The 1153433-nt window shown below is 38.1% G+C and overlaps 9 protein-coding genes across 26 annotated transcripts in view; 4 read left to right on the plus strand and 5 right to left on the minus strand.

The window, feature by feature from the left end:
* Positions 1 to 366897: 366897 nt before the first annotated feature.
* Positions 366898 to 635622, plus strand: NTNG1 (netrin G1). Of its 8 annotated transcripts, XM_087960757.1 has the most exons (10): positions 366898 to 368173; positions 375045 to 375751; positions 484876 to 485513; positions 550286 to 550458; positions 554554 to 554580; positions 584444 to 584509; positions 587455 to 587505; positions 596599 to 596775; positions 604665 to 604802; positions 634301 to 635622. In XM_087960757.1, exons 2-10 carry the CDS (start codon positions 375506 to 375508, stop codon positions 634534 to 634536), a joined length of 1752 nt encoding a protein of 583 aa, XP_087816883.1. In that variant the 5' UTR covers positions 366898 to 368173; positions 375045 to 375505; the 3' UTR covers positions 634537 to 635622. The 8 variants fall into 8 exon arrangements, with proteins under 8 accessions (XP_087816883.1, XP_087816877.1, XP_087816876.1 ...); XM_087960751.1 differs by lacking the exons at positions 584444 to 584509; positions 587455 to 587505 and adding an exon at positions 370354 to 370388 and having other exon boundaries at positions 366903 to 368173; positions 596608 to 596775; XM_087960750.1 differs by lacking the exons at positions 584444 to 584509; positions 587455 to 587505 and having other exon boundaries at positions 366903 to 368173; positions 596608 to 596775.
* Positions 635623 to 660485: 24863 nt separating this feature from the next.
* VAV3 (vav guanine nucleotide exchange factor 3) lies at positions 660486 to 858005 on the minus strand. Of its 4 annotated transcripts, XM_087960761.1 has the most exons (29): positions 857552 to 858005; positions 812613 to 812729; positions 776557 to 776615; positions 776071 to 776136; positions 768107 to 768215; positions 764246 to 764338; positions 761814 to 761882; positions 759894 to 759997; positions 758169 to 758268; positions 755845 to 755940; positions 753120 to 753188; positions 752183 to 752269; positions 746303 to 746388; positions 744464 to 744596; positions 743887 to 743996; positions 726750 to 726851; positions 724177 to 724261; positions 719914 to 719934; positions 716686 to 716772; positions 712281 to 712326; positions 695933 to 696069; positions 691755 to 691820; positions 683996 to 684030; positions 682571 to 682687; positions 680947 to 681034; positions 674298 to 674427; positions 670582 to 670665; positions 665555 to 665706; positions 660486 to 663579 (listed from the first exon to the last, which is right to left on the minus strand). In XM_087960761.1, the coding sequence occupies exons 1-29, from the start codon at positions 857753 to 857755 to the stop codon at positions 663538 to 663540; spliced, it is 2694 nt and encodes an 897-aa protein (XP_087816887.1). In that variant the 5' UTR covers positions 857756 to 858005; the 3' UTR covers positions 660486 to 663537. The 4 variants fall into 4 exon arrangements, with proteins under 4 accessions (XP_087816887.1, XP_087816886.1, XP_087816884.1 ...); XM_087960760.1 differs by lacking the exon at positions 719914 to 719934 and having other exon boundaries at positions 716686 to 716708; positions 724164 to 724261; positions 857552 to 857980; XM_087960758.1 differs by lacking the exons at positions 670582 to 670665; positions 719914 to 719934 and having other exon boundaries at positions 716686 to 716708; positions 724164 to 724261.
* A 109615-nt stretch (positions 858006 to 967620) lies between these two features.
* SLC25A24 (solute carrier family 25 member 24) lies at positions 967621 to 1017209 on the minus strand. The gene is made up of 10 exons (XM_026671766.2): positions 1016565 to 1017209; positions 988603 to 988729; positions 986185 to 986272; positions 984120 to 984231; positions 982738 to 982896; positions 979384 to 979533; positions 977368 to 977475; positions 976502 to 976669; positions 969782 to 969932; positions 967621 to 967942 (listed from the first exon to the last, which is right to left on the minus strand). The coding sequence occupies exons 1-10, from the start codon at positions 1016745 to 1016747 to the stop codon at positions 967764 to 967766; spliced, it is 1425 nt and encodes a 474-aa protein (XP_026527551.1). The 5' UTR covers positions 1016748 to 1017209; the 3' UTR covers positions 967621 to 967763.
* An 11256-nt stretch (positions 1017210 to 1028465) lies between these two features.
* On the plus strand, positions 1028466 to 1057969 carry EEIG2 (EEIG family member 2). Its single transcript, XM_026671763.2, has 11 exons — positions 1028466 to 1029425; positions 1041231 to 1041351; positions 1043578 to 1043607; positions 1043835 to 1043951; positions 1045258 to 1045304; positions 1049379 to 1049485; positions 1051575 to 1051670; positions 1052786 to 1052972; positions 1053420 to 1053547; positions 1054171 to 1054240; positions 1055973 to 1057969. Exons 1-11 carry the CDS (start codon positions 1029130 to 1029132, stop codon positions 1056013 to 1056015), a joined length of 1242 nt encoding a protein of 413 aa, XP_026527548.2. The 5' UTR covers positions 1028466 to 1029129; the 3' UTR covers positions 1056016 to 1057969.
* A 2552-nt stretch (positions 1057970 to 1060521) lies between these two features.
* On the minus strand, positions 1060522 to 1075303 carry HENMT1 (HEN methyltransferase 1). Of its 2 annotated transcripts, none has more exons than XM_026671760.2 (7): positions 1075156 to 1075303; positions 1071993 to 1072117; positions 1067369 to 1067481; positions 1066442 to 1066576; positions 1065424 to 1065603; positions 1063713 to 1063887; positions 1060522 to 1061573 (listed from the first exon to the last, which is right to left on the minus strand). In XM_026671760.2, the coding sequence occupies exons 2-7, from the start codon at positions 1072107 to 1072109 to the stop codon at positions 1061142 to 1061144; spliced, it is 1152 nt and encodes a 383-aa protein (XP_026527545.1). In that variant the 5' UTR covers positions 1072110 to 1072117; positions 1075156 to 1075303; the 3' UTR covers positions 1060522 to 1061141. The 2 variants fall into 2 exon arrangements, with proteins under 2 accessions (XP_026527545.1, XP_087816895.1); XM_087960769.1 differs by having other exon boundaries at positions 1075151 to 1075271.
* Positions 1075304 to 1075358: 55 nt separating this feature from the next.
* Positions 1075359 to 1089712, plus strand: PRPF38B (pre-mRNA processing factor 38B). Its single transcript, XM_026671758.2, has 6 exons — positions 1075359 to 1075837; positions 1081582 to 1081650; positions 1083449 to 1083600; positions 1083685 to 1083745; positions 1085473 to 1085696; positions 1087686 to 1089712. Exons 1-6 carry the CDS (start codon positions 1075496 to 1075498, stop codon positions 1088527 to 1088529), a joined length of 1692 nt encoding a protein of 563 aa, XP_026527543.2. The 5' UTR covers positions 1075359 to 1075495; the 3' UTR covers positions 1088530 to 1089712.
* Positions 1089565 to 1115784, minus strand: FNDC7 (fibronectin type III domain containing 7). Of its 6 annotated transcripts, XM_087960766.1 has the most exons (14): positions 1115522 to 1115784; positions 1107947 to 1107965; positions 1107514 to 1107771; positions 1107077 to 1107186; positions 1105138 to 1105392; positions 1099324 to 1099584; positions 1098451 to 1098708; positions 1097886 to 1098140; positions 1096996 to 1097253; positions 1095553 to 1095807; positions 1094503 to 1094757; positions 1091974 to 1092237; positions 1091134 to 1091163; positions 1089565 to 1090271 (listed from the first exon to the last, which is right to left on the minus strand). In XM_087960766.1, the coding sequence occupies exons 5-14, from the start codon at positions 1105274 to 1105276 to the stop codon at positions 1090204 to 1090206; spliced, it is 2043 nt and encodes a 680-aa protein (XP_087816892.1). In that variant the 5' UTR covers positions 1105277 to 1105392; positions 1107077 to 1107186; positions 1107514 to 1107771; positions 1107947 to 1107965; positions 1115522 to 1115784; the 3' UTR covers positions 1089565 to 1090203. The 6 variants fall into 6 exon arrangements, with proteins under 6 accessions (XP_087816892.1, XP_087816889.1, XP_026527504.2 ...); XM_087960763.1 differs by lacking the exon at positions 1107077 to 1107186; XM_026671719.2 differs by lacking the exons at positions 1107077 to 1107186; positions 1115522 to 1115784 and adding an exon at positions 1109285 to 1109398.
* STXBP3 (syntaxin binding protein 3) lies at positions 1115705 to 1150241 on the plus strand. Of its 2 annotated transcripts, none has more exons than XM_026671757.2 (19): positions 1115705 to 1115890; positions 1120412 to 1120461; positions 1125795 to 1125876; positions 1127474 to 1127550; positions 1129968 to 1130043; positions 1131023 to 1131123; positions 1132999 to 1133147; positions 1135320 to 1135410; positions 1136052 to 1136176; positions 1139913 to 1140017; positions 1140746 to 1140803; positions 1141191 to 1141256; positions 1142502 to 1142582; positions 1144341 to 1144479; positions 1145111 to 1145217; positions 1145893 to 1145988; positions 1146841 to 1146926; positions 1147012 to 1147160; positions 1149370 to 1150241. In XM_026671757.2, the coding sequence occupies exons 1-19, from the start codon at positions 1115755 to 1115757 to the stop codon at positions 1149465 to 1149467; spliced, it is 1872 nt and encodes a 623-aa protein (XP_026527542.1). In that variant the 5' UTR covers positions 1115705 to 1115754; the 3' UTR covers positions 1149468 to 1150241. The 2 variants fall into 2 exon arrangements, with proteins under 2 accessions (XP_026527542.1, XP_087816894.1); XM_087960768.1 differs by lacking the exon at positions 1149370 to 1150241 and adding an exon at positions 1147862 to 1149309 and having other exon boundaries at positions 1115724 to 1115890.
* A 797-nt stretch (positions 1150242 to 1151038) lies between these two features.
* The window catches only part of AKNAD1 (AKNA domain containing 1), a 13168-nt gene continuing 10773 nt past the window's right edge, over positions 1151039 to 1153433 (minus strand). Inside the window, exons 14-16 of the mRNA XM_087959997.1 lie at positions 1152320 to 1152401; positions 1151906 to 1152053; positions 1151039 to 1151366 (exon numbers count right to left, since the gene is read on the minus strand). Of these exons, the coding sequence (XP_087816123.1) occupies positions 1151223 to 1151366; positions 1151906 to 1152053; positions 1152320 to 1152401 (374 nt within the window). The 3' untranslated portion in view covers positions 1151039 to 1151222. The remainder of the gene's footprint in view (positions 1151367 to 1151905; positions 1152054 to 1152319; positions 1152402 to 1153433) is intronic.

Here is a 1153433-nt window from a genome sequence, read left to right on the forward strand (position 1 = left end):
ATCTTAAGAAGGTACTTGGTTGAGACCTAGGACACTGGTAGCAACCCATATAAACCATTAGCACCAGTTAATGGCATTTGAGATGCATTTTTGAATGTTCAGTTGACTGAGTTTCATATTTAATGAATAAAGTATATAATAACTAGAGAAGGTAATAAAATACAAAGACCTGCAAATAGAAACACAACAATGGTAGTGAAAAAAAGCAAAGGTTATAAATTACAAAATATTAATAGGTGTCTTGAGCGCAATCCCAAAACAACTGAAGCACCACTTGAATGGCATTGACAAATTCATCATCCACCAATTGCAAAAGGCAGCTTTATTAGGAACAGCTTACATCCTGCAACAATACTTCTAAACACTATCAAACATCCACACCTGCCTATCCTAAGTCTGTTGGAAGGACTCAATAGGTGGGTAAAAATGCCAAATCCAGTCTGAACATCTGGCTAACTATGTGACAAACCGTAATATTGAATGATATTGTTGAGGTGCACAGCAATACTTTGCAGCTAATTATAGATATAGATATAGATATAGATATAGATATAGATATAGATATAGATATAGATATAGATATAGATATAGATATAGATATAGATATAGATATAGATATCTAGGTATGTATTCATGAATAGAAGAGATCATTCCACCAGACTGTCAATTATTTGGAAGCCTGCACTCACAAACAAAAGAATCTCCACACCACAAGCCAGGCAAACACCTGGGCACAAACAGATCCCCTCTGATACCTCCAGCTCAAACACACCCCAACCAGGCACCCAGATGAAACCTAGCTTCCTAATAAATGATAGCCGTCCATTTACTCGGAGCCAAGCTGTACTAAAAGCCTCCAATACAGGAACACAATGTTGCCAGCCAATCAAGACAAAAAAAGCCACAAAAGACAGAAGATACTAGAAACACCAATCAAGCAGAACACAGCAAACTCCAAGACCAATAAACACAAACCAAGACTCCAAACCAATCAGGATGAAGAAAAAACCATTCTGGCACAGCAGTAGGCTAGTCCCAAATTTAAAACTGAAACAACTGTAAAAGTCTGACTGACAGACGAACACAATACAGAAGCCTGATGATGGCAGATGAGATTCTGCTGAAACGTTGCTACAACTTTAAAAGCACAAATATAATGATGTGGGAAAATACCCGAACAAAGCTGAATACCATACATGTAAGTACCCGTGAAAACTTAAGAAATATATATATATATATATATATATATATATATATATATATATATATATATATATATATATATATATATATATATATATATATATATATATATACACATATACACATATACACATATACACAGAAGATGGCATATATATATATATATATATAATATATATATATATATATATATATATATATATATATATATATATATATATCTATCACACACACACACACACACACACACACATACATACATACATACATACATATATACACACTCCTCAAAAAAATAAAGGGAACACAAAAATAAGACATCCTAGATCTGAATGAATGAAATATTCTTATTAAATACTTTGTTCATTACATAGTTGAATGTGCTGACAACAAAATCACACAAAAATTATCAATGGAAATCAAATTTAGCAACCCATGGAGGTCTGGATTTGGAGTTACACTCAAAATTAAAGTGGAAAAAAACACTACAGGCTGATCCAGCTTTGATGTAATGTCCTTAAAACAAGTCAAAATGAGGCTCAGTAGGGTGTTTGGCCTCCACGTGCCTGTATGACCTCCCTACAATGCCTGGGCATGCTCCTGATGAGGTGGCAGATGGTCTCCTGAGGGATCTCCTCCCACACCTGGACTAAAGCATCCCCCAACTCCTGGACAATCTGTGGTGCAACGAGGTGTTGGTGGATGGAGCGAGACATGATGTCCCAGATGTGCTCAATTGGATTCAGGTCTGGGGAATGGGTGGGCCAGTTCATAGCATCAGTGCCTTCGTCTTGTAGGAACTGCTGACACACTCCAGCCACATGAGATCTAGCATTGTCGTGCATTAGGAGGAACCCAGGGCCAACCGCACCAGCATATGGTCTCACAAGGGGCCTGAGGATCTCATCTCGGTACCTAATGGCAGTCAGGCTACCTTTGGTGAGCACATGGAGGGCTGTGCGTCCCCCTAAAGAAGTGCCACCCCACACCATTACTGACCCACTGCCAAACCAGTCATGCTGGAGGATGTTGCAGGCAGCAGAATGTTCTCCACAGCGTCTTCAGACCCTGTCACGTCTGTCACATGTGCTTAATGTAAACCTGCTTTCATCTGTGAAGAGCACAGGGCACCAGTGGCGAATTTGCCAATCTTGGTGTTCTCTGGCAAATGCCACACGTCCTGCACGGTGTTGGGCTGTAAGCACAACCCCCACCTGTGGATGTCGGGCCCTCATACCATCTTCATGGAGTCTGTTCCTGACCGTTTGAGCAGCCACATGCACATTTGTGGCCCGCTGGAGGTCATTTTGCAGGGCTCTGGCAGTGTTCCTCCTGTCCCCCCTTGCACAAAGGGAGAGGTAGCAGTCCTGATGCTGGGTTGTTGCCCTCCTACGGCCTCCTCCACATCTCCTGATGTACTGGCCTGTCTCCTGGTAGCACCTCCATGCTCTGGACACTACGCTGACAGACACAGCAAACCTTCTTGCCACAGCTCACATTGATGTGCCATCCTGGATGAGCTGCACTACCTGAGCTACTTGTGTGGGTTGTAGACTCCATCTCATGCTACCACTAGAGTGAAAGCACTGCCAGCATTCAAAAGTGACCAAACCATCAGCCAGAAAGCATAGGAACTGAGAAGTGGTCTGTGGTCACCACCTGCAGAACCACTCCTTTATTGGGGATGTCTTGCTAACTGCCTATGCTTTCCACCTGTTGTCTATTCCATTTGCACAACAGCATGTGAAATTGATTGTCAATCAGTGTTGTTACCTAAGTGGACAGTTTGATTTTACAGAAGTGTGATTGACTTGGAGTTACATTGTGTTGTTTAAGTGTTCCCTTTATTTTTTGAGCAGTGTATATTCTTTGTCCTTTTTCCCCATTGAACAGCGTATGCCAATACCCTGTAATAAACTGTTTGGGAAACTTCCTGAATTTGAGAGAAGCTCAAGGTAAAAGTAAGTTAATAAATGGAAGCACTGTTTGAGAAAGGCAAAATTAAAGCTTTCTTCATCTCAAGCATTGTTGTTTAGTTCAGGACAATGATAGAAAACTATCTACAGGTAGTTCTCAATCCATGACCATTTGCTTAGTGACCATTTAAAGTTGCAACAGACCCCTTCCCCCAAGCCACTTATAACTCAATTCCAAAGTTTTGATGGCTAGCTTACTCCCCAATCACATGGTTGCATGCCATGCCCTTGGTAATAGGAATTCATTTGCAGTGTCCCACGGTCACATGACTGCATTTTACAATCCAAAACCACTATTTACTTCTGGTTTTCCGCAAAAACAGAACATAGCAAACAATGGGTTCACTTTATGTCTGCAGCAGTCATTTTTTGACTGCTGCAAAAAAGGTCATAAAAGCAGGTCATCTGGTGACCCACTTAACGGCTATCCCAACATACAGCTATAATATGTTGCGGGGTACACGAAGAGAGGTTTAGCCAATCTCATTGTACACATGTTGTACTCTGACAATGGGCAGGTTCCATTGCAATTGTAAGTCGAGGATATCTGTATGCCCAGAGAGGAGGATTTACACGGGGAATGTTCGATAGATCAAAATGGCAACTATGCAATTTATATGTGTGCATATATAAAAGAAGTCAGGATGGCAATTGTACAGTTTTGGCAACCATTTTTACCTTTTTAGACACCTCTTTGCACATTCAGCCTGACCAATAGGCAGAGCAGAATGAGATGGCTAACTTAGGAATTTGGGATGTTATGAAATGTTATTTTAGATCTTATTGTTTCTTCACCAGTTTGTCTCATGTGCTGGATCAACTTTACAGATCTCAAGTATTGTTCATGCTGACATGTTCACAACCAAGAACAAAAAGGAATAACAATTGCTTTCCAACTTTAGGCCACAAAATAACCTGGTCCACTTCTGTCTTTATCCAAAAGTAAACTCTTTGTTACTTTTCCTAAATTGCTTTAGACAGAAAAAATGTCCCTGCTTTCTACCAGGCAATTATGAACATAAAATAACACCAGAGAAAACCATACATCTTAAGCTGGGTGTATTTGAAATTTTGGGGGTAATTTTGTGGGTTCTTTTACAATAGGACCATAGGAGTGGAGATATATTTGTTTTTTGTTGTTGTTGGGTTTTTTTGTTTTTTTTTTGCAAAACAGTTCTCAGCCTTCCTAGATATTGATATTCCTAATAGATCATTGTTCACACAAGCATTTTCAGGTTTAGCGAATATCCTTCCTACCAGAGCTCATATAAATGCATCAATCAACATAAGATTACTGCATGCACATGTATTGAACTTAATTTTCTCCTAACCTGGAGGGATGGGATGCAAGAATCCTTAAAAGTGAAAGAGCTCTTCAGCTGGAAATTCACACATTTGACACTTCACTTCTCTCCAGTCACGCATGCCCTTGTGTGCTGCTGGTTAAGTTCCAGCGCTCACCTCCCACACAGCCTTCCCATACTTTACTGATTTCAAAAATTTGCAAGAAAAGATCCAGCTCTAAAAAATGGCTACTTTTCATGAACGTTTTTCTCCCCCCTCAACTAATCTAGGATGCTTTTAATGCAATCCTTCAGTTCAGTGCCATTTTCACAACTCACTCATGTAGCAAGTCAAGGGGTGGGAGGTGGGGGAAACATGTTAACAATTATATCTCTTTCCAACAATGATACAGTTGCTGCCAGAATTATCAACAAGGGAATACATAAATTCGTCTGGATAGGGCTCCTTATTGAGCAGGATAAAAACACACAAACAAAATGTCAACTCTGAAAACCCATTGACAGGCCCAGATGCAATCTTTAAATACTGCATGCTGATGTTGGGCTAATGGCCTCTTTCTGCTATATCTCTATCAGTTCTCTATCAAGAACTATCTCTTGAAAGAAATCTAGCATATTCAGCCTACCCTATCTCACTTACCCTACCCATGAAAACAATAATAGTTAGTAATTACATACACCACATCTTCTCTGAGAGTAGAAAACGACTGGTGTATTACATTTGAATTTTGCCAAAGTGTGCAAAAATGTATCCATGATACTACATCATTTACCTTCACAACAATTCTTCATAGTACAGCTGGGCCTTGATAAGAGTGGTTAATGAATCCCATGAAATGGTCACATTATTCAAATGTGCATTATTCCAAGTGTTCCATTCCATCTTTAAATTCTAACCAACATTTTTAATCCACTTCATCATATTTCACTATTTTTTTTTCTGTTTCAAATTTTAGTAAAGGTTTATACATTTATGTGTTCATCATTTATACACAATACTATTTCAAATTCAGTCTTACAATGTTCAAACATTTTTGTCTACTTTTTAATAATTGTATATTTTAAAAAATTGGCAAGTATGCCCTTCAGTTCTGTACTTCTCTTGGTTTTATTTTACATTCCCACTGACAAAATTCTAGTATCTCACAATAAGTTAGCCATTTGTATTTACCTATTCTTTCTCACCTATAAATTGCTAAAAGTCATAAAAATGTTTTTTGGGCACAACCTGCATTTGTTTCTATTCCATACTCTTTAATACGGCACATCTAACTTGGGGATTTCTGGTCTGCAGCGCTTCGGAGCAGGCAGGAATTCGCGACTGTGCGCGGTTCCTGCCTGTGTTCACTGCCCTAGTGCCCCGAGCCATTTGGCTTTGGGTCTAAGCCACCTCTGTAGAAGGTGGCGAAGACAGGGGGGGGTCTGGCAGGGTCGAGAGATATCGCACCTCTCTTCCCTAGCCAGCGAAACCCCCTTTTCCAAAGGCAGCTGAGCGGCGGTCAATAATGGCCGCCACATAGAAGAGCTCAGCCGGGAAAAGAAAGTGCAGGAGGAGCTGTGAAGAAGTGAAAGTGATTTTTGCTGACCGGGACAAGTAACAGTGAAAGTATCCTGGAATTTGAAACTTGTTAAAGAAACATCATTCCCAGAATGTGTCAAGCGGCGAATGTAAATTAAAGGAAAAGCTTTTTTTTTTTTCTTTTCACTCTCCTTCCGAACCTGACAGCAATAGAATCTTAAAAGAAATCGGAAAACCCGCATTGGAGGTGTGGATTTCTGAACATTCAAAGGAAAATTGTTGCTGTAAGTGGGAAGGGAGAGGAAAAAAAATTGGAGCAGAATTTGAAAAAGGAGGAGATTGCCTAGAATTTTAAAGAGCTTTGAATATTAATACGGCTTCTAAAAGATATATTTTAATTGGAACTCTTTGATCAAACAGCAACCCCAGAAAGAGAAATGGAAGAAAGAAAAAAATATTAAAAGAAATAGTTTATTTGGATTCTTTGGTGACTTTGGAACTTTTGGGAATTATTCTTGATTAAAAACACTTGGGTGGTTGTTTTGAAAAAAAAATTTCTCTTCACGATGGCATTGCTTGTGGATGAACTAAAAATTGAATATAAAAAATATAAAAAAGAAGAACAAGATGGAAAAGATACTTTGGGCACTCTTTTTCAATTTCTAGAAATGGCGGTATGCACTTATAAAAAATTGACTGCGCAGCAGGACGACTGGGACAAAGAAGAAGCCATCTTTGATGAACAAATGGTTCTATTTGGGGTGGAGGAGAAAGAGGAAAAGAAAAAGGGGATTTTAAGGCTTGAAAAAACAACCAAAAAAGAGAAAAATGAGATGAAAGGTGGATACAAGGTTAGAAAACAACAGAAAGGGGGAAAGCAGAAGAAGAAAAGGGAGGAGGAGAGACAAAGGGGTAAAAAGGGCAAGGAGAAGAATAAGCAAGAGAGAAAGGATGGGATGAGAAGCCTTAATGGTGGGAAGCAAGATTTAAAGAAACAAAATTCATTTAGAGACAATGGGTAAATTTAATTGAAAAAAGGGATTCTGTAAGGTACATAAGATTGTGTTTTTATAGGTGTATTTAGAATAAAATGCTTAAGATACAAATGAGTATTAATATGTATGATTAGTTTCTTAATGGTATTGATAGTGGTCTTATATGCTTTTTCTTTGTTATTGTTGTGGTTTTTTCCTTTCTCATAAAATTTATTGTGTAATTTTAGAATGTACTAAACAGAATCCCAATATAAGTTAAGTGTTATATTAAGTATTATTAAGCTAGGGGAAAGAGTCAAAGGCGTCACTCCAATCAGTGTACAGGAGAAGTTTATTTAAAGAGAAAAGATGAATGGATAGCTGGAAACAGAACAGACAAAGAATGATAAGTATTATGAATTGAACTGAGATGAGATAAATAAAATAAAACTAAGAAAGATAAAAGAGGGAAGAAGCTATATAGAAAATTGAAAGTGGTAATAAGATATGGAATGGTATATAAAGTGAATATGATTTTTGAATTTGTGTCTGTGCAAAGAGTTTTAACCCGGGATCAAGCAACTTTCAGAAAAGATGTTTTATGTTTTTATGTTCTCTGTTTTGTTTGTTTGTGTATTGTTTTTGAAAGGCAACAAAATTTTAATTAGCAAGAAATATAATTTGGATAATAGAATGAAAAGGAGAAGTTGGGATAAGATACGAAGTTGAACAGATAACGTAAATATATATATTACAATTTGGAACTATTTTGTATGTTCTATTGGTTTTTTCAGAAAAGATCTTTTATGTTATTATGCCTTGTTTGTTTGTGTATTGTTTTGTAAAACTAATAAAATTTGTCTTTAAAAAAAAAATACGGCACATCTAACTTAATGATTCAGTATAATGAAAACCCACATTAACCTTGACTTCCTAATGGATGAATGGATGAATCAATTTATAATAGAGAAAATATTATGTTGGACATGATGTTTACAATACCTATACCAATATCCTCAAAAGCAACAGATACCAAATATTTTTTAAAATGTTTATTGAAGAATTTTAACAAGATAAAAACAATGCAAATTCTAAAAAAGAAATGAATAAAGATCTTTCCGATCTACAGATGAAAGCATCGCTAATGCCCTAAACAATGAGGCTGAAAGCATATCCATTCTAGCATACAATTTCCTATGATTGATAATGCCAGTTGAGGAAATATTACTTGTCAAATAATAAAGGCGATGGCACATATTAAAGGCTGTCTTTGGCATGACTTTAATCTTCTGGTAAAGGACATAGCTAATGTGAATACAATGAAGAGTATGTGACAAACTGCCATTTAGATATTAAACCATAATCAGACATTTTAAAAAGAAGGAAAAGAAAGAAAAAACACCTAAGAAAAAACACCTAAGAATACTTGTTCAGTTTTGGCAGAATCTGAAAAAGAATCAGACCTAAAATGTTGAGGGAGATAGTTTATCGTGCATGAACATCCTCTTTCAGAGTTCTTCTTTAGATAATATAGTATCTCTGATTATTTCTGCAATAAAATGTCAGACTACTTTCAGTCTGCTATAGAGCCAGTTTGGTGAAGAATCCTTCCTTAGGAATGAAAGCTGAGTGGGTGATTTTGGGCCACTCACCAACTCGCCTCATAGAGGAAAATAGGAGGAGAAGGAAGTATTATGTATGCTTGCCGCCTTGAGGGGTATAAATCTAATAGGTAATAAATGTTAACGTTTCTTATAAGGAAATTGTCTTTGTACAATCTTGTAGCTCCTATTCTGAGTAGAGAGTCAAGGCAACTGGATAGACCTGAGCATTTACTGATTGGATGTCCTTCCCTGAAGACTATGCGAGTTCACAGCAGACATTTTTTCTTTGCTCCCTGGGAAAGAATCATCTGCTGCTACCTAGGATTGAACTCTCAACCTTCCGAGTGGGAGGCAAGTGTCTTTACCACTGGGCTACCATGCCACTCATACTTCCTTATAAGAAAAATGGGGCAGAAATCCAAAAGGGGGCAGATGTATGAGGAGGGGTAGAAAGGTAGTTGGCAGCTGGACGTAGTATAAAGAAAGCAAAAGGAGGCAATCAGTATAAATAGTTTTCTTTTAAAGAACAAAAGAAAGTAGGCACACTGGTGGCCCTTTAACAATTATCTGAGTAATGAGCCACAATATATAATCCTGGCCCCCAACCAAAAATGCTCCATTACAGGAAATGAGCTGCAGGAGAGGAGACAAAAACTCTCCAGTTTCCAATCTGAAGTGGTAGCAGTGAAATCTATATTTATGTATGCCCCAAAATAAATTACGGCACTTCTGACTAAACAAATTGGTTTTGCTACATTTCCCATTAGCATTCAGAGGCACATTTTATACAACAATGGGTTCCAAGTTAGTCAGAGAAGAAGGGCATTTAACAGAAGATAAATTCTCTTACTGCTCTCAAAATAATTATGGAAGTGGCCAAGAATATTAAATAATCATGAAAACAGATATCACTGAGTACAATGCAAAAGCAAAACTCTGGGGCCAACTTATCATTTTAGAATATGTTCCATGGCCTGCAATCAGGACAACAAAAGACCTCAAGTTTTCCCAGATTGTGAAATATATCTCTCTTGAGGAGATACTAATGTCAGGGTTCCAAGTAATAAATCCATTGCAAGCAAGACTCCAGCTAGCCTGACTGAAGCCATTTTGTCCGCTTCATTGTTGCCAGCTAGGCCACCACCACACCCCCATGATACTTAAGATATAAATAAATAATTGATTTATTTCCTCTTTTGCTGTGTTGCGTTTTCCCATATACATGCTTTTTATGTTCTGTCTTCTTACTGCATTTCTGTCTTTGCAACATTGCAAAGTACAGTATTTGCAAAATACAGTATTCTTTTCCTGCATGGTAACATCAACAACTGCTGTAGATATATGAAATATTTTAATCTAGCTATGTGTCATGAACACAAATAGTTCTCTGAAAGACCCTCAGCAATTCTTCAGTAGCACATAGCATGTTGAGTGCCGTCCAGTTTGAGACATCATCACCTGACTGTTTTTTTTAGTCAATCACTTTATCTTGTCTAACATTGAGGGAATAAAGAATAGCCTTGAAGGACAAGTGGAAGAATCGCTACCAAGGCAATGTTCAAATAAAAAGGGTTTGAACCTAGGCCAAGAAAATAACTTGAGAATATTTCAGACAAGCCCCTCCTTACCTAGTTCACAGAAAGAGAAAGGGAGGGAGGGAGAAGCACATCCAGACTTGCAAGAGTCTGTTGCTACAAGATATTACAATAATAGTAGTCCTAACTTATACAACATTGATTTCTAAGTCTGGTCTAACTTGCTGAGTGATATCGATCCCTATAGTTTCCTTAGTAAAGAACAGGACTGATTTACTACTGCCTTATCCCTTCCAGTATGACAAGATGTTCCTGCTAATCATCATTCTCACTTTTACCTGGACTTCTGGAATCACCTTGATGCCTTGGGCAACCCTACTAGTAATAGATAATGCTTGGGTTAACGCTCTCTGTTTTCTTCAGTTAATCATCCCAGGAGTACATGATACAGCAGCAGAGAAGGACTTAGAGGAGTTCCCATTATTAGGTAGCCATGAATTTTAAATTTGGCTTATCCAAAGAGTTTCCATTTGCTGAAACTGCATTCCTGATCATCATCCATTAGATTACAGTGGCTCATATATTGAGAGTTTTGATTTTAATGATAATGAATCAAACAAAACTAAAGATCTAAATTCCTATAAGAAATTGAGCTAGCCATCCTGAAAATTACACAAAATAAGTAGAGAATAACAGAGAGTTCAGCACTGCTGTCCCCTTCTAAAGTATAGAATACTTCCATTCACAAAAGTGATTTCTGGTAAGTCACCTGAATAGAGCATATACATACAAAGTAGCGCTGGTTGCACTATAATTGGACACGACAGACATCGTACGAAACTTTTATGTAATAGCAAATCTATCAGAAAACAAGACTGTACAACATGCATGACAATTCCTAAAATTAGAAATGTGGTAAAAAAAAAATATTACATATGTTCATATACCATACATAATATTTACATTCCATGACAGTTATATAACTGTTGACGTCTATGTCCATATAGGTAAACATACAAGTTTTTGGATAGGTTTAAAAAGACTAAGAATTAAAGTCACTCTTATTTTTGATGTAGTTCCTACAGTCTACCATTTCTATTAGGAATTGCATGTATATAATAAAGCCCCTCAGACTAAAATGCAATTTGAAATTGATGAGTTAAACAAACTACATTATCTGCATGGAGAAACAAAACATATTGAATGCACTTAAACTACCTCTAAGTGAATGACATAGTTCTTGAAGCAAAATAGCTGTAATGATGGAAAAACAGAGAGATAAAACATGCACAGCATAAGAGCCCCAGCTTCTCTGTTAACAATAAGTACCTATAATTAAATTTAAAAGGGAAGAGGCTCATGCTGTGTATGTAAAACATCCTATCCTCTCAGTATATTACCTGAGCAAGGATACATACTGAATATATATTGAACAAGAATTTTCACCTCTCTCTCTGTTCCAGGTGCCATGGATTTTGTTTGTAGCATAGCACCCTTCAAAATTTGTGGATATCTGCAGGTAGTCCCTGGCTTGTGATGGTAATTGGGATTGGAGTACCCATCGCTAAGCAATGCAATAATAAAGGCATGGCATCACATGATCACATGACCAAGCCTGGCGGTCCCTATTGCTATCATTCAGTGAGAATTGTGGGTCACTGAATGAGGGCATCCTTGCAGGAAACCAAGTCAACGAGGAAGCCAGCAGGAAGGCACAAACAGGCCCTGAGCTGGGATGGGTGCTGTTGGTGACAGGAGGGTGCACAAGAGGTTGGTACAATCTGACACAAAGCTGCAAGCTCCCTAGCACAGCAGCACAGTGTGAGACTGAGGCTCCAGCATCATACTCCAGTGCAAAGCCACAACCAAACAGTATGGGGTGAAGTTCCAGCCCCAGTCGTCCAACCATCTTCTATTTTGAGGCCCCTACTGTCCTGCGCTCCACCGCCCCAGCTGACCATCATCTTTTATTCTTTCTACTTGTTGAGAAATGCCAGGGTTGGTCCTTTCTGAGGCAGCTGCTGGCCGTGCAGTGTTTTCTTCCTCTCATCAGCACTGGGGACAAGAAGATGTCAAGGATTAACTCACTGAACAAATGGTCATTAAGCAGGGACCACTGCATGTGGATGCATACTTGTGCGCCTCTATTTTTCCTGACAGGCATTTTTCTTGGAAAAGTACTAGAACACAATTACATATATAATTAGATGAATCTTTTCCTCAGAGCTAAAGACAGGAATCACATTGAGAATAGGCATTATATGTCAGATTTCTACTAAGGTGGAGAATACTGAATGGCATGGATTGCTTCTGAGGCACTTTTGAATCTATTATAACCTAGTTACTTAGGGTCTTTCTTTGTGAAGCAGAGAAGTGTGCCTGAATGAATGCAATAAGTCTGCAAGCATGTACAATATATAAGTTAGGGGTGGACAAGGGATTTTCTGACTAATATCTACACTGAATGATTGGGAGGATCCCAAAGCTCATCATGAGCAGGCTGAGGATGCAAATAAGTGGAATCAGGATGTTTGTTTCTTTGTATGGGGGAGAACTTTTAAAGAAATGTTTTTTTTTTAGTCTCACATGTCTCCTGCCTCAAAGCAGCAGAAAGCAGATTGCCAAATTTGGATTGGATTTTCAAAAGGTTCTTTGGAACAGAAGGGTAGCACCCTTTTTTCAGATAGCACAGTTGTAGATTCTTGCACACACTAAAGTGAATTTTGAAGATGTATCCAAAAGGCTGCACAATCTTAGTCGAAACCACATCACAAAGGTCAATTCATTATGGACAGAGGAGGTTTTAAAGGTTATGGAAAAGGGCCTTGGAGACCATATGTAACTCACATGCCCGCAGGTTGCCTTCCTGCAGTTGGAGGTCCATGTGTGGGAAGACAGCTTCAGCTTCTTATGACATAAACCAAGGGTATCAAACTCACGGCCCGTGGGCCAGAGGCGTCACGTGCTGGCCACACCTACCCCTGGGTTTAGCGAAGGGGGGAAAATTCCTAATACATCACATGACGACAACGTGACATCGGTCCCTATTGCTATCATTCAGTGAGTTTGACACCTCTGGCAGAAACCTTTCAAGGGCTTGTCTGTGCATAACATGTGAAATGGTTTGCTGGCTTTTTAAAAATATCCTTAAAGAAAGTTATTCCTATTTGCATAAGATAATTAGCCCAGTGTCAGCCTCAAGATATCTTCACCCCTCTCTATTTTTTATTTGCTGCTCTCTATTCTTTATTTGCTGTTATGCCATTTTCTCTTTCGGCTACCATGAAACGGTGGGAGGGGGGAATCTTGGAAGGGAAGAAGGCAGGAGGTGTTTTGCATTCCTTTGCTGGGTTAAGAAGGGGAGGGGGGATTCTTTTCCTTAACTTTCCATTTCTTTGTTAGCCTCTGTCCTTTTCTGCGCAACTGCGAACTTTTATCAAAATATGTCAAGGTCACTGACAGTAGCCTCATCATCACCTGGAGATGACCACATGATCCTATTCAGAAGTTTTAATTGGAAGAATCATTTGATCCTTTGGAGGGGGGAACAAATCTATCCTTTTGTATATGTGTTTTGCCCGCCAGTTTCTTAGTTTCGGAATTGATTCTGTTGCTACCACATCATCTTCCAGTAAAAGAATAATTCTGCTCTACACCATGGAGTCTGAGTATTTCTTTCTTGGGATTTAGAGGGAGCACAGTCTGACACCCAGTCTGACATGAGCACCCAAGACTTTTCTCTGTCATTCCTATACAATTTATGCAGGAGTAGAGTATTATGATATTTAAGTATTCTATCAAGTGCAACTAAACAGGCCCCACCTGCCTGCTAAATTTTTTATAGATTACCGCTGAGTAGATAAACTGAAAATATATTGCATCTCTGAAAATATATTGCATCTCTCGTAAACATGCTTTACTGTGAGACTTCAATGCAGCCATTGCATTCATAATCACTGTATCATCACACGGATAAATGTAATCTTATGAAATATATAGGCAAGTAGCCTATCCCATCTGTGATTGTACATTGTTTTGAAAGAAGCTGGGTTTTCTTTCAACTTGCTTCAATTAGTTTCGGTAATTTCAAAATATAAATGATTTTAAAACATTGGCAAGATAGGAATTAATACTGTGTCTATCAATGGCTGTGCTCTTATGTGGAGCACAGTTCTCATGAGCTCCAGTCATAATGGCCAATAACACAATTTGCACAATTTCCAGCCATGAATGCCCATGATACAATTGTTACAATCTCTGGCCATGTTGGCCAGTGACACTAACTGAAGAACACTTTGGACATCAAAACAAGAAACTACTATTGTGTTAAGGCATCCCTCTGATGCATAAGGTCACCGTAAGACTTGTACAAGGAGTCTCTTTCCTATAAAAATGAAGATGTCATAATAATAGCGTGATTACTCTAAAATACATAAGAATATCAACCTGTTTAAGATCCAAGGTCATAATATGGCATTTCTGTGCCACTATAAGATGAAACGTAACAGGTCTACTATGACCTAAAGGACAGTTTCCTTTGCTCAGTCTTTGGATTTTGAAATCTATCCTTTTGCTGAACAGAAAATAAGCAAATTAACCGGAATTCAACTCCCTTTACCATTACCAATGTTTCTTTAATTATAAAATGGCTTTTATAAGTAAAAGTTAACTAGGAGATAAAGTTAATTAACATCTGCACTTGATTGCCATGCCAAGTTAAGCCATTTGGGGCTCCGTGACACAGATTCTTATCCTTAATGGTGCTCTTTGAATCAGTGAAACTTTGAGCTAGAATGCCAGATGATTTGTGGCAAATTATAATTTCATTGCAATCTGGTAGAGTTTTCAGAGGGCAGTTTGATACACCCACTATATTTTAACATAAAGAATGACATTCTGGAATGTTTATGTAAGCTGAAGAAAAACATTCAGCAAAAAAAAAGGAGGGTATGAATCTTAAACATTTCAAGTTTTTACAGTTATTTTTAAGTCCATTAAGACTTAAACTGAAAAACTGAACTTGTAAGTTATAAATCCATAAAACTGAGCAGGAATGGATTGCAAAATTCTCTGAAACAAGAATTTACATGGTGTTCCGTCATTATGGATCTCTTGACAGCAGCAATGATCCCCAATGATCTCCCATTAGTCCCCCAATGTCAAACTTTTTTCTAGGAAAATATCAGTACTATTCACTATATACATATTACTGGTCACTGTACATACACCCAAATGCACATATGCACACACACATATAAAAACACGCACACAAGCAAATGCGAGTTCATTGCTTTGCCAAGTCTTTATCTGGTGAGACAGATGCATTGCTGAAAAGAACAAATAAAATATAGATTCCACAACATCTGTCTAGCTTTCATTTAACTGCATATTTGAACATGCTCTTTAGAGAATGGCTGAAAAATCTTTCATTGATTTTTTTTTAAAATAGACACCAAGAGCCGTGTGGAAACAAAACTATTTGATGGAAAAGCAAGCATAGTATTTCCATATTTTTTATGATTTGGTGAAGAAGATTAAACCATCAATAAGCTTTTTGAATTCAGGTTATTCAATGTTATTGCCAGCATATTCGCAAATGGGCAAGTAACATCACATCATCATATTGCATGTGTCACAAATTGTATCCTGTACATTCACGTAACAAAATGACTAACACAAATTACAATATGCAGCTTATTTGTGTGAGTTCTACTGATTACCTATGTATGTATCATTCAAAATGATCAAAACTGGAGACACCCTATTAATGCGACACAGTTTACAGTTACAACAACTGTCAAATGTGCACCTTATACAGAAACATGTATTTAACAAATAAAATTTCTGCCATCATTTTACAAGTATGGTATGGTGGCTTCTAGATGGAGCAAATATAAATTATGACAGTCAAAGAAACATTCCAACATCTTCAAAGGGACATTCTTAAAATAAATGAGTGCAGCTTGCTGTGGTGACTGATAGAAGCTGTGATAAATTCATGATTTGCTCTCTTGAGAGTCACAATTAGTATGAATGAATTATTTGAGAGAGAGAAAAAATGAATATGCTGATTTTCACATAATTATACTATAGGTTCGTTTCTGCACACAATAGCCTACAGTTAAACTCCAGGAAATCAATAGTCCTTAACAAATATAATTGTGTGCATGCTTGTTTTCTTGAAAACAACATTTTAATGCCAACGTTTTTTCAACCTACAGTATCTTCTCAATATTCCGGTAATGTAGAATATTCCAGTTTTCCTTTTCCCTTTATATATATATATATTCATAAAGTTTTATTTGGGTTTTCACACACAAAATACAAGTAAAACATCTTTTTTGAAAATAGCATGGTCCCGGGTTGAACTTCTTCATACAGACACAAAACTCAATTTCATGCTCATTTTTGTGTTCTATTCCATATCTTATTACTGTTTTACATTTTCTACATAGTTTTCCCCTCTTTTAATTTTCTCAACTTTATTTTGATTATCTTATCTCAATTCAAATCATTATATTTATACTTTTGTCTGTCCTGTTTCAATTTCATATTATCTTTTCTCATTAAACAAATTTTCTCCTGTAGTTACTAACTGGAGTATGACACCTTTATATCTTTTAATTACATCCATTCAACTCTTATTTAAACTTCAATATATACCTTAAGTTTATGACCTTCAATATAATACATAATACATAACTTCCAATCAAATTATGCTTGGCACATTCTTATAATACACACTATATTCTTTAAAAAAGAAAGAAAGATTGTAAATATATGTAATTATAAACCCTCATTCCATTCCAGTTCAGTTCTATCATTAATAATCATTAAAACCATAACATCTTTAACACTTCTTTTCAATTAAATATCATACTTCCTTAAAAACACATATAATCTCCATAATTAATTTCCCCTTATTTCTCTTCACATATGTTTTATAAATCATTAAATATACCTTTTGTTACATTTATTTATTGACAAGCATTCCACTGAATTACGATAGCTATTTTATCAGACATTTTAATCATACATTGTTTCATATTTTCTAAAATTATTTCTGCTTCTAATATAACCATACTATCTTATGTACCTTTGTATAATCCCTTTTTCCATTAAGTTTTCACCCATTATCTCTAAATAGACCCTGTTTCTCTATATTTTGCTTCTGTCTTTATAACTTCTTTTCCTTTCTTTCTTCCCTCTCATCTTCTCCCTCCCCTTTTTACCCCCTTGTTTCTCTAGTTCTAATTCTCTCTTCTGCATTTCCCTCTTCTGTTGCTTTCTGATTTTATACTTATTTTTCACTCTGGTTTTTTTTGGGGGGGGGAGTTGTTTTTCCCAATCTTAAACTTTCCATTCTCTTTCTCCCCTTTCCTTTCTTTCCCCCATCTAAGATTACTTGTTCATTAAAGATGGCTTCTTCTTTGACGCAATCTTCTTGTTCTGCAGGCATTTCTTGTTGTTTCTCATAATTCCAAATCTCCATTTCTAAAAACTGAAATACGAAGCCAAAAGAACCTCTCCCTTCTTGTGCATCTTCTTTGTACTTTTTAAGTTCCATTTTCAGTTCTTCTAAAAGTGGAGCCATTTTAAAAAGTTTTAAACAACCACCCGATTGATTTTAGTCATTCAAAACAATAACCAAGAATCCAGAAATCATCAAGTAATCCAGATAGTCCCGAGTTATATCTTCTTATTTCTTTTTCGACTTTCTCTCCTGGGTTTTTTTGTTGCGATATTTCAGTTAGAATGTATTTTTTGGAAGTCTTGTTGAGATTTTGCTGTAAGTTCTTTTTTAATTCCAGGCAGTCTCCTCCCTTCCAGATCCTGCCCTTTTATTCTTCCTCTCTCCTTTCCTGTTTTCAAAAGCTTTTAATTATCCAGAAATCTTTATTATCCCTTTGACTTTTTATTTTCAGCATTAAATGCCTATTGATGTCAAAGTGGATTTTTTTCCAAATTCTTGCTTAAGTCTTTTAGCTGTCAGTATAGGAAAAGGAGAAAACCAAATCTTTTCCCTTTTCTCTCTCCTTCGCAGCTTAAAAATCTTCTTAGGGAACAATGTTATTGTTTTTTAACAGTTTCAATTCCAGGGTACTTTATTTGTTGCTTTTGCTGTTTGACCCGGTCAACCAAAACTTTCTCTTCTTATCTTCCTCCTGCACATTCTTTTCCGGTCAAGGTCTTCTTTGTGGTGGCCATTTCTGACCACCGCTGAAACCACCTTCGGGAAAGGGAGTAATGGCCAGCTGGGGAGGAGAGATGCTGCTCTCCTCAACCCTGCTGGCAGTCTCCCCCTCTTCACCACCTCTACAGGGTGGCTTAGCCCCAAAACCAGCCGGCTCGGGGCGCTCCAGCGGCGAGCACGGATCGAAGCCTCGCAGAGATGAGGTTTCGGTCTGTCGCTGAAGAAGCTCAAACTGGAAGTCCTTTTCCCTTTATATTTTTTTCATTAATTAGGTAAAATGAAGAATAAAAAATCAAAAAACAAAAGGAATCCATATACCACAGAGTACAGAACATAAATGTTACATCAGGTTGGAAATAAAAATATATAACATAATTAATAATTGATTCAGCTTGTATGATGATTATTATTTAAATAATATGATGAACTACTGGGGGAAGCATAGTGAGTTGAAGAGAGCAGAGGAAGTGACAGCAGCACAGAATGAAGAACTAATGAGTAGATTGGTTCTTCAGAAATTCTCCAGACAAATATAAGACGGGAAATAATTTCAATGTAGTCTGAATGTCTGCTTCTTATGAGGAAATCGCAAGACAGCAATCTCCCACAGGTTTTAGAACCAGAAGATAAAGGGTTAACTCATAAAGTTATTAGTTATCAAATTCACAACTACAGCTGAGCTTTTAAAGGATACTGAGTTTTCTAACCTCACTTTCTAGTCACTTTCACAAAATGCTCATCTAAAAGCTTTTAGAGATCTTCAGAATGCCAAGTTAGAAAAACCTTGATGAGCCTGTCCTCATTTTGGAAGAAAAGAAACAATTAATTTTAAATGTAAAAACTTTTTAAAAATGAAATAAATGATAACAAAACTAAAGATTTTGAATTAGGAATACTATAAATGAATTAAGGAAGCAAGCAGAGAAAATATGGAACATTGAAACTTTTGTATAAGATTTTGTAACTAGGTATATAAAATAGACAGCTTTTAGGGAACCAAAAGTATTTTGTCTACTGTAAGTCATAACAGAGATTAGAGACTAGATATACAGTATTATTTCAGTTGGACAGCAGATGAGATAAGAATTCCAGGCAAAAAGAAAAAAAAGTGTAAATCTGCTTTTGGTTTTGATCTGTATTGAAATTTACAAAATGACACAAAATACTATAATATTTGAAGAACTGAAGGAAATATTTGAAGAATTGGGTCAGAAATTAATAGCCACAATATCAACAATAATTAGTAGCATTATCAATGTTTACTTCTAGGTACAGTTTATGCTTAAAAGATGTCAGTAAAGATTTGTGAAAGATTGACTTTAAAAATACCAGAACTATCGCCAAAACTGAACACTTCAACAACAGAATAATCAGAGAAGCCATAGAGATAGAAAAATGCCCACACAGCATGAATAAATGAGATGATACCTCCCACCTACCAGCCATTTGGAAACCCGCCCTCATGAACAAACGACTACCTAACATGAAGAATGACACCAGACCCACACACACGAGGGCCACACAAGATGCTACCACCACACTTCCACATAGAAAGAAGACTCACACCCACACAGAAGATGAGACACAACCACGGACCAGAAGCCGTACCGCAGCTGCATCACTACCCACTTCAAACCCCTCCCACTTATACATGAAGCGAACTGACGCCCACCATGAAGATGTGGCATGACCACGAACTCGAAGCCGAACAGCAGGATCACAGCTCACCAGCTCAAATCCCCCAGCAACTAAGACTAACCTGAGCACAACCAAGCCCCCACCTGAACAGAACACACACCCAGCCAACCAGAACACAGCCAACCCCCCAACCAATCAGAACACAGCCAAACCCCAACCAATGAGAGCACACCCCCACCCAATCAGAACACAGCCAAGCCCCCACCCAATCAAGTCACACCCCCACTAGCAGTTAAAAGGAAGAAGCAGCTACAAGCTCACATTACTCTGAGAAGCACAAAGCTGAAGACACAAGCCTGAAGATGATGAATGAGACTTCATCGAAACGTCGCCTAGATACTTCCAATTCTACGCGGGAGAAAACCTGAATAAAACCAAAGATGCACACACACACACACACACACACACACACACACACACACACACACATATATATATATATATATATATATATATATATATATATATATATATATATATATATATATATATATATATATATATATATCTTTGGTTTATTCGGGTTTTCTCCCGCGTAAGATTGGAAGTATTACAACGGAGTTTATCTGTGCTGGGTGGTGGTGGGATTGGGCATTGAGGTAGCGGTTGGTGTGTGTTTTCTTCTGGTATATGGTGTGTCCTAGTGTGCCATCTGTTTTTTTTTTGTAGATTAGTACATCTAGGAATGGTAGTTGTTTGTTTGTTTCTGTTTCCATGGTGAACTTGATTTTGGGGTGTGCACTGTTTAGGTGTGTTAGGAAATTGTTTAGGTTTTCTTGTCCATGGGGCCAAATCACGAATGTGTCATCGATGTATCTTAACCATAGTTTGGGTTTGAGGATGGCATTGGCCAGGGCTCTGGATTCGAATTCTTCCATGAACAGGTTTGCAATGACAGGTGACAGTGGTGATCCCATGGGAGCTCCTTCTATTTGTTTGTATCTTTGTCCTTTGTATATGAAATATGTGTTGGTTAAGCAGTGTTCTGTTAGTTCCATGAGGTGTTTAGCTGGTTGGTATTTATTTTTGATGATTTCAAGGGTCTCTTTTATCGGGACTTGAGTGAATAGTGAAACTACGTCAAAACTTACAAGCAGATCTTCTTGCTCCACGTGTAGATCTTTGATCATTTCCAAGAAGTGGTATGAGTTTTTTACATGAGAAGCTGCTGTTTCAGCATGGGGCTGTAGCTCTTTTGCTAGGTGTTTAGCTAGGTTTTGTAGTGGTGCTCCTCTGGAGCTGACTATGGGTCTGAGAGGTATGCCTTCTTTGTGTATTTTTGGGAGGCCGTATAGTTTGGGGCATCTGGAAGATTTCTCTCTGGGTATGATCGTGTGTTGGATCTCTTTGCTTATGTGGCTGGTTATAATTTTCTTCTTGGCTAATTTTTCCAGATATGTGGTTGGGTCTGTGTTTATGGGTTTGTATGTGGAGTCTTGGAGTAGGTCTGTCAATTTTGTTTCAGTTTCAATTTTGTTCTCAGAAGCACAGAGCTGAAGACAGAAGCCTGAAGATGATGAATGAGACTTCATCGAAACGTTGCCTAGATACTTCCAATCTTACGTGGGAGAAAACCCGAATAACCAAAGATCCACATACAAATACCCGCGAGAACCTCAGAAAATATATATATATATTTTCACACACACACATATATATAATATGATTATTTTAAAAAAATTAAAAGGCAAAACAAACAAAAAAGAAAAAATATAGAAAAGAGCATTTTTGTACACACACCCTTTCCCCCCTAACTTCTAATTGTAACTTAAATGTTTTTATACTGTGTCTGGGACGTCTATAATTATTGCTGATTTCTATTTGGATGGTTTTAATTATTTTAGCAGTTTCTCCTTTTTGTTCAAATACCATATTCAAAGTGTGTTAGCATGTATAATAAGTGATATATAAGGGAAGCATCCTTGCTTGAATTAGACTTCTGACTTGTATTCTCTAACTGTAGTCCATCAGTTGCCAAGGTTTCTCTTTTCCACTGTTGTACCAGATTCGTTCTTACCATTGGCAGCTTATATCTTAATAAATTGTGATGCTTCCCAGTAAGCTTTATGACTAAACAGCAGTTTGAAAATGGATGTCTCCTATTAAAGGTCAATACTCTAAGCATTACATTGCTAAATAAAATAAAATAATAGCTTGCATAAAAGGCCATTCAGTTAATTTTGCCAGTTCTTTTAGTATCATCATCAATATCATAGTTATAATAGTACATATTTCCTTATAGATCTTACAAAGGAGTCAAGATCAAAATAAAAATAAATAAAAGCATACTTTAATAACAATTTAAAAATCTAAAATCACCAGTTGGATTTTTTTCCATAAGGCAATTGGTGGAGTTAGCAGGAAGAAGGGAAATTCCTGAGCGATCTATCTCTAATTTATTTTTCCTATATTTTTAGTTAATTGGAAATTGAATTGTTATAAACTTTAGGAATGTTTGTATATAGCTACACATATCAGAGAAAAGCAAAGCATAGAGGATTTATTTTTGTTTTGCCAATAAATTCTGCTGAAAGTGAAATATCAATGTAAAATGTGATACCTTCTGTATAGGCAACGAGATGAAGACTTGTAAGAAATAAAAAACACAGAAGAAATAAAATGATGCTAATGACATTTCTCAAGGAAAGGAGACATGATATAATACATCATTACCTGGCTTATAGATAAAACATTAGCTTGAATTGTTGGTCACATGTGTTGTAGATGTCAGCTGCCTCATAGTTTTGAACATAGAGTTGACAAATAAATTCTCCACATAAAAGCCAAAGGTTTTATGCTCTGGATTTAGAACTTTTTTTTTTTGAAAAAGTTATTTGGGTTTTCACAAAAAAAACCATAATACAAATAAAACATATTTTTTGAAAATCGCATGGTCCCAGGTTGCACTTCTTCATACAGACACAAAACTCAATTTCATGCTCATTTTTGTGTTCTATTCCATATCTTATTACTGTTTTACATTTTCTACATAGTTTTCCCCTCTTTTAATTTTCTCAACTTTATTTTGATTATCTTATCTCAATTCAAATCATTATATTTATACTTTTGTCTGTCCTGTTTCAATTTCATATTATCTTTTCTCATTAAACAAATTTTCTCCTGTAGTTACTAATTGGAGTATGACACCTTTATATCTTTTATTTTTATCCATTCAACTCTTATTTAAGCTTCAATGTATACCTTTAAGATTATAACATTCAATATAATACATAATTTCCAATCGAATTCTGCTTGGTACATTCTTAAAATACACACTATATTCTTTAAAAAAGATTATATATGTGTAAATAAAACACTCATTCCATTCCAATTCAATTCTATCATTAATATTTATTAAAATCTTAACATCTTTAACATTTCTTTTCAATTAAATATCATACTTCCTTGGGAACACTTATAAACTTTCCATAATTATTTTTTTTCCATATTTCTCTTCACTTATATTTTATAAATCATTAATAATAATTAAAATGTTCCCATCCTGTCCTAATTTAATTCTCTCATTCACTTTATTTCATTTGTTTATTAACAAACATTCCACTAGATTACAATAAATATTTTATCCATCATTTTAAGCATATTTTCAAAAATTATTTCTATTTGTAATATAACATTACTATCTTATGTACCTTTGCAGAATCCCTTTTACAATTAAGTTTTCACCCATTATCTCTAAACAGGTTTATACTTTCAATTCTTATACCTTTGCCCTGTTTCTCTATATCTTGTTTCTGTCCTTTATAACTTCTTTTCCTTTCCTTCTTCCCTTTCTTCTTCTCCCTCCCCTTTTTACCCCCTTGTCTCTCTACTTCTAATTCTCTCTTCTGTAATCCCCTCTTCTGTTGCTTTCTAATATTATACTTATTTTTCAAACTATTCTTTTTTTTGGTTGTTTTTTCAAATCTTAAACTTTTCATTCTCTTTCCCCCCTTTCCTTTTTCCCCCCACATAAAGTTACTTGATCATTAAAAATGGCTTCTTCTTTGTCCCAATCTTGTTGTTCTGCAAGCGTTTCTTGTTGTTTCTCATAGTTCCAGATCTCCATTTCTAAGAGTTGAAATACAAAGCCAAAAGAACCTCTCCCTTCTTGTGCATCTTCTTTGTACTTTTTAAGTTCCATTTTCAGTTCTTCTAAAAGTGGTGCCATTTTAAAAACTTTTAAATAACCACCCGATTGATTTTAGTCATTTAAATGCAATAACCCAAAATCCAGAGATCATCAAGTAATCCAAATAATACCAAGCTGTTTCTTCTTACTTCTTTTTTCTACTTTTTCTTCCTGGGGTTCTACTGTTTTGTTGCCAAGTTTCAGTTAAAATGTATCTTTTAGGAATCTTGTTGAAGTTTTAGTTCCAGGCAGTCTCCTCCATTTTTCTAGATCCTTCCCTTTTATTCTTTTTCTCTTCTTTCCTGCTTTTAAAAGCTTTTAAGTATCCAAAAATCTTTATTATCCCTTTGACATTTTATTTTCAGCTTAAATGCCTGTTGATGTCAAAGTTGATTTTTTTTTCAATTTCTTGCTTAAGTCTCTTAGCTGTCAGCATATGGAAGGGAAGAGAAAAAAAAACCACAACCAAATCCTTTCCCTTCCCTCTCTCCTTCGCTGCTTCAAAATCTACTTTGGGAACAATGTTATTTTTTTTATATAGTTTAAATTCCAGGGTACCTTGCTTTGTTGCTTTTGCAGTTTAACCCAGTCAACCAAGACTTTCTCTACTTATCTTCCTCCTGCACATTCCTTTCCAGTCGGGTTCTTCTTTGAGGTGGCCATTTCTGACCACCGCTGAAACCGCCTTCGGGAAAGGGAGTAATGGCCAGCTGAGGAGGAGAGATGTGGCTCTCCTCAACCCTGATGGCAGTCTCCCCCCCTCTTCACCACCTCTTTGGGGTGGCTTAGCCCCGAAACCAGCCGACTCGGGGCACTCCGGCGGTGAGCATGGATCGAAACCGCGCACGATCGCAGTTTCAATCTGTCAGCGAAGGAACTCAAGCCGGAAGTCTGGATTTAGAACTATTGTTCCTGCGTGTGTGCGTATGAATGTGTGTGTGTGTGCATCTGTGCATCTGTGTGTGTGTGTGTGTGTGAATTTAAAAGATCCTCCTTGGGAGTCATGCTGATAGATTGAAGCAACTTTTGGTGTAGGGTATTTTACTTGAGAAAGAAAAAGAGCTATTTAAGTTTCTTGTTCTAAGGAAAAGATTTTTTTAAAAAAATCCAGCCTTATCTGGGCCTTAGATGAAAAGGAGATGAATTTCGGAAAAACAATACCAACATTACAAACTGCCAAGAAGCCTTGGCAATCAGGTAGGCATTCATAAATACATATATTCCCATCATATTATTCCCTTTTGGGGTCAGCAATGTTATATAAAACCTTAAAAAAGGAAGAAATAGCAAGCAAAGAAATTCAAGGTGTGAGGTAAGACAAAAGGAAATAAAATTTAGCTAATTCTAGTTTATTCCAGCATTATCTGATATATATATATATATATGGACATTTCTATCTTTGCAAACCATCTCTGCTTCTACATAGTACCACTTTGTACAATATTTTGGATATCTTGATCCGTTCTTGATCCATTCACCTTTCCTTCATATATGTTTTGTTTTGTGATTCAAACTTAGAATGTATTCTCTCTACAGTATGTGACCAAATTGCCACAGTAAATTTCTTGCATTCTGTTACTCACTTTTTTGTTAATCCACATTTTTCCAGCCCCAATCCCTATCTTTTCTCTTCTTGTATTATGAAAAAGCGCTTCTTAAGTAAACCATCCAATTTCTCACATTAGTAAACATTCTACAAAGGTACACAATTTTATCTATTTGCTCCAATTTCCTCATCAATACCTCCTCTGTTACAAATAAAAATGAGCAGCCTTCACAGCTCATAGAATGGATCCAAAATCTTTTGAGTACTTGAAAAAAAATTCTACCAGAAAATTCCTGATTTGGATTATCCAAGATTATTGCTGATATCTGTTTATCATGTTTAATATTAAAACAAAGTAAGTAGGATTAGATATGATTAATACTTGGATGCAATAATATCCAAGAAATAAGAAGATTGTATAATAGATTTAGAGGTCAGAAGGAGGCAGTGGCAAATCAGTTCTTTGCTGATCCCCCCAAAACTGTATGAACGTATCAACAAAGTTATCACGAATTGTGTTAGACTCAAAAATGCCTTAAGATAGTTAATATGGGATGATTTCAACATACAGTGAATCTGTAGGAAATATAAATAGTTAAGAAATCAGAGAAAATTTGATAAATCATTTGCAGAGATGCTTTCATCCTTTTCACTACTCCTAGTCACTCATCCTAATGCCAGTCATCACTATAGCCATTTCTGCCTCTATTTCCTCTTCTTCTCCTTCCTGTCTCACAACCACCATCTCCTTACATTTCACTCAACTTCTCTGCCATCTCACTACCAGGGGTGGGATTCTACTGGTTCGCACCGGTTCTATAGAACTGGTTGTTAACGTCACCAGTAGTTCTAAGAACCAGTAAAACAGACCCCTGGCTGGCCCCGCCCCTCTCTGCCACTCCTATGGGCCAAAAACTGGTGTTTTTTTTACTGCGCATGTGCAACATTTTTCACGCATGCATGACAATTCTTGTCTCATTCTCTCCCACCCGCCCCTCCTTTCGCTGGCCCTGGCCCCCACCTCTCTCCGCCACTCCTATGGGTCAAAACCTGGGTTGTTTTACTGCACATGCACAACATTTTTCATGCACGCGCAACAATCCTTGCCTGGAAAAAACACTTGCTAAGCAACTGGCCATTAAGCAAGGACCTGGTCATTAAGTAAGGACTGCTTGCATTTGGCTTGCCAGTCACCTGGCCACCTGCCCGGGCTTCACCCTGCCCTCTCCAGGGTGCCCCAGGTCTTGGAAACTGGCAAAAAACACTTGCTAAGCAACTGGCCATTAAACGAGCACCTGGTCATTAAGCAAGGACCACTTACATTTGGTTTGCCAATCACATGCCCACCTGCCCATACCCACCCCAATCACATGACCACCTAGCCATTCCCACCCCAGTCACATGACCATCTAGGCACTCCCAGTCAGCAAGCCACTCCCATCCCAGTCACATGACCACCAAGCCACACCCACAAATTAGGCCATGCCCACAGGACAAGTTGTTAAGAAATTTGAATCCCACCTCTGCTCACTATCATCATTCTGTCACAATCTACCCCTATCACTTTTACTTCTTTTTTTGTGTGTGTCTTCTCTTACATATCACTTTTAGTCCCACCACCAGTGCACATTCTCCTCTCCTTTTCTATTTCAACAAGGAAAATGCAGCATCCATCAATCAGGATTGTAGACACACCAAGCTTCTGATTGGTGCAGATGTTAACACGGCAAAATAAGTGTCTTTGTGTAATAACACGCATGGGTCTACAATTTCATGAAAACACTGAAAGTATATTTGACACCAAGGAGTACAGATGGTCAAGTTGGATGCAGAGAATGTAACCATCAAAACAAAGACATCTTGCAAGAGTAAATTTCAAAACTCTACCCAAGAACTAAAAGATCTTCTAAAGTTCCCCTTGAACATGATAGAAAAAGAAACTTTAGGGAAGTTATGATGTTGCAAAGCCTGACAATCCTTGGCTTTAGTATGAAAAATTAATGCACTACTTCCATAATGTCCAAGTCTTGATGTCCTACGCATAAAAAAATTCCTCTCTTTTTATGCATAGCACAAGAAGTTGAAATGTTTCAGTCCCCTTTGCTTACTTTCCTGGTTTTCCTTTGGTATGCATTCAAAAATGGCAGCTCCACTCCACTCCCAGTGTGGCCACTGTCTTCTCTATTACTTCCTTTTGTCATCACTTCCTCAAGCTGCATGGTTATACTGAGCCCCTTCATTTTACATCACACTAGCAAACAGAGCAAAAAATTCTGCTACTGAGCAGCATGCAAACTTCCAGAATATTTAAATCATTTTTCCAATTCTGAAGACCCTACACTTTACTTTGCTGGAATAATTAGTTGTGTTTTGTTTTTAAATTATGTGTACATCTAAGAGAACATGTGTGGCATTTGTTAGCAAGGTGTTTGTTTATGTTAAAATCATAATCCCACTCCTAGAAAGCAGGCATATGCATAAAATCTAGTTAGTAGCTATTCACAGTAGAAGAGCTCACAGCTCCCTTAGCAACTGCACAGGCCTCTTCGGGTTACTGGCTAGCAAATTTCCATCTCTAACCTCCACTTGTTCTTTTATTGAAAAGTGCCAAGTATTAATGTAGGATTGGAGAAATGAAATAACACTAAGGGAACTAAGTAGAAGTGGTTAAAAGAGCAGATTTCCTGTTGTCTGTCCATATGTATGTTTAGATATATCCATCTGTTGGCAATGTGCAAATTTTAAAACATGTTTCTTTCAGATGATTTATACAGTTCTCTTAAACTGTCTTTTCCACCCTTCATCAGTTTAAGCACGGTTTGGTTGAGATTTGGTTGAAAATCATACATTTTTGCAAAACTAGACTTCCTTGAAATGAATGAATGAATGCTGTGTGGAGTGGTTTTTTGTGTGTGTATGTGTGTGTCACATTTCTTTATTATAGACATATTCATTTTTGTCCTGATTTTCTAATTGCAGTACATATTTCTTACCTGGTCTGACAGAAGTAAGATTTTATGAGGAAGGGAGGGAGGGAGGGAGGGAGGAAGGGGTTAACTTAAAGTTCCCACAGGGAAGAAAGCAATTCTTATTTGTTTTGAGTAAAAGATTAAAGGTAAAGTAAATTTAGAGAATTGTCACAGTGATCAAAGAAGCATCAAAGAGGAAAAGGACAGTTAAGAATGAAAGTGGGGGAAAAAGGCCTTTGGGGCTAAGGTATATGACTACTGAATTACAGAGTGGCTGGAAGATGGCCTGCCAGAAAAGTGGAACAAAATTGCATTGGCAGTGCTTGTTGTCTGAGGAACAGTACAAGACCATTAGTATTGTTACACTGCATACAGGGTGGTCCTCCCAGATTTTACTGAGGCAACAGGTATTGATTTTGGTCTGCCAGAAACAAGAGGAAGGAAAGCCACTGTCATATCCATATTTAGAGAGCACAAAACACTGAAATTAATTAAATACTGCTTTACCCGTTTTTCTTTTTGATTTAAAAAGAGAGAGAAAAGAGAGCCACAAAATACATTTTGCATTGTCACAGCTGACCTTCAGTTTGTCTTCGCTTTACTGATCCTCTGTCTCTATTGGATTGCTCTTTGCTGTCCATATTTTAACATTCCAAACATAATGGACTAAAACATGATAAATTTGTTTTCCGTCAGATTATTCAAGGAGGATGTTGGAGGCTAAGATATAAAAACTTTCAGTTATATTGCTGATTCTTTTTACCACATGGAAACTGGCAGCTACTAGTGAAAAGGTCTGTTAGGCAAAGAGTGAGGGATTGGGGGATGTATTCGTATCCCATCATGTATGCAAGGGTGTGTACACGCCCGTGCAATTAGTATAGGTGCCATCTATATGTCTGGGGAAATAATATTATAAATTAATAAAAAAAATAGCACTCAACACTCAACAAAACTTGCAATGTGTCAAGCCCCACATAGTTGGCAGTCACCCATCTTGCTATCTGTCAAGCACAGATTTCCAAAAGGAATTTTGGAAAAAGAATCTTAAAAACTGTAAAAATACGAATCTGGGCAGACTAATAGGAAGCCAGTTAATTTGGAGCTTGCTTGAAAATGTTGCTTCTCAGATAGCAAGATGGGTGACATATAAATTTAATAAATAAATAAATAAGGCTTCCATCTTTAGGCTGGGTTGCCTCTTATTACATTCACTGCATTGCTTCTCAGCCTGGTACCCAGGAGGAATACCCAAGACAGATTTTTTGTAGAAGTCTGGGTTTGGCAAATTTGATTTGGACAAAATCAAGTGTATGCCTCTCTATGTATAAAGTCCTATATTGGTCAACATTTAAGATAGATCAAATTACATGTGCACAATCAGACTACTAAATATCAGTTAAGAAGTTAGAATAATTGATGTTTGATTCGGGAGCTCCTTGTTAAAGATTAGCAGAACTAGAACTTACACTAAATAAGAGATAGTCGGCTGACAGAGATACCTTCCTGTTTTTACTTGACTTAATCTGAGGACCACTGGTTTCCTTTCTCACAGGTCTTTAGACTAATGTATTCTAATTCCCACTGAACTCTTTAATCATCAATCTATTTTAATGAAGTCCTGTTATGTTTGCTAGTACAAACATATGAATTCTCAGGCCCAAGAAAACAACAATAACACAAAGAGTTAATTCAGAGTAGTCGTTAATTCAGAGTAGTTTCTACAGACAGAAATCTTGCCAGGGTAAAGTACTTTACCTGCATAATTATTAAATATACTCTGTGAATGGATCCACCTTTGCCGTCTTCCGGCATACCAAAGATTCCAAGCTATGTTGTATCTTTGCTCTCTGTGGGGGGGAAACTCCTTCCTCCCATGAATCTGGATTACATTCCACCACACTAATTAAATTGGGACTGAAGACACTCCTCCAATTAAGAAATGTGAAGTGGAAACAGAAACCAGAAAGTAATTGCAAGTTGCTGGAAGAGAGTCCTGAGTGCCACTTGATCTGACATGTGCTTCTTCAGCTATATTCATGTGTGGTGTAGGGTCTATCACATCTTCATTACTGAGGAAAGGTTTGGCTACCAGAACTGTCAGCTTTTGTAGAACTAAAACAGCAGTTCCATTTCATTCTTTATCACAGATAGAAACCTCTCTTGGCCCAATGAAGATTGTAGTATGGGACATAAAACTTTACTACTTAACTTTCAGGTATAACCTGAGTACAATCTTTTTGCTTAATCTCAGAAGAATAATTTTGCTCAATGTACTGTGTATCAATGTTCAATAATGGAGATTCAGCAAGATGAAAGAGACATTTTGCTGTACATCCCAAAATGGTCTCTGGTCAGGGTATCTGAAGAACCATCTTCTACAAACAAATCATACACAACTCAATCATCTGATGATGAGAAAGAGAATGTAGGAATAAAACTGATACTATAGTAGCATCTTATGTTTAGAAGTGCACCAGAGAGAGGGGGGAGGGAGGGAGGGAGGGAGGGAGGGAGGGAGAGAGAGAGAGAGAGAGAGAGAGAGAGAGAGAGAGAGAGAGAGAGTTTCATTGCTTCTCTGGGTTTCTTACATGATAACATTTTGATATCAAGAGACAATTACATCATTTTATCAGAATCTTACCAGACCAAAATTAAATTCCTTTTGTTTTCAGGCTTGTTTCATTATATATGATTGGTTGTTTTTAATTGTAAACATTACTTACATTTTACAGCATGAAACACTTAGGGCAGATAACATTGGAAAATGGAACATTTTATTTAATTCAAAGTGATTTTGATTGATAATCAGTTTAATGAATAATAAAATGTTAAACAAATTAGGGGGGAAATTTCAGTCGAAAGTTAGTATCTGATATTTGTGATTCTACAGACCAATTTTACAATAGGAATAGGATGGTATTTCACACAAATGTATAGGAAGCTGACAATCTGGCTCATATGACTATTTAGAAAAAATCCTTCTGGCAAATGATCAGAAATGAACAACTAGAAATTCTGGCCAAGTGAGGAAGTTAGAGCAGGCTGGGATATCCAAAACTAGTAAAATTTGTGATGGAGACAGGGAGGGAAGCAAGATGCCCTTGAAAACAGTTTAGGAATTCAATTGGTCTATAATTTGACAAGAGAGCTTTTATTCAGGGCAAACTCTATGGAACACATTAAACCATTATTGAATGGGTTCTAGTAATTATCAAACAGTTTCTGGGCTTTATTGATTGGGCTGGTATTAACCTTTAAAACTGTATAGTAGCCTTTCTCCAGCTGGCATCCATAATTATTATTGTATTCATATTGTGCATTGCTTTGGGGAGTCTAGTTAAAAAGCCAACTCTAAATAAACAAATGGTGCTTATTCATGCACCCATCAATATCTCAGCTGCATTATGGACAAGAAGGAATCTAGGATGCTGCTTTATATTAAGTCAAATCATTAGTCCCCCCTACTTCAATACTATTTGTTTCCCTGAGTGGCAAATGCTCTCTGGGCTTTTAGATTTCTTGATCAGGAGAATTAAGGAAAGTTTATATTCTTTCTATAGCTAACTATAGCTCATTCCCTGACCCCGTTTCTCTGCATATATGGATCAAACATAGGCGCCTTACATGACTACTGTGGTATCCATAAACACCTTTGGGCCTGAAGACACTTCCTGGTTAAGTAAACGTAAAATAAATAAACATAAAATAAATAAACATAAAAACATTAAATGAAGAGCTGGCATGCTCCAAAGCAAAATTTCAGCTTCAAACATAATCATTATTTTCGAAATCTTTTCTGCATTTTTCCTGGAGGCATTTTGTTGAAAAATTTTTTATAGATTGCGATAAGGATTCTAATACACTGAGACATATGCCTATGTGTTAAAAAAAAAATCACAAGCAAGCTAAAGTGAGAACATTATGGAAGGCTTTGGAAAGTGGCAAAATTCAACCTCACCTATTGGTTTGCTGATCATAATATAATGTATTAATGAAACTAACACTAATCCTGACAGCAATTTTTGAGTGCTCATTAAATATCCTCACATTCCAAATTATGATAATAATTATTAATTTTTTTATTATTTAGTATTTACTAAACTTCTAGGTAAATTTCAATATAATGGTTATTAAAGTAAAGGTAAAAAGTAAAGGGACCCTTGAGCTACACATAGCCATATATCTTTCTTGGCAATAATTTCAAAATGATCTGCCATTGCCTTCTTAAGGATAATTTTTGGATTTTCCAGTCTAGTTCAAAATATCGTATTTTCTTCTAGTTTCCCATAAAATCATCCTTCAGTTCTCACCTACTTGGCTTTGGAAGATGAACAAAGAGCAGTGGTTACCTAAAGCAAAATATTTTTAAAATGACCACATGTTACCATTTCTTCAGTCTAAAATCCAGTTACAATCCTTTATGTGCATTTCAAGATGCCTGGATGTTAGGATATTTGAGACCTGAGAAAGGGCTTTTCCTGTAGCTCACTCATGAAATTTTCCCTCATGCAGATTCATTTTGCACATTCTTATTTTAGTTGCCACTGAAAAGTTATCATATACTCTGACCAAATTAATATACTTTTCCCATGGATAATGAATACTTTGAGATGTATGAATTACTGTAGGGCAAGGGTCTTCAAACTTGGCAAGCTTAAGACTTGTGGACTTCAACTCCCAGAATTCTGAGCTAACATGACTGGAGGAGGAATTCTGGGAGTTTTAAAGCTGTCAAGTTTGAAGATCCCTGCTGTAGGGTCTCCTTCTTGTGCAGGGGTTTGGACTAGAAGGTTCCAAACTGCCTTCCAACACTGTTATTCTGTATTATATTCTGTATCTGCCTAAGTTTATCTTATGTTTGATCATATATTATTATAAATGAGGAGAGAGAAAAGGTCATCTGTTTTCAGGGACATAGTTGTAAATACTCCTGTTGGAACTTAGTTTCCTTGTGATTTAATCACAAATTGATATCACTTCCTGAAACATTAATGCTGCATTTGATACTAGAATATGATCAGATTTACTAGCAATATACTATAGATCCAGTTGAGCTTGTATTCTTTCAAATGTTCTTTCTCCAGCTCTTAGTTTATTTATAAATTAATTTTAAATTCTTTAGATTTTGAAAAACATTATCATTTTCATTTGACTTAGAACAAATGGATTACATAGCAAATCATCTGCCAAATTTTAGATCCTAGGTAATGTTTGTTCAATTGTCTATGAAAAATATTTATTAACATTTTCTTACATTATGATTAAGGTCACACGACTTCTTTAGGGAGGCTACACAACTGGATATGCAACCTCCTTGGGTGAGGGGAAGCAAAGGCCACATTTTGGACTGCTTAACAATAGTTTCAAATTTAATTTGAAATTTTATGTAAGTTTTTTATGAATTAACGACAGTTAACACGGTTTTTCTTCAGTCATATTCTTAAACATTTTCTGTACTAGATACGTACTTTGTGGTCTGCACTCAAGATTTGGGGATGATATTGGATTGTATTCCTCTGTCCTATCTATGTTTGGGATATGATGATGACAATAACAATTTAGTGGACATAGGCAACATACCCAGTAAATTATGTTTAAAAATTAGAATGATCAAGTCCATACACTGAATTTATTTGGTTTATCTAGTTTCAATATGCGAAGCCAGCCTATAAGAGACCCATACATAGTGAAAACATAATTCCATAATAGGAAATAATACATGGAGAACATATAAGCAAACCAATGCTAAACTTCAAAATCTTGTGAAGCCCCTTATAAAAGTATGGAAATCTCACAACATTTTGGCCATTCTCATGAAAGGTTTCATGATATTTCAGTGTTTCTGTATGAGATCTAAATGTTTATGTGATTTTTAGTGGGGGAAGTTGGGAGCAGAATAGATTATTGAGATGCAGATAGGGAATTGACCCAATAAAATGCATATTTTCCATAGAGAAAGTTAGATGAAAAGTCATCTGACTATTGTCAAGACACCTGTGTCATGAACCAATGACATGTAATGATGGTTTACAAGATGTTGTCTACTTACTTTTGCAAAGCAGCATTTGAATGTTCTTTGCCAAGTTATGCTTCAGACTCACGAATAAGTATTTCCCAAACTTTATCAGCATATTTTGGGGGAGGGTGGAGGAGATGGAAGCCATATCTCCTTTTTTAAAGATCACTCCCTTAAGAAGGTCAGAGGAGAAAAGTGTGCTCTTTTACATATAAATCCTAAATCAAATCTAATTGAAGAAGCTCTTTCTTTGAACCTGAATAATAAAAAGGACTTTCGTGTGGTAGGGATTATCTTGGGAAAAGAGGCAGATACTCAATTATTAAAATATCAGTCAACATAGTAGAAGCAGTAGACCGCAGGAGAGAGAAGTACTTTAATATTCCTCTTTGAGCAGCAAATACACAAAGAAATATTAACTATTCTAGTATGATGGTATATATTGCAGAACAACTGAAATAAATCTCAGCAAAAAAATGTTACTAGCTGTTAATGCTCAGTTTTTATGCACACTTATTTGAAAATTAGTTCCTGCTGAATTTAGTAAGATGCATCCATGATTTTGGTGTATGTGTGTGCATAAAAAAAATATTTCTCACAATATGAGGTAACCCTCAGAGATGAGTGAGATACTCTACATAGAAGAAACATTTGCTTTTAGTGTCTCAGAAGTTTTTTTCTTTAGTGAGTGAAATATCATGCAAATATTACTGTAAGTCCAATTTACATATTTTGAGTAGGCAAGATTCATAATAGAAAGAAAAATGGACAATACAGAGGCTGGCTTGCCCCTATAAGTTCACCATAATTTCAATTCCATCCCTTCAATCCCTGACTGAAAATGCATTCAGAAGTAAGGAAGACCAAGGAAATGGTGGGGAATAACAATAACACTTAGACTTATATACACTCCATAGCACTTTGTATCACTCTCTGGGCAGTTTATAATAGCAGCATATTATCCCCAACAATCTGGGTCCTCATTTTACTGATCTCAGTATGGAAGTATGGAAGGCTGAGTCAACCCTGAGCCCCATCAGGATCAAACTTCAGGCTGTGGGCAGAGTTTGCTTGCAATACTGCCTTCTAGCCACTGCGCCACCAGAGTAGGGATAAGACTTCAGCAGCACTGGGCAGAAAAGAGATGTGGGAATTAGGGTTGTTACAAGGAAAGGGAAACTGGAAACTTGAAGCTGGACTTAGCAACTCTGACTCTATGAACAGCGCTAGACTGTATATATTGAACATTATATTTTGGAAATTGGTTGACATTGTTCTTTCATTTTAACTTGATTTTGAACCTCCATCTGATTGCAACATCTGGCCATGTTTTACTTTTATAATTGAAGTCTTCTACCTTCTGAAATTAACAATGTAGATTAATTTGATGTGCATTCCTCATCAGATAATGGCTATTTATACAGGCATCATTTTGGGTTTTTGAAGAATTAAGAAATCATTCGAGTGGAAGAAATTGATCAGGTATTCTGCTTCATTTCTGTTTCCTATGCCACACAGCCCAATTATATTTTTCTTCCTTACTGTTTTTGACTTTGCTGTTGCAATCTCAAACTCAGTGAATGAAACTATGATCGAGCTTCATTGTAAAAATTGTCAAACTCCTCTTATTCTGCCTCAGAAGTTGGAGCATAAAGTCATATTAAAGGGCTATCAGTGAAGTCTCATTTATATTATTTGATTTTTGAATATATTATTCCCAAATACATTCAACAATGTTGTTCCATTTTCATGTCCCGGTTAATAAACAGCTTGACTTTCTGAATCTGTAGTTGATTTGTTTTATCTTCCACAACGTGGACATTTTCCATGATCATGTTTTTACATTCCATATTCCCACTGTGATTGTCTTTGTGGCTTCAGTTTTTCTTTCCTTGCACAGCAACATCAGGAACTAAACATCCCAAAGGCCTTAATCTCTCTGCATCATAAACACCATTAATACTCTGAAAATTCCTAAGTTCTTCCCCAACAGCATGTTGAGTGCAGGGAAAACATCATAAGACACTATATCATCAATCACTTTCACCTCCACATGTGAGGTGTTTTCTCTGATTTTTGCTTTGCTTTGGTAAAATACAGGTGTAGTTTATCATTGCCATATGTTATTCTATCAAGACTTTTCTGACCAAATGGGATGTTTTTATACCAAACATCCTCTTTGATACACAAAATATTGAGGAAAATAATTTTAGGAATTCAAAAGATCAAATTTCCTCAGTCATCTCCAACAATATTAGCATAACTAAAATAGCTAGCTTTAAAAAAAAAAAAAAGGTTAAGCTATTCCAAATTCTATCCATTGCTTCTAACTCCTTTTCTAATTTTTTGGAACATTTTTTTCATGCTCTTTCAAAAAGAGAGAACAGTGGTCTATTTTTGTGTCAGTGTATCATACCAATGACAGAACCATTCTTGTTTACAAATATACGAATGCCCAGTAATTGGGATCAATTAAACTGAACTAACGTGCTTATTCTCCACCAGCCTAACTCCTACCAATCTGTTCACAAACAAAATTAAATGAAATTAAATGAAGCAAACTCAAAGCTACTCACATTTAAATAACCTCAGTCACATAACTGCTGTGAGTTGCACTCATCAATGATGGACCTGAATTACCCTTAATATTGATTGATAGTTGTTTTAGATGTTTATATATGCATGAACATATATAAACAAGAGAGAGCGAGAGAGATAGGGATGGAAGGAAGGAAGGAGAGGGAGGGAGAGGGAGAAGGAGAGGGAGAGGGGTAGCGCAGAGAAATGTTTGGCAGCTGGTGAAAAAAGGCCCTTGTTTAAATACTATTGGAATTGTCCAGCCCCCTCCCTAGAATGGAGATTCCAAAGAAATGCTGCCAAATAGACATCTGTCTATCTTCTGCTTGAACACAACCAGTGAAGTAGTTTCCACTCTGTCTCTAAGTAATTAGTTCCACTGTCAAATCATTCTTAAATGTAGGAAGGGGTCTCCCCCCCCCCATAACTTTCAATAAGAATCTGTCTTCCTGCAATTTAAATCCTGTGTTTTGAAATAATATAGAAAATATCTTGACATTCTGTGTGATAACCTTCCGGCTGTTTGAAGAGTGCCATCATATCCCTCATCCTTTCGGGCTTCTTTTTTTTCCAAAGCTCACCATTCCCATTTCCTTCTATTTTCTTTCATATGACTTTCTAGTTTCTTGTCTCTTGATCATCCTTGTTGCTCTCCTCTGAATCTGCCCTAGTTTTAATTCTTCAACTAATACGGAGGGCAAAACACAGTATTCAAAGTTGGATCTGACCAAATCAGAATAAAGTAAAATTATTCTCATCAGTTGGATATTACATTCTGTTGGCACAGGTAAAAATGAATCTGATAAATTACAACTACATTACCCTGTTGATTCATATTCAGCTTGTTCAACTACTATTCCAGTTGACAGGACTACCAAATACTCTTACTAAACCATGTTTTTACCCCTACCTATATGAGCATTTGCTTTTGTTTTTGTTTTTCCTAAATGAGGAGCGCCACATCTTTTTCTATTAGAAATTCATTCTGTTGCATTCAACATCTTTTCTCATTATAAAGATCATTTTGAATATTATTTCATTCTAAGCCTCTTTGTTTTTATCATTAGATACCCAATAAACCTTCCTTCCAGTTTTCTCTAATGCTTAAGGCATTAGACCACAAACCAGGAGCCTGTGTCAGTCTGTGCTCCATTCAAAATCCAAGAAAGAAATACTTAGACTCCATAGATTAGAGGAAAGAAATCTTTTACTGAAAATTGAAGTGGAAGCTACAGGTAGAATTCTGAATCTAAGGAATTAGGCGCGCAGATCACATATATAAAGGGATGGGATTGTTCCCACCCCCCAAAGTTCAAAAGATTCTTCCAATTAAAAGTTCTGAATATGATCATGTGGGCATCTTCAGGTGGTGATGAGGCCTCTGTCCGTTGACCTTGACATATTTTGATAAAGATTCGCAGTTGCGCAAAGGAAAGAAGGCTAAGCAAGGAAATAGAAACTTAAGAGCAGGAATTTATACTCCCCCCCCCACTCCTCATTTATACAACACAAGAATGTAACACCTCCAGCTCTCTTCCCAGACGCAACCCTCCCCTCCCCCCCGTTACTCATGGCAGCCGAAAGATGCAAAGCAGTAGAAAAATGGAAAAGATCTTGAAGGCTGACAGCCTGTGAGTTCTAGTCCTACCTTAGGCACGATACCTGGTTGGGTGATTTTTCACCAATCCCTCTCTTTCATCCCAACTCACCTCCTATGGTTGTTGTTGTGAGGAAATTAGGAAGAGGAGGAGCATTAAGTATATTCAACACCTTGAATTAATTATAAAAAAAAACAATAGTCAGGATGAAAATAAATAAATAAAACAAAATTCATCATTATAGTTATCAATACAAAGTGAAGAGACTGAATCTGAAGGCATCCTCATTGAATACTTCACTCCTTTTTGATGAAGAACGAGGAATGAACATTCCTTGAGTCCCATTTTTGTTCTAGCCATAATTCCATATTACTGCCATAACATCCAGATCATATTTAACTAGGCACTAACTAAAATTATTTTATAAATGAACATTTAGGAAAGTGACATGGTCTCAGGTTAATGGACTTGCCCATTCTCCATTCGGTTTTGTCTTATTGAATATATGGTATTTCGGACCTTGGAGTAATGCTTAGGGTTCTATAGTGCACTCAGCTCATGGTACATTTCAAACATTATTGCTTCTTATGTGATAGAATTTACTCACTTAATCATTAAAGTTTGGTTCTGTTGGAAGATTTCTATTAAAAAGACAAGATTTCAATTATTTTTTTATTTTATTTTTTATTTATTTTGATTTGTCAATTGCTTACAAGATAATAGGTATAAGTATTTACATAGTTATGAATACATGAAATGGGTACATATAAGAAAAATAAAAGAAACAATAGAACAGGGATGGTAGGCATGTTGGTGCACTTATGCACGCTCCCTACAGACCTCTTAGGAAAGGGCTGAGGTCAATAGTAGACAGTCTAAGGTTAAAGTTTTTGGGGTTTGGGGAAGAAACCACAGAGTCAGGTAGAGTATTGCAGACATTGACCACTCTGTTGCTGAAGTCGTATTTCCTGCAATCAAGTTTGGTGCAGTTAACCTTGAGTTTGTATCTATTGTGTGCTCTTGTGTTGTTATGGCTGAAGCTGAAGTATTCATTGACAGGTAAGTCATTGCAATGTATGATTTTATATACCATACTTAGATCAGACTGAAGACAGTGTAATTCAAGGTTTTCTAGGTCTCGAATTTCAAGTCTGGTGGCATAAGGTATTCTACAATGAGTAGAGGAGTGGAGAACTCTTCTTGTGAAATATTTCTGGACTTTCTCAACTGTGCTAATATCAGATACGTAATGTGGGTTATATTCGAGTATTGGTCTAGCAAATGTTTTGTATGCTCTAGTTAGTAGTGTGATATTACCAGAGAAAAAGCTACGTAGGATTAGGTTAACAACTCTTAATGCCTTTTTGGCTATGTAGTTACAGTGGGCTCTAGCACTTAGATCATTAGAGATGAGTATTCCAAGGTCCTTTACAGAGCTTGGATCATCAACAAGGTCTTGACTATTCAGCCTCTATTTTATTTTCTGGTTGTTGTTTTTTTGCCAATATGTAAGACAGAGCATTTGTTTGTTGAGATTTGAAGTTGCCATTTGTTTGACCATTCTGATACATAGTCAAGATCTTTTTGAAGGGTAGCAGTATTGTCTGTGGTATTGAACAGCTTTACATCATCTGCGAAGAGAACACAGTTGTTCTTAATGTGATCACAGAGGTCATTTATGTAGAGTATGAAAAGAGTTGGTCCTAGAACACTGCCTTGGGGGACACCACTATTGACAGGGACAGTATTTGATAGGACACTCCTAATTTTGACCATTTGCTGTTTGTTTGACAGGAATGCTTCTATCCAGTTATGCAGTTGTCCAGAGATACCATAAGATTTTACTTTTAGGAGTAGTTTGTCGTGTTCTACTGAATCAAAGGCTTTACAGAAGTCTATGTAGATTGCGTCTATTGTTTTGCCCTGATCGAGTTGTGTAATCCATATGTTTTCGCAGTGTAACAGTTGCAGATTACAGGATAGTTTTTTTCTGAAACCAAATTGTTTATTAGAGATTGTTTATTGTTGTTTGTCTCTAAGTGGAGGATGATGGATTGGTTAATAATTGATTCCATGACTTTACAGGTGACACAGCATAAGGAGATTGGTCTGTAATTTTCAACTAGGCTGGGGTCTCCCTTTTTGAAGATGGGGATGACCGTGGCTTGTGACCATCGTTTTGGCAAGGAGCTGGTCCTGAAAGATTTTTCAAAGATTATGCTTAGAGGTTTGGTTATGGCAGTGGATAGTTTTTTCAAGAAGTAGGCACATATTCCGTCCAGTCCAATAGATAGAGATGGTTTTAGATTGTGTAGTGCTTTTTCAAAATTGTCTTCTGTAAAATCGATATGTATTAGATCATAGTAATTTTCTGTGGTTCGGCTAGGAAATACTGGGCATGATCCATTGCTGTTTACAAATACTGAGCCAAAGAATGTGTTAAAGAGGTTGTCTTTTATGGTGTCGTCGTTGCAGTCTTTACCATTAGGTCCTATCAGGGGTGGGATGGACCTTGAGTCTTTTAGTTTGTTGTTTACAAAATTGTAAAAAGCGTGGGTGGAATTGGTGCGTAGAAAGTTTTCCTCTTGTTTAACATGACAATTGGTGCATTCAGTCTTTATCTGGTGGCATAAATTTTTGTATTGGCTTTTGAAGTTGGCAATGTGACCAGTTTTGTTTTTCCACCAAAGTGATCTCTTTTTGGATTGAAGCTTCCTTATTGTTATGGGTAGTCTGTTTTTTGTTTGTTTGTTTGTTTTGGGAGTTGTTATTGGTACATATAGTTTGATGACTCTTTTGACTTCAAGTAAAAATATGTTGTAATGGTCTTCAACAGTATTGCATCCAGTGAATAGAGATTGCCAATCAAGAGATGAGAGATCGTTGTCTATAAGATCATAGTTGCCTTTTTTAAAGTTATAATTGGGGATTACATAATTGTGATGATTTTTGTGTGGGCGTATGTTGAGACAAAAGTCAATCATATTGTGGTCATGTTGGAAAAGGGTTCTTTAGTTTGTATTCCGTAAATTGAATTCAAACTACTGCAGAAGATGAGATCAAGGCAGTTGTTAAGTCTAGTATTGTTGGTTACTAATTGTTCCAGTCCCAGTTTTGTAAGAGCATCGTAGAAGGTTGCATGTATGGGTTCAGTTGTACATTCATTTAGGGTCCAGTTAATATGAGGTAGATTGAAGTCACCAAGAAAGCTAAAAGCGTGCGGGCAGGATGTTGTCCATGTTAGTAGTGAATTTAACTTGTTTACATGTTCGATGTCATAATCAGGTGCTCTGAATCAAAATGTGATATTTAAGGATAGTTCACAGATGATGGTCTCAGGAAGAGCAAGCTCTTGGGTAACTTGGATGTTTTTTTAGATGTAAGGACGTTTTATAGAAGATAGCAACACCACCTCCTCTACGGATTTCACGATCTGATCGGTAAAATTATCTAAAAACAATGATAGTTTAGTTTAATTTTATCTTAAAATGTTTACACTGTATTGAAATATAAGATGTTATATATTTGATTTTATTTATTTTCCTTGGCTATTTATTAATATATCTTATTTTTAAGAGTATTCATATATTCTTTCATAAACTGCTCAGGGATCCCTTGTTATTGGCTGTATAAATAAAGGAATTAATACTGCAATTTCAACATTTAAATAATTATATTAAAGGATAGGGTGGGAATAACTATAATCCCAGTCTAAACATCTGACTAACTATATGACCAATCATAATAATAATCATATTAAAGAAGATTGCACAGAAGGCAATACAAAATAGCAACAGCGCTGCATTGGAATATCTGCAAGAAATGCCACTTGCCTGCAAGCAAGAAATGGTGAGGCCATAAAATCAGAGGAAGTAATAGAAAACGAAGAAGCTAAAATGCTCTGGGATTTTAGAACTGAAACAGACAAACACCTGCCACATAGTAGCCCAGCGTTAACAATTGCTGATAAGAAAAACTAAAAAAAAATCTAGACCACAGGTGTCAAACTCACTGCATCACGTTGCCATCACATGATGTTTTGTGACATTTTCCCCATTCATGGAGCTAGAGTGGGTGTGGCCTGTGCGTGACGCATCAGGCCTGTGGGCCACCAGTTTGACATCCCTGGTCTAGACAGTGCATGTTGCAGTACCTGGAGACATCATAAGAGAAGAGAAAGAACTGGAGAAAACCATAAAATGAAAAGAACTGTAAATAGAAGTGAAGAAAATGTGCCAAAAAGAAAGCAAATATAGTACCAATAGAAATAGGGACCTTTGGTGCAATCCCAAAACAATGTGGAGCCCCATTGAACATCATTAGCACAAACAAAATTCCCATTAGTTAATTGCAAAAGGCAGCTTTACTTGGAACAGCTTACATCCTAAAACTATACCTTTAAAGCGATCAAACAACAACATCCACCCATCCGAGGTCCTTGGGAAGGATTCGATAGAAGGATAAAATGCCAATACAGCCTAAATATCTGGCTGACTGTGTAAGCCATCATATTTCATTAAACAGGTATGCCATTTGACTGTCAGTGACTTTAGGTGGCTCACAACAATCAAAGAAATTATAATAAAATCCATAAAGCATAAAAAATAAAGTTAAAATGGGGAAAACAGAATGAAGAGAGGGGTCTCATTCTCCACCATCAAAGGCCTGGTTGAAGGGCCAGGTCTTCACTGCTCTCCTCGACAGCAGCAGAGCAATCCAGGTATTAGAAGGAATCGAGTTCCAGAAGACAGGCACTGCTACCAAGAAGGTGTGCTTTAGCGATCCCCAATCGGGGCGTCAAACTGGCAGCCCACGGGCTGGTCATACATCAGCCACACCCACCCCAGCTCCATGAATGGGAAAAACGTCATGAAACGTTGTGTGATGGCAATGTGACACCATGAGTTTGATACCCGTTCGCATAGATTATCTTCATTATTTAAAGGAAATCAGACTGACAACCCTGCAGGATCAGATAAGCCAGGCAATGTTATGGAAGTTATTAATCCCTTGACTAATCAAGGCCTATGCCATGTAGGATTTTATAGGTAATGTTTGCTATGCTTGAATCTTTAAAGCTTTGTTTGTTAGTTGCTTGCACCTCCAAGGAGATCGTTCTCTGCTATTTATTTAAGCACAGCCTTCCATTCCTAGGCTAATTTTAAGTACCTTGGTGGTGTGATTCAGATTGAGAGTACATACGTAGCAGTGAAATCATTATATCTGCTACCTTATGGCTTTAGCACCTCTGGTTCACACTTGAAGCCATTTGAAAGTCCTCCAAGGCCTTCCCCATTAGACTCTATTAAATCAAATAAAATGATGCTATGCTGGCAGAAAATACCAGCTTTAAGTGAGGACAAGTCAGCTGCATCTTTATTACATAAAGGAGGAACTTGGCAGTGGGGCATTGCTCTCTTTCAATGTAGGCTAGTCATCTTAAATTAAAATTTAGGAAATTTAAGGGAAACCATAAATGTTCGCGACAGCATTTTTAACAGGTTTGCTTAAACGGCGCATGAATGTTTTTTGAAATGTTCAAAATTAGATGGTTGGATATTCACACTTCAGCTTATTAATAGAGCCATTTCTCAAGGGAGGTTGGGCTAATGAGCACAATCATACAACCAAACAGTGTAGACGTGTTTGTTTACTGAAGTACAAAGTGACCCTAAGAATCACTGGAGGCATAAGTGAAAACAAATGTATGAATAGGAATGCAATAAATCAGAGATGTATGAGTAGAAGAGCGTAGGCTTTAAGGTGATACAGCACAGATTAGCTAGGATAGACCACTAATACCCACAAGAAGAGATAAAAGGTAGCTGAATTGCCAGATATGTAGATGACCTCCCACTCACTGCCAAATGATCAAGGTTATTTGAAGGCATATCCCATATGCAATGGTCCTTCAAACTTTTACTTCCTGCAATCAGACATGCTCTGTAATTATTTTTGTAGGCAGGGACAGGAAAAGACAATCCCCCATTCTAAATAAAACCCTGAACCCCAATAATTGGGTAATACCTGTTGAAGGAAAAATATGTGAAGGGACTGAATGGGATGGAGTAAAATAAGACAGCAAGCAAAATTAAACACTGTCAAAGCAAGATGTATTTCATTTATGAAATGTTTATTAATATTGAATATACCTTACAGCAGGGCTGTCAAACTCATGGCCCGCAGGCCGGATATGTCACATGCTGGCCACGCCCACAGCCATTTTAGTGAAGAGTTGTGATACATCATGTGACACCGCCCTGACGACACGAGTTTGATACCCTTACAGGAAGTCAAATAATTAACTGTGATGGGAGAGGTTGTTCTCTTGTAAGAATAGAAAGGTTGGTGTCTGAATGATACAAACAAGTTAGTAACAATGGCATGACATCACTCAGGTATAGTTATTCCCCATCCCAACCACCTTGCCATCCCAGATGCAGAAGGTTCAAATGGCAGAAAACCACCTTTGTAAAGTAGCCTGAAGTTTATTGCTACTTGGAAACAGAGGTTTGCTTGTGTAATTTTGGTATACTGCAGAGGGGGTATTCAGCAGGTTCTGACCAGTTCTGGAGAACCGGTAGTTTCAGTTCAGAGAACCGGCAAATACCAACTCTGACTGGCCCCACCCCCATCTATTCTCTGCCTCCAGAGTCCCAGCTGAACGTCTGGGTCTTCTTTTGTTGCCTTGCACAGGAGAACAGAGCTGGAAAGCAGGGTGGGGAGGGAATGGGATTTTGCAGTAACCTTCCCCCTGGAGTGGGGAGGGAATGGGAATTTTACAGTATCCTTCCCCTGCCACGCCCACCAAGCCACACCATTCCCACCAAGGCACACCCACAGAACTGTACCTTAAAAGCACCTCTTTCTTTTTCCCTGTCCATTCACCATGTTCCTTCTGCATCCATTTTCTATTTTTTCAGCTACCTTTTTCTTTTCTTTCCATCCTACTGCAGTTATCCTTTTCTCTTAGCTAATTTTAAACCCTACTGATTTGTATGTACACATGCATAAGTGTTGTATGCATGCCATATGCACATATAAGTATATATTGCACACCGGTACCTATGTCCCACATGAGTGGCAATCATTAAAATTGTTTTCAGGTAGAATTTGGCCTCATTTGCTAACAATCTGGGGAAACCAGGCATGGGAATTGTGTTCTTCACTATTGGTTTGGAAGGGAATTGCCTTCAAAGTAAAGTTTATTTGCTTTTATATAAATAAAAGGTAAAAGTTCCCTTGAGTCAAGCTTTAACTTCTAATAACTACATCTCTGTATACTTTTCTTGGCAATATTATGGAAGTGATTTGCCATTGCCTTAATTTGGGGTGATTTTTTTCCCCACAGATTATACTACCATTTTGAGATCTCCTGGTAGTTTTCTATCTAGACACAATTATTATGTTTTTCAAGATCAGTCGAAGGCAAGTAGGTGACGTTACTTGTTCTTGGTAAATCTATATGTATATGCCATTCATTGTCTTTGTGGGGAATTTAATGTAACATTAAATTGGTACGTTCTTAAGGTGGCTCCGTCCCAAATCTAATCATTTGTGTGCCATATACTTTTAAAACATTTTAACATTGATTGTTTTTTTACATGTCATTGTTTTATATCTTTGTTGTACACCATCCAGAGTCACTTCTTGTGAGGTGGGTGGATATATAAATTTGTTAAGTAAAATAAAGTAAAGCTTTTTCTCTACAATATAATTTGACTCTTGGTTATACTATTCCATCCTTATAATTTGTAGTGATGTAATTTAATGACGATGAAATACCATTAAAATGTTGGGGTTGTAACGACTGTACAATATAGTGAAATTTGGCTAACATTTGCTCTTATCTGTCCTTAAGGAAATAAATAAATAAATAAACACATAAACAAACAAACAAATAAATAAATAGTGGCTTAGGTTTCATATGCTTAATAATATGCTAGATGGTGAATTAAGTTCTTCCAGCTTTATTTAACTTATAAAAGCTTCAGTACACCTAAAGCAGCACCAGACACTTAGCTGAAAGAATTATTTCCTTCTCCAAAGCTTCTCAGAAGATCATGTAAAATGGCCATAAAATTATTTCAGGAAGCACCAAAATGGGAAGAACATTTTCTTGGAAACATCTTGGGCTTTTCTTTAAAAACAAAAATGGATGAGTTCTTAGTCTTCAAAAATCAAATCCTTTTGAATCATCACTTGCTTTTGTAGTCTTTTTTCTACAAGTTAAAACATTTCATTTTTTAAAAAAAAGTCAGGAAAATGTGGGTGATACAATGAAGTAGATTTTTCAGGATCCATGTTATCATGCCTGGGTGTAAATTAATATATGATTTTCTGAATTAAATAAATTTACTTGAATTTATTATTCTTGCCTCTTCATCCTTGCTTTCTCGACATATTTTGAGGCTTTCCAGCTTTAACCACAAATCTTCTTCCCTGCTTTCCATATTAAAATGATTTCTACCCACTATTAAGCCTGACTGGATCTTGCCAAAACCATTCACAGTAAATGCCTAATATGTGAATTTTAACTTAATCTGTCATGTTAGGGAAGGGCATGAAATAAATGATCAAAGAAAACTCATGAACTGTAAATTAAACAAGGAAGATAAAGGAGTAGCTCTAAGAGTCTTGCAGTTCTGGAGCGTAATCGGCTCAATTATCTGATACAAAATATGGTCTGACAGGGCCCTTGTTACATTCCAGGAAGAAAAATCTATGCTTTCTTTCCCTATTAAGACTGAACATTTACAAGACTAATTTTCCTCAGAGTTAGCACCAAATGCAACTATTTTTTTTTTTTTGAAAATTTTATTTGGGTTTTCACAAAAACAAAATACAAATAAAACATCTTTTTTTGAAAATAGCATGGTCCCAGGTTATCACTTCTTCATACAGACACAAAACTCAATTTCATGCTCATTTTTATATTCTATCCAATATCTTATTACCATTTTATATTTTCTACATAGTTTTTCCCCTCTTCTAATTTTCTCAACTTTGTTTTGATTATCTCAATTCAAATCATTATATTTATACTTTTGTCTGTCCTGTTACAATTTCACATTATCTTTTCTTATTAAACAAATTTTTCCCTGTAGTTACCAATTAGAGTATGACACCTTTATATCCTTTAATTTTATCCATTCAAGCTCTTATTTAAGCTTCAATGTATAGCTTTAAGATTATAGCATTCAATATAATACATAACTTCCAATCGAATTCTGCTTGGTACATTCTTAAAATAGACACTATATTCTTAAAAAGAAAAAAATTATATATGTATGTATGTATGTATGTATGTGTTAAGTTTGGAGAATAATGGAGACCAGACATCTGACCAGTGACTTCAACTCTTTAATAACAGTAGATAGAACAGAACAGAGCAAGGCTATGGGCAGCAGTAACCCTTTTATAGGGTTGGCTGCTACCTTATTAACCAATAATATGTGCAACAAGTTCAACTAATACCCAATAAGAAGTGTCCTAATATTGGCCAATCAGGGACTTGTTATGGACCAATCCTTGTTCGTTGTTTAAGGACCAATCAGGTGTGCAGGCTTTCAAAACCCGCTTTGCATTTGGGCTTAGTTACTTTTTATTGATTCACAACAGTATGTATGTATGTATATATGTATGTAAATAAAACACATTCCATACCAATTCAATTCTATCATTAATATTCATTAAAATCTTAACATCTTTAACATTTCTTTTCAATTGAATATCATACTTCCTTGGGAACACTTATAAACTTTCCATAGTTAATTCTTCCCCCCCCCCCATATTTCTCACTTATATTTTTATAAATCATTACTAATAATTAAAATGTTCCCTTTTAATTCTCTCAATCATTTTAATTCATTTATTTATTAACAAACATCCCACTGCATTACAATAAATATTTTATCCATCATCATATTTTCTAAAGTTATTTCTATTTGTAATATAACAAAGCTATCTTATGTACCTTTGCAGAATCCCTTTTACAATTACATTTTCACCCATTATCTCTAAACAAACTTATGGTTACAATCCTTATATCTTTTCCCTGTTGCTCCATTTCTTGTTTCTGTCTTTTACAACTTCTTTTCCTTGCCTTCTTCCCCCTCTTCTTCTCCCTCCCCTTTTTACCCCCTCGTATCTCTACTTCTAACTCTCTCATCTGTAATCCCCTCTTCTGTTGCTTTCTAATATTATACTTATCTTTCAAATTGTTCTTCTTCTTTTTAGTTGTTTTTTCTAATCTTAAACCTTTCACTCTCTTTCCCCCCTTTTCTCCCCCCCCCCACTTAAAATTATTTGATCATTAAAGATGGCTTCTTCTTTGTCCCAATCTTCTTGTTCTGCAAGCGTTTCTTGTTGCTTCTCATAGTTCCAGATCTCCATTTCTAAGAATTGAAACACGAAGCCAAAAGAACTTCTCCCTTCTTGTGCATCTTCCTTCCATTTTTTAAGTTCCGTTTTCAGTTCTTCTAAGAGTGATACCATTTTAAAAACTTTTAAACAACCACCCAGTTAATTTTAGTCATCTAGATGCAAAAACCAAAAATCACCAAGTAATCCAAATAATCCAAGGCTTGCTTCTTTTTTCCACTTTCTCTTCCTGGGGTTCTATTTATTTTGTTAACAAGTTTCCATTAAAATGTATCTTTGAGGAATCTTGTTAAAATTTCACTGTAAATTCCTTTTAATTACAGTTCCATTCCTTCAGTCTCCTCCATTTTTCCAGATCCTGCCCTTCTATTCTTTTTTTTTCTCCTTTCCAGCTTTTAAAAACTTTAAAATGTCCAGAAATCTTTATTTATCCCTTTGACTTTTATTTTCAGCTTAGATGCCTATTAATGTCAAAGTGGATTTTTTTTTTCAGTTTCTTGCTTAAGTCTCTTAGCTGTCAGTATAAGGAAGGGAAGAAAAAAAAACCTAATCCTTTCCCTTCTCTCTCTCCTTCGCAGCTTCAAAATCTTCTTTGGGAACAATGTTGTTAAGTTTAAATTCCAGGGTACCTTATTTGTTGCTTTTGCTGTTTGACCTGGTCAACCAAAACTTTCTCTTCTTATCTTCCTCCTGCACATTCTTTTCCGGTCGAGTTCTTCTTTGTGGTGGCCATTTCTGACCACTGCTACAACCGCCTTCGGGAAAAGGAGTAATGGCCAGCTGGGGAGGAGAGATGCGGCTCTCCTCAACCCTGCAGGCAGTCTCCCCCCTCTTCACCACCTCTATGGGGTGGCTTAGCCCCGAAACCAGCCGGCTCAAGGCGCTCCAGCGACAAGCACGGATCGAAGCCTCGGAGAGACGAGGTTTCGGTCTGTCGCCGAAGAAGCTCAAACCGGAAGTCCAAATGCAACTATTTTTGTGAGTATGAAAAGCTAGTTTTTGTTTCTTCTTCCCTATTAATAGCATCAAGTAAGCATCATGTCACAATAAGACAGAACAGAATGAATTGTGTTTTTAGGTACACAGAAATTATGGTGCCCCTTAAACATGATATTACATATTCCTCAATAAGAATACAAGTAAGTTTGTTGCTAAAGAAGTTTTCTCACTTTACTAATATTCTACTCTGATGTACAAATAACTATCACTAACAACATGATTAAACAATGAAATTATGTATAGGTAGTCCTTACCATATGACTATTCATTCAGTAGCAGTTCATAATTACCACAACACTGAATGAAAGAACTAATGATGCCCGCCTAAAGCTTCATGCCCCCCACAATCACACAATCAAAATTTGGGTGCTTGGCTACCTGCCTACCCTTATGACAGTGAGAACATTACAACTCCTCACCATCGTAAACCAGGAGGCTTCAGTTGGTTAGGTGTACCTAGATCAGGAGATCTTGGCTGTCTAGGGCTGCAAGTACATGGGCCTTGTCTCTGCCCCACCATACCTGGATGTTCCCTTGAAAAAAATTCTGGGAAAGGTGGAACAAAAGAGAAATAGAAAATAAACACTTCAAGGTGGATTGACTCAATTATAGTGGCAATGAATGCATAAATGGCAAGTTGTGATCAGATCATCCTGTAGAAAATCTATATGTGGTTGCTAAGATACTGATTTGATGGCATATAATCAATGTATATAGATAGTCCTTGATGTACGACCATATTTAGGTCTGGAATTTTCATTGTAAGCTCAATGACTACAATCCCAGGTCTCCCCATTGCAGGTCTTAAGTGATCAGATGGATCATTAGATGGACTGCACAGGGGTGGCTCAGGGGGGCTAGAAGACCCTTTATGTAATGTGTACAAAATAGAATAATTTAAGTGTAGTCATTTGCAACTTGACTGAGTGCTCTAGATTGAGGTATCCTATAATCCATTTATTTGTTTTCTTGGCTATCTCAGAAATGTTGTTCAACATCCAAGCCAGTGGTGGTATTCTACCAATTCGGTTTTGCTGAGCCGTAGCGGTGATGAGCAGCGGAGACTGAACCGGTTCTCTAGGCCGCTCTGCTGTTGACCTCACCCACTCACCCAGGCTGCCATACTCACCTTTATCCTCTGCTTTTGAAATGCAGCTGCTTTGCACGGCACAGCAGAGTGCCACGTGGCAGCTGCTGAAGCGGCTGGGAGAGTGCAGGCTTGCAGGAGATGAGTTGGAACGCTCTGCGCCTGCGCAAAGTGTGCATTTGGCATGCCTGTGCATGCAAAGTGTGTGCATGCGAGCAAAGCGTGCCCACCAAGCCATGCCCACCGAACCAGTGGTAAAACTTTTTGAATCCCACCACTGATCCAAGTTCAAAAGCAGCAATCTTGCTCTTTCGTCCAGCTTCCTCAAATCTAATCTTTTTGTTATTAAAATAGAAAACAGTAAAAATAAATATGAATAAACTTTATTCTACTGCTGTATTTTAAAGTTTATATATTTCTGCCATACATTTTGCTGCTGTTGTTTAAAATCAAATCAAAATAAAATATATGCATAAAATAACAATAGATGAATGGCAATAAATACATATTTACAGTTCTCCTCAATTCTGACAAAGTTGTAGCTTTGCACACTTACCTGAAGAGGATATTCTGATCTTCATAAAATTGGCTCTATACCTGGTATGCAATCTTCTTGCCTTATTAGATTAGAGCAAGAATCAGTTATGTGAATCCAAGCATCCTTCAGATAAATCTAGTTCCAAATTGCTTAATAGTTCCAATGCTTCTTTAGTATTGGAAGATGAAAATGAGAGGTATGGTTGGAGTAATCCACATAATCCACACTAAAACAATTCAGAGCGACATGCTTTGTATAACTCCTACATATTCCAAAAGACCTCTTCCAAAGGATTTCCACAAGCATACTTAATGCTGGGCCTGCACAGCTAAAACTCCATAAGGTGGTTCAGAAGAGGATCATTGTTAATAATATTGAAAATTACAATTTTTCAAAGGCATGTGATGGAAATTGGGTAGGAGGGTCTGCTCAGAAATCATCCCACCACTGACTTCTTTGAAAGATATTTCAGTGAACTTTATATTGTATCCCACATTCTATTAAAATACAGGAAGATCCTTGACATGCAAGTTAAGTTCTCTAAAAGTAGAGAACATGAACAGCACTGGTGATTTCGTACAAATTTAATAATATATAATGCTCTAATAATAGTGAGGATCCTTATCATTAGTGACTACAGTGATTCTCATGTGTCATAGGAACAATCAAGAAATGAATTAAAATGTCAACTGTGGAGGGGTCTCATATATTCATTCGGTACAAAATTGGGCAGTTGCCAATGAATTATTGGAGATACTGTAGATGTATAGACACAGTGAGTATTATATCAATTTTAGAAATATGTCATTGGGAATAATTGGGGTGGGGGCAGAAACCATAGTGAAAAGTTAAATCCATAGTGGTACAAAATTCAGATAACATTTGATCTTTCTGAGGAAAAAATCATATTTGAGTTATTTTTCCCCCTTTCTCTTCCTTTTTTAAAGATTGGCAGCACCTGGCTTTTTAAAAAAAGGATATGCTCTTTGTCCATTGCTTCATGGATTAGACATGTTTTCAGGAAACAGTTCTGATGACACAACAATTGGTCATAACTTTGGAAAAGAATGCTTTATTATGTGACCAATATCATTCACTGGGAACATTAACATAACAGGACACAGCTGTACTATTAACCATGTTTTTTTTAGTCTTTTCTAAGTGAAAAATAGAATGCACAAGCATTGTTGCTGTTTTTGTTGTTGTTGCTTAATTTCATACTGGTGTAAATTAGAAATGATGATGAAGTCTCAAAAGAGACATAGTACAGAAATCCTGACAAACGAAAGCAAACTACTTGAATCATTAAAGCTATAGTTTGAGTACCTCTAGGGAAGAGCTGTCTTGACTCTCTTTCTCCCATCCAAACTATCTAGACTTTGCTGTCTCTTTCTCCTTTGGAATGCAGCCTCACCCTTTTGGGAATCCAGACCACATTCCATTACATCATGTTTGAAAAAAAATTACGTTTTTATAATGTAGTAACTGGTGGTATATTCTAGCCAAATTTTCCTGTCTAAAGAATAATTGAAAGAACATTAACAAATTCCTGGTTTTCATAGCTTTGCAGAACTATACATATGGTTTTGTAAAGTGCTTGCGTTTAATGTGTTATTAATTGCATTAATCGGCATAACCTGAAATCACATAGTCCTTATAATTAAGCAAAAGAATGTGACAAGCAGAGTTTTCAGTGTGACCATGACAGCAAAGATCATGCACTTTAATTATAAATGTTAATAAGTGCTGCAGATATCAAATTATATACTACTTGTTCCTACTTATTTAGAAATACTTGCCTATGAACATTATAATGTAAAGTATGAGTCTGCATTAATGTGCTGTGTCATGGCTAATATACTGTAACTGAATATTATATGTATTAAAAGTACGTATCATTTAAAAGAGTAGCAAATATTAAACCTCAATGTTGGCTAACAGCTACACAACACAGATGGTTAACAATAAAAATAGGAGGGTAAAAATGCCAACAGAATCCCAAACATTCAATCAGAAATAAATCTCAAGGAAATCAATTTGATTGATTTGATTGATAGTATATATGTTCAGGGAAGGAGTATCAATTGAGTAATGGAAAATATTTTAAACAAACAATCCTTATTTATGCATTTAAGAGCCATGGTGGCACAGTGATAATTATGCAGTATTGCAGGTTAACTCTACCCACTGCCAGGAGTTTGATCTGAGTTTGACTCAGCCTTCTATCCTTCCAAGGTCAGTAAAATGAGGACCCAAATTGCTGGGGGCAATACGCTGATTCTGTAAACCTCTTAGAGAGTGTCGTAAAATGCTATAAAATGGTATATAAGTCTTGCTATTGCTATTTATTATTCATCTACCCCCAATTAAATGGCTGAAGCTTTGGGGGTAGATTATTAAGTTATTTAAATGATTAAAGTAGATAGCAACATTTTTAGACAGATGATAGCTAGATAGCTAGATAGCTAGATAGCTAGATAGCTAGATAGCTAGATAGCTAGATAGCTAGCTAGCTAGATAGATAGATAGATAGATAGATAGATAGATAGATAGATAGATAGATAGATAGATAGATAGATAGATAGATAGATAGATAGATAGATAGATAGATAGATAGATAGATAATCTATCCAAATGAAGACTATGGTGGCTTAGACATCCTTATGAGCTTCTCTCTGAGAAAGGGTGGCTATGGAGCAAAGATTGGTGAGGCAGCAAGTTCTGACTGGCAAAATTATCTCTGGAATGTTTTGAGAATAACTTTAATAAAGGTACAGAAACAGGGGTGGGATTCAAATTTTTAGCAACTGGTTCTGTGGGCGTGGCTTAGGTGGTGGGCATGGCTTGATGGTCATGTGACTGGGTGGACACGGCTTGTTGGTCATGTTATTGGCTGGGTGTGGCCAATTCAATATCACTCACATCGAGGCACGCATCTCCTCGCCTGGCCTCTCATGACTGTGGAGATGCTGCAACAGTCGTAAGTGTAAAAAATGGTCATAAGTCACTTTTTTCAGTGCCATTGAATGGTCACTCCACACAAGCAAAGTACCAGCAAAGGAGAGGAAAAAAACTCCAGAGTCCTGCCAAGAATGTAATAAGGGTTAACAAAAAGGCAGTTTCTGTAAGCAACACCAGAATGTTTCCTTCCTGCCTTCCTTACAGGATTAAGCCAGTGATTTCTTCTACCAATCAGTTCTCCAAACTGCTTAGAATGTTAACAACCGATTCTAGCGAATAGGTGCAAACTGGTAGAATCCCGCCCCTGTACAGAAGTAAGAATGGTTAAAGTTTGTTTAAGAGGATATTTCAGCGAATTTAAAAAGAAAATTTTGGATGAAATTTTAAAAAATGAAAAAGAGTTTCCAAAAAATCTCCAGAAAGGAAAACTATTATCCACAAATTAAGCTTCTGCAAAGGCAATTAGCAATAACACTTATATTTATTATACAATGCTTTACAGCCCTCTCTAAGCAGTTTATAGAGTCAGCATATTGCCCCCAACAAACTTGGTCCTCGTTTTACTGACCTCAGAAGGATGGAAGGCTGAGTCATTCTTATCTATGTTAACTGTGAGAGAGATGGAATTAAAGATTAATTATTTTGGTATACTAGTAGATTTTAAGGGTAATAATTAGAATTAAGGGATTGTAGGGTTGTAAAAAGGGAGTTAGGAGATGAAGATGAAGTTTATAAAATATATGAAAAATAAAAGATCAAATAGAACTGATGGAGAAAATGACTTTTTAGATTGAGAAAAAAGTAAAATACTTTGGTACTATAATGAAAAATATGACTTGTATGTTATTTCAAAATTATTATGTTATGACATGGAATGAAATTAAGATGGACATGTTTAGATGGAAGAAATTAAAACTGTCACTGTTGAGGAGAATTTCTATGATAAAAATTAATGTTTTACCTAGATTTGTTTCAGACAATAGTTGTTTTGACAACTGATGTACTGTTCAAGCAGTGCCAAAGATATTCTAAATTTGTATGGCAAGGGGAAAAAAACACAAGTTAAATATAAAATATTACAAGATACAAAGGAAAAAAGAAGATTGTGCTTATTGAATTTGACATTATATTTTGTAGCTTGTTTGATTTGGATGAAAAAATTAGACACAAAAGATTTTTAGATTTAGAAGATCATGACCTGAAGTTTGGATGGCATGAATATTTACAGTATGGTACAATAAAGTTAATGTGGATTTTTAAAATCATATTATTAGAAGGGCCATATTGAAAAATGAATAGATATAAACTCAAGCTTTACTTGTAAACACCTCTATAAATCTCAGCACAAGAGGCATTTTTCAGAAGAGAACAACAGGAAAAAACTAACGGTTAATGTACTGTATTAGGAATTATTGGAAAATTAGCAAGGGGAGTCTAAAATTGAATTAACAGAGTACCTAATGGCAGTAGGATACAGTTATCAATGCTTTTCCTATTTACAGTTATCAGAATAATTAAAATGTTTAAAAAGACTTATCGTGTGGCTCAAAGAATGTCAAAATTTGAAATGCAATTGTACCAGTGATGAACATTTAATTGCTAAAATATGTAAAGTTTTGTTGAAATTTAAAATGGAAGAATAGGTTAAAGAATGTATGATAAAGTCAGTTAAGTATTGTTGTTATAATATATGGATGAATCATTGGGAAAATAAGTGGTCAAAATGATTGAAATTTACGTTATATTTTGATCCTAAAGAGAATTTTTATAAAATGATGTATAATTGGTATATAACACCAGAGATATTAATAAATAACATAAATATTCTACCAAGCAGCTAGTTCAAACATTTAATTATAATGTGGAGAGATCTCCTCTGAGCATTTCCAGTCCATTGAAACTCCATGCAGCTCCACCGCTCAGATGACTGCTGTCAAGAAAATTGGTTCAAGTATCAATCACCTGGAAGAAGAGTGTACAATGAGATCAGTTTATGAGGACAGGAGAGAAAACGGAGAATTTTGGAGAATTTTGTCTTTTTGTGTGTTTCTGTGTGCATATCCCACGGACCATTAATATATGTCCTTCCTTAGATCTTTAAAATTATGCTTAATGGTCCAAATCATCTCAAATTAATTTGCTAAATTTCTCCTCCTCCTCCAGCATGTGGGTATCTGCCTAACAATTGTCAATGCCAATGGCTGTCAACTTCGTTGATATGTAATGCCACACCGGACATTTGCTCCTCCCTTCTGGGTAAAGAAAGAAAAAGTCTACCTTTCCTCAGCAAGAAAAGAGGCTCATTCTCATCCAAAATTTATGATAAGGTCAAGCATTTTGCCTTTTCTGTCATCTGCTAACTTATGGAAATGTTTATCACCATTTTCTTCTTGGTATCTTGGGCAACTTTGAGTGTACCTTCATTGTTTGGATAATCCCACCAATTACAATCCCAAATCACAAGAAGAAGGCCTCTTTCTGAATATTAAGAACTCCCCATCTCTGACAACTACACTGATATCCAGCTTGTACCCAGTTTGCAGCTCTTGATCGATCCCCAACGTATATTTTATATCGAAGGATAGAAGTCTATTTAGCCTATTAACCAAAGGTCAAAATCCAAAAATAGACAAAACCTGTTTTTATTTAAGAAATGACAAGACATCTACATGCCCATATTGTATGACCCAGGACAGTAGATATGGATAATAGGTAGATGGCAACCTCATGGTAACTTGACTGAGCATTGCTTGTAATGTCCCTTAAGAGCACATGTTGATTCAGGTTGAACATGGTTGGAAAAAAACATATGGGACATCAAAGCTGAGATGGGCTTTCATGTGGGTGCAGGCATATACCATCATTTGCCAGGATTTTGAGAATGCTGTTCCCCTCTGTGCCTTTACATTTCAAAGACCTGCTGCCTCTGTTGCTCTGGGTCTCACTCACAAAAAGTCTGCTTTCTCATCCTGTACATTATTAATAATTGCATGCTGTCTTCAGCAAAAAATGCTACCAGTGCCATCTAAAATCTGATCTAAATTGAAGTATTTCATTGATACAAATTAATCTTTCTATTATTTAATTAACAATGACAGTACTGCCATAGATATTACTGTGTGACACTGGTTGACCATTCTTACTCATTTCCCTCTCTGTGTGATGTTCTCTGCAAAACACCCTTTGAAGAATAATTCTGTATTTAGAATTTAAAAACCAAACATGCCAGTTCTGTGTATTTTAAATGATAGAATCATTTAGTAAGATTTGTTCTATCTCTTATACAGGTAGAAAGTGGAAAATATGACTATGAGAGAAATATACACGAACCATTATGTAGGCAATGGGGGATGAAATATTATTAAGCCCTGGGAAACAAGATAATGTTCCAAGCAACTCAGAGAGTTCCTGTTCTGACCCACGCCCTTATCCAACAAATCAAACATAATCCAAAAGGAACAGAAACCTTTTAATTTAGGGCCGTAAACAGACCACTCACTCCTTTTTGATTTCATGAAGTTTTTAATCAACCTTTCGCACCCAAAACAGTGGGTAACAACGAGAACAAAATACATTAAAGTCGGCTCTGGGTTGCATTGCAATTCAGAGCTGTATTTATACCTAACAGTCACTAGATAATCACTTAATACCTATAACTATCTTCCAGCCGCCTTTGCTGCCTAACATCCGGAATGTTTTACTTAGGTGAGGTAACTTTTCCCCAGCCTCGTATTGGTGTTTCCGTGATTCTTCACAACTTCACCCTATCCTGTGCCGCCCCGCTACCTAATTACACTACGGGCCGTGATTATGATACATTGTTACAATCTTTAGCCGTGAGTCCTCAGTGCAGCACAACTTTCTCTCAGGGTGCTGATGTCAGCTATACATGGCTTATTCCTCAGAACTCCCCAATCATCGGCACTTCTCAGTCTAACACTGACACAGCGACGCAACCAAGTTCGTTCCTTGAGGTCAGGGATGTGTGTGTAGCGCTGTATCGAGCTTCAGTTGTCTCGGCTCCATATAGTTCATCAATGGAGTCGTGACAGTAGTTCTAGTCTTCCTGTGATGCTGATTTCCTGGTCTGCTCTATTTAGTGAGGCCGACAATGTTCTCCCACATATAAAGTTATTTACAAAGAACTAAAAATCTAAATTAAAGCTATGATTTTACATTTATTTTTCAGTCCCCCTCTGATTGTTAGCAATTAAATTGTTTTTTTTAAAAAATCAGTTCAGGTAGTCTTTGACTTACAGCAGTTCATTTAGTGACCATTCGAAGTTACAATGGTGCTGACAAAAGTGACTTATGACCATTTTTCACACTTACAACTGTTGTAGCATCCCCATGATCATGTGATCAACATTCAGACGCTTGTCAACTGACTCATATTTATGAAGGTTGCAGCATTATTGTGTCATGTGATAGCCTTCTACAACCTTCCAACAAGCAAAGAAATGGACAAATCAAATTCACTTAACAATTGCAGTGATTCATTTAACTGTGACAAGAAAGGTTGTAAAATGGAGCAAAATTCAATTAACAAATGTTTTAATATTTGAACAACAGAAATTTTGAATTCAGTTATGGTCATAAGTCAATCTGTATTCTGAAATCAGTAATCATATTATTTTAAAAAATTATTAATATTAAATACATGAAGTTATTGTTTTCCCAAGTCTACAACTTGTTTTTGACTTCAGAATAAACATAAAAATCATAAGAACATCAGTACATGTTACACTAAGATTCGGGGGATGGGGAAACTGGTCAGTTTCACACACACACACACTGGATCAGAAGTAGGTTATTGTTTCCCAAATAGCTAAAGATACATAGACTACATTGCTCTTCCTGCAGCCCTTTTAATCATCAATACAAAAGTGACCACTATTGTGATATTTTGACATCTCTTCTAGTCTTATCCTAGAATACTTTTGATTTTTTTGTGTTTTGTTTTGGGATTTTTGTTTGTTTGTTTGAAAGTTTTGGTAGAATGCATCAGAGGTGGTATTCAGCAGGTTCTGACCAGTTCTGGAGGACCGTAGTGGAAGTTTTGAGTAGTTCAGAGAACTGGCAAATACCACCTCTGGCTGGCCCCTCCCCCATCTATTCTCTGCCTCCTGAGTCCCAGCTGAACGTCTGGGTCTTCTTTTGTTGCCCTGCACAGGAGAACGGAGCTGGAAAGCAGGTTAGTGGGATGGGGAGGGAATGGGATTTTGCAGTAACCTTTCCCTGCCACATCCACCAAGCCAAGTCCAACAAGCCACACCCACTAAACCACACCATGCCCACCAAGCCACACCCACATAACCGGTAGTAAAAAAAATTTGAATCTCACCACTGGAATGGATAATAGGATAAAATAAGGAACCATCCCATGTGGATATTCCTGAGACAGAATTCAATATTTTAAACTCTCTTTAAAAGACCCAGAATTCACAGTTGAATCTGGTGGCAAAAGGCTCAACTATTAAGTTGTCTTGAACTCAAGAAAGAATTTAATTAGAAGAAGAACCATTATGTAAAGAAGAACAGAAGGAAACAAGAGAAATATCAATTAAAAAGAGAAGGAAGGGAAGGGAAGAAGGGGGGAGAGAAAAATACACTGACTAGTGAAGACAAGAATTAAGTTAAAAGGAATCTGAGCCAGGCTTATAAAAGCCTAGGTTTTAGCCTGAAGTGAAACAATAAGATTTCAGCATCTATGAGAAATATTAAGCCAGCTCAAGATATATAAAATTGAGAAATCTGTAAAAGCTCCCTTCTGAAATGGGAGTTTGATCTGAGTTGATGGTGACAAGGTAGCCATTTTTAGCTATTTTAGGTTGGTTTGAAGGTATTGAATTTCACCATGGATTGTGATGTTATGTTGTACTGTTAGCTGTCTAGAGTTGACAGAGATGAGGGAAATATAAACCTTGAGTAAATAATATCTAAACAACATGGAGTCACATTTTTATATACTGAGAACATGAAGGTAATTGACGAATGACAATTTCTCAATCTAATCTACATTGAGATTATTTTAGGAGGATAACAACAGACAGAACAATAAATAACATCTAAAGGTCTTTGCTTTAAATACAATCACATTCAAATGGCAAGAACACATCTACTTTTCTAAAATCTATTAAAGGAAAATATGACCAAGGTTCATGATTGTCCATGTATACATTTATTCTTGGAACGATGAACCCTGAAAACAGCAGAGGTCCCAATCATTTTTATGGAGTTTCTAATCATACCTATTACTCTATCGGTAGGCTAAATGAATAGGGTTTAAGATTTATTATGTAGGATAATGGGAGAAAATAGCTTTCTTATTCAAACTGATTAGCAGATATATATTCTTGTTCTCTCACAATTTCTGATTCATTTCTACTCAAACCTTTTTAGTTGGTACTTTGGGTGCTAGTGACTTTAATTAAAGCATTATACAACTTGAAACATTTGATGCTATGAACATTTTCAAGCCTATCATGCAACAATGGAATTCCAGCCCTGTAGTATATCAAAGCGCTCAAATCCAGCCCCTTCAGCCAGACGCTCAAAAGATACAGAGGTATGACTTCACTGCTGGAGTTTTTGGATCATTAAGCTTCATCACAGAAGCTTTTTGACTTTCCACTTTCCCTTTTCTTGCTGCCACACTCCCTCCCACAGAGATGAACAAAGATTATATGGCCAAACTTTACTGCATTCTCTCTGTCAGTTATTCATATTATTATGGCTTGTGAGCTCCAGGGCTCTTCCAGAAACTCTTGATTTCCAGGACTTATTCAAGCAGCATTAACAGCATTATTGTGAATACCAGTGTACCAGAAACTCTGGAAGGAGGGAACCATATACAATATAAACAAATAGATGAAAAGGAAAGATGAACAAAGCTGTTCATACCAGCTAATTGTACTACTTGGCCTAAAAATGGTGGTTACATCCTTTATCAGGTTGTATAAAGACGGTATGCCTAAAAAGTTCTTGAGTACCAAGCACAAAGGAGCTTGTTGCAAATGGAAGAATTCAAAAAACAATGTTTTTCTCAATAAAAAGGGAGGAAATGCAAGTCACTGAGTTAAGACTTGTTAGATTAAAAAAAAAATAACAATGTTTATGGTAATCAAATAAGGAGTGCATAAAAGTAGAAAAAAGAAGTCTAGGCTCACAGGGTCGCACATATTGGAAAAAATCAGTCCGATCTACAACTTGTTCAAAATGTTAGGCTCTATTAAGGCAATGGTAATAACCAACAGTTTTGTTGCTTTTCCTGAGCTATTTGCAGTTGTCCTAACTTGAGCCACGCAGACATGAAAACAAAAGGAAAATTAGACACAATCCCAACAGTGTTCTTGTAACAGGACACCTGTCTCTCTGCTTATGCCATCAAGAAAGCGGTGAAGTTAACTGTGGATGTCCTAGGACTGTGATGGCAAACCTATGCCACACCTGCCAGAAGTGGCACGCAGAGCCATCTCTCCAGGCACACCAGCCATTGCCTGTTGCTCTTCCGGGTTCCACACATGCATGCACACCGGCGAGCTAGTCTTTGTGTGCATGGGAGCACTGGAAACTGGAAGAGCAGCTCCCCAGAGTGCATGTGCGCACCGGCCAACTGGTCTTCGTGCACGTGGAAGCAGTGGAAACCCGAAGAGCAGCTCCACAGAGCACATGTGCACTCTGGCCAGATGGTTTTCATGCGCGCATGCATGTTAGAAACTGGAAGATGAGATGGCCAACATGCATGTGCTTGCCAGGAAGCTAAGCTTCTGGTTTCAAGTGCTCATGCATGCATGCATCAGGAAGCTGCTCTTCCGGTTTCCAGTGCATGTGCACATGTGCATTCTCTAATTTCAGCACTTGGGGTCAAAAAGGTTAGACACCACAGTCCTAGGGCTATTTCCATTGGAAATGAGCAGTACATGAAAAGGGCAGATATGTTGTAACCTGGAATATCTATGCAATAATTGCTTATTATATCCTATTGACAAATGAGATTAGTGTGCATACTAGAATGATGACTCCAAATAGACTGAAAGCGCAACAGGCACTTTCAAGGAAATACAATCAGATTCTAGTTTTTGATCAGTGTTTTGCATGTGCTCAAAATTTTAGAACAATTTTCAGTTCAAAAATGCACCTAAATCAGAGGTGCTATTCAGCAGGTTCTGACCAGTTCTAGAGAACCGGTAGCGGAAATTTTGAGTAGTTCGAAAAACTGGCAAATACCAGCTCTGACTGGAGATTTTACAGTATCCTTCCCCTGCCATGCCCACCAAGCCATGCCCACAGAACTGGTAGTAAAAAATTTGAATCCCACCACTGACCTAAATCTGTACATACAATGTAAAAAAAAACCTACAAAAATCACTTTTTAAGATATCATACAGACATAGAAACATACACATAAATCATGTGACTTGTGAAAGTAATTTTATTTTTTGCTTGGAAACAGGACAGATCTGAACTGATACAGTATAGTGATATATATTGTGCTTTGTTAGAAGCCTTAGTAAAATCATCCTATAAGTACAAATTAAAATTCAAGGTGGGAAAATTTTTTAAGAATGCTAAGGTTTATCTTATATTGAAGAGTAATGATTCTGTAGTACAGGGAGGTAGAGATAAACGAAAATCCAATATATTTCACTGTCTTATTTGTAGGGCATATTTTTACTTTGATTATATGGCATCAAGTCATTTTCAGTTCTTAGCAACTACATAGATCCTAAAAGGCAGAAGCTAGTCACCACTTCAGTATTTTCACTGTTAGCTGGATGGGCTGTTGCTGTACCTGTGGTCTTTGTTTGTTTAATAATTAACCATTCTCCCATTTTTTTCACTGTGTTCCTAAATTTTCGTTGCTAGAACTTGCAGATGATTTGTATTTTCAGCTGTTAGATTTGTATCACCAGCCCAAAGCAGATTATTGATGGGGGTTTTTTCATCCAGTTTTAAAACAACAACCATCTTTTCCAATCCAGCCTCACTAAATATATTTATTTATTTATTTATTTGATTTGCCAATTGTTTACAAGATAATAAGTATAAGTGTATACATAGTTGTGAATACATGAAATGGGTACATATAAGAAAAATAAAGGAAGAATAAGAGAAACAATAGGACAGGGACGGTAGGCACGTTGGTGCGCTTATGCACGCCCCACACTAGTATAAACTAGTATTTATTTAGTATCCACACTAAATAAATGGGAAGAGAGCTTACAGCCATGCCTTACTCCTTTGCTAGCCTGGAAACAAATTGTTTTACCTTGTCATGTGTTACGGGGTTTTGCATGGAAACAATGAGATCTAAACACACCCCACAGCCTGATATAATGGTTAATATAATCAATATCCTTCCTTATAGTCAATGAAGTACATGTTGACTTATTTTTTAGCATTCTTTGTATTCCTCAATTATCCAGCAGGCATCATTGGCTTTTTCTAAAATCAGTTTTAACATCTGACACACTGTTGACACCTTCAAGGAACAATTAGAACAAACCAGGATGCCAGAAGACACAACGTCTGACAACTACCATCAAAATCATATCTCTAAGACACTAACTGCTTAACCTAAGGCTTACAGGTAAAGATATACCTGAACCTCATTACATACAGGTTGTCACCATCCATGCAGTATCAAATGATGCCTTTGTCATTGTCACCACAAAGTAACCATCCACATGCAGCATCTTTTAATATTACTACTACCCAATTTAGGTGCATGTTTTCTCTAGCTCGGCATGACTTTTACATCTTGAGAAACTTTGCATTCATTAGTCTTTACTCCCAGTAACAAAACCCTTACCACAATGAGGTAGCTAATGAGGGGGGGCACCATAGGAAGGAAGGAAGGAAGGAAGGAAGGAAGGAAGAAAGGAAGGAAGGAAGGAAGGAAATAGATACTGTCACAAATTTTATTATTCAGCTTTGGGAGGATGGGTACTTACTGTTGAAAATAAATGAAGTGAAGGTGTTTAGGCTTTGGTGTGGCCTCATGATCCTTTCAGAAAGCTTCTTCTTTTTTAAGAGCTTCTAATAACTCAAGGTTTTCTGTGAAAAGAAAATAAGAGCTTCAGTCACCTGATACATTTTCAGATTTTTTTTCTAAGACGAACACTATCTGATATTTGTTCCATACCAATCATCATTAGCAGTAGTAGTATATACAATCTATGACAAAATTCCTTTGCAACTCTACTTTTTAAGGTTCACATTCAAAGCTAAAAATTATGTCATTAAGTAATATTTCTAATAATGCAATGACAATGTTGAAAAATAAGCACTGTTTTAAATAGAGATAATTAGAATGCACCGTGTACTGTGTTCCATTCAGAAATTACCAACTTCTGTGTTCTTTGCTGTGTAAAATAAGTGAGAGTAAGCAATTACATAACAACGTAATTTCAAAATCCAGAGATTACCGGTGTTTCCTTTTTTACATGTGTTTCTCTGCAGTTTATTGCAAACCTCATTCATGTTGTAAGAGACTTCTTAATCTAATTAGGAAAGAGAAGTAATACTCTGAATGTCTTATGTAGGTGCCAACAGCCAACCAAATATCAAACACTGAACAGTCACAACAAACTGTTTGCAATCAAAGCACACCATTAAAAAAAAAAAAACACGGTGGTGGATTAAATTTGAATAATGAGCTCAATGGAAGAAACTGCAATCTGCTCACAGTTGTTACACAAGTATACAAGCAGAAAGAGCCTTGATTTCTTCAGTAAATTATGCACTGCAAATTAGTCATTCATCAGCTCTAATTAAAACATTGGAAATTGTAAGCTCGAAGACTTTGGGTGTTCCAACACATCTGCTTATTTTAGAACAGTTTTAATACATCTCCATATTAACATAAAGGGTTAGACTAATGCTCAATGTATGCAGCTTTGGCCAATAATTTAGCATGTACCAAGGCAGACAGACTTGGGCGACTGGGTTTGCTGCACAAACGTCAGACATTCCACTGTATTTTTCTCATCATTATTCAGCATACAAATCACCTGTAGACACCAATTTATCACATGATAAATCACTAAATAACAGGGCCCATGTATTCTCAATGCGGGTAATGGTGTTCTTTTTTCTCTCTCCCAAAAGATTGCCCCCAAATTAGAAAGGACTATGCTCATTTACAATGATTATATTTTTAAAAAATGAAAGAGACCTCAAAAACACTTTCAGGAAAGAACCTGGCCTCCAACTGACAGGACACTAATACTTACTTGCTTTTGGTTTTTTATAGAATTTGTATGGCAGCAATGCAACTCTAGGTGGCTTAAGTAAAACAATCAAAGTGGCAATTGATAGTCAGTAATAGATTACCAATGCCAGTTTCCTACCATGTTAACTATGTATTGGGCACAGGTGAGATTTGTTGGGTGTGCAGGCAGAACATTTGAGCACTTGGTCTTTGTGGATGTACAATAAGTAAGATAACCCTACTGGAATGTCTACCAGTTGAATCTGAAACCAGTTTAAGCAGGCAATCCACCATTCACTAAAAAGTTTGGATGGGATTGTACCTGTGGTGGTATTCTATCGGTTCAGCCCGGTTCTGGCGTATTGGTAATGCTGAAGATCAGCTAGCAGACAACTGGTACACTCCAACGCTCTGCAGTTGGGCTCATCCGCCTGCCCTTCCTCCTCGATCCTTTTTAACCTCTCAGCTGTTTGGCATGGAAGAACAGATTGCTGTGCGAAACAGCTGAGTGGTGCAGTAGCTTAGTTTTTACTGTTTTGACGCATGTGCAAAGTGCGCATTTGGCACATGCGCGATCACACAAGTTGTGCGAGTTGTGCAATCCCACCCTTGCAGCCAAGCCCACTAAACTACACCACAGAATCGGTGGTGGGAACTTTTGAATCCCACCACTGGATTGTACCATCCAAAATTATCACATTTATAGGAGCACATGGTCTGAATGAAGCATGCACCTCCTAAAACCTTTTGCAGCTCCAAGAACCCTCCTGAATTCACATAATTAAAAACTATGGAAAGCCACGTCTATGAAGTTTCTCAGTCATCCAGGTCATGATTGCCCCAAGGTTTTTTTTCAAGAGGCAACTGGACTTTCTGGGTTTTCTTTGAAGATATTTCACTTCTCATCCAAGAAGCTTCTACAGCTCTGACTGAATGGTGGGGAATGGAAGCATTTATACTCCTTGCAAACTGTTGAAAGGGCTGTGCTGTAGACTGGACATCGACATCATTTATCGTGCTGTTTGATTGTTTCTTTGAGTTGGTGGTTCCTTGATTTTGTTATTGTTTATTGCTTGATTGTTGGTCTGATGTTAATCCTGATGTTAATCCCCACATATATGGGTGTTGATTGCTGGTGAGGGGATGTTTTGGAACTATGGTTTGCTTTATGGCTTTTGGATTACATACTTTTTTTGGATTACATACTTTTTCTCTATGTGCTTGTTGCTGGCTGATTGGTCTGATTTCACAAATTGTACAACACATGTACATTTTTAACCATAGTTTCAACTGGGAAACTGAGTACCCTAGACCAAGCTAAATCCCCCCCAAAAAAGCTACAGAATTCCTGGATGCCTAACACTCTTTTGGCTATGTAACCCTTAATTGGAAGGACTGAAGAAAAAATTACCTGTGTTCCCAATTCTACACCTTCCTGCATAAGGCCTCAGAGTCTTTGGAGATTCTTTTGAGGCTTCTTCTGTCTATGTAATTTATCTCTGCATGGAACTAAAGGAAATGATAGTTGTTGTTGAATTTGAACTCTCCGGGTAACTCCTCTATCACATGCTGCATACAAGCCCTTGGAAGACAATAGTCATCCTAGAACATAATCTGTTGGTCTGTTCAGAGCCACAGCAGTTTCTCTTAGAAGGGACACATCCACCAGCATGATATGCCTCTTATTTCTCAGTGTGGCTTTTCTTTCCCATGGTGGAATTTCTTTAACTCACAGGTGGTATAAATGTTTTCTAAAATCTTCTCTGTCATGGTTTTTTTCAGGTGATTTTAAAGGGAAACCCTGATTGGTTGATTTTTTTTTTTTAATCACATTCTTCCATGTGTTTGACTTTGCCCCAGACTTATTTTCTCCTGTTTGATGTCTTCTTCACTTCTAAGTGCTTCCTGGAAAGCTTCAGCTGCCCTTTTCGTGAACCTTTCATCCCTCCTGATGTATTTCAATATAGCAATTCTTCCCTCAAGTCTCTTCACTTGGTCCTGCAATAAGAAAATAAGCTTGACTTTGCAGCAAGTATCACAAAGGTTCTTCTCAAGTGAAAAGATTGTGATTATATGTATTTTTTGGGTCACAGTGATGCTATCAGTGGGTGGGATGCTACTGGTAACAACCGGTTCACTAATCGCACGCTTTGCCTGAACAGGTCCAAACCAGGAGAATCCCACCCCTGGATGCTTCTTTTATGATCCATGTTGCTTGGAACCTTCTTGGCCTATTTCTTGAATTTCCACACAAATCTGCTTTGCCCTTCTAGAGGAAGACAGGATGGGATGGGATGGGACAGAAGGAAGGAAGGAAGGAAGGAAGGAAGGAAGGAAGGAAGGAAGGAAGGAAGGAAGGAAGGAAGGAAGGAAGGAAGGAAGGAAGGAAGGAAGGAAGGAAGGAAGGAAGGAAGGAAGGAAGGATCTCCTCTTTGATTTCCCATGCTAAATTCCTCTTTGTACTTCCTGTTTGAATCCTTAAACTCTGAACTAAGCCAGCAAGAGCAATTCTCTAGTCAGGCACAATTAAAACACTATTTGCCATCGGTCCACAGTGTCTATGGAGATTCCCAGTCATCTAGATCATGGTTATTCCAAAGGTGCTCTTTCAAGAGGCAACTGGATTTTCTGGTTTTTCTTTGAAGATACTTCGCTTCTCATCCAAGAAGCTTCTTCTACGGAGCTGAAGAAGCTTCTTGGATGAGAAACAAAAGAAAAACCAGAAAATCAAAAGCACCATTGAAACATCAGTCCATGGCATTTAATAAACTATCAGCAACAACTGGCAACCATTCAATCATCAGTAACAATGGCAGGCAGCAGACTCTCCGTGTCCTTGGTTCTTCTCTATTATTTTTCTTCTAACTCTGTTGCCAAACTCCCATTTATCCAGTAATGTTTGTAGATTTTAGTTTATCTTCTATTTTCATATATATATATAGCTGCCATACTACTTTCTTTAGAAATTGGCTATATATCGGCTTAGAGTTTAACAATATAAAAGGGGCACAAAAAATCAGAGACTGGAAATCATACTCTTCCATATTTAAGGGGTAACGGTGACATTCAATCATATAGTTTCATTCTATTTGCTAAATCAAACAGTAACATATAATTCTTAACAAGAAAGGCTGGAGTAAAAAAGGGAAATTCAGAAAGCTTTGAATGCAACAAGAAAAACTCGCTAAAACATTTGCAAGGCTAAAACAGAAAAAGACAGGAGTATACAAGCAAGGCCTATTTCCATGCATTTAGCCTGCAGGTCTGAAAGAAGGTTTGGGGAAAACACTCATAAAACATGACACCTGGGAATCCTACTGCATGGTGATTTCCAGTTCTTGGGAGCTATGGAACTGAATTCAATATGTTTTGTGCAAAAAGGTTTTAAGCTGCAGGATAGGTGGGATTTGAGACAAGGGCCATTTCTTAGGGTAGTATACTGAAGTCTGAATTGTAGAACTCCCTTTCTCTTCTTTCAATGTTTCTTGCATTTATTTTGCATTGCCTTTTATTGTAGTTGAATGTACATGCAACTGGAGGTTTATCGACTCTTCTAATCCACTATCATGGTTAGAATTACAGGATGAAGAATGGCAGAAATTAACTACCCTAAACTACCACTAACCGATAAATATAGATGCCGATTTGTATTTGTACTCATCTTGGTATCATGGTATAATGAAAAAGAAAGCTTTGCAACTTTTGTTAACATTCTGTGTGCATATACAGATACAGATAATCAGAGTTGGAAAGGACCTTGTAAGTCATCTAGCCTAAGCAGGAGACCCTACACCATTTCTAACAAATGGCAGTCCAATCTCCTTGAAAACCACAACACTCTCCAGTAATTAATAGATGAGCCTACTACAACAATTAACTCCCACAAGTACCTGCCATTTTTCTCTTAAAAAAAATGAAACAGAAGCTATCATGAAAGGATATTTGATAATAACACTGTATTATAAATGCATGGAATGAAATGCAATTCTTCCATTGGTAAATCAACATAATTCTCTCTCAATGTCCTGGCTTCTTTCCCACTGTCTGCAAATTGTATACAATGATTAATTTTATCTGAATGTTTTGACAATGTTTTTCAATATTTAGAAATTTTCCAATAACTGAGCAAAAAATATTGCAATATTTTCTCTTTCCTCGTATCTTTTCTTCTGAGTAAAGACAAAATCATCCAACCTTGCTAGCACCAAAATTTTGCGTTGGTTATTATTTTTTCATGGGAGAGCAAACAATTCCTATCAGGTATCATTTTAAAAAAGAATTGCATTTTTTTCTGTAATATGAGAAACTTATTTCTCCAGATTGAATATAGCAATTACTTCTAAGACTGCATATAAATGAGCTAAAAATACTGAATAGGCTTTTATTTTAAAATGGGAATAACTGTGGTCATATTTTCTTTGTGTCTCACTAACTAGAATAGCTAAAGATTTGTTCTTTTTTTAAAGTTAAATTTCAGTATCTGAGGATTATGGCTTATCAAATGTGGGCTAGGTGATCTCTGTCACCTCTGATTTTCCATTTTCTTCCCTTTCTTTGTCTATTTCTTGTTAATTCTTGTGACCAGTTGTAATAGGACTACCTGCTTTCTGATGTGAAATGAATTATGTGTAACAGGGTCTTATAAAATAGATAACTGCTATACAGTTATGCAAGTATAATTATTTTGTGATTCTATGACTCTGCAAACTGGTTCATTCTTGTCTTAGTCTGCACCAAAGTGCCAGAACTGTAATTGCTAGTAATTCTACAATAATGCAAAACATCAGATTACCTGTGTTTGTTTAACCCATAATGCATTTTCAGTTCCCAATATTTTGAAAAACTAAAGAGAAGTTCTGGTTTTTTTTATTTCTGTTGAGAAATGATCTAGTGCTTATAGAGCTGTATTGCAATACTCTTTGGAGGATTTATTAATTTAAAAAACCCATTTGAACATAGAGTATAAATTAATTGAAACATTGATTAGATTACTCATCTGGAGCATTGTATATTGCCCTAATCCTCAAAACCTCCTTACCAACCATAACAAAATAATTTCATGCATCTATCAGTATTATTTGGCACTACTTCTGAATGCTGACGTTAAAATTGCTGCCAAGATCTTATTACTTTCTTTCACCCTTCTAGAAGTTTAGTATGACATTTAAAAAATGAAAATTAAACTCAAAAGGAAGCTTTGGTTTCCAGTGTCTTCCATTTGAAAAAATGATTATAGAAAAATGCATCTATATAAAAGTTCTCTTTCAGAACAAGCTTCCTGTTGCTGTTAAGATTTGTTTGTGAGTATAGCTAAACAAAATTAATGAAAGCAAGATGCTTGTTTTGAAACCCATGTTTAAAGAAGGTATTAAAATGCTAGTAATCTACCTAAACTCTTCAGGTGTTTTATTTCTTCTTACAGAGAGAGATGAAACTGGTTGACATTAAAAGAAATGAAAAGAAAGTCAACTTAATCCCCTGGAATGGGGAGAATTTCTACTAAGATAAATAAATACAGTGCAAAACGAATAATGTGCAAAATATATTAAAACTGGAGTAGGGGAGGAATTGTTTCAATTCAGCATTTCTCAAAGACTAAAATTTACTCATATATCATTCTTTGAGCTAGCAATCTGTTTTGGGTGCCATACTGAGACATTGGGTTCCTTTAATCTGTATTATTTTTTTTTGCACAAGTAAATTTGTTCACACCACTAACATAAGAACCCAACATTAAATCTATTTTTTTTAATAATGTGCAATTAGAAATCTAGATTATTGAAAACCTTTGGAGAACAGACTAATACATTCCCTTATTATTTTCCATGGCTAATCAACATTATCTGCTAATCAACATTATCAGATAATGTTGGAAGAGATATCCATCTGGTTCATTTCCAAGCTGGGAGAAAGACATTGGAAACATGGAGGCTGATTGGAAAAAAGGTTTAATGATGAACAGAACCACCAAGGTTTGTGGTTCTGGTGCAGCTGACAAAATGGAGTTGAGAGTGGTGGGGTTTATACTTTATTCTGGATTTGTATTTAAGCTTCGTGTTCCTGTGAAAGAACATGACCTTTAATATTCTTTTGGCTGATATCAGATTCCTATGGGGTCATGCAAGGGTTATGTAGGGGTCATAGCTGGCTCTATAGGCAAAAGAGGAAATGTAACTCCTAGATGCTTATCTGAGCTAATTTTGTCAACCTTTTGTTTGTTGCTAATCTGAGTTTCTGTCTTGACCAAGTCTTTCTGAATGGATTACCAAATCTGCATTTCTAAAAGCTGGCCTTCTACTTGGGACAGGGAAACTGGGGCTGCTTTCTGAATAGGCTAGCCCAATCTTTCTTAATGGGCACAAAATATCTGCTGGGGAATATTAAGAAAGATTGAATCTGCATTCTGTCTTTGAGAGCATGTTTGTCCATTTCTCCTTTAGGGAAATATAATAGTCCGCCTTTTTAATATTTCCCAAAATATTTCATTCTTCTCAGAGGTGGTATTCAGTAGGTTGTAACCAATTCTGGAGAACCGGTAGCGGAAATTTTGAGTAGTTCAGAGAACCAGAAAATACCACCTCTTACTGGAGATTTTACCGTATCCTTCCCCTGCCACGCCCACCAAGCCACACCCACAGAACCAGTAGTAAAAAAAATTTGAATCCCACCACTGATTCTTCTGGAGGGTAATTGTTGACTTTCTACAATAATTTGTAAGATGTAGAGCAGGAAGCTCATGCACTTTTAAGTGTACTTGAAACTTTAGAGAATAATGTAGTCTTATTTATTTGTTTATTTGCCACCCATCTCACTATTCAAAGTGACATCCTACTTATTCTGAAATAAATAGAAGAAACAGACACTGAATATTTGTTCCAGCCTCATTCCTGGCTGATTTCAGGAACAATAATCATTCAGCAAATCGTACTTACCGTGAGAATCCCATAAATGTGATGAGTAAGGTCACTTATTTGTCTTATGACAATAAATAAAGTCAATTTTAATTCATTATAGCTTGTGAAACTCACAGTACACCTTCTCAGGGGTCATTTATGAATGTGTGAAATATCTACAAGAACACAGAAGTCCATCAGTCCAAATTTGTGTTATGTTTTAGCAACGCTGATGGATTTTCAGTTTGAGTTTGAAGCAAGCTGTTTTAGGTTTTATAATATAGATGGTAAACAAGTTCCTTTCATACTCATCAATTTTTTTCTAGGATCAGAACCATTGAGAATACATGAAAAGGTAGAGTTTTCTCATAAATGAACATCTGAAAAGGGCTAATTGCTTAATATGGAATGTAATCAATCAATTGATTTATTGTTTATGTGTCATCAAGTTAATCTCAATCTTTTTTATTTATATTTACTGTGGATTTTACATAAAGTAAAAGACAAATCTAAAGAAAAAGATATAAAAGGAATAGGTGCAAACAAAATGAACAGGAGAGAAAAATACTAAAGCTATGAAATATAATGACAAACCTATCATATCACGTCCTTCTTAACTCTTCTAGAAGAGTTCTCTTCAATTCCTTATATTTAAATCCTCATTTGCCTCAGTCATTAAATCCACAAACCACCATTTCAGTTCTTCTTTTTAGAAAAAGTTCATAAAAGGTTCAGGTTGGTCTCAACCAGAGGTGGTATTCAGCAGGTTCTAAACAGTTCTGGAGAAAATTTTCTAGCAAAATTTTTGAGTAGTTCAGAGAACCAGAAAATACCACCTTTGACTGGAGATTTTACAGTATCCTTCCCCTGCCAGCCCATCAAGCCATGCCCACAGAACTGGTAGTAAGAAAAAATTGAATCCCACCACTGATCTCAACCTACTGATTTGTCATCCGCCTGACACTTCAGACCTTCCAAGAGCCATCTCTGCTATCATCCAGTTCATCCACTGCTAACTTGCATATCTCTCCTAAGTTTTCTTTTCACAACTGCCAGCTAATATTTAGGAAAAATAAGACATACAACATGACATCATTACTGTCAAGGTTTCCATACTCCCTACTTAAAATCAGAGTGAAACTAAGCATGACAACAGCATATCATATCACTGACTAGATGTTATTGTCAGAAATGAAAGGAGTTGCCAGGAAATGTTTGGGTTGGCCTAACTTATTTCAGTAATATTTTTGTTTTTTAAAGATAAGATTTTTTTTAAAAAAAATAGTTTATATCAATGTGGAACATAATTTCTAAAATGTTAATAAACATTAAGTTGGTTTGATTAGTATGATTTGATGCTTATTAGTAACCTATGACTATCACTAAGTGTTGTATCTTATGATTCTTGATGAATTATCTTATTTTTTTTTTATGTATATGCACCAAAGACAAATTCCTTTTGTGTCCAATCACACTTGGCCAATAAAGTATTCTATTCTATTCTATTCTATTCTATTCTGTTCTATTCTGTTCTGTTCTGTTCTATTCTATTCTATTCTATTCTGTTCTATTCTATTCTATTCTATTCTATTCTATTCTATTCTATTCAACAAAAGCTGTGGATAGCATTGATAGACAAGTGTGAAATCCATTTCATTTTATCGTATAAAAAAGGTTCCCATCTTATTTTATGGTATTTTAATGAAGTTAAAAAATTGGGATTTGGATTTCCCAAAAATGATGTAAATAGCAAAAAAGATGATTAGAATACTGAAAAAGTGAATAGAAAACAGTACATCTTATCACAGAAATAAGAGTGAACAGTAAATAGAAAAAAACAAATCTTACCATTATAGAAATCTCAGAAGAAGCCTCATCCTCAATGTTTCTCATACAGTAAACTATTCATCCAGTAAAAAATGAGTTTTAATACAGTGGAATGTATCTGTATGCATTCAGTTAAACAAGGAACAGCCAATCACAATCCCACCAGGTAGAATGTGGCAGGTCATTAGTAGCCATTAGTAGCCACAGTCACAAATTGACTGTGTGAGAGGACTTAACATGTGAGATGTCCCCATCTTTTGAAGGCGCTACTCCCTGGAAAGTAATTCTCGATGCCCTAAATAATACTAAGCAAATGATTGCTTTCAGCATCCCACTGTGCAGTAACCTTTTGCTTAATTTTTTTGGCTTTGATTTCCTGGTTTGTATTTAGTGCATGTATGGTCAAAGATATTAATCTATAAAAGTTAGAACATAGCTGCTACAACAATAAGAATCAAATCTGTTAAGTTTGGGAAATAATGGAGACCAGACATCTGACCAGTGACTTCAACTCTTTAATAACAGTAAATAGTACAGAACAGAGCAAGGCTATGGGCAGCAGTAACTCTTTTATAGGGTTGGCTGCTACCCTATTAACCAATAATAAGTGCATCAAGTTCAACTAATAACCAATAAGAAGTGTCCTAAGTTTGGCCAATCAGGGGCTTGTTATGAACCAATCCTTGTTCGTTGTTTAAGGACCAATCAAATGTGCAGGCTTCCAAAACCTGCTTTGCATTTAGGCTTAGTTACTTTTATTCATTCACAACACCCTCCCCCTTGGGTTCCGTTTGAGGGGAGCTGTAACAAAATCTTCAAGATAGACAGGCCGTTTGGTCTGTCTGGATGATTCCGTGGCTCCACCGGGTTTGTCCTCAAGTCCGGTTCGTGGAGCGTTTGGATGATCTCTATTAAGTTCCGTTTCGCTGCACGGTGATTCCGTGCTGCTTCCGTTGTGGTTGTCTCCGCCAATCAGTGTTTCTTCGGGTTTTGCAGTTCGGTTTCCCCGTGTTCAAGTCCCATGGAAAAGTCAACTCCCTCCCGCTTCAATTCCCGGTACTTCGCTGGGCCGTAGGGTTTCCGTTGGCCTGCTATCCGTCATATCGAAGTCAATTTCCTCGATATTTCCTCCCCCTCAGTTGGTGAACCCGGGAGCCATGGGCGCTGGGTGGTAATCTCGAACGGAGTTGGTCTATGTGGCGTTTCCACACCCTCCCATCGTCTGTTAGCAGGCGGTAAGATTTAGGCCCTGTGAGGTGGGTAACGGTTGCGGGTATCCATAAAGGGTCGCCGGAGAAGTTTTGGCAAAGATTAAATCGCCTACCTTAAATTCCCGGCATTTGCTGCTGGAGCCGAAAGGCTTTTCGGTGCGTATGCGGGGTGGAGCCGGTCGAGATGCGATCGTAGTTTCCGCCCCATAAAAGTTCGGCGGGCGTTTTGTTGGTAACGCTGTGGGCGTGATGTGCTGCAACAATAAAATCCGATTGATTTTCTCATCGATGTTTCCGAATTCCATTTTGTGGAGGGTCTTTTTACAAACTGTACCATGCGCTCTGGACGTCCGTTCGCCGCAGGGTGCGCGGGCGAGGTTAGCGCATGGCGGATGCCCGGTCAGCAAGATATTGTTCAAATGGTAATGCTGTGAACTGTGGGCGTTATCCGAGACGAGAACGTCCGGAAAACCATGTGTGGCAAATAACCTGTTTAATTTGTTGATAACTGAGTCCGTTGTAGTTGTGTTCATTCGATGGATCTCGAGCCAATTTGAATAGGCGTCGACTGTAATAAGGAAAGTGTGCCCTTTTGTAGGCCCCGCAAAGTCAATATGAATACGGGACCATGGTCCCCTCGGAGTTTCCCATTCGGTTGGGCTTGCTTTAGGTGGGGCGTTGCTGACGTCTTGGCAGCGTTGACAAGTAGCGACCCAGGCCTCGATTCTTTTGTCGATTCCCGGCCACCAGGCGTAGCTCGTGCGAGTGCTTTCATCCGCACGATGCCCGGATGTCCGTCATGCAATACCGCTAAAACAGTTCGTTGCAGTTTGCCGGGATTACGACTCTATCGCCCCACAAGATGCAGCCCTTTTGAGAAAACAGTTTGGTTTGGCAGGCTTTAAAAGGTGCCCATTCAGGTGATAGCTGTTCTGTTGGCCAACCACGCTCAACCCAGCGTAGGATGTGTTGCAGGACCGGATCTCGTTTTGTCTCGAGGGCAATATCTCTCGCCGTCAATGGCGGCGGGTGTAAGTCTCAATTTGCAACGTTGTGATGGTTGGGGCTGGATCTTCAACCGATTCTGGAAGCGGTGTTCTGCTCAATGCATCAGCGTGGAGAATTGATTTCCCGGGCGGTGTTGCAAGGTGTAGTTGTACGCCGCCAAGAATTCAGACCAGCGGGTCATTCTGGGGGACAATATATACGGGGTTGGTTTATTACCCGCAATAATCCCCAGAAGTGGTTTATGATCAGTAATTATTGTAAACACACGCCCATACACATATTCATGAAACCTTTTAACTGCAGCCACAATAGCTAAAGCTTCTTTATCCAGCTGACTATAATTTCTTTCAGCTTTAGCTAAAGTTCATGAAAAAACGCGACGGGAGCTTCTGCTCCGTTCGTAATACGTGGGCCAGGATTGCTCCAACCCCAAAAGGTGAGGCGTCACAAGTAATAGTTAACGGCAGAGTCTCATTGTACTGCATAAGTACAGAATCAGAAGTTAGCAATTTCTTTACTTGTTGGAAAGCGTATTGTTCACGTTGTCCCCAAACCCACGTTGCTTTTTTGTCTAAGAGTCTATGTAATGGTTCAGTTACGTTGCTTTATTGGGTAAAAAGACGTTATAAAAATTGATAAGTCCAAGGAACGCCTGTAGATCTGCCTTGTTCCTTGGAGTGGGGGCCTTCTTAATTGCCTTTAATTTGTCCTCAGTGGGATGGATTCCTTGACTGTCCAGGAGGTATCCCAAAAACTCCATCCTTTCGGTACATAACTGGCATTTATTTTTTTTAACTTTGAGGCCTGTGTTTTGGAACCTCTGTAAAACTACGCGAGTCGTTTTTCTAGAATGTCTCTGTTAGGGCGGGATGAGTACATCGTCGAAATACGGTACGACCCCTCTTATTCCTTGTAACAGCCTTTCCATTAAGCTCCGAAAAATTCCTGGAGCGACGCTCACCCCGAACTGGAGCCGGTTGCATTTAAATGCGCCCCTATGCGTGACGATAGTTTGCGCCTCCGCGGTGGCCGGATCTACAGGCAATTGTTGATACGCCTGCGCTAGGTCTAGTTTAGCGAAAACTTTCCTGCCGCCCAGGGAATGGAGCAGGTGTTGCACCACCGGCACTGGATACGCACTTTGCTGAAGTGTGTGGTTTAGGTGGCCCGGTAGTCTCCACAAATTCTCAGTGACCCATCAGGCTTGATAGACGTCACTATTGGGGTTTCCCACCGGGCGTGGTCGGTGGGTTCCAGCACGCCCTGTTCTATTAGCTTATCGAGTTGTTCATCGATTTTAGGTTTCAGGGTGAACGGCACCCAACGCGGCTTAAGGCGGATGGGTGCTACCTCGGGTTCAAGTTAAATGAGATCGGGTCCCCTTGTACTTGCCTAGTCCGTTCGAAACGTCTTGGAATTCTTCCACGAGGGCTTCCTCCCAATCGTTGCTCGGCACGGTGGACTCTGGCTACAGTGATTCCAAGCGGTCTGAACCATTGAAGGCCTAAAAGACTAGGCGGTCACGGTCCACGACAGTCAGTGGCAGTGCGACGGTGCGGTCCTTGAAAGAGACCTGGAATCGGCGGGACCCGACAACGGGAATTCGGTTACCCTGGTAATCTTTGAGAATAACCCTTTGAGGGTTTAGGTCTTGGCGGCGAATCATCGGGATGAGCTGTTGAAGCGTCTTCAGGACACCATCGAGAGAGATGATCCTGAGTCCACCTCCATTACACAAGGTTTGTTTTCGATAGCGACCTTTACTCTGATTTTCCCGGCATCAAGGGATGTGGCGTGGCCTATGGTAATTGTTTGGTGGGTCTCTTCCCACCTGGTTTCTTCCGCCTGGTGGAAGTGGTGGACGGTTTGTTTCTGTAGGAGTGGCTTCCCCATTGGTGATTCAATTTGTTTCGGGTGTGCCGAAGAATTCTGAAGACTGGCATTCGACCTGTCGGGGTTTGGAGTTGGAGTTTTGTTTGCTTCTGCAAACCTTTGCGATGTGACCTCTTTTCCGCAACGCGCGGCAGAGTGCGTCGAGGAATTTGCAGCTGGATCGTGGGTGATTCGCCCACATCCTGCACAAGGTCGAGATGAGGGTTGTGTGAACTGGTCTCGTTCCGTTGAGTCAGTTGACCTCTTCCTCATCGCTTTCTGAAGGGGATTCTAGGTCTTCGTGGTGAGTCGATACCGGGTGTCTCTCTGAGCGGCGAGGTATCTTTGGCGAGTTGACGTGGCGGTGCGCTGGTGCGGCGCATTCGGGCTGCCGACTTTTTGGTCGCCTCTGCTGCAGTGGCTTCTTTAAGGGCATCGGTGAGGCTGATGTCCCCCTTAGCCATGATTTTGCTCTGGATCGTGCCGTCTTCTAGGCCCAGAACCAGGCGGTCTCGGAGGGCTTCTTCTAAATCGGAGAATCCGCAGAGGCCTCCAAGGTTGCGGAGGTCTGCGATGTAGTTGGCAAGGCTTTCGCCTTTCCGCTGGTCCCTCTGGTAATATTCGTGTCTTCTGACTAAGGTTGGCACGGTGGGCGCGTAGTGGGCCCGTAGCAAAGGCTCGAGGACGTCCCAGTCCATCGCTTTTACTTGGCTGGCTTGGCAAGTGATTTTGCCATTTTAAACACGGTAGGCCCGCAGTGGGTTAGAAATATAGCTCTTTTTTTGCTGGTTGTTGCGTCTTTCAGATTGTTGGTCTCCAGAAACATCTGGAACCTATCCATGTACGACTCCCAGTCTTCGGTTTCTGGGTCGAATGGAGCGGTGGTACGGCACCGCTGGTCATGTTGCCGTTGATAGTGCGTGTTCGACCACGTGCTCTGTAGATCAGTCAGCTCTTCGGTCTCCGCATCCCACCCTCGTTGCCAGTGTTAAGTTTGGGAAATAATGGAGACCAGACATCTGACCAGTGACTTCAACTCTTTAATAACAGTAAATAGTACAGAACAGAGCAAGGCTATGGGCAGCAGTAACCCTTTTATAGGGTTGGCTGCTACCCTATTAACCAATAACAAGTGCATCAAGTTCAACTAATAACCAATAAGAAGTGTCCTAAGTTTGGCCAATCGGGGGCTTGTTATGAACCAATCCTTGTTCGTTGTTTAAGGACCAATCAAATGTGCAGGCTTCCAAAACCTGCTTTGCATTTAGGCTTAGTTACTTTTATTCATTCACAACAAAATCAAAGCATACTATGTTTTAAAATAACAAAACAAAAAGGCAGAGGATTTCTCAACTCAGATTTACTTGCTGTTTTTCAACAATGCTGTTAATTTGAGATCTTATTTCTGGTTCACATTTCCACAAATAACTTGTTTACTTAGTTTGTGCTATTTCCTTGAAAATTGACCAGACATTTGTTATAATTATCATCACTGCCACTGTCTTTATAATCTGATCAACTACTACTAGTAATTATCTAAGAATTCTATAGATGCAAAAAAAAGAAAGAAATAAACAAAGAAAGAATCTCCTTCCATGGTGGTATCTTCATACAGTCAGTGAACTGGAGGTGATTTCATTTACAGAATAGGTTCTCCTGGCAAATACTGAAAATCCAAAATGGCCACAGTCTCTTCTAAGAGAGTTTAAGCTGGACAAAAAAATTCTACTCAGTGTTCATACACTGTTTTATATTTTATAAATATTCATCAAGCCCAAGTAGACTCGTTACTTTTTAGGTGTGAGTGATGGAAGAAAATAGTATTCTATTCTCAGATCTTCCCGCAAAGAATAACTTGTATTTTTTTCCTCTCTTTTAAAGTCTCTAAATCCTATAGATACAATCCTATCCATCTCAGTACTGGTTTGGTTAAAAAAAATGTTCATTAGATTGTGTTTATACCAGAACAGTCCCACTGAATTTTTTTGCTACACCTTTCCTGTTTATTTAATGGTGGGACTTAAAACTCACATAATAAAAATAGAGACTCTAGCTTTGCTTGTTTGGTTTAACACTGCAGAGATTCTAAGAGCAATGCAGACAGCTTTTTATGCAATTATTTATGAGGAAAATACAAATATAAATGAAAAAAAAAAAAAAAATTTACCAAAAAAATGTGGGGTCCTTTTCCTTTGGTGTGCTTTTTCCCCCCACAAAAAAAATTTAAAAAAAATAAAAAAAAAAAAAAAAAAAATAATATTTTTTTTCCAATTAAAATTAACATAATTAATTATCTTTTTTTTTTTTCACAGAAAAATATTCTGGATATCAGCCTGGAAGACAAAGTTGGTTTTAGCCTTTAGTATTGACAATTATTAAATCATGGATGGTTCTTCAGCTTTTTCTTCAAAGTTACCTTATTGGTCAGGGAAATAACAGGTTTATTTCCACCTCCATTTGTAATGGACAAAGCTTGCAAGACAGCGACTTTCCAGGCCAGAGAGACCATTGAGTTAGCATAATCAGGTGCCTCTCTCGGCCTCCAAAAGAACAGCCAAGTATCTATTTATTTAGATGGCTGAGAGAGAGAAAATTAGAACTGAAACCTTGGAACACAAAATCTATATAAAGACTCTGGTTTTTAAATACCACAGTGGGCAAATCTGAGTATACAGTATATAGCTGCACTCTTGCCTGTTCTAGCTGAACTTTTCTCTAAATAAACCAATTCCTGAATAAGTGAGATTTCCAGCCAAGCTTTGACACCATAATTCTTTTACTGTTTATAATCCTCAAATCCCTATGTGAACATTTTGATCCAACCTTTTTTAATATCTGTTTTTCTCTGTCCTGAATTCTTTACTCCTTCTGGTTATTTCACTGTTCCTCTCTTTTAACCATTATACTCTAAGCTCAACATCACCTCCTTGCTTCTCTTTTATAACTCATCTCCCAGGTTACCTAGCATTACTGGGCATAAATTGTATAAATCTCCTCTTGAGCCACTTCCACTGAACTTCACAATATAACCAATTTGTATATAATGGCATATTGCAGTATTAGTGCAGTTATACTGGTTCTGCATACAAGAGAAAGAATTTGTTTCAATCAAATTTCCCAAGTTTCAGATTAGCTTGGAAAAAGCACCCAAGTTCTTCCCTGTTTTTTCTACATGAATTTATGACATCAGAAATTAGCTTAAGAGAATACTATCAGTAATGAGAATAGTAAATTATGAATGGATTCCTACACATAATTCCCCTTCTCCTTAGAAAATATTTCTTCCGTCATATCTCCTCACCTTTTTTCCCCCTTTCCTTAGCAGAATTTTGCAAATTTGTCTTAGCTTTCCTTTAGGGTGAACATAACTTTCACCCTAACCCATCTTCTATTGCCTGAACGCTGGTTCCATTTGGAACTGTTTAATTACAATTCTTGTAGCAGTCCCTGAGAAAATGTAAAAAAGTAGTTTGTTCCTATTTACTTCTCAGACCTTTTTTTTCTTTCCTAGAAAGTGATTCTCCCAATAATAGCCAGTCACAAACCACACTTGTTGGCAAAAAAAACATTTCTGAATGACTTTTTATTGGGTTCCCAAACTGAACTTAAAGCTTACAGTCAGCTTGTTTCTGCGTGTAAGCAGTAGAAATGCTGGAGTATGAAAGCACTTCACACGGCTCTTCATTAAGAGATTTCCTGTTCCTTGCCATCTTCTTGTTACCTAGTTGTTAATCTCCTCTTTTACTCAGAGAGGTTTCTCTCTCTTCCCTTATTGATTATTCCCTTAGCTTTTATGTACAGCACAAGCAGGTGTGATTAATCCACAGGACCAGAGGGGTCCAATTGCCTTCAAAAAAACAGGGGTTGTTTTTCCTCAGCAGAAGATTGTATGCCTGATAATCGGAACAGCAATAGCAATTAGACATATATACACATATATACTTCACAGTGTTTAACAGCCCTCTGTAAGTGCTTTACAGAGTCAGCATATTGCACCCAACAATCAGTTACTGACCTCGGAAGGATGGAAAGCTGAGTCAACCTTGAGCCTGGTGAGATTCGAACTGCTAAATTGCAGGCAGCTGGCAATCAGCAGTAGTCTGCAATACTGCATTCTTACCACTGCACCACCAAGGCTCTTAATCTTTGTCAGTCTAAAACTTTGTACTACGCAGGGATTTAAATGGCAGAGTTGTTTGGGTCCTAGGGCACAACATCCCCTGATTAATCATCAATTAAATGACAGTTGTGAGGAAGCAGTCATGATACCTAAGGCTTTTCAAAAAAAGGAGAAACAGAAACAGGTGAGGTCACGCCTTCAAAAAAGGGGGCCAGGAAGTCGCCCTTGAGGGCGCCTTGATGCCATCACTGCCTAAAGGGTCTTGATGCTCCCTAAACTTGTTTGTTTCATAGCAGATGTTTCATTACCCAAATACGATAAATTAGTGTTAGTACTATACTCAGTTGGCAAATTGCATTTGAGTTATATTCAAATGACCACTAGATGGCAGTAGTGTGGTTTTTTTTCTGAATCTGCTACCATCTAGTGGTAGCCATGACAATATTTATTTTATTTTATTTATTTATTTTGTCAACTAATTATAAGATAACAGGTATAAGTATAAGCATAGTTATGGATACATGAAATGGATACATATAAGAAAAATAAAAGAAATAAAAATAAAAAAGAAACAATGGGACAGGGACGGCAGGCACATTGGTGCGCTTATGCACGCCCCCTACAGACCTCTTAGGAAAGGGGTGAGGTCAATAGTAGACAGTCTAAGGTTAAAGTTTTGGGGGTTTGGGGAAAAAACCACAGAATCAGGTAGAGTATTCCAGACATTGACCACTCTGTTGCTAAAGTCGTATTCCCTGCAATCAAGTTTGGTGTGATTAGACTTGAGTTTGTATCTATTGTGTGCTCTTGTATTGTTATGGCTGAAGCTGAAGTATTCATTGACAAGTAGGACATTGCAAAGTATGATTTTATATACTATACTTAGATCGGAGCGAAGATGGTGTAGTTCTAGGTTTTCTAGGTCTCGAATTTCAAGTCTGGTGGCATAAGGTATTCTACAATGAGTAGAGGAGTGGAGAACTGTTCTTGTGAAATATTTCTGGACTTTCTCAACTATGTTAATATCAGATATGTAATATGGGTTCCAGACTGATGAGCTGTATTCGAGTATTGGTCTAGCAAATGTTTTGTATGTTCTAGTTAGTAGTGTGATATTACCAAAAAAAAAGCTACGTAAGATTAGGTTAACAACTCTTAATGCTTTTTTGGCTATGTAGTTACAGTGGGCTCTAGCTCTTAGATTATTAGAGATGAGTACTCCAAGATCCTTGACAGAATTTGGATCATCAACAAGGTCTTGACCATTCAGCTTTTATTTTATGATTTTTTTTTGCCAATATGTAAGATAGAGCATTTATTTGTTGAGATTTGAAGTTGCCATTTGTTTGACCATTCTGATACATAGATAATAATCATTGTATATATACATGCATATGTATATGTGTGTGTGTGTGTGTATACAAAAGCCTGATGATGGCAGATGAGATTCTGCTGAAACGTTGCTACAACTTTAAAAGGACCGCTACTATGACGTGGGAAAATACCCGAACAAAGCTGAATGCCATACATGTAAGTACCCGCGAAAACTTAAGAATATATATATATATATATATGTGTGTGTGTGTATACACACACACACACACACACACACACACACACACACACATATGTATGAGACATAGATAATAATCCACCGAAGCTAGCTGCTGCCATCACCCACAGACATTCTGCCTGTCACTCTGTCCCTAATCAATGCCTAGCTTTCTTTTTAGGTGCCTAATGGATTTAGTTGGGTTTCTTTTGAGATTAAGGGCCTAGCAAGGGCATCCTGTTCTGCAGGTTCCAACTTGCAGTACTACCCATTACCAATGCCTTGACCGTGACTTATCTTCAGGCTGTGGATACTGTCTTTAGATATTATTTATTTATTTATGTATTTGTTTGTTTGTTTGTTTGTTTGTTTATTTATTTGTTTGTTTCTGTATGATTTGACATGCTTCACTCAGGAGATGATAGCTGGCCTTCTAAAATAGAAGCCAGAATCACTGAAAAGGCAGAGATAGTAGGGAGTTACAATACATATAGCACTCCAGTCTAGACATTACTGCTGCTCTTTTTCCCTGCCTGCTTTAATCTACAAAGAGATTTTCAGTTATCCATTTTCACAGGAGATTAATTCTTCTATGGCCTGACAACAGGGCCTAGTGAGGGCGCATAGTTGTTTATTAATATATGGGATTTATATTTTGCACTTCTGCCAGCGTGTGATGGTATTCAAGGCAGCTAACAAAGCAAAACAAAACCTAAATAGAATCAGCCTTTTTAATCAAAGACATTAAACTCCCTTTTTATGAGCCTGTAATCCTTTAATTCAAGGTAGAATTGGGGCGACTGGATGGAGCTGAGTGTTTACTGGTCGGAAGCACTTCCTGATGCCATGCAGACTTCACAGCAGATTTTTTAAAAAAATTGTGCCCTAGGATCTGGGCACAAAGATATCTGCACCCCATGTATTTGCTGCTACCCAGGATTAATTCTCTACCTTCCAAATGGGAGGTGAATGTCTTCATCACTAAGCCATCAAGCCACTCTTTTTAATCAAAGACACTATGTGTATAGAACCTAGGGTTGAGTTCAGTTAAAAGCTATGTTTATATCAAGGACTTATCTGAATAAAATACATCTTTCTTGTGAAAAAGAGTAACTATTCACTACCCCTTAAAAATTCATTCCAGGACTTGGATGCTCTAAGATATGAAACCCTTGAAAAGATGGAAAGACAAGATAGAAGATTTAAACATGGGAGTTTACACATACACATATATAAACATATATATGGAGGGGGTCTACAGTAAACGGGATTACATAAATACTGTTAAATATTACCAAATATGGCCATAGAGTGGAGTTGGCTAACAGACTCCACTCATTGGCCCAGCCACTGGTGGGAGAAATAAAGTCCCATCAGTGGCTGAAGCTTTGGACAGCGCCAGCTACAAAAGCTGGTGCCTGCCGCAGCTGAGCGGCTTTTACTTAAAACTTCAATAAAGACATCATTATCATTCCTGCTGTGTCCTGCCTCATAATTCTGTGGACCCATCTAACACTGGCGACGAAGGTGGGATCCTGAACTGCGGAGAGAACAAAGGACACCTTGTGGACTTCAGACACCATTTTACCGGCCATCGCAATGACTGTGACTCCACCGACCAATATGGCACAACGCTCAACCAACCTGGCACACTGCCCGATGGCTATTCCTTACAACCCGGCAAAGGAGAAATGGTCATCCTACATGGGCTGATTCAACCTATACCTGGAAGTCAACGGACTCCAAGCAGTCCCCGATGCGCAGAAGAAAGCATTGTTTCTGACCTACTGAGACATCAAAATCTAAGAGATGGCAGATGCCCTGGTAGTGTCCTGGGATGAGCTCCAACAGGCCCTTAAGGAACATTATGGCCCCTCTCATTCCTACCTGGGAAGCCAATATGACTTTTACACATGGAGCCAGAGAGAGGATGTCTCCTTCAAAGAGGCCATTGATGAGGCACGAGCTGCAGAGTCCTCCGATAACTCAGCAGCGGGATCAGAGGGATGGGTAAGATCCACACAATGGCAACCGATCACCACCCCAACCAAAGCGACTCCACCTCTGAAGTAAGCGAGGATGACGACGGAGACGTGCATAAGCTGAAGTCCAGGAAGCCAGGCGGGAAGCCAGGAAGTAGAGAGTGCAGGGGTTGCAGCGGAAACCACAACTGCTCAGCATGCCAATTTAAAGACACTATTTGCCAAAGATGTGAGTGCCGAGGCCACATTGCGGAGGTATGCCAGGCCATCCAATCAGCAAGAAAGCAAGGCAGGTGGGCATCATCCCCCATGAGGCAACATGGCCACCAAGGGGGAGGGCAGAAGACCCCTGGCAGGAAATTCAAAACGAGAGATGATACCAAGGAAGAAGAAGCCCATTTCACCTTCATTGGCTACGCGCAGACCCAGGTGAGATAGCCGATGCCTATGAGGCCAACAAGGTAATGGCCACAGTCTCCATCGAGGGAAAGCCTTGCTGCATGGAAGTTGACTCGGGGTCCTATATATCCATGATATCGTGGGACACCCTCAAAAGACTCCAACCCAAGCTGCAGCGAGACCAACTGGAGCCACAGACTATCATACTAAGGGACTACCAGGGCAGCCGCATCCCTGTGCTGGGCCGGAAAACAGTACACATCAAATACAGCCAATTTCAAGAGAAACTGCCACTCACAATAGTAGACCAGAATCTGCCAAGCATACTTGGAAGAGAATGGTTCCAGCCGCTACAGATCACCGTCACCAGCGTGCATGCAGCAGAAACTACCCCAGCGGGAGCAGATATTGCGGAACTGGAGCAGGAATTCAGTGATGTCTTCAATGACAAACTGGGCAAGTACACGGGGACCCCTATTTCATGTAATTTAGACCCCAACATCGCCCCGGTTCACCTCAAACCTGGCGAGTTCTGCCTCATAATCCGCAGACCTGTCTAACAAATACGATTTTTTTTCTTATATCCTATACAGTACAGCATCTTACTTAGTTGTGTTGCATCTATTAAGCCTCTGTTGTTGGCAACTGATTAAAAGTCACGTCAAATTAAAGTCAAATTTCTGGATGAGAGATTTAAACCTTTTTCTGCCACTGTGGCATCCCAGTAGAGTACTGTAAATTATAAAATCTGCCCTCCTCTGGATTCATGATTTTGCCACCATTATCCTAAAGACACCAGCTCTTCACCAATCAGTTTCCACATGCATTTGGATGAATCCAGTGATTAGAATGATGAAGATACCCTGTGCTTTAGTATTGCAGATATTTGAAGGAAACAGCACACACATCTGTCCTTGCAGTTTCAACTGATATCTTTAAAAACTGCCAGAATATTCCTACCCCTCATATCAAATTGTAGCTGCCTTATGTGCTGCTTGTTGATTAGAAACATGGGTGTCAAACTCATCGCGTCATGTTGCTGTCACGTGACATATTGTGACACTTTTCCCTTCACAGAGCTGGGGAGGGTGTGACCTGCGTGTGACGCATCCCGCCCACAAGCCTCCATTTTAACACCCCTGATTAGGAGGGATGAACTCAGGAAAGCCAGGCTATGAAAAGTAGGACTATCCCGTTTATTGTTTAAAAAAAAAGGGTACAGCTAGTTTCCAGGATCCCTCAGATGCTACCAAAGTCTGCAAAGGGATCTGATGAATTTGTGAACCCGGGTTGCTGAACTAAACTGAGGCAAAAAATAAAAAGGTAATAAATCATTGCTTGATTCTTCCTTTCTGTCTTTCCTACTTAAATTTCTTCCCTACTTGTTCTTTATCTTTACTATACCTCTATCATTTTGTGTTTTTTCTCTCCCCTGGCTGCTTCTTTTATGTTTTGTTCTCCTCTTTATTTTTCCTGCTTTATTACATTACAACAGGTGCTGTATTATTTCTCCATTTATTTTGACAATACTTGTAATACTATAATTAGAGTTCACAAACTAATATTCCCTTTTGATACCATAAGCATTACTTTAAGAATATATCTGAATACACATGGAGTGTTTCCTTTCTAGAAAACAGCTTCTAGATAAGACAGCTAAAAAGAAATACCACTAGAGATGGATTAATCTGTTTTACTTTCTATTGTACTTTTAATTAAACTTACATGTGGCTTTTCTAGTAAAACATAGTGCCCAAGTGGCTCCCAATAAATATAGATAAAATAACATAAAATGAATTAAAATATTAAAGCTTCTCCAATAAAATTTCATCAAATAAAAACAATCCAATAAGAAACAAATAACAGCACCCATGAGATTACCTCGTACTTCAGCAATAAGTCATCCTAAATGCCAAAAGTCTCTCGGAATAAAAACACCTTTAAGAGCAGAGGGAAAACATAACATTTGCATTTTTAAGCACATACCTGTCATCGCAACTGTAATAGTGAAGGTTCCTTCAGGCTCAAACCATATCCTTCTCTTCAGGTCCTTCTCTTCTGAAATCATCCCCCATATGGACAGATGAACAGTGACTAGAAAAGCAGATCCCTTGGCTTCCATCACTTCCTCGTTATAAACCTAGCCTCATGGAACCAAGAAAATCGACACTTCGTCTTGTTCTGTCTAAGTCAGGGGTCCCCAACCCTCAGTCCATGGACTGGCACTGGGCCACAGAATGCCAGAAACCAGGCCATGCAAACAAGTGAAGCCCATTCGTGGGAGGCAGGCAGCATGTGAAACCACGCCCCCTCCAGTCTGCTGAAAAAAATCTCTCTCCTTCGGAACTGGTCCCTGGTGCCCCTAAATGTTGTGGGACTCTGGTCTAAGCTACAGAAAGAGAAACCAACCCCCAAACTTTGGGGAATAAATAAATAACTCAGCCAAGCTGAAGCAAGTGCTAGAAGGCTTCCCCAGACAACTCCAGACATGTATATATGTATGTATATGTGTGTGTGTGTGTGTGTGTGTGTGTGTGTGTGTGTGTGTGTCTGTGTCTGTGTCTATGTCTATGTCTATGTCTATTATCTATCTATCTATCTATCTATCTATCTATCTATCTATCCATCCATCCATCCATCCATCCATCCATCCATCCATCCATCCATCCATCCATCCATATGTTTGTTTTCGTAGATTTTCACGGGTACAGGTATGTAGGTCTAGGTGTGTTCGGGTCTTTTCCCGTATAAGATTAAGAGTATCTTGGCAATGTTTCAGCGAGGTCCCACTCACCATCCTCAGGCTGGTGCTTTTGGCTTCGTGCCGCGCAGCCAACCAGCCCAGCACACCAGCCCCCACCACCAGTAGTTATAAAGAGACGGCAGCTCCGATCACACACTGCTTGCACTGGCACAAAGCCGAAAGCACCAGCCTGAGGATGGCGAGTGAGACCTCACCGACATTTCACAGTAAACCTATGCTCCAGTAAATAGAAAACACTACTAGAATATATGAAAAAAAATACTTCATTCCAAATCTCATTAAACTGTATTTACTTTATAGGAACAGACAAAACTTAATCTCTTTAAAACATTAGTTTAAATCATGAATATTCTTTCCCACTACTGTTTCATTTATACCTCTTTAACAATAAAATTACTCTAGCTGTATAAACAGTGGATTCAAGAAGAAAAATATTTAAAAGGGAATACATTGCACATAGCATTGTACAAAATGAGGTACCCATTATTAATATTGTGCCTCTTGCACTCAAGATGCCTGACACAGATTGACACAATAATAATCATGTAATATACCTATCATCTCAAAAAGCTAAGGAGTTGAAGACAGTGACAATAAATTAGGGGCAAAGGCCAAAGTCAAGGCAGCTACTGGAAAATAGAAAGGGAATAATCTCACTCTTACACACATTCATTGTTTACAAACAGAGGGTGCATTTTAAGGGTTGCACTTATAAAACCAGACATTTTAATCCTTTGTGGGAGTTTTGTGTGTTTTAATTTCTGACCTTGACCTTAATGCTATGAAAAAGAAATATCAAGAACATCAGAGCAATTGGGGAGCGGGGGGATCTATCAAGTTGAGCAGCAGAAATTACAATATCCAGTTTAATTTCTCAATGGCAGAGTCAAATTACAACATATAATCTTTGCCCAATGTTTTCTCCATTTGATCACTCAGAAATGGAATGTATGAATTCAGTCTAAGTCCAGATAATGTGTCTGATGTGATACTCTATAGCAGCGACACCCCCCCAACCACTTTGGCACCAAGGACCGGCTCCATGGAGAAAGGTTTTTCCATGGACCAGAGTGGGTGTGGTTTTGTGTGCTGCCTGCATATCACAGATAGGGATTTGCTTGTTTGTGTGCATGCTGTGGACTGGTGCCAGTCCACGGATTGGGAGTTGGGACCAGAGGTGGTATTCAGCCGGTTTCCACCAGCTCAGGTGAACCAGTAGCAGTGATTTGGCATGGGTCGCCAAACCAGTGGCAACCCCTGGCTGGCCACTCCCACGAACCGGGTCGCCCGGTCGCCCGCTTGTCCCAGTCACTCTCCTAGCTTTCCCTACCACGTGGTGGCCATGGCACAGCTTGGGCGGATGTCCCAGAGCTGCTGCACATGTGCACTGCATGTGCAGCTGCTACACATGCAGTGTGCATGTGCAGCAGCCCCGGGTCATCCGCCTGCCTGCCCGCTCTCCCAGAGCTTGTTTTCTTCCTCCTCCTGGCAGATGCACCTCTTCCAGCCCATCCTGGTCTGACCCACCCAGCCAGCCAGCAGGTGTGTGGGCGGATGTTCCAGGGCTTTTTGCCACCTTGTTGTGATACTCCTGCAGCAGCCTCCATTCCCAGGCTTCTACTCGGCTGTGCTTGGCCGATGCCTCTTCACCTTGCCTGAAGCGGCTAGTCCTGCCCCTCACCCTCCCCTGGCCTGAGAAGGTAAGGGTGACAGCAGGGGATAGAGAAGCAGCTGGGTCCCTATCTTCCTCTCTCTCCCCCCACTCTCTGTCTCTCTGTCTCTCTGTCTCTCTGTCTCTCTGTCTCTCTGTCTCTCTCTGTCTCTCTCTCTCTTTCTGTCTCTCCCTCAAAGCCGTGGCTGGGCTTTCCTTGGTGCTCTTTGCTACTTTCTTTTTCTTTTTAAACAGTTTATTAGTTTTTACAATTAAAAACAACCAACGATACATACACAAATAAGCGAGAGAGAAAAAAGAAGGAAGAAAAGAAAGAAAAGAAAAGATTGAAAATAAAGAAAAAAGAAAGAAAAAGAAGGAAGAAAAGTTAAAAGCATTCTTATTTTTACAGTTTGCAAGATCTTTTTTTTCCATAGCCTTTGATTTATGTCATATACACACACCTATTCTATACATATATCGCTATCTCATTATTATAGGTTAATACTTTCCTCTTATGCCTTATGGTATATAATTTATCTTTGATCAATCCAATTGTACCAACAATTCCAACTATCATAATATAGTGAAGTATCTTTGTTTTTTAGTGCCAAAGTCAGTTTGTCCATTTCTGCACATTTTGAAATTTTATCAATAATCACTTCATCTGGTGGAATTTGATGTTGTTTCCAATATTGAGCAAAGGCTAATCTGGCCGCGGTTAAGATATGTATTGTTATGTATTTAGCTTTTTTGGAAATTTGTTTGTCAAAGATCCCTAGTAGGAAGGACTCTGGTTTATATTCGATCTGCTCTTTTGTAATTTCTTCCAACCAAGTTTTGATTTTCTTCCAGTAATTTTGGGTTTCTGTACATGTCCACCACATATGGAAAAAGGTTCCTTCTTTTTTCTTGCATTTCCAACAATACGGACTCATGTTGGGGTGCATCTTCGCTAGTCTCGAAGGAGGGAGATGCCATCTATAAAACATTTTATAAAGATTTTCCTTGTATGCTACCGATTTTGTGATCTTATTATTCCTGCCCCAAACTTTTTCTCATTCCGCTAGTGTAATACTACATCCTACGTTCCAACTCCACACAATCATATTCCCTTTTACAATTTCTTCTTCTAATTCTGTTTCTAGTAAATAATTGTAAAATTTTGTTATGTTTTTTTTGTCCGGTCCTAATAAAATTTTATCTAATTGTTGATGTTTGTTGTTAATTCCAAATTCTTTCTTGTCTTGTTTGTACCTACTTTGAATCTGAAGGTAAACCCATTGATCAATTTTTTGTCCCTGGTCCTGAATTTCCTGCCTCGATTTCAAATTTCCTTGTGGGTCCAATAAGTCCTTATATTTAATCATTTTGGTAATTTCCAGATTGTTTGGGTGAATCATCGCCTCCATTGTTGAAATCCATATTGGTATTTTTATGTAATGTTTTTTTCCGTATTTTCTTCCAAATTGTTAGTAGCGCGTCTCTAATTAAATGTCTATGAAAATATTTTTGACTGGTTTTCCCTACGTCCCATAAGAAAGCGTGCCACCCACTTTGTAAGTCGTGGCCTTCTAGAAATAATATTCTTTTATTAGTTAAATTCACCCAGTCCTTCAACCAAACTAACGAGGTGGCCATATAATATAACTCCCAGTTTGGGACTGCAGTCGTTATGTGACTGGCAGTCGTGGCAGGGCCGGGAGGATGGCATGCACACCTGAGGAGGAGAAGGAGGAGAAGGGTCACCCAAAGGGATGCTTCCAGCATGGCTGGTGATCCTTGTTCAGCCAGTCTTGATTCCAAAAAGAAGAAATGAAAGTAGCAATGAACTCTTGGCCCAGCCACGGCTGAGAGAGAGAGAGAGAGAGAGAGAGAGAGAGAGAGAGAGAAAAGAGGCCTGGGGGTGGGGTGTTTGTGCAAAGCACTGCTGCAGCCACTTACATGACACCTCTAGAACCAGGATTGCTGCCTCTGCCACCCGTGGAGGTGTTTTGCGAGGTCTGAGGGGCATTTGTACAAAGCGCCACTGCAGCCGCTTACACAAGCCCCCAGAGCCAGCGGGCAGTAGCGACGGCCTTATTGTGCAGGACCAAAGCGCAACTTGCCTTTCTTTCTCAGCTTTTAGATTCCTATTTGCAATGCAATGGGCAGCAAAGCTAGGTTCGTCCCCCTGATCTAGTAGCTGGAAAAGGGGACAGAGAGAAACTCTCGTTGTCAAGGTATGCGCAGGTCGGAGGGGGTGAAGAAATTCAAATTTCAACCTCCTGGTGCGGCAAGGGGCTTTGGGCAAAGGCTGGAGGGAAAGGCCTTGGCTCACTCATTTCCAAGTCCACTGTTGGTGAAGCTGGGCACCGGTGAGGGCTGTCTTTTTGCTTAGCTTTATCTGGCTGTTGGGGGAAAAATGGACAGGGGCCTGGGGAGGAAGCCATTCTCCCTGCATCCCGGGACCATCCCTGCTCTATACTGTTAGCTGCCTCATTGACACATGAATGTTACCACTTGATGTTGTGGCCTTCATGAGACGAAAGGCCTCGTTTCTGTGGACATATAGAAGATACTTAGGAAAAGGAAATTAAAATGCTTCACGGAGAAGGAAGTAACTCTTGAGATAAGAATATTGTCTTATCTCAATTATTTTCCATTGTATTTTGTCAAAATCTCCTCTCACAAGACGGTTCACAAATCATAGGGCCTCTTTGCTGCACTCATTCAACACAATACAAAATAAACCACATTGCCGCACCAATGATTTGAAAAGCACAGGTATTTCATTCCAAAGGCTTGTCAGAACTTTGATATTCTAACAGCTTTTCACAAGATTGACTAATGTAGAAACCAGCCAGATCTCAATTTCTCTGACCTTCTGGTTTTAGAAAGTCAGAGAAACAATGGTTAATCCAGAGCATTACCCCCTTCACTTAGAATATCTAGGAAATGTCTTATGAGTGCATAACCTACAGTAACTCCTAACCTGAACCCGAACAGAACAATCAATCAATTTGGAGGCGCTAGACCATAGGTATCCTGAGCCCACACCTGTAAAACTTTGAAAGTTAAACCAGTACATTCATTTGCATTCAGCAACCTATTGGAAATCAGTGCAGTACCTACAATACAGGCATTATTCTAATGAACAGGATCATACTAGTTAGTCTACAGCTGCTTCAGTTTCAATTGCTGTTTCAGGGCAAGTCCAGATAATTAGCATTTCACTCATTTCAGTCTGGTTAATTATACCATAAGTGTCTGTTCTCCCTGCAAACAGGCCCACAATTGATATACCAGCTGCAGCTGGGCAAAAGGATATCTCACCATTGCTTCTACCTATTGTTTTCAGTAGAGCAGTAGATGTCAAACTCTCAAGCTGGATATGTCACGCCCTGGCCACGCCCATGCCTAGTTTAGCGAAGGGGAGAAAAGTTGGGATACGTCACGTGACGATGCCATGACGACATGAGTTTGACATCCCTGCAGTAGAGCCACTATTCCAGGAGTATCCCATATTTCTGGCTAAGTCAGGATTTCAATCTTAGAAACATAATTACTAGGTCAAATGATTTCATACAAGATGAGGTCCTTCAGTGCCTTTGTTCACTCTACCTATATCAAGGCCAAGAAAAGCTGCTGTACTTTACAGCTAACTTCCTCTTACATTTTGCCATCCAGAAACTTAAACAGCAGTTTGCTACTGTGACTTCTGAGTAAAAAGGACAGAAAATCATTAAAGTCAAAACAAATCTAGCAAAGGTAACTTTAACAGAAAATTACATCAATCACCTTGAAAGTTTTTTTTTTTTTAGATTTCAATTGATGTCATTTGTTCCTGGCCTAATAACAGCTGTATTTCTTTTAAAGTTAGATTGGTTCTGAAGAAAAGGAATCATTAAATATTAAACCTGCCTTCAACAGAGATTTGGCTCCCTTGTGAACAGATAAAATATTATCAGTTATTTCTCTTCTGACAGTCAAAGGTCACAGAGTTACAAGAATGGACAATTTGTGATGGAGAAGAAATATTTTCTCTGAAGTTCCAGCACCTAACTTAACAAAATAATTCTTAGTAAGAGGATTCAAATTATTCAAAATGAGTGTGTTTTTAAAGCATTCATATCATTCCATAGTTTTTTTTCTGGAAAAAAAACCCACCATACTTTCTTTTTTCATAAGCAACTTACTTGCTGCTTTCCTTACTGTAGGTGTGGATTTTTTTTCAAATACTCACATTTTTAAATGCAATTCAAAACCCCCCACCCCCCCCCCCCCCACCCCCCCCCCCCCCCCCCCCCCCCCCCCCCCCCCCCCCCCCCACCCCCCCCCCCCCCCCCCCCCCCCCCCCCCCCCCCCCCCCCCCCCCCCCCCCCCCCCCCCCCCCCCCCCCCCCCCCCCCCCCCCCCCCCCCCCCCCCCCCCCCCCCCCCCCCCCCCCCCCCCCCCCCCCCCCCCCCCCCCCCCCCCCCCCCCCCCCCCCCCCCCCCCCCCCCCCCCCCCCCCCCCCCCCCCCACCCCCCCCCCCCCCCCCCCCCCCCCTCTTTCAAAAATATTTCAACACTTACAGTGATGAACTGCCTGTATATTCTTGTTCCTGCCATGATAAATTCTATTTTTAACAGAGCATGTACATTTTCTGGAAAAGAAATGCATAATGGATTTCTCTGACACCTGCACATCTTTCACCGCCTTGTTTTCCACTAATTGGTCCATACTGATTAAGTCATAAATGGCACAAAAAAAATGTCCTTCATTTTATTCCTTTCATGCTTTCTTGACTTCTCCAAGCTTACAGTTTTTTCCTTCCCATTTTCAGTTCTGTGTAGTAGAGATAATGCTCAAATTTAGACTTCTGTTAATTTTCTGAATATGATGCAGCTGCCAACTCAAAACAAATAAATGAGACACGTGAACAGAACTCATTTTTGTAATCTTTTCTACTTCAGCCAAGGCTGAATGTAAGGAGTTTTTCCCCTAAATAACTAAGGATTTTTTGTCTAACTTTCAGTTGTACTTCTATTAAGCATTTTAATTATTATTATTATTCCAATATTTTTTCCTTAGCCTCCACATTTTCAAATCCCTTCTATGGACTTTGTGGATTTGTATTTATGTGTGCGTGTGTGTGAGTGTGTACACATACACACATATCTATATTATACCATTATACAATATTTAATGCCAATATCACAGATGCTCAACAAGATCTGGAAAAGTAATTAGGAGCATGTTTTTCAAAACAAACGGCAGTACAACCAGCCCTCCCCTCCCAGGAATCCCCACACGGCCTGTTTTGGATGCAGGTAAGTGCAGGGTGGGCCTCCTGGAAGTTCGGGAAGGTTGGAAATGGGCCTGTTTTCAGATTCCAGGGAGCCTCTGGAGCCCTCAGATGCCGTTTTTGCCCTCCTGGAGGCTCGAGGAAAAGCCTCCGGAGCCCGGGGAGGGCAAAAGCTCCCCTTGTCATGGTGCAGAAGGCCGACTAGTTCACAACCACCATGGCCAAGCCCAACCAGCAACCAGGCAGAGAACCCTTGGCTAAAATTTTTGAAGCCCACCCCTCTGGAAGACTACACCTTAACATTAAAATTAAAACAATGAAATAAATCATATGAAACAATATTGGCAATAAAGACACAATAGTAACCAATCCTTTTCTAAGATCAACAGCAATAAAATGTACCCAGGGTTAATATCTGGTGAAATAAATCAGCTCCAATCAGTGGTTGGATTCAATTTTTTTTACTACCAGTTCTGTGAGCGTGGCTTGGTGGGCGTGGCTTGGCTTGGCTTGGTGGGTGTGGCTTGATGGGTGTGGCAGGGGAAGGTTACTGCAAACTCTCATTCCCTCCCCACCCCACTAACCTGATTTACAGCTCCGTTCTCCTGTGCAGGGCAACAAAAGAAGACCCAGCCAATCAGCTGGGACTCGGAAGGCAGAGAATAGATGGGGGCAGGGCCAGTCAGAGGTCATATTGGCCGGTTCTCTGAACTACTCAAAATTTCTGCTACCGGTTCTCCAGAACTGGTTAGAACCTGCTGAAACCACCTCTGGCTCCAATAGAACAGAATATGTGTAACTCAGGGTTGAACTGTGGGGTTCCATTCACTGGGCTGGGTTGTTTGCTTGCAGATGTTACCTAGTTGAGTAATGAAATCTCTGCAAACAAGCTTAGAGAACACCAAGAACTCCATAAATAAATCTTGTCTTTAAATATCTTCTACAAAGCACAACAGAGGTGGGGTAGAGTTTAATAGGCTTTTAGGGGTGAGGAATTCCAAAATGTCAGGTCTGCCACAGACTGTTATTTTGTTGACACTTTCACATCTTAGACGGTGGAAGACTTAACAGATTTTCCCAAGATGTTCTGACCAGATGGGCAAATTGAATTCTTTAAATGCAGTATGCATCAGCTTAAAAGTTTACCTAAAGGTAAATTAAATTCAACATAATTAATATGATTACTCCTCACATATATAACGATTTTGCTTTCTGTCACATTAAAAATTAAATTAAGAGAAATCTTAAGGAAGAGCTTGTGCACCTATTTAAACAAGAAAAAAGATTAAAAAGATACAGCTAATCCTACATTTCCAGGCAACACATTTAATAGATTAATGTGTTTTGTATCCCTTGTGAAATGAAACTATGTGAAGAATAATAAAAAGTATATATCCAACGTGCCTTGTTGAATGGGGCATTTTTCCTTGTTTAGGACAGTGGATGTACAAATCCCTTCCAGTTCAAGTGTAGCAAGAAAATTGATAGCAATCTCATAATGCCGAAGATAGAACTCTGCTTATGACTCTCATTGCTCAGGTGGATTATCATTTAAGTGCCATGTTGCTTGTTAGTTTCCATGGATCTCAAAAAATAACAGTGGGATTTCTTTTCTTGTATATTCATTTGTTTATTTTTAAATTAATTAATTAATTAAATATGCGCCCCATCTGGCTATCCAAAGTGACTTCAGGCAAGCTATTTTACTACATTAAAATTATACAACTGTGATTAAAGAAAAGTTTAACCAGCTAAAAACAATAAAACATGGAAAAGAAATAAGGTGGTCCTTGAGTTAGGAGCCCAAAATTTCTTTTGCTAAGCAAGAAAATTGTTAAGTGAGTTTTGCCCCATTTTACAACTTTTCTTGTCACAGCTGTTAAGTGAACTGCTGTAATTGTTAACTTAGTAACATGGTCACTGGGTGAATGTGGCTTTTCCATTGACTTTGCTTATCAGAAGGTCACAAAAGATGACCACATGACCCCCCCTCCGGGACATTGCAACCATTGTAAATATAAATCAGTTACAGTCGTAAGTGGGAAAAATGGTCATAATGAACAATCACTAAACAAACGATTGTAAGTCGAGGACTAGCTGTAAAGAAAAAAAAATAGTGAATAGACAATAGAGAAAATGAGGTAAATGAAGAAAATAGCAAAGAAGGGAAAAGGAAAGAAAAGGCTATAAAGAAGTAGCTTTGGATTTTCTTAACGGCAGTTATAAATGCATTTGTACTTTACCCTCTCTCTAAGATTGCCTCATAATTAATAAAAAATATATATAACCGTGAGATTTCTGTCATACAGGATTGGGGTCTTTCTTTTCGGTGACTCAAATATATTCTGTACAGTCAGTTTGTGAGATGAACCCAGCATTGTCAGGCAACTGTGGAATGTGAATGCTGCCTTCTTACATTTTTATGAGTAATGGATTACAATAGATCCAGAGATAATTAGCCCTAAATACTCCGTATGCTTCAGAGAAATGTAAGAGATTTGGTCCATCTGATAGGATTTCTCAAAGCTCCTGCCAATACTTTCATCACAGAAAGGATTTTCCATTAACTCTGTGTAACTTGTGCTTATTAAAAGGGAGTCCGGGGTGTTCTGTCAATGACATCTTTAGTGTCCTATTTATAATTTTTATCTCTGTTCCCCTTTAGACTAGAACAGTCACATAATTTAATGAGACGCTGAAGAAAAATTGAATTGTACACATTTTCTACCTTTGCAAGAGTAGCATGTTTGGGTTGTTTTTAAAATAATACATTGGATATATCATGGTATATATTACATTTATAAAGAAAGATAAGTACCCTGTTTCTCCAACAATACGGCCTCCCCCAATAGGAAGTCCCAGCATGTTTTATAGGCATGAAATGAAATTAAGCCCCTCCCCAAATTAAGGCCTATATTAAAACATGCGAAATGGGGAGTGGTGGGGGAGCTTGCCGTTAGGAAGTACTTTTGTTGCACACCGGATATGGTGCTGCCTGCGTTGACCCGATGCGAAGTGCCCCACCAACGCCGAGGTCAACATCCAAGCCGTCGCCACCTGCCCGCCTGAAGATGCAAGGGGGAATTATGTCACCCGAAAAGATGGCCTAGCCATTTTTCAGGGCTCAAAAAATATAAGACCCGGCCTTATTATATGAGAAACACAGTATTATTTCCTATAAAAAGCCAAACGCAATTGGTTTCCTTTTTTTTTTTTTTTTTAAATGGAAAGTTATTAAAATAAGCTCTGCCTGTAGGGCAGGGCCTAGCCATCTTTGGTGGATCTCAAAAAATTAAATAGAGATATGTCTTGTGGCAGCCCCAAATCTGAATCTAGATGGATCTGCAGCTGGCACCAGGATTGTAAACTAAAGAGCCATGGTTATGCAGTGGGTTAGAATGCAGTATTACAGCTAATTCTGCTAACTGCCAGCAGTTTGATCCTGAGCGGCTGAAGGTTGACTCAGCCTTCCATCTATCCAAGGTCGGCAAATGAGGACCCAGAGATTGTTGGAGCAATATGCTGACTCTGTAAACCACTTAGAGAGCGCTGTAAAGCACAATGAAGCAATATATAAGTCTAAGTGCTATTGCTAAACTAGGGATATTTGGGAGGGGGGGAATCCCAGATTTTCTCTAAAGCTGCCAAGAAAACTCTACGGGAAAGTCTATATATTCACCAGAAGTCAACTTCAGTTGAGGAAGTCTTGACCTCTGTTAAATGAACCAAGACAAAATAGTGTGCCCTTTTGTGAACAGAACAGACGTCATTATACATTAAGTCATCTCTACCACACTAGGGTACTCACTAACTCCACTTTATAGAAATAGGGATCTGGAAAGTGCAGAGGTACAGGTAAGAGGAAATTCCTACTATCTGAGTTGGATCCTGTTTTATGGTGATAGGAAAGGGTAAAATGCCACTCAAATTTTCATTAAAACGAAATAAATAAGGTAGAGAAATGGAGTGGATGCATTTAGTGGAGCCAGAATGCAGTTTGCAGCATAGCAGTACCTTTTAAGAGATTTTGAAAGCAAATCTTAACTTTAAAAAAAACCAATAAAATAGAATCAGCTTTGAAAAATTTCTGCAAAATGTTGCCTTTTCTCATAGTTGTCAAGGTGTGAAGAGCAAAACCCCTGTCTCTTTGACTTCATAATCCTCTTCGTCCTGTCTATGAACAAGAGCTGCAGGTCAAAATGTTACTGGCCTTAGTGACCAGCTTTGTGTAGTAGATAAAAAGAAAATGATGGGACATCAGATTTCCCTATAGGCCACAGTGTCCTCAAACTCTACAGTAAAAGGAACAATTTCAACTAGAAAAATTCATAGGACCAGGTTATGACCCCAAAATGGAGAGGATCACACATTTGCATATACACATGTGCATTTAATCATCTTGACTACATCATTTTTAAAAGTTGTTTGAACAAGCAAACCTTGCTGGTAAAACTTTCTATCAGGAATTGTAGGTAGGTGTAGATTTTCAGATGACTGGATACAGGATATAGCACATTACCTTTTAGGACAGGGGTCTTCAAACTTGACAACTTTAAGGCTTATGGACTTCAATTCCCAGAATTCCTCCTCTAGTCATGTTAGCTCTGGAATTCTGGGAGTTGAAGTCCACAAGTCTTAAGATTGCCAAGTTTGAAGACCCTTGTTTTAGGAGATATCCAGATTCTGATACTCAGGGATGTTTCAGGAAAGGATATATATATATAATCTATTGCAATGATACATATCATTCATTTTCCCCTGAAGCTTCCACAGAAAGAAATATAAAGATGTCACACTATGTCATGCCCCTATACATGGGGTATAACATAGCTTTCAAAGGTAGGAGGCACATTTCTCTATTTTCTGTATTGTTACACGGTGTGGTACCTCTAGAAGACACTCTGCCACATCTTAAGAAAAGTGTTCATTTAGCCCAGAGTTCTCCAAACTTGGCAACTTGAAGGCTTGTGGACTTCAACTCCCAGAATTTCCCAGCCAGTATAGCTTGTTCAGTATAGCTGGCTGGAGAATTCTGGGAGTTGAAGTCCACAAGTCTTCAAGTTGCCAAGTTCGGGGACCCCTGATTTAGCCTGATGTTTAGGCAGCAATGAACTGCCTTGGAACAAATTTGGGATGTACCCAAAGGTTGAATACGGGTAGTTCTCAATTAACATTTGTAATTGAGCCTGGAAACTCTGTCCCTAAGTGACATGGGTATAAAATGTAACATCACATGACAATGCAATGATTGCAGTTCTGGCAATTCCACTTGTGGTCATTAGGCAACTTCCATGCAGTCATTAGGTGTAATGTCACATGATTGCTATTTGCAATTTCCTACCAGGTTCCCCACTGATTTTACTTGTTGGAAGCCAACAGTGAAAGTTGCAAATGGGGAGCACATGACTGAGGGATGTTGTGACCATTGTAATTGTGAGCCAGTTACCATGCACCTGAATCATGGTCATATGATACTGGAGATGCTGCAATGGCCACAACTTCGAGATCAGGCATTATGTCTCATTCAATGCAATTGTAATTTTACATTGTCACTGAACAAATAGTTGTTAACCGAGGACCACTTGTAATTTTGTAATAATTTAATTGCAATACTTTTAAACCAAGTAGGAAGTAGGTAGTTCTTTCTCCGAGAAACACAATAGCCAGGTAAAGAACACCTAGGTATGACTGGGCTGCCTATTACTAAAAATGTCCTTCCTAAAGCCAACAAAATGTTGAAGTCACAGAAAGCTTTTGGGAACCTGAAGCCACACATTTTTAATATACATTTATAATATACATATACATCCTGTTTTCAGTGATTTTCAGTGGTTTTTGAAAGAATTGTGCAGTGCTTCAGTGCTTCATCAGCTGAAGGAAGAACACTTTCATCATTTTTAGTAATAGCAGTCCATCTGCAAATATGAATTCTGACTGAAATACAAATTCAGGTTAAAGACAGAGATGGGGAAGTTGAACTCATTCTTAATGACTACCTGTGAATCAGAACTCTTACTCCCCATTTGGAAATAATTCTTCTTTCAAAATAGCCTAAAACTATTTACCTTTTTTCTATTGTCTTTTTAACTCCCATCAACTTTTCCACTTTTATTTCTTTCAATGATAATTGATTCTCTTGTGTCCTCATCCACCCTCTAAAAAAGAAACAAGTAAAATAATTTTCTGGAATAAACCTGGCAAACTTTGTCTTCCAATAGCTGTTAGAGAAATTAATTCATTTATCGCTACTGTTTTATGTATTAAGATTTGCCATTTACTTTAGGAAACCTCACCTCCATCCTATTATCTGTCAGGCAGGCAATATTAGATACAGTGCCAACAATAATATTGTTTTTATTTATATCTCATATTATTATGACCTCTACAATGCCACCTCCTTCATTCACTCGTATTTCTGAGCAGGTAAAGATATTTTTAATATACAAACTCCCATTCTGCTCAGTCTGTTACTTCTGAATAAATTGTATCCTACAATTGCTATTCCAGTCATGAGTGCTATCCTACCAGATCTCCATTATACCTATTAAATCATATTTGCCTCTCTGGATTAAGAGGTCAAGTTCATCTTGTTTATTTCCTGTGCTCTAAGCATTTCTGTATAGATAATGAAGGCCATAATTTTTTAGGAGTCAGTGTTCTTTCTGATTATGAACAGTTTAATCAGCCTCCTTACAACAATAATTCTATTTTTTCTCAGGCCTTTATCTGAGAGCTTTATTTGAACTTATTTTTCCTCCAACCTTTATTAGATTAAATTTAAAGACCTCCTGATCAAGTTGACCATGTTTCAGCCAGATACATTTTTTGCTTGTGTTTATGAAATATATAAGCAATCTCATGCTTGCAAGTAATTCACATAATTCAGACCATGGTCCCTGAAATCAATTCTCTCTAATTTATACTATTTAAATAGCTATTCGCTTTCCGTATTCTTTGCATGTCTTGCTTCTGGCTATCATTTTCCTCTTGAACCTTCATTAGCATTTTATCAGCTGCAATGTGGCCCTTCAGTGCTCCAGACCTTTGATTTTTCTTCAAGGGTGTAGTTTCTGCAAATATACAGTATACCAAATTCCTTTCAACACAAACATACCAAAACAGACAAAATCACAATTGTTTCCTATGGCACCTTCAGTCAAAGTTTGAATATCTTGTTTTCTTTAGTGAAGCTAAAAGAGCCAGTTTGGTGTGGTGATTAAAGCATGTGTCTGGAAACCAGGAGACTGTGAATTTTAGTTCCACCCTAGGCACAAAGCCAATTGGGTCATCTTGGGCCAGTCACTCTTTCTCAGCTCTAGAAAGGAGGAAATAGAATCATTTCTGAAAAAAACTTGCTTAGAAAATTGGAAGAACAAATCCAGGTAGTCCATAGGAGTCAAAAAGTGACTCAAAGTGACAAAAAAATTTTAAAAATGTCAAGCTAAGTGAGTATAATGTTAGTTTAAAGGGAAGGTATTTAGGGCATAAACAATACCAAGGATATGAAATATTTTCAAACAAATTGTAACATTCGGCATTTGAGTGATCGGCAGAAGGATATATTTCCAAAACTGGATAGATCCTGAGTAGAGAAATAGATTGTGAGAAGAGAAAAGACATTACAAATTTGTACATTGATAGTTTTTTAATGCAAAGTTTTCGTAAGAAAAAAAGCACTACAAATACAACAAACTTATTACTTTCCATTAAACAACAAAAACATAAGATTTTATATCTTAAATATTAGTAATGTTAATCCATCATATTTAACCTTCCAATATTATTGTTAATGTTTATAGAATTATTACTGTCATTTACAACAAATGACAAATGCTCCACCATAATTTTTCTTGCCTTTTGGTGTTTGATGACTTCACTTCTGGGAAATTTTTATATTTTGTATTTTTTTTTCCCCAAGTTCTTTCTCTTCTGTTCTTCTGTCTCCAGGTACTGCTGAAAATATCCTTATCTACACTCTCTTGTCTTTCTTATCATGTGTGTTATGTGGCAAATGCTTGTAAGTTTCAATTCTAAAATCCCAGAGCACTTCAGTCTCTTCATTTTCTATTACTTTTGTTTATTTTGGGGTCCAACTGGTTCTTACTTGCAGACACACACTATTTTCCTGCAGATATTCCAATACACCATCGTTTCTACTTTATCATGCAGTTTGCTGTTTGTATTCAGTCTGTGCAATCTTCTCGCATGAGCTAACTAGGTAGTTCATTGTTTCTTCAGATTCTTTGCAGAGGCAGCGTTCACTATCTATTGCAATCTTCTCAATTTTGGCTTTATATAAATTTGTTCCTAATGCTTGATCTTGTGCAACCAGAATTAGCCCCCCTTTTTCCTCTTTCTTCAACTGTCCTGCTCTTAAGCCATTGTCAGGTTTTGTTGTTGTCTGGTTTGCTGCTAGTATTTTTGTGCACTGGCATGTAATATTTTGCCTTGCCATGCCTCTTCTTTATTCTTCATTTAGTTTTTCATGTAGGCCAGCTTGGTCTCTCTAAGCCTTCATTATGTACTAGCTTTGGTGCATTTTCTTCACTGTCCTTCAGGTATTCTTCCTATGACCTTTTCCCCCCTACTGTCTGGTGCACGTGATACATTCTGTTATGTTTAATATTTTGTTTTATTTAATTCTTATTATTACATGAGTTTTATTGTCTTTTTTATCATTCTAAGCTGCCATGATAAATCTTTTTTTAGAATAGAATAGAAGAATAGAATAGAATAGAATAGAATAGAATAGGAATAGGAATAGGAATAGGAATAGGAATAGGAATAGGAATATAACTATAAACCAAGAATACCAATAAGACATTTAGGGTAAGTACACTTGAGATTGTGATTTTATTTTATTTCAAAATGACCGGCTTAGTTCAGTGTAATACTTGTTTTACAGTTGTCTTTTGCAGTACTCTTCAAAGTTGGATACTGTCCTCTTTTTTAAAAAATTACCAGTCTACATGGACAGATTACCTTTCTACAATCTCTAATCTGTGCTCTCCAAGCAGAAATTAGGTGCCCAATCCAGCCATCTATTGAGCTGCCGTGCTACCAGCCCTCACTACCACAAAGATCCTACAGGAAAAGGGAAATATGGACAACCGTGGGATCTGGCAGGGTGAGAGCTGTGGACCATAAACACAAAGCTTTTGCTGTGTCCCAGCATAACAGATACAGTGCCCTTGCTGACCTTAATAGGGACACTAAAGTGACAGGTCAAGGTAGTTGTAATAATGATAACTCAAGTAAGCCGGGGATCATTGTCCTAGAAGAAGAACTTACTTTGGAAAGGAGAAAGTGTGAATCAGGTATTACGCACCAGTCACACAAGAAGAGCAAGGCATCCAAAAAGAGAAGCCACCTTCTGGTTGGGTACTCAATTGTAAGAGATGTAAATTTAGGAAAGGATACTGAGGTTTTGAAAGCGGTCAAGTGTCTACCAGGTGCTACTGCCAGCAGAGACAGGAAGCGTATTCTTAAGATAGTCAAGAATGCCAGCAAGGACTGTGATGTTGATGCTATTATACATCTTGGTACAAATGATCTGTCCCAGAAGGATTTACTTTCTGTTCAGAAAGACTTCCAGAACTTGGGGTATGAACTTAGTAATTTGGGCTGTAGGCTTATCTTTTCAGAGGTTCCACCAGTATACAAGGAACAAAAAGAGAAAGGGCAGTGTGTAGCAGAGTTTAATGTGTGGTTAAAGGAGTGGTGTAAAAGGGAAGGCTTTGGTTTTATTAGTCATGATGTCTGCAGCTGGTCCAATGAAAAACTGTACAAAAGAGATGGTTTGCATCCATCAAAGAAAGGGACTGAGTTACTTGGCATTAAATTCACAGATTTCCTGGATAAACATTTAAACTGAACAGCAGGAACAGAGAATTAATGGATTCAGAACATTTCTGTCCCCAGCAACCTAAAACTAATAAGGATATCAGTGCATGCAAAATAAATGTTTATGCAGGTAAGATTATCAAACTGGTTGCCAAGCAAAACCAAGCATTTAATAGTGAGTGCCATTACCATGTGCACTAATCAAACAGGTGGCAAGAAAGTAGGGGCAGGCAGGCACAACACAGGTTATGTAGACAGGAAACACAGTGTCAGACATAAATATCTCAAGTGCCTATATACCAATGCACAAAGTCTGGGGAAAAAACAGGGTGAACTCGAACTAAGAATACATGAAGGTAAATATGATATAGTTGGAATAACAGAAACTTGGTGGGATGAAACCCATGACTGGAACATACTGGTAGAACGATACAAACTATTCAAAAAAACCAGACCCCATAAAAGAGGAGGTGGAATTGCACTGTGTGTAAAGGACCACTATATTGCTACAGAAATGCATGAAACCAAAGATGAAAATCTCCTAGAATGCATGTGGGTCAATATAAAAGAAAAAAAGAATGACATGGTCATAGGTGTATATTATAGGCCACCCAATCAAGCAGAAAATATAGGTGTCCTTTTTGCCAGCCAACTAACAAACGTATGCAGGAAACATACAACAATAGTAATGGGAGACTTCAATTATCCTGATATCAATTAGAAAATTAATTCTGCACCAAGTGAGAAATCAAATAAGTTCCTAATCAACCTAGCTGACAAATTTGTTATCCAAAAGGTAGAGGGTGACACTAGAGGGACAGACATACTGGACTTAATTCTTACAAACAGAGAAGAAGTGATAGAGGGAGTTGAAACTGCAGGAACCTTGGGTGAGAGGGACCATGTCATACTAGAATTCAACATAACACAAACACAAGCAACAGAACATAATGACACCAGAGTCTTGGATTTTAAAAGAGCTGATTTCAATAAACTCAGAGAGAACTTGGGAAAGATTCCATGGATGAAAATCCTAAAGGGGAAAACAACTCAGGAATCTTGGAAACTCTAAAAAGTATGATCATAGAAGCCCAGACCAGCACAATACCACTGAGAAAGAAAAACAAGAAATCCAAGAAGAAACCAGCATAGCACACAAAGATCTCTCTGGCAAATTGAACGAAAAAAAGGACAAGTACAAAAAATGGAATGAAGGAAATACAACTAAGGCAGAATTGCTTAACTCATTCTTTGCATCTGTCTTCACGCATAACTGTAAAAGACAGACCAGAAATAAAAGTTAAAGTAAGCAAAAAAATAGTAAGAGAACACCTGTCTGATCTTGATGAAAACAAATCACCGGGGCCTGATGGATTACATCCCAGAGTTTTAAAGGAGCTGGCACAGGTCATCTCAGAACCACTGCACCATATCTTTCAAAAATCCTGGAGCACTGGGGAACTACCAGAGGACTGGAAAAGAGCTGATGTGGTTCCCATCTTCAAAAAAGGGGGAAAAAACAGACCCAGGAAACTATAGACCAATCAGCCTAACATCAATACCCGGGAAGATACTGGAAAAGAAACAGATCTGCCAACATCTAGAAACAAGTAAAGTAATAACTAGCAGTCAGCACTGGTTTGTTAAAAACAGATCATGCCAAACCAATTTTATTTCATTCTTCAACACAGTGGGTAGACCAGCAAAATACTGTGGACATAATATATTTAGATTTCAGCAAGGCATTCGATAAAGTAGACCACAACCTACTTCTTAGTAAGCTAGAAAAAAGTGGAATAGATAGCACCAACTCTAGATGGATTCGCAACTGGCTGGCAAACTGTACTCAATGAGTAGTCCTTAATGGGTCTAAGTCTACATGGAGGGAAGTAAGCAGTGGGGTGCCACAAGGTTCCGTCTTAGGCCCAGTACTCTTCAATATCTTCATTAATGACTTAGATGAGGGAATAGAAGGGGAACTTACCAAATTTGCAGATGATACTACGCTGGCAGGAATAGCTAACACCCAAGAAGATAGGCTCAAGATCCAGATGGATCTTGACAGACTAGAACACTGGGCCGTATCTAACAAAATGAAATTCAATGTAGAGAAAAGTAAAGTCCTACACTTAGACAAGAAAAACCAAAAGTACACATATAGACTGGGTGAAACCAGGCTTAATAGCAGTAACTGTGAGAAGGAACTTGGAGTCTTAGTGGACAACCAGCTAAAAATGAGTCAGCAGTGTGCAGCAGCAGCCAAAAAAGCTAATGCAATCCTAAGTTGTATTAACAGAGGGATACAATCAAGATCAAGGGAAGTACTAATATCACTCTATAAAGCCTTAGTAAGACCACGCCCAGAGTACTGCATCCAGTTTTGGTCACCACATTATAAAAAAGATGTTGAGACTCTAGAAAAAGTACAGAGAAGAGCAACCAGGATGATTAGGGGACTGGAGACTAAAACATACAACGAACGGTTGCAGGAACTGGGCTTGGCTAGTCTAGTAAAGAGAAGGACCAGGGGAGACATGATAGTGGTCTTCCAATATTGGCTGCCACAGGGAGGAAGGGGTCAAGCTATTTTCTGTAGAAACTGAACAAGGAGAGATTTAACCTGGAAATAAGGAGAAACTTTCTGACAGTGAGAACAATCAACCAATGGAACAGCTTGCCCTCAGAAGTTGTGGGAGCGCCATCACTTGAGACTTTCAAGAAGAGATTGGACTGCCATTTGTCAAAAATGGTGTAGGGTCTCCCACTTGGGCGGGGGGTTGGACTAGATGACTACAAGGTCCCTTCCAACTATGATTATCTGTTATTTGTTATCTTTGTTGGCCAAGTGTGACTGAACACACAAGGAATTTGTCTTTGTTGCATAAGCTCTCAATGTACATAATAAATACATTCCTCAAGAATCATAAGATACAACACTTAGTGATAGTCATAGGATACTATCGTGTTTCTCACTAAATAAGGCTGGACCTTTTTTTTTTTTTGACCCCCCAAAAAATGGCTAGACCGTCTTTTTGGGGGTGACTTAATCCCCCCCCCCGCATTCCTTCGTATCAGGAAACCTTCTGCCACCATTGCTTTCCCTTCTCCCCGTGCTGCCACGGCATTTAAAGCAATGCCGTGGCATTTGGCGTAGTCACACGCGGCCAGCCAGGGCTCCTCCCTGCAACTGTAGCCTGGCAGAGACACTCGGCTTCAGGCACTCCTGTCGCCGCATTCCCTTCGCCTTCAAAGGCAAAGCCAATTCTTTTAAAAACGACGCCCTACCACCAGTATGACAAAGCCTCCCCTGCCCGAGAGGGCAGCGCAACCCCACATGGGGAGGCGAATCTCCCAGGGCCGCAGTGCAGGATCGGCCCACCCCAGGAGAAGTGCCCAGCTGCCATCCCTGCCTGGCGCCAGGCAGAGTGTGAAGAGCTTTGCCTGGGGCGCCCAGCGCAGCTGACAGGCGGACCCTCCTGCCCAGCGGCAGACCTCTCACCAAGGCAGCGAGTGCCTTCCCATCGGAGGCTCATCCCACCAGGGCCACACTGGAACCGTGCGGGCTGGGCAGAGCCGGGAAAGCGAGCCACAGGTGCGTGCCCGCCTGCCAAATGAAAGAGCCAGGCCAACCTGAGCTTGGTTTCCTTCCCAAGTCCCTCCAGCCCGAACCCAAAGGGGCCACCGGGAGAGGCTGCCCGAGGCAGTGATAGCGCCCACCCATCCTTGGACAGGGAGGCAAGGCAATGGCCTGTGCCACGTACTCCTCCAAGCTGAGTCTCGATAAGTGAGTGCCTCTGCCCGATGCCCCTGCCGCTGCAGCGTTTGGAGCTACCAGTGCGTTTGGAGATGCATGGGGACAGGGACGGGCTGGGCGAGGGGTGGAAAGGATGGGCGGCTTCGGGCTCTCTCTGCTCGATCTGCCAGACAGGGAAGCAGCGCTGCTGTCGCCTTGCCTCCCTGTCCATGGACGGGTGGGTGCTATCATTGCCTTGGGCAGCCTCTCCCGGTGGCCCCTTTGGGTTTGGGCTGCAGGGACTTGGGAAGAAAGCCAAGCTCAGGTCCGCCTGGCTCTTTCGGTTGGCAGGCAGGTGCACACCCGCAGCTTGCTTTCCCGCTCTGCCCAGCCCGCACGGCTCCAGTGCGGCCCTGGTGGGATGAACGGAGGGTCCAGTGGGGAGGCACTCGCTGCCTTGGCAGGAGGCAGGAGGGCCCGCCTGTCAGCTGTGCTGGGCGCCCCAGGCGAAGCTCTTCATGCTCTGCCCGGCGCCAGGCAGGTTCTCCCGGGGTGGCTGAGCACTTCTCCCAGGGTGGGCCAGTCCTGCGCTGCAGCCCCGGGAGATTCACCTCCCCACGTGGGGTTGGGCTGCCCTCTCGGGCAGGGGAGGCTTTGTCGTATCGGTAGTAGGGCGTCGTTTTTAAAAGAATTGGCTTTGCCTTCGAAGGCGAAGGGAATGTGGTGACAGGAGCGCTGAAGCCGAGTGTCTCCGCCGGGCTCCAGTTGCAGGGAGGAGCCCTGGCTGGCCGCGTATGGCTTTGCCAAACACTGCGGCATTGCTTTAAACACCACAGCAACATGGGGAGAAGGGAAAGCAACAGTGGTGGAAGGTTTCCCGATATGAAGTGCCCCACCAACGCTGAGATCAATGCAGGCAGCACCATATCCAGGTATGCAACAAAAGTATTTCCTAACGGTCAGCCCGCCCCCCACACCATTCCCCCCCATTTTGCATGTTTAATATAGGCCTTAATTTGGGGGGGAAGGGCTTAATTTGATTTTATGCCTATAAAGCATGCTGGGACTTCCTATTGGGGGAGGCCGTATTGTTGGAGAAACAGGGTAAATAAGCAATCAAATCATACTAGGAAACTAAATAAAGCAATATAAATTGTAAAGATACAAGCAACAAGGTTATAGTCATAAGAAGGAGGAGATAGGAAGGATGAGAAGAATAGTAATACAGTCTTAGTAAATAGTTTGACTGTTGTGGGAATTAGTTGTTTAGCAGAGTGATGGCATGCAGGGAAGAACTGTCTCTTTATTTATTCCTCATCTTCCAATTCCAACCCTACGATCACCTTAGTCCTGTTTTAACTACTTAGTTTATATCTACTTCTATGAATTAATGTAGTCCATTCCTCTTTCCCAGTTCTGGTGTGCACTCATAAAGCGCACACTTTGAACTGTTCCTATCTTAGGCAATATTTCAGAAAGGAAATATGATCCGTATCCCCTTGCTTGTAGACTTGTGTTGTGTATGTTGTTTTTTTAACTGTAAGGTCATTCTACCTCCTGGGCTTTGCCATGAAGAAAAATTAAGTGCTAAATTATTATGATATATAGAGACCTTCCCTATGGCTTCCTTCTGAAAGGAAAGGAGTCAATGAATCAGAAGCAGTGGGTGTATTTTAGAAAGGGTCATGAGGCACTCAATAACTCTGTGTCTATTGTTATTTGGTTGTGAAACTGAATCGTTTTAAATTGGAGTGGTAATAGCAGGTTTGGATAAGAAGCAATGGCCAAAGAATTAACTGAGGTTGCTTCCTTTTTAGTTGAATTGTTTGGGGGAAGAGAGGGAGACACAAGAATGCAAAAACATCCATTCATATCCATTTCCTAGTCATTATTTCTGTTTGTTATACAAGTTATTGATTAGAGTTTTCCTTTCTCTGGATAAATGAGATGCATTTCCTCGATGTTAATACTGCATACCTTGATGTTCTTTCTGCACCTACTGTTTTGGTTCTATTTCCTTCCAACTGTTTGTAGTCTGCCAGGTTTAAAATTAATTATTGAAATAGGTAAAATAACTACAGCTTTTCTGGTGGTGAGGAGGGGGGCTGACAATGTGTAAGGCTGTCCTGAATAATTATGAATTCTTTTTTACATCAAAATCGACAATTTTAGGAGAGGATTCCTCTCTCCCCCCCTGGAAAAATAGGCATGTTATTTGTGCATAGCATACCTTTCTGAAAAAGCCTTACCTTTTTAAAATCACATTTTTATTTTCCCCCACTCCTGAATTAATATACGAGAAGATATACTTGATAGCCCACACACAATAAATCAGTGGGAATAGCTGGATCAATCTATTCCATTCCATGTCATTTTTGCCTATAGTAACTCACAAGTCTGCTTCACCCAGTTTCCAAATAAATACGCCAAATACAATTACTGGTTCAAAAGTCTGTTTATGTGCTTCAACTTATTTTATCTCAAAATATACCTCTTAATGTTCTTTAAATTAGTGAAACAAATACTTTCTTCTCTAAATGAGGCATTGCCATTCCATAGTTCACAATGCTTTAATTTGCCAGCAGAAAGAAGGAAAGAAGGAAATTCTATCCTAAGCTTTGGAAATCAAGAACTTTCTTAGCTTTCTCATTCAAAAGTACTGCACACTTACAAGCCTTCTAATGTTGCTATCTACGTCTAGTCAATTTCCCACCTCAAGAAATGTTCTTACATATTTATGGAATGAAGAACTGAGTGCTGTATTTCTTATACCTTGGAATCTTTGTTACATAAAGATCCTTTGTAATCATGCTGACATCAGCCTGTCTAATGTAATATATTCTTGCTATGCAGAGGTGGTATTCAGCAGGTTCTGACCAGTTCTGGAGAACTGGTAGTGGACATTTTGAGTAATTCGGGAGAACCCAGTAAATACCACCTCTGACTGGCCTTGCCCACATCTCTTCTCTGCCTCCCGAGTGCCAGCTGATCGGCTGGGTCTTCTTTTGTTGCCCTACACAGGAGAACGGAGCTGGAAAGCAGGTTAGTGGGATGGAAGAGAATGGGGATTTTTCAGTAACCTTCCCCTGGAGTGGGGTGGGAATGGAGATTTTGCAGTATCCTTCCCCTGCCATGCTCACCAAGCCACGCCCACCAAGCCATGCCCACAGAACTGGTAGTAAAAAAATTTGAATCCCACCCCTTGAGTTGCAAGTGTGCCAGATATTCAGTATTAGAGTCCATCAGGTTCAGTATTGGAGTCTAATTATCTTGCTTTGGTGCTTAGGCCATGTATCTTTGCAGTTTTACTGACTGGAAATCATAAGCCATATAGAAAATGTAAAATAGTATAAGATATGGAATAGAATACAAAAAGAAGCATGAAATTGAGTTTTGTGTCTGTATAAAGAAGTTCAACCCGGGACCATGCTATTTTCAAAAAAGATGTTTTACTTGTATTTTGTATGTGTGAAAACCCAAAAAAACCTTTATTTATTTATTTATATATATATATGTTTTCTGAGGTTCTCGGGTTTGTATGTGGATCTTTGGTTATTGGGTTTTCTCCCGCGTAAGATTGGAAGTATCTAGATACTTCCAATCTTCTGGAGACCATAACAAGATCCACATATATATATATATATATATATATATATATATATATATATATATATATATATATATATATATATATATATATATATATGTTTTCTTAAGTTTTCACGGTACTTACATGTATGGTGTTCGGCTTGGTTGGTATTCTCCCACGTCATTGTAGTTCTTTTAAAGTTGTAGCGTTTCAGCAGAATCTCATCTGCCATCATCAGGCTTCTGTATTGTGTCCGTCTGTGGGTCAGACTTTTACAGTGGTTTCAGATTTAAATTTGGGGCAGCCTATTGCTGTGCCAGAATGGTTTTTCTTCATCCTGATTGGTTGGGAGTCTTGGTCTGTGTTTATTGGTCTCGGAGTTTGCTGTGTTCTGCTTGATGGGTGTCTCTGATATCTTCTGTCTGTTTTTGGCTCTTTTGTATCTTGATTGGCTGGCAGCATTGTGTTACTTTAATGGAGGCCTTTAGTGCAGCTTGGCTTCGGGTAAATGGACGGCTATCATTAGTTAGGAAGCTGGGTTTCATCTGGGTGCCTGGTTGGGGTGTGTTTGAGCTGGAGGTATCAGGGGATCTGTTTGTGCCCAGGTGTTTGCCTGACTTGTGGTGTGGAGATTTTTTGTTTGTGAGTGCAGGCTTCCAAATGATTGACAGCCTGGTGGAATCATCTCTTCTGTTCATGCTTTCTGGTCTTTTTCAATCTCTATGGCTTCTCTGATGACTCTGTGGCTAGGGTTTTCCATAGTGGCCAGGGTTTTGGTGCCATTGAAGTTGATGCTATGACCTGTAGCTTCCATGTGTTGGACTAGTGAGGAAGTGTGTTCCAGCTTTTTGACTGCATTTTGTGTTCATCCAGGCGGGTACTTATTCTTCTATTGGTCTGTCCAATGTATGTGGCCGGGCATGATGCACAGGGGACTTGTATATGCCTTGTATATATTGTATATATATGATTCGTATATATTTTAATGTATGTTTTCTGAGGTTCTCGCGGGTATTTGTATGTGGATCTTTGGTTATTCAGGTTTTCTCCGCGTAAGATTGGAAGTATCTAGGCAACGTTCGATGAAGTCTCATTCATCATCTTCAGGCTTCTGTCTTCAGCTCTGTGCTTCTCAGAGCTATGCTTCAGCTCTGTGCTTCTTCAGCTCTGTGCTTCTTCAGCTCTGTGCTTCTCTGTGCTTCTCTCTGAGAAGCACAGAGCTGAACAAGCCTGAAGATGATGAATGAGACTTCATCGAAACGTTGCCTAGATACTTCCAATCTTACGTGGGAGAAAACCGAATAACCGAAGATATATATATATATATATATATATATATATATATATATATATATATATATATATATATATATATATATATATATATATATTCATCATACGTAGAACATGACCTGGCTTAACCATAATTGAATTGCAAAGTTATGTTTTACATAAGTTATGAATAAATCAAGATTTTGAATCTAATTCTTTTGCAAGAAAAGTAAATTTGATGACTGCTGTGTTCACTTCTAGTTTGGGATATGGCTTTTGCTATAGCTAACCTGGCTGTTTGTTTTTTTTAAAGCATGACAATTAAAACTGATTTTAAGATAGGGTTTTTGCACTCATTGCTCTAACTTTTGAAGCCTCTTTGCAAAGTCTACAAATTACAATCATGAAATTTCTTGGGATAGACACTTCAAATAACATTTTTTTAGAAGAGTAAACTGCATAGGTGCACCAGCAAGAGCTGTCTGGATAATTTATGGTTGTAAGTACAATTTTTTAAAGCGGTATTTTTTTAAACACTTTGTAGACCTATGATTAGTACGCATTTTCAAACTATAAAATGTTTCCCAAACAATACCAATAATTGTGTTAGGGATGTCATGTTATAAATCTGGTCAACAGGAAATACCATTGAGGTGAAGAAAGGGCAAAATAATAAACTCCAACTCTATTTGGGGATGGAGGGTGCCATCAAGTCAAGTTTGACTTCTGGTGACTGCCTGAACTAATTCCCGCAGGTTTCTTGATATGAAGTCAGAAGTGGTTTCTTGTTCCTATTGTCGGGAGTGACCAATGCAAGGTCACCCAGCCTGCTTTGTGCCTAAAGTGGGACTAGAACTCACACTCTCCCAAATTCTAGTCCAGTGCCTTAACCACTGCACCAGACTGGCTTGCTAAGAGAAAGTTTAGGTACTGTATCAAAAATAAATACACAGGTGAGAAAAATCTGCTGCATTCAGATTTGAGTGTAATTAGTTGGTACATCTCAATCCAACATTCAACTCAAAACATTGGTAGAGTTTGATGTTTTTTCCTCTCCTCCAACTCCCTTGAAATTAAGTTAGCTCTATCCCTCTTGATGTTTTGGAAATCCCACAAGAGCTGGTTATGTCATCAGACCTGGGAGTTCCAGAGAACTGGACACATGTTTGCAGGACTCCACTACTGAGGTAGATATACTTATTTTATTTGCTTGGAGTTTCCATATATTTTAATTTTAATTCACCTTTAATTTTTAATGTTGAATTTTTGTATTTTTAAATGGTTGTTTTTATATATGTATTGTTTTTAATTTGATTATTATACACTGCCCAGAAGTCACTTCTCATGAGATGAGTGGCTATATAAACTCGATTGATAAATAAATAAATAAACAAACAAACAAACAAACAAACAAACAAACAAATAAACAAATAAACAAATAAATAAATAAATAAATATTCAAATAAAGTATAACTGCATAAATTAGGAAGAATGTATACAAAGATGAAAATAATTGGTGAAAATAATGTACAGACATGAAAAAATATTAGAGGAAATATCTTCCAAAAATATTGTCAATTAGTTTGTGTACAATATAACTATGAGAATAAACACCCATTCAAATTGCTGTACAGATGAAAACAGAGGAAACAAGTATTGGGGAAATAATGATGAAAGATATTGACAAATTCAATCCTGAGCTACAAATATTCTCTTCAACACTGTGACTAAATTAGTAGGCCAGCAAAATACTATGGACATAATATACTTAGACTTCAGCAAGACATTTGACAAAGTAGACCACAACCTACTTCTTGGTAAGCTTGGGAAAAGTGGGGTAGATAGCATCATCATCAGATGGATTTGTACTGGCTGACAAACCCTACTCAATGTGTATTCCTTAATTGTACTACATCTATATGGAGGAAAGTAAGCTGTGGGGTATCACAAGGTTCTGTCTTAGGCCCCAAACTCTTCAATATCTTCATACATGACTTAGATGAAAGAATAGAAGGGGAACTTATCAAATTTGTGGATGATACTAAGCTGGCAGAAATAGCCAACACTCTAGATGATAGGCTCAAGATCCTCATGGATCTTGACAGATTTGAACACTGGGCCCTATCTAACAAAATGAAATTCATTGTAGAGAAAAGTAAAGTCTTACACTTAGGCAAGAAAAACCAAAAGTACACATAGACTGGGTGAAACCAGGCTTAATAGTAGTAACTGTGACAGGGATCTTTAATTTTAATTGGACAACCAATTAAATATGAGCCAGTAGTGTGCAGCAGCAGCAAAAAAGCCAATGCAATCCTAAATTGCGTTAACAAAGGGATACAATCAAAATCAAGTGAGGTACTAATACCACTCTGTAAAGCCTTAGTACGATCACACCCAATTTTGGTCACCACACTATAAAAAAGATGTTGAGACTCTAGAAAGAGTACAGAGAAGAGCAGCCAAGATCATTAGGGGACAAGAGGCTAAAACATACGATGAACAGTTTTAGGAACTGGGCATGGCTAGTCTAGTGAAGAGAAGGTCCAGGGGATACATGATAGCAGTGTTCCAATATTTGAGGGGCTGCCACAGAGAGGAGGGGAGTCAAGCTATTTTCCAAAGCACCTGAAGGCCAGACAAGAAATAATGGATGGACACTGAACAAGGAGAGATTCAAGCTGGAAGTAAGGAGAGATTTTCTGATAATAAGAGCAATCGACCAATGGAACAACTTACCTTCAGAGGTTGTGGGTATTTCCTCACTGGAGGCTTTCAAGAGATTTCTGCCATCTGTTGGAAATGGTATAGGGTCTCCTGCTTGGGCAGGGGGTTGGACTAGATGACATACAAGGTCCCTTCCAACTCTGTTTATCTGTTATGTTCTGTCTAAATTTATCCATCTTTATCCTTCACCCAATCCAATCCTTTAGGGCAATACTCATGTGAACAAAAGTCACGCTAAATGGATGTGTATCAAAATAAAATGTTTGCATTCTTGATTCACAATTTTCATTATAATAAGTTGTACTTCATGCTACCTGTTTTTGTTTCTTCTCATAAACCAAACTCTTGCTTCCAAATCTCAAGGTATGCAGAAGAATACTCTTAGGTGCGGTTTCTTTGTTTCTTTTGTATTTTTGCATGTTTTGACAATCATTAATTTCCTCATTTCTACAAGAGCTTGACTTAAAATTTCTTCATTTCCTTAACTTTAGTAAGTGTCTATTAATTTACACAAACTCTACTAGCTCTTTTTTCACCTTTTATGTATAACTTGCTATCATTCTCTCCATTCTCTGTTGTTAATTTTCATTTCCCTACTTCCTAATCTATTCTGCAATCTATGTAACATTCCCTGCAAATTATTCCGCTCCTTAGCCAATAACACAGCATCATCTGCATACAAAAATACACCTATATCTCAATCTTATTGTGATACAATAAGCATCACTTATATTTTTATTTGTAAGTACATTAAACAACTAATATGTTATGACATAGTGTTATTCAATATTGAACTGTTTGCTGGGTGTTATATTTATTAATATACATGTACTTTTATTACGATGCTGTTATATTCAGCAATCACACTTAAAATTCATATTCATGAAAAATATTCCATAATTCAAGCCTATTTATTTTAGTGTACCCTATTTGTTTTTCATATTTATATACTGTATTTCTCAAGGACCTGCTAAGAATAAAACTTTTTATATCTCTGATCCACTCTTGCTATCTTTTTCTTAATAGTGGCTGAAAGCAATTATTGTATCCTTCCATACATTAGGCACAGATCCATCATGCACCAGTAAGTCACACAGTGACTTCAAAGTCAGACCAGATCCATATTTTGATGCAGATTCCTCCAATTATACTATGTATACTTATAGTGTTGTCATTTTGCAACATTCTCACAGAATTTATGACTACCTCTGCATTATTATTTTTTCTGAATGATAACATTTAGATAATTCAGTTCCATTCTTCAATATATTATTACCATCCCTTCACAAATGTGCTAAATATTGCTCCCAGCAGGCCAGCTTTATCCCAAATCATCTTTATTTTTAATTCCATTAATTCCAGTGGGCAATCTTTCTTCAGCCTTTTTCACCTATTTTCAAAATACTTTTTTTAAAAAGTCTGACACTTCTTTTAATTTTAACTGGTCTTTGTTCTCCTTTATATATTACATTTTTATACTTTTTTTCCTCTTTGTATGCAATATACATGTATTTCTCTCATTCTTATTTTTTTATAACAGTCATTGTCTTACATGCATTTTCTCATTCATGGCCTCTTTCACTGCATCATTTCATCAAGTATTTTTTCATACCTGTCATTAGTGTCACCCCATACATTTCTGTTGTATTTTAGAACATAAATCTTTTTCACTCAGACTTAAAAAGGCTTCATACCCTTTTTTTTGTTATGTCCAGTTTCAATTCATTCTTTTGTGAGATAATTCTATCTTCCAATACTTTTCATATAAAAAGTATAAAAATATAGGAAATACCTTTCACATATATAATACTTTTCATTGAGGCAAAAGAGTTTGGCACAGTGTTTAGAAAGCAGTATTACAGGCTATGTCTGCCCATAACCAGGAGTTTGATGCTGACTGGCTCAAGGTTGACTCAGCCTTCCATCCTTCCAAGATCAGTAAAATGAGGACCCAGATTTTTGTGGGCAATCTGCTAACTCTGTAAACCACTTAGAGAGGGCTGTAAGGCACTATGAAGCAGCATATAAATCTAAGTGCAGTTGCTATTGCTATATGTATCTAAGTTTCTTCTACTTTCTTTCTCTTCCATATGATAATTGGTGCACATTCTTCTGTTTGTCATTTCAGATCCATTCTTAACACCACCAAAAATGGTCCGACCCACATTACAGAATATCCCATCACTCTTGTACCCTTTATTAATTCTTCCATCACAAACAACCACAGTGATCCTAATTTTAAAATATAAGTTCATTTCTTTGCCATCTATACATGTGAACAAACCTATGCTTAAACTAATATTTGAAACAAATAATTTTTTTTCTAGACTGATGCTGTAGTGATATGTGGGAATGGCTTTTTAAAACTGGACCCAAGATTGGACTGTCTTGGGGAAAGTCAGATAAGAGACAACAGGTGGATAGTGGGTAGGGTGAAAGGCCCCACCTTAATTTCTTGGGCTTTAAAAGAGATAGAGGAAGAATTGTGCTTTCAGACTTATTATTAATGTGGCCTACAATAAAGTAGAAGTAGCTCATCTGGTTGTGTTGTGATTAGCCGGCAGTAGGTGCGGACGGCTGAGGAAAGCGAAGACTCTGATGAGTAGCCAGAACCATCAGGGAGTGGACTGCTGCCTTCAGAGATTGTGGGGGCTGGAAGCAGCAATGAGGAGGTTCCCAAGGAGTCTGTGCCAAGTGCGCATGCGTGCAGGATTGCTTGCAGGAAAGAGCAGCTGCAACAGCATGGGTGACTTGGGAGAAAGGCTGCAGGGTAATGGCCCCTCCTTCAAGAAGATAAAAGCCAGCTGTGAAGCAAACGTTCTTTGCAGGAAGGAAAGATGTTTTGAAACTCAGCTTCGTGGACATTACAGTATCTTAAGCTGGTATTTGAAGACTCTTGTATTGTGAAATATTTCTTATCTGTGATTTGTGGCAGTCTTACACAGTTTTGGTGAGGTTTGTGCTTATCAGAGTTACTTTGTTTGCAGCAGCCTTTTAACCGGGGATTCGTAAGACTCATTAAAAGGTTTCTGTTTCGTTTGGTTATTGTTTGTTTTATTGGAAAAGGGTTTGGGTCAGAACAGGTTATTTTTCCTGTCTGAGCCACCTGGTAAAGAATTATGCGAATATAATTCTCCTCCCCCCCTTTACATATTGAGAAATTGGGAGAGGTTTCTTTTGAACCTCTTGTCCCTTCTATTATCCAGCTATGGAATATGTTGTCTTTAATCTGACCATTCCCTAGGCAGTGTTGCAGGGCCCAGTCTCCTAAGGTCAGCCCCATTTCAGTAACTCACAAAACAAACAACATTCTCCTATATTCTCTAGTCCCTGATAAGTTTCACTGTATTGTCACACACCTCATTTCATGTTATGTACCAGATTTCTGTTTGAGAGGGCTTGCTTTGAGACATAGAAAGGAATGTTTGCAAAACTCTTTAATTTGAACTCTTACACACCTTGAAATAAACAATTAAAATGTGCAATCTGCATATTTATCTGGGAGTTAACATTATTGGAAATAAAGGGATAGACAGCCATATAGGGGCCATTATTGGAAACAAAGGGATAGACAGCCACCAAGGCACCAAGAAACTTGCAGGCACAGTGGTTAGAATGCAGTACTGCAGGCTACCTCTGCTGACAGCCGTCTGCCTGCAATTTGGCAGATCGAATCTTACCAGGCTCAAGGTTGACTATCCTTCTGAGGTGGGTAAAATGAGGACCCAAATTGTTGGGGGCAATATGTTGACTCTGTAAACCGCTTTGAGAGGGCTGTAAAACATTATAAAGTGGTATATAAGTCGAAGTGCTATTGCTATATAATCTTGAACAGGGCTTTTTTGCAGGCCAAACTGTTGTACTTTCTCTTTTCTTTCTTTTTTTTTTTTTTTTTGTCAAGTCATGACCAATAAATTACAAATCATATCAATCAAGGTTAAGGTATCCTTGACTTACACGTAAAGGTTTATATAAAGCTGCTTGAGTTATTCACTGTCAAATCACATTTGTTTAATGGCTTTTAGATTACAGGACAAGCTGGTGAAATCACATTTCTCTTTCATATATCTTTTCTCTCTCTTTCTCTCTCTCAGTGTAAATATTTGAAAAAGATATATATATATATATATATATATATATATATATATATATATATATATATATATATATATATATATATATATATATACGGAATATCAAACTGCAATCCAGCTACACATTTATTTGGAACAAAGGGGCTATCAATTCAGGGGGACTTAATTTGTATAATAAACATGTTTATATTAGGGTTGTAGTACGTACAGTATATTCTTTAGATGGATTTCACAAATTATATGCCCAATCAAAATGGGCAGAAAAAAAATACACCACCACCACCACTATCACTACCCATAATTCAAATACAATAGCAAAGTTATACAGCAGAATCCATGCATTTTTATTGGATGACTCTATCAGGGGTCTCTTTCCTATTTGATCAGATTAGAAACAATGAAAGGAGGTTACCCAGATTTTTTCCAGTTCAAAAATTAACAGCATTACAAAGACTCTATGACTCCATTGCTGGAAAAGACCACATAGTACACCTGAGGATGTACATTTTGTAATTCCAGATCTTGATTCAACATAATACTGGGCATAATAATAGATATCTAACTGAGTAATCTATAAATGTAAGGCTAAGAATTCAGAATATAAATAGGAAAAGATCAAAAATTGTTTTATGTATTTTTTTATAATACATCAACCAACAAGTCTACATACAGTAAATTCTAGTAAATTATTTCCTAAAAAATTATAATCATAATTGATACTTGAGACCCAAGATTTGAGTGTTGTTAATGGAAATCAAAGATATAACTTCAGTAAAAAAAAAAGATGAGTAGTCATCAAATAGAAATAAGGAAATCCATTCCATCAATTAAATATAAGTCTTCAGTAGAGAATCAAATATTGATTTGTAAGTTAAAATCTTTTGAATTCATACAACTGGCATTTATAATTATTGGATAAGCACTTGCTTTTCTTTATTTCCTCATTAACCCTGATCCCATTTAGTTTTATTCATTTTTATTTTATATACAATTGTCCCTACCCAAACTCTTTTTTCTATACTTCAGCTCAAAGTTTCACTGTATCCTGGTATCACCTTACGATCATTTGTTATTTTGATTGGACAAGATCACTATTGCAGAATTTGTTAAATTGGAAGTCCTCATATGACTGAAGTGAAAAAAAGAACCTGAAATGACCATGCATTTCCATGGTCTTGTTTTATTTCAAGACATGCCTTATCATATTTATCTGGTGCTGGGGAGAAAAGCAGACTCAGAAAGGCTTGAAGAAATTTGGCTGTCCAAGCCCAAGTACAATAATATCTAATGTTAGTGTTATTGTTACGAAACCTGAACCCGCAATATTATTGAATGGTTGGGTTAGAAACTTATTTAGTATTTCATTTTTAAAAATAAATCCAGTCATTTCTGTTTCTGGAGCATTTCATTTTTACTTAGTCCTACTAGTAATGCTGGATACCAATTAAAAGTAAGAACAGCTGGCTAAAATCCAGGATTAAGCCAAATAACTGCCTTTATTTGCTTGAATTAAATACTTCATTAAGTACTTAAAAGCAATATCCTGTTTTGCACAGAATATGATGCAGGGTTTAATGTTTTCCAGCATGTTTCCAGTTTCTATCTGGTTGGCACAAAGTTAACTTGTAATCCATACAGACCTTGCTGTTTAATTTTCCCCTTCAGTTACATACCATCTTCTTTTCCTTACAATCAAGTCAGTGGTGGGATTCAACCAGTGTAACATCCGGTTCGGTGAGCACACACTTCACTGTGCATGCGTGGTGCATTTGAAAATAGCAAGAAAACTTATCTTTTACTGCGGCCCTGGTGAGTAAAAACAGCTGAGGCATGGCAATCCGTGCTGCCATGCTGATCAGCTGGCTTCAAACAAAGGAGATATAGAACAGAATAGTGCAGGGGTGGATGGGTGGGGCCAAATGATAGCCAGAACTACCAGTTCACCTGAACTGGTCCATACCGGCTGAATACCATCCCTGAATCAAGTGGTCTCTGTTTTTGAAAAGTGGAAGCGCACTACAATAATACAGAAGATTTTATTTATTAGATTTATATCCTGTCTTTATTTTGTACAAGACAGACAGCATGCATAATTTCCTTTCTAATACTTTCATCATACCAACAACTCTGTGAGTGGATTGGACTGACACAGAGTGACTGGTCCAAAATTACCCAACTGGCGTTTATGCATAAGGGAGGACTAAAACTAGAACTCACAGTCTTCTGTTTCCAGTCCAACTTCTTAAGCATTACACCGATCTGGCTCTAAAACATAAATATGTCATGCAGGCCTATGTAGTCCAACAGTCATATCAAATAGGTGTTTCTCTTGAGCTATGCTAAAGGTATGCAAACCACATAGCATCAAAATTCTACGTTATCATAGTCTAGATTTTAGTAGTAGTAAATGAGAAGTCAGCCAAACTATTTTTAAACTTCATTATTTATTTTATCCACGTAGCCTAATGCACAGTAGGCAACCTGTTTATTTATTTCAATAACCGATTTACAGAACATATAAGCCATTCTTAGCAACCTACAATTCTCCATATTCATAATTTGCTTTATGAACTTTGCTGCTTAGTTTTGTTTCCTGAGTCAAATTGAGTTTGTCCACCGCATTGTTTATGAGATGTTTAAATCAACTGTGATGCCACAACAGTTTGTTTGTTTTTCATGTTTCTAGCCTGCTGCAATCAAAAGATGTTCAGGGACTTACATGAAAGAAAACACCGATACAACGTCCATGTACAACATTCCATGAAAAACAATCAAACAAACAAATATATAAGTTAAAGAGGTCATGATAAAAAATCAGGCAAAGTCTTGTCAAAGCACCTCCGCCATCTTTAAATCTTCTGAAATATCAACCAGGAGAACTGGACTTGAGGGCTGATGTTCAGATTCTTTAAATTCAAGCAGGGTCCAAATAGCTGCCTACATGAAAGCTAATGCTGGGGACAGCTGTCTGGTTTCCGCAGCTGGGTTGGCCATGCCAGTTTCTACCAGGTTTCATGCTGGTTGTTTTGGGCATTTATTGTTTCTTAGGATATTTTTTAATATATGTATTATAGTCAAAGAATGTTGGGCCAAGTAATTATATGTTTGTAAGCATTCGTTTTATTAATTTTCAAAAATAGATTATTTGCTTCAACAAATCAGTTGTCATTTCCAAGGAAATATCTTTAGCATAAAGGCCAGATTCAGCAGGTTCTGACCAGTTCTGGAGAACCAATAGCAGAAATTTTGAGTAGTTTGGAGAACCAGCAAATACCACGCCTGACTGGAGATTTTCCAGTATCCTTCCCCTGCCACACCCACTAAGCCATGCCCACAGGACTGGTAGTAAAAAAAATTGAATCCCACCACTGATGAAGGCCATAGCCCAAGCTCCATTTTATGCCTGTATCTGTGATGATATAAGAAAATAGCTTTTATGTTTGTTCTTGGGTATCAGAAACACTGAAGCGATTGTAATGCATGGAGTAATAATATGTATTGAAGTTGAAATGCTAATTGTGTGCTCTACAGCTACAGCAATGCACAAAACTGTTTTAGGTAAAGAGGTTGTTGAATCACTATGTCCAGGGGTGGGCTTTAAAATTTTTAGCAAAGGGTTCTCTGCCCGGCTGCTGGGTGGGAATGGCCATGGTGGGCGTGGCCTAGTCATCCTCCTGCACCATGGCAGAGTGGGCATTTTTTGTCCTCCCTGGGCTCCGGAGGCTTTCCTTGAGCCTCTGGGAAGGTGAAAACGGCCTCCTCAGGCTCCGCAGGCCCTCCAGAGGCTGGAAATAGGCTGGAAATAGGCCAGTTTCCAGCCTTCCTGAACTTACAGGAGGCCCATTTTTTGCCTTCCCTGAGCCTTTTCACGCACCCTGCACTTACCTGCATCCAAAACGGGCCTCATGGGGACTCCTGGAAGATGATGGGAGGGGTGGGAACGGCAGGAGTGGGATTTGGGGGTTCTCTGAAATGCTCAGAACCCCTGTGAACCCGCAGCAGCCACACCCCTGACTATGTCTGAAATGTAAAATGTACTTAGCTTAGTCTTCTTTAACCTAGTGCCCTTTAAATGTGTTCGGCTTTAGTTCCCCAAATCCCACACCAGTATTTGGACAAAACCAGGCTGGAGAAAGTTGACTTACATCAATGGAAATCAGTGAAAGTTACTGTAGCTACTACTTAGCATCCAATTTAGAAGCAGCAGACCTAAACATTCTGATCAAAACTGTTGTTATTTTTTCATTGCTGTTCTTGTTGTTGATTAAGGAACATGCCTTGTCGCAGCTGATTATGTACCATGACACAGTACATGGCACTTAATTAGAACAAACCATTCTAATAATTTATTGGTATATCTCTCGGGAAAGCTATTTAGCTTAATGACAGTGTGTACCAATTCCCTGTTTCTTATTTGAAAGAGCGCTGGCATAAAATGCGCCTAATAGAAACTGCTTTGAAATGATAAAGCGAGGCTTATTCACATGTGCATTGGGGAAGGGGGGGGGAGGGGAATTGAACTGCTTGGTAATTTTGCAGTTAAAGAGTGAATGCACAAAAAGGCAGCAAAGTGGAGGCAGAGTCTGTAGAGTAACAGATGCTGAAGGCAGAAGTGTAAAAAAAAAAAAACAACCACTTCCAAATGCTGAATTGCATCTGTCACTTTTCAAAGGTTCTGCCTTACAGCTCCTGGAAGTGGAGGCTCAAAGGAATTCGTAATAATTAAGCATTAGATAACTCTTAGATAAACAAGAGATCAAGATTCAGCTGACCCCTTCTGGCTATGGGGACTCAGGAATTACTGGCTATAGGATCTATCAGGACTTGCTGGCTATAGAGGGGCGTCTATCAGGAATTACTACTTACTGCTAAAAATATTCTATTTCAGACTGTCGGTAAAGTGGGAAAAAACATAACCAGCTCCTCTATTTCATTATTTATTCTCTCTATTTACTTGTGGGCATATTTACAGAGATACGAAGGCAATACTATGAAAGTATATTTCTTGGAGCTGCCAAGCAAGTATATCCCCAGTTCATTGATAAAAGTTAGCTTCCTCGTTGGGGTGGGTATTCAAGGTTGATTTTCCTCATGCAGATTAACTCCTACATCAACTCTCTTCTCAGCAAGAACATCTTGGAAAACTTGCATTTCCCCTGTTCAAAGGGATTATGGGAAACTGTTTCAGTAAGAAGTAAGGAGGTAGTTAAGTGTTATTTTATTTATTTATTTTATTTATTTATTTATTTGATTTGTCAATCGCTTACAAGATAATAAGTATAAGCATATACATAGTTATGAATACATGAAATGAGTAGATATAAGAAAAATAAAAGAAACAATAGGACAGGGATGGTAGGCACGTTGGTACGCTTATGCACGCCCCCTACAGACCTCTTAGGAAAGGGGTGAGGTCAATAGTAGACAGTCTAAGGTTAAAGTGTTTGGGGAAGAAGCCACAGAGTCAGGTAGAGTATTCCAGGCATTGACCACTCTGTTGCTGAAGTCATATTTCCTTCAATCAAGTTTGGTGCTCTTAACCTTGAGTTTGTATCTATTGTGTGCTCTTGTGTTGTTATGGTTGAAACTGAAGTATTCATTGACAGGTAAGTCATTGCAATGTATGAGTTTATATACCATACTTACATCAGACCAAAGACGGCGTAATTCAAGGTTTTCTAGGTCTAAAATTTCAAGTCTGGTGGCATAAGGTATTCTACAATGAGTAGAAGAGTGGAGAACTCTTCTTGTGAAATATTTCTGGACTTTCTCAACTGTGCTAATATCAGATATGTAATGTGGGTTCTAGACTGATGAGCTGTATTCAAGTATTGGTCTAGTAAATGTTTTGTATGCTCTAGTTAGTAGTGTGATATTACCGGAGAAAAAGCTACGTAGGATTAGGTTAACAACTCTTAATGCCTTTTTGGCTATGTAGTTACAGTGATATTTTGGTAATGATGGAATATGCATTGAAATAATAATGACAATAATGCTTATCATTAATTGATACAGCTGTCCACTCACCAAAAAGACATGCAGATTAATAATAAATTGTGACCGGCCTCAACACAAAGTGAAGGAACAATGAAGGTCCCTCTTCTTCGCCTTTTCTTTTTTCTACTTTATTATCAAAGTTCATAAAAAGGAACTTATATAAAAAGTTCATAAAATATTAAAAAGGTATAAAAAAATTCTAGGATACAGATCAAAACTTTGTCTAGCCAACGATGTATAAATCATTCACTCACAGTATCTACCTTTCAGAGATTGCTCAATAATTAGACACGCACAAATATATATACACTTAAGTTGTTGGGTTTTAGCAGGCTTTGTGTTGTGGTTCACCGGAAGCCGGTGCAGATGGCAGCAGTCGGACAGTGAGGAAGAAAGGGGACCAGGCAGGGAGTCTGGAGAGGACTTGGATGAGGGTCCTGCATTCGATGCAGGGATGGGACCAGGACCACCTAGGAGTGGAGTGCTGCCTTCGGAGTCTTTGGAGTCTGGCGGCAGTGAAGCAGTGGACCCAGGGGAGCCTGTTCCCAGTGTGCATGTGCGCAGAGCTGCTAGAAGGTAAGAGCAGCTGAAGCAGAAGGGGCGACTCGGGAATAAGGCTGGGAGGTGATTGCCCCTCCCATAAGGGATAAAAGTCAGACCTCAGTGACGAAAGCTTTGCAGGAAGCAAAGTAGTTCTGAGTCCTTGAACTTCTGTGAACTCTGGTTGTTTTTTTTCTGGGACTTTGGTTGGTTTATGTTATAATTAATTGGACTTCTGTTTTTTGGCAGCATTCTACAGCACTGAAAGGCATGCTCTTATCTGGGGGAATTGTTTATAATTAGTTCTGGCAGGGAATGAAAGTAATTTCCAGCATTGCATTAAAATAGGTTTTGCTTTTACAATAAGTTTGTGTTTCATTAAGTTTGACAAAGCCTGAGTCACTTTGCACCCATTATATACAGTATAAACTCACCTAACAGTCTAATATGCACAGGTAGCCCTTGCCGCAATCTAAGCAAAAGTAAGTAACTACTAGACTAATTTTGGAGGTCATATAACACACTGTAATATTTAACTAGTTACACAAACTGGGTTTTTGGTTCAATGTGTCACCACTGGGATCCGTATAGTGAATGTGCTAGTTGAATGCCTAACTTATTGAAAATAGGGCTTGATACATTCTTTGCACATCTTTCAGATTCTTTCAAAAAGAAGTATTTTTGATGTAATTCATTTGTCTTCACACTCTTCTATCCTTTTGGATTATTAAAATAATGAAGAAGCAGCAGCACATTTAATATGATGGAAGGAATCATACTGGATATGTGCCCACTTTCTACAATGCGCACAAATAAAATGTAAGCCAGAAAGGTATTATAATCCAATTTTATTTTAATACATATAAAAACCAAACAAAACATTTTTGATTAAAATTATAGTTCATGTAGGTTAGCTGTTTGCCATTATCAATGGGCAAGCTGTAAGAACAGGGAGGTGGGAAAAAAACAGAATATTTCATTGCTACCATCAAAACACATTGTGGTAAGAAATTTGCTATTAAATAAAATATTACCTGTGACACAGAATTTGTCATTTACATGATGAAGTGCGCTTGTGGTCTAATATATGTTTCTAAGATGCCTACTGAAGGTCAAAGCGCTAGGATACAATAGAACACTGACAGAGAAGACAAAAGTTTGCCTGTGGCAAAACATTTCATTGAAAAGGAGACATCAAGAATCCTCAAACCGAGGTTTATAAGAATTCAAAATACTTCCCCTGCCATACACATACACAATTATACCATACTATAGAAGGCTCCCTAATGCTATTTCCACGGGTATATGCTCAATGCAATTACAAAGAAGCACTTATAGTTTAAATTGATTTGCATAATGTTGGAAATAAAGTTCAAATGAAGGAAGTCTGGAATAGTAATTTCCTCTATTCAGGAACCCTGAACAAAATTGGAACTGAACTCATGCAGCCATAAACTCCAATCGGCCAGTTATGGCTACAGAATGGCAGCCAGATTTCCCTCTTCAACCATTGCAGGACTGTTTCACTGATCTTCCCATTCTCTGCCCTACCTTATTCTGGAGACTCTGCCTCACCATTTCTCTTAATATATGCAATCAATACAATGTTAAAATAGACAGACTTTTTTTAGGTCACTATTGCATGGGCTTATTTTTCCCCAAAGAACACGTAGACAAGGTAGAACAAGGCTGTCAAACTCCCGGCCCGCGGGCTAGATGCGTCACGGGTTGGCCATGCCAATGCCCAGTTTAGCAAAGTGGGGGAAGTCCCAATACATCACATGACACCGCCATGTCAACATGAGTTTGACATCCCTGAGGTAGAGATTCTCCTGGACCTAGCATGAACTGTGAAAGAAGCAACTAATGATAGCATTGCCCGTGGCATCTCAGTTCTTACTATGTCATCCATCCACACCTTGGTTATATCCAAAATAGGCAAGTGTAATAAGATTTAGTCAACTTTTTCTATTAAATAAGGAATGATAACAATTTATTAAATGTATACGCCACCAGCAATTCTGGGAGGTTTGTAAATTGTTCAAAACAATTAAAACAAGAAAACAACACAAACACAAAAAGGAATAAACATAAATATCCAGTTCAAATTGTCAAAGGCATTTTCAGCATGAAAAAGAAATCAATGCTGCTTGTTTATCACTATGCTGTTTTAAATACTCTATTATATTAACATATCTTACATTATCACTTAGCTATCCTTTTGGTAAAATCCACATAGACCTTCATGTATAAAGTCCTTCAAAACAGCTTTCATTCTTTCTGTTAAAACTGCTTTGATTTTTCTTTTAATAGACATTATTTAACAGTGAGATTGGATGGCAGGTTTTTTGGTAAAATTGGATTTTGACCGTCTTGATGCATTAGAACAATATTTACTGCTTTCCCAAGATCCTAAAATGATTCCTTTTTGTAAAAAAAAGTAGCTTATTGTTTCTAGAGGCAGTAGAAATTCATCTTCAAATTATTTTCAATACCTTGTACGTAATCCATTGTGTGCCTGGCGTTTTTCCCAATTTGCTATTTTCTATTGCTTCTGTTTCTATTACTGTTATAGGCCCATTCAACATCCGTTCTTTGCTGTTCTATTGTTTTGGCAGTTTTAACTTTTGCAGATATTTTCTCCTTTTGAAATTCCTCTACATTATACAAATTTTATATAATATTTTTCAAAAATATTTTGCATTGATTTCTTTATTGTAACATTTCAATATCTATTCCCTTTATGCAACTTTAGTATTAATTTTTCCTCTACCTTTCCTCAATTTTATGCTAAATATTTTCCTACTTTATTTGCTGATTAATTCATTTTTTGTTTATGTTTTTGCAAAAATCATTTTCATTCGTATTTGTTTAACCATCATCATAGAAAATTGTTGTTGCCAGAATGTTATTTCCTTTGAAATATTTTTTTCTGGAAAATGTTTAAGTTCATTTTCTTTCTTATCTCAGCTAAAATCTTTTGCCTCTTTTCCTCTCTCTTTTTGTTCTTTTCATTCTTGTATACCGTTTAATAAATTGTGCCTTCAAATAGGCTTTACTAGCTTTTTATACTTCCATTATTTAATTGCATTTATTCAAATTGAATTTTAAAAAATTATTTTATTTATTCTTTATAGTATTATATTATTATTAATTCATTACACTCATTTTTATCCTTTATATTTCTTCTTAAAAATCAATGCCCTTGGATTACAATCAGAATTTTTTTTGGTATCTCTGCAAACATATTACATTGTATCATTTTTTAATAATATAAAAAAAAATTCTGGCTTCTAGTGAGGTGTCTAAGTCCTTTTCTTATTGCTGACTCACATTTTTTTTTAAATTAAATTTTATTTAGTTTTCAAAATTTAAAAACATAAAATAAAACTTTGTACATCATTATATCAACATCAAGACATCTTTTACATTTCCTTATCATCTTTCTATATACACATTTCTTTCATTATACAACTTCAACTTAATATATAAATATAGATAGATATGAATATAGATATAAGTATTTATATAGTTTCTTATTCATTACTTAATTGTCATTTTGATTTCTTTTTATTCTTAAACCATTCATACCAGGCATCCCAGACATTATAATAGTATATATTAACTCTTCTTTGTCTCTTAATTTCATTGTTAGTCTGGTACACCACAGGGTTGTGTGTTGAGTCCCTTACTCTATACTCTTTATGTGCATGACTGCATTCCCACTCACGCTAGTAATACTATTGCTAAATTTGCAGATGATACAACAGTGGTGGGACTTATCTCTGGGGGGGATGAGTCTGCCTACCGAGATGAGGTGGAACGGTTGCTTTCATGGTGTGGAGACAATAACTTGATCCTGAACACCAATAAGACCAAGGAGCTTATAGTGGATTATAGAAGGAACAGATCAGACATTCAGCCCTTGCTTATCAGTGGAGACCGAGTGGAGCAAGTGGCCAGTTTTAAGTTTCTGGGTGTTACCCTAAAAGAGGACCTGACCTGGGGTGCCCACATTGCAGCCCTGGTCAAAAGGGCCCAGCAGAGATTATACTACCTGAGGCTTCTCAGAAAGCAACAACTGAATGAAAAACTGCTGGTGACCTTCTACTGCTGCACCATAGAGAGCATTTTAACATACTGCACCTCTGTATGATTTGCCAATTGTACAGTGGCAGATAGGAAAGCACTCCAGAGGGTTAATGTCATTGCCCAAAAGAACATTGGTCACCCTCTCCCCTCTTTGGAAGAGCTTTATAGCTCCCACTGTCTTAAGAAAGCTCAAAACATTCTCAAAGATCCATCTCATCCTGGGAACCCTTTTTTTGAACTATTACCATCTGGCAGATGGTACAGAATAATAAAAACAAGGACAAATAAGCTGAAAAACAGCTTCTATCCCAGGGCAGTAACTCTATGGAATTCTGCTGTATAGTGCAGTGTTAATGTGGTGTCATACCTCCAGTTCAATGTGTGAAGGGTGAAGGATGTGTGTTGGTGTTTTTTTTTCATGGTCATGGTCATGATGTACACTGAAGATGGTGTTTGATTTCGTTGTACAAGGTACAGTGACAATAAAGTAAACTAAACTAGTCTGTCCATCTCTAAACTAGTCTGTCCATTTTTTATAACATCTTCTGATGGTACATTTTCCTGCCTCCAAAATGTGCATAGGAAAACCTGGCAGCTGTTAAGACATGTAGCATATGTATTTATCTTTTTTATTATATTTTTCTGTTATTATGCCAAATAGAAATAGTTCTGGTTTGGGTTCAGTTTTCTGATTTGTTATTTCTTCTAGCCATAATCGAATTATATTCCAATATTTCTTGACCTCTGGGTAGGTCCACCACATATGAAAATATGTACCTTTTTCCTTTTTACATTTCCAACAGCTTGGGCTTAGGTTGAACATTTTTGCTAGTCTAGCAGGAGGAAGATGCCATCTATAAAACATTTTATATAGATTTTCCCTGTATGCTGTGGACATAGTTAATTTGTAATTTAGTCCCCACATTTTTTCCCAATGTTCCAAATCTATATTGTGTCCAATGTTTTTTGCCCATATCACCATTGTCTCCCTTACCACCTCCTCTCCAATTTTGAAATTTAATAAAAAATTATATATTTTTGAAATCATTTTTTCCCAGTTCCTTGTATAATTATGTCTCATTGATGTTTTCCCATGTAAAATCCATATTGGTCTTTATCTTTTTTATATCTCGCCTGAATTTGTATGTATGGCCACCAGTCTATTTTTGTATTTTGTTGTTGCAATTCTTGTATTGTTTTCAGCTTTCCTTGTTCGTCTAATAAGTCTTTATAATTTCTCATTTTGGCCAGATCCATTGCATCGGGATAGATTTGTGCTTCCATAGTTGATAGCCAGCATGGTACTTTATCATAATGATTCTTTTTAATTTTATTCCATATCTGAATTAATGAGTCTCTGATAAAGTGTCTCTGAAAATATGAATGTTGCTTGCTTTTCCCTTCCCATAGAAAGCTATGCCACCCTTTTTTCAAATCATGGCCTTCCATCAAGAGTATTCTTTTGTTTTCCAGATTGATCCATTCCTTAATCCATACCATGGCTGCTGCCTGATAGTACATTTCCCAGTCAGGGAGTCCAAAGCCACCCCTTTCGCTTTTCTCCTGTAATAGTTTCATTTTTATCCTAGCCATTCTTGTGTTATTTTTAATGTGCCTATTCGGCAAAAATCCATTCTGGTCACTATGTATAATTTGATTTAATATCTTTTTCAATCTTTCTGCCAGTATAGACATAAATATCTTATAATCCATATTCAATTGAGATATTGGCCTATAATTTTGTATTAATTGGTGGTCCAAATCTTCTTTTGGAATTAACATTATATATGTCTCTTCCCACGATTTAGGTAATTTTGCTGTCATCAATGCTGCATTATAAAGATCTAATAATTGGATTTCTAATTTTTCTTGGAGTTTCTTATATTTCTTTCAGTTGCCCTTCTCCAAATTCATCTTTGAACTTTTTATAGAATTCTTGCTTTAGTGCAGAATTCAATTTGTATCTTTTTTATTGTAGATCAAAATAATTCTCTTCACTGTATCCAAACAAAATGGCTGCCCTTTTTTTTAAGTATACACCTGTTACAAAGGAATAATCTTTACTTTTCCATAAGATCCTGACTGTTACAAAGGAATAATCTTTACTTTTCCATAAGATCCTGACTGTTATTGCTTTCAACACAATGATATCTTTATAATCTATCTTGAGACCTATTGTTAAAATGCTCCTGAAAATTTGATCTTTTACCTTCTTCCTTACAAAGCAAGAATATCTCTTGGAACATTATTTTTCTTGGCATATCTGCAGTTGATCCTGTAACCTTGTCCATTTCTTCATCCATTTGTTTCTTTTTCTCATTCAAGTAGATTTGAAATAAATTCCACAACTTTCTGCCTTAAAATTTCCCGCTTCTCCTTAATACATCTTAGTATTAAATAATATTCTTTCCAATAGTATAATTTTATCCAAAGCCCTTTCTTTCAATTTCTTCAGTTTTTCTTGTCTTGTTTTCTAAAATCTCTGTATTCTCTCCATTTTTTTCTTTCACAGATATTTTTTCAAAAAGTCCATTATTTCTTTTTTAAACTTACCCAGTTATACTTTCATCACTTCACTTATGATTCAATACTGCTTTAATAATAATGTTTTTTTTAATTTCCATTGGATGAATGTTTAATTTTATTTGAGATATCAGATTTTTCATTTTTACTCTGAAATGTTTCATCCTATCATTTTAGTTCTTTTATTTTATGCTTAAACATTTTATATTTTAAAAAGCCTTCAGGAAGCTTTTTTTTAAAAAAAAAACAGGAAAAATAATTAAAGAAATAAAGAAAATAATAGTAGCATCTAACAATCACTAAGGACCAAGCAAACACTGAAGCTCCTGAATCTATTATACAGTATATTCCACTTTCATTTTGCAAATGTTCTATGATAATATTCAAATACTTTTCTTTTCAAAAACCATTAATGGATTGAGTGGGACAACTAATAGAAATTGAATCAGGCTGAAGGAAGTTCATTCAACATAATAGATTTGAGATGCATTTGGTGTTTTATTTGAAGATAAAGTACAAGATAAAGTACAGGAATACAAGATGAAGTATACAAGACCATATTTTTAATCCTGTGTAACCATAACTGAAATAAATTAAGTTCCAATTAAGACACAACTGTATAACAGTCTGTAATCTAAAGATTAATACCTGCAGCAAAGCAAAACCATCAAATTCATCATCAAAGAAAGGCAACATAAATAGAGCTTCACATTTTAATATTATGGTTGGTCACACAGTCAGCCAGATGTTAAACTGGGATTGGCATTTTTGTCTACCCCTTTCAGTCCTTACTATCAGACCTCAATTAGGCAGATATAATAATTGTGTAATAATATTAAACCAATTGTTGCACTCATAGGGAGTGTCAAATTTTTCAACTTTCAGTTTCCAAACATTAGGAGTGCTCAAAAGTTGTGATATGCCTTGTGGATTGTAAAGATATTTTGGTTACTTTAATATAATTTAGATGTCCTTGGTAAATAACTATATAAATATCATAACTTTTTAACATTTTGTTTGCTTCATTTGCAGGATATAAGCTGTTCCAACTATAGCTGCCTTTTGCAACTAGTGGTAATTTTGTCAAAGCATAAATGATTCCATTTATTATTTCTCTTTCTATCACCTATCTATTATTATTAATAATAATATATATATATTAATTATGTATTGGTCAGATGTAAAGATAGACCTACAGTATGAGGTTTAATCAGATCTACTAAATTGGCTTTAACTTAAAAGTAAATTTATCTATTATTGCTATCTATAATTTTATTATTAATAATAAAATAGAAATTATTTATCTATTGGTGATATGTAAAGGTAGACCTACAGTATGAAGTTTAATCAGATCTACTTATCAAATTGGGTTTAACTTAAAGGTAAATTTAATGTGATCTGTTCACTGACAAAGTTTTGACTTTATTTATTTTTTCAAGTCAATATCTATATTAAACTCCATATGTAATTTTTTCTTAAAAATAATTCAACTTCTTAAAAATAATTCAATCTTTTACAGGAAACCAAATTTTGTTTTATTGGGGCAATTTCCTTCCACATAGAAAGCTGACATTTCCACTCATTAAACTAAATGGGTATGCCAGTGGTAAATGTCCCAAAAGATTAATAAAATGCCTTCCTGTAATTTAAAGCCACACCGTGCATGGTAACATTAACAGTATTGAACAAAATCCTAGTCTTTTAGATGTACTAAAAATTGAAAGGATTTTTTTTCCAGTTACAGAGGTAAACCCCGTAAGATACTGCAATTGCTGAGCTATAGAACATTATCTTAAATACGATCTGACACCTTTCCCCAGAATTTTATTTGGGGGGGGAAAGTAGAGGGCAATGTGTCTCAGGTTTAGTAGCTAAATTCAGTGTGAGCATAGCTGGCAGGAGCAGGGATGGTTTGACAGAACTCTTTTACCCTGGAAAAATAATAATAAAAGAAAAACTTCTTCATAGGAAATGGAAAATCAATAGATTCAGATTAAAACCCACAGAAGGTCTTTGCTAACAGCTGGGAGCAGCTGGCCCTTTGAAGAACAAACTAGCCTTAGGTGCCCAAAGGTTGTCAACCTTGTCTCCGAAAGCCAATAGAGGAAGGCAAAAGCTTCTCTCTCTTTTTTTTTCAAACCATGTGTTTCTCTTCCTTGTCCCCTTTAATACATTTGAGTGAATTGAATTCAGTCCTTGAATTGATGGGCTGCACCTGATTCAGCTTAGCTGAGCTGCACATTTGCAGAATTTGTATTTGTTTTCCCGTTCTACAGTTAACCAGAGCCAGGGTGGAGGGAGGATTTTGTCTTCAAGCCTTGCCTGGTTTCCAAAGACAGGAGAGGAGAAACTGGTTTATAATGAAGACATGGTGGCAGGGGAGTTTACCTCAGAAGCAAAGAACCTGAAGGGAAGGGGAATGGTTCAAATCCTTACACCAGAGCCAATCCTTGATTTTCATCCAACCTACCGCTCAGAATGCAAGGAAAATTTGGAAGAAGAAATGTTACCGAACTCCTTTGTGCTCCTAGAAATATGGCAGAAGTACAACCCAAATAAATGAATAATACGCTCCACTTCCTGGATTTTCTTTTTCAGAGGCTTTATTCAGGAGTGTGCGCACCCAAATACACACACAGAGAAACATGAAAAGGGGAAAGAAAACCTCCCTTACCAGGAGTCCCTGGCATCTGCAGTCAGGAAACAATCAAACAAGAGAGGAAAAAATAACATCTATGCCCACCCAGAAATAATGGGCTAGAGGGAACCATAGCTTGCTGTAGGCCACCATTATCAGAGACATAATTGGCCTCAATGACCACCATTATGAGCTAGGGTATCTAAAGATTATTCATTATTTGTTAGCCATTTATTGTATTTATGTTTGCTTTCTTCAGAGATCAACCTGGCATTTATGCAATGGTGGTATTCAATTTTTTTTTACTACCAGTTCTGTGGCTGTGATTTGGTGGACATGGTGTGGCTTGGTTGGTGTGGCTTGGTGGGCATGGCGGGGGAAGGATACTGAAAAATCTCTATTCCCACCCCACTCCAGGGGGAAGGTTCCTGCAAAATCCCATTCCCTCCCTACCCCACTAACCTGCTTTCCAGTTCCATTCTACAAAAGAAGACCCAGCCGATCAGCTGGGACTCAGGAGGCAGAGAATAGATGGGGGCAAGGCCAACCACAGGTGGTATTTACCAGTTCTCCAAACTACTCAAAATTTCCGCTACCGTTTCTCCAGAATCTGTCAGAACTGGCTGACTGCCATCTCTGCATACATTGTGATTTTCATTTTATCTCCAAAACACCAGCCCTATGAAGTAGTTAGGTATAGTGTGAATGACGGATCTAAAGGAACCTGAGCTTCTCTGAACCAAATCCAAGATCTTTACTTCTATACTATATTGACAAACCACAAAATATTGGCTCTTTTTGCTAACCATCATCTTGAGGCCAAGACATTCCCCTCCCTGCTGTCTATGTTCAGGTGAGTCAGCGAAGTAAGAAGACATTTTTATCTGCAGAAAGGATCGCAGAAAATGACAGTAATAGAGAATATTTCAAATTTTTTTTTGCATTTAATGCCAAATATCTTATTAGTAAAAAGATGACCTTCAAGATTACTTTTTTTTCTGTCTTCAAAACATTGTGACAGATGCTCTCTCTCTCTCTCTCTCTCTCTCTCTCTCTCTCTCTCTCTCTCTCTCTCTCTCTCTCCCTCTCTCTCCTCCCTCCTCCCTCCTCCCTCTCTCTCTCTTTTTGTTCTCCTTATTTTCCTTACTAGCCATTGGAAGAAAAATCATTATGAGACATTCGCTTTTGCCATTAAAAATCATTAGGTTATCAAAAATCTTTTCAGCAGATGAAATAAGTATGTATGGAATTTTGCTGTAACACTCATTGATCTGCGTCTACCAATAATGGCAAACTTCTTAAAAAGACAAAGTGACTGATAGGCACTTCGTAATTCCTCAATAGATCAGTCAAGCAATTTCAATTATTTTCATTAATGAGAAAATTCTCTTTTCAGTCACCATTCCCTTCAAGTTTTTTCTTTTCTTCATAGACGTTTCCTTCACAACCATTACCACCCAATTTACCCTTTTAAAAATAGGGAAGAAGACAGGTCATCCATTCCAAAATATAAAAAAATATTGGAGGTTTACTGCAGTCTATAAGGTCAGTGTATCAGAGTGAATATTAAAACATACGGCAAAGTGAGAAGTGTTTCAACCAGCCACAAGAATCCATCTAAGTTTTTTTTAAATCACGTTCATTGGGCAAGCAGATGGCATGTGGGAAAACCCACTTGCACAGCCTGAATAGATTCATTTCCCTGTCAATTGTCTCTATGTGCAATTTGTTTCCTTCATATGCAATCAAATGAAAGCCCACAAGTCTTTTTCAAGTAGATAATTGCACTTCACTTTTCAGTATCATGTAAGAGATTACACTGCCAAGTGGAACCAGGATAAAAATTGAATCTAGTTGCATTGAAACATAACTTAGATACAGGTAGTCCTCACTCAATTTATTCACTCACTCAATTCATTCACTCACTCATTTCATTCATTCGTTTATTTAAAAACACTTATATAGTTCCCCCATCTTTGAGACAGCTCCCAGAGTGACTAAGTAGCTTAACCACTTGTTCAGCAACAATTCAAAGTTTTGACAGCACTGAATGAAGAGGACATACAACTGATCTTTGAAGTTGCACCTGATACAGCATATCTGCAATCACATGATTATTATTCAGACACTTAACAACCAGCTAACAAATATGATGGTCAGAGCATCCTTGCCATTTGCAAACTTCTGTATCAGCTTCCTAACAAGAAAAGTCAAAGGGGAAGCCACCAAGAGGTTGCAAGTCACTCCTGCAAGGGACTCCCATTCCTGCCACTTTTTCTCAAAAGGAGCCCCTGGGTGGCATGGGGATCTTGTACCCTGTGGCCCATTCTCTGTGTTGCCTACGTGCCCATAGCTCTCATCTGCTGGCTTCAGACATCGTTTCATCAGCATATGTCAGAGCTTCTGAATTCCCACCTATGCAGCCACATGAGATCCTTGCTTAAAATGGCAATGGGTCTGCAAGTATTACCAGTGCTAAGCAACATGGTCATGTTGTACTTTATGACTGTATCACTTAGTGATGGAAATTCTTGTCCCAACTGATGTCAAAACCCAAGGACTACCTGTACCTCAGTCATCCCAGTCCCTTCTCCAATTTCTTTGATAACTTGTTTTCCTGATGTTTTCAGCCAAACCCACAGTAATATATACTATTAAACAGTATGAAAAATACAGCCTTTTCTTTACTTTCAAAATAGTGGAAATAGTAATCATCATGATCTTATTTTTATATAAAGATATTAAGTATACCTGACATGGAATTCTATAAGAACAAAAAGATAGCATAGTTAGTCCTCAACTTAGTTAGTTCACTTAATGACTGTTTGAAATTACAACGTCACTGAAAAAAAGTGACTTATGACCATTTTTCACACTTATGACCATTGCAACAGCCCCATGGTGATTTACATTCAAATTCTTGACAGCTGACTCACATTTATGATGGTTGCAGTGTCCTGGGGTCATGTGATCACCTTTTGCAATCTTCTGACAAAGTCAACTGCAAAACCAGATTCACTTAACAACTATATTACTAACTTAACTGCAGTGATTCACTTAAGAAATGTGGCAAAAAAGGTCATAAAATGGAACAAAACACACTTAGCAAATTTCTCGCTTAGCAACATAAATGCGGGGCTCAGTTGTGGTCATAAGTTGAGGACTACCTGAATTCTAAAAGTGACTTCACAACAACACAAAGCTACAGTAGTGAGAGACTGCTGGTATTCAACATTTTTGAGTCAAAACCCCCAAAAGGTTAACATTTATTTCTGAAACATGTGTTAAAGCTCAGAAAAACTATAAAAGCCAAATACAAAACATATAAATTAAGTTTTAAAAGAAAACATTTTAGGTATATTTGTACTGAGAAAATTTACAATATAAAGCATGCATCGTGGAAATTCGCATTTGAAAATAAAAAAGTTACTAGGAAATGATCCATGAAAAAAGCAAACATTAGAGAAAGCTGCATATAAAAGTGCCTTAAAGCAGGAAGTTCCATCCATCCTTGCAAACAAACATGGTTTTTTGTTAAAATATCTGCTAAAAGCACTGACAACCATGATAATTTGCCAATGCAGCCAACAACATAAGTTGAATTATAGTGATTCATGCTTCTTTATTCTCAAAGCCTTTCTGAAAATCTTACTATAGAATTTGCCTTTTTTTTTTGTTACTGTGGCAAACCAAAGTGACAATTTTATGAGCCCTGACTGAAAGGTCTCTTCCTGGGAGAATCAGAAGAAACTAATATGCCATTGATGTGCATAAAACTGTTAAGCCCCAGCATGACTTTGAACATTCTTATATGGAATTTTGTTTGCCTCATTTCTGCTCATATATGCAGCTTCGGAAAAATAGTTTTTAAGTGTTCAAGGTCTTATATTCTAGTAAGGGTGCAACTAGGCGTCAGCAATAAAAGATTAAGTTCTCTTTTACACATGTAAATGGTGTATATTGTGCTAAATCTTTTGATAGGACTGTATTCTGTAATCCCATACTCACTGATGTCAGAGCCTATATTTGTCTACATTTGAAGGGAGTTTGCTTTTGTAGAAGTGTATTAAAATTACTGATTAGATCACAGGGTCAAGTCGATACATTAAAGCAAATCTTTCTAGTGGGAATACCATTAACCAAAGGAACATAATATTTCTTTACAACCTGTGATTAAATAACTGAACTCGGTTTTTTTAAAATCATAAATATCTGTTTCACAAAATATAAATCTAAGAACCTGTCCAGAAAAACAAATTAATGCATCTATTGTCCACTTCCATTTCTATGCTTATCAACTAAATTTTAAGCTTTCTAACTTTTAGATTCCATATATGACAAAAGTGTTAAAGATTTCAGCGTGGGACACCAATTAGACAGCTGGAGCTTTTGGGCTGTGTATTTTGAAACATTAATGCTACCATTTGCATGCTAAAGAAATGAAAATTTGATTTTTATAGTGACCACCAAGGATTAATTGAGTAGAGTTTAAATATCCTCCCAGGAGGTCTGAAGGTTAAAACGTACACTGTGCTTAATATTTAACCTTTTTAGTTTGATTCAAATGATCCTAGGGAAAACTGTAGTTTGCCTAAAATTTAAGTAGTCCTTTTTTTGTAAATCTTGAGGTTCTGTATGTAATGCTTTTATCATTTCTATGTTATCCTTTGTAACAACATTTTGAATCAGACGTTGATGCATTTTTCAAAATGCTAGATATGCTTGATGTACAGAAGTTAAGCAGGGATGTTAGGTGTGCTAGGTATGGAAACTAAGTGTGCTAGGTGTCCTATGTGCTATGTGTGGGAAGCTAAGTGTGCTTCCTGTGTGCTAGGTATACATGTGTTTTTTCAAAAATACGACTGGGTCTTATATTAATTTTTGCTCCAAAAGACACATTAGGGCTTATTTAGGTCTTATTTTCGGGAAAATACAATACTAAATGCATCTGTTTGGCTGACAGTTTTAACCGGGGCTTATTTTTAGGGTAGGGTTTATATTATGAGCATCCTGAAAAATCATTCTAGGGCTTATTTTCCAGTTGGGTCTTCTTTTGGGGGAAACACGGGTACTCATATGTGCTAAGTGTACTAGGAAATACATCTAGCAAAGCACAAGAATGCAAAAGTGAAGAAGGAATGGAGAAGGTTCTCATCAGCAGTGGAAGGTAGTGTGAAGAACAAAGATGCATGGAGCATGCAACCACTTTTCTTTCAGCTTAAATAGATCATTTTAAACTAAATGACAGCGACGAATTCCAGAGCTGACACTAAAATTGTGTTCATTTGATTAACATGTTTGGATGTCACTTTTATTTTCCTTAAAATCCTAGGGTGGCTTCTACAGTAATATGTTTAAAAATATAACAATTTGAAAAATAGTAGACTATGAAAATCATCATCAACCCAAAAAGAAACCCCATCATAAAATAAAGTGATAGTCATTAAGGGTGGCAATCACACAGTGTACTTAACCGTTATTGACATCTGACAAGATTTGTTTATAAGATATAAAAGTAGGGTGAGGAATCTCTTTTCCATTTTCTTTCCCACCTGTTGGCCAAATATGGCCCTAGGCTATGGCCACAGTACACCCAGACTCCAATAAGGCATCGAGGCACGAAGATCATTTATTTACAATTTATTCAGAATGTCCTGATTGAAAAGGATTCCTCTCATTCAAAGAGGAAACCCTGATTCTCAGTTTATATTCTGTTTTAGAATTAGCACATCAAAGGAAAATACAAGAGAAAAGTTGATTGGACAGGATAAAAGTAACCCATGCTTTGCATAGAAATTCAGTTATACGGAGTTAAACATATTACATTTAGCAACACACATGTCCATTTAAACGAGCTGTGACGAAAGCAGAAAATTTAAGATGTTCGTGAGGAAAAAAAGTCATAAGGTTGTTTGGAGTTCACACAGAGACAACCCAGGTACCAGTTAAGCTGTCTTTCTTATCAGAAGACAAACTCCAGACATCCTATTAAAAACAAACAAGGACCCATCCTATCCTGACCCAGAGTTTTTATTTTTGCAGTTTAGGAATGTTAGAAGTTATCAATCAATCCATACAGCAATACAATAAAAAGTTTTCTACATTCCAGTCTGCAATGGCTTGATAAACCATTCGCATCATTTAAAAGAAAGAAAAATAAGTCAAATTAAAATACAAAATAACTATGTTAGCAAGTACAACAATACTACACAGTCTATGTTGCATGGCCCTCATGAGAGCTATATCTCAGAAGTTTACTGGTGGGTTTTTTTGTGAGTAAGGGGAAAGTGGAATGATTTCTTAAAAAATAAACCCCTTATTCTTGCCAGAAGTTTGTAAAGATCATTTGCAGCAGATTTTTACAAACTGTGTAGTGACTTTGTCTTCTGATAAAAGCTCTTCATCTATATACTGCTTTAATGTTCATTCCCACAAACTTTAATTGGATGAAACAGTGCATCTTAGAACATCATTTTTTTTTAATCAAGTTACCTCACATGGGCTACAGTCAGGAGTGGGATTCAAATTTTTTAACAACTGGTTCTATGGGCGTGGCTTAGTTGGTGGTCATGACTTGGTGGTAATATGACTGGCTGGGCGTGGTCAACTCAACATCACTCACATTTAGGCACGCATCTCCTCGTCTAGCCTCTCATGACTGTGGGGATACTGCAACTGTCGTAAGGGTGAAAAATGGTAATACATCGCTTTTTTCAGTGCCATTGTAACTTTGAATGGTCACTCCACACAAGCAAAGTACCAGCAAAGGAGGAAAAAAAACTCCAGAGAAGTTCCAGAGACAGGAAGTCTAGTCCTGCCAAGAATGTAATAAGGGTTAACGGAGAGGCAGTTTCTGTAAGCAACACCAGAATGTTTCCTTCCTGCCTTCCTTACAGGATTAGGCCAGTAATTTCTTCTAACAACCGGTCCTCCTAACTGCTTAGAATGTAAACAACCGGTTCTAGCAAATAGGTGCGAACTGGTAGAATCCCACCCCTGGCTACAGTACAGACTGTATCCAAAATCCAGGACCTATGACCTTGGAGGGAGGGAGGGAGGGAGGGAAGGAAGGAAGGATGGATTTCCAATGTTCCTTGTCAGATTCCCACAAGGAAACTCAGTGGGGAAGCTGCACAAAGGTACTTCCACACTCACTGCTTTTTTGCCCACCCATGGTTTCCCTCTTTAGGTAAGGAAATATTTCTGTAACAACTATCAATTCCCTAGTTTCATCATAAGGTGCTGGTCCAGAGGGTTGCTCAACACACACAAACATACATAGATACAAGCACATATTATATCTACAGATAAAAAATGTGTGTATATATACACACAGAGAAGATAGATAGATAGATAGATAGATAGATAGATAGATAGATAGATAGATAGATAGATAGATAGATAGATAGATAGATAGATAGATAGATAGATAGATAGATAGATAGATAGATAGATAGATAGATAGATAGATAGATAGATAGATAGATATAGATAGATAATAGATAGATGAAAGTAGACATATACAAAGGAAGTACAGAGAGAAAATATAAAATGAATATTTGCAGGAGTGCAAAATACTGATTTCAAATTATAAATTGGTAATGTCTTCCTCAAAATATTTTCCTGGCTTCCTCAGAATATTTTTCTGGCTCAAGAAAAAGAATAGCAGGGCAAGATCCTAAAGGAAGTATCTCCCTTGTCAAAACCGATATCAATCATAATGCAAGATTACTGATTTCTCCCTAGTACTGATATGCAGGTGTTCCAGATGAGTAACTCTACAGATTTTTCTGTAAATGTCAGCCCTTAGTTTTGATGTCTTTCCAGAATTTCTTGACATAGCTGCTTTTCTATGAAAATGAAAAATAAAGGGAGGGCAGCACTTTAGAGGTATTGATTGAATGTTTCTGCATTTTTGGAAGCATTTTTAGTATTGTCATTCATAGCTCTGAAAAAGGAACCTAAAAGATGAAAAAGAATTGTGCTGGATAACTGAAAAAAATTGTCTGTACTGCATTCTATTCCTCCAGGGGCCAACACATTATTTAAAGAGAAACTGTAAACAGACCACAATGCAGTATGAAAAAAAGGGCCGGATATATCACATGCAGACCATGTCCCCCCCAACTCCACAAAGGCAAAAAAAAAAATTGTGATATGTCACATGACATCATGTGACTCAATCAAGTTTGACACCCGTGTTCTAGAATATATTTTCCCTTCTCTTACACTTAGGCAAGAAAAACCAAAAGTACATGTATAGATTGGGAGAAATAAGGCTTAATAGCAGTAACTGTGAGAGGGATCTTGGAGTCTTAGAAGACAACCAATTAATTATGAACCAATAGTGAGCAGCAATGCAATCCTAAATTGCATTAACAGAGGGATTTAATCAAGATCATGTGAAGTACTAATACCACTCTATAAAGCTTTAGTAAAACCACACCTAGAATACTGCATCCAGTTTTCACAACCACACCATAAAAAGATATTGAGACTCTAGAGCAAGGGTGTCAAATTTGATCACATCATGTGACATCACGTGACTGTTGTACCTTTGCGGAGCCAGGGTGGGTGTGGCCTGTGCGTGACACATCCAGCCCATGGGCCATCAGTTTGACACCCCTGCGCTAGAAAGAGTGCAGAGAAGAGCAACAAAGAAGATTAGGAAACTGGAGGCTAAAACATATGAAGAACAATTACAGGAACTGGGCATGGGTAATCTAGTGAAGAGAAGATCCAGGGTATACATGATAGCAGTGTTCCAATATTTGAAGGACTGTCACAAGAGAGCAGAGGGGTCAACCTAATTTTCCAAAGCACCTGAAGACCAGACAAGGAATAATAGATGGAAACTGATTAAGGAGAGATTTAACCTAGAAATAAGAATAAATTTTCTAACAGTGAGAACAATACACCAGTGGAACAGCTTGTCTTCAGAAGTTGTGAGAATTTCACTACTGGAAGCTTTCAAGAAGAGACTGGACTGTCATCTGACAGAAATTGTGTAGTGTATGGTCTCCTGCTTGGGCAGGGGGTTGGACTAGATCAGGGTGTCAAACCTTGGCCACTTTAAGCTTGGAGGACTTCAACTCCCAGAATTCCCCAGCCAGCTAGCTGGCTGGGGAATTCTGGGAGTTGAAGTCCTCCAGGCTTAAAGTGGCCAAGGTTTGACACCCTGGACTAGATGACCTACAAGAGCCTTTCCAACCAGAGGTGGTATTCAGCAGGTTCTGACCAGGTCTGGAAAAGTGGTAGTGGAAATTTTGAGTAGTTTTGAGAACCAGCAACTACCATCTCTGACTGGAGATTTTACAGTAAATTCAAAATTTGAATCCCACCACTGCTTCCAATCCTGTTACTCTGTTATTCTCACTTATGAGGAATTCCCCCTTTCCCTTTCTCTCAGCATAAGACTTGGGCTGGAGCTGTACACATTATACTGTTGCTCAGAAAGTATTTTTTTCTTCTTCCTAGGCCTACCAGGTCTGGCCTGCATAAATCAAGTCATTTAGATAGGCCTACTTTTATATATGGTAACAGTCTACTTTTGCCAAGACAGCTGAGGGTAGAGCTAAGTATAGGATGCAAGCTAAGCCTAAGAGCTACTACATAATTGAAGGAACATAGGGAAATTGTTTCTTAAATATCTTTCCACCCTTTCTGCCAAAATGGTAAGCAGGTTTACAATTAAATATCAATAAATCAATTAAAAGAATTAAAGCACATTGGCCAAAAGAAAGCCACAAATTCAGAATCTTCCCAGCTGACAATGTGCTTCATTAATAAACACTTGGGTAAGAAATTATTCCTGTTTGCAAAATGCAGAGTTGTCAGGGAGGTATAAAATCTGGGAGTTTCTAGGTAGAGTCTCTTTCTTCCATTTCTAACAAATAAACTTCAGATGGATTTGAGGGTAAATAACTTCATGTCAACATACTATGATAGACTTTTGGGGCCGGAGCATTGTGCAACAAGGTCATATAGTGTAATAAGATTGGGACTGGGTTAGTGAGACTTCTGTCCTCACTGTGAGTTGTGTTGAGGGGGTGGGTGCATGAAGGGAGGCTCAGCCAATCACATTGTACACATGTTGTACTCTGACAATAAAGGTAATAATAAAAGGTTCTTAGAATACTGATAGGCTTCTCTGATAAAATGTCTAATCCCATATCATGTAGATATTGACATCAAGAGCCTTTTTATTTATATTAAGAATTTTACATAATGTAAAAGACAAATCAAAGGAAGGAAGGAAGGAAGGAAGGAAGGAAGGAAGGAAGGAAGGAAGGAAGGAAGAAAGGAAGGAAGGAAGGAAGGAAGGAAGGAAGGAAGGAAGGAAGGAAGGAAGGAAGGAAATTGAAGTATATAAAAGACAGTGCTTCTGATCTTCTCTTCAACAGATATTAGTCTTATAATCCGTCCTTTTCCTGTTAGATACTATACTAATTCCTTCAGCTCCTCTCTTAACATATTTTTAATCTTCAAACCCATAAATCATCATATCACATGTTTTCTTCTTTCAACAATAAATCATCATATCACATGTTTTCTTCTTTCAACAAAGGCGCCATACAGCATAAGGTTTCCAGTGAAACCAAGGATCAAGCTACATGTTTAGGAAAAATGGACAGAGGTGTTGCAGTGGTGGGAAAAAATCCTCTATAGTTTTCTTTTTCTACCCAAATGAAACTTGACTTTAAAATACAGATTCAAGTCAAAATGATTTGTAGGTGGATGGCAAAACTGCCTTGTAAAGTCAGGTTGATTTGTAGATGGATGGATCAGCAAATCTGAGTTTAACTGCATCAAAAATTAAATTAGATTAGAAAAATCAATAACAATTTCAAAACAATAAAATAAAAATAAATTTTAGTGGGTTCAAGTTGAGTACAAGCCCTAAACTTAGAGTACAAGCCCTAAACATTGTTGTATTTTTGTGTTATATTGTTCAAATCATGCCCAGTATCATAGAATGGAAGGTCTGGAAAAGACCTGGAAGATCATCTAGTCCACCCTGCTGCCTAATACAGGAATCTACATTAAAGTGTGCCTTTGATTGGATTACTACAAGCAAATAAAAATTCTTGTCCATTAATTTTATATCTGCAAAATTAGATTTAGATCTGAAAATCTGAATTGCTTCTTAAATCACTCAATATTAATAAATTATCTATCTATTATGAATAAATTTTAATAAATAATGTTGGAATAAATTATAAATATTGTTAAGGCAATAAAAGATGTTCATGAATAAATTTAAATAAAATCCATTCCATTATGGTTTTTTCTTTCATGTAAGGAACCAGGCAACAATCTTTAAAGTGAAGCATGTAACTTATTCTGTATCAAGAGAGTCAAAGGAACAAATCCACATGAAAAGAAAGCAGTGTTTGACTCTGAACTTCGTATCATTCAAATTCATTCAGTTGCATCAAATCTACACAGCACAGATCTGAAACCAAGGTGGATACATGCATCTTTTGCACACCGTTATTGCTGAGTTTCACTGCTAAGTCCCACTAATTAAGTAAAGGACAGGAAAAGTTTTGAACAAGTAGTTCCCAAACATAGTGGACTTGCATTGATCAGAATTATTCTTCAAATGTAGCAGTTGTTTGTACATATATTATACTGAGACACACCGTACCGGATCTAAGTTGGACTTAATTTCAAACTACTCTCAAATGAAAGCAGCCTTTAGTAGAAAACAAAATTCTTAACTATCCATTATTGGTAGTTCTAAGCAGGGGTGGGATTCAATTTTTTTAACAACCAGTTCTGTGGGTGTGGCTTAGTTGGTGGGCGTGGCTTGGTGGTAATGTGACTGGGTGGACATGGCTTGGTGGTAATGTGACTGGCTAGGCGTGGCCAACTTAACATCACTCACATCGAGGCATGCATCTCCTCGTCTGGCCTCTCGTGACTGTGGGGATGCTGCAATAGTCGTAAGTGTGAAAAATGGTCATAAGTCTTTTTTTTTTTCAGTCCCACTGTAACTTTGAATGGTCACTCCACACAAGCAAAGTACCAGCAAAGGAGGGGAAAAAAACTCCAGAGAAGTTCCTGAGACAGGAAGTCTAGTCCTGCCAAGAATGTAATAAGGGTTAATGGAGAGGCAATTTCTGTAAGCAACACCAGAATGTCTCCTTCCTGCCTTCCTTACAGGATTAGGCCAGTAATTTCTTCTAACAACCAGTTCCCCGAACTGCTTAGAATGTTAACAACCGGTTCTAGCGAATAGGTGCGAACTGGTAGAATCCCACCCCTGGTTCTAAGCTAACTCCCAGATAGAAGGGCCTGTAATCTCTTAGAATAAGTAAGCCTTTTAGGTTTAGCACTTCAATGTACAGCTATATTATGACTGAGAACATGTCTGGTTGTAGAAAAGGACTCCACTTTGTTGTGTTATAAATATCAGAGAAAGTTCAGCTACAGATAATCCTCGATTTTTGGTCATTCTTTTAATGACCATTCAAAGTAACAACACTGACTTATGACTGGTCTTCACATATATGACTGTCGCTGTCAAACATCAGACACTTGACAACCAGCATGTATTTATGATGGTTGCAGTGTCTCGGGGTCATGTGATTGCCATTTGCAATGTTTTCCAGGAGGTTTCTGACAAGCAAAGTCATGGGAGAAAACTGGATTCACTTAATGACCATGGACATGACTCATTAACAACTGCATCACTTAGCAATGCAACTTCCAGTCCCAAGTATGATTGTAAGATGAGGAGTGCCTGAAATGTTCAGAGAAATTTCAGAGAATGATATGATGCCATATATCCACACTATCAGAAATTTATATGATGGTCTGAAAAGTGTTTGAAACCAAGAGAGAAAGTGTGTATCTTTTTATCCTTCAAATGAAAAGTGGATTTCATGTTTCACAAAGCAGGGAATTCATCACTGTTGTTAAACCAGACATAGCAAGTGAGCATTTAATATTGCTTGTTTGTGCAAAAATAAAGGTTTGGTTCACCAAGTTCTCAAGCATACTTCAAGATTTATATTCTAAAATGATTTATTCCTAAAATGGATAAATGTTAGCTAAAGGAAATGATGAAAGGATATTTGAAGACTGTTGAATAAATTAAATGTTATATGACACAGCTAATAGGAATGTATCTGGCTTCAGCTACCTGCTCACAAACTGGAGAAATAAGTGATTCTTATGTTTATTGGAAGGTACTTTCAGAGGAGCTTTAAATATTTGTGTCTTGAGCTTCGAAATGCATCTGAAGACAATTGTTTTCACAATATTGTGAAACATTAATTTGTGAAACAAACAGATAGCCAGTTTGGTGTAGTGGTTAAGATGCTGGCCTAGAAAAAAAGATTGTGAGTTCCAGTCCTTCCTTCTCATGAAAGCCAGCTGGGTGACTTTGAGCCAGTCATTCTCTCTCAGCCCAACCGACCTCACAGGGTTGTTGTTGAGGGGAAAATAGGATGAGAAAGGAGCATGTTCACTGCCTTGAGTTATTTATAAAAATATTAAAGGCAGGATAAAAATATATCAAATAAATGGATAAATATTTTTTTAAAAAACAAAGCATTAATTAAAGACAAGTTGGTCAGGATAGGATGTTCTGAAGGTAAGGTGTACCAAATTGTTCTGTTCCACAATTTACTTCAAGCTTTTCCTACCTCAAAATCCACCATTATTTAACATTTTCTGGTGCTTTGTTCATTTTCTTTGTTCATTATACATATTGGTAGCATCAGAATGAGCTCACAGCTCAATCTGTGTTAAGACATAGATATTGCTATGCATACAAGAGCGATAACTGGGAATCTAATAGAAATTTTCCATTTCCATTGCTGCCTCCATTACCAATTAATTTAGGATCATGAATTGAAGTGATAGCATATGGCTAAAGGATGAAGAAATCCATATAAAATTAGGTTTGAAATTAAGTGGTTGAAGTTCATCCCAGCAGTAGCTTGGAAGAAGGTGATTGAATACAAAGATTAACTCATAAATCCTATTTCCTCTTTTTGAGTGGCTGTAGAAACTCTAAAAGACTCATCCATCCTTCATATAAAATTCCAAGCTTTCCATTTATCCATGGTGATATCATGAAGATTATCCATATATTAACATCTATTTATCCACGGGTATTAAGATTTGGGGCTATCATCTGAAATACTGCCACACAAACAAAAGATAAACACTCTATTAAAATGTTGACAAGAAACCTTGTGAGAAGCATTTTTATAGAGCTGTAATTTTTGAATTGCTGTTGACAATGCGCAAACATGAATAGCTGTTTCCTGACACAAGGCCAGGTTTGTTTCAACCCATTTGTTTCTGTGCAAGAACAACACTGTCAACTGGTGAGGAATCATTATTGGGGCATGTGATAACACCTGAGACGTTAATTAATTAATTAATTATTAAGTGAATTTATTAAATTTATATACCGTCCACCCAGAGTGACAGGAGCTTCCAATGGCATAAAAACATAAACATAAAATACCAATAGCAATAGCACTTAAACTTATATACCGCTTCGCAGTGCTTTACAGCCCTCTCTAAGAGGTTTATAGAGTCAGCACATTGCCCCCAACAACCTGGGTCCTCATTTTACTGATCTTGGAAGGATGCAAGGCTGCATCAAACTTGAACTGGTGAGAATCAAACTGCTGGCAGTCGGCAGAATTAGCCTGCAATACTGCATTCTAACTACTGTGCTACCATGGCTCATAAAAGCATTAAAATTAACAACAGCTAAATAAAAAGTTAAAAACCGAGAGCATGGATGGTATGTTGGTGGAATTTTGTCTCTCATTCAACAAGCCAACCACATCCAGAAGAGCATGCCCCCATTGGAGTCCCAAGCCAACTGGCAGACAGGTTTTAAAGCCCTTCTAGAAGGCCAGAAGGGTGGGTGCAGATTTTACCTCTGGAGATATTTCAAAGACTATGGTGCAAAACATAGCTGGAACTTCAGTGCAGTCAAAATTCCTTAGCCAAAGGATTCCAAAGAAGTCCAAAGAGTGAATGGGGCAAGCAAACCCCATTGGAGTGGCACTGTTCCTCAGGCAACATGATCCTATGCCATGAAGGGCTTCAAGGATGGTAACCAACACCCTGAATTGGATCTGGCAGCAAACTGGCAACCAATGTAGCTTTCTGTGACATGTACCATCCAAGGTCCCCCAGAACTGTTTGCACTATTGCTGTGTGTACTAGCTGTAATTTCCAAATACTTTTCAAGGGTAGCCTCCTGCAGAGTGTATTGCCGTAATTCAAATGAAAGATGACTAGGGCACACGGCTAAGATAATTGTTAATTTAATGGTGATTTTCCTTAAGATTGCTAATGTTTTCAAATATACACATATGTGCATAATTTTAACTTCACTGTACAACAAGCAACTCTGGAAAGTTCAGGCTGATTTGGTTTTGTAAGGAAGGTAACCAGAATAATATATATATATTGTAGCAGCACATGTAATTTTCTAAAATTATTAGTACTATAGATGTGGGGGAACTCTCACTTCTTTAGGGAGCAACTTTCATTCTAGTGGCCAATTATCAAGAAAAGTGTAATTTTTAGCCAGCACATCAGAGACTAGAAATATTCATGTGGTTATGCATGAGGAATATAATTTTGCAGTCTCCCAATAAAGGAACTGATCCATGAACTGATGTGTGCATTAGAATACATCAGTTATCCATCAGGTTTTCTAAATCTCAATTGTTTTAACCTAATTATTGGACTAAAAAAAACCAGAATATCTTTTGAGATGGATATTTGGAGGCGAACATTAGAGCTGTGCAAATCCTTCCAAAAGAGTGTTTTGGAAACACAGAAGCTGAGGATTTTCCAGACTCACATGGTTACTTCAGAAGCTGCTCCAGGTTGTCTCTTAATGTGTGTGACTCTTCACTAACAACTTCTTTCAGAGGAATTGTACAGCCCCCCAAAGAACTTATCTTGAAAAAATACATTTTTAAAGAATGTAAGTTAATATATACATAAGGCAAAATGAATTTATAGATGAATGCATGCACAGTCATATGGAATATTTATTCATTAATTATTAATCATATTTATGGACTGCCAAATTCCTAAGGATTCTTGCAGTTTATGATAGAATAGAGTAGAAATAGTAATGTTAATTCTTAGAAGCTCTGAAAGCAGGACAAGTATTCTGGATCAAGTTTCCCCAGCCTTGTATGCTGCATTGCAGATAGGCCGACACTACAACTTTCAGAATTGATATAATGGCCTAGTGGCATGATCACACTTCAAATTAAGAAGAGGATCAGGAGAAGGCAACTAAAGAATGAGATTCTGGGTCATCAAGCCCAGCCAATGATGCTGAGCTATGAATCAGTCTCACTCTTCTTACTCTGGATCTAGCACTTTGATCAAAACTAGAAATCCTTTCTACCTCTCCTATAAGAATATCAGTGTCAGAAAAGAGAACAACAAAGATCAGAAAGGCACTACTTCACTATGCTAACCTGCCAAGAAGCCACTTGTTCTTGGGTAGGATGAGAAGTTTCTATCTAGGGAGCAACTTACACTTAGTAAGTTCACTGTAACAATGTTCTTCCATGAAGACCCCTATACATGTCTTGCAAGTTCCTATATATCAGTGGTGGGTTTCAAAAAGTTTTCCTAGCATTTTGGTGTGAGCACGTGTGTGCCAAACACATGCTTTACACACGAGCAGTGTTTGCAACTCACTTTTTGCTGCAAGCCCTGTGTGTAAAACAGCTGACACGCGGCAATCGGCTGTGCCGCGCAAAGCAGCTGAGGTCGAAAAGCAGGAAATAAAGGTCAGCATAGAAACAGGACAGGTGGGAGGGCCCAGAGGCTGATTGCCGGGGGAAACTGGTTCACTCACAGACGTTCGTTGGAGCTACCAGTTTGGCTGAACCAGGCCAAACTGGTAGAAAACCACCACTGTTATATATCTTTCGAGACTCCTTCCTAGAAAGATGTCTGATGTGTCTTAAAATATCCTCTGTTTTACAAATCCATTCCGCCTGGTGAGTTTTCACATATATGTGAAATTTTGAACGGAATTGATGACTTTCCAATGCGTTTTGTACATTTACTGCTATAGGAGATTAGAACGATCGTTTATGAGGTCTGAACCAGGGGTGGGATTCTACCGGTTCTGTGTCTGCTGCTGTTTTGGACCACCCACCCGTCCGGGCTCTTACCTGACCTTTATTTCCTGCTTTTTCAACCTCACTGCTTTGTGTGGCACAGCTGTGGTTGAAAAAGTAGGAAAATAGTGCTGTTTCAAATGCCGCGCACCTGTGCGCAGAGCTGCTCGGCTGTCTAGGCAGCACAGCTGACAATGTTTCAAATGCATGTGCAGCATTTGAAATTACACCAAACGTAAATTAGTTACACTGGTCTGATCCCACCCCTAGTCTGAACCCTTGCTAATGTTTGGCTAGGATAGTACGGAATTCTGCAAACTCTTGTCCAAACAGCTATTGGAGACACATCTGCAAAGATTGCAAAAAAAAAAGATATCACAGTAGATATCACATTGGGCTTCAGAGGTAAATCTTTTCTAAAATATGAACAAGGGCTAAAAGGGAATTAGGTTAGCTCTTAGGAAACAGGAGATTGTTATCTGTGGCTAGTACTTGTTTAGAATTTAGCTGAGAGTAAACCCTATTGGACTCAGCAGGATTTACATCTGAAAATTCAGAGAGTGAGGGATCTGTTGTGAGTGCTATAATTTGGACGGTCCGGGAATCTGAATGTTGTGAGCATGTAAAGTATGCTTCTAGTGCTGTGCTATAGAGATAAATCCCAATCTGGAAAGCTGTATTGCATTTGTAGCAGGCACCAAAAGGAGAGAAAAAAAGAGGTGAGGGACACAGCTATAATTGCTCTAAAGGCTGTTGCTGTAAAATGCTATCAGCATAAGAACAAGGCACATGCGAAGATCAAGCTCAACAAGCTGCAAGATATTTAATATTTTCTCTGCGGAACAGATCTCTGTCTGAGAAGCAGTAATCTGCTGAACAATCCACAGTGATTTCATCAGAATATTTGCATCATTGAAATATCAGAGTCACACGATTTATGCTACGTGTTTTGCTTTTCTTTGTTTTGTCCTTTATTCTGGCTGCATATATCAAGTCAGGATATTCCACAGCATAAGAATAAGATGCTTGTGTTTCACTGAAATATGTGACAGTCAAAGAAGTTCTTTAGCAGGTAATGAATTTTCACAATGAAAAGAGTAATTGCCAGATAATGGGGAAGGCGACCTTTTCATTGAACACATAAAAGAATGTGAACACAAGAGGATAATGGGTAATAGACAAAAATGATTTTTAAATTCATAAATGGATCGCAGCCCACTTTCCTCATTCAAAAAAACCAATAGAGGCTCATCTTTTTATATTTAATATAAACTTTATGGTAAAGAATTAGTAAAATGGCCATTAGTATGTTATTAGTATTTTATAAGCTTGCATAGCATACAGTTTTATGGCTGAATAGTTATCATAGGGTCGGGTCCAGAGATCCTTTAGCAGAATTCTGTTGACAGAAGTCTCCCTTTCATGAAAAGACAAAGGCAATTTTTTGTTCTATGTGAACCTTAAAACTAACAGCATGCATATGGAACCTGCAGCTGAGGAACTACATGGGATTTTTATCTTCTCAAACTGCATCCTGTGAAGTTTGATCCTCCTACTTTTTTCACTATCCTACTGATCATTTCATCAGTCTGTGAACAAGTCAGTAGGAAATAGATAACTGATTTCACATTATTTTTAACAGCTGGTTGTTGATAAACAAAACAGCACACTAGTGACTTTGCAGCAGACTGATGTCAAGTCGTACATAGCTGACAAGATTAAGGAACCAAGAACTACTTGGGTTTTAGTAAGATATCTTTAATATTAAGGTAAAGGTAAAGGTTCCCCTAGCACATACATCCTAGTCATTTCTGACTCTAGGGGACGGTGCGCATCTACTACAAAGCCGAAGAGCCAGCACTGTCCGAAGACATCTCTGTGGTTATTTGGCCGGCATGACTAAACGCCAAAGACACATGGAATGCTGTTACCTTCCCACCAAAGTAGTACCTATTTTTCTACTTGCATTTTTACATGCTTTCGAACTGTTAGGTTGGCAGAAGCTGGGACAAGTAACGGGAGCTCACTCCATTATGCGGCACTACAGATTCGAACCACCAAACTGCTGACCTTTTTGATCAACAAGCTCAGCGTCTTAGCCACTGAGCCACCACATCCCTACATCTTTAATACTAGACTGGGGTAAATGTTAAATATTGGAAAGTGCAATAGGAATTTTCCAGACTCAGTTATAGTGAATTAATAGTACTACTATATTTGTGTCAGAAGCACCTACTAAGGCACATCTGGGTTGAAAAACAAATAGCCAATGACATCACCATTGCCCAGGGGATGCCCGAGGGCGCTCCTTTCATGTCCCTGTTATTTTTCCAAACTGGTACCCATTTACCCATTTGCATGCTTTTGAATGGCTAGGTGGGCCAATTGGCAGGAATTCATTCCATCATGGGGCTCGTGTTCTTAGGTTTGGAACTGCTGAGCTGTTGACCTCTCAATGAGCCTCCTAACTACATGAGCCAGTGCAGCCCCCCATTAATTAATTGAATTAATTAAAATGTTATTTAAGGAGCTTCTTTGAAAAACTTATCCTCAAACATCTCACTACCTGAGCTGAGTTGAGACAATCATCAACTGATTTGCCTACTACATTCCCAGCCTCCTCACAACCATAATTGAGAAAAAGGAGAAAACAGAGAGCGAAGAGAAGGAAAAAGGAACTTTTTTTGCTTCACATTTCCTTCAGTATCTCTGCAGAAAGAAGAGGCTGTGTCAAGGGTGGAAGAGGACGATATGTAAATGGATACGCAGTACGTTATCCAAAAACCTGAGTGGCTTTTGGGAGTTTAAAAATATTGACAATTTCTATTCTAAAGTACTTATATAAAGCACGTTACATACTTATAATGCTTTAAGGACCAAACAAATTTCTTCTAATAAAGAAGATGAAAAAATAAAGAGAAGCCAACAGTAGGAGCATAACTATACATTTTGAATGTCATTCCTACTTCAAGAGTTGTTTGGAAAAGCAGTTTTTCCCTTAAAATGCTTCAGGACTGAGACTTTGCAATAAAATTTATGTGTACCATATTTTGGCTTTTTCACCTGGTAAAAGAGGTCAGTAGTTCCATAACATAAGCCAATATTGTTGCCTGTCAGTCTCCAAAACCCAAGAAAGAAATTTCATGATTCCTCCAAATAGACTTATTTATTATTTCATACCTATAGACAGAATCTTGCCAAAATGAAACAGACTACTATCCACAAAAAGCATATACTATACTCTGGGAACAATTAGGGAGGGGCTGTCTTCATCTTCTTTCTCTCACACAAACTATCTGAATTGGATTGACTCTTACTCCTCTGAAATGCATTCCCTCCCTCTTGAAAATCCGGACTACATCACCATAGTGAACCAAATTCAAAATTTTGCTTTTAAGGTATAAGGAAGGCACTAAATACATCGGAACCATATTACCTGGCAGAATCCTTTTACATGTATAGATCTGGTCAGTGAGTAAGATCTGATCTTTCAGCATGTAGCAAAATCAACAGAATAACATCTTGCAGTCATTCATGGGAAGACCTTCTCTGTAGTCCATTATACTCTGGAATATCCTTTCCCAGAAATCTGAGGTACCAACTGTTACCTCTTATTTGAATTTACTAAAGATCACTGTCTTTGCCCAGGCTCCTATAAATGTTGGCTGAATGATTCCATTTTATTTGTTTTGTTATTATAGTTCACAGTTTAATTATGTGCTTATATCGTTTTGTATTTATAATGCGACTGTAATCATCAATAAACATAAAATATATTTCTTATAATTTAAATAATTTGTTCTTCAGAAAATGTTGTATTTATTGAACTCCTAAAAGAATGTTTATAGAGAGATGGACATTAGATGTTGGCATTGTAAGATATTTGAAAGTTCTTTAATTTATCTGATCTGGTCTTCTCCAGCTACAACCTTCTTTTAGTTTCAAATTATTGCATATATATCTGTACAATTTTGGGAAGAAACCATATAGTTAGGCCTCTTAATATAATGTTAAATTTTACTCCTAAAACATAGAATTCATAGTCTCATATAGAGCTTTAAATCTATCAAGTTTAAGGTACAGCAAACAGGATAATTTTATGTTTATGAAACTTACTGTCCAAATTTGAAAGACTGGATCCATAATATGACTTTCAAAACTTTGCTTTTTGAAAAGTCCCTGTGTTGTGAAAATAAGAAGATTAATGTGTTTATATGATCTAGTTGAAGAAGTGTAAGAACTGAATTAATGTTGTACTGTTATCTATATTTATTATATGCATATATTCCTCCTTTTTCTGTTATCTAGGTTTTTTTTGTAATGTTTATTTTAATCAGTATGATGTACCTAGATTTTCTTTATTGTACAATTGCTAGCTTTTTCATATTTCTTTATTGTTGTTGTTGTTGTTGTTGTTGTTATTATTATTATTATTATTATTATTATTATTATTGGTCACAAAGTCAGCTAGATTAGCAGAAAGTTGGTATTTTTATCCACCTTTCAAACCCTTTCCAAGGGATAGGCAGATATTGCTTGAAGATGTTAAAGGTATCACTGCAGGATGTAAGCTGTCCCAAGTAAAGCTGCCTTTTGCAATTGACTGATGGGATTTTGTCAATGCCAATGATGTTCAAGATGATGCTCCAGTTGTTTTGGGATTACACTCAAGGGCCCTATTACTATTGGTATTATCTTTGCTTTCTTTTGCTACAGTCATTCTATCTTTATTTGCGGATCTCAGAATTTTGTGGCTTTCTTTTCTTCTACCATCTCCACTGTCCAGATTTTTTTCTTTCTTATCAACAATTAAGTTTGGTGTGTTATGTTTAAAATCCCAGAACACTATAGCATCTTTATTTTCTATAACTTTATGTTTTGTGGTGCCACCAATGCTTGCTTGCAGTCAAGTATTGATATTTCCTGCAGATCTTTCAATATACCATTGTTGCTAGTTTGTCAAGTCATTCTTTGTAGTCAGTCTGTGTGATCTTCTCTCAGCAGCTAACTAAATGATCCACTGCTTCCTCAGCTTCTTTGCAAAAGCTACATTTAGTGTTTGTTGCTGTCTTCTCAATTCTGTTTTGTATGCATTTATTCTTCAGGCTTGGCCTTGTGCAGCCAGAGTTAGCTCCCCTGTCTCTTTCTTCAACTTTCCTGCTCTTTACCTTCTTTTTTCTTTTTATTAATGTACTGGCCATGTAATACTTTGCCTTGGTATGTGTTTTCTATTTTTCATTTGCTCTTTTTTTTGTAGGCAAGTTTGGTCTCTCCAGTACTTAGCAAGCTTTCCCGATACACTAATGCCAGTGCATCTTTTCCACTGTCCTTCAGAAATTCTTCCAATGCCCTCTTCTCTTCTTCAACTGTCTGGTGTACTTGCAACATTCCATGCCTACCTATTTTCCTTGGCAAGTAGAGTGTACCAACATCTCTGTGGGGATGAAAGGCATGAGTTGCCGTCATTATTTCTCTGGTCTTCCTAGCCAGGCCTTTTTGTTCTGCTTGAGTCCAGTCCCCCATTCCAGCTGTGTATTTAATGACTGGAATTATCTAGGTGTTAATTCCCTAGATAGCATTTTCTCCACTGAGTGTGAACTTGTAAGCTATTTTGTAATGCTATTATATGGGATGCAGCATATATAACTATAACTACAATGATATAACTACATGGAGAAATGAGGCATACAAGTCAGGAGGCTGTTTAAGAAAATAAAAGTTTGCCTGCACTTTAGAGTTGCTGTTTCATTTTGCCTATAGGAAGCATTGAAAATGACAATAGAGACTGCTGTAATTGTAAGCCTGACAAAAGCAAGTATGTTACTTTTGAAGTTAATTATCTATTGTTTTTTTTTAAAAATCTTTCATGAAGGATGCTGTCTAATGGTACTACAAATCGATATTATTTAGGAAGGGGATTGCTGGCATTTCTCCATGACGTAAAAGAAAGAGAGAAGTCCAACCTCAGAAGAATGAAATCTTACAACCACAAATTGTTTCCTTCTCCAGTAACTTGTAGCTTTTAAATCTGACCCTGAGTAAAGGGTAAGAATCTATCATTAAATTCCACAGAACTGGAATGGATTATCACTACACTGGTTAGAAAGCCCACTTGGTTTTCTAGTATCTCCCTGTCGTTAAAAAATATGGCAGAAAACCATTTTAGTATTGGTCTCAGCTGGAAATTTGAGGATTGAATATAAGCTTGCTTGATATACACATTTCATTTCACACAGAGCATGTGCATATATCCAGTGGTGGGCAACTGGTTTAACAACCGGTTCTGTAAGCGTGCACTTTTGTGCGTGCACAGCATTAAAAAACACACTAACTTGAACCTCTATGAGGCAGCCCCAGTAAGTAAAACAGCTGAGACACACGAAAGCTACTGTGCCGTGAGAATAAGCTGAGCTGAAAAAGACAGAAATATAGGACAGGATAGGGCAGGGGTGGGTGGGTGGGGCCAGCTGATCGTCGGAACTATCGGTTCACTAAAACTGGTCCAAACTGGCAGCAACCCACCACTGCATACATCACTCCTAAAAGCACACTTACATGCAAGAACTGATATAAGCTGTGCACAGTCACCTAACCTTGTAAGGTTGAGAACCCCAGCAACTTATAGATGGGTAGGCTTCAACTCTCAGAATCCCCCAACCTGCCTGGCTGAAAAACCATCACTCTGGCTTTGAAAGTGTTAGTGGCACTTTGGTAGGCAGCCTTGATGCTTACTTTCTGTAACAGGGCCCATGCAGCTTCATGGGAACCATATTTTAACAACTGCAGTCACAAATTTAACAGAGCATCTAAAGGCAGCATGAAGTAGGGAGAGAGTTGTAAATATAGAAATTTCAAGCTGTTTCTTTGTTTTTCTCCATCTCCCTCTTGCTCTTTTTCTCCCCCTCATACATTATCACACAATTATACATGTACATAGCCATTCATAAATACATACATATCAATATTCTCTGATTCAATTCAAGTAACATAACTACATGCCTCATTGCCAAATACACATGTGTTAGGAAATAGGAAGAGAAGTTAGCCATAAAATTATGTATTATCACCTGTGCTTCCATTAGTTTTGTTTTTGATAATTGACTAAAATGATAAGATCACCAGAGAGAGCCTTTACTGGCAGTTTTACTTAAAAGAGTGATCATCCCCATGAAAAAAACAATCAAGAAAGAAAGGTAAAACTGCAGTAACAAATTTACATATCCCATAATGCGTTTTAGTTTATGATCCATATATTCATAGGCAGTGGTGGGAGTCAAAAAATGTAACAACAGGTTCTCTGCCCTAATGATTTCTTCCAACAACCAGTTCACCAAACTGCTCAGAAAGTTAATAACTGGTTCTCCTGAAGTGGTGCGAACTGGCTGAATCCCACCACTGTTCATAGGTATCTAATAATATTACACAAAGTCTGGCTTTTGGTCTGTCAAATTTTGGTCTTTTGGCAAATTTTGTTTTTTTTATATTTCTTCTTCTCTATGTCAATGGTGCTTGGGAATTCTTTTACAATATGGTTCACTTGTGGTTTTCAGCTTGCCTTTTCGTTGCAAGGATTTCGACCCCAATCTCTTCATAGCCTGTCTAGCAATAGCAATAGCAATAGCACTTAGACTTACATACCGCTTCACAGTGTTTTACAGCCCTCTCTAAGCAGTTTGCAGAGTCAGCATGTTGCAGCAGATCCTGCTTCCAAATCAGGACACAAGACCACGAAGGGTAGGAGAATACAGGTTTATTTGCGCAAAAGGCTCAGAGCATTAGCATGGCAATTTCTGAACCCCCGGCTATTCCTGAGGGGTTACTTTTATGCAGCTCCCAGTCTCAGGGTACTACAAAAGGGGAAAGTAAGTCTAATTAGCCATTTTGCACAATTCAGCATATAAATACTTATCTTACACCATCTGTTATTTTCCATACCCACCCTTGCCACCCTTGCCATTTAGCTGTTTACAGGAACATATCTAGTTCATAGGTCATCATTCTTAGACTTAGATTCAGCAATTTTCTGGTTTTCACAATATCATATTAAGCAACTTCTATAATATTTGCGATATAAGCTAAGAAACGTCTACTAATTATAAGAATACTTTTCTGGTAACTTTCCATTCTGCTTCAAGCATATTGCCCCCAACAATCTGGCTCCTCATTTTATTAAGCTTAAAAGGATGGAAGGTTGAGTCAATCTCGAGCCAATGAGAATCGAACCGCCAAATTTCAGGCAGCCAGCAGCCAGCAGAAGTAGCATGCAGTACTGCATTCTAACCACTGCATCTAGAAAAGGCCCAAGTTACCCTCCAACCCTTTCAACTTTTTTCTTTTACAGTTTAACTGAAGCATGAAAAAGTAGAGGATTGGCCAAGATTATTGTACAGTGAAAGATGGAGTATTGGCACAAATGTCTCTTGGCCATCTCATAATGAATAAATGCAACAAATGTGAACCCACTCTGAGTATTTGTTTAAAAAAAAATTCTACTTTGAAACAAAAGAGAATAATTTGTTTATTAAATTTAATGAAAATTGTTAGAGAAAATGAGGAGAAGAAATGTTCTTCACACTAGTAGCTGTTCAGAGTTTCTGCTGAATTTGGAAGTTTTACCAAAATGTTGTAATATGTATAGTGATGTTGCACCAAAGTTAAGCAATGTCAAAATGAACATACAAAAGAGAAAGTTTGCCCTGCAAGATCATTATGCATATTTTGTTATATGCTCTTCTTGAACTCTCATACATATCTATAGAGCTGTTATAGAGCTTGGTTGTTTTCTTGCAAACCTTTCATTACAACTTCATTACAACCAGTAATGCCACCAAGTTGGGTAATGAAACATTTGCAACCGAGCTCAGAGCGCACCAAGGACTTCACAATTCTTACCTATTCTTGAACTTTGTTAAATCACCTTGAAATACAATCCTTTTCAGTGGAAACAGATTGTTCATATACCATGATGGTAATTATTATCACTAGTTCAGTGGTATCACTATCTCAAACATTCATTTCACCAATAAAATAACTGTTAGCAAACCGTCCTCACAATTTCTAACCAACTGATGATAAAACAAATTGCAAACTCTTGGTAAGTTAATTAGATGCTATTAGAATTATGAATGGTTTGTTTTTGAGTTGGTCAGCTCCTGACATTTTTTTCACAGTTGAAAGTGCTATGAAGAAACAACAGCACTACATATGCTGCATACTCACCTTCTGTCATTTCTTTAACAAGTTTTTAGAATGCTTCAAAAGATGGCAAACTCTGTTTAAGCAGTGAAAGGATCTATTCTTGTAAATAGACTGTGTTTGACTATAATCCTATATATGCCTACTCAGACACAAAATCTATTAAATTCAATAGGGACCTAAATCAGAAAATTCAGCACAGGTAGTCCCTGAGTTACAACCACAATTGAGCCCAAAATTTATGTTGCTAAGTGAAACATAAAAGTGAGCCTATCCCATTTTACGAGTTGCCTTGCCACAGTTGTTAAGTGAATCATTGCATTTGTTAAATTAGTAACACGGTTGTTAAGTTAACCTGGATTCCCCATTGATTCTGCTTATCAATAGATCGCAAAAGGTGATCAGGACACTGCAACTATCATAAATATGAACCACTTGTCAAACACTGAATTTTGATCATTTAACCATGGGATGCTGCAAGTGTAAAAAATGATCATAAGTCGCTTTTTCAGTGCCATTGTAACTTAAACGGTCACTAAATGAACTGTTGTAAGTCGAGGACTACCTGTATAGAACATATTTGGGCTATAAGCTCCATTGAATTCAATGAGTCTGTCTTCTGAATAGATATCCATAGAACTTATTAATCAAGAATTTTTTTACATTTTATTTATTTTATTGCCCCCAGAAACCTACTGAACTTAAGAATTCAACTATGGACATTAGTTGCAAAGATTGCTATTCATATTTTGACAACTAATTTTGGCTGGACTGTCTTGTATGTATGCAATTAAAAATTGATCTCATATCTGATGTCTTTAATTATTTACAATTTAAAAGTCTCTGCCTCCCACTCTCTATAGGATATATGAGCATGATAACAAATTCTTAGTCCTGATGGCAATGCACTAGCTATCATCTTGAAGATTTTATGTACAACTTCTACATAAAAAATACTATTACTATTATTCCAGGAAATCTTAGCAATTTCCCCCAATGAATATGAATTAAATCCTCCCTCCCCATTAGTTCCAGATTGTGTATTTCTATAACTGTGTGCATGAGATAACTCAGTGCCCTCAGCATAACAATTTGGCATTGCTGTCTCTTCTGTCACTTGGCTTTGCATCAGACTATATACCAGCAAGGAAAGAAATAAATCCTATGCCATTATCCTAATCAGGAGTGGGAGGAAATGGAAGCAAAGGAAAAGATACTAAGCTAGCGATGCTCGATCTTAAACTAAGGATCTACATTATGCATTAATTGGGAAGCATTATAAAACACGATGTCCTTTCATTTATTTATATCTGCTTTATGCCTCTCTATCCCATTCCACCTTCTACATCCTGCCAGTTCTTTCCATCTGGTTCAAGCCCTTTTCCGCTAGTACCAATTAGAGACCAGAAAAACAAGCTTAGACAGAACTTCATGTATCAGGAAGCAAAATTATAGTAATTGATTTTTATGTCCTTTAGAAGGAAGACTGTTGTCTCCTATCTCAGAGCTACAATTATTCTTTCTCCTTGCTCTCTCAAGCCTTTTGGATTTGCAAAGCTTGAAGTCAACTGTTGAACTTCTTTTGATGCTCTATCTTAAAATGATGCGTATCTCTCCTATTCAGAAAAAGAAAAATTGGAATTTATGATGCAACTTTTTAAAAATAGATACAATCAACCAAGCCAACAATTTAAAATGTTAAAGGCTTTTTCAAAATTTGATGCTGTGGACAAAGGCCAGATATTTAGGGGTAAAAAAACATAACAGTTGTGACATCATCAAAAGAAAATAGGAAAAATATATAGGGGTCATGGTATAGACAGAAGCCAGTCATTTGAATGGCTAAGGTCAGACTAGTTTTAATATCTGAAATCTGATGTTAATGGAATATTTTCCATTTCAATAATTTGATTGTATCTTCTGTTGGAAAACATCTTCAAAATTCCAACTACTTCTGCAATGGGATCTAATATCACTGCATACTGTGGAACAGAAATTTAGCAGTTGTCTAAGCAGAGAGAGGAAAGAATGAAAGCACATCAATCAGAAATTCCAGAATTAGTTTCACCTGGGACCTCCTGCTGGTTTCATTTTAGTAGACTGATAGGATGTACTTGCACCGTGTTTAGCCTTCATATATGAGAATTAAATATGTGGAAATATGGTAAGAGGAAGTGGCCTTTCTCCAATATAACTGTGTGCATCGCTACTTCTAAAGGGAAAAATTTTGAAATTCTGTTCAAAGCCCAAAGGGGTATCCAGCCAGTTTAAGGTATGAAGATCTAAGGGCTAGAAACCAATAGACCAAGGATCTTCAAACTTGGCAAGTTTGAGACCTGTGGACTTCAGTTCCCAGAATTCCTGAGCTAACATGACTAGAGGAGGAATTCTGGGAGTTGAGAATCCACAAGTCTTAAAGCTGTCAAGTTTGAAGACCCCTGAAATAGACTGTGAATTCTAGTCTCACTTTAATCACAAAGCAAACTGGGTGATTTTAGGTCAGGCACTGTATCTCAGCCCTGCATAATACAGTTAGCAAGATGGATGGACATTAGTTAAAGTGGTGATGGTGTACCATTGGGAGACTTGAAAGATTATGTTAGGAATAAAATCATCATGGAGAAAAGCTTTCTGATCAGTAAGAGTCTAAAAGACATCAAGTAACTGAAGTCACTAATCAATCAATCAATCAATGAATACATGGAATAGGTAACTAAAATATCACTTGATATCACCAAAATTCTTAACCAGAAGGTTCCTGCCCTAGGGTGCGATGAGGTATGTCAACCTATTTCTTTGAGCATACTCTGAAGCTACTAGGTTGCATAAAGGTTTTGCAGCTGATCCTGAGCATAATTCTTGCCATGTCACAAATGTGCCTACAGTTCATCCTTGACTTACAACCATTTGTTTAGTGACTGTTCAAAGTTACAGCAGCACTGAAAAAGTGACTTATGACGGTTTTTTTACTTACATCTATTGCAGTGTCCCTGTGATCAAAATTTGGATGCTTATCAACTTGCATGTAGTTGTGATCACCTTTTGGGACCCTGGTTACAAGCAAAGTCACTGGGAAAGCCAGATGTGCCAAAAATCACGTTAGCAGCTTAGCTGCAGTGATTCACTTAACAATTGTGACAAAGAGATCATAAAAACCCACTTAGTTATTGTCTTGCTCAGCAACACAAATTTTGTGCTCAGTTGTAGTCCTAAGTTGAGTATTATTTGTATAGATGCCAGTGCACAGAAAACTTCTGCAAGGCAAAATGCACCATTTTCCATCTTTCGGCCTGACCTTCTCCACTTAAACAACAACAACTGAACACCATCCTGACATCCTTGATTTACAAAGCAGATATGTCTTAGAAACCTTTGCAAATAAAAAAAAAATTAAAAACTAAAAGTACAGCCTTAGGCTGCTGCCATCTTCATAAGGATACATTCGGAACTACTGCAAGGTATTGTCCATGAGCCTCAAAAGGCTCACAGTGGCCACTGTTTTAATTCTCTAGAGATTGTAACACATTTTCCAATGAGAGTTTAGCAATATCTCAAGAGGAGAAATGAATACTTTACAGGCCCCCAGCTTATTAGCTCAGAAGGTATTTTTTCTTCACATATTCCCACAGGTGGTCCTCAACATATGACCATAAGTGAGCCAGGAATTACAGTTGTAAATCATTAAGTTGAGGCATCATGTAACCAGGCCCATTTTTTGTGGTGATCAGTAAGCGAATCAGTTTTTCCAATTGGCATTTTTGCTGGAAATTGGAAGTAAACCTTGGAAACCTGCAAAAAAACCACATTACAAATCATAGTGATGGAGGGGCATTGTGGTCATTGTAAAAAAACTGGGTTTATCAAAGCTTTTTGGGGGTCTATAATAACTTTGAATTGTCATTAAGCAACTTATCTATAGAGCTGTTCCATATGTAATAGCTGAAACCTGCACAGTCTTTTTACATCTCCACAATGCTCTGGTTTTCACCCATCTTTATATGTAGAACTGATTAACTTTGGAAATTAATGAACCCTGCTGTTGTTCCAGAGGAAATGCAGCAAGGGTAGATATAATTCATCCTTCATTCACTTTAGAATTAGATTTTGTGTTGCTTTCTAACATTCCCTGGATGCTTTCAAAAACTGGTTTTGCTCAGTTATATGCAGCAGCGGGACTGGGGTGGGGACAGTATTTTTAAATTATTATTTTGACCACAGGAAATATAGCAAGAGAAGAGCAAGGAAGAAGTATTTTTTCCGCTTCTACTTTTAGTGCTCCTCTGTTGGCCAGCTTGAAGGAGCAAGAGCCACCACAAGAGGGAGAAAATTTAAAGGGCAGAACATACCAAACCAAAAAAATGCCTCTTGAGAAAGCCACTGGCCATGAAGAAGATACTGTATAATCAGGTGAGCCACATTAAGCTTATTTAGTGGATAATCAGACAATTTTCCTGGCAATAAGAAGTAATGAAGTACCCTTATTCCAAATATACTCCACCCTCAAATATGCTGCAAGAAATATTTTGTTATTTGACATTAATGGCTTCTCAAAAAAAAAAAAACTATGGAGAAGCAAGTCAGGAGGCTGTTTAAGAAAATAAAAGTTTGCCTGCACTTTAGAGTTGCTGTTTCATTTTGCCTATAGGAAGCATTGAAAATGACAATAGAGACTGCTGGGCTGTCTTGTATGTATGCAATTAAAAATTGATCTCATATCTGATGTCTTTAAATATTTACAATTTAAAAGTCTCTGCCTCCCACTCTCTATAGAATATATGAGCATGATAACAAATTCTTAGTCCTGATGGCAATGCACTAGCTATCATCTTGCAGATTTTATGTACAACTTCTACATAAAAAATACTATTACTATTATTTCAGGAAATCTTAGCAATTTCCCCCCCAAAGGAATATGAATTAAATCCTCCCTCCCCATTAGTTCCAGATTGTGTATTTCTATAACTGTGTGCATGAGATAACTCAGTGCCCTCAGGATAACAATTTGGCATTGCTGTCTCTTCTGTCACTTGGCTTTGCATCAGACTATATACCAGCAAGGAAAGAAATAAATCCTATGCCATTATCCTAATCAGGAGTGGGAGGAAATGGAAGCAAAGGAAAAGGCACCCCGTACTAAGCTAGCGATGCTCGATCTTAAACTAAGGATCTACATTATGCATTAATTGGGAAGCATTATAAAACACGATGTCCTTTCATTTATTTATATCTGCTTTATGCCTCTCTATCCCATTCCACCTTCTACATCCTGCCAGTTCTTTCCATCTGGTTCAAGCCCTTTTCCGCTAGTACCAATTAGAGACCAGAAAAACAAGCTTAGACAGAACTTCATGTATCAGGAAGCAAAATTATAGTAATTGATTTTTATGTCCTTTAGAAGGAAGACTGTTGTCTCCTATCTCAGAGCTACAATTATTCTTTCTCCTTGCTCTCTCAAGCCTTTTGGATTTGCAAAGCTTGGAAGTCAACTGTTGAACTTCTTTTGATGCTCTATCTTAAAATGATGCGTATCTCTCCTATTCAGAAAAAGAAAAATTGGAATTTATGATGCAACTTTTTAAAAATAGATACAATCAACCAAGCCAACAATTTAAAATGTTAAAAGGCTTTTTCAAAATGTGATGCTGTGGACAAAGGCCAGATATTTAGGGGTAAAAAAACATAACAGTTGTGACATCATCAAAAGAAAATAGGAAAAATATATAGGGGTCATGGTATAGACAGAAGCCAGTCATTTGAATGGCTAAGGTCAGACTAGTTTTAATATCTGAAATCTGATGTTAATGGAATATTTTCCATTTCAATAATTTGATTGTATCTTCTGTTGGAAAACATCTTCAAAATTCCAACTACTTCTGCAATGGGATCTAATATCACTGCATACTGTGGAACAGAAATTTAGCAGTTGTCTAAGCAGAGAGAGGGAAAGAATGAAAGCACATCAATCAGAAATTCCAGAATTAGTTTCACCTGGGACCTCCTGCTGGTTTCATTTTAGTAGACTGATAGGATGTACTTGCACCGTGTTTAGCCTTCATATATGAGAATTAAATATGTGGAAATATGGTAAGAGGAAGTGGCCTTTCTCCAATATAACTGTGTGCATCGCTACTTCTAAAGGGGAAAAATTTTGAAATTCTGTTCAAAGCCCAAAGGGGTATCCAGCCAGTTTAAGGTATGAAGATCTAAGGGCTAGAAACCAATAGACCAAGGATCTTCAAACTTGGCAAGTTTGAGACCTGTGGACTTCAGTTCCCAGAATTCCTGAGCTAACATGACTAGAGGAGGAATTCTGGGAGTTGAGGTCCACAAGTCTTAAAGCTGTCAAGTTTGAAGACCCCTGAAATAGACTGTGAATTCTAGTCTCACTTTAATCACAAAGCAAACTGGGTGATTTTAGGTCAGGCACTGTATCTCAGCCCTGCATAATACAGTTAGCAAGATGGATGGACATTAGTTAAAGTGGTGATGGTGTACCATTGGGAGACTTGAAAGATTATGTTAGGAATAAAATCATCATGGAGAAAAGCTTTCTGATCAGTAAGAGTCTAAAAAGACATCAAGTAACTGAAGTCACTAATCAATCAATCAATCAATGAATACATGGAATAGGTAACTAAAATATCACTTGATATCACCAAAATTCTTAACCAGAAGGTTCCTGCCCTAGGGTGCGATGAGGTATGTCAACCTATTTCTTTGAGCATACTCTGAAGCTACTAGGTTGCATAAAAGGTTTTGCAGCTGATCCTGAGCATAATTCTTGCCATGTCACAAATGTGCCTACAGTTCATCCTTGACTTACAACCATTTGTTTAGTGACTGTTCAAAGTTACAGCAGCACTGAAAAAGTGACTTATGACGGTTTTTTTTTACTTACATCTATTGCAGCATCCCTGTGATCAAAATTTGGATGCTTATCAACTTGCATGTAGTTGTGATCACCTTTTGGGACCCTGGTTACAAGCAAAGTCACTGGGAAAGCCAGATGTACTTAAAAATCACGTTAGCAGCTTAGCTGCAGTGATTCACTTAACAATTGTGACAAAAGAGATCATAAAAACCCACTTAGTTATTGTCTTGCTCAGCAACACAAATTTTGTGCTCAGTTGTAGTCCTAAGTTGAGTATTATTTGTATAGATGCCAGTGCACAGAAAACTTCTGCAAGGCAAAATGCACCATTTTCCATCTTTCGGCCTGACCTTCTCCACTTAAACAACAACAACTGAACACCATCCTGACATCCTTGATTTACAAAGCAGATATGTCTTAGAAACCTTTGCAAATAAAAAAAAATTAAAAACTAAAAGTACAGCCTTAGGCTGCTGCCATCTTCATAAGGATACATTCGGAACTACTGCAAGGTATTGTCCATGAGCCTCAAAAGGCTCACAGTGGCCACTGTTTTAATTCTCTAGAGATTGTAACACATTTTCCAATGAGAGTTTAGCAATATCTCAAGAGGAGAAATGAATACTTTACAGGCCCCCAGCTTATTAGCTCAGAAGGTATTTTTTCTTCACATATTCCCACAGGTGGTCCTCAACATATGACCATAAGTGAGCCAGGAATTACAGTTGTAAATCATTAAGTTGAGGCATCATGTAACCAGGCCCATTTTTTTGTGGTGATCAGTAAGCGAATCAGTTTTTTCCAATTGGCATTTTTTGCTGGAAATTGGAAGTAAACCTTGGAAACCTGCAAAAAAAACCACATTACAAATCATAGTGATGGAGGGGGCATTGTGGTCATTGTAAAAAAACTGGGTTTATCAAAGCTTTTTTGGGGGGGTCTATAATAACTTTGAATTGTCATTAAGCAACTTATCTATAGAGCTGTTCCATATGTAATAGCTGAAACCTGCACAGTCTTTTTACATCTCCACAATGCTCTGGGTTTTCACCCATCTTTATATGTAGAACTGATTAACTTTGGAAATTAATGAACCCTGCTGTTGTTCCAGAGGAAATGCAGCAAGGGTAGATATGAATTCATCCTTCATTCACTTTAGAATTAGATTTTGTGTTGCTTTCTAACATTCCCTGGATGCTTTCAAAAACTGGTTTTGCTCAGTTATATGCAGCAGCGGGACTGGGGGTGGGGACAGTATTTTTTAAATTATTATTTTGACCACAGGAAATATAGCAAGAGAAGAGCAAGGAAGAAGTATTTTTTCCGCTTCTACTTTTAGTGCTCCTCTGTTGGCCAGCTTGAAGGAGCAAGAGCCACCACAAGAGGGAGAAAATTTAAAGGGCAGAACATACCAAACCAAAAAAAATGCCTCTTGAGAAAGCCACTGGCCATGAAGAAGATACTGTATAATCAGGTGAGCCACATTAAGCTTATTTAGTGGATAATCAGACAATTTTCCTGGCAATAAGAAATAATGAAGTACCCTTATTCCAAATATACTCCACCCTCAAATATGCTGCAAGAAATATTTTGTTATTTGACATTAATGGCTTCTCAAAAAAAAAAAAAACTATGGAGAAGGAATTGGTAAAGAAAACCAACTTCCCTTCCATTCCAAGCTATAGGAGCCTCTGCTGGATTGAAGAGCTATCAACAGAGGAACCTCTTTAAATACAGTTCTTGCTCTTTGAATGCACTCTTGACCAAAAACAATTGGAAAGGGCATTGTTGATGAATTAGTCTCTGCTATACATGAGCATCAAAACGTTTTCCCCATCTTTTTGAGGAACACAGAATGCAATCTTCCTTAAAAATGGGATGTTCAATTCTCACTCTCTGGTTCTCTTTTCCTCGCTGTCACTTGCTGAGAAGACCGACATGTAAAACATGATAGATCTTTAAAGAGGATAATGTAACATGGTTAATTCTGCTTTACATAACTACACCTCATTTCAAGAAGCTCAAATTAAGATATTTATAGCTTCTTGGCTCCTGCTTTGTCTATGCAGTAATATCCCCCCAGTGACCAACTATTTGTAAGGCCACTGACAAAAGGACAAGCTCTCTGAAGGACAGGAACCCTTTTAAAATGAATTTATGTGTCCTTGTTTCTCAACATCTTGCATGAGGAAATAAAAAGGAATCACAGTCACAAATGGGTAATAAAACAAAATGACCATATTTCTATTTATCTAAGATGGCTGTAAAAGGTAGCCAAGTGGATTAATCCCCGTGGTAATGCAATAATTTAAATCTAAAGTGGATTATCAAGTAGAAAAGAACATCTGTAGCTCAGGGTTGAACTAAGGTCTCCTTGGTGCTCTCTGAGCTTGGATATTTGCTTGCAGATGTTTCGATATCTAACCAGGTAACATCATCAATGCTTGTAAGCATTTTTCTCCCTGATTGTTCTTCTTGGACTACTATATCTTTTGGTTTACTTAAAATGTTTTGGAGGGGGTTAGTTGTTGGTTTGCTATAGTGATGTTGTGTGGTTGTAATAGCCTTTGATTATTTCTAAGATGTCTTTGATGTATGGTAGTATTACCTTTATTGATACTCATACTACTTTATTAAAACAAATGCCTGACTACTCAAACCACTATAGTACAACCAACATAAGCTATGAAAAGAATAACATTTGAATCAAAAAATGCTAGGGAATTCCTGGAAGATTGACAAGCACTCCAAAGGGTTAATGTCATTGCCCAAAAGATCATTGGTTGCCCTTTCCCCTCTTTGGAAGAGCTTTATAGCTCCCACTGCCTTAAGAAAGCTCAAAACATTCTCAAAGATCCATCTCATCCTGGGAACCCTTTTTTTGAACTATTACCATCTGGCAGATGGTACAGAATAATAAAAACAAGGACAAATAAGCTGAAAAACAGCTTCTATCCCAGGACAGTAACTCTACTGAATTCTGCTGTATAGTGCAGTGTTGGTGTGGTATCCGGGGTTTCCGGTTCAATGTGTGAAGGGTGAAGGATGTGTGTTTGTGTTCATTGTCATGGTCATGATGTACACTGAAGATGGTGTTTGATTTCATTGTACGAGGTTCAATGACAATAAAGTAAACTAAATTCAAACAAATCAGTCATTAATAGAGATAGAGATAAACCACATTTATACACCATTCAAAAGAGACCTATAAACCAAAAATTGGGGAGCAAAATGCGTACAGGAATTGATAATGCGATCTGATTAGTTAATGAAAAATCTGCAAGCAAATAACACTTGTGAATGCCCAGATAAGTAGAGATTAACACCAGACAAAGCATCAAGGAGAAAATAATACCATAATCAAGGAACTAACAAGGAGAAAACCACACACCTAACCAGGACTGGTAGTACAAGCTATTGTATGAAAAGAAACAGGGAGTAAATCTCACATTCACTAACACTGATGATTTTTTTCTACTTGGGTAATGGAACATGTACAAGCAAATAACTAAGTTTAGGGATTACCATATGACTTTCATTCTACAGTGGATAGTTAAGGTTTTGACAATTGACTGAAGAGTAAAAGCCAAACAGGAGCTCATTGTGGCTTCAAACTATTAGAATTCACTGCAGAATTTTTAAAGAAATATACAGAAGAATATCAGTGAGCCGATATGCAAAGCTTAAGTACTGGGATAGAAAGTGAAAATACATGCACAAGATAAATTTCCCCTACTTCCACTCCAAAGTTATTTTTCTTTTTTCTTCTTAAAACTGAACAGCAAGCCAAGTAAAGTATATAAGCCACTTGAAATGACTCTGGACTTATACTTCCTGACTCAGCATAAACTAATCTGAATCACTGGCTCTTTTTATAAAGATATTAATTCTACCACATTTAACTAGAATGTCACTAAAAAGTAGGAATCTTTAAATTCTCTGCAGAGTGGTGAAGACAAAATATCTATAAGCGGTAGAGGCAATCTGAATACACATACTGTGTACAGTTTGATCTGAAACAAACTCCACTTTAATTCTGCATCATCGTCAAATCGTTTTATAGTTCTAGACTATCATAAACAATTCTGCAAGTTTCTGGTATTTGGGGAGGGGGAAAGAGCACAGCACCATTTCGAAGACAAGTTAACAATAAAAGTTCTACATCTAACTTGTAAATAATAGATGTCCCTATAAAATTACTAACATATCTTCTCTGTTTCTGCAGAAATACATACATGACGTTTATGAATTCTCTTGTAAGACAATAGAGGATGATTGTATACAGGGGTGGACTTCAAAAATTTTAGCAAAGGGATTACAGGTGGCATCTACCCCTGATGAGAATTGCGAGAATGTTTAAGAACAAATTGGATAAATGTTGGAAATGTCATCAGATACCTGGTTCATATTACCATATGTGGTGGACATGCTTGGCCGCAAAGAAATATTGGACTAAAATTCACACATGGTTGGAAAAATTGATAAAACAACATATAGACTTCAAACCAGATATTTTTTTATTGGGGATAATACCGAAGATATACAACAAAGAGTTGAAATATTTGATTGTAAATGTATTAACAGCGGCTAGGATTGTATTTACTAAGAATTGGAAAAATGATAAAATACCTATGCAGGAGGAAGTTATTATGAAAATTATGGACTGTGCTGAAATGAGTAAATTGACATTTGAAATTAGAGAACAAGAAGATAAACAATTTTATATGATATGGGATTTGTTTTATCAATGGTTGGATACAAAGTCATGGTAATGTAATAGACTAGATAATTTTGTGATAGAAATGTAATAGATTGATATAAAACATAATACAGACATATATAACCACTGGTTGAAAGTATAACATAAATTTTAAGATAAAACTTGGAACATCTCGTACAAAATGATGGAATAAATAGTTTAGTCATATATGATTAATAACTGATAAATATATAAGCATATGTTAGTTCGACAATGTGAAAACTGATATAAATTGTAAGTAAATGACTACAAAAGTATAGCACAAAAGATTTGCAACCAACTGATACACTGTATGTATATAAAATGGAAGATGGTTTTACGTTTTGTATGTGTATGTTTGTTTTTAAAAATAAAAATTATAAAAAAAAATTAGCAAAGGGTGCTCTGCCCGACCCGATTGCTGGGTGGGTGTGGCCATGGTGGGCGTGGCCTAGTCAGCCTCCTGCACCATGGTGGGGGGTGTTTTTGCCCTCCCTGGGCTCCAGAGGGTTTTCTTGAGCCTCCGGGAGGGCAAAAACGGCCTACCCGGGCTCCGGAGGCTCTCTGGAAGCTGGAAACATGCCCATTTCTGTCCTTCCTAAACTTCCAGAAGGCCTGTTTTTCACCCTCCCCGAGCCTCCACGCATGCCCTGCTCTTATCTGCATCCAAAACTGGCTGCGTGGGGACTCTTGGGAGGGGCAGGGTGAGGTTGGCAGGGCCATCCAGGAGTGGGATTTGAGGGGTCTCCGAACTGCACAAACTCTTAGCTAGGGGCTCTCCTGAACCCTTGCGAACCCACAGCAGCCCAACCCTGATTGTATATGATTAATACATAAATGATATGGTCAGATGACCAAAGGAACAAAAGAGCTATGTTAGAGCACATTGAAGACCCATTTGATCACACATTCTGTTCCATAGAAATCACCTAGATAACAGGAAGAATCTCTCAAACACACAAAAAGGCAAGCTCAGAACCACTATTCTGCAAATAATTCCCAGCAACTGGCATGAAAATATCATAATTCTCCATGTACCAGAAGGAATACATAACCATTCTGACTAAAAATCATTGGTAACCTTGGGCTTGTCAAACCCCTTTTGAAGCAATCCAAAAATTGTATCTATCACTGCATCTTGTTTTCAAGTCTTTTAATAACTAATAACTAGGACAAAAGAACCATGGACTGAGCCAATCATCAGCCTTCCTGGTCCAAGCTTTCTATAAAGATGGGTCAAAGGCTCACGCAATAGTTTTTCCCCCAGCAAAAAGTTCACTGACTGTGCAGGGAGGAAGTGTGCCCAAGGAAAACAAGGAATGATTTGCAAAGAGATGCAAGAAATAACAGAAGAAGAGAGGAACTCTTTGGTCCAAAATTTAACAAAGGTAATATTATTGAAAGTTGAAACCATTTAAGAAAAAAAATATTATGCATCATCAATTTGTCTATCCTTTTTCCAAGGTGTTCCATCTTCCCTTGCAACATTGTGGATGCCAGGCCCAAGTTCAAAAGTGACACAGTGAAATCTAATCAAGCCCAATCCTTTATCTGCTTGCACCTAATGGATAAGCCAAACTTGTCAAACTAAAGCTCTAAACTTCTATGTTGCTAGATAGAGCTTGAGAGATTCTAGGGTATGACTGTCCTGAACCTCTTCGCCCCTTACACATGAAGCTCAGCACTGCACAATCTCTTAAACTGGGTTTCTCTCTGATGGAACGTACTCCATGGGAAAGCTCAGTGCTATGGAAACTCATATCCACTGCTTCTTCAAATGCACCTTGAAATGCACCTCTGTAAATGTAGGTTTAGTTTATGTTCCTGTGTCATGGAAAGCAATTTGATACCCTCCAAGGATTGGCCTGAATTCATATCCAGCACAGTGAAAGGTCAAAGATGATGGGATTTGTTGCCCAACCATGGGGGGCTAATAACAAATATAGCTAAGACTAATATAATGACAATTCCTGACAATTCTTACCTGCCAGTCCCAACTAGCAATACGAATAAATTCTCTTCCAATTTTCTCAAATTTGATGAGAGGGAGAGATGGTAGCTCTCTAAATCATGATAGCATTATTCCAGTTGGAAACAATCCTATTATTATTGACCAGCAAACGAAACAAAAAAATGGATCCCTGAATTATAAAGTACCCCCAAGTATAAACAGCTATTTTATATTCTTTATTTGTTTATTATAAATTATTATGTATGGCATGTACAAATATACAAAAATAAACAAGTTAAACATCTAAAAATTCATGTAAACACTTTCCAGTAATACTATTTTAGTAACAGTGCTTAGCATTCTGGAAAGAAGAAATGTTATGGATAAAACAATAAGAGTTCAAATCATGAAATAATTGTAAGAAAACCTAAAAGACAGGGTTGACTCAACCTTTTTATATACTGAAAAACAGGATATACTACATTTATATTTTTATTTATTTCCATTGCTGATGCTTGGATTAATATTTTTATTTGGCCCTATATATTATCTCAAATAGTGTCACAGGTTTTCTTCCATCTGGGTTCAAGCTAAATTTCAATATAATGGAAATAAAATAATCCCTAGATACTGAAGTCATTCTGGTGTGAAGTTCAAATGGTTACATAAATATAATATATGTAGGATGGAGATATAAATGCATTTTGGCTCTGTAAGTTTGATATCAATAAAACATGCATGTTATGCACAGCCGGCTTGTCAGTTGTTGCAGACAGTGGCACTTGTCATAATCTCATTTGGTTGAAACACGAGTTATCCACAAACACTGCTACTTTTCTGCAGCCAGTGCTGTCCTTTGAACATTGGCTTGGGTGAGCAACTTAATTGAATAGAAACCAGTGATGGAAAAGATGCGGTATTTTGTAAACTGAGCTGACATTTTGCACTAGGAGGGGAAGATACTTTCAATAAAGCAGGACCCGAACACTGGAAATCGATAGAAGAAAAATGTGAGTAGCATTAAACTTGTGCACTGCACAGAGATATATCTGATTTCTATTGAAAATGAAAGACAAATCATTACTCTAGGTATGAAACTGTCATGGGGCAGGTTGAACCATTGTGGTCAAACTAAGATGATATATTTTCTTGTGTTCATTTTGCAGATGTTTGCCACTCTGGAGCTACAGAGCATATGATAAAATCTTTAGGCATTCGATTGGAATATTATTACCCCCACCCCAGAAAAAAAACCACAAGACATAAATCTGAAATATATAAAATCACCTTCTTTCATTGTTAAAACTGTATTCAATAGTTTAATAAGCAAGCATGGAACACAGTCGAAGACTAATTGATTGTGGCTTATCCAAATGCCCCAGATAAACTCCAAGTTTATTTTCCTCTGTGCTTGAGGCAAAATCTAGTGACCATCCAGAAATGTAGAAGCCTTAGACTCAAGATATGTCACACGTGTTATCAAAATTGCTCCTCAAAATCCTGAGTCACACTCTTCCACAAAAAAAACTTTGCCATATGGTGATTTGGTACAAAGCATATATACTCAACTGGTTAGCATTTAATTCTCATTCTATGTTCAAATTCATAGTGAATAGAATTTATTATTCTCTCCTCCCTTGGATTTCTAATTAAGTCAATGTAATTCACAATTTGTCAGAATTACACAACTGTTTTGCAAACTGGCTTGCCACTGCCTACAGTTGAGTGAGAACGACTAGCTCACAGTCACCCAGCTGGTTTTAGTGCCTAAGGCAGGACTAGACTGCTGCTTTCTATCCTGATGCCTTAAGCATTAGACCACACTGCCTGTCATGGAATAGTGGTGTGTGGAAAATGGAAGGATTAGTAGATCCTATAAGCAGGCAGAGCTGGCTCAGGCATTTATACTGCAAAATTTTGTCTTGGTTCTACTTTGCAGCAGCAGCAATAAATATCCTTATTACCAAAATGTTTATCTGGCCTTTCTGAAGAGAAGTCAAACTAATATTCTCCATCCTGCAGGGAGAAGAAATGGGTGAAGCCAAGTCAGAATGATGTTGGAACATGTGGGAAAAAATATTATTTAAAATGAGTTTCACATTTGCAGACCAGTCTTTTAGCCATTGTGCTAACTAAACACTCAATAAAAGGTATCTATTTTTAATGCTAAACACAAAGGAAAAAATTAAGAAAATAAAGCCTGAATAAAAGCAACCAGGCTATCTTTGTTAAGAAAACTTTTAAAGATATACACAGGTGAAATAACTTTGCAGTTACATTCAGTTGTTCTCTAGGTAAAAATTGTTCTCCTATGCTAATAACACTTCTGTGATGTGCCTGGAATTTGTAAACTATTTCTGGTCATCTTGCAATCTCTTCAAAGCTTCTCTTTGCCTGATATGTCAAAAATGGCTGAAGCAAAATCTGACAAAACTGGATGACATTCACCGCCTGATGAAAGTGAGAGCAGCGGTGGTGAGGAGAGGAAAGAAGAAAATCTCCAGAGAACATTAGTAGCACAAGCCAAGGGTTTTGGAATGAGATACCTGTTCTGTACGATCCATTAGCATACTTGTAAACACCACGCCCTGATTGGCCAGGGCGCACGGCGACCTGATTGGCCGAGCGAGCCGCACTGATTGGCCCGCCGTGAATCCCCGCGATTGGTGGAAACTAATCGCGGGAGATTCAAAGCGGTGCCATTGGCCACGGCCGCCGCGGCCAGACAATATAAGCCGCCGCCGATCTCCTGAACCCCGAGTCGATCTCGGGACTAATAAAGAGCTGAGACCAAGTCACTGACTCCCGAGCCTTCTTCCAACGGCGAACTTAACAATACCCACACATGCACACACAGAGAACTAACACTTTTCTTCAGTGCCTAATTTGGAATGCCATACGTTTTTTAGTGAAAAAAATTATATTTTAAAACTGAAGCTTTCTCCCTCGCACAAAGATGATTTGTAATTCCATTTTATATCTTGAATGGTCACAAATGTGCTGTCACCATCATTCCAGCTTGAGAGCCAGTTGGGTATAGAGGTGAAGGTTCCGGCCTAGAAACCAGGAAAGTATGAATTCTAGTTCTGTCTTTGCATGAAAGCTGATTGCATAACTTAGGGCCATTCGCTTCCCCTCAGTCCAACCCATTTCTCATGGTTTCACATGGTTGTTATTGTGGGGAAAATAGGAAGAAGAAAACTCAAGGTGTATGTTTATCATAAAATAATAAAGGTGGGCTGAAATGCTAATAAATAAATATATTCCATAGAGTTACAGTGCCAACTTGGTATTTGTTGTTAAATGGCTCCAGGAAGTGTGACAAGTACTAAAAATGATGAGTACCAAGCAAACCACATGATTTACCATGTGACCCTTTGTTTCAGCCAGGAAGAACTTCCTGTCTGTCCCTTTTCCTATTTCAGTGAAATTCCCAGCACAGCCAACTTCCTGTCCACCCTCTGCAGCCATCCCCCAATTCCTTTTGCAGCAATCTTCTTGGCATGGCTGATTTCTTATTTGTTCTTCATGGCTGCTCCCCCTCTTCCTATCGTAACATGTCCAGTATCAAACAAACAACAAATACTGGGACATTTTTATGTCGAAATGTGTCAAATACCAAATTCAACAGGTTTTGAAGCAATCAAGTATTGAGGTAGCACTGTACATGAATGTTATGTCTACTGCTTGCTCTCATTTCACAGGGTATAAAATACAGGCTGTGTAAATGTTTTGGGAGATGTGCTAATAAAAAACTTCCAGAGAACTGTGTACAAAGGGATCTTGCTTGCTCATACTGAAGACTAGATATGGTTGGTTTATATCAGGGGCTAGAAAACTTTTCAACTGTATAGACCATAGTTGTTGCCAGACTAAGGGCAATCACACAGATATTCATTTATCCCTCATATGTTTTATTATATATATTTTCTGGAAGGTAGCTCTCCATCCTTCCAAGAACCTGCAGAAGAACCTGATTTTCCATTTCCATTAGCAGTAGAAACTAATCATTGTAGGAAAGATTACTATAAGAAGTCTCATCAACCTTTTTTTTCCAGCAATCCTACTCAAAATTTATAAACCATTTATTGCATGTCTATGAACAGAGAAGCAATTAATTTTATTTCAGCATTGAAGATATCATAATGTCCTCACTTACTGTATTTGCCGGCGTATAAGACGACTTTTTTGCCCTGAAAAACATGCCTCCAATTGGGGGGGGTCGTCTTATATGCCGGGTCGTCTTATACACCGGCAAATAGTAATTGGGAAACACTGCGGCTGCCCGCGGCTGAGGCACTTTTGCGCACCGTGGAAACGAATCCCGTGAAGCCGAAAGGAGCAGCCAGCCTTCTCCCAGCTCCCAAGGAAGCGAGGCTCGCACCGCCCGAGCTCCGCTGAGGTATCCGGCTGGGGCTGTCAGGAGTTGTTACCGCTGGCGCGGCTCCGCGCAGCTTCAGTCCTGTGTTGCCTCGGGAAGGAAAGGCAAAACCAGGAGCCGCTGCTGCCATTGCAAAGTGCCGCCGCGGCTCTTCCTTTTGCCTTTCCCTTCCCGAGGCAATGCGGACTGGAGCTGTCCGACGCGCCAGCGGAACAACTTCTGACAGCCCCAGCCGGATACTCAGCGAGCCCGGCGGTGCGAGCCTCTGCTTCCTGGGAGCTGGGAAAAGGCTGGCTGCTACCTTTCGCTTCACGGATCGTTCACGGTGCTCAAAAGTGCCTCAAAAAAAGTGCAAAAGTGGAAGGCGTGCGGAAGAGGGCGAGTATATAACAAACTATATTTTGAGTGGAAATGTTGGGAGGTCGTCTTATACGCCGGGTCGTCTTATACGCCGGCATATACGGTATATTGGGCTTTAGCTCATACCTTTTTTGTAGCAGCCTCTATTTCTTCATTTATCTCTCCATCTATTTATTTGTTATATTTTTACATCCTCCACAGACACATGGTGATGTAGAATAAAAACTACTCATCATAGAAATATAATAGTATGCCAAAACATTAGGAGATAAAATAATTGAATCATTCCCTCCACTTATTAAGTTGATAAATGCCAATGAGAAAAATTTAACCAAAGACATATCTATTTTTCAGTTTTACTGAAAGTCAGAAGGGATGGCAGGAGATGGATTTCCAACAGAAGGCTGTTCCAAAGAGTAGGAGCCAATTCACAAAAATAAATTCCTTGATTTCCTCCAAAACTCTTGAAGACAGAAAGGAACTCTATAGATCTTCAACTAGAACATACACACTGAACATATAGGACCCAATTAGAATAGATGATCCTGCTTTGTATGACAGGTAAAAAGGGTTTTATAGGTCAAAACAGTCACTTTAAATTATACCTGGAAACTTATTTATAATCAGTGTGGAGACTGCAGCATGGGTGTTGTGTGTAGGCTGATGCATACTGGACCAAGTTCAACTTCTATGTAAATTTCAAAGGAAGTCCAATATATAAAACAAAACAGTATTGTGGGAATTGATCTGAATGGAAATTAACTGTTGCTGGGGCTTTGGCAACACCAAAATAAGTGTGGCTCATTATTTTATTGCAACTATGTAAGCTGAAACATGAACTCATGCCCCTATTCAATCAAGTTCATTACTGTTCATGTTTCAACATACTTGGCATCTCTTCTACCACTTTATTTCTCAAAGCTTTTCAGGAAACTAAGGAGTCCCTCAGGATCAGCACAAAGGTAAAGGTCATTTGGAAATAATCTTATCCACTTTCTCCCTAACTTTTTCCATCCTCAGAGTGCTGTAACAACTCAGCATTATTCACTTTCTAAATGCCAACTTTTCAACTTCACTACCCAGAAGGACTCAATGATAGTAGTGATGGGTGCACTGACAGAAGACCTAAAAGGCCAAGTTGGAGACAGATCATCCTGGAGAAAGTCTTTCCATGTGGTCACTAACAGTCAATAACAACTTGATAGTACACAATCAATTGATCAATCAAACTAATTAACTAATTTGGCTTAGCTATCATAGAAGATAAAAGAAAGGTCTGTTCCTGAGAACTTCAGGCCAAGGAACAGTGGAAAATCACGGTGAGCCATGTCCTTTATCATTAGGTACATATTTTGTTTCAGTTCTGCCATTTTAGTCTTGTCTTGCTTAGAAATGCTTCCCTCTTTCATATCCTTTTCACAGTAATTCAGAGATGAGTCACACAGATATAAAAACACTTTTTGTAATTGTAATCCTACAATGTTGTCAGCCCTATTAGGTAGTTCAAACCATGAAATCAGCTCCACACAGGATGTCTACAATTACTTTTACTGAGATTGGCATAATAGCAAAGTCTTGAACATGCCACTTCAGAATCTTGTCTAAGCCACTTCTGAACATTAACTGGACATTCTGTAGTCATGCTTTAAAATGCTTTAGCTCCCATTGCTGCAGCAACAGAACCTGTGTGTCTTGGTCACAGTCATCTTCCTTATAATTTATACCTTCTTAATGAATGGTGACTGAAAGGGCAAATTGTGATTATGGTTGAAGTTGCTGAAATTAATAGGAATCCTCATTAACTATGCAGTGGCCTACTGATATACATAAAACACAGCTATGAGTGTATCTATATGTGAAACTTCCTTAAAAAAGAAAAAAAACAATAAATGTCTACCAATGCACAACAGAGGAAAATATAGGAATCAATATGGAATTTACTTCTACTGTTTAAAGCAAATCCATAGGCTAGGGATGCCATTGATTTTTACAGTCCTTTGTTCAAAAAATAAACAGAAGGAGGATATGCATATTTTTCTTACTAAAATTCAGACACAAGATCTATTTTCATCTGATTTGATTTGAATGGAAAATCAGATGAAAACCACATTTTGGAACACGTGATTTGCAAGTAGAAATTTCTCGCCAGTTTAAAGTCTTGAAAACCAAATCAGGCTAAAACTACTTTTACTAAGTAAAATGCCTTTTCAAAATAAGCAACAAAAATATTTATATTATTTTTATATCTGTAAAGGGCATGCCACATAATATTTTCTGAAATTAAATGTACCATCAGGATTTTAACTATCAGCATTTTATGTAATGTGTATTTAACTTTGATCCTTGATTCAAGGACAGGGCAATAGCATATGGTGCTATTGTACTTAGTCTCTGCAGATGCTCCCTGTAATAAGTTTTCACAAAGATTAATTTAGTAGCTTTAGTAGTAATCTGTCCATAAAATATTGTCTGGGATTAGTTAAAATCATATTATACATATAATCAGTTACACTGAACTTGAACCAAATCAAAAATTGCATATATGCCTATTTGTCATACATGTTAAGAACAAATTTGGAAAAGCAGTCAATCTTAACTTATTCCAGTCTTCTTTGTGATTAATCATACAAATATTGCTATTGTAAAAGATTCATTTTTTATTTTTAGGAGAAGATATGCTTCGGGTTGAAGACTACAGCTATGAGCCTACCAGATGTTTTGGAAAACAATTCCTATCATTCCTGACTTTTGATTATATTTATTTATGCCTTTATTTTTTTCTGCAATAACTCAAGGTGGTAAACATATCTAAAACACCTTCCTCCTCCTATTTTCCTCACAACAACAACCCTGTGAAGTGAGGTTGGCTGAGGGAGAGTGACTGGCCCTAGGCCACCCATCTGACTTTCATGGCTAAGGCAGGATTAAAACTCATAGTCTCCTGTTTTCTAGCCTGATGCCTTAACCACTAGACCAACTGTCTCTCATTATTAACTGGGACTGATTGGAGCCCTGGAACTCCCAGGAAACTGTGGGTCCCTATCTCTGGAACAATTATTAGTCTATTAAAACAACCCCAATGGTGATAAAAATACATCTGTAGATAGTTCTCTATCACCAGCTGATTTCAAACTAGAGCTGATAGTTTTCATCTGAATATAATGCTATGCGCCAACCTTTTTAAAATACAGCGAAGTCCTTTGGAGAGTTTCATGCCAACTTTTCTTTATAAGCTTTCATCTCCTGTGTCTGTTTGAAAAGGCTTGTAGCCTGGGCTTGGGGCAAGTATAATCATCCTAAAAGGAAGGCATAAGAAGAGTTAGTCATATTTAATCAAGATTTAGTCATTCAGTCTAGCTGAATAGAAAGCATGCCACGAATGAAGGTGAAATGAAAGCGTGTAAAACAATTGCTGCAAATACCTAGTGGAGGGGCAGAGGAGGGTTAAAGTGGGAACTAACAGTAATGCTTTTGCACTTTGTCTATCATGTTTATAGGATGCATTAATGTAGAAACAAGAAATATGGAAAGTAATGCTGCATTGTTACTGGCCATCTATTGTAAGTTCTATTTATGACTGAATGAGAGTGAATTATATTTACTGTGATGTTAAGAGCATGTTTATATTAAGTGCATACTTAGAATAACAGAGGTTTGGAAAAACACCATGGAGACTGTAAAAAATAATAAACTCATCTCACACCCTTGAAAATTAGGGACTTTTTATTGTTTTGACATTCCATAAAGATTTTTGTCAGATGCACCATTATCTATTCTTGGAAGGATAAGACTTGTTCTCATTATCTTGACTAATCAGAATTTTCTCTTGAGGCATACTACGGTAGGAACCATGTTTATCAGGAGGGATATAGTAACAAAGTCTTGTTTCTCTGTCCTAATTTGCTGCTGTGCTGTAGTAGGCATATAGCATAGTGACATAGCAAGAATGGAGAAATTTTATACCAAGCATTAAGAGAAGACCGAACAAGAAATCCATCCAGCAATGGTATTGGTGTCATTTAGTATTTAACACTTAAGCAAAATATATGTCACGTGCAAAATTTACACCATATATCAATGGTAGGATTCAAAAAAAATTACTACCGGTTCTGTGGTGTGGCTTGGTGGGCGTGGCTTGGTGGGCGTGGCTTGGTGGGCATGGCATGGGAAGGATACTGTAAAATCTCCATTCACACCCTTCTCCTGGGGGAAGGTTACTGGAAAATCACACTCCGTCCCCACCCCACTAACCTGCTTTCCAGCTCCGTTCTCCTGTGCAGGGCAACAAAAGAAGACCCAGCCAATCAGCTGGGACTCGGGAGGCAGATAATAGATGGGGAGGGGCCAGTCAGAGGTGCCGGTTCTCCGAACTACTCAAAATCTCTCCTACCAGTTCTCCAGAACTGGTCAGAACCTGCTGAATACCACCTCTGATCCTTGTCTCCAAATGCATTTCTAAAAAAAAAAGATGGACATTGTCAAAATATTTTTTGTATGTTTATAGATCAAAAGATCTTGTACATCCGTGCTGTACATGACTGAAATTGTGCTGAGAAACTGGATATGGTAACCTAATGCCTGCTTAAGAGAGAATTTGAAAGACAGATTATGTGGTTTGTTTCTTGTAACAGCTCCTGCCTAATGCCCTTGTTCTGCAGGGACTTTCATTAGTGTGTGCCCTGATCTTGTCTTCCAAACTGTCATTGCTTTAGACAAGCAAGGATTTAATTGAAAGAATACCATGCTGTGACAGTGGCTCAGGTGTGAAGGCTATCTCCCTCGGCAGATTAAATCCAGGCTAATGACTGAGGATTTCTTTTTTTCTTTAAATTCTCGTTTCTCATGTAGGAAAGATTTAATGCCACCTATTAATTACCATTCCCAACTGGTTATTTCTAGGAGGGGGGAGGGGGGAGGGAGGGAGGGAGGGAGGAGAGAGAGAGAGAGAGAGAGAGAGAGATGCAAGCATGCAGTACCCCATCTAGATGCAGAAAGTCTGAGAAAGAAATAACTCAACCAGTTAGGATACCAACGGCATCATTTACACATTAAATTGAGTACAGAGGTTTGATTTAAAGCACATTGGGTAAGAACAAATCTCTTAGAGCTTTGGAGATTTTATTGACATCAGTAGAAGTTAGAATGATGGTTCTTATTTGGTAAGACTGATGAACTAAATATCTTAAGATAAAATTGCTGTGAGTATAATGGGGTTGGGGATAATTTGACTCAAGTAGTTAAAAGTACTTAAGAGTGCAAAGGAATTGAAATGTTTGTGGCCTTGTGTAAACAATGAATATTAGACAGTCCAGGGAACAGCTATGTTTAACAGGGCCAGTTCTACTATTAATTAAGTTGAAACAGCCTTCAGGTAGTCCTCAATTTATGACCGGTCATTTTATGACCGTTCAGAATTATGACAGGCTCAGAATGGCTGCTATGAAGCTCATGAACACTTCTAGCAGTCATAGAATATCATCCCCATTGTCATCATGTCAATCACATGATGTTGTTAGTTAGTTTTGATGTCATGGTTCTGCATTCTGGTATTTCTGTCTGACTTGGCACTTTTTCTATTTGTTCATTATTCTGTTGTAGAACATTTTTTAAAAGATTAAAGTGGAAATAGGCTTCGTATTTAAATACTGCTAGAATCTTGATATTAGAGAAAAGAAACATAGGCACACAATAAATCATTGTAAGATGCACCTTAGTGAATGTTTTACCTTAAAAGTCAGAGCAGATACTCTTAAAACTTGATTAAGCGAGGACAGTTGTTTTCGAAAATGATTAGCATCAGGTCAGACTGTTATTCTAGGTTCTTTTTTTCCTTTCAATTAATATATAATATTTGAAACTGCATATAAAATGTCTTTGTATTTTCCCCTTAATATTTTAATACCACATTGAATGTGAATATTTCAGTCAGGGGTGAAATTTAGTTGTTTATTCTAGCAATTACAGGAAAAAATCCTTTGATAATGGCATTTTTGAAATTTGTTGGAAAATGAAAATAATATTCTTGGGTAATTCCCCACACACAATTACCACTTTTTTTTTTACAGAAAGGTAGGGGGGAGGGAGAGATATTTGCCTAACAGTTATTCTGATCTCTGGAAATTTACCTATTTTCTTAAGGCAAATGTTTTTATGCGCACATGGCATAAAATTTACTGATCTTGCTAAAATTTACCTCTAAGTAAACATTCAACACTAGTAGTTGTATGATCTGAGAAGAAAGTTTGCATGAACTCAAACTGTTACACATGGTAATAAAACGGAAGCCGGCCTTTCCCTTCATGTTTTTCTGCAGAGTTTTAGATATATTTTCCAAGATGTAAATGTCTACTAAAACTAATAGCACAACCTTCCCAATAAGTGGACACAAAATTGTAGCTTTCACTCTCTTAGATTCCTCTTGCTAGGCAATTGTAGGATTTGACATCTTGAAAGTAGGCTACATCAGTATCAGCAATGTGCCAGCAAAGTATTCTTCTTCTCTATAAGGATCTGAGAGTTCATGTTTTTCCCCCCTTGAATGTGCATTTTATTATTGGCTGTGCGATTTGAAGGTTTTTCAGAAATTTGAATGGTATATACTGATTTTTATACTTAAATGCATTTGAATGTGTGAGTCATTTGCATGCAGAACATGAAATGCACACATACTGTATTTATGTGCATATATAGGTATATATATGTGTCTCTGTATGTGTGTGTTATGTATAACCATTTGTCCTCTCATGTATACATTTCAACTAATTCTTATTTTAAAAAGTGGCCATGGAGACACAAAAGATTGAAGCAAAGAGCATATGAGAGAAACAGATGTTTTAATCAGAGAAGCAAGAATGTCAAAACTAGTGTGGTCAACACGCTACCCTAACAGTAGGGAAACCTGAGTTTTGCCTTAGACATAGAAGCCAGTTCAATGGCTTTAGACAAACCACTCTGTGTGTGTGTGTGTGTGCCCTAAAAAGAATGCAATTCAGTGGTGGGATTCCAAAAAAATTACTACTGGTTCTGTGGGCGTGGCTTGGTGGGCGTGGCAGGGGAAGGATACTGCAAAATCCCCATTCCCTCCCCACCCCACTAACCTGCTTTCCAGCTCCATTCTCCTGTGCAGGGCAACAAAAGAAGACCCAGCCGATCAGCTGGGACTCAGGGGGCAGAGAATAGATGGTGGCGGGGCCAGTTGGAGGTGGTATTGGCCGGTTCTCCGAACTACTCAAAATTTCCGCTACCGGTTCTCCAGAACTGGTCAGAACCTGCTGAATACCACCTCTGATGCAATTGCACACCACTTCAAAAATTGTTGCCAAGAAAACTGCAGCGACTTGTCCATTAAGTTGCAGGAAGTTGAGACTGACTCAAAAGAATTAATAATATTGCAGGGAAGCATCAAATCTCCCTTCAAACCCACCTTCTCTTAGTGCCCACATTCCATTTGTGAGGTATTAAAATATTTCCTTTACGTACCGATTATAATCCCCAAACTCTTTTCCATAGTTTTCACGTCAGAAGCCTTGAGATGTCTCTGAACATGTTAGATTCTTCTATTTGTTTATTCCTACTGTGTTGGTGGAGTGGATGCAGAGTGGTGATACAGCTGCAGATCCACATACTCTTTCATTAGGCAGCCTGAACAAATATCCTAAATAATATAACTTTATTTGCAAAGATGTTGATATACCAGTCTAATAAATTAAAGCTTCAACTGGCTTCAGATTGAAATTCTGGGATCCTAGATTGACATCACATAGTGCTGTATGAGAAAACAGGGTTTCCATTTCATTGCATCCCTGTTCTGATCCAGCTCCCAAACATGACAAACCTTCTGTAGTTAAATCAATGATTCCTTTATTAGGAGCGCCAGCAGCCTGGGAAAAAAGTATTTCACTCTCTCTGATAGCAGGCTAACAAGTCTGTCCAGCAGGGAGATGAATAGTTGTCTGCCACACTTATTAATCGCCACCCCCTGCCTTCTATCCCCAGAGCTAGGGTAGGGCTTCACTAGCAGCGGTGGCTCTTCCATTGCAAGGATCAGCCCATAGATTTCCACTGCTCTCCTCTCCTCTGCCTTCTGCACATCCATGCGTCAAGCACTGGACCCAACTGTTCCTCATCAGCCACCTCTAGACCTGGGAGCTGTTGACTCTTCATCTGAGGGCTGATGGATGGTCCAGGCTCTGCCTCTGTCTCTATCTCTGATAGCTCCATTGGCCTCTTCCCCCTTGGAGCTTTCAGGTTGCCTTGATGCTGGCCCTGACTCCCATGCTGCCTCCTCATCTGATTCCACTGCTGGAGGTGGCCAAAAGGCCACAACACCAGGTCTATATGGTGCTTCAATATGATCCTGGAAGAAAAGCTGCTGTAAGGTAGATCAGTCAAAAGCTTTCAAACTTCACATTCTCTAAAGCAGGGGTGTCCAACCTTGGCAACTTTAAGACTTGTGGACTTCAACTCCCAGAGTTCCTCAGCCAGCAAAGCCTTAAAGTTGCCAAGGTTGGACACCCCTGCTCTAAAGCATCTTATGGAGACTGACTCTAAAGTGCTGCATAATCTAATAGCAAGGCCATAGTTCAAATGACCCAATCAATGGGGGCGTGCATAAGCGCACCAACGTGCCTACCGTCCCTGTCCTATTGTTTCTTTTGTTTTTTTTTATTTTTCTTATATGTATCCATGTATTCATAACTATGTTTTTACTTATACCTATTATCTTATAAGCAATTGACAAAAATAAATAAATAAAAATAAACTTCTGGATGGCTCTGACAGAGAAACCTGAGCTGAGCATTTAATAAGAGTAATATGAATCAATAAATAAAAAAAATAACATACAAAATTAGGATTGCCTGAACGATCCATTTGCTTTTTGTATTTAATGCTAATTTAAGTTATTATATAATACATTTGCATTTAAAAAAAAACACCAAACACATACAGTATACAAAGAAAGACCACCCACATATTCTAGTGAGGAAACTCTGGGGTGAAACTCGGGAGTGAGCATATATTTGTTCACAGAAACTCTAAGGTCTCTAGCATATTAATTTATTCTTTGGATTGAACATCCACTGACCTAGAAAGAATAATGAAGAAAATTATGGATTTTGTTTTCCCACCTGCCAGAAGCCTCTTTATTCCTATCTTGATCAACGCTCCTTTCTAGTTTATCCTTCTTGCAATCTTGCTATTTGTATTCCTTACTTTTCCCACAGAGGATCACCTTGAGTACAAGTCAGCATCCTACTAATTTTTTTGCGCTCTAAAAGAGCCAGAAGGTCAGGTTAAGGTTAAATGATCTTCCCACACTTATTTGCCTTCCATTTTTGTTTCTCTCTGTTCTAAATTCCCATCTTGAACTAAAAAGCCATGATGTTCTCCAAATGCATACATGCATCAGAGATTTTTCAGACTTAGACAAATCCTTAAATGTTTGACTGGCCTGAAAATTATATCTTTTTACATATTTGCAGTGAAATATCATGAGGATTTTTAAAATGCAGGTGAATCTTTGAAAACATGTCTGAGCACTTCATATGCAGTTTTAAGTTTTCTGTCACCACATTCAGATTACACAAAGATAATCTTCAATCTTCTGTCAAGACTGAAGATATCTTTGGACAAAATTTGCATAGGGTCATTGCTAGAAAATGATTTTGCTAGTCATTTGTGGAAAATATTATAAAGGCATGTTGTTGTTCAAATCCTCAAATCAGCGTATCAGTATATTGGCATAAATTCCTAAATATTTGAATTGGCATGTTTGCTCTTAATACAATTATTGTGGTTTTTGCATTAAAAAATTGACCATTTTGTTAGTTTATTAGGTTAAATGGATGGCTACTATTTGTAAGTACAACAGCAGGCAAACTTAACAGTTTTAGAATCTGCTTAGTGACCATCTTTTCAAGCAGGAGGGTCAGAAGACTGCAGAATTTTATCTTTTGGAGAGTCTTGAAGGCCTGTATGCCTCCATCTTCTCTGGGTTGTGCACTCCTGATTTAGTTGTTGGAATAGTACTCCTTGTTATTATTGTTATTATTTCATTAAAGTTATTATTGCCATACATTCCAATAGACTTTGGGTAGGCTACAAAATCTAATACTAAGATAAAATTAAAAACACAAAATAGCTCAAACTAAAAATTCTCATGAGTCAGGATTCAGACTCTGAAGAAGTGTTCCAACTGAATCGGTATCAGTCTCAGGAGTCATCAAGCCAGGAATCATCTGAGGCTGATCAGGCAGAAGTATACCATTGGACAGGGGTGGGATTCAAAATTTTTAACAACTGGTTCTGTGGGCGTGGCTTAGGTGGTGGGCATGGCTTGGTGGTCATGTGACTGGATGGACATGGCTTGGTGGTCATGTTATTGTCTGGGTGTGGCCAACTCAATATCATTCACATCAAGGCACCATCTCCTTGCCTGGCCTCTCATGACTGTGGGGATGCTGCAACAGTCGTAGGTGTGAAAAATGGTCACAAGTCAATTTTTTCAGTGCCATTGTAACTTTAAATGGTCACTCCGCACAAACAAAGTACCAGCAAAGGAGGGGGGGAAAACTCCAGAGATGTTCCTGAGACAGGAAGTCTAGTCCTGCCAAAAATGTAATAAGGGTTAACGGAGAGGCAGTTTCTGTAAGCAACACCAGAATGTCTCCTTCCTGCCTTCCTTACAGGATTAGGCCAGTAATTTCTTCTAACAACTGGTTTTCCGAACTGCTTAGAATGTTAACAATTGGTTCTAGCTAATATGTGTCAACTGGTAGAATCCCACTCCTGCCATTGGAATAGCTGGAGTAGTCAAATGATGACCTAAGGACTCCCAGGTACTGCATCCAGCAAGTAGAGTGAAAAGCAGAGCAAAGACACCCAGTGAGGCTCCTTGCCAAGCAAGGAAGTAACTCTTTTGATTAAAGACAGCTGGCTACAGCCTGATTTAAGAGGAGGTCCTCACCCCTGTTTCCCCATTGTGAACAGCAACCTGATATCCTGCTCTGGTGTGTTATTTCTGTGAATCCTGCTTGTGAAACTTTGACCGTGGATGGCTGACAAACTTAACTTGGCTCTCTGAACTTTGTATGGATGTTGACAACTCTTCTACATGCTTTGGTTGAAAGTGAAACCATTAAGGCACACTTTCTTTCTCAGAGACTTTGTTGATTTACATTTATTCCCTTACCGGTGTTGTCTGCTCAATCTTGAGTAAATTGTTTTCTTCACCTAGCAATTGTGTGTGTGAAAGTTCGAGATCTGAAACAGGACAAAAACAGACTTTAATTCCTCCCCTTATTAACCCCAGTCCTGGGACCAAAGTCAGGTTTTTAGGGCTTCAAGAGGACATTGGTATTCAGCCAGTTCTGACAGGTTCTGGAGAACTGGTAATGGAAATTTTGACTACTTTGGAGAATCAGTAAATACCACTTCGGTATTTGGCCCCACCCCCATCTATTCGCTGCCTCCTGAGTCCCAGATGATTGGAGTCCCAGTTGATCAGCTGGGTCTTCTTTTGTTGCCCTGCACAGGAGAACAGAGCTGGTGGGGAGGGAATGATAATTTTACAGTATCCTTCCCCTGGAGTGGGGTGGAAATGGAGTTTTTGCAGTATCCTTCCCCTGCCATGCCCACCAAGCCATGCCACACGCCCACCAAACCACACCACACCCACCAAGCCACGCCAACAGAACCAGTAGTAAAAAATTTGAATACCACCCCTGAGAGGACACCATCTGTATCTGTGTTCCAGAGAGTAGAGGCTTTGACAGAGAAAGCACATCATGTGGGTCACCCAGGGTGATACCATTTAATTGAAGGGTTGTGGAGCATACCTACTCTGCTCAAAAGTATCAGGTGGGCAGAAACAATGGGAAAGAGGCAATCCTTCAGAAATAAGTGAAGGAGCTGAAATAAATGGGGTTTGATAATAAAGACTGAAGTCAAGCAAACCCAGCTTATCTTTCTTGGTCTTCTCTATTGAATGGATATTTTTATTTCTTTAATGCCCATAATTTTAAAAACCTCTTAGTTCTGAATTGCTATCCAATCACGTATTTATTTTATTTCTATCCTGTTGCAATCGAAAATGACTCTTGGCACTTTATACAATTTGAGGATGATATGGCATCAGCGTAGTGTCAAGTGTTGTGGTTCGCCAGCAGCCGGTGCAGATGGCAGTGAAAACGGATAGTGGGGAAGAACGGGAACCAATCTGGGAGTCTGGAGAGGACTCGGATGAGGGTCCTGCATCCGATGCAGAGATGGGGCCAGGACTATCTGGGAGTGGTGGGCTACCTCCAGAGCCTCTGGAGTCTGGCAGCAGCGAGGCAGAGGACCCAGGGGAGCGTGTTCCCAGTGACCGTGTGCACAGAGCTGCTAGAAGGCAAGAGCAGCTGAGACAAAAGGGGTGACTCAGGAGTAAGGCTGGGAGGTGATTGCCCCTCCCATAAGGTATAAAGGACAGGTAAACCTTTGTAGGAAGCAAAATCATTCATTCTGTTTGGATTAATCCTTGAAGCTCTGTGTGTGGACTTTGTACTTCGGTTGGTTTTTTATAGTTCCTTTGGCACTTTTGTTGTTGGCGGCAATTCAAAGGAGAGAAAGGTGGGTGTTTATCTTGAGGGACTGTTTGGAGACTCATTACAGGCTGGGAATGAACATAATTCCCAGTGTTGAAATAAAACAAGAGTTGTTTTAACTAAGCGTGTGCTTAATTATGGTCTCAGGAAGCCTTGTTCAGAGCAACTACAAAGATTTTCTTCGAGATGATCAGTACCTAACCTAGTCTTCCAATGGCAAACCTATCACCACTGTAACTGAGTCCGACCACTTTGTTGCTGATTATCCTTTTCTTCTCTTTCCTTCTACTTTTCCCATATTTTGAGCCTTCTATAGAGACCTGGGCTTTCACAGTTGGATAATTTGAGTAGGGTCTCTGGATTGAATTGTTTGACAATCCACTGCTTTATATCCTGGGCTATTTGTTGTGAATGAATAAAGTAAATAAGGCCAAATGCAAAGTAGGTTTTGGAAACCTGCACATTGGATTGGTCCTTGAACAGCGAACAAGGATTGGTTCATAAAAGCCCCTGATTGGCCAAACTTAGGACACTTCCTATTGGTTATTGGTTTGAACCTTATGCACTTATTATTGGTTAGTAGGGTAGCAGCCAACCCTATAAAGGGTTACTGCTGCCCATATCCTTGCTCTGTTCTGTTCTATTTACTGTTAATAAAGAGTTGAAGTCACTGGTCAGATGTCTGGTCTCCATTACTCTCCAAACTTAACACTGGCGACGAAGGTGGGATACGGAGACCGAAGAGCTGACTGATCTACAGAGCAACACACAGAGCACGTGGTCGAACGCGCACCATCAACGGCAACATGGCCAGCGGTGCCATACCACCCGCTCCATTCGACCCAGAAACCGAAGACTGGGAGTCGTACATGGATAGGTTCCAGATGTTTCTGGAGACCAACAATTTGAAAGATGCAACAACCGGCAAAAAAAGAGCTATATTTCTAACTCACTGCGGGCCTATCGTGTTTAAAATGGCAAAATCACTCGCCAAGCCAGCCGAAGTAAAAGCGATGGACTGGGGCGTCCTCGAGCCTTTGCTACGGGGGCACTCACGCGCCCACCGTGCCAACCTTAGTCAGAAGACACGAATATTACCAGAGGGACCAACGGAAAGGTGAAAGCCTTGCCAACTACATCGCAGATCTCCGCAACCTTGGAGGCCTCTGGGATTCTCCGATTAGAAGAAGCCCTCCGAGACCGCCTGGTTCTGGGCCTAGAAGATGGCACGATCCAGAGCAAAATTATGGCTAAGGGGACATCAGCCTCACCGATGCCCTCAAAGAAGCCACTGCAGCGGAGGCGACCAAAAAGTCGGCAGCCCGAATGCGCCGCACTAACGCACCACTTCGTCAACTCGCCAAAGATACCTCGCCTCGCTCAGAGAGACACCCGGTATCGACTCACCACGAAGACCTAGAATCCCCATCAGAAAGCGATGAGGAAGAGGTCAACTGACTCGAACGGAACAAGACCAGTTCACACAACCCTCATCTCGACCTTGTGCAGGATGTGGGCGAATCACCCCGATCCAGCTGCAAATTCCTCGATGCACTCTGCCGCGTTTGGAAAAGAGGTCACATCGCAAAGGTTTGCAGAAGCAAACAAAACTCCAAACCCCGACAGGCCGAATACCAGTCTTCAGGATTCTTGGCACACCCCGAGACAAACTGAATCACAAATGGGGAAGCCACTCCTACAGAAACAAACCGTCCACCACTTCCACCAGGCGTGAAGAAACCAGGCGGGAAGAGACCCACCAAACAATTACCATAGGCCACGCTACATCCCTTGATGCCGGGAAAATCCGAGTAGAGGTCGCCATCGAAAACAAACCTTGTGTAATGGAGGTGGACTCAGGATCATCCCTCTCGATGGTGTCCTGGAAGACGCTTCAACAGCTCATTCCGACGATTCGCCGCCAAGACCTAAACCCTCAAAGGGTTATCCTCAAAGATTACCAGGGTAACGAATTCCGTTGTCGGGTCCCGCCGATTCCAGGTCTCTTTCAAGGGCCGCACCGTCGTCACTGCCACTGACTGTTGTGGACCGTGACCAGCCTAGTCTTTTAGGCCTTCAATGGTTCAGACCGCTTGGAATCACTGTAGCGAGTCCACCGTGCCGAGCAACGATTGGGAGGAAGCCCTCGTGCAAGAATTCCAAGACGTTTTGCGAACGGACTAGGCAAGTACAAGGGGACCCGATCTCATTTAACTTGAACCCTGAGGTAGCACCCATCCGCCTTAAGCCGCGTCGGGTGCCGTTCGCCCTGAAACCTAAAATCGATGAACAACTCGATAAGCTAATAGAACAGGGCGTGCTGGAACCCACCGACCACGCCCGGTGGGAAACCCCAATAGTGACGCCTATCAAGCCTGATGGGTCACTGAGAATTTGCGGAGACTACTGGGCCACCCTAAACCACGCACTTCAGCAAAGTGCGTATCCAGTGCCGGTAGTGCAACACCTGCTCCATTCCCTGGGTGGCGGGAAAGTTTTCGCTAAACTAGACCTAGCCCAGGCATATCAACAATTGCCTGTAGATCCGGCCACCGCGGGCGCAAACTATCGTCACGCATAGGGGCGCATTTAAATGCAACCGGCTCCAGTTCGGGGTGAGCGTCGCTCAGGAATTTTTCAGAGCTTAATGGAAAGGCTGTTACAAGGAATAAGAGGGGTCGTACCGTATTTCGACAATGTGCTCATCGCCGCCCGAACAGAGACATTCTAGAAAAACGACTCCTCATAGTTTTACAAAGGTTTCAAAACGCTGGCCTCAAAGTTAAAAAAAATAAATGCCAGTTATGTACCAAAGGGTGGAGTTTTGGGATACCTCCTGGACAGTCAAGGAATCCATCCCACTGAGGACAAATTAAAGGCAATTAAGAAGGCCCCACTCCAAGGAACAAGGCAGATCTACAGGCGTTCCTTGGACTTATCATTTTTATAACGTCTTTTTACCCAATAAAGCAACCGTAGCTGAACCATTACATAGACTCTTAGACAAAAAAGCAACGTGGGTTTGGGGACAACGTGAACAAAACGCTTTCCAACAAGTGAAGAAATTGCTAACTTCTGATTCTGTACTTATGCAGTACAACGAGACTCTGCCGTTAACTATTACTTGTGACGCCTCACCTTTGGGGTTGGAGCAATCCTGGCCCACGTACTACCGAGCAGAGCAGAAGCTCCGTTGCATTTTTTTCACGAACTTTAGCTAAAGCTGAAAGAAATTATAGTCAGCTGGATAAAGAAGCTTTAGCTATTGTGGCGGCAGTTAAAGGTTTCATGAATATGTGTATGGGCGTGCGTTTACAATAATTACTGATCATAAACCACTACTGGGGATTATTGCGGGTAATAAACAAACCCCGTATATATTGTCCCCCAGAATGACCGCTGGTCTGAATTCTTGGCGGCGTACAATTACACCTTGCAACACCGCCGGGAAATCAATTCTCCACGCTGATGCATTGAGCAGAACACCGCTTCCAGAATCGGTTGAAGATCCAGCCCCAACCATCACAACGTTGCAAATTGAGACTCTACAAGCGCCGCCATTGACGGCGAGAGACATTGCCCTCGAGACAAAACGAGATCCGGTCCTGCAACACCTCCTACGCTGGGTTGAGCGTGGTTGGCCAACAGAACAGCTATCACCTGAATGGGCGCCGTTTAAAAGCACGCCAAACCGAACTGTTTTCTCAAAAGAGCTGCATCTTGTGGGGCGATAGAGTCATAATCCCAAGCAAACTGCAACGAACTGTCTTAGCAGTATTGCACGACGGACATCCGGGCATCGTGCGGATGAAAGCACTCGCACGGAGCTATGCCTGGTGGCCGGGAATCGACAAAAGAATCGAGGCCTGGGTCGCTACTTGTCAACGTTGCCAAGGCGTCAGCAATGCCCCACCTAAAGCAAGCCCAACCCAATGGGAAACTCCGAGAGGACCATGGTCCCGTATCCATATTGACTTTGCGGGGCCTACAAAAGGGCACACTTTCCTTATTACAGTCGATGCCTATTCAAATTGGCTCGAGATCCATCGAATGAGCACAACTACAGGACTCAGTTATCAACAAATTAAACAGGTTATTTGCCACACATGGTTTTCCGGACGTCCTCGTCTCGGATAACAGCCCACAGTTCACAGCATTACCATTTGAACAATATCTTGCTGACCGGGGCATCCGCCATGCGCTGACCTCGCCCGCGCACCCTGCGGCGACGGGCGTGCAGAGCGCATGGTACAGTTTGTAAAAAGACCCTCCACAAAATGGAATTCGGAAACATCGATGAGAAAATCAATCAATTTTATTGTTGCAGCACATCACGCCCCACAGCGTTACCAACAAAACGCCCGCGAACTACTTATGGGGCGGAAACTACGATCGCACCTCGACTGGCTCCACCCCGCATACGCACCGAAAAGCCTTTCGGCTCCAGCAGCAAATGCCGGGAATTTAAGGTAGCGATTTAATCTTTGCCAAGAACTTCTCCGGCGACCCTTTATGGATACCCGCAACCGTTACCCACCTCACTGGGCCTAGATCTTACCGCCTGCTAACAGATGATGGGAGGGTGTGGAAACGCCACATAGACCAACTCCGTTCGAGATTACTACCCAGCGCCCATGGCTCCCGGGTTCACCAACTGAGGGGGAGGAAATATCGAGGAAATTGACTTCGATATGACGGATAGCAGGCCAACAGAAAACCTACGGCCCAGCGAAGTACCGGGATTGAAGCGGGAGGGGAGTTGACTTTTCCATGGGACTTGAACACGGGGAAACCGAGCTGCGAAGCCCGAGGAGACACTGATTGGCGGAGACAACAGCACGGAAGCAGCACGGAATCACCGTGCAGCGAAACGGAACTTAATAAAGATCATCCAAACGCTCCACCGAACCGGACTTGAGAGCAAACCGGTGGAGCCACGGAAATCATCCAGACAGACCAGACGGCCTGTCTATCTTGAGGATTTTGTTACAGCTCCCTCAAAGCGGAACCCAAGGGGAGGGTGTTGTGAATGAATAAAGTAAATAAGGCCAAATGCAAAGTAGGTTTTGGAAACCTGTACATTGGATTGGTCCTTGAACAGCGAACAAGGATTGGTTCATAAAAGCCCCTGATTGGCCAAACTTAGGACACTTCCTATTGGTTATTGGTTTGAACCTTATGCACTTATTATTGGTTAGTAGGGTAGCAGCCAACCCTATAAAGGGTTACTGCTGCCCATATCCTTGCTCTGTTCTGTTCTATTTACTGTTAATAAAGAGTTGAAGTCACTGGTCAGATGTCTGGTCTCCATTACTCTCCAAACTTAACACTATTCATGATATTCTCAGGAATCTTTTTCAATACCAGTTCAAAAGTGTCAAGAGACTTCCTGCCCCATTTCTTCAGATCCAGATTTCACTTCCATACAAAGTCCCAGGGAATACAATGGCTTGCACTATTTTGATCATTATCAGTATAGACACACAATGGGTCGTGAATATCTTTATATACAATATTTTAAAAAGTAAAGGAGTCCCTGCAGATTTTATTCCACTAGTTGTTGCCAACTATAGGGGGAACTGCTCATCTCCATTACAAGGCTATTGAGAACAGCACTGTCCAAAGACATTTCTGTGGTCATGTGGCCAACATGATATCATGGAGTGCTGTTACCTTCCCATTACTATAGTGCCTATTTATCTACTTGCATTTGCATGCTTTCAAATCGCTTGGTTGGCAGGAGCTGAGGCAAGGACAGGCGTTCAACCAGTCACTTGGCATTTGGGTTTCAAACCTGAGCTGCTGGCTTTCCAGCTGACAATCCAGCATCTTAACTGCTGAGCCACTGCGCCACCCTTATATACAATAGGAAGAACATTAAAACTTCCATACTAGTAAAATAAAAATAAAGCTTCTTTTAATAACATGAATTGACATAATCACAAAAACAAGATAAACCAAAATAAAAAGGGCTAAACTATAGCCAGGATTGACTAGAGCACTCTCTGTTCAGTTTTTCAGCATCCTCATGGTGGCACAGTGATTAGAATGCAGTACTGAAGGCTACTTCTGCTGACTGACTGCTGCTAGCAGTTTGGCAGTTCGATTCTCACCAGGCTCAACATTGACTCAGCCTTCCATCCTTCTGAGGTGGGTAAAATGAGGGTCCAGATCATTGGGGGCAATATACTGACTCTGTAAACTTCTTAGAGAGGGCTGTAAAATGTGCTGTTGCTATTGTTATCCTCCTGATTGCTATCAGAGAGGAGGGTCATTTTGATCTCTACTGGGAGATTGTCCCAGAGAACCAATGCTGTGACTGAAAAGCAGTATATGCTGGCCCAGCTCCCTTTGCTTCCCAGAATTAGAGAGCTTCCACCACCCTGGAAGAACAAGACTTCATTCAGCTAGTATCTGTCAAAAAAAAAAAAAGGCAGCAGGGAAGTCTGACAAAAGCAGTGATCTCTCAGTCTCCATTCTATTCTATTCTATTCTATTCTATTCTATTCTATTCTATTCTATTCTATTCTATTCTATTCTATTCTTCTTTTCAGATGTTTTTCCCACCCACTTTGCACATTCCCTTCCCTCATATAATGCCCAATGATCATGTTATTCACCAGTGTAAATGCAGCATGCATTCCACCAACCCCTCCCCCATTACTGGACTCAAAATCAGAGAATAAGGAAGCTCAAGGACCACCCTACACTAAGAATATCTGAGGAGGATTCTAGGTGGTATTTGTCTGACATGGAAGAGCAGACCAGTATATCTGGGAGCTCTCAATGTCCACAAGAATGTAAATATGTGTCAACGGTCAGCCATAAAACCGTTGAACACAGTTCAGGGGAGAAAAAAATTAAAAGTTAAATTCTTGAATTGAACTGAAGTGAACTGAACTAAAAGAGGGACAAGGGAATTTTGCACAAAAGATGTCTCACAAAGTTAGTTGAGTGTTGGAACCAATACAACTCTTGATATTTCTGTCTTTCTCCTAACTCATTATCTATAGGTCCTAGAATCTCCATAGCTTGCCTTCCTGGTTTATTTTTGCTTTCTGCTTACACTTGGACTGTTTGCAGACCACTGCGTCCTGATTCTGATTCCTGCCTGCAAACTCTGGCAAAGATATTCAGTTTTGGCTAGGATGCCAACCAACTACTAGAGCAGGTGTTCTGTCTTTTCTAGTGATTAAAAAAAAAACACACTAGAGTCAGGAGTTGGATTTTCTGTTGTTTGCAGTACTGTCTAGGAAAACTAGAGTCTGCAAGAAGCACTACATATGCAGGCAGGCCAACATATCCAAGCAACAATAGGAAAAAATGCCAATATGCGTGATCAAATAATCAATCGATCATAATTATCTAAGACCCAATACAATTCATGGGCAACTTTGGACTCAACATTCATACACAACCCAGAGTGGTTGTGCATGAAATTTTCAAGCTGTCTTCATTTTATATTTTTGGGATTCTAGGTGTTCTGACCAAGGCTTCCTGAGACAGTAACAATCACACACTGTTCCCAAAACCCTTTTTAAAAAAAATTTCAATGGCTGTGAATTATATGCATTCACAGGCCGTAATGAATCCCAAACAGTTTATGAATAGTCCAACAGAAGTCTGCCACAGTCTTTCAGGATAAGGCTGATAATCACCCACCTTTATCTCTCTTGAAATGCTGCCAATGACAAAATTGCCAATTAGCTGTACAAGGCCAAATGGAGCACAAAGTCAACATGGAGCTTCAGATTTCAAACCATCCAGAATGAACAAAGTTGCTTCCTGCAAAGGCTCATGTCGCTTTGCTCCTCCTTTATGTCTTACTCCTGAGTCGCCCCTTTGGTCTTAACTGTTCTTGCCTTCTGGCAGCTCTGTACAAGTACGCACTGGGAACAGGTTCCCCCTGTTCCTCTGCCGCGCTGATATCAGATTCTGGAAGCTCCAGAGTCAGCACATAACTCTCAGATGGCCCTGGCCCCATCTCTGTGTCAGACGCAGATCCCTTATCTGAGCCCTCCCCAGACTCCAGGACCAGTCTGTGTTCCTCCCCACTGTCCAAGTCTTCTGCCAGCTCTGCAGGCTGCCGGCGGACCACAACACACCTTAGGTTTGAAGGCATTGCAAGAGTTCAGAGACCAGTTCTGACTCTTAGCTCCTTCCCAACCCATCTAAATAATCCCTCCCCCCAAAATAATATCTTAAACTATTTCAGCTATACTCACTTCGGTGACATCATCATTATGGTTGCCTAGCAGGGCACAGTTAAAAATGCTGTACCCAAAGCTAAATTGATTTTCTACCACTGTGGTACATAGGCTTTTCTTTCCAAAGCTGCAAGTCAACTCAGATATTCATATTAATAAATACTGCTTTCTTTTAAAAAGAGGAATGCCTATTTTTCATTGATCCTGTTAAAAATGCAGCCCCTGCTTTGTGTGATGGTCTTTTCTAATTAAAATAAAGTATTAAAATGATTTCCTGTGAATTCATTGCCTGTTAAAAGTTAGATTCCTGGGCTGAAAATTTGACCTCCTAGTGAGAACAGCCTCTAAAACTTAAAGGCATTTGTTTTGTAACCCCAAGTGTTAGACACAAATTGCTAAAAGTTCCAGTCCTTCACAGGAAATAAAGCATGATTAACTTACATTAAAACCAATCCTTGGTTTTGTATGAGATGTAAAGGAGTAAAGGAAAGTATATTCAAGGGAGATTAAAGGAGTGAGTGGCCAAAGAAAGTGGAACAGGCAAATGAGGATATTTAAAATCTATTCTATTCCTAACAAAATGGCCTTTTATCTAAGCCAGAGTTATAACTATGCTCCAGGAAATTTCAGAGCTCATGAACAAATCAGAAATGAAAAGGTACAAGAGAAGCTTTAAGTGGGAGGATGGCTTAAACCCTCTCTTGCCTGTCAGTTTTTCCCCCTCTTCCCACTGCAGCTGTTGAAAATCCTCTGAAATTTGTGAAAAAGGAACTTCAAAAATAGCATGGGATTTTTATTTTAGTTTGAACTCACTGGTGTCCTAAAGATGTAAAGGTCCCCTGTTAAAAATTGTCACATCAAAATAATGCTAAATACCCTTGAATATTTTGGTTCAGCAGGAATCTTTAAATTAACAAGAAGCAAAATTTAGGAGCAATACTATTTTAATCCTTTAGCAAAACATTTACTTGCCAAATATGCCCTATCTTACTCACATCCCACTCTTTCCTACAACTCCAGAGTCTAATGACACTTCTATCCTGCTGCTTAGAAATAATGCAGCCACTCAGTTATGATAACTGCACACTGAAGGCAATTTCTTCAGAATTTATTTTTGTTGTTCATATGCAAATAGAGGTTTCTTCCTGCTTCATAAACTGTTTTCATGAGACAAATGAAAAGCAGATTGTGAACTGCATGATAATTGAATTTGAGGGTGGAAAATTTACAATAGGTAACTCTTTCTGAAGGTGTGTGACTAGATGGTCTTTAAAAGTCAAGCCACTCAAGGTGTCATTTAAAAAAAACCAAAGAAGGATGTGTATTCAGAAACATGGCATTACCATATTTATTAAGATATAATGTTTTCCCTACTAAATTATTTCATTTCTTTACATCCTGCCTTTACTGTTTTTACAAATAACTGAAGCAGTTGAACATATCCAACATGCCTTCCTCCTCCTATTTTCCCCTCAACAACAACCTTGTGAGGTGAGTTGGGCTGAGAGAAAGTGACTATCCCAAGGTCATCAAGCTGGCTTTCATGGCTAAATCAGGACTAGAATTCACAGTCTCCTGCTTTCTAGCCTATTGCCTTAACCACTAGACAAAACTGCCTCTAGTAGTTAATTGTATCCAGAAGAGTGAATCAGGCATGAGAACTTTAGAATAACATAATTCACCATGAACAACATAGCATTCAGGTCCCAGTTAATACAGAAAAGAACTGTGAGTAAACCGTAGGTCATCTAGAGAGGTGTGCATTTCCATAACTGTTCTTAAACTACAGTGACTTTATCATGGACATCTTGGTCATGTGCTAAGATTCCTCTGGATATCATTTTAACAAAGGGATGAATCAAGATCATAATTTTAGGCTGAAAAACAGCTTCTATCCCAGGGCAGTAACTCTTTTGAATTCTACTGTACAGTGCAGTGTTGGTGCAGTGTTGGGGCTTTTCGGTTCAACGTGTGGAGTGTGAAAGATGTGTGTTTGTGTTTATTTTCATGGTCATGATGTGCACTGAAGATGGTGTTTGATTTCGTTGTATGAGGTGCAATGACAATAAAGTAAACTAAATTAAACTAAAGATCATGTGAAGTGTTAATACCACTTTATAATGCCTTGGTCAAGCCACACTTGAATGCTGCATCCAATTTTGGAAGCACAATATTAAAAAGAGGTTGAGACTCTAGAAAGAGTATAGAGAAGAGCAACAAAGATGATTAGACCAGACGCTAAAACATACAAAGAACTGTAAGGAATTGGGTATATTTAGTTTAATGAAAAGGAATAGGGATGACATAATAGCAAAGTTTCAATGTCTAAGGGGTTGCCACAAAGAAGAGAGGATCAACCTATTCTCCAAAGCAACTGAAGGCAGGACAAGAAGATGGAAAATAATCAAAGAGAGAACCAACCTACTGTACTCCTAAGAAGAAATTTCCTAACAGTTAGAACAATTAGGAATGACTTGCCTCCAGAAATTGTGGGTGCTCCAACATTGGAGGTTTTTAAGAAGAGATTGAACAACCATTTATCTATGATGGTACAGGGTTTCTTGACAGAGCAAGGGGTTGGACTAGAAGACCTCCAAGGTCCTTTCCAACTCTGCTATTCTGTTATACCATTAATTGTAAACCATGGATCCTAGACGGGTCATCATTTTAGTAATTTTAATGACACTACCATGCCCCTCCCCCCAATGAATAAAGTATATTTTCATTCAATTGGTATAGCTAAGTATTCACTAGCCACAACTTTAGATATCTACATCTATTATCAAGGACTTCCACAAGGAGCACTAAATATAAAAAGTAGTAAAGGGACTGAATTTCAATGGTGGAATTATCAGCCCTTGGAGATTTGCCAGGTTAGGAAAGAGACACTATAAGAACTAGAAGAATTCTACTTTATTGTTGTAGGATGTAATCTTGAAAGCCTGAAGAGTTTTACACCAAAGAGAATCAAGGCAGGATTATCTTGAATTTCTTTCTTACAGCAGAGTTGGTGTTTACACAATCACTCTTGCATTTCTATTTCAAGGTTATCTCTCTATTCCTTTATAAGAATTAAACAGTAATTCTTTCTAAGGTAAAGTGATACACATCATGGATATCGTGGATATGATTTAAATTTAGGAGGGAGAACTTATATTAAATGGAAGCAAAATTATTTCTGCTATCAATAACTGTCAATCAATAATCACCATATAATTGTAAAAGGTGGTTTTATTTGGAGCAGCTTACACGCTGTGACAATAACTTTAACACCATTAAACAACAACATCTACCTATCCCAGGGATAGGTTGAGTCTTGGGAAGGACTCAATGGGTAGATAAAAATGCCAAATCCAGTATAAATAGTTGGCTGACTATGCAAGAGACTATAATAATAGAAGGTGTCAGGGTTCCGACCAATGCCCTAATAAAATTAAGAGTCTCAAGCCATTTAGCAAGAATAATCCAGATGTTTATTAGGAGCACTATGGTGGCAGTACCTAGGTGAAGCCAACTCTGGCTTCACCCAATTTGCACCTTGCCTCTAATCTGTTTCCCCCTTCCCCCAGAGTGTGTCACCAGTCACATTCCACAACGAAGCAATTTCACGGGTTGTAGAAATCACTCCCTCCAGCCATTGTGGGTTTCTGTGGAGATGCCCTTGGCTTCAGCCAGCTAGGTTGTGTCTTGTTTCAACTGAGGTGTGAATTCCTTCGTGCAGCTGCAAAGCACGATTCCCTTACCCCTGCCTATGACAACTCAGAAGCCAGTCAGGAAAGCTTTGCGAGTTGACATTTGGCTTCTCTCACTTCCTGAAGGCAACCTGTCTGAAACAAAAACAATTTGAGCACAGGTACATCACTTAAAGGTGTGACACACACACCCAGGTTTGGTTGGGTTCATGGAATCTGGCTATGAGGTCAGCTTGGAACTTTCTGCTCTTTATCCAGGGTGCCTCTGATAGAGGATAACCTTTCCATTTGATTAGGTAATGGAGTTGTCCCCTGTGCCACCTAGAGTCGAGGATGTATTGTACCTCATAATGAGTTTGACCACTGGATCCATGGGCTCATGGGGTGGTGATCTCAGGGTCGACCTGATCACATGTTTTAAGAGGCTGCTGTGGAATATCGGGTGTAATCTCCCCATAACCTGGGACAGCTTCAGTTGCATCATGGCCAGGTTGATAATCTTTACTATGGGGAACGGCCCTATGAATTTAGGTCCCAGCTTCTTGCTGGGAAGCTTTAGCCTTAAGTATTTTGTGGATAGGTAGACCTTCTCCCCTACTTGGAATTGACGTTGTGGGACTCAGTGTTTGTCTGCCTGTTACTTATAGGTCTGTGTCACTTTAGCTAGTGCTTTCTTGACATTTTCCCATTTTGCTTTTAGCGTTGATAGCCAGTTGGTCAAACTGACTGAGGAGGGGAGTTCCCTTGGGTATTCCGGCATTGGGAGGAAGTCCATACCACTTATTACCTTGAAAGGGGTTAGCCCCATGTTACTGTGAACTGCATTATTGTAAGCAACCTCTGCGAATGGCAGAAGGTCCACCCAATTGGACTGTTGGTAGTTCACATAGCACCTCAGATACTGTTCTACCATGGCATTCAGTCTCTCTGCCTACCATTGGTTCTCAGATGAAAAGTCGAGCTAAGGTTCTGGGATGATCCAATGGACTGCAAGAACTCCCTCGAGAACTTAGCTATGAATTGGACTCCTCTGTCAACTCGGCAGCAGGTCGGGAAAGCTTCACGAGTTGACAGAAGGTTAGAAATGATGAGTGTATTATGTTGGAATGAAGACCAGCTGTTACTTGCCTGTTGTGAATGAGTTGCTTATCGACATAGGTTACCTATAGGAAACCTCAATGTAATATGGAGACTGATGTGTAAAACTTTACTTATACGTATAAAATTTTTGCTGTATCCTTTTTCTGTCTTTCATTATTGTTTTCATGCTTTTCTCCATGTTGTTTCTTTAAAAAAATAAAATAAACCCAGTTAATAAATAAGCCCAAAGAAAATGCTTGGTTTTCAGAAGGGGGACTATCCACTTAGAATAATGCAGACTCATTAGCAATGCTGAAACTGTTACGATAAGGTTTGACCGATATTAGAAGTGTCTGCAGAGGTAATCAATAACATTAAAATAGCAACCTGGACCAAATAATTAAAACCCTCCCTCCTTTTAATTAGCATTGCCATCATTGCAACTACATTAAAAGGGGCAGGGCTTTAATCACCCTAGTTGTGCTATACATTTTGATGCTATTGACCCCCCCCCACCCCACCCCTGGCTGGTTGAAAAAAAATCTCAATCTTCGTAAACCAAATGAAAAGAAAAACGAGAATCTGCGTAAGTCTGCCTGTTTCAGTCCACTCCTGGAATTGTTGCAAATCTCTCCGTTCACAATTAAATTGATCAACTGAGGTGAAAAATAATATAAAAGTATAGAATATTTGATTCCCTGAGTTTTCATTCTGTGCAGTTACTACAATTAAATATAGGAAATATCAAGCCCCTAATGGCCATGTAAAACTAAGTAAGTAAGATTCACACCAGGTTTCATTAATGAGGACAAAAAAGGGTTAGAATACAGATTCTATGAAACTGAACAAGCAAAACTCCATCCCTCATTTATTAGTGAATTAATTAAGGCAGAATCTCTATGATCTGTTTGAACTAGTTTCTTCCTGATTGGACTAATGGGTCTTTTTAGCAGAAAAGACTGAGAGGTTCACCTGCTCTTTATTTGTCATGTTTTGAAATATTCCCTTTTGTTTTTCAGCCATCAAGAATTATCTTGTGCCTATCTTATTAGAGCTCATGGTACATTAGAACAGAGGTCCCTATTCAGGGGTGGGATTCAAATTTTTTAACAACCGGTTCTGTGGGTGTGGCTAGATGGGCATGGCTAGATGGGCATGGCCATGTGACTAGGTGGGCATGGCTTTTTTTGCTGCACCCTTCCCTCCATTATTTTGGCCTCTTGGGCCTCAGGGAAGCCTCCTAGTGGGGCCTTTTTCTCCCAGGAAGCTTTCCTGTAGCCCAGGAAGGCAAAAAAAAGGAGTACAAGGGAGTCCCACAGCACCACCACCACCACGCTCCATTTTTGGGCCTCCTGGGCCTCAGGGAAGCATCCTGGGTGAAGCAATAAGACAGCGAGGGGGATCCCACACAGCTGATCATTAGAACAGCTGATCATCGGAAGGGGGGAGAAAGAAATACCTTAATGAGTGACTGGGTGGGGAAGAACGCAGTCAGCAATGTCGGGCATGTGCGATAAGGACTGACTGGGTGGGGAGGGGAGAGGCAGGCAGAGAGGGGTGGAGACAGCAAGGGGCAAGATTTGCTTGTTCTCCGAACTGCACAGAATCATAACAACCGGTTCTATAGAACTGGTCCAAACTGGCAGAATCCTATTCTTTCTGGCTCCAGGGATTGGTTTTGGAAGAAAACTTGTCTTCCATGAACTGGGGGTGGGGGTTCGAGCTTGCAATCTAGATCCTGTGCATGAGCAATTGAACCTTCACTCAATTGCCTACTTCTTCCACAGCCTGGTTCTCGATAGGCCACGGACCAGTACTGATCCATGACACAGGACATGCTGCTTTAGAAATTGTTCAACTGCTCAGTTTTTCATTACTGACCAGGTAACTAGAATCCTCTGTGTGTCAGTCAAGAATAAGTAACTGAAGGTTTCCGGTTTGTTGGCTTCGCGAGCGGTAGGGATTCGCAAAGCTGCGCGATCCCTGCCGCGCTAGCCGTTTTGGGGCTCCGACCGGACGGGTGCGGAGCAAGGCTGCCCTGAAGGGGTAGCTGAAGGTAAGGGGATCCGGAGGAAGGGTCTGGGGTGTTGCAGACCCCTCCCTGGCCGGCAGAACCCCCTTTACCAGGGGCAGTGCAGCGGCGGTCCGTAATGGCCGCCACAAAGAAGTCGGCAGCCGGGCAAGTATGCGCAGGAGGAAGAAGAGAAAGTTATTGAAAGTGAAAGTTCTTCTTGGTTGACCCAGGGCTTTGAGATTTATCTAATTTAATTCCTGGAAAAGATGTTTTTTTGATGATTTTTTCCACAAGAGAAAAAAAGCGGCTATTTTGAGGTGCTGAAAGGAAAGTTTACTCTCCCTCCCGACGGAATTAAGCCGGAAGGGAGAGGATAAAGAAAATATATAAATTTGGATCTTGTTGGAGGAGATGCCTTGAAGATTTGAGGACAGAAATATAATTTTAATAAGGCTTTAAAATATATTTGGACTCTTTTCTTTATTTGTTTGATACCACCCCTGGAAGAGGAAGGGGAATTTTGGCTTGCTTGGATTTATTGAGGATTGTGGATTTTGGGATTGTTTTACCTTTCTCTCGGAATATTTGGTTGGTGTAAGAAGAAAGAGGAATAAAGAAAAGAAAAGATTTATTTATAATGGCTTTCCCTTTTGAAGACCTGAGGGATGAATATGAGCAAACAAAAGCAGTCTGCAAAGATGGTATGGAAAAAGCTTTTCTATTTCTAGAAATGGCGCTGGTCAATTACCAACAGACAATGGAACAGATGGAAACAGAAGTTGCTCCAGAAGAACAACAACAAGGAAAAGACGAAGACGCCATCTTTATTGAATCCCAAAACTTATCTAAGGAAGAAGGAAGGAAGAGAGCAAGGAAAATGAAGGACTTAAGATTTAAAAAAACATTTGAGAAAGAGAAAAATATGATGCAAAGTAAATATAATGATAGCAAACAAGAGAAAAAGGGAACACAACAGAGAAGGGATCCCAGCAAGGCAGAGGTTAGAAGAAGAAGGGGGTAGGAAGATTTGGTGGGGGAAGAAAGAAAGGGGAAAGGCGGAGAAAAGCCTCAAAGTTTTAAAATTGGATGGGAGAAGAGGAATTTTTTTAGGGACAAAGGATGAAATATAAACTTCTGTAAGAAAGATTCTGCTAGGTACAGAAGATGGTATTGTAACATTTATATTTGAAATAGTAAATTAGAATGGTTTAAGATTTAATAAGAAATTAAAATGTTGAAGTTTTTAATAATGACTGATTTTTAAAATGTAATAAAATATTGAAGGAAAGGAGGATACAATGTATTTAAACATTTTGGTGGATAGAATGTACCAAGCAGAACCGAATTGGGTATTTGTTATGTTGAATGTTAATTTTACTAACTTAGGGGAGGATAGAAAGGCATCATACTCTGATTAGTGATTTCAGGAGAAATTCTTTTTATTATAAGAAGAGATAGAGGGATAATGAATGGGCAAAAGATATAAATTTAATGATTTAATTAAGATGGATTAAATAAGATAGAATTGTGAAGAGTGATATGCGCTGCCCATGCAAAGAGAGGTAACTGGGGCCAAGGTACTTTACTAAAAGATTTTTTTATGTTTGTTTGTGTTTGTTTGTGTTTTATGAGAATATTGGGGAAATTTTTGTAGAAAGACAGGAAAAGATTTAAATATGTAATGATTTGTTTGTTGTTGAAATTTTTAATAAAACTTGTTTTAAAAAATAAAAAAAAAGAATAAGTAACTGAAGTACTGAAAATGAACATCAATTGAAAGTCCCTTACTTTTGCATTCTATAAATGATTTATTTTCTTTATCCTTTTCTTCCAGTACTTGAATTTATTGTTTCTTACCAGATAAGCTGAGGTTAAGAGCCAGGTTGGTAGGGTAGTTAAAGATATGGTGCTAGAAACTCAGAGATAGAGTTGTTTCTATTTATTAGATTTGTATTCTCAACTGAAGCCATCTAAGCAGGACACAGCATAAGTAACATCTATGTATTTACCTCAGTTTATATGTCATTTGATGTTGTTTTTTTTCTCAATATGTATTAGCTGCTCAAAGCCATAGTTCAGTGGAAGAACCAAAGTGGTTGTTAAGCCTGAATTCCCCAACAAGTGTTAAGGAAAACAAACTAAACAGAATGTGTAGCGTAGTCAGATAGGCAGACAGGTAAATGTGTGAGATAAGTTTGTATTTTAGTTAACATGCAGTAAAAAACAGATACGCTTGTGCTATCAAAAATATAGTTTATTCCATTAGGAATTATAGCATAGTCAAAATAAATGGTCCATTAGTCATGTATTATTTCAGTCAGTCCAGTCGGGGATACTCAATTTGCAAAATCCGTGTTGAATAGCCAATGTCAGTTCACTTACAATAAATCAGTCCGTATTATCTCTTCTCTCCGTTGAGAAATCAACACTCCTTTCTCTCCTCCGTTCCAGTAAGGAAAAACGCAGTCATCAATCCATCCAGTAATTAGGGATCATTAAGCCAGAGAGAGAGAGCTGCAATTGACTTGCTTCTTTTCTGGTGCTTTTACAACCACACCCTTAATTACATTCTTGTAGTTAAAGTTACACACACTTTAACCAACAAACCATGATAACTTATTTATTATTTTTTACCCAAACCAGTTAGGGTAAACAATGTTATCCCTAACAGTGGTACCCTCAAATTTCAAGTTCATTTCCAGCATCTGAAGGAAACTTCTAGCCTGAAACATTGGGAAATTAATACTGAATTTACTGAACTAGATAATAAGGCTATGTAACTCTCAAAACAGGTTTCATATATTTCTGAATGTTATGGAGCACCTTGTTCAAAGAAGTACAGATGGTCAAATAGAAGAAGACATCTTCTTACGTTTCCATGGTTTCCTAAGGGAAAAAATACAGAATGAGACAGACTCACCACTTACAAACTAAATTGGGACACAACCCAGATTAAAGTTAATATTGTCAATCCTTATGACAATAATTAGTGATCTATAAGTGGGATTACAGCATTCAAACAGAGCTGCAACCATAAAAGTAAGACTTAATTTCACTCTTAATTGACTTATCCTGTACTTTGTGATGTCAGAATCCCATCATTTGTTACAAGTAGTTTTGATAAGAAAGAAGAGCATATATAAACATACTGAAATATGGCTGGGTATGTCTTGCAAAAAGACAAATGAGTGAGAAATGAACTGCAGGTATACTGTTTTAGCATATCAACTGTTCATATACTATTCTATAGGAAGACTTGAATTGATTTTGCCTTCTGGGTTAGGCTAAAGATAGCAGGCTGAGGAGAACCCAAACATGGGTTCAAAGCAGATTTAAGAATGAAGAAAGGAATCAAAGCCATAAGACTCCCAAAGAGCCATAGATGAGTCAAAAGTAAATGGTAAAGTAGGGCTGAAAAAGAAATCAGGAGACAGACTGAAAAGCAATATAGAGATCAAAACAAGTGAATTGCTGATCAAATTGAAAAATCAAACCAAAGATTGCATCAACCTAAAGTGGAAGAACATAATGTCAGAATCTGGGGAACTTCAGCAAAGTGGTCATATTCAAAACTATACATGTGAACATCTTCCTATACACTTTCCAGGTTTCATACTTATTTTACTTTGTGGCCAATATAGCCTTTTCTTTGATGGCAACAGAGCCCACAGCTCATTGTCAAATTTCAAGTGTGTTTACAGCAATAAACAAACAAACAAACAAACCAAATAAATAGTACTACTGGGTTAACTATACAGTAAGACAGGTAATTAATTAATTGATTCTTAGACATATACCTACAATGACTATGTGTCATTTATTTCAGCTTTATTTCAAAAAGCTGCCCTTTAGATTTAATTTAATTATCTATTTTCTTGGTTTTGCTCTTGAATTTTCCTTTGTAAAGCAGTTAAAAAGATAAATTCATTAATTTAGTTTTTTATCCTTAATAAACTCTTTTTTTAATCCTCATGAACTCTTTGAAATTTGCCCTTTTTTCAGATTTGTCATTTATTTTTTCCAAGAAAATATGGTCCATTTACATATATCCCATCTTAGTCTAGGTAAGATCAAGGCAGTGTATAAACCATACCCTCCTATAGTCTTTCCCTGAACAATTCTGATGAAAAGGACACTGTTCCACCTACATCTCGATTCCACATTGGCTCCTATCAAATCCAGAATTGAACATTATAAAATGGTACTACTCTAAGTCTTAGCATTGCCCATGTTTATTGTTATTGACTGATAATGAATCTTTATTATTTTATTATATGCACCATCATGCTCTGCAACACACTTTGGGAATGAGTTATGCAACACACAATCTTTGGAATGCAGCTTTTAAGCCGGAACAGTATATTTAAATTATGCAAGATTCATGAAGAGAGATGGGTCACACTGTCAGATCTTTCAGGTAGACCAGGCTAAGAAATCATAGTTATAAATACCAATACTATTTTCAATGTAGGGATACCACAAGTCTGAAAATGATCCCCACCCACTACTCAGCCTTTACATCCAGAGAGGGTCAATGATGTTGTCGAAAAATTACACAAATCAATCTTTAGATACAGCCCATTTGAGGACAGCAGCGAATAAATTTTTTAAATATGAATTAGTTGCCCATCAAAGATACACCGATGGTCAAATTACAGAAATGTCAAAGAAGAGATTGAAAGTTTTAGGTTGGTCTTAAATTCTAACATAAAATAACCAGTGATGGTTAGCATCTCTGAGCACAGACAGTTATTTACAATTTCATGCAAAAGTTTGAAAATCCTTAATATATAAAAGGGATATTAAAACGTGTGTGTGTGTGTGTGTGTGTGTGTGTGTGTGTGTGTGTTGGGGATTGCTTGCAAAGGAACATTTAGGGAAAGAAATCTTTGACAGTAGGTTGAAGATAAGGTTAAAGCTAAACTTCTTGAAATCTGTGGTCCAATTCAGCTTGATAGGTATGGTGGAGGTTAGTAAGAAACCAATGAAGGATTGCTAGAGAATGTAACTGGTCTTGGGTCTTTCTCAATATGGTCTCTCTATTTCTCTCTCTCTGGGTCGTCAGGAGCATGATCAGCTTAAATTGCTGCAATTAAAAAAACTTAATTACAGTCCATGCTCTTCTCTGCTCAGCTTGATAGTGCAATCAAGGTCAATTCATTTCCCTATTAAAATTGCCACCTCACATATTACATTTGGTTCATACTTCTGGGATCAGCTCCCTCTTGAGTTATGGCTGGAATCTACCTCCTTCATTTCAGGATCGTTATCTGTCTCTCTCTCTCTCTCTCTCTCTCTCTCTCTCTCTCTCTCTCTCTCTCTCTCTCTCTCTCTCTCTCTCTATATATATATATATATATATATATATATATATATATATATATATATATATATATATGGTATTCGTCTTGGTTTGGAGTTTTTACGTCATTGTAGTTGTTCCTTAAAGTTGCAGACGCGTTTCAGCAGAATTCATCTGCCATCATCAGGCTTTCTGCATTGTGTCCGTCTGACGCTGCGCGGACGGACACAATACAGAAGCCTGATGATGGCAGATGAGATTCTGCTGGAAACGTTGCTAACAACTTTAAAAGAACAACTACAATGACGTGGGAAAATACTTCAACCAAGCCAAATACCATACATGTAAGTACCGCGAAAAACTTAAGAAAAATATATATATATATATATATATATATATATATATATATATATATATATTATATGTTATTTTCCTCTTCAATTGTACTTCATTTTAATCACTCTGTGTGTGTGTGTGTGTATTACCATTTTCACTGTACATGTTAAAATTAAGTTAATAGTAGGCTTTCTTTACAAAATGTCTTCATATTATTACATTGCTTTATTGTGATATTGATTTCTATAGTATATAGTTTGATTTGCCTGAATTTCAGTTAGCTATAAGAACAAATAAATAAAATGACTACCACTGTTTCTAAACATAGCTTCAAAATACTTCTACTAGCCAAATACTTCTAACAGCTAAGTGGCTTTCTGTTCAACTATGCAAAAGAAAACCTTGGTAGACCTGAAATGATTTGGAACAAAACACTTTTGACTGAATAGTAACAACAACAACAACAACAACAACAACAACAATAACAGCAGCAACTGAATAATTATGGGATAACCACACAAGATATTATTGAGAACAAAGAGTGAAAACTTTTTTGTGGGAGGAGGCACATTTTGCCACCCATTAAACAGAGGGGTATCTTTATTATGTTTGCAGGTTGCATGGCAATCAGTCACACAGTAGTGGGATTCGAAAACATTTACTACCAGTTCTGTGAGCATGCCTTGGTGGATGTGGCTTGGTGGGCGTGGCAGGGGAAGGATATTTCAAAATCTCCATTTCCACCGCACTCCTGGGAGAAGGTTACTGCAAAATCCCATTCCCTCCCCTCCCCACTAACCTGCTTTCCAGCTCCATTCTCCTGTTCAGGGCAACAAAAGAAGACCCAGCCGATCAGCTGGGACTCGGGAGGCAGAGAATAGATGGGGTCAGTCAGAGGTGGTACTTGCTGGTTCTCCAAACTGCTCAACATTTCTGCTACCAGTTCTCTAGAATCTGTCAGAATCTGCTGAATACCACCTCTGCAGTCACACAGATAAAATGTCAGTTTGGGAAAAACAATTGATTCAACTGAATATCGACAAGTCCTAGAAGCTCATCTGTTAGTGAAGGCAATGATAGTGTAAAGATGTTGGATTTTTCAGCAAAACAGTGATTTGAAAGATACCTTTACATTTGCTATGACTCAGAAAGCTTCTATTCACTTAAGGATTTATTGAAGCATGCAATTTGACAAGGGATGCCTAAACTTTACATGCACCTATAGTGCATACTCTAAGTAACATATGAAAAATATCAGCCATTGGTTTCACAAGCTTTAAAAAAAAAAAAGATAAAAAGAGTTGTGAAGATATTGAGTATGCAAAGAGAAGAGAAGAAAAATGGGAACATAAATCTTTGGACAGCTAAAAATCATATTATCCACTATGACATATGTTGAATAAATGAGCCATTATTCTTACTCAGAGAACTATAGAAGCAAGTTTTTATGGGAGGGAAGTATTTGAAGAGATTATAATAAAATGTAGAGGGCAAAAATGTTTCTTTTCTAGAGCTGAGCTTGAAAATCAGACTTGTTGTGAATTCATGAATCTTCAACAGATCCATCTTCTGAAAAAAAAAAAGCTTAGTCAAAATAACCTTGGCAACTGTGCTTTACGTCTTAATAGTTTCTAATAACTATAAACCTATCTTTGGAACCTGATAACTACCTAGAAGTTTATAATAATGCAGTGACTTTTAAATTCCTTCATGATTTGGAATCAACAGATCAATTTCATGGACCATGCTTCCAATTTGGAAGCATTGTAGAATGCTTTTTTTTGTTTTGTAGAAGCAAAGCAAAAATCAAAGTACTGTGACTTTCCTTTCTGAATACACCATCCAAATATCAAGTAATTCTGCTGATTACTTGATATGAAAAAGGAGAGATAGATCAGGACACCTGAAAAAATTTCACTATAGCAATTATACAAGTAGCCTCTTTTTTACATTATAATCCCAAAGCTCCTATGTTCACCAGTCATTTGTTTGTGAAAAGGAAAGGAGTCCCTGTGGATTTTACTCCACTAATTGATGCCAACTATAGGGGCATCATCTCCATTTCAAGGCTATTAAGCAGTGCTATCTGAAGACATTTCTGGGGTCATGTGGCCATCATGGAGTGCTGTTTCCTCACCACCAAAGTGGTACCTATTTATCTATTTGCATTTGCATCCTTTTGAACTGCTAGACGAGCAGGAGCTAATCAAAGACGGGTGCTCAGGCCATCGCATGACACTTGAGTCTCAAACTTGGACTGTCAGCTTTCCAGAAGACAAGACAAATATATTAACCGCTAAGCCATTATGCCACCCTGTTTTTTGTGAAAAGAGAAAACATATTATTCAGCTGTAAGGTGACTATTATTGCTATTTAAATCTGTATCTTTTTCACAAAACCATAAGAACTCCAGTTCACTAGACTAAGGAACCATTGATTCAAGGCTTCTGTTGATCTAGAAATCAGAGAGTGAGATGGTGAGTTCTATAAAGTTCTATAAAATAAAATAAAAATAAAAATATATACATACATTTATACACTTTTATCAGCATTCTTGGATTGGAATGATGCAATACCTATACCTCAAGATGGCGGCAGCAGTAGAGGCAGCGTGAGGAGTTCCAGTGGGCACGGGCAGTGCCAGGTGACAAGCCCTCTAATTCCTGCAGTCCAGCCAGCGAGGTGGAAAGCCTAACGCCCGAGACTTGCCAGCAAGCCAGAAAAGAGCTCCATTCCTCAGCAAACGCTCAATTCAAAAGTACTTGGAGATCTCCAATTCCTCCCATCCTTGACCAGCATGCCAGTAAAGAACTCATTCCTCGGTGGACACTAAGTTGGGAGCACTCTATTCAAAAGCACTCAATGATCTGCGACTCGACCCATCCTTACTAGAAGGTAAGGCAATGGGGCTCGCCAGTACCAGGGGTCTCAATGATCATCCTTGCAGGGCAGTGAGATGGTGAGATTCATCCCATCCTTGCAGGGCAGTGAGCACCAGGAGCTGTGAGTCGGTCTTCAGATGTTTGCAGCCAGGGTGTGAAACAGACTGCTTCCCCCCACCACCTCTCCTTCCCTCTTCCCTCTTCACCAAATTGCTAATCCGGACTTCCTCTTTAAAAGGAAAGTAACTTTGGACTTTCAATAAGTACGGAAGTATTGTTATAACTGAACTCCTGTGAAGATTGGAAGCAATTGTATTTCCTGTGATAGAAGCAGAAGTATATTGAAGCCAGGAGCGAATGCTCAATACAAATCTGAGTCTACATAGTAAAAATATAAACTGTTCAAATTGCCAGTGCAAGACTATCTTTCTTTCTCTTTCTCTTAATAGCAACAAACTTTGAAAGTGTATTTAAATTAACTAGGAGGGGGCCAGAAATCCCATTCATCAAGAGAAAACAAAACAAAAAGTTTCCTGTTGCTTCCTAGTGAATAGTTCTGTTTAACTCTGCTGAAGAAGGGGCCAGAGTTCCCTCCTTCAACATCTTTGCATCTTTACTATCTCAAAAATTCAGTCTACAAAACAAGAAAGAGAGTGTAAACCCTTGCTCATTGATTGTTTTCAAACAGCCCAGGAAAAGAGATCTCCTGCCAGTTTATCAAGGTTTATAAACCTATCCTCAGACATCAGCAACAGCTAAGCAAAAACAAAGCAAAGCAATAAGCCTTTATTTACCAACTCTCAATACTACTTTATACTACTTCATTACTTTCATTATCTCAAAAAGATCAATTTCTTTAAAATAATTATTTTTTATCAAATGATCAATTGATTTATTGTTTTTATTGCTTAGTATGATTGAGTGTTTAGTGCATATAGTGTAATTACTGAATATCTGATTAGTAAAATCAGTGATTTAGTGAATTTAATTGACCAGTGTGTTTAGTAATTACTGTAATAAATTAGGCTGTTTGTTGCTTAGCAAAATTTGATTAGAGTGATTTGAATAACCAATTGATTGATTGATTGATTTTTAGTAATAAGCAACCTTACTTTTGATTTGTTCTCTAACATAGCAATTAACATTTATTAATTCCCAACATTCATTAAGTAACTGTCTACCTATCACATTAACTACCTATTGTAATTGATTACTGTACTATTGCCATTGATCATGCCAGCCAAAAACTCCAAACAAAAACAAAAGAAAAATATCTCTACCAATGACCTCCCAGACTCCTGCACATGTTTCTAATGTCTTGAAACCATCAATGAAAGAGAAATTTACATCAAATGCCACTTATGCGATAATCTAGCCCACTCTGGCTGCTTAAACGCAAAAAAAAAAAGCCTAGCTGATATGGTTAAAAATTTAGATACATTCTTTTATCTATGTCCATCATGTTCTCCTAAGCTAAACAAACTGAGTACCCTACCTGACAGAGTTGAAAGCATAGAATCACTCATTCACTCAATAGAAGAACGCTTAGCAACACATTTTGAAACAACTATACAAGCAAGCCTAATTTCTCTTGGGGAAAAAAATACAGCACAGATAAGTGAGTACCTATCAGCTCAAAATCAAATCCCAACCCAACAACCACTACCACAACTACAATCACAACCACAACCAAAAATAACTACCAAACCACAGCCACAAACAATTACTATCCCTTCAAATAATTCCACAAATAATATCTCCTTACTCATCAGAGACACCATGGAACATGAACAGAAATGTCCAAATACCATCTTATTTGGTCTCAAAGACACCAATGAATCAGATGACATCACCAAAGTTCGTGATATCATAAGCAACTCAAATACAACAAACATCTCTCCTGAAGATATCATTGAAATAACCAGAGATGGACATGGGTACAAATACAATGATGACTCTGTGGCCCCAAGATTTTGTAGAGTTGTATGCAAAAATGAGTCCAGCAAATGCATATTCATTCATACAATAAATGCCATTGCAAAAACTAATCCCAACCACAAAAAACTTCGCTCAAGACCAGACGTATACTGCATACTGCAAAGAATCCGCTCCTGTGAACTCCGCACAGAACTCAAAAACCATTTAGACAATGGAGAAAAGGACCTATACATTGACTACAGAGCTGATTGCATCAAAAGAAAGTCACACAACCCACAACTCCACATCCAACCTCACCCCATCCAATCCAACATCACTCAAAACTAAGCATGCACGCCCCTAACTACCTCTATTCCAACCACAACTGGCCTTAAATGCAAGCTGCTCAATGCAAGAAGCCTTGTAAATAAAATACCTGAATTTCTCTTCTTACTAAATATGGCTAAATTTGACATTATATTTGTCTGTGAAACATGGCTCAACTCATCCCTCCCTGACTCCATTACCACACTAAGAGACTATCATGTTTACCGATCAGATTGTGAAATCCATAGAGGAGGTGGTGTTGCTATCTTCTATAAAAAGTCCCTACATCTAAAAAACATCCAAGTTACCCAGGAGCTTGCTATTCCTGAGACCATTGTCTGTCAACTGTCCTTAAATATCACATTTCAGTTCTTACTATGTTACAGAGCCCCTAATTATGACATTGAACATGCAAACAAGCTAAATACACTACTAACATGGGCAGCATCCTGCCCACACGCTTTTATCTTTCTTGGTGACTTCAATCTACCTCATATTAACTGGACCCTTAATGAATGTACAACTGAACCCACACATGCAACCTTCTACAATGCAGTAACAAATCTGGGACTAGAACAACTAGTAACCAACAACACTAGACTTAACAACTGCCTCGATCTCATTTTCTGCAATAGTTTGAATTCAATTTACAGAATACAAATTAAAGAACCCTTTTCAACAGTGACCACAACATGATAGACTTTTGTCTCAACATACGTCCACACAAAAATCATCACAATGACGGAATCCCCAATTATAACTTCAAAAAAGGCAACTATGATCTTATAAACAACGATCTCTCATCCCTTGATTGGCAATTTCTATTCACTGGATGCAATACTGTAGAAGACCATTACAACATATTTTTACTTGAAGTCAAAAGAGTCATCAAACTATATGTACCATTAAAAACTCCCAAAACCAGAAAAAAACAAATTACCCAAAACAATAAGGAAGTTTCAATCCAAAAATAAATCACTTTGGTGGAAAAACAAATCTGGTCACATTGCCAACTTCAAAATGCCGATACAAAAATTTATGCCACCAGATAAAAACTGAATGCACCAATTATCACATTAAACAAGAAGAAAACCTTCTACGTACCAATTCCACTCGCGCTTTCTACAATTTTGTAAACAACAAACTAAAAGACTCAAGGTCCATCCCACCCCTGAAAGGACCTAATGGTAAAGACTGCAACGATGACACTATTAAAGCCAACCTCTTTAACACATTCTTTGGCTCAGTATTTGTAAACAGCAATGGATCATGCCCAGTATTTCCTAGTCGAACCACAGACAACTTCAATGATATAATACATATCGATTTTACAGAAGACAATGTTGAAAAAGCACTACGCAATCTAAAACCATCTCTATCTATTGGACCGGATGGAATATGTGCCTACTTCTTTAAAAAGCTACCCACTGCCATAGCCAAACCTCTAAGCATAATCTTTGAAAAAATTTCAGGACCAGCTCCTTGCCAAAACTATGGTTACAAGCCACGGCCATCCCCATCTTCAAAAAGGGAGAGCCCAGCCTAGTTGAAAATTACAGACCAATCTCTTTATGCTGTGTCACCTGTAAAGTCATGGAATCAATTATTAACCAATCCATCATCCTCCACTTAGAAATAAACAACCTACTCTCTAATAAACAATTTGGTTTTAGGAAAAATCTATCCTGTAATCTGCAACTCTTACACTGCAAAAACATATGGACTACTGTTAGGGATATACACCCTAGCAGAACGTGCAACGGCAGTCTAGCAGACAGGCAGATATGTGAGACAAAACATTGTAGTAGCTTACACTCAGTAAGACAGATACACTCTGTAAGTTAAATAGTTTTTATTCCAGCAAGAGTTATAGCATAGTCAAAACAGTCCATATGTCATACTCTAAGTTCAGTCAGTCCGGGGGTTATTCAGTTTGCAAAGTCCAGTGTCGAAAAAGAGTTCATTAAACTTACAATCAATCAGTCCAGTGATATATCTCTTTTGCAGTCAGAGATATGAAGAAAAATCAAACCCCTTTTCTTCTCTCAGCAAACACGCAGTTATCACCATCAATTCATCATTTGTCAGCAATCCAGTAAAAGCCAGGCAAACAGTGAGCTCTCTTGCTCCCTCTTATGGTGATTTAACAACCGCACCCAAAATACTTGGTTTACAGTTTAAAGTGATACATACACTTAAACTAACTAACATAGTTTATATATTATTTTACCCAAACCAAGTTAGGTAACCAATGTTATCCCTAACATTCTCCCCTTTTGGGTAATATAATAATATATATTTCTATTTACAATTTCAACCCATAATTTTCACAATTTTCCTTGTGCTTTACTGCACCTTGGGCTTTTGTAAATCCATCTGCAAAATTTTCTTCAGTTATGCAATATTCCAATCTTATCAGACCATTTTTCACAGATTGTCTAACATTCAAATATCTAAGATCAGTGTGCTTAGATCTAGTCTTTACAGCAATATTTGTAGCCAACCTTATGGCTGCTTGATTGTCCTCATACACTACAATGGCATCTTTAACAGTTACTCCCATATCTAACAACAACTGTTTATACAGAATTAAATCAGTACACAATAATGATAAACATGAAAATTCTGCTTTCATTGTGGACATACTTATATGTTGCTGTCTAATTGACCTCCAACCAATCAGTGTTTTACCTAATAGTATAGCCATACCTGAAGTTGATTTCCTAGTTTTTATATCTGTTGCAAAACTTGCATCAGCATATGCACTTAAAATCAAATCATCTTTTGGCTCTAAATACAATGCATAGTGCATTGTCTTTTTAAGATACCTTAATATTCGCTTTAGCGCTTGCCAGTGACGTTCATTTGGTTCAGCATTAAATCTCGCCAATTGATTAATGCCATAAGCAATATCTGGCTTTGACCAATTACTTATATATGATAAACTACCTATTAATGATTGATAAATAGTCTTATCAAATTTTGAACTTTGAGCATCAGTACGACAAAATTCCTGACTCGATCAGGGCAAAACAATAGACGCAATCTACATAGACTTCTGTAAAGCTTTTGATTCTATGGTACACGACAAACTACTCCTAAAATTTTATGGTATCTCTAGACACCTGCATAACTGGATAGAAGCATTCCTGTCAAACAGACAACAAATGGTCAAAATGGTCCTATCAAATTCTGTATCTGTCAACAGTGGTGTCCCCCAAGGCAGTGTTCTAGGACCAACTCTTTTCATACACTATATAAATGACCTCTGTGATCATATCAAGAGCAACTGCGTTCTTTTCGCTGATGATGCAAAGCTATTCAACACTACAGACAATACTGCTACCCTTCAAAAAGACCTTGACTATGTATCAGAATGGTCAAACAAATGGCAACTTCAAATCTCAACAAATAAATGCTCCGTGCTACATATTGGCAAAAAAAATATCAGAAAATAAAATACAGGCTGAATAGTCAAGACCTTGTTGATGTTCCAAACACTGTCAAGGATCTTGGAGTACTCACCTCTAATGATCTAAGTGCTAGAGCCCACTGTAACTACATAGCCAAAAAGGCATTAAGAGTTGTTAACCTAATCTTACATAGCTTTTTCTCTGGTAATATTACACTACTAACTAGAGCATACAAAATATTTGCTAGACCAATAGTCGAATACAGCTCATCAGTCTGGAACCCACATTATATATCTGATATTAACACAGTTGAGAAAGTCCAGAAATATTTCACAAGAAGAGTTCTCCACTCCTCTACTCGTTGCAGAATACCTTATGCCACCAGACTTGAAATTCTAGACCTAGAAAATCTAGAACTATGCCACCTTCGGTCTGATCTAAGTATAGTATATAAAATCATACATTGCAATATCCTACCAGTCAATGAATACTTCAGCTTCAACCATAACAACACAAGAGCAAACAATAGATACAAACTCAAGGTTAATTGCACCAAACTTGATTGCAGGAAATACTACTTCAGCAACAGAGTGGTCAATGTCTGGAATATTCTACCTGACTCTGTGGTTTTTCCCCCAAACCCCAAAAACTTTAACCTTAGACTATTGACCTCACCCCTTGCCTAAGAGGTCTCTAGGGGGTGTGCATAAGCGCACCAATCTGCCTACCATCCCTGTCCTATTGTTTCTTTTATATTTTTTTATTTTTCTCTTTTGTATCCATGTATTCATAACTATGTTTTTACTTATACCTATTATCTTGTAAGCAATTGACAAATAAATAAAAAATAAAAAAAAATACTAAATCCACTGAAATGCAAAGAAATATTTATACTTGCATACATTTTTGAATGTTTGCAATTATAAAAACCACCTAACATTATCTTGAAGAACAAATTAATTAAACTTTACTGAACTTGTTCCTAGCCCAAAGCTAGGTAACATAATAAATAGCTACGAAACACACACACTAAAACTCCATGCAATTTGATAGTAGCATTAAAATTAGAGGTAAACAAAATATATTGTGTTTAAATTCAACAATACATAACAGTCTTTAATGCCCACAATAATAGATATCTCTTTTTTTATGATATCCAGAAGCCTCTGCTTTGAATACTCTTCATGATGATGGAGATTATATAGAGCTTCTAATGAAAATCGTCTAATGAAAATCATCGGCAATACCATATGGAAATAGAAGTCCTTAATATATTCTAGCCACAAACCATTTAGGATACTATAAATCAAACCAACATGCTGAAATGAACTAGAAACAAATGTGAAGCCCATGAAATTTTCCCCAGACTGATTCAACTGATATAGAATGCATACTCAACAAAAAATCTAGCCACAGTCTTGGATGCTAATGGTGGCCTTCAAAGACAATTCTTACTCTTTGGTGTTATTATACTGGTCAAATCTAGTTTTTGTCCCTAACTATATAACTGAGAAAAGGTCGACTGCTTAGGGACAGCTGATCAGGAATTTGAAAAGAGTAGATGTGCTACTTCTTCTTAGTGCTACTAACTCTAGGCCATGTAGCATCCCAATTGGAAGTCAAATAATATGTTATAGTATGATATGATAATATTCCTTTTACCAAACTCCTCCAATATTCACAGACAATCAGAACAATGAAAATATTCACCAAGGACTCAAATCCTGAAAGTAGACCATATACATATACAGGCATAAATTACTAATGCCAAACACTTTCAGATTACCCCATCTACTTTCCTACCTATTTTCCCATATCAAAAAAACTATTATTTAAAATGAAGAATCTGGTTTTTTATTCTATAAACCATTGTGTTGCATAATTTTTATTGTTGTGACTTGGCCTAAGCCACTATGAAGGACAGAATCAGAACCAGAACTAAAAAAAAATGTATATGACATCAATAGGCAGCCCACTTCATTACTTGAAATCAGCCATTGAAATCACAATTAGTTGTCAGCTTAATTGGCTTAAAACAAGCACCAGGAAAGCTCTTTTCCCAAAAAGGCAACCCTGAGACATTTTATTGACCTGGAAGGTTTCTAATGCAAACAGAAGAATGCTGAGTTAGCAGAACTATCTTCAGTAGGTTATCGTTTACAGCAATAAACTGCCCAGTTCCTAGGAAGCAGAATTCAACCCTACCTTTGCTAGAGCGTCTTTGTCTTTGCATGTGACACAGGTAATTTAACACTTTTACTTTGCCCCAGTGGGGCCGTTGGGGGGGGAAATCTTTGACAATTTGATTATAGTTTCTTGTCAGCTTTCATGATGAATACATTTTGAAATTTTTGGGATTACAAATACATTTTGATTTTTTAAAATAATAATAACGATACCTCTCAGTGTGCAGTAGAGAAGGGAAATTGTTGTGCTTATGTTTTTAAAAATTGATTTTTGATCACAACATTTTCTATCTGATCAGCATAGATGAAGCTGTTTCAAAGGTCCACAAGCAACCACGCATGCTCCATAAAGAAAAAGAAGCTGTAATTATTCTAAAAATATTTGTGGAGAGAAGGTAGCTTTAGAAATAAAAACTATCATTATCCCTGCTGCCTATACAAATAGACTTGCTGGTCTCGGTCCAGTTCCTATAGGATAACAACATGTATTATGAATATATATATTTTTTTAAAACAGAGGCCAATTTTTTATAAGTTATAGACAACTTTGTAGTACTTCAAATCCTGATCTCTTGGAGGGTGTGTGGGTGGGTAGGTGGTTTTTTTCTGCAAGGTTAAAGAAAAGTAAGTAATTCTGTATGCAAGAATATCATACAGTGCCTAATTAGAAAATACAGAAAGTAATACTATATAAATTATTCTAACTACAAGAAATTCCTTGAATTAACCATGCATCACCGTTTTATCTTCTCATCTGCATTTTGTCACACATCAATAGCGTCTTTAAATGATCTCTGTGCTACATTTTTCCCACTTTAATGTTTTCTTTTGCTTTCAGTTTTTTCAAGCTTAAAACTCTTTGTCATGTAGAAAGCACTTTTTGTGTTCCACAAATGCATGATTCAATTTGTATATTTATTCCCACTGCAGGCAAATATGTGAATTTCATTATTGCTCAGTTCTATTTGTAAAGATTACATTGTCTGTATACATATATCTTATTACAATTTGATGTGCCTCAGGAGGCAGACCTTTGGGTCAAAGCCCCCTGCAATCTCAGTCACTATATCAAAAGGAAGACTTTCCTTTTGTTGTTTGTTACAATTGACACTACAATGTGACAGATACATGAAAGGGAGCAGGAAGATCATCGCTATAAAGAAGCAGTGCAAGATATAATCGACACTAAGGTTCATGGAAGAATATATGAAAACAAAATGTTGAAACAAAAGTATGTACTGTCCTCCTATCCAAAACAAGGGATTTACAATAGCTCTGCATTTATTGATAATTTATATGAGCCTAGTAACATATGCACATAACCACTGCACAATCAATCAACCTATTTGGAAATTCATCAACTCAGCAATGTCTTTTTCAGGCATAGAAAGAGTTATTAAGATGCCATTAATCAAGAAGCATCCAGCTAAAAGCTTGAACTTCTAAAAAGAGAATCTGTGCTTGCTGAAATATCATCTCAGCCTACCCAGCTAGGTACCTTCCCAATGTGTAGACTTCAGCTTCTACAAATCTCAGCAATGGTCACGCTCCCTGGAGAATTTTGAAGGGAGCCATTTTGTCCAGTAGAGGCTACATCCCTTACCATATGTCCACTGTTTAGAGAGGGCAGAAAACAGATGTGCTATTTCTTCTTAATTTCTTCTTCTTAACCCTAGCCCCAATAGTATCCCTATGTGAAGCCAAATAATATGTTATAATATGATGATAATATTTCTTTTATCAAACACCTGCCATTCTTCTGGCTACTAATAAGTCCACAACCAAAGTGAGGAACATTTTCTAAATATAGTAGAGACATAATAGCAGACACATATCAGCTATCCATTCATACAAATCCATTAGTGGGTTTTTTTCAGTATCGTGTAACAATTTTGGGTCATTCCCTTTACATAAAAAGTCCATCGTTCTTAATGTCTTGATAAATTCCATCCAGGTACTAGAAATATAGCCTTGAAGGGCATACACTTTCTTAATCAGTAATAGACTAAAATCATTTTCAGCAACAAATGCCTTAAAATCAAGAACAATACTGTGGAATTCAATCCTTAAAGTGGTGATAATGTGATCAATCCAGGCCATGTGAATTTAAGTTCCATTTACTGAACTGCATAAGAACTCCAGCAATAAGAAAATTGCACTAATTAATTTTTTGAGATACCCAAACTTAATTTTTTCTTAACTAATGATTAATTCAAAGTAATTTCATTTCATTTATTTTATTTTGATTAATTAATTGGCATTACATTTAAGATAAATATATTATATGTCATACACCGGTAGTCTTCGACTGATAACAATTCATTTAGTGAGTTCAAAGTTACAGCAGTACTGAAAAAAGTGACTTATGACCGTTTTTCACACTTTACAGCTGTTGCATCCCTAATGTCATGTGATCAAAACTCATATGCTTGGCAACTGACTCATATTTATGACTATTCTGGTGTCCCAGGGTCATGTGATCATCATTTGCAACCTTTGACCAGCAAAGTCAATGGGGAAGCCAGATTCACTTCACAACCCAGAGGTGGTATTCAGCAGGTTTTGACCAGTTCTGGAGAACCGGTATCAGAAAATTTGAGTACTTCGGAGAACCAGCAAATTCCACCTCTGACTGGAGATTTTACAGTATCCTCCCCCTGCCACGTCCACCAAGCCATGCCCACAGAACCGGTAGTAAAATAATTTGAATCCCACTACTGTCACAGTCATGTTGCTAACTTCAGAACTGCAGGGATTCACTTAACAACTGTGGTAAGAAAAGTCATAAAATGGGACAAGTCTCACTTAACAAATGTCTTACTTAGCAACAGAAATTTTAAGCTCAATTACAATCATAAATCAAGGACTACTTCAAGTAAATTTTCTCTGGTATACAAGAATGGAATAGCTGAGTTTATTAATCCAAAGTTTGTGTAAATAGGTTAAAGCAACTTCAAGATAGTTAAAGGTTACCTTCATCAGAAGAATTTATTTAATGTCATATAAATTTATTTAAAATATTTTGTGGAAAAAAATAAGACAGACTTTTAAACTGAAATCAAATTAAAATTAATCTTAATCACATATATTTTACCTCCAATATTCAAATGAATTCTTGTCCATGCATTTTGTACATTCTTCTTATATCAAAATATAGGAAAATTTAAAATAAACAGTGAAATATCCTTTAAAACATTTACCAATATAAATAAACAAAAGTAGAACACAAACTAAAATCCTAGTCCCTATACTGTATGTGTCAGAATTACTACTGGAAGCTGAAGGCATCAACTCTAATTTACTTAAGTTTGCAGAAAAACTAAACAGGAGAATAAACTTGTACGAATGAAATGAGATTGGGAATGCTTATTTTCTGTAGTATATATAAAGCATTAGAATATAATCCATGAATAAAAACTATCTCCCTAATATTTCCAGAATTTTTTAGCACAGGCAAGATATTCTAAAGACAAATTAAGAAGCAAGGGAACAACAAGATACATTTGAAATAGAAGATTTGCCATTAGTAATTACATACATTTTAGAGACTGAATAGGACACACTAAATATATAATTTGAGAAAACCCAAAGAAACTTAAAAGCTACTTTAAAAAGCTTCAATAACGTACAGCAAATCTTTTTGCATCCGGAGAAGTAGATTATCTCTAAATTGAGTTAAAATAGGTACATACTCAAATATTCAGAATACTGACTGATAGAAATCCAGTCAGAACTGATATAGAAGCAAGCTGTAATCTACAAATCAAAATATTTGTTAAAAGCCTAGGTTCTATATGTATTATGGTTCTAATAATTGGAACAGTATTGGAACATATAATAACCTTGTTCAGTGTGGACAAAACTATGCCTCCTGGCAGGAAGGAGCTTATTCAAAACATTTCAAAAATATTTGAAATAATAATAATACCATTTAAGTTATTCTTTTTTGCAAAATATTGTGAACCTGGAAGTACAACAGTATAATCTGGATGTAGAGTGAGGCATAATCCAGAAAAAGATCCAGGCTTTTACTATATTCAGATTTCCTTCAACCCTTAAATGATTCAGTGATTTGTTGTACAAAAGATGAAAGCAGTTATGGAAGGAAGGAAGGAAGGAAGGAAGGAAGGAAGGAAGGAAGGAAGGAAGGAAGGAAGGAAGGAAGGAAGGAAGGAAGGAAGGAAGGAAAGCTTTAAAAGTAGGGTGCTAATTGGCAACTTGGGCCTACAAAAAGATACAATGGCAGAAGAGAGAAAGTTGTCAATTCTCCCAAAATTAAAATTAAACTAAGCAACAACATATGGTTCCCTTTAGGAGTGCACTAAAAATAAATGTAATACACTGTAATATGCATACAACAGTGACTGAGCAGAAACATCTGCTTTTCATTGATCATTGTCTGAACACAACTGTGACACAAAAGGAATGGTATGGTATTAGGATTTCAGGAATGGAAGAAATCACTGTTTTCTTGCTATTAATCCTGCAACTGTAGTAAAATTTTGAAAAAGCATAAGGACTGAGCTCAACCATATTACTAAAGTTATTTGTTACTTTGCGGGATATGATTTTTTAAAAAACAACATAAATGGCACATTGGATATTATGTAAACAACAACAACATCAATGCCACATTGGATATTATGCTCAGAGCACAATTTCAGTTCTCATACTATAGTACATTTTTTAAATACAGGAATTAAAATTAGATGAATGTTTATTGATATTTTAGGTATATTGATATATTGATTTTAACAAGTGAACAGTGAAGACTTCATGATAGTTTTCAGAGAGTTTAAAACTCAATCATCACTAGGTTCCTCACTGTTAGTGAGTGATCATGTACAGATAAACCTCATTTGAAAATGTCTTGCTTCTCATCCAAGAAGTTTTTTTTTAAAATTCTGACTGAATGTTGGGGAATGGAAGGATTTATATTCTTTCTAGTCATCTGGTCGTTTGCACTCTGAAGGGCAGTCTTAAAGCTGTTGAGGCCACTTGGGGGTTTTCTGTATCCTCAAGGTCACTAGAATCAGAGTGCAAATGGGTATGGAACAGAGGTGGTACTCAACAGGTTCTGACCAGTTCTGGAGAACCGGTAGCGGAAATTCTGAGTAGTCTGGAGAACCGGCAAATACCACCTCTGACTGGAGATTTTACAGTATCCTTCCCCTGCCATGCCCACCAAGCCATGCCCACAGAACTGGTAGTAAAAAAAAAATTGAATCCCACCACTGGTATGGAAGCTTCTTGGGACTACAACAGTGCCTATCTCCTGTCTACAACACAGTCCTTTCAGCAATTCCAAGAAGATTCCACACCCATTTGCACTCTGATTCAGCTACAGGTAAATCTCCAAATCTGGCCTCAAATGATTCTCAGATTCTCTGAGAGCTAACAACCAGCCTTCAGAGTGCTAACAATTAGATGACTGCAAAGAATATAAATCCTTCAATTCCCCACCTTTCAGTCAAAACTGAAACTGAAGCTTCTTGGATGAGAAATGAAATGTTTATAAAGAAGAAAAAAAAAGCCAAGAAAATCCAGTTGCCTTTTGAAAAGCACCTTTGGGACAACCATGATCTAGATGATTGAGAATTCCCATAGATATTCAACAGAAGAAGAAAAATCCTTATTTTACATAAGACTTGGTCTTATTCTACATATAAGTTTAGCAACTTGGAGTTGAGAGTTAGGTCAAGCTTTTTGCAATGTGATGAATCCCTTGGTCTCTGCTTCCCGTATACTTTTGGTAGTTAAAAGAATATTTTCCGCAATACAATCACAACACTCTCCCAAACCATTTCAGCTCTCATAGATATTATATTCACATTATAAATGAAGGAAATGTATTTTGATAATTGCAGCAGGTGTGAAAAAAAGAAAACCTATTTATTTATGTAAATAATTAAAAATAAATGTCAGCCATGCTCCATTGTCTGCTCTTTCACGTCAATTTAATGATACATAAAATATAAAAGAAGACTCCAGGAAAGGTCTCCAAAGGGAAAAGTCCAATACCACTAAATAAAGAAAGATTATCATGCTGGAGCAAATATGAAAGGGGGTGGCATTTATATAAAATGCAATTTATTTTGACAGTAATTTTCTGTATTTCCAGCACTATTATTGAAGATATATGTGCTTGGAGCATTTCCTATCTGAGGCCAGCTGTTCATTCTCTTTGGTCCTAGAGTGAAGTCACACTCTTCTTTTAATGGTTTCACAGTTTGCAAGCTGAGGGAGAAAATAGGTATGAAGTCATACATTTTTATTTTCTTTCTCCTTTTCCCCCACGTCTTTTTCTTTCTTGTTCCTCACCTCATTCTGGCACTACAGGGCCTGCCCTTGAAGGAAATAAATGGCATGTGGGATAAGATGTGTTTGTTTTTTTTAAAAAAAGATTCTCTTTCAAAATAGGACATCGATAAGGAAAACTATAAGCAAATGGACTGGAAGGCTGTACAGATATGGGTGATTTTTGAAAAGCGGCTTTTCAAAAATGTTCTTTATCAGTAGAACTGGGAATACTTTGTCTCACAAAGTCACTCCCATTGAATCAGTGGTCTACTTTTTGTCTGTCTCTTCAAAGGAGAGAAAAAAAAACATTTGTGTAAATATTTGCTCCAATTTCCCAATACATCTTCAGCTTTGCTATGCTCAGATCTCTTATGTTTGCCCTTCAAAAACAGGCTTCTCTTCCTGGGAGTATTTGTGAGGAGAAAGGGAAACGATTGCAATGTATATGAATAAGCAGACTAGCACCAATTAGTAATTAATGGAAGAATGTATTTTCATAGTTCAGTTTTTGAAGAGGCATCAGAATTAATTTCTTCCCATTCTCCCGTTAAAGTTAATAAGGATCTGTCAATTCAACTGGTCTTGTAAATAGCCAGATATATGTCATACCAGTGTCCTGTAACTTTTTAGTATTTGGTCTTAACAGCAAATTGTGTTCATAATCTATTTTTGGTTGAAAAGAAGAATGAAGGAAATAATTCTTCAGATGTAGCAAAAAGTTGACAGCCCTATTTGCAAATGTATTTGAAGTCTAGGAATAGTGAATTTTTAAATTAAATTCTTAGATGTATTCTGTATCTTAATCCTAAGGCTTCTGTCCTTCTTGGCGACACTATTCTCTATCCTGCTTGAATTCTGTTTTTTAAAAAGTTAAATGCTTTTTCCTTGTTTGAGATATGAGGTTTGAGTTTCTGCTAAGGCATAGCTAGAAAATTTCCTTAGGTAAGACTGAAATGATCTCCAGAGGCTGACAAAGATAGGTCCAGAAGGACTAGAAAATTTCCCGAGGCTACAACAAAAATAGCAATTAATATAGAGCAGCTCTCCCAAATCTTATGAGAAAAGATGGAGATAAGATGAATTAAGTCATGGATGAATAGTTTAAAAAAAAACAGTGGTGATTCTTTCTTTCTCTAGTCTTTCTCTATGATTTTAAGCTTTCCTACAGAACCCGTTTACGCTCTGAAGAAGGGGATATATGGCTCAGCTTCAGTATATTTATGTGTTTGTGTGTTGTGTGTGTATCTGTTCAATTTATCACAATCAAATTCATAAATGCTTATGTTGATTTGTTATTTAATCATACAATTTGTCTCAATTAATATTTATAATACTTTCTCACACTTACATGATTTCATTTAACAAAATTAATGAATAACATTAAATTAATTTAACAAAATTAATGAAGAACATAAGCATTCTTCTAAACATATGTAGTAGTAGTAGTAGTAGAACAAATGGTAGTAGTAGTAGTAGTAGTAGTAGTAGTAGTAGTAGTAGTAGCACAAATGGTAACATTATTACTGGTACTATTTTACAACCCATTTAGGGAGACAAAAGAAAGAGCTTTCACGGTGGTTTTAACTAAACTCTGGAACCTCCTACATCTGGGTTGTCAAACTCCTGGCCTGAGGGCCGGATGTGTCATGTACTAGCCACACCCACACCCAGTTTAACAAAGAGGAAAAAAGTCCCAATACGTCACATGACACTGCCATGACGACATCAATTTGACACCCCTGTTCTACATCAAAAGACCAAGATGGTACCATCTCTGCTAGCATTCTGCCTATAATTCAAGATCTCTTGTTTTTAAAAAGCAAAGGCAAATTTTAGAAGATGCTATGCCTTAATTCTGTCTATTTATACAGTTTATTAGACATATTTGTAATGGTTTTTATAAGGATTTTTAGTATTGTCTGTGTTTAAAATATTGTACTGAATTGTAACAATGCAAGTAACTCATTCATATCAGAAGCTAGGAGGATATATGTTTAATAGAAATAAATATTTGCAGAAACAATTCTTACTGTTTTAAAGTGCTATTTTTTTACATCATTTTGATTGAGATTCATGACCATGGTTGGTTCAGACTGATTGCCTCTATGAAAACATGATGTTATCATGCACTATCTATGAAACCCACACTTTGTATTTCTATGTACTAAAAGAAAGATGGGGAAAAACTCACAATTTTGAAAGGCAATAGACAAGAGGATATATTCCATAGAGAGATAAAATATGTGACTGGCAGGAGTTTTTTATGCCATTTGAACGCCCCTCTTTCATTCTGATAGGATGTTTAGCATATCTTGTGTGAAAACATATACTTTCATGCATATATGCACGCCCATTTAATGGAGAATAAGAATGGAAAAAGAAATTAAACATGATGATAAGCCATGGAATACAAGGTAGGGTAATGAAAATTCTAGTCTATCAAAAGATTGCTATGAGAATGGATGAGGAAAGTCTTTCCTCAAATAATGGATCCCAGGAAGCCATTTAAATAAGGAATCATAGCAATAGCACTTAGACTTATATACTACTTTACAGTGCTTTACAGCCCTCTCTAAGTGGTTCACAGTCAGAATATTGTCCCTAACAATCTGGGCCCTCATTTTACCCACCTCGTAAGGATGGAAGGCTGAGTCAACCTTGAACCTGGTGAGATTTGAACTGTCAAATTGCAGGCAGCTGGCAGTCATCAGAAGTAACCTGCAGTACTGCACTTTAACCACTGCGCCACCGTGGCTCAATCATAGATCTTAAACAGGAAAAAATAGCAATAGCATTTAGACTTCTATACTGCTTAATAGTGCTTTACAGCCCTCTCTAAGCAGTTTACAGAGTCAGCATATTGCCCACAACAATCTAGGTCCTCATTTTACTGACCTTAGAACAGTGGTGGGATTCAAATTTTTTTACTACTGGTTCCGTGGGAATGGCTTGGTGGCCGTGGCAGGGGAAGGACACTGTAAAATCTCCAATCAGAAGTGGTATTTGCCGGTTCTCCAAACTACTCAAAATTTCCACTACCGGTTCTCCAGAACTGATCGGAACCTGCTGAATACCACCTCTGCCTCAGAAGGATGGAAGGCTGAGTCAACCTTGAGCCATTCAGGATCGAACTCCTGGAATGAGCAGTGAGTTAGCCTGCAGTACTGCATTCTAACCACTGCACCTTCATGGCTCATATAGTGATTTTGACTATAAACATAAATGACCAATGAATTGCAAGAAGGCAGCAGGGTCAGGTATCATGCATGTTTCAAACAAGAGAACAACTATCAAGGTATGTGCCAATGTATGCCCTAGACACAGTAAAAAGCCATGTGTAGGACATGGGCTATGAAATCGTTTTCAAAAACATTACATTTTAGAAGCAAATCTGACTCAGAATTGCATTGTTGCACTGTTGCAAGGAGTTTCCATGGATTAGAACTGCACCCTGTAGCTCATTTGAGATGTCGTAAAGATAATCTTTAGGGTGTTTTATTAAGGCAATATATTCAGATTTAATTTAAATTTCAATAACCGCATGTTTATTGGAAGACAAGTAATGGCATATTTTTCTAATGACATCTATCAGCAATAAACTTCACTGGTTTAATGACAGAAAATATGTGCCACTTATATGTTTCTATGAGGAAAACATTCAGATTCATTTAATGTTTGATGGTGTTATGTAGTATTATATAATAACAGAATGGTCCACCAAGATCACCAAGAATACGATACAGAACTTGTTGACCTAAATATTGCACTGATTATGCTGCAAAAGGTTAGCTCCTATCTTTTCAAAAGGCACTATTTAATATGTAATATTTATTAGATAAAATGTTCTCAGGCTATTTTTGATTGGAAAAACATGAATTCATAATTTAAAAAAACCAAGAAAATTACCTTAAGATAATTACAGAAGATGGATACAGGTAGTCCTTGACTTACAGCCATTTGCTTAGTAACCATTCAAAATTACAACAGCATGAAAAAAAAATGACTTATGACCATTTTTCACACTCATTAAAATTGCAGCATCCTCATGGTCACGTGCTCAAAATTCAGATGCTTGGCAACTGGTTCGTATTTATGACGGTTAAAGTCTTCAGGATCATGTGATCAAATTTTGTGGACCTTCTGACAAGCAAAGTGAATGGAGAAGCCAGATTCACTTAACAATCATGTTATTAACTTAACAACTGCAGTGATTCATTTAACAACTATGGGAAGAAAAGTTGTAAAATGGGGCAAAACTCACTTAACTGTGATGACCCAGGGTGGGATAAAAAATAAACAAAGTCACAAAAACAGGTGAAGCCCCTTTTATTCCTTCAACTTGGCTTCAAATATCCAAATATCCTTGCCTGGAGACAAAAAACTCCCCCATAAACAGTTACGGAAAGGAAGAAATACATTTTAAACTAAAAATGTCTATAAATTATAAATAGCAGAAACAACACAAACCACACTGAAGCAATTAAGGAAACCAGGCAAGATAAGGTCCACAGAGATTGGAACACACACTGGGAAGGATGCCAAACTCAAATAGGAATGGACAGACTAGAGATATTTTCACACTTTGTTTCCAGCACTGGCCCATATGCATGTCCGTCCTTTTAAACAGTTCTCACAGCTGCAGCCCATGAAGAGGATCGAGGCCCTTTCCTTCCCCGTAGACCACGCCATTCATGTCTCTCCCTTATCCTCTCCTCCCTGCATGCCCTAGGATGGAGAGGGGATGGTCTTCCTCTGACTACCCAGCTGGCCTCTGCCCTTCCCCAGCTTCCTCCACAATCTCCAGAGCCACTCTTCCACTTCCTGTCAGCTGTTCCTCCTCTCCCTCAGAGTCAGACTCCAACTGGGGCATGACACTTAACTGTCTCACCCAACAATAAAAATGTTGGGCTCAATTATGGTCATAAGTCTACAGTATACTAATTTAATAGTATCAGAAATTGGTCAGAAATGAATGAATGTGTTATTTCTATGTCTAATGTTAGAAAGACAAGAACATGAGCATGAATGCATATTATGACCTATTAAACTAGGTACTAGAATAACTCAGTAATTTGTCATGGGATCCCATGGCATTCTTGTGCAGTTATTTAGCAGCATATGGGTCATCTCACATAGAATCTTAGATGAGATAAGGTTCATAGGTGTACCAACATTCTGGTTAGTTGTATCATCTGCTTTAATTCTTTTGTGGCCATTGTACTCTATGGAAGAAGCCTACATACAGATTGCACTTGTGAGTTCTGCTCCATTCTGCTATTCTATTCTATTCTATTCTATTCTATTCTATTCTATTCTATTCTATTCTATTCTATTCTATTCTATTCTACTGTATTTCACATATGATCAAACAGAATCATATCAAGTGCAAAATGTAAAAAGGTGGGGAACATATCATCCTTCAGATACTGCTGATTTCCAGTCTGCAACAATTCTACACAGTGCAAAGAGCTATGAGATATGTTCTCAGCTTTTATTCAATGAGAAGAGGTAAGTTCTTGCTTAACAATCATGATTGGGACTGGCAACTCCATCACTAAGCACTGTGTCCACTGAGTGAAACATCCTATGACCCCCGCAGACTTATATATGTCACTTCTGTTTCCATTGTTAAGCAAATCACTGCAACAGTGAAGCAAAACATTATGTGACGTGACAGTGAGTTGCAATTTCTCTTCCAGATTCCGCATTAACTCTGCTTACCACAAGCTGGTTAAGAAGAATGTAAAAGGTGATTGTGTGAATGTGGGGCACTGCAATGGTTGTAAATCAGTGGTGGGATTCAAAAACTTTTATCATTGGTTTGGTGGGCGTGGCTTGGTGGGCGTGCTTTGCGTGTGTGCACGCACTTTGCATGCACACACACACCAAACACTTTGCACAGGCACAGAGGCATTTGCACAGGCACAGAGGTGTTCCAACTCACCTCCTGCAAGCCCGCACTCTCCTGGTCACTTCAGCAGCTGCCGCACGGCACTCTTCTGTGCCACGCAAAGCAGCTGCACTTCAAAAGCAGAAGATAAAGGTGAGTATGGGAGCCCGGGCAGGCAGGTGGGCCCAACAGCAGAGTGGTGGAGAGAACCGGTTCAGTCTCTGCTGCTTATCACTGCTACCGGCTCTACAGAACTGGGCCGAACCAGTAGCATACCACCACTGTTGTAAATGTGTGCTGGCTGTAAATCACATAATCATGTAGCTTGGTCACAAAGCTTTTTCCCTGCCAATATCATAATTTTGGAGGAGCGCAGATTTCATAAGAATCCATATATTTAGAGAATAGCATAGGCAATTTTAGAAAGAATTTGAACTAGAATCAAAGACTTTGGGCCTAGGAAAAACTCTCTTAAACATAATACATATATGCTTTCCTTTATTTATCTGACTATACTTTATCTTTTATTCGAGCAAAGGCCTTAACCATTAAGAAAGAACTTTTGAAAGGTCAGGAAAAGAACTTTCCAATTCAATGTGCATAACTAATAGAGCTTTCCTCAGCTGCAGATTTTAATATGTCTTTGTGTAATTATTTTATATTAAACATTAATTCCAACAATATCTTTACCATGTTCATTCTTTATCCTTCTTCATCTTATTGCTGGAGTTAAAAATTGACCCGAATCCTAACCCTAACCAACTGTTTAGCAACTTTCTTTTCCCCCACATACAGCAGTTTTGAGTCTCACCTGTCATTCTCTTCACATTGCTTCTTTCTTTCCTTTCAGTTATGGATCAGCCCTTTCCAAACTGATTTCTCAGCTTATTTTCTGAAAACACATTATTATTATCTTTTCTTGGCAAAGGCTGTTTTTCCTGCTAAGTCTAGGAACATCCACTGTTCATCTGCATAATTTTCATCACCTTTCTTCTTTGTCTCACATCTGCGATCACATCTCTGGCCGCATCGTAAAAAACAGATGGGATACTTGCTCCTAGGAGTAATACATTCATTAACAAAACACACATTAACGCCCTCTTTCCTTATTTTTCAGACTCAATCACAAGAGCTGGAATTTCGGGCTAAGGCAGAATTGTCAAAAAGAGAGCTTTAACTTATTTTCTTGCTTCACTTAATAGAAGTGAATTCCATTACTAAGGAACATCTTAATACTCTTGAATATTTACCATGTGGATAAGAGTTAGACTCCAACAACATCTGGAAAGCCAGACATCCTCTTCTTCTGCATTATTCAGTCAGCCAAATTATCTTCAGCCCCAGAAAATTCTTACTCCATCACCCAGTATTGGCTCCTATGTCAAGAAAGACACTGCTGGGATAGCTCAGTTATTGCATGTAATTTTCTGGTTTTTTTAAAGCCACACCTCTTCCTTGTATACCGTTTTTAAAGCTTCTCAAGGACTTCGGCATTTTACTGCTATGAAATATGCTATCTATGTTCAGCCACACAATTTGAGCTACAGAGAATGCAGCCACCTCTGCCATTTTTAGCAAGAAGCTTAAAAAAAGAGGAAGTGATGCTTTCTAGACCCCATTCAGCTTTATATTGCAGTGTGCCACATTCTGATTACACTGGTTGGAATAACAGATATTGTCAGGGAAATACCTTACATTAAAATATATGTATTGACAGTCCTGTTCTAATTATTTCCGGAATCATTTGTTCTGATTATCATCTAGTAGTCTGAAAAGGCTGACTTCATTTAATTGAAACCTCTGAATCCCATATGCTCTTAACAATTAACATTAATATTTATTTGAAATGTTACTAGCCGGGTATACAGCCAATCTATGCAATTAGAATCTAAGGTTTGTTCATTCAGTGCATAGTCATGTAACAGTTTCATTTTATCCAAAGGCAAAACATTTGGTAAAGGAGACTGGTTATGAGTTTTCCCCAGAGATTACAGAGCCCTTCAGTTTGGATAGCAATAGCACGTAAACTTATATATTACTTTACAGTGCTTTTCAACCCTCTCTGAGCAGTTTACAGAGTCAGTTTATTGGCCCCAACAATCTAGGTCCTCATTTTATTGACCTCGGAAGGATAGAAGGCTGAGTTAACCTTGAGCCAGTGAGACTCGAACTGCCGAACTGCTGGCAGTAAGCAGTCAGCAGAATTAGCTTGCAATACAGCATTCTAACCATGGCACCACCACAGCTATAAAACATTATAAAGATCACCAGTGTGATATTCTTCACTTCAACCTTCCAAACACCTCCAGAAAGCAACTGCCCTCCAGTGGCAGATGATTCATGACCCCCTCCCCCCAAATTCAGTTTGCACCTGGACTTTCTTTAACAAAGACAAGAAATGTTCGGTGCATTGCACATGAGTAAAAAGATATATATCAACTCAACAGGAGTCCTAAATTGAGGCAGTGCCAAACATGCTTCATTTAACAAAGCAAGGTAAATTCAGTTACAACTCTCAAAGATAGACACTCATTGCTAGATTTCAGCCTGCCGGACATTTAGTATGTTCTAACGAAAGTAATTCCAACTTGGATTTATTTACTTTTGCTTATTATTTACCCTTGCTCAATAGAGAGTTTTGATGGTGATAGCAATCATACTGCTGTTGTTATTTTCTCCATCAATTCTGCACAGGTCAAGTTATACTGATGAGAGTATGTTTACTTTGGTCAAAGTAAAATTATAAACGAGTCCACACTGTGGCTAGATGTGGATGCGTCTATGCAGTTTTATTTCCTCTTATATTAAAAAAAATGACTAAATGAGCACATAGAAAAGTAAATCAAATGTGTGTGTGTTTATATAGAGTTTATCAAAATCATTTTTGGGAAAAACCAGCCACCTACACAATTGTATTCAAACAGAATACTAGGATGTTAACTAATAACAATACTGATATGGATATTTTTGAATATCTAGGTTCTGTGCATCCAGTTTTGCTAGTGTTACAAAAAAACCATCTTTTGAGATGAACCAGTGAGAGTGGTAAAGGCTGAAAGAGACAAGAATATCCATACTATCAGTCATCAAATATGAAAACAAATCCACAGTGACTTTGAGGAATTAAATGCACTCTGGTAGAAGCTTGGCACAAATTATATATCTTTAAAACATGTAATAATATTAACAATGATAATCCCAAAAAAGCATTGTGATGATTTGCTCCAGGTAGATTTGGAGTGTGAAAAGGGATAAAAATATGCAAACTGATTAAAAACTATGCCACGATTCAATAAGATCCTCAGTTCAGTTAAATTTACCTGCAATTTATCTTAAAATTCTCATCTTTTTCCATGTTATTACGGCTATAAAACCAGCACTAAGGTATGAAGAATACATACATTAAATTCTTTAAGACTGTGTTTCCCAAACCTGGGTAAATACCCAAAATTGGGAGGGAAATGGTGTTCTTTAAGTAAGAACACACAAACCACAACAGGAACCTTTAAATTGATTTAAAGTATTTTATCTACATTGGGTAAAACAGAGTAAAGGACTTTCTGATAAATGGTTGGGGTAATTGAAGGACAACATTTGGAAGCAATGCTTTAAAGGAAAGGAAATTTCAGTTGTGTTCATTTTTACATTAGTCTCAGCCACTTACTAACTAGCATATGGATGTATAGATCTAATTCAAGTTTATCTGAACTTGTAGTAGTATAGATAGTCCTCGACTTGCAGCCATTCCTTTAGTGACTGTTCAGTTACAAAGGCACTGAAAAAAAGTGACATGACCATTTTTCACACTTGCAACCATTGCAGCATCCCTATGGTCATATGATCAAAATTCGGAGGTTTAGCAACTGTAGTTGTCCCGAGATCATGTGTTAGCCTTTTGTGACCTTCTCACAAGCAGTATCAATAGGGAAGCCATATTAACTTAACAGAAGTGTTGTTACTTTAATGATTCACTTAACAACTGTTACAAGAAAGATCGCAAAAGAGGGCAAAACTCACGTAACCACTGTCTTGCTCAGCAATAGAAATGTTGCGTTCAATTGTGGTCATAAGTTGAGGACTACCTGTATCTTAGGGAATATTCCTTTCTTCATCTTTACTAATAATTGCATTCCCCATATTGTGAATAAAAAAAAATATGTTCTTGAACACATAAATGAGCTATGACTATCTCAATGGACCTATTTTCAGACAGCTTAAATGCCCTCTACTTTATATGGATGGATATTGCAGATGATTTTGACAACAAAGAAAATGCAATTAATTCTCTGTTTTTACAGCTTGCCATAGACAGCCATGGTTTAAAATCAGGACATGTCTACTGTCAAAATTATCCCCACTTAGCTTGCAAACCTTTGGTAGAGAAAGCATTGTCTAAATATTTCATGGGTGATTAAATGCAAACTTCATAAAAACAGTGACTGTCAAATCATTAGAAAATATATGACTCATAATGAAGCTTGTGAAAAATATTTAAATTTGCTGGTGAAACAAAATGGGATAATTCATTGCTCATTTAAAATAGTAGTAAAATATAAGCTTGGTTCTTGGTATATTTATTGTCTTTATGCATATCTGAGTTCTAGTCAAATGGGATTTTTTTCACCCTTTTTATAAAGCTAAGCTTTCATGTATAGCATTGTGCAATAAATATGTCAAGTAGCTAAGGGTCATTTCTTTGAATGATTTCCCCAAAGACCCATGAAAAAGAGAACATAGAAAAAGTTTAAACAACTTGACATTGAGAATTGTTTTATGCCATAACAGCTACCATGATTTTTGTTCACCCAGGTACAGTATTTAAATTCTGAAAATCTTCTCCTATTTTATTTTAATATTTTAAGTGCTCATCGTATAAGTTAAAATGCCATATGATTTGAAACTTGGTCTGGCTCTTGGTTAAAAGTTCTGGATATAGTAGAAGAAAATACTTTTACCGGCCAAAAGAATTCCTAGATTAAAAATTTAACATTGAGGACAAACAGCAAGCCATTTTATTTGTACTATCTTCTTTTTATCTTCTCAGATAAAAATGGCTGGCAATTTCAAGAAACATGGACCCTAGGTCTGACCTCACAGTGCTCATGTGCATTTAGGCCTAGTGTATGCTCCAGTAATCCTTCATCACATCAGCCAGAAATAAAAAGGGAAAAATCGACTCACCTGGACATCAATATTTATAGATTACACTAAGGAGAACTGCATATTCCAAATATGCTGCTAATATATATGCTAATATAATAAAGTTTCCATTACAGGTAGACCCAAAACATAAGCTATGTTCCCTCCTCCTTACCCCTTTCTGAAGGAGTTTTCTCAACCAGGATCAATGACTGGCTTATTTCTAGCTATAGACTTTTAACATCTTCACATTTAATTATTAATGCCTATTTCTCATATTTCTCAGTATGGACCCTGCATGAATCTATTCATAAGGGTAGGTCACATCCTGTTTGTGGTGTTCGGGAAAGACTAAGCTGAAGTCTTCACTCTGGTCCATGTTTCCAGTGGGAACACGGACCGCTCCTATTGGCTGATGCCGTTTGACAGCCGGCTATAAAAAGGAGCTGTCAAACGGCATCAGCTGTTGTCCGCCAGCTGGCTGTCTTGTTAGCATGGCAGCCGCGGCAACCCTTTATTGTTTCAATAAAGTAACAGCTGAAGTTCGCTCCGAGTTTTGCCTCAGGTTATTCCGCCGCTCTACAACACTGGCGACGAGGGCGGGATCCCACTAAGAGGCAACCGGGCAAAGAATCTCTGAGCGAAGTCACTACAAAAAGAGCCGAAGTCACGAGGACTTCCAGTTCAGTGGCGGCAGGGATTCGCGATCCTGCGCGATCCCTGCTGCGCTAGCCGTCTTGGTGCCTCCGATCCTGACGGGTCTGGAGGCTAAGGCTGCCCCATAGAGCAGGCGAAGATAGGGGGGATCCGGAGAGGGGTTTGGGGTGTTGCAGACCCCCTCCCCAGCCAGGAAAACCCCCTTCTCTCAAGGCGGTGGAGCGGCGGTCCATAATGGCCGCCACAAAGAAGCCGGCAGCTGGGTAAGACTGCGCAGGAGGAAGAGAGAGAAAGTTTTGAAGAGAAATTTTTTTTAGGCTGACCCAGGACTTTAAGATATACCTAACATCCTGAAAACCATGACTTTTTGAACGATACTTTGTTTCCAGAGGAGATTTTCAAGCGGCGAATTTGAGGTGCTGAAAGGGAAAGCTTACTCTCCTTCCCTATGGAATCAACAAATGGACATTGAGAAACCTGTCTTTTTATAGAAGGTAAAAATTTGGCTCCTTGTTATAAGTGGGAAGGGAGAGGACAAAAAAAAAGAATATCAAGATTTTGTTGGAGGAGATGCCTTGAAGATTTTGAGACTAGAAATTAATTGCAACAAGGCTTTAAAATACAGATTGGGCTTTTTTTTTCTTTTTATTGATATTACCCCAGGAAGAGAAAGTGAGAACTTTGTGTTTTGTTTGGACTGATTGATGACTCTGGGACTTTGGGGAACTGTTTTAACTTTTGAAACATCTTGGTTGTTTTAAGAAGAAGAAGAAGAGGGGGAAAAAAGGTTTATAATGGCTTTACCTGTTGATGAACTTAGAAAGGAATACGGAAAAATAAAGAAAGAAGGCAAGGACGCTGTGAAAGAAGCTTTTCATTTTTTAGAAATGGTGCTTGCTATTTGTCAGCAAACACAACAACAGATGGAGGAAGCAGAAGAAGAAGAAGAAGAAGAAGAAGAAGAAGAAGAAGAAGAAGAAGAAGAAGAAGAAGAAGAAGAAGAAGAAGAAGAAGAAGAAGAAGAAGAAGAAGAAGAAGAAGAAGAAGAAGAAGAAGAAGAAGCCATCTTTAATGAATCCAAAAGCTTAATTAAGAAAGAAAGGAGAAAGAGAGGAAGGAAAATGAAGGACTTTAGACTTAAAAAAACACCCAAGAAAGAGAAAAATAAGATGCAAAATCAATACAATGTTAGAAAACAAAAGAAAAAAGGAATACAACAGAGAGGGGAAGCTAAAAAGGCGGAGGTTAGGAGAGGGGGAGGTAAAAAGGCCAGGTGGGATAAGAAAGGAAGGGAAAAGGGGGGGGGAAGCCACAAAGGTATGAAACAAGATGGGAAAAAAGGAATTTTTTTTAGGGATAAAGGGTAATGTATAATTTTTTTTTTAAAAAAAGAAGATTCTGCAAGGTACATAAGATGGTATTGTAATATTTGTATTAGAAATAGAAAATTAGAAAGTTATAAGAATTAATAAAAGATTAAAATATTGAAATGTTTAGTAATGATAGACTTTAAAATTTAACAAAATATTAAAGGGAATGTCTAAAATATTGAGTTTAATTAAAGAGTTTAATTGACTATTGTGTTGATGTTATTATAAACTTATTATTGTAGCATTTGTTTTTGAAATAGATAATTGGAATGTTACAAGATTTAATATTTAGATTTATTATCTAATTATGTATCTAATCATTTTGGATTTATTATTTTTTCTTCTTTTTAAAAAGTTAGTAGGTAGAATGTACTAAGCAGAATCAGATTGGGTATTAGGCGTTATTTTAAATGTTAAATTAGGGGGACGATAGAAAGGCATCATACTTTGATTAGTGATTCCAGGAGAAACTCTTTTTTTTTTTACTATAGGGAATGAGATAAATGGATGATTTGGAAAGAATGGACAAAAGATACAAGTATAATGATTTAAATTAAAATGAAATAAATAAAATAGAATTAAGAAGAGTGAAAAGCGGGGAGAAGCTATATAGAAGATATAGAATGGTAAATGAGATAGGTAATGGTATATAAGATGAGCATGAATTTAATTGAAGGCCATATAAAGAGAGGTAATCTGGGGCCAAGCTACTTTCTAAAAAGAAGTTTTACGTTTTTGTGTTTTGTGTGTTTATGTTTGTTTGAGAATTAATAAAACCTTGGAGGAATGTTGGATGAGAATAACGGTAAACAAGTCAGAGAGAAATGAAGATGATGACTGTAAAATGGATAAATATAGAAAAAATAATAATAATGAAATTGAATAAGAGTAAAGAGAAATAATGAGAAATTTGTTAAAAGATATTTATATGTCCATATGGAAATGGGGTAAAATAGAATTATGTTGTATAAAATAATGTTTTATTCGACTTGTAAAAATTTATAATGGAAGAGGTTTTATGTACTCAATGGTTAATGATGGTTTGTTTGTCTTTAAAATTAATAAAATTTGTTTAAAAAAAAAAAAAAGAGCCGAAGTCACTACCGAGCTGATTGTCATTTTAAGAGCTACTGTCACTATTCGCAAGCGCGAATTTCAACTTTCCTCGAAAGGTACGGCACTGCTGAATTGAGATGACTTCGAACCCTGCATTCCCACCTTTCAGACCGACAGCGGAAACATGGGAGTCCTACAGAAACCGATTTGACTGTTTTCTAGATGCCATAGACCTTGCTGACATTTCCGACCATAGGAAAAAGTCCTACTTTTTAAGTTTTTGCAGAGTCACAGTGGCATTATTGGCTCCACATTCAGTCAAGACCGTTCCATGGGAAGAATTGCAGGAAATTCTTTCCAACCACTATTCCCCTAAGCCATCCCAAATTGCCAGGCGTTATGCTTTTAGGAGACAGATTCAGGCTGAGGGAGAGACTATTAGTGGGTACAAGGCTGCCCTACGAACAGCCGCCTTGCATTGTGGGTTTAGAGACTATCTGGAAGACATGTTATTAGACCAACTATTTTGTGGAGTCAGGGATTTAAGGCTACAAAGGCGTCTATTGGCTAAAAGAGATTTAACCCTTAAAATAGCAATTGAAGAGTCTCAAGCTGCTGAACTATCTGCGCTTTCAGCAGCAGAAATCCAGGGAAATCCAGTTAGCCAGGGCAGCTCAGCCATCCATTACGATGAAGCCTCCTCAAAAGAAGGCTCTGAAGAGGCTAATGATGTAAATCGCCTCAGGCAGCAAAAAACCAGTCAAGGGGAAAATAGGCCAAACCCCAATCTACCTCCACGGCATCAGCCCATTTGTCTAAGCTGTGGGAAAACCACCTCAGGGCATCCTGCAAGTTCAGGAATGCCATTTGTCTAAAATGCCAAAGGAAGGGTCATTTAGCCAGGGTCTGTCAAGCAGGAAAGACTTTTGCTCAAAAGCCTCAGACAACCCAACATTTCCAAAAACAAGTTGAAGACTGTTTTACCTGCTATCAAGCCAAGCTGACTAACAAAGGCTCTAACAAAATTAGTGTTTTTGTTTCTATAGAAGGAAAACCTTGCAGGATGGAGGTTGACACAGGCTTAGCACTGTCCATCATCTCCTGGAGCACCTTGAAACAGCTACTTCCCAGAATGGCTAAGAAGAAGCTTCTCGGCTGCCAGTTAACCCTACGCAACTACCAAGGCAGAACCATCCCAGTCATTGGAAAAGGCAAGTTTTTTGTACAATTTCAAAATTTTAAAGGTCACTTGCCTTTAGTGGTAGTAGATAGTGTTGGGGTTAGACTGGTTCCCTGCCCTTGGCCTCCATATAAGCGGAATCCACTCTATTACAAATGCTGATGTGGACACCTTGTTTAATGACTATGCTGACCTGTTCAGTGAGGGGCTGGGCTGTTATTCAGGAACCCCAATATCTTTCAACTTGGACCCTCAGGCAGTACCAATCCATTTAGAGCCTCGAAGGGTACCTTTTGCAATCCGCCCCAAATTAGACATGGAGCTGGACAAATTAATTAAACAAGGTGTATTGGAGCCTGTGGACTTTGCAAAATGGGAAACCCCAATAGTGACACCCCTGAAGAAAGATGGGAGCGTGAGAATCTGTGCGGATTACAAGATGTCATTGAACAAATATTTACAAATCAGCGCCTATCCAGTCCCTGTTATCCAACACCTACTACATTCTTTTGAGCCAGGAACCATTTTCACTAAATTAGACATGTCACAGGCCTATCAACAGTTCCCTGTTGATGACACAGCCGCTGAACTACAAACTATTGTAATGCACAGGGGCGCTTTGAAATGTAGGCGCCTCCAATTTGGCGTAAGTGTAGCCCCAGGGATTTTCCAATCCTTAATAGAAAGACTTCTTCAAGGATTACTGGGCGTAGTTCCGTACTTTGATGACATTTTAATATCTGCCCCTGACAAGCTTCAGTTACTGCAAAGAGTCAGAGGAGTCCTCGATCGTTTCAGACAGCATGGTCTTAAATTAAAGAAAGACAAGTGCACTATTGCCACCCCACAGGTAGAATTTTTGGGATACAGAATTGATGCCTCTGGTATTCACCCAATCAAATCCAAAGTAAGGGCTATTCACGAGGCACCCATGCCAACTAACAAAACTGAGCTCAAGGCTTTTTTAGGACTTCTTAACTTTTACGCTTCATTCTTGCCTCATAAAGCTTCCGTTGCAGAGCCTCTGCACAGACTCTTGGACAAGCAATCCCCATGGCACTGGGGACCTAGGGAAGCCCATCCAGATCAACGTTCTCAAATTCCCCATCACTGCCATTGATATCGCTGCCCACTCTTCCAGGGACAAGGTAATCGCCCAAGTTCTTGACTGGGTGAGAAGGGGGTGGCCAGCAATTCCTTATGCCCCCGAATTCCTGCCTTTCAAAATTCGCCAGCAAGAACTATCTTCTTTGCAAGGCTGTTTACTTTGGGGAACTAGGGTAGTTATCCCTTCCAAGTTGCAAGACTCAGTTTGAAAGGTCCTGCATGAGGGCCATCCCGGCATTGTCAGGATGAAGGCCCTGGCTCGCAGTTATGTATGGTGGCCAGGCATGGATGCTCAGATTACAAGTTGGGTGAATGCTTGTCAGCCATGCCAAGCTACCGGACCTGCTCCACCCACATCCACTCCAGGCAGGTGGGAAGATTCTGTGGCCCCTTGGTCCCGGATGCATATTGATCTGGCTGGCCCCGTTCATGGGTGTACATTCCTGGTAATGGTTGATTCTTTTTCTAAATGGGTAGAACTGACCTTGATGACCACCACAACTTCAGAAACTGTCACTAAGGCTCCATCAAGGATATTCGCTACCCATGGCCTCCCTGACACCATCGTGTCTGATAACGGCCCCCAGTTTACTTCCTGTGAGTTTGAGGTCTTCCTAGCCAACCTAGGAATAAGGCACGCACTTACAGCTCCTTTTCATCCTGGCAGTAATGGCCTGGATGAAAGGGCAGTCAGATCAGTTAAGGAGGCCCTGGCAAGGTTTGGGCCTATAGATTGGCACTCTAGGCTCGCTAAGTACCTCCTGACCCAGCACACAACCCCCTGTACCACCACTAATAAGTCTCCAGCTGAACTTCTCATGGGTAGACATCTGAGGACCACCCTAGACAGACTCCATCCGCATTATGCCCCAGTCACACCCCTAGGGTCAAAAAGCCAGGCAAGGGAGTTCGCTGAGAATGACCAGGTCTATGCCCGGAACTATGCAGGACACCCTTTGTGGATGCCTGGGCGAATTGTGGCGGTAACTGGTCCTAAGTCTTACAGGGTCCTACTGCAAGGCAGGCGCATCTGGCGCCGCCATATCGACCAGCTTAGAAGGCGTTGGAGTGCGTTTGCAGATGGCCCTCAAGACGTTCCTGCATCAGAGAAACCGCCGGCGCCCAAAGAAACTTCCCTTGGATCCAACAAGAATGCAAGCCTACCTGAACAGCCATCAGTCCCTTGCCTAGAAACGCCTGAAGCCAAGACGCCAGCTTCATCAGCACCAGAAGTTGCCTAGCAAGCAGAGAAGTTCCTTCCAGCAGCAGCTTCACCAGGACTTAGAAGATCTGGCCGCCTGCGCAAGCGCCTGAGTTATCTAAAGGACTACGCATGCTCCGTTCTGGGGAAAAGGAGTGTGGCATTTGGAAAAGACTAAGCCGAAGTCTTCACTCCAGTCCATGTTTCCAGCGGGAACACGGACCGCTCCTATTGGCTGATGCCGTTTGACAGCTGGCTATAAAAGGGAGCTGTCAAACGGCATCAGCTGTTGTCCGCCAGCTGGCTGCCTTGTTAGCGCAGCAGCCGCGACAACCCTTTATTGTTTCAATAAAGTAACAGCTGAAGTTCGCTCCGAGTTTTGCCTCAGGTTATTCCGCCACTCTACAACACTGTTCCTCCACAGCTATATGTTTTTAAGATAAATAGATGCGTAGGATCTTTTCTTCATATCAAATATGGGCCAAGATGTTCAATACCTTGATTGTTTAATTTCTCCAAAAACCTGTACCACACACTGACAAATTAATTAGACAAGCATGAGTCCTAATCAGCTTCATTTCCATGCCACTGAGGCTTCTGAGAAGAAAAAAAAATCCAACCTCCAGTCAATCCAACTTAGCTCTCACAACCACTTCCTATATTACTATTTAAGTCCATCTCTAATTCTTATTTTTAGAAATGATGCTTGTTAGGGATATACACCCTAGCAGAACGTGCAACGGCAGTCTAGCAGGCAGGCAGATATGTGAGACAAAAACATTGTAGTAGCTTACACTCAGTAAGACAGATACACTGTGCAAGTTAAATAGTTTTTATTCCAGCAAGAGTTATAGCATAGTCAAAACAGTCCATATGTCATACACTAAGTTCAGTCAGTCCGGGGGTTATTCAGTTTGCAAAGTCCAGTGTCGAAAAAGAGTTCATTAAACTTACAATATCAGTCCAGTGATATATCTCTTTTGCAGTCAGTGATATGAAGAAAAATCAAACCCCTTTTCTTCTCTAAGCAAACACGCAGTTATCACCATCAATTCATTATTGTCAGCATTCCAGTAAAAGCCAGGGCAACAGTGAGCTCTCTTGCTCCCTCTTATGGTGATTTTACAACTGCATCCAAAAACTTGGTTTACAGTTTAAAGTGATACATACACTTAAACTCACTAACATAGTTTATATATTATTTTACACAAACTAAGTTAGGTAACCAATGTTATCCCTAACAATGCTGTTCATTATGGAGAATTTTAAAAAAAAATCACAAGGGAGATTGACAAAAAAGAGAGATAACAAAAATAACTACTGAAAAATTACCTCATACATTTTGAAGGATTTTTTTTTTTGCCCTTCTTTGGATCAATTTGTAAACACATTGAAAGTTTCTAGAATAAATGTTCTTGTACAAATGAATGAAAATTTTCCTAAGATTTCACTCTTGTGAAGATTTTTTTGGGGGGGGACAATTCTGGCTGACAACAGAAAACAATGGTGGATAGACAGTTCCATATCCAACACAAAAGAATAGAATGTTTTTACAAAATCCCAGTGCCAAATACCCACCTCCGGGCTTTAGACCTGTAATAAACCATGAGAACATTGCCAATGTTAGCCTTTAGGGAAGCCCCCAGATGAACTGTAATTTTAAGACATCATCCATTTAGCCCTAACTAAAACAAATGTATGTAAATTGTAACATAGTTGAAGAAGGGTGGTGAAGGAATTCTTCAAAAAAACCTTAACATTCTTACAATAGCCTTCATGCCTGCATCAGCTTTTAGAGTATATCATGGGCTCCATCTTGCTTGGAGCACCAAAGGCTCCAGAATTTAGATTGTTGACTATCTAAATAGAGAAGCATCCTGTTTGAGCTACAGGCATTTTCGGGCTCGGAGGCAATAAACATACCAGTATGAATAATCAAGGTTTTATTTCTAGGCTACATGAGAAAAGAAGAAAAGAAATAATGGATCCCAGCTTACAAAAACTATAATATTTAACATCTAAGAAGCAATGGAATAGCATTATAGAGTCACTGAGAGTGAGTTGGAGGTCACATAATTTTTTTAAATAAATAAATAAATTGTAGTCTTTGTAAAATACTAACATCCAAGAAAGATTTTTTTAAAAAAATCCCTCACATCTCTTCTGCCAATCAACAAAGCCCTGAAAATAATAGCAGACTGCTGCTTTCTTCAGGCTGGTTAGAATGCCACACTTTGCAGATTAGGGTCTGCCCTGAGGTTCCATTCTATAGTGTCTTGTGACTGATTTATATTAATTATGGTATAAAAAATTGGCAATCACACCTGTGCACACCTCCTCATCTTTGCCAAGGATAGGAAAGATAGGTGCAACTTATCAACACGTCCACCTGCCTTTGCCAAGAACAATTAAGGGAAGCTTATTTTGTCTTATACTTGATAGCTAGATATTTAGCTAGCTAGCTATTTAGATAGATAGATAAATATTTATGGACAGAAGCAAAGGTCGTATTCAGGAGGTTCTGACCAGTTCTGGAGAACTGGTAGCAGAAATTTTGAGTAGTTTGGAGAACCGGCAAATACCATCTCTGACTGGCCCTGCTCCCATCTATTCTTTGCCTCCCGAGTCCCAGCTGATCAGCAGGATCTTCTTTTGTTGCCCTGTACAGGGACTTGGAAATCAGGTTAATGGGGTGGGGAGGAAATGGGATTTTGCAATAATCTTCCCCCAGGAGTGGGAAGGGAATGGAGATTTTGCAGTATCCTTCCCCTGCCACACCCACCAAGCCATACCATGCCCACCAAGCCATACCCACAGAATCAGTAGTAAAAAAATTTGAATCCCACCACTGGACAGAAGATTATGTATCCTTCTTATACCAAGTAGTCTCGCTGAGAATGGCTTATACCACCTACCCAAATGTTTGATGTAAGAACAAGATAATCAAACAGAATAGATGTTGGAGGTTAAGTGATCATGTACGCTAATATTCAAGTACATTTTACTGTGCAGCTATTTGTGGAAATATAGAATTTTATTTCCCCAAGGAAAAGAATCACAAACACCACTGCCCATTTCCTCACCAAACTTCCAGGAAAGCTATCACCCCCACTACAAAAGGACAGACATTTTCCAGCATTGTATACATTCCCATTACTGCAAGAAATTATTTAGATTATTCCATTTTTGATTTCCAAGCATTTCTTCAACACGTAGCCATTCAAACTGAACTAGCAGAGTTATTCTCAACATGGAGACCTCTGAATACTTGTCTGCTATATAACTTTGCAAGAGGAGAAACCTAATAGAAAAAAAGAAGTGGCAAGTATAAATCAATGTAATAAATATGGTTCAATACATAGGACTTCACACACTGATTTCTTTGACTTGGGTGGATGGATAAATCTGTCTATGCTGAGGTTTTGGTTTTTTTAAAATAAAGTTTTATTATACATTTTCTTCGTATTGTATTACAGCTTCAATTTTACAACCGCGATATACTGGTTGTATCATCATGATACATTATGCCTTCTATTATACTTCCTATGTTCCACCATTTAACTTTTCTTTATACAATACCATATTTATCTTTCTTATTCCTTGTTCTAACCGGAGTTTCTATATGTATATATTTTTAACTATCATTATACTCATATTATTTCTTGTACTTTGACCGTCTTTCATTGTAGTTTTCTAATCTTTGCATCTCTTATCTAACCAATTGTACCATATGTCCCAAACAGAATAATATTCTGATTTCCTTTTATCTTTAATTTCCATTGTCAGCCTGTCCATTTCAGCGCAATCAAGTACTTTCCTTATTACCATTTCCTCTGTGGGTGTATTTCTGTTTTTCCAATTTTATATATAGCTAATTCTCGCCGCTGTTATTACTTGAAGCATCAAGTACTGAGTTTTCTTATTATATTTCCCTGTTAGTAAGTCCAATAGAAATAGCTCTGGCTTTAAGTCTACCTGTTGTTTTATCATCTCCTCCAACCAATTTTTTATCTTTACCCAATATTTCCAGCATTCTTATAGACTATTTGGGAACATTTTTGCTAATCTTGCTGGTGGTAGATGCTGGGTTTTTTTTAATCACATTCATTCATCTGTTTTTAAAATATATCAACTGAATTTTCTTTATAAAGCCATTGTTTGATTCTGAAAAAATCTTCAGATAAGAAGTTTTTCCAGCAACAGAAATGAGTTGCAAACTTGGGTGGCCCTGTAACTGATTGATATGTGGTTGGTTATTCATATGGTAATTTCAAATGCCCCTTGCCACTGATCTAATCAGATTTCTGAATAAAACAACTTGTTTCTATATCAACAAGGGCCAGGCAGAAGAACAGCAATAGTGGAAAAGAAAAGGAGGAGAGAGTTCCCCCCACCCATCCAACCTATCAAAATAATAGTAAGAAATAAAATGCAGTCAAGTCCAAGTTTGGGGTTGAATAGGAATGATGGATGGGGTGAATTTGGGGACATTCCCATTTCCTAGAAGTAATAATGAGACAGTCAACCTAGATCTAGGTTTAAAACAAGGGAACAACTGTAAATTATGCCAATACCTTTTGCCATTACTTTTATTATATCAGTATAAAAGAAAAATGCCTTTTTTTAAAAAAAAAATGAAAAAACAGATTTTTAGGAAAAACATAATAGAAACAAAGGAAGGAAAGGGAAAAATAAAAAAAATAAAAACAATGTTCTAGTTGTTTTGCTTTTGTCTTGATTACTTTTGCTAAATACAGCCTTTAAAAAAATCAAAATAATAACAGTATTGTTGAAAGAAAAAAAGGAAAGCAACACAGGTAGTTCTTGACTTACAACAGTTCACTTAGTGACTATCCAAAGTTACAACAGCACTGAAAAAAGTGACTTATGACTATTTTCCAGATTTATCGCCGTTGCAGCATCCCCGTGGTCACGTGACTTTTATATTCAGATACTTGATAACTGACTCACATTTAAGAGTGCTCCGGGGTCATGAGATCCCTGTTTGCAACCTTCTGACAAGCAAAGTCAATGGGGAAATCAGATTCCCTTAACAGCCGTGTTACTAACTTGCCAAAAGCAGTGATTCCATTAACAACTGGGGCAAGAACAGTCATAAAATGTTGCAAAACTTAATGGAAGAGAACAGAAAGAGAGAGTGTGCCGGTTTGGTGAGAACTTTTTCTTTATTCTACGATCTGAAAGCACACCCTAAGGAAAAGAAAGAATCTGTAAAAGTTTTGACAAAAGTGATTAAGCGGCGATTTTAAACAGGAATGTCAAAGTAACATTTTTTTCTCATTGCTGGATTTTTTATACATAATCTTATATTTTGAAACTGGACTGGTTTTTTCTTTTTCATCTTTTTTTTTTCTCCTTTTAGATTTTGTAACTATTTTAGGCTAGAGACTCCCTTTTAGTTATTTCTTTTTTTAAAATATCTTTTTCTTTTTTTTTATTAATTCTTATTGCATTTTGCTTGGAAAAGGAGGGGGAAAGTGAAAGCAAAGAAACTTTGTAACACTGCCAACTAGAGGCTTGGAAATATTCTATTTCTCTTGTGACCAGACAAAGCTGAGAAAGAAAGAACTGAGACTTTTTTTTCAAGGACATTGCTATTTGATAAGATAGAGGGAAGAGCATGGGACAGTATTATTGCAGGTGCTCTTCTGGGTTTCTATCAACAGCTGCAGTCTGGTGTTGAAGTTTATAGGAAAAGAAAAGGTGATAAGTTTCTGGAGAAGAGTGTTATAACAAGAGCCTTGGATAACTAAACAAAGTGCAGTGTGTTTTCATGATTTTTCCTAAGCTGTGCTACCCCTCCTCAACAGTTTACTTTTTGAAATAGCTATTTGGACTTTTAGTTCTTTGGAACTTGTCTTTGCTTTTTCTTTCTTTATGCTTGTCTTTGGAAGTTAATTTTTTACGTTTGTTTTTTATTTTAAAAGAAAAGTTTCAGTATTAATGATTCCCTTCCTTTTCTTTTTAAAGGAGTAGCCTTTTTTTTTCTTTTTCTTTTTTTGACTTTCTGGTACTTTTGTTTTTCCATTTGCCTCCAATACTGGTTTTTTCTTTCTTTTTATCTTCCTGGCTTTTTTTTCTCTTATGCAGTCTTTTATATTTGAGATCTCTTAATTGGATTAAGGTGTTGAAGAACCTGAAGAATTTTTCCTTTTTTAAAGCTTTTTATTCTTCACTTTTCCATCTTTTTTAGGATTTTACAACTTTTTCTCCTTTGTGTATGTTTATGGTTTTTTCCTTCATTTTTGAATTTTCATTGTTATCTAACTAATCGATTGGATTAAGGTATACAAGAACCTAAAGAAATTCTTTTTTCTTTTTTTATTATTATTACTATTTGGCTTCTTTTTCCCTACTATTTTTATTTGGAGTCGCAATTGGTTACTTCACAATTGGATTAAGGTCTAGAAGAACCTGAAGATTTTGAATTGTCTGAAATGAGTAGGAAATTAACAGTTACCGGTTCTTCAACTTCTACTTCCTCCTCTCCACCATCTGGAGGACAACGTTCAATACAGACAAGGCAAGAGAAAGAACAAGAAAAAGAAAAAGAAAAAGTGACCCTGCAGATGATTATGCAAGGAATTCAAAACATTCAAACAAGATCAGAGAAAATTTAAAAGAGAATAGAGAACATCGAACAAAGAACAGAGAACATTGAACAAAGAACAGGGAAAACCGATGAAAAAGTCGAGAACATCCAACAAATGATGATGAAGTATGATGAGAGACTACTAAAAATTGAAGAAGAAGATAAACAAAGAGATAAGAAGATTGGAGACATTGATACTAGATTAACTGTGGTTGAACAAGATAAAAGTGGTATGCTGAGATGGGAGATGGACAGATCAGAATTTTATCTCAGATTCCAAAACATAGAGGAAGAAAAAGGACAAAATCTAGCTGAGATAATGATATTGGCTGAAGCCTTGGAAATAACTGAAGAGAAGATGATACATGGAATAGATGAGGTTTATCGAGTCTTCACAAGATACGCAATGAGAAATAGCCTACCAAGAGAAGTTCACATCAGATTTACAAAGAAAGCCATTAAAACGCAAATATTGCAAGTGGCAAGAGAGAAAACATTGAAATATAAAGATAAGGAGATTGTGGTTTTGAAACAAGTACCCAGAAGAGTGAGAGAGATGAGAAGGGAATACTGATTCTTGACCAAATCGCTACTTGAAAAAGAGGTGAATTATAGATGGCTGATTCCAGAAGGTTTAATGTTCACATGGCAAGAACAGAGATACAGAATTGATTCAATTGAGAAAGCTGAATCATTTTATACAGAATTTTTCAGAGGGAAAGAGGAAGAGGCAGAAAAAGAAATTTCACTAATTGAATTCCAAGAGGACTGCCAAATGACGACTGAAAAAGAGGAAGGTGCAGTAGGTGGAAAGGAGGAAACCAGAGGACAACGTGAACCAAGATCCACGAGAGCTGCCAAACCTAATTATAAAATATAACCATGGAAGAGGAAAAATTGATTACAATTAATATAAATGGACTTAATTCAGCTGTTAAAAGAAGGAAAACTTTCCATAAATTAGAGAAATTAAAATTTGATATTATCTGCCTACAAGAAGTACATATTAAAAAGCAATATGAACAATTGTTGATACAGCCAAAACTAGGGAAAATATTTACCTCCTTGACACAATGCAAGAAAAGAGGAGTGGTTTTATATATTAAAGAGACCATTCCAGCAAAATTGATTTATACTGATGACGACGGAAGAATACATGGTGGAAATAATGGATAATAATTCGAAAACACTCCTGATTGCAATCTATGCCCCGAATGATAAACAAGAAGAATTTTATAAAAAAATTACATATCAAAATAATTGAACTGGACTATGCTAATATAGTTATGATAGGAGATTTTAATGGAATTGTAGACAACAAACTGGACTATACAGCACAGAAAACAATAAAGCAAAACAGACTCTCCCTAAATCTTTTTTTAATATGGTAGATGAAATAAACTTAAAAGATACATGGAGAGAAAGAAATGCTAAAACTAAACAATACACCTTCTACTCAAATAGACACTTATCATGGTCCAGAATAGATATGATATGGATGTCAACAGATTGTTAACTAATATTCAAGAAATAAATATTGAAACAAGTACTTGGACAGATCACAATCCAATGACAATTAAATGGAAAGGACAAAAAAGAAGATCTAGATGGACGCTAAATAATACTATTTTAAAGGAAAAAGACTTCACAGAGTGGATGGAGAAAAGAACTGGCTTTTTTCTTTAGAGAAAACAAAAAAGAAGATATATCAATCCAGAATGTATGGGATACAATGAAGGCATATGCCAGAGGCTTGATAATAGACTATACAAGGAAAAGAAATACCATGAAAAGATTAGCCTCTAAGGCATTAGAGGATGAGTATAAAGGACTTGAAAAAGAGCTACAGAAAATGCCACAGAAAAAGGACATTAAGTTAAAAATGGATATAACTAAACATAAAATGGGTCTAATAGAAAAAGAAGAATTAGCACAGAAAATTAGAGGTGCCAAACAGAATTACTTTGAAAGTGCAAATAAACCAGGTAGATGGTTAGCATATAAATTGAGAAAGGAGAAAGAATCAAGGAAAATATTGCAATTAATAGATGATCAAGGCCAAGTTTGCTATGGTAGTAAAGAGAAGAAGGAAATCATTCGAGACTATTATGGGAAACTATACACACAAGAGAATATTGATAAGGAAAGAGTCAATCAGTACCTACAGAATGCTGTTACCCCAGATACCTAAAGAGATTGAAACAATGTTAGAAAGCAATATAACGATGATGGAGATAACTGAAGCGCTCAAGAAGCAAAATAGTGGAAAGGCACCAGGCCCAGATGGTCTTCTGGCAGAATTTTACAAAACATTACAAGAATCATTGAATCTTCCATTGCTAGAAGTTATGAATGAAGTTATGTTAAAGAAGAGGATACCTAAATCATGGTCAGAAGCTTATATTACACTTGTTCCAAAAGAGGAGGCCGATCCATTACAAATCAAGAACTATAGACCTATTTCCCTACTAAACGCAGATTATAAAACTTTTGCTTTAATATTGGCAGAAAGACTTAAAAAATACTTAAATAATTTTATTCATCCTGATCAAAATGGATTTCTGCCAAAGAGACAAATTAAAGACAATATGAGAGTAATCTTGGACACTTTGGAATATTACGAGGCACATCCTGAAAAACAAATGGCTTTGATATTTCTAGATGCACAGAAGGCATTTGATAATGTGAATTGGCGATTCATGTTGTTACTGCTGGAACAGATGGACTTTGCTAGAAAATTTATTCAAGCAATAGAAGCTATATATCAAAAGCAAACGGCAAAGTTAATGATAGAGGGAGAACTGACAGACTCTATTGATATAAGAAAAGGAACAAGACAAGGGTGCCCACTCTCACCTCTGTTGTTTGTGTTAACTTTGGAAGTGCTAAATAGAAATATTAGAGATGAAAAGAATATAAAAGGGATGAAAATTAAAAAGGAAGAATTTAAGCTGCAAGCATTTGCAGATGATCTGGTTTTTATTTTAGAAGACCCACTAGAAACAGCATCAAAATAGATAGAAAAGATAGAGACATATGGAAAGGTGGCTGGTTTGAAAATAAATAAAGATAAGACAAAGATCTTGACAAAGAATATGCTATCAAGACAAAAGGAAGAACTGGCAGACCTATTGAAAATTCAGGTCACAAATAAGATCAAGTACTTGGGGATATACTTGACAGCAAGATGCAGTACACTAAAAGAAAATAATTATATCAAACTTAAACAGCAGATAGCGCTAGATTTGGTGAAATGGGAAAATTTACAACTGTCATTAATAGGGAGAATCTAGAGAAATGGTAAAAATTGTGGTCTCAAAATTATAAAATGACAATGTCAACAGCATATAACGAAAATTTGTATAAGATGTTTTACAGGTGGCATTTCCCCCCGACAAGAGTAGCAAGAATGTTCAAGAATAAATCCGAAAAATGTTGGAAATGTCATCAGACACCTAGCTCATATTACCATATGTGGTGGACTTGTGCGGATGCTAAAAAATACTGGACTAAAATCCACACGTGGTTGGAAAAAATGACAAAAAAACATATAGATTTGAAACCAGAGATATTTTTATTGGGAATTTTACCTGAAATATATAGTAAAGATTTGAAATACCTGATTGTAAATGTATTAACAACGGCTAGGATTGTATTTGCTAAAAACTGGAAAAATGAGAAAATACCATCACAGGAGGAAATTATTAAGAAAATATTGGAATGTGCTGAAATGAGCAGATTGACATTTGAAATTAGAGAACAGGATGATAAACAATTTTATAAAGTTTGGGATCTATTCTATCAATGGTTAGACAATAAAGTATAGTAACAAAATATGTAGACTTTTAGAAAATACTAAATACATAAAGATGTATTCTTTTCTTATTATATCTACAAAATGATTTTAGGATAGATTTGGGATGATAATATGAATTGTCACAAAACAAATTAAGTAAAATATGATTATTTCCTAAAGCATGAATGAATAAAAGTATAGTCAAATGATTGATTAATAATGATACCAATGTGTTTAATATTGGATTGAAAATACAAGATCATATACAATGTAATTGTAATTGAAGACTACGAAATGGAAGCACAAAACAATTTGTAAACCAACCGGCACACTGTATGTACATATATGGAAGATGGCCTGATGTTTTTATGTTTTGTTTGTTTATGTTTGTTTTAAAAACCAATAAAAATTTTAAAAAATGTTGCAAAACTCACTTAACAAATGTTTCACTTAGCAACAGAAATGTTGGGCTCGGTTGTGGCCATAATTTGAGGACTACCTGTACGAAAGAGGAAAGAAAAAGAAAACATGCCTTGTTTGTCAGTATATTCATGAACTGGAATAGAGCTTGGTAACAAGGTCAGCCAATGAATAGTCATAGCAACTAAGTCAGCCAATGAGGACTGTTTGGGAAACTGAAACTAGAAGTAGCCTAGGCTGGAAACTGAAACTGAAAGTAGCCTAGGCATGGCTCTGTATTATTAAGCTCTGCAACTCTGCAGCTATGTTGAGCTCTGAGTCTGTCTATTGAAGATGAAACTAACTTGCTTGCTTGCTGAAGACTGGAACTCTGCTCTGAACTTGCAACCGTCTTAAATATGAGTCAGTTATCAACCTGCTCTCAACCTGTTTGAGTTTGTTCCATGTTGGAGAAATCTACAACTGGTTTGTAAAATCTACTTATGTTTATAAAGATGTTAAATGAAGCATCAACCATCTGTGTTTATTTTTCTGGCACTGAATTATTGCTGCAAAACTCTCAATATTGTTTCCAAAATCATTATAGACATCCAAAGAGTCCAAAGTAGTGGCCATCCCTTCATACTTGATCAAACTAGTTAGACCTGCTAGGAACTGAAATGCAACAATATCTGAAGGGCATATACAATATTCTCCATTTCAGAGCATACATGACTGTGCCCTCATCCACACTTAGACAGTGTGTTCACACATAATTCAAAGCAAAGCGCATTATGACGAATAAAACTAAGCAGATGAAGATGAATGCCACTCCTCAGTAATATTAATTGCTCTATATTTAGCCTTTAAAGAAACACTGTGTGGGCTTAAGTATGTTCTGATATATACTGACACATCCAAGAATAATCTATGTGATTTCTGTGTAGGAGGAAATTGGTGGCAGTCACTGTGAATAGCCTAAAATAGCTTTCAAGGCTGTTAGAATTTCAAAGGGTCAGCTGGTAAATACATTCTGCTATGTAATATGGCATCACTATATCTCTGCTGATAATAACTTTGCACTGTGTATTACTCGGTGCTTCTACTAATATGTTTAGCACTTAGGTTGATACAAATAAAACTACATATAAAATGCCCAGCGGAGGAACCCTGTTGCTTGTGAGAGAACATTCAAAGATCCACTAAAGCCGAAAATAGCATGCAAAGCCTGGGTGTATTTGCACAGGATTTTTGTTGTTATTTTCATTTGTGTAAATATGTTACTATTGGCCGCCATGAAAAGGAGATTTATGTACATCAGTTCCAGGACTGGAGTCTATTTCAGCTTCTCTATATATTTGTGGAATGTAAAGACTGGATGCTATAGAGCAGTGGTGGGATTCAAATTTTTTTACTACCGGTTCTGTGGGTGTGACTTGGTGGGTGTGTCAGGGGAAAGATACTCTAAAATCTCCAGTGAGAGGTGGTATTTGCCGGTTCTCCAACCACTTAAAATTTCTGCTACTGTTTATCCAGAACTGGTCAGCTTTCAAGGCTGCTATAGAGTTTGTCAATGTAAGCCTTCTTTGGTCTGTTTTCAAGATCTTCATAGTTCCCTTTCTGCTTCTATCAGCTTTGGAGATCCAATATTAGTGAGACTCAATTATACTTTGCTGATTGATTCTATTAAAAAAATCTAATTTATAACTTAAAATTTTTCCCATAGCTAGTAAATACAAAGTTTTGGTAAGAACCTCTTGGCCTCCAGGTGTTGCATTCTTACAAACAAAACCTTTTAAAAAAGATCTTACACCTGGTTGTAAATTCTTTCTATTTTTAACAGGATTGAACAAAAATTGAAGGTGTACTAAACTTTTCTGAATCTTGAAAATGCCTAGTTAAGTGAAGGACTTCTGAAACTAGGATCAGTTTCATTTATCCTCACATTGTGCTTTGATCTTAAGGAATGTGCCTACAGGATTCTTGTTTTATGACAAAATTTATGACAAAAAATACATTATCATAGATCACTTACTATGTTCAATAAGAGATAAAACCTGGCAAATGTATTGCAGATATTTATTTATTTTATTTTTAAAATTTAATTTAGCGGACCACTAATCACTAGTTGGTTTACTTAACAACTACATTATTCATTTAACAACCATTACAAAAAATATTCAGTCAGATGGGTGACCTGGTTTACATCTGTCAAGATTTACAGCAATGATAGGCTGGCTCTTTTATGATCGCAAGTTGAGAACTCCCTGTATCAGTGGTGAAATGCTACCAGTTCAGCCCAGTTCACCTGAACCGGTAGCAAAAATTGCTACCTGTTCAGACAAATGGGTAGTAAAAAAAGCTCCAATGATCAGCTGAGAGGAAAAAGAGAAAAGTACAGGATCAGCCCTCCCACCCACTCCCCTACGCTTTTCTGTTCTTTATCCTTTTAGCTGATTGGCACAGCAGAACCTCAGCTGGTGTTTGGAAAGCTGTGGGTGTGCGGGCGCGAAGTAGGGAAGGGAAACCGGTAGGGAAACTGGTAGAATCCCACCACTGCCCTGTATAATGCTAAATGTAGGGTCCCTCAGGTCAGATGGCAGACAACAACTTACTGAGGAAGACCTGAGGATCTTTCAGAGTCCTAATAATGTTCATAATATGGTTCAATGAAAGCCTTTGAGATGTGTTGCTGCCATGTTGACATGACAAAAGATAAAATGACTGTGGGGACATGGAATATGAAAAGCATGATCAAGCATGATCAAGATATTCAAGGCAGTGAAGGAAGACATGATTTGACTCCGCAGTGACTCTTTAGGCATTGGCAAATTGAAAAGACTGGAAATTGATATTTTCAGTCAGATAATCATGCTGTTCAGTACTCAGGACACCAAAAAAACCAAAAAAAAAAACCAAAAAGGGAGTAGCATTATTTTCATAATCAGGAAGGACAGAGCAAGGACAATACTTGAGGACAATGCAGTAAATGACTAAATGATATCAATTAGGTTGCATAAAGAACCCTTTAATATCGCTTATGCTCCAACCACTGATGCAAAAGAAAAGAAGATGCATATATGTTATGATCTAAATGGATTCTGTGATGTTTGGCCACTCTCAAAAGCTGGCCAAAAATACTCGTTATAGATGTTCACTGTCAACTGCCAAATGAAACAGAAAAGGTGAGATAGTGGAGGGGGGGGAACAGATAGAAGATATGAGAAAAACAATATATCAGCTCAGAGAAAAAGATACCAGCCTCCTAAGACACTACAAACTTCTTACAAGGAAAGTAGCACCTAACCACTGACTTGAAAAGTAAATCTCAACTTCCCCCAACACTGTTATCTACATATAATTTTTAGATTGTTTCTATCTTTAGAAGGTGGGGTTGATGGAAACCCTGGAAGACCATGTGCAAGTGACTGTCCCTCAGGGGTTGAAAACCCTACTTGGATTTCAGCAAGGATGATTTTCAGCTCCTGAGCAGAGCCTCACAGGCTCTCTCCCCTCAAGTCACCTCATGCTTCTTACCTGGGACTCTGTCAGTTTAACAACCTGCACAATCACGTACCAACTGCAACCAGGAGTGCCAGGATTGCAGTAATTGAGCAAAGCAGTCACATGGACAGTTATGTGATATCTCATTGAACTATTGCTTTATTCAGCCAGCAAGAGTCCAGGCTCAGCCCTGGTTGTAAGTTAAGGACTACTTGCTTCTGAATCTTCTGTGTGGAAATGTTTCTGAACTTGCTGAGTGAACCAAGAAAAAAGTGCTCTTCAACTAACTCTGCTCAAGCAACCTTCTCATTCATGGAACAGTAGCAGCGGTTTAGGGAGGGAAAAATATTTCAAAGAACTACACAGGATATCTGAGTAATAAACTCCACAAGCCAAATAATGTGTAAAGCAAAACCTCTGCTACTTTCCTTTCATCCTTTTCCTATATATCAGGGAGCATATCACCAGAGTCAATATCGTTTCAAGGGCTTTCCTTTTGAATCTCTACTTGTCTGTGGGGAATAGGGAAATCATGCTTGATCTATCCAGTACTAGTCAAGGGAGCAGAAAGAGGATTGCCCTTCCTTAGTAGCAGACTTTCTCCTCCCCAATTTATCTTATCTTAGCCTAGCCAACTCATGCTGAGATGCTAGTGACATTGCTGAAGCAACCACTGATCTGGTGCCAATACCATGAAGCATAGCTATTCTGGATGATTATCAATTATAGGATTAAATAAGCCCTAAACATTCTTTTCCTTCAGCACCAGCTACAATTATTACCCAACAGTACATCTCTACAAAGTACACTGAGTGACCTTATACATGATAACTGTTTCCAGGATCCTTTATGTTCTGTATGAAAATGGAATTTAAGTCCTTCAGAATGGCAACTTAAACATTTAAAGAACACATCAATATCCAAGAAACCTTTTACGGAAAAAAAAAAGTCAAAAGTAAACCATATGTGAGTTTCAACTTAAAACATTACTCAAGCTGTACTTAATACTAGCCAAAATTCCTGAGAAGGGAATAGTGTTTGTTCTCAGTCAGTACTAATTCTTTAGCTATATTTGCTGGCTGCTACATCGAAATTTTGGATTCTCTTAAATACTGGAAGTTAAACTTTTCAATTTGGATTGCTTGTTTTTTTATTATATGGATTTCTTATTTAATCTAAAACTTTGGTTTACTAAACAAATAAGCCAATTTTTAAATATAAACAGTTTTTAAACTGGTCTCAAACTATCTTGATATTTGTTTTAAACTAAGCTGATACTAAAAGATAAAGTGAAATGGTTTTTCTAATTGAATATTTCCTACTTACTTTGCATTTTGTCTTATATTATTCTACATATTTCACTATGCACTAATGTATATGTTTGTATGTTATAATTTGTATTTTGTACCTTTTGTCTTTTTATTTATTTTCTTCTTTTTTAAAAATAAGTAAATAAATAAGTAAACCCTGTATTGCAACTTACTGACTTATTAACTTATTGAATTTCTTCAGAGTTTTATGTTTCTGAACATGCTGGGCTAACATGGGTGGTTCCTTTGCATTCTGAAATCATTCACAAAGTACTATTATGCAAAACTTTTCCCTTCCTAATTTTAATCACCCAGAAATATAAGAGAGAGAATTTCACATTTCTATGAAAATTAATACATTCATTGTCTCCTCCCTCTAATTTTTGGTTTTTTTTAATTGTAGTTCAAATGTAGACCTGAAATCTGGAGAGTGGGGGGTAGTACTTGTATTACTTATTAATTGAGAATTCCAAAATTGATGAATCTTTTCATTGTTGATCTAAAAATCTACAGACTCTCTTTATAAGATGGCAGGTGAAACTTTCTTGGAAGCCTAGGAGCAAATACACATAAAAACATTGTGTCCAGTCGAGTTGGGAAGCTAATAAGTTCAAATAAATAACAATGATAATAACAATGCCGATTAAAATCTCCAGGTCAGCCTTATACATTCGTGTGTGTTGTAAATGTGCAAGTCATTTTACAAACTCTACAGAAAAAAAAAGTGGGGAGAATATAGCACAGATTTGAAAATAATATGTAGAATCATATTCCAGTTTCAAAGTTTGAAAGGATTCCACGTACTTCAGTATAATGGGGTCAATATTAACTCCACTTGCTAATGGATTTCAGACTCCATGTCTGATCTCCCAGCTTCAAGGTGGTAAGCGGCTAAAAGCTTATTATTTGTGAGGGAGAAGAGGAGCATTTAATTTCATTTAATTTCATTGGAGGGAAGTATTTAACCTTATACTCCTATGCATTTTCAATATGTAGAAGGAGGTCTTGCTCAATGATTTTGATTTTTTCCCCCAAAAGCATTATACTCATAGTATTTTGTCTATTCTGTTTGAAGTTGATCGTTGATTTCATAGATTTTTATGTGTCTTCAGGTGTTTGAACCATTAGATCAACTATTTTTTTAAAAAAACTTAATTAAAATTATAGAAATCTAAACTATGTTGTATTTCAGATCTTTCTCCACTACTTTCTCAGCTGTTGTAACATTGATTTATTAGCATTATTTTTTTGCAACTCAGATTTCAATAATAAGACTGTATCATATATGGCAAAGATTTCTCAACAAGCTATAAACTTCTGTTCACCAGCATTTATGGTAATCCTTCCAGTAAAACAATAGCTAATTTCTAAGAAGACCTTGGCATGAAGATTAACTGCCTGTTTTCTCAGAATTTTATGGGAAATATAAAATTAATGACTACAATATCAAAAAATCCTTTTTTATACCAGTCTAAGTTACACATCATTTCATCATTTGATCATCTATGATATGCAAACAGCCATATTAAATATAGCCGCAAACACTTTTGTTATCCAGGATCCATACTCTTATAGTTTATTGCAACAAGAAATATGGTTTTTGCCATCCGAAGACAGACACTAATAAGTTAGGGAAACTGCCTTTCTGATACACTCTTTATGTACTCTACAGTTTTTGTGCTTGTCACAAGCTAATACTACACATTTTTCTTGCCTTATCCTGTCACCATTAGTGGGCAGCTGGACATTTTGAGAAAGTACACAAGCAGAAATGAAACGCTGCATATCCTCATTCAGTATTCAAAAAAGTGACATGTCAGCCATCTTTCCCTTATTCTTCTCCAAAGTCATTTGCTCTCTGTTACTATTCTTTATTTATTTATTTTATTTATTTATTTATTTGATTTGCCAATTGTTTACAAGATAATAAGTATAAGTGTATACATAGTTGTGAATACATGAAATGGGTACATATAAGAAAAATAAAAGAAGAATAAGAGAAACAATAGGACAGGGACGGTAGGCACGTTGGTGCGCTTATGCACGCCCCTACAGACCTCTTAGGAAAGGGGTGAGGTCAATAGTAGACAGTCTAAGGTTAAAGTTTTTGGGGTTTGGGGAAGAAACTACAGAGTCGGGTAGAGTATACCTCATCCAATGCTGGATGCATCTAGAGTCTTTACATTGATAACTCTTTTGTTTATTCAGTTAATTAAACCAAATATCCCCTTCCCCCAATGTTAACAATATAATAATCTATACATAACATGGATTTTCTTGAGTGCCCATTGGGCCCACTGTTGCCTAATGTCTGATTTTTTCAACATAGACCACCCTGTCCTTAAATGACTGGGTGGACTGGACATTAACATTTAAACCGCTGTAAGTCCATGTACTTGCCATACACTAAATAAATAAATGCTGTTAAGCAATTAAGGAGCTGTGAACAAAAGATATAACGGTGGATTTTAAATTTCCATCCAGTAAAATGTGTCACTTCACTTCAGGCATCTACAGTAGTGTTTGGAGATACATATTTTTTCTTTCTTTTGTTAAAATCATAAAATCAGTTTAAGCACCCAACTAGTTGTTTTAAATAGTGTGTGTTTTATTTTATTTATTTTGCTATCCTTGAAATGGATAGCATTGACTTTTATAAATATAATACTCTCGTAACTTTTTAGGACATGTTTTCCCAATAAAAAACCTCATATGTTCATCATCATTATAACACCAGCACTTCCATCTCATTCTCCCTATTTTTCTATTGGGTCACTTCTTACTTACTCTTAACTACAGCGGATGTACCAAACTCATGGCCTCACGGGCCAGATGCATCACGCGCTGGCCACACCCACCCCTGCTTTAGCGAAGTGGTAGGGAGAGTCATGATATGTCACATGACAACATGACACCGTGAGTTTAACATCCCTGACCTACAGAGTGTCAGGATTCCAAGTAATAGACCCACAGGAAGCTTGATGGCAAGATACTCTGCATCTATCAATTAAAATTAGAATGGACTCTCTGAGTCTCTGAAATATAAATTAAATTGAGTTTAAACTGCTTCTATCAGCTTCACAAAAATAAAAGACACCAAGAACAATTTCTCCCTGATCTTTGTTTAAGGTCATCTTGGTTGACCTAACATTAACAATAATTTTAGTCAAGGAAAGAGCAACATTAACTTCTCAGGCAATTGTTTTCTTTCCACTTGAAAACATTTTTATTTGTTTGTTTGTTTGAGTGCAAGCTTTGGTCATCCTTTTAGCCTACTTTGATCAACACTTGGCAAGACTGCCAAGCACTAGAAAACATTGATCTTACAGTGGAGTTCATGAACAAACATACATCAGGCACATTTCCTGCCCAACCACCCCCACCCACAAAAAAAAAAATATTCAAAGAGCAAAACTGAAAGTACACTTCTTACAGGTTGCTATATATTCTTCTTGAATAAAGTTCTTAGGATGCTGTATGTATAGACAACTATAACAAATAGGAAAATTCAAAAGCCAAGTGTTTGAGTCCCTAGAAAGTGTACTTTCTGAATGCTTCCTGCCATGTATGTTGGCTCAGAGATGCCAGACAGAAATCCTCCTATGCCGATGTTTCCTTTGATGTGTTCTTTTCTTGACACTTTATTCATCAAGACACTGCTTGCCTCTGGGAAGTTGGCCTTGCATTTATTTGTAGTCATCAGTCAGAATAATTCTTCCATCAGTCAAAAATGGGAATGTTATGATCTAGCTTGGGTAGTAGCACAATAATACCAGACCAGAGATTTTTGATGCTACTCATTTTGCTGTTGCACTGTCATTTTTTTCCTGCTGCTACCTTAAGCAACAACATCTGATATTTATAATCATAATCTCTTTGCATATTTTTATACCTCCAGATTTGTCATTTCCTCTTCTGGAAAAATGTATTTCAGGCAATATCATCACAGATCAGTTTCTCCAAGTCATGCTAGGATAATTGTTACCAATCCACTGTCAGAAACAAGCTTATTCAATTATATCTCATACAACATTAATGGTGATTATTAGGGGTCAGTATTGAAACCAATGACTCTTCCTTGTACATGCCATTCAGGCTCTTCAGGCTCTATCAAGAAAGATAAAGAGTTGAATAATCAGGAAAAGTGTCAAATGTTGACAGATGTTTCTCAGCAACAAATCCAAACCTTTATTGTCAATGCACAACCTGTGTACAATGAGATTGGCTGACCCTCTCTTAGTGCACTCCCCCCCCGAACACAAATACATCTCAATAGCTCACAGTGAAAGAAATAAAATCCCTTACCCAGTAAATCATACTAACCAACAATTTTGCCCACAGTCATAACCCAACCTCTTACGACATCTCTTGAGTGTTAATTGTGTTCATTCTTTGTTCAACATACCATATAATGTTTACAGTGATCTGCATTAAGAAGCTATTCTGAGCACACCAATCACAATCAGTCTAGAAAAATTATTTCTGATGGAACTTTTGTCCAAGAATGTATATATTATATGTTTATATATTATTTCCTCTACTGTACTTTGTATTCCATAATTTATTTACTTAAATACTTAAACTATTGCAATTGTAGACTATTAAATATTGAAAATGTTAAGGAAGGACATTTGAAATGTCTAAGATGGGGAAATTGCAGAATTATTTTCTCCTTTGTATTTTGTAATATTTTTCTCATAACTTGCCTGGTTATTTTTCTCTCCTTAAATGGAACATGTCTCCCCTAAGGCTCAAGTGGTACCTTACCTTTTTATATTGCATACATTCATTAAAAACTTCCTATTTTATCAGGCTTCTAACTTCATCAGATTGGTTGTAAATTTGTTAGCATATTTTTTTGTATAGTGTTCTGATTTTCTTAGTCTAATTTTTGTTCTTTGTATAGTTGGAGTGGTTAACAAATACTGTGAGTGCAAATACACATCATTAATATTCTGATGGTTTGATTGCATGGAAATAAATTATCCTGTAGATTATTGATTGATTGATTGTTTCAGTGATTGATTTGCTATTTGAAAAAACTTATAATGATAAGGTGGCTGTTGATGGCTAAAAATATAGAATAAATGAAGTCTTCTTAGAGATTAAAGTGCACCCAAGATAGATCTCAGAATATGCCCAGAATATGGAAACTACTGAGATGGGCAGAAATAACTAGTAATACCTTCATCTTTATTTATATATTTATATATGAAAATAAAAGTCATACTATATGACTATAGTATCTTGCTAAATAAGATTATTAAGAAGGAAGAAATCAGAGAAAAATTCAGACCCAAGTTTATCTGCATAGAAGCAAAGGCAGGATGCGCACTAAGGATTGAATATCCAAGCAATGTTGTATTTTCTTTCCCATTCTCTCCAGCATTGAAAAATCCACTTGAAATGATGTTGATTTTTAAAAAGTGCTTTATGTCTCTAGTGCCCTGCATGAAATATGAAAACATGGGCATTTCCCAACTTTGGAACTGTGCTAACATTAGCTTTACTGAAGGTGTTGAAGGGAATAAAAGCTATAAGCAACAGTCCACACACATAACCCATCTGGAAGAAACAAGTGTTTCACACCATGCAAAACTGCCATTCACAAATATGGAATTGATTTCATCAGGACGGCAAGGCAGAAATTAAGTGCCTCCGTGAACTAACAGCTCATCCAATTTGACCTACATATGAGGCAAGTGAATTTTGCAGACATACTAGGCAGTTGTAATCTCAGGATAATCTCTCATGTCATTTGACACAGAAATATTTGACATTTGAGAGCCAAATTGGCCTAGTGATTAAGGCCCAAGCTAAAAAATGGGAGACTTAATTCAAGTCCCACCTTAGCCATGGAAGCTTGCTGGGTTATCTTGGGCCAGTCACCATCTCTCAGCCCAATTCACCTCACAGGGTTGTTGTTGTGGGGAAAATAGGACAAAGAAGGTGTCTTGTATATGTTTGCCACCTTGAATTATTTGTAGAAATAATGAAGGGGGGATATAAATAAATGAATAAATAATGACAGAACATCAGCAAAATTACGATTGATTAGCTGTTGGCACCTTAGTTACTGCCCTCATTCAGATACTTGAATGCAAGAAATTCTGTTCTTCACCAGAATTTCTCTATAAACATGCAGCAGTATTTCAAATTGTCTAATCTGGAGAAGCCCACCTATGGAACTCAAGTATTACTGAACTACAACTCCTAGGATGCTAGGAAGCACCCTCCATGGTGAGGGATGATAGAAATGATTCATTTAATCTTTGAACTGCTACAGCTTGCTTTTCCTTACAAACTTTGTTTCTATGTTCATACCAATACATCTTGCTTTTGATGAATTGTGTGTCCAGTGCTGGTTAGATGCTCTGCTTTCACCCTTCCATGTCTTGTGGCCTTTCTGCATCTCAAAATTACCACCAATCTAATGCATGCAATAAGATATTGCAAACAAAAACAATCTTCAATAAAATTGTCGATATAATTGCATTGGCTGCATTACTTTTTTCCTACAAAATGTACTGATGGGCAGACACAAATACGGAGTTCAGCAAAATTTGGATGCCCTTATATCACCACTGCTTTGTTCACTTATGTACCATCACATAACTCTTTTAGCTGGTTTTATTCAAATTCTTAGTGCCTAGGTGATGAAAACAGAAAGTAAGGAATTGAAGGTTACAACAAATTAAGCATTAGTGTATTCCAGAATAAATTCTAGAGATCTATGTGCATTTGGAAATTATTAACCCATGCATTATTAACCCATGCAAAGAGAAGAAGGAATCTTGACCCACCCTGACTTTTCTCACAATATCCAGACTTCTGTAATATCTGTAATATATATCATGCTAGGCTGAATATAAATGAAACTTCTAATTCTAAAGGGGTCTTGGTTGTGTAACATCATAATCCATGTTCAGATGAGTTTGCATATGTATACTGTATGTATGTATGTATGTATGTATGTATGTATGTATATGTTTGTTTGTATACATATATATATATATATATATACATACACACACACACACACACCAGTGGTGGGATTCAAATTTTTTTACTATGGTTTTGTGGGTGTGGCTTGGTGGGTGTGGTGTGGCTTAGTGGGCATGGCAGGGGAGAGATACTGCAAAATCTCCATTCCCACCCCACCCCACTAATCTGCTTTCCAGCTTCGTTCTCCTGTGCAGGGCAAAAAAGAAGACCACTGCTCTCTCTCTCTCTCTCTCTCTCTCTCTCTCTCTCTCTCTCTCTCACACACACACACACACACACACACACACACACACACACACACACACTGTGTGTGTGTGTGTGTGTGTGTGTTGGTATTCAGCAGATTACCGGCAAACACCACCTCTGACTGACCCCACCCTCATCTATTCTCTGCCTGCTGAGTCCCAGCTGATCGGCTGGGTCTTCTTTTACTTTACTTTATTGTCATTGCACCTCGTACAATGAAATCAAACACCATCTTCAGTCACATCATGACCATGACCATGAAAATAAACACAAACCCTTCACCCTTCACACATTGAACCGGAAACCCCCGACACCACACCAACACTGCAGTATACAGCAGAATTCAAAAGAGCTACTGCCCTGGGATAGAAGCTGTTTTTCAGCCTATTTGTCCTTGTTTTTATTATTCTGTACCGTCTGCCAGATGGTAATAGTTCAAAAAAAGGGTTCCCAGGATGAGATGGTTCTTTGAGAATGTTTTGAACTTTCTTAAGGCAGCGGGAGTTATAAAGCTCTTCCAAAGAGGGGAGAGGGCAACCAATGATCTTTTGGGCAATGACATTAACCCTCTGGAGTGCTTTCCTATCTGCCACTGTGCAATTGGCAAATCATACAGAGGTGCAGTATGTTAAAATGCTCTCTATGGTGCAGCGGTAGAAGGTCACCAGCAGTTTCTCATTCAGTTGTTGAGAAGTCTCAGGTAGTATAATCTCTGCTGTGCCCTTTTGACCAGGGCTGCAATGTGGGCACCCCAGGTCAGGTCCTCTTTTAGGGTAACACCCAGAAACTTAAAACTGGCCACTTGCTCCACTCGGTCTCCATTGATAAGCAAGGGCTGGGTGTCTGATCTGTTCTTTCTATAATCCACTATAAGTGTTAAGTATGAGGCATGGGTTTAGAAACGGAGATGAAACTGCTTCTCGTGAATTCAGCTCTTTATTCACAACATGTTAACAGAGACAAAAAACCCCGGATAGCGGCCGCCCTTTTATAGAGTGAGCTGCTATCCGGATGACCAATGGGTGATGTTATAGGGTTTGAACCTCGTCCAATGGGACTCGGCCCGCCAACAGCCAGTCAGATTGCTCGGAATAGACCAATCATAACTTGCCATTATAAGGGCCAATAGGAAGTGCAGGATTACGATCCTGCTATGTAAATGAATCTTAATTACATTACTTTTAGTTCACAACACCCCTCCCCCCTGGGTTCCGTTTGACGGCCGTGGTGACGTAATCCCGCAGGTATGCAGGTTGTTTTACCTGCCTCTTTGATTTCCACTGTTCCACCAGGTTTTGTTTAGAGTTTGGTTCCGGTGCAACGCAAGGCTCGTTTCCGCACGGGATTGATTCCGCGACACTATCAAGGTTCCTTAAGTCTATTCCTGGATCGGGCGGGCATGTTTCCGCTACGGTGTTTCTCTGTGGTGAAACTGCCCCTGATCCCGGACCTCCTTCGGGTGGAGCGAGCACTTGGTTTAGCGGCCGTCTGTCCTCGATTACGTCGTCGTCTATACGGTCTTCGTCCCCCTCGGCATTCCCTCCCCCCTGAGTTTGGAAGTCCGGGGGGTCGCGGATATTTGGTTGTAAGCGAGATCGAAGTTGATCTATGTGGCATTTCCATATCTTGCCGTCTGTCGTCTTAAGGCGGTAAGATCTAGGGCCAGTGAGGTAGACTACGGTGGCTGGGACCCACAACGGTTCGCCGGAAAGGTTTTTGGCGTAGACCAAGTCGCCTACCTTGAATTGGCGATGCGTTCCGCTGGATCCACAAGGTTTCTCTGGCGAGTAAGACGGGTGTAGTCGGTCGAGGTGGGAGCGAAGCTTCCGCCCCATTAAAAGTTCGGCTGGGGTCTTGTTGGTGACACTGTGGGGGGTAATGTGTTGTAGTAAGAGTATTTTGTTCAATCTAGCGTCGATGTCCCCCGGATCCATTTTTTGGAGTGTCTTTTTAAGGAATTGACCATCCATTCCGCCCTACCGTTTGCCGCAGGGTGAGCCGGCGAAGTTAAGGCATGGCGGATGCCCCAGTCCGCCAAGTATTGTTCAAGGTGAGAGCAGTAAACTGGGGTCCGTTGTCGGAAACTAGGACGTCCGGGAAACCGTGTGTTGCAAATAATCTATCTAGTTTTTTAATAACAGAGTCAGTAGTTGTGCTTTTCATCTTGTGGATTTCGAGCCAGTTGGAGTAAGCATCCACGGTTAGGAGAAAAGTGTGTCCTTTCGTGGGTCCCACGAAATCAATGTGGATGCGGGACCACGGGCCTCGAGGAGTTTCCCATTCGGTGGGAATTGCTCTCGGTGGGGCGTTGCTGACTTCTTGGCAGTTTCTACACGTGGTAACCCAGGCTTCAATTTGTTTATCGATGCCTGGCCACCACGCGTAGCTTCGAGCGAGAGCCTTCATGCGGACGATGCCCGGATGTCCTTCATGCAGGGTTTGTAACACGAGTCGTTGTAGTCTCTCTGGCACGACGACTCTATCTCCCCATAAGATGCAGCCCTTCTGGGAGAAGAGTTCCGTTTGCCGGTTCTTAAACAGCGCAAAAATGGCAGGGGTTTCTTCGACTGGCCACCCGCGTTCGACCCAACTGAGAACTTTTGCGAGGATAGAGTCTCGTTTTGTGCTGGCAGCGATATCTCTTGCCGTTAGTGGCGGCGAGTTGAGGGTTTCAATTTGCAGCGTATTGAGGGTCGGAGCTGGGTCGCTGACGGTTTCCGGAAGTGGGGAACGGCTCAAAGCGTCAGCGTGGGGAATGGCTTTCCCCGGGCAATGCTGCAGTACGTAGTTGTAGGCTGCTAGGAATTCTGACCAACGAGTCATTCTAGGCGACAATATATGGGGGGTTGGTTTATCACCTGCTAAAATGCCAAGTAAAGGCTTGTGGTCTGTAACTAGAGTAAAGGGCCGCCCGTACACATATTCGTGAAATCACTTCACGGCCGATACAATAGCAAGAGCCTCTTTGTCAAGTTGGCTATAGTTACGTTCAGCCTTTGATAACATGCGGGAAAAGTACGCAATAGGAGCCTCATTCCCGTTTGGTAACACGTGGCTCAAAATGGCTCCAACCCCAAACGGTGACGCGTCGGACGTAATATTTAATGGCAAAGTCTCGTTGTACTGCATTTGCACAGCGTCGGAGGTTAATAAGTCTTTCACCTTTCTGAAAGAGCGTTCTTCTTTGTGACCCCAAACCCAAATAGCTTTCTTGTCGAGAAGTCGATGTAAGGGTTCGGCTACTGTTGCCTTGTGAGGCAAGAAGATGTTGTAAAAATTGATGAGTCCCAAGAAAGCCTGGAGATCAGCCTTACTTTTAGATCTTGGAGCATTTTTAATTGCTTTGAGTTTGGTCTCGGTGGGATGAATCCCTTGTCTATCGAGGAGATACCCAAGAAACTCCACCCGCTCAGTGCACAGTTGACACTTATTTTTTTTTACCTTGAGGCCGGCGTCTTTGAATCTATGCAGAACTAGTTTGAGACGCCGTTCGAGCTCTTCTTTATTAGGGGCAGCAATTAAAAAGTCATCAAAATATGGCACAACCCCTTTTATGCCTTGCAAAAGTCTCTCCATTAGACTCTGAAATATCCCGGGGGCTACACTCACTCCGAACTGGAGTATGTTGCATTTAAAGGCACCACGGTGTGTAACGATAGTCTGTGCCTCTGCGGTTTCCGTATCAACGGGTAGTTGTTGATACGCTTGCGCTAAGTCTAATTTTGTGAAGATCTTCCCGCCGCCCAGGGAGTGGAGAAGGTGTTGAACCACCGGCACTGGATAAGCGCTCTGTTGGAGTGCATGGTTAGGGTGGCGCGGTAGTCTCCACAAATTCTGATCGACTCATCCGGTTTGATGGGGGTTACGATTGGGGTTTCCCATCGGGCATGGTAAATAGGCTCCAACACCCCTTGGGCTATTAACTTATCAAGTTGCTCGTCGATCTTGGGTTTAAGGGCAAATGGCACCCGATGAGGCTTAAGGCGGATAGGGGCTACTTCTGGATTGAGGCTAAATGATATAGGGGTCCCCTTGTACTTGCCTAAGTTGTCCGAAAAGACGTCCTGGAATTCTCGGACGATGCCTTCTTCCCAATCGTTGCTCTCGGCATGGTGAATGCCGGCTAATTCAATCCCTAGTGGGGCGAACCATTGTAGGCCTAGCAAACTGGGCTGGTTACCATCGACAACAGTCAATGGAAGTGCTCCACTACGCTTTTTGAAAGTTACTCGGACTTGAGTCAAGCCGGCGACTGGAATCGTATTCCCCTGGTAATCCCTGAGGATGATCCTCTGGGTGCTGAGATCCTGACGACGGATGGCAGGGATGAGTTGCTTGAGGGTCTTCCAGGAGACCATTGAGAGGGATAACCCCGAATCTACTTCCATTTGGCACGGTTGGTTTTCTATGGCGACTCTCACTCGGATTTTCTGTGCGTCTAGTAGCGAAGCATGGCCGATGGTTGTCGTTTGGTGTGCCTCTTCCCGTTTTGCTTGAAAAGCCGGTGCCCTGTTTCTGTAGGAGTGGTTGTTCTCTTGGTCACCCAAGCGATGCCGATTTACAAGAACGTTTCTTGCGGGTTGTCGGAGGTTGCTCTCCCTTCGGTTTGGGTTGGACTCTCTCTTGCTTCTGCAGGCCCGTGCGATGTGGCCTCTCTTTCCGCAGGCGTGGCAGAGTGCGTAGCGGAATTTGCAGTTGCTTCTCTTATGGTTGGCTCCGCAACTTTGGCAGAGTGCATAGCGGAATTTGCATTTTTGCGGAGTCCTTAGAGTTCGTGGGCTTTGATTGCCCAGAATTCTGATGACTTCTTCATTACTCTCCGGATTTCGATTTTTGTGATGGGTTGTTGCCGGAAACTTCTCTAAACCAGGTGAAGTGTCATGGGCGAGTTGACGAAGCGGTGCGTGGTTGCGGCGCCTTCGAGCAGCCGACTTCCTGGTTTCTTCTGCTGCAGTAGCATAGGTGATGGCCTCTGGAAAGCTGACGTTGTCTTTCTCCATAGGCCTTCTGCGCCCGTGTCGTGCATCTAATCCCAGAACTGGGCAGCTATGGTTTTTCTGTTGGTCCCTCTGGTAATATTCGTGTCTTCGGGCCAGTGTTGATGCAACGGATGCATAATGAGCCCGCAGGAGAGGTGCGAGGGTGTCCCAATCCATTTCTTTTACTTCAGCCGGTTTTGCAAGTTTTTTAGCCACCCGGAATACGGCAGGTCCGCAGTGAGCCAGAAACACTGCTCTTTTCTTGCTGGTGGAAACGTTTTCTAAATTGTTGGTTTCCAAAAACATCTGAAAACGATCCATATACGACTCCCAGTCTTCTTTGGGTCAAAAGGAGCGGGTGGTATAGCGCCGCCTGACATCCTGTCGATGTAGGTGCGCTCTCAGCCACGTGCTTCGGTTGGTGCTCTGTAGGGTTTAGCCAGCTCTATTGTCTCCGTATCCCACCCTCATCGCCAGTGTTAAGTATGAGGCATGGGTTTAGAAACGGAGACGAAACTGCTTCTCGTGAATTCAGCTCTTTATTCACAACATGTTAACAGAGACAAAAAACCCCGGATAGCGGCCGCCCTTTTATAGAGTGAGCTGCTATCCGGATGACCAATGGGTGATGTTATAGGGTTTGAACCTCGTCCAATGGGACTCGGCCCGCCAACAGCCAGTCAGATTGCTCGGAATGGACCAATCATAACTTGCCATTATAAGGGCCAATAGGAAGTGCAGGATTACGATCCTGCTATGTAAATGAATCTTAATTACATTACTTTTAGTTCAGAACAATAAGCTCCTTGGTCTTATTGGTGTTGAGGACCAAGTTATTGTCTCCACACCACGAAAGCAACCGTTCCACCTCATCTCGGTAGGCAGACTCATCCCCCCCAGAGATAAGTCCCACCACTGTTGTATCATCTGCAAATTTAGCAATAGAATTACTAGCGTGAGTGGGAATGCAGTCATGCACATAAAGAGTATAGAGTAAGGGACGCAACACGTAACCCTGTGGTGTACCAGTGTTAAGAATAAGGGCTGAAGAGGTATGATTACCTAATCTGACCCTCTGTGAGCGGCCAGACACAAAATCCATAATCCAAAGGCAGATTGAATTGCCCAGGATCCAGAAGTTTAGACACTAGTCTATGTGGAAGAATTGTGTTAAATGCAGAACTAAAATCCACAAAAAGCATCCTCACATAGCCCTTCCGCTGTTCTAGATGAATCAGAGCAGTGTGAAAAGTGATGGCTATAGCGTCCTCTGTAGATCTATTTTTTCTGTATGCAAACTGGTGTTTATCAAATGTATGCAGAACACCAGAAATGATGTGCCGGCAAATTAATTTCTCAAAGCACTTCATGATGATAGGAGTGAGTGCCACTGGTCTGTAATCCTTGAGGTTATTGATAGGGAACTTCTTTGGCAGCAGAACAATGGTGGAAGCCTTCAAACAAGATGGAATAGTGGACTGGGATAAAGACCAATTGAAGATCCTGGTAAAGACTCCAGCCAACTGATCAGCACAGTCTTGTGTGTGTGTGTGTGTGTGTGTGTATTGTATATACTCTAGATATGGCAGGATGTTCTATGTTCTGACAAACCAGTTATATTGAGCAACAAAGGTTTTGATTTCTGAATATTTTGGGGTATTTCTTTTGGCTGCTAATCACAAATATAACCTGCAATTTAACCTACTACATATCGTCTGGGGTTTTTTTTTTTTGGGGGGGGGGAAATGCATATATTTTAAGTTTGCTAATTTTCCCTTGCATTGTAAGTTGGTTTGTGTAGTTGATGCATGTCCAGGCATATTGCATAACGTCTGTGGAACTGGCACAGTTTGGGTATACCTAGACATCCTTAGACTGGTTGGATGCTGTCTGGAAAGGATATAAAAACAGTTCACATGCACGGATAGTACTAATTTTGTGGATATCAGTCCCCATGTGCTTTGATGTGATTATTTCAAGGCATAGCATTGTCTATGTGCCTGTAATTTACTTAACATAACAAGTAACAAGTAAGCCAGTTATAGATGGTTCCTGACAGCAGAAATGCCTTGCCAGTGTTGGAACAGCCATAATATGTTTTGCTATATTTGTGGTAAGTACAAACCTCAAAGCCCCACCATGGGCTTGTTTAAAAAAGCATATGAACTATACCTTGTAAGATTGGTGATCAAGACAAGACCTGGGCTCCTCAGAGTTGTTGTGCAAAATGTGATGTTCATCTTAGAACTTGACTCAAAGGAACTCAGAAATCAATGCCATTTGTTGTCCTGATCGTAGCCGAATGATCACATGACAGACTGGGTTTTTTTTTCTGACTAATATTGCTGGTTTCTCTGCTAAAAATGAGAAATCTATTAATTACCCCAATCTGCCTTCAGCCAAGAGACCTGTGCTACATGACAACAACCTGCCAGTACCGAAGCCACCAGAGAGATGGAGCTTAGACGAAACAGACAAAGTTGCTGCAATGCACCAACCAGGCACAGACAATGACAGGGATCTAGATTTTGAACTCTGTATGCCTGGTGAGCCTCATCTCACAACACAGTCAGGTGCAGTGAGTGATGAATATTTTATTTATTTGTATTTATTTGATTTGTCAATCGTTTACAAGATACAGGTATAAGAATAAACATAGTTTTGAATACATGAGATAGATACTTATAAGAAAAATAAAAAGAAACAATAGGACAGCGATGGTAAGCACGATTGGTGCACTTATGCACGCCCCCTACAGACCTCTTAGGAAGCGGGTGAGGTCAATAGTAGACAGTCTAAGGTTAAAGTTTTGGGGGTTTGGGGAAGAAACCACAGAGTCAGGTAGAGTATTGCAAACATTGACCACTGTTGCTGAAGTCATATTTTCTTCAATCAAGTTTGGTGCGGTTAACCTTGAGTTTGTATCTATTGTGTGCTCTTGTATTGTTATGACTGAAGCTGAAGTATTCATTTGCAGGTAGGACATTGCAATGTATGATTTTAATATACTATATTTAGATCGGACCGAAGGCGGCGTAGTTCTAGTTTTTCTGGGTCTAGAGTTTCAAGTCTGGTGGCATAAGATATTCTGCAATGAGTAGAGGAAATATGAAATATTTCTAGACTTTCTCAATTGTGTTAAAGTCAGATACATGATATTGGTTCCAGACTAATGAGCAGTATTCAATTATAGGTCTAGCAAATGTTTTGTATGCTCTAGTTAGTAGTGTGATATTACCAGAGAAGAAGCTACGTAGGATTAGATTAACAACTCTTAATGCCTTTTTGGCTATGTAGTTACAGTGGGCTCTAGTAAAAAGTTTCCCCAGGACATTGCCACAATGGACAAACCATATCAAGGCTATTGGAATCCATCAGTGATCAATCCATCAATGCTGGATGACTGTTGTTGAATATTGCAGTGAGATGCATTGGACAGTAAGTAGAAAATGAAAATCAGCAACAAAACATGTCGAATTCATGCAGAGTGTCAGAAACATTATGTGATTAAACACATTATAGTTATTAAATGTTAATTTCATATTGCTCAAGATTCCTACATCATTCAGTCATTCTTAAATTGTATTTGTGTTCAGTTTGAAGGATATATAATAATCACCAAAATTTTCAGGAAGCAAAATTTGGAGAAAAAAAATGCTGTCCAGTGTTATCAGTTGCATGCACTGATAATTTCTGAACAGATCCGTTTAAAGTAGAATTTAGGAATGGAGCAAAGAAGGTAGTGGCTTGTGGGAAAAAAGAATCTACACAACTGAGAAATCTCTATTTATTTGTTTGTTTATTTGTTATATTTTACATTTATTATTTTTTTATAAACAACTCAAGACGGCGAATATATCTAATACACTTTCTTCCTCTCATTTTCCAAACAACAATCCTGTGAGATGAGCTAGCCTTAGAGAGAATCACTGGTCTAAGGTAACCATCTGGCTTTCATAGCTAAACAACATTAGAACTCAGTCTCCTAGTTTCAAGCTTAGTGCCCTAACCACTAAATCAAACTGGCTCTCTTAAATAGCTTTGCTAAAAATACTTTCTGATTCTCTTGTCATTATTATCAAAACTATTGCACCCAATATTTAGCATTTATTTGCTGCCAGTGCCAACTCATAGCATGCCAACTATAAATGGAGGGTGCTATAGTTCCACATGTTTCGATGGCACAGGCTGGGAAGGATTGACAAATAAGCATCATTAATAATTTCAGGATAATTGTGGTGCAGCTAGAGATAAACACTCTCATAGATGTGTCCTATGAGGAATTTGCACACTGCTGCACCTAATAATGATTGAGCTAGAACATTCAAATCTTCATTTTTGTTCAGAAATAATCTATACAATAATTTAAATAACTATCTGAATTTTCTCTATTCCCCCATGAATTCACTGGAGTAAGAAAAAGAACTTCAAAAAGAAAATTCAGGTCTATAAATACATTTTACAATACTATGTCTGCACTGGTATAAATAACAACCCAATGACATCCAAATCACCTATGTATATTTTCAAACTCAGATCGTACAACCCACAGTTCAACTATGAGATCTGGTAATGATAGAGTAAAATGTCATTTAAATGTATTAATGGATTCATTCCCAAAGGGTGAATCCACTCTGCAAAATTCTGCCCATTTAGTGAAAAAGTTTTTTTTAAAAAAAGAAGTGGATTGTATTGTAAATCAATCAGTCTGACTGAGTAACATCTCTATGACAGTATGCGTTTGCCACTGGTCTGCCTTCCAATAATTATACACTTTAGTTCAGGGATGGGCAATTAATCTTCCCAAGGGGTCACATGCAAAACTGGGACTGTTGTGGAGGATCAAATAGGGCAGTCAGTGCTACAGTCTCTGCCACTCTGCGTTCCCCATCACCATGGTCCTACCACCCCTGCTGTGAGATACACAAGAACAGCCAAAAAGCCAGATGTATCCCATGGGTCATAGAATGCCTAACTCTACTTTAATGTAAGATGGGGCTTCTGAGGGCTTGATCAAAAAGTCAAGATGACAATGTCATCACAGCTCCATGTGTTTTTATACAGTACTTCATATGTCAACTTAAAGTGTCCACAGACTATAGTAAAATATCAACAACAATAGAAAAGAACAATCAGGTTCACAGCTAAAAGCCTTTAGTAGCATTTTATAACAGGTAAGGCTTCTCTTTCAGGAATTCTGTAGTTTCCTTCTGTGCACATCTGGCTCAAAGTACAATTGTGAAAAGAAAAATAATTCCATGAAAACATTGCTTTGCATTCTAGCACCTATTAACTTACGAGGCAAACTACAGTACTTGCAAAACAAAATCAATGGCTGCTCAAAATCTTGAATGTGGCAGCAATGACATGAGAGACAGGAAAGGAAGCTACAGATCCAAGAAGCATTTTCCTTTTACACATATGAGGCTGTGGATCACCTGTGAAATCAGGGAACATTTTCAGTATGAATCCAAAATAATGTATATGCCATCTTTCATAAACAAAGAATGTCAACTCAGATTCAAAGATCAGCTTTTCAAAATTTGCCTTCTCACTCTAATCTTTCTGAAGCTCTGAAAAAAGTACATCAAGTAACAAAGGATTTGATTCTTTTAAAAAAAAAACTACAGACCAATGCAGAACCTCCACACCAAAGTTTTCTTCTGTCATTCATTCATTCATTAAGTCATTAATCCATTCTTTTTACATTTATCATTTGAGAGAGTTCACACGAGTGAACAGGGTGATTCATAAAAATGCTGTGAAAGAAATTGGCCAAAGTACAGATGGGGACAAGGTATGTGCTGTGAACTAAAGAAATATAATTAATAAAGATTCATTTGCCTAGCAGGATCGTAATCCTGCACGTCCTATTGGCCCATATAATGGCAAGTTACGATTGGTTCATTCCGAGCAATCTGACTGGCTGTTGGCAGGCCGCGCCAAGATTCAAACGCTATAACAATATCCATTGGTTATCCGGGTAGCAGCTTACGCTATAAAAGAGTGACTGCTAGCCGGGGGTTTTTTGTCTCTGTTATGCTTGTGAATAAAGAGCTGAAGTTCAAGGTTGACAGTCTGGTCTCCGTTCATTATACCCATGCCTCAAACTTAACACTGGCGACGAGGGTGGGATACGGAGACAAAAGAGCTGACTAAACCCTACAGAGCACCAACCGAAGCACGTGGCTGAGAGCGCATCTACATCGGCAGGATGTCAGGTGGCGCTATACCACCCGCTCCTTTTGACCCGGAAAAGGAAGACTGGGAGTCGTATATGGATCGGTTTCAAATGTTTTTAGAAACCAACAATTTGAAAGACGCAACACCCGGAAAGAAGTGGGCGGTGTTCTTGACCCATTGTGGACCAGCCGTTTTTAGGATGGCGAAGGCGCTCGCGAAACCGGCTGAGGTGAAATCAATGGATTGGGACAACCTCAAACCTATCCTACGGGCTCACTATCCCCCTGCCGTACCAACGTTGGTCTGGAGACACGAATTTTATCAACGGGATCAGCGGAAGGGTGAAAGTATTGCAGACTTCATCGCTGACCTTAGAAACCTGGGAGGCCTCTGTGGTTTTTCAGACCTAGAACAAGCTATGCGAGACCGCATAGTTCTGGGATTAGATGACCACACAGTACAGAGCAAGATCATGGCAAAAGGGGACATCGATCTTGCAGATGCCATTGCTGATGCTACTGCAGCAGAGGCAACCAAGAAGTCGGCCGCTCGAATGCGCCGCTCCGTCAATTCGCCCACAAAGCCTCGCCTCAACTAGAAAGACACTCAGCAACAGCGCACCATGAGGACCTCGAGTCCCAATCCGAGAGTGATGAAGAAGAGGTTAACAGACTTCGGGCCAAACGAGATCAACAAACTCTAAAACTTCAGCGCCCATGTGCAGGTTGTGGGGGAAACCACCCGCGATCCGGTTGCAAATTCCTCGACGCAATCTGCCGTTCCTGTGGGAAGAGAGGCCACATCGCACGGGTCTGCAGAAGTAAGAGGGAATTCAACACAAATAGAAAGGAGAACAACCTCCGCCAAACCACAGGGAACCTCCCTGCAAATCGGGATCGTTTGAATAACCAATGGAACAACCATGCCTACAGCAGCAAAACATCTGCTCTTCCAGCACGACGAGAAGAGACACACCAGACTATTATTATCGGCCACGCTTCGTCATTAGACAAACAAAAGATCCGAGTGGAAGTGGCGATCGAGAACAAACCTTGCCTGATGGAAGTCGACTCCGGATCGTCCCTCTCGATGGTTTCCTGGAAGACCCTTAAACAGCTGATCCCTGCCATCCGTCGGCAAGACCTCAGAACACAGAAAATCATCCTCAGAGATTACCAGGGGAACACGATCCCAGTCGTCGGAGTGAGTCAAGTCCAAGTATCTTTTAAAGATCGCGCCGTGTCACTCCCATTAACTGTCGTCGATGGTGACCGGCCCAGTTTACTAGGCCTACAATGGTTCGCCCCACTCGGGATCGAGGTGGCCGGCATTCACCAGGCCGGAAGCGACGATTGGGAAGAAAGCATCATCCAGGAATTCCACGATGTGTTTTCGGACAACTTAGGCAAGTACAAGGGGACCCCTATATCATTTAGCCTCAATCCAGAAGTAGCCCCTATCCGCCTTAAGCCTCGTCGGGTTCTGTTAGCCCTTAAACCCAAGATTGACGAGCAACTTGATAAGTTAATAGCCCAAGGGGTGTTGGAACCTATTGACCACGCCCGTTGGGAAACCCCAATCGTAACCCCTATCAAACCGGATGGGTCGATCAGTATTTGTGGAGACTACCGCGCCACCCTAACCACGCACTCCAACAGAGCGCTTATCCGGTGCCGGTGGTTCAACATCTTCTCCACTCCCTGGGCGGCGGGAAGATCTTCGCAAAGTTAGACTTAGCGCAAGAGTATCAACAACTACCCGTTGATGCGGAAACCGCAGAGGCACAGACTATCGTTACACACCAAGGTGCCTTTAAATGCAACAGACTCCAGTTTGGAGTGAGTGTAGCCCCCGGGATATTTCAGAGTCTAATGGAGAGACTTTTACAGGGAATAAAAGGGGTTGTACCATACTTCGATGACGTGTTAATTGCTGCCCCAAATAGAGAAGAGCTTGAAAGGCGTCTCAGATTGGTTCTAAATAGATTTAAGGACGCCGGTCTCAAGGTTAAAAAAAATAAATGTCAACTATGCACTGAAAGGGTAGAATTTCTCGGATACCTCCTCGATAAACACGGTATTTACCCTACCGAAAACAAACTCAGGGCAATCAAGAATGCCCCAAGACCTAAAAATAAGACTGATCTCCAGGCTTTCCTGGGACTTATTAACTTTTACAACATCTTCTTGTCCCAGAAGGCGGCCGTAGCTGAGCCCCTACATAGACTTCTCGACAAGAAAGCCACCTGGGTCTGGGGACATCGAGAAGAACACTCTTTTCAAAAAGTGAAAGACGTATTAACATCCGATGCTGTTCTAATGCAGTACAACGAGACTTTGCCATTAAATATTACGTGTGATGCATCACCATTTGGGGTTGGAGCCATTTTGAGTCACGTGTTACCAAACGGGCATGAAGCCCCCATTGCGTACTTTTCGCGGACATCATCAAAGGCTGAACGAAACTATAGCCAACTTGACAAAGAGGCTCTTGCTATTGTATCGGCCGTGAAGCGATTCCACGAATATGTGTACGGGCGGCCCTTTACTCTAATTACAGACCACAAGCCTTTACTTGGCATTTTAGCAGGTGATAAACCAACCCCATATATATTATCGCCTAGAATGACTCGTTGGTCAGAATTCCTAGCAGCCTACAACTACGTACTGCAGCATCGCCCGGGGAAAGCCATTCCCCACGCTGACGCTTTGAGCCGTTCCCCACTTCCGGAAACCGTCAGCGACCCAGCTCCAACCCTCACTACGCTGCAAATTGAAACCCTCAACTCGCTGCCACTAACGGCAAGAGATATCGCTGCCGGCACAAAACAAGACTCTATCCTCGCAAAAGTTCTCAGTTGGGTCGAACGCGGGTGGCCAGTCGAAGAAACCCCCGCCATTTTTGCGCCGTTCAAGAACCGGCAAACGGAACTATTCTCCCAAAAGGGCTGCATCCTATGGGGAGATAGAGTCGTCGTGCCAGAGAGACTACAGCGACTCGTGTTGCAAACCCTGCATGAAGGACATCCGGGCATCGTCCGCATGAAGGCTCTCGCTCGAAGCTACGCCTGGTGGCCAGGCATCGATAAACAAATTGAAGCCTGGGTTACCACGTGTAGAAACTGCCAAGAAGTCAGCAACGCCCCACCGAGAGCAATTCCCACCGAATGGAAAACTCCTCGAGGCCCATGGTCCCGCATCCACATTGATTTCGCGGGACCCACGAAAGGACACACTTTTCTCCTAACCATGGATGCTTACTCCAACTGGCTGGAAATCCACAAGATGAAAATCACAACTACTGACTCTGTTATTAAAAAACTAGATAGATTATTTGCAACACACGGTTTCCCGGACGTTCGAGTTTCCGACAACGGACCCCAGTTTACTGCTCTCACCTTCGAACAATACTTGGCGGACCGGGGCATCCACCATGCCTTAACTTCGCCGGCTCACCCTGCGGCAAACGGTAGGGCGGAACGGATGGTCCAATTCCTTAAAAAGACACTCCAAAAAATGGATCCGGGGGACATCGACGCTAGATTGAACAAAATACTCTTACTACAACACATTACCCCCCACAGTGTCACCAACAAGACCCCAGCCGAACTTTTAATGGGGCGGAAGCTTCGCTCCCACCTCGACCGACTACACCCGTCTTACTCGCCAGAGAAACCTTGTAGATCCAGCGGAACGTATCACCAATTCAAGGTAGGCGACTTGGTCTATGCAAAAAACCTTTCCGGCGAACCGTTGTGGGTCCCAGCCACCGTAGTCTACCTCACTGGCCCTAGATCTTACCGCCTTAAGACGACAGACGGCAAGATATGGAAACGCCACATAGATCAACTCCGATCTCGCTTACAACCAAATATCCGCGACCCCTCTGACTTCCAAACTCAAGGGGGAGGGAATACCGAGGGGAACGAAGGCCGTATAGACGACGACATAATCGAGGACAGACGGCCGCTAAACCAAGTACTCGCACCACCTGAAGAAGGTCTGGGATCGGGGGCATCCTCCTCACAGAGGAACACCGTAGTGGAAACGTGCCTGCCCGATCCAGGAATGGATTTAAGGGACCCTGATAGTGCCGAAAAGAGCACCGCGGAATCAACCCCGGGCGAAGATGAGCCTTGCGTTCCACCGGAACCGAACTTTAAACAAAAACCAGTGGAACAGCGAAAATCAAATAGGCAGGTAAAACGACCTGCATACCTGCGTGATTACGTCACCACGGCCGTCAAACGAAACCCAAGGGGGAGGGGTGTTGTGAACTAAAGAAATATAATTAATAAAGATTCATTTGCCTAGCAGGATCGTAATCCTGCACGTCCTATTGGCCCATATAATAGCAAGTTACGATTGGTTCATTCCGAGCAATCTGACTGGCTGTTGGCAGGCCGCGCCAAGATTCAAACGCTATAACAATATCCATTGGTTATCCGGGTAGCAGCTTACGCTATAAAAGAGTGACTGCTAGCCGGGGGTTTTTTTTCTCTGTTATGCTTGTGAATAAAGAGCTGAAGTTCAAGGTTGACAGTCTGGTCTCCGTTCATTATACCCATGCCTCAAACTTAACAGTATGAATAGTGAATGCAGGAGAGGCTGAATTCTTAAGTCTTCTGATTTAAGACTTTGCCAAAAACTGTACTGAGTATTTGATTAAAATCTTTAGTTTATACTAGTCAAGCCAAATGTCTGAGAGATGTCAGAAAAAAGGTCCGATTAGACTGCTTGAGTTTCTGTGATGGCTCTCACACATCGCTTGCTTCTGCCAAAAAAGAAATTATAATCAAATCTGGAGTCTCTCTTCAGTTAATAAAATTTTGAGCAATGTTGTGGATAATAAAAAGAGAGTCGAATTCTGCCTTATTATGGAAGGTAACAAAGCTGCAGCTTCAAAAAGTGGACTAGGATCAAGTCAACATTCCATGCCTCTCAGTCCACTTCCCCATAAATCAGCAGTCATGTCTCTGCAGCATCTGCAGTGCCTCTTTCTGTAGAACAAGAAATAAGACAGAGGTTCGGCTCTCTGAATGGCTTCCTTCTCTAATCCATTGCTATGCAAAGTGTTGAAAACAAAGTGGAAGCACTGTTAGGTTCCTCTTCTTAGTCCCCACTTGGAGTAATGAGAAACAGGGTATTTTCTGACTAAGCAATATATAACACCACTATTGTGCCATGTGCATTTGTTACAAGTTGGCTTCCAGGTCCAATATAAAGTATTGGTTATCACCTTTGAAGTCCATGGGTCCATGCTACCTAAAGAACTGTCTCACCCCAATAGCATCAGCCCACCTGTTCTGACACAGTTCCCAAATACGATAAGCAAACTGTTTGTAACTAAACGTTCCCTTTATTAGGAGCATCAACAACCCCAGCCAAGACTCACTCTGTCTCTCTGTCTCTCCCCCCCCCTCTCTCTCACACACACACACACAGCAGGCTAATAAAGTCTCTAAGTGCCTATGGAAAGTGAAGCTCGCGCCCTTTCCCCCTGAAATGGCCCCAATACACCAAGATTGTATCTTTGCCCACACTCATAAAGGAAGTCCTGGAAAGCGTGCTTGCTCTTATCCAACAGCAGAGACACAGATACACCCTTGTTCAGAAGGCACGCCCAACTCTCAGCACCGCAGATTCCAAGAAAGAATTCCAATAAAGTTTCCAACTGGATTCAGAAGTTCAGAATATAAGTAGCTGACCGACAGGGAGATAAATAGTTGTCTGCCACACCTATTTGTCTCTGCCCCCTGCCTTTTATCCCCAGAGCTAGTATGAGGCTTAGCTAGCAGCAGTGGCTCTTCTGTCGCAAGGACCAGCCTATAGCATCCCGCTGCTCTCCTCTCCTCTGCCATCTGCACATCAGGCACCTGACACAGCTTATCCTCCTCTTCCTCATCAGCCACCTTTGGACCTATCGGCTATTGCCTCTCCATCTGGGGACTGATGGAAGGCCCAGGCTCTCCTGTTGTCAGCTCCATTCCTTCTTCACCCTCAGAGCTCTCTGATTGCCTTGATGCTGGCCCCACCTCCCACTCCACCTCCTCATCTGATTTGGCAGTTGGACGGACCAGCGGCCAACAGGCCTCAACACCACCCACTCATTCTGGCAGAAGGACTGTTCTGTAGACCCATCGGCCAAATAATTTCAGCAGGAAAGGAGTCTTTCCTGCAGGTATGTCCTGCCGTTTAGAATATCTTGCCCAATGAGGTGAGATCTACCCCCACCTTCTTAGCCTTCCAAAAGGGCCTGAAACCTGGCTCTGCCATGTAGCTTGGGGCCCTGTTGGGGGCATCCCACTAGAGAGGTGTTTAGTAGTTTAGGAGAAGATCTCACCCTGTTTATCCAATCTTTTGCTAACTTTTCATATTTTAATTTTAATGCCTAATGTTTTTAACTTTCTAATTGTTACTTATAACATTGTAAGCCACCCAGAGTTGCTTGACAGTGATATATTGTACATTTAATAAATAAATAAATATGTACAATGGTCATATGTCCTTTATTATAAAAGCTAATCCTTTATTTCATGAAACACGTCCATTAGATTTATTTAATAGTTTATAGTCTTGGTTTTGCTCTTAAATTGTCCTTGGTATAACAAAGTCATAAATATTTTTTAAAAATTGTCCTTATGAAACTCTTTGAGTTATGCCCCCTTTTCAGGTTTGTCTTGTTATTTTTTCCAAGAAAGATTGGTCACTTTATGGATAAGTCATACAGCAGACAATATGTTTCAGCATAAAACCTGAGTATAGACCTGGTAGGTTTTGGTTCCTACTTGCTTCAGTGTATGGGATACTTTATGTCTGTATACAGAGGAAAGTAATGAGCTTGTTAGACATGAGTCTGAAGAGAGCAGAAACAATTTTACTTCTTTTCTAGTGAGAATGCCACAAAAATAATCTTAAATATCCCGGGAAAGTACAATTATGAAACAATGCACAAAATTGCAATAGCAAGCCGTGATTCCACAAACCAATTTATACATTCTAAGCCTTCAGTTTCAGACTAATCCCATACCAATATATGCATAGGCTTGCCCACTTTAGAGGTAGAGGAAAATGTTCTCCCTATGGTCACCCGTTCCTGTTTTGGAGCTGGCAATTTTCATATATGATCTTGTAAGACAGTTTACAGTAAAAGTACTCTTTTGTTATATCTGCATGTAGAGATAACCAGAAAACTGAACCCATGTCTACCTAATTTGTCTTAGGGGTTCTAAGTCAATATTTATTAGGAATCATTCCTCTTTTGAGTGGTATATTTCTTTGCAATAGATATTTCTTTGCAAAATACATATTTTTGTGAAAACAATTAAATTGCCATCACCATCCAAAGGTAAACAATAACGGACTTCTGTTTAATAAAATGCTACATTAAATGATGGAAAATAAGGATAGAAGGTCTATTTTTATTACTTTATGATTTTTGCCAACCATTACAATAATAAATTGAGGCATTCTCACTTAACATATTGTAATTGTATTTTTTTTCCTGTCACTCCTCATGCATATATGTATAGAAGCAGTAATCAAGCTATTGAACTAATTAAGCTGCTGATTAAGCACTGCAGCACTTAACCCTGAACTAAGTCAACAAGAATTGAAATTATTTATGCAACAAACAATAAAGTATTAATTGTAGAAAGTTTTACTCTTGCATTGCTATGTCAACTTTTGCATGACTCAGTTCAGGGTATCTTCAAAATAGTATAGATATTCTTTTAAAACTATAAAACTCATAATTTGGCAAATACAAGTTTTCGAATTAAGAGTTTTTGGAATTACTTTTTTAAATGGAAATTTAAATCCCAAACTCTCAGCTCTGTTGAATCAGAAAGTCAGCTCTGCAAAGCAGGATGGAGGGAAGAGAGAAGCAACATCCATCATAGGGGAAAGGTTTGTCCCAGATTTTGTCAAAAGACAAATACAAAGTTTTCAGATTGAGTAAAACTGACGTGTTTTGCTGAAAGCTGAAATAACTGCTGAAATTCTTCACTGAAGAAAGGTGGATCATTATATGGCTACTGAATTTTGCTGAAAGCAATTTCAAGACAAATTTAGACAGCATATATTAGTAGAGGGTTTTTTTTTCAAGAACAGTAAAGTTTTGATAAAAATAGTATATTCTCCATTTTGAAGAAGAGCAAATTCTTCAATCACTTGAATTTAGTGATAAGCTGCAAATAACTTCAGTGCAAATACAAAATGAAGAAAAACAACATAGAACTGTTTTCTATAATACATAGTTTGTTTCTTCAAATAACTAGTTTGTTTCTTTAAAAGTTTCCTTCTCAACCAGGACAATTCACTATGGTAGCTGTGGGATTCTGGATGCTGAAATCTGCAAATCTGCAAATTGTCCTAGTTCAGAAATACACTTCTACAAGGGTATCAACATGTATTGTTAATAGTTGCCAAATTACTTTAAAATGAATGGACAAATCTTTGACTTTTAGGCTTACTCATCAAAAATATATTTCAATATTAATCATAATCATTGGATGTACTGCCATTCTGCATTTTTATGCAATCCAAATTCCTTCTGTAATGGTTTAACATGTGATTAACCATTAAGTAAACTAAACTAAAAATGTTATATAAAGTAAATAAATACTCCTATTTTCCTTAAGTACTTATGAGAGAGAGAGAGAGAGAGAGAGAGAGAGAGAGAGAGAGAGAGAATATCTCAGAATGTAAGCTTATCATATAAATAAGGGAAAACATTATGCATATAACCCAGCAAGTTCCCAGGATGTCCTATTTGTGGCCAAAGGTCCATGCACTTAATACATTCTACAAATGGAACATAGTTGTCATTCCAGGTACTGTGGCTGTTAGGGTCAAAAAATGGTTTGAATCTATTCCCCCCTCCCCATATTGTTGTTCAGCTAGAATTTGCTGGTCTTTAATCATTATAAAGGTCAAGTGGAAGGAGACCTCATTGATTTTGGTGTCCCTTTCCTGTCCTCAGCATGTTAAGGTTTGCAAAAGTAAAGAATAATGGAAGACAGATCACCAAGTAGAAATGAAGTACAAACTGTACTGTATCAAATTATCTCAAGGAAGAAAATACCTTGTTGGCTCAGATCAAGATTTTTGGACTGCTCCAAAAAATTAACCCAAGTACGTCATGCTACTGTTTTACTCACAGAATGAGAAGAAAGAGCTGGATATATTCTTTGGACCTTACTGATGCAAACAAATGAAATTGGCAATGTCATTTCTAACTATATGAAAGGATTTCCTGAACCTACTGATGTTTTGGAAGCTTCTTCAAAGAAAAGTGCTCCAATTGCTACACATCAGACTATAAGATGATAGTGGAGTGTTGATCTCACAGCAAATGCTGCAATCACTGAATTCATAGAAGGAAGTCGGTAGACTGAAACTGATATCTGTTGCTAGGCAGGATTAATTAGGTATTATTTTAAATGATTAATCCTGGCTCATTCCCATATGAACAGTTGGTAAATGCTCTGTTCTAATCAGAGATTTTGAAGATAAAGATTTTCTGCTACAACCCATGCGGGTTACTAAGACCTTTATTTGTGGCATTAATGCTCTTATCTGTGTAATCATCCTATATTAGCTTACAAATTCTGTTAACTATGCCACATTCACCCAAGAGAGCAAATTCATTCTGAGAAAGATTAATCTGTGGGGGGGAATCACCTGCTGATATTTCTATTACAAATGTGCTTCATGTGTTGTGGTGCCTGCAAACTTAAGTTTAACACTTCTTCAGAAGGGCTTGATTTTCTGCAGCATGCTAAGATCAAAATCATTTTTCATCACCTGTTTTCTAAACTAGAGTGGTAGACATATCAGCCATTTTATTTCAACTTTCCTTTGAAATGCCTGGCTTGTTCATTCTTATTAGTGCTTGTCCCTTTTAAGATTCAGCATTGCAATTCTCCCCAGTAACTGGAGATTTGAGGCTGCTATTTCTTTCTCCTAGAATTTCCTTTCTTTGGGACTTCTAGAGGACAAACGACAAGTGCCAATAGGCCAACGCCTCTCAAAATGACCTTTTCTTCCATTGCTAAATATTGGCTTACCTTGTGCTTTAAATTTCAGAGAAGCCCCTAGAGTATGGTCCAATAATATGGAAATTTATTTAACTTTAAACAACAGTTAAAAGGCAAATGATTAATCAACTAAAATCATTTCACCAGTTGACAATACTAATTATAATGCAATTTGTACTAACATTATCATGGTATCACTGCTGAATACATTATTAGCCTAGACACTGAAACCATTTTCAAACAAGAAATAACTAAAGCAAACCGTGTATGTAGAGGCAAGCTATGTTCGGAGTAAGGACACAAATGTGGAAAACACAAAGGCCATCTTTAATGTTCCAGGTGACCCCAAATGATCTGATACCATATTGGGGAAGGAACTTAGTTACTCTGCTTTGAATGTACATACAAATTCACCATGGTATCCCCAGCTGGATATTTAAGAAGTAAAATATGCACTATTTTTTCTTTTCTCTAAAACAAGATGGTCAGTCTTTTTTTCCCCGACACAATGTTCCTTTTTGCTTATTCCATTGTTCAATACGTGGGTGAGAAAATGTCCAATTTGCAGGATTTTCCTCTAGCAAGATCAATTTTCTCCAAATTCATGTTGAAATTTCACTTTAGGCAAAATGTAATAGCAATGCTAGAACTCATATCTTGCCTGAAATACATTTCTTCGTGAATGACAGAAGGAAAAGGTACTTGGGTTGTGGTATTTATTCAATGCCATCATCTAAAAACATAGTTCTTTCTACAAAACCTAGGCTTATTAAAAAAAAAAAAAAAACATTGGAAGGAAGAGTTCTCATTTTGTTCTCTATACAGTATATCAGCTGCTTTCAGAGAAGGCAAAGAAACATATTGCAAATGAGTTGCATCATTATTTGCATATCGAGAGATCAGCTTTCTTTAGGAAAGTATACTAGAAGCCATTATTATATTTTACTATTGTTATTCCCTTACTTTCAATCAATTTATGTGTCTATCCATCCTGGCACCTGTAGACACAGGATTGCATTTTTGGGTACTCGGCAACCAGCTTACATTTATGGCCCTTTACCATAATCACATGACTATGATTTATGACATTTTTTTGCTGAAAAAACAATGTTTCCTTCCAGTATCCAATAAAAATTGCCCTTTGGATAAAATGGTTTTGCTTAATGATCACTGCATTCATTTAACAACTGCAGTGATTCACTTAATGATCCCTGCCAAAAAAAAAAAAAAGTCACAAAATCAAGCCTGATCATATGGTGACCTGCATGATTTATGCCCACAATTCTGGGTTCAAGTCATAAATCAAGGACTACCTGTAAAAAAAAGGTATCATGGGATGAGTCAAATAAAATAGGCACATAAAGTTTCTGAAAGCTGAGCTGACTTAATATACTTGTGAATAGTGAGGAAGGGGTAAGTGCAGTGATGATTTTCAGGGATTTGCTCTTAAATGTCAGTATGACTGTCTTGAAGAACGAGACAGTCCTAAAAACTGCATAGTAGTTCAATATCTCCCGATAGCATTAACCTACCCTGCTTGAGTTCCCATTATATTTTAACCCACTATATTATTAACCGAAGCCTGATTTACTAATTTACCCAATTTCCTGACTTTGCACGCTTTCAGTTATGAATGAATGTCACTGACAGAGTCCTCACAACCGTTTTTTTATATATATTTTATTTTTCTTATATGTATCCATGTATTCATAACTATGTTTTTACTTATACCTATTATCTTGTAAGCAATTGAAAAAAAAATAAACAAATAAACAAATAAAAATAAACAATCACATTTTAGCCTATGGTGTTGTGTGAAACAGCCGCTGGTTGGCAGCCATTTTGCAACATTTCAAGTAAAGATGTTTTTTTAGTCCTTTCTGAAAATAGGATTCAGTCTGCCTGATACGTGTTACTAAATGCTAGAAATTTCATTTAAGAATTTGTGAAAGCTGCAAATATCATGGTGATAAAGACTCTTTTATGGTGCAGAGGATGGAATTGCAACTTATGAGACAATAGTAAGAAAAGAGACACCTCCTGAAATTCTTTTTCCACACCATGATTAAAAGAACAGAAGGCTTTTCTTTCCCTCTGTTCTTGTGTTTTCCTCTGTTCAGCAGAAATTGAAAGAGAGATTTTATTGATATAAACTTATTCCACTCTTTTTAATGAAGCTCAGAATTCTGGCAATGAAGAATTACCTAGTAATAGAATGAAAGGGTGCAGATAGGAAGAAATTTTTCCAGTCTTCTGAAAATCTGGAGTTGAATTTAGAAGCCAAAATGTGTTGGACACTCAAGTCTCGTGCAAAGATCTAGCCAAACTCTTTGGGCATGTAAATTAATATTATAGTAATTGTTATAATTGATAGTATAATTAACATAACTGCCTGTTTGGTGTAGTAGTGAATCTGCAGCCTAGAAACTAGGAGATTTCGAGTTCTAATACCACATAAGCCATGGAAGACATCTGGGTGACTTTGGGCCAGTCACTCTCTCTCAGCCCAACCTACCCCACAGGGCTTTTGTGAGGAAATTAGGAGGAGGAAGGAATATTTGTGTATTCACTGCTTTCAGCTATTTATGAATATAATAAAGATAGGATATGAATGAATGAAGGCACTCTCGGTCAACTTGTGTGTTTCCCTTACTTTTTACTTTAATTCATTTCTCACTGCCGACCTTACAGGAAAGCAACATTGGAGAGTGAATGTTTCTGTTTGGGCTGTTTTAAGAAGGAAGCAGTGTCTTGAAATAATGGCCTATTTAACTGGATGCAAGAGTGGGCTGTCTCCTGTGTAAAGCCTTAAGCTTCTGGAATGCATGATCTCAGGAGTAAAGTTTGGATCTTATTTTCTTTGCTTTGAGAAGAGCAATCATTTCTTTGCTAGACTTTAACTGCTAGTTAAATCGTACCTTCTTTTTTCCTTTTTAAAAATTTCTGTTTCTTATTCTTTTTAACTGTGGTTAGCCTCCTTGAATATTCCACTGAGTTTAAAGGTGAGATATACCCTAACCCTAACCCCCCCCCCCCCAAAAAAAAAGCATTATGAATTCTGACCAGCTTACCAGACAAAGAGGTGATTCTATAATTTGTTCTTTACATATAACCAGAGTCAGAATTCTGCTCTTCCTTCACGGCCCCACTGTGTCTCTGCCATTTTAATATAGCCACACAATTAATCTAGCATATTCAGAACATTCAGATATGAGTATAGAAGTGCATACCTACTGTTGCAACTAGCAAGTCTTCACTCCAGTCCGCTGTTTAAGTGGGAGCCGGAGAAGCCCCTGGTTGGCTAGACCATTTGACAGCTCCGTATAAAAGGAGCTGTCAAACGGAATCAGCTGTCTCTCTCTCTCTCTCAGCTGCTGCCACAAGCCGCGGCTAGCTGCGACTGAGTTACAAGTTGACAATAAAGCCAGTTAAGCTTTATATTTCCTCCGCCTCTTCTTCTCAGCGCGCCAAACACAAAACTGGTGACGAGGATGGGATGCTGATGAACTGAGGCAAATTCCTGAGGCAAAAAGAGAGAGCATCACACGGCTGAAGTCACTACAAAAAGAGCTGTCACTAAGAGCTGTCACTAAAAGCTGTCACTAGATCAGTCACTTTCGAGCGAAGATATGACGGCACTGCCAAGTGGACGTGGACATCGTATATCAACAGGTTCGAATGCGTCATGGATGCCGCAAACCTATCTGACATTCCTCCTAACAGGAAAAAAGCCTATTTCCCGAATTTCTGCGGGGCCACCATTTTCAACACTGCCAGCGCAAGAGGTGCTCAGTAGCCACTATGCCCCGAAGCCATCATGTATCGCCCGCCGCCATGCATTCAGGAGAAGAAGCCAAGCAGAGGGCCTCCAAGTGACTGGAGTAAATGCAGTCACCCCCCACAACTTACAGCAAATCCTCTCCCAAAGAATGACCCGATGGACAATCTTCCTAGCTGCTTACAGCTATAAGTTGACTTCCAGGCCTGGTAAAGATGTAGCTCATGCTGATGCCCTAAGCAGGTGCCCTTTACCCCTTCTGGTCGCTGATCCTGCCCCTTCAGCCTCTGTGTTCCTGCTGGAAGATCTGTGATTGCCTCTTACATCCAATGACATCGCTTACGCCACCTCCAGAGATATACAACTATCTAAAGTCTAAAGTCATCTAGCCCCGCAGCCTTTCCAGGGTTCAGCTGAAACCTGTTGTCTCCCGTCCAGACCCTCACAGTCTCCAGGCACCCATGTTTTGTAAACAATGAAAGGGGAATTTTCCACATTTTCCCCAAGAGGCAAAATAAAAATCTACTGCAACAATGCAATATGTCATCCATTTATTTATTTATTTTGCCTTTTATTCCTCCCAACTCAAAAACACATTAAAAAGGCCTAGAATAGTTGATGTTGTTGTACTATAATTATGTCAACAGCAACACCATTTGTGACCCTTGTAGGCTGCTCAAAATAAGATCATTAGCAGTCTTAGGAATGCCAATTCCTGATTCAGAGTTTAAGTCAGGGGTCTGCAATCTGTGGCTCTGGAGCCACATGTGGCTCTTGGTTGGTTGATCCCACCACTGGCTGGCCCCTCCCCTCCCCTCTCCGTCACTCCTCACCTGGCCTGAGAAGGTAAGGGTGATGGCAGGGGATGGAGACTCGCACCATATTCCAGAGCAGGAGATGACTGGGTGGGAGTGAGTGATGTCGAATTGGCCACACCTACCTAGTCACACCAGTTGTTAAATTATTGGCTCCCAGTGTTTTCTTTTCTGTGGGAAACTGGTCCAAATGGCTCTTTAAGTGTTTAAAGTTGCAGCCCCCTGGTTTTAATAGACCCTGAAAGCAAGGCTGTATAATTATTTATTTATTTTATTTATTTATTTATTTGATTTGCCAATTGTTTACAAGATAATAAGTATAAATGTATACATAGTTGTGAATACATGAAATGGGTACATATAAGAAAAATAAAAGAATAAGAGAAACAATAGGACAGGGACGGTAGGCACGTTGGTGCGCTTATGCACGCCCCCTACAGGCCTCTTAGGAAAGGGGTGAGGTCAATAGTAGACAGTCTAAGGTTAAAGTTTTTGGGGTTTGGGAAGAAACTACAGAGTCGGGTAGAGTATTCCAGACATTGACCACTCTATTGCTGAAGTCGTATTTCCTGCAATCAAGTTTGGTGCGGTTTACTTTGAGTTTGTATCTATTGTGTGCTCTTGTGTTGTTATGGTTGAAGCTGAAGTATTCATTGACAGGTAGGACATTGCAATGTATGATTTTATATACCATGCTTAAGTCAGACCAAGACGGCGTAATTCAAGGTTTTCAAGTTCTAGAATTTCAAATCTGGTGGCATAAGGTATTCTACAACGAGTAGAGGAGTGGAGAACTCTTCTTGTGAAATATTTCTGGACTTTCTCAATTGTGCTAATATCAGATACGTGAGTGTGGGTTCCAGACTGATGAACTGTATTCGAGTATTGGTCTAGCAAATGTTTTGTATGCTCTGGTTAGTAGTGTGATATTACCAGAGAAAAAGCTACGTAGGATTAGGTTAACAACTCTTAATGCCTTTTGGCTATGTAGTTGCAGTGGGCTCTAGCACTTACATCATTAGAGGTGAGTATTCCAAGGTCCTTTACAGAGCTTGAGTCATCAACAAGATCCTGACTATTCAGCTTGTATTTTATTTTCTGATTTTTTTGCCAATATGTAAGACAGAGCATTTATTTGTTGAGATTTGAAGTTGCCATTTGTTTGACCACTCTGATACATAGTCAAGATCTTTTTGTAGGGTAGCAGTATTGTCTGTGGTATTGAACAGCTTTACATCATCAGCGAAGAGAACGCAATTGCTCTTAATATGATCACAGAGGTCGTTTATGTAGAGTATGAAGAGAGTTGGTCCTAGAACACTGCCTTGGGGAACACCACTATTGACAGGTACTGGATTTGATAGTACGCTCCGATTTTGACCATTTGTTGTCTGTTTGACAGGAATGCTTCTATCCAGTTATTCAGTTGTCCAGAGATACCATAGGATTTTATTTTTAGGAGTAGTTTGTCGTGTACCACTGAATCAAAGGCTTTACAGAAGTCTATGTAGATTGCGTCTATTGCTTTGCCTGGTCGAGTTGTGTCGTCCATATGTTTTTGCAGTGTAAGAGTTGCAGATTACAGGATAGTTTTTTTCTGAAACCAAATTGTTTATTGGAGAGTAGGTTATTTGTCTCTAAGTGAAGGATGATGGATTGGTTAATAATTGATTCCATGACTTTACAGGTGACGCAGCATAAGGAGATTGGCCTGTAATTTTCAACTAGGCTTGGGTCTCCCTTTTTGAAGATGGGGATGACTGTGGCTTGTGACCATAGGTTAGGCAAGGAGCTGGTTCTGAAAGATTTTTCAAAGATTATGCTTAGAGGTTTGGCTATGGCAGTGGATAGCTTTCTTAAAAGTAGGCACATATTCCATCCGGTCCAATAGATAGAGATGGTTTTAGGTTGTGTAGTGCTTTTTCAACATTGTCTTCTGTGAAATCGATATGTATTAGATCATTGTTGTTATCTGTGGTACGGCTAGGAAATACTGGGCATGATCCATTGCTGTTAACAAATACTGAGCCGAAGAATGTGTTAAAGATGTTGGCTTTAATGGTGTCGTCGTTGCAGTCTTTACCATCAGGTCCTATCAAGGGAGGATGGACCTTGAGTCTTTTAGTTTGTTGTTTACAAAATTGTAAAAGCACGGGTGGAATTGGTGCTTAGAAGGTTTTCCTCTTGTTTAATGTGATAATTGGTGCATTCGGTCTTTATCTGGTGGCATAAATTTTGTATCGGTTTTTGAAATTGGCAACGTGACCAGATTTGTTTTTCCGCCAGAGTGATCTCTTTTTGGATTGAAGTTTCCTTATTGATATGGGTAATCTGCTTTTTGTTTTGTTTTGGGAGTTGTTGTTGGTACATATAGTTTGATGACTCTTTTGACTTCAAGTAAAAATATGTTGTAATGGTCTTCAACAGTATTGCATCCAGTGAATAGAGATTGCCAATCAAGGGATGAGAGATCGTTGTGTATAAGATCATAGTTGCCTTTTTTGAAGTTACAATTGGGAATTACATCATTGTGGTGATTTTTGTGTGGACGTATGTTGAGACAAAAGTCAATCATATTGTGGTCACTACTGGAAAAGGGTTCTTTAGTTTGTATTCCGTAAATTAAATTCAAACTATTGCAGAAGATGAGATCGAGGCAGTTGTTTAGTCTAGTGTTGTTTATCCCAACCCCTTACAGCTTTAGAGTTGACTTCCAGGCCTGGTAAAGATGTAGCTCATGCTGATGCCCTAAGCAGGTGCCCTTTACCCCTTCTGGTCCTGATCCTGCCCCTTCAGCCTCTGTGTTCCTGCTGGAAGATCTGTGATTGCCTCTTACATCCAATGACTACGCCACCTCCAGAGATATACAACTATCTAAAGTCTAAAGTCATCTAGCCCCGCAGCCTTTCCAGGGTTCAGCTGAAACCTGTTGTCTCCCGTCCAGACCCTCACAGTCTCCAGGCACCCATGTTTTGTAAACAATGAAAGGGGAATTTTCCACATTTTCCCGAGAGGCAAAATAAAAATCTACTGCAACAATGCAATATGTCATCCATTTATTTATTTATTTTGCCTTTTATTCCTCCCAACTCAAAAACACATTAAAAAGGCCTAGAATAGTTAATGTTGTTGTACTATAATTATGTCAACAGCAACACCATTTGTGACCCTTGTAGGCTGCTCAAAATAAGATCATTAGCAGTCTTAGGAATGCCAATTCCTGATTCAGAGTTTAAGTCAGGGGTCTGCAACCTGTGGCTCTGGAGCCACATGTGGCTCTTGGTTGGTTGATCCCACCACTGGCTGGCCCCTCCCCTCCCCTCTCCGTCACTCCTCACCTGGCCTGAGAAGGTAAGGGTGATGGCAGGGGATGGAGACTCGCACCATATTCCAGAGCAGGAGATGACTGGGTGGGAGTGAGTGATGTCGAATTGGCCACACCTACCTAGTCACACCAGTTGTTAAATTATTGGCTCCCAGTGTTTTCTTTTCTGTGGGAAACTGGTCCAAATGGCTCTTTAAGTGTTTAAAGTTGCAGCCCCCTGGTTTTAATAGACCCTGAAAGCAAGGCTGTATAATTATCCCAACCCCAGCCTGGGAACTTTAGATGCATTGGAACTACAACTCCCCAAATTCCAATTTCTTGCTCTTTTCCAATTTATTGCTCTTTCTGTCTTGGATTCTGTTACTATACAGTGAGAGATTGGATTATCTCAAGGGATTGTGACATGATCCTCAACCAGCATAAGATCGATATTGTCTGTATCATCTAAAGTGTTCAGTGGATTTTTTTGGTAAGGTTTTGATGTGTTTCCTTTTGCCTCTCATTTGTCTTTCACTAGTTTAATGAGAAAAAAATACTAATAACAGAATCACACAACTACTGCAACAGATTCCATTTTGAAATCTGTCTGTCTCCACCTGCACCACCCCCAGATCTCTGGTTATATGAATACCACAAGCAGCTAAGATATTGGAGAAATATTGCTGGAGATGCATCTTTTGTTTCAAAACAATAAGAATGTGTTTCAGTAAAGCAAGCATTAGTTGCTCACTAGGAAAAACTATATTCTGTAAAAAGAGAGAGAGAGTTGTCTATTTGTTTTTTCTGATAAGAAAGGATAAAAAAAAACCAATTTCACCCAAACAAAATGGACAGATACTCTCATGATGTTATTAATTATTTGCTTATTTGTTGTTTTGTTTGGTCTTCTCAGAAGTAGAATTGCAAAAAGCACAAGGCCCAACAAATGAAGGGTTTCAGTAGGCACACTTTTAGTAGTTCTCATATAGTCTGTCTCCCTAATCTGATATTAATTCACAGTACGGTATGCAATTCTCTATGTAGGACAATTCCCTCCTGTGTAACAAAGATTGATTTATGACCCCCCATGTGCAGGTTTTCTGAAGAAAGATTGAAAATGGTAGAAGCCACTCAGAGTAATTCCCTACAAGATGGGCAGCAAGTAAATTCAATAGATGATAGATGATAGATAGATAGATAGATGATAGATAGATAGATAGATAGATAGATAGATAGATAGATAGATAGACAGATAGACAGACAAATAGATGCTTCCTGCAACAAGTCATATCATTTTAGACAATAAGATAAAATTCTTCATTGCTGGTGATAAGCAGAAAATCCTGAAAACACAGCCTTAAAGTATTCAGTTTGTCACTGGAACATCAAGGTAAAATTACAAATATAATTTATGTGTGTACGGGGAATAGATAACTGGTGGGTGTACTGCTTAAAAGCCACTTCTACTATTCCACCAATTGTAGGAAGGTCAAGCTGTAATAAAGCTGAAGGTGGAAAATATTTTTTAAAAATGTTAACATCGTTTATGCCACACCGTATCTTCATCAAATGCATATGTTTCCTAGAATTTCTCTAAAGTTGCCCCATGAGTAGTCAAAAACAGTGGAGGCTCTCTCCCTCCTGAGTAATACTCTCTTTTTTAAAATAAATGTTTGAGAAATTGTCTATCACTCCAAAAAGGTTTGTTTCAACAAGAAGATCGGGACAAAGAAGAAGCCATCTTTAATGATCAAGTAATTTTATGTGGGGGGGGAAAGGAAAGGGGAGAAAGAGAGTGAAAAGTTTAAGATTTGAAAAAACAACAAAAAAAAGAATAGTTTGAAAAATAAGTATAATACTAGAAAGCTACAGAAGAGGGGATTACAGAAGAGAGAACCAGAAGTAGAGACAAGGGGGTAAAAAGGGGAGGGAGAAGAAGAGGGGGAAGAAGGAAAGGAAAAGAAGTTATAAAAGACAGAAACAAGATATAGAGAAACAGGGAAAAGGTATAAGGAGTGAAAGTATAAGCCTGTTTAGAGATAATGGGTGAAAATTTAATTGAAAAAGGGATTCTGCAAAAGTACATAAGATAGTATTGTTAAATTACAAATAGAAATAACTTTGGAAAATATGACTAAAATGATGGATAAAATATTTATTGTAATGTAGTGGAATGTTTGTTAATAAATAAATGAAATAAAGTGAATGAGAGAATTAAATTAGGAAAGAATGGCAACATTTTAATTATTATTAATGATTTATGAAAATATAAGTGAAGAGAAATAGGGGGGGGGGAGAATTAATTATGGAAAGTTTATAAGTGTCCATAAGGAAGTATAATATTCAATTGAAAAGAAATGTTAAAGATGCTAAGATTTCAATGAATATTAATGATAGAATTGAATTGGAATGGAATGAGTGCTTTATTTACATATACATATATTTTTTTTTAAAGAATATAGGGTGTATTTTAAGAATGTACCAAGCAGAATTCAATTGGAAGTTATGTGTTATATTGAATGTTATAATCTTAAAAGTATAAATTGAAGCTTAAATAAGAGTTGAATGGATACAATTAAAAGATATAAAGGTGTCATACTCCAATTAGTAACTACAGGGGAAAATTTGATAATATGAAATTGAAACAGGACAGTACAAATACAATGATTTGAATTGAGATATGAGATAATTAAAATAAAGTTGAGAAAATCAAAGGAGGGGAAAAACTATGTAGAAAATGTTATAACAGTAATAAGATATGGAATAGAACACAAAGATGAATATGAAATTGAGTTTGTGTCTGTATGAAGAAGTGATAACCCAGGATCATGCTATTTTCAAAAAAAGATGTTTTATTTGTATTATGTTTTTTGTGAAAACCCAAATAAAATTTTTATTAAAAAAAAGGTTTGTTTCAAGAAGTAGTGACTTTTCATGTTGTTCAGTCATTTTCAACCCTTTGTCACTCAATGGACATGGATGGTCTCTCAGTGATTACTTCTTTGAGTTCTCATAAATACATGTTTGTGTATTCAGTGATCATATCAAGTATCTTTGTCTCTGGCTTCTCCCCCACCCCTCCACTTCTTTCAATTTCCCAAAGCATTAGGATCTTCTCCAGTAGACTTGAATGACGTGTCCAAAATATTTAAGCTTCATTGCAATGCTTCCAGTAAACAGTTGGGGTTTGCTTCCTCTAGTATTGAATCAACGTGTTCTTGCAGCCCAAGATATTCCCAACAGTTTTCTCTAGAAGCACAAAGTGGCAATTTCTAGTTTCTGCTAAGGACAAACTAGACAGGCTTGCCCAACATGGTGTCTTCCAGGTGTATTAGCCTTCAGTTCTCATAATTGACCGGGGGATTAACCATGTTGGTTGGAGGATTAGAGGAAGTAGATCAATAAAGTTTGTGGTTTGGGAAGACTGCAATAGACACTTCAGCTGTAGCTGTTGTTTAACACATGCTGTTTATTACGGTTGTATTTTCTTTGTTATTGTCTTGCTATTTTTTCCTCCTTATTTTTCATTCCTTAGCCTTTTTTTAAATCTGAAAAAGAGTAAAGACATTGCAATTATAAGAGTTCAGCCCCTTCTAACAAACAAATCAGCACACAATTTATTGTTGATTTGAAGTGTAATACGTTTGTGATTTACAATTTCTTAGTATAATTTCTTAGCTATATCTATTTTCTATTTGGATAATAATGTATATGTATTTTAGAAAAATAAAGAAGCTTATATATAAATGGATGTCCCTGACAAAAAGCATACTGTCTAAAATCAGAAGACACAAATTAGTCTCTTTGCTCATGATTACTCATGCCTGGGCCATTTCTAAGTGCCTTTATTCACTGCAAACCAGAGGTGGTATTCAACAGGTTCTGACCAGTTCTGGAGAACCAGTAGCGGAAATTTTGAGTAGTTCGGAGAACCAGCAAATACCACCTCTAACTGGCCTCACTCCCATCTATTCTCTCCCTCCCAAGTCCCAGCTGAACAGTCGGGTCTTCTTTTGTTGCTCTCCACAGGAGAACAGAGCTGGAAAGCAGGTTAGTGGGGTGGGGAGGGAATGGGGATTTTGCAGTATCCTTCCCCTGTCATACCCACCAAGCCATACCCACAGAACCAGTAGTAAAAAAAATTGAATCCCACTACTGCTGCAAACCTCGGTTTAGATATTTTATAAACATTTGTTCCTGGCTCTTCTTCAGAGTAATTTCAACCCATCACCTCTCATGAATCAGAACACATCTAAAAACTGTAATCTTAATTAATTATTTCATTATGCCTTATAAGCCCATCCATATGGGAATTTTGTACCTTGATTTAAATAATCTTTGCCAATGAAAGCACTAAAATCAATGAAATGTAACTTGCTGGTTGGCATTTTTCTCTAGCTTTTTAATCAAACTCATAGTTCTTTTCTAAGGCCAGTAAAATTATCTACATATAACCAGAAATAGAGCTGTTCTTTTTCATTGGTAAAAATGTGAAGGAACAGTTGGCTTATCAGTATTTCTTCTCCCCTCACCCAGCTCATTATGGAATTAAGAACTACCTAAAGAGTGTGCAAAGAATGTCTACAGAGCACAATTTAATTAATTAAAGATAGGAATGTAATTCCATAACCAGAAAAGCTGATATTTGTATCCACTGTGCTGGATCCCCATATTAACCAGCAGACTTGCATGGGAGGAAAATTGTATTTTCTTTCAAAAAAATCGTTGTATACATATATTCAGTCTTCTCAAGCTATTTTAAAATTGGGAAGATATGCTTTCTTTGAAGAAACAATGTTTTGTATTTTTGTTTTTATGATGTAAGCTGACCTAATGATGAGATGGATGGCATATAAATTTAATAACAAACAAACAAACTGTTGAGGGCTTCTGCAAAGAACATGAAATCCAACAAATAATTGACATCCAATCGGCATATAATTCTGATTTTGGCTTACAACTGTAATAAACTCTAAACTAATACATTACTCCAAGAAATGCAAATGATAAATAAGCTTCGTGACACTAAGGACAGATATTGGGACCTAATAGACACAAACCAAGTAAGGCTGAACTCACAATTCACTAAGACGTAATTCCTAAAAGAAAAAAGAAAGATTTCTGACTATAGAACTTTAATAATAAACAAACAGAAGACTAACAGAAGACTAACATATGAGAACTTATGTAAGAGGAGTTTTATGGTTATGAGGAACTATAGAAATGAGACCTTGAGAAAAGATGCAGCCAAATCATTGGAAAGTCAAAAGGGAGGATTCAGGGAAATAGTGTTTGTGTGCAGGCACGCATTGCATGGCTAAATGTATAACACCTAGAACTCACTTGCAACAGAACCAGAACTCCTTAAATTCGTGATCTCTCTAAGCCAAAATCATCAAAGTGCTGATAGCCTAACAGCAGCCTGAGAACTCCTTAAACAAAAGAAAGCCAGTTTCATTCTTACATTTCTGCTTGGGCCGCCACCGGATCTTTATGCATCTGAGAATGTTAAATTAAATTAAGTGTATAAATTAATGGGGTTCTAAATCCCAGCGAGAGTAAAGGAAGATTGCCTAATTGTATCTGGCTGCTACCACACTGTTAGTTCTAATGCACATTTAGAAAGGCGGGGGTGGGGGTAGCAGTGACTGCCAACAACTTGAAAAATTGGCAAAGGACCCATCTGCTCCCTGCACCCAATTGTGCTAATTTGCACAGCAGAAGAGAGAAGTAATAAACATTTCTTGAAAACTATGCCATTGTGCCACAAGGTATTCCAGCTTATTCCAAAGCCAAATACGGAAACCATAAGATAATCTTGGCATTACATCTCCTTATTCCTGTTCTACAGAAGACATTGTTTGAGTCACAAGATAGTGAAACTGGAAAACCACTGTTTGTACCAAAGAGATAGATTCAGAGACTCCAAGATTTTTCTTTCTCTTCCCTAAACTGTAAACTAATTTGGTTCTTTTCTCCTCACTTGATAAGAATTTAAGGCCACTAGTCTTTCTACTATTAATAAATGTATTTCCATCCATCTGAAATGTCCATCTTGTGCATTTTATTTCATTACACTCTATTCCAGGGGTGTCAAACTCATGACAACACATTGTCGTCATCTGATGTATTGCAACTTTTTCCCCCTTCGCTAAACTGGGAGTGGGCATGGCCAACATGTGACCCATCCAGCCCATGGACCACAAGTTTGATACCCCTGCTGTATTCTAACAGTATAGGTAAAGATAAAGAGTCCCTTTGCACATATGTGCTAGTCGTTTCCAGCTCTAGGGGGTGGTGCTCATCTCCGTTACAAAGCCGAAGAGCCTGTCCGAAGACGTCTCCATGGTCATGTGGCCGGCATGACTAAATGATGAAGGTGCATGAAACACTGTTACCTTCCCACCAAAGTGGTCCCTATTTTTCTACTTGCATTTTTACATGCTTTCAAACTGCTAGGTTGGCAGAAGCTGGGACAAGTAACGGTAGCTCACTCCATTACACGGTGCTAGGGATTCAAACCGCCAAACTGCCAACTTTTCTGATCGACAAGATCAGCGTCTTAGCCACTGAGCCACCACATCCCTTTTATTCTAACAGTATATCACCTGTTAAAACTTGCAGCGTTCGGCTGACTCTGAATCAGTTACTCCATGGACCTAAGATGAACCTCATGCAAAACTTATAATATCTCCTGAAGTATTATCTTGATTTTTAATAACATAGCTGCTAGAGGAGAGGGGTGATACAGCAAGAGATACACAGGCAGGGTTTTAACTCTTTGTTTCCATTGTTGCAGTTCTAGTGAAGGCAATGCTGGAACACAAATTTTAAAGTCTTTTTCAGAAATAGGTATCAATGGAATACTTGCTCTAAGTCCAGAACTGAGTTGAGACATCTAAACTATGGTTCAGTATTGGAAATGGTCAGGCTGTGTACATGTGTGTGTTTGTATGTTTGTGTGCTTGTGTTTCAAGGCCATAAAATTAATCTGCTGATATATAAACTATCATTTTAATATGATATGATTTTTCCATACACTACTGGCTAGTTAGCTGTTAGTAAAAGTAGTTACAAATGGACATTCTGTTCTTGACTTCAACCTTTAAGCAAGCACCAGTGTTTTTGCTTCAAAATGGCTCTACAACTAGTTTTAAAGTTAGTGCCTTCTCTTTGGAAAAAAAATGAAGCAAATGTTAAGAGAAATAGAATGAAGTCTAATAAAGCTAGAATTTTTACGTATGCGGGCTCTGCATATTTCTAATGCCATCTACATTTCCATATGTCATATTTCAAAACTTAATTTTAAACTCATATTTTAGCATTGGCCATCAGTCTGAAATGTTAATTCTGTGACTGTCTTAAGAGAAACCAGAAATAAAGATCTAAGTTAATAATGAGTACATGGAGGCAAAGTATAACTCATGCTCTATCACTAATCGTGCAAGGCAATAACTACTCCAGTCCTAGATAATGTATTAGCTTGATTTGATCCAAATGATTTGACTTTCCCATGGTAAAAGAACTTAACAGCCTATCAGTGCTATTCTGCAAACAATATTTTAATTACAACCTATAAAGCCCAGATAACTCCTGACTATTTGAAAGATTTCTTACAGAGCAGTTAAATACCAAGCTTGCAGGAAAGAGGGGATGAAAACAATAATGTAATGTCTGTCCCAAGTCATATCTTTTCAAAGTTCATACAACTCTCATAAACTATCTCCCCCAAGGAGATGCATGTGGTATGATCAGACCACAACTGTGGTAGAACTATTTTCATGGGGAAAAGCTCTTCAAATGTACTCAGATACATGAAGACTCCATACCTCTGGAAGTACACAAATGCACTATATGGCATGACATTTCCCTCAAGAACTGTGATGGTGCAGTGGTTAGAATGCAGTACTGCAAGCTAATTCTGCTGACTGCTGAAGTTCAGTAGTTCGATTCTCACTCGCTCAAGGTTGAATCAGCTTTCCATCCTTCCGAGGTCAGTAAAAGGAGGGCCCAGATTCTTGGGGTCAGTATGCTGATTCTGTAAACCACTCAGAGACGGCTATCAACCAACTGTGAAGCGGCATATGAGTCTAAATGCTAGTGCTAGTGCTGTCTATGGAGATTCTGAGTCATCCAGGTCATGGTTGTCCCAAAGGTGTTTTTTCAAGAGGCAATCGGACTTTCTGGTTTTTCTTTGAAGACATTTTGCTTCTCATTCAAGAAGCTTCTTCACAACTGAAGAAGTTTCTTGGATGAGAAGAAAAATGTCTTCAAAGAAAAACCAGAAAGTCTGATTGCTTCTTGAAAGAAAAAAAAAAGGACCTTTGGGATATTGCTAGGGGTATTACGCCAATATTTGAACCATTTCATCATAAGTGGGGATGGTTTATGATGAGTCAGAGGAGCACCTGTAGCCTCATGTTCCCATGCATCGTCTCTTTTGAAAGAGTGGGTTTCAATGAATGGCATCATCATCATCATCACCATCATCATTATCAAATGTGAATAACTCACATACTGATGTTTCTACACTCAGACACTGCATGATCTCAAATTCCATCTGTTGTAGCAGCTGATGAGCAGTGCGACTTAGATTGTAGCCAAACAACTTCATTCAGAAATCAGATAGTACTTCTGCAGAAAGCAGCTTCTTATATTATTAGTATCCATCACAATATTGGAGTCCATAGGAAGGAAAAAGCATCTGAGTTACAACTTTCTCACCTTTCTGCCTTCTGTGAAGCAACAAAGAATTGTATTGGCAGGCATTCAGGCTTAACCCCTGGGTGCTTTATTCCACAGACACCCACTAGTTTCAGTTTAAGTGCCAAATTAAAAATACACAGACACATCCTGTTTCTGCAGGCATTAAGTGTCGGTGGTTTTAAGTGCCAGCTTGTTTCATTTTTTTTTTTTTTTGCTGTTTGTCTGTTGGCTCTCTGTTGCTCGTTTAATTTGTTATTATCTTGTTTCTTGGTTTGGGTAATTATTTTTAACAGTTTTAATGAATTGTTGGTATTCATGTTTTAAATCATGCTGTGAGCTGCCTTGGGGAGCTGTTTGGGGAAGAATTGTGCGATATTAGCCCACCCATGCATTAAGATTGACACTGCATCAGCAGGTTGGAGAATTTAGAACAGCACCTGGGATCCTGCTTTATGTCATGATAGTAAGAACTGTTCACCTGGCAGGCAGGGCATTTTTAATGCTTATTTAATTCTCCACTAGAGATCAGAAACATGGAGTTGGCAAGTGCTATGGCATCTGAGTCACTCTTAGATGGATCTATGTATTCCCCAATTAAATAATAACTTTTTAAAAGACTGAAGGGTCTCACAGCTGGCACATCTCTTGAGGTGACAGTATTCTGACACAGAGTGAGATTTGTTAGATTTCTTAAATCAGCATTGAGATCTTAGCTTCTGACAATGAGATAAAAGCACCTATCAAGAACAAGAAAGAAGTCTTGGTCATGTCACTTGCCCCATGACCCAGCATTTTGGAAGTGCAAAGACCAATTAGGTTTAATTTTTCATCAATTGGGGACAGTTGCCTGAAGAAAATTAGTGGGAGCTTTGAATCTGAGAGTTCAGCTACGATGCTGAGTCAGGTTCATTAGAAAGGCAAGTTGTTCCGATGCGAAAGCCGGAAGAGCCATCATTTGCACAAATTGGATGCGAAATGCAGGAGCTGTTCAGGGATTAATAAGAGACATTAAATCACATTTGGCTGAAAAAAGAAAAGAAAAACCATACTTCCAAGTCACAAGCTATGGAAAGTAGTCAGTGAACATTTCAAAATATCCCATAATAAATATCAATTGACCTCCCCTCCCCCTTATTTTAATAGTCTGCAATTTGAGTGTGTATATGTGTGTGCACACACAGAGAATTGATAGTTACAGTTTCTAGAAACAACACAATTTGTTTTCCTGCAAATTACATCCTGATGAACATCATCTGGTGCTCCTCTATGCCTTATTATCAAGTGATTTAGAAAATCCTTAGGGATGTTTTGAGAAGGAGGAGGACTCCTGATGGTGTTATGAAGGACATAGAGGTATTTGATACATCCAGAATGGGAACCTAAGAGAAGAACTCTCATGGACTACTTCATAAAATCAATCTTTAGATATTTTTATTCATTAATGATACATGAACTACTGCATTTCCTAGTAATGCATTTGATGGATATAAAATCTTGCACCATTAATTTCATCTCTTGGTTAAGTAGTTCCACTTTCTTGAAACTGTTATTTACATCCGTGTTCCGCCATAAAGAGATGTGTTCACAATGATTTTCTTGTATACATCTAGCAATGGATTCATAATAGACTCAGATTATTCCTCACATTCTTTAAGATATAATGGATGTATGAATCACTAATCCTAAAGATCCTAAAGATAGTGACATGTACCTACCAACTTTTAGTCTAGCTTTGTTCCAGACTATTTGAAAGTAATAATCCTCCTTATCTGGACCACTTCGGATGAAATCACATTCTGTCCTCACAGAGGTGACAACGAAAGAAAATAAGCAGACCAGAGTTGACAACATCCTTTTCCTTTTGCTCAGATCACTTGATCTGGTGGCTTCCTTGATCTCCTCATGGAGATTTTCAAGGTATGTTCTTGAAAATCTTGAGAAACAGCCACCTCTTTCATCCATTAGAGCCGGGGAGGAGGTAAAAGCAGCTCTCTTTATTATTGCTATATATAAGCTCTTTGGAATGAAGTTTGGAGTATGACTCAATACAGTTACAGATTGTCTTGAATGTTCATCAATTTGGACTTTGAAATATATTTCCCTCATCCCTACCTCCAAAAATATATGCTTCTCCATCTATTTCACAATTCCCTCTTGCTTCTGTAGCATTTTTCTTTCTTGCTACTTCTTTATCAAGGCACGGTTTTGGCCATTCAAGAATCAAGTGGAACATGGCAGGTATAATGAATTTCCAGATGGCCAATCTTTCCAACTAAGAGGCAGGGACTGAGACAGCTGTAATGATTATTTTAAAATCCCAAACGTTGTGTAGATATATACGAGTCTTTTATGAGTATGCAGCACTGGCAAAGAATTGCTAGCCAGTCATAACATGTCAGTTATGAATACAGAAATGTCTCAACTAATCATTGCCCAGCTATTAGTTGAAATTTGGTATATCGCATAGCCCTTTCAGTTTCATACTAAAAAGCAAAAAGGAAGGAAGGAATCATGATATCATTTATTCCAAAGTTATTCTTCTGCAGTAGGATTCATTTCTACAGCCTGTCGTCCTCCCACTAGATATGGGATATGGGTACAAATCACTCTTTCTTTCCAGTGCTTGCACAGATCACCTTACACGAAGGACCCCCGATTCACTTCTCCAGCACATTAGTTACTTCTCAGTATACACTGAGCCTTATGACTGTAGCAGGGAAAAAGCAGGACCAAGAAGGACCACAATATCTAGCAACTGCCTCAACAGATCACTGGGGAGGCTCAATTCACGTCATGAGCAGATTTGAACTTATATCTGGTAATATCCAAGATGCAGCCTATTGTAATCAAGAGAGAATTATGGAATTTCTCAGACTGCAGAAAAGGAAGGGAGGAAGTTCTTGGTAATAATTCCCCATTGTCATTACCTACTTGGGGTTCAGCTTTATGAAAAGCATGCTAGAAGCCATCAAGTTCTTTTTTTTATCTAGGGTCCATAGACAGAGAAGTAGATCCATCCTCACAAGCCTTCCTATTTATATTCTCAGGTGTTTATACTGTTGAAAGGAGAGTATCCTGAGAATTGAAGGAGGCTTTGGATCAGCCAAATGCTCAGATTCCCTGGGTTTCTGAGGAGGAAATACATAAGACCTCAAGCCAGATTTTTAATGGCAGAATGTAGTCCTTTGAAAAGCCCACCCACCAGAGTTTTGTTTTCTCAAGGGAAAAGGAATTTGGAAATCTGAAAAATGAAAAGGCAGGAAAGATTGGGGGGAGGGGATGTCATTATTTCCCACCTCCAAGCTGTTATTATGAGCCCAGCAAAGCTTTAGATCTGGCAGTTTCTCCACATTAGATTCTCTCTTTCTTCTGTCCCAATGATATTGTACTATTAATATCCCATTTCTTCCATTTCTAACAGCTAATATCCTTTTTAAAAAAAAATGAGAAAGAAGCTGAAGATCTACAATATCTTATTTAACCAGGGCAGAAGATAAGACTGTTTCTTTGAACCAATCACAAGCACAAAATTAAGTTAACAAAATTAATTTTACAGCAACATAGTCTCTCTATATTAAAGTATTCAATTATTTTCCCTGTTCCTTCCTTCTAACGAGAAAAAAAGATTACATTCTGGTATAAAAGAAAATCTGCAAGAAAATATTTTTGGTATTCATTGCATGGCATATAGTAGCAAGAAACATAAATCACATATATACCAAGGAAGGGTTAGCTCCCAAAAATAACTAATAAGGGTGAAACATAGTTCTCAGAGAGAATGGCGCAAAGATGTGCAACTTTCTTTATCTTCATTATGACACAGGTCAACCAGATATTAATATAACAAGAAGGTGTTCCTGTAGAAGTGCAACTATGGGGGAACCCAGGAAGTGAGAAGTATTTCCAAAGAATTAACTATCAGCTGGGGGTCTTCTTCTTCTTCTTCTTCTTCTTCTTCTTCTTCTTCTTCTTCTTCTTCTTCTTCTTCTTCTTCTTCTTCTTCTTCTTCTTCTTCTTCTTCTTCTTCTTCTTCTTCTTCTTCTTCTTCTTCTTCTTCTTCTTCTTCTTCTTTCCTTCCTTCTCCTCTCCTCCTCCTCCTCCTCCTCCTCCTCCTCCTCCTCCTCCTCCTCCTCCTCCTCCTCCTCCTCCTCCTCCTCCTCCTCCTCCTCCTTCTCTTCTTCTCTCTCCATCTCCATCTCCATCTCGGTCTATCATTAAATTCAAATTATCTCCATCAAGTATTATCAAACTGCAAGGGGTTGTGCAAATATATTGCGGAACTCTAACTGTTATAACAAAGGGATGATCTGCTGAACACATATAATTGTTCGTTTTTCACCCACATCATGTTGTTTTCCATTACACAAGGTGCCTTTTAAGCTATATGAACTCCTATTGGTTTAATTAAGAAAGGTGTGCTCATCTTGAGTTTACGATTGAGGCTGTACTTAAGTTTGTCTTCTAAAAATGGTTGAAAACCAGAAGTGTTAACTAATGAACAATCTCATGACCACATGAATTAAGCACCGTACTCTTTGGCACTATAGGTCAAAAAAAAATACTGTGATAGACTGAGAAACTTTTTTTAAAAAATCAGACTATTAATTAATAGAATTTATTAACAATTTTACATATGATTTGCACTTCTTCTCTCCTTCCAAAAGTGTAAATCATGATCAGGCAATTCAAAAAGTGTGCTTCTGGTGAGTAACAGATCTGGATGGGTTTCAGAGAGAAATTAGGGATTATTCTAGGGCAGTTCAATCAACATCTGGAAGTTCTGGAATACTCAGTGTGTGCTATTTGGTGTGTCTGTTTTGGTTAGGGAAAGTTGTTTCCCCCACTATATATTTCCCCCCACTTTATATTTTACTTTTTGTTCTTTTTTTAGGTACTGTATATGTTTTTAATCTGTATGCCATCCAGAGTAAGTATTGAGTTGAGTGACCTTATATATCAGAATTACGTATTTATTTAGAAGATTTATATGGCCACCCACTCATTCTCAGTGACTCTTGGCAGCTTACAAGCAATTTTAGAGAAATAGACCATTATTAATATATGAATTGGTTTTGAAGGCCTAATGTGGTGTTATGGATTATACGGACTGATGTGCTTATATGATGACTCACAAACTACTCCAGACCTCTTCCATTTCACTTAGGTTCTACCCTACCTTAACTGTTAGTAGAGTTAGTTGTAGAGCAGAAAAAGCAATGAAGTTTCTCCATCGCTCCCGATGGCTCTTCTTAAAACAGCTAGTTTCAGCTTTCATTGACAACAAAGGCAAGCAATTTTGAGAAGGCTTGCTGCAAAGGCTGTAGATAAACTGACACTTTTCATAACTATTTACATGACTATACACCATCCAGTTGCCACTGCAAATGACTATTCAGGTGTTTTTTTTATGTAAATGTATAATCATATTGTATATATGCAGCCTATAATCAAACTGAAGCATTTTGAAGTTCAGTGAATTCAAAACTCTGGGGAAAATACTAGATAGCCACAGGTAAATCTATCACCCCTGCTTCAGTCTCTTTTCTCTTGCCCTGACTTCTAATCAATGTATGAGATTAAATAACCAAGGTAGTCCTTGAGTTGCCATAATGGTATGTGGGCGGGGGTGGGATTCTACCAGTTCGCACCTAAAACAGAACAACAAAAATACCATAATTTATTAAGCTCATGGCTGCAAGAGGAAACCTTACACACCATTGGTAAAAGAGACAATAGTTTACTGATGAGTTCTGATTGGGAACTTAAAGTTGGAGAATATGCAAGAATTGTGAAATTAATATATGTATATATATGGGGTGGGATTCTACCAGTTCGCACCTATTCGCTAGAACCACCTATTCGCTAGAACCACACCCACCACCTAAGCCACACCCACAGAACCGGTTGTTAACAATTTTGAATCCCACACCTGTATGTGGGAATGACCTTGGGAGACTGGACCCAGAGACACTGTTTATTAAACAGTCAAATAAAAGACAGCATAGTCTGCAGTTTGATAGTAGGTGGGACAAGAAGCTCAGAAAAGATCCTTCCAATTTCTTGGGAGTAAAGGAGATGGAAGGAGAATTGTACCTTAAGACTTGCAAGATTCTGTTGATTGTATTATTAAACCTACAATAAGGTAGAATTAACTGATCGTGTTTCCTGTCTGATCTACCTAGTAAGGTTTACAGTCATAGCCCTGGTGCTCATGATTTAGAGGTGTCTAATCCTTAATTAACTTGATTCTGCTTTGAAGTTGCAGCATTCATTTAAGGCCATAATTCAAGGATACATTTCAGCATTCTGGATTTTTTTTAAAAAAAGAAAAATGCTTAAATCTAAATCTTTATGAGAGCATCACTAGTAGTTAAAATGGCATCTATATGCTGAAAATCTACTCCTTTTTGGAGAAACAATGTTTTTGAAAATTAATCTACTCAACAAACAGGATAATTTATAACTGAAGAGCACACTGGGTGGCTTTAATCTCAATTTGGCAATGCCTTCTGAAGTTATTTATATAGTAGAGTATTTGGATGTCGTTCAAGTCATCATCCACATACTGTGTTAATTGAAAAAAATAATAATTTCAAGGATAGGATAAAATTGAGGATAGGATAAGAACTCCACAGTTCTTTGGGATGAGATTCAAGAGAGTGCTGCGGGCTGGCTGCCAGCTTCCTAAAATTAAGACTCCCAGAGTCGCCTTGTAGGTGAGATAGGCAGCATAAAATTTAATTAATTAATTAAATTTTACCCGCACATTAATTTATCTCACTTCTTCAAAGATTGATAGAATAATTACCCCTCTCTTCACGTTTCAACTTATTTCAACAAGAGTTAATGACATAAAACCTACCCATGGAAATCAATGGGAAAGAGTTGGCTTCTTTGTGCATATGATAGCCATCCTGATCCAACGGAGAACCATAGACCAATTGTGATTGTTCACCCTTCTTCACCAAAGAGGAAGGAAGGAAGGGAAGGAAGGAAGGAAGGAAGGAAGGAAGGAAGGAAGGAAGGAAGGAAGGAAGGAAGGAAGGAAGGAAGGGAGGGAGGGAGGGAGGGAGGGAGGGAGGGAGGGAAGGAAGGAAGGAAGGAAGGAAGGAAGGAAGGAAGGAAGGAAGGAAGGAAGGAAGGAAGGAAGGAAGGAAGGAAGGAAGGAAGGAAGGAGAAAACTAAGGCACAGAAAGAGATTAATTCTTCTGAGAACACTAGCTTAGACTCAACTACAGAAAAGAAATACATATAAAGAAGGTGTAATCCAGATGTCTGCAGGCAAAATTAAACTCTAAATTAAATAATGAGTCATATAAACATTTTATGTAAGTTTGCCACAGATGCTGAACTCTGCTCTAAATTTTTTATACCTATGTTACTATTTATACATATGTACTGGTGTAGTTGCATAGCTGTGTGTTTTAACCTTCTGTCCTCCTTTCTATCTGGCTATCAAATAATCATATTGCTATGTATATGTATAGATTCAACCATTCATTCACAGTATATTTATAGTATAGTTTATATACCTTGTCAAAGCATCTCCAGGCAGTACATAATATTAAAAGAACTTTAGACATAACATAAAGTCCAATAAAACATATAAAGTTGTAAAATACATAAAATTACCAGAGAAACAGAGGGAGAGAGAGAGAAAGAGAGTGGGAGGTGGAGAGGGGCAGAGAGGGAGAGAAAGAGAGGAAGGGGGAGGAGAGGGACAGGGAGAGACAGAGGGAATGGGGAGAGAATATATGTTTTTACCCTAACAGTGAAATAATTTTGTATTGGGATTACCTTGTCTTTCCTAGGTCAGGACTACGATATTAAGATATTAAAACTGTCTATGAAAGAAACCAAATTCTCCATCGTATTTGGAAAGGTTTGCTTCTGAACAACAAGGTGTTTATCTTAGTCTTGAAAAGCCAGTTAATCAAAAAGGAGACTAGGTTAATTTTTTGTATTCTAGTTACCACTGAATATTTTAACTGTTCTTGCTTTCATCTAAGCAACTGTTCTTGCTTTCACTGTCATTATTTTGAATATAATGTGAGTGATTTCTGGATCTCCAGCTTTTAAATTCTGTATGTGTTCTTGTTTTGTGCCTTCAACTCCTGATGATTGCAGTTTTCTTGGCAAGGTTTTCAGAAGTGGTTTCGGATGAAGGCCATTGCCTTCTTTCAAGGGCTGAGAGAGAGTGACAGGCTCAAGGTCACCTACCTGGCTTTGGGTCTAAATTGGGATTAAAACTCACTGTTTCCCAGTCTGTAGCCTGATGTCTTAGCCATTGCACCAAACTGGCTCTCACAAAAGAGGAATGTAGATGCATCCAATTTTATGGCATGTTTTAGGTGGAAAGTTTATTTTTATTACCTGACATAGCATGAATAAAAAGATTGTAGTGAATAATGTCTCTGCTTTAGCAGATGAGATTTACTTAATCCAAAGCACATTGAGTGTTCCTGACAAGAAACTATTTTATTCTCTTTGCTATTGGGGATCTGTCCAGATATATATGTGTGGAAACCCTATTTAGCTATAATTTCACTTCTATCTCTTTTAGAAGCACTTAATCAATTGCATGGAGTAAAATTTATCAACTTATCTGGCATTGCAACATTAATGAAATATCATGTATGGTTAGAACAAACCCAATCATTAGCATTAAATAAGTAGTGTATAGTTACCATATTTCCTTAAAAAAATAAAGTATACACCTGAGAAAGGGGCAAATCTACAAGATGTTCACAAGGGTAAAAAAATTTTTACATTTATAACTTTGCTTTACAAAGACTAATCCAAGAACAAAACCAGGAAAAATTTACATACATTTATATTCTAATAAAAATACCTAAATTTTCCTTGACATCTCTACCTCCTTACTACATTTCAACACATAAACATTTAATAACGTCAGCCAGAATTCCAGTAACCAAGAAGTATGGATACTTTTTATTTAAAAAATTTGCTCACTGTTTTCTTTTCATTAGTCTTTTATCAAGCTATCCTATGCATATTTTCATACTAGTTTATTTTCATGGTACATTTTTCTTTGTACCTAAAGCAATAAATATACCATAAACTCTGTATTGATTCAAATGTGGGAAAATGTCCTGGACAAATGATGGAATTATTCAGTGATTCTGTAAGCATTCTTAGATACGTTGATGACAAGATAGCCTAACTTATTTTAAATAAATAATCAAGGTTTGCCTGTGTTGATATAACTGCATCTGTTTTCCTTTTTTATCTGATGCCTTTGATTTCTTTAGCTTGCTTACCTTCTGATCATTGCCTAACCTTTCTTATCCTGAAGGACAATAGCTTAATAAGTATGCATGTATGTACATTAATAAATGGGTCACCTCCCAATTTTGTACTGTATTTCATAGAATGGCATATATTGTTCTGGTGGAGAACATAATGCAGTTTTAAATCACTTCTTGATAGCAAAGGATATGGAAATATGCTTCAAAAGGGGAACACAATGTACTTTTAAACAGCTTAAGATCAGCAAATGACCCCCCAATAAAGCTTATACTTCCAAAACCTGATATTTTCCTTGAGAAACATGATACATTTCTACATGAGTTTTAGAGCATTTAAACACAGTCACGTCTCCCAACAAAATCTTTTTCCAGTGCTGCAGTCCTAAATATATTCTCCTGGGAGTGATTCCCACTGAGTTTCTTCTAAGTAAACAAGAGGACTGCTCTATCAGGAGAAAGTGTAAAATCACTTACAGGTGTAATCCATTAGGGCTTGAACATAGACTGTTAACCCCAGGTACTTCTTTTTTCCCCCAATACATTTTCTCTTTATAAAAATCACCTTCAAAGATTACTTTAATTCTAGTGTGACTCAAAGACACATTTTCATCAATTGGAAGAGGTTGGCCATCTTTTTGTTTTTCTTTTCAGTTTCTCACTGCAGACTCTGTTCATAGCCTGAGCTGCTGGACTAGCAAAACAGTGAAATGGCGCAAAAGCAAAGCAAGGGCATAAGGATAGAAGAGAAGGATCGCCTTTGGGCTGTATGTATGTGGATGAGTTCAGGGGTGAGATTCTACTGGTTTGGACCAGTTCAGGTCAAGCGGTAGTTCCGGTGAGTATTTGGCCCCACCCAACCACCCCTGCTCTTTCCTGTACTTTATTTCCTGGTTTTTTAGCACAGTTGATTCACGCGGCAGAACAGTTTGCCATGCCTCAGCTGTTTCAGTCACTGGGGCTGCAGTAGAAGGTAATTAATCCAATTGAAAATGGGCTTTTTTAAATGTAGTGTCAGGATTCCAGCAGTTACCCCAATTAAATCATGAATCTCGAGCCAAACTTCCAAAACTTCAAAAGGATTTATTGAGAGTTAAAATGTCCAACACTGCCTGCGTGTAGCCGGCTCTGAGACATATAATTCATTGTCACCATTGACCCTGGTTTTCCCCCACCCCCTGGGTGTATTGTAATTCATATTCTCCAATGGGACACATCCATAGCCAAGAGTCATCAATCATGTTCTCCAGTTAGAATTTTGCATGGCAGAAACTTCAGTCACCTAGTTACTATCTTTGAAAACTATTTATGGAATGCACTTTCGGTTTCCAAGCTGCCTCACTGCTTCCCCCTCTTATGTTTGCTAATCCAAATAAAAAAAACCGTGTTCTATCCAGGATGAAAAGTAAAGAATCAATTAAGAATCAATCAAGAAACAATTTTTTTTAAAAAAAAAAAGCAGGAACAACAAGTGGAACAGCTGGGGCAGCACTATTTGTTCAAGTTTGAAATTTGGACAGGGCTTTCTTACATTTCCAGCTGGTATCAGCATGGGGCTGGGGGAGGAAGGGAAAAGCAGCTTAAAACTTCCATATGGAATTGCCTATAAATTGCAATCCATATTGGGACCTGCTCATGGAGAAAGATAAGTTTCAGCACTTTGCTGATTAGGAGCAGGGCTTTAAGTATCTGCTTCCACTCTGTATTCTATATAAGCAGCCCAGTTTCAGGTGTTTTTTTGGCATCACTCCATTCTGTAAATAGCTGGGGCAGGGGCCTTGATTTAGATCAGAATTACATAGGGGGAAAATAATGTTTCTCTCAAAATCTTCCTCTCTCCCTCCCCCCCCCCCCACAAAAAAAAATCTGGTCAGGACCATTGCAGCAATTAACTTTTTAAAACCAATCATTTTTGGCTTTTTGCACAGAAGTTCCCTTTTTCTTTCTTTTTTAGTTTGACTGAGAATCTCAGATGAAAGAAGGCAGGAAAGAAGGTACAAACCAAGAGTGTTTGACTGTGCCCACCAACCTCTATCTTTGGAAATACTGGCTAAAAATAAATAATGAATAGAAGAACTCTCTCAGGCTTTGCTCTACTCAACTGTGACTGTATAGGACGTCCTGCATGAGAAACAGGTTGGACTAGAAGACCTCCAAGGTCCCTTCCAATTCTGTTATTCTGTGTGACAATTAGGCACAATTTCTTGGTATTGACAAACCATATTTTCAGCTTCCTACTTTTAATGCCCTTGGAATAGAACCGCCAGCTTTGACAATGGAGTTCTTACCAATTCTAATGAGCAGTTCTGTGGAATTTGCTTCCACTAAGAAGGGCAATATGTTAGTTGTCTGCTTTTGCTACAAGTGGCCTTCCAAATGAGCTGCTGTCCTCCCCACTGGCGATACAGTGCTGATCCTGAGATTCCTCTGAGCTGAGTGCAAAGGACTTTCAGTAGTAGATAGGAAAATGGACTAATTTGCAGGAGGTGATTGCCAAGGAAGCAGATGGGGAACCATCACATCCATTTCTTCTCAACAGATGCCCAAGCCTTAAAAAAAACAAAAAACTAAAATATGAAACATTTTGGCATGGAAAAGGCAGACCATTCCGGTTTCACTGAGAATGTGTATCAGAGTATCACTGTGGCAATCTTTCATTTCCGGGGTACTAGCTGTGCAATTTTGAGTGGGAAGGTAAGGGACACTTTATGACTTGGCATCAACCAAATGGTGCAGAGGCTCATTGCTCTACAGTGTGTATTCAGATCCTTTGCTGAAGCTGAGATAATGCTTCTCTGGCATCTAAAAAGTGCAGAGATGGGGATTGAAGCTTAACCTTTTTAAATCATAGAGAGTGAAAACCCACATCTGTAGAGGGCCTGTTATCTTGCCTGCCAAATCATCACAGGAGAAGCAGGCAAAGTTGCTGGTCATTTCCTAACTTCACACAAGTTCCCTAGGAGAGGGGGAGGAAGAGAGAGAGAGAGAGAAGAGAGAGATTGTGAACAATTGCATGAATTAAGGGCAAGATGCTACATTTGTAATGTACACTTGGCACAGACGTTGTTTTGGAATGTTATTCTGAAGAAAAACTCCCTTGCAACTCTTAATATTGATTTTTCATTTCTGACTTAAGATTCAAGCTTGGTAATCATGCAATGTGACTTCTATACTTTTTAATAATCTGTATCAATAGCAATAGCACTTAGACTCGTATACTGCTTCTCAATGCTTTACAGCCCTCTCTGAGCAATTTACAGAGTCACCCTTTTGCCCCCAACAATCTGGGTCCTCATTTTACCGACCGTGGAAGGATGGAAGGCTGAGTCAACCTTGACCCAGTCAGAATTGAACTGCCAAATTGCAGGCAACCAGCAGTCAGCAGTCAGCAAAAGTAACCTGCAGTACTGCATTCTAACCACTGCGCCACTACAGCTCATCTTTCATCTATGTACCTATTTATGCATCTATCTATTATCTTCATAATCACAGAAATAACCTTTTGGGGCAATATGGGAATAAAGTGCTGAACTAAATGGGACATTGGCCCAATGTACTGCTTCTCAAAGATCAAAGCCATTCTCTCTTTAAGCAGTTTCTAGATTTCTTTTTGTCTTTTCTCTTGGTTCCTTCTTTCATTTCTGTCCCAGATTCCTCCTTCTGGTTTCCTTTGGTTTCATTTATCCTGTTCTGACCCCACATCCTCTCTTAAAAATATTTCCCAAGGCCTCCTAACTTCCAAAGTCCCTATTTTCTTTCCTACATTGCTGCTACTTTTGCTCTCTCCAATGAAATTTCAATCTTCCATGTTCATCTCTGTGGTCATGAGGGGGAATTTAAGTTAAAAGGCCCCTCACCCAAACACACTTTCTTAGAGAAAAAAAAAGTTCAGCTGTAAATCAATTAGATACAAGGAAGACTTGATTGAAAGAGTTGACCCATCAAATTAGACAAAAATGTTCTCTCTTTCTCCTACCATCTCCAGGTCCTAGAGAATCTAAACTGTCAATTCAGTCATAAAACTTTTAGAAGGTAAAAAAATATGAGGGGCTAGGAAAGAATACTATACCAGGAGCCAAACAGGTTAAGGAAACAAAAATAACATAAGATAAAACAACTCTCCGGAAAGAAACTATCTTCATGAAATACTATATCTTTATTTTTTATTTTTCCCCAAAACCCCTATTGTCTTTGTAAAGAGTTTGGTGTAGTGGTTAAGGCATCAAGCTAGAAACCAGGAGACCAGTGAATTCTAGTCCCAAAGATTAGACACAAAGCCAGGTGGGTGATTTTGAGGCAAATTCTTTTTGTCAGAGCTAGGAAGAAGGCAATGGCAAATCACTTCTGAAAATCTTGCTAGAAGAATTGCAGGGACCTTCCAAGCGGACCAGGGGTCAACAATGATTCAAAGGTATGAAAATTATCCTCATCCTCACTATCCTTGTAGTCCTGCCCAATTAACACTCAATGTAGAGAAAAGTAAAGTCCTACACTTAGGCAACAAAAACCAAAAGTACACATATAGACTGGGTGAAACCAGGCTCAATAGCAGTAACTGTGAGAGGGATCTTGGAGTCTTAGTGGACAACCAGCTAAATATGAGCCAGCAGTGTGCAGTTAATGCAATCCTAAGTTGTATTAACAGAGGGATACAATCAAGATCAAGTGAAGTACTAATACCACTCTATAAAGCCTTAGTAAGACCACACCTAGAGTATTGCATCCAGTTTTGGTCACCACACTATAAAAAAAATTAGACTCTAGAAAAAGTACAGAGAAGAGCAACCAGGATGATTAGGGGAATGGAAACTAAAACATATGAAGAACAGTTACAGGAACTGGGCATGACTAGTCTAGTGAAGAGAAAGACCAGGGGAGACATGATAGCAGTGTTCTAATATTTGAGGGGCTGCCACAGAGAGGAAGGGGTCAAGCTATTTTCTAAAGCACCCAAAGGCCAGACAAGGAATAATGGATGGAAACTGAACAAGGAGAGATTTAACCTGGAAATAAGGAGAAACTTTCTGACAGTGAGAACAATCAACCAGTGAACAGCTTGCCCTCGGAAGTTGTGGAAGCGCCATCACTTGAGGCTTTCAAGAAGAGAGAAATGGTGTAGGGTCTCCTGCTTGGGCAGGGGTTGGACTAGATGACCCACAATGTCCCTTCCAGCTCTGATAAGTAAAGTTTTCCCCTATCTGATCATAGGTGGTGCTCATCTCCATTTCTTGGCTGAGGGAGCCAGTCTGAAGACAATTCCCTGATCAATATCAGGTGGCCAAGCATGACTATATGCCAAGGTACATGGAACACTTTTACCTTCCCACTGAAGTGGTACTTATACTCCCATCTGCATGTTTTTGAACTGCTAGGTGAGCAGGAGCTGTGGCAAGTAACAGGAGCTCACTCCATCATGTGGTACTTGGGTCTCGAACCTGGGCTGCTAGCTTTCCAGCCGAAAGTTCAGCTTCTTTAACATACCATTGTAGTTAAATCTAATACAATCCTCTGCTATTGCCTGTACTTTTGTGGCTGTACCCTAATCAGATGTATACGTCTCTTTAAAAAGGACTATAACCTGTCTCCTCTTTGAGCCTGTCTTTGCCTCCAGTGCTGTCAGTAAACCGATTTATGCTTCACTGAAGGTGCGCTAGTCTCTGGTGTAAGGAAACTCAAAAATTCTCCTACAGTCACAAATGGCAAGCAGAGGCATATTATGATCACAGCTATTCAGTCAACAGATGCCAGGAGTTTCTTGCTTATCTCTCCTGTGGTGAGAGGAAAGGGAAAGAGAAAAGTCTTGTGGAAAAAGATCTTCAGTGCATTACACTATACATCATAGTATTACTGAACCCCCATGGAGTGGTAATTCCAAATAATTTAGAAGGGGATGGTTTCTGTCATATGAGAAGAGCAAATAAATAAACCAGTAAACCCTATCTAAAGCACCATGCAACTTGACCTTCTACAAGAAAAGATCAAACTAGCATATCTAACTGTAAGACAAAATAGACCGTCCAAGATAATATCCCGGAGGAAACCTGGAATCAGCTCAATTTAAAATTTTAATGAGATGTTTGAATAGCTCTTATGTACTGCATCTATCACATAACTCCAGTGATTGTCCCTATCTGCACTTGGTTTGACCTATGTGCTTTATTTCTATTGTGAAACTGGAAGATAGTAAAATGTCATTTACAAACCAGATGGTTACTAGTCCATCTACTGAAATTTGATTCAGTCTTCTACAAAGTCTGCCAGGGCTTTTCACCATTTCCAAAGAAGTCTTTCCAAATCATCATCCGCCAAGGATTTAACCCCAAAACTTAGTCACACAAAGGATGTGTACTATCTCTGATCCAAGTTTCCTTTGTAAGCCTCTCTTACCGAGATTGTTCCAATCAGATTCTATTTAAACTAGATTACGTCATCTAGTCTTGCTTAGTTAATATGACAGTTGCTGCTATAAAAATAAATTTCTTCCTACATCACCACCTACTTGTTTTTCTTCTTGACCTTATAGTAAAATTTCAATACTAAATTTGCAATTTCTATGTTTTGGAGTTCTAAACAGCTCAGCATGACAGCAATGATTAAAAGTATTATGAAAATGAAGAGACAGTCTTTCAACACTAGATGCCAGAGACATGATGTGAAATATGTGTCCATAAAATTAAGAATAGTATTGTGAAATAGAATCATGGTTTGGGTTTTTTCAGAGAACAGCATTGCTACAAACTTGCATTTAAAAGCAGCTCCATGTTGCTCGTTACTGGGAAAATGAAAAGTGCCCCCTAACTAAATTTAGTGGAGACAGATCTGTTGGATAAAATATAAAATAAAAGTTTGTCTGTTTGTTTATTTATTTAATTTATTCACCAGCCATCCCGCTGTCATGCAACTCAAAGTTTATTTGTTGATGGAACCATTAATCATTTGGAAGCATGTTAGCCATAGCAGGGTCCTGCAGCTGCAAATGGTATGTTTTTGTTACCATTATAAGAAACAAATTTGCAAAAAAAAATAATCTTTTAGATCTCAAATTAGCAAGAGCACACCATCCTTGAAAGCAAAAACTTGGGGAGACAGAACCTTAGCTGGATTATATTTAATTATACTTAACATTTTATTGTGCTTTATTGTTCAATATAATTGAGGTACATTATCTACAATTCTTACAACAGGCTTACAGCCATAGCTATCCATAGGCACAGGAAGGCAAGTAAACATCATAAAGCCATCACATAAATGATGCAAATTACATAATTCACACCATTTGCTCAATTATGGGCACATTATCATGTCTTGTTTGATGATACCTTTGTATGTAGTTCTTGTTGTAATGACGAGGCAGTCGAGTTGTTTGATCATGAACAACTGAATCATGACGATCTTTATTGGAGTCTAGTCTTGCATTTATACACGTTTTTAGTTATCCTCCATCATTGGTTAACTTTGGTTACTGCTTAACTTTCGTTACTGTTTAGCACAGTAATCCATACAATTAATTATCTCTAGTTAAAGTCTAACATATGTTTACTTCCTCTCTCTAATCCTCCTTTAGATCAGTGACTTTGTTTACCTGAGTTGTATTTGCTTGGAAACATTCTTTATCTGAGGTTTGCCATCCGAGATTGGAACATTCCTGCAATTACAACTCTACAAGCTCTGTTTCCAAATGAAAGTCTTACATTGCATATCTGAAGATGAGCCTGTGTATATGAAAATGAATCTGTGTGTGCGTGTGCGTGTGTGTGTGTGCAAGTTCTTGAAATCTGCAGACCCATGAGGCCAAAAGCATTTGCTCACTCATGCTGTAAAGTCAATCAATACTGGTATCTCTGTTCTAAATATTGTATGCAATGACTTTTATAAAGCTCTCTAGTGAATTAATAGCAAAGTGAGATTCAAACATAGATGACCTGATTCATTGCTTGGTCTCTTTACTTTGGGTACCAAGATGATCATTCTGTGCAGAAATCACCAACTCAGTCTTCCAAAACAGGTCTGCCTTCAAATGCTGGAAATGACCTTCCCAGAATTCCCTGCAAACACAGCTTGAATTGCTTTCCTAACACATTCAGGGCCCTCTAGGTTAAAGGGCAGAGGTGGTATTCAGCAGGTTCTGACCAGTTCTGGAGAACCGGTATTTTGAGTAGTTTGGAGAACCAGCAAATACCACCTCTGACTGGTCCCGTCAGTTGATTCTCTGCCTCCCGAGTCCCAGCTGATTGGTGGGTCTTCTTTTGTTGCCCTGCACAAGAGAACGGAGCTGGAAAGCAGGTTAGTGGGGTGGGAGGGAATTGAGATTTTGCAGTATCCTTCCCCTGCCCTGCCCACCAAACCACACCCACCAAGCCACGTCACACCCACCAAGCAACGCCCACAGAACTGGTAGTAAAAATTTTTTGAATCCCACCACTGTTACAGAGGATAGTCTTTGATCAACCACAAATGAGCTTGCCTGAGCGTATAACTCTCTAGATCATAGCAAGGAATGGTGTTAACATTTAATCCATGAAATAAAAATAGATAATAAGCAGTTAATTCCTTTCTGCACTTTTACACATACCTTTTAAGCCCTATCAAGTCCTGAAGCTATTTATCTTTCTGGGACTTCTTGTGTATACAAAGCAAATGGGTACATACATACAGATTGCAGCCTGCAGCCCAATTCTTTTCTCCAAATTGATACATTGGGTATAGCCATTTTCAGCTCTTTGCGTTTATTATGAGTAGGGCCTTTTTCTTATGGCTCTTGGCTAGTTTTGTGTTGATGTGAAATGATTGGAACCACAAATATTTTAAAAATAATGTTGTCACAAAGTATCAGAGGAACTGAAAAACACTGCCAAGGACTAGCCAGGAATGACACATTGATAAATAGTTATTGACAGCTCTTTTAAGGAGCCATGCATTGATAAAAGCTGTCAGGCCATTTTTACCACATTTGGAATGAAACAAATGAAAGGCAAGAGAAAAAATATATATAAATGGTGAAAATCTGCTAAAATGATCATAGTCTTTTCCAGCTGCCCTCTAGAGCAGGGGTGTCAAACTTGATTTCATTGAGAGCCACATCAGGGTTGTGTTTGACCTCGGGGGGGCGGGGGGGGCATGGCTAGCGTGGCTAGCTTGACGTCACTCGTGTTGGGGGCGCCTGTGGTGGCTGGAGCACTCTGCCAGCAAAAATGGCCTCGTGAGGTCTATTTTTGGCTATGACGGCCTCTTGCAACACTCTGCCAGTGAAAACAGAAGCATCATGGGCCGGCTGTTCACTGTTTCCAGGGTGGCTCCATGGACCAGATCTAAGCACTCCATAGGCTGTGTCCAGCCCACAGGCCTTGAGTTTGACACCCCTGCCCTAGAGAAAGAATTATCCATTTCAAAGGAATAGTTGCCACTGTTCTCTTTTCAAAGAGTTCCCTTCACTGAGTTGCTCAGTAAAATTGCAATTACAGATAAATAGAGATATGGAGGTACACCTATGGATATAATCACCAAATTTAGGGCAAGATCCTGAAATGCATTCAAAATGCAAGCTCCTACATTTATCAACCTGTGCCTATGTCATATATGTAGTCCTTGACTTATGACCACAATTGAGCCCAGAATTTCAGTTGCTAAGTGAGACATTCATTAAGTGAGTTTTGTCCCATTTTACAACCTCTCTTGCCACATTTGTTAACTGTGGTTAACCACATTTAACTACATTTAACTCTGCAGTTGTTAAATTAGTAACATGGTTGTTTATTTAGGTTAGTTTAGGTTAGTTTATTGTCATTGCATCTCATACAACAAAATCAAACACCATCTTCAGTGTACATCATGACCATGACCATGAAAATAAACACAAACACACATTCTTCACCCTCCATACATTGAACCAAAAAATCCGCAACACCGCACCAACACTGCACTATACAGCAGAATTCAAAAGAGCTACTGCCCTGGGATAGAAGCTGTTTTTCAGCCTTTTTGTCCTTTTTTCTATTATCCTGTACCATCTGCCAGATGATAATAGTTCAAAAAAAAAAGGTTCCCAGGATGAGATGGATCTTTGAGAATGTTTTGAGCTTTCTTAAGGCAGTGGGAGCTATAAAGCTCTTCCAAAGAGGGGAGAGGGCGATCAATGATCTTTTGGGCAATGACATTAACCCTCTGGAGTGCGGTCCTATCTGCTACTGTGCAATTGGCAAACCATACAGAGGTGCAGTAAGTTAAAATACTGTCTATGGTGCAGCTGTAGAAGGTTTTCCATCAGTTTTTCATTCAGTTGTTGTTTTCTGAGAAGTCTCAGGTAGTATAATCTCTGCTGGGCCCTTTTGATCAGGGCTGCAATGTGGGCACCCCAGGTCAGGTCCTCTTTTAGGGTAACACCAGAAACTTAAAACTGGCCACTTGCTCCACTCGGTCTCCATTGATAAGCAAGGGCTGGATGTGTGATCTGTTCCTTCCATAGTCCACTATAAGCTCCTTGGTCTTATTGGGGTTGAGGACCAAGTTATTGTCTCCACACCACGAAAGCAACCGGTCCACCTCATCTCAATAGGCAGACTCATAAAGGAATCTGGCTTCCCCATTGACTTGGCTTTTCAGCGCAACGCAAAAAATGATCACATGAATCTGGGACACTACAACCATCATAAATATGAACCAGTCGTCAAGCATCTGAATGTAAATCACATGACCCTGGGGATACTGCAATGGTCATAAGTGTGAAAAATAATGTCACTTTTTTCAGTGCTGTTGTAATTCGAAGGGTCACCAAATGAACTGTTGTAGGTCTCAAGGACTACCTGTAATTCTTTGGGAGAGCACAGAACAGTTTCTATTCCTTGAGTAAGTGGGCTTTCTTTTATTCCTTTCCCTTTCAAAGCATTAAAAACAACAATTAGTATGCTTGAAAGTGTGTAGGCATTGCCAGATGATAACACTTCATCAGAGGGGTTGGTTGTGGTTGACTGAAAACTGGAGCTTCCATGCCTCACAGAATATCTCTTTGCATTGACTTGGAAAACAAGGCTGCTTTTCCAAATAAATCATACAAATGTTTTTTTTTCTTTCTACAGAGTTTATAGAGCCTTGGTGGTGCAATGATCAGAGTGCTGCACTGCAAGCTACTCTACTGCAATTTGTCTAATTGAATCCCACCAGGCTCAAGGTTGACTCAGCCTTCCATCCTTCTGAGGTGGGTAAAATGAGGACCCAAATTGTTGGGGCAATAGGCTGACTCTGTAAACTGCTTAGAGAGGGCTATAAAGCACTATAAAGTGGTATATAAGTCTAAATGTTATTGCTATTGCTACTATATAGGTTTGAGTTGCTGTATTTGTCATTCCTTCATTTTTTTCTTCTTCTCCTGAATCTCTGCAAGCTAAATCCCAAATGGAAAGTGGATATATTGTATCTGTTGACAATGCACAGGCTGCAATATTAAGGTGCTGTAAAATCCTGAACTTGCCCATTCAAATTCAGAACATGCATGATTTTCTAATATATATTTTCTAGTATATGCTTATAGCATTCATTATTCTATTTAAAATGTAAAAACTTCCCTGACTGAGGTCACATCCTGGTTAACTACATGTGCACAATCACATAATTTTCTTGGCTGTAATATAAAACCGCTTTGTGGTTGCCTTCTTTCCAAAGTATCATTCATCCAAGTACAACCAACTTGCTTGACAACTGGGGGAACAAATAAGTATCTGCCTATTGTAAGCTATGGTTGCATTGCTTCTATATACTTTTAATATTGTTTCTTCCTCTTTTAATATTGTTTCTTCCTCTTTTAGCATAGTGAGGAGTGCCCTGAATCAAGTAATAAGCAAAATGGAATCACTAAATAAATAACTTATTTAGTTAAAAAAATGACTAGTTCTTGATGGAGGTTCCCCCCCACCCCAATGTTAGACAATTCCTTGAAACTTTCCTTTCTATTCTCTCCAGTCTACAATAGCACTAGTGCTAACCATAGCACTTAAGACTTACATACCTCCCCATAGTGCTTTACAGCACTCCCTGGATTCTTCAAACTTGACAGCTTCAAGACTTGTGGACCTCAACTCCCAGAATTCCTCCTCCAGTCATGTCAACTCATGAATTCTGGGAGTTGAAGTCCACAAGTCTTAAACTTGGCAAGTTTGAAGACCTTTGGTCTATAGTGTCGGCATATTGCCCCCAACAATCAAACATTTTACCAACCTCAGAAGGATGGAAGTCAATCTTCAGCCAGTCAGGATCAAGCTCCTGGCAGTGAGCAGAGTTAGCCTGCAATATTGCATTCTAACCACTGCGCCACCACAGCTCTTGCAATGGGGAAGAAGGGGGAGAAAACGTCAGGCATAGGCAATACTTACTAATAGTCATGGTGATTATACAACAGAGGACTGTGCAGAGGCTGTAAATGCAAGCATAAAGGGTTTATTTTCAGCACTGTTGTAACTTTGCATGGTTGGTGAACAAAGCAGTTGATAAATAAAGTCTACCTTTATTAAACATAAAGGTCACAGATGATTATTTTTTTCACTGTGACATATAGTAACTTCAACCAAAGAGCAATGCAACCAAAAGAGATAATTATAAAATGTAGAAAATATATTGAACTTTTTTTGCTGTTGACTTTCCTTAGAACAGTCTTAGTAATTTCAGATGATAGGACAGCATCAAATTTGTGCTCAGTCTAAAATGTGTTATCATCTTGTATGGAAAGCAAATCATTCCCACAGAGAATAAAAAACTCTATACATTTCATATGAGATTAAATGAATACAATTTATTTTTGAAAGCACGGTTGGCTTCAATAGATTTGTTTCTAAAAATGAGTGCAAGCAGCTGATAGTGATTGAATAATTAGAAAATTAAAGAGCAAAAGTATGGTCTCCATACATAAAGGGAAGGGTAAGTCAAAATGTTATGAGTCACGTTAACAAGTCGACAAGGGAGATCTTAATTAATATCTTAATTAAAATATTTATGTTATGAACATGCTATCCTCCTATTTTCTTCTGTGATAGAGGTTAGGCCTAGAGTGACATCAGAAAAACAAATGAGGATGGTAAGTTTTCTTTTTCTTTTATTTCCTGCCAAGAAAATGGCAGGCAACCAGATTTGTATTTTCGGTGTCTTGCAATGAAATTGTAGTAGCAATTTCTTGGGATTTCTGAATCTACAAAGAGGGAAAGAGAATCCATGTGGCTCAGAGATGGTATTCAGCAGGTTCTGGCCAGTTCTGGAGAGCCAGTAGTGGAAATTTTGAGTAGTTCGGAGAACCAGCAAATACCTCCTCTGACTGGAGATTTTACAGTGTCCTTCTTCCCCTGCCATGTCCACCAAGCCATGCCCACAGAACCGGTAGTAAAAATAATTGAATCCCACCACTGATGTGGCTATTTGCTTATGTGTTTCCTAGTTTAAGAATAATGGAAGTTATCAATCATCATTGGTTAGGATTGTTGTCCCTAATTCGGGTCTGAGCCTGGTGCCGAAGCTGATGAAGAGCACCAAACATGAGGTGCAGGTTTTGTTTCCTTCTATTGAAGCACTCCAAGAAAAGGGTCCTGCCTAGAAAATGTCAAGGAACCTCGAACAATAGAATTAAGAAATATTTATACATTTTCACTAAAGCGGAAGGTGGGATAAGGTGGGATGTACTAAACAAATCATCTAATAAACATTTTAGTAAGGATCTAACAATTGTCCTATTGGTCTCTAGCTGTTCCTATTCCCAAGTCTTGGCTAATGAATGATCCAGGCATTATCTATTATGCATTATATTTGTTCCTGGCCATCCCTATTCCTAACTTCTAGCTGAGATATGCAGGATGTTTAACTCTTTGTTATTGTTATCAGTCCTCTAACTACCTAGAATTAAAACAAGTATTACACATGCATATTCTCTGTGAATAAACATTCTTTGTTCTTGCCAGACAGACTCCACAACTACAGGCATCCCAGTTTGCTTTCAAGTACATACCATAGCCTTGCTTCATTTTAGTCCATCAGTCCATCCAGATAGTCCATCAGGATGATGCCTAATTTTAAGGAATCATGTACTAATTGTATAAAGGAAAGGATAGCTGGCTCAAACAATTGAGAGTGCCTGAGCAGGTGGGAGAAATGGGAGAGAATTTATACCCTGTCATATTTTGTATCCTTCATATACTATATTGGTGGCACCACCTATAAAAAGAGGTCATAAGAATCCTTTTCTCATTTGCTTTACCAAGTCCAATTCTGCAGTATAGATGCTTACTTCAAATTAGGCTGAATTTCTCCTGCCACTAACAGTGTGCTGAAATTTGAACCTGCTAGATAGAGTGCTTGCAAACTCTAGTTCCATAGTACTGGTACCTGGAGCCCCCAAAATGGTAAAAATAAAAGGTAAACACATGTTTAGAGATGTGGATGAGACCTCTCTTTCATGTGCATTTTAAATATGAATCGATCAACCTGCAACTCTCAACCCAACAATGAACGAACATTCATGCATTATTCATTTGCATGTTTCATTATTCATTATGTTTGGAATTTTTTCACATCGACTGCTATAACAGACTAAGTAGAAAGTATGTAGATTAAGAGAAAATGTAGACAAATAGCCAAGATATGCACAAAATATAGTATATTATACTGGAAAAGAAGAACATGTAAGAATAGTACCTGTAGAAAACATGCACCTCTACTAGTGATTAATAGAAATGAATACATTTCATGTAAATTTCAAATACATCCCACCCCAAAAACTAGAGCTATAATATTTGTAGTGCCAAAAAAAATCAACAATAATTAACAACAAACAAATAGAAAAATCTGAACTCCTTCCTACCATCTGTCAGTCCTCTGGAATTTTTGCAACCCGGAGAGAGATTATATCCCCATAAAAACCCTCAGTTTTGATTTCAAAATGCATATATATCCTTGGTTTATTAGATGTTTTCCAGTCATAGGTTCATCATGCATAATGTGAAATATTACATTTTAAAATATGTAATAGTGTCCTAAAGTTGGTCAATATGTATGTTAAATACATATTGTATTCAATATGTATTTTAAATAACATAACATAAATCTACTTTCCTGATTATATACCATATTGCAGCACTATGCAGCAGAGGAAATGATATTACCCCATAATATACAACATAGTATTATAACATTGTAAGGAATAATGTCTGAATCAACCCAACCAACTTGATACTATTCAGTAAAACAAAGTATAACCATAATTTCAATTTAGAATCTTGAAAATTGTTTGTAATCCTTTGCAGATTAGGTGCAAAACCTGACATATTTTTAAAACATGTCAGTTTAAACATTAAACTAGAAAATGCCTTAGAAATTTCCACTTTGCCTTAACATTAGCAAATTATTCTCATAAGATAGAGTCTATGTTAAACTGTGCTATAATAACTATGGAGAATAAGCACCACTGTATAAGAATAATTATATTATTTTTCTAAGTACATTTGATTGAGAAGCAATGGGATATAATATTAAATTTAAAGTGCAAAGTACATGAATCCTTGAGTTATTGAGCAAGCTGTAGTACTGTAAGAGGCAAATACAAATCCTCGACTTATGAACACAATTGAGAGCAGAATTTCCTCTTTTAAACAAGATGTTTGTTAAATGAGTCATGCCTGACTTGCCATGGTTGTTAAATAAATGACTGCAATTGTTAAGTGAATCATGCAGTTGATAAGCAAATCTGGTTTTCTCCATTGACTTGGCTTGTCAGAAGCTGGCTGAGAAGTTCTCAAATGGCAATCACACAACCATTATATCACACCATCCTGTGATCACTGTTACGGGATCACAGGACACTGCAATGGTCATAAATACATGCCAGTCACCAGCACCCAAATTTTGATCATGTAAAAGAATGGTGACCATATGAACCTGGGACACTGCAACCGTTGTAAATACATGCCAGTTGGCAAGCACTGAAATTTCGATCACATGAGCCTGTTACAGTCATGGATGTGAGGACTAGTCGCTTATTTTTCAGTGTTGTTGCAACTTTGGATGGTCGCTGAGTGATTGGTTGTAAGTCAAGGACTACGGTATCTGACAGCTATTGATCCAAGAAAGGCACAGAAAGCCAGGGAATAAAGGAGAACATATTGCATATGGAAGTTCTCTTCCAAGGATGCATTTTAAAACCAGGGATGGGTTTAATGGCCAGTGAGAGGAAACCAAATACTTCAGTCCCCTGGGGTGGATTTTCCCATTTCATTTTGACTGGTACTAGTTTCAGCTGCTGGGAAAAGAGAATTTTTATCTGTTCATAAGTAAGCACCATTATTAAAGGATGCTGTTGAAAGTATTTATTTGAATAAATACTTTATTTCTTTTCCATTATATTGATGCAGAAGGCAGCTGACTTTGACAACTGACTTGGAGCATTGCACAAAAGTGTTGATCAGTTATTTAAAAGTTATTTCCTAAGAATGAGAGACACTCTTATAAGATGTCTTGCCTTGAGTACCAATTTCATTTGATTGGCCTTGGGTATTACGCATCTTAGAAACTTGGGAGTGGCTTTTATGGTTGGTTCCCTTGCTTAACTATAGCTACTTGAGTATTGTACTTAGAGTTGCTCTAGATGTTGGATTATTGGATTATAACATTTAATGTGAAGGGGGACAAACAAATAGAAAAATCTGAACTCCTTCCTACCATCTGTCAGTCCTCTGGAATTTTTGCAACCCAGAGAGAGATTATATCCCCATAAAAACCCTCAGTTTTGATTTCAAAATGCATATATATCCTTGGTTTATTAGATGTTTTCCAGTCATAGGTTCATCATGAATAATGTGAAATATTACATTTTAAAATATGTAATAGTGTCCTAAAGTTGGTCAATATGTATGTTAAATACATATTGTATTCAATATATATTTTAAATAACATCACATAAATCTACTTTCCTGATTATATACCACATTGCAGCACTATGCAGCAGAGGAAATGATATTACCCCATAATATACAACATAGTATTATAACATTGTAAGGAATAATGTCTGAATCAACCCAACCAACTTGATACTATTCAGTAAAACAAAGTATAGCCGTAATTTCAATTTAGAATCTTGAAAATAGTTTGTAGTTCTTTGCAGATTAGGTGCAAAACCTGACATATTTTTAAAACATGTCATTTTAAACATTAAACTAGAAAATTCCTTAGAAATTTCCACTTTTGAGAAAGAAAGATATGGAGAATATTTACAATGCTTTTAAATTAAATTAATCACGATGATTCATAGTAATTGGTAAGATAGTGAAAGGATGAATGGGAAAGAGACTGGGAGAGAGGTCCAATTAATCTCTTTTTCAGAGGATCAAAGGCTTTGACTTTCTAGTAGTTCACATAGTATGGCTATGAATTAATGAAAGAATGAATAAAAAAGTTACCTGGGGAAAACAAGCAGAAAAATAAATAGAATTAATAAGTGAAATAGAAATCCAAGCCTGGGCCCAATGTAGATTTTATAAATGGATCAATTCAGGAAGGAAGGAAGGGAGGGAGGGAGGGAGAGGGAGGGAGGAGGAAGGAAGGAAGGAAGGAAGGAAGGAAGGAAGGAAGGAAGGAAGGAAGGAAGGAAGGAAGGAAGGAAAATGATCAAATGTGAGACAACTACATAATTTTTAAACACTCTTTTCAGGCTCTGTTGGAAATGTAAAATAGAAATATAAAATTATAGATCATTACTAAGCTATTTATTCATTCACTGAATGTCTTTTGGAAAGTTAATGTTCATGATTAACATATGGAACTATAACGTTGGGATGGGTATGTATAAAAATCCAGTAGAGCTCCTATAACACTTTATTATTCATTACCAGAATCTAATCTCAGTTTTTGGGATGGTCTACTGACAAAATGACACTTGGTAGAAATGCCCTCCTCGCACCATCATTATTTCTGCACTGCTCAGCATGAAGAAGCTGCAAAATGTATTAGAAACCCCCTGTTTTTAATGACTTTCTTTTAAAACACATTTCAGGTTATTTATGCTGAAGAACGCTTATGGTTTATATTCTCAGATTGCGAGATTTTGCAAATTTAGCTCAATTGTCTTTTAACTCCTTGCAAGTTCAGTTCAAAAAAAATACTGCAGCTCTGGGATTTTATTTTATTTTTTTGACAGAATGAACAATATTATTAGAATATACTATACTCAGGGGTGGGATTCTACCAGTTCGCACCTATTCGCTAGAACCGGTTGTTAACATTATAAGCAGTTCAGAGAACCGGTTGTTAGAAGAAATTACTGAACTAATCCTGTAAGGAAGGCAGGAAGGAAACATTCTGGTGTTGCTTACAGAAACTGCCTCTCCATTAACTCTTATTACATTCTTGGCAGGACTAGACTTCCTGTCTCTGGAACTTCTCTGGAGGTTTTTTTTCCCTCCTTTGCTGGTACTTTGCTTGTGTGGAGTGACCATTCAAAGTTACAATGGCACTGAAAAAAGTGACTTATGACCGTTTTTCACATTTACAACTGTTGCAGCATCCCCACAGTCATGAGAGGCCAGGGGAGGAGATGGTACCTCAAGGTGAGTGATATTGAGTTGGCCAAGCCCAGCCAATAACATGACCACCAAGCCACGCACACCAATTAAGCCACACCCACAGAACCGGTTGTTAAAAAAATTGAATCCCACCCCTGACTATACTTGAATGTGCAGCTAGAATTTATTTTCTGAACATAATAATACCCATTAACATTCATTGCCAATTTTAAATGTTAGGAAAATATTTTATATAGAAAGTCACAACTCATTCAAATCTGGCTTGACTCCTGGTGATACATAGACATGTCCACAAAATTTCCTTGGTAACCATTTAGTTGTCTTCTGGGATCTTAACTTCCCAATTTATTATGTTGCTTTGGAATATCCTAGTCTTGTCCAAACCAAATATTAGCCAGATCCAATCCTGCTTATCTTTTTTCAAGGCAAAGTCATCTCGGTGCTCTTATCTGCTGTACTTAGGATGAAGTTAATACAATGAAATCTTAGTTTAACAGCCTCTCTTCAATTTAGCAGATTTTAGATACATTGGACCAGATTTGGTTCAAATACACCTTTTCGCCTGCCTCCAAAACACACAGTTCCATTGCAACCCAAGGAATCTGGCTAAGGTTGTTAAAATTTATATTAATTTTATCTTTAAAATGATGGACAGTGATATCCATCAGTTATGTGATAACATCATTAGGCATCCCATGTGAATTACAATATTTTTTTGTTGCTTTAAATTACCCACACATGTATGCATATATGTGTGTATGTAAACATACACGGTGTTATTGATTTGGTTTCTGCCTTCCTCCAAATTGTACTCCAATCAATTTATAGTATTTAGAAACACATTTTAGAAACCATACTCTACGTCACTATTTATCAACCTTGGAAACTTTAAGATGTCTGGATGTCATCCCCAGAATTCCCAAGCTAACCAGAAGGACAAATATTGCTCTAAGAGTTTGTTGCCTTGCTGTGTTTTCTATAGTATATAGTAAATTGTACCATGCATTCTGCCCGTCCATTCGCCGCAGGGTGCGTGGGCGAGGTTAGCGCATGGCGGATGCCCCGATCAGCAAGATATTGTTCAAAGGGCAATGCAGTGAACTGAGGGCCGTTGTCCGAGACCAATACGTCCGGAAACCCGTGTGTGGCAAATAGTCTGTTTAATTTATTAATAACTGAGTCTGTTGTAGTTGTGTGCATTCGATGAATCTCGAGCCAGTTAGAATAGGCGTCGACAGTAATCAGGAAAGTGTGTCCTTTGGTAGGCCCCGCAAAGTCAATATGAATACGGGACCATGGTCCCCTCGGCGTTTCCCATTCGGTTGGGCTTGCTTTAGGTGGGGCGTTGCTGATGTCCTGGCAACGTTGGCAAGTAGCGACCCAGGACTCGATTCTTTTGTCGATTCCCGGCCACCAAGCGTAGCTGCGTGCGAGTGATTTCATCCGCACAATACCCGGATGTCCCTCATGCAATACCGCCAACACAGTCTGTTGCAATTTGCCAGGGATTACGACTCGATCGCCCCACAAGATACAGCCTTTTTGGGAAAACAGCTCGGTTTGGCGGGCTTTGAAAGGCGCCCATTCAGGTGCTATTTGGTCCGTCGGCCACCCCCGTTCAACCCAGCGTAGTATGTGTTGCAGAACGGGGTCACGTTTCGTTTCAAAGGCAATGTCTCTAGCCGTCAAGGGTGGTGCATGTAGAGCTTCGATCTGTAGCGTTGAGATGGTTGGGGCTGGATCCACAACAGAGTCTGGGAGCGGTGTTCTGCTCAATGCATCAGCGTGGAGAATTGATTTCCCCGGGCGGTGTTGCAAGGTGTAGTTGTAGGCCGCCAAGAATTCAGACCAACGGGTCATTCTGGGGGACAATATATACGGGGTTGGTTTATTACCCGCAATGATCCCCAGTAGCGGTTTATGATCAGTGATTATTGTAAACGCACGGCCATACACATATTAATGAAATCTTTTGACTGCAGCCACAATAGCTAAAGCTTCTTTGTCTAGCTGACTATAATTTCGTTCAGCTTTAGCTAAGGTTCGCGAAAAAAACGCGATGGGGGCCTCCGCTCCGTTTGGTAACACGTGGGCCAGAATTGCCCCAACCCCAAAAGGTGATGCATCACACGTGATAGTGAGCGGCAGAGTCTCGTTGTACTGCATAAGTACTGAATCAGAAGTTAGCAATTGCTTTACTTGTTGGAAAGCATGTTGTTCCCGTTGCCCCCAAACCCACGTTGCTTTTTTGTCTAATAGTCTATGCAATGGTTCAGCTACTGTTGCTTTGTGGGGTAGAAAAACATTATAGAAATTGATAAGTCCAAGGAACGCCTGTAGGTCTGCCTTGTTCCTTGGAGTGGGTGCCTTTTTAATTGCTCGTAATTTGTCTTCGGTGGGATGAATTCCTTGGCTGTCCAGGAGATATCCCAAAAATTCTACTTTTTCGGTACATAACTGGCATTTATCTTTTTTTACTCTGAGGCCTGCATTTTGGAATCTTCGTAAAACCTCTCTGAGTCGTTTTTCTAGAATGTCTTTGTTAGGTGCGGCGATGAGTACATCGTCGAAATATGGGACAACGCCTTTTATCCCTTGTAACAACCTTTCCATTAAACTCTGGAAGATTCCAGGGGCGACGCTTACCCCGAATTGGAGCCGGTTGCATTTAAATGCGCCCCTATGTGTTACGATCGTTTGCGCCTCGGCTGTGGTTGGGTCTACAGGCAATTGTTGATACGCCTGGGCTAGATCTAGTTTGGCGAAAACTTTCCCGCCGCCCAGGGAATGGAGCAAATGTTGCACTACCGGTACTGGATAAGCACTTTGCTGCAGTGCGTGGTTTAATGTGGCCCTGTAGTCTCCACAAATTCTTAGGGACCCATCAGGCTTGATAGGCGTCACTATCGGGGTTTCCCAACGGGCGTGGTCGGTGGGTTCCAGTACGCCCTGCGCTATCAGCTTATTGAGTTGTTCGTCGATTTTAGGCTTTAAGGCGAACGGCACCCGACACGGCTTAAGGCGGATGGGTGCTATCTCAGGGTTCAAGTTAAATGAGATTGGGGTCCCCTTATACTTGCCTAGTCCGTTCGCGAAAATGTCTTGGAATTCTTGCATGAGTGCTTCCTCCCAATCGACGCTTTCGGCCTTGTGGACTCCGGCTACAGTGATTCCGAGCGGCCTGAACCATTGAAGGCCTAGAAGACTAGGCCTGTCTCGATCCACGACAGTCAGTGGTAGTGCGACGGTGCGGTCCTTGAATGAGACCTGGAATCTGCGGGACCTGACGACGGGAATTCGGTTGCCCTGATAGTCTTTGAGTATAACCCTTTGAGGGGTAAGGTCTTGGCGGCGAATCGTTGGAATGAGCTGTTGGAGCATTTTCCACGACACCATCGAGAGGGAAGATCCCGAGTCTACCTCCATCACGCAAGGTTTGTTTTCGATGGCGACTTTTACTCGGATTTTCCCGGCATCAAGGGATGTAGCGTGGCCTATGGTGATTGTTTGGTGGGTCTCTTCCCGCCTGGTTTCTTCATGCCTGGTGGAAGTGGTGGACGGCTTGTTTCTGTAGGAGTGGTTCAATTTTTCTCGGTGTGTGCCGAAGAATCCGGAAGACTGGAATTCGGCCTGTCGGGGTTTGGAGTTCTGTTTGCTTCTGCAAACCTTTGCGATGTGACCGCGTCTCCCGCAATGGCGGCAGAGTGCGTTGAGGAATTTGCAGCCGGATCATGGGTGATTGGCTCCAGAGCCGGCACACTGTCGAAATGAGTGTTGTGTGGACTGGTCTCTCTCTGTTCGAAGTCGGTTGACCTCTTCCTCATCGCTGTCGGACGGGGACTCTAGGTCTTCGTGGTGAGTTGATACCGGGTGTCTCTCCGAGCGAGGCGAGGTATCAGTGGCGAGTTTACGTAGCGGTGCGTTGGTGCGGCGCATTCGGGCTGCCGACTTCTTTGTCGCCTCCGCTGCCGAGGCTTCTTTAAGGGCATCGGTGAGGCTGATGTCCCCCTTAGCCATAATTTTGCTCTGGATAGCGCCGTCTTCTAGGCCCAGAACCAGGCGGTCCCGGAGGGCTTCTTCTAAGTCGGCGAACCCGCAGAGGCCTCCTAGGTTCCGGAGGTCTGCGATGTAATTGGCAAGGCTTTCGCCCTTCCGTTGGTCCCTCTGGTAATATTCGTGTCTTCTTACTAGGGTTGGCACGGTGGGCGTGTAGTGAGCCCGTAGTAACGGCTCGAGGACATCCCAGTCCATTTCTTTTACCTCTGCTGGCTTGGCAAGTGACTTTGCCATTTTAAACACGGTCGGCCCACAGTGAGTTAGAAAGATAGCTCTTTTTTTTCCGGTTGTTGCATCTTTCAAATTGTTGGTCTCCAGAAACATCTGGAACCGATCCATGTAGGCCTCCCAGTCTTTGGTTTCTGGGTTGAATGGAGCGGGTGGTACGGCACCGCTGGCCATGTTGCCGTTGATGGTGCTTGTTCGACCACGTGCTCTGTTGGTTGCTCTGTAGGTTAGTCAGTTCTTCGGTCTCCGCATCCCACCCTCGTCGCCAGTGTTAAGTATGGGGAATAATGGAGACCAGACATCTGACCAGTGACTTCAACTCTTTAATACAAGTAATAGAACATAACAGAGCAGAGCTATGGGCAGCAGTAACCCTTTTATAGGGTTAGCTTCTACCTTATTAACCAATGAAATTTGCAACAGGTTCAAACTACTAACCAATAAGAAGTGTTCCAAGAGTGGCCAATCAGGGTCTAGTTCTGGCCCAATCCTGAGTTGTTGTATAAGGACCAATCAAGTGTGCAGGTTTTTAACCCCTAATTTGCATTTAGGTTATTCACTTTTATTGATTCACAACACTTAGAATGTTAACAACTGGTTCTAGCGAATAGGTGCGAACTGGTAGAATCCCACCCCGTATATATACATATATTAATTTCACAATTCTTGCATATTCTCCAACTTTAAGTTCCCAATCAGAACTCATCAGTAAACTATTGTCTCTTTTACCAATGGTGTGCAAGGTTTCCTCTTGCAGCCATGAGCTTAATAAATTATGGTATTTTTGTTGTTCTGTTTTGCAATTATTCCTATAAAAAGAATTGTGGTTTCATTTCAGACTTGATTTCTAAAAAGAGGATTCACTTATAAGAGGACCTGGAATGTCAGGAAAACCTTGCCTCGGTTAGCTTAGATAGCTTTCACAAACCAGGTCTATTCGCTGGGGTGATATTTTCAAAGCTTTATAGCTCAAACAATTCAAACTCTCCAAAATAACAATAATGTGAAATACTCTAGTTTGGAGAAAAAGGCCTGGAAATGCCAGGGTTGTAATACTATAAAGAAGCATTCTGAGAGATAGCAGTACTAAACCCTTCCTGTATTGTTGTTAAGAAAACTATTTGGATATATCCTTATTGTCATCAGCCACTAAGCTCTGCTGGCAGGAAACTTTAGCCTTTGTTATACTCAAAATGTTACAGTCTTTTCAAGAATCATTGTTTCTAATACTATAATGCAAATAAATTTCCACAGTATTTTAATTTAGAAATCTGTAAAGAAAGAACTATTTAAACTCTAAAATGGTTAGACGTCAAAATTGATTGACCACAAAACAAATTATATATATACATATTTTCTACAAATAAGTTCAAATATGGGCCCTTTTTCTTTTAAGATTAGTGATGTGTATAACAGGTGGATTCTGTTTCCTAGATTTTTGTCCAAATAAAATAAATTTTCTCTTAAAATAACAATTTATGTTCATACATCTTTAACTAAAAACTTTCTATAGTTTTTTATTCTGGACAATAGTTCATTTGTGACTTTCTAAGAACACAAACACTATTTTGTTTACCAAGAAAGTTTATTAAGAACACTTTAAGAAGTTTACTTCTTTACATCTAGGCACTTTAGCTTCTCTATAATGTTCGTGGTTCACTTCAGAACTGAACTATCACTCAGCGTGCTAAATCAAGGAGCACAGTGACTTGTGTGGTTAGCATGCTGGATTGGATGTTAGCAAGCCTGCGTTTGAGACCCTAGTGCTGCCATGTGTCAGGGTGAGTTCCCATCCTTCACTCCAGCTCCTGCCAGGGACATGAAAAAAGTCATCAACTGGGCATCCCTTGGCAATGATGATGTCACCAGCTAATCCTTTCAACCTGGATGCATCTCAGTGCTTCTGACACAAGTGCAATCTGATGTGATGAAATCACATCCACAGATGGCCTGGTAGAGCTAGAATCCAAAATTCTTAAAAACTGGAACTAAGATGATTGGTTTTAAATTTTTCTTTTTCAGATTTATTTCATGTATATTGAAACATGGGTGGAATAAAAAGAAAAGGTTTTGAGGTAGATAGCTGGAAAATTTTCAGCCTAAAATTATTAAATCTATTGTTTGGCTTTTCACTATGTAAAACTTCTCATTTGCATAGATTTGCATTACTTTGCATTGCAAAGATCCAAAAAGTTATTTTGATGCTAGTCAAAAAGATTGTCGGCCAAGCCTAAATAATGTTCTTATTTCACTCTAAGAGGGAATGAGACAGGTGCAAACGCATTAGTTTAAGTATGTAGAGAAGGTGCAGAAATGGTTAACCTAGCCATGTTTACTCAAATACACAATAAATCAAGCTCCTACATCTTGCAATATTTTTACAGATGAAGCTATAAAGGTGGGTGGAGTACTTTGCTTATCTTGCTGAAAGCTGCAATTAACCTTGCATGGCTGATGACAAAACTAAGGTTTTTCCACTTTTGTTGATGTTTAAATAAAGGGGAAGAGGGGGAAGAATCATCAGGGAGCCTGTATGTGTTGTGCTTGTCTGATTACTTCCCAAGAATTCAAAGCTTAATGGTAAACATCCCTACAACAAACCCAAATGTATTGTATTGTGTGAATTATACAATTTACATAATTATGGGTAATCTACATAATTACCACATAATCTAGAACAAATGGTTTTTTTGTGGCATATAGAAAAACATACATACAAACAAACACGCTTACTAAACTAATTCATTTACACATGATGTGCCATGTACTTAATTTTTCTTGGTTTATGACTCCTACCTTACTATCTTCTACAGCAGGGGTGTCAAACTCGAGCTGGCCACACCCATCCTCATTTTAGCAAAGGGGAAAAAGTTGTGATACATCATGTGATGTTTGACACCCTTGCTCTACAGGAACAGAAGTTTGACACCCTTGCTCTACAGGAACAGAAGGAATATCTATCTATCTATCTATCTATCTATCTATCTATCTATCTATCTATCTATCTATCTATCTATCTATCTATCTATCTATCTATCTATCTATCTATCTATCTATCTATCTATCTATCCATCCATCCATCCATCCATCTATCTATCTATCTATCTATCTATCTATCTATCTATCTATCTATCTATCTATCTATCTATCTATCTATCTATCTATTTATTTATTTTATTTTGTCAAGGGATTATAAGATAACAGGTATAAGTATAAACATAGTTGTGAATACATGAAATGGATACATATAAGAAAAATAAAAAGAAACAATAGGACAGGGACAGTAGGCACATTGGTGCGCTTATGCACCAACTATATATACATCTTTATTCAATTTATATGCTGTCCATCTTAAATGAATAGGGTGGGGGGAGAAACACCGTTAAAAATAAAACATATAAACAACTAGAGTCAAAGAAAAAGTACAACAATCATTAACCCGGAGATCAGTCCCACCATGCACTTCAGGCTTTAGGTCTGGACATAAATCCAGGTCTTTAGGACTTTATAAATGGCCAAGAGGGTTGAGGTCAATTTGATCTTCAGAGAGGGAATATTCCTGGAAGTGGACATTATGACAAAAAAGGGCTCGTTTTCTGGGACTTGCCAGCTGACATTCCTTAGCCAATGGGTTCTAGAGCATGCCCATCCTGCCAGACCAGATAAGACAGGTAGAAACAACTGTGAAGAGATGGTTCCTTGTTCCAAGCCATACATTGCAAAACAAATATATGAAGGAAAAGTTGTGAAGAAGAAGAGCAAGAAAACGGTTTTGATTATGACAATGGTCAACCACTTATTTAAAACATTTGAAATCTACTCTGTAAGAAGTAGCTTTTCCGTCTTTTCTACGTCTGCATTCTGGTCATTAGCCTTCCTGTTATCCAATTCCCTCTACTTGCCTGTCTACTTAATTCAGGTGTGCTCTCTAACTCACTTTCTAATATACAGGGGAAAAATCAATTTAACCAATACCTGCTTAGCAGAGTGTAGATGCAATGGACAAAATTTTCACCGAGAACCTCTCCGAAACACAAACCGAACACGTCTGCTGCATCTGAAGTAGTCACAAGAGGTGCTTAAATTTATCTTATTTTATCTTAAATTTACATTGCATCAATTTACACCATTTGTATAATGATGCTGTTACACAAATAATGTAAATTGCGGTAAATTATGTACTTTTGGATTTAATGGACAATTCAAAAATAATGGACACCCCCCTCTCCCTGAATGGCCCATTAAACTGAGGTTTTATTATATTTATCTTTCTTGTAAGCAAAAGTGCTCTTTCATTAAGTTTCAGATGTGCTGAATGAGCCTTAATTTATAGTTCCAGCATTCTCAATCTGAGATCATAGACTAGGTTTTTGGGAGAGAAAGACAGTGACCATAAATAGCGATGGATATATCTCCAAAGACATTAATTTAAATGGTTATCCATTATGTGAACCTTGAACAATAAACTAATCAGTTGCCATTTTTTAAAAACATTTGATTAATGAATCAGAATATATATATATATATATATATATATACACACACACACACACACACACACACACACATCCAATATCAGGCAAAGGACAGGCAAGCAATAGAAAATAGTGAGCCAAATGAATCAAGGTGTAAGATGAGAAAAAGAAAAGAAAGTTAACTCTAGTTTACTATAGGTATTCATAAGGCAGGGTTGTTAAACTCCTGGCCCATGGGCCAGATGCGTCATGCAATGGCCATACCCACACCAATTTTAGCAAAGGGGGGGGAAGTCCAGATATATCACATGACACCACCATGATGACGTGAGTTTGATACCCTTGCCATAAGGGGATCAAATGATGTGTATGATGACATCATTACAACTCACATATTGTATTAAATGTCCTAAAGTTTATTTATAACTGATATTTTAATGACTCAATAATTGTACATCTATCCTAATGTTGGTGTCATTATCATGGTTTATACCATGCTACTTACACCAATACCTTTAACTATAATTTATATCTTTCTACCTTCATGAACCACCTTTATTTCTATCACATCCTTCATGTGTTTTTTCCCCCCATAATTATCTGCTTCATGTAACTTTCTTGATCTTCCTCTTCCTCACAATTTCCCTCCTCTTTCATGTATTTGTTTTGCAGTTTGGTTCTCATTCATTCTCTCTCTCTGTGACTACATCAATTTGACACATCTTTTCCATAGTAGTAACTTACTTTTGTATTCAGTTTATCATCCTTTTGCTCTTGACCATCTCTTCTTGTTTCATCATACATAAATGATCCACTCAATACAGTTTGGTTGTGTATTCTCATCACTCTTGTTCTTGGAAATTCTCTAACTCTTTCATCCTAAACAATTAAATCATGCAAGCCAGCATCTCTAATTTATAGGCTCCTTCAAGGCAAGCTATTATTTCTCTAAACCCACAAACTAGATTTGGATATGAATGTCATATATCTGATTTCTATCAGGTTCCTGCCAGAACATTAAGTAGACCAAATAACAGTCAAACAGCGGTTGGGTTTTCTTGTCATTTGCAATGCTACATTCCATCTACCATTGGTCGGGGGATGAGGGGGGGGGGGAAGCTAATACTTATAGTCCTGAGGGCTGAATCATTAAGCGATGTAGATACAGGTTGCTTGGAGTATATTAGACCAATGTTACCACAATGTATTGACAGAGGATCTCCACATTAGCAATTTATAGTGTCAGTGAACCATTGCCATGGTGATAAATCTCTAGTGCAGGCAGGCTTTAGATCACCAGAGTGATGGCTAGTTGATGCTATAAATCACTAGTGTGGAAATGCTCACAATGATTAGCAAATGGAAACTAAACTCTTGGAATATATCAACTGTCAGTTATGGAAGGTGAAACTCTCACCAGCGCATATAAGACATCAGGGGCACGGGCACCAGGCTGCTATTGCACACATGTTTCCCAGGGTTCTTTGCCATCATCCCAGGGGACTGAATGCTAAGATAGCATTCAGTAGTCTCATTTCTCCTTGCATTTCTCTTTACATTCCTATAACAAACCATTAGGAAAAATCAGAGAGACTAATTAGTCCACAATTAGTTTCCCCCCCCCTCTCTCTCCTTTCCTCCCTCCCTCTTTCTCTCTCTTTTACATACAGACACACACAAGAGAGGGGGAGAGGGAGAGCGTGTGTGTGTGTGTGTGTGTGTGTGTGTGTGTGTGTGAGAGAGAGAGAGAGAGAGAGAGAGAGAGAGATTATTCTTGAGGAAGCTTCAGTGAAGAAGCTTATATTCAGGTGGCTGCAAGTTCCTTAGTGATTTCCATGGCTAAATGGTGGCTCTAAATCAATATCTAATTGTTCTTGTTCTAACATCCAACAGATGTGCAAAAGGGGAACAAGTGTGCAGATCTATCCAAACACCAAAATAAGTAATTAATAAATTTCTCATTGCTTCTGTGATGGTAATTAAAGAAGTCACAGAGCAGCAAATGTTGTTATTGTTTTCTTATAAATGAATGAAATATGCTAATGTTTGTGCGGTACTTATAATATCCTGTTTTCAAAGGATATGTTTTTAAAACAGCTCAAAATCTTCAAGTTACAAAAAATATTTCACAAGTTTAACTTGGATAACATTAAAGAAGATTGGATGAATTTATGGACTACTGCCTACTACAAAGTTATATGGATGGTGGGTTTAAGAAAAGCACAGTATTGGATGCAACATGATAAATGTGCCTCTCTTTTGTACATGCCTGTGATGGTGCTGCACATACAAGGGGGAAGGCCTTCAAACACACACCATCTTCTCTCTCTCATTTTTTTTTTTTACTCATACAATCATTCCACCGTGCTATGAAGGGGTTGAAGACACAGAATTGCCACTTGTTGTGGCCTGCCAGCAGCCAGAGGAGCTGGAAGCAGATTTGGACAGTGAGGAGGACCTGGGCCAGTCCTGGAGTCTGAGGAAGGGTCTGATGAGTGCTCTGCGTTGGAGGCAGATATAGGGCCAGGGCCACCCAAGTTATCAACTGCCTTTGGAGTCAGAGATCAGTGGGCAGAAAAACAGCTGGAGCCTGTTCCAGCCTGTGCGCATGTGCAGAGCTGTCAGGAGAAGGGAACAGTTAAGGAACAGGGGTCAACTCGGGAGTAAAGGCACCTCCCATAAGGAATAAAGAGGAGAGAGAGGGGAGTGGTGTTTGCAGGAGACAATTAATTCATTTAATTTGTGTGAAGATTTGTTCATGACTCTCAGAGACTCCTTGCCAAATATTTTCTTGTGCAGTGTTGCACTTGGAAGCTATCGGCCTGGCAGCTCCCCACGCCTCACAAGGTCTGTGGCTGTAATTCACCCTTGAAAGACTGTTTGCTGGGACTTTGCTGGATGTGAATGATAGGAATTCACATTAGCTTAATAAAAAAGGGTTTTGTCGGGACAAGGAGTCTGCTTTGTGATTTTGTGAAGCCTAGGTCAGAACACCACTGGGTCAGAATGTCTCAACAAATTAATCTGCTGATAAATAAAAATGGGGAAAGATTGCCATCTTGCAAAGCAATCCAGAAGTATCTGATTGGCCATTGAGAGAAACAAAATGAGGGAATGAGATGAACATGGTCCAATTGAAGACACTCTAGAATGGAGACTGTCGTGTCCGTCGCAGGGAAGGAGACTCGGGAGCCAGTGACTTAGTTCAGCTCTTTATTAAGTCCCGAGATCGGCTCGGGCTACAGAAGAAAAACAGCGGCTTTTATTCTCTGGCTGCGGCAGCCGCGGCCAATGGCACCGCTTTGAATCTCCCGCGATTAGTTTCCACCAATCGCGGGGGATTCGCGGCGGGCCAATCAGTGCGGCTCGCTCAGCCAATCAGGTTGCCGTGCGTTCTGACCAATCACAACGCGGCACTTGCAAGTATGTTAATGGATCGTACAGAACAGAGACAACATGATAATTCCAATATTATCAAACATTATCTCCTAAGTCAGGCAGCATTTTAAAAACGTGATGAACTACTAGCACAGTGTAACTATTTTTGTTAAAAATGAGGAACAGCCTTTTCAAGTCAATGCGCCCATTTGCATCCCATCATACAAAGAAAATTGTACGAGGAGAACTTAGGAGAAACAGGGAGTATTCGGGCAACCTTTTGTATAATTCTGGACTGCTGATAGTGATACTCAGTCCTTCAGGGTAGATTTTAAGCAATTTTAAGGTTAGGCTGCAAAGAGCTGAATTATCTTTCTCCATGTTCTGCTGATAGATGTAGTTCCATCAGGATAAAGACTTAATTGGATATACTCCATTATCAATTATTAAACCCCATTTTAATTTTTAGTATGTTCCAACTGAAATCTTGGAAAGGCTAAAATATTTGGAGTACTTAATGTTAGTTATAGTGTAGATTGCAGCATGGCTGTACTTCCTTTGTGATGTAAAGCTTGAAATTTACAGGACTGAAAAGGGCCAAATCTTTCAATTTCTACATTTCAAAGAGCATTTATTTAATATTGTTCTTTATCCCATACTCCCCTCTCCCCCAAAAAACATTACAAAACAACATCAGTTATTTCATAATTCCCTGGCAGCAAACTTTTCTAGTTTGGGGTGGCCTCTGGATCTAATTTCAAACATAATTTTGAAAAAAAATTCCAAAAACTCCAAACAAAATTAGCCCAGATCTACAAAATAATCTTGCAGTAAACATTTCCTACTGCTAAATAATCTAGCTTTAATTTCTTCTGAAATGTTCATTTCCATAGCTATAGGACCTTTTTAACTATCCCCCAAATAAATTGAGATGAAATACTAAAACAAAAAATTAAAAATACATTAACATTTATTTTCTGTGGTATGTTAGAAGCTGTACAAATGTGTTCCTCCTCTAGTACTGATGATGTTACAGACTAGCACTGATGATGTTACCTAGTTTGGTAATGAAATGTCTTCAGGAAAACAACCAAGTTCAGAGAGCATCAAGCACCCCTCATTTCAACCCTGAGCTACAAATATTCTCCTTTATTGATATTCCTCTTCCTCCCTCCTCTAACTCCACATCTGTCTATTATTTGAACTGATTCTGCTAGGCATTTGTTCTTGGTAACCTTCTGTGCACACTAGATCCAGGCATTCCTCTTCTCAGAACGATTTCTGCCAGTCATTCTTTTTCTTGTGGGATTCAGAAATAAAGCTGCTGAAGGCAATAAAGGCACAGGTCTAGATCAATACACGAATAATCTTCTATTGACTGGCCAGATTGGAAATGAGTGAGGCCTGAGAAATCAATAAGATATCCCACAGGATATGATGGTTCATGGGAACATGAGCCGTTGCTGATGGAAATACTTCAAGAGTTGGGTGCAATTCCTAATCATTAATCTTTCATGTCCTTTTTCTCATTACAGGTACACCAGAAATCTTTCTTTGTTTATGCATAATTGTGTTTAATGAATCAAAGGATACATTATAAGCAAAATTGTTACATAAATACAAATTATATACATACATAAATACATACATACATACATACATACATACATACATACATACATATATAACCTCAAACATTAGTTTGATGATTTTTAATTAAAACAATGAACTCACTCTATTTGAATTCAAAAGATGTGCAAGCTGAGTTACCGCTGTAATAGCCTGTGGAGCCAATACGTTCCTTTCTAAAGCTATTATGTAGATGAATAAATCTATGGTTGTTTTTTTTAAAAAAGTACCATTTCAGTTTGGAGAGAGGAGAAACAAATTCTAGCCCTTTTCATCTCTCCTTTCATTCTTCGGTCATCAAATTTTTAAACAAGAATGAATACTATTAATTCAACAAATGGGAAGAGGCAATTGCAAGGAAAATACCCAGCAGAAAATTGAGCATCTTAATTTCAAATGAGATAAGTTTACCTCTTTTTTTATTTTTTCTTTGAAGGCAATGAAACACTCTGGAACACTATACTCTCTATACTCTATACTCTCCAAGATTTATTTGATCCTGAACCTGTGGACATTTGAGAAAGCTTTTAAAAAGTGGTATTTCCCCAAGTGTAGAAGTTGGGACACTACCTGGGTTCATAAGTTGCTGTTCTCAATTGCTATTGTGTATATGTATGATGTATGTACCGTTGATTATATTTGTGTTTTTAATTTTATAACAATTATCAAAAGACACTATCTTAAGATTGGCAGCTACAAAAATGGATTAAAAATAGTTTTTAAAATAAGCTTATATTTCTGTGGTTGGTCACATAGTCAGCCACATATTTAGTCTAGATTTGGCATTTTTATCCACCTATTAATTTCCAAGGACCTGGGGTAGGCAAGTGCTATTGTTTAATGGTGTTAAGGGTTTTGTCATAGGATGTAAGGTGCTCCAAGTAATTGTCTTTTTTGATTGATGGATGATGATTTTGTTAATGCTGATGATGTTCAAGTATTGATCCAGTTTTGGGAGTTCCATGCAAGGCACCTGTTACTATTGGTACTATCTGTACTTTCTTTTGCTACAGTCATTCCACATCTATTTGTGGGTCTTTATATTTTGTTATTTATTTATTTATTTATTTAAGTAAATAAATATTGGACAGCCTACTGTAAAAGATCAAAATATAAAACAGTATATAAAAATTAAAATGTTAGAATTAAATTTTTAGAATTTTAAATATCAAAACCTTCTCCAGTTTTCTCTTTGCTGTGGAATCCTTGGTGCTATTGATGTTTTCTTCAAATGTTTTATCACATTTTGCTCTGTCAGTTTTGGCGGAGTGTTGCTTTGTCCTTAGTAGTTCTTTGATTAGGATATTGTTCACTGCTTGATTATTTGACTAGTATTGCTCCTGGTGTTATTCCTGCTTATCTGGGTATTGATTTTTGGAGGCATCCTGGACTTTTTGCTTCCTTTCTAGCTTTTGTATTGTCTTTTTTGAATGGTGTAAATGTTGTTTATCTCTGTGTGCCTGTTGATGGCTGGTTTTTTGAGTGCCCACCTTCCAGGAATTTCCTAGTGTTCTTGGATTTTGCTTGGTCAAGGAGGTTCAATTTCCAGTTGAAATTATGGTTAAGTTTACTCGTGTGTTATGAGATTGAGTTTTCATTATGTCTTCTGGTTTGCCTGAAAGACTTGCCCAGGCAGGTGGCAGGAGTCAACTGACTTGGAGGAACACATATATACTTTTGGGGAAACTGTTGCACTGAAAGTAAAACTTTATTCTTTATTCTTGGCAGCCTTGATCTAGCCTCCTTTGATACTGCATTTTTGAAGAAATAAGTGTGTTTTTGCTCAGCATGTCTATATATATTTGCACCAAGACAAATTCCTTGTGTCCACACTTGGCCAACAAAGAATTCTATTCTATTCTATTCTATTCTATTCTATTCTATTCTATTCTATTCTATTCTATTCTATTCTATTCTGCTTACTTTAAGAATGATCTAGTTTTCATCACAATAAGCAGTGATTTGCTTAATCGTGGTTTGTTGAACACTGCACAATTGACAAGATTCACATGTCACATTGAGTCAGGAAAATCTTGCAACTCATGGATTCATACAACTTGCTGAGGAAAGCCAAACAACATTTTAGTTTAATTTAATACAGTGTGTAATATGTTTACTATGGTATTGTTATAAAATCATTTTGCTACAAAAGTTCTATTTCGCTATATTTCAATTATGCTTTTAATATATGTTTAGGAGATAAATAGGTTTTTAATATTGTGGATACTTTTGGGTGGCTTTACATTTAAATAATCTGGCAAACTACTTCCAAGATGTAATCATATTAGTTTATTATGCAGCAAAACAACAAAGCAATTTATAATGCCTTAAAGCAGGGGTGGCCAACCTTTTGGACCTCAGGGACCACCAAACTCAAAATTTTAGATCCCAGGGACCACTAACTAGTTCTGTGGGTGTAGCCTAATTTGTGGGTGTGGCTTGGTGGGCATGGCTTGTGACTGGCTGGGCATGGCTTGTATGTAAATATTATAAATATTTATATAAATATTGGATTTTTTATTAAAAAAAGAGCAACTTTTACCCAAAATCAGGCAAAGCAGGCAGATTGAGTTGCTCACAGAATCACAGATTCATTCAGAGATCTATCCTATCTGCCACTGGCTAGCTCAGTCTGTCACATAAAATTAGCTTGCAAGCAAACTCATAAAATTTGCTAGCAAGCAAACTCACAAAATTAACTCACAACACACCATGCATGTAAATATTGATTTTTTTTTATAAAAAAGAGCAACTTTTACCCAAAATCAGGCAAAGCAGGCAGATTGAGTTGCTCACAGAATCATTCAGTGATCTATCTATCTGCCATCGGCTAGCTCAGTCTCTCAAATTTGCTTGCCGTGAGCCTGCACTAAATTTGCTTGCAAGCAAACCTTCAGTCCTAAGGGAGGTTCGGCTGTGCTGAGCCGAAGATCTAAAGACTAGCTGGAAAGCAAGAAATCCAACCATTTCCTGCTCCCTAGCTAATCTAAATCTCCTGGCACAGCAGAACAGATGATGATTGGAAAAAGGAAAAATAGCAATTTAGCAGGGAAGTTTACCAGGTAAGGAGTGAGTGGGCAGGGAAGGTTCCTGCGGCGGCGCAAGCCTTGTGTTTCTGCGCAGCCTGGATTAATTGCTTTGTGGGGGTGCTCTGGGGGTGAGATTTCTCTGTGGCCCACCAAAATTTTCTCATGGCCCACCGGTTGGCGACCGCTGCCTTCAAGAGCAACAAATGTATTAGCAATCATAAGATTCCCTGTTGTTCTTATAAAGTAGGAAAACTGTGAGAAAAGTGCAAATAAAATGCTGAATGAATGGGTCATTTTTTTTTTACTATTTTTCTTAATGGAATCTTAGCATTCTTAATATATGCCAGGATACTGCATATGATTCGCAGTTGGTTGGATTTGGCTACAGTATGTTGGCTTGCAAGATAGTATCTACATTAGAAATTCCCCTTTGCACAAACCAGTACAAGTATGCTTGGGAGTACAGGTAGTCCTCGACTTACGACCACAATTAAACCTAGAATGTCTGTTTCCAAGTGAGATGCTTGTTAAATGGGTTTCGCCCCATTTTATGACCTTTCTTGCCACAGTTGTTAAGTGAATAATGCCTGTTAGATGAATCTGGCTTGCCCATTGACTTTGCTTTTCAGAATGTCACAAAAGGTGATCACATGACCCAGGACACTGCAACTGTCATAAATTCAGGCCTTCCCTCTGTTTATAAAGCCTTTTGCTCCAGATCTTGTTGAGGCCTCCATTTGCCGAGAACAGAGGCCTAAAGTACCATGGGATCAGACGAGATCAGTAGCATAAGATCTTGCACTACTAATCTCGTGGTACTTTAGGCCTCCATTCTCTGCAAACATCCTGAAGGCCTGAAGCATTGAACAGACCAAGAAACAGAAGGCTCCCTAGATCTTTGCAAGATGAGCATCCACAGGCCTAGTGCCTGTAGAGATCTGGTGGGGCGGGTGTGGGGTGTGGGGAAATAGCCAATGCGAATGTGGCAGAGCCTCTGCGGCCATTTGTAAATGTGAATAATTGCCATGGTGCTGCAACATTCATAATTGCAGGACTGTGTCATAAGTACTTGAGGGGGGTTAGGTCATAACTTTGAACGGTCGCTAAGTGAACTGTGTAATTCGGGGATTACCTATATGAGTCTGTTGCCAAGCATCTTAATTTTGATCACATGACCATGGGGATTGTCATGCCCCTGTTGGAATCTGATTCCGAGGGGGAGGTCGAACAACTGACAGGGAGTAGGAGTGTTGCTCTGGTGGCTGGGGAAAAAACTGGGGAAGGGCACAGTCCATCTGGGCATTCAGAGGAAGACCCAGGCACATCCCCTCTGCATCCTAGGGCATGCAGAGAGAAAGGATAAGGGAGCAACATGGGTTACGAGGGAGAAAAAGGCCCTGATTTCCTTCATTAGCTGCAGCTGGGAAAACAGGATAAAGAGGGTGTTTGCGCACAAAACCTTGCTGGAAGCAAAGCATGCATTATCTTTGTTTGTCAAGTCCTATCTGGGTTCTGATGTCCTCCCAACTGTATGTGTTTCGTTATCTTTTGAGTTCTGCAATTCCTTATCCTGCCCTGTCTCATTAATTGCTGCAGCATGATTTGTGTTTTTTTGTTTATAATTTAAATGTACTTTTGGTTCCGACTAAATTTCTTCCCTTTAAAAACTAACAGACAGGAAGCAGCAGGTGAAGCTAGGCAGAATCACATCCGATACCTGTACAATCAGCACAGGGCCCCCCAAGGCTGTGTGCTTTCTCCACTTCTCTTCTCCCTATATACCAATGAGAGCATCTCAAATGATCCATCTGTTAAAATACTGAAGTTTGCTGATGACACAACAGTAATTGGTCTCATTCGAGACAACGAAGAATCTGCATACAGACAGGTTATACAACTTGCCTTGTGGTGTAACTGGAACAATCTGGAACTGAACACACTCAAAACCGTAGAAATGGTGGTAGACTTTAGAAGAAACCCTCCCATATTACCACCTCTTACAATACTAGACAATGCCATATCAACAGTAGAGACCTTCAGATTTCTAGGTTCTACTATATCACATGACCTAAAATGGACACCTAACATCAAAAACGTCATCAAAAAAGCACAACAAAGAATGTTCTTTCTGCGCCAACTCAGAAAGCTCAAACTGCCCAAAGAGCTGCTGATACAGTTCTACAGAGGAATTATTGAGTCTATCATCTGCACCTCTATAACTGTCTGGTTTGGTTCTGCAACCCAACAGGACAGACACAGACTTCAGAGGATAATTAGGACTGCAGAAAAAACAATTACTACCCACCTGCCTTCCATCAAGGACCTGTATACTGCACAAGTCAAAAAGAGGGCTGTGAAAATATTTACAGACCCCTTACATCCCAGATATAAACTGTTTCAACTCTTTCCCTCAAAATGACGCTATAGAGCACTGCACAACAGAACAACTAGACACAAGAACAGTTTTTCCCCGAAAGCCACCACTCTGCTAAACAAATAATTCCCTCAACACTGTTCAACTATTACAAAGTCTGTGCTACTATTACTGTTAATCTTCTCATCACTCCTTATCACCCATCCCCTCCCACTTGTGATTATAGGACTGTAACTTTGTCGCTTGTATCCTTACAATTTATATTGACTGTTTCCTAGTGTGATTTGATTGCTTATTGTACCCTATGACTATCATTAAGTGTTGTACGTTATGATTCTTGATTCTTAACGAATGTATCTTTTCTTTTATGTATACTGAGAGTATTTACACCAAGACAAATTCCTTGTATGTCCAATCACACTTGGCCAATAAAGAATTCTATTCTATTCTATTCTATTCTATTCTGTACTTGGAAGAGGTTTTTTTCCAGCCGATGATAACTGGACATTGGAGGCCAAGCTGGAGGAATTATAGGGACTTTACCTACTTTTGTGACTTTGTTGCTTTTGTGCCATGCACTGGGTCATCAGAGGGAAGCTGCAATGGTTGTTAAGTGTGAAAACTGGTCATAAGTCACTTTTTTCAGTGCTGTTGTAACTTTGAATGGTCACTAAACAAACTGTTGTAAGTTGACGACTACCTGCCCAAGTGGGCTGGTGCTTGTGCTTCTAACTAAATGAACTCATGGTATTCCCATTTGCAAAGACTGCTTCCTGTGGCATAATTTGAACAAACACTGATAACCTAGTCTAGACCTTCTGAATCTTTTTTAAAAGCTTCAGCTGACAAAGCAGTGATGGGCAGCAGAACTCTATGTGCTCATGGGTGTATCTGGTGGCGAGCGCTGCATATAATATATTGCATGTTGGCATTAAAAAGATGGAACGGTAAATAGAAATTTGCAATGCAAGAGGAGGAAATGCTAAAGAGAAAAGTAGTGAGCAAATAAGGAATATAAGGAAAGATAGAAAAACAGATGTGTCCTGTATCTCTACAACTCTGAAAACGGGAAGGATGTCATAAAATGAGGGGTGGGATTCTACTGGTTCTGTCCACCTCTGTAGACCGGTTGCTCTGAAGAGCAGCAGACATAGAACTGTTGCTGTTTTGGCCCACCCGCCCGCACTCGGGCTATTACCTGTCCTTTATTTCTTGCTTTTTCAACCTCAGCTGCTTTGTGCAGCACAGCTGCAGTTGAAAAAGCAGGAAAAGGGGGCTTTTCCAACCGCTGCACACCTGCACGCAGCGCTGCTCAGCTGTCCGGGCAGCTCAGCAGGTCGTAAATTGCACTCACGCGACTCGCGTGATTCACGCATGCGCGCGTGATGCAGAGCAACAGAACCAGTAGTTATACCAGTCGGATCCCATCCCTGCATAAAACTGAATGAAGGCTATTTGAATACACAGAAAGACATTGATGAATACATTCAGCGAAGTGAAGGTTTACATTTATGAAAGAAAAAAACATGCTACTGTCTATAAGTGCGTCTAGGTTATGGGTCAGGTATAAATGTAGAATATCCATAGATAATTACAGCCAGTAAATGGGGACAAATTGCACAACATTCTGGATAAATACAACTCAAGAGAAAACAATATCTGATAGATGATATGAATAGTTGACTGGGAATGACACAAGAAAATACAGAAAAGGAACCCATTATTTAGAGACCTAAAAATGAACAAAAATGGGTGATTATTTCCTTAGAGAAAAAAGCAGTTTCAGTTACATTGTTTATATATAATTTTTATTTATGGTTGTTTATTTTATTTGTTCATGCACAGTGTGATGATTAGTACTTTAAAACATTATTTTTTGGAATGTTTCTGATTAAAATTGAGACAATTAGTGAAGACTATAAGAATGACGAAAGGGTATAAAGAGGCCGTTTTTTGATAGAACAGAATAGATCTTGGAGAAAATGGAGATGAAAGAATAGAAAAGATATGAACAGAATGAAAATAATTTTTCAGAGTGCTGTTGTGAGATTTATATCAAAGAACAGAAGAATTGTCCAAGAAGAAAAGATTGAAAAGAAAGCTGCAAATACTGCGTAAACATTGGGAAATGGTAAGGCTGCGGAAGTAGATCACATAACTCATGAACTATTAAAATATGGACGTGGTTTGCTTATGGAAAAGCTATAGAAATTATTTAACACATATTAAGACCGCATCGGTGTCTTATGATTGGAAGGAAGCCATTATTGTTCCCCTCTACGGACAGAAAGGTAACCAGAATAAAAGCAAAAAAAAAAGTTACTGGGAAGGGTATGGAAGAATTTTGATTGAAAGTATACTTTTGATTGAAAATATAATTTGCAAATAATTCACCTAGCCTTTCATTGCATCCTACAAGTTTATGGAGGCTGATTGTGAGCAGAATTTGAGAATGACAATATAGCTTTGTGCTGGACAGAGAATGTGTGAGTTTTTGTTTTTTGTTTTGCTCTTCAGAGATCATTGAGAAATGTTTGATGGTATGTTTCTTAGGGAAATTGCAGGATAAAGTGAATAAGCTTCAATTATGGAGTATTTTGCATGAATACGGAATTGAAGATCGGTTACCCAGTGTAATAACAATGGCAAAGGATAAAAATACAATTTATGCAAATGGAATATTTAGCAATTGGTTCAGCACTGAACAAGGAGGAAAACAAAGGCTGTGATGTCTCTTTGGTTGTTTAATGTATTTATAAATGTATAAGAAATAACTTGCGTTGGTATTAAAACTGTGCTGATTGGAGATATAAATGTATGTGTACTTCAGAGGTGGTATTCAGCAGGTTCTGACCAGTTCTGGAGAACCAGTAGTGGAAATTTTGAATATTTGGAGAACCGGCAAATACCACCTCCGGCTGGAGATTTTACAGTATCCTCCCCCTGCCACGCCCACCAAGCCACGCCCACAGAACCGGTAGTAAAAAAAAAAATTGAATCCCACCCCTTGTGTACTTTTATATGCAGATTGTGCTGGATTGTTAGCTGAAAAACTGAACATTTTTCAAGAAATGTTAGGTTGCAATGAAAGGCTAAGTGAATGTTTGCAAATTATGCACAAATGGCAAAAAATAAATAAAAAATACAACTCAAACATTAAATAACTTTGTGTACCTTGGTAGAATGTTTAGTAAAAATGGGAACATTTGAATGCCAATAGAAGGATAATAAGTAATGGTGGTCTGTTGCAAGTAATAAATGCTTGTTGGACCAAGCAAAAATGCCCATGTAGTAAACGTATTTCAGTCTGCTTTGTTATATGGAAGTCAAAATTAGTAGGTTTGTTAGGAGAAACATATAAACTGAAGCCAGTGGAATTGGGGTATGTATGTGAAGTAGGACAAATATAACACACAAATAAATGAATACAGATTATACAGACTAAGAGAGTTGGAAGGGACCTTGTAGGTCATGTAGTCCAACCCCACACCCAAGCAGGAGACCCTACACCATTTCTGACAAATGGCAGTCCAATCTCTTCTTGAAAGCCTCTGGTGATGAAGCTCCCACAACTTCTGAAGGCAAGCTGTTCCATTGGTTGATTGTTCTCACTGTCAGAAAAAATTCTTCTTATTTCTAGGTTGAATCTCTCCTTGATCAGTTTCCACCCATTATTCCTTGTCTGCCCTTCAAGTGCCTTGGAAAATAGCTTGACCCCTTCCTCTCTATGGCAGCCTCTCAAATATTGGAGCACTGCTATTATTGCCTTCAATACACACAGAATGTAGGGAAAAAAGTATGTTGAAATGGTTGGCTCATATAGACAGAATGAATAACAATTGAATCATGAAACAAATGTATAAAGAAAAAAGTTTAGGAAGAACCAAGGTTGCTGTGGTTGGGTTGGATTGAATTAAAGAGATTCTTTAAAAGAGAAAGATGAGCAGTTTAAAGAACAAAGGACAGTATATGAAGCTGTGTATGAAAGTATATGAAGCTGTGTATAAAGCTGTGTATGGAAGCCACAATGGTTTGCAAGTATAGAAAGATTTGGAGATGTTGATATGTAGCTGTAAATGATGTTGATGCAAACTAAATTTAGCGAATTTTAATTTCATTTTAAAATCATGTCACCAATGGTTTTAGCTATATTTTCTTTTCTTTTTCTTACATTTTTAATTTCTTGGGAATGCTATTTCTTTCACCTTGCCTGAGCTGCATCGTTTATCCAAAATGGAATAGCATTATGGCATTGATGGGTATGTGCTTACTGTACATATGAGTTTTAGTCTGAACAACCAATATTTACTGGCTAGGGAAGACCAAAAAAAATTGTTCACTTTTAGTTTCAGGTAAGGCATGCAAAGCACATGATAATATAATGGAAACTGTAAACATAGTGAGGACAGGAATGCCAGACAAGCAAGGAGCTAATAAAATAGCAATCAAATATATAATCTAAATTCAGCAAGAAGAAGCAGCCAAGAAACATTTGCGCTAGAGAACTATGGAAATTACCACTGCGACAGAAAATTGAGATTAACACAGCAGAATCCATATATAAAACCTGGCACATAGTAAGAGTATGAAGCTGAGGAATTCTTACTGATGGACAATTGCCAAACACTTTGACAGAGCTGGTAACTGGGAAATATCATTTTTTTAAAGACTGTCAAAGACAGCCATCTATAATAAGAAAGGTAAGAGAAAGTTTGCCATATTACTCTATGGTATTAAAAACAAGTGTGAGAAAACTATTCATTGATACATTCTTATTTTCTCAAGACATCATGGGAGAAAATTCACATCTTCAGTAAATGTGTCTTCTAAATTTCCTCTTGGAAAGAGGAGGAGGATTAGCAGCAAGATGGATGGGATGGACTCAGTTACAGTGGCAACTAAGTTGAGAGGCCTTAAAGACCAGGATAGAGAGAGCACCATGGAGAAAAACAATTCGATGGCATATAATCAACAATCAGAAAAAAATTCTCTAGTAAATCTTTTTTTAAAAAACCTCCCTGGCACCTTTTTCTCATCATAAACCTTTCTCCCTAATATGGGAAGAAACCAGTTATTTAAAATAAAATGCTGTCTGGAATTTGAACTGGTCAATTGTCTCTTCCAATATATTTTTTTCATTTTCAGTTACAGAATCACAGTCAGAGATTTAAATAATCCATGAAGAAAACCTGATTTTTGTGCATCCCAAAAGCTGCCACCATTCTAATTAGCATATCTATTTCGATCAATATAGCTTTTGTGAAAAACAACACATTATTTTAATTGAAAAAAAATGTTATTTATATTCATGTATTTTATTAGCTGGTGATTTCACTTCCAGGGTGATAAGCACTTAACCAGAATTTGCTGTTGTACGGAAATTATAGTCTTTTGTTCTACTAACAGTTTTTCTTAGGTTGGAAAACTATATAAAAATAAATAAAATGTGTGTGTGTATGTATCTGATATGTACAAACTCCCATATATTTGGAAAGAGAAGAGCACTAAGAAGAGAACAGCTAAACTTGGTTGTTCCATCCGTGTTTTAAATGGTCAAATGAAATTTCATTCTATCATGTGGATTATTGTGAGATATCAATAGTTTTGCTAACATGTAATAGTTGTAATATAGTGACTATATGCATGTTGTACTGAAATTAAAACTTCCTTCCTTCCTTCCTTCCTTCCTTCCGTCCCTTCCTTGCATCTTGACTTTCTTCTTGCCTAAATTAGATAACAACTTACTTTCTTGAATAATTTTCTATATGTCCCACTAACTCTGGGAAACTACATCCAATGGTCTGACTTAGCAACTTCTCAGCTGGGCAATTATGGGAGTCCAACCAAAGGTTATGAAGTCCAATCAAAGATTAAGGAAGTCTGCTCCAACTCTTCCAGCAACATCTGAGTTTTCGATATGCTGAGCACAATACTTGACATTCAAACTCAAGCACTATTAAAAATACATATGTAGTTCGCCTGTGAATGTTGGTAAATGGCTTCTTAAGTTTCACAGCAGTGTAAAACAGCCTGACTCCACTTCACTGACAATTCCATATTGTATGGCTTCATCAAGTTCAGAACAAATTGTGAAGTGTGCAAGGAAATGAGGCAAGAGAAATAAGAACTCTGTGACTTGAATGTATAAATCACTGAGAAATTGCTCTAAATTTAAGCAGGTTGAAGAGACCAAAATAAATAATAAAGTTCAGGATGGCTGTATTTGTGATATTCTTCTGCCATAAAGAATTTTTTTTTATTTTGTTTGTGGACTGTAAGTGATTTGTAGTGATGTTTTTTTAAAAAACAAAAGACTATTACATACATTATTATGTAAGCTTATTTAATCGCTATTTTATGGGATTGTTTATTTTGCAGTTTATTGTAGTATAATATTTTTATAATTCCATTATCGTTAGTTGAGTTGAACATCACCAAATGATATGCCCAAGTACACAAACCAGAAGTAATGTTGAAAGGTGTCAAAATGCCTTTCTTTCGAGGATTCGATTTTCCCGCTGGGAGAGCTCCGGCTCAAGGATACGGACAATTGCTTGAAAGCTGGATCTTTTTATTTTTCAGGAAGGCGGAGAACAGCAAGAAGTCTGCGCTCCTGGGCTAGCTAGCTTCTTAGGGTAAGTCCCTGGTTTTTTGTACCCTTTTCTCCCTTTGTAAGTTGATTTTGTGTGAGTGTTTTTATTTGTGCCTAATGTTTCAAATCCTGTTTGAGTTTGTCTTTATTTCCGTCGCAGGGCAAACTCCGCGGGGTGCGGAAGGCAAACTCCACAGGGTGGCCAGATTGTATTATTGGTTTTCTGTAATCTCTTTTAGCTTTAAGATAGTTTGTCATATTTGTTCTGTGGCAATCTCCTGTCTGTCCCTTTTGTAATTTATATTTTGTGTCTTTTGTCTGTTTGCTTATTTGGTATGTCCTGTGTTTGTAAGGGTTTTCTAAATTATCTTTTGTTTCCTTTTCCTGTCTGTCTAGTTTTCTTAATTACTTAGGCTTTTGTCTATAGCAGGCTTGTCCAACCCGCGGCCCATGGGCTGCATGCGGCCCAGATCACCTCGTAATGCGACCCAACGCCCACCCCAACCTTCATGAAAGATCCAGCGAGGAGGAGGAGGAGAGGCAGGCGCGAGGCGGGGCGAGGCAACAGAAAAGGCGGGCAGCCGCAGCCCAAAAGTCCCGCCCCGCCACCTCCTGCTGTTGCCACCGCCGCCACCGCTGCTGCATTTGCAGGAGAGGTAGGCGCGAGGCGGGGCGAGGCAACAGAAAAGGCGGGCAGCCGCAGCCCAAAAGTCCCGCCCCACCACCTCCTGCTGTTGCTGCCGCCTCTGCCACTGCTGCTGCATTTGCAGGAGGAGAGGTAGGCGCGAGGCGGGGCGAGGCGAGCAACAGAAAAGGCGGGCAGCCACAGCCCAAAAGTCCCGCCCCGCCACCTCCTGCTGTTGCCGCCGCCACCGCTGCTGCTTCTGCCCCTGTCACCGCTGCTGCTTCTGCCCCCGCTGCTGCCGCTGCTGCATTTGCAGGAGGAGAGGTAGGTGTGAGGCGGGCGAGCTTTCTTCCCCCCCCCGCAAAATTTGGCCGGAAAATTAATAAAAAATAAATAATTTGCAGGAGAGGTAGGCGCGAGGCGGGCGAGCTTTCTTCCCCTCCTTCCCCCCACCCCGCAAAATTTGGCCGGAAAATTATAAAATAAAAATAATTTTTAATTAATAATTAATAATAAATAATAATTTTATTTTATTTTATTTTATTATTTTATTATTAATTAATTTAATTTAATTTAATTTAATTTAATTTAATTTAATTTAATTTAATTATTTAATTTAATTATGTGCGGCCCAAACCAAATTTTCATCTTCTAATGTGGCCCAGGGAAGGTGAAAGGTTGGACACCCCTGGTCTATAGGGATTCTTTAACACTCTTTATTTGATTCCTTTTCCTATGTAAGTTTGTTTTCTGGCTGACCTGATGTTCCCCTTGGGCTTTTCCTGTGTTTTTTTTTTTTTTGTTGTTAAACTACTGTCTTCCTGAAGTTCCCTTTCCACAGTAATGAATTAGCTTCTAACCAAAATTAAACTTCTTTGCTGAGTATGACATAGGCTGAGCATGAATATGTAAAATCAGTGGGATCTAAACATGCTTCACCTTATCTGAAACATATAGTTCAGTTTAATATCAATAACAAGGTTGCTCATCGGACAGTGGTGCTATGGAAACAATAAGAGTCTTGTATAAAATTCATAAAAACAAGTCCCAACAATCTCAGAGAATTCATTTTATGAAACAAGTATTCCTTGTCTCCTCCTTGAACTGGGGGGGCCTTACAAATACATTGCTTTTCGAAATGGATCAAGCTGTCACCAGCTAATTTCGACTGTCCAACATTTTCACATGCCTTTCATTTCAGTGAAATGTACATTTCGACCCCAGAAAAAAAAATCCTGCAGACTTTAAAATGCCTAACTTTACTAGTGTTGCGGCAGACGATTTGCTGGCTTATTCGTCTCACTAGATGAAAAGCAAAAGCAAGGCATTCTAAGACTATATAAAGCAGGCTGTTGCCTAGGAAAACTCCTCATTCGATTTCAAACCAATCAGAAATGAATTAAGAAAAGTAATATGCACACGTGACCCGATCCGTAGTGAATGGTACAGCGCGGGCTTCGACGTGAGAGCGGCGGCGATCCGTCCCTTTGCAGATCACCGCTTCGTTGCCTTCGTGTGGAGAGATCTTTTGGGGAGGGGGGCGGAGTCGTATGCAGCACGTACTCAAAGGCAACTCACAGGCAACCATGTCAAAAGATTTAAATTCCTCTGGCCAAATTTAATGCAAAACTTGGGCCGCTTTTTTTTTTGTTTTGTTTAAATCGATCTTTTCATGGTTACCGAAGGTCCAAGGTTTTTGAAGTTGGGGCACCTCACAACCTCTAGATAGGTTTTTCCCTTGGAGGAGTCGAAGTCAAACGTTACGGGTTGTTAAGACGATCGCCTAAAACGGGCAAAGCAGACACCGGAGACTTGCTAAGCGGAGCGTCAGGAGTGGAGTTGTTGTGTTTTGATTTGTGTTGTTTTTTTTTGAGGGGGGGGGGATGAGCGGGCAGATGGAGCTACCTCGGCGCAGGAGCCCCTCGGCTTTAGGACCGCTCGGAGCGCTCCCGCTCCGGAGGTAGTATAAGCTTTGCCATCTCTTCTACTCTACTGGCAGTTTGCAGAAGATCGCTTTGAAGTGAAGCGGCAGGGCCACCCCTCCCGCGCTTGCTTCTCTCCCAATCCCCCCCACTCACACACCCTCACCCCATCCCCACCCTCCCGCTCCCCAATTAATCGCCTCCTGTCCTTAAGTTTGCGAGCTCCTCTCAGCCGCGGCGAGGGCGAGGGAGCGCCGCGAAGCTCCTGCCGCCGAGGGTCTATAAAGGGAGAATTGGCTGCCCAGAAGGAGGACAGGCTCGGCGGCGACGGGGAGGAGGGAGGTGCCTGCTTCTTTCTTCCCTCCCTCCCCCGATGGACTTTTCTAACCGGAGCGCCGCCCGGGAAACCCCCTTCGATCCTGGCCGGCGAAAACAAAAACCAATCCAAAAAAAGGGGGGTCAACTCCGCGGTCTTCCAGGCTAACCGCGGGGATTTTGAGTGCCTCCCGCGCTCCCTTTTCACCCTCGGCGATCGGAAATAAAATGATGAAAGCTGAGGGGATCCCTCAGCCCCAGCAGCAGCAGCAGCAGCAGCCGCGGGAGCAGCAGCCGCCGCGCCACCCGGAGCTGCCGCGGCCGGCAGGCAACCAGCGATCGCACCGCGCCTCCCCGTCAAAAGTTTGAATGCCAAGAAGTGAGCCCGGCACAAGGAAGGGCGAAGGCGGGGCTGGAGCGGGACGGCTAGAAGAAGCGACCGAGACCTCTTCTTTCCCGGTCCTCACCCCCACCTCCTGAGCCGCCCTAGTTTTCCCTCTGGTCCGATCCCTGCCTTCTCTCTCTCTCTCTCTCTCTCTCTTCCACCACCACCCCCCAGTTCGGGGAGGACTCTCGCCCCGTCGCCAGCCCAACCGGGCCCATCTCCAAAGGGGCAGCGCCAGAGGAGTGGCTAAATCCAGGGGGCGCGCGAAAGAAGCGCGGCTCGTCCGCTCGCCGGGTGGCTCCAGCTGGGCTTCGGGGCTTTGCTTCGCGACTCGCCCCGCGGAAGTCTTTAGCCGCGGGCTGCAACTTTGTCGCCTAAAACGGGTGCGGCAAAGGAGGAAAAGGGGCGGCCGAACCAGCTGCCGTCTTCTCTCCCTCCCTCCCACCCCTCCACCGACATCGCCGCTGCTGGAAGGAAGGAAGGAAGCCGGCAACAGCCAGCGCTGCCATCCAGGGTCCGGAGCAAAGGCGGAGGGGGGGTTGCTTCCCAGGCTTCGGCAAAACGCAGCGATCGGCCCGAGACGGTGAGTAACCCAGCTCATCCCACCCCCCTTCGTCCCCAACCGGCTTTTCTCTCGGCCCTCCCTCCGGGTGCGGTTCTTGAAGGGGCGGACGGTAAACTTTCTTGAGAAGGGCCTCCGCACTTGACTCTCTTTCCAGATTCCCGGGATGGGATCGGAAGAGTTGGGAAGGTGCCCTGGGAAACTTGGTTGCCTTAAAAACGAAACTCCGCTGGAGCCCTCCATCTCTATCTAGGACAGAATGAAATGAACCCGCCCCAGAGGGTTGGAAGGTGATCGGGCGGTGGCATTAAGAGCCTTTGAGATTTGCTAAAAATTCAAACCGAGAAGAGAGAGAAAGCGAGTCGCCCGGCTTGGGTTCGCATATATACTGCATTCATTCATTCATTCATTCATTTATCCATCCACCCTTTGGAATTTTGACTCCCTTCACAGTTGACAACCCTGTGTAGACTCCTTGCCTGTTACAGGGATCGCTCTGTTGCAAACAGAGTTATTGCACAATTAATGTGATTTTATTGCATCTTCTCCTCCTCCTCCCCCTTCGCAATAACCAATTACGAGATTTTAGAAGAGAAAAGGGAGATAAAACTTAGATACAAATAGAAACTGCGCCCTCTAGCGTTCATTTGGAAGTCTTCCCACAGGGGAGACACTCCGATTGGTACTTCGGCAAAAAGGCGGAAGAAAAAAAAAATATGCCAGCGGGGATTTCAAAGCCTTTATCCCTAGAAAGAGACGTGTGTCCCTTTTTATATCCCTAATATGTGGAATGGTATAAAAGTGGCATCTTTTCCTTCCAAGCAACGAAGCTATAAATCCATTGGTTTTACAGGCAGTAGTGCATCTTCATATGTGTCCGTGAATTCCTGAACTGTATAATAACTGCATTTAAAGAAGACTGAGGGCTCACTTTTATCAGTAATTTTTTTTAAATGACAATTTTAAACTAAAAATAGTTACAGAATATAAGATAGGCAACAAGGAATAAATAGACGACCTTTGAATAGAATGGCCTGTAGCTTGGGACAATATTTCCTGTTTTGGTTTCTGCAAATACAGCTTTTTTTTTTTTCCCTGAAGGAGAAAAGAAAAATAGGATACAAAATACAACAGCAAAATACTGGAGAAGATTGTGTTATCTCAGTCCTTAATTCAGATCTAAAATATCAGTCTGATTTGATAAAGAAGAAATGTATCCAGTCCTTCAAAAACACCAGATGATGGAAAGGGATATTCAACAGCTCTAATGCTTATAATTTGTGAGGCTTAATGCAAGAAGTAGTTGACAATTAAGAATAGCTTCTCATATTAGCCTTTCTTTCCTGGTATTTCCGTTTTCCAATTACATTTCTTTCAAAAGCAGAATAAAATGTGGGCATTATTATCAGCACCAAATCTGTTCTTTTGATTTTTTCAAATGCAGTTGACTCAGAATGTTTTTTACAGTTCCACCAGAAATAAGTGTCATTTATATCATAGAAGAAATATTAAATATTTAATATTAACAAAGAATAAAGATTAAATATGTCCACAATGGAAGAAGAGTTTTAGGGTAACTTAAAAACTCCCTGTCTTAGAAAGTTGGCTCAGCAAATGACACCATTTTGAAAGAGTTTGGGTCCTGCCTGAAAAATATGTCAGCAGCACACTTTGGCATAATAGATGGATGCTCATTCTGTGGCTGTGGTCACAAGTAAATCATAACCAGGAATGTTCTTTCAAGACCAAAATGCAGAATTTCTTGTTTGCAAGACAGGGACTTCTCAGCTCTTTGATACTCGGTTCTTTGCACGCCATTAACTGCTTAAAATTTGGCGGGAAAACACCCAAGAATGATACAGGAAGTTATCCAATGCAGAAGGTACCACGGCTGATTTACTACTGTGACACAGGGAAGCTGGTGGACTTGTAATTGCAGGTGCTTTCCTTCTGTATTTGAGAGGTAATTTCATTATGCCATTGAAAACCTGACATTTCTAAAGAAAGGACCTGTGGTTAAAGGAGGAGAGGTGATTTGTGAAGAGATAGGGATTACCAGGGATTGTTCCTGAAACTTAACTAAGAATACTGCCTTGAAGTGAAAGCCGGTGATTCAGCCTTCGTTCTGCTTTTTGAATATTAGTGATGTGCCACAATTGGTAACATTTTTTGTGTGGTTTCCTTTCCTTGTATTGCTGCAGGCAAGAGAAAGTTGGAATTGTCTGCCACAGGATAAGTATGACTCACACTTCTATTTTTATAGTAAATCTTCCTTGCCTTTCTTCTTCTCCCTTGCTACAAGTTGTTGTTGTTACATCCTCTAATCCCCACTCCTTTAACCTCAAACTATCCACTATTGACCTCATCCCATTCCTAAGAGGTCTGTAAGGGGCGTGCATAAGTGCACAATCGTGCCTACCGTCCCTGTCCTTTTGTTCCCATTTATTCGTACCTATTTCTTGTATTCTTACTCAGGTTTATATTTATACCTATTATCTTGTAAGCAATAGACAAATCAAATCAAATAAATAAAAAAATAAAGTCAGAAGTGTAATACCTGATGGACGTTCCTGAGGAGAAGATTGGTATATTTACCATCAGTCAAAATTGTAAAAATAACTTGGTCTGACTTGATAATTGGAAGTCCTCCCTACCACTTACCTGAATGGATTCAACATTATTTCAAGCCTGAAGGCATAAAGCACATATTCATATCGCCCTGTATTCATTTGTTTAGCAAACTAATTTAGCATTTAAGTAAGTTGGCTTTAAATGCAGAAATTTTGTATTACGTGTGTGTGTATGCACATGTATGTATGTATGTATGTATGTATGTATATATATATATATATATATATATATATGTATGTATGTATGTATGTATGTATGTATAAATAAACATTTAAAGAGAGGTGTCTGTGTGGAACGATAGTTATGTTTTGGATTGTGTTTACAGCATTATTACTGTTGGTCTTTAGGAAAATTCAGCCAGAATTCATACAGAGCAGAGGTTGGAACACAACCCTTAAATTACAATTGACTAATTGCTATATGGATTCCTGGTATGTGTGCATATGTACCTTTATTTTAAAAAAAAAACTATTTCACCTAAAGGAAAGGGCTACATTCAGTTTGATTCGTGGATAATAATGTTAACAAAAGCTTGGAAGTATAACATTATTAACATTATTATCCACGAATCAAATTGAATGTAGCCCTTTTCTTTCCTTTAGGTAACAGTAGGATAGATTTCCAAATAATACATACAAAACTGTTATTTGGGGCTTTACTTTATTTTTAGAATACAGCTCTGTATATATAAAGAGACAGTCCTCACCGGGGAGTTCTATTGATTAACTACCCAATCAGCTTCTTAGTGCCAATTTCTATTACGAGACAATGATCTTTGCGTGTCTGTGGGTGTGGATCTGTGTGTGAGAGAGAAAGACAGAAGGATGCTATTTACAGGGACCAGATCACTACAAGATGCTTCATTTGTCAGCAGTTGCTAATCAGAATGGGAAGTTGGTTGTTTTTCACAGTTAATTGCATCTGGGATATTGTTGGGGGGGGGGGTGTCAGCGGGTATATGTAAACAAGGATTTGCGTGAGACTAAATAGCAGTCCTCTGAATTGCCCCTAAGGGGAAGCTAGGTTGTAGAAGCACTGGTAAAGGGTTAAAATTCTGTAGGTGTGATGAGCTGTCAGTAATAAAGGACACTTTTGGTCTCTGTGTGCCAGAACTCCATTGAATGTCATTAGCATAATCCATTCCCCTGTGGCTTGCAGTCACCTTTCCGTCAGTCTGAGGGGAGAGATTCTAGGGATCACTCTAGTTTCATACAGCAGATTGTGTGATCGCATGGTAAGCAAAGGTTATAACGCTAGAGAGGATTTAGCAAAATAGTCCTCTGTCAGTTTTTAACACTTGTGTTAGAACTGATCTGATATGAACAGAAGAAAAAAAAAATCTGGAAGAAAATCCTACTTTATCCTTCTTCTTTATCACACTAGATGTTCAAACTTGAAAGTCTGATCTTAAGAAAGCTCAAGTAGAAACCTCCATATCAGTCATAACTATTTGGATGGCCTTGACATAAAATTCAGTTCCACGGAAATGCATTTAGGATGGAAGTGAAAATATTCAAGTTCATTTCTACATTGAAGTGTAGAAATCTCATCAGGCTCTTATTTAATGAAGATCTGTATCTCTTGAGTTGCAGTCTACAAATGCCACATGAGGTGCATTCTGCTGTTATTAAAAATTATCATGATCCTTGGCATATGATCTTCAAGCCAATATCTTTCCCTCTGTCAATGAGAGCTCATTAATAATGAGATACTGCCGACTGCTAAGCTATGCTGCGTTAGCTCTTGCCAAACGATGATATTTTTAATACATTAATAATATGTCTGAAACGTAATGGAAAACTATTAATCACACCCTGGACAAGTGCCAGAAATTTAAGCTGTAATTGGCTGTTTCTTGTCAAGCATGCCAGTCGCATGTTCTGATACTTGAATCACCTGCACAAAGGTTTCAACTTTTCTCTTGTCATCTTGTTGAATGAGATCAGTGTTATACTCTATAATTCTGTGTAATTACCATAATCATGACTTTTTACTGGCTTCAACAGTAATTCATTATCTGGGGGAAGAATATACTCCAGATAGAACATTTGCACCAATGTTGCATTTTAGTGCAAATCTTCTGCCATCTTGATTGTTGCTATCATCTATTTGCAATCTGATATGAGTCTCCAATTACTTTATTGAAGGTAGTTAAAATATATGCTTCTCAGAAGTAAAGCTATATTAGAAGGAATTGGACTTAACACCACTATTAAATGGTATAGAAATATATAACTTCTTCGGAATTCATGCGATGCTGTTCTTGGCAATTTGTTAACATATTGTACAAAGCAAGGAACTATTTCTATTTATAAATATTAATTTAAAATGCATGCTTTCAGTCTAAGTAGTCATTTGAAATGAACCAAATCCTGTTTCAGATAGTCACATGTGTAAGTTGGTGATCAGTATGTAAGATTAAAAAATGTAAAAAAAACAAACAAATATCTTGAAGCAGAAGGAGATGACAAAGTTTTAAAAGAGTACCTTTGAGCTCTTTAAAATCCTAAGTTTGCTACCTATGCTGGAGTGTGGTGTACCTCATTCCTGAAAAGAAGCTGAACTTTCTCACAGAACACTGGTTTGTGAAATAAATAGGAAACTCCATGTGTCCATAAGGCAATTATTGTAATTTGCTATGGAAACATTATTCAGCCATCTGTTGGCATTGCATCAGAACTATAGCTGGTTTCTTGATGCAAGATAATGTTATATGTGAATAAAAGGAACCTCTTTACAGATTCGCTTTGCATGCCAGATTCTCTCTGCCTGAAAGTAGGCATTTTTGGCACAAGCTATTATGCTGCACAGGTCATCAAAATGCGGTGTTCTTTTTTATTCATGTGATATCCTAAGTCATTTTCTTAACTCATCAGATCATCAGATACCAAACAGGGAAAATATTGGTTTTGGGGAAACAGCACAATTGCTTCCAGATGTTTTCTGCCATGTGTAGGAATTTAGTAAGAAATTAGTGTGATTCCTTAAAATGTCAGTTAGGAATATAGTACCGGTAATTTGACTGCACACTTATTTTTCAGTAATTGTCTGGAAAGGGCTTATTATTAAATAATGACTAAGATAATACTTAGTAAATGTTGCATTCTTTTTAATAACATTAAAGCAGTTAAAAAACCAGGATGCTGCAATACTTTTGTCAAATGTTTTTGTTAGAATTTAGTTCTAGATTGATATAACCAAAATCTGTATATTCCAGTGATCTGTTATTTCACAAATTGTTAACATCTTTAATACATTTATCATAATTCAGGTGGCATAGTTATTAATTCAAACAAATGTGCACAAATGCATTGCATACAGAAGGGGAGAGAGAGAGAGAGAAAGAGAGAACCCCTGTAGACAGTTCTTTTATCACAGCTTAATTAAAATCTGGTTAGAGAGGAAAGTGTTGAGCTTGGATTGAGCCTGCGGGCTGCCAAGTAGCCATGCCTTGTGTTTAAATGCCTTGCAAAATTGACAGAGGTCAGTGTGAGAATTTCTTTGATGTGTCTTTTCTATCATTTAAATTATCGCCCAGCATTTTACCTACTGCTCCAGTGAACACAGAAGGTAGATTGAGAAGATTGCTTTCTCCTGTGGAAATTGACACATAAAGGGACTTTAAAATAATAACAGCCAGTCTATATAAGGAATTGTTATTATCAGCTGCAAATGAGCCAACTGTTTTCTTTGTCGTTAAACACAATTAAACGAAAGCAGAGCTCTTCCAGTACTAATGAGAAAAAAAAAATCCAAAGAGACAGAAGTGGGCTCATCAGATCACTTATTAAGTTAACAAAAGCTGAGATGTGTAACAGATATTTTGAGCTCTCAGAGGTCTTCTTTTGAAGAGATGAAAAGCATGCAAGTTGTTGTCAGTCCTTTGTCATTGTAATAAAAAAATTTTGACACCTTTGGTAGACTGAGGATTGTATCCCCAATTTGGCTATGAAGTATGTGACTGGTTTGAGTGCTGTTGCTGGTCTCAGGTTTTGACAAGAGGAAAATAATGTTCTATAGACAGACAGACGGATGGATGAAAATGAGACCGGAATTAAATCTCTCATGCCAAAATAATTTTGGTGATGAGTGATTTAGACATTTAGTTTATTTTAGCAAAGTTCCTCCGGTAAAGGTTACCCCGTTGTTGTTTTTTCAATTTACCTTGTATTGAGCAAGTCCCTTAAAATGTCAACATTTCAAATATTTTCTATTGCATTGATCCTGGAACGATAACTCTTACTTTTATTGTTTCTAAAAGGGTGCTGGTGCCAGAAGAAAAGAATGATTGATGGCAAACAGACTGTAAATACCCATCATTTTGGTCCATCAGCTGATTCATCTGTTTGGCAGACTGTTCCTCATGAGCCGGAAAAAAAGAGGATTGGTCAGGATTATTGAAGGTACAGCTGAGGCCTGGCAACACTGCTGAATTGTACCTGGTTTTGGACATTATTTGCATAAGTGATTAAAAGTCCTGAAACACCTGGGAATGTAAGCATCCTTCACTTGGCTTTGAACGACGTATAATAAATAATATGCTTGGCTTCCACCAAAGTTTCCAAAATTAAAAACACAGTTATTGTAACTTAAGCTCTTCTCTCCTTTGGAACATATTTTGCAATAAAGTTGCCTCTCTCTATATGTATATTTATGTATAATAAAGACTGCACTTAGTTCCATATTGGTGATTGCTGTCAAGGCACTCGAAAGGATATAGAGATGTATTTGTCAAGATTCCTGTCTCTCCATGCCCTATGGGTTACTGTGTCTTCGGTAATGCAACATTATCCTTCAGTTTGGGGACATTATGATGTGTGCAAGACACAGATTTATATGGATGAAGACAAGATTTGGGATTATACAGCCTGTCAGCCTGAAGCCATAGATATGATGAAACACGTAAAAGTAAACCTGGATCCGCCTAATATAACATGTGGAAATCCACCGGAGACCTTCTGCGGAATGGTAAGGCAAAAAGTATAAATCTTATCTTTTAAGCATAAAGCATAGCTCTCTCAGAGAAACAGAATAATGTCTGTCCACTGCATCAAGACCAACATCTTTAGTTTAGGACTGGACGGCCTTTTTTGTCATGGGACTAAAAAATGTCCAGCAGAGAGGAAGCATAAGAAGCTTTTAAAGCTGAAGGGTTAAGTAGTCCATTTAAATTTAGTTGAATGAAGGAAAGTGGTTCTTGAGTCAGTGGTATTCTTTTATTGCTTTTTTTTAGGCCTCAGAAAGCCCTGAAATGACTGCATAGATTTATAAGAACCCCCACAAAGGTTATTGTTACATTTTTAAATTTCGATTAGTTGGAAGGGAAAGTATTAGTTGCCCCTGTAATAATCCTACAAAGTGTATATCAACTTAATTTTACTTACCATTTAACTTAAATCTGTTTAGTTTGTGCTGTGGCCTCTATAATTGTGAAAGTTTTGACTTGGCTCAAAAAGCATTGTTATTAGATTGGATGTTAAATTTGTTTCAGTATTTTCAGCTTTTTTAAAAATTAAGCCATAAATGATTTTTGGAATTCTGCACTGTGCTAGGTAATATTTTATATTAAGACAATGGCTTCTGCAGGATTCGCATGGCCTTTAGGAAAATAATCCAGCAACCTGTAGCTATAACAGTTGGGTTTTTCAGAGCTGATAAAAATGTACCATTTTTCCTTAAATATACAGTATTTGATTATGTGTTCCTATTATTTTCCTTCTACCTGCAAAGTATGAAATGTGCTTCTCTGACATGAGCTGAATATTGCATACTGAATGGAGGATGGCTCTCTAATTTGGGTGATACTTCTGAAAGAATAAATGGGGGGGGGGAGTGACAGATTCAGTCAAAAAGCCTGTGCACTGTCCAGCATTCATATCTTGTCAAAGCAAGATTGACAAGTCCAGGGGAAACCAGTCCTGGAGATTTCATTTCCTCATAAAAAGTATGCAGGTGGTATTTCGTATATGTATGCATGCATTTTTGCATTTGTGTTTTATACAACCTGTAGAAGAACAAGACTAAGACAATCTCTCCCACATTCTCCATCTATCTCTATTTAAAACAAATAGTGTTTAAAATTAGGTGGCCCTATATACAGAAGAACCATTCTTGTACTCAAAACAACTCATTCTTGCACACAAAAATCTGCAAATTCACACACACATTTCCATTCCCTTCTTCAAGCAGGAATAGAAGAAGAAAAAATAAACTTCAGGATATTGATTTTGTGAGGAGGAGAATTTACACTGGGAAGGAAAGAAAAGAGAAATCCATGAACAAATCTAAATAGAAAAGAACTCAAAGGCAGAAATAGCTAGACAAGGAAAAGCCTCATTTTGACATTATAAAAAAGGGTAAACATTCAGTATACCATCTCCAAGTTACTAATTTTGAACACCGTTTAGTAACTAAATCTGTAGTCTTTTGTACCTCCTGCCCATTCATGCTCTTTCAACAAATTTTCTATTCTCAGTAGACATAAGAAGAACCTTACAGGATTATTAGGGTTTGGGCATTCTCCGTTCTGGATAGGGATGGTAATCTAGTGATTTAAAATAACTATCACTTTCATGTGAGATTTATGACTTGACATCTGCAAAATTATTCTTGCTTCAGGACTGGGCTCTCAAGATTCAGAAGCTAAAAGAATGAGCGGAGATGTAATCCAGATGCGTTCCCTAATTTATTTGCAATCAGCAGTTCAGATGGTCATTTAATATCTGCCATCGTGAAGCAGATAATAATTAATTTTATAAACTATGTTTGCATGCTTTTTAAACTACTTCAATATTAAACCACCGGTACCTCAGAATCTTAGGACAAAAGCAGAGGGAATGGAGAGAATAGGGAATGGAATTGCATGGGTTAATGCTGTAAAGATTGATTACTCATAACATGTTGTACATCAGTTTTGACTCAACCTGTACGCTGTCATGTTCTGAGAGCAGAGTATCACACACACACTTCAGTCAGAAGCCCCATTGAGATGAGTAAGATTTCTGCAAGAGTGATGCTAGACATGGCACTAAGTCATTTCATTTGGAATAGGCAGCAGAATATCCTACTGGACTGCAGTCATCTGTGATCCACTATATTTAAATTATGGCATACGCTTATGACATATGAAATAAGCTTTTTTGGAGAACTGTTGGAATTTGCGTTTTTGTCGAAGACTAGTTCCTAAGTAGAACATAATGCTTTACAGGTCTCTATGTTAAAAAGCTATCAGCCAGTGACAATAATACTGATCTATATAAAATTACAGTCTGATTCGATATAAGGAAACTTTATCCAAATTATTTGATCTGGTAGAAAGGAATGTGATTTATTTAATTTTGGACACCTGAACTTTTTAGGAATAGTTTCATATGAAAGACAAACATGGAACTTTCCCAATATTTTTTTTAATAATATAAAGTATTTCACATCACATCAATTAAACAATTTAGATATGATAGATTGCATTTTCTTTAAAATATGCCTGGAATCCTTCTGGTAGGTTGCACCCTTTGTTAGGGTCTCTGGTACTTGTGGCTTCAAAAAAGCAGAATTGTGTTACTCCCAAGTTGCACCTCAGCAGGAAGAATGAACTGAGGTCATTAATACAACGTATATTGAGTCTGGCATCTCTTTAATTCTTGAGTTGCCAATTAAAATTTTGAGCACAATGGCTCTACAAAGTGAAATGTGGGGATTGTAATCTACATTTATGATCTTGGTATATTTAGTTATGCCTGTGACAAAGAGGTTAGGGAATTCATTCAGCAAATATTGACAGGAAAGGCAAATACTGTAGCAAGATCCATACTGTGTTGTCTACTCAGCTATGTTATTTAAGGAGAGAAATTTTGTACTCAAGGTTCTCCTGTAGTTCTGTATGTATTTATAAGCTAGGGTGACACACACAGGCAAGTTTTTACCATATGAGATCATTCTAGCCCATGGCTAGATGTAACTAGTATTTCTATCTGCTTTTCAGGAAAACAGAAAGAATCCTAAGTAAGTTCCTGCTGTTCAAAAGTGGGCTAGTTAGACGTAACCTTCTAGGATAAAGCAAAGTATAAGGCAAATTCTGAAAGCACAAATATATTGATTTGATAAAGACTGGAATAAAACAAAATATGCTACTCAACCAAAGCTCTGTTAATTTAAGATCCTAATGGGTCCTACTAATTCCAGATCTTCAAATTAAAAAAAATGTGGATGGGGGGAACTCTTTTTTTAACCATATCTACTGTATTTTGGTATTGGCATATATGGATTTTTTGTTGTTTTCTGAGATATATCTCTAAAAGGAAAGATACTATAGAGAAGAGACTGGGAGGTTGGCAGAGGTAAAGAATAAAGTGCTACTATCTGCAAGCTGCCAATGTTTAACCTGTGATTCACAAAAAGCAGAAGACTGAAATAATGACATATAAAAAAGAAAATTTGCTGTTGGCTAACATAAAGTAGAGCAGCAAGGCAATTTGCAATAGTTGCATTATCCCTTTTGTTCCTGGAAAGTTCATATGGAGAACTTGAAGGCACCTGCAGATGGACATATATGTTTGTGTGGCTCTCGGAGCAGAAGTGCAAAGTATGGCAAGTCTTCAAGTACCACTGTGGATTTCACAGCCAATCAAAACTAAATTAAGAAACAAAGGTTATTAAAAAGAAAGGAAAAGTCTTCCCGCATGTAATTTTGGCACGCTGTTAAGAGCTGAACCTTCAATGTTTTCCATAGAGATTTTCAGCATCATTAATACTGTGTGGCTTTCATTACCAGTACGTTTGCAATTGCTGAGGAAAAATTGCAAAGTAAAGGACTACAGTACCTGGTATCATGATGATGTTTACTGAAATAATTAAACTATCAGATATCTTCCAACAGATGGGTTTAGAAGGCGAAATGAAAATGGGGGTTTTATTTGGAAATGCCTTAATAATACATGCATACCTTGTGCAGAACAACGAATCAATACAGTGCTGTTGTGGCAACATCAAGAACAAATCTACTTTAAGAGGCTGCTAACTGGTAATTTTTCCCAAAGAGGAAAATAACCAATTCAGATGCTACGCCTCCCATTTTCTTTACAAAAGCTCTTCAAAGTGTGAGCTTTGCCTTCTCCCACACTAGAAAATGCTCCCCAAATAGGCTTTTAAGTTTTCATGAATGAAAGTCACACAACTTCTCTAAGTATTCTATCCACATTATATTAATGGCTGACCTTTTTTTTTTTTTTTGAGGCTGTTTTCTGATACTATTTATTTGTTGGCAGGGTGGATAAAAATTGATGGTTTTTTAAAATAAAAAAATTGGATTTTTTAAAAATTTAAATCAGATTTTTTTTTTATTTTTATCAAATTTATTTTAATAAAATGTTTTTGGAGTAAAAATCTATCTAAAGATACTTTCTGTTTAAGGTACATTAATAATTTAGTTTATTCAGCATGATATGGAGCTTAGTTATGTAGCATGAGGCTGTATATTCTGCAATATTTACATTTTTCATAAACTCATTCAATGAATCCAAGCTCTGCAAGCTAAATAGGAAACCTTCATTTTGTTTGCAAATAATAATATTAAAGATTCTAACTACCAGCAAGAATGAGTCTTTACATTTAAAGAGCACCAGCCATTTCAGATCCATCATGGCAGTGCCTGTTAGTGCACTCACCTACTGCCTGCCATGTCTGTCACCTTGTTGTGTCACTGCTGCATCACCAGCCATCCCGTTAAACTTAATGGGACTGTCAGTGAGTCAACAGAGGGTCAGAGGAGGAGCTGCTGTGGGACAGAGATGACAGTTACTCTAAAAATTGTGATTTAAATCGAGCTGATTTAAATCAAACCTTTTTACTAGTGATTTAAATCGTGATTTTAATCACAATTTAAATCGACTTGTTTTAAATCAAATCCACCCTGTTTGTTGGGTTTATTTAAAAAGTTTGTAGGGCCACCTATCTCAACCAAGGAAGAAAAGAAAGAAAATGCATGGATAAAATAGCACAGTTTAAAAACCAGAAGGAAACACAGTTTTCTTTTTTAATTGAGGCTCCTTGTAAAACTGTCGCACAACACAGAAAGGATAGGCATACCTGGCTGCACTAGTGTGTTGGTTTGCTTTTTTTTTTTTTAATATAGTCAAAAGTGATAGTAAAGTTTTAGTACCTTTTAAAAACTGGGCTGCGAGGATTATGAGCTGTGTGTGTTTTCTGCCATGTTGTAAAGTGAATGATGTATGAGTAAAACCAATTAAGTCGCCTTCATTTTCTTTTTAGGTTGAAAAACTGGAGTAATCACATTTATACACATGTGGCAATTGAAAAAAAAATGCTATCCCTTTCCAACCTGCATGATTGACATTAATTTGGGGCCACATCAAAGTATGTAGCATTTCCTCCATGTGACAAGAATCTGGTCACTTCAGATTTCCTAGCTTTACATGTGTAATAGTTCTTTGCTTCACTCAGGCATGAATTAGATGACTTTGATTGACATCTGCTGTAGTTAGAACCAAATGCCTATGCTTAGTATCAACCGTACATATATTTATTGGATTTATATCCTGCTGCTTCTCCAGAATAAGCCAAACAATACATCTATGAAGTCAGCTGAGCTGAAAGTTAGTTGAGTAACTGAACAGAATAGAATAACAGAGAAGGGATCTTGGAGGTCTTTTTTTAAAAAACAAACTATTGATTATAGAACTAAAATATCAAACAAACATACACAACACACAGGAAAAGAAAAGGAAAAGGAAAAAAGAAAATGATTAAAAACTAACAATTCTACTATCGACAGTATGGTTCCTTGTTTGTTACCAATATTGGTGATATATTTGCAAATACATCTTATTGCGAATATATAATTACTACCTCTTTTACATTTTATGTTGTTACCAATATATTTTCTATTTTTGTTCTATCCAGTCATATCAGCATTTCCAGCTTCTATAATATTCTGATGTTTCTTTTTCCTTAAGTGCTAAGGTTAGCTTATCCATCTCTGCACAGGTTGTTATCTTCTGAATAACCATTTCCTCTGTTGGAATATCTGCTTGTTTCCAACACTGCAAAGGTTATTCTGGCTGCAGTAAGAATGTGCAGTATTATATATTTGACTTTTTTAGAAATTTGTCTATTAAATATCCCCAATAAGAAGAATTCTGGTTTTAATTCAATTTGCTCCGCCGTTATTTCCTCTAACCATTTTTTTTATTCTATGCCAGTATCTTTGGGCTTCAGTGCAGGACCACCACACGTGAAAAAATGTTCCCTGTTTCTTTTTACATTTCCAGGAATTCGGATTCATGTTAGGAGACATTTTCACTATTCTCAAGGGCGAAAGATGCCATCTATAAAACATTTTATAGGCATTTTCTTTATATGTTGCTGATTTTGTAATTTTATTATTCCTTGTCCAGACTTTTTCCCATTCTAATAATGTAATGCTACGTCCTATGTTTCTGCTCCAAGCTATCATGTTGCCTTTGACTACTTCCTCTTCTAATTCGATCTCTAATAAGTAATTATAAAATTTAGTTGTTTTTTTTTATCTGGACCTAATAGGATTTTATCTAATTGTTGTGCCTTAGTATAAATTCTGAAATTTTTCTTGTCCTGGCTATATCTATTTTGAATTTGCAAATAAGCCCACTGGTCTACTTGTAGCCCTTGTTCTTGGAGACCTTGCCATGATTTTAAAGTTCTTGCGCATCAAGAAGGTCTTTGTATTTTATCATTTTATTAAGATCTAGATTATCTGGATGTATCACTGAGATCCAGATTGGGATTTTTAAATAATGTTTTTATTTTTTATTTTGTTCCAATTAGCCAATAAGGAATCTCTAATTATATGTCTGTGGAAGTACTTCTGCTTAATTTTTCCAGTGTCCCATAAAAATGCGTGCCATCCCCTCTGTAAATCATGGCCTTCTGAAAATAAGATCCTTTTATTCGACAGATTTAAACCACTCCTTTAACCAAAGTAAGGAGGCTGCACTATAGTATAATTCCCAATTTGGGAGTGCCATACCTCCCTTGCTCTTCATATCTTGCATTGCCTTTAGGTTTATCCTTGGTTTTTTCCCTTGCCAAATAAATTTGGTAATTATCTTGTTAAGTTCCACGAAGTAATTTTTATGTATTTTTATTGGTATTGTTTGGAATAAGTAAATAAATTTGGGCAAAATGTTCATTTTTATAGTGGCAATCCTCCCCAATAAGGAGATTTGCAATTTAACCCATATCTCTAAATCTTTTTTGACTTGCTGTAATAATTTATTATAATTATTTTCCATTAGAGTTTTGCATTGAGCCGTCAACCAAATTCCTAAGTATTTAACTTTTTTTACTATTTGTAATCCCATTGTCCTTTCCAATTTTAGTTTTTGTTTTTCTGTTAAATTTTTAGTTATTAATTTCATTTTTCCCCTATTAATTTTAAGTCCTGCAACTTCCCCAAATTGATCTAACTCTTTCAATAGTTCTTGACCTGTTACAATTGCTTCCTCTATGAAAAATACCATATCATCCGCAAATGACTGGAGTTTATATTCTTCTTTTTTAATTTTTAGTCCTTTTATTCCTGGGTTCTGTCTAATTCGTGTAAGCAATGTTTCCAAAGATAATATGAAGAGCAGGGATCTTGGAGGTCTTTTAATCCAATCCCCTGCTCAAGCATGTGAGACCCTATACCATTTTAGACAAATGGTTGTCCAGTCTTTCTTAAAAGCCCTCAGTGTTGGAGTATCCACAGCTTCTGAAGGCAATCTGTTCCACTAGTTATTGTTCTTACTCCCAGGAAATTTCTCCTTAGTTCTAGGTTGCTTTACTCTTTGTTCTCTTTTCATCCATTGCTTCTAGTCTTGCCTTCTGGTGGTTTGGAAAATGGGTTGACCTCTTCTACTTTGTGGCAGCCCTTCAAATATTGGAACACTGCTATCATATCACCCTAGTTCTTTTTACTCATTTCCTCCAACTGTTCTTCATGTGTTTTAGCCTTAGAGCCCCTTTATCACCTTTGTCGTTCTTCCAGAGTCTCAACTTCTTCTTTTTTTTATATTGTGGTGACCAAAACTGAATGCAGGATTCCAAGTGTGGTCTTAGCAAGGCATTATAAAGCAGTAGAATCCCTTCTCGTGATCTTGATTCTTTCTATTCCTCTGTTAATGCAACCTAGGATTGCCCGAAGTCAACCTGTCCATAAGTTTCCATGAGGGAGGGTGATTTAAATGTGATCTTAATACAACCATACATGGCTAGAGATGTATATATGATGTTTGACGGCACATGTATGTAATATACATAGGTAAATGCTTATGCAGATGGCCACCGTTCTCTTATTGGCAAGTATGCTTTTTGGCACCGTTCTCTTTTTGGCCCATTCTGTGAAATAGATAAACACGTTTGTTCATCTTGTCATTTTAAATGCTTTTAACAATTATTTTAATAGGTTTTACTATCTTATCTACCAGAATTGCATTATGAACTACCTGAAATACATAGCAGGATGAAGATGGCATGTAAATAATTTAAATTGAAACAAAAGAGAAGAAAGATACGGAATTGTTGTAAGACTTTATAGGGTAGTGACATGTTATGGGATGGTTTTGATTCCCCAGAACAAACCATAGGAACTTAGAGAGAGAGAAAAACTGTGCTGTTCACTAACCTATGCTAAAGGAAAATATACTATTTTCCTTTAACATAGGGGCTTTTTTTAGGCTGAATTCATAATTATGCTGGTCAATGCTTCCAAAGCAGATTAATCTCCAGCAAAGTAGAACCTGCTCCTTCCCAAATAAAAGTTCTCCAACACTCGGCATACAGGAGTTCATTGTACCATCTGCCTTTAGATTACTATATTTCAGTAAAATTCCTTATATTTCTTTAACATTTAAATAGTTTTTCATGTGATGTGGGCCTCCATTGAGATTTACTATGTTATGAGATGACGGAAAGGCAGAAATTGCACATACTGTGAACGTTCTATTTATCATATCAAAGTGTCATGTGTGATGTGCTTGGGTAGATGGATAGGCATATGACACCTCTCTATGCAAGTGTCAGTGATGTCCCACTGGGCTTATGAGTTGGGATATGGCAAGCTTCTGTGCCGCACTCCATGTTTTTTGCCTCTGTATTGTGGAAGGTAAGTAAATAAGAGACATGAATTTGTCCAATGAATGTACTAATGACATAAATCTAATTCCTTTCATTGTTAAATTTGTGCTCTTTTGGTATACAGAGAATATAGAATATGTTTGTTAATAATACTCTATTCAGATTGGGGCTTTCATCTGTTGTTTGAAATGACATTTTAAAACTAATCAAAAGAGCATTTGGAGGGGTGTGGAATTTGCCAGTGGGAAAATACTTCTTTGTACCCTAAAGTGAACAGAAGTGAATAAAGAAGTGAAATTATCTCTTAAATATGAAAATTAATGTAGTTCAATCCAAAAAAAAAAGATTCAGCTAGTTTTTATTAATGTACTTAAAAAGCACCTCTGTAAATTATTATGATTATGTTCTCATGAATTTGGTGCTAAACATACAGGAGAGAGGTGGGACAAATTAGGACTCTCTTTTTAAAGAAAAATAATTAATCTTATAATTAAAGAGACATTTCTTTCCAATGATCTAAGAAAGCAAAATTTTATGAAGAAGTATGCTTCTGGGTTTAAGCAATCTTAGTCAAATCTTATTTTAAGTAAAAGAAAAACTATCTGCTAAAGAAATCTTACACACTGAATAAATAGCCTTTCCTCTCAACCATTCATGGATGTTCTCCTGGTAACTAACACCAGTTCCTTGACCTATGTTGAGTCACATATTGCAATTTAATTTGGCTTCTTGGAATCTGCTTCTATTTCGGTGATCTGTTATATAAACTGGCATTGGCTATTTTTGACTTTATGATCAACCACATCACAATAAAATAATGACGGGCATTTGGCTCATCTGGTTTTTGTGCTTCAGACACCCCATCAAGAAAGAATATCATAGAAGACCATTTTATGTATTCCTTGACAAATATACTTTTTAGAACTAAATATTTCAGTCATGAATGGAAATCAACATCTGTGTGGTTTTGGTACATCCATGCTACAAATTCATGGGAACATGAGATTTCTTTTACTTTGTGGTGGACTTGAATTGGGAGATGGAGGTACTCTTAAGATTCTAATAATTTCAATTCTATGGATTTGGATATTTCCAGGAATGGCTGCTTTTAACTGTAATTCGACAGAACTTGAGATTCTTCAAGGAAGACTTGCTAAGTGTTTCTTCATACTTATTTATTTAGCAAATTTATGTGATCAGAGGCATTGTCTTCATTGCCAGATAAGGACTAATATGTATAAGGAAGTCTACTTATATGGTTCTATAGCTTTTCAATGGGGTAAAACTGTATTGCTTCATGTTGTATGAACCGTTCATTCATATTGCACTATACTGCTTAAAATAAAGCTGAGATTCTTCAAGATAGAGAATATTTGTTTATGTAAAGAAATCAGCTGAGTGACAAAAGAGTTCAGCTATGGAAATATAATTTCCCAATCTTTACTCAATATTTTACTTTGAAAATTGGCAGTAATCTTGGATACTTTATTTAATGGAAGGAGGCAAAAAAAGCTTGGGATTTAAAAATGTTAGTCTCATAAGAGCAAAAGGTTCAGTAATATCCTGAGGCTGAATATCCATAAACACATCATTTCTTAAGGTTATATTTTTAGTTCAATTTTTTTTTGCCTCTAGAATTTAATAAATCCACATGGGAACTGTCACTTGGCAGTGACATTGTCTTGATATTTAAATCCTGACACTGTGAATGTAATTATAAAGAGTAGCCTTTGAATGAATTTTAATAACATGTATGCCCTATGAAGCGAGCACTTTTTTACACCTTTTCAGAGATTTATTAATCTTTTACTTATGGGCTCAGTTATTTTAAAGCTTTAGAGATGAGTCTGAAACCCAAATCTGTACATAGATCATTTAAGTCCTAACTATGGATTTCAGTATCGCAAAAGATAAGAATTAAAAACCTCAGGAAAAGAAAGATCAATTAAATCTCAGTAAAATTTCTGAAGGATACATCTGAAATCCAATTATAGAAGTTTCCGTGTGTATCATCCCAAAAAGTAAGATCATATATGCAGAAAAGATTAGATACTAATTTAAATCCTGTTTATAATAGTTGAAAACACATGTAATGCAAAGGTTAAATTGTTGGATTATTATTGTACCCTAAGATTGATTTGGCCATGTTTCATTACCTTCCTTGATAATAACAGTGAATTTAATAAGAAGTTGGGTTTGTAGGTTCTTTAAAAAGCCAGCAAAAGTAACTTACGTACCTAATATATTTATGATGTTACTAAGGAAGGTAATGTATCTATAAGTTGAAAACAAAGTTTTAAATACATCAAGAACACAAACATTAGCTCTACTTAGATGAGATCTATTAAAAATAAAAAAATTGAATGTTTGTTTTATAGAGGGGGTTCTACCCTAAATTTTAGCCTAAAGATAATTCAGTTTATGAATTATACACCTGTATCTCTCCTGTTATTGAAAGCTCTCTTATTTTGGTAATGGGATAATACATACGGTAGTTATCATGATAAGTAGCCTTCCCACATCTTAGTAACATTTTCTAGGGAAACAACAGGCATGTGGCATTTACATTGGGACTCCTAAGTCAAATTCCTAATGTTTTCTCTTATAATCCTGCTGCGCTCCTCAAAATGTCTGGGTTTTTTTCTTATATTTTTATCCATCTTTAGTTAACCCTGAGATAAGAAAGTGCTGCAGATTTTAATTACACATTTGTTCCTTTATGCCAGGAGGCAGAAGGAAAGCCTTTTATAACTAGGTAGTTAAAAAGCCATTAAAAAGGACTTTATGATGAGAAGAGCATTTTTGTGCAAGCATTTCCATAGTGCCTTCTAACATTTATATCTGTAATATTGTTGAAAGCCATCTTCTGAATTAATCAGTTTGATTCTTTTGATTCTTATTTCATCAGGAATCATTCATTACACTGAATGTTAGGAGCCATGCTGCTCATAGTTCGTATTTACAGAAGGTTGAAGTGACATGGAGCAGAGGGAAAGGAAGGAAGGAATGGAGGAGTTGAAGATAATTATCTAAATGTATCAATATAATTTTAAAACATTCAGGCACTGTTGGAAATGTAAAATAGAAATAAAATTCTGGATAGGAAGGAAGATTGATATGTATCATACAAACACCTATACATGAAAAAACTTGCCATTCTCCCTCGAGCCGCTCGGAGCATCCAGAGAGTGGGATGTGCTTCTGAGTCCTCTTCTTGCAGGCTGAGCTTTAGCTGAGGAAACGCTCCACCCCCTCACGTGACTCCACGCGTTCCCCCAGTCTTTTGCTCAGCCTCGAAGAGTCAGGCTGCTGTTAGAAAGAGCTCCTTGGCTGATTCAAACATTTGTTATTCTGGCTAATTTCTTCTTCTCAGGTTTGGTTTTTTCTTTCCTTCTACCTCCTGTGCAAAGGGTTGGGACTTAGGGGAAGTCTCCCCTCGCCCCTAGGGGCCAAGCGGGCAGGTTCGCAGCGTTTTTTTCGCGCGATCTCCCCCCATTAGTACATCGCGTCACTGCCTCTGCGCTGCCTTTTGGCGCGCAATTTCGCTGGATTCCCCCCACCCAAAACGCCGACCGGGAAGGGCTAGTCGTTCCTTAAAAACACCTGGTGCGCTGAGCTACCCGGACAAGCCCTCCTTACCGTCCCGAAGGCGCCCGACATAGCTCAGCTCGCGGCCGCCATCTTGGCGCCGCATCATGGTCGGGCGCCATCTTTATTTCTGACTGTTACTGCTGCGGTGGATGTAATTGTCTCAGACCTCTGGTCAAGAGCTTAATCTCTTTTAGCGATCCACGGGCTCCCGAGCACGACTCCTTATCCATCAGATCCCTTCCACAGCCGGATCCTCCGGTTGGTCAGGTATTCTTATCAGAGGGATAGCCCTCCCCCGGTAGGGGCCCAGGAGGAGGAGGAAGGGGATTTTGGTGACTTCAGGGAAGAGGAAGAGGATTCCCGGATGGGATCCCCACGTTATAGTGAACCCCTCTTAGAGGCGGACATCATGGAGGGGGAGATGTCGGAGGACGAGGGGGCCTCTCCCAACCAACCCGTATTCGGGGGGCTGTTCAAGCCACACTTGTTTAAATCCCTCCTCTTTAAAGCCAAGAACGTCTCTGGTCTTCTTCCCCAGTCTCCTTCTACCCTCCCCCCCGCCTCAGAGGAACCAGACTCCATCTTCACACAACCGGTGGTGGAGGCTGAGGTCATCCCGACCCCACCCATCTTCGTAGACCTAGTAGTGAAACAACTTGCTTCCACGGGGGCCCCCTACACCCTCTAGCCAAGACAAGAGATTCTTTAATCTCGATTCGGCAATGTCTAGCCTTCTGAACATACCGGAGGTTGACGATCCCATTGTGGGCCTTGCTTCCTCTTCTACCCCCAGTGAGGCTTTAGAGGCCTTGAAACCTGAGGACAAGCGGACGGAACTGGCGTTGCGTCGGGCCCATCTATCCGACGCTTGGGCCATTAAATCGGCTACGGCCGCTTCATTCTTCACAAGGTCCTCTATCCGCTGGCTCCGTCAGCTGAGAGAGCACGTCCCCGCGTCCAATGTGAGAGCACACCAAGACATAGCGAAACTGGTGGCCGCAGCCGAGTTCTCAGCTGACGCCACCTACCAATCGGTAAAGTTCTCTTCCAGGGCCATCACGTCGCATGTCACAGCTCGCCGCCTGCTGTGGCTCAAGCACTGGCAGGCGGATGTTAAAAACAAGGTCAAGCTGGCCACTGCTCCCATCAAGGGAGACAAACTCTTTGGCCCGGCCTTGGAACCCCTGCTGGTCGAGGGCCGCAGCAAGAGGAAGTATCTACCCTCCCCTTTTCGAAGGTCAGAGACAAGAGGCCCGCAGCCCTTTCGGAGGGGCTTCCCCCGCCCCTTCTACCAACCCCCCTTCCCGCCCAGATACCCGAGACCCCCTTCCTTCCGATCTCAGGATCGTTCGGACTCAGGCGACAGAAGCAGACGTGGCGGCAACTATAAGAGGCCCTTTAGGGGATCGGGAGGGAGGCCCTACCGCCGAACCAGATAGAGCTTCTTCCTCCCTCCCCATCGGCGGCCGCCTCAGTCACTTCGCCGCCCAATGGGACAAATCCACATCTGATGCATGGGTTAGGGACACCGTCAGGTTTGGTCTCGCCCTTGAGTTCCGGTCCGCCCCCGCTGATTGCTTCATCTCATCCCCCACCTCAAGGGATACCGCCAAACGTGCACTAATGGATGCAGCCATCCAACATCTGCTTGATATTCAGGCCATTCAACCCATCCCACCGGCTCAGAGGGGACGGGGATTCTACTCCCATCTCTTTGTGGTACCCAAACATTCTGGGGGATGGAGAGCCATATTAGACTTGAAACGGCTAAACCGCCACCTTATCCAGCGCAAATTCAAAATGCACACCTTGCAATCGATTCTCTTGGGTACCAGGCGGGGAGACTGGTTATCTTCCATAGATCTTTCAGAGGCATACCTCCATATTCCAATCAGGCCCTCTCACCACAAATTCCTCAGGTTCTGTTATAATAACCTTCACTATCAATACGTGACCCTACCCTTTGGACTGGCCTCGGCCCCCAGGACCTTCACCAAGGTCCTTGCAGCCCTGGCGGCTCACCTCAGGAGCGTTCCCGTCCGCCTCCACTGCTACTTGGACGATATCCTTATTCTCTCCCCGTCCAAGTCCCAGGCAATCAGGGACACCAGAGTCACCCTCTCCGCTCTAGGGGCACACGGGTTCCTCGTCAATTGGCAAAAGAGCCAACTTACCCCATCCACCCGAATCACCCACTTGGGAGCTATAATCGATTCGGTTTCAGAAAAGTCTTCTTCTCCTCGGAGAGGTTCCTCAGCATTCAAGCTCTGGTCAAACAGATTAGGCGATCAAGGAGGGTGGCGTTACTTGACCTTTCTAAATTATTGGGTAAGATGGTGTCATGCATCTCAATTATTCCCTGGGCCCGTTTACACAGCAGATCCCTTCAGTGGTTCCTGCTCCCGTTCCAAAGATCCGGAAGGAGCAACTCGAAGTCAAGAGTCAAGGTACCTCCAAGGGTCCTCACGTCTCTCCTCTGGTGGACCAACCCCACCATCAACAGGGGCCACCTCTTCACGGAACCTCAACGGCTTACCCTCACCACGGACGCCAGCCTATCCGGTTGGGGCGCTCACGTCAACTCGCTCTCGGCACAGGGCAAATGGTCGCCGATCGAGCAAAGATGCAGCATCAACTGGCTGGAGCTTCACGCCGTCCACCTGGCCCTGCGCAGCTTCCTCCCCCAGGTCCGCGGACGTCACGTCCTCATTCTCACGGACAACATCACGGCCAAGGCCCATATCAACAGGCAAGGGGGCACCCAATCTATTCAGTTGATGAGGGAAGCCGAGCGTCTCTGCCGTTGGGCAGAATCCAACCTCCTCTCACTAAAAGCCGAACACATCTCCGGAATCTCCAATATCCAGGCGGACTGGCTGAGCAGGGCCACGGTGGACCGAGCAGAATGGCGCCTCCATCCATCCCTATTCAAGGAGGCGTCCAGAATATTCGGCCTGCCGGTGGTGGATCTCTTCGCTTCCCCGTCCAACGCACAGCTTCCACGGTTTTTCTCCAGGTACCCGTCTCACGGGTCGGAGAACCACAACGCCCTACACTGCCCATGGCCCCCAGGGCTCCTATATGCCTTCCCTCCGCTGCCGTTAGTTCCCAGAGTCATACAGAAACTCATACAGGAGAGAGCAGACCTTCTCCTGGTGGCTCCCTATTGGCCCAGGCGACCGTGGTTTGCGGACCTCCGCAATCTATCGGTAACGCCCCCATGGCGGATCCCCGGACAGGGTCTCCCTCTCTCAGGGGTCCCTTCTGCATCCGGAGCCTCAATGGCTCCAGTTAGCCATCTGGAGGTTGAACGGATCCGTTTGACTAGCGAGAAACTCTCCAGTCAAGTCATCGACACTATTTTGGCCGCTAGGCAACCCTCCACAACACGAATTTATGATGCCACTTGGAAGGGTTTTTGCAAGTGGTGTAGTGGGTTCCAGGTTGACCCCCTCTCTCCTTCTATTGCACAGGTCCTGGAATTCCTTCAAGAAGGCCTACGCAAAGGGCTTGCACCTAACACCCTGAGGCGGCAGGTCGCTGCCCTCTCAACCGTTGTCTCCTGTGATAACTACGGTTCCCTTTCTCATCACCCCCGGGTTAGGACTTTCCTTAGGGGCGCCACCAACTTGTGCCCTCCAACCGTTCACAGGTTCCCCACATGGGACCTCAACAAGGTCCTCATTTCGCTTACAAGACACCCGTTTGAACCTCTGAGGGAGTCCTCCCTTCAATTTCTAACTTTTAAGGTAGTTTTTCTAGTGGCTATTACTTCTGCTCGTCGAGTATCGGAAATAGCAGCATTGTCAGTCAGGAGCGATCTATGCGTGTTCCACGCTGATCGGGTGGTCCTTCGCCCCGACCCCACTTTCTTACCCAAGGTTAACTCACCCTTCCACAGGTCACAGGAACTGGTCCTACCAAACTTTTGCCCCAGGCCCTCGAGGGACAAGGAGATCCTTTGGCACACCCTAGATGTTAGAAGGGCCTTGCGCATATACATTAAGCGCACTCAATCCCTGCGAAGATCAGAATCCCTCTTCCTCTCCTTTCAGCCCAGGACACTGGGACTCAAAGTCTCTCCCTCCACCATCAGTCGCTGGATCAGGGCGACTATCGCCAGGTGCTACCTATCTCAATCTCTGCCCGCACCTGGTGGAATAACCACTCATTCCACCAGGAGTGCAGCTACTTCGGCGGCTTGGGCCACGCAAGCCCCCATCGCTGACATTTGTCGGGCAGCCACCTGGGCCTCTCCGTCCCCGTTCATCAGACATTACAAAATAGACATGTATGCTTCGGCGGAGGCCTCTTTTGGCCGACGAGTCCTACAAAGGGTCATCAGTGACCTAGAGGGGCTTCCGGCCCAGACGGAGTCCCACCCGTAGGACAACCAAGCTTTGGTATGTCCCACTCTCTGGATGCTCCTCGCGGCTCGAGGGAGAATGGGCGTTGGTTCTTACCTGATACGCCCCTTCTCGGCGAGTCGCGAGGAGCATCCAGCCCCACCCTAGCTCCTCCGTCTGGTGTCCCCACTTGTTTCAGCCAAGGAGCCAATAGTTGATTAGAAGGAATTCATAACCTTTCTTCTCGTTATCGCAAAAAACTGGGGGAACGCTGCGTGGAGTCACGTGAGGGGGCGGAGTGTTTCCTCAGCTAAAGCTCAGCCTGCAAGAAGAGGACTCAGAAGCACATCCCACTCTCTGGATGCTCCGAGCGGCTCGCCGAGAAGGGGCGTATCAGGTAAGAACCAACGCCCATTATTGTTACAGGCCGCAAACAATGGGATTGGAAATTTGTCCACTTTATTTTGATCAATATTTCAAGAAAAGGTCTTCTTTGTATATGAATATGGGATCCCCAGAAAATCCCAGGGGTATGGGGCTGATTGGGGACTTGGAGGGAAAAAATCTAAAAAAAATAGTAGTATCAAACCGCTTTGGTTGTTGGGAAAACTCTAGGGATGTGTCATGAATTGAGCTCATCCGGTAAGAGCCTTATCTATTTCAGTATTCCTGCATGCTGAATGATGTCTCATCTGCACACTTCTGTGTAAAGAAATTGTGCTACTCCAAATCAATTTTGCACCTTAGATACAATAACTGCAGTAAGCATAATGCACATACTGTAATTAAATGTACCAGACTCCTAAGAAAGAAAATGCTAATGTCAGTCATTGTATGCATAGTTTTTAAAAATGACAAATAATTCATCATCTTCATAACTTCAGAGCCTATGTATATCCTTGCCTTAATGGATTGTAGGGTACCACCTGACATCTGTTTATCTGAGGACAATATCTATCAAATTTACTTCTGAGTAGGATGCTGTAGTATAATATCAATAGAAGAGAGAGGCAGTTTGTTGTAATTGTTAAGGCATTAGGCTAGAAACTGGGAGTCTGTGAGTTTTAATCCTGCAGCCAGCTGGGTGATCTTGGGCCAGTCATTCCCTCTCAACTCCAAGAAAACCTTGATGAGAAAACTGCAGTTGCCAGGAGTAAAAAAAAAATGAATTAAAGGGATAGATAGATAGATAGATAGATAGATAGATAGATAGATAGATAGATAGATAGATAGATGGTATTCAGCAGGTTCTGACCAGTTCTGGAGAACTGGTAGCGGAAATTTTGAGTAGTTCGGAGAACCGGCAAATACCACCTCTGACTGGTCCTGCCCCCAATCTGTTCTCTGCCTCCTGAGTCCCAGCTGATCGGCTGGGTTTTCTTTTGCTGCCCTGCACAGGAGAACAGAGCTGGAAAGCAGGTTAGTGAGACGGGGAGGGAATGGGATTTTCCAGTAACCTTCCCCCAGGAGTGGGGAGGGAATGGCGATTTTACAGTATCCTTCCCCTGCCATGCCCACCAAGCCACGCCCACAGAACCAGTAGTAAAAAAAAATTTAATTCCACCACTGGATGAATGGATAGATAGATAGATAGATAGATAGATAGATAGATAGATAGATAGATAGATGATAGATAAGACAGACAGACAGACAGGATGAGTGATGGAACTGCAATACGTCAGGATTTCTCTGATAATTTTTTTTATTAAAAAAAAGAGTCACTTGATGGGATAGCACATTTTAGGATTTAACATTTGAATATTGAAAAGGAATATCCATGGGTCCAGTGTTGATCAAATACTTTTGATGTCAATAGATTTTAAACTATATGCTTTATATAAAAAAATGGGGTGAATTAAAGAGAATATAAATTGTTATTCCATTCCATTGCATTTTTATTTTGCTCTTCCTTTAAAAATTAATAATAGATCTTTTACTCTCAGCACTCTTATGAAATATGGCTGACTGTATTTGACTAATGGGAAAGAAAGATTCTCCTATAATCTCCAATCTCCAGGTCACAGACAGGTAACCTGATGCTCTCTAGATATTTTTAATTCCAATTTATGTAACCTGTTGAATTTAATTCCAATTCATGCAACCCTTTGGTACCTGTTACAATATTGAAGCTGGTCGTATTTGGCCAACTTGCCTATTCCTCTTCTAATTAGTTGTCATTAATGAACAGTGATGGAGATACTACAACTGTAGCATTCATGGAGATACTACAACTGTAGCAGGCTGCCAGGGGAAATTTTTTCCCCATGGTTTTTGCCTTGCCATATGACATACCAATTAGATAACAACTTATATTTTAAAAGAAGACATTATTATATTATCTATAAAGTTCCATTCTTAGAATATGTTAAAATTGAACCTAGTTTTCTCCAGTTCTGGTCCAATACAACCCAGTTTTCTTCATGATGCCTCGCCTTGGGGATTTGGCTATGATTTCCATAATCATATTATTTTATATATTTTCAGTGCCACAAAACTAGGAGTCATAATATTATATATTAAGGTTGCATCAGGCTGAGGAAGACTTTCCTATCCATTACAACTGAGTATCTATCAGTATATTTTTTATTATTCAGTATATTTTACTGATGCTTTTGCTAGATGTACAATTATGAAGCATTTATCATCATTACAAGTAGTGTAACTTTAATAAAAATGCAGAATGTGACATCCAAAGCTTTCTTCTATTTGATAGTAAGAAGAGAACATAAGAGAGAGATGCTGATGAAGTATAAAAAAAGCATTGAGTGAAAATATTTAAATGTTGTTGCAATGAATACTGTACTTCTACCTTCTTAAATCAGGAAAAATATTACATTTTCCCCTGATTTAAGCTTACCAAATTTAAACTGCCAGCTATACTGTAAAAAGGAAATGAGTTTTGAGAGACTTTTTTTCATCCATGATTTCTTTGTTGGCTTAGGATAAAAGAGCTGCAAAGAAGACATCTGATAAAATCTCTGTAAGCCTGTTCTGTCTTCTGTTACCTAGATAAACCTTTTCTTGTAAGTTTCTTTAACCTACATACTGATCTGTCTCCAGCAATTTCTGGAAACTTGTACCCTAAAATTAATGTAGCTCAGAGATTGTATCAAAACCGATAAAAAGCTATTACAGGTAATCCTCAGCTTACAACCATTCGTTTAGTGTCCAAAGTTACCACAGCAATGAAAAAAGTGACTTATGACCATTTTTCACACTTAACAACCATTGCAGCATCTCCACGGTCACAGGATCAAAATTTGGATGCTTGGCAACTGGTTCATATTTATGGGGTCATGTGATCGCCTTTTGTGATCTTAAGAACTGTGGCAAGAAAGGCCCCCAAATGGGACAAAACCAGTGGTGGGATTCAATTTTTTTTACTACCGGTTCTGTTGGCGTGGCTTGGTGAGCGTGGCATGGCTTGGTGGCAGGGGAAGGTTACTGCAAAATCTCCATTCCCTCCCCACCCCACTAACCTACTTTCCAGCTTCGTTCTCCTGTGCAGGGCAACAAAAGAAGACCCAGCCGATCAGCTGGGACTCGGGAGGCAGAGAATAGATGGGGGCGGGGCCAGTCAGAGGTGGGATTTGTCAGTTCTCTGAACTTCTCAAAGTTTCCACTACCAGTTCTCCAGAACTGGTCAGAACCTGCTGAATGCCACCTCTGGACAAAACTCACTTAAGAACTGTCTTGCTTAGCAACAAAAATCAATTGTGGTTGTAAATCGAAGACTACCTTTGTAAGTTTGTGGCCAGCTGGTGGAGGTGATACCACATTCTCCGCTGATCTTTTTGTCAGATATGGAGATACTGATGTATTCTTTAATGACAAGTAATATATTTAAGTCATTTCTTACTGCATATTATATGTGTAGGATTGAAAACAAAATAAAATTTTGGTGTTGGTAGCATTATGAACAAAGAATGCCAGAAATCAGGGGACAGGAGTAAGCAGCATTAAACACAGTGCATTGTCCTGCTGTTGAATTTATCTATCAGACATTTTGTGGCTTCAGATATGATATGAGCTTCTGAACTGGAATTCAAAAGCTGGCTTGAAATTTAAGTTTCACTGCTACTCCCAGACTTCTGTTTATTGGTTAAAATAAATAGTGTGACCCAATATATTGTTATAATAGTTCTAACCAAAGACAGTTGTTTGAATTTCCAGTTGCCACCACTACCCTTAAATATCATTCCAGATCAGAATCAAATGCTACCCAAATTAAAGGCTTACCAGAATCTGAAAGAAAATACTATTTGGCAGGATGGTGCTTGAGCCTTTGATCAATTGAGGCTCAACCATGCCACCTTCATGTTTTGCTGGCAAATACAAACACCAAACAAGCCATAATGATAGTCCCATGACTTTGGAGATTGGAGGATTTTTCCCCAGTGTGCTGAACTACAATTCTCAGAATTCCTAGCCAGCGCGTAATGTCAATTCCTGCACGTATTTTCTCTTGAAGGACCCATTTAAAAACATGTTCTGATGCATGGAGCTGAGAAATGTCTCGGAACTGTTGGGTGAATATCAACCTAATGAATAGCTGTCCTAGTGACGAGGATAAGGTCAGTCTGGACCAGAATTTGCAAACTTTGGAGTTTTCAAGCAACCTTACCTCTGCTATAAGAGAATGCTGTAGCATTGTGGAAGAGACAAGACTCATAAACATGTTAGATGCATATCGTTAAAGACAGACAAGAACGCTTGGTGATATATTTCCCCCCTCCCTATCTCATATTTGGAATACTATCACTAACTAATGACTGGGAAGAATGAGAAGGAAAAAGAAAGGAAAAAGCTTAATAACCAGAAGATAGGAAAATAGCCAGCTTTTCATTTTAATAAGATGTCAGCTGTCACCCTTGATGACCTATGCATCTTAATGCACCTGACTGATTTGAGATTTGGGGCTTTGTCATTGCTCTGCAATGCATTTCTCTAATTTCTTTTGACACACGGTGTTTAAATCCCCAGAAGTAAAAGTGGAGGCAGGAGAGATTCCTTCAGACTGCCTTGCTGTAAGTGTGCTCATTTGCATTATTCATTAAGGGAGAGCATTGATTTGCATCTCGTTATGGCTGTCACCATTTTGAGGCTGAGACAGTTCTTGAGATTACTACATTTTTACGATATTAATATTGCTCATTAGGGATTAAGGTATTGCCTTGGCCCAGGTTTTGTCCTATATCACACAAGCTTCTCCAGGATGACATCCTTTATGTGAAGTGCAGTGCTCTACTGTTGTATGCAAGCTATTTTTTTTTATTACTTGAGTTTGTAGATATTGCGCCTGTGTGTGATGGAAATATCATTCTGCTAGTTTGTGCCTCCAATTAAACGATAATTGTGGGTTGCTTGCTATTTTTATAAGGCAATACTTCAGATGCACATATCTCTCTAGTGGCAGTGTTTGCACACTGTTTAATAACAGCTTGAACACTTTCCGCTGCTTAAGGTTGTCTGGAACAAATGCCTGTTAAGGATTGCATGTATTCAGTTCAATAGGACAGCTATTTGCAAAGTTTGAGGATATAGATAAGAAACCATTCTCTCCTCCATAAATCTTGTTAATGGACATTTATTGTGTACCGCATTCATTCCCAACTGTTCATTCAGAAAATAAGAGGAGTAGGTGGGTGTCATAATTACATGTGCCATGCTCATTTTGTTTTTATTACGAGTGACTTTGTTGAACTGTGCCAGGCTAGTTTATTTAAGGAAGCAAAATAATAGCTTTTGGCTTGTCTGTAGGTGTGTGGGTTCTTTAATAATAATAATAATAATAATAATAATAATAATAATAATAATAATAATAATAATAATAATAATAATAGGAGTCAGGACAAGATATTCAAGCCAAACAGGAGAGTCTATATTTAATACCACCTCCTGTAACCTGCTAACAATCAATTTCCCTCGTTTTGCATTCCTAGTTATGCTTCAGCCGTGTGTGTGTGTGTGTGTGTGTGTGTGTGTGTGAGAGAGAGAGAGAGAGAGAGAGAGAGAGAGAGAGAGAGAGAGTGCTGAGTACTTAAAATGTCTTAAGATAATTTTTCACTCTTACAGAACATCCTTCAAACAGAGAGAAGCAGGAAGGAACCTCCACTGGCATTTCTTAGTTCTCCGGGACATATGAATAGGAATGGTGGTCCTGGAAATACCAGGACCACAAATATTTTAGAACCTTGAACACAGTTTCAGCTCAGATTTTTTATTCCCATGTCAAGAGGCCTGTAAAACTGATTTTACAGTCTAGCCATTATATTTCAAACCAGCTGCAGTGACCAAGTCATCTTCAAGGACAGTCCTATGTAGATTTGCCGAGTGTGTTACTGCAGAGTTAAATATGCACGTAAATCTCTATACAGTATCTGCTATTTGCAGAAAAACCATTCAAAATACATAGGAATCATTTGAGGGGGTTTTTTGGGGGTGGGGGGTGGGTTACCCATATCTAAGTAAAACAGTTTAATCTTTATTATTACTTTTAACCCAGTCATATCCTGCCTGGTTATCCATCAGCAACCCAGCATTTTTCAGTCTTTATTTCTCATTCCCAGACTGGGAGATCATGAATTCCAAAGCTCCAAATCTGGACCATTTATCCTTTTTCTGTCCTTTCTGCTAGAGATGTGCACAGATGGAGTAAGAGGTGAGATTGCCAAAGATCTCCTTTTAGAGCTAGCACAACTTCTCATGAAAAACTCTGTCATTTCAAGGCTCAATGGATACTGAACTGTGTGTTCATGTATGTCCTGATACAGGTGTTGCAATGACACACAAGAAATGTGCTATTGTAATTGAAGAAATGCAAGTCTCTGTATAACCTCATAAAAGTTTTGTGCAGAGAAAATAAGCAGTTGTATTGTATTGTATGTAAAATAAGCACTTGTGTGTGTCTGGCCAACACACACAAATAAAGAAAAGACAGATCTTGTGAAATGTAGACATATATAGCTAAAAACCTGGGTGAAAATCAGAAACAGCTTATTAAGTAATTGGTCTGTGAACACTGAGAAACTAAGATCAAATGCATTGATCACAGGTCAGAGGTGGTATTCAGCAGGTTCTGACCAGATCTGGAGAACCCGGTAGTGGAGAACTGGCAAATACTACCTCTGACTGGCCCCGCCCCCATCTATTCTCTGCCTCCCGAGTCCCATCTGATTGGCTGGGTCTTCTTTTGTTGCCCTGCACAGGAGAACGGAGCTGGAAAGCAGATTAATGGGGTGGGGAGGGAATGGGATTGTGCAGTAACCTTCCCCCAGGAGTGGGGAAGGAATGGGGATTTTATCCTTCCCCTACCACACCCACCAAGCCACACCCACAGAACCGGTAGTAAAAAAAAAAATGGAATCCCATCACTGTTACAGGTCACAAACAAATGTCTCCCCTTTCTCTGAAGTTTTTGAAAAAAAAAACATGGCTTTATGAGACCTGAATGCCAGAGTAAGATTAAGATGTGTTGTATGGCTGTAGGATTCCTGATCATCTCCTCTGATAGTGAATGGACCAGGAATCTTTCTAAGAGTTTAACAAATCCCCATAATGTCCCTAATTATTACAGTACATTTTTATTTGGATACTGGATACCAGAATTTTGTGGATAGCTTCCACCCACATAAATCCATCCATTGAGTGGTGGTTAAAAGTTCTTCGTATACCAAAGAAGAAGGGCAAGAAGGCCCATCGTTCTAGAAAAGTCTGAAATGAATTTTAATTTGAACTCCTTCCTGGCTTGACCCACTTGAGTTAACATCCTGTGGCTAAGTGTTGCTTTTGGCATATTTCTCACACTGTGGGTCAGGTCACATTCCTCTTTGAGTTCTTCACAGCTGTAGAAAACCTAAGGATAAGAAGAGAATTGCCTCTTTTGGACAGATGTGGCCAGATGTATCTAGGACAGCTGGCGATAGCCTCAGAAGTACATCAGTAAAAACTAAATTATGAAAGATACCCTAAAAATAGTAGCTGGTTTTTCAGTAAGTTGTTATCAGCTGCCAAAGTCCACTCAAGTTAATGAAAGTGGGAGAAAACAGGGACTCCTCCAGTTATTATTACAATTGAGCCCAAAATTTCTGCAGATGTTAAGTGAATTTTGCTCCATTTTAAGACTTCCCTTGCCACAAAATTGTTAAGTGAATCCGTGCAGAGGTTTAAGTTAGTAAAATGGTTCTTAAGTGAATCTGATTTCCTCATTGGTTTTGCTTGTCAGAAGGTCGTAAAAGGGGATCACGTAACTCTGGGACACTGCAACCATCATAAATATGAGTCCCGTTGCCAAGCATCTGAATTTTGATTGCATGACCGTGGGGATACTGCAAAAGTCATACTATTATTATGGTGGGTATACTAAACTTGCAAGAGACCCTTGCTTTGGAGACTGACATTGTAGTAGTTCTACTCTCATCCTATTTGTCTGAAGTAAATAGACACATTTTGCAGATTCTCCATATGCATTGTTGGATGAAGGCCAAGTCCTGCTTCTTTTCTCAGCCAAACTCCCACTGAAATGAGTGGCATCTTTGCCTCATTAAGGAGTTCAGAACCAGACCTGCAATATGTAAAATCCTAGGGCATGTTAATTTTGCATATCCCTTGTGAAAGGAAGAATTGTTAAAAAAAAAGAGAGAGAGAGAAAGGCATGCTGTAATTCTGCAGCCCTGCCTCTTCGTTGTTCACTTCACATCCTTTGAAATGCCAACTTCCTTTTGACAGAAAAACTCACAATTATTCCTTCTATCCTGAACATATTTTATTATTCCAGTGTTTTACAGTAACAGGCTTGGCAACTAACAGGATTTGAATGTATTTCTTATGTTGCATTAGTTTCTATGCCTTGGGAAATATGAACAATAAGCTAACAGAGAGGTTCTCTGTGGCAATTTATTTCTCCAGTTTCTTCAAGGATTATACAAATAATAGTAAATCACATTTTCTCAGTGAAACAAAGTAAACTAGAAAGAGAAATTGTTCTGAACCAAAGATGATGGCTTTCAGCTTATGGACTTTATTTTAATTTCACATAGAACTAGAAATAGAACCCTATTCAGAATACTAATATTGCTCTGTTCCTTGTAGAGTGTTTCTTAGAAGAAAAAGAGAATGTGAAAGAAGAAAAGTTTCAGTGTAGGTTAAGAGCTTGATTTTTTAGAAAAGGGGGGGTATCTTAGCCTGATTTTAGTTCTGACTCAAACCATTATATACTTTTCTGATGTAATGCATCTTCTTTAAAATAAAGACTAAAGAAAATGCTGCAGCACTGATCTTTATCTAATTATTTAAATACAGTATATGTTACTACTTCTCTGATATCTCTTCTTTCTAGTTTAATTGAAAAGATTTGTGTAATCCAAAATACATTGAGAACTATAGTTTATTAATGCATTTACTTATTTCCTCTCCCATAGATGTTTTTGCCCAATATTTACTGCTGAGAAACGCTAGGAGTTTGAATAGATAATGGAAGTACACAAGTTCAATAAATAAATTTCTTTGAATGCTGTCTTGTTTTAATGTGATGATGTGCTTGGTTAATATTGATGTAATATCTTTAAGTCTTAATAAAATGGACCAAGCAAAAAAATATAATTAAAACAAATAGGGTTATTTTATTTTATTTGACTTCATTTCACTTGTGCCACAAGAAGTAGCAGTTGAAATTCCCATCTTGTGAATGGGACAACTGAAGTTGAAAGTTATTTGTTTTCCTCAATTGATGCAGGACCAAATCTGGGGGGGGAAGGGGGGGAGAGCCTAACTCTGTATGTGGAACTTGAAAGTAGCCTCTTCCTATTTCAGAGTATCTTTGAAATTCTCCTTGATCCTTAACAACTCCTTTGATTTTCTTGGATTAGCTGTTCTGATTAATAGTTCTCACTGTCAGGAAATTCCTCCTTAGTTCTAAGTTGCTTCCCTCCTTGATTAGTTTCCACCCATTGCTTCTTGTCCTGCCCTCAGTTGCTTTGGAGAATAGCTTGACTCCCTCTTCTCTGTGGCAGCCCCACAGATATTGGACACACTGCTATCATGTCACCCTTAGTCCTTCTTTTCATTAAATTAGATATATCCAATTCCACCAGCTCTTCTTTATAAGTTTTAGCCTTCAGTCCCCTAATGATTTGGGAGTTTTTTGAAAAAGTTTTTATTTTTTTAAGACAAACATATACAAACAAAACATAAAAACCATCTTCCATCTTATATACGTATAGTGTGTCAGTTGGTTACAAATCTTTTGTGCTATCCTTTTGTAGTCATTTCTCAATTTATATAAATTTCCACATTGTCAAGCTAACATGCTTATATGCTTATCAATTATTAATCATCCATGACCAAACTATTTATTCTATCACTTTATATAAGATATTGCATATTTTATTTTAAAATTTATGTTATATTTTCATCCAATGGTTATATATGTCTATATTATATTTTATATTTATCTATTAAACCTATTACGAAATCAACAAATCTATTACATTACCATGTCTTTTTGTCCAACCATTGATAAAACAAATCCCATATCATATAAAATTGTTTATCTTCTTGTTCTCTAATTTCAAATGTCAATTTACTCATTTCAGTACAGTCCATAATTTCTTCAGTCCATTAATAACTTCCTCCTGCATAGGTATTTTATCGTTTTCCCAATTCTTAGCAAACATAATTCTAGCTGCTGTTAAAAGTCCCCTAATGATTTATGTTGCTCTTCTCTGCGCTCTTTCTAGAGTCTCAACACCTCTTTAATAACATGGTGACCAAAACTGGATGCAATATCAGTTGTTGAACTATATGTTGTTTTGAATTTAGGCAGATACTTGCCATATGACACCTGTACAAGGCAAAGCATTCACAGCAGCCCTAGATGAAATATATTTGGTGCTTACCTCCTCACCCAGTATTAAATTAAAAATGGCCCATATCTCACAAGGAATTCTTCTATGGTCATTCAGCTTCTGGCGACTACATGGCGAAATTCATATTGTTTTCCTGGCAACAGAATAAAAGTAGTTTGCTATTGCCTCTTTGCAGCTTTTCTTTATTCGTGCTATTCTATAGCCTTGGGATTTCATCTCAAATCCCAAGTATCAAATTATTTTATGAAGTATAGCAATATGAAGTAGTTGGTGTTCTTTGAGCTTGGTCGTTGGCTTGAAGACATTTCATTACCCAACTAGGAAACATCTTCAATATGAATGAGTATGAGGTTTGCTCCCTCAGTAGTTTGCCCTGCCAGTTTTGATGGGGGTGTAGTTGGCCTCCTTGATAGTTGCTTGATTAGAGTATTGTTTTCTGCCTGATTGTTGTCTGGTATTGATCCCTATTTAACTGAATGTTGGCTGTTGGAAGGGGATGTGTTCTAGTTTTTTCTTCTTCTTAGGTTTTTTTGTTGTTGATGCTGTCTCTTTTGAATGGTTTGTAAATATGGTTTTCTCTATATGTCTATTGATGGTTAATTTGTCTGAATGCCACACTTCCAGGAATTCCTTAGCTTGCTTGTTGTTTCTTAGTTGAAAATTCCTTAGTATGCTCATTGTTTCTTAGTTGAAACTGTGGTTGAATCTGTCTATGTGCTGTATGATTAAAGAGTGTAGAAATAATTTGAGGCCAATCTCCTCTTTTCCAGCCAATTATCATTTTGCCAGGAGAAATCAATGGCTAGTAAATGGGAAAACTCTTCTGCATTATCATTTCACATGCAATCGTTTTTGTACCAAGCAGGATCACCCAGTGAATAGAGGTTCAGATTATGGAACTTTAGCTTGTGAATAAACTTTTTGAAAGGATTAGAATATTGTGGAATGTCCAATAGGTTCAGGATCCAAAGGCCATACCTTATGGAGATGTGATGGACTATGCATGATGAAATAGAATTTGTTGTATGAGATGTGAAGGACTACTCTAGAAGTGGGTTGTTCTCATCACCACATGTTGGGGATGAGGAAGAGACTTGTAAGATTGATCCTTACTTGAATAATTGCAACACTTCTTGATCTCTCATTTCGAGTTATATTATCTAATCCCTACTTATTCGGGTGACTTCCTGATTTCATAAAATATGTAGACTTCTAGATGTGTCTTCCAAGTACCTCTGACTAACCTGGAAATGGATATGTGAATAGCTCTATATACTATGGCTTTGCAACATTAAACATTTCTAGTATTGTTAAAGCAGTATCAGCTGGAAGGGAGGACAGGTAGGGCAAAGCTGAGAGCTCTGAATAATATAACGCTGAACAGGGCAGTCCTTGAATTATTTCATTGGTTGTATTTATATGTTGATGTTTTGCGAGCAGTATGAATAAATGATTGGTTTTATGAAAAGTTGGGCTTGACAACTATTTTCTTTGGGGAAAGGACCAATGAGCTAACTCAGTGCCCAACAGGTGGCTCTGTGGATGTTAGGAAGGATGTTGTTGTTCCTTACTCCTAAAAGTATCTAACTAAATACTGGAAGATTTTTTTAATTGATTTTCTATTACATACATTTCTTAGTGCTTTATAAACATCGTGTTGCCTTAGTATTTAATTTGCTTAACAATGCAAATTACATTCTTAATCTCCACCCCTTTTTTCCAACCCTGGATAAAATAAATTCCATGCTTTATAATATTCTGTCCTCCTTCTGCTTAATTTTCAATATCAATCTATCCATTTCTGCACAACCTAGTATCTTCTTAACTATTTCTTCATCTCGCATATCTTCATTTTTCCAGTATTGTGCAAAAATAATCCTCGCTGCTGTTAAGACATGTAATATTAAATACATACTTTTCTTATCAAATTTTTCTAATATTATATCTAATAAAAACAATTCAGGTTTATAATCTATATGTTTCCCTATCAACTTTTCTAACCACTTGTGTACCTGCTAAAATGTCTAAACAAATGTTAAGGTATTAAGATATCGAAACTGACTAGCAGTGAGTAGCTACATGATGCTGTGAAGCTGATGTAAGTCTGGGTGATGTAACAAGAGTGATTCAGCAGAGTATGAGTATTTCCCTTTTAAGGCTGGAGAGTAAACCACTGTTAATGTCTAAGTTTCTGTGTGCTGTGTGTTGCTCCTGGGTTATCTCATAAAGGTAGTCAAGCTGCCAAATGCTCTGACAACATATGTCTAGCAAATGTTGGAAATGTAATAAAAAATGGGCACATTTTATCATATGTGGTGGATGTATGTCAAAGCACAATATTCTTTTGATAAAAAATACTGGAAGATTTTTAAGCCACTGCCATTTTGAAGTCTTTTCCTCAGCAGTCTTAGAAGACAGGTTAAGAAAGGTGAGTTACGTTAAAAGACTTGTCTGTTGGGAGTTGAAATTGTTGCTTTGATGGCTATGTTCTATTGCCCTGTGAATTTTGCAGAGATTTCTATATAGTTTGGTAACTCCAATATCAAACCTTTTTCCAGTCACTGGTATGAATTCTCTGTCCATTAAGCTTTGACTGAATGTTTAATAGCATCACAACTTACTCAGGTTTTTTTTTGTTTTGTAGAATGTGTCTGCAATTAACAGTTAATTTATTTCTCTTTAATTATCTTCACCCGCAGTTCTGGTATTTGATCATATTGGGACACTATAAATTCAGTTGGCTTTATATCAATTTTTAGTGTTTTTTAGATTTTTCTCCCTTGGCAAGGCAAATCGTTGCATTTTATTTATTGTTGTACTGTATTTTATTGTCTTATTATCTGGTGACACTATCATCAAATGAAATGAATGGTCAGCTTGCAGCATGTATTTTATTCCAGCACATTTGTGGATAAACTCACTGTGATGTACATTATGAAATATGCCTTCTAAATATCCTAGAACAGAGTTTATTGGAAATTTTTTTTTCATCTTCTGCATTATCAAGCTATCCCCCCCCTCAAAAAAAAAAAAGAATGAATCACAAATAACTGATCATTCTGCAGAGTTGAAAACTTATCACCACTTACTGTTCTTGGTTCCTTCCTACCTACATAGGCAAGAAAGCAATATTAATGACATTTTATTCTAGGCGCTGCAGAAATAAACAGCGCTGCACTCTCTCTCTCTTTAATTGAAAACACAAACAAAATGCATCATTTTTTCTGAATTGAGCTCAGGGATTTTTGCCTCCTAATTTGAATTGAAATAATGATGACTGCATGCCCCTCCCCTCCTATAACCTTCCAACACCTTAATTAAACCAAGAGGATAGCTTCTTTTTCTGGCCATAACCGAAACATTTTTCTCACTGCTGCAGAAGTGCTTGAAGGTACTTTCATTAGAATCCCATTTCTTCCTGCCATACAGGCGCAATGAATGAAATAGAATTAATTAAAACTGTGGACATGTTTATCCCCTCCAGGTGCCATTAAAAGTACTGGTAGAGATATTTTTCAAGTAATTAAACAGGCATTTTTTCTGTTTCCTAATGAGTTATCAGTCTCCTCTTTTTTCCATTGCATCAAGCAGGATTCATCATTGCTGCGTGATCAGGGGACAGAAGAGAGCTGAGCAGGAATGTGTGGTTGGAACAGCTGCATTTGTTTTGATTCTTGCCTGTGTTGTAGGAGATCATCAGAGCTGGAAATGTTGCTTTATGCAAGGTTTAGAATAGAGATGGTAGCCTGAGACTCCAAGAGCGGTAGAACCATAACTTCTTCTTTTCCAGTAATTTAGAACATAGTTTTGACAGTCACCAGCCAATCCTCCCTATTTTAAGATGGGAAACATCTAAGATGGTAAAAACTGTGGAAATGGTGGTAGACTTTAGGAGAAACCCTCCCATATTACCACCTCTTACAATACTAGACAACACAGTATCAACAGTACAGACCTTCAAATTTCTAGTTTCTATCATATCACAAGACCTAAAATGGACACCTAACATCTAAAACTTCATCGAAAAGCACAATAAAAAAATGTTCTTTCTGCGCCAACTCAGAAAGCTCAAACTGCCCAAAGAGCTGATGATTCAGTTCTATGAAGGAATTATTGAGTCTGTCATCTGCACCTCTATAACAAGACAGACACAGACTTCAGAGAGTAATTAGGACTGCAGAAAAAACAATTACTACCAACCTGCCTTCAATTGAGGACATGTATACTGCACAAGTCAAAAAGAGGGCTGTGAAAATATTTACAGACCCCTCACATCCCAGACATAAACATCAACTCCTACCCTCAAAATGATGCCACAGAGCACTGCACACCGGAACAACTAGACACAGTTTTCCCCCGAAAGCCATCACTCTGCTAAACAAATAATTCCCTCAACATTGTCCAACTGTTTACAAAGACTACATTACTATTACTATTAATCTTCTCATCACTCCTTATCACCCATCCCCTCCCACTTGTGACTGTATGACTGTAACTTTGTCACTTGTATCCTTACGATCTATATCGACTGTTTCCTAGTATGATTTGATTGCTTATTGTACCCTATGACTGTCATTAAATGTTGTACCTTATGATTCTTGAGTCTTGATGAATGTATATTTTCTTTTATGTACACTGAGAGCATTTACACCAAGACAAATTCCTTGTGTGTCCAGTCACACTTGGCCAATAAGGAATTCTATCTATCTATCTTATCTATCTATCTAAAACCTATTGTGAACATATACAGGCGGTATACCTGTATACAACTTACCACCACAATTGAGCCCAAAATTTATGTTGCTAAGCGTGGTGTGCATTAAGTGAGTTTTGCCCCATTTTACGAACTTTCATGCCATAGTTGTTAAATGAATCACTGCAGTTGTTAAGTTAGTAATTGTGGTTGTTAAGTGTGATGACCCACGGTGGGATACAAAACAAACACAGTCATAGAAAATAGGTGAAGTTCCTTTTATTCCTTCACTTTGCTTCCAAGCTCCAAATATCCTTGACAGAAGACAAAAGACTCCCACACAAACAGTTACAAGAAGGAGGAAAAAAGCAACACAAACCAGGCAAGATAAGCGCTGGAGGACGTCCACAGATAACAGAACACACACTTGGAAAGACGCCAAACTCAGAGAGGAACCATAAACTAGAGATATTTCCATACTTTGTTTCCAGCATTCGCCTGTACATAGGTCCGTCCTCTTATTCAGTTGTCACAGCTGCAGCTGTGAAGAGGATCAAAGCCGTCTCCTCCCAAGTGGACCACGTCTCTCCCTTATCCTCTCCTCCCTGTGTGCCCTAGGATGGAGAGGGGATGGGCCTGGGTCCTCCTCTGACTGGTCAGCCGGTCTCTGCCCTTCCCCAGCTTCCTCCACAACCTCTGGAACCACACTTCCACTCCATGTTGGCTGTTCTTCCTCTCTCTCAGAGTCAGTTTACACCAGGGGCATGACATTAAGTGAATCTGGCTTTCCCATTGACTTTGCTTGTCAGAAGGTCACAAAAGAGGATCATGTGACCCCAAGACACTGCAACCATTGTAAATATGAGTCAGTTGCCAAGTGTCTGAATTTTGATTACAAGACCATGGCTGCAGTGTTGTAACTGTGAAAAAATGGTCTTCAGTCATTTTTTCAGTGCCTTTGTAACTTCAAACAGTCACTAAATGAATTATTATAAGTCAAGGACTATCTGTATAAGGGATATCTGTGGGGGGAGGTCATGGTCCATGGGGCATCTGGGTTTATGCCATTGAAACCCTACCCCCCTTTTTTACATTCATTATATTTGTAAAGAAGGGGCAAGGTTTTGAAGATACATGTGCTATCTTGAGTTTTTTGACCGCTTCCGTCAAAATATAATTTTGAGAAAAATACATAAAATACAGACTGTACCTAGATTTTTTCTATTTTTTTTTTTTAAAAAAACACCCCAGAACCTCAGAAAATCTTGCCCACTTATGTGGCACAGCACCATATGTTTTGCGTCATCATCCTGGGCATTGCATTTTCCTTCTAATGGAAAACATTGCCTGCAGTTCCTGCTCCAGAAAATATGGCCAATCCTTGATTTAATGGCACAGATAGAAACTTCACTGAAACATTTGTTACTGTTCCAGTTCCAGATTTTGAGCGACCTTAGGTAAGATGAATGCTTGGCTAAATTAGGGCACTGATATTCACAGGAGTCCTTTCTTCCTGTGAAAGAGTGATATTGGTGTTTCTTTTTCACCTTCTAGTCATAAATATTTATTAAGAGGGAAGGAGGACTAAAAGAGTGTTCCTATCTCCTGTGAGTAGATGTGGCAGCTCTTTTAAAGAAGATTTTTTTTCTTTTTACAATCCAGTAATCCCTTAATTTGGCGTAGAGTCAGGGCAACTAAAAGGAGCTGAGCATTTACTGGCCAGATGCCCTTCCTGATACCTACATGGAGTTCACAGCACATTTTCTCTTTGTGCCCTGAGAGGAATACCTGCTACTACCTAGGTTTGAACTTTCAACCTTCTGAATGGGCGGTGAGCATCTTCATACCACCACGCCACTCTTTTAAAGAAGAATCGAAGTATAAAAATAAGAGTTGATTAAAAGGAGAAGGGGGCTCAACTCCCTTCCATCTTTTTTTAATTTTGTTGACTAGCTTGCAGGCAGTGTAACAGCTCTCTCATTCCTTCTTGTTTCTTAACAAACAGCAATCTGTAAGAACTCTCCTCTTCCTTCCCCCCCCCCTAATAAATGCTCAGGAGGGACGGAGGAGAAGGAGGAGCACTTTCATAATAAGATGCAGATATCAGAAGTCAAAAGGACCTGCTCTGCCTTCTCCTGCAATGATAGAATTTGCAAAGAATCCTTTCCCCATTCAACAAGGGATCTCTAAAGAGATGCTGTCTATCAAGGAGAGGCTACCATTCATAGACTTCCCATAACCCCTAAGTAGCAGTAGGCAAGCCAGATGGGGAAGCCTGCCCTTGCATCAAGAAAACAGATGACATTGTTATCTCAGAAGAAAAGTGCTTTTGCTTGGCTTGTCCTTATTTTTAGTAAAGCTGCAATACAATAACACACTCTCAGCAGCTGCTTATGGGTCTTCCACATTGATTTTATTTCCATGTCAGGGAGAAGTGCCAAAGTGCAGATATTATGCCGGTTAAGAAGAGTTCTGTAAAGATTTTCCATTTGACCATCTCTCTTTCTCCTTGGTTTGTTGTTTTGAAAAAAAAAAAAAGGAATCTTTAAGATTCGAATACTTTTTGAAGAATACAGCTAAATTCTATCAGAGGACTTTTTATATGAAATAGTGGCATGACCTTGAAAAACCCTATATGGCTACCACAAGAATTATTATGAAAGTTTCTGATTGCAGTCCAGCAAACTGAAATTAGGCACTCCATTTCCATGGATAGGAAGACACCCAAAAAGAAATGTAAAAGAATTAAGATGGGCATGCAAATAATGAGTTGTACATAACCCTTAAATACATATTTATGTTAAATTATAATGGAGTTAGAATGTAAAGGGTTTATATTTCCTTTAATGCCCATGGTTATTAACAGAGACTTCAGTATGAGATGCAGGAAATATACTAAAGAAATATTTGTAACGAAAATTGAGTATCACAACAAACTGCTTTTCAAAAATAGACTGGACAACCATTTGACCAGAATAGTATAAGATCTTCTGCCATGAGCAGGGGGTTGGACTAGACCTATGATTCTATGTTCTAAGTCAGCATTCTTGGAAGAAGTAGATATTATAATAAGTACGGTATGTGGCTCTGAAGAACCATAGGTCTGGTAAAATGAAGGTCTATGGGCAGGGAGGGGGATCCAGAACTATTTGGGAGGGACATCAAATAGGAGAAATTTATTTTTTTATTCATTATTCTTTCTTGTCATTGTCCTCATTTGAAAAATTAAATAAGACTCCTGGTTCTAGAGAATTTGTGTAAATCTGTCCTGCTGTCTGAGTCTTTAAAACATATTCTACTTTGAAGTCATCATTCTGACTCACAAGCTGCCCATTCCCTAAGGCTCCAAAATCAATCTTCTCAAACCCTTGTGTCCTCCAGATTCCAGAATACCTTATTAGCTGAAGATCTTGAGAGTTCCATTTACAAGGCTCAGGAACACTATAGTCTGGGGATACTATTTTAGAGCATAGAATGCACTCTGACCTCATAGCAAAGGATAAGGTATAGGAAAAGAACAAGCTGAACTGGAAGGGGGAGTTAAAAGTAATCAGTTTAAAGTCATTGCATTGCCGCAAGAGACTTAAGTCCAGCTTCCTGTGAATTTTGTTGACTCTTGACTAATACCAATTCAGCTTTGAGCATTCATAAACTAAAGTCTTGCATATAGGTAGCAATAATATATTCTTTTGTGCTTTGAACTCAACAAATGTTCCTGGTTATTTGTACCTGATCCAAGATGATGGAGCAGTTCTCCCATGTGCTGAGCAGTGAATCCAAAAAATGGGTTAACTCTGCCTTTCTGCCCAGAGACTGAGCCCTTTAAACTTTATAGCCATGCCTCTCTTGACTGTGTCCCAGTTTTGACTCAGTCTTAGCCCAAGAGAGACATGTTTAACGAACTCTTTGGAGCAAAAAGGCAGAGTTAAATTCTTTGGATTCTCATGGAGTTAGGAAGACTGGATATTAAAGCTGATTGCTTCTCCAGCTTTTTAAAATGAGCTGTTTGGTGCAGGAATGGCTAAGACTAAATATAAATTAACCCGTCTTATGTTTGAAAGATATTTTAATATATTTTCAGTCAGTGAGATGTATTTCTTAATGAGGCTTACAACATTATTTTATCTGTTTGTAATTTCCTTGTTAGTTCCTTTGAATGCTTTTTAAGTAGAAAGTGGTATAAATATTTTAAATAATACGTTCTCATATGCATCGTAACAGAATATAGCTGTAGGGATATTATAACAAGAATGTGTACTTTACAAAAAATATGAATGAAGAACTTGAAAAAAACCCATGTCTTTCACAATGCCAAACACCTTCAATATATTTGAGTTCTCTTGCTTTAGGATAGGATGTGAATATGTTCCATTAACAGAGTTTTGTTCTGTTATACCTGTCATCATCTAGGAGTATTCTTTAGCAACAAGTGAAGAATTTTTGCTGAAAGCTATGCTTTATTTACGGATGAACAAATCAATCAATTTTGGGTTCCCATGATTGTTTACTCATTTGTCCATTCTGTCCTCTTTTTTTTGCAATTTTTCAAAATCTGCATAAAACATATTTTAGTGAGCGTTTTCTAAACACTTTCCTCCTGAATATATTGTATGTTTCAAGATATATTTTCTTATAAAATACACATTACTGGATCCTACTATTCATCACAGTCAAATTTTACAAGCATCTTTAAAAAGAATCTTCAAGCTTATGTAGTTTCTGTTAAGATGCTTTCGAAGTATTTTGTCTTGAGACAGTGGTGGGCTAAATTTGTAGGAAGAAAAGTCCAGTGGTCTTTTGATCTTGGGAAGGGAGGTACGTGGTTCTTATCCAGAGGTGGTATTCAGCAGATTCCGACCAGTTCTGGAGAACTGGTAGCAGAAATTTTGAGTATTTCAGAGAGCTGACAAATACCACCTCTGACTGGAGATTTTACAGTATCCTTCCCCTGTCACGCTCACCAAGCCACGCCCACAGAACCGGTAGTAAAAAAAAATTGAATCACACCACTGTTCTTATCCAATCTGCTTACCTGCAGGCATCATTGTGAGTTAGGTATAAACTGCAGGAGAAAAACCTGGTGTGGTGTATAAACTCAGATTGCCTACAAGCATATATTACTCCTGCAGGTAGTGATGTGAATTTATGTCTATAGAAAGTTGACATCATTTAAGTGAAGTCACCTATTGCAGAAATTATCTGGAGAGCTCATATGTCGTTGTTATTAAATTGTGTGAATTACACAAATTTACACAAATCTATTCATTTGCTGTAATCAATTCTATTTAATCTACACCATCATGTGAACTTTGACCTGTTCTAGTGTAGATTAAATAGAACTGATTACAGTAAATGAATAGATTTGTGTAAATTTGTGTAATTCACACAATTTAGTAACAATTCAGATGTTACTAAAATAGAATATTCGACATATGAGCTTTCCAGATAATTTCTGCAATAGGTGACTTCACTTAAATGATGTCAGCTTTCTATAGACATAAATTCAGCACCACTTCCTGCAAGAGTAATATATGCTTGTAGGCAATCTGGCCTTATACACAGCACCAGGTTTTTCTCTTGCAGTTTATACCTAACTTACAATGATGCCTGCAGGTAAACAGTTTTCCTGGGAAGGGGTCAGGGATGGGGTTATAAACTTTAATAATGCCTGAAAGGCATTTATATCATCTAGGAATATATATTGTACATCTGTCTAAATCTGATCCATTTCAGTGCCATTTAATTTTGCTTTTTTGTGTTTTTAAGTGGCTGGAAAATCCACATTCATTGTCGTTTGCATCTTTTACGATATTTGAAATGTCGTATGCAATATACTCTTTCACTAATACCCTTGTTACACATCTTGGTGGAACCCATTTCTGCTGTCCCTTTAGTTTGATGGATCACAATGTTTGTGTTCCTTTGAAATCTATAGCAATTTTCCTTTTTATTCCTATCTGGTGAGCTTTCTGAATCTGTAGATCCTGTTGGAAACAGTATGCTGGACTAGATAGACTTTGAGTGAGACAAAACAATCACTGCCTTCCTGTTTTAAGGAAGATACAGCTACTTTTGAGGACAATAATTGTAGGTATGAAAAAAAAGAAGAGAAATAACATTAAGGCATAATGAAGCAGATGTAACTCAGAGGCATAATCATTATTGAGATGGCTAAGGTTGAGATTTATAATCCGAATTAGACTAGAACGTGACAGTATAGGTTTGGCATTTCTTATAGTTTCTGCAAAAGTAATATCTCTTCCTCTGCTTTTGGGGTTTTATTGTTATCTTTTTACATTTTTTTTAAAAAGTGCTGCCCCAAGTATCTTGTTACTTAAAAGCAGCTTATAAAGAAAGGAATAAAATATAAATGTCAAGAAATATGTGAACTCTATGGTTCAGGAAATAAGGATTACACCATGTTGCAGTATGAGAAAAACTCTCCTCAAAAATTTGCTTGTCTGCCCCACTGCTGAATGAACATGAATGAATTTTGTAGGAATAGAAAATAGCACTAGACACAATCTTCACAATCCAGCCAAGAGTATTTGTATGCTGAAGTAAATTTTCCTGTGCATTGCATGTGTGTGGGTCACCATTTCCTCATTGGAATCAGAGTGCTTCTCTGAGCCCATAGAACTGTCTGGCTATTTTTCAAGCACAGTTAGAAAATAATATTAAATGAGTGTTTTCCATTAATTATAGAGGCAGTGAGACCATTTTTAGTGATTTAGGTAAAATCAGAATATGAACCAACTTATTCTGTAAAATGGACTATCATAAATCCATTTTCCTAGCTGATGGTGGCCCATTTATACAATGGGTTTTAAAGCTATTTTTAATTTTATTTATTATTATTTTTTTAAAAAAATCTATTCAATGTGGCAGGGTAGATGGAGAGTGAATTAATGTAGCAAAAGTGTTTTCTGTCTACTGTTCCTCCGTCCCTTTTAATGTCTATGCACTTGACTATGCACTTGTATCAATAAGTATTCCCCAAACATTCTTAATAGCATCCAAACTTTCTGAAGCATAAAGTGAGTTTTACCTGGTAATCTACATTGTAGATGAATGCAGCATAGAGAGTTTCATTAAGGGGTAGGGGAAACTTTCTGGGAAAATCAATTTTAACCGTTGATGTATGATGTTCTTTATTGGAAAAGAAAGTGCTTGGAGCATCTCAGAAAACATTCTGCACACACCTCAACCCTTTTAGCATACTTCCTGACAGGCCAAATCTAATACAGGCCCTTAAATTCATAAGCAGAAACCCTGACCTCATTGCATATTTAAACCAACAGCTCCTAGTACCACTCAGTAAACTACCATACTTCACAATTTATCAGTGAGTGGTTGGCTTCCTTCCGAATTTCCTTTTTGTTATAATATAAAACAGCCCTCATTTTTAAAATTCATATAAATATACTCCCATAGCTCTCTTGTACACTCCTTCATTGCCCCTTATTTCTTCTTCTTTTGTCATACATTTTTTTTTTAATTATACTGTTAGGTTTCTTGCTTGCTACCCAGAATTAGAATTGCTATGATTTATTTTGCATTAGGTTTGCTAACAAAATAATAACAACAACGTCAATACTTCCCTCTGCAAAACTGTTTGCTTGTCCTGGATTGAGGGAGATATTTACTCTTATCATACCAAATTCTTAAATACTTGAACCCACCTATTAACTCTGGAGAACTCAAAATTATATTTGACAAGATGACTTGTCCTTGATCAAAGGGGAACTTTGAAATTAGAGTACACAGTTTTCACAGAACACTGAAACAAACGTCAAGCATTTTGGGTATGTATGTATGTATGTATGTACGTACGTAGGTACGTACGTACATATGTTTATTGTATATTTATTTTTATATATGTGGCTTTAACAGCTCTGATGCTTCTCTGGAATCCAAGATGGCAACCCTAGGAGAATGTGCCAGTCATGGATACGAATAATTATGTAGATAGTAATTGCCCTCAAGATAGATTAAAATGAATTAGACCCATTTCAAACAAGATAGAAAATTCTTTTTCTTGCTTAAAGTGATATGAGAAGAAAATCGTTTTATAATCATTGCTTTCTCCAATGATTCTGAATTGTTACTGTTTAAAGAATATATTAAATTTTATGTTAACAAGGGATCATTATCCTCATCATCATCGTCGTCATCTTAATACTAAGAAAAATAAACATTCTTGGCTTTTCCATATAACAATATATGCAATGATTAGTTTTCCTTCAAACTTTCAGAAATCATACTTTAGCAAGAAGCTTTTGTTGAATTTTGAGAGCCACTGACTGGGAGCCTGACCTGTACGTTTGACATCCTCACTATTTTTTAAACCATCAGCATTTGGGTTGCACAAGATTATAATAACCAGCATTTTAAAAATCCAGTGATGTGTTTATGTTTGACCTGTGTGCAGTTGACAGTATTTAAATCAATAATAATGCTATTGGAAGGGGAAAATCAAATGCAAAATAATTCTCTAGGCTTTGTATGTATAATGACACTTGCTCTTTTGATGAATTGTTAATGTAAACATCCTTTTCCCTTGGTTCTGTTCAGTGGTTTTTTAAAAATTTAATGTTTACAGACCCTGCTTGGATTGAACACGAGAGGAAGAAACCAGCGGTGGGATTCAAATAATTTAACTACCGGTTCGTCCAGGGTCAGGTTGGCTGTTGTGGGAGGTGTGGCCCATCCCCATCCAGCTCTGCCACACATGCGGGACAAGCCTCCCACGATGGCCAATCTGACCCTGGGTGAACCAGTTGTAAATTACCCCCCCCCCCCACTATCAAACCTGGGCCCTGTGCTGCACTGCAATGGAGAAATGGGCAATGGAGCAGTGGGCACAAGGGGGGGAGGAGGATCAGGGAGAAAAAAGAGGGAAAGTGGCCTTCTCCCCTCCTCACACCGGCCACTCGGTTGCCCATTTCTCCATTGCAGTGCTCCATTTTGACAGCAGGGGGGGGGGAATTTAACAACCGTCTTGTCTGAACCAGTGTGAACCGGCTGAATCCCACCACTGGAAGAAATCCATCTAGGCATTGGGGTTTGGAAAAAAGTTGTTGCATTTTCCACAATCACATCCCCTCTCTGCTGCCTATTAAAGCAGCCCAGCAGTTTTCAGGTGTACATGCACCTCTACAAAAAAAGAAGCTCCTGCTTCAAGGAATGTGCTGCATAATATCAATGCAACTCTCGAAACACCAGCTCTTTTTGTTCAGGCTCACATGAAAATCTGAAAAAAAAAAAATAACCCAGGTGATGACTAGGTAAGATTAAAGTACTTCTGAATCATTTTTTGAAAGGTTCATAGTTCTAATACTTTGTACTTTAGAAGTTTTAATTTCTATTTTTATGTCAACTACAGGCTTTCATGCAACTGAGCCCCAATGTCTATGGTGAATATTAACAAGCAGTGAATTAAAACACAGAAACTTTGAACCATGTGTTCTTTCAATCTTGAATGTGTATATATGTACATGAATGACAAATGAGAACTAAACCACGATTTATACACCTGCATTGACTTGTAATTTTAAAGATGAAATATAAGGTAATTCAAATACATGTAATTTTATCTGATTTTTAGGAAGCACTTGGGTTAGAGCAGACATATGACCAAAAATGCCATGCTTGGTGAAATTTAGCATGCTGGTTTATTCACTCACTGTTTTATAGAAATACTGCAGTTAGATGTTCCTTCATTCTACCATATTTTAATTTATTTATTAAACTTCTATGCTGCCCATCTCGACAAGGCAACTTTTGGCAGCTTAATATCATTCAATAAAATACATTATAAAATATTAAAACAGTGCATCAAGACCATAACTTTAAAATTTGGTTAAAATTCAATTGACATAGATGGAGAAGATGGGAGCAAAGAGTATATGGGATCTGTCTATTAATCACTTCCAGGATGCCACTTCCCCTTTGGGGCCACAGGCCAGTTAGCAGAGCCAGTCTTCAAGCCTTTTTGGAAGCTCAAAAGGATGGGTACAGATGTCACCTGGGGGGACCATGATGTTCCAGCGGGCAGACACCAGAAAATACACTTCTCCTAAACCCCACCAATTTAAATTCCTTGACCAATGGGGTCCACATCGTGCCTCTTCTGGTGTGGGTGGAGCAGACTGATCCTATTGGGATGAGACAATTCCTCAGATAACCTGGACCCATGCTATGAAGGGCTTTAAAGGTGATAACCAAAATCTTGAACTGGACTAGGAAGCCAACTGGCAACCAGTGCAGCTCATGGAACAAATGGTGTAACGTGGGCCACCCAGGGGTCCCAAGAAGAGCCTACACAGCTGTGTTCTGTACCAACGGGAGTTTCCGGGTACTCTTCAAGGATAGCCCATGTAGAATATGTTGCAAGAGTCCAGATGTGAGATGACCTGGTCGTGAATGACTAATCTCAGAAACTGACTGATCTAGGAAAGGGCTATAAGAGTTTAAAGCTAGACAGAACTTCTGATGGTTCTTTGCATCCTTCAAAGTTCCACTCATTCTGTCCCTTTTTAAAGTCAGGGATATTTCTAGATCTCAAGCTTGCAAAAAAGTAGTTTGAACAAGAGAGAAAGGGAGTTTTTACAAGCTGAAACCTAAGTGTAAATTGCAAAAAAAATTAATACAAATGGTTAATGTTTCAAAGAGTGTAAGTAGCTGCAGATCCCCAAGTGTTTTCTGGATTGCCATAACATATTGATTCCAAAACTATTAGGAGGTAAATAGTTTCTGGGTTAGAAAGGCAATAAATGTTTGGCAAAAGTATGCCTTTGCTAGACTTGAACTAAGAAAGACAGTGCTTAATTAAAGCAGGCAGCCTTACCAATTCATATTTTATGCATTTGTGGAGCTTTAATACAGCCACAACTAAAAGGTTGGTTCAGAAGCTTTGAAACCTCTTGTAACCTTTTAACAAAGCACTTTTGACTTAATTGATGTGCTTAATGCTACTATGATGAGACCTATCCAAGATGCTAAAGAGATTTCAAGTAAAGGCAAATGAAATATTTACTCCAGTTCTCTTCTATATGTGCATAATTTGTCTTTCTCCCCAGAGAGGGCATAATAGAATAATTCCAAACATCTGTAGTTGGAGGTGAGTTTTATTGTTTTTAGTGGGATTTATCCGATTTAATATAAGCTGCAAGATCCGTTCCAGAGTTATACTGTATAGTTAAGAGTTCATCCATATCTGGCTTGACAAGACCCACAGGCAGCCCACTAACCATTTTTATGTTCACATGATGTTGCCCATCACTCAACCATGTCTAACCTGCTCTTGAGGCAGCCCATAGGCTTAGGTATTCCAATGAGAAAATGATGTGTTTTTTCTCTTATCCTGACACAAAAGTTCCCAAGCAGATAATATAGATTACATGGAAGAGGATAGTTGGAATAAGAATATACACAGTCCTCACTTTTTCCTGGGTGAATGAGGCTGTAATTTCAGTTGGGGAAATCACCAATGTCTGTTTCCATGGAGTCATATGGTGGAGCTGTATGGATAGCAACACAGTATGGCTAAAGCCCAATTGTGTATTATGGTGTCAGGATAATGCACTTTATGATTTCTTCCTGATCCTGAGAAAAATAAGACGAAACAGATACGAAAATAGGTCTCAAAGTGGTTCAAAAGACCATCCTCAATTACTATTTCAGAATGTCTGACTAGAATATATTACTCAGATATTGTCTGATTTATATATTTCAGTCCTTTCAGATCTCAGCTATACCTCCTACCTAGACCAGTCCTGAATGACCTAAGGTCTGTTTGTCTGAAAAATAATTTTCCACATACAAGCCTTCACCATCTGAAATTCTGCATGCATCTACTGGGAATAGATGTATCCAAAGCACATCTGGATACTCACCCCGACATTGTATGTCCAAGGCAAAAAATTTAAAAGTAGTCTATTAGGAAAAAAATTGGAATTATATTTTTATCTTCTTTTGTTCTCCTTTCTCTTTCTCCAGCAGGTATGCATCTTGTGTTATTTACTTCTTTTACATTTAATTTTTTTTTTGTATTTTGCATGTTAGCCATTTCTGGATGCATTTTAACTGAAATACAATAAAATCAAAATGAAGTTCATTGGGAGAGAAAGGTGTGTGTGTGTGTGTGTGTGTGTTTGTTTGTTTGTAATTATGGGATAATCAAGCTAGTAGTACTGTTGGTAGAATCCCCCAGTTCAGCATCTTATATTTCCAGGTAAGATAGCAAACTTTGGAAGACCCACTGGCCCTAGTTAGTTTTAAGATCAGGGAGCTTAGATTATTGGCATATCTATCTATCTATCTATCTATCTATCTATCTATCTATCTATCTATCTATCTATCTATCTACCTACCTACCTACCTACCTATCTATCTCTCTATCTATATCTATCTATCTATCTATCTATCTATCTCTCTATCTATCTCTCTATCTCTATCTCTATATGTATATATTGTATGTGGTGGGACTTCCATCTTGATTGTTTTGTTATGTTATGTCAGTCAGCATTAGAAAACCTGGAAATAATTTGGGGGCCCTTCAAGATTATATGTAAGCAATGATATGTATGTATGTATGCATGTATGTATGTATTTCCAGACACAAAATTGCAAAATAAAAAATAAAAAAATGGATTAGTTGCCAAGAAAGAAATTCTTATTGTGAGAAATTACTTTGCATTGTATAAACTAGTTTTAATTTACTTGCAGTGGCTACATCTCTTCTCATTTGCATTCCTGAAGGTGGAATGCGGACAGTAGGATTAATGGAAAAGTCTGCTTCCCTCAGACATTGTTATCTAATGGATACTGTGTTTTATGTGTTGCAAATTGTCCCACTACTCTGAAAACAGTCCTAGTCCTAAATTAAATTTCACCAATTTTGGTACTGTTAGTCCTTGACTTACAAGCATTTCTAAGTTTCAATGTCACTGAAAAATGTGATTTACGGCCAGTGCTCAAACTTGCAACTGCTAAAACACACACACACGCACACATCACAGTCACATGATCAAAATTTAGGCACTTGACAACTAGCATGTATTTACAAGAACTGTAGCATCCTGAAGTCATGTGATCACCATTTGTGACTAGTTTTTGATGAGCAATGAGAAAACTAATTTACTTAGTTCATTTAACAACTGCAGGGATTCACTTAGTAGAATGGTATGGTTAAAAAAAAGTGGTAAAATTGGGCATGACTCATTTAAAAACTGCCTTGGTTCTGGTCCCAACTGTGGCCATAAATCAATGATTACTTTATCTATCAGTGACCACTGTATCGTATACAGTAGATACCCATATGCTCTAGAACAGGGGTCGCCAACCTTTTGGACCACCAAACTCATAATTTTGGACCACCAAATTCATAATTTTAAACCCCGCGGACCACTAATATAAATTTTGACTGATGGTGGCTTGCTGACATTGGTGGGAAAATTGGTCTCATATGCCAGAGCTGCAGTAGTCACAGGACTGGCCCTTTGGTCATCCTGGAGCAGCTGCTCCTCTGTCTGGGTGCACTGGCCTGCCATGGACTGGAGGAGCTGCTCTGGGATGACCAAAGGGCCAGTCTGGAATATGGGACCGACTTTCCTACCAACGTCAGATTTCCCTCCCCCGCCATTGGTCTTACCTTCCTGTTCCAGCTCACATGGTTCTACTCAAGGTAAAGTTTGCACTCAGCTGAAGGGTAGGGACCAGTGGGTGGGCGGGCCATGTGGGCAATGCAGCTTTGTGTGTCTCCACACAGCCTGGATTAATTGCTTTGGGGGAAGTGCTTTGGGGGGGACATTTCTTTGCGGACCACCAAAATTTTCTCATGGACCACCAGTGGTCCCGGCCCACTGGTTGACAACCACTACTCTAGAAGTGTCCAACTTTTATTACAAATTTTGTATACATTTGACATAATCAGAATGAAACTTATAGGTAGTGTCATAGGGGGCATGACTGCTCAGAAGATATTTTTCAAACTGAAGGGTAGTTTTTGGAAGGCTATATAAGGCAGTCTTTGATTAAATCAAATAAATTTTTCTCACTGTTTTAAGGTAGTAATATATAAATGAAGTTCATTTAACATAAATTAGTTATTTCTGCTTTGTAAAGTTAATAGACATACAGAGACTTCATTATTTAGAAAAGTAAATTATGCAAGGTTTCTAGTCATCATATTTCTAGTGTATAAATCATTAACAATGGTTGGAAGGGAAAAGTCAAATTCCACAGCTTTTGGTATTTTTCTTTTTCATTATTTTCATTTTTTATTATCACAAATTTTCTAAACTCATTTTGTTTGCTTTGCTTTGTTTTTATCAACATATATAAAAATAAACATCTATACTCATACATATATGCACACAAACACCCACATCCACACCGAAAGAGAAAGAGTAATACTTGGACATGCTGGAGATTTTAATATCAAGTAATGTAGCTTAAGATAACAACCCTTATTATAGCAATAGTACTTAGACTTATATAGCACTTCACAGTGCTTGATTGTCCCCTCTAAGCAATTTACAGAGTCAGTATATTGCCCCCGACAATCTGGGTCCTCATTTTACTGACCTTGGAAGGATGGAAGGCTGAGTCAAATCTTGAGCCGGTGAGAATCGAACTGCTGAACTGCTGGCAGCCAGCAGTCAGCAGAAGTAGCCAGAAGTACTGCATTCTAACCACTGCACCACAATGGCCCATTATAAAACCAATACCTTGATATTCTTTTATTTTCTAACTCGTTCCTAGTGTTCTATTTAATTTTGAGGAAAACGTTAATTAATCATAATGGCTGCAATATTAATATCCAAAACTGTAATTAATGTTGAAAGAGTATCCAGTTATTCATTACTTTGAAGCATCTAAATAAAAGAATATCAAGTTAAGTATATTATGTAAATGTTATACTGAAATAATACACTGTATTAAAACTGAGAACATTGGAGTAATAGATGGCCTATATGATTAGAGTTAATAATGTTTTAATGGATTGAGATACTTTTATATGAATACCTTCTTGTTACATCTCTAGTTTCTTCACATTTTACTCAATTAATTATAATTGTAATTGTAAAATATTATATTTTTGGTTGTAGTTCATGATTTCTTTTAATTGTTATACTTTATAAATATAAAGTATTAAAATGTAAAAAATAAAATAAGGATGGTGGCAATCAGAGGTAGAAATATGTTGATAGGTTATGATCCTTTCCAGAAGTCATTCGTTTTCTTCCAGAGCAAAACAATACAATTTACATGGAATATACTGGCATTTTTTATTTTTTTATTTGTTTGTTTTAAAAGAGTAATGGAATGATTGGAGAAAGAGTTTGCTTTAGGTGTCAGATACAGTAAGTTGATCATTGACCATCCTTATTTTATTTATGCAGGCTTCTCTCAGAGTACCAGTGCTAAGGAAATGGAACTGTACATCTAGGCCAGAGGTCCCCAATCCCCAGGCTATGTAGCCCACTCGAAACTGGGCCACAGAAGTGATGGATGAGTGCACCAGAGGTGGTATTCAGCAGATTCTGACCAGTTCTAGAGAACCAGTAGCAGAAATTTTTGAGTAGTTCGGAGAACTGGCAAATTCCACCTCTGACTGGCCCCACCCTCATCTCTTCTCTGCCTCTCAAGTTCCAGCTGATTGGCTGGGTCTTCTGCCTCTCAAGTTCCAGCTGATTGGCTGGGTCTTCCTTTGTTGCCCTGCACAGGAGAACAGAGCTGAAAAGCAGGTTATTTGAGTGGGATGGAAATGGAGTGGGAATGGAGATTTTGCAGTAGCCTTCCCCTGCCATGCCCATCAAGCCATGCCCACCATGTCACACCCAAGCCACGCCTACAGAACCAGTAGTAAAAAAATTTGAATCCCACCCCTGGAGTGCACATGTGTGCAGGACTACTTGTGCGAGCAGCAGCTGAGCACGTGTGTACATTGCAGGTCCATTTGTGCTAGCGGGGGACAAATGGAACTGTGTGCACACTCCCACTTCTCATACATAACCATTCCCTCTCTTTCTCTACCTTGCCAGTCCACAAAGCCGGAAAGATTGGGGATGGTTGATCTAGGTGATGTCACTGCCAAGTTACAGCTAAAACCAAGGGAAGGGGTGAACAGAACAAGAAATGCATGCTGTGCAGCTACTTCAGTCACCCCCTGGACTCCATTTATATTACCACCTCAGATTTGTTAGCAGCTTTCAGACAGATTGCGCTATAGGCCTGCAGATAGGTATTATGTACCACAGAACCCTTCCCTATAATGCAGTTCTCTGAGAAAGTAGGGGGAATATTTATTAACCTATGGTAATATGGGAGCCAATAAATTTTGCAAATAAATAAATAAATACAAAGCAAGCCCAAAAGATATGTGGTAAAAAAGAAATTAGGAACCAACAAGGCAAGCATAGGAAAATAGTTAGAAAGGGTTAAGAAAGGAGTTGAAGAAAGGTATTGTGATTACTTGCCAGCATTTTCCCTGTGTTTGTTTTTGTAGTAGCAGTTAGAACCAGAACCAACAGTCACTTAAGCTGAATTTTCATTCCAGGCCAATATTCGTCACAGTTGTTGGGTACTAAATAATGAGTGGCTAGTGGTGGCTAACCTTTTTGGGCTTCTTGCTTCTGTGTGTGCTTGCTTGCATGTGCTCACATGCCAGCACCCAGAAGGAAATGTGCACGCCCCCCATGCCTCCTGCGTATACATGCACAATCCCCCCCATGCTGCCCTCTTACCTGCACTGCACCTCACAGTTGATTTTCAGCCAATTTAGGGCCTTTTTCGGCCTCCCAGAGGCTTGAGGAAAGCCTCTGCAGGCTTTTCAGCACAAATAATAGGCCCGTTTTGTCACTTCTGGTATTTCTGGAAATACAGAAAGTGATGAAATGGGCCTATTATTTGTCCTGAAAGCCTGCAGAGGCTTTCCTTAGTTCTGGGAGGCCAAAAAGGCCTCAAACCAGCGAAAAATTAGCTGTGACACGTGCGCATGCGCAGTGAGGTAAGTTTGCCTCATGTGCCAGCACATATGACTCTGCATGCCACCTGTGGCATACGTGCCATAGGTTCGCCATCACAGGGATAGACTCTCAGATCATGGCAATATTTGATGATGCTGCAAAAGTTCAGTCTACATCCAGAGATTGGCCCTTTACTCTTAAAAGTGTATTATATCATCTACCCATTGTCATATTTCCCAATACATTTCATCTCTAAGCAGCTGCTGTGGCTGGTCTTGATTGATTTAATTGAGGAAGCAATTAAATCAGTTCACCTAGACAGAAATCTGTAGCTAGTTTGTCAGCTATAGAAATAGAACTGTACTTTGTGGCATAATTAATTTCTCAGTGCTCATTACAATTAGTTCCACATTTTGGAAAGCCAGTACTGTCTTATTTTTGTCCTCCTACTGGGATGTATCATTTTCCTGTTATTGTTGCATAGATCTATTTCTTCAGCTTCGCCCCTCAGTCTTGATCATGTTCAAAAAAGGTCAGTTCTCCAGTTCACTGAGTTGACCCAAATTGTGCTTTTAGCTGTTGCTCAAAAAGGTTGCTTAGAAGAGCACAGTAAGAAAAGAAAGGCACAATGCAGATCCCCAAATTCAGAAAAGAATGGACTTCATCCCACAAGTTAACTGAAAATTAAGCTAGTGCCTATTTAATGTCCTGGTAAATAACCAGTTCTGCCTTTAAATTCACAGTTATGCCTATATCTTTGTATTCAGTATCTGACACCAATGGGCTGAAGTGCTACAAAACAGAAAAATTATCCACTGTATGTTATGATCTCCTGTCCCAAAACAATATAGATGCAGCATTGACATAATTTATAACTCTGATTGTCTGTTGCAAAAAAAGGTGGAAATACAGGTAGTCCTTAACTTACAACAGTTCATTTAGTGGCTGTTTGAAGTTACAACACCACTGAAAAAAGTAACATGTCCATTTTTCACACTTAGCAACCCTTGTAGCATCCTCGTGGTCACGTAATTTACATTCAGATTCTTGACAACTCACTCACATTTATGACAGTTACATTGGTATACAAATATGGCAATAAAAGTGGTAAAATGGGGCAAAACTCACTTAACGAATTTCTCACTTAGCAACATAAATTTTGGTCTCAATTGTGGTCGTAAGTTGAGGATTACCTCTAGGTGCCTGGGAAGTGCCTCAAGCAATTTCTTAATCAATGAATTAAATACATTTATCGCCAGACTCGCATATAGAGGTGACTCTGAGTGGTCTACACATTACAAATCCACACCATAAAAACCCTTATCCCTTCCCCAAGCAGCAACGCAATCAAATCAATCATTGATAGGTTCCATTTTCATTCATAGTCCCTGAGCCTGCTGACAAAACTACATCTTCAGGGCCTTTCAGAAAAGCAACAGAGTTGGGCCCAACCATATCTTGGTGGTGGTGGAGAAGTGATGTTCTATACGAAAAGGGCTACCACCAAGAAGTCCTTGTTTGTGGTCCCACCAGATGTGCATCCATAATGAATGGGGCCTGCAAGTTACTCTGCTGGTAGGCTGATTGAATGTAATAGGGGAGAGGTAGTCCTTCAAATTGCATGGCTGCTCTCTTTTGCCCAGGAGTTGCTTTAACCTGAGTGTGAATGTGAATTGTCCATTTCTTATCTCAATTGTGCAACCAAAATTTGGAACATCTTGCTTACAAACAGCATACAGTACCTGGGGATTGGGTTTAGGAAAACAATAACTAAAGCTGAAAGGGACCATTTTATACATACATATGATTCCCTACAACTTTTAGGAATTGAAGCAAATTCAATGATAAAGCACATACTTCCTATGCCAAAGTATTTATATGCCACTTAGACTTAGACTATACGCCACAGTGCTTTACAGCAGTAGTCCCCAACCTTTTTTGTACCACGGCCTGGTACAAAATTATCCACGGACCGGTACCGGCATCAACACGCACGACCAAGTCAAGGCGAGCCGAGCGACCAGCCAGCCAGCCAGCCGTCCCCCACTTCTCCCCACCACCTTCAACTCCTCCTTTGTACCTTCTCGCAGTCGATGGGCTTTTCGGGCTCTTTCTTAATCTCCTCCTGAGTAGCGCGAGACTCCCTCGATGAAACTAAGGTGCGAGGATTCCTTCAGCACCCAAACGCCGCTTTCTAACCAACGACATGCTCACCCGGAAGCACTTTCTCAAGCGCCGTTGAAACAAGATTGGCGGCGCCGACATTCTTTGTGGCCCGGTACAAAATGATCCACGGACCGGTACCGGTCCAGGGCCCGGTGGTTGGGGACCCCTGCTTTACAGCACTCTCCAAACATATTCTCCTCATCAGTCTGGTTTTATCAACCTCAAAGGATGGAAGATCAATCTTGAGCTGGTCAGATGTTCAGATGTAAAAAATAAAAAATAAAGACATGATGCAGAACAAAGAAGAATGAAGTCATTGAGGAGAAAATCCAAGAAAGTGATCTTTTTGCCAACTTCCAGAAGAAATCGGGGTATGCCCACACTGAATCCTTTTTGAAATCATTTAGCAATTCAGGGTGCTGGCTGGTTTAGTTCTCCATTCAAAGATCTGAATTACCATTGCTGACTAATCTTCTGACTAATATTTAGGAGAACGTGAATCTCATTGGAGGTGACAATTTATGGGGAGACCAGTTCCATATGAAAGATTAGGTTATTGTTTATGTAGTGAAAAACAAATCTTCCAAGGGAACTTTCATAAACAATAAGGTGAGAAGAATTGTGCTATGGCACAGCAAAGAAGACAGAAAATCTCTTATTAAAAGAAAAACTGGACAATAACCATGCTTCATTATAATAGTTCCATTTGGCAAAAGACCAAGTAAATCTATACGGTATAAATTGGGATGCAAGAAGAATTGAGTTTCCTACCATTTTTAATTCGGAGAATAAGTTTTTGTATTCCAACTAAGGTTAACACTTGGGCTAGTCTACCACCTGTTTTTGAGTTGATGTTGTTTTCTATTCTGAGATATTGTGGGGCCTTTTATGCTGATTCAAGTCCTGGCTGGAGTAATCCTCTTGATTATGGATTGCAGGAAGTCTAAATGCAATTTCCTGCTCAGACATTCTAGCCAGCCATTCAAACTACAACCTTCTTGAGCTGAAGTACTTGGACCGATCTGCTCTTCCCGATGCCAGTAGAATTAAATTGGTTTAAATCAAAGCACTTAAGTTTAATTGGGGTGAGGATTTGGTTTGTGCATCTTGACAGCACATAGATATGTGACGAGAGTGGTGATGCTGCATTTTCTCAGCTTGTGATCGGTTTCAGTGGGAATGAAAGCTGGAATGGCTCTGAGGTGTTGTTCTAGTTTGGCCATGTGATTTGTTTCCCCTCCTGCTATTCATCTTCACTAATAAATAATTTATATCAGCAGAATGCAACAGGGATAGGGAAGAAAAGAGCACCAATTTATTTCTGTATTCTCTCCCTTTTAGTTCAAGTTCAATGTTGACCTCTTAAGATTTTGGAACTTTTACCTCTCCGTTTCTATAAACTTCATTCTGAAGCTTTGATGGCTTTGTGTAGGATCTAAAGCTTCCTAAATCTTAGCTTCTACTCTTTTTCATTTCTTTTGCCAATAGTAGAACTATAGGAGTTTCATAAACTATTAGAGGGGAAGAGAAGGTAGGTGTTGTTTCATCCTGTGGCCCTTAGCATATCTTTTAAAAAGGAAAGAGAGAAATTGGAAAATAAAATGAGTTTGAACCAAAACTGTCTGAACCGTCATAGTGGGTTTTTTGTTTTAATATAGCACAGCAGAAAACAGCTGCTTCAGGATCAGAGTGGTAGTAACACTGTTTTGAATGGGAACAAGAGTAGTTGTGTTCCTTAAGCTTCTTCCATTCTTCATTTCGCAGTTGTTCACAAGTGCTGTTGCACACTTGGTTGGCAAGACTGTAGATTTCACTTTCATTGACAAGTGGCTGAATACAGCTGGACATTTGCCAAGTGTTAACCGCTGGAAAAAAAAATACAGTCTATTAATTTCAAGCTGTTTTGAAATGAGGGCTTTCTTTTCACTCTTCATTGAGTGAAATGAACTGGGATACAATGGAATCTAAAGATCTTCTCTGAAAACTCTTTATTATATCCATCCTCCTCAGCCATATCCACTTGTTCATGACAACAGAGGAAATAGAAGGTAACAGGAGGACTTTAAGCCAGAGTTGTTATGAGCATCAACATAACCTTGAACTACAAGTAGTCCTTTTTTATCTACCACAATTTGGACTGGCAATTTGGTCATTAAGTGAAGCCATCACTAAGTAAAATATCGTGATTTTACTGTCTTAGTTTAGCTTTCTACTGCTCTACAAAATCCTTGAAGATCAAAAAATGCGAGTACTGTTGCAAAATTGCATTTTCATCAGTGTCATAACAGCAAATGGTTGCTAAATGAGGACTACCTGTACTTACATACTGACATAGACTTTCTTGTATTCTTATGAGTGTATAAACAGATGCAGGAGCATGTATACAATTTACTTGACTTTATACGTGCATGTATATATGGTATGCTTGATGCAATGTTTAAGGACAGTCCAATGCTATCAAATGTTATTGAGAATATAAATAGTAGATCAAATAATGAAATGTAATGGAAGCAGCAGCAGAAAAAAGCCGTAACATTTTAATATGAATTGTAATGCTCACAAAAATGTGGATTCGGGCTTTAATTTTAGGCTAAGAAGGTTATTTCAGTGTATGGTTGGTTGTCCATTTTTAATATACATTGGTTCTGTGGCTCCCCTCAATTTGAGAAGCAGCTTCCTTTATTCAGAAATTTATTTTTTTTATTTTGTTTTAAAAAATCTACAGCTTTATTTCTGAAAGATTGAGCTTTTCAATAGCTTCACCTTACCTGCCCATTTAAATTGTATGACTCTACATTGACTCTGACCAATAAATGCATTCTAGAGGTCATACATCTACTATGATTTAACACTCTTTTTAAATGAACTGTTGCTCTTTTCATCAAAATCCATGGTTTTCTCAGCATTTCCTGAAATCCTTTTAGAATTGTTTATCTCCTTTCATATCACCTTTTAGGAGACCAAGGCAAAGCACTCTGAAGTAACTATCCAAAACAAACAAAACTCAGCTGAATCTGGACTTGAAGCTTGTGGCAGAGAAACTTAATTATTAGATTTCAGAATATTTGTTTGGGAGAGTGTGAATCGCATTGAGCTTTAATCTATATTAGGGATAAGGTCTCAATGTATAGAAGATGCATAAAGCGAAATGAGATTCTCATTTTTTTCCCTGAGAAGTTTAAATAGCAGACTATAGAAGTTTAAAAGTGAGCTACTGTATGCATTTGCTTGCACTCCCTGTACTCTATGTATTTCGGCCTTGATGTCAGAAGAATAGTTGTGCTTTCATTTTTTTAATTTCAAGTATAAATTCTCTGTCTATCTGGAACCCCAAGAAAGTAGGATTGTATATCATGCTGAAACCCATTTATTATATTCCAGCAAATGTGGACACAGCTCTTCTTCACATCTCCTGAACAAACACCCAGAGGTTGAAAAGAACACAGGTAGTCCTTGACTTACAACCACAATTGAGCTTAGAATTGATGTTGCGAACTGAGAAATATGTTAAGTGGTTTTCTCTTATTTTACGACTTTTCTTGCCACATTTCTTAAGTGAATCACTGCAGTTGTTAAATTAGTCGCACAGTTATTAAGGGATTCTAGTTTCCCCATTGACTTTGCTTATCAGAAGGTCACCAAAGCTTAACCATGGGACTCTGCAGCTGTCATAAATGTGAGTCAGTTGTCAAGTATCTGAATGTAAATCACCTGACCATGGGGATGCTGCTACGGTCATAAGTGTGAAAAATAGCAATAGCAGTAGCACTTAGACTTATATACGCTTTCAAAGTGCATTGCAGCCCTCTTTAAGCAGTTTACAGATTCAGCATATTGCCCCCAACAATCTGGGTCCTCATTTTATCGACATTGGAAGGATGGAAGGCTGAGTCAATCTTGAGCCTGGTAAGATTCGAAAAGCCAAATTGCAGGCAGCCAGCAGGCAGCAGAAGTAGCCTGCAGTACTGCATTCTAACCACTGCGCCACCACGGCTCTCGGTCATAAATCACTTTATTCAGTGCCGTTGTAACTTCAAACAGTCACTAAACAAATGGTTGTAAGTTGAGGGCCACTTGTAGTAGGTGTATTCAGGGTGTGCGTTCCATTCTGTAATAAGTTTGAACCTCTCATGTGTTTAGGTGAATGTCGGAAGAAGGCTAAATAATATGCTTGTAATTAAAAGAAGAAAGTCTGTGTATCAGCCTATATGGAACTGGAAGCCATGACAATACCTTTTCCTGGCTATTGGTCTCATTTAATATTCACAAGCCATGTCATTTGGTGATGTCTATATTATTTTCCCTTCAAAGTATACTTGCCCTTTTCTGTTCTACTTTGACACTGGCTCTATGCTTTGCTTTGCTTTGTTCTGAACATGAAAGCATGAATGCCCTGTGCTGCTTGAGTCATCTACTCCACCTGAAATTAGCATTCACCTGTGTCAGCCAGCAGATTTTTACAGAACGCAGCGTTGTAACGTTGACAGTTTAGGAAACCAAAAAAAAAACAGGGTACAACCAACATGCCAACTGAGGCAGATGATATTCATTGTGATTCATGTCAGGGCTTAGATTAATTATTATGTTTTTGTAGTGTGTTGGTTAAGTGGTTGCTTGATTGCTGCTCAGAAGATTGATTAGTTATTGCATTTACTTTGTGGCTTCCGTGGGAAAACCGCCACTTGCATTTTGTCCATTAAAGCTCCAGCATTGGGAAGGGCAACACATTCATAGCTGCAATTACATCAATCCATCTTGTAAGTTGTGTGGTCTTTGGGGGTTTGGAGTACATGAGAATCATCTGAAATCATTGGATCATGACTTTTTAAATTCTCCTTGTTTCACGTTACATTATTTCATCCAATATAAAATCCTTGTTTTGTCCTAACTTAAGTACCTTCCTCTTCCTTCTATGACTTGAATCTCAGGTATATGATTTTTTTTTACCATTGGCCAATCTTTTATTATAACCAACTTTAACTGGTTTGTTAACAATCATGCCTATTTTTCAGAAAAGAGATGGAGTAATGAAAACATGTATACAGGTATTCCTCGACTTAACAACAGTTCAATTCAAAGTTATAGCAGCACTGAAACAAGTGACTTATGGGCTTTTTTCACACTTATGACCATTGCAGCATTCCCTATGGTCACCATGGTCAAAATTCAGAACCATGGCAATTGATTAATATTTATGACTGTTGCAGTTTCTCAGGGTCACAGGATCACCTTTTGTGACCTTCTGACAATCAAAGTCAACGGGGAAGCCACATTCTCTTAACAGCTATGTTACTAACTTAATAACTGCATGGATTCATTTAGCAAATGTGGTAAAAAGATGGTAAAATGGGGGCAAATCTCATTTAATAAATGTCTCACTTAGCAACAAAAATGTTGGGCTCGCAAGTCAAAGATTGCCTGTACTTTATTGCCTAACACTATAATGAATTGTGTTAGTTGCCAAGTAATCTTTCTTTATTTTTTGCTTTCTTAGAATGTAAAGAAAGAATTATATGCCATTAAGGCAGGTAGCAGTGACTTTTTTCACCATTACAAGTCAGGGATTGCGCTTGCTGTCCAACCTATTCAACCTATTCAACCGTGAACTAGATTCTGCAGTTCATAATATGAGTGGCACCATCCCCATGCAATGGATCGTAAGAAGACTTTCCTTGTTCCATAATTTACACTGATAATTATGATGGTATCAACTCACAATCATATGATTCCTTTCAAAGGATCACAGGCTCAGGGCTTCCTTTCCATTAAAACAATACAAGTTTTAAGTAAACCCATAATAAATAATTTTCATGGAGTCTCATGTTTCTGTCTTCAAATGTTGAAGCTACAAGGATGTCATAATTGCATGCATCTGTGGTTGCTTGTTTTGCTGCTTTAAGCAATACATATGTGCTGAATATAAAATGTCGCATTTTGGGGGACCTAGCTTCATTGGATGAAATCCCCATTGTCCTGACATTATTTTGTTATTTGCGTAGTATGATGCAAATATGTCAATTTATGTTAATTTATATAAATTTGTGTCATTATGCAAATTGATGCAGCTGAAGTAATTTGCATGATTTGCATAATAAAATAATAACACATTATTTACTTTCCAATTTAACAGACAGTAGGCAGTAATAGACACTCCCTCTTCTGAAATGAGATTGAACACTTACATTTTATTCCTGGTTAAATGTATGCTTTCCTTCTGTTAGGAATACAAGTCACCTAACAGGTATTTGGGTTAGAAATATATAAACCAGGATAGACATTTTAAAACTGTATCTTTAAGAAAAAGCAAAACTGTAGTTGGGTGTGGTTTCTCAAACGGCCATAAGATGGAGCCAGAAACCTGGGTTGTTTAGCCTTAGTCTCAGAAGAGAGTGTGAGTCAGTCTCTGTTTCCTTCTGTTGGAAAGTATTGCCGTTGCTCCATTTTTCCTAATTGACTGATATTCCTGGATTTAATGTAAGTCTGATACTGAACTGTTTTTTGACACTGGATTTTGATATTTGGATTATCCCTGGATTGAAAAACTGACTGATTTACCTGTGAATGACTTTTGGACTGCTTATCTTGAACTTTGCTTAACGTTTCTGAAAGTAAAAACCTACATTTACTGCACAGTGTATCTGTGTATTGTGTGTGTATTATTCAAACACTTCTCTCAAATATGTCTCCCTGTATGCGCTCATTCTCCTAACGGGGAATTATCTCAACACCTTCAATCCGCTAGGTGAACTAATTAAGATAGGCCTTCTTTCTCACAAAACCCCCCTAGCCTTAGATTTGTTTTTGCTTCCAGTTTGGAAGGCAATTCACAGCTGAGCATCTATTGCTGTATTTTTTTTCTCTTTGTCTTGTCCTTTTCTTATGATCCACAAGGCAAATTTGGAGAAAAATGAGAGTGCAGATAGTACTGACTTATCGACTGCAACTGAGACAGGCAATTCCCTTGCTGGTATCACATGAACGTGGCTTGTGACTTTCTGGTGGTTTCCCCATTGACTTTGCTTGTCAAAATGAAGGTTCCAAAGGACTATCACATGACCGCGGGAGGCAACAACCATAATAAATGCAAACCAGTTTGGAGACCCACATGAGAAGTGCTCTTGAGTATGGACATGCTTCAGATGCCCGGATCAGATTGTTCATTTTCACCCAAAATATGAAATTGCTCCCTAAAGGAATACATTGGGAAATAAATTCCTCTCATTTGATAGGGTATTGTTCCAAAAGAAGACAAGTCCCATCAGATGCAGATGCAACCAATATTAAACCCTTGTATCTCTGTTAGTTGAATATACTATATAAGACAGAAGTATAATATTTTTCCACCCATTATGTCTCATTTTTTAAAAGCAGGAGCTCAGGTAGATTCATTTCCTTCATCCTGGAGAAACATTCTAGCCATAACTGTCAGGTTGTGGTTCTTGCTTAACTGGAAAGCCATAAATCATCTTTAGCAGCCTGATTGCCTTCCACATTCTTCTACTTTTTTCCCATGCTGTTAGCTTTGGACATTCTGAAAAAATCTCAGGCCGAGCATGCAAGACTTCAAGACAAAAAACATAGGCTCCTCCAGGAAATCTTGTCACAACTGTTTGCATGCTGACTAATGATTCCTCTTGCTATCCTATGATGCAAAAGATTGTACTTCAGCATCAGCAGGTTCACCATTCAAACTGCTAATGTGATTAGAAAAAAAGAGTGCTTTTTATTTTGTGAATCATGTGTTCTAAACCCCCAAATGTTTGGCCTGTAACTTAAAGTACATGCGTAAGTAATACATTATAATTGCAACTTCGTTTTAGCAAAGAACTTGCTCATATTCCTGTTCTTTTGCAAGAAATGCTCATACATTTTACATTCCCTCCAATTTTACTGATTCACACCCATACATACATAATGTATAAAATATTCTCAGCACATTAATTACCTTTGTAATGCTTTCTTCCCAGTATTTGGGCCTGGTTAATCACTCTTCATAGTTCACTTATTTCTTAATTCTCCTGCTTTCTTTCATTCTTTGCACAAAGATCTGAGTGCAACATTTTGATGTACGCTTTAGGCAAGTTTTAAATTTGTCTGGAAGGAATTGTGAGCTATGTCAGACAGTGCGTGTTTAGCCCTGGGAAATCAGTTCTAGCTAAGGAACATCTCAAAACCAAGAGGTGTTGTTTCCTGATTCTGCCATAGGCTGTACATGTGTAGCAGCAAGAGGTATCTTTTACTTCCCTATATATTGTTCAATGGGAAATTACATATGCAAATGTGTAATTTTGTATTTAAAAAGCTAGGGAATATCTTCAGGGAGTACAACGGGGATAATTTTAGTCTCTCCGCCCTATTCTTCCCAAACTGCAATCCGTAAGAGGAGAGGTAAGGGAGATTGATAAAGAGCTACACACCTGGATCTATATGCATGTCCCCAGTGTATCATATCCCTGTAGAATCAATGCCACGCTGTACATGCTAGAACATTTTCAGTCTTGATGTAAACATATTTAGCCTTCTGGGATTTGTTAAGGAGAGGAATGAGATTTAGTACAAAGACTGCTAGAGCATAAGAATGAGGGATGAGGAAGGCGAATGTCAAACAGAACTGTCAACAAGGCTTTAAAATTTAATCGGTTTCTTTCTGATGACTTGAGTTCTTCACACCCTCTTTTTCATGCTTCATACCATTATCGGGTCTCTATTTCAGTCTTTAGTGATGCTGCTTACAATTATCACTGTTATGTGTCAAAGTGAGATCCCCTCCTCTCTCCTCCACACTACAGCAGCAGCTTAGTTGAAAACGTGTCTAAGACACTGTAGCCTGACTTCCTTAACCTGGTGCCCACCAGACGAATCCTAGAAGGTGTTAGGTGATTGGCTTAAAGCACCACGTAGAATAGTTATCCTTACCAGTAGAGTGTATTACATCCTCTATATCCCCGTCCAAAGGACTGACAATCTTATGGAGGAGGTGTGATTTATTCAAAATGCCAACTCTTTCTTGAACAAGGATTTGCATGGTTTGGCATCTTGTTCAAGTATATTTAAAAAAAAACTTGACAGACTGTGGTTATGAATTTCTATAACTGTGGATTTTGTTCAGGTAAAGCAGGGTTTTTCAAACTGCATTTTGTGGAATTCTGGGGTTACATGAAAACTTAAACAGTTTTGTCAGACACCGAAGGCAAAATAAAAAGTTGATTCTAAGGCAGGCATGGGCATCCATTGCAATTTTTTTAACTGTGTAGTGGGGAAAAATGGGGCTTGTCATTTGACATTGAGAAACCGTATCTCTGGGAATGTTTGTGCTCATATGAACATCATTCTCTGTTTGCCTGAGAAGCAGGCAGAAGGGGTTTTCTGGGAATTTTTTTTTAAACAAATAGCTTCCATGGCTTAAATTTTGAAAAACCCTGAAGTTAGAGGGGTTTTTTCTGCTGTCTCCAAAATACATATCGTACATGCCTCCTTAGAGCAAAGCTAGGCAATTTTATGTCCTATGGAAGCTTTGGATTTCAATAATCCATTGTCTGTGCCGTTGAGTCTAATGAACGTTAAAAGCAAAAAATATGGAGATTACCAATTCACATATCCTTGGATTGCAATATCCAAAGTTTAGAGTCAGAGTCAGTTGCACTATAGAGAATGAGTTAAAGTTGTGACTTGATGTGAAAGAGTGAAGTTGAGTTTGCTGTCTTTTTTTTTTTTTTTTTTGGAAAAGCAGACAAAAATGCATCCCATTCATACTTCCCTCATGCATTCATAGATTCACTCATAACTTTACCCACAAGCATCTCAGACAGGGTTCCAACTGCCTGTCATAACTGAGCCACATCCTGGCGTTTTCAAGGATGTGCTGATGTCCCAGAGGCAGCTATACTCCATCCAGGCCCTTAGTTTACCAAGCCCAATGCTAAGAGAGAGTAGAGAGGGGTATAGGAGGAAAGGAGATCATAAACAATATGCAGTCAAGGAGGTGGAGCAACATCTGGAGATTAACAGCTATTGTCATCAGGCTAATTAACCACTAGGACCAGCTATGGTGAGCTGCTTGTCCTGGTAGAATTCCTGTTTGGAGCTTTGCTGGGAGTTAAGTAGCAACAAAAAGAGGAACACAACCACATTGAGATAGCACATCATCCCACATAGTATTAAGAACTTTTGAGGGGAAGCAAAAGTTTTATCCCGCTTTACAGACTTTTGCTTGAACTAAGTATTTTAAAAAAGAGTATTAAAGATATTTATATGACAACATCAACTTGAAAGTCTTAGAAAGGTAGAGAGCAATAGTTTATTGTTGGAGAACATTATTGCTGTAATAAAACATTGTATATATAGACTTGCTATGCTTTGGCGTGTCCAGTCTTTGGAAAGCAAAGGACCCTCACATTTCGTTCAAGATGTGGCATTATAATTGCCTCCATATACATTGTAATTCCTTGGCCTATCAGCACCAATATCTATCACTCTCTGAAGTAGTAAACAATTTCCATGTTTATACTTAGCAACTTTATAAAATCACCTGGAAACATTTGAGAGCACATTTGAGAAAATACATAAGAGAAGAACCATTTACTTGATATATTTTAAAACCATCTCTTAGGAGATTTTGTCATAGAATCTGAAACAATCAGTTATTTCTTCATTAGTATCTTGTGGATATAGTATATCTGTAGAAGCAGGCATCATTTCTCAAATTATAGCTAGTAATTTCTGGCTCCATTCTTCAAAACATCTGGAAAATTTTCTTTATTATAATGTTTTGTGTCATTTTGTAAATCCCTTGTATTAATCAAAAACCAAAGGTAGATTTACATATTGTCCTTTTCTGCCTGAGATCTTTAGTCCTCTGCCAAATTTCTGAGTTCATAAAGTCTCAAGTCTCTATTATGACTTCAGATAGGAAAAAAATGATTTCCACAAAAAGCTGTTTATTCTACATAAGTCTCAAGAATCTAAATTCATTGGGATCCTTAATTCATTTATGACTTTCTTGAATCAAACACTTTTTTAGGCTTTTGGCTTTTTATGTCCAGTTCTTTAAATTCTTATACTGATGGTTAACTTTTTTTTTTTGTTCCACAATAAAAGTAAACCCACCAGGTTGCTTTTCAGATTCATAGTTCTGAAGGTGTCTGATAGTCATTATACGGTGAGGTTTAACAAACCCAGTGTCCTTTAAAGCGGGGGTGTCAAACTTGTGTGGTCACATTATCGTCACATGACGTATTGCAAGTTTCCCCCCCCCTTTGCTAAAACAGGTGGGTGTGGCCAGCACGTGATGCATCCAGCCCATGGGCTGCGAGTTTGACACCCCTCTTTAAAGAGCCTGCTGCAGTTGTGAGCATGATGACTAATATTTTCATCTCCTGGCATTCAAACCTGCAAGAGATCCCTGTCCTGTGGCCTCCTCATGAGGAGCAGTCATCCAGAGCACATGTGGCTAATCTCCCATCCTATCCTGATTCAGAGAGGTTCCGTAGAACCATTCTACTCATAGGTCTTTGCTACAATCTACATCTCCACTCTTTCAGAAATATACTCAGTCCCCCATGCCTCCCCTGATATAACATGATTGATGTAAATGAACCCAATTAGTTTATTTACCTTTATTTCAGTTATTATTTGCAGTTGGGCTAATCACTGTGATTAAATATTATTGAGCTATAATAAATGTGTATATAAAGTTCTATTAAATATAATTAGGTATAATTAGCTAGGGGATAAATATTAGTGATTGCATGAAACAGGAATTCCAAGAGATGTAATTGGAGAATTAAACGGTGAGACGTTTGAAGGAAACATCAGATCACAGTTAGTATAAAATGTAAGTAAAAATATCTGTACTTCCCTTTTGTAGAACTGGAGATTAGGGACAAATCGGTGCATCTCAAGGTTTTGCAACCCTATTCAAATATAACATTAAACAGTCTTTGTGCAATGCGAAAATATTTAGATTTTAATTGCAATAATTCCAAAACAGGATAATTTAGCCATGCTGCCTAGGAATTCTGGGAGTAACCTCAGGAAAGTGCCAGGTTTAAGAACACTATGGTATGCTTGAATGTATATCTGAACCAGCCATTCTTTCCCATATACATGAAAAAGAAAAGCAGCTAATATACTGGTTGTCTTTGTTTAGTGACCACATCATACAGTTACAGTTATGGCATTGATGAAAAAGCAACTTGTGACCAATCCTCGCCTTTATAACCTTCATAGCTCTGTAAAGAAAAGAAAAGCTGAAATAAGATCACAAGCACAGTTTGCAAGTTTCACATAGAGACCATTTTGCTTACTGACCAAGTTGCTGGTCCCAATTGTGAGCACTAAATAAGAACGAACTCCGCTGTTGCTAGTGGCTTTTATTTTACAATTTTCAATTGTAATTTTAAATTACAATTTACAATTGTAAATTGAACTCACCAGGGGGCAGGGATTATATCCTCCAGCACTAAAATGAGGAAGTTTTCCATTATCAGTCTGGAAACCAGGACCAGCAATTCAGGAAGGGATTAGCAAAATCCTAAACTATAAAACTTTACTATAAAAAATACTTATGTCATCAATTCAATCTTTTCTGTAGAGACTTGCCCTTCACTCAAAATCCCCAAGAGCTCTGCATCACTTAGTTTCCTAACATGTTCATGAACTTATTGGTTATGACCTATAAAGCCCTACATGGTATGTGGCCAGGCTACCTTAGAGAACAAGTTTCGTCCCATCACATTGGCCTGTCCTACCTGGTAAGGCAGGGAAAGTATGTTGCAGACTTTTGTCAGTGAAAGAACTTTGATTGGCAGGATCTAGGAAGACAGCCTTCTCTGCAGCTAGCCTGTTGAGGTATTCCCCGTTAGGAGAATGAGTGCACTCAGGGAAACGTAGTGAGAGTGGTGAGGAATAACACACAACCAGCATATAGATACATTGAATAGTAAAATGTAGGTTTTACTTCCTGTAAACGGGTAAACAAAGTCCAACAAACAGTCCAAATCATACATGGTTAAAGCAGGTAGTATTCAATACAATCAGTCCAGGGATAATCCAAGAACGAAGTCCAGTATCATAAACAAAGTTCAGTAAACAGAGTTTGCTAACAGTTTGCAAGACTCACAGCAATCCAAGCAGAACGATGTTCAGGCAAAAGGCAATAGGGAAATGCAAGAAGAGAACAAACCAGGTTTCTGGCTCCATCTTATGGCCATCGGAGGAACCTCAGCCAATCACAATTACAGCACTCTCTTAAAGATACAACAATATTAAATAACTATCCTGGTTTATGTATTGCCAACCCAACTGTTAGGTGACTATCATTCCTAACATAGCCCATCGTATGGAATATTCTCCCCCCAGAGATTAGGCGCCCCCCATCCTCCTGGCCTTCTGAAAAGGGCTTAAAACATGGCTCTGGTGCCTTACATGTAGAACTCAAAGAAGTACATAGTTGCGGGGTTGGTTGCTGCCATGATAGACTTCCCTTTGCCTTCATCAAGTAATTTTCAATAGGGTTTGATTATTATTGGCAGAGTAGTGCAGTGGCTCAATTAACATGCTGGGCTAGTTGGCTGGAAAGATGGCAGCCCAGGTTTGAGACCCAAGCACCATGCAACGGGATAAGCTCCCATCCTCGCCCCAGCTCCTGCTTACCTTGAAAGCATGCAAATGCGAGTAGATTAATAGATACCATTTTGGTGAGAAAGTAACAACACTCCCTGATTTCCTGCTGGCCATATGACCGCAGGGATGTCTTCAGACAGCTCTGGCTCAATGGCCCTGAAATTAACATGCTGGGCTAATTGAGCACCACCCATATAGGAGTAAAATCCATAGGGACTGGAAAACTATTTTGAAATGTCATTAGGGAGTGGAATTCTGTGTGGATATAGTAAGGAATTGGGGCAGGAAAAAATAGGAAGAAGAGGTATCTGGCACTGAAAATGCTGTAAATATTATGAAGCAATAAGAGTGCTGGAAGGATTACAGGGAAAAGATTACAGGCAAAATGAACCTGTGGCACTTTTGATACTGTATTATAGAATCTGGCTATCTGCAAAAAAAAAAAAAAAAAAAAGGATCAGTAGCTTGTCTGTGACTTTTTTAAAAAAAATATTTTTATCCCACTTTTTCACATGTAACAAAAGGCAGTCTATTAATACGCCCTCCTCCTGTTTTCCCCACAATAACCGTGTGAGGTGAGGTGATCTGAGAAACAGTGGATTGTCACTGTTTTTCATGCCTAAGGTGGAACTGGAATTCACAGTCTCCTGATTTCTAGGCCAAAACCTTAACCAAACTGGATTCATTTTGCAGGCATAGTTTAATGTCTTATCATCACTGCTCCTATTCGATAGAGTCTTGTCTTCTTATCCCAACAAATTTGCAGCTGTGATTCAGAGGCGATTGAAACAAAATAACAATAAATTGCTAGATTGTAACGTGCATAGTGACAGATAGGCTTCAATTTATACAGTGACACCTAGACATTTTGTCTCTCCTGTGGCAGTATCTAAGGTGAACAGGTCGATATTATGAAAAGCTCCTACTTTTCAATTCCAATGGTAGCTTTCATAGTACTGTGGATAAATTCTGTGTTGCTGCAGTTAAAATCCATCATCAAATATTGCATCCCTGATCACTATGTCTTTACGTGGATCATTGATCATAATCATAAATAAAATAACAAAAAAATAAAGATTGAATAAGCATTGAAAAGCATGCTTTCAAGAAACAGGAAGAGATATACAGACTAAAAGAAGAAATGCTCAGTTGTCATTTTAACCTGCTGGGGTAGCTTGGTTCAAGAAGGGTATGGAGCTTGTCTGGACTGTCAAATGATAATTAAGAAAATAATTATTTAGTCAACTAATTATTAAATTAATTGGCTCAAAAGTGCCAAATTGTGCATTTGGATCTGACAACTCTTTTGCTTAAGGGGCAATAAAGAAGCACAGGATAACCAATTATAAATTGCTTGTAAATCAGGTGTGTAGCCGATACAGGCTCTGGTGCTGCTGCATTTCTTGAACCAATTGCCTGCTAGAGAAGATTGTAGTATGATGCCAATAAAATAACAGCATATAAGCTATTCATCTGAAGCTTCTAGCAAAACTGGGTATAAACAAGATTCAACTGTCTCCTCCATTAAGATAACCATCTCATTCTATATGCCTACTATGTCATCTGAAAGCTATGATTCTTTTTAATCTATCTATATTGAATTCTGTCTGAGGTTCTGGTTTGAACCGATGTTAAAATTGTAAGATACATTACTACTGCTTTTGTCGTTTAAAAAAAATTAAAATTGCCAGTGATTCTTTCTTCCTTATACCTTGGGAATTCTTGAGTATAGAAATGCAATCTATCTCTAAATTATGTTAAAAATATGTTAGAACAGCAGTGTGCCAATTTTCAACTTTAAAAACATCTAGTTCATGCAGGATCTTAGTGAATATCATTAGTGGATACTCCTGTGACCAAGTGACAGACTTTTTTCAGGTGAAAGTTTTGATCTATGTTGTCTTTCACCCTTGTGAGTTAAGCAGTGTATTATCTTCAATGCTCTTATGGTTGAGAGAAGCCAGCTGTTTCTCCTTCTGCTTTCATTTTTATGTCAGCCTTAACAATGACGGGGACACTTGTTCCTCATATTGATTAGCACCTGGTTTATTTCTCTGGGATTGTTTGCATATTAAAAACTTAGATTAAAAGATTAGGTTTCAGTGGCGATACTGCAGAAATTGCATGCAGGATGCCATATTTCACTAGGATAATCACCGAAAGAGTTAGAGATAGATGCCAGAATTTGAAACCAGTGTGGTATACAAATGCAGAGATTCTTGATAGCCGATCTAAGAAATTACAGGTAATCCTTGACTTATGACCAGTGACGCTTAGTGACAGTTTGAAGTTACAATCAATACGAAAAAAGGGACTTAACAACCTGGATTCAGAGTTCCAATGGTTGGGCCTCCTTCCCAGTCATGTAACTGAAGTTTGACCACTTGGCAACACTGCTGCGTTTAGCGGGTTTGCAGTTTCTCGTGGCCACATGACTGTATTTTACTATGGATTTGACAAAAAAAAATATGGCACTTTCAGTTTAATCAAAACTACCCCGATAGAGAATCATTGATTCACTTAATGACTGTGGATTGGCCTCTTGACCCTGGTGATTCACTTAAGGACTGCCTGCCCAAAAAGTCAAAGTTACAGATAGTCTTTGACATATGACCGACTTGTTTTACTATTGTTACAAGATGTAACAGTTACAGGCAGGCTCCAGTTCAGTTACATGTCAAGGATTTCTTGTAATTAATATTTGAATATAAGAAATCATTCTCTTTTTTAGTTTGAATGGGGAAAAAAACCCTGACTTTCTTGATCAATATCTGGGAGTTGAAGTCCACACTTCTTAAAGTTTGAGAAATAGGATCTACTGTTTTGACCCAAGTCATTTCAAACATTCCTTTGTCTAACCTATGTAGAACAGGTTACATCAAATTCTATGAAGATCACAAAGGTACATGGATTTAATTTAGAGAATATTCACCAATATAGTTTTAGTAATTTAAAACTCCTATAACATGCGGAAGCATTAATAATTGGTATATGTATGCATATGATACAGTATGTGTTGTGCATGCTTTAGAAATGATTCAGCAGAGATCCTTTGGAATTTTAAGGAGCAGAAATACAGCTTTTTAAAGGCTTCAGGGTGAGCCTGAAAACTGTTGATTCTTTAATGAGGCAGCTCATTACAGTAGACAATTCTTTAAGAGGTTCATTAAAGCAGCCATACCTTTTTGCAGGCTGACAGAAATTTGGTGGGAATCAAAGTTTAATCAAATAATCTCTAGGCAAGATGGGCAACAAACAAATAAATAGCAATAGCACTTAGAGTTCTATACTGCCTCACAGTGCTCTACAGCTCACTCTTAGTGGTTTACAGAGTTAGCATATTGCCCCCAACAATCTGGGTCCTCATTTTACCACCTCAAAAGGATGGAAGGCTGAGTCAACCTTGATAAAGAAAGCACTCTGGTCAATATTGGGACATTTGTACTTTGAGATTTTTAATAAATGTATGATTGTATTGTATCTCAGTTTGAGTGAGATGGGCAGTTTTGTCACACCTGCTCCAGTCCAGTCCCTTAGGAAAGAAAGACCCTCAACTCCATTTGTGTGGAGTGATAGGTTCTTTTACTAAAGGATGCTGGCTGTAAGTAAAGTCAGGCTAGAACTAAATTTCCCACGTGAAAAAATTTACAAAAAGTCTCATTCCAGCCCTCCCCCTATGACTAGTTCATCTTCAGCCAATGAAGAGACGTATGGGTGTTTTGAGAATGCTGAGAGGTTTGGGGTAGTCCAAAATTCCAATTTCAGGGTTCATGGCCTTAAGAGCTGGCACCAATTGGTTCGGTGCTTTCCTGGTCTTCACCAAGCTGTCAGTCCCCTATTTCCCATCATATCCCCATACTTGTTTATTGTCCATTTGTGCCCCCTGCTCCCTAGCCTTTGATGGCAGGATGCCAGTGAGGTGCCAAGCCAAAGATGGTAGACCTGATAGGTTTAAAAATACGAAATATAAATAAGCAAACATTTCTTTTTTAAAATTCCATGTTCCCTGCCTTTCTGTGTAAGAAGTTAGATATCTGCACAGCAACTGCTATCACAATCCTGTAATAAAGTATATGAATTTTTAAAGTCAATGTATTCGATTGGAAGTATTTCATTTGAATAAGATTGTTCCATAAACTCAATCACAACAGCTTACATGCTGATGAAAAAGATGTAAAATCCATTTATACATTGAGATTTCACTGTCAAGGAATAACCTTCCCTAATTTGGCAAATTCTAGATGTAACTTGCTGAAATCCAAGCCAACGTGACTCTCTAAGAGTTGTCTAAAATAAATCACCTTTCTTCTGTTCAAAATAATTTAGCTCTGGTCAGTCTTCTGCTTTGCTACCCTCAAGGTGTGAAACTAAGAAACATCCATCTCATGTACTAAGAGACTATTTACTTCATGGCATATTCACATTTATATTTTGCTTCTAGAGGAATTTGACCTGACATCTCATTCTTCATTGTGATTCATTAAAATAATATTTATTTTGGCTTCAAGGCAAAATCAAATGAAGGTAAAGTAATTTAATAGCCCAAGCAATCCCAAAACTGTATGTTACAAAATGTGACTTAGAGGTTACATACACCAATGTAACAATTCCTACAATTGGTATTGGAATCATTTAGATCACCACTTCTCTCACTCTGCTACCACCATTAGTTCCTGAATAAATCTAATAAACACATATAAACAAGGCATGAGGATTAAAATTAATTTAACCCAGTGCTCTAGAACCATTTTTTCTCACTCTACCTTCAGTTACTTTGGGCTATTGTTTGTAAATTCTACTATGCTGGCCTACAATGCAAGATTATAATATCTTGGTGTGGCATAATTCACTAGTTCAACATTCAAAGCCTGAGTGAGAAAAAGCTATTTTCAAAAGATCTCTTCTTCCTAATACTATCATTCACATCCACATCATGCAATAGGAGAGGCTATTCTCTTTACCCAATTTCTCCAGAGATACAATTGGTAAGACAGCATACTTAGATTGTTTCTCGATTTCCTCCTCTTCAGTTTTAAGTGTTTTTATAAGGCAATGTGGTTTCTGTGCTGTCTATTGTAAATATAACAGCATGTTCTTTTGGTCTCAGTTATGCTAATCTATGCATTATACTTGCTTTTTTCATTTATTTATTTTTTCAAGCCAATCTAAGAAGTTTTTTTAAAAAATATTCCTGCATCAAAATTTTCATTCAGAGTCAAGGCCACAAAGTTTTCTGGGCAACAATACAGAAATGGTTTGCCATTGCCTTTTCTAAAATATTTTTAGCTTTCTGGTTTAACCTATAGTCCTGAGAATTTTCTGATGGTCTTGTATTCCAGAAATAACTCTGATCTTCCTTAGCTTTTTGAGATCAGTCCACAGCACTAGACACTGCCAGCCAGCTATGCTTAGTCCAAAAAGTAGAAAACAATTATGCAAAGCTCTTTACAGAAGCAAATAAATAAATAAAGTATGAAAGAAAACTATTCTGTGTGCAATTAACATGTTTAATTTACTATCCATGCGTCTGTCCTTTTCAGATAAGTAAATAAGTGGTTCTGTGAAGAACTGTAGGACTTAGCAGCAATAAGCTATTCTTTCTAGGTTTTGCAGCTAAGAGCTACAAGATGGATATTCCTCATACTGTATACATCCTGTTTTTTCCCTTACATTCTGTAGGATTCTGGCCTTACGTTTCATAAGGCTTCATCTTGCTCAAAATCAAACAGTGTCCAGATAGATGAGAACATGACTACAGGAGTCACCTCAATTCAGTTCCTTAAAAAACTCACCTAATGTGCTCAGCCCTTATAAACCAATATTAGCAGTAGGTCAACAATTGTCTAGGGCAGCCAAACTAAGTAATGCTTTCTTCTGGAAAGGATGCACCATCATTTTCTCAAAGCCAGCAGTATCTCCCCTGCCCTTAAGCTGGTACAACTATAAAGAGGGACCATCCCAGGGGACTAATCCTGCATGTGATATGACTTCTAAAAGAAGGAGCTGTGGTAAACAACTGAAATATTTCATTTGAGTCAAAGATGAGTCTGTCCTGAAGCTTTAAAAAATATGGATGAGACAATGACATTTTGGCATAGTTTGGATAGAACTTTACTGATTCTTTCTCCTTGCTTGCCACATTTTAGTAAATTTTCATTAGTTCTGACTTGGTAATGACCAGAATGCTCATCTAACTTCATTTTATGGTACTATAACAAGGGTCTTAAAACTTGGCTTCAACTCCCAGAATTCCTGAGCTAATATGACTGGATGAGGAATTTTGGGAGTTGAAGTCCACAATCTTAAAGTTTCCAAGTTTGAAGACCCCTGTACTTGTTTGGCTCCATCTGATAGCTCCCCTAGACATCATTTTGATTGTTTAAAAACTTGTTTGCAATGAAGAAGTAACTAAACTGACTGAAATTGATACGTCACTCTCCTGCTTAATTTCTGTTTCTTAGGCCATATAGTCTAATCATTTTTTCTTCCTTGCTCTTTTCTTTTCAACATTGGCATTCCAGATCCCAAATCCCAAGTGCTTGCATATGCTGAACTTAACCATTGCATATGCTGAACTTAACCATAACAATTTCTCTTCTCTTCTGCATTAAAGGATGCAGCACAAAATTGGATGACTATCATATGAAAAGGTTGTATGCAAAGTCTAATTAATATTCTTCAATCGCTGAATGTACTGTCATTGCTATATTCTTCCTGACTAGGGAAGTATTAAAGGTCATTGTTTTTTGTGTGCTGAGTACTTAACAGTATAATTGTCCAACTAAAAATATCCAGCTCCAGCGCTTTTCAATTGCCTAAAATAACAATATGCAGTTGATTCGTTTCATGTTTTACCATGTTAATCTCTCCCTTACGTTTATGCTTTTACATTCCATGTTCTCACTTTATTTCTGTCTTTGTGGCTTTATGTTTTTTGTTTTTCTGAGTGGCAACATCATCAAGACTTTTATTGATTAATTATATGTCATTCATTGGTCATTGTCAACATTTAGAGACTGCATAGATTTTCTTCCCTAAGATGATTCTTCCCTAACCTTTTCATTCAGGCCTTCCGATGGCGTATTCATTGCCATTGTAACTGAGTCTATATTCATCTTGTTGGTCATTTTCTTTTTCTCTTACTTCTCACATTTCCCAGTATTGGAGCCTTTTCCAGACACCAAATCTTTGCATAATGTCTCCGAAGAAGAATAATTTGAGCCTGATCATTCTTGTCTTGAGTGATAAATCTTGATGGATTTGTTTGATGATCCATAATGTTTATTTAATTGTATGTTCTGATATTCTCAGAAATATTCTCTAACACCAAAATTCAAAAGTATCTGGGAGCACTTTTGGTGAGCATACAGAGCCCCAAGTACCACAGGCTTTTTTTTTTCTTCTGCTTTCGGTCTTCTCAGCTGACCAATCTCAATACTCCATCCTAAAAGGCTTCAAACTTTCATTTTTCATTATCTGTCAGTCCTATAGAAACTCAAAGGTGTACTCTAGAGTTCTTGAAATTATGAAATACTCTAGAACAGGGGTTTAAGACCCGCGGGCTGGATCTGACCTACAAGGTTGCCTTGGAAACAGTGAAGGACCAGCCCATGGTGCCTCTTCCAGTGAAAACGGAGCTCGGGAGAGCGGCCCTCCTGAGTTCCGTTTTTGCTGGCAGACAGTTGCAGGAAACCATTGCAACCTAAAACGGAGCACGGGAGCCTCTGTTTTCGGTGACAGAGTGCTTGGGCCGCCACAGGTTCCCCCGACACAAATGGTGCTGAGCTGGCCCCACCCACCCCAGACCCCTGAGGTCAAACGTAACCCTGATGTGGCGCTCAATGAAATCGAGTTTGATATTCCTGGCTAGAATGTATGATTGAAGACACAGTATTAGAACCGAGTGTTGAATTCTCTGACAATAAGACAGGTTTTTTTTCTCCCCCATCTTGGGAGGAAAGCACTCTGTTTTTGCATAACATTAGTAGTTATAATTGTGGCACGTGAAAAATTGCTAGGAGTAATACTTGTTAAAGATGTAACATTGAATATAATAGGAATACAGAATAATGTCTACAGATGCATATAGTCCTTACTGTCATTACAGGTAGTCCTCAACTTGCAACAATTCATTTAGTGACTATTTAAAGTTACAGTGGCACTGAAAAAAGTGATTTAGGACCGTTTTTCACACTTATGACCATTGCAGCATCCCCATAGTTGCATGATCAAAATTCAGATGCTTGGCAACTTGTTCATATTTATGACAGTTGCAGAGTTCTGGGGTCATGCAATGCGCTTTTACGACCTTCTGACCAGCAAAGTCAATGGGAAAGCCAGATTCACTTAACAACCATTTGACTAACTTAACAACTGCAATGATTCGCTTAACAAATGTGGCAAGAAAAGTCATAAAATGGGGCAAAACCTACTTAACAAATGTCTTGTTAGGAACATAAAGTTTGGGCTCAATTGTAGTGGAGAGCTGAGGACTATCTATAAAAAAAATCCTTTGTTTTAATAACTATTTTAGTATTCCCCTAACCTAAACCCTCGTTTGATTAGAATTTACAGCTGAGAATAGATTCTAATTTTGAATTGGCATTCATTACTCAGCCACAGAGAAAGGTGGTCAAATTAGTTTAGTTACATTTGTCCTGGCTTTCTGTAAACTGAAAACTGATTTATTTTAGAAGGGCTGTCGTGAATGATAGCATGTGTAATTTTGTGGTTTTAATGATGTTAATGGTTTTAGAACAGTATCAGTTTTAGTTCCTGCCCTGAACATTTTATTAAATGCTTATATTACTTTACTGTAAACTGAGAGTCTCATAATTGTGGTGAATGTGAAAATGATAAATAAGCAAATAAAAGGTGCAAATAAAATAAGCAAATAAAATGTGCTTAAATGTTTATTTTTCAAACATGATATTCATTACCTTTGCAAATCTTTTCCAATAATAAAATGGAGGTGGTAGTTGCAATAAGTATTATTACCAATTATAAGCAGAAACACAACATTAATTGTGCACCTCTCCTGGCCAAATTATAGGATGTATATGTCTCTTGTTTATACTTTTTTTTTTTTTTTGAGATTAATCCAGTCATTTCTTCTTTTATTTCAAGGCATTCTTGGAAGGTTTGCAGGGTAGAAATAGCAGGAACCGACCTATCCTTCTTCTCATCTTGCGTTACAATCAGAGTTATGAGAAATAGCAATTATTAAGGCAGAGAGATTACAGAGAGTTGCTGCCTCCAAGCCTGATTAGGGTCCATTAATTTTTCATTTATTTATAAGCTGTACGGTACGGACAGCCATCAAGAGTGTCTCAGATGCAGCATTGCTAGACATCAGTTACTGCAATTGTCAATTCAAGAAGTGAGCGGAATACTTCATGGTATCTGCATGATATTGCTGTTCCATTTAGTACTCCAGGTTGTAAATCAGTTTAACAAGGGTATTTGGAGAGCTAGGGACAAGGAAAAGGGCTTTTTCATGTCACATTAATCTGGAAATTGGCCTCAAGACATTTCCAATGTAAAATAAGCCCCAGATAGACCCTCCTACTGATAGGATTGGAACTTTTCCCCAGTTTACTCTGTTTGGCTTGCTCAGAGTACTGTGTCACTATATACAACAGAGCAGTGGTGGGATTCAAATACCAGTTCTGTGGGCGTGGCTTGGTGGGCATGGCAGGGGTAGGATACTGTAAAAATCTCCATTTCCTCCCCACCCCACTAACCTGCTTCCCAGCTCTGTTCTCCTGTGCAGGGCAACAAAAGATCCAGCCGATCAGCTGGGACTCAGGAGGCAGAGAATAGGTGGGGGTGAGGCCAGTCAGAGGTGGTATTTGCTGGTTTTTCGAACTACTCAAAAGTTTCTGCTACCAGAATGGGTTAGAACCTGCTGAATACCACCTCTGCAACAGGTGGACATCCAGGTTCTAGTTTATTTTCAACCCACAGAAGTTCACTGGATAGTCCTGGGCTGGTCACAATCTCCCTCATCCCAACCTACTTCACAGATTGCTTTTGGAAACAAAAGCAGGGGGCACTCTCTACATCACCTTGAATTCCTGTGCAAACGTTGGGATAGGAATTTAAATAATCAATAATACCCAATTCAAATCCTTGGACAGTTTGTGGCTAATGTGGTGAGGAGATATGATGCTCCTACCCCACAGGTGTGTGACTATGTTTTTAAAGGAAGCTTGAAATTCATTGCTTTTCTACAACAATTGTCTCAATTCAGGGAACTTGAGATTGCTTTGATTCTGTTGTTGACGTGTTGATGAATTAATGAAGGTGAAAGATCCTGTTTACAAGATTGTAGGGGGGGTTCTGATGTGTTCATTTCCATTATCTTTCTGTGTCAGTAATCATAGCAACTTTATGATAAATCTTAGCTTTATCAAATGCATTTATCCCTGGGACCAAGGAAAAGGCACATATATGTAGCCCTTGACTATAATTGAGCCTGGAATTAAAATCGTACTGTCAGGGTTCTGGCAGTTACTCCAATTAAATCATGAGCCTTGAGCCACACACCCAAAACTAAAGAGGATTTATTTGAAGGTAACATTCTACGTCTGGCACTAATCTGGGCGTAGCCAACTCTGAGATACATAATTCACTGTCACCCTTTATCCTACTTTTCCTCCCACCCCTCTGGGTGTATCATCCAACAAAAAAACGTCCATAGCCAAGAGCCATCAATCATGCTCTCCAATTAGATTTTTTTGCAGCAGAAGCTTCAGCCATCTAATCAGTCTTAGAAGAAAATATGAATGGAATGTACTTTCGATTTCACCCTGTTGCCTGCTCTTTGAAACTGCCCCCCCCTTCTTTCTGTTGTCAACTATAAAACGTGTATACAAAATGTTTTATGAGTTGACACATACATTGTGCCAGTCATTAAGCAGGTCATCATGAGACTGACCTGTTTTTATCATTTTTTTGTGGCAGTCATTTAGCTAACTCATTATGCACAAAGGGCTTTTTCTTTTTTTGCTGGATACTGGAAGTAAATGTTGGTTTCCAGCTAAAAGAATCATATATCGCAGTCTTGACCATAGAACACTGCAAATGGCTCTAAACACAGACCAGGTGCCGAGCACCCAAGTTTTCATCATATTACTGGGGGGACAGTGATTGGAACTTTGAATCGGGTCATAAGTACTTTTTGTGGGGCTGTCATAATTTCAAATGGTTGCTAAGCAACTGTTCATAAGTTGAGGAGTACCTGGTAAGAAAGGAACAGATACTTATATCCTTTAAGCATCTTCTTAATGAACAAAATATCATTTCATTATTAATTCAGTAGCATGTTTGTGAACCAGATTGTTTTGCTAAGGGTAGTCCAATGAGATTACAGTGGACCTGAGCAATACTCTTCTATTACGGCAATAATTAAAATGGCTTTTCTAGACTGCGTTTTACAAATATCTGAGGTGCATGAGTGTGTTTCTGCAATTTATATCAGTTCTGGTCGGGGAGGAAAATACTTTTTCTCAGCATGTATCTATGTGTGCAACAACTGTCCCAGAAAAAGATTAGTAAATTATCTCATTAGTAAATTGGGTAATTATTAATAATTATTATAGCCGTTTGTTACTTCATTTAATACATTTTTGTAATTGATATTCAGTATCCCAGAAATTATGCAGAATAGATAGTATGTCTCATTTACCACATTACAAGCAAATGCTATTTTATACGTTGGTGAAAGAAAGAAGTGAAAAATAAATCTATCAATTTCCCTAGATGAATTTAAACTTTTTTTCCTAAGGGATGTTGGCTTTTCTCAGTACACTATATACTGGTCTGATGGGATGCAAATTCTTCCTGAAAACTATATTTTACCACATTTATCACTAGCAACACAATTGTATAATGATGTAAACAGTTTGATGATCCTTTATCTGTGATTCTATGTCCATTTTTTAAAAATGGAAAATGTTAATTATAACATGAATTCACAAATATGTATACACTGGTATAACTCAAAGAAAATAATTGATATATCATTGATACACTAGAACAGTCACCTCCAACCTTTGGGCACCAGGGACCAGTTCTGTGAAGAAAGAGGTTTTTCTGCGGAGCAGAGGGGGCATGGTTTCGCATGCTGCTTGCATCCTATAGATGGGACTTCGCTTGTTTGCATGGCCCAGTTTCTGGCATGCTGCAGACTGGTGCCAGTCCCTGGACAGGGGGTTGGGGACCGCTGCACTATAACAAGTGAAGTATTGAATAATTAAGATATGTGTCAGAGTTTGCAGCAATCCACACAAGTAAATAATTCAGCAGGATTCATTTATAGAAGAAACTTGTTTATATACAATATAAAACATGATGCATGTATACAATATCCATGCAGTTCTTGCAACGTGGTAGCAAGTACTAGGAAAAGAAGCAGAAGCAATCAGAACCACCAGTGCTGAAGCACAGAAACTATATAAGCACAGAAGCAATATAATGCAGAGGCTACATTGGAAGGACAAAGCAACGCTTATATACAAATCAGTCAAGCTAAGCCACGCCCAGGATCCGAGCTGTCAGGGTCACCAAACATTCCCCATTGACTGACCTGTTACCATGTCTATTCCAATTCATGAACTCTTATACACTGACAATATGCTTCTATCAAGTCAGCATCCTATGATGGCACAATATATAAATAGTGTATTGAATGTGGTGCAGAAATGATAATATGTAATCATGTGTGATTGATTTGACTTATCTTGAGCATCACAAGTTACGTGTACTTGGAACAACAAGTTCAGGGTAGTATGTGATCTTTCAAAATTATTTGTTTCCCATTATCTTAAAACGAGACACAGTTATTCTGTGTACAAAATTGAGTTTTAAAGTTATTGTATCCCTCTGTGTTTATTAGGTACAGATCCAATGGTGCATTCTCTCAGGAAAGGAAACATCTATTTCTATCAATTTGAAAGAAAGTACAATTAAAATCAGTGAAGCTGAATAAATATGCATAAGATAGCACTGTAACACATGGGGAAAATTCTGTTAAGATCTTCCTGTCTTGTATAAAAACAATGCATTTCTCATATTTATAATTCATTTAAATCTCTTAGAATGCAGAACACATTTTTCAGTACAAAACTGAGCCCGTAGGAGAGAAAAGCACCAGTATCAACAGGAATATAAGTTACAAAAGTAACAAAATACATAGATACAGGAATAGAAGTAACAAAGTAACAAAATTCACAGATTAGGTCCTCGGGATCCACAAGTAGCAGCGTAAGGACTCGGACAAAGGCAGCCAGCCGATCTGGAATAAGAAGATCCTGCCAGGGTCCAGGAATCGAGATCTGCTGGAAAACGACGGGCAGCGAGAGAAGGAAAAAGACGGAGGAGACCCCGATACCGCTGCCGCCGCCGCCGCTTCGCTCCGGTCCCCGCTTAAGCTGCCGTCTTCGACTCTTGTGACCGCCGCTTTCCTTTGTCAGGTAAGGAGATCGAGCGATCTGCTGAAAAACTTGAGGGAGACGACGGGCAGCGAGGGAAAGAAAAAGACGGAGGAGACGCCGCTGCCGCTGCTGCCGCTTCGCTCCGGTCCTCACTAAAGCTGCCGTCTCCGACTCTTGTGTCCGCCGCTGCAACTCGCCGTGAGCTCCCGGGGACTGGAGAGAGAAGGAAGAAAACCCAAGAAGCGCCGGCCGGGAGGATCGCTGGGTGAGAGCGCTCCAACTTTCTCTCCCAATTCGGTCTCCTGTTGTGGGTCGCTCCGGAGAGGTTTCCTTCTGGTTCTAAGTCCCCGTGTGAATCTAGAGAAAGGGCGATTCGGTAGCCACGTTCTCCATCCCTTGAAGAAATTGAAGAGCTCCGAGGACAGTAATCCCTTCCTCACGATCTAAAAGCCCTTAAATAAGAGTGGAGGGGGTACGCCATTTTAACTAGGACGAGCCCCTCAGACAAAGAAGACTCCTAATACTACCTCATCACCTCAAAACTTACAACTTTTCTACCTCATCACATATACCAACGATTAGATAATCAATTTCTATAAAATATTTTATTAATGGTTTAATTGATTTATTGTTTTTTAACTGATTAGTGTGATTAGAGTGTTTAGTACAAATAGTATGATTACTGACTAGTTTAAAAGACCAAAATCCATGCAATTTAATTGAATAGTAAAATCTTTGATTTAGTGGATTTAAATGAACAGTGTGAGTAATGATTAGTGTAAATAATTGACTAGTGATTAGAGTAATTAATTGACCAGGCTGATTGTTGCTTAGAAACACTATCTGACTTGAGAGATTACTACAATAGATTGTTTGATATTGTTTGATGTAATATTGACTATATAGATTACCCTAAATTGTTCATTTAATTAATTCAATCAACGTACTATTTTACCAATATTACCATGCCAAAAAGAAAATCCTACCTCAAACCACAACTCAATGAGAAGACAATCCCCACCAATGAACTACAAGACTCCTGCACCAATGAACTTCAAGACTCTTGCACATGCCTTAAATGCTGCAAAAATCTAATAGATAATAAATACTCCATCAAATGTTCTCTGTGTAAAAAATACACCCACCATGACTGCTTGGGATTACCTGAGCAAATGATTCGATACCTAGAATCATCCAATGAGTTTCCATATTTCTGCAAAATATGCATATCCAAACTAGATCTGTCTAAAAGAGATGATACCGCCGAAACCATCAAAACATCCCCAAACATTGAAACCATTGAAACATCCTCAACCATCGAAACCATTAAAACATCCCTCAACACCATATTAGCATCCCTGGACGCCGTAAAAGAAAGAATAACCAACCTTGAAAAAAAAGACACAACACAAAAACCTGAACATCAAATAGCCACAAACCACATCTCCACCCAACAACCACAATCCAATCCAAAACCCAATCCACAAATAAACGCAACCCAGACAAATATTGATATCCCAATCCTCATCAGAGAAGCTGTTGAGCGTGAACGGAAACGTCCAAACGCCATCTTATTTGGACTAGAAGACAGCATTGTCAATGATGACATCACAACTGTCCGAAACATCATCAGAGATTACCAAGCATCAACCATCTCCGGCGATGAAATACTTGACATTTCCCGCATTGACCGAGAGCTTAAAAATAGAGACGGCTCTGTGGCCCCACGCTTGTGCAGGATCATTTGCAAAAATGAATCAAGCAAACGTAAACTCATTTACACTATAAACTCACTCGCCAAAACCAACACCAACCACAAAAACCTCCGTTGCCGCCCTGACTTAACCATACAGCAACGTGCCCGCTCCCGTGCACTCCGCATCGAACTCAAAACCCGTCTAGACAACGGAGAGAAGGACCTGTACATTGACTACCATGCTGACTGCATCAAAAGTAAGACACGCAACCCAATACCCAACTTTTACCCTCAACCACTACCCTACCTCAACCACCTACCACCACCCACCATCACCCAAAACTACCCACCACCCACGATCACTCAAGACTAGGCACGCACGCCCCAACTACCTCAATCCCAACTGCTCCCGGACTTAAATGCAAACTACTCAATGCAAGAAGCCTCGTGAATAAAATACCTGAATTTCTCATCCTCTTAAATATGGCTAACTTCGACATTATATTTGTCTGTGAAACATGGCTCAATGCATCTCTCCCGACTCCATTACCACAGTAAGAGACTATCATGTTTACCGATCAGATCGTGAAAATCGTCGAGGAGGTGGTGTTGCTATATTCTATAAAAATCCTTACATCTAAAAATATCCAAGTTACCCAGGAGCTTGCCCTTCCTGAAACCATCATCTGTGAACTATCCTTAAATATCACAATTCGATTCTTACTATGTTACAGAGCACCTGATTATGACATCGAACATGTAAACAAGCTAAATACACTACTAACATGGGCTACATCCTGCCCATACCCTTTTATCTTTCTTGGAGATTTCAATCTACCTCATATTGACTGGACCCTAAATAATTGTACAACTGAAATCATACACACAACCTTCTTCAATGCTATTACAAATCTAGGTCTTGAACAACTAGTAACCAACAACACTAGACTGAACAACTGCCTCGATCTCATCTTCTGCAATAGTTTGAATTTAATTTACCGAATACAAACCAAAGAACCCTTTTCCAGTAGTGATCACAATATGATTGACTTTTGCCTCAACATACGTCCACACAAAAATCACCACAATGATGTCATCCCTAGTTGTAACTTCAAAAAGGCAACTATGATCTTATAGATAACGATCTCTCATCCCTCGATTGGCAATCTCTATTCACTGGATGCAATACTGTTGAAGACCATTACAACATATTTTTACTTGAAGTCAAAAGAGTCATCAAACTATATGTTCCAACAACAACTCCAAAAACAAAACAAAAAGCAGATTACCCATATCAATAAGGAAACTTCAATCCAAAAAGAGATCACTCTGGCGGAAAAACAAATCTGGTCACGTTGCTAATTTCAAAAACCGATATAAAAATTTATGCCACCAGATAAAGACCGAATGCACCAATTACCACATTAAACAAGAGGAAAACCTTCTAAGCACCAATTCCACCCGTGCTTTTTACAATTTTGTAAACAACAAACTAAAAGACTCAAGGTCCATCCCTCCCTTGATAGGACCTGATGGTAAAGACTGCAGCGACGACACCATTAAAGCCAACATCTTTAACACATTCTTCGGCTCAGTGTTTGTAAACAGTAATGGATCATGCCCAATGTTTCCTAGCCGTACCACAGACAACAATAATGATCTAATACATATCGATTTTACAGTAGACAACGTTGAAAAGCACTACGCAACCTAAAACCATCTCTATCTATTGGACCGGATGGAATATGTGCCTACTTCTTAAGAAAACTATCCGCTGCCATAGCCAAACCTCTAAGCATAATCTTTGAAAGATCTTTCAGAACCAGCTCCTTGCCCAACCTATGGTTACAAGCCACAGTCATTCCCATCTTCAAAAAGGGAGACCCAAGCCTAGTTGAAAATTACAGACCAATCTCCTTATGCTGCGTCACCTGTAAAGTCATGGAATCAATTATTAACCAATCCATCATCCTCCATTTAGAGACCAACAACCTACTCTCCAATAAACAATTTGGTTTCAGAAAAAAACTATCCTGTAATCTGCAACTCTTACACTGCAAAAACATATGGACTACTCAACTCGACCAGGGCAAAGCAATAGACGCAATCTACATAGACTTCTGCAAAGCCTTTGATTCAGTGGTACACGACAAACTACTCCTAAAAATAAAATCTTATGGTATCTCTGGACAACTGAATAACTGGATAGAAGCATTCCTGTCAAACAGACAACAAATGGTCAAAATTGGGAACGCCTATCAAATCCAGTACCTGTCAATAGTGGTGTTCCCCAAGGCAGTGTTCTAGGACCAACTCTCTTCATAATCTACATAAACGACCTTTGTGATCATATCAAGAGCAATTGCGTTCTCTTCGCTGATGATGTAAAGCTGTTCAATACCACAGACAATACTACTACCCTACAAAAAGATCTAGACTATGTATCTGAATGGTCTAACATATGGCAACTCCAAATCTCAACAAATAAATGCTCTGTCTTACATATTGGTAAAAAAATCAGAAAATAAAATACAAGCTGAATAGTCAAGATCTTGTTGATGACCCAAGCTCTGTAAAGGACCTGGGAATACTCACCTCTAATGATCTAAGTGCTAGAGCTCACTGCAACTACATAGCCAAAAAGCATTAAGAGTTGTTAACCTAATCCTACGTTGCTTTTTCTCTGGTAATATCTCACTACTAACCAGAGCATACAAAACATTTGCTAGACCAATACTCGAATACAGTTCATCAGTCTGGAATCCTTATCACGTATGTGATATTAACACAATTGAGAAAGTCCAGAAGTATTTCACAAGAAGAGTTCTCCACTCTTCTACCCGTTATAGAATACCTTACGCCACCAGACTCGAAATTCTAAAACTAGAAAACCTCGAATTACGCCGTCTTCGGTCCGACTTAAGCATGGTATATAAAATCATACATTGCAATGTCCTACCTGTCAATGAATACTTCAGCTTTAACCATAACAACACAAGAGCACACAACAGATACAAACTCAAAGTAAACCGCACCAAACTTGATTGCAGGAAATACGACTTCAGCAATAGAGTGGTCAATGTCTGGAATACTCTACCCGACTCTGTAGTCTCTTCCCCAAACCCCAAAAACTTTAACCTTAGACTGTCTACTATTGACCTCACCCCTTTCCTAAGAGGTCTGTAGGGGGCGTGCATAAGCGCACCAACGTGCCTACCGTCCCTGTCCTATTGTTTCTCTTATTCTTTTATTTTTCTTATATGTACCCATTTCATATATTCACAACTATGTATACACTTGTACTTATTATCTTGTAAACAATTGACAAATCAAATAAATAAAATAAAATAAATGAATTGAAGCCAAATTTAATATAGAGAAATTAGTGTAGTTCAGCCTTGCCTGACCTAGCTGTCCAGATGGGATAGACTGTAGTCCCATGATCTCCAAGGTTTTTGTTATTGGAATAGTTAAGCAACAGACAATAAACAAATTGCATGAAATAAATGCTAAGTTGTTTTACAGAAGTCAACTGAGTATTTCAGCCCTTTTAAATTCAAAGCTGTTTCAAGGCTCTTTCAGAGACTATTGTTAAATGCAGCTGCATAAATTAAAGGGAATAGGAAACTCCCAAATGAAAATATTATTATGGTAACTAAACAAAATGGCAGAATTACAAAAGTAATCTAGGAAAGAATGCTAAAAAATTGATTTGCAATCTCAAATAAACAAAAGCCCAGAAAATTCAAAAGTCATCAAGGATGTATAAACAAAGCATAATTTGAATATGAAAATAAGATCTCAGGATGACATGTAAATTCAGTGTGAAATTAAAAGCAGGCAACTTTGTATTTTCAGTTTCCCTGTTATTATGGATAAATCAGGCCTCTACATCTTATCATATGGAATATTATTTTATTTTTATTTATTTATTTGTCAATAGCTTACAAGATAATAAACATAAGAATAAATAAAGGAAATGGGTACGAATAATTGGGGACAATAGGACAGGGACAGTAGGCACAATTGTGTACTTATGTATTATGAAATACCACAGAAAGGTTCTTAGAAATTAACATCAAAACTTATTTTTTATCAAGTCGCCATAACATGGAATTTACTAGCCAAAATTGGTGACAACATAAAACAACTTTACTTTCACCAATACAGATGATACTGACACATTAGCTATGTAGGATACCAACTTGGAGCTTAGTTCTTACTGAGAGAGAGGTTCTGTTATCGGGGATTTATTTAACTTGGCAGGTTGTTCTGTGGACAACTTGGCCTGTTCTAAATTGGACTTTTTTTAAAGGGGAAGTTTACAATTTGAAACAGCTTTTGGATCCAGGCAGAGGTGGGATTTGGACTGGTTCAGGTGAACCCCCTTGCTTCGAAGATCAGCTGGCAGCAAACTGGTTTTTTTGTGATGATCATGTGGGCACGCCTATCGCCCCTGCTCTTTCCTGTGCTTTACTTCCTTTTGTTAGCGCACAGCTGATTCGCGCAGCAGAGCAGTTTGCCATGCCTCAGCTGTTTTATTCACAGGGACTCCTGTAGAAGGTAAGTATTAGAGCTTTATAAAATGTGGAGCATGCACGCAGAGTGAGTGCATGTTTGCACATGATCACTGAACCGGTTGTTATTCCAGTGGAATCCCACCCCTGGGCCCAGGTCTGTAGCTCATAGTACTTTATACCAGTCTTAGGCTCATATTGCATTTGTAGGCATTCATTCTAATAATATTCTTTACCAAATATTGCAATGTGCTTTGCAGAAAACTGCTCTTGAAGACAATTTGGAAACCAGTTAAGTCTAAGGTCAAATTCTTGTCTAAGGCCTGCTGGCTAGTGAATTCTGGGAGTTGGTGTCCACTATAGCATAGGTAGTTCTTGATTTACAACCAATCATTTAGAAACCATTCGAAGTTACAAGGACACTGAAAAAAATGACTTACAACCAGTCCTTGTACTTACAACCATCATAGCATCCCATAATCACAAGATCCACATTCATGTGGAGGGTGATGAGCATGTACCCTGTTTCTCCAACAATACGGCCTCCCCCAATAGGAAGTCCCAGCATGTTTTATTGGCATGAAATGAAATTAAGCCCCTTCCCCCGAATTAAGGCCTATATTAAAACATGCGAAATGGGGGGGAATGGCTTGCCGTTAGGAAGTACTTTTGTTGCACACCTGGATATGGTGCTGCCTGCGTTGACCCCGATATGAAGTGCCCCACCAATGCCGAGGTCAACATCCAAGCCGTCGCCGCCCACCCGAAGATGCAAGGGGGGGGAAATTAAGTCATCCCCAAAAAGACAGCCTAGCCATTTTGGGGGGGCTCAAAAAAAATAAGACCCAGCCTTATTATATGAGAAACATGGTATTTACAATGGTTGCAGCTTCTGGGGTCATCTATTCACCATTTGCAACCTTCCCAGCTGGTGTCCAACAAGAAAGTCAATGGGGAAGGTGGATTCATTTAATGAGCACGAATCACTTAATTACAGTGATTCGCTTAGCAACCATGGCAAAAAAGGTACCGTATTTGCCGGCGTATAAGACGACTGCGTATAAGACGAGCCCCCAACATTTCCACTCAAAATATAGAGTTTGTTATATACTCGCCGTATAAGACGACCCCCCACTTGGAGGCATGTTTTTCAGGGCAAAAAGTCATACGCCGGCAAATACGGTAAGTTGTAACACTTGGGGTATTCTGGATATAATTCTTGATTGACACCCCCGCCCCTTTCCCCCAAACTTACAAAGCCACCAAAATGCTTTAGAGAGGCAGCTTCGCCTTTCTAAGACTGGCACTCAATTCCTCTCCCTTTCTTTGTGACACCGTTGAGCGATCTGCTTTTTCAGGGGAAAATAAATAAATAAAAATAAAACTGGACGAAAAACAGTCGAGTTGTTTCTTAATATCTTTCCACCTCCCCAACCAATTTGTCTCCAAGGGTGCACCACACTGATTGCGACATTAATTATTTCAGAGAGAGAGGGTGGGGGGAGAAATCTTTGCTTCCTACTGTGGCTTTTTCCTGCGCATCGTTTTTCCCTTGGCTTTGTGGTTGTTACTTCTTACAGGGAGGGATAATGAAATACCCACGCTGGGAGAAAGCGGAAAGGATGTCTATTTTCCTGCTCACTAACTTTCCAGAAAGCGTCGAGTTCCTACCCGAGACTTGCCAAAAGTCCAGTTCATTCATTTGCTACCTTTCTCCAATGAGATCCAGATCTGTTTCCACAACGCGGTTAGGATCTTATCTTATTATCTTATTATTATCTTATTAGCCTTGCTCGGTCCGTCCAAGAGAGAAGAAGGCAGACGGTTTTGCGCTCAGGGAGAAAGGAAAAGAGCCTCTCGCCCACGCTGCACACTGCCCCCCCTCCACCCCAGCAACGCTTAGGAAAAGAGTTACACAAGCATCCTTTCCAGAAGTGAATCGGGGAGGGGGAGGATTCGAGCAAAGGCTGAAACCGGGAAGAGAAAAATTCCCAAAGAAAATCGCACGAGCAGCATCGCATTTCTGGGAGAAAAACAAAAAACAAAAAACACGAACTCTTCCCGAAGCACAAAAGCAAGGATGGCGCTTTCTCAGCTTTGAGCTGCGTCGCTGCTCCCACCCCCTCCACTCATCCCCACGTGCGGCGAAGTTTCTGCCACTGGGGGGTGGAGGGGATGGAAGGAGGTGAGGGATGGTGGCAAAGCCTGGAGCCTGCCTGTCCGCTCGCACGAGCGGAGTGGGTGGGTGGGGGGAGGAGGAGGAGAGAGACTCCGGCTGGGCTTGAAGGGGCTTCGCAAGTTGCGGAGCTCCGCCCGTCGCTCTTGCACCGAGTGACAACAACGTATTTGCCGGCGTATAAGGCGACCTTTGTTATATACTCGCCGTATAAGGCGACCCCCCCACTTGGAGGCATGTTTTTCAGGGCAAAAAAGTCGTCTTATACGCCGGCAAATACGGTACATAAAATCAGGAGTGATTTACTTAATAGTTGACTTGCTTAGCAATGAAATTTTGGTTTCCTCTTCTATTTTGGTAAGTTCCTCTTCTATTCCCTCATCTAAGTCATTAATGAAGATATTGAGTACTGGGCATAAGACGGAACCTTGTGGCATCCCACTCTTACTTCCCTCCATGTAAATAAGTTAAGGACTGCCTTGTAATCTTAAACTACCAGAAGTAGTGTAAGGTGCAAAGACCATCAGGACCATCAGTTAAATTCCAATTAAGTTGATTCATTGCTTACACTTATACACAAGTATCTAGTGAAGTAACAGCACTAAACTGATGCCAAATAAGAGTTTAACAGAAACCAAGACAGATTGGACTTATATTACTTATGGCAGGGGTGTCAAACGTATGGCCCGCAGGCTGGATGCATTATACACCGGCCACGGACACTCCCGCTTTAGCGAAGGGGAACAAAGTCATGATACATCACGTGATGACAATGTGACACCGCACGATTGACATCCCTGCCTTACGGGAATGTAAAGACTCTAGGCCACAGGTGTCAAACTCGTGGTATCATGTTGCCGTCACATGACATTTCGCAACTTTTTTCCCTTCATGGAGCTGGGGTGAGCATGGCCTGCACGTGATGCATCCAGGCCAGCAGTTTGACACCCCTGCTCTAGGCTGATTCCTCTCTTGATTCCCCCACCCAGGCTCTGCCATTCCTTCTCCTACAAATTGAAAAATATTGATCTTAGGTAGCAGAGAGCCACAAAAAGGAAATACATCTCACAAAGCCTGAAACAGCTGCTCGATTAATACAGACTACTTAAGATGCTTGTTTTTAAAGCCTTCTAAACGTAAATACTTTACCATGCTAATTCTTACCACTAAACCTTTGCTTCCCAGCTTTTGCTTTCCCAGATAAAATAGTTATTCTATCAGGTGCTGATGCTTAATTTTCATTTGACCTTTTGTTAAATCCATCAGTATTCCTTAAAGAAAACAGTATTCCTTTATAGTTGGGAGAAAACTTGTTTTATAGCTTTTAGTTCTTGTCATTAACAATAAAGATGAACCAATTTCCATAGAATTTGATTCCAAAATAATTTAAGTGGGCCAGCTTTCTTTTCTCAAGGCCTTCCTAGAGCTCAAACTACTGTTTCCTTTTCTTAAAACAGGCTTTTGTCAGCAAAATTCAAGCTTTATGCCACATCTATTGCTTTTGACCTTCACTCCAGATATAGAAGAGGATTTTTTTTTTAAAAAATGCCACCATTGTGGTTCATTAATAAAAGATTTGCAAACTTTCTTTTAAAAATAAAGCAGTTCTGACACACTCATCAAAACATGTTTTAGTTAAGTAGTAGAGAGTACCAGTTAATGAGGTAGTGGAGAGTTACTCCTTTCCAAGATCATTCATCTACTACTTTTTTTCCTGAACTAGCTAAGAATGTAGATTTTGTCCGCCTTAAGAATCAGAGGTGGGATTCAATTTTTTTTTACTACCGGTTCTGTAGGTGTGGCTTAGTGGGTGTGGCTTGGTGGGTGTAGTAGGGGAAGGATACTGTAAAATCTCCATTCCCTCCCCACTTCTGGGAGAAGGTTACCACCGGTTCTCCGAACTACTCAAAATTTCCGCTACTGGTTCTCCAGAACTGGTCAGAACCTGCTGAATACCACTCATTAAGAATGTCCTAGCTAAGTTTAAGAGATTCAGAAAAAAAAATACTAATATACACTATTTCTGATTGGTTTTTGATATCAACAAAATTAGTTGAATGCTAAATAAACATTAAATAATTTTTTTTTAGTTATGGAACTTGCCATTATTTCTACCATAGACACTGGAGATGTTTATACATATTTTAAATCAAACTCTTTTCAGATGTATCCCTAGAATGTATAAGGGATTTTGTACCCATTTCAGGAAATTTTTTGAGTCCTACTTTGTATTTCTTTATGTACTGTATCTTAATTAATAAGAAAAGAGCTTTTTTTAAAAAAAAATCTCTTTTTTGTTGTGATTTAATTTTTGAAAATTTATTCCTTATAATTTATCTGACCTTGTGAGTCTTTGTTAGCATCATTTAATCAAGCATTTATTTTATGAAATAATTATAATACTGTTTTCTCAGTAGTTAAAACATTTTAAATCCTTTCTCAGTCATGATTTCTGAGCAGTAAGTAAGAGTGTAGTAATGGAGATATATAAAGAAAGTGAACGGAACTAAGTAAACGTTTCAACCAAGTTAAGTTTGGAAATTTGCTGTAGAAGAAACCTCTCAGGACACAAACATCAGTCCTTAAATAAGAATAATTATTAAATCACTATACAGGTAATCCTCAACTTATGACCAGTTGCTTAGTGATAGATAGAAGTTATAATAGACCTCCCTGGAAGTATTATGACCTTGATTTGAAATTCCAATGGCTGGCCCCATCTCCACCCATAGTCACATAACCACATTTTGGACACTAGGCAACCAGTCCACACTTATGGAGGTTGGGAATGTCCCACAGTCACATGACTGCATTTTATGATGGTTTTGACCAAAATTGGCATTTATTTCCAGTTTTCAGCAAAACTGGCCCATTACAAACCGTTGGTTCACTTAACAACCAGGGCATTAACATAATGACCACTGCAAAGGTAATAAAATTGGATTGGCCACATAAGGTTGAGTTACAACAACTTACAAGCCATTAGTGACAGCTTTCATCATATTTGGAACTTGAGGGCTATCTGTAATTCCAAGGATTGATGTAAAAATTATAGCAGAACATTCTAATGCTTGATTAACCACTACAGTTGAGCCCAAAATTTATGTTGGTAAGTGAGATATTTGCTAAGTGAGTTTTGCCACATTTTATGGTGTTTCTTGCTGCAGTTAAGTGAATCACTGCAATTATTAAATTAGTAACACAGTTGTTAAGTGAATCTGACTTCCCCATCAATTTGCTTGCCAGAAGGTTGCAAAAAGTGGTCATATGACCCCAGGAGACACTGCAAATGTCATAAATATGAACAGTTGCCAAACATCTGAATTTTGATTATGTGTCCATGGTATTGCTGCAACTGTTGTGAGTGTGAAAAACAGTCATAAGTCACTTTTTTCTGTGCTGTTGTAACTGAACAGTCACTAAACTTAATGGTTGCAAGTCAAAGTGTCAAGCTATCTGTACAGGTAGCATGAATAATTTCCAACTAGAGTCCTTCATTGCCAGGAAAGTCTGCTCTAGATATTCCCATTAAATATGGAGAAATTGGAGTGAAATTAATAAGAATGAAGGTGCTAAATTGAGTCTTAAACCTACTGCTGAACTAGGAGACAAGGAACTAGGAGACAAGTTAAGTCATCTGTTACCCTTTCCTCAACCTATTCACTCATCTACCTTCCTTACTGACCACATGAATAGAACTTCAAATAAAGGGAAGGAAGTTGAGGTATTGGGGAAAAGATGGAGAATGAAAGAAATCATTTCTTTTTTAAAAAAAAAAAAGTTTTTATTTTTTACAACAATAATCCACACATGGTTGGAAAAAATGACAAAACAACACATAGACTTTAAACCTGAGATATTTTTATTGGGAATTATACCAGAAATATATCGTAAAGAATTGAAATATTTGATTGTAAATGTTTTAACAGCGGCTAGAATTGTATTTGCTAAGAACTGGAAAAATGAAAAAATACCTATGCAGGAGGAAATTATTAAGAAAAACATGGACTGTGCCGAAATGAGTAAATTGACATTTGAAATTAGAGAACAAGAGGATAAACAATTTTATATGGTATGGGATTTATTTTATCAATGGTTAGATAAAAAGACATGGTAAAGAAATAGACTAGTAAGCCTTACAATAAAAGTTAATAGATTGATATAGAATACAATATAAAATATATAACCATAGGATGGATGTATAAGATTAAATCATAATGAAAATTAGAATATCTCATAATGATGGAATGATGGAAAAATAGTCAAATGAATGTTTAATAATTGATATTATATAAGCACAAGCTAGATCGATAAGGTGAGAATTTATATAACTTGTGAGTAATGGTAAAAAAAGGATAGCCCAAAAGATTGTAACCAACTGACACACTGTATGTATATAATTGAAAGATGGTTTTATGTTTTTATGTTTTGTTTGTATGAAAGAAATCATTTCTGCCTCATTACCCTCTGTGCCAAATGGACAAAGAGATTCTCTGGGCTTCAACACAGCTTATTTTTAATTTTAAGTCAAGCTTAGTGAGCAATACTGAGCTAAAGACAAAGCTGTGGGTGTATCTTTAGAGATTGTTTCAAATCAATTTGTTTTTCTTAACGCCCAGAAAATGGATCCTCGGCAGAATTTTCTGCAAATCATTATCCATTCCTTTTTTGGGTTGGCAGCCTCCATTCTCTCTTCTTTCATATGCAGAACACAGAAACAGCACTAGTTATAGGGCCTGTAAATATTTCCAAATGAGCAACAAGCTGCCAATGCAGTTCTCCTCTGGAGAAATCAATGAAATGGTTCTTCTACTTCCTGTTTCCGTAAGCGGGAAACATCCCCACGGAAGACTTGAAGAAATTTGGAATGTATTTGGACTGTGGGGCAGCAATTACATGAAGCAATAAGACCAGAAGGCTGAGATGAGGATGCCAAAAAAAAATATGAAGGGGAAAAAAATAATCTTGGCGGAGATCATCTATTTCCACTCACCAATCACTGCTGTTTGCTATACATCTTAGTTTAAGGAAGTCTTTTGTGTAAAGATACAGATTCCTGGAAAGGCTACTGTTGTTGTTTTCCCTTCACAAGTCAACTACATCTTAAAAAACAAAAATTCAATGAAAATCCATTTGACTTGTTACTCAGGAAGTGTGTTGACAATCTGGGTGACAGTTGAAGAGTACAAAAAGGATCTTTGCTAGAAGGATTGATTACATTTTTTAATGCCTTTGTGTTAATCCTCCTTAATGTGTCTAATTCCTAAATGAATGTAATAATGGAACAGACATTTCTCAGCTTGCCAGAACAAAATGCGTTTTTCTTCTGCAAGTGATATCTAACACTTGAGCTCTGGAGCTAATTATTTTGACCCACAGGCAGCCTCAAGCAGATCGTAACTGAAGATTTTCTCCTAGCAACTCTGAAACTAGACCAAATGGAAAAAAATAATATTCAAATAATGCTCTTCAAAATAATATTCAAAAGATATCTAAGTAACTGAAGAGAAAGCTTCAAAGTACTTTTGCCAACTATTAATAACGAAATATGTGGAATTTTGTCCTGTCACCCGTCCTCTGCATTACCACATTCTAAAGAGTATGTGTGTTATTTCACAGCACCTCTGGGTGTGATTGGGGCTGCTATTAATTAGCACGTTGCCACCAATAACATTATGATGTTATTATTTTTGCCTCATCACACTTGGAGAAGTCAGCAATTTAGTGAAACATTTTGGCAGACTGCAACAAAATTCTATTTTAATATGTGCACCCACAGAGAGAGTGAAGTCATCCACTGGCTCTAATGGCCCCGTACAGTGTAGAGCTTGTATACTGGACAAGAAAAGAAGAGCCATGGGTGCGTTCACTGGAGGCACCAAAAGGCAGTGGGAATAGAATTTAAAAAATCAACCCCATGTGATTTGTCAAACATTTAATGGGACATGTCTGAGAGACATATACCTGTTTGCAGTCTGGAAGAGCTGAAGATATGGGTGTGTTTCCAATATGTCAGTCAGCCATCATGTCATTTGGGGAACCTCAGAATCTGCCCAATGCTGACCTACACATCAGAAGGACAGGATTAGATCAGGATATAAAATTAGAAGAGAGTAGATTTTCCTTTAATTATTTCTCAGAAATAAAGGCTTTTTCTTCCCTTGACAGTGAGCTGTTCTAGGTTATGGATAAGCAATTGGATACATTCCAGATGTTGAACATCTAATCCATAGTAAGGACAACCAGTAGCAAGAGATCGTAGGAAACCAAGACATACTGGGCAACTAAAACATTGTACAGTATAGAAAGTAAAGAGGACAGGGGAAAAAAAAAGAAAGATCTGTTAGCAAAGAAACAAAAAGGGTAATTTTGCTTAAGTCCAAATAATGAGGGTGAACTTCAAAAATGTCTCAGACATCTTATAGTTTGCCATAGTCTACTTCTAGGTCTGGTCTGCCTCCTAGGGCTGACACACAGTTAAGTGGTGACTAGCTTGTCTAATTCTGATTGAATCTTGCTTTCTTGGGTCATACAAAGGGTTAAACAAGTTATCCAATTTTATTTGTGTAACTTGAACGTATTTATGTCAAAGAAGTATGTGGCCTATTCATTTTAATAGGATATAAATATAATTAACAGTTGGTTTTGTTGTGTCCTTGTGAAGTGTTTGGTTTAGTGTTGTATTTATTGTGTTTGTTTCAGTTCATTAGAATTTACTGGTATCTTGAAAAGTCAATTTATTGTGCACCAGATTCCACTTCAGAAAAAGTGGTTTTAAAATAAACTCAGAATGTGTATAAATTTAGTCTGACTACAACAAGGACATCTATATATTTGATCTACTTCTATGCTGCAAGTAAGTTATCAGCAATAGCTGTAAAAGCAGAAACTAGAGGAGGACAAAGCAGTTAAATAGGCTGAAAACACATTGTTTGGTAGCTATTCTCAGATTGTCCAGTGGGGTTCCTCTCCCCCCAACTCAGTGTGATTTTTTAACTATGATGAATGGCAAAAGTTTGGTAAAGATGGACATTTGATATTAAGTAGCAGGATTGGTTTTTATGCATTTGCATTTGTTGGAGGATAAGGGAATATGTCACACTTGGTAACACTTGGTGTCAAGCCCAAAACTGACATATATGTAGCCATTTTATTTAGCCCTATTATATATTTCTTTTCTTTCTTTCTCTTTGCTGGTTACAGGGGGTGGGTGGGTTCAGACTTGCCACATTCCTAAGGTGGGAGGAGTGGAAATAGTGAGGGCTGTTTAGGCTAGGTGGTTCTCCTTCCTGTGGGAACAAAACTGACCCTGCTGAGACTTGGAGGTGGAGATTGATGACACCAGGCAACGTTGATTTACTTCTATTGGGGAATGTGACTTTTGGGGGATGTTTCTAATTTCCAATATTATGTAATTCCGGGTTGCGTCAGATCCGGAATTACAACAGACTTTGCCAATTTGATGCTTTCCTAAATAAAAGAAATTGTTGTGGAAGGCGGACTTTGCTCTTTTCTTTGTAAATGGATTTCATCACTTGGAAACCTGACAGAGTCTCTCCCTGACATACTTGAATGTGACACCACTTCATTACATCACAAGGTTACAATCCATATTTTATCTTTTTGGTGATAACTGTTTAGGACCAAACATTAGTACAGGTAATCTTTGACGTACGATCATTCATTTAATTATGGTTCAAAGTTACAACGGCACTGAAAAATGTGACTTACGACTGTTGCAGCATCCCCATGGTCAGTTGATCAAGATTCACATGCTTGGCAATTGGTTCGTATTTATGACGATTGCTATGTCCCAGATTGTCCCATGTGGTCACCGTTTGAGACTTTCTGACAAGAAAAGTCAATGGGAAAGCCAGATTCATTTAAAGTCATGTTACTAAGCTGCTGTGTTACTGCAATGATTCACTTAGCAATTGTGGCAAGAAAGGTAGCAAAACAGGGAAAAACTCACTTAAGAACTGTCTCACTTAGCAACAGAAATTTTGTGCTCAGTTGTGGTTGTATCTCAAGGACTACCGATGAGTTGAACTCATGATACCTAAAAGTTATTAAGAAGGAGAAGAAGGCTGACAAACATGTCATGCAATTACCGGAACAGTTTTCAGAAACATGAAGCATATTATGTTAAATATTTCCTAGAAAAATTTATCTGCCCCCTTTTTTTTCTTTCACAGCTCAGATCTGTTTTAAATTCTTACTCTTTCAACAACTCTGAACATTTCTTTTATTAAGCAAGACTGGGATTTCTGCCTATTTTCTCCTGCCTAAGTTCTCATTTTTCATTCTCTCGGTAATCACCAGACCATTAACCTATAAAACAGCATGATAAAACCAAGTTGAATGGCTAGACTTATTTCTCTGCTTTATCTGTAGTCATTGTTTGAAGGGATATGCTTACATTCTAATTTCTGTAATGTTCTGTTAGTGAAATGACTGTGCAGAATGAATTCAGATGAAGGATAAACCTGTTGTTTAGGTCAGTCATCTTCCATATATCACCAAAACTGGATATTTAAATTATACTTTATGTATAAACATAATTGGCTGTATTGTTAGGCATAATGAGATTGCAGCATTGAACAACTTATGTTAGGGGGGAGGGGAAATCAAAGATAGTTTTTCCATCCTTTTTTTCTTGGGTTACCTTGATACTCTCAGGGTCAAGAATCATGTATTTGGTTGACCTATTTTTTTTCTCCTGCATCATAGATGAGGCTGATTGCTTAACTAGGAAGGCAAACCTGGAGGCATATTCCCGGTGACATGATGCGTGTGCATTCTATTTAATAGGCAATAATATTGACACTGATGCATTGTAACATTTCTTTGAGTGGACAGAAAGCAGGTGGGGCATTGTGAGCAGCGAGATAGAGAATGTTGGTGGTTTGCCTTCTGGTTGTCAGATCCCCAGATAGTGTTTTCTAATTTTATTTTATTTATTTATTTTATTTTTATTTTTTTATTTGGTTTGTCAATTGCTTACAAGATAATAGGTGTAAGTAAAACTATATGTACCAATAACAACTCCAAAAACCAGAAAAAACAGACTACCCATAACAATAAGGAAGCTTCAATCCAAAAAGAGATCACTTTGGTGGAAAAACAAATCTGGTCAAGTTGCCAACTTCAAAAGCTGATACAAAAATTTATGCCACCAGATAAAGACTGAATGCACCAATTATCACATTAAACAAGAGGAAAACTTTCTATGCACCAATTCCACCCGTGCTTTCTACAATTTTGTAAACAACAAACTAAAAGACTCAAGGTCCATCCCACCCCTGATAGGACCTAATGGTAAAGACTGCAATGACGACACCATTAAAGCCAACCTCTTTAACACATTCTTTGGCTCAGTATTTGTAAACAGCAATGGATCATGCCCAGTATTTCCTAGCTGAACCACAGAAAATTACAATGATCTAATACATATCGATTTTACAGAAGACAATGTTGAAAAAGCACTACGCAATCTAAAACCATCTCTATCTATTGGACCAGATGGAATATGTGCCTACTTCTTAAAAAAGCTATCCATTGCCATAGCCGAACCTCTAAGCATAATCTTTGAAAAATCTTTCAGGACCAGCTCCTTGCCAAAACTATGGTCACAAGCCATGGTCATCCCCATCTTCAAAAAGGGAGACCCCAGCCTAGTTGAAAATTACAGACCAATCTCCTTATGCTGTGTCACCTGTAAAGTCATGGAATCAATTATTAACCAATCCATCATCCTCCACTTAGAGACAAACAACCTACTCTCTAATAAACAATTTGGTTTCAGAAAAAAACTATCCTGCAATCTGCAACTCTTACACTGCAAAAACATATGGACTACATAACTCAGTCAGGGCAAAACAATAGACACAATCTACATAGACTTCTGTAAAGCCTTTGATTCAGTGGTACACGACAAACTACTCCTAAAACTAAAATCTTATGGTATCTCTGGACAACTGCATAACTGGATAGAAGCATTCCTGTCAAACAGACAACAAATGGTCAAAATTGGGAGTGTCCTATCAAATCCTGTACCTGTCGATATTGGTGTCCCACAAGACAGTGTTCTAGGACCAACTCTTTTCATACTCTAAATAAATGACCTCTGTGATCATATTAAGAGCAACTGTGTTCTCTTCGCTGACGATGTAAAGCTGTTCAATACCACAGACAATACTGCTACCCTTCAAAAAGATCTCGACTATGTATCAGAATGGTCAAACAAATGGCAACTTCAAATCTCAACAAATAAATGCTCTGTCTTACATATTGGCAAAAAACAACAACCAGAAAATAAAATACAGGTTGAATAGTCAAGATCTTGTTGATGATCCAAACTCTGTCAAGGATCTTGGAGTACTCATCTCTAATGATCTAACTGCTAGATCCCACTGTAACTACATAGCCAAAAAAAAACATTAAGAGTTGTTCACCTAATCTTACGTTGCTTTTTCTCTGGTAATATTACACTACTAACTAGAGCATACAAAACATTTGCTAGACCAACACTCAAATACAGCTCATCAGTCTAGAACCCACATTACATATCTGATATTAACACAGTTAAGAAAGTCCAGAAATATTTCACAAGAAGAGTTCTCCACTCTTCTACTCATTGCAGAATACCTTATGCCACCAGATTTGAAATTCTAGACCTAGAACCATGCCGCCTTCAGTCCGATCTAAGTATAGTATATAAAATCATACATTGCAATGTTCTACCTGTCAATGAATACTTCAGCTTCAACCATAACAATACAAGAGCAAACAATAGATACAAACTCAAGGTTAATCGCACCAAACTTGATTGTAGGAAATACAACTTCAGCAACAGAGTGGTCAATATCTGGAACACTCTACCTGACTCTGTGGTTTCTTCCCCAAACCCCAAAAACTTTAACCTTAGACTTTCTACTATTCTACTATACTTTCTACTATTGACCTCACCCCTTTCCTAAGAAAGGGGGTGTGCATAAGCGCACCAACGTGCCTACCATCCCTGTCCTATTGTTTCTTTTATTTTTCTTATATGTATCCATATAATCCTTATATGTTTTGATGACTCTTTTGACCTAGTAAAAATATGTTGTAATGGTCTTCAACAATATTGCATCCCGTGAATAGAAATTGCCAATCAAGGGATGAGAGATTGTTGTCTATAAGATCATAGTTGCCTTTTTTGAAATTATAATTGGGGATCACATCATTGTGTTGATTTTTGTGTGGACGTATGTTGAGACAAAAGTCAATCATGCTGTGGTCACTGTTGGAAAAGGGTTCTTTAATTTGTATTCCATAAATTGAATTCAAACTATTGCAGAAGATGAGATCGAGGCAGTTGTTAAGTCTAGTATTGTTGGTTACTAGTTGTTCCAGTCCCAGGTTTGTTACAGCATTGTAGAAGTATGGGTTCAGTTGTTCCAGTCCCAGGTTTGTTACAGCATTGTATGGGTTCAGTTTTACATTCATTTAGGGTCCAGTTAATGTGAGGTAGATTGAAGTCACCAAGAAAGATAAAAGTGTGTGGGCAGGATGTTGCCCATGTTAGTAGTGAATTTAGCTTGTTTACATGTTCGATGTAATTAGGGGCTCTGTAACATAGTAAGAATCAAAATGTGATATTTAAGGACAGTTCACAGACGATGATCTCAGGAAGAGCAAACTCTTGGATAACTTGGATGTTTTTTAGATGTAAGGACTTTTTATAGAATATAGCAACACCATCTCCTCTACAGATTTCACATGATAGTCTCTTACTGTGGTAATGGAGTCAGGGAGAGATGCATTGAGCCATGTTTCACAGACAAATAGGATGTCGAATTTAGCCATATTTAGTAAGAGGAGAAATTCAGGTATTTTATTTACAAGGCTTCTTGCATTGAGTAACTTGCATTTAAAGCCAGTTGTAGTTGGAATTGAGGTAGTTAGGGGTGTGCGTGCCTAGTTTTGAGTGATGGTGGGTTGGATGAGGTAGGGTTGGATGTGGAGTTGTGGGTTGTGTTACTTACTTTTGATACAATCAGTGCGGTAATAGTCTATTGTCTAGATGTCTTTTGAGTTCCTTGCGGAGTTCACGGGAGTGGATTCTTTGCAGTATGGATAAGTCTGGTCTTGAGCGAAGTTTTTTGTAGTTGGGATTGGTTTTTGCAATGGCATTTATTGTATGAATGAATATGCATTTGCTGGACTCATTTTTGCAAACAACTCTACTAAACTTTGGGGCCACCGAGCCATCATTGTATTTGGACTCAGGGCCATCTCTGGTTACTTCAATGATATCTTCAAGAAAGATGTTTGTTGTATTTGAGTTGCTTATGATATTATGAACTTTGGTGATGTCATCTGATTTGTTGGTGTCTTCAAGACCAAATAAGATGACATTTGGACGTTTCTGATCACATTCAATGGTGTCTCTGATGAGTAAGGAGATATCATTTGTGGAATTATTTGATGGGGTAGTAATTATTTGTGGTTTGGTGGTTATTTTTGGTTGTAGTTATGATTGTAGTTGAGGTAGTAGTTGTGGTAGTGGTTGTTGGGTTGGGATTTGATTTTGAGCTGATAGGTAGTCGCTTATCAGTGCTGTATTTTTTTTTCAAGAGAAATTAGGCTTTCTTGTATAATTGTTTCAAAATGTGTTGCTAAGCGTTTTTCTATTGAGTGCATGAGTGATTCTATGCTATCAACTCTGTCAGGCAGGGTACTTGGTTTGATTAGCTAATCACAGTTTAATTTGTTTAACTAATCACAGTTGATATAATTCTATTTGGCTTTAGAACATGGGGATTCAATTTTTGTCTTTAATATCACAAATGGGGTTGTGCATGCACATGTGTAAATACAAACACACAGCTGTTTCAAGATGAACCTAAAGAGACCATGTCTCTGTGTCCAAAATGGATCTGAAACATGCCAAAATCCTATGCTGGAGTTTCCTAACTACATTGGAAATAGGCTGCAATGTCCATTCAAGGCCAAGGTTAGCACAGCCTGCACTGGGATCATCAGGCCATCAAGTTGGGTAATCTCAAATCACTATGGAAGTTCCCAAATTGCTGTTGCTGCTGCTTATAGCATCAGTAACAGAGAGCACATCTGAATCTGGTGCCAAAGACCTTAATCCCATAACGACCCTTAGGTTTTGATTGCTTCTAAAGCAAGTCTGCTATGGATTGTCCTCTAAATGGATGCTGCTTTATACCTATGTGGTTACAAGAGCTAGGGTTCCTTAAAGTAGAAAGGGGAAGGTTATTACTGTTCTAAATTTTGTGCTGGGTCTTTTGTGCTTGCTGCACATTATACTATCCAGGGAACATGTGTCTTGATATATATGGAAACCTTTCCTGGTCATTGAGGAGCGAAGGGATTTATTTCAGCTTAATGCCATTTCCACAATCCTGCCGTAGCTATTTTCTCTGCCCATGCTCTTGATCTATGCTTTGCCTGCTACTCCTATTGTAATTACTCCTGCTACGCCTTTTCGTAATTTTTTTTCCCTGAAAATTTCTCAGGTCAAGGTAGGCAGATTATTATATCCTACAATGAGATTCCTGGGACTTCAGCTTATCTCTCCAGAGATCAAAAAGGTCAGCCAATTTCTTCCCAGTCAGATAGTTAATACTCTTTCTAGTTTCTGCCTGTGCCATTCTGTTGCTGCGGTGGAGGTAGTAGCATTTTTAGGAGACATAACAGCATGCAATCTAGATTGTCCATTTCAAAGTCATATTGCTTTTTTAGCATGTGATTTTATCTGGATAACTTTTTTAACAAAAAAATCACAGCAACTCTACTTTCAGGAGTTCTGAGATGTGTCTTTTAGGCTGTTGTTTACTGCTTGATTGATTGCCTGGTGTTACTCCTGGTGTTAATCCCTACTTATATGGGCATTGATTGCTGGCAAGGAGGTGTTCTGGTCTTTTTGTTTCCTTGTTAGCTTTTTCATTGCCTCTTTTTAATGGTATGTAAATGTTATCTATCTCTATGTACCTGTTGATGACTGATTTGTGCAATTCCCACTTTACAGGAATTCCCTTGCAGTTTTGGATTTAGCTTGGTCTAGAATGCTCACAGACTCCCATTTGAAACTATGGTTGGGTCTATCCATGTGTTGTGAAATTAAGGAGCTTTCATCATGTCTTCTGGCTGCTAGTCTTCTGCTAGTCTTCTGCTTCTCTGTCCTACATAGTGGCTGTTACATCCTTACATTGTATGTTGTAGATGACTTCTGTTTTTTCTTCTTGTGCAACTGGGTCTTTTGCTTTTACTTAAGATATTTTGGAAGGCTTTACTTAGTTGGTGTGCTATGGTCTCTTCTATTGGTACTTCATTATTGTTAGTCTGTACAAACATGACAACTGAAAGGACCTATGTGCATTGTAACTATCAGAAGGTCACCAGCTTGTCTACACAGACAATAGTCTGCCTTAAATGTCATGCTTTTAAGTCTCGTGGTTCAAGTGCTGTATATCTCTTGCAGAATCAGTGAGAATTAAAACTTTGCCTTTAATGTATCTTAGTTATTTAATACTTGTATACTTTCCTTTCAAATAATGAACCATATTTTTAAAATAGGGACAGAGAAAGACTTTATAACACAACAAAATTGTTAATTCCTGATAGTGTTTCTGTTACTAGTGTAGCAGTTTTATTGAGAAAGCTAGTGGTGTATATGTTGTAGTCTTGGATTAAGAATGTAAAAAAGAAACACCAGGTTCTAGTTGAACTTCAGTAGTGAAAACTTGTAGGGTAACTTTGGGCTAGTCATTCTTTCTCAGCCCATCCTATCTCACAAAGTTGTTTTTGTAACGGAAAATAAAGGAGGTGGGTGCATTATATATGTCAACTTGAGTTGCTGAAATAAAAATATAAAAACAAATGAGAAATGTTATTTCTTTGATTAGATAGATAGGTCCTCAATCAGGCACAATCATTAGTAGAGAAGGCAGAATTCACTAATATTCTGTAGTGTGTTTGAGTGTATGTGTGTGTGTGTGTGTGTATGTATTTGCAATGACTTGTTTAAGTGAGAAGGGTAGAAGCCATTATTAGCAATGCAGGATCACCCACTAGAGCAGGGTTGTCAAACTTGCAGCCCATGGACTGCATGCGTCACATGCTGGCCACACCCCCGCCCAGTTTAGTGAATGAGAAAAAAGTCCCGATACATCACATGATGTTGGTGTGATGACACGAGTTTGACACCCCTGCACTACAGGATGATTGAAAAGGTTTGTGGGAAAAGGAAAGATTAATTGTACTACAATTTTGTCTCTCGGATATAAAATGAATTCACAGTAATTAAAGGAGCTTCTTGCCATGCAGTTGAGGAAACTGCATTTAATTGCTCAGTATACAACATTTTGACTTCCCAGGTCTGAAGAACAGTTTGGGGAAATGCAACATCTTCCAGAGATGTTGCCACAGTCACTACCCTTAATTTGGGAATGTTTCCTGAAAAAGAATCCATCAGTGGGGTTTTTTTTTATTTGTATTTTCCTATTATACTTATTCTTTTCTAAATCAAAATACACCAAAACCACCCTTACAAATAATGTAAAGAGAAATGCAGTTAAGGAAAGGCAATGCGAAGAAAGATAACGTAAGAAAAACAAATACAAATTGTAGAGAAAAAGTGGTAATAGAATGCATGTCTGGACAAATAAATAAAGGGTAGATTCACAATTCATAGAGTCGTAGAGTTGGATGGGATATTGAGGATGATCTAGTCCAACCCCTAGCCCATTTCAGGAATCTTCATGTCGCCCCCAAAAACTGGCTGTCCATTTTTTTTTCCTGCTGTATGACATATTGGAAGACTGTACCATGTTTCCCCCTTATACTTCTCTTCCTAAGGCTAAACATAGTAAGTTTTATTTATTTTATTTATTTATTTGATTTGCCAATTGTTTACAAGATAATAAGTATAAATGTATACATAGTTGTGAATACATGAAATGGGTACATATAAGAAAAATAAAAGAATAAGAGAAACAATAGGACAGGGACGGTAGGCACGTTGGGTCGTTAATCATTCTTCATAACATCATGTTTTGTAGTTTTTCCACATTATGACAACAACAGACAAATGTTTCTAGATAGCTGGAATTCTTTGAAATGTTCACGTGAAAGGAACAGAGACGTCTGCTGAAACTAACTGTTTGTCAAAACAATGAGACAAGTGTCACAGCAATACAAGCCCATATACACGTTCATCTTTCCGATTCACATACAAAAAGGTTCTATTATTTAAATGTAGAAACTGTGCCTTAATTCCTGGATCCCCAGCATGGTATTCTCATGTGGGGTAAGAGTTGGCTGCATGGCGTGGGGCCAGGTTATTTGTAGGACCAATTATCTCTATCTGCCCCATGTAGAAACAAGCCAAGGGTCTCGTTAGTTAAAAAAGTGGCATCTTTCTGGACCAGAAATGTGTTCTTTTTGGTACAGTGCCTGCCCTTTGGAACAATATTTCCCCCGAGTTTAGCAGGCCCCAACTCTGCTAAATTTTCTCAAAGCGTTGAAAACCTGGATCTGTTTCCAGATATGGAATTCAAACTGTAAGTTATAACCCATTAAGTTGTTTACTTGCGGCAAATTGATGTACCGCAGTTGCTGTTTTATGTTGTCTGTATTTGTATTTTAAATGTTTGATGCGCAGAATTCCTATGATGAGAGAGGTGGTCATATAAATAGAATTAATAAAATAAAAATTAAATGAATTAATCATGCTGTGACTTTCCATAAGACCCTCTCCAAATTATAAATGTGTCCACTGCCACAGTTACAGCATAAGGCAATAAAATCGTGCATCTCAAGTGCAGTAGTTAAGTAAATATATTGCCTTTAATTCTTATGTGCAACATCTGTTATTCACAGAGACATTGTCAATGGCCTTTAGAGATTCTTTTAGCAGTGCAGGCAAGGCATTTGAAACCATGATTTCCTTTCAAGTAATCTTGAATTCCATGGAAAGAAAAAGTTTTTCCAACAAGATAGATAGATAGATAGGTAGATAGGTAGATAGGTAGATAGATAGATAGATAGATAGATAGATAGATAGATAGATAGATAGATAGATAGATAGATAGATAGATAGATAATTTCCCCTTCATTTCAGGATGTTCTGGGGAAACAGGTTTAAGTCCATCTTCAGCCACAGAATCTCTTTCATAATTTGGGGCTCTCTGTCTAGCCAAACGCACAGGATTGTTGTTATGGGGTGAAATGAGAATATAGAATAGAATAGAATATTTTATTGGCCAAGTGTGATTGGACAAGTAAGGAATTTGTCTTGGTGTAAATACTCTCAGTATGCATAAAAGAAAAGATACATTCATCAAGAATCATAACGTACAACACTTAATAGTCAGTCATAGGCTACAATCAGCAATCAAATCATACCAGGAAACAGTCAATATAAATCGTAAGGATACAAGCGACAAAGTTACAGACCTACAATCACAAGTGGGAGGGGATGGGTGATAAGGAGTGATGAGAAGATTAACAGTAACAGTAGTGCAGACTTTGCAATAGTTGAACAGTGTTGAGGGAATTATTTGTTTAGCAGAGTGATGGCTTTCGGGGGAAAAACTTTTCTTGTGTCTAGTTGTTCTGGTGTGCAGTGCTCTATAGCATCATTTTGAGGGAAGGAGTTGAAACAGTTTATGTCCAAGATGTGAGGAGTCTGTAAATATTTTCGCAGCCCTCTTTTTGACTCATGCAGTATACAGGTCCTTGATTGAAGGCAGGTGGGTAGCAATTGTTTTTTAGGAAAAAAGTTTCCACTTTTCTGTGTCTTAAATTTTCTACATGCTGGCTCAACAATTGACTCGTACCTTAAGATGGACCAAATTCATTTCCATCCAGATCTATCTGTAAGACTGTGGGGTTCTTCAAAGTGTCACAGAGTCCGTGCTGTGCTTGCCACTAACAAGGTCGGCATTAAGCTGCAGCCATGCATCACAGTTTGTAATCCATTGGATTTGAGCTGCCAGCAACAGCTGATCTGATTGATACACGGATGATTTAAGAGACAGGATTTTGAGCTGGTTGTAATGCTCATGGAACAGCATACTCAAGCTATACTCCCAGGCTCCAAATGAGATGGCCTTTTGCAGTGAAGGCAAAAGTGGCAGCAACTCAAGTTAATGTGGGAAAAGGTCAAGAGGAGAATAATTCACTCTCACCTTCCTACAGAGAAAGAGCAGTAAAAGCTGCCCATTTATTGGTGAGATTATATATAAACACAAAGTTCATATCTCCAGCTTCCACCTCAGGCTGCCATCCAGGCTGAGCTGTTGTCATCACCTACCTAATCAGGTGGCGGATTACCTGGCCTTGATAAATTGAAGAAGCAGCTACGGGATTGCAAGGAGGAGGGAGAGAGAAAGGTAGCTTGCTAGCCTGTAGCAGCTAATATGGGAGCAGAAGTCTGGACCAAGTCTCTAAGCTTATAGTATGCAGCACCACGGAATGATTTGTAGACAACAGCATAAATATCTTTAAAGAAAGACATCTGTAAAGAGCACACTGTTAGGAATGATATATTAGAGGCCAAGGGGACAAAGGGAAAAGGTGATGGTATAACTCATTTTGTTTTAGAAAGGAATTCCCACACACTGTTTGATAGGCACCAGCCCATTTGAGTTAGAAGGAACCGTTTATATGAACTGTGCTGATAAGCAATATCCTTTCCGTGAAGGAACACAGCATACGTCTAAAGCCAAATCCAGAGTTATTGCATTGTTGTTCATCGTTTGTGAGTTGATTATAGGCAGCTTGCTCAGGGTATATTAATTTTTCCTCTTGAAATCCTACTAAGCGGAACATCAGCATTTCCTAAGCGCACAAGTGTGTGGAAAGGTTTTTGTCGAAGCAAGTGGCAAGGCTAGACAATTCTTGTTCCAATAAATAAATTGGACATTTTGTTTTATTGGAAAAGTCCAGTCTGATAGGATAAAAATGCAGCCGTAAAATAACTACACTGGGCTAGTGTAATATATAGTCATCGATATAATGCTGAGGGACGATGGGAAAAATTGGATTCTGGACATAACTAGATTTGGTAGAAACACTATGATAATCCTGTCAAAATAAATACTTTTTTTGCTCCTGGAATCAGTAGAATTTATCAGTGCTTAAGCACAGCTGGACTGTGCCTTTGATTTCATTAAAGTTTCTTATTGTCAGAAATCTGAGAACAAAGTAAAATAGAATCTGAACCCAAGTAATTCGATTTCTATGCTGAGAATAACCAATTTTGCTATATGAATAGCAACTTTCTGGAGTTTCAAAACAGTTTTTTCTCAACTATACTTTCAGAAACCAAAGATTAAACCTATTATCTTCTGCATTCGAAACATGTGCTTTAATGCTGAATTGAGTGTTCCTCAGGAGTGGGATTCTACCAGTTCAGACCAGTTCTATAGAACCGATTGTTATGATTCTGCGCAGTTTGGAGAACCAGCAAGTCATGCCCCGGGTTGGCCCTGCCCATCTCTGCCTGCCCCTCCCCTCTCTGCCCAGTCAGTCCTTATCACGCATGCATGATATGTATGCACGTATGCCCAACATCGCTGACTGCATTCTCCCCTGTCCAGTAACTCCTTAAGATATTCCCTTTTCCCCGCTCCCAACTATCATCTGTTCCGATGATCAGCTGTGCCAGGATCCCTCTCACTGTCTTACTGCTTCACCCAGAAGACTTCCCTGAGGCCCAGGAGGCCAAATGGGGCGTATGGGGGGGGGAAGCGGGGGGTTGCTGCTTCCTGGGCCCCAGGGAAGGTTCCTGGGAGCAAACCCCCCTCCCAGGAGGCTATCCTGAGGCCCAGGAGGCCCAAAATGGAGTGAGGGGGTTGCACACACACCCAGGCTCCACTTTTTGCCTTCTTGGGCCCCAGGGAAGCCTTCTGGGAGCAGAAACACCCCCCAGGAAGCCTCCCTCAGATCCAGGAGGCCCAGCAATGGGCCATGTATGGATGCTGCGTGTCCCCCTGGCTTATTTTTTGCCTTCCTGGGCCCGGGAAGCCTTCTGGGAGCAAAAACCCCCAGAAGGCTTCCCTGAGGCCCAGGAGGCCCAAAATGGAGTGTGGCCTCCCCAGGCTAATTTTTTTGCCTTCCTGGGCCCCAGGGAAGCCTTCTGGGAGCAAAAATGCCTCCCACCAAGAGGCTTCCCTGAGGCCCAGGAGGCAAAAAAGGGAGGAGTGTTGCAAAGAAAAGAAGAACAAGCCACATCTACCTAGTCATATGGCCACACCATGCCCACCTAGCCATGCCCACAGAACCGGTTGTTAAAAAGTTTAAATCCCACCCCTGGTGTTCCTCCCCTTTCACCGTCTGATTTTTAAAATTGTTGTGCATAATTTGGATTTTATGTTCATGGGTTGGGTCAAAAGCTATCCAGGATGCTGAGGTCCAGTTTTCAGTCACTGAACGCAATGTAATTATCTTTGAAACATTTGAGATTTCAGCAAAAATTAGCCATAATTTTTCAAACATATCTTGTCCCATATATCTAGAATTCTTTTTTTTTTTTGTTTACAAGCTGAAAATTATGCCCAAATCCACATTCTTTGCTTTCCTAATTCTTTAAGAATGTTATCATACACAATGATATATATTTTTACAAAAATCTATTTTTACAGATTCTCCATTAGCATGTTGCACAAAGGCAATTCAGATGGTCTAAATATTTGAGGAATGTTGGGAAACAAGCAACATTTAAGAATAATAGGTGTAGAAAAAAGTGTTCTACTGCATTCATGTAGAGAAGCACAAGGGTTTAACATGAAATAACAAAGGTGGGGATGTGTTGTCTAGAAAGCTGTCCTCATTATGGTTCAGCTACTTTAAAACTTACTTCTTCCACATGGTTCTGTGCATGTTGACTTTGCATAGATGACTTAACTAGCAGAAAACTGGATGCTTCTTGAAATTCAAACTTTGAGAAGTTTATTTTTATCTGTGATAATGTCAAATTGTTGTTGTTCTTTAAGAGCCCTGGCCTCTTTATTGTTTTCTTTTCCTTTTATGAAAAAATGTGTTTGCAAAGCTTCTATTACAATTAAGAATTGAAATCTGGCCTGTAGGAAGAGGTCCAAAATCCAGAATTATAACTCTGTGGTTCAGTGGTAGAACCCACTCTTGGCATAAAAGAAGTCCCAGGGTGAATCAGTGACAACTCAGAACAATTTAGTCTTTCCCTTCTGTATAGCTAAAGGGAGACTCTACAGAGTTAAAAAATTTCTGGGAAGTGCAAGGGAATCCAATAAATTCATATAATTTGGTTTTGAATAAGCATTTGCAAACTTCCCCCCTGCCCATCCATTTTTAAATTAATTTCATAAGGAAGGATACTCCGTATATCAAATAATGCCTTAAATTACTGAAATTGAGGTGGAAACTCTGTGGTTGGTTTTCCAGATGTTACTGAACAGTTCCCAGTATTCTCAGCCACCAAGCCTACTGGTTACTGGAAACTACCATTTTTGCCAACTTCTCCAACCTAACCTAAACTACAGCTCTTTCCAGCAGGCAAAATTGGCCAGTTCTTATTTGATAGGTTGAATAGGTAAGAGCTATGGTGCAGTGGTTAAAATGCAATATTGCAGGCTGACTCTGCTCACTGCCAGGTGTTCGATCCTGACCGGTTCAAGGTTGACTCAGCCTTCCATCCTTCCGAGGTCGGTAAAATGAGGACCCAGATTGTTGGGGACAATATGCTGATTCTATAAACTGCTTAGAAAGGCTGTAAAGCACTGTGAAGCGGTATATAAGTCTATGGCTATTGATATTGGAAACCAGTTGCTCTGCTCTCTCAGAAACCTTTTTATCCTGGTGACCATACTTCTTACAGCTGTTTTTCTCCCCTTCTTTCCAGGGGAATCCCTACATGTGCAATGAGTGTGACGCAACCATTGACGAACTGGCACATCCACCCGAACTGATGTTTGATGCCGAAGGAAGGCATCCCTATACATTTTGGCAATCGACCACTTGGAAAGGTTACCCAAAGCCTCTCCAAGTGAACATTACCCTATATTGGAACAAAACCATCGAACTCACGGACAACATAGTCATCACCTTTGAATCCGGCCGCCCAGACCTAATGATCCTGGAGAAGTCCCTCGACTATGGTCGGACGTGGCAACCATACCAATATTATGCTACAGATTGTCTAAATGATTTTAACATGGAACCAAAAACAGTGAGGGATTTATCTCAACAGACAGTCCTAGAAATCATTTGCACAGAAGAATATTCCACGGGGTACATGGCCAACAGTAAGATCCTCCACTTTGAGATTAAGGATAGATTTGCATTTTTTGCTGGGCCTCGGCTTCATAATATGGCTTCTCTCTATGGGCAGCTCGATACAACCAAGAACCTAAGAGATTTCTTTACTGTCACAGACTTGAGGATAAGACTGCTCAGGCCAGCAACTGGGGAATTATATGTGGATCCGCAGCACTTGACACGCCACTTTTATGCAATCTCTGACATAAAAGTAGTTGGAAGGTAAGAGAACATAAACAAGTGTATGTGCATTTTTTTCTTCCAATCACATTAACCTCCTGTTTTATCTCCTTTTCCTTTCCCTTTCTAAATTGAATTATTAAACTATTGTGGTTTAAAATATATACAACCTTTGCATAGGTAGGTAGGTAGATATATAGAGAGAGAGGGAGGGAGAGGGAGAGGGAGGGAGAGAGAGAGAGAGAGAGAGAGAGAGAGAGAGAGAGAGAGAGATTTAACAATCTATAATGGTAGTCTTCAATTTACAACTATGATTGAGACCAGAGTTTCAATTGTTAAGCAAATCACTTATAGTTGTTAAGTTCCAATTTTATGATCTTTTTTTGCCATGGTTGTTAAGCAAATCACTTACAGTTGTTAAGTTAATAATACAATTGTTAAGCAAATCTGGCTTCCCCCATTTAGTTCGCTTGTCGGAAGCTGGCTGGCAAGGTCGTAAACGGCAATCATATGACCCCAGGATAGCAATAACAATAGCACTTAGACTTATATACCGCTTTATAGTGCTTTACAGCCCTCTCTAAGCAGTTTATAAAGTCAACATATTGCCCCCAACAATTTGAGTCCTCATTTTACCCACCTCGGAAGGATGGAAGGCTGAGTCAACCTTGAGTCAACCTTGAAGTGCCAAACTCTAGGCAGCTGGCTGCAGATGTAGCTTGCAGTACTGCACTCTAACCACTGCGCCACAGAGGCTCGTACTGGATGCTGCAACCGTTGATTGCCAAGCACCCAAATTGTGATCACGTGACCGTGAGGATGCTGTGATGGTTGTAAATGCAAGTACCAGCTGTAAGTCACTTTTCCCAGTGCCATTGTAACTTCGAACAGTTGCTAAATGAATCGTTGTAAGTTGTAATAGTTGAGGACCACTTTTAATGTATTGATTTCTAAGTCCAATGATACCGAGTCGAACACCAGTTACAATTACTGTACATGAATGAACGTTAGGGTATTGTTTTTCTTTCTTAATGGCCATGTTCTCACAACAGCAATCTTTGGGGAGACACTTGACCTTCATACATGACAATAATGGCCAAAGTTTTCCTTCCTTCCTTTTCTTCCTTTTTTCATTTTCTGTATTACAGTCTTTCTTTCCTTTCTTCCTTTTTCACAAAGCAGGACACAGGGAAGAAACAGGTCACTTTTGTCAGGATTCTCAAATGGTTGCCTGCAGTAGGCATTTGAAGCCATGCCTAGGATTGGATGGAGTGATATTCTTTACAGCTACCTGGTTGCCTTCCCGTGATTTACAGCATCAGACACGAGATGTGTGTGTTGATGATTGCTTGGCAAGCTCCAGTTGCTAAGTGGTTTAGAAGTATTTTTTTATTGAATGAAAAGTAAAAGAAAAAAGTTGTGTATACGAAGCATGCATTAGGGTTAACACATTCAGCGCCATTTTTTGGTGTAAATTAAAACTATTATTTTTTAGAGATCTGGATATGGAAGATGTATTAGGCACAGGTATAGGTAAAGAAGTCTCTGCAGGCTTGACTGACTCTGTTAGTAATAACTCTAGGGGACAGTACCCATCTCCATTTGTAGACCATTGAGTCAGTGCTGTCCAAAGAAGTTTTGCCCAGTCATGTGGCCAGCATTACATCACACCACAGCATAGTGTGGCAAAACATGGAGTGCTGTTAACTTCCCACTGAAGTGGTACCCATTTATCTGCTTATATTTACATGCTTTCAAACTGTTAGGTTGGCAAGAGCTGAGCCGAGTGACAGGAACTCACTCCATCATGTGGTGTTCAAACCACTGGACCACAGACCTTCTCTGGTGGCCTCTTTTAAGCCACTGAGCCACCATGTTTCTGTATTAGGCAGAAACAGAGGAGAAATGCTGCATTATCTAATGCTGTGATGGTGAATCTATGGCACACGTGCCGGAAGTGGCACGCAGAGCCAGTTCTGCCAGCATGCAAGAGGTCACCCGGAAGAGCCCTACTGCGCATGTGCCGCGCTACCCGCCTGGCAGCTGACTGTCTGGTATCTGGTGTGCATGCGTGGGGGAGCAGGAGGGCACGTGCGTTACATGCGCATCTACAGAGACATGCAGGGGGGTCTCATGCACATGCACAGAGATGCCCGGCGCATGGGGGTGCATGCTCAGGGGAGCATGTGCATTGCCTTCTGGGTGCTGGCATGCAAGCGTGTGCACAATTTTTGGCACAGGAGTCCAAAAAGGTTAGCCACCACTGATCTAAGGAGATGTCACATCTAATGAAATAAATACAAAAGAAAAAAATGTAAATGTCTTTTTAGTGCTGGAGGTGCTTGTCTTAATGGAAGTAGACACAATGTTACTATGAACCATATGAAATTGCCAGAGTTTGAAGATTTATGACAATGGACCCTTTGTAACTCAGGCTGCTCAAATGTATTCATTTCACTGGGGCTTCTTGATGAATACTTCTTGGTGGAGTCTTGCCTTTAATGAAGAAAATACCATATGGAATTCAAGAGATGATTTTAATTTTTGAAGAGAGCATTTCGTTGAGATTTGGGGGAGCTGTCATTCAAAAGTAACTGTGGGATCAAGCAGCCTTTCATTTTTCTATGACCAATCATCTATGCCTAATCCTTGCTACCTCTGTGCCAATAAAATGGCTGCTAATTCCAGTGCTTGCTCTGTCAATGAGCAAATGGAAAAATACACTAGAAAAAATAAAAACAGAATAAAAATCATAAAGATGGCAGACATGTTAGGACTAGGCAAACAAATCCTAAACTGTTTATAGCTGTGGTCCCCTTTGTCTCTGCCTTCACCTTGCCTTCCTCTTGATAATATTTAATTATCATCTTTCATTTTATGCATCTCTGGGTTGTGCCAGCAGTTCTAGGCCAGTAAAAATATTCCACAGGTTAATGTCTACCAATATTGTCCAATTTCTCAATTGGATGATTTTCAACATAGGATTGCATTCCTAAAATAATACAGTAAAGATCAAAAAATAATAATCAGAAGTGAGGTTGCTACTTCTCAACAAGTAGGGACCAATTTATGATCACAATAGGGACCAGAATTTCCTAAGCAGGACAGTTGCTAAATGAATTGTGCCCTATTTCATAATCTTTTTGCATGGTTGTTAAGCAAATCCCTGCATTTTAATGGATCCCTGCAATTGTTAAGTTAATCGCATGGTCACTAAACAAATCCAGATTTCCTCATTGACTTGCTTGTTGGAAGCCAGCTGGAAGGTCACAGATGGAGATCACATGACCATAGGACACTGCAACCATTGTAAATGCACGCCGATACCCAAGCGCTCAAATTTTGATCAGACGAATTTGGGGATTCTGTGATGATCATAAGTGTGAGGATCGATCGTAAGTAACTTTTTTCAGGGCCATTGCAACTTTGAACAGTTGTTAAAGGGGTGTCAAACTGGATTTCTCTGAGGGCCAGATCAGCATTGTAGTTCTCCTCTTCGGGGTGGGGTCAGCGGCAGGGAATCAGGGCAGATGCCTCCTGCACCACCCTGCTGGCCAAAAGGGGGGACAGGGGGTCCACAAATGGCCCTCCTGTACCTCATTTTTGCCCTCCATGGCCTTCTGCAACATCTGCTGGCTGAAAACGGGCGATATAGCCCATTTTGGGGGGCTGTTTTGGGCCTGTTTTTTGGCCTGTTTTCAGCCCATTTTTCATCCCATTTTCAGCCTGTTTTGGGGCACATTTTTGCCCGGCAGAGTGCTGCAGGAAGCCATGGAGTATTGAAAATGAGGCATGGGGGAACTGTATGCAGCCCGTTTTAGCCACCAGAGGCACTGCGGGGTGGTCCTTTGATATTTCCAGTCCAGCCCCACGGGCCAGATTTAAGCACCCTGTAGGCTGGATTCAGCCCATGGGCCTTGAGTTTGACACCCTTGCTATAGAATATATCCGGGAGATATGTCCATGATTTCATAAGTAGCATTGCTTTTCTTTATATGAACTACGGCACTACGTTAACAGTGTTAACTTTTGGGAATTATTACCTAAGCCAGAGGTCAGGACCATACAGCCTGTGGCCACCAAAGTATAAGTGATCTCCAAAGTGCTTCCAAAGGACTCTTAACAAAAATAAAATGTGCATTTTCCCACCTATGATCTTGCAAAATTTGGAAGGGCCAAAATGTCATTAGATTTTCATCAAAACCTTGTAAACACTTTGATGCCTCTAGATGAGGGGTATCAAACTCGATTTCATTGAGGGCCACATCAAGGTTGTATTTCACCTCAGGACTGGGTGGGCGTGGTCAGGGTGGGCATGGTCAGCTTGATGTCACTCGTGTCGGCGGTACAGTGGCCCAAGCTGCCAGTGAAAACGTGGTTTGGGAAGTCCTCCTGTGGTGGCCCTCCTGAGCTCTGTTTTTGCTGGCAGAGTCACTGCAGGCGGTCCTTCACTGTTTCCAGGGTGGTCGCACAGGCCAGATCTAAGCACCCTGCAGACCAGATCTGGCCTGCAGTGTGATACCCCTCATAGGTTAACATTATTAGAATAACAGATAACTAAGGCACAAGCACACAGGGCGACTCTATTCAAACGTCTGTGTGTAGAACTAAGCACGAAAAGATAGGTTGCTTTTTATTTTAAGTCATTTGAGTCAGGAAAAATGTAATTATGAATCTTTGACAATTATGTTTTGCTTCCCTGCTGCAGTGCATTGACCCAGACACATGCTATCATTTGAAAGTAAATTTGCTGTTTTATTAATCTAGTAAGCTTGTTATTCCTGATCACTGGTTTTTTTCCTTCTAATGAAACTATATGATTCATACTTAACATTGCAGTAATTGCTGTGGCATCTGGAATTTTATGATGCCAGGGGAAAATAAAAACTCAATGTAGTGATTTTTAAAGTTAAGTCCCCTGTAGGGATTAGCATAGTTTACTAAGATCTACTATATATAGGAGCAATCTATATTTGTCTATAAAATAGCTAGCTGGCTAATTTTTAGCTAAGAGGCTGATATATCTTCAGTATTGTCAATCCTTGTCCTGCTGCATTTAAAGTGGAAACTACTGTCACAAAGTTCAGTAAGCATAAAATTATATGAAAGGTGCTAATATGATGGTAAGAATTTGAGGGGGGGGAGAGGGAGAAATACTGCACTTGTAAATCACTAAGGTTCTTGTTTGGACTAAAGTATTCCATGCAACTCATTGTACTCAGAGAAAATATGTATTATTGCTTTATATTGCAAGAGTAGATGAGCATTTGTTTTGCCCAACATTAGATGAAAGTGAAGGTTAATTTGTAACTGAATTAGACAATCCATTGGTATACAAGCTTTGATCTTATCTATGTTATTAATGTGTTAGATTGTGCATCTGCATTATTGTCTCAAGAACCATGCATGCAAGAATCCAGTCAAGAATTTTGCCTCAGTCTTCCAAGTCTTGCAAAACTTCTCCTTTTATCTGCAACAACTAAATTATTTTACAATCATTTGTAAACTTTAGGAAAGCTTGAAGGCATCTTTAATCGCTGAATATGTACAAGGAAAGAAGTTTGGCACTGCATGTTAGAAAAAAACATGTTAGTATTCAGAAAATCTAGTCAACAGCCATTGGGACTTCTTTACATGATTGGAACCCAATCTTAATATATGATCATAATCTTACATGATATCTGATGCTTTGTTGGCAGATGAAACCAATATGGTATAAGTAGCCTAGTTCTAAAGTTTAGTGGTATCCATATCTATTGCCCTTCATATCACCATACCATTCACTTGATATTGTACTCATATTGTATATTATTAATATACTTTTAATATTTTATACTAAATATAAAAATAACAATTAATATACAAAGTAATACTGTACTCATCCTTTCTGAAATGCATTAGAAGTTCTCACCATACATGACAAAGACAAGAATTGCCTTTAGGAATCTTCTACAACTCTCTCTTCAAAATGGATGTCTACCAATATGTGGTCTTTAATTCTTCAAAATTCACAGTAGTGACTGTACTTCTGGAGAATTATAGAAATTAGACTACACATCTGGAGGGCGCCCGATTGGAGAAAGCTATTTGTGGTCATAGAAACAATAGTGTCCACTTTACCCTGAGGCTATATTGTGACGTGTTTTCCTGCCAGAAGTAGAAATAATTGCATTTTTCCCCTAAGATTTTCATGATATTTGACCAGTGAAACGGATGACACCTGATGTCAACTTTTTTGGCACAAGGAGCTGTCCATTTCAACGTAACAAAAAAAAGGGGGGGGAATTTCTCATCGTTGTAAGAGAGAAAAAGCTATTTAATTTGTAGATGTTAATAGTACATTTGCATGTTCTGTTCAGGTTTTTTTTTTAAAATCACATAGCATATCAAGCATACAGCAGGAACTTATTCTGATTTGAACCTATCAACACAGGCACTTAGTGCAAATGTGTTTTTAATGAGAAGAAATAATTCAGACTGGAAAAAAATAGCTGTGGTCCTAGTTAACATTCTTCCTGCCCTTTTTCTGGCATGTATTAACAGCTATTAATTTGAAATGTCAAAACAGTAAAGTGCTCTGGGGTTCATAACTGTTCTTTAAATGCATAACTATTGTTTGACTAATAGTTATTTGGATACCCTATTTGTACGTGTTACATTAATATTGACCTATAGCATATTCCCTTCCTGTCAAAGGCATGCAGCTTATGTATATTTTGATGGAAAGTTCTTCCCATCCTAAAGTATTTTAGGTTTAGGAGATGCAACTTAAATCTGTAGCAGAGTTCAATGGTGTTTCCATTGGCTTGTTTATACATAATCCCTAGTCCAGTGGTTCTTAACTTTTTCTTCACCCCCTTTAAATAACTTTTGTGGTCATGGACCATCAAGATTTAACTCAAGATTTAATTCAAGATTTCTTCAAGCCTTCATGTACCCCCTGTGATGAATCATGCCCCCCCCAGGGGGGACCACAAGTAGAGAACCACTTCCCTAGTTCATTTAATTAGGTTAAAGCATTTGGTGTGACACAAACAATACTCCATACAAGAACACAAACTCCTAAGAAAGTCACATGGCAGAGAAAGCTCAATTACCCCAAACCCCAAAACTTTAAAATGCAAGAGGTTTAGTTTTTCATTTTAAGTGACCATTTTCTAATAAATATTAAGAGAGAGAGAGGGAGGCAGGCGAGAGAGAGAATTAAAGTATTTGTAAGGACAAGCATTTAAAAAATAATCAGCTCTTCAAAATAGAATTTACTAAAAACCACCACCACGATCAACAGCAAAAATGTTGCTCCACTCATTCTAAAAATTAGAGGAAATCGCAGAGAGCTTTTATCTGATGCCATGGCTTGTTAAACTTTCTAGTATCAAACATATACTAGAAAGGATTAGATATATAGTTATCTGCCGTGTAATCCTATCCTAGTAGATTACATCTGTGTGACTTTCTTTTTCATTGTTGTTGGTCATCATCTTACAAGTAGCTGGTGCTGATAAAACACCTTTTGTTAGCCCCACCCTCCTTCATTTCAACTCCTGTATCCTTACCTGTCTCCCACTGATAAAACCTGAAGCAGGCTTTCAGTCCTGGATACTGTCCTTGCTATCTATATGATGGTAAGCATGTGATGTCTGGAAGAACCTGATCAGAATGTTTAGCTTTTGCTTACATATTATTTCTAGCCATTTAGGACTATAGTTTTTCCCTTTCCTGCCATTTCAAGTGCCAAAATTCAGCAGTTTAAAAATGAAAATGAACTAAAAAGGTGGGGGGGAGTTCTACCATATCTCATATTCTTACCTCGTGATTATAATTCTATACAAATACTGTACACGTCGTGCCCCTGTTGGAGACTGACTCCGATGGAGAAGAGGAACAGCTGACAGGGAGTGGAAGTGTGGCTCTGGAGGTTGTGGAGGATGCTGGGGAAGGGCAGAGGCTGGCTGGGCAGTCAGCAGAAGACCCAGGCCCATCCCCTCTCCATCCTTGGGCATGCAGGGAGGAGAGGATAAGGGAGAGACGTGGTCTATGGGGGAGGAAAGGGCCTTGATCCCCTTCATGGGCTGCAGCTGTGAGAACTGGTTAAAAGGACGGACATGTGTATGGGCCAGTGCTGGAAATATCTCTACTGTGTCATTTGGCGTCCTTCCCAGTGTGTGTTCTGATATCTGTGGACGTCTTCAAGCCCTTATCTTGCTTGGTTTCCTTAATTGCTTCAGTGTGGTTTGTGTTGTTTTTACTCTTTTTAATTTATAGGCATTTTTAGTTTAAACAGCATTTCCTCCTTTTCATAACTGCTTATGGGGGAGTTTTTTGTCTCCAGTCAAGGATATTTGGAGCTTTGAAGCAAATGAAGGAATAAAAGGGGCTTCACCTGTTCTTGTGACTGTGTTTATTTTGTATCCCCATCCTGGGACATCACAGTACCGGGGGTGGGGGGCTGCTTTCCATCACACTGGCGATATATTATAGGAAGTAGCTTATGCAGATATTCGCCCAAATGCACATGCAAAATTCCATAGTTACCTTATGGTAAAAATTTTCAGAGCAATAGTCAGTGTTAATGTTTTTAAAAAAATTGAGTGCATATAATGCAGAGTGAAGGCCAGCAAAATTATACTCAAATTTCTGTGGTTTATTCATTTAAAACATTTATATAGTCTCCCATCTTATACCAAACTCTAGGTGGCTCCCAATCAAGAATTAAAAAGACATCAATAATAAAATAAGATAAAAATCATAATAAAACTATTGAAACCATAAACATTGGAAAACCTGGCACTAAGTTAAGCTTCCAATAAGCAGTTGGAATACCACCAAATGCATCCATTTTGATCTCCAACATTATTTGCGGGGGGGGGGGATTCAGGAGCTAGCCAGGTGTTGTAAGATGATCTGATCATCACTTTCCATTAATTCCTTATGAGTATAGCTACTTATGATGTAGCTATTTTGACATTGTGGATCTTGCATTAGAATCTATTGTTGCATTCTCCGAGCTTGTGGTTGGTTTCCGAACATTTTCTTACCAGGCTAGGTAACATCACAAGACCCTGACCTGATATGACCCTCAGTTGACATGACCTCACCATCACAAGACCTACTGACCACACAAAGCCCTTATAAACAGAAGAACACTGACACTTACATCTCCTAAATTCTGCTGAAAATGTTACCTAGCCTGGTATTGAAACATTTGGAAACCAACTCACAAGCTCCACCCTCATCTTCCACCCGAGTTACAGATATTCGTCACTGTCACAAACTAAATTAATTATGTTCCTACCCTTGAGCATATTAACATAGCTTCAGTGCTAGAAATATCACAGCACTTAATCTTGCTCTTCCACTTTGAAATGAATAACTCAATAACCTCTAATTTTATGCAGGTTCAAGGTACGTATGTTTTCTGCAGATTTTTAAAATATGATTACTAAATTACATACAGAATTGGAATGCATACATTGCCTAAGAAAATCAGGCCAATTTTCCAGTATTTTATACTTTTTCACTTGGAACCTTGCAGATTGCTCTCTTTTGTCTCTTGGTATATATGCAGGGACAGCTTGAGAAAGTAGAAAGTAAATATTTTCTTATATTCAAGATCTTAAACAGGTTAAAGTCAAACCAAGTAGCTAACAATAACCAGATTTAAATGTACTATATTAACTATGACTGAACATTATATAGAGGTTTTCAGATCAACAATCAAATAACAATAACACGTACAGTTATGCCATCAAAGTGAAATCCTAAAACACAAATTGATAGATCCAGGCTTTCATCTTATATCTGAAAAAAGATATAAGATGAAAGCTTGAAATATAATTATTAATATACATTAATAGGTAGTTAATGTCTGTGAATGCTCATAGTGTATAAAATCCATCTGAAAACTCCAATACTAATAAATCAAAGCCGGAACAAAGTAGATAATTATTAATTATACTGCTTGCTTTCTGTGGCCTTTGAAACAGAAGTAAGGGGGAAAAGCACATGAAAGCTGTCACATAGAACTTACTAGCTAAAGAAAATCCTTTTCAATGCAATGAAAATAAGACTCATTATTCATTTAATGTGCAATTTGCTTTTGTCAATTAGCTGTATTTTGCTGTGAAATTTGTCTAATTTACATTGCATTTCGGCTGGAAATGTTGCATTCTGATGATAAACACCTAATCTCTTCCATTGTTGTTTATTGAAGTTTCATTTGCTACCTTTTGTTGAATGCTTATTAAGATAATAAAAAAGAGAAAACGTGGAGGTTAGCAGTTTCAGCAACTTCATTGTGCTACCATTATTTGAGAAACCTAATAATCCTCATAAACTAATTCCGACTTATGAACAGCCTGCTTCACTAAATCAGGACTGTTTTCTCAAGTGAATAACAGACGAGTTCAGTCTGCTAGTCCCTTAATTAAAGAGTGCCTCTATTCATCTTGATCTTGTTTTAATTTACAGGGTACTAGTACAATGATATCACTAATGGAAGGTACATTAAAGGGCATCAAGTAGCATTAACTGTATTAAATTATAGCCCTTGTGTTAATTAACTTCTGCATTAAGATGGTCGTAATGGCTAAAAAGGTCCACTAATGTATAAATAAAGTCTTGCTGGGTGAGAATAGGAATGGAGGCAAGAGAAGGCTTCCTGCCCTCTTTTCATTATAAATCACTGATAGGAACTTTTTTTTTTAAAAAAAAAATAAAGCTTAGCAATGCAGATAAACATTCCATTATCTGTACTTTGCAGTCCTTGGATATGTTGGATCAGTTTAAGAGTTTATTTAAAATACTTGGATGGAAAACATTTATAAAGAACGCGGAAAAGGGGTTTACATGAAAAGAGCTCTGGTGCGTCTGACCCAGATATTCCTACGTCTACTCCAAGACATACAAGTGATCAGTTTAATGTTAGAGGTAACATTAAACTGTTGCTTAGCAATAGCAGTAGCATTTAGACTTATATACCACTTCACAGTGCTTTACAGCCCTCTCTAAGCAGTTTACAGAGTCAGCATATTGCCCCCAACAATTTGGATCCTCATTTTACCCAGCTTGGAAAGATGGAAGGCTGAGTCAACCTTGAGCCAGTGAGACTTGAACTGCCAAAACTGCAGTCAGCAGAAGTAGCCTGTAATACAGTGTTCTAACCACCGCGCCACCACAGCTCAGTTTAATATCGGCTCCTTTTCCTTTCTACTTCTGGTGCAAGTCTCTTCTACTTTGTTTCTCATTTAGCCAGTCTAATGCTATACAGGGTAGTCCTCGACCACAACTGAGTCCAAAACTCAAGTTGCTAAGCGAGGCATTTATTAAGTGAGGTTTGCCCCATTTTACGACCTTTCTTGCCACAATTGTTAAGTGAATCACTACAATAGTTAAGTTACAAACATGGTTGTTAAACGAATCTGGCTTCCCTATTGACTTTGCTTGTCAGAAGGTTGCAAAAAGTGATCCCGTGATCCCAGGACGCTGCCACCGTCATAACTATGAGTCAGTTGCCAAGCATTTTAATTTTGATCACACGACCATGTGGATGCTGCCACATTTGTGAAAAAAGGATCATACATCACTTTTTTTCAGTGCCATTATAAGTCTGAATGGTCATTAAATGAACTGTTGTGAGTCAAGGACTACCTGTAGTCAAATCTTAACGTAGGTATGAACAACCAAGGACTACCACATCTGAGCCTAGGATGACTGTCAGCAAAAGGGAATCTCTTTTTTTTTACCATCTAGTGGCTGTCCAGATTTTTACACCCCAAATATGAAAGCCATAAGGAATATAATGATCCTTGAATTTTTTAATTGTAATTGTCCCAGCTTCTTGTTATTGCCTACTCTGGTTGACATTGGTACAAGTTGAGTTCTAAAGCATATATGCGAGGCCAGATTTTCTAGTTATGCCCTACATTGTGATTAATAGTAATGAATGTTTATGTAGCAAAACAAGCCAGGTTCATGGATGTGGTCACACATCTTTGCAGGTGGATAAAAGATTAAAATTACAGTGAAAAATAGAACGGTCCCATGCTTGCCTAAGTCTCTTGTAACTGAAATGCATATGAATTTAATACATTTCTCTACTCTTTTAAAGTAAAAAGTCAACAATTATTTTCTAATACTGAATAAGAATGGTGGGAAAGAAATGCAGTAAAAATGATCTGTGCAGCAGTACTTGCTTATGCCCATATTTCTTTTTTCTGTGAATTTACTTGGAAGAAGTCAGATACTTCAAATGTGAAATGATAAAACTTCCATTGCTGTAATGTCTCCTTCCTCCTTAGAGTTCAGAAAGCAGTCAAGCTAAAATCCAGGGACCGTTTTCCCAATTCTTCAATGCTGCTTTAGTCTAAAACCTAAAATATCTTCAATCCCTTTGCAATATCTAACATTAAGCCTTTCATTTTATTTTTATACTCTTCTCTCAGCTGGAATCTCCAATATTTGAACCCTGGGGTTTTCCAGCTGTGTCCCTGCAATAACAGCAGCTCAGTTTTTGTCCCTCACATTACCGTTTTTAAATTTAATCTACCTCAAGACCTGAATGTGTTATTCTTCAGGGAAGGAGGGAGGGAGAATTCACCATGTTTTTCCCTTCAGTAGCAGGCCTACAATTCTACCATAATTCTAAATACTCACTACTGAGATTTTAAGAAGTGATTTTTTTTTAAATGAAAGTTAGGATGTTGTCTGTCGAAAACATGAATATAGTTAAAGAATATCCTACCCGTATGTCTAATGTTACGGCAGGTGACTTGATAGCTCTCTCTCCACTTTGTTAACCTTGTAGCCTTATTAACTTTTTAACTTGGATTTTTTAAATTTATTTTTTTATTTGTAAATTTTAACCTGTTTGAAACTCTGGGTTTTTTAAATTGAATAATATGTAGTTTATTCAACGAAGATTAAAATACAAAAAAATACTAAAATATTTAAAAACTCAGGTTTTTAACTGTGTTTTAGTCATGTTTTAGTATTATGATGTTGTTTGTAAACCACCAAGAGTCATTTACTGAAATGGGTGTAGAAACTTGAGAAATAAGCAAACAAACAAATAAATCTACTTCATGTATTTTCCAGTATTTGTAAAGTGTTATGTTAGGCTTCAAGTAGCTGTTAACTGTTAAAATCATTTTTCTGATGTTAATCAAAATTGATTAATTTAAAAAAAATCTTTACAACTTAGAGTAGACTGGTTTTACTCTTATGAAGATTAGTCTCTTTCTCTTCCAGTTGCAGGATTTGAAGTAGTGTTTAAATCAGATTTCCCTTCAGACTGTCCTCCTCCCAAGCTCTTCAGACAGGTAAAATGGATAATAAAGAGCATAAGAGAGTATGAAGAAGCTTTATTTTGGCTTCATTGACTACAGGAAAGCCTTGATTGTTTACATCATGTCAGAATATGGAATCTACTAATGGGGCTAGAACACCTGAATGATCTTCTGAGGAACCCTTACAATAAAGAAGAGGCTAAATTAAAAATAGAAAGTATAGAAACAGAATGCCCCAGGACAAGAAAGAGAGTAGAACAAGGATCCATGGTATCCACATATCTGGTTAATGTAAATAGCCAATATATTATGTCAGGACAACGTTAGTAAGCTTTTTTTCACAATAGCTCTCTTCATATGGAGTCCCAGAGTTAAAACCTACAAAATTTGCATAAGGAGAACCTTTGAATCTAAGGGTGTATTTCCTTTTTATGTTTTATGGTATTATTGTTTGATCTATGGTGGATCTTCCTGGCCTAAAGCCAGCCTGTTCTTCAGCCAAGATATTGTCTTCAATCCAGTCATAAAACTTCTCAAATAGGTGTTTGAAATCGATTTTGCCAATTATATTCAAAAAAGTGGCTAAACAGTAGTTAGCCAGATTTGACTTTATGCTTGATAGCAAGCAAATTCCTCTTAGTAAATATGCACTTTATTTATGAATATCAGGAGAGCTACCAAGATGAGGATACCTTTATTTGTATTGGAAAGCTGCTTCGTGGCTATGATTTTGCTTCTAAAGGACCTGAATATCTTAACAGTTTATACATTCAGGATAGGCAGTTTGTTCTGGCTAATTTGAGCCTGGTAATTTGGCCAGCCAAGAAAACATATAAATGGATCATTGAACAAATCAACCCAGTTTTGTTCACCTGAGGCACAAATGATCAGACTCAAATTATCCTACTTCAGATTCTTTTGGCAATCTAGGTTAGAGACAGACCATCATGGGGAAAAAAAATCTTACCTATGTTGTTGTTAATAGTAAACGAAGACTTGCTGGCACATAATACATCAATAATTTGGGACTTGACTAAGGAACCCTGGGTTATTTATTTTATAATCCATTTGTTTGCTTTTTTTGGCTGGCTGTGGTATTCTTCTCCAACACCAAATTTCAAAAGATCAATTCTATTTCGACCCTGCTGCTTCAAAGTCCAATTTTCCCTTCGATAGAACATCACAGAGAATAAAGTTTCTTGTGCCAGTTTTATCTTTGTAGGAATAGACACATTGCTGTACCTGAGTATCTTTTCCAAGACTTTCGTGGTTGCCATACCATATTTATTTTATTTATTTGATTTTTCAATCGCTTACAAGATAATAGGTATAAGTATAAATATGAGTAAGAATACAGGAAATAGGTACGAATAAATGCGGACAATAGGACAGGTACGGTAGGCACGGTGGTGCACTCATGCACGCCCATATGCACCTATATTAGTCTACAGTTTTTTTTCTTTTATAGGCATCTTATACATTAAAAAAAGCAGAATAAAAAGGTAAGGTAAAAACCACAATAATAAAAGAAACCAAATCAGATTGAAACACTCTTCAACAATTAAAAATAATACACATAGTAGGTATTATTCAAGTGGTTATACATCTTTGGTTCTAGCATCAAAAACGTAACACAATGGTGTCCGGCAACTTGCTGTAGAGAATAATAATTACTCAGGTAGTCCTCAAATTACGGCCACAATTGCTAAGTAAGATATTTGTTGAGTTGGCCCATTCTACAATCTTTCTTGCTTCAGTTGTTAAATGAATCACTGCAGTTGTTAAGTTGATAACATGGTCGTTAAGTGAATCTGGCTTCCCCATTGACTTTGCTTGTCAGAAGGTCACAAAAGGGGATCATGTGACCCTATGCAGCATCTTCAAGTTATCATAGATATGTCAGTTGTCAAGCATCTGAATTTTTCTCATGTGAACCTATGTGTGAAAGTGTGAAAAACAGCAATAGGTCATTTTCAGGTCTATTGTAACTGTGAATGGTCACTAAAGGAACTGTTGTAGAATATTATTATTAATATTGAGGAAAGAATTTTAAGCTTCAGGAAGGAGGATTCAGGAAGGAGAAAGGATGATTCGGAAGCCAGAGTCAAAGCAATGTAGAATTTTCAGTGTGGGCAATGGAAATGGTAATCATGCCTGGAACTGAGTCATCAATTCATTATGGTTTTAATGTAATGGTTGCAGAGGTGGTATTCAGCAGGTTCTGACCAGTTCTGGAGAACTGATAGCGGAAATTTTGAGCAGTTCAGAGAACCGGCAAATATCACCTCTGACTGGAGATTTTACAGTATTCTTCCCCTGCCACGCCCACCAAGCCACACCCATAGAACCAGTAGTAAAAAATTTGAATCCTACCACTGAATGATAAATATAAGTAACTTGGTACTATTTAAATTTGGTAACTATTTAAATTTGAGAGGCAAATCAATCTTCTAAGGCAGGGATGTCAAACTTGAGTCGTTCCGGCAGAATCTCATCTGCCATCATCAGGCTTCTGTATAGTGTTCGTCTGTGAGTCAGACTTTTACAGTGGTTTCAGATTTAAATTTGGGGCAGCCTATTGCTGTGCCAGAATGGTTTTTTCTTCATCCTGATTGGTTGGGAGTCTTGGTCTGTGTTTATTGGTCTTGGAGTTTGCTGTGTTCTGCTTGATTGTTGTTTCTAATATCTTCTGTCTGCTTTTTGGCTCTTTTTGTATCTTGATTGGCTGGCAGCATTGTGTTACTTTAGTGCAGCTTGGCTTCAGGTAAATGGACGGCTATCATTAGTTAGGAAGCTGGGTTTCATCTGGGTGCCTGGTTGGGGTGTGTTTGAGCTGGAGGTATCAGGGGGGATCTGTTTGTGCCCAGGTGTTTGCCTGGCTTGTGGTGTGGAGATTTTTTTGTTTATTTGGCCCCATGGAAAAGAAAACCTAAACAATTTCCTAACACACCTAAACAGCACACACCCCAAAATCAAGTTCACCATGGAAACGGAAACAAACAAACAACTACCATTCCTAGATGTACTAATCTACAAAAAAACAAATGGCACACTAGGAAACACCGTATACCAGAAGAAAACACACACTAACCGCTACCTCAACGCCCAATCCCACCACCACCCAGCACAGATAAACTCCGTGGCTAAAACACTAATTACCAGAACCAAACGCCTGGCAGACAAGACACACATTAAGACTGAACTATGCACCCTGACTAAAGTACTGACAGCCAATGGCTTCCACAAAAGCAAAATCACCAGCTTGATCCACAAAAACACACTGAGACATAATAGAGACCCAGAAGATGAACAGACCTATGGAAGAGCTGTCCTGCCCTACATAAGAGGTACTACAGACAAAATTAGTAAGGTACTACACAGACATCACATCAAGACTGCCTTCAAAACAGACAGAAAAATAGCAGCCATCCTTAGCAACCCCAAAGATAAAATTGACCTGGAAAACCAAGGCATATACGAAGTCCCCTGTGCATCATGCCCAGCCACATACATTGGACAGACCAATAGAAGAATAAGTACCCGCCTGGATGAACACAGAAATGCAGTCAAAAAGCTGGAACACACTTCCTCACTAGTCCAACACATGGAAGCTACAGGTCATAGCATCAACTTCAGTGGCACCAAAACCCTAGCCACTATAGAAAACCCTAGCCACAGAATCATCAGAGAAGCCATAGAGATTGAAAAAAGACCAGAAAGCATGAATAGAAGAGATGATTCCACCAGGCTGTCAATCATTTGGAAGCCTGCATTCACAAACAAAAAAATCTCCACACCACAAGCCAGGCAAACACCTGGGCACAAACAGATCCCCCCTGATACCTCCAGCTCAAACACACCCCAACCAGGCACCCAGATGAAACCTAGCTTCCTAACTAATGATAGCCCTCCATTTACCCGAAGCCAAGCTGCACTAAAGGCCTCCAATAAAGTAACACAATGCTGCCAGCCAATCAAGATACAAAAAGAGCCAAACACCAATCAAGCAGAACACAGCAAACTCCAAGACCAATAAACACAGACCAAGACTCCCAACCAATCAGGATGAAGAAAAAACCATTCTGGCACAGCAATAGGCTGCCCCAAATTTAAATCTGAAACCACTGTAAAAGTCTGACTCACAGACGAACACTATACAGAAGCCTGATGATGGCAGATGAGATTCTGCTGAAACGTTGCTACAACTTTAAAAGAACAACTACAATGACGTGGGAAAATACCCGAACAAAGCCGAATGCCATACATACATACATACATACATACATACATACATACATACATACATACATACATATGGATCTTTGGTTATTCGGGTTTTCTCCCGCGTAAGATTGGAAGTATCTAGGCAACGTTTCGATGAAGTCTCATTCATCATCTTCAGGCTTCTGTCTTCAGCTCTGTGCTTCACTCAGAAGCTGATGATATATATATATATATATATATATATATATATATATACATATACATATACATATACATATACATATATATATAATCTTATATTTTTGCCAAAGAAAATATGACATTAAGTGGTATTATATGATTCTCTCCATAGTGAGGAAATTAAATTTAAAGATTAAATAGGAAAATATGCAAGATTTTTTTTTATGATTAATAGATCTGGTTCTAGGAAAATTTGATTAGATTAAAATTTGATTAATGTAATACTTAAAGAGTCTTATTAACAGTTATGGCCCTCTTGGTCTCTTTTTCCCCTACTAGCAAAAACACGTTTATGTTATGTTAATTTTTGTTAGAAGTATCAAGTTCACTCATTCATAAGATCCAAATTGAACTTTAAATAAATTCTCTCACTTATTACAAAACTTTCATCTTCCGAACAATATATTATTGGAAGATTTCATAAGTCATGCAGAAGAAGACCAGAAAAAAAAGGATTGCTCGCTTTACTATAGATACAACCAATATAAAATAATTTCCAGTTCATTTTTAAGTTAAGATTAAGTATTGTAAAAATACCAGTAAATAAGCAATAATAGTTATGGGGTTTTGGAGAGGATAGAAAATTGTGTAGTGATAAATATAGAAAGTATGTATGTGTTAAGAGAGTGGGGAATCACATTAGAATGCCACAAATATCAAATCCAACTATATGATATTATTTCACCTGTGAGAGGTTAGTCTTTCTCCATTGTAAAAAGAAAAAAGCTCACCCACAGTTATGTTCTGTGTTATTTGGTCAAACAGCTTATATTAGCTGCATGAGATCAACAAGAAGAAAAGAGCATTTTTCCCCTCCATTTCCATTCTTTTCTCACCATCAGTAGCTTAAAATGATTGTTGCCATTTGCAGACCTCTTGATTATTCTCTGTGACTTTGAAAAAGAACATTGTGGAACATCCTTTTTTAGGCTTTTATGCAATAAAAATTGAGGGAGGGAGGAGGAGATCATCCAGCAGCCAAAACCTTACAATACTTGTTTCCGGCATATATTTGTGAGCAAATAGCAGCAGGAGCAAATGTTCTTTTTGAAATAGAGAAGATCCTAAATAAGAATACATGAATATTTGATTCAGTGAAAGGAAATCCCCAAATCCAACAGTCTTTCCTCCTGCTGCTACCATACTTAGTGTACCATCAGGAGATGCTTCAACAGAGAACCAAGGAGAAGTCTTTTTAAATGTTATAAAGCATTTTATGATATCATACCACTTCATTGTTTCACAGTAGTTCTCCTCCATTTTCCATAGCTGGCTCCATCAGTGATATGGGGGCCAGGAAGAGGCTCCTCCTTTGTAACATCTACATGAAATTATTGGGCGAGGTCACTCAGTGGCACAAGATATGGTAATTTCATTATGCTGTTGATGCCCAGTTTATACATCTCCACCCCAGGCCAGGCAAGTGATGGTGCTGACTGAGTGTCTGGAGGATAATGAAGGTCTGGATGGGGAGGAACCAACTTCAACTCAACCCTGGAAGAATGGAGTGCCTTTGCAATTTGGGTCCTCCACAATCTGATATGTCATCTTTGATTCTGGTTGAGGTTGTACTTCCCTAACTGAGTGATGCACAATGTGGGGTTCCTCTTGGACTGACAGCTTCTGCTCAAGGAGCAGTGGCAGCTGTGGCTAGGAGGGAGTTTGCATTGATTTTTCTGGTGTTTCAGTGTACTCTTTCCTAGATCATGACGTCCATCGCACAGTCATTCATGCCTTGTTCACATCCTGTTGGGACTACTACAGTGTGTTTTACATGGGACTGCTCTTGAAGACCATCCAGAAGCCACAACTGGTCCAGAATGCGGGGTGCACAAAATATCGGGTGCCCTAGGTTTGGCTCTACATTATACTCCTTTTGCATTGGCTGTATTCGCTCCCAGCGATTTTTAGCCTTCTGGAAGGCTATCAAGACCTGGATTTTACCCAGAACTAGAATAGAATTATGGAACCCTATGGGTGGTTGTTTGGGCATTTTAGAAGATAACCGAATCACCAGGGTTTTTGTACTTCTTGGTTTTTGTTTTTATAGTTTTAAATTTGTTAGAGTTGTACTCTAAAATAATCAGCCATGCAACTTTTTTTTAAAAAAATACAAACTTTGCAACCAATGAACTATGCAGTCCTAGCACCATCAGCTTTCCATTTGTTTTAAAAGCTTTATGTGTTTAATGTGCACATGGACTTATGGGTACATGTAACCCCTTAGCTAGCTGGACAATCATCCTCACAAATAAGAAGTATTTAGTGCACCTTGAAGAATTCAGTCTTATGAGTCTATATAAACCTGAAGAGCAAGTAATGTTAAAATCAGAATGTTCTTCATCAGTTTTTCACACATTTTTGCTTTGATTTTAATGTTTCCCTGCTCAGTTTAAAACCTACATCATTTAAACAAACAGAAAAGAGCACACTTCTAGAAAGAAAATGTAAACGAGCACTTTGAAAGAAAATAGTTTGATAACTAAAGACTTAATTATACATTTAAATGTAGTCATTTCACATTTTAAAATACAAGTTAAGTCTACATGTGAGTGTGCACAATACCATATAAAATATTTAGATTAGAGCACACTAATATGAAAAATAGCAGTGAATGAACTTGTCCTTAAAATTGTGAACAATACAGACAACAAAGCAGAAAGGATCCATCTGCTTGCTGCAACAAGTAATTTCTGCCTTTTTGTGTTCTATTTATCATATTACAGCAATTATGCCATTCCCTATATTTTAATTAGGAGTAGAGATACAGTGGAGGTAGAAATAGTTGATATTTAGGTGTAATTGCTGCCCAATGTACCAAAAGTCACAGATTAGTTAGCACAAAGATATCTAGTCTGATAAGCACTTTTACACTTGAGTAGTTTTTTGTCCATGATAGTTTCGATATGTTCAAGAATATGTGACACATAAATCATTTCAAAATATGTTAAAGCAAATGGTTGCTGATAGAATCACCATCTGTTTGATGTTGGAAACTTGTGGAAGAATCTAGAAAGCTTGTCATAAAAATTGGGAAGGCTTTTCAGCACCTCAGAGAACAATTGCATTGCTGTCTGAAGAATTGACAGTATAATACTATTATGATACACCCATGTATCATAATTTTTATTCCAGCATGACCTAGACTTTAAGACCATTCTAAGTTAAACAATCTTCTCTTCCACATTTCCTTCAAGATACATCTGTTGCTTGTCCATAAACAAGCTGCCCCATCTTCTCCAGGACAGCTTTTAATCTGAAAACACAATCCAACCCACTTCTTCCCCTTTATAAGCTTACTCAAACTTATGGAAATAATAGTTGGCAATATTTTGCAAGGCATCAATGACATTTCCCTGCCCAATAATACATTACAGTAGGCTCCATCAGTGTGCACTTTCCAACTCATAATCTTTCCCTAAAGTATTCCTCTTAAAGATCTCTCCTTTTCAAGGAAGGGGAAAATCAATTCTCTTGCCCCAGACATACATTAATGGGTGCTGTTACATATCTTCCTGAAGAACATTGCTAGACAGACTCATGAGTGGCAAAGTAGTGCATTAAGAAATTTCTGGTAGGATATATGGAGTTGGAAATCGAATTGCTTGAGCAAAATGCTATGCTAACTAAGCAGTCATGGAAAAGTGTCTTCTTTTCTTATTTTGATTATTTCAAGAAATGATGCATCATCAAGAAAATATAAATTGTAACCACTGCAAAGTCTACTTAAAGGTGGCCCAGAAGATCAGTCTATTCCTTACTTCCTCTTTTTCATTTCTCACATGCCCTATGTCTTTGCTCACATTAGGTTACAGACATTGCTTCTTCCTTGGTAAGTACCATGGGAGCGCAGTGGTTAGAATGCTGTACTGCAGGCTACTGTCAGCTGCCAGCAATTCAGCAGTTCGATTCCCATTGGGTCAAGGTTGACTCAGCCTTCTATCCTTCCGAGGTTGGTAAAGTGAGGATTATTGAGGGCAATATGCTGATTCTATAAACCGCTTAGAGAGGGCTGTAAAGCACTATGAAGCAGTATATAAGTCTAAATGCTATTGCTATTTCTTCCACTGGGAAATGAAGCTGTTTAAAGAAGTAAGTCAATTAATGGGAATCTCAGCCTGGGACTCAGATACTATGCTTGTTGAGCTATTGTAGCTTGCACAGAAAGGAGCTGTGATTCTTCTCAGTTACGCTGTTCTTTAGCAAGTCATAGTGTAACTATCAGTTTTGTGAGCAGTGGGCTCCATCTGTTGTTTCAACTTGCTGACTCAAGCCTGCATATGAGCAAGCTGAGTTGCTTTTCTGCTTCATGGCTGTGCTTGACGCTAGACTATAAAGTAATCTCTTCATTCATGATTGAAAGGGTCCTTTTTAGTGTATTAAGTCTAGGGAGCAAGATTTTTCATAGCCAGGTTTTTCTGTAGAAAAGCTTAGGTAGAGAGAATTCAACTCTTCATTTGAAATGTGGTTTTGGCCATGGTTGATAAAAAGAAAATCCTGTGTTTTTTTCTGGATTCACATGCAGTTTCAGAAGAAGACATATTTAATTTAAGAAAGTACTAATAGAGGGAATGTGCCTGCCTGTGCATGCTCCAATTCACCTGTTTCCCTCAAAACCGAACAGCTACACAGCCATAGCTTTCTATACAGACCTCAAAGTTATTTTTGCAAATTCTAGCACTGTTAATTGGAGTCAAGGAAACTCCTCCTTCTAGGTTACTCATCTTATGGCATAGCAAAATAAATGTTATTTTTATATTTTCTGTTTAATGCCAGTAAATCTGAAGGCGAATTTGCAAATTCAGTGCTTTAAAGGAAGGTGCATCCGGATGTTTTAGGAATACATAAAAAAAATCTGATATGTTAATGTGTACTTTTTCAAAGGCACAAATGCTTCAAAGAAACAACAGAGAAAATTATAAATGCATCAACCAAAAGAGAAAGGTTTTCCCCAAGAGAAATATATTAAATCTGAACCAGGCAGGATCCTAGACAGCTGCCAAGCATGCAGCAAGGTGAAGAGACAGGTGATAATATGAGAGGAATTTGTATGATGACTTTTGACAGGTGCATTGTCACCATTCTGCATCTAGGGTGAGATTGTTTGGGGGGGGATTTGCACATCTGTCATATTTAGATTACTTTTAGTTTAAAGAAGCACATCTATAAAATTAAAAACTGCAGATAAGAAAGGCAATCATGTAGGTAAACTAAATCATATAAATATGAGTTAACATTAAAATGCACTAATGGTAATATAAATGTTTGTGTGTGGCATGGAAACTTATTCTGGGGGAGCTAAACCCAGAAACAAAAAAATTGCTGTATTGTATAGCTTTGATATATTGCAGTTTTCAAATAATTGTGTATTAAGGCATGAATATCTGATTAAACAAAGCATGAGGGCCTAGTTCATTTGCAGGCGAAAAATAATAAGTGCAGGAAAAATAATATTTCCTCTGTGCCTTTATGCACAGGATAAGGATTTAATGACAAGTCTTTGGGTGCAAGTAGAAGAACATCAGGAAGAAGAGTTGAAGAGAGAAGTTGTATAGGAAGAAGCAAATTAGACTGTTGTTTTCTAATTTAATGCTTCCTTTTTTGTTATTGTTGTTCAGTCACTAAGTTGTGCTCAACTCTTCGCAATCCCATGCAGCATAGTATGCCAGGCTTCCCTGTCCTCCATTGCCTCCTGGAATTTGCCCAAACTCATGTCCATTGTTTATTAATTTATTTATTTTTTATTTATTTATTTATTTATTTTGTCAAACAATTATTAGATAACAGGTATAAGTATAAACATGGTTATAAATATATAAAATGGATACGAATAAGAAAAAAAGCAACAATAGGACAGGGACACGTTTTGGTGCGTTTATGCACGCCCCCTACAGACCTCTTAGGAAACGGGTGAGGTCAATAGTAGACAGTCTAATGTTGAAGATTTTGGGGTTTGGGGAAGAAGCCACAGTGTCAGGTAGAGTATTCCAGACATTGACTACTCTATTGCTTAAGTCATATTTCCTGCAATCAAGTTTGGTGTGATTAACCTTGAGTTTGTATCTATTGTTTGCTCTTGTGTTGTTATGGTTGAAGCTGAAGTATTCATTGACAGGTAAGACATTGCAATGTATGCTTTTATATACTATACGTAGATCGAACCAAAGGCGGCGTAGTTCTAGGTTGTCTAGGTCTAAAATTTCAAGTCTGGTGGCATAAGGTATTCTGCTACGAGTAGAGGAGTGGAGGATTCTTCTCGTAAAATATTTCTGGACTTTCTCAGTTGTATTAATATCAGATATGTAATGTGGGTTCCAGACTGATGAGCTGTATTCAAGTATTGGTCTAGCAAATGTTTTATATGCTCTAGTTAGTAGAGTGATATTACCGGAGAAAAAGCTATGCAGGATTAGATTAACAACTCTTAATGCCTTTTTGGCTATGTAGTTACAGTGGGCTCTAGCACTTAGATCATTTGAGGTGAGTACTCCAAGGTCCTTGACAAAGTTTTTGTCATCAACAATGTCTTGACTATTCAGCTTGTATTTTATTTTTTGATTTTTTTTGCCAGTATGTAAGATAGAGCATTTATTTGTTGAGATTTGAAATTGCCATTTATTTGACCATTCTGACACTCGGTCGGGGTCTTTTTGAAGGTTAGCAGCATTGTCAGTGGTGTTGAATAGCTTTACATCGTCAGCAAAAAGAGTGCAGTTGCTCTGAATTTAATCACAGAGGTCATTTATTTAGAGTATGAAGAGAGTTGGTCCTAGAACACTGCCTTGGGGGACACCACTGTTGACAGGTACAGGATTTGATAGGACACTCCCAATTTTGACCATTTGTTGTCTGTTTGACAGGAATGCTTCTATCCAGTTATGCAGGTATCCAGAGATACCATAAGACCTTAGTTTTAGGAGTAGTTTGTCTTGCACCACTGAATCAAAGGTTTTAGAGAAGTCTATGTCAATTGCGTCAATTGCTTTGCCCTGATCAAGTTGTGTAGTCCATATGTTTTTACAGTGCAGGAGTTGCAGGTTACAGGACAGTTTCCTTCTGAAACCAAACTGCTTATTAGAGAGTAGGTTGTTTGTCTCTAAGTAGAGGATAATGGATTGGTTAATAATTGATTCCATTACTTTACAGGTGACGCAGCATAAAGAGATTGGCCTGTAATTTTCAACTAGGCTGGGGTCTCCCTTTTTGAAGATGGGAATGACTGTGGCTAGTGACCATATATTTGGCAAGGAGCTGGTCCTGAAAGATTTTTCAAAGATTATGCTTAGAGGTTCGGCTATGGCAGTGGATAGCTTTTTTAAGAAGTAGGCACATATTCCATCCGGTCCAATAGATAGAGATGGTTTTAGATTGCGTAGTGCTTTTTCAACATTGTCTTCTGTAAAATCGATATGTATTAGATCATTGTAATTTTCTGTGGTTCGGCTAGGAAATACTGGGCATGATCCATTGCTGTTTACAAATACTGAGCCAAAGAATGTGTTAAAGAGGTTGGCTTTAATGGTGTCATCGTTGCAGTCTTTACCATTTGGTTCTTTTAGTGTGTCGATGACACTATGTAATCATCTCATCCTTTGCAGTCCCCTTCTCCTTTTGCCTTCCATCTTTCCCAACACCAAGCTCTTTTACAGTGAGTCCTCCTCTCTTCTTGTTTGGTGGCCAAATTATTTAAGTTTCCACTTCACTATCTGTCCTCTCAAAGAACAATTAGGGTTGATTTCCTTTAAGATTGACTGACTTGATCTCCTCTGACTCTCAAGAGTCTTCTCCAACACCATAATTCAAAAGCACGAATACTTCGGCATTCAGCCTTCCTTATAGTCCATCCCTCACAGCCATACATAACAAGCTTCCTCTTTTACTTGGTTATAAAAGTAAACATCAGATGGCATATGTCAAGGCATGTTCAACACTCATTAAAGATGCTTCTTATTAATCCTAGCAGAAACCAAATTTATTTATTTGTTTATTACATTTATACAGCCACCCATCTTCTCAACAACTCTTGGGTGGCTCCTATTTTTAATTATGAACTTTATTTAAGTTGTAATTTAAGTAGCCATGTTGCTTGTGTATGCTGGTCCACTTGCCTAAAATTAAAATCATTTTACTAAATCTAATAATAGCTGTAGCAGTAATAATAGTGTAGTAGTACTAGAAATGAAATAATGGAACAATTTTCTTACTGTAGATATCAAAGTGGGAATTAAAATGATGCTATCAAGTACTGCTGCTAGAACATTTTGATGTGCAGTAAGAGAAAAAAGGGGGAACTTGTTGTAATCCCATATTTCTTTTTCCTTTTTGGTAATGTTTGTTTATTTAATCATTTATTATTTGCAATGACTTATTTATGGCATGTTTGTGGCACCATATTTTTCTTCATATTTTCACTGCAGGAAGGGGCATGTAATGTGGGCTCTTGGCTTTGAAGTACTTCCCAAATTCATGCTGTGCTGCTGCCTGTAATAAAATATTTTAGGGATACGTTTGAACTAGATAACATTCTATGGAAGCACAAATTAGTTTCAGATGTCACTGGAAGCAAAAACAGGCCTAAAATGGGGTGGGATAAATAGTCTGTCTTTATAAACTTATGCAAATTAGAATGTGCATATGACTGGATAGCACAGCCAGGCATTTCATTGGCTGTAACATATGATGTGAGTAGCAAGGCTAGGAAAATAATGACTGTAAATACATAGAGGTATTTTAGGGACATATTAATATTGTTAAGTTTTATTTTTTTCGGTCAAGGGCCTAGTTTCTTTCCACGGAGTCACTTTCTTTTGCTTTTCATGAGCTCTGCTGCCTCACTGTAACCTACTTTTTTCAAGCTTAACAGCCTTTTTTGGCCTTCTGAATGTTTTATAGCTTTCCTAGGAAAGTGGTTTTGTTTTGTTATCTTGCAGTGGGGTAGGTGTCCAGTTCAACTGATCTTATGCTTTGTGGATCATTTGTCCACATTTTAAAGTAGTGCCCCTATTGTGGGTGATATGTGGTTGCTGTATCTCTCCATTTCTGGTTTATATAGTGTAATTGTTTAATGATTTTTAAATGTTTAATAAGGATTGTTTATATTTTTATAACGATCATTTTTATATTGACTGTTTTTATACTCTGGTTTTTATTCAATTATCATATGTTGCCCAGAGATAGACATCTGTATAAAATCAATAGATAAATAAATAGGAGTTAGGAGCTTTTAATTTGGACACCCAAGTCTTTTTTCACACCAGATGCTCTTGTGTTTGGAAGTATCTACGGTACGAAGATCTGTTTATGTCCTGGAATATTGCATACGGTAGTTGCAGCATCTCCTTCGAAAATTAAGGGCGGCAAATCACATAATTGTAAAATTAAAAAATGACTCTAAATGTTTATAATTTTCCTGACATGCAAGCTTGTAGTTCCCAGCATTTGGCATTTATCAAATATGAATTCCTTTTTATCTCAAGATGAAATCTAACAGGATTTTTCTGATGGTTTTATGGTTTTAAGGGATTCCATATGGTATGAAATTGGAATCTAATTCAGCGCCAGAGAACTACTTAGTCGTCTCTCCATAACCTTTTTACTCCCCCCAATATCTACAAGTAAGTAAACCATTGTGCTTTTTTGTTTTCTTGAATACCAGGGTAAACATCCCAAAACCATTTTTTTCCCAAAGTCAAGAATTATTTTAAATTATTTTAACTTTGCTAGTTAATTAATAGACCCTTTTGTCCAACTCTGCTACTTCCATAGGCATAGATCCACTCTGTTTTTCTTTCTTTCTTTCTTTTTTTGTTCTGGGTTGAGTTCACCAAAAATGCTAACCACAGCCCAGTTTTTCAGGTGCAAATTTGTCTTAGGTATAACCGGCCTTTTCCAATCCTTGGGTGGATAGGATGATTCCATTTGTTTATTTATTTTTAGGTTATCTGAAGCATTTCTTTGTAAGCAGAGGCAGCTTTTGCATTTTTCATAGCTGAGTGGCTGAGATGGAAAACTTGAATGACATTTAAAAAGGGAGAAGGCAGGGGAGAGAGAAAACAGAATTGGTTAAAATAATAATAATAATAATAATAATAATAATAATAATAATAATAATAATAATAAAGACCCAAAAGAATAAAAAAAGTGAAGGCAAGCAAGGCAGAGCCGAAAGGTTTGCCCCTTAATATAAGCATTGTTTTCGTCAGCAGTATTTCACAATCTGTTTTCCTTTATGACACTCATAAATTATTTATAACAAGCAATCCATTCCTTAAAATGTTCAGTGGTGCATTGTTTGTTGCTGTTGGGGTAATCCTGAATGGAGGGGGAGGGATATTGATTTGAAGGATTTGAAATATAAATGAAGTTGTTTAGTCTTTCTGGTGGATGAATTTTAAAGCAATTGGATCAAATTCAAGAGACCAATAAGATCCAGTACTCCACCCTCCCCCAAAAGTAAAAGAAAAATTTTGAGCTTCGAGTAGCAAACAACTAAGATTTTGACTTGCAAATTCAAGTCAACTCATGTCTGCCTGTGAATTAAAAAATATTGCTTGTGGTTTTTTTAGAAAATGGAGGAGAATATTTGTTCATACATTCTTAGCTCCAGTAACACTGCACTTAAGGTAATACTCATCTTCTGCGCTGAATATGAAACAGCATATAAAAAAGCCAGTGTGGTCTAGTGGTTAAGGCACCAGGCTAGAAACTGGGAGACTGGGAGTCCTAGTCCCACCTTAGCAGTGGTAGGATTCAAAATTTTTTACTACCAGTTCTGTGGGCGTGGCTTGGTGGGCATGGCAGGAGAAGGATACTGCAAAATCTCCATTCCTTCCCTACTCCTGGGGGAAGGATACTGCAAAACCCCTATTCCCTCCCCACCCCACTAACCTGCTTTCCAGCTCCGTTCTCCTGTGCAGAGCAACAAAAGAAGACCCAGCCGATCAGCTGGGACTCAGGAGGCAGAGAATAGATGGGGGCGGGGCCAGTCAGAGGCCTGCCGGTTCTCCGAACTACTCAAAATTTCCGCTACCGGTTCTCCAGAACTGGTCAGAACCTGTTGAATACCGCCTCTGCACCTTAGCCATGAAAGCCAGCTGGGTGACCTTGAGCCACTCGCGCTCTCTCTCAGCCCACTCACTTACAGGGTGGTTGTTGAGGAGAAAATAGGAGGAAGGAAGTGTGTTGGATACGTTTGCTGCCTTGAATTATTTGTAAAAATAATAAAGGTGGGGTACAAATAAATAAAAAATAGCAAGCACAAGTATGTATAGTTATAATGGTAATCGGACTCATCAACGATGACAACAATTCAGAGTACAGGGAGGAGGTGCAGTGCCTAGCTACGTGGTGCGCTGACAATAACTTATTACTTAATACTAATAAGACCAAAGAGCTCATTGTGGACTTCAGGAAAAAGAATGGTCACACACACTCTCCTATATACATTAATGGGAGAATGGTAGAACGTGTCACCAGCTTCAAGTTCCTGGGGATCCACCTCTCTGAGGACTTGTCCTGGCAGATTAACACCACTAGTCTGATTAAGAAAGCTCACCAGCGCCTCTTCTTCCTGAGATTACTGAGGAAGAATCACCTCTCAGCTATTCTGACTAATTTCTACCACTGCACAGTCGAGAGCATCTTAACTAGCTGTATCATAGTTTGGTATGGAAATTGCACTATAAAAGAAAAAAAGGCATTACAGCGGGTGGTGAAAACTGCCCAACGCATTATAGGGATTCCACTTCCTGCCATTGTGAACTTTCAGAGGAAACGATGTCTGAGTAAAGCCCACAGCATTGTTAAGGACCCCTCCCATCCAGCCCACAAACTGTTTACTCTTCTTCCATCTGGGAGGAGGTTCAGGTGCCTGCAGTCTAAGACCAGAAGGCTAGGGAACAGCTTTTACCACACAGCAGTTTCCTTGCTGAACTCCTCAGTTCGTTTGTCCCCTTGATAATATATGATGTATTTTGTATAATTCTCTGTGCATTTGTACTTATATTCAATGTGTTCATAAACATTTTGTACAATTGTATATGTTTATATATGTGCACACTTATCCTTGTGTGCTCGTGTACATACATTTTGTTGTGTTTTCCACTGACATATTCATAGATGCATTGCATATTTGCATACATATATTTATATTTTACTGTTGTTTTGCACTTCTGGTTGGATGCTAACTGCATTTCGGTGCCTGTATCCATGGCAGTGACAATAAAGTTGAATCTAATCTTACAACTGGATGGGTCAAATGGATAATTTCAGAAATGTGTCCTCTGTATCAGATACCTTTTCTAGATGATGATGGAGAGAACAGACCATATAAATGAATGCAGGAAAATGGGTTCCCTTAGGGTCTTTTTTGGCCATGCCAAGCATAGATGACATTATTTTAAAGCATTTTTTCATAGATCAGCTCGTTCTAACTTTCTTGTTCTGATTGTCTTCCCAGTCAGAAGCTTATAACAAAATGTGAACAACTGCACTTGAAAGAGGCATTTTAGTGGAGGCATCTACTTGCATATAATTTTGAGATAAGAGAAAGTCTGTTTTGTTTTCCCATTTCATTTAAGATCTTTTGTGACCTATGGAAATCAATGAAAAGGTCAACACTGCAAACATCAGTTTATAAAGAAAAAACAATTGAAAATAAGTAGATGTATCTTAATAATTTAGAGTAACTCTGAACAACTTATGGATATTTCACAAATCTGAACCACATATGAATTTTAGCAATTAATTAATCTGTTCTCTATTTTAATAATAAAAAATAAATGTCAGTTCTTATCAATAAATGCTGTAGGGAGTCGGTCCAAAGCTATTATCAAAACCATATACTGTAGGTCATATATCATGATCTTCTATTTTCTCATTAAAATTCTTAAAGGAGACGTTCCAGGCTCGCTTTAGGCTGAAGCTGAATAGCCCCTGGACTAGTATGCCAAAGTTTAGAGGATACTGATGCTACCCATCTTTTCAAATTATCCTAAAAATGTAAATCTTCATATCAGTAGGTAGTGGTCCCATTAGTCAGTGTACCCTAAGGGTATCATATAACCTTGAGTCATCATTGAAGCCACTGCTACAGACAGTTCTGTCCATAATCAGGGAAGGTGTTTCTTTCTAATAAAAGCAGCACAATATTGTAGATTTTTCTGTGCTGAATCCAATGCATTTTCTGGCTGATAATCGGGGAGTGGGGACGACACAATTTTTCATTTTGAAAAAAAAAAAAACTTCTGCCAAATTGGCATAAGTTAGATTTCCCCCCAAAATACAATTTTATGTGCCTAGAACATTCTCACGAGTCATATAATTGGGACTTAGTTTTAACTTTTCCCTAAGTATTACAAAATATCAAAGTTGTGGCATGACAATATACCTTAAGCCAAGCATTTGAGACAGTAAAAATAAAAGCAGAATCAATTCTGAAGTTCCTACCATAAGTTATCAAAGAGGAGTCAGGAATGGCAGACATTTTTCCTGAAAGGTAGAAGGCCCAAGGCCCAAGGCCCTTGCAGTGCAGAAGAGATGCTTAAGAAATGTGATACATGACTTTCTTTAGGAAATATCCTGATTTGCATGATGAACAAAAACAAGTTTTATATTTGTACTATTTGTGTACCACCCTGAAATTTGAGTTGATGATAAATGGTGACATTGGAGTTTTGTAAATACAGGTAGTCCTCCACTTACAATAGTTTATTTAGTGACCGTTCAAAGTTACAACAGCACTGAAAAAAGTAACTTATAACCATTTTTCACAGTTACAATTTTTGCAGCATGCCTATGATCATGTAATCAAAATTCAAATGCTTGGCAACTGACTCATATTTATGACCCAAGGTCATGTGATTCCCCTTTTGTGACCTTCTGACAAGCAAAGTCAATGGGGAAGCCAGATTCACTTAACAACTGTGTTAACTGCAGTGATCCATTTAACAACTGAGGCAAGAAAGGTCGTAAAATGGGACAAAACTCGATTAACAAATGTCTCACTTAATAACAGAAATTTTGGGCTCAGTTGTGGTCATAAGTCGAGGACTACCTGTATCTAAAAGCCAGTGTGGCTATCGCTTCTGCTCAGTTATGAATCTTCACAAATATGTTCTTTAATCTTGATTTGCACTCAAGTTTCTTGGCAAACAAAATCATGTAAAAATTTAAAGTCAGAAAATTTGAAAAGTGGTATTATGTAATTATGTATAGTAGAAGATAATCATCTGCTGTAATCCTTGGATTATCATGCTGAATGTTGGCTGAGGTAAACTTTGGATGTGCAGCACAGAAAACATACTTGTTAGAATAAGGATTTTTATTTGTATCTTAGTTGAAACAGTTTTCAGATCACTTTCTGAAAAACCTTTACAAGCTGTCTCTGCCCTGAGGTCTTTATACCTCTTAGAATGTAGAAATATGAACTTGATATTACGAAGTAGTAGAGTTTGAATTTTCTGCAACATTTATGTAGGAAGCCACTATTAAAAGAACCATTTTATTTGCTGAAAATGCTGATTTGGAATTGTGAAGATTTAGATTTTACTAGAAAGGTATATAATTGGGGGGGGGGGAGGTTGAAAAAAAAAGTATGATGCATCAATAGGTCAGAAAGAGATATTTAAAAAGACCTCAAGTGTGCATGTTGCTCTCAGGTATGCTAAACCCATTTCTTGTGGATAGGTTTGCACTCTACCTGTGTTCTGCTTTTCATTTCAGTTTTGTGTAAGATACTGTGGTAAGTAAGAGAGTAAGATAACATTGTAAATGCAATTGTATAAAACCTTGTTAAAGGCAATATTCAAGAAATTTGATCTTCTATATTCTATATAAAACAATATGATTCCTACATTTTGAACTAATGTATGGACTTGAATGTAGCGTGCATAGCAGCCCAGAGTTTTTAGAATGGCCAACTATAATACATCTAAATAATACTAATAATCTATAATAGAACACAGATTTAAGCAAATTAGTTTTTAAAAATCACGTTGATATCCATATTTCGAAGTCAGCTATGCAGTGAAATGTACATTAGATATGCATTTATAATTGTTTTACAAGTTTTTTTAGAATACTATTTAATGTTCAAAAAGGATGTATTTTTTGTGGTCAAAAGATGAAAAATGGACATGGACCAGAAAGCAAGATAGATTCATTGATTTCCAGCAATTATGGCTCCTGGTAATTCCCACAACAAGGCAGTCTGACTTTGTTAGAAGGGTGTTAACAAACCTCCAGATTAGCCAATTGTTTTTGATGTTCCTTCTCACAGTTGCCTGAACTTTTAACTTAAGAGAATTAAACTGAAACTCAAATATTAAATTCCACCTAATAAGTTACCTTGAGGTAAGATGGGTGGCCTATAAAATAGATAAACAAATGAATAAATAACTGCTTTCATTTCTAGCTGTTAATCAAATTTTATTGTTAGTAACAATACTTTTTTGGGATATTTCTGTGTACCAATATACCTGGGAAAGATTTAGATGTATAATTAAAAAGATTTTTGAACTTCAACATAAGCCATGCTTGCTATTTTAAGTTTCAGCAATTTTTCTTTCTGACTTCCATTCTTGGAAGACGGTTGCAATATTTCTCGCCAGTGGTTGACAACATTAATTCTGCCCTTTTCTACCAGCCCTGTCTACAATTTCTTGGCTGGTCCTATATTTCTCCCCACCTGTTAACATAAGGTTAGTTGAAATTGGCAGGTTGAATATTTTTTTCGGGACTTGCTGTGAATCTAGCAAATTACCTTCTCGGTTTTTTTTTTTTCACTGCTTGTTTCAGTAGATGAAATATCTTTTAGTTTTCTTATCTCCCACTTTGCAAAGCATGACTTTGGGGGGGGGGGATTTTTTTGAAATTAGGTCACTAGTTCTTGCTGAGGTGGTTAAATTGTGTTCATTTTTTATCCACTTTAGACTTCAGCTTAGGTGTGAAATGACTTGAATGCTTCTTTTTAAAATAAAAACTCTCCCATGTCAAAAACAGGATGTCAAGAGAAATGATTGTAACTTGCAATAAAACTGACCATCAAATTAATTACTGAACATGAAGCTTCTTTTCTTGGCTTTTTTAGTTCCCAAAATACTATTAATATTATTGCGAGTAAAATACTAATTAGTTATTAGTCAACTGTCGGATATAGAATTTAATCCCTTCTTTGTAGATAGGATCCATAATGCATAACATAGAAAGGGGAAAAGGCTGAGTTTTCCATAAGCATCAATGTATTTTTTCCCTTTTTTCATCATTTTATATATGTGGATGGGGCAAGGAGACAGATGTTAATTTTGTTGTTTTGTTGTTTGACCTTTTTTCCTCTTCAGAAATAACTTTTTTTCTATAGTTAGTTTGGAAAGAAGAAAACATTTGCTCCTTTAGCACTATCTGCTCTCTAAAATGATCCATACCAGGCATTATAGAACTTTTAAAGAATGTGAGTTGAAAGTGAGACAGGTTCACAATAGATACCTTATCATCTCTGTCTCTCAGCCTGCTCTTCCCCTCCGTTACAATCCCAACCAATTTCCACATGTTGCACCAAAAACTCTGAAAAAAGAGTTCTGTTTGTCATTTGTAATTGGGACTAGAGGACTTGGGTTCAAAATGGACAAGTCACTGCAGCCAACTCACCACGGCCAACTCATTCCGAGACAACTGGACATGGCCAACTCATTGTGGGACAGCTCACTGTGGGACAATTTAACAATCCAATTTAATTATTTAAAATAATTAAAAATTTGTTTTAATTTTTGTCATTCACATTTCATTTTGTCCCTCCTTTGGCATGCTTTCTTTAATGATTCCACTATGTCTTCGATATTAATGCAACTCTTATCCTGCGGGGAATTGTCCCACAATGAGTTGGCTGCAGTAAGTTGGCCACAAGTTGGCTTCAGCAAGTTGGCCAGTGCTGCATTGACCATGGCGAGTTGTCGTAGTTCTCAGTTACAGTTCAGTTTTAGTAGAAATACCAGTGTTTTCATATAGGCTTTTCTTTCTTTGATCCCAGACCTTTGCCATCAATAAAACATAAAGGGCAGGCATTAATAAACTAATATTACAACAACTTCAGTTGCTAATCAAGGGATTCTGTAAGATCCAATCTGGGTCAGTCACTGTGACCAGAGGTTTTGTCTTTTGAGCTTTTGGACTCATGCTGGAACTCATCCTCAGGGAACTTCTCTCTAGCCCATCTTCTCTACTCTCTGGCTAGAGAGAAGTTCCCTGAGGATGGGCTCTGGGATACCTATACTTGCCTTCATTCACAAGGGATTCTTTGCAAAAGCAGGACAGGCAATAATATTGGTTTTAATGATTTTGTTTTGGAGTATTGTTATTTTCATAGTTACAGTTTATTTTCAAGGTGCGGTCCAAAAATTGTAATTGACAGTTTTTGAGACAGTATGAAACTAAAAGGCAATTTTATTTTGATATTAGTACTTATTAAAATTTTACAATACAGTTCTTCAATTAAAAATAAATATAGAATGTATACACAGTGAAAATTCACAGAAAGTACTTATATTACGGAACATGTACAAAAAAATTAAAAGTGTTTATAAAATGTATCATGTCTAGCTGCTTTGCATATTTTAAATGATCATATATTGCATGAGAGAGTAAACAAATGCATTTCAATATGGAAATTGGAAAAATAACAGGTTGATTCATTCATGTTTACTTTCAAAATGAAATCATGCAAAATTAACATGATTTTATATTTGAGGGAACAAAGAAGCAAACAAAAGTTAATAATTAAGCACCTGGGGGGGGGGAGCAGAGTTGGTGTTTATATTTACCATATGACCATGATGGCGAAACTATGGCACGCATGCCACAGGTGGTACGCAAAGCCATTTGTGCCGGTGTGCAAGCCGCAGGCAAAATTATCTCACTGCACATGCACGTGCCTCCCAGCTGATTTCGGCCTCCCCTGTAGTTCTGGAAGTGACAAAACGGGACTATTTTTCGGTCTGCAAAGGCCGCAGAAGCTGTCCTCAGCCTCTGGGAGGCCCAAAAAGGCGTCAAACGGGCCAAAATCAGCTGGGAGGCACAGTGCAGGCGGGGGGATTGCGCATGAATGTGCAGGGGGCGCACACATTGCCTTCTGGGTGCTGGCACGTGAGCGCCCGCACGAGCATGCACACAAATTTTGGCACAGGAGCCTAAAAGGGTTAGCCACCACCGCCATATGACTTACTTGAATTCTGTGCCTTCTTTGATTCCCTGTCATTTTGAAGGAATAAAAGACAAGCCTCCCATGAAGCATACATGAATGTCTGAATGCAGATTGTAAGGACTGAGAGTTGGAATATGTATACCAGAAGCAAAAACAGGTGTTCTAATACCCAAATCCAGCATTTGGCTTATCACTCCTGATATGAGAACCACTCATGGGAGGAGGGGGTGACTCTTCAGTGAGAAGAAAGAGTTAAATGTTTTTGAGGTTGTTTATAACTTTTAGAATTACTCTCAGGAGGTTTTGAGCAGAGAAGTGCTTTTGCCAGCTATTGAAAAGAAGCAAGCATGCAGCAAGGAGCATGGTTTCCTGCTGTGTACTTCTGTACCTTTCCCTAAGTATGTGGTTGCATGGTGTGTGCTGTCACAGTGGTACTGTTGTGGCAAACAATATTCTCTCAATGGTATCATATCTCTGGCTTGTAAATAGTGGTTGTTTAACTAGAAATCGTAGATTTTTTTTAAAAAAAACTGTAGAATCAAGAGTACAGGATAAGCCAAAGTGAATCTGAATGAAGCAGTTCTTCAGGTTAAATATAGCATGACTGTAAGGACTGTCATTTGCTGCTACCTCTGCCCCTAATTCTCTTATCTTTTCACCACAGCTTCCTTTATGTAGAAGGTTTAATGTCTGTAATGAAGCATGCCCCAATTGGGTTGGTTCCCTGTCTGCTTTCAGTAAGTGTTGGCTTTCCACACAAGAGTCACACAATCTAAATTTATGAGGTTAGGGCTACAACTACCTGGACAAACAGATGGCAATAGAGACCCATAGAAAGCTGCTATCATATAATAGTCATATAAATTTGCTAGCCCTTCTGTAATGAATGTGGGGAAAGTATGTTTAAATAGGTTCTCAGACTGAGAACGAAGAAAGAAAATACCACTGACAATCCAGAAAAGGAAAAAATGTAAAACAAACAATACCTACCAATTCACAGGAAAAAAATGTCTCGACAAATCAAATACCAAGTGTTCAGCTTCCTCCTCCAAGGTTGGTTAAATCTCCAGAGATGGGTGAAGTCTCAGTCAGTCAAATTTGCCTGAAATTTATTGAATATGGACAGCAAGCTAGGATCAGTAAAACTAGTCCCAGAGTTCAATCTTTTCATTTTGTGGATTAAAATGTGCTCTATGTGAATTTGTTCTGATAGTAGTTTGTAGGGAAAGCTGGGCTGAGGGATCAACTGAAGTCCATTTTTTCAGAAAGCATCTCTTCATTCCATCTCCTTTTTCTTTTTCCACACTTTTTTGAGTCCTCTGTCCTTGTAATATGTAATAAATATTTAGAACAAGCATTTAGCTTATCTTTCTATTTCCCACTGTTGCCATTTAACCTCCTTCTTGATAATCAAGTCACAGAAAAGCATAATGGGGCTGGTAGTAGCATACTTAGTTAATTGATGTTAATTTTCCAGTTTGCAACTTTGGAATAAAATACACATACGTAACACCTTTGGTTCAATGGACAATATATTGAAATTCTAGTATCTCTGGAAAATTAAGTCATTAAGAAGTTATGGAATATAATTTCTGATCAAAACATTTGACTCTTTTCCCATACTAAATTGACTTTATGGGGAAACCCAACTCTAAAAATAGAGAAAATTATGGTGATGTGGAAAAAAACAATAGAGGGAAGAAATACTGACTTTGAATCAATTGGTTGACAATTATTATTAACATATGCTGTAGTAATAGCTAAACATTGTGTATCAGATGTAACCCAATGGCAATATTCAACTGCAACTTTTGTGAACAACATGGTATTGTATGGACCTGCAGCTTTCTCATCTTCTGAGTCACTAGAATGACTTGTTAAATTCTTTGAAACTAAAAAAAAAGCTTTCATAGATATTTGTTATCAACAAATGAATTTGAGTTGCAGATGATGAGAAATGAATGGAATAAAGAATTAGAGCTTCCTATGTTGCCTAGACAATGAAAGAGTGTTTTAATTTCTATAGCAAGAGTGTCAGTGGACCTCAAATGATGACATACAACAAAAAGTAATATTTAGAATTGTACAAAAAAGACTGTCAAAAACAGCATTTTGTTGGAGAAGTAATAAGGATGATGCTTCTTTAATACCTACATTTTTACAATATCCTACACTTCCCAGGTTTTGGAAGAAAGTATTTCATTATATAAATGTAATTGTGGGACAAAAGCTAAAATTTTCAGAGGATAATATTCTTTTGTATTGCGTACCTGGTACTTCAAATTTGACAACCAGAGGACATAAACAGATTCTCCATGCCTTATTATGGCCAATTATGTTGCAGCATTGGAAAGATAAATGTATGGCCCATTTCACTGAATGAATTGAAGATCTGACTGCACTTGCTTCCTATGAACAGATTTCCCGTAGATGTAGACTTTGTATGGAGAAATATAATGAAATATTCAACCTATTATTTCACAAAATACAGTTGATTAAAAACATGATAGTTATATAAATCTATTAATTTATATCTAACTATGTATAAATTATATTCAATTATATTAATCTATATATATCTAAGAGCCATGGTGGCATAGTGGTTAGAATTCAGTACTGCAGGTAATTCTGCTGACTGACAACTGCCGCCAGTTCAATCCTGACTGGCTTAAGGTTGACTCAGCCTTCCATCCTTCCAAGGTCGGTAAAATGAAGATATATTGTTGGTGGCAATCTGCTGACTCTGTAAACCACTTAAAGAGGAACTGTAAAGCACCGTGAAGCAGTTTATAAATCTAAGTGCTATTGCTATTGGAAACATATATATACTTAAATAATAATGCCACTATTTTGTTTATTTATTTAGCATATGGCAAAAAATATTAAAAAGCACCTCACAATTACATTCTCAATGGGAAAATATGAAACTATTTACTCTATTTACACATTCAAAGGTAGACTATTTCTATAGTCAATACATGTTGGAATTGCATGCAGTAAGTCTGGACTTTTCCTGATATGCACTCAGAGGGCACCGATCCACACTAGGTCACAAGTTGTTACAACTGGGTGCTTTGGAGCACCACAGTTACATTCTGAAGAGGAGAGCTTTCTCCATTTATGGAGGAAACTAGCCCTATTGAGGATTGATCTATTGATCATAATGCCACTAGATAACTATATATAGAATTGTAACTATTTGCTGCTAAAATGATATACGTTGAGGTATTTCTTTGAGGTGTTTCCCCACTTTTTTAAAAGCACTTTCTATTTGCTCCTTATTTCCTTGACAATATATGTATTTCTATCATTCTGTTGTGGGTTTTCTCCCATTTGTTATTTTAAAAAGCAATAAAGAATAAGGGAAAAATATTTCAATTTGTCTGCAAGAGCACTTGACTGCATTCCAAATGTTTATATCCTATTCAGTTGTTATTCCCTGTATACAATTACAAATTTAGTATGTGGATAAGAATGATACAGCCTATTAACTTCTTCCTATCTCTATCGTGCTGAAATAATTCCTCAAATTTCTGTGCCCTAATGTGTTCTTTTCCTAGCACATGTACAATAGCTCCATTCAGTTATTCAAATAAGGCCTTACACATTTGCTAGTGCATGTGAAGGGAACTACTCTGTAGTCACAATTGACTACTTGTGCATTTACACACTTTAGGAAAAGCAGTGTTCTACTTTGAAAATATGTTCTTCCAGTATGTAACAGGCAGGTTAACAATAGACTCAATCCACTTATACCTCAGACAATTTTAATAGGGAGAGGAATAAATTTCTAAATAGGTTGATTTAGTTCTCTAAAACCAATCATTCATAAATCTCTCATTTATATAGGCATAACTTGTTTTGGTTATCTGCCACATTCCATCTGGACAAAAGCAGATGTTGTCAAGCAGATAACTTTGTCTTGATGATGAAATCAAAATAGAATTTATATATTCAAAGGAAATAAATTTATTTTTAAGTGATAAACAACAAAGAACAGAAGAGGGCACTTATTTTGCTTATATGGTACTTGTCTAGAAGCATTTGAGTACGTGAAACTATACTTGTAATCTTATTTACTTGTTCTGTAAATAACTTTTATGTAAACAATGAGGAACAAGAATATTCACTATATACAATTTACTGCACGGTTCAACATTCTACATTTGCATTATTGGCTTTAAAAAAGTTGTTCAAAATGTTTAGTCTGAATTTGATTTTGAAAAAGTCAATATCTTAACCAGACAATAGTGATTTAATTGCACACTTTAAGCTTTTGTCTATGCTATGCTAATGTGGAAATAACTGTAACCTTATGGGGACTCTTCTTTAAGAATTAATGATAAAAAACTTCTGTAAATTTTTATGTGCATTTTCTCCCTGTCCGTTTCCAAGCTAGTGTGCATTTAACATCCTGTTGAGGCACTGACCAGGTCTAGTTTCCTAGGGATAAAAAAGCTATTGATTTAAACTTTCCTTTACATTTGAGTTTCTCAGCAAAACTTTTATTAGGTCAAATAAAATGTGATATGGAATAGGGTAGCCATTTACAGTATGTTAGCAAAGTTTCCTTCCTTCCTTCCTTCCTTCCTTCCTTCCTTCCTTCCTTCCTTCCTTCCTTCCTTCCTTCCTTCCTTCCTTCCTTCCTTCCTTTCTTTCTTCCTTCCTTCCTTTCTTTCTTTCTTTCTAATTGTCCTTTAGAAAAGGGGGAAGGATTTAGATTTGCCAACATAGTGTATTGTGTACTTCATCCAACTGTTCTTTAGAATTAGGATCAATAGTTTAAGTGATATTAAACTCTGGTGACTACTTGAAAAGATAAAATTATTTTTGAGTCGAACTCAAATTGTGTTGACTATCTCATTCATAGCTTTCTTGTTGACAGTATGGAAATGATTTCTTACTGCCTTCTTCTGGGATGTTTTGTCAAATTCCAAGTCTAGCCTGTGGACCTGATATTCCATGATAGTTTCCCATCAAAGCAGCACTGATCTTGCTTACACTGGCATCCATAGTGAATCACAGTGATCTTAAAATGAAAAAAGTACACTGTGATCCCACAGCACAAACCTCCTCCTTTTGTACCACAAAGGATTGATGTTGTAGAAGCAGGAGATGGAAGAGAAATCAATCAGAATCTTAGTTAATAAACTGTCTTAGTTAAACAACATATTTTGAATGGTACCTCATCCATCAGTTTGCATCCTAGAAGCATTGTGAGAAATAATACCAAAAGTTAGAAATGAGCTATTTATTTATTTGAATTTTTTAGTTATTTATTTAGAAAATTTATATTTCCACCTACTCGCATATGGCGACTTAAGGCAGCGTGCAAGGACATAAAAACACAATATAAAAGAAATAAAAAAGAAAAATAATAAAAAAGAAACATAATAAAATAATAACACCCCCCCACACACACCCTGGCAACAACTTTCATTCATACCAGCCATTGAATGGGTTCCATCCCACTCTGGGCTCCTCAGGCATGCTTCCAGAACAATGTCTTCAGGGACTTTCAGAAGAGTGTTAGAGTGGAGGCTGGTCTAATCTACAGAGGGATGATGTTTCAGAGAGGTGGAGCCACCATGGAGAAGGCCCTTCTTCTGGGTCCCTTGGGGATGGACCCAAAACATTCTTTGTCTCCCCTTGCATGGAATAAGCCACACAATTCCAATGGATTCATGCAACATGAAGTATCATAAAGATATTTACAACACCGTTAATGCTATTTATTGTTTTTATTTATTGAGAGATTTAAGGACACATAGTAATAAATGCAATTTTTGTTCACTTTCTGAACTAAATCTTTACTTGCTCATATAAAAAGCCATGCACACCTACCAAAAAGCCAAGGTAGAGCAAAATTGCAGAATACCCTAGGTTAAAAATTCCAACAAGCACATGACCTTGTTCTCTGTGATAATTTCAAAATACAATTACTGTACTTAACCGTGGCTTGGCTTGGTCAATTTTTGTGCTCCCTGGCATTGTTTTCATTTGTGTGTCCTAGCCTTATTCAGTTCACACTGGCTGCCACTTTGGTTTTAGCAAACATTTTGTGTTTGGCGAACCACTTTGTTCTGACTTCTTAGAAATTGCACAAGCTAGCATCTACTAAATTTCTACCTTTATTAACTTTTTTGAATGGGTCTCATATATGCCATCTTTCATATGTGCTTTTCGGCATTTCAGGATATTTCTATTCACAAGAAACCCAAGTATTAGTAGATTGTCCAGCATAGGCAAACTGCTTTCCCAGACACAAAACTATTTATAGATTTAAGAAGCTTATACATGTTATCCAACATGAATCATTGTTTTGTAAAATGAATAATTTAATGAGGTCTGTAATAAGCTAATGTTACATTTTCTTTTAAAGGGACAATTGTATAATTGTCAATTTCATGTCGATGTATTCATTGTTTAAGGTTTTCATTCACCCTTCCCAATTTTTCATGTTAGTCTCCCGTAGGATTTTACCCAGAGTACAAATATATGTGGTCATCTGATAGTTTGTATTGGGAAGAACTCTGAAACATCTGAGGATTGAATAAAACACATTTGAGAAATGTATGAAAATTACTTTAGCTTTTTTCTTTTCTTTCTTTCCTCAAGTAAGAACAAATTTGCCTCAAATTTTATTTCAGGCAACATGTAAAAGCAATCAAATAGGACATTTAATGGCTTTCCTCTTCCAATAAATTGCTTATTTTGACGACAGATCATCGTGATGTCTCCCACATATTCCAACTGTCCTAGTAAATTGTGACAGTCTAGATTTGCCAGAACTAGTTTCTTATAAAACAAAACTTCCCATTTGCCTTGTGACATGATATTATATATACTCTAACAAAATGTCAGCATATACCCGTAGGACACTCCTTTAAAGGTAGAAGTCTCAATGTCTAGGTTAGGCCAAAATAATAGGTCAGGACATATGGAATAAAATGGTGAATTGTTGAATAAGCAATGTCTGGAGGGCTATCTTATGTTCATCTCTGAAGAGCATCTTACTATCAGAGCAATTAAAAGTTTTAGGACTGCAGTTGCTTTTCCCATTTCCTGGCATATTCTCTGTGGCTTATTCATACTGTGTCCTTCTGTCTTTGTATGTGGGTAGGTGTGATCAGCTAAAGAGAAAACATCTTTTGCTGCTCACACTATAATTTAAAAAATAAATTATTTTATGTATCTCAGCATAAAGTATTGCACAACTGGATTAGCTCTTTGATATTAGAATATGAATTTGTGCCAGTTGCATTGGCTGGGCCCTTGTGAATTTTGTTGTTTAAATTCACTAATCCATCAATTTCTTAGCTTTTTTGTCAGTTGTTTTTTTTAATTTCATTGCATTAATTTATTGCATTGTGAGCCACTCAGAGTTAATTGGAGATTGGAGGCAATGTAATTTGGCAATATTATACAAAGATCTGAAGATGTCTCTTAAGAGAGAAGTGTGTGGATTAAGAGGGGAAAGTGTTGTGTTGACTAATGGCACCCCATTTCCTGTTCCCCACCTCAAAGTTTCTCATTATCAATGATTCCCTCATGTAACCTCTGCTCTGCTCATTGGCACTTACAAGCAAGTGAACCAACTTGCTATTCGCAGTTACCTCAGTGATATTTACAGCATTTTAAATGTCAGTTACACAGATGTAAATAGAAATTGCAAGAAGCTGGGAGAAAATAGTCCGACAGCTAGAGTTAGTACTGATGTGAAAGCTAAAAACTTTTGTCTTAAACAAACACACAACACTTCTTATATCGTATGCCACTGTTTAAAAAGCAGCCCCAACTGAGAAGGCTTTAAAAATATCCTCCCCACCAAGAAAGGCATAGAAAAGTTCAGTGGACCACTGAAGATTATTTTCCTTTTCCGCAGCAACCCTAAAATCCAGCAAATTAAATTAAAAGTGCATATTTAGAGGAACTGTGTGTTGATGCACTCTCCAGAATTTCAACTTTCCAGAGCGGGGAGATGGAAATAATCTGAGCTCTAAAAACTGACAGCACCAAGGCTTCTAGATAGCAATAATACAATGAGCTGATGTTGCTTTTTCAGTCTCTAGCTTGACAAGGTGACTTGGGAGGGGGATTGTCTGCAAATTGTGCTTTGTCATCTGATTTATTAGCTCACAGTAAATCTCTTCGCTTTCTTCCCCCCCTCCCCTAGAATTTTGAAACTAGGTTGGTATTAAGAAAACAGAGGAACCAGGTAATATGAAAACTTAAAAATATATTCTTACCTGCTGTTTTATTCTTCTTTTTTTTTTTTTTTTGGAAAAATACTTTATTAGTTTTACCTTTAAAAGAACAACACAACTACAAGTTATGTACAACAGAAAGACAAACAGGCCTTAGCATAGGCCAAGAGGGAGAGAGAGGAAAGCCTAAGAGAGGGAAAAGGGAAGAGTAAGGGAGGGGAAGGGTAGAGTAGGGAAAACAGTTAAAATAAAACCATATTTTGTGACTGTCTGTAAGATCCTTTCTTCTTCAAAAGTATCATCGGCGGTGCTTTTCTTTATCTCTGCTTCGGAGGCCCTCGGCCATAATTTTCCTAGAGGTGATCTATCTTTGGTTTAGCCAATTATACAAAGGATTCCAATTGTTGTAATAGGATGAGGATTCTTTATTTTTTAGTGCTTGGGTTAGTTTGTCCATTTCGGCACATTGTAAAATTTTCTGAATAACCATATGTTCAGTGGGAATGGAAGGTAATTTCCAGCACTGGGCGAATGCCAGTCTGGCTGCGGTTAAGATATGAATTACAATATACTTCGATTTTTTGGGTATTTGTTTATCGAAAATTCCTAGAAGGAAGGACTCTGGTTTGTACTCTATTTGTTCCTTGGTTATTTCCTCTAGCCAGCGCCTAATTTTTTGCCAGTACTTCTGGGTTTCCTTGCACGACCACATATAAAATGTTTTATAGATGGCACCTGCCCCCTTCGAGATTGGCGAAGATGCACCCCAACACGAGCCCCAATTGTTGGAAATGCCAAAGCATAGAAGGTACCTTCTTCCATTTGTGGTGATCGTGCAAGGAAACCTGCTGTTTTATTCTAACTGATCTGCTTTTTGTTTTATTTTGTCTGGATTTTTCCTCACAGTGCTTAATGAGGGCACATGGCAAAAAGTCATCTGGCTGTGTTCTGTCTTGTGTTTTTATTGCTTCTTCTACTGTGAGTAACTCAGGGTCTGATGGAGTAGATACGTAGTAAATTAAATTAAATAAATAAAAAAGAAAGAGAGCCAGATGACCGAGACTGATTTTGCTTAGCAAGACTGATTTTGCTTGGCGCAAGGTAGGAAACCAATGATTCATAGATTGTTAGAATTCTTTAAACCATTATTTTAGTCACTGCTCACTGGGAATCTATGGCACAATTAACTTTTGTTTTAAGGGTTATTTTAACACTTGGCTCCTTGTGTTCTTTGGTACTAACTAGGCTCCATGGCTCATCAGATTTCAGTTGATTTTCCTCTTAATTAAAAAAGAAGGAAACTGGCGTGCTGTGAAGCAAAGCACTAGCCACTTGCCTCATCTCTTTCCAAGAATTCATCGGGGCCTGAATTGGCCTCACAAACATTCTTAGAAAATCAGTTTGGATGGCTATGCGCCAAGGCTTTGTCTGGAACTGTACCCAGTTACCCAGAAAAAAGGATCAGGGAAGTCAACTAAATAGAAGCTTCTTCCTGGAAAGCTAGATATGTTGGTGAGAAGCAACCTTATCCATTTGCTTCCCAGTAAATAGTGCTTACCATTAATGCTATTAACTAAATGACTAGATATGCCAACATGCCACTGTTTTGTTAATGCTTATAGCATGCCCTCAAAAAGGCAAGTATGCCTTCTGGCTTAAAAAAAGGTTGGGGAATGCTGTTTTAATTTTCAATTCTTCAAGCAACATTATTCAAATAAATCTAAACAAACCTTTCTCTCCCCCCCACCCTTTCTTGTTTTAAGGTACAGCTGAACTGTAATCCTGTCTTGTAGTTGCATATTTTTTTTCTATATTACAAGGGAGAAGAAAATTGTGCAATGCTACCATATGAGTTCTGGAAATGGTATTGCTCCATAAGGAATAGCCAACACGTACAGGATTGCCCATGCCAAATTTCTGTATTATTTTGCACCATAAAGATTTTATTTATTTTTTATTTAGAAAAATTTCTATAATTGCCCAACTAATATTTGAGGGGATGCCCTAAAGAAGGGGGGGGGGGGGGGTCAATCCATTTTACAAGGCAAGACAGAAAACAATGGATGGAAACTAATCAAGGAGAGAAGAAATCTAGAACTAAGGAGAAATTTCCTAACAGTGAGAACAATTAACCAGTGGAACATCTTGCCTTCAGAAATTGTGGGTGCTCTATCACTGGAGGCTTTTAAGAAAAGACTGGACAGCCACTTGTCTGAAATGGTATAGGTTCTCCTGCTTGAGCAGAGGACTGGACTAGAAGACCTCCAAGGTCCCTTCCAACTCTGTTCTTCTGTTATTGTTTCTGATATTTCTCTCAGTGACACAGGGCAGCTTACAAAGATAAAAATTAAATCAAGATGAGCTGTATATTCTCTTCATTCTTCTTCTACTTCTCCTATCTCTGGCCTGCAGTGGAATAAAATGCGAACAATGACATCAAACAACTACAACAATAGACTTTATTACACTATACACTTGAACAACATTGTTCATTGTGAATAGGTTGTATGTAATTAGACCATCTAAAGTAGAGGCTATACCTAGCAGATCTCTACTGATCACAAGATCCTAGGGCTGGGAAGTTCAAATATACCTGTGGGAAGGAAAACAAAATCAGTTTGCCATATAGTCAAACAGAATCTGATTTCAGCTTAAGAGAGTCTTCAACTTATAATGCATTAGTTGTTTTTGATCTGCTGTAAAATGGAATATTGTTTTTAGTGTAAGCTGATAGATACCTATAATTTTATGATATCGATAATCACCATTGTAGATACAGAATTCTGTATTCTTTTTATTGCTATAAGGGTTCTTCAAAATTCCATCATTGCAAAAGTCTTGCTTACAGTAATTAAGCTAAGCATCAATTCAGTGCTTAGCATTCATCATGCCTCATTCTTTCCAGTATGCATATATTTTATTTCTTCAGAATGAATTCCCTCATAAACATATACAGCAAAATTAGTAGTTTAGGTCTGTCACAGTAAGTTCACAAAGATATATAAAATCCTATGATAGTTTTTCAGAAGGCAGTGATCTTCCATACACAGCACAACTTATAATGGTAGTCCTTTCTTATATTTAAAAATGTGAAATTCATGCTAAATTTTGCATATACCAAAACTCTCAATTCCTACAAAGAGAATTTTACTAGTACTTTCCACCTTAAAACCACGTAAGGGATTTTGGTGAACCCCAAACTTTTTGCAGACTGTTATTTTCCCCAGCTCAACTGTATCTCAGTGCTTCAAGGCCAAATCAATAAGTCACAATGGAGTTCTCAAAAGTTACTTTCTAGGAACATAGTAAACTAAATGAAGAAAACACTATGACAGAACACCGAGATTCATGACTTACAGAAGAAGCAGTGTTGATAACACAATCCAACCTGCTTCTAAATAAAACTGTTACTGTATGCAATACTGTATGCAATCTATAGAATTCATTACAGTAATTTCTTAGAATGTCTAGATTCTAGGCAATACTATCATCCATATTCATCAGGCTATATTTTATCTTTCTTTTGTCCATTTTTTGCCATTTATGAGTATAATCTATTTTGACAGAATCTTTCAAACAGAAGCACACAACTGTGAATGTATATTTGTTTCATAGCACATTGTTCGCAGTATTTTTTTAAATTCACACAACCAGCAGTGAAAACCAAAGCAAAGGCTATTATATCATCTGTTTCTGTATGCTAAGTCCAAAGAGCATTTTATCTAAGGTCCCTTATGAAATTGTTGGCCTTAATTTTCAGCTCCCAAAAAATGTGATAAAGACAAGAAAGGAAAACTGCTGTGTCAATTCAACACATTAAGCTACTTCCTGTCTTTAAAATTACGTGCGTAAAGTAGAGAAGGGGCCCTTTCCACACCTTTATGCTTTTAATAGAGAATTGCCACGTGTTAGGTTACACAAGGAATGGAATGCGAGAAAGATCTTTTTAATTAAAATGTATTTAAAAACAATTAGAAGAACAAATGTGGACTTTACAAAAAATGACTGCATCAAAAATGATTTCAGGAAAAGTGATTAAATATTACTGAAAAACAATACAAATAAAATAATGACAGTGAAAATATAGCAGTAAAGGAGAAATTGCAGAAAATGCATTCAAGGAAAATACAATAAATAAATACTGTTCGTTAAAGTGTGTTGATGGCATGAAAAACATTCAAAAACCAGTTAATAGGGAAAGTACCAGTCATGGGGAAAGGCTATGAACTGTTCTTCAGAGCTAATGGTACAACATGTCCACTGTAGTTTTTTAGAGAAAAAGCAAATGCAATATGTTCTCTGTAAAAGGTCCCTTCCCTGTTTTTGATAAGTACAAAGAGAGATCCTGACACACATGCTTCAATTTTGAAAATCAGGAATTCTATAAGATGAGGAAAACAGAACAAAAGTAGGAATAAAAATCCTCCACCAACCAATATGTAACAAGAGGGGAAAGATGAATAAAAACTGGTATATCTTTCTTCTCATCATCTAATTTAGTGAGATTTGATGGTAGACTTACCTTCCAGATGTTCATAGAAGGAGGCCTTTATCGCCAGATGCTTGCCTATGTATTGGAGTTGGGTCAATTCTGTGGCTTCCTAAAGCCACAGTTTTGAAGCTGGACCTCAGACCAGTTCAGAGGATGGATAATAATACATTGATAGTTTCTATCATCTGGATCTGTTCTATTCTTTGAAACCTAATTCGGTATAGGTTGCTTTAGGGACCTGGGAAGGCTGTTCTTTTGATGTTTACATAGGCAGTACATAGAAGAAATTAAGCTGAGTTCCTGAAAGGCCTACCAGCCTTCTTGGTCTGAAAGACAAGCTCAGTGGATCCAAAAAAACATCTTCCTTTGTCATGGTCTTATTGATTAGCCTGAAGTGCAGTCTGTTAAGAAACGAAGCCTCGGATAGCTCAAAGATAGCCCAACGCTTGTGCAGGGTCATTTGCAAAAATGAATCAAGCAAACGTAAATTCATTTATACTATAAACTCACTCGCCAAAACCAACACCAACCATAAGAACCTCCGTTGCCGCCCTGACCTAACCATACAGCAACGTGCCCGCTCCCGTGTACTCCGCATCGAACTCAAAAACCGTCTAGACAATGGAGAGAAGGACCTGTACATTGACTACCATGCTGACTGTATCAAAAGTAAGCCACGCAACCCAATACTCAGCTTTTACCCTCAACCACAACCCTACCTCAACCCATCCACCATCACCCAAGACTAGGCACGCACGCCCCCAACTACCTCAATTCCAACTACTGCCGGCCTTAAATGCAAACTACTCAATGCAAGAAGCCTCGTGAATAAAATACCTGAATTTCTCTTCCTCCTAAATATGGCTAACTTCGACATTATATTTGTCTGTGAAACATGGCTCAATGCATCTCTCCCCGACTCCATTACCACAGTAAGAGACTATCATGTTTACCGATTAGATCGTGAAAATCGTCGAGGAGGTGGTGTTGCTATATTCTATAAAAAATCCTTACATCTAAAAAATATCCAAGTTACCCAAGAGCTTGCCCTTCCTGAAACCATCATCTGTGAACTATCCTCAAATATCACAATTCGATTCTTACTATGTTACAGAGCACCTGATTATGACATCGAACATGTAAACAAGCTAAATACATTACTAACATGGGCTGCATCCTGCCCATACCCTTTTATCCTTCTTGGTGATTTCAATCTACCTCATATTGACTGGACCCTAAATGATTGTACAACTGAAATCATACACACAACCTTCTACAATGCTATTACAAATCTGGGACTGGAACAACTAGTAATCAACAACACTAGACTAAACAACTGCCTCGATCTCATCTTCTGCAACAGTTTGAACTTAATTTACGGAATACAAACTAAAGAACCCTTTTCCAGTAGTGACCACAATATGATTGACTTTTGTCTCAACATACGTCCACACAAAAATCACCACAATGATGTAATCCCCTATTGTAACTTCAAAAAAGGCAACTATGATCTTATAGACAACGATCTCTCATCCCTTGATTGGCAATCTCTATTCACTGGATGCAATACCGTTGAAGACCATTACAACATATTTTTACTTGAAGTCAAAAGAGTCATCAAACTATATGTTCCAACAACAACTCCCAAAACAAAACAAAAAAGCAGATTACCCATATCAATAAGGAAACTTCAATCCCAAAAGAGATCACTCTGGCGGAAAAACAAATCTGGTCACGTTGCCAATTTCAAAAACCGATACAAAAATTTATGCCACCAGATAAAGACTGAATGCACCAATTATCACATTAAACAAGAGGAAAACCTTCTAAGCACCAATTCCACCTGTGCTTTTTACAATTTTGTAAACAACAAACTAAAAGACTCAAGGTCCATCCCTCCCTTGATAGGACCTGATGGTAAAGACTGCAAGGACGACACCATTAAAGCCAACATCTTTAACACATTCTTCGGCTCAGTATTTGTAAACAGCAATGGATCATGCCCAGTATTTCCTAGCCGTACCACAGATAACAACAATGATCTAATACATATCGATTTCACAGAAGACAATGTCGAAAAATCACTACGCAATCTAAAACCATCTCTATCTATTGGACCGGATGGAATATGTGCCTACTTTTTAAGAAAGCTATCCACTGCCATAGCCAAACCTCTAAGCATAATCTATATAATCTAATAATAATGAAAAATCTTTCAGGACCAGCTCCTTGCCTAACCTATGGTCACAAGCCACAGTCATCCCCATCTTCAAAAAGGGAGACCCAAGCCTAGTTGAAAATTACAGGCCAATCTCCTTATGCTGCGTCACCTGTAAAGTCATGGAATCAATTATTAACCAATCCATCATCCTCCACTTAGAGACAAACAACCTACTCTCCAATAAACAATTTGGTTTCAGAAAAAAAATATCCTGTAATCTGCAACTCTTACACTGCAAAAACATATGGATGACACAACTCGACCAGGGCAAAGCAATAGACGCAATCTACATAGCCTTTGATTCAGTGGTACACGACAAACTACTCCTAAAAATAAAATCCTATGGTATCTCTGGACAACTGAATAACTGGATAGAAGCATTCCTGTCAAACAGACAACAAATGGTCAAAATCGGGAGCGTCCTATCAAATCCAGTACCTGTCAATAGTGGTGTCCCCCAGGGCAGTGTTCTAGGACCAACTCTCTTCATACTCTACATAAACGACCTCTGTGATCATATTAAGAGCAATTGCGTTCTCTTCGCTGATGATGTAAAGCTGTTCAATACCACAGACAATACTGCTAACCTACAAAAAGATCTTGACTATGTATCTGAATGGTCAAACAAATGGCAACTTCAAATCTCAACAAATAAATGCTCTGTCTTACATATTGGCAAAAAAAATCAGAAAATAAAATACAAGCTGAATAGTTAAGATCTTGTTGATGACCCAAGCTCTGTAAAGGACCTTGGAATACTCACCTCTAATGATCTAAGTGCTAGAGCCCACTGCAACTACATAGCCAAAAAGGCATTAAGAGTTGTTAACCTAATCCTACGTAGTTTTTTCTCTGGTAATATCACACTACTAACCAGAGCATACAAAACATTTGCTAGACCAATACTCGAATACAGTTCATCAGTCTGGAACCCTCATTACGTATCTGATATTAGCACAATTGAGAAAGTCCAGAAATATTTCACAAGAAGAGTTCTCCACTCTTCTACTCGTTGTAGAATACCTTATGCCACCAGACTTGAAATTCTAAAACTAGAAAACCTTGAATTACGCCGTCTTCGGTCTGACTTAAGCATGGTATATAAAATCATACATTGCAATGTCCTACTGTCAATGAATACTTCAGCTTCAACCATAACAACACAAGAGCACACAATAGATACAAACTCAAAGTAAACCGCACCAAACTTGATTGCAGGAAATACGACTTCAGCAATAGAGTGGTCAATGTCTGGAATACTCTACCCGACTCTGTAGTCTCTTCCCCAAACCCCAAAAACTTTAACCTTAGACTGTCTACTATTGACCTCACCCCTTTCCTAAGAGGTCTGTAGGGGGCGTGCATAAGCGCACCATCGTGCCTACCGTCCCTGTCCTATTGTTTCTCTTATTCTTTTATTTTTCTTATATGTACCCATTTCATGTATTCACAACTATGTATACACTTATACTTATTATCTTGTAAACAATTGGCAAATCAAATAAATAAATAAAATAAATAAAGATATCCTCTAGGATAAGTAAAGGCTTTCAAGAGGAGAGATGCCTCACAGCTGGCTTTCCAGCTCTACAGTTTTTCCTTGAGTCTTTTTGCTAGAAAGAGAGAGAAGAATTAAAAACAATTTATTTTCCCTTTCTCCATTTGTTGGCCAAAACATTAGGGGACAGGAGGGAAGCAGTTGTATAATGCTTGCTCAGTTGTTATTTATAGAAGTTCCTGAATCATTTCCCTTTCCAAGAGTAAGTTTATAAAAGCCTCCCAGATCTGATTGTCTTCAAAATGTGCTATACACTTACTTCCTTCCTTCCTTCCTTCCTTCCTTCCTTCCTTCCTTCCTTCCTTCCTCCCTCCCTCCCTCCCTCCCTTTCTTTTTTTGTGCTATACTCTTTCTATTAAATCAAAAAGATCAGCACTGATGAAGGTTGTAATCCATTCAACCTTTCAACAGAATGCCTATTGCTTGCCCATCTTCCCAGGACAGGTTTTATCTTTATCTCTGTACACAGCATTGGCGTTAAAGCAAAGGCCAAAACGGAGGATTCCTCATAAACATTGCCCATAGTTAACCTATATCCCCTCTAGGACTGTCATGTCATGAAAGTTTTTCTTTCTGTATAAGCCTAAAAAGTGGGATTTAGTCTCCCAAGACAAGTTGAAAGGGAGGTGGTTTGTTATCTAGTCGAGGATTGCATTCCATCTAAACTCGGGACCATTATTAGCAGAAAATGTGCTCTGTTACTAATTTATATCCACAAAGTAAAGAATGTCCTACTTGATACTGAGAGCTTAACACCAATGATGATGTTTCAAAAATAGATAAATAGGAGTTCTGACAAATTATTTGGTACATTCCAGTACTATATTGTACAGTTGTTGCAAACCTCTGTGTAGGCCTGGTAAATCTGTCTCTAGGATTTTACTAAATAGACTTGATGAATTCTTTTTTAAATTGTTCCTAAATTTCAGTGGAATGAAAATAAATGAATGCTAATTTAAGAAAAATGTTATGGAATGTTAACAGCAGCAAGGTCTGGAATTCAGTAAAAACAAGAAAATTAGATGGGAAATCTGAATGCCCTTTTAGTGAATGCTGATTCACAGTTCAGAGATAACATGAAGGTTGTTCTTTTCAACACTATACAAATGATCACTTCAGAAGATGGAATGAAAGACAGGAATGTAAAGGGAAAAACTTTGAATCTGGTGTTCTCGCAAAATTCTAGTCTTATATCATCATCAACTCTGAACAAAACAAATGATTTTATTGCTTCTAAGCTATTATAATTTAAATAAGATCAACTTCAAAAGCCTTTTATATTTAGTTTGATTTTTCTGTTTATAACCCACATCAAATGAGATAAAATAAATATATATTTTGCATGTGTGCATGTGTGTATAGTAATATAATATATATGGTATTCAGCTTTGTTCGGGTATTTTCCAACGTCATTATAGTTGTGCTTTTAAAGTTGTAGCAACATTTTGGCAGAATCTCATCTGCCATCATCAGGCTTCTGTATAGTATTCGTCTGTGAATCAGACTTTCACAGCCGTTTCTGTTTTAAATTTGGTGCTAGCCTACTGCTGTGCCAGAATGGTTTTTTCTTCATCCTGATTGGTTGGGAGTCTTGGTCTGTGTTTATTGGTCTTGGAGTTTGCTGTGTTCTGCTTGATTGGTGTTTCTAATATCTTCTGTCAGTTTTGTAGCTTTTTTTGTCTTGATTGGCTGGCAACATTGTGTTTCCTGTATTGGAGGCTTTTAGTGCGGCTTGGCTCCGAGTAAACGGACGGCTATCATTTATTAGGAAGCTAGGTTTCATCTGGGTGCCTGGTTGGGGTGTGTTTGAGCTGGAGGTATCATTGGGAGTCTGTTTGTGCCCAGGTGTTTGCCTGGCTTGTGGTGTGGAGATTTTTTTTTTGTTTGAGAGTGCAGGCTTCCAGATAATTGACAGTCTGGTGGAGTCATCTCTTCTATTCATGCTTTCAGGTCTTTTTCAATCTCTATGGCTTCTCTGATAATTCTGTAGCTGGGGTTTTCTGTAGTGGCTAGGGTTTTGGTGCCATTGAAGTCGATGCTATGACCTGTGGCTTTCATGTGTTGGACTAGTGAGGAAGTGTGTTCCAGCTTTTTTACTGCATTTTTGTGTTCATCCAGGTGGGTACTTATTCTTCTATTGCTCTGTCCAATGTATGTGGCAGGGCATGATGCACAGGGGACTTGTGCATGATACACAGGAAACCTAGCTTCCTAATGCTGCAACATGACCATGGAAGTGTCTTCAGACAATGTTGGTTGGCTCCCTTGACTAAGAAAAGGAAATGAGCATTGCCCCCTAGAATCAAACATGATTCTGGACCATTCAATGTTCATACTTAAACTAAATTAAGCTCCTGTCAACCTTAGCTAATTTCAAAAAATAAATAAGCTGTGTCAGATTAATTAGAGCAAGAATGGAAAGCTCCAGAAAATTCCAGGGCTGTAGGTTAGGCAGGAAGTTCAAAAACAGCAGTTGTCCCATCATCACTAGTTGAGCTCAACTCAAGGAAGTCATGTGTGTGTGTGTGTGTGTGTGTTTGTGCGCGCACATACATACACATACATACATACATGTGTGTGCGCACGCGCAACAGGGATTTTGTTTTCTATGTTAGCTGATTTTTGTCAATCTGAAACCGGTTTACACCTGAAGTTCTGCTTTTATTGTGCAGTAAGTGTATTATTGCATAGAAGAATATTCATATGTTCAAAGCCATAGCAATGCACACCTTTCCTTTTCTAAATTGATTCAGACCTAAGAAAATGTATGAATTGCTTCGGATATGTTCTTCTGAGGTCCATTACTATCATGCGGCAAAAATAAAGCAGTCTGATCCAGATGGGAGATGCAAAGAGAAATTGGGGTCAAAATGATGCAGCAAGTCTCTAGAAGCTAGGTTCTGAGCTGAGGGAGGAGATGACATTTGAGATCCAATTTATGGAGCAAATGTCTTCAGCTAGCATTGGCACTTAGTAAGTAGCAGCTTGCTCTTCCTTAAAGTTATTTATTTAACTAAACCAGCAGTTGTATATGCTACTAAATCATAATTAACTTACAGTGGTTTGATAAAATACAAAACACACTAAAATCTATAGTATCAAAAAAAAAAATCAAGTAAAATAAGACAATTTGTAAAACATATAATAAAATTCTGCTTACGATGCTACACAGACATTCTGCAACAAGCTTTGGATTTTGCAACCTTCAGGAAAATAATTACAATTTTTAAAATAATTTTATTAAAAGTTTTAATTACAAAAGATAATTCAAAGTGAAGAAAAAGAAGAAGATTCATGAAAGCAAAGAAGAAGAAGAAAGATTTTAAAAAGCCTAAGGAAGCAACTGCCCACTCTTATTATGACAAGTATAAACCATTTCACTATATTTTCACCTCCTCTTAATTAACAGATCTAAATATCTTCATCTCATAACTCACCTCTCAACAATAGAAAAATCTAATAACTAAGGTCTTCTCCAATCCAGAAAAAAGTCCATCAGAGCTCTATAATAATCATTAATTAACATATATAAAACTCAACATTCCACATCTCAACTCTTAGCTTAAGCAAATCCACATTTAAAAGGCATAAAGTGGTCCCAGTATCCTAGTATCCATTATTATTAGTATTAGTATCCATTATCCTCCACTTAGAGACAAACAACCTACTCTCTAATAAACAATTTGGTTTCAGAAAAAAACTATCCTGTAATCTGCAACTCTTACACTGCAAAAACATAAGGACTACACAACTCAATCAGAGCAAAGCAATAGACATAATTTACATAGACTTATGTAAAGGCTTTGATTCAGTGGTACACGACAAACTACTCCTAAAACTAAAATCTTATGGTATCTCTGGACAACTGCATAACTGGATAGAAGCATTCTTGTCAAACAGACAACAAATGGTCAAAATTGGGAGTGTCCTATCAAATTCTGTACCTGTCAATAGTGGTGTCCCCCAGATGATTGATAGTCTGGTGGAGTCATCTCTTCTATTCATACTATTAGGTCTTTTATCAATTTCTATGGCTTCTCTGATGATTCTGTAGCCGGGGTTTTTTATAGTGGCTAGGGTTTTGGTGCCATTGAAGTCGATGCTATGACCTGTGGCTTTCATATGTTGGACTAGTGAGGAACACACTATATATAGTTCAGTCTTTATGTGTGTCTTGTCTGCCAGGCATTTCATCCTGGCAATTAGTGTTTTGGCCATGGAGTTTATCTGTGGTGGGTGGTGATGGGATTGGGCGTTGAGGTAGCATGTGGTTGGTGTATGTTTTCTTCTGGTATATGGTGTGTCCTAGTGTACCATCTGGTTTTTTTTGTAGATTAGTACATCTAGGAATGGTAGTTGTTTGTTTGTTTCTGTTTCCATGATGATTTGATTTTGGGGTGTGTGCTGTTTAGGTGTGTTAGGAAATTGTTGAGGTTTTCTTTTCCATGGGGCCAAATAACAAATGTTTCATCGATGTATCTTAACTATAGTTTGGGTTTGTGGGTGGCATTGGCTAGGGCTCTGGATTTGAATTTTTCCATGAACAGGTTTGCAATAACGGGTGACAGTGGTGATCCCATAGGGGCTCCTTCAATTTGCTTGTATCTTTGTCCTTTGTATATGAAATATGTGTTGGTTAAGCAGTGTTCTGCTAGTTCCATGAGATGTTTGGGTGGTTGGTATTTATTTTTGATGATTTCTAGGTTTTTTTTAATCAGGACTTGAGTGAATAGTGAAACCATGTCAAAACTTACAAGCAGAACACTAATTGCCAGAACCAAATGCCTGGCAGACAAGACACACGTAAAGACTGAACTATGCACCCTGACTAAAGTACTGACAGCCAACGGCTTCCACAAAAGCAAAATCACAGGCCCGATCCACAAAAACACACTGAGACGAAGATGAACAGACCTATGGAACAGCTGTTCTGCCCTACATAAGAGGTAGTACAGACAAAATCAGTAAGATACTACACAGGCATCACATCAAAATTGCCTTCAAAACAGACAGAAAAATAGCAGCCATCCTACGAAACCCCAAAGATAAAATTGACCTGGAAAACTAAGGCATATATGAAGTCCCCTGCGCATCATGCCCTGCCACATACATTGGACAGACCAATAGAAGAATAAGTTCCCGCCTAGATGAACACAAAAATGCAGTAAAAAAGCTGGAACACACTTCCTCACTAGTCCAACACATGAAAGCCACAGGTCATAGCATCGACTTCAATGGCACCAAAACCCTAGCCACTATAGAAACCCCCCACTATAAAATTATCAGAGAAGCCATAGTGATTGAAAAAAGACCTGAAAGCATGAATAGAAGAGATGACTCCACCAGACTGTCAATTATCTGGAAGCATGCACTCTCAAACAAAAAAATCTCCACACCACAAGCCAAGCAAACACCTGGGCACAAAGAGATCCCCCCTGATACCTCCAGCTCAAACACACCCCAACCAGGCACCCAGATGAAACCTAGCTTCCTAATAAATGATAGCCATCCGTTACTCGGAGCCAAGCCGCACTAAAAGCCTCCAATACAGGAAACATAATGTTGCCAGCCAATCAAGACAAAAAAAGCTACAAAACAGACAGAAGATATTAGAAACACCAATCAAGTAGAACACAGCAAACTCTAAGACCAATAAACACAGACCAAGACTCCCAACCAATCAGGATGAAGAAAAAACCATTCTAACACAGCAGTAGGCTAGCATCAAATTTAAAACAGAAACGGCTGTGAAAGCCTGACTCACAGACAAACACAATACACAAGCCTGATGATGGCAGGTGAGATTCTGCTGAAACGTCACTACAACTTTAAAAGCACAACTATAATGACATGGGAAAATACCTGAACAAAGCTGAATACCATACATATAAATACCCGTGAAAATTTAAGAAAGCAAATAGATAGATAGATAGATAGATAGATAGATAGATAGATAGATAGATAGATAGATAGATAGATAGATAGATATGTAGGTCTAGGTGTGTTCGGGTCTTTTCCCATGTAAGATTAAGAGTATCTTGTGTATGTGTGTGTATATATGTGTGTGTGTGTGTGTGTGTGTGTGTGTGTGTGTGTGTTTAAGTTTTCGTGGGTACTTACATGTATGGCATTCAGCTTTGTTCGGGTATTTTCCCATGTCATTATATATATATATGTGTGTGTGTGTGTGTGTGTGTGTTTTCTTAAGTTTTCGTGGGTACTTACATGTATGGCATTCAGCTTTGTTCGGGTATTTTCCCACGTCATTGTAGTTGTGCTTTTAAAGTTGTAGCAACGTTTCGGCAGAATCTCATCTGCCATCATCAGGCTTCTGTATAGTGTTCCTATACACTATACAGAAGCCTGATGATGGCAGATGAGATTCTGCTGAAACGTTGTTACAACTTTAAAAGCACAACTACAATGATGTGGAAAAATACCAACAACTAATTATATATATATATATATATATATATATATATATATATATATATATATATATATATATATATATATATATATATATATATATATATATATATATATATATAATCACAAATTCACATTCAAATTTTTATTCATATTTTTGGATTGACTTTGTTGTATATCTTTTTCTGAAACAGACAGCTCCCAAGAAGACACAATACAGCTGATATTATTGATTCAAAGTCTCAATGCAATTCCTCCAAAATGTCTCTGACCATTATTATAAGTTGCTTGTCTTGTTATGTCTCCAATATAAAAAAATAGGTATTTTTCTCACAATTTTGAAGTCTTAAAATTCAAAATCCAATGTTCCAAAGATTTTTGAGCCTTTAATATATTTAAAATTTTCTATTTGACAAAGCCCTTTCTTGTTTTTTTTACTATATTTTAAATTCTTAAAGATAGAATTTAAAGATACAGTTTCATTTTCTTGTATTAAGGATTGAAGGCACACATCGAAACCATTGTTTCCAGACTTGTCATTTTGAAGGTGTCTAACTTCTTTAAAGCAATGAATAAGCAATTGGAAATAGGAAATAGGGAAATAATTAACAAGAGAAGCGCAAACTTAGTGTTGTTTGAAAAACTGTGTTTGTGACTGGAACAAGTATGACAAATTCCCTTGGCTCAAGGTTCTCTCACCCTCCAGAGCCTTGTCTGCAGTGTCTTCTTGAAATTCCATACCATGGTTCGGAGCACATCTTGGGTAATCTTGCATCCTCTCTTTGTCCAGGAACAGTTGAAGGAGCCGATCTACTCATTGGCTTTCTGTTCTTAGCTGGAATTGTCAGCTCCACTTTTGTAAAGCTATCTTCAAATTACCATTCTTCCCTGGAAATCTAGGAAAATTATTACTAAGGGTACAGCCAAACATTGAGAGGCTAGAATTCCATTCTTTGACTTTATTTTCTAATATGAACAGAAAGGATATTTGCTCATATTTAAACCAAGGATGGGGAACCTGTGGTCTTGAAGACTTCCTATTGGTCATGTTGCAAGGGTTCAGTAATATTTTTTAAGCAATGTTTGCGCTATGTACTGCTAGGGACCAAGCAGAGATGGTAATGTAGTTCATTATGCCTTGTCTTGAAATTGATTCTAGTATGTGGCTCCTTTAACGTGTTTCAAACAGCAGGGGTGGGATTCTACCAGTTCAGACCAGTTCTATAGAACTGGTTGTTATGATTCTGTGTAGTTCCGGCAAATCATGCCCTTGGCTGGCTCTCCCCCTCTCCACCCACCCCTCCCCTCCTCACCCAGTCAGTCCTTATCGCGTATGCGCAATATTGCATGCATGCTCGACATCAATGACTGCATTCTCCCCCACCCAGTCACTCCTTAAGGTATTTCTTTTTTTCCCCTCCCGATGATCAGCTGTTCCGATGATCAGCTGTGCTGAGATCCCCATCGCTGTCTTTCTGCTTCACCCAGGATGCTTCCCGGAGGCCCAGGAGGTAAAAAGGAGTGGGGGGGGAGTGCAGGGAGGGAGCCATGCCACCCTGCGTTCCATTTTTTGCCTTCCTGGGCCCCAGGAAACCTTCTGGGAGCAAAAACACCCCCCAGGAGGCTTCCCTGGGGCCTAGGAGGCCAAAAGGGGTGGGGGGGGGGCAGAGGGGTGCTGCAAAAAAAGAAGCCATGCCCACCCAGCCACACGGCCACGCCCCCCTAATCACACCCACCTAGCCATGCCCACCAAACCGGTTGTTAAAAAATTTGAATCCCACCCCTGTCAAACAGATATGATACTCATACTTCAGTACGCTCTGAAACATATTTCAGTGTGTTCTGAAGCATGGAGGTTGTAGGATTCAATCTGCGTCTGTCACCGGGAGCAGAGATTTAGTCTTCTGAGCTTTCAGATTTGTGTTAGAGCCTATCCTCAGGGAACTTCTCTCTACATGAATGTGTGCTTTGGACTATTCTGTTTATGTGGTGCCTGGTTGTGTGTGGCTTTTTATTTGTTGATTAGGGTGTTGATGGCTGGCTATTAAATCATTGGCTGTTGTTTCCTTCTGCTGCCAAGTCCTCAGCTCCTAAGTACCTGATAAAGTGGTAGTAAATCAGCACTCCTGTTGACTGACAAGGGGGCAATTTCCCAGGTTTCAATCATTTCCTTGACTGTCTTTCTACTTGCTCAGCCAACAATTTTAGTAGCTGTGAAATTGAATGTATATCCTATTATCCCCAATTATTCGGACCCATTTCATGTATTTATACTTATACTTATAGTTATTCTTATTTCTATTATATTGGCAATTTTAATTATAAGGTATTCCTACTATATTGAACTATTAGTATTGTAACAACCATTCAGAAAATGCCATTCTTTAAAATATGGAAGAAAATGCATACATTGGGAGCCTAGTTATTTAATCTAGAATTAGATTAATTAATTAGATTAACAAAAGTTTGCTTAATTCAGGAGGATATACATGTAGATTGCTACTTGCTTCTGGTCAAATTTCTCTTAAATGAAAACAAAATTTGGCAGCCACTCATTGGTAATAGTTTAATTAAAATTGTGCCCAAGTTTTCAGTTGCTTTTCTGTAATTACTACTTACTCCATGGAATTGGTGTCAAATGCCCACAGAAGAATCTTTCTCAATACCTAATCTAAAATAATCAAAAGAATAACCAGCCTGGGATGCTAAATTATTGAGCACCTCTTCAGCCTCTTTGTGAAACAAATTCTCAAGTTATCTGTGACATCTACTGAAAAGAAATTTCAATGATTAAATGGAGCTTTCATACTGAAAGCATCTTTATTCTTTTTAGAGGATTTTAGCCACTTTAAGGTATTTGAGACATTTTCTGGTTTAATTCATGTCTCAAACACTGGCCAGAATTATGCATTAACAAGATTTTGTCTTAAACTATATATTGTCATAATTTTTCCAAACTCTTTTTGAAATTCTCAGGATTACTTAAGGTGAGTTCCCATTCCAATTATTTATATTACATTTTTGATGGAGGTTGTCTTCAAGTCGGTATTGACTTCTAATGACTGCTTGGACAAGTCCTGCAGTTTTCTGGGCAAGTGTTCCAAAGTTTTCAATCTTTCAGAAGTTTTCCAAAATCTTCTGAGAGAGTGTGACTTTATGCTTAAATCAGGACTAGAACTCACCATGTCTTGGCTTCTAGCCTAATGACTCCACCGAATTATTAACTCATATTTTACTAATACAAATCCCATTTTATTATAAGAACATTGAAAGAAAACAACAATAAAAATTGGCTTACAACTCCTGAGATCTAATAAATAAGCATGCATAGGATTAATGAGGGTTAATTAAGTCAAAGACCATTTTGTTGGGATAAATATTATGTTATTTCAGAGTCATCATATGGTGAAATTCCATACTATTAAGGACAAATTCTTATAAGATTTACTTGCAGTGATGCTTTTCATTTTATCAGAACAATGCTCTGGTATCTGGGTTAGAAATCAGGGAAGAATGTTTAAAAATTAAGATAAAGGATTAAAATCATGTTTTTGGGAATTACTATTTTTATTAAAAGCATAAACATACAAAGAAAAATAAGAAAATGAAATAAGAAGGAGGTTATTATACAGGTGGCTGAACTTTGAGGATACTGGCAAACACAGGTCATATATTCTCATCTCAACACAGACTAACTGATAAGCATACAGCAGTGCCTGTTGAGGTATTCCCCGTTAGGAGAATGAGTGCACTCAGGGAAACATAGTGAGAGTGGTGGTGAATAACACAGAACCAGCACACAGATACACTGAATAGTAAAATGTAAGTTTTACTTCCTGTAAACAGGTAAACAAAGTCCAACAAACAGTCCAAATCATACACAGTTAAAGCAGTTAGTATTCAAAATAATCAGTCCAGGGATAATCCAAAAACGAAGTCCTTTTCTTTACCAATATCATAAACAAAGTTCAGTAAACAGAGTTTGCGAATAGTTGCAAGACTCACAGCAATTCAAGCAGAATGATGATCAGGCAAAAGGCAAGAGGAAAGCAAAGGAAATGCAAAAAAGAACAAACCAGGTTTCTAGCTCCATCTTATGGCCATTGAGGAACCTCATCCAATCACAATTACAACATTCTCTTAAAGATACAACAGTATTAATGACTATCCTGGTTTATATATTGCCAACCCAACCGTTAGGTGACTATCATTCCTAACAGTGCCTCTTTATCCCATGAAGCATGATGGATTTTTGCCCATCAGACAAATTAACTAAGAAGTTTCATGAATTTTCATTCCTCTATTCATAACAAAACTAGGGATATTGTTTGGCCAGTCAAGCTTATAACAGTTCTTGTGTTCAGGAACTGCTATTTGTTTTTCTTGCAATCTTTGTCTTTGAATTTTACTTTCAGCTTGAGCTAGATTCTGTATGTATTCCAAAACAACCTGGGAGACAATCATTTTAATATATGTGAGGTTCGAATTAATGTATTCTTCCCAATTTGGTCTGATTTCTTATTTGGAAAAGGTTCTGTTTCAAGAGCTCTCAGAGAAGCTTTTTGTTTCAAGCATTCTTCTCTGAAGGGCTATAAGATTATCTTTATTGGATGGCATCTTCTTTTTCAACAGCTTTTTAGTTATGATCCAATTTAAAGGCAAAAAATCAATATGAAGAGAGATTAATTTCTCTAACAGCAATTAGTTTATGTCTCTCCCCCTCCCTCCCTCCCTCCCTCCTTCACTTTCCCCCCCTTTTTTTCTGATATCTAAGGGTACACTCTTAATTCATTCTACTTAACCTGTCACAGATTATTCTGAAGAATTCTAGAAAGTATAATTTGGGAACTAAATATCATGAAATATGTGTTGTTGTGCTGCCTCAATTACACACATCACAGTAAATGGATTTTATTCAACACATACACATACACACCCATACACACACACAAACACAAACACACACGGCAGTTCCCCCCAAAAGCCCATACAATATACATTCCCTGCTTCTGTTTTGTGTAACAAAGTTTGGAATTTTGTTACACAAAACAGAAACACAGAACAAGGAACTAGATTGTTCTAGCAATGCCCATCTCTTAGGGCAGGATTAAATAAGCAATGCTAGTGCAGCCCTTCATAGAGGACAAGGTTGTCTCCTTCCAAGTACTTTGGCCAACCATCATTGCAACTGTCTCCTCTCTGCCGTTTGCATCCTTGGATTGGAAGGAGGCATGGGCTCCACCTCCTCATACTCGCTGGCCACTGGCAGCTGCTCATGTCCCTTGCCTGGAGTTTCTAAGCTAACCTGTTGCAGCTGCGACTTCCTTGGCTCAGGCTCAGCCTGCCGTCCGTCTGATCAACCCAGCTGCAGCTGCTCTGTTGGGCTAAAGCCCTCCATTCCCTGATCCAAACCTCCATTCCACTCTGCTTCCCCTGAGGTGCCAGGATCTGGCTCATCCTCCTCTTCCTCCTCTGGATTCACATCTGGAGAGGGTTCCGAAGGCACATCAATGACAGTTATTAGTCTCTACTCCTGTACACACACATAATACAATGTATACAAAAATAAAACTTCCTATTGCCGAGATTTATAACAAGAATGGAATTAGAATTAAATCAAATGTGTAGTTTTTAGAATGAGATAGTATAATGCTGGCTTTAAGTATATGTATTCTTTTTTATCGGAGCGCAAGACTTAGAGAATCATTTCCTAATCCTTTTTCCTAAAGTTATTTCAATACACACAGTATAGATACATCTCTTACTGCATTTGTTCAAGTTTCTGAAATAGTTCTGGATTGTTCGTCCTAACCAGAAGTTCAATTTCAGCGCGAGAAAGTCATTTTTTATTATGTGGACTTTAGTTATTTGTATATCTGTTGCCAATCACTGAATTTCAGCCAGAACAACACTGACTGAAATTTAATTGAAAGTGTGCTAATGTCTTGCTTTTTCTTTTATCAGGTGCAAGTGTAATCTTCATGCCACTGGTTGCAAAATTGAAAATAAAAAATTATTATGCGAGTGTGAACACAATACCACAGGCCCAGATTGTGGGAAATGTAAGAAGAATTATCAGGGACGTCCTTGGAGTCCAGGTTCCTATCTGCCCATTCCTAAGGGCACTGCAAATATCTGTGAGTACTTGTGCACAATATTACAACTGTAAAACTTTGAGACTTGGGGTTAAAAAAAATTCAGAACCAAACTTAAAGCATGTCTGAGAAGCCATAGCTTACTGGAAAATTAAAATATTTATGGTTTGCCCAGTGTTATGCATCTTTACTTATTTGGGATAAGTCGCTGGGCTATGTTCTTGGATAATGGTACAAAAGAAATTATCTGTTCAAATAAATCAATAAGGAAATTATGACATCTCTCTTCTATCAAATTTGCAATGTACACATACACACACACATGTACATGTACCACATACAAACACAGAGTTTACACGTAAGATAGGGTTTTTCTTTATGAACACAGAACTAAGATAGTATTAAATGTCTAAAAATCTAATGAACTGAATTTTAAGTTAAATTTCTTTAGTCTTTATGTAATGACTACTCAACATTGGCTCATATGCGGTTGTCAAATTCTGATCTTTAAATAAAAGTGCAGAAATGATTCGGTTGATACTCAATACTTTGTTATGAGGTCAATGATCCAACCATTTGCTGTGATTTTGTAAGTGTGTGAGCCAATTATGCAAATGTTATTGCAACTTCCCAATCTGATTAACAAATATATTGCAAATGTCTCATTATGTGACTGTACTGTTCTTTACCAAGTAATGTGTCAGTGATTTTCACATGAATTTTACTTATAATGCAGTATTAAATAGCTTGACTGAAGACTGACTGACTAAACTTTTTATGAGGTTAGATAACCTGAGTAGGTTACAAATTGTTTATTTTTTAAGAATGTTTTAGACTAACTATTATTATTCACCAGTGAATAGTCATGCATGAACCCAGCATTTTTGTTAGTCTTAAGACTTTTTGTTGAATTGTGGCCAGTTTTGGATGTGTGTGAATTTCAGGGATTGTTTATCATAGTAATGTGTTTTAGTTTCATCTATGTGTCCATTGGCTCTTAAAGATCATGGTGTAATGTTCCTTAGAATGGATCTGATGTCTTCTAAATATCCGTATGTTCATGCAATTACTATACAAAAGACACTTTGTTTCTCCTGCTTCCAAATATCAATCATTCTTGTAGGATTATTCTGAAGACCTACGGTAATAATTTTGATGAGAGGGATAAAAGATGGAGTACAATTATCTAAATCAGTGGGACTTATATACTTTTGACTCTAACACTGCCTATACATTTGTATCTCTGTGTTTAATAGGAATATTGAGAGTAACACAGTATAGATTGCAGACAAGAATGAGGGGAAGAGGCATTAAAGTACAATATCTGTCAATGTCTTTGAATCCCTAGCAATTAGATTTGCATACTTTTGAATAGGGGGGAAAAGCTAGCAAAGAATAAGCCATTAAACCTTGCACTGTAAATTTGTAATTTTGTAATAGTTCTAGAGTCATCCTATGTAAGCTGGGCAGCCATATAAATTTCTTGAATAAATAAATTAAATTAAAATTTCTAATAGCTACCCATCTCACATATGTGACTTCAAGTGGCTTACAATGAAATAAATAACATACCTAATACACAAAATGTTAAAATAAAATAAAACACATAGCAGCCAGACATCATCCAACCAATTATCCACACAAGGGGATAAGCTCTATATAACATGTCCAGGGCCCCAGGCAAAGGCCGTAAACTAAGTTTTCAAGGCCTTATGGAATGCCTGCAAAAACACGGCCAATCTAGTCCCTAGAGAAATGACCTTCCAAAGGACAGATGTCATAGCAGAAAAGACTCTCTTTCTGGATCCTACCAGCCAACGCTCCTTCACTGACTGTACCCAAAACATGATCTCCTGATGAATTGGATAGGATGGATAGAGATAAATGGCATTTTATAAATATTTAATAGCTCTGATTTGCATATAATTAAAATATAAACTTTGGAAGTCATTATTCAGTGAATAACAACTTTGGAGAAATGGGTGGTTCTGTGATTTACATAGAACTGAGGGTGGGACTCTTGCTAAATAATTCTGTAAACACTAAAACTTTGCCAATATGCTCTATGGTCTCGCAACCTATCTGTATGAATTCGCAGATGTCCACTCAGCTGCAATGACAGGTAAGTACTAATTCTTAGTGTGCTTCAGGTTTATGGCAAAAACAGCAATATGCCATATTCGGAATGCTATCTCACACTTCAAAGCAACAGCTGTGAGGAATCAAGCCTCATAAATGAATATTTCAGGAAAGAGAACCTTATCTAGCTTAATGTAAAAGTCATAGTCTAAGTAAGAAGCCATGATGAGAGCATGAAATTATAAAATTCCTAGCAAGCAAGATGAGAAAAAGTGAACCTTCAAAAAGAATGAGAAAATATTTTATAAAGCATTAACTTCTAGTGGAAAGGACACTTTGGACCACTGAATTAAAACTTAGAAGCTGCGTTCAAGCTACTCTCTTAAGCATTTTGAAAAATTATGGGATTGTTTTTTCTCTCATAGAATTCTGAATTGAGTTAAGGTATAGAAAACTCAATTTATCTTCACTAATTTCTATGATACCTCCTATTCATTCTAGTGTGAGGAATGTCTATTTTGTTTTTGTTTTTTTGTTTTTTGTTTAGAAATTCCACCCTTATCAAATTCAATTTATACATTACAAAAATAGCATCTACCCACCCACCCCCAAAAAGCAGATAACTGATTGGATTTTTCCTAAAGAAGACAGCAGGATTTATCAGGTTAGGATGTTTGCATATGCTATCAAAATTTGATCAGAGTAACATTCAAAATGAAATTTAAATAGAATTTCAGAAAAGCAGCTTTATCTATATAGACATATATGGCATATATAGGCATTATGATGACAAGAGATAGAAAGAGAGAGATCCCGTTTATTTTCTCTATCATTGGCTGCAATTAACTTAAATGGGTAAATGGTCAGGTCCTTGATCACTTGTTCTGGTACTATTCTTAAACATATGTTAATATTAAGGATTGTAGCTTCCAGTACCATATATGTCTTAGAAAAGAAATAAACCAAATTTAACTAATTACTTCAAGTGGAATGTGTTGTATTCTACATCTGCATCCAACATACTACATGGACAATGCTTTATTGGATATCTATTGTAGCCTTTGAGCAATATCCTACTGTATGCCTATTACTGAGTTACAAAAAAAAATGGAAGGGGTCTACGGCTAAATTATAGGTTATGGGATGCATGAAAAATCCATAGTGATTGTAAATTTGCTCTTGAAGCACACTGAACATAATACTCAGATTGAAACAAAGGATTAACTGTTCTTTTATTATTCTATTCTGGTATTTAATGAACATTCTTTTGCCTTTGCAGATGGAATGATGAACCAGTTGATCTTACATATTCAGACTGTCTTTCATAAATGTTATTCTCTGGGGCCTTGCAGGATTTAATTGGTTCCTTTTCTCTTTAGGGTGGGGATGCAACTACTGTACTCTAGTCCCATTCTTATGAGAAAATGGCACCTTGTCCTAAGAATGTATTAAATGCACCATGCATAATTCACTTTTGAGCTAGTTAGCTACTTCATAAAATTACTGCTAAATGTGTTACTCTTGTTCTCTTTTGTAACTTATTAACAAAGATCCTTGAAGCCTCATTCAAGCATTAATATTCATTGGATACACAATGAGGGCATATAGTCCTTCTCCACTTGTTCATGATGGCAGTACCTTAACAAGGCAAAATATCTATGCACCCATGTGAATGTTTGTAAGAAGAGAGCCTACATGTGTACAAGTATATATAGTATACATCTGTATATAGATGTGGATCTTTGGTTATTCGGGTTTTCTCCCGCGTAAGATTGGAAGTATCTAGGCAACGTTTCGATGAAGTCTCATTCATGTATATAGATCTATATATAGTACTAATATCTGTATATATGATTATGTAAAGTAGAGGTGTATAGTGTATAGGTTTCACCCAAGCCAGGGATTATTTAAAATGCTTGGCTTTAGCTAATCTGTCCTTTAGTTTTTGATACTTATACTTCATCTTGATATCAGTGCAGCCATGTAAAAGCTCTACTGTATTAGTATCAACATGTTTCCATTCCTAACCAATATTATTTTTCTTCTTCTTTTTTCCAGGTATGCCCAGTATTTCCAGCATTGGTAGTAAGTAATAAAGAGCAGACCTAGGCCAGCTTGGCTTGTTGTCCAGACTCTGAAAATCTATTTTTCCAACATCTATTTCTGTTTTCTTTAATGACTGCTTTGTGATAACTGGAAAAATAGTATTATCTCCTTCCTTCAACATCTGCACATCATAAATATTTATGTTGAGAGGGACAAAAGCAGTTTTTAAAATTATATTGCTTCAGTGCTAAAACCACCTACTAAACCTCTAAGAAGAGTAACTAGATAAAATATAATTTAATAATACACATTTTCCTTTAATGACCAGATTGTAGTTTTAACAATATTTAAGCCATTTCTATTTTTTTTCAAATAAACATTTTTTATCAATTCTCCATTGATTTTCCACAAAGGAACCAATCTATACACATAATTTGAATCATTTTTACCACCATGGATTGCTACCAAAATTTCTGACTGGTGGCCCGTGAGGTGTCAATGTAAACTAAGATTTTGGCATCTTTGCGGTTAATCTTACAAAATTCTTAGAAAGATTCTTAATTTTATTTTAAATATGGAAATAAAAATGTAAACTGCAATTTTATGAATGTCATTTAGTATAAAAATAAAATAAATTTAATTTAATTTTGGAATCCTATGGATGCCATCTAAAATGGTCATAGTGACATGGTGCACCCTGCTGCCAATTGCTGGCTTATCCTGTGGTGCTCAGAAGTTTTTGATGACAATGTTATAATACTTAAAGAAGAAGAAAAAATAAAAACCTAGTTTAAATTAAGGATATTTCAGATAATTTTAATAATATCCTTGTTTTTATATAAAATATTTAAATATAGTGTGTATTGGAAATATTTTAAATACTATATTTGATTAAGTCTTTTTCCGTAACTTTATAGATTGCTAAAAGAAACGAGTCCATAGCAAATTTTTGGTCAAATATACATTGTGACATCACAATTCAAAATGTACCCTTAGATACTTATGACTTCATAACACAAGTAGAAAAGTGTGTTATGATATACACTTCATCATTTGCTTCCCTTGGATAACCATTCTTACATATGATTGTGAAAAATTAAAATGTAAAACTAATAGCGAAGTAAAGCATGTCCATGTTCCAATAATATTGCCATAGTTCTGCCAAATTTGCCATACATAAAACAATACTTTCATTTAGTGGTTCCCAAACTTTTTCAGTCCACCGTCCCCTTTGTGCTACAAACTTACCCTCGGTGCCCCCCACCCAGGGTTGGGATTTAAATTTCTGTGGGCGTTGGCCTAATTTGAGGGCATGGCTTGCTGGTCACATGACTGGCTGGGCGTGGCTTGCTGGTCACATGACCGGATAGGTGTGGTTTGGTGGTCATGTGACTGGGTGGGCGTGCCCAGGTGACTGGACTGGCAAACCAAATACAAGTGGTCCTCACTTAATGGCCGGTTGTTTAGCAAGTGTTCTAATTTATGACTGGCCTCCCCAGAGTTACTTGACCTGTTTTTGGAGTTTTGACAGCCATGCACATACATAAACACACACTCCCTTCTAACCCTGCTGGAGTAGGTCATTGGACTAGAATCAGCAAAGCATCTCAGATTAGATTCTAGTAGTGAATAAAATCTAATCAGAGATGCTTTGCCGATTCTTGTTGATTTGTTTTATTTTTATTTCTTTATTTTATGTTGCTGAATTGCATTGACATGTGTGTCCCTTCTTGTGCACAACTCAGAAGCTTTTGTGATTTTTTGCAGCAAAAATTACTGACCTCTGGCTTTGCCCAACTTTTCAAACTGCCACGTTTTAGATGCCAGCCCCACAGGTCCACCCCATTGAGCCCGCTACACCGGATGGACTTGCCCAAGCAAGTCCAAGCGAAGCAGGGGACTAAGTCAATGGGGTGAGCCTGAGAGAGGGAAAGAGAGAAAGAGAAAAGAAAGAGAGAGAAAGAAAGAAGGAAGAAAAGAAAGAGAAAAGGGAAAGAAAGAAAAAGGGACGGATGAAGAAAGAGGGGGGATGGAAGGAAGGGACAGAAAGAAAAAAAAATAAAGAAGGGGGGAGGGAGGAGAAAGATAATGAGATATCTATTCTAGTCCAATCACCTGCTCCAGCAGGGTTAGAAGGGTGTGTGTGTGTGTGTGTGTGTGTGTGTGTGTGTGTGTGTTCTCCTTGTAATTTACCAGTACATTTTGGTTTTGCTTTCTTCAGAATTGGCACTTTAAAACATTGGGGAAAAGTAATTTTTTAGGGTGGAGATCTAGTCCAATGGATCCTGTTTAAAGCCTCAACAAAATGTGAGAGCTTCCTGATAGTCTTGACCATGTTTCGTCCACAAAATCTTTAATAGCCAAAGATGTTTCAATGTGCTGGCAAAGATGTGGCGGAGGCTTCCTCCCTCCATCTCCTCTCCTTCTCGTCTCGTGTGCACCCTCCAGGCCCCACCACAGTCGGCTCCATGGCTGTTCACTGCTCTTGCAGCACCTATGCAGCACACTCAAATTTAGTGCACTTTACTCCTTCCCCTCCTCCTCCTCCTGGAGCCCATTACAATGCGGTGCATCGGAGCTGCCGCATTCAAGGTATCGGCTCCGGAGCGGTGCAACAGTCAATGGGGTGACCCTGCAAGGCCTCGAACGGCCCCCTGCCGCCTCTTAGCACCCCCCTGCCAGCCCCCTTGCCTCTTTGAGCCCCCCTAAGGCATCCCACCACCCCCAGGGGGCGGTACCGCTCACTTTGGGAACCACTGCTTTAGTTATTCCTACCTGTTGTTTGACTTCTAATTTTGGCCCAAATATATTTAGTTTCTATTTATTGCCAATGTTCTACTTTATTGCTATCGTTAATATAATCTACAAATAGCAAAACTGCTTCTGTAATCAATAAAATTATAAAGAAAACTATACCAGTTTAGGTTGAATTTATTGTAATGTCACTATTTTCTGTAAACTAATCTACTCAAATTTAGATAGGAACAGGAAGAAATTGAATATGAAATATACTGAACTTGTAAGGGAAAAATGCATTAAAATTGAATCTTCCTAAAGAAGATTTATTTATTCACTCAATAAATATGATTCTGAACTAAAAGTATCTGAAATATCCTATTCAGAATAGTTGAAATTTGCCTGGAATGTCACCTTGAATGCATTGTTTACAAAAAGGATGAATGAATAAATAAATACGAGTATTCTACATATATTACTTTTTGTCCCTCTGACTGACATTCTTTTTATATTTTTAAGACATTTTGCTCACATTTGAATTATTAACTCCTGGGAATAAATTAGCCATATTGCTTGATCTGGAAGGGTGGGAAAGATAGAAGAGAACTAAAGAAAGTCAGGAGGAAAATACTATTGTTCCTATATAAAGAGACGAACAAAAGTGTCTTAAGTAACAGAAATGGATATATGGTAAAATAGTTCTTGTGCATTTGATTGTTGTTACTGTTTTGCATGTATTTATGTGGTTGTAATGTCACCTTACACTTTACTCATGGAGCTTTTTTCACTGCATTTGCCATCTCTGAGCATCAGCAGGTTATGGCCTTAACAGAGAAACTCAAACAGTTTTAATCAGAGATGATCTGGAAGGATGCACTATTGCCTTCTTTGAATTTTGGATGCTTTATACAAAATACAGTGATCAGTATCATTTGCTTTTCTGAAGGATTCTTAAAAGGATTTTGAAGAGTATCTTCAAAATGCCAACATCTTTTATGCATTAAAGGTAATTCTAGTTCATGTTCTAGAGTTACTGGAATCTGGTTCATTGATATGATACTCTCACAATGCACCCTATGAAAGAAGACAATGCACATTCTGATCTACTGTATTTCACAGTAATGAACACAGCCTTCTAAATAGATAGTTTACAGATAGTTAGATGATAGGTAGGTAGATAGAGAGAGAGAGAGAGAGATACTGTAGATAGATAGCACCAAGTTATTTACATAATTTTAAGAAGCTTTTTTTTTACCTGTGCATACACAGAATATGTGTTCATGTTATACATATTTTTTTATACATATTTTCATATAGTAGAGCAAAATGTTCTCAATATTGCCTGCTTCGGAGTACAGATCACGTTATTTTGACTTTACCAGTTCAGTAGAGAAAGGAGAAAAAATGAACATAAACCATTAAGAAAGAATTTTTTTAATGTAGGTGCTTATGTTAAATTACTGAGATCCCAGTGATCAGAAAGAGACTATCAAGGATGAATAATAAACACACACATACACAAAAACACGCCATAAAAATATATAATTTTACGCACATGCATATACATATATGCATGTGTCTGTATTTTTTCTCATCACAGTGAAATTTGCAATTACAAAGTATGTGAGAGTGTGTGGTAAAAAAAAAAAATTGGATTAAATCAGTAGATCAATCCTGTTTATGCACAGTGCCAAGAATAGTCATTTTGACATCCTTTCTGATCATCTCCAGGATAAATAAAACAGTTTTTCCCATTAAGGTCATTTGTACCTTCAAGTGTCTTTCAGTTGAGTAATATGTACTTGGTAATTTCTTACATACTTGATTCCAATGCTGACCTTTTCAACACTTTTCAGCTCAGGCTGGGGAAAAACAAAAACTAAACAAAACTGGTGAGATGGTTAGCAATTAATGAGTCCCAAAACCAACTTTAGAACACTATGAACCTTTTTAATAAGTTTATTTCAACATAACACCTCAATACAATCATTTTTAGATGATCATAGTATAGGAAAATATGTCAAAAATATTTTTCAGATTGAATATTTGAGAATAATCCTTGTTCTTTTGTTCATTTCTTAGACAAGTGTTAGGTAATTAACAATTTCAGTGGTTCAGACTCTCCTGTTACCAGAGACATGATACAATTGTTCACCAGGTTACTTCAAATTGTTAAGTAGATTGTCATATTTTTAGTTTGTCTGAATATAAGAATTATTTTAATCTAGACGAGGGGTGTCAAACTTGCAGTGTCATGTTGTCATCACATGATGTATTGTGACTTTTTCCCCCCTTCACTAAACTGGGGGTGGGCGTGGCCAGTGCGTGAAGCATCCAGACCACGGGCTGCGAGTTTAATACCCCCGATCTAGACTGTAGAACCAGGATAACTACTATTTTAAGTGTCTTTTCCCATACTGCATAGAATATATGAGTTTATTAATGTTAGAGAATATTCAGATATATTACCCTCTCTATCTCAAATAGCAAAAGTGCTAAACTGCAAGTTCTGTTTCCATCTTGTACCAACCCATTACACTTTCTTTGCAATAGCCTTATTAGTATTAAAATCTTTATTTTATAAAGCGTGACAAACAAAATCTACCCTTAAAGCTTGCAATGCACTCTGCCTTTTTTTCTGGTCCTCTGCCTTCCATCCCTATGTTGTCACTGCCTGTCACATCTGCATAGCTAAGCTTGTTATGTACCAGGTAGGCATGTTGTCACTCAACACATCTGGTTCCTAAAACCAGTTTCTGCTCCTCCAACCCAGATAAAAATAATCTAGTTTGGAAGCCCTGCTCTAAATGAACTGATTCTTAACTAAATACTGCATCTAATCTTCCTGGAGCGCACCATAATGTCACTAATTATGCTAAACAGGTAGTTAAAAAAAGCACAGATCGATAGAACATAAGATTGACATGACACACAAATAGTTTCATTGGGATGATTATTACCTCTAAATCCTATTAGTAATAAAAGTGTTGTAATATAGGGGAAAACATGAGGCATTAAAATACAAAACCAAAGTCTGTATTGCATTTATGTAGCTATTTTGCTTTTAATTATCCAGTTCAGGTTGTAATTGCGCCTGATGCTTTCTCCCAATACTAAGGTACACCTGAATGGTTCTTTAATGAGTATAGTAATATTTGGGAAATATGGGAGAGTTGGTTTATATAGCACAGATTGTGAGATAAAAAAGAGTAAGGCAGAAACTCTTCAGACCAGAAATTTGTCAGCTCTGGTCCACAACTGAAAAGCTAGATGTACAAGAGAATTGAAATCTTATCTTTTTGGCATCCTAACTAAGCAAGCTAGCAAAAGATGCAGTAGTGGTTAAGAGCAAAGGGATGGTATGGCAAGTAAAAAGACAGATTTTATTTGCCATTTATAATGAAGAGTTACCAATTTATTTTTAATATAACTGAATGGCCAAGTTCAATGGAACATGGAAAATAGGTGGACAGAATTTAAAAAAACAGAAAGAGAATAGAGGTTCAAGATAGATTATGGTGATCTTACTAACCTTTTGCTCATATCTGTGGTTCCTACAAACTTAGTAAACCCTATCTATAGATCCTTCATGCCATATTTAATTTAATTCTTATAAGCAATATCTTCTCCAAAAATAGACTATTGCTTTATCTATAAAACTAAGTTATTCGTTTTATAGAAAATATTTTTATAACACCAGTTTCAGTATAAAAAGACTTGACATTTTCATTTAATTGTGTACACTTTTATGATCATGCTAACCAAATAAAAACTGAAACAGTGTTTCCATGGTTAATTCTCCCATTTTATGATACCATTTCCTGATTTCTGTATCACAAAAAACAAATATTGTTTTGTTGCATGACCAATTAGTAGTTGCCAATTGTTATATCTCTTGTTTAATATATCTGGGCTGCAAAACTCTGAATGGCCAGTAGATAGCCATGGAGGCACAGGAAAAATTCTTTGCTGCCATCTAATGGTTGTGTGGATTAGTGTAGCTCAGCTCTGATTAATAATGAAAATTTGGAAATATGATAAACTTAAGAAATAATTGAAGTTATGTGATCAACAGCAATTATTGCAAGGAACTGTTGGTATCAGAATGAGGTGGTTGGTATTTGTAACTATTTGGAGAACTTAAGACAATACATATTCCATAGAAAAAAGCAATTTGCTCACCTAAATATTTTTTTCTGTTTAAATCCAAAGAGAGATAATTAATCATGGCTGATATATGATAAGAAGCCACATTTATCTTATTTAGGGCATATTTACAGTTATTATTGTACTGGCATGCCAGAAGTCTTACCAGGCCACATCAAAAGAGCCCCTTCTGCGTCCCACTTAACCACAATGGTCTTCCCCTTGATCAAAATACACACTCAAAGCTGGCTATCTTTTTGGTATCCGGATATTATCTAGGATTAACATTACTGCAAAGTGCATCAAAACTGGAAACAGTTTCACAATACATGTAAAATACAAGGTTTCAGCTATTTCCTTATTGACTTACAAATGGAAACACATCACCCACCCACCCACCCAAAAAGGGGGGGGGCAAAGGGATATGACAAAAATTGTATTTCATATTTATTTATTATTAAATATATAGTCTATGCCACCCATCTCACATAGAAGCAACTCTAGACTGGCTTACAACCAGATAAAAGCATATAAGTTTAGCATATAAGATTTGGGGAGCATATAAGATTTGGGGTACTGCTGTTTCCTTATTTTGCTGAAGGTTAAGTACTGATGGGGAAATTTCATTTTTTAATAGTTCCTGATATTTTTATCTAGACCTGGGTTAGGCAGCCCTTCAGACAAAGAGTGCTTTCTAATGGGATTGTGCACCATCAAGGGGTCCATTCAGAGGCAGAAAGGGCAATTAGCAAAGAGAAGGCCAAAGCAGTTCCTGGAGAATGCTAGAGGTTACCAGTAGTGCTAATTATATTTGATTTTACAGATCGAATTACATTGATATAATTTTATTTCAAAAATGGACAACAGTCAAATAAGCTTTAGGCTCTTACAGTGAAACAGTAAAAAAAAAAACCACCCACTATTCTTTTTGTTTCATTCTGAAGACTTCACAGCAACTTAAATAATATTCAAATGATTCCCTTGAGAGTGTTGTTCCCTCTGAAATTAGGGCTGACATATGTTATTATTATGCTTTCAGAGATAGATTTGTTAGAAATCAGCAGCTGAGCTTTTGCACAACCTGGACATATACATTAACTTCTCGTGATGTCTGGAAATAGTTGTGTGTTAAGTAGAGGAATTACTTCAATTGCCAAATGATCCCTAACTTAAAGCTCAGACCCGTTTTTGATGCTATTCAGACCTCTGTCAGGATGTTTTTCCCCCTTGTAATTTGTTCTTCTGCATATGCCACAGAGCCCAGGTTTTCTTGGACTGTGTCACTTCAAATTACATATAGGAGAATCAGATCTGAATGCCATTGCCAACGCTACATAAGTAGATAGCACTCAGGGAAAATACTTGGCAAGACTGAATGCAAACAAGTGTTCGTGTTTTTGTGTGTGCGTGTGCGTGTTATAGCCAACCCTGTTCTTCTTAAGGCATTATTTTGCTATCCCATAATAATAGAAGATAGCTGTTCAGTTGGCAATGTTGAAATAGGTACCCAAATACAAGTTGTTGATAAATGCCTCTGTAAATCAAAGTATTTATTTACATAGTTGCAACAGCTTAATTTTGTCCTTTAGTTCAGGATGTTAAATATCCAGTCCTTTAAGATACTAGGGATACTGGAGATTTGGGGGTGGGGGGAGGAGGGAGGAGGGAACCATTGTAATCTTTATATAGGGTGTTATAGCTTCAGGGATGGTAAAACCCCAAACAGAATCCATTTCCGTACCATTTCCTTTTGAAAATGTGTTTTTATTACTAAAACATGGTACTTTTCTTACAAAAAGGAGAGATATTTCTTATTTACAATAAGCTTCTTTATCCCATGTCTGTAAACTATCTTAATCAGAACTTTGTTCGGTTTCCCTTATGTAGGTTCATTTATTTCTATGCTGTTTTACTATTATTTCTTTAAGTTTGCTTTTCTTACGTTATAACTCTAAGTTAAAGTTTCTACATTCTGTCCTTATCCACCTATTTTCTAACTATATCTCTCTTAACTATTCTTTCTTAGTCTTTATTGTCTTAAAATCTACAGTCCCAGTACATAGCCTCTTTTCATTTTTCAACTCTATCTTTGCTCTATCTAATGCTGGGCCCAGATCCCGGTACCACTAACATCTTCTGCCGTAGTTGTTTTTGTGGCTAAACATGATCTCTGCTGTCAACTGGCCTTGACTGTTGTGGTGTTGGGGCTGCTGCTTGTGTTGCTTGATGTTACTATTGGGCAGTGTCTTCTTGGCCCTAATGAGCTTGTTCTATTTCAGCCTATTTAGGCCAAGGACTATGTTGATGAGATTCAGTGGCTCTTTGCTCAGACCTCTGTTTCCATCTTCTACTAGGACTTTGTACATTACACTTAGGTTCTTCTGTCTGGAACACTTTTGTCCCTGTTGCCTTCACCAACTTTTGCCCCCTGGATCCTGGTTCTCCCACCACTTTGATCCTCTGGTGTGTGTCATCAGCCACTGTTATTCTTAGCCAGTGTCTTGCTGAGAGTTGTTCTGATTGGCTGAAAAGAGCTGTGGTGACACAGTGGTTACAATACAGTATTGCAGGCTAACTCTGCCCAGAGTCTGAAGTTCGATCCTGACTGGCTCCATGTTGTCTCAGCCTTTCATCCTTCCAAGATTGGTAAAACAAGGATGCAGATTTTTGGGAACAATAAGCTGACATTGTAAACCTCTCAGAGAGTGCTGTAAAGCTCTATGGAGCATAAGTTACTAAACTACTTGTTGCCAGCCTTGAGTTGCTTTACTTCTACTTGCATATGCTTGGGCTATAGCAACAGTCAAGTGAAAAACTAAGTATGCCCATTGACAGATACTTATCTTCATTTCAACAACAGTGAGAGCTAAAAGGGGGGAAATATAGCAAATATATTTACCATTTATATTTTGTAATTTAATTCCATTGTGTAATTTATAAATGTATATTTTGCATGAGGAAAAAAATAAGGGCACTCCTTTATTCATCATTATTACAAATACCTATAATCAGAATCACCCTATCAAGTGCAAATGAAGACAATGTTATTAGTGTGGCTCTGGAAGGAGAAGCTGGCTTATTAAACTTCTGACACCTAGTTTGATTTGTTCTTTGTTGTTGAAGTATGTGATGTCACCATGCCTAAAATGAAAGAGCCTCTCTGAGACCTTCAGAAATAAAGTTATGAATGCCTATGAGTCTAGTAAGAGATTTTAAAAGATTACCAAACAATCGGACTTCAATTATTCCAACTGTCCCAAAAAATAATCTACAACTGAAGATTTCAAACAATTACCACTCTGTCCAGGGCAACTGTCCCAACACGTTCAGCTCAAGCAAAGACTGCCAAATGCTGAAAGACGTCTTGAAGAAACTTAGCATTTTTTTGTCACTTACATGTAGCCCTCGCCACTATTGATGTCAGAATGCATGAGTCTACCATTAGAAAGAACATCAGGAAAATAATAAGTTTGCTAATGTACAATCCTTGGCAAAGACCAGGATTTCTGGAATGAGCTCTGGTCAGATGAAATATGACCACAATACAAGTAATCCTCAACTTAACAACCATTCATTCATTAACTGTTTGAAGTTGCAATGGCACTGAAATATATGATTTAGTGCTTACAGCATTCCCATGGTTACATGATGGTCATGGGTGCTTGGAAACTAGCATGCATTTATAATAGTTGCAGAATTCCAGGGTCATTTGGTCACAATCTGCATCTTTCCCAGCCAGTTTCTAGCAAACAAAATCAAAGAAGGAAGCTAGATTTGCTTAACAACCATGTGATTCACTCAGCATTTAATTTGCAAAATAGCTCAAAGTTGGGTGCAGCTCATTTAACTCACTCCTTGCTTACCAATGGAAGTTTTATTCCCAGTTTTAGTCTTAAATCAAGGACTACTTGTACCAGAAGACACATTTGGTAAAAGCCAAAGCCAGCATTTCATCAGAAAAACCAACTGTAAACCAAACCTTGAGATGCTACAGGGTGATTTGAAATGGCTGCGCAGGCAAAAGAAACCTTCAAACATCATATAGCTGAAAAATATTCCTCCTACTTGATATTATTTCTAAGAAATTGAGGTTATTTCTGCCAAAGGGAGCAATATCAGGTATTAGAGCCAAGGATGTATTTACTTTTTCTGCAGAGGAAAATGTCATATGTTAATATTTTTTGTTGAATAAATGGTTGCAAAATCAATTTTTCATAGGGGGTATTTTTTTTCCAACCAAACTATCTAAACTTCACTATCCTTTGTCTTTTTCAAAAAAAGAAACGTTTTCCTTGAAAACGTTTTTCATCCAAGAGCTGTAGTGACATAGTGGTCAGAATGCAGTATTGCAGACTAATTCTGCTGACTGCCAACTGTCAGCAGTTCGATCCTGACCGGCTCAAAGCTGACTCAGCCTTCCATCCTTCCGAGATCGATAAAATGAGGACTCACATTGTCGAGGACAAAATGCTGACCCTGTAAAACACTTAGGGAGGACTGTAAAACACTGTGAAGTGATATATAAGTCTAAGTCTTATTTACCTTTTCTCCTGTCTCATTTTTCTCCTTTCTTCCTCCAGGCAATAGGTCAGCATCTGCTAGGGCTGCTGCTGCTACTCCATCTTCATCTTTATCTGTTCTATTCTTCCTGCTTTCTCATTTTCTTTCTGGCAAGATACAAAGCCTCCACTGGCATGTTCTTCCTCCCAATGTCAACAAACGACCCCTTTCTGAGGCAGCCAAAGCCCTTTTAAAAGTCCAGCTTCTCATTTCCCAGAGGGCAAGGACTTAACAGAGCCAATAGTGAAAGAGGGGAATGGGACCTTTGGTTGCAATTTGTCTAGCTTCTCACACACTGAAGAAATCAGAGGCAACAAAAAAACTCAAATGAAAAACTTCTATTTCCAGAATACTTTCTTCCAGCATTTCATAATTGAAAACAGGAATATTCTTGTATACTTTTAGCACTCCGATCCTCACACATAAAACACACACATGTTCTGACACATTGCTGGACTCTTTACCTGCTCTATCTTTTCCTTTTATAGCTTCCTCAGGACTGTTTCAATAGCTGGTGTATCAGCAAGCTGATCAGCTTCCTTTTAAGAAAAGAAATGAACACAAAGTTATTGAATGCAATATTTATTCTGGTAGCTCATCTGGTAATATTCATTACAAAGGAATTGCGACTCAAAAGACACATCCACCAATATTTACTACATTGAATTGCTTTAGACATTTAGCTGCCAATGCTCTAGATACATTGACTGATAGGGAGTTCTTTGGATCACACTTACAGGCATAATTTTACAACTAGCAGCACAGCTTTTAAAAGGGGGCTTGAATCAGGTTGCAGGTTATAATAAGAAAATAGTGGACCTTTTGGTAATACTTTTCACCACTTTGCAACTGGGGCTATTTTCCAAAACCCTGTTTTCAATATGTTCCTCATCCTTACCATATACTCTGGGTTAACCTGTGGATATGGAAGTTAATCCAGCAGCAGCTTGAGCCATTTTCTTATTTTTAACATGAACACTTCAGTTAAAAATCATGAAGGTCTATTATAAAGTTACATATGCAACACAGCAACTCACAAGCTAAGAGTTGGAGCCTTCACCTATACATAAATAGAAATATATGTGTGACCAGTATCTGTAGTAGTAGGATCGATCTATCTATGCTCAAAGCACTTCTTAGCAGAAATAGACTTAGGCTTGCCTGCATTATCCAGTTGTACTATGAGGTGTTATGGCTCTGCTGGATTGGAGGTCATGTCCTCAGCTGAGCAGAATGGAATTAGAGCAGAGTCCCAACCTTTCCATCTTGGCAGACGGGCAGAGGCAGTGCGGGAGCAGGGGGTGGAGAGATGGTTTCACATACACGCACACACTGCTTTTACAAATGCATCTGCATGCACATACTCGCCCACCACGGTCCTGTTAAGAATGGGCTATGGTCTGGGAGAGTGCCATGGACCTGGGCTTGGGGACTTCAGAATTAGAAGGACCTCAGTCAGAGGCATCCAGTAACAGTAGATTTACTGGAGAACCCACAATCCTGAAATCAGTGGCTCCAGTCTGGCTTTTACTGTTAAGTTCTGGGCATGGGCGCAAGGAACGGAGACGAGGCAGTGAACGGTGAACTTCAACTCTTTATTAACAATCAGGAACAGAGCAAAACCCTTGGGCAGCAGCAGCTCTTTTATAGAGATGGCTGCTGTCCCATTAACCAATGAATTGCGTTGGAGCGTTTAAACTGTGCCCAATGGGAGACGACCCGCTATTAGCCAATCAGATTGCCCAGAAGAGACCAATCATGATTCGCTATTTATGGGCCAATCAGAATTGCAGGATTACGAGCCTGCTTTTCTAGTAAGGTTGTCAAGCTTTATTAAATGCATTTACTTAGTTCATAACACCCCTCCCCCCTAGGTTTCGTTTGAGGGGTGTGGTGACGTATTCACGTAGATACGCAGGTCGTTTCATCTGCCTGTTCGATTTGCGCTGTTCCACCGGTTTCTGTCTGCAATCCGGTTCCAGTGGAACGTTTTCTGAGTTGTCTGGCACGAACGGTTCCGTTTCTCCGAGGAAAGACTCGGCGCGGTTATTCCCGTTTTCGCCATTGTTGTCATCCGGGTTGCGTGGGCTTGCCTCCATCGTGGTATTTCTCCGCGGCGAGGCAAACCCCCTTCCTGATTCTTCTTCAGTCGGTGCGTTTCTCTCGAGTAGTTGGGTTGACGGCTGTTTTTCCCTGATTATGTCATCCGCTATTTCGTTTTCGGCCCCCTCGATATCCCCTCCCTCCCCAGTTTGAGAATCAGGGGAGTCGCGGGAAATGGGTTGCAATCTGGATCGAAGCTGATCTATATGACGTTTCCATACTTTTCCGTCCGTGGTTTGTAGGTGGTAGGATCTGGGGCCGGTGAGTTGGGTTATGGTTGCTGGGACCCACAACGGTTCACCGGAAAAGTTTTTAGCAAACACCGAGTCGCCTACCTTGAATTCATGGCACTTTCCGCTAGATCCGAAAGGTTTCTCTGGCGAGTAGGAAGGGTGTAGGCGGTGGAGGTGGGATCGAAGTCTTCGTCCCATCAACAGTTCGGCTGGAGTCTTATTCGTGACGCTGTGTGGGGTGATGTGTTGGAGTAGAAGTATTCTGTTCAGCTTGTCGTCAATGTCCCCATGCTCCATCTTGTGTAGAGTCTTTTTGACGAATTGGACCATTCACTCAGCCCTTCCGTTGGCCGCAGGGTGCGCCGGCGAAGTTAGTGCATGGCGGATGCCCCGGTCCGCTAGGTACTGTTCAAATGCCAGGGCAGTGAACTGGGGACCGTTATCAGAAACTAAAACGTCTGGTAACCCATGCGTTGCGAATAGTTTATTTAGTTTGTTAATGACTGAGTCAGTTGTAGTAGTTTTCATTTTATGGATTTCAAGCCAGTTGGAATAGGCATCCACTGTTAGGAGGAAAGTGTGACCTTTGGTGGGTCCCGCAAAATCAATGTGGATGCGGGACCACGGACCCCGAGGGGTTTCCCACTCAGTTGACGTTGCTCTTGGTGGGGTACTGCTGACTTCTTGGCACTTTCGACACGCAGTTACCCAGGCTTCGATCTATTTATCGATGCCCGGCCACCACGCTTCGTGCGAGCGCCTTCATGCGCACGATGCCTGGATGTCCTTCATGCAATACTTTTAAAACTGCCTGTTGTAGCCTCTCTGGGACAACGACTCTGTCTCCCCATAGAATGCAGCCTTTCTGAGAAAAATGTTCAGTCTGCCGGTTTTTGAACGGCGCGAAGTTGTTGTGGGGTTCGTCGACTGGCCACCCCCGTTCGACCCAGCTGAGAACTCGTGCCAGGACAGGATCCCGTTTCATCTCGATGGCGATGTCTCTCGCTGTTAGCGGCGGCGAGTGCAGCATTTCAATTTGGAGTGTCGTGAGGGTTGGAGCTGGGTCGTCGACGGCTTCCGGAAGTGGGGAACGGCTTAAAGCGTCAGCGTGGGGAATGGCTTTCCCCGGGCGATGTTGCAGTAGATAATTGTATGCAGCTAGGAACTCTGACCAGCGAGACATTCTTGGCGACAATATATAGGGGGTTGGCTTGTCTCCCGCTATAATACCGAGCAATGGCTTGTGATCCGTAATTATAGTAAATGCTCGTCCATACACATATTTGTGAAAACGCTTTACGGCTGATACAACAGCAAGAGCCTCTTTATCGAGTTGGCTATAGTTCCTTTCAGCCCTTGATAATGTCCTTGAAAAAAACGCAATAGGCGCCTCATTTCCGTTTGGTAACACATGACTTAAAATGGCTCCTACTCCAAACGGTGATGCGTCGCATGTAATGGTTAAAGGCAAAGTCTTGTTATACTGCATTAATACAGCGTCGGAGGTTAATAAGTCTTTCACTTGTCGGAATGCATGTTCCTCTCGGTGTCCCCAGACCCAGGCAGCTCTTTTGTCGAGAAGTCTATGTAGGGGCTCAGCTACGGTCGCCTTCTGGGGCAAGAAGATGTTGTAAAAGTTAATGAGTCCCAGGAAGGCTTGGAGGTCCGTCTTATTCTTAGTTCTTGGGGTGTTTTTGATTGCTTTTAGCTTGTTATCTGTGGGGTGGATTCCTTGTCTATCGAGAAGGTATCCAAGGAATTCTACTCTCTCGGTACACAGTTGACATTTATTTTTTTTAACCTTCAGGCCAGCGTCTTTTAATTTTTGGAGAACCATTCTGAGACGCCTTTCTAATACTTCTTTGTTAGGGGCAGCAATTAAAACATCATCAAAATACGGCACGACCCCTTTGATGCCTTGTAAAAGTCTCTCCATCAGACTTTGGAAAATCCCCGGGGCTACGCTCACTCTGAATTGGAGTCTATTGCACTTAAAGGCACCTCTGTGCGTGACGATAGTTTGTGCTTCCGCGGTTTTCGCATCTACGGGTAATTGTTGATACGCCTGCGCTAAATCCAGTTTTGCAAATATTTTCCTGCCGCCCAGGGAGTGGAGAAGGTGTTGAACCATGGGCACCGGGTAAGCGCTTTGTTGAAGTGCGTGGTTCAGGGTGGTCCGGTAATCCCCACAAATTCTTAACGATCCATCCGGTTTGATGGGTGTTACTATTGGGGTTTCCCAACGGGCGTGGTCAATAGGTTCTAAAACACCCTGGGCTATTAATTTATCGAGCTGTTCGTTGATCTTTGGCTTTAGTGCGAAAGCCACCCGACGAGGCTTAAGGCGAATGGGGGCTACTTCAGGGTTGAGGTTAAACGATATCAGGGTCCCCTTGTACTTGCCTAGCTTCTCTGTAAAAACGTCCTGGAATTCCTGGACGAGGGCCTCCTCCCAGTTGTCACTTCCGGCTTGGTGAATGCCGGCTACTTCGATCCCGAGTGGAGCGAACCATTGAAGGCCTAACAAGCTAGGTCGGTCGCGATCGACGACGGTCAGCGGTAGTGATACGGTACGATTTTTGAATGATACTTGGACTTGGCTGAAACCGACGACTGGGATTCTGTTTCCCTGGTAATCTTTGAGTATAATTTTTTGGGCGCTGAGGTTCTGATGACGGATGGCAGGGATTAGCTGTTTGAGGGTCTTCCAGGAAACCATCGAGAGAGACGACCCCGAGTCGACTTCCATCACGCAAGGTTGGTTCTCGATGGCGACCCTCACTTGGATCTTTCTTGCATCTAAAGATGAAGCGTGGCCGATGGTAATGGTTTGGTGTGCCTCTTCTCGTCTCGTTGAAGTGGCAGGTGCTTTATTTCTGTAGGAGTGGTTGTTCCATTGGTGGTTCAGGCGATCCCGACTCACAGGAAGATTTCCTGTGGTCTGGCAGTAGTTATTCTCCCTCCGGATTGGACTGGAACCTTGCTTGCTTCTTGCCAGTCGTAGCATCCTTTAAATTGTTGGTCATCTGGAACCGGTCCATATACGAGTCCCAGTCTTCGTGTGCCGGGTCAAATGGAGCGGGTGGTATGGCTCCGCTGGCCATGTTGCCGTTGTAGATGCGCCTTCAGCCACGTGCTCTGTTTGGTGCTCTGTAAGTGTTCAGTCAGCTCTGATGTCTCCGCATCCCATCCTTGTCGCCAGTGTTAAGTTCTGGGCATGGGCGCAAGGAACGGAGACGAGGCAGTGAACGGTGAACTTCAACTCTTTATTAACAATCAGGAACAGAGCAAAACCCTTGGGCAGCAGCAGCTCTTTTATAGAGATGGCTGCTGTCCCATTAACCAATGAATTGCGTTGGAGCGTTTAAACTGTGCCCAATGGGAGACGACCCGCTATTAGCCAATCAGATTGCCCAGAAGAGACCAATCATGATTCGCTATTTATGGGCCAATCAAAATTGCAGGATTACGAGCCTGCTTTTCTAGTAAGGTTGTCAAGCTTTATTAAATGCATTTACTTAGTTCATAACATTTACAGCATCAGCAAGTTCCCAGACCTTCTCTCTCAAAGCCCATGACAATTTTTCAGTCTCAGAAGTTCGGTTCCTCAATCCTATGCAAAGACGCTAAACCAAGCTTCAGGGGCAGAAAGCTGAACTTCCTAATCGTAAGAGGAATGGCAGACTATGGAACTCCTGTTGTGATTTACTCCAGATGGTGACCAAGTGGCAAATATATGGCATTCCCTCTTGGGAGCTGGGAATTACTCTTCAGAACTTAGCTTTCATACTCATGTTGGTTGTTTTGCCATCCCTTGGATCTTGGGATGTTACTCGAGCTTATCTTTTATCTCTGCTCTTGATTGTTTACCAATTTTAATGTGTGCCTGACCTGTTAGACCACGAGTGCAGGTTATCCTCAAAAGTACCATGAATTAACTTTTTCCAAAGTTCCTTATTCTCTATTAACTAGGAAACAGCTTAAACTCAGTTAATCTCTGGCTGCAATAGATTTATAACCTGCTAATTCCCATTTTAGCAGCAAGCCAAGCCAACACAGAAAAGATGTCTTAAAGTTTTTTATATCTCTTTGCTGCCGTCTAATGATGGTCTGGTCAGTATATCTCCTGCAACTGCCACCAGCCTGTTTCTGCCAATCACTCCATCCCCAGGCGTTGGGCCACTATCAGATTCCTTTGTGGACATCCACAACCCTGCAATAGATTAGATTAGGCTTTGTTTGTTAAAAGACTAAGGCTTGGCCAGGAGACAGCATTATCTTTATCTTGACTGCATAAATATCACTGGTCCTGAAGACATATTAACTACTACAGGGTAGTTTTTTTGCTGTGGACTCTCTTGAAAGCTACTGACCCTTTCTCAGGAAAAAAAAAATATTTAAATGCATAAAATAAAATTTCTATAGATTGTGCTACAAAATAAAGCAATTATGCTCAAATGCTAGGCATCAAAATATCAAAAGGTAACGATTATGACATATTGTACAACCTCCAATCTTTTTTAATGTTTACAAGCATTCAAAGCCCTGTTTTAATTTTCTCCCATACAAATTCGCAGACCCTCTGAAACCAAGTTCAAAACCCTGATAATAGTGCCTTTATCCACTCTGTCTGCAACTCTAGGCATCATGGCCACAATATCTAGTATGATTGTACGTATTTATTTTTCCATGCACATCCAAGCTTTTAATGCCATATACCTTATAAACAGTGCATAATTTTTAGTGACTTTTAGCTAGACAAGTGTTTCTTAATATCAGCCACTTTAAAATGCATGGACTTTAGCGGCTGACTGAGGAATTCTGAGAGTCAAAGTATCTTAACTCTGGCTAATGTTGGAAAATACTGGATTAGACCTTTGAGGATCTTAATTTCTACTCAATAAAATGTCTATACATATAATTTCCATGCAACTGGAAAGCCCAGTTGTGTAAGATTCCTGAATCGAAGTCTTTCCATGTAGAATCCCCTTTTCCACTCAAACCTTAGTTTCTTCAAGCCTCCTTAGTTTTACTAATACACGGAGTAACATGCTTTGTAAACAGATCCACAGCTTCCCATTTTCTATTTCCCTGTGGAGAAACGCTTTATGGAAAAATAATAATTGACTGTGTTGGTAAGACAATAACATTTGCTGTAATGGGACGCAAACAATTCTCTGTTAGGAAGGTGGAAGACAATCTCTTGGAACCATTTAATAAATTTTATGCTTTTCTTTTCTCTATCACCTCAAGAAACCAGACCTGGAACAGCTGCAAGGAAAAGCCAGCTGTTGCCTAGCAACGCTGTCTTAATTTTCTTTCACTGGAAGAGGCCTTAGGGCAGCGGCAGCAGCAATTAGTGTGGCCAGATGCCAAGGAAGACAGGGCTTCCTCTGCCTCCAGTAATTGTCACAGGGAATTTCGGCAGGTGGAATTTGTCAGGCAGGGACCAGATGAAAAAAAAAAAAAGCTACACCTGCTAGAAATGCCAGCGTGGAACCTAAAAGTTAAAGGTAAATTGAGCCCATCATCAACCATCATCATCATCTGCCCCTCATCAGCTTAGCAACTGTTTATATTTTGAAGTTTATAACCCATGGATTTCGGAGAGCCACCTACAATAACAAAATTGATTATTTCTTTATTTCTGGATGGCAGACCCATCTGCCAGCAATTTTCATGCTTATGGACTTCAGCATTGGGGGAACAGAACACAGTTCAGTGTATGCGTGATAGAATAGGTACGTTACACCTTTGCAAATAAAAAAAAACAATAGGAACTGGATAACACCAGTTGGGATCAAGTCAAATTTTCTTTATTTTGGTTATTATATACACATACATACAGAATAAAAATAGTGCAGCTGTAAATTTAAAAACATAAAATAAAAGAATCTCAGATTCTCTATACTTAAAAAAGAAAATTAGGGAAGCTTTCTTGTTTCTGTTGTGTACATTTTTTCCCTAATCCTATAGACTACCACACAAAACTTCTCCACTTCTCTTTTTTATCTATCTATCTATCTATCTATCTATCTATCTGTCTGTCTGTCTGTCTGTCTGTCTGTCTGTCTGTCTGTCTGTCTATCTATCTATCTATCTATCTATCTATCTATCTATCTAAATTGTGACACAACATGAATATGCTGGTAAAAAACATAACATTGGGACAATGTAAGAGTATGTCCTTATGGAGGAAATACTCAATTGCTTCAACCTCCCCAGAGCATTAAAAACATTTTTTAGCATAAGATTGCCTCCAACACTTTCTTATCCTAATGACAACAGTGACCCTGAAGGAAAAAAATATCTTGCAATTGAATCCTAGGCTTGATTAGAGATTAGACTCCCAAGAAGATTGGCAAAAATCTATAAATTTATGGGAGAATGTAGTCAGGGATTAGATTAATTTTCAGCCATAGTTAAGAACCAAATCTTCTACCTTCAAAAGGCTAGCTGAGTTTGAATAATTTGGTATATTTGCTGATTTATGTGCATATGTGCTCATTTGGAACTAGAATATTGTTTGTTGTTTATGTTGTTGCCTTTGAGTCAGCTGACATAGTTAGTCCCGGCAATTTTCTTGACAAGATTTAAGAAGTGGTTTGTCTTTGCTTTCTTCCCAGGGCTGAGAGAAAGCCATTAGGATCATCAACTAGCTCTGTACTATGGGAGGGTTAGAATTCAGTTCCTATCCCAGTGCCTTAACCATTTCTCCAAAGTGACTCCCTTAATAGAGACTAAGGACCGTGCATTTAAACTGGTACTTACCTCTGTAGTGTACATGTCTCTATTGGGATACTGAAGGTTGCCTTTTCATGTGAAATCCAGGGGTAACGAAGTTCATCTTTCTCTGCACTATCATCTACCTAGTAAAGTAGCTTGAGACCAGAAATCCAGAGACTTTCATCCCTTCCAACTTTAAAAAAAAAAACACCTTATAAGCAGAGTTATACAGAACGACGTTTAGTTAAAATCTATTAGTATTCCCACTGCATTGCTAATTATTGTAATTCACGAAAAGAGGCAACAACTTTAAGGATTGTTTCTATGTTACTCTTATGAGGAAGATTGCCCAAGTGGAATAGGAGGGTGTATAAAGTAAACAAATAACATTTGTTAATTTGGAGGCAGGTAGCTGTGTCCAGGTTCCACAATCCAAGGATTAAACTTCAAAACTTGGTCTTGCCAATTATTTGCTACTATAAGGACACAAATATTAATACAATAGTCCATTTCGTGTCACCCATCACATTTAACAATATTGTGTTATCCCAACTGCCACTTGTCAGAAATGGTGTAGGGTCTCCCGCTTGGGCAGGGGGTTGGACTAGATGACCTACAAGGTCCCTTCCAACTCTGATTATCTGTTATCTGTTAACTACTGTCAAAATTTGCCCTAACATCCAATTACCGGCAAAAGGTTTCTTCACTCTCCAGGGAAATGTACAAGTTTTTTAAATAAACCAATCTACTCAGAAAAGTATCTGCCATGTTCAAATAAACTGGATTGGAGTAAAACTTCAGTTCATTGAAAACTATGTGGTCATCTGACCACATTTATTAAGGAATTCTAAACGTTAACCCTAATTTATTTATTTTCAAATTGCTTGTTTTTCATTATTTTAATAGAAAATGTCATATATAGGTAATATAATATTTTATTACATACATTTAGTCCTTGACTTACAATCTCAATTCAGCCCAAAATTTCCATTTCTAAGTGAGACATTTGTTAAATGAATTTTGCCCCATTTTACAACCTTCCTAACCACAGTTGTTAAGTGAATCCCTGATCATTCTTGTTAAGTTAGTAACAAGGTTATTAGGGGAATCTGGTTTTCCCATTGACTTTGCTTGTTAGAAGATCGCAAAAGAAATTACGTAACATTGCAACCATCATAAATATGAATCAGTTGTCAAGCATAAGAATTTTGATCACCTGACCATGGGGATGCTGCAATGATCGTAAGTGTGAAAAGTGGTCATAAGTTACTTTCTTCAGTGCCATTGTAACTTCGGTCACTAAATGAACTGTCGTAAATCGAGGACTACTTGACATAGTACTGCTATGCCTTGTGGCTGTTGTTGAGCAATAATTTGCAAAGTATCATAGCACCTATCCAGTAGGAAAAAGTTGAAAGTATAATTATGTTTTATGTGACATAATTATTTACAGGAATACAAAATATTTACAGAAAGGCCTATTCTCAAAAACCCTGTCTCTGGATATAACAGTGCTTTAAACTAATCGGATCTGGCTCTGTTCTTTGCCTAGATAGGAAGCCGTGTGGAAATCCTATAAATAACATCCTGGAGAAAACATGAAATGTAAATGTAATGAATGTGTTCTCTGTCATTTCACATATTCACAGTGCCTACACCAACTATATGTCCAATCCCTGTGCCTTTTAATGTTTTTTCTTTTAAAAGCCTTTTTGAGATTATAGGCTGAATATTACAATTCTATATCTTTTCTTTATCTGTATCTCTGCAGTAATCTCAGCACTATTATGTTATTTTCCTGCTGTTCAGGAAAAGAAAGTTTCTAACAAATTGCAGTAAATGAATGAGTGGCTATTATATACCCTAGTTGTTAAAGGATTCTGATTGAAGCTTGTTGAGAATGACTCATCTTTTCCAGGTACCTAAAGACTTCACAAGCAGCCTCCAAAAAAAGTCTTTGGGTGACTCAGAAGTTTTCATCCCACCATTTAGGCATGGAATAAAATGACAAATGGGCAGAGATTGGGTGACATTCATAGAATATCCAGCCAAGAATGGGCAAATTACAAAGAACATCCCTTAATATCTTGCATGGCTGTTATATTTTTTTTCACAGAAAAATTGTATAATTGATACAAAGCTCAAAAAGAAGTTATGTTCAGAGGAAAGAATTTTCATCCATATTTCAATGGGTTTTGGACTTGGGGGGAAAAAAAAGCAATTCAATTCAGTGAGATGTATTTGAATAAGCCAGGAAAATTATTAGACAATGCAGATGTCAGACTTAATAAATCATATATACCAGTATGACTTTTACTCAGGTAAACAGGTACAGAACTTTTCTGTTCAACAGCAATTCTTGCTGAACCCATTAGGTGTTCTTTCTGAACAAAACCTGCATAGGACTGAATTGTAGCATTGAAAATGCCAAAATTAGATGTAAAATTTTGCAGGTATCCTTTGCAGATACAGTTATTGTGCAATGGGAATGTTAGCTCCTAAGGAATCCAGCCATGTTGTTGTTATCATGGATTTCCTTAACTCCTTTTTCTGTATCTGTTTCTTCTTCAGGTGAACACTAGATTTTAACTTCTCCTATCTTCTTTCTATCCACTGCTTTTACTTACCAATCCTTTGCCTTCTACCTTCCATGCTTGCCTCTTGTTCTGCCTGTCCACTATGATCTCCTGCTCTCTCTATCTAATCTCCTATCACCTCCTCATCCAGAGGTTCACATTAGTTCAGAATAGAAATCTCCACTTTCCATGCTTGCTACCTACTGCAAAAGGCTGAACATTGTATTGGAGGCAATCTAAGACAATGAACAACTATTTTAGAGCTTAGCTTCAACTTAGCTTTCATTTCAAATGGCTGATGTTCCCCAAGGAACATTCTAAGCTGTTATGATGGTCCTTTTAGACAGGAACCAAGTTATCATTTAACCTTTATTCTGCATCTGATACTGTTGTTTTAAGGATTGGTTTAGTAGAGATGATCTTGTGGAAGCCCATGGATCTTGGACAGCTTCCTTGCCAGCACAAGACCAAATGACAACCTATTCCCAGATCCTTTGTTTAAAGCCTTTCTGAGACCACATTTTTATTGATTGATTGATTGATTGATTGATTGATTTGATTTGATTTGATTTGATTTGTCAATCGCTTACAAGATACAGGTATAAGAATAAACTTAGTTTTGAATACATGAGGTGGATACTGATAAGAAAAATAAAAAGAAACAATAGGACAGGGACGGTAGGCACGATTGACGTGCTTATGCACGCCCCCTACAGGCCTCTTAGGAAGGAGGTGAGGTCAATTGTTATAATTAAATGACTGATTTAATGTTTATTTTACTTTCCTATTACATCGATGAAATCAGAATAACTTCTAAAAATAAGACCCTTTTATCTATTTTGGATTTCATGATAAAAAGGAACCTCTTGAAACATTGGGCTGGTGATTTCGTTAAAAATTAATCTCAGATTAATCCACTTACAGGTTTTAGCCTTAGGCTACAAGAGCAGGTGTTTTTGCATGATGGATTTGTAAATACAGCAGAATATGCAAAATATTCTTCACTCCTCCTGGGACAGACATCTATAAAAGCCAAATTACACAAGTAGCAAATTATTTGTTATAAAATACATGCAGATTAAAAAAACATTGCATACAAAGAGGGAAAATAGCTTATTCTCTCCTCCAAAGTGAATCTGGATTAGAATCATATACACAAACATTAGCCTTGATGTGGAGGGAACTTTAGTGTCCCGTCTCCTGGTCTTGGACAGATGGATTCTTATTAATCAATCAAGGAGAATATTTTTAGCTCAGGGTTAAAATGAGGCGTTAGTAACACTGGTGATGTTGAGAATGTCTGCAAGATAACAACGAAGCTCAACATCAAGGACCCTTCGTTCTTATTTATACAGTAATTATGTCCCCCCAGTAAAGCACAGGCTAGTTAAAATAAAAAATAAAAACCATGTTAAATAAAACCATTGTGTTAAAGTCAGCAATTTGTAAAAACAATAAACATTAAAATAAAAGCAAATCTATTATTTATTTATCAGATTTTTACAGCCATCCATTTAATAGGATGACTCTAGGTTGCTCACTCACAATCCAGAAAAGACTAAGTTAAAAATAAAAGTACCTTCTCCCGAGGTACCAGACCAATCATCCTTCCTGGCTTAATTCCCATTTTAGCCCCATGCTTGGGGAAGTGCCGGATCTTACAGATTGGTTGACATTTAGGAAACTAATATGCATAAATATATGCATGTTAAGGTTTTGCAAGCATATGACAATACGTAAATTGACACTAATAGTTCACTAACAACCTGAACCAGGGGTGGGATTCACAGTTTTTAACAACCGGTTATGTGGGCGTGGCTTAGTTGGTGGGCATGGCTTAGTTGGTGGGCGTGGCTTGGTGGTCATGTGACTGGGTGGACATGGCTTGGTGGTCATGTTATTGGCTGGGTGTGGCCAACTCAACATCACTCACATTGAGACACGCTTCTCCTTGCCTGGCCTCTCATGACTGTGGGGATGCTGCAACAGTTATAAGTGTCAAAAATGGTCATAAGTCACTTTTTTCTATGGTCACTCCACACAAGCAAAGTACCAGCAAAGGAGGGGGGGAAAAACTCCAGAGAAGTTCCAGAGACAGGAAGTCTAGTCCTGCCAAGAATGTAATAAGAGTTAATGGAGAGGCAGTTTCTGTAAGCAACACCAGAATGTTTCCTTCCTGCCTTCCTTACAGGATTAGGCCAATAATTTCTTCTAACAACCGGTTCTCCGAACTGCTTAGAATGTTAACAACCGGTTCTAGCGAATAGGTGAGAACTGGTAGAATCCCACCCCTGACCTGAACACAGCTTTCAGGACTGGTGTTACATTTTGCCACCTCGCCTTAAAATTGCGCAGGTACCATCTGTTCTAATGGCATCTTTGTGGTCATTTGGGAAGGTAACCAGGCATAAATTACAGTATAGTATACAGTCGAGAGATTATTAGAGAATGTACATTGGTATTAAGTTATCCTAAACACAGCTAAGGTTTTAATTTAGCAGTCTAAGTTGGGCCTATGTCTTCCTTGCTACTGCAACCACCTGTTCTTGTAAGGACGTATTTGGAGAGAATGCTACCTTACTCCACAATATTTCGTTTTACTGTCAGATTCCTGTTCCTATCCAGCCCATCACTTTTGTCAGCAGGCAGCATTCCCTGCAGTGGTGGGATTCAAATTTTTTTACTACCGGTTCTGTGAGCTTGGCTTGGTGGGCATGGCAGAGGAAGGATACTGTAAAATCTCCAGTCAGGGGTGGTATTTGCTGGTTCTCCAAACTACTCAAAATTTCCGCTACCGGTTCTCCAGAACTGGTCAGAACCTGCTGAATACCACCTCTGATTCCCTGATTCAGGTAGAAAAGAGAGCATACTGGGTTCTAATGACTTGATGCAGATATTGAACTCCAGGAAGGAAAGAATATAATATTTTGGAACATCACAAAATTAGCTCCCTGGAGCCAAACAGAAATTTCCCATTGCTGATTTCTGGTGATGGACTTGCCAGTAAGAATTAAATTACACAAACTCTGTGCCTTCAATTCCCAAACCCCTGTTCTATTCCAGCAATATCCCTTGACTTGGGTTATTTTCATGTCTCACCCACAAGGAGAACTGTTTCTGGATTATATCCAAACCTAAAGCCAAACAATAATAGATCTAGATGATTAGTTCCTCCCAAGTATGCTTGTAGATGGGCAGCCATTATCCTTTCAGGTTTAAAAAAAAATCCTTATGTGTATGTTAATTGTGCATGTAACCTGACTAAAATTTCCAGAAGAACTAAATTTGTTTAATCACAAATCTAGCACACACCTAGTATGGTTGAAAGTGTGTCCTATTGATTTAAGCAGTGTCTATTAGCTCAGAGGACATTTGTCTATCACAGATTAAAGCTTACAAATCTTGTACTTTAGAATTGAAGTGATCTAACTGTACTATTGCCACCAAATACCTTAAGGGACATGATGGATTTATGAATGGTGAGGTTATATATTCATGTGTGTTAGTAATTCAGTTGCCTAGCTCATAAACATTACTTCTCTTTCTCCTATACATACATATACCATATTTTACAACTAAATGGACATGCACTTACAGCAAAAACAAATAGAACACAGCCAATTACTTGCCCACTCCATTAAAAAATATTAATTAAAATGTGTGAATATTTTCATCTTAATCCCACAGTGACTACTGGAAGAAAACAGAGTTTGCCTCTGCTGAACTGATGCCAGATACATTTACTTGGGGACAAGTCTTGCTTTGTTGAAATAAAGATGTACTTACTTTAAAAGTATTTTTTTTAAAAAAAAAATGACATTTTATAGCCATTTTATGCTTAGGATGACATCCCCTAACTAACTATTGGGTTAAAAAAAAAACAAGCATGTAGGCCTTAATGTTAATCAGAAACCACTCTTCTGTTGCATCCCATTCTCTGGGATTTAGCGGGGCAGTTAACCTGGGCATATTCTAGGCAGATTACAAAACTAGTAGTGGCAAGCAATGTGACAAGGGAAAAACAGGAAGTGAACTAATTTCTTTCCTGGGAGATCTGATGCTTGGAGTTTGCATAAATTGTGCCTAATTTAGCAACACATTATATAATGAATAAAGAAAACCTGAGCAGACTTTGACTGCTTTTGCTAGACGTTAAATTATTACGCCTATCTGGAAGTGATGCAGAAAAGTGTAATTTGTTCCTTTAAATGGGCAGAATAAAATGAATGACAGTTTAGCGTCAAAAAGGAAAAATATGTAACCGAACTGCTCATTTACACAGCAGAAAAAGCCTGCAATTAATTGAGGTGTCAAGTCATTCAATTAAGCTACGTCTTAGTACTTTAGGGGAAGAACAGTGCATGAAAAAACATTAATTTTTATCAATTTTTATTTGTTCGTACATTGGCAAATAAAACAAGAAAATTACAATTAATTAGGATTAAAAAGAAAAAAAAATATTTTCTAAAATATCTAAGAAGGATTAAAAGAGATACAGTGTACTGTACTAAAGATATAGAAGCTATAGAAGAGTAATTAGCTGTGGTTAAAGAAGTAAAATCAAACTGATATGATAATAGAAAATCAAGCTAAAATAAGTCAGAATGACCAGAATATTTAGTAAATCATTAAAAAGCATATTAAATGAGAATACAAACAATTTCAACATCACAAAAAGTTTATATTTTTCTATTATAGAAAAAGTGTTACATGCCATCCAATTTTTTTTAAAAAATAGCTATGGATATTTTATATGAAAGCTATCTTCCATTTTTTTCTTCTTTATATTCCACACACATAATGGAAGATTCAATTAGGAATACCCATTAGCAAAACAATCAAATTTGGTTCCATTATCATCAAAATTATTGTATAGTGTATGCACAAATACATGTAGCTTTTTGGAAATTGCAAAATAGTTTTCATTATGTCACCTTAGATAATTTCCACATAAGTATTACATAGCCAAACACACACACACACACACACACACACACACACTATTTTAGCTTTCTATGTATATTTTTACTATTTGTAAGAAAAACAGAGACTTTGTTTCTAGAAAATAAATGGTTTGATATAGCAGCATACTTATTTTATTTTTTAAAAACATGCCAATTCTTTAAAAAACATATTAAACAATTGACTCAGTGACTGAAGTGAATTTTTCCAACTCTAAGATTCTGTATTATTCTTTGTCTTTTGTGAAAAAAAAACAATAAAGGTTAATAGTCTTATATTTAGAGTTTAAATGGAATTATGGATGCTACAGGTTCTCCTCACATTTAGCAAGCTTATACAGGGCAGTCCCATGGTGTAGATACCATAGAAGTCTATGCAAGCAAACACTAATTCATTTTTTTTCACAACTGGTTTCATTGGCTTCAGATGTAACATCAGTGCATCAATTGACTCAGTGACTTAAGTGAATCTTTCCAACTCTAAGATTCTGTATTATTCTTTGTCTTTTGTGAAAAAAACAATAAAGTTTAATAGTCTTATATTTAGAGTTTAAATGGAATTGTGGATGCCACAGGTTCTCCTCACATTTAGCAAGCTTATACAGGGGAGTCCCATGGTGTAGATACCATAGAAGTCTATGCAAGCAAGCACTAATTCATTTTTTTTTCAAACTGGTTTCATTGGCTTCAGATGTAACATCAATGCATAAATTGAGCATCAAAAATAATATGCTCTAAAGAAAACTTCCATTTCACATCTCATCCATGTATCACTCATTCCACTGCTAATTTAAGTGTACATTACACTTAAATGTACATGGTAAAGGTTCACTCATTCTACTGCTAATTTTAAGTGTACATTACACTTAAATGTACACGGTAAAGGTATAGTGGGGAAAAAAACCAGATTAGGAATAGATCACAATGGAGAAAATCTATATATATGATCACTAGGTGTCAAAAACAACTTGATAATCATCAATCAACACTGTGATGCACATGTATGTGTGAACCATCCTGTAGCTCAAGAAAATTTTCTAGATAGGTAACAAGATGCAGTGAGATGAAAAGAAGAAATTGAAACTTGACTACTCGTGAATCAGATAGAGTGTCCAAGAAATGTGTGGTTAAATTCCATTTCCCATTTTAGGAATAGATGGAAAGAAGTATGGTAAGTCAAGTGGTACCCCATCAAAGTTCAGTGGTACAAAATGCAATGTATTCTAAGAGTTCAAATTCAATTATTTCAATCTTGTTGTTTTGGTATATAATTATCAGTGCTATTGGCCCACATCATTCTTTTTTTATTTTTAGATTTAGGTTGGGATTTTTGCCTGCTCGATTTAAATGCTAGTGAGGAATCTTAGTATGCAATTCCTTGATATCTGAAGAATAACATTTTTGCCTAGAAACAGGAAGTTCCCCAGAAAGGGGGAAAATCTAAACAAAATAGTCAAATAAACAATAGAAACACCCACTTACCACCCTTCTCCATTATGCTGCTAAAGAAGTAGGCAATCTACCCTACTCTGTGGAAGTCACTAATTTAGAGACATCCAAATAATCAATATCCACTACATTAAATTGTACCTGTTAAATTATAGAAGACAAAACATTATCATGTGAATACACAAAATCTTTAAATGTACATTCAGTGTTTTGGGAATCATCAATTGCTTCTGTTTGTTCAATGTGGCAGTGATGTATATTGTCCTAATGTTTCATTGACAAAGTCTAGTGATAGATGTCTGTGCGCTGTGTTTTTCTCCATACCCATGTGTTTAGATACAAAGCTAATTTTTAAAAATCTTATCGCATGTTGTAAATAACAAATCCTAATTTTTCCCCCCAATATATGCAGCTCCTCCAAAGTATGATAAGATATGGCCGAATATATCTTCCCTTGGGGTTTCTAACCCAAATCAAGGTAGGAGTCTGTAAAATTCCTACTGGTCTATTATGACTCTAACTGCTTTTCATAGAATCAGCGACCCAGAAAAAAAAAATCCTCTCATGCGAATAAGAAGAAAATCTACTATCCAAAACAACCTACTAAGGATTATTATGCTCATAAAAATGAATCTTACATGAAAAGGACATTTTATAATGTGTACAGGTCTTCCTCATCGAAGTTATAAGCACTTCTATAGCTTAAATTGAATATGGTTCCCCTAAGAAGAGGGGAATTGCATAGATATCAGGGTTTGCATGAAAAATAAGTTTTGAGACTTCTTGAGTGCCAGAGATTATTTTTGTCTCCATCAGATCATTTTAATGTCTCTTCTGCTTTGTTTGCTTAATTGAAATGAATGTTATTATTTCAATTGATATTCAGAGCTGAGATTGCAATGAGACCAATGTGTGGTAGTTACAGCAAAACCATATTCTCAGAAAATTTATTTGAACAAAGCAGCATTTTTTTTAAAAAAAGGGGGGGGGGCTTTTCTCTTTCTTCCAAAGAAGTCTTTATTTTTTCCCCCCACAAGGTTAAGTCACATTGTAGATTACTTCCTGTGTATACATGTGTGTATGAGCATGCTTGCATGCTGAAAGCGTCACATACCCAGTATTACAGTAATCGTTCTCTCCGGAATCCCTAGTGCATCAGATCCACATCTGACAACAACATTCACGCATGAAGAATTTACTGCAGGCTGGTGTGATGATTATTTCAGGAGGAAAAATGATGTGGGTTTTAGAAGAGAGGCTGGGGTGAGACAAGAATAAAAGAGGTAGCAAGAAATGTCAGCATTTTAAAGTTGGGTTCTGTAGAGCTTTTGGACAGAAAATGCATTTAGTCAGGTGGAAGTCTGCTCAGTACTTCACATGGAATTATTTTGTGTCTTAAAACAAATGGTGTTGGTGTACAGCTTGCCATCGTTATACACAGGATGTTCCTTTTAAACTCTAATGAATACAGATGGAGAAGGAAATGAGCATAAGAAGATCCAGGAAATAGCTTCTAAGCTAAACAAAATGTATTAGCAATTTGTTGGAGAGCTAGATTGGAAAAACTGCTGTTTTAGTCCTTGATCATAGGAAAGAAATTGAGACTGTCCTAGATACATAAATTACTAGCGGCTAGAATTATTTTAATCATGGGTTCTATATTATATTTCACCATTTCTTTCCATGCCTCTTGGAGAACTGCTGACAGGTTTGTCCCAACTTGGTCATTTAGAAAAGAAAGAGCCTTTGACTGCATTCGTAGTGAAAGGAATACTTTTACTAAAACCAAGTGGTTACAAGATAGAAAAAGCCAGATCTGAGGTTTGAGCACGAAAGCTGCCTACTTACTTTCCCCTTCCCCAGGTCCCCCTTCCCAACTATCTCCCTTGTGTCCAATAGAATTCAAACAAATGGTTTCTGTAACAATTCTGAGATTTGATGGGCTCTGTGATGGTCTGCATTCCATTCCTATGGTTGTGACCTTGGGGTCAGTCAGTCAATGTCTCTGTCAGGCACTCGAAATGGTTTCAATTTCTTTGTCCTTGCTCCCTTCTTGCTAGCTCCCTCCCTCCCAGAATTCACGGCAGTCTAGCATCAGAGAAGCAGCAATGGGGCAAAGCAGAATGGCAGCACTGACAATTTCAGTGCCATGATAAATTAGATCTACTTTGTTTACCATGATCTGCATTCTTTTTACCAGAACTACAAAATCTACCAAACAAAGACTGGTATAGAACAAATTTGTGTTAATGTTAAATGTAGCCCACAAAAAATTATTCCCAGTTATCACAAGCTTTCATCATTTCAGAGTATTTTTATTCCTGTGGTACTTCAATAATTAAAAATGACACATTTTTAATCTATTGCAAATTATTGAAAATAGCTATCTACACTCAGATTCAGCAATAACAAATCTTAGTCCTATAGCTAACCAGCAAAATTAGTATTGAATTCTAGATTGAATTATTTATTGTTCAATTTATGAAAGTTGGCCACTGGCGATAATGAGAGAAATAAGCTTTTGCAAAACACATGTGTTGTAACATAAATGATTGTAAAGAATCTCAAACTATTATTTGAAAACGCTATAGAACTCTTGAGCAATTAAGCAATTTTTGTAGCAAAAGAACTCGGCTATCAGCCAAACAACTAAGTCTTACTGTTCAGGTTAGGTTGCAAAATGATAATTCAATAAATGTGTTGCTACTCGAAATGGATTACATTCTCTGTAAATGCTTATACAGGTGATTCAACACAATTGTAGTTACTGAAATGGGTTAGTGGTAGTTGTATATTAAATAAGTAGAGATCCATCAGGGGAAAATGGAATTTTGTTTCATTTTAAAGAACAAAACTTTAGTAAGAAAATCACATCTATGTCCAAGAGGATACATGACAGTGATTTAAAAATCAAGTGGGGGAAAAGATACTATGTGTCTGCAAATTTTGAAAAAGTTCTTCACATAACTATATAAGAAAAGGGAGAAGACCAGCATGCTTCTCTCCCTTTCCATTTGGGTGGATAACATTAATACTGGTCGGAAACTGGGCTGCTTTCATTTTCTTTGGAATATAAACCAGTTATCTCCTATCTAGACAAAATCTACTAGACCTCTGGAGAAATGTTATGTTCTTATTTGTTTGTACGTACTGCTCTTCTTCCAATCTACCAGATTTCTAGCAAAGCCAGACTCCAATTCATGCAGAGAATTATACCCAATATCTATCTTTCAAAAAAAATGCATCTAGCAGAAAAACACAATATACATGTATGCAACACACACACACACACACATATTGTATAATGTAACAACATAAAAACAAAAGACCCAAGCATAGGTGTATCAAATTAAACTTCCTATAAAATAATCAGTCAAAACATGATTTGCTCTAGGGCATAACCCTCCAAATATCTGCTTTCAGTTATTCCAAATTTAGTCGTGCTTGCTGTTTTTTCAGTCCAAGCTGCAATCCTCAAGGGAGGATTCTTGCATTCATATATTAGCATTTCCTATTTTGTGACAAATATTGCAGCATCCTACAAATATGGAACAGCAAAATACCCTAGTTAAAAGATACATATTAACACACGGTTACTAAGAGTGGGAATCATGCAGTGAGCAATGGAAGAAAGAATTCTTCAGCTGAATCTACTTTAAAATAAAACAGCAGATGTATCTTCTGCAGCATCAAATACTATTGATACAGCATATGAGAAGGAAAAAAATAGTGGGGAATGTTCAGCTTGGTTTGCAATGCGCTCACTACAATTCTTATAACAAAGCTGCCAATGCATGATGCAACAAGGAGTTTTATTCTTTAGTTGGCTTGTCATTGAGCTTGACACCAATTTTTCTTTTTAAAAAAATTATTTAATTTCTTGAATTTCATACAGTAAATGAAAAATTATTCTTCCAGAAAAGGGCAATTAAGTGAATCACAAGACACTTGATTCCATGTAGAGGCCATGGAGAACTTGCAGCTCTGGGGCCTTGGATAGGTCTTGCCTTAATTTCATTTCAGAGCTCTGGTAAAAATCATCTCTCTTATTGCTAGTAACCAAGATGGAGATTTGGGGGTGGGTGGGGGAATAAAAGGAAGGAAACTCAAAAAGAGAGGAAAATAAGAGACTGGGAGAAAAGCCACTTTAAGTCTTAGCATTATATTGGGAATTATACCCTATTTGCACAAATGATTTACAATCTATTAAAAAAAATCTGCTATAACATATCCAGTGAAATAAACAGATTATTTAATAGGCAGCTTCCTCCTTAATAAATGTCTGAAATAGTATTTGCAACACACATGTTTTCTGCTGATATTTGTGAGATACTCTGAGTAATTATTATTATTATTATTTTTTTGAGGCCACTAACAGTAACGTTGAACTTCTTGCTGGATCATGTGCATTTTGGATATTTCACGCAGTGATGGGATTTCAATGTTTTATCAAAATAATGGAATCATATTGACATTTTGAAAGCACAGCACAGTTGCCTTGACAGCTCCCAGACAGCCTGCCCCAAATGAGCATCTGTCATTCATAGACTGAAAGTATTTCTGCTATTTTGCTTTTTTTTAATCTCAGTATTTTATATTTATAAGCACATAAGTGAAAGATTGCAGTTTTATATGAGTTATGCTATTGTTAGCAATAAATCAATAGTTATGGCATGAAAACTGCAGAGACACTTTCAGATTGATTAAGAAAAAAAAGTGACCTTAGGTTTACCCTGGGGATAGATAGTGAATCAGAATGGCTGTTACAGAGCTGCAGCAAATTAGGTCTAACGCAAAACTTCTAAGTTGATAATGAAAATCAAATTTGTTTCTCTCTTTGTAATGCACAAGGGAAAGAAAGTGAATGATGAATATGCTAGGGAGAGAATGGTATAAAGAATCTTTTTCTTAATTGCAGCATAATTAGGACACAACTGTCATGCAACGTGGTCATGCAATGTGAAATAATCTGGTCCATAGCAGTTCAGATAGCTAGCAGGGAATGAAATCCTTTATCACCCACTGTCCTCTGTGCAAAAATTGACAGAAAGCAGTGCTTATATGTGGGGAGGCGTGGGAGTAACCCAAAAAGAAGGTTTGACCAACACACACACACACACACACACACACACACACACACACACACATATATATTCTACGTAGCTTCTTTAAAAAGCATAGATTATCAATTCTACTTTCCAAATTTTATGTTAGAACGCTAGAGATCCAGAAGTTTCTCATATATGCAGGTGTTAACCAGCATCTTCTGGCATTACTTACGGAGCTAAATGGAACAAATCTAACAATTGGTCTCATTTTTCTAAAAGAACGAAATGCTGACACACCTAGAGAAAATGGCAAAGATTTTTTCCCCAATGAAATCCAAAGAAGAAATTATGAAGAAATCTATGGAGAAAAGGTCTGTCAGTTGGCATATTTCATCTATCTATCTATCTATCTATCTATCTATCTATCTATCTATCTATCTATCTATCTATCCATCTATCATCCATTTGTCTATCATCTGTCTTGCGACGAAGCTATGTGGTCAGGCTATGCAGGAGCCTGGGTTTCCTTCTTCCCTTTCTTCTTTCCTTTCCTCCTTTCCTATCCTTTCCTTTCCTTCTTTCCTCCTTTCCTTATCTTTATTTTCCTTCTTTATTCCTTTCCTTTTCTTTCCTTCCTCCTTCCTTCCTTTCCCTTCCTTTCCTCCTTTCCTTTCCTCCTTTCCTTTCTGTCCCTTTTTTCCTTCTTCCTTTCCTTTCCTTCCTTCCTCCTTTCCTTTCCTTTCTTCTTTCCATTCCTATCTATCTATCTATCTATCTATCTATCTATCTATCTATCTATCTATCTATCTATTCAGCAAAAGTGTTATAAAATACAATCCTCCAACTGTTGTCCCAAGGTGCTTTTTTTCAGAAGGCAACTGGACTTTCTGGTTTTTTGTTCAAGATGTTTTGCTTCTCATCCAAGGAGCTTCTTCAGCTCTGACTGGATGGTGGCTAATAAAAATACTACAACTTTTGATGCCAAAGTGGCTTCCTGTTTGGAAGTGTAGTTTGAATCCCTTTACAAACTCATTGAGGCAACTTGAAAGTTTGTGTCCTCGGGTCACCTGAGTGGTGCAAATGGCTATGGAGTTACTAAGGAAACAGAATGTGAGATTACGGAGTGTGAGGCAATTGGCAGTTGGAACAGATTTCTTTTCAGGTGGGGAGGAGGAGTAGAACTCCTTAGCATCAGAGCATGTTAATAATAATGTACAAAATACTCATGCTCTGGTGGCCATTTTGAAAATCCTTTCTTAGAGAGTACCTAGAAACCAAGAGAAACATATATGCCAAATGTCAATATATATAGATTATCTATATCTATCTTATCTATTATCTATGTCAACTATATATATATATATCTGTCTATCTATTATATATCTATCGTCTGTCTGTCTATCTATCTATCTATCCATCCATACATCCTCAGAAATCAGTGTTGCTCATTCTCCTTGAGTAAATAATGCATTATTAATAGCTCTTAAAATTAGAAGATCAGATCCTGCTCAGATTTCCAGCACCAAAATACTTGAAGACAAAATACTTTGATATAAATACTTTGCATCAAATATTTTCTTATAGTTCAGGAGATGGTATAAGAATTTCTTGGAGAAGGCTGAGTGATGATGCAGGAGTATCTCCTTAAGTAATGAAGCCATAATACAGAGGTGTCTTTAGTTTCTATAACTAAAAAACCCTGCATTGTTACATTGCCATGTTTCCTTTCCATTGTTGCTGCTTTTAATCTAAAGAATTCTTTTTTTACTAGCTATCTTAGCAGAGATATGGTTTTGTTATAGAAATATAAATGTGTTAACATTAATTTAATCACTTAAAAAGAAGACAGAATGGAGGGGGGGGGGTTCCTGAAAAATAAACAGGTTTTTTATAGATATAATCCAAGTGGCTGGATTATGCTAGCAATGTTTTAATGATTTATTTACAATTATATTTTCTCTGCCATTTTCCTACCCAACTTATTTATTATTTTTGTTATTCATATACCTGCAGTCATGTCATTCGATCTGATGGTCACTTTTATTAATGGCTCAGTTTTGTTATTTTAGAGATGCTTAAAGCAATATGGTGAAATTTATTATTACCTCATTTTCTTTTGAAGACTATATTTTTAATTACCTCCTGATTTAAAATTACGGAACAGATTGTTTTTGGTTGGCAAAGCAATGGAAACGGTTTGCAATATGGCTTTAGAATTTGATCAACAGGATTGAGTGTGGGTTTAACATGAATCATTCCAGAATGACAGAAAGTAGTTACTTAGTAAGAAAATGAAGAATCTATGGGTGTGGGAGAAATTAAAATGAAATTCATTTCCAATATTTAATTTGGGTTTAAAAGTTCTGATGTCCCTGCTTTTTCAAGAGGCAACTGGACTTTCTTGTTTTTCTTTGAAGACATTTCACTTTCCATCCAAGAAGCTTCTTCAGCTCTGACTGGATGGTGGGGAAATGAAGGATTTATACTCCTGGCAGAGAGCTGGTCATTTTCATTCTTTTAGAGAGTCATTGAGGCCAAAATCTTATGTGAATTTATTATTTAATTTGGAAGGTTTGTGGGCATGGAAAGGAGGTTATAAATGCCCTGAAATATATCTTTAGTTGCTCTATAGAAGTTCTGGAAGAACTTGTTTATCAAAATAAAATAGAATAAAATAAAATAAAATAAAATTGCTCTTTCTTTTTCAGCTACTATTTTTACTGGAATGGTTTGAAATCATTGTCTATTCATGCAGATCAAAAGCATATACAGTAATTGACTTGTGCTCCATTTTGTGCATGTGTCGGTCACACTCTATTTTCCTAAATGGGAATATTCCTATTTCCATTTGATCACAAATACAAATGCATATGAGTCACTTCTTACATCTGGGTGAGGACTGAACACACTGAACCTCAGACCAGTTTGTTGTCATACTACAGGTAGTCCTCGACTTATGTCCATAACAGAGCTCAAAATTTGGGTTGATAAGCAAGGAAGTTGTTAAGTGAATTGTGTCCCGTTTAATAGCCATTTTTTGTCACAGTTGTTAAGCAAATCACTGCTCTTAATGCTGTTAATGAAGCAGTCACTAAGCAAATCTGGCTTCCCCTGTTGACTTTGCTTGTCAGAAGTTGGCTGGGAAGGTTACAAATGGTGACCACATAACCCAGGGGCAGTGCAATAAATACATGCCTATTGCCTGGAGCCCACATTTTGATCACATGACCAGGAGGATGCTACAACTCTTGTAAGTGTAAACATTGGTTATAAGTCACTTTTTTCAGTGCTGTTGTAACTTCAAATGGTCACAAAATGTCACATTATTTTTTTAAAAAAATCCCAATGTCACATTATTTAATAGGATAACAGAGTCGGAAGGGACCATGGAAGTCTTCTAGTCCAAACCCCTGCTCAAGTAGGAGATCCTATACTATTTCAGACAAAAGTGTGTCCAATCTCTTCTTAAAATCCTCCAGTGTTGGAGCATTCACAACTTCTGGTGGGAAGTTGTTCCACTGATTAATTGTTCTAACTGTCAGGAAATTTCTCTTTCATTCTAGGTTGGTTCTCTGCTTGATGGTTACAAGTCAGAAACTACCTGTACACATTTTCCTTACATTTGCAAAATATTACAATGACTCCAATGCCTCCCCCCCCAAAAAAAACTGATTTAGACCAAGATTTGACTCTTGAAACCATTCAACACTCATAAGATAAAATGTTCCACATAGATCAATTGTTTGTTCTCCTATTCCCACCCATAGTTGGTCAGAATTTGCTCAGAGAAAGGTGAGGAAGGGCTGACAGTATGACATAGGAACCATCCATTGGTGGGATTGTCTTAAAAGTAAGAGAGAAACAAATTCCATCACTCTGTAGTGGGAAGAACATCAGATAAGCACTGTTGTCATTCATATCACTATTGTTCTTGGCTTTGTACTTCAAAAGTCAATTGTACCAATTGCCAAGAGACACTGACCCTTATAATTTGCTAAGCAGCTTTACAAATTCAAAGGCAATGGCACTTAATTGAGCTTTATGGTCCCAGTGTTATAAACTGAGATGATTAACCCTCTCTCCTAAATTTGTACAGCAGTGGTCTGGCAATGAAAACCCTTCAGTCTCTTCCTATATTATCTGCATTAGTTCAAAGGCAGTAGAAATCAGCTGCCATTTCAGAAACAGTTCCTTGGGGCTCTGTTGTCATTAGCAAACAGATATGATTGATCAGCTATAAAGTAGAATGGGGAGCATGACTCGTACTTAAAATGCTTTCAATAAGACATTAATTGGTGGAAACTCGGGTACCTCCAGGCTAATATTAGAGGTATGGATGGCCTTGGGTGCCTTATTTTCCCATTTTATAAATATAACAACTTGCTAGTTAGAAAATAACAATTGTGAATGGATCATTTTCAAGGCATTAAGTGAGAAACATGCTAAGCTGCTGACAAATAAGTTGATATAATTCGTATTATCTCTTTAGACATATACCGGTAGTTCAGCAATTTCTAGAAAGTTAGTTTTATCCTCTCCAACTTTCTAGAAATTGCTAACTCTTCTGCTTGGTAAAATTTTAGTTTTATCCTCTTTAAAATTTTACCAAGCAGAAGAGGTGTCTCCTCGTTACAACATTTTGGACTGTGCATTTCCAGCTGAGTAATCTGTCCAAACCCATGTCACTTCTTTTTGAGCCAAACGTTCTTGCAATAGTATGAGAAATAGATCCTACTGATTTTGATTTATGAATTTCCTAGGCATCTGTTATCAAGCTACTTTTCCTTAGTCTTCTATGAAATTAAGCATAAGGATCTGACTACAGTCCTGGCAAAAAGTGATGACCATTGTTTTGAAAGGTTGTGGAAAATCTGGTTTCTTGTATCTTGTGTTCTCTTTGATATCAAAGAGAGTTATGTAAAGTATGAAATGTGCAGCTGTCAGCTCTTCAAGGTAGACTAAGAAATCAATGCCACAGTTCAGGGTTTCTTTTACTAAACTACTTTATCTTCATGCGAATGAAGGAGAGTATTGTCTGAGACATTTTCATTTACATTTCTGCTTTGGACTTAGGTTTCTTTTATCTGAACTTTGTTCTCTTGTCCCTCTACCCATTATTTTAACATGGATTTTTATATAATATGACACAAAGGGTATCAAAGCCACCACATGAATGGAAAGTATCATTATTTTCTTTCTGTTTTATAAATTTCATATCCACAGGTATTGGGCTAAGACACTTTTTATTTTTTTAAAAAAAAACTGTTGATATGAACTGAGATCTGTCTTAACTGTGCAGTGTTCTCAATTCATGTTTATTTATGAAAGCTATATATAGCCCATCTCTCACCTGGCCTCCACGCACTTATTCTGACTTCTCGGAAGTAACTTACTATGTATTTAATGTGGTGTGTCATATAATGTATTGCATTCCAATGAATTAGTTTATTTATTGGGTTTTTATTCAGCCTATTAAGTGGGTATGATGTTGCAGGACAAACTTTACAGCTTCAGTTAAAGTGTTGCATGGACATTAAACATCCACGTCCTTTTTCAGTGGATGTAACTTTAATTCCATTCATTCTGATTCATTATTGGAATTTTGGGGAGAACAGACAGGACAAACATGTGATGAGAGGCATTGGACATGAAGGTGGAAATAAAAGTAATCATATCACATCGATCACATGTATCTTTTTTCACTTTAAGCATTCTAGTACATAACCTAAAATTATATAAGCTAGATAACCTTTAAAATAATGTTTTTAAGAAAAAACTGATAAAAGCACCCTCAGACCAAACCAACAAAATTAAAATTATTTATTATTTATTTGTTAGGTTTTTATTCTGCCTCTCATTTAGGAGCTGAAGGCAGCAGGCTGTTCTCCCAGCTGATCCCTACAATAATCCTATGAGTTAGTTTGGACTGGGAAAGAGAGTCTGTCAGCCCTTTAAGCTAATCCAGGCAGGAAACCAAAACCATAAGTGTTAATACAACAGGTAGTCCTTGCTTAGCAACCACAATTGGGATCGACAGCTCAGTCACCAAGCACTGCAGACGCTAAGCAAAAAAACCATGTGACCAGGAGAGGTTCATGACCTCCCTTCCTGTTTGGCCATTAAGTCGAACATCGTCTGAGCATGGCTTCTGCATTTTACTTCTGCATTCTTTATTAATGTGCTTGTTGCAAGCCAATTGCAAAGCACCCACATAGTGAACACAGGATGCTGCAATGGTGTAAATCAAAAAGCTATTTTTTTTTTACATTGTTGTAACTTTAAACAGTCATTAAACAAGGCAATCAGTAAGCGAGGGCTACCTGTATCTTTATTGTAAGGTTGGAATAACAGAGTCTTGCAAGTCTGAAAGCATTTCCTCCCTCCCTCCTGCCTTTGCTTTCCAGAAAACTAAGGGTAGAGAGTTCTTAAGAAATCCCCCCAAAGGCAGATTAGTACATAGTCAGTCAATCTGGATATTTTGGTTTTAAGCTCTAGTCACAGTTCACATAGCCGTAAAATGTTCCTTCAAAGAATGCTGTAATCCTAAACAATCCCTTTACAAAATCTGAGGGGTCTATTTCAGTTCCATTCCATGATGGAACATTTTATACATTTTAGCTCATAGCCTTTTGAACTGAGCCCAGGAAAGAATCAGGAGCATTTAAGGACAGACACAATAAAAATCGTATTTCTGGTCTTCCTTAGCAAGCGAGTGGCTGTATTTTGAACTGATACGCTTAAACAGTCTTCAAAGGCAGACGCATTTCAACATAGACCCATCATTAATATTACACATTACTGGGTGATTATCATCAGGTCAAATGTTAGGCCTAAATATACTTGGTGCTTTTGCTGGATAATAAATACTGTATAGCCAATCTTTGAAGAATGTCTGTGGAGATTCTCAGTCACTGAGGTTGTGGCTGTCCCAAAAGTGCTTTTTCAAAAGGCAACTGGACTTTCTTTGTTTGCTTGAAGATGTTTCGCATCTCGTCTAAGCAACTTCTTCAGATCTTCTGCAGAACAGAAAAAGCTTCTTGCCTTTTGAGAAAGCACCTTTGATTCAACCTCTTTGAAGATGACCATGTTGCTACCTTCTGGAATATGTTGTATTGCAGTTGTCATCGAAGCAATGTAAAAGTAACATGAGAAAATCCCAGACAAATATCAATTCTGGCAAAACCACCAGAGTTTGTGTTACCGGAACCTGTGCACACAAAACTAGCAAAAGGCTTACAAACGTAAATGCTTTGGCTCCACTAGATCTATGACTAGATGAAGCTATCCTCAGTGCTGTGATATGGATATCTCATCGTTCTCTCCTGCCTGAAGAGAGATACCATCTTCATAGCCCCTCTCATTGTCCACATATGCTACCATGATGTTCATAAATGTATTGTCCTGCTGCTCATTCATAACCTGCTCATGTGTCATAACTTTTTATTTTGAGAAAAGAAGAACATGTGAATTGCTGAGAGTCTATTACAGAATATACCCTTTTGTATACATTTTTGTTCTTCCTTGCAAGACTGTGAATGCTTCGGCCACTCCAACCGGTGCAGTTACATCGATCTGCTCAGTACATTCATTTGTGTGAGCTGTAAACACAACACTAGAGGGTACCACTGTCAGTTGTGCAGGCTGGGCTACTACAGAAATGCTTCTGCAAAGCTGGACGATGAAAATGTATGCATAGGTCAGTTATGTTCTAATACTGGCATTTTGTTCTCTGCCTGTTTTTAGCCGTTTGGAATCCATTGGTACTGAAATAAGATGTTTCCATCTTTTTAATTTTGCCATCTAAGCCAGAATAAGCTTTTTCAGTGAGGATGTGTGATTAAATATGTTTGATTTTAGAACTGAATCCACAGCTGGATTACGTAAGAAGTATGAATGGCCATGATTAATTATTGTAGATATTTCTTCATTTTGTTAAAAAAAAATCTTTACTAGTAGTTCAACTATGGTTTATTGAACATCATGGCAAAGTTCAGATTAGTACATTAAAACCTGCTATTTTGGGGTTTGATTCTGTTTTATATTTTATATGATTCAAACATTGCAGCACAGACATATTATGTAATATTATATAATAACACACATTTAATTACTGCAAATTTTGAGCACCAGGTCAGATAGCTTCATAGTAATGTGAAATAAATATAATACCAGGCTATATTGAAATAAAAACCATATTTACTCAATAAGAAGTGCTCCAAAATAAGTCTTGCTTCCCAAAAATCATTAGCTATAAATGGAGGACAAAACTTCTTCATTCACTGAGATAAACAGAAGAAGCTGTTGAAAACCAAGCAGATGGGTAGAAGTGAAAATGGTTGCATATTATATAGACGTCTTTAAATATTAGTCTGAAGATTAGCCATATTTTGGAGCAGAGCTGCCTGCCTGCTGAATTTAACCCATTTTGTAATCGCTTTCCTCTTTTCAATAAATTATTTCAATGTTTCATCTGCATCCAATTTCCTGCCCCTTTCTTTTTTTCCATTCCTAGTGCATCTTCTCCTTAGCTTTATGGCCTTGTTATTATTCATTTCTCCTAGAAAGAGAAGAACATTAATTTTTCTATGTGAACGATTTGTATGGGAGAGAGAAAGGTTGCTGTATTCAGATGGAGGAATCAATTTTATAAATTGGGCTCCTTATTTTACAAGTAATACTCTTAATTAATGATCATTCATACTTTTATCTGGGGAGTATGACTTTTGGCAGATGCACACATTTATAAGTGTACTGTATGTGCAGGAGAGAGTAGATTTCTCAAGACTGGTTTCAGCCGGGGTTGACAATCATAGGATGACTAATGTAGAACTTATATTTTTCTTTTATTTTCCTGTTACCTTTTATTTTTGATTAGGATCATCTTCAATTTAGGATTATCTTCCTTTTGAGCAAATACAAGAGAACGCAAAATCTTTCTAGTAATAAGAAATAGCAAAACATAAAGTCCATCTCCTTAAAAAAAAACTAGTTAAAAAGATGGCCAAAATATTTTTTATAAACACTCCCCATCACTGTTTTTTTTTTTTCATTACTAGACATACAATGCAAAGAGGAATAACATCAAAAGAGAACCATTTCACATATGATGCATGTCTAAGTATCAAGTTCACCTAATTATAGGAACAGAACAGGGGTGGGATTCAAATTTTTTAACAACCAGTTCTGTGGGCATGGCTTAGTTGGTGGGCATGGCTTGGTGGTCATGTGACTGGCTGGGTGTGGTCAACTCAGTATCACTCACATCAAGGCACACATCTCCTCGCCTGGCCTCTCATGACTGTGGGGATGCTGCAACAGTTGTAAGTGTAAAAAACGGTCATAAGTCACTTTTTTCAGTGCCATTGTAACTTTGAATGGTCACTCCACACAAGCAAAGTACCAGCAAAGGAGGGGGGAAAAAACTCCAGAGATGTTCCTGAGACAGGAAGTCTAGTCCTGCCAAGAATGTAATAAGAGTTAATGGAGAAGCAGTTTCTGTAAGCAACACCAGAATGTTTCCTTCCTGTCTTTCTTACAGGATTAGGCCAGTAATTTCTTCTAACAACCGGTTCTCCGAACTGCTTAGAATGTTAACAACTGGTTCTAGAGAATAGGTGCGAACCTGTAGAATCCCACCCCGGAACAGAGTCTTCTTCTATATGCACACCATTTTGGATAGATAAAAACCCTTTCTCTTATTCACCATCAGCTTATCAGGACTACCTGTTTATTATTTCTACAAGTATATATGATGAACTTCATATCCAATATTTACTGCTTCCTCCCAAAAGAATTGTCTATGTAGAAATCCACCTTGAAATTTGTCGCATATTCGATAAATACTTGATTTTTACAGTGAGTAAGGAAAGTTTTCTAAGCAATGTGATATAACTATTGGTGTTATTATCACTGTTGCGTCTACTATCATCCTTATTATCACCTTCATCCTACCTTTTGATCTTCTTAGACTACCGTACCTTACTGGATCAGAAGGTCATCTGGACTGTCAACCTGCCGTGAATTTAAATCAGTGATCATTATTTGCTATCTATTCCCACTTCTTGATATGACAGGATTCTGTAGACTTATGTGGAATATAATATGTACTTCTTTGGAGCTTGAAATACTATTAATTAAATGCAGTGAAATGGAAATCTTAACCATAAAGCATTTACATTTGAGCTACAGAGTGCCACTTATCTACAAACACTGACTAGGAATCAATTATATATTTTCAACTTAAACACTGACTCTTTTAAGGATACAGATTATAAAAAATATAGCATTCTGTTGATTTTAAACAGCAAGGTTTCTTTTTTTAAGAAAAAAAACTTCAAGATGTTCAATGTGGCTTTTCAACTGTACATCAGAAAATTTTATACAATATTCTTTATGAATGTACTTCAATTACACCATTTCATGCTTGGATTATAATTGCATCTATCAGTCCAATGCATTTTATTGCTTCTAACAAGATTCATTATTGTAGCTATTTTTAAAAGGTATTTTTTACAATAAAAACACAGTAATCTGCATATTAAACAAATTGATGAAAGAAATCAAGATGTAATACATTTTCAGATACATAAAAATCAAGAAATGATGTTGAATTGTGGGATGTTTTATCCACAATTTCTGAAATGAGGCTAAGTAACATTTTTAAAAAGTATCTTGTTGAATTAATTGATTATATATAAATATTAAGAAATATGACAACCACTTTTCTTGACCTGGCCATTGCAATGCATACTCAAGCATAGTTCAAAATAAAAGACTCATCTACTTATTACTGGCTAATACAAGTGAGGTTTGTTGTTTATTTAATTCTTAGCAGAAAAAAAGTGCACCTTCATCTAGCAATAGGAGAGAAGAGTTAATTATATTCAAGCTCAGGAATGTTGAATGTGACTCCACAAAGATAGTATAAATGGCTTTTAAGGAGATATCTTGGAAAAATAAGAATTGAAAATAATTTGTATTAAATAGGTATTATTGCAATGGACAGGTTAGTGGATCGATTTAAGGTAACAGAAGATGCAATTGTTTCAGAACCTGAAGAAATTTGACTTAGATCTAATCCAAACCATTCAACTTCTGATTAACTATTCTGATTTCTGCCTTCTTTTCCCATATAGCTCCTTTGTGCAAAGGCTGAATATCATACAGCATTTTTTGCCTTCTCTATAGATCTGTTTACCCCCAAAATAGAAGCTATTACAGGTAGTCCTAGACTTATGACCACAATTGAGCACAAAAATGTCTGTTGTTAAGTAAGATATTTGGTAAGTGAATTTTGCCCCATTTTATGATCTTTCTTGCCACAGTTGTTAAGTGAATCACTGAAGTTGTTATGTTAGTGATGTGGTTGTTAAGTGAATCTGGCTACCCCACTGCTTGTCAGAAGATCACAAAGGGTGATCACATGACCCTGGGACACTACAAATCTCATAAATATGAACCAAAAAATATGTCAAGCATTTGAATTTTGATCACGTCACTATGGGGATGCTGCAGCGGTCATGTGAAAAATGATCAAAAGTCACTTTTTTCAGTGACATTGTAATTTGGAATGGTCACTAAATGAACTGTTGTAAATCAAGGATTACCTGTAATAAACAGAGTTAGCAATCATGACATTGATAATTCCTTTTAAGCTTTAGCATTTCTGAATATATACCAAAGATTTGTGATGTACTATCCTGAAATCCCAAGATTCTTAATAGATAATAAATCCTGTTGAACTTGAAAAGAACATTCAAAAGAATGCTGAGTTTGTCTCAATCAGCACATGTCCTTCCTAAAGTAAACACTATCCAAGTAAATAAGCAACGTTTTACTTTAGTTTAGCAAACAAATAAAAGGTGGGAGAAATGTTCAGGAAAAAAAGTAACGATTCTCAGCAATTCCACTGATTGCACTTTTTAGAACTAGTTTTCAAAATTACCTCAAAACCTTAATAAAGCTGTGTTTTAATTAAATTTAGGAGCCTTTGGGATACAGCAGTACTTAAATTATAATCTGTAATCCAATATTTGCAACATTGCTTTAGTAAATTTCAGTGACAATAGCCATCATGTATTTAGTAGTGTGTGATCAAAAAGCATCACAGTGCACGTGTGTACAGACATCTAAACAAACAACTTCATTAAAAACTGAAGAACCACTTGGAGTGCATGAAAATACAAAATGTACATGGTCATAAATAGTGAAATATTTTAAATATAGTTTTGTATAATTTTATCATCTTTCACTATGTTAGTTTTATTTGCACACATTTATTTTGTTCAGATTTCCAAGCAAATGGCATTGGATTATAACTTTAAATCCAGTTCCCATGGTCTAGTTTCTATTATCTAAATAGTGCTATGAACTTGATGTGCATTGTGTATGTCCACAGTCATGAAAAAAACATCAATGTGTAATAGGTTGTGCTTGCACAATTCCTAAAAACTGAATAAACTGGCTCTTAGAAAAAATGAAAAGAAAATGCTTTTATTTGAAAAGCAAGTATTATATTCAGCCACAGTTGAAAGAATAATTGTAGTATTATAAACAATATTTCTAAAAAGAGAGTAATCCTAACATTAATGCTTGTTTTAAATTATTGGCTAGTTGTATCCTTTCTAGAAAAAACCGAGGGACAATCAGCATTCTTAGCATAATTATCTGGTTTAGCATTACTTCAACTGGAAAACCTGAGCGAAACCTTTTGTGCTTAAGAGTTCAGATTATATAAAAATAATTACCCCTAACTGTAGTCTAGAGTGACAGATATCTAAATGAGGTTGTATTACATTGTTATTCTGAATTTATAGTGACTCTCAAATCACATATTGTAAATGTCATTTGTAATTCATAGATTCTGAAAAGTTACACAACATGTAATATTTGCTTTTTAGAGTGAATTCTCCTTAAACTTTTTCTACTTGCAGTGAAGAATTATCACCTTTTAGCTTTCTGCTTTTCTTTTTCTCCTCTTGCTGATTTGTAATCAAATTCCAGTAAATAAACATCAATGGAACAACATTTTTTTAAAAAATAATAATAATGTTTTTCACATAGCATGGATTCAAAAGAAATACCTGAGGAACTTACTGTTTAATAACTGTAGGCAAAGTTATTGTTATCCTAAAATATAAATTCTATCCACACAGGAGTATTTGCAATCAAAATCAAATTCTTAAAGAAAAAATATTCCAGAAAAATCAATAAGAAGTGTTAAATGAAACAGGAAACTAATCTAGGGAAGGTACAATAAAAGTATTTCTGTTGTTTTAAACTGCATTAAAACAGTATAAATTGATAAATGTATCATTATTGACAGTAGGGACTGGGAATTTACAGCCATAAATCAAAGATGGTTTCTCAATTATCAAACAGGAAAAAAATATTTAGGCAAACTTTTGTTGCATCCATTGCAAAGAGCAATATCCTCCTAAAAGGCTCCTTTTGAAAGGATCACTTTTAGCATTATTGCTAATAGTATAATGTATTTTTTAAAAACCCATGGGTGCCCCACATCCATGGGTGCCCCACATGTGTATAGTTCTAGTCACTATAGATAACTTTCTATGGAACTGGAAAACTTTAGGAAGAAAGCAACCAAAATTATAAAGGAAAAGTTACAAATGCCTGGACATTTTAGTTTAGAGAAAAGATGAAAGTGTAATATATAGGTAAAACTCACAATTGGTCACATAGCAACCGTTTGAAGTTACAAAGGCCACGCAAAGGATATATATGATTCTATTTCAAAGTTATGGCAACTGCAGCCAACTCCATGGCCATTTGCTGTTACAACTGACCACAGGATGCTGCAGTGACATTCCTCTCCACTCTCTCTTCAGGCCTTCCCACCCCACCTCCAGCAACGATCATGTATTCTGCCCTTCAATGTCTCTGGGCCACTTGGCATCATTTCAGATGCGAGTGCCATTTTCCGAGCAATTTAATCAGCCTCTAAAATTGGCTTCCCTCTCCCTGTTTCCCTCCTACTGGTGGCTTGCAACCCTTAATGAGAGTTGATCTAACAGCAGACCTATGTAATTATGCTCTTCCAGAGGGTTATTCAGAGATTTAGAGGTAAAAGGTGAACCAAATATGAGTATATATTTCTTAAGGCTGAAATTAAAAGTGTTGCAACCAATATAATATTTAATTAGAGAAGTGCTATTGTTAAAATATGCATAAGGTTAACTATTGTCCACCTCAATGTCCTTATGTTTAACACAATAACAGAAAAGCTAAGCTTAAACTAAATTTCTGCTAACTAATCTTCTTAAAAATTAATCTAATTAATTAATTAATCCTATTACTACTTATTTAAGTTTTCCAAGGTAATGGAAATGTTAATATTTTAATAATGATGATGATCATGATAATAATAATAACAACAACCTTGAATGAAGAATGTGCTTTGCTGGACATGTGCTCCGTGTGAGTGAACAACATCCAGCAAATAACACAATCAATTGGATACTACCAGAGATTCAGAGAAAATGAGGAAGCCAAAGAAAACTGGGCACCAAACATTACAGGAAGACCTGAAAAACATCAATCTTAAATGGAAGGATGTGGAGACTGTAGCGGCAGACATAAATCAATCAATCAATCCTTGGGAAGGACTTGATAGGTGTATGAAAAATCCAAATCTAGTGTAAACATCTGGCTGATTGTAAGACAAACCATAATAATAATACCCAAAATCCAGTGCCAGTAATTTCTAAACACTAAAATGCTGTGAATAAATTCGATTAGTCCTTGTGACTATAAAGAAAGACTATTCTGGAGATGCTTAAAGTATCTTTTCATTGCCTGCGGAAACGATTCAATACTACAGTATGTACAGAGAAGGGAACCTTCCTTTCTCTATTTTAATCATTCAAAATGTACTTTACTTGATGATCTGTTGATGTTTCTTGAAATGCCAAGCTTACCTGATGTTCATTAAAACAACTCTTATAAACATGAAGATCAGATTGGAGAGTTAAACTATGTTTGAAGACAGCAGTGACTTCATTCCTTGTTTTATTTTTACACCATCTTCTGACTCCATCATGAAAATCATTCATTAAGTAACTTGCCAGCATTTGCAGATAGGAATTCATATTTAATTTCAAAGTGCAATAGGGAATTTATTGTCAGGCCTTTTCTTTCCCTCTCTCTTTCAATCTTAATCCCTTCACTTCTGTATGAAAGAAGGAAGGGCTATAATTTTGTAGTGCTGTGATTGGTGGGATCCACCTTAAATGTGGCTCATTTACAGATCTATATCCTTTAGTTAAAGGCGAATATCGCAAACTGATTAACAGGCAGGCTCTCATGCATGGGTTTTTTTCCCCTTTCCATCATCTTTAAATGGTCTTCTGTAGCTGAACTCCATAATGCCGATCATTATATTTCACCATTGGCCATAACTGACCATTAGCTATACTGGTTGGAGCTGATGAAACCCAGGATCAACTAAAAGACCACAAACACCTCAACCTTGCATTATATTTACAAAGTGAACCGTGTTGCTCATTTCAGTGATGCATTACTTATGACCATGGCACTGCGTTTATGTTTGTTATCTTGTTTCTGCAGAATGTAATTGTAACCGTTTGGGCTCAGTCCATGATCGCTGTAATGGAAAAGGAATTTGTGAGTGTAAGCAGGGAACAACAGGGCCTAAGTGTGATAAGTGTCTGCGGGGATATAACTGGCACAACCAGGGTTGTCAATGTAAGTAATTGCCCTACTTCTGCCCCCTCCTCATCCCTTGCTGCCTGTGCTTTCCCATGCCAGCATGCTCAGCCCCCGAGGCCAGACTAATTTTAAAGAAAGAGCAAGCTTTCCAAATGTATCTGCCTGAACCTGAAGTCTAACGAGAGCATTCCAACAAAGGCAATAAATTGGCTATGCAATCCATTTGTTTCAATATGCTGTGTAAGTGCCCCTTTCCTTTCTTTCTGCTAATGCTTGGAGCACTGTTGAACTGAAAATAGCACGTATTGGTGTCTTGCCAGCGCAAGTCAATGGAACTGTGATGAGCTATACTTCTTGTGCCCTGGTTCCAAATGCATACCAGAAACATAAAAACGATACACTAACATGCATGTGCAATTTCTGTTTTTGCATTTACCTTTTCCTAGGTACTGGAAATTTGAGGTCATGAATTAATATATTTCTCTCACTTAAGCCCTTATTTTGGGTGTAGTTCTGTTAACTATCTGCTTTTCCTCCCCCATATGAATCTAACAGTGTTTAAATTGCTCCAGGTAATATAGAGTTATTGGTTCCAGAAGTGCCTAGTGAAACAATGGGAACCCATGTTGATGCTGCCTTGTTCAACCTCCCAACCGTACTTACTAAGTCTTCATCAGATTCAGGGCAAAGTTTGACTAAAGTTTGAAAGCAATACCTGAAGCAGGTTTTTGTAAAACTGTTCTAGGGCTTACTTAATTATATCGACCTAAAGCTGATTCTGGGAAATGCTAGGAAGGAAAAAGAGAAATTTTAGTGAAAAGAAGAACAGGAAGGATGGAAAGGAATATATGAGCTATTCCCAAGTCATAACTATGGTTATGTGTGTGGGAAGTAATAAAAACACAATGCACAAATTTTGGATGACCACTCATGTGTTGATGCCAGTGTTTTTACATTACAACACAGTCAGAAAAAAAAAAAACACCAGCAGGCTATTTGAGAAATAGAAGCAAAAATGGAACTTCAGGTAGGTAAAATGCAATTGTATCTGGTTACAATACGTCAGTTCCACAAGTTTACAATGGAAGTTGTCTTGGCCAAATTACAAATAAACACTTCGTTAAGATAATGTTAAGGTTGGCTCATCATAGTGAGTTATCAGAAAGAAGTTGTAATTTGATGTGCTCTTTATCTGATGTCGTGCATGTTATATGCTTATATATTTTCATTTCTATTTTACTTGTGCTCTTTCTTCATATTTAATGGCTACTCATTAGTTCTGTTGTGTGGTTATCACGTGAACCTTTCTCATCTTCCAGGATATATTCAACTCCTCTTCATTCTCATCTCTTTGGATGCATCTCAGATCTACAACAGTGACTGAAGGCAGTTGCAGTGCCAAATATGAGCAAGTCATCCTCCAAAAGAGGGTGCAGGCAAATTTAATCTGTCTTGAATACAAAGGTTGCATAATGGTTGGAGTCAGTAAGAAGATAACAGTTGGTGTCACTTAAGACTAGGAATATATGATTTAAAGCAGGAAGTAACCAAATGAAAACTTAATTCTACCATAATTCAATAGGTGATTTTAGATAAAAACTCAGACTCTTCCATTAACACTTTCTAAAATAACAATAAGAGATTATGCACAATTATTCATGAACAATTTTTGAGTCATCTTATAATGATTTGCTTGTGGTGCAGGAATGTAAATCAATGAATGAATTCTTAGAATAGGTATGATTTCTGAATTGATATGGATGCTTCTAAAACTACAGGTAATCCTTGACTTTTGACCATGATTGGGACCAGAACTTCTGTTGCTAAGTGAGATGGTCATTAAGTGTTTATTGTGATCATTAAGCAAGTCATTGTAATTGTTAAGTGAATCAGCGGTTGTTAAGCAAATCCAGCTTTCCCCATGGACTTTGCTTGTCAGAAGCCAGCTGGGTAGGTTGCAAATGGTGATCATATAATCCTGGGACACCATAACCATTGTAATTACGTGTTAATTGCCAAGCACCTGAATTTTGATCACATGATAGGGTCACTGTAACAATTGTGAATGCAAGTACCAGTCACTTCTATTAATGGCACTGTAACTTTGAATAGTTCCTAAACAAATGATCATAAGTCAAGGCCTATCCCCCTTTGTACTTCCCATACTATTCCACTCTGAAAGCATCTGTTCTAGCATGCCAAGGGTTGATAGGTCTTTTTGCATAGATGGAAATATATTTTAATCTGGACCCCTCAAATGATTACCAATTTATTTAATAATATTTATTGTAAAGTATAAATACATTTACTGCTGAGTTTGAACTTTTTAACATGAACAAAATTGCACTCATATTCTCAATTGTTCAGTGCCTAATATTAAAATTAAGCAGCATTCACTTTGACAAAGTAACTGAAATACTTCTGTGGTTCTGGAATATCTCTGCAAGATATTCACAAAGAGACAGACAAGGAAGGACTGAAATTTTGAGATGGTGGATTTATTTGTCTTTCAGGCAAATGTACATTTGTTTTTTCCTTCCATAAATTGCTAATCTCAAATTATTTAGGATTAGCAGGGCATTTGAGAGACTGTTGTGATTACTCTTATAAAACACTTCTCTGATGAAGAAGGAAAATCCTTCATATTCTATCTTATCATTTGTCTTTTTTTCTGGCCAAATGGGCACTAATACGTGGATTGCAATGGATTGTAATTACCCATCTTTTTATTGTGTAAGAATGCATTTGAGAACTCATGTGGGGCAGAGATATTCTTAGAAATCTTGGTGATAAGAGAAGCTTGGATTTTCATGTTATATGTTACAACATGACAACTTGTCTCATTATTTGGAAGTGGTAGTAGACTCTAAAATAAATTACTTTAATATAATACATATTATAAACGGTAGCAAAGAGCGTCACAAGCACCAAAAGAACTAGTTAGGTTGATATTTGGGTGTTTGCAGGTATATAGAGTACTCCCACTCTTAAAACTTGGAAATATCATAGATTTTTTTTTTATTAAGCAGAGACTTTCCAATTCACAGATTAGTAAGCATGTCAAACAATACAGCATCTGCAAGGCATAGTCCTATTTCCTAGTACCATATTATTTATCCTGGATTTATCTGGATAAATAATATGGTACTTATAATAAACTCTTTTTCGTGTTAGCTTTATCTGTTTCTCAGGGAAATTTATTACGGCGTTGCAGAAATTACTAGAGCAGCACAGCAATAATATCTCTTTAATGTGCGATAAAGATTCCCTGAAGAAATCTCCCCTCAGGACTGAAAAGCAGACCCTTGATCCTGATCCCAGTGGTGGCCAAAGCTAAACCATTATTTATTTATTTAAAACATTAATCTAGCCACTCATCTTATAACAAGCTCTGGGCAATTCCCGATCCCAATCAATTATCCAGCATCAGTTAGTGCAGTTGTTTAAGGGGTAGCAGAGAATGGAGAGAAAATGAGAGGATTGAAATAAAAGGCCTCAGCTCTTATTGTAAAGGATGTGTATCCCAGAAGTGAGATATGGAACATTTATTTAAATGGGGTATATTACTATTTGGAGTGATTTTCTTTGGAATTGTTGGTATGGAAAAATGTTGTCTTTTGGTGCTTGTCTTTTTTAAGGGATGAATTATTTTTGGTTTTCTTGTACAAATCTTTATGTTTTGTTTGTTTATCAGTATCTTTTTATGCCTTCTAAATGGGATTTTGCTTACAACTGAGAGTTGAGACAAGGACCGTTAAGGTTTCTATGTGTTTCTTGCTGTTAATATTTTAGAGTTTTGACTTTTTGCTGATAATTGGGCAAGGAGATGTTACTTTCGTGATTTACCATTAGAGTTTTGGGATGAGAAGTTTTATATTTGTTAAGAGGAGGTGAAGAGATTTTGAACTTGACATGATGAGTGGAGAAAGTCACTTTCTTAAATGGAAGTTTACCCTTTTGCTTTGATGCAATTTTTTTTCTTTTGTATAATATTTGCATTATATTTTATTTATTTATTTAAAATCTTAATAGAATTATTATTAAAAGAAAAATGTGTGTATCCCAATTTCAGATGCAAGTTCTCCCAGAAGCTTATAAGACATTATTACCCTAATATAACAATTTTAAAACTGAAGCAGTATTTAGGAAACAACATGTAGTACCTAGACAAGCATAGCATTTAGAAGCAAACTTTACCTGATTTTTGCTTTATTTAGGGTAGGACATATTAAGAAATTATATCTTTGCCAACATCATATTACAGTAGAGGACCAATAAGTGTAGACAATAAATCTATATGTTTACAGGACAGAGGGGGAAATGGTACCATACCCTGCCTCATTAACAAAATTGTTAATTCATTTGAAAATTTTAGATTTAGATATTTTAAATGAATTGGTTCTGTCTCCTGTCAAAGGGTCTTGTCAGAGAAAAGCCAAATTTTGGGGTGATTTTCCCAAGAAGCTCTTCAACAAGTAGCATTAGAACGGCTTCATGTGTGCTTGTCCACACAGTGGCATTATTTAGAAACAGTGTAGCTACTCTAAGCTCATGATCAGAACTATTCCATTACTACTGGGGAACTTGGCTGTGGGCCCCAACGACTTCCCAAGGCTTGTCAACCAATGTCTGGGTGTATGAAAGTCTCATGCTAAGGAACAAGTAGATGCCGCTGTGTTTCCAAAAGTAGGAACAATTTTGAGATAGATCTGCCGTTGCATGCCTTCTGTCAGAGCACAAAACAACAACTTCAGAAACACATGGCAATTCAGGAGTCCTCTGTGTCTGCACCCAGCAGGATGTTGCAGCATCACAAAAATGAAAAAAAAATAATACTGGTTTCTGTCTAGTTTGCTTCCTTAATAAGTTGTACTATGTATTCTACTGCCAAATTTCAATTCAGTTTAGTTGGCTAAGATTTTTTTTTCTGCTTGCACAAGATTACCTTTAAGAGACAGATTAACAGAGTTGAAAGGGACCTTGTAGGTCATCTAGTCCAACCCCCCCCCCCCAAGCAACCTTGCCCATTTTTGCTTTCTGCCATGGCCCAACAACATTGCCTTCATCCTTTCCTTAGCCCCTGAGATAGAAAGGCTGATTCTTATCTGTAATAATGTTTTCCCCTTCTGGCACCTCCTGACATTTTTTCCCCCTTGGAAAAATTCAGATTTTTCTTTCTATTTTAATTTGATGTTAGTATTATTAATCACAAATATATCTCCTTTGCTACACTTAAAACAGTGCGACTTCACACAGGCTATTAATTATTTTTCCAAAGTGACATTTCAAGGCAAATGAAGAACCAGAGAATATTTTTCACTTGCTGTTACAGATTGACAGTGAACATCATCTGGCTTCATCTGCTTGAAAGCTTCATCTGGAGGGAATTTGTTGAAGATTTCAGATTAATTAGAAACTATTAGCATAATACTATTAAAAGATTCCAGTTAGTAGCACTTAAAAACACTATAGTTGTACATACTCTGTATTAACATTTTAAGTGAAAATTATATTTCATTATATACTACACATTATGTGAAGGAATTAAGAGTTTCTTACATTCCATTTAATTATAAGAACAAAGTAACAGCTTCCTTGCCTAAAACCCATTTTAAAATCTAGAAAGCATCACCACTAACCTCTGACGTAAGGAGGCAGAACACTCTGAAATCAGGAGCATTTGGACTCTTGAAACATTACCGCAAAATGCAATTTTAAATACAGGCAGTCTTTGATTTACCGGCCACAATTGAGCCCAAATTTTCTGTCACTAAGTGAGGAATTCGTTAAGTGAGTTTTGCCACAAGTTACGACTTTTCTTGCCATATTTGTTAAGTGAATCACTCCAGTTGTCAAATTAGTAATACCGCTGTTAAGTGATTCTGGCATCCCCATTGACTTTGCTTATCAGAAGGTGATCACATGACCCCAGGACACTGCAATCATCATAAATATGAACCCCTTGACAAGCATCCAAAGTAAATCACGTGACCCTGGGGATGCTGCAATGGTCATAAGTGTGAAAAATGGTCATAAGTCACTTTTTTGGTACCTGATGAACGGTCATAAGTTGAGGACTATATGCAAATGTTGAATTGTTTTTTAAAAAAAGCTTGTGCAGGTATGAGACCCAGTCCCTACTTCTGGATAAGTGAACGTTGCTCTCTTAAGATCGAATGACCTGACCTCAAGATCACCAATTTCAGAAGTCATCAGAGCTCTTCCAACTTCATTAGAATCTGTATCTATATAACAGATCACTGTGACATCCAAGAAAGCTCATTCTTGTTAGGCCAAGGTTCATTCGTACTTTTTTTCTTCAAGGTTGTATCAATTGTCATTTGGTTCTAAATCAGTAGTCCAAGCATTCTGAAGGAGTAAGTTGTCTTCCAAAAGTTTCCTCATGAGCTCTCTATGACACATCCTCTTATTCTCCTCTTACACTTGGTTTATTAGACCCTTGATTTCTAGCCTGGAACAGATGAAGGAGCTGTATGTGATAGTGATGGAAATTGCTGTAGGCACCTTTACAATGACCTCCCCTTTGTTTGCAGGTGAGACATATAAGTCTAGTTAAAAGTTTCTCCTAATCCTGATCTTCATAGCTAACATTCCATTACCTGTCAATACATGAAGAAAGAATAAATGATTAAGAGAAGTGCAAAAGTCATGGTTGAGGGGAGTTGAGAAAATCCTTAAAAAGGAAGACATTTAAAAAACAAAAGGCTGTGTAGGAAGTGATGTACAGGTAGTCTTGGTTAGCAACTACGTCATTTCGCAGGTACAACAGTGGTGAAAAAGAAACTTTATGGCCTATCTTCATATTTATGACGTTCACAGGTCTATAAAGCAAGGGAAAACTGAAGTAAGACTTTAAACACAGTTGCAGTTTTCATTTAGTGACCACTTTGCTTAAAAATAACATTATGGTCACTAAATGAGAATTATCTATATGAAAATGGTGGAAGTGAGGGTAGGCTGTAAGGATAGAATTACAGGGACATATATGGTGAATAAAATAGTGTAAGCTAAATATCTTTCCATCTTCTTCCTGTCATTTTTTTTTTTTTTTTTTTTGCTTATACTGTACTTCGTATCCTTTTTCTGCATTTGGCATAATGTTGCTTATTCCAGGGGTTGCCAACCTTTTGGACCTCAGAGACCACCAAACTCATAATTTTAAATCCCACGGACCAGAGACCCTGGGAAAATCCCCCCCAAAATCTGCAGGAAAATTCCCCACCCCGTTTTCCTACCGATCCATTATTCTTTATTTGGAATCGAGGGATACCATCTCCAGCTCCGTTCTCAGGGGGAGGAGGGAGAGAGAGAGACTTTTGACTTCATGCAAGGAAAGCAGCAGAAGCAGCAGAGGACTTTCTTTCTCTCCCCCAAACTCTGCCAGAAATGAGTCTTTGTGAGACTTATTGCACTGGCGCAGCCTCTTGGAGCAGGATGCTTTGCAGGGTCCCAAAGATTCATTTCTGGCGGAGTTTGGGGGAGAGAAAGAAAGACTTTTGCGGCTTTCCTTGCGTGCAGCCAAAAGCAGAAGAAGAAAGAAGCAGCCCGGTGGCCAGGCCAGGCACGTGGGGCAAGTGGGGCAAGTCCCCCCCTCCACCCTTTTCCCCCTCCCCTCACTACCTCATGTTGTTCGCAATGCAAGCAACACAAGCCTTGTGCTCCCACGGGCCATGTGGGTGGTGCAGCCTTGTGTTCTCACACAGCCTAGATTAATTGCTTTATGACGTGCTTTGGGGGTGACATTTCTCTGCGATCCACCAGAATTTTCTCGCAGACCACCAGTGGTCACCATCCCACTGGTTGGCAACCACTGGCTTATCCTATATGGTACAAATAATATGTATGTATGTATGTATGTATGTATGTATGTATGTATGTATGTATGGTATTCAGTTTTGTTCGGGTATTTTCCCACGTCATTGTAGTTGTGCTTTTAAAGTTGTAGCAACGTTTCGGCAGAATCTCATCTGCCATCATTCGTTGAACACAGTACAGAAGCCTGATGATGGCAGATGAGATTCTGCCGAAACGTTGCTACAACTTTAAAAGCACAACTACAATGATGTGGGAAAATACCCGAACAAAGCTGAATGCCATATATATCCCAACCAGGCACCCAGATGAAACCCAGCTTCCTAACTAATGATAGCCGTCCATTTACCCGAAGCCAAGCTGCACTAAAGACCTCCAATAAAGTAACACAATGCTGCCAGCCAATCAAGATACAAAAAGAGCCAAAAAACAGACAGAAGATATTAGAGACACCAATCAAGCAGAACACAGCAAACTCCGATACCAATAAACACAGACCAAGACTCCCAACCAATCAGGATGAAGAAAAAACCATTCTGGCACAGCAATAGGCTGCCCCAAATTTAAATCTGAAACCACTGTAAAAGTCTGACTCACAGACGGACACAATACAGAAGCCTGATGATGGCAGATGAGATTCTGCTGAAACGTTGCTACAACTTTAAAAGCACAACTATAATGACGTGGGAAAATACGCGAACAAAGCTGAAGGCCATACATGTAAGTACCAGCAAAACTTAAGAAAATATATATATATATATATATATATATATATATATATATATACACACACACACACACACACACACACACACACACACATACATATATAGTACAAATAAACATAAAGATGTTAATTATACACTGTTAAAATATTTTATGTACACATTGAAAAGGAATAGAGAACTTTATAGGAAACAAACATAGTAAACATGATGGTTCATTAAAGTACCCAGCTCTCTGCATTGTTTCAATAATAATCCTTAAAACAATGTTATGGGTTTGTTTGATAGAAGTTATTTTCCAGTTGATCTCTTTGTAAATAATAGCAACCTTAATTTATTTAGCTAAGAATCAAATTAATGAAGCAGTTTTTATTATGTGAAAATTGAATTTTTATTAGCCCATTACAACCTAAGTCAACAGGAACATAACTACCCAAGATGTTGTCCTAAGAAGATCTGGCAGCTGAATTATCTACTATGATTGTACCCCAAAGTTGCACTTGAGGTTTGATCAAGTGGTATTACATTTTCAAATGAAGACAGACTTAATGGAAGTTATTATATGATGGCTTAATGCCAGTTTGACTGCAAAATATGCCCCATAGGCTGGTTCATTAAGTTGACTCTAGCCTAGGAGGAATGCATGTCTGAGCCAATGAAGCAGTACTATAGAACTTAAGTGAATTATAAATATCAGTTTTCTACAATGTCATCTGTCAACTTTACTGCGCTAAGTTCAGTCATGAGTGAGATAATGGGTTATACCATACTAAAATACAATAACCAGATGACATCATTGCAGTAAAGGCAGAGTGGATTTTTTTAGGTCTATCCAAGTACAGATTAGGAATAAACATAAATTTATTTGTGTCCTTCTCTTGTCCACTTTAGATGACACCATATTCTGCTACAGGGTAAATCATTCTTCAACTCATTAGGGTAATCTCAGTTTATTGAAGTGAGGAAGATACTTTCCTGCCTGGGACCTTGAAATACATTTATCAGAATAGCCAAATAAGCTAGATTTTGCTTATTTAAAAATATTTTTATACAGATTGGTGATATGGGCACCTTGTGTCCTTGATACTATATCCCAGTAACAAAAACGTTGGGGTTTGAATCGGATATCTATAGATTTTGAGATGGGCTTGATCAACAGCCCGAGTTTAATACAAAGTACCCAACTCTTCCTTCCGATGTTAAAGAAATAAGTATTGTGATTATCAAGAAAAATGGGCATCCAGGCCTGATATTAAATCACACATTTTAGCTTTATTCAAGTTATTTATTTTGCCCACCTGCCCTTCTGAGTTTATCTGAAGCTTTGTGTTGGTTCCACGTCTTGTTCTCTACCCCCAGTCTTGGAGATGAGCAATCTAATGATTGTGATAAGCCACCATACTTGCGTTTTCTGTGCAATAGAGACACTTTCCTTTCTTCAAATTTTTTTTTACCTACAATGAGTCATGAATAATACAGAATCACAAGTCAGTACTCATTACATATATTAAGCCATTGTAAAGAACTGATAAGCAAATTGTTAGCCTTTTGAAAGGATGATGGTCAGTATACAATTGTAGCATGCTCCTGTCATCAGGCAGACAACTACTTCTGTGATCTACAGAATATGTGGGCAAACTTGAATTCATGCAAAGCATAAGCTGCTGAATGTTTCTCTCTCTCTCTCTCTCTCTCTCTCTCTCTCTCTCTCTCTCTCTCTCCCTCTCCCTCTCTCTCTCTCTCTCTCTCTCTCTCTCTCTCTCTCTCTCTCTCTCTCTCTCTCCCTTGTGCCAGTTTCAGGGACCTGTGACAGAGGATGAACAGTAAGCACAGAATTTCAGTCCTATTTGACAATATCCCCATAAATGTTTATTTGTATGTGGAGAACAAATAAACTATATTATTGATACACACATGATTGCATGAATGCACTGATAGTTTTCTAATACTATTTTCTTCCAAGGTAGTTCTATATTAGTGCTTTCCAGAATTCTAAGTTCCACAGTAGCAATGCTGAGTAGATAAAATTTTATTCAACACAGAAATAAATATTCACAAACATACCACAACATATACATTTACAATTTTTCTCCATTAAAATAATAGTTTGGAGAATCCCAAGGGTGATTAACACATCATTACAAAATAGATACTCAAAGGCTGCTTTCTTTATCAACTTTATCAATGATACCTGGGAATAACTGGCAGTTTCTAGTATATTAAGAACTTCATGAAAAAAATTAAACAAGTAGCCTCTTTATTTTTTAGGGTGTTTGTAATATTTAAATAGGTAACACTTGATGTATGAGTAATAAATATTTTAATACTTTAAAGCTGTATCAGCAACAGGATACAGGATATACCTATATCAGCAACAGCTTAGAATAAAAATGTAAAATGAGCTTACAAAGAAATAGAGACTTCTTTTTTTGCACATAAAATAAAATATACTGCTTGATAGCAATGGCCGTTTTAATCTGTGTTTGACTGCAGATCAACTGTAGGGAAAGCTTATCATGTCATTAATGGAAATGAATTATTCATTGCTCATTTGAGAGCACATGCAAGCAGGCCCAGCACCCACGTAAAATGACAGGTGAGAAGCCTCCTTGAAAATGTTTTCCTACCCACTGAAAACATCCTTTACCTATAAGCTGTGCTTGAATTCATTAGTTCGCTCATTAGCTTAGGACAGGATGAAAAAAATATAATGGTATGTATGACTCCGGAACCGCGACTGGCAAATAAACTAATTTACACGAATATTAAATAAAAGTAGGATGATTAAGTTAAATTATTATGAGAGAATTCAGCAGCAGAATTTTAAAGAGGCACAAGAGAGAGTTTGATTTTTTTTCTCTGGGAAATGTTTGGTTGTTTTTTTTCTTTGAATTCGGCCATGCTTATTATTGTAATTCAGCAAAGCAAATGTTCTTTTAATATGGTATTTACATTTAATGCTAGTTTTAAAAATTTCACTGTACTGCTTGATAAGGACTGGGGTAGGCAGAATGCTACAGAAATAAAAATGAAATGAGTTGGGCCAAGGTGATCATAGAATCCTCTTTATGACGATCCTTGGACTTCAGCTCCTCAATACTGTCTAGTGTCTTGATGGGGAAGGAATTAATAAGAGCAAAAACTGCACTATAAATCTTGCAAAAAATGTTACATTATTTGTCTTAAAGAAGTAGAATCCCAAATGTGATTATTTTGTCCCCTAACCAAAACTGGAAGCAAGCAAAGGCCAGAGTTGGACTAGTGAATAAATTCCCCATTTGTCCACCAAGGGTTGACAATTCCAGCTGCCACCAAATTGGAGATTTTGCATGCACGCCCATCAATTTGATTCCATGCTTCAAAAAGGCCAGGGCCACAACATAAATTAATATTAACTGAGTTAATAACTGCTGGTTGCAGTCACTAACTTGACTGTAAAATGAAGAATCATCCTTCTAAAATGAATATAAGTTCACATCTGCAGCTCCACACACAAACCTTTCTTGGGCAGAAACGGAGGCATCTTCTCCTTTTCGCACTGTAGAAAAAGAGAAAGGGAGGAGGAAGAGGAGATTGGACAAACTGAGATGGAGATAGGGAGAATGAAAAAAGGGGGGGGCTGGAAGGGAAAGAGAGGATTGCTGCTTGCATTGAAAGGAAAGGATAAGAAGCTGTTGTCATTGTTTCTACTTCACTAAGAACACAAAAACTGTATGTCAAGTCCAGGGACCAAGGATGGCGATCTCCATCAATGTATTCCAACCATACTTTTCTAATTCCTTCATTTCAATAAGGCAGAAGTAGCTTTTTCCTTTAAAGCTTGTCTGCTTCTATTCTGAAAGTATGAAACATTCTCCCCTTTTATTTTTTATCTCTTTCACAACATGTACACTTCAAACAAAATTATTGGAGAGAGTGGGGGGTGGGAAATACACTCTATTCAAGTAAATATGAGATCTGAAATACACTTGTGCTTTCCCATAGCTCTTGCTGAAGAAAAACAAAAACATGTAAGAGAACACGGCCGTGTTTAATTTGAATTTCTGGTGAAAGTAGTCCAAAGTGTAATATGTTAAATGGTGCATTCAAAACAAACCATACATCTTACGTTTGAGCAATTGGAAACATTGAAGCTGCGGGAGAAATTAATGTGCAAGTTACTGTCAAGGCAACCTTAACACGGGTCTGTTTAGAAATCAGTGAATTGCAATCTGGATCTTACTATCTTTTCTCAGGATTATTTCAATACCTAGAGGAATATGGTTGCCAAGATGCAAGAAAAAATAATGTTGCAGTCTTATTAACATTTTACATTTAAGTCCTATGAGCTCCATGTCTTATCGCTCTGTAAAAATATTTAAGATTTGGCTGCATGAATATTAAAAAAAACTGCTTTTTTGTGCATCAGATGCTAACAGTTCCAGATATAAGCAAAAACTAGCAATTTCGTCCTTCTACCCCCAGTCGTGATAACGAACACAGATCTCCAGTTGGTATCCCATTATCATATATACAAAATGATGCATAGATTTTGGTCTGAAGAGCAGGTTGAGAGCAGAAATACACACACTCCATTCTCATTAAAAGAAATCTGTCAGCAGGCGATGATTCAGCAGGGTGTTTGGTTAATGAGATGCTGCACTGTAGTAAATTTGGCAGATAATCCAGTTTAGTGTCTCAAAATAAACTTTTCTTTTACTCTTTAAATATGCTTCTGCCAAAACTTTAAGCATGTGGAGGGGGGAGCTTTAAAAACTATTCTCTGTTAAAAGACAGTTTGACTGTGTTGTCTCTAAGAAATAAGATTGGATTTAAGAGAATAAGAGGTTTGTTTGAAAGATAGATAGGTCCATTTCATTAAGCCCAACAAGCACACTTTTATGTGCTTCACTCCATATGAGTTACATGGAATTCAGTGCAATTTACTGGGAATAGACTATTGTCTAGGAGTAAAATCCAGTACCATTCTATTATTCAACCAAACCAGACTGTCATCCATCCAAATGCAGACACTTTTATTATATACTTTTCCATCGTTTTACTTTTGGACCCAGAAAACTGCCAAGATTTTTTTTCCAAATATCAAACATGGTAGCAAGCCTTAATAACTGTTTATCCAAAGTCAAATTGTGTCCTCTAACATTCTTACGGAAGAGTTGATTTGGGAGTTGACATTTTATTCCTTACATGCTGTTGCACAGAATGGCTTGTATTGTGTTGCACATACAGGTGATTATTGTACAGCAGCAGCTGAGTTTCAGGTTTATTTCTGTCTTGCCCATTGCAATCATTCTTATCTTCCGTCTTGTCTGCCCTCTCACCCTAAATGGAACCCACTAGAACTAGATAAAATGCATTTTAGTTTTTTAGTGCCACCTTCTAGTCACTTGGATTTTTACTGACTAGGTAGTCCTAGCCAAAGCAGCAATCAGGTAGGCCCTCAAAAAAAACCTCCAGATTTGTTTTGGAAAGGCTCCTACAATAATGCAATTTCTCATAATAATCTCTCTGGATCAGTTGGCCTCCTCTATATGTTACTAGATATCACTACCAGCTTGAGAAATACCACCTCCCTTCTTCTATAGTATGGTTTCTGTTTAATTCATCAATTAAAAAAGCAAAACAAAAAAACAAAAATAGACAATTAGTCCAAATTAACAAATAACATTAATTCTTCCATTAATATTAAATGTTATTTGGGATACAGCAACACATTATGGGGCATTCATGTTGCCAATCCTAGATGGAATTCCTTTTATATCTCCCATTTCAATCTGTCTATTAGCTATTCCTGTGAGAAGTTTGGTGTTGCACACTGTTAAAAGTGAAGCAAGTTTCCTCATAAATTTATTTAAGATTTTATGTTTATCAAATTATTACCCCCAAATGGTTCAACTAATTACATAAACTTAACAGTTTCAAGCCACAGCCTAAATCTTTTCACTTTTTTGGGAAAGTCATTAAGGACTTATTTTAGTATTTGTTATATTATATTGTTTATTGCTTTTAATTATTCAGTTTAGCTGTTTATTTGTTGATTCATTATTACTTACATTTCCATTGTGACCACCTCTGATTTTTTTCAAATGCTGGTGTTTTATCAGACTTAACCAAAAGTTTTGAAAGTATTTGCTTAGCCATTCACATGTACCTTGGTACTCAACTGCATTGAAACTCATTGAACTTGGTACTCAACATATTATGACATGAACATTTTGTCCCGATATTCATAGTTTGCTTGGTACTCAGTGCACAAGCTACAACTTTTTGGTGTCGGCTGCCTTCTGACTCACTACATTATTCCTTACTGTAAAAAATTTTTGGTACTCATCATTTTAGATACTCTTTGCGTCTCTCAGAGCCAACTAATGAAGGTTAATTAATAACCCAGCTACCACTATATATTAGAAGTACTAAAGAAACAGATTTGGAATTCTTCAAATGCTGCAATCTTCACATTCTACAAACCAATAATTAAAGACATCTAGAGAGAAAAGCAGATATTTTAGTTTATTTGGATTGGAGAGCTTGTCTACTCAGTACACGTTCGCTAGACTTCAAGATTTCCATGATTAATTCCTTTCCTAAGCTATGCAGGTCAGTGACACCATAATACATATTATTACAGTCATTGTTCAGAATCTTTAATAGGAATCGCAGGCGAGGAAGCACACATGATGTATTTAGCAGCTTATTATAAATTATGCGAAGGGAAGCATATATTAGTATCTATGTCAGTTCTTATTTTTATAGATATAGAACGGCACTGAAAAAAGTGAGTTAGGCCTATTTTTCACACTTACGACCATTGCAGCATCCCCGTGGTCACATGATCCAAGTTAAGACACTTGGCAACTTACTCATATTGATGACAGTTGCAGTGTCCTAGAGTCATGTGATCACTTTTTGTGAACTTCTAACAAGCAAAGTTAACAGGGAAGGTAGATTTACTTAACAATCCTGTTACCAATTTAACAACTGCAGTGATTCACTTAACAACTGTGGCAAGAAAGGTTATAAGCAGAGGTAATACCGCAGAGGCTCTGCAACCATCCCCATTTGCCTATTTCTCCCAGTATTTCTCGCATCATTTCAATTCCCACCCGTAAAGCTTCCATGGCCTGGGAGCAGGTTCTGACTAGTTCTGGAGAACTGGTAGCCGAAATTTTGAGTAGTTCAGAGAACCAGCAAAGACCACCTCTGACTGGCTCCACCCCCATCTATTCACTGCCTCCTGAGTCCCAGCTGATCGGCTGGGTCTTCTTTTGTTGCCCTGCACAGGTGAACGGAGCTAGAAAGCAGATTAGTGGGGTGGGGAGGGAATGGGATTTTGCAGTATCCTTCCGCTGCCATGCCCACCAAGCCACGCCCACCTAACCACATCACACCCACAGAACTGGTAGCAAAAAAAATTGAATCCCACCACTCGTCATAAGTTGGGGCAAAACCATTTAATGAATGTCTCTGTTAGCAACAGAAATTGTGGGCTCAATTGTGGTCATGTGTTGGGGACTACCTGTATATTCCTTGATTCATTTGTAAAAGTTTATTTTATTTTATTTATTTATTTATGAAATTGGTATAACTTCCCATCTCATCAAAAGCAAATGCAGGTTGCAGCTGGCGGTATCTTCAGCATGCTTTCTCTGCCGGGTCTAATGGGGTGGGCTGAAATAACCGGGAAGAGGCAGTCCATCAGTTAATCATGCCATGAAGGGCTTTAAAGGCTAAAACCAGCATTTTTAATTTGACCCGGAAGCAAACTGATAGCCAATGCAGTACACCTTCCTGCCCTCACTACATCATCTGTACCAGCTGAATTTTCTAGGCAGTCTTCAAGGGTAGTCCATTTTAATGTTAGATTACATGTTAATCTATGACATGAATTAAGAACTGTTGGCCAGATTTGGACCTTGACTCTCTTTACGTGGTTTAGGTATTTTAGAGTAGCACAATTATATCTCTACGTTGCTCTATTATAAGTTCATTTCATTTAATCTCCCTTCTTTATACCAGCTCACACAATATATCTGGTATTCATGGTATTTTATATTTGCCTATCCCTGTATTTGTTGTTTTAGAGCATAGGTGTCAAACCTGCGGCATCACATTACCATCACATGATGTTTCACAATGTTTCTTTTCCGTGGAGCTGGGATGGGGCATGGCCTGTATGTGATGCATCCAGCCCATCGGCCACCAGTTTGACAGCCCTGTTTTAGAGGAAGAAAAGGCTATTTGATGTTATCAGATATTTTGGAATCCCATTTTCATCAAGCCTATCTGGAGAATTCCAACTTACCTATCCTGTGATTAGATCTTATAGAGATGATGTGATTCCTTTTTATGATGCCATATCAGTGCCATATCATATTCTAACTCATGTACACCTTAAAGAAGAAATCATATTTTGTTTTTTATTTTATTATGTTATTCATAATGTAATTCATTTTTTTTTATTTTAAATCCATCTGCATATTAGTTGTATTGTTCTGGAAGCTAAACTAATATTAAAAATGATCAGTCAAAAATGATGAAGTCACCCAATCAGCAGAGAGAACAGGCATCATCTGATGCATGTTTAGACATGTGCATGCATTTATTTTTCTGTCTGGAAGAGGATTATACTGTGGTTAGTTATGTTTTCCTCCTAAAATAAAAAGCAAACATGGACATACTATTTCATTTAATTCAGTGGTGTTGAAAAAAAATCCTACTCCTGATACTGCAGTTGAAATTCTATTCACATTTCCCTTTTCCCTTTTACATTATATAAGCTACAGCCTAGACATTTTTAAAAAAAGTAATTTCCAACTACGAATGGAGCAGAATTTTGTCCAAAGTGTCAAACCCTCCCTCCAGCTGCTCACTTTTTCTTAATCAAAATCACAGCAACATGAAAAGATAGAATTAACTTGAAATCTCCCTTTCTGTATAACAATAGAGAAGTGGTAATTAAAATTCCATTTCACATGATTAAGACAGAAAACAATGTAAGATGTTTCTCATTGTGTGCAAGTAGAGGTCTAAAAAATATCCTTTTGCAACTCAAAAGTTGAATAATTGTTTCCATAATTTTTTTTAGAATGTCAATACACAAAATTTTTAGAGGAGACTCAACTCATTCGGTGGATCGATTGAATTGACTTATTAAAATAAGTAGAGCATAAGTATGTATATCTCAGCAGGTTTAAATTTCATCTAAAATAGTATACAGTTTCCGAGAAATAGTATTAGACAAGTGTATTCCTTCAACAAAGTCATAATTATTTTTTCAAAAAAAGTGAGCACATTCCTAATTAAGTAGCAATAAGAAAACACATCTTGCTATGCAGTCACCACTAGATCACCTTGCATTGTAAGACTCCTTGCATACTGCTCCAGGACTCTATATTTTTCCTTACAAATCAGAAGGAAAAGTTGTGTTGATCTAATCCACATTCCATTATCTCAGTACATATTCTTCATCTAATACTCAAAGATCAAACAAAACCCAAATGATTGATAGCAGGAATGGTATTAGGACTCAAAAGCAGAAGCAGGAAAACCGACATCATCTGATGTATGTTTAGTCACGCATATACTGTTCTGTCTTTGGAACTGGGTTGTCATGTTCCAGGGTTAATGAATAAGACCAGATTGCATGGCATATAGTGGTATCACATGTTCAGATATTATTCAAATATATCAAGCCTAGTTGAAATTAAAGGCAATAATAAGGCTTTCAAAGCATTATGTCTACTGAGTTCATGCTAAGGGAGTAGTACAATCATCTTCCCTATTGAACTCTTGCATTGGGACTTAATTAAACGTATTGAAATCAGAGAGACAGCGAATGAAATGTCTGTTACTTAAGGAGCTGTGGTGCATGGTGGTTAGAATGCAGTATTGCAGGCAAAATCCAACAAACAGCCTGTTTGATCCTGATGGAGGTCAAGATTGACTCAGACTTCCATCTTTCCAAGGTCGGTAAAATGAGGACCCAAATTGTTGGAGGCAATAGGCTGACATTTGTAAACTGCTCAGAGAGTGCTGTAAAGCACAATGTGGCAGCATATATGTGTAAATGCTATTATATTGCTATTATTTAATCCTGCTCTTAAATCTAATGTCGGAAGCAACCTGAAGTTCTGAAATACTTCTTGAATGTTTCTGTCCATTCACAGAATTATTTTTATACATAGCTACTTGTGAATACTTTTTCGTCCTTATATTATTTTGAAATTGTAAGCATTTTAAAGATTTTACTACATAGAAAAACATTTGTGCTCTATTATGGGCATCCTATTTAAACATTCTGATTTTCCCTTCATTTATCTGTAAGCTAAACATGCTGAGCTGATTCTGCCTCTTATTACTAGCTTCATGTCTTTGAAATTGATTTTCGCATTGACTGCTTTCACTAGACTTCTCAACTTTGATTGTGCCCCTCGGGTTACTAAAGCATCCTTTGGATCTTAATAATGGACTGAGTTATAGTCTAGGGCAATAACAAAGGTTTATGGCAAAGTTAAAGTTGAGAACTTTTTCTCTCTCATCCCTAATAATTTTCTCTCTGAAAGTGTTGTTCTAAATCAAACTTTATGAGCTCTTAACCATTTTCCCCCTCTAAAGACTCCATTCCCTCTGAAACAATAGTAATTCTTACATTACTAATCCTGGATTTGTTTTCAATTTCAGCCATTTTAGAAAGCAATTTCTTGTCATCTTCTAATCATTCCGGCCAGAACAATATTTGGATAACACAGAAAATCATTCTTTTGTGCTATGTTGAAATCTATTTCTTTCTCCCTCAGATTTTTTTTCAGCATATTGTGGGAGGGTTTTTTTGTTTGGTTTTGTTCTTCCAATATCCATAGGAACTTGTGTTTTTGCTGTTACATATCACAGAAATTGTCTATATGCCATCATAATTTTTGTGGGGGCATAAAAATCTTGGGGGGGGGGGAATAATTTTAGTTTCCTTGTCCCCAAGTACTATGAGACTTATGTACACCTCTTCCACTAATCAGAAAGAATTGTGTTTTCAAACCTGCAGGTTAGATTCATCGCATGAAAAATATCTAAATGAGAAAATGGAAAGTCATTTAGAACCCCTGGGGTTATAACAACATAAAGTCTATTGGATTTACAAGGGATGATGAAGCCCTGTTCAGCCTGATCTGGAGTAACTTAATCAGAAAAAATATATATTACTTGATCTCTAAAAGCCAGATAAGTTTTAGAAAAAGTATTTATTTACTGGAGCGCTAATATAGCTTCAAAGAAATACTTTCAGTATGATAAATGCTTTCAATGAACAATGATTTGAAAATAGTCCCATTGGATTTGGTAAATTCAGCTGAACAATTGTTAATTGTATCAAGCCACAGTACTGTGAAAATTTGCTTGGGGAATAACCCCTTTGAATTTATTAAGGTTTTTCTTTCTAAGTAGATCAAGGTAAAAGGAGCTTTTATTTTCAAGTTACATTTATTCTGCAGGAATGTGTTTGTCTAATTGTTTATTTTAAATATATTTTACCTGTTTGATCAACTGGATGGTTGACAGTACTATTTATAGGTCCATTGCCATTGAATTACTCATTAATCTAACTCAAATTATTTTTTAAAAAAGAATTCCATGCTGGTGTATATTTAAAAGGTCACTGGTCTTAGTTCATTATTCCCACTTTTTCAGGAAGTAACTATTATTATGTTCTGTAAAATGTCTTTTTATCCAGATACTCTATAAATAATTATTTGTTTTGAGAGTTGTAAATTGCTTTTTTTGGTTTACTAAAAGTGTAGAGTAAATCATATATATGTAATATTTCTATCTTTTAAGACTTACTACAGTGTGAGAATAGAAACATTTTCATTCAAATTTAATATAAAAGAGCTTTTATTCTATAACTTGATAATTTGATTTTGCACAAAAAGGGAGCTGACAAAACCTTTACAGAAATGTTAAGAAATATGAAAAGGTTGCAGTTAACAACATAATAGACTTAGTAAAATTCCCATATAAAATGTATGACTCAATTGTAAAATGATTACAGAAAAATATTTAAAGGATTTTTTATTCTGAGTTTCCTTTTGATACTGAAAGCATTATTGTTCTTATATGTTAATTAATTTTTTAAAAAATCTGGTGAAAGATGTGATGTGTTCAGGAACAAAATGAAAAGTCAAGGATATCAAAACAATCATATAAGCCCTAGAAAAATGGTGTATTTATTTATTTATGATAAATAAATACACCAGCATTATTTCCTTCTTTTTCAGATTTAATGCTATGATCCATCCACTAATTTATTACTCTTTAGCCCCTGAGATTTTCTTCCATGATAAGATCAAGAAATAGTCTCAGATTTAAATAACTTCTTCCTAGGGAAATGAACAATTGAATCAGAGCTTACATTAGTTAAGCTGCTTATACCCCATTCTCTGTATTAGAACAGGTGATATTATACTGCTGTGTTAATTATGAAACCAAGTAAGAAATGTCCCCTTATGGATCTGTTAAATGTTCTGATTCGAAGCATATATTACAGAATTGAAGGGCACCAGGCTGTACTTTTATCTGGCTCAGCCGTTCCTCAGTTGCTGTTTTCCCCATAAAGACAATAGCATACAACCATCTTGTATCCTTTTGTCATCCCTACTGTACAATATATGTGGTACTTTGCTCAATAATGGTGATTGTGAGAGGGATCTTGGAGTCCTAGTGGATAATCATTTAAATATGAGCCAGCAGTGTGCTGCACCTGCCAAAAAAGCCAACACAAGTTCTAAGCTGCATAAACAGAAGGATAGAATCAAGATCACGGGAAGTGTTAATACCACTTCATAATGCCTTTTTAAGACCACACTTGGAATACTGCATCCAGTTTTGGTCATCACAATGTAAAAAAGATGTTGAGACTCTAGAAAGAGTGCAGAGAAGAGCAAGAAAGATGGTTAGGGGACTGGAGGCTAAAACATATAAAGAACAATTGCAGGAATTGGGTATGTCTAGTTTGATGAAAAGAAGGACTAGTGGTGACATGATAGCAGTGTTCCAGTATCTCAAGGGCTGCCACAAAGAAGAGGGAGTCAAGCAAGAAGCAACTTAAAACTAAGGAGAAATTTCCTGACAGTTGGAACAATTAATCAGTGGGGAAACTTGCCTCCAGAAGTTGTAAATCCTCCAACCCTAGAAGTTCTAAAGAAGAGATTGGATAACCATTTGTCTGAAGTGGTATAGGGTTTCCTGCCTAAGCAGGGGGTTGGACTAGAAGACCTTCCAATTCTGTTATTCTGTTCTATTCTATGAAGTCAATCAAGCAGACAGCTTGCATCAGTGCTATAATGTAGAGATTTATGGTGATTGATACCTCACTTTAGAGGTGTGCCTGATGTTCAAAATAATGTTCTTTGCATAGACATAAAAAAGCAGTGGTGTACACCATTTTGTACATCTCTGGTATATAATTGGAAGCAAAAATAGCATGCCCCAGAATTCTGGCATGTCCTTTCAGTTGGTTCACCATTCCTATCAGTTCTCACTTCTCAAGATCTTGAAAAGAACTTCAAGCTCTGGGAAGATGTTTTTACTCCAGCATATGCCTTTTTTCTGACAATAATACAGTCATTAATTAGAAAATGAAAGGTATTCACAACTCAGATGATGATGATGAAGAAGGAGAAGGAGAAGAAGAAGAAGATTTTAGCATCTATGAAGAGTTTGACCCATAGAAGTCTCCAATACTTTATTATCACTTAGTTGAAAAGAACTCTAGAGCATTCATTCTTTTCTTAGCACCCATTTTGGGAGTCAGAAAAACTTGAGAAATTTCTCATAATTTCTGCTTTGGATTCAAAGCCATGCAAAGTCAAGAATATTTTAATCAGGTTAAGTATTGAATTAGCCACAAAGCCTAACTGAACAGTATAACAACAGACGAGTCTTTGGAAAGAGCTGTTATTCTATATTACAAATGCAATAAAGAAGGTCTCGCTGTTTTCTTTCTGAGAAGGATGTTTAATGATTGGAGTCAATTTTGCATTTTGAAATCTAACCAGATCTGAACCTTCTCCATACACTGAAATTATTGTCATGGGGTTACAAATTCCCCATAAACAGTGGAGTGCACCGTTCCTTTCAGGGATTTTGAATTTACACTTATCACAGCAGAAACCCCTTGAATAGCAATTACCTGTTTTAAAAAGCAAAGCAAAATAAAAATAACCATGAACAAACCTTTAACAGTACATGTCAAAATGTTTTGTCAGTAAACACGATCCTTGGTTCGAGTTTCTTTCTAAAACAATTTATAATCAGAAATTCACTGCAATTATTTTGGAACACAGATATGCAATGGAGATACGGACTGATCTGGCCCAGATCTAATTGATGGCCATTCTGGGATAATGTTAGTTATCATCTATGAGTATGTTCATCTATTCTCATATGTGATCTGGCAAGATTTCCGTCTCAGTTTTGTTTTATCAATTCTAATCTAATCAAAGATAGCCAACAGATCAAATTGTTCAATAGCAAGTTCTCACTTCCACACAGATGGAAATCTCCAAGTAATATTTCTGCCTAATGCAATTGCTAACGAGAGGTTTCTTGCATTGCCAGACTTATTATCTTGCTATATCAAGGTAAGCTATCAAAAAGAAGGTGTTGGTTTGGAATTAATAATCACTTCCAGCTGTGACATTTAAATTCAAGATAGCTTTTTTACTTCTTTTTATTTCTATTTAATTTTTTCTGGGTTTTTTTAGTGAGAAAGTCTGTTTCTTTTAATCACAATGATATTTTTTCCATTGAATAATAATTGTGAGATGCTTTTTTTTAATTGATGACTTTCATTCAAACATCAAAGGTAAAACTAGAACTAAAATATATTGTTTATATTTCCACACTGACATTTTCCTTTTCAAAATAGTAGAACCTTCCATCCAAAATGTAAATAACTGATAAAAAAAAAGGCATAAAAGGCATTAAGTTCAGCTAGCTGATAGGAAAGAAAAGTGTTTTCTTCCCTTTATAGCTATGCTATCCCCTAGAGGTTTAGGGAGACGTGTATGTTTCTATGACATCGGTAAATTTTCAGACTGGGTAGAAATTTAAGAAACTGCCTAGACTGCTAGGATTTAATATTAATGTTTTTGTGAAAAAGTGGATATAATTAGCATCTATGTTTATGTTTTTCAGCTATAATGAAAAATAAAAATAGAAAGTTCCCTTAATACATCTCAGTAAAAACAAATCTACAGTTATCAGAGTGATGTAAATTTGCCCATTAAAGTAACACTGCAATTAGTACATACAACTTAAACTTAATTGCATATCATACACTGGATTAGGCTGCCATTGATACTTTTATGATGATCTTATCTTTGAGATAGTTTCTATTTCAATTATTTTGCCCTTATTGAAAGTCAAATGTATTGGCATGAATGATTAAGGTGCTTACGTTATATTTTGATAAAGTGCTACATTAATGTATGGTAGAGAATGCCTTTAAGTCCATAGGCATAGAAGTCAAAAGATTTACAAATAAAAATAAGCTGAAACTAAATTTAATATGTATATAAACTGGCAAATGTGAAAATATCCCAATTTGCATTCCAGATCCAAAGATAAATAAGATCACATCTGGAGTTAAAAGAAGTATTTAATTAGCTGTTGGTTTATCATTAATTATTTAAAGCCAGGAATAACCAATATTTACAATACAGATATGGTTGCTATTTTCAAACCTGTTCTCTTCCCTTTAAGCTACATATTTTGGAAAACCTCTCTTAGGCTCAAGACATATGAAATGAACACTCAGCTGTAAATCAGACATCCAGAATATGAATCAGAATACCACAGCGCAGTCTTTCATAAACTTACTTAGGAGTTTATTATGAAGAATAATAATGATTAATCAAACTGCAGCTTTAAATGGAAATGAATACTCAGTTATTAAGCCACAGAAGCATGTCTTCAAAATTACTTAATAGCTACTCAAAGAGAAGGATTTTCTGTGCTTTCTGAATGTAGTTCTCATATCACAAGAAAAATAAAGTCAGATCAGAGCAGGCAATCTATTAAGGCTGCGGTACTAAGTGCAGTTATCAAAATGCAAATATTATTGGATTCAGTACAGCTTTCCTCCAAAATTAGTTGATACAGCACTGGTGCTAATCATCAAATTATGAATAATCAAATAATACACATGTTTATGTGAATGGAGGTGGAGATTCACAGATAATTAATATCCATGCCTGATTTCTTCTTATACATTTGTTCCTTCTATCGCTTTTGCCATAACTTATCAGACTTGAAACCTCGTCAGATTTGTTTATGGCATATTTTACTCCTCGGCTGATACTTGCAATATAAATTTGCCCAATTAAGCACATTGTAGGTGCTGCCTTAAAATGCAGGCATATGGCAGTCATCAGCCTAATTTTCTGAGCAAGCAGCATTTATCATAACTTAATATGCAGTTGTGACATTTGCAGATCCGAAATGCTAGATACATTTCAGTGGTCGTGTCAATGGGTCATAAAAAATACATTGGCACCATAAAAAGAATCACAGAGAAAGGTGATGAAGAAGGAACATGTTTCAGCGATGCCTGGTGGTTGCCCTCATATTAATTATGGCACGGCATACTGGAGAGGAAGTAGAAGGGCATCATTATTCAACTCATTTGCATGCAGAAAATTAGAAGTCAGTGCAACATCAGACAACTAAGACACTTTTCTAAGCAACTGCCAGAGCATTTCAAGCACTGCTGTTGTGCAATCTCTTTTACTTTCAATATGACTCAGGATAAAGCTGTCAGCTCTTAAGGAATTGCCATTAAAAGTGGAAAGAGTATATACTTCCTTAGGAATGTGGTGAATAGCAGATTAGTAAGGAGTGGAAAAATTGTGTGATCATCCCAGTTGTGTTGGACACCTTCTTCCAGAAAAAGGAGCTTCTTCAGAGCATCTGGAGCTGGCCAGAGCTCCAATTCTACAAGCCACTCTATGACCAAAATAATGCATTTCTAAGGAAGACCTAATCACCACAAACTTCAGTGGAAAATTGGAAATAATAAAATTGAACAAGCTTCAATTTTGGCCTAATTTTTGAAGTGTCTGGAGCTTGGTGGAAACAAATAAAAATTATTTCTGCCAAACTCAATAAAACTAAAGTAATTTGGGACTTTTTTCACTCCAAAGTGGGGAAATGCAGACCATCAAGCTTTTAAAAGTTAGAAACTGTAGTGCTGGGAAGTGCACGGGAATCCACCTACATTTATTTAAAATCCTTGTACATTGATTGTTCAGACTATATACTTGTATACTATATACAAGTATACTGTGTTGTGCTTCACATGCTTTGTTCCCCACGGAAACTGGTTTGATTTCACCCGAGGTGAGAATTCATGTTTGCTGATTCTTTTACTGTCTCAAACCCATTTTCTTATGGCTTCACAGCTTCATTAAGTCTCCTTGATGAATTTTCATCAAGGTGGAAAGAAAAAAACTCAACTAGCCTGTGTTATTGTAATCTTTCTGGCAACGCTTTGCTGCCCCTAGGTTTAGAGTATAGTAAAGCAACAAGAGTCTTTGACATAACTTGGCAGATGGATTTGGATACCACAGCCAACATTAAGTAGTGGGTGGGCTTTAAATTAGCAATACTAGGTCTCCATTCCCTGAAAAAATTATCCTTCAAATTATGTGCAAACAAATGCTTGTCACCTCCTAAAAAAAAAATCCAGTCTCTAATCAGAGAGAAGTGATTGTTTCCCACTAAGATTGGAAGTTTTGGGTTATATTTTTTTCCTTTTACTGGATTCCTATTTTATTCTGTTTACATTTGATCTTAATTTGTAGTCTGTTTTACATTTTATTCAATTCTCTCCTTTCTCCAATTTTAAAGTCTTACCTTTTAAAAAAAAAACAAGTTATGCTATCTTTGTTGTATTTGACCATTGTTTCTGAGATGTTTGTTAACTTAGCTGGTCATTGACTATAGTTAAATGAGTTTGAATTTGAGTGTTGTTACAGAACTAATTATAAAAATAACTGGATTTACAATTGAATCCGTATTACATTTCATACTGCATTTCAAACAGTATTTAATATTTGTATGTTCACTTTCTTGCAGATCCTGAATATTTAGCAAGCCTGAAATATATTTATAAATAAAATAAAAAATTATGAGAATTTTGCATATTTCTACATGCAATATTTGCATATTCTGAATCATGACTGAGTTCTGTGATATATCAGGGACACAGAATATAGCATGTTCTGTAAATCAAGGAAATAGTAATATATACCATAGGCTCCTAACCATCTTATCAGAAGTCCTCTTCAAATGGAATGTTTTGAATACTTGTCCCCTACAATTGTTTTAAAATGTCCAACAACAGTCCTGTGCCATTTAGTCTCAGAATGGATTCAGACATCAAAAGACATGGCTACATTGGTAGTCTAAGCAGCAGTTTCAGATAGATAGGACTCCGTGTTCCATTGGTAAAGCCTGACCATGAGTTACATTACAGCAGAAAATTCTATTAACGAATCTGGAGTTTTATCTTTAACAATCTTTATCTTTAAGAATGTTTGGTAGCTTGTACGTCTTTATCTTTAAGAATGTTTGGTAGCTTGTACATCATTTTTAACATCAATCACCAGACTTGTCTTTAGATAGATGATAGATAGATAGATGATAGATAGATAGATAGATAGATAGATAGATAGATAGATGATAGACAGATGATAGACAGATAGATAGATAGATAGATAGATAGATAGATAGATAGATAGATAGATAGAGATAGATAGATAGATAGATAGATAGATAGATAGATAGATAGATAGATAGATAGATAGATAGATAGATAGATAGATGATATGAGACTCTTTTAGGGGGAATGGAATCCGTAGGCCTCCAAAACTAAAACTGTGCCCTCCAAAACTAAATATAGATAAAATTTAGGGAAATAAAACAGAAGAGCACAGGCAGTGGTCAGCTAGGTACAAGTAAAGAAATATTAATATGGGGAAATTCTTTTTAATGTCTGATATTGTTCTATTTTGCCCAGTGCTAGCTCTTTCAAGAGATTGCAAGAACTAGCCAAGGTCTTTCAGGAGGGATTTGTAACCGGAGTTAGATCCACTCCTTGAGAAGAAAAGCCAGTGAACACAGGGTTGCTTGTATAGTCCAACTTATCAGTGTCTTTAAAAAGTTAGATGAGACCGACAGAAGATGTATAAGGTGGGTGGAATACAAGGAAGGAAGAATATTAAAAGAGGTCAACCTGGTTCTGTATGAATGATAATTTCTATCTGTTATAAATAGTGGTTAATAAAAGTTTTGTGTTTCTGATTTGCCATCTACATTTGTAGATGTAGAGGTGATCTATGCAAAAAGCTTTGCTATTTTCTTTTTATATTTGGTTGCACCAGTCTTCATCAGGACACATGCTTTCTTTGCTGCACTTCATGCTTTTAGCTTATTTTTCCACACGTAAAAACTTATCTGTGTGAAGGATTCATTTCTCATTTATTCTCAGCAGCAGGATGCTGCATTTTTATGGGCTTGATTTCTGTGCTCCTTGCTGCAAATATTGGCTTTAATGGGGAATGTAATAATCATGGCGTAGAGAGGCATTCTAACTGCTTGACCTGGGCTAAAGAATTAGAAGCAGTACCTTCATATGCACTCCTAGAGGTACAGAATTACTTGGATCCTGACCAAGTTAACCCTATAATGCATTAAAAAAAGATATTAATCCAAAAGGATTCAAACACTGTATCAATAAGCACAATACTGAAAGCACAGGCCTACGTACCTGAACCCAAGATTACTTAATTACCTGATTTTGATTGTGTTAAAAAAGATACTTTTTTTATGAAATTGATGGTATAGTTTCTGAGCATCCCAGATAGTTCTTAAAGCTTGCCAAGACCATCAGAAATAGATTTAATACAACTTTCCAAAGCTGTAACAGTTCAAAGGATAACTGTTAACATTCCATAGATGGAAAATTGGCAAGCCGGGGAGAAGGATAGATACAGTTCTATCTGACTTTCTACTTTTCACCAGTAGCTCTTGACAAAAGGAAAATGTTGAGATTTGGAATTTGCCAGCTGTAGCCTAAAGTAAAATGATCCTAGCAAGACTGAACTGTCCAAATGCACAGCTTGGCTAAAGAATTAGATGTTTCAATGTATCCATTTGCTACTATTCACAAGGGCCAAGTCTTTCCGTCAAAACGATTTTCCATTTAGGAACCATCATGGCTTCCCTGCATGTGTCTGACATCGTCAGTGTATGCAAGAGTATCCAAGCAAACAAACGGCCTTTTTCCCATAATGACACCTGTGCTTCCAGTGGCATAGATTGGCTTGTGTAGAGCATTCAGACAAACTGCTTCCCAAAGTTGCCACAAAGCATCTCTCTTCAACTCATGAAATCCACCATATCTTTTACAAGCCCCATATGGATACTTTGAAAGCTGAAACATTCATCCCGGTGTGCCAAAGTGGGTGGCTGCATAAAAGCCAGAATGCTTTCAGAGCAACCACCTGTGCCTTTGGAAACACATGGCTGCTTTAAATGGTTCAAAGGGAGATTTATTTTATTTATGCCTCTACTTTTCGTAGAAATGAATTGCGATCTGAGGCACAACATATGATCTCACACATATCAAGATGCTCCAAGTTGAGCTGCACAGTATTTAAATTGGTTATTAGGGAGAGAGAGAAAAATCACAGGAGCACTTGTGTCATCCTTGGTAGTAAGAGTCCAAAAGTAGAATTAATAGTTGCCATGTTAGGATCCTTAGTATGTATTACTGATGGGCACACTAATGGTACCGCTAATACTCCTCTTTCTTAAAATATCTTTCAAGGAAAACAGCCAGTGCTTTTCACTTTGTCATTGTGTTCCTTAACTAGTTGTCTTATGTTGATTATACTTTTCTTTCTTTCCCACTCCAACTTACAGCAAACATATGTGACAATGAACTTCAAATTTGCCAGAATGGAGGGACATGCCACAACAATATACGCTGCCAGTGTCCGGAAGGCTATACTGGTGTACTGTGTGAGAAGCGGAGTTGTGATGTGGATCCAGATGGCTGCAGCGAAAATTCAGGCCAAGGGGCAATATCAATACAAATCCTGCTACTTCTACTACCACCAATTGCTCCATTGGGATTGAGTGGGCTTTTTATATTTTAAGCTACGCAGCTTGGGAGACATCGGCTTCAGACTGCTTTGAGAGGAAGGTGTCCAGAAAAGAAAGAAAGAAAGAACCAGATGCAAATAAAAAATTTCAAAATAAGGGGGGAAATTATACAATTTTCACACATATATAGACTAAAGAAAAGGCCTGACTTGAACTAAGCCATATGTATACCTTGTGGACAGCCTGAACCAACCAAGACTGTTACTTCTTGGCTCAAGCTTAAGTGAGGCAGCTGCCAATACTACTACAACTACTCAACACAGCAACAGCTGCTCCGGGCACTTACACAGGTTCAAAAAGGCTTGGGTAGCCACCCCCCCGATGGAAATCCAAGACAGAAATGACAAAAAAAAAAAAGCCACAAAAAAACCTTGCTCTTTCAAACTGGTGCGCCACCGTACCTCTTCCCAGTGTGTGGACCAACCAAATAGAGGCATTCTTTGCTGTCAGTGCATTGTGGGTATAAGGAAATCTGTTTCAAAGCTGCCATATTGGCCTGCTTCAGCCCCTTAATTCCTCTTTCCAACTGTGCTTTAGTGAACGTTGCTCTGTAACCTTTTGTTGGTTGAACGATCTCTTTGTCTGATGTTAGTAATGCACATGTGTACCAGCCCCAACTCAATAAATCTCAAGCCGGTCATATCCTTGTATATCTTAGAAGCACTGTGCCCTGTTGACGCAGTGCTCCCCTATTGTACAAGAGTGGCAGTAGGACAAAAAGAAAGTATATTTATCCTTTTGTAATCAAATGAAGTTATTTTTCTTGACTAACGTAAAGCGTAGATTTTTTGTATTATTGCCAATTTGTGTTAACAATTGAGTAATGTACTTTAATCCTAATCAGATGGGAGGGGAAGGGAAGAGATGGTTTTTAATTCGTTCTTTTTTTTCTTCCTTTTTTTTAAAACTTCATTTAATTGTGCAGAGATTTCTCTGTATGGGCAACGTGCTGGCATCAAAGAATATCAGTTTACATATTATATCAAGTGTAATAAGATACCACCAAAGGACATTCTAAATGTTTTCTTGTTGCTTTAACACTGGAAGATTTAAGAGAATAAAAATTCCTGCATAAACTATTTCCAGGGATTAGTACTGGAGTTTCTTGATATTATTTTACCAGGTAGAAGACAAAGAAGTTCCAGTCCAGACTTGTGCAAGTAGAGCAAAAAGTTAAAACTCAAATCTCCATGCTGTCTACAGAGATTAACTAAGAATGACAACAACATGAGATCAGTTGTTGAGGTCAGCAGACACTGGATAAGCTCCAATCAATTCAGATTAGACTGCAGTCCTGAGAAGTAAAACCCACAGCATTTAATAGGATGTTACAGTATTCTGAAAATTGCATTATCAAAATATTTATTATTATAATTTCAGTTTAGCTCATCTATTCATTTTAACGTCTTTGAGCAGAAGTCAAACATTGTGCAAGTAAGTTTCCCTTTGCATAACAATACTTTTAGTTTCTTGCTTCTTTCTGCAACTTCCCACATTTTCTAAAACTCCCACCTTTTTAAAGCAAAACATGAATCCTTTTTCATCAAGGCCAGGAATTAACACAATGTTATCATCACATATAATTCAGATGTTTATGTTGAAGCTTTCCCTCAAAATTCCAAATTCAGCATTACCACTCAATGTCAAAATTTAGCTTTCTGTTATAGGTTAAGTGGATGAAATTATGATATCATATATCCTGTTTTTAATTTTAATTTTCCCCCCTTTTGTGTGGAATTAGTTAGAAAATGCCTTTTCTCTATTCTATTTTCTAACTTAGGTTGCTTGCAGTGAGACAGTGATTGATCAATAGTCCATGGTCCTTGTGTTCCATGTGTCGGAGCTAATAGAAGTAAAATTCCAGATCATTCTCCAATTTCTTTCTCGGAATCAGTCAAGGAAATTAGTGATATCACCTGCACAGTCAAAAGAGGCAAGATGGCATCACCATCTCAATCAAAGCCTTTCCCTCTTTTATACCTTCATCAATATGACATACAATATAAAGGGCAAAACTTCAGTTGTAAGGCCATGATTGCTCTCTTGCCTTATCTGATTCAGTCCTGTAGATTCCACTGGAAATAGTGTTGTAGAAGCATATGGATAATACCAGAACTCTCTATTGGTTTTACAACGTTATTTCAAAGCTCTAGATAAACAAAAGACCTTTTTCTTTTTTTGCAGGTCGTGATAATATTTGCTGTTAAAATTCCACCACGAACCATTTGTTTTATTATATACATGCTGGAAATATGTACCGTATTTTTCGATGTATAAGACGCACTTCCCACCCAACCCCCGAAAAAAAAGTGGGTGGAAATGTCTGTGCATCTTATATAGCGAATGTTGCTGAGGCACCGCCCACCCACCGGCCCTCACCCTTTGGCTCTGCCTCTGAGCAATTTGCCTCCTTGCAGCAAACAGAAAGAAGTCAGCTTCAGCACAGCCTAATGTAGCACAAGCGGCTGATTGTCGGTTAGATCGACCTCCCGACAATCAGCTGTTTCAGGCTGCAGGGATCACCATCACCTATTGCTGCCTCCGCGTGCCCCATTTTTGGCCTCTATGCATCTCATTTTCAGCCTATTCTGATCCTCGGTGCCTGGAACAGGCCAAAAATGGGGCGCGGGGAGACCAAAAATGGGGTGCAAAGGCTGAAAATAGGGCACGCGGAGGCGGCAATAGGTGAATGAGATCCCTGAAGCCTGAAATAGCTGATCATCAGGAGGCTGATCCAACCGACAATCAGCTGCTTGTGCTAAATCAGGCTTATTCTTCTGCACGTGTGCTCAAAGAATAGGGTTTCAATAGAGGAAAGTTTTGCTTCTGCTTTACCGAAGAAGAATGTGTTGTGCCTAATGGCCTCAAATGTTAGAGGCTTAGACCACATTCTCTGAGAATCCATGAAGTGTCTGCTTCCTCCCTCTGTCTTGAAGGTAAGAAATAAATTGTGGGATTGACGTGGAAGAGAGAAGGCAGCTTGTGCTAATTTGCAGCCAAAGCATCTCTTCAGGGATTGAGATTCAACAATTGGTATATTTTTGAGGGAAAAGGTAAAGAAAGTGCAAGAATTAAAAAAGGTTTTAGGTTCATGTGAAACGGTTTTATTGGGTTCACTACAATAAGCACACTACATCACATTAAATAGTGTGGGAGTTTTGACTTGAATCATATAAGAGAATTGGAAGGGATCTTGGGAGATCTTCTAGTCCTCCTACTTAGCAGGAGGGCCTATACCCAGGAAGGCGAACCTATGGCACACATGCCAGACATGGCACGCAGAGCCCCCTCTGTGGCCATATCACCCCAGGTCAGCTTTGCCGCGCATGCATGCATGTTTATCCCGCCGGCCAGCTGGTCTTTGGGTCTCTGCTGCACATGTGGGGGGGGCACATGCTTGGGGTGGGGCACAACACATGAGCATGTGCAGGGCTCGTGTGGGAGACAAGGATGCATGCACAGGATGGCACATGCACGGGGGCAGGGCGCATGCATGGGGGGTGGGGCACATGCATGGGGGATGCACACATATTGCATTTTGGGGGTGCCCATGCACACTTTGGGCACTTGGTGCCAAAAAGGTTAGCCGTCACCATTCTAGACAAATGACCATCCAATCTCTTCTTAAAAACCTGTGTTGGAGCACCCACAAGATCTGGAGGCAAGCCGTTCCCATGATTAATTGTTCTGTCAGGAAATTTCTCCTTAATTCCAGGTTGGATCTCCCATTAGTAATCTTCCACCATTACATCCTGCCCGTAGGTGCTTTGGAGGATATTGGAAGAAAGCTATCATTTGTTGAGTGCTGCTTCTGTTATAAAATAGATATAGACAAAATAGATATAAAAGTGGTAGTCTGGACTAAAAATCTCTCAAAGCTGGACCATTCCTAGGGGTATAGGAATAGAAAGGAAGAGAAATTAGCAAAGTGATATTTAGTGACTTTGGTAGAGCAGTTTATGGAGAAATTTTGCAGGGAAAAACCACCTAGAAATCTGTAAGACTTGAAGAACCTGGCCCCACAAAAATGAACAGCATTACACCCAAGGAAGGTTTAAATAATGGCGTTTCAAGTTAAGGTGATTTGCTTTCATGTTTGTTATCTCAGTTAAAATCATCCAAATACATTTCTGAAAGTCTTAAGAGAAAGAGAGATATTTTTTTTTAATTTATTTTGGAAAATATCTAGAGGTTGATTGTAATAACACAACAATAGATCTTGTGTTAATTGCCCATCTGAAATACTCCAATATATCCTAACCTTTAACCTACCTAACAAGGTGTACAAACAGCTCCTGTAGCACATATGCACAAAAATAAAAATTATTTCTTCATGATTTCACTTTTAATAGACCCTTATTTAGTATTTAAAAGAAGTGTCAAGCTCTACAGTGGCATGGCGGTGGAAAGGGCTGTTCCAGCAAATAGGGTTTATTTTGAAGCCCAAGGTGTAATACATTCTTGTTCCTGCCTTTCATTAGCCCAATTATTTTGAGTGACAGCAAGAGGCAGAGCAACAGATAGAAGAAACTGAGGCAAAAACATCAAGCAGACCATGGTTTCAAATGCAAGAATCCAGAGTTGGCAACAGAGGTGAATTTGCTGATGAGCAGATATTCTGTCAGACCCAGCGCAGATATTTTATCAATATAATTGCCTTGAGTGGAAAATAATTAGCCCCAGCAAAGTCCGTGGAGAGCCGCATATGTTATTCTCTCCCTCCCAGTTTGGTCTCTGAAACAGCAGCTACAGTTTTCGAACTTCTTGGTAGGTTTTCCTTCTTTCCTTAGGAGAATGAATGTTTTCCTGGCCAATTGTCTGCAGGAGGAAAAAGTCTAAAAAGTCTATAGACTTTCCAGTTTTGTTTCTCGGGGAGCTTATAGAAAACCAAAAACAAAAACCCAACTGCAGCATTGAGTGAATCGTGTCAAGATCACTGTACGAATGCAGTTGATGGTCTGTTTTGTTATTCACACCCGCAGCCTCTTAGAGTATACTGGAATAAGATAAGCAAAGATAAATTAAAACTTTGGCTGACTGCCAACCCCATCCCACATGAAATTGTAGATATACACCAGAAGTGTACTCATGATAAGGATTACTTCTAATTAAAGTGGATTTCTAATATTAAAATGTGGAATTTGAGCTGCCTGGAAATGTATTAAAACAGATGAAAGAAAACACAGGATAATTGTTATCAAAGTTATACTTCAGCTAATCGTCATACATTTGGAGCTTTGCATAAGTGCTTGGGTGGTAGAGCACATGTTATATATTGACGTTTGCCACCCAATCTAAATTACAATAACAGTAAGATGTCCTTACTGGCTCCTGGCTGCATATCTAAGGAGACTCTGGGCTTTTTCTTCTCTTCACAATAGCCTTATTTCTCAACTTTGACAACTTTAAGATGTGTGGACTTCAACTCCCAGAATTCCCCAGGCAATTCTGGGAATTGAAGTCCACACATCTTAAAGTTTCCAAAGTTGAGATACATGGCTCTATCATTTTTTTCCTCCTCAAGAAAGGGTAAAGAGATACCTTACACAGATACATCCTTTTATTGGCAACTGTGCAGAAAAACTGTTCTCCATCTTATACGGATATTTTTATAACCTTTTAGTCTAGTTACAGCTCTAAAATTTCCAACTGATTTCCCATCCAACTACTAACCAGATCCAGCATTGCTTAGCTTCCAAGTTTCTCTGACTGCTACCTAATCTGACAATGGCCAATTCCAGTTTCAACAATTGGAATGTGACCTGAAGGTCTGTATTTAAAAGGAGGAGTGAAAATCTCATTTGACACACTGAAACCTTTTGACAGTCTCAATGTACCTCTCTCGATACTGATCAACTTAGTTCTGTGACAGGTGATTATTGGAAGTCCTGAAACAACCTGTCCATCAAACAAGCTGCCCATCAACCTTGCAATTACACAAAGAATTTCCTTTCAGAATTTATACTGAGAGCTGCTTATAATTGGAAATATGGAATTATATTCAGGGTGTGTTCATAATTGAAGGTATGTAATATGGCACTATTGTCTTGTAATTCTGTCAGTCTGAGATTGTCAAAAAAAGTAGTTTGAAAGCACATTGAAGGACACTTATTCCAACTCATTAGAAATAAAGAGATTATTACTGGGTCAGTGATCCAATCTCTGTATAAAAACACGTAGTTCCGTTCAACAGAATTCAGCTTCAATACACAGGCTGTCTTAACAGTTTACTGCACAGCTAGTTAAGCTGAAGCAAATGGTGGATTATCCTGCCAATGAGAAAAGCATCTTCCAAATGTGGGACAGGTCTGAGGAGGTGGCAAATTCTGACAGATAGCTGGAATGGTGGGATTAGCCATCTTTCAGAATCTGATTTGAGGGAGCATCTCAGTGAAGCTTTACTGGCCACTTCCTGGAAATGCAACTTTTGATCCACTGAGGTAGGGTGATAGATACAGTACTTGATCTATGCAGCAGGAGGCAGAGCAGGGATCGTAGTAATAGTTGAAAAAGAAGTGTCCAGTATATTTCCTGATAGCACAACAAGACCCACACAAGCACATACAGTGAAAGCTACTGACTGAAATGGGATCATGATGTGGAGGTGTCCTTCAAGTCCTTAATTAGCTTAAGTTAAAACTAATTTTAGGGGACAAATTTGTACACAGCAAATTTAAACACATAGAGGATTCAGTTGTTTTAATCAAGCAATGATGAATCTCCTATTTCTATTCTGGAGCTGTGGTGGTGCAGTGGTTAGAATGCTGTATTACAGGATAACTCTGCTGACTGACTGCAGTTCAATTCACACGGGCTCAGGATTGACTTCCATCCTTCTGAGGTCAGTAAAATGAGGACCCAAATTGTTGGAGACAATATGCTGACTCTGTAAATCAGAGCAGGGGCCCAAGGGTCAGATCCGGCCCACGGGGTGCTTCGATCTGGTCCATGGGACTGGCCTGGAAACGGCAAAGGACCGGCCTGTGGTTCCTCTGACAGCAAAAATGGAGCTCATTTTCAGCCACAACGATCTCCATCCCTCTGCCAGAAAAAAACAGAGCTCAGGGGGATCACCTCCTGCAGTCCTCTGCCAGTGAAAGCAGGGTGCAGGGGTGGGCGTGGCTCCCCTGAGCTCCATTTTTGCTGGCAGAGGGCTATCAAAACAAACTAAAAACAAAACATTTGCATTTTGCATTTGAGCATGCAAGAAGGGACAAGAAAGGAGACAGGGAAAAAGGAAAGACAAAGAAGGGAAGATGGGAAGAGAGCAAGGAAGGAAAAAGGAAAGAGGAAGGAAGATTATAATAAGAGTGAGGGAGTGTCTCAGGTAAGTTCTGCATTAGCACTTGGCCACCACAGGTGCCCCCCCAACAGAAGTCCTATGTCACACCCATCATGGCCCCCCCGCCCCCCCGCCCCCCCGCCCCCCAGCCTTCTGTGGTCAAACACAACCCTGATGTGGCCCTCAATGAAACTGAGTTTGACACTTCTGGCTTAGAGAGTGCTGTAAAGCACTGTGAAGTGGTATATAAGTCTAAATTGCTATAGCTATCAAGATTACCAAAGTGCATAAAATTTAACTATGATTGTTGACTCCTCTTTTTCTTACTGTCCTTTCCCAACAAACACTTCCTAACTATAGAGAATGATAATTTCTCATTAAAATCTTCCCTAAATGCAAGGCTGCATAGTATTCTTGGCACAAGGTATCTTAACTAATCTGTGCAAAAAGATCCAACACATCTTTTCTATTTTCCTAAAGCTGTGTTAAGGGGCTTCAAAGGACATTAAAAGATCCAGCTAGATAAGCATGTGAGGTTTAAGTTAACTGGTGCTTAACTAATCAGTTAATGCTAATTATGGGGAATCCTTTAAAAAAAAGTCTTCGGGGTTCCATGCAAAAGTGAACCAACAAAAACAATATTGCAATTCAAGGCATCTTCTTAATCTTAATCCTAGGGATTAAGGGAGAATTTAAGGAGAATTTAAGCATGAGATGTATGAACATCCACCAATCTCAGTTGTCTGAAAGTGACCTGGACTGGAAACATTTCTAGTGGTCACATATACCATGATTGGGTAAATGAAGCAATGTTACTGATTTTACGTACGTTTTGTGTGATTAGTGCTCTGAAGGAAGTGAACTTTAATTCTGCTAAAGATCAAAACTAGAATCCTCATATGCATTTCTGTGAGATAGTAGCAGAATGTATAAGTGTAAGAAGTAAGGTTTCTATCTGAAACCATAAAAGGCACAAGGATTCCTATAAACTGACGTACAAAAGGTCTACTATTTTTTGGACTTAACAATTTCTTGATTGGAACAATAAGAGGACTTTATATCTTTGCTTTTTGGCTCTTGTCTTTCTCCCAAAACTTCTAGACAAGCTCTTTTGGATGAAATCTCATAAGTGAAACATCTGAGCATTTAAACATTTACACTTACAACATGTCTTTTAATTACCCTTTTTGGAAGGGCCATCTTCTAATTCAAGTTGCACATAACCAATACCCCTTGGCAACTCTTAGAGCTTTAAACAAGCAAAGAATATGATTATTTTTAGTTTTATCTGATATGAAATGAATAAGCTGGTTTATAATTAATGTTTTGATTCCATCTTTGCTTTGCCCTTTTATTTGGAGAAGGGAAGAAAATCTAGATGGCAAATTAACAAATGGAAAAATATGAGATTAAGTAATCCTTTTATTAACTTTTATAATTCTACTGAATAGACCATTATGCCATGATGTGCAATTATAGTAATAATCAGATCCGCTGAAGAAAAGTCAGAAAATCTCAAAAGTTCTTTTTTTAAGGTCCATTTTATTCTCATAAAATTTCCCTAAGATGTATAACTTTTTCTGTTCTTTCATTAAAGACCATTTTGGTAGAGGAGTGATTTATGAAAATTAAATGTGCAAATTCCATTTGTCTCTGCATCGTTTCTAAGATTCTGGCACGTGACAGAATTTAGACATTAAAAGTAGCCATAATTTCCACAAGGATTGATAAAAAGAATTGGGAACAGATTTCACACCTAATTATGTTTATGTATTAATAACTATTCAGTGAGTGGTGGCCTAATGGTGGAAACGCTAGCTTCCTACTCAGAAGCTTTGAGTTCAGTCCGAAGTAGCAGCAGATGTTTCTCTCTCAGGATGCAAAGAAAAAATATTTGCTGCGAACTCTATGTGGCATCAGGAAGAGCATCCGGCCAGTAAATGCTCAGCTCCATCCAGTTGCCCTAACTCTGTCCTGAATTAAGGGATTACAGGATCATAAAAAAGGAGTTAGTACCATCATAGGATACAAGACATGTAATACAATAAATAACTAGCATTACTTTTAAAAAATTCATTTAATTTTGAATAACCCTTCTAACCTAATTTTCATAATTCCAAACAATCTGCCAGGGTCTTTTCAATAGTCCAGCAATGTGCTTCTCAACCAAAGGAGGTATATACAAAACATTTTACTCTTGGCAAGGTTTTGTACTTCCATAACTTTCATTAAACCAACCACCTTCAACTCATATAAGATATTATCCATCCAATTAACAAGTAGGCGTAACAAGGGGTGTTTATTCATTAGTGATTTCAAGGTTGCAAGTCATCAGCAATTTCCATTAGAGCAATTCTGTTAGCTTGATTACATAAAGCTGTTCCAAAGTAACTTGCTGGAAGTAACTCTATAGACAAAATTTAAAGTCTGCTTTACACACACCATCCAAAAAAGTGTGAAAGTCAAAGGATCCCAAATCATTCCAGTAGAGAGGTGATTTTCATGAAGGTGATTCATAACTATGATTTAGGATGCAAAGTTAATTAATGCAAAGCCAGGGAGGACAATAATACCTTAATAGAAACGGAATGCAAAACTTTCAGAAATAAATTGAGCCTTTACAGCAATAATTGTGTCCTTCCTCAAATTTGCCAATACCGTTATGTTTCTCTTCCATTTGATTTACACACACATATATATGTGTGTATGCACATACACATACAGAGAGAGAGAGAGAGAGAAATATGTATGATGATAAAAATCAAGGAAAAATAATTTTTCATGGGATGAAGTGGTTGTGACTTTGGCAGCTGAAAGTTACAGTATATCACCAAAAATTTTTAAAAATATGCCAGTTCCCCATTTGTATGTTTATTTCTTCCCAAAAATCAGCTCCTGGTACAATCTAACTTTACTGTGTTCCATTTCAATCAATATTGTCTTCTCATCACCTCAGCTCATTATCTTTCAACACACTCTGAAAGTCTGGAGGTTATGGATCCTGCCAAAATGCTGAATGTCTTATTTAGTTCAGTTTCATCCAGTTTCAACCACAAACATAATCTCTTGGAAGGATTTCAGCAGATATTAAATCAGTCGGGCAGTGTTGCGATTCAACCAATGTAACAACCGATTTGGTGACTGCGTGCTTTGCGTGCACCTCGTGCTCATGCTCTACATTTTAAAAAGCCCATCTTCAACTCAATTACTTACCTTCTGCTGCATCCTCAGTGAGTAAAACAGCTGATGCGTGGCAAACCACTCTGCCGCATGAATCAGCTGTGCTAAAAAAACCAGGAAATAAAGAACAGGAAAGAGCAGGGGTGGGTGGCTGGGGCCAAATGCTCACCAGAACCACCGGTTCACCCGTATCGTTCTGAACCAGTGGAATTCCACCCCTGCAGTCGGGCCAATCTTCCTTAGGATTCATCATTCCACAAAGCAAGGGAATAACAGGAGATCCTGGTAATGGGCCATCATAAATATTTGTTAGGAAACGATAAAATTCTACTTCCATAGATGAAAACAGCTAATAAAATATCAATTACATTTATCTCATGTCTGGTCAAACAATTGAGATTCGATATACATTAAGATAGATATATATAGATCATAGATGAGAGAGAGGGAGAGAGATTATGATGATGATATAGATTACATATACATATATATACTGTACACACACACACACACACGAGTGTGTGTGTGTATGTATATATATGTATATGTAATATACATATATATATATATATATATACTCACAGACGAACACAATACAGAAGCCTGATGATGGCAGATGAGATTCTGCCGAAACATTGCTACAACTTTAAAAGCACAACTATAATGACGTGGGAAAATATCCGAACAAAGCTGAATACCATACATGTAAGTACCCGCGAAAACTTAAGAAAACAAATATGTAATATATATATCTATATCATCTCTTTCTCGGTATATCTATCCATCCATTCATCCATCTATCTATATCATCTCTTTCTATATATGTATACCGAGAAAGAGATGATATAGATAGATGGATGGATGGATAGATGAAAGATAGACACAGATAGACAGATAGACAGATAAGAGAGAGAGAGATGAAAGATTAATAGATGAGAAAGAGGTGATGGATTCAGACAGACAGACAGACATCTTGGTTCACATAGGCCTTTCTAACCATATCTCCAAAGCTGATGGAATTTAGCACTTAACCATTTCTGAATGAATGCAGGTAATATAGAAATTAGGATTTTTATATTACTTTTTAAAGAAATTTAACCCCCAAAATAATTCATCCTTTGTTTCCTTTTTGTTACATTTATTAATGCTGATAGGACTTCTGCTGTTCTACCCATATGAAGGTTCTTGCACCTTGAGAATAAATTCTTTCTTCTCTTCCTGGGATTTTGACTTATTCAGGTCCTGATCTTCCCAGAAGCTTGTTGCAGAAGGTCTCTCCGTTTTGAATGACCTCATAAATATATATTGAATTTTAACTTATAAAGGTAAAACCAGTTTTCCAGCCGTTTAGATGGTTTGAGGGCTGGTTAGGAGAAACGGGTCCTAAAAAGAACTTCTTTCAGGGAGCTAATTAGTTCATAAATCAACATGTCTAAGTAGGGTGCAGTTTACCCTAAAGCTAGGCCACAGTGAATTGCCATGGGTGTAACTGCACTTTAAAGATCTTTTTACCTCTCTTTACTGTGCCATTCTGCTTGGACTGTTCATTTTCCTGTAACAATTTAGTTAAGCACTTAGTGGGAACTCACCAGATTTGTATTCTGGTTCCTAAAAATTTCAGCTCTCTGGAAGCTTCTGCTGTAGTAGCTCCTTTAGATCTAGCTCATTCCATCTCTAAATTTGTACACAACCCTTGAAATAAATTTTAGACTTTATATCCAAAAGCACTGTTTCCAATGGAGAATTCAAAACTTTGCACAGAACAGCAAGAAAATGGGTAAGACGCTTTAATAGTTATGTACTACTGCTGGGGCAGATGACCTCAGCCCATTCAAAAATTGCTGAACTGTTTCTATTAAGAGTTCTATCAAAAGTTCTGTCTCTTGCTTCGATAAGAGGTCAAAATAGAGATAACAAAAGGAAAAAATATTATGAAGGAAAAAATTGATGTCTACAGATACACTAGGTGTGCCTGCTAATCGCTGTTAAAAACATTTCTATCCTGTTCTTCCTTGACATGAGCTGGCAACGCTAAACTTATTTTGTCTACCATTTCTCTCTTTCTCAACCCAAGCTTCAAATCTGCACCAAATCAGGAGCCTTTTAAGGTACATTGTAATATTGGAGAATATTGTCAATGTAGAGAACTTTGAACCATAGCTAGAACAGTCCTTGAGAAATAAAACTCAGTTACTACCCATGCAACAATCACTTCCAATTCTGAGAGTTTTAACTGATATGCATAAACCTCACTGAATCACAGTATTCAAATAATGTCTTCGAGAGAAGGGCAAAATTACCACCAATTCTGTTGAATTCACATGGGGACATCGCTACCCACACTGACACTGAACAACACCAATTCAATGGGAACTATTACAAGAATAATCAGCCATGCTACTACCTGCTACGTTCACAAGTTTATGAAAGCCTGGCACTCCACCAGCAATTCCATCAACAGACTCACTGACCTACAACCAGCCTATAAACCCCTCAGAATTCAAATCAACTGCACAGCCAACCAGTGACAGCACCAACCCTCAACCAATCCATGCAACCCCCACAAACCAGCACTTTACTTCCCAATGATCCTCACCTGATGTGACCTCCCCATCACAAAGACCCATCACATGACCCTCACTTGATGCAACCTACGCCTGACCCATCACAACCAAGGGTGGAATTCAAATTTTGTAACAACCGGTTCTGTGGGTGTGGCTAGGTGGGCATGGCCATGTGACTGGGTGGGCGTGGCTTTTTTGGCAGCACCCTCCCCCCATTTTTTTGGGCCTTCTGGGCCTCAGGGAAGCCTCCTGAGGGTGTGTTTTTGCTCCCAGGTTTCCCTGGGGCCCAGGAAGGAAAAAATGGGGGGCATGCAGCATCCTCCTGCGCTCCATTTTGGGGCCTTCTGGGCCTCAGGAAAGCATCCTGGGGGGTGTTTTTGTTCTCATAAGGCTTCCCTGGGAATAGCCTGGTTACTTAGGAAGAACAGATAGTTCTCACTTCTCTCCTTCAAGCCTTCCATTTTCCAGAGTTCCTCCATCTCAGTCCAACATGATGATTTCACCTCAGTTGTAGGTTCCATGGGACCTTTCCCTTCTTGTTTAAAAAAAATAATTACACAACACATTAATGTTCATCCTTCCCCTCCACAGTTAATACTCCCTTGATACTGTTTAGAATGAGATACCAGCAAGGTCTCTGGGATTAAACTTCAACCTGCCTACTTGGTGGAGCATTTGATATGAGAGATGCCTATGTCCTGTGTCTAGGATTTCACTACAGAATAACCAAGAACATTAGTAATTAATATTCCCTCGCCCTTCCCTTCCTGTATCACAGGAAGGAAAGGCAGAGAGGAGAAGGGGAGATGTGCCAGATTGAAATTAAAAACATTCCTGTTTTAAGACATGGTCACACTGGATGTGAGGCAGTCCCAGCCACCTGTGCTCATTTTTTCATCCACGCTCATCTACCTTCTTCCTGAAGCAAATGGGGCCCAGAAATGCTACTCAGTAGGCAGGAGAGGTGGGCTGATCAAAGGAACCAGAGGGAGAAAAAAGTACCAGAGAGTAGAAGTCACAGCTGTCTCATCTCCACATTCCACTGCAGATTTAAAAATAGATTGTGACCTTGAAGGAAGGTGCCTACAGAACATTTTGCAGACAACATTTTGACAGCACTATGCAACACGTTTGAAGAGAGTGTTAACATGTTTAAAGAGAGACACCTCCCAGTTGATTGTTCAGTGGCACATTTCTTTTAGCAGGTTATCCGAAATCATTGTTTTAAGCATACATTGTGGAAAGCATCACACAAGCAAATCTCAGGTTGTCATGCAGAGACAGAGCTGTTTTCTTTATCAGCTCTGTAGGTCATAAGTCTACACAGACAATGTTTTCCCCACTCTCTTGTTCCACTGTTTCTTCTCTCCCGCCCTTTGTAAGGCATAGCTAGAGTCTGGTTTTGTTAACAGGTGGAATGCAGGGTGCACAGACAATATAACTCAATAGCAGAACATGGCTTACATGGGCAAAATCCCATGCATGCCCAGAAAACAAGTTTGACAACATTTTGGATTCCTTTCCAAAAATGTGTTTCTGTGTGTATGGTGGGGGGAGAGGTGAGGGGGGTTAAACACAACACTTGTCTGCAACTTCTACAGCTGTATGAGCCAGGAGAAAGGCACAGCTGCTTTAAAAAGTTAGAAGCTATACCGATAGACCCAAATATTCTGAACCACATTTTTTTGAATTGGATCCAAAGTCCTACCAAGTAGAAATAGGAACATCCTAGATTCTGAAACAATGCCGCTGCTCTGTGTAGTTCAAGGATGGAGAACCAAAAGCCAGAAGTTGCTCCTAGCATTCTTCAACATCAGTTAGGCTGCCTGGGATAGTTCAAGATTGTCAGCAGTAGCTGGAGTACCATTATTTCTTTCCTGCATAAATAGTAACTTATGGAGAAAGCTGTAGTCCAGCTATATGTAACTTACGGATCAGGAAGCAGAAGTTACCCAAATGCATTAGTGCCCCACAGAGTAAATGGACAGTGAACAGGAATAAAAGTAACTTATGAACAAAATAACTGTCAATCAACTGTCTCCAACAAGTTTATTTTTCCCAATGGCCATTCCTGCCTAACAATTAGGTTAGCTTGAATACTTATTTACTCTCTCTTATAGCCAAACTTTTAAAGGGGGAACACTATAGCAATCACAGCCTACCTCTGAATTGGTTTGAAGCCACAAGGTAGAAAAATAGTAGAAAAAAATTGCATTAAATATGCAAGGCAGAAATAACTCCAGCAGTATGACACTTCTCTTTCCCAATCTGGTTTTCTTTCTTTCTTTCTTTCTTTCTTTCTTTCTTTCTTTCTTTCTTTCTTTCTTTCTTTCTTTCTTTCTTTCTTTCTTTCTTTCTTTCTTTCTTTCTTTCTTTCTTTCTTTCTTTCTTTCTTTCTTTCTTTCTTTCTTTCTTTCTTTCTTTCTTTCTTTCTTTCTTTCTCTTTCTCTCTCTCTCTCTCTCTTTTCAGGGCATTTGTTCAATTCATTGTGCATTATACAATTGCAATGTGAAAAAGTATCTTCTTTCAAGCATTCCCATTGACAAATGTCTTCATTTGGAAAGCAAGGGTGTTTCAATCCAGGGAGACAACCAGGCTTTCCAAATGAAGTTGTTGCTTTCACCAACCCATTACACAGCCAACCGAAGTTGTTGCTTCTCTTCCTCATCCTTTCATGTAATCCATGTGTGAACATGTCTTGCTTTCTCTGCAACCTTTTCCCCAATCCTACTGTGGGATTCGTTGTCTAGTTTGAAATGATTGCAAACCAAAACGTATAAAAGAAAACAATGGTAATCTTTATTTTTACTACTTTGCAAACAGGGTGTATCACTTACTCACAGGTGCAGTGGACACACCTTAAGCCCATGATAGTGAACCTATGGCATGTGTGCCACAGGTGGCTGCAAAGCCATTGGTGCAGGCACGCAAGCCCCAGCCAAACTTACCTGCATTGCACATACGCGCGCCTCCCAGCTGATTTTTGGCCTGTTTGAGGCCATTTTCACCCTCCTAGAGGCTCAAGGAACACCTCTGCAGGAGGCCAAAAAAACAGGCCTTCCGGAAATACTGGAAGTGCCTATTTTCAGCCTCCAGAGGGCCTCTGGAGCCCGGGGAGGCTGTTTTCGCCCTCCTGGAGGCTCAAGGGAAGCCTCTGCAGCCTTGGGAGGCCAAAAATGGGCCTTCCAGAAATACCGGAAGTGCCAAAACGGGCCCATTTTCAGCCTCCCAAGGCTTCTGAGACTGCCCTCGAGCCTCTGGGAAGGCGAAAATGGTCTCAAACGGGAGGTGCTGGGAGGTGCGCACATGTGCAGTGCAGGTAAGGGGGCGGGGCAAGGGTATTGCACGCACATGCACAGCGGGAGGTGCATTGCATTGTGGGTGCCGGTGCGTGCATGCACTTTCGGCACACCACAACAAAAAGGTTTGCGATCACTGCCTTAAGCCATCAATATACTTTCATTATATTTCCTATCACTGTTGCAAGTTTACCTCCCACCTTTTCCTCATTGGCCGAGTACTCAGGCCGTCACTATCTATCCGAGGCACCTAAAATGAATGCATTCTTCCCTGCCCCTTATTTACAATTTATCTTTAATAGCTATTAGTTTCTGGTCCCTAAGTCAACCACCATGCCAGCAAATTCTAGCTAAAACCAGTTTTTGAACATACCAGGGGCCTCTTGTTCCTTTGTTCCTACATGCAGCTTTAGGCTTGAGCAACATTTATGAGATTAGATAATTACACATTGTATTGTTTTTAAAGATTAATATGTCATTTTACAATTTCTGTAAAAACAGTAAACTCCTTTCTCCTTTCCAAAGCATTCTCTATTAATGTATGCTATTATTGTTAGACCACCATTCAGTCCATAAGGAAATGGGCTGGCTTTCCTGCAAATGCTAGATAAGCTGTCAAGAGCAGATTTAGGAGAACGAGGCCTACATCCAATGAAGCTCCCGACAGTCAGTCTCTTTCTTCACCTTCAAACTGAAGTCAAGTGTTCATTTTAAAGCAAGTAGCATCATTACCTCTGAAAGCTGAGCTGTCTGCATTAGCAAAAGAAAGTGGAGCTCAAATCACAAGAGGAACAAAAGAGCCATCATTGAATAATTACATCAGCACGTATGAATTTTTCAATATAGTACAGCTATGTAAAACAAACAAAAAATAGATTTTTTAAAAAAAGTAATTAAATTTCAAAAAAATGGATGGAAGAATATTTGTCACTGTGGAGGGGGCCTTAGTGTTCTCTGAACTTGGCGGTTTTCTTGCACACATTTCATTGCCAAATTAGATAACATCATTAGTGCTCTGATTATAAGCGCACTGATGATTTTACCTAATTTGTCTGAAAAAAAAAAACCCACCAAGCTCAGAGAGCAGCAAAGATCCCACATTTCAAAAACTGATAAAATACAAATTAACATAAAGGAAAAATAGGAGATAGGATAAAAAGGAAAAGTTGAAAAGTGACAAAAATACATAAAACAAATATATAAAAGAACTAGCCTCCAACTTTTTTAGTAGAGAAAGAATTATAAAATACAGCAGCCTCTAAGTTTAAATAAATAATATCCGTACCTAAAAACCTTTAAGATATTAATAACCAATATTTAAAAAACCAATATTCATATATTCTTAAATTTTAATCAACATTTAAAAATATATTTATAAATAGATCATAGCCATATATTTAACAATCCACAATATTTGTAGTCAAATCAAATCTAATCTTCCAATCCCAAAGTCAATGTTTCATTTTAGTCCCTTTCCCATAGGTGATCTAGCAGTGGTCTCTAAGCCATAAAAAAAAATTAGATTGTCTCTAATCAAAGCAGTCAATTTTGCCATCCATGCTCCATCAATTTCAAAATCCATTCTTCCATTGTGGATACGTGCTCCTTTTTCCACCTGTAAGCATACTGTATACATCAGCCTTGCAGCTGATGTAATATGCTATATAAAAACAGGTTTCCTTTGCACCTATTTATCTGCCATCCCTCTAAAAAAAAAGATCCAGGTTTTCATTTTCAAATTTTTCTGAGCTAAGATCCATATCTGATTCCAAAACTCATAGTCCTTCTATATTTTAAAAACTTTGGATTGACTTCTTGGAGGGCTTTTTCAAGTTGTCCATATTTGAGTGTGTCCAGGAAAATCATGTTTCATCTGGGACTGCCAACAAAGCAGCTTGGGGTGCACACTTCCAGAACGTTTGAAAAATGCTGTTGCCTCTCGATTTCCAGAAGGACGACCTCACTTTCAGCCATATTCTTTGTGAAGGAACTCGCTGAAGGATTTGCACAGCCCAAATTTTTTTACTTCCTTTTGGCCTTTCCAAAAGGGTATTGCTCGAAGCTACTTACAAAATTGAAAGAAATGATCAAACTCAAAACAGTAGCAAAGAAATAAAGCAAATCAACAGACTCCTTCTCAAATATTGATAAATAGATCAAAACAACAGCAGAACGAAATGTTTGATTTGAAGGATTTCTCTTTGCTTGTCAGAAGAGTGTAAGACATGCCATGAATGAAGCTTCAGAGGTCGAAGACATGTTAAAAATGATTCCAGTAACATTCTTAAAGGTGTTTTTCAGCCATGGTATCTTTAAGAAGTGTGGATTTCAACTCCCAGAATTCTCCGACCATCATGTTGGTTGGAAGATTCTGGGAGTTGAAGTCCACACATCTTAAAGTGGGCTTGAGTTGAGAAACACTATTTTAAAGGATTAACAGATTCTGGAGAAAACAGTCTTTCAAATTTTACTAGGTTCATGCATTTTCTCCTTTGCTTTTTTCCCTGGCAGGTATTCACGCATATATTCAGTGCGCATTAAAAGTGTAAGAGCAAAAAGAACAAAGAAAGTGATGAAGAGAAAAGGGAAAAACTATGAGGAAAAGGGAATTTTTCTGCAATCTTGCTGTCCTATAAATCATAATGTCTTTGACTGAACTTCGCTGTCAGATAATTTATCAAGGAATGAAAAAAATAAAACAAAAACAAAGGGGGATCCTGTCAACAAAACCAATATTTTAAAAGCTTTCTCAAAGTACCTTATCAAACCTTTTCTATTCAGACCAAATTCGCCACATTTCAGCCATTTAAATGAACTCAGTGTGCATCAAATGTATAGAAGAAATGATAAAACATTTGAGTATGTAATCTCTTTAGCTGAGCTGTACTACTTCAGATAATATTGCCATGGAGAGAAATGGGGAGAGAGAAAAAGACACTTTAATTTTTTTTTCTAATTTGTCACGCATTTCTGGAGCATTTGAATGGTAACACTAGCAAGCCATATTTTAGCAAACATTTTCTGATATACCAAGTACAAATGTCTGATGAAAGTTAAGAATAGGTAGGAATGAGGATATCAGCAATAATCATAAACTATAATATTTAATTCAAACACTGCAAGGGTACTCTTCACCAGTCTGACCAATCTGCAGGTTAGTCTCTCTTTGAAATGTGAGATGCACAGATACTCTGGTTCACACAATACATTAATGCCCGGTTAACAAAATTGTGGTTCATCAAATTAACCAATCCCCAGCTTTCCTGGACTGAGAACTAACCAGCCATATTTTAATCCAACATGTTACGGGGAACTCTGCTAGTTTGTAAACATTCTTATCTCTACAACTGGAATTTCAAGGATCCAGTGCTTTTGTTGAGCTGAGTTCAGTAGACTACCAATTTCCATATAAGAGGTGTCCAATGGAGCTCTCATGAAATACATTTCAGGTTTTTTGTGTACTCTACGTCATCTGGACTGTTACAATACTACAATGCTATACTGAAATTTCAGTTATAGGGAACATAATATTCTTAGGTCAGAATAGATACACTAGCCACTACATTGCCTGTGTGTAGGAGAGGAGCAGGCAGAGCTGGGGGTGGAGTTAAGCATGTCATAAGTTTAGAATCTTTGCATTCCCCACAAATGCGCCAAGTCCATTTCCTCCTGAGTTCCATTGATCCTTACTTGGGCCAATTTAGCACTGAAGTTTAGTTGATCAGGTTCTTGTGTATAGGCTTCAATCTTCTATACTGCAACCTTACAAATGAGCCTGATTCTTTGCACCTGACACTCTGAGCACATTTCCAAGAACCACTAGGAATTAAAATAGTTAATCATTATCTAAAAGACGGTCCTCTCAAAGGAAACAGTGCTGGTGGTTAGATCTACAGAATTTTGATCTCTCGGGCTTTATCCATTTTAGAGAAATTAAAAAGCAGTTTATATTCAACTGGGCCCAAACTTGGAAACAAGATAGTGGAGGGAGCAGATATATGTTCCCTGTGTTTTGCCTTTCTGTTGATAGGCAAACTTTAAAAAAAAAACAAACAAACCACACATGAGATCTGTAAGAGCTGATTGGTTTTTCTCTACTTTAAAGAAAACCCTATATTTTAATTTAACACAGCTTCAATTTTGATCCAGCTCAGATAGCACCATTTTTCTTTTTTCTTTCTTTTTCCTATACTGTTAACTATGTAGTTTATCTTTTTCCCCCTGAAAAGCAGGATCAAAAATTATGGCTGATTTTCTTGCGCTGCCTCAGCTGTTAAGTATTGACCAGGAAACAGTGACATCTTGTGGCTGTCAAGAATCATGAGCATCTATTAACTAAACATCTGTATGCTCTCTCAGATACAAGCAAGCATGCTAATGACTGCATTATCATTTAAACAAAATACAAAACAATCTGGGCAATGTTAGATGCAATTATTTCCCATAATTAGATCTGGTGCTGTTTCAGATGAGACAAGTTGAAGCATAATTGGAATGATTCAAATGCAGCTATCAGGAATGCAGTCCTATGGTTAACTAGTTTTTCGGAGGGGAGGGGACAAGGTTTGGAGAATCTTAAGGATTCTTTTGGAAAACAGCAGTTTCAATGCAAAAAAAAAAAAGAGAGAGTATAAGATGTGATGTTAGGATGGAAAAATAGAAAGAGGAATAAGGAACGATTCTGCTTAATGTTCTTCCAAAGTATTAAAAAAAATTCAATAGGGGGAGCTTGGTGTCTCAGTCCTGTAGAGCTGTTTTTCTCAATCTCAGCAACTATAAGATGGTGGACTTCAATTCCCAGGATTCCTCAGCCAGCAAGCATCCAGTCTTCTACGGATCCTGATAAAAAAGCAATAAAGAAAATGATTGGATTTGGGTCCCAGCATTCACAAGAAACATAATCCGATTCCCCAATGGATTGATTCTTGTGTAAAGGAAAGGAATACAATCCAGTACATCCTGCCAATGTATTCAACCTAGATTAATCTAGAACAGGGGTGTGAAACTCATGTCGTCATGGCATTGTCACATGACATATCACAATTTTCCCCCTTTGCTAAACCAGTTGTGGGCGTGGCCAGGGCATGACACATCCGGCCTGCAAGCCACAAGTTTGACAGCCCTGATCTAGAATAACATAGAGACCAGCAGGACTAGCTACGTCTTGGTTAATTGGGTCAGATCTTGTATGGGAATCCAACCTAAAATTCTTCTAGGGGGTGCAGATTTTTCGGGGCAATTCAAAAATCAACCCAGAAGATAGCAAAAGTTTTCTTTCTGTATCCACCTGATTCCCAGAATTAATAGTTCAAGGCAGATTTTACATCTAACTGTCTGTCCGATTTATTGCCTGCCTTTGTTTACACAACTCAACATGGCATACAATGCATCATGCTCCCTCTGTTTTCCCCACAGTAACAAATACAATTGCAGCAGGAACCTTGATCACTATACTCTTTCCAAGAAAGAGGTAGCTGATGTCTTCAGATGTCACACTCAATATGTCCAGTAGCTCTACAGTTCTGAGGGCATGGCCTATATCTTCCCAGCATAGACCCTCTAAATTGCTGCACGATAAGAGCTAATTTATTGCACTGAAGATTCTACTTTTGATGGCAGGTCTATTGTAAATGGCAGGTGTAGTAAGGAAATGGAACAGGAAAGCACTTGCCAGTTGCTGAATGTCAAGCATTAAATAGCTCTGGGAACCTGCAAAATATAATCAGGGCAAGGAGTTGAGAAACTCATCAGAAACCAGGTTAGAAATCTTCAGTCTAATCTCAGGGCATCTGCATCCCATCGCAACCCCTTAGAAACTGACATGATCATCCAGTATTTTTCTGTTCATATCAGTGAACTTAATAAGGCCAAGAAGCAAAACCATTACCTAAAGATGGAAGGCGAAGACTGAGTTCAGAGGAAGGAACGTGCAGATGATCACTGTAAAAATACTAAAGAAAACAATAGAGATTTGGACTACAATTAGTAGATCTTTGCTATTTAAACGGCCAAACAGTAAAACGTGCCAAATCTTGACAGTTTGACAAAGATATATGTAGTCTTGCCAAGGCGATGCAGGCAAATGTCACTTACAAAGTTATTAAAAATTGCCCTTAAGCTAACATCGTATGTCTTTTTGACAAGATAAATGGTTCCTTTTTGACAATGAATAATTTTCATTTAAAGAAAGATTTTTTAAAAAGAAAAGACATCTTCAATTAAAGAATACATGCATAAATGAGACTCAATACTATTAATTGTGCAAGTTGTTCACACATTCAGGCACCTGAGTTACCTTTTCACAGCCTTCCCAATGATCATTTTCAAAACATTTACTTCTGCTGTATTTTATTGCATTCATTGAATAATGTCTTGTGCTCCTAAACATATGTTTTGATTAATATTGTCATGATAAATACAGTATTTTAGTTGATGCCTTTCAAAAACTCTTGTTACTCTTCATTGTTGCTCATACTTGCATCTTGGTGCTTCTTTTAAGATTAGGCTGGCATCCACAAGCTCATGTTAACCTCATTAACACTTTCTTTAATGGACTCAGCACATCAACCAATTAATTCATTGTTGACCTAGAACTGCCTAACGATTTCTATCTGTGAAATCAGCTAAGGTTGATTTTAATTCTAAAAATTAAACCCCTACCCCTCTAGATAAGCTCTGCCACCTAGTTCAGTGGTTGCCAACTGGTGGGCCGGGGCCCACTGGTGGGCCACGAGAAAATTTTGCTGGTCCGTAGAGAAATGTCACCCCCAAAGCAATTAACCCAGGCTGCGCTGCAATCCCAAATAAAGCACAATCGATCGGTAGGAAAACGAGGTGGGAAATTTTCCTGCAGACTTTTTTGGGGATTTTCCCAGGGTCTCTGCAGACAGGGACCCTGGGAAAATCCCCAAAAAGTTTGCACGAAACCCCCCCACCCCATTTTCCTACCAATTGTTCTTTATTTGGGATCGCAGGATACCCTTTCTCTCTCCCCCCGCCCAAGAACGGAGCTGAAAAGCAGGTTAGGAATGTGGCTGCCTTGGAGGGGGTGGGTGGGTGTGTGGGATATGTGTGTGTCTGTGTGTGTGTGAGAGAGAGAGAGAGACAGAGAGAGACACAACACATCACTGCCAGCCATCTGAGGTTAGATCGTCTAGATCGTCTCTCTCTCTCTCTCCTCTCTCTCTCTCTCTCTCTCTCTCTCTCTCACAATGTCAGCAAACCACCGTCAGTCAAAATTCATATTAGTGGTCCACGGGATTTAAAATTATGAGTTTGATGTCCTTGAGGTCCAAAAGGTTGGTGACCGCTGACCTAGTTGGCATTGCTGTTTCCAGAGAAGCAGCATACAGAGAGGTTTAAATCATTTATATCTTGGTAGCACCCTCTCTATGACCTACAACCAACTCCACAGAGATTAAAATCCAAGAAAAGTTCGCCTTGGCTCCACAGAAGACTTGGAAGAATTTGAAAGCATAGTGAACCTATGGAAAGCTACAAAAGAACCAACACTGCATGAAACCAATGGAGGAGTTGACACCTGGGTCTGGTGAAAACTGAGAAGTATGGAAATCGTTGAATAGACTGCACATGTCTACAAGATCCAGACAGAGACATGCTGAACAAATGGAGCTATCCAGGAGCCTCTGCTCACTACAATTGTGATAACACAGAGACAACACATAAGTATATATACCTGTCCTTTGTGTCCTGATCAGTGTACACTTGAGGACCTCATGGCAACACAACAGAATGCAATTAATGTTGCTAGTTTCTGGGCACGATCTGTTGAACTTGTACATATTCTAATCCTTTATTTTACATTTTATAGTATACCTTATTTTAATTGTGATCTTCTGACATGAATAAACAAACATTTCAAAGCTTTATGATTGATAAAAGATTTCAACCAGGTCCAACAGTGGTTCTGAATCCCATTGTGGTCAGATGTTCCAAGCAATGAAAGCCTAATTTGGCATAGATAGTAGAAGCCACATTGATACTGCACACTTCAAGATATCGTTATCACTTGGATTATGAAGCTTGTATCTGTTGCATCATGTCACTTATCTTCCTATGTGTCAAGTCCCATGTAGCTGGCAAACCCCAGAAGAACCATACATACTTAGAGAGGAATCTTTAATGCTAAGCAAGAGTAAAAACATCATCTCGAAAATGATAAGCCTTATGGCGAGTCAGTTATGCTCCCACATCTGGGCTGCGTTGATTCTTCCCATATAAATGGGTCACTTCCTCCACTGCATCTTTCCATAGTCACTTCTCACAATTGGTCAGAAAATAGAATAGTAAGACATATAGAATTTGTATCCTTCTCTTTATAGGTTTTTGTCATTTAGCACTCACGTAGCTTTCAACACAAGACGGAAAGCCAGTTTTTTATCATGACACAAACTCTGCAATTTGCAGTAATCTTTACAACTATAAATATTCTGTATTTAGTAGAATTACTCCTGCAAAATGTGCTAATATTCAGTGGCTTAACTGGCTACATTTATACAGTAATAGAGAAGGTTATGTTGGTCATAATATCCATATAATTGACTGTCAAGTGCAAGAGACAAACACCAGTGAAACTTTGTGACATTGGATTTTGCTTTTAAAAATAGGACTGTCCAAATGGACTACTGGTTGCTCCACCTATTCTTATTGAATTATTATCGATTTAAATGGGCAATATCACCGCCAAAACAACCAGAGCGCTCAAGATTATCTGTGGTGACAGGGACACAAAAGAAAATATTACAAATTTCAGGAACTGGTTCATAGAATAATAAGCCATTTAGTAATTTGATCATATTGACCATCCTTGTGTCAAAAAAAAAAAAAATGGTGTTGCACACGGATGGACAGAAAAGCACTGAGTGTAAGGTTATTTTCTTTGGAATCTTATTGATATTGCAAATATCTGGGCAAAAGGTCAATAAGTAACAGAAGAGGAGGAAACTGATTCTGTTTATCTGAAACAGGGGTGCCAAACTCAAGTCCTGCAGGCTGCATCCAGCCTATGGGGTGCTTAGATCTGGCCCATGGGGCCAGCCTGGAAACAGAAAAAGACTGGCACGCAGTGCCTCTGCCACCAAAAATGGAGCTCCGGGGAGGGGATAAGGAAAGAGGAAAAGGAAGAAGAAAGGAGAATGAGGAGGGAAGGAAAAAGAAGAAAAGGAAGGAAGGGAGGGAGGGAGGGAGATTATAATGAGAGTGAGGGAGGGTCTCAGGAAAACCCTGCCTTAGCACTTGGACCTGACATGCCTACCCCTGGCCATGCTCCCTGCCCCTCTGAGGTCAAACACAACCTGATGAGGCCCTCAGTGAAATCAAGTTTCGCACCCCTGATTTAAAGCTATATATGTATTTAGTCTTCTGTCCCAAATGATGAAAGGAATCCAACCTTATAGTCAAGGAGAAAGACTATTAAGTTAAAAGTGATTATTTTAGTTCAGTTTTTATGGAAAAGACATAACCTCAAATATAAAATATCTCAGCTTTACAATGCAAAATACACTGTTAGAAATGTGTAGGAAACTGTTAGAAAGGACAAGGAATCTTTTAAAAAAGGGAAACAAATCTTTACAAATTACCTGTCTTACACTGTGAGTCATTAAACAAGTAATTAACAAGTTTATTAATATATTCACATATTTACATAACATTACAAATTAAAGTACTGCCCCAGCTCACTGCATGAGAGCAGGGTCTGACACAGGGAAAATAAATAGGCATTGCAGGGAAATAAAGAAGCAGCAAGGCTCCAGCCTACTAAATCTTTGGTATTTGAAATATAGCAATGATGCAGCATTTCACTTACTCAACACAGGGCATTTAATGAAGACAAGAAAGAGCAGAGTCCTGACCTAAAACTTTGTGCACTTATGGAGCTCCTCTACGACTGGATTCTCCAGCCTCTTCCCTGAAAATGAAGTTAACGTATGCAGAGGGATTCACACCGGATCAGCCAGACCCAACCCCGCAATCTGTCTCAAAATATCTCAAACAGCAAAAGACAACCCACCCATCTTCTTCCCTGGGTCACAGCACAAAGAAGAAAGAAAAGCTGAAGAAACGGGTAATTGTGACACCAAGGGACAAGCAAGTGAGGCTAAATTGCTGCCTGCCTTTTATCTGCCACAAAAAGTCTCGCTAGATTTATGGTGAATACCAAGTGGCATCTGTGTGTGTGTGTGTGTGTGTGTGTGTGTGTTTACAGATGTGAATGTAGAAGCTTTGTGAGAAACTATAATGGAAGAGATTGTTTAGATATGGCTCCAGGTATTCAAGTTCCGCCTGAGTTGCAAAAATATTGCCAAACACCAACTTTGTAGCTTTTAAACTATCTTTCAAAATGTTTTGATCAAACAACCCATTTCTCCCAAAAAAATTTACATGAAGTTGATTCTTCCTTGCAAGACATATAAGCGATGATGGAATTCACGATGTGTTTCATTTTGCAAACTAAAGTTAAAACTTTTCTCCATTAAAAAGAGGCAAACCTCCTGATCAAGCAGTTTTTGCTTACTTAAGGATTAGCCCACTAGACAAAAAAGTACCAAGGACATATTCCTAACTAACATTTCAGCACGGCCATTTTATTACATACAATTCTGGAACCAGATATAAAGGTTGTCATTGGTTTCAACAAAATAATGCCTCCAATAAATAATTTTGAACTTCTCAAGACCAAAAACTTTATCCGCTAGCATTAAATTGTGAAGATAAAAGTCTGGAGAAGTTGAGACCATTTCTAACCTGTGCACCTTCCTTTTCCCCTTTATCACTATTAATTTATCAGTTTGATCGTGGACTTGAATTAGTTTACTAGTGCTACATGTCTTTGCAGCTGTTCAATAAGCAATAGGCAACATTTCCATCAGAAGCAAGCATGAAGAAAGGAAGAATCAAACCTGTAATTATCTGATTATTTAAACACTCCATACAAGCATAGTGGAACATTTTTTTTTACAATTTATGTATAATTAAATAATTGGTTCATTTAACATTAAGACAAACCTCGGGGTCTGGGAAAGTCAGCCAGAGACTATTGATTATATCAGATCCAAAATCAATTCAAAGTCCCTTTTCTGAATCAATAGAAGATAAAGGTTTCTTGATTTGCATTGCTGATTGAAGTTCTACCCAATTGGGCTACCTTTTATAAAGGACACACCAACTTCAGAGGAGTTTCCCTGGAAAATATGAAGATCACCTATGTAGGAATTTGAGTCTTCACAAATTCCAAAGTCATTGTATGAACTGCACCCAATATTTGTGAGCTTTTATGAGCTGCTTAGGTATTTTCTGCTTAAGATATTAAGCTACTACTGCTCAATCTATTTTAAGAATACTGTGTGTGTGTGTGTGTGTGTGTGTGTGTGTGTGTGTGTTTCAAAACTATGGACTGGAACATAAACACAATCCTTGAAGACTCTGTTTTTGAAAACTATAGAGACCTTCTTAATTTATCCCAAAAGCTTAAAACAATGGAAACCTCAGATGAAATATTATTTGTGGCAATGACTTTCAACTTAACCAAACTTTGAAACCCAACAAAGTGAGAAAAAGTGTACATCTTTATGAAATCATTCAGCTCAACTACAGAATGGAGCATAGGACATAGTATTATTCACCTGAATTATTTGTTTTCTGTGTAATACAATCATCCCAAGGACCCACAATGCCTTTTGCAAGATCATTGATCCTGTTGATCGACAATCATAGCTTCCCTGAACATTAGTAGAATTTTTAATAATGGTCAAGAGATACAATCAAACTGTTCCCAAAGCTTTCTCTATAAAATTGTAGAAATTCTCTTAAATATACAGATTTTAGGATATCACATGAGCTTGTGTATTAAAACCTAAATTTTTGTATGGAATACCCTATATTAGGCAGCTTTTTCTATTAATTCCTTTTTCAAATATAATTGCATAAGTCACAATCCCTTTTTTAAAAACTTGGTTCCATAAAATATCGTAATAAAAGACTCCGATAAGCCAGTTAAAACATCCCTGGATTTAAACACTAAATTTGTTCGTATTCTTTCTCCCCCATTACTATTTCACTAAATGGCATGCAAATCATATTGAATTTATTCTTCGTCCCCCCAAAAAAAGTGTATTTAGAGATTTAAGAACTGGTGAAGTGTGCGGTTATTGGCAAAGTTAATTAGTGCTGTAAGTTATTTCAGGAGAAATAATATTGACCACATGATTACTGGAATGCTCAAACATATCCCTCTGGAAGAAGTCATAAGTGATAACTGTCACCAGAGATTTCACTTAACAGAAAGGAAGAGCTCATAAACTGCTAACCATACTTAGAATTCACTGTAGACGGAATGAAATGAAGTGTTTTTAAAAGAAGTCTGTTTTGAAATGATTTTCTTTTCTTTCTCCAGGAAGGTGAGGTTAGAGTTTGGGTCCCCAGTGTTGGGAGGTTGTGAAGCAGCTTCTTTGCACCTCTCTGAGTGAGATATTCAAGCTGTCAGCACAAACATCTTCAGGAATTCCAGCGTTGGGGTCTGGAAAGTTTCATCAGACAGAAGAGCTGCAGTATCAAATACTTAGCAAGATGAATAATGCTCTGCAGACACTTCAGTGGTGCTTTCATAGGCCCTGAAATTTATGATCGGAAGTACCAACTGGATCTGCCAGTCATTCATCCTCTTCTACATAGGTCGATGGAAACCAGCCCACCTAAATGGGAAAAGAAACATGGTTATCTGATTGGACTTGGTTCTACTTATACCCTCCTTTCAAACAGAAAATGATTTAGAAAAGGATTAAAAACTGCAACAAATTGACTGTTGTGGCAGAACATGTGCTGTTTCTTTGGAGAAATATACACTTAATTATCAATAGGCCTGACAGAAATTCAGATGTGCTTCTCAGCCGACATGCTTGCTGCACCCTTTTCAGAACAGACATGGAAACGTATAGAACTAAATTCTGTTCTGTCTACGATCAACAGGATAGTTTTACCTGTTAAACATACTTTTTTGGCAGTATGAAAGCACAGCTGCAAGCCAACGTTTGTGACCACTATGTTTCTTTCCCCCATTGGCTAGATGAAGAGTAAACATCTGATGAAGTGAGCTGTGTGTCACAAAAGCTTATGGATTTTAATAATATTTGTTAACTGGAAAATGTGCTCCCAGTCTCCTTTTGATTTTCTACTGAACAACAAAAGAATTCCTCTTGCTCCAATCCACTCTCCTATAGGAGAGGCAAAAGAGAAGTAACCACTCCCTTGGTGGAGCAACAGCTGAAATCTACGTTTCTCTTTCTGTTAAAGAAACATGTGCAGTTCGTGAGTCAGGCCATCCCAGCTCTCATTCACTGTTGCTAGAAAGAAAGATGTGGTGCATCCTTTCCTCATCCAGCTTTTTGTCCATTTCTGGAACTGAGGACAGATGCTGCAACAACACTAGGATAAACTCCTCCATTTCTTTAGTTTCCACATTGGGAGGAAGGATTTTTGCTTATCACTTTGATGGCTGGCAGATTTAGCAAAAAGTCTGTCATCTGAGATAACCCCTTTCTGGACATCTACACATGCCTCCATTTAGAAGATAAAAACATCGTGTCCAAGAATGTGGTTCAGAAATGAAGTGCAAACTATTCTGGGCCTTCCGCAGAAGTTCTGATTCGTTTCTTTTGAAAGGCAAAGGGAAAACATTCTTATGATATCCTTTTGTTAATTTAAGCACATAATTTATGGTTTGAAGACAGGGGTGGGATTCAGCCGGTTTGGATGAACCGGATGATAAATTTACATCCGGTTCACCAAACCGGTAGTTGAACCAACCAGCTGGCCCTGCCCACCCTGCCCCGCCCCTCCCAGGAGTCTCCATGCAGCTTGTTTGGATGCTGGTCTGTGCAGAGGCTCTGGGAGGGTGAAAAGCAGCCCTCCCAGAAGTTACAGTAGGCCACACCCACCATGGCCATGGGCATCCAGCAATCGGGCAGAGAACCAGTTGTTGGGATTTTTGAATCCCGCCTGAAGACATGAAACTCCTCTGAATTCCATGACTGAAGAAAAAAGTTTTCGAACAGTGTGTGCTACCTGTTTTAACATATGCCAGCAAAACATTGGCGCTAACCTCACAACTGATACAAAAGCTACGAGTGGCACAAAGAGCCATGGAAAGATACATGCTCGGCATCACAAGACAAGAGCAAAAGACCTGCACCTGGATTAGGGAACAAACGGAAGTACACGATATCATCAAAAGAGTAAAATAATTTAAATGGAAAAGGGTCGAACTGATGGCAGGTGGACCAAGGCAGTCACAGAATGGATCCCACTTGATAAAAAGCATCCACAAAAGAAATCTAAAACAAGATGGAGTGATGACATCAGCAATTATTGAAGGCTCAATTGGCAAAAGAAAGCTCAGGACCGTATTGGTTGGAAACATGTGGAAGAGGTCTTCATCCCACAATGGATAGACAATGGCTAAAATGATGATGATAATGATGATGATGATGATGATATTGTAGACACAAACAATTAGACTACCGTAGTTTATAGTTAAACTAAATTTCAGAAAGACAGCAAGTACGTGTCACATTTTCATGGAAAATTATTAAACATTCTATTCCAATATACTTCATACCATTTACATTACATAAAAATACAGAATCAAGAGGAAGATAGAGAAAGGCTTACCCTTCCATTGACTTCACCTCTCCACCAGCCATTGGCGCTAATTTTTGTGTAAATTTTGACCACATCTCCTTTGAGCAGGGATAATTCACGCATGTCTCTTGCACAGAAATCATAGCGAGCGATGGCTATCCCGAGGACTTTGGGACTCAGCACTGGGGGAAATATAGGTAGGCAATATTACTTGAAGTTTCATAACCGCACAGCAACTGAGTAACATTAGCAACTCTTTTTGTATGCCAGTCTAGTGCAAGTGCAAGCAGAAATGAAGAAATGTGTGGTCTTATGGAATAGCATGAATGAAATTCATTCCATGCAATCATTTTTTTTTTTCTTACTGCTTGCTGGTTGGATTTATTTAGAAAAAAAAATTGCATATTCCTAAGATCATTTGCTGAGATGTCTAAAGATCATGAGACCTATTCTTTGCACTTCTAAGGGATTTTGCTTCTTCTCTCTCAGTGTAAAATTGTTTCTCTAAATCAGCTGCTTCTTGATATCAATGAATCATCCAAAGTTGTAGGAAGAGCCAATATAAACAGCAGCATCTTCTTCCTCCCACTTTTTGATTCAAAGATACTGATAAATGTGCCTCCTTGAATGTTGACCATTTTACTGAAATTAATGAGGCATATTTCTAAGGGCAAGATATTCTCCAATGATTCCTAAATAGAATATTTCTAGAACTAAGAACACTTTTTTCCAGGACATAAATGTAAATCTCTGGAGTTTCAATGTGACTAAGAAGCGCATAGAAAAACTACAGAATTTACTGGGGTCAACACCAAACTATTACGGCTTTGGTTCCTCCATCCCTGATGCTCAGTTCTTTCAAAGTAAGGGACTGCCTCCCCTTCAGTTCTCTCCAACCGCCTATTCTTCCCCATCATTGCCCTTTTGGTCACTCAGTATCCTGCTTGCTAGCTGTCTAGCAAGGCAGGATACTGATATTTACTCAATATCCAACCTTATTAGCAGTTCCCAAACCACAGGGCTCACATGACACGATGGGTCTGACTGAGCCTTCCTGAAACACTGTGAATCTGGGTCTGCAACAAGTTCAAGCTGCAGCGCAGCACGAAGTTGCAGACATACCAGGAAGCCTTGAAAACCCTAGCCTGCCACGTAGAAAGTGCAGTGCAAAGCCACCGCTGCCCTGAGAAGGTTCAGCACAACAGTGTGGTATAGTTGCAGCTCCCCTAGGAAGCCTCAGCCCAGACTATTAATGGGACACAAAGCCACAGTTGCCCAGCTACCCCAATCCATCCCAACAGCATGGCACGCAGCCACCTAAAAAAGCCCCAACACAACTCAGCAGTGTGACACAAAGCTACAGCCACCCCAACCACATTCGCCCTTGCCACCTTGTCCTTCATCAACCCTAGCTTATCTTCACCACGTTTTGTTCCCTCTGTTGCAAGGGCATGCCCACCCTAGCCCTTTGCAAAAGAGTGGCAGGCCACATGAAGTCGTCCTCAACAGATCTTGCAAGGAAACCACTTTCTAGGGTGCCATTTAGGGAAGAAAGCCTCATTTCAGGGGTGGATGGGCTCGACTGTGTGACTGCAGGGGCACTGCAACAGCTGTAGCTTCAGGGATCGGTTGTTAAGTTCCTTCATTCAGCGCCACTGTAACTTCAAACAGTTACTGAATGAATGGTTAAGCAAGGACTACCTGCAAGCACCCTAGAAGGAGACCACAGCTGGCAATACAAGGATATCTGCAAGAGGGATCTAAAGGCCTGGGGAATGGACATCTACAGCTGGGAAACCTTGACCTCTGATCGTTCAGCTTAGAGGCTAAAGACACAGCATGGCCTTCTTCAATTCAAAGAGACACTCGTTCGGCAGGCTGAGGCAAAGAGGCAGTCCCAGAACCAGGGAAATCTGGGGGCTGGACAGGAGACAGACTGTATCTGTCCTAAAGTGTGGAAGGGATTGCCACTCTCAAATTAGCCTTTTTAGTCACACTAGATGCTGTTATAGGACCTCTTTTCAGAACACGATACCATAGTCTCTTGAGACTGAAGGATGCCAATGACCTGCAAGAAACTGTTATGAAGAGAAGGTGTACGACGTCTATTCAAGAGGCCAGGCCAAACCTTCCCCTAGAGGAATGGCTAGAGAAAGATAAAAAGGCACAGAGCATCATTCATCTCCCTTAGTATCAGTGATGATCAAATTGTACATATGTGCCATTGTGGAGTTGGGGGGGGAAAATGTGGGATGAGCTATGGAAAATACATTAGACAGCAAATGTCAGCAATAAACTACCAGGTGAAGCTGGTGAAAGTCCATCAGATGGAAGACTACACGAGTCACCTCTATTTTGAGATGGGCAGCAAATAAATTTGATAAACAAACTATAGTGGATGCACTATAGAAATGGTTAAAGTCCAGCAAGTTTCAGAGGTAAAATGACTTGCATACTATAATTTGCAGATTGACAGAGATATAGTCTATGTGTGCATGAGCACACACACACACACACACACACACACACACGAAGAGAGAGTGTGTGTGCTGCATCAAAACAAAACTCACTAAACCACGGAATATGGATCAAAGGTATCTCTACTGATTTTAAGGTACAGGGATACACATTTTGAAAGGGAGCTACCATGTTCCTAAAGTTAGGAATACAAAGCATGTTGAACGTTGAACTCAAATCCTTTCATCATAGCAAAAATACAACTGTGGAAATGACTATACTTCAGAGACATTAAATTCTACCCTCCGCTTTCGTAAAAAAGCATTAACAATCAGCAATACTTTTTTTCTAAATTCAAAACCAAGGGTTTGTAAAAATGGCAGCTATTATAAAAAAAAATTACCATTTACGATCACAAATTGCTGCACATGCTTTTGTGTCATGTAGACTTGTATGGTACAAAAAAGCAGCCTTTCCATAACAGTAACAGATACTGCACTTAGAAAAAATTTTTTTTGCAAACATCAGCGACCAAAATTGAAATGCCTAAGTTGAACTTACACTCTGAAAACAAATTCTGCTTTTTTTGGTCGCTACAGAATCTATTGCATAATCCTTCAAAGTAGTTGGTACTACAAATATGCTCAAAAACTCTACAAAAAATATTTTAGGAAAATAGAATGAAGACTAATGGTAGAATCCAATTACTTTATATTAACTTACATTATGATACATACCGTTCACTATTGGCTAGGCACATTGATTAAACTAACACTTGCACAAACATTGTTACAGCCGTTGCTTTTTCGCTATGTCACAATTGTCGCATTATGAGAATTATATTAACAATGACAGGAGAAAAGCAAGAAGAAAAAGAAACGCAGCAAGAATTCACACAGGGCAAAGCAAGAAAAAAATACAGTGATTGCTTAAATCAGGCAAGAGATTGTCACTAATGCTCCAAAATGAACAATATTTGATTTGGTTTGATGTAATCTAATCCAATCCAATCCTATCTATCAAACATTCTGCTTTCCATAGCAGCCAGAAAGATGCGTTCTGGAAGGCCAACAAAAGGAGATCAAAGGTTGTGCTCAGCATCTGTCCTCTGAGGTACCATTGATTCTATATGTAAAACTTCCATTTAGCCTTAATTGTTCATGATCTTTTCAGATTCATTTAATTCCAATATAAACAGCTGTTGATCTGAGTAGATCACAAAAATGAAAATACCTCTCTCTTTAAGGGGAGCTCCACATAGTGAAAGCATAGTGAAAGCATAGTGAAAGCATATATCTGGTCCTCTGAACTACTCAAAATGTCTGCTACTGGTTCTCCAGAACTGGTCAGAACCTGCTGAATACCACCTCTGCTTCATATCTTGTGGCAGAAAGTTTAACAAAGAGTTGTATAAGAAGTTATTGCATAAAAGTTTTTACCTAGTCTGGTTAATGAAATGTCCGGGAGCTAAAGAGCAAGCTTGTAGAACAGCCTCTTGCCAAAACTACAACCCCGAACTACGAATATTCTCAACAATTTCTAAAAGTTATTTTCCTTGATCTGGGTGAATGAGAACAGTCTCCCTGACTTACTATCCTCTCCTATTAGTCTTCAACATGACCTGATGTGGTTTTAGGTTCATGTGGGAAGTAAGTAAGTTGCAGTTATCATCAATTAATCCAGTGTATTGTAAGATTCTTTTCATCATATTGGATCCTAGCTGCCTCTGGTTACAACGAAGAGGATTTGTGCAAACAGGGAACTTCACAAGCAGGTCTGGTCTTTCTGAGCATGTTCTAATTTAAACAGCCTCCATTTTCAGTCCTACACATTTAATGCTGGGATTCAGAACTGAGTAAATGATTCATCTACCTAAATATAATGCCGGAGATTTGACACTTCTAATTATTGCAAAAAAACAAAACAAAACCCCAATTCCTATCCCTTTAAGGCACAAATGTCTTTTGGTGGGTGAGACAATGTGAAATGAGTAAAGGAAACACAAATGCATAGAAGATGGAAAAAGTTAACTTACAGACAATGCCCATGCAAAACTGCCGTATAAGAGAAAGCTATCTTCCCTCTTGTACTTTATCCGAAAATGCTCTGGCAAAATGGCTTTTAGGGATGGGACGAATATTTGAGGGCGCCGAAAATAGAGTAGAACCATTTAAGAATATCAATAGCTATACATAATGTAATCGTTTTGTTTATATTAGTTTTGATTGGCAACGTGGGCACTTTCCCCAATATTCTGAAAACATAACAATCCAGAAATAGGTTTTTGGCATTCCCTGCATAGCTGGCAGAACATTTAGATGACCTTCTTGAATGTCAAAGGGCAATATCACATGACAGCCCCAAATCACTCACTTTTTCACGTGCTTTAAACATTCTCCAGCTAGGTCAAAGCAGTTGAGAGTAAATCACTTCCATGGGGCTAGGGTAACATATTTGTAAGCTGCTAGTTGTGTTGAATTAAGTTCTGGGGTTGGGAAATGAATCCGTCCCTTCCCTAGCTTGCACTGCACATAGAAACTGAAATACCAAACTTGTAAAACAAGCAAATGGAGAATAAATAGAAAGCAGTAAAGCAGTACCTGACCAGAAAGGAGTGGAGGAAGGGGGAACAAAGCTGTAGTCTGGCACAGTTACAAAAGAAAACCCACAGAACAAAGAAGGGTCTTAGAAAAAGAAAAGAAGAAGAAAAAAGAGAAGCAAAATGACATTGAATGATCAGTAAAAAAAAGTATTCAGATATTCTTATGACTTGCATCTGTTTTAAGAAGAAACAAACATTTTTTGGCTGTTTTGCAGCTTTTTAAAAAAACATTTCTTACCTGCTTAAAGGCATAGTTTTTACTCCTTTGCTTTGGCCATTTCGTTCCCCCACTCCCTCCTGCAACTTACTAGGAACACTCATTTTGCAAAAAAAAAGATGAATTTCCATAAACAAGGATGCAATTCATTTTTTCGCACATGCTTATGCCACCCTGTAAATTGGAGCGGCAATTGTTTTAGGAAGCAACTGCAGCTTGGTCGCCCTGTGTCAGATTAAAGCTTCCAATCTCTAGTCAGCCATGAAGTTCCCTGGGTAACTCTGGATCACCCGTAGCAAACTGGGAAGATAACAATGGATTTGCAGAAGACACTTGCATGCCATCTTGAATTCATCTCATTTCAAGGAAATGGGGCATTTATTGGCTTTATTTTGTTTCCATACCCCAGAAAGAGTTGCAAAAAAATGAATGAATAGGTATTTTCAATAATAGTCTTCAGGGCACGCCAGCAAAATGCAGGGACTTTCAGCTGCTTTTAAGCTCCCAAAACATTTAGAAATAGATATGTAATCCTTCCTAGCACATGGACCATTTAGTATCATAAGGAACAACAATACTGAGATTGAAAAAAAAAAAACCGTTGTGAGATGTACAAATGCATGTCCTGAATCACTCTGATTTTCTTAACAGTTGCAAAGCAGGGCCCTTAATAAGGGCAACTTGCAAAGCTTTTTCAAAGATCTTAAATACAATTAACTAGTTATTGTATTTTAATATAATACGCAGAAGAGTTGAACAAGTATTAATTTTGTTGTGATAAAGCTAGGGTGCTTCTGACAATCATTTTCTAATTCATCCAAACTGGAAAATCACGGGTATCCATTTTTGAACAAGCATGGATACTAAACCACACTTTTGAAGTTGACTGTGGTTAACAATAAAAATGGTAGCTGGGAGGTTGAAGCTACACTTAGTCAAAATAATCACACTGGAATAAATGAGATTTAAGAAGCGCTGTTCATTTCAATGGTTAACCGAAGTACAAACTCAAGTTCATGGGATTCATTGATGAATTAGGAAATTATAGTTAATTCCTGATCTGATTGGGAAGGGAAGAACATTGAAACTGATCATGTAGGCAAAATATTTATTAATAGCTTATTAAGCAGCTGCACACATAGCCAATAATTACCACATTCAACCATCAATCTTAAATTGCTATTGGGGTAGAATTACAACACCTCCCTGCTGCTTCCGGTTTAGCAGAAAGCAGATTGCCTATCTCTTCCCCAAATTAACAGGCAGTGAGGAACAGAGAAACCCAACACCGATCTTCAATGAACAACAATTCACTGATTTCAATACAGAAGCCATCCCCACAGAGTTATTGCGCACAAACAAAATTGTGTCTTTTTATCATACAATTAAGCTTTCTCAATCATAGAATGTAACAAAATATTCAGAAGGGATTATTATCTTCTGCCAGTAACACATTTTTTTCTTTTAATGTGTTGAAAAGAACTTTTAACAATACAGTACTGTTAAAAATGAAAAGACAGAATAGCTTGAGAGCTAGGGACCAACTCTTTGAAAGGCCACTGAAAATGCCAGAAAAGAATACAAATCAGTTATTAATTAGCTTATATTAGTTCTCATATTATGAAAACTTATAGCTGGAAATTAGTGCTAGGAAATTATTATTAGCTGGAAATTAGTGCTAGAATGATCTATTGTTGAGATGACTTGATGCTAGTTCAAGCTCACAGATTTGTCAGTTCTTGTCAAACAATTGCACATAATTGTGCTGTGGCTCTTGTGTTCATAATTTTCACAGTCTCTCTCCTCTTATTGTTCTTGCAATAATGCTACCTCTTATTGTTCTCTTATATATAAAACTGCAAAGAAAGACAAACTAAAAGAAAGCATTACAACTTCCATAATTATATCCATGTTCATTGTAACAAAACACTATTGTAAAGATGTGTAGTTGATCATATGAGTCCCTCCTCATTCTGCAGCCAAGTGTTCATTGTCCCATGGATGGATTTTTCTGATTGTCCCTATTCCTCCACTGCGCACAAACCTCTCCAAAATATGTGACAAATTCTCTTTCCTGCCTATTGGTTGCTGTTTTTTTCTGTTGATTTATACGGGATGAAGACTCACTTGTAATCATTCTATAGATATTAAGCATACCATTTCCCTATTTATTGGCTGTATAAAGAACTGGCCCCATTCAATGACACGGCCTCAACTTTCTTGCTCCTAAACATTTCAAAACATCTTCCGGTCTTTAATGGGCACTCAGAAAGGCTCTGAAATTATCCATCTGCTTCTCAGTAATTTAGAAGTGTATTAAAAGGGCATACGTGTGTCTACATAATTTTTAATCTTCTGCCATTATTTTTAGAAATTTCTATTGCTCATAAAATCTCAACTATCCAATTCCAGCACTGTGAAATTTGGCAGCAATCACAATGGCTACAGAATCAAGTGAAGCTAATGAACAGATGCCCAGATGCTCTCAGCAACTTCAAATCAGTTATCAGGACTAGTATTCATGTTGTTTTATTAAATATTAAGGACAGCATGGGTCAGCTCTGTTAAACTCCTCACTACAGGTAGTCCTCAACTTACAACAGTTCATTTCGTGGCTGTTCAAAGTTACAATGGCACCAAAAAAAAGTGACTTACAACCATTTTTCAGAATTACGATCTTTGCAGCCTCCCCATGATCATGTGGTCAAAATTCAGATGCTTGGCAACTGGTTCATATTTATAACTGTTGCAGTGTCTCAGGGTTATGTGATCACTTTTTGAGACCTTCCAACAAGCAAAGTCAATCGAATAGCCAGATTCACTTATCAATCGGATTAGTAATTTATCAACTGCAGTGATTCACTTAACAACTGTGGCAAGAAAGGCCATAAAATAGGGCAAAACTTTAAAAATGTTTCATTTAACAACAGAAATTTTGTGCTCAATTGTGGTCGTAAATCGAGGATTACCTGTACTGGTTTTTGCAATAAATTACAAACACATATAGATAGAAATGTGTTTGCCTCTGTCCAGTCCAAATTTGGTTACTCTAAAGTAAGTCTTATTTAGGAACACCAACAAGCAGAATGATAGAAGAAATCATTCTGACCTTAAGCTTCTTTAGAAAAACTCTGCATTATAAGACTGTGGTTTTAAACAACAAGAATAATTCATTTAAATGTCAAATTTGAATTACGTGTTTATTAATTCATGTAGCCAAAAGCAGCTTAGCCAATGCAAAACGCCTGTTTACAAATCAATTGCTCACTTACATTTTTAATAGATGTTTGAGCAGCAATTTGATTTAAGGAGAGGCAGTCAGGAAGTCAACTGGACCTCTTCATAAACCTGTCAGCAGATGCTGATTCTGCTTAGCTGCAGAAAAGTCTGGCTAAATGCATTATCATATTGATAGGTTATATGTCAAAAATGCAAAATGGAAGGTGCTTTCAACTGAATTTCATTCCTGTGTAATAAAAACAACAACAAATGCTTACAATTGCTGCTTGCTCTGTGGCTTCTTTGATCCGGCGTATTTTCATACTCCTTGTATGGGTACTGAAGAGTCGTATCCAAACTTCGAAAGCCTTCTTTGAGAGACTGGTGTTTGTAATATTCCACAAGTTCCTTCCAGAATAGAAATATTTAGACAGACATTAATAATTATTTGATAACATTTGAAATCAATGTCAAAAGACAACTTCCTTCATGACACAGGGATTAACTGCGGGAAGTGTATAATTTGGGTGGAAAAAGCACCCCAAAATGTTAAGCAAACAAATTCCACAAAATGTCCCATCTCTATTATGAAACTGCAAGTTTGAGTGGGCCAATTTTGAGCGTTTTGGAAGTGGTCTACTTCAGATTAATGTATTGAAGCTCAGAACTTCACAAGTTGAGGCTTGAGGTCAGTGGTGGGATTCAAATATTTTTGATTGGTGGGCATGCTCTGCGCATGTGCACACACTTTGCGTGCATGTGTGCGCCAAATGCGGGTGGGCCCAACAGCAGAGCAGGGGAGAAAACCGGTTTGGTCTCCGCTGCTCATCACTGCTACTGGCTCGCCAAACCGGTCAAATACCACCTCTGCTTGAGGTACTTCTTGCTATGCTCGGAATCACCAATTCTGCTTTGAAAAGGGTATTTGGCACACACAAAAAATTAATACTCTAAATGTTTTGAACAAACCCCTAGCAAGTTTTGATTCAGGCGTGAAAGGTGCTGCTTGTTCATACCTGTAGAAATGGACCTTCATTCATATAAGGCTGGCCTTATCATCGAAAAAGCACAACAAAGAATGTTCTTTCTGCACCAACTCAGAAAGCTCAAACTGCCAAAAGAGCTGCTGATACAGTTCTACAGAGGAATTATTGAGTCTGTCATCTGCACCTCTATAACTATCTGGTTTGGTTCTGCAACCCAACAGGACAGACGCAGACTTCAGAGGATAATTAGGACTGCAGAAAAAACAATTACTACCAACCTGCCTTCAATTGAGGACCTGTATACTGCACGAGTCAAAAAGAGGGCTGTGAAAATATTTACAAGTCCCTCACATCTTGGACATAAACTGTTTCAACTCCTTCCCTCAAAACGATGCTATAGAGCACTGCATACCAGAACAACTAGACACAAGAACATTTTCCCCCCTAAAGCCATCACTCTGCTAAACAAATAATTCCCTCAACACTGTTCAACTATTTACAAAGTATACAGTACTATTACTGTTAATCTTCTCATCACTCCCTATCACCCATCCCCTCCCACTTGTGATTGTAGGACTGTAACTTTGTTGCTTGTATCCTTACAATTTATATTGACTGTTTCCTAGTATGATTGGATTGTTGATTGTACCCTATGACTATCATTAAGTGTTATACGATATGATTCTTGATTCTTAACGAATGTACCTTTTCTTTATGTATACTGAGAGTATTTACACCAAGACAAATCCCTTGTGTGTCCAATCACACTTGGCCAATATTCTATTCTATTCTATTCTATTCTATTCTATTCTATTCTATTCTATTCTATTCTATTCTATTCTATTCTATTCTATTCTATTCTAATTCTTATCAAAGATGCTGTATGAATTAAATGAGTATTAGCAAGTATCAGCTTTAAACACTTTTTACACTGAAAAAACTGCACATAAAAGTAATTAAATTTTGAATGGATTAAAATGGAATTGTTCTTCCTGTGTCTGGTTTTCTACATGTATAGAAGTATACACTTCTGTGAATCAATGGCATCCTTCATTCATGTGGACCATAGTTCCAACCTAAATTTATTACATTACATAATGCTTACATTAATTAGTGTTTGGATTTTCTTATACTTACTGTTGTTTTCCTGGTTATTCATTATAACACCTATATGAAGTATTTTGCCCATACATGTTTATTAATTGTTTTGTACCAGAAAGAAAATCACTCTGAATTGACTTGCAAAAAAAACCCAAATCTACTTGGGAGCAATGGCAACCACTGGGAAAGAGCTAAAAACATGAATAACTGTGTTGAAGCTCATGTTTGACCAGAACAATATTCACTGCAAATTTTTCCAGTACATACAGGATCAAATGTCCTTTTCCACATATATTCATCAACTCAAAATATGAAATTAGGTTTTCTGCTTTAACAATGCATGAGCCAAATGCAGGACTCAAAGGAGATGTATGTTAATATTTAGTATTTATCTTCATTCGTTTAGCTACATGGCAAGGATACCTAACCAATCCTGTTGCTTCTTTTCACTGTTATGTAAGCTGATCTGAATACACCATATATGGATCAGAACTAGTAATCCACACATTTTATACTTCATTAATGTTGTGATAATGTGATAATTAACAATGCATGTTGGCTCATGCATTGTTAAACCAGAAAACCTAATTTCACATTTTGAGTACACTTGATTATCCTAGAATGAATGAATGAATGACAATGACAGACCGACAGATGGATATCACTGAAGTTGTAACAAATCATTCAGAAAAGATTGTTTCACAACCCATATTCACAATCAGTCATTTCTGTTCAATTTATTAAAACTGATGCACACTTCCAGGACTCACATGGCTGCTTTAAAAGCCATCTCCAGCTGTCTCCACAAGCATATATGCATAACCACTTTGAAAGTAGCAATAGTAATAGCATTTAGCATATACAATACTCTCTGGACAGTTTGCAATCCTCAACATATCCCTCCCCCCAAGAAATCTGGGCTCTCATCTTATCAACCTCGGAAGGCTAGAAGGCCGAGTCAACCTTGTGCCTCATCAGGAGGAAACTCCAGGCTGTGGGCAGAGTTTGCCTGCAACACTGTACTTTAACCACTGTATCAAGTAGGGGTTTCATTGATGACAGCTTTTGAAGCAGTGTCTCATTGGGTTGAAGTAATTTAGCTTTTTTATTTAAAAAAAAAAATCCTTTAAACTCTTCTTTGTGAACACTTTGGATGTACTGTATATTTACATGCAGACCAATTTAGGACTATAATAATAATAAACTCAACTAATATAGCTCATTTCTCTTAAAGAGATGACCAAACTGTAGTATAAACTGCTGTGAGCGAAAATATGATTAGAAATGTGTATTTTGAGAATATGTTTTAAATCATCTTTAAATCAGTGGCTGTAAGAATGAGCATATGAAGAAGAAGCAGTAACTCCCAACAGATTGAAACGTTTCATTTAGGTTCTTGTTCCTCTATTCTTGATTATTTTTAAATGAACCTGAAGATAGCACAATCAGTACCTTAAAAAGTGGGAAAGAACTTTCAGAAGATAGATGCTTATACGCAACCATCAAAAACATTCAAAACAGACCTGACAAGCTTACTTCTAATCATTTTTTAAGTTCCTTACATGCTAATAGCTTAATGAAAATGTATGAACCTGCAGCTAATATAGGCTTCCCCATTTATATTAAAAATTGATTCAAAAGAGAGAAAAAAAGTTATCCCTGGCAAATACGAGAGTGATTAATTGTCACAACTGCATCAAAGCTAAACATTTAGATTTCATGAATTTCAAGTGGCAGATATTCAATGGTCCTTGGGATCAATGGGATTCAATATATTTAGGTTTGGCTTGGTGGCATTTATTGCTTCTAGTTTTGAAGCGTTGGTCTTCTGTTACATGTGAATACATGAAATATATAGCCCTCAAAGGTGTGATAAATCTCCTGCTATTGCTGATCCCATCTCTATGTGGAAAGGTCACAGCCCTTTCCTAACATAATGTTTATGTTCAGGTTTTCCCTTTATTGCTATGTGTGCAACAGTACATTTCTTACTGCAAGGTATATTTTCTGCAATCAGTCGGAAAAATACAAAGTAAATGGTGCAAAAGCTCAGATTGATACAATTTCTTGATAGACGAAGCAATAGCAGTGTTTGATACTCGTTTTTCTGATTCAATAACCTGAGAGTAAATTTCAGTGATAAAAGAAACGAGTTTTCCTTGTCAAAGGACTGCATGTCTCATATAACAGTATACACAAATAATGGTCTTGCAAATATTTCTGGATAGATATGTCAGATGTCTCTGAACCAGCCACTATTGCTTCTCTCTATTTGTTTGCTTTTGTATAGTAGAAATCCTTAGAGAAAAGACTGCAGCTACACCACAGCTATCAGATAATGGCATGCCTCTGGCATGGTCCTAGTAAACAGTAGCTGTGGCTTGCCAAGTCAATGGCCTGTGAGAAGACATTCTTTGTATTTCATCAGATGGCATGAGTATCAAGATCGTGAAGCTTTTAAAAAAATATACAACGTACTTTCAAGAGTTATATCAGAACATACACAGAGAGTCTAATGTGTTATCTGAATTATAATGCACATGGCTCAAGGCTTCAGCACACAAAAGAAAATTTGGACCAGATGTCTTCTCTCTGAAACAGATGGGTTTGGAATAGTTTACTGGAACTACATAATAATCATAATCCTAAATTACCTTTTGAAAGTATTTGACTCAGTGCCTCAGTATAAAACTTCAAACCTGCAAAATACCGAGATCTTCAGCTATGAAGCTTACTAAGGGAATCAATGTCTCTTGCCCTAACCTAGCCTGCAGGATTGTCATAAAGGAAAATAAAATAAAATCAATCATCTTGGAAGAAGGTGTGATAAAAAATGTAATAATATAGATTGATATTAATATTATACCAATTTTCAGACAGCAGTTTTTGTATTCTGCGAAGGCCTCATTCTCTGGTGGAACCAGATAATCTGTTCCTCACCCTTCTGATAGCTGTGTCTGATGTTGCAGGTCTGTGTGTTGGGTTATTTTTTCCTGATTTAGTAAAAATTAAAATCACTGGAAGTTATACAGTATCCAAATTAATTAAATAAGTAAATATAAATATGTAAAAAGACGATGTTTACTCAAAACAGTAACCTACCCGCAGGATTTAGAAAAGTTACAGTACCTTCTGGGCTTATTTTAAACCTCCTTCACTTCAATGGCCCTTTATATTTTACATATATATGTTCCATTGATCTCTAGCAAGACTTTTTCAGAGTAAGCATGTACAGGTAAGATTGTAAAACATATTTAGCATTTGCTTAGTCTTTCTACAACGATAATGCAAGTCTTGCACTTTTTAAACAATGAATTATTTTACAAATAACTATACAAATGCTAACTCTTACTCTTCTAACATTCTAATTCAGTTGGAATCAATAGATCTTGGTATAATGAAATTAACTCAGAATAAATGGTCATTTAAATGACAACAGGGGAATACCAACACTACAGATAAACGATCTAGAAATAATGCAAGACATATATTTCACAAAACCCCTGAAATCCTTCAAGTAGACTATGTTTCTGGTCCATCTGTTCCTCACCCCCAACTCCAAATGATAATTATCTAAAGAAATCTATACTGACCAACACAGAGATTATGAAATTTTGCAAAAAGATCAAAGCAAAAGCAACTCATTTATTTTGCTGTTTCAAACCACAGCAATTTCTTTCCAAAGTAAAAATATAAGATAACATATTAGTATAAACTGCTATTCATCGCCAATTCATTCACTATAGTCCTGCTAATCAAACATGTTTAAGTCTTGGAAGCTATAATCGCTTGGATAGGCTAAGTTGAGACTAAATCAGTTGACATAAAAATATTATTTATGAAATATAAACATTGCATAATTAGATCATTCTTGAATGATAGTTGTGGCTTAGGACTACTTCAAAAAGTTACTGCTAATATTCCAGTAAACCAAAAGCATACAGGATTCACACTTCCTATCCTTAAGTTTCCATTTCAAATACTAGTAAATAAAAATAAAGTGGGAATAATGTGTACTTCCTTCTTAGCATGAAAGTTATCACAATCTTCATTACTGTAAAACCACAAGCAAATATACAATATCTCTATCAGAGTATTCCCTCTTGCAATTTTAATGTAAATAAGCCAAATGAATTGGAATCTTTTTAATACATGCTAAGTCATGACCCTTTCTCTTTCAAACAATAATCAACAGTCTTTTTTCATATGTATGGCTGCTCAGAGTTTTTGCTGTTGTTGTTTTTGACAACTTTACAGATGTTGGGAGATAGATTCATTTATTAATCACCTATTTCCAATGACAGCAAGTGCAACTGTTGTTATTATGCGTTAAAAACTAATCAGTTCACCGAAAGCCTCAACCCTCAAAGCGTTTGCCATGAATAATAATAACTATTTAGTTTTATTTGCTTTTTCTTTCTTTTTTGACAAACTAGATTTGTCAAAAAAGAAAGAAAGAAAAGGCAAATAAAACTAAATAGTTCTTATTATTATAAGAACAGCAAAAGCAAAAGCACTTAGACTTATATACCACTTCACAGTGTTTTACAGCCCTCTCAAAGAGGTTTACAGAGTCAGCCTATTACCCCCCAACAACCTGGATTCTAATTTTACCAATCTTGGAAAGATGGAAGGCTGAGTCAACCTTGAGTCAGTCAGGATTGAGGGAATTGAACTCCTGCCAATGTTAGCCAGCAATACCGCACTCTAACCACTGCGCCAGCACAGGTCTTATAGTAGTAACATTAAGCTAGATATGCCAACTGTAATGTCCAATTAAGATAATGTCCAATTAAAGTATTTTTGGAAACAGGAAAACAAAATAAAAACTTATACTTACCATTAAACTTCTAAATTTCCTATTTTCTGCAATGTGAAAAAAACTTTCTCTTGTGAAAATCTTGATATGCTTCACTTCATTATTGTACCTATAGACAATGAATAACTTATGAATATAAATGTGTTTTCAATCTGGAAAAATCAATAATTACTTGACAACATGCCCAAACTCTCCATGAATAAATTCTTAAGACAAAACACATATCCATGCCAATACACTGCTGACACCTAATTAACAAAAGACATTTATTAGGGTCCAGTTTAACACACCCGCCTACATTCAGATTTAAGAAAAAGCCTCCCAGCAATATCTAATTATTGGATCCCACCAAGCTGATTGCATTCAAATTCATACTGACAAACAGCTTTTCAAAAAATTATTATTCCTTCGGTGTGATCTCCTTGTTCCCACTCAATTCAAGGGAAAAATTCTGTTTGGCTTCAGTTGATAGCTTGATCAATTCTGAAAAAAAATTCTAGTTAAAATGCAAATAGACCTTTAAATCACTCTTTACTAGCTATCATAAAATCTTTGTGTTCCAAGTCACAGAACCATTATGGTGTCATTCATCCCAACTGAAAAGTTTACTTTCAGAAGGTAATAAAAACGTTTCACGTTTTCCCCTTTGTGAAGCTGGGCTGGGCATGGCCTGAACATGATGCATTCGGCCTGCAGGGTGCCAGTTTGACACCCCTACCCTAATCCCTAAATCCTAACCCCCAAACATGGCCACGGAAAGATTGGGTGTAAGAACTTTTGTGACTTTGCTCTTCCTTAAGCATAATTGTAAGATTCCAGAGAGCCAGTGTGGTATGGTGGTTAAGGCACTGGGTTAAAAAAAAGTGTATTCTAGTCCTGCACAGAAACACAGGCAGAGAAACCAACTCAGTAACTATGGCCTGGTCACTTTCTCAAAGCTGTAGGAAGAAGCAACCAAAGCCAAACTACTTCCAAAAATCCTACCAAGAAAACTTCAATTTGCTCCATATAGCTGCCAGGAGTCAAGGCTTTGTTGAAGGGAAGGTAGAGCAGCAACAACTTCAGAATAACAAAATAATAGAATAATAGTGGTTAGGGATACTAATTTTCAAAGAAGTTCAGCAGGGAAGCAGAGCAGAGATGGTATTCAGCAGGTTCTGTCCAGTTCTGGAGAACCGCTAGTGGAAATTTTGAGTAGTTCGGAGAACTGGCAAATACCACCTCTGACTGGCCCCACTCCCATCTCTTTTCTGCCTCCTAAGTCCCAGCTGATCAGCTGGGTCTTCTTTCGTTGCTCTACACAGGAGAACAGAGTTGAAAAGCAGGTTAGTGGGGTGGGGAGGGAATGGAATTTTGCAGTAACCTTCCCCCAGGAGTTGGGAGGGAATGGAGTTTTTGCAGTGTCCTTCCCCTGCCATGCCCACCAAGCCACGGACACCAAGCCATGCCCACAGAACCGGTAGTAAAAAAAATTTGAATCCCACCACTGAAGCAAAGGCAAAACTACCCATTTCAACCCCATCAAGGTTTCTGTAATATTTTTTAACAAATGAATGTAACTAGCATAACCTTATTTTAAAAATCCATATTGAATATTGACCTATCAATTGCATGAACAATATAAAGAAACACATAATTCACTTACTTAATGCTAATGGCATATTCTCCTGATTCTTTAGTCCTATACCGCACTAAGTAAGTGCTGTTTACCCGGTTAATAAGTTCTGCTTCTGCTTGTAATCTTTCCATTTTTCCGGCGTACCTGAAATAAAGTGAATTTTATTTTATTATATTTTCTGTATTTTGTTTTGCAGTTTCAAACTCAAATGTAATCTTTCAATTAGGCCATGTTTGGTGGCGAGAATCATATGCAACTATCATGGGCAGATATGCCCAGAATAGAATGGGTATCTCATAAGCAAAAAAAAAAAAAAAATCAATCTCCCATTTTGCTGGCTATGGCATTCACTGTAATACAGTTCAGCATCACTAACTATACTTCTTGACCTGCAGATACATTCAACCAATTGCAAAATACAGAAATTCTGTGAGAGCCACAGAATGTAATCTGTGCATGGAACTCTTCTTTTTTTTTGCCAATTTGAAGACACTGGTACTTAGTTTCCATGATGAGAATGGTGTTCTGATATTTGTACAACTGAAATGTTACATTGCTGTATTTTTTTGTATGAACAAAACCTTCGTCTACCTTAAATTCCCCAAGGCATATCACAGTGATAACTGATTAATGGCTTGTGAGGTGCTTTTTGAGTCTTCTTCCTATCAGTCTCCTATGAGTATGAATAATTTTTCTAGCTTTCTCTTTCTAATCAATGTACCCAAAACAGTGACACCATTGTACCAGAATTACCTGTTCCTCAAAAATTAAATTAATTTAATTCAATTCAATTTAAGTCTTTGGGAGCGTAAATGAATCCCGCATCTGGAAAGCACAGGAAATGTCAACAGATCTTGACAAAATATTATATTATGTGCTGGCATGCATCACGTATCCATATTTTATTCTCATCACTGTGGTCAGCCCTGTTGAAGCTCTCAAAAAAAATCAGGCAATTCAAGGGGATATAATTTCTTAGGAAAATAATGTAAATTGTATGTATGGGTCCAACGGTATGTGATTGTTTCTTGCTCTCCTCAATTAGAAACTGGTATCATGGACATCGCTATGAAAGGATTATTCTTCAGGATAAGGGAATGGCTGGAATTGCTAGACTTGAATTTGAGAGGATAGAGATCATGACTGGGTGAAAACTCATTCAAATGCAAAGTTGGTAGGCTTTGAAGGAGTAGCCAGAGCTTCTTATATTATATCATTTCCCAGAGATACAAAATTGGTTGCAAACCAGATTTATCCATGCAAAAATACAGTTATGCAGTATATACACTCAATTATTTTTGCTTATATTACAACTAGATGCATTCCATAGAAGATCAGAAAGGTTAAACCACAACAAATTAGATTTCTATTAATATCATTTTTCTCTCAAGCTATTTATTTGAATTCCTAGCTCTGCCCAAAATAAAAACATAACAATTTATAGCTACCTACCATGGCTGAGAAGAATAGTCTACTGGTTTAGGGACCTAAAATAACGATAAACATATTAAAACAAATACAATTGAATGTAATAAAATGAATTGCAAAAAAAACCCAATACAATAAAATACCATTAAATATGTAAAAGAATAAATGTACATCTCAATGATTTTTACCCATTGTCAGAAAATGATTAAATTAGATACTCTGCATTATGGGCTGTTGGTCTGAGCTCAGAGCTTGGCAGCCAATCAAACGGTCCCAAGTCAGACCATGACTCAGAAGTAGCTAAACAAACAACATCCACTCTCATTTGCATCACATAAAAAGATATTTAAAGACCACTGCTCTGTCAGACGAGCACAATTCAAAGCGCGCTGATAATGTCTCCTCAAATGGTGATGACATGTTTCCAACCAAATTGCCAAGCTCAGAGCTCAGACCAACAAACCAACTCTCAACCTGAGCTACTTATATTCAAATACATTTCAACTTTGCATTATTTGTGGCACTGTTGCTCAATATTTCAGTTTATACAATCAAGTTTTTAAAAATTATGTTTAGGTGACATGATGCAATTCTAGCTATATCAGTTAATATAAAGATTTATTATAGAAGTTTTTTTACTTAGATTTGAATTAAATTCACCATCAAATGCCCATATACTAAAATTTGTACCAAAGTAAATTAAGCATCCAAGCAAAAGAGCAAGATTTTATAGCAAATTTAAGTTTACACACCAAATACAGGATCACCTGTCTACTATTTTCTTTTCAGATATACTGATTTTTCATTCTATAGTGTTACAGACAGAATCAAGCAAAGCAGGAATAATAAAATATATATTTTCCACATCTACAGAGAACAAGAGGGCAAGAAAAATATTGCTGCTGTTTTCAAAAGCAGTCATGTACCTTTTTTAATGCCTATTTTCAGTCTAAATATTTACTGTATGTGCATACGAAGTTCATCAGCTAGATTTTACATTTCAAAGAGATGAACTAAAAAAAGTACAATTAAGCACATTTGAGCCCTATCAAGACTAGTTATTAAACAATTACATTGTGTATTATTATTTCATTGAACAAATCAATATTTTATTATTGCTTCGATTATCCTCTTATTTTTAAACATTTATCTTTTCATGCAACATCACTGCATTTTTCTAGATATACTATAATATTAATTGCAATTTTTCCAGGGATTTTAGTTTATATGGTTCTATACCAGGGTGGGCAAACTACGGCCCTGCGGCCACATCCGGCCCGTTGGTCTGTCCAATGCGGCCCGCCCCTGAAAAAAAATCGCTGCCATTGGTCTGTCCAATCCGGCCCGCCCCTGAAAAAAATCGCTGGGCGTGGCGTATTGCCCTGTGCCACGTGGCCCCCAAAGCTGCAAAACAGTGCAGAGTGATCTAGGGTAGGAAAGAAAAGAAATTTGCAAAGGCCTCGGCTGGGAGTTTGAAATCACCTTCAAGTGCAACCTCTCCGAAGGTGAGTCCCGCCCGATCCCCCTTTTTCCGGGGCTTCCAGGCTTAAACTTTGCAAAGGCAAAGCTTGCAGGCTGGAGCGTCTTCCCGCCGAGGAGCGGAAGGGTTCCACCCGGCGGGCGGGCGGGCTGCTTGGAGCCATCTAAAGCTAGGCCGCTGCTGGTGGAGCCTGCCCTGCCTTGGTGCCCGTTCCTGGCTCGGCGGTCCTGCTCGGGCGGCACTTTAAAAGCCTGCTCCCAGCACCCGAGCAACTTCTCAGCAACTTTCCGCTTCGTTTTAACTCGCGGGCGCTCGCGCCTGGCCCCGAGCCGCGGTGGAGGAAGCCCTGCGGGCAGGCGGGCTGCTTGAGGAGGCGACCCAGCGGCGCTCCGGGCTTCCCCTCTGCCGTGCGGCTCGGGGCCAGGCGTGAGCGCCTGCGAGTAAAGCAGAAGTTGCTGGGAAGTTGCTTTCGGTTTTCGGGCTTCCAGGGCTTTGCAAAGGCAAAGTTTGCAGGCTGGAGCGTCTTCCCCCGAGGAGCGGGAAGGGTTCCGCCCAGCGGGCGGGCGGGCTGCTTGGAGCCGGGCTGCTGTGCGGCTCGGGCGAGCGCCCGCGAGTTAAAATGCAGCCGAAAGTTTCTGGGAAGTTGCTCGGTTTCCGGGGCTTCAGGCTTAAACTTTGCAAAGGCAAAGTTTGCAGGCTGGGCGTCTTCCCGCCGAGGAGCGAAAGGGTTCCGCCCGGTGGGCGGGCGGGCTGCTTGGAGCGGGCTGCCGTGTGGCTCGGGGCGGCGCGAGCGCCCGCAAGTTAAAACGAAGCCGAAAGTTGCTGGGAAGTTGCTCGGATTTTGGGGCTTCCAGGCTTAAACTTTGCTTGGGCGGCACTTTAAAAGCCTGCTCCCAGCACCCGAGCAACTTCCCAGCAACTTTCGGCTTCCTTTTAACTCGCGGGCGCTCGCGCGCCTGGCCCCGAGCCGCGCGGCAGAGGGGAAGCCCGGTGGGCGGGCAGGCTGCTTGGAGGAGGCTACCCGGCGGTGCTCCGGCAGCAGCAACAGGCAGTTTCGCCCGGGCTCTGCTCAGGTGTCCGGCTGGGGCTATCAGGAGTTGCTACCGCCGGCGCAGCTCCATGCGGCTCCAGTCCGCGTTGCCTTGGGAAGGAAAAGGCAAAACCAGGAGCTGCTGAGCCTGAGCCTCCGGTGCCGCTGCTCCCGTTGCAAAGCACCGCCGCGCCTCTTCCTTTTTGCCTTTCCCTTCCCGAGGCAACACAAGACTGGAGCCGTGCGGAGCCACACCGGCGGTAGCAACTCCTGACTCAGGGGCCTCCGAGGGGAGGGAAGGAGGAGAAGAAGAGGGGGAAGGGTGGGGGGTCGATTCCCAAAAATCTTGTGCTGACCCGGCCCGTCTGTCAAATTTTAAAAGTCAATGCGGCCCCTGAGCCAAAAAGTTTGCCCACCCCTGTTCTATACTTTATGATGATAATTTTATTATTCTATTATTCCAGACAATAATTTAACTATTTTATATTAAATTGTATAATGCCTTATTTGGCCAGAATTTTATGGCCAAAATTCTTTAATGAAAACAAACAATTTTACGTGTATTCTTATATAATTTTATACGTTGTTTTATTTAGTTGACTTCTAAGCCATACGGATAGTTAAAAGTGACTATTTTCCCCTAGATAATTGTTTTTCTTGTCAGTAACCAAAACAAACCTGACTGACTGACCAAACTTTTATCTTTCCCAATTCACTGGTGCTTGGAAAACAGAACTATTTAATGATAACTCTACCAAATACAGGTAATCCTCAACTTACAACCGTTCATTTAGTGACTGTTCAAAGTTGCAACAGCACTGAAAACAGTGACTTATGACCATTTTTCACACTATCGTTGCAGTATCCCCGGGATCACATGATCAAAATTGGTATGTTTGGCAATGGATTCATATTTATGATGGTTGCAGTGTCCCGGGGTTATGTGATCACATTTTGTGACCTTCTGACAAGGAAAGTCAATGAGGAAGCCAGATTCACTTAACAACCAAGTTACTAACTTAACAACTATGGCATGAAAGGTTGTAAAATGGGGCAAAATTCACTTAACAACGTCCAACTTAGCAACATAAATTTTGAGCTCAATTGTGGTAGTAAGTCAAGGACTACCTGTAATGCCTTCTGGACGTAACAATCCCAAAATATCTATTTGAGATTTGTTTTTATTTGACTGATTAAAAAATCCTGTGGGTAATCATAAACTGACATCGTAGCTATACCCAAATTTGTATGTGTCAAACCTCATCATATTGATTTTGGGTAGTAACCACCCACAAGTGCTAAAATGTCCCCCTTTCCCAGCTCTGCAATGCTAGTTTTAACCAGGATAATTTAATGGGAAATATCTTATTATTGCAGTTATTTATTGCTATCTATATAATACAAATATTCATATTTTCAGTTTCAGCCATTCTTTTTCCTGCTAGGAGAGAAGATTTAATGCCTCTATCAGCTAGCTCTATTTCCAGAGTATATTTTTAGCCTATTTCCCTTTCTTATTACAAAATGCTTGTATATCTAAAGATGTTCAAAAAAAAATGTAACTTAATTTTAACTGAATTTCTACCTTACAAGCAAAGGGAAAAATGTTCCAATTGTGAAACAGTTGTTCTGAGCCCTGAACCTTGAAACAAGAATTTCACACCTCAAAACAGCCATTTTGAATTTGAGACACTTCTCCAAATACTCAAGAGTAATCCAATTCACACTTGAAAGACAGGTTTTGCACTCAAAATGGGATGGTTCAAATCCAAAACACTTTGCACATCCTTAACCTGTAAGCAAGTCATCCAACAACTGCAAAACCTACACAGAAGTATATAATCAGTGCGGATAAAATCAATTCTGCCTCACATGGACAGCTATAGCATGCTGAAGATTTGCTCAGCTTCATAAGAGTGATCTTAGTATCTCTGGGTTTCTACATCATAGCCCAATTCTGAACATAAATAAATTCCCAAGTGGAAAGTAAAAGGAATTACAGGCAACCCCACTGAAAAGTTTTGGAATCTGTAAACTAGTGCATTGAACAAGTAGATTGCTCCCTGCTGGGAGGAGCCTATGCCACTCACTTAACCGAACCAGTGAGACTAGAGCTAGCGGAGCACTGGGAGACAATTTGATTCATAGTGGCTCCCAAATGACAGATGCAGTCATACTGGGACTTTCCTGGCTAGACAACTGGGGCCCAACCATCTGGGGGCAGGGGGGCAGCCACAGATTGAGGATAGCAAAGGGACCTCAACCTCTTCCTCACCATCGAATAGAAGTACCGCTAATGCAGGGAACCCCCTCTGAGAGTTTACCAGAGCAACTGGCAGCCACCTCTGACAAAACCCCAGGGGCCAGACAGATCCCAAGAGAATATCAGGACCTCGCTGAAGTATTCAGTGAGACTGAGTGTGACATCCTACCTCCCCACCGTGAAAAGACTGCACCATAGAAATCATCCCTGAGGCAAAATTACCAAAGCCCAAAATGTACGCCATGATGCCTTGTGAAATGTAAGAAATGTGCAAATATATAGACAAAAACCTAGAAAGAGGTTTCATCAAGCTGACCAAGCCACGGGTCGCAGCCCCAGTCCTGTTCAAGGAGATCTGTAGGGTTAGTTTCCATCATAGAATTGAAATAAAGAAAACATACACAAATAGGGCTTTCAGCAGGGCTGCATGATCATTAGATGAGAGCAAAGAGCTAATATTTTCTGCATATTGTTGATCCTATCTAGCAGTTTCCCACCAAGAATGTGGTGACACCTACATCTGAAAAGCTCCAGGCATGGTGTGAGAGTTACATATGCTCAGTAAGTCTTTTCTGTATGGCTCCTGAGAAGTGCTTCAATGGGGCCAAGAGGAAATTAATGGATTACTCAAAGAGACCTAAGCATTTGAACAGGATACAAGGCCTAACTCTAAAGCTTCTTGTGAATGGAACAGAATGAGCTGTTATAGAATGAGAGGTGTTGGAACTGAAAAGAAAGAGTCTTCACTTCCAGCCTCCATGATTCCTCTTTGTCTTGCCACCTGCCCTCCACCCCACAGGTCTCCCATCAGGCAACAATTGTTATGGCTACAACTCATAATCCCAATTGATCTTATTCATGCCCTTGTTAAGGATTATGGAAGGTATAGTGCAGAGGTCTTCAAACTTGACAGCTTTAAGATTTGTGGACTTCAACTCCCAGAATTCCTCCTCCAGTCATGTTACCTCAGGAATAGTGGTATAGTGGTATAGTTGTAACATATATAAAGAGAGAAGTGGACAATTCAAAAATGTAAAAAAAATCAATCAATAAAATAATAAATAAAAATATTTTGATCAGGCCACAGGACAAGCTCCTGAACTATAATATATGAAATCATTTCTACCTCAGGATTCATCTACCAGCAAAAGCCTTGTGTGAAAATGAACAATAACAGACTTCGTATGCTTATTAACAACAATAAAAAACAGAACAAAAGCGAGTAAATATGAGCCACTTTCATACAATATGAAAATGTCTTGCTGCCACATATATCAAACCACTGACAGAAAAATGCCTATCAGTTTTATCTCAGAACGCACCATATGCTGTAGATATTCTAGGCTCTCATCCATTTTTCATTTAATATTTATTGTTTGTGCCTTCTGATGTATGTATTTTGTGCTGTTTCTGGGCATTTCTCTATGGATTAGATATAAGCGTTGTTACTTAATAATAATAGTAACAGTGATGGTGCCTTGAAGATGTGATGGATGTTTCAGAATCTTCCAAATGTTATCATTTGTCAAAATGGAATGGCAATGCTTGCCACTTGTAAGGGAACAGTGGTAAAACATCAATTTATCTTTTTAGTAACACCACGCTTCTGACGTTTATTCATATTTGAATTCTTGCAATTTTACAACTAAACTTCTTCCTTGAAAAAATAGAATAATTTCACTAATATCTCTGCACCTCAATGTATAATTACACCTGAATTAAATATGGAGTTAATTAATTTAGCCAGTATTAATTTTAGTTACTGTATGTTGCAGCAGGATTGTACAATGGGGAAGAGTGAATCGTTTGTGGTAACTGAAAAAAGGAGTTAGGAAGAAAAGATTGGTAGGGGTAACTATGAAAATAATGTCTAAATAAGGATGACAGAGAGATTGCAGTGAAATGGAAAGCATAGAGACAATCAATGAATAAGAGACTGAATGGAACAAAGGAAGACATAACTGGACATTAGGAGATTTGATTCTAGTCTGAAAGAAAAATTCCATCTGAGATGCACCATAATGCTTAGTGACAGAGACATTGACAGGGGTTGAGTCATATGTTTGATACCTCTGTGAAAGTTGCAGGAGAAGGATGAAGAAATATAGTGATCACCATTGGATGTGACCAGATAGGATGGTACAAGACTGGAAAACAGCTAGAGTTGCATACTTCCAGGCTCTACTGTCGCCAGTGAGAGTCATTGGTTGTCAAACGCCAAGTTCACAATCACGGGAGTGTTGTTACAACTGGAACTTTAAGGATCAGTTGTAAGTACCATGCATTCAACACCTTCACAATTTCATACAGTCACTGAATGAGTAGTTGGTAACCACTCACTGAATGAGTGGTTACTGAATGAGTGGTCAGTAACCACTCTAACTCTCTGTCTCTGTCTCTGTGTGTGTGTCTGTCTGTCTCTGTCTGTCTGTCTGTCAGTCTGTCTGTCTGTCTCTGTCTCTGTCTGTCTGTCTGTCTCTCCCTCTGTGTATTCTTCCATTCAAGTGTGTTCAATCCTTGAAGACTGCCTGCACAAATCCTTGCATTTTTTGGGGTTAGGTTTCCACAAGTAGTTTGCCACTGCCTTCTTCCTAGGCCTGAGAGAAAGTGACTGGCCCAAAGTCACCCAGCTAGCTTTGGGGCAAAGGCAGGACTAGAACTCCCAATGTCTTGGTTTCTAACCTGATGCCGCTACACCAAACTGGCTGTGTGTGTATATGTGTTTGAAAATTGAACAGATTTGCTAGTTAAATCCTCACCAGATAAACCCATTTTAAGCTGATTTCCTTCAAATTTTTACTTTGAAATCTAGTAACCCACAACACAAAATTGTCTCTTTAAATAAAATTAAGACTGCATGCAATCTCCCCCAACACCACCACACAAAGTATATGTTATTGCATCATGAAAAATTAATTTTAAAAAACTTAGCAAGAAGCAGGCAAATTAGCTGTAGACCTTTTTGTAAAAGCAATCATTCTGACAAACATAATTATATAGTGCTACTTACACATGGGCAAGGTTTTACTGCATCACTTGGAAAGAAACCAAGCTCCTGGGTCATTAAATTTCTACCCTACAGAGAGACAACAGAAAAAAAATAAATATATACAAATGCCATCTATATTCAGAGCAATTTAAACTTGCACATTATGATTTGCCAAATGTTGCTGAATAATTCATTCATGTTCAATACCTGCTTAGATTAGAATGACTAATAGCTAATATAGAAACTCTGAAGGTTGAGGCTTTCTTACTGTAGGGATAAAATTATAAAATTTACATTGGTTTGACATCTACTTTATGTCTATTTTTGAGTAATATCTGGTTAAGGATGAATAAATCAGTTTATGTCCAATCCATGCCACCTGGGTAGGTGTCCACTTGTAGCTCTCAAAATGAAACTTCTGCTCCTTGATGCTTCTAACACTATATATGGTCACCCATTTGTAGACTCAGTGGAAGAAGCATTGCTGATATGGAAATCCTACAAGCAATAACATCAAGCTTAGAAGATCCTTGAGCAGGGAAAGATACTGCTGTTGTATTCCCGGATGTCTTGGACTTTCAAAGATTAGCAGCCTATTTGTAACAATGATTGCATTGGCTTCTCTTGTTATCGTTAGTGACTGGATCAATTTCAGAATGTGATGCCAGAGCATGCAGATAGATTACTTGGAGTGATAAATTTCATCATTAGTTCTCTTGATTTTTACTCAATCTGAGTCACAAGTTTCAGATGGGAGATAATTAAAGTAACTTAGTTTAAAAAGTAACAATCCTCTCTCGGGGAAAACAAAACATGTCCCCTATTTAAAAGAGATTATAGGATGTCTGCTTTAGATTCCCCAGAAATGGACAATTGCTGTATAGGCCAATTTCCATCCTTCTGCAATTGCATAAAGAAATTAAACCAGTGATGGTTTTTCATTACGAGAATTATTTTCTTCCTTCCTTCCAAGCTGTCTTATACTGTAAATAAACTACAGGGTGGAAATTATCTGGACAATCACTCTTTAGAGATGAAGCGAGAGTACAATTTTTTTGTAATTCTTCCTATCTTCTTGGTGGCTTTTTATACTGGACTGATTGCCTGGAAATCTTGAAATAGGAAGCACATTTTTAGAGGATGCTTTCCTGTCTCTAAAGCAGAGTTTAGATATTGCTTAAGAAAAGTTGCTCCTTGAAGCAAAAGATAACATCTCTTTCAGGGTGTCCATCGAGGCAATATCCAGGAGTCTGTCTTATCAGTTATGGTAATATGTCAACTTCATACCTTCCTGAAATAAAATGAGCTCAAGATCATGGCATACTAGGAATGTCCAGATGGACTAATACAATGCACTCTTTGTATTCTTCTATTCCAGAAACTTCAATTGATTCAGCACTATGATGGATTGCACCATGTAGAATGGGCTATGGTGGAATGTAATCTGAATTCTCAGGAGGAGGGGCTTTATTCCAGAAGATGAAAAGACAGCAAGGTTTAGATAGTTTGGTTGAGAGGAAGAGGAACAAGACAGCTCCTCCCTAAAAGTTATCAGAGTAAATCTTTAATGGTGCGTGTAATTTGCTTTAGTTTGGCAAGATTTCTGTCTACAGATGAGAAACAATAAAGGAAACTGCTTGGAAAAAAAAACTCAGTGTGTCTTTCTTGGTTAATGCAGTCTAACATGGGTAGAATATACAGTGTTGCTTACTGAATTAACCAGAACAGGTATCTCTGAATTTAAGACAACTTCCTGTCCCCTCCCACAAACAAAATTAGACAGAAAAATATTACAAACAGACCAAATCCTGGAGAATTTTCCTTCTCAATAAAGGAAAATTCACATACGAACAAGAAGCCACACACCAGAAAAGTACATTGAAAAATCCTCCAGTACACTGAATTGCCCACGTTTTCAGGACAAAATCCAAGATAGGCAATGTCAAAGACACCAAGTCCTAAGCCATGTTTTGCTTTATAAATGATAACTAGGACTTTGCACTCAAGAGTTAACCAGATTGTGCAGCAGTGATGTCAAATGGCAATAACAAGTCTGTCCAGTGAGCACATTAGTAGCTACCTTTTGCAAAAAGTGATCTTTAAGGACAATTAATTTGAGTAATCCGTATAGGAGGCAAAAAGAGCATGAACGACTGAGCTTGACAGTCCAGCCAAAGCTTGACAAAGATCATTTTGACTATGACACTATTAATCCAGAAGCAGCTCCAGGCCTGCTCTTTCAGGAAGAACACAACCCCACCCAGATACAAAGTTGGAAAAAATCCCAGAATTAGTAAGCGTCTGAGTTAAGCGCCACTCCATCTTGCTTGGGGTGATTTTGAGGATGTTCTTTCCCATTTAACTCTGACAGCTTCCAGACATCAGGGCAGGACTTTCATCACATGCCCCATATAGCTGAGTACTATCAGCAAATTAGATACCTCATTTCATAACGATTTGCTCAACTGATAGAAAAAAGAAGAGGCTCAGGAGTGCCCACTGCCCTATTTTTCTTCCCTAAAGTGGACTCATGCCCTTAGAAAAGAGTGGAACTGCCATAACACAATGTTTCAACTCTCACAGGCAACCCACAAGGATCCAGTTCCTCCATGAATGTTTCCCAGGACATTGCTGTCAATTACCCAACATACATATGAACTATGTGTGTCCCTCTGTGTAAAAATAGTGTGCGTGTCCATTAAGACTAGCTCAAATCTATCCTCCATTATCATGTCTTGGTTCTAATTGGTGGTTATTGGTTTTACCAATACTGGGCATTTCAAACAAGCAGAAACATTATTTTGAAAATTGATTTTATTAAAAAAAGAGAGAGAGAGAGAGAGGAATGTAGAAGTTTGTGCTTTAAACTGAATTTTAAAACAACTTTCAGAACTCAGAGAACAATTAAAATACTGGGCCTTTGAAGTATAGTCTGAGTTTTATCACAGATATATGTTGTTGTTTTTCTTTTGAACTTATACAAAGTTAAATGGTGTGTTTTTAACCCTAGGGATAAATCCCTGAGATGCCAAGCTGTTTAGCATAAATTTTGATACAATTCTAATTTTGCAAGTTCTCTTTAATATTGCATAATACTCTATACACTGCCTTTTTAATGCAGATTTGGAACTTCAGAAAAGTACACATATTCTTTGTAAGAGTATCTTCTATAATCAGAAAATAAATAAGAATTTTATGAATAATGAAAAGTATTTACAGCACTCTAGATAAATCTGGATCCAATTTTTTGCTTCTGCTCTTCCTTGTTATTTTTCTACTCTCCAATACAAATTTATTAGTATGCCAAGATCTATTGCATTTAGTGAAATTTAACACTGAGGTAAACTTATTTAGAATTGTTAATTAAGTCAGTTTAGTATCATTTTCATTAATCAAGAGGAGCATACTGTACAGACTTGAAAGCAGTAGATCTACATCTGATTTAATATTTTGGTTAAATGTAGAGAATAGAAAGCAAAGCCTAAGAATGACACATGTAAAGATCATTACAGGTTGTCCTTGACTTACGATCACAACTGAACTGGAATCTCAATCACTGAAGGAAGCAAACATTACATGAGATGTCATGTGACTACTTTGCTCAGCCATTGAAATTCTGCCACTCCCTGTTGCAGTTGTTAAGTGAGAATCACAGGTCATTAAGTGAATGAAGTCCCAAATAAAGAGTGTGGGGGTGCTTGGGGGAGACAATAATAGGTATAAGTATAAACATGAGTAAGAATACAGGAAACAGGTACAAATAAATGGGGACAATAGGACAGGGACGGGAGGCACGATGGTGCACTTATGAACGCCCCTTACAGACCTCTTAGGATTGGGGTGGGGTCAATAGTGGATAGTTTGAGGTTAAAGGAGTGGCGGTTTAATTATAATCTTTTAAAATGTATTTTTTTTAAAGAGAGATAAATTTGAAGATCCCACTCTACCTTCAGCTGACTTTCCAAAGATCTGTTTGCAATGCTACTGAACCAAAAGCACTGTGTTCTAAAGCACTGGAGCAATTAAGATGTATTTATTTACAATGTATACATATAATATATATAGAAATGCCATAGAATATGTATTTGGTTTGAAAAAAAAAGACTACTGGAAGTTAAAATGTAAACACATAAAGAATAATGCAGCGAGAAAACGCTAGATTAAGAAAGGCAAATTGAGCTAATAAAATGGTGTTGTACCTGCCAAAATAAGCTGTGTGCATCTCCTTTGATGAGTTCAACGATGTCTCCAATCTGGATGAGTAATGGAGGACCATCCGGTGGAACTGGCTGGGGAATTCCAGTATAGTTTCTAATCACTTGCATTTTGGGTAAACCTTTTGAGAAAGAAGAAGAACTAGCAATCTACATGTGATAAAAAGTTAAAGCAATGTATTATCTCATACAAACTCCCCCTTTTTTTTATCACTGCTATTGTTTCCTGAATGGACATTCTTCCTCAAATAAATTCACCAGTCTGATGGACTTTTTTTGAAACTTATGTTCTCCCTTGCATACTTTCAATTCAAATAACTCAATTGCATACTTTCACTCAATAGCGTACAAATGAAAATTGAGAGCAATTACTGAAATAGGAAATGAGGGTTCTGCTCATAAATATGAAGGGAAAAATTAATAAAAATTTAAGTACAGGTAGTCATCAACTTACGACCACAATTGAGCCCAAAATTTCTGTTGCTAAGCAAAACAGTTGTTAAGTAAACTTTGCCCCATTTTAGGACCTTTCTTGATACAGCTGTTAAGTGAACCACTGTAGTTGTTAAGTTAGTAGCAAGGTCATTAAATGACTCTGGCCTCCCCACTGACTTTCCTTGTCAGAAGGTTGCAAAAGGGGGTCATGTGACCCTGGCACACTGCAGCCATCATAAATATGAAACGGTTGTCGTGCGCCTGAATTTTGATCATGCGACCATGCAGAATGCTGCAATGGTCGTAAGTGTGAAAAATTGTCATAAGTCACTTTTTTCCAGTGCCATTGTAACTTTAAACATCATTAAATGAACTGTTGTAAGTCGAGGACTACCCATAACTTCCAACCAGAGACTCAGTCAAAGATGTTTAAAAAGCCTAGGGATGTGCTTTCATACAAGCACTATTTGCACTTCTTCGATTTGCTTTAAAGGAAACTCTTTTCTTGAGGCTGTTGCCTAGCTCATAAAACAGCAGCCGATATAATTTTAAATGAAAAGGAATCAATCTTTTGTCTTGAAGGAGGCAGTCAAATCAAATCTTTATGATGATCAAAGACCAGCGTAAGCAGGGCAGGGCCCAGTCATTAAGCATAGAGAATACAGCAGACTCTAAAAACAATAACAGTAATACAAACCTAAAAGACACAAAACAAAAGGTATATATAAAAACAAAAGTCTAAAATAAGGAGGGGTAGAAGAATTAGATGCGTGTTAGCATAAAGGTTAGGACGTGGCAGACCAAATCTATCACACTATAGAACACTATGATGAGTTGGATGCTCATTAAGATTAGTTTATGGCACATATCATCATCTGATGGATATGAAAGCACTGCTGCACAGAATCTGGTGACATGGTTCCAGTAGGTGATAACCAAATTAGTGCCTGAAAGCAGCAAGGAGGTAGAAAATTGTCCTGCGTGCCCTGAATCTTTATGCAATAATGGTGAGAGGAGGCTAATACAATTGTCTCTGCAGTACAGGCCCTGATAAAGCACATGCTCTGTTGTTTCTGTGTGACTAGAGTCACAGGACATTGGTTATCCAGGTGGGGAATCTTCCTGTATTGGCCTTCAACAACAGAGGAGGTACAGGTAGCCATTTTCAGCAATATAACTGCCCATGCCTTTTGAGATTGGGCACATCTGTGGCTTTGTGAAAGATGTATCTCAAGACTATCTAATTTTAGGGCAAAAGGGGGGGAAATAATAAATGCTTTTAGATCCTGATATGAGAAAACACATTTATGTTACTCACATCTGAAAAGAAAATATGTTTAGTCACAAACTGTGCCACGTTTCTGATACAATTGCTTGAAAAGAAAATGCCAGTTTTTCCTAGGTGTTATTGGATTTTCACAGTAATTGCTTTCATTGTACATTATGAACAATTCTGATGGTCAAAAGCATCTGTGATGCCCATCACACTACCTGAAAAATAAGTATGTTAGAGTGGTGGCATCTGAGTTGCTCTCTCTTTTTTTTTTTAATGAAAAGTTGTGCTTTTTGGATGTTTGTTTTTGACTTACCAACTGATCAGAAAATAAACAGCCCAGTAATTCTTTTGACCTTTGGGCAAACTACTTGAATTATTCTGTGTGTTTGTCTAAAACAAAAAATCTGGGCTAGTTTCCAGATGCTTATTTATTAACTGGCCTTTTGTTTTTTAACAGATGCAACCATCTAGCAGAGGTATTTTCATTTTTCAGGCATGCTTAAGCTGAGGTATTGCTGCTTGGTTCATCAAGTCTCAGCAAGCTGTTTCAGGGAGTTCCTCTACTGCTCAGCTATCTTGAAGAAAAAGGAGCAATGCCTCTTTCTGAGAGAAAATGCATTACCCACACAACACAGTTGAACCCAGAGGGATGCAAGGGGGGTGGGGATAATGTCAGACCGAAAATACATTACGCAAAGCATGCCTCTCCTACTAAATCTCATGGGATGGTAGATACCACAGGGGAGAGATATTCTCATAAATAACTCAGCTCCAAGCCATAAAGGTCTTTGAAGGTACTATGTGGGGCCCAAATAAATTTCTCTAAATCAATATGATTGTAGGATGGAGTTGTGTTTGAACCTACAAAGCTAGTGACAGTAAAGTCACAGATTTCATCCATTTGCTATGGTTTCTGAGGCCTTTCGATTACAAGTTTAAACTAAGGAAATCTTTATCCAAGATATACATGTATCTTTTTTCTCCTGTGTCCCCATGATCATTTTATACATATTTGAAACTGTATATAAAACTTCAATGCAGGAATACACTGTAAGAAATCTACCTCTGCAAATCTCTCTCTCTCTTTTTTAGATCTCTTTTGAATCACAGCACTGAAAATCAAGATGCTATACTCACTTAAACACTTTTGGCAAGTTTAGCATATATCCATTTAGACCAGCAATGTAGCTAAAGACTAATTAAAAAGGTGTTTAAATACTGAATTATTTATTATTAATTTGAAGAATATGGATTAAAAAAATAATGGAACCATGGGTAGAAGCAGGAAAAAGTGACATTGCTAAGAATATCACAATTCAAAAATCTGGTTCAAACCTCACTCATTGTGAGGGAGTAACACTTTTTGCAGGTGCATCTATGACACAGCAATACTTAATAGATAATCTTTTATCCATCAACACTGAAACATTCTAGCTCATTACTATTACATAGATAACATGGAACTCAAGAGCAAATGTTTATTTAATGTTTCCATGAATGTGCACTTCAGCATTACTGAAAATGGTTGGAGCCATTTTTTATCTTAAATCTAAAGGGTTGAAGCTTGAGCTTTAGAAATCAGACTGAATGAGTCATATAATTAATGTCTAAGGCACTATAACTTTTCATTTAGCAGCTTTACAATTTTTGACAATTTGTTTAAAAGTAAAGAGACTGCTAAAGTTAAGTAACATTATAAATATTCTTATTAATCCTGACCATTCCAAGGACTACACAGTGAAAAAATATAATGTACATGGAACAGGAAGAAAACTCTAATATTTGTTAAGAAATTGAGCTGAATAATATGTTTGCATTCCATAATTCTGTACCAAGTCTATTTTCTTGGTGACATGATAGATTCCTATGTTTTCAGAGATTTTGTGTATTAACTGTTGTACTCTGCCCAGAGTTACTTGTTTTGAGACACAGGAGGCTATATAAATTTGAAAACTAATTTGGAAAAAAAAAATAAAGCACCGCCGAATGTGAGAAAACATTCCTCACCTCTAATGTAATTTTTGTAGCAAACCTCTAATTTAATTTTTGTAGTAATGTTTATTTATTTATTTATTTGTAAAATTTATTAGCTGTCCGTTTTGCCAGAAGGTAACTCTGGGCAGCTTACAATATTAAAAGATAAAACTGTATTGTTTATAATGTAAATACAATACTACAAAAACAACCTAGCTAAAAAGATGAGGGGAGAGGCGTTTTGATGAGAAGGGAGGGTGGGGTCGGTTGTTAATTTATCAACCACCTCCAATGTGAAACCCCTCTGCTGGAATCTTTAAGCTCTTACAGAAGGTAAGAATGGTGGGAGCTAACCTCACTCCAGGGGGGAGGAAGGTAAGATATTCTAAAGGGCAGGCACAATGTCAGAGAAATCTCCTCTCCTGGACCCCACCACCAGAATTCCCTGGTTAATGGGGCCTCCTCTAGTGGCACGCCTCCTTTATTGGCGGTCCTTCAATACTATAACTTAAGCAAATGTCTTAAAAAATGGAATATATATAATAAACCCAGACCAGTGATGGCTAACCTTTTTGTCATTGCATGACCCCATACACATGTGTGTGACCCCCCCACGAACCCCACACCTCTGCGCAGGCATGCACATCTCCCATGTGTGCCCCACCCTCGCGTATGCATGGCAGATACCCGACAATTAGCTGGCTGGCGGGAGGCGCGTGTGCAGGCGCAGTGGACCTGATCTGGGGCGCCAGCTCACATTCTGGCAGAGATGGCTCTTCATGCCACTTCCAGCACGCATGCCATAGGTTTGCCATCAGGGCCCCAGACCTACCGCCATTGGCAGGTCATTAATCAAGTTCTCCTAGTCTGTGAAAAATACTTTATCATTTAACCCATTAAAACTTGTAGATTTGACCAAAAAGTTAAGTTAAATTAAGCATAACCGCATAGATGTCAGAAGCAAGTTAGATTCCATCTTTCTTGCTGTAAAACAGCCTGGTCATACCTAGAGTCTTAGAAGTGGCATTCTGATCATAAGGCATCTATTTTCACAGAGATGGAAAGGAAACAAAACCAAATCATTTTTATAGAGCAATGCTATTTTCTAAGCATGCTTTAAATCGCACCTCTTATTCCATTTGCAATGTTTTCTAGCTATTTTTGTTTCTGTTGCTGGTGTTAATAAAACTGTTAAAGAGGAAAATTTGCTTTCTTGTGCCTTATCAGCTCCTGTCATCTGCATTTAAAGGGAATAATCCCTCGAAAAGTCTCTAGAGGATTTTCCTTAATAGATTTACCCTGAAGAAATGAAACTGCTGCTGGTTATGCAAACAGGAAGGAGAGCTGCATGCATGCAAACATGAGGGCCCCCACTGAATTTCAAACAGATTGGATATTCCAGGGAAAGAGAGTAGTTTATCATATCTGATTGTACTGAACAACACCACTACTGACAGTCTCTCAATATCAGGATCATGGGATCTTTGCCAGTATTGAAAATCAAGCAGAAGTTCCTGATGTGCATTTCAAATATAGCAATCAAAAATCCTTTTGACTCCAATGGAATCTGCATTGCCTTCAGCACTACATTTCTGCATTTTCCCATTTCTTTCCTAAGAACTCTGCTGTTACACCAATTGTGATTGGAGTCCTTGGAGCAATACCCAAGGGACTCCCTTGATATTTGGAAATTTTGAATTTACTGCACCTGAACACCCTAATTTTACAAAATAATAATAATACCCAGTTTGGCTCTACTTAGTTCCAATTCCTTAGATACCCACTATCTTAATAATTCTTGGGTCCTTGGTAAGAATTTAAATGATTAAGTTTTCACAAGTCTTTGATTGTGAATCTAATTGTACAGATATTACACATGTAATAAGGACATTAAAAAAACTAGCAGGCAAAGCAAATAACAGGATCTGGCAATGGTTAAGAGCAGGAAAGTTGAAGTGAGAGGTAGAGGGGCTAATTCTGGTTGCACAAGACCAAGTCTTAAGAACAAATACACACAAAACCAGAATTGGGAAGCTAGAGACAGACAGGAAATGTTGTCTGAAAGAAGCTGAAGAAACAGTGGGCCACCTAGTTAGCTGCTAGCTGCATGACAAAATAGAAGCAAAAGTGCAATGGAATATCTACAAGAAAAACCATTTGCTTGTGAGCAACAACTGGTAGGACTACAAAAGAGATAAAGTAACAGAAAATGAAAACGCTAAAGTGCTCTGAGACTTCAGAATTCAAACAAGTATCACTTGACAAGCACTTGAACACCATTGGCATTGACAAAATCACCATCAGTCAACTGCAAAAACCTTGGAATACTTCACATTCTGCGACAATACCTTTAACACCGTCAAACAATATCTACCTATCCCAGGAAAGGACTTGATAGATCTACAAAAATCCTGTCTAAACATCTGCTGTCTGTGCAACCAACCATAATAATATATAAAAGTTTGGTTTTCATTTGTATTTGACATACAGTCATAAACCAAGTCTATTTATCAACGATACATTTCAGACTTTAGTCTGCCCTATGAATTATAACGGATGCAGAGTTTTCTATATAGTTTCTATTTGTTGCTTTTTTATAAAACTGCACACAAAGTGATTCGCATAACAGAAGCCATGCAAAACCAAATTTAATATAAAGTAAAAAAAATGAAGGTTATGTCCCCAATAATATAAAACTATATGAATATTACAATACATTATGTTGGGTCTAAATCTTTTACAGATTTTAAACAATGCTAGGGCTTCAAACTCAAAGCTGAACCTTCTCAACCATCAAGCATTATCAAGTGCAGGTCAAAGGGGAAAATGTTCTATCAGTCTACATTCAAAGTTCTTGCAGAAATTGAATCCCATCCACTACTAACCCAGTGAAGCTGTCAAAGGTATTGCTCTGTTTCTGAAATTGCTCTGAAAGAACTATGACCTACTAACATAATCGTGTATATCATCAAAAGCCAAACTTATTTTTTATTTTTGCCAGCTTGATTCAAATAACATGAAAGAGTAGCCTCAACCTCCATGAAAGTAGGGAATATACTACTCTGTGCATACTGTTAAACAATAGCCATCTATGAAGAGTAGTGTGAATTGGCCAATATTTTTAATGTTTGTGGAGAAATACCTATTAAATGCAATCTTCTAAGTTGAAAGTTAATCAAACAAGTATAATTGAAATATAATTACATCACACAAGCTGAAGTTGTACAAAGTACCTATGGAAGTGATAGCCATTATCTTTCACTGTTTTAGTCAGCACTATATCTCTGAGTCCCTACTTTTTTTTTCCTATGTGAATTACAAGGTTATCTTTTTTTTCCATATTAGCATCCTATTTGAATAGCCCAGACATATCTCAAAGCTATATAATAAATACACACACACACACACACACACACACACACACACAAACACAAATACTGAAAACTGAAAACAGTTTCATCGGCCAAGTGAATAGATATATTTGACTTATGGCCCTCTGTGATCAACAAGGTCAACTTCACAGCCAGAGAGACTGTCCCTCAGATAGCCAGGCTGAAATGATTATGGCATATTGAACAAGAGAGATTGCAAGAAAGACCTTTCTTAATAATTAAACAGGGTCACAACAAGTACTAATGAGAAAGGAAAGAGTGAGCCTTGAGAGAATGAAACAGCCTACCCAAACAAAAAACTTCCCAAAGAGATATTCCACATGGAATCTGGAGATCCCCCCTTCTTGGTATAAAGTTTTTAAAGTTAAATCTTTAAACTGACCCAGAAAAACAAATGGGTCAACTTTTGTTACTGGTATCTGATTTCCATACAGAATAATAGCAAGCAGCCCAAATGCTTTAGTTTGCACTAATCTTCCAGATGCTTTTCAAGGGCAATATATGGTAATATTGCAATTGTCTACATATGATTTAACCATAACATAGAGGCACATCTGCTTTAGGAAAAATCATCACTGGTGAAATAAAGAAATTGTGGAAATGCTTCCTTTGCAGCTGTCTAAAAATTCAGAAACAGTGAAGGACAGTAAAGTCTTCATTTAAAAACCTGATCTTCTTAGGGCAGTGGTGGCTAACCTTTTTGGGCTCCTGTGCCAGCACCCAGAAGGCAATGCATGCACCCCCATCTGCACATGCGTGCATGAACCCCCATGCACCGCACATCACTGCACATGGGTGTGTGAACTCCCATGCGCCATGTGCCTCTGTGCATGCACGTGTGATCCCCATGTCTCCCCATGCACACCGTGCATCTCTGCACATGTGTGCACATCTCCCACACACCCATGCACCCTGCGCATGTGTGCCAGATACCCAACAATCAGCGGGCGGGTGGCGCGCACACATGTGCAGTGGGGCTCTTCCGGGTGACTTGTCGCATTCTGGCATGCACAGCCACTTCCGGCATGTGTACCATAGGTTCACCATCACGGTCTTAGGGTTACAAAGTCTTCCAGACATAGTAGATGCCAAATTCCTAAGCTTTTTTTTTCTTATTATGTTCAACCATAGATAATATGGACTTAATTTGACTCATCTCATCCAGCCCAGAATGAAATTCTTACAGCTTTACAGGATATGGAATGGTCCCATAATAATCAATGAGGAATTGGGTGTCATCATCAGTGTATTAGTGAAAGTTTGCTTCAAAGCTTTGCATGAGCTATTCTGAAAAATGAGCACACACAGTTGCATGCTATATATTAAGTTAATATACAATTTGAACTCCAGCCATCTAGGAAACTATACAGGTTTCAACAAATATACAACATCTTCTAGCAATAAGAGTTATTTAAGTTTTGGACACTGATGTAACTGCTAAATTATTAATGATAAATGAGCTAAATTTTAGAGGAAGATTCCTTCATTTATTTAAATTAAAATTTAGTAAATCATCAAAACATCATGATTCTTCATTGATTTATATCTTAATTAAGGTTCTGAGTCTACTAATTAACACTTGCCACACTTTTGTACGAAAAGAACTTGAGACACCCTGCACATGCACAATTTTTATATCTCAGAACTGAATGTGCCATTTTTGGATTTCAAAATGAGATTTAAAATTGAATTGAAATTTTAAAAATTCATCTCTTTGGCTCTTATGAAATGTAGAAGGTCAAACCGAATTTAGCTTAAGAAATCTTTAGTTGCTTTTTAAAGCATTCTGTTGTTTAAGACAGAGCCCAGATCTTAAGGTCAGCATTTCATAAAGATTTGTACAAGTGAGATATCCATTTCCACTGTATTCTCCACCTCTCAAGTAATGATTGAAAAAGATTTCATCGTCCTTCTGTGTCAAAGACAGCTCAGGATCTTTTGAAGTTTAAGATGTATGGGGAATGGGGTTATGAAAAACTATCTGTGCCATTCTTTATCATAGAGGCAGCAATAAGAACAAAACATTGGTTTTAAAGGGTTATCTAATCTTATATTTACAGAACGTCTGACTGTTTTCAGAAAAAGATATAATACTAGAAAAACTGCAAATTATTTTGAGAAGGGCAGAGCAATGTTAAGAGAACAGAAAGCACTGATTGTTGTTTTAAGATGACTCAGAAGGATTTTTGCTAGCCTTGAACCTCAGGAACCTTAGGCCATCAATCTATATGTCAAAAAGTTCTATTAACAGGGATTTACAGAAAGCCAAACCAGAACGCAAGTGTCTTAGAGCAGTGATCCCCAACCTTTTTGACGCCGCGGCCCGGTATCAGCTGGGCGCCGCGGCCCGTGCCGGCATCAGCTGGCGCCGCCATCTTTTTGATGAAAAAGTGCTTCCGGTGACTTCACGGAAGCATGTTTTCATCAAAAAGATGGCGGCGCTAGCGCTTCGGTGAGCTTTTCCGGGTAGAAATGGCTTTCACCCAGAAAAGCTCATCGCGCTAAGCGCCGCCATCTTTTTGATGAAAGCGTGCTTCCAGTGAGCTTTCTACCGGAAAAGCTCACCGGAAGCACTTTTTCATGAAAAAGATGGCGGCGCCAGCAAGCCGCGCCCGGTAGGAGTTGTTCCGCGGACCGGTACCGGTCCGTGGACCGTGGTTGGGGACCCCTGTCTTAGAGCAAAGCAAATCTACGCTACTACAAGATTCATCCACATCTAAACAAGAAGTTGATTTTCACAACTGTTCCTTCTTTCACTTTCCCTCTATCAAGTGTTGTTCGCTCTCAGTTTCAGATCAAGGGAGGGATGCATTCCCAAGACTTTGATAAAAGTGGATATGACACTCCTACAACTTGCTTAATATGCGCTGATAGTTTCTAACATGCAAAGTGATAAAAGTTTAAGATAGCCCTCCTACAATTCTGGGGATCTTTGAAACATCTGGATCTTTCTACCATCTCATGTGTACTACTGAACTAAAACTAAAAAAAAACAAAACTTGAAGGCTAAACATCTAGTAATAAATAGCTTTTCCAAAAGTTACTTGCAGGGATAAGGCATGCTGGTTCTTGTCTTCAACTAAAAGTTTAATGTATTTGTCTGGGCAGAGGCTCTGAAGCTGGCATAAAGACTGTAGTTCATGTGATACTTACAAGCATTAAACAAGTACTTTGATGAAAAATCAGCACATCAGATGAGAAAACAACAGAGCTCATTAACAACTGCGGAGTCATCCAACTATCCAGCTGCAATCACTGGGCACACAAAATATAACTTCTAACCTAAAGGCTCAATCTAATGATGTGAAGTAATGTGAATCTGATTTGGTTCAGCACTTCTTGTAACTTTCATTTAAAAGATGCAATGGAGACATTGAAAGATTAAAACCAAGAATCATGTCAACTATAACAACATCTTTTGGAATAAAGACATGTTTACATCATGAATAATTATTGGCATGGATCTGTGTGGCCAGAATTCTGTTGTACCCAACAGGACAAATTCAGTAAAGAAATATCAATACTTTTTGAACCAGAGAATCAAGTAAAACATAATTTAGGCTAATGATTTCCAAATTGTATAGAACTTGATTAAAGAATAATGTGCTTAGAACAGGGAAATGTTTTAGATGCAATAGAATCAAATAATGTGGAGACAAAAACCCCAAGAACCAAATAGATTAATTTGCTTAAAAGCAATCTGATAACTTCTTTTTCTGTCCAATTCCAACAGTAGATAGTGAATCCCTCTAGAAGAAGCAATACCAAAGTGTGATCTCTTGCATCATTCAACAACATTTCGGTGATATGCCAAATTAACAGATAACAGATAATCAGAGTTGGAAGGGACCTTGTAGGTCATCTAGTCCAACCTCCTGCCCAAGCGGGAAACCCTACACCATTTCTGACAGATGGCAATCCAACCTCTTCTTGAAAGTCTCAACTGATGGCGCTCCCACAACTTCCAAGGGCAAACTGTTCCATTGGTTGATTGTTCTCACTGTCAGAAGGTTTTGCCTTATTTCCAGGTTAAATCTGTCCTTGCTCAGTTTCCATCCAGGTGCTTTAGAAAATAGCTTGATCCCCTCCTCTCTGTGGCAGCCCTCAAATACTGGAAGACTGCTATCATGTCTCCCCGGTCCTTCTCTTTACTAGACTATCCAAGCCCAGTTCCTGTAACCGTTCTTCATATGTTTTAGCCTCCAGTCCCCTAATCATCCTGGTTGCTCTTCTCTGTACTTTTTGTAGAGTCTCAACATCTTTTTTGTAATGTGGTAAACAAAACTGGATGCAGTACTCTAGGTGTGGTCTTAGTAAGGCTTTATAGAGTGGTATTAGTACCTCCCTTGATCTTGATTGTATCCCTCTGTTAATACAATTTAGGATTGCATTAGCTTTTTCGGCTGCTGCTGCACACTGCTGGCTCCTATTTAGCTGGTTGTCCACTAAGACTCCAAGATCCCTCTCACAGTTACTGTTATTGAGCCTGGTTTCACCCAGTCTATATGTGTACTTTTGGTTTTTGTTGCCTAAGTGTAGAACTTTACTTTTCTCTACATTGAATTTAATTTTGTTAAATATGACTCAGTGTTCTAGTCTGTCAAGATCCATCTTCTTGGATGTTAGCTATTCCTGCCAGCTTAGTATCATCTGCAAATTTGGTAAGTTCCCCTTCTATTCCCTTCATCTAAGTCGTTAATGAAGATATTGAAGAGTACTGGGTCTAAGACGGAACCTTTTAAACCAATTAAAACTCTCTTCTCATGATATTGGAATCTGGAGAACATTTGTGTTTTGTTGGTTTGCACAACCAACTTGAACCAGTACAGTGTTCCTAAAAATGGAATGCTTTTAGTTACATGCAAAGAGATGGAAAATTAGACCAATGATTCCCATTATTTTATCCAATTAGGCACACAGAAGATTCATTCTCCCTGACATAAAAGTTTGAAATGGCACTGGAAACTTTTCCAAAATGCTGTTTCATTCATTAATTTATAGCAAAAAATTAGGGTGTGAAAAAACAATGAAGAATATTTCTTCCAAAAGATTCCATATTTGACATTAAAAAAACAGGTAGGAGGCTACTCCCGTGCAAACAAGCCCAAAGTAGTAGGAATATAATATCAATCTCTTTTTTTTCTTGCAGAGAGAAGATTTTTTCCAAGTAATTGATTCTAGACTGAAATCCTGTTTTAAAATTAAATGCAAATATTCTCAGGTTGCTACATTTAGAAGCATTTAACAACTCATAACTTGTCATGGACTGAAACCCCTTGCAATTAAATTGTGAAAAAGAATTTATAAAATGGAGCTAAGAAAAAAAAACCACCTGAATAATTACTGTAAAGCACATGATTTTTTTCTTTTAATAGAATTAAATAAAAAAATATGCATGCTTTTATTTATCCAGCCCAGGCTTCCCCAATCTGTCAGGTATAGTACAAAAGGTTGATGGGAAATATGATTCAAATATCTGAAAAATATTTGTTTGAAGAATGTTGATTTAGATGAAAGGCAAGTAGTGCTTGTTACTCAACCAAGTTCAACACTACTTTTTAAAAAGATATGAAACTAGAATCCCTGAGAAGACATCAATAGAAGAGATTATTTGTAGTTTAGGGTTGAACTGTGGAGTCATTGGTCTCTCTAATGTTGGTTGCTTACTTGCAGAGCTTTCATTACTGAACTAGGTAACTTCTTAAGTGCTAGAAGGGAGTGGGATGTGCTCTCTATTTATATTTACATATGGACAGATATAACCACAGTTTCAATTTGGAAATTGTGAGTGTCCTAGACCAAGCTAAGTCCAAAAATGCTAGGAATTCCTGGAAGCTTGGCACTCAGACAAATTAGCCATCAACAGGCTCACAGAGGTAAGCAACATTTACACATCATTCAAAAGAGACAATTAAAATTCTAAAATGGAAACAAAATGACCAGAACACCTCCTCCCCAGCAATCAACAACTATATAAACTGAGATTACCATCATGATTAATACCAGATCAATAATCAAGCAGTAAATAATATGCAAAATATGGAATTAATGTGAGACTAGGCCTAAGCTGCCACACCTAAAGATGAAGCAGGCACATAAGCAGGATGGACAAAAGCCAGGAAAAGCTCTGTCAGGGAAAGTACTATATTTTTCACACTATAAGACACACTCCCCCCCCCCGCAAAAAAAAGTGGGTGGAAATGCCTGCCTATCTTATAGAACGAATGTTACCAAAGCCCTGCCTACCTGTGGGCCTTCACCCTTCAACCTCTGCCTCCCAGCAATTTGCCTCCTTGCAGCAAACAGCCTGCTCAGCTTCAGCAATCGGTAGCAATCCCCACTGCCCGGAACGGGCTGAAAACAAGACGCGCAAAGGCCGAAAATGGGGGATGCAGAGGTGGCTATTGGCAGCAGCGACTGGCAGTGATGGCGATCCCCACAGCCTGGAACAGCTGATTGGAGGTATTCTGGGAGGCTGATCCAACCACCTATCCGCTGCTCATGCTAAATCAAGCTGTGCTGAAGCTGACTAGGCTGTTTACTGTAAGGTAGATTTTTTTTTCTTGTTTTCTTCCCCAAAAGCTAGGTGTATCTTATGGTGCAAAAAAACACGGTAGTTAAGAAGGAACTAAGTTGTTAAGGAAAAAAAGAAAAAAAAAAGTCACCTGAATCGGAAGGTGGGCCTGAGCACATGGGAAGCCCCTCCCCAAGTCCAACCAACCAGAACAAAGCAAGGACTTTGGGGATAAAAGCCCACCCACTCTTTGAGTCATCTTTGCCTGCCAGCCTAGTTGAGGACATAAGTGTGGATGAGTGTGTGTGCATGAATGTACGTGTGTACGAAACCTCAGAGAGCACCAAAGACTCCACATTTCTATCATTTATGAGCAGAAGAAAGACATCATCCTTTGCCACACACCAATCCCAACTCTTCCCATACTGCTTTGCCAAGAAAACCCAAATTCAGGTAACCTGATTTTTTTTAAACTACAATTCCATTCATTGGCCCTACCTGCTGGGGCTGATGGGACTGAAAACCAATGCATCTGGAAGCACCAGGATACCCAACAGCTGTAACTACAAAATGGAGACAGCCATTTGGACCAAATTCATGGCCATTTTTATTTTTGATTGTTGTTGCTCCTCATATCAAAAGTAAAACATCTGTAAAAGCCCAACCATGTCTAAAACCATTCTGATATTGGTCTTCTCTGTATGGGATCAATTATGTACTAAAATATGTAGGATTACTCTTTCAATCCCTCTACATTTTCTGCCTTTTAATCCACTCCTTCCTTGAAGATGATTTCAGAAGAACCAGAATGCCAACATTTAAGATATGGATGTTAGACTCTGTTGTGCTTATTTATGTTTTGCAAATATACAGTAGTTACCGTGTTTCTCATATAATAAGGCCGGGTCTTATTTTTTTTTGAGCCCCGAAAAAATGGCTAGGCCGTCTTTTTGGGGGTGACTTAATTTTTCCCCCCTTGCATCTTCGGGTGGGCGGGCAGCGATGGCTTGGATGTTGACCTCGGCGTTGGTAGGCCACTTCGTATCGGGGTCAACGCAGGCAGCACCATATCCAGGTGTGCAACAAAAGTGCTTCCTAACGGCAAGCCCCCTCACCATTCCCCCCCATTTCGCATGTTTTAATATAGGCCTTAATTTGGGGGGAGGGGCTTAATTTCATTTCATGCCTATAAAACATGCTGGGACTTCCTATTGGGGGAGGCCATATTGTTGGAGAAACAGGGTATCTTTTCAGAGGCTTTTTCAGGATATTTTACCTGATTCTCTATTTAGTTTTTAGTTTGTTACTGTTTGATTTTATTATAGTTCACTGTATTTGCACTATGGGACAATTTGATTGAAAAATAAGCTATGAATTTACTAAATGAAACAAATAAAATAAAATCTTTCTCAGGAGACATAAAATCAGTGTATATAAAAACACTCCTGGTAACTGCATTCAAAATAGGTGTTTATAAGCTATAAGGAATTATTTAGTATTAAGCAGTGATTAAACTGAATTTTGCTTGGGGAGTCACACCTCAAGATTCTTATTATCTTCAGCCTCCAGGGTGAAACAGCAATAACTAAGAAACACATACAGTTTGTAAGATTAACTGGTTTCTCTATTTAAGAGTGGGGGAAGAGTTAACCAATAGTCCAGAAGCTCTAAGAATGTAAACCTAGTTTAAGAGCACATTTTAAAAAGAAAAATAAAGCAACAAGATGTATTTGGAGTTTAATTAGTCATATGACTGAACCACTGAAAACACAGGACTGTAATTAGAAGCCTCGTGGCTTATATGAATCTAAACTATAGAATTCAGCAAGATTAAAAAGTATCAGTCAAACAAAGAGTGCTCTAATTGCTGAAATGCCTCTATGTCAAAAATTTCTAGTGCTGCAGCATAGCAATTGTAATAATACTCAACTGATCAATCAAATTCTCAGTGTAGAATTAGGGGACCATATTCATTGCCTGAACCTCTCAATTTAACAGGTTGCAAGGAAGAAATTGGAAATACTGACCCAAGTCCCTGCAGAAGTGCCACAGAAGAAGGAAAATCATTGTACTAGCCATAGGTCATTAGACATAGGCTGATAAGAATCCCAGTTTTATCTAAACAACCTCAAGGCTGGGCTATAACATTCAGTACTTTGTTTTCACTGCATTGGGATGCAGAGGACATGGCTGGTGAAACCTTAGTAGCTTTGGCAGGAACAATCAAGTTTGCTGAGATTTATGGGGCAAACCCAATATACAGCATATAGCATAAAGTGATTTTATTTTTGCTCCAGTGGGAAACATCTTCCAGCTTTAGGGGGAAGGAAAGATTTGGGTGGGGTAAATTGTTACCTTCTGCTACTGCTTACTGCATCCTTTCTGGCCCTTTAAAAAAAATCAGAAAGCTAAAAAACAACAACACCTATTCTGACAATCAGAGAGTTACATGCAGCCTGTTACTCCAGACAAATAAAAACATTACTATAACGTTGTAAAAAAGAAATATTTAAATGTCGCCATACTCTATTTTGTTATTGTGTCAGGTCTGGAACATGCATGAGGTTAGAACCCATAGCAAATTACATCTCAGCAGTCCGCTTATGAAAACGTGTATAGAAGGTCCTTGAGTCGGAAGTAAGTCAAAAAACAGAGCGCTACTATGACAAATCAATTCCAGTCTCATCAGCTTTTATTAGCAAATCAAAACAAATGTATCAGGAAAACAAAACTCAAACAAACCTGAGTCCATATGCCTGGAACTCTTTCGAAGTCCATTCAGTCGTTTCTGTGTAATTAAAGACATGCCAGTTAGAGATTACTTTCTAAAATAGAAATAGTTCCTCTTTTCATGTAAATTCTATTCAATTAGCGCACCATTACTTCACATTGGTGTTTCCATACACACACCCAAATCTTCTAGTCTTATGCCGACCTGAGATTATCTTCAATTCTGCTGACCGCAAAATGTTAAATACATGACCAGAACTCATGTCAATTCACGTAATTTCAGATAACCCAAAAGAACATGTAAAAAAAAAGTTGAATGTATATATCTCCTTCATCATTTCCTTCATTCTATAAAACAAAGGAATTAAAAAAGAGTTGCTAATGTTCTCCACATTCACATTTTCAGTTCATGGTGTTTTGGCCTGCAGAGGCAGCACTGATTCTGCTACAAGTGGTACAATTCATCTCACTAATGCAAATGCAGGAAGCTGTAGGAGGCTGTGAAGAACATCCAAGTGGAGTGAAATGAAGCAATGCAGCCATTTGCTTCACTCTTAGCTGCAAAAGGACATGATGTTTCATGAAACAGTTTCAGGTGTGCTGTGTTTTCTTCTTTGTTGAAGTGAAACACGCCCTTGAAGGCCTGTACATTCCTAATGTTTCATGCATACAGTTGTTTACAAGAACTTCTGAGTCACTGCAACGTGACTTTCCTTGGCTGCAAAGCTGCCATTTGTCCTACATTTAAAACTTCTTGCAAACTCTGAAATTGAAATGATACCCTTTGAACAATTTGCAACTGAGCATTTATCCCTTGATTGCATGTTGGTGAAGTGCCTGGAAAGGACAGATATGTTCTTTAAAAATCCTACAGAGAAGCACTGCAAGTGGTGAGCTCATCACTCAGTGAACTTTAAACCAGATCTAGAGCTGTTTCTGAGCTGATACAATGCCCTTTGAAAGAAATGTCTTCGGACCGTTTATGAATTTTACTAATCAAAGTTTAGTATTAAAGTTGCTGCATCAACTTCTAACTGACTGATGGGAAAGGTATGCCTGGAACAGAATTGAAAAACACTGTTGCACCACCCCTACCATATTAGGATCCATTTTTTAAAAGCTTTGCTGCCCCATTCAAACCATCAATTTCTGCCATCGTTTATTAGCCTCCTCCATAGGGGTCTATGGCAATCCGCTGTGGCCAACTCATCACAAGCAACTCACCATGGGACAACTTGCCACAGGCAACTCGCTGCAGGACAATTTGCTATGGGACAAGAGTTACACTAATATCAAAGAATGGGATAGAATCATTAAAGAAAAGATGTCAAAGGAGGGACAGAATTAAATATGAAAGACAAAAATTAAAATAATGTATTATTTATTTTAAATAATTAAATTGTCCCACAGCGAGTTGGCCATGGCGAGTTGTTTCACGGTGAGTTGAGCATGGCGAGTTTGCCGCAGTGAGTTGGATGTGGAGAGTTGAGCGTGGCGAGTTGGCTGCAGCAAGTTGTCCCATTCTGCCTCCATCGTGCTATCTGAAACAGTATCATTTCATCCTACCATGCCATAGTACAAGCTTTATCATACAAAACTACACAAAAATATCAATTGTTTCTGAAATGTATATGTATGTTATTATAGTTAATGTTTGAATGTGTGTAAAACTTTTGAACATCAATTACAAAGTTCACTTTCTATCAAGAACATGTTTTCGCCATAAAATAGGACTTAGCATATTAAAAGGTCACTGCAGTAATGAGTATGTAGTAATGATGTAGTACTGTAGTTGGAAGGAACATATGAAAAATGTTTGATTTTATGGGGAAGAACAGACACAAAGAGGAAGTGGCAATATCTGCCCAGGGTAAAATTTAGAGAAGAAAAAACAATATTAAAAAACAGGATATATAGATATATTTTTATGGAGAAGATAAATGAAAAATAGAGGAAATATCAATTATTCTATATAGGTAACTTTCTTGCATGACTGTGATCCTTCCAAAATGTGTTTGATTTCCTAAAACATACACAGCTTCCTCTTAAAAGCAGAGATTCAAAAACTATCATTTTCATTTACAAAACATTCTAACTACATAAAAGAACAGAGCACTTTTGAAAAATACAGTTATAATAAAGGTGATTTATCTTTCATGTTTAAGAAATCTAAAAGACTGTCAAAATTGGGGATCCTTATTATTTGCATGGTACATAAGGTAAGTTGCTGAGAAGATACAGTATTAGAAAAATCGTTCATAATCTCCATATTAAGATTGGATGGAAGAAAATAGATGTTCCAAAACACCTTTTAAAACCTGCCTTAATTCCTCTCAGAGCTGCACACTTCCCAGATAACTTCAAGTATTGAACAAAACTAATTTCCACTACTGGGTAGTCATATGAACTGCATTTAATTTTAATATTTAATTTCATTACTTAAGAATACATGTAAATCGAATCCAATTAAAACTAAAAGGTTGCCTTTTTTTTCTAGTGACCCAAGTAAGACTGGGCATAAAATATTCATTCAAGAACTTCATGGGCCACATGTCACTCCACTTTTAGACCACACTTTCAGTTGTCTAAAAACAGAGTTTAAAAAAGAAATACTCTGCATATTTTAATTTCCTTCATTTTTGAGCTCATTTTTAAAATCAATCCACAAACCTTTCAGTTGAAAATAGACATTTAAAGTTTAGAGGCACTTTTTAGAAAAAAAATACTTTTTAAAAAACATAATTAACTGTTTGCTACCCTGGAGCTTGCCATACATGTATTTGAGGTGCTGGGATGCTCCAACAGAAAGAAAAATGAACAGCCTTAATTTTCTTGACAAATGCTTGAAATGTCATAAAGAAAGTAAGTTCAAACATATACTACAAATATATTGTACTCAATTTCTCCCTGCCAACAACTTTTAAATTTGACATTATATATTTCCCAAGAAATACAGTGTAGTCTTATATTCGTGCCCTTAACCTTAGACTGAGATGGTTTACTAAGCAATTATTACTTCTAACAGGAATCAGAAAGTTACAATTTAGGCCCATTAATGTCATCATTTCCTGAAATTCACTTTGCAATTGTAATACTGAATAGGTAGCTGCAAACCATGTACTCTAGTGCCAAATATACACAGGCTGTCCTACCCTTCATCATTGGTGAATGATTAATTTGATACTCCCTCAAAGCTTTCCAATTTCTAATCATTCCGATTCCAGAATATGCTACCTGTACAGCAATTTTATCATTAATGCAATTTCAGCTATGCTGAAATTGTCCATCAGTGGTTTCCTCTTATGAATAACATGGCTGCAAAGAGAATAGTATGCAAAGCAAACACAAATTAATTCCCCCAAAGAGGGGGAAGAACATCATACTATGAACAAGTTTAATTTGCTCTCAGATTAATGGTCAATTCTTAATAGTTGCCAATTCACTGCAGAGTTTAAAGCGAACACTGCTTGATAGAGATCTGTTTTTTGAAACCAAGACTTAACATTCCAATTCCAAAGTTCTTTCTACAAGTGAATGAAGCACACTTCAAAAAGTATACATGTTGTTCTTAATAAAAGCAAGATAAAAAAAAGAAGAAAGAATGGTTAAGTAATCTAGTCCTGCTTGTCTTTTCAGTGTTCCCAATTAATTCAGATTCTTATATTTTAGAGCTATATTCAGAAGGAAACTACACAATTAACGCACTATAGTCCCCACACACTTTAACAATAACCATGGTAGCTTCTTTTCATAAACTCCCCAATTGATCCATTGTCCTGAAATTAACTTCTCATAGAACAAATGTCACTTACCATGATCATTCAGTCACAATGTTTACATTTGCTAAGCAGTTCTTAGACAGCTTTATAAAACCAGCATTTTGCTGCTCAATTTATCGCACACCAATTGCGAATGGCAGATGATTGTAATCATTCATTAAATTCTATATAAATATATCTTGGAAATTTAGACCACGTAACTCTCCTGCTGCATCATGGACTAGCCCTTACTTGTGAATTTACTTTGTTTTTTCTTGCTATGTGTTTTCTGTTAATCTCCGGTACGCTGAAAAAGTTTGAAGAAAATTATGCAAATCCTGCATACTTGTTAAAGCATGATCCAAAATGGATGAAGAACATGCAGGATTTCAACCTCAGAGTTATGCATTTAATTACTATACTCCTTGAAATCAATAGAATTTAACAGTGCTTCATTTTCACCAGTTCGATCCTTTGTTTCTCTTTTTAATCTAGCAGTATGCAAGGTGTGCAAACACAAAGTTCCTTCAGAAATCATATAGACTTTAAAAATAGACTTCTTACCTCCTGTCAGAGCTAAAAGACAGATATGAAAAAGCATTTTGATCATGTCCATAACAAATACTACATCAAATCTTTAAAAAGAAAGGCACACTTACCTCATGTTTCAGGGTTCCATGCTCTGAAACAAATGTAAAAATTGGCATGGTCAGTGAAAGAACGTTCACACTGTTCAACAGTAATCCCTAGCTCAGGGATACAGTGAGAGTACACAGAATGACTTTGTTTTGCTAGCTGATAACCTGTTTTATGCTCCAACGGCCCTGAGGCTCAGCTAGTTATTTTGCAATTGTGTTTACTTTTATTGGCTCAAGTCAGGCAGCACTGAACAGCTATAAAAAGCGCTGGGTTTATGCTTAACTCCATGACACATAGCTTTCTGAACCAATAGATTGCCTAAAATCTCTGAAACACTCTGAAATCTGCAGAAATTTATAGAGGTGAAGATTGACTAGTTTTAAAAGTATACAGTGATTTGAATCCAGACTTTAGCATAAAGCAATTGCAATTTCTTCTCCCAAAAAAACTTTATCCAGAACGTATTATATATCTAGTATTATTATTGCATTTTATTATATTGATATCTCATTGTGACGTAAGAGCTTTTTCATTACATAATGTGCATATATTTTGTGCACATTTCTCAGATAGACAAAACATACCAAATCCTAGTCTGTCTTAAGCCAAATATTGAAAGAGCTTTGGACTGATCCAAACATATATGACAATCACTTAGACAGTAGATTCAATAAGTGATTGACACATGTGAATGAGACATTACGAAACTTGTCCTATAAAGAGAATGTTCATATTTCTTCTTTTAACTTCAAAAATAGTAATCTAGATCCACAAACCAGTTGGATGAGCTTTGAACATTCAAGAACACTCATTGCATTTATTAAATTATAGTTCTCCTCTAATGGAATCCTGATTTGATATGGGGGAAGAAAGGATTAGTTATTGCCGAGATCCTCCAGTCGTAATTCTGATCCAGAAAGGATTTTTTATATCCTAGCCACTGTTTGTTTTAATCTGGGCCAGTTCACTACATTCATTTTGAATCATCAAATTTTGAATCAATAAGAAATCATGTGATAGATATGTATGTATGAACTAGTCACTGTTGATAGCTTTGGGGATAGATAATCAAAAGGAAGCTACTGGAATTAAAATATTGCAGATTATTTTTTTAAAAGAAAACAGAACAGGCAGAGTTCTGCATGATATATTCTGAAATGCAATATTAAAAATGTAGAAGAACCACAAAACAAAATACAAAGTTCACATTTGCAAATATTTCTTATAAAATCAAAATGAAAACAATCCCAATTAATATTACCAAATAAAAATAATCAAGCTCTTAATAGATCATGAAATGGTGCCTAGCTCTCTCCTTCTTTAGAAAACATTAGCCCTATTATACTGTGGTAAAACTGGTTTACTTCACAAGAAAGCATATACCGTAAGAATAAGTGAAAAAACAAAAGAGAGCTGAATTATATATGCATCATAAAATGGCTTATGAGCAACAAACTTCAAATTAGAACATGCTAATATGCACTCAAAGTAACACACAATTCAAGACATGAGTGGACTTGCCCTCTATTTTATTTGAATAGCTTCTCATGAAATGAAATATGATTCTCCTAATTTGATGAGAGAGATGTTGTAATGCACATGCTAGGATTGTTTAATTTTAGGCAGTTATCCAGGAATTTCTCCTCTCCATTGCACAACTGAAAAAACAACCCCAAATAAACTATTATGCAAAATGGTTTTAAGAACCTACAAAACTTGTTGCTGCATCCCACCACTGATGTATGAAAAATTGTTCTTATGTCTACAGGAAGAGAATTGCATGTGACAAAATTCACTACAGTATCTTCTTATGAAGTCAATGAAACAAAATATATATAGCCTAGCATGCAGCACAGTTCTTTGCTGTACATATATTACCGAAACAATTGTACTCAGATTGGCTATGGACCACTCCACAAACAGTTGAAATGTTTGAAGTCAAGAGTTAGAAAGGCAGTAAGGTCTCTAGTAAGGATTTATGGCAGACTACAGTCCCTGAAGCAGATGGGACGGCATTAAAAGGCAGAGATGAGCAGCCAGATAGTGAATTCTAGTCAGCACAATCTTTCCAGATAAAGGTGAGATTGTGGGATCGCCCATTTGCACTCCAGACAGCTGTTCCTCATGAGCAGGCTGTAGGAACTGTCAGCATAAGCTGATGAGTTGAGTGTCTAGGAGTCAAAAAATTTCAATCAAGCTCAGAACCATAATGCAATATATATAAACACAAGGTTCACACAAACCTCACTTTCTTAAAAACTTTTGGATGTAATTAATTTATAGTTAAAGAGGGATATTCTGATTAGAAATATACGAGAATCAAAACTGGGGAGTCAACAGTCTTGCATGTTTTTTTTTAAAGTGGGCTTTTCCCATGCTGCTGAGAATCAAACTGATTTTCAATAAATAGTTGCTAACATGGTATATTCATTTTCAGATCCATACACTTTATTGCATCTTACAAAGGCATTGGCAAACTGGAGTACACATATTATTCACAAGTAGAGGGGAAAATTAGAGCAAGTGAATGAATTTATGTACCGTATTTATCGGCGTATAACACGCACAGGCGTATAACACGCATCTTCATTTTAAGAGGAAATTTCACCCCCACTCCCACCCCACGCGGCGCTTCAATCCACAGTGTCCCATTCTGCCTGCCTGCCTGCCTGCCTTAGTTTCTGGTTGTTTGGGAGCAGCTTCGGCTGAGAATAATAACTATTCGCCTCTTTTACTCAGCCGAAGCTGTTCCGATTCAACCATTAACGAAGGCAGGCAGGCAGGCAGAACGGAGCACTGCGGGCGGGCGGGCGGGCGGACGGGGTGGGGAGAAAGGCGACAGGAAAAGCCCCCCGCTTCTTTGAAGCAGTTTCTTCCTGTGCTGGTGGAGGAGCGAGAGAGCGACTGAGAGAGCTGACCCAGAGAGAAGGACAGGCTTCGGTTGCTTCCTCCCTCCCCTTCTTTCATTTGTGTCCTTGATCCCGATCCCAGCAGCATTCACCGAAGGCTTCTTAACATTATATCGGCGTATAACACGCATACATCATTTGCCCCCTATTTTCAGGGGGGAAAAAGTGCGTGTTATACACCGATAAATACGGTACTTTGTTTTACTAAAGACAGGGAAATAGAGGGAGGGAGGTGAATTCATACAAATGCTGATAGTGGGAAGTCAGTACAGTAGTCCTTGACTTAAACAAAGTCACTTAGCAACCATTCGAAGTTACAATGAGCTACCTTGGGACTACTAACGATCCAAACTCAAATTTCTGGCAGTCCGGGGGGAGGGCATGGTCACATGATTGAATTTAACAACTGCAGCTTTCAAAGAAAAGGACACAAAACTGAGTTGGTCATCTGACTGACTTGCTTTATGACTATTACAAATTACAGCTGTGATGGACAGGCTCCATTATGATCCTAAGTTGAGGACCATCTGTAGTCTCTTGTGAGAAATGAATGTTTATCCAAAAAGTCAAAGTGGCTTTTAATGCTTTTGCTCCTTTCCATTATAAAGAATTGAGAATTGGGGCATATCAGGAGAAATATATAAAAAAAAACCACTGAATGCTGTGGAAATAGGAAACTAAAGTGCATGTGGTAAAACAAAACAACATAGGATCAAGAAGAAAGGATGCAAAACAAATGAGGTTATCATTATGTTGAGGGGTGAGACGCTGAATGAGTATCTTGGTTTGGTCTCACAGAATTAAAGAGCGAGGATAGAATATACGAAGACTGAGAAATTTATGGTCAAATAGAGTTCTTGAGATCCTGAAAAACAGATTCTTTAAAAACAAAACGACATTGAATTGTCAGAGGGACACAGTGGAAACAAAGATGGTTTTCAAGGATAGAAAGATGTGGAACAGTGTTTCCTAACCTTGGCAACTTTTCTGATCTGTGGACTTCAACTCCCAGAATTCCCCAGCTAATTCTGGGAGTTGAAGTCCACACATCTTAAAGTTGCTAAATTTGAGAAGCATGGGTGTGAACGGATAGAGCAAATAGAGTTTGTGTAAATTAGATTTAATTAAATTGCCTTTTCCTTTATTTTCTTACCTTACACCTTGAATTTCTTTTGCTTACCACCTCTTTATATCATGTTTGCACTTCACATATTGTTTGTTTACTCTAAAAACAAACAATATGCTGGATATGTTCCTTTTCTATTTTATTATTTTTTTCTTTGTTTGGTATCCATAGCATTTTTCAAATTGTATTTTTATGTATTGTTCCACATGAAAAAGCTGCTGACTTCTGCTTTAAAAAATACCTAAATATGTAAAACTTAAACGCAAAAAAAACACCTAAATATGTAAAATCTAAATGCAATGTATTTGCACACTCATAAGAAATTATGAGAAGTTACATCTGTCTGCTGGAAAAATTCAAATTTACCTTTGCATAATACCCTAAAAATCAAAAGAGCTGACTGTTTTTCCACTTGTTTGTTAAATATTCTTTGAAAACAAGGCAAAGGGATTGGTATAATATTTTCCACTGGGACCGCTAGTTCCTTTTTTTATAGCATAATTACTATTCCATTTCCAATTAAATTAACTGCAGTTACTATTGATCTAATATAGTAAGGACTTTACAAGGTTAAATTTTAACAAGGTAGAATTTAGGCAATCAGGTCTAAGCTATGCTCAGGGAAGGTGTCCAGGAGTTGCCATTCACTTTAATTCCATTAACTTAAAAAAATATTCACAGTCACACCCTATACAGTCTTCAGACCTGCTGACTTCTGTGCTTATATAAATGTTTTTCTGGAAGAAAACCAAAAACTACCTTGCTAAAACAGAACACAGGTGTGATTAAACAGTGATAATTAAGATTTTTTTAACTTCCCTTTTGCAGGCAGTTATGTCATTTATATTTATAAAATAATAATCACTGTTAGGAGATCAAGTTACTTTTTTCGGGAAAGGGTCCAACAAGCAGACAATCAAAACAGAAATGTATTAGATAGTAGATTACTAGTAAACTTTTTCACCATCTAAAGGTTTGGCAATAAAACTTAAATCACAGCAAACTTGCAACTTCCTTTCATATCAATTACTAGAATAACCAGTTGGAAGGGACCTTGGAGGTCTTCTAGTCCAAACCCTGCACAAACAGGAGACTCTATTCCTGTGTTGGTGAACCTATGGCACGCGTGCCTGAAGTGGCACACTGAGCCACTTCTGCCGGCATGTGAGAGCTCGCCTGGAAGAGCCCCACTGTGCAAGTGCGCATGCTGCCACCTTACAGCTGATTGTCGGGTATCTGGCGCGTGGGGGGGTGGGGGTGCACGGGAGACATGCACGCATGTGCAGAGGCACACAGCACATGTGGGGAGTCACGTATGCATGCACAGAGACGTGCAATGCAGGAGGGATCACGCGCACATGCACAGATGGATGACAGAAAGCATGACTCTGTTTGGGTAAACATAGTGCAGAGAATGGGGTGGTGGTGTTTCAGTCTCATCACCAAAATGTCTGTTTTGATAGCTGTAGCATTTCACTATCTCTGTCAGAGGTGGTATTCAGCAGGTTCTGACCAGTTCTGGAGAACTGGTAGCAGAAATTTTGAGTAATTCGGAGAACCGGCAAATACCACCTCTGACTGGAGATTTTACAGCATCCTTCCCCTGCCACGTCCACCAAGCCATGCCCACAGAACCGGTAGTAAAAAAAAATTTGACTCCCACCGCTGATCTCTGAGTTATATTTTGAGCATTAACCGATTATTTTAAAATAATGAAATGCAAGTATCTGCCTGCTTGCTAAATTATCTGCAAGACAGCAATACAAGTCTGGAAAATAAATCAGTATTATTAACTAGCAATTACCAAACAGGAGCATCAGCTATGGAAGCATGGCATAGCTTCTTTTTCTCAAATAGTTATGCAGAAAGCAGATAGGTATAAAGCCTGTCATTTTGGGAAAGATTTTTCATGCTCCTACTACTTATCCTTTGTTATCTTTCACAACATTAAAATGTACAGTCCTGTGATTTGCCTCACCAATTGGTCACAAAAGTTTGCAGATTTTCTCTCAAGTCCTATCATGGGTGAAATAATTAAATGATTTCTATTCAACTGCCAGAGGCAAAGATCACATGCAGACAACTTCATGGATTAATGAATAAATTATCATATTACAGCATCAAAGATGCAGGATGTTCTTCTCCAATTTACTTAAAAGTTCTGACCTGATTTTCTAAATTTAGAAAACTGCCCTATTTAAATGATCAAATTAGGAACTGAAGACAGGTTGATCTATTATTCTTTATACCTGCTGGAAGGGCTTTGTGAAAAATCTAAATTGTCATGTTTGGCTTCAGTAATCTGGATGAAAAATAAAAGCTTGCTCAAATGGCCTCCACATAATGTTGTGAACAGTGAAGTATCTACATCAGCATTTATGTTCCTTTGATAGTCAAACAGATGCTTTTGAGAATATTAAATAAAGGCATAAAGGATATAATTGCTTTCTGCCTCTTCCACTGTCATGCCTAGAATCTACTATCAAGTGTTTTGGAAGTAGATGATTTTTTTAAAATCTGTATCCTGCTTTTATTATTTTTACGAATAACTCAAGGAGGTGAGCATACCCAACATACCTTCCTCTTCCAACTTCCCCACAACAACAAACCTGCGAGGTGGGTTGAGCTGAGAGTCTATGACTGGCTGCAAAAGTCACCTAGCTGACTTTCATATATAAGGTGGGACCAGAACTCATGGTCTCCTATCTATGGAAATTCTCAGTCATCCAGGTCATGGTTGTCCCAAAGGTGCTTTTTCAAGAGGCAACTAACTGGTCTCTCTGCTCTGAGCTAAAGAATCTTCTTGGATGTGAAGTGAAACGTCCTCAAAGAAAAACCAGAAAAATTATGGTCTCCTGCTTTCTAGCCTGGTGCCTTTATCACTAGACCAGGGGTCCCCAAACTTGACAACTTTAAGACTTGTGGACTTCAACTCCCAGAATAGCTGGCTGGAGAATTCTGGGAGCTGAAGTCCACAAGTCTTAAAGTTGCCAAGTTTGGAGACCTCTGCACTAGACCAAACTGCCTCTATGATGTGATTATAACCTATAATTAACGGTTGCCTTCTCCAATTTATAAATTCCTCCAAGTAAACTTCTGAATAGTCACATTGACCACTCTCAACAGTGATCCCCTCCAAAATTTCTTCAGTGCTAGTGCTGCAGGGGAGATCAGAAAGGAGGAGCTGTAATTTGGGAAGTATAGGAAGTTCTATCAGATACCTAGATCTAATTTATATGATTCTGGGAAGCTCCTAACATTTTTCCAGTGGCTCTTACAGCTCTTTTACTTCACATAAATTGCAAAAGATACTGATTTCCAAAAAGCAATTATAGCAGTATTTATAAATATATATTAACACAAAAATACAATGAACACAACTTAAGGGAAATTAAGTCTTAATTAAACCCGGCAAATTTATGACCGAATTAAAATAGAATTCCAAACAATGCAAATGGCTTACCAACTAAATTAACCCTGCAATTGTCGAGTCTTCCCAAACATTCTTTGTGGACTCCAGCCCCACACTTCGAACATAAGTAGCCTTGATAAAATGTTCCCCTGAAATATAAAATAGTATGGAAATCGGAAGATATCTAGAATAATGTAACAACCAGTAAAATATGAAGCAGTTCAATATGTGTGACAAGAATGCAGATGCTTATATAGTAATAAATCCCTAAATACCAAGAACCAGCAATGTTTTTTGTTTGTTTTTGCAAATCTAATGGACATTGGTTACTTAAGCAGCTACATTTTTGGAAGGTCAACAATCCACCATAGTGTGATCATTCCAAAACTTTTTTTTCCTGCTCTGTATATCTGGGTTTAGTGTTGATCAAATCCTGGAGTTGGTGTTGAGACTAAGTTCTGGGATGTTGGGAGTGGCAGCCTCAGACTCTTGATGATATCTGTTACTTTTAATGCCAAGAGAAAGAGAGAGATGTGTAATCACAATAAATGTGATGACTATGCAGAGACTGCTTGCGTGACATATTGCTCAGTGAAGTTTATTGCTGCTATATGTTCAGAGCTCGCGACTATTGCACTGGTGTCTTCACACATTATGGCATAACACAACTGTATAATATGTATGTTTACAATATTATATGTTGCTTCGTGTTTAAAAACGTTGGGGTCATATGCACACCATACTGTAGATATTGTTTTTGTAGGACTTTCTATTTTACAGCATGTATTTTGTAGGAAAATATAGGATATTTTTCAAGTAATCTTATATAATAGACAAGGATGTACTATTTTTCTTCTAGTCAAATTAAACCATGCTTAATTACACCCTCTTACTATTTCAATATTTTGTTTTGCCTGCTTTTTTTATAGTATAGCTATTCTGCAATCCCAGATTTGTAAAAGTATATTTCTCTCAAGAAAGAATTAAGTTAAATTCAATGCTGAGTATTTTTTTTTAATCAGTACTGTTTTTTAATACACAATATTCAACTACTGGAATCTTTCTGGACTCAAATAAAGAATGTAGTATATGACTAATAACCTGTAGCATTTGTATTAAAAAAAACCTCTTAGCTTTCAATGGCCTTAGTGGAAAATAATTCTTTGTGTAAGGTCAATTTGAAAAGCAGAATTTATGAGTTTAAAAGCAATGAACTTAGAAAGCACCACAACAGCTACTAGTAGAAATTACACTTTACCAAAAAATTAGTAGTGTTAGATCTATTATTTTGTTTCCATGGAGAAGCACAAAATCGTCCCATTTATTTAGTTATTTACTTATTTTAAAAATATAGTTAATCTTTCAGGGGCAATGAAGGGGAAAGAAATTATTCAATAACAATTTTTTCAGGCTTTTTGGAATATCCCACTTCTGATTGTGTGAAAAATACTTCAATGTATTAAATGGTTTTATTTCAACGGTTTTATTTCAAGAGTCTGTGTTGTGTTTATAATAAATTCATTAAATAAAATTTACTATATTTAAGTGACAAAAATCTTTTCATGGACATTTAAATGTCTAATTGTGTCTATTTTTCTGGTTGTAATGAAATCCATAAAAAGAATTTATTTGGAAGACTTGGGAGTAATACAGACTGAAATTAAAGATTATGGTTCATTCAATGAGCATGCCATCAGAATGCTAGTTTAACTTAAAACTGAAATGAGAAAAGCTGAATTCTAAGAATAAAAAGTTAACAAAAGAAAGCTGCAGACATAATTATGACTCCTTCATTATTATTATTCTGAAACAACACTTTTCATTCATTTAGGACTTGGTCTTCAGCTACAGAATTGTTGGGAAATTAAATAAATTCATATATTTGCATATACACCTTTGTATGGTTGCTATTTGGCACAGCATTTGGCAGATATAAACTCCAACATCAAAATTATGAAACCAAAAATTTTACCATACCACATACCAATGTTACATCTTTGTCTAAATGTTTTAACAACACCAACAAAAAGATGTTGATGATAAATTCTGAAATTCTAATTACCCTGCACAATGTTGCCATTTCTTTCCAAATACCCAGGAATTCATTACACCCATTAATTAACATAGTAGGCACTCTATTTTATTTTGTATAGCCCATCTCTTTCAAAGGTCATCACATGTACATAGTGTATCCTAAATGAATATACATTTGTAAAAATAATATCATATTTGCTACCTGAAGAAAGAGCATTTTCGATTGGAAAGTGGGTTTAAACTTCTCCTTTAAAAAAATCTTCATTTTAGGAGGTGGTCAGTATAATCTTAAAATATATTTTCTGGTTATATGAGAAAAATGAAGAAAGCTGAGCATCCCTCCTGCCTCTTCCTCTTTACAAATGTATATGATACATCACTGATTTTGCACACAAGTACCACTCAAAAAGAGGGAAATGTTTACTATTTGAACATATTAACTGGGTTCATGCTAATGCTGAATTATACAACTATTTGTGGAATGTAAGTCTTGCTAGCTTTAAAAGAGAGATAGAATCCACCAGATAATTTGATGGTTTATTGAATGCCATTGTTTTTCCCAAGTTTAATATAATTTTTAGGCTTCGTCCATTTGACACTTACCTCAAAAGCATCTGACAGACTTTGCAGGATGTTACACGAGTGAAGGTATACATTTTAAAGTCATGTGTACTTGTTTCTGCAAACTGGGGCCTTATGTTTGACCTAGAATGTAAAATAGATTCAATATTCATAAATATTAATAGAGCAATAATTCCATTTTCAAACCCAGAAAAAAACTGCAGATGTTTAAATATGCATTTTAATAAATTGGGTTGGGTATATTGAAGACTCAGTTCTGAGGTCTGTCTTCTCTCCTTCTGTGTTTTATTCCACTAATATATTATATAATTTAGCTAAGCCAAACCCACTCTTGGTCCTGGTTTGCCTGTCAGCATACACTTCATTTTGTTGTCAGAACAATTGTACAAATTACAGTTGCTTCCTGTATCTTATTTTCTTGCTATCTGAACATTCTTCACCAGTCTTGGCATTTCTTATCAAAACTAAGGGGGGAGGGAGCCACTTCTATACTGTGACTGCGAGGCAGGATTTATCCTAATCCTGATTTATCTTAGAAAGTTTTGAACCCAATTATTATCTTACATCTCTCTGATTTGTATCCCAGAGCCAGCCTTGTGTGACAGTGTAAAGTTCTTAATTCACACACACACACACACATACACACCCAAAAACAATTAGGGCATTTGGGAAATGCGAAGATACCATCTAAGCAAAATATAAGTTTGATTATAGTTTAATGCTGTATTTTTTAAACTGACTGTCTCTCATATTTGAGCCAGAGAGATTTAGAGAGCATTTGAGTCCTAAATAAAATCTGGATCAGAACTGCCCATAGCACTGAAAGCAGCCATAGCAAATTGTCTTAGTGCATCAGGGGAATTCTTCAAAACAGCCTTTCAGATGTTTTGGATTTTATTTCCAATCAAGAGTTATGGCCAATGAGAAGTAAATTAAGAACTGCAGCCCGAAGCATCCATGATCTATCTTCACTAGAACTTTCCTGAACCTTTTCGCAGATTCCTGAGCCCGATATATACTACCTATTTCAACAATATCTTCATTAAGATCTTCCATATTGCCTTCAAGTTCATAGGTTTGGACTTATACAAATATACTTCTGTTTCTAGGGTTAAATGTGAGTTTTACTCCAATTGAAAGCTGTAACTTTTTCTGTTCTGGGCTGCCCTACCCTGCAAATACTGACAAAGTCATTTATAATAAGTTCTGAGGTCTTTAAAATAGATGTTTCAACTTCAGAGCAGCTCTGAAGAGTTTAACCACCACTAGCAATGGTGGTTAAACTACTTCAATCAACAAAATAAATGGATTATAACTGAGAGTTTGAAAACAGAAAGGAACTTCACGTACTATATATGGAAGAAACAATAATGCTACTAGAGCTCAGGAAAGTTTCTTTTATATCAATATTAATAACAAACTATATATGTGATCAAACCTCCACCATACCTAAATGTCTAGAGATGTAAAAAAAATGTCATGACTCCAATGGTCTTCTTCATATTGTTTACCATCATGAGACCTCCATATAGAATTGTTGTCTATAATACACCTAAATGGTTTGTTGTTTATATATTTCTCTAAAACATCCCACATTATCAGAGACATACCTGATTTGTGCCTATTTTTAATGCTTTTTGTTCTCTTTAACTGCAGAAATCCAAGATTGTATTTCAAATATTTATTGGTTAACAAGGGGGACCATGACAATAATACAGAATAGAATTCTATCAGTTGTATCATTTGCTGCTATATAGATTTTCCAGAAAAAGCTATATTTGCTCAAATTGTCATCCGCCAACAGACCTATCTAAATAAGTAATTTAAAACGAACACATTGGTTGCTAATGGAACACATTAGGTGTGTGGCCTCCATGCACACTTTTTTTTATAATGCCAACATTGATTTCTGGTCACAGTAAAATGTAGGTTGTGTTATAATGTGGAACATTTATAGTTTTCTATTTTGCCTTTTCACATTAAGTGAGCAGAAATATTAAGAAAGTGCAAAGCTGCTGAGTAGTAGGCAGCAAATTATTTTTATCTCAAGCTCTTACACATAGGTTCTGCATTTTATGATATTTAGAAAGGCAAGAAGATATTCTATTATCTTTATTATTTCTATGTACTCTTGACCACATTTGAAAGCATCAGATTTGAGAAGTGAGTTACAATGCAATCCTGGTCTGCATTAATAGACAGATAGAATCAAGATCACATGAAGTTCTAGTACCGCTTTACAAAGCCTTAGTAAGACCACACTTGGAATACTGCATTCAATTCTGGTCACCACAATACAAAAAAGAAGTTGAAACTCTGGAAAGAGTGCAGAGATGAGCAACAAAAATTATTAGGGGGCTGGAGGCTAAAACATACAAAGAATGTTTACAGGAATTGGGTATGTCTAGTCAAATGAAAAGAAGGACTGGGGTGACATGATAGCAGTGTTCCAATATCTGAGGGGCACCTACAAAGACAAGGGGGTCAAATTATTTTCCAAAGCACCAATAGGAAGACAAGAAACAATGGTTGGAAACTAGCCAAGGAGAGAAGCAACCTAGAACTAAGGAGAAATTTCCTAACAGTGAGAGCAATTAACCAATGGAATACCTTGCCTTTAGTAGTTGTGGGTGCTCAATCACTGAAGGCTTTCAAAAAGAGATTGGACAGTATTTGTCTGAAATGATATAGCGGGTTGGTCTAGAAGACTTCCAAGATCCCTTCCAACCCTATTATTATGCTACTCTATTCTAGGATCATGCATAATAGATGACAGATAGCACAGTGGGCTGGTAATCAAAGCAGCAACCAAATATTTCCTTTCATGGAGCAGAGCAGAGAGCATTATCTCTATTCTACTGCTGTTATGTACACAAAAGGATTAAGGCACAAATAACCAAAGGCCACACCCTTTGGAACTGCCCATGCTAATTACCCACAGAATTGTTGCCAGTGGCTCTGGTAGCATTTTTAATTGACTGTATGTACAATAGGTTATTGTATGCTACACTATAAGTATGCTACACTTTCACTCTTGCCTGTTGTGTCTGACTGACTGACTAACTGACTCTCTCCCTCTTTCTCTCTCTCTCTCTCCCTCCCTCCCCACCCCTTTCCTATCCTACTTTTCCCTATTTTTTTGTTTTGTTTTGTCAGTTAACTTGTTTTATGGGAGAGAGTGACTGTCAAAGCTTTTGCTTAAGTTTACTATATTTCCCCTCTCTTCAAATTGTGTATGTGTGAGAGAGATATTAAACAATAGTTTCCTTTTGGGTTAATATGGAATATTAGCCAGATCACATAGTCTAATAATCTACTATTGTTAAAAGGAATCCTTGTTACTGAAGATGGTCTCCATGTAATTTCCTCCTTTTGAGCAGTGTTTCTTAAAGTGTGGTGTGAGGAGCTCTACAAGTTCCCCAAGACCCTCTCACAGGGTCAATTAATATTGACAGATATTAAGGACACTTGCAAAAATGTTTTTAAAATGTAATTCTTCTCCTTAAAAATACAGGGTTTTTCATGAGAAATATTTGTGTTAATCTCTACTATCTAATGTGATATTGCTGTTTTGACATGATTCAATAAATATTCTACAAATGTAGAAAGGTAAAAGTTTCCCCTCTCTAGTCGTGTCTGACTCTAGGGGGAGTGCTGATCTCCATTTCTTAGCCAAGTGAGCCAGGGTTGTCCAATAACATTTCCATGATCATGTGGCCAGCATGATGCACAGATCACTGTTATCTTCCCACCCAAGTGATACCTATTTATCTACTCACATTTGCATGCTTTCAAGCTGCTAGGCAGGCAGAAGCTGGGGCAAGTAGCAGGAACTCACCTATCACACTGTGCTTCGGTCCTGAACCCAAGCTTTCCAGCTAACAAACTGTATCTTTAACTACTGAGCCATTGTGCCCCATCTCTATAGATGTATAAATTTTAATTTTTAATACAGTATATGTGGATAAATATAAACCATGCAAATAAAAGCTCTTTTGGGGTTCCACACTTTTTAAAAGTGGAAAGGTGTGAGCAAAATGTTTAAGAAACATTCCTCTAGAGCTCACCTATTATTCAATATCTTTTCAGGCATCTTCTGCAGTAAATACTGATATTGTTACATTTTATATTGCTTTCCTGTCAGCACCACAAATGGACTCTAAATATGTCAGAAGAAAAAGCAGTAATGCTAAGTAGATAACAAAATGTACCAGTCCTGTTTTGCTATAAAGGAAGGAAGATGAATTCTCATTTGACAATATAATGTGGCATAAACCATGGCTTTAAAAACTCTTTTCCTCATTTCGATACTTGACCAGACATTATGCACTGTGTCACAGGGGTTTATACAGTAAAATTATATGTCACTTCTTATAAGACTGAAATAATGTGATATGAAACACAAAAGCAGGATGTGGCAAATCATAAATATATTCATATTTCCTATGGAGATGGAAATGTATTATTTCAATGGTCCCTTTTTCATAAACAATTAAAATGATAACATTATATTTATGGTTTGTAAGTCAACATTTTTAATATTTAAGAAAAATTTTTCTTGGAATGCAAACTCATTTGCATTCCAAAAAGGAATTAGAAAATAAAAGAACTTATAAGAACCAATTAGAAATATATTTTTATCACTTGGCAACTTAGGATTGCACATATGTACTGTTCAGTGTTTTCTGTCACTGATATCTAATCATTCTATATGGGATGTAATGTGATAGATAAATTAGATCAGATTGACCACAATCTCTTCTGAAACATTTAATTAAATGGTTCTTTATCTAAAACAACCCGACATCAAAGTTGTCTATGAAAACATAGCATGCCAGAATGGAAGCCCCATGACATATTAATCTTCATATCATGAAAGCTTACTATACAGATAAATATTATCATTCCTGAAAAAGGCACTCTGCTCTTTACCACCCAGTATATGGGATGGTGTGTACTTTAGGACTAAATATTAAGAAATACCAAGTCAAATAAATTAGTTTATAGATTAAAGAAAAAATATATTTTTGATATGTTAATTTTCAGTTCCATACTCCTTGTTGCATTGTACAATCAATAATGACATTTGCTGAAAATCATTCCAGTTCTCAGCCAGAAACACATCATCATCTTCAAACAAAAGTAAATGTGCATTCAAATCCCCAATTTTGATACCTCTAGCAGGTGGCATGCAATAATACATACAAGTATCATTTATACATTTTCCCATAAATACATTAAACAATAGTGGGTGGATGGGTGTACATACACACACTCATCTTCAAGTCTTTGTTGACTTCTGCTGATGGCCTGGACTTAAACTCTGCAATCTTCTTGGCAAGATTTTGGAATCTCCCTCCTAGAGCCGAGAGAGAGTGAATGGCCAAAATGACCCAGATGCTTTCATGTCCAGGGTGGAACTAAAACTCAAGGTCTCCCAGTCTCCAGCCTGGTGCCTGAACTACTAGGTAAAAGTTAAAGATTCCCCTTGCACATAGTATGACTTGTTTCTGGCTCTAGGGGGAGGTGCTCATCTCCATTACAAAGCCGAAGAGGCAGCTATCTGAAGACATCTCTGTGGTCATGTGGCCGGCATGACTAAATGCCAAAGATGCACAGAACGCTATTACCTTCCCACCAAAGTGGTCCCTATTTTTCTACTTGCATTTTTACATGCTTTCGAACTGCTAGGTTGGCAGAAGCTAGGACAAGTAACGGCAGCTCACTCCATTACACAGGGATTTGAACCACTGAACTGCCAACCTTTCTGATTGACAAGCTCAGCATCTTAGCCACTGAGCCACCACGCGCCCCCCGCCTGAACTACTACACCAAAGTAATTCTCACAAATCAACCATGTAAACATCACACATGCTTGTTTTACACCATTCTCACTATTTGCTAGTGAGCATAAACAGAGAGGGAGGGAGAGAGGGAAGGAGGGAGGGGGGAGGGGAGGGGAGGGGAGGGGAGGGGAGGGGAGGAGGGGAGGGAGGAGAGAGAGAGAGAGAGAGAGAGAGAGAGAGAGAGAGAGAGAGAGAGAGAGAGAGAGAGAGAGAGACTATTTATTTTTATGCATGGTTTTCTTCTATCATATCTTTCAGCATCTAACCTTCAATCACTTATTGTTACAAAACTTTCCAGAACTGAAGAAGCCTATTTATGTTATCATATAGAATCATAGGGTTGGAAAGGACCTCTTCTCCAGTGAAGTTTTTAAGAATACTTGAATAATACTACTAGATTGTATCTCTCTTTAACAAGTTTCCACTCCATTACTTCTTGTCCTGTGCTCTGGTGCCCGGGAGAATAAGTCAGTCCCCTCTTCTTTGTGACAGCCCCTCAAGTCCTGGAAGACAGCTATCATGTCCTCTGAATCCTCTTCTTTGAAGGACTAGACATACCTGCCTGCCTCCACCATTCATCATATGTTTTAGCTTCCAAACCCTTTATGATCTTTGTTGTTCTTCTCTACACACTTTCCAGGATCTCAACATTCTTTTTTCCTATTGTGGTGACCAGAACTGGAAGCAATATTTCAATTTGGTCTCACCTGTGTGGTGTAAAGCTTACTATCACTTCTTAATGATATCCCTCTATTGACACAACCTAGGACTGTTTTGGCTTTTTTGATAGCTGCAGCACACTGTTGGCTCACACTTAAGTGGTGGCCCACTAGGATACCTAGATCCCTAAATTTTTCTTATATATTTTTTAAAATCAACAAATATACAATAAAATTATTTTTTCATATTTTTAGACTTCTCAACGAATTGCTGAAGATGAAAAAAAAATCCATTCTGGACACTTCCTACCTGGCACAAAGGCTCACTTGAATCTCATAGCCATTGAATAAATCATGTACATATTTACCACTTCTACTATTATACCATCTATATTTGTAGACTTATTATTTTTCCACATTTATTACTTTCTTTATATCATTTTTGTCTTGTACTATATATTCATGATATTATTTTAAATTCATCCATTAAATTTTCAACATTTTTAAATTTAGAGATCTCTGAAATATAGTACTCTTTCCAGCATTCTCTCATTTCAGTTTTATCCCAAATTACTCTTATTTTTAATTGCATTTACTTTGTTGGAGGCCTCTGGTCTAGCCCTCTTTATTATTTCTAAGATTATTTTTTGGATTCAACCAAATTGCTTTGCATTTTCTCTGCATTCATAACTGTCTTTCCTCTCTGATTATATTATTTCCAATTATTATTTTTTTTGCTCTACATTCATTATACAATATATTTCTCTCAACCTGTTTACAACAATCATTTTTTGTATATATTTTTCTTATCCACAGCCTTTCAGTACATTTAGATTTTCTTTCAGCTTAACTCCATACACTCTGGTCAAATTTTACAACATATTAATTTTTGTTCTGTTCAAGCATTCACATCCTTTTATTTACATCCACTTTTCAATAATTTTACTAGAGAAATCAATCTGTTTTCTTATATTGTTCATATAGGACTTGTACTTTCTCTTCCTGGATAATTCTACTTCCATTCTGTTTAATATCACTGTTTTGTTTTAATTCCATGTCCATTTTTCCCAAAATCCCTTCTTGACACCATCCCAAAATGGACTTTCCCACATTCCCAACATCTCCTTATTGTTATACCCTATATTAATTATCTCGATCTTTTATTATAAACAATAAAATCAATTGGGCTTTTGGGTTTATATTAATTCCTTTGCTATAGGAATATATGAATAAAATTATAAATTCACCAACTCTATGGATTCTTAGTTTCAGATATACCTACAAAGAAATTTAAATGACTTCAGTTCATTATTTCTGATATACATTTTTGATTTTCATTCTAAATCTATATTTATTTTCCTGCAAATTTCCATGGAGAAAGCCATAGAGATGACCTTGGAAAAAATATTAGAAACTGTTAACAAAAACAGTATATAAGTATGTTTTGAGCCCAGGATGAAAGGAAATAATTAGAAAGAGTTTTTCTCTTTTCTGATTCTCTGGGAAAATACCAAACCCATCTGAACATCTGGCTGACTGTGCGATGAACCATAATAATAATAATCCGGCTCCCACCATCTAGGAGAAATATGCAGCATACTAGCATACAATCAAAATTCAGATATTCAAACTATGCATTGGCTTGCTGCATTTTGAAAATATTCTTCCTCATGGACAATACGTTGCACAACATTGTCGCCTCAACCATACACATATGAACAAAACATAACCCTCTGAGATACAAAGTACTGACGTTTTTCTTTTTATATTTTTGCTAACAGAACTTTACCAATCAGAACCAATTAAGTGGGTTGCAATAAAATTCAATAGTTCCTCAATATAATATAGGGACAGGAAAAGGACTGAAGCTGCCTCTTCTGCTACCTCTTCTGTTGCTTCTAAATATCCTGGCCTGGGAGAGATCCTGTCAGTCAGTCATGCTATCTTCATTATATTTCTGTCTGACAGCATTCAGAATGAACTGTTTGCCTTTGGGTAGTGCAGGAGACTGGATTTTATCTGTCATGCATAAATGCTACTTATCTGCCCTGAACCCTGGGGATAGTACAAGCAGTAAATCAATAAATATGTAAATGAATATAATTGGATAGGGAAAGGGAAATAATACTCCAACAGAGAAGGAAATCAACAGCATGAGCTGACGTCTTAACACCAAAACCTGAGCTAATGTAAGAGCTTAGAACTAGATTAAGTTGAAAAATGGAGAAAGGCATTTTTAAATTCCTTGGCACCTACAAAAAAAATTGACTGGCATTTTTGTGCAATCAGAAAATCTGTGTCTTTGCACACTCTGATTAATTCTTCATATTCGGAGCACAGCCCCTTGAGACCTCTGGAGAAAATGGTTTAACTTGCCATCCCATTTAAGCTTCAACCACACTGTAGCAATTACAAAAAAGCTGCATTAGAAAGCCACTATATTTTTCACTATAATATTCCCCATCATGCAGAATTCTCATATGCATCATCTTAATGAGTTGTTGTTTGATAGCCTGTCAAAGGACAAAAGTATTGTGCAGCACAACAGAATGGGTCTTAATTCTTTGGAGGAAGAATGACATTAAAATCTTTTCTCTCTCATAAAGGTCGAGATCCTAAAAGTAAAATAGTAAATAAATAAAATGTTCACATTCTTTCTGGTACACATTTTCTTGCTATGCTAGTTTTTTCTATTTTAAAAAATGCTAAACAAAAAAAGTGGAAATAAGTCTTCTAACAAGCATTTATGCTACATGAATGCCTTTGGCTCTAATACTAACAAGAGTCTAAATACAAGACTTTTATATAATATTCAATATACTAAGCCACCAGTTATGTATAAATAATCATGGGCCTGATTTGTTAAGCATAAAATCTTAAGAGCAGGTTTTATTAAAAGATTGTTATTGGAATGGTAGATTGGAGTCAAAAAGATTCCTAAGAGAAATCAAGGCAAAAGACAAATTTGAAAGCGGAGACTTTTAAATTTGTCATTTAGTTTTCTTGCAGCTTTCTCCATCCTCCAAACCTAGTCCTTGAACTTCCTTAACATCATATTTAAGTGCCATGCATGTGACATTTAATAATTCCACTTTTAAGGACACCTACCATCCATTTTCCCTTCCATGATGGCCAGACTTCATCGTTCTTCATATAGGTTTTATAAACTACATCTATACAATTTTGGGATCTATAAACAAATTCCCTGTCTTCCTCCTAGTTATTTGTAATCTCACTTGTTGCATGAAAGTGATGGGTTTTTACCTACCACATGGCACTAAGAGACTTTCTGTATGTGGTGTGGTCGTCATAATTGTTCTGGTGAGACTCGTACAGAAATTTACTGTACATTTCCAATAATACAGACTCTTCCCTATCTCCAGAAGCATTAATTGGTTAACACTACATTTAAAGGTCATTATTTTTTGTATACCCACAAGTTGTCTATCCTAAATAAATAAATTCCTTTGCTTCCATTGACAAATCACATATGACCTCTTTTCCTTTAAACTATGCTCCTCCAGCTACTATTCAATACTGACCAAATTTCAGCAATTAAAAGCAATGCTTAGTTTCACCTTCCCATGTCAAGGCCATAGTAGAGTTATTGCTTACACTTCAATTACATCTTGAGCAACTGCTTTCCCAAGGCACTTAATTAATAACTTACCTCCTCCTACCTACAGTATATGCTGAGGAATTTCAACCTAATATTCTCCCAGGAATGAAAATAATATATATTTATGGAGGTAAAATACTTCAATAATAAAGTATGTAAATCTCAGAATTTTCTTATATGTATTTTTAAACAAAGCTAGCTAAACTCAAAATCAAATGAAATACTAGCCTAAAAAGATATTACACAACATGTAAGTTAAGCAAGGTCTAGTTCAGGGCTGTTAAACTTGCTAGCCACCGGCCAGTTGCATCATGCACTGGCCACTCCCTCGCCCGGGTTAGCGAAGGGGGAAAAAGTCTGGATAAGTCATGTGACACCACTGACAACTCAAGTTTGACGCCCCTGATCTAGTTGATACAAACTACAGCTCATCTGAGAAAATTAATTGTCTTTCACAAAATATCTAATCAGTCTGGATATGACTGTGTAACTCCCTCCTTTTATGAATTTTCATAATCTGAACTTGCAGTCTGGGGTTTTTTTTTAATGATAAAATGTAATGGAACAGTTCATATTTTTTCATGTGCTCAGATTCCAGTTTCCAGAATCCTTTGACACTTTGACTGATGGAGAAGCTATTATGAAGGAAATTTAAGAAATTCACATTTCCTTCTCCATGCCTTTTGATCCAAAATAAATAGGAAAGATGTCACACTGCCCTTGTATGAAAGGAATGTGGTTTTATTCTTTCAGAAATAAATTACTGTATGCTTTCATGTCTTCTTAATTAACTAAGTAAAGACTTTATTAATTTTACAGAATTAAGGATGCCAGATGCAGGAGCAGTGTGGAGCTCTCGCCTCAGGTAGCGGTAAATATTTTGATCCTAGGTAGCAGTAAATCCTAGGTAGCGGTAAATCCTCTCGATCCTAGGTAGCGGTAAATATTTCTGTCAGGGCACAATGAGAAAATATCTGCTGTGAGCTCTGCATAGGTATCAGAAAGAGGGTCTGGCCAGTCAACACTCAGCTCCATTCAGTCACCCTGACTCCACCCCAATGCAAGGAATTACAAGATTGTTAAAAGAAAAAAAAGATGTCAGACATATCCTCTAAATGTATATGAGCATTTTGATCACTAAACTGACTCATCCACCAATTTAGGTCTGAATTAATTATTGAAATTTACAAACCATTTCTTAGCTTGACTAATTTATTTCTTATTAAAACGTCTTCATTTGTTCAAATCTTATTCTGGATAGAAACACTGCATGCTTATTCATATTTCTCCTTAAGAGTAAAGGGTGTATGAATGTGCATTTTACATATGTCCACATGTACATTAAAAAGCAATTAAATGAACTTTCTCTAAATATTTTATTTTCTAGGTATTCTGAAAATGAAGAGCATGGTAATGGTTTGCAGGCTGGCTCAAATAAATACCACACACACACACACACACACACACACACACACACAAACTCTTTTTAGAGTATCATCATTTCAAATAGTTTATTGAAGTTAGCAAATATTTTTTTAGTCTCTAGGCCGTAATATTATTATACATTTCAGTTAGATGTTAGCGAAATTAAAATTGTAATTTATTTTTCATTCCAGTTCACAGACCTCTTGAACATTATTTGCAGACTTCTGCTCTAAAGGAAAGGGATCAGTGCAAAAATAGTAGTCACATCCAGGAAGACATATATGATTGACAACATCCCCCCACCAAACCCCTATAAAGTCAGGGAGCAATGAGATATTTGGCCAAGTATTAAAAAGCAAGTATAACATGAGAAGGCTTTAACATTGCAACTTAACAGCTCTCTGATTAATTTTGCTTTAATTAAGGATTTACAGACATAGCTGTATACATAATGAAGTTATCTACAGAACAGAAATATTCCTCACAGATCTTTAATATAAAGGTATTTGAATCTGTGAATAATCAAGGAAAAGGATTATTTTAAAGCTTGGCAGCCTTCTGGTTTCCCAAGAAAACCACATGACTATAGTGAATAGTATTTTCCTGATCTTTATCTGAACAAATAATAAATCCATACATGTGTTACAGAAGAAATAATGAAAATTATTCTCTCAACAGTTTCACAAAACAAATTATTGGCCTTGTTTTTTATTTCTTCCTTTTTATTTCAGACTTTGTAGCAATAGCTCAGAAATATTTCTGGTGAACAGTGTTAAATGAATGAATCAATCAATCAAATCTCCATTATGTTAATACTTGTATATTTCTGATCTGTCACACCAAAGAGCATCTAAGAGAAAGGCTTATTACCTAATTAAATTAACTGTATCACAAGTAAACTATGTTTTTGATGAACAGAACAGAATGTACTTCTAAGACTTTGCTAAGACTTTATTTCACAGCTATCCCTTCAGAGATTAAAGAATTTAATCTTACTAGCTTTCTGGATGTGTAGTGTATTGTTTCAGTCAAGAAAATGACTATGTCCTGACCTCATTTTTCCTATGGAGAAGAAGGTTAGCAATGATGCATTGATGTAACTAGATAGCAACTGTAATAAGAAAGAGTTATAAAGGCACAATTTTTCATTCATACCATCCACCACAGCTATATCAAAGTTGTTTTCGACGGATCGTTAAATACTGTAATTATGTTTTTATCCCACTTTAGGAAACAATGGCTTTGCAAGTTGTAGACTTTAAGTTTTATTAAACAGTATTTTCTGCCTTATCCTTATCACAGCAAGGCAACATATGACTGCATTATGGGTTGTAGTGATCTTATGATCTACTAGGAAGTAGGAGATGTACTGGTGTTGACCTCTTCCTTGGAGTTCTTTGCAAATTTGTGTAACAAATTTTGTTCCAAACTAATCAATAAAACTTTTAGTTTAGCAGGATATTAATTTTTTTTGGAAAACAAACATGGTGACCAAGTTAACATGTGAGTACTAGCATACCTGGATCAACCTAGATTTAAATAGAGAAGACTAATTTTAGGCCTTGGTGACATGTTTATTGGACTGCTAATCAAAACTGACTCCAGAAGGTTAAAACATAAACAGCAAGAAGACAGCAGTTTCCTCGGGTTAACAGATAGTTATCTGCCCAGAATGTCTGGATATCATAAGCTTTAAGAATATCTGGACAGATAATTGTTCATATTCAAGATGCTTAAGTCAAATCACAGGATCCCAAAAACTGAAATTGTGGGCGCTTTTGTACTACTATTTACAAAAAGTGCAAACAATGATATTCAATTAATGCCCTGTTCATGCCATCCATATCATATGCATTCACCTATTTATTTCCCTCTCAAAAATATGTGTTTTTTCATTCATTTAACCATGTCTAATTTTCAGAGACTTCCGGGTCAAGTCCCTGCAGTTTTCTTGGCAAGGTTTTTCAGAAGTGGTTTGCCACTGTCTTCTTTCTAGGGCTGAGAGGAAATGACTGGCCCAAGGTTACCCAATAGCTTTGCGCCTAAAGCAGGACCAAAACTCAGTCTTACACTGAACAGCTTTAATTTAATAATTCAGTGTTTGGTATCTCAGAAATTAAATATTCCTGCATGCTATGCATATGTATTTCTCAGATAATGTCTGAAGATTTCTTAGGATCAATATATCAGTCCACAAAAAATCAAAATGGGTGTAAGATCAGAGAGGCAATAGGCACCTTCTACTGGAAAATAAGGAACTTTTTCCACCCTTAAGCAGCTTATTCAATTTGGCATTAGCAAATCAAAATGTGGATGCTAAAATAAGGGTGCCAATTATACTGGACAACTCTGAAAGTCAACCTTTGCTAGCCACACACTTCAAAATTCCTAGTACAAATGTTCATAGAGATATGTGGGAAAACAAAACCCAATCTCAATATTTGGAGGCTGGTAACAGCTTTTCCAACTAACAACTATTATTAAAAACCTTTTAATAATTTATTAATCAGAAAAAGTACTACTTAAATTAATGGAAAAGTTTGGAGAAAGTTCAACTTTTCCATTTATCTTCCATCTCAAATATTCCTGATTTGGAAAGAATGTGACAAGAGTTTCTTTTCCATTTAAGGGAAGGTGAAATCATAAAGAATATAGAAAAGTGCTAATTGTATGGAAAGAAAATAGGATATCTTTAATTTAAGCACTCTGAAAATTAGTGACTGTTAAATTTCAAAAAATGAAGAAGGCAAGTATGATTGCAACAAGCATGTATATGTAAAATGCACTTCCATTTAAGGTGTACTAACCAGCTTTAGTTTCTGAGCAAAAATATACCTCAGGAAGTAGAAATTACTATGTAATTTGTAAAATGACCCTTAGTGATCCAACAAGTTGGGCTATAGATTGCTCTAGGCTTACATATCTCCCTGTCCTTGATGCTAGTTGACTGACACTACTAATCTAATGTTAAGTTTTGAATCCAAAATATAGAAGACAAGAACATTAAACTAAGTCATCAGATTCCTTGATCCTATTTAGTTATGATAATCAACAACTATAAATCAACTCTACCGAAGGATGGTTATGAGTGTTGTTGCTTGTGGCTGATGGCCAACCCAACAGTTACCTAAGTACAGCTTGTGTGCAGAAAAGCAGACAACTAGAAGACTTAACAAGCATTAACATTATCATCAAAACAGCAGCAGTTGCTAAGATACTCAAAGCATCCATTGTTCATTCTCTCTAATGTGTACAATGTATTTGCTGGGTCATTTGAGCTGCATGAGGTATAAAGCTCCTAGTGGAAATAATCAAATTCTCACTGTATCCTTTTAGAACACACAATAAAGTGCTAGCTTTTGAAAAAGAAGCCCTTGTGCAATCAGAAACAGCAATTTTCCATTACATCACAAGCAAAATTAGGAGACACCGACAGTGGTTAGGGACTACGCAAGAAACAGACAGGTAAGGAAACTCATAGCATGAATCTTCTATCTGGCATAAGCACTGATAAGCAAGCAGAAGACACTTTTTAAATTTTTCAGTGCTCTGTTGTTTTTTTCCAGAAAATTATCCCTCCCAAACTGTCCCTCAGAACCCAAGAGGCTCAATGTGACAGTTTCTGATTACATTGTGTGACATGTATTATTACAATTATATAAAGCTTATTTATTAAAGGGTTCCACACCCATTTTTCACGTTGAAAAGGGTTCCTTTAGTATCTCAATTTTGAAGATCTCCATACTGCAACTGGTTCTGAAGTTATGCTTGACAGTTGGGACTAGGATTGCCGTCAATTAGTGACATGCTCATAAAATGTGACACCATGTGATTGTATCACTTAGTGGCAGAAATCCAGGCAATCCTGGTTGTCATCATAACCCCAAGACATGCAGGTTGTTAAGCAAGACTCAACTAACATGTAACAATAGGAACAGCAAAGAAAATTTAAATTAACAGGTACAAAATCAATGGGACCAACAGTATGTTATATCACTGCTGAACACAGATAATTCATTAACTAAACATTGTTAGCTGGGATTTGTTTTGTTTTTGTTTTTCATATTTGGTGGCTCACAATTCTGGAAAATGATTTGCAACAGAATAAAAAAAATTCTAAAGGTTAATTCTCTTTCCAGCCTGTTATTTTCCTATTAATGATTATTAAATCTCAGATTTCCCCAAGGTATAACAAACTAGCTATGCATATGATTATACCTGCTTGGATATTCTGTGTTTCTCATTAAGGGATTACATTGTAGGAATATGCCTCAATTCAAAAATAATCTTGGGTTTGAAAAATAAATCTTAAAAAAATTCAATTCAACGTGAAGCTATGAAAATTCACTAAGTGATATGAGACAGTTATGATGGCATAAACTACCTGTAAAATATATCCGTCAATTTCTTTGGATGAAATAGGGCAAAAAGAGAGATGTGGAATGGAATGGGGTGTATTATATTATATAAATAAGCAAGCAGAAGAAAACATATGCTGGTCATTTCCCAAAACAATCATTATGTCTCTACTACTACTTTATATGGTGAAGAAACAGAATATTTATATAAAAGTTGGAAATAGAAATGTTTTAGTTAATTTGATCCCAAATTAGGATTAATTCTTCAGTTTCGGAGAAACAGACTGGCATTTATGAAAAAATAAATTTAAAAGTTGCCTTTTAATTCATCTACTTCTACCTGAGAGATAATTAAATGCTTAAAAAGAATGTGTAGAATTGCTTAAATGTTTTCTGATGAATAAGTATTTATTATTTTAGGTGTTTTGCAGTGTTAAACAGCTACAGATATTATACAGATAAAATGGGCCAATGTAAATTATTCTATATGCGACATAACAGATTAAAGAAATGGTGATAAACCTCCCTGAGCTACACAACTCAGTATTTACCTGAAGTCATTCCACTGAGTCCAAGTTGCTTATTTATTTGATGCTTAATTAAGATCTTCATAAACCATAGAAATGGCATGCAGAATTGGGGGGAGGGGTATTACTTACGAGTTAGGAAAATTTCAAAAACAGATACTGTACAAAATATCACGGCTTCAATAGGCAGCTCTCAACTATTTATATTTCTTTGAAAGGATTCTGTGGTACATGCACGCTTGTGCTATTATGTTAAGGGGAGGGAGAAGAATCAAATTCTTGAAGTCAAATTTAATAAACCAGGAAATCTGATCCAAATACCACATAATAAATTAGTTAGAAGCCACTAGGAAAAGAGCCAACATCCCCATCTCCCTTAGTAATACATTTTAGTTTACCAAGGCAATGATAGCAAAATCAGCTACAATTATGTTAAATATTTATTGCTAAATCCATTAATATTTTCCTTAAAGCACTATGGCACTGTATAACTTTCATAGGGAAGTGAAGCACGATGAATATATAGCTTAGAGCGCCCTCTACCTTTCACTGTGAAAACCTTTTTTGCCCCTATACATTTCATCTCTTAAAGCTTTTTAATCATATGTTTAGAAATTTTGCACGTGCCAGAAAGTGTTTCAAATCTTAAATCCCTGCTAGATTATTGATCACTGAATGCCAATCAATCTGGACAATTATTTCTGAATGTATTATGGTTACTCACAGGGCCATTTCAAACTTCTCAAGCCATTTCTTCTTCAAATCTTTGGTTTTGCAGTACAGTTCTAAGCCGTTTTGTCCTTGTGTGTGGATGAGGTAGAAGCCATAAGACCACTGTTTAAACAGGAAGAAAATTCAGGAATTAACTTTTAAGAACAGAGAGGCAACCACTTTGGGAAATGTCTGGAGGACATACATTTCAAATTTAGCAAAGTTCCGGGGAAATGTAATAACAATAATTGTAACAACATTCCAGAACACTTTTGAGCTTCCTGGAATCTTAATATATATTTTTAATCCCATTGCAAATATTAAACAGATAAACCAAAGCTGTAGAATGCACCACTGCACCATTCTGCATGTTTTAATGCTTCCCCATATTAAAAAGTTATGGGGGGAAGAATAGCAACGAATCAAGAAGATAAACATTTTTCCTTAATTCCCAGTTTCCTACACAGAGGCTACAGATAAATAAATTAGAAAAAGGGCTTATAGAAATTTTTAGTAGTTAAGTGTAATTAGGAATCTTACTATTTTAGAGCAGAACATGTCAAGGATCCAGGCCTATTTTATATTTTTACCTTTTTACTCTCTTTGTCAGTGGTAGGGTTATTGCTTATTTTGTATTCCTGAAGATCAATTATATCCTTCATTTCATAATTATCACCTCTCCGTTTGCATACTATTACAGCCAAGTCAAATAAAAAGATATGCCTGGGGGAGAAATGAAAGTATAAGAAGTTGTAAAGAATTTAAACCTGTGGTTAAAAATGCTGAGAAATATTTGAGTAGAGTTTATCTGAAGTAATTTTTAATACACATTACAATGTCAAATCTGACTGTTAAGTTGAAATTTTCTCTCAAATTTAAATATGTATTTTGAACAGCATTTTTAGATTTTTACTGCATAGTTCTATGCAGCATACTTACAAATTTCATTCTATTCTACAACACTTAAATCCCTATCAAGAGAGGGAGAAATGGACTGGACACTATTTTTTATTTAATTTCAATTTAATTAATTTTATTTAGATGCACATCTCCAAACAACTATTACAATGTAAAATAAAATAAAATACAACAATTGAAAACAAAGCCAACCAAATAAGTAAGAAAGCAGATAAAGTGTTTAACTGAAAGCACACTAACACTATCAGTTTCTATTGGCTGGGAAGATATCATGGGAAGCAGACAGTCCCCAAATGACCAGGTTCTATGCCATGTAAGGCTTTATAAGTCATGATCTTGAACATAGAAACAGAAGGGTAATCAGTGTACCTCAGACCTTGCGTTTATGTAGTGAGTCCAGGCTGATTCCTCACAAGCCCCCCTCCCAACAAGGATGAGTATTCTCCAACAAAAAGGTCTCTGGATTTAGTAATGGGTGCACCAGTTTACTTGACAGCAATGAAGCTGTGGAAGGCCTTCTAGGCCAAAGCTGCCATATGCTCACTGAGCAGGAGTTAAGACTCCAGGAACGCTCCCAGACTGCTTTCTACCCTTCAGGGGGGAAGCGAAACCCCACCCAAGATAAAAGTTGAAATGTCTGTAAAGTTCCAGGAGTCCCAACAATTACAGACACTCAGAGTCTTAGTAGGATTGGGATAAAGACAGTTCCACCTTATTCAGACCTACACGGTCTCCGAGCATTTTTATAGTCTTAGACATTTTTAATATTTCAAATACCACCCATACCACTGAGGTACCTCTCCCACCTGGCAACAACCACCCCAAGTCCCATCACGTTCATGCTGTGCCTCTCCAGCCATCTCAACACCCCCTCACTCTCTATCATCCTGCTTGCGAGCTGCCTGGGATTTGCAAACTTCTTGCCAGTTTTCCCACTGAATTGTGGCTATTGAAAGCCAGCAGGAAGTTGCAAGGAAGTGCTCACTTAAGAACCCAAAATCTTTGCTTAATAATGACAATGAGAATTGCAGTGGTGTTGGCCTTTATAACTGCATTGCTTAGAGATGGAAATTCCAGTCCCAACTGCCATCATAACTCAAGGACTACCCATATATAAGGTAGAATGTCTTTGCTTCCTTTATTTCTTGTTTGTTTATCATTTTATTTTTATGGATTTTTGAATTTAATGTGTATCTTGACACTTTGCTTATATTAAAAAATATTTTTAAAGCACTTAATTTGGAATGATCAATAGACACTGACAATAGACCAATGGGATTGTCTTTATCATCCAATCTATCTACCAGTGCACATTCCAAGATTATTTTTCTTAGCTGAAAAGAAATATAATGCTATGGCACATTTGCTTCCTTCTCATGGTCAGATCACTGAATTCATTGGCATTATAGTTATGCAACTAGTGAACTGCAGGTATTGTGCCATTTCAGAAGTATTGATCTGGGATCATTGCAAAATAATACATCCCAAAAACAAACTGAAACTCTTCTCACCTATCTTGTCTTGCTCGTTTGTCCAGAGTCGTTATCTTTATTTCACCATCGCCCTGTGGTCTTCCATAGAGTAAAAGGGATTGGTTCTGAAAGAAGTAAAAATTACATTAATCATTTAAAAGACATCCAACAATTTTATTGCAGGAAGATGCTGCGTTCAACATTCTGAAAAATGGTTGGATGTAAGGCAGATGGCAAATAAAAATGCAAAATTGGCAGCACGACCCAGAGCATCTCTGACCCACTCTACAAGGGGTATGCAAAACATTTCAATCGCAAAGTATTTACTTCAAGTAGTTCCAGTTCAACATTAGCCATCTGAAACATTTTAGTTCTCCATCTGTTCAGAACATTGCAATTGGATCTTTGTGGTGAAAAAGCAATTAGCTTGTTCTTAATTTTTCTAGCCTGCAGGGAGTGATCCTAAACCTACTGCTATTGACTTAGTTAGACATTGGGGTGACAATTGTGTGTTGAGAAACAGGCACATGACTCATAGATCCAAAATGCTTCTGCTGTTGCTAAAGAAGACTAAAGACCAGGGAGTCTGCTACAGCCAGTGCCTGTAATTCTAAATGCTATTGCCACACCTTCAGCTGGAAATTTGGAAATTGAACACGCTGTTTTTGAGTCAAGCTGCAAGCTGTCCTAGTTTAATAGGATTCTTCTTGGGTTTTGGTTTTAGCTCTTCAGACTTAACCTGGAGTAATGGGCACTAGTTACAGGGGAGAGAAATGAAAAACTCTTCCTTCCTTGCCATTTCATTTCCTCTCATTTTATGTACTTATTTTGAAATATTTACAGCCTGCATATTCTCCAGCCTGTAAAAGCAACATAACACAATAAAAATAAAATAAAATAACAAATGGAGTAATGAATGCAATAAAAACATAGTTGCCCTGCCAGAGAGGCAAAACATTTGTGGCTATTTATGGCTAAGACCCCCATATATTTATAAAAAGGGGGCGTGGGCAAGTCTCCAAAGGCACCAGCTTGGCTTCCAGGAGAACAATGAGAGCCAAGACGCCACAACAGAGAAGGGCTGGGCATATAATATCTCACTCAGCTATTCATTTTATTTATTTTTATTTTTATTTTTTATTTGTCAATTGCTTACAAGATAATAGGTATAAGTAAAAACATAAGTTATGAATACATGGATACATATAAGAAAAATAAAAAAAATAAAAGAAACAATAGGACAGGGACGGTAGGCACATTAGTGCGCTTATGCACGCTCCCTACAAGACCTCTTAGGAAAGGGGTGAGGTCAATAGTAGACAGTCTAAGGTTAAAGTTTTTGGGGTTTGGGGAAAAAAACCACAGAGTCAGGTAGAGTGTTCCAGATATTGACCACTCTGTTGCTGAAGTCGTATTTCATGCGATCAAGTTTGGTGCGATTAACATTGAGTTTGTATCTATTGTATGCTCTTGTGTTGTTATGGTTGAAGCTGAAGTATTCGTTGACAGGTAGGACATTGCAATGTATGATTTTATATACTATACTTAGATCGGACCGAAGGCGGCATAGTTCTAGGTTTTCTAGGTCTAAAATTTCGAGTCTGGTGGCATAAGGTATTCTGCAACAAGTAGAGGAGTGGAGAATTCTGCTTGTGAAATATTTCTGGACTTTCTCAACTGTGTTAATATCAGATACGTAATGTGGGTTCCAGGCTGATGAGCTGTATTCGAGTATTGGTCTAGCAAATGTTTTGTATGCTCTAGTTAGTAGTGTAATATTGCCAGAGAAAAAGCTACATAGGATTAGGTTAATAACTCTTAATGCCTTTTTGGCTATGTAGTTACAGTGGGCTCTAGCACTTAGGTCATTTGAGATGAGTACTCCAAGATCCTTGACAGAGTTTGGATCATCAACAAGGTCTTGACTATTCAGCCTGTATTTTATTTTCTGATTTTTTTTTCTATGTGTATTCTGTACTTAATACACTTTAATGTGTAATGCATCCTGGAAGAAATCCTCCTTCAACAATCAGGCCTTGTATACAGAGCCAGTGACATTCTTCTAGGAATTGCATTTTCCAGTTAACAAGCCAGGCCACCGCTCTTTTGCATTAGCTATAACTTCTGAGATATCTTCTAGGGCAGGGGTCGCCAACTTTTTGGACCTCAGGGACCACCAAACTCATAATTTTAGATCCCAGGGATCACTAAACTGGTTCTGTGGGTGTAGCTTAATTTGTGGGTGTGGCTTGGTGGTCATGTGACTGTCTGGGCATGGCTTGTATGTAAATATTATAAATATTTATATAAATATTGCATTTTTTTTATTAGAAAAGAGCAACTTTTACCCAAAATCAGACAAAGCAGGCAGGCAGATTGAGTTGCTCACAGAATCACAGATTCATTCAGAAATCTATCTATCTGCCATTGACTAGCTCAGTCTGTCACATAAAATTTGCTTGCAAGCAAACTCACAAAATTAGCTTAGGACACACCATGCATGTAAATATTGAATTTTTTATTTTTTTAAAAAGAGCAACTTTTACCCAAAATCAGGCAAAGCAGGTAGATTGAGTTGCTCACAGAATCATTCAGTGATCTATCTACCATCGGCTAGCTTAGTCTCTCAAATTTGCTTGCCATGAATCTACACTGAATTTGCTTGCAAGCAAACCTTCAGTCCTAAGGGAGGTTTAGCTGTACTTAAAAGCAGAGCCAAAGATCTTAAGACTAGCTAGAAAGCAAGAAATCCAACCATTTCCTGCTTTCTAGCTAATCTAAATCTCCCGGCACAGCAGAACAGATGATGGTTGGAAAAAGGAAAAATAGAAATTTAGCAGGCAAGTTTACCAGGTAAGGAGTGAGTGGCCGGGGAGGGTTCCCATGGGCCATGTGGGTGGCGCAGCCTTGTGTTTCTGCACAGCCTGGATTAATTGCTTTGGGAGGGTGCTCTGGGGGTGAGATTTCTCTGTGGCCCACCAAAATTTTCTCAGGGCCCACCAGTGAGCCATAGCCCACCGGTTGGTGACCGCTGTTCTAGGGCAATGTTTCTTGGCAGCGTAAACAGTTCTGGGTAGTTGAAGTCCACACATCTTCAAATTGCCAAGGTTGAGAAACACTGTTCTCGGGCTTGTGTGTGTCCTATTTTTTTATTAGTTTATAGTATTAAATACAAAAATACAAAAGCAAATAATAGGACACAGAAGGGAGGCGAAGGAGAAGAGAGAAATGTGGAAGAGAGAGAGAAAAGAAAAAAAGAGGAGGTTGATTTCCGACTCCTCTGTTGCAGTGGAATAAGGCATTAATATCAAACCTCAACTTTTTACTTTTCTATAATAGTAGTGTATGCCCTCTTGCCCTAAGAATAGACGTAGCCCTGGATTTTTATCACTATAAGTCATAGAATCTGATTGGCCAATCACTTTCTTTTTTAACTGATTCATTGCTATGTTGGAATTTGCATGGGAAAGCAGTTTTTGTAACTTTCCTTCATTAACAAACGTTGCTCTTGTGGGTGAACATGTGAATACTGCAAGTACAATGTTGGTTTGGGTAGCTTTGTTGAGCTTTTTCAGGATACTCTTAAGCATACTTCTAGGCCTTCTTGATAGCCCAGAATACTTTTTTTTTTGCCAAGACTGACATCACCCAAGATGGCTTGATAAGCTTCTGCTGTCCCTTTCTTTCTCTTTCTTATTTTAAAAGGGTCCTACCTAACTTTTCCTAACTCATCTCTGCCTGACTGCGTGCTTCAGAGCTTTTCAGAATGCATTTAAATGCCATGAAGTCAGTTGAAGCAGTACTACATTCTTATAATTACCAGCAAGCTCTTGTAATATTCATGTAAGAGTTCTTAGAAGCAACAGGTGGCAGCATTTAAAAATATGTTTACAAGTGATTTAAGAACAAAACAAGTCTGATAGGAATGGGGATCCAGTCAATAAATTGAATTGTCTCTGCTGCTTTTAGCTGGCTGACATCTGATGACTAACTACTAAAATCTGGCCAAGGAAAATTGACTAGAAAGTTTATCTCATTCAGGGTAATGTGTTCGCTAAATATTCCCAAGAGTTTACTTGAAGAAATTGAAAAGACTACTGCTTTTTCTACTGAGAAACCTAGACAGCTTTTCATGTAACAGATTCTGTGATTATGTTAACTATCAACTATTAAGCAACAGATTCTCATCCTCAAAACTATGTTTTCCTTAAAAAAAAAATTTTTTTTTAATTCTATGACAGCATTTTTAAATATTGCCAGACTTTCTAAGGGTTGTCTAGCAGTATCTAGAATGGACAGTCATCCCACCTTTTTTGCGACTCCAGGGGATAAAATACGACAGCAAGGGGCTTGTTTCACTTTCCCTATGATTTTTATAGTCACAACCCTCAACCCATTTCAGCTTTTGTCTTATCAAATGCAGCAGACCCCATATGCTTCGTGGCATTGTTTTATCGTGAGCTGGAATCAAAATACATGCACATTCTTACACCCTTCCCCAAAAGAACTAGCATGATTGTCTATGCTCAGTTTCTCATCCCACCACTTCTGCCCAACACTGCCTCACATTTCTTCATGTAAGAAAAATTAGTAGAATTGTCAGAGATCTAACCTTTCTTTAGCCTGAGACAAAAAAAAAGAGCTGTAAGGAATAAGTCATTCTTCACACACTTGATGCTCTCCAGGTTTTATGCTACAGAACTAAAAAAGCAACTGAAGAATAATCTGAGTTTAGTTTTTATGCCAGGGATCAATCTCTGCCTTAAGGAGTTGTGCCTTAAAAGAGTTCTGTATTGTGTGGTTTAGTACCTGCAATAACATAGCTTTCGATTGCTATAATTGTCTTAATCTTTTCATAGGACTATTTTTACAAAACATTCTTACATGATAAACTCTGGATAATAAATCAAACAACATACTTTACCCTTGGTTTGTGAACTAGGTGAAAATTGAAGAGTTCTAAATCATACTAAACTAAAACCAAGAAAATCACATGAACGCACACCCTAAAGTTTGCAAATTCAAACACTCTTAATATTTTAAATCCATTACAGATTCTTATCTCTTTTTTTCCTTTCTTGAGTCAAAGCTTTGTGCCTGAGAGTTCCTGTTTCTATTCAAACTCTCTTGATAGCCCTTGCTGTGGTTCGCCGGCAGCCAGTGCAAATGGCAGCGGAATCGGACAGTGGGGAAGAACAGGGATCAGTCCAGAAGTCTGGAGAGGACTCGGACGAGGGTCCTGCATCCGATGCAGAGATGGGGCCAGGACCATCTGGGAGTGGGGTGCTGCCTCCGGAGCCTCCGGAGCCTGGCAGCAGCAAGGCAGAGGACCCAGGGGAGCCTGTTCCCTGTGTGTGTGTGTGCAGAGCTGCTAGAAGGCAACGGCAGCTGAAACAAAAGGAGCAATTTGGGAGTAAGGCTGTGAGGTGATTGCCCTTCCCATCAGGTATAAAGGACTGGCAAAGATGACGACACCTTTGCAGGAAGCAAAGTCGTTCGTTCGGTTCAGATTCATTATTGAAGCTCTTTGAACTTCGATTGGTTTTTTTTCTAGTTCATTTGATACTTCTGTTATTGGCAGCACTTCACAGAAAGGAAAGGTGGGTGCTTATCTCGAGGGACTGTTTGAGATTAATTCTGGCTGGGAATGAAAACAATTGCAATAAAATAAGTCTTGTTTTTAAAATAAGCATGTGCATAGTTACGATCTAGAACAGCCCTTTTCTGGCTCTCAGTATTCCAGTTGGAATATTCAAACCTTTTTGAGAAAATATATATATTGACTCTGAACATGCTTGCACACAGACTTTAATCATAACTCTGCCAGAATTCTCACTGCTTATAGGTCTATCAATGAAAAATATACAAAGGGAAAAAGACACCTAAAAAGTAAGAAACCAACATCTTATAAAGTCCTACCAAATTTTCTATTGATGATTGAAATTGCTTAATTTCACGGAGGGTTTCATTATCTCGCTTCACTTCATTTACATATTGTGCCAAGTCCTAAAACACAGAAAAGAAAAAGAAATTTGATGTGGAATAAAGATTGATTAAGTTGATTAAGGGCTGAAAGCCACTCATGTCCAATTTTCAACATTATAGTTATGATTTTTTTAAAAAAAGCCATTTATTTATATATGAACCTTCCCCTAATATACACATTTTTGCATAGAGTAAATACATCATCGCATTTTTAAAAAATGCAATCTAAAGATAAGTGTATTCTAATTTTCAGTTTAATTCAGGGAGTGTGACTTAGGTCAGATTGATTAAACAGCTGGACTAATTCTAGTCCCCCTACTGTTATTGAAGCAACTATACATTAAATGGCAGCATGAACTTATTGGAAAAACTATGTTACACACTACCTATTATCAACTTCTCATCCTTGGGAAGGAGAAATTGGGTCACAAAGGCTGACCCAAGTCCTGAAATCTTTTAACACCATTGTAAAAGATACAGTTTCTGCTCAATGTTCACCAAATTCTGCACTGAAAAAACTAGTTGAAAACATGAAATAGAATGTGCAATGTGCCAAAGTATAGTCTGTATGCATGTGATGTGCAGCAACATTATAGAACCTTTTCTATTTGAAAGCCAGAGTTTTCTGTTCGAAAACTATTGGCTTTTCTATTTGAAAGCCAATTGTTTGACAAACAATCAAATAATAAATTAAACATGGGCCCTTGGATTGTGAAATGAGCTTGTTTGCTTTCATTTATAAGCATGTTATGCCAGCTTTCCACAAGATAGCAACCAAGCAAGTTTCAAAATATTTAATTGTTAATTTCTTTCTAGAAAAGACTTTTTTCATTTTATATTAGAGAGGTTATAGTCAATCAATCACACTTACCTTCATTGCATCAAGGGCCAACTTTAGATTTGCCTTCTCAGTTATGTCATTAGTGTGCTTTACCAGCTCCTATATTACAGAATGCCAGTTATTGTCAACCCATTATAATGGAGAGAAACTCAGAAAATTATGGATGTGCTATAATCAATGTAGCTCAATCTAAAGCACCAATTATACTGCCATTACTCAAAGTTATTCTAAAGATGTGTTGTTGTTTTTCTCAGCTCACCAATAAATCTAGAGATTTTAAAACAGACTTTTAGCCAACGTTACATTTAGGTTTTACTTTTCGGTTTCAGCTTTTCTGTGTAGCACAACAAATATTTCAGGATATTGGTTAAATGCCCCCAGATTAACATGATCAAATTGTTTCTAATTCATCTTTTATTTAGATGCACATACCCTTTTCTCTGTAAGGAACATAATCTCAATCCGCAACCCCAATTTTAAAAAATGTATAAGTTTTGTATTTACACTAATCCACACTTAAAGCTCAATAGAGATGTGTGGATTGTGACTAGTAAATATGAAATATTCTATAATACTATAAGCAGGCATGATATTCCCCTCTGAAAAAAAAATCGGGGCCGGCCAAAAGAGACCCCCCCACCGCGCGCCAAGAAATCGCTGCCCAGCTCCCTTTTCCTGCCGCTCAGCGGCCTCCGCTCGCACCGCCCGCCTGCCCGGGCTCCGCTCGCACCGCCCGCCTGCCCGGGCTCCGCTCAGGTATCCGGCTGGGGCTGTCAGGAGTTGCTACCGCCGGCGCGGCTCCGCACGGCTCCAGTCCCACGTTGTCTCGGGAAGGGAAAGGCAAAACCAGGAGCCACTGCTGCCGTTGCAAAGCGCCGCCGCGGCTCTTCCTTTTTGCCTTTCCCTTCCTGAGGCAACGCGGGACTGGAGCCACGCAGAGCCGCGCCAGCGGTAGCAACTCCTGACTCGGGGCCTCCGAGGGGAGGGGAAGGAGGAGAAGAAGTGGGGAAAGGGGGGGCATTCCCCAAAAAATTGGAATTCCGATTTTAATCAGAAGAATATCATGTCTGTATAAGCTTTCAATGATGTACTGGAATATATTAGTCATATTAACATTCAAATTTATTATTTATCTGCTTATGTTTCAGTATCTGCCCCTTATTTTCTTCTTTGTGTTACTTGTTCTATATATTCTTTCACAATTTATAAAACAGATTTTTTTAAAAAAAAGTAGCAATGTTTCTGAAAGTTTTACCAACTGGGAAAATTAGCAGCATGATACTGACTTTTATTCAAACGAACGTTTTAAAATAAAAGTTATTCCTGTTAAAATCATACTAGAACTTTCTGCAAAGGGTAATGTATCAATGACAAATGCAGTTAAAATGCATAAAACCCATGGAACCTTGATATATTGCATGTAACAAGGCATTACAGAAACAAAATACTGCTTCTTGCATAGACAGAAGCTCTTTTTTAAATGACACTTTGTAAGTATGAGCAATGCAGACAATCTAATACAATAGTGTAGCTCTCTACAGCTGTACTAATGTGTCCCCCAGCAAAGCTATCAAATGATATTTAGAAGATTCTCGAGTTCCATTACAGTACTAACTGCACAGGAGCCAGCGCTCTGGGAGTTGTAATGGGAAACATTCTAAATAAAAACGGCATTATTATAATCCAGCACAGAACAGAAGTAACCTAGAAGCGATTGCTTCCTGTTCAACCTTAATTATGTACAGCAAAAAAAAAACACCATTTTGTCTACTATCTAAGATTAGTATATGATATTGATTTATACTATTTAAAAAAAAAAGACAGGTAGACAGACAAGACAACTACTCAGCTATTGTGAAATCAACTGAATTCCAATAGGATTGGGCTGGTGGAGAACCTTTCTAGACAAAGGATCTTTCTCTTCTTGTATACTGTAGGCCCTCACATTTACCGTACTATGAGAATCCACAATCTCTCTAAATTGATTTAGACACTATACTCTTCATAGCTGATCCCTAGGGCAACTTTTGCAACACCTACCAGGTGGACAGCTGTACAATTTAATACAACTCTCCACATGGATCAGAGCCATTATGGGTTTGTTATGCTCTTGCTGATGATATATTATACTGATACATACCTTGGCTGACAAAAAAAAAACCCAACAATTTAATAGAACTGACCTGCTCACTGCATCATATCATATCAGGTTCTTCAACCTTACAGATGTTGCATTACAATTCCCAACTGGAATGCACCAGTGTGGATTAGACATTACTAAACAATACAGTGGCTGAGACTAGACATCAGCAAGCTACAGTAGCACCAGTTCTGAGTGGTAGCTTTGCTTTAAGTGGGATAACAAGCTGTTGCTGTTGTTGAGAATTGTGAGTTCCTCCCCAAAGAAAGTGAGTGCAATGTTTCTAAAAGAGCTCCATCCCCCCAAAAAAGCTTAAAATTGACAGGGTGTTTTAAAATGACCTTTTAACCTTTTATTTAAAATAAAAGACCAAAAGACCAGGTTAGTGATAGACACTTGTGAAGAATCTATCACTTGGTTGCTAAGAGTTGACACCCACTTGATGGCATATAACTAATAATCAATCAGTCTGTGTCCGGTGACACCTTGCAGCTGAAATTCTTAAAAGTGCATTCTCAATAGTGCAAATTCACAGTAAAACAGCAAGTGTTCTAAATAGTTGCATAGAGATAGAACTAGCAAGATACAATCTCAATCTATAGAAAAAGGAAATACCTGAAGTAGCAGGTGATACTTCAAAACTCGTTGCATTGGAACTACAAGGAGATCCCGCAGAGTAAACTTCCCATTATTAGCTCTTTTGGAACATTCCTAATGAAAGAATAACCAAAAATTGAACAAATAAAATGTCTCAGGGTGACTCTGGCACATAATCAAAATAGCAATGTTATTTTTTCGTAAGATAAGAGATGTATTTCTCAAACTGCACCAACTATTCAATTATATTGAATTTTTATTAAGCTTGAATACTGGGATTCTTAGATTTAGTCTTCTTTCTCACCCAGCCCCACTGTTTTGTAATTCAAAGATCAAGCACAGTTCAAAAATGATTCAGGAGGTCTGGGTTAGGAGAAATCATTGGGTTATGATCTGGTCAGGACTATCAGAAGCAAGTGAAGATGACTAAAATTTTAATTTCAGTCTCTCCCCTTTCAAATTTTCAAACTCATTTATAGGGATTTAAGAAATAATAATAATTTCCACATCCAATTGTAATTTATAAATATAAATATTTAATTTCTTTCTCCCATCCTATAGATAGTGGTGCTGCCCTATATTAAGATTGCCCACATTTCCTCTGCAATAGGAACAGACCAAGGACTGCTCTTGTTTTATTTGCCTTATTGAAACAATAACAACAATACAGCTATCAACCCCAAAAGTATGTAAGTGTTTAAATAAAGTCATAAGGTTTACACAGATGGTACTACAGTATAAACTCTGATGATGCTATAAAAAATTTTGGCTGGCAATCCAATTCAGGAATATTTGACTAGATTACTCAGGAGTTCTTTTCTGTTGGGGTACAATATCAAGGGATGACATCCAAAAAGTAAGTGGAGCCAGGACAGAACAGTAAATGGAGCCAGGATAAAGTTAATTTAATGTCCATATAAATATAATTAAATTTAAACTTGATTAAGTAGTCAACATGATTACTCCCCATGTATTTAATAAGTTTCCTCTATTAGAATTGTAGTTCAGCAACAACTTTCAGAACCACTCTGGAGGGCTCAAGTAGCCCTGTGTGGATACCCTTAGTAATTAAACCTTGCAAGAGAACTCTATGATTTATTGCAAGAGAGCTCTAAGATTTATCGCTGTAAATAAATTCACAGGCAATTTTAACCCTTGGTCTGCACGTTAAGGAGAATGAGGTGGCATTGCAAGTGTAGTAGAAAAGAACATACTTCTTCAGTACAGAATTGTGGGCTATTGTCCCTCAAATCTGCCTTGCAAAGTGCTCTTTCCTATGACAAAGAATGAACTGCACTCGGCCCTTCAACCCAATCCCCTTCAGTGGTCACACATGTTATCTATAGGGGAGGGGCTTCAGACTCCATTTGCATTTGGAAATTGTTCCATCCATTCCATCTCAGCTTTAACCATCTCACCACCTCAACCACCATAGTCTGCATAATATTTACACAGATCATAATTTCCAATTTCATTGTAAAAATAAAATTAGCAGACATAGATTGGAATACCTATTTGGTAGGCAATACATAAAACTGACTAATAGTAGATCCCACCTTTTCCCCCTACACATCGTGCTCCCTCCCCTTCCATCTTTTAATCATAATTTTGTATTCTTATTGTTGATAAAGAGACAGGGACAGGCAGGGGTGGGTTGCTATGGGTTCGCCTGGGTTCGGGAGAATCCATAGCTAATGTTATGGCCAGTTCAGAGAACCACCAAATTCCACCCCTGGATAGCCCCTCCCATCCCTCCCCTCCCAGGAGTCTCCATGTGGCCCGTTTTGGATGCGAGGTAAGTGCAGAGGCTTGGGGAGGTGGAAAACCAGGCCTCCCAGAGGCTCGGAAGGCTGGAAATGGGGCCATTTTGGCCTCTGGAGTCCAGGGGAGCCATTTTCACCCTCCCAGAGGCTCGAGGAAAGACTCTGGAGCCTGGGGAAGGTGAAAACGCCCCCCCCACCATGGTGCAGGAGGCTGACTAGGCCATGCCCACCATGACCATGCCCACCCAGCAACTAGGCAGAAAAATGGTTGCTGACATTTTTGAAGCCCATCTCTGGAGATAGGGATAGGGATAGGGAAGGAAAGGAGAGAGAGAGAGAGAGAGATTGTCACAGATATAAATATGTGGTTTTAAAGCTTTTAACATTGTAAACTGTCCAAAATTATGATAGATAGATAGATAGATAGATAGATAGATAGATAGATAGATAGATAGATAGATAGATAGATAGATAGATAGATAGATAGATAGATAGATGATGGATGGTAGTTTTATTGTAAGAGTTGATTCAAATCAAAGTGTTTCTATTTGTAAATAAACCAATAAAATGTCCCAGCACCTCCAATTTCAGCTTAACATCTTCCTTTGTCTTGGAAATAATATCTAAACAGGAAATAGCCGTCTCTACTTGACTGCAATACTGCCCATAAATCACCAATCTAGAACAATACAAAGAGAGAGAGAGATACATCAATTCATAGGTGTATTATTAATATTCATTTATTACATTCAACAAGTTTATTTTAACTTTTTCCCTAACTACAGTTTACAGATAGTCCTTGACTTACAACTACAGAGGGAACCAGAATTTCCATTGCTAAACAAGTTAATTGTTAAGTGAGTCATCATGGCTGATTTTACAACCTTTTTGCCATGGTTGTTAAGCACTGCATCTCTGTGAATCATGTCATTAGGCAAATCTGGTTTCCGCCACTGACTTTGCTTGTCAGCGGTTGACCTGGGAGGTCGCAAATGGTGATCACGTGACCCTGGGATGCTGCAACCATAAGAAATGCATGCCGGTTGCCATGTGCATGAATTTTGATCATGTGACTGTGGGGAATGCTGCAATAGTCATAAGTGCAAGGACCAGTTGTCAGTTTTTTATTGCTACTGTAACTGTGAATCTTTTTAAAATAAACAGTTGTAAGCAGAAGCTACCTGTAAATTTTTAAGTGCATGTGGTTCCTTCTCAGCAACTATTATAATCAAAATGATATTTAAAAATCTCAGTCTCAAAAGTAAATGTTATGACTTTAATCTGGCTGAAAATACAACTATAGACCTTTTACAAAATAATGTTAGTATTTATTATTAAGGTAGTCTTCAATCAAGATTGTACCAGTCATTAAGCCCAGCTGCTCACCTTGCTTAATGACCACAATCCCTACTCCCCCTGTTGTGATCAACCATGTGAGTCACTAAGCAGAGCATGAGTTGCCTCAGGGGCTGGGGCAGGCCTTAAGAGGTCTGATGTAGGCCCAGGCCTGCACTGCACGTCCCCCGGACCAAGCTTTGAGCAAGATAGGTGGGTGGAGGCTGCTGCAACATCTTTTAGTTATAAGGGCAGGAGAATTGCCAAGCATCTGAATTTTGTTCACATGAGAGCAGAGGTGCTGCACTGGCTGTAACTTTGGGTACAAGTCATATGTTCCCTTCCTTCAGTGCCGTTGTAATTTCAAACAGTTGAGTAAACAGTCATAAATCAAGGACTGCTTGTAACACAACCCTCAGAAAGCTCAATGCAGAAGGGAAGGAATCACATAATTTGAATTAGTGATTGCATCAATTGTGTCCTGGCTATAGAAAGTTTAAATTGTCCCATGTATTCCCCATCCCGAAATAATAACATGAAGGAATGGATATAATGAAGTTTCTGTGGCCAATCCCAACCTTAACTCTCTTCCGGTACTTCTAGAAATACACATAAATACACACACATATATAATACACACACAAACACACACACACACACACACACACACACACACACATAAAGTAAGGTTAATATCCAAGAAAACCATTACAAAATATACAAAAGGAAAAAGGGGTGGATATAATGTATTCTACATAATAACTTTCTATGAAATTTAATTGAGTTTTTAATGCACTGAAATCATGTATTATAGATTAATACTAAATATGAAAACTGTTCATATTTGAACACAAAACTTTTACTTAAACTACATTAAATACAGTTAGGAACTTATCATGAATAAATTAATACCAACAGCTCAAGTTCACATTTTGAAATATACATTTTATATGTATAAAGGACTATTACCTTTCCTTGTAGCTAATAAATATTTTATACAAGTTCTGGTCACTTTTGCTTACAATGGATTCATAAATATCTTGTGTTAAAGTTCTGTGGATTTTCACCAAATCCTGAAACAAAAATATAAACATTTTATAAGTATCTTCAGTGCTATCATATCAGCTTTTCATTATAAAGTTATTATTTTCATACAATGAAATACAGTGATTAGATTATTTAACACTAGAAACTAAAAAGTACTATCATTGTGGTTATTAAAATGAATATTTATTTACCTTAAACTTACTAGTATGTATTTGTTATATAACTCTTAAGAAATTATAAATTTAAAAGAACACTGATTTCACAATCGCAGTTTTAAGTCAACTGGGCACATTAAACCTTATTCATAGTTTACCTATCTAGATTAAGGATAGGATAACTTCACTCTATCTTCTATTGCTAAGGCATTAATTCTCAGTCTCTTTCTTTCCAGATCCATGGTTGCATAGTAAGACTTCACTTGGTCAAAATAAACTCAGAAAATATCCTAATTCCATTTTAAATTTCTGACTGCAATCAGGTTTAATGTCCAGGCATAGGGACATGGAGGAAATTCCATTTACCTTTATAAATTTAATGTTAATGTCTTGCTCCTCAAAAGTTAAATAAACTGTAAATTTCTTACTATTAAATAAAGCTCTAGTCCACACAACTGAGTCATAAATTCAGAGGCTTGTTTGTTCCTGTTTTTCCACTTCAAACAAAATAAATGTGTATAGTGCCAGAACTTTCTTTTCCACAAGACACTGCAAAAATGCCTAGAAGGACGGATGTGAATGTGTAAATGCTCAGTGCAACACATATCAGAAGCCTCCTGAGGAAAGTTGTTGAATTTTCCTAGCAGGAGACACCTTTCGCCAACAGACAAGGAATCTATTGATTGCTGACTAGCAGCTTCTAACACAGAGAATGGAGAAGCCTCTACTATTTCCCTTGACATCATCACCCTAACTGAAAAGAACACTTTCTCGGTGGTATTTTTTAGAAGATTTGACTTTGTTTTCATTTTTTAGGTCAAGATAAACTACCCAAGCAGTGTATGAGAGGAGAAATTCTAAACACAACGGAGAAGAGAATGATGGTACAATGAATCCCACTGCCCACCTATGTATAAACCCTCTACATAAAAAAAGAAGAAAAACTTGGCTGGAAAATGGGTTTTAAACACAATTAATTAACTAATCCATTCAAATCCATCAGACAGCTAATTTAGACCATTAGGAAAAGTTATTAATTTGCTTAGTTATTTAATATATTATTGTATTTTTTTCATGGAAAAGAGTTGGCTCTCATCTTCTATCTTAAAAAATGAAACTCACTCACAGATTAGAGAGAAAGATACACATGTTTTGATGTGACATTTTAAAGTAACATTCTAGTAGACAAGGTAAACAGCAGCCTTGTCCTTAATTCTGTCCCTTTACCTTGGGCGACTAAACAGGAAAGACAAGGTTAAGCCAACAATAGCTCACCAGTGGAGCACCCTCAATCCTACATTTTCCTGAGCAATGACAATAAAGCACCCTGACAACAAAGCTTTTTTCACTTTTGTTGCTGTTATTCCCTTTAGAGCTTTGTATGAAATGAAACATGTGTTCATTTCTTCCCAACCTCTCTGTAGGAAGCCTTAATCTTCTTTTGGTAAAACTCTTCCTCCTTAAGGGAGTGGGCTAAACAAAGTAGCAACAGCAATAAGTGGGTATGTGAGCAGGAAGGAGTAAGACCGATAGGTGAGCTACAATTTCCATTTGCTAAGCTCATCTATCAATTCAACTGTTAAGTCTCAAAGGATCCTCTCTGTACATCCTATTTGTCTAAATTCTCCAGCAATGCCTTGCACATAGTCTTCACGTGAATATCACAACTTCTAGAAATATTACTTACAGGAATGTTGATGAATACTGTTTCAAATTCTGATGGTGTCAGAAATCTTTTCAATGGCACCATAAAAAACTGTAAAGAGAAAAACACAGACACACAAGTAATATTATACATTCTGCCCAATGGAACTTTTTAGGGTGCTTGATGTCCATGTCTTGTTTTAAATATATGCAGTATGTCTTAGAACACCTTATCATTTGATCAAGTCCCCAGCCTTGCACATTAAGGATTAATTGATAAAAACCAGCATTTACCAAACCTCAGATACATGAAGATTATTTTCCTCTGATTAATTCCTACGGACAAAAGGTATAGCCACTATATTTTTGCAGTAAGATTAAATGATCCAGTTCTCCCCCCCACAAAAAAGTTAGCAGTAATAATCTAAATAAAATTACATTGCCCAAATTTTATAATAGATAATTTAAGTTATTTCTCCACTGGATCGTTGTTTGTGTATCTAGTGTAGCAATAAAAGGGAATATTTGGAGCAAAGTTCATCTTGGTAACAAACTCTTTTGTCGTTTTTTGAAAAGTGCTTTATTGTCTTTTGTCTCGGATGTTTTCCTCAAAGAAAATGTCACCGTGCATGAAATTCCCTTTTACCTCAATCAGGGTTTCTCAATCCCAGAACTTTGAAGAATTCTGCAAGTTGAAGTCCATATAATTTAAAGTTCCTGAGGTTGAGAAACATTGATATAAATCATTTAATAACTTGCAACTCATTCCACATCAGAATATTCTTGAAAAAAGGTAGAATCAGTACAGTAATTTCCATTGAGATAACAAGGGAGTCGGGGAGAAGGTGGATTTTTCAATCTTACATTTAATTATTTCTCAAGCCATAAGGTTTTGAAATTGTTTATTGAGTAGATATATATAACTTAAAAAAGGAAAAATGAGTGATCTGCCATGCATTGGTAACAGTGAAATAGTGGAATATACTGTGATATAAAATAAACATGTAACAGCATATGCTCTTAAAATGAAAAACTGATCCATTATTTAATGTTTAATGTATCAAGCAGTAAAATTTAGAAAGTTGTGGTAGATAAGGGATCTTGAAATGCTTCAACACTGAAACAGTTCATTAAATTATCTGACAAGTTTAACAAACTTTGTCACATGTTGTTTGATCCTTCCAAATTCAGTTGTCACTGATTCCGGAGAAAAATTGGCTGAAAGATTGTTTTAAAAAATGTTTTTTAAAAATTAACAGATATGATGTACTCACTGATAGAAATACTGCAGAGATTATCAGATTTTTATGTTCTGTAATAGTAGTTAAGTAATCCAGAGTTTTACTTAAATAGAAAAAAACTATCTATACTCTCTGTTGAGAAGTGGATGGGTTGTTTTTTTGTTTTTGCTTTTTGACAAATTATAGGTATTTCAATGAAAGACAATAGAGCATATTCCCATTGTTTCCCACAACTCTTTATTTTTAAGTTAATAAATAAATAACATACACCCATACATATGGTATATAGCCAATTTGATCTATGTTAAGGTGCCATGTTAGAAACAAGGTGTCAAGATTAAACTGATTTGCTTCTGTCAAACCTTAACGCTTTTCAACTTGCCAATGAACTGGGGGGAAGGAAGAGGGAAATAGAATGCTGAGAATGTGTGCGTAGACCGTGAGAGCCTGGCAACCATCAAGGTCATCACTGCAGGTGCTTGGGAAAGAGATGGAATGTTCCCATAACAAAAGGATGTTTCATAATTGGACAATGTGATCCCCAGGGTGAGGAGAAAGAGAAGCTATTGTTTAACTAAGCAAGCATTTGTGTGGGAAAACCAGAGCTGGTTTTGATTCTTCAGTACCAGAATGGTGTATCCAATAAAGTTTTACTTTTGGGAATTAAAAGCTCCTGAGAGTGTTTCCTTATTTTGGGTTCATTAGTTGGACAGTTGACACAAGGAGACTGTGAGTTCTAGTTCTGCCTTGGGCATGCAAGCTGACTGGGTAACTTGGGACAGTCACTCTCTCTCAGTCCAATCCACCTCACAGGACTGTTGTTGTGGGGAATATAGGAGGAGGAAGGAGTACTGTATATTTTCACCACCTTGAGTTATTTATAAGCACTGAGGATCTTGGATTATGGCAGGTATTGAATATAAATAAATTTACCAAATTTTATGCGCTGCTTATCTTTGTGGCCCCAGTGGTGAAAAAAAAGGGAGGGAATGGTAACTGGTCTCAAATTCCCTCTGATAAACAGTGCTGTCTTGTAGAACAAAGCAAACTCAGAACACTTTGAAGAAACATTTCAAATGAAGCTGTTTTATTTCAAGGTCAAAACCAAACATGCTTTCTATTTTGTGCACACCTCTACTATGTATACATCCTTGCCTGAAACTTTTCTACTCTCCTAGCTCCCCTGGCAATAAGTGAGAAATGACTTCCTGGTTGTTTTATCACACCATTTTACCTTTTCGATTGATTCCAGTGTTTCGGTGTATTTCTCTTCAGTCTGTTTTATTTCCGAAAGACAGCAAGTTCTTATGTCATTCTCAGGACATTTCTGTCAAGTCAATAAGAGTTTACTTGAATATGAGCACACTTCTGGGTATTTTTCAGCTGGACCATATTTCTCTATCAACTGTCAATGACAGTCAGCATCCTAATCTATCTTGTTGTAGATCTGAACTCAGCAACATGCTGTCTAACAGACACATCTGTCTTGCCCCACATCTTGCCAATTTAAAGAATAAATCGGAACAGAATCTCTCCCAGGAGAGATTCCAGCTCTCACCTGTATCCTGTGTGGACCTTTGAATTGAGAAAAGGCCATGGCAGCTGATCTAAACTCAGACTTCACTGGTCAGAATATCGATCAATTAAAGAAATGGTAGAAGGAAGAGAGAAAGAGACCACAGTCGGCTTCCAACTGTGGGAGATTGGGAAAAAGTGCTGAGGGAAGCCATGAGAAGCGGCAGAGCTAATGCAGGCAAAAGAACCAACATACCGTATATACTCGAGTATAAGTCAACCCGAATATAAGCCGAGGCACCTAATTTTACCACAAAAAAACTGGGAAAACTTATTGACTCGAGTATAAGCCAAGGGTAGGAAATGCAGCAGCTACTGGTAAATTTCAAAAATAAAAATAATTAATTTGGGAAACGATCTCACTATCATGAAAGGTTTAATTGATTCACTAACCCAAAAGAAGAAGATGATGATGACAGCAGGAGGCAGGAGTCACTCTCTTCCCCTCCCCTCGGAGGCCCCCTGAGTCAGGAGTCGCTACCGCCGCGCGGCCCCAGTCCCGCGTCGCCTCGGGAAGGGAAAGGCAAAAAGGAAGAGCTACGGCAGCGCTTTGCAAAGGCAGCAGAGGCACCGGAGGCTCAGGCTCAGTGGCTCCTGGTTTTGCCCCACCCTTCCCAAGGCAATGCAGGACCGGAGCCACACTGGCGGCAGCAACTCCTGACAGCCCCAGCCGGACACCTGAGCGGAGATGTAGGGAGAAGGCAAAAGCGACGGAAGATCCTTCAGGGGAAACTGAGGGGGAGACTCACCCTTGGTCCAGATGAGCCCCCTTCCCCACCCCTAAGGAAGCAGAGGCAGCCAGCAAGGGCAGGCAAGCCCCACTTCATGGACTCCGTCCTTCCTCGCTCCCACCCACCCACCCACCCACCCAAAGCCAATCGCGCAGCCCAGAATCGCCCTCCCCTCAGGGGGCAGCAAGGACGCCCGGTTTTTCCCGAGACAAGAAGCTCCGCCGTGCAATGAAAGCGCCCTGGCTCTAGGCTGCGGGCTCAGAAAACAACGCGAGCTGAGGTGGCTTCGGCTCTGCTCAGCTTCTCCAACATCCGGCGCCGCCCTGTTCTATGTGCCGGGCCCGGCAAGTCCGAGCAGCCAGCGCGTGGAGCAGGGCGGCGCCGGAGATCGTTGGCTGCCTCTTTCGCAGCACGGGAGGCCTCCCGGCTGGCCAGCTGCTCTCCTCCCAGGCATGATATTCCCCTCTGAAAAAAAAATCGGGCGGCCAAAAGAGACCCCCCCACCGTGCGCCAAGAAATCGCTGCCCAGCTCCCTTTTCCTGCCGCTCAGTGGCCTCTGCTCGCACCGCCCGCCCGGGCTCTGCTTGCACCGCCCACCCGGGCTCCGCCGCACCGCCCGCCCGCCCGGGCTCCGCCCCGCCCGCCGGGCTCAGGTATCCGGCTGGGGCTGTCAGGAGTTGCTACCGCTGGCGCAAGCTCCGCGCAGCTCCACGCTGCTCCAGTCCCGCGTTGCCTCGGGAAGGGAAAGGCAAAACCAGGAGCCGCTGCTGCCGTTGCAAGCGCCGCCGCGGCTCTTCCTTTTTGCCTTCCTTCCCGAGGCAACACGGGACTGGAGCCATGCAGAGCCGCACCAGCGGTAGCAACTCCTGACTCAGGGCCTCCGAGGGGGGGAAGGAGGGAGAAGAAGGGGGCGATTTCAAAAAAATCGGAATTCCGATTTTAATCGGAAGAATATCATGTCTGTCCTCCTTCTCTGCCTGTTTGTTCTGTGTGGCCGAGGAGGAGGAGACTGGCCGGCTGGTTGGGGAGGCTTTCTGCGCCGAGGAGGCGGCTGCTGGTCTCCGGCTTTGCTCCGCTTCTCCGATGGTCCGGCGCCGCCATGTTCTTTACTTGGGCAGCCGGGCGCGCAGCAGCGCCCACGGCGGCAACAGGCAGTTCCGCCCGGGCTCTGCTCAGGTGTCCGGCTGGGGTTGTCGGGAGTTGCTGCCGCCGGTGCGGCCCCAGTCCCGCGTCGCCTCGGGAAGGGAAAGGCAAAAGGAAGAGCTGCGGCAGCGCTTTGCAACGGCAGGTTCCTTTGCCTTTCCCTTCCCGAGGCGACGTGGGACTGGGGCCGCACTGGCGGCAGCAACTCCCGACAGCCCCAGCCGGACACCTGAGCGGAGCTTCCGGGCGGAACTGCCTGTTGCCACGCCGTGGCGCGCTGCAGGCGCCCGCTGCCCAAGTAAAGAACATGGCGGCGCGGACCATCAGAGAAGCGGAGCAAAGCCGGAGACCAGCAACCGCCTCCTCGGCACAGAAAGCCTCCCCAACCAGCCGGCCGGGTCTCCTCCTCGCCACACAGAACAAACAGGCAGAGAAGGAGGGAGCAGCTGGCCAGCCGGGAGGCCTCCCGTGCTGCGAAAGAGGCAGCCAAGCGATCTCCCGGCGCCGCCCTGCTCCACGCGCTGGCTGCTCGGACTTGCCGGGTCCGGCACATAGAACAGGGCGGCGCCGGATGTTGGAGAAGCCGAGCGGAGCGGAAGCCACCTCGGCTCGCGTTGTTTTCTGAGCCCGCGAGCCTAGAGCCAGGGCGCTTTCATTGCACGGTGGAGCTTCTTGTCTCGGGAAACCGGGCGTCGCTGCCCCGAGGGGAGGGCGATTCTGGGCTGCGCGATTGGGGGACTTCGTGGCTTTGGGTGGGTGGGTGGGTGGGAGCGAGGACAGACGGAGTCCGTGAAGTGGGGCTTGCCTGCCCTTGCTGGCTGCCTCTGCTTCCTTAGGGGTGGGGAAGGGGCTCATCTGGACCAAGGGTGAGTCTCCCCTCAGTTTCCCCTGAAGGATCTTCCGTCACTTTTGCCTTCTCCCTACATCTTCCCTCTGTTAAAATTCCCACACACACACACACACTTATTTTCGGGCGGATAGATTTCGTGTCTGAGCATTCTCACATGACGGTGGGTCTTTTCCCCTCCCTAAAAACAGTTAAAAAAAGAAAAAATATATCCTCATGCAAGAACTTTTCTGCTTCCGATTAAAAGTTGCAAAGGAAACATGCTTAAAAGTTGCAAAGGAAACACGGAAGCAGGGAAGCGCCTGCCCAGCTCCGGAGCTCCACACCATTTTTTTTCAAAGGGGAATCTGACTCGAGTATAAGCCGAGGGGGGTTTCAGCACAAAAAATGGGCTGAAAAACTCGGCTTATACTCGAGTATATACGGTAGTTTTATTCTCTGTGTTTCATATTTTAAAACTTCTTAAATGACAACGGGACATTTCAAAATGCTATTATATATTAGTATGTTTGTTATGAGGCAATTTAGGTCACATTCACTTAATTTACCAAGTAATGGACCAGAATGATGACAGGTCAAAATATTTATGTGAAAAGAAAGAATTTACCAGGTAGATGACAGTGAAAGATTTTTAGCAAAAAAACTGGAGCCAAGTTGCCGATGGCTTTAGTATGATTAATTGGCTCTTAATACTCCATTGGAAATCCATGAGATTGAAATAGGCTTAATTTTGGATTATGGCCTAAATATATTACTGCACTATTTCTTTTATGTCCAGCTGGATCTTTTTATAACTCACAAGCTGATGTGCTGCTTCAGCTTTCATTAGGTCTTCATACACTTCACCTCCTTCATCTTCCCCATAAACACAATCATAAAGGTCTTCATCTTCATTCACTCTCGTTTCACTAGAATACAATGTGAAAGGAAACAATTCAGAGCGCATAATAGAACCTCTTTTAAAAATCTAGATGAGTATCACAAAACACTGTATAGGTCCCCTCTGATCTCCTGTCCATTTTGTGCACTGCTGGCAGACTTAGAGACAGCTGGCTTGGCTTTAGGTTGCTGAGATCACTTGAACACTAAACTATGATAAACCTTAACTGTGGCCAGTAAATACAAGAATCTATGTAATCATAATTACCATCAATACATTGCCCTTAGGTTCAAAGACAACAATCTAGGATAGAACAGATTTTTTAAAAATTTCTTCTTTTACAACCTCCCTTCCATCAAGGACCTGTATACTGCACGAGTCCCCTCCCATCCCGGACATAAACTGTTTCAACTCCTTCCCTTACAATGACACTATAGAGCACTGCACACCAGAACAACTGGACACAAGGACAGTTTCTTCCCAAACGCCATCACTCTGCTAAACAAATAATTCCTCAACACTGTCCAAATATTTACAAAGTCTGCAATACTATTACTATTAACCTTCTCATCACTCCTTATCATCCATCCCCTCCCACTTGTGACTATATGACTAACTTTGTCACTTATATCCTTATGATCTATATTGACTGTTTCCTAATATGATTTAATTGCTTATTGTACTCTATGACTATCATTAAGTGTTGTACCTTATGATTCTTGACTCTTGATGAATGTATCTTTTCTTTTATGTACACTGAGAGCATTTGCACCAAGACAAATTCTTTGTATGTCCAATCACACTTGGCCAATAAAGAATTCTATTCTATTCTCTCATCAGTACCACAAATATAGGAGCCATAACTTACGCTCAGTAAAGGGCTATACTATACTCATTTTTTATAACAGTAAGTCAGGATGGGAAAACTCTTCATCAACCAAGAGAAACTATTTTACTATTAGAGATCTGGGAGTCGATATACTATATATCATCTTTGTAGCTAAAACCATATCTTAAGATAATTTGAAGGTTCAAAGTTACTGATTTGTTTTACTGTTTTGTGCATATAGCCTTTCTATAAGCTTACAGGTCGTCTTCACTTAACAATAGTAACTGGACCAGAATTTCCTGAATTGTACTCATCTGACCTCACAGATGGTTCAATGGGTGGAACTTCAAAGACCAGTCCTAGGTGCCACTTGTTCAGCACCATCAGAACTTCAAATGATCACTGAAAAAATGGTTGTTAATTGAAGATTGTCTGTATCTATTTTACATTATTTACTATTAAAATCAATAAAAAATGTTAATTATTACCCAACTTATGACAGTGGTATTAATTCATGAAGCCGTGGATATTGGGCGTTGGTTCTTACCTGACACGCCGATTCTCTGAGGCCGTGAGGATCATCCAGTGTGTGGGAGGTGCTCCAGTCTGCGTCGTTGTAGGCTGAGCTTAATTACTGAGGAACGCTCCGCCCTCCGTCACGTGGCCTCCCTTGCGTTCCCCAGTTTGCGCGAAGACGAGAGTGAAGGAAGGTCGTTCTCCCATCCTCCTATGCTAAAGAGTTCATTGGTCGAAACAAGTTCCCACCAGACGGCAAATCTAAAGCAGGGCTGGATGATCCTCACGGCCTCAGAGAATCGGCGTGTCAGGTAAGAACCAACGCCCATTCTCCTGAGAGCCGCTCGGATCATCCAGTGTGTGGGACATACCAAAGCTTGGCTGTCCTACGGGGGGACTCCGCCTGGCCCTGCAACCTCTGAGGTTCCCTAAAGACTTGCTGAAGGACTCATCTACCAAACGAAGCCTCCGCCGAGGCAAACGTGTCTATCTTATAGTGTCTAATGAGAGGAGAAGGGGATGCCCAAGTGGCTGCCCTACAAATGTCGGAAATTGGAGCCTGAGTGGCCCAAGCTGCCGAGGTGGCTGCACTTCTGGTGGAGTGCGCTGTGATCCCCTGGGCATCGGCAGGGCCTGGGACAAATAGGCCTTGGCAATAGTAGCTCCTAATCCAGCGGCCGGTGGTAGACGGGGACACCTTATGGCCTAGTGAATTGGGCTGGAAGAAATAAGGATTCTGATCTCCGGAAGGGCTGAGTACGTTTAATGTAAACGCATAGGGCCCGCCTAACGTCCAGGGTGTGCAAAGCTGCTCCCTTCCCGAGGGATTGGGGCAGAAGTTCGGGAGTGTGAGTTCCTGAGCCCTATGGAAGGCCGAGTTGACCTTGGGCAGGAAGGTGGGATCCGGTCTGGAGGACCACCCGGTCGGCATGGAAGATGCAAAGGTCCTCCCTTACCGACAAGGCTGCAAGCTCTGATATTCGGCGGGTGAAGTAATAGTCACCAGGAACACGACTTTGAACGTTAATAACTGGGGTGAGGCCTCCTGAGGGGCTCAAAGGGATGTTTAGTGAGGGACACCAGGACCCTATCAAGATCCCAGGTAGGATATCGATGTACGGTTGGTGGACACAAGTTGGTGGCTCCTCTGAGGAATGTCCGAACACGAGGGTGGTGGGGGGAACCCAGATTATCACAGGCAATGACTGTTGAGAGAGCTGCGACCTGACGCCGCAAGGTGTTTGTAGAAACCCTTTCCTCAAGCCCTCTTGGAGAAGCTCCAAGACCTGAGCGATGGGAGGTGAAATCGGGTTGACCTGGAGACTATGGCACCACTTGCAGAAGCTATTCCAAGTGCCGCCGTATATACGGGTTGTTGAAGTGACGCCTGGCAGCTAAAATGGTAGTAATAACCTGGTCAGAAAAGTGTTCGCTTTTTTAAACGCTCCCGCCTCAACCTCCAAATGGCTAACTGGAGCCACTGAGGGTCCGGGTGTCGGAGGGGCCCCTGGGAGAAGGATATCCTGTTGGAAGGAATTTTCCAGGGAGGGGCCACCGACAAGTTGCGGAGGTCCGCAAATCAGGGCGCCTGGGCCCGAGGGGGCCCCTAGAATCAGCTCCGCTCTCGGAGATAAGCTTCTGGATGACTCTGGGAAGCAGGGCTAGTGGAGGGAATGCATCGGAGCCCTGTGTGCCAGGGACACGGAGGGCGTCGTAATTCTCGGCCCCGTGGGAGGGGTACCTGGAGAAAAACCTGGGTAGTTGTGTGTTGAGCGGGAGGCGAAGAGATCCACCAATGGAAGACCGAACATCCTGGTCGCCTCCTGAACAGTAACGGTGGATGCGCCACTCGGACTGGTCGACCGTGGTCCTGCTTAGCCAATCCGCTTGAGAGTTTGAGTCCCTGAGATGTGTTCGGCTTTGAGGGAGAGGAGGTTGCTCTCCGCCCAACGGCAAGGTGCGCGGCCTCTCTCATCAAACAGATGGACTGGGTGCCCCCTGTCGGTTGACGGGAGCCTTGGCGGTGACGTTGTCCGTGGGTATGAGACATGCCGCCCGCATACGTGTGGAAGAATTTGCGCGTGGCCAAGTGGATCGCGGAGTTCCAACCCGTTTATACTGTATTCCCGGTCTACCTGTGACCATCTGCCCTGTGTTGGAGAGGGAGTGGATGTGGCGCCCATCCGGACAGGCTGGCGTCTGTGGTGAGGAGAGGCGTTGGGGCTCCTTGAAGAAATGGCCCTTGTTGATGGTGGGACGGGTCCACCAGAGGAGAGACGTGAGGACCCTTGAAGGCACCTTGACTGAGGTCTTTGAATTGCTTCTGCCGGCCCGCTGAACGGAGCAGGAAACACTGTAGGGATTTAGAGTGTAAACGGGCCCATGGAACAATGGAAATACAAGAGACCATGTACCCAGTAATTTAGACAATCCTAAAATTGTTACCTTCCTTGATCACCTGATATGTTTGATGGCTTCCTGGATGCTAAAGGAATCTCTCCGAGGAAAGGAAAACTTACCCTGAACTGAGTCAATGACGGCCCCAAGGGGGTGATCCGTGTAGATGGTGACAGTTGGCTCTTTGCCAATTAACTAGGAAGCCATGGTCTTGGAGGGCTGAGAGAGTAGCTCTAAAATGCCTCTCTGCGTGGGTTTTGAGGGAGAGAGGATGAGGATGTCATCCAGATAACAATGGAGGCGGACCGGGAGGTTCCTGAGGTGGGCCGCCAGGGCCGCGAGGCCCTTGGTGAAGGTTCCGGGGCCGAGGCCAGCCCAAAGGGAAGGGCCACATATTGGAAGTGGCGATGGTTGTAGCAGAACCTGAGGAATTTGAAATGGGAGGGCCGGATAGGGATGTGAAGGTATGTCTCGAAAGGTCTATGGAGGATAGCCAATCCCCCTGCCGGATGCTGAGTAAGATGGACTGTAGGGGGTGGGCATCTTGAAACTGCGATAAACCAAATAACAGTTAAGACGTTTCAGGTCCAGAATGGCCCTCCATCCACCAGAGGATTTAGGGACCACGAAGAGGTGAGAATAGAACCCCTGTCCACGCTGGGATGGTGGGACGGGTTGAATGGCCTGTATGGTGAGGAGATGATGATTGCTGAATCCATTAGGTTGCGTTTGGAGGGGTCCCTTGAGGGGGGATGCCATGAAGAAGTCAGGAGGGCGCGCTGAACTCAAGCGTGAGACCAAGTCTAACGGTATCACGGACCCAAGCATCAGAAGTGGAGGGTCCCATCGGTCGGGCGAGGTGCCAGAGGCGGCCGCCCGATGGGAAGGGAGGGACGGGATCTATCTACGCGGAAGGGCTTCCTCCTGAACCCCTGGAGGGGTGCCTGTAGCCGCTGCCCCTCCTGTTCCTGTCGCCCGGATCGGTTTGGTCCTGGGGCTGGAATGGCCGGAAGGAATGGCCTAGGGTACCTGGGCGGGAAGGGGGACTGGTAGAAGGGACGGGAGGAACCTCTCCGAAATGGCTGAGGGCTCTGTAGATTCTGACCTCCGACAAAAGAGGAGGGAGAAATTTTTTCTTGTTTCGGGTTTCAGAAAGCAAGGGGTCCAAAGCAGAACCCAATATTTTGTCCCCCCTTATGGGGGCGTGGCCAGCTTAACCTTGTTTTTATGCCCGCCTGCCAGTGCTTGAGCCAGAGCAGGCGGCGAGCTATGACGTGATGTTATTGCTCGTGCGGAAAACTTAACCGCATGGTAGGTGGCATCGGGAGAACTCTGCCGCGGCCAACAATTTTGCTACGTCCTGTTGAGCCCTAGGGTTGAGGGGGAGACGTGCTGCTTCAGTTGACGAAGTCACCGGATAGAAATCTGGTGAAGAAGGAGGCGGCAGTGGCTGATCTAATGGCCCAAGTGTCTGCTTGATGAGCCCTACGGAGGGCGCAGCCTCAGACCCTAGTCCTCGGGCTTTAGGGCTCTAGAGGATCACTGGGGACGACGAAGAGGCCAGGCCAACGATGGGGTCATTACAGGGGAGAATTAAGTAAGTCGCAGAAGCTTGACTCGAGGTTGAAGAACCTCTTGTCCAGGCTGGATGGGGCGGGGGGCCCTAGTGAATTCAGCTGGTTAGAGACCAGGTCGTGAAATAAGGGTGGGGCCGGGATTACCACCGCCTCCACCACGGGCTGTCAAAATGACATCCTCCTGGCCTTCTGCCGGGAGGAGAGAGTCAAGGAGGGCTGCACGGACAGGCCAGAAATAATCCTGGCTTTGAATAACAGCGACTTGAACATGTGTGGTTTGAACAGTCCCGTAACAGTGGGTTGGTCCGGGTAAGGCCCTCGCCCTCGGACATGTCCCCTCCAAGAGGTCTACCTCCCGATAGGAGCTCCTCTTGGTGCATAGACCCCCATTCCAGTTCCTCCTCCACCCCAAACTGATCTTCCATGGCCTCCTCCAGATCTCTTTCTGGAAGAGGGCTGCCCCTGTAAAGGTACCTGACCATGAAAGGGATCCGATCTGGGCGAGGACCTGACAGATGGCGGATCGAGTTCGGACGCCAATGAGGGGGACCGGACCTGACCCTCTGCTGAAGGCCCTCTGCTATCCCTGGCGAATGGCCCGTTCCATCCAAGCCTGCACGTGTGCAGGAATCTCTGGTGTGACAGCTCTCCTCTGGGCACAGGCCAGCGGCCGGGGCGTGAATGTAGCTTCAGGAGTCCGTCTGGTCGATGGACCGGGAACCTGTTGTCCCTGGGATGGGCTGTGCCTGGAGAGGGAGAACAAACTGGAGGAGGGGGGGAGGCAGAAGGAGCTGAGGGCAGGAGGGTTGGAAGAACCGTTGTGCCTCTCTAGATCGCTCTGTCAAATTCCTTCTCTAGAGCCCTATGATGATGTCGTAGGGCTGCCTCTCTGAGAAGCCTTGGAGGTCTCCTTAGGGGCTTCCTTAGGGGCTTCCTTAGCCTGTTTGCGCAGGTGATAGATTTAGATTTGGCCTTCAAAGAAGGGCGCTTGTTGAAGTTGTCATCTGCCATTATAGAGAAAGGACTACAATACAATTTTAAGGGCGGTTGGCTCGCCAGGGTTCGACCCACAACAAAGGCCGGGTGTCCTTTCAGCTGGTCCACACACCCCTTTTGGAATTTAGATGTATAAATTCTATAATATAGCAGTTGGTCTAATTATTAAGGTTCTGTGCACCCAAGGCTTGGCCCCAGTGGGTGCTGTAGGAATTCATAATAAGTCTATATATGTGTATGTATACACATATATATATGAATCTAGACCTGCAAAGATGCAGTTATATAGTTGTGATCAATAGTAATATTATTACTGTTACTACTATTATTACTATTATTACTATTATTACTGATATTATTATTATTATTATTATTGTTAATATTATTAGTATTATTAAAATAAGATTATAATTATTAATATTCTATGATTCTTCTGCTAACTGACACCAATGTTTTCAATTAGAACGCCTGAGGCTGTAATGAGGCCTCTGGCAGCTGGAGCTCCCAGACAACAACCGGGAGGGATAGGCTGCTAAATTCTGCCTGAGCCAGCTGGAAGGCCAACAATATTGTCCAAATTCACAGATTAATCAATCGGTCCTCTGGTTGAGGGCCTGTATGTAAAATCAGTCACTTCGCAGCACAACGAGGCCTCAAGAATGGCGCCATGACGCCAATGTGGCGGTGCCCAAAAAAGCGACCGCCCACGCTCCCTGTAATTACGGGCTGCTCAGGCTGAGTAGGGACCTCTCTGGCACCTGGAATGCCGAGAGAGAAGGTAGTTAAAGCTGTTCTACTTGCTGTAAGCGGCGTTAGCGGTGGGGGGAATGCCAGCATGCGCTATCTGGCGCGCTTACATGAACAAGCCATTGCGATCGCGGTGAAAAGAACGGCAGGAAACGTCCGAATTGGGGGATTGGCGCCGAAGCGCTAAAGCCACCGTTCTACAACCCCAGGGGGCGAAGAAAACGTGCTCCCTTGTATCCCCTATACCGAGCAGGCTAAGGAAGGAAGGATTGTCCCTTTTAAATCAAAAATCAAACCTGAAAGTTAATAGCTTGAATCGGCCAGAGAGAAAAGAATTACACAGCCTAATCGAGGCTGAGCCAACTGGGGCGCAAGGGGCCACGTGACGGAGGCGGACGTCCTAGATAGCTCAGCCACCCCCAGACTGGAGCACCTCCACACCTGGATGATCCGAAGGTTAGGAACATAAAGATCAAATTTGGAAATAGAATACCTTGATTTTGAGTGTATGATGAAAGATTAACCTTAACAGAGGTTTAACACATTTATTTTTGTCCTATTTTTAAACAGAGGAGGGATGCCATGATCCCTATTAACTATCTTATAAGACTATTTGAGACCTCTGGAATGGCAAGTTTGGAAAGTCTTCATTGGGTGAGTTTATCGTCAACTCTAAACAAAATAAAAATTAATTACAAACTTAATAGCTTAAAAGAATTTAAAGTAAACAGCAAAATGCTAATTGAAATATTTTCTCCATAGGATCAGCATGTCAACACCCTACAAATTAGAATGCAAAATTAATACACAATATGACCTACTCTATTAAATCTGGAAGGCCTTTGTATATGTCTACATCATTAACACTCTCTTCGGTAGGAAAGGGCCTATGGAGACAAAAAACAACAACAAAGAAACAAAAGTTAAAAATTATCATAATGAACAATCTGATTTAATCATATTATTGTTCTTTTTTGTGCTTTTTCTTTTGCTGCTTTTGTGAATCCGCCAGAATTGTCATAGATAAGATGGGGACCATATAACTCCCTTACTTGAATGAATAAATAAATGATCATATGAATGACTTTATTGGCATGCCTGAGCAAGTATTTCATTTTTCATTTTACCTGTATATTGTATATTAATGTAACTAATTTCAAGCAGATCATTCAGTTCTAAAATGTAACTTTAAAAAAGTAGAATTACTTTGAAACAAAAACAATTTGCAGTTCATTTTCTAAGCAAATATTTGTATTATAAACAAAAATCAGTGTTTGCTTTTTTTAAAAATCCCAACTATATTGTACCTTATTCCAGTGCCTAAAGCAATAGGGGTGCGAGAAAGTTTGGATAAAGTTTCTATAACCTGCAAAAGGGATGGAAAACATGGGTTTAGTGACAACAAAAATTATTTCAAGTATCATTTAAATATCATCCATCAGCTAAGATACAAAGAAAACGCATATGCCATTTCTACTTAAAATATTTTTAGATATAATATTGATTTTAAATGAACCTGGCACAAACACACTTAAAATGAAGTTGTACTATTACTTTGATTATTGTTAAAATGAAATTGTAATACTTATAAATAATTTGGATCACTTTTATAAATATGAATAAAATGAATTACTTAATTATGTAGTTAATATTTGACAATCAATTTATCATCATTTAATGTTACATTTGATAAAAATTAATTTTGCAATTTAGTTAATATTGGATCATTTGATGATGATAATAATAAAAAAAAATTACTTTCATATTTACTATAATTCTCTTAAAGTGGTCCAAAATGCACAGGCACTTATAATAATTGATTTGAGAATGAGCCAGACTTAATATAATGGAATATAACAGATATGCCCTATACAGGTAATCCTCAACTTACAACAGTTCACTTAGTGACTGTTCAAAATTACAAAGCCACTGAAAAAATGAGTTATGACTGTTTTTCACACTTGTGACCATTGCAACCTCACCGTGGACACTGTGGAAAGGAGGGTGACATCCATGGACACCAATGTTTTAAATATCTCCCTCTGATATTCATCCAGTTCCTTTTAATTAAAAAAAACCCTAACAATACTCACATTTATTCATTTATTATTATTGCTTAAAAAAAATAATAATCAAATGCTACTTAGATTTAAAAAGTATTAAGCAGGAAATAGCATATTGTAAAAAAGTTTTTTATTATGCAATGATAGAGAAAATCCTGGCCACCCAGTCTGGTAGGTCTAATGATCTAATCATTCATGTTAGTGAACAAATATTAAAGTACTTATGGTCAGAGCAGCTGTTAATTTGACACAAATGACTTCTCTCTGAATTATCATTCAACAGGCAGATAGTTAATTCACTATGCAGATTTCTAGTAGAGAAGGAATCAAGACCAAAGACATCCTAAATGCTGCTGTATAATTAGCAGATTACCGTATTTTATTATCAAATAACAAAATGGGGGTGGGGGTTGTCATTACAAGTGGGGAGCTGACAATGGAAAAATGAGTTGATACTAACCAAATTACCAATTACTAATTAAAATTAATTGCCTCTAAATAAAATTACCTCATTAATAAAATAAATGCTGTAAATGCAGAGGAAGAATTCATGTATTATATTTTTATCCTTCCACAGTCAAATGTGAAGTTTCAATTAATTTCTCTCAAACACACAACCTACCCGCCACAGAAATACACAAGTACACATATACAAATACACACACACATATCCTCATTGCTTAAGTAAGATAAACAAGAATTGGATGGGGAAGGGGTAGCTATATTGCAGGAATCTCCAAACCCCGGTTCATGGACTGACACCGGGCCGTGGCATGCCAGAAACCAGGCCACACAAAGCAAAGCCCCATCCGCAAGATGCAGACAAAACCACACTCTCTGGTCCACAGGAAAACCTCTCTTCACAGAACAGGTCCCTTGTGCCCAAAAGGTTGGGGGACGCTGCTATACTGGATTAAAAAGGAAATTGAATGAGAGAGCTAACTGGATGGAGATGAACAAAATAAAGATAGCTAAACCAGGATGGGATGAAAAGAGAAACAGTCCTTATTAAACTTTACAGAAAGCATTAAAATGTATAAGCATTGCCACTTAAGTGCAAGCTAACCTTCAACATTGGTCCTCCCATCTGTTATTTTCAAAAGTATCATTCTCCCCAGTAAATGGAAGACAAATCCCTCCATTCCCAGGTTATTATTTGGAGGGGGAAAAAACTGCAGTATGGCTCTTCCTGTTTGGCCCAGCAGGATGATCAAATAGTCATTCAACATATGGAGCAGTTTTTTCAGTCTTGGCCCAAAATGTGATTATACTGACACTAGAAATTTGTGGTCTACCTATAGCTTCAAATGGTGCAAAATATGGTGGCAGGACAGTTATATGTACCCCCAGAAGGATACAATTTAAACCTCTGTCCCATGAGCTATATGGATTGCCTGTTTGTTCCCGGGTCCAATTTAAGATACTGCTTTTGACCTTTTAAGGTCTTCATGGCACAAGGCCATATTATCTGATATCCCCACTTCCCCTCTCTCCCACTTACTTCTACCCATCCCATCCGATCTGGCAGAAGCAGTATGTTACTGGTCCCATCTGCTCAGGAATTCCACCTGATAGGACCTAGGAGAAGAGCCTTTTCTGCTATGCCTCCTTTGGAACATCATTTGCCCTGGGGAGATTAGCCCTGATCCTATTGACCTTCCAGAAATCTCTCAAAACATGTTTTTTTTCAGCAGGCCTGGGGTTTGCTAAACTGTCTGGTGACACAGAGTGCACGAGCTGGCTGTATTGTAAGATTCTGATGCAATCTCCCACAATCTTGCTTATCTTATTTTTAAGAGCCATGGTGGCACAGTGGTTAGAGTGCAGTACTGCAGGCTACTTCTGCTGACTGCTGACTGCAATTTGGCAGTTCAAATCTCACCAGCCTCAAGGTTGACTCAGCCATCCTTCCAAGGTTGGTAAAAGGAGGACCCAGATTGTTGGGGGTAATATGCTGACTCTGTAAACCACTTATAGAGGGTTGTAAAGCACTGTCAAGTGGTATATAAGTCTAAGTGCTATTGCTACTGCTCTTTTTAATGGTCATTACTTAACATTGTTTTAATTATTGGTTTTATTCTATACAGAGTCACATCTGTGAGATGGGTGACTATTTAAGGTTCCTAAATATGTTCCTCTCATATAAAATATGAGATCACCAGTTTTGGTGAACAGGAGCAGTAGAGGAGAAACCTTTTTTTTCTTTATACACACACACTGGCTATCTATCCATGTCCTATGTTGTTGTTTTTTTAATAAAAATTGTTTCATGATGGCAAATTTACAGGGACATAGCAAGATCACAGAGGATCTATTAATAGTGTAGGAAGTCTAAAAAAGGAGCAAGGAAAGTAGACTGTTACAACATCAACTCTATCTGTCTCATTTGTAAAAGATGAAGTCTTCAAGTTGCACGAACTCAGTAGTCAGATTTTCCTCAGTATCTCTCAGCCTAAAATCTTAAGTCAATAAAGTACAGATGATAATACTGCAATGACCTCATGTACAAGGCTATTCTTGCAAGTGATATCACAAATGTACACTGCTCAAAAAAATAAAGGGAACACTTAAACAACACAATGTAACTCCAAGTCAATCACACTTCTGTGAAATCAAACTGTCCATTTAGGTAGCAACACTGATTGACAACAATTTCACATGCTGTTGTGCAAATGGAATAGACAACAGGTAGAAAGCATAGGCAGTTAGCAAGACATCCCCAATAAACGAGTGGTTCTGCAGGTGGTGACCACAGACCACTTCTCAGTGCCTATGCTTTCTGCCTGATGGTTTGGTCACTTCTGAATGCTGGCGGTGCTTTCACCCTAGTGGTAGCATGAGACGGAGTCTACAACCCATACAAGTGGCTCAGGTAGTGCAGCTCATCCAGGATGGCATATCAATGCGAGCTGTGGCAAGAAGGTTTGCTGGGTCTGTCAGCATAGTGTCCAGAGCATGGAGGTGCTACCAGGAGACAGGCCAGTACATCAGGAGACATGGAGGAGGCCGTAGGAGGGCAACAACCCAGCATCAGGACCACTACCTCTGCCTTTGTGCAAGGAGGAACAGGAGGAGCACTGCCAGAGCCCTGCAAAATGACCTCCAGCGGGCCACAAATGTGCATGTGGCTGCTCAAACAGTCAGAAACAGACTCCATGAGGGTGGTATGAGGGCCCGACGTCCACAGTGGGGGTTGTGCCCAACACCGTGCAGGACGTTTGGCATTTGCCAGAGAACACCAAGATTGGCAAATTCGCCACTGGCGCCCTGTGCTCTTCACAGATGAAAGCAGGTTCACACTGAGCACATGTGACAGACATGACAGGGTCTGGAGACACCATGGAGAACGTTCTGCTGCCTGCAACATCCTCCAGCATGACCAGTTTGGCAGTGGGTCAGTAATGGTGTGGGGTGGCATTTCTTTAGGGGGCCGCACAGACCTCCATGTGCTCGCCAGAGGTAGCCTGACTGCCATTAGGTACCGAGATGAGATCTTCAGCCCCTTGTGAGACCATATGCTGGTGCGGTTGGCCCTGGGTTCCTCCTAATGCACGACAATGTTAGACCTCATGTGGCTGGAGTGTGTCAGCAGTTCCTGCAAGACGAAGGCATTGATGCTATGGACTGGCCCGCCCATTCCCCAGACCTGAATCCAATTGAGCACATCTGGGACATCATGTCTCGCTCCATCCACCAACGCCATGTTGCACCACAGACTGTCCAGGAGTTGGGGGATGCTTAGTCCAGGTGTGGGAGGAGATCCCTCAGGAGACCATCCGCCACCTCATCAGGAGCATGCCCAGGCGTTGTAGGGAGGTCATACAGGCACATGGAGGCCACACACGCAACTGAGCCTCATTTTGACTTGTTTTAAGGACATTACATCAAAGTTGGATCAGCCTGTAGTGTTTTTTTCCACTTTAATTTTGAGTATAACTCCAAATCCAGACCTCCATGGGTAGCTAAATTTGATTTCCATTGATAATTTTTGTGTGATTTTGTTGTCAGCACATTCAACTATGTAATGAACAAAGTATTTAATAAGAATATTTCATTCATTCAGATCTAGGATGTCTAATTTTTGTGTTCCCTTTATTTTTTTGAGCAGTGTATATAAGTTTCTAAAATATTCTGACACATGCTCAAAATGTTCTCTTTCAGTGTATTTGTTCAAACCTACACAAGATATGTCATCTTAACATCAAATGCCTTCATCCTATTCCTTTTTTTTTTTTTTTTTTTTTTCTGTTGTTTGGCCTGCCCCCCCCCCCCCCCCCCCCCCCATGAGTTTATTTTGTAGTCAGAAACCAACTCAGATGTTTGTCTTATTTGAGTAATCACATATCTTTGTAAACATTTAATAAATGTTTGATAAGTAAAACTTACAAACAAAAGGGGGGAAGCAAAATAGACAACAGAAAAAATTATTTTATTTTATCAAGTCAAATGCATGGTTTTCCTTGACTCACCCAGAGTAAAAAAAATAATGTTTAATTCCTACCTAATCACCAAAAGAGGGCACTAAAGTACAAACCATTCTCAAGCTCCACTTCAATATCCCAACAACATACAGCATAGCAACACAATTAACCTCAGTTTATGCTTAGATTTTTAAGATTCACACTCAAATAACAATATGTAAATGGTTGTTGAGATATTCTAGCACATAATAATACAACAGAATAATTTAATAATATAAGGTGACTCTGAGATACTTATAATCACTTTTCTTATCAGAATCTCTGGCAAAAATCTCCCCATTCACTGGAATCTATTCATGTTCTGTGTGTGTGTTTCTGTGTGGGTGTTACACATGTACACCTTTGAGTCAGTGTTACCTCCTGGCAAAGCCCTGGACAGTTTACTTGACAAAACCTTTGGAACTGGTATGTCATTGCCTTCTTCCTAGAGGAAAGAGAGACAGAGAGGGAGGAGGGAGAGAGGCTAGACCAGACCAGATCAGACCAAGGTCACTCAGTTGGCTTGTGACTAAGAGGCTGGACTAGAACTTACAATCTCCGGGTTTCTGGCATGGTGCTTTAACCATTACACCAAACTCTACTCCACCTTCATCTTCTAGTGAACTATAGACTTCAATCCCTATAGACTTCAATCTGTATGGACTTCCTGTTTCCAAAAGGCCTCCAACACTAGCAATTTAACAAGCCCATGAAAGAAGTGTAACACTCTTTTAATCCATAAAATCACCTGTCAAAGAATTCTTATAAATTTATAGAACAATTACAAAGTAGAATAGTTTCTGAATGATGGCTTCAAAATTAGGGGGCGTGCATAAGCGCACCAACGTGCCTACCGTCCCTGTCCTATTGTTTCTCTTATTCTTTTATTTTTCTTATATGTACCCATTTCATGTATTCACAACTATGTATACACTTATACTTATTATCTTGTAAACAATTGGCAAATCAAATAAATAAATAAATAAATAAATAAATAAATAAAATTGTTAGAAAAGTCAATTGTTTTTTCCTATCAAATGTTCAGATCCCTGAATAAGTTATAAATTCTGTTCCATAATTTAGCAAGTGACACCTTCAATTCCAGCTACATTGTATCTACTCTGTTCAAAAAGTTGCTTAACACATTTTGTTGGCAGGTTATATTACTGTTACCTAAGAGTCTACAATATTTCCAGAAACTTCACCAATATTGTGTTAAAATGGAAACTGTACTTGCAGACATCTGCAGATGTACTTGCAGAGATTGCAATTACTAACATCATGACAGTTCCCCTAACAGTATGTGGGAAGCAGTAAGTTTTAAAAAGAAGTTATTTTACAAAAGATATTACAATGCATAATTATCAGAGTCCGCCATGCTGCATTGTAAAGGTCTTTAGAGAAATGTCTTTATACTTCGCAATTATTATCGTAGCTTTTAAGATTAAAAAAAACATTTTACAGCAATTACATCCTGTAACAAGCTTGTTCCCTGGCATGCTGGCTTGTTCCACATAACTTTGTTCATTAAATATCACACAGCATGTCTAACAAGTGCTTGTATTTACAGCTTATTTATTGAAGATATTGACTACTGAGTGGTAATTAATTCCCATGAAAGTACACTGGAATAAGCTCTTCTGAAACAGCCAAGTTTTATATGCAAAGATCTAACATATCTAAAAACATATGTAAACTTATCCCCAGATACCTATGAAAACACCTATGTAACTCCACTTCTGAGCAATAGCAGTAGCATTAGTAATACAAAACTGGCAATGAAAGTTTTGGAGCAATAATATATAAATAAACACCGTCAGAGATTTAAATGTACAATATGCTCATAAACAAAGCCTTGAAAATCAAATCAAGGCTGGCAATCTTTCAGAGGGTGAGAACTGCTGTACTTTTTATGATCACAGGATATAATAAAACCGTACTAGAAATGCTTAGGAAAAGTAGATAGGAAGGGCCAGCACCAATCATTACTTTTTGCAAAACATCCAAGAGCTCTAGAACTGTAAAACTAATGAGAAGCAATTAATTAAATTATTAAACATGATTAGCTAGAAATATGAAGCCAGCCCAAAATTAGCTGGCTGCAGATTTCTGGGAATTGAAGTCCACACATCTTAAAGTTGTCAAAGTTGAGAAACACTGTTCTAGAAGCTTTCTTTAAAAGGAATATATAGGCAATGAATGCTACAGATGGCATGGCAACTTCGTATTTAAACTATTTTTGCTGAAATAATCCAAACATATTTCGAAGCCTGAGAGGTACATTAATCCTCTGTCCATCACAACATCTATTTCTGCACTAGAAAGCAAAATTCCAACATACAAACCAATTGAATATTAGTTAACAGCTTACAAACGATGAAACAAAACTTGTTTCACCTGGAGCATAACTGGAATTGGTATCTTTATAAAACATACATAAATGACCGGTTTTGTCAGAAATGGTGTAGCGTCTCTTGCTTGGGTGGGTGGGTGGGTTGGACTAGATCAGTGATTGCCAACTGGTGGGCTGTGGACCAATGGTGGTCTGCAAGAAAATTTTGGTGGTCCGCAAAGAAATGTCCCCCCCAAAGCAATTAATCCAGGCTGTGTGTGTGTGTGTCTCTCTCTCTCCCCCCTCCCCGAGAATGGAGATTCAAAGCAGGTTAGTGAAGGAATGTGGCTGCCTTGGAGGGTGTGTGGGGGGGGACCTCTGTGTATGTGTGTTTGTGTGTGTGGGGGGGGGAGAACATCACCGCCAGCCCTCCAAGTTTAGATCGGATCTCTCTCTCTCTCTCAACAAGGTCAGTAAGCCACCGTCAGTCCAAATTCATATTAGTGGTTCCCAGGGATTTAAAATTATGAGTTTGGTGGTCCCTGAGATCCAAAAGGTTGGTGGTCCCTGGACTAGATGACTTACAAGGTCCCTTCCAATTCTGCTAATCTGTAATCTATATCTCAGAATAAACCAAAGTAGTCTGAATAAAACCTGCAGACAATACTTAGTAATATTGGAAAGTTCATCCTGGAAATTTTCCTCAATCCTCATATGAAAACAGATATTAACAATCTCAGTATAGCCTTTACTTATTCTTCACCCAACTTTATCATCCATAAAATTCAAGGCAAGAATTAAGCAGCCTAAATTCTCTTCAACCAGCACCCAAAGAAAATTCAACGCCACCAACCCCAAAGCATAACCGACCTACATCTGAAAGTTCCTTCCTGGTCTTATAACTTAATTACTACATTATATTTGACTCTTCCTTCATTTTATTCCCATCTGAAATTGACTTATATATTTAAGTATGTTTGAAATATTAATACATCATATAGTCTGGGTCTCCTGAAACGGTTTCACATCATGGATTCGGGGGGGAGGGATCATTGCACTAGAACTAGATTGTATATAGGTGGCCCTTGACTTAGAATCATAAATTTAGTGACTGTCTGCAATTACAACAGTGCTGGAAAAAAAGTGACTTATGACTGTTCCTCACACTTATAACCGTCACATGTCCCCATAGCCATGTAATGAAAACTCAAGCACCTGGCAACTGGCATGTATTTATGATGGTTACAGTGGCCCAAGGTCATTTGATCACCACTTGCAACTTCCCCAGCTGGTTTCCCAACAAGCAAAGTCAATAGGGATTTGCTTAACAATTACATGATTCACTTTAAAAGAAAAACAGGTCACAAAATCAGGCACAACTTACTTAACAACTTAGCAAATTGGAAGTTCTGGTTCTAGGCTGTGGTCGTAAGTCAAGGACTACCTGTACGTCAAGAAACCCGTGCATTTTTATTCTGCATAAACTAAATATATTCCACACAGCTCTTAACAGTGGCTCTTTTTTGTCTTAACAAACAATCAGTTACGGCAGGGATCCCCAACCTTTTTGATGCCGCGGCCCGGTACCGGCATCAGCTGGGCGCCGCAGCCCGGTACCGGCATCAACTGGGCGCCGCCATCTTTTTGACGAAAAAGTGCTTCCGGTGACCTCACTGGAAGCACTTTTTCGTCAAAAGATGGCGGCGCTTACGCTCCGTGAGCTTTTTCGGGTAGAAATGGCTTTCTACCGGAAAAGCTCACCGAAGCGCATGAGCGCCGCCATCTTTTTGATGAAAAGTGCTTCCGGTGAGCTTTCTACCCGGAAAAGCTCACCGGAAGCACTTTTACCAAAAAGATGGCGGTGCCCAGCAACCAGCGGCCCGGTAAGAGTTGTTCCGCGGACCGGTATCGGTCCGCGGACCGGCGGTTGGGGACCCCTGAGTTACGGGATCAGGGGGGAAAAATCAAGATGAGACCCCATATAGACAGAGGCGGCTGTTTACCTTCCACTATAGTTTTAATCTAGGGATCCTCGGGTTATTTTGGGAGCAAGAAGTCCAGTTATATCAACATCCAATGTAGTAGGAAGAGACTTAGCTGTGTAAAGTAGCCAAAAATCAGAAGAAGCCTTCTGATTGTTGAACTTCCAATAAAATTTAGCTCCGAAACTGAAAACCACAAGGGTAGCTATTCATTAGGGGAAGAGAAAGGCAAGAGAGAAAAAAACTTGCTACAATTAACCAAAATTAAGGAGAATCTGCACAAAGTGCAACCCACTGTTTAAAGTGTCTTCATCCAAGTATGCAATTCTTATCCAGTTGTTCTATGCTGAACCCTAGGGAACATCTTCTGCCAATTTTGTCAGTAAGCCTGACAAGTTCTGAACGTGAGCCAGAGAGTCCAACAGATGGCTACTACAAGACTTCCTTGAGTAATTGTATGAGCCTTAAATAATACTGTGCAAAAAAAAAAAAATCAAGTATTTTTTCCCTCTTAATTTTCATTCAGTTTGATGAAAGGAAATTTGCTTCCAAAATGGATATAATTTTTTTCCAATGAAAAGTTATGGTAGGAATGTAATATACCAACAATTATTTATTTTCATGATGGCCAAGAGAGTGATATAAATGAATAGCCCTTTCTTGCTTACAGACATCTACGGTCACCCTGGATTCCTATTATTCAATTACATTCTAATTTCTAAAAATTCAGGAGAGGGCTCTGTCCCAGCTGGTCAGTTTTGAAATTAGGAAGGATAGACAGCTGGAGACGTCAGAGTGATAGAAGTATGTATAGTATAGTATAGTATAGTAGTATAGTAGTATAGTAGTATAGTATAGTATAGTATAGTATAGTATAGTATAGTATAGTATAGTATAGTATAGTATAGTATAGTATAGTATAGTATAGTATAGTATAGTAGTATAGTATAGTATAGTATAGTATAGTATAGTATAGTATAGTATAGTATAGTATAGTATAGTATAGTATAGTATAGTATAGTATACCGTGTTTCTCATATAATAAGGCTGGGTCTTATTTATTTTTTTGAGCCCCCAAAAAATGGCTAGGCCGTCTTTTCGGGGGTGACTTAATTCCCCCCCCTTGCATCTTCAGGTGGGCGGCGACGGCTTGGATGTTGACCTTGGAGTTGGTGGGGCACTTCGTATCGGGGTCAACGCAGGCAGCACCATATCCGGGTGTGCAACAAAAGTACTTCCTAACAGCAAGCCCCCCCACCATTCCCTCCCATTTTGCATGTTTTAATATAGGCCTTAATTTGGGGGGAGGGGCTTAATTTCATTTCATGCCTATAAAACATGCTGGGACTTCCTATTGGGGGAGGCCGTATTGTTGGAGAAACAGGGTAGTATAGAACATTGATGAGAATATCCCTAACTCTGCTAATAATATAAACTCCAAAACAACACCTGAAGAAACTCAAAAGGAATTCTTTAATCCTCAGAAAATAAAATTGAAAAAAAAGAAATGTTGAAAAACTGGACTGTAGATTTTAGCACAGAAATAACTATGAGTCAGTTCTATTACACGTATCAGTTAAGGCAAAGTATGGAAGGACACAGGAAACTTGATTAAATCTGAGAAAGCATCCATGGCTGAGCAGAAAATAATTACAACCTGACTAATGAAGAAGTCATGCTAGCATGATTCATTTGTCTGAAAATATGACTGACAAATGAAAAGATTCATGCCAGAATGAACAGAAAATATTATATTCTGCTGCATCAAAGAAAGACATCGAATGGTTCTAAGGAATCATGACTCCGTGATCAAAAGCCAAAACACGCATTCTGATGAAAATATTATACAATGTTATTATCAGAAAATAATATTCCTGAAATCAAAAGATAATCAAAATAAACTCTATGACACCCTTCCAAATAGGAAGTAAGCCTTGTAATAATGTGTGGATTAATTGGTAGTTGCTGGTTAAGAGTCCAGTACATTATTTTACTGAGTAGCATCGGGGGAGGCCAGTTAATTCACCTCCTCATTCAACTTTTTCTCTAATAATGTAAACTCTAGTTCTAACATCTTCCCATCTGCCTTCAATTATGTGGTGAGTGGAAAGCTTGATTGTCTATCAGTTTTCTTTCATCTGCCCCAAGAGTAAATTACCATATGGACTGCTATTTTCTACACTCTTGAGTTATAACCAGGGGTGGGATTCTACCTGGTCAGTCCGATTCTATAAAAGTGGTTGTTATGATTCTGCCCAGTTTGGAGAACCGGCAAATCGCACCACTGGCTGGCCCTGCCCCACCCACTCACTCCTTTCCTGGCATGTGTGCCATCAAACTTGCCTGGGTTTGGTAAGTTGCTATTTTTCCTGACCATCTTTTCTTTTTTCCCTGACCATCAGCTGTTCTGCTGTGCCGGGAGATTTAGATTAGCTAGAAAGCAGGAAATAATTGGATTTCTTGCTTTCTAGCTAATCTAAAAGCAGAGCTGAACCTTCCTTAGGACTGAAGCTTCTATTTTTCAGTGCAGACTCAGATAGCAGATTGCAGAATCATAGTGAATCTGTGATTCTGTGAGCAACTCAATCTATCTGCCTGCTTTGCCTGATTTTGGGTTAAAAGTTGCTCTTTCTTATATAAAAAGTTCAATATTTACATACATGGTATGTTGTGAGTTAATTTTGTGAATTTGCTTGCAAGCAAATTTTATGTGACAGACTCAGGTAGCAGATTGCAGAATCATAGATCTCTAAGTGAATCTGTGCTTCTGTGAACAACTCAATCTGCCTGCCTCCTTTGCCTAATTTTGGGTAAAAGTTGCTCTTTTTTATAAAAAATTCAATATTTACATAAATATTTATAATATTTACATGCAAGCCACACCCAGCCAGTCACATGACTACCAAGCCACATCCACAAATTAGGCCACGCCCATAGAACCGGTTGTTAAGAAATTTGAATCCCACCCCTGGTTATAACAATTAGGCAGGAAGTTCAAGATTATACTGATTTTTTAAAATCTGTATAAATGACCAATTACTACACAAACAAATATAAGTATTGTAAATAGTGAATGTTAATATTAAAAAGGCCAATGTGCAAATTGGAGCTAGAAAAGCAGAGATTTCCTCCCTTTAAGCTCCAAAACATAATAAGGGGTTCAGGGGGAAAGGCTCACTTCAGTGGTGGGATTCGAATTTTTTTACTACCGATTCTGTGGGCTTGGCTTGGTGGGCGTGGCAGGGGAAGGATACTGTTAAATCTCCAGTCAGGGGTGGCATTTGCCGGTTCTCCAAACAACTCAAAATTTATGCTACCAGTTCTCCAAAACTGGTCAGAACCTGCTGAATACCACCTCTGGCTCACTTCCAGAGAATTGATGACAGTCCTGCTCAGATATAAGTAGTGGCTTGCCTGCCTTGGCTTTGCAGTGCAAAGGTCCAACTGTAGGGGGATGTTGTGGTTCGCTGGCAGCCTGTGCAGACGGCAGCAGAATCGGACAGTAGGGAAGAATGGGGACCAGTCCGGGAGTCTGGAGAGGACTCGGACGAGGGTCCTGCATCTGATGCAGAGATGGGGTGAGGACCATCTGGGAATGGTGTGCTGACTCCGGAGCCTCTGGAGTCTGGCAGCAGTGAGGCAGAGGAACAAGGGGAGCCTGTTCCCAGTGCACGTGTGTGCAGAGCTGCTAGAAGGCAAGAGCAGCTGAGAAAAAAGGGGTGACTCAGGAATAAGGCTGGGAGGTTATTGCCCCTCCCATAAGGTATAAAAGACAGGCAAAGGTGAAGAAACCTTTGTTGGAAGCAAAGTCGTTCATTCTGTTCGGATTAATCCTTGAAGCTCTGTGTGGATTTTGTACTTTGGTTGGTTTTTTATAGTTCATTTGGCACTTTAGTTGTTGGCAGTAATTCAAAGGAGAGAAAGGTGGGTGCTTATCTCAAGGGACTGTTTGGGACTCATTACAGGCTGGGAATGAACATAATTCCCAGCACTGAAATAAAACAAGAATTGTTTTAACTAAGCGTGTGCCTAATTACGATCTTAGGAAGCCTTGGTCAGAACACGGCATTCTTATGAACTATCAGTAGCAAATTACATTTATCCCAGTATCATGGGAATAGGAATACTATATGGAGTGAAGGAAGATTGCTGACTGATGTGAAATCATCCTATTTGTCATTCTTTGCCTTTGAGTCAATGTTGTCTCCTGGTGATTGTCCCTGCACCTTTCTTGGCATAATTTTGGAAGACGTTTGCCTTCTGAAAGCAGCTGGCCCAAGGTCACCAGTTGGCTTTGTGCCTAAGTTGGGAGTAAACTCACAGACTCTTGGTTTCTACACTTAACTACTACACCCACTTGGCTTTCCTCTCTAATACAGATTTGCACTAAATTGAGTGTGCAACCTCTTTAGAATGGGAGGGTAACAGGACATTCCAAACAAAACCCTAAAAGTTTCACATTTTATCTTCTTTGGTTACTCGCAAATGTTGGTGGCAGGGAATGAACATTTTCACATATACTTTCTTCAAGTGGTGTGAATAAATATTAAATAAAGTTAAGGATGTAATAAATTTTCCAATATGGGGTTCAGATAGGTTGGTTTAATGTTTTAATATAATTAGTGAAATTTTAAGACAATACATTTAGCTTTTCAAACGCAGCAGCATCCGTGCAGTTCTTTATTTAATCAGACTTGCAGTCATTTGCCAATGACCTTTCTCGACAAAGCAATGCAAGATTTGCTTTTTTCTTACTGCTATTAGCATCTTAAATTTGACTGCAGTTTTAACTGCTGTAAACTGTTCTTACAACAGTTAAATAAGGGTAATTTCCATTTTAAAATAAAACAAATAAAATGTTCCCCCAATGACTTGTTCTTCTCCATTTAGAGAAAACAAATTCTGATAACAAAGACAAAAAAAGTGAAGAAGACAAAAGCGTATGGCACCTCCTGCTTATTAATATAGTTATAAATATAAATATATAAACATGTAAAAACCACTCTACAGAAAGTATTTTTAAATCCTTTTCCCTACTGATCATTTGGAAATATATCCTTCACAGAGCTCATGACATAATTATGTAGAGCTGTGCCAGAATCAAAGATCAGGCCTAGCAGAAATGATATTAAAGGTAACCTCACTGCATGGCAGCAGATATACTATTTATCACAGCAAAATCAAACACTCAGATTAATATTGTGTTGGTATATAATGTGTCTGACAGTTGATACATTACAACAGTGCAGTTTCGGATTATGTTTACTAGAAAAATATACTGGAGGTCAGTAAGGTGAAAGTTGCTTAACCTACTGCAATTCTAGATGTAAGATACAGTTGTTTCGTTGGTGTTCAATATACAGCAGGCCATATTCAGGTTAAGTACAGATTACATGACTCTTCTTTAACAAGCAGCTAAAAACCACAGCCAGAAAAATAATTATAATTCAACTCATGGAATCCAAATGTCTTTTAAGCTTAATACAATCAATTGGTTATATTGAAACCAGCATGGAAACCTTCTGGAAAGAGGAAATTTAAAATGGATTGTGATTTATAAATCCACAAAAGGCTTTTGAGAAATCTGGAAGTAATGTATCAACAGGTAAATGCTGAAAATCTTTATTTAATCCTTCTCACACACAAGCAGTGAAAGAAGCTTCCATAAATCACGTTAAAAACTTTAAAAATCAATGAAGGTTATTGAGTGAGGTAACACCAACATTTTAAAGATATCATCTAACATAATTTCATGCTTATGATCAGTGGCTTTAAGTCCATTTAGGAATTTAGAATGGAACAAACACATCACAATTCAAAAAACCTTAATTCTCCCTTATTTCCTACATACACACTATAGGAATAATAATTTTCTGTCACTGCAGAATATTGCTTTAGAACACAGAGGTCAAACTCAAGGCATCACTTTGCCGTCATGTGATGTGTCGTAATGTTTTTCCTTTTCACGGAGCTGAGGTGGGGGTGGCCTGCCCATGACACATCCAGCCCGCATGCCGCCAGTTTGACACCCTGTTTTAGAATATAGACTAAACAGTTTGTATTCAGCTATTCCAGGAGTCCAATGTTGAATTACATGAAATAATAAATAAAAGATGTCATCTGAGGGGAATCTCCTTCTGGACTTTAATGAAACAGAAAGGACATCTTGGGCAGGTTAGAAATATAGTAACTTAGACTTATATACCGCTTCACAGTGCTTTTTACAGCCCTCTCTAAGGGATTTACAGAGTCAGAATTTTGCTCCCAACAATCTGGGTCCTCATTTTACCCACCTCGGAAGGATGGAAGGTTGAGTCAACTTTCAGCCTGGTGAGATTTGAACTGCCAAATTGCAGGCAGCCGGCAGGCAGCAGAAGTAGCCTGCAGTACTGCAGTCTAACCACTGCCCCACCAATAACAGCAATGAAAATGACCGCCACTCTCCAAAAAAGAAAATTGTTCTACTGAATCACCTTTGTATAAGGTAAGGGTATCTATTTTGTAATGGTTTTGCTATATGATCCCATAACCAACATCCTCTATGTCACAAAACAAAAAATTGAAAGTATGAACGAAAGAGGAAAACTGACATTTCTCCAACTCTTACTCTATGCTGTAGGGGCCTAAGCAACAGTGGAATTTTCAAAATATCTGAATTCCAACTTCGAGAATTTCTCAGCCAGCATGACCTTTGTTGGGCATTGTGGAAGCTGAAGTCCACACACTGAAAAGTGCAAGTTAAGAAAGGCTGTTTCAGAGAATACATCTGAAGGCATGGTGCCAAAATCTATAGAAAAAGCAAAAATTAGATGGATATTGCCGATGTTCAGCAAGAGGACTCGGCAAAGTAAAAGATGTAATAGCTAAGGATAAGCTAAATAAATATGATAAATATTTATATATCATTTATATATAAAATTATAAAATTATATGATATATAATTTTGACATAGCAATAACAGGTCGTGTACACAAGCATGCATGAGATTTGGTGAACTGCATCCTGATGGCTGCCACAGACCCTAAGCCTCCACTCCAATTCTATTGTCCTTCTTTAGAACAGAAGACATAATAATCCTACTTCCAGCCTCTTTCCCAGAAAAATGCCTCTACGGGTAGCCCTCAACTTACTACCACAGTCCAGCCCAAAATTTATATAGCTAAGCAAGACATTTGTTAAAACATCCAATAAAGAACTCCCAATTTCATGTGGTAGCTTGTTGTTGAAGTTGAAAGAAAATACAGTATTGACTTCAGGTGCCATTCTCTAAAGCAAGTAGTATTCAATAAGCCTTTAAGAGGCTGACAACATTAAGCATAGGGTGTGTGTTTTTCTCATGAGGATCTCAGAGGTTAGGACAGGAATACACTGAAGAAAGCAATATTTCATTAACATAAATAAATACAATTTATTACTAGGAATTCAATATTTTAGGCTCAGGTTTGTCAGGGCTTTAAACAAATTAATAGCAATACTTAAGGTAAATTTAAAAACATCTAGAAGTTGATGAGAACGGTAAATGGTAAATTTATTTTCAAAACATCCAATCCTTGTTAAGAACTTTGCAATCTATATAGGAACTGCCCCAGAAATGCTCAGTCTGCAACTTGGGATTTCTTCTGGACTCGCAACTCCTGTTCAAGGAACAGGTGGCAGTTTCAGCTAGGACTTCATGTTGTGTACCAGTTCCAGCCTTTCCTGCGCTCAGTCATTCAGTCCCTAGTTATCTCATGGCTAGACTATTGTAATGGTCTACATGGGGCTACCCTTGAAGAACATTTGGAAGCTACAGCTGGTGCAGAATGCAGCAGTGCAGGCAGTTCTGGGGACCTCAAGAATGGCCCCTGTAACACTAACGGCTCCGTGAGCTGCATTGGTTACGAGTCTGCTTCCAGGTGTAATTCAAGGTATGAGTGATCACCTTTAAAGCCCGTCATGACATGGGTCCAGCTTACTTGACGGACCATCTCACCCCACCAGAATTGGCCTGTACCATTCATGCCAGCAGAGGAGTCATGCTGCAGGTCCCATCAGCCTGAATATTTTGACATTGAAGATCCAGGAGGAAGATCTTCTCTGCTGTTGCTCCTGCCCTCTGGGACATTTCCTCCCCCCCTCCCCCCCAATGTGAGGTTGGTCCCAACCCTCCTTTCTTGTCATAAGGGCCTAAAGATGTAGCTGTGCCAGTCGGCTTGGAGTCCCAGTGGGGGAACAGGGCAATGGAGGTGGTTGGTTGAGTAATAATAGATACCACTTGCTCCCCCAACTCCACTCCCATCCTCCCCCATGTGTCCTTGGTTTTAATGTCTGATTTTAACTTTTTTTGTTTTAACTGTATATGTAACTGTAAGATGCCCTGAATTAAGGCCAATAAATGTTATAGATGGATGGATGGATGGATGGATGGATGGAGAGAGAGAGAGAGAGAGAGAGAGAGAGAGAGAGAGAGAGAGAGAGAGAGAGAGAGAGAGATAGATAGATAGATAGATAGATAGATAGATAGATAGAGAAAGAAAGAAAGAAAGAAAGAAAGAAAGAAAGAAAGAAAGAAAGAAAGAAAGAAAGAAAGATGATAGATAGATAGATAGATAGATAGATAGATAGATAGATAGATAGATAGATAGATAGATAGATAGATAGATAGATAGATAGATTTTTCCATACAGTTTTTAAAAGAATACTATTAGATGCAGGGAGAATAAACAGCAATGGATGAAAACTTTACAGAGAGAGATAAAACTCTGAAGTCTTATCAGGCCCTAAAAAAATCCTGACCTATGGAAGCAGCTTAGCATCTTCCTTTCAACAGATCTCATCTTGAAGAGCACCTAAGGTGACTTCAGTTCCAAAAGCAGGCATGGATTCTAAATGAGCAGCTTCATCCAAGAATCTCTCATAAATGTCCGTAGTGACTCTCAGTCATCCAGACCATAATTGTCTCAACTATGTTTTTTTCTTCAAAACGGCAGCTGGACTATTTTTTTCTTGAGGAGGAAGAAGAAAACATTTCACTTCTCATCCAAGAAGCTTCATCAGTTCTGATGTCGGGGGGGATGGAAGAATACGAAATCTCTCACAAACTGTTCTCGCAAGCATCCTACCCAGACAAAAAGGGGTTGTAACTGGTCTATAATCTTTACCTTCTTCTTCTTTTTTTTAGCTAGATTACAACTTCTGCTTTAACTTTAATGTTACGTACACATGGTCTCCATCAAAAACTAATGATAAACATTTTTAAAACTTTGATATTTTTGTACAGGTTACCACTGCAGGAAGTTGAAAATGCAGGGTCGTGAAAACAATCACTCTCCAAATAGGGAACAGAAACAATGACAGAATACAACAGCTCTTCAGATGGTACACTAACTGATGTCAGATTCAATAAATTGTAGCACACAGTAATTATTATCTGGCTATGGACACTAATAAAACTTCACTCTCTAGATGACAGAGAGAGAAAGAAAGCGGCTGTGGAAAAAATAACTTCAAGCAGAACAATGGTGGGAAAGCATTAGTAGAAGAATGACCCACAGAACAGGAATACCAGGTTGATAGCAATATGTCATAAGGTTTGGGGAAAATGAAATCAGTATGCCTGATAGGACAGATATCAGCCCAAAATTTGTGGAATTAGTTGATGAGAAAAGAAAGGCTTGTAGGAGGGATACTCCTAAATTCAGGGATGGGGGGAGGGTGGAAAGATACAGGATATTACAGAGAAATTTCCACTATAAGTTACAGAGGGAGATACTATGGAAGGTGATGATGCCATCCATTCCTCATCTAGGAAAATTGGTAATTTAATTGGTAATTTAGTTCCAGGCTCATTTTCCACCTCAGCTGCCTGTTCCCTAGCTCCTAGGTGTCTTATTTCTGGACACCTTGGCCTCAGGCTGTTGCTAGTGAATGCCACATCAGTTTGTAATAAGACTATGACATGGGCCTGGCATATATAACCAAGACCACTGGGGCAAGGAGGGGAAAATAGTCCTAGCTAAATTTGCCCAACAGGGTTATGGCTTGTTCAACAGTTACAATTCAAGGTTAGGAAAGAGGGAGTATAGTGGGATATAAAAACCAGGGGTGGGATTCAAATTTTTTAACAACCGGTTCTGTAGGTGTGGCTTAGTTGGTGGGCATGAATTGGTGGTCATGTGACTGGCTGGGCATGGTCAACTCAACATCACTCACATCGAGGCACGCATCTCTTCGTCTAGCCTCTCATGACTGTGGGGATGCTGCAACAGTCGTAAGTGTGAAAAATGGTCATAAGTCACTTTTTTCAGTGCCATTGTAACTTTGAATGGTCACTCCACACAAGCAAAGTACCAACAAAGGAGGAAAAAAAACTCCAGAAAAGTTCCAGAGACAAGAAGTCTAGTCCTGCCAAGAATGTAATAAGAGTTAATGGAGAGGCAGTTTCTGTAAGCAACACCAGAATGTTTCCTTCCTGCCTTCCTTACAGGATTAGGCCAGTAATTTCTTCTAACAACCGGTTCTCTGAGCTGCTTAGAATGTTAACAACCAGTTCTAGCGAATAGGTGCGAACTGGTAGAATTCCACCCCTGATAAAAACCTATAAATAATTCCTCAGGTCCTAAAAAGCCGTATGTGTTTATAATGAGTCAATGGATGCTCTCATTGAAGATGGAAGGGGACCCTTTGACATATTGTTGTTTTCTATAGCAAGGGTCTTCAAGCTTGACAGCTTTAAGACTTGTGGACTTCAACTCCCAGAATTCATGAGCTAACATGATTGGAGGAGGAATTCTGGGAGTTGAAGTCTACAAGTCTTAAAGCTGTCAAGTTTGAAGACCCCCTGTTCTATACAAACAAAATTCACTATAATTTGTTTGGGGATAAAGAATATTACAAAGACATTCATATAAGTTGTACATATATGTACCATTTAATGAAAATATATGGTAACTTGAATGAAGAAAAAGGAACATTAAAAAATGGTGGGTTATTTCAACCTGGTTATCCTAAAATGGGATACTATGCTATTCATACAATAAAATGACTTATTTTAACCAATTCAATCAAAAATAATTGGTACAATAAACTTTCCTACTACCAGTTTTTCGAAAAAGGAAGTTTCCACTTCAATGGTGAGCTGCATCTTATATTTTTTAATAAAAAGTCTTCTTGCTATTGCAATGACAGATGCCAATATTCCTTCAATCATTTAAAGTTTGAAAAGATGAATTTCACTTAATAAGAATACTTTTATACTGAGAGTCAATAATTCAACACTAATTCATAACAACGTTGTGCTCCCAGGATTAAACGATTGTGAACAAAAATAAACTTGAATTATTCATGCAACTATTATGTTCCTAAGCACATAATTTGGAGATATAATTTAGCATAAATACATGTATAGCCCAGAGGATTGCAATCAAATTGGGGAAATTAGTGAAGATGACACAAACTGCAGGAAGTTGTCATGAGAGACAAGGAAATAACTTAGTTCTAGCTATCTGGGAGCTCAAGTTTCTTCATCATCAGGGCGTGATAGAGGAACAGGAAGAAATAAGGTCATTGGGTCAAAAGATGAGATAAAGCATTCCTTAACAGAAGGGGGTATCAGAGGACTTGGCAGAAAATAGGATTAAGGAAAGAGGGAGGTCACCTTGAAGGAGGTAAACAAAACTTAGAAGAGTTTGAAAATGAAAAAAAAAATAGTATGGCAAAGAGATACAAAAGTACAGATGTAACAAAACAGATTTAGTTCAGGAAGCCAGGCCTGGGGGGAATCAGTTCTTAATTTATTTATTTTTATTTATTTATTTATTTGATTTGCCAATTGTTTACAAGATAATAAGTATAAGTGTATACATAGTTGTGAATACATGAAATGGGTACATATAAGAAAAATAAAAGAATAAGAGAAACAATAGGACAGGGACGGTAGGCACGATGGTGCGCTTTATGCACGCCCCTACAGACCTCTTAGGAAAGGGGTGAGGTCAATAGTAGACAGTCTAAGGTTAAAGTTTTGGGGTTTGGGGAAGAGACTACAGAGTCGGGTAGAGTATTCCAGACATTGACCACTCTATTGCTGAAGTCGTATTTCCTGCAATCAAGTTTGGTGCGATTTACTTTGAGTTTGTATCTATTGTGTGCTCTTGTGTTGTTATGGTTGAAGCTGAAGTATTCATTGACAGGTAGGACATTGCAATGTATGATTTTATATACCATGCTTAAGTCAGACCGAAGACGGCGTAATTCAAGGTTTTCTAGTTCAAGAATTTCAAGTCTGGTGGCATAAGGTATTCTACAACGAGTAGAGGAGTGGATAACTCTTCTTGTGAAATATTTCTGGACTTTCTCAATTGTGCTAATATCAGATACGTAATGTGGGTTCCAGACTGATGAACTGTATTCGAGTATTGGTCTAGCAAATGTTTTGTATGCTCTGGTTAGTAGTGTGATATTACCAGAGAAAAAACTACGTAGGATTTTTATTTAAGAACACAATGTAAAGAAATGAAAAGGAATCGGAGATTTCAAGGGAAGCCAGATCAGCCAATCAACTCAGTGGGGTAAAAGATATCAACGGGGTGAAAAATATCACAGCCAGATCAGTCTCACGTGCATTTCAAGGGAAACAAAAGGAGTAATTCAGAATCAGAAAGGAAATGAACCTTTAAACCAAGAATTAGCATTACTCATGAGTCAGACAGCTTAAAGAAACAAGCAAGAAGGTAAGAGGCCAAGTACAGTATTCCAGTTGGGAAAGTAAGTGATTGAATGAATTTTCATGAACAAGAGCTGCGTACCTGCTCTATGCCTGGCCTGCCTGCATTCCATGCAGGTGAAGTAGGGGGAGGGAGGGCAGGTTCCACATATGGAAGGAATCAACCCAATGTAGAGAGGAAAGAGGGCTGAAGCCAACAGAGTGAGGAGTGGGTTGATTCCTCCCACTCCTCACTCTGTTGGAGTGGGAGAAGTGTTCCACTGAGTTTTGAAAACAGTCTGCCTAGTGAGTGAGTGAAAAACAGAGACTTCTTTTCCAAAGCAGGACTGGGGAGAAGGAGGAATTTCATTCCTATTGAGTTCAGGATCTATTATTTTTTATATAAAGTCATTTTTGCATGTCTACATATTCATGCAATAGATCTGCATCAATCTCTGCTTCAAATCGATATTGTCGTTTCTGATTCTTTGTCTGTCTTTGATTCTGAAAGGAGGAAAATAAAGGGAGATCTATTTTAAAACTAGGAAAGTCTTGGGCTGCTCAGTCTAAGTGGTGGACCTTTAAAACTCCCTGATGGTGGGAGAGCTAGCAGAGGCTTGCTTGAAGATGTTTTCAGTTGGAATTAGAAAATAAACCATTGGGAAGTGATGATGGTTGACAATTTCTTTTGGGGATACAGATTTCTGAGTCTCAAGACTGAGATTACTGTGATTAAAAAAACCCAACAGGTCAGAGTATCTAAAAAGAGATACAGATCTTGCATCTTTTCTCACAGATATTTACAAATTTACATTAAACCAAATAAAGAATGGTTTCAATCTGTTTTGCATAATTTAATTACGTGCACTAATATTATTACATGCCCTCAGATATTCATTAGTGTAAAAAAAATGTACAGCTAACCTCGGTGAAGAAATAGATTAATGGAAAATGACAAATCAGTCCCGGGATGTTGAAAGACCTGAAAAAGAAACTCAAAATAACCTTGTCTTGATTCTGTTAAACTATTACACAAGAACCTGGTAGATTTTTAGGATTCTGTTATTATACCCTACAACACCAAAGTAGTACCAGTAGTCCTTGACTTACAACAATTTGTTCAAAGTTACAACGGCACTGAAAAAAGTTACTTACGACTGTTTTTCACTGTTAGGACCTTTCCAGCATCCTCATGGTCGTGTGATCAAAATTTAGATGCTTGGTAATTAGTTCATATTTATGGCCTAAGATCATGTGATCACTTTTTGTGATCTTCTGACAAGCAAAGTCAATGGAGAAGCCAAATTCACTTAACAACCAAGTTACCAAGTTACCAACTGCAGTGATTCATTCAACAACTGAAGCAAGAAAGGTCATAAAATGGAGCAAAAATCACTTCACAAATGTCTCAGTTAACAACATGTCTCAGTTAACAACATAAATTTTGGGCTCAATTGTGGTCATAAGTCAAGGACTACCTGTACTCTTATAATCCTAGTGTCTTCTTCTTGATCAGGCCTACTTCAAAGGGCTGATAATGACAATGAATGGTCTTTGCTTCAACACATGACACCAACGGGCATGTCAGTATGCTAGGATGTATCACATCCTGTCCATATCCTTCAAGATACTGTAGTTAAAATCTGACCAAAGAAAAAAGAACATCAGAATTGCTATCTTGAATATCTGGCTGCTTTGAAAACTAGGCCATTTCCTGTCTACTCTGTTCAGAAATTCTGCATCTGTAAGAAATATGTTTTATCATGTTTTAATATTCTGGGAAAGAATGTTCTTGTAATTTGCAACTCTCAAAGCTGGATGTTTTGTGTGTGTGTGTGTGTGTGTGTGTGTGTGTGTGTGTAGAGGGAGGGAGGGAGGGAAAAGCAAGGAAGGAAGAGAAAGAAAGAAAGAAAGAAAGAAAGAAAGAAAGAAAGAAAGAAAGAAAGAAAGAAAGAAAGAAAGACATGCAAGTATTTCACTGCCCCAACCAGCAATCCAGCTTTATAATCTGCTACCACAGGTGGTTCATCTTGTTCCACTGCATCATATCCAGGATTTCCGGAATATCAACAGAGTGGTTATAATGACTGCATACATTATGACCTATTTATTATTCCATTATTATTTTTCTGGACTCTGCAATATTCCTTTTGTCTGAGAAAGAAACAGTTATTTGAAAAATATACAACCAGGTTTCCAGCTGTCAGATGACAATCCAGCCCTCCGGTGGAGTAGCAATATTTCAAAAATGACCTTGTAACATTTTTGACGTCACACCATAAATAACCCAGGCAACTATTACAGCATGTACTCCAATAAAATGCGAAGCTTGTATTTGCTTTCACAGCTTTAAAAAATCAGTACAGTAGGAAACCACCACAAAATTACAACAACAACAAAAATTGTTGACAGTACCTGTCAACAGCGGCGTCCCCCAAGGCAGTGTTCTAGGACCAACCCTCTTCATACTCTACATAAATGACCTCTGTGATCATATTAAGAGCAATTGTGTTATCTTCGCTGACAATGTAAAGCTATTCAACACCACAGACAATACTGCTACCCTTCAAAAAGACTTCGACTATGTATCAGAATGGTCAAACAAATGGCAACTTCAAATCTCAACAAATAAATGCTCTGTCTTACATATTGGCAAAAAAAAATCAGAAAATAAAATAGAGGCTGAATAGTCAAGACCTTGTTGATGATCCAAACTCTGTCAAGGATCTTGGAGTACTCACCTCTAATGATCTAAGTGCTAGAGCCCACTGTAACTACATAGCCAAAAAAACATTAAGAGTTGTTAACCTAATCTTATGTAGCTTTTTCTCTGTAATATTACACTACTAACTAGAGCATACAAAATATTTGCTAGACCAATACTCGAATACAGCTCATCAGTCTGGAACCCACATTACGTATCTGATATTAACACAGTTGAGAAAGTTCAGAAATATTTCACAAGAAGAGTTCTCCACTCCTCTACTCATTGCAGAATACCTTATGCCACCAGACTTGAAATTCTAGACCTAGAAAACCTAGAACTATGCCGCTTTTGGTCCAATCTAAGTATAGTATATAAAATCATACATTACAATGTCCTACCTGTCAATGAATACTTCAGCTTCAACTATAACAATACAAGAGCACACAATAGATACACACTCAAGGTTAATCGCACCAAACTTGATTGCAGGAAATACAACTTCAGCAACAGAGTGGTCAATATCTGGAACATTCTACCTGACTCTGTGGTTTCTTCCCCAAACCCCAAAAACTTTAACCTTAGAGTGTCTACTATTGACCTCACCCCTTTCCTAAGAGGTCTGTAGGGGGCGTGCATAAGCGCACCAACGTGCCTACCGTCCCTGTCCTATTGTTTCTTTTATTTTTCTTATATGTATCCATGTATTCATAACTATGTTTTTACTTATACCTATTATCTTGTAAGCAATTGACAAACCAAATAAAATAACAAATAAATAAATAAATTATCCCACCCAGAGAAGTAAGGCAAAAAACAATGAAATGTATTTAAATTAAATTTTTGCACATTTCAAGATGTCTGCCTTGATTTCAAAAAGGAGCAGACCAAACATTTTAGAGACAGCAATTTGAAGCAAGCTCTTGATGTATCACTTTTTAACCTTCTTTAGGGAAAAAAATAAAGTTGGAAAAATGTCAGTGCTGCTTTCGCAATAAATGCTTTTTTTCAATATATCCCCTTTACAGAATTATACATACAAACAGAAATATGTAAGAAGGAGAAAGCTGCTGCATGGCACTTTCAGTGCCCACAAGGTCAACAAAAAATATCTCTTAAAGCAGGGGTGTCCAACTTTGGCAACTTTAAGCCTGGAGGACTTCAACTCCCAGAATTCCCCAGCCAGCTTTTTCTGGGAGTTGAAGTCCTCCAGGCTTAAAGTTGCCAAGGTTGGACACCCCTGTCTTAAAGGGTAGTTCCATATGAACCTCTTGTGGCAAATTTTTTGACTCAGCATTTTCAAATGCATAAAAGCTTAGCTCATAACATTTTTAAGGCAACACAAAACTATTTTAGTATAAAATAACTATATTAAAATAGCTTGACTATAGATTCAAAGCCAAATTTACATTGTGGAGGAGGAGCGGGTGTATGGAATTAATGCATAAGACAATTCCAAACAAAGGACCACTCTGGAGCAGAAAATGATTCTAAAGTGTTCTATAAGCTGTGGAAAGTTTTTTTCCCCATTAATGTAATTATTCTATATCAGTTAAAGTAAATCTATAGGTGGTATTTCTGCCCAGCAGAGCCAAGAAGAGATCATGATGAAATGCTTTCATAAAAATATTCAGTAAAGACTGGCAAAATATGCATTTCACGAATAATAGAAGTTGAGTTTCTTATTTTTAAATGGAGAATGAGTCCACCTTTTAAAGCACAAACAAGTTATATTTTAAAGGTTACATTAAAAGGAGAAATTCAATGTGCAATACTAAAGACTGCGCATATAGTCCCAGCTATTGTTACACCTGCTGTTAAAGAGTTTTTGTTGCACAGAGAATGGAAGATAAAGGAATCATATGTAATGCTACAGCTACAATTCATCAACTGTGATCTTTGCCAACAAACCTATAAAAAGCTGTTCACAGTTCTCTTGAAACAGGGAGGGAAAAGCAAACCCAAGTTAAATGTTTCTTTTTATGTATGCTTCTAATATCAAATGTGTATCTTTGCTGTTTCTACAAATAGACTTAAACTAAAAATAACACCCTTTTCATTATTTTCATTCTTTGGCAAGAGAGACTGTTACACTGTGTCAAGTAATGGCAAGATCCTTGATTAAGAAATAGAAACTGTAATAATTGCATGCTCATACAATGTATTACTGAAAACTCTTGAGGTATAATAAGTGCTACAGATTCAAAAAAGGGTTTATAGAAAACCGTGCAGCCAAATCCTTATCGGAGAAGACCTTTCTTTTTCTGGTCCTTGTTTCCAGAAAATTACAGTCTACGCATTACCTCCTTTAATAGTTTGTCAGTATGTCACAACTATGTTAGAAAACATTAGGTTTCCCTTCATCATCACACAAAAGAATAAATATAGTGGAATGCACTGCACTTGCACAATTTTGTTCTTTCTAAAGGCAAAGTCAGACATGGAGTGTTGAAAATGTATTAATTAAACTGAAAAACAAGAAACAAGAATCAGCTTGGTCAAAGGGATCGCAACATATTTCAGGACCAGTTCCCCCCCTATAAAAAATAAAAATATCGGTCACAGTTCAAGGGAGGGGTATAACCCTGAACACAAGCACTCATTTATTGGGAGGGGGTGTTCCACCTTGTTCTATAAGTACAGCCAGTTCATGTTCAGATATTGAACTTATTAGGAAACAATTTGTTAACATTTATCATAAACCAACAGGACAAGAGAACCCAATATAAGAGATGCAAGACAAGTTTTAATCCACACCTATATGGTCAGAGGTGATCAGAGGATCTTGATATGCAAGGAATTGGGATCAGTCCTACTCCTTTACAATTTATACTACGATATCATCTACACTTACAAGAACCACGATGGCGCAGTGGTTAGTATGCAGTACTGCAGGCTACTTCAGCTGACTGCTGGCTACCTGCAATTTGCCATTCAAATCTCACCAAACTCAGGGTTGACTCAGCCTTCCATCCTTCCAAAGTTGATAAAATAGGACCCAGATTGTGGGGGGCAATATGCTGACTCTGTAAAAACCGCTTAGAGAGGGGTGTAAAAGCACTGTGAAGCGGTATATAAGTCTAATTGCTATTGCTATAACATGTCTGTCTGCAATAGGAAGTTTTGTATGATTTTTTACAAAAGCTGAGAATTTTCAACTTTCATATTGAGGGAACCACAACAACCTATGGTTAAGGTGTGAAGCTGGAAACCTCATGAGTTCTTGTTCTCTCTCTTTCTCCCTCTGCTGTCCTCAAAAGTTAAGGCTGTTCACACCCATAGGCCACCTGCTATTCATGGATATCACAACATGACTTTGCAGAAGGAAGGGACCATTCACATGTCTAGTTCTACACATGAATGTTTTCTTCAAAGGGTTTGATGTACTTCCTACATTTATAGTCCTAAGTAATTGTAGACAGTGAATGTAGAAATTTCTTAGAGAAAACAAATTACCTGCATAATCCAGCAATCTGGGTGCAGAAGTACTCATACAAGACAGGTGGAGAGTGGGAAGAGATGGCAGCAGTTAAAGCCAAGCAATACAGCTCATATTCTGGGAACAAGCTTGGGTAGTAACCCTCTTTCATTTGTAGTACCTGCAAATGAACAGACCCAATCTTGGGTCTTATTCCCTGTCTACAGCTGACCCCAAGACTTGAAGGTACCCCAAACTAGACACAACAACCAAACAAGTACCAACTTATCAGTTCACGAGATTCCCATTTCAAGAGCCAGCTTCCTAAATTCCAGACCTGTACAGCAAGCAACCTAAAGGAATTTTATGCCTAGACTGCAAAAAAAGAGAAGTGTGGGTAGAACTGTACAGCCACTTACATTACTTACAATACAAAACCAGGAGGTTTCAAGTCACTTAATCGCTCTGTTCACACATTTAACCCTATGAGCCCCTTTCCAATCAGTGGTTCTGAAAGCACTCAGTTAAATTCACTGGCTCTAAAGGGGATATTTTGAATTCCCATCTACATCCTTCAGAAAATGCATGGTTTCCTTGAACTAGGATAGTACTAGTAGTAAGGTACCTTAGGGCTTCCCCTTGAAGAAGACAGAAAGTAGAAGGTAGCATGGCCATTTCGGCCAACTGGCATTTAGAGGTTTTTCCTGCCCTGCTAGGCCTTGGCAATGAACTTTGTAATGGAGGGGCTTTCTTTTCAGCAATCTTCTATCACACTTTTTCCTTGAAGTATAATGAGCAGAGTTTGTACTAGTTCAGGATAAGTTATGCCACATAGTCGATTAGGTGATAGTTTAATCCTAGATAAATTCTGGTTTGATTTGGATTAAGATAACATTCTCCTAACCCATTTATATTGTTCACAACATAGACACCTTGTTTCAGTTACAGGCCAGTAAATTACCTACCCTACCCTACTGAAATTTTGAATAGTGAAGTATGCGGAGTTTTAAATTCCAGGGATATTTTTTTACCTTTCAAGTGAGGAATTCAAGCATGTGTTTCATGGAGTAATGTCACTTTGACTGATTAAGAATGACATCTCCTTTGACTGAAGATCAACTCCTGATAATTCTATGGGCATGTCCATGTTTTTCATTCACATCAATAGACATCTGGTCATTGCTAGTATGTTCTGCAGTTTCATAATATCATATCTAAGCTATGTCCCTGGAATTTCCTAAAGGTTGTCCACCCAATCAATATCAGCCATATTTGCATCAAATTTGATAAGAAACACATATACATGACAATAAGCTACCGAGTTTTGCAGAACTGATACTAAAAATTGAGAAGTAAAGAATGCAAAGTATTCTTATATAGCATATTTTTAGCACAGTTTATGCAACTTTATTTATTGGGTGGATCCTGGCTCAGTATGTAGTAAAGGGAGAAATGGAAGAAAAAAAGAAGCAGCAGCAAAGTTTCATCCTAGAAACAGCAGCCTACAGTCACATAAAACTGGAATCAGAGCAATATGGAGTAAAAGAAAAATGGGCAGAAGAAGATTAAAGAAATAAGTCATGCAAGAAATGCCCACATCAAAAAAAATCCTTCCAGTATTTGGAATTGTTAACGGTAGAGCTATGTAGCAGTCCAGAAAAGAAATTGTGTTTATATCTAGTTTATATCACCATAGTAATGAAAGAAGGGGAAAACAAGCAAGAAATACAACAATTCCTCCACACTTTTCTTGCCATTATAAATAGAAAAGTTCAGTTTAACACAAAGTTATACTTCTTAAAAAATAGCTAGAAGGTAAAGACAACAAAACAACACATCTATACAAATGGCGAATATGCAATGAAGAGTTTAAGTTACAAGAAAAACTGTGACAAATGATGCTTTTGTCTGTCTCTCAAGTGAAACCAGGGCTTCATAATCTTGAGTTATTTTCCATTTCTCATAAAGATTTAAAATAGAAATCAGTAATTACACTGCTTTTTCTAAATTTGAACGCTATGGCATTTGTTCAAGACAAATAGATTGAACTCAAATTGTATTTTGCCATTAACAAAATGCAAAGGAAAAGACTTAGAGACAAAAGGCACAGCAAGAACAATAATCCACCTGAAAACATTGCCCTGATGGGCATTGTACTTGTATTGAATGTAAAACTAAACTATAATAACCATACTGAAATTATCTCTCCCCAATAATAATTGTTAATACAGCCCCACATTTGCCAACTATAGAGAAATGATATAAAAGTAAGGGGATGGGAAGGAGGTAAAGGCACATAGTTGTACAGGTAGTCTTTGACTTATGACCAGAATTAGAATCAGAATTTCCACTGCTAAGCAAAACATTTGCTAAGTGAGTCCCACCCATTTTACAACCTTTTTTTGCCATGATAGCTGAGCAAATTACTGCAGTTGTTAAATGAATAATACTATCATTAAGCAAAACTGGTTTCCCCAACTAACTTTGCCTATTGGAAGCAAGCTGGAAAGGTCGCAAATGATGTGATAACATGACCCCAGGATGATGCAACCATCATAAATATATGCCGGTTGCCAAGTGCCCGAATTTTGATCATGTAAACATGGGAGAATGCTGCAACAATTGTGTAATTGTGAGGACCTGTTGTAATTCTAACTTCAAATGGTTGCTAAATGAGTGGTTGTAAGTCAAGGACTAACTGTAAGTAATGCCAGCAAGGAGATTGAACGGAGGCAGAAAGGCAGACAAATCACCCAGTCTCACTAAGGCTCCTTATGAGCACCATCCTTGTCTCTAGAATTATCATTATTAGGAGATGCCTTGAACAAAAGAAGCCAGCGCAGTCCTAGGCTGCATTAATCATGGTGTAGCATCAGGATCACGTGAAGTGTTAATACCACTTTATAATACCTTGGTAAGACCACACTTGGAATAGTGCATCCCGTTTTGGTCGCTATGATATTAAAAAGATGCTGAGACTCTTTGTAGAAAAGAGCAACAATGTTGATCAGAGGACTAGAAGCTAAACATAGAAAAAATGGTTGCAGGAATTGGGGATGCCTAGTTTAATGCAAAGGATTAGATATGATAGCAGTGTTCCAATATTTGAGGGGCTACCACAAAGAAGAGGAGGTCAACCTATTTTCCAAAGCACCTAAAGGCAGGACAAGAAGCAGCGGATGGATACTAATCTAGGAGAGAAGCAACCTAGAACTAAGGAGAAATTTCCTGATAGTTAAAACAATTAATTATTGGAACAATTTGCCTCCAGAAATTGGGTGTGCTCCAACACTGGATATTTTTAAAGAAGAGATTGGACAACCATTTGTCTGAAATGGTACAGGGTTTCTTGTCTGATCAGGGTTGGACTAGAAGACCTCCAAAGTCCTTTCCAACTCTATTATTCTGTTAAATTCAGGGTGAGGCATCTTCCCCTGGCTCCCTGCATTCCACCTCTATGCATGAATGGCATCAAAAGGATGGTAGGACTATTCGTCTCTCATCCTGCTTCACTGAATGACCATTTCAACATCTCACAGGGTCTGAACAGAACCAAAAACCCTAACTTTACCTGAGGACACTCCTCAGCCAGAATAAGATAACAGTTTTAATTACTTTAGTTACTTACTTTACTTTAATTACTTTAGTTACTCTAGAGTAACAGTCATTGAATTCAATGCAACTTGTCATAAATAGTCTTTCCCATCCCTTCCCAAGTATCTTTTACCTTGTCTCATTTCCCTCCTGGTTATCTTCCTCCCCTTCCTTTACATTCCCTCTACAGTACCCCTCCCTTTATCCCATCTCCATCCTGTTGATTTCTATTCCTTTTTCCCCCCTGTTTCTGCTGGGAAATAGAAAAGGAGTATATGTGTTTGTGTGCTTGGATGCAAATGCAGTTTCTTTCCATACAGACATGGCTATTTTAATTAGAATTCATTAATAATTATGTATTAAAAGCCACAGTGGTGCAGTGGTTATAATGCAATACTGCAGGCTATTTCGGCTGACTGCTGGCTGACTGCAATTTGGCTCCTCCTCCAAGGTCAGTAAAATGAGGACACTGGTTGGGACTTCCGGTTTGTCGGCCCGCGGCGGCAGGGATTTGAAGCTGCGCGATCCTGCGCGCTAGCCGTTTTTGGGCTCCGACCCAGCCGGGTACGGAGCTAGGCTGCCCTGCAGGGGCAGCTGAAGGTAGGGGGATCCGGAGAAGGGTTTGGGGGTGCTGCAGACTCCCTCCTGGCCGGCAGAACTCCCTTTTCCCAGGACGGTGCAGCGGCGGTCTGTAATGGCCGCCACAAAGAAGCTGGCAGCCGGGTAAGAATGCGCAGGAGGAAGTGGAGAAAGTGATTGAGAGGAGAAAGTTTTTCTTGGCTCCTAGGACTCTAAGACATATCTAATAAAATTCCTGAAAAGTATGACCTTCTGAATAATACCTGCCAGAAGAGGAAAAAGCGGCTGTGAAGGTGCTGAAAGGATAGCTTTCCCTCTTTTCCTACGGAATAAATAATTGGATATTAAGAAACCTATTTCTTTTAGGTGAAAATTGGTTTTAAGCGATGAGTGGGAAGAGAGGATTAAAAGAAAACATTTGTATGCTAAGATTTGTTGGAGCAGATGCCTTAAGGATTTGAAGACTAGAATATATTGCAATAAGATTTTAAACAGATTTGGACTTTCTTTCTCTTGGATTGATATTGCCCCAGAAGGAGAAAGTGAGAATTCTGCCTTGGTTTGGACTGACTGATAACTTTGGGACTGTTTTATTTTTTTATTTTCTTTTGAATATTCTGGTTGTTGTAAGAAGAAAGAAGGGGAAAAGAAAAGAAAAGATTTATAATGGCTCTTTCTGTTGAGGAACTAAGAAAAGAATATGAACAAGCAAAAAAAATGGTAAAGATGGTGTGGAAGAAGCTTTCCTTTTCTTAGAAATGGCGCTTATTAATTATCAACAAACATTACAACAGATGAAGACAGCAGAGGAACAAGAAAGAAAGAAAGGAGCCATCTTTAATGAATCTCAGAACTTGATCCAGAAAGAAGGAAGAGAGAAAGAAAAGAAAAGAAGAGAAAAGAAGAAAATTAAAGGACTTAAGGACTTAAGATCTAAAAAAACATTTAAGAAAGGGAAAAATAAGGTGCAAAACCAATATGATGATAGTAAACAAAAGGGAAAAGGAATACGACAGAGAAGGGAAGCTGGCAAGGCAGAGGCTAGAAGAAGGGGGTAGAAAGGTTTGTTGGGAGAAGAAAGAAAGGGAAAAGGTGGAGAAAAGCTACAATGTCTTGAAATTAAATGGAAAAAGAAATTTTTTTGGATAATGGATAAAGTATAATTTTTTTAAAAAAAAAAAGATTTTGCAAGGTACATAAGATGAGATGGTAGTATTGTAATGATTTAAGAGTTGATAAGAGATTAAAATGTTAAAATGTTTAAAAATGATTGGCTTTAAAACTTAATAATAGGGAGGTTTAGAATATTGTTTTAATTAAAGAGTTTAATAAGACTATGGTATTGATGTTATTATAAAATTTTTATTATAGTATCTTTTTTTTAATATTTGGATTTATTGTCTAATTATGTACTTAATTATGTTGGATGTATTAGTTAGATAGAATGTACCAAGCAAAATCGGATTGGGTATTAGATATTATTTTAAAGATTAATTTGATTAACTTAGGGGAGATAGAAAGGCATCATACTCTGATTAATGATTTCAGGAGAAACTTATTTTCTTTTTTTTTTATAAGGAATGAGACAAAGGGATGATAAAAATGGACAAAAGATATAAATATAATGATTCAAATTAAGATGATTAATTAAGATAGAAGTAAGAAGTGTGAAATATGTGGGGAAGTTAATATAGAAGGCTTAGAATGGTAAATAAAATAAGTAATGATATGTAAGATGAGCATGAATATAATTGAAGTCCATGAAGAGAGAGACACCTGGGTCCAAGTTACTTTCCAAAAGATTTTTTTATGTTTTGTGTGTTGTGTGTATATGTCTTTTTGGGGGAGAATTAGTTAAAAATTGTAGAAATATAGATTGAGAATAATGGTAACTAAGTCAGAAAGAAACAGATGAAATAATAATAATGATATTGAATAAGAGTAAAGAGAAGTAAAGAGAAATTGAATAAGAGGTTTTGGTATGTTGTATGGAAATGGTTTAAAACAGAATTATAATTTATCTGACTTGTTAAATTGACAATGAAAAAAGGTTTAAACATGTAATGAATAATGACAATTTGTGTGTTTTAAAAATTAATAAAACTTGTTTAAAAAAAAAAAAATGAGGACACTGGTTGTTGGGGCAATATGCTGACTCTGTAAACCGCTAAGAGGGGGCTGTAAAGCACTGTGAAGCAGTATATAAGTTTAAATGCTATTACTATTGCTAATTAAATTAATATTAATTTAGCTTTTTCTTCTGGCCCGGTCCTTTTTAGTATAATTCCTAGTTGGTATATATCTGCACCCATACAATTGTAATTTTACTTTGGCACTTTTGTTTGGCTTTTTTCTCTCTCTCCTTCCTCTTCTTTCTTATGAATTGTCTTAAATTCTTGGGGAGGGAGGTAAAATTTATCTTAAATTTGTAGTTTTCTTCCTTTCATGTAAAGGTGAACATTCTTAATACAAAGCCTATTCAAAGCATTTATCTCTAGTTGTCCTAGAAAACTGGCTCAGCATTAAAAAAAATAAATCCTGTACAGTTTCTAATGTGTGCCCACATTGTAGGCTTCCACTGATGTAATCGTTTTTAAATTAAAAACCCTGGAAATTCTGTGGGAAAGGTCAGATAAGGAATTATCAGTAACTTTCCAAGATTCCTCCTGAGTAGCCATGACAGTCAGTGTACAATAAAAAAAATGAAGTTGATAATAGAGTTGAACTAAAACTTTGTAAAATTGCTAAATTCCTCCAGACTAGAATTCATTATTCCGTCTTTGAAACAGGAATAGAATATAGAAAAACAGAGTTGGAAGGGACCTTGGAAGGCTTCTAGTCTAATTCTAATTCTAGTTTAATTTTAAAAAAGTACAGGGTGACTGATACTTAACTATGGCTTTTTTGATTTTTTTCCTTTAAAGAAAAGTTTATAAAACACCAGACAAAAGAATAAAGCTATGTGTCATCCTTCCTGTCCAAATTACTTTAGAGATGATGCAAGTCCATGCAAGTGTAATTCCCAACACTCACAAAGGAAACACATTGAGCATCAACAACCAGAGCTGCCAAAAAAGCATAAACTTGGTTTTTTAAGGGTATCATGCCCTTGATGTAACCATGTCCACTATTACTTTAAGCATTCTTTCCTTTAAAATATTCTGATGATTACAATCACAATTTATCTTCAGTTAATGCAGTGTCAAGTTGGGAGGGCTATTTCCGATTAGGTCAAGCTAATAAATTATTTCAAGATTTTTTAATCTTTTTGTTTTCACTGAAATGGATGTCACATTACCTTTAATTTCTCTGTGACTATACATCTTTATAAACATTTCCCAGCGTGAAGAAAACAAACTACAATCACAGGGGTTGCAAAGACAATTTTGAACAAGTGCTAATACATTATAATCAAGATGAATTTCCCCCCCAAAAGAGTGTACCTATTAATCAATCATCAGTTGCATCAATAAAGAGAGTAATCATTCTGCAGTAATTGTAACATGTATAAACACAGTCATATAAAGGTAAAGAATGTCTTGTAAATACCTTTCCAAAATCACGAACATCAAACAAGTCAAATGCTTCAAAGAGTTCACTCTTCTTCATTCCAAATATTTCACAGCAGGCAGAAAGGAATGTTCTTATGTTCTTCAAGCACAGAAACTAAAGAGGGGAAAAGATAATACTTTTAGTCAACTATCTAATTATCAGCAAGGATATTCAATTTCATTCAAAGGTATGTACCTCTCAGGGACTTTCCTCGATTATTATAATTTCCTAGGACCTTTATAAAAAGCTACACCATGAAACCTTTGCAGAGGAAGGTCAGAGAAGATAACAGAATGGTTGACATTTTCTTTAACTAATTGATCCTCCAATATGTGGAAAACTGCATTTCAAAAAGGATTCATTCACTGGAAGTCTACTGCTCAAGAAAAAAGAAATTCCAACTTCCCTGGGTTTATGCTACTGGTTTCATGATTCTTTAAATCCTCATAGTTCTGGTGGATTATAGCACTGGAGAAGTTTTTCCAAATTGGGAGTTTCATATTTAAAATCTTCATTCAGATCAATACTCTAATTAATTAATTTCCATCGAAGCATGGTAAGAGTTTTAATCCAACACAGGAAATGCGCACAGGGAAAGCTGCCCCAAAGTATATATTACAGTTTCCTAAGTCAACTAGCAAAGAACTAGGAAGAGCTCTTTTATCTTGGTATACTACAAAGCAGAGTAAAGACTTAGAGAGAGAGCATTAATGGTGCTTGTCTGGCTGCTTTGGTCAAAATGAAATTTCAATCCATACAATAAAAACTTAATACAGGAAGTCCTTGATTTACGATCACAATTGACACCAGAATTTCCATTAAGCAAAACAGTTGTTAAGTGAGTTGCAGTTAAAATTGTGAGCTTTTTTTTGGCAATGGTTGTTAAGCAAATCATTACAGTTGTTATGTGATTCACTGTGAATCAGGTGGTCATGAACTGAATTGAGCTTCCCCCATTGATTTTATTTTCTGGAAGATGGCTGGGAAGATCAGAAATAGTGATCACATGACCCCAGGATGCTGCAACCATCATAAATACATGCCAATCACCAAGCACCTGAATTTGGATGTGACTGTCAGGATGCTGTAATGATTGCAGGAGAGGACCAGTTGAAAGTTACTGTTTTCAACTATATACTTCATTAAACTTATGATTGTAAGTGAAGAACTACTTTATACCTAAGTTGTTTTGACCCCTGACTCTTCCTGATTTTACATAGTAAAATTACTTTTTCTGCCTTTGAAAGTTGCCATTAATAGCAAGTATCCAACTTCCGAGCAATAGAAGTGCACAGTAATTAATTAACTAAATTTTAATTGTAGTTATAGTTGTCTTTTTAAATTACCCTAAATGTTAACTCGGTAAATGAGGTTGCACAATTTGTTAATAATATAACTAATTAACACTAGGGAGCAAATGTAACCAAAATGTTTTATTGGAAGAAAACCAGAATCTACGGTATACACAGTATACTTTTACAGTACTTAAAATTTAAAAAGCCACAAATGCTTATGGCAAGAGCAGAATGAAAAGTAACTACACCCCCACAACAGAATGCAAGTACTGGTAAAAATGAAAACTAGTAAACACAGAAAGGAAATAATTAGCATTTTAACAATATTCCCTGCTTTGCATCTCAAAAAATGAGATGTAAGACAACTGATTTGATTCGAGAAAATCTGCTGATCCTAATATTTCCATTTCAACTGCTAAAAAGCAACTTAAATGCAACCTGTTTTTTAGACTGCAATAACACTATTAAGTCAGCCTTTTCAGTTTCCTCTTCCTTCTTTCCCCCCCTTGAACTAGAATAGATTGTAAGCCATTTGCTTTCAAGACTGAAGAAGATACTGCTCTTGCAGAAGAATCTGCTTCTACATCTACCCTCACATATATGCGAGTTAGGGCATCAATTATCAAGGTAGGGCAAAGGCAAAAACAGTATTGTTTATTTCTTTCTGCCCAACACATCAAAAGTGCCACTGGCTTAATCTAAGGGCCAAACTCTCTAGAATGGTGCTGCTTTGATCTGTTTTCAAAATAGTTGCTTTTGAAATACTCTCTGGATAGTGTTCCCTAAATTAGGGACCGCTGGAGAGAAGGCCGGTCACTTGCCCTGCAACCCATGAACATCACAAGAAGGACAATGGGAAAAGGGGTCAAGGGAGGGTGGTTCAGTTTTAGCAAGGCATTGCCTGATATATGTATTTGAAATTGTAAGCTGCCCAGAGTTCGTTGATGGAGATGTGTGGGCATGGAAAATGAATGAATGAATGAATGAATGATCCAATGCTGAACTGTAAATGGCTTTAAAAGTGATAACCATGAGTTTGAATTGAGCCCAGAAGTCTACCAGCAATCAATTCAGTAATTTCAGAATAGGTGTTATTCCCATTAGGAGTCCAGTTGTCCTGTTTTGTATCAATTAAGTTTTGGATTGTCTTCAAAGGCAGCTTGATCTAAAGAGCATTATAATAGTCTAGGCAGATGGTAGGGTAGGCATGGGTTACCAGGTCCAAAGCAGCTTGGTCCAAGTAAAATCATACCAGAACTGGGTGAAGACTTCCCCCAGCCACATCCTCCTGTTACATAAGCAGCAGCAGCAAGTTGAGAAGTACCTCCAAATCATGGATTTTGTGGAGAGATATCCTCATCCATTTTAGAAGCCAATCTTTTTTTGAAAGAGAGCAATGGTTCCCATCTGCTTCTTGTTTTGATAACAGATGGACTGATTTGGTATCAAGCTGTTTCCTTGTCACCTTGTGAGAACCTGTTCTCTCACAATTTTGTTCTAAAACTCACACATTTTGCGCTGAGGTACATGTTTTCAAACAGTCACCTTAAAGGGAATCTCTTCCACATCTGCAGTATCTGCACAATATACTATTGAATACACTCTAAGAATTCTGTAACATAGTCCAAGAAATGCATTCACTTTACAAGAACCTCGCAGGCCCTGAATAAAATATTCAGAGTATTATATATTGTGGGAGAAAAGTTAGAGAAACAGGGTACTTGTCGGGGGGGGGGGGGGGAGTGTATTTATACTATCTCAGATCTTATCTCAGATCTATCAGATCTCAGTTCTATCTCGGATCTTACATAGTATTTTTTAAAATCAAGTTATTGGGTTTTTTTTTAAATAAAAGATATATCCTATGCAGCTAAAAGACAAAATGACTATTGTAAGAAGCGAAGGACTAATATCCTCTGGGAGGGAGGGATGAAATCTAGAGGCAGAGGATTTCCTTATCAGTATCCTTGAGTGAAAAAGTTGTAAATTTATGTTTACAAATCAGTTACTCCCTTATGATTAGTAAGTGATGTTTAAGATAATCAGGATTGGAGAATTTTATAAACTGAGAAAGAGTTTTGTTTCTTTTCTATTTCACTTTTTCCATCCTGTTTACAAGGGAGAAATTACTATTTTTCAACAGCATAAAAATATCCACAAAGTTAATATGCATATGTTTTAGGTGATGTTACTCAAATTTAGTAATCTATGTATACTCACAGTTTTATAGTAGATAATAAATCAACATGTAATATGATACATCAGTGGTGAAATGGGGCTATGACATTGACTTGAGCTAGTCAGTGTATTTAAGAGCATTAAAACAACTATTTATCAGCACTTGCCAATCCTGTCTCCAATAGAAAATGAGACACATCTTTGGTTACAACACTCAAAAGTAATTCCTTTAAGTAACAAGGCCCTTGACAATAGGATGAAATCACTTCTATTGCTTGAAAGTGCACTTTGAGTGTTTGGTTTCAGATTTAATGACCCCACAGTCAACTCCTTTGTCTTTCAAACAGATTAAAAGATTATTTCTTAATAGTTAACCTAATCTAATTAATTGTCCAAATGTGGTATTAATGCTTCTATAGGAAAACAGACTTATAGTTTTCATTTTTCATCATTTGTAGGGGATCACAAAAACAATTTTACAGCACAAAACCATATAATGCTAAACATTTTTGAACTAATTACTTTTTACAAAAGGGAAACGTTGATAGAATGAGTAAATGTGACTATCTTGCCGATAGAAACCATGTTGCTTTTCAAACAAATAAACTTGTATGTTTAAAGAAGAAAAAGAAGAATAGGCTATATTGTTTCAGAGGGCATAAAAACTTGGCTGAGGCAGCAGATTTTGTAAAAATGTCAAAGCACATCTTAAAATGTATGCTATTTTATTATAAGTGAATCTACTTCACAATTCTAGAGGGACAACTACTCAATTGGTAGCAAACTATTTTTTAAATGAAATATTCCATTTCAGAGTAAAAGCATCAAACCTGACCTGACAGGTGTGGTGCACAAATAGCTATATATAAACAATCTATATATAAACAATTTAAAAATGTATTTTATTTATATAACTTTTCCAAATTACATTTGGATCCTGAAATGAGAGTGGAACTGTAGTGTAAAAAATAGACAATGCCAACTATTAAAATCTTTTTATATGCATCATTGGCTGAATGTTAGCAATTACCGGTAATTATTCCAAAATATTTAACCCACTATGTGTTGCCTCAGAATTTGTTTTAAAGTATTTTCCTTATATGCATAAATTGTACAACAGGCTACCTACAATGTCTTTAATGTATACTTGACAAACTAAATTCATAGAGATTGTCAGATGTCTATACACTTGGAAGCTCTAGTAATGCAATTTTGTAAAATAAATTTACAAAAAAGTTAAACATAGTGTAATTTAAACATTATAAACCTAATGCTGCTTTGAAATAGCCACTATTGCCTCACCTACTAAAAGGAATTTTTACATACCTTTATTCTTTCATGGTAGTGGGGAAAGATTTAAACATAGATTTCTTAAATTTGATAGCCCTTGTTCCCTAATCTAGTGTCCAAATCAATTGAATTTTTAACTTTCAGAATTTCTAGCAAATGATTTATAAGAAACCAAACTTGACAAAAAAAAATCAGACACTGATAGACTTTTCTGTTCTTCAAATAAATATTGACACATATGTGTATGTTTGATGTGTGATTATATTCCATTACTCTTTCCATTAATAAATTTCCTAAGCCATTCAGACCCCGATTTGTCTCTTTGAAAATGGCTAAATTCTACTTTATTGTTTGCAAAACTCATCATGTTGATAGTTTCATTTTTGTTTATATGGTGGAATTCATTCATGATCAGAATTCAGACATTTGGCAACTGGCCCATATTTATGACAGTTGCCTTGCCCCATTGTCATGTGATCACCTTCTGCAACCTTCTGACAAGCAAAGTTAATAGAGAAGCCAGATTCACTTAACCACAGTGTGACAAACATCTGCAGTGATTCACTTAACACATGTTGCAAGAAATGTTGTAAAATGGGGCAAAATTTGCTTAATAACTGTCTCACTTAGCAATGGAAATTTGAGCTCAATTGTGGTCATAAATCAATTGATACCTATAATAAATGTAAATTTCTCTGTGCGTGACACTCTGTTGCTAGCACTTTGCTGAACCTGTCTAGGATTCAAAAACTAAGCAGGGATGTGTCTAGTTAATACTTGGATAGGTAACCACCTGAATTAGGTAGGGCTCAATCTGGTTCATCAGATTCAGAACCTGGACAGCCTGACCAGATAGACACTTACCCTATGTTTCAGGAATTAATAAAAACAGGAAAATGAGGGGTTGCAGGCCGGGCCAGTTAACCAAGAGCTTGTTAGGCAAGGCAACACACTGCAAATTATAAAGGTAAAAAAATGTAAATCAAGCAGCCCACTTGAAAGCAAGAAGAATAAGTCAGCAAATTAGTCAAGCTGGCAGTCAGAGGTATTTTTAAAATGACATCTTTCTGACTTGCTCTTTGTGGGAAATAGCATTTTACCTTCTTTCTTGAATTTCTGTGCATTGTTTGGATTGCCTGGCTGAACTGCACACTGGAAATTAATTACTTCTGGATCTCCTTATCTCTTTGGGTTTGATAAGTAAACATTTGTGCCTATATTTTTCATACACAAGTGGGATTTCTAGCCCACAACTTGTTTTTGGTTTATTTTGTGTTGAAGATTTATAAATGCAATAAAGACCCTGAAGCAATCTGCCTGTGTATAACTGGCACCACAAAACACCAGGATTCTATACTAGGCTGAAATGTCAAAACCACCCAGGAGACAAACCTAGCAAACCATTTCTGTTGTGGTACTATGGAAGCCAAATGATGGTGTCCATGCAGTCACCAAGAAAGAAGCTTTATCTGAAGAGGTCTTTAAATCAAGATGCGCTACTTAGCACCCAAACCATTCATTCCATATTTATGCTTCTCCCTTTTAAGAAGAAGGATACTGCATACATAGATACAGGGGGTGATGGGAGGACAGCATATTATGAAATGCTTCCATGTGAAACATGTTATGGAAAATTAAACTAAATTCCAGCAATGCCATCCCATTCATTACCTGGTAGAAAAATGCAAATTTTTTTTTTTTTTTTTTTTAAACTGCTTTAAAATTAACATGAATATCCACCGGCATGATAAATGTTTTAGGATAAAAAGTAAGAATCATGAATAATAGAAAGTATCTTTGCAAAAACTGAGAATGTTTTTGTGTAGAAGGCATGCAGAAGACCATATATTTGATGGTTATTCAGTCTGGCATTCCACTGTGCAAGACTGACGTGGGAAATGTAAAGAGCCCATTACAGGAAGCAGAGAGTGAAAACTGCTAATTACGATACCAAAGAAGGAAAAGTTTTTAGCTGCCAAAAGGCATCTGGACTTCTGAGAGTCTCTTTTACACTGAAATTCAATGCAAGATGATAGAAAATGAAAGGAAAAGCAGTGACTGTTTCCTCCTTTTAAAACATGCAGATTTGAGAAGCAAATAGATAATTAAACATGGTTACATTGACACAATTTCTATGCTATCATACTCATGATGAAAGCTCTGTCATTATAATGGGATTTAATCTAGATATATTCCATTCTAAATCACTAGGTTCACTATTGAAAAATTTTTAGAACTTTGCAGGAATATTTCCTGACTATCCACCAGGGCTACAAGCATGCACCTATGGATACAGCTTAAGAATCTTGGCATGTACACTTAAAAACAGACTAGAAGCAGGCTAGGGATACACTGGCATGCAGTAACATACTGCAGACATGAATGGGGTAGGCCAGTTCCATAAAAGTAATAGGGCTTTGGGCACCTAAGCTTAGATGTTTTTAAAAAGATGTAAATAATAACAATAGAACATAATGTACACTATTCCTAGGCAGACAACCTAATAAAGAAAGTGCTTTGTAGGCTTTGGGTATGATTGCAATTGATCTTATTCCACAGTGTATTACACTTATTGGTGACACATGGCTCTGCCTTAGTGAGGCCAATTCACCTCACTCAGGTCCTTCAACAGAAGTGGTCTCTTTACATGTGCATATCACTCATGCACTCACTGGTTAGAAGTAACACACCACAGTTCTTTAGAGAAATGCTTTGAAGGGGCGATTCATTCAAAACTTTATCCATGCTAAGTATTCTTTCAAAAGTCTGCACAACATTAGTTGTTTACTGTACAACAGAAGTAAGAGCTGGAGGATCTGACTAATTCAGACCTGGATTTGGATCACCCTACTTGTGATAACTTTAATAAATTATGTAACAAACATGCAGTGTTGAAGAAGAAAGCCAAAAGTAGGATAGCAGGTTAATTAAAAATACTGACAAAAGTTAACCATTTTCCTCCATAGAAATCATTCCTTGCTTTTTTACAGTTTTCAACAACCAAATAAATTAAATTAGTTCTGCTCCGCCACCACAAGTAATTGTCATCATGTTCAATACCAATAGCTGAAAGCATTCTAATTGAACACATAAAAATGCTAATACACAATACTCCCAATGCTTCCTCATGAGGCCCCAAAGGAGAGACGAAAAGCAAATTTAAAAAAAGATTGTTAGAAGAATTGAATTATTGGTTTTCTAATCAACCTCCTTAAATTATACGCCAGTAAAAAAGAATCAAGCCAGACCAATACTTTTTAGACCATTACATTAAAAGCCTGGAGGTATATGGATGTTTTAAATTGATGCCAAAAACTCATAAAATTTGCTGTCAGCTATACCTAGACTAGGGGAAAAAAAATCCACCATTAGAGCACTGATATCAAAACTGCACTATTTTAGATCACCAGATAGTGAAATGCAGCATCTCAAGAATGATAGCTTATTTTTGTGCCACTAAGTTCTAAATATTTGATCAACAATAAATCTGACTCATGTAGAAAGGCAAGCTATTCAAAGCAAAATTAGTGAACAGGTCTGTTGCTTACTTTGTTTTGTCCTCTGTGAAAATAAATATTGCTTCCCAGATGTATGTCCTACCCTCCACCCTGATGTTATCAGATTTGGATTGCACAACACGACAACCACCACATGGCAACAAAATTGTAGTTTTCTGTTTGCTATCAAGTTAGGCTCCCAATATTTCTCTCAATTTTTGCAGCCCAGAACCCTGTAGTCCTACTTTCAGCTAATATAGCCTCTGGCTGGCAGAGAGAAATATAATGCAAATGTCAGCACCCTCCCATTCACAGCACCTGTGGCAGAGTAGAATAAATTACCAGGCAATGGGATTATAGGCTGAGCCATTCTTTTCACATATGCATACTTCTAACAGAGTTGCTCCTGGCCTACTCTGTTGTCTTAAGCCTTTTAACTGGAAATGCAAGAATTGAAACAGAACATCTAAAAATAAACAATAATAGAACAGATACAAGAAGGGTATTTGAGGAGGAAGAATGAAAAGAAAATTATCATTACCTTATTTAGATGTTCAGTGTTATAAATGATTTTCAGGTTAGTAAGGTTTCCTTAGGCTTGGTAACTTAATTCATAGTGAATTAACCTCAATTCATCAAATAAGTTACAATTGACTGAGATCATATATTAGGGTTATTCTATATGAGCATATGAATACTTAATGGCAGCAAAGAATTAAGATGATGTATTTTATCTCTTTGTTGCCATCTAGTGATCATTCAGAATTTTGCAATATATAATGATTTAGTCCATTCTGTAAATCAAGGCATTAACTTATTGGGTTGCTTTTTATTTAAAAAGTAACATCAGAAACTCTGAAGTCTTCAAAGGGAGGCCAGGGCACAAACTTACTAAATGCAAATAAATATTAGTATGGAATTATCATTAAAGAAATTCAAAGTGAAACTGACTACACTGAAATAAATTCAAAATAAACCTAGAACCTCCAATGCTTATCTGGAGCAGTTGGATTCTTATCACCTTGGCAGAGCTTTAATCAGTTTAAATCAGAGAGAAACAGCAAGGAAAAAAAAGAGAGAAAAGCCAACAAAAAGCAGAGACATCAGGATTGACTCAAACAGAGCTTAAAAATAGAATCTCCATTTGTTTGGCCTTCAGGTATCTTCTATAAAACATTTACTAAGTCACAGCTGACATATTGATTAGAATTCTCTGATGGTGTTGCTTTATAATTGAAATGTTTGGCTTTAGCACATTTTCCCAAAAAAATCTATGAAGTATACATGACTATGTTTGGGGCATCACAAGTTAGAAAAAATATGCCTCATCTACATCCATGAAATAGTTATTTTTTTCCACTTCCAAATCTACATACAGTCTCGGAATTCCCAGATAAACCACTCATCCCAATATTATCTGGGATTGACTCTTCTTAGCTTTTGAATAGGAAGATATTGCCACCTTCTAAACTCTGGGGGATTATGGGGGATGTGAACATTTGGCAAACCATTTGAAGTAGCAGGAAAAAAATTCTAGGATGAAGTTCATAAACTCAAATATGGCACTAATCTTTTAAAAGGAAGCAAAGCTACTATAGGTGCAGGTCACCTTTCAACATATATGCAGCCAAATTAAAGCTATTATCTATTGAAACAAAGATAACTACTTGGATTTCTAACCACTTTCCTTTCATTGTCCCAAATTTATTGTCCTAAACCAGGGGTCTTCAAACATGACAGCTTTAAGACTTGTGGACTTCAATTCCCAGAATTCCTCCTCCAGTCATGTTAGCTCAGGAATTCTGGGAGTTGAAGTCCACAAGTCTTAAACTTGCCAGTTTGAAGACTCTTGTCCTAAACCTTCTTTCCTACAGGTGCATGATAAATCAATCTCCAAAATTAAAAACTGATGTTGGTAATAAATATTTAGGAGCTTGCATATTTTACTTCCAGTCAGAAACATCTGTTAAGATCTGTTGGGGTTGGAATAGGAATTCTTAATAAAGCCAAGTGCTAGACAGATTTCATCTGTAAACTGTTTACAGAATCGGAAGTTAAGCTTCAATTGCTAAAGGATACAGAAGGTATTAAATATCTACATTTTAATACTTCATGACATTCTTTAAGGATTAGAGCCGGCCATCCTATACCTTGCTGATCCTCTTCCCCTACCCTTATACCAGCTGCCAATCCTTGCATCAAATGTACTAACAGATGAACAGCTGACATTGTGTCTTGCATCAGTTGGAAGTAAAGGAAGCAAAAAAGAAATTCCTTCTCTTGTGATTACTTGTGGTTATTTATGCAGCTCCAGCCTAAAAGCATCTGATTATTTTCGCATCTGAAAAAAAAAAAATCTCTTATGGCAAGTTAGATGACTCTCACTACCGCTCTGTGCTCAGAGATACATAGGCTAGCACTTGAAGTTTATATCAATATTTCTATTACAGTGCCTTCAAAACCTGCAGTTTGTTTCAATAACCATCCAAGTCGCATCCTCTATTTCATCTGTTCATTTTTCAAACTCATCTTTTGAAAGAAAGGCAAGTAGTTTGTGGGGTTTGCATCAATAAAGGTAGTACAACTAATACAACCCAGAGCTGTCCATCCCGAGTGGGAATACAGTAGTAATTCCCAGAATTAGTCAAATTGTTATTCTAATATATTTGGAGGATTCCAGATAGTGATCAGGGGAAGAAAATAGAACATTGGAAATTCAATGTTGTAAACTACTCAAAAACTTAAAACAGAAATATGGAATTGATCAGAAATGTTTAAATATATTGTCTAATGTTAACATATTAGAGTCCATGAGCAAAAGATAAAAACGACTGTTCCCTCTTTATGGAAAATATCACTATGCAATTGGTGTGGTTGTGCCTTAAGGAGTTATCATGGACGAATTCTGCTTGCATGCTAAAGTAGACACAGGAAATGAAATAGAAAGCTGGATGGAAGTAACAATGATGTAACAATACAGATGTACAGTACAGTTGAAAATTAAGATTAATAAAAATAACTGCTTTGACTCACATGGTTATGTGTGCACAAGGAACTTTTGCTGTTTTGTTTTCACACAGAAACCGTTTTTTCATGTAAGGAGACAGTTACAAAGCAATGTGGCAAAACAACTGTTGCCAATTGACTTTTAGAAATTGGCATTCGTGCCAATTCCTCCAGACCAAAACAAAGCTTCTCCAAGTTTTGTGCAGAGCTAAGAAATATCAACTGTAAACATTAAGGCACAAGAGTTAAATAACTATTATTTAGTAATAATAAGTGTTTTATATTAATGCTATTTTAATATAAAATATTATTTTAATAATAATGCTTTATATTATTGCTATTTTAAAAACCTCATCAAAATCTCCATCCAGAAAGAACATGACTATTCTTTTATATATTAAATCAACAATTATTTTTTCATTTTCATTCAGCCAATATTCTCATGTTTTGAGAATAAAAAATGCAATCACAATATTAATTTATTTTATTAATTTATTTGTCAAACAAGTATTAGATAACAGGTATAAGTATAAACATGGTTATGAATACATGAAATGGATACGAATAAAAAAAAGAAACAATAGGACAGGGACGTTAGGCACGTTGGTGCGCTTATGCATGCCCCCTACAGACCTCTTAGGAAAGGGGTGAGGTCAATAGTAAACAGTCTAAGGTTAAAGGTTTGGGGGTTTGGGGGGAAAAAACCAGAGAGTCAGGTAGAGTATTCCAGACATTGACCGCTCTGTTGCTGAAGTTGTATTTCCTGCAATCAAGTTTGGTGCGGTTTACCTTGGGTTTGTATTTATTGTGTGCTCGTGTATTGTTGTGGTTGAAGCTGATTGACAGGTAGGTATGTGGTGATGAGAAAACAGGAAGTCCTTGACATACAACTACAACCTGACACAGAAATTCTGTTGTTAAGCAAGGCAGTTGTTAAGTGAGTAATCCCAATTTTATGATCTTTTTTGCCTTGGTTGTTAAGGGAATCACTGCAGTTATTAAGCGAAACACGTGGTTATTAAGCAAATCTGGCCTCCCCTGTTGGCTTTGCTTATCACTTGAGTAGGTCACAAATGGCGATCACATGATCCTTTGACTTTCACTTTCTCCTTATAATGAATTTCTAAATTGACTGGAGCAATTTCTTGGTCCATGAAGGGTTTGCAGGTACCTAGCCTGCTTTCCCTTCTAAACCTGCCATTGTTCTCAATAGGAAGGATTACAGAAACTTCATGTTTGCAAAAAAATATGTATCAAAATAGTCTTTTCTCCTGTTTAATAACTCATGGCTTGATCTCCAGATAGTCTTATTTCTGATCTTATATGAGATCTCATTTCATCTATTACAAAAATACCAAAGTATTTCAGAAGTGATACCAAAACAAGAGAAATCTGAACAGCACTCCTGAATATTGACTAAATGCAATATAATTTGTACATCTTTACTTACTGAATCTAGAAGGGGTTTATTCTAAAGTACCAAAAGTTTTAACGTAGTATGTTGTAAGTCATTTTGAATTCGCTGTTGGACATAAGATTTTAGATATTTTATAATTTAACATTTTAGAAATAGTTATATGCCTCACCAACTCATGGATTTATATATCATTTAAACTTAAAAATCCAGACACTACAGTATATTGCTAGTTACCATACACTTCTATGAACAAGGTTCATTTTAGGATAAATACATGCTGTTTTCACTGTGCCTGCAGCTTCCTTGATAAATGATGAGGCTTAAATCCTCAGGTTAGCAACTAAAAATTTTCTGAAGCCCAGCAAGAACACATAACAGCATTTCCAAAAGTACCTTTTATTTATGGTATGCATCTATTCCACCATCTGCTGGGTTAGGCAATGTGACATTATTGATTCTTTTGAAAGTGGTAAGTATATGAGTGGGCATGATGGTTTCCTGACATACTATAGCTATAAATATCAAATGGGCAGAAATAATAATATATGGATTATTGGAAATAAATATTGGTTATGGATGCAACAAGTAGTTAGGATGTTTCGCACAGGATGCTACAGACTGCTTTAAGCATGCAAAACGTGGCTTCCACTATCTACATAGCCACACAGCCTTGTTTTCACTTCTACTTTGGATTACAGTGGTACCTTGGTACTCATTGTTAATTTATTTATTTATTTATTTATTTATTTGATTTGCCAATTGTTTACAAGATAATAAGTATAAGTGTATACATAGTTGTGAATACATGAAATGGGTACATATAAGAAAAATAAAAGAAGAATAAGAGAAACAATAGGACAGGGACGGTAGGCACGTTGGTGCGCAATGAGTACCAAAAACAATGAGTACGAAACCATTTTTCCCCCATTAGGAATAATGTAGTGAGTCACAAGACTGGTGACAACAAGTTCTAGCTTGTGCATTGAATACCAAACAATAAGAATCAGGACAAAATTTCCACATCAAAATGCGTTGAGTACCAAATTTGATGAGTTTCAAAGCAGTTGAATACCATGGTACCACTGAATTGTTTACTATTTAATGTAAGTGTAGGAAACTATTTTTTAAACTTAACTACACTTAGTTCAAACAAGTCAACTTCACTCCACAAGCACTAAAGCTGAATATTTTAAACTGAGCCCTGGCAGCCAACAGAAGTGAAAGCTATTGAACTGTTTTTCATCAAGCCCCAAAAATAAGAGGAATGGCAAATGGGCATTGGTAAATTTACCTGTGAATGCCCTTTCTATCTATGCTGCGAGAGAGCCCAGGATGGGTAGACTTCTTCTTATGACATCATTAAGCTGAGTCTGTACAATATATAAAAAGCCACCCCCCCAGGAGTATCCCCAGCTTTGGTGAAGATACTGGACAGACTGAAGAAGTGTCTCTGAAAGCAAACAATCCAATACATTAACATGCCTTATCATCTCCGGACGAACCAAGGGAGGGGCTGGGCTCTCTCGCAGCATAGATAGAAATGGCGTTCACAAGTAAATTTACAACACCCATTCTCCTCCATGCTGCAGCGAGAGCCCAGGATGGGACATACCAAAGCTTGCATGTCCATGGGCAGGTCCTCGTCCGGCACATCACACCGACTGTGGAACCACTCGTTGAAGAACCCGTCTGCCGAAGGCTGCAGTCGCCGAGGCAAAGGCATCCAGACGGTAGTGTCTGATGAAAGGAGATGGGGATGTCTATGTGGCCACACAACAAACCTCCTTCAAGGATGCTTGGGTCACCCAGGCAGCAGAAGTGGCTGCACTTCTGGTAGAGTGCACCGTCAGACCTCGGGGAACCGGAAGGGCCGCAGCTTTGTAGGCTTGTGCGATGCATGTCCTGACCCACCTGCTAATAGTAGGGGAAGAGGCCTTGCTCCCCAAGTGAGAAGGTGAAAAGGAGACAAACATGGCTTCTGTCTTTTTAAAAGGGGAAGTGCGCTTGATGTAAATTCTAAGAGCCCTTCTGACATCTGGAGTATGCCACTTGCGCTCTAAGTCATGGTATGGAAGGGGACAGAAGTCAGGTAACACAATGTCTTGGGACTGGTGGAACCAAGTGTTAACCTTTGGGATAAAGGAGGGGTCCAGACGGAGAACAACCCTATCATTGTGAAAGATGCAAAGATCCTGCCTGATAGAAAGAGCGGCCAGTTCTGACACCCTTCTGGCCAAAGTGATAGAAACAAGGAAAACTACCTTTAGAGTTAGGAATTGGAGAGACACTGTTCTAAGGGGTTCAAAGGGGGGCTTCGTAAGGGCATTAAGAACCAAGTGACGGTCCCATGAAAGATACCTGTGCACCACAGGAGGGTGTAGGTTGGAAGCACCTTTCAAAAATCTCCTGACTGAGAGGTGATGGGACAAGGAAGGAAGCAAACCCCATGAAAGAACTGGTGAGAGAGCCGCTACCTGGCGACGTAAAGTTTGGGGGGGGCTAAACCTTTCTCCAAGCCATCCTGAAGGAATCTAAGAACCTCTGCCAACTGGGCTGAGGAAGGAGAGAGGCCCTCCTTGAGGCACCATTGGGAGAAAACCCTCCAGGTGGCATCATAGAGGCACCTCATAGAAGGTTTGCAAGACACCTGGATGGTGAGGATACCCTCTCTGGGAGATTAGCCTCCCTTAGCTGCTGCCCCTCAAGCACCACATGGTCAGCTTGAGCCACTGGTGCTCCGGATGGATCAAGGCCCCTTGGTGCAGGGAGATGAGATGGGCCGGGATGAGATGGCTTCCAACGGGAAGCCACAGACAGGTTGACCAGTCCGCAAACCAGGGCCTCCTTGGCCATAGGGTTCCAGGAGAATTAGCTCCGCTCGTTCCGCCAATAGCTTCCGTATAACCGCTGGAATGATAGGAAGAGGGGGAAAGGCATAGAGGAGACCCATGGGCCGTTTGCAATGAAGAGCATTGGTCCCCTCCGCTACCTGGCAAGGAAACCTGGTGAAGAATCTGTTGACTTGGGCATTTTGAGGAGTGGAGAAGAGATCCACCTCTGGAGTTCTGAATCTGAGGGAAAGATCCTTGAATAGGGACGGAGGAATGGACCATTGTGCCTGGTCAACTAAACTCCTGCTCAGCCAGTCAGCTTGGGAATTGTTGACTCCGGAAATGTGATCCGCTGAGATCGACAGCAGGTGTTTCTCTGCCCATAACCCCAAACGTTCTGTCCCCCTCATAAGTGCCTTGGATCTCATTCCCCACTGTCTGCTGACGTGTGTCTTTGCGGCCATATTGTCCGTCAACACGAGAACATGGGAGCCGGTCACCGAGGCTCTGAAATGCTTGAGAGCCAGAAAGATAGCTCTGAGCTCTAACCAATTTATGGGATGGGTGCTGTCTGATCTGGACCAAAACCCTTGAGCTATCTGACCCTCCATATGGGAGCCCCAACCCAGAAGGCTGGCATCTGTGGTGATTATTAGCCTGTCTGGTTCCTTGAATTGGAGGCCCTTCCAGAGGGACGGGGAGAGCCACTAATTGAGGGACTGCCGGGCCTATTGAGAGAGCAGAACCTTGATGAGTGGCTGGTTCCTTCTCATTGAAAAGGGAGCAGGAACCATTGGAGCGATCGAGAGTGAAGCCGTGCCCACAGGACGATGCCAATACAGGAGACCATCTTCCCCAGTAGTTTGGACAGCAGCAACAGTGAAACAGTCTGTTGTTGTTGAATCTGGCTGATGATCTCTGCAAGGCTTTTTCCATAATCTGGAGACAGGAAAACCTGGCATAAAGTCATGTCGATGACTGCTCCCAAGTGTAGCAGTTTGGTCGTGGGTGAGAGATGGCTCTTCTTGGTGTTGATGGAAAACCCGAGACTTTGGAAACAAGACAGGGTAATTTGTAAGTCCCAATGGGCCAAGTGGATGGAGGAGGACAGTATCAACATGTTGTCCAAGTAGCATTGGTTCCTCACTGGAACAGAACGGAGTGAAGCCACCAAGCTGCTAGAATCTTTGTGAAGACCCTTGGAACCGATGAGAGGCCAAAGGGAAGGGCTCAATACTAGTAATGGGTATTCTGATAACAGAAACGGAGAAACTGGCGATGATGAGGCCAAATTGGGAAGTGGAGGTAAGCCTCAGTGAGATCAATGGAAGAGAGGAGGTCGCCCTCCCAAGCGCTCTGTAAAATAGAATGCAGAGTCTGTATTTTAAATCGTATTTTACAAATTGGTTGAGAAATTTTAGATCAAGGATGGCTTGCCACCCCCCTGAGGCTTTGGGAAGGATGAAAAGGTGAGAGTAAAGTCCACGTCCCCGTTGAGAGGGGGGAACAGGTTGAATAGCCCTGAATTCAAGAAGATGCTGGATGGCCTGATTCATGAAGGCTTGCCTGGAAATGCCACGAGACACAGGACAGATCAAAAACAATTTTGGGGGGTGGCGTTAAGAAGTCCAGTTGTAACCCTGACCTAATAGTGCTGAGCACCCAGGCGGCCGTCGTTGACTCCTCCCATTTGGAGGCAAACAAGGCTAGGCAACCTCTGATGGGTGGGGAGAACGAGGGATTACTTAGAGTGAGGGAAGGAATGACCCCCTCCCCCCCAAAAGGGCCATTTACCAGTAGAAGGTTGTTGCCTGCCAGATGCTTCCGCCCATTGGTCTTGGCGTTGGGAGTACAGCCTGTGAGAATGGGGGAAGCGAGATGAGGTCTCTGCTCGGAAGGCAGGAGGGAGATAAGGAGCAGGGCAATAGTCGGCTTTCTTCCCAGAGGAAGAGAGAATTTTACATTTATCTCTGGTTTCGATGAGATAAGGTTCCAGAGCATTGCCAAAAAGCTTATCGCCTGCGAGTGGAACTGAAGCCAGCTTCCATTTTCGGCATGACTCCACCTGCCAATTTCAGAGCCATAAAAGTCTTCTTGCTGCTACAGAAGATGCCATGGCCTTGGATGTAAATCTGGTGGAATTGAGAATTGAGAGTGGCATCCGCCACTGCAATAATCTTATTAAGGTCTTGGTGAGACCGAAGATCAGAAGCAGGCAATCTATTCTGGAGTTGGCACAGCCACGGTATGGATGCCCTCATGAAAAAGGATGTTGCTGTTGAAGCCCGAACAGCCCAAGCAGCGGCCTGGTGATTGCACTTGAGGGTCTGTTCGGAGCGTTTATCATCCGGTTTCAGGATATCTTCTGGCTCCGTGGGAGTGCCAGAAGATGAGAACGAGGCCAGAACCAGAATGTCAACAGAAGGCACTGCCAGGGCATTGTCCAGAACTGTGCTGACATTGTAGAAACGCTTATCCAGAGAAGATGGGCGAGGACCTGCCGAAGGAGAAGCGCACTGTTCCTTGACCATGTCCAGGAACAAAATAGGAGAAGGTAAAATCTTTGCATGCACTACAGGCTTGGAGAAGAGCGAATCCCCTTGGCTAGAGGGATTTCCTTGTGGCTCGGGAGCCACTTCCTCTGGCGACAGCTTGGCAGTGACCAAGGCCTTGCTCAGTAATGGCCTGAAGAGAGTAGATTTGAAGACCAATGCAGAGGATGTCTGCTCTGGGCGAGAATCCTCTTCCTCTGAAAAATTTTGGTCAAAAATCTCGCCCTCTTCACACTCTGAATGAGAAGAGTAACTGTGTTCAGATGGTGAAGGCCTTCCTTCCTCATCAACCTCCTCCCATTCTGGTAGAGAAGAATGGACCCTGAGGTCCTGGGGCCTGTGTAAATCAGGATGATGAGGCAAGGAACTTATAGATTGAGAAGGGAGAAGGGCCTGAACCCTTTCCAGAGGTTGAAGAATTTGCTTGAAGCTTTCAGCCAATCCCTGCCTAATGGCTAATGAGACATCGTCTTGTATATCCCCTGGCCTATGCTCAAAGGTAGAGGCAGAAGGCCGAAGGCCTGCTGCTGTGGGAGTGAAGGTGGCTTCAGGCCTAGATTGAGGAGAGGTTCGAGGCCTGGAAGGAGGGGGAGGAGCATAGGGCACAGAAGCCTGTTGGAAATAAGGCCCAGATCTGCTTAGATCCTGAGAATCTGATTGTACTGCAAGAGCCTCAGGAGACCAGGATGGAGGATGGAAAGGCTCATAGATAACTTCTCCTCCCCTGGGAGGGCTTGGCTGGGGCCCACGAGTATCACCTGAAACATGCTGTAGTTGCACTCCCATCTGTTGAATAGTTCTGTTGAACTGCCTCTCTAGAGCTGCATGTCTGCGCTTCTCTGCCCTCAATTCAGCCTGAGTTGCTTTCTTAGGGGCTAGAGCCTTAGCTTTGATTTTAGCAGCCACCTCCCTCTGGACTGATTGGGTGCGTTGCCTACGTCTTTTTCTCTTATTGGGCTTAAGAGACTGTTCCACTGGGGGGAAGGCTCTGCCTGAGCCTTATCTTGCTCCATTTGTAGAACAAAGGCTCTTGCGTTAGAAAAAAGCTGTTTAGAAATTTTTCTATTAAGCCCCTTAGGGTATAATGGCCCCTGGGCTTACAAAATGGCCGCTCACCTCGTGGTGGAAGGCTTGAATCCAAGATGGCCACTGACTACAGGAAAAAGGCTCCAAAATCGAAGAATCGCTCCTTAGGCTATACAGAGCCCCGAGCGAAGTCAGCAAGGGAAAAACTCAGCAACCAGCCACACGATCAGCTGGCTTGTGCTCTTATCAGTTTGCCGATCGTTTCTACGATCGCTCCAAACCACAGGCATGGGGGAGGTCTACAGACGCTGCCCAGCTTGCCTGCACAGAGCTCTGTAACGCTGCTCCCAACGTTGCAGGAGAGAGAGCCCTGCTCTCCTGGAAGAGCAGCTGCCCTGGGAGCTGCTTGAAGCAAGGAAAAAAAGTACTGAAGATCGCTGGTGATTGCTATCTAACAGAATGCTTTCAGAGACACAGCTACTGACTAAAAGGAGCTGAGTCAAAAGCTGGGGTCTCTCCCGGGGGCTGGCTTTTATATCTTAGTACAGACTCAGCTATGATGTTATAGGAAGGAGTCAACCCATCCTGGGCTCTCGATGCAGCATGGAGGAGAAAGGGGCCATCTTTCCCCACCTTGGATGTAAGTGATAAATACAGGAAGTAGAGCTGGATCACATCTCAAGTGCTAGGCACAATAACTGCTCTATCACCACATGCTCAAATAGAAATGTTCTCTGTCAATGTGGCACATTTTGCATTAATTGCAATTTCTAGTTAACATTCAAGGATAACTCAGAATGCATTGCAATCCTCAAGATGAACTCTAACCAATAAACCCAGTGACATCTGAGGATCACGCAGCTCTCTCAAATTGCAAACCTGTCTTTTCTGAGTGCAGCCCCTTCCTGAACAAGTTTCATATAAATACCAAAGGCCAGGGTTTTTTTTTCCCCTTACAAACAGCACCTCCTTGCCTGAATTTAGTTTCAGCTTGGTGTCCCTTATCCAGCCTGTTATAGTAGGCTATAATCAAGGGTTACCGATTGTTCCCGTGGAGTTAGATAGTAAGGAATAGTAGAGCTAAGAGTATCATCGGCACATTGCTGGCATCATACTTCAAACTCCCCCAGTGATTTTTTTTTTATAGCTATCAAACAACAGCATTTAAGACTGAACTCTCTGAAGGTGATCAAGTAAGGTATTGAATAGTTGTCTCTCGGTAGTACTTCCAAGGTGTATCCCAACAGGAAGGAATGGATGGAATCACTGCAAAACAGTGCACCCAAGATCTAACTTTTGTCAGATGGCCCAGAGGGTGCCATGGTCAATGGTCTCAAAAGCTGCTGAGAAGTGCAGGATAACCAGCAGGATTGCTCTCACCATTCTCTACCTCCCAGTACTGTATGGATCATCTACTAAGTTTTAGTACCATATTCTGTATAAAATCTAAAGCAAACTATATGCAGAAATTCAGTTTCATCCAAATATAACGGGAAGTTCAAGGCTACAGCTTCCTCAGTCACCTTATAGTATATTAGACTGGCCTATAATTAGAAAGATTTCCCAGTGTAGGCTTTTTCATCTTTGAGCACAAATTGGGCATATCATTTGCTCAGGAAGTATTGATCGCCTCCACAATGAAATCAATCCCAATCCGGCTGATTTAATCAACCAGGAAGGGCAACAGACAGGAAGGCAAGTGATAGCCCACACAATTTATCTGCATCCTTAGTAATTAGAAGCCAAAGAGATCCTGTATGAATCTAACTGGATACTTGACAAGGTTACCACCCCTTGATTTATCCTAAGACTGTAATCCAAACTGAAGTGGAATCTGATTAATTTTGTCCGCAGAAATCAACAAAAACTTCAGAATAAGTCTCATACGATTCTGCCGCCGCCTCCCCTGACATCTTGATGGAGATGTCACATAATACAGAAAAGCATTATTAATCTATTCACTGCAGACATAATGGAGGCAGAGGGGGAAAAAAGTCTCATTTATTGAAAGGCTGTTGCAGAGTAGCACGTCAGAGGGATTTGAAAAGGAGACCCAGACATAATAAAATATTTTTCTTTCAAACATTTAAAGTAGAAGGCAACCTCTTTCAGCTCAAGGGCCATGCCTCTCTTTGTGCAGCTTGTCAAGGGCCATTTTCCAAAATGCCAAGCCTCCATTGACCATTCACAAACAAGAAAGCTATGTTCTTACAGAGTCCCATTAATCAAATGTGCTGAAAGAAAAAGGAGTCAGGTTAGGGTTTTATAGGAAGCAGGCTGTATGTACTTTAGCAGCATTAATCAAAGAGTACATTAAGATGGGGATTTTCTTAATGCTTTTACGCCTCTCCCTAACTGCCTTTTGGGGCAGGGGAAATGATGCAACCTGCTAGTTAGGTACGGAGGGAGGCCTGAACCAGTCTTGTGGCCCTATGAACTTTTGCAAATGACCATTCATATTTCCGGATTCAGAGAATTACATTATGTAAAAGAGAGTGGTTTCAGGAACCATTTTTTGGATGGCATTGGGAATTTTAGAGGGTAAAGATGCTACCAGAAATTAAAATAAATGCCAAAAAAAGCAAGGGACAGCATTTTTGCAGACTGCACACTGGGTTTCACTCTCAAGGTCACAAAAGAAGTTCTTTGTAAACACCCCGGATTTAAATACACAAACTTGAATAGCAACAAGCTTGGCCCTTTATTTATATGCATTCACATCAATCCTCAATTGGAACCCCTATAATACAAGGCATTTCTCCTAGGACATAGGAAACCCTGTAAAGCAGTGGTCCACAAACCCCAGTCTGCAGATTGACACTTATCTGTGGCCTGCCAGGAACCAGGCTGCACAAGCAAGCAAAGCCCCAACTGTGTGTGCACAGGATGCAGGAAGTGTGCAAAACAATGCCCCCCCCCAAGTCTGCAGAAAAACCACTCTCCAGGCAACCTGTCCACACTGCCCAAAACTTTGGGGGCTGCTGCTGTAAAGAATCACATGAACTAAATCCTCTCATATACACACCTGCATTCTCCATTCAATACATATCTAGTTTACACATTTTCAGTTCCTTCAGTTTCTTGAACACCTGATTGGGATAATATTTCCACAGACAGTACACGACAGTACAAGTAGTCCTCAACTTATTGACCATAACTGAGCTCCAAATTTATGTTGCTAAGTGAGAAATTTGTTAAGTGAATTTTGCCCCATTTTATGACTTTTCTCGCCACATTTGTTAAGTGAAGCACACTGCAGTTCTTAAATTGGTAACACGGTTGTGAGTGAACCTGGTTTCACTATTGACTTTGCTTGTCTGAAGGTCGCAAAACGGGATCACATGACTCTGGGACACTGCAACCGTCATAAATGTGAGTCAGTTGTCAAGCATCCAAATGCAAATCATTCCTGCTGAAATAGTCATAAGTGTGAAAAATTGTCATAAGTCACTTTTTTCAGTGTCGAAAGGTCACTAAATGAACTATTGTAAATCAAAGACTACTTATAGCAGTGGTGGATAAGCTTTTTGGGCTCCTATGCCGAAAATTGTGCGCGCGTGCTCACATGCCAACACCCAGAAGGCAATGCGCGTGCCCACACCCCCTGTGCATGCGCGCATGACCCCACCACACACCGTGAGTCTCTGTGCATGCACACACAATTCCCACACACACCATGCATCTCTGCACGTGCGTGCACGATCCCCCTGCACATGCCATGCATCTCTGCACATGCATGCGTGTCTCCCGTGCCCTGCCCCTGCACACCAGATACCCAACAACCAGCTGTCAGAGAGCGGCGCACACACATGCGCAGTGGGGCTCTTCTAGGTGACCTCTTGCATGCTGGCAGAAGTGGCTCTGCGTGACACTTACAGCATACGTGCCATAGGTTCGCCATCATGAACCTATAGTATTCAGCGATGCTGCTATTCATTCACACTGACTAGTGTGATCTAGTGAATTTATGTTGGCAAAATGGCAAAAAGCAGTGTGCTAAAATAAGGTCCTTAATTGTAATGGCACTGGCTAAGGCACCAGGCTAGAAACCAGAAAATGGTGACTTCAGTCACATTCGGGCACAAAGCCACCTGGATAACCTTGGACCAATCTCTCTCTCTCTCTCCTTTCCCCCCCACCCTCTCAATATTTTATAAATTGGAATTCGTTCATGCTGTGATATGCCAAAAATTCAAGCAGGGAGGAGGCAACACTTAAAACTATGATCAATCATTTAATTATTAATTTTATTCTAATATTTGACAGACTGATTTAATAACAACAACATTGTCTGAGACTGGATTACTTGTACTACTAAAAACCATGGAAAAGGATGTATGTTAACAATATTTTTTAGCTTCCTTTAATATTTGGCCTGTGTGGGCTGGGAATTTTGGGAGGTGAAGTCCAGTTTCAGAAGCCTGGAACTAGCACTAATGGAAATGATTTGTAAGGTTAATTAAAAAACAGATACTCAGCAAGTTCATAAGAGCTGCAAAGCAAGAACCCCACAATCCTGATATAAACCACTAGCGCATTGGCATTAAAAATGAATTCGTACTAGAGAAAGTTAAGATTTTCCCACCCCCTGCAGGAAATAAAGCAAGTAAGCAAAAATAGAAGCTGAGAAGACTGGGCTTTCTGGCAAGCCAATAACAAAACAAACCATCATGAAAGGTACAGAAAGGCAGATGATTCAGCCAAGAAATAATTTCCTTTTTTGAAACTTAAGGTTGAAAGTATTAATGCAGGCTGTAAATCAGGAAGCTATAGATTACTGCCCTTCTGTAATCAGGCAGAAATCTTGATCAGAAGCCAGAGAGAATGCATCTTGGTTTCTCCGTAAGCAAAGCATCCTTGGGATGGCTGCCAGAGCCAGAATGGTTCATCTCTCTGAACATTTCACTCCCATTTTACTCCTCCTTATCTTGCTATGATATTATCCAGTAATCTCTTGTTAATAATAATCCAGCAGTCTCACTTGTTAACTCATTACAACCTCCGATACTGAATTCAAGATAAATTCTATCTATCTTATTGACCTAGTCTTATAATTTTGCTTTGTGCCTACACCAGAGGTATAATTCTGCAAGCTTACTTCCTATCAAAACCATGAGTGAAGAAATCATATTCCCTCTAAATACCACTTCCAAATTAGACTGATAATGTTTAGAGAGTAAATTAAAGAGGATAATTGGAATGAAATGATCTGTGATAAGACAGAAAGAAATAATTGAAACATTTTAGACATTTCTATGGCAATGATAGCAGAGTTGGAAAGTGTTTAGTTTAAATACATGCCATTAATGCCAGAAAAAATGAAGAAAAAGATGTGTTACATTTGGAAAAATTGTAAGGCTCTAGGTGTGAGTAGTATAACTGAAGAAATGTTAAAACATACATGTGACTATGTGATTTGTTTATATATGAAGACTGGATCTGGCTTGGTGTATGGATGAATAGTAACAGCATTCATAAACAGAATGCCAAGGAGAGTGAGTGTTAAGTCTGCTAACTTGTTAAGTCTGCTAGTTTGTTAAGTCTGGGTAGGAAAATGTTTGGCAGAATTCCAAATGACAATGAACAAACTTTGGGAAATGTAGCATAGCATAGTATAGTTGATAGGCAGCAGAAGATATGCAAGCCAGATTTTTGCTCTTGTGCAAATCCCTGAGAAATGTATGGCTATGAGAAGGAAACCTTATTGTAAATTTAATTCATTAAAGATAATGCCTGATAAATGAATAGTCAGAAATTTTCAAATGCACTAATACGTTGAAGGTTGTTGCTGAATAAAATAAGAGTAATGAATGATGGAATAGAGGATAATTGTAATGATGAGTATATATAATTGGGGAAATAATGGAGTTAGGAGTAATAATATTGCATTTATTTAATAAAGAACAGTTTATATTAAATGGTCCTCCTCCTCCTCCAACTTTTGGAAGTGCAGTCCTTAGGCCAAGTGAGCCACCAAAGAATTGTCTTTAATCATAAATCTCCTCCTATAAATTAATCAAAAATAGGCAGGAATTTTTTTAAATGACTACTTTACACCTACCCACCTTCACCCACATAAACCAAGTTCTTAAATAATAATCTGCCTTTAATCATCTTAGTTGCTCTTCTTTGCACTTATTCCAAAGTCTCAACATCTTTTTTGTAATATGGTGACCAAAACTGGATGCAGTATTCCAGGTGTGTTCTTATTAAGGTTTTATAAAGCAGTACTAATACTTCACCTGATTTTATGCCTCTGTTTATACAACCAAGAATTGTATTAGCTTTTTCTGGCTGCTGCCACACACTGCTCATATTTAAATGATCAGTTCCAAGGTCCCTCTCACAGTTACTGTTTTTGAGCCAGGTTTCACCTAATCTGTACTTGACTTTTCCTACCTAAGTTATTTCCAGAACTTCTTTCATCTAAGGAATAACTTCATCTAAGGAATAACTTCCAAATTAGCTTGTAATTTCCCATTACATAAACATTCAATGCAGAGTCAGTACTCAACTCCTTATCCTATTGAATAATATTACGGTCTAAATATACTAAGCTTCTCCAATTGTTTTTTCTTTTTCTAGCTGAATATCATATGCACACAGACAGACAGACAGACAGACAGACACACACACACACACACACACACACATCAGAAACTACCACCTCTCAAAACTACTGTGCCAATTTGTTCTCTCCAAAATGAAAGATGCTTTTAAATATTCTTATTGCTTTGTAACAGGGGTGTCAAACTCAAGGTCTGTGGGCCACATCCGGCCCATGGGGTTGTTAGATCTGGTCCAAGGGCCTGAATGAGAAACAGCAAAGAACGAACCCATGGGGCCTTGGCTCGGGCCAGGCCAACCAGGCGCTGATCTGCAAGCTGGTGGCAGTCATCCGGGCTGGACTGCAGCCAGCCTCGATCCCGCCCCAGCAAGTGCATGGGGCCTGGCATCCCTGGGCACTGCATTCTGAGCGCCTCCCTTTCACCCAGGACATCAGCCCTCATGCACTTGCCATCTCCTATGCAGGAAGTAGAGCCAAGGTGGCACCACACATCTAAGGCTGGCCGTGGTCCGGATGGTTGCCACCAGCTTGCAGATCAGCACTGTGCTTGCACCAGCATCTCCATGCCCTGCTTGCTGGTCTTTCACATGTGTGTCTTTGTGCGTGTGGGAGAGGGAGGTGTCCGGCAGCAGGAACTCCGCAGCCCGCCGCAACCACCGGGCTGGCCCTCTAAGAAGCAGGTTTGGCAGTGGCAGCAGCACCGGCAGCAGGCAGAGTCAGGGGGAGGCATGTGATGTGGACCACTGGAAGTGCCTGCTCCATCCCACATGACTGAGACAGGGCAGGCGTCTTCCCGGCGCATCCAGCAGGCCAGATCACACCCCATTGCCGCCACTGCAGGCTGAGACAAGGTGAGGCAGGGGGTGGGGCAGCTGCTGCCGGACACCATCTGCCTGCCTATTCCATCCTGTCTGTTGGAGAGCAGATCGCTGCTGGTCATCTCATCTGCCCCCTTGTGGGTGTTGCCCTTGGCCTGTGCATGGAATGCCTTCCCCTCGCAGACCTGACGCACCTCGGCACCGCTGTGATTCTAAAAAGCTTAACCATTATGACCTTTTTGCTAACAGGACTGAACAGTGGATGAAACATACAGATAATTGAAGGGTTGTAGGAAGAAGAGATATTTGTTTGAAACCTTATATGGGATTATGAGTTATCCGATTTATTTACACTTTTTGTGACGAAGATTGGAAATCACTTCTTTATATATTTCTTTTCTCTTTTTTTTTCTTTTTCTTTCTTTGAACTTTTTATTCTTTCTATTTCTCCTCCACTCTCTGAATTTACTACAGGTAGTCCTCGCCTTACAACAATTCACTTACTGACTGTTTGAAGTTACTGGGAAAAAAACAGACTTTTGTGTGACCATTTTCACACTGATGACCATTGCAGCATCCCCATCGTCACATTTACATTTGGATGCTTGACAACTGACTCATGTTTGTGATGGTTGCAGTGTCCTGGGATCATGTGATCTCCTTTTGCAACCTTCTGACCAGCCAAATCAATGGTGAAACCAGAGTCACTTAACAACCATGGTATTAATTTAACAGCTGCAGTGATTCACTTAAGAAATGTGGTGGGGGAGTCATAAAATGGGGCAAAACTCACTTTAACAAATTTCTCACTTAGCAACATAAATTTGGGGCTCAATTGTGGTCATAAGTTGAGGACTACTTGTATTTGCATTTACTATTTCAATTAAAATATTATATATAAAGGTCCATCTCTGGATTATGGAAAAAGAAACTGATTCTGGGGAACAAAAGAAATGGTTTCCCTGTTGGGAATCTCTGGTTTTGTGCAATTTAATCAGTCATTAAAATAGCTACTGGAATATTTCTGTCCTGCTACTCATAAAATTGTAAAGCAGTGAAGGCCTGGATGAGCACATTTTAGCCCTGCTAAAAAGGGAAGAATGTCGCAGAATGTTGCAATGGACAAAAATTCTCTCTGCAAAAGAGCTTTCCCTCCCAAGCACGTTTTGCTACAGTTCTTGCTACTACAAATAGAGCTCAATAGAGCCGTATCTTCTGACAGAAAATTAAATGCAGTATTTATTCAATCTTTTCTCTACTTGCACCTTAGTTAGAAGTATTAATAATGCTAAAATACCTGCTTTTGAGTTGAATTAATACATGAGGAGAGAGCAAGTATGAATATCGCAATAGCACTTAGACTTATGTATTACTTTATAGTGCTTTACAGCCCTCTCTAAGCGGTTTACAGAGTCAGCATATTGTCTCCAACAATTTGGGTCCTCATTTTACCCACCTTGGAAGGATGGAAGGATGAGTCAACCTTGAGCCTGGTGAGATTTGAACTGCCAAACTGTAGGCAGCTGGCTGCAGAAGTAGCTTGCAGTAGCTCTAACCACTGTGCCACAGAGGCTCATATGCTACTTCCGTCTTATTTTCTTCGCCATTCAATCAAATTACTTATCAAATTTTTATATTTTTGTATTGTATACATTCTCCACCTGATTTACAATCTTATACAGATTGTCCTTGACTTACAACCATTTGTTTAGTGACCATTCAAAGTGAGCACTGAAAGAAGTGGCTTATGACCAGTTTTCATACTTACCACTGTAGCGTCTCCATGGTCACATGAAAAAAATTCAGGCATGTGACAACTGGCATGTACTTATGATAGTTACACTGTCCTGCGGTCATGTAATCACCATTTGTAACCTTCCTAGCCGGCATCCGACAAGCAAAGACAATGGGAGAAGCCAGATTCGCTTAATGACTACATAATTCATGTAACAACTACAGTGATTCACTGTGGCAAAAAAGGTCATAAAATGAGGCAAAACTCACTTAATAACTTCCTTATAGCTTTACAATGGATATTTTGGGTTCAACTGTGTTGTAAGTCAAGGACTACCTGTACGTAACCAAATTGGAAACTATGATAATGACTGCTTATTTGCCCATTATCCTTCCTCACAATCTATAACCATGATGGCAAACCTAGTGGCATGCAGAGCCTCCTCTCTGGGCACGCGAGCCGTCGCCCAGCTCAGCTCCACCGTGCACATCCGCATGTGCCTCCCGCCGTCCAGCTGGTTTTCAGGTCTCTGCCGTGCATGCATGGGGGCTGGGCATACAAGTGGCAGGTTACGCACACATGCACAGGGGCAGGGCACACATGCAGGGGTCACACATGCATGCATGAGGGCGCAGGGGGTCGCACATGCATGCATGGGGGCACACACATACATGAGGGTGGAGTGCATGCACAGGGCATGTGCATGCATTGCATTTTGGGGGTGCGTATGTGCACTTTGGGCACTTGGTGCCGAAATGTTAGCCATCACTGATCTATAATCTCTGTACTTTAAGTCAGAGGTCGCCAACCAGTGAGCTGGGGACCACTGGTGGTCCGCAAGAAAATGTTGGTGGTCCGCAGAGAAATGTCCCCAAAGCACTCCCCCCAAAGCAATTAATCCAGGCTGCATGGGAACACAAGGCTGCACCACCCACATGGCCCACCCACCCGCTGGCCCCCACCCTTCGGCCAAGCACAAACTTTACCTTGAATAAAGCCACGCGAGCTGGAACTGGAAGGTAAGACCAATGGCGGAATCCGCCCTGGGGTGGCTTGCTGATGTTGGTGGGAAAGCTGGTCCCATATTCCAGTGCTGCAGTAGTCACAAGACTGGCCCTTTGGTCATCCCGGAGCAGCTCCTCCAGTCCATGGAAGGCTGGTGCACTGAGGTGGAGGAGCAGCTTCTCCGCGATGACCAAAAGGCCAGTCCTGTGACTACTGAAGCTCTGGAATATGGGACCGATTTCCTCACCAATGTCAGCAAGCCACCGTCAGTCAAAATTCATATTAGTGGTCCGCGGGATTTAAAATTATGAGTTTGGTGGTCCCTGAAGTCCAAAAGTTTGGTGACTCCTGCATTAAGTCATATCAACTCATTTCCCTTCCACCCAAAAATAGCATTCCTCTCTACTGCTTCTATCATCCAAAGCCATACTTGTCAAGGGGTGGATAATTCTGGGGGGGGGGATTTTAAGGTTTGTTTTTTAACATCAATATGTGTGCTAAGCCTGACTGGAAGAGTACCAGCAAAGCCACTTGAATATGCACACATATGGGCAGACAATCTAGTACAGTCCTTAGAGTGGGCGTTGGTAAATTTACCTGTGAACGCCCTTTCTATCTATTCTGCGAGAGAGCCCAGGATGGGTAGACTCCTTCTTATGACATCATTAAGCTGAGTCTGTACTTATATATATAAAAAGCCAGCCCCCAGGAGTATCCCCAGCTTTGGCGAAGATACTGGACAGACTGAAGAAGTGTCTCTGAAAGCAAACAATCCAATACATTAACATGCCTTATCATCTCCGGACGAACCAAGGGAGGGGCTGGGCTCTCTCGCAGCATAGATAGAAATGGCGTTCACAGGTAAATTTACCAATGCCCATTCTCCTACATGCTGCAGCGAGAGCCCAGGATGGGACATATCAAAGCTTGCATGTCCACGGGCGGGTCCTCGTCCGGCCAATCACTCCAACGGTGGAACCACTCGCTGAAGAACCCATCTGCCGAAGGCCACCGTCGCCGAGGCAAAGGAATCCAGATGGTAGTCTCTGATGAAGAGAGATGGGGATGTCCACATGGCCGCTCTGCAAATCTCTTCCAAGGATGGCTGGGTGGCCCAAGTGGCTGAGCTCCGTTGTCACTGGCAGAGTGCTGCAGGAAGGCCATCACAGCCAAAAACAGAGCTCGGAAGCCTATTTTTGCTGGCAGAGCGCTCGCGCCACCAAGGCATCCCCCAACACGAGTGAAATCATGCTGGCCATGCCCACCCTGGTCACGCCCACCCTGGCTCTCCAAGGTCAAACATAACCCTGATGTGGCCCTCAATGAAATCGAGTTTGACACCCCTGATCTAGAGGATCATTCACCTCATCTCCATACTATACAAATAAGTATTTCATTTTAATGAAGATCCTTGGACATTTGCAGACTCTATTCACATATTCTTGGAATAATGTAATTACTACTGTAGCAACATTGTGTGTTGGCCAGAGAATTCAATTACACAAGTATTATTGTTCCTCATAAAAAACACAGCGGATATAAGAGCGTACTGTGTTTTTGATACAACCTGCGCAGCAAGGCTTACATTACAGCAAGATGGAATCCAGCTACACAAAGGTGACAATTATAATGCTGCTATAATATCACAAAACAATATTTCATCCAGATTTCTGCAGGAGGCCTGGCAAACTTGTGTCTTCTTCCCAAAATCCTTGGCCCATAAATGTCTAGCATGTGGGCTTTCACCAGGTTACCTCATCAACATTACCACACAGAATGAATGTATGAAAACAACAATAACATGGGCAATGTCTGTTTTACCATAAAAATTAAGTCAATCAGATTTCAATAATGTACACCTTTTCAAATATCTACATGCTGGCTGTCAAAAAGCATCTAAATAATGTATTAAGTGAAAAGAAAAGCATATAATTTAGAAAACAACAATTATTTATTTTAAATGTGCAAAAAAATTAGAACCAAGAGAGCAATATGAAGCATGTATATAATGTATTATGAGTTTTTTAAAATTCTTTTATTTGTATTTTTCTAACACCCATGCAATAATCCCATGAAAAATGTTATTTAATTACTTTTTTTTTGTCTACAAAGGACACTGAATTGTTGTATTTTTAACATATACATAAAAAGGCTTTTACCAATTCAAACTTATTTTTTAGTAGATGGGATTTGATTTGTATTCATCTTTCAGCCCAGAGGTACTTAATGTAGCTAACAGTAAAAAAAAAAAATGTAAATAGCGTCAGCTAATGAAACAGTTCAATGACTGATTGATTCAGTCAGAAAAGGCTTAACTGGGAAGGGAAATCTTAATTCCTTTTTTAAAAGCTGAAAGAATGGGACCTGAGCACTCCTCCCCCTGCCCCAAGGAAGTGCGTTTCTTAACTAGGGATGACACAGAAGAAAGTCCTTTCCTATCTGCTCAACAAATAGATCTCAGAAAGTAAAGGTTTCTTTAAGAAAGCCTCTCCTACCATCTAATATTTCATCAGGTTCATATTGAGATAAATCCCAACACCCTAAACTTTTAAAGATGGGGGGGGGAGAGAATCAATCTTAAATTATACTTGGAACTATAACTATCACCAGTAAGAGAATTCAGTACAATAGGTTTTGTTTCCTACTGATCAACAGCAGCTAATTTATAAAAACCACAATGACACATTTTCTATCAGCTAATACAAACACTGGAACTGGAACTAACCACAATATGTGCATGCTTGAGACTGTATTTTCTATCCATTGTAAGAGTTTATAAACTACTATAAGTCTGACAAACTGTTACCTTGCTCCTGCTAGAAAATTTTTAATAACGGGGTATAAATGAAAGGAAGGAGAATTTCAAGATCATTACTTTCTCAAATTGCTCTTAGCTAAAAGTGGACGCAAATAAGGTGCATGATGATATTTTTCCTAATATTAAAAAGACAATGAAAGAAGTTTATTTTGTAGCCTCCTATTTAGTGAAAGGGTTCTAAGGGTAAGGTGTAAAATATAAATAATTAGAGCAGGAAATAAATAAACAATTCCTTTAAGGGACTCAATGAAAATAAAGGTATATATATTCGTTCCATTTCATGTATTCATAACCATGGCTTATACTTATACATGTTGTCTAATGATAGATAGATAGATAGATAGATAGATAGATAGATAGATAGATAGATAGATAGATAGATAGATAGATAAATGAAAAAATGATAGTGTGAATATACAAACAGATGGGATCTTATGAAAAACCACAAAGATATTAAAGACACGTTCTAAATCATTTGTCCAAAATGTCACTTGTAAAAAGACAAGCTAATAAACAATGGGCTGCTTCTTTCTCCCAAAAATCTCTATTGTGTCAATTTTTCAGCCAGCGTAATTTCCCACACTTAAATAACACTGAAATATGAACTTTTGTTTTCCAGTATGTCGTTAAACTATCCTGAACTGAAGAATAGGAATTGACTCCTTTTCTTATTTGCATCGATTTAATGCTTTAAGAACTATGGGCAATAAACCAACAGCAGGATAAATTATAAAGGACTGTTGACAGCCTAACTGGGCATTCCCATCAGATATAATAATATGTGTCAATTTATTTACAACATTGCCAGCACAATCAGTAAAAAATGTTACTAGATACCGTACTATTACAGTAGAATATAGCCCTATGAATTATGTTCAGTTCTTGACTATTTGCCAAAATAGATCTAAAATGAATTCTGTGCTACAAAATGTACCAGTGGGATTTTGCCAAGTCTAATTCCAAATCATTTTTCCAGTTTTCAAGCTTTCCACAAGAATAGGCCATACTTAGCGTAAGAGCTTTATTATAATTCTGTGAGAACTTTTACAGGTAGTCCTCACTTAATGACTACTTAGAGATCATTCAAAGTTATGACCGCTGCCTAGAGCCCCATGGTCACATGATTACAGTTTGGAAGTTGGCAACTGACTCACACTTACAGCTGTTAGCAGCATCCTAGAGTCATGCGATCATGATTTTTGATGATTTTTGTTAGTTTTCAGTATTTACTTTTGGTTTCCAACAAAAAACACCCATTGGGTATAATGGATTCATTTAATGACCATGCCATTCATTTAATGACCATGGAGTTTGCTTTAATAATTGATATAAAAATCATAAAATCAGGCACGGTTGCATATAGTGACCACTTCATGACCATCACAGGCTCATCACACATCTGGGCTCAATTAAAGTCATATATCAAGGACTATCTGTACCATTTACTGGATCAGATACTGATCTTTATCTTTTCAAATGAAGATGGACTAAAATGAGACTTAGATATTTTATGAAGGAATAAATGAATAACTCTTTTGGCCACAACTTCAATTAACTAAAATACTACATAAATATAAACTAACATTTTTTGATCTGGTCTCCTCCAGATTCTTGAGCTATGCTCACTCAAAAGTCTGGATGGGCAACATCAGGGAAATGTGGTTTAAATACATTTATTACATAAAACGTATTATGCCCCAGTGACTGAAAACAGGAATTGGCACTGTAGCATAAAACAATAGAATAGAATAGAATTCTTTATTGGACAAGTGTGATTGGACACACAAGGAATTTGTCTCCAGTAAGTCTCAGTCTACATGCAAAGAACAACAAAGTGATAAGTCATAGATTATGAGATGCAATAATAAATCATAAGATACAAATAACAATTGTTAAATCATAATACACTAATAGGAGAAAGTAGTAGGAAAGATGGGAGGTGAGAAAGATGAGGAGATGACAAGGATAATTGCAGTACAGCCTACTACATGGGCATAAGACAGTTCTGTGGGTGTTAGGTATTTAGCAGAGTGATGGCATAGGGGAAGATAACAGAAGGATCCTTCAAGATGCAGTCATTGGTATAGACTAGGGAGAAAAGAGTAATGGAGAGAGCACACAGCCCTTGGGGGTATCTCTTGTGCTAATTGAATAGATATTCAATGTGATTCTATCTAATTTCACCTGCTGCTTCCTCTCTGTTAGAAAGTTTATAATCCATCTACAAGTGTGGTCAGGCACAGCTAGTTGAGTCAGCATAAACAATTGTTCTCTTCCTCCCTCCCTCCCTCTCTCTCTCTCAAAATGAAAAGATTTGGGATGAAACCCAATATTTATTACCTTCCTTATAACACAGACTTTTTGCTATAAAAGCTAGTTTTAGGAGACACTGGATATCTGATGCCACTCCTTCGGCAATAAGCCTCCATCAGTATGCTGTTAGGCAAGGAACAATAATGATCTTGGCCATGTGACAAAAGGCCATATAATGCCCAAATGTCAACTGAACCTTGCTTTCAGCTCTAGAGTTTTCAAAATTGCTCTTTTTCTTTCTTAATACATCATTTTATTTATTTTTATTCATGCACTTCATATATTTAACTATTTTAGGTATATTTAATTCTCTATTGCAGTGGTTCTCAAACTGTGGTCTGTGGATCCCTGGGAAGCTACAATGTCATCACAGAGGGTCTATGAAGGCTTGAGGAAATGTTATGTTTATATCTTGAAGAAATGTTTAATTTATATCTTAAGTCTTGTGGGTCCATGGTCCATGGCCACAAAAGGTATTTAAAGGGGGTCCACAGTGAAGAAAAGGTTGAGAACCACTACTGCATTGTATATTTTTCCCCATATCTGAATTCTGATTCTGTTATGAATGTTTCTTTCAGATATTTTCTCCAGGGGTGGGATTCAACCGGTGTTACTACCAGTTTGGTGACTACGTTTTGGGGTCCAGAACATCGTCTCATTTATTCATTCAAGGGTAGAATTTAGACTAGGGCCTTTCAAAATCTACAGGGGGAGACAAATAGTTGCAGTTCCTTAAAGTTGTAATTCCAGCTGCATGTTTTCCAGAATTCATGCAGTTGATCTCTGCACCTGCAGCATGAATCCAACAAAAGGCACATGTTCTGACCCAGGTTTTACAAAATCAAAAGCAGACTCCTCGCCCTGACAAAACCCCTTTTATTTAGGCTAATGTGAATTCCTATCATTCATATCAAGCAAAGTCCCCGCAAACAGTCTTTTTTAAATTTTTTAATAAACTTCATTAAATACAAAAAGTTAAAATATACAAATATACAAACTCAAAAGACAAAGATTTATACAAACAAACATCACAATAATCTCTGTGCTGAAACTAATTAAATTTTCCTTTAATACAATTGACAGTGAGTTAACTGTCCTAAATTAACTGTCCTAATATTTCCTAAATTATATTATGTGGCAGCTATTTCTTGTTTCCTATAGGTTCTCTGTTATTTATGTTCTATCAAACATAATGTTCTGTTATTAATGTTTATTGTTGGATACTTGTTTATTTTTACCGATGAATTCCTTCTATTGGTTGATTAAAGAATGAGGGAATCTAGAATTAACATTATCAATTCCTATCTGTTGTTGTATGTGTCATAATCTGTTTCATAAATTTGTTTTCTCTCCTTGATTCCCCTTTTCGTTTTTTTTACGTTCTAGCCAATCGTACCACTTATTCCAGATTGAGTAAAATTCTGCCTCCTCCTTTCCTTTTAATTTTAATGTGAGTTTTTCCATTTCTGCACATTCACAGATTTTTTGAATAATAAATTGTATTGGTGGTATATTAAGCGATTTCCAGAATTGAGCCAGTGAAATACGTGCTGCTGTTAGAATGTGGATAATCAAATACTTTACTTTGGAGGGATAACCTTCCTTAATGATACCCAGAAGATACAATTTAGGTTCCCACTCCAATCCACCCTGGACAATTTCTTCTAACCAAGTTTAGATTCTAATCCAAAAATTGTTGACCACTGGGCATGTCCACCAGAGATTTAAGAAGGTACCATGATTCCCTTTGCATTTCCAACAAGTTGGATTGGATGTTGGATATATTTTTGCTAATCTAGAGGGTGCTAGATGCCATCTACATATCATTTTATATAGGTTCTCTTTATAAGACACAGATTTAGTTATTGTAAGATTTCTCTGCCAGATTTCTTCCCAGTCTTCTAAGTCTATATTATGGCCGAAATTTCTTGCCCACACTATCATTGGTCCTTTCACAATTTCTTCAGCTAATTCATATTCCAATAGATAGTTATATAATTTAGATATATTTTTATCTGGGCCCAAAAGTATCTTATCAAATTTAGTGATCTTTGTTTCTATTCCGAATTCTTTTAAATCTTTCTCATATCTTATTGCTATTTGGAAATAGGACCAACGATCAATCATTATTTTTTGGTTTTCTAACTCTTGGGTCAATTTGAGCTTTCCTTCTTTGTCTAAAATTTGGTGATATTTGAGTTTTTTACTGATGTCCATTGTATTAGGGTGGAACATTGCCTCCATTGTTGACAACCATAGCGGAACTTTAATGTAATGGTTTTTCCTAATATCAGACCAGGTTTTTATCAAAGATTTGCATAAAGTATGTCTCTGAAAGTATGAGTGACTTTTACTACTCGGGTTCCACAAGAAGGCATGCCACCCTATTTGTAAGTCATATCCTTCTAATGTTAGAATTCTTTTGTTTTCCAATTTAATCCAATCCTTTATCCACACTAACATTGCTGCTTTATAATAGGTCTCCCAGGCAGGGAGTCCAAAGCCGCCTCTGCTTTTATTATCTTGTAAATAAATTTTCTTAATTCTTGACTTCTTGCCTCCCCATATGAATTTCATGGTAATTTTATCCAATTCTTTGAAAAACAATTTATCCAATAATATAGGGATCATTTGGAATAAATATAGCAATTTGGGTAGAACATTCATTTTAATTGTGGCAATTCTGCCTAATAATGAAGTTTGCGTTTTGCTCCATACCTCCAAATCTCTTCCTATTTGTTGTAATAGTTTAACATAATTGTCTTCTTTCAAAGTTATTGTTTTGGGTCTTAACCATATACCTAAATATTTAATCTGGTGGGCCGTGAGAAAATTTTAGTGGGCCGCAGAGAAATCTCACCCCCACCTGCCTGCTTTGCCTGATTTTGGGTAAAAGTTGCTCTTTTTTAATAAAAAATTCAATATTTACATGCATGGTGTATTGTGAGTTAATTTTGTGAGTTTGCTTGCAAGCAAATTTTATGTGACAGACTGAGCTAGCCAATGGCAGATAGATAGATCTCTGAATGAATCTGTGATTCTCTGAGCAACTCAATGGTCCCTGAGGTCCAAAAGGTTGGTGACCCCTGACTTAGTGCACTGTACAAGCTTTTTCCTAGATAATATCCTAGGAAACATTTGATTCCTACACTTGTATATAGGAATAGGACAACATGTGTCTGTCCTGTTCCTAAAACATACTGAACAGATTAGCTTCTGCTTAAATACATCCAGTTAACATTTCTCCAGATAACCCAGTTATGCTGCTCTGAACATTCAGAACTTTTTTCTAATATTCAGTTAGAAATTGCCTTTCTGTAGGTTAAAATATTTTATTTCATGTTCTACATTCTGTAACAATAAAGAGCAGATCTTGGGCCTTATTCAGCTATCATTTCAAGTATTTGAAGAATGATACCACATCCCTTCAGTCTTCTCAAGACTTAAGCTACCCAGCTTCTTCACTACGTCTCCCCAGTCATCCTTCTGTCTTCTTTATCTGAATCCTTAAATTATGGTACCCAAAACTGAATGGGATATTGAAGATAGTGTCTAATAAGCACCAAATAAAGGGGAGCCAAAATGCCTACAACTGAATTTGCTTTTCTGGAACCACAACTTCTGATCCATATTTAGTTTAAAATCAATATTACTATTACTTCATTCCAAAGACACTCCCAGCATAATTCATACAGCCAAACACTTATTCCCCTCAGGAAGACTTTTTTCCCCTCAAATTTCTTGTGCTTAAATGCACAAAATAAATACATGGCAAGTGTTTTCCCCCTCTCCTCAGAATTAATTATAAACTATGGCAGAGGTGGTATTCAGCAGGTTCTGACCAGTTCTGGAGAACCAGTAGCGGAAATTTTGAGTAGTTCGGGGAACCAACAAATACCACCTCTGACTGGAGATTTTACAGTATCCTTCCCCTGCCATGCTCACCAAGCCACGCCCACAGAACCAGTAGTAAAAAAAATTTGAATCCCACCACTGAAGTATGTCAAAAGGCATCCAGTTTGCTTTTATTATATAAAATTAAAATAAATTCCAATACTGGCTGCACAGTTTTAAAAACCTGAAGGCTTCTGCTTAGCAGATCGGATTTGTATGGCAAAACTCTGGACAATCATTAGATAGCAATAAAAAGCTGGGTCTGTATATGTATTTTTCCTGTTATCTAACACTCATCTGTTATTTATGAGAGCAGATGTAATAGCCCTGTATTAAGAAACACAATAATGTAAAAAAGCTCTTTAAAGAAATAAGCTCATTTAAAAATAAAAGCTAATTCAGAACTTTTTAAAAAATGAAATGGTTTTAATTCATATCCTAAAGAAGCCTTCTTCAATTCACTGCCATCCTCAAAAGCCAGATAATACAACTTGTAGCCCAGCACATATAGAAATCAGTAGATTGGAGAAGCCTGTTCTAAAAAAAAACCAGACTAGCTACAGGTGATCACTTATCTGGCTCTCTGGTCTGGAAAAAAATATAAAATGTCATCCAGTGATCAGGCTGAAAAGGAGCCTCTCTATAATTTAAGTTCAGTAGAAAATTGCCTTCTTTAAAGAAAATATTAATTCTCCTTTGCACTGGATGAGATTTTTTATAATATATGAAATACCGGTAAACTCTTATTCATATTATAAACTGTAAATTAACCATACAAGCTTAGTTATAATACACTAAACTAAGCCAATCCTAGCATATATCCATTGTTGCTATTGTCATTTATTCATAGCTTGAATTTTCAGACAATAAAATCTAAAAATCACATTAAAATAAGCCATAATTAAATTGTTTAATTTTAGTTTAGCATATTTCACAAACCCAGTTTGGGTTTATCTTATAAAACCAGGATTAAACTATGACTTTACACATGTATAGTATTAAACCATTAGGGTATATGAATTCTCAAAAAAAATCCATGCTAATTTTCTTGCAATCATGACCTGTAAAAATATGAACAATATCTTAACTAAAATTACAAATAAAGTAAAACACACTGTGAAAGTTAAAACAACTGCAACTATTTAAGCAAACTACCTTTGAGCTAAAACTATGCCAATGTGTCTGTCACTTTAAAAATAGGCAAGGAACTACCATAATTTCTTAACAAGTGTGGTTCAGATAATTTGTATTAGCCTGGATATCTGGTATCATCTAGCAGCTGAAGAAATATTACTTATCAATGCAATATTTTAAAATGTTGCCTTTCCACCATGTAACAGGATGTAAATATTTCAACAGCCTTTCTAAAACAATTCAAATATGCTGAATACTGATAACTAACAGGGTTTTTGTTTTGTTTTTGCAAATAAGATTAGAACTCCAGACTGTATCACTAAGCCATTTACATAAGTCTTAATAAAATAAATGGTTTTAATTATGAGCTATTTAAAAATATCAGACACCACTGGATTTATGAATATGGGCTATGAAAATAGCAATTAAACATAAGGAAGTAGGTCTTTGCTTATAGGAATAGAGAACAAATCCAATATCCAATCTAAAGATAGATAGATAGATAGATAGATAGATAGATAGATAGATAGATAGATAGATAGATAGATAGATACTTCAGAAAATGTTTCACAAGTTTGACAACTGAATGCATAAGAATCATTTCTAGATCTTGAAATGAAAGTAGCATCATTCTATCCACTATGTTTAGTCAGAAATGTAACTGAATGTACTCACACTCACACACATAGAAGAAAATTGTTGCATTAAAAAAGATATACTTTACCCAGAAGTATGGTTACACTGGACAGAATTGGACATTAATATGCCAATGTTGCAATATAAGTGGCCCACTGTTGAGAACACTTTAGATGGCATATTTTCAGCAGTTAATACCTCCAAATAGATCAATATGAAACTATGTCTTAAAATGCCATTCCAGAAAAGGTTTCTAATAAAAAGTGATGCAGATAAGTTTTGTATTGTTCAGCCGTAAATGGTAAATAAGCAAGCTTGTGTCCATACAGTAGATCACTCAGTAAAAAATTACAAATAAAGGAATTTTACTGAGAGAATATATGTATGTTATATATGAAGAGCTGGAGAAGTAGTAAAGAGACTGATTGAGTGTGTTTCCAATTCCAAGGTTATTAAAAAATAAAAGTATAGGTAGTTCTTGACTTACCACCACAACTGAACCAAAACTTATGTTGCTAAGTAAAACATTTGTTAAGTGGGTTTCTCCATTTTATAACCTTTTTGGCCACAGTTGTTAAATGAATTACTATAGTTGTTAAATTAATCAAACTGTTGTTAAGTGAATCTGGCTTCCCCATTGACTTTGCTTGTCGGAAGGTCGCAAAAGGGGATCACGTGATCCCGGGACATTACAGACATCATAAATATGAGTAATTGCAAAGTATCTGAATTTTGATCACACGACCATAGGGGTGCTACAACAGTCGTAAGTGTGAAAACTGGTCATAAGCCACTTTTTTCCCTTCTGTTGTAACTTTGAATGGTCACTAAACAAACTGTTGTAAGTCGAGGACTATCTGTAAATGGCCTTCAATCATGAGTAAACAACTTGTAAGCTACGTACAAAACTTATCACAAAATGTTCCACTTCTGGCATCCCACCGACCGGAAGCTTAGGATGATATCCTGGCCATAAAGAAAGAGATCTATGATTTCCCTGGTGCCATTGATGTAGGAAATCATAAAGTCTGATCCTCATCAGCCAGCTGATCCTCTAATCAACTCAGTATTTTTTCAATCCATTAATAGAAGAAAGCCTGAGCAATATGTACAGTATCTCTGGAAGGAAGCCTTATTGTTTCCCCCTTTTGAATGATATAAAGAAGTCTTGACATAAAGAAGTTGAAATGCCTGTGAAGTGTCTCATAGATAAAAGCACTTCCACCCTTCAGGGTCAAAGAGGTTAGTTATCTAAATTTTAAACTAACTAACCCCTTAATTCTTTCTCAGAAACATATTGTTAATATTATCCTACTACAAAATAAACACTACCACGTAGAGATGATGAACATAAAGTACTCAACAACCCTATATGAATAAACGTCAATGCACTCCTTTTTTTAGCAGAACTGACTTGCAGATCAGCAACTTAAAAACCAAATGCTGCTCTTGGAAATTAGAAAAATATCAGGAGAGTTGCAGACAGATGTTTTGTTAATGACTAATAGACCGATCCACAAATCAACTTAAATGGAATTAGACAACTTCTTGTCTATTTCAGTGGAAATAAATGTTAGTAGTAACAAAATAAGTTAAGATGCTCAAATTTGCATGATATGACTGTATAAAAATAGAGGTTTTCATGATTCCTTCCACTGTGCCATGCTTTTCACTATGAATATCACTAATTTATTTATTTGCATCCCAACTGTATTGATTTTATGAATAAGTTAAATCAGCGGACATATCCAATATATCTTTGTCTCCTATTTTCACAACAACTCTCTGAAGGTGAGTTAGGCTAAGAGAGAGTGACAGGCTCAAAATCACCCAACTGGCTAAAGGAGGGACTTAAACTCATGGTCTTCCCCTTTCTAGCCGGGTGCCTTAACCAGGGGTGGGATTCTACCAGTTCCCACCTATTCTTTAGAACCAGTTGTTAGAAGAAATTACTGTCCTAATCCTGTAAGGAAGGCAGGAAGGAAACATTCTGGTGTTGCTTACAGAAACTGCCTCTCCGTTAACCCTTATTACATTCTTGGCAAGACTAGACTTCTTGTCTCAGAAACTTCTCTGGAGGTTTTTTCCCCTCCTTTCTGGTACTTTGCTTGTGTGGAGTGACCATTTAAAGTTACAATGGCATAAGTGACTTATGACCATTTTTCACACTTACGACTGTTGCAGCATCTCCACAGTCATGAGAGGCCAGGCAAGGAGATCCGTGCCTCGATGTGAGTGATATTGAGTTGGCCACGCCCAGCCAATAACATGACCACCAAGCCATGTCCACCCAATCACATGACCACCAAGCCACACCTACCATCTAAGCCATGCCCACAGAACCAGTTGTTAAAAATTTTGAATCCCACCCCTGGCCTTAACCACTAGCTCTCTAGACCAGGGGTGTCAAACTGGCAACCCGCGGGTTGAATGGATCACACACAGGCCACGCCTACCCTGGCTCCGCAAATGCAAAAAATGTCGTGATACATCACAATACATCACATGACGCGATCAAGTTTGATACCCATGCTTTAGACCCAAACTGGCTCTCTAATTATTTCGGTGGGCTTAGAGCTAGGCAATACATAAGCATATCATTTGAAATAATTAAATTTTAAAATGATAAGACTTTTACCATTTTGTAAGTAAAGTTTAGAAGCGAAGGAGAGAAATACCCTTATTTCTTGTTCCAAGTTTATTGGTTCTTTACAGAAAAATAGTGTAGAAAATACTGACTTTGCAGCTCATTCAGGCATAGCAGGAACAAATTCTGACATATGTCCACAAAGCTTGTACACCCAAAGCAGCATTCCACTGGAATTCACTCATAGGACAAGCTGGTGACTCAGTTCTGACAAGGTTCCAATTTCTGACAGGTTTCTGTCTTTGGGTGCATAAATGACTTCCTGCTCTAACTTGGATAAGCCAACTATCAGTAGCATAATGGAAGAGTTCTAAGAACAATCCAGCTTTCATGGCTATTTATCTGGACAGAGTAGGAGTAAGTTCTGACTGCAATCCAAGTTTGTCTGCATATGCCACAAGGTTCATTGCATGGAAACCTGGAGTACAGGTAGTCCTTGATTTATGACCACAATTAAGCCCAAAATTTCTATTGCTCAGTGAGACAGTTATGTGAGGTTTGACCCCATTTTCTTTCTTGCCACAGTTGTTTAAGTGAATCACTAGTATTCATTGGCAACATGGTTGTTCCCTACTGACTTTGCAAAAGGTGATCACATGACCTTGGGACACGGCAACCATCATAAATATGAACCAGCTGCCAAGCATCTGAATTTTGATCACATGACCACAGGGATGCTGCAATGGTTGTAAGTGTGAAAATGGTTATAAGTTACTTTTTTTCACTGCCGTTGTAACTTTGAAAGGTCCCTAAATTGTAAATTGAGGAATTAGCTTGTCTAGGCAGAGTGGCAGTGAGTTCTGACAGATCTGTTTTTTTCATGCAGCTGAACTCATGTTAAAACTCTCTTCCATGGCCTGGTCAAGCTGGAAGATGGACTAGCTTTGCTTAAAAATTTTGTTTTGTACAGAAGGGAAGCATAGGACTATTATTACCTTTATTACCTTTATTGTCAGAGTACAACATGTGTACAATGAGATTGGCTGAGCCTCTCTTCGTGCACACACTCCCAACACAACTCACAGAAGTTGAGGACAGAAGTCCCTAACCCAGTCCCAATCTTATTACACTATGTGACCTTGTTGCACAATGCGCCGGCCCCACAAGTCTATCATACTATGTTGACATGAAGTTATTTTCCATTCAGAAGTCTGACAGTCCATGGGTATGACCTTCCAAGTACTACTGTCATTAATTCCCATGAATCCTGACAATTTCCCATGATGGCTAAGCTTAATGGAACTTGGAACCCAACAATAGTTTGAAGGTAGTTTCTACAAATATCACACAGCCAAGACTTCTGAGCTTGCATTTAATAACCTCTTTGCAATCAGTGGGGCTTAGACAGTACTTTGGCTGAAATGCCATAGCAGGTCCATCCTATTTGCAACCTTAAATAAATTCTATCATTAAAGATGCCAAAGCACTATTCCAAGGTATAGCAACTATTCTCACTTTTTTTTTTTTTGGTCTGACTGAAAGATGCTTCCAGTAAGACTATTTCCCATCTATGCAATCAAGAGATAAGTTAATAAAGCCTTAATCTCTCAATTTAGACTCTCAGAAGGCAGGAACAGTTGTTTGTGGTCCCATCTATTGTTACTGCAAATTAACAGTCATGCAAACAGTCAGCTTCCTACATGTCTCACTTTTACATGACATAGTTCCTCTTTCATTTTCTTCTGCTTGCTGATCTAAGTGGTTTCAGGCAGAATTCAGCAAAATGAGATGAGGGAGGGGATTTTAATAGCACAACTACAAATACTGCCCTGTATTATCACCCCCTCTCCTGTCTTCACATGAAAAGTAACACCACCCAAGAGAAAAATAGACTGAATCGCTTTAAGCATGTAAGTAGGTGGTATAAATAAGACTATTATACCAATTATGGTACAACCGAAGTCCTTATTTTTAACTGTATTGCTGGCTTCCTGGATACCCTCACCACCACCCCCTCTAGGGATTTATACTTTTGTTTCTTTATCCCTATTCCTCATCCCGCACATTATGTGGCAAACCAGCTTTCCATCTGCGCTCCCAAACAAGCATCTCGCAACTCTTTGCCAAATTCAAGCAACTCTGGCTAAGGCTGCCGGCGAAAGCCCAACAGCAATCCAAAGTGACCTCCTGGAGGCTGGCTGCATTGAAACAAAGACATTATAAGCAGCCCAGACGGGATGGGGAAGACACAAGGGGAAGTGATTCAAGGCGCGCATAAAGGCACACATCAAGGAGACCCGGAAGAAACCTGGGCAAAAGCGTCCGCATCACTTTACCTGGGACATCTGAGGTCTCAGGTTGATCTCCTTGAGATTGAGGGCGTGAGGGCGCAAGTTGTTGAGCAGCTGGCAGAGCAGGACTCCATCGCGAAGGGTCTGGGCCAGGTCGAACACCTGCGCCTCGTCCCAAGTCACCCGGTGATTGACCGGCAACACCCGGCACTGGATGAGCCAGTGAGCACACTGCTTCCAAGGCTCCATCGTTGCGCGCCCGCCCGCGCTCTCAGCCAGAGCACGAAAACTCCCCAAGAAGCGCAAAGGTTTCGCCGAGCTGCCGCTGTCGCCGCTGCTGCTGTTTGTAGCTTGTGGTTCCTGCGCTCGCTCTCCTGTCCGAGCGTCCTCCCTGCCTTTCCTTTCTTCCTGCCGCAGCGGCTCGCCTCCTTTCAGCCCCTCTTCAGCAGACTGAGAAGAGCAGCAGCTGAAAGGCGGCCCGAGAGGCTGCGCGTGCGGTTCCCCCTCCGGCCCCTCCCTCCCGGCGCAGACACACCGCCTGGGGGTGGGGGGGGAGGTGTGGAGAAGCGGCGGGAGAAAAACAAGAGCGCGTGCGCCCCCCCCCTCCTTCCCGGTGAGCGCTTGGCCTCGAGTCGTCGCCCCTTTTTCAGAAGGCGAGAGGTGCGCTCGGTTCTCCCGGGTTCCTGGCGGGGTGCGGGGGGGGGGGCTAGCAAACAGCCCCAACTTGGGAAAGTGTGGGGTCGAGCGTTAGAACAAAAAACAACACAAACACACCAACAAAGGGAAGAAGAATGAATGCTAAATCACACCGCTGTAAACAAACCACACACACACACACACACACCGCACCCCCCTCGAGTGGTAGGGCTGGGGACATCACTTTCTGTGAAACATGGTAATTGTACACTTCGGGTGTTTTCACAACAATTCGCTGAAACGCATGGGTGCGCTTTGTAAGTTTCACTCTATATATTTAGGTGCAGTTTCTTTGCGCGAAATTGCCTTATAAAAGGCAAGTTTGTTTCTTAGAAATTTTTTTTTAAACCGGTTTTTGGCAACCCCCTCCACTTCTGATTTCACCTACTTTGCAGACTGGTAACTGGGGACTTTTGCTTGTATACAGTACAGGAAAACATGAGGTGGTGTGAGCAGGCTTAAATCCTCTAAACCCCGGGCTTTCCTTGGCAAAGGAAGCATTTTTTTTTCCAGGCAGCAGATATTGGGGAGCAATGATGTGTGGAAGATAAAAACGTGCGTGTCCTTGCCGCGGCACTTCTCGAATTGGCTGGCTTCCATCTTGTTCTGTACATGAGACAGCAAAAACATCTCCCTTGCCCCAACCACAAACGTAATAATAAGAAACAAATAAAAGTCCTGCAATAAAATAATTCATTTGAGGGAAAGAGCTAGTGCACGCAGTGCACCAGAAGTTCACACTGTGGTAGGTTAGAAGTAAGTGACAGCTGATTAATAGAATAGAAGATAATACTTTATTGGCCAAGTGTGACTGGACACACAAGGCATTTGTCTTGGTGTAAATACTCTCAGTATACATAAAAGAAAAGATACATTCGTTAAGAATCAAGAATCATAACGTACAACACTTAATGATAGTCATAGGGCACAATTAGCAATCAAATCATACTAGGAAACAGTCAATATAAATCGTAAGGATACAAGCGACAAAGTTACAATCACAAGTGGGAGGGGATGGGTGATAAGGAGTGATGAGAAGATTAACAGTAATAGTAGTGCAAACTTCGTAATAGCTGAACAATGATGAGGGAATTGTTTGTTTAGCAGAGTGATGGCTTTTGGGGAAAAACTGTTCTTGTGTCTAGTTGTTCTGTTGTGTAGTGCTCTATAACGTTGTTTTGAGGGAAGGAGTTGAAACAGTTTATGTCCAGGATGTGAGGGGTCTATAAATATTTTCACAGCCCTCTTTTTGACTTGTGCAGTATACAGGTCCTCAACTGAAGGCAGGTGGGTAGTAATTGTTTTTTCTGCAGTCCTAATTATCCTCTGAAGTCTGTGTCGGTCCTGTTGGGTTGCAGAACCAAACCAGACAGTTATAGAGGTGCAGATGGTAGACTCAATGATTCCACTGTAGAACTGTATCAGCAGCTCCTTGGGCAGTTTGAGCTTTCTGAGTTGGCACAGAAAGAACATTCTTGTTGTGCTTTTTTGATGATGTTTTTGATGTTAGGTGTCCATTTTAGGTCATGTGATATAGTAGAACCTAGAAATTGGAAGGTCTCTACTGTTGATACTGTGTTGTCTAGTATTGTAAGAGGTAGTAGTATGGGAGGGTTTCTTCTAAAGTCTACCACCATTTCTACGGTTTTGAGTGTGTTCAGTTCCAGATTGTTCCGGTTACACCACGAGGCAAGTTGTACAACCTCCTGTCTGTATTATGTGGATTCGTCGTCTTGAATGAGACCAATCACTGTTGTGTCATCAGCAAACTTAAAGGTATTGCAATGAGAGTAGACAGGAACCTGTTATCAGGATTATCAGGATGCCTATTATTTTGTAAGCGATTGACAAATCAAATAAATAAATAAAACAAATAAATAAATAAACCTGTGAATCAGTTGCAAGTTTTACATGATATCAGGTCTATCATATTTAGCTGGAAGAAACCAGCATGTCCTCAAGAATACAGGCAGTCCTCAACTTATGTCTCTGTTGTTCAGCGAGACATTTCTTAAGTGAGTCTTGCCCCGTTTTTACCACCTTTCTTGCCACGGTTGTTCAGTGAATCACTGCAGTTGTCAAGTTAGTAACATGATTGTTAAGTGAATCTGGCTTCCCCATTGGCTTTGCTTGTCACATGACCCTGGGTTGGACGCAGAAATGGTCATAAATGTGACCCAGCATCTGAATTTTGATCACATGATCATGGGGGGGTGTGTGCTTGCAAAGGTTGTAAAATACAGCCGAAAGTCACATTTTTCAGTGCCATTTATAACTACGAACAGTCACTAAACAAACTGTTGTAAATCGAGGACTATCTGTATCTATGCTGCCATCATGTGGCCATCAAGTTTTATGCAACCTAAATCTAACATGCTTAATTTATTCAGCTATCCTGATCATTTAAGGACAAAAAAAAATGTGAATTAGAAATGATGGACAACTTATACATAAATTTCCATCTGTCCTTTCTACTATGTTGTAAAATAATCATCTGTGGCTTCTACTGTAGTTATCAAATGTGGTTACCAAGTATTAGATTGCATTATTAAGTATTATTGTTTATATGTTACATTTACATGCTCTGAGCCATTCTTTGGGTTCAAAAACAATTGAGCCATCTCCTCCCACTGTCGATACATTCATCTTTAGCAGGTACAAGATTTCTAGGAAGACTTCACTTGCACAAGACCTCTCTAGGATGTCATCTTAGTCTCCAGTGGGGAGGATCAGCTAACTACCCAGTAAATGGGTCACAAGGCATAGGGGAATTAGCTAACCAGGACAATTCACTTCCAAATAAAATTTACCCCGCTAAAAATATTACTCCAAATGACACAGTTGAGTAGCCTATATGAACCAGTTGAGCAACCTATATGAACAGCAGACGTATGAATATGATTTTGTATTATATGTTAGATTTATATCCCATCTCTTCTTTGGGAGCAGGGGTCCCCAACCCCCAGGCTGTGGCCCACTACTGGGCCATGTCCTATTTAGAACCAGGCCATGAGTAGAGCTGCGTGCACCCATGCACCAACCCACAACTCATGCAACCCAGTTCCCCTTCCCCCGTCCCCCAGCCAGGCTGCCACGCTGCGAAGGAGAGACTTAAATTGAGATTCACCTTTATTTTCTTCCAACAACAAGCTGATGTTGAATAATTTGCCCAGAATCGACCAGTGGGTTTTTCATGACTGAGAGTGGACTTCAGTCCAAAGCTTCAGAATCTCTCTTTTCTTTCCATTTGCATCTCATACATAGATCTCAGAATTGATACATAAGTTTTTCTGTATCACAGTCCTCCCACCCATTTATCTTCACAAGCTAAGTTTGTCCCAAAGCTGAACTGCAATTCAGAATTCCAACTGCTCTGCCCTGCAGCTGCTAGTTTTGTTTCTGACAGGATTTCTGTATCCCAGGAAGATTTTCAAGAGAGCAGGAAGTATGACTAGGTTTCACTACTGCCTTTTACTCAGATTACAGGAGTGCTGCCAGAAAAAGGTAACACCCTACCTAATTACTGCTTTTATAGAATGTATATATGGCTTACAGGATTAGCGTTTAAGAGATCATTATAAGTTCTGCCTCCTGGATCTTTTTTTCAGCAATCAGCCCCATTAAATTCAGTCAGGTTTGTACTGCTTAAGGCCGCAAAATTGCAAGGCTACAATGCAAATGTATGAATTGTATACATAGTTCCTTGAGTTATAAGGATGTTATTTTCAAACAAGTATAGGATTTATACTACAGGTAGCCCCTGATTTACTTACTTATTCGACTCATTTACCACCCATCTCACTTCCATTATGATCATAAGACATGACAGTCACAAAACAAGTCACACATGGCTGACTTGATTTTAAAATCTTCTTTGCAGTGATTGTTTAGTGCATCTCTGGTTGTTAAATGAACCCATTTTTTTTCTATGGGGTGTTTTTACCAAAAGCCAGAAATAAATCTTGAGTTTTCACAAAAATGTAAATCATGGTCATGAAAGCGCAGGATGCTGCAAACAGCTGTAAATGCAGGCTGGTTGCCAAGTGCCCAAAATGTGGAGGGGGGCAGCCCTTGGAACTTTGTAACTCAGTCATAAGTATCTTTCAGGGGTCCATTGTAACAATTGCTAAGTGTCCAGTTGTCAAAAACTACCTCCATGCTATGCTATGCTATGCTATGCTATGCTATGCTATGCTATAGAGATAAAGATACAGATACAGATATAGATACACATCCTATAGAAGTAAAGGATTTATATACGCTATAATGTTTTTCTTAAAAGTATTTCAAATAAATATTTTGATGTTTGTTCTCTGAGTGGGTTTTTGTTTGTTTGTTTTTATAATCCCTCTACTAATAGGGATTACTAGCTTGTTGATAGCTTGTTCTAAAACAGAAATCCTAGTAGTTTTGGAACTGGTGGAGACATTTGGAATTCTGAGAATATAACATGACACTGTCAATGGTTTGCCCATTCTAAATGGGTATTATGGGACAGGCTCCAAGATATTGAATGTTGCCCCCCTGTTTTATAATCCCTCCCAGGACATGCCTGACCATTCTTACTTTTACAAAGTGGGCTCCAACCATTTACCATTTTTGTTTTCTATGGTTTGCACTTGGAGACAAGAAAAATTTGGGGAAATTATGCTGGAAGATAGCTCTGGGATTCTCTTCATTCTAACTTCTGTTTTTAACATTTTTTTAATTGCAGAAAATACTATAGGATGCAGCATAGAGTGTGACAATTAGTAAATGACTTGTCTGTAGAGACATTGATATAATGTAAGTATCACATTGGGAAAATGATGCACCACTGCTTCCTTCAAGGCCAAAGGTACTACCCTGTCACTCAAGGAAGCTGACACCATTTGTGTAGACCCAACTACAGATAGTCCTCAGCTTACAATCACAATTGAGTCCAATATTTCTGTTGCTAAGCAAGACATTTTAAAGTGAATTTTGTCCCATTTTATGACTTTTCTTGCCATCATTGTTAAATGAATCATGGTACTTGTTAAGTTAGTAACACAGTTGTAAAGTGAATCTGGCTTTCCAGTTGACTTTGCTTGTCAGAAGGTCACATGACCCCAGGACACTGCAGCTGTCATAAATATGAGTCAGTTGCCAAGTGTCTGAATGTTGATCACATGACGATAGAGATGCTGCCACAGTCATGTGAAAAACAGTCATGTCATTTTTTTCAATGCCATTGTAATTTTGAATGGTCCTTAAACGAACTATTGTAAGTCGAGGACTATCTCAACAACCAAGAGCCATGGTGGCACAGTGGTTAGAATGCAGTACTGCAGGCTTCTTCTGCTGACTGCTGGCTGCCTGCAATTTGGCAGATTGAATCTCACCAGGCTCAAGCTTGACTCAGTCTTCCATCCTTCCAAGGTCGATAAAAAGGACCCAAATTGTTGGGGGCAATATATTGACTCTGTAAATTGCATAGAGAGGGCTGTAAACACTATGAAGTGGTATATAAGTCTAAGTGCTGTTGCTATCTATATATCTTACCTCCCAGGCAGTCTTGAATAACCAAGGGGGATCTAAATCAAATAGGCAGGAGGCCAAACTCACAGTTTAGAGAATGCTGTCCACCTCATAAGGAGTCGTAGAGTTAAATTTGTTCCACATCAAATTTTCTCCTTTTCCTGCAGTGGCACTCTAGGCATCTCTTCTATTGCTTCATCTCATGGAGCTCCTTGATAAACCAAAGTGCACCCTGGATTGGTATGCAAGAAAAGGCCACATGAAGTAGTGCAGTTCAAGGCCCATGTCATCTATCTATTCCAGCATGGAATTAAGTTCTTGGTCAAATTGTCCACCATATTTTTAGAGAGAACCCCAAGCCCCTCATGGAACACTTGTAGGTCCATCACCTGGGCAGGATGATCAGGTACTGTCTTCCTCTGAGGGGTGGGAGGAGATGATAACAAGCTGAACAGCAATCCGAAAGTGATACGTCCATAGCAACAGAATGATTACAATATCTTCCAATGACATCACAACTTGCTTGAGACTAAAACTAGGTAGAGTGCAACCAGAAAGGGATAAAATAGACTTAATACTGGAAGTATGTTGACACTTTTGAATATTTCTATTGGCGAAGAATCCTGAGAATATCATGGACAGTCAAGAAAGCAGACGAATCGATGATAGAACAGATCAATCCACAATTCCCAAGGCGAAAGGTTGAGGTTCAAATTATCACATTTTAAACATATTACAGTATATGAAGACCTCGCTTTCTTGAGAAATTTATAATGATGGAAAAGGTAGAAAGAGAAGAAGACACAATCGCAGTGGTGATCAGTACACCATTGGAAGGCCTAAAGCCCAAGCTGGGAAGGTCTATCTATGTAGTTGCTAAGATTCAAGTTGGATTTAATGACACATAATCAATTGTGAAGGTAAAAATGAAGGTTCTGTATGCAGGAATTTCCTTTTCTTAAATACAAAGAAAAGAACCAAAAAAACCCAAACAAACAGTAAAATACATTATTTCTCAGTGTATTTAAATTAATATCACTTCATTTTACTGCTAGAACTTCACAATGTGAAATGGAATAAAAGTATGTCCTAGACTTAATAAGGTTATTTTAGAAAATTGAAAGACAAAAATAATTCATGACCAAAAATTTTCTCCACTCAGTTAGCTTCCTCCTTTTTAAACTCAAAATGTACATGTATAAGAGTATTGCTTGCATTTTTAAAAATCAGTTTATCATGTTGAAAGCAGAAGTAGGAATATTTTTTTAAATGTGAAAATGGAGTATTTTTTAAAAGACACCCAGATGCATTATCTGATATTTACATATGGCACCATTTCAGTGTCACCAATAAATAGAATTACTGTAGGAGTATTTTAAAACATGATAAAGGGAGTGTGGTGCAATGGTTAGGCCCAAAGCCTAACCTTGAGCCAGTCACTCTCTCTCAGCCCTAGGAAGCATGCAGTGCCAAGAGCCTTCAGGGATCGATCCAGGCAATCACCAGGAGTCAACACTAATTCAAAGGCACATGAATAGCTATGCATTATTTTTTAAACCAAACACCAAAAGTTAACCAAACTTTTGAAACACTAGGATTTCCATACATATATTGTTCAAGGTGAAAGTCAGAGTTTCCAACTTTCTCAACCTGATAATTAAAACAGTGCTTCAAAGACTTTTTTTCCCACAGCTGCTTTTTGTTCTTAATTAGTATATGGTGGAAAATGCTAATGATAATTAACAAAAATAATTTTAAAAGAAATCCAAGTAGTGACATGAAAACCGAAGAAATAATTCTTACTCTTTCTACTAAACCTTGTAACTATTAAATGTAAGAGAAAATCTGAACCCTTCTGAATATTGTGGGAACCCCTGCTGTGTCCATTAGTAATGGAGCTTCTGGATGTTCTGTTTCAGCAGAATTTTCAATGTGATGTTATTACACTGGAAAATACTGAGTGAATCGTTTGCTTTTTTTTTTTTTTTTTTGCTTAAGCTTCCTGTGGTTTATGTCACAGTCACAACCGCTGGACACATTTGCTTCTGACACAAAACAATTTGTACTGATGTTACTTGTTATAGATGTATGTGGAGTCGCTATTTTGCTCCTTAAATTTTCTTAAGTCAAGAAAATTACAGTTACAGTTGAATTAAGTTACAGTAGACTTAAGTTACAGTAGAATTTACTGCAGGGGTGGGATTCTACCGGTTCACACCTATTCACAAGAACTGGTTGTTAACATTCTAAGCAGTTCGGAGAACCAGTTGTTAGAAGAAATTACTGGCCTAATCCTGTAAGGAAGGCAGGAAGGAAACATTCTGGTGTTGCTTACAGAAACTGCTTCTCCGTTAACCCTTATTACATTCTTGGCAGGACTAGACTTCTTGTCTCAGGAACTTCTCTGGAGTTTTTTCCCCCTCCTTTGCTGGTACTTTGCTTGTGTGGAGTGACCATTCAAAGTTACAATGGTACTGAAAACAGTGGCTTATGACCATTTTTCGCACTTATGACTGTTGCAACATCCCCACAGTTATGAGAGGCCAGGCGAGGAGATGCGTGCCTCGATGTGAGTGATATTGAGTTGGCCACACCCAGCCAGTCACATGACCACCAAGCTACACCCACCAACTAAGCCACGTCCATAGAACCGGTTGTTTAAAAATTTGAATCCCACCCCTGATTTACTGTAGTAGAAAATAGCTTACATATTAGGTGGAAGTTAAGGAAATTGTCAAACATCTGGCAAATTTCAATAATTAACCAGAATTGGCTGTAGTTGACTTGGTGGAACCAGGTTATGAAAGTCCATTTTACAGATAGTTTTCTTTTGAGTCATCTGCAACAGAATAGTTATTTTGTGTTTTAATAATTTCATGTGCAATTGAAGTAGTCCTTGACTTGCAACCATAATGGAGCCCAAAATGTCTGTAATAAGTCCTGATGGTTGTTAAGTCAAAGAATCCAAGGGACTGACCCAATGTTACTTTTTTTTTGCAGGTCATTAACCAAACACCATGATCATTAAGAAAGCCATTCATTCCTATGGGTGCTTATTTTGCCAGAAACAGCTGAAAAGGCCAGAAATCAGCCAAAAAAACCCACCCCACAATAAATCATGGTCATGTGACCACAACACTGCAAGCAACCATAAATGTGAGTCAGTTACCAAGTGCCTGAAACACGGTCACCATGGAGGGAGATGCTGCCATTAGAACTCTGAAGCCAGATTGTAAGTAGCTTTTGGAGAATCTATCATAACTTCAGGTCATCATTAAGTGACTGGTTGTTAAGTAAGGACTATCTCTATGCACACCATTCCAAGTGTTACAAAATGCAGCTACCCGCCTCTTGGTAGATGCAAAAAATAATATAATAGCCATCCAATTTTGAGTTAATTACACTGACTATGACTTCATTTGTAGGTTTAATTTATATTACTATGTTTTACTTATATTTTTCAACATTTCCTACATGAAAATACTCTTTACTTATTGTAAAAATCATTCACGAAGGAAATTTCTACTTTTTCAATGGCTGAAAGTAACTTCTTCACTGCTCTATTTATTCTGGGGGTAGGGATGGGAAATCACCTGAGTGATTAAAAAGCAAGAAGATGTGGGGAGAGAGAGATGATATTTTGTTCTAATTCTATTTTATGCTGTTATATCATAAATATGCAAAATCATTCTCACTAGCTTCAGTATTTTCAACCTATGTAGTATTTCAGTGCCTTAGGCTATAACTCTAAACACATCTGTAACTGAAGGAAATTCACTTAACAGAGTATGAGTCTGTACAATGGTGGGATTCATTTTTTTATTATTATCAGTTCTGTGGGTATGATTATTATTATCAGCTTGGTGGGTGTGGCAGGGGAAGGCTACTGTAACATCTCCAGTCAGAGATGGCATTTGCTGGTTCTCTGAACTACTCAAAATTTCCACTACCGGTTCTCCAGAACTGGTCAGAACCTGTTGAATACTACCACTGACTCTGTAAAATATGTAAGTTGAATGAGTGCCTTCATAATCTAATACATATGGAACTGTTCAGAACTGTTCAGATCAGAACTTTTACAATGTAAAGAAAAACATTTATTGTTATTTTCTGCCTCAAGAGCCAAACAGATTTAATCAACCTTGGGGGTCAATTCACTTTAAGTGGTAATTGGGTAGGAGGGCATTATTTGCAGCTCCATCTTTGGCTAACTAGAGAGGCAGTTAGGTGTAGTGATTAAGATGCTATCTTAGAAACCAGGAGTTCATGAATTCTAGTCCCACTTTAGGCATGAAAGCCAGCTGTGTGGGCTACTTCTTTGGGCCACTTCTCCCAGCCCCAAACACCTCATAGGGTTATTGCTGTGGGGAAAGTAGGAGGAGGAAGGAAAATTATGCTTGTTTGCCACCTTGAATTATTTATAAAAATAATAAAAGTGAGTTATAAATAAATAAATGTATAAAGATCTCAAACTTCAAGAAGTCCCATTTAGATTTCTTTAAGGACACTCCTGAAAACCAAGCAAGGACTTAACATGGCCATTTATCAATCTAACAATAGACTTCACTGGAACGCATCCACAAATTGTGATGTTTTAAATAACTTCTGGTTCAACATAACCATTTAATCCTACCGTCTTATATGTAGCAAAGAGGATAATTAAGGGAAGATTCTGAATCTACAGATGTAATTAAAGGAAATATGGGATTACTTCTTTTCCTTCAGAGAGGATAATAAGCAGATTTGCTTATGTTTGAATTATATAAAAATGCTTTTTAAACTCTTTGTCTAAATATAGCAGATTGGATTTAAAACCTGCAACTTTCCTACTGTGTTGCAAAGTGCTGCACCTCGTCCCTCTGTAAGGCCACAACCTAAGCTCAGATTTCCCTTAAATGAATCTGTTAGAAGAAGTCAACCTTTGTTTAACTTTTTTTTTCCACTTCCTTTATTGAGATTTTCATTGTGATATTTTCTATCTGTGCATTGCTCCGTTTAGCCCTCTCTATGATTTCTGTATAATTCATTCTTAAGCTTTCCTCAAAAAAAACTTTCTAGGACATTCAGAGAAGGCAAGAAATGTCAAAGAAAAGAAACCTCTTCCCTTCTGTACTCAGTGGAGTAAAACTAGCTCAAGAAGCTTAATAAATTAACAGAATCCAGTTGCAATGTCTGTCTCTAAGCGTGAGTAAGTGAGTGAGTGAGTGAAGGAACAAAGCATGTAGGAGGAAGCACATTAGGGCAGGGAGTTACATGCCTACAGGGGATGTCTCTGTACTGTTATGGGTTATGGTCCCACCCAGTTTTGGTATGTGGTTAGCAATTTGCTTGCCCAGATTTAATTCAAGCCTTGGGCCAAAATAGGGTCTTTCCTTTTGTTTGATGGAAGGTATATCATTGGAGAGAAAGGAGAGGAAAAACCCCTCTTTGACCAAAATGAATAGTACAAAACATAATAGGACTTGCATATAAATAGGACCTGCAACAAAATGTTGTTGAGCAGTTTGTGTGCCAGTCAGCCATGTCCTCTTCCAAGTCACCACATTCCATTCTCCTCCCCATGGTTTCCTGCCTCTCCACTGCTGATATCACTACTTTGAGCATTGTACTGTTCCTTTTTAAGGCCACTGAACATTATCAGTCCTCATCAGTCTGTTTTTGGATCTCTTCCCTTAGCAATTTTGCTTGTAAGGTTATTTTGTATTACTGCAACTCTTCGGTCTTAAAGTTTAGGGAAGGTTCTCACAAATTGGTTTGACTTGTATTACTAAGAAATTTAATTTGCTATACTGTCTTTTGTTTGCAAGTGCCATTTTACAAAGGAGATTCCCTCCTGTGTAAAAGTAAAGAAGAAATTAATCTGATAGACAGACAGTACCTGCACACCATTGCACTCAGTTAACACAGTTTTTAACGGTATTACTTTAAACAAAGTTGTGCCCTGCTTCTTAACCAAAGAAACATTGAAACAGCTACAAAACCCAAACCTGCCTTTGCAAAATATGACATTAATAACAAACATTATCCTTATGTTTAAAACAGCCTAAAATGATCAACTGTAAAGACATTCGAAGAGAACTGTTAAAAAAAAATGGGGAGAAAGAAATAATTCAAAAATTTCTCAATAGCACAATGTCCTGGCAAAAATTAAATCTGTATTAATGAGTCTATGAAATATAAATGTACCTACCTGAAAATGTGATCCTCTATGATCACAAAGCCTTTCGTATTTAATGCATGTGGAAGTATCTGTAAAAAAAAAACCATCATGTTTTCATTAATGGGAAAATTTATTTTATTAAATTTGTTTGCCACCCATCTAGCTTTGAGGGGACTCTGGGTGGCTTATTTGTTTATCATCAAAATGATATGCCACCAATTCCCATACAAATATAAATGTGTATATTTATATCAATGTGCTTAAATCTGGCCCATGGGACTGGCCTGGAAATATCAAAGACCGGCCCGTGGTGCCTCTGGTGACTAAAACGGGCTGCGTGCAGCCCCTCTGTGCTTCATTTTCACCCTCCATGGCCTCCTGCAGCACTCTGTCAGCTGAAAACGGCCTTAAAACGGCCCAAAAAATGGCCTAAAAATGTCCAGCAGAGTGTTGCAGGAAGCCATGGAAGGTAAAAATGAGACACAGGGGGACCTCCATTCCCTCCATTCCCCGTTTTGGCTGGCAGAGTGCTGCAGAAGACATCCATCCCGCCCCCCCACCCCCCGCCCCCCTCGCGCAGAACTATGGTGCTGATCCAGCTCTCAAAGAAATCCAGTTTGACACCCCTGTTCTAGTCCAACCCCTTGCTCAAGCAGGAGATCCTATACTATTTCAAACAAACGACTGCTTAGTCTCTTAAAACATCCACATGTTCTGAAGATAAACCGTTCCACTGATTGATTGTTGTCACTGTCAGCAAATTTCTCCTAGAAAAAAAATGTATGTGGGAAAGAACCAGGTGCTTACATTTTAGAAGTCACGTCTACATGTCAATCAGCTCTTGTCACTGCTCCATCAACATAGATCTATAATCTTAGTGTGCACTCCATCATAACTAAGCACTTATTTCCGATTGTTACAGAATTTTTTGTCACATATCTCCATCTCTTTTCAGAAACATATACTGTATTCCATTACAAGGTGTTTTCATTTAGTCTGTTCCCATCCTAAAAATTAAACTGATGATCTCTCTCTTATTAATATGACTGCAATCCAGAGGTCGGCTTCACGTACTTTAACAACTGGTTTGTCTAGTGCAGAACCAAACACACAGCGATTTCATGCATGCAGCTTTCAGCACACCTTCTTGGGCAGCTGCAGTGAGTAGAGTGGGTGGGGCACAGAAATCAGCTGGGCTGCGTAGGCAGGGTGAGTGAGCCAATGAGTGAGATATATAGGATGGGATAGCACAGGGACAGGTGGGTGGGCCTAGCCAGTGGTCAGAATTACTGGTACGGGCAAACCGGTCTGAACCGGCAGCACCCCACCACTGGAGCAATCATATGTTTCATACAGCCGCATGTCCTTTTCAGCATTACACTCAGTTTTTTTTTTCCAGCACATTCACACTTATAATAACAAATTCATCCCATATTCATACATTCATCCAGGTATTCTATGATTTCAGAAGCAGGTATCTAAATATAGAAATCTCAGAATATCAAAATATAAATGTCCATTCTTCTCGCTAAAGCATCCCTCAGTTATACCTATTATTCACCCACAGATCCTTATCTTTTTCAAATGGGCAAGATCCTGATCATTCTTTTTACCAAATTTTGGAGGAATATCTAAACAATGGAAGTACAGAATGCAAAACAGAATTCTCTGTCTTTGCGTGTGTGTGTGTGTGTTTGCAAACTCTCCTAGATGTGAAATTGTTTTAAAGTTCCAAATAAATTACCTTTGCTCAAAGGAAGTATGTAATCTGCTCGTCTTCATATATATGAACAGTGTGAAATCAATACATGGATAGTGCCTAATAATAGGAGGTAAGAATACAATGGCACTGGCAGGCAACTTGCCATGACATGCCAGCTGTAAGAACCAGGAATACTAAATGATGGTTCTTCTGTGCAATTGTTCTTTTTTAAATAGGGACTGTGCTGCAGTCATTTATTTATTTATAGTTTCTTTTATCCCAACTTTATTATTTTTATAAATAACTCAATATGGTGAACATACCTGATATTCATTCCTCATCCTATGTATAGTAACACTTGAAGTGTAAGAATTCAGTATATATGTGTCTGCATCAATACATGAATCAATAAATAGCAGCTTAATATTGGAATGATTTCAGATTGCTGATATTAATAGTGTTCATTTCTGACAGCATATATCCAACTTATAGAACACATCGATCATTAAACATGTTTTTCAGACAGCTATCATATGCTTTACCTTTAGCCTATAGACATTTAGCTTTTAACAAGAAACATATTTAACTACACAATTTCTAACTCAAAAAAAGGATTCCATTCAAACAAGAAATATTTATTTGTCCATTTATTTAGGATTTTATTTGTATTTTGCATTCAAAGAACTCCTGAAGTGTGACACAGTCAAACAAATGAATAAAGCCATATAAAATTACAGGTTAAAACCATAAAATCCTGTTCATTTGCCACAGAAAGAAATATTTGCCGGGAGAAATCTCATTCTGTAGGTACTATTAGAAAGATGTGATAGCTGGTTTACTGGAAAGGTAAGGATCAATTACACATGGGATTTAAAAACATGACAGAAATAGACTAGGTTTATTGTTAGGATAGGTGCCCTTGGCTACTGCCGTCTGTTCAATGCCACTATGAAAGGATTTTGCAAAAAGTAGGTACAAGGAAGAATCCATATTGCTATCAAAGGTTCCCCAGAGATCCATTTAAAGATGCTTTACATATGAAAGACAGTTAAACCGCTGAGCCAAGCAAATGAATATTGGAAAGTCAATGAGAACTGAATGTAGCACAGAGAGCATGCTATACAGCTAGGTTCTCTGTGAAGAAAGGGAAGAAAATTGACCCATAAATACAGACTGAGTCTGATATTTTATTCTCAAAATTAACAACCTGTTGCAAATTAAAATTTGGCAGCCTAATGTTTACTCTCAGAGACTAATCCTTCTTTCCTGAGACCGCTTTGGGAGGAGGTCCAGTCATATAAATGTCAACAATAGGTTCTGTTGTCTTTCACTGGACTGATTTTTCAAGTCAGAAATAATTGCAGATAAAACCCAGCCACTGAAACAAATGAGAATACCCCATGCGCTGCAACTATTTTCACTCCATGAAACAATAATATTAGCAATTTGCAGAAGTGATTTTAAAAAAAGAAAGCTTGGGTGACTGGAGACTCCTGTATTAGGAAGAAGCCAAATTTAAATAGTGAAGTGCATGGGCATTACTACATATCCCATATGAACAATGAATTAAAATGGCCAGTTTTCCTGGCACCAGAAATATCATTGACTTTCCTACTTGCCCCTTATGATCAATAAAGACCCACTCCTAAACTCATGTCGCAGCCATAGCCTAGCAGTGAGGGACTCCTTTCCCTTTCCTTGTGCCCTAAGTGGAACAACCACATTTTTCAGCCTTCATTTGATCCTATGCTCTGCTTTATCCTGACTTCACTTGCCGTTTGGTTGCCGTCAACTGAAAGTGAGAGCAAAAGAATAAAAATAGAGAAATTGGGCACAGAGGAGAATATAAAAAGACAAAGAGAAGGGCAAGAAGAGAGAAACGGAAGAACATTCCCCACCTATTTTTGACATTGGCTGCACAAAGCAAATTAAATAATATCTTTTCCTGGTAGCACCACTGTAATAACCTTTTTTTTAATAAGAAAGAAGGATGTATTGTTTTAACTGCTCATTTCCTAGACAAAGGTGTCAAAGGGAAAATGAGCTCAACAATACTTATATCTCTCCTAATATTAAAAACCCAAAGAAGATCATTTTCTTTTCTGCAGTAATTGTGATGATGAAGTGCTTTCCTTATTTAAGCTCTAAAGTTGTTTGGAAGTGATCCACAATCATGTTGAAATGTGCTGTACTTCCATTCCTCTTTTTCTTTTGCAAAAGGGAAGCATCCAGAAAAAGCTCACCATGCTGTCACTGTGATCTGTCCAGTGTGGCTCCTGGTGCTATGAAGGACTAGGCGTCCTCTGTCCATTCAGTGGCATTAACTCTACTTGCTGTAACCTAGAGCCTGCCACCATGGCAAAGTTGAATGAATGCTCTTCCATACACAAGGTAGAAAACCATGAAGAGGAAGTCCTTGTCTAATGTTCTGCTTGAGATGCCAGCACTCTATATTTCTGTATTTCATCTGGTAAACCTCGAAACATGGTTCAGGCTAGTCACATCTGCTATCACCTCATTGAGAATTGGCTCTTAGATATGGATTCAGTTCAACGATTAGCACTAAATAACAAAACAACCACCAGCGGGGGCGAGGGAATCATAAAAATCAGCTGTCATGACATATGATCATAATAGGCAGGCTTCTTTACAGTCGTATGCTGAGAACTATGTTTATTAAATTAAAAGTCTACATACAGTACCTTCCAGCAGTCATGATTTGTACAATGTGCTGCACATAGCATTTCAAAAATTTACTTTGATTGCAATTTATTTGACCTCTTTACCCTAATGGGATAGATCCCACAAAATAAGTAACTAAGACTGAAGCAATAGTTGGCACTACCTAATCCTGAGCCAAGATATATATTTAAATACTTACTTATAGCTAGCAAGGGCTGAAGCAGAAATAATTGCCCAGTTGATCCAAACTTCTAAGAAGCCTTTTTCTTTGTCTGCAAGATACTCTACCAAATTTTGTTTTGTGGATTAACTGCATTTCTAAGGACCATTCAGTACCTTTGTGCTTCTTGGAAGCCATCATCATATTGAGATTATTTCTAATATATATTAATTGTTTTTGCTCCCTGGCTGTAATGTATCCTTCTGCACATTTTCTAACAAGGGTCTAACTTTAGTTATAGTATTTATATCAGAGCTGAAAATCTCTTTACAAAAACTACTAACAATGTGTAGTCCTTAATGGAACTACATCTACATGGAGGAAAGTAAGCAGTGGGGTACCCTAAAGTTCTGTCTTAGGCTCAGTACTCTTCAATATCTTCCTAAATGATTTAGAAGAAGGAATAGAAAGAGAACTTTTCATATTTGCAGATGACACCAAGCTGGAGGAAATAGCCAGAACCTCAGAAAATAGGCTCAAAACCCAGAAGGATCTCAACAGACTTGAACACTGGACCCTATCTAACAAAATGAAATTCAACAGTGAGAAAAGTAAGGTTTTATACATAGGTGAGAAAAACCAAATGCACAGGTATAGAATTGGTGGAAAGTGGCTCAATAGCAGCAAGTAGGGGAGAGATGTAGGAATCTTACTAGACAATCCCTTGAATATGAGTCAGAAGTGTGTTGCAGCTGCCAAAAAAATGCAATGCAACCTTAGGCTGCATTAACAAAAGGATAGAATCAAGATCACATGAAGTGTTAGTACCATTTTATAGTGCCTTGCTAAGACCACACTTGGAATATTGCATCCAGTTTTGGTTATCACAATATACAAAATATGTTGAGGCTCTGGAAAGAGTGCAGAGAAGAGCAATAAACATGATTTGGAGGCTAAAACATATGAAGAATGGTTGCAGGGATTGGGTATGTCTAGACTAGTGAAAAGCGCTAGGGATGATACGACTGCAGTGTTCCAATATTTCAGGGGCTGTGACAAAGAAGAGGGGATCAACCTATTTTCCAAAGCACCAGAAGGCAGGATAAGAAGCAATGAAAGGAAACTATTCAAGGAGAAAATTAACCTAGAACTAAGGAGAAATTTCCTGACCATGAAAACAATTAACCAGTGGAACAGCTTGCCTTCAGAATTTATGGGTGCTACATCACTGGAGGTTTTTTTAGAAGAGATTGGACAGCCATTTGTCTAGAATAATTGCCATTTCATGTATTCACAACTATGTATACATTTATACTTATTGTCTTGTAAACAATTGGCAAATCAAATAAATAAAATAAAAATAAATAGAATGGTATATGCTTGTGCAGGAGGTTGGAGTAGAAGATCTCCAACATCTCTTCCAACTCTGTTATTCTATTATTCCTTAAGTGTGGAAACTGATTGCTCAGTAGCTAGATCAAATGTTTGAAGCATGTTTCCAGTTCTTTCTGCCTCTTTCATTACCATATGAATGGTCTTCCTTTAGAAACTTTTTTTTTTCCTTTGACACATTAAAAAAAAGGATAATAGACACAAGGAGATGAGTCCCAATGGTATCTACTATACCAGGGAAAAGCATATTCCAAAAAGCTACATTTCTACATTCTACATTTAGGCAAGAAAAACAAAATGTACAGTATATGTGGTACCTTGGTCAATAGTAGTAACTGTGAGAGGGATCTTGGAGTCCTAGTGGACAATCATTTAAATATGAACCAGCAGTGTGCAGCAGCTGCCAAAAAAGCCAGCACAGTTCTAGGCTGCATAAACAGAGGGATAGAATCAAGATCACAGGAAGTGTTAATACCACTACATAATGCCTTGGTAAGGCCACACTTTGAATACTACCTCCAGTTTTGGTCGCCATGATGTAAAAAAGGTCTGGAGACTCTAGAACAGGGGTGGGCAAACTTTTTGGCTCGGGGGCCGCATTGACTTTTAAAATTTGACAGACGGGCTGGGTCAGCACAAGATTTTTTTGGGAATCGCCCCCCCCTTCCCCCCCTCTTCTCCTCCTTCCCCTCCCCTCGGAGGCCCCCTGAGTCAGGAGTTGCTACCGCCGGCGCGGCTCCGCACGGCTCCAGTCCCGCGTTGCCTCGGGAAGGGAAAGGCAAAAAGGAAGAGCCGCGGCGGTGCTTTGCAACGGGAGCAGCGGCACCGGAGGCTCAGGCTCAGTGGCTCCTGGTTTTGCCTTTTCCTTCCCAAGGCAATGCGGGACTGGAGCCGTGCGGAGCTGCGCCGGCGGTAGCAACTCCTGACAGCCCCAGCCGGACAGCCGGACAGTGGAGCCCGGGCAGAACTGCCTGTTGCTGCTGCTGGAGCACCACCGGGTCGCCTCCTCCAAGCAGCCCGCCCGCCCGCTGGGCTTCCCCTCTGCCGCGCGGCTTGGGGCCAGGCACGAGCGCCCGCAAGTTAAAAGGAAGCCGAAAGTTTCTGGGAAGTTGCTCGGGTGCTGGGAGCAGGCTTTTAAAGTGCTGCCCGAGCAAAGTTTAAGCAGCCCGCCCACCCGCCGGGCGGAACCCTTCCCGCTCCTCGGCGGGAAGACGCTCCAGCCTGCAAACTTTTCCTTTGCAAAGTTTAAGCCTGGAAGCCCCGGAAAAAAAGGGGGGATCGGCCGGGACTCACCTTCGGAGAGGTTGCACTCGAAGGTGATTTCGAACTCCCAGCTGAGGCCTTTGCAAAGTTCTTTTCTTTCCTACCCCGAGAGCGCTCCGCACTGTTTTGCAGCTTTGGGGGCTACGCGGCACAGGGCAATACGCCACGCCCAGCGATTTTTTTTCAGGGGCGGGCCGGATTGGACAGACCAATGGGCTGGATGTGGCCCGCGGGCCATAGTTTGCCCACCCCTGCTCTAGAAAGAGTACAGAGAAGAGCAACAAAGATGATTAGAGGACTGGAGGCTAAAACATATGAAGAATGGTTGCAGGAACTGGGTATGTCTAGTTTGATGAAAAGAAGAACTAGAAGTGACATGATAGCAGTGTTCCAATATCTTATGGGGCTGCCACAAAGAAGAAGGAGTCAAGCTATTCTCCAAAACACCTGAGGGTAGGACAAGAAGCAATGGGTGGAAACTAATCAAGGAGAGAAGCAACTTAGAACTAAGGAGGAATTTCCTGACAGTTAGAACACAATTTGCCTCCAGAAATTGTGAATGCTCCAACACTGGAAGTTTTTAAGAAGAGACTGGGTAACCATTTGTCTGAAGTGGTGTAGGGTTTCCTGCCTAAGCAGGGAGTTGGACTAGACAACCTCCAAGGTCCCTTCCAACTCTGTTAGTCTAGTTCTAGTTGGTAACATCATAGAAAAAATCCTCATCAGAGTGCCTATAAGATGACAATGCCATTATACTTAAATAAGGAATTTGTTTAGGGAATATGTAAATTCCAGATCATTTCCTTTTTAAAAAAATTTAAACTTTAGAACTTTTTACTTTCTGGCTACCTCAGTTTCTCGTGAAATCAGCATTATAATGCTTCTTGCTCAATGGAGCTACTTCCTCTATCCTAGAAGAATGACTTGCTCAGGGGACTAATTAAAACCAAGGACATTTTCCTAGAAGCGAGCGCTTCTACAATTGTAATATTCTAGCTGCTAGGGTCAAATTAAATGTGACACTTGTCACATACTGTCTCACTTGCATCAAACCAATTGGTAGTGTGCATCTGCACAGCACCTTCTACTTGTAGTGGGAGGGAAAGCTAAAATTTTGCAAAAGAGAGTTGTCTGTCTTGTGCAAACAACAGATGAATCCAATCAAGCCAACAGCAGGCAGTCTGCACGTGGAGAGTTTGAGCAACCCAGATTTTCCCCAGAGACACCTGTATTAAAAGACTGGGCAGTCCTGAGCTGGAAATGGGAAGGGGGAAAAATTCAGGGTAACCACTCCCTATAATCTCTATCTAATAGCTTAGAAGGTGATAGCTGAAGTTTGGCAAGGTTGATCTCAGGCCAAAGGCCAGAGATGGAAACAGCAAAAATGCAATTGAGTTCAGTTCTTTATTTGCTTACATCTAATCTTGCCAAACTAAACCTATACCTTTATAACCTGAAATGATATAAGATCTGCTTGAGCAGTGGGTTGGACTAAAAGACCTCCGACTCTATTATTCTGTATTCTGATTCATATATCCTACTAGACATATTTTAACATCTAAATGAAACTGTTGGGTGAGATCATTCATCGGTTCAGGGTTCAATATCAGCACAGGTAGTCCTCAACTTATTACTGGTCATGTAACAACCATTTGCAGTCACAACTGCCTCAAAACAGATGTTTTATGACCCATAAAGCATTTCCAGCCACCGTAAAAATTCCTGCCTTCCCAGGTCACATAAATACAGTGTATCTGAGATGCTTGGCAGTTATGACCCATTGCTACCTATCCTGCAATCATGTGATTACTATTTATAATATTCTCTGCTAGAGAGTCAACAGGGAAGGTTACATGTAGAGGGGATGTTGGATTTGAGGTCCATTTCCCCAATGCACAGAGAGAGATCTTTTTCCTCCCCCACCATGCTGGGAGGGGAAATCCTCCTGAACACTGTAAAAACAGACTTCAAATCTGACAAAACCCCGGTGAACAGCAGTGCCCTGAACTTTGCAGTATGCTGGCATTTGCTAGTGTTTTCCCTCCAAACACCAGCATTCTCAAAGATTCAGACCTCAAAAATCATGCATAACAGCTTCAATGGAATGATTCAACTTTAATCATTTATTGCTAGGTTTAAATTTTCTTATTATTACAGTAATTGTTTTCAGTTTTGTATTGATCTGATGTGTTTCCAGTTTGGAAAAAAAAAACTGACACCTTTGTTTCCTGAAAACTGATGAACCTTGGGTTGCTTGTGCTATCTCAGGCAAAGTTTGAAATCAGATCACATACAGTTCAAATTAAAACCTCAGGATCACATTTATTCCTCTGTAATGCTGCTGTTAAGATGATTCACAGCATTTAATAAAACCCACTAATTTGGGATTGATTACAAGATGTTCCACATGAAGAACCCTCTCAGGTTAAATACAGATTATTATTTTTTTGAAATGCAGCATGAGTTCTTCCTCTTACCTTCTCTTATTCTTGAATATAAACCTAGCTATTATGCTAATTTATACAGGCATCTTAACAGATTGTCCTTTATTTTCTCATGAGCAAATTCCCTAGAGAGATGGTGCCCACCCCCATCTCCTTACATTCTGTTGACATAATCAAAATGAAGCCAGATCAGCCCTACTGTTAAGCCATATTGCTCTCTCTTTTTTTTTCTTTTTTTCTTTTTGGATGCTGCGTCTTTTACCAGCAGGGCTAATAATATTTTTTAAAAAGCATCAGCACCTTCCCATCTGTTATCATATACTCTCCTTACGTGGGCAGCAAATAAAGACTCTGGCTGTTTTAGAGAATGTCACAACAAGTATCTTAATCTTCACAAGCAAGTAATCAGTTTATTGTTGTGACTGCAGGTTATATAACATAACATAGAAATGCTACATGCAAAGATACGAAGTTGAACTAAAACCAATGCTACAATTTAGTCATAGAGGCATATTTCTGAATTTAAAAGACACTGGCAAAAGTATCAAGTAGATTGCTAACAAGTCCTGTAGGACCACATCCTCAAGAAAGCAACTCAACCATTCTGCACCGGATCCCTTAAGTTTATCTGAATTGGTATTTTCCCCAGATTTCATCATAGAGAGAGCAACAGAGAAATAATGGATGGTGTTGTTCATTACATTGGCCAATGCCTCCAAATCATTCCAAATGTTGCAATGGAAGTACTTTTTCTTAAAAGCACGAATAAGATGAGGAAGTTGAAGAATTCTGTACTTCTTCATTTTTAATTTTAAAAAAAGTAATGGTGAAATCTTGATACTTGGAAGTATCATGACAGCTGAGAAGCATGACATCACTTTTTCCTCAGAATTAATGCAGAAAAGGAAATAGGAGCCAGCATGAGCATGAAACACCGTTAGCTATCCAGTGTAACCTACCAAGGGACACATTTATCTTAGACTCTTCTGTGCAGATGCCTATGTGGTGGTTCCAAGTTCTGGAGTTTCCTGATAGCTCTTTGGGTTTTTGTTGTTGTTTGTTTGTTTTGTTTTTATAATTTTTTTTACCAGGAAGAATTTGAGTGAATAAATAGGTTTTGATTGCTGAAGATGGGGAGCTGTTGGGGTATCTGTTCTTTTTATCAGTGTATTTTTCATTTGTTTCAGAATATGGATTTCATTATCACATAGTTGCAGACGTAGGAATCATAGCATAGATATTCATTAGATTTCAACATAAGTACGTACTTCTAGAGTGTATCAAAATTCATCTAGAAGTGTGTGTTTTGAGCTGAGATCATCCATTTAGAAATATACCTGTTTAAAATAATGTGGAATGCTTATCATAATTTGCCCATATGGATTTCTTGTTTTGAAAATAGTCTCATGTGTTCTTATTATTAGTAACATGCCTAAAGGACTTTGTTACTTGGCAACATATCCATAAGTAAGATTCCTGATTTAAATATATTAAACAAGTGATTAATCTTTAAATGTAAATGGTTCATAATGATTTTTAAAAAGATGGTCACAGAACACATGACCCAAGAATAGATTATAACTTTGTCTCTTTCTAGGTTGCTTTTGCTGTCGTTCTCTAAGCAAGCAGGACAATAACTCAAAACACTAACATCATTTTCTTTGCTTCTAAATCAGACAGCCCTCTGCATCGGACTGATTTTCTGTTCCATTGCACCTCACTTTCATAATTCCCGTGGAGGAAAAGACTGGAAAAAATGCAGGAAAGAAAGCCAACAAAAGAGTAGTTACCAGATCCAATAGAATGTATTATTTAGTTCCATCTGTATCCTGGTAGCTATAGTTGGGTAATAAATAACTGGAGAGCTGTATGACTTCAACCCCTTGTTGGAAAGAAAATCCAGTCTGGTTCCAAGCCGGGAGAAAGACGCTGCAAATAAAATGGAGGCTGATTGGAAAGAAGGATTCTGTTTGTGGATGAATAGAACCAACAACAGCATGTGGCTCTGGGACAGCTGGCAAATTGGTTTGATGAGTACATAGATTTTTATAGGGTTCTGAGTTGCTGCAGGAGGTTGTGCAATGTAGTGAGCCTGGTGTCTTTTGCTGTTCTAGTGGTGGTGGATTAAACCTATTATGACCTAAAGGTCATGTCCTGTTCTTAGAATTTGGGTAGGGGGTACAAATTTTAATCCCATCACTGGAGATGTAGGTGTTTTGTTTGTGAATAGGCTGGACTGATTTTTTAATGGGCACAAAATATCCATCTCTAAAGACTTCAGGCATCTGCTGGAGGTTGTTTTACTATGCAGAAAGACTGGGGTTGCCTTTAAGAACATATTTCTCAATTTCTCCTTTGGGGAAATATAATGTTCTGCCTCTTTTAATATCCCCCAAAATATTTCATTCTGGGGGAAGGGGATTCCTATACCCTCATGTCCATGATCAGCTCCTTGATCTCTCTCTCTCGCTCGCTTCTCCAAAAATATTAATTCCAGCAAACAGAACTTGTTCTTATCCATACTGCACCTCTCTCAGCTTTATGTGTGTTCAACCATGTCTCATCCACAAAAAGGAAATGCTATGAGCTGCCCAGATGTAGTCTGTACTTGGGTGGCAGGTGGCACCTAAATTGAATGAATAAATAAAAGATTGGAAATGATTGATTCTTGGTTTCTAATTGTTTTACCCTCATTACAAAAATTTTCATTTCTCTTCCTTATCTTCCATAGACTGCATGAAATGTCTTCATCATCACTTTATAAATAATGGAACATGTATTTGAGATTGGCAAGCTTAAGATTGGCATATTTGGAATTGGCATGCTTAATGTTTAAGTCTTCATAAACATGGCAAATTTTCATGGAAAAGATTGGTACAAGATAGCTAAAGTTGATACAACATTGTCAGAATCCGTTTTGGCAAAGAGATACTGTTTGCCCAGTGTTATTTAAACAAAGGCAATAAGGAGGAACCCTGGAATATCAAATTATCCTCTTTGATTAGGTTGTGAATCATGCACAAACACACACACAAAGGATTGACATTAATGGTAGTGTGTAATGCATTATAGTTAGTCACAGAGTGACTACCTACCTACATTGCAGAAATGTTTTCTGTTTTCATTCAAAGAGATTTGTAGCAGATGGCAAAAATTTCAGTCTGAAGCAGGTTGTAGATTTTAGACTAATGATTAATTAATGATTCTTCCCTTTCCTGCTGCAAAGGCTGAAACAACAAAATTATTCTAATTATATACGCATTTTGAGTAACTCCAGACTCCTGCTAAAAAAATAATAATCTTGTCTTATTAAGCAATTAATCTTATTAATCTTATTATTAAGCAATAAGAGTCTTGCCCAGGAACAGGCTTCATGATCTACAACCAAAGTGACAGTAACTATAATAACTGGAGATTAATAGAATTGTGGTCTATCCCATTCGGAGGGTAACATATCCAGTAATTTTTATGTATGTTTTTTTGTTGCTTTGCTACATCAGATTGAAATGAAGTTTCCATACTGGTATTCTCCATTGGTGGTGGTGTTTTTTTTAGTAGTCCAGGTATTCTCCCAGTAATCTAGGAATCAACTATAAGGAGCAAAAATTAGAGACTCAAAGACTTCAGAACAAACTTCAGGACTTTTCTTAATTATTCAACATATTTCATTTTTGAAGAAAATTTCCCTGAGCAGGATGCTCCCAATTTAGAATTCAAATGATGGACCTTCATTCAAATAATTTTAGAGGATTTCCTACTTTTCGGAAAACAAGATAGTTTTTCTGATCACTTTGTTGCATATGAATGTAATGAAGAATAATATGTGCTAATTCACAGCAAATTTTCATTAAAAAAAAAAGAATATACAGGAAAAAATGCTAAGGAGGCAGAAGCCACTTCTTCCTTTTGCCTATTAAAGCAATTTGTCGATTTAATTTAAAAAGAAAGGTTAGGGTAGAAGTGGAATAAAGGAAGGAGCCAGATTCAATCATATCCAAGCAATTATGAATACACTAACCTGGTTTACACCTACTTGTAAGGTATTAACTATGTTATATTGATAACACTACTATTGGCTTCATACCCATAAAAAGCTAAGCTGTAAAGCCTGGTCAACAAGCAATAATAGCTAAGATTATACATTGTGCTAAACCAAATAAATCAGAGTATAGCTAACTATGATGAGCAAACTACAAGCATCATTTCCTTTTCCAATGGAAAATGGAAAATAATCTGAGTGCAGTAGAGCAGGGTTGTCGTCAAACTCCCAACCCACAGGCCAGATGTGTCATGCACTGGCCATGCTCATGCCCAATTTAGTAAAGGGGGAAAAAGTCCCGATACATCATGTGATGCCACCGTGAGGATGTGAGTTTGATACCCCTGGAGTAGAGCCTTCATAAGTTTAGCTAGGTTTAGACGGCTTGTTTTGTTTTCACTTAGCAGCTTTATGCAAATAGCCACTCTAAACAAAATTTATGATCATCTATGTTTTTTTAACCATGTCAGTTGTGATTTAATAAATAAACTGTAATTAAAAAATGATGGCTTAGAATCCTGAACCCACTATCCATCTTTGATTCTCCAGTCACCTACTTCATTTGTAATAATTTCAGAAACAAGGACTAGTATAAAGTAAGTTTATTGTTTTAAATACCAACATTTTAAAACAGAAGTTATGTGATTCTGAACAATTTCCAAAACACAAAATATATACCCAGGAAAATCTTTAAACTAATCAAACTAGTTCAGATTATACCACATTGATCTGGTGAACTGTAAATCTTTCAGAGGTATAATTCATTATTGACCATTTCATTGATTGCTATACTATAAAATTATTATTTACATTAGTTTGAATCCTGTTTCTTTTAGAACTGATGTAGAAAATACCCCTGTAATACATTATATTCTAGAGAATTTAGTCTCTATACATAGCATTATTGCCCTGAAGAACAGTACTGTGGGTTTCAGTAGATGTTTTGTGTAACTGGCACTATGTAACAACAATGGAAAATTTCAGAATATTTTTTTACTTGGTATTTCCATTTCAGTTGCAGTAATGGTTTATTTTTCAGCTTTTAAGGAACCTGCTATATCTGTGTGTGGTGAGGCTTCAGTTGAATCAGATTTGTATCTATGAAGCAAAAATAAAAGCACTGACTTTTCCATTTATAGTGTTAGCAAACTAGAAAAATACCAGATGTTTAAATCAGACAGTCCTCATTATTCTTACAATCATTTCAATAGCATTAAAGTTCACAATGAGTTCTACCCATTTATCCCAATCTAGAGCATACTATAAACTGTATAAATATAGACACTTATATATGATGGATTCTCTTCTCAGTTTAATCAGGTTAATTAGCTCAGCATTCATATAGACGTAAACATGATTTTGTATTCCTTTAATTAACTGAATAGGTGGGCAAATCATGCCTGAAATTTGTACCTTAGATACCTATAAGCATGCTGTGGATCCTGAATGTAACAAATGTATATTCTACATATAGCTGACTCACTAAATATTGTTCTTGTTAGAATTATACAATTCTTGGTACAATTATACAATTCTTTTCATTTTCTCAGATCTCAGGAAACACCTGTCCATATTTGAGAGACATTCAGAGCAAGTAAACATCCTGAAATTCATTTTCAGAGAAGAAGATGACATTAGCATGAAAAAAAATCATAAACTAACATGATGCTAGAACACAGTCTTTCGTACATGTGGGGAAAATATATGCAATTTATTTAGCTACACCTATCAAACTGGATGGGTCATTCCTCATTCTGGTTGATATAAGATTTTGATTAAAAAAGAACAACAGAAAAATATGATACCCAGTCCTTTGTCCATTTAAACTTTTGAATCTTGCCTTTCTACAGGTATGAGCCCTGGTGGTGCAGTGGTTAAAATGCAGTATTGCAGACAAACTCTGCCCATAGCCTGTAGTTCGATCCTGATAGAGCTCAAAGTTAACTCAAACTTCCATCCTTCCAAGGTTGGTAAAATGGGACCCCAGATTGTTGGGGGCAATATGCAAATAATGCTTCTACACTGAAAATCACAGAGTATTGTAAAGTGTTGTAGGGTGGTATATAAGACTAAACGGCTATTGCTATGTTCCCTCCAGTAAAAGACTCTGACACATTAAGGAATATTGACTCTCATTATGTTCCTCTCATTTATATTAAAGTCAGCTACTATGAATAGAAGCCATGTTCTTTAAGACATATTCTGGGTTGTCTTCAGATTAAATTGCAGTTTAAAAAAGGCCTTTATCCAAATTTATAATCACAGATTAGTCACACATTAGCATTGCAGGCTTATCAACCAACCACAGAAAAGTTTCTATGAAGTAGTTCGGAGTTATTCTGTAAGTAAAAACTCGTGCTTGGTGCTGTTTAGAAAAACAAAGAGCTGCACTAAAATGATGACTGGCTAGCCACCTTGCCAGGCCTAGGCCTATTACATTACAGGCAGGGGTGGGATATGACAGGGTTAACTACCGGTTCAGGATTTACGAGCTTCCCTGCCCGCTGTGAGCCACGCGCCTGTTAATCGTCATTAGCACACTGCGTGCAGAGAAGCAGCCTTTGAAACAGCCCTCTTTTCTTGTTTTTTTTAATTGCAGCTGTGCCTCGTTCGGCAGCTGAAGTTGAAAAATCAGGAAATAAAGATCAGGTAAGAGCCCGGGTGGGCGGGTAGGCAAAAACATCAGCAGACATAGAACCGGTTCTATGCCTGCTGCTCTTCAGAGCTACCAGTTCTACAGAGGTGGACAGAACTGGTAGAAACCCACCCCTGATTTCAGGTAGTCCTGGACTTGCCATCACAATTGGAATCAAAATTTCAGTTTCTAATAATGCAGTTAAGCAAGTCATCACATGACTGGACCTAAATTTATTGCCCTTTTTATTGTCATTAGGTGAATCACCATGGTTGTTAAGCAAATCATGTGGTAGTTAAGCAATCTGGCTTTGCTTGTCAGATGCTGGCTTGGAAGGTAACAAATCATGATCATATGACTGCAAGACCTTGCAACAATCATAAAGGTGAGCTGGTTGCTAAGGACCCAAATTGCAATCACATGATCGTGGGGTGGTATGTCATCCATACCTTTGAGGATGAGTTGTAAGTCAGTTTTTCCAAGGCCACCATAAATTCAAACCAGGGGCGGGATTCTACCCGTTCAGACTGGTTCTATAGAACTGATTCTGATTCTGCGCAGTTCAGAGAACCAGCAAATTGTGCCCTTGGCTGGCCCTGCCCCTCTCCACCCACCCCTCCCTTCCCCACCCAGTCAGTCCTTATCGCGCATGCGCAACATCGCATGCATGCCCAGCATTGCTGACTGCGTTCTCCCCTGTCCAGTCACTCCTTAAGGTATTTCTTTTTTTTCCCCTCCTGACAGTCAGCTGTTCCGATGATCAGCTGTGCCGGGATCCCCCTCACTGCTTCACCCAGGAGGCTTCCCTCAGGCCCAGGAGGCAAAAAGGGGCACACGGGTGTGGGTGTGCTGTGGGGGGCCTCCCCGCACACCATTTTTTGCCTTTCTGGGTCCCAGGGAAGCCTTCTGGGAGCAAAAATGCCCCCCAGGAGGTTTCCCTGAGGCCCAGGAAGCAAAAAAAAAACTGAGGAGGGGGGATGCTGCAAAAAAAAAAAGAAAGAAAAAGAAAAGAATCACATGGCCATGCCCACCTAGCCATGCCCACTTAGCCACACCCACAGAACTGGTTGTTAAAAAATTTGAATCCCACTACTACTTCAAACCATTGTTAAACAAATGGTCATAAGTCAAAGACTACCTGTGCATGAGCTTAGGGAAACAAACAAAAATAAATAAGGCAAAAATTAGGAGCACCAGAATGCAAAAGCCTACTTTTTCTCTCTTTGTTCTTGCCCTAAGGAACAGTTTTTCAGCTACAACTTCATAATTGTTCATGGTTTAATCCCTGAGGCACTTAGTACGTAGCATTTCACTATCATGTTTATATACAGAGAAAGTAAATAAAGTAAATAAATCAAAGCTGTATGATCCCAGAGCAGTGTTTCTCAATCTCAGCAACTTTCATATATGTAGACTTCAACTCCCAGAATTCCAATTGGATAGGGAATTGTGGGAGTTTAAATCTGCACATTTAAAAATTGCTGAGGTTGGGAAACAATGTCCCAGAAATTCGATCATATTGTTTGTGACCTAATTTAAAAGACAAACAACTAGAGTTCACACAGTCCACAGATAGGAACCCCATATTTGTCATTCTGCAGCATACATATGGAGTTAATGTTATTTAAAAGTATATTGTGGTATCAATACTGAAGTGTGAAAGTATATCTGGCCCGGCCCAGGTAAAATCAAATGATTTTGTCCCATTGAAACAAATGCAACAGGGCTTAGTCACTCATGAGAAGGAAGGATGTGTTGATGCAAAGACAGGTTACAGCAAAGTCTCCAGCTGCTGTGCCAGTTTGGCCTTGCAACTAAAATGAAAAATGTGCCTACCAGGCAATTGAACTATGGCTCAGCTGTCAATCTTAGCCTACCTGTCAGACTCAGAGTGGTTGTTGTTGTTTTTTTGGTAATGATGTGGCAACTTCATGCTTATACCCATTCACTGTTTTTAAAACATAACACTTTATTTTCTAATTTTTGAACGTTATTAACACAATTCATGAGTCACATTTTCTGCATATTAAAAGCTTCACTTCTCTGTATAATTATCAGATCATTAAGATCTTACAAATTGTTTTTTTAATGAGTTTTATTCTGTTTCAGTACCAAACTAGTATACATTTGATGTGAGAAACTATGGAATCCTGCTATTAACTAGGAAAATCCCTTAATCATCCTACACATAGCAAAATGCCTCTTTTGATTATAATTGACCAACTAAACTACAATATGTACTTTTCTCTCCTTCAGATCTCTCGAGTAGCCTGTCATCTAACTCCAGATGTTGGCTTAGCTCCCATTCCCCCCCAAAAAAATACTTTACCCTGTAAGTGAGGTCTAACTTTGTCAGTGTGAATATTTTATGTGATCATTTAATGACCCAGAGCACAAAAACAGAAACTTTAGTATGAGCTGTTCTTACTCTTAGTCTTTCTAATCTAATCTAAATCAAGAAATGTGGGAAATCATGAATAAATATGGGTTTTGGCAATCCCCTGTTTCTGAACTTTGATTTCTAATATGCCTCAATTTGAATTTGTTGTGCATTTGGACTATAGGTTCTACAAAGCACAGTAATTGCAAAACATGGAATTATGGTCACTGTAATCCAACACATTTGAAGGCCATTAAGCCCAGGTATACTTCTAAAACAAGGGTCTTCAAACTTGACAGCTTTAAGACTTGTGGACTTCAACCCAGAATTCCTGAGCTAACATGACTGGAGGAGGAATTCTGGGAGTTGAAGTCCACAAGTCTTAAAGCTGTCAAGTTTGAAGACCCCTGTTCTAGAAAATGAACAGTAGTTGGTGCAGACCCAGATGCTGAGAAATTTACTTTCCAGTTACTTATCTCCCCCAGGAAGTAAGACATCCAGCAATATGCAAAACTTAATTGCTATACAGAAAAGTTGGATGTTATTTGATGAATATGGCCTTAGTCCCCTGGAATGAGAAATGGAGAGACTAAATATAGAAATGTTCAAGCCTTTTTTTGCTACTATTGAAAAATAATCAGCACTGTCCATTTCAAATTTATGATTCTAATCTCTTACTTCTACATCTAAACATGACATTTAAAAAAAAAAAGTCAACTTGTCAGAAAGGGGAAAGATAGGTAATTAAAATAAGTTCCTGGCCAACAAAAAAACTATTTAGGGACCACTAATTTTGGTTTATGTTGTTGCCCTAAACCAAGGGTCTTTAAATTTGGCAAGTTTAAGACTTGTGGACAAACTCCCAGAATTCCTCAGATAACATGACTGGAGGAGGAATTCTGGAAGTTGAAGGCCCCTGCCCTAAACAGTAAAAAACTGCAAATCTTTCTCTTTTTTTCTCTTTAATTCTAATTTTCTTTATCTATTTACTGTTTTTCTTTATTTTCTTTACTTCTCCGAAATTTGTACTGTTTTATCTTGTTGAAATTCCTTTAATAAAAAATCAAAATTTATAAGGCTAGATTCCAACTGGGAAACAGAAGAACTTGTCTTCAAGCTGAGCTCAACTGTTTGTGACTTACTGACACATCCATATGCTCAGCTGCAAATACTTAGTTGCAGGATCCACCATCTTGTTCCTATCTGTCAGCCCAATTTATCTCACAGGGTGTAGCGCCAGTTAAACCAAGCTCTAGGCTGGAAGGACAAAAAGAAAAGAAATCCCAGAAGAAAACAAACCACTTGTGTACTCCCATTAAAAAACAACAACGTGGCTGTTGAGTTTGCTGTGGAGGTGATCTGACCATGATTGTAATCCGTACCAAAGTTTCTTTAAAAACTTACATTATGATGGCTTCAGTAATTTCTAACATTTTCTGAGGTAACAAAAGAACCTAAATTACCAAGCTTAGTGAGGTTTATAAAAAGATTGTGAATTGCCCTATCTTCGTCCTCTATTTCTCCTATAGCCTCATGCTGCTGCTTCAGCGATGGTAGGAAAATAAAGCCCATTGTCACTGCTGGCATCTCTGCCATGAAGAGCTACTCTGTGCTCTAGTGACTCTAATTGCTCCAGCAAATATAATGTTGAGCTCCACTGATTTCAGCATTTCAGGTCAAACACTATATTAAAAAAAAGAACTTTACTGCACGATAGTTATTTATAGATGTTCTCTTGATCTGATGTAAAAAAAAGAAAGAAATTGCATAAAAGAGACCATAATATGAGAATAAATGTTGGCCTGATTCTGGATAGTGTTTCTGCATCTGCAGAATAAAATGCTGGATTCTGATCTATGGGGGTGAAATGAATTCAGGAGAGGCAAAGCAACCTGAGGTTACAGGATCACCCCCAAAAAGAGCAGAACCCAGGCCCAGAGAAGCAGATGGTTGGAATCAGTAATGGTAACACTCCACAAACCACAAGTCCAAGATGTTTTCAAATTGCAACAGGAGTGATTTATTACATATAAAAGAAAGGAAGATAATATATTTTGCATTCTAAAGTGCAGGGATATAAAAGCATAAAAGAAAATCAGGTATGGTAAAAGCAGAATGAGACCCCTGGGCCACCAAAGCTCTAAATTCAGTAGTGCCAATGAGTCCAGCATCTACATGAAAAGGATCTCAGAGTCCTAGTCGACAATCACTAAAATATGAGCCAGCAGTGTTCAGCAGCTGCAAAAAAAGCCAACACAGTTCTAGGCTGCATAAACAGAGGGATAGAATCAAAATCACGGGAAGTGTTAATACCACTTCGTAATGCCTTGGTAAAGCCACACTTGGAATACTGCATCCGGTTTTGGTCGCCACAATGTAAAAAAGATGTTGAGACTAGAGTACAGAGAAGAGCAACAAAGATGATTAGGGGAATAAAACAGTGGTGGGATTCATTTTTTTTTACTACCAGTTCTGTGGGCGTGGCTTGGTGGACGTGGCAGGGGAAGGATGCTGTAAAATCTCCAGTCAGATGTGGTATTTGCCAGTTCTCCGAACTATTCAAACTTTCTGCTACCGGTTCTCCAGAACTGGTCAGAACCTGCTGAATACCACGTCTGGACTGGAAGCTAAAACATATAAATAATGGTAGCTGGAACTGGGTATGTCTAGTTTAATGAAAAGAAGGACCAGGGGAGACATGATAGCAGTGTTCCAATATCTCAGGGGCTGCCACAAAGAAGAGGAACCCAAGCTGTTCTCCAAAGGACCTGAGGGAAGGACAAGAAGCAATGGGTAGAAACTAATCAAGGAGAGAAGCAACTTAGAACTAAGGAGAAATTTCCTGACAGTTAGAACAATTAATCAGTGGAACAACTTGCCTCTAGAAGTTGTGGATGTTCCAACACTGGAAGTTTTTAAAAAGATGTTGGATAACCATTTGTCTGAGGTGGTGTAGGGTTTCCTGCCTGGGCAGGGGGTTGGACTAAAAGACCTCCCAAGTCCCTTCCAACTCTGCTATCCTATCCTATCCTATCCTATCCTATCCTATCCTATCCTATTCTATTCTATTCTACATATGCCACTTCCAGTTAAGCTGCTGAGAACATAGTGTCCCTGCAACACCCACTGTGAACATCTGTCCACATGTCATGGTTCCTCTGCATTAAAAAATATTTCTAATCAGCACAAAGCAATGGGATCTGGGAATTGCCACCTTAAAATTTCCACAGTGCCTCTCCAATACCATTCTGTTATAATAAAGGCAGCCCTCCTTTGTTCCACATTGTTTTTTTGTTATCATGTCATTATGCTTTAATAGTTCTTGTAATAGATGAGTTATTAGAAGATTGGATTGGATTACATCAATTAGTTGTGTAGGATGATCACTAACATATGCTTTGTTAGTTTTGATCATTAGAATATAGTCAATACTATTAACTGAAAAGAAGAGAGTAGGATTAAATCAAAGGTGAATGACCTGTAAATCCAAAGCACTGCCAAGCATTCGCTATCACAAGGGCTTCAAGTATTATTTAGAGTTTGTCTCTGAGCTTTAAAAAAAAAACCCGCAACCACAGTAATGTTTCCCTCCTAAATCTCTGAAAGAGAGAAAAGTATTATGTCAGCTCCAGCTAGCAAAATCTTTCCCCGAAACCTGAGATGTATGGATTGAAATGCAGATCTTTCTAATGACGGGTTTTGGCCCAACGATTGTGAACTTTTATACCCTCATGGTAAGTAATTTTCCAAAGAGAAATGTTCTCTTTTGCCCACGTATAAAATTTGTAAAATCCCATGATTCCTGGTACATTGTAGTCTTTTGAAACTTTTAATACATTGATATCTTAAAATAAAATAGAACAAAGGATAATTAGAATAGAATAGAATAGAATAGAATAGAATAGAATAGAATAGAATAGAATAGAATAGAATAGAATAGAATAGAATAGAATAGAATAGAATACTTTATTGGCCAAGTGTGATTGGACACACAAGGAATTTGTCTTGGTGTAAATACTCTCAGTATACATAAAGAAAAGGTACATTCGTTAAGAATCAAGAATCATAACGTACAACACTTAATGATAGTCATAGGGTACAATCAACAATCAAATCATACTAGGAAACAGTCAAGTGGGTGATAAGGAGTGGTGAGAAGATTAACAGTAATAGTAGTGTACACTTTGTAAATAGTTGAACAGTGTTGAGGGAATTATTTGTTTAGCAGAGTGATGGCTTTTGGGAAAAGACTGTTCTTGTGTCTAGTTGTTCTGGTGTGTAGTGCTCTATAGCGTTGTTTTGAGGGAAGGAGTTGAAACAGTTTATGTCCGGGATGTGAGGGGTCTGTAAATATTTTCACAGCCCTCTTTTTGACTCGTGCAGTATACAGGTCCTCAATTGAAGGCAGGTGGGTGGCAATTGTTTTTTCTGCAGTCCTAATTCTTAGAAGTGCTGTTTTTGCTGCCATTAGATAAGCCTGTCAAGATTTGCTGGCCTGTATATGAGGAACTCAGTCATGTTCAAAGTTGCTATCAAAAGAGATTTTGTTATGGCCTCTTCAAACCTGAAATGATGTTTGGACTCCAAATGTAAGATTTGGTTAAGAGACTGAGCCCTGGCATGGTTCAACCCATCCATTTTACAAAACCATTCCTCTTCTCCACATTCTCCCCACTCACTGCAAATCAAACAGATTATTGTGGCAGGCTCACGGGGAGGAGAATGTCAGAGGGTTTAAACTGATTTCCTCCCATTTGTCTATCCTCAGGCTGCATGGAATGGCCAGAACAGATGTCAAAACTGCCAAGAAAACCAATATTGAGAGGTAAGAAATCAGCCAGTTCTGAAGATGGAGTTTAAAAGAATTTCACAATTCTCATTTTGAACAATCCTAAAAGCAGCGATTAGTCCTACAAAATACAATTTTATAATCCTCTGTGCTTTTGTTATTTCACTTAATTTAGATGATGTACTACATGCCTAATACCTGGGAGAGGGAGAGAGGGATTAGGATATCAAGTATACCCTTTTCAAACAATATATAAAGATTTTCAGCAGAGTTAAAAACTAGTAGACATGTGAAAAACTCATAAAATATGTTTCACATGGAGCTGTTTAATCAATATGTGGATTATTTAATAGAAACTAAGAATACCTTACAGTTATTTCTCAACATACAGTATGACCACAACTGTCTGTCTGTTGCACCCAATTTTATGACCTCTTTGTTGCAGTCATTAAGTGAATCACACAGTGTTAAGCAAATCCAGGTTCTCCCACTGAATTTGCTTTTTGGAAGCCAGTTAGGAAGGTTTCAAATGGTGATCATGTGAGTCCAGGATTCTGCAACCATCATAAATACTTGCATTTCCGTGTGCCTGAATCTTGATCATCTGACAGCAAGGATGCTGGGGTAGTTGTATGGACCAGTCGTAAATTACTTTTTTCAGTGCTGTTGTAACTTTGAACAGATGCTAAACAAATAGTTGTAAGTCAAGTATAGGCAGCAGCCACATACACCCAAAAATGCTTGGAAAATGACCAAATCTCTGTTCATACCAAATATATTTTAACCATAATATTTTAATGCTGCGATCACTGGAGTCTTACTTCAGCCCGTCAAAGGAGCTCTGTCGATAGCGTATAAAGATTGTCTTTGATTTGAAGGTCAAAAGACCTCTTATGTGTTCCAGACAAGCTTATAAAGTATGCTGCATCAAAAATAGCATTTCCTTCTTTGGCACCATCATTTATTAATTTGGAGCGGGCAGGAGAGGGAGAAATCTATGCTTTATATCCATCTTTGCCTGATGTTCTTCAGAAGAATTGGATTAAGTCTAGAAGCTCTGAGCCAACATATCTGGAGGAACAGCGGGTTGCAGAAGGCAGTTTTATTTTCTTAAACATTTAAGCATTGGGATCATGGCAATTCCTAAACCATTGCCCCCATTTATTTGTTTCAGCCAATGTGAAATTGGGGGTTTATGTATGGGGAGCCTATTATATACAGTTAAATGAGCATATGATACTAAATCCATTCCTACTCCCACACTAATCAAAGGGTGTTCATTCCAAATTGTATAGCTAAAAGTCTGTAGAGATTCTTAGTCATCCAGGTAACCTCTACAGCAGTGGTGGGATTCAATTTTTTTTTACTACCGGTTCTGTGGGTTGGTGGGCATGGCTTGGTGGGTATGGCAGGGGAAGGATACTGCAAAATACCCATTCCCTCCCCACCCCACTAACCTGCTTTCCAGCTCCGTTCTCCTGTGCAGGGCAACAAAAGACCCAACCAATCAGCAGGGACTTGGGAGGCAGAGAATAGATGGGGTGGGGCCAGTCAGCGGTGATATTTGCCGGTTCTCTGAACTACTCAAAATTTCCACTACCGGTTCTCCAGAACTGGTCATAACCTGCTGAATACCACCTGTGCTCTACAGACTTTTAGCTATATAATTTGGGATGGACACCCTTTGAATGGTGTAGGAGTAGGAATGGATTTCCAGAGAAAGAAAGAAAATGCAGACTACAGGAACCAGAAGCACTACTCAGGTGACCCTGAGAACACAGATAAACCTGCAAGTGCTTCAAGAAAAGGGTGCAAATGACCAGCTGTCTGCAAGGAATATAAATCCTTCCATTCCCCACTATCCTGTCAGAGCTGAAGAAGCTTCTTGGATGAGAAGTGAAATGTCTTCAAAGAAAAAACAAGGAAGTCCAGTTGCCTCCTGAAAAGGCACCTTTGGGACAACCATGACCTGGATGACTGAGAATCACTACAGACATATGACACCAAACTAAAGGGCTGCTGTAAAATAGCTTAATTACTGTAAATCAACAAATCCCTTTTATTTGTTAAGAGTATAGAAAAAGTTTGCTGGCATTCACAAAACAAATTTCTTCTAAATTTAAAAAATGCAGAAAGACTAAAGCAAGCTTACAGTATGTGTGTCTCCTCAGGAGTAACTTTTATTGATTCCGGCAGACTTACAAATTAGAGGAAATAAAATTGCAGTGTTATTACATATAATCGGGAATATTCAATGTTTTCATATAATCAGGAGTAGTCTTTCAATCTGAAAATCTCTACAGACATATGACACTAAGCTAGATAATCAGAAGTAGTCTTTCAATCTTCTTGTAAATATAACAAAACAATGGTATGCCTTTGAGTCAATTTTGATTCTTAGCAACTGCCTGCTGTCTTTGCCATTGCCTTCTTCCTAAGGCTGAAAGAGACTGGACAATGAGGATGATTGGGGGATTGGGAACACAATGTTTATATTTCAATGTTTATGTTCAATGTTTATGTTAATTAGAAATTGTTGACCTTGAAAAAAGATTAACGAGAAGACATACTATTTTTCAAGTACTAAAGTAGTATCACATAGAAGATTCCTGCTTTTTTCTTTATCTTCTCAGAGTGCAGAACAAGAAATTTATAGGAAGCCAGATTCCAGTTGGATGATATGAAAAACTGTATAACTCTATGTATGCAGAGGTTGGGGAACCATTCTCCACTGAATAGGTTGTTGGACTCTGTGATTTTGTCCTGTGATTGAATTGCATTTTTCAATTAACATCTGAAAGAGAAGCTGTTAGACAAGCTAACTCTTTCTGTTTACTCTTCTGTGCTGTGAGATAACAAACTTTCTGCTCTAACCTCAATTAACTAATATTATTTCCCCCTTTTGTCATAGTAAGTGTTTTTGCTAGATTCTTAATCCTGATTAAGATGTAAGCTTCCCTTGCTGGTGCCAAAACTTGAGCAACTCTGGTGTTAGAGGGGGGAGAAAGGTGCTCTAAGTAATTAATGGGAACAAGTTAAATAAACATGATGCTGTTTGTCAATACTCATCCTGCAAATTCTAAAATAGGGTACAACACAGAAATTTCAGAAAACAGGCCTCCAACTCTCATAATTTGCTAATTCATATCCATAATTATTCAGAAGAATACCTTTATCCAGTGAACTAGGTTTTCCCAAACAGTGCATCACCTTGAGGTTCCAATAATGTTGCTCAAGATAAGATGGCAATAAACCCACCCAAGAGAAAAAAATTTAAAAAGTCATAGAATAACTTTAGGTAGGTGCAGTGTAGCATGAATACCACAGAAATGTAAAAGCAATTGTTGTGGGTCTTCAAAACAGATTATATAGTTGCAACCCCCCAAAAAAGCCTTGCTTACAAAAAAAATTTCCAGCTACAAAACCAATTTCAACAGCTTTCTCTCTAAAGATAACATTTATATCTCCTATGGGATGCCTTGCTATATAAGTGAACATATATCTGGGCTGAGTCACTACAACCTGTCAAATCACCTGAGTAGCCTAACTTCATCTAATTATGTTGTACAAAAATTGTCTCTTCAAAGGGAAGTGGGGATTGGTATTATATATAAATGTACTGACACCAAGAATTTCATTTGGCCTACTAGTTATTAGAACTGGGAGAAGAATGGGAGAATTTTCCTTATTCTTAAAGGAAGCTTGGGGGCAGTACAAATATTATTGTTTATTTGTTAAGAAGAACCTCATGAGCAGTTTCTTTTTCTAATAATGGTACATTGCCCAATAGTATAATAAACCATTCAGAACTTTAAGATGAGGGAAGAAACAATGAGACTGGATAATATCTTGATCAGTTTATTGCTAATGGAGACTCCATGGATTCCCAGTGTTACTGAATTATAACTTCCAATATAATTTATCTCTAAGATTTGTCATGGTAAGTGGATATGCCGGATGTTGTCATTCTAAAACACTGAGAGGGCCACAAGCTTTCTGTATCATATCAACAAATATATTATTATAAAACAATAATATTAAATATTAGTATTTGATATTTATTCTGGTTGATCACACAGTCAGATGTTTAGATTGGATTTGGCATTTTTATCAACCTAGAAAATCCTTTCCAAGAACATGGGATAAGCAGATGTTATTTTTAATAATATTAAAGGTATCATCGCAGGACATAAGTGATTTTGGGTAAAGCTGCCTTTTGCAAATGAGTGATGGATGTCTTAGTTAATGAGGATGGTATTCAAGTGCTGCTCCAGTTGTTTTGGGATTGCACCTAAGGCACCTATTAGTACTTAGTGGTATTATCTTTGGCTTTTTTTGCTACGGTAATTCTACTTTTATTTGCACAACTTAGTATTTTATGATTTTTTTCTCCAGTTCTTTCTTTTCAGCTGTCTCCAAGTACTATGACTTCCACTAGCCTGCCTATTTTTGTCTTTATTATAGACAGCTTTTAAGTCTGAGTATTATGTGGCAGGTGCTTGTCTGTTTGAATTCTAAGTCCCAGAGCAACTTCTTCATTTTCTGTCATTTTGTCTAGGTCATGGTCCCACCGGTTTTTGCTTGGCGGCAAATGGTATTTCTTGCAGGTATTTCTTGCACCATTGTTGCAATTTGTCCTGCTATTGTTTGTAGTCAATCCGTGTGATTTTCTTGCAAGAGCTAAATGGTCTAATGTTTGAAACCATCAACAGTCTCCATGTTGCCCAATGTATCAGCACTTTCAGTGATAAAGATAGGAAGGATGAGTAAGGATTGCTGTATTTAATCTTGAGAGTTACAATTCCTGCTCTTCCTACTAACATGTGTCATTTAGTAAATTTCCGCATCAGACTGAAAGTCCCAGAAGGAGTTATAGTTCTATTAACAAAGGAGAATATTTGTAGCTCAAGTTTGAAATGAGGGGTTAGCACTCTCCGAGCTTTGTTGTTTTCCTTTGTTGTTTTCCAGATATTTCATTACCAAACTAGATAACATCATCAGTGCACTTATTGTTGCAGCATTCCCCACTTCCACATGATTTAACAGTTTCCACAACTGGCAAGTAATCATAGTATACTTAGGAAGGAGCCATGGTGGATTTGATGAGAAGATCAGTCAGAAGCTGCCAACATCCTACTTGGACTAGCAATAGAAGTGGTGACAGCAGCAGTGGCAGTACAGTTTTACATGTGTAAAGGCATAAAGGGTTAAATTCTGATTATTTTTTCCCTCCTTCCTCTACATTGGAATCCCACATTGCTGTCTTCTTTTGCATAACATTTTTATAATGTTCTCTGTTCCCAGCTTTCTCTCTTTCCACCCTGCTAACCTCAACCCTGACAGATACATAGTCCTCTACAGCCAACAAATGCATCTGATGAATCACAATTGCATCTCAGCATATAACCATAACCTCATAGCAGCATAGTCAAAAACCTCAACTTATCAATTTATTAACTAGTGCCAGGAAGAATGCACCATATATATCATACGGTAGGTTTTACGGAACACTAGAATCTATTTACACCTTTATGTAATCAATATATGGATTTAAGGATGTAAGAGGAATGCAGACATGGCCATTCAGTGTTATGGTGGGATTCAATTTTTTTACTACTGGTTCTGTGGGCATGGCTTGGCTTGATGGGTGTGGCTTGGTGGGCATGGCAGGAGAAGGATACTGCAAAATCCCCATTCCCTCCCCACCCCACTAACCTGCTTTCCAGCTCCGTTCTTCTGTGCAGGGCAACCAAAGAAGACCCAGCCAATCAGCTGGGACTTGGGAGGCAGAGAAGAGATGGGGGTGGGGCTAGTCAGAGGTGGTATTTGCTGGTTCTCTGAACTACTCAACATTCCCGCTACCAGTTCTCCAGAACTGGTCAGAACCTGCTGAATACCACCTCTGATGTTGACCATTAACACTCAATAGAGAAGTTATTCTGCATCACTATGCATCACTAATAGTATTAGTTATGACACCTATTAATCAGTCTTTATGAAAGAGGATTAACCACTCAACTAATTTTGAATGACCAATAACTTTTTTTAAATATAAAGAATCAACCACAGACTTTCACGCAGGAAATTAAATCCAATAAATAAATTAGGGTGCACATTGTTACAAAACGGTCCATTTTTCTCTCCCGCCATTTACACAGTTAAATCTGTATCTGTATCTGTGTGTGTGTATATATATATACACTTAAGAAAACTTAAGAAAACTATATTGGAAGCATTATTTCCCTACCTTCCCCCACTTCCCATCTATTCTCCTTCCTTAGCAGCTGGCCTGAAGGAACTAAACTTAGCAAGGCTGAGGTGTAGGAAACTAGATAGCACATTCTAGCGCCTGAAAGGAAATGCAAGGCTCAATGTGTTTGAGGTTAAGATTAATACCCAACTTCCTCTGGATCTATTTTAAACAGTGGTAAAGGATGGCTTGCTTTCTTATAACAAAATGACAGATGATCAAAAGGTTGACTATGATCTGTATGTCAGGCATCCGTGCTCCTATTGTAGCCCTTTGGCTGACAGGAGTATTCGAACCTGGTGGCTTCTACTTCCGCTCTTCTTCGTTTCTGCAAAACATTCCAGGAACTGGTCATAGCAAAGCACCAGCAAGGAATGAGTGGATGATTCCCCCCACCCCACCCCAAAAAAAAAGAGGAGAGAGAGAGAAAACAGCTGTCTTTGTTTTGGATGAAGTGTGACATTGTGAGAGGCTGGAAATGTGGCTGTTTCGCTACCAACAATTATTGCAAGGATATATTCCTGAGCAACAACCCAGGAAGTTAAACAGTGTGAAACCTAACCTCCCACACTAAACAGCAGGAAGGATGTGTCCAAGGCAGGTCATTGCCTTCTCCTATCCTGGAGGAACAAGTCTGTTGACACATTGAAGTTAAGGCTGTGCTCTCTCATTCTGCTAGTGGGCCAAATCCAGGAGGCAAATCATGATATATGTTGGTAGCATTTTCTTTTGAAGTACGTAGTCAGTTTCTAGACTATGAGACATGGAAATGGGCATAAGCCAAGAAGGAAGCAGGAAGCTTTTCCTATTATATTAGCAAAGTGCATGTTTGTGAAGAAGGTGGAAGAGATAAGATAACATGCCAGTTAAATTATAGATTGTATTTGCCTTCCTTGCACTTTCTTTCTGCATCATGTTTTCATTAAAAACCTGGATTTGTTGGTATTTTCAATACAATATACAGTAATAATTGATCAATGGGAAAACGTGGATAAATTGATTGAAATTTACAGTATGCTATCAACTCAAAGATAACATTTACAAAATGATGGATAGATGGTAGAAAATAATAGATAGTTAGACAAACTAGCTACAATGTATAAAGGCTCTCCAAATATTTTCTGGAAGTGTAAAACTTAACCAGAAGTTAAGCATATTACGAGAAATTGAAAATAAGTTTTAGCAGAAGACTTGCTTTTTTAAAACTACTTGCTTACTAGCCGCAATTTTTGTTTTGAGTTATATACTACCTATCACTTTAAAAAATAGCATTTCATTACTAGTGGAAATGAATTCACATATAGTATATATTCAGAATATAGAATATGCTCCTGAAAACAAACAAATGGATTAGAGATGGAAAGAACTGCAGAATTTGCTGCCGAAAAGCTAGGTTAGCCTGGGGATTTAGTGTCTATTGAATTTTAATATTTTTGGAATGTGGAGTACTCAGTGCTCTCTGAACTTGGTTGGTTTCTTGCAGATATTTCATTATCCAAGTAGGTAACATCTTCAAGGCTAGAAGGGAGTGGGGTTTGTAATACCTGAACAGAGCTTTCTTTTCCTTTTTTTTTCTTTTTGTCTGGTTCAGGTAATTCCCCTTTCCTTATCTTAATCAAAGTTTGTTTTATTTTGTTGCCTCTTCCTTCCTTCCTTCCTTCCTTCCTTCCTTCCTTCCTTCCTTCCTTCCTTCCTTCCTTCCTTCCTTTCTTTCTTTCTTTCTTTCTCTCTCTCTCTCTTTCTCTCTCTCTCTCTTTCTCACTTATAATACTATATTATTAGTGTTTTATTCTTAGCATAGTATATGTGACACAATACATATTTATTAACTTGCATGTCATTTTTTCCCCTTTTTGCTAACCTTCCTTCCTTCAATTTCTGCATCTGTCCATCTCAGTCAATGATACTGGGTGGCTTACAATTCAAAAAGAAAAAAATAATTAAAAATATTATCTGTGGTGGACTTGCAAAAAAGCTAGGCAATATTGGGTTGAAATTTATAACTTAATTTTAAAAAATTGAAAATTAATATACAATTCAGACCAGAGATTTTTATGTTAGGGTTATGGATAGTGCTGGAAAAATCATATGGTATTTTACTTTCATATATGATAACAGTGCTACTACTTCTGTATGCTCGGCACTGGATGGACCCTGTGATACCTACATCTAGTAAATCTAGTAAAGGTACAGAAATGGCAACTGTAGCTAAATTAATAGGTCTTGTGAGAGAAAAGTCACTGAAGAAATTAGTCTTTAATTGGAAGGGTTTTCTAGAGGTTTTTTTTTTCAAAAAATGGAAAATATCAAGTTATTACATATGGATTTGAACAGAGGTGGTATTCAGCAGGTTCTGACCAGTTCTGGAGAACCGCAGAAATTTTGAGTAGTTTGGAGAACCAGCAAATACCGCCTCTGACTGGAGATTTTACAGTATCCTTCCCCTGCCACACCCACCAAGCCACGCCCACAGAACTGGTAGTAAAAAAATTTGAATCCCACCACTGGATTTGATAATTATTAAAACTTATTAATGTAGGGACGAAATATTGTAATGTTAAACCAAAAGTTTAATTTAAATGCATCTTATTTTTGGAAGAAGTCAGAAGTCATTCTTTGTGTGTGTATGTGTGTATGATATATATTAATATATCATTCTGAACTTCTATTTCTTTTTCTATCTCTCCTCCTTATCTTTCTGGTTCTTAGTTTTTATTTGTATGTTCTGTAAATAACATTAATTTAAAAATTCTGGATCTGTTGGTGAAATGATTTGAAGTGGGAATGTAAACAAAACCAACTCCAGCTTGTATGTCTCAGGGACCGTTTCAAGCTGCTTCAAGACATTTTATTCCTTGAGACAATTGCAAGTGAGTGTCTATTCCAATTTTCCATGTACATAGGTGATATGGACAGGACTGAACCAGACTGTCAAATTCTGTATTTAGGATGGAGATATATCTTGCACTATGATGATATCCTATATCACAGGAGAGTAGATGTGATAAATGGCCACATGACAATTAGGGTTCAGGTGTGATGACCCGGGGTGTGGCACAAAAGCAACAAAGTTACAAAAGTAGGTAAAGTCCCTTTAATACCTCCAACTTGGCCCTCAATGTCCAGTTATCATTGGCTGGAGAAAAAACTCTCCCAAGAACAGTTTTTAAAGGGAAGAAATTCAATCCGAACCCAAAGTACATATAAATTATAAATAAAAACCAACACAAACCATGCTGCAGCAATTAACAAGATAGGGCAGGATAAGGAATTGCAGACTTCAAAAGATAACGAAACACACACAGTTGGGAGGATGCCAGAACCCAGATAAGACTTAACAAACAAAGATAATTCTCGCTTTGCTTCCAGCGAGGTGCTGTGTGCAAACATCCTTTTTAAATCCTGTTTTCCCAGCTGCAGCTAATGAAGGGAATCAGGGCCCTTTTCTCCCCCGTAACCCATGTAACTCACGTTGCTCTCTTCTCCATTCCTCCTTGCGTGCTCTCGGATGAAGAGGAGGTGGCCCTGGGTTTTCCTCTGAAGGCCCAGTAGGACTGTGCCCTTCCCCAGTTTCTTCCACAGCCATCGGAGCCACACTTCCACTCCCTATCAGCTGCTTGACCTCCCCCTCGGAATCAGATTCTAACAGGGGCGTAACATCAGGAGTGCAACAGAGGCAGCCCTGCCTCTGAATGTGGTTATATTCATCTTGTATGTTTTACACAGCAACTTGGTTTATCATTTCTGCAGAGATATTGTGTGGGAACAAATGTCACATATGATGTAATCCAAGGGTGTCAAACTCAATTTCATTGAGGGCCGCATCAGGGCTGTGGTTGATCTCAGTGGGCTGGGCAGGTGTGGCCAACTGGATGGGCGTGGCCAGCTTGATGCCACTCCCCAAACTGCTAGCATGTTTTCTCTTTGCACTGGATAGACTAGAGTCTAGACCAAAGCCATGCTAGCCCAATGTTTCTTCTTCGCATTGCGTAGACCAGGCTGAAGCAACATGGGCCAGTCCCTTACATTTTCCAGGACATCCCTGTGGGCCAGATCTGACCACATTGCAGGCTGGATCTGGCCTGCAGGCCTTGTGTTTGACACCCCTGATGTAATTAAATGTATATTTATCTACATCAGTGGCCCCCAACCTTTTGGACACCAGGGACTGGTTCCATGGAGAGAGGTTTTTCCGCAGACCGGAGGGGCCATGGTTTCATGTGCTGCCTGTATCCCATGGATAGGGCTTCACTTTTTTGTGTGGACCAGTGCCAATCCATGGACTGGGGATCTCTTGATTTATGCCATCTTTTTTACCTTCATATATGGGATCAGTGTGATGTAGTAGTTAAGATGTTGGAGTGGGTGGAAGACCCAAGTTCAAATCCACCCACTGCTATGGAGTTTCTATGGGTGACTTTGGACTTCTCACTCTCTCTGAGCCCACTCATCTCACAAGGTTACTAAGGTGAGTGGAGGGAATGTTATTTATATAGTGCCTTGAGCTCCTATAGCAGGCTCTAATGGTAATAAATAAAATTATTATTATCTACACTATGGGAAATCACAGCTGGCAGTTCTTTAGCTGGTGTTGTCCTTCATACACATTGAGTTCTCCCCAAGGATGTCATAAGATATCACCATAGTATATGGCCTTTTGTAACTGAGAGACATAATTTTTTTTCAATACGCAAATCCAAGATTTTTTAGTATGGCACAGTGTGTGCGGATTGCTACTGGGACAGTCAAGACTAGTTTATGTCCTAAATTATTATTTTATTCTAAAAATCTAACAAATAAATTAACCTCTTGAAACTTTTCTTCAAGATGGGCCGGGGTGCAATCTTCATTTAAAAAGAAAACCCAGACAAACAGTAATCTTCCAGGATTGTGTACTTGTGATATGTGAAAGAACAGAAGACTGCCAGTCTGGATTGATTTTGAGCTGCTTTTGCTCTTTTCAATCTTGCCTGATCCAAAAAGAAAAAAATTGATTTTGCTGAGGAAACATCATCATTTTTCTACAATGTTTCCTGGTGAGAAAAATTCCCTGTTTGATCAGCAGAGCCAATTTCTACATACGGCTTTATCATTTCAGTGCAATTTTCTCAAAATATAATGACTGCCTATACACGTAAGATCACACAAACCTCTTTTGCTTTTGCTTTCAGAAATCAAGTTGTTTATGGCCTTTGCTTTTTACAATGACTTCCTATGTTGTTAGCCAGTTAAAATATTAACCCAGCATGGTTGCCCAAGCTGACAGTAAAAGTTCCGTCTCAGAAGAAGTCCAAAGAATACAGCAGTGCAGCCCTGCCCCATTTTGAGGTAAGTGAAATAATACACAGTACTGTCCAAAATGCCTCTTTCTTCTCCCTCCCTCCCTAAAACCATTAAATTCAGAGTCTAAAATTACATACTGACTTACTGACATCAACAACCACAAACCTAAGCCAAAATTTTTCTCCAACATAAAACTTTTTTTTTTTAACTGAACAAACCTCTTCATCTTGATGTGCATCTTTCATGGCAGAGACCCTTCTTTGGAAAACTCTGTTCTCTTCCATCTGCCAGGTCTGGGCTGGAAAAATCCAGATGGCTACTAGATGGCAGCAAAGAATTAGGATTTCCTGCTTCTCTTGGCTGCCATCTGGATTTTGGTAGCGTCAGCCAAGTAACCTTGACTATACTACAGGAGGTCCAGAAGCCACTACTAATTTGCATCACTTAGCAGGAACAGGAGTGTGGAACTCACAGATCTCCTGAATTAAAAGTAGAGGACAATATATTTCAGTGGCTCAGGTGGATGTATGGTCTTTCCTTTTACCAGATTCTTGTTCTGTCTAATGCAAGGGTCTTCAAACTTGGCAGATTTAAGACTTGTGGACTTTAACTCCCATTATTCCTGAGCTAACATGACTGGAGGAGGAATTCTGGGAGTCCACAAGTCTTAAAGCTATCAAGTTTGAAGACCCCTGGTCTAATGCATTATCTGTCAGAGAGAATTGGTTTTCAGCTCCCCTAGGCTCCCAGTTAAATATGGTATCTGACAACAATACTCCAGAGTTTAAGGATGGGGGTTTTCTCTCAGATTTATATAGAGATGCCAAAAGCTTGAGTTTTTATATACATGTATGCATGCATTTTAACAACTGGGGTCTTCCACTCATAGGATGTCAGCCCTATAAGGTAGATCAGACTAAGAAACCAATGCCACAGTTCAGGAACACTTTTATTATAAGAGCTGCTATAATAGAACTCTTGCAAATCTGAATGTGCTTCCTGTCCCTCCCTTTATCTTCATGAGAAAAAGGAAGAGGTCTGTCCAAGACAGACTAGTTTCTTAGAATGGGCTTCACTTGTGTCAGCCCTTTGAGGTGGTCCAGACAGGAAGCACAAACCATGAGTACTAATATTCCTTTATTGTGAATTTACAGTAACAGAATCTGAAATGTGGAAGCACCTCTCCTCTTCTTTACTTTTCTTTTCTAGAGAATTAGGGAGGGTGCTTCTCTTTTCCTTCTTTTTATCAGATGCTTCTCTTTTCCTTCTGTTGGTTGCGATATCTTTTGCATGACAGTTATTTAGTTTATGGCTTTTCCTCCTGCCTCCCAAAGTCAATTCCACATGCCATTACGACCAGAGGTGGTATTCAGCAGGTTCTGATCAGTTCTGGAGAACCAGTAGTGGACATTTTGAGTAAGTTTTGAGAACTAGTAGCGGAAATTTTGAGTAGTTCAGAGAACCGGTAAATACCACCTCTGATGGCTCGCCCCCATTTAGTCTCTGCCTCCCGAGTCCCAACTAATTGGCTGGGTCTTCTTTTATTGCCCTGCACAGGAGAACGGAGCTGGAAAGCAGGTTAGTGCAGAGGGAATGGGGATTTTGCAGTAACCTTCCCCCAGGAGTGGGGAGGGAATGGAGATTTTACAATATGCTTCCCCTGCCACGCCCACCAAGCCATGCCCACCAAGCCACACCATGCCCATCAAGCCACGCCCACATAACCAGTAGTAAAAAATATTTGAATCCCACCACTGATTACGATTTGTATGGGGTTTTTTGCCTGGAATTGGTCTCCCCCCTGACCTTCAAGGCCATTCACTATTCCCACAATATGTAATAGTTGAGATTATATACCTAGCGGGTGGGTGGACAGAGAGATAGTTAGACAGGCACTGGTACACTTATACAGATACATTTCTTTCCAGTCTTTAATATAGGAGTGCCCAAAATCTGAGACAATGGACATAAATTGCATTTGGAGAACTTGTTACAAATGTTGTCACAAAATGTCTGTTACAATGAGGGCTTGTTCATTTAGCTGCAATGGTAGGCATCACCAGATATTTAAAAAAAATAGAAAAAGGTAAGCTTTCCCCTATCCAGTCATGTCCGACTCTAAGAGTCAATGCTCATCTCCATTTCCTAGCTAAAGGAGCCAGCATGGACTGATGATGCTTCTGTAGTCATGTGACCAACATGTCTATACATTGAGGTTCACAGAATGCTGTTACCTACTCACCAAAGTGGATGTTTATCTACTATTTATCTATTTGCATTTCCATCAGTGGTGGGACTCAAATTCTGTGGGCATGGCTTGGTGAGCGTGGCAGGGGAAGGATACTGTAAAATCTTCAGTCAGAGGTGGTATTTGCCGGTTCTCCAAACTACTCAAAATTTCCGTTACCGGTTCTCCAGAACTGATCAGAACCTGCTCAATACCCCCTCTGGTTTCCCTGCTTTCAAACTGCTAGGTTAGCAAGAGTGGGGCAAGAATGGGACCTCACCCTGTCATGTGGTGCTTGGGTCTCAAAATGCCGATCTTCGGGTCAACAAGCCCATTGTCTTAACCACTAAGCTCTTTTTAAATTCAAGGCAAAATAATATGAATGCTCTCCAGACATTGTCCATCACACTATCAGCTTACTTTTCTCTTTCTTCTGGACCAAAGGCTCCTCAAAATAAATTTCTAGTTTTCACCCAGCCATTATTTTTATACTTACTGCTCTAGGGAGCATAATCATAAAATCACCATTACCACTGTTATCTAGAAATGTCAGTGAGACACATATATGGAAATTAAAAGAAATCTTTGTAATGTGCCACTTGTACATTTAATTTCTTTCAGTAACAACACACACACACAAATGCATGTATAAAACCACAGGTCTATTTGACATTTGTAAAGATTTTCTCTCTTTCTGGATTTAACCCCATACACACACATTCTTGTACCCCTCATGAAAACTCACAGATATTTATCAATCAGTTTAGGAATTTCTTTTTAAAAAGAGGTTTTTATTCTATTTTACAAATATGTATACTGTTGATCACATAGGGAATCCCTGACATTGTGGAAATTATTCAAAAGAATTTTTGGATGACCCTAATCCATTTCCTGTTTGTTGAAGACTTAACATATGACTCATGACCTGGTCATCTCCCATTTTGACTCCTGAAACATGTTCTACATGGGGATATCCTTGAAAAGTTTCTGGAACCTTCCAGTGGTATAGAATGCAGCTGCACAGGAAATCTTGGGTATCCAAAGAGCAGCCCATGTAACACCATTACTATATGAGCTGCAGTTTGCTTCTGGTTCCAGTTCAAAATGTAAGTTATGAACATTAAACCCTTCATGACATGGGGTCAGGTTACTAGAGAACTGTCTTCAACCCATTACATTACCATCTGTCCCATTTGGTCAGACAAGGAAAGTATGTTACAGATCCAGTCAGCTGATGAATTCCAATTGGCAGGGTCCAGGAAGAGAGCCCTCTCAGCCATTGCCCCTGCCCTGTGGAACATTCCCCCCAAGGTAAAGTGGGGCCCCACTCTATACCCTGGCCTTTTGGAAAGGTGTCATAGCATCACTCTGTTCACTTGTTTGGGGAGGGCAGAGGAGCTCACAGCCGCAATGCTGGTTAGTACCCTAAAAGCCTTCCCTTCTTTAACACTGATGTTTAATTCTTTAACACTGATACTGAGAGGGAGGGAGGGAGAGAGAGAGAGAGATGTTTCAATAGTCAAAGCTGTTTTCCAGAATATTCTATTGCATTTCCTGTCCTGGCTCACTTGTTTGTTTGTTTGTTTGTTTTTAATCTTTCTTCTGAGTGATCCTGTGTTAAATTCAGTCTTCATATCAAGAAGTAGTACGATTTTAACTATTATCTGCTAAGAATAAACAGGAAGCAAACATCTCCGGATGCCTATTATTCTTCTTTAGTTTCAAAATCAATTACTGGTGGGGATGCTACTTCTTTCAAGAATGCACACCCTCAAGAGGCCTATTGAAGGTGACAATGCCATTCTGCAAAGGTCAAGCATGAATTACAGATCACACTGATATTTCCTTTTGTAGAGAGCTCTTGACTGTCTGAAAGTACCTGTAGCAGTATGAGAATTTACTCTCAGGAAAGCAACAGAAGATTCTCACCCCGGTGAGTCAGTCTTGAATCACTAAAGGTCAATCCTTTGTATGCTCTAGTTGACAGCAGCTAATTAATACACACTATGTTTACTATTGGGCTTCAAAGGGGCTCCATTTTGAAACCTGATTACCAGAAGCTTAATTAAAATTAGGAATCTAGGAAAGACCAAGTGCTGTGGCAGGCCATTCCTCTGCACCCCCAAAGAACAAACTCATATACATATACACATGCATGCATGCATGCACACACACGTACGTATGTATGTATGTATTAACTGTTAATCCGTTTTTGAAATTGTTGCAAAACTGTAGTAGGGGGTGGAGGATGGGAAGGATCGTTCACAAACTATGTGACATTCCTCATGTTATGGCTTGAAGTCTGACCTCTCTGCACACATTTACTGTCAATCTTTTAAAAGTAAAAATGGAAGAGGTTTGGGCTTATTGCCTTGTTTTGTCTCTGCTTCCATGACTTACAGAAGTTTAGAGTTCTGAGGAACCTATGCAACAATTCAAAATGAAGCTGTTTGGCTTTTCAGAGTTGGCTTCCAATATGCAGTCCTGGTTTTTCATTTTTCATCTCTGCACAAAAGGAACCGTTGCCCAAATAAAAATGTAACATTTCCCGTAAGATGAACACAAACAGTTCATCTTACTGGAAGTGTTATATTTTAATCTGGGCATCAGGATACACAGACACCAAAAAAATGAAGAGCTAATCCTGTATATTTCATCGGACTGCTTGCAAGCAATAGCATAAATAAAAATGGAATTCTATCCTTGCTTTTGGACCAAAAGTGTGTGAGAGGAGAAGGGAAATTACTAAATAATTCAAATCCTGAAAATGCAGTGTTCCATTAATACTCTAAGTGGAAAACTCAAAACATTTTCAAAAGACAATCAAATTCATTTTTAATAGCCAATATTTCAGTCAATTTATTGCCACCAACAGATGTTTAGGCTAATGGCCAGGTGTGCTTTCTGCCCCGAAGGATTTATAAATCAAGCTGTCTCTTCTCAGTGCTTCCCATCTTTAGTCATTTGTTCTCCCTTCTTCTTTCTTTTATTTTTTAAAAAAGTTTATATTACATGCGTCAGACACAAATTACTTCCTCTCAGGATAAGGAACAATTCTTGGGCAACAGAGCAATTTTTGTATTCTAATAATCAAAGTGTGAGGTCATTTCTTTCTTTTAGGTTTTTTTAAATTCCATTAATACCTATATTTTTTTTCCAAACAGATATTGATGGTCAGAAGATTATTGCTTAAATTAATATTGAAAGGTTCTGATGAGTAATATTTACTATCTATAGACAGCTGACCTGCTTAGATGTGTGAGATTGCAAAAGAAAAATTTGGAAGTCTTAAATTTAGTCAGCAAAGAAAGAAAACTAGCAAACTTCAGCTGGATGCATTAAGATGCTGTTTAACTTGGACAGAACAGATGCTGATTTAACATTAATGATTCACACCATTGATTATTCATCACAATCTTCAGGCACTCTGAAAAGGAACATATGTAGAAGAAACGGGGACACATTTTCTGGTATTTCTGCATCATTGCCATCACCACATTGATGGAAGTTTTACAGTGAGACAATAGTTAATTCAGTTTATTACATAGACCAGAGACCAGAACAAATAAAAACACTCAGGAAACATACAATTAAAAAAATATAGTATAAAATAATAAATAACAACTGTGCTGTCCAGACAGTTTAGAGTTAATGGGATTTGGGATAGTTAGTTAGGACTTGTGAGCTGTCCCCTTAAAGGAATGCACCATGGTAAATGTAGTTAAGGTATCCCGGGAAATGTAGTCCATGTCATGTGGCCACATCTGTAACCCTGATTGGTCACTGAATTGACCCTTGGTGAGTTGGGGGAGGTTTCTTCACTCTTGCCTGAAGTCACCATACCATGTAGTCGCTTCAATCATCATGGGGTTGAGACTTTATTATCTTCCTACACCACGGTTCAGATATGCAAAGGATTGGACATTAAGAAGAACCTCGTCATAAATGTGAGTTGACAGGATGCCTGATAAACCAATAAAAAAGACTTTGTGTGGATGCTTTGTGGAGTTGATCTATCCTCCTTTGTATGGTATTTGTACAGGACAGGCAGAATAACAACTAAAATCTATGATAAAATCCAGTCTATCAATTATACATGGTCTAACTATACTAAAATTATAATCTATAAAATATGTGGCCTGGAGACTGTAGTCACATTTTGGTGTAAGGTGGTCTGGTGGCACAGTGGTTAAAGTGCAGTATTGCAGGCAAACTCTATCCACAGTCTGGCGTTTGATCCTGACCAGTTCAAGACTGACTCAGCCTTCCATCATTCTAAGGTCTGTAAAATGAGGACCCAGATTGTTTAGGCAATATGCAAATAATGCATCTACACTGTAACTCACACAGAGAGTGCTGTAAAGTGCTATGGGGTGACATATAAGCCTAATTGCTATTGCTACATTTTGTTGAACATGGCATGACTACAGGTTTTCATAGGATTAGGAATCCCAAAGGTGCCCTTCGAAAAGGCAATTGGACTTTCTTGGTGTTTTTCAGTTTCTTCTTCAGTTCTGACTGAATGGTGGGGAATGGAAGCATTTATATTCTTAGCAATCAGCTGGTCATTAGCACTCTGCGGGTTGCTTCCATCCTTCTATTTCCCACCATTCAATCAGAATTGAAGAAGCGTCTTGGATGAGAAGCGAAACATTTTCAAGGAAAAAAACCAAGAAAGTCCAGTTGCCTTTAGGAAAAGCACCTTTGGGACAAACATGACCTAGACGAATGAGAATCTCCATAGACACATATGTTTAGGAACCATTCACAATTATGCTTCCAAATCCCCAAAGCTCTTCAAAGACATTTGGTAAAATGTGCCTACACCCTCATGTCCTATCAAGTACATCTGATCAGACCTCAGATGAAAAGTTTTATGAGATGTATCAAGTAGAACAAACCAAATGTTCTTTTAAAAAAACATGCATTTTTATTTCAGTCAAGAAAGTCATTTGGCAGTTAGGAACCCCAACTGAGGTGTTTGATTGCACAATCACTTATGCTTTCCCAAAAAATTCAGTTTGCAATTATATCTTCTATTTCCAATCGCAATGTTCCTGTTTCCCAATCACTTTTCTAAAACATTTTCCTGGTCAAAGGAAGATGGGGATTATGACATGGTGTCTTTTAATTTACAGACCTTGAAATTGCTAGTGCAACTTGTTAGGAATGCAACTGCCACCCCTTTTATCCACTCACTGAAATATGGCATAGCAATAACTTTCAGGATGCAAAAACACTGAAAGAGAAATTAAAATGATTGATCACTTCTAATTCACATCTAAATTTATTCCAGCTCCTCAAGCCAATTGTTCTTCTTTTAAGAGGATGTTTGAAGCAAATGGATCTGTCAAAATCTCCAAGGTATTATTCTAATCTGTTAAATTTATTGGAATAATGTAGAGAAACGGATTTCTCATTAAGATTGCCATACTGTATCCCCTTTGACATCATTTATTTTACAGTTTATTATACCTATAAACTGTTTTCTGGGTTTGAGGCAAACTGAAAATGAATATTTTCTTAATTTAATACAAGCTCATGTTCTCACTGACTAGCATAAAGGAAATAAAAAAGACATATCCAGTTAATCTTACATCTGGAATATTTAGCAAAATGTTGAGCCGCCTGTATAATATTTATTAATGAATTAGCAAGGTCATCTAAAATTGCTGAAATATCCATTTAAGCATATAAAAATAGTTTATAATCAAAGCCCAACAGTGTAATACCAGCAACATCATTAGATTGTCCAATTAAAATAACTAAGCATTCCAAGATTAATTCAAACACAGCAGAGAAAATAGATACCCCTGAAAGGCACTGCAGTATAACTCAAATTGGCTTGTTGTAACTTGCACAGAGATTTGTTGGTAATAAATTTCCATCCATTTAATAAAATAGAATGGAAACCTATACTGTCTCATTGCTTCCTTAAGAAAATTAATTAAAGCTTTCTCAGCACTTAAAGATAACAGCAACATGAGGTTGATGATATGTCAAGCTTAATCCAAAATATCATCAATAAATCTAAATTATCTGACTCTTTTCTATCTACTACCAAAACTCTCATTCTTGTAACCTTTAACTGTGCAAAACAGTGCACCATAGGGCAAAATGGGCTAACTTACAGAATGCATCCAAAGTCCGGGACCCATGACTTCTGTGGAATTGAACGGGGAAAACTTTCTAAAACATTTTATAATATGAACATTATCATAAAACAGTTTATGACATAATAAAAAAATGTCATAACACATTTCCTTAGCTGATGTTTGACTGTACTATGTGGTTCAATATAGGCTATTTTCAAGGCAGATTCAGCTCTGAATGCATCCCATCTTTTCTATTTCTGAAGGAATTGAGGAATCTGATAAGGAAATATCTCAGAAATGATAATCCAAGGGGACATAGGTTGTCTAGTTTTTAATAAATTCAGACTGAGAGCCTAATGAATTATATCTGAGAAATATGAATTATATGTTGTAGAGACTTTTGCAAATACCTAGCCAATAAAAAAGGTAATAAATTTGTATCAACATAAAGGAATAAAATAAGTCTCTAACTTATGCAAAATTTGCGAATTTTACCAGATTTTAAAATCACTGTTATTACATATAAATCTCATAAAATTATTGGGGAAGTTTACTTGCTTTAAACGTTTTTATTATAATACATTTACTGAGAGCATGTGTGTCAGGGTTCTAATCAATGCCTAATAAAAATAAGAGTCTCAAGCCATTTAGCAAGAATAATCCAGTTGTTTATTAGGAGCACCAAGTTGGCACTACCTAGGTGAAGCCAGCTCTGCCTTGCCTCTAACCATGTATCCCCCTCCCCCCAGAGTGTGCTGCTAGTCACATTCCCCAATGAAGCAATTTCATGGGTCATAGAAATCACTCCCTCCAGCCGTTGTGGGTTTCCATGGAGATGGCCTTGGCTTTGGGTCGGCTAAGCTGTGTCTTCTTTTGACTGAGGTGTGAATTCTTTGGTGCAGCTGCGAGGCACGATTCCCATCCCCCTGCCTGTGGCAGGTCAGGAAAGCTTTGAGAGTTGACAATGTGTTATCTCACCCTTCCCCCATCAACTCAAGTTGGCAAAACATTTAATACTCCTACCTCCTATTTTCCCCACAACAACTCTGTGAGATGGGTTTTACTGAAAGAGCGTGACTGGCCCAAAATCACCCAGCTGACTTTCATGCCTAAACTAGGACTAGAACTCACAATCTCCTGATTTTTAGGCCAGCACCTTCACCATTTAACCAACTGAGTTCCTAAAAGTATGGATAAGAATCATTTCTAAAAATATAGGAGCCAGTGTGCCAGAAAGGATTTATACCGCTTAATTGGCAAGCCCTACAGAGGTGGGTCTTTCCCATTTTTTTAATCAACAAAGTGGACCTTAATATTTCTTAGAGTGACAAAGGGGTTTTCAAACCATTAATATTATTCCATGGTAATGACTGAATATTAACTTTAGTTAAATTGATTGTTGTTCAATCTTAGCCTCCAATTTATATAACGACATAAAACTTGTAGTGGGGGAATCTGTTTAACAGATTCAGCACACAATGCGAAGATGTGGCTTCGTAATTGCTACAGATTATATTAAGTACCTAGGACTTTACAGTCCTAAAACTAATACTAAGAGAATTATTTTAAGAAATTGGGAAAGTATGATATTCCTGATGTAGAAAGTTAGCACCCACCCCTCTCCTAGAAGAATGAAATATTCTAGGAAATATTGAAAAGGCAGAATATTATATTTCCCTGGGTGAGAAAAGGAGAAACATGTTTTAAAGACAAAACAGCTTCCTGCAGCTCCCTGCCCCCCCCTCCTTCAGCTCCAGGATGATGGGATTTAGACATGGCCTTCAGGAAATGATAGGATTACCCATCTCACCATGTGGTCTGGGAAGATTGCACTAGTCAGCACTCAGGTGAAGCCATGTGGTCCAGACAAAGTCTACAAAGTTAGCTAAGACCCCCACCTCTGGGAGTCTGACAGCCAATGGGATAATTTCTTACACAGGAACAGGAAACACTAAGGTGGGGCCCAACAGAGGGTATGAAACCAGGGGATTCTCAGAATCTCTCCCCTTTTCGCCCAGGAGCTACAAGGCATGTGGTCCTGTCCACCATTAAATCTTCTTTCCAAGCAACTTCCATGAATCCAGTGTCTTTTTCCCTACTTGGAACTGAACCCAGAAGGATATGTCTTCCAACACTGATAACAGGTAGTCCTTGCTTAACAACCGTTCATTGGATGACCATTACAGCACTGAACAAGAAGAGTTAGGCCTGGTCAGACTGCATCTCTGAAGTCATGCAATCATGATTCAGGACTCAGAACTACAAAGGCCGCACTGTCTGCAGCGATATCATTTGCTACCTTTACTTCACTGCCAGCTCCTGACAAGCAAAGTCAAATGGGAAACCGACAGGATGTTGCAAATAGTGCAAATGGTGGTCATATGACATTGACCTAGCAATCAAGCAGGATTCACTTAATCACAACTGAAACTGCTAGAACCACAATGGTAAGTCAGTATGCCTATGCGATGTTGCACTTTATGTTGCTTAGTGATAGATTCCAGGTTCCAATTACCATCATTAACCAAGGGGTACCAATATTGATTTGATTTGAGAGATGCATAACTTACCTGTTTTTGAAAATGGCAATTCTATCTGCCACTCAAAAAATGACTCCACGTGTCATTCTGTGGCGTAGATTTAATAATATTTTGCAGTATTAAGAGAATCATTAATTACTTTCCCATCCAAGGCACATCTAAGAATCTGTTTGACATTTGTTAATATGTAACATACAGTATATAAATTGCCTCTTTTCTATTTGTTTGGTATTGTATTCATTAGAGAGAGGGGGGGAGGGAGAGAGAGAGAGAAAGACAGAAAGAGATAACTTTATTATCATTTTTTTACTGTGGGGACACTCGCACACATTAAAAATGAATTTTTTTTTTAATGTATTTAAATAATTAGTGAGGAATCGATAATCCTTCCTCTGTTCCCGGACTCTTCTTGGTATTTGTTTCAGTACTATTATTTCTTTATCTTTATATTTTATTGTCTCTTCTCCAGAAATCTTGTAAATAATATTTCTGACTTTCCTTCTGGCAAATCTAATATGGACCTCTCGAGGGAGTTTGTGCCGTCTCTCATAACTGGTATAGACTCTGTAGATATCATCAAATTTATTTATCATCTCATCTTTATCTCTTTGAAGGAAATCTGCTAGAAATTTAGCCATCACCGATTGTAAGTCCTCCTCTCTAGTTTCCTCTACATTCTGAAAAAAAAAATTCTTTTAGATGGATTACCCCAGAAGGTATTCTGACATCCTGGAACAAAAACGAGTGAAAATTGATAACCTAAATAAAGCACAAGAGTTCTTTGAACAGCTGGGCAGATCAGAGGAGGAAACAAGCAGCAGACGAATTGGAAACGCCAAGTCAAGAAGAAATACAACAAAGAACTAAAGAACGAGAGGAAAACAAAAACAAAGAAGATAGAGGTGAAAGATCCACCCGAGAAGAAACTGGAATCAAAACCAGAAGTCAAACAATAGCCAAAACCAACAAGAGGTAACATCTAAAATAAGAAAGAATGGGGAAAGGATTAATACTGACTTCTATAAATATTAATGGTTTAAACAATCCATCAAAAAGGAAAAAAGTACTTTTGAAACTTGAAAAGCTGAAATTGGATATAATATGTCTTCAAGAGATTCATATCAAACCACAAGAACAGAAATATTTAAAAACAAAACATTAGGGAAAATATACACATCGCTAGCAGAGGAAAAAAAGAGAGGAGTAGCATTACATATTAAAGAAGAATTAGAATTGAAACTGATTTATAATGATAAGAATGGAAGAATATTAATTGTAGAGGTGGTTATACAAAACAAAAAGATTTTACTAGTAGGGATATACGCCCCCAATACAAATCACAATGAGTTCTATAAAACTCTATATGCAAAATTAATAGAATTAGGCAACCCTATGATCTGCATAATTGGAGACTTTAATGCAATTTCTAACAATAAACAGGATTATGCCAGTGATCAAATATATATATATATATAAAAAACAAAATACATTGCCTAAATGTTTTTTCGTTATGGCCAAGGAACTAGATTTAGTAGATGCATGGAGGAAATTAAATCCAGAAGTTTGGGTTAGGGTTAGGGTTCTACTCCAATCCACATAAATCCTGGTCAAGTTTAGATATGGCATGGATAAATAATGATCTACTCAAGGATATAAAAAATATAGAAATATTAACCAACCCTTGGGCAGATCATAACCCATTGCAAATAACTTGGAAAATCCAAACTTACAAGAAAGCTAGGTGGACACTTAACCCACAACTATTGAAAGAAAAAGGATACACTCAAAAAATTAAGGAAGAATTAGAAATATTTTCTAAATTTAATAAAAAACAAGATACCTCGTTGCAAATTCTTTGGGATACAATGAAGGCATACCTAAGGGATATATCGATAGCCTATACAGCCAACAGAAATAAAGAAAAGTGGAAGAAACAAAACCTGTTAATAAAAAGACTAAAAGATTTAGAAGATAGATTAATAAAAGCCCCAGGGGGCGAACAAATTAAAAATGACTTGATATTACTTAAACATGAATTGAATATATTAGACCAGGAAGATTTAATTAAGACAATGCTATACACAAAACAAAATTACTTTGAATATGGAAACAAACCCGGAAGATGGTTAGTGTATAAACTGAAAAAAGAAAACCAAAAAAGAATTATATACCAATTGCAAGATAATAATGGGATATTAGAGATGGAATTGGAGAAAAAGAAAACAATTACAAGAGACTATTTCGAGAATTTTTTTAACCAAGAAGAAATAGATGCAAATAAATTAGAGGAATATTTGGAAGAAAGCACATTACAGCCATTAACGGAAGATAAAAGGGAGATATTAAATAAGGAAATAACTTTAGATGAGTTAAAAGAAGCGATTAAAAGACAACAAAGTAATAAAACACCAGGCCCAGATGGGTTGCCAAGCGAATTATACAAAGAACCACTAGAAAATTTGTTCCTAGAGATTTGCAACAAGGTACTATTAGAGGCAAGAGTCCCGGAATCATGGAAGGAGGCCCATATTATATTGATCCCTAAAGAGGGTTCAGATGCCACCCAGGTAAAAAATTTCAGACCAATATCTCTTTTAAACACAGATTGCAAAATTTTTATGAGTGTGATGGCGGAAAGACTGAAGCTAATTCTTAATGAAAGAATTCACCCTGACCAGAATGGATTTCTTCCCATGAGACAGATTAGACAGATTAGAAATAATAAAGAATGATAATTGATATATTAGAATACTATGAAACACACCAAGTTTCTCTTGTCTTCCTGGATGCACAAAAGGCATTTGACAGCCTAAACTGGGAATTTATGAAACGCCAGATAAACTTGATGAAATTCGGGGATAACTTCGCAAAGATGTTAGATTCTATTTATTTAACTCAGAAAGCAAGGGTAATGATAAATGGAGAAATTACCAGTCCTTTTGAATTAAAAAGGGGTGTCAGGCAGGGATGCCCATTGTTGCCTCTGCTTTTTATTACAATATCAGAAACATTACTGGACAGAATTAGAATGAATGAGGAAATTAAAGGTACTAAGATTAAAAGACAAGAACATAAATTACAGGCATTTGCTGATGATGTGGTTGTTATTATAAAGGATCCAATAGAGTCAGGACCAACCATATTAAAAGAAATTGATAAATTCGGTAAACTAGCTGGGTTGAAAATCAATAAGGAAAAAACCAAAATGTTAGTTAAAAATATAACAAATAATAAACAAAAGGAACTAGAAGAAATAATGGGACTACAAATTGTCAACAAGATTAAATATTTAGGTATATGGTTAAGACCCAAAACAATAACTTTGAAAGAAGACAATTATGTTAAACTATTACAACAAATAGGAAGAGATTTGGAAATATGGAGCAAAATGCAGATTTCTTTATTAGGCAGAATTGCCACAATTAAAATGAATGTTCTACCCAAATTGCTTTATTTATTCCAAATGATCCCTATATTATTGGATAAATCATTTTTCAATTTATTCCAAATGATCCCTATATTATTGGATAAATTGTTTTTCAAAGAATTGGATAAAATTACTATGAAATTCATTTGGGCAGGCAAGAAGGCAAGAATTAAGAAATTTATTTACAAGACAATAAAAGCAGATGCAACTTTGGTCTCCCTGCCTGGGAGACCTATTATAAAGCAGTTAGTGTGGATAAAGGATTGGATTAAATTGGAAAACAAAAGAATTCTAATATTAGAAGGATACGACTTACAAATAGGGTGGCATGCCTTCTTGTGGAACCTGAGTAGTAAAAGTCACTCATATTTTCAGAGATATACTTTACGCAAATCTTTGATAAAAACCTGGTCTGATATTAGGAAAAACCATTATATTAAAGTTCCATTATGGTTGTCAACAATGGAGGCAAAGTTCCACCCTAATACAATGGACATCAGTAAAAAGCTCAAATATCACCAAATTTTAGACAAAGAAGGAAAGCTCAAATCGACCCAAGAGTTAGAAAACCAAAAAATAATGATTGATCATTGGTCCTATTTCCAAATAGCAATAAGATATGAGAAAGAATTCGGAATAGAAACAAAGAGCACTAAATTTGATAAGATACTTTTGGGCCCAGATAAAAATATGATATCTAAATTATATAACTATCTATTGGAATATGAATTAGCTGAGGAAATTGTGAAAGGACCAATGATAGCGTGGGCAAGAAATTTCGGCCATAATATAGACTTAGAAGACTGGGAAGAAATCTGGCAGAGAAATCTTACAATAACTAAATCTGTGTCTTATAAAGAGAACCTATATAAAATGATATATAGATGGCATCTAGCACCCTCTAGATTAGCAAAAATATATCCAACATCCAGTCCAACTTGTTGGAAATGCAAAGGGAATCATGGTACCTTCTTCCATCTCTGGTGGACATGCCCAGTGGTCAAAATTTTTTGGATTAGAATCAGAACTTGGTTAGAAGAAATCTTCCAGGGTGGATTGGAGTGGGAACCTAAATTGTATCTTCTGGGTATCATTAAGGAAGGTTATCCCTCCAAAGTAAAATATTTAATTATCCATATCCTAACAGCGGCACCTATTTCACTGGCTCAATTCTGGAAATCGCCTAATATACCACCAATACAATTTATTATTCAAAAAAATTGTGAGTGTGCAGAAATGGAAAAACTCACATTAAAATTAAAAGCAAAAGAGGAAGCGGAATTTTACTCGATCTGGAATAAGTGGTACAATTAGCTAGAACGTAAAAAAAATGAAAAGGGGAATCAAGGGGGGGGAAACAAATTTATGAAACAGATTATGATACATACAATAACAAACAGGAATTGTTAATGTTAGTCTAAGACTCCCTCGTTCTTTAAACAATCAATAGAAGGAATTCATAGGTAAAAATAAATAAGTATAATCCAACAATAAACATTAATAACAGAACATTATGTTTGATAGAACATAAATAACAGAGAACCTATAGGAAGCAAGAAATAACTGCCACATAATATAATTTAGGAAATATTTAACTCAGTCAAATCTATTAAAGGAAAGTTTAATTAGTTTTAGCACAGAGATTATTGTGACGTTTGTCTGCATGGATCTTTGTCTTTTGAGTTTGTATATTTGTATATTTTAATTTTTTGTATTCAATAAAGTTTGTTTTAAAAAATTAAAAATATATAATTGTTGTTGCCTGCTCTCAAAAGTGTACACATGTATAATACACATATACATACATACATACATACATACTACATACATACATATATATGGATCTTTGGTTATTAGGGTTTTCTCCCATGTAAAATTGGAAGTATTTTGGTGATGTTTCGATGAAATCTCATTCGTCATCTTCAGGCTTGTGTCTTTGGCTTTGTGCTTCCCGGAGTAAGTAAGTAAGAAGCACAAAGCCAAAGACACAAGCCTGAAGATGACGAATGAGATTTTGTCGAAACATTGCCAAAATATCTAATTTTATGCAGGAGAAAACCCGAATAACCAAATATCCACATACAAATACCCACGAAAACCTCAGAAAATATATATACATTTTCGTAGATTTTCATGGGTACAGGTATGTAGGTTTAGGTATGTTCAGGTCTTTTCCCGTGTAAGATTAAGACTATCTTGGCGACATTTCGGCGAGGTCCCACTCGCCATCCTCAGGCTGGTGCTTTCAGCTTCGTGCCAGTGCAAGCAGTGTGTGATCGGAGCTGCCGTCTCTCTATAAATACTGGGCGGGGGGGCTGGTGTGCTGGGCTGGTTGGCTGTGCTGCTGCCTCTTGATTGGTTGATGGAGTTGATGTTGGTATAATGGGCTGTGTGGTGACCTTGTGAGTTTTGCTGTGGAGATATCCTGGATCTTGTGCTTTAATCTCCTGGGTCGTTTGTGTTTTGATCTCTTTTTCATTAGCCTCCTGTGTTGTAACGGCTTGGGTAATGGGTTGGGTGGTGACCTTGTGAGTTTTATTGCTGTGGTATCCTTGGTCTTGTGCTGTGATTTCCTGGGTCATTTGCTGTGTTGCAACTTCTTGAGTTCTTGTGGTGTAATTTCCTGAGTTTTCTGATGTGATATCCTGAGCGGGTGGCTGCGATGTAGCATTCTGGGTTTTGGTCTGGCTTTGAGTTTGGGGTCTGGGTCTGTGTTCTTGGCGTATGTCAGCTTGTTTGGTTTTGGGGTCGGGGGATGCGACAGCTGGCGAAGCAGCCGTGGTCTGGTTTCTGGATGGTGGTTGTCCTTCGTTTATAGGATGGGTTTGGGCCTGAGTCTGATGAGGGGGATTGGCGGTGGTATCCTTTGTTGTTTTAGGTCTGGTGTTGGTTTTCGTGGCTGGGACTTGTTTGTTGGTGAGGTCTAGTTTCCAGATGTCTGGTAGGTGGGAGGTATCATCCCGTTTATTCATGTTATGGGGGGGTGTTTCTTTATTTTGATGGCTTCCCTGATTATTCTCTTGCTGGAATGTTCAGTGTTGGATATTAATTTGGTTCCTTCGAAATTAATTTCATGTCCTGTGGCTTTAAGGTGCTGGAAGAGGGAGGAAGAAAATACTGATAAGAATGGAAGGAAATTCTTTTTAGGAAATTCTTTCCTAGACTTTGGTTCTCAGTCTACATATACTAAATCTAGCAAGAATATAATGTTACTCTTATGCTTTGTATAAATAACCCTCCTACAGGTCACATCTTGAACACATCAATGCACAAGCAATACTAAAAACATAACCAATAATCACAACAGACTTTGTCCTTTGTCATTCCCTCCTCTTTTTTTTCTCTTTGCAAGCTGCTGAACTTCAGAAGCCTACAGAAGTGCTTAGAACATGAGCATTGGTATAATCAAGAATGCTTGCTGTTCCCCGTGTGGAAGCAATGTGGCACAAGCAAATCGTGGATGTTTTAAATTTGCTGTGTGGAGATCAAGTAAGTTCATCAGTCGGCTAGGCAATTAGGGAAACATAATCATCACTGTTTTTCACAGCTAAAACTTAAGCAAGCCTAAGAGAACAGTTGCAATTCCATTTGATTTACAAGGGCAAATGATGGTTTATAGGGTCAAAGTTAATGCTTTCCTATTTTCTACTGTAGGATTCAGTACAGTGACTACTAGCATAAAGCTGAGAAAACAGGGTTAAATAACTTACATTAATGCAGTATCTTCTCTCAATAACACAAAATGCATTTCAGATCCTCTGTGTATCATGCTTTCCAGACAAGAAATTAATAATATAATCTAATGGCTAATGTTGTACAAACTATATTCAGATTCATATTGGATGTCTGAATTTTTAGTGGCATTTTCACATCCATTCACTTCAGTTGGCTAGGAATGCTAGGATGACCAAACTGATCATTCAGGAATGATTTTTGATGTCGTTGAAGCTAACCAATCAATGTCCTTATTACTCATCCACAGGTGCATCTCAATTGGCTCTGATCATAGGAAGATCCTGGACCAGTTGAAACCCCTTCTTTGCAAAGAGGAGGGCAGGAAATCTAGAACTTTGAATCCTCACTATTTCTTGATAAATCCATTTGTTTACCGTAAGCACAATACAGGCCCTCAGGAAGCTAACTGGGAGATTAAACAAAGAAAAAAATGGGTAGATGAAATATAATCAAGGGAACATCTGAATGAAAGCACTTCTGGAATATGAATCTCATTTCTCCAGGAAGAATCCTAACATCTAAATAATGCTGTGATGCCAGAAATACATTTCTGAAGAGGAAAATATTACCAGCAAAATATCCACCCTGGGCAATGATGGGATTCAGCCAGTAAATGAGTGAATGTGATATTCTGTTATTGAAATGAAATGTGGAAGTCATCTAGAATATTGTAGATACGTGCATTCTGGTCAGATGGCAATTTGCCATGGAGGACTGACTTGTAGCACCAGACACAGGATAATGCAGGCTTTAATATCCTTGCTTAAACATCCATTGACAGTTAGGTTTTTCTCTCTTATGATATTTTTGCAACATGTTTCAAATATTACAAGGCTTCAGTAGCTACCAAAACCTTACTGCAAGATTTAATATTCCCTCCAATATTTCTGCTTGCAGAATCACAGAAATAGAATGTCAGGTTTATTAAAACTGATAGGATCCAGAATAATTCTGAAGAGTTAGATTTTTCTCCCTCCCACACAGGTTATGGAGAATCACCTAGAATAGGGGTGTCAAACTTGCATCATCACGGTGTCATCACATGACATATCACAACTTTTCCCCCTTCGCTAAACCAGGCATGGGTGTGGCCAGCACATGACGTATCCAGCCCATGGGCTACAAGTGTGACAGCCCTGACCTAGAAAATGTCCAGTCATGTTAGCTTACATAGATTACTTAATGTGGGTTTTCCAATAATCCTTGGTTCTTTTGATCATCCACAGAAATATACTTAAACACTTCTTTTGTCTTTCTGATAATTATTAACTATTTTTCTGTGTATCTATCTCATCCTAAGTCTTGTCTTCCATTTGTATGACCCTTGGTTTTTATTTTCTTTTGATAAATTATAAGTTACCTTGTTAAATGTATATTCTTTTATTTGCTTTTTAAGAGCAACTTGCCATTTTTAGATTCTCTCATCTTAAATGAAAATACTCAATTACTGCAGTATCTTTCATTTAAGAGCTATGCACATGGAATGTTGAAAAGTCAAGATCCCACAACCCATGGGATAAAATCCCCTCCTTTTTTTTTACATAAAGGGGATGAGACTTTAGTTATATAGTTATGTCTCAATTTTGGTTTTTTGACACACACACACCCGCACACATACTGTTCTTTAGTTTTGTTGTGTGTCTAGGATTAGTTTTATCCAGGCCACCTAGGTTGATATGTAGAATAAAGGAAGCTCATTCAAGAGGACTTTGTTATTTGTGAAAAACAATTTTTCACGTATTTCCAATGCCTCAAGCGTGGACAGCATTTAGCCAACTATGGCTGGTCTTAGAAATTAAACAGAGACAGTATATATTAATTTAGTAATTTAGTAGGTGGGAACAATCTGGGGATTGCAGATTAGTCTAGGAAACAAAAACAACCACACATTGGAATATGATAATGTCAAGCTACTTTCATAATTTCCCCCCCAAAATGGTATTGATGCAGGTAACAGGACAGGAACTCAACTTAAGAATGTCACTACTTTTTTATTCAGGTTTACAATTTTAAAAACTGATTTATAATTAGACAAAGTTACCAAATATATTTCATTTCCACATTTATAATATAATTGAAGGCCAAGTATTGGAAGTGGACTAGATCTGACTTCTGCCCCAATTAACCTATTGTTGAGTTTTTCAGCAAAAATTCCCAGCAATCTTTCTAACTTCAGATATTTTAGTTTGTCATTAGGAATTTACTATAAACTGTTGAGGCAAATCCTGTTTTATCTTGTTCCATTTGTTGACTATTGTATTGAATGACATTGTCAAGGGAACTTTTAAGACAGGAAAAATAAGGCTTCCTTTGATTAAAAAACCCCAAATTTAATCTCAGATCAGTCAATCTAATGTAAGGCACTAACTTAATTGAGGACAGACAAAAAAGAACACATTCCCTGCAAATCAAAATGTAATTGGTTCCTCTGAATTTTTTTCTCCTGCTCATTTAATGAGTTAAAATAAGATAAAAACAAGTACAAGAAGAAATTAACTTCCGCCAGTCCTTCTGACCTAATCTAAATGAGGAAATAAAGAAATTGTAGCAATGTGTGGGTTTTACTGTCTGTATTCCAAGAATCACATGCTTCTCAGCTTTTATTTGTTGGCATGGGAACGAAAGTGCAGCCTGCACAATAATAATATGCTGGCTAGTCTGAATATTATTTTAATTTTGTAGAAATTCTGATCAGAATAATTACATCCCTAGCATTTCAAATACACTTTTGTAAATCCTATATATTGGATTTGGATTTAATGAAGATTAAAAGTGCTTTTTTTCAATATATACCCTAGTTGAGTTGTAACTACATTATGATATGAACTTATATCACATTGTTGGTGAATAAGCCCTGACTTATAGAATTTTATTTGGATCAGATTTTTTTTCTTTCCATTCATTTGTGAATGAGTCTTGGAAACTGCCTGGGTAAGTCCCTACAGTTTTCTTGGCAAGGTTTTTCAGAAGTGTTTTGTCATTGCTTCTTTCCTGGGCTGAGAAAGAGTGACTGGTTCAGAGGTGGTATTCAGCAGGTTCTGACCAGTTCTGGAGAACCAGTAGCAGAAATTTTGAGTAGTTTGGAGAACTGGCAAATACCACCTCTGACTGGAGATTTTACAGTATCCTTCCCCTGCCATGCCCACCAAGCCATGCCCACAGAACCGGTAGTAAAAAAAAATTGAATCCCACCACTGGACTGGTTGTACTTAAGATGGGACTTGAAATCAGACCAAACTGGCTCTCAAAGTCAACATTAGGAGCAGTGTAATAAAGAAGAGTTTTAATACAATATATTATGTGAAGCTTATTTTCTCTGATAAAAGCAAAGGAAAAACCATACAGTATATGGATGAGATCATATATGGACCTCATCCACAGTATAATATGCAACCCCAAAGAGAACTGAGGGGATTTCTCTCCAGACTGTATGTGATGACAACACCTTTCATAGTTTGCATGTGTAGATAGTCCTTAACTTACAACAGTTCATTTAGTGACCATTCAAAGTTACAACAGCACTGAAAAAAAGTTATTTATGACCATTTCACACTTACGAGCATTGCAGCATCCCCATAGTCACACAAACAAAATTTGGAGGGTTGCCAACTGGTTCATATTTATGACAACTGTAGTGTTCCAGGGTCATGTGATCTGCTTTTGCAACCTTCTGATAAGCAAAGTTAATTCACTTAACTTACTAACTTAACAACTTCAATGATTCACTTAACAACTGTGGCAAGAAAGGTTGTAAAATGGGGCAAAACTCAACAAATGTCTCGCTTAACAACATAAATTTTGGGCTCAATTATGGTCATAAGTCAAGGACTATATATTAGCCACCTACTGATTTGTATGCTCACACAGAAATTTATCCACAATATAGGGAATCCGTAATTGCACCTGAGAATCTGATTTTCAGGAAATGGTTTGATTTTCTTTCTCAAACTAGAGCTGTGCTTGAATTAGCAGAAATTCAAAAGCACTTCTGGCCGTGCACAAACACTACAACTACTGTAAGTAGCCCAACTTTTTTCAAGCTTTTTTCCGCTTGAGCTTGAAAATAATTGCTGACGCTGTTATCTTAATGTTTGGAGGTGTTTGTTTAAGCAGCAGTAACATTTGTTCAAATACCCAAAGAAACCTGAAAACAGCTTCTTTACTGAATAGCAGAAAAATGCTGTGCCTATACAAGGCCTGGAACACATTTTCCATAGCATTTTTAAAGAACACACAACCCCCATCCCAAACAGAAGTCAATAATACAAGGACTGAATGTATTCAGGAGAAATTTTCACTAGCATGCTTAACACTCTTTTCCTCTAAAGACAACTAAAGCTTTCTAAGGAAATAGTCAAATAGCCAAAAGTAGCTGGCTCCAACCATATTTGATTTGGTAGGAGGAAATTTGGGGGAGATTTAAAAACAGTTTCTCATATCCCTTTATTTGCTGTAAAAAAAAAACCACACCAGCCATTCTTCTCTACTAGGATTCAGACATGGCAAATTGATCAATGCCATAAGTGTAGTAGCCTTTCAAATTTTATGCCTTTCGTATCAAGGAGAGAACCAACCTAGAACTAAAGTGAAATTTCCTGGCAGAATAATTAATCAGTGCAACGACTTGTCTCCAGAAGTTGTGGGCGCTCCAACACTGGAGGATTTTAAAAAGAGATTGGTCAACATTTGTTTGAAATGGTATAGGATTTCCTGCTTGAGTAAGGGGTTGGATTAGAAGACCTCCAGGTTTCCTTCCAACTTTGTTATTCTGTTGTTATTATTCTGTTATATGTGCTATGGTTCCATAGCACATAATCCCCCATCCAAGAAACTGCAATGATAGAAGTTATAATCTATTATACATAGAGGGCAGAGCTCTTTACAGCTTTACATTTCTCCAAATATATCAGTTGCATTTGGGTTGTGTAATCTGTCTCCATTTGTTTACTTTTTTTTTCAAATCTCCACATTGTTAACTTCTAAATTAGTTTTTAGCCATCTGTCTGCCTACTCACTAGTTCAAAATGGGGCCACCGTGGGTGTTTTGGCAAATTCAACAGTCTGTTTTGTTATTATAATTCATAAGGATGATGATGTACCTGTGGGAAATGTCCATTTGGACACAAAACATAGTTTCTATCAAAATGGCTTATGCAACAATTGATGCTAATAAACAGAAAGCTGTCAAACCTTATCATGGGGTAGGAGAGGAATGCTTAATGAAGTCTTACTCAGTGTTTAAATAAAATAAATAAATAATAGATTTGAATTTTTTTAAGACTTCCATCTTATCATGGTTTTTAATTATCAGTTTGTTCCTTGTGTGAATGGGATAATAATCTGGTCCAAAGTGCTGGCATATTGCCAGTCAACTGCACAGATGAGTTTCACTGACAATAAAATCCTACATGTAAGACAAACTGTCTGAACAATGTGTGTTGATGGAATCATATAACTTACTAGTAATAAATTGGATAAAGGGATAAGTTTTTAAAATGGTATATTTGAGCAGAAGCTAACCAAGATTAAACCTCAATCAGATGCTCTCTTTGTAGGATAAGCAATCACATAAGACAGAGACTAGGCCCAACCAAGGCCCCTGTATAGACTGGTATATTTCTAGATAAAGCTTATAATCGGGTGGGTTTCAAAAATTTTAGCAAAGGCTTATCTGCCTGGTTGCTGGGTGGGTGTGGCCATGGTGGGAGTGGCCTAGTTGGCCTACTGCACCACAGCAAGGGGGGGGGGGTGTTTTCCCTCCCCAGGCTCCGGAGGCTTTCTTCGAGCCTCCAGGCGGGCGAAAATGGCGTCCCTTGGCTCTGAAGACTCTCTGGAAGCCAGAAACGGGCCCATTTCCAGCCTTCCTGAACTTCTGAGAGGCCTGTTTTTCACCCTCCCCGAGCCTCCTCACGTGCCCTCCACTTACCTGCATCCTAAAACAGGCTATGGGGGGACTTCCTAGGAGGGGAGGGGAGGGTGGGCAGGGCCAGCCAGGAGTAGGATTTGAGGGTTCTCTGAACTGCACAGAATCTTAGCTAGGAGCTCTCCTGAACCCTGCAAACCCCCAACAGCCCACCCCTGCTTATACTACAGTCTCCTGTTCATAATGGTAGTAGCTGTCTCATAGAAATCATCACAGTTTTGTAGGTTAAAATTTCATAACAGACAATGAACTTACTCAGTCCAAAACAAAATACAATGAATGGTTGGGGTTAGGCTTGTTGAAAGTCCAGGAATTTATATGAAGACAAGCATTGGACAAGCTATTCTTAAATAAGACCCAATGACTCAAATATTCCTGCCATTTTATTTTCAACAATGTGCCATCTAGTAGTTTGGGATTAGGGGTAGGGTTCTTCTTCTTCTTGTGCCATATCTGTCATCGGACGTTGGCGATCATGTTGGTGATCCTATTTTTATCAACTGCCGTACAAAAAAAGTGCTGTTCAGTTTTGTCCAAACCAGTTCCTTAGATTTTGAAGCCATGATGGTCTTCTTCTGCCTGGACCTCGTTTGCCTTCAATCTTTCCTTGGAGGATTAAGTGAAGTATGCCATATTTTTCTGGGTGTCACATCACATGTCCAATACTAATTTAATTCAATACTAATTTTAAAAAAATTAAGCTCACGAGGATTCAGAAGATCTAATTCTCTTGGAGGAAATAGAAGAGAAAGAGCTCTCTTTTACACCTTCACAGTTGCATGGTCAACTTTGCATGCAGTTTTCATTGCTTTGCTTTATATCCCAGAGAAAACTGGGGTATACAATGATAAAAAATGAAAATGGATTATAAATAGGTACAAAAATGTCTCAGTTAAAAAATTTGGCAAAAGAATCATCTGGAGAGCGCAACCCACAGACTGTCTGTGTTATCCATTCTCATTATTCTGATTAATAGACCTCTGAAAGAGGTTTCAGAAAGAGTTCTCTTTCAATGCTCTTCCCAGATCCTTTGGCCTGAATGTGAGACCTTCAAGCTAAAAAAACAAGCACCCTATCAAAGATCTTTCACCTTTGTTGATCTAAGATTGAAGGCTTTGTTGACCATAATGCTAACTACAATCCCGTTTTTTTATTAGTTTATTAAAAGTCTAATTTCTCAGAGAATTGTCTGAAGCTTAGCCACACAGATTCATATCCATCTTCAGTTCAAAGGAGAGAAAACAATAGGTTTTCTAGTATTCAACAGACAGACATTTAACAGCTATGATGGCATACAATGCAGCTCCATGGTGTGATCTTCCTAAAATGTCAGATAATTGATGTAGCCAGGGATGTGCAATTTAATAGTCTGCTTGGTCTTTCTTTGTATTTCAAGTGTATAATACATTCACTACCACCACTCTCTCTCTATTGAACAATTAATCCTTGCAAATCACTCTCTAAAGATAAAACTCTGCAGAGAAGCAAAACATTTATTAACCAAGACAAGGCTAATACCACAGATAGAAAATGTCAGTTTTCATCAACTGTTTCCAAGATAATTCTAGGATTTACGGTGTGCAGTCTACTAAAAAATTAACAAGATGTGAGAAAGAGAGGGGAAATAAGAGAAGTTCCTTTCTACTGGTTTATTGGAAAATGAGAAAGGATGAGTGAAGTTGTTGTAATTTATTTCACTTATCAAAACTACTGGCCTTCCTTACAGCTATGAGATGCATGCCCTCTAGATGTAACAAAGGGACAGATTAATGACTGTTCTCTTGCTCTTAACTCCAGTGAAGGAGGAAATTGGTACTATCAAATGTGGGATAGTGGAGCACAAAAAAGTAAAAAAGACAAATTAGTCTGAAGAGCTATCAGTGCATTATATCCAAATGCATGAAATAGCCCACCACAGGTATTTTTTAAAAGAGTAACTATGCAGAGTTTGAGGGTAGGCAGTGATAGACTCCATAGGAAGCAAGACACTGAGACTAACTCTCAAAAAGAGAGAAGAGTTGTAGACAGATTGTGTTCATGGAATTGGAAAGTTCATGGAATTGGAACTGTTCTGACTATGGGGATATTTTCTATCAGGAGTCTAACTGGGAAAAGTTCCTTGATTCAAAGTGGTCACAAGAGGCCTTCTCGTGGCAAGGAGGATCTGGAACCAGCTTTTGGAGACGTGTCTATCACAAATCTCCTTAGAGTTGAATTGGCTCATCTTTGTGACCCACATTATAATAATGCTGACATTGGATTGTACTGCAGTCCATTCTATACGAGGCTATACTAGAAGAAGATGGTTGGAAAACTGTAATAGAGAAGGCAACTGCCTGATTGCCAAGCAGAGCAGCTATTATTAAATGGGATCACTGGTCCTTAAAGTGACATATTGTCTGCCATTGAGTTTTAGGGAAATTTAAGGCATCTGCATTGGTCTGTAAACTCCAAATAAGCTGCCTGTAGCCCAATCTTAGTGGATAGATAGAAGTTAATGCCATTCTATCTACCCACTAAAATATCCACTGGAAAAGCCCTCCCTGTACTTGTCATTCAGTCAGTTTAGCTTACTGAGAAATGCAACTATTTGGAACTGAAGCAAAAAAAAAAAAAGGGTGCTTTCAGAGGATGTGGGATATGCTTACTATACTTAAACAAGCATCGCTTTCTCCTGGGTTTATAGGACGATCAGTAGCATAAACAAAAAAAAAACATTTCTATGCTTTAAAACCTATGCTGCTTTCCCTTACATAGAATATTTATTTCTGACAATCATTAGTTGGGAAGCTTGGGACCAGTTGAAAGGTTGCTAAGACATATTTGAGCTACAGAGGCTACTGCAAGCTCCAGTCTCACAGGTTCCTCTCCCTGCAATCCACTGCCTCCTCCATCCCTCTGCTAGCCAATACCCTGGTCAGTCTCAGCTTCACCAACACTTAGAAGTCTCTCTGTGCCACCAGATCTCAGATGGATCACTGCTAGTTGAGCTTCTTTGGTAGCCTAAACTCCATATTAACCTATATCATCTCATATTGTATTATTTGCTTGCTTATGCATCCTGTATTTCTCTTGAGTACCCTCTAATAGCCTTATCTTGTACTGACTTTGATGCACAGGCACTTGCTGTCCTAGATGTATGCTATATATCTCAATCATATCATGATAATGAACAGATGTATAACTCTTCAAAAGGGAGCATGAGTTGACAGGTGCCAAGTAAAGACATCTTCTCAGAAATGTTCTTGGTGGACATTTCCAGGTGTTAGAGTGGATCACCCTGCCTCACTCATGAAAAACTATTTAAGCTAAGTGAATTCAGGATAAGATTGGAAAGTTCAGCATAATTTAACTAGGAAGATGTCTGTATCCAGCTGGCACAAAAAGAAATCCATCTGCAGTCTATTCTGGAGTTCCTGTCTGCAGAAAGCATGCATAAGAATATATTATCCTGTGATTTATATTACTTATGATACACACCTGGGATGTTTGTTCTATGAATGAGTTTATTGTCTCGAATCCTAAAACAGCCTACTTCTAACCAACTGGCCACAGGATACCAGAATATCTTCTTCATTGAAATGAGCCCCCACTCATAGCCAGGGTTTAAAACACAGATTAACAACCACACATTAAACTACACATGTGAACAAGCCACTGGGAGGGTGTGAGTGGAACAAGAGACTAAAAGAGTCATTGTTGAGTAGGATGGCCTTATATAGTACATATGTAATTGAATAAATAAAAAAGTTAAGCACATGTTAAATCAGAAGTCCAGGCAATTCAATTGAGTATAGGTTTATTGTATGCTAGTGCTCTCTACAAGAATCTGAACTACTAACAGTCAAAGCACATTGGTGGGTAGATAAGAATCACCAGAATTCAGGGTGAGCTGGACTTAGATTTCTTGTGGGTGCAAAGGGACTTGAGACTGATGATGTGTTTGACTCCTCACTCAAGCTCAGCCTGATAATCTCCTACAAATAAACAACTAAGAAAAGATTCAAGTGCTTTCCTCTACTGTTTCCACCCAAATCACACTTCCTGCATCCATCTGCAAGGACAGGAAGTATCAAAAGCTGCCAGAGGGCAAGCATAACACTACATCTAAGCCCTACACCTTTTGTATGTGGAGGATTGCAAGGGAGCATTCAGTGATGATCCTATCGATCTAAATGTCCCCTTTTATGTCTTCAGTCAATGCATTGATTTCACTTTTCCTCTCACACTGGCACAATTTTTTTGTGAAAATTCCTTCGTATCTTTGGAAGTGTCTAGAAATCCAGAATCTCATCCAAGAAAATCCAACAAAGAGTGCAATAGAGGGGAAGATGCTTGAATCTGTGACTAGTTCTCAGTAAGCCTGTCCCCTATGCCTAAATTTTGACAAAATTCACAAAATCCTTTTTTTTCCTTTTTTTCTTTTTGTATAATTTTGCATATCATTCTAGAATTATTTAGATTATTTAGAGTATATAAAATGAATAAAATAAATAGCCTATTATAAAAGCAATGAGACCAACAAAATATGTTCACCTCATGTTCAAGTCCAAAAAAACCACAAATGAACCTTCACACACTTGCATATATGCCTGCGCAAATCTGAACACACCATTGATGGATAAGCATAAATATTAGTCTCAGTATCAAGGAAAACCTTCTCAAAAAGAAAACTCCAGAATTATAGTGCCATAATTAAGATTAATTAATGTGTAATTAAGAAGATCCTGTTTTAAAAGATTCAAATGCTATTCAGGGACTATTGATGATTGGGAATTCTAATTTGAAGCCTCAACAGTTTAGAAAACACCTAATTCAGCAAAGCTAATTTAGAGAGAAAGGCCTAACTTGGGCACAGTCATATGTAGTAATTGAAAATATTAGGTACTTTTGTTGTCCAATTTTCACTGTCATATGATAAAGGATGAACATTATTAAATATGTGGGAAGTCTTCATATTAACAGTATTTAATTGACTGAACTGGATTTTAATTTAATTTGAAATGAAAATCAGTTCAAATCAAATATGATACGACATTTTTCAAAAATAGATTTCTATCCTTCCTTTATTTTGGCAGGATACATAATCCATTGATATTCTATACAAAACTTCATGGAAATTTTTTCATTTAATTTGAAAGCTGATGTGGAAACTGAACTGAAACTACTTACAATAAAAAAAATTGCAAAAGCCATTTGCTTCCTCCTAGATAAGTTAGTAACAGATGTTATGGCCTATAGCCAGAAGGCTGAAACTCTATAAAACCATTTATTGTCTGTAACAGCTTGTCTCAGAACAGAAAAAAATGGCATTTTCTGAAGAGGTAGCAAAACTGCCTCCATTACTCTAAAAACTCTAAATCTGTTTTCCCTCACAAGCAACTTTGAGTCATGCCAGACCAGCACAGGGGCAACACAACTGATAGGTGGGAAGCCAATCCATTACATCGCCTGCTTTTTTCTAATAAAAGTAATCCAAGCTTGTCACAGAATATTAAATGTATTTTTTTTTTCAGACAATCCAAATTCCATTTCCTATTTGCAAGGATAATGACAAGAATGATCTCCCATAAGGCTATGATGCACATTTTTCATTAGTTGCTTGGTAACAAAGTTATTTTTCATTTCTGGAGCTTACGATGTGTGTAAGACTAGCTGGTTCCAGGACTTTGGGTATGTGGGGCAGTGTCTTTATATCACTTTTTATTTCTACTGTTACCTCTCATGATCCAGGTTTTCAGCAGGAATCAACTCCAAGACTCCAAAGAAAGAGGACATAGGACAAAGCCCAACCTCATCCAGCAAAAAATGAAATTAGTGTAATGTGTACTGCTGTTCACGAAAGGCTTTGATTCCGGAAATGAAAAGTAGTGACTAGTGAAAGTGTCTATAAAGATGAAATTGCCAGAACTTATCATTTATGGATACCTGATAATGGAATATCAATGGATGCAAGTTGTTGTTGTTTTAAATTAGGTTTATGTTTCTTTCTTGCAGGTGAAACTAATTCAACAAAATATTTTTATCTTAATTTATTGGACATCTTAAATATTGGACACACTTTAAATTTTCTTTGTTGGCAAGGTAACACAATATGATTTGGTGTTGTCTATTATTTGTTGTTGCTTTGGAAAATTATTTATTTATTTATTTGATTTGTCAATCGCTTACAAGATAATTGCATACATTACTATACAGGCATATACAAGTATACAGGTAAAGGCATTCATGTTAAAGATGTGAATACTATCTTGAATTACATTCCCAAATTGTAGAATTTGATTACTGTTTTGAAACTTCAGGCATAATGAGTACAGTTAAAAGAAATTATACTGAGGGATCCAGAAAATACTAAAGATAGCCCTTGACTTGTGACTGCAACATTTCTAAGCGAAATGCTAAGTAAAACATTTGTTCAGTAAATTTTGTCCCATTTTATGATCTTCCTTCCTACAGTTAAGTGAATTACTGCAGTTGTTAAATTAGTACCGTGTTTCTCATATAATAAGGCCGGGTCTTTTTTTTTTTTTTTTTGAGCCCTGAAAAAATGGCTAGGCTGTCTTTTCGGGGGTGACTTAATTCCCCCCCCCTTGCATCTTCAGGCGGGTGGGCGACGACGGCTTGGATGTTGACCTCGGCGTTGGTGGGGCACTTCGTATCGGGGTCAACGCAGGCAGCACCATATCCGGGTGTGCCACAAAAGTACTTCCTAACGGCAAGCCCCCCCCCACCATTTCCCACCATTTCGCATGTTTTAATATAGGCCTTAATTTGGGGGGAGGGGCTTAATTTCATTTCATGCCTATAAAACATGCTGGGACTTCCTATTGGGGGAGGCCGTATTGTTGGAGAAACAGGGTAACATGTTAAGGGAATTTGGCTCCCTCATTGACTTTGCTTGTCAGAAGGTCGCAAAAGGTGATCACATGACCCCAGGGACACTGCAACCGTCATAACTATGGGTCAATTGCCAAGCATCTGGATTCTGATCACATGACTATGGGGATTCTGCAAAGGTCGTAAGTGTAAAACATGGTCAACTGTCACTTTTTTGAGTGCTGTTGTAACTTTGAACAGTCACAAAATAAATTGTTCAGAGCCAAGGATTACCTGTTACTTATTACTTTCATAATACCTTTCAAAAATTTGATGTTTAACTTCTTTGCATACTTTTTAAAACATAGTATATAAATGAATTAGATTTTCTGTTGGGTGGGTGCATATTATCTTCTATTAAATTGCTTTTTAGTACTTCTTTGCTGTACATTGTTTTGCAATCTGTGAAATGTGGCAATCAAATATTTCAAAAAGCAGGCAGATGACTATCCCAAACTCAGGTCTGTTTTGTAGCTGTGGATTCCCAATCTAAACTCTTTCAGGTTCAGTCTCAAAAGCAGAAAGAAGGGCAACACCATGCAAAATCTCAGCTCAAAATTAGCAACAGATGCTACATTTCTGTTTTCTCATGCAAAATAGCCTTCGTATTGTGATAGAGCTTGTTTCACAGCTATAAGCTCTGATTGCTTGAGAATCAAGATGTCAGTTTTACTCTGCATCAGTGATGACAGGAAGTGATATTTTCAAAGCCTAATGAGCAAAGATTCTCAACCCAAAGAGTAGAATTTGTCAATAACTTTCTTAAGTCAAGCTGATTTAAAGTGTTCCCTAAGGAGCAAGGGATCAAAATAATAGGGGAAAATATTAATGTTAACCGAAAATGGATGTGCAAGAAGCAAAGCTCTATAAATGGACCTGATGTAACCTTTCTAACAATTTATGGCACGCATTTCTACTTTTTAAATTTGTACTTTGGACACTGCATATTTCACAATGTAAACCTTGATACAAGAAATGAAATGAAAATAATAAAAGTTCTGCAACAGAAACTGTGTACACAAAGTTGCTGTACAGGGAAATTACTAGCCATGTTCTCTCAGCAGAGAAACAATACAGTATGCTTCAATTAGATTGACTTTTGTGTGGCTGGTCACTCCTTACTAAACGTTTTACTACTTTCATGTCATGAATTAGCACTATTTTCCACTCATTAATAGTTTTAGACTGTGGAAGGCTAGTTCATTGAAACTCTACTTGTCCTTTGTGTGGAATAGAGAAGGAGGCTAAGGAACCAATCTAGAATCTTTCATCTCAACAATATTTAATTAGCATATCATATTTGGAGCTGCAGATATTTGGATGAGCACTAGATGATAGCAGAGAGACATGTAAGTTGAAGGCTTTGCTGTCACCTATCAAAGATCCAGAGTTTTGCCCCACAGGTACAGTATGCCTATGTTCTAACACAAGTCAGCCTTTGCAGTAGCAATATAAAATTTTCCAAAAATAGTGATACACTACTTTTATTCTAAACCAGAGGTGTCAAACTCAAGGCCTAGGGGCAGATACGGCCTGTGGTGTGCATGGTGTGCCTCTGCTAGCAAAAATGGAGCTCAGGGGTCTATGCGTGGCCCCCTGCGCCCTGTTTTCAGCCATGACAGCCTCCTGCAGCCCTCTGCCAGTGAAAATGGAGCTTGGGGGGGCACATGCACCTGCCTGGGCTCCATTTTCACAGGTGGAAGGTTGTAGGAGGCCATCCAAGCATGTGCCCCCCTGGGCTCCATTTTCTCTGGCAGAGCAAGAGGGCTATCAAAACAAACTAAAAACAAAACAAAAGGACAAATGTTTCCCTTGTTGCATTTGATCACGCAAGAAGGGACAGGAAAGGAGAACTGGAAAGAAGAAAGACAAAGAAAAAGAAGAAAAGATGGGAAGAGAGCAGGGAAGGAAAAATAAGGAAAGAGGGGAAGGAAGAAGAAAGGAAAATGAAGAGGGAATGAAAAAGAGAAGGAAGGAAGGAAGGAAGGAAGGAAGGAAGGAAGGAAGGAAGGAAGGAAGGAAGGAAGGAAGGAAGGAAGGAAGATTATAATGAGTGTGAGGGAGGGTCTCAGGGAAGTCCTGTCTTAGCACTTGGCCACTACAGATGCTCCCAAAACGAGTCCCATGTCACTCACATCATGGCCACACCCACCCACCCCGGCCCTCCATAGTCATACCCAACCCTGATGCAACCCTCAATGAAATCGAGTTTGACATTCCTGCTCTAAACTGTCCAATTCTGGATTATCCTGATTCTGAACTGTCTAACACAGTGTACTTATTGTTAGAGATTGGGATTATTGGAATATAGATGGTGTGATGATCTTTGAAACCAGGAGTTTGTGAGTCAGTCCTGCCTTAGACAAGAAAGCCAACAGGCAGGCCCCAACCGCCTCCGCGGCGGCACAAGCCTCACGGTTGCGGCGCCGCCACTTTTTGGTAAAAAGCATTTTCTTCAAAAGAGCGCGCAGCTTGGTGAGCTTCCGGCGAAAGCCCTACAAAAAAGAGGCGGCGCCAGCCCGGACCGCGCCGGGTGGGCCTGAACTAGGTAATCTTGGGCCAGTCACTCTGACTTAGCCCAACCCACTACACAAGGTTGTTGTTATGGAAAAAATAGGAGGAAGAAGGAGCATTATATATATTTATATTTATATATGTTATAAATAAAATTAAATATCTTAGGACGTTGCTTGCTTGATTAATCCCCAGTATGTGTTTCTACTTTTCTCCTAAAATATGGATTCTTCTTCCTCAAGTCTCCACCAATGAGTGATCAAAGCTACACTTATCACATAAAACTATCTTCCCAAAAGATGGGAAGGAGATTGCCTGATAAACTTTACATATTATACCCTGGCTTTTTAACAGCTTAAGCATGAAAAAAAATCATTTTCATGAATGAGAAAGGTCAGATTAAATATTATTTAAACCATAGACTGGGATGAAATAAGCATATGGAAGTCCCAAAGGTGTTTTTTTTTTTTCAAGACTATCTGGTCCAGAAAATCCAGTTGCCTCTTGAAAAGGCACTTTTAGGAGAACCATGACCTGGATGATTGAGAATTTCCATAGACATTAAATATAAGTAAGGAAAATTAACATTGGGGTTGCCAGGTGTCCTGATGCTGAAGTAAATTGCCAGACAGAAAAGGATTCCAATGCCTTCTAGGTATGATGGAATTTGAAACACGTGATGGTTCAAATACAATTACATGATGCCAACGGTGGAAATCTACATTACAAGGAGTCTTCCACTTACAACCACAATTGGGACCAGAATTTTCCATTGCAAGGTGGTTGTTAAATGAGTCATGCCCAATTTTACAACCTTTTTTGTCATGGTTGTTAAGTGAACCACTGCTGTAATTAAGACATAGTAGCATAGTTGTGAAGTGAATTTGGTTTCTACCATTGAATGGGCTTGTTGGAAGTCAACTGGAAAGGTCACAGATGATGGTCACATGACCCCAGGATGCTGCAACCGCCATAAATACCTGCCAGTTGCCAAGTGCCTTAATTTTGATCAGGTGATGTGAGGATGCAGCAATCATCATAAGTATGAAGTTGCTTTTTATCATAAGTTATAAGTTGCTTTTTTCCAGTGTTGTTGTAACATTGAACACTCACTAAATGAATGGTTCTAAATCGAGGACTATCTGTACACTAGATTGGACTGTATATCTAATTCAGAATGTTCAATATATAGAATAGAATAGAATTCTTTATTGGCCAAGTGTGATTGGACACACAAGGAATTTGTCTTGGTGCAAATACTCTCAGTGTACATAAAAGAAAATATACATTCATCAAGAGTCAAGAATCATAAGGTACAACAAATATATACAAAGATATATAGAACAAGAGCTCTTTTCCTTTGAATGCTTCTTGAATGTCTCCCCCTGTTTTGAACTCAGAAGTAAGGATTGAACCCCAAATCGTCTGCATACAAAGTAGAAATAGAAATGGCACTTAGACTTATATACCGCTTCACAGTGCTTTACAGCCCTACGTGGTTTACAGAATTAGTATATTGCCCCCAACAATCTGGGTCCTCGTTTTACTGACCTTGGAAGGATGGAAGGCTGAGTCAACCTTGAGCTGCTGAGACTTGAACTGCTGGCAGTCAGCAGAATTAGCCTGCAATACTGCATTCTAACCACTGTGCCACCACAGCTCAGCCATGTTATGCTACTCTTATGAAGTTTCTTCTAACCCAAGGGTCTTCAAACTTGGCAAGTTTATGACTTGTGGACTTCAATTCCCAGAATTCCTGAGCTAACATGACTGGAGAAGGAATTCTGGGAGTTGAAGTCCACAAGTCTTAAAGCTGTCAAGTTTGAAGACCCCTGTTCTAACACGTAAGGCCTTATGTGGCAGACATGCTATAGCAGGGGTCCTCAAACTTGGCAACTTTAAGTCTTGTGGACTTCAACTCCCAGAATTCTCCAGCCAGAATATTCTGGGAGTTGAAGTCCACAAGTTTTAAAGTTGCCACGTTTGGAGACCTCTGTGCTATAGGATCACCAACTTTCAGAACATCGAATTCCATTGCTTATTTCAAAGGGCCATATTGGCCGGGGTCAGTTTCAGTAAAGAAGCAATAATGGCCAGAAGGTGAGTGCCATCAGGATGATTAAACTTATTTCAAAAGATCGTGTCTTTTATGCATGGCTCCCTGGCTGTGGGGATAGGAAAGCAGAGAGAGTAATTTTTGCAGACTCCTACAGTTGACTGCAGACACTTAAAGGGTGCTTTAAAGGGGTTTTTAGTAGCGTATGGGTGAATAGCTAATGAAGCTATAGCAAAATAACCGCTTATCATTTGCATCAAAGCACTGGCTCCAGTCTACTGCATTTTATATCCAAGGATTAACTAACCATGTGCTTTGAAATAGATTGTGTTTTTATTGCTAAAGTGGGCTTCCTTGCATTTTTCCTATTAATCACCTTGCAATGACCATACCTCTGGAATCAGTGACCTGGAATAGTAAAATACCCATGTAATTTTTCCCAGTTCTGGAAGAGAGGTTCTTGGGAAGCGTAGCTGTACGGGAGTTAGTATATAGTGAATGGTCCTTGGTGCTTTCTGAGCTTGGTTGCAGATGTTTCACTACCCACACTAGGTAACATCAGGTTGCCCTACATAATCTTAAGGGTTACAATTCCTGCTGTTCTTTATTTCATTACTATTCAGAAATAATAAATCTCTGTATCAGATTAAAAGACACAAACAGGAGTTAAAGCATCGTTCTGTTGACAGAGGAAAATATTTGAAGCTCCTTGGTGCTCATTATGATGTCATCTAGTTTGGATAATGAAACATCTGCAAGAAAACAACCAAACTCAGAAAGCATCAAGGACCCCCCTCATTTCAACTACAAATATTGAACTACAAATATTCTGCTTTATGAGTGTATACTAATTAAAGGAAACAGCGTCCTAGTAGCCAAGACCCTAATATTTTATTTTGGGTTGGGAAACTAAGCAACTATTCATGTTAACCAAAGAAAATGAGTCTCCGTGATGGTGAACCTTTTGGTCTTAGGTGTGTCAAAAATTCAAAAAAATGCCTAATTTGACTCTGCTAATTCTCTTGCTCTCTCTCTCTCTCACACACACACACACACACAAATACATACACACCACAAAAGAATAACAACTCACAACAAAGAGTCACTTTGGATAGTGAGATGGGCAGAATATAAATGTAATAAACAAACAAACAAACAAACAAAAGCTTACATAATTCTAAATATTTTTCTATTTTTCTTTGTCTCTCAGAAGAAAAAAAAAATGCCTATCTGAGGCAGCTCCAGCTTGCACGAGGCCTGGAAATTTTGGAGAATATTCTTGTCTGAAAAAAGCGGGAAAGCACACCCCCTTCTCACATGGTTTTTAGAAACTTCAAAGTCCGGCCTGTCTTACACGACTTCCAGAGGGTTCAGAGGCCATGAGAGAGAACAACACATTCTTGTGTAGCCTCTAGGCATGTCCCCAAAAATGACATGGCATGTTGCTTGTGACACGTGTGTCATAGATTCACCATAATCAAAATAAGTGAACAGAATAGCATGTGTCATTTAGGAAAAAGTTAGGAAAAAGTAGCATAGGCAAAAGAATGTCTGGAATGATAAGTAAGCCTGCTCAAGCCTGCTCAGTTGGTTCTTCTCACCCGTGGACTTGTCAATTTTTCCAATCTCCTCATTCAGTGGCTCTTCACGGGAAAATATTTGTACACCCTGTTGTCCAATTTGGTAGGCCACTCTGGCTATTAACCAAACTTTTTTTGCTATTATTTGTGCAGGTAAAACTATCCCAGGAAAACATCATTGGTCATCAACAGTTGCTTAGATAATGTTAAATTTAATGTTACTGTTAAATTTCAGTGCATTGGAGCATTCTAAACCATCTGTTAAAGTGTCCAATCGCTCAATTTCAGGGTGTTTTGCCAAATTCAATCTTATTGATTTGCATCATTGTTCCATTTGTGGGCATGTTGATTGTTTTGCCATGGTGCTCATCCCTCTGGGAAAGTGCTTTGAATTCATATGCTAAGCATTTAGATTCTAATCAACTTTGATCAGCCTAAACTACCAGGTCAATACAAAACTTTAAAAGCCCTTTAGGTAGTCTGCAAATGTATTTATGCTCAACTTGGCTAAAACTAACATGAAGGAAAGCAAGGATCTGAAATCAATGCTTAGTAGATATGCTTTGTGTAAAATGTGGGACTAGTAATAAATATGTCTGATGATAAGATACCACTGTATTAAGTTGGGTAAATGGCTTTTAGGAAGAAATTGAAAATATAAACTGGATTAATGCAAATATTAGAAAGAATCTAATATTTGGGGGTGGCTTTAATGTAAATAAGCAGACAAAACAGCCATTAATGACTGATACACATCAGACTATTTCAGTGGTTAAATCTGCAACTCACAGACTTTCTAAAGGCATTTCCACTTGAGTTTTTTTTCTCCCAGACAAAACTGCTGATGTACAATTCCCTTTGTGAAGTTTCTGTTGGAAGTTAAAACCCACCCCTCTCCTAGAAAAATGAAATATTTTAGGATATATTTAAAAAGACAGAATATTTCTCCTAAAAAAGAAGTAGAAACTCAGCAAGGCAGAAACTCAGCCCCCCTCACCTTTGTTAATGGGCCATTAAGACCTGGGCCTGGGTCTATTCTACATAACAAAGATCTGCCTCCTTTAGACAGAGCCTTAATAGGAACTGCCCAAAGCCCTTTCATTACATCATTACATCATCACCCAGCAAGAGTCAACCAAGCCTGGGACTCAAAATACAGCCTACAAAATTACCCTGCATGGCCCCATAGGAGTCTGACAACCAATCAGAACACATGCTCAAATTCAAAGCCCAATAGAGGGCATAAAACCCAAGCATTCTCAGCATCTCTTCCCTTTTCTGCCCAGGAACCCATCCTATTAATCAATAAACCATCTTTCCAAGCAGTCACCATGTTTCCAGTGTCTTTCTTCCCCACTTGGAACTGAATCCAGAAGAATATTTCTTCCAACAGTTCCATATCTGTAGACTGAATCTCATTCATTTTACTAGAAATAGCTTTGACTGATTACTGGACCTGAGATCTCCCAGGCTGTCCGCAAACAGAAATGAATATAGGGCAATGCATTTAATATTACTACCCTTAAAATGGCCTCTATACATTCAGAGATCCAGACAGCCAGTATTGTTACTTGTATTCAAAACTATTGCAGATTGAAAAGACCAAAACACAGCAATCCACACCCAGATAAGCAGAGATTAAAGATTAATACTAGACCAACAATCAGGAACTACCAACTCAGACAAACAATCAAACAATAGCCTAATCAATAAACCACCAAGAATACTCCCATCAACACTGACAGGGCAAGCTACTTATATAAACAGGGAGAAAACCCCACTCCCTTGTAGTACTGATAATGTTATCTAGTTGGATAACGAAACATCTGCAAGACAACAGACAATTTCAGAGAGTGCCAAGGACACCCGCCACAATTGAAAAGTATGGTAAAATGCGATTCCATTTTCTTTTCAAAAATCAAAAATGAGTTAAAGCTCTTGTCAGCACTGACACAAGGGCTTTCAGGCTAAAACAGTGGATATATGACTAATAAAAATCCCTTTTTATACATTTCCTCAGACAGTGGAAGTCATTGCTATGTCGAGTGTCAGTTTGGATGGCTTTAAGAGAATTAACAGAACAGTGGAGGATAATATTATCAGCGGCTACTCTCTTGATAGCTATATATTACCTTCAATATCAGGATGCTTCCTCCATACCACCTTTGGGGAAAGCTGAGCAAGAGCCATGTGCTCAGTTACTGTGGAAGGCAGGACTAGACAGATGTTTGCTTTGATCCAGCCAGGTTCTTGTAGTCTGGATAATTTCCCATGCATCTTATTATCTGTGGTCCAAAGTACTAATACAAAGATTTAAATTATAATTTATCTGTAGTAAAAAAAAAAATGCTGGCGTTGACCATAGCACATGAAATTAAGGCTGTTCAGAGGAGAATATGCCCCTTAAGCAATGGAGAAAGAGCAGGAATGTGCCTGCTACGAGTTTACCTTAGACATAGAATAACAGAGTTGGAAGGGACCTTGTAGGTCATCTAGTCCAACCTCCTGCTCAAGCAGGAGAGTCTATTCCAAATATCTCTGATATGTACTCTGCTCATATTTTATTTGCTAATGCATTTAGCAATGAGATGGGGGGTTCTAACAGAATATGCATCAAAGACCTCTTCTTCGCAAGAACAAGTGCTTAGTTAGTCATGTTAGAAAGATCGGTAGATCCCTTGGTTGTTTTTCAAACCTGTCCAACACACATCTTAGGTATGTGGGTAAATTGAAAGGCTATGAAAGTTTGCCTTTCTAGGCCTGCCCCTCTTTAAATAGCATTCCACCCAAAATATAGAACATAGACTATAGGTAAAGTCCTTTGCTTACAACCATTCGTTTAGTGAACATTTGAAATTACAATGGCACTGAAATAAGTGATTTATGACCATTGTTCACACTTTACCTCCATTGTAGCATCCCGGTGGTTAAATGAGCAATATTGGGATGCTTGGCAAGTGGTTCGTATTTATGACAGTTGCAGCATCCTGGGATAACGTGATCAACTTTTATGACTTTCTGACAAGCAAAGTCAATGGGGAAGCCAGATTCACCTAACAACCATGTTACTAACTTAACAACTGCAATGATTTACTTAACAATTGTGGGAAGGAAGGTGGTACAATGGGGCAAAACTCACTTAGCAACTGTCTTGCTTAGTAATAGACATTTTGGGCTCAATTGTTGTCATACGTCTAGGACTACCTGTATAAAACAATATGGTTGGAAGAGACCTTGGAAGTTAGCCCTTTCCTTCCTTGCATTTAGTGTTTATGCCTTCAAGGCTAGTCCATGCACTTTTCCTAGCAAAGATTTTCTGAAGTGATTTGCCATTTCTCCCTTCTTAGGGCTGAGAGAGAGCAATTTGGCCAAGATCACCTAGCCAGCTTCATGCCTAAGGCAGCACTAGAACTCAACAACCATGGTAAAAAGGATATTAAATTGGAAATGACTCACTTAACTGCCTTGCCAAGCAACAGAAACTCTGGTCCCAATTGTAGTCATAAATCGAGGACTACCTGTATTTAACTAAGGAGATTCCTAATTCTCCCAGCAAGGTTTGGTGCTACTTAAAGGGAATATTTCTGCTCATACAGAGACATGACAGATTTCACTTGTGTGTCAAAAGATCTGGATGCAATGGGAAACAATAATTCTATCCTGGCCATTTTTCTGAGTGAACTGTCCCAGCTAATGACTACTGTATGTTGTTATAATTATGCCCTTTTAATTAACTAAATTAGTATACAATTCAATCAATTCCAGATACAACCCAGATTCCCGACAACAGTGGTCGGCATGAAGGAAATGAGAAAATATAGAAGGAACACAAACAGCTGACATTTCACTTATTTCCTCCATTACTTCACCAATGAAAATAGTATTATGTTTAAGTATGTTTGTAACATGCCAATTCACAAATCAAGGATTTCTGCAGGAGACTTCCTCAGTCTTATACCTTACTTTCTCCTCCACAGAAGATTGTGATTTGGCAAATGAACCCACACCAGAAAAGCACCTATTGAAAGCTACGGTTTGTATTTATTACATATTAATATTAAAACAAATCTTAAGCCACAAGCTTTAAAAACAGTGTGAACTCTTTTACTGGTCATTGAGAAGCAAGGAATAAATGAGCCAATCTTACAGCTGGCATTCGGCTACAGAAAAGGTTCTGTCCTATTTAATAGGCTACTTCAAATTTCTTTGGAAGTAGCATATTAAAGATCTCAAAAAGAAAGTGCAAATTATAGGCTTCATGCAGAGAAATAGACTATTTCCACCCAATATTCTTGCAATTGCAGTCTTAAAATGATGAGTTTTGGCAGGCTTTGTTATAGAAGTGGATTTTAAGGACAAAATGCTGTATAAGCATTGCCTATTGAAGCAGTGAATGAAGATGTAGGCTAACACTGAACTATTAAACTATCCAACCACATTTAAATCTAGCATGTTATTTGAACCAGCCCATGCAGTTAGTTTATTGTTCTACATGTTGTTTGAACGCATTGACTAAGCTGTGATTACTCTTCCTGATGGCCAGTCCTCTTGATCTTCCCTGAGACTTCTTACTGGCCCTCTCCCAACCTCCTTGTATTTCCTCCACTGCCCACTCCCAATCTTCTCAGCTTCTTTCCACCACCCACCCTATACCAGATCATCCAACAATTTCCTATCAACCTACACACAGGACCTTGTTCCCACAGCTTCTGCCAATATTCCTGCTGGTCTTTGCCCAAACTTCTCTGGCCTTTCCTGCCTACCAGCATCTTTGGGCTATTGACACTGAACTTCCTGCCTCTCTGCCTTTCCCTCCCCTCATTTCCCTTCCTCTCTCCCACCCCCCACCCCCCCAATTATGTTTAACAACAACTGTTTAAATATTGCATGCTGTTTTTCAGTTTAATGCAGGATGGCAAAAGGTGAGGTGTAACTTTTTAAAAATATCTCACCACTGATTGGTACGAATTGGCCCAAACTAATTATGGTAGTTAACAGCTTTGGTGAGATCTGTCCCCTGCAGACCCAGGAATAAAGCTACATCTATGCTCCACCCTTTCAAACCAGTGTGGGATTTTAGCCATTAATGAGTTTTTTTAATCAATTGATTGGTGGAAGGGCTTGCCTCAAGAAGCTGTGGGTGCTCCACCACTGGTGGCTTTTGTTAAGTATGGGAGGATGGGTCCAAGAACGGAGACGAGACTCAGATAGTAACAACAGCTCTTTAATAGTGACTTCTGATCTGAGCGAAATATCCTAGCCGCAGCAGCCCCTTATATAGGGCTTGCTGCGGCTAGGCAGCCAATGACAGCAATTTGACTTTGCCACGCTTGGTTCGCCCAATCGCGGCAGCCCGTTTACAAGCCAATCAGATCAGTCTGAGGCGACCAATCACGACCCGCTGTTTACGGACCAATCCGAGTTGCAGGCTTTCAAACCCGCTAGTCCGGAACAGCTTTTAAGGAGACATTGGACACCCATTTGTCCTCAATGATACATGGTCTCTTGCTTGAGCAGGAGGTTGGACTTCCAGAGTCTCTTTCAACTCTATTACTCTGTTATTCTTTTCTTCAATCTTGAGGATCAGAGACATCTATCCACATTTATATCGCTAATCTGTCTGGCCAGAATATTGCTGATTCCTGTCTTGCTATATAGTACTTGTTGACACTTAAGCTAATTTTGCCATTGCCCAATTCTGGGGAACTCCTCAGAATAGGAGTAAGAAGAGGGCAGGCTGGCTGGCTAATTACATTGATATTACACAAGAAAAGCTAGCTAGAAAAAGAAGAGTCTGCTACACAACTGACCTACCAAAACTGCCAACAAACTCCAAATATTTTGCTGCAGAACTCAAATTGTATGCTATGATTCTTTTCTTTTCTCTGATCTATTTTATAGATCTGATTTATTTTAGATAGGAGCTGCAGTTTAGACAAAAATCAAGTTCTTCGTAAGCTACATAGATTCTTTTGGGGATTCTGGGCTAGTCACCCTGACTCATCCTAACTAGCCTTGCAAAATCATCCTTCAGGGGGAAAAAAATAGGAAAGACTACTAAATTAGAAGCAGAGAGTTAAGATTTGAGAATACAATAGTGTATTTTTAAAACCAGAAGGCTACTATTCCATGAGACTTTTACTGATATGGTTATATTAAACAAGATGCTGGACAATAAAAATAAAAATAAAAATCTGAAGTATATATATGTAGCTCTTTAAAAATAAAAGTTGAATTATGTCTTTGAAAAAATAATTCCAGAAATATAATTTCCTTGTTTGAAATTATCACTTGAGAAGAAGGAAGGAGGGAGCGGGAGAGAGTTGGAGGAGTTTAAGGATAATGATACAACCATCACATTCTTCTTTTTAAAAACAACTAGCAGTTTATGGTAAAGTCAAAGGAGCCGTGGTGGCACAGTGGTTAGAATGCAGTATTGCAGGCTGCTGGGGTCAAGGTTGACTCAGCCTTCCATCCAGGTTGGATGCCTTCCATCCAGGTCGGTTTGCTGCCCGGTTGCTGGGTGGGTGGGGCCATGGTGGGTGGAACCTATCAGAACTTCCTGTTTCTGGCTTCCGGTGGGCCTCCAGAGGCTGAGGGAGGCCATTTTCATCCTCCCAAGGGTCCAGAAGCCTCCCCCGGGGCCACTGGGAGGATGAAAACAGCTCTGGAGGTCCACTGGAAGCTGGAAATAGGCCCGTTTTGCTACTCCCAGTTTTTCCGGGAAAGCCGCCCTCCCAAGGGTCCAGAGGCCTCTACTGGGCCTCTGGGAAGACAAAAACAGCCTCCCCCAGCCTTCTGGAAGGCCCATTTTCCTCCTCCCAGAACCTTTGAGTGGACCCTGCACTTACCTCAATCGAAAATGGGCCGCGTGGAGACCCCTGGGAGGGGACGGGCAGGAGGGGTGGGGCCAGCCGGTTGTTTGAAATACCAGTTTGGGTGAACCAGCTGTAACTTTAACATCCAGTTTGCCTGAACTGATCTGATCCGAACTGGTATAATCCCATCCCTGCTTCCATTCTTCCAAGGTTGGTAAACTGAGGAGCCAGTTTGGTGGGGGCAATATGCTGACAACAACACAGAGAGTGCTGTAAAGCATTATGGGGTGGCATATAAGTATAAAATGCTGTTGCTAAGACTAGAAAGCACAAAGTGTGGAAAGGAATGGAGTAGAACATTAGAGACCAATCGCGACTGGACCTGAAAGTTGAAAATAGAGGTGTGGTTGGACAATCCCTTTGAAAGCCAACCAGTTCATGCAAACAGTATGAATCCATCCGCTTTCATTTTTTTTAAAAAAAACCCTCTCACCATGGAAAACACTGTGAGATATGAGATGCATCCATTCCAAAATGATATAGTAACAAAACCCAATCTGGGGGTAGAAGATTTTAGATCTCAAGTTACTCTCCACCCTCATTTTAGGGCTTATGGACAATGGATAAGTAGCTGTTAAACATTTGGCAGATGTAATAGGAACCCCTCTCCGCCAACAGAGAAAGATATCAGGATTATGGAACAGGAGAAAGAACTCAAAAATCCAAACACAGGTTCTTGTTGGATGCTTATTCTTAAAAAGTTAAAGCTTTCACCTGGCATGGATATGAAACCTGCACTGGCACCAGCAAAGACTAATAGAAGCTCATGACAATGCTAGTTAATTTTCAATTTACATAGTAAGACACCTGATTCCTTGCTGCCTGGGAGGACTTTACAAAGCAGCTCTTTTAGCTTGCAAAATATAGGGGGTGCATGCTCTCTTTTCCTCACCAGCTTGAGTTAAAAAAAGTTTCTGCAACAAAGGAAGGATTACTAGTTAGTCTAGGTCTGGAAGTTAGAAAAAACAAAATGCAACACATAGACTTGAATCCAGAGATATTTTTATTGGGAATTTTACCTGAAATATACAGATGAGAATTGAAATATTTGATTGTAAATGTATTAACAGCGGCTAGGATTGTATTTGCTAAAAATTGGAAAAATGAGAAAATACCAATGCAGGAGGAAGTTATTAAGAAAATAATGGAATGTGCTGAAATGAGCAAATTGACATTTGAAATTAGAGAACAAGAAGATAAACAATTTTATAAGATTTGGGATCTATTTTATCAATGGTTAGAAAATAAAATAACGTAATGAAATATGTAGAATTTTACAATATAAGGAGAATAGAATTATGTAGAATATAATATAAAGATGTATTATTATTGGATGGATTTAGGATAATAATATGAATTGTTATAATATAAATCAATTTAAAAATATGGAATATCTCGCATAACATGAAGGAACAATAGTACAGTCAAATGAATGATTAACAATGATAATAATGTATTTAGAAATATTTTATTGATAATATGAGAATATATACGAATAATTGTAATGGAGAGCACAAAAGAATTTGTAACCAACCGACACACTGTATGTACATAATTGGAAGATGGCTTTATGTTTTTATGTTTTGTTTGTGTATGTTTGTCTAAAAAGAAAAAAGAAAAGAAAAAACAAAAGGCAAATTATTAATTAATTGATTGGTCAGCACTGGTAAAGAGATAGTTGGACTCAAAATCTGCTGGACGTGTTAATTGTTCTTGTCTAAGACAGTTTGACATAGCTGTAAGTTTTAATAAAGAATTCACAGTGATAGATCAAAAGAAAAACAAAGTCAAAATACAAAACATGGAGGCCCATTCATAGCTGAAACTAAGCACACCCAGGTTATGTTCAGATCCAATGACATCTGATCACAGCAGAATTCTGTGTTTTTATGGAAACTTTGTGGTCCCAATCAATGAGAAACATGCTATTATTTGTTGGGACTGGTTCAAATTATTTGTGATCAGAGGAGTAATTGGCTCTGCCTTTTAAGGGTGACAAATAGAAATAAATGTGCAAACATCTGAATTTCAGTGACAAAATAAATATTCTTGAAAGCCAGTATGAGACATAGTTGTGAAGCTGGATGTGAACATTACTGAGAAGTATGAATTCATTCTTCTCATCAAACTAATGTTTTTTAAACAAACAGTATAAATAGCCTTCAGCTTCTGGAAGGAAGGCAGGAATATAAATATACAAAAAACTGTATATGCTTTAAAAAAAATATTTGGAAAAAAGGCTTGAGACTCACATACACACAGAATTTCTTTGCTCTTATGGCTCCCGAAAGTAGACATAATTTTTAAAGCTTCCAACTGTAGCTGAAAGATATACCACACCTTTAAGGAATCCACTTATTAAAATTATTCTGACTCTTAAAGCAACAGCATCTTTTGTTGTGGAAAGGAAAGTTCACCCAAGTGGTATCACCCAAGCAGGAAAAGCCCAAAGGGAACATCAAGCCAGCCATAAAACAAACTTGCATAGGAAAAGGAATCAAATAAAAGGTATTAAAGAAGCCCCTTAGACAAAAGTCCAAATAATTAAGAAAACTAGGGAAACAAGAAAAGAAAACCCTTCCAAATCAGCAAAACAAACAAAAGACACAAAATATATTGCAAAGGAGACAGACAGGAGATTGCCACAAAACAAATATAAGAAAACATTAGGACGAAACTGATAATCCAATCAAACCACCCCGCGGAGTTTACCCTCCAGCGGAAATGAAGACAACCCCTGACAGGATTTAAAACATTAAGAAATACAAACACAAGCACTCACAAACAAAAGGAGAAAAAAAGTATAAAAATCAGAGGTTTATTATACAAAGCTAGCTAGCCCCAGGAACGCAGACTTCTTGCTATCTCTTGCCTTCCTGAAAAATAAAAAGAACCAGCTTTCAAGCAGTTGTCTGTATCCTTGCACCGGAGCTCTCCCAGCAGGAAAATCGAATCCTCAGAAGAAAAGCATTTTCCAAGCCTTTCAACATTGTTTTCCCAGGAAAAATAGAAATTTGAAAAATACCGGGCTCCTTTAATAAAAGACACAGAGCACTGCTACCTCAACAGCATCTGAAGCACTTTTTCTTAAGTATTTTCATTACACCCCCTTTAACAAATAACATTGGTTGAGTATCCCGTATACCACTGTCTCTTAACCTTGGCCATTTTAACCTGGGGCGACTTCAACATATGACTAATATAGTGGCCGTCTTCATATCTAAATAGTAATTATTAATAAATAGTAAAAATATCTGTAAACTCCAATAGCTGTGTTTTCATAAAACATTAAGCCAAAACAAGCCTTGTTATCTCTTAAGGTGATGTATAAACCCATCACACAGTATTTGACATCAGGAGTAATAATATAAGCTACCAGTGAAAAAGTGGTTCCCACTCTAGTATTTTCCCGATAACAATTGAAACGGATTGTTTCTGATCAAGGTTCCAGACAGCCTACAGCATTTCCATTTTCCTCCGCTTCTTTCTTTATTTTCTTGGGAGAAAAGAAACGGCAAATCTATTATGTATTTCTTCCCCACACTCCCAAATTATTTTAGGCTTTAAAAAATCTTGGGGTTCTTTCAAACTTGCTATGACTTTTATGTTTGGGTATGTTACAGTGGTGCATTTCAAAATAGTTTACCACCAGTTCGGTGGGCGTGGCTTGGTGGGCGCGCTTTGCACGCACACACTTTGCACGTGTGCACATGCAAAACATGCACTTTGCACAGGTGCAGAGGCTTTCCAACTCACCTCCTGCAATCCTGCACTCTCCCTGTCGCTTCAGCAGCTGACGTGCAGCTATCTGCTGTGCCACGCAAAGCAGCTGCGCTTCAAAAGTAGGTCAGTATGGGAGCCCAGGTAGGCCCAACAGCAGCTCCTCAGAGAGAATCGGTTCGGTCTCCACTGATCTTCGATGCTACCGGTATGACAGAACTGGGCCGAACCGGTAGAATAGCACCACTGCTGTATTATTTTGGCTACCCAAAATTCCACCTGAATTTCAAAATAGAAGAAATGATGCCAAAAGATTTTGAACAGATTAAACAATTGAGGTTCGATTTTTGGGATCAGTTAGAGAAATCAGTATGGTAATAAATTTGTCACTTGCTAAGTGACATGTTGTTTGCAGCTGCTGTGTTCATGAACTTGGGTTGCCTCATGAGTCTTGTAATGTCTAAATGTCTCGCTGTACTTAATTCAAATGCATTTAAAAAGCACCAGTGAGTTAAAAAGACAGTGAGTCACTAGTAGTAAGAATTATGACTTGCACAGATTAGCTGGAATTCCTCAAATGCACTATGGTGAGAACAAACAGTATATGCTTTTCACATTGCCACAAAATTAGGGAACACAAATGCATACATTGGTCATACTTCTGCTTCATCTCTTCTGTCCTTCGCAGAGAGAAAATCCTTACCAAAATCTTCTGGTGGCTTAGTTAATTTTCAATTTTCAATCTGCAGAGGGCTTTGGTGTTGCACGGCGAACTCAAACATATGATACTCCACTTGAACTCTGTTTCATCACTTCCAGGCTTCTGCCCCCATTTCTGGTGGGAAACAGATGAGGAAAACAGATGAGAAACAAATGCTAATTAGGAGAAGCTCAGGGAAACTAGAAGCAGCCCTTCTCAACCTCAACAAACTTTAAGATGTGTGGACTTCAACTCCCAGAATGCATGCTGACTGGAGAATTCTGGGAGTTGAAGTCTACACATCTTAATATTGCTGAAGTTGAGAAATACTCTATTAGAGAAAGGGCCCAGCTAAAGTCCAGGTTTGTGTCATATTGGGAACAGGGGGATGCTCCTCACCTGGGTCTAACCATGGTTCCTGGTAGAAACTCCTCTTTCTACTTCTCCTTTCTATTGTAACTTTATTGGAAAATCAGTTAATCAAACTCCACTTATTGCTTTTCTTTTCCCCCAGGGTGACAGCATAAGTCAGTGCAGTGGGACAGGCAGGCAAATGGCGGCAGAGATATGCATTGAAGGAGGTGGGGTTACTAAGTTACTCTCTCCAAGCCTTCCAGAGAAAAAAATTGACTCCACAGCTGATATGCTTTATTGCACGGGTGTCAAACTTGCCATGTCACGTGTTTTTTGCAATGTTTTTCCCCTCTGCGGAACTGGGGTGGGCGTGGCCTGTGCGTGACACATCTGGCCCACGGACCACCAGTTTGACACCCCTGTATTAAAACATGAATTGGAATTAAGGAAAAAGCAACTTAAAGTACAGGTAGTCCTTGACTCATGACCACAATGGAGCCCAAAATTTATGTTGCAAAGTAAGACATTTGTTAAGTGATTTTTGCCCCATTTTATGACCTTCCATGCTACAGTTGTTAAGTAAATCACTGCAGTTGGATTAGTAATATGGTTGTTAAGTGAATCTGGCTTCCCCATTGACTTTGCTTATCGGAAAATCGCAAAAGGTGTTCACATGACCCCAGGACATTGCAATCGTCATAAATATGAATCAGTTGCCAAGCGTCTGAATTTTGATCCCATGACCCTTGGAATGCTGCAAGGGTGGGAAAAATGGTCATAAGTCACTTTTTCCAGTACTATTGTAACTTTTAAAGATCACTAAATGAATTGTAAATCGTGGACTACCTATATGTAGAGAAGAGGAGAAAAGCACAAGATGCATTTAAATTCAGAAGGATGTCATCTCATTGTTCCTTTCCTATCAGTGGCAGAGAAACAGATAAGAAGGTCTCCTAATAAATAAGATTATTTTGCTCTGATTCCTCATTTGATTATACTTAGGAACAGGTCTGTTTACCCTGCAGCTGATAGCCAGAGATCAAGAAAATCCTTGGTGTGTTCCAAGATCCTTTTCTTTTTCTTTTTTGCATCCTCAATCTTCTTCTGTAAGTGTGCCATGCCACCTACTGGACAGGTTTAATTTGACCAGGAAAAAAAATAGAAAATGGCAAAGATAGGTCATAAAAATATGTCCAGGTTTTTGAGTTTCCAAAATTCTTCCTCAGGCAAAGTAGTCAAGAGTAAAATGGAGTGTGGCCCTAACCACTATTGCAAGAATACAGATGAAGAGTATTTCTCTGCCATTTTCTAAAATTGTTTTAAATGAGATCTGTTTCTTTCCTAGCATGCAAATATACAATATTCCTTGAAGCAAGGAAGAGCAGAAATACAAATAAATTAGTGAGTTTTATACTAATAATCTGAATAAAAATCAATTTTAAAAGCCTGGGATTTCTACCTAGTAGCAGGGTTCATATGAGCTTCAGATCGTAGCAGTGGTGGGATTCAAATAATTTAACAACCGGTTCTCTGCCCTAATGATTTATTCCAACAACCAGTTCACCAAGCTGCTCAGAAAGTTAACAACCAGTTCTCCTGAACTGGTGCGAACTGGCTGAATCCCACCACTGGGTAGTAGACAATCCTCAGTTCTAGCTGAGGTGAGTATTCTTCAAATCATATAAAAGCAAACATAAGCATGTTTTTCCTGGGAGGAAAATAAAACCTCAAGTTCCTTAATTTAAAGAAAGGTAACAAAACAAAAAGGCCTACGATAACAGAAGAGCATGCAATTGTAAGTGCAAAAATATTCCTCAGATAAATAGGGCCAAAGCCTACAAATTATCCAGAAGTCTTCATTTAAAAAGTTTTATTTAAAGCCCTCAATCTGTTTTAGGCCTAAATGGTTGTTTGTAGGAGTACTTACTCATCCCTCACAGATTTACAGAGTCTCCTGCTGCTCTTGGTGCCTTCCTTCTCACACAGTATTTTTCACCCTAACTAGTGTGGAAAGGGGATTTCACAAAGGCAGTAGTGTCACAAAAAACAGGAAAAGCCCAAGTCAGCCAGAAAACAAACTTACATAGGAAAAGGAATCAAATAAAAAGTATTAAAGAATCCCTATAGACAAAAGCCTAAGTAATTAAGAAAACTAGACAAATAGGAAAAGGAAACAAAAGATAATTTAGAAAACCCTTACAAACACAGGACATACCAAATAAGCAAAACAAACAGACAAAAGACACAAAATATAAATTACAAAAGGGACAGACAGGAGATTGCCACAGAACAAATATGAAAAACTATCTTAAAGCTAAAAGAGATTACAGAAAACCAATAATACAATCTGGCCACCCCGCGGAGTTTGCCTTCCGCACCCCGCGGAGTTTGCCCTCCAACAGAAATAAAGACAAACTCAAACAGGATTTGAAACATTAGGCACAAGTACAAACACTCACACAAAATCAACTTACAAAGGGAGAAAAGGGTATAAAAACCAGGAGCTTACCATAAGAAGCTAGCTAGCCCAGGAATGCAGATTTCTCGCTGTTCTCTGCCTTCCTGAAAAATAAAAAAGATCCACCTTTCAAGCAGTTGTCCGTATCCTTGCACCGGAGCTCTCCCAGTGGGAAAATCGAATCCTCGAAAGAAAGGCATTTTGACACCTTTCAACACTAGTACTGTCTTCCTCTTTTATTTTCAATAAAAGTCTATCCATCTCTGCACAATCCAATATTTTCTGAATTATATTTACCACTGGTGGAGTGTTCTCATTTTTCCAATATTGTGCAAATACAATTCTCACTGCTGTCAATACATGTACCATTAAATATATAGTCCCTTTATCATAGCTTTCTGGTATTATACCTAACAAAAATATTTCGTGCTTTAAGTCTACATGCTGCTTTATAATCTTTTCCACCATATGTGTATTTTCGTCCAATATTTTCTTGCTTTTATACATGCCCACCACATATGATAGTAGGTATTCAGAGTCTGATTACATTTCCAACATTTGGCAGACATGTTGTTAAATATTTTTGCTAATCTTGCCAGTGGCAAATGCCACCTGTAAAACATTTTATAAAGATTTTCCTTATATGCAGTAGCCATTGTCAGTTTATAATTTTTATCCCAAAGTTTTTGCCATTTATCTAGTTCTATTGTATAACCAAAGTTTTTGCCCATACTATCATTGTTTTGATTTGGTTATCTTCCATTTTAAAGCTTAGTAGGTAACTATATAGTTTTCTTATGTTTTTTATCTGTTCCTAATAATATCTTATCAAGTGTTGCTAATTCTTTATAGAAACCCCATGTTTTCGCATCTCTCATACCTCAAATGTATTTGCAAGTGTGGCCACCATGTTAAATCTACCCCTTGGTTTTGTAATTCCTGTCTGGTTTTAAGTTTCCCTTTCTCATTTCAGATATCTTGTAGGATACAATTTTTTCCAAGTTGACAACATTTCAGTGCTTCCATTATGGAAAGCCAGACTAGTATTTTCCTATAATTTTGTTATTTCATTTTTTCCCATACTAAAAGTAGAGCGTTCCTCACATAGTGTCTTTGAAAATATCTATGTATTGTACTTCAATCATCAAGCAATGATGTTCAAGCAGGGTAAGTTATGGGTCAAATATAACTTGCACTTGTTTCTTAAGATACTACACTCCTTTTTTCAAAGTCTGTTTCTCCGTGACCTTTTTTTGCTGAGCCAAACAATTGTCCTTGTGTAGATGCCGATTGTCTCCATTCCTGTTGTTTACAACCACTTGCCTTGCATGTTGATGTCTGTATAATTCTACCCTTGTAGCTGAAACCTGAAAGATGTATCACTTTCTCTTTCATGACTTATTCCATTTACTTCCATGAATTATTGCCTGCTGTCCCGAACACAGCAGGAAAACATAATAATGACAGTTCTGTTGCTGGGTAGCTGCCTGACCTTATCACGTCTTGTTTTTAAAATTAGGAAGGAACTTTTCCATCCTGCTGTTTCTGCATTTGGCTACCCTGCTGCTTTTTGCTTCTAAGAATGACCCTCAAAGTCTGCTGTCTTTGGATTCAGCAGCTGTTACCACAGCCATGCCAGATTTTGGACAGAAGGCATTCAAGAGTTGGAACTCAAAAGCTACTCTTGTTGAGCTGCTGTTATAATGGACCAGCAGGTGGCAGTACTGATATTGCAACCCAAATAACACTTACTAGGAGAGTTGACATTTTCCATGCTGGGCACATAAAATAAAAACATTTACACAAGTCCGGGTTTCTTTGGAGATAATGCCAACTTGGACAGTGGTAGTAGGCTTCCGAGTATGAAAAATGTGCATTAGAACAAGTAAAGGATACAGTACAAATAGCTTTTGCCATCAGCTATTGACACCAATACAGATAATCCTTGACTTACAACTGTTTGTTCTGCTATGATGCTGTTTAAAACAGTAATTTACAATTTGCACTTACAACAGTTAAAACAACTCCGTCAAAATTTCAGGTCCTTAGCAACCAGTATGGATTTATGATGGCTGTCACATGTGATCATCATTTGCAAACTTCCCAGCAGTTTCCAACAAACAGTCAGTTTGAAATCTGGATTCGCTTAATGGCCTGACTGTGCTGATTTCACTTAACAATCATGGCAAAAAAAAAAGTTCATAAAATTGGGTACAATTCACTTAATCCTGCTTAACAATGGAAGTTCTGAGTCCCAGGTGTGGTTGTTAGTGAAGGACTACTTATAATTGGCTTGCGAACAATTCATGCACTTCCCAGGGCCAGCTGTTTTCTTTCTAAGTTCTTATTTACAACTTAACTGGCTATGAAGTGACACTATGTTGATAACCAACACAAGTGATCCACAATGCAACTGCATTAACTGCTATTGCAGAATTTTTGTTTTGTTCATGTCTGTCCCTATTCCAGATGCGATGGACTTCCATCCTCATAATTCCTTAGTTTCATACACACTCATGCTTATCCTGCATTCACTCACTGATTGCAGACAGCTGAATATATGAGTAGGCCAAACTGAAAATGAATGCTTTTGAAGAAAAAATGAGCATTTTGTCCACGATAGCCCATTTAGGCCCATGAGGACCCAGATTGTTGGGGGCAATATGCTGCCTTTGTAAACCACTTAGAGAGGGCTGTAAAGCACTGTAAAATGGTACATAAGTCTAAGTGCTATTGCTATTTTTTTTTTAAACAAATTTTATTAATTTTAAAGACAAACAAACCATCATTAACCATTGAGTACATAAAACCTCTTTCCATTATAAATTTTTACAAGTCAGATAAAACATTATTCTATTTTACCCCATTTCCATATGGACATATAAATATCTTAGCAAATTTCTCATTATTTCTCTTTACTCTTATTCAATTTCATTATTATTATTTTTCCTATGTTTATCCATTTTATAGTCATCATCTTCATTTCTCTCTGACTTGTTTACCATTATTCTCATCCAATATTCCTCCAAGGTTTTATCAATTCTCAAACAAACATAAACACACAAAACACAAAAACATAAAACTTCTTTTTAGAAAGTAGCTTGGCCCCAGATTACCTCTCTTTATATGGACTTCAATTAAATTCATGTTCATCTTATATGCCATTACCTATCTTATTTACCATTCTATATCTTCTATATAGCTTCTCCCCGCTTTTCACTCTTCTTAATTCTATTTTATTTATTTCATTTTAATTTAAATCATTATACTTGTATCTTTTGTCCATTCTTTCCAAATTATCCATTTATCTCATTCCCTATAATTAAAAAAAAAAAGGATTTCTCCTGGAATCACTAATCAAAGTATGATGCCTTTCTATCGTCCCCCTAAATTAACATTTAAAATAACACCTAGTTCCCAATCTGATTCTGCTTAGTACATTCTACCTACTAACTTTTAAAAAAAAGAAAAAATAGTAAATCTGAAATTATTAAATACATAATTAAATAATAAATCTAAATATTAAATCTTGTAACATTCCAATTATCTATTTCAAAAACAAATGTTACAGTAATAAATTTATAATAACATCAACACAATAGTCAATTAAACTCTGTAATTAAACTCAATGTTTTAAACATTCCCTTTAATATTTTATTAAATTTTAAAGTCTATCATTACTAAACATTTCAATATTTTAATCTTTTATTAATTCTTATAACATTCTAATTTTCTATTTCTAATACAAATACTACAATACCATCTTATGTACCTTGCAGAATCTTCTTTTTAAAAAGATTATACATTACCCTTTATCCCTAAAAAAAATTCCCTTTTTCCCATCTTGTTTCATACCTTTGTGGCTTTTTCCCCCCTTTTCCCTTCCTTTCTTTTCCCACCTGGCCTTTTTACCCCCCCCCCTCCCCCATTTCCTAACCTCCACTTTTTTAGCTTCCCCTCTCTGTTGTATTCCTTTCTTTTGTTTTCTAACATTGTGTTGATTATGCATCTTATTTTTCTCTTTCTTGGGTGTTCTTTTAAGTCTTAAGTCCTTCATTTTCCTTCCTCTCTTTCTCCTTTCTTTCTTAATTAAACTTTTGGATTCATTAAAGATGGCATCTTCTTCTTCTTCTTCTGCTTCCTCCATCTTTTGTTGTGTTTGCTGACAAATAGCAAGCGCCATTTCTAAAAAATGAAAGGCTTCTTCCACAGCGTCCTTGCCTTCTTTCTTTATTTTTCCATATTCCTTTCTAAGTTCATCAACAGGTAAAGCCATTATAAACCTTTTTTCCCCCCTCTTCTTCTTCTTCTTAAAACAACCAAGATATTTCAACAGTTGAAAAAGTTCCCAAAAGTCCCAGAGTCATCAATCAGTCCAAACAAAGCACAAAATTCTCACTTTCTCTTCCTGGGGTAATATCAGTAAAAAGAAGGAAAAAAAGCCCAGTCTGTATTTTAAAGCCTTGTTGCAATTAATTTAGTCTCAAAATCTTCAAGGCATCTCCTCCAACAAGATCTTAATATATATTTTTTTGTCCTCTCCCTTCCCACTTATAACAAAGAGCCAAATTTTTACCTTCTATAAAAAGACAGGTTTCTCAATGTCCATTTGTTAATTCCGTAGGGAAGGAGAGTAAACTTTCCCTTTCAGCACCTCAAATTCGCCGCTTGAAAATCTCCTCTGGAAACAAAGTATCATTCAAAAAGTCATGGTTTTCAGGATGTTAGGTATATCTTAAAGTCCTGGTTCAGCCAAAAAAACTTTCTCTTCAAAACTTTCTCCCTCTTCCTCCTGCAGTCTTACCCAGCTGCCGGCTTCTTCGTGGCGGCCATTACAGACCGCCGCTCCACCGCCTTGAGAGAAGGGGGTTTTGCCAGCTGGGGAGGGGGTCTGCGACGCCCCCAAACCCCTCTCTGGATCCCCCCTATCTTCGGCTGCCTCTACGGGGCAGCCTTAGCCTCCAGACCCGTCGGGATCGGAGGCATCAAGACGGCTAGCTCAACAGGGATCACACAGGATCGCGAATCCCTGCCGCCGCCGAAGCCTGGCAAACCGGAAGCCTAAGTGCTATTGCTATTTACATATGAGTTGCTTTGAATACTTCAGTTTGAGTAGAATTAGAAGAACTTTATTGTCATTGTACAAGTACAACAAAACTGTGGATGCACCCCAGCAACTGTTCGCAATACAATAAAACCAAAGCACTTAAAAATGAAGATAAGAAAAATAGAGTACCCATGTCTTCATTTGCAATTTGAGAGTACAATATCTACGAATATACACAAAATATACATCCAACACTGACTGTAACGCTTAGCCGAGTATAATACACAAGAGATGGATTGTACTGTAATATGTTATTATACATCTGAATGGGGTATTGAGATTCCACATCCTTTCATATCTTAATAAGGTAGTGACTTCGTGTTTATTTGTGGTTCGGATGGCCCAGGGAAAGAAACTATTTGTTAGTCTAGTGGTGTGGGATTTTATTGACCTAAAACACCATCCAGATGGCAGCAGGTCAAAAAGATAATTGCCAGGGTGTGAGGGGTCTTCTATGATGGCCTTGATTCTGCTTTGGCAGCGGGACCTGGCTAAGTCTTCCAGGGAGGGCAGAGGGCGACCAATTATCTTTTGAGCTGAGTTTATCACCTTCTGTACAGTTTTCCTGTCCTCAACTGTGGAGCCTGCATACCACACACCGAGACAATATGTCAGAGTGCTCTCCACAGAGGCTTTATAGAAAGCCAGCAACAGATTGTTATCCAGATTCTTCTCTAACAAATTCTTATCCAGATTGTTCTTCCTGAGAACCCACAGGAAGTGCAGCCGCTGCTGAGCCTTCTTCACTATGGCCTTGTTATTAGGGGACCAGGAGATATCAGCTGAAATATGGATGCCAAGGAATCTGATAGTAGGGACAGTTTCCACCTGTTCTCCGTTGATGATGAGTGGGGTGTGGTCCTGTCCATGTTTCCTGAAGTCCATAATCAGTTCTTTGGTTTTATGGACATTCAGTGACAGATTGTTCTATGAACACCAGATAGACAGGTTCTCTACTTCTGCCCTATATGCCGTCTCATCCTCTCTGGAGATGAGACCAATCACAATCGTGTCATCTGCAAACTTTATGATGGTGTTTGTTGAGTGGCTTGGTGAGCAGTCAAAGGTGTACAAGGCATATAGCAGGGGGCTCAAGACACAACCCTGGGGGGAACCAGTACTGAGTGTAATAGTGGAAGAAAGGTGCGGACCAAGTCTAACAGGCTGTGGTCTGTTTGTCAAAAAGTTATTAATCCAGGAGCACGTGGGGGTGGGGACCTGCAGGTTATACAGTTTGGTTACTAGTATATCTGGGATGATAGTGTTAAAGACAGAGCTGTAGTCCACAAAGAGCATTGTCACATAGCTCTGTTTGTTCTCCAAATGACTCGGCGCTCTATGAAGTGTGATGGCCACAGCATCCTCTGTAGATCGCTTTGCTCTATAAGCAAACTGATGTTGATCAAAGGAGGGTGGGAGGCAGTCTCTGATGTGCTGTGAAACTAGTCGCTCAAGAACCTTCATAATGGAGCTTGTTAACGCTATGGGCCTATTGAGAGTGTTTATATTTGTTTTTTTGGGAACGGGGATGATGGTTGCAGCCTTCAAGCATTGTGGGATGATGGCATGTGTTAAAGATAGATTGAACAGCTCTGTAAGTATTTCTGCCAACTGGTCAGCACATGCTTTAATTACTGCACCAGGAATGCCAGCAGCTTTCCTGCGATTTACTGCTCTCTGTGTTTTTCTCACCTCATGCACCTGAAGAGAAAGAGGTGCAGCGTCATGGTCCTCGTGAGGCAGTATGTCCAGGTTCTTGGTGGTCTCAAAGCATGTGAAAAAGCTGTTTAGCTCCTCTGCCAGAGTGCTACTGCTCTTGCTGTTTGTTGGGCCCTGGCCTGTATCCCCCTCCACATCTGCCGTGGGTCACTGTCAGTAAAGTGGCCCTCGACCTTCCTCCTATGCATCTCCTTAGCATGTTTGATGCCCCTTCTCAGCTCAGCTCTGGCAGTGCTGTACTGTGAGGTGTCACCTGCACTGAACGCCAGGTCATGGGCCCTGATCAGAGTCTGGACTTCGCTGGTCATCCAGGGTTTCCTGTTTAGGAAGCTCTGTATGCGTTTGTCCACAGTGACATTTTCTACACAGGTCTTCATGTAGAAAAGCAGTCTCTGTGTATAACTCAAAGTCCTGTTGTTTGAAGATGCTCCAATCTGTGCGGACAAAACAGTCCTAAAGCTGTGAGAGGGCATTTTCAGGCAAGCATCTAATAGTTTGACTGCTAGGTTTAGTTCTCTTCCTAAGGGGAGTGCAGGCTGGTAGTAAAAGCAGGGTGAGATGGTCTGATTGTCCTAAGTGGGGAAGAGGTTTTGCTCTATAAGCATGCTTAATATTTGAATACACATGATCAAGTGTGTTTTTTCCCCTGGTTGGGCACTTAACATGTTGGTAAAGTTTGGGGAGCACAGTTTTTAGGCATGCTCTGTTGAAATCCCCAGTAATGGTGTGAATGCCCTCAGGATGAGCTCTCTGTTGCATGGTAATTATGTCTTGAGTAATGTGTTCATATAAAGCATATATGTTCCTGTATTAATGACCTTAGCATGACCTTTTTAGCTGCATGTGTAAATAAGTTTTCACTTTTAGCATCAAGTGAGTTCTAAAAATTTTCATGGCTAGCAATAGAAATAGGATTTAGATTTACGTATCACTTCACAGTGCTTTACAGCCCTCTCTAAGCAGTTTAGAGTTAGCATATTGCCCCCAAAATCTGGGTCCTCATTTTACTGATCTTGTAAGGATGGAAGGCTGAGTCAACCTTGAGTCAGCCAGAATTGAACTCTTGGCAGTCGGCAGAATATCTTTTGACATTCACGAAATATGGTAAAATTGTAATACACAAGAACTTGCTTCCTAAGTGATAAAATTATGTCATGTAAAGCTCTCCCTATACTAATGTTCCCTGTCACCAGCACAATAAATGATGGTTACTATTGCACAAGTGGAAGGTAGGCTAACCTCTCACAACTTCTCCCAGGAAAGAGAGATTGGTACCAAATGTTGTTGAAAGAAATTATGTAGCTATTGTGTTCCACCAGAATCAATGTTAATAAAATAGTGAATGATCCAACAATTTACAAAAGGAACATACAACTGTGCTATAAAACCCATTTATTATAAACAGTTTTCAAAGTATCAGCATCACTTTCACCAAGGAACAGAGGAAACATACAATAATTACAACCTAACCATGTTCAGGGACAAGATAAAAGGAATCTTACTGAAGCTTACATCATCCCCCAAGAATTAACAACAAAATCACCCAAATCAATACTCTAATAAGAGCACTTATACAAGAAAACAGAATTAATCTAGTTTATGTACTATTTATGTCATTTTTCAACTTTATTTTTCAAATATACATTTTTCTGAACCATGTAAGAAAGCTACATTAAAAAAATTGCATATATATATATATATGAACATTTGCATATATATATATATATATGATGCTTTTATATACTGCATGTTTTGGAACAACTCTTTGGCTTTGATCAAGTGTGGTTTTCTATATGACAAGAGGCAGTGTGAAAAAGCTGTCATTCAAGCGTGTTGAACATGATGCAATAGGCACCAGTGCCATATATCTTAGCATCACAACATTAATAGAGGATTATGAGGTGGCCATGCCTTATTTTAAAACCATGATGGTTTTAAAAGGATTATTAAGGGAGTATTTGCTGAAGGCACTGGAAACAAATATTATGATTTTACTCTTTTGTAAAGTGAATTGTTTGGACATTTTACATTACATTCTCCCAAAAAAAGTTATGGCCATGTATAGCAAATCATCATCCATCTGTACCCAATAGCTACTACAGATCTGTTGACATGATCACATACCTCTTTTTATAATAGCAATATCCATGTTTCACAGCATAAAAGTTCTATTGCCCAATGATTGTTCTGCATATTTAAGAGTTCTATTCAAGACAGCTAGGTAATAAGATTTCCAGATAGTAGCATAAGAAACTCCAAAGAACAACCATCATTTACACAAGCACTTCTCTGAGCCATTCTTGAAGAAAATTTTAATCAGTTGAAAGGAACAGCCAGGTTTCAAAGAAACAAGCAATGCCAAGAAAACAATCTGCTTTTATGATGCGGTTACATCTATAATTAAAGTGAGCCTACTTTATTGCAATAAGCAAACAATGATTTAACACACAAGCAATTCCTTCCTTTCATTTCAAAGATAATTAAAATATACTCAAGAAGTGGATTAATATAGGCTGGCCATGATTTTTCAATACAATTTTTGGTTGCCTATCATTACCTTGTGGTTTGATTTCCAGTTACTTACAATCATTTTGCTAAATGTAATAACTTGAAGGCAATATTCTTTACTATTTAGTTCATATAATTTCAGTTTATTATATTTTATTATGTTATTATGATATAATTTGATATGGTTGCTTGATAAAAATAAACTGAACATTTCAGTATATTGATATCTATCTTGATTTGGGGAGCTAAGAAGATTTGTGGATCTTTCTAACTATCAACAATCTCTCTAATGCTATTAAAAAAATACAGCTCTCCCTCAAGGAAATCAGCTCTGGTCTGCCAAACACACACACACACAGAGAGAGAGAGAGAGAGAGAGAGAGCATATAAAACAAATGATCAGTTTAAACTTAAAGCAGGACTTTGAAAATGTCCTCAGCTGTTATGTGAATGATGCAATAAGGTTTTCCTAACAGTCTCTTATCTTTACTAAGCAATCACAAGAACAGCTTTAATTTGTTATATCAACATATTACCTGGAAAGCAACCCATGGAGGCATTTAAGATTTGATGTGATTGTAATTGACATTTATGAATGACTGGTGCAATCTGCCCAGAACATTTCCTGCCAAAGTCAGTCAAATTAGTTAAGTCCCTAAACAGCAAGTGAAACTTCCAGCTGCTTCAAGCAGGACTTAGCCAAGTGTGCAAGAATGAGCTTGCCATGATACAAAAACACCTGCCATTCTTCTCAATGTTGCAAATGTTAAGGTTAAAAGGGTATTTTTATTTTGTGGCCTGACAATCGGATGTATGGCTTAAAGCAGGGGTCCCCAACCACCGGTCCGCGGACCGGTACCGGTCCGTGGAACAAGTCCTACCGGGCCGCTGGTTTGCTGGACGCCGCCATCTTGTTTTGATGATAAAGTGCTTCCGGTGAGCTTTTCCGGGTAGAAAGCTCACCGGAAGCACTTTTTCATCAAAACAAGATGGTGGCGCCCAGCTGATGTCGGTACCGGGCCGCGGCATAAAAAAGGTTGGGGATCACTGGCTTAAAGCACACTGGCAATGACAAAAATCCACAGCCTGTTGAAGCACCTGCAATCTCACACATCTATTGTTTGCAGACAAGGCAAACCTAGAGAAAATAAGTCATGGGATAGCTAGTTCTTTTACGGTCTGGATATGCTGACAGTGAAAAAGGAGAGTGAACCAGCAGAGGGCCCAAAAGGAACAGTGGGTGCCTAGGGGATCCAAAGCTCCAAAGTAGAGGAGAACTATGGAGGGAACATCTTCCATGAATTGAGAACTGCGAGAGAAGCATCTGGGAGGAGAGGCTGTCTGAAAGGGAATCAAATCAGAGTTAGAAAAGAAAACCATGCAACAGACCTGGGTTAAGATTGAGATCTGGATTAAGTATCACTGCAGAGAGGAAACCATGGTTCAGGTGTCAGTGAGAGAAAGGAATTTAAGTGAGAAGGAAAATGTAAGAATGTTTTTTTTTCCCCTTCCTTTGGGTAGTAAAAGAAAACACAAGATTTTTTTCTCTTGGAAGAGAAAGCAAGCCCAGCTAAGGAACTCATTAGCATTGAAAAACATGCAATTTGATAAGCAACTGTGGAAGATGGAAGGATGCAAAAAAGAAAAGAAATTTAAGAAACTTTAACAAATTAGATTAATGTTTGAAGGATATGAACACTTCGTTAAAATATGCTTTTGATTACTTCCATTCATATAAATTAGGAATAGGATGTTGAATAAGCACACAAACAATATCAATTATTAATCTTTTGTAAATAGCAATAACTTTCACTTTGATTAATATGTCAGTTCCACATGTGTCTGGATTGGTTCCTATCCTCATCAATTTTCTAAGATTACTGTTTGGAAAACGAGATCCCACCTAGGCATGTTCTATATAAATGACTAATAAATGTGCAAATATATTCATTTCATTTCAAGCTCTTTCTGTTCATTTGTTATAAGAGGAATTGAACAAATAAATGTATCAAGAATTTCAGTGCAACCTTTTATGACTTTCTGAATCATTTTTCTGAGGGATTTTTTTTGTTTATAAAAGCAGCTTAACAAAAAGGTAGAATTATTATCATATTGCAAAAAATGCCTGTAAAATAAAATTGCCCACTAGACAATCAAACGCAAATTGTCATTAACAGACTGCTTGTATAGCTTTAACCCAATAATATATAAGTTGGGGAAATAATTATGACATCCTCAAACTTTTCCAAAAAGCAGCTACATGAGCAATGAAATATTTCTTGACAATTTTCTCATTACCTAGCTGTTTTCAGAAAATACATTCTTTTTCATTCCATCCAGGCTTTATAAAGTTAAGGCTTGCAGAATTTTTGCATAGAGAACTGTAGCTAACTGTAAACATGAATTTAGCCTCCAAGAGGATTTCATCTGGGTTAATATTCTTTGAGAGCTTCTCATGTCTTTCTTTTAAGCTATTCCCAAGTTTTCCTTCATCTTTTCATATACCACGTAACTGATGCTCACAGCAGGAAGGACCTTCATGAAGTTTGGGGCTATGCCTCTGTATAGTCCAAGGAATCCTTCTTTGGCAATAATTTTTTGGAAAAGGCCAACCATGTTTAGCTGAGGGCCACTTTCTACCATTGCTACAGAAAATTAAAAAGAAAAAAAAAGACATATTATTCAGCTGTCTTAATAAATAGAAGAAACCTGACATATATACTTAGTTGTGTTCCACTTTCAGGAAGTACATCATTTCTTTCTGTAACATGTCTATAAAACAGTAATCTTTTGCTTGTATACCTACAAACATATTTCTCCTATATTTGAGTTTCTATTCTCTGTTCAACCCTACACTCTACATGCAGGAACTTCTGTGTACTTCATTTATAATCCCCAAGTTCCTGCAGAATGGCTGAGACTACAATATTCAGACCCTTTTGTTTTGTGTGAGGGAATGTGGTGAAATAGATACCTTAAGCTTCTGTAATGTTTAAAATGCTGTCCCTTTGCCTCCCCCAAAATAGGAAAGTATAGCTTCAAAAATGTCTTCTCTCCTGTAATAGCCACATATTATTTGTTCCCCAACAAGATATAAAGCAAAAGTTGGTCCTATTGGTTAAAAAAGGGTAGAACAAAGTCTTGTCCCAGAACAATCTTCTACCCTGACCAGGCTTCTACAAGTCAGCAAAGTTTTTCATCATTATTGATACAATTTGGCAAAGATCTAATTTTGACAGAAGGAGAAAACCTGTGTCTCTTCAACTCCTCCATCACTTTAGATGAACTCTCCCATTATTACAGGGCTGTCAAACTCGTGGCCCGCAGGCTGGATGCGTCATGCACTGGCCATGCCAATGCCCAGTTTAGTGAAGGGGGGGAAGTCATGATATGTCACGTGATGATGCCATGATGACACGAGTTTGACACCCCTGCATTGTCAGATCTGTCTCCATGTACATAAAGTGTTTGTTGAAATAAATCTATGTATTAGTATTATGAGTATTGTATGTTCTCCCGAAATGTCTATGGAGATTCTCAGTCATCCAGGTCATGGTTGTCCCAGAGATGCTTTTTCAAAAGGCAACTAGACCTTTTTTGTTTGTTTGTTTGTTTTCCTTGAAGATGTTTCACTTCTGAGAACTGAAGAAGCTTCTTGGATGAGAAGTGAAACGTCTTCAAGCAAAACAAAGGAAGTCTTGTTGCCTTTTGAAAAAGCACCCTTGGGATTCTCCCAAAATATTATTTTTCTACAAACAAAGGTTACCTGTTCTCAGGGGTAGAGCTTAGTCTACCACTGTTAATCCCAATAGGTTCACTTCATATAGAGCAGTGGTGGCTAACCTTTTTGGGCTCCTGTGCCAAAAATTGTGCGCGCACTTGTGCTCTCATGCTCGCGTGCCAGCAGCCACATCCCTCCACGCCCCCTGCGCATGCACGTGCAATCCCCACCCCCACCCCCCTTCCTTCACTGTGCCTCCCAGCTGATTTTCAGCCCACTTGAGGCCTTTTTCGGCCTCCCAGAGGCTTGATGAAAGCTTCTGCAGCCTGAAAAATAGGCCTGTTTTGTCACTTCCTGTATTTCCAGAAATACAGGAAGTGATGAAACAGGCCTATTTTTCAGGCTGCAGAAGCTTTCATCAAGCCTCTGGGAGGCCGAAAAAGGCGTCAAACAGGCCGAAAATCAGCTGAGAGGCACGCACATGCACAGTGAGGTAAATTTTCCTGCGGCTTGAGTGCTGGCACAAATGGCTCTGCGTCCACGGATGCATTACGGATATAGAGGTTTGCCACCTCATTTTCACTAAGGGGGCTCAGGATATTGGACAGACTTTAAAGAGTATTTTTTAAAAAGGTGATTACTGATGGCTGAAGGCTAGATACATAAATTCCAGAAGGAAAAGTTAGCCATACTCTTAATGATCAATGGTATCCTCATAACATAACAATTTACAAAAGGAACATAACATAACCTCAACACTCACCTTGAGCTTGCATTCGAGTTCGGATAAGGGCAAGTGGATAACTGGCTAACTGGCCACAAGTACTGGATAAAGTACCACATCCAAGCAATACTAATATACCAGGGTTGGCAGAATCTGTGGCATATTTTTCTAACCACATCTTCTTCAATGCCTGTCAGGAACAAGATATTGATCTTGTTAGATCATATATAGCTTTTAAACTATTAAAGGATGCGGCTACGTTTTTATGACCTTGTGAAAATGGGACAAGAGTTGGTGCCTTTGAAAACACATTGAACAAGCTAAAATACTGATCACATACTTCGAAAGTGATTTCTTCCTTTTTTTTTTTTTAATTTGAGACAAATGCTTGTTTTCCCTTCATCTTCCAAGTGCCCTTATAAACTTGGACACTGAGTGACATTCATCAGCTGGTTCACATATGTATTATGCTAACCACTTCATCTATATTATATTGCAGCTCAAGGGCTGCCTACTGAGGTTACATTGGAAATGAAATAGCAGCTTTCAGCTGACAACTGTCTTTGTGATAGTTCATTATACTAATTTTCCATCTTTTTTCCTCACAAACATAATTGGCATGAAAAGAGCCAGCTTGTAATTTTGAACTGGCATAAAAGCCTCGTCCTCAGTTTTCAATTATCTGCCCAACAAGTCTTAGAAAAATCACTGTGATGACTTGAAAAAAAGACTGAAATTAGAGAAGTGTTTCAGACTCTTCAATACTGCAGAACCTGTGACTATTTCCCTAAAAATAATAGAAAATAACAGAGAAAACATACTCCGTAATACATTTTATTTACCCTTAAACTGAATATGTTATCTTTGCATACATTTTAATAAGTTTACAATCATAACGGCACCTGAATGGAATTTATGAGTTACGACAGGTAGTCCTTGACCTCAGTTGAGCCCAAAATTTCTGTTGCTAAGTGTGACGCTTGTTAAGTGAGTTTTGCCCCATTTTATGACCTTTTTTGCTACAATTGTTAAGTGAATCACTGTAGTTGTTATTAACACGGTTGCTAAGTGAATCTGGCTTCCCCATTGATTTTGCTTGTCAAGAAGTGATCTCATGATCCTGGGAGACTACGACCATCATACATATGAGTCAGTTGTCAAGTATCTGAATTTTGATCACATGACCATGGGGATGCTGCAACAGTTGTAAGTGTGAAAAGTGGTCATAAGTTCCTTTTTTCAATGATGTTGTAACTTTGAACGGTCACTAAACAAACTGTTCTAAGTCTAGGACTACCTGTATGATATATTTCATCAGTGTCTGGGATGAGGCTTATTAAAAGAAATCTCTTCATCAGTTTAATATTCTTCTTCTTCCAAATATGTTTTTTTTTTCAATAAGGCAACTGGACTTTGTTTTTCCTTGAAGACATTTCGCTTCTCATCTTGGAAGCTTCTTCACTTCAGAACTGAAGAAGCTTCTTGGATGAGAAGCGAAATGTCTTTAAGGAAAAACAAAGTCCAGCTGCCTTTTGAAAAAGCATCTTTGGGACAACCCTGCCCTGGATGACTCAGAATCCCCATAGACATTCTATATTTGACCTTTGTTTACTCACAACCAATTGCTCAGGCGGTACAGAAAATGACTGACTGGCAACATGGCCACCATATTGTAATATAGCTTATGTGGACGAACTGGGTCTGGGCTGGAGTGCAGAAACATTTAATTCTACGAGTTCTGATCTTCTTCTCCCCATTGTCACAGTCTCTCTGGTGGAGTGACATGTCTATTGGAATTATAACTGGAGAGACTACTTCCAGGTGGCTTGAATCAGGAGAATCTGGGAAGCTCAGGATTTCAGCTTCCTCTGCCAGCCACTAACTGAGAACATGACTCAACAACAACAGCAGGGCCAGTAGATCTTTGTTGAGGAACCAAAATCCCATGACAGTACCCTGAGATGGGCATGGTGGGTATTGTCAAAAGGCCTGGCTATGGGTTTGGCCACAAGGCTGATTGGGTTGTTTGGGGAACTGAATGCCAGAGTGAATTGTTTTATAAATTCTCACAACTCATCTGCGAGTTGTTCATAGAATATAATGATGCTCAGTGAAACATATTCAGAGAAATTGCATTATTCAGCTATTTTGATACTGCAGCTTCCAGAACCCGGACATTATAGACATTCTCTACTTTCATTTTTGGAGTATACCAAGTTGAAGAAGGTTAAGGGGGGGAGGGCAAGAAAGCCAGGCCCATATGCCTCATAAGCCAAAGGTCTTACTGAATACATTCTTCTTTTCACTTCTGCTCTAAGTAGCTTGGATGGACCGGAGACTCTATTTGTGAGAGATAAACAACTTTCCCTTGGCTACAGTGGGACTAGCTATATTGTAATAAGGACTGGATTTATTCCTCCCCCTCCCCCCCGTGGTGCCATACTCCAGGACTGACAACATGGGGAGATGACAGTCTTAGGAGAGAACAGAAAGTAATTTGAAAAAGTTCACTCCCAATGATTTACGTTCATATTACTTACATATTTATTTTTCCCAAAGTGTTCTGAAGTGTTCAGGCACTTTAAATCAATATATTACAAAAGCCTGCAAATAGGAATGGAAGGGGTTTTAAGTGTGCCTCTTGATTAGCACTTCACTACAAGAACACTATCACAATTCCTATCAGCACACTCATCTGTTTTCCTCTTTCATAAACAAGTTTAAGTCCTCCCAACCCCTCCTCCATGGCTGGGCCTAATTAAATGCCAGAAAGCTGTTGTGTTTACAGAATCTATTTGCCCCAAAATGAAAGTGGGCTGTGCATAAACATGACCACCAGTGAGTCTTCCTTCAAACTCTGAATAAAAGCCTTGGATATAACCTATGCAAATGCCAAATGTTGGCTGGTGTAAAAATGAAGCTTGTTAAGAAATTGATATGCGTAACAAAGTTGTAGCACATGATAACTATTGTTTGTAAAAACTGTTCATACAGGATGGAAACAAATTAGGTTTAAGTGGGGCATTACAGAACCAGAAACATCACTTCAGCTAATTGCAAGCAACACAATAAATGGCTGACAGGTAGCATATGCTGCATAGTAGAGGCAGAAAATTATTTCAGCATGAAACATGCTTAACTACATGAAGATTAATAATCTGCAGCCATTAGCAGAAACTACAGCATAAACTATAGCAGCTGTGAAGCTAGGTAAAAAGCATGAAAATTCAGAAAGACAGCTATGTTAATTATTCAGATGTAATAATAAACTGCTATTCCGAGTTACATTAAACATTCAACACCTTTCTGAACTTCTAAGCTCTACCATTCACATATTTTTCTCTTATGCCCTGAATTCAGAAGGATTAGTTTTAATTATAGTTATTGTGCTTTGTTCTTTTATATCAATCAAGGATTTTTTAAAAAAATACCATGCATTTGCAATTGCAAAGCACTTAGACTTATGGTATACATTGCTTCACAGTGCTTTACAGCTCTCTCTAAGTCAGGGCTATCAAACTTGTGGCCCGTGGGCCGGATGAGTCAAATGCTGGCCATGCCCACACCCAGTTTAGCAAAGGGAAGGAAAGTCATGATGTGATGCCGTCATAACACCACAAGTTTGACACCCCTGTTCTAAGTGGTTTGCAGAGTCAGCATATTGCCCCCAACAATCTGGGTCTTTGTTTTACCCACCTCAGAGGGATGGAAGGCTGAGTCAACCTTGAGCCCCATCAGGACTGAACTGCTAGCAGTTAACAGATTGCTTTCCAAAGTCAGTGGAGCTTTAGCCTTTTGGGAAATTGGGGGGGAGCCATTTCCAAAGTGGCTAAAGATGCGCTATTGTTGTGGTTAGCCAGCAGCAGTGGCTGAGGAGAGCAATGACTCTGATGAGGGGCCAGGACCATCAGGGAGTGGACTGCTACCTTCAGAGATTGTGGGAGCTGGCAGCAGTGACGAGGACGTTCCCGAGGAGCCTGTGGCAAGTGCACGTGCAAGAAGGATTACTCGGAGGAAAAAACAATTACAGCAGCACAGGCAACTCGGGAGTAAGGCTGCAAGGTAATGGCCCCTCCCTTAAGAGAATACAAGCCAGGCTTGAAAAAGCATTTTTGCAGAAAGCAAAGAAGCTCTTAAGCTCAACTGGTGGACATCTTAGTTCGTGAATCTTGTAAATTAGTTCTTATCTCTGGGTTTTTGGCAGCCTTGACAAACAACTTGGCAAGGCTCTTTCTTGTCGGAGGTAATTGTTGGAAAGCAGCCTTTTATCTGTAAAGGAACAGAATTCGTGATTAAACCTTGAAAGGTGGGGGCTGCTGCTTTGTCTGTGTTTGCTCTCTGGGAACCCGGTTGGGTCAGAACAGCTATCCTTATAAAATACATCTTTAGTCATGTGTAAGTAATATCTGCCAGAGAAGCTGGGTCTGAAAAGGAGACAGCAAAGGCAGCTGGGTGCAAAGATGAAAGCTTGGTGCAAGGAAGTAGGAGAGAAATAGGCAGCTGAGTGTCAGCTGAAAACCAAACGAAGTGGCACAAGAACTCAGGTCAAGAGGTTATTTTATTGTTGATTTCATTATACACTAGAACAGCAGTCCCCAATTTTTGTGGCTTGGTGGCCCGGCTGGAGGGGAGGAAGGAAAGTGGGTCGCACGAGCAATAGGCTGGTGCATGTGCGTGCTTACACACAGCCCTTACATGAGTAGTGGGCTGTTGTGAGTGGTGGGCTAGTAAGCATGTGCGAGTGCCTGCCAGCCCACCACTCACACAAGTTGAGCTGCACATGCGTACTCTAGCCAGCCACTCACGCAGCCCAATCCCAAATAGGCCACAGCCCAATAGTGGGCCGCTGCCCGGGGGTTTGGGAACCTTGCACTAGAAGCTCACCAAATTTCCTGCTTTCCCCCCGGGAAAGTCAGATATTGACCTAAATCAATTCCATCATATGGGAATCTAGAGTCCAGATTGACACGTCTCTAAAACTCTTCCCACCAGGGAGCCCTACCTTTCCGCTGTTGATTCCACCACACTGGGTGAATGAATGTTTGCTGGCTTGTTTGCTGGGGTGGGCTAGGGAGCTGCATGGAGCTAAGGAGAAATGACAGTTTAACAAGTGAATACTTGTTGATGCTTACTGAAATTTCCCAGGGGTTGGCAAGCAGCCACAATACCGTGCAAAGCAGGGTGCAAGGTGTCCCAAAGGACAGAGATGGGTGGGGCAAGTAAGTGAGTGGAGGGGAGGGGATGCAGTTCCTTACTTAATAAGGTTGAGGGCTGGGAGGGACCAAATCCAGAATAGCTTGGCTTGGGATGAGTACTTGATTAACAACACATGATTCTTAGTTAACATCTGCAATGGGAAGAGCTGGGATTGTCATCATACGTTGGTGCAATCATGTAATATCTCACTTTATGACCACATCAACTTATGAAGAAAATGTTAGTGTCAATTGTGGCCACAAGTCAACGACTATCTGTATTTCTGTAAACCCAAAATTGAATCATCTCATAGCTGGTCATGCTTAACCGTGGCATAAAGGGTTCATTTTGTGATTGGTCTGTTAAGTACCCATTAAGCTACTGTAGAGTAAATTATGTGGAGGAGACACAATGTTCCTATTACCATTCATTATTTCTTTAATAGATCCTTTCCTCCAATTTCCTCAGAGAGCAGTGCAAGTTATAATACAGCTTACCGGTTTGGTTTAGCGTCTTACGCTACATTTCATTTTAGCCCAATGTGTAAAGCCAGTTATTATGGTTTAATCAATGAATCATGGTTAAAATGAAGTGTGGCTTAGCAGAATATGAGAATTTAAAAAGATAAGTAGTAACCACACTAATGAAACTCTTAACATCTTAAAGGAGTAGCCATTTTAGAATAAAATGACTATTTAATTATTAAATTTATATGTTGTCCACCTCACCAATACAGCAACTCTGGGCAGCTCAGAATATAATAAAAACTTGAAAAGTACTTTTAAAAAACCAATTAAAATTAAACAGCAAAGTTAAACGTTAAAAACTAAGATGCCAAGCAGCTTGGGGTGAGAATCTTCTCTAACCTGTCAGCCACCCTCAATATAGTGGGTCCCTGTTGGTGTCCCAGGCCAAGTGGTAGGGCCATATTTGTAGGCTGTTCTGGAAAGCCAGGAGTGTGGCAGTGGACCTCACCTTTGATGGAAGAATATTCCAGAAGGCGAGAGCCAAAGCAGAAAAGGCTATTCTTCTGGACCTCACTTGTTGAAATTCTTTGGCCAGTGGGATCCAGGGTAGATCCTTTCCAATGGAACAAGTGGGGCAGATTAGTCCCATTGGAATGAGATGGTTCCTCAGATACTCTGCACTCATGCCATAAAGGGCTTCAAAGATAATGATCAAACACTTGGAATGAGACCCAGAAGCAAACTAACAGCCAGTGCAGCTTGTGTAACAACCATGTTACACAAATTGTGTTCTATAACAGTTTTAGTCAGGGAAGATAAGACTTGACTAAACTATCAAGATTTAACAGCATCTTCACAAATAAGTAAGAAAGCTTCAGAATTATCACGTAAGCTTACAGTTTCCCTAAATATATTACCTGCCTTGTTTTAAGGAACAGTCATGAAAACTGACCTGCCCATATAAATTAGTGTAATTTGCGACCATTGGCATAAAAAGAACAGAAATCTTGAGTCTCCGTTCCAAGTTGAATCAAATTCTTTATCTACAAAACACTTAATTTTTTTCACTGCATTATTATGGAATACACCAACTCACCTCATAAATAGCCAGATCAATGCCAGCATATGGAATTATTCCCAAAATATTAGGAATATAACCTTTGTAAAAGGCTTTCACCCCTTCTGTTTTTAAAATCTTCTTAGCACAGTCAAACATCCCAGAATATTGTCCTGTTTTACCAACTGCCAGTCTTGTTTTTAATACCTAAAGAATTAACATTGAACAGAAGTAGTTCAGAAAAGAATACAATTAAATATTATATCACAACTTAGTCTTTAACATAGACCCAGAATATCAGTCATATTTACACACGTGAGAGTTAACATATGAAAAAAGGGATTTAAGAACAAATATATGGCCCAAACAATATTAAGGGTATACAGATCAATCTAAAGCTAGATCATTTCCTTCACATCAGTTAATTCTGGCTGATATCCCTATCAGTGTAAAATTTTAAATAAAAATGTATATTAATAAGTAGAAATAGCTTACACCTTGTGCACAATTTGGGAGATGCAAATTAGATTAGGTCCTTTAAATATACAGGCCATAGTTCTCAGCAAAGAACTATGTGGGCAATTCTAATTCAGATGGAGTATCCAATAATTCCATTGTGGCCTTAAAAATCATTTGACAACAGATAAAGACACCTCAGACTTTGATGTTTTAAATGGAACTAGAAGAGAGATTTAACTTGGTCCTCTGCAGATGCACAAGGTGTGGTTGTTTTATGATTTCCACAAAGCAGCTTTAAAATGGAACTCTCCTTGGCTTAAATTATTTTTAGAGTAACTACAGTTATTATCAGATTACAATATTGATAGACAGATGAAAGAGAGAGGGAGGGAGGGAGGGAGTGAGGAACAGGGCATTATTTTAAAAATATATTATCCACTACTTACCTCCATGGGATAAATAGATGTTTGTGCGGTTGCTCCAGCCATAGAACCAGATATAAATCGTTCAATAGTTCCTATTTTTCCTTCTTCATTAACAAACATTTTCTTATACTAAGTAGCAACAAGATACAAAAAAAAGCACATTAATTCTAGACACCCCCCCACCCAAAAAAAACCTATTAATAATGATTCTGCCTGGTAGGACACAAACTCTGTCTGTGTGCATGTCAACGCAAGTAATTTAGTCAGTAGGTTCTTGCACCATCTGATCAGTTCAAGGCTACCTAATATAGTTATTCTATTCACACATCCAATATTGATATAAATACCCATGGTGAGATTAGGCTTTCATGGTCAAAATTAAATGAGAATAATCCCTATGAAGACATTAATGATGGACCAAACAAACGATATGTAGCAAAGCTTTCCCTAACCTGCTCTACCACTGCTGAATTCCTATCCCTTGGATATCACTAACCTCTAGCTCTCAGAAACAAATGCAACTTTTTGCAGCAGTGGGATATAAATGTTATCACTCATATAATTTGTATAGAGTTTGCTGCTTTGCTTTAGTTTTTGTTTCTATTAGTTTGCATTTATTATTGGTTTATTGATTTCATAGTGTTTTTCAGTTTTATTATTAATTTGAGTATTTTCTAGTCATGGCCCATAATAATATCCTAATTCCTAAGGGGCTGCCACAAGGAAGAGGGAATCAATCTGTTCTCCAAAGCCCCTGAAGGCAGATTAAGAAGCAATGGATGGAAACTAATCAAGGAGAGAAGCAACCTAAAACTAAGGAGAAATTTCCTGACAGTTAGAACAATTAATCAGTGGACTGACTTCCTTCCAGAACTTATGAATGCTCCGACACTGGAAGTTTTTAAGAAGAGATTGGGTAACCATTTGTCTGAAGTGGTATAGGGTTTCCTGCCTAAACAGGGAGTTGGACTAGAAGACCTCCAAGGTCCCTTCCAACTCTGTTATTCTATTATTCTGTAGCCTACAACTGCTGCTGCTGCTGCTACTACTACTTGAAGATGTCTTCACAAAAGGTGAAATAAAGACAATTCTGTGTCTAAGGACAAGTTCTGAAAATATGGGTTTTCTAATATTTGCAGCAAAACTTAGCTGCAACAGGCACTGGTACCTGCAGAATGTTGCCAGGGTAATTTTCTAGTTTAAGAAATTTCTCGTTTTCTATTTTAGAGTTGCTTTAGAAGGGAAAAAATGAAAAACCATAAATAAGATTGATACATCTGTAGCAAGGCTTATGCTTGAAAGTGCATTCCGTTGAAGACTGACGAGAATCATTTTGACATATCGCAGTTCCCTCAGCCAGTATCAAATACAGAATTGCAAATGTCCAACTGTAATGCGGTAAACTTTTTCCAGGGTGTTGTGATCCGCCTAGCTCAGCAGCATATAACTATTTCAACTGTTACAAAAGACTGAAACGCTTGCCCACTTTCTCTTCTTATATTACATAGGGAGGCATATGGGACCTACAATGTAACAAAAAAAGGGGGGAATTTCTGACAGGGGAAAAATTTAGATATAATACTGATTTGTTTTCTGCATTTCCCTGAACAATGTTAATGTAATTGTTCTCTCCCTCCCTCCCTCCTGCTAATCTCTGGACACTCTGTTTGTGTGTGTGCCTTTGAGTCAATGTTGACTCCTAGAGATTGCCAAGACAACTCTCTGCGGTTTTCTTGGCAAGGTGTTTCAGAAGTGATTTTCCCTTGCCTGCTTCCTAGGGTGAGAGAGAGACTGACTGACTGACTGTCCTAAGGTCACCAAGCTGGTGAGACTAGAACTTAACAGTCTTCTGGTTTCTAGCCTGATGGCTTAACCGTTATTACACACCAAACTGAGTCTCAGTTTCCTAAGACTAGCAGAAGAATCAAATGAACTTATCTTCTACGTGTCCTCGATCACTTGAAGCAAACATGAACTATAATTTGACTCTAAATGAGCTTATCACATCACCGTTTTCTATTTTTCTTGACATCCTACCCTTTCATAGGCCCAGAATTTGATAGCTGTTTCGGGAGCGATTTTGACCACATTCACACCATTTCCCCTCCAAAGGGAACGAACTCCTCCTTCTTTCACCATTTGTTTCAAGCCGCCAGCTATGTTCATTTTCCCCTTTGAACCATGAACCTACAAGGAAAAGGAAACATAATTAACTGACATATACAGAAAAACCTGGTGAATCATAACTCTCTTTTATGTTTCAACAGAGGCATAAAGTAAGTAAATCCTTCAAGAAAGGAATTGGAACCATTCCAGATTGTGCACTAGATAGTGCCTGTTCTCATGACAGCTGATAGACACAACTGAAGGATTCAGGTACACAAAACCTGTTTGTCAAGGCTCCCCTGCCCACAGGCCATTAAAAATACAGAAGTATGGGGAGCCTCCTTCCTTCTTTAGGCTAAATGAAAAAAAGAGCAACAGCTGAGCTAACATCTAACCAGGGGTCCCCAACCGCCGGTCAGCGGACCGGTACCGGGCCGGAACAACCCTTACCGGGCCGCTGGTTGCTGGGCGCCGCCATCTTTTTTTGGTAAAAGCGCTTCTGGTGAGCTTTTCGGGTAGAAAGCTCACCGGAAGCGCTGTTTCGTCATAAAAAGATGGCGGCGCCAGCGCTCGGTGAGCTTTTCCGGGTAGAAAGCCATTTCTACCCGAAAAGCTCACCAGAAGCATGGCGCCATCATCTTTTTATGACGAACAGCGCTCGGTGACGTCACCGGAAGTGATTTTTCGCTCATAAAAGATGGCGGCGCCCAGTTGACGCCGGCCGGGCCGCGGCGCCCAGCTGATGTCGGAACCGGGCCGCGGCCGAAAAGGTTGGGGATCCCTGATCTAACCCTCTTATTTTTATTCAACTCTCTCTTCCAATACCAATTTCCTTGCTGGGCTAAACTGAACATAAATGTGGCAGCTCCAGGTGCTTAAGCATTGAACTTCTGCATAGTTAGTCCTTGACATACAACCACAACAGAGCCCCAAAATTTATGTTGCTAAGTGAGACCTTGTTAAGTGAATTTTGCCTCATTTTATGATCTTTCTTGCCACAGTTTGTGTGACACCCAGGGCGTCACACAAAAATAACCACAAAAATAGAAGAAAGTCCCTTTAATGCCTCCAACTTTGCCCCAATGTCCAATTATCCTCAGCTGGATATCAAACTCTTAAAGAAAACAGTTTACAGAGGGAGTAAATGCAGTCTGCACCCAAAGTAAAGTTAATTCAAAATAAAAAGCCCAACACAAACCACACTGAAGGAATTACTATGGCAGGCAAGGATGATTAATTGCAGACTTCTACCAGATAAGGCAGCAACCAAAGTTGGGAGGAAGCCAAAACACAGATAAGCTCCGACAAGAATGCACGCTTTGCTTCCAGCAACTTTGCCATGTGCAGTTTGTCCTTTTAAACAGTCTTTCCAGCTGTAGTCCATGAAGGGGATCAGGCCCCTTCCTCCCCCATAGACCATGCCACTTACGTTGCTCCCTTATCCGTTCCTCCCTGCGTGCCCTAGGATGAAGAGGGGATGGGCCTGGGTCTTCCTCTGAATGCCCATCTGGCCTGTGCCCTTCTCCAGTTTCCTCCACAACCACCAGAGCCACACTCCCACTCCCTGTCAGCTGTTCCATCTCTCCCTTGGAGTCAGACTCCAACAGGGGCATGACAGTTACTAAGTGAATCACTGCAGTGGTCAAGTCAGTAACACAGTTTGTTTAGTGAATCTGGTCCCTGTTGACTTTGCTTGTCAGAAGGTGGCAAAAGGAGATTACATGACCCCGGGAGACACAACAACTGTCATAAATATGAGCCAGTTGCCAAGAGTCTGAATTTTGATCATGTAACCATGGGCATGCTGCAGTGGTCGTAAGTATGAAAAACAGTCATACGTCACTTTTTTCAGTGCCACTGTAACTTAGAACTGTCTCTAAAAGAACTGTTCTCAGTCGACTATCTGTGTCACATAATTCTCTACAGCTTCTCTTTAAGGCAACTGTTCTGGCAGCCAAAATTCAATATCCAAAGAAGGCTTGGTTAATGGGGAGAAGTAAACGGAGGACTAGGGGCTCAGTTTTTCTATATGGTTCACTGCACTGCTTGGTCTTATTTGACTAATAAATCTTTTTCATCTACCACTCCTTCTGCCAGGTGGTCAATTGTTGCTGAAAGAAAATCTGTTTTTTTAAATTTTTTATTAAACATAACATATAAAAAACATTGGACGTGGTGGCGTCGCTTTGACGTAACTTTTTGTCATCATTCTAGTGAAATAGAATATAAATCTTATATACATTTGTACATATATATATATATGTATATATATTTGTTTTCTGAGGTTTTCACGGGTATTTGTATGTGGATCTTTGGTTATTCGAGTTTTCTCCCACATAAAATTGGAAGTGTCTAGGCGATGTTTCAATGAATTCTCATTCATCATCTTCAGGCTTGTGTCTTCGGCTTTGTGCTTCTTTCCAAGAAGCATACACACACACACACGCACACATATATACATTTGCTCATCCTAATTTACATCTTCCAACATTCTTGGTATTATTTACATTTCATGATCACAGATGTCCTCTTTAACAGCTCTTTTCATTCTTAAACTCTTCCTTTCTGTCTTCACCAATAGTAAAATCTATTCCAAATTATATAATATTCTGATTCATCCTTATTTTTCATCTCTAGTGTTATTTTCAGCACACATCAGAATTTTATTTATTACTTCATCTTAACTAGGAATTGCTGAAAGAAAATCTTGATCTATTGAGAATGTCTAAGTAATCTATAAAATATTAGCGAGGGTTTCTGACCAACAATAGCAGCCACAAAATAATTTTCCTTCCCCCACTACTAGTCTTAAATATTATTGTTGAAATTAAGAAAGCTTAGGTGAGCAAATGGAATGGATTTTTGTGCAATAATTCTAGGAGCTACATTCAGTCCTGACACTAAAAAAAAATGCCATTGGTTCTCATTCCCCAATTCTGAGTATGTCAGATAAACCATAGATCAATTCTAAGTCTATCCATCTGTACAGCAAACTATTTCTGATAAAATATGACAACTGACTCGTGTAAATTCTAATAAAGAAGAATATTTGTAGTTCAAGGTTGACACGAGGGGTCCTTGGTGCTCGCTGAGCGTGCTTGTTTTCTCTCAGACGTTGCACTAGAACTGATGATGTTACCTAGTTTGGGTAATGAAACATCTGCGAGAAAGCAAGCAGCTCAGAGAGCACCAAGCACCTCTCTTGTAAATGTTGCCTGCATCCACACCTTTTAACATGTCCAAAGAAGCTTGTTGGACCTTGGATGCTTTGTTTAAGAGGCCCACCTGCATCATAACTTTGAGACGATCCAGGGGTGCTGTGCCTGTCCGAGACACAGCACCAGCAACTCCACCTGACAAAAGCTGTTTCCACCACTGGCCGGTCTTCTTCTCTTCTTCCGTGAATTCATCAGGAATAGTTAAACTATCTCCAATATCTAATACCTGTTAAAATGCAAAAAGAGAGAATGAGAAAGAGCAAGCAAGAGAATGAATGGCTTAAATTCAATCTGCCTTTATTTCAGCAAAGAGATTGGTTGTGATGAAACACAATTACATTCAGCTTAAAATTGAAAAGAAGCATAAATGATACATTCTAAAATCCATCATTTCATTCCACGGACCAGAGGTAGGGCACCCCTGATCTAAAAAGCATTTTACATCCTTAGGCTAGGCTGAAAATCTTACTGTATGATTACAAACAATGTCTTTGCGGTGATATTTGAAGAAGCTAAGCTTTTAAAAATATTATTAAACCAATTATCTATTACTTCATCCTAGTTTTTTTTTAAAAAGCACAATATACAATATTATGTATTTTTCATATAAAACTTCAAGTTACCAAAGTGAGAAGTACAATAAGGGATACTTAAATGACTCTTTAATGTATCTTCAAATAAGAAACCTTCTGGCATTTTTACCCAAACTCAACACTAGCAAATTTATATGTTAAAATGTGAATCCACAATCTCTTATTTATTTATTTAGAATTATATGACCACCTATCTTATTTATATACAATGAATCTGGGCAGCTCACAAGAATACAATAAAACAAAATAACCATAAAACCAACATTATACCAACTCCCAATACCCCAAAACAAAATTCTCCAACAAGTGATAGAAATAACACACTGGACAAAATGGGAGGTAGGTGGGCTGGAAAGAAATGTGAAGTTGGAAGCTGGATATAGGCAGGGAGCAATATTTGCTGGGCTTCTCTTAACTATTGTTACTGGTTTAGGAGCAACCAATAAACTCTTAATTTAGCAGACACTTGGCTTTAACAGGCAGGCTTTCTCCCATTTCTCCCATTAGTCCATTAAGACAATGAGTTTGCTCTATCTATCTATCTATCTATCTATCTATCTATCTATCTATCTATCTATCTTACATATCCTGGAGTCTTAAACCACTACCCCAAACTGGCTTTCCATTTAATTCAACATTTTAAGTAGGGTACTTTATTTTTAAAAAGACACAAAGAGCAAGGTTTTCAATCAATTTTGGAGCAACAGTTTGTTTAGCTAGTAAAGATTGTCAAGAATTTCAGTTTTAATTTAAAAAAAAAAACAGCTACCAAGGATAATCATTGAATAAGCTAATGCACAAGTTGTTTAGATATACTCCAGATCAGGACTGCGATAAAAATGCAAATCATACTCACTGTGGAATGTTTCCAATAACGGACGATTCCTTGAATGTCTGTAGCAGGGTTAAAGAGAAAATGATCCCGCCATTCATTCCAGTCCACTGACATTGTCCCATCAGCGTCCATGCTAAAAATTCAACATGAAATAATTTCAGTGGATTCTGCTGATTTTTTTACTTAATCATGTTCAAAATACATTACACTTGCACTCACATTCTAAACTCTTGTTCTTTTTTTTTAATAAACTTTATTAGTCTTTTATGTCTTTTAAAAACAAAAAATAATCATTACATTAACAGTTCTATGACATCAATCTCATACATTTCTATCTTTTGTGCGTATTTACAGATATATAGATATATATATATAATTTGTGCAAATAGATACATTTAATCTATAGATTGGTTATCTTAAATTCCTTCAGTTTCCTTTTTTTTCCTTTTAAACTATATTATTAAACTTTTATTACATTAAAAACCTCAAAAAAAGTAAATAAATAAATATTTTACTCAAAAACAGCAATTTGTAATGATTCTCTTATGACAATAATTCATGCATTATTTACAGATATTAAATTATGTGTAATTGCATTCTTATTTTATCTATTACTTATGATTAATAACTATCTATCTTTAATCTATCTCCGTTCTACCCAGTTATACCATTGTTCCCACACCTTATAAAATATCAGTGTCTCTTTATCTTTTAAGCTCAACACTAATTTGTCCATTTCTGCGCAGTTCATAATTTTTTGTATAACAAGTTTCTCTGAGGGTATGCATGGCTATTTCCAACATTGAACAAAGGCAATCCTGATAGCAGTTAATATATGTAATAGTAAATATTTTGTATTCTTTATATATTTTTTGAAGATCTCCAATAGAAAGCGTTCTGGTTCTAGATCTAATTGTTCATTAGTAATTTCCTGTAACCAGTCTTCTAAACTCTTGTTCTATTTGCCAATCTTTAATGTTAGGCTAATGTGCAAAATGCTTCAATCTGGTTTTATTTGGCTTTCAAAGGTTCTACAGAACAGAGCACTATTTCTTTTTAATCGTCTTATCGCTCTAAGGAAAGTTTCCTGTAAACATGTATAAGATTCCTAGAGCAAAGAGCTTCTTGTGGTGTGCAAATATGGAGGTTAACAATTTATTAGAGGTAAAGAATGTTTCAAGAAGATGGGGGGAGAAAGATAGAAAAGAAACATTTCTTTTTGCTTCTCATTAATAAATATGTTTCTGGAGAGCTCTGAACAATTATACCATGTTCCCGTCCAGTCTAAATAAGACTCTAAAGAGGAACATTTTTGTTGACGTGTATGCTATAATCCTAATATATTGTTATTGCTACATATTAGCAAGTATTATCAACTATGAATGTTCCATAAATGTTTAATAGGTAGGATGGGGAGGCTGAGTTAAGCATTAAAATCTTACTTAGATTTGATTTATATCATGATTATTATGCAGTATGAAATAGCCATTGTTGCTTGTAACTAGGTTTTATACAATATCTTGTGTGAAAATAGCCAGACAGTGATTTATCTGGTTTATCATGATTCAAAGAAATCTTCTCCAAACCCGGCATATATAGGATGTTTAAGTCATCTTTGAATTCCACACCTGGAATTCATGGATGTATAAATGGATACATCCATTCAATTCCCTTGGAAACAGGCTAAAAAAGCCTCCCAGTCAGATCAAGAGATAATTTACAGTATTATCTGCAATCATGGGATAGTTCTGTAAATATTACATGACCCACCCTTCCTTTTACCTTAAGCTAAGGAAGAAGGTGGTGTCTCACAAATCTAAAGAAGGATGTTGTGTCTCAGATATCAGAAATACCACCAAAATTGTTTCAAGCCTGTCAACCTGTCCCACGAGTTGTCTCAAGAAATCATGGTCTGTCCTTGGCTCCTTCCTCAAAGCAATGTCATTATTAATATAATAATTCAAAGCCAGGCAAGTACAGTGGAGTACAGTACTGAACACATCCATCCAATATGTGATTTTGTTTTTCAAGGGACACGCCTTCTCATGAGTCACTCCAATAACCAGGCATAATAATAGCTGCTGACCTTTTCAGAATCTTGCCTGCCTGCTTTTCAGAAATATCTATGCCCAATATCTTCAGGGACTGAACGATCTCTGAGGCTTCAATTACACCTTTAAAAAAAGAGAGAGAGAACAGTGAAAATAGCTATTCAACTTCCACCACTTCAGGTCAACTGATCCAGATTTAAGAATTTTGAATACTGATATGTATTATATTCAGTTATGAATGAAGTATCTCAGGATAAGTTCTTTTCACTTATATAAATGTAATGCTCTTGTAATTGATATGTTGCACAGCATAAAAACTTCCTTAATTATTAGTACAGATATGATAGTTTTGACACAAAACTGATTATAATTCCCAGAGATATATTTCTACTTATTTATTATACTATTATCCATACGTATCATTAATTTTAAGGAATTAGGTACTCTCAGAGCAGTGTATATGGCTCACCTCTTCAACATGCATTTTTTTTTACCAGATATCTTAATAGCCATGCAAGGTATCTTCCACTGAATCATGAACCAGTCACTAGGTGATATTCATGAATGAGCAGTAATTTAAATCCATATCTATGCTGGATGGGTTTTAAGTGTTTGTAATTCAGCTCATTTAGAGAGCATTGGATTGAGGAACTCTGATAAGATTCTACAACTCAATACATTATAAAAATATTTTTAAAATAAATATATTCTGTATTGAACCCTGAAGCATCACAAGTGCTTAAAACTGTTGGTGCCACAAACCATGGTATTGTAAAATTTAAGGCAAACCTGGGACGATGTATGGTTAGAAATGGAATGTAAGGAAGATTTGAACACCTTTTCAATTGCTGCTATTTGTAACATTTCCCAAGCAGTGCAAATAATAGTGACTTTATTTCATTTATAAATAAAAAAAAATTAATATCCATTTTCTTATTGTACCGCCTTTACTCCAAGGATTTTACATTTTAAATCAACATAGATGGCCATCTCCTGCCCTGTTTAGCCTTACAAATACACTCATGTATTCTTCTCTCATTGTAGCCAAAATCTCTCCATTCCTTAGCTAATTTTTAAAAAAAATCTAAAGTAAGGAAAGGGGAAATCAGAATTTCTTTTCCCTGATGTTTATGCTTTTTCAATAGTTGAACAATACAAGTGATATGTGAGTGTAGGTGGGTGTTTTAAATTACACTTTATAATCTCTGCCCCACTACATGCTGCTCAAACACTAAAGAATAACCATGGCTTCCTTCATCAGCTGCTTCTAAAAAGTAGCACAGATGTTCTCAGCAAAATAGAATAAATTTCTTCAGAAATATTCAGCACAGTATCTGGATAATGGCCAGTGGCAGGATTCAAATTTTTTTTACTACCGGTTCTGTGGGCGTGGCTTGGTGGGCATGGCAAGGGGAAGGATACTGCAAAATCTCCATTCCCTCCCCACCCCACTAACCTGCTTTCCAGCTCTGTTCTCCTGTGCAGGGCAACAAAAGAAGACCCAGCCGATCAACTGGGACTCAGAAGGCAGAAAATAATTTGGGGTGGGGCCAGTCAGAAGTGGCATTTGCCAGTTTCTCGAACTACTCAAAATTTTCACTACCAGTTCTCCAGAACTGAACCTGCTAAATACCCCCACTGGTAATGGCATCTTACCCAATACTTAACAAATAGGGAGGACTTTCACAAAACCCTTCCTGGCTGTTCTGCTGTATAGTGAAGGCTGTGGTAAATCCTTTTTGTAGAAAATAGTTTTCAGTAATAAATGTCATTGGTCCTTCTTTCTACAACTGTGATGCTGCCAAGAATAATTCAGGACTATTGCTTGGAACAGAGTTCTCGATTACAAATTCTGCTGCAACTTTAGTAGGGTTAAGAATCTGAGCCCAAGACATTAAAGCAAAGAAATCTGTTGTTCTCTCGATATTACTGAACTTCAAGTCCCAGCATCCCTTATCATCCAGTAGCTGGCTGGGGCTACTCTAAGTTGTAGTTTAGTGATATCTGGTTCCTGTGCTACCATTAAGCATTTTAGCATAGCAAATGTAATATTGTAGGCTGCTGTTCTTTTTTAATAGACCTCGATTGGCTTTTCACCACAATTCTAAGTCATTCTTCCCTCAAAACCTCATAGTGTAGCACTAACCTCATGATAGAAACATCTTCGATTTTGAAGAGTTTCAGTATCTTACTCATTTCTATATCAATAAATAACCTTAACTTGAATTTTACTTTTACTGGCACTTTTAGAGGATTTAAAGAACTCTGTAGTGAGTTATAATTTTTCTTAATTAATGAATGAGAAGATATTCATCAATACCTACATTTTTTAAAATTATTTAATATTGCACAGATGAATACTTGTCAACTCATAGTGGCAATTCTTTATTCTTTATTTATATTTAAATTTGCTCTCATAACATATTCAATTAATGCCACAAATTGTATCCTACCATCATTATTTTTGTCCAGACTTTTAAATGCAAGTTTCATTTTCTTCTCATGGTCTTTAAGATAACGTGTAAATTCTTCAAAGTCCAGTCTTCCATCCTGATTAGTGTCGCCAGCCCTGAAAATTTTCTGTTAAAAAAAAAAAAAAGGAGATACATTATTAATGTTGTATGTGATTTCAAGTGAGTTCTCACTTTAGTTATTTCTATAGACTATCAGTAACTAAAGTAAATATTATCAAATGACTTACTCTAATGTCACTTTTTTCAGTAGATATGGTTTCAATGTAATTCCCATACATCAAGACATATGGGGATATTAAAGCATGAACTGATATATTGGATCAGATCCAACATTTCTTTAGAATAGAACTGGAGAACCTAAAGTCCTGCAAAAGTTGTTCATTTGTGTCCCTTAAACGGTTGGGTTGTGGAATGACGGAAAACAGACTCCAATAAAATTTGAAGAGCCATATTTCCTCTATGCTACATACAGTTTTATTCTTTCCAACCAAGCAGGATGCTGGAAAGAAATTGTCTGAAAGGATTTAGCACTGTCTGTTTGTTAGAAGGACAATTCTGATAAGGAATTGGGCAGCTTTCCATAATGCTATCAACTCCTCCATTCTAAGCCAATCTCCTAATCATGTGACCTGGAGTGGAGCACACATAGCCCACTGGTAGTTCTGTTAGTCCTTCAAGGTAGCGTAGGCAGGAAACCAAAACCATTAATACTAATACTACTTTTACTACAAAGTTACAGAAATACTGCAGAATCCTGAATGTCTGAAAGCATGTTCCTTTCCTGCCTTTGCTCTCCAGAAAATGAGAGAGTACCTTCTAATGCACTTTCTCTATGCTCATCCTTCTTATGGATGTGGGTATCTCTTATCAAACCATTATCTAAGGTTCAGCTCTTCTTCCTGTCTCCCAAGGTTATTTGGATAGCCCATTATATTTTCCAAATACACAGCTGCACAAACATATTGAGATATAATGTTTTTTTAATAAAGTTTTATTTGAGTTTTCACACATATAAAATACAAGTAAAACATCTTTTTTGAAAATAGCATGGTCCCGGGTTGAACTTCTTTATACAGACACAAAACTCAATTTCATGCTCTTTTTTGTGTTCTATTCCATATCTTATGCTATTCTACATTTTCTATATAGTTTTTCCCCTCTTTTAATTTTCTCAATTTTATTTTGATTATCTCATCTCAATTGAAATCATTATATTTATACTTTTGTCTGTTCTGTTTCAATTTCATATTATCTTTTCTCATTAAACAAATTTTCTCCTGTAGTACTAATTGGAGTATGACACCTTTATATCTTGTAATTACATCCATTCAACTCTTATTTAAACTTCAATATATACCTTAAGGTTATGACCTTCAATATAATACATAACTTCCAATCGAATTCTGCTTGGTACATTCTTATAATACACACTATATTCTTTTTTAAAAAAAGAAAGATTGTAAATATATGTAATTATAAACCCTCATTCCATTCCAATTCAGTTCTATCATTATCATTAAAATCTTAACATCTTTAACACTTCTTTTCAATTAAATATCATACTTCCTTAAAGACATATATAATCTCCATAATTATTTTTCCCTTATTTCTCTTCACGTTTTATAAATCTTTAAATATACCTTTTGTTACATTTATTTATTGACAAGCATTCCACTGAATTACAATAGCTATTTTATCAGACATTTTAATCATACATTGTTTCATATTTTCTAAAATTATTTCTGCTTCTAATATAACCATACTATCTTATGTACCTTTGCAGAATCCCTTTTTCCATTAAGTTTTCACCCATTATCTCTAAATAGGCCCTGTTTCTCTATATTTTGTTTCTGTCCTTTATAACTTCTTTTCCTTTCTTTCTTCCCTCTCATCTTCTCCCTCCCTTTTTTACCCCCTTGTCTCTCTAGTTCTAATTCTCTCTTCTGCATTTCCCTCTTCTGTTGCTTTCTGATTTTATACTTATTTTTCACTCTTTTTTTTTTTTGGAGTTGTTTTTCCCAATCTTAAACTTTCCATTCTCTTCCCCCCCATTTCCTCCCCCCCACACATCTAAGATTACTTGTTCATTAAAGATGGCTTCTTCTTTGTCGCAATCTTCTTGTTCTGAAGGCATTTCTTGTTGTTTCTCATAATTCCAAATCTCCATTTCTAAAAACTGAAATACAAAGCCAAAAGAACCTCTCCCTTCTTGTGCATCTTCTTTGTACTTTTTAAGTTCCATTTTCAGTTCTTGTAAAAGTGGAGCCATTTTAAACAGTTTTAAACAGATTTTAGTCATTCAAATACGATAACCAAAAATCCAGAAATCATCAAGTAATCCAAATAGTCCTAAGTTATTTCTTCTTATTTCTTTTTCCACTTTCTCTTCCTGGGGTTTTTGTTGCGATATTTCAGTTAAAATGTATCTTTTGGAAGTCTTGTTGAGATTTTGCTGAAAGTTCTTTTTAATTCCAGGCAGTCTCCTCCCTTCCAGATCCTGCCCTTTTATTCTTTTTCTCTCATTTCCTGTTTTCAAAAGCTTTTAATTATCGGGAGAAGGCGGAGCCTCGTCGCTGCGACACAGCTGCTATCTCGGGGCTCTGAGATCGCAGCTGATATCCCCGCTCCTGGTCGGTCCCAACGGACCTAAACCGTCCCGTAGAGACGGTGATAGTAAGGGGCGCGTTCTGTAGATCCCAGGGACATCGCAAGTCCCTGGTTGATCCAGAAGAAGCCCTTTTACCATCGGCGGGAGGCAGCCATTAAGCTGCTGAAGTTGGGACAGCTCCGGAAGGAAGAGACAAAGAGAAAGTGTATCGGCTGGTGAGGATTTTTTTTTTTTTTACTTGGGACTTAAGGACACCCTAAAATGAGAAGGAATCTGTAAAATTTTTGACAAAATTTGACTTAGCGGCGATTTTTTCTTTAAGAATGTCAAAATGAGGCTTGGGTTTTTATTTTTACTTTTTTTTTTCTCTTCACTGAACTTCTATTGCGATCTAGTTAATCAGACTGTTTTTTTCTTTTATATTTACTTGCTTTTTCCCCCTCTTTTTGACTTTTTATATTATATAAAATAGAGGCTCCCTTTAGTATCCTTTTTTAAAAAAATATACATAAACATATATATATACTTTTTCTTTTTTTTAGGCTTCTTTAGGGGGGAAAAGGGGGAGAGGTTTTAAGAAATTTTGCAACACTGCCAACTAGAGGCTTGAAAATATTTTATTTGAAGTTGAGAGCTGGGAAAAGAAATTCTTTTCAAGGCTACTGGAAGTGATAAGATAGAGGGAAGAGCGCTGGAGGATGTTTATACAGGTGCTCTTTGGGACTTCTATTATCAATTGAATATTTGAAGCTTGGCCTTGAAATTTGTGGAGAAGCCAAATAAGAGCCTTGGATAAATAAAAGGCAGTGTGTGCTTTCTTTTTTTATTTTTTATTAAGTGGTTTATCCCTCCACTCTAACCCCACAATATTTTGTAATATTGGTACATTTATTTTTTATTTTACCTTATTTTTTTATTTATTTTTTAAGGAGAAGCCTCGGAATATTTGCTTTTCCTTTTTATTTTTCTTTACTGGGATATTTGCCTCTTTATCTCTACTTTAGACTTGTTTTTACGGCTATTTTCCATTTTTTGAGGTCTTTTAATTGGATTAAGGTGAGAAGAACCTGAAGAACTCCTTTTTTTTTGCTTATTACTTTTTAATAATGTTGGGCTTTATTTTGTCTTTTTTTCTCTTTATTTTTAATTTTTACTTTTGAATTATAATTGAGTATTTCACAGCTGGATTAAGGTCTTGAAGAACCTGAAGAATTTCTCTTTTCTAATTTTGGGCTTTTTACTTTTTTACTTTTTATTGGGTTTTTTTTTCTATTTGGTGTTTTCTTTTTTCCTAATTGGATTACAATTGGCTACCTTATTAACTGGATTAAAGGAGCCGGAAGACCTTGAGCCACGGAATGAGTAAGAAAATTTTACCTTTGGGCATTTCAACTTCTGCTCCTGTCTCCCCATCAACTGGAGGATGACTTTCAATAATGGCGAAGCAAGATAAAGCACAAGTGGATTTAATGACGGTTATGCAAGGAATACAAGACCTAAAAATGAGTATGGAACAAAGAATGGAGAGTATTGAACAAAGTATGGAACAAAGAATGGAGAGTATTGACCAAAGAATTGGGAAGATTGATGAAAAATTTGAAAATGTTCAACAGATGATGGTGAAACATGACGAGAGAATCCAAAAAATAGAAGAGAAAGATAAGCAAAGAGAAGACATAATTGGAAATTTGATAGCAGATTGACAACGGTTGAACAAGAAAAAAGTGGGATGTTGAAGTGGGAGATGGACAGGTCAGAATTTTACCTTAGATTTCAAAATATTGAGGAAGAAAAAGGACAGAATTTGGCTGCTGTAATGATTGAAATCTTGGCTGGAGCCTTGGAAATAACAGAGGAAAAGATGATGGATGGGGTAGATGAGATATATTGAGTCTTCACAAGATATGCAATGAGGAACCAACTACCAAGAGAGGTCCATGTCAGATTCACCAAAAAAACTATTAAAACTCAAATATTACAAGTGGCAAGAGAGAAGGTGTTGAAATACAAAGACAAAGAGATTGTGGTTTTAAAGCAAGTACCCAGAAAAGTGAAAGAGATTAGAAGAGAATATCGATTTTTGACCAAAATACTATTGAAAAAAGAGGTGAATTATAGATGGCTGATTCCAGAAGGATTAATGTTTACATGGCAAGAACAGAGATATAGAATTGATTCACTTGAGAAAGCAGAAGCATTCTACAAGGAATTTTTCGAAAGAAGAGAAATGGAGATAGAAAAAGAGAACATCTTAACTGAATTTGAAGAGGACCAAATGGGAACGGGAAAAGAAGAAGGCGCAATAGGTGGACAAGTGGAGACCAAAGAACAACGTGAAGTAAGATCCACGAGAGCTGTTAGACCTAAGTATAAAGCATAACCATGGAGGAAAAAAAACTGATTTCCATGAATATAAATGGACTGAATTCAGCTACCAAAAGAAGAAAAACTTTTTACAAATTAGAGAAGCTAAAATTTGATATAATTTGTCTACAAGAAGTTCACATTAAAAAACAACATGAACAATTACTGGCACGATCAAAATTAGGGAAAATATTTACTTCTCTGACTCACTGTAAGAAAAGAGGAGTGGTTTTGTATATTAGAGAAACCATTCCAGCAAAACTGATTTATACTGATGAAGACGGAAGAGTACTAATGGTTGAAATAGTGGATAATAATACAAAACGCTCTTGGTTGCAATTTATGCCCGAATGATAAACAAGAAGAATTCTATAAAAACTTACACATGAAAATAATTGGACTGGACTATGTTAATATACTTATGATGGGAGATTTCAATGGAATTGTAGACAATAAACTGGACTATACAGCAAAAGCAACACGACAAAATAGGAAGACTCTCCCTAAATCCTTTTTAAAATGACAGATGAATTAAACTTAAAAGATATATGGAGAGAAAGAAATGCTAAAATTCAACAATATACTTTTTATTCCAATAGACATTTATCATGGTCCAGAATAGATATGATTTGGACATCAACAGAATTATTATCTAATATTCAAGAAATAAATATTGAAACAAGTACGTGGGCAGACCACAATCCAATGACAATTAAATGGAAAGGGCAAAAAGAAGATCTAGATGGACATTAAACAACACTATTTTAAAAGAAAAAAACTTTACACAATGGATGGAAAAGAATTGGCCTTCTTCTTTAATGAAAATAAAAAAGAAGATACTTCAATACAGAATGTTTGGGATACAATGAAGGCATATGCAAGAGGATTAATAATAGACTATATAAAGAAAAAGAACATTAAGAAGAGGCAAATGATTAAAGCTCTAGAAGATGACCATAAAAAACTAGAAAAAGAATTACAGAAAACGCCACAGAAAAAAGATGTTAAACTCAAAATGGATATAATCAAACATAAAATGGATCAAGTAGAGAAAGAAGAACTGGCACAAAAATTAGATGTGCTAAACAGAACTATTTTGAAGATGCAAATAGGCCAGGTAGATGGCTAGCATATAAATTGAGAAAAGAGAAAGAATCAAGGAAAATATTACAGTTAATAGACGATCAAGGTCAAATTTGTTATGGTAATAAAGAGAAAAAGGCAATTATTCAAGATTTCTATGGACAACTATATAAACAGGAGGATTTTGATGAAGGAAAAATGAAACAGTATTTACAAAATGCTAACCTACCTAAGATATCTGATGAAACTGGGAAAATGTTAGAAAGTGCTATAACAATGATGGAACTAACCGAAGCACTTAACAGACAGAACAATGGGAAAGCACCAGGACCAGATGGTCTCCCGGCAGAATTTTATAAAACATTACAAGAATCGTTGAGCACTTCACTGTTAGAAGTCATGAATGAAGTTATGATAAACAAGAAAATACCTAAAACATGGTCAGAAGCTTATATTACACTTATCCCAAAAGAAGGGGTCGACCCATTACAAATTAAGAACTATAGACCTATTTCCTTATTGAATGCAGATTATAAAATCTTTGCTTCAATCTTGGCAGAGAGGCTTAAAAAATACTTAAACAACTTTATTCACTCTGATCAGAATGGATTTTTACCAAAGAGACAAATTAAAGACAATATGAGGGTAATCCTGGACACATTGGAATATTATGAGTCGCATCCTGAAAAACAAATGGCTTTGATATTTTTAGATGCGCAAAAGGCATTTGATAATGTGAATTGGAGATTTATGTTATTATTATTGGAACAGATGGGCTTTGCTAGAAAATTTATCCAAGCAATAGAAGCCATATATTATAAGCAAACGGCAAAAGTAATGATAGATGGAGAATTTACAGACTCTATTAATATTAAAAAGGTACAAGACAAGGATGCCCATTATCTCCTTTGTTATTTATATTGACTTTGGAAGTGCTAAATAGAAATATTAGAGAGGATACAAACATAAAAGGAATGAAAGTTAAAAAGGAGGAATTTAAATTGCAAGCCTTTGCAGATGACTTGGTTTTTATCTTGGAAGATCCTCTAGAGACAGCTTTAAAACTATTGGAAAAGATAGAGATATATGGTGAGATGGCTGGCTTGAAAATAAATAAAGACAAAACAAAGATTTTGACAAAGAACATGCTGTTAAGACAAAGAGAAGAGCTGGCAGACTTATTGAAAATTCAAGTTACGAACAAAGTTAAATATTTGGGGATATATTTGACGTCAAGATGTTCTACACTGAAAGATAATAACTATATTAAACTTAAACAGCAGATAGCATCTGATTTGAAAAAATGGGAAAACTTACAATTGTCATTGATAGGCAGAATTTCAACAATTAAGATGAATATTTTACCTAGAATTTTGTATTTGTTCCAAACAATACCAATTAGGTTAGGTAAGGATTACTTTGAAGAACTGAATAAAATTGTGCTGAAGTATATATGGCAAGGTAAGAAAGCGAGAATAAAATTAAAACTTTTACAGGATGCTAGAATTAGAGGAGGATTTGGCCTCCCTAATTGGGAGTTGTATTATCAAGCTGCAAACTTAATGTGGGCTAAAGAATGGATAACGTTAAGAAAGACCAGATTGTTGGCATTAGAAGGACATGATTTATTATTGGGTTGGCATGCTTTTTATGGTATAAGGGAACTAAATCACAGGGTTACTTTAGAAGGCATTATATACAGGAATCGTTATGGTTGAATTGGGAGAAAACTAAGAAACAATGTTATTTGAAAATCCCAGTTTGGTTATCAACTATTGAAGCCTTTTCTTATCCTATAACCTATAAGAAGGAACAAACAATTAGATATGGGGAATTATTAGATGAAAAGGGTGAACTTAAAAGCGATGCAAAATTTAGAAGAACAAGGCATAAAGATGAATTGGTTTTCATATGCGCAAATACATTCAAGGTATCTTAAAGATTCTAAAATGGAAGGATTCTATGATAAACTGACTGATTTAGATAGGATTTTGACAGGTACTGATGAAAAAGTGATTAAAAATTATATAATTATTTGTTGGAAATTAAATTAGAGGAAGAGCAGGTTAAAGAAACAATGATTGCTTGGGGGAAGAATTTTGGATATGGGATTGATTTAGAGAAATGGCAAAAATTGTGGACTCAAAATTATAAAATGACAATGTCAACAGCATATAAAGAAAATTTGTATAAGATGTTTTACAGGTGGCATTTCCCCCGACAAGAATAGCAAGAATGTTCAAGAATAAATCTGAAAAGTGCTGGAAATGTCAACAGATACCTGGCTCATATTACCATATGTGGTGGACTTGTGAGGATGCTAGAAAATATTGGACTAGAATTCGCATATGGTTGGAAAAAATGACAAAGAAACATATAGATTAGAAACCAGAGATTTTTTTATTGGGAATCTTACCTGATACATATAATAAAAACTTAAAGTATTTGATTGTAAATGTATTAACAGCGGCTAGGATTGTATTTGCTAAAAATTGGAAGAATGAAAATACCATCAGAAGAAGAAGTTATTAAGAAAATATTGGAATGTGCAGAAATGAGTAGATTGACATTTGAAATTAGAGAACAAGAAGATAAACAATTTTATGAAGTTTGGGATCTTTTTTATCAATGGTTGGATAATACAATATAATAATAAAATATTTAGAGACCTAGGAAATAATGAATATACATTTTTGGGGGGTTGATAATACTTTTATAATATTTTATTAAGATAGACTTGGTATGATTTTATGATTTGTTAGAAAATAAATTAACTAAACTATAGTTATCTAAGCTTAAGTATGAATTAGTTAAATTATAGTCAAATGATTGTTTAATAATGATATTAGGATATATAATTGTTGATTGATAATATGAGTTATTATGTAATATAATTATTATAATGACTATGAAATGGATGCACAAAAAGGAGTGGTAAACCAACCGATACACTGTCTGTAAATTTATGAAGGATGATGATGTTTTTACGTTATGTTTTATGTTTTATGTGTTTTTTGGTTTGTTGTTAAAATCAATAAAACTTTTACTTAAAAAAAAGAAAAAGCTTTTAATTATCCAGAAATCTTTATTATCCCTTTAACTTTTTTATTTTCAGCATTAAATGCCTATTAATGTCAAAGTGGATTTTTTTTCCAATTTCTTGCTTAAGTCTCTTAGCTGTCAGTATAGGAAAAGGAGGGAAAAAAAGACCAAATCTTTTCCCTTTTCTCTCTCCTTCACAGCTTAAAAATCTTCTTAGGGAACAATGTTATTGTTTTTTTAAAATAGTTTCAATTCCAGGGTACCTTATTTGTTGCTTTTGCTATTTGACCTGGTCAACCAAAACTTTCTCTTCTTATCTTCCTCCTGCACATTCTTTTCTGGTCGAGTTCTTCTTTGCGGTGGCCATTTCTGACCACCGCTACAACCGCCTTTGGGAAAGGGAGTAATGGCTAGCTGGGGAGGAGAGATGCAGCTCTCCTCAACCCTGCAGGCAGTCTCCCCCTTCTTCACCACCTCTACAGGGTGGCTTAGCCCCGAAACCAGCCGGCTCGGGGTGCTCCAGCGGCGAGCACAGATCAAAGCCTCGCAGAGACAAGATTTCGGTCTGTCGCCGAAGAAGCTCAAACCGGAAGTCGAGATATAATATTTATTAAGGGGAAAGCATAAACACACATATGTACATAAACATACACAAGAATCACATTACTTCATTTCACAGAAGAAAATGCACCTCCTAAAGTCACTGATGATAAAGAAATGCAATAAGTAACTTTATGGTTTTTCTAACCAGTTATTTCCTAAAAATAGCCAGGTATATTCCCTTGGGAACACAAAAGGAGAGTATGGGCACAATTAGATACTGTAATCTTTTTTACAGTGATGATCAGCCAATTGAACAGGATTCCACTATATACACTAAAGAAGATGACCTTGATAGAGATATCTAAGCTCTGTTACTAAAGCAAAGAGGCATGAAATATATCTTACAGGCAGAAAATATGCAGCAGCAGTTCAGAAAGACACCTCCCTACTTCATAAGAGTATAAGAAAAGAGAATAAGGTACATCACAATCAGACTTGCAGGCTTCTGCTATTATGGTAATTCTCAGTGAAAGTAGTTTTAGGTTTCCTATGGAATTGATTTCTTGGTCTATCTGGTGAGGCTGATATTGCCTCCACTCTGATTTTCTTTTTTAAAGCCTTTCATTGCTTAGACTACATGAAGAACCAACCAGCTGCCTCTTCTATTCATGTTTCACTGTTCATGTTTCACTAGTGATCTTGGCTGAAGGGGAGGGCAACCATTTGATGATTGGGCCGCCAAGCGTCACAATATAGGATCATGTAACATAGATGAGTGGGACTTAAATGTTCTCAAGGTATTTAGAGAGCTTCTCAGTTTTTTACATTGTGATATAACTTATCTTAATATGCTTATCTTAAAGTTGCAAGAAGCTATGCCATCGTATTTTAACATTTGTGATCAGAAGAGGGTTGCCCACTCTTAATAAACAACAAATGGGCTTCCTTGTTTTTGAATGCTCCTCAGTTATTTTGAGGTTTGCAGAGTTGCTGTCATTTCAGCACCAGTAAGAGATGCTTTTATTTCTACAAACATGATTTTTTCCCCATGATTTTGAAACATGCTTTTCATCTATTAGTCAACCTTTATGCCCTCCAAATTTTGAAAACTAACACTCCTAAAATTTGCCATGCTGGCTGAGAATTTAGACTTGATTTAAATTTATTTGGAGAGGAATAAGATGCATTTAAGTGTTTTGCTTTAATATTATCCATCAGTTGAGAAATTAATTTGAATGTTGACATATATTTCCATAAAATAAATTTAATAGCCTCATGCTTCTCTGATTATCCTCATTCACATTCTTAAAGAGTTACACTCTCCTTGTATGTATGTCTTCTACTTAACTGTTTTGCTAACGCATTATCTTCTATGCACTTAAATACATCAGAAACAGCACCTTGGTGCAACATTTTCAAGATGTAGTCCTTCACAAGTATAATTCCAATAATATTTCAATGGATTTAGCTATGTTGAGGGATGTAATATTTTAACTATTGTCTGTTATTTTTGCTCTGCAGCTTTCTATCTATCAGCAACACTGTCATTACATTTTTAGAGGTGCGATAAGCAAGGAGTTGTGTCAAAAAGCAACATAAAGTTGAAATGGCCTGTCTTGACAACATCTGAGCATTCTTCACCTCTGACTATCTGGTACATTACTCCCTTCAAAGCTTGTCAAACCAGCTTTGCCCAACTTACTGTTCTCCAGATGAGGTGGAGAATATCTCCACAATATCCAGCCAGTAGAGGTAGTCCTCAACAGATGACCACAATTGAGCACAAAATGTATGTTGCTAAATGAGAAATTTGTTACATGAACTTTGCCCCATTTTACGGCCCACATTTGTTAAGTGAATCACTGTAGTTGTGAAGTTAGTAACACGGCTGTTAAGTGAATCTGGCTTCCTGACTGACTTTGCTTGCCAGAAGGTCACAAAAGGGAATTGCAAAAAAATACTGGTGGAAAATAAAGGTTTGGATAGAAGAGATGGTTAACTAGAAAGTAGAGTTCAGACCAGAAACGTTCTTACTGGAAATTATTAATGAGAAATACAGTAAAGGAACAATATATTTAATGATACATATAATAACAGTTGTGAGATTGGTGTATGCCCAAAACTGGAAGAATGAAGATACCACTACAGAATGTGAAATAAGGAAAATATTAATCTGTGCAGAGATGGACAGACTAACTTTAGAAATCAAAGATAAGGGTGAGACAGAGTATTATGAAGCCTGGAATAAAATGTATTAATGGCTAGAGTCAAGGAAAAAGAAAGAAAGAGTTGACACTTTATAGGAATGAAAGCTAAAGTTTTGTAAACCAAAGACAATGGAATATAATGGACAAATATGAGATAAATGTAAATAGAAATAATAAGCAGCTAGCACTATATTAATAACATAGGGAAAAAGGAAATTAACTGTTATGTGTATCTCTATACTACAGCTTATATGGCCAAAATGATGTCCAAGAAAGTTGCACTGTGTTCCATTGTTTTTAATGTTCATTCAATAAAATTTAATTTTTAAAAAACCAAAAGGGGATCACATGCAACCATCATAAATATGAATGCAACCATCATAAATATGAATCAGTTGCCACGCATCTGAATTTTGATCTAGTACCTTAAGGATGCTGCAACGGTCGTAAATGTGAAAAATGGTCATAAGTCCTTTTTTTCAGTGCTGTTGTAACTTTTAACGGTCACTAAATGAACTGCTCTAAGTCAAGGACTGCCTGTGTAGGTTTGTGATCCAATAGGTCCTGAGCCTATCTGCAATATAAGCAGGCATGGGAGCCTCTGGTACTTTGAAAAGGCAATGCCTACAAAACCTAATGAAAATTCCAGCTTTTATTCTTAAAAGGGCAGGATAGATTTATCAAACTTTAGCCTTATACAAACCAACATGTAAACTAACACCAACAAAAAAAAAAACCTTTTAAATTAAGTATCAAGGAATTCAACATTTATCTGACAACAAGCTCAGATACAAAAGAAAAGCATTGAACTTGTGAATACATTAGATTTGTACAAAATGTGGTGAATATTTTATTTATTTATTTTAGAAATTTTATATTTCCACCTGACACACAGCAATTCAAGGTGGCTTACAAGGACATAAAATGCAATATAAACAAAATAAAAAGAAAAATAATAAAATATAGTACCATCTGTGTTTATTAACTAAATGTTTCTGAACATTCGGCTTTGCTGTTACCAGGATGGTATCCTTAAATATAACTGAATTCAACTAAGTATAATATATAGTAAAATATTAAGTCTGCCAATTGCAGTTGCAGTGACTTAAATAGCTCATCCAGCACATTATTACTGTATCAGTAACACACAAAGGGTGATTGGTAAAAGCTAAACTGATTTAATATTATATAATGTAAACAGCCTAAAATAGCATGCACTGAATTTCCCCATCTTCAAAAATGTGAGTTTACTTATGTTAAAGAATCAAGCCCAGCAATTCTTTACTTACCTGACTAGTTCAAACAACAATGCTAATTACCCTAATAAATGTTAATACTAATATTAATATGTGCCACTGATGTATTAGTTGTACAATATCTGGACTCCAAAAGTCTATCAAATCCTAGACGGAAACCAAATTTAGAGTCTTCTGTACGTCTTTGCTCCCATCAAATAAATGTGCCAATTTCTGCACCCCAAATAAGTATTCCATTCTATTCTAGTTCTACATTTCAAATAAGTGTAATGAATGAAAATCCAGAAGCAGCTTGAGACTGAAACAAACAAAACATTCATTAGAAAGTTACTGATTCAAATTCCATTATAATCAGTTGTGAGCTCTAAATTCTAATTCTGCATGCTATCTAAATCACGATCTACTTCCGCCATCTGGAGGTCCTTTGCTATTTCTGATAGGAAAACATTGCATGAATTGCAGAGATAGCTTGGTGAAGGATTGCAGAATTCAACAGGTTTAGTTACATTACTACAGAAAGATCAGATTGCTGTAGATATCGAACATACTCTAGTTCAGGGATCCCCAACCTTTTTGATGCCGCGGCCCGGTACCGGCATCAGCTGGGCGCCGCAGCCCGGTACCGGCATCAACTGGGCGCCGCCATCTTTTTTTGACAAAAAGTGCTTCCGGTGACCTCACGGAAGCTTTCGTCAAAAGATGGCGGCGCCAACGCTTCGGTGAGCTTTTCGGGTAGAAATGGCTTTCTACCGGAAAAGCTCACCGAAGCGCTAGCGCCGCCATCTTTTTGATGAAAAAGTGCTTCGGTGAGCTTTCTACCGGAAAAGCTCACGGAAGCACTTTTTACCAAAAAAGATGGCGGTGCCAACAACCAGCTTGACCCGGTAAGAGTTGTTCCGCGGACGGTATCGGTCCGCGGACCAGCGGTTGGGGACCCCTGCTCTAGTTCATACTAGTTCACATACCCACTCTACCTGAATATGTAAATAAGTATTCCACCATCTTATCATTGTCCCATGTGGTTCTTTTAATTGCATTCTATGGGTTTGACCAAGCATATTGTATGAATCTGAGGGAGTTGTCATTTCCAGATAGCACAAAAGCAGAAGATGGAACCACCCAAGTAGTTTCAAATTCTGGTTCACACTAAATGTGCATAGCAATTGTTCTCTGCTTTATATTTATTCATCTAGTCTATTTATACAGCAAGCTGCAACTCTGGGCAGCTACTGATGGATTAAAATGAATGCCAAAACAATACACTGAACAATCCCATGACACAACTGAGGCCAACCCATAAACATCTCAAATCAAGGCATTTCAGACTGACTTACACCCCAGACCAGTGCCCATGGAAAAAGTCCCTTCTTCAAAGCCAGCAGAGTTAGGGCAATCCTAATCTCAGGGCATAAACTCTTCCATAGGGCAGTAGCCGGGATAGAGAAGACATGCTTTCTAGACATTCTCAAATGCCACTGTCATACAGATCCTTGTTGGATCTCTTGCTCCTTGATGACCACAGACAGTATTTAAAGTGCTGCATACAATGCTTTAAGTCACATTAAACAAATATTGTGTAGTATCCAGGGTCAACTGTATAAACAAAGTATCAATGGTAAAAAGAAACATGTATTTGCTTCTTTATTATATTTTTATTAGACGTCACTTGGATTTATGCCTCAGGTGGCAAAATGCCCAGGTAGGACCATTACTGATTCTGTTATTTCTGTAAGTAGGCTACTAAGAATTATGAATTCATATTTTCTCCTGGAAACTTTCTAACACAAAATGCTCCTTTCTCGTGTGTTTGTAAATCTACTCAACCTATATACCACTTCATATATCTCATTGTTTTAGTGTACTTTAGATTAGACATGCAAGTGTAAAGTACACATATCACAAATAAGTTTCCAAATGCATTAATCACATCATGACAATCTATTTATGAGCAAGCCATGATTCATTAAACTGTCTTTAGACTGAACTTTGTACTGAAGCTCATCATTGATTGAACAGATCTGACTCTATACAATGAGTTTAAATTCTTATAATAGGCGCCTCGTGAAACTGTTAAAGTTCACTTTGTTCTTATGATTTCAGAAACAAGACCAAGGGCATCATAAAAGAGGAAAAGAGCAAAACTGGTAAAATGGTATTCTGCTCCAAAATAATAAACAATAAATATACATGAGAGTGTAATAGAATTGTACTGTATGTGCATTTTTTTTCCTACGAATCACCAAGAGAAAAAAAGAAAGGGAGAAGGCTGGTGGAGTATTTTTGCCAGAGATTTATATTTCCTGCAATAGCTTATGTTTAAAATATTTTCACATACTTCTTCTGTTTATAAAATAGTTTATAAGAATGATACAAATGCACAGGTAGCAACATACATTGAAATATTTTAATTTTGTACTTTCCGCCCTAATCCATTTGGGATTATGAGTACCTTATGATGGGCTGATCTAATATAGGTAGTCCTCAATTTACAGCCATTATTTGGCAACTGTTCAAAGTAACAATGGCACTAAAAATGTAACTTATAACCAGTTCTTGCACTTAACAACTGTTGCAATGTTCCCAAAGAGTCAGAAGAACAAAATTCAAGCACTTGGCAACCAGCATGTATTTATGATTGTTGCAGAATCCTAAAGTCATCCGTGATTGGCATTTGTGATCTTCCCAGAATAGAATATAACTTTATTACAGTCTTAGACCAGCAATAGACATCACTATTTACAATATATAACAAAATAGTACTGACACATTATAATACATTAATAGTGGATAAAAACATCCCTGTTAAGAAAATACATGTTTTCAAACAGTTAGGGTCACTCCCTGGTTTATATGAGTGGAGAGCCAATAAGTATGTGTGTAAATATCATTTTCCAAAGATTGTTCTATCTCCAAAAATTGGCACAAATTGACAGCTATAATTCTGTAACCATTTTTTTTTTCTTGTAGACATTGCAGCAACACAGAATTTTGCCACTGCACGCGTAATAGCCAGATTTGAGTCCTGGAGGAGAAAGCCTACATAAAAATTGTCTGCCCTCCCTGACAATCTCTCTAGTAAGAGGAAAATATACAATGACCTATAAACTCTGTATAACTTACAGTACAATAAAATGGGCGTTGGTTCTTACCTGACACGCCATTTCTCTGGAGCCGTGAGGATCATCCAGAGAGTGGGAGGTGCTTCAGTCTGCGTCGTTGTAGGCTGAGCTTAATTACTGAGGATTGCTCCGCCCTTCACCACGTGGCTGCCTTGCAATCCCCAGTTTACGCGAAGTCGAGAGTGAAGAGAAGATCTTGCTCTCATCTTACTATGCTAAAGGGTTTATTGGCCGAAACAAGACCCCACCAGACGGAAAACTTAATAAGGGTGGGGCTGGATGATCCTCACGGCTCCAGAGAAATGGCATGTCAGGTAAGAACCAACGCCCATTCTCCTGGGAGCCGTTCGGATCATCCAGAGAGTGGGACATACCAAAGCTTGGCTGTCCTACGGGAGGGAGTCCGTCTGGTCCTGCAATCTCTGCGGTTCCGTGAGGACTCGCTGGAGGACTCGTCTACCAAACGAAGCCTCCGCCGAAGCAAATATGTTGATCTTATAATATCTAATAAAGGGAGATGGGGAGGCCCAAGTGGCCACCCGACAAACGTCAGCAATTGGAACCTGGGTGGCCCAAGTAGCCGAGGTAGCAGCACTTCTGGTGGAGTGTGCCGTTATTCCGCTGGGAATGGGCAGGGCCTGGGACAGGTAAGCTTGGAAAATAGTAGCTCTAATCCAGCGGCCGATGGTTGACGGGGACACTTTGTGGCCTAACGATTTGGGCTGAAAGGAAAGGAATAGGGATTCGGATCTCCTGAAGGGCTGGGTACGTTTAATGTAAATGTAGAGGGCCCGTCTTACGTCTAGGGTATGCCAAGGCTTCTCCCTTTCCCGCGAGGGATTGGGGCAGAAGTTCGGAAGTGTGAGTTCCTGTGCCCTGTGGAAGGCTGAGTTGACCTTGGGCAAGAAGGTAGGATCCGGCCGGAGAACTACCCGGTCGGCATGGAAGATGCAAAGGTCCTTCCTCACCGACAAGGCCGCTATCTCTGATATTCGGCGAGCGAAGTTATGGCCACCAGAAACACAACCTTGAATGTTAGGAACTGGAGAGTGGATTCCCTGAGCGGCTCAAAGGGGTGTTTGGTAAGGGCCACAAGGACCTTATTGAGGTCCCAAGTGGGGTATCTGTGAACTGATGGGAACACAGGTAGTGGCTCCCCTGAGGAATGCCCTAATGCGAGGGTGGAGGGAAAGGGACCCCAGATTGCCACAAGCAATGACGGTTGAAAGGGGCTGCGACCTGACGCCTCAGGGTGTTCGGAGAAAGACCTTTCCTCAGACCCTCTGGAGGAATTCCAACACTTGAGCTATGGATGGTGAAAGCGGGTTGACCTGGAAACCCTGGCACCACTTGCAGAAACTATTCCAAGTGGCAATAAAGATTCGGCTGTGGAGGGTCGCCTGGCGGCTAGGATGGTATCAATAACCTAGTCCGAAACTGCTCCTTTCTTAAACGCTCCCGCTCAACCTCCAAACAGCTCGCTGGAGCCACTGCGGGTCCGGGTGCTGGAGGGGACCCTGAGAAAGGAATCCTGTTCGGAGGAATTTCCCAGGGAGGGGCCATCGATAGGTTGCGGAGGTCCGCGAACCATGGGCGCCTGGGCCAGTAGAGTGCCACCAGAATCAGTTCTGCTGTCTCGGAGATGAGCTTCTGGATGACCCTGAGTACCAGGGCTACGGGAGGGAGAGCATATAGAAGCCCTGAGGGCCAGGGGCAACGAAGGGCGTTGTAGTTCTCGGCCCCGTGGGAGGGTACCTCGAGAAAAACCTGGGGAGTTGAGTGTTGAGGGGATGCGAGGAGGTCCACTGACGGGAGGCCGAACAGCCCGGTCGCCTCCCTGAACAGTGACGGGTGGAGGCGCCACTCGGACTGGTCCCCCGTGGTCCTGCTCAACCAGTCTGCTTGGGTGTTTAAGTCCCCTGAGATGTGCTCGGCTTTGAGAGAGAGGAGATTGCGCTCCGCCCAACGGCAGAGGCGCTCGGTCTCTCTCATCAAACGGATGGACTGGGTGCCCCCTTGTCGGTTGACAAGGGCCTTGGCGTGATGTTGTCCGTAAGTATAAGGACATGCCGCCCACGTACCTGAGGGAGGAAGTGGCGTAGGCCCAGGTGGATGGCGCGGAGTTCCAACCAGTTTATACTGCATGCCCGTTCTACCTGAGACCATCTGCCCTGTGTCGAAAGCAAGTGGATGTGAGCACCCCCTCCGGACAGGCTGGCGTCTGTGGTGAGGGTGAGGCGTTGGGGCTTCTTGAGGCCATGTCCCTGTTGATGGCGGGACTGGTCCACCAGAGGAGAGCGTGAGGACCTTTGAAGGCACCTTGACCGTGGCCTTTGAATTGCTACTGCCGGACCGTTGGAGCGGAAGCAGGAACCACTGTAGGGACCTGGTGTGTAACCGGGCCCAGGGAGCGATGGAAATACATGAGACCATTTTACCTAGTAGCTTAGACAGATCCAAAAGTGTTACCCTCATTGAGCGTCTGATGTGTGTGATGGTTTCCTGAATGCTAAGGAATCTTTCCGAGGAAGGAAACCTTTCCCGAACTGAGTCAATGAGCGGCCCCCAAGTGGGTGATCCGTGTAGAAGGTAACAGTTGGCTCTTTTTCAGTTACCAGAAACCTATGGTCTTGGAGGGCAGAGAGGGTAGCTCTGACATCCTTCTCTGCTTGGAGTCTGGAGTGGGACAGGATGAGGATGTCATCCAGGTAACAATGGAGACGAACCGGGAGGTTCCTGAGGTGGGCCGCCAGAGTCGCGAGGACCCTAGTGAAGGTCCTCGGGTTAGAGAGCCATCCCAAAGGGAATGGCCACATATTGGAAGTGGAGGTGGTTGTAGCAGAATCTGAGGAATATGGAATGGGAGGGCCGGTTGGAATGTGAAGATACGCCTCTGAAGGTCTATAGAGGCTAGCCAATCCCCTGTCTGATGCCCAGGAGAATGGACTGCAGGGTGTGCATCTTAAACCTGTGGTAAATCAGGTACGGTTGAGGCATTTCAGGTCTAGAATAGCCCTCCATCCTCCTGAGGATTTGGGGACCACGAAGAGGTGAGAGTGAAACCCCTGCCCCGCTGGGATGGTGGGACGGGTTGTATGGCCTGTATGCTAAAGAGATGCTGAATGGCTGAATCCATTAAGTTGCGTTTAGTGGGGTCCCTCGAGGGGGATGCCATAAAGAAGTCAGGGGGTGCGCTGGAATTCAGCGAGACCAAGTCTGATGGAGTCCCGGACCCCGGCATCGGAAGTGGAGGAATCCCATCGGTCAGCGAAATGCTTGAGGCATCCGCCCGATGGGAAGGAGGGACGAGGTCTATCTGGTGCGCCGGAAGGGCTACCCTCCGGAGCCCCTGAAGGGCGTCTGTAGCTGCCGCCCCTCCTGTTCCTGTCACCTGGATCGGCTCGATCCTGGGGCTGGAATGGCCGGAAGGAGGGAGTCTCGGATACCTGGGCTGGAAAGATGACTGGTAGAAGGGTCGGGAGGACCTCTCCGAAAGGGCTGGGAGGCTCTTGACTCTGACCTCCGAAAAGGGGGGGAAGAAATTTTTTTCTTACTTCGGGGTTCGGATAGCAATGGCTCCAGGGCGGCACCAAAGAGTCTGTCCCTCTTAATGGGGGCAGTGGCCAGCTTAACCTTGTTTTTTTATGTCCGCCTGCCAATGCTTGAGCCAGAGCAGGCGGCGAGCTGTAACGTGAGAGGATATCGCTCGGGCGGAGGACTTCACCGCGTGGTAGGTGGCGTCGGCCGAGAATTCTGCTGCGGCCGTCAACTTTGCGATTTCCTGATGTGCCCTTGTGTTAGAGGGGGAACATGCTGTTTCACTTGGCGGAGCCACCGGATCGAGGACCTGGTGAAAGGGAAGCGGCCATGGCCGATCTAATGGCCCAGGTGTCGGCCTGATGAGTCCTACGTAAGGCCAGTTCGGACCTTTTGTCCTTGGGTTTCGGGCTTCCAGGGGGTCACTGGAAGAGGACGAGGATACTGAACCAACGAAGGGCTTGTCTACCTCGGGAGTGTTAAGCAAGTTGCAAAAGCTCAGCTCGAGGTTAAAGAACCTCTTGTCCTGGCTGGATGGGGCAGGGGAAGCTCTTGTAGAGTCCAATTGGTCTGAAACTAGGTCGTGGAATATGGGTGGGGCCGGAATAACCTTCGCCTCCACCACGGGCTGCCTAAAAATGGCATCCTCTTGTCCCTCTGCCGGGGCGGGGAGAGCCGGAGAGGACTGAACCGACAGGCCAGAAATGTTCTTGGCCTTAAATAGTAGTGATTAAGCATGTGTGGCTTGAACAAACCCAGAAGGTGGGTTGATCGGGAGTGAGTCTCCTTCTATCGGGCCTATCTCTGATAGGGGTTCCCCTTGTGTAGACCCCCATTCAAGATCCTCCTCCTCCCCGAACCTATCCAGGTCCTCTATAGCCTCCTCCATTTCCCCTTCTGGGAGGGGGCTGTCCCCCCATAAAGGTACCTGACCATGGGTAGGGTCCAATCTAGGCGAGGACCTGACTGATGGTGAGTCGTGTTCGGGCGCCATCAAGGGGGGACCGGACCTGTACATCTGTTGAATGCCCTCTGCTATCCCCTGGCGGATAGCCCGTTCCATCCATGCCTGCATGGCGCAGAAATCTCGACAGTGGCGGCCTCCTCCTGGCGCAGACCAGCGGCCGTGGGCGTGAAAGTACTTGGCCGTCTGGCTGTTGATTCGGGACCTGGCGTCCCAGGGATAAGCTGCGCCTGGAGAGGGAAGAACAATCTGGGGGAGGGGGTGTCTGGAGGTAGAAGGAATGGAGGGTGGGAGGGCTGGGGGCACTGGTTGTGCCTTTCTAGATCGCCTGTCAAATTCTTTCTCCAGTGCCCTATGACGCCTTAGGGCGTCTCTCTGAGAAGCCTTGGAAGTTTCCTTAGGGGCTTCCTTAGCCTGTCTGCGCAGGTGGTAGGACTTAGATCTGGCCTTCAAAGAAGAGCCTCTAGTGGAATTGTCATCTGCCATTATAGAAGAAAGGACTGTAGCTCCAATTTAAGGCGGTTGGCTCGCCAAGGTTTGACCTACAACAAAGGCCGGGTGTCCTTTCAGCTGGCCCGCGCCCCTTTTGGAATTTAGATATGTAAGTTCTACAATATTATTATTGTTATAATTATTAATATAAATATATATACATGCGTATAAGCACTGTATATGTAATCCAATCAGTGTTGGTAATGCGTTATTGCCAAGTACCAATAATATATATGAAAATATATATATACCTCAGAAAACATATATATGTATATGTATATAGTTATGTATCATTATCATCATCATTATTATTATTAATTATTAATTATTATTATTATTATTATTATTATTATTATTATTATTATTATTATTATTATTATTATTATTATTATTCTTTTTAATAATAATACTTTTTGACAAGAAATAAACCGGGACCTGTTCAGCGCTCCCAGGAGGGAGTGACCCCAGATACGGTGTTAAATTCTCCAATTGTCCAAATGAACGCCTGAGGCTGAAGTGAGGCCTCTGGCAGCTGGAGCTCCCAGGCAACCACCGGGAGGGATAGGCTGCAATTCCCTGCCCTGAGCTGCTGCGGAAAGCCAACAATTTGCCAATATCTAAGAATGCAGTAAGTTCTCACAGGCTGGGAGGCCTATGATTAGAAGACTAGTTTCTTCGCAGTCGCAGAGGCCTGTTACAAAACGCCCGAAAACGTGGTGGCGCCCAAAATGGCGGCCGCCCACGATCCCTTTAAAAACGGGCCTGCTCAGGGCAAGACTAAGCCTCTCCGGCAAGCCTGGAGGCCGAGAGAGGCAGCGAGACAATTTTTCGCCCTTTTTGCCCAAAAACCCCCCCCCCCCACCCACCCCCCCCCCCCCCCACCCCACCCCCCCCCCCCCCCCCCCCCCCCCCCCCCCCCCCCCCCAGCAAACATATAAAAACCAAAAAAAGAAAACACCAAAAACACAAAAAAAAAAAAAAAAAAAAGAAAAAAAAAAGGGAAAAAGGAACACCCACCCCCCCCCCCCCCCCCCAACCCCCCCCCCCCCCCCCCCCCCCCCCCCCCCCCCCCAACCCCCCCAACCCCCCACACCCAAAAAAAACCCAAAAAAACCCCCCCCCACAAAAAAAATTTTTAAAATTTTAAAAAAAAAAAAAAAAAACAAAAAAAACCCAAAAACCCCCCCCCACCCCAAAACCAAAAACCCAAAAACACACACCCCCCCAAACAAAAAAAACAAAAAACAACACAACAACAACACCCCACCCCACCAACCCCACACACACCCCCCCCCCACCACCCCCCCCCCGAGAACATGTGAGATATCTTCAGCTTCTCCTTTACCACATATACATACCTGTTCTGCTATTGGTGTTTTCTTATACCTGCCCTGAAGGAATGCTGATGGGAGAATATTAAATCTGGCTCTGAAGAAAACTATTCTTTATTTTGGGAAGATTAGATCATTTAGATATCTTGCCAATTCCCACACTCCCTGTTTGATTCTGTCCCTGCTGTAGCGAGCCAACTTATTTAGTTCTTCTTGGAACTCCATGTCCTTCATTCTATTGATTACTACTTACTTTGCTTGGTCAAAGCCTAGGGACATTAAGAAAATTGATGAGAGCCCATAGGAGCCCAGCTTGTGGTCTATCGCCTGTTTCCAGGGGGAGGGTCAGTACTAGCGGGGTCAGTCCCTCTGGAAATGCATTTTTAGCCAATGAATGATCATCATCTTCCAGGCTCTTACCTGAATTTGAGGCATGCCTGTCTCGATTCTTAACTGGGCATTTGGAGTTCCTTTGGGTGCAGCTAAGATGGCTCTCAAGAATTTGGTTTGTATAGTTTCTAGCAAGTCTTTTTTTTTTTTTGCAAGGATTCCTGTTTGTGCCCCATATAGAATTTGTGCCAATGTTTTGGCCTCAAAAAGTTTTAAGGCCGCAGGTACTAATTGCCCTCCACCAGTGTAAAACAAAATGTTTAATTGCATTTGAGGACCTATAGGTTGTTTGCAATGTGTGATCCAGGTGTGCCTTTCACTTCCCTTGAGTGGAAAACCACCCCGACATATCTAAATGTCCTAACCTGTTCTAAACTATGTCCTTCTATTTTTCAGGAGTATTGTCTAGGTCTTTTAGCAAAAACTCAAACTTCTCATTTGACAGTTAAGGACCTGCTTATTCTGTCTACAATATTCAAGTGTTGTCGTAATTGCTCTCTTCAGTCCTATGGGAGTTTATGAAATTATAGCAGCAGTAGCAGCAGCATATAGGAGAATTGGAATTTTACGTTGTGCTACATTAGGAGGATGTAAATCAGAATTCTGTAAAAGATCGACCAGGGGGTAAACATAGAAGTTAAAAAGGGAGGGGGACAGGATGCAACTCTGCCGTACCCCTTTTTGTACCCTTACTGGACCGGTTAAAGTCCCTTGAGGATTACACCTCCCTTTCAAGGTGGAATTAGCATACAATTTTTGTATGAGGAAAAGGAGGCATTTATCAATGGTAGCACATTTTAATTTCTCCCAGAGCGTGTTCCTGGATATTGAATCGAAGGCCTGCTTAAAATCAAGGAAGGCCATGAAAGGATTTTTTTTTTATTCGTGTATTTTTGAACCAGATGGTGAAGTACCAAAATATGATCCACCGTTGATCTTCCTTCTCTAAAACCAGCTTGTTCCTCTTTGATTATTCCCCCGGAAATTAGCCAATCCTGAAGTTTATAGTTTAGGTGTTTGGCATACAATTTACTAATAACACTCAGAAGACTAATAGGTCTATAATTGCCTGGATCATTTCTATTACCTTTTTTATACATTGGTATGATAATTGCTATTCCCCAATCTCTTGGCATATGACCCGTTTTATCTATAAATGTAAACAGAGATGCTAAAAGTGGAGCCCACCAACTGGCATTATTTTTTATTATTTCTGGCCGGACATTGTCAGCACCTGGTACCTTATTAGCCTTGAAGGTTCTGATCAACCAGGATATCTCTCCTGGTGTAACTGGGGGCCAGTAAGGAGTTTGGTCCAAACTAATTTGGCTCTCTTTAGTTACATAGTCGGGGTCTGTATAAAGCTCTCTAAAATATTCTTCCCAGACATGAATTGGTACCTGATTAGTTGGGGGTAGCTGGGATTTCCCCAATGTGATCTTCCCAGGGGCTTACAAGAAGCCAGCCAATGCAGAAAGCTGAAATCACTTAATACGTGATTTGCTTAATAACCGTGGCAAAAAGATATAAAGCCAGGCGTGACTCACTTAACAACTGCATCACTTAGCAACAGAACTCCTGGTTCCAATTGTGATAAGCTGAGGGCTGCCTGTTCCCCAAGAGAACAGAAAAGATATTGTATGTGCTCTTTATATGTACTACTCAGAACAAATTGAATTCTACCTACATATAGGTGGTTCTCAACTTGTAGCCATTTGTTTAGTGACCATTCAAAGGGACAGCAGCACTGAAACATGACTTATGACCAGTTTTCACACTTACAATCTTGGAACCCCATGGTCACGGGATCAAAATTTGTCCACTTGGAAACTGGCATGTATTTATGACAGTTGCACTGTCCTGCAGTCATATGATCACCATTTATAACCTTCCCAGTCGGCTTCTGACAAGATTCACTTAATGACTGCATGATTCACTTAACAATTGTGACCAAAAAAGCTCATAAAATGAGGAAAAACTCACTGCCTTGCTTAGTAACAGAAATTTTGGACAAGTGTGGCCATAAATTAAGGACTATCTATATAAGCCTTTGGCACCAAATGTAGATGGGTGAATCTCTTGGGTCTAGTTAAAAAAAAAAACAGAGTTCAACCTGAAGTCCGCCCATTCTGTTTTCAAATTATCTTAAGTGTACTAAGACACACTGACATGACTAGCATGATATGCTGCTTATCCTTGATTAACTGAGCTATCATTCACTTCCATGCCTAGGTTTAGTGAGCAATGAATCATACAGGCTGGTAGACCAAAAGAATTTCACGAATTGCGGATCAGTATTATACATATCCAGCCCATGCACTCTTTTATAGTTCCAAAGGTTATTGGAAACCCAGAAAACTGGGTTAATTGGATGAATTAGGGCCATGGGCAAGGGTACTGTGCTAGCATAGCATAAGGACTCCAACTTGAGTAGATGTGATCTTGGAAAATCTGCTGTCATCCTCTACAAAGGCCTTATGTTGCCAACTATAAGTGGGGATCCCTTGCTATGTTCTGTGACCAGTTGAACTGGTTTCATGATCAAAACAGCTAAATTGCACAGGTCCCAATGTACAGCTGATGTAACTCTTTCATCAAAAATATTTTGATGTGACTAAAATATTTTTTTTTTTTAAAAAAGAATCAATCTCAAAGCAACTTCCTGGAAATCATGTTCCTCATATTCCTATGCTCTTCGCACATTGTGCTCAATCTGGCAGCCTTTTTTTTTTTTCATTTTGTTGTTCCCCTTTCTGAATAAATATCTTCTAACTGCATGTACCAACTCTGTTGTTTCTAATTTTCTCTGGCATATTTCAAAGCATTTTCTTCCTCACAATTTTAAGTATCTCCAATTTCTGTCTTTTCTGTTCAGCAAACTGAACTCACATCAAAATGATAATTTCACTGTAATGATAATGTCACAATGCAAACTTTGCCCTTACATGCTTGTGTCTTGACATCTGACAAAAGGGAAAGTTTCTTTTGCTTTATGTTGATTTGCTATTATGTAAATGATCATTTTTATGCAATAATTCACTTCATGTGACAAAAGTACTGTGTTATTTGGGCCAGCATAGTCAATTTGCTTTAGAAATCTGAGAACATGCCAAGCCATCATCCTGCTAAAACTGCTTGAACATTTTCACACTAAACAGTTTCTTCCCTCACTCAGACATTTATCATTGGGTCATGCAGCTGTTCTAGTTGTATGTCCTGCCTCCATGCCAGCAACAGCTACTACTCTTACTAAGAGATCAAACCATCATCTTGTTCAAAACAAAAAGAAATAAAGTTGAACAAATTAAGTTAAGCTGCTGCAAAATCATCAATCCTAGGACAAACTTTTAATGTAGGTAAATCTATACATCACAACGTAGCAAAGAATAATAAAAGTTCATGATGCCACAACGTATTCTACCACCTTCTCTGCCATGGTAACTGTGCATCTTAGAAATCCAGCTGTACACAAGATTGAGAAAGACAGACAATGCTTTCACTGTACAGAGGACATGAGACAAGAAAAGAAAAATGGTTCGAGTAACATTTTGCTTAAGACTAAAGCTCTACAAATGTACAGGCAGTCCTTATATAGCAATTGTCTCATTTAGCAATCCTTTGCAGTTATGATGGTGATAAAAAAGTAACCAATCCTCACATTTAGAACATTTTTAGTTCTATAAAGCTGAAGTAAGATTGTAAACACAATTGCAGTTTCACTTAGCAATTGCTTTGCTTAATGACCAAGCTGCTGGTCCCAATTGTGGTCACTAAGTGAGGATTACCTGTATGAGTCCATTTGTCAATGCATTTGGGTTACATACCCTTCAATTGGTTTTCGACTAGTTCAGTGTCTTGCTTTATGCAAATTCACTTTATGTCAGGTTTTCAGGGAATGTATTCTTAGCATGAAGTGAGGGAATCCTGTATGGAAGTCACAATTTTTGTGTCATGATGTAGAAATCCATTCAATCTTCAGGCTTATTCTTTATGGAATCCATCTATCATTGCTTAGCTATCACATGTGACGAAAGCCCATCTCTTTGGACATAGTGATATTTCTTCCACGTTTGTGCAGATAGGTATATTTGGTACCATACCCCAAAATGATAAGTTGTCTATAATGAAGGTTATTATCTCACATCTAGCAGTTTCACAGTTGGTAACATTGGTTAGAGATGCTATGGCTAATCTTCTGTGTGTGGATATTATATCTCATCTCTCATTTACTGTAAGGACACTGATCAAATAAAACTTTATTGAATTATAATCTATGAACAGATGGTACAGTTATGATAAATTGCCTTCCTTTACAGCTATAATCCAAGAATAGATTGTATCAGATATGGTAAATTGCTTCTTCTTAAAGAAACACATCTAGAAACCTCCTTCAAGAGCTATTCGGTTTATCACAAATTCAGAATAACTGTTGAGGTTGTCACATGAAGTCTACCATCAAATTTCTTTTTTAAAAATATTATAAATACTGGTTATTTTCCTTTTCTTGGCCATCTATGGTTTCCTGTCATTTGCACACTCCACTTTTCTTGCAGTTGTCTTGTTTTTCCTGTTCCCTCTTTTTAAGAGTGAGGAACCACTCACATTTTACTTACAGTCCACTGGAACAAATCAGCTGTCCTCACAACCTGAATTCCACAAATTCCCTATGAATGGGAATTGCCTGTAACTTTTACAGCAAAGAGCCACGTGAGGGCATAAAATAATGTATAAGGAAATAAACCTTCTAGGGGAAAAGTAGGCCTCTCCCAAGGAACAATAAAACTCTTTAAAATCCCCAAGTGGAATGAATGGGGATGAGCGGAAGGAAGGCTGGCACTTATATATAATAGCCAAAACCATCATTTGTTTTTAAATCTTGTATTGAGATAAGCCTTCGGGTTTCCAAGATTTTCCTTTATGAGAGGTCCAGAATCCAGAAAGAAAGAGTTACTCCCGCGCTTCTTTTCCCTCCTCCTCTTAAAGAAGACTTATACCTTACACTCACCTTCTCCGCGTCGTCTCCCAGAGGGATGCCCAACTCCTTAAGGCCACTTTGTAGCTCAGCAATGTCTACTCGACCATCCTGGTTGCGATCTAGTGTCTTGAAGAGGTTTTCGTACCTCGACTTACTTTCGGGCGCTTCACAGGCAGCCTCCGGGAACACAAAGCCCCCCCAAAAGCGGAGCATTGTGCAGTCTTAAGAATTTTTAGTCAGGAAGGCTAAACAACAAAAGGGAGATGAATAAGCAGGAAGGGAGCCAAAACACGATCCACGCAAGAGCCCAAACGTAAAAAAAACGAATAAATCTAAAGGCCTCGCGTTATGGCCAAGTCTTTTTTTAAAAAAAAAATACCGTTGGCTTTTTGCAGTTCTTGGGAGGAGCCATCCAATAACAAAGACGACGGGCGAGAGGCAACACCCCAAGAGGGAGCAGGAAGGGGAAGAGCTGGTTTCTCCGGGTTTGCTCACTCACGGCATAGGAGGGGCTTGGTTCCTTTGGCCTCCTCTCTACGTACATAAAGGAGCAGAGCTTGCAGGAAAGCAAATTACGCAGTTGGGGATAGTCAACTTCAGCCCGGGGAGCCCGCTACAGTCTTTACTGTAGTCTTTGCAACTGTAGACATAACAAGGCGCGCCACTTTGTCTCTCTCTGTGTGTGTGTATGTCTTGTCTCTCTTTTTTTTAAACGTCCGAACCTGTGGCGCGATCGCGTTAGAGGTAAAATCCCAGGGGATCTCCGGAAGATTTTGCCGCCGAGGAGAGATGCCGCAACGGTGGCATCTTAAAAGGGGCTCGCCAGGGAGATGCGGGTCCAATTAGAAATCGCGCTGATTCACCTGGAAAACAATCGCCTTGGAGCAAGCGCGGCTTCCCGTGAAACAGAGCTTGTTTCTCCATCGTGCGAAGGCTGAATCTTTTTTGACGTTTGGCTTCCGCTGAGTTTTGAGGTCTGGGATTTGGAACATTTACGCGTTTTAGTATGTCTAAGATGACGTTGGCTGGACGGCTGTGTAATTTGTCTCTGAGCCTCCCTTTGGTTATCAACCTGATTGTCCCCGCATTTGTTGAATTGCGAGCGATCTTGCTTATCGAGGGTAACAGAAGCTGCCCAGGTAGCCGCAGGGCATGGTCGAAAAAGTCAAGATAGTGACCGCGGCGGGGCGAACGAAGCTCCGCTTGTTGTTTATATCTTTCTTTTTTTTTTTTACCATACCCTGCGGACACTATTGCGTAGCGCAGAACATCTAGAGATCCGAGATTAAGAAAGGCTGCGTGGCGGCCAGATATGTGGCAGACAGATATGTAACACGCAGAAACTAGTCCCGTTGAATTTTATTTGTTTGTGAACGACAGTTTTCAATAGTAAGAGTAATCCTATTGGATCACTAATTGGATAACAGAAGAGGGTCTTTAACTATGATTAAAAGTGGCCTAATAGTAAAGTGACCTAAGATTACAGGGAGAGCCCAAAAATTGTTTTATCAATCCTTACATAAATATCTTCACATGTGTGTTACACACATACCAGTATCATAGCTATCTCCTTACCTACATTTTGGGGGGCGAAAACTGAAAAAGGGATTGAGCAGAACATGTGCCCAGTTCTAGGGGCTCCAGTAGGAGTAGGTTCTTCAAGAAATGAATGGGTTCAGCATACACTATAGCAGGAAAAGCTTTATAATAATGTATATTTATTAAGAAAATCAATTTCATACCCTTGGCTATTATGAAGATTGCAACTAAAGGAATTCCTAGAAAAATGTGTGGGAGGCAGATAATGACAAACTATCCAACCCCAAAATTATAAACTATGGTTAATAAACCAATTCAAAGTGATGTAGTTAATATTAAGAAAAGGTTAATGGTTATAAACTGCTTCTACAATTTGCCCCATCTGACTGGCTCAGAAAAGGCTGTAACTGGTGAAGGAGTTGTAACTGTGCAATTGCACTCCTTTATCACAGCCATCACTGCAAAACCAGTTACAACTAAGGATCAAGGAGCATCTACTTATTCGAGCAGAATGAGACCCCCATCCAGCACACTGAACTCCAGTTTCCTACAAACCAACAGCCCCTCTGTTCTGTATGGGTTTAAGTTTAGCTTGTTTTCTTATAGCAGAGTTAGAGCAATCCATAGCTCTAAACAAATTGGTAACAAAAGACATGTTTTTAGAGGCAGAAAGCATCCCCCAATCTTTCTTAATAGCCCACAGCAGATGCCAGCACTTAAGGAGATAAACAGATTATTGAAAGAGGAGGTCAACTATATAGATGGCTCCATTCATAAGCAAAGCAAATACTGCCAGCAGAAGCCCATTCAAGACAGGATATTTTGAAACTCCTTGCAGCAAAGTTTGTCAGCTAACAAAAGCATAATGGCAAGATTAGAACAAGCAGCCCCTCACCCAAGATCGAACACAGGATGAAAGCCAATTGCCCAACACCCTTTCAAAACACAAGCCCTTTCGTTGCACAACCCCCAGAACAGTTCAAACTTCAAAGTCACAGAAAGCTATAAAGATCCATCCGCTCATTCAACCATTTATTCAGCTGACCCAGAATTGCACTCTGTCTTTGTGTGGGGTTCTGTTCAACAATAAACTTTCCAATCAAACCCCATGTTGTTTCCAGCATCTTTCTCTCCCAGCTGGGAACTGAACCACATGGATTTTCTTTCCAACAATATTATACATTGTCATTATTTAATATATAGAGAAAGGTCAGGAGACCCAGAGCTCCCACAGGAAAATTGAATGTAAATTAATATAAATGCCAGTTTCTTAAAAGTTCATCTTTTATCACTCTTTTTCCTCTCTGAATCTGTTAATAACTTAAAATTTCCCAGGAAAAGATGATGATTAGCTTTTTATACCACTTTTTGTTTTTATTGGCATATATTGGTCAGCTAAAAGGCAGGAAACATATCTAATATTTTTGCCTCATATTTTCCCCACAACAGCCCTGTTGTTGTATCTGTAATAGCTTTATACCATATACTAGTATTAACCTTGTTAATTCTGAATAGTCTTTTTCTGCTCTGTAGTTGTGTGTGTGTTTTGAGAGTGAGCATCAGAATTTCATTTTTTAAATGTGCGCCAGTTGGTTCACAGAAAAAAGTGACAATATAGGTTATCTTATCTTATTACATTATTAACAAGATGAATTCCTACAGTTCCAACATTCACACCACAGGTGGCATATTCTTTTCATAAAAGGCTTGCTATACAGTACAGTTACATGTTGTTCCCGCACAAAACATATAATTTCAGGCAACACAATCTAAGTTGTAGATGACAGGCAATAAAAACAAGAAGCATAATTACAATTACAAAACTGATGTTTCCTTTAACTTGTTGGATTTATGTCCTATCGTTCCACTAAGAGCAGGAGGGAATGTGCATAGCATTCCTTCCTCTATTTCCTCCACAACCACAATCCTATCAAGTAAAAAGGTAGTGACTTGCCCAAAATTACTCATTACATTTCACTCATTGCTGGCTACAGATGATAGGAGCTTTATTCCAATACATTTGAAGAACAAAAAAAGTAGAGAAGACCAAACTAGGATATTAGTCGTATAGTCCATGTTTTTTCTGCACTATTGATAGATAGAGAAACAATGTCAATATAGTGTGCAACATGTTCATTTATGCATAATTTTCCTGAATTTCAATTTTGCACTAATGTCATTTGAAAAAACAACTGCTACCAACCTGCCTTCAATCAAGGACATGTATACTGCATGAATCAAAAAGAGGGCTGTGAAAATATTTAGACCTCTCACATCCCAGACATGAACTGTTTCAATTCCTAGTCTGCACTACTCTTACTATTAATCTTCTCATCACTCCTTATCACCCATCCCCTCCCACTTGTGACTGTATGACTGTAACTTTGTCGCTTGTATCCTTATGATCTATATTGACTGTTTCCTAGTATGATTTGATTGCTTATTGTACCCTATGACTATCATAAAGTGTTGTACCTTATGATTCTTTTTTTTAAACAAATTTTATTAATTTTAAAGACAAACAAACCACCATTAACCATTAATACATGAACCTCTTTCCATTGTAAATTTTACAAGTCAAATAAAACATTATTTTATACAATATAATTCTATTTTAGACCATTTCCATATGAGCATACAAATATCTCTTATCCAATTTCTCTTTATTACTCTTATCCAATTTCACTATTATTATTTTTCTCTATATTTATCCAATTTATAATTATCATCTATTTCTCTCTGACTTGGTTACCATTATTCTCATTCTATATTCCTGCAAGGTTTTATTAATTCTCCCACATACATAAACACACAAAACACAAAAATATAAAAGATCTTTTAGGAAAGTAACTTGGCCCCAGAAACCTCTCTCTACATGGACTTCAATTATATTCATGCTCATCTTACATGCCATTACCTATTTTATTTACCATTCTATATCTTCTAAATTAGCTTCTCCACACATTTCACTCTTCTTAATTCTATCTTATTTAATTCATTTTAATTTAAGTCATTATATTTGTATCCTTTGTCCATTCTTTATTATCCATTTGTCTCATTCCCTATAGTAAAAAGAAAAAAGAGTTTCTCCTGAGATCACTAATCAGAGTATGATGCCTTTCTATCATCCCCCTAAATTAACATTTAAAATAACACCTAATACCCAATCTGATTCTGCTTGGTACATTCTATCTACTAATTTTTTAAAAAAGAAAAATAATAAATCCAAAATGATTAAATACATTACTAAACATTTCAATATTTTAATCTCTTATTAACTCTTAAACCATTCTAATTTTCTATTTCTAATACAAATGCTACAGTACCATCATATGTACCTTGCAGAATCTTTTTTTTTAAACAAATTATACATTACCCTTTGTCCCTAAAAAAAATTCCTCTTTTCCCATCTGGTTTCAAAGCTTTGTGGCTTTTCTCCACCTTTTCCCTTTCTTTCTTCTCCCACCAGGCCTTTCTACCCACTCTTCTCCTAGCCTCTGCCTTGTTAGCTTCCCTTCTCTGTTGTGTTCCTTTTTTCTTTTGTTTTCTAGCATTATATTGATTTTGCATCTTATTTTTCTCTTTCTTGGGTGTTTTTTTAAATCTTAAGTCCTTCATTTTCCTTCCTCTCTTTCTCCTCTCTTTCTTAATTAAATTTTGAGATTCATCAAAGATGGCTTCTTCTTCTTCTTCTTTTCTTCTTCTTCTTCTTCTTCTTCTTCTTCTTCTTCTTCTTCTTCTGTTGCTGCCTCCATCTGTTGTTGTGTTTGTTGATAAATAGCAAGCGCCATTTCTAAAAAGAGAAAAGCTTCCTTTACAGCGTCCTTGCCCTCTCTTTTTGTTTGTTCATATTCTTTTCTCAGTTCCTCAACGGAAAAAGCCATTATAAATCTTTTCTTTTTTTCCCCCTCTTTCTTCTTACAACAACCAAGATGTTTCAAAAGTTAGAACAGTCCCAAAATCCCAAAGTCACCACTCAGTCCAAGCCAAAACAAAGTTCTCACTTTCTCTTCCTGGGGTAATATCAATCAAAAAAACGACCAAATCTGTATTTTAAAGCCTTATTGCAATAAATTTCAGTCTTCAAATCCTTAAGGCATCTCCTCCAACAAGATCTTAATATAACACAACCCCCCCCCCCCCCCCCCCCCCCCCCCCCCCCCCCCCCCCCCCACACCCCCCCCCCCCAACCCCCCCCCCCCCCCCCCCCCCCCCCCCCCCCCCCCCCCCCCCCCCCCCCCCCCCCCACCCCCCCCCCCCCCACCCACAACAACACCCCCCCCCCCCCCCCCCCCCCCCTCAACTATGGAACTCCCTAACTACCATCGGGACTGCCTCACCCCCCAACCTGCCAAGCCGGCCCTTCCAGCCCACCCGGTCCCTGGGCCCCTCTCTACCCGGCGCCCCCGCACTCAGAGCCCCTAGAACCGGGAGAGTCCACCAGGCTGTCAATCATTTGGAAGCCTCACTCACAACACCAGGCACGCCCCCACAGACCTCCACCACCTCCATCCACCACCCTATATATATATATATATTGTCCTCTCTCTTCCCACTTATCACAGAAAGCAAGTTTTAACTTTCTATAAAAAGACAAGTTTCTCAATATCCATTTGTTGATTCCATAGGGAAGGAGAGTAAACTTTCCTTTCAGCACCTCAAAATTGCCGCTTATAGTTCTCTTCTGGAAAGTATCATTCAGAAAGCCATAATTTTCAGGATGTTAAATATGTCTTAAAGTCCTGGGTCAGCCAAGAAAAACTTTCACTTTAAAAAAACCTTTCTCCTCTTCCTCCTGCACATTCTTACCCAGCTGCCGGCTTCTTTGTGGCGGCCATTACGGACCGCCGCTGCACCGTCTTGAGAAAAGGGGGTTTTGCTGGCTGGGGAGGGGGTCTGCAACACCCCCAAACCCCTCTCCGGATCCCCCCTGTCTTCAGCCACCCCTGCAGGGCAGCCTTAGCCTCCAAACCCGTCTGGATCGGAGGCACCAAAACGGCTAGCGCCGCAGGGATCGCGCAGTATCGCGAATCCCTGCCGCTAGCTAAGCCGACAAACCGGAAGTTCCATGATTCTTGATGAATGTATCTTTTATGTATACTGAGAGCATTTGCACCAAGACAAATTCTTTGTGTGTCCAATCACACTTGGCCTATAAAGAATTCTATTCTATTCTATTGAATGTGGTGAACAGTACCCAGTTAACGAAATGGCTTTGTTACTTTGTTAACTGGCAACACACGATATACATTTTTATTTATTGATTTGATTTTTATTCCACCTTTATTACTTTGTAAGTACAGATAGTCATTGACCATTTGTTTAGTGACTGTTTGAAGTTACAATGGCACTGAAAAAGATGACTTATAACTATTCTTCACACTTACGATCATTGTAGCATCCTCATGACCTCATCAAAATTTAGACACCAGGCAATTGGCATGTATTAATGATGGTTGCAATGTCCTGGGATCATGTGATCACCCTTTGCAACCTGACAAGCAAAGTCAATGGGGAAGTCAGATTCATTTAACAACCATGTTACTAACCTAACAACTGCAGTGCAAACGTTTATATACGGTAGCATATGAGTAATGAAATGTCTGCAAGCAAACAAATTCAGGAAGCACCAAGGACTCCACCAATCAGATATTAATTACAAATTAAAAAATATTTAGAGCCCCAGAAATTCAAATACTTGAGCAAATTCATGCATTTTATCTTTTTAATGCCATCAACTTCTCAATAATTGCACCATGAATCCAGCAGAGGGAGTTAAAACATTGGGCTATTTTTAAAAAAGCCTATTGTATATAAGAATAGAATTCTTTATTGGCCAAGTGTGATTGGACACAAGGAATTTGTCTTGGTGTAAATGCTCTCAGTATACATAAAAAAAGATACATTCGTTAAGAATCAAAAATCATAACGTACAACACTTAATGATAGTCATAGGTTACAATAAGCAATTAAATCATACTAGGAAACAGTCAATATAAATTGTAAGGATACAAGCGACAAAGTTACAATCACAAGTGGGAGGGGATGGGTGATAAGGAGTGATGAGAAGATTAACAGTAATAGGAGTGCAGACTTCATAAATAGTTGAACAGTGTTGAGATTTATTTAGCGGAGTGATGACTTTCGGTGGGGGGACTGTTCTTGTGTCTAGTTGTTCTGGTGTGCAGTCTCTATGGCGTCATTTTGAGGGAAGGAGTTGAAACAGTTTATGTCCGGGATGTGAGGGGTCTGTAAATATTTTCACAGCCCTCTTTTTGACTCGTGCAGTATACAGGTCCTTGATTGAAGGCAGGTGGGTAGTAATTGTTTTTTCTGCAGTCCTAATTATTCTCTGAAGTCTGTGTCTGTCCTGTTGGGTTGCAGAACCAAACCAGACAGTTATAGAGGAGGAGATGATAGACTCAATAATTCCTTATCTACTGCTGAATAAAATTATTCTAAACATTTTATTGGGTTATACTTAAAAAGTTGTATTTTAAAACATGAATGATCTTTCTAAATTCCAATTATTTGATAGCTGCATGACAATAATCCATTTTGGATGAAAAGGGAGCAAACAATACCTTTATAAATAAATTTATAATTTATTTAAAAAGAAATGCATAATTACCACCCTCCATTCTAAATTATACTGTTTTTGCTTTGGAATGTTAAGATATTTTCACTACTTTTTAAAAAAAATGTTGTGTGGAGATTGTGGAAAATAGCATTGAAGGCAGATTGATATACAGTAGTTGTTCTCTGTGATCCATTCTAGCCACCCAATATGCTCTCTACGATTTTTGTATTTTGTTTTGTTTTTTTCCTGAAAAAGTAGACACACTTCTAAACAAAATAGTGGACTGTAGTACAACTAAAGATGAAAGTTTAAGTTTTTGTTAAACCAAAATAAATCTACAAAGGTAACATCAGATAGTGCATGTAGTTTGGAAGGTATTAAAGAGTGATGCTGGTAGGCATATACTGTAGGCCCAACTAGCACTATAGGGTAGTCCTCAACTTATGACTGTATTAGAGCCAGCCAATTACAGCAATAAGTTGTGACATTTGTAAAGTGGGTGGTCACAAGTGATCTGATTTTTATGACCTTGTTTTGCAACAGTTGTCATAGTCATTAAGCAAACACAGTAGTCATGAAACAAACATGGTGGCCATTAAGTGAACCCATTATTTGTAATGGGCCATTTTTGCCCCATAGCAAACCGGAAGTAAACCAGAAGTAAACACCAGTTTTCAGCAAAACCCAGTAAATTCTGTAAATCATGGTCATAAGACCCTGAGCAGCTGCAAACAGATGTAAATGCAGGCCTGTTGCCAAGTGCCCAAAATGTGATCACATGACCATGGGAGCAGCTGGCTGTCAGAACTGGGTCATATGTAGCTTTTGGGATACAACGTAATTTTAAACAGTTGCTAAGTGACAGGTCACAAGTCATAAATTCTGTGAATTCTGTGAGTTCTTGACTTACAACAGTTTGCTTAGTGACCGTTCAAAGTTACGACAGCACTGAAGAAAGTGATTTATGATCATTTTTCACACTTATGACCATTGCAGTATCCCCATGGTCATGTGCTTTACATTTGGATGCTTGACAACTGACTCACATTTATGACAGTTTGCAGGGACAAACAAAGTCAATGGGGAAGCTAGATTCGCTTAATAACCATGCTAATTTAAGAACTGTCCTGATTCACTTAACAAATGTGCAAGAAAAGTTGTTAAATGGAGCAAAACTCACTTAAAGAATTTCTCACTTAGCAAGCTAAATTTTGGGCTCAACTGTGATCGTAAGTTGAGGACTACCTGTACAGCCTTTGCTTGCTTCCGTTTCTATTTCCTCTTGTCATATGCTGGAAAGGAGAGACCAGAGGTAGCAAGGAAAACTTGACCAAGGTGTTAGCATTCCAAGAAGTTCGTTATCATCAGCCATTCATTCGTGTCCAACCTTCTCCGTGCCTCTCTGCCTCACGCTGCCTCCTTTAGGTCTGCCACGGTTTTCCCAATGTCACCTTTTACAGCAGCATTCCAGAGGTATTCAGCAGGTTCTGACCAGTTCTGGAGAACTGGTTGTGGAAATTTTGAGTAGTCCGGAGAACCGGCAAATGCCACCTCTGACTGGCCCTGCCCTCATCTATTCTCTGTCTCCCGAGTCCCAGCTGATCGGATGGCTCTTCTTTTGTTGCCCTGTACAGGAGAACAGAGTTGGAAAGCAGGTTAGTGAGGTGGGGAGGGAATGGGATTTTGGAGTGACCTTCCCCCAGGAATGGGGGAGGGAATGGAGATTTTATAGTATCCTTCTCCTGCTATGCCCACCAAGCCACGCCCACAGAAGCGGTAGTAAAAAAAATTGAATCTCACCACAGCGGTTCCCAACCTTTTCAGCTTGGTGAACTGGAGACAGCAATGGTGGCTTGGGTTGGGGGGGGGGGGAAGAGTGGATGGTTTTGTGCGCATGCCGCTTTCATAAATGCAGGTAGGCAGGCAAGCACATGCTCTTCCATCACTTCCAGGGTCTAGTCCTGAAAAGGCTGTGGCCAGACACTGGGCCACAGACCGGGAGAGGGGCAGTTGCAGACCCCTGCTTTATAGTGTCCAGCCAATGGGTACTAGAGCGGCCTCTTCTCCTTTTTCTGCTGACCACTCCCAGTATGATTGATTTTTCAAGTGAGTCAGCTCGCATGACACGATCAAAGTATGACAGCTTCAAGTGATATTTTTGGTGAGGTTCACTCTAGGACTATTTTGTTTGTTGTTTTTGCAATCCAGAAATTCAAGGAAAAGTTTTTCCTCCCCTTTTTTCAATCCTCCACTTTAGGTTAAAAATAAGACTGAGGCATGAAAGTAATGAAACTTCTAATGGAATATCTGTTATAATGAGAAGCACCTGTATGAATAAGGGAAGGGGACAGTTAAGAAACTGAAGGAGGCTCTGTATAGAAATGTATATATAATTTTGCTAAGCTAGGCTCCATAACAATAAGAAAGAATGTGTGAGAGTTTGTGTATGTGTGTGCATCCAAACCTATTCTGTTATAACTTCCTGAGCAAATTACTGGTAACAGGCATGAGGGAGAAGAAATATCCATTGAACACACACTCTCTCACACACACACACACTCAGAGATTCAACCTGGAAATAAGGAGAACTTTTCTGACAGAGCAATCAACCAATGGAACAGCTTGCCTTCAGAAGTTGTGGGAGCTTCATTACTGGAAGCTTTCAAGGAGACTGGACTGCCATGTCAAAAATGGTGTAGGGTCTGCTTGGGTAGGGGGTTGGACTAGATGATCTACAAAGTCCCTTCCAACTGTTAATCTGTATCTGTGTACAACCTGGCAATTGATAACCTTCTAATAATAGAAATCTTTTAACATGAAGCATTGCTAATACAATAACTACATGCTTGGAAATATGCACACCAGGAATCACTAAATTTGGCATTACTGTAATAAGCAGAGCTATTATGTGAGAGATCTAATTTCACATTCCTTCATGTTTTAGTTCAAACTTGTGCAATGTTCAGATCCATTCACTGGCAGTCATTCTCTCCCAGCTATCTACTTTGTAAGGTTAGCCGAAATATATAATGGCAGGGTGTGGAAATAAAAATACTGCCTTGTGTGTTTTAGAGAAAAAATGAAATATTCTAATTCTGTAAAGGTAATTAGTAGCCCATTTAACTGTGCAAAACACAACATTCTTCCATTTGTCTCCACTTAGGTGCCTTAAAGTGAATAATATGTGTCCTAATTTTTGCTGAGTGTATTTTGCTTAAGGTATTAAACATCCGGCTATTTTAAGGCACTTCTCCTTGATTGAAAGTCCTTAAGGCATTAACAACTCAGAACCTCTGCCAAGGTTTTAGAACGGGAGAGTCATAAAACCGTGCTAAAAACCTTTTTCAAATTGTGATCATATACAGTAGCACAAATACATGTCAATTGCAAAGAGGATGATATATTAAGGACACATTATTTCACAGGAAGGTTAATTTTTTTATATTCATATTCAGGTTTGCTAAAAGGAATTTCAATTAGCATTTTTAAGTGAATAGTCATTCTAAGTTGCACCATTGTCTCCGGACACGGAACCCGGAATTATTGTAGTTGAATTGTGAACAATGATTAAAAATGATTAATCATGATTAAAAATGATTAACGAATGGAGGAAAAGCATCCACATAAAGGATGGAAAAGCATCCATCCTAAACACGAAAGGGGTCACGACACACGCAAGGGAATTTGTATCATTCCGGGAAGAAAGAATGCAGGGTTGCAGCCAAGGGGCCCTTGTGGCTTGGTTGGAGAGATGCCTAAAAATTGAAATCTTGTTTCTCTCGCTACTTCTTAAATCGGTGAGGTCACCGTTCGGTCAGGAAATGAGTAACACCATTGCAACACCTGGTTGAGGGCCCGTCCCCCAAAGCCTCGCCATTTCTTTACGCCTAAAACCCCGCCGCCTTACGGGGGTCTTACTGCAGATGGCGGGGTACGGGGGAAAACACTGCTAAGGATCAGCGCCCGGGGATTCTCTGCCTGGCGCGCGGCGGACCCACCGACCGACCGCGTCACCTTCTCACCCCCGGGAACCTTCGGTGCCGGCTGCAGCCGGCAGGGGCGCCCACCCCGAGAAGGGTGGGGGGAGAGAGCTCTCCCGTCACTCGGCGGGCTCCTAGTGACTCAACGGACTGACGCCGCAGGAGGGCAGGAAAGAAGCCGGTCTTGTGAGACAGCGTCCCTTCCCCCTTCAGAGAGCCCGCGCGGGGGGAGAAAGAGAGAGAGGGAGGCGGGCTGGTTTGAACGCGGCCGGGCGGTTGTGGCCGGCGTCCCCTTCGCTCGTGAGGGAGGGCGCAGCAAGACGCATGTCGTAGCAGCGCCCGCGCCGCCTGCCTGGGTGAAGACAGCGCGCGGGCGGGCGTGTTTTTCTTCCCTCTCTTTCTCTCTCTTCGCCCACCCGCCTCCTGCTGCTTTTCCTCCCGCTCCTCCCCTGCGTTGCCTGGTCACAAGGGCCGAAGAAACGACGGTTGTGTAGCAATGGAGGAAGCGGCGGGGGTTAAGCAGAGACAAGAAGACGCCCGGGGTGAGGGGGTGAGGGGGTGGGGTGGGGGGCGCTCCCCTTCGCCCTTGGCGGCGGGGGCTGCTTTCCCGCGCGCCTCCTTTCTTTGCCCGCCCCTGCCTCGCATGGCTTTCATGATGATGAAGAAGAAGAAGTTCAAATTCCGCGTGGAGCTGGAACTGGACGAGCTCTCCTCGGTGCCCTTCGTCAACGGGATCCTCTTCTGCAAGGTGCGGCTGCTGGACGGCGGGAGCTTCAGCGGAGAGTCCTCCAGGTACGAACCGCTCCGTTCGCCTGGCCAGGAAGGGGGCTGCCCAGAATCTGGCGGAGCCTCAGACACCTGTTAGCTTTCGCCAGCTCCGAGGAATGCAAAATCGGGGTTGGCTAAGGAGAAATAACAACAGTGTAGGCGAAGGCTGTTGCTGCGTTTTTTCTCGCTCGCTGCCAAGTTGCAAAATCGACCCCCCCCCCCCTACTACCCCCTAGTACCACTTGTAGACCGCGTAGGGAAACAAGCCCGCTATCTTAAGTCAAACCCTTCAAATCTTCTTTTCCCGGATCTGTTTACAGCCCCAGGGCTGACTTCACGGGAAAGCATCATCTGTCAGTGAAGTGAGTGGCTCTGACGCTACACAGAGCATCTTTTTTCTTCTTCTTCCTCTTCTCCACGTTTGGATAGGGAATTCATCTTCCTCCCAAGGGTTAAACTTCACCGTGGGGATTCCCAGAGGAGTGGTTGTGTGGCTTCTTGACAAATGAAGCTCTAGTTTACAGAAGCCATGATCACATCTGTATTTCTTCAGCGTAATTGCAAACAATTTCATACGTTATCCAAACAGGACAAACCTAAAAATAATTGCATTATCTCATTAATTCTCAGAATAAGTCCTCTGGTAGGTGTAAGACGTCTTATGAAATACAGTAGAATTTCTCCTGCTGGAAAGAGTTAAAAGGTGAAGTCCTTTACTCAAAGCTGATCTTTTTTCCCCCACCTATTTCTTTACCAAATCAAAATAAGAGAAAGTCTTTTGCCTTACTTGTTTTATGCCATTGGTAGTGAAGAGCAGTTATCATACCAAGAGGTCAACAAAATCGCTGTTTAGCATTAATTGACTTCAGCAATATACTATACAACTCTGATTCTGAAATCTCTCACTGAATATCGATATAAGGTGCACATTATTAGATTCCTAGGTGGCATACAAATGATGTTTTAGAATTTTGAAACTAATAACAGACTTCAGATTTCCAAAATTCCTAATTTGATTTTTACAATTTCTAATACTAACACAAATATATCCAAAATACGTGGCTATAGATGGCAGTCCATAAAATCACCAGGAGTTGAGTTCATCTTGACTCTTTCCATTTTAATTAATAGAGTAATGGTGTTAGGGAATTCATAGTATGTTAGGTTTAAGAGCTTGACTCCTAATCATTTCGGTAACACTTTCATCTATATTGGCAGCAAAACAGAAGTGGTTTGACATTTCATTTTTCCTGAATATTTTTTTCAACTTCCCAAGTTAGCATTCTATTCAGCTATTTCCTGGAATTTCCATCCAATTTTGCTTAGTTTTTTTTAATTTGGCAAAGTGTTGCTAATTACATGGGTACTTTAGTATGTGCTCACCCTCTGTTTGTGAAACAGAGGGTTCTATTATATTTTATATGCATAAATACTTCCTATTTCATTAGTATGGGCATGAGTGTCAATTACATGGCATTTTATTGTTGCAATATATGAAAATGCACAATGTTTCTTGAGCCAGTTACATTTAATACCTAGTAGCTGTGATATATGAAATGCAGCACAGTAAGTCCAAGCAGAAAAATTTTAATTGTCCCTTCACACACACACACACACACACACACACACACACACACACACACACAATTTAAAACTTTCTGCTTGGACTTTCTGTTTATATATATTTATAAACTCATTTCTTTGAATTCATAAAGTGGAATGAAAAATGGAGTGCCAGTATATATAACCACTCCCTTCCCCAATTGTCCCCAATGAAGAAAAATAACAAAGGATAAAATACTAATGTTGCTAGCCAATGTTGCTGTGGCCTTACCTTTTTTACCTTCCAAGTTCCTTAGACTGACACAATAGCTATATTTTATACCAGTGGTTCCCAAGTTTTACAGGTTGGGGACCCAGCCGTGGGGAAGAGGACAACCGACCCGCTGCTTGTGCAAGTCGAGCTGCATGCATGCATGACAGCCCGCCACTCACATAAGTCAAGCTGCATGCCTACCACCCAGCTGCTCACACCGCCCAGTTCTGAACAGGCCAAGGACTGGTAGTGGACCATGGCCCGGGGGTTGGGGACCCCTGTTTTACACAATCACACACCTACAGCAATATCACAGGAACTGAAGAGATGAGGCAAACCAAGCAATAGTGCACACTGCTTGACATTTCCTCTGTTTAAAAATGCAATTTCCCTGTTGGTGGATAGAATGCCATTGAATTGACATTTATTGCAATGGTATCAACAATGGTGTGAACATTAACCCGTGATCAACAAAGAGATCACCTCGCCTTGCAATCAGGATTAGTTATTTCTTTTAGGCATCACAGAAGCATCACAGAAGAAGTTGAAAATTGTAACCTATGTCTGTAAAATATAGCATATGTCACATAACAGAATTTTCAGTTACTATGTTTGTTTGTTTTTTTTATTGCTGGGTAGAAATAAATAATCTGGATTCAACTCCTTACTTGGTTAAGCACCTGAGGGAGAAAAAAATAAATATTTGTATAGCATTTTGAACAGAAAACCAAAATTTTTATATTGTAATTATTTTTTAAAAAGTCAACATACTGTGCGATCTTAGAGTATAGTGTAACTTGGCCAGAGAGAATTCATATACGAAGCAAAATTCATATTAGTATTATTTTAGAAAATGTTATGAAATGTATTATTGGATTGCTTATTTATTGTTTCCAGATGTGAATTCATAAATGCATATAGTAATTCTGTTCTCATGGAAGAACAACACTGGCTTGGTTCTTGGTGATATTTACTGCCTTGGCCTTAAGGCAATATACCTTACTAGCTGCTAGATAGCAGTAATTATCAGCCCTTCAAAGTCGACCAGACTATAAAACCAATACCATCTAAATCACTACTACTTTTATTGTAAAGCTTTAGTAACAGAATCTTGCAGGTTTGAATGCACTTTATCCCCTTTTCTTCCCCCTTCATGTGAACTAAGAATGGATTTGTCTGAAACAGTTACTTACCTTACATTCTTGGCCCAGGTGCTTTTTATTTGATCATCTGCATGGTAGTAGCTTTTCCTCCTGTTCCTCAAGGCCATTCCTCTTCCTCTACAATAGTAGAAGAGGAGTATCATCCATATACAGTATACCAGCTTGCAACCTTTCTGAATGGAGTGGGTTGGCCACTAGGTGACATAAGATGATGGACTCTATGGGCTGTTGATCTGATCCAGTAAGACTCTTGCACATTGATATATTCTTGTATAATTCCAGTGCATAGAAAGGCTTTGATAAATTAAAGATAAAATCTAACTCAATAGAAATTGGAACTGTTTCCAACTATAGAAAGCGACCAATCTAATATCTTACATTGATATATTTAACAAGTGTATATAAAATTTAAGGGTTAACTTACGTTAAAATGGCTTTTCTTTATGTAGCAACACTGATACCATTCCTACCATGTTTGTCCCAATATTTGTTTATTTTGTTTAACATTACATATTTCAGTGACAATATTAATTTCTTATCGTGGATAGTATTTGACTAAGGTGGGCATTTTCTCTGAATAGTTCTATTTTAATTCCTCACCTGTTAATTTTATTTATTTATTTTGCTGATCTCAGTCAAATTTGTTTCCAGAAATGAAATCAATTTTATATTCCCTTTTCCTTTCCTTTTTCACTACACAGTTAGAGAATAACAAAAAGATGTAGTAGATCCAGAAGGTTTTCATGTTTAATAGTAGGCCCCCAATTGGTTGAAGTTTTAGATTCAAATCTTGATCTAATACCAGCATTTTAATATTTATTGTTAATTTAATTTAAACCATTAATTATGATAACCATTTTATATATTTCATGCTTTTAGTTCTAGTCCTCACAATGTCACAAATGTATTGCTAGTATCTTAAAATGCCATGAAATATTGTTGTTTTATAGACTCTGATAAATAGGTTTCTATAACAGACAATTTAGTTTATCACTCTAAATATTGCTTTTAAAAATGTTCTGTTGTCATATTCCAGCCAAACTACAGATTTAAGTATATGTTTATCTCTTAATCAATATCAACTTATTCTGTGAGAGATGGGCATTCTCCAGATATGATCAATCAATCAATCAATGGAAGTATTTCTCAGCTCTAACTACATCATGTCTCAGATTTTTATCTTGATGAATTCTGTCAGCCTTGCATCAACTGCAGATTTGTAGTATTACTGCAAGCTGGTCTTTTCACAACAGAGTATATTTCAGTTAAAAACAGATGCTGGACTCAGATTGTCAAAAATTCTCTAGAGCAAGGAGAAATCTCGACATCTCCCATACATATTCTGGACACTGGCTTTTTGTGTGTGAATAGGTGGCAGAAGCTAACCCTCTTGAGGTCGCTTGCAAACAACTTGGATTCCACCAGACTCAGAGGCATTAATATAGACTTTTATGGACTTAATGTTCAACCAAACCTTATCTTTTGAATCACTCTGGAGTTTACTTTGTTTCCCTTTTACTGTTTGTTAAAGATCCATTAAGGGAAAAAAAATATAACTTGACATTTCTGTAAAAAAAATTTTTCCAGAATATACAGCAAAAGGGTGATTACCATATTGATTCTGGAAAATTTTAAATTGATTAAGAGCTCAAATTGACTTGCCCCCCCCCCCCCCCCCCCCCCCCCCCCCCCCCCCCCCCCCCCCCCCACCCCCCCCCCCCCCCCCCCCCCCCCCCCCCCCCCCCCCCCCCCCCCCCCCCCCCCCCCCCCCCCCCCCCCCCCCCCCCCCCCCCCCCCCCCCCCCCCCCCCCCCCATTTAAGACTTTGAAGCTGATTGAAAAGAGTACTTTCTTGTGGAAAAAATGTTGTTTATCCTTTATAGCAGATAAGATAAATATTGTTTATCTTTTGTAACAGATAAGATGACTTGGAAAGTTGGACACTAGAAGGTACCAGATGGCTACCTTAAAATAAATGTTTGATGAATGAGTGCTGGAAGTTTTGGAATTTAACTCCTTAGTTAAATCAGAAAGTGTTCTCTTTTTTAAAAATATTTTTATTGTACATTTTTCATTATTATTCATCACAGTTCCAATTTTATGACGTCAGTGTACTAGTTATATCAAGTCCTTTTTTACGTCATAGTATACATCGTAGTTATATATTATTCTCCTGGTCATACAGTATAATCTCTTTTGACTACATAGTGTTGTACATCATGATTATAACTATTATTTTCTTATTTATACCATAATATGCTATTACATTTATCATTCTGTGCATTTTAAACTATATTCACATACAATCCAATAGTGATATTGCTTACATGGTTTATTCTTACATATTTCAATATATCTGTATTTATTTCTATTTTGTTTATCTTCTTTCATTGTTAAATACTAATCTCTGCACCTATTATTTAACCAATACATCCCATGTTAAGTAATATTCTGTTTCCTCTTTGTCCTTAAGTTCCATTGTTAGTCTGTCCAGTTCGGTAGAAAGTGTTCTTGAAGAGAAACAGCCCCCATTGAATAAAGCTGAAATTGACTTACAGGTGGATATAAAAATTATAACCTATGAGAAAATGATGGAAATAATGGATTTACAAATTAAATTTGATAAAGTTTTAATAACTTAAAAAGATATACAAATAATAAATCCGAAGAGCAATGTGGATGATTTTATTATAATGCATTTGCTGGAGTTACCACACTGGAATTATAAAAGGCGCCCAGACAAAGATAACAAAACATTTAAGAGAAGAGACAAAGAAAATATGAGAAAGCAGTCGTTAGAGTTTTCTTTGAGGAACTTGAAGATAGTTGGAAAAAAGAATAAAGAATACAAATTCAGTTTATTTGATCAAGCTTAAAATAATGGGTTCTATTTCTGGTAATGTTTAATTGTGGAGAGGATTATTTGAGGAAAGGGAGAAATTGTTTATTAGGTATATTAGACAATATGTTTGTAATACTTTAGTTGTTGTTTCTAGTAGTCCTTATTGGACTTTTGCTAATTAACATAGAAAAATGAGGTTTTATAAATGGGCTTACAGAAAATGGGAAAAAGGGTTAAAGGAAACTCTACACGGTGCCCCATAATCAGATAAAAAACAAAATATAAAAATTGATATAAATATCATAAAATCATAGGAGAGAATGGATAAAATTGGCATCAACAATGGAGCCATCTGAGCATGTCTCTGGTTGCCTGGGAGCCCCAAGACTTGAAAGCATAGCCCGGTCTTGAGGACTTTTTAGAATATCAAAAGAAATGAAACTGAACTGTTTTGGGGAGAAGAATATTCCATAAGGCAGGTACCAAGACAGAAAAAGGCATGCCTCCTGGGACCCACCAAATAAAGGTACCCATAACTCACCTATTCTACCAGATCTAATGGGGCAGGTTAATGAGAATGGGGAGAGGCTGTCCCAGTCCCTTGCCGTGAAGGAGTTTAAAGAACAAGTTGATTTGGACCAGGAAGCAAAGGTGCAACCAATGCACCTCTCAGAGCAGAGGTGCTACAATAGTTGTTCTAGGATTACACATAACTGGCCATGCCACTGTATTCTTGTGCCAGCTAAAGTTTCTGAATACTCCCCTAAGGGCAGCCCTGTATGAAATGCATTGCGGTAATCCAATCTTGAAGTGACCAGGGGCATGAGTGACTGTAAGTAGAACCTGCCAGTCCAGGAATGGGTGTATCTGGAACACAAGACAAAGCCATGCAAAGGCCCTCCTAGCCCCCTACCTGTTCATTGAGCAGAAGTCGTGCTTATGTAATTATATTAGTTTTATTAACACAAAATAATCTTTCATCAAAAATATTTTAAAAAGTAAACTTCCAGCCTTACACAGACATAACCAATTGCTAGGGAATGCAAGCAGGAGAGTATTATTTCAATCAAATGTAGTGCATTCCATAGGCATCAACTGGCCACAGAATGGATTGTTGTAATAGAATGGACTAAATGACTTTTGTTCTGATTCAGATAAGCTCTTATGTTCTCAAACCCATTGCATTCATTTCTTTAAGGGAAGATATATGATGTGTATTTCCTAAACACAGTAGGCTTCAACCTCCAATGTTCATGTATTTATTCACATGTTTTCATTGAATATCCCCAGTCACAACAACCAAATCTAAAAAGTTAACGGGCAGTATTTTTAAAAAGGCAAAAAAATAAAGGTAATAGAAACAGTATGCCAATCCTGCTCTATGAACTAACAGTAAAAAAGTGATTCATCTAATTACTTTAATGAGACGCCAAACCAAAGTGTCAAAAGTAATACTATTTGTAACATTAAATACGAAGTTTCAAGATAGTCAGCATAAATACTGGAAAAAAATTAAATAGTGTAAGCACTTTCTAATATAGATTTTTCTTTGTCATTGCCAAATACCTACTGAAAATAAAAAAGAAAGGTTATTTCCAAGCAAAATAGAATTCACTAATTAAATATAATTGTCTACCAGAAGCTTAATAAATTTCCCCTGCTTTAGACTGCAAAAACAAGGTCCATCAATTGCTTGGGAAGCCACAAAACTACAGGTAATCATCACTTAATGACTGTCCTATTTAGCGACCATATGAAGTTACAAAGGTGCTGAAAAACATAACTTTTATGACCAATTCTCATATTTAACAACCGTTGCAGCATCTCCGAGGTCACACAATAAATATTTGTGCATTTTGCAACCAGCAGACCATGGTCACATAATCGCCAGTTGCATACTTCACAGCCAGCTTCCAATAAATAGAGTCAGTGGAGAAGCTAACAAGTCACAATCATGTAATGTCTCAGTTAATGACTGCTTTGCTTAACAATGGAGTTGCCAGATCCAATTTTGGTTGATAAGTGAGCACTTATATGTATATATCTAGTAGGTCTGTGCAGCATTTCAGATTCAAAGAGAAAAATGAGTTTCAGATTGTAGGCAGTCATGCATAGCACCTTTTTTATGGATTGAGTTGTGGAGGGTAGCTGTGCAGGCCATGTATGTTCTCCTTAGAGTTAAAAAGTTGCTGCTGGAAATAAGAAGCAAAAATGCATTTTGAGTTTTGGGCGTCTTTGGAAGTTTTAGTGCATTCTGATGATTCATTTTTCCTCCTCCCAATAGCTCATGGGAGGACAAAAAACCCTCAAATGAATTTGAAGAATGATTGTGAAACTACAACATCATCATGTAAATTGGAATCTGTTTATTTGATGTGTGTGCTGATTTAAACATTACATTTCTAGAACATAGGAAGTTGACTCACAGTGGAATGTTTTCATCAACATGCTCTTTAGTGCAGTTGCCACTGACACTGTCATTATAGCTCATTGCTAGGGCAACCAATCAATATGAATATAAAACAGATTTAGAGGTCAGTTTTAGAATGTACTAAATGTAAAACAAGAACTTGTAAGATACTTTTGAATATGAATGATTGCTCAAAGAAGTGAGGTTTGTACTCAAAATATGTTTTCAATTAGCCTGAGAGAGGATTCTTTTCGCTAAACGTAGTGAGTATTCTTTCAAAGTTTTTTTTTTTTTTTTTTTTGCAGTCATTAAATCTTGTCTCTAAAAGTTTTGGCTTTGAACATTATATTTTAATGGTAAGATACATATAAACTTTGGGGATATATTTGTGTGTGTGGGGGGGGAATAGATGCCCTAGTTATTTACAATTTTCAATTAATATTAGTAGAGTAAGTAGGGGTGTAGGGATGCTCTGACAGTCATAAGCACAAGGATCAGTGGTACGTCACTTTTTTCAGTGCTATTGTAACTTTGAATGATCACTAAACAAATGGTTGTAAGTTGAGGATTACCTGTCCAAAGTTGGGAAAGGACAAAGCTAACTTTTTCTTGAGGACTGTGATGCAAGAATGTAGAAATTGCTTCTGCTGCTGCTGCTGCTTACATCACCGAAGATTCCTCTGTATTCTCTACTCACAACCTTGACACATTTATTGTTGTGGGATTTCACCTGTTCAATCTCTTTTTTAAAATCTGCAGTGACAGAGCACCCACAAGAAAGCCATGAAGAAAGCCATTCCGCTTATTAATTGTTCTCATTGTCAGGAAATTTTTCCTTAATTCTAGGTTGGATTCTTCTTTGTTAAGCTTCCATCCATTACCTCTTGTCCTGCCCTTAGATGCTATGGAGAATAGGTTGACTCCTCTTCTCTATGACAGCATCTCAAGTATTGGAAGACTATCGTCTTATCCCTGGTTTGTTAGACTACTAGACCTACCCAGTTCCCAAATCATATTGCTTTTCAGTAATCTCCTGACATCAAATGTTGTTTTGGTTCCTTTAGGCTAATCATTCCTCTTTCCTTAGTTGCTTCTTTATATATATTTATATTAATTTAATTTCTAATCAATTCTCAGCTATGATGGCCTCCTGCAACCCTCTACCAGCAAAAATGGAGCTTGAGAGGGCTGCACACACTCTGGCCACCCCAGGCAATCCCAACATGAGTGACATTGAGCTAGCCACACCCACCCTGGCCAGCCCCCCCCCAGGGTCAATGCGGCCCTCAGTGAAATCAAGTTTGACACCCCTGATTTAGTTCATTCTGTGCATAGCACAATCTGTTCCTCAAATTATTGATACTTGAACCAAAGGTAATATTATACTTATTAATAGACTATTCTTCTAGCAGAATATGCAGATTTTAAAAAATATAAGCTACTTAAAGCCATGAGAATAAGTGGCATATAGTGATGGGCAATTCAAAAGTAAAATCTTCACAATAGCCAATCTGTGTGTGAGAGAGAAATCTATAAAAGCTGTATATAGCTTCGCACATGATTTGGAAGTGTATTTTTCTGTCAGATGTTGTGGAATAAGAGCATAGTCAAAAATAGACCAGCCGCTTCTAAATCTAGCTTGTTCCTCGGTTAATGTGTTCTCTGTGTGAAAATGTACTTTCTTCTACTCTAAAAAAGTAAAATAAAAATAAATCTGTAGTTCAATTGTTGTCATTATTTTGTTAAGTGGAATCAAGTTAGTTTTTCCACTGCACTGTTTTCCTGATTTACCAAAGTATTATTTGTGCTCAGAAAGCTTTTTCCCTTGATCTCAGTATTGATTGTCACATTTGTTACTGTAGAAGCTGTGGCTTGCTATAATCTATATTTCAGGATCCACATTGCATCATATGGTTAATAACTGGCTGCCAAAAAGCCAGGTAGAGAGGGGTGGTAGTACTGTTATTGTTGTTGTTGCTATTTTAAAAATCTCAGTTGGCTTTCCAAAGATGTTATTTTCTTCTCTCTCAGAAAAAGGTTTTGGTTTGTGGGTAGATGTATTTTCTACACAAATGAATGCACTTGAGCGGTCACCAGGAAATTCAAGATAGAATAAATTATTCATAATCCTGGTATTCAGAACCTAATTAACAACTCTATCCTCCAGTACAGAAATGGAAAAGATGTTCTAAATGTTGTGCTTGAGCAAAATTCTGGGCAGCTTCTTAATATTGTAAATAATATTTCATATTCCATATCCATCAAATTTTAGACAAACTGGATAGAAGGGTGTGATAATATTGCTCAGAATAATGCTTGGGACTTTTAGTTATTTGAAATGTAGGTGCATTTATTTTCCAATAGAATATTTTCCTACTTCTCATTTTAAAAACAACTGCATGTGAACTGAATGGTAACTATTCATCACAGAAAAATACAAGTAATCCTTGACTTACAACAGTTCATTTAGTGACAATTCAAAGTTACAACTCACACTGAAACTTATGACCATTTTTCATACTTATGACCATTGCTGCATCCCTATGGTCATGTGATCAAAATTCAGGTGCTTGGCAACTGACTCATATTTATGACCGTTGCAGTGTCCCAAGTTCATGTGATCATCTGTAACAACTGTGGTAAGAAAGATTGTAAAATGGGGCAAAACTCACTTAACTGTCTCACTTAGCAAAATAAATTTGGGGCTCAATTGTGGTTGTAAGTCAAGGACTACCAGTAATGAATAAATGGCATGTTGAAAGAACCAGATAGGGTGGTCAATTTTGATCAGAAAAACGGGGAGAAATTAAGCACTTCATTCCATCTCTCCAGTCAGATTCCTGGTTTACTACTTCAATATTTAGTTTAAAAAAAATTAAATATCAAGAAATTGTACACAGACATGTTAGGTTTTACTTTAATGTACATTAAGAGCATTTGACAAAGTCAAAGTTAATGTATTGGCAACTGCTTTTTTGTGCAGAAGCAAATGCCAGAGGTATACAATCTCAACTTTCAATATTATCACTTGTTTTATCTAATTACAGCTGTGTAGTTAGAGGTTAGCAATGTGTTATGTTAGAATAAGGTAGCAGATTGATGAAAGAAATTATTTGTTCTGGCAATCCTTTCCTTTCATCTAAGCCCTCCAATTTATTCATTGTCTTTACTTTTTAATACCAGAGCATCTTAGATATGCTCTGCAGTACTAGCAAATGCATTAGTTTCTACTTAGATACAGTCCCAAAGTCATATCTGCTGAAAATCAGTTTCATAAATTATTACGTGCAAGGAAAGTAGGAAGTCCATGATTAATTGCCTTATAGTTAGTAAACTATCTTCTATGAAGGCAGAACCAATCCTATTTACACATATTTTTGCAAATACTGCAGGCATTACCCTAATCTCTGGTTTAATAATAAAAATATAAAATATTTAAAAAGCAGTATTAAGTACATTTTATCCCACGATAAAAATGAAGATTCTAATCATTGTAGGAAGGAATTGACTATGGTGTCTTAAATTTTATAGGGCTTCTTTTCTGAAAACAACAATTAAATCTTGTCAGTGTCTCTCTTGTAATTTTTTTCTATTTACAGGGAAGTGGTGCAAGCAAACTGTGTTCATTGGAAGAAGAGGTTTTCATTTATATGTAAAATAAGCGCAAGTGCCACAACAGGGATTCTGGATCCCTGCATCTGCAGAGTCTCTGTACGAAAGGTATAAATAGGTGTCATACTTATATTTGTATTGTAGTTGTGTCCCTGTAGATTATAAATAATTTTAGTATCTGTTCCCATTTAAGTTATAAGTATTCATTTTGTTATTTTGAATTAGATTGTCTGAGTATGTTCTGCTCTAGCTATTGCCTAATCTCTTACTGATGTATAAAAGCTATTTTACAAGTCGATAGCTAAGGACAGCATTCATAACATAAGAATTTAAGATTGCTGTATCTTGAAATGTTGGGGCTTTGAATGAATAAACTATGCATGCTGGCTCAATATTTTTGAAATCCAACATATGTAGAAGGCGCTAAATTGAAGAAGGTTGGATTAAGATAGTGCAGTTAGATCTAGATTTGTGATTTATACACCTATACATACACTCATATACTTATCCATATTATTTTCTTTATTATCTCAAAAGTGAGAAAGATTCTTTAGGATAGCAATAACAATAGCACTTAGACTTATATACTGCTTCATAATTCTTTATAGCAGGGGTCCCCAACCACCAGGCTGCGGACCGGTATCGGTCCGTGGATCACTTTGCACCGGGCCGCAAAGAAAATAAAAATAAAAAATAAAATAAAAATGGCGGCTTTCTTCGCCTTCGGTGAATGCTGCTGGGATCAGGGATCAAGGACACAAATGAAAGAAGGAGAGGGAGGAAGCAACCAAAACCTGTCCTACTCTCTGGCTCAGTGGCTTCGGTTTCCTCCCGCCTCGTTCCTCTCTCAGTCGCTCTCTCGCTCCTCCACCAGCCCAGGAAGAAACTGCTTCAAAGAAGCCGGCAGGGTGGCTTTTCCTGTCGGCGCAGCTCCCCCGAAGCGCCCGTTCACCCCCACCCCGCCGCCAATCAATCCAGGTTCAATCCAGTGCTCCGTTCTGCCTGCCTGCCTGCGTTTCTGGTTGTTTTGGAGCAGCTTCGGCTGAGAATAATAACTATTCGCCTCTTTTACTCAGCCGAAGCTGCTCGAAACAACCAGAAACGAAGGCAGGCAGGCAGAACGGAGCACTGGATTGAACGCGGGCGGCGGGTGGGGGTGAACGGGCGCCGGAGGAGCTGCGCCAACAGGAAAAGCCACCCTGCCGGCTTCTTTGAAGCAGTTTCTTCCTGGGCTGGTGGAGGAGCGAGAGAGCGACTGAGAGAGGAACGAGGCAGACACCTGAGGGATGAGGCTGTGGGAGGGAGGGAGACACCTGAGGGATGAGGCTGAGGGAGGCAGGGCCGATAGGCGGGGCTTCTCAGCCGTCCTGCAGGGACTTGTCCTGAGCCGCGGAGACAGCCGTGGGCCGCCGCCGCCCAGCGCTCAGTTTTGAAGGCGCTCCTCAGCCAGGCACAGTTCCTGAATCTGCAGCTGAAACCCTCCGTTTTAAATGTCCCAATAGAAGAGAATATCTGTCACTCAGGGTTGCAATGAGGAGGCATTGGCGCTCCCTGAACTTGGTGGTTTGCTGGCAGACGTTTTATCACCCGACTAGGTAACAACATCAGATGTTACCTAGTCAGGTAATGAAACATCTGCAAGCAAACCACCAAACTCGGACTCCTCGCCCCCCCCCGGTCCTTGAAAAAGTGTTTCTGCGTGAAACTGGTCCCTGGTACAAAAAAGGTTGGGGACCACTGCTTTATAGCACTCTCTAAACCAGATGTTCAAATATGCGGCCCACAGACCAAATCCAGCCTGTAATAGGCTGCAGAGTTGGCCCATGTGGCTGTCCCAGAGATGCTGAGGGACTGTGCTGTGCTGCCCCAGCCCTGGCCACGCCCACCCAGTCGGCCTGCCTATCAGACCACCCCAGGCCCCCAAGGGCAAACAAACTCCCGATGTGGCCCACGACCAGATTATCAACCTTGGAAGGATGGAAGGCTGAGTCAATCTTGACCTGGTCAGGATCAAACTCTTGCTCTGGGTAGAGTTAGCCTCCAATACTGCATTCTAACATTATAGATTCAGTAGGTCCTTGAGATTCAGATTTGAAATAAATAAGAGAAAAGGAAAGAGCTGGTAGTCTGCTGTTTCTTTTCCTTATTTTTACTCTGCCTCATCCAGGCCTAGAGGAATAAACATTAGCACCTCCCTTTGATAACAATCGTAACATCCAAATTTTACAAAGAATACTGCTAATTGTATGAAGTGGCTTGCTATGTTTCCTTATAAAGAATCCATAGAACTTCATTTGATTTGGTTTTTTGACTACAACTATTTATTTTTTGCAGGAATTAAAAGGAGGGAAAACTTACGCAAAGGTAAAAAGATAACACTTGTAATACAATGCCTCTTTTTGTTTCCTTTTCATATCTGTCTATAATATTTGTTTAGAGTTACATTGCAGTATAGGCTTCTTATTGTTATGAATGATATCAGGCATTATAAAAGTTGTATAGCACAAAGATGATAACTCATACTACAAAGCCTAAATGTGTTTTATTTCTTTTTTGTTCTGTGGTTACTAATTTCATTCTTTTGTCAATAGTTGGGTTTTGCAGATCTTAACCTGGCAGAGTTTGCTGGATCAGGAAACACCACTCGCCGCTGCTTACTGGAAGGTTATGATACCAAAAACACAAGGCAGGACAATTCAATTCTCAAGGTAATTATATGGGAATTTTTTGCTATTCCATTTTGTTTTTTTAAAAGTAGCTTTTTGGTAATTACCGTATATGCCGGCGTATAAGACGACCCGGCGTATAAGACGACCCCCCAACATTTCCACTCAAAATATACTTTGTTATATACTCGCCCCCTCTTCTGCATGCCTTCCACTTTTGCACTGTTTTTTTTTTTTGAGGCACTTTTGTGCACCGTGGAAACGAATCCCGTGAAGCCGAAAGGAGCAGCCAGCCTTCTCCCAGCTCCCAAGGAAGCGAGGCTCGCACCGCCCGGGCTCCGCTGAGTTATCCGGCTGGGGCTGTCAGGAGTTGTTACCGCTGGCGCGGCCGCGCGGCTCCAGTCCCGTGTTGCCTCGGGAAGGGAAAGGCAAAAAGGAAGAGCCGCGGCGGCGCTTTGCAATGGCAGCAGCGGCTCCTGGTTTTGCCTTTCCCTTCCCGAGGCAACGGACTGGAGCTGCAGCCGCGCCAGCGGTAACAACTCCTGACAGCCCCAGCCGGATACATCAGCGGAGCCCGGGCGGTGCGAGCCTCGCTTCCTTGGGAGCTGGGAGAAGGCTGGCTGCTCCTTTGGCTTCACGGGATTCGCTTCCACGGTGCGCAAAGTGCCTCAGCCGCTGAGCAGCCGCAGTGCTTCCCAATTACTATTTGCCGGCGTATAAGACGACCCGGCATATAAGACGACCCCCCCAATTGGAGGCATGTTTTTCAGGGCAAAAAAGTCGTCTTATACGCCGGCAAATACGGTACTAATAGGAAAGCAAAACACAGTAACCATCCATTATTTCATATTTCTCTTCCTCTTCCCCTTCCATCCCCATTCATTATCACAGTAAATGGGACCTAAAGGAATTAGTTTGTTTTAATAAGATATCTGATGAAAAATTGTAAATAAGCGAAAACCCATCAGAAGAAAGTTCTTAAATTGTTAAAGGTATTTTAGGGATATTGTATAAATAGTACCTTAGTTTGTCCGAATACATTTTTTTTTGTCATTAGTTATATCTGGTGATATAATGAACACAGAAAAAGTAAAATATTTGGTGAAGTTATACAATTTGCTTTTTTTCTCTGAGATGGTTTTGATAACACTCTTTGTTAATGAATTTGGTTTTGAAATCAGTATTCAATTAGGCCTTTGTAATAGATTTTCATAACTACAGTCCATTTTTTGTAATAGCTCTGTTTGGTAGTTCACTTGATAGAATATAATTAATTTTTTTTCTTGTAATACTTTTGGAATTGTAGTTTGATTTCAATTTTTAAAATTTCATTCTTACTGATTTATAGATCTTAATCAGCATGCAGCTAATGTCTGGAGACCCTTGCTTTAAAACGTAAGTTTAAATTTATATACATATTTTTCTTAGCATTTGTCCCACTTAGTTGCAGAATCTGCTTGTTATGCACTGCTTTTCCTATAGTCCTTATAGCAAATCACTAACAAAGCACAATGCAATGTCGAGTTTTACTTTCTAGCTGTCTGTTTGCTGAGCTGATGCTGATTAAGGTTGAGAGAGATTGACTGGCCCAGGATCACCCAACTCCCTCCATGCCTAAGGGAGGAATAGAATCTGGTTCTGCTTCTGGGCCTCAAGCCACTTCTTGACCTCTATACCATGCTAGTTTTCAATATTTATGTGAATGTGTACATGCATGCATGGGCATGTATCTTGCTACCTATCTATAATGTTTAAGAATATACTAGCTTTAGTGAACTAATTCCATATTCTATCCTACATGAGCGAAAGATTTGATGTGCAATTGCAGTTATCTTTATTTGTACTGTCTGTTGTCATTCTATTAAAACTGGATTCTGCTTAAAGCCAGATTTCAGTCACCAAAGGCAACTAGATCATTTCCTTCCCTTTTTCATATGCTTCCTTATTTGTAGACATGTATACTGCAGGGTATATAGTGTATTAACTAAATGTATAAGCAAATAAAATGAAATGTTTCTGCACTATTACTTTTTGGAGTGCATCCTTAAGCACAGTGTACCTCTCAATAGCACAGTACCACCTTGATCTGTAAAAAACCATATTCTTGATTTTTGGGTGCTATATCTATATTTGGGTGCTTTTATGTGAAAGAAAAAAAAAGATGTTTATGTATTTCATTGGTTAGTTTGACGAATTTCTCATCTACCCTGTGTATCAAATCTGTATAAGAAGATAATTTAGTGCTAGAATTGCAAATGTTTGTCTTGAATTATGTGAGTCTAATCCAAAGGAAATGAGTCTGTCCGGTCTTTCAGTCCCTATCTTCTATAGTGATGAGCAAACTAAAATATAAGTATGTGCTGCTGCTGCTCTGTCTCAAAAACTATGACAATTGGTTTATGTTAGTCTGCATTTATCATATCAGCAGTATTCTTGTCTGAAGTTAATGAGCAATGTTGAAGGACCCTTTCCTCTTAGTCACAACTTTGCCTTTATTTCCTAAGGTTATATGTTTTAACTTTATTAACAATAACATACCCAGTAATACAGATGTGTACCTTGCATTGACCTACTGTATGTTGGATATTAAAGATGTTCTTTTTCTTCTCTGGTTTTGCTTCTCATCCAGTTTGGATATGTTTAATCCAGAAAGCTGTATACATGGATTGTACCAGAAAGAAAAAAATAGGATTGGGGTGAATTTCTAGACTTTTGTGATGAGTCATGTACTTGTAGCTCAGTGGGTGATCTAATTGTGGCAGTGCAGCTGGGAGATTTTCTTTTCCATTAGCCGTGTTATAATTTACTTGTAGGCAGCACAAAATGAAACGTACAGTACTATAAAACAGCATACATTCTTAATTTGGAGTTAATTATTTTAAACTGCATAGATTTAAATTTGTAGTGTAAAATTCAGATATGAGGACCTGAAGTAATTGATACAAGTTTGTTAGTCTTTTTAATGCCATAATAGCAGTTTTTCCAGAGTGCCCAGAGTAAACAACTATAGTAATCAGGCTTGTTTGGTTCTGTATTTAATCTGAGTCATCTGTAAATGTCATTTGTATTGAGTACTACTTGTATTCCCTTCTGAAAATTTTTTTTGAGTCCTTCTGATTATTTAGAAATAGTGTTACTTTGATGTGTCATTCAGATATAGTATAATGAACTGAACTGTTATTTTCCAGCAGGGTAGAACATCTTCATTTCTTCATAATATTAAACAATATCATTCATCTTTGCATTAGATACTTAATATTGCATTTTGGAATTTCATGTTTAATCTTATTAACATACTATAATTCCGATTTCAGTGGAGCTGGGTTTGGATGTAGCATGCAAGATGAGTTGCAGAGTAGAAATTTCAGCTTTACCTGTCATTTGCATACCAGGAAGGCTTGTATTTTTCAGGATGACAGTATATCTTTGCTCCAAGATTTTTTTTTAATTTTGCCTGGCAAATAATGGTAGAAACATTGAGGAAGCTTGCTCCAGATGGCATTTCAACCAATTATAAAAGCCGGATGATCTAATATTGGCTTTCCCCTCTTAGTGAGAAAAGTAACCAAAATAAAGTAGGATTGGCTTGCAAAAATTGTGGGTAAAGCCATAAAGTCTACAAGCCATGTGTTGTACCCCATCAAGGATCTGGAAGAAGGAGGTGGTATGCTAATTCATAAGTGGTTCAGTATATTTTTGACAGCCTTCCTGGTAAGCCAGACAGAAAACACAACCAGATGAGCCAATTTACTTTACTGTAAGGCTACAGTAACAGAATCTTGCAAATCTGAAAGTACAAATTTCGTGTTGTCTATTTCTATAGCCTGACCAATTAGAGCCAATTAGGAAGAATTAGTTCTTCCTTTTCTTTCTCTGACTATTAAGCCATCTGTTCGATAGATGTTATTTTAATCCGTGCAAGCACCTTATTCACATCCTTCATTATAGTTATCTTATCTTTTTTGAACACTAATTTCAATGCTGGCAGTCTTTGTCCTTCTAGTAATTCTACATTAGCTTTTAATTCTTCTGGTCAGGGAGGCAGTTCATAGGTTGCTTCAGTGCTGACCTGTACTGGTTCTGTTGTTATTACTTCTTCTAAATTATCTCTAGTTCACTCAGCTCACTTCTTTATATTTACAATTGTTATTATTTGAGTTTCTTCTACTATTGGTTTTGGATCTTTCATATTCACAATTTTTCCTAATCTCTTCCAGTTCTGCTTCCCTGAATACTTTATTTCTGGTACCAAATCTCCTTTGATCTGCTAGTAGTTGCTCAGTGGTATTTGAATCCAGATAAATTATTTTCCTATGTTGAAATATTTGCTCTAAAAAGCCAGCACTGTTGGTTCTGATTTATAATAGCAGATTGTAATGTTATGATTTTCCAACACATTTTTTTGTCTTATATGTAGTGGTTGTTCTTCCCACTTCCCTCAGGAGCCCAGCCAGAGCTCCTGAGTCCCTTGCCCACTTGTCAGACACTGACTTGTTGACAGACAGGTTGTTTTATAATTATGTGCAAGTAATCTATAGTTTAGATTCACAGTCTAAGATTGGTGGAAACTTAATAATTCAAGGCCTAACCATGGACCTAAGAATTATTAAGAATTAAAAGAATATAGACAGTTCCAAGTAGAGGGTGTTTTGTTTTGTTTTTTGTAAAATTAGGGTGTTCAGGTCTGATAAATTCAATATTTCCAGTTACCGAGGAAGTTCTTTAGGTATCATTCCAGGGCTCAAATCATGATTGGTATAATAATGGATTTCTTTTTTCATAAGCGTTCACCTTCGATCTTCAAGTCCCAACAGTTTGTAATTTTTCACAATTGTTTTTCCTTAGTCCTAGCATCACCCAGAATTATTATTTATAAATTATCCTTCTTCTTTGCAATAGTGTTGGAATGCATGCATATTTTCCCCTTCTAATGGTTGAAAATGATGAGGCAGCAACCAACAGTTCTCAGACTACAAGGAACTATTGCACAAAAAATTCTCAGCTACCCAAGACCATCAATCAAATCACCAAATAGCCATTAATTTTAAAAACAGGAGGGAAAAGCCAGTTTAACTCTGCAGCACAAATTATATAAAAGCTCTATACATTCTTTGCTCCAGAATAGGCAGTCAGCTGCTGTGTAAATTTTCATTCATGCCTGCAGTATTATCTAGTTGACTTTTCTGCTGAGTCAAGCCAAGTCCCGAGTAAGAGATTAAATGTCTGGAGAGCTGAAAATTATTAATGAACAATAGCAAGAGTCTTCTAACTTGGTAACTTTAAGATGTGTGGGTTTCAACTCCCAGAATTCCTGAGCGAACATGACTTGAGGAGGAATTCTAGGAGTTGAAGTCGACAAGCTGTCAAGTTTGAAGAGCCCTGAACTATAGCATAAAGCCTGTTGCCCTTAGGTATGCATACACAAGTATACACCGAACAACCTTCCATCTCAAACTTCTTTGATTGCAGACCTCCATCTACAGCAATGTCTATACCAATTGCTGGAGAATCAGAATCCCTGCATGAAGACAGAAAAGGTGCAGAGAACACTAAAGGATCACATTTGACTGTATCAGGTAGGAAACTGTGGAAAGTAATCAGCCACCGGCAAATGAATAATTATTCAATTAACTCAATATAAGGCCTCTTAAGATAATGAATTGTACATCAGCATAGCTCTCTTTCAAATATTTCTCTGACAAATCAACTTAAGCAGGTATATCTATGAAACATGAATGATGTGTCTATTTAAATAAAGTACTGCCTATAGGTATCTAGAATAAGTAACAATATCATATATGACATCATTGTGGAAATCATCCAGCGTTTACATGCTGTGTGATACAGTTTCCCATCCTTGCCCTGTGACAGACACCTACAATATTTCAAAGTACATGATAGCATAAAGGGGGCATAGGATTTTTGGATTATCTATTTGGTGAAAAATTACTGTCTTAAAAAAGTTAGGATGTTATTTTGAAGAATTTCTTTTTATTTCTTTTTATTTGATTTGATTTGTCAATTGCTTACAAGATAATAGGTATAAGTATAAACATAGTTATGAATAATGAAATGGATACATATAAGAAAAATAAAAAGAAACAATAGGACAGGGACGTTAGGCACGTTGGTGCAAGCGCTTATGCATGCCCCCTACAGACCTCTTAGGAAAGGGGTGAGGTCAATAGTAGACAGTCTAAGGTTAACGTTTTTAGGGTTTGGGGAAGAAACCACAGAGTCAGGTGTAGAGTATTCCAGACATTGACCACTCTGTTGCTGAAGTCGTATTTCCTGCAATCAAGTTTGGTGCGGTTAACCATGAGTTTGTATGTATTGTGTGCTCTTGTATTATTATGGTTGAAGCTGAAGTATTCATTGACAGGTAGGACATTGCAATGTATGATTTTATATACTATACTTAGACCGGACCAAAGGCGGCGTAGTTCTAGGTTTTCTAGGTCTAGAATTTCAAGTTTGGTGGCATAAGGTATTCTGCAACGAGTAGAGGAGTGGAGAACTCTTCTTGTGAAATATTTCTGGACTTTCTCAACTGTGTTAATATCAGATACATAATGTGGGTTCCAGACTGATGAGCTGTATTCAAGTATTGGTCTAGCAAATGTTTTTCATGCTCTAGTTAGTAGTATGATATTACCAGAGAAGAAGCTATGTAGGATTAGGTTAACAGCTCTTAATGCCTTTTTGGCTATGTAGTTACAGTGGGCTCTAGCACTTAGATAATTAGAGATGAGTACTCCAAGGTCCTTGACAGAGTTTGGATCCTCAACAAGGTCTTGACTATTCAGCTTGTATTTTATTTTCTGATTTTTTTTTTGCCAATATGTAAGACAGAGCATTTATTTGTTGAGATTTGAAGTTGCCATTTGTTTGACCATTCTGATACATAGTCAAGGTCTTTTTGAAGGGTAGTATTGTCGGTGGTGTTGAATAGCTTTACATCATCAGCGAAGAGAACGCAGTTGCTCTTAATATGATCACAGACGTCATTTATGTAGAGTATGAAGAGAGTTGGTTCTAGAACACTGCCTTCTTGCATTACAATTATTTACTTACAGACTGTTTTAAATATGGAGAAGCATTCTGACATGTAGTATCTTACATTTCAAATTTGCTTAAACTTCAAGCCATTTTTGTTGCTGGAATGTGTAGCTCATTTCTTAGTTACCAGCATTGATTCAAGTGTCGGGATGGCTTTCAAAAATGGCATGTGGAGGTACATAGGTGACCAACATCATTTACTAATATCCATCCTTAGTGGATTACAAATTACAGTTGTTTTTAGTTTTCTGTAGCCATAACAGATGTGATAGAGTTATTTTTCAGTATAAATTTTTAAATGATCAAAGCTAAATGAAGACAGAATAGAGGATTTTTAATACAGGAATCAAGTTCCTTGTAGCAAGATAGATCATTATTAGAGAAGTAAATGAGTTAACATAGTTACCTACAATTATTTCCTAATGTTATCTGTATGCTAATGATTCCTCACATATAATGTAAAGGTATAATACTAGAGAACAATTCAGCAAACGACTGATTAATTTTAATCAAGTCTTTAGTGCAAATAGCTAGTTGAGTTCCCCAGTTAACTGAGGAAATAATCCAGCAGTAGTGCTGTTCAATCTGACTTTATTTTTGCAACAGATTTTACAAACAAGAGCATCTCAGCCCCAGATGAACTTGGAGCATGTGGACATTCTAGGACTTCTAGTTATGCAAGCCAACAATCCAAAGTATCAGGTAAAACTATTATTCTTTGCTATATACTTTCAGGGCTTATAAAATAATGAATTTTCTGCTTTGTTTGAAAAAAAGTTTTATGGATTCACAAATCATGCTCTTAAATTGAAAATTCCTTACTAAGTGAATAGAGAATTTTAAGAAATATTTATGAAATATTTACAAAACCATTAAATATGTAAGGGTTAGCACTTTCTTGTGGGCCCAGCTCCAATACATTTAACAGTAGTCTAAACATGAGCACCAATGATACTTTTTACCTCATCTTTGTGCTACTAAAAAGTGTATATATTGCATTTCAGGATGTTTAGGTGGCTGTTTTAAAATATGCAAGCATTTAAAAATCATATTGGTGAATGAAGCCAACACTATATAAAGACAGGCAGAGCTGAGGGGAGGGAGCTGTTAAATATGTCATTAGCTTAGTGTCCTTATATTACTACAAACAATCCTAGTGTAATCCTTCTTGAATTCCGTTGATCCTTATCTGGTGCCAGTTTAATACTGAACATTAGTTGACTAGATTCTTGTGTATAAGTTTGAATAATTCTTCTATGCAGCAGCTTAATGTTTGATCCTGATCCTTTGTACCTGACAAACAATGTTAGAAAGTTTAAAATATGTATCAGGTCATTAACAGTTGAAAATGCTTAGCACGTAGAATAAATTAATGAGGAACTACACAATATGCAATGGAATATTCAAACTAAAGACCAGTGGTCTCATTCGGGTAAATTAGCTAAAAAAGTTAGTGTAAAGGTAACAAGAAGCCTCTTGATTTTAGAAACTAATTCTAACTGCCTTAGTCTTTGTGAGAGTATGGCAGGGGAACCCTAACCCTAACTTTTTCCAGTGTTGTTGTAACTTTGAACGGTCACTAAATGAACTTTTGTAAGTCAAGGACTACCTGTAATGATTTAAGGGTCCATAAATACCTTTACTATGTACAAGTACTTACTAGTTGCTGATAATCAAATACACTAAATCACAAATAGCTATATTATGATATTATATTATAATATGACATTAAAAATGGCATATTCTGGTTAGAAGAAGTTGGAAATTTTGACATGGCATCAGACTAATGGCTCTGAATTAATAAATATATATTTTAGGATACAGTACTGAACATTCCAGATCATCCAGTTTCTCTGATCTCTGTCATAAAAGAAATACCTCTGTGGGAAGCACATCAACTGGTATAAGTAGTATTCTAGAGCCATGTGAAGAGGCTGAATCCAGAAGCTCTGAGGATAATCTGAAAGCTACAATGAAAGATGCACTCTCAGAAAATACAAACAGGTAAATACCCTGTTTCTCCAACAATACAGCCTCCCCCAATAGGAAGTCCCAGCATGTTTTATAGGCATGAAATGAAATTAAGTCCCTCCCCCCAAATTAAGGCCTATATTAAAACATGCGAAATGGGGGGGAATGGTGGGGGGGGCTTGCCGTTAGGAAGTACTTTTGTTGCACACCCGGATATGGTGCTGCCTGCGTTGACCCCGATACTAAGTGCCTCACCAACGCCGAGGTCAACATCCAAGCCGTCACCGCCCGCCTGCCCAAAGATGCAAGGGGGGGGGAATTAAGTCACCCCCGAAAAGACGGCCTAGCCATTTTTTCGGGGCTCAAAAAAAAAATAAGACCCGGCCTTATCATATCAGAAACACGGTACTATGGAAGGTTTAACAATATTGATCATTGTTCTGGAGCATAGCATATCTAGATACTTCATATTTTTCATAGGCTACCAGTAAAACAGGATTCTGTGGAATCACAGCTGAAGAGGGTTGATGCAACAAGAGTTGATGCAGATGATATTGTTGAAAAAATACTGCAGACTCAAGACTTCAGTTTGGACTCAAGTGCAGAAGGTTTGGAAAACAAGAATGAAAACTTGAAAATAAATTGTTGGATCATTCCAACTCTTAGGTTATACAGAGGAAAATCATTAATGATGTAATTGTTAAAGGTACTAAAAATAGCATCTACTGAAGAAACATAGCAGCAGCCACAGAGAGGGACAAATTATGCAAAGAGCATCACACCAGTGAGACAAAGATATGTTCCACCCCTTTTGGATGTGGTTATGATATATGTATGCATACAGTGGCCAACCTTGCTGGCCAATGCTGCTTTGATCATTTTGATGAAAGCATTAAATCTTTTGACACTCTGAGGAGAAACAACTGTTCAGATTAGAAATGTATTTGTAGAATTAATACAAACTGTATTTTTATTTTATTTATTAAATATCTATGTATAATTTGGTAACTCTAGAGAATCTATATATAGTAATCTAAAGTAAGGGGGGATTGCAGTTTCCACAATTCCAGTTTGTTTGAAACTTCTCCCATCATATCCCTTTCTGCTCCCAAAGGTTCCTAGCCATACTTATGGCTGGAAGAGAAAGGAAACATTGATTGCGTCATAGTTCTTCTACAAAACAGCTTGTCAAATGTAGTAATATTGCATATTTTAATATCTATTTTTGCAGAAGAAGGGCTAAGACTTTTTGTAGGTCCTGGAGGGAGCACTGCCTTTGGAAGTCATCACTTACCTAATAGGTATGTCGTTAATGTAATGCATCCATTTATCTGTGACATAATCAGCATATCACAACACTTCAAATCAGTGTTTCTCAAGTTTGACAACTTTATGAAGTATGGACCTCTACTCCTAGAATTCCTCAGCCAGACATACTGGCTGGGGAATTCTGGGAATTAAAGTCCATACATCTTAAAGTTGCCACAACTGAGAAACATTGATTTAAATCATTACAGTAAAGCGTCAAAAACTTTCATTTTATATAGCATGAAAGAATATAACACAGTCTTTGTGTTATATTCTAATATTGAAGATAGAGAAAAGGATAGGGGAACGTGGAACAAGCAGGAAAACAAGAAAATTATTTATGAAAAGAAGAAATTACACCAGTTGTTCAACTTGCAAGAATAAAAGACAAGCCTTCTCCATTCTTTGAATGCATTTATTTATGTTTCATTTTATACATTGGTTAAACTTACTTGTAAATTGGTAGGTGGATAACATTCTTTAACATTCTGGCTTCTTCTGAAAAAAAAAAGGGTTAACATAAAAACCTACTCCCAAAACAATCTTATCTATTTTTTTCTCATCAGATATAAGGTTAAAAGATTAACTCAATTAGCAATGAAATAGAAATAATTTGTACAGTCTTTTTCCACAAACCTGAGATTTCCTGTCAGCCTCCCATATGAGCTTTGTTACTTTCCTCCTTTTCTTGTTTGTAAGACTATGGCCTTCATGTTTTGGTTAAATCAAAACAATCTCAAAGGACCATTTGAGTTTAGATTCTAATTAATGTAACTTTGATGGAATCCATTTTTTAAAGCACACCTTTAAAAAAGCTAAATATCTAAGTGGTAATATTCCCAATTTTCATATGGATTTATGCCAACTTCCACATGAAGAAGTGAAAAGAAATGAAATGAAGAAGCCATTAGTTGCTAAAGAAAAAGGGTCCACAACAAAATGTGACTTCAAATATTTACCTTGCTATTGCATCCGTACTGCCCAGTATGCCTCTCTGGTATGAAAATGTTTTCTGAATGATTCTGAAAATGTTTCTATTCTATCACCTGAGCACAGAATGTGCTAATATTATGTCCTGGTATTTAGACATATACTGATTTTTTCGAAAATGACAACTGCAAATGTGTTGCAATATGAAATTTCTACCATGTGTGAAAGCATAAATTTACCTTGCAGGTAAGTCCCTTTGCTAAGGAACACAATCATAAAATGCAATATTACATGATCATACTGGCTTATGATTGTGGTTCCTGCAGTTGCAGCTGCAGGGTGAATCCTAAGAGCAAGGGCCTTGAAACATGGCAAATTTAAGACTTGTGGACTTCAACTCCCAGAATTCCTGAGCTAACATGTCTGGAGGAGGAATTCTGGGAGTTGAAGTCCACACATCTTAAAGCTGTCAAGTTTGAAGAGCCCGGCCTAATAGCATTTGACAATCATATGATTACTATTTGTGACCTGCCAGCTTTCCCATTGTCTTTGATTATTAAAAGCCAGCAGTGAAGATTGCAAATGGTGATTGATACTATGAGATCACTAAATGCCTGAATTACAGTCACATGACTACAGAGACATTACAACCGCTACAACTATTAGGACCCATTTTCAAATCCTTTCTTCAGTGCCACTGTAACTTTTAATGGTCACTGAATGAGTATACATTGAGGACTACCTGTACAAGTTCAAGATTTCCTTTTGTTTCTAATTTTTCCTTTAATCTTTCAGAGTGGGATCTGGAGCTTATGAACAAGTAGTTATAAAACGCTAGAAGAACTGGACTAAGTTGATGGATTTCCAGAATTTATTTCTCAATATTATGAAGGATGAAATCTTCTGAAAGTTGGCATACACTGGTATGCCTGTTTAGATACTTTATATTGAAAATAGCTTCTTCTGAAACCATTTATAAGGGCAATTTCCCACCTTTTAGCATACTGCTAATTTGTTGGCAGATTTGTTGATGGAGTTGTTGTATTGTTCCATATGTAAACCAAATTGGGGTGGGGTTTTTTTGGAAAGAGGAAAAAATCTATAAAATTGAACATATATGAAATCAGTTGTCTGTAAATGGAAGACCTTCAGTAATGTTTTCTATAGGCAAATCAGAATAGGAAATAGAAAGTACTTATTCAAGGAAGTGTTTTGAGAAAGTATTACTTTTATAAACATGTAGTTTTAAAATATGACATGCATTTCAGTAATGTATTTTGTTATCACTTGAAAATGAGTGACTAGCCCTAAATAGGATACGCATATTTTATTACTGTTGAATATGCTCAGAGCCAAACAAGTGTGCTGTACGTATTCTTAAAACTGACAAAGTATAAGGTTGTATTGACTGACATTTAGTCTATACCTAAATCATCATCACAGGATTGAATGAGAACTTGAGCTCACAAGGTAATTTGCAGAGAAAACTTGGAAAATATCATTTGAGAGTGAAATATTTGTCAGATGCAGCATCACCTGTGCAAACGCTTACATGGATGAATGCTTTGTTCCTAGCGCTGTCCAGTATTAAATCACTTTTTTCCATGCCTTCTTAAATAGAAGTTATTTCAATTAGACTTACACAGAAGAAATATCCTGGCAGAACTGTGATGTGTAAACATTTGTATAAACAAAACAATATAATTTGCCTATGCAACAATTTCAACAAAGCATTATCTGACAGCAGAAACATCACTGTTACTTTTACTTTTTTTGCTTAATGGTATGAAAACTACCAATAATCTTGAATTGTATCAATAGTTTAGTAGCTGGTCTCATATATTTAAAAAATAGAAATTGATACACCTTTAAAAATAACTTTTAATAAGCTAATTATACTATCTTATTTCATGTCTTATTTGTACTGTTTTCATATCACTGATTCTTTTTGAAAAGAGTATGAATTTTTAGTTAAATGAAGGATTTCTAATGTTTGAAATACTGTTTTTTTTATAAATATAGCTTTTTTGCTGAAATCACATGCGTGAACTTTTAAAATAATATTTCTTTACTATGGTACCCAACAGTGTTCTATTATGTTTCAACTTATTCTAACTTGACTTTAAGTAGGTTTTTAAAGCTGCTGTTAAAATAATGGAAAGGGAATGCACAAGGTTTATTTTGAAATATACTTTAGTTTACTTTGAACTTTCTAGCAGTGTGGTTAACTAAAATGAATCTAAGATAGTGCTTGAATTTATTGATGAAGGATCTTAGTCCTGGAAAATAACTGAATTAGAGAAATAGCAAATTGGTATGAGAATGCACAGGTTAAAATAAATTATAGGATCACTTACAGTATTCATAATGAGAAATTATCACTTTCACTAAATATTCCATGGTGAATATAATTTGTACGATAAAATGCAATATTAGTCCATATAGAGATATCCAGTTTTGTTCCTTTTAAACCTAGTACAGAGGGGATTTCTCTCTTGGCATTCAACATGTTGGTGGTAGGTCTTCTTATTCTATATGCTCATTCTATGTATTAATTCTTCTGTGTAAAGTTTGAACAAATATCATGCACTTTTATTAATTGTATTATTTTAATGAAGTGATTCCAGTATCATCTGAGACATGGGAAATGATCTTCATATTTATATGGCATTAAACTTGCGTAAACTGTATACTGACATGCTGTTTTTTTTATTAAAATCAAAATTTTTATCATAAAATACTTCATTGTAAAGTGAACTTACAAATTCAATAAAATTTGTCCTCAACTTTTATTGGTGTTGTTTTTTAAAATAATCATCACAGACATTTAAATACTTTTCCTGCATTACTTTTTCCCTTACAAGAATTCATTCCAAAGAAAGCAGGTTACCTTTCCTGAAAATAGCGTGCAGAAAGCAAAAGGATTTTTAAATTAATTGCACCCTATTTTCAGGTATTTTTTTAAAGGCCACAAGCCACCCTCACCACCCCTGCCCTCCTCACTCGCCAAATAACTGGCTTATTTGAGCCAATAATTTTCCATAAAAGATAAATTCTATTCAAGGAGTCCTTTTGTTAAATCCCTAGTGCTAAAGATAATATTGATCATATATTAATAATTCACTTATTTGCTAAGTGTAGTAAGAATTGGCATAAAATTGATTTTGATGCCATCGATGGTTTTATTTTTATTTTTCCTATAAGTTAAAGTTAAGTTGGTTTATCTGGCCACAGCACCTTGTGTTTTCTCATGCATATTAGTTTCTGTAGTGTACTGGCTTAAATTAAAAACCAGAATTGAAAATTCCTTAAACAAAAGAGAGCCTATGCATTTTTGGGGGGCGGGGGGAGGATGAAGGCAATACAAAGCAAACTCCATGTCTTTTAGTACCTACGCTGCAATGTTCCATGCATGTACATGAAAGATGGAACTTGCATCACATCACATATCACTGACAAATCTTCCGATTCCCAGAGACCTCTGAGAGACCCTCGGCTAATGAAATATCTCAGCCTCAACAATGAAGTATTTTAGCAAAGGAGAATTAAAGAGACAGAGTTAACTAGAGCTTGGCAATAAAATATGCCAAGAAATGTATTTCTCTCAATATATTAAATAACCTGGTTAACCAGCTTTTTTAAAAAGCTGGTTAAAGCCAAATGCTATGCGAAACCTATTCCTTATTTTATAGTGCAGGATACACAACTCAAGGAATTTTGGAGGTAAAATAGCTCCTGTGTGTGCTTATATTGATGTGAATACAAATACCTGTCAGATATAGTCTGGCCCAGTCTTGTGTTATAAATCCATTTTAGAGTGCAAGGTCTGAGGATGTGGATATTTGTAGCCATGTAGGGCCTCTTCTTGATCATATTTATCATGGCTCATTTCACTGACTACATGGAACATAATATTGTAAATGCTTTAAATATTTGCAGGGATTGATGCTGGATACTTTAACAATAGTACTATGCACACTTAGGGAAAACCACTTTAAGCTTTTTAATATTTAAAAGGATCATCCATTTCCTACTGCTCCTTTTTAGACTCACCTGAAGGTAGTTAAAGTGCTGTTAATGATCTAAATATGTTCCCCTCCACTTTCCACTCCTGGTTATTGGAGCGAGGAACCACCAATTGTCTTAACTGATGTCCTTTATAAGACAAGTCTGGGAAAGGCAATAGTCTTAGTTCTCTTAGATCTGTCTGCGCTTTTACTTTCCTGATGGCTTCTGGATGCTATGGGGCACAGAATTAAGTATTTGATGGTACCGATTCCAGAGACTCTGATGTTCTAATATGTGCATTTTATACAGAAAGGAACTTAATGTTTACTGAATTTGGCTTTCTACTAGATTGATGTTTGCCACATTTATGTTTCCCTGTCATATGCCAGGGATATCAAACTCACATCGTCACGGTGGCATCATGTGATGTATCAGGATTTTTTTCCCCCTTTGCTAAATCAGGTGTGGCCGTGGCCAGTGCATGACACATCCAGCCCGCGGACCGGGAGTTTGAAAGCCCTGTCATATGCCATCAGAGATTCTTGACACAGCTAATTATGAGTCACATATTTTTTGCATTCTATTTTCATTTAATTTGAGCATTTTTATTCTATAATATTTTAAAATATTGTATGCCACCCAGAATGACTTTCATGTGTGATGGCCAGTTATACAAATATACAATAAATAAAATCCTATGTGCTTTACTTGTAAAAATAGTCACTAAATAAACTGTTATAGGAAGTTTCCTTGAAACCATGCTAGTTTCCACTCTTCTCAGGGATATCAAACTTGAAACAACTTAAAGTTGTGAAGGGTGAGAAACAGTAGCAATATTTAGGAAAACATGCCAATGCTGTTTGTGGATAAAGGTAATAGAGCTGTTCACTGCCACACTGGAATAGCATAAACATTCATGCGCTTCGCCGTTGCTGGGAATCTCAGCAATATTTCAAAACTAATTATAGAAAGATCACTTTTGTCAACAAAATGTACAGAGAGCAGCCTTTATATTTCTAAATATGAAGATATGGGGATGAAGATATTTTATTGTAACTGAGGGGAAATATTTGATATTAACCAGTTTAATGACACCAAAGTGAGAGCTGCATCTTACCACTAACAATATTTTAGATTTAGAATGTCCATCACAAAAAAGAATTGTGACAGGATCAGTTTCTGTCATTCCTGCTGATAGAATTTGAAAGCAAGATTGAAACTACCTGTATAGTTATCCCCTCAGACTCTGCAAATCAATCACGCAAACATGTTAGCAAGTTATTTTGTAGCACAGAAATATTAAGACATTTGGAGAAAAAGCACAAAAGCGTAATACATGATTACAGGGGGTTTATTTAGTTAAGTACTCAATGTTTACCATACTTCAGTGTATTACTAGCAAATACTTCATTTTATCTAGTATATACTAATGATCTTTTGTACAGCAATCTCTATATTTTACTACAAAACTCCTTAAATTTTATTTTTTGCAGTATTAAAATTAGGAATATCAATTTTTAAACTTGTTTCAATCACTTTTTTTTGCTTTGTGATTAGACTGACATCTTTTCATTCAAACTTATTCAGAGTTATGTAGTAAACTGCACTCTCACTGTACTTCCAATTGTTTGAAAAGTTGTATTGCTTACTTGAGTTTGAATTTTTCATTTTTTGTTATATTTTTAAGGAAGGGTTCCTTCACCCTTAAGTATTACCTAGTATAATATTACCTCATCCACTTTGTGGGCAACAGCCCCTTGGTAACAAGCTACTTTCCTCAGGTGAAAAACAAAACCAAGAGCCACTCTTGGAGACTAAGAAGTTACTCAACCATCTATAATCCAATTTAATGCTAAAATGTCACATCTGATTATAGTATTTAAGTCCAATTTTAAACCAGCAATTACTAGAATTTCAATTATGAGACTATTATGTTCATGACAGGAACTGTTCTTTTTAATTCTGATCACCATCCTGTTGTTCATCTTCATAGTCCATCTCAATCATCACTGCAGAACCATCATGGCTTAGTGTAATTTTGCCACTTACAAGCTTATTGAGTTTTTCAAAGGTACCACAAAGTTGATTGACTTTGGAAAAAGAAAATATTTTTGCAAGAGGTACATAGATAACATTTCCCTTAGCCATTGGCTGCATAATTTTACTATCAGCTTCAGAGAAAGGAAAATCATCCAAATACATCTGGAAAGTAGATTGCTGAAATTGGGATTCTGTTCCAATGAGAGTCTCACAGTGCTTTTTATATTCAGATTTTCTATAGTCCAGGTGTTTCCTTGCAATTATCTCTGCTGCTCGAAAAACTTCATTGACCACTGCATTCTGCAAATACTTTTCATCTTTAAGGCTTGGATATATGACTTTGAAAACCTTTCTCAAGAAAAAACAAAATTCAAGGCATTTATATAGCACATCAAATGTTTTAAAAGCTTTTACATATTTAGCTATTATAAACTATAATACTCAACATTAAACTTTATGGCAAGTTTACAATACTTCAGAATCAAGTTATAAACAACTAATTCTTTATAGTTTTCTGTGTAGATGCCCTTCCCACTTTAGTACACAATAGGTACAGCTCCTTCCTGAGAGGTCTTCAACTGATGGAAAAACATCAGAGTACAGAGTGTCTTTCTTTTTTTAGTGTCTACTTGCCATGGGCCACAATTTAGCTTCAGAACCTCACTCTTGACATTGTTCCATTTGAGCCTGTGGATCAAGGGTCTTCAAGCTTGGCAAGGTTAAGACTTGTGGACTTCAACTCCTAGAATCCCTGAGCTAACATGACTGGAAAAGAAATTCTGGGAGTTGAAGTCCACAAGTCTTAAAGCTGTCAAGTTTGAAGACCCCTGCTGTAGATTGTCAGCCTCAGGAATCATCAAGCCATGATTCATCTGAGGCTGATCCACCACAGACATCTCTTGATCAGTTGGAGCAGTCAGATGATGGCTACAACCCCCAATCCTCAGCAACAAACTTACACATCAATGCTACTCAATGAGGCTCCTCACTAGGCAAAGGGCCAGATCAAAATAGTTGCTGACAATTGCCTGCAGATAGATTTATGTAATCACTTTGCCTTCAGCCTTCATTGGGATCAATCATTCAGAATTTCAGCTCATGACTCTTGTTCCCGTGTTTCCTTACTCTTGAATCCTTATTCCAATTGCCATTTGGTGACTGAACTATTTTCTTTAAAAATGTCATATAGATTGAAATTCCTGACTTAGTCACAAATTACTTGTGATGACAAATGAGAAACTACCTGATCTGGAAGGAGGCCTTTGATGCTGTTTGGGAGCTCACAACATGGGGTTCTGAATCAAAACCTCACATAAGGGCATTCAGATCAAACTGATCTATGCCAGAAGAAATTACATCTTTGAACAGAAATAATAAATGCAATTCAGTAGGATTATGTTGATTACAGTAGTTTGCTACATGTGTTCTAGTTCCAGTTATCATTCTTTGGTTTTGCAAGGGCAGTGAACTTTCCAGTAACTCTAATATTCCCTATGTATGCATCAACAGGTGCTAGCAGCTCTATTGCATAGAGTGGTTTCTGAAACTGATGATGAAATATCAAATGCAGTCCATTGCACAAGGCAAAATCATGATAAGTAGCAGAAGCCTGGAAAAATCATAAAATTGGAACATGAAAACCTTGAACAACAAGCATGAGGACCCAGATGAATATGCTCAGAACAAGTAAAAAAAATATCTAGCCAATACATAAAGCAGTATATCTTACCTGAAATTTTTCACAAATTACAAGAAGCTTATTACAGTCTACTGTTTACATGCTGATAGAAAGTAAATCTCCTTAAACATGAAACTTATTTCTAAGCAAGTATATATGTTGAACTATGAATATGCAAGATATAATTGTTTCATGGAGTAGATGTCTTCTCATTTTTTACATATTTTACATACAATTTGGGGTCTTGGGAGCCAGCTCGCATTTACAATTATTGCAAAGGCCTGCAGTTTTGTGATTGTTATTTTTGATCTTCTGAGTTGGCTCCAGATATGCAAAATCAATGGGGGAAGCCAGATTCGCTTAACAATCACATGATTTACTGAACAACCATGGGGATTTGCTTGTAAAATCAGGTGCATCATGTGTTGCCTCACTTAATGACTCTGCTAATTAATTTTCCAGTCCCAATTTTGCTCATAATTTGAGGACTATCTGTCTTGGTAGTAATCTCATTACATCCAAATTTTTTGGTTTAAATTATCTAAGAATAATGGGAGTTCTTAAACTCCAGTTGACATATCTGAAAGACTTTCCATAGTCTTGCTTTCTCGAGACATATTTATTTGGAAGACCACCTGAAATCAATTGAACTTCTTTTCCAGTAGATATTTTAACATTTACAGCTACCCTGATCTAAAGTGTGTTTGATATAAAGAGGCAGAAGCCCAGTATTTTGATTGTTATATGTTTCAAAATAGTTCCTTCAAATGAAAATTGTCTGATCTTACAAAAGAAAAAGATCTACCTACAGTTTTATAAATTCTTCTCTGACATTCTTCAAATCTTTCAGGCTCGACATTTCTTAGGTTTTTTCTTATAAACACTCCAATTTGTGTACAAAATCCAACATCCTTCCCATGAGGTGATGCTCCTACTCCAGTAAACTCTACTGTGTAATCATATCGAGCAGCAACATCCACAGCCCTAAATTTATGAGGAAAGAAAAATTAAGAAGTTTAAAGGGGTTTATTCTAACAAACAAGCACATCACACATTCCAACCTTCTATGTCTACTCTAAATATCTTAACTACAACTAGACAGTAAAAACACAGCCCAATACAACAAATAATTTTATTCACTTAGTGTCACAACAATACATGGTCATGCTTATGAAAACAGGTCAAGAAAGAAAGAAGAGTAAGGTTTATTGGTGGGAAGGGCACTCTGTTTCTCCTTTTCCATTATCACTGCAATGGAAATGTACCTGATTTAGCAGTGAGGTGGACAACAGTGACTACTAGAAATAAAGTTACCATTTTACCATGTTTTCTACATGCAAAGCCAGTAATCAAAAAATTGTCTCCCCAGTTTTGCAGTGTCTCTTTTTGGGTTTGTTTGTTCATTTTTTTTACAATATATTTGGAAGCAAATAAGGCTGACGTTAACAACTCTTAATTCTGTAATCTCAAAACAAGAAAGGAAGCAACTTCCTGAAAGTGGCTGTCTCTTTTTCATACTATTAAACATGCAGCAAATGGCTCAAACCTCTCAGTGAACAGGCTTTCACAGATAAGAATTTTGGTATGTTGAATCTAGGAGCTATGACGAAGCAGTAATTCGAGACCCATGAGACAATATTTCTCAATATCATTAGATAAACCCTTTTCAAGATAATTTAATTTTATGAGAAAAGTTAAGATGTTAAATTTCACTTTTGTACATGCCTTTTAAAATCTTGGTTCCCATAAATATATAGAATGGATGGGATTGACCTGTTACATCATTTTCCACTTACTTTCCGATCATTGGAGTTATTGTTAAATCAACTAGATATGATAACCCTAAATACAAAACACTATCACTCCTGTGGTGTTGTGTTTTTTTTAACTGTCACCATTTCAAAACTGGCAGTAAAATATGAGATTGGTCTGATCTGATTTTCATTATTTCCTGCTTCATTTCTACTTCCAATTCAAAGTACTGGTGTTAACATACAACGTGTTAACTGCATTATCTTGTGAGAATAAATTATTTGAAGATTTTTATTCCCACATATTCCTACTCATCTTTAGGGAAGGCAGCATTTCCCAACTGTAGTGAAACACTGCTAAGTATCTACTATTTTTCTGTCTAGCACTAGGCAACGACTTTCTATTTCTCCCAAGCCTTTTACTATAATAGTTCAATATTTAATATTAATGTATTGCAAAACACCATTTAATGATTTTGGTTGCTGTTAGGCTTTCATGGTTTGTATTTATAGTACTACTGTTTTAATGTCCTTTTTCATGGCTAATTTTAAAGTAGTGCAAGGCTGGGAAAACCTGGGAAAAGAGTAGCATATACATTTTTAAAATAACATAAAAGCAAGGAAGAAAAGATAACCTCCATATATTCAGAATTATAGTGACTATTAAAAGCAATGGTTTGTTTTGTTGCATTTTAGTTTTACATTAAAATATCTATCTTTGTTCTTTATTCTTTCACCACACAATCTATACAAGATTGAAGGAACTTACCAGTTCTGAAATTGTGTTCGATTCCATTCAAATTTATGATCTGGATGTCTAAATGATACTGTTGGAAGTAAATAATTGAATTCTGAGTTTGGTGTGCTAATTATGATCATGGCTGGAGACATGAAACCAAATACTACTTCTGGAAATTTCTCAAGCTCTTTTGCCTCTAGGTGTTCTATTCTGTAAGTACAAAGTTGTAAAAAAGATCTTTTTACTTTTCAGATCAAGTGAATATATTTACTTTAACAATATTCCAGGACTTCAATGCAATTGTTATAATGAATTGATGCAGAGAACAGAATTGATCACCAATATTCAAATTTTGGGTATAGATGGAAAATCAACGGCACAGGAGCAAAACAATAGTAGGAGAGATAGAATCACTGTCCTGCTTGTCCTGAATTACAAATTAACTTTAATATACTGCACTGCCAGTATAAAAATTGTGCTTTTATACTTCTTTACTTCCAGATCATATTTGCATTGTTCTATAGTCTAAGAAACTGAAAAACTAAGAAAAGACATTCCTTATTTATGAGACTTTGCTAAGAACCAGGAAATAGAAATTTATAAATATCCTAGATAACCCATCATCCTTTGGATCATTCTTTCAGAGATATTTCCTCACCAATTTCCTTAATGCCTTCAAACAATGATAAAACTTCTAATATTCTACCTTCACTGGGAAAGGCAGGATACATTCAAAGATGTAGCTAAAAACAACCCATAACACAATCAAACATCAGCACAGGAAATGGTTTATATTTTGCATTAGGTCAATAAGCTGTATTATTATAATTTCGATGTCATAAAAGGTTTTATAAAATTTCTTTCACAAGAGCCATGGGTCCCAGATTTTGGATGCATACTGTAAGTTAGTCCATCTGAGGTGCCTTGGATCAAAGAGTGTAAGAACAAGAATTTTAGTAGTATATATAAAGAAAATTGTGTTTTTAGTCATCTGAGTTTGCTTTTTAAACATTCATCAACTAATATGAAATATCAAAGTAATACCCACAATTCAATGCAGGTTACCATATCAAAGCCCAGCATACAAGGATCTTTGTGAGCAACTGAACCCTGAAGAAGGGTGACTGTCAGCTGTCTTTCACTTGGCTGAAGATAGTCACTAGGAAGGGGAGACAGCGAATACCTGGAAGCAAATAAATTGCACAGAATGAAAGTATTGTTTTTGTCTATTCATCTCCCTTTTCATCTTGCATGTCCTATAAATCAGGAATGTATAATTCAGCTTCCATCATTCAACATGAAAGAAGACTATAAGTAAAAAATACTTGAATTTTAATATTCTCCCCCATCCAGTGCATTGTAGGTACAATCTGAATAATGTCTGGCTGATTTATGAATGACATGGATACTGTTTCTTTGGATACCAACAGATCTCCTTGGTCTATTGCCATATTTTTGTGACATATGTTAGACTACTATTAAATAAAATATTATTAATTTGTGGACACTGAATAGATTTTTTTTCATACAGCATTATTTTTTGAACTACTGTCCATTTAATTATTTTCCTGAGAGGAATGAAAATGATAGTAAGTTTTCCTTACTCATTAAAAATAGCAAAACAAGTGAAGTGCAAAAATGGTATTATCAGGAAAGAAAAATGTTTATATATTACTTTTTGATTAATTGTGCTAGAGATCTTTATAGCAATGAAATGCATAGCAGATTGTATATGTGAGAAAGATCATAAACGAACAACCATATTCTTTGTTCCCTCAACTCAAAAATGTTATAATCAACTCTCAATTAGGCACTTACCTATCATATCAATATTTTTAAAGAACATTTCAGAAATGGAAAATATAACTCTTTTCTTAGCAGAGAGTGACAGAGAGAGGGAAAGAAGGTAGGTAGGTAGGTAGGTTTGGAGCACAAAACATTGTTTTCCCAAAAATAACTTACACATTCAACTTACAGGTTTTCTTTCATCACCTCTTCATTCATATCTAGCCCAACAAGTTCTTCAATACAATTGCAGAATTTCAGCATCCAGAGTAGTCTACAATCAGCACATCCCAAATCTGCCACCTGTTAATTTGAAATTAATATAATTTCTAATATCACACATAAGACTTGTTCGATACTGTTTTCTTATGTAATGAAAATGAATGCTGATTTAATGCTAGGCTTGATTAAGTTAATTATATGGTGACAGAGGACTGTGATCTACAGCATTGGGGGAAAATGCTGTAACATTTTTAAGTGGACAATATCCTCAATACTTATATTTATACAGAAATCATATGCAAAAATCACCATGCATATTATTAGCAAAATCCATCAAACATGCACACATATACAACTCTTAAAAATGAATCTTGCTTACCTAAAACCAGATCAAATATTTCTAATTTAAAAGGTTCACACATCCCACTAAGCAATTATTATTTTAACCCAATAACCAAGTAACCCTTACCATGCCATGAACCTATAATGTTGTTTGTTTTTAATTTAGCAAGCTGTGCAACTGTAGCTTTCCTGTGAATTCTAAATCCATAGTTTATGGCTTTACAGATTATGAATGGATTCAGCTGTGGCTTTTCAATACACTATGATCATGCCAACAACAGCTTACTTGTGACTTCAGAGTATATTATTTAACTACTAGTTTAGTGTACTTTATTGTCATTGCACCTCGTACAACGAAATCAAACATCATCTTCAGTCACATCATGACCATGACCATGAAAATAAACACAAACACACCTCCTTCACCCTTCACACATTGAACCGGAAACCCCTGACACCACACCAACACTGCAGTATACAGCAGAATTCAAAAGAGCTACTGCCCTGGGATAGGAGCTGTTTTTCAGCCTATTTGTCGTTTTTATTATTCTGTACCGTCTGCCAGATGGTAATAGTTCAAAAAAAGGGTTCCCAGGATGAGATAGATCTTTGAGAATGTTTTGAACAAAAAAAAGGGAGAACTTCCGGTTTGTCGGCCGCGAGCGGCAGGGATTTGCGGCTGCGCGATCCCTGCCGCGCTAGCCGTTTTTGGGGCTCCGACCCAGACGGGTGCGGAGCTAGGCCACTGCAGGGGCAGCTGAAGGTAGGGGGATCCGGAGAAGGGTTTGGGGGTGTTGCAGACTCCTCCCTGCCGGCAGAACTCCCTTTTCCCAGGACGGTGCAGCGGCGGTCTGTAATGGCCGCCACAAAGAAGCTGGCAGCCAGGTAAGAATGCGCAGGAGGAAGTGGAGAAAGTGATTGAGAGGAGAAAGTTTTCTTGGCTCCTAGGACTCTAAGACATATTTAATAAAATTCCTGAAAAGTATGACTTTCTGAATAATACCTGCCAGAAGAGGAAAAAGCAGCTGTTTGAAGGTGCTGAAAGGATAGCTTTCCCTCTTTTCCCACGGAATAAATAACTGGATATTAAGAAACCTATTTCTTTTAGGTGAAAATTGGTTTTAAGCGATGAGTGGGAAGAGAGAGGATTAAAAAGAAAATATTTGTATGCTAAGACTTTGTTGGAGCAGATGCCTTAAGGATTTGAAGACAAGAATATATTGCAATAAGATTTTAAACAGATTTGGACTTTCTTTCTCTTGGATTGATATTACCCCAGAAGGAGAAAGTGAGAACTCTGCCTTGGTTTGGACTGACTGATAACTTTGGGACTGTTTTATTTTTTTATTTTCTTTTGAATATTCTGGTTGTTGTAAGAAGAAAGAAGGGAAAAGAAAAGAAAAGATTTATAATGGCTCTTTCTGTTGAGGAACTAAGAAAAGAATATGAACAAGCAAAAAAAAATGGTAAAGATGGTGTGGAAGAAGCTTTCCTTTTCTTAGAAATGGCGCTTACTAATTATCAACAAACATTACAACAGATGAAGACAGCAGAGGAACAAGAAAGAAAGGAAGGAGCCATTTTTAATGAATCTCAGAATTTGATCCAGAAAGAAGGAAGAGAGAAAGAAAAGAAAAGAAGAGAAAAGAAGAAAACTAAAGGACTTAAGGACTTAAGATCTAAAAAACATTTAAGAAAGGGAAAAATAAGGTGCAAAACCAATATGATGATAGTAAACAAAAGGGAAAAGGAATACGACAGAGAAGGGAAGCTGGTAAGGCAGAGGCTAGAAGAAGGGGGTAGAAAGGTTTGTTGGGAGAAGAAAGAAAGGGAAAAGGTGGAGAAAAGCTACAATGTTTTGAAATTAAATGAAAAAAAGAAATTTTTATGGATAATGGATAAAGTATAATTTTTTTTTAAAAAAAAAAGATTTTGCAAGGTACATAAGATGAGATGGTAGTATTGTAATGATTTAAGAGTTGATAAGAGATTAAAATGTTAAAATGTTTAAAAATGATTGGCTTTAAAACTTAATAATAGGGGAGGTTTAGAATATTGTTTTAATTAAAGAGTTTAATAAGACTATGGTATTGAGGTTATTATAAAATTTTTATTATAGTATCTTTTTTTAATATTTGGATTTATTGTCTAATTATGTACTTAATTATGTTGGATGTATTAGTTAGATAGAATGTACCAAGCAAAATCGGATTGGGTATTAGATATTATTTTAAAGATTAATTTGATTAACTTAGGGGGAGATAGAAAGGCATCATACTCTGATTAATGATTTCAGGAGAAACTTATTTTCTTTTTTTTTTATAAGGAATGAGACAAAGGGATGATAAAAAATGGACAAAAGATATAAATATAACGATTCAAACTAAGATGATTAATTAAGATAGAAGTAAGAAGTGTGAAATATGTGGGGAAGTTAATATAGAAGGCTTAGAATGGTAAATAAAATAAGTAATGATATGTAAGATGAGCATGAATATAATTGATGTCCATGAAGAGAGAGACACCTGGGTCCAAGTTACTTTCCAAAAAGATTTTTTTTATGTTTTGTGTGTTGTGTGTATATGTCTTTTGGGGGGAGAATTAGTTAAAACTTGTAGAAATATAGAATGAGAATAATGGTAACTAAGTCAGAAAGAAACAGATGAAATAATAATAATGATATTGAATAAGAAGTAAAGAGAAATTGAATAAGAGGTTTTGGTATGTTGTATGGAAATGGTTTAAAATAGAATTATAATTTATCTGACTTGTTAAATTGACAATGAAAAAAGGTTTAAACATGTAATGAATAATGATAATTTGTGTGTTTTAAAAATTAATAAAACTTGTTTAAAAAAAAAAAAAAAAGTTCAAAAAAAGGGTTCCCAGGATGAGATAGATCTTTGAGAATGTTTTGAACTTTCTTAAGGCAACGGAAGCTATAAAGCTCTTCCAAAGAGGGGAGAGGGCAACCAATGATCTTCTGGGCAATGACATTAACCTTCCGGACTGCTTTCCTATCTGCCACTGTGCAATTGGCAAACTATACAGAGGTGCAGTATGTTAAAATGCTCTCTATGGTGCAGCAGTGGAAGGTCACCAGCAGTTTTTCATTCAGTTGTTGTTTTCTGAGAAGTCTCAGGTAGTATAATCTCTGCTGGGCCCTTTTGACCAGGGCTGCAATGTGGGCACCTCAGGTCAGGTCTTCTTTTAGGGTAACACCCAGAAACTTAAAACTGGCCACTTGCTCCACTCGGTCTCCATTGATAAGCAAGGGCTGGATGTCTGATCTGTTCCTTCTATAATCCACTATAAGTTCCTTGGTCTTATTGGTGTTGAGGACCAAGTTACTGTCTCCACACCACAAAAGCAACCGGTCTACCTCATCTCGGTAGGCAGACTCATCCCCCCTGGAGATAAGTCCCACCACTGTTGTATCATCTGCAAATTTAGCAATAGTATTACTAGCATGAGTGGGAATGCAGTCATGCACATAAAGAGTATAGAGTAAGGGACTCAACACGCAACCCTGTGGTATACCAGTGTTAAGAATAAGGGCTGAAGAGGTATGATTACCTAATCTGACCCTCTGTGAGCAGCCAGACAGGAAATCCATAATCCAAAGGCAGATTGAATTAGAAAGCCCAAGGTCCAGAAGTCCACTACTCTTTATTTTTCTGATCTGAGTAAGGGTCTACTGTTTTATTGAAATGCTTTTTCACAGCATCTACTTGAATAATAACCATAATATTTAAAATGTACACCCCTCAGTGCTGTGGTTCCCAATCTGTGCACTGAGATGCCTTGGAGAACCATAACAAGATATTTTTACTAAACAGAACTGTCTAATTGTTCTGGGGTACTCACACTGCACAGTTTGGGAACTGCTAGAGCAGATGTGTCAAACTCGTGTCATCATGGTGGTGTCATATGACATGTCAGGACTTTTTTCCCCTTCACGAAACTGGGCGGGGGCGTGGCCAGCGCATGACACATCCAGACCTAATTTGACAGCCCTGTGCTAGAGGTTCCATGAAATAAGTTTGGAAATCTAATACAATTTATACTATTCATGACAAATACATAAATACTCCCTACATTAGTTGTTTGGAGTCTTCCTATTGTATTACAATTCCTAATTCAATTTTTTTCAACTGTATTTTATCACAGCAAAGTAATAACTTTAAGGATTAGAGTTCTAGTGCAGTTAGTCATACTGAAAAAAAATGTACTAGGAAACACATACTAACCTTTTTAGGTTTATGCTTATCCACCAACTGCTTAATAAAATGGTAACGTTGCTTATACAATGGTGGTGTAAATGTAATAATCTTCACAAGGTCATCTTTTTTCATTGTTATATCCATATTCAAAACTAAGAACAAAAAATATTACTATTTAAATTCTATACAGGTAGTCTCCAAATTGTAAGTTCGTTTAGTGACAGTTAACAATGGCCGTGAAAAAAGTGACTTGACTGTTTTTCACACTTACGACCATTGAGCATCCCCATGGTCATGTGCATCCCCATGGTCATGTGATCAAAATTCAGATGCTTGGCAACTGAGTCGTGTTTATGATGGTTGCAGCAACCCAGGGTATTGTGATCACCTTTTATGACCTTCTGACAAGCAAAGTCAATGGGGAAGCCAGATTCACATAACAGTCGTATTACTAACTTAACTGCAGGGATTTATTTAACAATTATGACAAGAAAGGTCATATAATGGGGCAAAATTCACTTAACAAATGTCTTAACTCAGCAACATAAATTTTGGGTTCAATTTTCGTCATTAGTTGAGGACTGCCTGTAGTCTCAGAAATTCCTGTGCAAATTGAGATCCAAGTATATTTCATGGCTATATAAATTACCTGCATACATATATACAAATATGGGAATCTGCTTTCTTTGATTGTCATTATGGTTATCTAAATTTCTTTCACATTCCTTTTTCCTATGGAATTAACCTTCAACTCTTGATATAAATCAGGTTTGAGCTTATTTATATATGTCATAAAATAACTCAATTGACACTGAACTTCTTTGGAGGTTTTTAACAAGATGGGATCACTGATTTTCATTTTCTGTATCTAGCTAGGCCTTTTTTTCTCACACAGAACAAAAGAAAGCCTTCCTCTTCATCGTATCCTCCTTAAAACAATTGTGAATCAAAATAAAGACAAAGCAAGCCTGGGTTTTGGACACTTTTCCTTTTTTAATTACCGTACTTTATTAATGATCTGCTATATGAACTAAGTGAACTGTATTTCTTTCCTCCCTCTATATGAGAAAATATTTTACTTTAGCCTTATGCAGATGATATGGTTTTGTTTACTTAAGCTGAAATAGTCGATTATAGAATAGCAGATAATTATGATAAATCTAAAGTGACTATGTTTAAAGATGAAATGCTATACAATAATATAGCCAAAATAAAATTGAACAAAATTCCTATCACTATCTTGGAATGTTCAGTGTTTAGGTCAGTTGTATTCTAATGTAAAAGCACTAAACCTAAAGATTTTGGATTTTTGATCTCAAAGGCAGGAGTGGTGTCCCCTGCAACAGAACCTGGGACTTATATACAGTCTCTGTTGTGGCTTCTGCCGCTCCCAAGGCATCCTTGAATTTCTTCACTGAGACACCTTCCACTTAATGACTTGCAAGTTTAGAGTTAATAATCTGGAGTGTTATATTTTTCAGTATCTTTTTGTTATTTCCTCATTCTCTGTAAGTAACTCTTGATTCTAAAATGTGGCATGGTTACAATAGATTTATCCTTTCATCTCTGTAGGCTAATCTCCAGACCTATCTCATCTACTTGCCACCTAGGTCTCCTCTTTTTTCTATTTTATATCTCCTTCTATTTCCCCCCACCCCTTATCAAAGAAATGAATTCATCCAAGTTGTGCAACCATTCCCCCTTTCTCACACATTGGGATTTTATCTATAATCACAAGGAAGACGTGAATGTGACTATCTTTTTCTAATCTGAACTGTTAAGCACAAACCATTTACATTTGATCCAGTCCAAGGCAACTGGATCCATTTTATATCACTGTCTCAATAATCAATTTCTCCTCTTAATGGCTATAAATACCAATCTACTGTGTGGTCAAGTGCTGCAAATTTTCTAGTTTTTTCCAATTATTTCTACAGATGGAAACTAATCAAGGAGAGAAGCAACCTAGAACTAAGGATAAATTTCCTAACAGGGAGAACAATTAATTGGAAGAAGGGCTTGCCTTCAGAAGTAGTGGATGCTCCAACATTTAAGGTTTTTAAGAAGAGACTGGACATTTGCTTGAAATTGTATATAAGGACTCCTGCTTGAGCAGGGGGGCTGGAATAGATGCCCCCCCAAGATCCCTTCCAACTCTGCTATTCTATGTTCTATGAGATTTTAACACGAGTGGTAGGTCAAAAAGAAAAAGTAGCAAATGCAAAGGTTGAAGAGATTTTAGTGCTTCAGTAACCTGTTGAATCACAAGTGACAAGGCACACCATGAGCCCGATTCCAGGTATCTTTTATCATTCTACTCCAGGGGTCCCCAAAGTTGGCAACTTTAAGACTTGAGGACCTAGAAAAGTCCACAAGTCTTAAAAGTTGCCAAGTTTGGGGACCTCTGTTCTAGTCCCAAAGGTACTTTTTTTAAGAGGCAGCTGGACTTTTGTTTTTTCTTTGAAGACGATTCGCTTCTCATCCAAGCTCTGAGCCGAAGAAGCTTCTTGGATGAGAAGCGAAACGCCTTCAAAGAAAAACCAGAAAGTCCAGTTGCCTCTTGAAAAAAAGGGACAATCCTGACCTGAATAACTGAGAATCTCCATAGACTTTTATCATTCTAGTTTTCAAAACCTGTATGCCTTTTTTTTTTTAAGGAATCTTTTTATATCATTTTTTTAAAAAACCTTGGTCAAATGCGTTTAAGACCTTACTAAAAGCGCTCAAATAAATACCCGCGTTTGCACACACCACTTAAGCCTTGCACTACAATTTAACAGTTCACAAGGGGGCGTGCATAAGCGCACCAACGTGCCTACCGTCCCTGTCCTATTGTTTCTCTTATTCTTTTATTTTTCTTATATGTAACCATTTCATGTATTCACAACTATGTATACATTTATACTTATTATCTTGTAAACAATTGGCAAATCAAATAAATAAAGAAATAAATAAATAAATAAATTGCGGTGTTGGAAGTGCTTGACAAGACAGAAGAACATCGATAGTCCGAGCTGAGTTTACAACAACGCCCTCGGCTACCATACGGTCAGCCTCATTGCAAGTCCGCGTGTCCTGCAAGCACAGCCACAGGATACGTAGCCTTCTTCTCAATTAATCCAATGGCATTCTATTATTACGACGCGAAACGCCAGGCTTTGCAATATGCAGGCGATTGGGCCCACCTCACCCTACGAAACAGCCTAAGCACACTTCAGCCTCGCGCGCTCTCCGAGCCCAACCGAAGGGACACCGCGTGCTGCTGCTCCTCCTCCTCGGGTTTTCCGAGCCGCCCTCGGAGTCGGCCCAACCACCTCCTCTTCATAGCCCCCCCTCCCACGGGCTGTGATTGGCCGCCTCAGTCCCGGAAGGATTTTTTTTTTCTTGCTCATTTCCGCGGGAGCCGCCATCTTGTCGGCGGTTGGCGGAGTCGCTCTGCGTTCAAGCTGGAAGGCTTCAGCCCGCCTTACTCGAGCGGCCTAGTCGCCCGCTCCTTTGGCGCCAGCGATTTGTTTTTCGCTGGGGCCGCTATGGCCAATAACTGCCCTTTCGTGGGGCCCGGCAACTGCCATCCGCTGCCGCCTCACCAGTCGCCGCAACAGCAGCAGCAGCAGCAGCACCAGGGGATCCTGCAACAGCAGCAGAATCCGCAGGCCGGCGCCGTTTTGTCGCCCCCGTTAGCGCTCCAGAGCGCGGGCCCCAAACCGGCCGCCTCGGGCAAGCAAGGCAACGCTCTGCCTCTGTGGGGGAACGAAAAGACCATGAACCTAAACCCCATGATCCTCACCAACATCCTCTCCTCCCCTTACTTCAAGGTACAGCTTTACGAGCTGAAGACCTACCACGAGGTGGTCGACGAGATCTTTTTCAAGGTGAGCGGGCGACGCGGGATAGGAAATGGGTCACTTGGGGAACGGGACGAAGCTAGAGGGATCCTCGAAACGAGCCTGTCTCTGGAGGCCCAACGTTGTGGCCTCCGGCCTTGGAGTTGGGTGGGCCTCTCTTCCCATTTCCTTCTGAAAGAAAGAGGCTAGAAAAGGGACTGCTCTTCCTCTCCTTCCTACCTCGAAATCAGCGAAGGGGGCCTTAACGCCGGTGTGTTTATGCAAAAGGGGCAGCCAAACCTACAAGACGGAGTTGTAAACCTCTCGACCTATTTCCTGACCCCAATTGTGTTTGTATTATTTCGGAGTGGGAGGGTGTCGGAAGAACAGATCCCCCATTTCTGTGTTGGAACCTATCCTTTTGGAAATGTTCTGGAATGGAATGAAGATAAGGTTAATAACCGTTTTTTTCCAGCTCCATGCTGCTTCCACACCTCTAAAAGTGAGAGTGAATTTTACTTTTTCCTCCCAGAAACGCAGGGTAGCGAATATTAGAATCTAATTTTACAACAGTTGTGAGAAGTAGTTCCCCTGAGGAGTATGACCACATCAAGCTGTATGATAAGTTTAATGGATGAATGAGTTCTTGGTTTAAAACTCTGCTTTTACCAGATGACCCGACATATCATTGTGATTGACTCTTGTTTCATTTTTGTAACTGCTTATGGGGGGAGGGGAGCACTAATGAACTTTGTGAGACTTGATTTTATTTACATATGGATAAGATTACACTAGTAATTTTAGCATAGATACTACCATTCTATGTTATGATGGCTAACTGGACACTGCATCTGCCTGACTTTTTACTGGCCTTGAAAAGCAAAACACGGACATGATTAAAATTTAGATAAATAGTTACTAGGAAAACAAACAATACTAAGCTATAAAATTTGGATTATATATCATGGAGATGCTGCAACGGTCATAACTGTTAAAAATGATCATAAGTTACTTTTTTCAGTGCACAACTTTCAATAGTCGCTAAATGAACAGTGTAAGTCAAGGACTACCTGTACAATGCTAAATTAGATTTGCACCCTTGAGAAGACATTCAAAGATTGATTTGCTAGTTTGTTGTTTCCCTGTAATCTAATCTGAAAAAATCTGATTGGTGCAAAAGGTATTCTGAACTTTGAATTAGGTAAGTCTTTCCATTTTCTATTTTCTGAATGCTTATCCCCTACCTTCAGAATGTGAAAAGTCAGAATTACTGTATTAGCATTACACAGGAGGAATTGCTTCTTAGCATTTTCTATTAAATTTCAGTTGTTTTAACTGAATATCCTGAATGCATGTCAGTACGCCCTGTTTATATTTTTAAGTTGCAGATAACACATGGGATACCAAAGTAATCTCTATATTGGAGATCCTAGCTTCTATAGAATTATCTAAACCTATTCCATACATCTGGATTTGTGGAAGTGTTTGGGGCAGTATTGGTCAGAATCAGTCAGAACTCTTTTGTCCTATTCTCACCAGAAAATGCTGGTTGTGATAACTAAGGTTGGTAACTTAGATCAGTGATCCCCAACCTTTTTGACGCCTTGCTGCCCGGTACCGGCATCAACTGGGCGCCGTGGCCGGTACCGGCATCAGCTGGGCGCCGCCATCTTTTTGATGAAAACATGCTTCCGGTGAGCTTTCTACCCGGAAAAGCTCACCGGAAGCACTTTTTCATGAAAAAAGATGGCGGCGCCCAGCAAGCCAGCGGCCCGGTAAGAGTTGTTCAGCGGACGGTACCGGTCCCGGGCCGGTGGTTGGGGACCCCTGACTTAGATGACACCTCCTTTATCCTATTGACAAGCATTATGTGAAAGCCTTGATGGATCAAAGCCCTTATGGGTGACAGAGACTGAGGCCCATCTGGTGACAGTCATATGTTTATGATTGCAACTTGGGGTTCTAAAGCAGGGGTCTTCAAACTTCACAGCTTTAAGACTTGTGGACTTCAACTCCCAGAATTCCTCCTCCAGTCATGTTTGCCCAGGAATTCTGGGAATTGAAATCCACAAGTCTTAAACTTGCCAAGTTTGAAGACCTTTGTTCTAAAGAGTATGTATATATGAATGAAATGAAAGAAAAATAGTGTTTTGTCAGTAAGAAAGGGAGAAGGTTTATTAAGGTGGCATGTATGGAAGTGAAGATATAGTTTAATTATGAAATTAAAGGGTAAGAGCTATTTCAGTAAGGATGAGTTAATATTTAGATTGCATGGGTATATGTAAAACTATGCATTATGTTCCATTGATAGTAGTAATGAAGGCACCAGGAATGAGTTTACAGAAAAAAATATGTGACATTCTGAATGAATGCAAATCAGAAAAAAGTGTCATGAAAATATGTGAGAACAAAAATGAATACAAAAATTGAGCCATTTGAAAGCCCCAATATTGTCATTAGTCTTTGACAATTATTTGTATTGAAAAATGTTTGTTTCATACGTATGTATATATGTATATTGAATCTAGGTTTCTTTATACATATATGTTGTCCCAATTCTAACCTGAATTAAGGGATTACAGGGTCATAGAGAGGGACTTTAATGGTAAAATAATGCATATGTAGATGATGTCCTTGACGTATGCTCAAAATTGAGCCTAGCATTTATGATCATGATTCTTGATAAGTAAAACAGATCATTACATCACTGAGTTAATTTTATTGCCTTTTTTGCAATAGTTGTAAAATAAACCCATTGTTCACTAGAAGCAGTTTTTGCCAGAAACCTGTTTCTGGCAAAAATGTAAATCATGGTTTGTTGGAAGACTACCAATAAATCTAAAAACGTATCATTTTATTGTTTATGATAAAAAGTTTGAGGGATTCAGTGAAGGGAAGATGGGTGATGAAAGATTCTGATTGTGGGATATGCCATTTTTAGGTTAGTGTTGGTTGCTTTTAAGGAAAAATGGTCATAAAAAGGCAAAGAAAGAATAAATGGAGGAAGAAAATATATAAATCCTTTCTTTAACAAACCGTTAGAAAATAAATTAGTCATCCCACAGATAAATGGAAATTCAGTGTAAGAAAACAATATGGAAGCAATTTTGAATACAGTGAAAATAATTAGATTGTAGTGTGTCACAGAAGCATGTAATTTTAATAGGAAAAAGGAGACTTGTTAGAAAGATGCTGTGGATACAGAAAAAATAATAGAAAAATGCTGCAAAAGTAGTGGAAGAAGAATTTATAGATTTGTATTGCAGTGTTAATAATATATTAAAGAATAGAATTGAAACAAATCCAATAAATTTTAATATCTGACATGATGAAAAGGAAAATGCAAAATATTGAAAAATGGTAAGGCTGTAGTCTTAGATGACATAATTGGAGAAGTGTTAAAAAAAACAGGTGTAGTTTACTGATCATTTGTATGATTTCCTTAAAGTGTGCTTGAAGACTGTCTCTGACAATTGGAAGAATTTATTGATTAAATTTATAGCTCCCATCTCGCCTTCAAAAGAAGCTCTGAGTGGAAGAATTTACCCTACTGCAATGGGAAGTACTAACAAAAGTGAATGCAAAAACTACAGGGAGATTTTCTTATGTATTTCTGAGAAGGTGCCTGACAGAATTCTAATTGAAAGATTCTTAAGGTGACAACAAGAAAAAATTCAGAAATGTGGATGCTGCTTTTCAACATGTCATTGAGAAGTACATGAACTCAACAGTATATTATATATGTGTTGATTTAAATAAAATAAGTTTGAATTATGGAATGTTCTAGACAAATATGGAGTTACGTGTTGGGTGTTAAATACAGTAAGTCTGGCATATGATGCATGGTTAAAAATAAATGGATTACATAGCAATGGTTCAACATTCAGCAGAGGTATGTGATAATCTTTTGGTTGTTTAATGTGCTTATCATTAAATCTGAGAAAAAAATGTGAATGCAGTGGTAGTTTTATGTGCAGCTGATGTGCTGTTGACTGAAAATCTGAATGATTTGCAGTATAAGTAGTCCTCAGCTTACATCTGTAAAGGAACCTGCCTAATATGGTTATAAAATGGGTCACATTACCAGACATGTTTTTACAATTGTTTTGCTGTGATCATTAAGCAAACCCATTGTTTGCTGTGGGATATTTTTGCCCCAAACCAGAAGTAAAAACCAATTTTCAGCAAAAATGTAAATCACGACCACCTGACCTACAATATTGATACTACAAGCAGCCATAATTGCTAGCGTTTTTTCCAGGCAACCAAAATGTAGTCACGTGCAAGGAGGTGACTGTCAGAGCCAAGTCATAAGTACCTTTGGGGAGTGGGGGGGTCTATTGTCACTCCAAGCAGTCACTAAACGACCAGTTAAAAATTAACCCCTGTGTATAAATATGACAATGAAAGTATAATGCAGCCAATATGTAAATATGGTTGTCAAAATTCATGCATCAAAGAGGAACCTTTGGTAAGGAAAATGGAGTGAACAGCTTCTACCATTTATCACTAAATGAAAGTTAGAATAAGAATTTATATATATGTAGTAGAATGTTTGCTAAAGTTGCAGAAATGGGTTGATAAATTTTAAGATGTGCTATCTGCTTATAGAAAATAGTAAGTATATGTTTTGTGAGGAATGTATATTTTGGGAGGAATGTATATTTGTCAAAATCAGAGAAAGTGGTTATGAATAAGAGCTTTTTGAGAACTGGAGAATGATTTGGGTCATTATATTCAATGCCAAAGCAAATACAAGCATGACTGGATAACATGGGAGGAAAACAAACATTAACATTATCAGACAAAGGTGTTCTACTAATTTATTTATTTTGGTTAATTTTTCTGCAATTAACTTTAAATTTTATTTCAACCATGGGTATATAGTTTTCATTCAATTTCAAACTATGAATATTTCCTTATTTTTGCAATTTATAAATCAGTTCTTGATTTAGAATGAATTATTCAAAAGAAATGGCTACAAATTGTTTACATACTTAAGTGTGCTCCAAATTTAGATATTTTAAAAATAATAAAAGCCACATGTAAGGGGTGTGTGTGGGAGAGAGAAACTTATTTTATCACCTATTACATTCTGCACTCAATGGACTAAATTAAGAATAGTTTTGGGGGGATTAAAGCTTTCTTTTCTTCCATTTTCTTCTCATACTTTGAACTATACAAATATCTCTTTGCTTAGGTCTGCTGCTACAAATCCTTATTCTCTTTTTCTTTACACTTTTAAAAAGTAGGCAATAGCTTATTTTATGTATTTATTTATTTTATACTACTTTTATTTTTATAAACAACTCAAGGCAGTGAAGATAGCTAATGGTACTTCTTCCTCATGTTTCAAACACTTTAACCAAGTATTAGCTTGAAGTTGCTATTGATATCTTTATTTGGTTTGTTTTTATTTTAAACAATGCCTAAAGCTTTCTGTAACATTTTAAGACTCTTCAAATCTCTGATCAGTGTTTTGCAATTACATTCACTTTACTTACAAAGACCTGATATGTTTGCTCAAACAAGGGATGTTGTAATAATTGATAATCACTATTGCATCATGTAGTGGTGAGTTGCATAATGTTACCATTTTGGTGATGTTCTTTTTCATCACTTTTTCATGGAATCCATGGTAATTGTGGCATGTCCAAATTTCTTAAAGTTTGGCATATACAGAAACAATGTGCTTTATCAGAAGATAAAATTATAATGGCATTATGTCAGACAGAAGAAAATCAAATATAAATATGAAGGTAAAATTTAATTAATTTGTTACTTGTTTACAGGTTACCCATGTTGAGCCTTGGGAGAAGGGAAGCAGAAAAACTGCAGGTCAAACAGGGATGTGCGGAGGGGTAAGTAGAAGTACGTGATTTCTGCATTTTGGAGCTTTTAAAAAAAAAAAGTTAATTTTTCAAAATGATCTATAAAAAACTTTAGTTTGCAAGCTTTCAACCAGTTTATTAGTACAATTAGTCCTTGACTTATGATCTCAATTGAGCCCAACATTTCCATTGCTAAGCAAGGCTGTTATTAAGTGAGCTGTGCTTCATTTTATGACCTTTTGCCACAGCTAAGTGAACCATGTAGTTGTTGGGGATGCTGCAATGGTTGTAAATATGAAAAAAGGTCATAAGTCCAACTTTTCACTGCCATTGTAACTTTGAATGGTATAATCTCTATTATAAAAATAGACTGTTAGTTTGAGCTCCAAGCTTAGCAATTTGGTTGCAAACATTTCGTCACCATTTGAGGAGACATCGTCAGTGCGTTTTGAATTGTAAACTCTCAGAACACAGGTCTTTAAATACATAAGGTATCAAAACTTGTGTAACTCTGAATGGTTGCTAAATGAATGGTTGTAAGTCAAAGATTACCTGTAGTTCAGTCCATTAAAAGTTTTGTTCATAACTCATGGAACATATTTTTATATGTTCCCTGAGATTTTCCTTATGTTTATTGTTATGAAATGTGTTAGTAGCTCGAGTTGGTAGTTAGGCTGTTGGTTTGAGCTCTGAGCTTGGCAGTTTGGTTGCAAATGTTTCATCACCATTCGCGGAGACATCATCAGTGCACTTTGAATTGTGCTCGTCTGTCAGAACACAGGTCTTTAAATACCTCAGGTATTAGTAGCTCAGGTTGGGCTAACTATCAACTCAAGCTACTAATATTCAAACGCATTTCATTTCATAACAATAAATATAAGGAAAATCTCACTCTGAAATAATATGTTCAATATGAGTTATGAACAAAACTTTTAACGGACTGATCTACAGGTAATCTTCGACTTACAACCATTCATTTAGCAACCATTCAGAGTTACACGTGTTTTGATACCTTATGTATTTAAAGACCTGTGTTCTGAGAGATGAGCACAATTCAAAACGCACTGACGATGTCTCCTCAAATGGTGACGAAATGTTTGCAACCAAATTGCTAAGCTTGGAGCTCAAACTAACAGTCTATTTATTTTTATAATAGAGATTAAGAGGATTAATCTTTCTTAATGATAAATGCAGTGCTAATGTGTATTTTATATTTAATCAAATGCTAGTTTTTATTAAATTCTAGGTCCTCAGTTTTTTAAAGAAGGAACACTTATAATGAAGCTTTGGGTAAATAAGTCAATAAGTTAAAATTTAATTTTTAAAAACCTAAATAATATTTTACTGTGAGTTGTTTTCATTTTAGAGTTGCCAATTTAGCAAACACCATGCATACATAACATCCCTTATTCTAAGAGGAATACACATGCAAACAAGTTATATGTACATGTCTCTTCAAGTTTTTCAAAGGTGTGAAGGTTTCATGTGTTGACAGTTTTTGTTCTTTATTTAGTTATTATTTTTATACATTTATTGTTAATGTTAGCCACCCACATTCACTCTGACAAAATGGATGACCATGTAAATCTAAATAAGGAAATAAAATATTTCTTTCCTAAGCAATGTAAGGCTAGTCACAGTTGAATGATTGACAATAATGTAATTTCATTGAGAGAAGGTATAGCTTCTTGTACTATGTACACCTGAATCTGTTCTTCCTTCTCCTAAAAATTTGAGCACAGAAAATTAATTTATTTACAAAAAACCCTCACCTATATTGTTCCTCTGTTGAATCAATTATGGGTTGTTGTTTTTCTCATTTTGAAAGGTGCGAGGAGTTGGAACTGGAGGTATAGTGTCTACCGCCTTTTGCCTCTTGTACAAGTTATTTACTTTGAAGCTTACCCGTAAGCAAGTGATGGGACTAATAACTCATATAGATTCCCCATACATTAGGGCCCTTGGATTCATGTATATTAGGTAAGTAGTTTTGTATTTAATTACAAACTAAGTTTTATCTACGGAGGAAAAATGTTAAATTTACACAATTACTTTGTATTTCAGGTACACACAACCTCCAAAAGATTTATGGGACTGGTTTGAATCCTTTCTCGATGATGAGGAGGTATGTCAACAAGGGTAATACTTTGTTTTCTTTTTTCTTTTCTTTCTGATATTTTAAAATATTTTATGGAATGCAAAAATAATCTTTAACTGCAAATCTTAGCAGTAAAAACCATCATCCTTAATGATGTGCAAATTTGGATTAGCTTTCTAACTTTATTAGAAGTTAATCGTTTCTCAGAACTCAAAAAAAATGTGTTTTTTGTTAGGAAGCAGTATGTTGGTAGTTTTGAATGGTCACTTTTTAAAACAGACTTTTACATTCTATTCTTCAGTGTTTTCACTTGCAGAATTGTGCAATGAACTTAACCCCCCCCCCCCCTCAAAAAAATTTTTATAATAGTTAGGAACTCCATACATACCTTGCTTAAATGTTAAATTCCTCTAGTGCCTATACATTAGTTTATCTGAATTCTTTTTTTACCCCTGCAACACAGATCTGATGTGAATTCTTTGGGTTTTATCATGAACATGTTTCAGTTATAGTACCCATGTATACAATATTATACCATAACAGTGGTAATTGAGATCAAGTGATGCAGTCTCTCAAAGTAAGATTTAGATGGATTTTTTTTTCATTCATTACATATGCACATACACAACACTGGCACATTTATTTATTTATTTATTAATGTATCACATTCTTAGTTCTTACCAATAACTAATTCATGGCTCAGTTTTTCACCCAACTAACTAAAACTGCATGAATAAAGAGGAATCACTTTCATATATTAACATTTTTTCCAGTTTGCCAGTGTTGAAGATGTAAAAGCATCTATATATATATAAATATAAATATATATATATATATTTGCCTAAATATAAATGTTTTTATGAATTCATTGATCTCTATTTATATTTTTCAGGAACTACATTTAAGCTAATGTGTTGTTTTCTTCTTTAGAAAAGAAAATCTTTGCAACGATTTTGTTTGGAAAAACTGTATTTCTGAACACTTAAATGTGTGTGAGTGCAAGCAGTTTTACATACAGATTTTCTGTTCCTGTTTTAGATAACAAATCTCACTTTCCTTGTGTGCTTGCACTATAGGTTTGGGCCTGACAATAGCTGACTAACATGTCCTGAGCTGTGAGAGGGCATAGCAAGAAGGCCTTCATGCGGTAATGACCCTTTTCCGAGACAATGGTCATCATGGATTATGCGTTTCCAATTTGTTACTTTATTTATTTGTTGCATAACTCTAAATTAGAAAACTCACTGCTTCATGGCAGTTGGTTTGCTATTGCTTCCTATTTAGGTATAGTCCATTTTATACTACAGACTTTTCTGATCATTTTTAGACAGGAATGGTCATCCTAAGTATGGATAAATGGTAGTTCTAATTTGTGGCAGTAGTCCGCAAAATACCAGATAATGTAGAACAAATTACTTTTCCTTTATGGAATAACCATATGTGATAATAGAATACAACTCAGTTATGCTAATATTTCAACCTGATTTACTAAGAAATGGATCCTTTACTGCCTGGCTGCAGGAACAGTCTATACCTGCATGCTTGGGTATTAAATCAAATTACCAGCCAGTAAAATAGCAAAATGCAAAGATGCAAGAGATGAAGTTCATATAACAGCTTAATTATCAGCAAAAACAGCTAAGCCATCGCATATGAAATATGGCAATCAGTATAAGTAGCATTTGTTTCTAGATAAATTTTAGATAGCTTCTCACAATCAGAATGTGTGTTGTGTTTTGTGTTTCTTTTTGAAGGACCTTGATGTGAAAGCAGGTGGTGGCTGCATGATGACCATTGGAGAAATGCTGCGCTCTTTTCTTACTAAGCTTGAGTGGTTTTCTACATTATTTCCGAGAATTCCTGTACCAGTGCAAAAGAACATTGATCAACAAATTAAAGCCAGACCTAGAAAAATCAAGAAGGATGGCAAAGAGGGAGTAGAAGAAGCAGACAGGCATACAGAGCGTAGACGTTCAAGGTTATATTTTAACTTTATTAAATAATTATTTAATCATTTTCTAGTAATTTGGCATAATCATTGTGTTATTTTGCTATTGTAAATATTATTTGTCTATTGCTATTACACAAATAACCATTTTGAACTAACAAACTGCTTCATGTTATTTTCTCAGCTCCTCTGTAAGATTAGTACATATTCCCATATCGTAGTTAAGATTTGATAAATGGACTTCGCTATTAGGTTTTTATGGTTGAAATGAAATTTAATTTGAACACCTGCTCATGTAGAGGTAGTCCTCAATTACCATTTGTTCAATACCGTTCAAAGTTAGGATATGCTGAATGAATGGTAGTTTCAGCTGGTCCTTGAAGTTGTGGTTGTTCTTGCATCCCACAGTCATATGATCGACATTTGGGTACTTGTCAACCTGTCATTTATAACTGCAATATACACTTCAATGCCTCCCCCCTTGTCTCTGCCCTTTTTTCTGCCCTGTATTCTATTAACACTGTATCCCTGCTTCCCCAACCTGATCTTTATTATCTTCTTTCTTCCATTGCTGTGATGTGACATGCCCAGCTGAGGCAGCTGCTGACCCTCCATGCACCCATTATATGAGGTTAAACTGCTTATATTTACTAGCAGTTTGGTGCCTTTTGCTCAGTTTGAGTCTCACAAGTTTACATAGGATTTGTGTGATCCTGTTTGAACTTCAGCCCACTTATTTAGGAAAAATTTGGGTGAAGGGGGTTGGAACTTAGTCGCAAAATATCTGAAAAGAAATAGTTCGTCTAGATCTTTGCCAATCTGGACCAAAAATTACATTAGTCTCTTGTAAATGATTATACTGGGACCTATATATTGGGAATTACAGTCCTGTGGATCTTATTAAACCTCTCTTTAGAGAGCAGAGTTTATCATACCTAGTGTTTAAAGGTTATCAGGGACTGAATAAGTCAAAAAGCTTCAAGTTGAATGTGTAATTATTTGGAAACATTTTTAGTAGCTATGACTTGGACTTTGGATGGAGTTTCACTGATGAAGGAGCATGTCTGTGAGGTGTAGATTCTTTTGAATCTGTGGCACCTAGATGAACAAATAGAGCCATTCTTTGAGTGTATTGGCTATAATTACTCATATCCTCATCACCCATATTGCAACATGCTCCATTTCAAGTTGTTTATTGTTCAACAATTTCAACTAACAATGAATGACAGATGAAATCCAGTTCAGCAGGGTAACACAACTTATTTGATTACTGGATTGGTCACCTGTAGATTTATTGATCCAGTTCAAATTGCTAGTTGTTAGTTATCTCTAAAGCTTTTCATAGCTTGGATCCTGACTGTCTTTGGGACAGTGTGATCCAAATAGAATCTGCTCATTCCACAGGTTCAAGTCATTAAGACATGTGGTAAATATCCACTATTCATGAAGCTAAAGAGATGGGAACCAGAAAAGTAGCCTTGTATGTGGCTGCCTGGTCTTATGGTTTGTCCACTTCAAGATAAACCCATCTTTGATTTAACTGATAAAAGAAATAAAAGCAATCGTTTTCCAGCATTTTTCCTGTTATAATTTATATGTTGGCTGCTATTACATCTCAGTTTATTTATTGATCTTTATTTCTAAAATAACAGTTTTGTGATTTTATGGTTCTGGGTTCTTTTATTTATATAAGGTGACCTGTGTCTTCTGGTGGGGATGACAATTAAATACTCATATAAAGTAATGTAAATTAATTACCCAGTTTTGTTGGGGATTGGGTGATATACAAATACAATTAATTATGCTAAGTAGACATCAGTAGACACCAGAGGTTGATCAAATGATTGCACCCTGCTTCTGGGTATTTCCTTACACATTACATCAGGTATAACAAATTAATAATGCACAAATTTGATTCTTAAAATTGACAACCCAATAGATGAAAAAGATTAAATGTTCTACAGTTAAATTCTTATTATGAAAAAACTGTTTCTAAAGCATTTTGTCATTTTATTATAGGTCTCCAAGAAGATCCTTGAGTCCTAGAAGGTCACCTAGAAGATCAAGAAGCAGAAGTCATCATCGAGAAGGACGGGGTTCATCCAGTTTTGATAGAGAATTGGAAAGGGAAAGGGAGCGACAAAGATTAGAGCGTGAAGCTAAGGAGAGAGAGAGGGAACGGAGGCGGTCTCGAAGTTCTGATCGCGCATTGGACCGTAGGCGAAGCCGGGAAAGGCACAGAAGTCGAAGCCGCGATCGAAAAGGAGACAGGAGAGAGAGAGAGAAAGAAAATGAAAAAAATAAAAGGAAGGAGCGTGACCATGACAAAGAGAGAGGTGTTGAAAGAGAACGAGATCGCTCTAGAGAGAGAGATCATTCACGAGAAAAATCAAAAGACAGAAAAGGTAAAAGTGAAGGAGATGAAAGGAGGCACAAAGATGAAAAAGATGAAAGGAAGCATAAAGATGAAAAAAGAGATGCCAAAAAAGAGAGGCGGCATAGCCGAAGCCGAAGTAGGGATCGTAAGCATAGGAGCAGAAGTACAAGTAGAAATGCTAGCAAGCATAGTAGAAGCAGGAGTAAAGACAAGTCAAGTAAACATAAAAGTGGAAGTAAAGAGAAATCAAACAAGCAGAGCAGAAGCCGAAGCAGAGGAAGAACTGATAGCAGTGAAAAGACTCGAAAACGAGACCGTAGTCCTAGTAAAGAAAGATCACGAAAACGTAGCAAAAGCAAAGAACGTTCCCACAGATATGACCACAGCGATAAGGACCACTCAGATAAACACGATCATCAAAGGAGCCAAAGTACAGAACAAGAGAATCAAGAAAAACAATCTAAAAACAAAGATGAGACTGTATAAATATTCAGAAATGGATCACATTGAATCCTATAAATGTTTTGAAATCTTGCTTATTTTTTCTTAAAATTGAGATTGTGCAGTAGTTGATGAGCACTCTTCTTCAACCTCCCTCTAGGCTGCAGATTGTCATTTCCTATTTTGAGTAGGGAAGTGCCTTTGTAATCCCATTAAAAGTGTTGGCTATTCCAGTCCATTTGTTTAGTTAATTTCATGATGCAAATCTGTTTGTGCATTTTTTTAAAAAAATGTTCAACTGTTTCTGAAATGTACAATCTGTACATATGTCCTGAAACTGTTGTAATTCCTTTGGCATGGTTGCCATGTTGGTTAAATTTGTATACGGCAATAAAACTGCCACTAATTCTACTTTGTTTTATAGATGTGGAATTATGGTTTCTATCTTTGCATTAGCATGGCTGTGCTTTGCATAATAGTATGGCAGAAGCTTTTTAAGGATGGGTCTTGAACATGTATTATATCTAAAATATTTATGTGCATTCAGCATCCATGAAGGTTACAGTTCTAGAACTGTTGTCTTGGGAACACATTTAAATCACATTTTAACTGAAACTCAAGAATGTGTTATAATTAGACTTTTCAGAGGAGGTAGCAATTTAAGGCAGGGATATAGATTTGGCTGAGTTTAATGTAGTAGTCAATGCTACCTCACAGGGACATTTAAGATTGATAAACCTATGTACCATATCTACATATACTTTATGGCTAGTGTTTATTGTTCATGTAAAGATTCTTTCAATACAAATTACCTTATGTTTTTCATTTGTTATGTTATGCCCTTGCCCTGTTATTCAAGAAACAACCTTAGGCTAACAAAGATGTATTGAGGGAGGCAGGATAGCAAAATAAGGTCAAATACCAGACTTTAAATTTCAGACTGTCAGATCTTTTTTTTATAAATGAGACATTTAAAATAAAACATCTTCATAGTGTTCCTTTCGTAATGCATAATGTTTTTTTAATCAAAGATTTGTGATCATTGCTTGAGCTGAAGAACTTTTCTCTAACAACAGGAACTAAATTTTAAAACATTTTATTACCTGTGAGATAATGTCAAAATGCCGAACTGAAAGATAAATCATATCACAAAAGTTCATATCTGTTTGGTAGATTTGTTCTAGTGGCCTGTATAAGAAATATCTGGAATAAAGACTGGATTAATTTATTTGTGGTTATCACCAATTCATTGTGAAAAACAAGTCAGCCTGGGCTTGCATAAACATTAGAAATTGCAGTTCATTATGTAAAGAGTAGACCTCTAGTCTATAAGCAAAACCACTGAACAAGCCAATTGACTCAGTGGTTTTATAACAGAATGGAGAACTAATTTGGTACATTTATAATGCTTATTAGGTTATTAATAGTAATCTTTATATAGTGAAAATAACCTGCATGTCATCCTCAAAGAAATATAGGAAAAACATTTTTATAGTATTAAAATCTCCATAATGATTCACGCTGGGTGAGGGATATAAATATGCAATAATAATTACATGGTGGAATTTTATGAGGGTTCTAATAGCATCTTTTCTGACTAAAATATATGGTACACATTTGTTGAAACAAGTGACCAAAAAAAGTACAGTGGTAAGGTTGATACAAAATGAAAAGGCATAAAAAGCATTACATTCCAGTTCAAAGACAATTTTAAATATCTTACGGGCTTGTTTCAGTTTTTTCACTCAGCACCTGATGCTGATCTGCACTTCTTCCTCTGTAAATCACTGAAAATTGTATTAAAAATATACATTTAAATCCAATCATTAAGGTGCTGATTTTTTTTATACTCTACCTCAACTTGACCCTTTATGAACTGTTTATCCAGTGCTTTACTTTGTAATAGAAGTGCTAAGATCTTAGTTGTCTTCAGGGCAATGGATTTTTCTCTATTCAAGTTACGTAGGGATAATTTATATACTATATAATGTTTATTCTTTGAAACAGTCCACGCTCAGCCTGCTTTTCTAATGTCCCAGGTGCTATCCCAACAGACTGTTTAAACTTGACTAGTTCTGAGTGCAAAACAATGTTTAGACAATGCAGTTGTTCTAGTAATGCTGGATAGATCTCTTACGAGTGCAGAATGTTTCAGATTTAAAATATTTTGCTCAATTATCGTAAGGATTAGTCATAAAAAAGGAAGGTAATTCAGAAAATTCATTTGAAATTTTTAAAAATGAAATTATCTTCAGGTCAAGCCAAAATGATAGTTTCATGGACACACTCATATATAGAGAGAGGGGGGGAGTGGTAATGGTTTTTGCTTCCTTTGGAGTTAAATAGCATGTCTTGAGGTTGGCTTAGGCAGAGTGGCTGGGGCTTTCTTGTCACATTTAGTTCATTCCCTTCAGCTACATTTAAAAGTTTCAAGTGTTGAGATTTTACTAACTTAACATTTGTAGTATACTGCATACCAAATTTCATGTAGTTCTGAACACAGATCAATAGACATTCTTGACCATACCAATGTTAAAACAAACTGGATCAGATAGGATGAGTTTCTGATACAAACATCTAAATATCCAATTAGTTGAAGTTTAGCTTAAGTACGCTAACAACCAAAATGGGCATTCAAAATCCACTTACCCATTCCTAATGAGTTTCCAGAACATGTCACTAGAAGAAAAACATGCAACGGTAAGTATTTAACTGAGAGGAAACACTTCTCAAAAAGGTTACATTGACTTATTTTTAAAAAAGCTTAAAATTGTTGAATGGGTTTTATAAAATGAAATCAATAGTTAACTTTATAAACTTGTAAATACATTAATATTTGAAACTAATCTAGGATAATTCTGGGTAAGAGTTTAGTGGTTAAGATACCAGCCTAGAAAACAGGAGATAGTCCTGATAGCCTTAGTTTCAAAACCAGATGGGTAATGTTGGGTCAGTCACACACACTTCCCCAGGAAGCAAGCAAACCTCATTGGAAAAACTTTGGCAAGAAAACTCCAGGCAGTCATCAGGAATCGACACTGATTTAAAATATAGATACACACAGAAACTGGTAAATTTGTGTCTAATTGAATAGAACACTAACACTAGCCACTTCTAAATAAGTGCTGGTAGTTTTTCCAAAATTCTTATCAACATATTACAAGCTTTCATGGACTAGATTAATGAGAAGCTAGTCTCTAGAATGAAAATGATGTATTACAAAATAATTGCCTATACATATAGAGAGTTGCCACGCTGTTAACAACCATCACAAAGATGGACTGACAATCTAGCAATGATAATAGTGTATATGCCAGATTGTGTAAATCGGGTGTCCAACCTTGGCAATTTTTAAGATTCCAACTGCCAGAATTCCCCCACCAGCCATCATCTTAAACCAGATTAATAATAATTTCTATGTATTTTTATTTCCCTGCATATGCTGTCCCCATTTTTTTTTTACTTCTGCAATCCCTTTTAAGTTTTTACCTGAATACATTTTCTTAGGACAAAATGCAAGCTTTGCCCTATTATGATCGATTAGAGGTGACACTGCCACCATATAGACATCCCCACAAGGTATCTCAGTGATGTCACAGTATGTCAGAGCTCCAGTGGATATACAGGTGAAATTTCTTTTTGAGCCATACAGATCTGTGCTGTAATTTATTGACTCTTTCGAACTGCGCCAATATACTCTTATGCTATTGTTGCCCAGTCTGTATAATTTAACCCCAGATGGACAGCAAGCACCTGAGAAAATAAAATAAATGGCAGTTTTAGTGACTTACAGGCTCTGTAGAATAACATTTCTTACCACTTATTGGCATTTAAAAGCATTCTATATAGATTATCAGCAAAAATTTAAATGGTGTTCTGAGATTACTCTCATTTCATCAAAAGAAAGGAGGTAGGATGTGTGTGTGTGTGTTTGGTTTTGCAACTTTAGTGTTTGTTTTGTGAACCCTATCAGTTACCTACTGGGTCTTCAGTGAAACTGAGAAAATAATATGCCGATTCAGACGCAATACATAATATGCAAAGCCAATGAAGTGTGGAAATGGAAATGTATAGTTATTTGGCCTGTGCTTCAAATATGAACATTTGCTTTTTTTCAAATGTTGCCTTTTTAAAAAATTGCTGCAGCTTCCAAAACCGGTCACTTTCAGTCTCAAGCTGTATTATATGTTGGAATTGATTAGTTTTATAACCATTAAGTCATTATAAATGTTAGAAGTGATAGCAACATGCAACTTGTATAAAATTCACACATGCCTTATTTGCAGGCAGATGAGCTAACATTTTCAAAGGAGTTTAAAAGACTTATTTTCCCCCTTAATCCTGCCTGTCTCCCAAAACTGTAAAAGTAAAGAAACAAGCCTGAAACCATTTTCTCCACCACAGTAATAACACCCCTCTTTGATCAAACTTTTTGCAGCCTCCAAAAAGCCAGTTTGGGATAGCGGTTAAGTCACCAGGCTAGAAACAGGAAGATTCTTATCTCACTCTAGGTACAAAGCCAGCTGAATGACCTTGGGCTAGTTATTCTCTCACAAATTACAAAGATGACAATGGTGAATCACTAAGAAAACTGCAGGGACAGTCCAGGAAGGCAAGCCAGGACAGCAAACTAAAAGGTTTCTTATTCCACATAATCGGGCATCACATAGGCTGCAAACATAAAAATTGAATTAGTTATGTATGACATGCACCTATTTCTTATGAAGGGACATATAGGTAGAGTGTCATAATGAAAGGAAACTCATGAAGACGTTCTTGCTCTTACAGGTAGTCCTCTGATTTCAGCCACTAATTCATTGGCCAAATTTAGGATGGTACTTATAACAAATCCTCAAAGTTGCAACGGTTGCAACATCCCCATGGTCACATGGTCATGATTCAGGCACTGGCTCCCAGTTACAATAGCTGCAGCATCCTGCTATCATGTGATCACCATTTGTGACCTTCCCTTCCAAACAAAGTCAATGGAGAAGTTGGCAAGGAAGGTCACAAACCAGTCCCACCACATTTTACCCCCAAGGAGCCCCACTACAGAGTAGAAGATCCCAGGGATCTCATATTCCATAGCATCCCCATGCACATCTAAGTCCTGTAGCATGCCTACCCTTAGACCTCTTCCGTCTGCATTCTGTAGTCTGCATTCTGCAGCCTCCACCAGTCAACCTATCTCCCTTAGTGTCCCTCCACAATCTCATCATCCCACTGATGACCCTGGCTAGCAGACTTGTGTTCTCCTAGTGCTCACCCAGCAGCTTACCCATGGCCCTCAGTGGCCCCCAGCACTCCCTAGCACCCATTTGAGGCCCTCATCAGTTCACCTGTACTTCCAAGCACTTGCCCATAGCACTTGCAGACCACCCTATGGCACTCATCCACACACACACACACACACACACACACCCATGCTCCACAACATCTGTCCATGGCACTTGTGCACTCCCACATGCTGCTTGCCTGGGACAATTGCCTCTCCCAACTTGATGGCCCACTCAGTCCTGGTTGGTTACAATGGCAACCAAAACTTCCGGGATTAGTGTTGCTAAGCAATGTGGTTGTGCAATGCTACACATCACTAACATTGGAAATTCTGGTCCCAATTGCCGTTGTTACCTGAAGGTTATCTGCATTCTTGGACTTCTGTAAAAGTTACCAAAGACTTTGAATGGGATATAAGGGATTACATTGTGAGGGAATCTCTGATTCCCCTATTCAGTTTAAACAATCCACCTTATAACCACTCACACACAAAGTAGGACTAGCCTTGATGACAGCCTGGATAGACACTGAAGATCAATCTCTTCTGGAGTATCAGTGATTTTTTAGAAAAACGGGAGCTGAGAGGAGAGGATCCAGAAAGACCCTTCCTTGTACGTTCTTTTTCACTAACAATTCTCAGATTTCAAGCCCATGAACATAAATTACTAATTGCATGCAAACAACAAGTTTTATATTCTTATATTTCAACAGCAGTTTTAATCAGCAATTTTATATACTTACTAGAAGAAAATCCTTTGTATATGCAGTCAGAGATCAAGCCTGTTTCACTAACTGCTTTGACAGTTACAGTGTAGTTAGTTCCACAAGTAATGCATCCCAGGAGACAAGAGGTTTGGAGAGTGTGACACTGGGCTTGTCTTTGGTCTGATTTCAAAATGGTTATGTATGACTTTGCACCAGTCCCAGAAGACCAGCTGATGTTTGTTACGGTTTGTGTCACTTGAGTCATTGAAAGATCAGCTGGGCAGCAAGGATCTTGGGGAAAAAAACAGAAGAAAATATTTAGCATTTGATACTAGCCTTCTTTTAAATGCTATATAGAGTATAGACAGCTATATTTCTTAAGGGCTGATAAACTATGCTGATAAATAGTAACATGGATAACAGATCCATCACATCTTGTGTAACATATATCTTTCTATAAATATTTCAATACTGCTTGGGGAAAAAAAGGCACATGTCCTTATCACAGTTTGATTAGTGACCGTTCAAAGTTACAACAGCACTGGAAAAAGTGAACTCATTTTTCATACTTATGACTGTTGCAGCATTTTCCAAAGTCATGTGATCAAAATTCAGATGCTTGGCAAGTGACTCACAATTATGACAGTTGTAGTGTCCCGGGATCATCTTTTGCAACCATCTGACAAGCAAAATCAACGGGGAAGCCAGATTCACTTCACAATTGTGGCAAGAAAAGTCACAGCATGGGGCAAAATTCTTTTAACTTCTCACTTAGCAACAGAAATTTTGGGTGGAAAGTTGAGGATTACTATGTTGTTGTTGGCTTTATTTCAGAATTATACATCTATGTTAGGTGGAGCTACATTCTCTGTTTAAGAACAAGTTTGTGTTCTTGTAGTCCTACAACCAGTTTGATACTGAACAATCTATGGTAAGGAGGCCCTTTATAATTTTGGCCTACAAACCTGTTGTAGTGTTGTTTAAAGCAAGGGGGAGCTGACGTTTGCATACAGCACACTGGTGACTTCAATAGGTGCATACAGCACACTGGTGACTTCAATTGTATTATTGCAATACTTTCCTTACCTGTCTCTAATGGGACACTGTAACTAGGCAAGCTGTATCCTGCTTCTGTACTTGCTACAGCATTGATAAAAAATGTGGACCCACATGGAAGGTTATGGATAGAGCATGAATTTCCAAAACTTGTGCAATACCACTTTCCTGCTTCTCCTTTTACTGTGATAGTATACATTGCTCCATCACTACTGGCATGCCAACGCACACTAATTATAGAAAGAGTGTCCTTTGAGATGTTTAATATTTCTGGACTACATGGAGCTGAAAGATTATAGAAAGAGCAGAGAAAAAACTGCATTCTTATTTGTGACATATACTGTATTAAAAGAGATTCACATTATAACATCTGGAATTTTACTGAAAGTCCAATAATACAACAGCGAAAAAACACATACTGCAAAATGCCCTCTCTCTGCAACCATATTCTTTCAAATTGTGGCATAATCTTCTCTAAAATTTATTTATTCTATTTTATTGAATTCAACAGTAATTTACAACAAATCCCCAATAATCATTGGTGTCATGAACTAAGCATTGTCAAAGGCTAAGCAGAGTTTGGTCATACTTGTATAGAAGATCAAGGCTGTAACTAGACTGGAATATTTTTTAAAAAGGAACAATGGCCAAGTTCACCTCTATAATGTCATCAAGAACACTATGTAGACATGCCTATTGAGATTTTAAGAATCCAGGCTGACTTGAAGAATACTTTACTTAATGAAAATAATATAATCAAATGCTTAAGTATATTGATATTACCCTGTTTCTCCAACAATACGGCCTCCCCCAATAGGAAGTCCCAGCATGTTTTATAGGCATGAAATGAAATTAAGCCCCTCCCCCCAAATTAAGGCCTACATTAAAACATGCGAAATGGGGGGGAATGGTGGGGGGGCTTGCCATTAGGAAGTACTTTTGTTGCACACCCAGATATGGTGCTGCCTGCGTTGACCCCGATACGAAGTGCCCCACCAACGCCGAGGTCAACATCCAAGCCATCGCCACCTGCCCGCCCGAAGATGCAAGGGAAAAAATTAAGTCACCCCCGAAAAGACGGCCTAGCCATTTTTTCGGGGCTCCAAAAAAAATAAGACCCGGCCTTATTATATGAGAAACACGGTATATTATTAGAGCAAAAACCAAACAAAGAAAAACCATCCAACATTCCTTTGTGGTGATCATGCTTAACAGACAATAAGAAACAGTTTCCACAGGAAAAAACAATATCCAAATTTTCAAAAGAAATGCAAAGCATTTTTATTTTGGTTGTTCTCTTGGATATTCCCCCTCTCAAAAGTACTTTGAAATGTGATAAATGTATGTATAGTTGTTTTCTTCTGCTACTTCCAATATGGCCATCATAAGATAGCAATTATTAGTTTATTTTCAAGTCTCATTTCATCTTATTATAATTGATGTCTTGCTTTAAAATAAAGGCTAAACTCATACCTGTTGTCACTTGCTTAGGTTCACATGACATATTGCTGCCTCTGATTTCACTGAATGAATAGACCGTGATATTGTACTGAGTGTTGCATTCAAGGGCAGAAAAGGTGCATGTTGTGGCAGTATCATGGCATAGTAACTCACTGGTCAGGGTAATAGCTTTGGTTTCATACATTTCAGCACCACGGACAGGAGACCAGATAATCTGAATGGTGTCACTAGACACAAACACTGGGCTAAAATTACTAGGACAGCAAGGTGCTAAAAGGAAGAAAAAAAAGAAGGCAGGGTTAGGATTAAGGCAATACTAAAAAAAATAATAAAGCAAATTATTGCAATGCAAACATCCCAAATAAGATTTAGTCATGGGTTTTTATGTTGTAATATTATGATAGAAGAAATAATTGCTGGACAACTCTTGGGTACTTTGGCACCACTATTCCAAGTGGCAGTGGTCCTACTGTTGGGTCATCAAGGATCTTCTAATATAAACAGCCATCCAATCATAACTGGAAGCAGGCATTTCAGGAGTCCTTTGGTCTGATTTCCTGAAGACATTTCACAAGCGGTCTACTTCTTTCTTTTAACTCAGGCCATATGATGAGTACTGTAATCAAGAGATGATTCCTGCAGAACTAAAAACCTCAACAAGGGGGAAAGAATGATTGCTCATCCTTGAGTTAAAACCAGGTTGACACCAGCCTGGTTCTTTCATCTAAACAATTCATTCCTCGGGCAGAGATGGAATTGTTTTTGTATTGCTTAACACCATTATGGATGAAAACTTGGCACTGGCTATGACAGTTGTGTAATTATTGCCCATATCATTTATTAATGCAATTTCTAACTTTGTGCAAAGTCTATCCAATATACAGAAATAAACTGACTCTTACCTGTAGTATAGTTAAATATGTCACCTAGAGGACTCTGCCCAGCCTTGTTATAGGCAAAGACACTAATGAAATAGGTGAAGCCACAATCTGATTGGAAAAGGCATCGGGTACATGATGTGTTGCAGTGCACCTCCAAGCCATCATCACTTTTCACAAAAGCCACATAATAATCACTCAGGTCAACATCGGACCATGATACAGTCAAACTGACTGGTTCCTTCTCCTCAATGGTTATACATTCTGGAGCACAAGGGACTGTAAAGATTTTGACAAAACTCTCTTTAATTTTTCTCATATGAAATAAAACTCAGGACAATAACAATTGCAGCCATTTTTTAAATTGCCACCCAATGTGATGTTTGAAGAATGTTCATCTATTGCATGTGATATAATGTGATTTTATAGAATGTCTGCTTTTACTGGTCCACCTGTACTAAAGATGTCAATCGCTTTAAAAGGAGTGCACTATTTTGGATATTTTATTTCCATTAAAAATAGTCCATATATCTTTCTGTTTTAAATTTCCCTGGGTACTATAATTTTTGGATTGTGCATGTTCACCTACCAGTTTTGAAAATCACAGCCTCTGTGGGACTGCTAGAACCAGCTTCATTGTTTGCTACAACCACCAGGGAATACTCAGCCCCACACTCCAATGATGATATAGTACAGGAAGTAGAAATTGAACTACAGTTTCGTTTGGAAGTGTTGCTATAGGCTGCAATGCTGTAACTGGAAGCTCCTTCTGTCGGCATATAAGAAACCATTGCTCCCAAAGACCCACTGTCAAAAACCACTTGAACGTTTCCTGGTGCATGAGGCCCTGGAATACATTTTTAACAACATCCCACTGTCATTTGAATAGAAACAAAACTAAAAAGTGCTTTTAATTGTAACTCTATAATCTGCTTCAACCATTGTGCTAAAATTATGGTACAGTTTGTTCTGTTCTGATTTAATTTATAACAGTTGTCAAATCTTGGTTTATGGCTTGGCTTACTGTGGAAAGCCATCAAAATGTGGCTTATTTAACTTAACATTGTTAAGCAAATTCTCATTTTGTGTGAGATATAAATCCAGTCTATATGAATGCTTACATTTTTAGCAAAGATGTTTGCAACTAAGAAATCATGGTAGCCAAAATGGCAACCGCAAACATCTGATTGAAGCTCTCCTTGATGTTCGGTGATAATTTTGCTTAAATTGCCTCATATGAAGATCAGTTGTAAGAATTGTTTATATTTTCATTATTTGTTTATCAACTACAAAAGCCCATGGTATTAACACTTCAGAGAAAGCAGTAACATTGAAAACACAATAGTTATTCTAGTATTCTTGCTGCTAAATCCTTGAACAATACGCAAGGATCTTTTTCTTTAACCATTATTATATTTATTGAAATTCAATTGTTTGTTGCAAAAAGTTGCTGACTTCTTACTTGTTCTTTGATTGTACGTAAAATCATCTCCAGGTATCCCATTAATATCCCATGCATATACCTTGATGGTATAGAGAGTTCCTGGATCTAAACTGGAAAATGTCAGGGAGTTGTTGGTGGTATTTTCTTTTAACATGTTACCTAAACCATCTGATCTTATAATAGACACAGAGAATCCAACAGCCATATATACAGCATTCCAGATAACCACAATATTGTTACACCTTGGAGAATTTGTTATCAGCATAGGTGCAGCCAGCACTGTAAATGAGAAATACAGATTAGATTTAGTAAAATCTGGTACATGGGCAAATGGAGATGAAATAAGGCAACAAATAAGTCTAAGCCAGTAATGGTAGTGATGTTTCTTAGATAATATTTGCATATACTATTGGCATATATATTCTAACATAGCAATATGCAGTTATCTACTTATCCATTATCTTAGTTATCCATTATAAATATCTATAAAACTCACATTTTCTCCTACAATTCATGGACACAAGAGTCCAATATATTTATGGATCCTAATTTCTTAACAAACAAGAATAAATGATGGGAAAGTGTCAAACTGGAAAACATATTCTGTAAAGTGCATAAGTCAACACTAACTACAGATAAACTGGCAGCCAATACAGTTGGCCCAAGCTAGTCTATAGTATTGTTTAACAACATCTATACAATGGTATGATTTGCACCAAATGAAATTTCTAAATCTTTTCAAGAGTCCTATATGGTATACATTACTACATTCCATCTTATGCAGTATAAACTTTCCAATATGAAATAGACACATCATAAATATTCCTAACCAGTTGATGAGTTAATTTTAGTAAATTTCTTAAATTAACCTGTTAATCAGAAAACTCCATTGATATTTTTACTGTGATGAAAACATCTTAGTCTTTATCATTTAATCATCTTCCATTTCCTCCGGCTAACCCATTCATTATCACTATATTCTCAACAACTCGTTCAGAAATCATAAAGTTGCCACTAGATAATTAAGCAAGAATTCTATGCCAACATTTTAGCCCTGTGACACATTTGGAGGGGCTAAGAATTATTCTTGATTTTTTAAATTGTGTGTCATACAATCACACTCTAACAAGTAGGACAAAGACCAAGTTAATGAAGTAAACTGCATTTCAATTTAAACTAATTAAAATTAAACATAGATCCAGTCATGTATTTAACAATGTCTTTCATCTTCAAAACTAGCACTTGGAAGTCATTGTGAAATACACTCAAACTTTTGAAGTGTGAATATAATGCTGGGCCTTATATCCATATAATCTCTGTTTTAGATCCAGCAACTTTGGCCAAATTAATTAAATCTCCTTCTCTAGACAAAGAAGACTTTTTTTTAAAAAACAAATTTTATTTTCAAGACAAACAATACATAAATACACATAAACACAAAAACATAATAACATAAAAAATCTCTTTTCTGAAAGTTGCTTAGTCCCGGGTTAAAACTCTTGGTACAGTCACAAATTCAAATTCATATTCATTTTACATACCATTTCATATCTTGTTAACATTTTCAATTTTCTATATGACTTCTCCTCTCCTTTAAATTTTCTCAATTTTATTTTATTTTATTTATCTCCTCTCAATTCATATCATAATATTTATTATTCTTTGTCTGTTCTATTCCAGCCAACCATTTATTTTTCTTCTTTAAAGAAAGAAGAAAGACTTCTCCTGTACACTATATGGAGTATGATGCCTTTATCTCTTTCCCCACTTAATATAAAACACATGACATACATTGGGATTCTGTCTAGTACATTCTAAAATTATACTATATTAACAAAAGTAATACAAATCTATTCATTAATATTGATATTCATTCATATCTTAAACGTTTAACTCATTGCTTTTCAATTAAATCACATACTTTTGTGGGAGCCCTATTTTCCATAATTATCCCCCCCACATCACATATTACAGCTCATTAAAATGTTCCTCCTTCTTCTACTTCAAATCTCATTTCACAAAGAATTTCATTAATATACCATATTCTAATCATTAATATTAACAATCATTTATATCTTAAACATTTTATCCATTTCAATTAAATATCATGCCTTTGTGGGAACACTTATGCTTTCCAAAAATTATTACCCCCCCCCCCCCACATCACAGTCTTGAATCATATTTCATTACAGTACTCCCTTTTTCTTAACCAAAAATTTCACTAATTTATATTAAATATTTTATCACATTTTAAGTTACATATTGTTTCTAATTTTCTATGATTACTTCTAAATACAGGTATAAAAATGCAGTCTTATGTACCTTTCTAGAATCCCTTTAACAATAAGATTTATCCATTATCTCTAAAAAACTTTTGCTTCTTAACATCTTGCTCCCCACCATTAGGGCTTCTCATCCCTTCCTTTCTCCCTTGCTTCTTCTTCTCCTTGTCCTCTTTAACCCCTTGTCTCTCCACCTCCCTTTTATTCTGCTTTCCCCCTTTCTGTTGTTTCTTAACATAATGTCCCCTTTTCACCTTGTTCTTCTCTTTTTGGGCTGTTTTTCCAGATCTTAAAGACCTTTTTGCCTTTTTCTCTTGCTTTTTCCCTTCTCCAGTCAAATTCATTTGTTCATCAAAGATGGCTTCTTCTTCTTCTTTGTCCCCATCATCCTCATTCTGCTTCACATAAGTATAAACCGCCATTTCTAAGTATTGAAAAATAGTGTCAAGACCATCTTCCCCTCCTTGTTTTTCTCTTTCATATTTTTGATATATAAGTTTCAATCCATCCATAGATGATTCCATTGTGTAGAGAAAAAGTTTTTCCAAACAACCACCCAGATGTTTTAATCAGAAGTAATTTCCAAAGGTTCCAAAATCACCAAACAATCCAAACAGACTATTTCTTTTAGATACCTTCTTCTTCTTCACTTTCTGGGGTTAAAGTAATCACAAATCCTTTTCAAATATATATATATTTGGAAGTTTTTTAATGTTTAAAAACTCTTTGCAATTCTAGGCAATCTTCTCCTTATTTTCAATTTTTGCTCCAATTTTTTTCACTCTCCCTTCCCACTCACAGCCAAAAAGGTTTTTTTTTTTTTCTGCTGTCACTTTAGGAAGGAGAGTAGAACAAAGAAAAAACTTTCCCCTTTAGAGTATTCGCAGCTTGTAACTCTCACAAGGAATAATATATACTTAGCAGCCTTCAAAGTTCCAGGTCACTTTCTCCCGTCTTGTCCCGGTTAGAAGCAACTTTCACTGTTCTTCCAGCTTTCTCCCTCCTGCACCTGCTTTCCCGGCTGCAGCTTTCTTCGTGGCGGCCATTGCTGACCGCCGTTCCTCCGCCTCGGGAAAAGGGGGTTTAGCCGGCTGGGGAGGGGGTTTGTGGCACCCCCAAACCCCTTGCCGGATCCCCCCTGTCTTCAGCTGCTTCTACGGGGCAGCTATATCCCCCAGATCCAAATGGATCGGGGGAACCTTGGTGGCGAACGCAGCAGGGATCGCGCGGTCGCGAATCCCTGCCGCCGCCGAAAGCTTGCAAACCGGAAGTCCGAAGACTTTTGAAATATTCAGCGGGGAAATATACCAATAACATTTAATCAACCTTCATTTACTAAAAAAAAAGCCTAAAACATTATTTTCTTTCATATTTATTTGGCTTCCATTGCATCCTTCTGATTCTAGATACAACCATTAAATCTAGTGATTATGTGCCATAAATCTTCTCTAGTGGGATTTGTCCCTACCTGGGCCCTTCAGATCTTCCAACAGTGCACCATTGGTACTGCTACTGTCCATCTACTTTACTATTCATCAGCATTTTCCCATAATGTATCCAAAACATGATAATTTGAGGCTGCTTATTTGTGCCTCAACTCTGGAATGATTTGTTCTATGAGTAAATCTAGTAACCACAAATAACTAACTTCACTGACATTAGTAATGAATGGATTCTGTGTTTTCCAGCTGTTGCTGAACAGTAATTCAAAGTATCCCTCTCTCCTGGCCATTGTGGCTGAACTTAATGAGAGTTATATTTTATCTGAAAGGCCTTGAGTTTCCTGTCCTTATGACCTCTGTATTTACTTAATCTCTTTTTAAACCAAATGAATTTGTCATTACCACAGCTGGTGGCGATCAATTCTATCACTGGTTTATTTATAAAAATGTATTGATCATCTCAGTCCTGAGGGATTCAGATAGTATACAGTTGTGAGCTATAATTATGAAATTAATATATAATGTAAAGCAATAATAACCATTGTGGTGCCACACAGTTATGCAGCTATGTATTGCAATGACCCAGAACACATATACTGTCCTTATTTTATTATTTTTGTTCTGCTGCAACACAATCTTCTCTGAAGATTCAGAAATTGTTTAAGCCTCTAAATAATACAACTGGGTTGAACTGGGATAACACAGATATTTGAAAAACAAATTAACTTTTTATTAAATGCAGATAGTTCTCTCTTAATAATGATAATTAAGGCCTGGAATTTCCATTGCTAAATAACCTGGTCATAAAGTATGACATCATATGACCGTGATGTTTAGCAATGGAAATTCTGGCACTTTGGGTTGCTGTTGTTAAGTGAATTACCATGGGTTATTAAGCAAGGCCATCACACACTGTCATCATTTTCGACCTCCTGCTGGCTTCCCCATTGACTTTGCTTGTAAGAAATTGGCAAAATAGCAAATGGCAATCATATGATTGCAGGATGCTGTGCCACTGTAATTGCAAGCTGGGCATCAAGCACCTGGACATAATTACTATGGACCTGGACATACTATGGAGATGTTGTGATGTCCCAAACTTTAAGAAGTGGCTGGAAGTACCATTTCTTCAGCACGTTCATAAGTTTGAATGGTCATGAACAAGTGGTTGTTAAGCAACAACCACCTGTAACGGAAAGGTCTTTAAAATAGGTTCATTGATTTTCAGAAATTAAACTCTCTCCCATCCATACTGGATATATATTAAGATAAAGTAAATTTAGAGAAGATGAGTGTGGTTTTAAAACTGGAGCAAAAAAAAATCAATAATAAAAATAAAGTAATAATAATAATAACATAAAATAAAATCAATAATTTGCGCTATGCTGACAGTATCTGATAGCCAAAAATGCAAAGGATCTGCAAGCTCTAATAATATAAAAGTCAAGAAACACAGATCAAATTAATGATAATAATAACCTGGGAGATGGTCTTTGCTTGGCCGTTTCACCACCCAATCATTATATGTGAAGATACATATATACAAAAACAACTATAAATATAAATTAATGATAGCATTGATACTTTTCTTTTATTCAAAAGCTATTAAAGTCTCTAAAGCAGGGGTGTCAAGCTCACGACATCACATTGTTGTCATGTGACATATCGCAACTTTTCCCCCTTTGCTAAACCAGGGGTGGGCATGGCCAGCGTGTGACACATCCGGCCCACGGGCTGCAAGTTTGATACCCCTGCTCTAAGGCAATAACAAACATCCTTCTGAAGCTAGATTAAACAAGTGGTTTGAGGCAGTTTGGCAAGGCTATGCAGCACTTTGGATTCAAGACAAAAAGTACATATCCTCCCTGTCTGCAACTCTTTAAAGCAACTGTATCATTTCCTTTTACATGCCCACCCTCTGAAGTTATAGCACCAGTCCAGGAAACAATATATTTGTTTTGATGACTAGCATTAGAGAAACATTCCCATATATTCTGTAGGATTTTTCTGCCTCCATATCCAAACCTTTTGCACAGCCCTAGTTTGGTTGCAGAAGTTACCTTAATATTTAATAACTAGTATAGTGTCTGAATAAAGTCAAAAAGTACCTGTCTTTGCTTTCTTTGAAGGGGAAGGCTGACTTCTTCCTCCTGTATTTATAGATCGGATTGTGATTTTATACAGCACAGCGGCCTTCAATCCTGTCACAGTCCCTGGTGAATTTGTGACTACTGTTTCAATGAACATGTCTCCATCTTGTGCTGTCAGAAGATAATTGGATGCCCCTGTGACAGCTGCCCATTCCACTGTGATACTGGTACTCAATTTTGAATAGGCTTGGTCAATGATGGGAATCTCAGGAGCTTCAATAAAGGGAGAACCTCAATCATTTCAAAATCAAGACACTTCATATTGAAAGTTGCTGAATGTGGATGTTTCTTTCAAAGATAGGAACTCTGAAAGCTCGGATGCCTTTACTTTGTTCATAATATGTGTTTTTCTTAGCAGTGTCTGATTCTAGAAACTTAATAGAAGACCACACACACTGGGGATGACACAGATAGTCCTCAAGTTCTGACCACAAATTGGAACCGGAATTTCCATTGCTCAGCAAGGTGGTTATTAATTGAATTATGGCAGATTTTACAACCTTTTCTGTCATGGTTAAGCAAATCATGTGATTGTTACATCAACATTAGCTTCTCCCATTGACTTTGCTTGTCAGAAGTGAACTGGGAAAATCACAAATGGTTATCACATAACCTTGGGGCACTCCAACTTGCCTCCAGAAGTTGTAAATGCTCCAACACTGGAATTTTAAGAATAGATTGGATAACCATTTGTCTGAAATGGTATAGGGTTTCCTGCCTAAACAGCGGGTTGGACTAGAAGATCTCCAAGGTCCCTTCCAATTCCAATTCTGTTATTCTATTACATTCAACCATTGCGTGTGTACACATACACACACACACACACGCACACACATACTCATTGCCAGTTGTAAGTTGATGATTACCTGTACATGAAAACTTTTTTCTGAACAGAGAAAAAATTATAGGTAGGGGAAGAGAGAATGTGTGAAGGAAATGACAGGAAAAAAGAAACTGCATTCTCAAACAGTCAGCAATTTCACAACAAATGGGGTTTCAGAAACCTTGGCAATTTTCCTGGAGCTGTTCTAATACAAGAAGGTGAATTCTTTTTGAACAATATTTCTGTTGTAAGCCAGTACATTCTTTCATTCAGTGCTTATTAACCAGTTACTCAGATACACACACCAACACCCATACCCCAAATGTTTTTGCAGGGATGCTTATTTAACAAAAGTTTGCGTTAGTAAGAAATTATTCAGAAAAAGGAAGTATAGTAGCGGAAGTACTATGTCTACTTTCTACTTCACTGCGAATGTTTTTCTTCAAAACCACATTTAAATCTTCTGTTCACAAAATAAAGATTTGTAGGCAAGTAAACCTTAGAACACTGCATTTCATTTTATTTAATTACAGAAATCCTCTATGGATTTAATGGTTTTATTGTACAGTACTCTAATTAAAGAAAGAGATGAATATACCTCAAAGAATACAGTGGATGCTTTGTCATTGGAATTGCAAACTGAAGCAGCTAATTGCCTGATGAATTGTAAGAAGCCCAGGAGAAAGGATTGAAAAGGATGAATCAAATATACTCCCAAGACAGTTAACCCAAAGTTAACTAAACACAACTTTTATAGTTTACAGTAAATTGTAAACTAACCACCCAGACCCTAATTGGCTAAATTTTCATTGGCTGGTTTGGGATTCAAACCTAGTTTGTGAAGGCGGAAATGCAGTGGATAGGATTTGCTGATACGATTTTTCATCAACCCCCATTATAATGGAATGTGTGAATGACCTTGAAGGACGAAGGGAAGAAATGCTGCCTAGGAAACAATCAGACAAAAAAGACAGGGGCCTCATGAAGTAACAGAGAAAGAAATTTAGGAAGGACCCAGCCTAATTTTTCAAATAATCAGAAATGGTGAGGGGAAGTTTGTACCTTCAGACTTACAAGGTTCTGTTAATGTAGCCGTACAATAAAGAAGAATAAGCTCATCTAGTAATGTTTCCTGTCTGGTTTATCCAAAAAGGCCAATACCCATTAGCATTAAGAAGATAGATCTGAAAGGAAAAATTGTGGGAGGAATAGCAGTGTACAATTTATACAATAAATGTTGTCCATTTTATTTCTATTTGTTCATAGCGAAAGGAGGATGGATTCACAGTCAGTAGCACAGTAGAGACCAATTCTTGGACTTCTGAGTGGAGGGTTAAGTCAAGATGAGAGAGAGTCCTTTAACTAGTTAAGACTGCTGATCCATGCATATTGCTATGGACTGCCCAAACCTTTTTCAATGTGGCACTCTGCAAATATCCTGGGGAATAGGAATATAACTCCCACAATTCCCAGTCACCCAATTCTAATTTTTTAAACTATCTGATACTAACCTGTTAACTGCTTTATCAGTGTTTCAGCTAGTATAACCCCATTTTTATCAACAGCATCCACCGTTACAGTGTAAACTGTGTTGGGGGCCAATGATGACAAAGTACCTACAAGTGTAACATCACTGAAATGGCCCATCAGAGTATGACCCAAAGTGTTGACAGGGGTTGTTGTGACTCTGTAAGAAGAGGCATCTGGAAATTTAGACCAACGAAGAGAAATAGTTTTTGATGTCACATCATAAATAGATACTGTGAAGCCTGCAAAACAGATGCAAAAGTCATGTTCAGTTTTTCCCATTTTCCTGGTTATAAGTTAGAAAATATTCAAATGCAGTGCAAGTCTTTCAATTATTAAGTTCTAAAAGCATTAGCAAAAATGTAGATTTTAAATATCTTTTTTTAATGGCAAAAGAAAATATTTTTTTATTTTTACCTGTGCTAGCAGAAATAATCTGTAAAGAAAGATTTAGAAAATTAGTAATAGAAACAAGCACTGAGATATTTACCTTAAAAATAAAATATAAAGGCAGAATACTTGAGAATTTTCACAGAAGTAATGTACATTTGAATGTTTCAACAGGAGTTATTCCCTACTTATGAATTTTAAGTTTTCAATATTATGCACACAAGAGTCTATTAAAAGAGCCTTCACATCTACATATAAGAATCTATTTTAAAACCCTCAATCTAAATAATAATAATGTTTATTAATTAAATCATATGATAATTACAAAGCTACGAATGAAATGGGCTAGTATTCAGAAGTTCATATTACTAATGAATCTTTCCTTTCAAAATCTGTCTGTTATTCTAGAAGGGAAAGTTTCCAGTTGTTGACACACAGGTATGTGAAACCCAAACACAATCCTACCATTTCCCCTAGGTTAGAAGATCTGAATGCAAACTCCCAAATTCCAAATGTTCATTCTATCCTATGTTCCTCTTATGGCCACAATTGTCACATGCATTATGGTGCTTTAAAGGATATCATTTGTTATGTATGATTTGTTGTCTACCAGCCATAACTGGATCCAAGCCAAAATGTTTAGATCGCTAAGATCTCTAGACCACTCTGTTGACCAGTTAAACCTGCTGTTTAGACCAATTGACACTTGCAAACACTAAAATATACTATGCAGTTGAGGCAGCCAGGCATAATTCACCAAACCTAATTGCTGAATAGTTATGCATTGAATTGAATTGCTGATTTATTTCTGATTAGCTGTGTCAATAGATTACACCAAAATAATATACTAGGGAATAAATTGAACTGAGCTCAAGCTTCTAAATAAGTATTGTATACAGGAATCACAAAACTAAAACTCATTTTTGGGCTAACAACTATATTACAGCTGCAAAGAAATAATAAGGGGTTTAATTAAAGTGAGTTTTTCATTTTTTAAAGGATGTCTTTAAAATTATGAGTTGAGTTAAAACATTATAATAAAGGTGCATTTTCATCCTGCACTATCTCATAAAAATGAAGCACCCAATGCTGCTAAGCAAATAAATAATTGAGTGATAAGATTAAAAAGTTAATGTATTGTAAAATATTTCTGGATCGGAGGTTGCAGAAAGTCTAAATCAATTAACACTAAATATTGATCTTAACCTAAAATAGTTTTTTTAAAAATCAGCATCATTTCAGAATTTTAAAAGTCTCATAAATGAAAAGAAAATGTAGCAAATATTAAGACTGAAAGTGTTTTTTTAAACAACAACCGGCAAATAATTCCTGGAAGAGGTAAAGAAATAAAGAAGACAGACTCACCATTTTAAAACTTATCAGAAACAATCCAGAGGAAAGGAACAGTTTACAATCTCCACACATCGTACCTATTTTTCTCACCAACAGAATGAAATTACCACTTAGAACAGAATTCACCTTCTAAGAAAGTTATCTGTTGGTTTCTGTATCCAAGTTTGTGGCTCCTCCTCCAGTTACAAATAGCTGGTAAAAATGGAACAGAATAAATATACATCTATTCAGGTACAGATATTCCTTCTTTTAACATTATGGAATGCATACATAGTAACATACTATCTTACCTAGTAACATCTTAGTCCATAAATTACTTTCTCAAAAGTCAGTTCTGACAATATATTGAAGACCAAGGTGAATAAAACAGGTCTGTTCACAAGTTACTCTATTCATGTGAAATATACAATAGGAAATTATATACCTATTAAAGAGAAGTGTATGATGTATTCCTCAAAAGAATGAAGCAAAATAAATGTGTGTGTATGTGCATCTATCTATCTATCTATCTATCTATCTATCTATCTATCTATCTATCTAAATAGAATATACAAATGGTCCTTGAATTATGACTCTTTATTCACTGGATATTTATTGTAGTGCTGAACGAATGGATAGTTACGTCCAGTCTCTGATGTTATGGTCATTGCAGCATCTCTGTGGTCATGTGATCAAAATTTGGCTGCGTGCCATCTTCCCTGCACTTACGACTGCCTCAGAAGCCTTGCAAAACCTCGCCAGAAGGCCACATGTGACTTGGACAAGAACACACAATTTGAGCAAGGAGCTGGTGTGGCCTCAAGAAGGAAGCTGGTGTAGCCATCAGCTGCCCCATGAAAGGCCAGATAGGAAGAAGACTTTGAAGGCCGAAAGGTAGTTGGCGGGACAATGGAGTGCAAGGCAGATAAAAGGGCAGACATGGAACGGAGTTGGTGTGGGGGCGGGCTGAAGATGAGGACTTATCTTACCAAAATTTGGGGCTGGGAGAGATAAATCTGGGAATGATTTAGTTTGGGACAGATCCTTAACTAATGACCGGAGGGATTCAGTTAACGATAATAAGGGGACTACAAGGATTGCTGTTGCTGAGCTATGTAGCCAGATGATATTGCCCTTTGTTTCAGTGGTGCGATTCAAAACTTTTTACTATCGGTTCTGAGGGTGTGGTGTGAGATTTGCATAAAAATAAATCAAAAGACTTTTGATAATCTGATCCATAGGATGCTTCATTATATAAGATACTGCAGTTACCATATCTAACATGGCTTGGTGGGCGTGGCTTGGTGGGCTTGGTGGGCGTGGCAAGGGAAGGATACTGCAAAATCCCATTCCCTCCCCATCCCACTAACCTGCTTTCCAGCTCCATTCTCCTGTGCAGGGCAACAAAAGAAGACCCAGCCGATCAGCTGGGACTCGGGAGGCAGAGAATAGATGGGGAGAGGGCCAGTCAGAGGTGGTATTTGCCAGTTTTCCAAACCACTCAAAATTTCCGCTACCGGTTCTCCAGAACTGGTCAGAACCTGCTGAATACCACCTCTGGTTTTGCTTAGTAATGGAAATTCGAGTTCCAATTGTTGTGGTAATTTGAGGACTGATAACACTTGAGCCTGATCATTTAACTTTATAGTAAATTCCTAATCATTCTCAAGTGCAGCACAAAATTTCTGCCTAGAATTCTGGATCTGGACACAAAATTTATTTCTAGACTTCCAAGACACAGGAAAAGAATACAGAGTTCTACTATTTCTGCTGGAGAAGAAGACAGCTTTTCCCACTGTTTGACACAAAAATCACATCTAGAAAGTAATGAGGAATGTTGAAACTGGGCTTTTCCTGCTTATTCACCCTTTGTCCTTTTCCTTTTAAGCCATAAAGTAAAAGGAGATGGTTCCCCAGCCCCTACTAAATGTTATTTGTCCAGCTCTATAGAAACTAGCTACTGTAGTTGCAAATAGGGCAAAGTTCATTTTCCTGCCCTCTGGGCTACTTCTGCTGTCAAGTCATCTGTTTTTTTGGGGTGGTGGTGGTGGTGTTTGTTTGTCATATTACAGTAGAACCTTATTTTAACTCACTACTTGGAAGAAGGAGTGCCTATTATTAACCGATGTCACCGTTTATTTATATTTATTGGAACATTTCATAGAGATATGCAAGTGACTTCCGTCCTTCTTTTCAATAGAAAATTACAATCTTATTGTCCCTCCCGCTTGAATATTTTGCAGATCCCTCAGTTGCCATTTTAGCCACCATCTTTCTTAATCTTCAAATCCATAAACCATCCAGTCTTTTTTTTTTTTACTTTCAGCTAAAAGTCCATATAAGATTTCCACTCATTTGAAAAAGATGTTCTCTGACAAAACCAGGTCAGTTTTACTCTTTCTACTAATTCCGATATTTTCACAATCCATTTCTCCACTGTGGGAATATTATTCTTCCATTGTTATGCATCAAATAAGCTTGCTGCAATTACCATCTAACATATCAATCTATCTTGAGTCTTTTTAAATTGTCCCAATAAAAATAATTCTGCTTTTAGCAGTATTAATCTTTAAGATCCTTTGCATCATACGAATTTCTATCCAAAATGTTTTGGTTAACAAATATCTCATCAGATGGAAAATCCTCAGTGTCGCATTGTTTTCATAATGACTTCGTTATAAAACAAAATTAATTGGTGCAGAAAATCAGTTCATCATATGCAGGTCTGGTAATTTGAGGGTGCATTGTATTTTGCAAAGGGGTGGATAGGCTGAGACAAATCAGCCTGAAGAAGAGAGGCAGTTCTGACCAAAAAAAATCCCACCCATTAAGTAGGAGTGACCTGAATGATGGATGGTTTCCCAGGGAAGGCTGAAAAGCAATAAAAGAAATATCCCCTCGCCTCTAGCAAATGGTACATTCACAATAAACTATTTAGCAGTGGTTCAGAACAAATGCAGGATCATTATTGGCAAAAGGGACAATTATTGTTAACCTGGCCTTGTGGATAAAAAGCATTTTAACTTGTGGCCAGGAATGTCATATATGTAAATGCTAGGTGAGACTGAACCATAATGGCAGACTCAAGAGTTCTTAATGCAAAAATTTTAATTGAATCCTCTCCTTAAAAAATGTTCAGGAGTCCTGGGTATCCTCACATTGGAATTCTTCACAATCCATGAGAAAATACTACCACTGTGGAAATTACATGCTATATTACTAGGCATCAAGATTTGTATAAAAATATGGGATAAGCTTCCTCCTGGGATGCAAAGAAAGGAAAAACTGATCAATGCTGCACATACAGAAATTAACTTAGTTCTTAATAGATTACAATTGCTACTAAAATCAATTTCATCACGCCCACAATATACTTCCCTTAAAAATTCCCAATGCAGCAGGAGACTTGGTAATACTAGAGAAGCCTAACAAGTTGAATATATCATTTCTTTCCAATTTTAAATTAGCACTAGACAACCCATGTCCTCTTGGTCATGGTTTCAGAGACATTTCCTTACCCAAATAGAAAAATAGAATGACCACAGGTAGGCAAAAAGAAGCAGTGAGAGTAGAAGTGACTACTGACTTCCTGTCAGCTTCCCCATTGAGTGTCCTTGTGGGAAGCTTCCAGGGAACATCAGAAACCTCCCTTCCTTCCCAGCAGGCAGGTAACTAGCTGATGCAGGCAGGTAACTGGCTGGTGCAGGCAGGTAACTGGCTGGTGCAGGGGGAGTGAGGGAGCAAGGGCATGCAAAACTGGCTGGAAAGCTGTCACAGAATATTGAAAATGAAGGTCATGTTCTGCAACAGCAGCAGCAGCAGCAGCTCAGTCATGCAAAAGCAACCACAATTTCCCCAAATTTCATTCCATTGGCATTTTGGACACATTCTCTAAGTTATCCCATTTGAGGTACTTTGGTTCAAAAATTGTTGCCCTATGCTGCATTGTTTCACCCAATTAAAGACAACAATAAGAGTTTTAGTAGTATTTAAGATAGTAATAACATCTGCCATCAATCAGTTCCTCAGCTGTGTTGCTTTTTGCTCTGCAACACATACATACAGTAGCAATGCTGAAATTTAGCCACGTGTAATTGGTAAGATAACTCTTTAAAACTGCTCAAAATTTAGGAAGATCATCAATTTTTTTAAAAAAAAATATTATTACCACCTTTAGCTTTTTTCATTGGAGGGGCTGATTTAACACTCCTTAATAATGGTTATAGCAAATTCTTACAAGGCCTTGTCCCAAATGGAAGCTTGTAGAGAAATAAGACCCAATCAAGGAAAGCCTCTCAATTGCTTGGTATTATTATGGAAAGGTTTTACTGGTAGTCCTTGACTTAAAACAATTAATGTTGTAACTTTCCAAAGTTACAACAGCACTGTAAAAAGTGACTTATGACCGTTTTTCACACTTACTACTATTGCAGCATCTCCATGGTCACCTGATCAAAATTCAGATACTTGGCAACTGACTCATGTTTATGACAGTTGCAGTTTTCCTGGATCATGTGATCACCTTTTGTGACCATCTGCAAGCAGTTATATTCATGTGATGAGGCCAACCCCATCAGTTAAACCCAGGGAAGGACATAAATCTTAGGGATTCTGTACTGGGAAGGAGAAACAAGTGATTTCATCAGCCAATCAGCATACTCAAAATTCTGCATTTTCAGTGCCCTCATTATAACAATGCACTTCCTTAGCTATTCAGGTCAACCGCCATTTCACTACACAGTAATTACAAGGTACACCAAGGTATTACAAGGTGAGGAAAGGCTCCAGTGGAGCTGTATTCCTTACACTTCTTCCACATCCCAGAAACAACAAAAGAATCCTGAAGCTTAAAATGTAATCCTCAGTAAAAGTCAGATCTATGCAAATCCCCAAGAACTGGTTTTTTTTTTAATATGGCCTCCATCTGATACTATCAAATTGCACATCACAACCAATAATAAAATCACAGATATGCAGTGTTTGTACTATCACAGATATTTTTTTTAATATGGGCTCCATCTGATACTATCAAATTGCACATCACAACCAATAATAAAATCACAGATATGCAGTGTTTGTACTATCACAGACTTATTATATTTTTATTTATATTTCATATTTCTAAACCCTTATCTCTCTCAAGGATCCTATATCTCTATTAAAGAAGCAGATCACACCTGTTTGCAAAAACCTGAATCCTAGCCCACTGTTGGAAGAAAAATTGGTCCGTTTCCAAGCTGGGAGAAAGACGTTGAAAATTAAATGGAGGCAGGCCGCATGGAAAAAAGGTCTGTTTATTTGGTTTTCCAGAAACTTCAGTGACAGCGTGTTTCTGGATTGGCTGACCAATTGGCTGGGTGAGTGAGTAGATTTTTATAGGGTTCTGGGGTTTGGTGATTGAGATGCTCCAGGGGGTTGTGCAATGTGGTGAGCCTTGTCTTTTACTATTCTAATGGTGCAGGTAAATCCTATTATGTCTTAAAGGTCACACCCTGTCCTTAGAGTTTGGGTGGGGGAATGTAGATTTTTAGGAGTCTTTGTTTTTCTACTTTTTTTTTTTAAATACCATCTACTTCAGCCTTCTGTGGGAGCTTGTGGCTGAAGGTGTTTTCTTTATGAATAGTTTAGCCTAGTCTTTCTGAATGGATTAAAAAAATGTCCATTCCAAAACACCAGTTTCTTCTGCTTGAGGCTTTCCTATGACAGGAAGAGGTTTCTGCCTTTTAAGAACCTGTTTCTCAATTTCTCCTTTGGGGGAATATAATATTCTTCCTCTTTTAATATTCTCCAAAATATTTCATTCTCTAGGGGGAGGGCTTCCCACACCACATAAATCTGATGTTTTTGGAATAAAAATGTGACTGTCAATCACCAGTCTTCACATTTGGATGTCAATAATAGCTCTGAAATGTAAATCGCCATCAAAACACGTCCATCTGCACAGAATGAGCCATAAAGGTGACACCTTGCAGAATTTGTAGCCATTTAACTGCGATTTAGCAAGGCAGAACTTAAGCTACCCTAAACAGAAGAATCCTGAGATTGTTTGATTTTTGGTTTTGTTTTTTTTAAAGTACCCTTCAGTTATGCTGGATTTGCACATCACGTTCGACTAAGATGTGATCGAATGGTGTGGGGCTCCGCGGATTGCGAGACCCCAAACACTATGAGAGGTTCACGGGTGAGCATATTGTGTCAGCCAGATCACCAGCGGTTTATTCGGCAAACCACGGCTCAGGTTTAGCTGATATTTCATATGGGTATATAGACCGTTTAGTCAACATTTCCTATGGGTATAGAGACAGACAAGGGAGCAAAACCACCGTCCGCTCCGCGGCCGGCTTCCACCCATCTGAATTCCCCAGGGCTTGGGCTGGGATTCCTGCTTCTTCTTGCGGCACCTACGTCACCAGTAAGTTCGGCCGGAAAGGCGGCCGCAAACCTGCAAGGCCGGAGGCGGGGCTGGCTGAAACGAGGGGCGGGGCTTGCGCGCCGGGGCTTGAATGGCCCCCCTTGTCCGGGAGTGCGGAATTTTTTTTTTCTTTTTTTGCCGTCACAGCCCTGGGAAGCGCAGAGGCAAGATGGCGCCGGCAGCGGCAGCGAGCGGGGACCGGGGGCTGAAGAGCTTGGTGTGGCAGAGTGAGTGTCGAAGCCCGCTCTTTCTGACTTCCCTTCCCCAGCAGCTGAGCTCTCCTTCTTTCCTTCCGCGCTCAGCAAAGCCTGCGGTGACGGGTTTTGCCCGACGGCCTTTGGGCGGGCGTCCTCTGCCTGGCACAGTCGCCGAGGGCGCGGAGACCGGGAAACGTGCAAATGCAGGATCGGTCTTCGTGAGGCGACAAGTTCGGGCTGGGGGTTGGGGGTGGGATGGGATTAACGCCTTCGTTTGGGGTCGCGGCCCCGCGTCTGGAGCCCTCGATGCGGCTTCATTTTTTTTTCCGCCTCGGGAAGCGCTTCACCTGCTACATCTGTAAGCATGTCGCCGTCTTTTAAAAGTCGGTTTCCCACACTTTCTTCTCACGGCCACTCCTATTCGCATTCTTTCTGGTCCCTCAGAGGGGCATACTTGGATGCATCTTCTCTTGCATTTTTTAAGCTTGCCTTTTGAAAGGTCGTCCAGTTATTAAAAAATAATATACTGATCTGAGCTGTGGAAATGGCTTTGGCTGACGTGTGTGTGTGTGTGTGTGTGTATACATATATATGCACACACACACACACACACACATATATATTTCATGTATATATGAAAAAAGCCCAAGGTCTTTTAAATTCATTCACATCCTTAGTAGGGATGGAGAGTGCAGTATGTATTACCCAGCTCTGGGCAGGTTGCTACTGCAATGGTAGAGAAAATGATAATCAGATGGGTGACTTAGGATGGAAAAGAGAAGAGTTCAAGATAGAAATTGATGGTGCTATTTTAGAACTCGCATTTTAGAATTTAATTTATCTGCACCTGGCTTTTACAGAAGCAGAAGAGATTAATAAATGAAAAGAACCCAGTATGGATGGTGTATTTCCACATATGCCTGAACCTTGATCAACCATAATTTATTTCCTTGGAATAATGCAACCATTTTAATAATGGTTAAAAAAAAACCTAAAGGTGCCACAGAATGTTTATTAAAAATTAATTTATGCTCCCTGCCTTCAAGGAGCTCAGGATGCAGTAGGTGGATTGATGACATTTTTATCTAGAGCAATCATAGAAGATAAACTAGGTCAATTTTCAACCACATTGTACAATTCAGAGTTGGGAAGCAAACTGAATCAGATCTGAACACACCATGAGGTGACTGCTTTCAGGTGATGATAGTATTTTATTTGCAACTGACAGTTCTTATCCTGGAATGGAATTAAGCCATTGAATTGTATGTAAAGTGAAATGGGTGAAGTCTGATGGTCGATTTAAAGTTCAGCTCTTATTTATTTAGATTTATTTTCAAAGCTCTACATACAAGATTGTGCTATATGTATTCTTTCAACTTGGTCATCTCTTCTGAAACTAAAGATAAGGGTCATACTTGAAGGATTGTTAAATGAAAGAATCCTTTATCTGATTATTCCCTGTGGAATGCATTTGTGGTATTTGTACATATTTCTTAATATTTTGTTTTGAGGAAAAATAATGAAAACGTTGCACACAGATCAGCATGGTTGTCGCATTGTTTTTTCTGATCTTATTGCTTTACTTCTGGTATGATGTTTCCTTTAAAAAAAAAATGACTTGTTAGCTGTGTTCACGTAACATGCTTACCTTAATTTAATTGCAGTTTATTAAATAAATGCCATAGCAAAATTAAGATATCTCACCATACATATTTACATGAATTGCTCCTTTTCTGTATTTATACATTAATCTGATGTAGATTCCCTAAAACAAATCTTGGCCTTTTGCTGGTTTAGTTTGGAGGAGCTTTAACATAGATTTTAATTAAAAATTGCAATACCTTCTTTTGGATATACCTTTTTGCTCTGAAAAAAAATGAAGTAAGAATTGTTAATTACAGGTGTTTCCAGTAACTCAGTAGGAAACAGGCACATGCTTACCTTCAGAAATGAACTTGAAAAAATTCTTAAGGGGATGGACTAAGAAGCTATTGCTTCCCCTCAGAGCATTCTTGTTCCTTTTCTGTTCTGCGTTGTTCCAATATATGAACTCAAATGTTTTGCGGATAAAGGCTAATTACACTTTTCCTCTTATGATAAATTGTAAAGTGAAATATAAATGGTTGCAACTTTATAGTACATTTAGAAAAAATAATTACTGCCAGGAGAAACAGTGCCTGCTATAAATTCATTTAATTTCATTGACAGTAAAGCCAAATTGCATTACCCCTGGAAAGTTTGAAAGAAAAGATCTGGAAGAATAATTATGATTTTGTGTAAAGATTAAGGATACAGCATTGTATCAAGCCTTTTTTACATCAGAGAACCTGTTACAAACATCTTTGGAACCCCTTATCAAGAATGTGTGCTGAGTGTCAGCTGAGAAGCCTCATAGTGACTAAGGAAAGACTAAGGAAAGTGGGAGAAAACTGCAAGAGAATAAAACGTTTGTTTCTCCTTAGTTTCATGGAACCCATTCAAATTCTTGCAAAATCCCAGTTTGAAAAAAACCCCTACCGTAGTATAGAACTTTAATTCAGAAAGTATTATAGGAAAGCTGCAATTGCAAGAATAAAAAACCCTTTACGATAATTAGTTTCCATATGATACATTTACTGGTAAATACATAAATATAACATAGTATGTAAAAATGGGAAATTAACAAAGTCCATCTGGCTGATAAAAGTGTATGCTTGTATGTTTGGTACTTGATTTTTGTTTTAAAATAATCATAACCTACATTGTGGATGCAAACATTCTGAAAATATTAAAAACCAAGGAACTGATTCTTTGATATGTTGTTGCACAGGCCATATTTGTGATCTAAAGAAATAAGCTATGAATTGTCTTGTAACATCTAAGTTGTTTAGGCAGATTTTTTAATATTGCTCTATTGAATTTCAGGATGATTAGCATATAGTCCATATATTCATGATTTTAAAGACAGGTCTTTATCCTATTTATAAATGGATAAGTTTATATTCATTTTATATATTCCATGATTTTTGTATTTATAAGACCATGTAAAAGTCAATTTATGAGACCAACTAAATGATTTCAGGATTTTTCTGTCATTCAGGAAAGTATAACTGGCTTGATAGAATTATACCATTGCTCTTGGTATCTATTTCCATCCTTGGTGGACATGCCCTAAGATTAAAAAATATTGGGCAAGGATAAGAATATGGATAGAAGAAATTATCAAATGTGGGCTGGAGTGGAAATCGGAACTGTTCCTCCTAGGAATGATTAAAGGGGAATACCCTCCCAAAGTGAGATATCTGATCATCCACTTATTAACAGCGGCACGAATTTCTTTTGCGCAATATTGGAAAAGGCCCGATGTACCACCGATGCACATTATTATTTAAAAAAAGCTATGAATGCACCGAAATGGAGAGGCTCACGCTCAAAATAAATGGGAAGGAAGAGTCAGAGTATTATTTGGTTTGGGATAAGTGGTACAGCTGGGTAGAGCGCAACAAAAAAGATATACAGGATAAATGAACCCAGGACATATATTGTATATATTGAATGTATAATAATAATGATTTCAAGCTTCTTGTCTATTATATAAATATTATGAAGGCTCCATTCGATTAACCAATACAGTTATAATCCAATAGTAATAGGAGAATAATATAGTATTTATTAACTAATAGGTAAGTGATAAGGGATAAGGAATACTTGCCAATGATTACTTACTACTGTTTACTATGAGCTATCAATCTTAATATCAAATGTAATAGAAAGAAATATGTTTATTGTTCTAGTTATATATTTTTTATTCTTACATATTTGTATGTTTGTTTGTGTTTTAATCTTTTGTAAATAAAGTCTATTTTAAAGCTAAAAAAAAAGAATTATACCATTGCTTTGTTTTCTAATCTAGTGAGAAGAGATAAAGAAGGTTAAGGCTTGACTTCTTAGACTTAGTAGCAATTATATAAATGAATCTGTAGGAAATATACCTGTTTTAGTTTTGCATATAGTTACTTCATTTGCATGACATACTAGCAGTAAAGGTCAATGGATGAGTATACTACTTTGTAAATTAAGTTTAGTTCTTTGTCATTCAAAATAGGGACTGTTTCAGATTCACTTAGTACAGTAGACCTCAAGTTACAAAGCTCTTATATAGGTTCATTATCCAAGTTCTACACTGGTAGTTCATGCAAACACAGTGATTTTTTTTATTCTTCTAGTATTGACCTAAAGTTTTTTGTGCTTGCCCTGCAAATTTGGAATTGGAAAGCAGAAATAAGATGTGCAGGATATGAAAGCCATGCTTTCTTATTGTATCTATGTTAAAATAAGTCAGATTTAATTAGATTATTAGGATAAGATGCCAACATATTAATAATTTTTCTTGTTTTTACAGTACTTTATAGTACATTGCACTACACTGCACTTTGTAATGCTGACTACTTAATTCTTAAATGTTATATATGACATTGCATGGGACTGTTATTTTTAATGTAGTTCATTCTACTGTAAACCTTTCTTTTCTCTATTATTTCATTTTAACCATAATATTTTTTTTTCTTTTAGAACTAAAAGCATCAGTGTTTGATGACTGTAGAAAAGAGGAAGAATGGAAGGTAAGAAAAATAATTGAACTGGTTTATCTATGACTTATATAGTATATTTTAAACATAATTAATTCGAGGTACATCTCAATGTGTAATGGGAAAGGGTGGTAATTGGAAGCTTTTGTAGGAGTATAATGGGTCCATAGTTCTTTGGAGGAAGTCCTATGGCTATAACTGCTAATCATCTGCATTATTGACCACTTATTATGGCATCTTCATCCAGGTCTGTGGGAATTACTCTGCTTGGGATAGCTTGCTGGAACTCCTATTGGATCTGGGTCTGGACTTGTAGGGAGAAGTAGTGGGAACAGCAACACTGAGGTTGGCTGTAACAGCAGAATAGTGCTACAGTTGAAATTGTACAATAGCTTCTGGCAGGGGCTGCCACTCAGCTGTTTGGAGATGCATCTGTTAGAGTTACATTAGAGAAGACCCTCTCCTTCACAGCAGCATGAATGTGATTTGTTACTGTGACACCTGATGGGCAGGGTAGATGGACTGTCCTGGTAGAACTGTGTTCCTTCACTTGTGTTGACAGTTGAGAATTGTTGCACTTTGGCGTAATGGGATTAAGAGTCATCTCGTAGTCCTGTGAAAATGCTATCCAGTATCCTGTGGAATGTCAGGGTGCTTAAAGGACAGTCACCTTCTTATTCTGTCAGTATAAGGGTTCAGAAAGGAGAAGCAGTGATTTCATCTATTTCAATTCACAAGAGGAGCTGAAGAAGTTTGATCAGTCAACAGAAAAGTCCTTGAAGAGTGCATAGTTGAGCTGAAGCTTGACATTCTGTTTCCTAGTGTATAAGGAAAAATTGGAAATTCCTGAAGGAATAGTATTTACCCCAATATACAACTGGTCTTAACCCTACAGGGCTTTAAAGAGATAGTTAAGACCAGTGGTGGTATTCAGTTTGTTTTTATTACCGGTTCTGTGGGCGTGGCTTGGTGGGCGTGGCAGGGGAAGAATACTGTAAAATCTCCAGTCAGAGGTGGTATTTACCTGTTCTCCGAACTACTCAAAATTTCCACTACTGGTTCTTCAGAACTGGTCAGAACCTGATGAATACCACCTTGGTTAAGACTGGTCTCTTGAGATCAGGATGAATTGAATTCCAGCTGAGGAAGATTTCATTTCTGATTGCCATTTTAATAAAATATGTATTGACTGATTATGCTTTGCTCATCTTGTTTGTACACTGCCCAGAGTCATCTGGTTTGAGTTGGGTGTCCATATAAATGCTATAATAAACAAATAAATCAACTGGTTGGTATTATAGGTAGTTCTTATTGATGAACCACTTGTTTAACAGCATTCAAAGTTACAACGGTGCTGAATGATGAGGACTTATGACAGGTCCTTATACTTATGGCCATCATAATGTCTCTGCATCATGTGATTATTATTTGTGATTTTTACTGCTGTTTTCTGACAAGGTCAATAGGGAAGCCAGCTGTTATGCCACTGTTGGAATCCAATTCCAAGGGAGAGGTTGAACAGCTGACAGGGAATGGGAGTATGGCTCTGGTGGCTATGGAGGAAACTGGGGAAGGGCACAGTCCGTGCAGGCATTCAGAGGAAGACGCAGGCCCATCCCCTCTTCATCCTAGGGCACAGAGGGAGGAATGGATAAGGGAGCAACGTGGGTTACAGGGGAGAAAAAGGCCCTCATTCCCTTCATTGGCCACAGCTGGGAAGACAGGATTTTAAAAGGGTGTTTGCGCACAGCTCCTCGCTGAAAGCAAAGCGTGAATTATTTTGGTTTGTCAAGTCTTAACTGGGTTCTGGCGTCCTCCCAACTGTTTGTGTTTCGTTATCTTTTGAAGTCTTCAATTCCTTATCCTGCCCCGTCTCATTAATTGCTGCAGCATGGTTTGTGTTGGTTTTTATTTATAATCTATATGTACTTTGGGTTTGAACTGCATTTCTTTCCTTTACAAACTATTCTTGGGAGAGTTTTTTCTCCAGCCGATAACTGGATATTGGGGGCCAAGTTGGATGAATTAAAGGGACTTTACCTATTTTTGTGACCTTGTTCCTTTTGTGCCACGCCCCGGGTCATCATACCAGCAGAAAGTTACAAATGGCAACCACATGACTGGGTGGTTGCACAGGATTTACCTAATAATGGCAATTGAGACTGATGCAACTACCATCATAAGATGTTTTAGTCACATGAGGTCACACTTTACAACTGTACCTTAATGACAGAATTGCCCGTCCCCATTACCATTGTTAAGTGAGAACTATGTTTTGAAATCATAAGAGACTAGATATTTGTGTCGAGTACTTCTAATGTTTCTCTGTACATGTAATATTTGAACTATGACCAGTCATTTAATGACCCCAGTCACAAAAGCTTCAGAACAGGTACTTTACAAATGCCAGCCTTCCCCCCCACCACCCCCGCATCATATTTGGGGTGTTTGGCAAGCTGTGTGCATTTACAACCAGTTACTGAGTCCCTGTGATCGTGTAATTACCATTTGCAATATTTTCTGCTGGCTTCCCCAGAAAGTCAATTGGAAAATAAGCAGAGAAGGTTGCGGGCAGAGTGACATTGGATCTGAGATCCATTCCTCCCAATGTGCTGTGGGATTTCCTCTCCCTTCCTCTTTCAGGGAGGTGAAATCTTTCTGTGTGCTGAAAGAACAGATCTTAGATCTTGTGAAAACACTGGATCCTAGGGAAGACCAACGTTCTGAGCTTTTCAAAATGTTGGCCTTCCGTAGCATTTTCCCCTTCAAACACCAACTTTGTGAAAGGCTTAGAATGCTGGCTTTTGTTTACTTTTTCATTTCCCCTCTGAAGGGGAAAACACTAATGAAGGCCAGCATTAATGTTTCCTTTCTCAGTGTGCTAGAACAGAGTTGTCAAACTCAAGGTCCAGGGGCTGGATCTGGCCTGTGGGACTGCCCTGGAAACAGCAAAGGACTGGCCTGTGGTGCCTCTGCCAGAGAAAACAGAGCTCAGGGAGGTCATGCAAGGCCCAGCCGGGCTCCATTTTCAACCACAATGGCCTCCTACAGCCCTCTGCCAGCGAAAATGGAGGCCCACTACAGGAGGCCATTGTGGTCAAAAATGGAGCCTCGACAAGTGACAGCGAGCTGGTCACAACCCTTCCTGGTCCCCCAAGATCAAACAGAACCCTAATGCGGCCCTCAGTGAAATTGAGTTTGACACCCCTGTGCTAGAGGAATTGACCTCAGATCTCGTGAAAATACTAGCCAATGTCATCTGTCATGCCCCCGCCGGAGGCTGAATCTTCAGGGGAAGATGAGCTGGAACAAGAGCCAACAGAGATTGAGAGGGCGGCTCTGTTGGCCTTGGAGGAAACTGGGGAAAGGCAGAATCAGTCCAGGCAAGGCTGTTTTGAATTAGTAACGCCTGCATACAGGGAGAGTTCAGGAGAAGAGCAGGGATTACCCTCTTCTGATCCAAGAGCAAGGAGGGAAGAGAGACGATGAGATCAATGCAGATTGAGCCAGCTACGAGGGAGGAGAATGCCCCACCCCCTTTCACAAGGCATACCTGGGGACTGAGATGTAAGGAAGTGCCAGTGGGAGGGACATATGTCGGGAACAAGCATTGAATCTGAGGAGTCTTGGGTGCACTTGCCAATGTCTGGAGATTGTTGTGCTCTGTCTTGTGGGGCTTACCAGTTTGCCTGCTTCGCTGAACTTCTTGCTCTGTTTACTGGTTGCCTAACATGGCTTACTGGACTGCTGGCCCTGATTGCTCTGTGGCTACCCTTGCTTACTGGATTACTTGCAGCCAGAGACTTTTGAAGATTCATGTAAGAGCTTTGCTCCAGGGCTTGTGAATGTGGGAACGTTTGGGGGCACGTTTGGAGCAATAAAGGGGAGTTAGACCTGGTCTCTGGTTGTGTTGCTTTCATGCCGCACCCTGGGTCATCATGCCATCATTCTTAGAATTGTTTTCCCTGCTTTGCTCAAAGACCAAGGTTATGGGCCCAATTGTGGTTGTAAATGGAGGGCTATCTGTAATTCAAGGCAAAATAAAATATGAATAGATTATTCAAATACAATTTACCTAAATTTGGGGCAGCTGTTGAATTATTGGAATGAGGTACATTTACATAGATATCTGAAGGAAAGTCCAGATGTTTAATTTGGAAGAGTGTGAATTCTTTTATAGAAAATGAAGTAAATAAAGATGTAGTTATTACAGATACTAATGCCAAAGAAATATGACATTTTAACCAAACAAAGATGTATACCTTTAAGATGTATATTCTTTTGAAACAGAACAGCTGGTTTGTACTTAAACAAATAGCTGGATAGCATGGTAAACCAAATTCAGTCAACACAGATTTTTTTTTTTTGTTCACTACATGGAATATATAATTTTATTCCTTCCATGGAAACAATAGATTTGTTTCTGGACCCAATCATGGCATTTGCTTTTATTTTAAAAAAATTGGACCAGGATTTTTGATACATCACCTAATCTTATGCACGCATGGATCCAAGCATCTAAAAACTGTTTTATTATTATCCAACACAAAAATGAATTAAATTGGCATGGGACTGAGTATTCAGACACAATGCCACAGTTGTGAAATCACAGTTGGGAGACTTACATGGTTCAATTGTATATGAATCTACCTTTACTTTTGCTTTTTCATAGTAATAGAATCTGAATTGGTGGATCTCTGAAGCAAATATATTCATTAACTTGCACTTGTGGGACAAGAAGTTATATTTTTGTAGTATTTCTTTAATATAATCCTGCTGTTGCATACACACATTGGTCTCATTTGCACATTATGCTATAGCAAAGATTTATCCATAATTTGTTGAATAAGGTATTGTTGTCTGGATTGTATTATACATTAAATCCATATTACGGTTTAGCATAAAGTATGAATCCAGATAGCATTATTAAATTTATATGTTGTCCTTGCTATCAAGCAATTGTTTAAACACTGTAGATTATGTAGTTGTATTATATACACTTGGGGAATTAAAAGCTTGGTGTGTACATTTTATCTCTGCATATGGTATATTAGTGAAAAATTTAGTACTTGCAATTGAGTTCAGTGTAAACTCATTCTAATATTGATAGTAGATGTAATGAGTGGTGATAATAGCTTTGATGAATATGAGAAAGAGCCATGGCCAAGGGAAGGGTCAGATAATTGATTTGTCATTATGGCATTGTAATCCTATAATAAAAAAATATTTTTAATATTCATGACTTTGTTGTTCAAGTCCACTCAACCTCAAAGATTGACAGTATATTACCAAAACATAATTTGAAGTCTAAGATGGTATCCAGTTGTCTGAACTACTGATTTGATTTTTAACTTTTATTTACAAAGATAATTCTTCTAGATGACTTTACTACTAAGCTGCTTTCATCATGTGGTAAAATGACAGACCTACTTGCGGAAGGGATAACTGGTAAGCATCTGCTAAGCGGAATTAATCATCCTGGTATAGTTTTTGCCAGTTAATACATTTGCAAAGTAAAAACTGTATTAAATTTTAAAACATAATTATTTTAAGAATTTCAAATAGAAAGAATAAAAGCGAATAAAAATACAAAAGAAACAAGTATTTTTAAAAAAGAGCAAAAAGAAAGGAAAAACATAAAGAATGTCCCCCTTTATACCAACAAGTAAAACAATGTTAATAGCTTTAAATACAACATAAACTCTTTTTATCACATAATTCATCTCTTTACAACAAAAATCCAAAAATCTTGTAATTCCTTCTTTATCAGCAAAAATCTAATAGGAGAAACCAGATATAGCTAATTTGATATTTTAACCTTGATTGAATAAGTCAACCTTTTATTACTTCCCTGAATTGTTAAGAATCTTAATTTTAACCCCTTTAATAAGATTCTCAGAACTTGTGTTTTGATCAACTTTTTTAAAGCTAAATTTTTTTGAAAATTTTAATAGACTTTTCATGCAATAAGTAAAGCTTGTCCTCTCACACTTTTTTTTGTCTCTTCTCATAAAATTCTTCAAGATCTTAACTCTATTCTTTTGTAGATACAGTAAGAAAAAGCTATCCAAATCATTTTTCTAATTTAACAGTTGTACATTTCCTTTAAGGGAGTAAGATATTAGTTTTGTTTCAGTATTTGGTACATCTTTCTCCATATCCTTTTCATTGATTTAAGCCCACCTTCAAATTAATTTCAAATTTAACTGTTGTAGCTTGTTCTTCTGTAATTTCATTGGTACATGTGCTACCTATCACATCAAGTAATTTTACAGACCAGTATTCAAAAATATCTATTGAGGATTTTTGTTCCATTTTAAATTTCTTTGTAAACAATACAAATTTTTTACTGTATATCTCTCCCTTGTGTCAAAGTTTCAAGGTTTTCCATTATCATGTTTTTTCTTTAAAAAAAACCCAAACAATCTCCATTTCCCACAGGAATGATTCATCTAATAAATTCAAAACTATGATTCAAAATCCATCTGGACCCTTAATTTGTTGTTAACTTTTCAATGTCCATGTTCTAAGTATCCTTGTTGGTAATAAAAAAAAGTTAGAGCTTTTAAAATCATATTGAAACCATATTTCTTCCAGAAGACAACTCACCTGATGAATACAGTGAAACTTTGCCAAGTTGAAAAGTCTTAATTTTTCAGTACAATAAAAAAAATATCCAAAAGTGAAGGAAAAAATGAAGCTGAATTGAGCTTTATGTCCTTAAAAGGGTATATTACGGTATAGGATTAATGGAATCCTCAACTCCCAGCCATTCAATTCATAAGCCAGTTGCAAAATAAAATTCCCTTCAGCCTATTTACAAAGAGTTACTATCTGGACTTTCTCAGTGATTTTTCTTCCTCCAGAGAAGTTCCACCAATCTGGATCCAACATTCAGCTCCAGTTCTCAACTTTTTTTAAAAAAAATCTAGCAGCTTGTACTTTAGTTCATCCTGTATATTGATCTGTTACATATGTTTGTATTTTAAATTTTGCATGCAAGTGTACTTAGGGTAACTCTCATAATTAAGATCTTATTTTACAGCGGTGGAGAATGTTTACAAAAACCGTGAACCAGTCCCTCACCTGAAAGCCATTTATCTTATTACACCTACAACAAAGGTCAGTTTCCAGAAGAATAATTCTTCATGGTTCTTTCTTATTCTTTTTTTTTTTTTTTAAGCAATCCAGAAAAAAAAGAAGCAAGAAATTTTTGGGCAGTTAATTTAATTTTTTTTAATAATGCAGGGAATGAGGGTGCTAAACATAGTTCTGGTCAAAACATATCACAGAGCATGGTAGCCATTCCCAAGATCTGTCACTTGACTCAAGCCCCCTATACTTCCTATGGAGGGGAATTCTCTGCAGTATCTGGAGATGTCTAGGTTGGTTGGACAAGTTTAAAAAATCATGCCTAATGTTACTAGTGCTCTGCCATACAAGTCTGTTTCTCCTTACTTTATGTAGGGATCATGACATTACATTATGGTCACATAGTTATGTACTTGCTGACTGATGGCTTAAGTTCCAGTTTAAGGTCTATTCAAGCCTGGTCCTTTCTTGACAATATGTTTAGATGCAGCAATCGGTAAACATAGATTATTATAGGAGTTTTCTGTCTTTTTTATTTTCTGTTTGAATGCCCTACATACATTATTTGTTTGTTTGCTGTAGAGTCATAGATCCTACTACATCTCTATAACCTTACAAAAGGTATACATTGCTACTTCGCATCATGTGCTGATTACATAGAACAGGAGTGTCAAACTCAAGGCCCGGGGGCCGGATCTGGCCCACAAGGTGCTTAGATCTGGCCCAAGGGGATGTCCTGAAAACAGTAAAGGAGTGGGCTGTGGTGCCTCTGCAGCCCTCCCGAGATCCGTTTTTGCTGGCAGAGGGTTGCCGGAGGCTGTTGCAGCTGAAAATGGAGCTCTTGAGGCCCGTGTGCAGCTCGCCCAAGCTCTGTTTTCGCTGGAAGAAGGTTGCAGGAAGCCGTCGCAGCCAAAAACAGAAATTGGAAGCCCGTTTTCACTGGCAGAGAGCTCGGGCCACCACAAGCACCCGCAACACGAATGACATTAAGCTGGCGATGCCACCCCAGCCACACCTACCCTGGCCACCAGAGGTCAAACTCAACCTTATTGCAGCTTTCATGAAATCGAGTTTGACACCCCTGACATAGAATAACATGATAATGTAGAGGACCTGCAGTTAAGGAGAGAATTGATGGAATTTAGGGCCATGTTTTTATATCAGTGAAAGATGTCTGATTTCAATCCTATGCTAAATTCTACACATAATACTAGATTTAATTGTGTCTCAAGATGTTTTTCAGCTATGCCTTTCAACAACTGTCATCATTGTCTCTGCTAATTGAAACCCCTGGGTGATAGTTCAGTAACATGTGGAGGGCCCGTAATTTCATTCCTCCCCCAATGTTAAAAACATAATTTGATACTTATAGCCCTCAATTTGCAAAAGTAATTAATCCCACAATTATGGTTGTAAACCATACTGATTGTTAAGTCATGTGATTAGCTTGATTTTATGACTTTTTTTTCAACACTTATTAAATGAACCACCATAGTAGTTAAGCAAACATCATAGTCGTTTAAGCAAACCCATTTTTTGCAGTGGGCATTTTTTGCAGGAAGCTAGATATAAGCACCAGTTTCTGGCAAAAAAATAATGTGAATTGAGGTCACATAACCATAGAATGTTGCAAACAGCTGTAAATGCAGTTTAAAACTAAAGGTAAAGATTTCCCCTATCCAATTGTGACTCTAGGGGGTGATGCTCATCTCTGTTTCTTAGCTGAGGGAGTCAGCTTTGTCGAAAGACATTTCCGGGGTTAAGTGGCCAGCATGACTATAGGGCGGGGCACACTGAACGCTTCTCACCAAAATAATACTGTTTATCTATTCATATTTGCATGCTTTCAAACTGCTTAGGTCAGGGCAGGATGCAGCTTACATCCTTCTCTCTCTTTGTATGGCATGTACTAGAGGAAAGTTCTAGAAGCATTATTTTCTCATTTTTAATTAACTAGAGTTACTAACAGTATCTAAACATAGTCCTATGGTTAATTTACATTGAGTTGCATTAACACAGGATTTTAAACTGCAATATTATCATAGCTTGGTTTGTACAAGTGCTCATTGTAAATGTGTTGTCTTTCCCCCTTTTATGTATGCTGGTTTTTCATTTAAATGTAACATCACCCATTGCAAAACATTAAATGTATGCTGGGTTTTCCATACAAATAAACTGTATAAATGAATAATACGTTTACAAATGCTCTTGTTCGTTTGCCAGAATTTTTGTGTTCTTCCCCCTCCCCATCTTCCTCCTGACCTTGAAACTCCTTGCATAAGGAATAATAACCTGAGTATTCATATCAGACTTATTTTAACGGTTTCTCAACTAGCTAACTAACTAGTAGAAAAGTTGGGTTAGAAGAACGTAATTTATTAAATGTTTTTTTATAGATTTGTTCGAAGAATAAGCAAACAAAAATAATTTTTTTCTTCATGATTCAGTCTGTAGATGGACTTATAAATGACTTTGCAAGTAAATCATCCAAGTACAAAGCAGCCTATGTCTACTTCACTGACTGTAAGTATTTACAGATTGAAAAATAACTGATCTCCAATTATAGTTGTTGGTGCAGATTAGACAATGGCATTTTAATTTACTGTTAAAATTGGGTGAGGGTGATTAAAACAAGGAGAAATTAACTGTTTGTAGATTATCAGGGTGGTACTAGATTATGGGAGCTTCACATGACACTGAAGAAATTATTTTATTTGGGAAATCTAAACACTTCAAGCATGAGTCATAAGGGTTTGCATGTTAGCTTGGAACAATAGTTGTATGCAGAAGAATTTACTTTCGTTTCCTGCATAAGATAGTATTGGCTACATTCTGCTACGCTTAGGATATGAAATTCTTTGATAAACCATAATATTCCAGTATGAAAATAATTGATTAAATATTTTAGTCTGCAATTTGGCCTGTTTTTGCATTTAAACTATAGGTAGTCCTTCACTTAGCATCATAACAGAGTCCAGAATTTTGAAGTCATTAAAGTCATAAGTCGAGACACTACGTGACTGTTTTCAAGACAATTATTAAGCGTATTACCATAGTCATTAAGCAGTTGATATGTCATAAGTCGAAATCCAGGTTATTGAAAGGTGTTTTTTGCAAGAAAATGGCAAAGAATGTTGCAAAACATGATCATGTGACCACAGTACACTGTAACTCATAAATCCTGGGTGCCAAGCACCTGAAATGTGATCACATATTTTCAGTAGTGGTATGGCAGGCGTATCTTCAGTGATGGGTTGTAAGTGACCTTTTTGAGTCCATCGTAACTTCATTCTTTAAGTGAGTTTTTGTAAGTCAAGAACTATCTGTAGTTTGCAACTATGTATGGAATATTTTACATAAACTCAGTAGCCCTGGAAAAATGTGATATTTTCAAGAGATATTTGAGTATTTTTAACTTACAGAGTGAAGCATTTTACTTGTTGCAGAAAAACTGAAAACATGTAATATATATATATATATATATATGTATTTCCCATTTTAGTTTGTGATGACAAACTTTTCAATAAAATGAAGTCATCTTGTTCAAAAGCTATCAGAAGATGCAAAGAAATTAATATTAACTTCATTCCTAATGAATCTCAGGTAAAGTTAATACTCTAATTCTTTATTTTATTTTTAAATGTTATATCCATTGCAAAACATTAAATGTAGCTAAATTGATTGCTTTGAGGTGAGACTATATTTTTGCAAGACTACAAAATAATTTAAAATTATGAAAAATATATGAACTTACTCAAATCACATCTGTAGACCTATTTTTCTCATAAAAACATATTTTTAGCATTATACAAAACTAATTATATGTCTAATTATAATAAATGGTTTCCTTATGTTCCTTTTAGATTCTTTTTAAGATCACAGGGAAGAAGCATTGTATAGATAACATCTCTTCTCTGGGCCCCTCCCCATTTTTCATTAGCTGAAAAACAATGGAAAATTAGGGATTGGTAAATGTATTTACATAGTGGTAGAAGCAGTTATTTCACTGGGCTTATTTTCAAGGTCAGCTGTATTATATTGCAGCCTTAATGTGCATTTTGTTTACCAGAAAACCTAACTGAGTTTTTATGGCTATGTTTTTTTTAAACTAGAACTGCAAGAGTGGTTCTTATTTGGCATATGTATTCTTTAAATTTAATATTTGTCTATACTTATTCCAAGGAACTCAGAGTATTATATTACTATGGTTGCCCACCTATTTTGTTCTTACAACAATTTTTGAGTTACATGAGAGTGATTGACCTACAAATAACTTGTGAGAGATTTCCCTGCGAATGGAATTTTAAATCCTGATTTTAGTATATGTTTCAATTATTAAACACAAATCTCTTGACAGTGAGGAGTAATGCATTAGTGAAAATAGTATATTTTCTGAAAATATTTGGCTATGATTATCTCTACAGTAAAATTATTCCATAGTTTACCAATATTGTAATTATGAATCAGATAAAATACAGTTAAGTGCAAAGCAGTGCTGATGATGACTGAAGAACCTTTTAAGAATCTCCGTTTTACTTGAGAGTACCAAAGTTGTTTTGCATATAATATCCCACTGTAATATACCAACCAGAATGCCTTATTTCAATGCCCTGAGACACTGAGGGTCTGGATTGGGAAGAACAAACTATGATTCAATCTTAAGAAGATTTAGCTATTGTGGACTTTGAGACTGCTAAGGGAGGGGCATCTTGGACTCATAGCTCCTGTTGGAGAAGCAGATTGCAAACATGGCTGCAAGAGTCCTGGCACAAATCCACCTTTTGCATCAGTTGCACTCATTCTTGAATGAGAAGGCTCAGCTCATGTTCATTCATGCTTTAGTAACTTCCTGATTGCATTACTGTCATTCACTCTATACAGGGCTGCCCTTGAAAGGTATTCAGAAACTCCACCTATTCCAAAATGTAGGAGTGCATGCAGTCTCAGGTACATCAAGGCTCACCCATGTGACCTCACTGCTGAAGTGATGGCTCCCAGTATGCTCCTCTATTCAATTCAACGTGTCTATTATCACTTTTAAAGTCCTGCACAACATGGGGCCAGGCTACTTCTCTGACTCCAGTGGTCTTAACCTGTCATGCCAGATCTCAAAGATAGCCATGCTCTGGATCCTTCTCTGAAATAGTCTTCTAATGGACTTCAGGAAATGTGTTTCTTTTGTCACAGTGCCTTTGTCCATGAAATCTATATGGTTCCGATCCTATTGACCTTCCATAAGACCTGGCTTTTCCCCTCAAGTATTAGTACCAGTATATTAGCAGAACGTAAGATGTATATTTTAGTATTGTGAGTTCTTCTTTGCTTGGGACCAGGTGCCATCCATCATTGTCTTTAAAAATATCCATAATAGAGATTACATTAGTTTGTCTTTCTCCTGTATGTTTGACCTATATTTCTCTGATACTTTTGACACTGTATAGACTTAACAGGCTGTAATAAAACTGTTTCTTGACTTAGGTATTTACTCTTGATGTCCCAAATGCCTTCTACCGCTGTTATAGTCCCAACATAGAGAAAACAAATGATAATGCAATGGAGCAAATTGCTGAGCAAATTGTTACCTTATGTGCTACTCTAGAAGAAAATCCAGGGGTCAGATATAAAAAGTAAGTCTGGAAGCAGTTTTTATACCATTGCCGGTTTATTGAGGGTTATATTAGCTTAATAGAAATGGGATTCCATGCCTAAGCAATTTGGAAGCGAAGTATATTATTCTGGAATGTGAAAAGGGATCTTAAATTTGTTGTGCATTTGTTAAACTTCTATACCACTGCTTTCAAAATCCACTGAATGTGCAGAAGAGTGAGTTCTATTGTCAAGTTATGATGTAAGTGAAAAGCTTTTTTTTTGACTGTCAGGAAATTCAGGACTAGTTGGGGCCAGGGAGAGTTTTGTACCAAAAGCAAAATACTGGGTGGAATTGTTCATTCAGATTCCTAGGTTTCTGGTGTCATCTTATACTTCTTAACATTTTTTGTTTTCCAAGTTGTGAGGTTTGGTTTAGAAAAATGTGTCATCCTACTCAAGTGGCTGATGAATAGTACTTCTGTGCCTAATTCCATCCTTTCAACTCATCTGATTAACAGCAAATAGCTACAGTTAAATACCAGAGCAGTTGACATTTACTGGTAGTTCACAACTTGTGACCTTCGTTCAGTGACCATTCAAAATTATGAATGACCAAAAGGAGTGATGACACTAGCCTGAAGTTATAGCCACTGCAGCACCTCCATGATCATGTGATAAAAATTCAGGCACTTAACAGTATTCCTGCCTTTATGACTGATGGGGCATTGCAACTCCTGCATGCTTATTTCTGTCCCATCTAGGCCACCCTGCACAGTGGTACTCAGCAGTAGCAGCATTTGTCCCTGCTGCCCAGCTGACCTTCAGCGCCTCAATCCATTCTCCAAGCTGGTGGCCCTTTCCCTCTGCAAGTGGGCTTCCTTTCCCCTTTGCAACCAGACTTCTCTTAGCTTTTGCAAGTAAGCGTCCCTTTCTTTTGCAAGCCATTAGAAACCTTCTGGTCTTCCCCAGTTCTTGAAAAAATGGAATGGGTGGTTTTGGAGAACAACTGGAGCCTTGTTCTTGTGTTGCTTTAAAAGCATCACTCCCCGTATTGCATGTGCCCCATTTCTTATGCACATTGTGAGGGCTTACAGATAAAATGGGATGCCTCCTAGCAGAAACCAAGTAAACTACCTTGCAGAGAGAAAAGAAAGCCGGCTTGGAGAACAACTCAAGGCAGTGAAGTTCAGCCAAGCAATGGGGCAGCTGGAATTGCTGCCACTTGTGCTTCTATATAGAGTGACCAGCTGTTCTGAACCAAACCATTTTCCAATAAAACAAACACAAACCAAAGGGAACAGAAACCTTTTAATGATTCTTACGAATCCCCGGTTAAAAGGCTGCTGCAAACTAATTAACTTTGATAAGTACAAACCTCGCCAAAACTGTGCGAGGCTGCCAAGAATAACAGATAAGAAATATTTTACAACACAAAAGTCTTCAAATACCAACTTAAGATATTGCAATGTCCACGAGGCTCGGGTTTCAAAACGTCTTTGCTTCCTACAAAGAACATTCGCTTCATAGCTGACTTTTATCTTCTTGAAGGAGGGGCCATTACCTTGCAGCCTTACTCCCAAGTCTCCCATGCTACTGCAGCTGCTCTTTCCTGCGAGCAACCCTGCGTGCGTGCGCACTTGGCACAGGCTCCTCGGGAACCTCCTCATTGCTGCTGCCAGCCCCCACAATCTCTGAAGGCAGCAGTCCACTTCCTAATGGTCCTGGCTCCTCATCTGAGTCCTCGCTCTCCTCAGCTGTCCTCACCTGCTGCCGGCTAACCACAACACCAGCAGAGATGGGGGGAAGTGCTCCTTACTTGGGACTTTTTCCACTTGACAACCCAGGAGATAGCTTGCAAATCACAATTAAGCATGCCAGACTTGCAGCTAATGAACAAGGCAGCCATTGGGTGCCTCACCACAATGATTTACTATAGTAATTCCAGGCTCAATTGTGTTCATAGGTCAAAGGCTATACACTGTAGATTGCCCCACCTGTTACCTTTCAAATAAAGTTCTACACATTTCCTAATTTACAATTTAAATTTGAATAGCACTAATCTGTACAGTCCACACTGGTTTAAAGCAATTTCCAGTGCATTAATATGTAGTATTTTTGCATGACAAATTATTCCAGCTACTGAGTGAATGCTCTTTTAAAGATCCATTAATGACCTAATAATGTTAAAGAGAAATACTTGCATTTTTCAGTAAACCTTTGGATAATGCCAGCAAGCTTGCCCAGCTAGTCGAGAAAAAGCTTGAAAACTATTATAAAATTGATGAGCGAAGTCAAGTAAAGGTAAGGTGAAAGCTCAGTTTTTTTTCCAAATGATAATAAATAGCTTCTTTCTCTCAATCTTTAGGAAGTGTAGCTGGGCAAGGAAAGTACTATTACTGTAGCAGTTTTTATTGAATAGTTTTGACATATACTCTTAGAAAAGAGTTTTTGCTCCTCTATCAGTGGAATATGAAATTGTACTCATGGTTAAGAAGCTGCAAAAAAAACAACAACCAAGCAAAAACAACCAGCTGGGAAAAAACATAATTGCACTGTTAAGACCACTTAATGTCTGCATATAATTGCAGTTTCAATTTAAAGAAAACTGGCTTGGGGATAGCACCAGTCTGAAAGAACATACAAGGGTTCTTCATAGAGAACGGAATGGAGTATCAAATCCTGTTCTCTCTGAATATTATTTTCATTAGCGTGTTGTGGGTAGTAAAGGAACATACTGGTTTTGCTGTCTGATGTCTTCTGGACATTAGTTTCCATTGCTTTCATTTCTAGTCTCTGCTTTCTCTTTGCTTGGGACAGCTATGTAGGAAAGAGGCTTAGCACTTTTAGAGAAAATTGTACATTAAATTTTAATCAACTTTCTGTTCCCCTTTTTCTGTATTACCAAAAAGGTATGTCAGGGTTTCTTTGTTTTTTTGTTTCAGGGCAAGACTAATTCCCAGCTGTTAATAATTGATCGTGGCTTTGACTCTGTGTCTACTGTGCTTCATGAGCTCACTTTTCAGGCAATGGCTTATGATCTACTACCAATTGAAAATGATACATACAAGCAAGTATAACTTTATTTTGATCTTTATATACTGATCACATTTGTAGCTTCAAACTGTAATAGCTTAAAGATGCATAAGTAAACATACAATTTTATATTCAAGCTCTCTTTGTTTATCCTTTATTATCTGAATAATATCCCAAGAAGTAAAATGCTTTGTGGTGCAATCTGACTTTTTTTCTTTCAAAAGCGGGGCTGGGGATATTCTGGCATGCTACTTATGGTGGAAACTTAGCATTTTTTCTCATTTAAAGAGCAATAAACCTATGGTAGGTTCTACACTGGAGGCAACAGAAAACTTTCTGCCTACATGATGAGAGAATATTATGGGAACCCTTTAGTACAGGGGTCCCCAAACTTGGCAACTTTAAAACTTGTGGACTTCATAGCTGGCTGAGGAATTCTGGGAATTGAAGTTCACAAGTCTTACAGTTGCCAAGTTTGGAGACCTCTGCTTTAGCACAATCTGCTACAATCTGAGCATCTAACTCAGGGGTGGGCAACTATGGCCCTTCTATGAATTATGGACTTCAACTCCCAGAATTCCTGAGCAAGCCATGCTTGCTCAGGAATTCTGGGAGTTGAAGTCCATAATTCATAGAAGGGCCATAGTTGCCCACCCCTGATCTAACTCCTGCTAAGGTTAAGCCTTAGATTAGTCAGCTTTCTTAAGGTAAGTAGTTTGAGTCACATGGGAAACACTAAAACAAGAACTGTATGCCAGGAAAGATACCAAAGAGTAAAAACATTGTTCTCTAGAAGTCCATTGTTACCCATCTCAAGTTTGCCAAAAACCATGCAGATGATCATGGGCTATATTTTATGGGCAGATGAACAAAGTGGTATTTTGGCTTTTAAAGTGAATGTTATGTTCCGGAGGGAATCACATAAGACATTGTATTCTAACAAAATAACTTCACCACAAATATGAAGCAGAGGTTAGAAACTAAACAGAATCTAAAAAGATAATAAAAATATGTATTGGAAATTTCGCAAGATGGATAAATTAATGGTATTATTATGTTGTGATTAGTATTGATATGTTTATTAAGCTTATTAGTAGGACTTTGGTTATTGTTGTATCTTTAATTAAAATTAATTGTGCCCAGACAACACGCTGTTCAGATAAACATGGAATTTTTTATGTTCTTTAAAAGGAAAATGTATCAATAAAATATATTTTTTTAAAAAAAATAAAGCATGGAAGTGGGAATATCATGATTTGAGGCTGTTTTGCAGTCTTAAAATCTATACGGCTCCTAATCATTGAGGATACAGTGCATTTGATATCATACCAGCAAATTCTACAGAGTAATGTTAGGTTATCCATCCAGAAGCAGAAATTTAAATGAATGTGTATCATGTAGAATGACAACGATCAAACTATGGAAAAATGGCTAAAATGGAGGAAGTTTTTTTTTTCCTTTGGAATGGCAAAGTCAGAGTTCTGGTCTTAACTCTGTTGAAATGTAGCATGATCTAAAATATGCAGTTCGTGCCAGACAACTCCCAAATATAAATGAGTTGCAGCAGTTCTGTAGGAGTATGCCAAGCTGCTTCCAAGTCAATGTGTGGGATTGATCAGCAGGTGCAGGAGGTATTTCTATTTAAATTTCTACAAACTTTAATATATTTTTGCCAACAAATACAGTTAGTATGTCTTAATATGTCCAATAAAGTACACTATTTTGTGATGTATGTTTGTTTAATTACTGAAATTAAACAAAACTCAGATCACATTGTAGGTCATAGTATTATCATATTATAATCTAATTGTAGATACTTCTAAGGGGTTAACTTTCACCACCATATTGTCATCCATTGATTTTATCATAATCATGAAAAGAATTATTAAGCCTATAATCTTACAAACAGCTAGTAGTGATTAATGTTTAGAAAGCATGGCGGGATTTATTTCTGAGTAAACGATGCATATAGCATATGATTAGGCTACAACAATGCAGTATCTTAATGTCTAGTGCATCCCAGCAATATAAGTTGTTCTTTGTACTTTTGTGCATATTTTCATTTTAGCCAAAAAATAGCCTATAAAGTATTCCTTGGGAATACTAACTGCTGATTTCACTGTTGAAATGACATTTACAGCTGAAAAACTAAACTTATGTTTTATGAAATGCCTTGCTTTGTGTTTTGAACTAACCTGGATTATCTGTTTCTTGAGACCTGCCACATGTATTTGAATTTATTTCTCAGAACAGCCAAACATGATTTGGCTAGAGTTCAAAGAAATGTATTCCAATGTATTTAGAGGGCAACAGATCATGGAACATTGTTCTAAAGAGCTCTTTTAATAGAAGCAATACCTTTGCTGAGATATTTTTCTTTATGGCATAATTTAAATTAATGATCCACAAGCCATTATGCAACTGCAGTACTAATTCAATCTCTGTTAACTACTAGAATGCAAAGACTTGTTTTCTTGAGAACTTCCACATGTATTTTAATTTATTTCCTGGAACAGCCAAACATAATAGCATTTTATTGATAGCATTTTTGTTCCTAAAGGAAGCTTAAAATCATTTAAATATGTTTTTAAAATGATACCTAACCAGGCCTCAGATCTCACTGCAGAAATCCGAGAGTAAGTTGTTGGTATGTATGACTTGTGTAAATGTTTCCAAAGAGACCTTTGGAACACAGGGAACTGGCTATGAACTACCTCTTTCTGAATTAGTAGAACAGCAGTGTCTTTCTCCAAGATTTGCATAGCTATTCATTATTTGCTCTGAGTTCTTTGTACCTGCTGGTGAAGTGACAATACATGCACCCATGTGCAGGTGCAGCCAGGAGTAGTTTTAGAAGGAACTACACAACTCAGGGAAAAAAGGAGCTTCCTACACAATCCTGTGCATTCATAAGGAATTATCTTGAATTTGCCTAGCCCTAATATCTGTTTATCAAATATAAACAAGTGATTAGTGAGCAACTATAGTGATAAAGCAATTAGTGAGCAACTATAGCATTCAACTATGGTAGAAGAAATGCTCCAAGAGAAGTCAGTACTTTATTTAGTGTTACAGCCATGAGTTAACTTTTGTTAAAACTAACTTTCCATTTTCCCCTCCTGTATTTCTACTGCTTTCTGGTTGAATCAATTTCTGTGAGTTTCTCTGCATATAAAGTGTTTCGTGGCATAACTTTAGTATGCTCTGTAGTATTCCTTCAGTCTTTAGTAATCTGCTTAATTGTTGGAAATGTAACGCTAAGCATGTTAGTTATAGATATATGTGAATTAAATAGTTACACTATCAGAGTCTGCTGTGATTGCATGTGAAGTTAATATTTTGATTATTTATTTATGTAAAATAGAATGTTCTGTGCAGAACAGGATATTAAAGAACTGAGTAGTGTCAAATTCAGTGTACTAAAGGAGAAGCTAGACATTCTAAATAAATTTATAATTGAGTTTAGGGAATCTGTTTAATTTCAGTTCATGCTGTTTTATATGTGTTGTTGCAACTTAGTATAATTATACTTTCAGCATAAACTTTACATACGGGCTATTACCTCCTTGTTTACTTAGGGGCTTAGGCAATGCTTAAAATTACAGCACTTCATGAAAAGTGCAACTTGTGTTTTCATCTGATTCTTGATATGTATTCAAAATAAGAGCTTTGTGATACTGCTTTTCCATAATTATGAAATATCTGTGCTAAAAATATTTTACATCTTGAGCTTCATAGGTTAAAATTAATAAACTGCTTTTTAAACATAGGTATAAGACTGATGCTGCAAGTGGGAAAGAAAGGGAAGCCATTCTAGAGGAAGATGATGAACTTTGGGTAAAAATCAGGCACAAACATATTGCAGATGTGTTGGAGTAAGTGTCACTTTTTCTAAAACATTGTAAGCACAGTTATGGAATAACAGTTACATAAAGCTTGATTGTGTGTATGCACATGCACTTTTTACCAAGAGTTGGGAACCTAAGTGTTGTATAAATACCATTTTCGGGGGAAAAAGAGAAAAAGGGCAAAAAAAAAAAAACCAAAAACCAAAACCAAAAAAAAAAAAAAAAAAATATAAAAAAAAACAAAAACAAAACCACCACTTGGGCATGTTTTGGAAAAGTGCCTTCTGTAGATATATTAAAATATAAACACCTCACAAAGTTATTTGATGGTGAAGTAACCTGTCTTCCTCATTTTGTTATTTTGGTTGAACTAAAAAATACTTTCCTCACCAACCTGTCTACATACATAAATTTATATTTGTCTAAAAGAGATTTTTTTCAGCTAGGGTTCTGCTGAACTCTAGAGTTCCATGAGAAAGCACTACAGTTCTATGAAAGATCATGATTGGGAGGAAAAAAACCATTCTCTAAACCAGTGCTCATTAAAAAATTTAAACGTTTTCTGAACTAGTAGGAGTCTTTTACATGCCACATCTCAACTTCCACAGCTCCCTGAGATCTGAAAATTATTCAGAAGTTTCTTCTGGATAAAAAGGTTGAAGAAAGCTAGTCTAAAACAGTGCTTGTCATTAAGCAAATAATACTGTAGACAACTGTTCTATGTATATTTAATAAGATTTCTTTTAAACTTTCAGAGAAATACCAAAACTTATGAAAGAAGTTTCTTCAAAAAGGAAAGCATCAGAAGGCAAAGTAAGATTTTTTTATGTTTATATAATATATAATAGGCATATAATAAAGAAGGTAATAATAATATTACACTCTTTATTAAACAGATAGCCAACAACATAATACTGAAGGATATGTGGAAAGGAGAATTACTGAAATGTAAATGTTCTTGGATTTCAGATGTATGAAATGCCCTTAATACTTATCTATTTTGACAAATGATTAAAATCCTTGGTAGGCTTAAAGTCCATAAAACATTTTCCAGCAGTATTGTTACTTTATTGTAACAGTAACTACTAATTTTCTTGTAATCTGTGATAATGTTATTTCCTGGTCTTTGGATGAAAAAATTAAGAGGACAAAAAGAAATGTTAAATATTTGAATTGACTTTACAAATGCTTTTCCCCCAGATATCATTAAATAATCTGGCCCAGCTTATGAAAAAGATGCCCTACTTTCGCAAGCAGATTACTAAGGTAAGCAGAAAATTATATGACAAACTGGAAGAAAACACTGTTTTTAAAAATGTAGTTGAAAATAAAATAAATCAGCATTAAAAAAAAGAAAAGAAAATGGCAGAGGGAGGAAGTGAACGAAGAGACAAACTTGAAAGTATACATTCTTCTGAGAAAAAAAAGTACAAAATACTATAAACATCTATATTCAGTACTTCTATCCAGAATGATATTTATATGAAGGTAATTATTATAAAAATCTTGTTAGCTATATTAACAATGACCAGGTTTGAATATAATGCTTATTCACTGTAAGGTTTTCCAGTGTTTTTTGTTAACCAGAGCACATTACACACATAAATAATGTAATTTGTAATAACAAAACTGGCAGCTATCAGAGTTTCTTATGCATCAATAATAATTGTAATTTTTATTATGCCTATTTTATAAAATTGGTGAAATTTCCTTGTTAGTAGGTGGTGAAGATGAAAACCAATTTGCAGAGCTGGCCAACAGTTTTAACTTATAAGATCTATATAGTTAACAGCAGAATGATTGAACTTCAATAATTCATATCATATTGGAAATTTTGACTTCTTTATTTTTAAATCCTGATAATGGCCTAAAACTCTGCCCAAATTATGCTGAGATAAAAGCATGACTATAGATGTATCTGCATTAGTACACCATCTATTGTCTTATCAAAACCATGATTTTTAGGTAATTTTAAATTTGAATTAAAGAGATTTTGTATATTTATATGGTTATTGGTAGAGCAGATCACAGTTCATTTAGTCTTGATTTTAGTCATTTAAATGCCTCTGCAGATCTCAAAGGATTATATAACTGTTGATGAATCTCATGGATTTAATGCTTAAAATTTTGTGACTCCGAACTTTCTAGTTTGCTGCAGTTGTTTATATTAACCCTCATGAATTTCTATTAACAATATTCTAAATTTCATTAAAAAATCAATAATTTGCATTATGTCATGATCATTGTAAGCATGTCTTCATTAGAGAAACCCTTCAAAGTTCAGTAGACTTTATTTTCTTCCTGACTATTACAACTACAGGTATAAGTCTTGTTCATTATACTTACAACCACTTCTGTCTAAAATGATGAATAATGTGATTGGTTCTTACTTTAATCCAAATACTATCATATTGGTTTTAGGAAATACAAGCATTTGTTAATTGTTCTTGAATTGTAAACTTAATTTAGCATAATTTAAAAAAAATAGCTTTTCCCCTTTCTGTTTTGCAGCAAGTTGTGCACCTTAACATAGCTGAAGATTGCATGAATAAATTTAAAAGTAATATAGAAAAGTTGTGCAAAGTGGAACAGGTATGTGAAACCATTCAAATGTCCAAGTTTGTTTAGACTAGACCAGGGGTGTCAAACACGTGGTCCATGGGCGAGATACAGCCCATGCAGGCCATGACACCCCAGCTCCGCAAGGACAAAAATCTCGATACATCACAATACAGGTTTGATGCCCTTGGATTAGACAAATCCTAGCCTAAATTATTTTTTTTATCCATCTATCCATTCATCAGTCAGCTATCCCGACTTGGTCAATTAGAAAAGAAAGACTCGGATCCATTATTAGCCAAAGTACACTAAAGCCAAGTGGTTACAGAGTAGCAAAGTAAGATCTGAAGTTTCAGGCCTCAAAGCTCTGGCTAACTTTTCTCCCCACCTTTCCCATGGTTATTTCAAACTGTCCAATTACACTTAAACGAATTGTTTTGGTAACAGTCCCTGGCTTGGTGGGCTAGTTGATGTTGCATTCCAATCCATGACCTTGAAACACTCAGCAGCTCCCATGGGACAGCACCAAGAGTAGTTTCAATTCTTCTCATCTCAGTCTTCCTCCCTCTTCCTCCCTGCAGCTCCCTCCCTCCATAATGTGTGGCAGATTGGCATCTGCCAAAGTAGCAGAATGGCAGTCCTGACATTATCCATCTATCTAACTGCCCACCTACCTCCCAGAGAGATACCACTGAACTGATAGTATTATAAAAGGGATCCTTACTTTTCTAAGGCAGTCTACATAGGATGAAGTACAACAGGAAGTGCTGAGTTCCTATTTTGTCTAGTAAAACATGAGAAGATTGTTCGAGAACTGAATAATGTTGGAGATGGGGGTTCAGATACTTCTGAATGGGTTGGGGCAGGGGTGGGTTTCTACCGGTTCTGTCCACCTCTGTAGAACCGGTAGCTCTGAAGAGCAGCAGACATAGAACCGGTTCTATGTCTGCTGATGTTTTTGCCCACCCGCCCGCCTGGGCTCTTACCTGACCTTTATTTCCTGCTTTTTCAACTTCAGCTGCTGTGCGAGGAACGGCTGCAGTTAAAAAAACAGGAAAAAAAGGGCTTTTTCAAAGGCTACTTCTCTGCACACAGCGCTGCTCAGCTGTCCAGGCACCAAGCTGATGACAATTTACAAGCGCGCGCACAGCATGCAAGGAAGCACATCATAAATCACCGAACCTCGTAAATCACCGAACCAGTAGTTAACCCTGTCGGATCCCACCCCTGGGTTGGGATCTAAATTCAGCCCTCAACTTTGCTTCAAAGTTTACCTTAAGATGAAGTAGCACTTTGCATATGTGAAGGTTGATGTGACTGGAACAGTGCACTCTTTTCTAGGACAAAAATGTTGTTGGAATCTTTTTAGCTCATGGATAATTGGAAGGGGCTTAATTGTATCAGATCACAAACTTTTGGAAATGAAATTGCCACAGCATCCCATTGTTAGTTTTTAATTAAGGGTAGGAAGAGAACAAGCAACATAATGGTTTTATTTATAAAATAGATAAGGTGAATTCATTTCTTACAATGTACTTCAAGATTAATTAAAACTTGTTCCAATACAGCTCTGTTCTATTTGCTTCTAATATTTTCAGAATTTTTGGAATCTACTTTAGCAAAATAATCCCGTAATAGTTATGTATAAGAAATAGGACTTTCACCAAAAATTTAAATGTGACAAGAAACTCCTCAAAATTATTTGGCTGAAATACAGGCTTAAAAAGCATTGTAACGTTACAGTGAAGATTATGCTAAAAGCATTGCTGTATTTTCTTGTTTATAATTTAGGATTTGGCTCTTGGAACAGATGCTGAGGGACAGAAAGTGAAAGACTCAATGCGGGTTCTCCTTCCAGTACTGCTTAATAAAAGCCATGATAGCTACGATAAAATAAGAGCTATTCTTCTGTATATCTTCAGCACAAATGGTAAGGTTTGCTTCATATTCAGTTAAGGTTATTGGAACAAAATGTTTCTGAATGCATAAAAATAAAAACATGGTTGTGCTGGATAGTGCTTCTGCAGGCGACATCATTTTTTGAATCCTAGGATAATTTAATTGCAGTCTTAACCGAAATTAATTTGGCACTATATACTAATTTGGTGAGATTTCTAAGAAAGCATGAGATTGTATTATTCTCAGAAATAGAGAAATTCACAGAAAAATAAGTTTCCCATCTTGTCTGTCTATAGAAAGCAATTCTATAAGAGTCATTGAGCTTATTTAGAAAAAGGACTTCAGCACCATTTTGGGTGCAATTCTTCCCTTCCTCATTAGGCTACCATTTCCTAGTCCAAATGTTCCAAGTCACGACTGCAAAAGGTGCTCACAGAGGGTGAGGAGAAAGCATGATAAATCTGTTAAAATCTTTAAAATCAGAATTACTATGTTTGAGAAGTATAACTAGGAAAGGGTGATAAACGCTGGCATGACGGAAACATTCAGCATGCTAAAAGTTCCTATGGCATATAACATTTTCCTTGATGGCTTAACATAACTTATTTATTCTACACAGTTGTTGTTGATTACTAATTCAAAATGTCACATTTATCAAAAAGGAACTACCCAAGAAAATTTGGACAAGTTGATCCAAAATGTACAGATAGAAAATGACAGCAACATGATAAATAATTGGATATACCTTGGTGTGCCTGTCCTCACTACAGTAAGGAATATAACTTATTTTTCCTGAAAACTATCTTACTTATTTTCAAGGTTCTCATACAGTACATTAATTTCAGTTTCTCATCCTTGCAATTTTTCTCTCTTCTCATTTAATTTTCCAAATTGCTCTGTCAGCAGTCTTAATGAGAACAATTTATGAAATTAATGACAGTAAAAGCTTGAAACACAGAGATCCCCCCCCCCCCCCAGAATGTAGAGTAATAGTACAAAAATCTGTTGAGCACATTGAATTTATAATATAAGAAAACATTCCAAAAAGTTTTATAAAGATGATCTCAATAACCTAATAAAAAGTTTGCGTAATTATTTCGTTAAAATGACTATGGAGATAAACCTCAGGTGTAATGTTTATCTGAGGGCAACCAATGTATTCATAGTTGATAGGAAAGCTATATAACAACTATACCTGTTCCATATTACTACATTGTGCCAGAACGTTTGAACTCTGAAGCTGGAGTGTACATATTTTCTTATTGAATGAAATGGAACATTAAAAGAGAAATGTTTAGTGGAATCTCTGGCTATGGTAGATAATTTAGATTTATGAAGAACAAAGCAAACAGTTAGCTAAATTGCAACTTAGGAGCAGTACCTATTGTGGATTTTTGTTTGAATATCTGATTTCTTAGATGATAATAAACATTTGACTTTTTAGCCTGCAACGCAACGAAGATCGTCAAGAAGGACTCGCTCTTCAGAAGGAACATTTCAGCTTTCTAGATGGACACCCATTGTTAAAGATGTCATGGAGGTAAAGTTTTCATGAAGAATGCTTAAGCAGATATTTTAAAGAGAGCATGTGAGTGTGTATGTGTATATTTAATGGAACAATTCCTTTTAGCCATGCTGAATCCTTGGGTTACAGAAAAATGTTATTCTGCAGAATATGAAAGACTACAAATGTCCATTTCTCTTTAACAACACTTAACTAATGGCATATTTGGACACACACACACACACTTTTTTTGCAGTTCTTAGCATAATAATAATTAATAATAATAATAATAATAATAATAATAATAATAATAATAATAATAGAGTAGCATGCAGAAAGTACTTTCAAAAAATCAAATAGTTTAAAAGTCCCAGATATATTTAAATATTTAAAATACTGAAAAAGAAGTGCTTTTCTTCAAAGATTTAATACGTAGAAAGGTATACACATACAAGCACACACACAAACACTATAAACATACAAACACACACACACACACATACACTGAACACTAATAAATATTGTTGGAAATATACAGCATTTTTAATTCCTTAAACTGACCACATATCTAAAATCACTGTCTTCCTCCTAATATCAGTGTACAAGTAGAAAATTATGTAGTTATATGAACAAGATGCCTTGTCTTGAAATAAACATGAAGTGATAAATATTTGGAATGTTGAACATAAATTATTGGTAACTATGAAATGTCTTTTCATTGATAAAATGATTCATAAATGGCAACTTCTGTTCCAATCTTTTGTCAATGTATTGCCCATTAACCTAAGACATTTTTCCTACTGTATACAGGCTTTAAGTCTGGTTGCTGGCTACAGGTAATGTGAATCTTCAAATTGTATAACAGGGTTATATTTCTTTGTTTTCTAGGATGCTATAGAAAATAAATTAGATTCAAAAGAGTGGCCTTATTGTTCCCAGTGCCCGGCACCCTGGAATGGCTCAGGAGCAGTGAGGTTAGGAATTTAAATGTAGTTGGCACAATTGCTCCTTGTTTTCCTGATAATTAATTTGAACTATTCTATGTACTTCCCTTTCCAGTGCTCGTCATAAACCCAAAACTAGTTACTTGGAAGAACGTAAGGGTGGTGCAAAGCTTATTGTGTTTATCATTGGAGGTATTACGTATTCAGAGACACGTTGTGCTTATGAAGTTTCTCAGGCATACAAGTCTTGTGAAGTTATTATTGGTAAGCCTTCTTTTAAGAATAGTTGTATTGCTTTAATATATATAAAGGGGGGAGGGGCGTGTTTCAAAGAACAAAAGACAGAAACAGTGAAAATGAAACAACACAAACATATTATAGAGAAAGCCATTCTGCCTCTTTTGAGTACAGATAATTCTTGAGATATGACCGTAATGGAGCCTGCCCATTATGTGACGCATGACATGGCAGGTGAAACATCTCACCAAATTATCTCCCCATCCCTGCTCTCCCTAATGAAATGTTAAATGAATGTGTGGATCATTAAGCAGAATGCAGGGTGCCTCCTGGGTGGGCATTGGAGACCTAGCACAGGCAGAAGCCCTCTTGCCCTGATCCTCCAAAGGCCTTTCCTACTCCCAAGATGCTCCAAGCTCCACTTCCCATGGCACTTAGCAACATAGCCACATTTATGGTTGTTTGCAGCATTCCACAATCACATGACTGTCTTTTGCATTGGTTTGCCCCAAACCGGCATTTTTTGTTTTCGGCAAAACAGTGCCCATAGTGAACAATGAATTTGCACTTAGGACCACTGCGTTTGCTTAATGATCATGGCATTTGCACATATGTCTGCTGTGTTTGCTTAACAGCTGCCACAAAAAAAAAAAAAAAATATAGCTCTTATGATTTATGACCATACTCTTTTGATTTCTGTTTTACAATCTTCCCATTTTTCTGCTAAGGTAAATTCTAGACAGATCTAAAGCAGTGGCCCCAACCTTTTGGGCACCAGGGACCGGTTCCGTGGAGAGAGGTTTTTCCGCAGACCGGAGGGGGAGTGGTTTTGTGTGCTGCCTGCATCCCACGGATGGGGCTTTGCTTGTTTGCACGGACCAGTTTCTGGCATGCTGCGGACTGGTGCCAGTCCACGGACCACGGGTTGGGGACCCCTGCCTGGTCTAAAGGGGTGAGTAGGACAAGGCTGGTTTATCTTGCCTTTCTTTCTCTCCCCTTCTCTTTTGTATGGTCTCTGTGCTGTTCCACTTGCCAGGTTTTTCATTGCAATTGACAAATAGCAATAGCACTTAGACTTACATACTACTCCATAATGCTTTACATCCCTCTCTAAGCAGTTTACAGTGTCACCATTTGCCCCCAACAATCTGGATCCTCATTTTATTGACTTGGAAGGATGGAAGGCTGAGTCAACCATGACCCAGTCAGGATTGAATTCCTGGCAAAGAGCACAGTTAGCTTGCAGTATTACATTCTAATCCAAGGGTCCTCAAACTTGGCAAGTTTAAGACTTGTGGACTTCAACTCCCAGAATTCCTGAGCTAACATGACTGGAGGAGGAATTCTAGGACTTGAAGTCCACAAGTCTTAAAGCTGTCAAGTTTGAAGACCCCTATAATCTTAATCACTGCACCACCAATGGTAGAAGCATCTTAAGGAAATGGGGAAAGAAATAAACTAGGAAAATCAGATACTATGCTGGAATTTAGGAGCAATGGTGCACAGAAGCCATTGCATGTCTAACCAGTCTGCCAGTTTTTCTGAACATCTAAGTCCTTACTTTTCCTATTCACATTTAACTGCTGCAGTTACCAATGTTTGCCTTATTTCTGCATTCCTGATCTGGACTACATATGTTCCAGTTCCATATTTAGACATTTTCCAGTCTTGCTTGAGGATTTTCAAACTTTTTTCAGGCTGTTGAACATTAATCCCTGGAACCTTGGTTCAAGTGGGAAAATGATAAATTGTCATGGATGCAAATTTTTGAATGTTGCTTGATAAACTTGGGCTCTTTACTTTAGAAATCAAGTTTGATCTAGTGGTTAAGGCACCAGGCTACAATCCAGGAGACTCTGAGTTCTAGTCCTGCCTTTGTCATGAAGCTGCTCGGTGACTTTGGGCCAATCACTCTCAGTTCAACCTACCTCACAGGGTTGTTACTGTGGGGAAAATAGGAGGAGTAATATTAGTAAATTTGTTGGCTTGAGTTACTTATAAGTATATACTTATAAGTATAATAAAGGCACAATATAAACATCTATTTAAAAAATTGCTATGGATGCCCCTGCAATTGCTTTGGCCTTACTCTCTAATGGAACTATATCAAGTTTTTCATTTTTAAAATGAAAATTCTATCATGTTTTTCTTCTGCACATTAGAAAAATCCTAATCTAGTCTGCTATCAGTGATGAATGTGGTAAATTAATATTCATGAATGCATTTTTTTTACCAGGATCCACTCACACTGTGACACCTAGAAGACTTCTGGATGATGTAAAAGCACTTACTGTAACAAAACCAAAGGATAGTGTGTATTTGAAGGATGAGTAGAAATCATAGTGAAACATTCACTTCTGCTTAACTTAACAGATAAAAAAATCATGTTATAGATATTATGGATGTAATCTAGCTGGACATAAGCATTTTAAAGTCCCCTGGTTTCAGTGGAAGAAAACTGTTTAACCATTTTTGCAGCTTCTTTTTGAAATCAATGGGTATTTATAAGCACTCAGTTTAAACTGGACTGTATTCTGTGTACATATTTTACAAATAAGTGTTATTTAGAATTGTTTTTTATAATTTGAGATTGCTGCTTTTCATTGTGGTAGGGAATGGGAAGATGGTAAAAATGAAGTGCATGCAACAGCTTTGTTTTATATTGTGCTTGCGTTATACAGTAACTGGCCTTTTGTTGTGAAATGTTCACTGTAGAGAATGTTCATCACTACAACATATTACATTCGACTTGGAAAACATGTTTGTACATATGCTAATAATGTCAATAATGTGTACACTTTCTATCATGGAAACGTCTGTTTCTAAATATATGTTTGTAAAATGTTATTAAACTATGAAGAAATTTAAAATATAAATGTGTAACACAATTTCACAATTAACAGGTGTAGAGCTACAAAATTCTATGCAACTTCAATTTCACTGAAAACAATTTGCAGTAAACTACAGATATAAACTTCTTTTCTGAGACATTTGATATAAATTATAAAATATAGGTGTCTGGGAGTGCATGGATCTTTTATGGTATTTGGATAAAATTCAGGTATGTAATAAACACTTTACCATAATTAAAGAACATTGGAAAATGTATTGTCTTGTGTTTCTAGAGAATCTTTAAAGACTGCAGTACAGCCCAGTTGGTCATTTCCCTCCCCTCTTCTTTCCTTGGAAAATTGCCTCACTGGAGTCTTTCAAACAGCATTCAGTATTGATTGGAGCAGGAGAACAAAAGGTGAAGAGTAATGGCATACAGGGGTAATTGATAGCTTAAAATGTTCAAAATGGTACATATTGGATAAAAAAAAACCATGATTGCTTATTTAAATGATGCTATCCTTCACTAGCACATCCATTTGGAAAATACAGTTCCTAATTTGTTACCAGAATCATTGGGTAATTTATTAATTTAAGACCCATGTTTGATGGCATTATGGTTTATTATTTAATAATACAATGCTGTCTTGACTGTTCACTGCTACTTGTTTGAATCCCTGCCTTCCTGGCTTGTACAGGAAGTTAGTGGGATGGTGTTGATGTGAATGAATAAGATACCTCTGAAACATGGCAAGTGCATTTAAGAGGTAAATATGAGTATCAGTATTGACTATCTCCATTTATCGCTTGTCAGCATAATATTTTATTATAAAGAACCATTAACCTTTTCAGGAAACTAAAACATGTCTACTATTGACCTCACCCCTTTCCTAAGAGGCTTGTAGGGGGTGTGCATAAGCGCATCAATCGTGCCTACTGTCCCTGTCCTATTGTTTCTTTTATTTTTCTTATACGTATCCATTTCATGTATTCATAACTATGTTTATACTTATACCTGTTATCTTGTAAGCAATTGACAAATCAAATAAATAAATAAAAGTTATGATCTGAAACAGAGTAAGGTACTGTGTGGTGTACCACATAGTATCTAAGATGGTCTGTAAAAATACTTATTTGGACACAGAATTTAGATACATCAAAACCAACATGAGAAGTTTCTTTTTCCAGTAATCTATTTTAATTTTGGATGTAATACCTCTATTCTAGATATAGTTTATTAGTCTTCAAAATACATTGTCAGTACTGATGAGCTGTGCCACTGGATAATGTCTGAATTTTCACCTTAGCTAAATCTTCTGAGACAGCTTGCATCATATGCTCTGTTGTTGTCTTCAAATTGTTTGCAATCTGTATAGCATTATCCAAAGTGCAGTTTAATATCTGTTAAAGACGAAATTTCATAATCATCAAATATATTTTGTTAACTAGTTTAAACAATATATTTTTAACTAGTCATTTCAAAGATTTATATATATATATATATAATATAAAAATAAAAATAAATAGTCCCCTTAGTCAGCATACAACATAGGGCAGAATACTTCACCAATAAACAATAAAAAGTCAACAAAAACCACTTAATAGACCAAAACATTAAAAAAAACCAAAGCAGCCACATACAAACACATAAAATGCTGGGGGGGGACGGGGACGGACGACGACTTATCCAACAGATCATACTGCTGTCATATCCAGTGACTAAGGAAGAAAACAGGATTTTAATTTTACAGGATTTTAAAAGCAAGGTCAGGGCCCACCAAATATAAGCGGATTCATTTCAACAGATATATTTCCAGGGACCTAAAAAACAGGACTGAGTGCATGACAACTCAAAATTCCTAAAACATCTGAAATATAAATTTCTCAAACTTTCCACCAACTACTAAATTATTATTTTGTAAATAATGATCTTGTCTTACCATGCTATTTATGTCTTTACTTTGCCTTTTTCTCCTATTACTTACTGACTTCCTTCCATTAATATTACTACCAGAGAGGTACTGTGGTGAAAGGATAATGCTCTCATGCATCTTTGAATAGCGGGTTTGGGGAATATATCGATTCTGTCTAAAAAGACAGCGAAAGAAAATAAAAAATGTTCATACAGTACATTCCATGTTTAATATGCAAAATGAAAAACGTGGCAAGCCAAAAATTTAAATCAAGATGTTAATTATGCATTATTTGTCAGGCTGCTTTCAAGCATTTGAAAAGACATCCAACAATTACAATTTTTCCCTTTTAAGTTAAATATATCTGCATAATTAACGTTTCACCGAAGTACAAGTTTGCACAATTGGCTATTGATTGGTTCAAACTGTAACAGACCTTACCTGTCACATAATCTGTGTATAAAATCTTCTCTCTGTTCTTCTTTACAAATCCTTTGATGGGCAATGCTATTTTGCAAAGAACCTGAAAATAATTATCAATCAATATTTCATTAAATAAACGTATTGGCAGTTCCTGCCCTAAATATCAAAATGTTTTGAATTGTAATGCTGCCTTTTGATTATTAGAAAAGGAGGCTTGGAAGATAGTAACACAATCTTTTGTTAGGAGATAACAACTTATAAAGGCTATGAAAAGATTTAAGGTATGTCACTATTGAGGCCTATATTACATAATATGGGCCAAATTCTTCTTTACTGTGACCAACTTTTTCTATAGCAAAACAAAATATGTTGCAACACATGGAGATCTTATGACTGATCTTTAGCAACTGCTTGAAGTTACAATGGATTCCTAAAAGGTACTTACAACCTAGCTCTGAAGCTTTGATGGACAGTTCCCCTCTGTCATGTAACCGCATTTACAGCGGTTATAGCATCCTAGATTCAAGTGACAGATTTTTTTTATGTTTTGCTGAAAACTATGAAATGCAAAAATGCCCCATAGTAAACAATAGATTTGCTTAAAGACTGCAGATTCACTTAATGACCAGTCATTCACTTAATGACCACATCAGAAAAGATGATAACCCACTCTGTAAACATCACGACATATCCATAATGGGGAGGCTTCATTATGGTCGTAAATTGAGAACTACCAATATAAACTGAAATGTATAATGATTTTTTTGCTATCTTGCTGCAAACTCTGTTTCCACTGATTAGTTATATAAATGCAAAGCAATCAATTGAACCTAAAGAGATGGTGCTTAATCCAAGGGCACCCTCACGCATTGGTCTGCTTCATCATAGGGAGGGCTGTCTCATCCAGAACAGGCAAGTTACCATATTCCTAAACCCAGAATTTTTCACCAGCTTTGTGGTTCATTGTTAACATTTTAGGTATAGTTTAGTTATAGCTATCTAATATAACTCTTGAATTACATAATACATTGCAAGATAGCCCAATATTAACCATAGTAATTAATTAATATGGCAAAAATTGGTTGCTGCATGAACTGAATTGACCAATTTAGGCCTTTCCCTAGCTAAAATA

The sequence above is a fragment of the Notechis scutatus genome, chromosome 3 (genome assembly GCF_049901735.1).
Source record: "Notechis scutatus isolate UNSWTSFEM ecotype Mainland chromosome 3, rNotScu1.2, whole genome shotgun sequence".
NCBI lineage: Eukaryota > Metazoa > Chordata > Lepidosauria > Squamata > Elapidae > Notechis > Notechis scutatus.

Coding starts and splice junctions, on each gene's coding strand:
- NTNG1 (XM_087960757.1), top strand. CDS start 375,506: ATGTATTTGTCAAGATTCCTGTCTCTCCATGCCCTATGGGTTACTGTG. Junction 584,510..587,454: donor GGTTTCTAACCCAAATCAAG/GTAGGAGTCTGT, acceptor ATCTGCTTTCAG/TTATTCCAAATTTAGTCGTG. Junction 596,776..604,664: donor CGATGAAAATGTATGCATAG/GTCAGTTATGTT, acceptor TTGTTTCTGCAG/AATGTAATTGTAACCGTTTG.
- VAV3 (XM_087960761.1), bottom strand. CDS start 857,755: ATGGAGCCTTGGAAGCAGTGTGCTCACTGGCTCATCCAGTGCCGGGTG. Junction 764,339..768,106: donor CTGAAGCAGCACATCAGCTT/GTGAGTTATAAA, acceptor TTGACTTGACAG/AAATGTCCTGAGAATGACAT. Junction 674,428..680,946: donor GGAAATTTAGAAGTTTAATG/GTAAGTATAAGT, acceptor CTATTCTGGAAG/GAACTTGTGGAATATTACAA.
- SLC25A24 (XM_026671766.2), bottom strand. CDS start 1,016,747: ATGCTCCGCTTTTGGGGGGGCTTTGTGTTCCCGGAGGCTGCCTGTGAA. Junction 984,232..986,184: donor GCAGGCAAGATTCTGAAAAG/GTCAGCAGCTAT, acceptor TTGAATTTTTAG/CATGGACGCTGATGGGACAA. Junction 979,534..982,737: donor GTCTCAAAGTTATGATGCAG/GTGGGCCTCTTA, acceptor TTTTCCTTGTAG/GTTCATGGTTCAAAGGGGAA.
- EEIG2 (XM_026671763.2), top strand. CDS start 1,029,130: ATGGAGGAAGCGGCGGGGGTTAAGCAGAGACAAGAAGACGCCCGGGGT. Junction 1,043,952..1,045,257: donor AGGACAATTCAATTCTCAAG/GTAATTATATGG, acceptor ACTGATTTATAG/ATCTTAATCAGCATGCAGCT. Junction 1,049,486..1,051,574: donor ATCACATTTGACTGTATCAG/GTAGGAAACTGT, acceptor TTTTTGCAACAG/ATTTTACAAACAAGAGCATC.
- HENMT1 (XM_026671760.2), bottom strand. CDS start 1,072,109: ATGGATATAACAATGAAAAAAGATGACCTTGTGAAGATTATTACATTT. Junction 1,067,482..1,071,992: donor ATAAGCATAAACCTAAAAAG/GTTAGTATGTGT, acceptor TCAAATTAACAG/GTGGCAGATTTGGGATGTGC. Junction 1,066,577..1,067,368: donor GAGGTGATGAAAGAAAACCT/GTAAGTTGAATG, acceptor ATTTGCTTCCAG/GTATTCGCTGTCTCCCCTTC.
- PRPF38B (XM_026671758.2), top strand. CDS start 1,075,496: ATGGCCAATAACTGCCCTTTCGTGGGGCCCGGCAACTGCCATCCGCTG. Junction 1,081,651..1,083,448: donor AAACAGGGATGTGCGGAGGG/GTAAGTAGAAGT, acceptor TCATTTTGAAAG/GTGCGAGGAGTTGGAACTGG. Junction 1,085,697..1,087,685: donor ACAGAGCGTAGACGTTCAAG/GTTATATTTTAA, acceptor ATTTTATTATAG/GTCTCCAAGAAGATCCTTGA.
- FNDC7 (XM_026671719.2), bottom strand. CDS start 1,109,344: ATGTGTGGAGATTGTAAACTGTTCCTTTCCTCTGGATTGTTTCTGATA. Junction 1,098,141..1,098,450: donor GGCTGTGATTTTCAAAACTG/GTAGGTGAACAT, acceptor AAATCTTTACAG/TCCCTTGTGCTCCAGAATGT. Junction 1,095,808..1,096,995: donor ACCTAAGCAAGTGACAACAG/GTATGAGTTTAG, acceptor ATAATCTTTCAG/CTCCATGTAGTCCAGAAATA.
- STXBP3 (XM_026671757.2), top strand. CDS start 1,115,755: ATGGCCCCCCTTGTCCGGGAGTGCGGAATTTTTTTTTTCTTTTTTTGC. Junction 1,140,018..1,140,745: donor CATATTGCAGATGTGTTGGA/GTAAGTGTCACT, acceptor TTAAACTTTCAG/AGAAATACCAAAACTTATGA. Junction 1,147,161..1,149,369: donor GTCTTGTGAAGTTATTATTG/GTAAGCCTTCTT, acceptor TTTTTTTACCAG/GATCCACTCACACTGTGACA.